Source organism: Apteryx mantelli, chromosome 2 (assembly GCF_036417845.1).
Source record: "Apteryx mantelli isolate bAptMan1 chromosome 2, bAptMan1.hap1, whole genome shotgun sequence".
NCBI classification, from domain to species: domain Eukaryota; kingdom Metazoa; phylum Chordata; class Aves; order Apterygiformes; family Apterygidae; genus Apteryx; species Apteryx mantelli.
Genome location: NC_089979.1, coordinates 94,381,144 through 95,496,124, shown reverse-complemented (window position 1 = coordinate 95,496,124; position 1,114,981 = coordinate 94,381,144). Strand labels below are relative to the sequence as shown.

General features: G+C 38.6%; 16 protein-coding genes, 4 long non-coding RNA genes and 1 pseudogene across 83 annotated transcripts; 10 read left to right on the top strand and 11 right to left on the bottom strand.

Annotated features, from left to right (window-relative positions):
• Positions 1-36,788: 36,788 nt before the first annotated feature.
• Positions 36,789-95,993, top strand: CTNNAL1 (catenin alpha like 1). Its single transcript, XM_013957713.2, has 19 exons — positions 36,789-37,134; positions 51,472-51,661; positions 57,924-58,111; positions 62,966-63,085; positions 65,995-66,084; positions 66,404-66,574; positions 67,606-67,806; positions 70,394-70,480; positions 74,203-74,361; positions 76,638-76,730; positions 77,042-77,192; positions 83,998-84,035; positions 89,258-89,308; positions 89,407-89,561; positions 91,109-91,157; positions 91,974-92,030; positions 92,198-92,317; positions 94,477-94,560; positions 94,645-95,993. Exons 1-19 carry the CDS (start codon positions 37,015-37,017, stop codon positions 94,804-94,806), a joined length of 2,286 nt encoding a protein of 761 aa, XP_013813167.2. The 5' UTR covers positions 36,789-37,014; the 3' UTR covers positions 94,807-95,993.
• A 25-nt stretch (positions 95,994-96,018) lies between these two features.
• On the bottom strand, positions 96,019-101,410 carry ABITRAM (actin binding transcription modulator). The gene is made up of 6 exons (XM_013957731.2): positions 101,315-101,410; positions 101,185-101,236; positions 97,148-97,277; positions 96,359-96,435; positions 96,218-96,287; positions 96,019-96,148 (listed from the first exon to the last, which is right to left on the bottom strand). Exons 1-6 carry the CDS (start codon positions 101,367-101,369, stop codon positions 96,020-96,022), a joined length of 513 nt encoding a protein of 170 aa, XP_013813185.1. The 5' UTR covers positions 101,370-101,410; the 3' UTR covers position 96,019.
• Positions 101,411-102,236: 826 nt separating this feature from the next.
• Positions 102,237-129,318, bottom strand: SLC39A6 (solute carrier family 39 member 6). Of its 5 annotated transcripts, none has more exons than XM_013957746.2 (10): positions 129,199-129,318; positions 126,972-127,691; positions 124,733-124,913; positions 124,297-124,466; positions 123,146-123,358; positions 121,407-121,476; positions 118,592-118,972; positions 110,302-110,382; positions 108,148-108,338; positions 102,237-107,353 (listed from the first exon to the last, which is right to left on the bottom strand). In XM_013957746.2, exons 2-10 carry the CDS (start codon positions 127,677-127,679, stop codon positions 107,201-107,203), a joined length of 2,148 nt encoding a protein of 715 aa, XP_013813200.1. In that variant the 5' UTR covers positions 127,680-127,691; positions 129,199-129,318; the 3' UTR covers positions 102,237-107,200. The 5 variants fall into 5 exon arrangements, 4 of the variants coding, with proteins under 4 accessions (XP_013813200.1, XP_013813201.1, XP_067147243.1 ...); XM_013957747.2 differs by having other exon boundaries at positions 129,226-129,318; XM_067291142.1 differs by having other exon boundaries at positions 126,972-127,688; positions 129,226-129,318.
• A 34,071-nt stretch (positions 129,319-163,389) lies between these two features.
• Positions 163,390-170,860, bottom strand: LOC106496959 (uncharacterized). Its single transcript, XR_001294709.2, has 3 exons — positions 170,831-170,860; positions 168,427-168,480; positions 163,390-165,013 (listed from the first exon to the last, which is right to left on the bottom strand). It is a non-coding gene; the product is annotated as an uncharacterized lncRNA (long non-coding RNA).
• TMEFF1 (transmembrane protein with EGF like and two follistatin like domains 1) lies at positions 170,027-305,199 on the top strand. 3 transcript variants are annotated; one of them, XM_067292417.1, is made up of 10 exons: positions 170,027-170,308; positions 251,976-252,085; positions 256,605-256,734; positions 264,938-264,964; positions 279,708-279,804; positions 293,868-294,016; positions 294,935-295,000; positions 298,137-298,260; positions 302,335-302,493; positions 303,921-305,196. In XM_067292417.1, the coding sequence occupies exons 1-10, from the start codon at positions 170,119-170,121 to the stop codon at positions 304,003-304,005; spliced, it is 1,137 nt and encodes a 378-aa protein (XP_067148518.1). In that variant the 5' UTR covers positions 170,027-170,118; the 3' UTR covers positions 304,006-305,196. The 3 variants fall into 3 exon arrangements, with proteins under 3 accessions (XP_067148518.1, XP_067148519.1, XP_067148520.1); XM_067292419.1 differs by lacking the exon at positions 170,027-170,308 and adding an exon at positions 251,222-251,296 and having other exon boundaries at positions 303,921-305,194; XM_067292418.1 differs by lacking the exon at positions 302,335-302,493 and having other exon boundaries at positions 303,921-305,199.
• On the bottom strand, positions 184,520-186,642 carry LOC136991394 (uncharacterized; annotated as a pseudogene).
• Positions 305,200-305,458: 259 nt separating the features above from the next.
• On the top strand, positions 305,459-317,647 carry CAVIN4 (caveolae associated protein 4). The gene is made up of 2 exons (XM_013957723.1): positions 305,459-306,042; positions 316,985-317,647. Exons 1-2 carry the CDS (start codon positions 305,632-305,634, stop codon positions 317,642-317,644), a joined length of 1,071 nt encoding a protein of 356 aa, XP_013813177.1. The 5' UTR covers positions 305,459-305,631; the 3' UTR covers positions 317,645-317,647.
• Positions 317,648-328,597: 10,950 nt separating this feature from the next.
• LOC106496970 (dynein axonemal heavy chain 5-like) lies at positions 328,598-504,854 on the bottom strand. Its single transcript, XM_067291141.1, has 77 exons — positions 504,765-504,854; positions 504,262-504,449; positions 502,638-502,738; positions 500,118-500,306; positions 499,948-500,022; positions 499,348-499,434; positions 496,991-497,062; positions 494,154-494,255; positions 493,068-493,254; positions 491,725-491,890; positions 491,524-491,617; positions 490,185-490,283; positions 488,605-488,786; positions 487,646-487,765; positions 486,755-486,956; positions 481,826-481,921; positions 479,837-480,010; positions 479,655-479,744; positions 478,732-478,887; positions 477,605-477,744; positions 476,183-476,334; positions 472,031-472,238; positions 471,067-471,154; positions 470,827-470,950; positions 470,557-470,720; positions 469,618-469,710; positions 461,319-461,522; positions 460,611-460,691; positions 460,119-460,523; positions 459,839-459,957; positions 457,428-457,564; positions 456,151-456,313; positions 451,819-451,930; positions 451,367-451,495; positions 449,783-449,982; positions 449,518-449,671; positions 445,951-446,217; positions 445,595-445,723; positions 444,977-445,192; positions 443,887-444,033; positions 442,068-442,240; positions 439,134-439,312; positions 430,849-431,036; positions 429,432-429,626; positions 421,757-421,891; positions 420,539-420,728; positions 417,910-418,127; positions 416,648-416,959; positions 411,584-411,673; positions 411,250-411,486; positions 410,584-410,751; positions 407,632-407,838; positions 406,284-406,613; positions 404,727-404,933; positions 404,398-404,640; positions 403,397-403,551; positions 400,289-400,953; positions 398,747-399,027; positions 398,202-398,417; positions 393,714-393,881; positions 387,869-388,087; positions 386,069-386,245; positions 376,921-377,115; positions 373,743-373,898; positions 373,279-373,461; positions 371,317-371,487; positions 370,527-370,905; positions 369,149-369,420; positions 367,116-367,280; positions 362,455-362,722; positions 358,973-359,094; positions 357,452-357,799; positions 354,274-354,462; positions 346,491-346,623; positions 336,798-337,006; positions 331,734-331,955; positions 328,598-330,396 (listed from the first exon to the last, which is right to left on the bottom strand). The coding sequence occupies exons 2-77, from the start codon at positions 504,434-504,436 to the stop codon at positions 330,178-330,180; spliced, it is 13,983 nt and encodes a 4,660-aa protein (XP_067147242.1). The 5' UTR covers positions 504,437-504,449; positions 504,765-504,854; the 3' UTR covers positions 328,598-330,177.
• Positions 504,855-506,871: 2,017 nt separating this feature from the next.
• On the top strand, positions 506,872-540,703 carry EXOC3 (exocyst complex component 3). Of its 3 annotated transcripts, none has more exons than XM_067291139.1 (13): positions 506,872-506,963; positions 510,435-510,619; positions 514,889-515,108; positions 517,260-517,941; positions 521,841-521,958; positions 523,800-523,925; positions 525,293-525,393; positions 525,925-526,035; positions 526,713-526,863; positions 527,889-528,011; positions 531,795-531,956; positions 539,273-539,400; positions 539,812-540,703. In XM_067291139.1, the coding sequence occupies exons 2-13, from the start codon at positions 510,476-510,478 to the stop codon at positions 539,981-539,983; spliced, it is 2,238 nt and encodes a 745-aa protein (XP_067147240.1). In that variant the 5' UTR covers positions 506,872-506,963; positions 510,435-510,475; the 3' UTR covers positions 539,984-540,703. The 3 variants fall into 3 exon arrangements, with proteins under 3 accessions (XP_067147240.1, XP_067147239.1, XP_013813214.1); XM_067291138.1 differs by having other exon boundaries at positions 506,872-507,016; XM_013957760.2 differs by lacking the exon at positions 506,872-506,963 and adding an exon at positions 507,178-507,346.
• On the bottom strand, positions 537,040-542,434 carry LOC136991280 (uncharacterized). Its single transcript, XR_010883409.1, has 3 exons — positions 542,336-542,434; positions 538,130-538,936; positions 537,040-537,136 (listed from the first exon to the last, which is right to left on the bottom strand). It is a non-coding gene; the product is annotated as an uncharacterized lncRNA (long non-coding RNA).
• A 1,189-nt stretch (positions 542,435-543,623) lies between these two features.
• PDCD6 (programmed cell death 6) lies at positions 543,624-554,735 on the top strand. 3 transcript variants are annotated; one of them, XM_013957752.2, is made up of 7 exons: positions 543,985-544,043; positions 546,598-546,697; positions 547,227-547,288; positions 550,579-550,623; positions 551,719-551,877; positions 552,568-552,677; positions 554,185-554,735. In XM_013957752.2, the coding sequence occupies exons 2-7, from the start codon at positions 546,669-546,671 to the stop codon at positions 554,281-554,283; spliced, it is 504 nt and encodes a 167-aa protein (XP_013813206.1). In that variant the 5' UTR covers positions 543,985-544,043; positions 546,598-546,668; the 3' UTR covers positions 554,284-554,735. The 3 variants fall into 3 exon arrangements, with proteins under 3 accessions (XP_013813205.1, XP_013813204.1, XP_013813206.1); XM_013957751.2 differs by lacking the exon at positions 546,598-546,697 and having other exon boundaries at positions 543,624-544,043; positions 551,719-551,871; XM_013957750.2 differs by lacking the exon at positions 546,598-546,697 and having other exon boundaries at positions 543,624-544,043.
• Positions 554,736-559,929: 5,194 nt separating this feature from the next.
• Positions 559,930-610,863, bottom strand: LOC106496950 (uncharacterized). Of its 15 annotated transcripts, none has more exons than XM_067291128.1 (16): positions 610,558-610,863; positions 610,124-610,270; positions 609,085-609,153; positions 597,343-597,376; positions 584,841-584,918; positions 583,234-583,370; positions 582,531-582,650; positions 581,927-581,957; positions 579,392-579,472; positions 576,025-576,046; positions 575,351-575,375; positions 572,599-572,637; positions 571,065-571,166; positions 564,087-564,192; positions 561,899-562,740; positions 559,930-561,121 (listed from the first exon to the last, which is right to left on the bottom strand). In XM_067291128.1, the coding sequence occupies exons 2-16, from the start codon at positions 610,193-610,195 to the stop codon at positions 561,101-561,103; spliced, it is 1,779 nt and encodes a 592-aa protein (XP_067147229.1). In that variant the 5' UTR covers positions 610,196-610,270; positions 610,558-610,863; the 3' UTR covers positions 559,930-561,100. The 15 variants fall into 15 exon arrangements, with proteins under 15 accessions (XP_067147229.1, XP_067147222.1, XP_067147223.1 ...); XM_067291121.1 differs by having other exon boundaries at positions 561,910-562,740; XM_067291122.1 differs by having other exon boundaries at positions 561,910-562,740; positions 610,124-610,212.
• Positions 565,098-569,133, top strand: LOC136991279 (uncharacterized). The gene is made up of 2 exons (XR_010883408.1): positions 565,098-566,258; positions 568,792-569,133. It is a non-coding gene; the product is annotated as an uncharacterized lncRNA (long non-coding RNA).
• A 9,423-nt stretch (positions 610,864-620,286) lies between the features above and the next one.
• AHRR (aryl hydrocarbon receptor repressor) lies at positions 620,287-716,744 on the bottom strand. Its single transcript, XM_013957737.2, has 11 exons — positions 716,692-716,744; positions 698,398-698,469; positions 690,165-690,346; positions 652,462-652,562; positions 632,194-632,283; positions 630,446-630,569; positions 628,898-629,031; positions 627,029-627,228; positions 625,308-625,426; positions 624,259-624,400; positions 620,287-621,770 (listed from the first exon to the last, which is right to left on the bottom strand). The coding sequence occupies exons 2-11, from the start codon at positions 698,457-698,459 to the stop codon at positions 620,654-620,656; spliced, it is 2,271 nt and encodes a 756-aa protein (XP_013813191.1). The 5' UTR covers positions 698,460-698,469; positions 716,692-716,744; the 3' UTR covers positions 620,287-620,653.
• Positions 716,745-749,804: 33,060 nt separating this feature from the next.
• MSANTD3 (Myb/SANT DNA binding domain containing 3) lies at positions 749,805-758,145 on the bottom strand. Of its 20 annotated transcripts, none has more exons than XM_067291112.1 (7): positions 758,059-758,145; positions 757,186-757,285; positions 754,510-754,566; positions 754,125-754,278; positions 753,877-754,017; positions 751,581-752,026; positions 749,805-750,428 (listed from the first exon to the last, which is right to left on the bottom strand). In XM_067291112.1, the coding sequence occupies exons 6-7, from the start codon at positions 751,993-751,995 to the stop codon at positions 750,019-750,021; spliced, it is 825 nt and encodes a 274-aa protein (XP_067147213.1). In that variant the 5' UTR covers positions 751,996-752,026; positions 753,877-754,017; positions 754,125-754,278; positions 754,510-754,566; positions 757,186-757,285; positions 758,059-758,145; the 3' UTR covers positions 749,805-750,018. The 20 variants fall into 20 exon arrangements, 18 of the variants coding, with proteins under 18 accessions (XP_067147213.1, XP_067147216.1, XP_067147208.1 ...); XM_067291115.1 differs by having other exon boundaries at positions 757,186-757,281; positions 758,059-758,138; XM_067291107.1 differs by having other exon boundaries at positions 757,186-757,355; positions 758,059-758,122.
• LOC106496980 (general transcriptional corepressor trfA-like) lies at positions 758,047-805,977 on the top strand. 4 transcript variants are annotated; one of them, XM_067291101.1, is made up of 18 exons: positions 758,047-758,124; positions 759,185-759,271; positions 762,557-762,625; positions 763,112-763,142; positions 764,989-765,048; positions 765,500-765,580; positions 766,314-766,450; positions 768,243-768,365; positions 770,589-770,631; positions 771,871-771,990; positions 772,768-772,903; positions 774,716-774,761; positions 775,184-775,243; positions 797,042-797,149; positions 798,875-798,971; positions 799,964-800,161; positions 802,883-802,966; positions 803,245-805,977. In XM_067291101.1, exons 2-17 carry the CDS (start codon positions 759,221-759,223, stop codon positions 802,960-802,962), a joined length of 1,440 nt encoding a protein of 479 aa, XP_067147202.1. In that variant the 5' UTR covers positions 758,047-758,124; positions 759,185-759,220; the 3' UTR covers positions 802,963-802,966; positions 803,245-805,977. The 4 variants fall into 4 exon arrangements, with proteins under 4 accessions (XP_067147202.1, XP_013813210.1, XP_013813209.1 ...); XM_013957756.1 differs by lacking the exon at positions 803,245-805,977 and having other exon boundaries at positions 802,883-803,114; XM_013957755.2 differs by lacking the exons at positions 758,047-758,124; positions 803,245-805,977 and adding an exon at positions 758,329-758,604 and having other exon boundaries at positions 802,883-803,114.
• Positions 805,978-807,980: 2,003 nt separating this feature from the next.
• Positions 807,981-871,876, top strand: TEX10 (testis expressed 10). Of its 3 annotated transcripts, none has more exons than XM_067291093.1 (16): positions 807,981-808,031; positions 808,606-808,747; positions 811,491-811,679; positions 812,468-813,174; positions 818,339-818,579; positions 821,366-821,478; positions 823,779-824,017; positions 827,694-827,829; positions 832,765-832,937; positions 834,771-834,948; positions 851,692-851,780; positions 853,002-853,135; positions 865,296-865,376; positions 869,030-869,211; positions 870,196-870,406; positions 871,638-871,876. In XM_067291093.1, the coding sequence occupies exons 3-16, from the start codon at positions 811,500-811,502 to the stop codon at positions 871,749-871,751; spliced, it is 2,778 nt and encodes a 925-aa protein (XP_067147194.1). In that variant the 5' UTR covers positions 807,981-808,031; positions 808,606-808,747; positions 811,491-811,499; the 3' UTR covers positions 871,752-871,876. The 3 variants fall into 3 exon arrangements, with proteins under 3 accessions (XP_067147194.1, XP_067147193.1, XP_013813179.2); XM_067291092.1 differs by having other exon boundaries at positions 832,762-832,937; XM_013957725.2 differs by lacking the exon at positions 807,981-808,031 and having other exon boundaries at positions 808,087-808,747; positions 832,762-832,937.
• A 70-nt stretch (positions 871,877-871,946) lies between these two features.
• Positions 871,947-988,174, bottom strand: INVS (inversin). 8 transcript variants are annotated; one of them, XM_067291087.1, is made up of 19 exons: positions 988,089-988,108; positions 987,064-987,217; positions 986,640-986,790; positions 982,771-982,942; positions 974,645-974,811; positions 940,109-940,282; positions 930,901-931,068; positions 927,023-927,203; positions 917,876-917,985; positions 913,690-913,861; positions 906,565-906,720; positions 904,928-905,157; positions 903,230-903,336; positions 896,598-896,810; positions 887,328-887,629; positions 883,563-884,376; positions 877,102-877,331; positions 876,238-876,318; positions 871,947-873,097 (listed from the first exon to the last, which is right to left on the bottom strand). In XM_067291087.1, the coding sequence occupies exons 4-19, from the start codon at positions 982,874-982,876 to the stop codon at positions 872,982-872,984; spliced, it is 3,327 nt and encodes a 1,108-aa protein (XP_067147188.1). In that variant the 5' UTR covers positions 982,877-982,942; positions 986,640-986,790; positions 987,064-987,217; positions 988,089-988,108; the 3' UTR covers positions 871,947-872,981. The 8 variants fall into 8 exon arrangements, with proteins under 8 accessions (XP_067147188.1, XP_013813180.1, XP_067147186.1 ...); XM_067291088.1 differs by lacking the exons at positions 987,064-987,217; positions 988,089-988,108 and adding exons at positions 874,630-874,675; positions 987,967-988,012 and having other exon boundaries at positions 872,991-873,097; XM_013957726.2 differs by lacking the exon at positions 987,064-987,217 and having other exon boundaries at positions 988,089-988,174.
• A 163-nt stretch (positions 988,175-988,337) lies between these two features.
• On the top strand, positions 988,338-1,046,743 carry ERP44 (endoplasmic reticulum protein 44). 4 transcript variants are annotated; one of them, XM_013957729.2, is made up of 13 exons: positions 990,833-990,853; positions 991,941-992,027; positions 1,012,301-1,012,373; positions 1,014,324-1,014,363; positions 1,017,637-1,017,752; positions 1,028,571-1,028,755; positions 1,029,278-1,029,393; positions 1,034,153-1,034,210; positions 1,035,524-1,035,640; positions 1,039,663-1,039,774; positions 1,040,223-1,040,364; positions 1,043,131-1,043,233; positions 1,046,154-1,046,743. In XM_013957729.2, the coding sequence occupies exons 5-13, from the start codon at positions 1,017,653-1,017,655 to the stop codon at positions 1,046,253-1,046,255; spliced, it is 1,035 nt and encodes a 344-aa protein (XP_013813183.1). In that variant the 5' UTR covers positions 990,833-990,853; positions 991,941-992,027; positions 1,012,301-1,012,373; positions 1,014,324-1,014,363; positions 1,017,637-1,017,652; the 3' UTR covers positions 1,046,256-1,046,743. The 4 variants fall into 4 exon arrangements, with proteins under 4 accessions (XP_013813181.1, XP_013813182.1, XP_013813183.1 ...); XM_013957727.2 differs by lacking the exons at positions 990,833-990,853; positions 991,941-992,027 and adding an exon at positions 988,338-988,504; XM_013957728.2 differs by lacking the exons at positions 990,833-990,853; positions 991,941-992,027; positions 1,014,324-1,014,363; positions 1,017,637-1,017,752 and adding an exon at positions 988,339-988,504.
• On the bottom strand, positions 1,030,428-1,083,116 carry STX17 (syntaxin 17). Of its 6 annotated transcripts, XR_010883405.1 has the most exons (10): positions 1,082,598-1,083,116; positions 1,081,173-1,081,237; positions 1,075,858-1,076,039; positions 1,068,098-1,068,163; positions 1,059,322-1,059,544; positions 1,054,187-1,054,305; positions 1,054,053-1,054,103; positions 1,051,819-1,051,905; positions 1,050,262-1,051,046; positions 1,048,927-1,048,974 (listed from the first exon to the last, which is right to left on the bottom strand). XR_010883405.1 is itself a non-coding variant. In XM_067291098.1 (9 exons), the coding sequence occupies exons 1-9, from the start codon at positions 1,082,996-1,082,998 to the stop codon at positions 1,031,295-1,031,297; spliced, it is 1,203 nt and encodes a 400-aa protein (XP_067147199.1). In that variant the 5' UTR covers positions 1,082,999-1,083,116; the 3' UTR covers positions 1,030,428-1,031,294. The 6 variants fall into 6 exon arrangements, 5 of the variants coding, with proteins under 5 accessions (XP_067147199.1, XP_067147195.1, XP_067147197.1 ...); XM_067291098.1 differs by lacking the exons at positions 1,048,927-1,048,974; positions 1,050,262-1,051,046 and adding an exon at positions 1,030,428-1,031,303; XM_067291094.1 differs by lacking the exon at positions 1,050,262-1,051,046 and having other exon boundaries at positions 1,048,597-1,048,974.
• On the top strand, positions 1,082,147-1,091,038 carry LOC136991278 (uncharacterized). The gene is made up of 3 exons (XR_010883406.1): positions 1,082,147-1,082,320; positions 1,089,573-1,089,676; positions 1,090,635-1,091,038. It is a non-coding gene; the product is annotated as an uncharacterized lncRNA (long non-coding RNA).
• The last annotated feature ends 23,943 nt before the right edge of the window (positions 1,091,039-1,114,981 follow it).

The window sequence follows — 1,114,981 nt, the reverse complement described above, 5'->3', positions numbered from 1 at the left end:
CGGCCTCAGCAGCTTGGCCTTGTCTGGCGGCCCCGACTTCCCGCACCATCTTGTCCTGCCCTGCCCTTCGTGCTTGCCGTGAGTCGCGTGGAAAGAGCGCTGTCCACCTCCGGGGCATTGCCCAAGTTGCGAAGGCATAAGGGAAAGGCATGCTTCGCCCTTGCAAAATACAGGCGAGTAACTGCTATTCCGTCCGCCCCTTTTTTTTAATAAAAGCAACGTGTCCTCAAGCACTGCCAGCGGGTTATACAGCCAAGGGCTCCTCCTGCCTGGGTAGCTGAATGGAGAATCAAGCTCTGTGTCCTGAATGTTTGATATAATGTCACAATCATCATGCTCTTATGTCACAAGAACTAATTGTATGTGTTCCAAGTCATGGGCTTGGCACCCCAAAAGCAGAAGATGAGCTTAAAACAAGAGACAAAATTTAAAAAGTGGAAGTTATTTTTGTTTATTTGGCGGATTTTTAATCTTTATTTTATTTTTAAGTAAGCTCACAAAAATCACTGCACAGCTGTGAACATTAAAAACTTTGGGCCATTTATTTTTGTTTGGTTGGTTTTAAATAAAAGCCTGGGTTCTCACCTAACTAGATAAATCCAAAAGCTGTAGCTGTCTGAACACCATCAGATTGCCCAGAGAGGTTGCGGAGTCTCCATCCTTGGAGATATTCAAAAGCCGTCTGGACAGGGTCCTGGGCAACGTGTTCTAAGTGACCCTGCTTGAGCAGGGAGGTTGGACTAGATGATCTCCGGAGGTTCCTTCCAACCTCAACCATTCTGTGATTCTGTGAAATGGAAAAAAAATTGGCTGCACTGTAGCACCCTATAAATATATACAGCTTTGACTAGGATTGAAAGTTTTCATTCTATAAATGCATGATCTATACTATCAGAAATAAACTATGTGACATTAAGAGGAATGCAGGTGCAAAGAGGCAGAAGGTAGAGTCACATACCAGATCCACAAGTAATACAAAGCATCATCTGTTGGCCAGAGTAGCCAGATATTTTTGTATAGCAGTAGATTTCACATGTGCTAGAAAAGAGTTAGACTGAGTATCTTGAGATCATATCTATGCTGTTATTACCATTTCTGACTTTTTAGTTGGCAGGTTACTTAATAGCTTGCTCTGTCTTCATCTGCTTTCCCCGCTTAGAACTATTTCAGATTTTTTGATTAAGTTATCTTTCTTCCAGTATTTCACATTTTGGATATTTGATGTCATTTCCTGCTACTCATACAAGTTTGAAAGTTCCAGGTCTGTTAGTCCTTGGAGACAGCTGTTAACATCTTTTCCATAAACAGAACCTGTCACATGTGAAGCCTCCCCCTGATAAAGAATCACTTTTAAATTAAGTCATAGGGTACAGACTGTGTTAAATAATATAGTTTATGTTTAATATTATAGTTTATTATGATGTCCTAGAATAGCTGCCATAGAAATCACTGGATTTTGCAACTGAGCAATGGCCAGAGGCACAATGGGGTGATCTGAATATGTTTGAGTATATCTGTTTTTCAAGACAAAAGATGAGATCATAGCAGATTGGAGAACTGCATCCATTATATTTTTATTTCTTGATTTATTAATATATTTATTGCCTTTCCCTGCCCAAGAAATTGAAAAAAAACTATATTTTACAGATCAGAAAAGACTGCAATGGTGTTCTGACTTTATTTGCATAGTAATTGACATAAAAAAATTATATCATTAGGGTATTACAGTAAATGGAGGTATTAAAGAGGCCTATACTATAGATTGTTTCAGCCATTTGGTTTCATGGACTCAAAAACTCTGTCAGTTCCCAATGGCCTACTACCTACAACCTACTACCCCATGAGTGTGTAGCAGTCTCAGCAGGACCTTTCAAGCATCCATTGTCGCGAAAGGAGTGATGCACTTCACTCGTAAGAGGGAAGCAGCACTACGTTTATTGCAGTAAGACAGCAACTTAACAAAGTTCAATCGTAAATAAGAACGATTTAACAAGGTTCGATTGGCAAGGTTCACTCAGTTATTTACTGCATGAAGGACAGGGTCAGGTGCGTGCGCAACGGAGACCCTCCCGTTGAGTCACGAGGTTCAGACTGGACCCCCTTGCTTTCTAAACTCCTTTGGAGAGGAGCCTAGGTGCGGCTGGATCCAGTCCTAGTCTCAGACTTGGTCAATGGTTTATGTCTAAGGGATTATGTGTGCAATTAATCAGAGATATAACTCAGCAAAGTTTCATGAAGTTCACAAAAGTTCAGCATGCTATTAATCACTTACCGAGGATCTGTTGCGGGTAAGGAATCTCTTGACCTCGAGGAGTAACCTTGAGAGGTGTCCCTGCTCAGGAGGAGGTTCTGCAGTGCAGCCAGCTGCTGTGCAGGAGAGCTTAAGGGGCTCTGGGCTGCCCCCTATTTATGGGGGGGAGATGATTGACTCATAGTCATATTTGCATACTAGACAGGCCTTAGTTGGCGCATGCTCAACTAGCCCCTACATACGTGCTGTTTACAGGGAGGTCAGGTTGAGGGGGAGAGAGCACATCAGTGGGGGGGAAAGGAGCACACCATCACATCCATCCTACCTCCAGATGCTCTACCGCCCACACATAGAAGGCCCTGGAGCAGAGGTCAGACTAAAGTTTAAATTGACAGAAAGCTAGGGTGCCTCTCAAGGTTACTCTCCAGGAGTTAAGAGAATCTTTGACAAGAAACCGTTGGAGAGATAAGAAACCCAGACTCTGGCAATAACAAATGTGCAGTAAGATTTGCTTGCTATGACTACATTGTATCACCATCTTCAATAAACCTGTTTGCAACAAACCCTGAGTTAATACCTCCACCCCTGCGACAGAGAGAAAGGAGGCTGCGCCTAATCAGATATTAGATACTGTCAGAAATGTTGGCTGCCAAGGGAAGATATAACTCCCAGCACAAAAATGCATGTGGATCCAGTCATTAAAACACGGTTTGATTGACCAGTGTCGTCTGGAATTCCTGAGGATGGCTGTGCAGCACAGTCAGGTTGCATTGCAATCCTCTCCTCAGCGTGCCTGCCAGTGTCAGAGTAAGGGCTCTCACAGCAGCAGGTCAGGCACAGCCTGAAAACAAGGACATGTTGCAGGAACTGGTTTGTTGTTGTGGGAACAAAGCAGGCTCTGACTGAAATCGTGTTCATATGTTTAATCTTTTCCAAGATGGATTTGGGTGAGGGATTCCTCTGCAACATGTGAAATTTACTCTTCTGATAGATGCCCTGCTGCTGATGTCCTGTAAAGGGGAACGCCCTGGGCCCTGCTTGTATCAGAGAGTTTTGGAGGTGCACATCATGCCTGAGGGTGCAAGGGCACTAAGGGGCAATGCTGCAAGGTTTCGTGGGGCTGGTCCTAGTGGCCTGAGGCCACTGTCATGCGGTGGTGTTCTTCCAGACAGCCTGAGGGAGCACGCTGTGGGGGGCTGCTAGCGCCAGCTAATCCTGAGTGGTCGCTCCCCCACACCCCAGCTGCAACGTTCTGGTGCTGCCCCCTCAGACACCTTCCAACACCAAGACAATGGCATAATTCAATAGGGAATATGAACTTGAAAGTGCCATTGAGGATACTGTAAAATGAACATGAAGGTATGGCCAAAAACCACTTAAAACTGTAACCATATTAGGACATTAGGACAGATAAGCCTGGACAAGCCCTGTTTCTTACATACTTTCTGTAAGTGTTGTGTCTGACTAAGTCCTTGTTCATACAAGATGCTGGACTAACCCAACAAAGGTTTTTTTTTTTTTTTTTTTTTTTTTTGTGACCTTATATTAAAGGATCTTCTCCTGTGTTTAACAGAATGGAAAACTGAAATGTCCATAGGATAGTGTATGAGAAATTTAGAATATCAGAAGATCATAGCAGAACCAATACACCTTTTAGGAACATATGCATTTTGAAGAAGTAATCCTGGTGGTCAGTGATGTTACAAGGGTTGAAAAAAATATTCAGGATTAGTAGCTCTTAAATGGGCCCAAGAGACAGTTCAACAACTAAATGTGAGGGATAGTTCACCAACTGCCAGTCTTCATATCTAGTGTCTCTACTGAATTGAAATCTGTCTTTACTGTTTTCATTATCCTTCCCAGGAGATGACTGCTTCACTTTTCAAAAATACATGTAAAAATAATCTTTCCATCTTTGGTGTAATTTTTGAGGCACAAGAACTCAAGTCATTGAGCATCAGAAAAGGTTATGATGGTGCCTAAACAGACTTCAGAGGTCACTTTATAGCGTTGTTTACACTTTTAATACGTCCCAATTTACATCTGCCAATGGAGCTACATTGGTAAATTCCCATAAAGGAGATACTTCTTATACTGGCAAAGGATTTCTCTGGCTTAAAACTATTCATCAGTAAGATATTGGAGTAAGTTCTTACTAACAAAATAGTTCTTTCAGTGGTAAATTCTGTATACAAGTCAGCTTTTTTACAGGCAGAGATGTCTTAGTGCTCTCTATCCAACAGTTATGCCTGCAAGTTTTTAGGTAGATCAAGGAAATATAACACCAGTGAAAACCTGAGAAACAATGTTTAATATAAATATTTATATAATTTTCTCTGAACAATGATGTGAAAATATAATAGTGTTGCAAATGTGTTTTCACTTCTTGCAGCGTTTATTCCTACCTATTACACAGCATACTTAGTTTCATCTTTCTTTTCTTGTTTTCTAAGGAAGATAGAAAGTTGGACTTATATTGTTTGTATTGCTTATTGAATGCATATTGAGAAGAAATCTAATGTTTGATACATTAAATCAAAGTTCTATGCTTTCTTTTATGGGTGGGGTGTTGTTGGTGTACAGGAATACCTATTAATAGAAACACAGGTCATTCTGCATGATTCTATAAAAAGTGGTAATCATATTATATGTTAGGTTTAAAGTTTAATTATATACAATTTAATTTTATTTAAAAGAGCTGATAAAAATTTGTTAAACTAGCAGAGCCAGGTACCCAAATGTTAGGAACCTTGTTGTTCATGTAGTTGGTGGACTTATCCTCTCTTTATTTGTCTCCCTTGTATACATGCCTTATGAAGCAATCACTAATGAAGTTACCTTGTACTCAAAATTACCACCTGCTATTTTTACCATAGGATGCTTGCCTCCAGTAGCAACCTGGATGAATAGTGCCTAGTGAATGAGGCAACTATTCAATATTTCTATATCTCTTCATTAGTTATGTTGTGTCCCTAGGCCTAATTTGCTCTATGTTATTCTTAGCCAGCACAGAAGTATTCTTTTCCTCATAGTTTTTTTTTTTTTTGTGACTTTCACTGTCACAGTGCTTGAGTGTCTCAGAAATATAAATTCTATTTTTCTTCATAATATCACTGTTAGGCAAAGGGTTATTGTTATATTCCTTTTCTGGGTGACAATTTCTTCTTAGGAAGAGAATTCATAATAAAAATACCATAGTTTTAAGTGCTTCAGTGATGAAGTACCCAATGTGAAAGACAGAAAGATATTCAGAAGAGGTGCTAAGCACCCACAGCACCTGTTGACTTCGGCTGTGACTGTTCAATACTTTTGGAAATCAGATTCCACAGCTGAGACTGTTCTAACAGGCTCTACAGGGCCAGGGTTTCACCTGAGGGCTCAGAGCAGTAGCACTGGGAAAATAAATAATATATAGCAGTGACCAAAACCAAAAAGATGAGTTTAAATGATGTGTCAGCTTTACAGAAGATACTTATACAACAGCTAGGAACAACTCCATTCCCTTAGATCGTACTCAGTTGTCTCAACTACAAATCCAGCCTTTCCCTCTTTGCCAAATTCGTGGTCTGCTCCTGTAGGAATTTCCATGCATGAGGAATATTAACTCTTGGGCTTACTTACTTTTCTTCTTACAGGGATTTCTTTCCCTTGAGCCCACCCCTACCAGATTTACAACAGGAAGGGATCATCAAGGACAAATGTCATTCTTAAAGTTACTGACCAGGTCCATTAAAATTCAATATCAGATTTCATTTTCTGGGACTAACTTTTTACTACCATTAATCGGAAAACACTACTATTTTCTGGAATTGTTGGTTCTACCTTCAGTAAAAATTAAGATTGCCATAGTAAAGCATGTAATGCAAGTCTGTGGCAGTCTTTTCAAACACATTTCTGAAATAAAAAAGCAGATGTTATCACTTGAATAGATTTAATTTAAAATGTTTAGAATAAACTTTTAGATGCAATTTGTCCTTTAATTCTTCTCATTGAAGACTGAAAATTGAATGGTGCTTGTGAAAGAGGTTCAACTAGACAAATCTTAACTATAGCTATTTCCATTTTTTTCAAAGGGCTGTATTTTAAATATTCTATGAATGGCTTCCATTTCCACTGCCTAAGTGGGTTTCTGATTTTCTGAAGAAAAAAAGAAACTAATTATTTAGAAGTATCACATCATAATTAGCTTTCAACAGACAATGAATGTAATTGCTTCCTGAAAGAGTTTCCCCAGAAAATATCTGTGAGTTTTTTTGTTAAAAAGGGAAGTCTCATGCAAACATAACCCAGAAGGTTGCTTGGGCAGGGGGACAGAAAAAAAGGATGAAACAGCTTGTCACATAATCAAACTGATTATGCATTATATTTTTGAAGCAGAAGCTTTAAAATGAGACATGATAACAGATATGCATTCCAGAGGATGTATACAAAAAGCCCCAGGATTTTCAGAAATGCAAGCTTGAATAGTAAGAACCATATTTTACACCCAAATTCTATATTAGCAGCAGTTCTTATATAGAATATTGTAGAATATTGTAGAATGTAGAATGTAGAATATTGTAGAATATTGTTGCACACCATAGAAGTGCATCTTGCTAAAGCAAAAAATAAATTCTCTTATATTTTCCTGACACATATCCTCATGCTCTTTTCAAAAATCATGTTGGATTAATATCAATAGGAGATTTTATTTGTATATACATACAGCCACACCCACTATCTATATATTTATAATCAGTTTGATCATGAAGGATTATTGCACAAGTTATACGTTATGTAGTAAACCCCAAAAGAATCAGGAACCATAATGAGCCTGATCCAAAGCCTTCAACAGTTAAAGAGAATCCTATTATTTGAGTAGGCTTTGAAGCAGGGTTGCCATCCATTAGATACCGGCATCCTTTTTTGTCTGTATGATAATACTGTTGTTCCTTACTCTTTGTCACTGTCTTGCACACAATAACTTAGTCATCAACTCTGAAGCTTTCACAGATTTCAGTTAGGAGGACATACAAATGGTATTATAGAACTGTACTAGAAAATCCCTGTTCCCTATGCTAAATCCACAAAGACAAAAATCTAATGAATCTGGGAGCTACAGGAAGAAGAGGAATACTGTACAGTGTATAGAACTGTCATAAAACAGTCTTCTCCTGTTATGTATGACTTCATTTCCTAAAAAATAATGGAGAAACTTTCTTAATTTCTGTCTAAATACACATTTTTAAAAAATACATTTCATTTTTTATTGTTCTGTATGTTCATGCACAAATTGGAGATTCTAGTTAACTGCTTTACCACCAAATGTAATAAGGTTGAAAGGCTATAGAAAATGACTGAATCTTAATGCAATGGGCACAAAGTGGCCATTAACAGTTGACATTGCAGGTGACTGGTATTATTTTTTCTCTGACATCATGCAGCATCTATCTAGGCTACATTCCTCTATCATAGCAGGCAACTGGCAGTAACATCTACACTTCTGACCAGAAGACTGGCTGTGGCAGTTACTGACACAGTCTGTGCGAAACCAAGTGGGCTGAACTTGATCATATCTGTAATACAATCTGCTGGAGTAAAAAGGCCATGGGCTTTACTCAAAGAGACGTTGTATTACTGAACAGTTACATAATGACTCTTTTTTAATACAGATACAGGTACCTTCACACAACAGGACTATTAAGTGGTTCCTGGGTCCAGTAATTTATTTTTGATGGAAAAAAAAAGTACTTTAATATATCTCAAAAGCAGACTTGGTACCCCACTAGCAAATAGAAAACATTGTTAACATGGGACGAGAGCTATTTCTTAGATACAAGACTAAATACTAATACTTGATGGGAAAGAAATCTAGATAAGAAAAATATTGACTGAACATGAGGAAAAAGATCCCAATGGTAAATCAGTCACAAAATATCAGATATTGGCAACTTTAGTGTACTGGTAGGGGTTGCATTATATGAACTCTGGGTTAAAATAATGTACAAGTGAAAGATTGCATCTTCTTTGTACCGATAAATAGATTGGACTATGTAGTGAAGGACATGAAGGTGATCAGGAGTGGTCATCATTGATTCACAATGGGGAAATTATGGTTAATGAACCTGATAGCCTTTTATGATGTAATGACTGGCTGGGTAGATGAGAGGAAAGCAGTGGATGTTGTCTACCTTGACTTCAGAAAGGCTTTTAACATTGTCTCCCGTAACATCCTCATAGGCAAACTGATGAAGACAGTGAGGTGAATTGAAAACTGGCTGAATGGTGGAGTTCAGAGGGTTGTGATCAGTGGCACAACGTCTGGTTGGAGGCCTATTGCTAGCAGTGTATCCCAGGGGTCAATACTGGGTCCAATCCGGTTCAATTTATTCATCAGTGACCTGGATGAAGGGACAGAGTGCACCTTCAGCAAGTTTGCTGATGACACAAAACTGGGAGGAGTGGCTGGTACACCAGAGGGCTGTGCTGCCATTCAGAGGGACCTCGACAGGGTGGAGAGTTCTTGTATTAAGGAGCCCAGAACTGGACGCAGTACTCCGGATGTGGCCTCACCAGGGCTGAGTAGAGGGGGATGATCACCTCCCTCAACCTGCTGGCAGTCCTCTTTCTAATGCAACCCAGGATGCCATTGTCTTTCTTGGCCACAAGGGCACACTGCTGGATCATGGTCAATTTGTAGTGCACCAGGACCCCCAGGTCCTTCTCTGAAGAGCTGCTTTCCAGCAGGTCAGCTCCCAGCCTGTACTGTTTCATGGAATTATTCCTCCCTAAGTGCAGGACTCTGCACTTCCCTTTATTGAACTTCATGAGGTTCCTCTCTGCTGATTTCTGTAGCCTGTCAAGGGCCCTTCCGAATGGCAGCACAACCATCTGTGTGTATCAACTATTCCTCTCATTTTTGTATCATTCAGGTCATTAATGAGGATATTAAACAGTATTGGCCCCAGTATCAACCCCTGGGGGATACCACTGGTGACTAGCCTCCAGCTGAACTTTATACCACTGATCACAACCCTCTGAGCCTGGCAATTCAGATAGTTTTCAATCCAGATTAAGTCCACTTATCTAGTCTCTACTTTATCTGTTTGTCTGTGACGTTGTTATGGGAGATAGTGTCGAGAGGCTTACTAAAGTCAGGATAAACAACATCCACTCCTCTCCCCTTGTCCAGCAAGCTAGTAATTGTAGGAGGCTAACAGGTTGGTCAGGCAGGATTTCCCCTTGGTAAAATCAAGCTGACTACTCCCAATTGCCTTCTTGTCCTTCATGTGTTTGGAAACGGTTCCCAGGAGGATTTGCTCTATCACCTTCCCAGGGATCATGGTGAGGCTGACCAGCCTGTAGTTCCCAGCATCCTCCTTCTTGCCCTTCTTGAAGATAGGAGTGACATTTGCTTTCTTCCAGTGCTCAGGAACCTCTCCCAGTCACCGTGACCTTCCTAAGATAATTGAAAGTGGCCTCACAATGGCATCAGCCAGGTCCCTCAGTTCTCATGGGTGCATCCCATCAGGTCCCATGGATTTATGTATAACCAATTGTTCTAAATGTTCCCTAACCTGATCCTCCTCCACAGAGAGTAACTCTTCCTTGCTCCACATTTTCCCACTGTTCTTAGGGGCCTGGGGGTTCCTGGGGTTCCTCATGGCAAGTCTTACCACTGATGACTGAGGCAAAGAAGGTATTGAGTACCTCAGCATTTTCTGTGTCTTTTGCCACCAGGTCCCCTGCCCCATTCAGCTGCAGGCCCACATTCCCCTAATCTTCCTTCTGTTGCTAATGTACTTTTAGGGGCCCTTCTTGTTGCTCTTCACATCCCTTGCCAGATTTAACTCCAGATGAGCTTTGGCTTTCCTAACCCCATCCCTGCATGCTCAAACAATGTCTCTGTATTCCTCTCGGGTCACTGCTTCTGCCTCTTGAATGTTTCTTTTTTACATTTGATTTTAGTCAGGAGTTACTTGTTCATACATGCAGGCCTCCTGCCCTCTTGCCTGATTTCCTGCTCATTGGGAAGGACCATTCTTGAGTCTGGAGGAGGTGATCCTTTAAAACCAATCAGCTCTCTGGGACCCTCTTCTCTCCAGGACCATATTGCATGGGATTCTTCCAAGCAGATCCCTGACAAGGCCAAAGTCTGCTCTCCTGAAGTCCAGGGTTGTGATCCTGCTATTTGTCTTGTTCCCTGCTCTCCAGATCCTGAACTCCACTATCCCATGATCTCTGCAGCCAAGGCTGCCTCAGACCCTCACATTGCACACCAGTGCTTCCTTTTTTGTAAGTATGAGGTCCAGCAGAGCATCTCCCTTCATCAGCTCCTCATCATCTGTCTTAGGAAGTTGTCACCAATACACTCCAGAAACGTCCTGTATTGCTTGTTGTCCCTCCAGCAGTCACCCATGAGATCCAGGGCCTATGAACATGAAGCTTCTTACCATTGTCTGAAGAAGGCTTCAAAAACTTCTTCCTCCTGACCAGATGGTCTGTAGCAGACATCCACAACATCTGCGATTTTGGTCTGCCTGCTAATCCTGACCCATAAGCTCTCAGCTGGCTCATTTGCTGTCCCAAGGCAGAGCTCCATGCATTCGCCCTGCTATCTCACATAAAGGGCAACTCCCCCTCCCTGCCTTCCTGGTCTGTGAAGAGCTTGCATCCATCTATTGCAGCACTCCAGTCGTGTGAGCTATTCCCCCACATCTACTTGATCCCAGTGAGACTGTAGCCTTGTAATGCCAAACAGACCTCTAATTCCTCCTGCTTGTTCCCCATGCTGCATGCATTAGTGGACAGACACTTAAGAGAGCCATCCAGCTAATTTCCTGGAAAGGATATGAGACCTTTCCCCATAATGTTGTCCTTGAGGTACTTCCTTATTTATGTGCATATACTTAGGGTGAGCCCACTTTGGCCCTGAATGAGGTCCCTTCTGTTCACATTACCCAACACCCTCTGCTTGCCAGTCCAGTCTACCACTTCCTCACTTGATTGTTGGTCATCCTCTCCCTCCCCCATTGTTCCTAGTTTAAAGCTCTTCATACCAGGCTGGCCAGCCTACTGGCAAAGATATTTTCTACCACTTACTCAGGTGGATCCTGTTTCTTCCAACAGTCCTTGATCTGCAATCTGTCCCATGGTCAGAAAAAACAAATCCCTGTTGTCAACATCAGCTGGCCAACCATTTGTTGACCTGCAGAATCCATTCACTCCTCCTCAGGCCCTTCCCCTTCACTGACAGGATTGAAGAGACACCACCTAGGCCCCTATATCCTTGGCCCTCATCCCCAGAACAATGCATCACCCACTTGGAAAGTATTAATACTTTCTATGTCTCCACTAGCAATACTGTTGGTGTCCACATGGAAGAACAGCAGAGAATAATAGTCTGAGGGCTGACAAGCCTCAGCAGTCTTTCAACAATGCCCTGAATCCGAGCACCAGCAAGCAGGAAACCTCCCTAGACAACAGATCAGGTCAGCAGATGGGAATCTCCCCACAGGAGGGAGTCGCCCACTAATATAGACCACTGCTTCCTCCTGGTGTTCCTGCATAGCTCAGACTCAGCTGGCTTGGATACTTTGTTTGACAGAGCTCCCAACCCCTTGTCTGCTACCAGGGTACTTAAACTGTTCTGTAGTTAAAAATCTACAGGTGGAGCAGGAGCCTTTCTCCTGCTGTCAGAAGTCACAAGCTTCCAGCCTTCACCTGCATGGGAGTTTCCACTTCCCAATCTGATAGGTACAAACTCTGCCTGCCCCTCTTTCAGTACAGTTGGGGGTTTGGGCTCTTGAAGCTGCAGGGTCTTGAAGATCCAGCTGATCTCTTTCTCATCATCTTTGATGCTACACAGTCTGCTGACCTGCTCTTGAAGATCCTTTTCTTGATGACACAGATCTTCAATGAGCACACATCTTGTACAGGCCAGAAGACTATCTTCTACTGCCCCAGCCTCAGCAAGAGGCTCTGGGCACTCCCTGCAGCCTGAGACCTCCAGAGCTGCATCCTCCCTGTGAAACTCCATCCTGGTTGAGGTCTCTGACATTAAAGGGAAATTTGCTCCAATTGCTTCTAGGAACTGTGCCCTGTGGCACGTCTCCACCATTGTTGAGGATGTTCTCAGCAGAGTTGCTGGCCTCTTCTGTGCACCCTTCTGTGCGAATTGCTGCGTAAACTGCTGCATCTGTTTACTTCCTCTCTCTTCTCCTTTATTAAATGTTTTCCTCATCATGTTATCCTTTCTTCCAATAATTGTTTCTCTAACAGCTAATTGTATTTTCTATAGCCATTAAATTCTGTGTCTCTGTTCAACTCTTCCACTCCATCTTCTCGCTATATATGTCCTTCTACTCCTATTCTATCTCTTCCTCTACAAACTTTTTCCTCGTCTTTTCTTCCTCTCTCCTATTCCCTTCTCTGTTGCCCTAACTTCCTCTGCATATTCCTCATATCAAATGACAGATCCTTTAATCTTGTCAGCTCCCCATATTTATAAATGTTTTGTTCAGGTTCCATGTCACGTTAGCTAGTACATAGAAAGACTTTTAAGTTGCTATTGGCCCAGCATAGAGTCAAAGTAGTAACTCTGTGGTAGTAACAATCCTAGTAACTGAGGCGTGAAAGACTCTGTGACCCGCCTCAATGAGTTGCAATTGCATTTGCATTTTTCAAAGTATAGTGGTTTTTCCAAAATTGTGTAAATTAGCTGTATTTATACTATGAAAAAAAGGAAAGAGTGCTATAGACAGATCTGAGCTGAAGAGCTGCATATATGCCTCATGCAGAAATAGGCTAGTGAACACTATATCATTCCCATCCCTGGTAATAGTACAGTACATGTGCTTGATAAATGCTGTCAAGTCACCCCAAAACATATATAAAGCAAGAAATAAAGGGGAGCTGTTGAGATACCTTGAGATACTGGAATTTTCAATCCCACTTGCCCATTTTTCTGCTTCTTGTTTAGCACTCCATGAGAATGGTTTTAAATAATTACATCTTCAAAGGCCTTTTGGCCTTTTTTTTTTTGACTGTCATTAGTCTTTACCTGACTTATACTGGAAGCATTCAGAATCCCAGGAATCCAAGATGTTTCAGTTCAGCTGTTTACATGAAACAACTTATTCTTAGAGAATAGAACCTTATTCTTAATAAGAATGTTTTTTTACCACAGATCTTCAGCAAAAATGCTCAGTAAGACTGAAGTGAACCCAATGTCACTGAGGTATGACAACATAATAGGAAAAAGAAAAAAGCATAAACCCTGGAGTAGTCTCTAACAATCTGCATACACTATGGGTTTAATAGATTGTGTTGTTATTTGTAGCATAATTCTACCTTTGAACAGCATGGAAATACTAAGGACAGGAGGAAAGGATAAAAGTTTATCCTCAAGAAAAAGTGAAAGAGGAACAGGCACATTCATTTTGGAGCCAAAAACATTTTGTCTTATTTATTTGGACTTTATTATAGTCTGCATCCAACTGCATCAAAGTCTTTATAGAGCATTTAGTAGAAGGAATGGCTAATTTAATTATGAAAATGCTTACTTTATGATACTATTTAAAAAACAACTAAAAATATAGCAGGTAAATTATGAAACCATAGAGCCAGATTCTAGCCTTACTTGGATTGTGTAATCTGGAATCATTCTGTCACGCTCAGATATATTTTTCCAGATTTACATCAGTGGAATTAGTATCAGAACCTATCCCAAGTTTTCCTAATGAAAAGGCATCGGTGTGAACAGGTAGTTATGTTGTGAGGTGGAGATTAGCACTAGCATATGTAAGAGTCATTATGATTTCTATCTTGTATGTAAGAAAATAGCATTTTATTCTTAGCTTCAGTGTTTAATACTCTTAGTAAACTATGACATTATTCAATTTTGATATCTGGTGGCAGCCAAATTACAGTATAAAAATCTCTTCTGAATTTTGGAAATATGATTTGCCTTTTTTCAGTGCTGCAGTTTGAGATCAAATGGGGTATATTTTAGATGGATATTCATGAAATGAATATGAACTGAAAAAAATGGATTGGAGGCCTCCTGGGCTGATTTTTTTCTTTTTTGTTTGTTTATTTTGTTTTGTTTTGTTTTTTTTGACATACAGACATGATCTACCTTCCCTATTATATGAGAAAAAATTGCATTCAAATTTTTTCAGATATTGAAAATCTCACCTTCATGCATCTTTGTCAAATAACATAGTTTTTTTTCCATTTTCTGAGTTAATATTGCTCTGTACATCATTATTTCCATTTGTCCAGGACACTGTTCTTTCTTCAAAAGATATTAATAGATGCAATACAATAATATGTTGGAAGAAGCTTTAATAAATAAAGGCTGACTAGTGTGTTGTGTGTTTTTTTTCAATCATTTAACATCACTGTTCCTTTCTCAGTTAAAACCTAGCCTTTTTATGGAAATTATTTGTATGAGCAGCACCATGTATGTGTGTGTGGTATATTTTCTCATACAGTAGTTCCCTTTCTTTCCTTTCTTTCTAATTATTTCATGTCTTACCTTGATTTGTACAAGCACAATATCACATGTGAATATTTTATCTTTCAGCACATGGACATCCTTCTGTTTTAATTTGAATATATTTTTGCCTTTCAAAACTTTAGAAATTATTTTTATGTTTAAGGAATTTAAATGTATTAACATGCATTTTGCTTTAATAAGTGATCTACTTCATTCTGAGTATGACTGAATTCTAAATAATATCTAGTGGCAAACCAAATATTATGCACACCTACAAAATACAGTAACCTACATATTTGAATAATATGGTAGTGTTTAAGTCTTTATATTTATAATAATCATAAAGATAGGATCAGATTTTAACTCAAAAGTTCTCCTGAATATTTGAGTCTGCAATATTCTACATTTTAGGGTTAACATTTTGTGAATTACTTTATTGCTTTATGTCTCATTCGACAAGAAGATATCTGATAAACTGTCTTTTGAGTTACAGGGCATGAAGAGTAAAGAAATAAGTTTAAAGTTTATCATCTTTGGAGCACGAAGTTGGGCTCCAAATCCAAATTAAGACTCATTAAACAGAGATGACATGACCTGCAAAGGCTAATGTCCAGCCTGTGTGGACATGGGTTGTTGTTCTCACTGAAGTCTTAGGGTCTGGTTTCTCCTATGTTCTTGGTTGCAATTTTTCACTGTATTATCCCACAGGAATGCTGATGGCTTGTTCTGTTTGCTCTCCATTACATGTGGAATGTTTTCTCTGATCGTGCATTATCTAACCTAGTTCTCTTCCCTCAGATCTTGATCCCACGCCTCTCTTCTTAAACTCCTTCAGCAAAACTCTCTGTATCCTTATAAAACATTTTAAATTGCATACAGAATTTTAAAAAAACAAGAGACTGAGTAAAATATGACCAGGAACTATTTTTCATATTCTATCCTCCCACAGCCTCCAGTTCTCCTATAGCGTATTATTTATTTCTTTCACTCCTACCTACTTAGAAATTTACCTTATCCTGTTTTTATAAAGTGATTCCTCATTTTGACTTCTTTGCAGACAATAGTTCATTCCAGACAATCAAAGATTTTTATGTTTGAGCAAATACCTTCCCACACAAAGACAAGCAAAGATACAATACTTCTTTTTAAAACAAATATGGGTTTGAACCATCAAATGTCAGTTTGCACAAAAGACCAAATGAAATCTGCAGCTCACATTCTACCAGAAGAACTCACAGATGCATAAATTAGATAAAGGTTCCTTGTATTTTTAATTTTGCACATTTCAATTTAATATATTAAGATATCATTATTTCTTTCACTTTCTGAGCTCTTTAGCTACACCTTTACAGTTTCATGTCTCCTATTTTTTGAGTACAGAGATGGAATTTCACAACTTTTCTATACCGTGATTCAGACCTTGCCTGACCAGTGCATGACAATTACTCACAATTTTGTAAATTTGATTGAGTTTGGTCATCTGCAGTTCTTCCCTTAGGGAGTCAGTGACAAGTTAGCTTTCTTAAACCAAACTACATTTTGGATTTAGCAGGAGGAAAAAAAACCTCACTGTAAAAGGGTTTTAAAATAAGAAACACTCTATACAACTGTCTATGTTGCTTAACACCCTAATATCTCATGGTGGTAATTAGATCTTCCTTTTCCAGATACCCTCCAGCTTCTACCAGTTCTCATATGCAAGCTGGTTGCTCTTTTTGCTGTCCTGAGAGGCCAACATTTTTAACCTTGACAAATTCTTCATGTTCCTTTTACAACCTTATACCTGTTGCTGAAATCCCTAATGCTAAATCTTAGTTCTCAAGCTGTCCATATTAAGGGCCAGCTTGAGTGCAGTCCTGCACATCCTGATTTTCTCTCTGTAGAAACCAAAGCACACTGGAAGATGATGCATTTCTCCCTTCTACCTTCCTCCACCACATCAATTCTATCCTGATATGGAGTCAGGGATACACATACAAACCCACAAGCTAGAAAGTGTTCTGAAGTCCAGTAACGTAAGTACAGCTTAAGATGGCAGGTTTTGCACTAAATTTGTGAGCATACAGTTCTCTTCTGTCAGTTCTGCTTTAGAAAGCTGTTACCTCTAGCTGCAGTGCAGAGTGGATTGGCACATTTTGTTATTTCTTAAATTGCTACAATGAGTTTTGCTCTTTATGTGAGAGAGCAACTGGAATGTATTGAGCTGTGCCTAGGGGTGGATGAAGAGCGAGTCAAGAGCTTATGGGGAAGGATCAAAGGGCAGGCTAACAGAGGTGACACTGTTGTGGGTGTTTACTACAGGCCACCTGATCAGGAAGAGGAAGTCGATGAGGCCTTCTACAGACAGCTGGAAGTAGCCTCACGATCCCAGGCCCTGGTTCTCATGGGGGACTTCAACCACCCCGATATCTGCTGGAAAGACAACACAGCTAGGCACAAACAGTCCTGGAGGTTCCTGCAGAGCATTGGTGACAACTTCTTGACACAGGTGGTGGAGGAGCCAACAAGGAGAGGTGTGCTGCTGGACCTCGTACTAACAAACAAAGAAGGACTGGTGGAAGATGTGAAGGTCGGGGGCTGCCTTGGCTGCAGTGACCATGAGATGGTGGAGTTCAGCATCCTGCGAGGAGGCAGCAGGGCACCAAGTAGGATCGCAACCCTGGACTTCAGGAGAGCAAACTTTGGCCTCTTCAGGGACCTACTTGGAGGAATCCCATGGGTGAGGGCCCTAGAAGGAAGGAGTGTTCAAGAGAGCTGGTTAATATTCAAACATCACTTCCTCCAGGCTCAAGAGCGGTGCATCCCTATGAGTAGGAAGTCAAGCAAAGGAGGTGGGAGACCTGCATGGATGAGCAAGGAGCTCCTGGCAAAACTCAACCAGAAGAAGGAAGTATACAGAAAGTGGAAAGGGGGACAGGCCACTTGGGAGGAATATAGGAACGTTGTCAGAGTATGCAGGGATGCAATGAGGAAGGCTAAGGCCCGTTTGGAATTAAATCTGGCTAGAGATGTCAAGGACAGCAAGAAGGGCTTCTTCAAATACATCAGCAGTAAGAGGAAGACTAGGGAAAATGTGGGCCCTTTGCTGAATGGGGTGGGTGCCCTGGTGACGAAGGATGCAGAGAAGGCAGAGTTACTGAATGCCTTCTTTGCTTCAGTCTTTACTGCTCAGGCCAGCCCTCAGGAACCCCAGATCCTGGAGGCAAGAGAGAAAGTCTGGAGAGAGGAAGACTTTCCCTTGGTGGAGGAGGAGTGGGTTAGAGATCATTTAAGCAAACTTGACACCCACAAATCCATGGGCCCTGATGGGATGCACCCACGAGTGCTGAGGGAGCTGGCGGACATTATTGCTAAGCCACTCTCCATCATCTTTGAAAGGTCATGGAGAACAGGAGAGGTGCCCGAGGACTGGAAGAAAGCCAGTGTCACCCCAGTCTTCAAAAAGGGCAAGAAGGAGGACCCAGGGAACTACAGGCCAGTCAGCCTCACCTGCATCCCTGGAAAGGCGATGGAGCAGCTCATCCTGGAAGCCATCTCCACGCATGTGGAGGAAAAGAAGGTGATCAGGAGTAGTCAGCATGACTTCACCAAGGGGAAATCATGCCTAACCAATCTGATAGCCTTCTCTGATGGAATGACTGGCTGGGTAGATGAGGGGAGAGCAGTGGATGTTGTCTACCTAGACTTCAGCAAGGCTTTCAACACTGTCTCCCATAGCATCCTCATAGACAAGCTCAGGAAGTGTGGGTTAGATGAGTGGACAGTGAGGTGGATTGAGAACTGGCTGAATGGCAGAGCTCAGAGAGTTGTGATCAGCGGTGCAGAGTCTAGTTGGAGGGCTGTAGCTAGCGGTGTCCCCCAGGGGTCAGTACTGGGTCCAGTCTTGTTCAACTTCTTCATCAATGACCTGGATGAAGGGACAGAGTGCACCCTCAGCAAGTTTGCTGACGATACAAAACTGGGAGGAATGGCCGATACACCAGAGGGCTGTGCTGCCATTCAGAGAGACCTGGACAGGCTGGAGAGGTGGGCAGAGAGGAACCTCATGAAATTCAACAAAGGCAAGTGCAGGGTCCTGCACCTAGGGAGGAATAACCCCGTGCACCAGTACAGGTTGGGGGCTGACCTGCTGGAAAGCAGCTCTGCGGAGAAGGACCTGGGAGTGCTGGTGGACACCAAGTTAAGCATGAGGCAGCAATGTGCCCTTGTGGCCAAGAAGGCCAATGGTATCCTGGGCTGCATCAGGAAGAGTGTTGCCAGCAGGTCAAGGGAGGTGATTCTCCCCCTCTACTCAGCCCTGGTGAGGCCACGTCTGGAGTACTGCGTCCAGTTCTGGGCTCCCCAGTACAAGAGGGATGTGGCACTACTGGAGCAAGGCCAGCGAAGGGCTACAAAGATGATTAGGGGACTGGAGCATCTCTCTTATGAGGAAAGACTGAGAGAGCTGGGCCTGTTTAGCTTGGAGAAGAGAAGGCTGAGAGGAGATCTTATCAACGTGTACAAGTATCTGAAGGGAGGGTGTCGAGAGGATGGGACCAGACTCTTTTCAGTGGTGCCGAGCGACAGGATGCGAGGCAACGGGCACAAACTGAAACACAGACAGTTCCATCTGAACATGAGGAAAAACTTTTTCACTGTGAGGGTGACAGAGCACTGAAACAGGTTGCCCAGAGAGGTGGTGGAGTCTCCTTCTCTGGAGATATTCAAAATGCGCCTGGATGCAATCCTGTGCAGTATGCTCTAGGTGACCCTGCTTGAGCAGGGGGGTTGGACTAGATGATCTCCAGAGGTCCCTTCCAGCCTCAGCGATTCTGTGATTCTGTGATTCTGTGAATGTCTCAGGAAACAAATCTGCTTCACAACAGCTCTATTCTCATTCCTCTCATCTCCAAAATCTACCAGCAGGTTAACAACATCCTGTATTGAAGATGGTATTTATATACCCATTTAGCACTATATTATTTCATGAAGAAGAGTAATTAACCACTGGCTATAAGTAACACTTCCTCATGGAAGTGGTGTCATTGAAGTCAAGAGTCTACTTGCATGATTAGAGTAGGCAGCATTTAATAACAAAAGAGGTAGCCAAAATTCACTGATATTTAGTCCTACAAAGGACCAGTACCAAATCAGTAGCTGAACTCATGATGATTTACTTGACATTTAAAATTAATTACAGCATAACTAATGAGAGTGCCTATACCCTTCAGCATAATTGCTCCCATGAATGGGTAGGAGAGATCAGTAAACCAGAACTGAAGGTCAGATTTGAGAGAGCTAGCATAAAACCTTGTTCACACGTTCAGATTCAGCAACCATATCTGGTGCATTTAAGTGGTAAGTACACATTTTTTGGCCCCTGAACAAAGTATATTTAAGGTAAACTGAAAAACAAAAGTTCTCATTGTATTAAAATTGTTGAAAATGTGCCAAGAAGTAACAGTAAATTCACTAAAATATTAGTCAGATTAGTAACATTGTGATTTATGAAGTTAAAATCATCATCCAGAATGTCAACATTTGCACAAATATTTAGTCAGTTGTGAGCCCTTTTGAAATTTGACACGGAAGAGGAAGAAGAGGCGTGTCCTATATGAGACAGCAAGAAGATGTTGGTAGACTGATTTCTCCTCTTTTTGAGGTGGGCAGAGTCTGCAAAGAACCTTGGCCTCATCAGTACATGGGCTGGGCTGCATCCCAGAGCTGGAGAGGAGGAAGCAAGCTGTGCCAGGAAAAAGGGTGGTGCGAACTGTTTCCCCTCTGGAATGAGGAGGATGTGTGACATTGTGAGTCAGAGTTCCCAGGATGGTTTAGCTACACTTCTCCTTCACACAGGTTGAATTGCTTGGTAAAAAGCCAGTGTTCTGTTTTTTTAGAGAGAATGCTTTAAATCCATTTGTTTAACCAGTCTTTAAAGGGTAATTTTCCATTTAGCACTGTGATACAAACAAGAGTAACAGTTGTATTAGGCAACTTTCAAATTTCCTTGACAACTAAAAACTGCTTACATTCTATTCAGCCTTTGTGCTTCTTTCATTGCCGTCATCTGTCTCTGCTATGATCCTTGTCTGTTATAATTATGAAACTCTATTAAATGTCTTGGAATTGATAACCTCTTCTGGTTTTTTTTTGCTAATACAGTTTCTCACTGCATTAATGGCAATAAAAGTCAGGATGAAAGAAAGCCTGAATCATCTTTGGGCTTTACTATAATACATAAGCCTATTAAGGAGCAATCTCCTATACATATACTATCTTTGCATGTATATAATGTATCTGGCATATTTTGCCTCAATAATTAAAATTATATTTTAGATATGAATGATCCCTAACTGCCTCTTACTTAGTTATTAGGTTGCTAACTTCTCTTTAGCAATAAATTAGAATATCGTAAGAGATTTGCATAAGTAGAGGAGCATACTGCACAGCAGCTTAAAATTGTTCTCTGTACAGTCATGGTGTAGAAGAAAATGGATGGGCTGTAAGAGAAACAAGTAGCTAGACTGATGCTTGATGCAGTGGATGGTTTGATGATGATACCAGTTAAATGTATAATCCAAAAAAGACCAGCTTCTACTTGGGCAGCTTCCTAATGATTCAAAATATTATCAAATGAAAAATTACAAGCTATCACATATATATTAACAAAAACACACAGAGCAGGGGACCAAAGAACCCAGGCTTCTATTTCTGACTTGACTACAGATTTGTTGTCTAAGTCTAAGTTAATTAACTCTTTATGTCCCTGTAAATCTGTAAACTTGAGACAAAAACAAGTATCTAGTTATTTTTTAAGATAAAAATCTTGCTTTTAAAGATTTAATGGAAAAGCAAATGTCTTGAAGTTAGTCCCAAATTACTAGTTCTTTTGGCTTTTCCCTGTAAAAAATGCCAAAAAGAATTTAATGTTCACTCTGTCCTAGAAATCTGATGCCATTGGGAAGGGGAAGGAAGAGAAGGGGGAAAGGCACCAGCCAAATAAAGGCATTCACTGTAGAACTGCAAATTAGTCTGCACAGTGTTTTATACTTCACCAGTCCTCTTTGTCTCCTCTTCTGAGCAGCGACTGCATTCTTGGAAAACCTTGTACATGAATTTATGAGACTATTTTATTTTCGCATTTTAACTCTGCAGGCCACATTGCAGCTTGAGAAAATCGTTCGAAAGGGATGGCAAATTGTTTTGGGGGTTTTTTTGGTAAACAATAAGATGTGTGTTTTTCTCATAACATTAGAATAAAATATGTATTATTTTGGCAGAATCAGAACAGAAAGGCAACTGAAAAGTTGAACTGTGTAAAGAATGAAATACTGTCAGGTGGAGTTTAACTGCAAAGTATAGGATATAGCATCAATGATTAATATTTGTGAATCTTACACACTTAAAATGTACAAAAGCCATCTCTTTTTTTTTTTTACAGTAAATAAATATCTTTTTATAACTTGACAATAATTATAAATACATATAGTACACCTGTTTTTAAAAAGTTGGGACAAATATTTAGAACTTGAGTTATATTTTTATAAAAAAAGAGTTAGAGCTAGAAAGTTGTACCTGGAAGAGAGTGAATACTGAATCAATTCATCATTATGGACCTAAAGTCCATAAAATTTACCTTCAAAAGTAAATTTCCTCCAATTCTCTACTTCAAAATGTAGCAGCATAGTTCATTTGCTAATAGTGATGACTCTGCTGGTTATCTGAATATCTGATCAGTGGCATGGAGTGGAAATGCCTCAGCAACAGGTCCTCAGGTAATCTTTTTGCACCAGCTAATATTTCAGTTATGCTGGATAAATTTCATTTCACATAAAAAGTGACAAACAGTAGAAAACTAGTCCAAATACAGAGATTTCATCAGTAAGCTTTCAGATATTGCAGACTGCATTATTGGATGGTAGGATCCATAAAATTATATTTTAAATAATAAAGAAATAATCAGAATGGTATTATTAAAATTATGTCAAAATAGAATCTACTCTCTTGAATCATTCAAATTCCCTTGAGATAAATGTTCCTCATATAGAAAATGATTACAGAGAAGAATACAGGTTAGACGAATTATCTGACCAAAGAAACTAAGTTAAGAAGTTTTAAAATTATTTTTAGGAGGATTTAATAAGGAAGGCAAGCTTAGGAGCTACAGGGCTATTTTTCATGATGTGAAGACATGTTTCTTTAACAAAATCATTCCAATCCCTATAGCCAGAAAGGTTTGCAAGTTTGCCATTCTTTTTTAAACAGAGGATACAAAATCTATTGAAAAGAGTACTGGATAAATACTAGATTTTTTTCTTCATAAATATTTAAATTCAAGTTAATTGATTTTCTACAGTCATTCATTTGAATGTTACCATCTGTGATATATTTGCATAAAATGAATTTCAATCTCACTACAAAATATTTGCTGAAAGTAATTCTAAATTTATTCTGGAAAATATTCACCTCAGAAATCTGATAAAAGTTACATATTAAACCAAGGAAAAGATATTACCAGGGAATCTATAACCAATGAAGTCAGCCTAATTTTGAGCTTTCAGATAGCAAACAGTAGAGTACAAGAAATTCAGTATTCAGTAGAACACAAGAAAACAGTAGAGTACAAGAAATTCAAGAAAGCCTGGCTAAACATTTCCCAGTAAAGGATATGCTGGAAAAAAAATGAAAGAAGTGATATTCACTGTATTAGTTTGTTAACATTTATTTGCTAGGCTACCAGCAAACAAAGCTAATGCTTTATATAGTCTTTCCTAAGATAGCACATGCAACTGTACCATATTACTCATACATGACTAGATGCTGCTGCACAAAGACATTTCATGTTTGATGTAACTGGCTAGTTCAGGTTTCCCTTACCACAATTCAAATATAGCTCCTGAGTCTCAGATAAAGAGGCATCTTCAGGAACTACCAGTTTTGTAAGTCTGTACCAGATATTGTAATTTATCCAATGTTTCTTTATTTTGTTGAACTAAGCTATATTATATTCATTTAAACATTATGATTCATATTCATATGGTGTCTGGGAACTTATCTTGTAATAGAGTCCCGAATTCTTGTATGAATCTCAGATTTAGTGATTCACAGTTTTCTCCAAGTATTTAAGTCCTAGGACAGAAACAATGACAGCTGAAGGTTACTTTCTCTTTGTTATACTGGAGCAACAATCATGTTGCTTGGCAAAATATGTTAGAGAAATTGCTCTAAAAAGGAAGCTTTGTCCTGCTTAGTCTGCCTGTCTTGCACATCTGTGTTTTAGTGCTGTGGAACAGAGGACACTCGACTATTTTTATTTGCCAGCAGGGTTATATTTTAAAGGTGCCTCTGAGAACACAGAACTCTTCCAAGAAATAAAATTAAAACAAGCTGCAGAATGCCTTTTCAGATTGTATGGCTTAAGATGAATTGCTTAGCCCTTAACAGCTGTGTGGTTTAGAAAAGTATGAAGTGTTTAAATGTCCTTGTTGGATCACACTGATTTTTTTGGATACAGAAGAAAATAACTAAACTGCATGATTTAGCTTAAAGAGTGGAGCTATTAACAATAAGATAATGATCTCAGATAAAACTTTGAAAGGGATGGAGTAAATTTAGCCCTTTTATCCTTGATTAGTTCTTGTATTTTCTTCTACCAAGGCTGAAGTCAGTACAGTCTTACCTTCTCAACTAACAAACTCTTCTAAGTTTCCCTTCTATTACCAGTTCCAAAGCTCTGACTATCATCCACTGGAAAAGCATAAAATTATACACAGCAGCATGTCTCAACCAGAAATCATTAAAACACCTACTCAGCTGAACAATGTGTATCATTTCCTTCTTGCAGCAGTGTAAGGTCATGTGTGACAATCATGCCGTTTCCCACTTCTTTTGTCCCAGAATGCTCTCTAAGGTTAGGATCTATAAAAAGTAAAAGATAGAGAATTTAATACTCACATCAATTCTCCTACCAGCCTCACAGAAATAATCCAGAAAAGGGAATACTAGCTATGGCTGGATCATCTTTCCATGCATTTCTTTGGATCAGAGGAAAAACTCTTAAAAATAACACTTTCCCAGAGAAGCTGCAGCTGGTTCTTCTGGAGTAGAACTGCCAAAAGAGGACCAGAGGAAGCCATTAATCCCTCTGTTGAGAACCAATCTATCTCCACTCTGCCAGAGTCATCACTGATCTTTGACTAGAAGAGTCTCTGAAAAGCAGAGGCATAACTGGTATTCATCACTAGAAGGTGAAGTCAGTTCCTACCACTTCTGGAATACTTGGTGTTCAGCACTATTTGGGGTGAGCAGCTGAACCACATAATCAGCAGAGAGCAGGGAAGATTTTGTTGGTTTGTTTTTTTTTCCTCAACTTACATACATCTCATTAGAAAGGAAATAAAACATAGAAAGAACTGAGTACATATGAATGAAATGCCTCTCATTATCAGCCCTAGTAGCACAGGACAAAAGTAGAGTCACAAAGACTGTAAATATTCTAAGGTTCAGTAGATACAGGTTCCCTGTGCTTAATTCCTTCCAAAATTCATTTCACATTAGCCTGACAAAAACCAAGAGATTCAATAGTGCTGAATGGAGAATACCCTGATAAATAAGAAAAGTTATTGGACTATGAGAAGCCAGAATACAGCAGAGTCTCTGAAGAATAGATCTGGAGGTTACTAGAACATGGGCTATAGGAACTGGGGATTAATAGAAGTGCCTTTTATTGGCCTGTACCTGATCCCAGAGAATTTAGGAGATTACAGTTGACTTCCATGGGAACAGTTTTAGGCTGGTGTCTGAAGGGTTTTGATTTTCACCAAAGAATTCCATTCAACGGAATTCTAATGGGATAAGTATAAGGTTCTGAAATAGTTCATTGGTTTTATTATTCTTTGCTTGATAATTTCAACCAAGTATAACAGAACCAAGTGTAAGTGAGTTTTGCTCTATTAAAATGAGCAGTATGACAAACTGGTAATTCTAATATACAAACACCTGCTCTGTAACAAACTGCAAAATAATCTCCAGAGGGATAATAATCTCAAGATGTAAATAAGGAGAATGTTAACTGGAAAGGAGTCATGATAAAAATTATGAAAGTAACAGTACTGTAACAAACTGTATGGATATAGTACAATTTCATTGTACACATCAAGTTTGTTGTGATCAGCCTGTATATACAAAATCCCTGACAGAAAAATCTGTTCATGCCATTTTTAAGGTTGCCCTTGGAATGCTGAACTTTCTCTCTCATACAGATCTCATACTCCAAATATGACTTTCAAGGAGTAAATTTTTAAGAAGAGGAAACAAATTGATGCTTGGCTTACAAGCCAAAAGTACACATTCAGTTTCCATTAGAAAAGTGTTTAAAGGAGCATCTTAAAGTGTCTTTATATATTGAACAGAATGTTAAGAGTGAAGAAAGAACGATTTGTTTAGGCCCTAATATGGAATCTAGCACCATTTGTTTTGGATTAAATGTAAACCTACAGTAACATTCCTAAACATACTATGAACTGCTTCAGCTCTGACTACATTGCTTTTTGTTCAGATTCTGCTTTGAAATAAAAAGGACAGTAAATCATAAAAACATTAATATAATGTTAAGAGTGCAAATTTGCTATTGGATCTATTAAATTTTCCTAGATTTGGGTAAGAATTAATTGTGAGGGAACAAAGCTGTTTCTATTTTGTATCAAGATGAAGCCACAGTCTTTCTGAGACTTCTTTGAAAAAGACACCCACCCTGAAATATCTGTAGCCGAGCATTCATATAGGAAGTGGGAACCTAGTTTCAAGACCATGATCTGAAATTGGCTGAGCAGAGATTTTAATCTGGTTCTGTATTCTACATATATGACCTGAACATATGGCTATACTGGTCTATGCGGATTCCTTTCACTTTCCTTCTTCTTTCAGCCTTGCCCATTTCTTTAAAAAAAAAAAAATTCCAACCAGCTCTCTTTCAAAGTCAAGATGGAGCTCTGCTAGAGCTAAAAAAATAGTATCTTGCTTGCTGTGTTCCCTCAGTACCTTAACCACCACTTTTGAAAAGGACAGAGATGCAGATAAGATACAGGTGTTACACAGTTCCTGCTGAAAGTGCTGAGATTCCCTAGCCAGAAGTATATCAGTATAGTAGTATAGTATATGAGGTACAGTAGAGAGCAATTCTGTCAGGATATAATCATTATATGTATTACTCTGTTATATTTTTAATTTTCATAAATATACCATTTTAAAATAGAGTATTTTTTGGTTATGCTGCCATGTTATGATATATAATATTGTAAGAAATCAAAATGGATACACATATAGGTATGATTGAGGGTTATTAGGGGACTGGCACATCTTCACATGAGGAGAGACAGAGAGAGCTGAAACCGTTTAGCCCTGAGAAAAGAAGGCTCAGGGGGTTCTTATCATTGTGTATAAATACCTGATGGGAGGGAGTAAAGAGGATGAGAAGGCTCTTCTCAGTGGTGCTCAGTGACAGGACAAGAAACAATCGGCACAATCTGAAATACAGGAAATTCCATTTAAATATCAGAAAAAAATGTTTTACTGTGAGGGTGGATGAACATTGCAACAGGTTTCCCAGGGAGGTTGTAGAATCTCCATCCTTGGAGATATTCGAAACCCGCCTGGACATGGTCCTAGGCAACCTGCTCTAGCTGACCCTGCTTGAGCAGGGTTGAACTAGACAGTCTTCAGATGTTCCTTCCAAACCCAGCTATTCTGTGATTCTCTGATTCTTTATGGTCACTGAATGAAGTCCTGAGAGACAGAAGCCACTTGTGGGCTAAATAGTAGCTGGCAAGGAGCCTGAAACACTGGGGAAAAAAAAAAAAGTTTCCTATTGATTGGTTTGTGCTGTTTTCAGAGAAGTAGGACTTTTGGCATTCTTCATAAATGAACAGGATCAGAGAAACATTGGATTTGAAAATTATTTTCTCCTTAACCAAAACAGACAATTGGATTTCACGTTCTGGTTAACTGCTAGAAGAGACGAGGTGTAAAGCAAGAAAGCTTGGACTTTGAAGTGACTTCCATCTGTGGTTTGCAAACTTGTTCTTGTTAGAGGAACATCTACAATGTCCTGAGCATATCCAAACATGCAATCCTCATTTGGAAACACACCAACTTACACCAATGGAAGTGTTGCTAAGTAAGGCCTACCATTAGTACATACAACAAAATTAATCTGTCAATATGCTCATTACACTTAAATACCTCCTTTTGCTTTGAAAATTTTTGCCTATTAGGGTCTGTCTAGATTTTGATATTTTTAAAAGTAGTTGATACTGCACTGTCAATTCAGTACAAATGTCAAGTTTTTGAAAAAATTTTAGTACTTTGAATGCAATGGAAAAAGAGAGGTTTCTAAATTTTCAGTTAATTAGATTATCATATTTTCTGGAACTTTTTATATCAAGTATAAACTCACTGAATGCACTTATTACAAAAATCCCTGTGTTCCCTTGGCAATAGCTTGCTGCTTCTCTTTCCATTTCAGCAGTGCTTACAATTTTCTGCTCCAATTCTGATACTCCAGGATGTACTCTCCTGCTGCCAGAAACAGAACTAAATCCTACCAGCTGCCTTTAAGGGGTTAGGCTAATGATTTCTCTAAATAGTGCAGTAGTCCAATTTAGGAAGAATACGTGATCTATCTTGTAGCATTAAAAGTAGTTTGTTAGTAATGCATATTAATAATCTCTTGGTTGGGTTTGAGTTGTTAACCAAGAAACTATGGCCCATATTTTAAAAATAATGTTTATTGAGAACAAGTATTTTTTAGTATCCTACTAGTACGGAATTTTAACTAGTGCTATGACTATATGTCTTGAGGCTGTCCATTTTTTCCAGAATAGATACAGGTTATTGATTCTTAATTCAACAACGTGACATGAGTGAAATCCCTAACAAATACCAATAGGTCAAAGATCTGGGAAGCATGAAAGATGCAGTGTTATTGGATATCCCCAGTTTCTTCAGTCTAAGAAAAAAAAAAAGAGGAAAGTAGAGCAGCTAGGATAACTGATATCCAATGAAATATATTCATAGACGTTGCAAAGACTTGTGCATCAGAGTAGTCTAAATAGAATCAACAGGATGGTTCACGTGCATTATTAGCATCTGTGCAATTTTTTCCTACTATCTCATTAGCATCACAAAATGCAGACCAATGGGATATTGATAGTCAGCCAACTCATGTGTGTTGAAATTACTCTTTCATATTATTCCCATGCTTTCCTTACATACCCCTGCAAACTAACAAAGTATCTGTGAGTGATTTTAAAATCATTTTTATAAACAGTACATTTTAAAATAATATACAGACAATTCAAACTTCTCGAGGAATGTGGTATTTATTGCATGACTAAGCTAGTAAATGCAAATTTGAAAAGAAAATAGCTTCTAATCTAAGTATTCATTTGCTGATGAATTAAAATCACCAAGTTATTCAGCACAATTCAAAATGAAAAAGCTGACATATAATTTATTGTAAAGGCTCCTGCTATAATAGGAGCGTCATTGTTTCCCTTTCTGCTGGTCTCACACATTCTTTTTAATCTTGATTATTTGTCACACTCTTAGAGACTTCTTATGGTAATGAAATTCTTTTGTTAGTGATGTAACCTGAGTTTTTTGCTGCATTTCTTTCTTCCTACATAACTTACGATTGCAGTTATAAACATTGTGGTGAATATTTTTTTCTGAATTGCACAATTACTGATTGTTCTAAGGAAACACATATTCCTAGCTGTTGCTAGGTGGTGAATGCTCTGAAAGATTTTGCAGGCTACAGATTTCTTCAAACCCTCAATCCTCCATATTTGCTTTATAACACACAGAAACAGATAAAAAATATTCAGCACTAGGATAAAAGTTTTGAAAGAGACAAAATGTTTTGCTTCAAAGCTTAGCCCAGTCTCTAACTACAAGTCAGTTTAAGACTTTCATAAGGGATGATTATCCTATCTGCTTACTGTGAGGTTGCTCATACCTTCTTCTAAAGACTCATGTGTTAGCTATTGTTTAGAACAGGATCCTGGATGGAACCAGCCATAGTACTATGGAAAATATAAAAGTATGAAAGAGCAATTTCATGGAGTGCAAGGAAAAAAGTCCAAATTATTGCTTATTTTAAGCTTATCTAGGAACTAATTTTGCCTGATATCTAATAGTAGCATTGACAGTTTCGAAGAGTATACAAACTCATTGATAAATCCATTCTGTAGAGCTAATTTGAAAAAGTTCCTGCATTCTAAATCTTAGCTCCATGTAAATCTACCATTCCTAGTGATATGATTTTTTAAAATTGCACTTTAATTCCTACTAACAGTTCTAGCGGAAACTTTATTTTTCAGATATTCCTTTTGAAATAAGGCAAATTCACAGCTGAATTTAATTGACAAGACTTTTCACCTCCGAAAGCTGTCACACCGATGTCAGTAGGCTTTAGTCTCATATTCACATACCAGGAATATTTATTAAAGGACAAGACAAGGAAACTATAAATAAGAAGAAAAAAATCAGACTCATCAGTTGATAATAGAATAGTTTCAGCTTCTCCTGCAGTATCTCATATCAGTGCAGAAGTCAAAAGTCCCTGAATCTCACACAGGCAGGACCTTAATGAAGGTAGCTATTGCAGCTGGAGAACACTGAAATGTCTGATTAGCACCATAGTCACTTCCTCTCACACCTCTCCCTCACAGTCTTTTCTCTTTTTCTCACATCACTTGCTGTGCCCTCCTTCAACCTGCTATTTTCTCATTTCTTCCCACTCCTTACATTTGTCCCCTATATGAGGCTCCCAAATACCTCTGTATTCAGACTGCCTTTTCCTTTTTTTTTTTTTTTTGGCTGTCTATACCAGTTGAAGGAGCAGTAGGAGGACAAGAAAGACAATCTTCCAACTTTCCATTCCAGTGCCCAGTCCTTCAGCAGTGTTTAGCTATGGAAAGCAGCAACTCAGCACTTAAAGACCTGCTCAGTCTTGAGGTAGTTATCTCATATAGTCCTGCTCGGTGCATCTGAAGGTTTTAGAAAATTTAGCTGTTAGACTCTAAGGACATTCTACAGAATGTATCCAAAAAGCAGTTTTCAGAAATTTATACTTCAGCTAAATTTAGGCAAACTGTTACAGGGACTACAAAAGGCATTTCTCTGACTGTCCCATCCTATTATGTCATTAAATTCCACTTTCTTGAGCCAGCCTGGATCTTCTCAGCAAAACAATGGTAAGAATTATTCAATTTTGAAAAATGCATTTCTTCCCTAACCTTATTTTTTTAATGAAGATATGTCATTTCTTCTGAAAGTTAAACAAATGAATCATTCTGAGACAAGCACCTGTCTTGGAGAACCACCTCAAAAAGTTTTGAAGCTCAGCATACTTACATGCAACTGAAAGCATGGGTCTTATAATGGAAGTCTTGGGTAACTTGAGTTGTATCCATTGGTATATCTTTTTCCTTGCCAATAAAGTCTCATACTAACACTAAAAAAGAGAAATCTTCCAGGGCTGGAAATTGTTCTCTTGTTCTCTCCTACCTCAGATACACAGCTGCTGCAGTCATGGGTGGCTTGGGGAAGAAATTTCAGTGAAAAGGTGGGAAAATATTCTTTAGACCTTGGTTTTTAACTATCTTCCTCTAATTCTTATTGTTTGACTTAAGCTTTTATGCTCTTTGCCTTCAACATGTCATAGGAAATTTATGCTTTATACCTAGATTATTATCAAAAATAAGCTACCTATCACAGAAGTCTGTTGATGGTGCCAGGATCTGTGAACCATACTGGGTCCTTACACTTCTTGGAGAAGTAGCATGGGTAACTGTATTCTTATGTGCTGTGTAGCAGAGGCAGTCAAGCCAAGATGGGTTGTCAGTATCTGAAACCCAAACAAGACCCCTCATTTTCTTTGCAGTAGTCATAAGGATTCAGTCATTACATCATCACAGAAATGTTTTGGAGAGAGATCACATTTAGTAGAGTGGCCAAATAGTTGTTATTTGCTGAAGATTTTTGACAGCTGCCACCTTTTAAACTCAAAGGGAGCCACTGCCTGAAATCACCCTCTGGCTGCATAGGCACACAGGCATTTTGAATAAGCATTCAGAATAAAAATGGATGCTAACTATAGTCCTTTGAATATATCCATACATTATGCTTACATCCCCCACTTCTTCAGAGTTTGTGTAACAATTGTTACAATCATATTGTGAAACTAGTCATTCACAAAATAACAAAAATGTTTAGTCACTTCATAAAATACTCTGTTTAGAAAATAAGTGTTAGCTTTGTAAAGTGAAGTATTTTATTATGGATAAGGTGGTAAACATAAAAGATTGTTTTTTAAAGAAGTGAAATAGAAAAATAGTTTTACTTGTCCTTTGGAGATAATAATCACTAATAATCAAGATTATGTATCTAAGCAAAACTTGCCTTCTATCTTCTGACATTTCTCAAAAACCTACAAGTTTTGGTAGTCTTTAAAATTACTGATTTCACAATTTCACTGTAACACTGAAGCAAAAAGAAATATGACTGTCAAGCTTTAGAGGAAACTGGAAGGAATCAAGGGATAAGTGTAATTTTAGAGTAGATTTCTAAATTTCATCTGGAAAGATTATTGACGTGCTCTCCCCTTCCACTCTGCTCTAACATTTACTCACCTGGAGGAAAGAGAGAGGGAACTGAAGAAAAGCAATCTGATCCTTAGCCCACTCAGCTCTGCATTCCAGTCTGCAGCTGATAGATAAGGAAGCAATGGAGGCACTACTTCCTGTTACCCCTGGATATTTGGGATGTTCTATATGGGAGGATAAAGAGCAATTACCAGCTTTTGGAATCCATCCTCAGTGTTATTAATTTAGGTAATTCCTACGTCTTATCTGATTAATTATAAATATACATAAAATATATGTAAAACTGCTCAGTTACCAAATTTACTGAAAAGTCCTCTGATCTCACCAGCTGTTTTTTCCAGCATTTCCTTGTTCTCCCTGTTGCTTGTGTTTCCTAAACTACTTTGTGGCCACAAACTTTCAGGCTCTTTGTCACAACACACAAGTTCAAACCTGTTTTGATTGATTTCATTGTTACATGGTATCTACTTTACTGTGTAGGTCTCAACAATGCACAGGTAACAGCTCTAACAACCTGTTTCCTAAGGGTTAGACACAAGGTTTCTCACAGTTGAAAAGGTTTCTGCCCTCATCTCTGACCTTATTCCAGTCAAAATGACCAGATTAGCAAAAATGCAGTTTTACCGTTTAAGCTTAACCCATCTCATTTTGCTTTAAATAGGCCAGGGAACACACAAACACACACACATCTTACCTGGAGGTGCTAGTCCGTCACCTGGGCAGTGATGACTGGCTGGAAGGTAAGCTGAGGCTGACTGACAGCCTCTTCAGACAAGTCAAAGTGCAGGTGGAATAAGATGTGTTTACACACTAGTACATTTCATATCATTTCCATTACAACTAAGAGGACAGCATCCATGGCCTAACTATGCGTAAAAGCTCAAAACAGCTTTCCTTCTTAGGAGCGTTGTCATTGTCAGGGCATGTGGGATGTTAGAGAAGAGACTGAGAGTTTTGGCTCAGCCATGTGCTAGGCTGTTTTCTCCTGCATAAGGCAGGAGAGGGAAAGATGAAGAGCTAGGCTAGGGATAATGAGAAAAGCAGGGATTTAACAATGCTATGGTTTACCTTTTATGTGGAAACCCAAACTTGTGGGAGATCATAGACAGAGGAGCAGAAGGTGTCCCATCCTTGGGTGAAGTCTGGGAAGGATATGAGGAAGAACAGATTGACATGTTCATAATGCTGTGAGGATATGAATCACTTTCTTCCCCTTGATAACTGACAAACTTATGAGGTTAGAAATATAGTCCCTTAGGCACGACTCTTGTCCTCTACCCTTTTACTTCAGATACCTTTCAGATAATAGGTAGAGCTGAACAGTAGTAGCTATCTAAAAACTGCAATGGCCAGTGGTCCTCCTCTTGCATTATAGGAGTGAGGGGCATTCTCTTTGGGATGGTGGGATATTGCCTTCCTGAATCTGTCACGTGGGTTGAGAATGATAGGAGGAAAATATTCTAACTCTGTGTGTTGCAGATTTAGACTGCTCCCTCTGAAGTGTGTATTGGCATGCCAAAAGTGTGGTTGTAATCTATCACATTGGCTCATTCAAATTGTCTTAACATACTTAAAAAGCTATCCAGGCTATCATGTTTGAGGATTTCCTCAAGATATCTTCAAAGATGTTAGTCTGCAGCATGCTAGAGCTTTTGAATTGTGTTAAATTAAAACCATCACAAAATGCATTCTGTTTGCCCAACACAGGACCTGGAAGCAAAGCATGTGGTTTCCATGTTTAAACTGGAAGGACATGAAGTGGGAGAGCTAGACAATGTTGTCACTAGCTTGGCTTACTAATGCTACTTCTCTAGCGAAGGCAAAAGGAAAGCAGGAGAAGACAGTGGTAGATTGCGAATAGGACTTCTGCCTGCAGAAAGGAGTTGCAAAATTCTTACTCAGATCAGGACATTTGTCCAATCTGAGTAGAAAAGGATTTTAAAATGCTATTTTTGCTGTCATTTTTTTTCAGGACAAAACTTGTTTTCTTTTTCAGTGTGAAGTTAAAACCATTAAAATTTATAGGGTTTTTTTTAACCTTTCTTTTTTTGTACTCTTTTCTTATTCCGCTTTGGATCACAAAATGTCATCTTTTGGAATTCTGATTGCACTGAAGAAGTCTTTGAAGTTAAACAACAGTTCAATGACAGTTTTTGAAAATGGAACAGTTTCATTTCAAAAACAGTTTTTGACAGTTTTTGAATATGACAGTTTTCAAAGCAATCTTTGAAATTACATGACATATAATTTGGTGTGGTCAGCCAAGTCTAAGCCATGTGTGCATCCAAGTGTGTGTGTCCAGTTCATTTCAGACACAATTTGTAGATTCTGAGAGATTTTTATTATGGTAGCATTCAGAAAATAGTGAGTGGGAATTAACTATTGGAAATAAAAGGCGGCAGGAATGTAGTTGTCTCTCTCTCTCTCTCTCTCTTACATTAGTGACACTTTGTCATACAATCCAGAAGTCCCCTGTACCAATGTGCAGCCTTGTCGAGGTTGCATCCAGGCTTGCCCTCGGTACCAAAACATAACAGAAGACAATTGTTCTGGAAGGCTTAGAATCAAGGTATTGAGAAAGATATAAAGGGAAAACAAATGATGTAGAAAAGAATGAAAGACGGTGTAAGTAAATGAACAGAATTTCAGAGAAACAGAGAAAAAAACAAGAAATCTCAAGTGTGTTCTAAACCACTTTTATCAAACATGACTTGCATTTATTTCAAAGTCTACCCCACCATTTAAATGATTTTGTACCATAGTAGATTTAAGTCTTCAGTTCTTTCCTGTAATACTTGATGTTGTAGAAGATGTCATTTTAGAAAATATAAGAACATGTTTAGAAAACAGGATATGAAACCAGTTTCCTGAAGAGCTAGGAACAGAGTCATACTTTTATCTAGGGTTATACTAGTAGTTCTGACAATTTTCTTTTTTAGTAAATATGGAAAACTCTGTAGGACAACAAATGCTGTCCTTTTTTACCTTATGTCTAGGTTTCAATAATTGCTAAAAACATTGAAATCACATAGGTCAGAAATGTTTCTGAAGACAGAAAATGAGACAAAATCCTTGATGTGCCAATGTAAAAAAGCCAGATGGCATGTTTACCCAGTTGTTTTGTCTGAGCTCAGAGTAGTTAAACACAGATCAGTTCTGATTAGGAAACTAAATAGCTATGTTAGAGTAGTTTGTGCGCCTAGACCCTAAGTAGGGCTTGTTGGCTCATATGTATTGCTGCATTGAGTTACCCCCATTCTGGACAAGAGCTGCTTTGCACCTTGGTAGTTTGAATCACAGCCATAAGAGCTTGCTACTGTTGCTACTGTTTGTGCAAACAGGCCTGTAGAAGAATCAGTATTATCAAAAATATAGTCAGATTAGATGAGTAAGCAGTCATGTATTGATATTTCTAGAATATAGGTCATAAACTAATGTGGAGGTGAGTTTAGTCTTTTCCTAAAGACAAAGAAAATTTTCATTCCTTTGAAAATATTTTTGCTTTCTTCTTGCTAAAACAACCATAGATGTTTTGCTTTAGCACCAAGACTGGGTAATGCCAGATACATATTAAAGTTGTCCTCTAAACCAGCCAATGTGCCAGGCATAGGAAACAAATCATTGAAAGCCGGGAAGCCAGTTTCTCACTGGGAGGCTGCTAAAAGAGAAGAGGATGAAATTTAATTAAAGACAGCTAATCAGTCTTTCCAGATGCCGCATAAAATAAGCTAATCTTGACTCAAATAATCTTCAGTAAGACAGTGGCTCTGAAGCTAACTTCCCAGTTCCCCCTGTACTCATGTCCCTGATTTCCTGCCTGGGACTACCCTTCCCCCCAAATTTGCGCTTGGTTAGGGTGGCTGAAGTCTAGTAACAGGCCTGGACTCTTGTTTTCTTGAAGGCTACCCAAACCCTGCAGCCACTGCAGAAAGTGGACCCTTGCCCCTGCTGTGAGTATGCACAGGGAAGAGCCTTCCCCACCAGGCAGGGACCCTTGAACCTGGGTCTTTCGACCCTCGGACGCTGCCATCCTGGGAGAGGCCGCCTCCCTACGGCAAGGGCAACGCAAACTCCAGGTCGGGGCGGCTGCTGAGTGGACAAGCCCCAGTCTTTCCTTCAGCGGCTCCGAAGCTCAGCGTAGAGCCCTATGCGGGCAGCGGGGAGGTAGCGAGGCTGATGCGGGACATGGGTGCCGCACACCCGCCCACTCCCGGGAACCGGCGGTCTCGGCCGCAGCAGGGCGGTACGCGCTTATCCGCCGCGTGGGGGGGGAGGGGAGGTTGGAAGGCTGCGCGCTCTCGCCTGCGCGGCGGGCTGTGGGGGAAGCGCCCCGCTCCGGGACACGGCGTGGGAGGGGCGGGCGCAGGGAGGGGAGGGAGAGGCTGCCGATACTTGTGCTGCTGCTGCTGCGTGGTGGGGAGAGTGCAGAAACTGGAGCTGTCGCTTTAAATCCCGTCCCAAGGGGCGTGGACGGGGTCGTGAGGGGGGCTGAGCGCGCGCGCGGCATCTCCGTGCGCTCCGGCGAGGCAGCGGTGCTCTGGTTGGCGGGGGCGCTCCGGGGGCTGCCGTGTGGGCAGCGGTCGGTCAGGAGCGGAGTTGTTTCCGAGGGAGTCGGGGGTCCTTCTCGGCGGCCCGCCATGGCCATGTCTCCGTGCAGCAGCGGCGGTGTTTCCTCCTCGTCGGTTTTGGGTGCGGACGCGGGGCTGGAGATCCGCACGCGCTCCGTGGAGCAGACGTTGGTTCCGTTGGTGTCGCAGGTAGAAATCCCGCACCACCGAACCTGTCCTCTCTCCCCCAGCCGGGGGTAGGGCGGGAGGGAGCTGTTCCGACCGCCGGCGGAGGCATGGCGCGGGCCGGCCCGGTTGCCCCGTTCCCGGCCGGGTCTGAGCTTGGCCGCGGCAGAAGTTTGTGCCCTCGGGTCTCGCCGCTCTGTAGTTCCCGTGTTTCCGGCGGCTCAGGCGGAGGCAGCTTCGCTTTGCTGCGCCCCCTCCCTCCTCTTCTTCTCAGCCAGCATCCCGGTCCCGGGGGTTCCGCTGAGGTTGAGTCCCGCCATCCGGTACAGGACGGGCGGCTCGGTGAGCGGCTGGGGGAAGGGGGCGATTTTCCGCTCATTCAGGGCCCTGTGTGGGGAAGGGAGCGGTAATACCGCTCCCGGAGGCTGGCGGGCTCCGAAGGGGCACCTGGGGGGACGGGGCTGGGGGAAGCGTGCCCTCTGATACCTGTCCCCCGGTAAAACTCCTGGCGCCGAAGTTTCCCGCAAGGTTGCGGTGGCGTTGCGTAACGCCTGCGGCAAGCCATTGCGTTGCCATAGGTGTTTTTCAACCCGGGATGCTGCGGTTTGGAGGGCAGGAGCTGGGGCACAGCGTTGTTTTGGCTTCTCCTCGTGTGCCTGAATGGTGAATTGGTTTGGTGTGTGATCTGCGCGGCTGGAACCATTAAAGTTGCTCTTGCAACAAAAGTATTTCACCTTCTGTGTTTCCTTGGCTTCTCAAATCTCTTGCCTTCGGTTTTTCAGCTTGTAAATATTCTCGTTTTCTAATTTTTTGATGCTGGTGAAAGCAGTCGATTTTCAGGGAATTTGACTAAACATAGTTGTTTTCACTGCCAGGCCTGAATGTTTTTCATTGCACTGTTGCATTGATTTGCGTTCTCATCACATCCGAAGATATTACTTGAATTTTAAAAAGCTAAATAATATGTAAACTGTGCTTTTGTGACCTCTTAATGTGTAAGTTACCACATAGTGCTAACTGGGCTTAAAAGCCTGATTTTTTTTGTTTTGTTTTGTTTTTTTACCTAAAGTGATCTTAAGTGGTGAATATATGTGATTCTTTAAGTGGTAAATATGTGCAAAACGCTTCGTTTTATTAGCTCCTAAGTTACAAAATTGGAGTTCAATATACCTAATAAAATTGCTCTTTTTTGTGTACATTATTCTGATTCGTTATTTTTCAGCATCTTCTTTATAGTATTTTTGTGCTTTTAAATACGGATTATAAAAGTTAGCAGGTAGAAACCTATGTGTACATCCACGCAAAGTCTTTATATGATGTGTGGCATCCATACAAAAATCATTAGCCCTAGTGATGTCTTGTCTATACTAACATAGCCCATCTGGAAGCAGACTTTTGTGAGCTTTATTTTGCATTTGTACAGCCAGGCATCAGGAAAGGTTTGCAGTAGGGTAATTGAGGTTCTGTGCTTACCAGTGCAGTCAGTTGTCCTCTGTTTAAAGAAATCTCCATCAGTTCAAAGAAGCCCATCTCTGGGATTCAACCACTTGCTTGAAGGCGAAGTCAAATTTAAGTTCAATGAATTTTCCACTCCTGAAACAATTCAGGGAGTTAAAATATTGAGTCTACTTTTAGGAAGCTTGAAAACAAACGAACAAAACAATTGCAGAGGGTAAACTTAATTACAAAAGTTTAAATTCTTACTCTTAACAGATATCTGTGAAGAATTCTTATTCTTCTGGAATAAAAATGGTGGTCTTGAATGTGGATTCATTGTACCTGTAACATGTCATGCATGATTTTTTGTTGACCACAAAACCTTGTGACTATGTCTTCCAGAAATGTTCCTCATCTTTCACAATACAAGGTGTCTGAGCATTTCTGAATGCTCAGAACTTACTCTTTTCCTGGTGAAGTGCTCTGAACTTCAGAGGAGGTTGTTCCCTTGAATGTGGGGTACAGAGAGTTCCAGGCTAAAGTTGATGATGATGTCAGCTGTAGGGCATTCCATTGGGTACATTTAGTGAACCGCTTACTCTACTGTTTTATGAATTCTTTCTTTACTGTTTCTTGTAGATTGTTAAGTAGAGGTCTTGCTGTTAAGTTTAGGTTTTCTTTGTTTGGGTATTTTTGCAGAAATGGTGTTTATTAATATAGATTACAGTATTTAACTTGTTTTTATATGCTGATACACATACATGAGCTGTGTATCTGCAGTAATGTTTGGGACTATATTTTTCCATTTGTACAAAATACACTTGCAAAGAGTTTTGTTTTCTGAAGTAAATTTCTGGCACCCTTTTCTTAAAAGTAGAGAAACACTTACATTTGTATGCTACTATACTACTGAAAAAAGAAATATTCAGAGCATTGTTATTGCTTTTCACTACTTATTTTAAGCAAAGAAAACAATAGGCTGCTGTGTCTGTCAGACTCGCTTTCAATCTTTGTTTAACTAAAGCCTTTTTTTTTTAGCAAAGAAAAAGTCTGCGTAGACTCTTAATTGATGCACTGTTTAGTGCATTGTACTAATTGATGTATAATGTAAATGTGTATTTGACAGTTTGCTCTTGTTCTGTAAATATGGTCTTTTTTTTAATTGCACTTTGCAACTTGTTTGTCTTATAAATGGAGACTACATAGTGTAAGAGAATATTTGCTGCCAGCAGTGCTAGCAGATTCCTGCTTTCCTGGCAGGAGAAATTACTCTCAGAATAATTGCTAGGCATGTCTATTAATAAACTTTTTTTTTTAAAGCTTAGTATTTATTAACTTGCACTTGGTCTTCATTTTACCTGAATCTATTTAGAGCCTCTTGTGGTCCTTTTATAATAGGGCTACAACTGACAAAATAGGACTGCAAACTCAAGCCACAGTATTCCGTATTTACTAATATTTCTTTCTAACTGTCTACAAAGCCATACTCTGGAGAGAGTCATTCAAAAATATAGCACAAAGCATATGTGATAAAGTTTAAAAAATATGGTTTTAGGAGTCAAAACCTACCATTTTTTCAGAATAAGTAGAATTCTCTTTTTCTGGATAGGTGCCTTTATTTCAGTGTTTCACATGTAAATAGTACAGTTTTCTTCTAAAATCTAGATATCTCCTTTGTTCCTACCATTTCCAGTCTAATCAATGTTGGTTTAGATTTCTTTTATGGAAAGTTTCTGGCAACACACGTCAGGAAGGGTGGGCAAAGCAGTTAGTGCTTACTCCTTTAATAGCAAATTGTTGAAATAGTTGAGGAAAGGCCAAGGGGAAAAAATCACTTTCCAGGATGTGGCTCCACCAGGGACATCCTCAGCTGCCATTACATATCTGTTTGCTAGTCTAGCAGTTATCAGGTATCTTCACAGCTGTAGGAGTTGGTCTGGAAGGAGCTGTTTTAAGGAACCATTATGAGAAATTTCGGAAGAAGTATTTGTAAAACTTCACAATACAGCACATGGAAGAAATCCACTGAGATGGAACTCTGAACTGATATTTGTCTATATATGTTCCTTGGAAAACAAAGACAGTTTTCACAGTTGATAGTAACCTGTCCTCCAACCTCCTGTGTATAGAACTTGGGATTACATCTAGCTTCTCGACTTTCAGAATGTCCATTTTGTCACAGGCGCTTTGGAAAATGAATGTGAGCAAAGCATGTTGAGTAACATGTAGGCAAACTTTCTTGTTATGAGAGATTCTGTCAGAGGTTTTGGAATTGGTTTGACCAATGTATTTAAAGCAAAAACTTAACTACAAAAAGCCCCTGATATCAGTGTTTCTGAAATTTGGTTCCTAAGACTAAGATCTGAATAAGTTAACGGTGGTGTTATCTATTTCTTTTCTAATAAATCCTAATGTTTGTTTTTTGACAGCTGTTGAGTGTTGGTCTGATGTTAGTAGTGTCTTTACAGCCATAGTATGCTTACAATCAGTTTGGTGAGATACATACTGGTTAAGGGGATGATAAAGTAGGTAGAAAAACCAGCTGGATTATTGGGCTCAAAGGACAGTGACCAGCGAGTGGTACAAAGTCCAGCTGGTGGTCAGTTACCAGTGGCATCCCTCAGGGACTGATACGGGGCCAGTACTGTTTAACATTGTTGTTAATAACCTGGACGTTGGGACTGCATGTACATTTAGCAAGTGTGTGGACAATACTAAACTGGGGGAGCGTCCAATATGCTGCAGGTCAGGGCTGCTAGACGGAAGGGCCTAGACAGGCTGGAAACATGGTCTGTCAGGAAGTTCATGAAGTTCAACAGTGCACAACACCATGTAACCAGCTGGGGGGGTCAACTGCCCAGAGAGAACCTTTTCAGGGAAAGGCACAAAGAACCCAGTGGCCAACCAGCTGAACAAGAGTTGGCAAAGGCAGCCAGCTGCATGCTGGCCTTCTTATTAGCAGGAGTGTAGCCAGCAGGTTGAGAGAAGGGATTCTTCCCTTTTAATTGGCACTTGTGAGACAGCATCTGGAGTACTGTGTGCCCTTTGGGGGTGCCCAGTACAAGATGGACATTAACGTAGTGCAGCATGTGACATAATGTTGGCAAGTTGTTCCTTTTTCATTTTATCTAATTGTTTTATGGCCTCTTCTATAGTCAATAGATTCCATGCAAATTCTGAGTCCATCACAAAGATAGATTCAGCTATAGGGTTCTTTCACTTTCTTCTGTAATTCAGCATGAACATGAATAGCTACTCTGCTCTGTCCTATTTTCTGCCAAAAGGATGGGGCAAAGCTATGTTAGGGAGGTAACTGAGTATAATGTCAGGCATATAGTCCTGAAGAAATGAAGTGAACTGTAAGACCTAATAGGTTACTTTTGGTTAGTAGAACTGATATTATTCTCTGTGGAATTGAACAGACTTATTCTGTTGCAGAGAGAGTCTTAACAGAGATGTGTAAAATTGTAGGCATAGAGTTCAGTCTGCCACTTTCCATGATATTGGTTTTTGAATTTTGTCTGTAGGCTAACACTGTGTTTGGGAAAGCTGTTCTATGGTCTCATTTGCCCTAGATGTTCTCAGATGCCTGGAAACTACTAGGCTGCTTGTGTTGTACCTTAGAGGAGCAGAACTCAGAATAGTAACTTACATTCAGTTCTTCAATATACCTGTCAATGTGAACCTTACTATGTCTCCTTACTGAAGGATATTTTTTTTCTGGATTTAGGAAAGGGGCTTCATAAGACTTATTTTTGGGGGATGTATGCATGTATTGCTCCAACACTGACCAAAAAATTCCAAACCTATGTGAGAGGTTTGTATATGATAGGAGTGACATAAATGTGACTTTATTATAAGTGCTCATTTCTTCTAAACTTGGTAGTTGCAAAGCTAGTAATCTTGGATGTTAATCAGTCATGGATTTGTCTTAATGGCATTTTTTGCTAAAAACTTTAGAATGCAGAGTTGTATCTTTAAAAGAGTACAGTTAGACTTCTAACCTGATATTGACAGCTTTTTATTCTTGGAATCCTAAAATAACCGGGGAAAAAAATTGTTTCCCTATTTGATTTCATCCACCCTTCTTCCACATCATGCGTCAGTCTTACATTCTGATGCTTGAATGTCTGTAGTCATAGTAGTGTGTTGACTGCAGGCTCATCTACTTTGAACTTTTTGCAGATCAAATACATTCTTTTTTGTTTCTTTACAGACTGAATAGAAGCGTCTCTAATATGTGCTCTTATCTTTCTCTGGCTGGCATTTTTAAAACTAATGAATATGTGCAGTCTTATTCCCTTCCTGAACTTCAATATTCAGTCCAAGCTCTTATCCCTTTCAATTTACTTGCATTTCCTGTCCAGTAGACAAACTGAGAGATCTGTTCTAGCAAGTCCCTTGCCTGCTTTGTTTCACATTTTTTGGTACCTCTAGGTCTTTCCCTTCCCCACCTCCAAAGTTTCTTAAGTTGTTGGCTACTCTTGTTCCTGTATGGGGCCAAGGCTGGGACTCAGCTCCTTCAACTCTTCTTGGAGGATGGGAAAATTCCTTCTTGAAAAAAGTAGGATAATCTATGTTTGCGTTAAACTCCTTGCTTTCTGCTGTGCACCTGAGAAAAATGTAATGAGCACTTCTCTTCTAAAATACTTCATGAGTGCCAGTCTTTATCCTTCAGTGTCTTTAAAAATTCTGGTAACTCACAAACCAACTCTTTGAGAAGCTGCTTTTCTCCTTTTCCAGTATTTTCTTCTGTGTAGATTAGTTTGTTGGCCACTTTGGACTTGAGACCCAACATTGCTGTTAAGTCATAAACGTATGAATTGCCGCACAGAGACTTGCGTTGCAACTTGTACTGAGTGAAGCAAACCTCCTGTTAAACTCTTTAGTATACATCCTGTACTGCAGATAAACTGTGCCATGGATGCAGAGTCACACAAGTTAATTCCACAGCTACATCTGCAAGCATATGGTCTGCTGCCTTTGTACAGAGTTACACCTCATTACTCTCAATTAGTCACTAACTTGTTGACTCTCCTTCCCCCTCTGATTCCATAGGTATTGTGGATTAAGTTATAAGCTTGTGTTCTGTGTTATGAAACTCTTGCTGCATACAAATGTACTTCTGCTGGAAAACTAGGCTTGCAGAAGTTCAACTGTTATTTAGAGGAGGAGCCTGCGCTGGGTACTCTGTCCCATTAGGTGCCTGCTTCTTTTTCTTTGATTTATGTAGGAATGTTAACCATCTGAGTTTGTCATCTGACAAATGCGGATGATGTGATTCTGTCAGTTGCTGTACATTCTCTACTGCATCTCTGGGCTGGTGTAGTTGTAGCTTTCTTCTTACTGATGCTAGTTTTTAATTAGCAGCTGTTTAATCTTTGAAGCTAGGTTGTTATGAAGTACTGAAGGGGCAGCAGATAATGCTATTTACAGTTGTGTTTTTTAAGGTATGTTGGAGAGCATGGGAGTACTTTAGTTAGAATGTTTTAATCATATAAATGAAATAATTTCCTAATATTAGGATATCATTAATGATATTCTACTTTATGAGGAAAAAAAGATATTTGAACATTTTCTCACAAGAGTAATAGTATTGCCATGAAACAGCTGTAGTCTTAGTTTTTTTCTTTTGCCCCTTGGATGGTGAAAAGGACTTTAGGTTAAGCTTACCTTTTGTGTATGATGCACAATACCTTATTCTGATACGATAAATGAGTTAAAGTAACATGTCAGCTGAAGTAAAGTACTTCATATTGACTTAGGTGAAAATCCGTTGGTCTTTTTTAATGGAATCTTATGTTTCAAAATATTTTTTATGTGATCTGATTTAATGGCTTTGGTATAGATGAAACAAATTTTTGTGGTTCTTGGGCAGTAACCACTTTCTGTGAGTATTAAATCTCAACTGCCTCACAGTGATCCTACACGAAAAGAAGTAGACTAGCTTTCTTACTATTCAGCATTGTTAACAGATGGTTTTAGACAGATTAGGTGCTAAAATCCCCAAAGGATGAATTATGAATTAATAATTGCAAACAACTCTGATTATAGTTTTTTAAAGCTGCTGCATGGTAATATGATCCTGTTACTTTCTGCATGGATTTATTTTACTTTCATGAATTCATGGATAAAGCATAACCCTTACTGGATAGAGCCTTATACAATCTTTGTTACTCTTCAAGTTGTATTTTACTTGGTTAATAGCCTTGTTCAAAACTAGTGGGATTACTAAGTAGTAATGATAGAATCTGGTCCCGACTCATAACTCTTAATCTACTCTATTACAAATAGCAAGTGGGATGATTTCTTATTTTAAACATAAAATGAATTATCAAATGGTAAGGTAACTCTAAACACAAAGTTACAGAAATTGTATATGAACAAATGCTGAGGTCTTTTCACAGGTATATGGTAAAAATAAAAATTTTGCAGTCACTTTTGTCTTTGAGCAACATTTTGTATTGACTTTTTGATTAAGCAGAATGAGTGTAACCAACTAGTGTGCTAAACACACACACATTATTTATTTTCAAGTAACAGTAAAGCTAAAAATGGGATCTGGTAGCTTAATATAGTAAACCCTGTGTTTTTATTCACAAGTGTCAAAATTCTTTAGAAAGCTAATACTGTCCAAAGTTGCAAGTGCTTGAAATGCAGAAGATAGACCAGTGTATGGAATATTCCTTTTCATTATCAAAGATTCCACATTGCAACTCAGGGATACATATAAATATTCTTAATTCTTACAACTGAATGAGTTTTTGTTGATCTTGATCATGTCAAGGAAGCAATCAAAAGAATGCACAGGATCTTGAACAGAAGTGAATAAGAGAGCAGTTCCTGGATTATATGCATTTTGGTTTCTTTTAAACTCCTCTAGGTGGATAATAGTTTCATTTGTGTAGCCTTTTCCAGAGCACATCTCACTTCTCTGTTAATTCCTAGGTAAGTAAGTGCTTTTCAGGAAGAGATATGAGGTGTTATTCTGAAGTAGTATGTGAAAATGCTGCTAAGGAAGCCTTCTCTAAAAGAAGACTCGGAACCTTCCTGTCTGCAACATTCAGTGCAAGACAGTTTGAGTAGCTGATATTCATACCAGTGAAACTGCCTGTTGATGGAGCCAACAAGCAACTGTATTCCACATCATTAGGAGCCAGTCCCAAATTGAACTGAAAGAGTTCTTAATTGCAGGCGATATCAGTACTTTGTTCCTATTACATCCTTTATTACAATATCTGAATTCTTAGTTCCACAAAAGACACTCTTATTGAATAAGAGAAACTCAGAGCTGGCTATGAATGATGTAAGCATCCACAGGCATTGTTTGCACAAGCAGTAAATTTTAGGTATCAAAACAAAAGCAAGTTAGGCAGGAAAGCCACAATGATCATGTTAGTAAATTAAGTTATTTCTGAGACTTGTGTCTCTCTGCTGAAAACATGTCTGCATCTGTTTCAACCACATCTGAAAGAGTACGTTTTAAACAACAAACTTCCCTCTAAGTTGGTTTGTTTTCTTAAACTTGTTCAAGCACAGGATCTCTAGGTGCAGAATGAAGAAAGGTAATAGCTTTATGAAATCTACCTGTTTAGGTAAGAATATGCTGAACTGGAGGGCAGTGGGAGAGGAGGAAAATGTTCTTTTGTTGGCTTGTACATACCTAAAACAGATTATTGGGTCTGTTAACTCATGTTTGCTTTTTAAGTTATGCAGTCTTGCACTTCAGCAAGACTTAAAGACAGTAGTTAGAGGCTTGTTCACAATGAAAAGTACATTAAATATCTCTTTATTTTTGGATACATTTTAGGATAAATACATATTTTCTGATGTTCAGTGTACTTGTTGATGCACATACATAATCAGAGTTGTGATGAGACGTCTATGTGACAATTCTGCTTGTTGTCCTTATGGACTGGATGTCAAATGCTAGCTGCCGCTTCTGTGCTCTCTCACATGTATGCTTGTATTCCATAGCAGATGTAGGTGTCAGGATAGTGTGTGCTGCTGTCTGACTAAATGAGGCTATGAAAACCTAAGACCTATTGAGATACAGTAATTAAAGTGCAATATTAGAAGTAGTTACCCTCCAACTCAATATTAATTACTAAAAGCATGAGTGGTTTAGGGAAGGCTGCTTGTTTTGACCAAATGTGCTACATATGATATCAAATGTGGCAAAATTTGCTTTGCAGCAGGCTACTGTTGTAGGTTTTGTAGCTTCTTGTCTCATATGCAGTGCTACTGCATTTTCTTGGCAAAGGCTTTCCGTTGTTGTCATTCCCTTATTTTCATAATGGTAGAAAATTCCTTTTTGAAATTCCTTTTTATAGGATAGAAGGGAGAAAATACACAAAACAGAAGAGGAGCAAATACTACAGGACTATAACTAGTCCTCGTTGTACAGAGAAAATATCTTTGAATATTTGCTGTAGCAAGAAGAGAAAAATGATTAGGTTGAGGCAGTAACAAATGTAGTTCATGCAAGTCTAAATCATCCTATGTACAGCATGGGCAGTTGCCCAGGGAGGTGTTTGTAGAGTGCCTTCCAGCGTAACTTCTGCTTTTGTGGGAGTGGCTGTGAGATAGCTAGGTTTCCTTTGATCTTGTATATAGTAGTCTATAAATACTCCCTGAAACTAAGTCATGGAAGGATCGCTTAATTCTGTCATGCAAGACTTGATTGCACTGATAATAAATAGACATTAGAATATTTTTAGCTAAGCATGCTGTCGTGATGCTTCCTGTGAATGAAGTGTACAACAACTTAAATATCAGTATCTTAAGGCCTTCAAAAGGCTTTGAAAACAGTTGTTTGAGAACTGCTGCAATTGAACTTGTTTCTGTAAATATAAGGTGCATCTTGTACTTTGCTTAAGGCTATATCTTAGTTTCAGTAAAGGATATGGGAAAAGATCATTTTTTAAGGCTGCTCATAACAAATGACAACAGATGTAGCTGACAATTTATTGAGAGACAGCATACTCCTTAAACCAAGTATCTAGAATCTCAGATAAGCGTTCCATGGGAATAGCATAAGAGCCCTATTTAACAAAATATAAGTGCCATCAAAAAGACTGCTTCCTTTCTAGCACTTGACCAGTAAATGCTAAAGGAAACAACATACAATTTTTTTTTTTGCACAAAAAGAGTTTCAGATAATCTTTTTGCTTGTTAACGCCTGCCCAAACACCACAAATGCTAGTGACTAAGTGATATGCTATATGAAGACCACAAATTAAATATTCAGGAGTGTTAAGTTTGAAGTAGAGCTTAGATGATGTTCTTGGAGTCTTTAGGGTCTCTACTTCTAGGAAATCTGGAAGAAACACAGCTGTAATAATTCTGATGTGATGGTAACTGGATGGTAGCTGCTGGTCACAGTAGTGTGGAGGAAAAAGCAATTCTTTGTAATCTGAAATAGCCTTAAACACCAAAGGGTTTCACTAATTTGGTTTCTGATAGGCTCTTAGGGTGTCTTTGGAGGAAGATTGTTGGTTGGGGAGACAGTTCTCTCCCCCCTCCCTCCCTCTCCTCCCCTGGAAGAACGATGTACCTCAACAAAGTTCCTTCCATTCCAGTGTTAAAATAGTTACTGTAGTGGCTCCAGTTTAGCTAGAACCAGAAGAAAGGATATTGCACAGCTAAGAGTTCACTATTCCGGAAGGTAGTTGCAAATCCTTAGCTGCTGTGTGTAGATCATAGGTTTCCAAGCTCAGATTAATCTGCAGATACAAGCTTCTTAAGTGGCTGGTGCTGTTGGTGGTACCTGCCAAGACAGCTGCTGCTTTTTGCCCCATCTAATGAGGTGGGGAATGAGGGGGGTGTCTTTTCCTGAAATCATGCAGAACTGCTCATCCCTATGAAGAGAATGCTGAAGAAGAGGTAGAATTTTAAACTTCACCCATATCTCTCTTAAAAGTATTTCTGAAAATGTTTACACCTCAATAAAGTAATTTAAATTGTGACATCTTAGTAGTTTTATCATTTACATGCCTCTACAGTAACATTTGGAATTAAAATGCACTTAATGATATGTGGTGGGTCATTATGGATGGATTTCTTTCATTCTACATTGTTAGTTTCATATGTATTTTTTGTGTTATGCTGAACATGTTCAAACATGTTCATGTTTTATTAAACATGTTATACAAACATGTTATATTTTATTAATATAAAATGATGCATGAGGCAAACTTGCAGCCAGGATGTGCATCCGGTTTATATTTTAGTTGTCTGAGGCCATGTTATTCTATATACTTTTGAAAAGCCAGTAACTGAAAGAGTGTAAAATTACTCCTTTCTTTGTATAGCATTGGATTAAGCTGTCTGCTTAAAAATCAGTTGAGGAAACATAGCTTTGTTGTGACCCTTATTCAAATTGGTTTCCTTCAGCATAGAGCAATTTGGGCTATTGCCCTTTGTACACTTACTGCCCTTCCCATTCAGGAACTAGCTAGCTGGGATTGTTAGATAAGCTGTTGTGAGGTATTTGGTAGCTTGTTATACCTGAAGGCCCTATAGTGCAAGAATTTGAGAGAACTGCATATTACAGCTGTTTTGAACCAAGTATCAATTTGATATTATTAATTTGAATTTCCACTGAAGTGATGATAATGTGGGGTTTTGTTTTTTGCTTGCCTTTTTTTTGTTTGTTTGTTTGTTTTTAATTAAGTTGGGGAATGTTATTCCTACTGTAGAGTGAACCTGAAGGTGTTGAGATGTTTGCTTAGTTTACTTTTTAGTAGGACCCTGTTTTCATCCTAAACCGGTATTTTCAGTGGATGGGCATCAGGAGTTCATAGGCTTTGGGGAGGAAGGTTGGTGAACTGGGAACTTACAGGGACAGATCTGTTGTATAAACCACAGAAAGTAGCCTTCCTTTAGAGCTTATTGCTTGGGTACAAATTAGAGATAGGAGGGCATATCTAAGAAGGCAGTGGGCAGAAGATGCATTTCTACAGTGATGTGTTGTACTAGGACAAAATGTTCTTCTGTCTCCTTTGCAATCCTTGGAAAGGGGAACACTCTTTATCTGGGAAGCCCTTTGCTTTTTCTGGCCTCTACTTTTGTCAAAAGTGCTGTGGGGTTTTGTTTGTTTTTTAGTGCAAAGTGCCCTACAAACTATTGACACTTTCCACTGCAAAGGGGTTAACACTGCTAGTTTGACCAAGCCAGCCCCATGACTTGTAAAGCATTCTGCAAACTTTGCCAAGAAATACAACTCATTAAGTGATATGGCAGATGAAAGCCTTGGGCATTGATCAAATGATAAAGTAGAACAGTTCTTACACTGATTCCTTCTATTTCCTTGTTTCTGTTGTGAAAGTTACAGATGCAGCTTTTATACTCCTGCTATACCATAGGCTAGACTGGTAGGAGAATGCAGGAGTGAATGGCGTGGGATAAGTCAACTGTGATTAAACTAACATAGCTGAGGTGTTTAAACATGTCAGCAAAGTGATACATGTAATTCTGAGATTCCTTCTGTGGAGACATTTGAGCCCCTAGGGATGTAGTACTGATGAGTAGCCTTACAATGCAGTTCTGCAAGTGTTTTAGACTGCACTGTTGCTTGAAAGGAGCACTTCTGCCCATCTTCCTCTCTGCAGTCTGTACTCTTTCCCTTTTGCCACCAAAGCTATTCATATAGCTATGCAGTGAACTGGACTGGGAAATTGATTAGGGGTAAAGCTACACTAACAACCACCACCTCCTCCACAATTCGGTTTTAACCCACATCAGATAAATTCATTGCAAATATGAGAGAGGGGGAGAAGGACAGGCACGACTGCCTGTTCTGGCAACAGTGATGGCTTATTTGCTGGTTTAGGATATTTGAAACTACAGTGTTGGACTTATGTCCTGCATCTCAGAAAACTGGTGTTGTACCAAAAGTGTCAAGCTCCTATATTGTTTGTAATACAATTTGTAGTTAGTTAATTCTGACTGACTGAAATCCTGCACACTGTTCTCATGTTTTTTGTTTGCCTGAGTTGAAAAGCTACTTCTGCAAACCTGTCTTTCTCTTTGGGTGGAAAGGGTTCTCTTTTTGTTCATTTCTTCGTATTTGGTGTTCTGGTCAAATCGTCTCTTTTAGGCTGTATGAACCAGATGGTGATCTCTGGTCAGTGTGATCCAAGAAGTAGCACAGCGTACTACAGGGCAGAAAGGCTTATACAGAATGCAAAATTTAGAATAAGAATGCCCTCACAAACTGTTTTACTAACTTGCATCAAAACAACAACCTCTTTTAAATTCCAGAAAACTTGCAAGTAATTCAGGAAGCTTAAATTATGAGTACAGTGAATATTTTAGTGGTGGAGTGGACAGAATAGAAAATTTAGGATGGTTTCTAAAAAGTGAATGGTTCTTCTTTTTTAAAGACTGTGTTATTCCTCATTCCTTCTTAGTCTGTCTTATTCAGTTGGATAAAACATTTTTACAAAGGCTTCTTTCAGTAATAAGGGCTAGGCCTCCTGAGTCCTAGATGATGAGTGTGTGTAGTTACCTGGCAGCACAAAAACTTTGCAAGTTTTCTAATGTTGGCAAACCTAAAATGGTGTTGATATGCCATCTAGTAGACTGCAACTTTTACTGGGTCCATCTTAATGTGAAAGCCTGTTGAGAGATCTAGGGCAGTTTATTTTAATATTGCAACTGGGAAGGAAAAAAATCCCTCAATTCTTTTAAGAAGTGAAATGAGCTGACATCACAACAAATGAGCAACCTTAATTATACTCCTTTTTTTTTTGTCTTTCCTGTGGAAGAACTTAAATGATGCTTCATGACTCAACACTAAATTTTATTAGTAAAACGTGCTAAAAATCTATTACTGTGTTCAATTCTCATCTTGTCTTTAATATTAAAACTGCAATATCTTGTTGCTTATAATTCTAATAACTAACTCTTACTTGTTTACAGATAACTACCCTTATTAATCATAAGGATAAACCAAAGCGTTCAGACAAGACTCTACAAGCAATTCAGCGAGTGGGCCAAGCAGTTAACCTGGCGGTTGCAAGATTTGTTACCATAGGTGAAGCCATAGCTAACGAAAATCATGAATTGAAAGAGGAAATGAGTGTTGCTTGCATTGAGGCAAAGAGAGCAGGTATGTCATTACTGAAGACACTTGTAACCTCTTGTGTTTGTGCCACTTCTGCTTCTCAGTATGTTTAGTGTCAGGAATAAGGTAAGAAATTTAACTGGTTGTTTAATTGTTTGACTCTCTTGTGCTGGCTCATTTGAGGCCTGATTTGTTACCTGATCTTGTCACTTACTTATATATCTGTCATTTTATGAGGAAGGAATAGAATTGTGTGGTAGCTTTTATGTGATCTCTTGCCAAAAAGGAATTACCTGACTGCTGTTTATTTTATGATGCCACTACAAAGAAAGAACAGAATTTTGAGAATACAGGTTTAGAGCTTACTGTTAATTTAAAGTGGAGTTTTTAAAGTAACTTTGGTGTTAGACTGTTAAGGTCACTGCATTCTAAATCTGAATGAAGGTCAGTGTCAACCCATATTTTATCAGGACTCAGTAAGTTGACTCACTCTGGTGAAAATGAAAATCTTACAGTATTTGCCTTTTTGCTGGATCGACTTTATTACAAACTCTCTGATTGTGTGGATTGAATTTGAAATGCAGACAATGCCCTGAAAGCCCTTTTCTAAAGAAATAGTAGGTTACAATCTCTGGTACTGTAAAAGAATGTCAGTGTCCTCTTAGAAACTACTTTCCTAGATGTTAAGTACTCTTCCTTGCACGATACTTTAGTGACTGTTAGCAAATGCATATTCTTAGGTTTGCAGTGCAGTCTTCAAGGTCACATCTGGAAGAACATTCCTTTTTTTTTTTCCCCCCCCCCCCCCCAAATACATTCAGATAATGGGGAGTTCCGCTTGAAGTTTTTTCTCCTTTAGTAGGTAGAAGTAACTACAGGTGTGTGACAGATTTGTCTCTACTGAAGCCGCTGTAGGCAGAAAGTCTATCTTGAGATTCCAAGTAAAATGCTGACAAGCCTGAATAACCAAAGTCTACATTGATAATCTCAGCTGTTAGAAGACCAAAGCAGTCTGAACCTCCATTTCTTGTCTTGCCAGTTCGGTTTGGTGTGGCCAAGTGCTGTTTCCCAATCTGTTTACCCAGGAGAAGCTCAGAATCAAAACTAGTCTGACTGCACTGTTTTCTTTTACCAAATGGTTATACTCTCTTTATGTCACAAGATCTATTTCTTGTTATCCAGTGATGTGCCTCAGTCTAGAGGAGTGAGGATATAGACTGTTTAGTTTTCAGTCAAGCCTCAAATTTACCTTGTCATGGGTCAGTTATTCTTTCTGAGCTATTTCAGATCTAACTGAAGACTTGCATAGGATACTCAGTATACCGAACATGTTTACTGCCTGTTTTTTTGGTGGTTTTTTTTTGCATGTTCTTTTTTTTGGGGGGGGGTGTAGTTTTGTTTTCTTTTTGTTTTTTGGGGGGGTGGGTAGAGTTCCCACAACACTCTAGGAACTTGCACCAACCATGACTTACTACTTCAGGCACCAGGCCTTCTCATGGGGAAGGGAAAGGATTTGTGGGGAGCTGTAGTTTGCCTCAGCTATTTGAATTCTGTGAGGAGAGTATGGACCTGAAAACTTTTATTTTACCCTTGCAGAGCAGAGATAAAATGAAGGGAGAAGTAGGTGAAGAAGAAGCCTCTCTAAGATAAACTTTGTATAAGTGGTAACTGCTTCTTGTTGACTGAGATTGTGCTAGGCATTTGTTTTTTCTTTGTTTCCAGTTGCAGAGTCATATTAAGTAAGCAAAAAATGGAGAACTATTCTGAAACCAGTTTCCTGTCACTTAAAATGTTCTATGTTGTAAAAATTATATATACAGTAAAGCAGTGTTGAGCAGTAACAATAAAGTGAAGCTTATGTGATTTCATGTGTAAAGCTTAACTCTGTAATTCTGGGTTAGAGAAGTTTTGTTTTTATTGTAATAAAATATTCACAAATGTGTAAGTAGCTAAATCTGACCACTTTCTCTCTTGTATTTTTTTGTTTTGTTTTTTTTGTTTTGTTTTGTTTTTGTTTTTTGGAAGTGTTGACGTTCCATGTTCTAATAGCATGGGCAGTGGAAAGCTCTTGCTGTTTAGGAACATATAGATTAAGGACATTCTTGGAGCGAGATAGTTCTGTTGTACTTCACTGCAGAGGATGTTTTGGAGCTATTTATACTCTATTTTAGCCAATAAATTAGATACTGCCTGAAAAATAAAGGGAGACATGAAGAGGAAGAAAAATAACTGCTAGATATAGAAGATATGTTTCAATACTAAAGGATTTAGAATGTGAAGTGTCTTAACTGCAGACAGATGTATGGAGTCTTTAAATTCATTGCATATCCTGCAGAGGCTTTGAAGGAAGAAGAATGTTGTATCTGACTCATGAAGGCTATAATCTGTTAACTGAAGTGTTTTAGACTTGTTATGGTGACTTCCTCATAATAAACTTTGTTATTTGATTGACTGAAATAAAATAGAATTCTAAAACAAACACTCCAGAGGGTCTTGTAGCAGATTTTTCCTAACACTATTCCTGCACTGTTTCAGTGTTTACAAAGGCAGTATAGTAGTGGAACGTATCTCAAAGAAGCACTTATCTAGATCCTCATCTGTGATTTTTTTTTTTTTCAAAATAAAGGAAAAACTGGTTAATTGAAATGAGAAAACACCTGTCAAGAATGAGTTAGTGCCATAACATTTTCAGTGCTTTTGCCTGTTGAATGTATGGCCCTAAAGGAAAGACATGAAGTAAAATGGAGGCAATAAACAGCTCTCTTGTATTTTTGCCTTTTCTTCCTTATTCCTTCCTTACAGAAGGAATAAATAAATAAGACTAAAAAGCAACAATTTAAAATGAATAAATATAGTAATTTAGGTTGGAAGGGACTTCTAGACGTCATCTAGTTCAGCAGGTCCAGTTAAAGCATGATGCTTAGGGCCTTGTCTGGTTGAATTCTAAGTACCTCCAAGAATGCAGGCTCTGCAACTTCTCTGTGCATCTCTCCCAGTATTTGACCACCCTCATGGTGGAAAAAGCTTTTTCTTTTATTTTGACAAATTTTCCTGTGATCCAGCTTCTGCACATTACTACTTATTCTATCACCATGCACCTCTGAGAACAGTCTGTTTCTCTGTCTTCTCCATACCTGCCTGTTAGGTAACTGTAGAAAGCGGTAAGCTCTGCCATTAGCCTTCTCTTCTTAAGGCTAAACAAGCCCAGTTCCTTCAACCTCTCCTCTTATGTCACATGCTGCACTACGTTAGTGTCCATCTTGTACTGGGCACCCCCAAAGGGCACACAGTACTCCAGATGCTGTCTCACAAGTGCCAATTAAAAGGGAAGAATCCCTTCTCTCAACCTGCTGGCTACACTCCTGCTAATAAGGCCAGCATGCAGCTGGCTGCCTTTGCCAACTCTTGTTCAGCTGGTTGGCTACTGGGTTCTTTGTGCCTTTCCCTGAAAAGGTTCTCTCTGGGCAGTTGACCCCCCCAGCTGGTTACATGGTGTTGTGCACTGTTGAACTTCATGAACTTCCTGACAGACCATGTTTCCAGCCTGTCTAGGCCCTTCCGTCTAGCAGCCCTGACCTGCAGCATATTGGACGCTCCCCCAGTTTAGTATTGTCCACACACTTGCTAAATGTACATGCAGTCCCAACGTCCAGGTTATTAACAACAATGTTAAACAGTACTGGCCCCGTATCAGTCCCTGAGGGATGCCACTGGTAACCGACCACCAGTTGGACTTTGTACCAATCCTTTGAGCCCAATAATCCAGTTGGTTTTTCATGCACCTTTTTGTTCACTTATCCAGTTCATACCTCACAACTTAGTTATAGGGATGCTATGGGAGACCATGTCAAGGCCTTGCTAAAGTCAAGATTCACCACATTCATGGCTTTCTTGTTCACATTGGGAGACATCTCATCATAGAAGGCATTCAGGTAAGTCTTGTAAGTCCATGCCAGTTCTACCCAATTGCTTTTTTGTGCTTTCTATGGAAGTGGCTTCCAGGATGATTTTATTAATATTCCTAGAGACTGATGTGAGGAAGACTGGCCTGTAATTCCCTGAATTTTCCTCCATACCCTTCTTGAAGATGGGTGCGACAATTGCCTTTTTGCATCATCATAATTCTCCCCTGATTGCAATCATCTTTCAAACATGATAAAAAGTAGCCTTACAGTGACACTGAACTGCTTCCTCAGCAACCTCAAATGCATCCTAATGTGTTCCATGGGGTTGTGCATACTCAGCTGATTTAAATGCGCCCTAACTCAGTCTTTTCCGTCAGACATGTCTTTTCCTCCTCATTCCCAGGGTACCATTCCTGTCCTGTAGTTGCAGATCTGCAGTCAGAGAAAGGAGTCTTTGTTTTGTTGTGAGAAGTCACAAGTTCCTAAAGCTCTGTAGAGCTGTTAACTGTCAGATGTTGCAGCTCTTTCTATGTTTTCTGATTACTTTTTGTAAGACAGGATGCTGCTTTTTAAAAAGGTGAATCCCTTAGTATAAGAAGAGGGCTAATGACATTGTGCATCTTTCTGTGGTTACCAAAAGCACTCTATTTTAGTTGCTTTTCATGTGTTGCTACAGCATTTTATCTTGTCATATATATTTTGGAAGGGTAAAGGAAGCAGTTGGGGTTAATTTCCAGACAACTTTGAACAGTTTCAGCTAGAAAATGGAGTGCTCTGAAATGAATTTGACTGTGGGGAAGGCAATGACCCATCTGTTTCAATGTTAAATGGTCTTCTTACCCAACTGAAGGCTTGTCTTGCAACTTCACTGTGAGTGTATCTGGCTCCCCTTATTGTTGTGTGGCTATTAGATATACTTTTATAAGTTTTCTTGCTTCTGTTCAGGCCCTTCAGCTATGGAACTCATTTTGTCATCCATCTCAAAGTGTATACTCCTCTTTTTGTCACACTCACGTACTTCTAATAGACTTTCTGATTATTAGTAAATGCTATTATCACCTGAATTGGTCCCAATAAGGTATAGAAAGTTTCCTGCCAGAACGCAGTATACCTATTCAGGCAACTTAAGAGTTCAGGGATTATAGTTGTCACAGGAAAGAAATCTGTACATAAACATTGTGAATCTTGGAGCTCTGTGTTTTGAAGGACTGTCAGGCCTTCCTTGTTCCATAGTACTTGTATATGGTATTTTCTGATTAATAATGCATCCACAAGTTCTTCATATGAAGTAAGATAGCTGGAGACTCGTAGCTTTATCAGTTTTTGAAGTGAATAGCTTATACATTTAGGTGAATTACCTTAGTTGAAGTTCTGTAGATAGGTCCTACTGGTCTCAATCAAATGTTCTAGGTATTATCTTCAGGGATGATCTACAGGTTAGTTGTGATTGATCATCTTGTCCTGCTTGCTAACAGAAAGTATGTCTTACGAGAGCTACCCTGAGTTCAGCCTCCTTCAGCAGTCTTTCTGCAGTTGTAGAACAGGAAACTGCCTTTCCTCCTATTCTGCTATTATCTAGGGTACTTAGCAAGATTTAATTGGATAGGGTCTTGTGATTCTCTCAGTAAACAAGGGGATCCATTGGCTGCATTGGAGTATGAAACTTTAATTACATTAAAAATATAGGTGGTCAAATAGCCCATTTTAACTATTACTGTATTGAATGATAGTGGGATAAAAAAATGTTTGTGAACTGAAAATGTGTTCTTTATCAGAGCTTCTTGCCTTTTTTCCTTTTCTGTCTCTGACAGCATACTGTTTGATGGTCTTCTCATGAACATAAAGTGCAGTAGTCTCATTACAATGCTTCAGTCCTATAAATTATTAAGTTGTTTGGAAGCTATTTATTCTTCATGCCTGTAGGTTTTAACATCAATATAAACCCCACAAATTACAGGAATACTAACTGGAATTTGGAAAATGAAAGGGAATTTGTAGTTCTTCCTTCCTTGCTGCATCTCACTCCTCCAGGATAATGGTACTGCCTGCGTAGGCATTGATTTGACTTTTGCTATTAAAATTGGAAAAATATCTCCCATGAGTGTTTCCGCACTCACTCCTGCCTCCTCCCCGGAAATTAGACTCTTTTAAGAAAATTGGTATGCCTTAGAAATGGAAGAATAGAGCAGTATTGAATAGTCAAAATTTAAATTTGGAGAGGGTGTCACCAACAGCCAATAAAAAGAAATAAAATCAAAAAATAAAAATAAAATGGAGTTGTAGATAAGTTTGAAACAGTTGTTTTATCCATCAAAGGTAAGAGTCAAGTGTGCTTAATGGCCTAGTTTCTTTTTTTATAACTATGAAACTTTATTTATTTATTTATTTATGTTTCCCTACAGGTGAAACAATTGCAGAGCTTACAGATGTAGCAAGCTTGGATCATCCAGAATCTGATAGCCACATAACAATTTTTATGGACAAAACAGGCGTTGTAAAAGCTGCAAGGTTGCTACTCTCCTCTGTGACAAAGGTGCTTGTGTTAGCAGACAGAATAGTTATTAAGCAGATTATAACTTCCAGAAACAAGGTATTTGTAGCTTCTTTTTTCTTTTGTTTAACTGGTATCTGCAGTGAATGCAAGAGTGGGTACTAAATGAATTGTTATTTTCATTGTATTTCTAGGGAAAGTGCAAAATAAAGTGATTAAAGTAAATGTCTTATGTAAGTTTACCTACAAAATATGTGAAATGGTGGTAAGTCAGCAGGAATAAAATAAAAATTTGTGGTGAGTTTTTACATTTTATGTGACTAGGCTAGCACCATTCACTTAATCTGTTGGAAAAGAGGCTATGTTACTGTTTATTTAACTTTATATTTGTTGTGAGGTGGAAAGAATGTCTGTCAGTAAAATAGCTGATAAAATTCTCCTGGGTAAAGACAGGATGTTTCTACTGTCAGGAACAAGTCAAGAGCATTCTGAATGAATCTAAAGCAAAAAGCTGTGAAGCATGATGTTAAGAGTCAGTACTAGTGAAGATGGATTTATAGATTTAAAGTTCTGTGCAATTTAGCTTATGTCCATCTTGAAACTACTTAGTTGACTTAAATAACGCATGAAGGCCCACTTAACCTTAGTGCTTCATGTAATACACAATCTTGACTATAGGATACTCTTTTTTTTTCCTCCGATGTGCTAAAATAAAATTAGAAAAAACTTATGTTTAAAAAATGAGAGCCTTGTGGGGTTTGTTTCTTTTCCTTAATTTTCAACTCCTAATCCCATGTACAGCCCTTCTTTCCTCATCTAACCCCTCATGCTATTTCTCTGTCTTCCTCCGTCCCAATTTGCTTTCCGTACATGCTGTTCTCTGTTGTCCAACCACTAGATGAACGGCGCTTAGTTGAGTCCAAGGCTCAGAAAATACAGTGCTAGTTATACCTGCTTCAGTTTGGCTCTAGACTTTAGTAGCACTAGTTTGCTGTCTTAGTAATCTCTCTTTCTCCCAGTGGTTGGTAAAAGTGGTGGCAGTTGTGTCAGTGTTAATTTGCAATAGCTACTTATAGATAGGTCTTTTCTTGCAGCAGACCCCAGAGTTGTTGCCATAGGACCATTTGCTGCCTTTTCCTGCCTTTCATGACCATTTCTTCAGCCCACATCTAGAGCCATGCAGTGATCTGAATTCATTTTCCTTCATAAAAGTCGCTGGTTTTAATACAGATTTAGGCTACAGAGTGACCGAATAAGTGCTTGTATCATGGAGGGATAAGGAATCATCTATCCTTTCAGCAGCAGGGCATGGTTAATGATTGCTTTAAATATATGTGAAAGTATTGTCCTGCATGCTACAGTAATGTGAATATAACAAGCATAGGTATAGAAATACAATTAAATTCTGAAAGTATTGACTTATTTAAAATAAAGTGTAATATTCCAAACTAAGCATGTCTAACTGTAATTGCTGTAGTCACCCTAGTTTTTGTGGTCTTTTGGGATTTACAGCATTCTCTTTTCTAAGCACACTCTACATGTTTGAGAATCTCTGGTTCTGTTTATGGTACTGGTAGGGCAATTCACATCTCTAGGATCAAGCCAAACAAATGATGGTGTCTTATACAGGCATAGTCTGCTATCTGTAGAGGATACATTCCTGAAAAGCGTGCCACAGAGGAATATGATGGATAGAAAAGCATTTTTTTGCCATAAGAAATACAATGATAGAGGGGAGATGTAGACAGGGACTTAAGTAGTGCACATAAATTAAATACTCAGGGACAGTGTAGTATATATGGTATAGAGAATGGAGAGACAGGAGCAGGATCAGTATTGTCAACTGGAGCACGTGCTAGCTTTTGAAGAGGATGACTGTGACAACATCTCAGCTGCTTCATCTGAGACTGAATGCCTGATATTAAAATCTGAGTGCCAGTTTTCTTGCTGCCTCTTTCTGAAAAGCTGCATTTTCCTTGTCATCATCTTCCTCATATGAATCAAAACATCTTACTCTGCTTATTGTCATCAATCAGGTTAGGAGTGCTAGAACAATGGATAGAGAAGTGATGGATAGCAGGGTGTTGCTGTACTGTGCAGATAAGATCAAAATATGGATGTGTCCTGAAGTGATGACAGTCTAAGACTTCAGTCTGAAAAGCTACATTCGTGGTGCAGCAGCAGCTCTGTAATACTAAGTTCTAAATTGGATATTAAACAGTAATGTGAAAGTGTTTTCGATACATATTTTAACTGTGAATTTAAAAATATAAATTTTAATTACTATTTGTATGTTAGATGTTGAAAAAAAGTTTAAAATGAAAAAATTTGAAAACATCCCAGATATTTTAACACCTTTTTGAATAAGTTTTAGACAATTTAGAGCTGTCTATACTGTTTCTTCTTGCTGTAATTTCTTAGAATGTCAGTTATGCCTGGAATGTCTTAGAATTGTTAGGTGTGGTGGAAATGTGTGTGCTTTCACCGAAATTTTAATTCGACAAGGGATTTGTCATGGCAGAAACAACTGCCCAAGGATAGCTGTAACAGGTTGCTTGCAACCAAGACAAGCCTCATGAAGTACTATACTTGACTAAAGCAAGGATGATTGAGTATAATTACTCCTTATGGGTTTTTTTTCTATTCAAGGAAGAGAAAATTGGACCTTAACTTGTATCTTTTCTCCCTTCCCCCCATTCACCTTTTCCTTCCCTGTCCTCTCTCTGCCTTCCCCTTCCCCTTCCTGGTTTTGTGGTCCTCTGCTTTTTTCACTCTCATACTGACTACTATTTTCTCACTTTCATCTCTGTGCTTCTTACTTCCAAGTCCTTGTCCTTTCCACATCCACCATGCTCATGCATCAATGCCTGAATCCTTAAAGTTCTTGTTTCTGCAGGATTTGTGGAACTGGCTGCATACAATAATGGCAGGATACCCAGATTGATACTACTGTCTAGTATTGCAGCAAGAAGTAGGTCAGTTCCACAGTACTCACAAGACTTAGTGGGGTGTTTACTTTACATGGATTCTGACTATGAGTTTGAGGAGGTGCTGTTACAAAAGAATGGGTGCTTCTCAGGCCATTTTTCTGGGTTGCAGGGAGGGAGTAACTTGTCATAATCAGTTATGTAGACTACTACTTTAGTTGGGGGAAAGATTCTTTTGGCATGGAAAAGAGAAAAGTGAGTATAAGTTTTTCCCTTTAAGTACAGTTTGTTCAGTTTTCATGGGGTATCTATCTCCAGTCTTAAACACAATGAAAAACTGCTTGGACTGTCTTCCCTTGTTAAGTTGTTTAGTAGGTTTGAAAGATCACTTTGGGTTTAGAAACCATACATATAACATGAAAAATCCTAATTTTAGCCCACTTTAAACTATATTCTAGTGACCTCAACAGGAGAACTTCACTGACTTATAAGCTATGTGGCAGTTGTTTGTGCTGAATTCTTACAAAATGGTAATTTCATGTGCATTTATATATCTTGAGTGTGAGATAGAGTTTGGGTTCATTTAGTTGTTTGTTTTATAAGAGATAATGAAGATTCTTAGAGTTAGAATAAGTTGCTGTTATGGAAAGTATAAAACTATATATTAACTCCTTTCTAACTTCTTTGTTTTCTTCTGTGGAATGCATCTTTTTAATGCAAACTGCCACTCAATAAAAACAGCTGTCTGACTATACAATTGTGGCATTAGGTTTTGAAAAATAGGCATCTGAAAATGAACTTTTAAACTGAGAATTACTGCATATTGGTATCATCTGTACATTAATTTTGAGTACTTTCATTTTTAAATTTAATATGACAGTAATATTTTGCCCAAATATGGAAACTGAATTCTGTAATACTGTTAATCTTGATAATGGGAAGGGTGAGGAAAATGTTTTTTTGAGGTGTCAGAATAAATGAGTCATTTTGAATGAAGTATGCTTATTTATTTATACTTGATTTCCAGCTGTTGAATTCTTAATATTTAATTTGCAACAAAATGTGTAAATTTTACCCCCCCTGCTTTAGAAGTGTTTGAAAAAAGAAGTTTTCCTCATGTTCAGATGGAAGTGTGTGTGTTTCAGTTTGTGCCCGTTGCCTCGCGTCCTGTCGCTCAGCACCACTGAAAAGAGTCTGGTCCCATCCTCTCGACACCCTCCCTTCAGATACTTGTACACGTTGATAAGATCTCCTCTCAGCCTTCTCTTCTCCAAGCTAAACAGGCCCAGCTCTCTCAGTCTTTCCTCATAAGAGAGATGCTCCAGTCCCCTAATCATCTTTGTAGCCCTTCGCTGGCCTTGCTCCAGTAGTGCCACATCCCTCTTGTACTGGGGAGCCCAGAACTGGACGCAGTACTCTAGACGTGGCCTCACCAGGGCTGAGTAGAGGGGGAGAATCACCTCCCTTGACCTGCTGGCAACACTCTTCCTGATGCAGCCCAGGATACCATTGGCCTTCTTGGCCACAAGGGCACATTGCTGCCTCATGCTTAACTTGGTGTCCACCAGCACTCCCAGGTCCTTCTCAGCAGAGCTGCTTTCCAGCAGCTCAACCCCCAACCTGTCCTGGTGCACGGGGTTATTCCTCCCCAGGTGCAGGACCCTGCACTTGCCTTTGTTGAACTTCATGAGGTTCCTCTCTGCCCACCTCTCCAGCCTGTCAAGGTCTCTCTGAATGGCAGCACAGCCCTCTGGCATATCAGCCACTCCTCCCAGTTTTGTATCATCAGCAAACTTGCTGAGGGTGCACTCTGTGTCTTCATCCAGGTCATTGATGAAGAAGTTGAACAAGACTGGACCCAGTACTGACCCCTGGGGGACACCGCTAGCTACAGGCCTCCAACTAGACTCTGTGCCACTGATCACAAATAGTAAAGTTTGCAAATAGTAAAGTTCCTAATTCAGTAATAATGTTTTCTGTTTAGTATTTGTGGTAATCTACAGTATTTTCTCTTAACATCTTACAGGTTCTTGCAACAATGGAACAGCTAGAGAAAGTCAGTAGTTTCCAGGAGTTTGTACAAATATTCAGCCAGTTTGGAAATGAAATGGTGGAGTTTGCCCATTTAACTGGTGATCGACAAAATGTAAGTATTAATAAAAAGCTATGAGAAACATTTTAAGTATTGCTTTTCATCTGATTCACTAGAAGATTTGGGTTCTTCCTGGATGATTAACTGTTACAAAACAAAACCCCAGTGTCCTATCACTGAAACCTAAATTTCTCTCCGTGCTCCACCCAAAAAGCGTCTTTTGATGTTAAAGCACACACTAAGAGACATCACTGGGTTATTTGTTCTGTGTATCTTCCAGTAGCCTGGATGTATATTATTTGAGCTTCTCCAGATGGCCTTTGGTTTCAGTCTCTATCTTTGGCTCTAGCTTGTCTGGCTTATTACTCTGATAAAAAATCTGTCTGCTGTCACTTCACAGAAACATTTGACGTTTGCATGTGATAAAAGGCTTTGAAAGCAGAGTAGTTCTTTTAGAAACCTCAAAAGAAGATGGCTTTAGATCCTAATAAAGCATCTGCTTGTATTTTTTCTCTGTTATGGAGTGTTTTTCTAAGTTAAGGTCAAAATGTATGTATATAAGGGTAATGCCTGTTCCTTCTTGCATGCGGCTCCTCTTTCCAAAGCCTCTTTCATTCATGGAGGAAGCTTGCTGCTTCTGTTATACTATATGATTTGAAAATTCATTTGTTCCCTAAAACAGCTAGTAGGAACTTGCTTTTATATCCTCCTGTTGCTTTGAATGGTCTACCTCATTGGATCATTTACAAAGGGACCCTGCTCATCTTTATTGTTCAGTCATCAGTTCATCATGGAGATAGGCCTCTCTGTTTATTGTGCTTCCATGTAAATAAAAGGTTTCCTGAGGCTTAAGATCTCTGCTGTGAGCACTGTTTGCTTCCCCTTGGCAGTCAAATTCATAACTGAATTCCCCATTCATAATTGAACTAGGGGTCTGATACAGACTTACAGAGTTCCTAATATCCAGCAGAATTCAGAAGCTATGTATAAACAAATTGTTCAAACTGATGTATATAAAAATAGCCTTTTCTGACATGACACAACAGTCTTCATAAAAAATGTTGGGGAATATTTGTAAAAACACATACCACATACCTTTTTTCTGTTGATGTGTCCTGAGACTCCTAAGAATATTCTCAGAGAACCAGGTCTGGAAAAGCTACATACAATTAAAAGAAATCCCTGCCTGGAGATGGACTCTTTATTTTTCCCTGAAATACTCGTAACAGCTGTTCCTTGGAAAGAGAAAGAGATTCCTATTAAGTGATACTCTTCTCAACTATTTTTGATTTTCAATATTAAGTGGGCTTTGGCTCTCCCCTCCTTGCTCACTTGACTCTTTTGGAAAGAGTGTTTCATTAATATTTTTTAAATTCTGTTGGGACTTTCTTGATACAATCACTTTACAGTATTTAGGTTGCTGTGTGGAGCTATTAGTTTTGTTGGGAGGAGACATCCCTCAAGATATTTTTCCTTTGTATAATTTTATGTATGCCAAAAACTCTTGAATGTGGTCAGATTTCCTAGAATGTAACGTAAGAATTTCAGAAACAAGCTGTTTTTTAAAACTTGATGACCTCAAAATCTTGAAGATTTTTCTGAATTTGTTAAAGAAGCTTATTTTTTAATGGCAAAATGGAATGCTGTGATGATTTATCTGTTTTTTGGGTTGTTGTTTTTTTTTGCTAAATCAGGTTGTTTAATTCCATCCTGTAGTTCTTAATCAAACTTGAACTTAATTTGAAATACAGAACTGTAGATTCATTCTTTCCCATCGTCTTCACTGACACTTGCTTAATTGCCATTGTGAGCAGGATCTATTTACTTAAGTATGAACACTTTTTCAGGGCCTAGCCAGTTTGGGAATATTTTTGAGTTAGATCTTGCAAAAAGGTCTGTTCTGGCATACCTCTGTAAATACAGGGAGCTCCTTGTATTTACACAAATCTATGTTAAGCTGCAGTTACAAGGATGGGGCCGCAGTATGTACTGCGTTACTTTCTACAGGGACAATGGTCAGTTTCAGAAGTCTGATATGGTTATTGTGGAACTCTTTGTGTCATCTTCTGAGTGACTTTTAAGCTGTTCTCTCTTCAGGTGATAACAGCTTTGTCCATTCTGTATTACATATTTCAAGATGAGTAACAGATTCTTGATGAAAAATGCATCTTGTTATTTTTGTAGAAATGATTATAAACTGCAAATGAACGCACTTAAGCTTTCTAAGCTTTTGCATGATGAACGGCTTGGACTTTCCAGTAGCAATAGGATGAAAAAAAAAATGCTGCATTTAAGATAGGGCTTAATCAGTTTATAGAAAGGATTATATGACATGGGTAACTGCAGTAGCAGAGAACTAGACTTCGTTTCACTGAAATTTCCACTCAGTTGTCCACTTCCTAACACTTAAAAAGCACTCAGCTAATCTTCCTAGCATTCAGAAAATCTTAATTATAACTCCTTCCACTTGTTAGACCCTCCTACATGTTGAGGGATTTCCTCCTCCTTCCCAATTTAGACTCTACATTTTTCCCATATAAAGAAATTTTCTTGTATTCCCTTCATTACAGTGTGATGTAAAGCTGGTTCTCTCCTTCTCTGCCTATCCTTCCCCCCATTTCAAATGAATTTTTTAGTTGTGTATGGTTTTGCTTGCTTTCCTGTTTTATGAATAATGCTATATGATAAGCATAGTGAAATTAGTGAGGATTTACATAGTGTGTTCTGTATTTCTGAGATCTTTCATTGAAATCTGAATTGAATAGAGCCAAGAACAAATGCATAAATTAAAATCTCTCAAATAAGCAAGTTCTAGAGTTAAGCTGAAAATAGCAGTTGTCAGATGTGGTAAAGAAGCTTTCTCACAACCCATCAATCTGCAAGAGAGTTTCCTTTTTCCAGGCCTTGGAGCAGTTAACATTTTAGACACTACACAATATTCAAATCATTTTCTTGGTGTTTAGGATTTGAAGGATGAGAAGAAAAAGGCTAGAATGGCAGCATCTAGGGCCGTTCTTGAGAAATGCACCATGATGCTCTTGACTGCTTCAAAGGTGAGTATTCTTGGGTAAGGGTATTCCTCTTGCCAAACCTGGATGCATCACAGGGCATGGAATCTGACAGGATAGCTGTCTGTTCTTTCTCAGCACTGCTTTAAACTTCATACCAAAGAATATAAGAACAAAAGAATGGACAGAAGAAAATCTTTTTCTTCTGAGTAATGCTAGGAATGCTACTTAATATAATAGCAGTTTAACAGAAAGAACTTATAATATTCTAAACACATTCTTTAGACTTGCTTTAGCAGGAAGTAGTCATTTCATTGTACTGCATATGTACTCTTTGGTAATGTTTCCTTTGCTTTTTTAAAAGACTTGTCTGAGGCATCCAGACTGTGAATCTGCTCATATAAACAAAGACGGGGTGTTTCACCAGATGAGACTAGCTTTGGAGCAGGTAATAGATATTGTAACTGACTCTAGATCAAATGGAGAAAATGAATTAGCTTCCATCAGCATATATTCCGGCATCAAAGTATTCAAGGTAAGATTGGTATTGTTTTCTATAATTTAATAAATTACACCAAAGCTAGAATTAAATCTTTTTTGAACTCCAGATGGTGAGTGGAGTTACATCTCTTCAGCAGTGTAACTTAAGTAACTCTTCCAAAATATAACAGAATCTGACAAAAGTTTCTTATAATTTCTTTGCTGTTGCCAAAGTACACTTGCTGATATTTATCATCTCCTCCTGGATCATAGATCAGTGTACATTCAGAACTATAATGCTTTGTTGAGTTGATGCCTTTAATATTGGATAAACTGATGGATTGGTATACTGACCAGAACTTCATTAAAATAGCTGTTGTTGAAGAATTCTTGGTTCATAACTGGTAGTATTTTTAAGATCTCACACACACATATTTATCCAAGGAAATCATTTGAAAGCTCAAACTTTGAGTATTTCAGAATACTTTGAAGGAAGTATTCTGAATTGAAATTGTGTCTCCTAGCTCACTTTATTTTTCCTGATAAAGTCTCTTCTAAATTTCACATTCAATTAAGAACAGTTAATGAACAAGCATATCTTCTTTCTGTGGAGTCTGTGGTACATTTTGATTCTGGTGCCCCCACCCAAATTTGGTGGACGTTTTTGTGAAGTCCTCAAAGTATTCCTTTTACTGCAGGTAAATATTTAGAAACAATATGCCAAATAGATGATATGGATGTGGAAGAACTTGTAAACACCAAACAAAACCTGAATACACAATTACTTTCTGAAACTGTTACTGAATGGAGAAGCTTTTTATTGACAGCAGAAAAACAATAACATATTTACCGTTTGTTCTGATGAGTGGCCAGTAATTTGCTGATGGTATTATTGGATTAAAAACCCCCAAACCCTAAACTGGAAATCTGGATACCAGCAAATTTTTTGATAGCTTTGAAATTCAGTGATTAAAAAAATCTCTGAGGAGAAAAATAACATGTAAAATGATGCATGTGCTTTCTGCATTTGTGTCACAACAACATAACCACATAAATGTACAAGGAATTGAAATGCTTCTTTTTCAGAATAAAGTGGAGGGTCTTCGTGAGAATCTTTATTTTCTGTCAAAAGAGAACCTTTCAACAATGCTGGAAGTTATCTTGGAACATACAGAAGACTTCACAGATTCTGCCTATACCAGTCATGAGCACAGAGAACACATTTTGGAGCTGTCTAAACAGGCTAAAATGGAACTAGAGCAGCTGGTTTCAGTGTGGATGCAAGCTGTAAGAGCTTTTTAGCAAAGTAAATCTTTTCACCTCTACTTTGAAAAGAAATGTTTAATGCAATGTTTCTTTTGGTCTAGGAAGAGAGAATTGTGTGTATCCCTCTTGAAGGAAGCCTGAGATTGTCTATACTTTTGCAGCTTCAGTATGTTCTATACTCCTCTTGCAGTGATATTGCTTTAGACTTTGACTTCTAAATTTTAGTCACCAGGCGGTAGGCTAATTTTCATGCTATTAGTGGAAAGGAAAAGACTAATAGAAGTGTTGTTGTGCAGTCCTAAACAGTTAAGTCTTTTGGATGAGTACTTCAGAGACTTAATTTGTCTTGATCCTGTGGTAGTGACCACAGTTTCTATTTCTAGTTTTCAATAAAAGATTAAAAAGTTGACCTATTGAAATGTGAAATATTCTAAAAATCAGCTGTTATTTTTTCTCAGAGAATTCATTTATTTGTCCAGTAATTTTCCTTTTTAGAGAAGAAGCACATTAAGCCTATATCTGTCATTTGTCTTACCTTGTTCCTTGAAGACGATAGAAGATACATGCACACAGAGGAGGAAAAGCAAAGATGGAAAATGCAGTTTCTGTTTCTGACGCTCACTTGATTGCAATCTTGTTCCTGGAGAGATGTAGAGCACAAAATCTTACCAACGCTCTGAAATACAGCAGCTATGTACTAGTATAGGACACTTTTAATAATACAGACTGTTGTTATTACAAAGAAAATAGATTATTCATTGCATAAAGTACTGTAATTATTAAAAAAAAACCCTAAAGCTGTGTTTAACTTGGTTAGTTTTAAGCTTTGTTACTGGTAGAAGCTCAGGAGATCATCTCTAGATAATTTATGTGTTGCATTTGAGTTGATAGAAATGAGCTCCTAGTACAAGGAAGCCTATATATGTATGAGATAGGTGCACACTTAAGTATTTTCACTTATGTGCTTATACATTAAGTATTTGCATTAATGCATAACTTAGCCCATCTTTGACTGAACGCTCAGTGAACAGCTACAGTAGTATCAACTCACTGAGGTGCTTTTTCAGTTTGAGCTCAGCAGCTTCCTCAGAGGATGAATATTTTCTGGTGGCCTAATATTTTTTGATGGACATAACTAGAGAGATATGTAAAGCTCTTAAGAGTGCCCAGTTATTGCCCTTTCCACTCACCATACTTAGGAATATATTTCCTGTTAACGAGCAGATTAACTATGAGTGTTCAGTGAAGAGTATTTCAGAGCGTATTTTAAAATAGAAGTGTTTTGTAACATTGGTCAGTTATGAATTATAGACTGACATCACCTGTCTTCTCTTGTTTGTATTGTTCTGTGTTAACGCATACTAATGCAAACTAGCTGGAGCATACCAGAGGATATAATGCTATTGGTTGAATTTTAAATGGTTCTGAAATTCTTGCTCTATCTGTTCTAGCTCATATAGATTGCAAGGTGATACCTTGTTTTATTTTTTCTTGTAAGCTAAAGAATGTCCTTTTGGCTAGGACATTCCTTTGCTTGGGTTTATTTAAAAAAAAAAAAAAAAAAAAGTTGCACATAGATGGACCTAAAGTGTGCACAGTAAAAAAAGGGATAAAAAAGAAGAGCACTGTAGTGGGCTTAAAATACTATGCTTATGTTAAAAATAAGGTTGTGATGTTGTATTTCCAGAGAAGTTACCTGAAGGAAAGTATTAAATTTGAAGGGCAGGTAGCTTTGAGACATGACAATTAAGAATACATGAGGAAATGATCATATTAGTTTGGGTGGATTTTTTCTTTAAATGAAATGGAGGATGTGCATGTGTGATACTATACATATACACATTCCTAATGCATGCGTGTGTGAGTATGTATATATATGTTAATCTAGACTGTGAGGAGATAATGTCATTGCAACTATGGCCATATTAATGATCCCACCTAGGGATATATTTTGGAGAAGGATGCAAAATCACTACTTCTTAACTCTTTTCCCAACAAATGTCTTGTCACCTTTTTTTTGTTCCATAGGTAGATAGCTTTTACAGAAGTTGAAGCTCTGTCTTGAAGTTGACTGAACAAAATGTTGTTAGCTACAGTATTTGTTTAAATTAGACAATAATCTGAATCTTGTAAACAATTACAAAGATGCTTTAAGTAAATTTTTTGTAATTCAATATAAAATATTTGGGATAACATTTTATATATCACTTTATTTTAGAACAGTGTTCCTTTGTATTTAAAAAAAAGCCTAAAACTGATACTCTATTTTAGGATGTTTAGATAGAAAAAGATTTTTGGACGCTCTGGCTATAAAGCTTAAGAAAACCCTTTTCCCAAATAGACCTCAGTGAGGTTCAGAAACAAATTTCTATTGAGCAGAAACAGTCAGTTATCTAACCTCACTATTATTCTTAGATTTTATTTAGTGATAGATGTCTCTATAAAAGAATTCTTAAAGTAAAATATATACAGGATGGGTAACTGAAAACATTACATTTAGAAATAAATGGCCATCTTTTAAAGCAACTTGAAATAATGACATATGATGTGAAAGTGGGATTTGCTGGGTTTTGCCTAATGTTTTTGCCTTGTGCTTTTTTGTTTGTAGCAAAACCAGAAGACAAAGGATCTCATGGAAGACTTGGAAGTAGCCATTTTAAAAATGTGCCAGTGCATGAATGAACTTAAAAGAGAGGTAAGTATAGCTTAAACAAGCACAAAGTGAGGAAAACCTTGAATTTCTTGTTTTTCATGCATAAAGTTGTAAAATAGGATCCTGTACCTCCAAAACTAGTATCTATAGATGAGAGTAGCTAATCAGAATTATATTAGGGAGGTCGTATGCGAACCTTTTCTGTGTTCTTTCATATAACTGATCAAAAATGTTGGATACACAGGCCCTTTCCTAGCTACCACAACAATCAAATAAATTGGAAGTGACTACCATGTATATAATCATTACTTTAAGTGTAATGGCTAAATTTTGCTTGTGGATGCTTGTATTCACTGATTGAAATTTTTTCTTGTAGTGTGTGCTTGAATGAATAAATTACTGATGCTGTTGCTTTACATTTAACCTATTTTTTATTGTTTCTATTGCAGAAAATGTTTTATATTGGTTGTACCTTATATTCAGTTTTTTTCCTAGACTGTTTGGTTATTTTTGGTGGAATAACTATAGCATTTAATATCGTGTATGTTTTTCTTAGACATTTAAAGCACTCCAAATTTAGGTTGCAGAGTATGCTAAGAGAAGAAATATATAAGAACTTAAGCATGCCCAGGTCATCTTAATGTGGCAGTTGTGTATATGCTTATTGTAAATCACTCTTTTCCCAAATGCAAGCGTGTCACCAATCCCCACATAAAAATAAGAGATAGCTGCTTCATTTGGTGCATGGGAAGGATCATGCTTGCTGATCAAGGTCTTTTTTTCCTCTTATTTAGTGGAAGCCTTTGTGCCTTGTGTACTCCACAGATTCAAGCCAAATACAGAATTACTGATTTCTGGTAGCTTCCTAAGTATTTGTAAAGCATTCAGATGCCTTTTCAACTCCTTCCTGTTATTGTTCCTTTAAACAGATGGAGAAATGAAGAGAACAATGATGTTCTTATACTAGGCTACAGAACAGCGCAAAAATGTTAGAGAAGTACGGTAAATTTGCTCAGCTCAGACTGAGCTCTGAGCTGCTGTAGCTGGAAACACTTGACTAACAGCCCTTTTTCAGCTAGTTTTGTTATCTGTCACATACTAGCTTTGCATGCTCAAAAATCATGCTGCATACTATTTAATAGAGGCAAAATTAGAGATTTGAACCTACAGTTTATCATTTCTGCACTTGTCCTGAAGATCTGAACAGCGCTTCAAACCTGCTTCAGTTGCAGTTAAGTGTTCTGTGCTTCAGTTGTCAGGCTGTATGTTAGGCCTTCAGAAAATGGAGGATGGATAATTTGTTATCTTCGACTAATAATTTTTACGGTGGTCATCACTAGGTAGGAAGTCAATAGCAGAGCTTCTTTTCCAGAATGACATTCAGTTGCTTTAACTGTAAGAGCACCCTCTTTCTGCAGTCATCTGTTCCATTTTCTATTGTCTACTTCTTGGAGTATCTGAAGTAGCAGTTCTGCAGACAACAAAATCATGCCATTTTCAGTTTTGAATAATGCTTTGAGTAACATCATTCCTCTGCACTGAATGAGAAGAAAGGATTCCCTGTCAAAGTAGTATGCAACTATGTAATTAAATAAATCATAAAACCAGAGGGGCTGCAATATGGTATGCAGAAGAAATTGTTAATATCTTGTATTTTTCTTGTGGCTCTGTAAATGTAAATCTTGCCATACTGTCCTGCCCCCAGATCTCTGTTTATAAAAATGTCAAACAAAATGCAACAAAAACAACACACTTGCCACACTTAAGTTAAATCACTATGTCAGGGGACAATAATAGAGAATTATCTTTTGTAAATTAGCAAACAGAGGTGGCATGTAAAAAACAGAGTAGCAGGTTACTTATGCCCTGTGATCAGCCCCATATTAAAAGCAATATTGCTAAAAACATAGCAAGCTGTTTTCAAAATAGTGGAGGAAATTGAGTGAGTTTGGATTTGTAAACTAGCAGATCCAAACTTTGGTATGCCTTGCTTTTGTGACCTATAGAGTATGAAAGCTTGCTTAGTAAGAGCTTTTTAAAACGCACAAGATTAATGCTAATCAGTAAGCAAATTTAGAATATTATGTCCTTCATTGTTCCTTGTATAGTGATTAGATTTGTCTCTCATCCCAGATTAGCCATAAGTTTTTGTGTATGGTCGAAGAGGACTGTCCTTTTACTCTGTCTCTGACTTCTAGTGCTGCAGTGGATCAGTCAGCAGCTAGGCTCTCTGCGGATGAAATTTAAGTACTGTGGCACTAATTAAAATGTTTTTGAGATCCTGGGTGGCTGACGACACAAGACCGCCTTGTTAAAAGTAGCTTTTTCCATTTTATGGCAAAAAACAAGATGATCTTCCTGCTAACACTTCAGGACAAAATTAAGTGTAAGCCAATTACTGTTTTATATCAAGATGATATATAGTCTATGTATAAATGAGAATTGCCAGTTCCCACTCTAACATAGCAAGTCCTGCAGATATTCAGAGCTGACTGAATTTCCAAGATTAGTGGTGTGTGCCAATTTTTAATGACATAGTTTTATAACAGTTTTTCGTAGATTTAATTTTTTGCTTTAAAAAAGAAGTAGAAAGTTTTGAGACAACAATTCAGGTTTCTTATTTGTTTATATATATATATATATGTATGTAAAGGCTTGCTTATACTGTACTGCACAGGAAGTACTGCCATAGAAAGGGAAGAAAATAGGTAGAGTCCAGTGGAAAAAAATGCATGTAATTCTAGAAAACATTTTCTTTAGTACAGAGTCCTCTCTGTTGAGGCCCACCCACTGTCACATTATCAAAATCTTCACTGCATTTGTAAGAACTTAAAAAAATAACTTTATGAGAATCCAAATTTGTTGTATATATTCAGTACAGTCCAGAAAAAGGAGTGTAATAATGCAAGACTTATAACAGTGTTTTGCTATGTCTAAAACAGCTTGCTGTATCTTTGTTTTTACCAATATTGCTTTTAAAATGAGGCTAATTACAGGTCCTTGACCCACTTTGACTGGTCATGAGAACTAGCAGCAGCTGTTACTTGTAGCAGTTGTCAAGCAGAGTCCTTCATAGCACAGTTTCCATGGATCCTAACATGTGCCTGGATTTAGAGATGTATTTCAAGGGAGAGCTTCTCCTTACTTGTTGGGAGTGTAGGGAGAGTTTTTGAGACTTCTCTCAGACTCAGCTCTGGCTTTAGTCTCCTTGCAGTCAGGGTGCTTTTTACTTGTCTAAAACTCTGTCACAAGCTGGTTATATTCAAGTTTTTCTTTGCACTACTAAAGTTCAATTTATTAATGGAAACTTGATATCTAATGTACTGTAAATTCAGATGCTGTGTGGCCTTGGTCTGGTTCTGTTAGCCTGTGCTCTTCATGAGAAATGGAGTGATCGTCATGACATGCTCATGCTGAACTTGGTGCCCACAAATTTGTACACCTGTTTATTCCAGCTGTAAGATCATCAGAAAGCAGTATGATAGCTTCATGTCCTGGTTCTGCCCAGTTGCTCTTTTGTTTCTCTGTACATTTATTTTTTTGAGAGTAGTGGATTTTATCTTTGTACTTGGAATAATAATTGAAGAATTAAAGCCCCAGATAATTTGCAGTCTGTATATATGAGCTTTCATGACAGTAAATTTTCTGCTTCTTGGAAAATTGATCAGTCATTAAGGTGATTTCATTTTGTATTGGATGCATTTTTTTTCCTTCTAAGGTTTATCTCTCTCATTTTTCTTTTTCTTTTTTTAATGCTACTCAAGCTCCACAGTGCAGCAACATCTTTGGCAGCAGATCTGCTAAAATATCATACAGATCATATGGTTCTGAAAGCATTAAAAATCACAGGAGTAGAAGGAAATCTGGAAGCTATAGCAGAATATACTTGTAAGCTATCAGAGCAGAAAGAGCAACTTGCTGAGGTGAGTACACAGTTGCTTTCATTTTCTAAGACACTTAGAAAGTGACTGGCCAGATCTGTCTTAATTATTGCTTAGAAAGGTCTTGGTCTGGTGGCTTATTTTTTTTTAAGGATTTTCATAATATACTACTGAATTTCATATTGGTTTTGGTAGTGTCTGAGCCGGATGTATCCAATGGGGCACACTGTTGTTGTAGAAGCAATTCTGCATGTGGATCTAGACTAAATATAGACTCAAACTCATTGTTTGGTTCAAGGTGTTATCTGTATGTATATTTTGGGGCCAAAATATTCATTAAAAGTTAGGTTTCTAAATCCAAGTGAGATCATAGCCTAATATCTTTTCCTTTAAGCAGAAGGCAACTGGCAACAACTAAACCCAAAGACACATTTTAGGAATGCTCAGAAGCTAAAGTTAAGTTCCTTAATCCAAAGAACTCGACCATTTTGAAGATCTCATTTCTGCATTTCTTGTCAGTCTTCAGAGGGCCATTTAAGATCTTTTGTCCTTCATGAAAAGCAGTGTGTATCTGTTCATGTAATGTTCACTAATATATGCACAGTGTTGTACATGAGTATTCACACTTACGTGAACACATAAGAGTTCCAAGTGTTACCACGTCTCATTGAGAGACAGTGGCTCTTAGGAATGCCTGTAGGGAGAATGACTACCAGATATTCCTTTTCACTCTCTAACCTAGCAGACAGAGAAATTTATTTGTGAGTTCATGAAGGTAATACACTTCAGACAAGCATGAATTGGCAGCATTAGAGATACATCCTTGCAGTTACAAGCTCTTCTCACTTTCTTCCCAACCTGCATTCTGCGATAGCACAGAGAACATGAGCTCAGGGGCCTGAATTTCTTTGAGTCCTTTGAGATCTCTTCTTAGTTATGATGTTAATAGTAAGGCTGTCTTTTTTTCTTCCCAAGGTAATAAGGGTTGCCTCTCAACCTGCCATATTTGTGCTGTACGATGTTATGCAGAGGTTGAGAGTTGCATGAAGAGGGGCATATAGTGTGAGATCAAGGCTTGCTAAGATAGTGTTGGAGCACTGGGCCAGATGGAGTGAGGAAGACCTGAGTTTCATAGTCTGCGTTTGTATTTTCATTGTACTAGAAGTGTTTAGGACTGTTACTGAAAGTTTAGTATTTGTACAATTTTGGTCTCTTGAGCTTTTTTTTCAGAGGGTAGATTTGTAGTCTCTACTCAAATAGAACTTCCCAATCCTGATTTGTTGCTTTTTTTTTGTATACTATGGAGGCAGATTTTTATTTTTTAAATAACTGGAATGTTACTGTATGTTTACATGGTCTGCTTCACTTCCACAGATTCTGTCATATACTATGGACTTAAGGTGTAGCAGAAGTAATTGCACCAGTAGGAGATACACAAAGGTGATTTTGATCTGGAACATGGTGATACTGGAAGCTATGCTTGTATAGCATTTAGTACTCATTAATTTCTAGAAGTTACTGATACTGTATGGGGCTTAAGGATTTGTCCCAAAAGCATGACTATGCAGAAGCAACAATCTTGAGCTTCAGGGATTGACAAATCAACTCTTATTTTTATTTCAGCTTTAATGTTCCCTTTTTCTGTGACTAATTAATGTTCCTCTTTTAGTGAGACACAGTGATTTTTCAGGCATAACCCTGAGGTAAAATTATGGTTTTATGTGAGGCCCTACAGTATTTCTTGTGATGGACAGTGTAGTTAGTTTCATATCTGCTTTGTCTGTCTTAAATTCTCCTTGTGATCTGAAAACTTCTGTGTTATTCTCAGCCCAAAGCTTTCTATTAATGTTATCACAAAGAATGGATGCTTGTATTTTGTTTACAGTGAAAGGAAACAGTATTTCTTCCCTAAATTAATTTGATGTCATTTCGCTCAAAGAAAATTCAGCCTCTGGATGATGAAAACCTAAGTTTTCCACATGGTTGATAATGGCTGAGTAATCCGCTCTTGGTGAAGTCATTTATGTTACAATTTCTAAGTTCCTTAAATGTCTGATTACTTTCAGACTTATTCAGTAATAAATATTGTTGAAATCATTAGATTTTTTTTTCCTCTCCCTCGGTGATCTTCAGAAAAGCAGAGCTAAATCCTGGCTTGGAATGTGTGTTGTAAACCCTTACTGAGAGAAACACACAGCTGTGTCATCCCGGATCAGTTTCTGAAAAGAAGTTATTAATTTGTTTTGTGCCTTTTTGCATTAGTAATGAAAGCATATTTTTACCATTCTTTTCTCTTTAAATTTTTAAAAAATGTTTAGATGTGCCGTTTGTTGAGGCATGTTTCTGGAACAGAGCCCCTCGAGATTACTTGCATACATGCAGAAGATACCTTTCAGGTCACTGGTCCACAGGTATGCCTAGCTTTTTTCTGGCCACTTTAGTGAAATAAGAATTCACTGTATGAATTTTTTGGAGACCTAATGTTGAAATTTACAAAGCAGTTTTTAGAAAGAGTTATATTTTAGTGTTGGGCTTTAGCATATTATTACTAAAAGAATGCACAAGGAAGATTGTCAAGTCTGCAAATGTCCTGTGAATACACTACACAGACATAATAGTAACAGTTTAATTTTATGTTTTGCCTGTGAAGGCATTGTGCATTCATATGCCACACTATTTACCAGGATTTCTTTGAATAAAAAATATTTTGTTCTCTCTCCAGATAGTTTCTGCTGCAGAAACACTGGCATTACATCCATCTAGTAAGATTGCAAAAGAAAATCTTGAGGTGTTCTGTGAGGCTTGGGAGTCTCAACTGAGTGACATGTCCATGTTGTTAAGAGAAATCATTGATGTGTTTGAAGGAAGAAGAGGTAAGAATGCTATGTACACATAGAAGAAAGCAGCTTCCAAAACAAAATGTAGTCTAAACATTTTAACTGTGATTTAGGAATTACTGTTTTCTTTGGATAGTAAGTAAACAGGAAACAGTCCCACATCCCATGTGGCAATATGGAATCTAGGTGGTCATACACAAATGTATTAGTTTTGTGTAGACAGTGAATCAAAGTGTAACTTGAATTGTGTGACATGTTTAATTCATTTCCAGTATTTCTGGAAAATAGATATACATGAAGTCTATACTGTCAGCTTTCATTGTAATCATTTCATAATGTAGTGAATGTAGTTATTTGATTTTTGAACTGCTGTCCTTTCTCCTGGATGGAATCTCTGACGACTCTGCACAATCTTGGGATATTGTCTCTGGTTGGTAAGTTTACTGGTATTTGTACAACATGTAGAAGAGAACCTTGAAATCTTAAGAAACAAATCTGTGTTTACTCTGCTTTTAGTATCTTCAAAGTAGGGTAATTTATCTTAAAAAGATTGAAGATGTTTTGTTCTTTATTTTTATGTAACTTACTTTTTTTCAAATGATGACTTCAGTGTAGCCTGGTGTTATACTTCTTATGGCTATGTGTTTGTTTCAGACTTTAAATTATAATTGCATACAGATAGAATGTACTATACTGAATGTCTTGTATTTTTAAGAAAAATCACTCAGGTTAAAAAGTTAAGATTTAGTTAAATACAGAGACTTCAGTATTTTGTATCTAAGATAAAGAACAAGTACATCCGTATTCAGGTTAGATGACGCTTTGTCAATTATATAATTCTTCATCCTGCCATTGACATGAGACTTCTTTTGATGAATAGAATTTAGTTTGGCAGTTGAACTTTCCCTACTGGATCAAGTTTTTGTGTAAGCAGTTTATGAGAATTCATCTTGCATGTGGAAGGTCACACAATTTTCTGCAAAGATTCAGCACTTAGATAAACCTTCACCTAGTAAACAGCTTTGGTAGCTTACGGTTTTACCACTGCTCGGCTAATTATTGTTGCTTCTTCACTCCATGTTACTTTCCCACAGTAGCATTATGGAAGAAGAATGTGTGAATATATTCAGCTTAGCTTAAACTGCTGTGGAAAGTTGAGCTGAACTGGTGGGTGCTCATTTGTTCTTTTCTGCCAACTTTGTTGCGAGGACAGTAAACAAACAGCTATAGGGCAGTAATATCTTAAACTATTGTTGCTGGTTGCTAGATGAATGTGTGTCTGATTCTGAAGGCTTGTAAACTGAAAATGTAGTGAAACTCTGAGTGGGTTTACAATTGTTGTATATAGTACAGTTTAAAAGGAATCTGAGGCACTTGAGAAATACCTGATTGTTACTCTATTTGTTTTTCCTCCTTAGTCTGGAATGCTATTTAAAGATGTAGAGCAATCCATTAGATCTGAGGTCCTGTTTATGAGCCTGATCCTTTTAGCTTTCAGTGGTTTTTGTTTTGGAAGCCAAGGATGCATTAACTTGCTTTAATTTAATTTCTTTAATATATAAAATTTAATGCTATGTTTAATGTGTTAGAATGAATTTGAAATTTGCAGGGCTGACTATGCAGTAGTTTGATTTTTGTATTTATACAGTGGTCTAGCAGGGTAGAGTGAAAACCTTAAGATTGGAAGATTGGAAGATATATCTGTATTTAAAACATTAGGACCAGAACCAGGCAGCCACAGCAAAGCACATACTTGGCTCTCAAAATGAATAGTTTTTAAAGTGTTATGGCACATTCCCAGTCTATCCTGTAGTTAATAACTTTTTGTTCTCTTATGGATATTGATAGCAGATAACAGGCATTTTCTACAAATCCTATTTCCCAATTTCTTTAAAGAACCATTGCACAAGGCATCTGTAATGTTGCTGCTTGAAGCAGAGAGAAGAGGATGGTAAGAGCAGCTAAGCATGTTAGAGTCTGTCATGTGTGTGGGCCTGGGTGCAATGAAGACCAGCCTTACCTGTTGGACATAAACAGATGAGTCTGTTTTTATTATAGTGTTTCTTGTTTCCTCACTCTTTCCTTCACCATAAAGTGTTCTGATACCACCACTGTTAAGATAGTAAGTGTAACCTGTATTCTTTACATTGCCTTAGGTGCATTAAGTCTTGTACTGCCAAAAAGATGCTTAAGGAATCTTGTCTCACGGCCCAGCCTAGTAAAGGACTTCACTCAGTCTGTGAATCTGATTGTTTCATATTAATTATCAGTATCTCCTTAGAAGTAATTTGGTCTCCTGTACTGAGCTGTTTTCTACAGAATTTTCCTCCGTGTTGTCTGCTAGTCCTTTGTTTGCATGCTTTCCTTTGTTGGACTTCAGAGTGACTGAAAAAAATGCAAACCACCACCAACAAAAAACCCCTTTTGCTTTCAGAAGATACCCTAAAAGTCACCTTACCAGTTCCAACACTTTTTTCTTCCTAGAAAAACACTGTAGATGACCCAAGTGAAAAATCAGACTAAAGTATTTGTTTAGTAAGAGATTGCAAAAGTTTTGTGAATGCCACTCTACCTCCAAAACCAATGGAGTTTCACGATATTTTATAAAATCTTATTTCTTCTTCTTGTAACTCATGCTACTTGACTTAATGTTGATGTTGGTAAAAGTTTCTTTATTTTACAGAGTAAAATGTAACAAGTGCTTTATTCCTAGTAAATTGTGATTGTGTGTAGTAGAAGATAAAATTACAGTAAGACATTATATATATTTTTTCTCCTTGGTTTAAAAACTCGTATTTTTGTACTAATGCTCTAATGTTTGGCTTTGGTTAGAGAGTTCAGAGGCAAAAACTGAATGGTGACTAAAATGTGCTGGACACATCTAATAAAATAAGCATTTTTCTGATTATAGTAGATTCATATTTGTTTAAACTCATCTGTTGATTTTACAAGTAATTGCATAATTCTTTATCAAATGTTTTTATCATATCAACAAGTTAGGCATTTTTCATACAGAGGTTCAAAACACATGGATAGAGAGTCTAATTTAGCTTTGAAATGAGTCAGTATTTCATTCAGTTTTAATGGGATTATACCATTTTATGCCCAGATTGAATTGGGCTCATCTTGGGTTCTGTGTGTGTGCACGTGTGTGTGTGCGTGTGTGTGTGCACTGCACAGATAAGTAACCTTCATACATACTCTGAAAATCTCTTTATGCTTGCAGACCTGTTGAGTGAGGTAGAGTTGGACTTGTTTTTCTTAATCCTAAATCACTGTTTAATCCAATAGTGAGGAGGTCTATTCTGCATAATATTGATCTTTGAAAAGTTAAGTGTCTGGTCTGAGCTCCCTCGTGAAGTCTAAGGAGAGAGACTGGCACTTCTAGAGGGTAGTTTGTGTAAATTTAGTGATTTGGTTCAGCTAGTGGAGGGAGGTACCTATTTGCTCTCCACTGACTATACAGAAAGCCTAGAATTACTATTTTAAGTTAGATACTTTGAGGCTCTTGCACTTTGAAATGAATCAGCTAACGAAAGTATCTTTCATTGAGGACACTATCCAATCATTTGGGTGCCAGCCAGTCTTTTTCTTTCTTCTGTCCTTTTGATTTCAACATGTTAGAGAAGAATGTGAATAATCCCCATGATGGCTCCCTTGTAACTTGCTCTTCAGTGTTAAAATGACTTGCAAGGATAACTTCCTTTTCTGTGCTTCTCTCTTTGTTTTGCCTACTTGGTTTGAGAGAATTAGGACTGTTAGGATTTAGGAGGACCATAGTGGGTGGATGATGGGATACAGGTCATAATTTTAGAATTGGGGAAAGTAGAATTCTAGAAAGAAGGGTGAAGCAAGGATGAAGACATCCTAGTGTGAGATAAGAAATGAGGTCAAAAGCAGGATTTAAAGAAGTTAAAATAGAGAATGGGGGGTGGGAGGGAGGACATGTCTAGAACTACTAGAAAGCAGAAGTGTGGTAAGTAAGATTGGAAGATAAACTGAATGAAATAATAAAAATTAAAAAAGAGGGAAAACATTAGGGAAAACACATTAGAGAAATGGAAGGCAGACTGGAAGAAGTAAAAGGAAGATTGTAATACGTCAGAAAAAGTCTTTTGCTATTTTAGCCAAAATCTGACTTCCAAAATATTAAAATTAAATAGGTGAAAAAATATATATGTGTATTCCATCAATGGAATCAAATAAAAATTATGCAGTTATACTGATATAGATAATCTGTCTTCATCAGAAACTACTTATCTCTGGCTTGAATTGATCTTTGCTTTTGAAATGCATGTTATCTGTGGGTCCAGTCAGTTTTTTAAAACTTCACCTACCTTGGCAACAAAGGAAGACAAGTTTATAATTCTTACTCTTGGATCTTTAGGTTCCGTTACATGATAGTCTGGGAACTCCGTTTTATTTTCTGCTTTTTGCCTCACAGAAGCACTGGTAGTTAAGCCCTCATCTCTTTTTTTCTTTGCACTTGTTCCAAGCAATAAATAGCCAGGTCCTTCCTCTTTTTGGATGTGGTCAACAATTAAATCTTGCAAAGCCACATAATGGCAATTTCCAGAAGAGCAAAAGCAAACTTTCTTTTCTTATTTCTGTTTACTCTTCTTTCCACTTGAATAAGGATAATTTTGATTACTCATATTTTTTGTAATGGGATGGTCCTCTAAGTATACATTTATATTCCATTTCTTCTGATTGCAAAGTTTTCTGGGTTGAAACTTCTAGTTTTTTTTTTTTAATATAGTACAGCAAGTTTTTACATAGCATAAAGAAGTTCTTTTATGCTACAGCATTTTAAACTTATGAGTTAGCTTTTGTTCTTGGTACTTCTTACATGCTTTCCTTAAATTACACTTTGGCTGATTAGCTGATGTCTTGACATAGAGGATGTTCTAAATGACTTGTAATTTCTGTCAGTCCTTACTGAGAAGTCTGATAAACTTGGATGAGTGTTTGGGCAATTAATATCTGAGTATCTGCATCCTGAAAAAAATGAGAGAGACAGCTTGATAGCTCACTTCCCCTCTTGTAAAACTTCTAAAACTTCTAAACTGGGGAGGGGAAAGAAGAGGTGAATTTGGGAAGATAGAATTCAAACTGCCATACTTCTCGGGGTCAAGAGATGACTGCCAGCTTGCTGAAAAGTTAAAAAAAAAAAAAAAAAAAAAAGTCAGGAAAAAAGTCAGTTGTGTCAGCGTGGAGCTGCTCTGGAGTATCTGTGTCCAGTTCTGGGCTCCCCAGTACAAGAGAGACGTGGCACTACTGGAGAGAGTCCAGCGGAGGGCTACTAAGATGATTAGGGGACTGGAGCATCTCTCTTATGAGGAAAGGCTGAGAGAGCTGGGCCTGTTTAGCCTGCAGAAGAGAAGACTGAGGGGGGATCTTATTAATGTCTACAAATATCTTAAGGGAGGGTGTCAAGAGGATGGGGCCAGACTCTTTTCAGTGGTGCCCAGCGACAGGATGCGAGGCAACGGGCACAAACTGAAACACGGGAAGTTCCATCTGAATATGAGAAAAAACTTCTGTACTGTGAGGGTGACAGAGCACTGGAACAGGTTGCCCCGAGAGGTTGTGGAGTCTCCTTCTCTGGAGATATTCAAAACCCGCCTGGATGCAATCCTGTGCAATATGCTGTAGGTGACCCTGCTTGAGCAGGGGGGTTGGACTAGATGATCTCCAGAGGTCCCTTCCAACCTCAGCAATTCTGTGATTCTGTGATTCTGCTCATGATGGGAGACAGCATACTTCCAAAAATCATCAGTGCACAAAAGAACTGTCTTCTGAGGATTCAGAATGGGATTTCATTAGGAACTGACACAAGAGGAGGAAACAACAATCGTTTTGTTGCTTGTCTTCTGTTTGTCCAGATGCATCAACTCTGTGCAAACAAAGACTACAAAAATGGTAGTACAAAGACTATAAAAACTACAAAATGGTAGTAGCTCCATTGTAGTAGCCCCTTCTTGCTTTAGGTAAAGTCCCTTTTTCACTAGCTTTTTTTTTTTTTTTTTTTTTTTTTTTTTGGACAGACTTTCCTCTTCTGACCCTATTGTAATAAATATGTCTTTATAGGTGTTTAAGTCTTCTGGTAACTGGAGGCTCCTAGTCTTGGCTACTAGTCCAGGCACTGTTTCCCTTTTACTAGTAATCTTTTCCTATCCATTTCTAGAAAATACCTAAGGAGATTTTTTTTTTCTCCCTGTCTCTTGCTCAGATTGAAATAACTGAGACCTCTTGGGATATAAGAAATAATTCTAGTAAGTGTGTAAAATGCTATAAAAGAACTGCTTTTTTCTTTATAAAATACAGTGTACCTGGGATATATATAGTGCAGTACCTGAGGGGTTTATTGATGTTTTTAGAAAAACCTGCCTAACTTACTAGTGACCTTGCCTACTCCACATATTATGCCTTTCAGCTGACATCAAGAAAAGCCTTACACTGAGTTACCACTCTATGTGCTGTACTTTACAACAAAATGAGTGCATGCAGTGATAGCTGCTCAGTCATTGGAGACAGAGCCTCTTAGTTGTGGACTGAATTCAAGGGACTAGAGATCTTATGAGTGAGTGAAACTGTTAAGAGGAGCTATGCTTAACTGGCAGTTACTGAAAGCTAAAATCGGAACAGTAAGGAGTTCTTGGCTTGCCTATCTCTGGAAGCATAAGACAGTGTAGAAAACCTCTGTAACAGCCAAAAAGAAGATTTGCAGGTAAGTAATTTGCTTTTATAGTACCAGAACTTAAGGAAGAAGTAAGATGTGTGATCCCATTCATTCAAATCTGCATACAAATTTTGGTGTAAATATGTGTGTTCTTCTTAGGAGAGAAGCGTGTCTACCTATCACTGCCCAGACCAGGGGTAAGTTGCTTTTGGGACTGTTGTATTTGCATCCTATCTGCTGTTAACTAATTGACTTCTTCCCATATTACACCTTGATGAGGACACAGCAGTATCTTGGTAATATGCATCTTGACTGGATGGCTGACAGTAAAATATCAAACTTTTAAAGTTTTTTAAATGAACAACAAACTTTGAAAACTAGAGTAACTAGTCACATAACACACTTTAATCACTTATTTGATTGTAGGTGAACATTAATTCTTGTTTTATAATGGGACATTTTGTACAACAAACTTTACTCTCACATTATATAATAATAAATGCATTGTCCCTAGCAGAACAGTAAGTGTTTGCTACAATATACAATAAAGTAAGTCCTGGTAATCTGATACGGTTTTTTTTAAACATTGTTGTCTGAGCTGACCTGTTTTGGACAAATGACCGCATTTGAGCATATTGTAATGCTCTTCAAATAATGGATTCTTGTTTCCCTGTTTGATCCATAATGTTTTTAATGCAGTGAAAAAAGCTGCACCAAATGTCCAGGTTAAGTTGTGAGCTAATTAATATCCTTAGCTGATTATAATCAATATTACATTTTTTCTGAGAGCATCTGTGTGTGAGGAAACCTCCTAAATCCTGTTAGTATTGTGATCGCAGTCATTTCATTCATTCATTACATACTGAATCTTTTCACTGGGAGGCCGGAGGGGAAGAATGATCTCATGAAGGTACTGTAAGCTGTAGCTTGTTTCTTTCTTTCCTTGCTTTCTTTCCTTAATCTATAGCATTGAGGAGTTTGGGTGTGAAATAACCTTGTTCCCATGTAAGCATTTCAGTGACTTCAAACACAATGTAATACTTCTGACCCTTAATGAAAAGGGAAAGAGAAAAGGTCAGTTCATTATAAACACAATTCACAGATTTAAATAGAATACAAATAATGTTAGGTGGGGTGAACGTAGGTGAATTTCACTCTTATGGAAGTAAATACTGAGACTGGAAAACAGATGATTCAGTGACTTTTGACAGGTTTTTTTGTCCCTCAGTGGCTTGACTAAGCTTCTGAACTTCAGCCAAAATTTAAAGAAGAGATGTTTAAGTCAGGTTTCCAAATAATGATTCACATGCCTTTTAAAAGCACTTCCACTAATAACTTTGTTCCCAGGATTTAAACAATTCTGCTTTGCTGTTTCCTGGAAGGTCGTCGTCTTCTGTATTTTCTGTGCAAGACACAGATTTGGGGGAATTAGGGTTATTGGAGAGTTTGGCAGTAAATGTCCCTGCATGGAAGCCAGACTGTTCCTGTAAATCAGATTAGTTAAGGCTTCTTGTTACATTTATTTAATTGTGACTGTGCTGCTTCCTGGTTATGAATGGCACCCTAGACCATGTTATAGTGGTGAACAGTGCAGTAGTGATGATTCACATGTGCACTTAATGAATAGATAGATTTTTCTTTATAGTATTAATGTAAAACCACGTTTTAAAAGCAGACTGGTAACTGCTTATGTGATTCTCCCAGTTCTGTCAAACAAATAGTGTGGCTGAACATTAGAATGGAGAAAATTACAAGTCCAACAAATATTCAGAAGTTTCTTCAAATCTTAAGATTTGAATGAACAGTATTCATACTTAGTTATTTCTGGATAGACAAACTTACTTGTTCTAGAGTGTGTGTTTTCTTGAATTCCCTTTCACCTAGCAGCTGAAGCATCTGCCATAGGTTGTAGCCCAAAGTTTGTATTTATATAGGAATCCAGTTTCATTGTGTGTTATTTTTTTTTAAAGACACTACCTTAAAAGCAAGGTCTTGAATTGCATCTGCAATATATAATATAGTCAAACTTAAATTACATTTAGGAACATCAAATCTTAAAATTTTTGCTAAGTCTTTTGATATGAGATCAGCTTCTCACATTTCTAGTACATAGGCAGAATTAATAGTGTCTGATCTGGGTACACATTCATAGGATTCATTTTTTAAAAAAATTAGGGGGGACACTGCCATGAAAGCTAAACACTAGGCAGCAGATTGTAGTAGGAACTTTAATAGCTGTATTTTATTCTTGCCCAGCTGAATTTTGCCCAGACACAATGAATAGTAGATTTTTTCCAAGGGATTCCTGACCTTCATTTGCATTAATAACAGCTCTTTCTGAGTCTCAAACAAGGATCTCAGTCCTGCGCACTCATCACCCTTCCTCCTCCTATGGCTCACACTTACCTCTCCAAGCTATGATTCCAACTTTGTACTTCCTATTCCCACACACTCTAGTGCAGTTTCTAAATGTGGACTGTAGCTCCCATGTTCATTAGTTTCTGCTGTCTTCGCATAGTGACAGCAACAGCGCACAAAGTTAAAGTCAGGAATTGCTGCTCTCTGTTACATGCAGACTGATTTGAAACAGCTCGTATATTACTGTGGATATGTGCAGTGTAGTTGGGAAACTCTACCTTATCTTATTAGGTATTCCACTCGCATCAATAAAACCAATAATCATTGCTTAATCTGAGCCAAGATTTGGCTTGCAGCCAGACAAATGTTTTTGTACACTTATGACAAATAAAGGAGGGAAACCTCAGTATACATTTCCAGCTATTTCAGCAAGATGACACAGAAAGAACCTCCTACATCATCACAGAATCACAGAATCGCTGAGGTTGGAAGGGACCTCTGGAGATCATCTAGTCCAACCCCCCTGCTCAAGCAGGGTCACCTAGAGCATATTGCACAGGATTGCGTCCAGGTGGGTTTTGAATATCTCCAGAGAAGGAGACTCCACCACCTCTCTGGGCAACCTGTTCCAGTGCTCTGTCACCCTCACAGTGAAAAAGTTTTTCCTCATGTTCAGATGGAAACGTCTGTGTTTCAGTTTGTGCCCATTGCCTCGCGTCCTGTCGCTCGGCACCACTGAAAAGAGTCTGGTCCCATCCTCTTGACACCCTCCCTTCAGATACTTGTACACGTTGATAAGATCTCCTCTCAGCCTTCTCTTCTGCAGGCTAAACAGGCCCAGCTCTCTCAGTCTTTCCTCATAAGAGAGATGCTCCAGTCCCCTAATCATCTTTGTAGCCCTTCGCTGGCCTTGCTCCAGTAGTGCCACATCCCTCTTGTACTGGGGAGCCCAGAACTGGACGCAGTACTCTAGACGTGGCCTCACCAGGGCTGAGTAGAGGGGGAGAATCACCTCCCTTGACCTGCTGGCAACACTCTTCCTGATGCAGCCCAGGATACCATTGGCCTTCTTGGCCACAAGGGCACATTGCTGCCTCATGCTTAACTTGGTGTCCACCAGCACTCCCAGGTCCTTCTCAGCAGAGCTGCTTTCCAGCAGCTCAACCCCCAACCTGTACTGGTGCATGGGGTTATTCCTCCCCAGGTGCAGGACCCTGCACTTGCCTTTGTTGAACTTCATGAGGTTCCTCTCTGCCCACCTCTCCAGCCTGTCCAGGTCTCTCTGAATGGCAGCACAGCCCTCTGGCGTATCAGCCACTCCTCCCAGTTTTGTATCGTCAGCAAACTTGCTGAGGGTGCACTCTGTCCCTTCATCCAGGTCATTGATGAAGAAGTTGAACAAGACTGGACCCAGTACTGACCCCTGGGGGACACCGCTAGCTACAGCCCTCCAACTAGACTCTGTGCCACTGAGCACAACTCTCTGAGCTCTGCCATTCAGCCAGTTCTCAATCCACCTCACTGTCCACTCATCTAACCCACACTTCCTGAGCTTGTCTATGAGGATGTTATGGGAGACAGTGTCAAAAGCCTTGCTGAAGTCAAGGTAGACAACATCCACTGCTCTCCCCTCATCTACCCAGCCAGTCATTCCATCATAGAAGGCTATCAGATTGGTTAGGCATGATTTCCCCTTGGTGAAGTCATGCTGACTACTCCTGATCACCTTCTTTTCCTCCACATGCGTGGAGATGGCTTCCAGGATGAGCTGCTCCATCACCTTTCCAGGGATGCAGGTGAGGCTGACTGGCCTGTAGTTCCCAGCATCCTCCTTCTTGCCCTTTTTGAAGAGTGGGGTGACACTGGCTTTCTTCCAGTCCTCAGGAACTTCTCCTGTTCTCCATGACCTTTCAAAGATGATGGAGAGTGGCTTAGCAATGACATCCGCCAGCTCCCTCAGCACTCGTGGGTGCATCCCATCAGGGCCCATGGATTTGTGGGTGTCAAGTTTGCTTAAATGATCTCTAACCCACTCCTCCTCCACCAAGGGGAAGTCTTCCTCTCTCCAGACTTTCTCTCTTGCCTCCAGGGTCTGGGGTTCCTGAGGGCTGGCCTGAGCAGGAAAGACTGACGCAAAGGCGGCATTCAGTAACTCTGCCTTCTCTCACCAGGGCAGCCACCCCATTCAGCAGCGGGCCCGCATTTTCCCTAGTCTTCCTTTTGCTCCTGATGTATGCGAAGAAGCCCTTCTTCTTGTCCTTGACATCCCTTGCCAGATTTAATTCCAAATGGGCCCTGGCCTTCCTCGTCGCATCCCTGCATACTCTGACAATGTTCGTATAATCCTCCCAAGTGGCCTGTCCCCCTTTCCACTTTCTGTATACTTCCTTCTTCTGGCTGAGTTTTGCCAGGAGCTCCTTGCTCATCCATGCAGGTCTCCCACCTCCTTTGCTTGACTTCCTACTCATAGGGATGCACCGCTCTTGAGCCTGGAGGAAGTGATGTTTGAATATTGACCAGCTCTCTTGAACGCCCATTCCTTCTAGGGCCCTAACCCACGGGATTCCTCCAAGTAGGTCCCTGAAGAGGCCAAAGTTTGCTCTCCTGAAGTACGCCAACAGGTTTCACCCAAGACCAGTTTGGAAGTTGATTCAGCTAGTCTATCTAGCTAGTCTTTCTAGCACTATCATCCTAGATGAAAAAAACAGTGCAGTAGTCCTTGGCTAAGACTGTTTATTTTGTATTAAGAATTACCGAGGATTTTGAGGAAAAGGGAAAGGGATGGTAATACATGAGGAAATGGAGAAGAGACACTGAACCTGACAACTGTAGGAGAGGTCTTTTCCTTAAAACTTTACTGTGCTTGTAGGCACAGCTAATGCTCCCATATGGCATTGCAGAACAACCAAATCAGAACAGATGCTCAGCTTCTACTGAAAAGTCTGAGCCAGTGAAACTCTCCTGCAAAGTCTACTTCTGATACAGCCATCTCTTATGACTTGTTAGTAAAATTATTACCAATTCCTTTTATTTAAAAATGTTATTTTTTTGTTTGAAACAGAAGCATAACGCATATCTGAAAGCATTAAAGCCAGTCAGATTAGATACTGAGGTAAGATGTCATCATTTTAGTAACAAATCTTTTAATTAATTTTTCTTTTGACTGGAGAATATGTTTTTGCTTGTTATAAATACATTTACCGTTTACAGGAACAGGCAAAAATTGCAAAACTTGGATTAGAACTGCATCTGCTCACATCTTATGTGGATTCTGAGACAGAGAAATGGGAGGATCAGGAGAATAAGATTGTGCAATATGTACAAGGCATGTCAAGTATGGCCTACTCCATGTACCTATTTACCAGGTAATTGCGCTGTATGCAGCATGTTTCGGTGAGAAGAGGATGCAGTAAAAGTATTTGTTAGGAACAAGAAGAGTAAAAGCATTGGCATACCTTCAAAAAGAAGTTTTCATTTCTATCCTTATGCTTTATAAATTCTTGTGATCTTCTAAGACCTTTAATAATAAGCTAGGCTTTTTAAGTGTTAAACATTGTTTTGTTGCAGAATGTCTGTTTGTTTAAATATCTTTAGATGAGGAAAAGATTTTAAAGAAGCATGTTCATAGATGATTGGTTTCAAAACTGAGGGAATTAAAGCACAGATGTAGATCAGAATTGCTGATCTCTGCTGTTCTGAAAGGTATATCTTCTGAAATGAGCCTATGCAAGGTCAGTCTTTTTGTTCAAAGAATTTAGATTTTTTTGATGCAAGACTGTTCTTACCTAGCAGTCCAGTAATATTCAGGATGCCAGAGACACAGATTTCTGTCCTTATTCTGCTGAGAACTAAACTATTCCTGCCTAATTTCCCAGTAGGGCTCTAGCCACTAAGGTGTTTATGTATTTTGAAATGGGGCTCCCATAATAAGTTATTGTTGTGCATTTGCATAGTATCTTCCAGAAGAGTGATGGCATTTTATAGTCCAGTAGTGTGGATGCCTGCTTAAGTGGAAAAGCCCTAGGTTACTTTTTTTTGGTATAAAATGCTTAAGCAGTAAAACAAATATACTTAGCCATTTTAAGCAATAACTGCATAATTTGGTTTTGTGCAAAAGCGCCTTGGACGTTACCTAGTTAAATGACTTGTCTATGTTCCCCAACTCACTGTAACCTTTGTGTGTTCATTTTTAAGCATTACACTGACACTAATCAAAGGTAACTTTACTAACTTAATTCTTAACTATGAGAAACTGAATATTAGTACTTAACTGTCTTTACTTTTAGATTTTCTGCTTTCAAAAGTTGTGTGTGTGTGTATGTGTGTTTGTATATTCTACAGCTAGTAAGTTTGTAGCATACCCTATTTTTTATTCTTGTAATTCTCAATTCCTTTTGTTTGTTGCAGAAATACTTCATGTTAGAAGAGAACTGAGGTTTAGTTACTGGCACAGGGGGAAGGGAAGCACATAACCTCTTTTCTAACCAATAAATGAAATAAGATTCCTTTCCAGAGTTCACACATCAAAGAATGTTTCAGTGTAAACTTCTTTTCAAACTGAATGGAAGGGAAATGGCTGCCATTATAGCATGCATAGTTATATTAATGAAAAAGTTTTAACCATTGTTTTTTAAATACTTGAGCAAAGGTAGTTGGTAACATTTATAATGTCAAGTTTATTTTAATAGTTACATGAAGCATTTTAGATTTGACTAGTATCTATCATGAAGATAGGTATAGTACAAAATACACTACAAGGATTTAGGGATCACATCCTGCCTTTTGGTCTTACAGACCATGTGTGTGCGTATGGGCGCATGCGTAAGAGAGAGCCTATAAATTATGTAGGTAGCAGGCAAAATAATCTGCAATCTATACATGTCATATAGTCTGTTTTCATTGTTTCCCATAGAGGAGAAGGACTGCTGAAAACTACCCAGGAGTTATTTCATCAAGCAGAGGTAATACATTTTTAAAAAATACTGGAATTAGGAACTCTGAATGAAGAACAAATTGAATCTTTAACTCTTCAGTTGCTTACACATAAGTACAGCATATCACAAATGGACTAGTAATTGTAGTTTTTAAGCAGCATAACTCTGGTGTATATTTTTTGAAAGCTCACATTCCAGTGTTCAGGTAATAGCTTAATTAAGACAACATTCTTTAAACTTTGACAGATTCCAGTTAGGACTGGGAATGCCAAATTGAATGTCCATTATGGCAAATATAGAAGGACTTCAAGGCATTAGGCTTCTCTCTTTTGTTATTTAGCTCAGTCAGTGTTAATAGATATTCCATCCTACTCCGAGCAGCAGTATTCTTACGAGAAGGGAAGAAGACATAAGAATTTGAACAATACAAACAAAACACAGGATGCCCAATAAGGGAATGTAGGGTGACATTTTAAGATAAACACATATGTTTAACAGGAGACCATTGTCAGGACAATACACAAACATGGCAGGTGTCTTCCACCCATAAAACTTTTGTGAACTGCTCCATTACAAAAAATAACTGGAAAACAATTTTTTTTAATGTGAAATGAAAGCCTTTAAACTTTGCTTATATGAGAGAATGGCAGTTGTAGCGTAGCTTGGTATTTCAGAGGTCACCATGAAATGTTGACTTGTTAATTATAAATGTACGCAACTATTGCAAATATTTCCTGCTACTCTTTTACTTTATAATATACCACTTATTGAAACAACAAAGAAAAGAAAGAGCCTAATCTTTAATTGTGGTTAATTTTGTTACACTTCTTTTCCTCCATTCAGATTTTTGCTACAGAGGGCAAAAAACTTGCTTCAGCTTTTCATGCCTTTTCTGATCAGGTAATGTATGACTTCTAAAATAGTCATTCCTTATGACTATCACCTGAGGCGCATCACCTTATGACTTTAATGGTAATGCTTAAAAGCTGGTTGTGTTGTCTGCTCCATTAACTTATACTTGGAGTCTTTAACACTAAGTAGTTCTGTCTTTCTGAACCCCATTTCAGCTACATGATGATGGTAAACCATTGCTTCTGTTGGAGACTGAAAAACTGATCCCTATGTGCCAGCAGCTTCAGATTACAGCTAAAGTTTCTGTTCAGGGTAAAAGTGCTACATTTACAAAGGTAAGGTTAAAAAAAAAATCATGAAAACAAGACCTGACTTATTTTGAAATCTCATGACCTGCTGATTTCTGTTCCTGTTAAAATATGAAACAGTTTTTGATAACACAATGTCTTGGGGTGACAGAAGACCATAAAAAATAGCAAATGTGAAATTTTATGCTGTTATGCAATATTTGTTTTCTGCTATGCAATACCTCATTGTTGCTGTTCCTTACGTAGAAGAGAAAGTTACTTCAACTTTCGTCCTTTCTGAAATACTGTTTACACTTAAAATGTTTTGAGAAGCTGATACGCCAAGTATAGACAGGGTAAGAACTGTTCCTCTTGATGAAAATATGCTTTGTCTATTGGGACATCCCTCATTTTTATCTGTGACCCAAGCAATTTATTGCACTGTCTTGTGTTGGGGGAAAAAAAGTTCTTCAGCAGAGGTGTACTGTTTTCTTGATTCTATTTTTGTTGTAGTACCACTGGACTTTTTTTCTCCCACTGGCAGAGAAGGGCTTCAGTGAAGCTTATCCTGATCCCCTCATACTTGGTCATGCTGAGATTCTGATAGGAGGAAAAGCATGATACACTGGCACTCAGCATACACGGATGCCTGCCAGTGGGTAACTTGGATAGCATTACTTTACAGATTTATATGAATGTTTTCTTTAGGGAGCACGGATGGTCTAAGTTTGTATAACTAGCCCTGTGGCCAAAGACACTATATACTAATATATTAAGGAAGAGTTCCCCAACCCCTGGCTCACCAACTTGAGAGTCTAAGAATCAGTTAGTAGGGTTTTTCTTTTCTATTGCTAAAAATATTGAGATTATCACTTGGGTTTTGGATTTCAGTATTAGTGAGAGAGCTTACAGGAATGTTTCCTGAGCTGCTATTAAAGGTGGAAAGGTGTCTGTAGGCTTCCATTATTTTATATTGCTTTTTAATGCTGAGAAATTTGTCAAAAAATATAAGTCAACATCTCCTTTGACTCACCCATTAGATGAATAGAGCTACTGGAATTTTATCATGCTCCAACTCAGAATTCTCAGCTGAATAATATCAGATAGTATTTATCTTACTATAATCCTCTAGAACTTTATTCAGTGAAAGCTGAACTGTAATTAAGTGCACCTCAGTGACTGAGGAAGGACTTTATTGCTGAATAATGAAGGTAATTTATATTACCACTACTGTAATAATTATTCTGTTGTTATTAATGCTTAACATAAACAGAATAAATCCCCAAACCCAAAGACCCTACTACTGAAATACATGCTTGCTTCTCAAAAGGTAGAGAGTCTATTCTAGACTGCCCGGAGTTAATTCTGATGTTAGTCGTATTCATTACAAGTACAGATATATACAGCTGCCATCTATAGCTGCACTCTCTAACTGGACTAAATGGAAACTCCCATCTGTTTAGAGCTAACATAGTGATAAAGGACTATCAAATTCCAGTTTCTGGAGGCCCCAATTTTGTAACCTATACTGAGAGTCAGACTTGGGGTTTAAACTCAAACTCTTTAAGTCTTAGCTAGCTTTTAGTGTAACTGATGTCAAGGTAAGGCTTACATGATTCATTGCTTTCTAAATCATGCTGACAGGACATAAAAGAAAGATATCACAAATTATGATGAACACATACTTTCCAGAGACCCAGTTAGATAAAAGAGCTGGATAACAAAGACAAGAATATTAAAAGGATCATACTTAAATGATCAGAGGTCCCTTCTGAGACAGTATTTTTCACGTATCAAAATCCTTCATGGAAATTTTCCCATCTGCCAATGCTCAAGTTTTTAAACACTACAAAGTTGAGCTGAGGTTTCTTCCCTGCTTTCCAGGATAATTCCTTTTGCTTAGTTTTCAACAGTGATGTCTGTATGCATTTATAAACTCAATATTACTATTAATTGGTTCTTCTGGGATGTGTGTCATTCTCTTCTGTTTCCCAGATCAAGTCTTGTGTCAACAGAAGGGAGGCTGTTGCTCTAGTGTATTATAATAGAGAAATCCAAAAAAGCTAGGCAAAATCTTGATTAAAGGGGAAATACTTATGAAGGACAAATATTATCCATTTGAACTTGAAATAGATTATCATCTCATGTATTAAACAATTGCCTAACAAATGGAATCAGTGGTGTTATGCTACTTAATTGTCTTTTAGGTTGATGCATGCATTCAGAAAACAAGGAATGTGATGACTCTGTTATGCCAACTTCTTCCACTTTGCTGCAGGTTACTGAGAAAGGTGAGTTGATTCATGTGCACTATTAAATAGATTTAAAAAGTCATCTTATTTAAAAAAGTAATAATAATCTTTGTTCTCTTACAGAACAAAGCAGGAAACAGCTGTCTTAAATCTGCTCCACTGTGGAGAGAGAACAGAGTACAAGCTGGTACAAATGCACATTGCCCAGAAAGGACAGCTGAGATGTTTGGCATCAAGTCTTTAGAAAATCATGTAACAAATATGACATTTTTAGAGAGCAAGTAATTAAAGCACTTAGAAATGCAGGAACTCCATTTGAAAGTAACACTTTCTGAAGTTTCAGTATTGCTTTCCTTTGTGGAAAGTCAAACCAGTTTAATCTGAATTAAAACTGTTGACCTTTGTCACAGCTAATATATGTGCTGTTACTTAACAATTACAACACCAGCCAGTCTAACTGTTATGTATTTTTATAATGTGAATGCATTTCCTATGCTCACTATTGATACTGGTTTTGTAATTAATGCTTATGAATGTCTTAATGGATGTTTCAACACAAAGATGCTGCTAATAGACATTTTACATAAAGAACTTTGTGCTGAATATACTGTATGTAACACTGCTGTTGAAGTTTGTAAACTCATCTCTGGCCTATTTCAGTCTACGTATTTGATAAAGCATGATCAGGAAAATAGTCTGAATGGCTGTGGCCTAAAGCACTGAAATGTTTCTTAGCTATGAGTTATACCTGCAGTGAAGTAGTCTAGGAAAAAAAAATTCTTTCAGTATCTGCAAGGTTGAATTTTAATCTCATTGACATAATTCATATTCCCAAAAGTATATTTCCAAGTGATTAATACTCTCAATTCAAAACCTTTTTCCTTATACCATCTTTATTTGTAGGTCTTTTTGATTAAAACTTATTGAGCAGCATTTGAATTGCATGTAGAACTACTGAAGTATTATGTAGACTTTACATTATATCATTTAGAATTTAAAAAATGGATACTGATAAGGACAAACTTCTATACAAAGGGCATTATTTGACTTAAAGATGCTATGAAAATATAACCTGGGATGAAATACTTATTTTCAAGTTTATCTACTCTTTGTACACAGGCTCCTGTTACACTTTATCTTCAGTTCACCTTTCTCATAATCCATGTCATATTAGTTAAGCTAAATTGATAGCTAAATCATGGGATTTTTCTGTATGTATTCTGCTTGCACTGAGCAGAACCAATGAAACCTGTGGAACATACTCTCCAACATACCATTCTATGCTAATTTAAAAACTTGTAATACTAGAAGTGAGAGAGAAAGAGAAAGCAAGTTTTAATATACAAACTATTTGAGCTACTTTATTCTTTTGTGAAACAAGTGTTTAAGTTCCACTTTTAAAAATAGACACTAGGCCTTTCAATACCATGGAAGTTACAGTGTACAATAAAAGTAGTTCATTTGCTATCAAATACAGATGATACCTGCATACTTAATTTCATGAAGAAGAATTAAGACGTTTCAACAAAACTTCTTCATACTCCTTCTGCGTCAGAAGTCCTTGAGTTATATTCTTGCTTTCTTCAAATTTGGGTAGAACCACTGCTATGTATCCTTCAGTTGATGGCTAAAAAGTAAGACTAAAGTTAGTAGTGAAGTAAGAGTTAAGAGAATAAAAAGCAAGAAAGTTTCTTACCTTTTCTTGCAGAATAGCTGGATTATTAAGAATGTTTTCATTCACTTCTATCAGTCGCCCTCGTATACAACTGTGAAAGTGTTTAGATTTAGTAGAAGCGCACACTATGTCAAGGTAAGAAGAAAATGGGAAAATTCTTACCTATAAATGGTGTACTTCTCCCCATCTGAGGAGGATATCCTGCACAGAGGGGCAAGTTCTGTTAAAAACTGAGCTCCCTGCATTTGAAAAAAGTTACTTGGAGTTACATAGGGCTTTTTAAAGTGTTACCATCAGCAATATAAGAAGTTTGTAAGCTTCAAGAACAAAGGAGGGAACTGTGAATAGGTGTAGATCATTGTAAGTTACATAGTTACACTTCCCAAGGGAAGGGAAGATGACAGCTTAGTTACCTGCACAAATCAAGTAGGAGCTTATAAGAGTTTACAAATCTAATTATAACTTTCTTGTAGAGTAACAGATTTGTAGTTTAATCAGATTAAAATCAGCAAGCAGAGGAGAAAAATATAGCACAGTTGACCTTAATAAAATGAATTTTAACTAGGCATATTTGAAAACCCACCCTTAAACAAATTGAACTAGTCCATCCGCTTTCTAGGTATCTTTTACAAAAATGACAGTCTCCAAATCCTTGGTGTTTTGTCAGAAACAAATTATCTGTTAAGGGATGTTCAAGTCCTTCTCAATACTATGAAAAAATGACTAAAAGCAACTATTAGCCTTGGTTTGAGCAACACTGGAAGCCACCAGTGCTGTAGGAGCACTACTGCACCTAGCTTGGAACAGTCAAACAAGCCACTTCACACGGTCTAAATTCTTTAACTGTGGAGGAGCTGTATTAAAATGCAAAGGTAACTTGGTAAGTTTCTATCCTAGAAAGGACAGAAAGGCTCAGGCAGTTTGAGAGATTAAGATGAAGACTGGCCATACCCTTTTTGACTTCCCAGAGACCTTATTTTGAAGTCTGCTGCAGTTGGCACTGATTTGGTAATTAATGCTTTTAATTGTTTTTCCATTTTGAAGAAGAGGATGGGCTTCTGCCAAGGTGATGACACAAATTCTGCAAAAAGAGTTATTATTATTATCCTGAATTTATGAAAAGCCACACTCTAATGTGCTCCGAGAAAGCTCCACAACTTTCTCTGCCTTTACTGCTAGGACTTAAAAAACTGATACTGACTACTTCATTTGGATTTATAGTCTAAAATTCTAGCAAGGTTTTCACTGTTGGATGCCCAGTCTTCCACAATATTCTTCCCCTATAATTTAGTAAGAAAGTATAGTTCAACCTACTGCAGCACGAGTCACAGAATATGCACATAGGCCTAGTAAGACAACAAGAACAGCCAGGTCTGGGTGATAGCATGGGGGTTGAACAAGGTAATCTAAAAAACAATTTACCTGAGCTCATGATGAAGAGCTGATGATAATTATTGACTGCAGCTGAGTGACAAATTTTCTTTTCCTGCTCAAAAATTTCAATCACTCTACCAAATTGGACTCATTTTCCTCAGGGCAGCTCACTTGAAGAGTTTGCTGTACCAAACATAGTTGAAAACTGAACTTTGACTTAAACAAATAATCCACAGAGAAGCTTTATTTTTGAGATACTAGACTGGAGCATAGAAACAGCAGACTGACTTACTTCTTAGTTAAACAAAACCACAGCTTTTAAATAGGAGCCAAAAGCAAGTGTGTGCTTCCTAAGCTAGAGCCGTTTACCCAATATTGTACCCAATGCAAGCATACTCAATTTACTTGGGTTGTGATAGTTGAAGCAGATGTTCACAAAGTGCTTTTGATGGAAAAATCTGTAATACCACATAATGTTTCTCAGAATAGTTAAGGGTGAATATAAGGGCTATTAGTGGTGAATAGTTACAGCAGATGAATGCAACTGTGATCTAGGTGTCAGTTAAGCTGTTGTTTGTGTTTCATGTTTTTCTAAAGGTAGGTTATTTCTTGTCACAAAACTGCGGAATTTAAAACAAGTCCAGCTGTAGAGATTAGGCCTAAGTCCACCACCGTTTTGGAACCATGCTTAATGCACAATAATGTACTGTCCAGAGCTTGCCAGTAAATGAACAGATACAAAATTATGCTTAAGAACAGTTTAAAAAATAAGAAGAGGACTGGAATTATGTATGAACAGAATGCTAACTACAGTGAAAACAGTAGCACGTATTCCAATCTTTCCCCTTAGATGCTGAATAGTTTTGATCCCCCTACATTGTCACATATGTCCTGCAGGTTCTTACTCTGTAACTCCATCCAAGAGAGAGCTGCATTCTGGTGTATACTTTCAGCATGCCTCATGTGCCACTATCAACTTTCTGGACAAAAGCATAGCAGCTCAAGGCAAGGTAGTAACGAAGCTACCTCCTCTTGATCCCAGCCTCTTCTTTTCTTAAGATGATGATGATTTGGGGCTGTCATCTAATCATTATAGCTGAGGCCTGCTAATATAACAATTCAGAAAAGAATTTTGCATCACTTAGAAATGTCAGACTGAGCCACAGCTCCATGCATAGCCATGGTAAGCAAATATTTTATACAGCTCAGCTAAGCTGCTAAAGCAGCCAAGGGCCCTGCTATTTCAGAATTCCAAACAACAATATCATCTTTACCTACAGACATTTGAATAAATGTTTCTATTTTTTATTTCCTTTCCCCCCCTCTAAATCTATAGTTAATGTTTTCATCTCTGTGCTCCAAGCTAAGAGATTGGTATACATGATAAACTATATTATATTCTGGGAGCTAGTTTAGTCAGTGGAGTCTCCAAAAGAGACTCACATCTTTCAGAGCAAGGAAGGATGCTGGGAACAAGAAACAGTTTCTTGAGAATACAAATTATGTCTGTCATGGCTAGAAACCAATAAGCAATATTTAAACTGGTAAATACAAAGATTTTTATATTAGACAACCAGGACTAATAACTGCATGCTTAGTATTCAGCATAAACATGAGAGTGTCCTTTCTTATCCTGGTTGTCATACCTGTTATTCTCACAGTAGACATACTGAATAGGTACTCAGGTTTTGGTTTCCAAAAAACTAGAAAATGAAACAGCAGTACAGAAGCCTCAGGTTCCGAAAGCTTCAGCAGAGATGGTTCCAATCAAGTGCTTTCTCACTTTCTCACTGTTTTTTTTAATTCTTAATAGAAGCAGACAAGCCACTGGGAAGAGCAAACATCTAACCTTCCCTCAAAACATGAGAAATTTGAAGAAAGATACACTGCCTCTTTCTGTGGCAGACAGTAGTTAAGTCTCTGGCAGAACATGTTAGAAGCACTTAAGATGCCATCAAGCCACACTGCAATAAGAACACGCTTTAGCAATGGGGCACGAGCTGAGGATGTAAGGTATTTCATTAACAGAGCAAACAAGGTACAGTGTTAATGATTTATTCCAAATGACTCCATTGTAGCTGATATCCAGCTATATCACAAAATAAAAGTAACAGTTATGAGTGTATGAAATTTCATTTCCTATCCTGCATTCATTATCTGTAGCACATGAAAGCACAATTAAAAGCAATTTAGATATATCAAACAGAAAAGGCCAACTGTTTGCTTGAATTAAGCTGATTGATTGATTTTCTTAGAATCAAGGTAAATGGCATGCTTCTAAACATCATTACTGAAAAGACTTTTGAAAACTACTCTTCTAATATTGAAGATAATTTAAGGACCCTTTCAGGAAGGGAGGGTACATGGACTCAACAGCAGCACTGCAGGGCTCTAACAGCTCCTTTTTTTGAAGTCTGTGAATCTGTTGAGCAATACAGGAAAAAAAAAAATCAAGCTCTTATTGGAGTAATAATTAAAGAGGGACAGAGGAACCATAAGATTTCTGTCACTCCCATTCTACAGAAAAATCTAGGATCACCTGATATTTTCCATCTGTTCCATGCAAGAGGTTTCTGAGGTGTTGTCCCTATTAGTTTATATATCACAAAAGCAAGCAAATAAACAACAGTAGTAATCACTGCTGTCCTGTAAATGCAAGGAAAAAAGAAAAAACATTGGTGAGGAGGGTTGGAAGTCTACTTGCACAGAACATTTCAGTACATTTGCATGCATATGTAAAATTAAAAGACTTAGTGGTTCTCACATATTCCAAGAAAGCACTATCAATTATTTCTCAAAAAAGACCTACTTTTATTCTTGTCAAAGCTGTTTCATTAGGAATAAATAATGAAAACCTGTTCCTGGAGAAGAGAGTAGAGCCAACCTCTGCCAAAAGCCCCAGGGACCAGAAGGTAGATGTTTTCTGCTCTTCCCTTCATGTCTAGCTCAATACATCTCAAGTTGTTTTATATGGTAGTATTTGGGCATTAAGAGACAACTGAATACCCTATCCAGAATAGCTGACATCAGGGTGAAGGGATGGGAGATGTTAACTTCAGTGTTCTTAGTCAGAAAAAGATGGAATCAAACCAAGCTCTAGACAGGTGCTCTAGCCACTCAACTGCTTTACAGAAGGGGCCATAGTGTCTCTTCACCCAAATTAAAAAAAAAAAATAGTAGCTCTTACTTGATCACAGGTACCTATCTTCAAAAGAGAGCTAATAGAGCATACCTGAATTGCCAAGCAGACCCTACAGATAGCACCACAAAGGCCCTCCAGGAGCCGGATGGGGCAGAACCACGCACTCACCGGATGTGGCATTTCCCGGCAGCCACTTAGCAGAGCATCCAAGTGGAGGGCCGCCTCAGGGACGCAGGTGCCACGCCGGGGCCAACCACTCGCATTGCGGCGGTCCAACGCCGCAGCACCGCTAGGAGCGGCTGGCGCAACGCACCGTTGCGCACCGTAACGGCCAGACCGCGCTCCTGAGCCGCATCCCAGGCCCTAAGGCCGAAGAGGCTCCTATGACAGCGCGCAGGTGAGGCAGCCGTTGGACTGGCCCGGCCCCTCCCCCCACAGCGGGGCCAAGAGCCTACCAGGAGCCGCTACTCGCCTGTTGGAGTGCTGCAGCACGCAGAAGTCTTCGCACAGCCGTCCCTTCACATCTGCAAAGGCACAAACACAAGTGACTGCACAAGCACAGGGGCCACCACCCTGTGCCCCCCGCCCGGCCGGCGCGGTACCTGGCTTGTACCAGCGCGTAAAGTACCGTTCCGCGCCGCCCTGCGCCGCGGCCATGCCGCCCTGCCGGTCTGCCCCCGTCTCCACCCGCAGGCGCACCGCAGCCGCTGCCGAGGTCGAGCCGCCACGAAGAGCCAATCAGCGCGACTCCCCCCTCCCCGCCAAGAACGCTGCACGCATGCTCCCGGGCGGCCCCGCCCTGCACCCTGCACGGCTCGGCGTGACGGCGGCCAGGCTCGCTCACCCCGCCCACAGCCGCTTGGTCGCGTGCGCGCCGCCGCCGCCGGGAAGTGGGGGCTGGCTTACGGCGGGCCCTGCAGAGTAATGGGGGGTGCGCCGTCACTGCCCTCGCCTCTGCGCCCCGACGGCAGCAGCCAGAGTTCGCGAGCAGCAAAAGGCAAGCGCGGAACGGAGTTCCGCTCCAGAGAAGGCGGTTCTTTGTCTCCTCCCGCGGCGGGGCGTAGGTACCTGACCACGTCTAAAGTCAGCTCCACTAACTTCACTGCCCTTAACTTCACGCTGCAGAGAAAGAGCTCCTGTTTTCAATATACTACAGAAGTCAACTGATTTCATTTCCAGAAGGAATAAAGATACCAAAGAGAAGCTTGCGACTATGTTTGTCTATACCAGTTATCTTTCTTAAATATTTTGTGTGTTAAGTGCTGGCATCTTTAATGCATTTTTTTTTATGGACAAAGACCAGATATCATTCAGGAATATATTTTTATGAGGAAATTCATTGCTATGCATGTATAGACAATATAATATACATAACCTTTTATTTAAGTAAATTAGTAAGCAAGTCTAGTAAAAACTTAGTTGCACTAAAATTATGTAAAATATAATTTTTATATACTTAAAAATATTTCTACGCAGATAAATACAAGAGGTAACTAACTACAAATACAACAGTGAGAAAAAATATTCAAGAGATACCATCTGGCTGAGTGGTTTATTTAAGCTAGCACACAACAATACAATTTCTATAGTGATTGTTAGGTGCACCTAAGAAATACTTCAGATGAAAAACATTTCATGAAAACATCCATTTCTCTCATGACAAGTAGAATGACAGTTTTTCCACAAAAGCTGTAATAATGCTTGACTCCTGCTGTCTGAATTTAGAGATCCACTGTGAATTACATTTTATTCTTGAACATATTTTTAAAATACATAATTCAACTGTGTTCCTGCAGCACATTTGACATCATTCTGAAGTACCCTAACCACAAAGCAGAACAAAAGTACATAGATGCTGGTCATGTGAGAACTTCCAAATGTTTATTATAGTGTAGTTTATGCAGCAGGAGATTTATAACTTGACATGACAGACCCTCTGTGCGTAAATCAGGCCTAACAACCATTACATGTTACAAGGGAAATGATTTCACTTGGATTCCATAATTGTCTATTCTGTTCATCCATTTGAAAGTCCAGTTACAGGCACTAAATAAGGCAGATATAATTGCATATAAAATTAAACTTTGCAACATTAAGTAAACAAGGATATACAAGACTTCAAGTCACTTTCATTTATCAGCCATAGATGTTGGGCTTACTACAAGCTGCTACAGAAAAATATATGTATAAACATAAAGGGCTGCTGAGAAGCTCTACCCTATTCATTTGCCAAATGATAAGTACTTTCAATGCAAGCCCATTTCAATAGAAGCAGAGATTCTACATTATAAAGCTGACAGTAGTGTGTGTGGGGGGAAATCAGTCTTTTTCATCCTGCTGGCACACACCTATAGAGAGTTTCAGGATATAGTTTTCCTCAGTTACTAGTTTGGACAGATGTCAGTGATTCACAGCCACACCAAAGATTCAAATATTAGAGCATTGAATCATCTGATATGCTTATGGCTAGGTTATCTAGTCATTTCTCCCTGGATGCTCTAAAAGCAGATTTATTTTTCATGTTGTTGCATTAGCAATGTATTTTGATGCACATATATTTCAATGTGTTGTTAAGGCTGTTAAGCTGTTATGGCTGTTAAGGCTGTAGGCAAACAGAAACCACTAACAACAACAACAACAACCAACAACAAAATTAAACAGAACTGTGCCCCATCTAAGTTTGAAATTCCTCATGATCAAAAAATGGTTCAGCATGCCTGCTTTCTCTGATAACTGAGGATGTGGAAGGGAAGGTGAGAGAGTAAAGAACACTAAATAAAAAACAAAAAAGAATGGATGTACATAGTGCTCAAACACTACAAAACCCACTAGGCTCCAGTAAGGTTCTATCTCAGCACATTTCAGAAAAATACAGCTGTGAAGAGATTGTTGGGTGACAGGGGAATGACAGTAGTAGCCTTACCAAATTTTTGTCCAGGTAGGTCTTTTGCTCATGAGGCGCAATAGGGGAACAGGCGCAGAGACACATAAGCTCTGATAGTGACTAGCACTATCACTCCAGAAAAGACAAGACTCATTTAAACAGGACAGGGCCAAGTTGGACTGCTTCAAAAACAAGGGTGACACATTTCACTGTACTGAAGATCGAGATCAGAAAGAGACTTCTAGAGGAAAAGCAGCCATAGTTTCAGAGATCTGGACTAGGCAGCATTGCCAAGAATAAAGGTCAGAGTAGAGGAGAATGCATTAGTCAAGGCATGAAAGATTCAGAATTTTGACAGGTTTATGCTATGGCTGCAGTCAAACATGCATTGGAGGGGGGGTGTTTTGTCTTTTTTGTTTTTCTACAGAAGCAAGCAGTGATGTGCACATGCTAGAAACTTAACAACTTCACATGAGCCAAAGATTGAATTCATCACTAAGGCTAGAGAAGGGAAGATGAGGATCAGCAGCCATTTTTTGGGCATGGTTTTAGTTATCACACTGTCAAGGCAAGATCATAGTGAGGTTAAGGGCAAAAGTGTCTTAAGAATTTAGGTGGTTTGAAAAATTCAGTTACTTTCTCTTCAGATTAAGTTCACATGAGCTAAAAAAGAGCATGGAATATATGGCAGAGGTGCATGGATATAAATGCCATTTTCATCATACTCTGAGATACTAATTCAGGCTTGGGAACCTTAGAGTAAGACTACTGTAAGAAAAATAAAATAGAGGTAGCACAGAATGGACAATCTAGGAGATACCATGAAAACGTACCAAATGGCCATCATACCATGGAATGACTTCTCAACACCTCAAATTATAGGATTCCTCCTGGCACACTGTATCTGCATTTGGGTTTTTTGTTGTTAAGAGAGGTTTGCTTTTTATTAAGAACATACAGAGACTGAATGAAAATGCAGAAGCGTAGAATGAAAGAAACTTGAACTTCTAAACACCTGATGAAGGGAAGGAACACACCTCAACACACCTCTATTCTCTCAATATTGTTGTTAAACATGAAAGTCCTGTTCTGCATTGGTTTCTAGTGCTAGCATGTAAGCCAGCAGGAAAAAAAAAGAGAGAAAAAAAAAAAAGAATGCTCCCCCCAAAAGTCTGTTCTTCTCTCTGGACCCCTGCTCACTGAACAAAGAGATATGCAGGTTCATATGGGTGTAGATTTGGGGGAGCTGGGTAAGACCCCAACACCTTGGTGCTCCCCTCAGGATGGAGTAGCTATAGAGATTCCTTTCTTCACTTACTGAAAGAAAGGAAACAAGACAAATCCTGTTTCGCATGCAATGTTCAAATACCAAGGAAATCAACTTGTCTCCTCTGAATACATGAGGATGTACCAAATGAGAGATTTCCTTTGAAGATACAGCTCTCAACCTGCAGGATCACCATATGGATCAGGTGAATGATGATGAGCTCTGCTGGCTCCTGCAGTGCTCAAACTGCTTTAGAAGAGGAAATTACAGGGACTTGCCCGCAGAACCCTCCCATCCTTAAGACTAGTAACCTCTTGTAAGACAGGAAAAGTGACCTTTATTTGCTCCTTTTTCCTTTGCTCATAAGTTACAGTAGTGCTGTAACGTGTTTTACTGAGCACACTTTGTTCCTCCCCCCTTTAATTTTCTACTACTATTAAAAAATTGATATTACTTGATTTTTTTTAAGCATAGAAACAAAGTTCAATCCATTGCTTATTCTAGATTTTTTTTAAATTTGGTAACAATTCTTCACAAAAAAAATGAAACAGAAAAATCCATCCTTACATAAATCATCCATATGAGCTCCAACACTGATATTAAAACCTTAACAGATCTATGCTGATTATTTCAGCTTTCTTAAGAAACATTGATAAAACAGCATTTTATGAATATGCAAAGAAGATTAAATCTCAATCTAGTTAACCTGAGGAAAGACCAAAGGACAAAGAAAAGGTAATATTCCATGGGCTGCAGAAACTCTTAAGAACCTTGTTTTTTAACTGGTAAAAATCTTTCAATTCATTTGAAATATCTATTTCTGATGTGATGTGGTAGTTTTGATTTTAATTTTATGCAGGATGAACATACGTCAGACCATTTAACCTGTCAGACATGGTATTATCAAATGCTGCCTCTTTAAGCTTTTCATTCAGCTTGTGATTTGAAGTAGTGGTAAATTGGGATCAGAAATAAGTTCTAATGGTTTTGTTTCCAGTTTTTAAATGCTAGTTAATTAAGACAGCATGGTTCAGAATTTTTTATTCATTACATAAAAGTTAAGAGATGTTAAGTGAATTAATGTTTGTCTGTCTTCCCTGCAAATACAGGATTTTTTACAATTTTTCATCCTTCCTTCCCTCAGTTACTTTCAGGATGGTTAAAATCTTAAACTGTAGATAGTAAGCTCAATCTACATATTACATTAGCAATAATTATTCTTAATTTCATATGCTGCTTCCCTATATATGCTGTCAAAGAATTTTTGCTTTTTCAGATACATGAGCTTAAGTTATTGCAAAGAATGTAGTTGTTTCGTACAGCATAGGTTTATAGTATGCAAGCATATTGAACTAGAACCAGTCAGCTCTCCCACTCAGCTAATTCCCCAGAATATATCAACACTAAGAAAGCTGTTGTAGTAAATGACTGTTGTCTCAGTCTATAGCACTCCTCCCCTCGAAGCCAAACAGACTGTAACACAATTTTGCCATTTCAGGCAGTATTAATGCAATATATCTCTACTTTAAAACTCTTTTTGATGGAATTTGAGTATATTAGAGACATAGCTATGCTTTTACAATATTATAGCTGTAGTTTTGTTGCCGACTAGAGAAATCAATAAAGATTGTCTCACATCAAAAGGGATCAAACAAGTAAAACTTACTTGGAACAAACACTTAAAACAGGATTTCACATGAAATCATTTGGAGTAGAAAACAACCAGAATGAAGAAACAAAGAATTCACAGGCTATTCTGAGTAGAACCACCTCAAAAAGGTGGAAGTGGACCCATTTGACATTCCATGTAGACTAGATGGAAACAGAAGTGATGAATTACTACCAAACATATGCTACTCATTACATGTCATCTTCTTATTTTACATTGGCTCTCTGAGCTTTGTATTGACTGTTTTTGATTGTGCTATAATAAAAAAACACTGTCATTTTGTTTATACTGGCAAAACTATTCAAGTAAGAAAATGCCAGTTTCATATAGTTACACACAGTAAATAAATTCACAAACAATTTTAAAAATTCCCTCTCCCCAAATGATGATACTCCTTTAATAGATCTGGCACTTTCACCATGCTTTACTAAGTGTAACTTTCCACAGTGCCATATGTAACACTAAACTGAGTGAAAACCTTACACTGTACTCACTTCTACTTTGGGGGGGAAAAATCCAACATGTCAATAAAAACATCTAGTCTACATCAAAACTACCTCTGCATTACAGATTTTAATTGGGGGGGGGGGAGGGAAGGGGGAAAGAGAGAAGAGCGAAAGCTGTACCAATCATAATTTAACACTAAGCTTTGCTCCTGGCAAGCAAGACTACAGGTTTATGCTGAATACAATTTTATGTTCAAATACAGAGATAAGCAGCATTATCCCAAAACCCAACAGAATCCCAGCGTTCTGTAATAGGAAATATCCCCAGCGGCTACATCCATGATCGCTAGCATCATTGTGGAGCATTTCAGGCACCTAAACAAAAAAAAAAAAAAAAAGTTAAATGCCTTCAAAATACATACTTATTTAGAACCAGGCTCTTCAACCATTAGGCATGTAAGAGTTGAATATTACTCCACTAGCCATCCCTGTTTATTAATAATGACTCCTTGAATAAGGTGAGAGCCAACACAAGTAACTATCAGAATTTACTTTCCTACGAGCTGTTTAGAGACAGAGAGAGATTGTAATGGTCTAATTATAAAAAACCTGTTTTTATAATTATGCTGATGTCTTAATTATACTCTGAGTAACTGGTTGGCTTATTTATCAACTGACTTAGTCAAGCCAGTTTAGAGATTTTATTCTTAGACAGACAGTGGTTGTTCATGGAAGTCTGACCAAGTACTTTGTACTTCTGCATAAATGTACTTCTGATGTACAGTATAGATTTTAATACTATTCTGGCTCCATTCCAAGAGACCCTAATAATTTACTGCAAAAGCTGAACATATCTTTGGTGGTTCTGACAGCCAGTCAGACTAAAAGCCACTGTCAGAAGCAAATGTTTTACTCTACTTTCACTGTTAACTGCCTCTAATTAAATACAGAGGAAGAAACGAGCTCTGTTCCAACAGTAATGTAAACAAAAGAAATCTCACATCTGAATATTTAACTAAGCACTTACATTTAGTATGCCTCAATTCCTTCAAATACAGAAAAACAGTTTATTGATGAAGAAAAGGTGGAATGGCTTTTATGGTCAAAATATAATTGGTACTAATACTTAAGCTATACTATGTAAAATTTAAGAAGGTCAAGTCACTTACCATATCCACAAGTGCCACATACATGAACAAGCCAGCAGTAAGGGCAAATATCCACATTGAAACATTGTCTGCATAATGACCAATAAGAATCCCAGTTGCCATTCCAAGATAGGCCAGCATAGCTGACAGGGCATTATAAAGCACAGCTTGTTTGACAGTCATACCAGCTTTTAGAAGCACAGCAAAATCTCCTACAGCAAAAAACAATACAAAATTTACATCCAAATGTATTTACTGCCATATTTGTGACTTTTTTTCAGCACTTATAATATCACAAAGCTATTTTTATGCTGTCATCTTCCTTATGTTTTTCTTCACAAAATCAGAAGTTACTTGCACACAAAAAATAAAATAACACAAGAAAAACACAACAACAGCAAGTACTATGAAGTTCATAACACTTAAGTTTTAGGATTTCTGGAAAAAGCTTTTAGTCTCTTCTGTATGTAAACCAACACTGTAAATACTGCAGTACTTGCTATATATAAGCATTCCAAGACAGTTTCTAAAACAAACAAGCAAACCACTTAATTGCATAAAACAATAGTGCCAAGATGGTTCTATTTGTTATCCTGTACCTGTTTGTCATATTTCAGGTCTACTTGTTTCTAAATTTTGAATTTCTTTATTCATTTCTGTAAATTATCTTTAATGTCTTAATTTTACTTGAAAGAGTAATAGATTACCAGCCAGAAACAGTTTTCCCATCAAAGTATGTCTGTTTCACAAAAATATTATGCATTTAAACAAAAAAAATACTAAAATAATATAACCTTTTTTTAAAGGCATTTTGAAAATAAAGTTGATTCTATACAAAAATAAGACTTCTCCCCAGTTAAAGTGAGCAAAAGCAGTCTTCAAAGTTGACTTGAGAAGTTTGTTACAACAGCTTTTCCCCACAAGATGTTACAATTAAGCTGAATTGGTATAATACTAATGCTAAATTGTTTTCATGAAAACAGTGATCAGATTTCTCCCCCCAGTTAATTTTAGCTAGCTCCATTTGTTTTAGTATTATTATGCCAGTCCATGATCTCTATTAAAGGTATTTGTGTAAAATTTTGTCTTCTATTTAAATTTTAAAAGAACATTTGAATCCAAAATATCACATTCATAACAAATTTATTTTCTATACTTGTATTTTCTACTTTAGTAGATGCATGTGTAATTAATACAAGTTCCATAGTTTTCATAGAATATATATTGAGATAGCCAAGATTCATTTCTTACCACATCATAAAAATGGATATTTTCTCCACGTAAAAAGTCATCTGATATATTTACCATCTGCACAATAATAAGTGGTTTGATGTATACATATACAGGTTTAAAAGGCCTGTTAAATGAAACTGAACAATCCACTTCAAGAGCATTAAAAAAAGGGGGGTATGGGAGAGAGTGTCTGACTGTTCTTTCCTCATTCTATACACCAGATGTGATCATGGTCATGTCAGCTAAAAAAGAAATGCCAGTTACACAAAGTGATTCAACCACTGGAAACAAGATCAGCTTCACTGCAAGTTAAACTAAACAGCTAAATTCTGTTCTCATGAACTTTATTGCAAAAGGGCCCAATACTAAATTTGTAACTTAAAGACACATACATGCTTATGAGAAATATGGCTATGCTTAATTCACTTGAATTTAAAAGACAAAGTATTCCAGAAAAAGACTTTTAATAGTTTAAGTTTAATTTAGAGCTACAGCAATTCTTTGCAAGACTGAACAGGCATTTGACTAATTTTGTGATCTTCACTTCAACAGCACAAACACAAGAATAAAATTAAGCAGAGGTGACAAAATCAAATTCCAACTAGGGCATTCTCCTGCAATTCACAATTTATACTGTACTGAAGAATAAAAGCAGTACAAATGAACTACACAGGACAAGTTGTAAATAACTGCAAGAGACAATGAGTTGTAAAGAAAGTTCATAGCTGAGATGTGTAGATTTCTAATAAAACATTCATTAAAATAAGTTAGACTCAACAGTACCTCAACTTGAAGTTCTCTATTCAATAATTCAAACATATAAAACAAAAAAATAATTCAAACAAATTTTACTGTGCCACAGAATAAAATAAACTATAGTTCTCCAAAGCAAACCTGTAAATACCTAGGTAACTGTAGCATACCAAAATATTATGGTCTTACCTAGCTCATGAGGTAATTCATGGCAAAATACAGCCACAGAAGTACTTAAACCACTAGATAACCCTTCAGTAAAGGCTGCTCCTACAAAAAGACGGAAAAAAACATTACTACATATTCAGATGTCAAGTGCAGAAAAGTTGCATATGCTCAGATTAGGACACTCAGTTTCACTCAAATTTATTTTATGCTTGTGAAAGCATTTAAAATTTAATTGAACAGCTTCTTTGTGTATGATTCATAAATTTAAAATCAGAAGCAAATTTTAAAATCCTCTAATCTAGTTACAGAAAACCAGATTTCATTATCTAATTTCTGAATTAAGCCCAATACTGTTCAGCACCATGAACTCCCCACAAAACAGAACACACACAAATATAATGAAAAAAAGACACTAGTTTTGAAAGATACTAAGGGAAGAGTGCAGCTCAACTGCCTCTGAGAGTCAGGTACTAAAAAAGAAGGCCTGCCAATTCAACAATAAGAGAGGTTACATGATTGGGTGAAACTAGCAGTGAAAGATTTGTGAATTCTAGACAGCTTGTACCTTTTTTATTATTTATTTTAAAGAGGAAAAAAAAAACCCTTAAACTAGTCCTACAGTGCTCATCTTCCTTGTTTTCTCCCCTCCTATTACTTACTATTTTTCCTTTTTTAGATGACAGCTCAGGACAAAGCAGCAGACAGCATGGTCAGTGAAACATGTCTCAGACAGCACAAGAGGTTCTTATGTGTGGGAAGTCACAGAAGGGTGCAGCAAAATCACATCTAGCTTTCTATTTATCTGGTACCCAGAGTGTGCCAGCAAACAAGGTACAGTCAATAAGATGTGTAAACAGGTGTGAGGCCATTTAGTAGCAGTTGGCATGCAGGGGATCCAGAAGTACTGCTCACAGAGAAAGAGCTACAGTGGTGATGAGACCACAGGAGACAATCCTCTGCCCCTGCTAGAGTAGCCACCTCCAGCAACCACTACCCAGACAGAGTTCCTGAAAGTGGACAGCAGCTTTACCTCTCATATGTGCTGCTGCACTCAGAGAAGGGGAAGCAAGAAGAAATGAGCAGGCATCTTTGTATCAGGGATCGTGAACAGGAGATTGAGAGGGTCTTCAAAGACTCTGCAGAGGCAAGAGCACAAGCCACTTCAGGGTGTGATAGGTGATAATTTGTTACATCAACTCGTGAAGTGATTTTACCATGAAACTAGGCATTAAGTACGGGCTATCAACTCGTGAAGTGATTTTACCATGAAACTAGGCGCTAAGTACGGGCTATCACCACAATGATTGTACTGAGCCAGCAGAGCGATATTGTATTGTGAAATGTATGCGCGCGACCTGAAGGGCACCACGCACAACGCAGAGGAAGACCCCAGCTTTCATCCCGACCCCCCCAGCAACAGCCGGCGCAACCACAGAAGTTACAGGCATATAAGGGGACTGTGAGCGGGGGGATTGCGCGCGCCGTTGGTGGAGCAGGAGACTCCCCGGCCGCCCAGCGCTGTTTTGCTTACTTGTGACTTGCTCAATTACTCTATTAAATTGGAATTTATGCAACCCGGCCCGAGTGGTTGTCAATTTGTCGCGTTTACCTATAACAAGGGTGAGAAGGAAGGTGGGACCAAAGCAACACTAGAGCAGGAAGCCAACATGAACTTCCAGATAGGCAAAATCTGAGAATAGCAACATCTAGCAACAGGAAGAACTCTCCATCCCTATTTGTAGCAGTTAATGTGGAGAACAGGGTCACAACCCTGGCAGCAACAGAGGAAAAATGAGATCTGCCCAGCCCCTAATCTTCACCCAGAATTTCAGATAATCAGATTAGGGCCAGCACTACAAAAGAAAGCAAAGATTTTTAGTGGTAGGCAATTCCCTCCTGTGCAGGACAGAAACCCCAACCTGCTCACCAGACCTATTGTCCAGGGAAGCCTGCTGCTTGCCTGGAGCCCAGCTCCATGATGGCAGAGGTACAGCCAAAGCTCATCTGGCCTGTCATGGATGGATGCAGACTGTCTAGGAAAGATAGATGGCGGGGGGGAGCAATCTGCTACATAAAGGAGTTTCTTGATTGTGCAGAGCTTCAGTATAAAGCTAAGTATGAATGCAATTCTTTGTGCCTACTGAGAGTCTCCTGGTCAAGATCAGAGCAGGGAGTAACACTAAGAATAGTATTACAGACCACCTCAAAAGAAAAGGTGGCCTATAAGGCTTTCTACGAAAACTGCACAAGACTTCGCCAGATTGCAGACCATCATGCCCATGGGATATTTCAGCTTTAAAGGTAACAAACAGCATTATGTGTGCAATCTAGGAAGTTTGTAATGTGTGCTGGTGACAATTTCCTGATGGAAATGCTAGAGGAGCCAGCCAGGGTTTGTGCTCTGCTTGACCTGTTGCTCATAAACAAGGTAGAACTGATGGCATATGCAGCACAAAAGGGAGCTTGGACTCTAGTGAGCATGAGGTAACTGAGCCCAGGATACAGAAGAAGGTTGGGAAGGGAAGCAGCAAAATTAGAACCCTGAACTTTAGTAAAGCAAGCTTTGGCTTAATTAAGGAATTGCTGGGGAGAATCCCCCAGAAAGCTGCCAAAAGCAAAACAGTGCCCAGAAAAGCTGGTTGATTTTTAAAGAACACTTATTGAGAGTCCATGAATGATGGACCCTGTCTGTGCAGGTACACTAGAATTTTCAGCAGAAGGCCCACCTGGCTAAGTAGGGAGCTTCTTAATGAACACTCAAAAAGAGAGCATGCAAGAATAGAAACAGAGAAAGAGACATGCGACAAATAAGGAAGATAAAAGCACTGACAAAAAACAGGAAGGCCAAAACCCAGTTAGAGCTAAGACTAGCAAGAGACATTAAGGATAACAAGAAGCAATTTTACAGGAACACTAGCTACAATATAAAGTTCAGGAAACAGGTGGGTCTGTTGATGGACGGGGAAGGGAACCAAGCAACAGACATAAAAGAAGAGGCTGAGGTACTCAGTGCCTTTTTCATCTCAGTCTTCATAGACAAAGCCTGCTCACAGGTCCCAGCAGATACCAGCATCATTGCAGAACAAAAGGGACAACAGCAGATAATCAACAGTTTAGAGATTACTTACAAAAGCTGGATATGCTCAGATGAATGGGGCCAAATGGGATTCACCCAAGGGTGCTTACAGAGTTGACTGATGCGATTGCAAGGCAAATTGTGACAAGTCATGGTCACAGAGGGAAGTCCCCAAAGACTGGGAAAAAGCTAATGTTATTCTCACTTTAAGAAAGGCAAGAAAAAGGACTCAGAGAACAATTGGCCGGTCAGCCTCACCTCAGTCCCTGGGAAAGTCTCCTGAAAAATGTCCACTTGGAATCCATCTCCAAATGCTTGATCCAACTCACTGTCTTTTATCAAGAAATAACTGACTATATAAGCAGGGGACAACAGTCAATATAACAGAACTTGAGTTTATTAAGACTTCTGACACAGCTGCCTCATATGGAAGTGGAAGAAATAGGGGCTGGATATACAGCCTGTTTTATGGCTTGCAAATTGGCTGGACTACTGGACTCGAAGGGCTTGCTGACTGGCTAGTAACAAGTAAAGCTCACCAGGGGAGCCATTTTACGGGACCCATATTCTTCAATATCTTCATTAATGATCTCAATGATGAAACAAGATGTACCATCAACAAATTTGCAGATGAAACTAAGTTGGGGGTGAGGGAGAGGAAGGGCTGAGGCTGTTCCTCTGTCCATTTTGCATCCCCTTCTCTTCCCCCACTCCACTTCAGGATGGATGGGAATACTGTCCTACAGAGGGCTCACAAGAAGGTCAGAGCCTAGAGCATAGGGCTTAAAAGCTTGAGGGTGCTAGGCTTCTCCTCTTCACCAGACTAAGGGGTTCTCTAGTAGCAACCTACGACTACTGAAAAGGAGTTACAAATATGAGGAAGCCTCACTCTACAAAGCAGTGACAGACGACATTAGGGGAAAGGCTGCAAATCACAACTTGGGAGGTTCAGCAGAAAGCAGAAGCTTCTTTATTAAGATAGCAGTATATCACTAGAAGAGCTTAGCCACAGAGGTTGTAGAATCTCCATCCTTGGAGGTTAGAGATTTTCAAGGCTTGGCTATGCAAAGCCATGACTGACCTAACCTAGTGCTTGCCAAGAGTCATGTTTCAAGCAGAAGGCTGAACTACATGACCTCTCGTGGTCACCCATTCCTATGATTCTATTTATGCAGAGTGGTGTATAGTGCAAGACTGTAGCTATTTTGTCTTAAGTCTTCAGCAGTAGTGGTTTACACTGCACTCTACACCACTCAGTCATACTAGTCTACACAGTAATTTACAGTTATTACTGCTACTTGACTGGTTGGAGTATCATTTCTAGATATGTTTTGTTTTGTTTTTTTCCCCAAGCATTGCTTTACAGTTTGAGTTTGAGTCAGATTTGAGAGGGAGACAGCATGGCTACAGTTATCTCCTACCAGGACAAAAGAATTCATCAGCAGTCAATTGGGCTTCAAATTCTGAGGAGACTAGATAAGGAAAGGAAGGCAGAAGGTCTCATGGGAGAAGGTCTACCTTCTGCCATGCCTGCATCCTCAGTGACCTACAAGTTCCTCTATATTATTATCCCTGTACAATGTTTTCCGAGTCTTATCACTTACTAGAGAAGAATTAAAAATACAAGAATCCAGCTTAATCACATAAGGTAAATCTAATTTTGGGACCACTTAGGCAAGAAAAACTAAACCTGAGTGCTTTGCAAAGTACCTAGGTGGCTGATGTTGTAGCCAAAGTACAAGCTTAAGATTATCTGGTTTTATTTTTCACTAATAAACAGACATTTGTCTTAAAAAGATAACACTCAAATTGAAGGCCACATTAATATAGTTGATAGTATCCTCTCTCAAGAAAGGGATTTAATAGTGGCACAGTACTTTAAAATATACTTTTAAGACATCACTTATCTCTCTCAAAAGAATTAGAAGAAAAATATATAGGTAAGATTAGTATAACAATGACTACAGGATTCTGTATTTTAGTTTAGCTGAAGACAAAAAAGTTCAAGAAAAACCAGTGATATGAACAGAAGATCACTTTATACAAATTAGTCAGATTCAAGTGTTCCATGCTTTAACAGAAAAAAAGCATTTTTTAAATCTTATTCCTACATAATTAACATAACAGACTCAAGGAAAAAAAGAAATAACTGATGAAAGTAAGGAATAACAGTCACATAAAGTGAAAACTTGTAAGTGAAGGCTTATTCTGGTTATGCCTATCTTCAGTCAAAAATATTTTTACCATCATTTAAATACAAGAAAATGTTACAGTAAGCAGTACTGGCCTTTTCACAACATCATCAGATTGAGGCTTTGCATAGTATCTTCAAGCACATCCAGAACTGAAGGAAATCCACCTTTTTATTAGTCTGAACAAGCTACACAGCAGGATTTGCAAAAGCCAATGCTCTCACTTGTTCAATAAGCTTTTGTTAACCTTCTATTTTTTCCCCCCTTCATAACCATCAAATCACAGTCCCTTCCCCAAATCTCCTTAATGCTAGGAGATAATTGATATTCCATACCATTTGTATGCAAATCCTCCTTCTTCCACCATATTTTCACTACTGATCTGCTAGGAAATTTACATTCCATGCTTTAATTTTCATCCAAAAAAAAAAGATTAAAACAGAGAAGTCTCTTTTCTCATTATGAATTGACTGAATCTGAACAACTGCACATTCTACAGCGAGAAATACTGAGTTACTATTGGGTTTTCTCCTCAAAAAGAGTGAGCTTGTTTATACAATACAATTTACAGAAAGACTAGTATTGCTGAACTGACCCCAGTATGCTATACAAACTAGAAGTGAATCCAATACCTGCAAAATCACAGATGAGTCTTAAATCACAGAATCACAGAATCGCTGAGGTTGGAAGGGACCTCTGGAGATCACCTAGTCCAACACCCCTGCTCAAGCAGGGTCACCTAGAGCACATTGCACAGGATCACGTCCAGGCGGGTTTTGAATATCTCCAGAGAAGGAGACTCCACAACCTCTCTGGGCAACCTGTTCCAGTGCTCTGTCACCCTCACGGTGAAAAAGTTTTTCCTCATGTTCAGATGGAAGTGTCTGTGTTTCAGTTTGTGCCAGTTGCCTCACGTCCTGTCGCTTGGCACCACTGAAAAGAGTCTGGTCCCATCCTCTTGACACCCTCCCTTCAGATACTTGTACACGTTGATAAGATCTCCTCTCAGCCTTCTCTTCTCCAGGCTAAACAGGCCAAGCTCTCTCAGTCTTTCCTCATAAGAGAGATGCTCCAGTCCCCTAATCATCTTAGAAGCCCTTTGTTGGCCTTGCTCCAGTAGTGCCACATCCCTCTTGTACTGGGGAGCCCAGAACTGGATGCAGTACTCTAGATGTGGCCTCACCAGGGCTGAGTAGGGGGGAGAATCACCTCCCTCGACCTGCTGGCAACACTCTTCCTGATGCACCCCAGCATACCATTGGCCTTCTTGGCCACAAGGGCACATTGCTGCCTCATGCTTAACTTGGTGTCCACCAGCACTCCCAGGTCCTTCTCAGCAGAGCTGCTTTCCAGCAGCTCAACCCCCAACCTGTACTGGTGCACGGGGTTATTCCTCCCTAGGTGCAGGACCCTGCACTTGCCTTTGTTGAACTTCATGAGGTTCCTCTCCGCCCACCTCTCCAGCCTGTCCAGGTCTCTCTGAATGGCAGCATGCTAAAGTCAATATTATGAAAGACTAGCATAAGAATTAAGGATTACTGAATTAATTTCACCTTCTAGAACTTACTTTTACATCTAGAATTCCTGTTGTCCAGCCTTCTAGAAAAATGAAGGAAATACCAAATCTGACCTCAAAGTCACAGGCCCAAAACACAATATTTAATCTATTTTTTTGTGATTAAAAAAAGTTCTTTTCATTGAAGCTTTGTCAAAAAAGATTGAAGAGCTACAACATGCACAGGAAAAACAGGGATATGAGCAGAGTAGGAACAAAAAGAAGACAGTATTTTGTTTACAGTTTTTTGTTTTTTTGTTTTAAACAGCAGAAAAAGTTAAGTTCCCATAATTAAGGACAGAGCTGTGTCATTAAACTAGACTTTAAGAGTATATTTTTGAGTACAGCATGATTGTATATGAGAAAAACATTTTCTGAAATATTTTTTCAAGAAGAGATGCCAAACTGCACATAGCCTGCTTCAGATGTGCTCAATTTCAGCTACACTCCTTTTAATTAATATAGAGATCCTTAATCTAAAAGTCTGCATGAATGCAACATTTAGTGACTTAACTGATATCCTCTCCATGATTTATATTTCTGACAATTAACACCTAACTAGCACCCCCCTCATTCATTCCTGGTAGACAAAATGCAACACAGATGCACTGGAAGATTAGTGCAAGTGCTAGAAAGAAGAGCTGCAATCCTGCTCTTTATTATAGTATGTTAAGATCTGAGAACCTGGATGAAATAGGAATGCTGTGCAAAACTGTAAGATATTTCATATGCTTGTTTTAAGCATTTTAGAGTACACAATGCCTTCGACCAACTTGATTGTGTAGTAAAACTGAATATGGGTCTACCTCGCACCCTGCACCAGTTGTACACCTATATTGCCTAATCCATTTGGATAATCTTCAGGCTAAGGCACATTGAAACCATGGTCCCATCTCCCTGCCTTCCAAAGCTCTGGGGAAATTTATAGATGATGCGTAATCAGGACCTAGCATAAGCAAAGCCAGATGTGTAAAGTATAGATCCCAACCTTATTGAATACAAGTGAAGACAGAAGAAAACAACAACAAAAAAACAGCCAGTGACAGTGACTGAAGTAGGGGAAAAAAAAAACCCCACACAATTACTTTATGTGACCAAAAAGACACACTTGTCTTTAAAGAACACAAAAGAATTGCTGAGCACCTGTAGGCACTGAAATACAAAGTCAGCTCTAAGTCCTAAATACTGGTTTATGAGCCTAACTTTTTTTAAAGTTAAAAGTAAGATTTTTCAAAACTAAAGAAGGAAATAAAGCAAAGTTTATAGATTTCCTAAAGAAACATAGCTGCAGCATATAGCTTTGTTTCATTTTGTTTGTTAAACTAGAGACTTTTCTCACTCATTCGGAACCACTGTCTAAACATAAAAGTTTAGTCTTAAAAGAACCACCATTAATTAGTTATGCTCCTAATAAAAATATAACCAAGAACAAAAAGACCTTGCTGTTATCACAGATGACAAAGCTGTAGTATTGAAACTAACACTTACCAATTGCAAGGCCATCACTAAAATTGTGTAGTCCATCTCCCATAATCACCATCCATGCCAGAGTTGCTATCCCAGCATCCTTCAGTTCTTCACGTGAATAGCGCTGACTGTGACTGTGTGGATGATGGTTCTGGTGATGGTGATGATGCAGAATGTGATGGTAGTCATGGTGATGATGACTAAGATGATCCGTCTGTCCTAAAGTATCATGCAAGTGAGAGTGACATTTGTTTCTACAGCCCCTGGATACATATTCATTGTCAACCTCCTCTTGATGAGAATGAGCTATCATAACTTCTTCTTCTTCTTCTTGTACTGCTGGTTGCTGAGAAATGAAGGGCGATGGATCTTGTGAATCTGTCCCTAGATAGCCCTCAGGCCCTGTTACAAAAATCCAAAGTATAACATTATACATTTTTAAAGTCATCTAGGAAGCAATGATACAATAAAGAAGTTTAATAAATCATACAACAGAGAAAAAAAGCTAGTAAGTTTAAAAGTTTAGGTTGATACCCCAGCTTCTTGCACCAATAATTTTTCAAGAGTTCTCACTACTTATTTTTAAGTCAGATTTCTGAGATTATTCACTTTACTGCAAAAAACTAAAACCTTTTTCTCCATCTCCTATCAGGAACGCACCCCCCTACATTGTAGCCATGAATACCTCCTAAAAAAATTTAAAAAACAGCTTTTCAGATAAGACCTAGTACAATTTACGTACAACAGCATAGGGCTCTGTGTGTCTCATTTTCACAACATGAAGGCTGTTACTTAATTGCTTCAGAAAGACAAAGGCCGAAGAGCATTTGCCATTAATTTATCTCAGGGATGATGAGCAGGATTATGTTATAGATATAATTTTGGCAACCTTCTTGAATATCATGTGGAAATAATTGGTTAAATGCAAGTTAAATGCAAGCTTGAACACCTGAAAAATAAACACTCAAATATAAAACTACCAATGCAGACCTCAAAATGTCCTCAAATAAACATTAACATCTATTTTAGCTGACTCGTTAACACCCCTAAAACTCGTTAAATTCTTCACCTGCAGTTGAATGAACAAATGCACATTTTTTCTGCATTACTGACAATTCATTCTTTACTTATAGTTATTCCGAAAAAGTGAAAGCCTCTTTAGCATCTGCACCAAAAAAAAGCAGGCTTTCTGCAAAATAACACTTTCATTAGTGAAAATAACAAGTGGGAATCTTAACAACTGAGCTCAGGCAAAATTTCTGCTCAAAATTTCACTATCATATAGCATGTGCAATACTGGATCAGCATCTAAAATTTTAAGTCTTCCTAGGACAGTATGGGATGTTATCAACTTCAGTAAAAAAAATACAGTCCCAATATTGATTTAAATCATTAAACATTCATATGAACAAAAAGGCATTTCACTTTCTAAATCCCTATGCAAAACAAGACAGTTCTCATGCTAGATACAAAATTACTACTTAGTTACAGATAGGAAATGCTGCTTCTTTATAATAAGCTCTCAGGATTTAAGCAAGGAGACCAAACTACATAGGGAAATGGAGGAAAAATAGCCTCTCTCAAACTATTTTGATATTGTTCTATTGAAGTAAATTGACTCCATTTCTATTTTCTCCTAAGCTGAGGCCTGAAGACTGAAATTATAATACAGTAAGTTATAATATAATTTGCATTTCCAAGATTTCAATTCAAATATAGTTCAACTCTAGCAGACAGAACAGAGTAAAAGTCTACTAGGGAAGTAAGACAGGCAAACAGTTACATCAAAAATGTCTCAGGTACTAATCAGAGAGCATCAAACCCAGGATTTAAGATTGCAAAGCACAGAGATACTGTAAGTCCAGTTTTCTATACTGTCATCCTACTCACTGATTTTCAATAAGCCTATGTCAGAACTGTGTTAACATACAGGCAGGTCACCATTCTTCTTAAACACTACACATGAAGTCTACTCAAAGAAATATCACAATTTTGCACAAGCCCTTCTGTAACAATATGCTGATTTTAAATATCACCCGTGCAGAAAATGATGCGTTTTGATCACAATCCATGCCTTAAATTCCTGAACAAAATTAACTTTCGGGGATGATGCTGTATGTGACTATTCAATGTTTATTCATACTGAAATCTAGGAATCTTTTATGGCGGATATTTCAGTAGACAAGCAAGCAACACTGAAAGCAATTTACAAACCAATAGAAATTCTCTCAGTATTTTATTGTAAACTAGTATCAGATTACTTTAGTTACAAGAGCAGACAAATATCTAATAAGGTGTGTTTTTGCTTATAGTTTGATGTTGAGGAAACCTGATCATTTGCAGTCCAATATCTCAATTAACTTCTGGAATTTTAGATTATCACCCTTAAAACTAAATAAATACTCAAAACAACCAACCCTGGACTTAAGACATGCATGTTCTATTCTTTAGATTTCTATACGTGATGTCTAACAGTCGAACAAGAGAAATGTAGAAGGAACTATGTACAGCTGTTTCCAAAGGCATAGCCAGAAGAGCATCTTAGCACAACTTCAACTTCCACTATCCAATACAGCATTCAAAGGCTTGAAGTTTCAAAACTGGGAATACACTACTTCCAAACTGTCAATCATAAAATAAAAATAAACAAACAAACACACACAAACAGGGCTAGTCCTCCACATATCAATGCACACACAGGTTTTGTTCCAGGAAGAATTCAATTAGGCAGTGATCCAACCTGCAGTAAGAAACAAATCTATGAGCTGTCTTCAGTCATGTACAGTATTTCAGCTGTGCTGTTGCACAATAACAACTGTGTATTACTGAGACTTACGATCATCTGTATCTAACATCTCTTCATTTGCTGAAAACTTCTTACTTTCTCCATCATCTTCATTTCTTTTCTTAATCCAAAATAAGAGACTGTAGTTATGAATATATTACTTATTTTTCATGATATACATGAGCAATATGATATTGACAACACTTATGCAAGCCTGCACAGAAAGAGGATAACATGAAAGCCACATAGAGAATGCAGAACAGAAATGTTAGAAACTCATCTAAGTACAGTAAAAAAGACAAAAGTTCCTCAGGCTCCAAAGGGGAAAAAAACACCCCAGGCATAATTACCACTTAATTCTGTGTAAGGGATAGCAGAAGTTCATCTGAGAAGTGAAATGCACCAAAAGCCGAACAAAAGCAATTCCACTAGTGTTGTTTTTTGGGGTTGTTTTAAATATTGTAATATCAGTGTAGCAGTTTTTAAAACATGCTTAAGAAAAATCAAGTGAAATCTGTAAAAATCTACAATCATCTCTGACCGATGCCCGTATCGCACCAGTTTGTGATCAGTGATTCAATATCTAGAAAGGCACAACGAGTCTAACAGGAAATCCATTCCCATGGCCGAGAGATAAGGAAAACAAAAATATCTGCTTTGCTTGGAATTCATCAAGAGATGTTGAAGAGTAAGTTTAACCAGAGATAAATTTAACTAGGGAAAATGATTCTGTCACTCACAGTTAGCTCAGCTTACTTCAGTGTAAACCACTCCTGCCCAATATAACCTCCTGTGACCAAAGCTGAAGAGCTTACAAGGCATTTGAATTTAGACTGCAGCCTTAATGACAGATTTAAAAATAATATCTAGAAACAGATCATCACAGTATCTGTGGTAGCCTAGAAACGAGCTTTTTCTGAGCTTTCTAAATAACTAGCAGTTTCCTACCTTTCTTGAAGAGCAGCTTAACAAACCTCTGATTTTTACTGAATAAAGCATCATCATCTATGTCCTTGCTATACTAGCCTTTATAGAAGTTACCAACATTTACGACCCACCAAAATCATGCTATTCTCTACCTTCCACATAAAGCATATCATAATAATCTGAAAGCTGTATTACTTTCTTGTTTTTTGGAGGAGAGGAAAAGGAAAGACTAGAAAGGAGGGACCTTGGGGGAGACGATATTTCCAAATGGAGTGCTATTTAATAAAGCCATTACATTTTATAGTGTAGTCAGATGCTTATTTGTGGTAAGCAAGAAGTTACTGCCACCCTCACCCATTCTGTGCAAGTGTTTCCTCAACAGAAGTATGATAACTGCACGAGGTCTCTTATTTCATCCAGTATAAGATTTAAAAAAAAAAAAATGCAAACAGTTATCTCCTTGAGAGATCAGAAGGAAGTCAGCAACAGGCGGTAATTTCTTAGATCACTGTAACTGTTACAACAAAGGATGTAACTGGATGTTTGCTTATTAAACAATTCACTGTGATGTGAAGCCTGTGCAACTTAAGTTAAGTTGGTTAAGGAAACTAGCGCTTATAATTCTTCCCTAACATGACCACACACACAAAAAAGGAAAGCTTTTTATAATCTAGTTTGAAAGTATAAATGTGGTTAACATAACTAAAATTATAACACTAATCAAGTCAGCAAAAATTGGCTTGCTATTAAATCCAATCAGTAGTCATTATATATATGATATATACATAAATTTTAGTTTTTATGAGACTGTATTAAGAAAACATCATGCAATACAATAAAGCTTCAAAATATAGTTTCTCTACCTTTTTCTTCTTGTCTTTAAACTGCTTTATTAAAGTGATCAAATGTTCCACTAGAAACATGAAGTATAAGCCTCCAAGTGCTGTAAGTCCCTTCCATGTAGAATCCAGGTAGGCACTCTCTTCTATACTTTGAAAAACAAGATGTTTGAAGAGAGTGCCTTTGTTTTGTTCAAGTAGAGGTTTTTCATGGTGATGGTGATGGTTTCCATGAGACTAAGGGGAGAACCAAATGGGGAAGTCATTATATTCAGAAGAACTGATAACATAACAAAAACAAACATAGAAAGTACTCCTCACAATATATATTTTTTCCCCTTAAAGTCCAGACTTACCATTTTAACTTGCAGGGCATCTTGCGCGCATGCACACACACACACACGTTTAGATTTTACATGACTTCTCAGGATAAGTTCAAAATTAACTGAAAGGAAAAGGAAGAACCCTATAAAATACAGGCAGGGTTCTGAACCCAGCATAGGATCTGTAGTCCTTTCCAGTTAATCTCAGTAAAAGCCAGAGCGAGTTAACTTTTGGGGGGGGTCTTCTGCTTACAAAGAACTTCAAGAGAGGTAGAAATTTAACAACCATTTCATTCTCAATATTACATAATAGTAATAGATATATTCAAAGCCTATCAAGTAATGTTTTCCCAGAACTTCAGAAATACTCATTTCTGATCAAAACATTATAATGGATAAGCAATCAATATAAGTGCTGATTTTCTGTTCTACATTTAAAAGGTAGTGAGCTACCTCTACTAACTATAAAAACTGTGAAACTAGAGGAGTAAAAGATTTAAAAAAAGATTAAAAAAGTAAAAGAGTAGTAAAAGATTAAAAAACATTTTGTATAATTCTTATGTGCAAGGAACTATGTATTTGTAAGGGTGATTTGGCAGCACATATGACTGAGAAAACATAGGAAAGACTGAGGGATTGCAGTGTGAATTTTTTACACTGTGGGGAATATGAAATGAATAATATAAGCAGGTCCAAATAATGAGAAACCTTTCTATCTAATAATCTATTTCACCAGGCTGAGAAGTGACTCATTGAATAGGTGTTAATTAATAGATATTTAACCCATCAATAAAAACTACAGCCAGGTGTCAAAATTTCTATTTTGAGATAATTAATGAAATAAATACTTACATGTGGAAGAAGATGTAAGAAAGCATCTCCGCTTAAAGTTCCAACAGCCAACGCCACAAGAAAACTTAGGAGAAACTTGAAAAATACACGATTCATCAGAGGTACCAGTATAACACCCAGTAAGGAAAGAAAACTGATGACAGAGATTGATATAAAGCCACCAATCCAAGCTGGTAAAAGAGACGAAGAAGCGTTATATGAGATTTTGGTTGCTTAACATTCCTCTTTTCAAATACTACTGAACATTTGATTAATCTAGGGTTAACAAATGGTACACCATGAGGGTTTTTCTTTAGACATACTGAAGAGAAGCACCAAAAGAAATTATTTCAATGCTGAAGAACATTTCTAAAATTTTGTAACTAAAATAAAGGGGGTTCCATTAGGCTTTTATTCTATATTTAAAAAACAAACACACACAAACAAATGAACCTACCTATTTGCAAAGAGTAACCTTTTGGAGGAGTTTCAGCTTTTTCACTAGTTGCATGGACTATGCAGTATTTGCCATCAATCTGATTAATAATAGCTGGACAGAGATAACTAAATTCTGTAGCAGTCAACCACACTTGAGTGCCTATGCCATGGGATTGCATCAGTTTTGATGCATTGGAACACTGTGGAAAGAGACACTTAAAGATTAACCAGAACCAAAATATCATGATATCTTAAAAGGACCACACATCCCATGTTAACTGTAAATATAGTGATTCCACATGAAAGTAGCTGAACAGCTGAAAACAGGTTAAAAAAAAAATCAGTAAGAACTTCCCACACAAATCAGTCTTACACATAACCTCTGACCGGATTTTTCTTTGTTAAGATCTAAAGTACAGCTTTTCTCCCCCTCTCCCCACATTCTGGCCCAGAAAGCTAGCTTGGTAGTACTGCCAGATGATGCATAATTATCAGTACAAGGAAGTCAGATGCTCTGTCATTAGATTAAAAGAAGCTTAACACTGTTGCCTCGCATTTATAGAGGCCATATAAGGAAATAATAACAAGGTTAAAGACCTTTTAATAGAAGTCATTACCATGAAAAGTCTCAAACAAAATATGTTCTAAATGCACTTCCTCCAGCAAAGTTTTCCTATTACACGACCTACAGTCTTTGGGGGCTTAGTATTACTCTTTTGGCTCCCATGGAAGTAGTTCAGCTCAGATTGTGCAGAACATAACAACTTGTGAATTCAGCACCTGTGATCACACTCTACACACAAACTCTGAATTATCTAGCATGATTGCATACATTAACAGACTCCAAAAAGGTACTGCTGCTTTTTAAAGCCATTAATGGAGAAAGATCCGACTGTGTAACAAAACTACAGACTAACAGCACTCATTCTTACTTTCTTAATGTCTTGCAGTCCTCTTTATTATTATTTTATGGCTGGTCCTTGTATATAATCTCAAAGAAAGTGTCTTAAGATGCATCTTAGATTCTGTCCTAGGCTTGATCTAAAGTCTTTATATTTTTGATACAGAATGCTGGACAACAGCTTTTATATCCCTCCAGAGAAGAATAAGTTAAGAAAGCAAGCAAGCAATTCTTCATTAAAGTAAACCTAATTCTTTTTCTACAGACATTTTTGCAAATTTTGTTATATTTGAACTTTTTTTCCACAGGTTAACCTAACTTTGCTTTTATTTTATTGTCAAAGGGAAAATTTCATAAAACTAGTAGTATCTGCTACCATCAGCTTGTTCCTTCCTGTTTTCCCAACGCTCCATCCACTCTTCTGTTACAGTGTAGCATATGCTGAAGGTGCCTAAGACAAGCTAAACACTTATCTTAACACATGTTCCAGAACGAAGAGTAGACAAGGAATGGAGAAGAAAGGAAAGAAGGTGCTAGTCACTTCCCTACAATGCTACACTATCTGCCATAGGAATATCTAACCCTTGTGAGGCAGCTTTGATCAGAAGAATGACAGTACTTTAAAAAAATGTGGTTGCACAGATCTTACTTTCACCACTTTATTTGGAAAACAAGACAGATTCTGGCTTTAAGGAAGAACAACAAGTTGAACCAATAGAATTTACTATTCTATTCACTACATAATACTAATAAAATTTAATGCCAAGTTACATCTATCTAAATGAGAAGGAAAAAGGTAATACAGTTAGTCTAAAATTCTAATGGCATTCACTTATTTCCAGCTCAGGGAAACACATTACTACACTAGCTTTTTATTTCCTGCCCATTTGCAGAAAAACACAAGCTCTAGAACCAAGATCAACAACTACCACATACTTACCAATCTGCTTGGATACACTTACACAGCGAGATATTTATTTTGAAAAACAGTATTATTAATTTCTAAGTACCTTCCTTTGTTGCTTTTACATGAGGAAAACACAGAAGTTTCTCCACAAAGTATTACAAACTTTTCATATAACTGCCAAAGAACACATGATTTTCAAACTTAAAGTTTATATTCTTCATTGTTAATACCAGGAATTTTTTTTTTTTTTAGAAAGGAAAAGAAGAAAAATATATTATATGAACTAGATTGCATAAATATTTTCCTCCCTCTGAACTCATGAACATAACATTCATTTAAAACAAATAGTTAAGATTCAAGAAAAGTTGTGTGTGGTTTGCTGTGAGTACCGACCCTTGCACTACAAAGCTTGTACCCAGTTAACCAAGAATGCAGAAGAGTTAGTCTCACCTCTTGGGTATTTTGGTTTTTAAATTTGGAATACAGGTAACTTCCTCTTTCTGATTCCTTTGGAAAAATAAGAGATTCATTTGCTTTTCCATTAGCAAGCCAGCTTGTATTACTACTGTCTGTGGCATTAATGGCATTAGTCAGACCTAAATGAGCAACTGACTTCACTCCTCCAGTTCCCAAATTCTGTAATTCAGAACTGCCATCTGTGGGAGTAGTACTGATAGATGCAGTTATTTCATTAACAGTGTTCTTGCTGTGTAAGAAGTTTTGCTCATGTTCTACATTTTCTACTTTGTGCAGTTCCTGTAAGTGACTGCTCATGGGATCTTTGTTAGCATCATATTCATGGTTTGGGCAAACAGTCTTCTCAGAGTTTTTACTCGATGCAACATGATTATGATGAAGGTGATGATCACGGTCATGGTCTATTTTAATCCTTTTCATTTTATCTATACCTATGTTCTGGAGCAGTTTTCTAAATCCTTCAATCGTCAGAGTGTTGTTTTCTCCATAACGATGAAAGAGTTCTTGAAGGTGAAGTCTCTGTATTAGCCCTGCCAAGTCAGTATTGATGCCAGCTGCCTTTTCTGGAAAAGTTTTCTCTGCTGTCTGCACAACAGTAGCTGTCTCCACTCCATGATGATAACTTTCACACAACAGTATGGAAAGTGATAAAAGGCAAGTGACTGATACTGTACTCTCCATTGCAGTTTCCTACTAGAAAAGAAGTAAAAAAATTCTGATAAAATAAAGATTTAACAGTTTGCATAAGACTGATCACCTTATCATCTGTAGTGTATGTTAATAACTTGCTAAAGGATCAAAGCAAGAAGAGTCACTTAAATTTCTCGGATACCCAACATTTCTCCCAGACGCATGGCCTCAGGCAACACAAGATGAAGCTGCATACCACAATGAGATCATTGGCCACAAACACTTCCCCAGGTGTAAGTAAGCTTACTTTTGTTTAGCTTGGCCTAAACCAGTTTTCTAACACAGATTAAAATAATGACAGCATGCTCAGAGGTGAAACAATTTAGTTCTAGGTTAGGCTTTTCTTGTGCTTAAAACAAGCTTCATAATATAGCTCTTCAACCACATATTAGCAGGGAATAAGTATTATAAGTGACACATTTGTGCTTAAAAATCAAAATTCCAAGCCTTCCATCATTAAATTTCCCAGAACTCTTGGCAAGCCAGAGAGATGAATTTCAGCACTCCACAAAAATCACTTTTTATGCTGTTAAGTTTTATCTGCATTTTAACAATGTTGTCATACTTCTTTGAATAGGCAGACAGATCATAGCTACGGGCCATTAAGTGTTTGTATATTTTATTTCATATGCACATTTTATTCCATAAACACTACATTTCTAGAATAAAATAAATTGATATTGAGACAATGCAAAAGAACATGTCTGAAGACCACCTCTTAGCCCTTTTTCAGAGGAGTAAAGAAAATCTTATTTTCACATCATATAATGCAGACAACCGTATTATGTTCAACGGTATGATACACAACATTCAAAAAAAAACCCCACTAAACAATCCCCCCTCCCGCCCCCAAAACTATAAGTGCAGATATCTGCAATTATATTTGCAAATAATTACCGCGAAGGAAATACCCGCAGAGATGCACACACCCAGAAACAGCACCTTCACTACCAAGATCAGCGAGCGTGTGAACGGGCCCTGTCTTTCCCCCTCCCCTCCCACTCCCACGAGCTAACGGCCGCCGAGAGAGGCTGGCCCGAACTTCTCCTTTTGTAGGACGCCCGGCGCCTTCCCACCCAGGTCGGCCACCGGCACAGACAAGGCTGCGTCTGCCTGCTGCTTCCCTTGCTTCAAGTGCGCGCTGGCCTCCCCCCGCCCCTCCCTAAGATCCTAGTTTGGGGTCCCTCCCGGTGTAAATCGCTGCCACACATAAGGACAACGGGAAGACCCAGCCCAGGCCTCAGCTCAGTGCCAGTCCTTCCCCCGGCTCAACGGATCGCATCGCTAGGAACCGTGCAGTGGCGAGGAGAAACACGGCGCGCCGCCAACCTGTCCGTCCCGCCTCGCCTCGGGCAGCGGAGGCCGCGGTACGGGCAGCTCTACCCGCCGCAGCCACGCGGCTGCCCGACCTCACCCCCAGCCGTGAGGCGCGCACACGCCTACTCAACAGCTGCCCCGCAGCCTGGTCCCCGCGCGCTCCAACCGCCGCCCCGTTGCGGGGAGAGGTTACCTCCAGCAGCAGGAGAAACTCACGCACCGCGAGCTAAACAACCGCTAAGACGCTTCCGAGACTGCTGCCGACTTCTTCTCAGCTACCGTTACACGCATGCGCTGACCGCTCCCTTCCCGACCTCCCCCTGCAATCTTTCCTTCCACTTCCGGGGATGGCGCCTGGTGTCTCTCAGGCGGCTAGTGGGGAAGCGAGTCCGCTATCACGTGGTGGCATGGAGCGTGTGGCATACGCTCTCTTTGTGGAAGTGCCAGCAGGTTCGACGCCGGTTGGGGGTTTGCGCTGGGGTGCTTCCCTGACGCTTCTCTCCGCCTCCCTCCCTTCTTCCCTCCGCAGAGAGCCTGAGGCGGGAGGCTGGGGCGTCTTTCTTTCTGGCAGGCACTTTAGGGCGCCCCCGGCCACGTTGTGCCGCTGTTGTGCCGGCCGTGGTGCTCCGGCAAGAAGCGTGAACGGCTGTTGGGCTGCTTCGGGTTTTCTGTTAGTGTTTGTGAAGACAGTTGCGGCTTGTTCGCCTTCTCTCGTGGTCGCCTGGAAGGCGAGAGCTGAGAGCACGCAGGGAGCTGCAGGCGGCTGTGAGCTTACAGGCACGTTGGTTGTAGCAGCTGACAGCTTATTTACCCCAGCCTTTCCCTTCAAGTCATTGCTTGAAGGGCCTTTTGCTCTGAAAGCTCAGAAGAACCTAGGAGATGCGTGTTAGTTAAGGAAAGGCAAAGCCGGAGTGTAAAGCAGTAGGGAGGAGCACAACTGAAGAATTGGTGGGTAAAGGAAGTGCCCTGAGAAGAGGGTTTACTCCTCATTAATTTCTTATTTCTGAAAATATGTTTGAGTTTAATGACATTCAAAAAAAGTTGGGTTATTAGTTGGGACATATAAAATACTCTAAAGAGAGTTAAAATTTACTGCACAGTAGGTGAGAAAGAATAGGTCAGAAACAGCCAGCAATACTTCCTTTAATATAAGTCATTCTAGACTTAAGACTAAAGACTAAGAAAATGCACTTAATGTAATGGATTCTTGGAAATTACTTCATACAAGGACTCCTAGTGTCACTTGAAAACTGTACTTGCATAGGCTTGGGGAGTGAACACTGCTGCATGAATTGGAAACTGGTTGATTGATGACATGCACTAGGGTATTGCAGCAAACGTTGGGTTGAGTCTGTCATTAAAATTAATGATCTGGCAGAAGAAGAAAAATGCACTTCATGCATGAGTGAACAAAGAGAAAATAAGAAAGGACTAAGATCATTTAGGGGAAAGGTTTAATACAGGCCTTTTGTAGCTTTCTTCTGACTAGATGTACTTCATTTTTCAAGTGTTGCTTTGCTAGCAACACTTTCTCTAGCTGACCATGACCCTAATTGTCATTGTATGTCCATGGCTTAGACTCTGTTACACTTTTTTCTTCCTTCCCCACTTCCAGAATTTTACTTTCTACCATCATGTCAATTAATATTGCTGGCAGACTGGATGCACTTCTGTTTATGCATCTCAGCTGGCTTTGGAATTTGGCCGTTCTTGTATGATTGATTGCCAAGGTTTTACAGCATTGAATTCTGCTGTAGAATCTGGCTTTCCTGATGTCTCCTGAATGTTTTGCCAACAATTTAAACAACATCCAGTTCATTCTGAGCCATCTTTCTCCTGTTGTTTGTTGCTGTTGACAGTACCACCTTGCTTGCCAGTCAGGAGATGACTGAGAGGTTACAGATCTGTCGTCTTCTTACCTAATACCTCCAAGTCTGTGACTGAATAAAACTCTTTCTTCGTAACTTCAGCTGACTGGAGGACAGAATGGAATTATGGATTGTGAGCAACTCCAGAAACAAAGAGCAACAAATTGGAAGGTTATGGATTTATTCCATGTGCTGACTTTTGAAGTATTGGGGGAAAAAAAATAGTGTGTCCCTCAGCCTTACTCATTTTTTCCTAGTGGAAGACAGGGAGTATATAAAATGCAAGTGTGTGTTGGGGGGGGGTTTCTTTAACGCTAAAACTTTCAGCTAGAGGTATTTAAAAACACTAATAAAAAACCTTGCAACATCTTGTATAAGTAACTCTTGTGTGACTGCTGTTAACCAGATGCCTTTATAAATATTTCAGTAACAACATTTATGCCTCTCTAAGCTGCTAATGTTAGACACTTGATTATTGTAAATGATTTTTTTTCTCTCTTCAAATACAGTTGCTAAATGATAGAGCCTGTTTTTCTAACCTCTTAAATGCATCCTGTCTCCTGCTGTTTCACTGTTTCAGTTCTGCAGTTTCCTCACACCCTGTCATGGTCATTTAGGGGTTAAGGTGTCAGCTTATGCCACAAAGAACTGGTCTTCGGTGATAAAATACTATCTTTTTTTTTTCTTTTTTAATTTAAGAAATTAAAACATATCAAGTACACCAGAAAAGAATGCAAGCAAAAACAATCCCTCTAACATTTATTTTGCAGTAAAACTTCATCAGATCTGTTTTACTGTACCTGAATTAATCTCAGTAAGTTTATCTCATAGTAAAATTAACAGGCTTTAATTCTTTTTGCTCTTTCAGTTATCTAGTGATTTACTCTAAATACGTGCCCAGTCATGAGCTCTGAAACAGCTATGATCACATAAAGCAAGGGTCTTGGTGGCACTTGTGGATGATTTTATGAACATATGTCTCTGCAACAGGTGAACAAACAGAAAGCATTATTTAGAGATTTAACAGAGAGCAAACTAGAAAGCTGTTCAACTGCTGTCTTAATCCATCATGTGACTGCGCATTAACTACTGTATGCAGCTCCAGGTCCTTATTTCAAACAGGATATATTAAGATTTGAAAAGATCATCCTCATTGGGATTTTTAGTTTGTTTTTCTGCTCAGAAAGGCTTTTCAGGAGGTGAGGTTAAATAGGATAGGACTCTTCGGCTTGGAAAACAGATGAATGAGGAAGAATATGACAGAAGTGTATAGTAATTGCTGTGAAGCAGATGAAAGGGAATGATGATTCACCTTCAAAGTACAAGAATTAGGGTTGCTAACTGACCAGGTAGCAGGCTTAAAGGAAACTTACCTTAGGTGAAAAAAGTATGTCCTTTTAATTAAGCTGTGGAACTTCTAGACTTAAGATGCTGGGTAGGCCAAGGTCAGAAAGACCATCAACTGCCAATCGTTGAGATTGATTATGATGTTTTTGTTCTAATAACAGGCCTTGAGTCATAAAATAACCAGGAGCCATATTAGGCTTTGGAACCTGTCAGGCTTTGTCAGGTCTTGAATCTCTTAGGTTTAGCTTCACACAGCTGGGTGATTCCAGCAGTCAGTATGAGCAAAAATGGTAATGCAATCACAGAGAGAATGATAAGGTATAACCAATTAAATAGTTGTAGTGTGAGACATGAACAGTGTGTCGTAAGTAAGGAAAGGAGTGTGTGAACTGTATTCAAGAAAGTGTTACAGAGTTCTAACTGGGCTTACAGTGAATCAGTCAGTGTGAGAAGTAATGATTGAATAGAGGAAGGTACAAAACCGAGTAACAGTAAATATGTAATGGAGATTGATTTTTCCTTCACTGGAAGAATGCTGTGAAGAGGGTGCTTAGTGGCTCTTCACGTGGAAACTGGGTTTGAACAGGAATTGAACAAAATCAGAGAACCAATGATTTGTACTACTGAATCCAAGATACAGTCTCTGTCTCATTTCTAAAACGCACAGATCTGCTACCGAAGACACCACTATGTGCCTGTCGCTCTCATTGCTTCTTCCTGCCTTGTTTTGCATCTGCTGTTTCTCACTGCTATTATATTCTTGCAGAAGGGTGGATTCAGATGCGTGGTGAAACTGACCTTTCTCAAACTAGGGAGAAAGGGAGGAAATAGGATGAAATAGAGTATGAGATCCAGCTGGGTTGAGAGAGCAGTAATAGCACAGGAACTGGGATCAGAGTCACTGCTTCAAAAAGAAGCAGAGAGGGCACCAAGCAAAGCCCTCTGAAGGTGTCTCAGGAAAAGCGATATGATGTGTACTCTACCAAGTAGTAATGAGCCTTTCAATTGCTGATAGGATCTTCCCCTGCCTCCCTAGCCACCTACACTATCTTTCCGTGGAAGTTTTTTTTCCCAGCAGTCTAAGAAACATTGGAATTGTTTCCCCAGTTAGTTTGAATTTATGGTGGAAAAGTTTATGAGATAATACCACCTGTTTAACTGTTGCAGTAGTGTTGCCCAGAAATTTCTTGATTGCTTTGCTGTCAGGGCAAATGCATATGTGTCAGGGCAAAACATAATTTAGGATTAATAAGGAGCTGGGCATTCAGACAGTTGTAGTCTCTTTCCTGCTTGAAGTTGCTAGCTATTGCAAGGTACCATTAGAAATGTGTTGCACAAGCCCAATATTACGCACCTATGGAGGTGATGATGGGCAAGTGGGCAGGGAAGTGGCCCAGAGGATGTTGCTGAGCACCACTTTATTGTGGTCCCTCTAGAAAGTATCTTACAGCTTCTGTCTCTGAAATCATGAGGAAAAACTTTCTTAAAATTTGAAAAGTTTGATGTTCGCATGCCTTTTAACTTTTCATTGAGAACGAGTGTGTGAACAGACATAATGTTGTATAAAATAAATGAAAATTCTAAAAATTACAAAAAGAGTTACTTTAAACTATAGAGTGATTACCACACAATTTCTGAACAAGTGTAACCCCGGACAAAACTCCCATGTTATTCTTAAAAATTTCTATCAATCCTTTTATTCTATAAATAACATTTTACAATAGTAAAGAAATCCCAAAATCAACAAATCCTTCTTTTTTGGTATAATGGAATCCTTTTTCCAATAATATACTGAATAGCTAGTTAACAATTATATCACATAAAGGAATATTTTAATGCAGCAGTGTCCTTAGTTTTATTCCTGTGTATTCCGTATTGGTTTTCCAAATACTAATTTCATATCTGGGAAAAATATTATTACTGGTTATGTTTGTTGAATGGCTACAGGTTTTCAGGACCTTGGAAGCTGAGTTTTTTTCAGTTATTAGCATATATACAGAGCAGTCATTTTCTTAAGTGACAAAACAGCTATAAACATACATCCTTGAAAAGAGAAAGTGTAAGCAGTACACAAGTCATTTCCTTATGTAAAAATCTCAAGGACCTTTTGCTGTGCTCTTGTCTGTCTTTAGTGGCTTATTCCCATTTCAATTAATTCTTTTCCTTCTTTCCTCTCAAAAATAGAGAGGTTTTAATGAAAGAAGCAATTATTTGAAAGTTACACAGCAAGAGCAATAGATCCTTTTGTGCTGTTCTTAGCTGCACAAAAGCCTTGTGAAGCACTAACTGCCAGGATAGGGTTTTAATTTTTTTTTTAACAAATCTTTGGATATAGCTACTAATTTGCATTTTAGATCTGTTTACAAATCACTTCTAAAGAATAAGTTTGGAAATGATTAAAGTATTACAGAATGAAAATAAAATATTAAAGTTTTGCACTTTTTTTTCCACATAACATCTTTTACCTTTAGCCTGACCCATCAGTTTTTGAAGTTAGTGGCTGTGAGCATATGATCACCAGGTGTTTATAAACCAAGAATTTTACAATTTGATTTTGCTGCAGTTAATGTTTTCAGTAGTATTTTGTGTTCTTCAATGCTTATGATGTATCTAGAACCAATGTACTGGATGCAGATTAAAACTCTTGATTTTACAGTAGAAAAGCCTGAATTTTTAAGTGTGATTTGGTCACTGAGAAAAGGCCAATGATTTGCTGTACCAAACCATCATAGACAAGCATAATTTGTAAATTGTTATGGTTTACTTGATAGCCTGTCATACACAGCTTACACTGGGATACTTTTTTGTGTTATCGTTAGGTTATGTGATTAAAGGCTTATATCCATGAACACAGAGGAACAAGGACAGGCAAATGAAGCCAAGTAATCTAATTGGGGAAAACACTGTGACCTGGGGCTATCAAAGGGGGATGATCAGACACTTCTGCAGGTGTGAAACTCGCCAGATGTGTCAATGGGAGAGGCTCCCTGGATCACCTTATAGACTGAGGGGGGTTGCTGCCTACAGGGGTATGGGACTCGTTATGAGATGCAGGGAAAGATTATCTTGAGGCTACTGGAGGGATCAGGAGGTTCAGGCCATTTACTGGAGATACCATAGGGGCTGGGGATCAGCTACTGGTCATAGGTGTGGATGAGCTACCAGAGAGACGTGTGCTTGTGCATGAACCAGCTGGGAGACCGCAGCATCCAAGAGCCAGATACTAGATAGACAGTCAAAGGCCAGTTACTGGGGGGATTCATAGTGCACGTGTGTGTGCATGCATGCCTGCACATGAAAGGGTTTGAGTACCAGCAACTGGAGTGGAGCTGCACACCTTGGAGGCTTGCATGTCCAGCAGAAACAAATGGAGAGACCAGGGGAGTCGGGACCGGTTACTGGATAGACTGAGTCTCTAAGACCAGATACTGGAGGCATCCACATTGTGTGTGTGTGTGTGTGTGTGTGTATTTTTTTTTTCTTTTTTTCTGATAATGGACTTTCATCCTAATTAGCCAGAGAAAGGAACTATTGGGAAAATATGCTCAGTCTTCCCACTGGCTGGACCTGGGGAACCAGAGCTGTGTCAGTCTCACTTCTAGTGAGCCATCAGATTCAGCAACAATTAACAGTTATTATTGTTTAAGTATTGTGGTAGAATCAGTTCTAGACATAGAGAGGCTGATCTCTGAATTTGGAGGAAGAAAAAAGAATGAAAGCACCAGAAGTGGTTATAAAAATGCGTTAGGAATATGGAGAAAAGAAATAAGGAGAAAATAAAGATAAATGAACACTTGGCCTATTCAGGATTATATAACAATGTTCTCTGTTATGTAGCAAGACTTTTATTTAGTAGATGATTGTTATTGACCAGAAGATGGTAGAGCAAGAGAATAACATTTATTCACACATGATATGTTTTTTAACAGCATAAGTTAGGTATCTTCTTATGGGAATCTACAACATAATTGCAAGGTACCTCAGGATAGAGACTCTATTCCTTTTATGCCATAGGCATATAATAGTTACAGTGCCTGAGTACAGTTTATCATCTGGAGTCTAGATCTTTTATTTACTTCTTAAGGTTACCTGAGAGGTTTTGCATCATAGAAAATGCACATTTTATGTGTGGTCTGCCTAAAACACAGTGGTAGCAATTCTGTCATTAGCAAACTTCTGCTTAATTAAAAAAAATATTTCATTTGCCCCACAGAAACCACAGCTTCCTGTTTTATCTATTCCTTCTTTACTCATCTGGTTGCTTAAATGGAAGCCTGAATCTCAGATGACCTGGCCCAGTCACCAAAGATGGGCTGCAAATCTTATCCTGATAACATAGTCTTTATGACACACGTTATCTCCACTTCTTTACCTGTACTAGCAATACAAGATTCACTTGTGATGAGAAAAATCCAGGTAAAGAAGGATGGATGTGGTAGCAGCATATTCTTTGCAGTTTTAAGTACAGTGCTATGTAAAAGGCATGTTGTAGTAGGATGATCTGTGTTGTGGCTGTTCATTTGTGCTGAAGACAGGTTAATGTCTGGTCACCTTTCCCTTTGACATATTCTGCTCCTTTTCTGCATCATGTTTTGCTTGGTCACAGCAGAAAGTGATGCCACATTAGATGGCAGTTTTTGAAAATTGACTGTGAGAATGGAAGTACAGCTACTAAATATGCTATTGGAATAAATTTTTAGTATTCTTGTTAGTCTGTAAAGCTAACACAGACAAGAACTGGATTCAAAAACCATTTATCCACACAACCATTTTTGCTGTATTCTAGTCTCTCTCCAAGATACAGGAGATAATTGCAAGGCTTGCATTCAGGAAGTTGTCTTTCTAATCTCCAATCTAATCTGAGCTGGTGGATGCGTAGCATCTCTGAATTTAAGTCCCCTTATTTACATTCTTCAGTCTGGGTCTAGCGTTCTCATGCCATTTTAAAAGGTTGTTTTTAATGAATAAATAAGCTTAAATTCTAATCAGTTAGCTTTTATCACTGCAGTCGGGATAATAGTAGAATGAAACTAATTCTGATACGGGCTAGATCACTAATTGAGGTGTTTACTGGATGTCTATACATTGGAATTATGTTTACATGTTCAAACAACAGAAGGTTGCCATATTTTACTCTGGAGCTTTCTGGACAGAAACACTAGTGCATATTTTGGGTAGCTGTTGGGACTTACCCCAACTGCTTGCTAATGTTCTGCACAATAGATTGTGTCCAAAATGCATTGTGTTAATTTTGCATAACTAGATACACTCTATAGCTGTATACAGCAATTCTGACACTCTAGATATGCTACAGCACTGCAAATACAACATAGAACTGCTTGGTATATGCAGGGTTTCTAGATGTCTTACAGGCCAGCACTGAGGATCAGGACTTGCTGTAACATTTCCAGTAGGAAAAAAAGAGATGAATCCAGAAAGATCTATATATATGTTAGCCATAGTATGACAGCAAATATGAAGAGGAAACCTTCTGGCCTCTAGACTTGACTGTTTTGATAGACTGGTACTCTTAAGTCTTCACTCCTATTAAATTCTCGATGTTTTCAGGTGCGCTTGTTTCAAAGCTGTAATACAACAGTAACCACATACAGCATATGACAGATGCCACAGTAATGTTTAGAATTATTGTCATGTAGTTTCTTTTTGCCTGGTGTGTATTAAATTTGGATAGGATAGGATAATATCTCTTGTGAAATAGAATACTAGTAGATAACTTGAAAATTTGGCACTGCAATTTTTTTCTTATCAAACTAATTTCCTTTAAATCCTATGTTCTTGAAGCAGCATCAATCAGATGCTGTCACCAGCACAATGAGGTGCTTACTGTATATCATTGGTAGAATACCAATTACTCCTTAATTGTACCGCATGTCCAATCAAAAGAGCTATTGCTTTTCCATGATGGCAGAAGGTCATTAAAACAAATGGTCTTGCTGCCAGACAATGACAACAAAACCACAGCTCAGTAAGTAGTGTTATCTGTTATTGGGCACTGACAGCACGCTAAATGCTGTGCTGCTCTCACTTCTTCATTCTGACTTGTTTCAGTGCAGGTGATTTCATGGCCTGAGAGCTTTAGCGAGAACATGCTCTCCTAACTTAACCTTTTAAAGTGCATTATTATTTGCCTCAGACATACAAGTACACAGGTACTTTTAAGATCATAACTGTCAAATTCTGTAACTCTTCCTTTGCTTTCAGCTATTGCTTGCAGTTTTAGTACTTAAAGTCCCATCCAAAGTAACAGCAGTCTCTCCTTTAGTACACTGAATGAGTATTCTGTAACCTGTGAAAATGAATGCTGGTGAATTACTTAAAATATTAGTTTGTCTGGGCTCAGTCATCTGGATTCTCTGTCACTTCTTGTTGTACTGTGAATTATGACTAGTTCACTGCTTTCTTCAGTTCTGTACATCAGAGAATTTCCAGATTCAAACTGTTGAATTTCTCCAGTTTCTCATCCTACTCAGTTTTGAACTTTCTTATAAGACAGTTACCTTGCTTCCTTTCATGGGCTAGAGAGCAAACTACTTTGCAAAATTTCAAAGTAATCCAGTTACTACAGTATAATTTGAAGGTGCTATTCACAATTCTGAGTCAATCAGCACAAAGTTGCTAAAAATGTCTTAATGCTTTTACATCCAAAAATTAACAAAACTCTACATGCTGATTACAGATGCTAATTCCCCTATCTTTTATCCTTTCAAGATGCCTATACAAAAGTAGAAAAGAGAAACAAAATTGGGAGTAGGGCATGAGTGACTGCAAAGGACCTGTCTTACTCTATATGTAGCCTTTGCAATTTTTTGCTGCAGTTTTGCTCAACAGTCAACAGTGAGAGGTGCTGCACTGGTAGCAATCAGAAAAAAGAATTTTTATGCTTACTGTAAAAGAGTTAAGTTTGGGCACCCAGTTTGTGGGCATTTTTTTTTTCTTCAGAGTATGCTTTCTGATTAACTTTTTGGTAGAAAACAAAAATTGCATTGACTGTAATGCTCCCATGACAGGTTCTCAGCATCTCTGTAAATCAGCCTTCAAGGTTGCAAGTGAGTACGTAGAAAACCAGCATTACATAATCATTGACCGGGTGACAACATCTCCTCCCCCTTCTCCAAAACATAGGGGAGCTTATTTTCTTCAAAATGTCACCACTTAACACAGAAGAAAAAAATATGTGTATAATGGTTACACAAGTCAGTTGCAGTCTGAGTCTCCTGATAACTGGTTCCCTGAGAAAGACTGGTACCACCAATCTGCTAAATTCACCAAGTGCAGATATCGGAAGTTTGGTTTGGAGATTGACAGATACATTGTGGCAGATTGCAACCCTCCCCCCCCCCCTTTATCTCAGGCCCAGCTGACCACAAGTAACTGACAGCACCCAGTGCTGACCGGGGGGAACTGGATGATACTGGTTGCAGCTGGTGAGGCCAGAAATGGGCATGAGGTCAGCAAAAAGGGTATATTTTCCCCAACAGGGCATGAAGTCAGCAAAAAAGGTGTATCTCCACACCAAATATATGACCATGAGTAAACTCCGTGCCCATAAATAGCGCTGCAGCCTAGAGTCCATTGAGCTCTCTTGCACAGCAGTGGGCTGCAGGGCAGTGAATCTCCCCTTGAGTTGGGACGCCTCACAAGGTTACTCTCCAGGAGTTAAGAGAACCTCTGACAAGGACCCTTGGAGAGGTAAGAAAACGAGACTCCAGCAGTAACAAATGTGCAGTAAGATTCTCTTGCTATGACTACGTTGTATTGCCATCTTCAATAAACTTGCTTACCATAAACCCTGAGTTAATACTCCTCCGCAACATACATGAAAACCATTGCTTATACTATCAGTTCCCCCTAGCCCCAGGAGGATGTCCTGACTTGAGGGAGTGGGAACATGTGCTAATACAGTGCAACAGAGCTCTATTAAGTCTGATTGTTCACTGGTATATACGCTAAAAGCTTTACTTGAAGCCACTGACCCAATGCCCAAGGATTAACAGTTGACTAACTATTGCAAGCTAGTAGAAGGATAGAGCAAAAGTGAAACTTGAAATCAGACAAGTCCTCTCCTTCAGGGAGAGTGTTTTAGCTAAAATTTTAACTGGGGGGGGGGGGAAGGAGAAAGGTGTTTTTTCATCATCTTGTGTCTCACATCCTCAACTCAAGTGTGGTGGATTCAGGAAAGCCTTCAGGTATTCTCTATGCTTTGTCTCCCAAGCAATGTTCATAAACAGGGGACAGGAGAGATGGAAGAATTTGCATGAAATGTACTTGCTACAGAGAATTTAGTACCTAGCTGTTGTGAATTCATGATTCCATATTGAGTTTTATGCTAATGTTTATTTTAAAGCCCTGAACTTTTGCTCATTTAATCCTTTCATTAGAAGAAAATTTCAGTGTTCATGTCTTTAAAATATGTTTCTAGTTCTTGTGGTTCCAAGAGGGGGAAAAAAAAAAGAAAAGAAAACTTGATCCACATTCACATTAGTGTTTCAGAAATGAGCAACAAAAAGAAAATACCAGGTTCACTAACCTGCTAACCATAAGTGATAAAAAGCAATGCATCAGATGCTGAAAGCAACACTGCCTAAATGACTGAATGTCTAAAACCTTTTAAGATTAAAATAGTGAGAATGATGTGTATAAAATTATCTTCTGATGTCAGAGATTCAACAATCTCTGTTTTCAGTCTTTTTTGCAACCATGAGGGCTAGAAACTCAAATCAGACTTTCAGATAATTCAAGCTGAACACCAGATATTTCTGGATCATATTTCACACCTTACCGCATATTTCTGGACTTGTGATAAAACCTCTGCAATTGCTAGTACTGCACTCATTATCCAGAGAGGGCTCCTTTAGGAAAAGCAAAGAGTGGGAAGATCTAATTTTTATAACAGCAAAATAAGGAAGCCCTAGTGTTTGATTTTATGCTGTCCTTCCTGGCAACAGAAATTCATCTTGTGCCTTAGTCACAAATTAAGCTGAGGGACAGGAAAGGGGGACTGTAATAATTTCACATAGCTAGCCAACAACTTGTTGCATCCAAAGTAGCATAGATACCACCATAGGGGCAAAGCAGACCATTCACTTAGAACATGTGTAAAAGAAATAAGATGATAAACTGAGATTTGAAATTCGGGGTTGGACTAGATGATCTCCAGAGGTCCCTTCCAACCTCAGCGATTCTGTGTGATTCTGTGAACCACATCAGTACTATATATATATATATATATTTTTTTTTAAATCTGACTACTATCCAATAGTAAACAGAGAAAGCAGCTAATTTATACTACTGTAACTACCCAAATGAATGAACTAGGCAAACCAATTCTAGTTGATCTTGTCACCGAAATCGGGAGTAAAACTCCTTAACACCAATGTAGTGTTAAGAAACAGACATTCTCTTTATTACGGCATTGGATGCACGGGGGATCGCTTCACCCAACATGCACACTGTATGTTGCATCAGCCAAAGTTTATATTGCTCTGTTACATACATAAGCATTAAATTTCCAGGAATAATTATACGTATTCATTCTGTTTCCTGGAACTAATTATCATATTTGCATAGTCATTACACATGCGGTCTGAGTCTCCAGGGGGCTTCTATGGGGGTCTCTGGTGGTCCCTAGTGGTGTCAGAAGAGGTGCCTCTTAGAGTCTTTCCATGAACTCTGAGCTCCTTTTCCATATATGGTCTTGGCTTGGCTCATCTCTTTGTTTGAGAAAGCTGTCTTGTTCCTTATCCTGGTTTCTGCTGGTTTATCTGTACTCCTTCAGGATGTATCAGTCACAGTCCTTGCGTACATTCTTGTCTGAGGCCCCTGGTAACAATTCCCCTGTTCCCCCACTTTGAGACGACTTCTTGTCTGAGGCCCTTGGTAACAATCTTACCCATGCGTTGCCTCAGTGGCCAACGTACACTCAATCCCAGGGAAGTAACTGCGGGAGGGCGTCCGCGTCCTGAGGGGCTCTGCAAATTGACAGACTTGCTGTCACCTGTGAAGAGCCAAAGAGGACCTCTGGGGCCAACCTATTTATACCCTTCAGGGGAAGGTGGAGGTGGAGTCGTTAGGCCAATTGCAGTTCTCGTCATGCAGGCGCAGTCCCTAGCTCTTGGCTGCTGCAGGGTTCAACTCCTCTCCATCCTTGTTATGAACATCACACCCACAGTCATGGGGTGGGGAGTGGCTGAACACCCCCTCAACAGCAGGCTAGCTGCCTTGCGCACTCTTCAGCACTGAAGAAAGGAGTTTGAGTGACTGTGAATGTCTGCTTTACTCTTGCAGTGGTGGTCCCAAGGAGAGATCCCATAGCTGGGGTAAGATGGAGTTAATTCCAGACCTCAGTGATTAACACTGCCCCAGCAGTGAGAGGAGGCTTTTGTTTCTCAAGGTCCTGGCGCCCAAGCAGGCCTTATCTCAAAGTCTTGACATCCTCCCTTTTGGAGTGTAGAACACAGGAATTCAGACTACTTGTAACTGGCACCAAATGTGTATGGGGGGAGGGGGAGCTGGGAGCACCCCCCCCCCATTGATTTAAATGAATAATTCACTATGTTTTCAGTAATTGTATATCATTAAAAACATGTGCAGAAGCCACAATAAAGCAGATCTTCATTAATAGAGATCACCCCAAACTGTAAAATTCACAGGAAGATCAGTTTTATTGGGGCTCCACAATTCCTATTGCTAACTTTGAAATTTGATCAGAGTCATAGCTAGGCAGTGAACAGTGTTTTCCCAAGAATATTATTAGTTGCAGCTCTGCTTCATTTAGGCCCAGACAAAGGTCATCTAGATGTAAGAACTACATGCTAATTTACTAGGTCTCCTGTAGCACCATTCAGTCATGAACATTATTAGAATCTTTTTTTCCTTTATTGGGTTTGTGAGAATTTTTTCCTGCTGTAAGCTTTGCTGAAGTTAAATGTTCTGGTTAACTGATGTGGATCAGAGCTTTCTGTTAGAGAGAGAATTTGTTGAAAAATTTCTGCCTTGGTCTAACAGTGAGTCAAAAGTTTGTAAGTGTTTGGTGCCTTATCAAACTTTAAATATAAGTACTGTGATTCTGATCTTCAATATAGACAGTTTTTAGAACAATATATTCAAAATTTCCAAGCATATTTTTATTTGAAAAGTAATTGCTCAACATAATTACTTCATCACTATATAACTATTGTGATAGAATGAATAGCAGCCTCTAACTCAGTTTGTCTAGCGCTTTATGTTAAAAAAATGGTTGTAACTTTAAACAGCTCCAGTTCACGATTAGCTGCACATTTTGGAAGCTTGGCAGGAAGGAGTCTTTGGGTTAGCCTTTTACTGTCATTATAAAAAGAAATGTTTAGCATTGGCAGAATTATAAACTGTCAGAAATCATAATTTTCCCCATGTACTTTATGTTGTACAGATTGGGATTTTTTCACTTGCTGCCAAAACCCTTGACACTTGAAAGCATTGCATGTGTATCAAGAAGACATCCTGAATCTTCATTTCATAGAGAATTCAAAGTCTGAATGGATCATGGAAAACATGAATCTTCATCTTCTTCTCATTTTAAAAGTCTGTGGGGAGTAGAGACCAGGCAAGTAATAGATTGGTCTGGTACCTTGCTTCTTGTATTCTCTGTGATCTGTACCCTTTACTGTCCTACTAATAAACAATACTCTTACTTCACAAAGAACATGCACAAGCTGGAAAGAGAATACAAATCTAGGATGAATACACAAACCATCTGTGAAGTTACATTAAGCACAAAATTCTTAAAATTTTTCATTGTTTATTCCTTTAAAACAGAACTTGTCATGTATAAACAACCCTTTAAAAGGAAAAAAAAAATCTGGAATAGTCTGGAAGCCTCTTCTCTGTCTTTGTGAATACAATAACTAATCATTACAAAACTCCATCAGAACTGATAATGATTTGATCTCCTGTCCTAAACTGATGGCATTGGAGACTTCTGAAAATTTCCCAGCTTTTATTATTGGAGTCAAGATTAGGACTGAGACAGTTTTTCTCCAACAAGGAAGCAGGCCAAGTTGAGACCATGTGTGGAAAAGTAGAGCAAAGTTCATGGCAAGACACTGAGTGACACCTCTTCTGACACCACCAGAGACCACCAGCGACCCCCACAGAAGACCCCCAGAGATTCAGACCGCATGCATAATGATTATGTTAATGTAATAATTAGTTCTAGGAAATAGAATGAATATGTATAATCATTCCTGGAAATTTAATGCATATGTATATGATAGAGCAATATAAACTTTAGATGATGTGACACGGTGTGCACATTGGGTGGAGCTATCCCCCGTGCACCCGGCTCCGTAATAAAGAGAACGCCTGCTTCTTAATGTTACATTGGTGTTAAGAAGTTTTTCCTTCTAATTTCGGTGACAACATTACAAAATTTTGGTCAATAAAATTTCAATAACTTGAATACAAAGTGGATTTTCTGAATGAAGCAAAATGATTTTTCATAATTGTCACAAAGGTGTCAAGAAACTGTAGAGCTACCACAGCAGCAGGGGCTTATGGCACGCACTGACACATAGAACACGTAGGATCACTGTAGAATAACTGAAGCTCACTCGCGCAAAGTAGGTGAGGGTGTTCTGAAGACTTCGTAACTGAAATGAATACATCAGCTGAGAGCTGTTTCAGGGAATGAGATCTCAGCATAGGCAGCTCATGTTTCCTGTTTCCAGCATGTGCACACCCGATTTACCATCATGGAGAGGACACAGCATTCTTCAGGAAAACACTTTAGTACATAACAAATTCACTGGAGGTTCATTATACTGTTTTACATAACAATATGTGATGCGTGCAGGTTTCTTTTATATATATTTATATGTTAGATCAGTGCTTGCTGGAAAACTTAGGAAGAAAGTACTAATATTTGGACTGTGAAAGCAAGACAATCAAATGTCTAGGTACTAGTTAACCAGTCCAATAGTTGTGAAATAATATAGTATGGAAACTAATAAAAGAAATATAATAAATCTAGTTCTGGGAGATAGAAGTGTTTAAAAATATGACTAAGCTAATTTAAAATGTAAGATGAACTTGTGTAGCATCTTGAGACTCAGCAGCAGCATGTACTGTAAAGAACAGCAAATGATCACAAAAAGTTACATGAAATCTAAGCAGACAAAAAAACTTTTGTGACAGATTATTTTGTTAGTAATATGTATTCAGTTCCTGAATGTTTGGAACATTACTCATACCTAAAGCAATACATTGTATTTTCCAACCAAAGTGATTTTAAATTAGTCTAAACCCTTACTTAAGCAGATTCATCATGTTAGGGAAACTGCATGAGCTTTTTAGAAGCTAATTTGAATGAGCTAAAAACAGATTTTTGTTGACTATTAAAAAAAAGTCTTAACTCTTGCCCAAAAGCTCACTAATTGAGAAATCCTTCCATGGTCACACCCATTAAGTTGTTTATTTATGAAGGCACAGGATTCTGAAAAGATGTATCTTGCAATGTTGCCACATCTGGAACATGACTAGGCTATTCTATCTTCTGCACTGTTCCTTTATTGTTTGAGATATTTAACATTTTGTTCTTTCCTGGAATGTCCCACTTCAGGTCATCAGATCATTTTCAACCTTATTTAATTAAATATTACAATTCTCATTTAAAAATAGGTACTCTGTGGCCTACAGAATTGTTAAGGGACAAATTGCCATTATTGTTAGTTCTAGAACTTTCATTATCTTTCTTGTGGCTACTCAAAGATGCTTTTAATGGCTATATTAAAAAGAAGTAGAATTTCCTTGGGCATTTTAAAAGGTTTTTTCTTTAACCAACCCCATCTTCTGAAAGAATTATAAAAGATACTACAATAATTAAGTTTATTTTCTAGCAGCTTCACTTAAATAGTCATCAATTTGTCTTTACCATTAGTGTATCAACACAGACTTTGTAACTTAGATATAGCCAGACAAATATAAATAGGGATTTATGATTGAGTCAATCAAAAAGCATGACTGACTTCATGCTTTTTGCTCTCACACATCTTAATTTATGAGTTTTGCAGGAGGTACATATTTTTATTTTTAAAACATCTTTAAACCATAGAGATTAATTAACATAGGAGATTGAGGAGATGGTATAGCTGATTGGATCAATACATGGAATGTTGATTGTTCAGATTATTCTTCTGCATCTACAGAGATCATTTTCTACACTTTATCTAGTCCAGGTTAAAACTGCAGTGGTGGAACTTTTCCTTCCTGTCTGTAAGAAAATACAACAGCTTTTACTAGATCTTATTATTTGGAAATATCTCTTGATATTCAGCATTCATCATAATTTGCTTAACTTTATCTCATTCACCAAATTCAAAATCTATTTGACTTTATCCCAGTATTTTTCTTGCTTCAGGTTCCAGAGCTTGAAGTACTCAGGACCTTTTATCTTTTTTTTTGCCTTTATTATAAAAGCTAAGCGGGATTTTATTGACCCTCTCTGTTTAGCTTTGACTGAAGCTAAAAAAATAAGATGCCAAGGGAACCCTCAGAGCACTGGAGTCTGAACTTCCCAGTTCTATCATCCCAGATGACAGACAAAGATGGAACATAAGGACTTGTTGCTTCAACAAACTGTTTTCAAAAGCTAGCTTCTGAAGTATATCTCAAGGAGAAGTATAAAATTATTCTCTGTTTTGACATCCTCAAAAGGTTAAATTGGAAGGGAACTGCACCTGTATCTGAGGTTCTGGTAAATGAAGGGGGAAGACAGGGGCTCAAGTAGAAATACCACTTGGCTTTTACTCAAGACAAGATTAGGTCTTGTGGTGCTTTTAACAAGACAATGCCAAGTATTCAGAAAAAGGCATGATTACACCTTGCAGTTGTGTAGGACTTGTATATCAACCTTTCTGTTGGAGAGGTCGTTTCTAGGAAGCCCTGTAAGTATTTATTGAGCAAACCAAAGTCTAAGTAGTGCTTTACAAGGCTATTTTGTAGATGTTTCCCCGGAATCCAAAAGAATCCTGGACACTCCTCTAGTGGCACATCACAGTTAGCACAGCCGAGATAAGGAAATAGTTCTAGTAGATATAAGGGGCCCTTAGAATACAACGAGTTGAGTTCTGCCTGGGTGTCCGACACATGCCTCCAGCAGCCTCCCGTTGGCAACCCCTCCTTGTGGTTCCTGGGGCTCCTCGTGCAGCTTGGAGTGCAAGTCCTTTATTAAATCTATCCTGTTTAACCCTTCAAGAACTTTGAGTGTCTCTCTCCGCTGGTATCTGACCCTCTCTTGCCTACCTTGTGGTCACAATACCCAAAGCCAGGAAAGAGGATCCAGACTATGTTCAGCCTCACCGATCTGAAGCACAGGCTTCGGTTTTTGAATCCCTTCACAGAGTTCTGAGAACAGCAAAGAAGGAATGCTTGACCAAACTAGTGACACCAACAGCAAAAACACCTAAGTGCTTTATCTTACAACATTCATGTTTTTGACAGGAATTTCATAGTTAAAAACCAACTTCAAAACATTTTACCTTCTGTTATTTGGAACCGTTTTGTCCTTTTTTCTTACTGACTGTTCAGGGTTGAACTCCTGATATCTTAGTCCATTGCAGAGACGACTATTAGCACTATAATTTAGCCTTAGGTGAGCTGAGAGACACAAAAAAGCAACTTCTGCTGAAGAAAGCTGATTGGAATTTTGCATTATTTTTAAGAACTGATGGTTAATAATCCTGAGTACTTGCACTATAAGGGTTCTGTAAATGAATGTCTATGAATGCTTGGAACATCATCAGGGAACCTCGCTGGCCTCCAAGGTCAGTAAATTTCAGGTTGACTGGTGGCTTACCAGACCTATACTCAAAAAAAAAAAAAAAAAAAAAAAGGTGGAAATGAGAGAAAATTTAACAGAGAATGGCATCTTTATCATATCATTATAGGAAGTTAGCAATGCTATGATTAAATATATTAGAGCAGTCTAATAGTAATAATAATATAACTTATTATTTGTCAGTCAGGATAGACAAATTTGGGAATGTGATGGTTACTGGGGAACTGTACAATGATCATGCAGAACAGACACTCACCACCAGAGGTCAGGAAACTTTTCAAATGAGGCAATTTTATGCATCAATTATAAATGCATCCTAGCATCCTGACAGCAGATTCTGCTCCAGAATAATACATTATTTAGCTGTATGTGTTTTCTTCATTGCAATGTAGATCACTGTATTCTAAAATACTAAATTTTTCGGGACTTGAATAACTAATAATGGGTCATATAAACTCAGTAAACAGATTGGATTCTGTTGCAAACTCAATATTTATGCTTCTACTCTAAGAAAAATAAGCTTTTAGTGAAATATCTGAGAATAAAGCAAATCATTATTAGAGTATTCCTGAAAGAATGACTATTCTTTTACATATGAAATGTGTGACCAAGTGAAATATAAACTAAATGATACATTTCAGATTATTGTCCAGATATACTCTAAAAAGATGTGTCCGAAAGCTTCAGACATTTATCTGGGCTAAAAAAGATGTGAATTGAAAACAGAAATTCTCTCTCTGTAGAGGGAACTCCTCTATACTATATTTTTTATTAGTCTGGTATCTTAGCTATATATATCTAAATAAAATTGGATTTAGATCAAACTAACTCTCTCTCTTTCACTGTCTTTCTGGTGCGAGTATACCACTGAGTATTTTCCATGTTCCCACCTATTTTTCAATATTTGCTGAAAGGAAATTAAGATTCACAGAGTTTCTTTAGCATCTCCTATTTCTTTTTCTAAGCTCTGTTTAATATAATCCTTTATGTCCTTAGACTCCAAGTGAATTCTCTTACAAAGACTGGATTAAATGTTGTTTTGCCATATTTCAGTGATTGCTGAACCAAATAAGATAAGTTTAAGCATAAATTCACAAATCACAATCAAATCAGCACCACTTTGTTTGAAAACTGTTACGTGTTAATCAGATGTATCCATCAAACCACTGGTGGTTTAGCATAATATTGGACATTCAGTACATAAATATCCATTGAAGCATATAAGCTTTCTGGGATGTAATTAATATTACAAAAAGTTCAGAAGCTAAAATGTCAGAAATGCAAAGACAAGCATGGCTTCACAAACTTTGCTTAGAAAAGCAATCACAACAGCAGTTATTATTAAGTCATATCAGAGCTGTGATATGTGTTGAAAAATGTAAGTCATAGTAATAATAAAAAAAGCCTCCTAACACGTCATTAATAAGACATTTGGCAAGTTGCTCCATAAATAGCCTTTTAACCTGAACATTTGGAATATTCACTGGCAAAATCTCCCCTATCTCTCTCTCATTTCAAATAAATTGCAGAACATATGAAGTGGATCTTTGCTCCCTCTGTAGCTCTGTAGAAAGCACCTTTAAATTGGGAAGTTGCCTATATAAATAATGTGTGTCTGTGTGTGTATGTATATATGCACACGTTTATATATGTCCATACAGAACAAAACAGCAGTTATATAATCCACTATATTCAGGTGAACAAGCCCATGCTTCTGGGAATGACAGAGAATGCTTCTGAAAATTGACAAGTGTCTTTTCAGATGAGAATATGGCATATTTTACTCCTTTTCACAAATCTCAAAAAGAAATATTCACTATCTCCTTACATTGGCATTTATACTTTCTCTATGAGGCTAATAAACCCGTCACCTTAAGACACATTGCCTGATTGTCGCGGTCCGCGGGAGTGACGGGAAAGAATCATACGCATTCACAGAATGCAGGTTCAATTCCAACTTTATTCGGCAATTTGCCCATCTTATATATGTTTGTGCAGTCGTACACTTTGCTAGGCCAATCACCATGCAGATTATGTCACAGGTAGCCAATCATGGCACCGATCACGCACACAGCGATCATGCCTTGTACCTTGCTACTTATTTAGCAAAGCTATCTTACCCTTAACCTTGGTTCCCACTGGCTTCTGCTAGTTGATCTGTACTTTCTCAGGATGTATCATTTCCAGCTGCACCAGTGTCCTTGGTGGACTACTTCAAAGCACGTAGCAGTGGCTATAGCCTGAGGCCTAAGGCTTCAGCAAATTTAGCTACTAATGCTAAGCAAGTTGTGCTAAGCAATTAATCCTAAACAGTGTTAGTTCCATGCTCCATATCTCATATAGATTATTGTTCTGAAGCACCGCAAGGGCCCCAACACCTGATGGTCCTGGATAAGCAGAAAGCTTTCCCAGTACACTTGGACACTTGACCAGGGCTCATTTAAAACGGATCTCTTATCTCTGTCCCCATGGAAGAAATATAATGTAGAGAATGATGTTTCTATCTCTGGGTGAAGTGGTTTGATTTCCGTCCATGAGCTCATCTAAGGCTCTGTCTCCTTTTTTTCCTCCCAGAGTAATTTTTCATGGCTGCTTCTTCTCAGGGCAGCAGTCTGGCGCTATAGTTTTTTTGATTTGGGGATTGCTTTGTGTCTGACAGACTAAGTACTGGCATTGCTAGCAATGTATACATGCTATATTGACCTTTGGATTGATTATTGCTTAGCCATTAATACTGTTAAAACATAATTATCCCTGCATAAGATAATAAGCTGTTATAGTGGGTAGGTGTTAAACACATGGCCCTATAGTTCATGATTACTCAGAAAAAAATATAGTTACAAGTTCACTTTATTCTCTCAAAAGATCCATGTTCTCTGCTTCTAGGCAGGAAAAATGTCGCTGGAGAAGAACAGCTGATATTACCCATCTGTTCTGGTAGATTATCTGAAGCAAGGAATGGCAGATGCAGGCTGAGTAAGAAAAAAGTGCCATCAGTGACTCTGCATAGTCACTGAAAAGGGCTTAGCATTTCAAGGAGTTGAGCAAAAATTGACTAATCTCAACTTCCTGTAGTGCAGAAAAGGAAATTTATTTATCTAATTATACCTCCAAATACAGCTCTGCAAAAAACACTGATAGTTAAAAAAAGTGAACTGAAAAATAACTTGAACCAAGTCATTTTGAAGAAATAAGTGTGGAGGGTCATGACAGGGTTAAACTGGTGGAAAGTTGCAAGTAGCAAGCAACAGGAGCCTCAGACAAACGTACCCAAGGACGCTGGTGCAGCTGGGAATGATACATCCTGAGAAAGTACAGATAAACTAGCAGAAGCCAGTGGGAACCAAGGTTAAGGGCAAGACAGCTTTCCTAAACAAGTAGCAAGGTACAAGACGTGATCGCTGCATGCGTGATCGGTGTAATGATTGGCTACCTGTGACATAATCTGCATGATGATTGGCTTAGCAAAGTGCATCTGTGAAACCACTGAAGCAGCTAACTTCTTAGTATAAATATGCTTAGAAGCAAACAATAAATGTCTCAAGATGCAGCACTTCTTGAGTCCGTGCCATCATTCGCTACAATAAGAGTTTACACCTGTGTGATGTCTTCTGCAATACAATACTTACAATAAAATTTGGAGAGTTTAGATTTAACCCTAAACTTACCAAAAAAATAGGTGGCACTGAAAGAAGAATAAACTTAATAAAGAAATGTAATTTGAGAGTATCTGAATTATATAGCTGTTATCTCTGCTCTGTAAAATTAGACATCAAAAAAGGGATCAGAATGTAACAATAAAAAAATTAAGAAAAGAAAAGTCACTGGAGCATAACATTTTTCAGGCAGAAGAGAACAGAATTATACTAACTGACCTTGACCATGGGCTGCATCAGAGATAACTTCCTAAAAGAGAGGAAGATATATATTCTATTTGCAAAGGTTCAAAGGATTTTCTTCCTTTATGTATTTGGAGATTATTGGTATATATTGATAGGAAGTGAATGGACAGTGGTAAGTATGACTGGATAGAAACAAATATAGCCTAATAACTATTTAGGAATCGAAGATGACAGTGTCATAGAAATCCAGATGATTCATTAATTAATCTCGCTCTCAAAACTTCATTAACTCAATTTTCAGGTCTGCTGGATGCATTAAACCTGTGATGCTTGCTAGAATGTTGATCTCAGCGAAGAGCAAGCTACAAAAACTAGAAAATGAAGAGTTAACACAATATCAATGGTGACAAGGAATGGTTTAGTAAGGAGAATGCCATAAAACCTAAAGTTAAGTAAAAAAGATCTGTAAATAGGTTTTACAGTTTGTGTTATGTTTCAAGTTTTAAATTCCAGATGTCAGGATGTGTGTATGCACTATTGATGTATTCAGTATATTAGATAAACTGGTACTGAATGGTGGAAAACTGCAGCAGTGGGAGTAGATGATAAAGATGTATGCATAATCTGAAGTTTCAGAATTACTTCACTTAGATGCTCCATTCTGCAGGGTACCAATATTCATCCTCTGGAATCTTTTTGTGATGGAGACTTTCAGCAATCCATTAGCATGAACAAATATAGTTTAAAGAGTTCACTAAAGGATTAATGAAGGTGAAATCTTAATGAACTCTTTTGAGAAGGTATTAACATTGTTAACTTTTAGAAATAGTCTCATTTATTAGGAGCAGACTCAGTGCCTGAGTCAGGGAACACTGAGCAGAAGCTTGCAACTTGCGAATGAAGGCTGAGACTTAACATTCTCCATTCCCCATGTTCTATTTAACATGTAAGCAAAAAGAACCATTCCTGCTTTTGGTTTGTTCTAACATTGCTCAGAGGGCCAAGAGGTGATTGCTTTACATGGATAGTTCTAGCTTTATCCATCTGCTTCTTTCCCGTCACTAAACTATCCAGCATAGCCCCACCTTCCATGTCTTCCCATTCTAATCCCTTTTTTCAGGGATGCTGTGCAGTGAGGGACTAAGCAGAGGGCGATGGAAAAGTTCAGGGCAGGAATGAAATCCCCATGGGGTCAGCTGCAACATGTTTTGAAGCAGGAACAGACATGAAGAGGATGTTAAAGGTTTAAGTCAAAGATGGAGCTCTCTTATATCTTCCACAGCACAGCATTCTCTGTCTTATTTCCCACCCACAGCTTCTTCACTGCTTTGCACAGCCATTTCCCTCTAAAAGCAGCTGCAGTGGCAACATGAAGGGGCAATCTGCTATTTTTTTCTCTTCTACTGAAAACAGCAGCATAGGAAAGAGAGAATTTTAGGGCTTCTCAGCTGAGGAAGCAGTGAAAGGAAGGGGTCTTCTGCACGTCCTTTAGCAGGCTGGTGAGCAATCCGAGTAAGTATGAGGATTTTAGGGCACCTAGAATAGGTACCTTTTAAACAGTAAACTTTATTGCACCTTACTCTGGCAGTGGCACATAGCAGTACTCTGCCATAATGATGCAGTATGATACATATTGTCATACCTGATGGTGGCTAGGCAGATCAAAATCCCTTTGATATTATAGGAAAAATAGGAGGCATGACTCTGCCTAAGAAAATATATGTAAAATGTGAGCTGCTTTATTGCAATAGCATATCTGCAGCCTGAATCCTTGGTTCTGATTTTGATCATTTCTCTTGACAGGCTTGACAGCAGTGATGAAAATTAAGAGTATATGTGGGAGAGAGAGAAATTTGTTTATAATAAGAAGAATTAGAAAAGAGGAACATTGTGCAAGTGCTATATATCAAATAGTGAGCAGACTTTGTAAAGTAATATACTTCAGTAGACTTGGGATTAATCAATACAGGAAAGGTAAGGGAATGGCTATGTGCTACTCTTGTCTCTAACAGCTTGCCTAATTAGCATTTGGTTGCAAAGATCTCTTAGAGGTGATTGCAGCAGCCCAATAGTAACCAGAATGCAAGCACACTGTGAAATCACCAGTTCTGGGTTTACCCAAACCCTGATGCAACCTTGCATTACTGCTGAAAGAATGAAAGGTAGTTAGCTGTTTGCTACTCCTTAAGTACCCATGAACCAGTTCTCACAATCCCTGAGCACATTTGAATGGATTCTTCTTTGGTGTCCATATGTATGTTCGTAAGGACATACTTAAACCTGGCGCAGAGCCAACATTGGAGCCCCTGCTTGGCTAATATCCACACTGTTAGAAAATGCACTTGGGCCCAGGCTCAGGCATTGGGCAATCTGCAGAGCATTCTAGGAAAGTTCAAACTCACGTATGATTTCTTGCAGGCATTCTTGGAGTATGACTGGACTACAGATGAAGTGGGACATATGTGTTCAACTCAGATTCCTCACCAGGTAGCCCATAACACCTTGTGTCACCATCATATTAGATAGGCAAGTCAGCTATAGTCTCCTTCCCAGAAGGAAATTGCATACAGGAGAGGACTGTAGGATAGTGGGATGACAAAACTACTAAAAGAAACACTGAAATTCACCATTTCATCCTTATCTGATCCAAGTTCTCTCACAGCAAAAGAAACTCATTCAAAAATTAGGGGAAAAGACATTGCCTAAATATATGCTAAATATTCAAGATTGGAAGGATTAAATATTCACGCAGAATCACACAGAATGCTTGAGGTTGGAAGGGACCTCTGGAGATCATCTAGTCCAACCCCCCTGCTCAAGCAGGGTCACCTAGAGCACATTGCACAGGATTGCGGGTTTTGAATCTCTCCAGAGAAGGAGACTCCACAACCTCTCTGGGCAACCTGTTCCAGTGCTCTGTCACCCTCACAGTGAAAAAGTTTTTTCTCATATTCAGATGGTTCAGAGGGTCCTGTGTTTCAGTTTGTGCCTGTTGCCTTGCGTCCTGTCACTGGACACCACTGAAAAGAGTCTGGCCCCATCCTCTTGACACCCTCCCTTAAGATATTTGTACACATTAATAAGATCCCCCCTCAGTCTTCTCTTCTGCAGGCTAAACAGGCCCAGCTCTCTCAGCCTTTCCTCATAAGAGAGATGCTCCAGTCCCCTAATCATCTTTGTAGCCCTTTGCTGGACTCTCTCCAGTAGTGCCATGTCTCTCTTGTACTGGGGAGCCCAGAACTGGATGCAGTACTCCAAATGTGGCCTCACCAGGGCTGAGTAGAGGGGCAGGATCACCTCCCTTGACCTGCTGGCAACACTCTTCCTGATGCAGCCCAGGATACCATTGGCCTTCTTGGCCACAAGGGCATACTGCTGCCTCATGCTTAACTTGGTGTCCACCAGCACTCCCAGGTCCTTCTCCGCAGAGTTGCTTTCCAGCAGGTCCACCCCCAGGCTGTACCAGTGCATGGGGTTATTCCTCCCTAGGTGCAGGACCCTGCGCTTTCCTTTGTGAACTTCATGAGGAAACACAGAAGTGTTTTAAATAGCAGCCTTCTCAGGATCTAGTCATCTAACTCTGGGCTGCAAGGATGAGGGTTTCATTGACCTGAAACCTTCTAACCTTTTATAAGTACCTAAACCCTTTCTTTAACAAACAGCCCATTCTTTCACAGGACAGGAAAAGGACTATGTTGTGCGTTCTCTTTTATTCAAAACTTCATTCATCACCATGAATTTCATAGTACTTAGAAGAAAGCTGGAATACCGGTTCAGTTCCCCACCCTGGCTGTAAGGGTTTAATTTATCTTTCCCACTTTCCACGAAGGTGATTTAACTACTCACCTAGAGAACATTCTCTTTAGCCCAACAGATGTTTAATTGTTCTATGCAAAGTGAAACAGCAAAAAAGACAGACAAAAGGGAGTAAGACGTTCCCATCCCAGAATAGTTTATAGCAAGGATGCACAGCTAAACTGAGTGGGAGAGCTAGTGGAAGAACCTGACAACCAGAGCTCTGTTCCTACTGCTACTGGGACAGACCTGTTTTGCTCCATTTTTGTCCAGAGGTAAGGGATTTGCTTTCTGAAAGCAATGTATCTGGCGAACACTAGACTAATTTTTTAATTACTTTCATGTCCAGCTGTTTAGTCCCCCTGCATAGGTGTCTGACAACACCCTGCTGTAATACCAGTTGCTCTGACCACCAGCTCTGAAGTTCTCTTATCCCTTTTGTAATTCCTCTGGCTACTGGAATCCATACCAGTCCTTACCACTCAGCTGTTCAACCTCCATACCCTACTTTCCAACTGCATGCTACCACTTCAATATTTCCAAATCCCAATGGTCCTTTATTCCTCTCTACTACATGCCCCTACTTACTTAGCCTCCTCCTCCATTTTACACAACCTCTTGGCTTACTTCACCAAGTCAGGACTCCAAGTTTCTTTATCCTTTCCACATTCCTCCCAATACCATGCTCTTTATCTCTCAAGCCTTCTGTCCCACAGCCCCATGAAGAAGTGCAAGTGTAGGGATGGATCCAGTTGCTACACAGGATTTTGCTGATATTTGTAGGAATCGGTAACTACTCTACTTGAGAGGGGAAACTTACAGATCCAGGAACAACTTACTAAAGGATAACAAGTTATCATGCATCAACTGCTCCATGGCAACTGCCCCTGTTCACATTATTACCTCATGGTAGTAATGGAAAACGCAACTGGTGAATAGCACTGAGGCTTTGGCAAGGGTTAGATGCTGGCCTACTCAAGTCCTACACTGAGACTGAGAAGCTGTTTTGAAGCAAACTCCATGGCATATGGGGAACAATGTTAGAAGCTGAGAACATTCTCTATACCAGTTACTAAGCTCCCCCTCAAGTCTTCATTGATCCTCTGCAGTATAATTCATTCTGTTTTGAACCTGATAGCAGCCTCAGTCTGAGTCAGGAAGCTCTGCTGAACTTCTGTGTCATTTCTGGCAGTTCATGTTTGTAATCCCAGCTAGCTGGGAGCCTGAAAATAATGAATGTCTTCAACTCAAGAGCTCTGGGCTCCAGCGGTGTTTTAGGCTGACTGAATGTCCACCCTAAATTTGGTATCAGTAGCCTGAGATCACCAGCCTCCCTGAGGAGCTGTGACCCAGCCCAGGCTGGAAACAGTGCAGATATGCTGCTACTAATCTCTTAGTCCAGCCCCTACTTGCATGCTTCTTAAAGCTCACAGAGGCTCTGTAAGCGTGGACAAGTTCACCAGACAACTCCCCCTTCCTGACTTCCATCATGTAAACTGGTGAAAACAGGTACCACACTTGATCTTAGCACTCCACTTCTTCTCTCTTCTGCTCATTATCAGAGGCAGGATTGAAAGGAGAAAATAGAACAATTTGTAGAAACTAAAACAATTCTAGTGGAACAGCTGGAAGAATGATATAGATTGCCATTAAGGAGCTACACGGAAAAGAAGTGGCTTAAGGGAGTGTGAAATGGTTTGCAGGATTGATCCAAATTATTGGTGTAACTGTACACTGAATGTACTTCCAGTACTAGTTAGAAGCCTAACTCTGAGGAACTAGGTTTTTTTACTTAGGTAGCTGAAATGGCAGTTAGTGACAACTTCCTCATCTAGTACCATGCAATAACATTTTTCCACATTTAAATTCATGATTTCATGATAACTAAAAAAACCTTACCATCCCTGCCATTTACACATCAAAATAGTTGGCCAGGTTTTCTAAAGAGCCCAGATGTGGAAGCTGCTGGATGCTTGGCTCTTTGGATCATGAGGGTCCACTGAGTTTCTGAACTTTTGGAAGCATTAGTAAAATGTTGCCAAACATAATTCTAGTCTGAGGACTTAACTAAACTCCCAGATGTCATATCTAAATGTTCTTGTACCTACTCTTCTATGACCAGCTTTCTGAAGTATTTTGCATATTAGTAAGCACCATGTATACAGCAGTTGTATATACCAACAGCAGTTAGTAAATCCTGGTCTGGATCGCACCAAATGATGGAGGTAGCATGACATCTCTAAATGCAGCTGCTTTTTTTCTGGATGAGACTGGCCTTTTGTATCTTGCAAGTCAACAAATTTATAAATACGTCTTACAACCTACAAATGACGAGTACCTATTTTTATATCGTCATGTTACATTTCTCTTATATTAAATTTCCTTTATCTGATTATATTTGTAATATAAAAAAATTATCTATTCCCTAACAAAGCTCTCAGTAGCTCATTAATCAGATAACTCAAACTGTCAATAAGACATTTGAAATAGCAGCATTATGCTATTGCAGTGCTTTATTATCTCTCTTCCCTAGTGGAAATATGTAATATTAGTAATTTATGTACATTTGTCTTGTCATAAAAACAATAACTTTTTGAACCAAAAATAAAATTTATTTAATTTAATAATTTATCTTAGTTCTAACCCTTTCTTGTCGAGATGTCTTGCACATCGTTTTTCCCAGACATCATAAATTAACAAGACACTTTTCCTATTTCTCTCACAATAATCTCTGATAACAATGGAAGGAAATCAACATTATTTTTTTCTTCATAGACATCTGAGTGCATATGATGTAATTAGATGGGATTTTTAGTTATGTATCATAGGTAATTGTAATATGCTTTTCAACTTGTCACCTAAATACTTAAGGGAAATGGAAATTTTTTTCCAGTCAGTAGCTGTATCATCTTTTTGAAAAACTTAAAGTTAAGTCCACATAAGTGTTTGTTGGGGGGGATAGTTAATGCTTGTCACAAATCACTAACTATGCCAACTCTGAAAACTGAAAAGGTTTTATTTTAAAATATTGTACAAAAGACCTGCCACCAAGATAGTGATGTTCTGAGTGTTTATTGCCTAAAGGAGTCAGTCCGTAAATAGCAAACATATACAGCAATAGTTTTGCAATATAGTACCTGTTCATATGCACTTGTGCTGTTCATCATCCCTATGACTACAAACAATGCTCTTCACAGTTCAGCAGTTTTCATTTCAAACTTAAACTGAAATAAATCAGAGATGTGACAAATCCATTTCTCTTCTGATTCATCAGAAACTGGAGACTTTGCTAAGCACCAACTATGGGCTAAATCTTGCCATGCTTCACAGCAGAGTGAGGAGGTCCATCCAGCAATCTGTCAAAGACCTTTCAACTTCTGCCCAGCTCCAAATACAAAGGCCTGTGTGGCAGATGAGGTTTCCTCCTCTTTCCTAGTTCAACATCTGCCTTGCGGAGAGGGTTTTAAGAGAGGCAGTGGAGGAACTTGCTTTGGCAACTCAGGGTGCTGCAGGTTCCCAGAAGGCAAATAAAAATCAGTTTTTGATCCTACCTAATGACGCATAATGAAAGAAGAAGGACATCAGACCCACTTCCGAGGCATATTCTTTGATTTGTTATTTCTGGTGCTCTTGGTAGCAAGCCTGTCCTCTTCACGTTCACAAGTATGTTGTGAATGTTGACACACAAGACCAGGATAAAAAAAATATCCTGGGAGGGGAGGGAATATGGAGGGAGCACATGTGTAATGAGGTTATTAATGAGTACATATGTACACTGCAGGTCAAATTAAAATCACCTTGTTTCTTATTACAAGAATAGCTTAAATGTTTTCTCCTCAGTTAAACTGACCATGTTCAACCCTGATCTCATACCAATAGCAGTTACACTGGAGGAGCTGCCATATTGTACAGGATAAGAATACTTGTACAGCTCTTCCACCAGTGGTTTCCAGGGCTCATCCTGGAGGCCATCCCCAAGCATGTGGAGGAAAAGAAGGTGATCAGGAGTAGTCAGCATGACTTCACCAAGGGGAAATCATGCCTAACCAATCTGATAGCCTTCTCTGATGGAATGACTGGCTGGGTAGATGAGGGGAGAGCAGTGGATGTTGTCTACCTAGACTTCAGCAAGGCTTTCAACACTGTCTCCCATAGCATCCTCATAGACAAGCTCAGGAAGTGTGGGTTAGATGAGTGGACAGTGAGGTGGATTGAGAACTGGCTGAATGGCAGAGCTCAGAGAGTTGTGATCAGCGGTGCAGAGTCTAGTTGGAGGGCTGTAGCTAGCGGTGTCCCCCAGGGGTCAGTACTGGGTCCAGTCTTGTTCAACTTCTTCATCAATGACCTGGATGAAGGGACAGAGTGCACCCTCAGCAAGTTTGCTGACGATACAAAACTGGGAGGAATGGCCGATACACCAGAGGGCTGTGCTGCCATTCAGAGAGACCTGGACAGGCTGGAGAGGTGGGCAGAGAGGAACCTCATGAAGTTCAACAAAGGCAAGTGCAGGGTCCTGCACCTAGGGAGGAATAACCCCGTGCACCAGTACAGGTTGGGGGCTGACCTGCTGGAAAGCAGCTCTGCGGAGAAGGACCTGGGAGTGCTGGTGGACACCAAGTTAAGCATGAGGCAGCAATGTGCCCTTGTGGCCAAGAAGGCCAATGGTATCCTGGGGTGCATCAGGAAGAGTGTTGCCAGCAGGTCAAGGGAGGTGATTCTCCCCCTCTACTCAGCCCTGGTGAGGCCACGTCTGGAGTACTGCGTCCAGTTCTGGGCTCCCCAGTACAAGAGGGATGTGGCACTACTGGAGCAAGGCCAGCGAAGGGCTACAAAGATGATTAGGGGACTGGAGCATCTCTCTTATGAGGAAAGACTGAGAGAGCTGGGCCTGTTTAGCTTGGAGAAGAGAAGGCTGAGAGGAGATCTTATCAACATGTACAAGTATCTAAAGGGAGGGTGTCAAGAGGATGGAACCAGACTCTTTTCAGTGGTGCCGAGCGACAGGACGCGAGGCAACGGGCACAAACTGAAACACAGACAATTCCATCTGAACATGAGGAAAAACTTTTTCACTGTGAGGGTGACAGAGCACTGGCACAGGTTGCCCCGAGAGGTTGTGGAGTCTCCTTCTCTGGAGAGATTCAAAACCCGCCTGGATGCAATCCTGTGCAGTATGCTCTAGGTGACCCTGCTTGAGCAGGGGGATTGGACTAGATGATCTCCAGAGGTCCCTTCCAACCTCAGCGATTCTGTGATTCTGTGATTCTGTGACAGATTCTGGCTAAAAGCAGGTATAATGTGAAAAGATGATGGGCAGGGGAAGTAAAGATGAAGAAGCTTCTGTGGAAACTTTAAAGCCTCAGCTTTCTTATCCACAGCTGGTTCAGGCTGGATGCACTTCTGGAGATGCCAGAACCAATGTCTCTGGAAAACATGCTTTTCTGCATACTAAAATGTATTTCAAAGTAATGTGTAAAAGTAATAGAGATATTGCATATTTCAAACACCCCAAGTGACAGCAATAAAAATAGAATTTGAAAAACTTTGTGATATCCTCTTGTTCTACTTAAAATGTTATGCTGAATAAATATAAAAATATTTTTCATTCAAATTATGGAATTCTAAAAGCAAATTACATCCTATCATCATTACTACAAATGCATTTAAATGTATTTTTAAAAATGAAACTTCAGCATACTTAAATCATAAAAAATTTGCCTTTTGCATTTTGAATTCTCAGAATAAAATAAGTAGTAGCTGTGAACTGCACTCTATTATCCCACTGATATTGGTAAATAATCGATGAGAGATTAAAAAATACTTCATAGAATTCAACTCAGTCAGTAAAAGCAGGGTTTTTTCTTTTTTCCCCTCAGTCTTCATGAGAAAGCTCATTGTTTCCAGATTGAAATTCAGTGCACACGTTAGAATCAATTCTCTTTCCTTCAGTAGCAATCCTATCATCAATCCCCACACAACATTCAGAATCCTGTTGTGCTATTCTGGAAGGAATATAAATATCCAGAGCTGTGTCAACAACAAGTCCACTACATATTATGCTACTAGGCATAGAAAGTGCTTTGGTAAAATCTGTATTTTAGAGCAATCTGCAGTTTTTGTGGCGCAGATGCAATTCCATTTCTCCTTTTGTAAAAGCAAGGAATCTAGCAAGCAGAGTCTTGTGAAGTAACACCCCTTTCATCATCTCAAGCATCAATACCAAGCATGACCTGATGAAGAACAAAGGGACTAATGCTATTCTGAAAGTTAGCTTTGACTCATGTCAGCATCCATAAAATCATGTCTTTTGGGGCAAAAATAATAAAATATAAATAACGTTTCATTGCACCTCTTAAGGCTGCATGGTAGTCAAATAATATCAGCATTTCTCTATATGTGAAATGTAGTGCATCTCACTTAATAGTTTTAATCAATGCTTGCATATTGATTGATGTATTTCAGCCAATTTAGCCTGCTCCCCAGTTACAATCAATTAGTGCCACTTCCTGACTTAATACACATATCCTGGGGCAGAGAGAAGTACTTCTTTGAATCTTACAGGTTTTAGAAGCATTCTGTGATACAGACAAAAGTTCCAAATTTAAAAATGTCATGTAATTGTTACAATACTCCAATACCTACTGAATCTGCTTTCTAATGCTCTCTGTACTTTCTACAAAAGAACCCCAACCATTAAATATAGAGCATTGCTGGTTTACTAATGTGCACAAAAGTGTATGTTTTATGTGTTATGCCAATTATATGTCTCTGAAAAGGAAAAGGTAGGACCCCATACTCCAGGCAGCTGGAATTTCAAAAGTGGATGCATTTGAGATACTGGGATATGTTTGGAGACAACAGTGACTCCAGATATTTAGGCAGCTTTGCTATGAGGTTTCTCTCCTGGGAAAGAGTAGCAGACACAAAGCCTGTGCCCAAATAAAATGGCAGAGCAGCTAAAATAAGGAAAGCCCTGCAGCCTACCGGTGATCATGCAAGCCAAGAGAGCAGAGGCCAGTGACCAAGACCTGGTATGGCGGTCTGGCGAATATCCCTCAGATGGAGCTCTATCTCTAAAAAGAAAATACTTTCAGTTGCTTAGAAACAGGGTCTGCTTTTCAGATCAGTATGTACATCTAGGGGAAAACATGTAAAATTTCTTGAGAGGAAACTGGGAAAGGAGAGAATGGTACATACAAACAAATCATGTGATTACAGTAGGTCGAGAGGTCTGTGCTACCTGCAAAAAAAAGTATTAATCTCCTATCTTTCTAAGTAGAAATTTCACTGTTGGTATTAAGGGAATACTTACTAAATCACTTTGCCAAGAAGATGGAAGCTGACTTCAGACCTTTGTTATAGTTGCATAATTGGATGGTAGGAAATGCTTGGTTCAGCTAGCATTTTTTTTTATATGGGCAAGTCGTTGTGAAAGCATCATAATTCACTACAAAACCTTTATCACACATTGGCCAAAAGTGCCATCTTTCCAGGTGCACCCTCACCAATGTGCACCAGCTGTCACTTGTCAGATGGCACAATGGTTCACATAATGGGTCTTGTTCTTATCCTGAAAACTTCTGGAAGGCAGACAGAAACACGTGGAGCACTGTAGCTGATGGTCCATCTAGTTTAAATACATAATATATAGTCTTATATTTCTGGACACAAATGTAATCATATTAGACACGTTCTTATGGAAATTTATCCATTTGCCTTTATTATCCACCAAAGGAAATTTTGCAAGGTTCTGGAAATCCAGTATATCTCCCATTTATAAGTCATGACTTGCAAATATTTACAGATGTGCTGAAAAAAGCATATTACTATGTTAATGAACACATACTGAGCTTCCTCAAGCTTTGGAAATTCATTCTGAATTTTTGTGGAGAAACAAGATAAGAATATATTATCATTTAAGAATGTCATTATTCTGGGCCCTAATCTCTCATTAACCTGAATGTGCATTAAGTTGGAACTGGCTCCTTGCCCTGTTCCTATTTTATATGCCACAAACACTGTGCATGTTAAAAATATGCAAAATTTTTGTTCCTCCTTTTCTTTGACAGTTACTTTTTTTTTTTGAAGTATATAGTTACATATTGACATAATGATAACGAAATTGCTTTTTTGCTTATAAGCATTATAGATAATGTGGATCAAGAACAGTATAATCTTCCCCTTTTTGTGCAAAACATCATAAAATATGTAAGAAAATAAAACTTGGAAAATCTGGTAATAATACAAGCATGAACCTTATAGCTATTGATAACAAAGCACAAGGCTATGCCTGAGAAGGCTAAATGTGTAATAAAAGAAATCAGCTTACAGTGACATGGAAATGGTTAATAAACTTTGAAAAGGCATGCAAAACTATAGCAGTAGAAGAAGGTTGGAGAAGGTTGGAGAAAATTAGACTGGGAAATGCAATGAAATATAGCAATAAAAAAAAGCTTATGTAATTTTGAATTGCACACTGTCACAGCACAGGGAAGTAATAGTACCTTTCTGTATTTCTTTAGTGGATCGACAAGCAGTATGCTGCATTCACTTGTGTGCTTCCAAAAAAAAAAAATTAAAACAAAATAAAATTGAAATTACAGAGCCCCTTGACAAAAATGTCTGAGAATATTTTACAATATAATGTACTACTAAAACCAGTCATTAGGGACAATGAAATGCAGCATAAAACCTGTCATTCTTTAATCTGCTTTTACATTTTGATTAAGAATTGCAGATAACAACATGAAGGGTATTCTCAAAGCAAGGGGCATAATTGGCAAAATCTCTAGTACTCATTAACTGAAGATTATACTTAAAACAAACTAAATACTCATCTAATTCAGAATACAGAGCACTGTTGGGGCAATACAGCTCAAGTTCAGTGAAGTATACTATATTTTTGCCTTTAGGTTGCCAAAAGTTAATAGCAGAATTAAAAAAACTGCATGATTTTTACAGATACAGTGAAAGATCTGTAGAATTAAACATATCACCTTCTTTGTACACCTAGCATTATACAGGTTACAATGTTATGAATTAGCTGCAGCCTAGATGTAATTCACTGTGGCCCCTATTAACAAAGAATTGAAATAGTCCAATCCATAACAGTCAAAAGCATTTGTCAACATCTGGAAATCACATTCAATAATATATATGGGCTGGTAGGATAGTGATAAGTTCATTCCTGCATTTGTGGGGAAATGAACTAGCAGTGACATTTCTTCTTGTGTCTTCGACTTGTATCTCTAGCCTGGTTCTTAGGAATCATCCTGCTGATCCAAATGGGTTTTTGGTCATGTCTTTCAACTGAAGAAAGATATTCTGGGAAAGAAGAGGGAAAATAACTGAAAGACAAGAAACACAGATTTGGCATCATGGTGAATAGAGAAGAGAAAGACAGGAAATTATGGAAGAAAAAAAATGTAGGCACATGTCTGAAAAATCAGAGGTTAAAGAAGTAGAGGGAAATAGAGAAAAGAAACACAGGAATGAAGTAAAAGACGTAAAAGAGATGACATGGCAACACAGGGGAAAGAGATTTCAGCTGCCCAGGAACAACTGTGCTAGAAGTGTTGCTGCCTCAGAAATTGGTGAGGCATTGGGGGCAGCTCTAAGCACTGGACGAGGACACTGCTGATTAAGGCAGCAGACTGCTGCCACTGTCCCACTGCCTATGTTGCTTTTCACAGAGCCATGACCAAGTTGTACAGAGGAGGCAGTAGCAGTTGTCAGCCATATCTTTTCCACTTTCTAGGAGCAGCAGCAGTAGCAAGTCTGGCTTTCCTGAGGTCTTGTCCTTGTTCTGTCCTCATTACTGTGGCAGCAAATTCAGTTTGGCCTACAGTCCTGTACAGGACATGAAATCTTTTTCCTAGCTTTGACGGGTGTTAAATATTGTGAATCACTTGATCAAGCCTCTTGACTAAAAGTTAGACTTAGCAGAAAAGTTAGACTTAGTGAAACTCTAAAAACAAAGACAAAGTATTGATCTGGGACTAATGCTCCATGTTTAGTTCTGGACTGAAAGGACCAAGATAGTACTGTGCTAAATACTATGAAAGAAACCCCTTCCTGTTCAGCAAAGAGTCTTCTAGCCAAGGAATGCTCAGAAAGGATGTCTGCATTGCCAGTGGGTGTGCGTGGTGAAATCAACTGGCGTGGGGTCTGTAGGATAGGATACAAAGTACTATACAGTCACCTAACACTAAATCCTGGGTCACACTCTTGAATTCTGTAGCACTCATGAATAACACAGCAGAAATTCTATAGTGCTAAAAATAATTTTAATGTGCATCAATTACTTATGAAATTAAATAATGAATTAACTATACATGAAAGTATACACCATAACCAGTACCAGCTGGTCCTTTCTTCACTGTTTTGATATTGCACTAATATTTTATATCATCAAAATGCTGCTGAACTATATAATAAAGATTCTTATTTTTATTAGCAAGGTTGTAAACGCAGAAGGTAGTAGATTTGGGTAGGTGTCAGCTGAGATTTTTGGCACTGAGGAGAAAACAACTGGGGGTAGAGAAATGAGATCAACCACTGGACAAACCGAGTATTCCTAATAAAAAGATCAGAAGTGAAACAGTGTATAAGAAAGGATTCCTTTGTCCTCAGGCATTTATTCAGGCTGATTATAGATTTGACTTGATGACACTGCTCCAGTTTATACTCTGTTAATATTTTTTTCACAACTTCAAGCATTAGAAACACTCTTTGGTTAAGAATCAAAGTTGAGACTTATAAGTACAATTCTCTGGCAAAAAGCCATCAAGGGCAGGATTCTAATGTCTCACACAGCTATATGACACATGGGGCTCTGAACAATAGTTTAATTATTTCACTAAATTATAGATCTCTGTTCTCCATTCTTGTACTCTAAGATGAAATAAAAGTGTTTTCACAATTATATGCATCTAAATCATATCCAGGTCTTTGGCAAATGTAATCCCTCTCACTGGTTTGGTCACCTTTCTCTGCTTTTACATACTGCTTACTTACCTTTGGTTGTGCATCAGCCTTTTTACAATTACTGGAGAAAAATAAGAGAAAGCAGAAACTGTGGATGCACCAGCAGCAGACTGTGAAAAACTGCTGTTTGTGTTCAAATGCTCGCAAAGGATGACAATCTTAGACAATCTGTAGAGCTTCCTACTTTCACAAGAGAGCAGTTGGAGGTGAGCAGAAGTGTAATCATTGTATAATTAAAATAAAGTCAAATTTACTAGCCAAAGATGGAAGGTACTGAATGTGGCAGAATTTAACATGATCTCAAAGAAATATCAGAGCTGTCATTTCCTCAGTGTGGCATTCTGTCAGTCTGTAACAATTTGTATCACAGAAACTGCTTGTTCAAATTCATTCAGAGATCTTTTGCTTCTTTAGCTGGCAGAGAAGTGCTTATTTTTACTTTATTTTTTAATCAGAGACAGAGTAAGAGTGAATACCCAGCTGGCATAGTGTGAATTTGCCAGTCAAGCATGACTGTATCACCTAAGGTTAGCTAGAGATGCACCCAGACAGATAACACAGCTCAGACATGACTTTTCTAGCTAAAAAATGGCATATCATCTATCCCAGGAGTCAAAAACAAACAAACAAACAAACAAAAAACTCCCATGAGATTTACTTATAATCAAACCTCTGATATGATGCCACATAGAGATTACCTAGTTAAGCTGAAAGAGATGGGGAACTGTAACAAAGCTGTAAATTAAGTTGGGAACTTGCTACAAATGACAACATAATGACATGGAAGGGGAATGTTTAAACTGAGAGAAGTTACTATTACTGTTTCTTAAAGTTCTGTGATGAATATTTTTATGTATTTTCATTAACATAAAATTTGGAGTCTGCTGGTAACAAAAAACTGGGCAGGATTATCTATAGAAAGGAGGTTCTGAATATCATACAGAGATGATCTAGAGGACTGGAATGACAGAAATGAGCTGAAATTCAGTAGTGGTAAAGATAAAGATCATGCACTTAGACATTCACAAAAAGCATTTTTATTATAGACTGTAAATGACAAACAAATAGAAAGTGTTGCTTGTATTACTCACTCACAGTGTGACCCCAAACCATCAGTGTGTTTTGGTCACATAAAAAGCAAATTGTATGAGAAAAGGTCATCCAGAAGAAATCAGGAGATTTCCTGATTTCTCCTCCATTGCAAAAGACAGTGTTTTTGTAAAAAACTGTTATATATTTACTGTCAGCTATGCTGAAGAAAGCTGAATTCAAATTGTGTTTGGTGCAGGAAGTTAGACTTGAGAGTGGGTATGACTGTTGCCTATAAATACATTACAGGCATATATGTGAGGGAGAGAGAAATGTCTAAACTAAAGCTCAGTATACTACAAGAACAAGTGGGTATTGAATATGTTTAAGCCAGACTTTGGAAGGAGCTTTCTGACAAAGACATGAGGGAAGTTCTGGTACAGCCCCCCAGCAAGAAGTGAGGTCAAATATACTTAATGCAAGGTGGATATTGCTCTGTTTATAGAAAGGGCTATATGGTGTATTTACTCCTACAGTAGCAAAGTACTAGCTTCAGAACACAAGATCTGTGCCAGTCCCATGTCCTAAAGCCTGAAAAGGTGTACCTGCCTAGCAGACCAAATTGCAAAATGCAGATGTCTGAGCAAACTTTAAATAAGGTAGCCAATGTACCTAAAGCAGCCTAGTTACAGCAGAGCAAGTCTCCATGCAAGTTAACATACCTTGCCAAGCAGCAGAGGTCTTCTGAGATCTCACCACACCCCCCTCTATCATCCCTATTAACAAAAGGAGAAAATAATTACAGAAAAATGTTTACATAGCAGAGACAGTCAGTGCTGACTGCTACATTCTGAAAGAAAATAGCTTTTTCAGTCTTAGCAATACAGAACTTAGCTCTTCATCTACATATTAAAAAAAAAAAGCCTGACTTTGTATGGCTGACCACTGTGCCTACCCAGAGCTTATAAATGGATTTATGGCCTTATTCTTGACTGTTGCTGTTAGCAAACTACTCTAAGGTCTCCCTCCTCACACAGGAGCCATACTTCAGAGCCAGACCGTGGCATGCAGCAGCAGATTGACCTAGGAAATGGGCAGCTCTTGGTCTTGAACAGCAAATGTTTTGTACAGTATGTTGAAAAACTAGTACCAAATGTAAGCCTCAACTGAGCCAGGAAAATCTCTTGCTGAATGTACAAATACTTCCTATGTTTTCCCTGTGTAAAAATGATCCCAGTGCTGCCAAATCACACAATACTTCAAGCCACACAATAAGACATGGAGAGTTTGCGCTCAAGACATGCCTGGCACTCTACCTCCTGGCCCTCTGAAGGGTCTCCATGAAAAAAAAAAAAAGATAATAAAAGCTCTCTGTTACAAAAGCCACTACATTTACTGTGAACATATGAATTTATTTGGATTTGTAGAAATACTCCTGCCATAGGTGCTGGGCTCCTGTACACTAAAAAATAACAAGCCTTACAATTAATCGGTAGTAAAAATGGTCTCTCTGCTTTCTTCCTCATCCCCACTTGTGTCAACTGATCAAGGAATAATAAACCATCTTGTCGGATGACAAACGATATGCACCCGGTCCTCCCTCCTCGCTGCCCTTGGAGGACTTCGCACACACAAACCCGCTCTTCATTCATTCGCCCTTTATTATTATTCCCTCACGCCTTTCGGTGGTACCTACCACCGGCCGCCCCGAGCGATGGGCAGTGGCTGCTGCCGCCGCGCTGTCGCCCGCATCCGCGGGGCTGCCCGCGCTCCGCTCCCCGCCGAGTGTCCCGCGCCGCCGCCGCCTCCCCCGGCCGGGCCCGGCGCTCGCGGGAGGCAGCGACGCCGCCGGCCCCCGCCGTGCGGGCAGCCGCTCCCAGGACGCCGCCCGCCTCCCCGCCGCTCGCCCTGCCCGCGGAGCACGGAGAAGCCCCTCACCTCTCCTCCGGGTCCCGGGGGAGGGGGCTACCATCACATGTGCTTCTCCTCTGCTCTGCTCTTCCCCCCCCCCCCGCCTCCTCCCTCCGCAGCGGCGGCAGCAGCAGCCGCCTCAGCCGCGCTCCCTTTGTTGTAGCCGGAGCGGCGGCGCTGCCGAGCGCCGCGCACAAAGGAGCGCGGCCGGGGGGAGCGGCCCCGCCGGCAGCGCGCCGCCGAGGCAGCCGCCGCACAGCCGGGCTGCGGGAGCCACGCCGCGCCGCACCGCGGAGCCAGCCCTGCCGCGGCGAGGCGCCGGCGACGCCGGGTCTCTCTGGCCACCGCGACGGGGATGCTGAAGGCTTGCTCCGGGCCGGCGGAGAAAAGACGGTTCCACTCGGGCGGCACTCTGGGCTCCGGCTGATGCTGTGGGCCTGCCGCCGCCATCCCGCTGCCCCCATCCCGCTGCCCCGCCGCTGCTCCTCGGCCGCCCCCTCGCCATGGTGGGAGACAGCTCGGCCGCCGCCCAGCCGCTGCTGCGAACAGGACCGCCGCTGGCGCTGTGCTGCACCTCGGCCCTCCTTGTGCTCGCCCTCTCCGCGCTGCCCGCCAGCCGCGCGTCCAACCCCCTGCCTGGCAGCGAGTGCCAAAGCGGCGGCACCGGCAAGGGGAAAGGCATCAACTGCTCAGGTAATGCCCCGCCGGCAGCACCCAGCGGGGCCCCCCGCAGCGCTCCCCGCACAGGCGCGGCGTGGCCGCCCCCGCCCCGGCGGTCGGCCGGCACAGCAGCCCGCGCCCACGCGTGCACGTGGGGAGGCTGAGCCTGAGCCGACCCGCTCCGGCTTTCCCGCGGCCCGGCCCGGCCCGCCGCGCCCTCCCCTCCCTTCCCCTCCCCTCCCCTCCCCTCCCCTTGGCCTGGCCCGGCGCGGCGCTGCGCTGCGCTGAGGGCGGTGGAAGACAAAGGAGCGGCCCTGTCACCCAGGCCCGGCCCCGGCCCCGGCGCCAGTGGTGGGGGCTCCGGCGGGCAGGGGATCGCTCTCTCCGGCGGCGGGGGGCACGAGGGCACCCCGGGACTGAGGGGGGAGTTTGCCGCCATCTCTCAGCTTTTGTTGTTCTTTCTTTCCCTCCGTTGTTTTCAGTACGGGCAGGTGCGCGCCAGCCACCCTCGGGGCTACCCCCGGCCTCCCTCCCCACGGGGTTCCCATTCCTCACTTTTTCCGTCCTGCCCGAGAAAGAGGGGAAATAGCCTGGAGGTACCACGTGAGCGTAACCCAGCACAGCGTTTACACGGAATGTTTCTTCTGTCTGCCTGTCTCTCTGGTCGTGTATACAGACCCTGAGACTTAATGTAGCCTCTCCATCCTTCTCTGGTTGCTATGTAGACTCACTGTGGATGAGATGTAGACAGCAAATACTCCGTTATATGTTCGGGAAATATTTTTAAGAATTTTTTCCTGTTTCGGTTCCATGTCTTTATTATTTTTGCCCATGCTATGCATAAATACATGCTAATGCAGTACAGTTTCAATGTAGATGGATTGGCTTGGTATGACAGCAGCGCATTTTCTTAAATTTTGAGGGATGTGGTAGGCTGAAATTTTTCTGAAGTAGAACAAAGTAAATACGTGCAATATAAAGTTTATAATTTGCTAGGAACACTTGTTTTTCCTCTGCAAACTAAAATATTCGGATAAACTAACTTAATTTGTGTCTGAAAAATTGCTGAGAATGCCTCCTTTTTCTTTTTAAAATAACAGATTTATTCCACTAGAATGATTGCTGCTGAAAGCTGTATAAAGTGCCTTCTCCAAGGTGATGAATATTTCTTGCACTGTGCTCAGAGTCCCCTGCTCCCATTGTCTTCAGTGAGATTTGGAAGGCAATTTGCACTTTGGAAGGAGCTATCGGGACTTCCCAGGGGAGGGTCATAATTCTGTAAAACAGCTTTTAAGAAATGAGTGATTGGTACAGAGATGTTTCTCCCATTTACATTTTATAATGTGGATAATGCTGGCTATCAAATTCATAAACCAGCAAACAGTGTCAAAATAATTTTGCAATATAATAAATCTCACTACTGTTCATTCTCAATATGCTTATTTGTTCTTAACTTTAGCCAGTCTTGACATCTAGTGTAATAGTTTGTGATACCACAATGCTACTGTTTTATTGCTGCTTGGCTTTTTTTATTCAATTTGTATGAATGTCATGTTTATTTTTAAGGAGAGGTTAATAGGTTAATGTGTCAATGGCATTAGTGGCTTACCCATCAGAGACATGTGGGTCATTAGAACATAGCAAGTGCATAAATCAGTGAAATTAAATATGCAAGGTTGGTGAAACATATGAGGAAGTTTCTAAGATGGCATGCATGGATATTGTTATTCTTTAGAAACCATCACTGATAGAGGACTTTCCAACCTGGAATTAGAAAACTGTATGCTGTGTCAAAGACATTCAAAATGATTGTTCTAGTAAAAATAGGCAGAAGCAAATATGTATGCTATGTACCTATGTATGACAAGCACTGTTTTTAGTGTAACTGCAAAAATATGAAAGAACAATTTAATTCAGAAATCCAATACTCAAATTCTACTGTGTTAACTGTTTCAGGCAAAACTGTTGTGTCTCAGTTCTCAACATTAATTTTAAAAGAACTAATATCAACACTAAATATTGGGGACAGATTTTCCCCTCACTTACCTCTGTATATGTTCATTAATTTTTACTGGTTAAGCTACTCCCAGCAAAAGATGAGTTTCCTGTATTTACACATGGGGCCAGATATATTGACATTAGCACCTTTCTCAGTGGAGCACTATTATATAGATTACTATTTATACTGAAAGTTAAACTTAAGAACATTATCAGTACTTTTTCTTCAAGCATTTGGACTCTATAGATGACTTTCCATACTCGGAGAAGCAGAAAACATACTTTGTTTATTATTTTCTCATTTTAATGTTTGCATCTGGTTGATCTCCTGTCTTGGAACAGTGTTTTAAACTTTTTTGTTTGAAAAAACAAAAGGTCCTTGAGGTTATAACATTTTATCGTCACTAGATCATAGAGCTACCTATAAAATCTTTACTAGTACTACTTTATTTTTCATTAAATTGTTAAGAAATTCCAAACTCCTCTTCTTGATTCCTTCAGAATATATTCCTCAATATATAGCTGCTATAATAAAAGAACATTGCAGGGTGGAAAATACAGGCAGGTAACATGAAAGCTAAGGTAGCTTTTTAAGCCCTGATTCTCCCCTTTCTGTATGCATTACAGTCTCGTGTTTTGTTAAATTATGATGTGATTGCATCATCACTGGCCCTAGGAAGGACAATCTAATCAAGTGATTACAGTAGGAGACAGAGACTTATATAAAGTCAACTATAGTGTGTATGTGTGTGTGTATATATATACTATATATAGGACTATATGTAGTTAATTGATGATGTGGCATTCTAAGCATTTGTTCATCTGTAAATCCATACTTTTTTAAGCTAGGTATACTAAAATATTTTACATTTTACATTTTACATGGAATGGGGCAAAACCCAGAAGTTGTGTTTCCTGTCTGAAAAAGAAAACAGCTAATGAATCCTAGGGTTTGTGCTTTAGAGATGTTATTTTATTCCCAGCTTTACCTGTAGTCATCTTACGTAACATTTCTGGTACTCGCTGAGGTGGAGTGATACTGCTTCTCTGCTCAGGTTACAAGATAGTCTTGTTCTTAATAAAGGCTGTGAACTACAGGGGATTATTAAGCATTCTGCCTGTAAAGGTAAGCACAAAATGTGTAGTTAGTTCATGAGCTCCTAATCCGTCGGGTACTCCCCAGAGGCACACCGCATATGGGAATTTTCAGTTTTAGACCAGTTGACTCCCCAGTGTGAGATATACTCAAATCACAACTTCAACCACAGAGGTTAGAATTTGATGAGATTATAACTGAGCAAATGCAGAGAATTTCAGTGCAAGGTACATGGTCTTAACAATAAGCATTGCTCAGTGCATTGGTTTGGATTTGTGTACCTGGCATTTTAATTAACAGTGATATGTTTCTGTTAGTAAGCGTTTCGGTTTGCTGCTCCTTTATGTAATAGTATATGCTTGTTTATGATGATTCCATGCATCTCCTATGAGTCTCATAGGTGGTATGCTATCCCCAGTTTCTTAAATTCTTGTTGAGTAAAGTGGATAAAGATAAAATTGCTTAAAGTTAGTTTATTGAGGCTTGAATGAGGTCAAGGAAAAATTAAGGACACTCTTCCTTTCATAGAATTCCTCTTCTGAGGAGTGTGAATGCCTTTTTTTGTTTCATTTTGTTAACATAATCATAACAGCTCTCAATAGCTTGTAGATAAAACTAGATGGAAAGTACTGATTAGTGCAGAGGGAAGGGAATGGATGGAAAAAGGAAAGTCTCCATTCTGTGATATGGAGATGCCTGTGTGTATGATGTGCTGTTCATTGAGCTTGAAAGTATAGGTTGTCAAAAAGCTCATAAATTTTTAGACAGGAGAGCAGAGAAAGCTACATTTGAGCAATCCTTAACCATATATATACTAACTTAGCTTTAAATATGCTTTAGAGAAATGGTTTCTGCCAAGAAAAAATTCATAGATTAGACAAACAGAAAATGTGAAAATAGTAGAAAAAAGAAAGAAGTGAGGGTTATAAAGCACTGGAACAGGTTGTCCAGAGAGATTGTGGAGCCTTCATCCTTGAAGATATTCAAAAACTGCCTCGACAGGGTCCTGGGCAATGTGTTCTAGGTGATTCTGCTTAAGCAGGGCAGTTGGACTAGATGATCTTCACAGGTCCCTTCCAACCTCAGCTGTTCTGTGATTCTGTGAAGTGAAGCAGGAACGTTTCAAGTGGCAAGCCAACAGGAATACAACAACCACAAGCAAAAAGCATATATTTTTATGGTTTAAAATGTAGTAGGATGAGAAGGGAGGAATATACATCAGCAGTGGAATAAAAGTATCTTAAGACTAGGCAACAGCAGTGGGTTCTGAGGAGGGATGTCAGTGGAACATGTTGACTGATACGCAAGAAGAAGGAACTAAGGAAGCAGTATGAGAAAGGATACAAAGCTGAGAATGGGAGCAAGGAACAAAGGATGAACACAGATGTGTTCAAGAACTAGCCACATCACATAGTTTTGTTTTCAAAACATGTGATTAGTGGCTCTTTTTGTAAAATGTCAGCAAGTCTGCTCTGCAGACCCTGTAGCAGGGTCCCCATACTCAGTGTCACTGGATACCAGTGCCAGTAGAAGAGGCATAGCATACACATTTCAATAAAAAAATTATCTGTTCAGGTCTTGTCTATGTACCATTTTGTAGTGGTATGTGTAACACACTTGTACACCAATCTTCTGGTGTAATCAGTGACTAGGAATTAAGAACATATCTTCTGCATTTTGTCTGTGGACTACCAGCAGTGCTGTATTGTTCAGTGTTTGACAGCTTGTGGGGATCATAGGAAGTGGCAAAACTGAGGTCAGAATGGCTAAATCAAAGTAATAGAATACTTGGAATACACTGCCTTAGTAGGAAATCATCTTTACTACACCTTTCTCCTCTGCCTATACTAACACTGCTTCCTTCAAAAGGATTTAACATTCATAGAATGATCTGGGTAGAAAGAACATTGAGAATTTTTCAAAAAGCAAGTGCTAAAAATGAAACAAGCAAGAATTTGCTAGGGTTAGAAACACAATGCCTGGGACATAAGCTCTAAGTGCCTAAGGGAACAGTTTTCCACAGAGAAGCTTATTCAATTATCTTTGCAAGGGTTTCTTTCTCAGAAGCATTTAGGATATGTCAGCACTGAAGAGAAGTCATACTTTCAAAAATACTATCTATATTTATTGGTAAATTACAGTTTTAGGGTTCAAACCAGAATAAAATGTCACTGTTTTAAAGCATGTTACTATATGTGCCAGCTGTAATTGAAAACTTCACCTTTTTCCTTAGAATAAGAAAGAGGGGCAAAACTGGTCACATCTGTGAGGGGAAGGCTTGAGTTTAAGAGTGGGCTTGACCAAACAGAGTTTCATATATGCTCTTTCCTCACTATTGGCTCCTATGTTGTCTGAAGTGCGGGTCCAGACTGTCTCTACTGTGATAGGGAAGGGAAGAGTATGTGTAGCTCATTCAGTCCTTCCTGTGCCCAATCCATCTGGTACACATGAGCATGAATTTGGGCTGATATCATCCTGAAGCATGGCCCTTTCCAGCTGGTCTGTACCTGAGCTCATGGTGACTGTGTGATCCAGAATCAGATGTGGCTTCAAGACTGGGTCTTACCTGTTGTTCAGCGTAACTGCTGGAACAGACATACCTTTTGTGGGTTTTTTGTGAGGATTAAGGGTTTCGTTTGGTGGGATGGGGTTATGTTTGTTCGTGGAAAATATTGGCCAGAGAATGTCCCTTCTGTACCAAGACTTCTCTTATAATTCCCATTAAAGGGAAAATAAGAAGTGTCTTTATTAAGAGCGGTTTGGCCCTTTCATTGCTGTTGATGTAAGGAGGTTGATTTTGCACTTACAGCCTAATGGCTTTCTTCTAGAGCTGACAGTTGACTGGGTAAAGGGAAGAGTTAATATTTACTTGCATTCTAAAAAGAAGCTGTGCCTAAGGTCTTTGAGTAAAGAAGTAGGAAAGCAGAGAATCCCATAGATACTGAGAACAGGCTAGATTTACTTTTTACTTCTAACGAGATTATCATGTTCCACCATTGATCAGTAAACTAAAAGTGCTTTTGACTTTTCTAGCCTGTGTTCAGGTTTTGGAGTGTGTTTGCAAAACAGGTAGTAGCAGTAGTTCCTAGGATAATGATAGTTGCAGCATTTGGGGAAGAACAAACATTTGAGCACCAAGAATGTTGAAAAAGGATATATTTTTCTGACTCTAAAAGTATCTAGGCTTGTGTTTGTCCTCCTTGATCAGTCCCTACAGATACTGTAGGGTGAAAAGTAAGATGGAGGACATTTTGACATTTTTGAGGTGAAAGTTTTTCTTTTTGTAAACAGTCTATAAATTTAATCAAGCTGAAAACCAAGGAAGTTCTATGTAAAATATTCTTTAAAAAAGCATTCTATCATAAGAATAGCTTTAGATAATAAGAAAATTATAATTAAATCATCTAGTAAACTAAATAATCCTCTCTAATCTTACTGCTGTATTATATTCTTAGATCATCTTAGAATTCTAACAGAATTTAGAAATAAAGGGAAATACAGGAATAAAAAGAAAAAGAGCGTGAGAGAGCGGAGTCTTCTTTTTGTAGAGCTGCTAAGAGCAGGGCATGTTTGACTAAATTCCAGAATAAAATTTATTTTATGAAACCATTTATTGACAAAATGGTTCTTTTATTTGTAGTATTTTTCTTTCAGAAAAGGATTAGAAGATGCAGACAAAGTGTGGTAAAGAATAAGTTTGCACAAGTCAGCAATCAGAAGTGTGATCTGATGCAATTAAGGTTCCCTGCAGAACCTTAAATTTGTTCCTTTGTGTTGATGAACAATTACAATGTATCTGTAGTTCTAATTTAGTTCACAATAGGCTTCATGGGGATGTAAGAGCAGAATTATTTTATCTTATATTATTAGGTAGATATCTAGTAGTGTCATTAGTTATTTAAATATTTGGGATCTATGGGTCATGTGTTCTTCAATTTATTTGTATTTAAGTAAAGAAATGTCAGGTCAGGTTCTTTTCTTAAAGATTCTTACTAGGGAACATTTGTCTCCCTTGAAATGGGGAGCAAGATGTCAATGAAACTTTGAGCACCTAGCATAGTCACTAGAAGAATTCTGTTCTTGCTGACTGAGTTACATCTAAAAACCTGGCTGGCTAGGAGTTGTGAGTCTGAATATATTCTGGATGCATTTACACATTTATTTTTTGAAGTGAATTTCTCTGTTTAAGATAGCAATTTAATGATATGCTGATATCAGCATTCAATTTGTAGGTTACTGTAAAACTGCATCACTGGTCATAGTGTGCCTTCATAAAGAGGCAGTGTTAAACCAGTGATTTCAGGATTTATTTTAGAATAATTTAAATGTTGGTATAGTAGACAATTTCTAAGGACTGAAAAGTCAAAAATTTTCCAGTAATAGATTATGCATTGTATTACAGCAACAATGTTTAAAGGAGCTGGTTCAAAATAAAATTAAATCCTTGTAATACCTCTCTCCTGACTTAGTATTATTAAAAATAAATTTATTTGCAATTATAGTCTTGAAACACAGACATTAGCTAACCATGTTCAAGCAGACAGGATTCTCATCCACATTTTAAAAATAGTGCTAATTAAGACCAGCAGGATGACATGAAAATAAAGGAGAAGAAAATCAGGAGCAAGACAGAACTGTCAGTACTTTTTCCAAAGGGACCTGGCTTCTTTCTGTGGTTACCAGATCATCCCTTAGTCAGTCTGTACCAGACTGAGACCTTGCTAGTTACCTGTATGCACCCATGTCTTAAAAAGGTGCAAATGCACTTTGCCTTCATAGAACTCATAGAACATCCCATCAGATACAACTGAAGAAAAGAATAGGTGCAATGTATCTGACAGAAGAAGAAGGATGGCCACGGGCTGTGTGCCTGTTCAGTATGTGAAATGGCTCTTCTCAAGTGTGGTCTGGAGGCCAGCGTGCTCCTGAAATCTGCCTCCTAGGCAGCCTGATTTCAGCTACCTGACTTTTTGGCAGGTGAAGTCTGAGTGCTTCAAGGAAAGACCCTGGGATATCTCCTCTGCCTGATACCAGTTACAGGAAAGCAATGCGGAAGCAGATGGGTTAAATGGAGGTGGCTGAGTGAGCCAGAGAGCTGGATCCAGGCAATGTCTGGTTTATTTGCACTTGAGTGTGCTGCAGTGTGTTCAAGATGAACATGAAATGCCTAACTTTGGGAGTTCCATGTGCTTCACCCCAGATGCAGCCCTGATTGCTTCCCATACTGACATTTTCCAACCCAGTTTCACCAGTTTGACATATCCAGTACTTACGTACTGCTGGCCAAAAAAACTATTTTAGAAGTTCTTAAGCGTTCTCTGTTAATTCTTGTGAACACTGCATATGATGATGTAAGAAGAAACAGAGAGCACACAATGAAATCATGCTGTCCCATCTACCTGCACTGGACTATATAAAACCAAACGTAAATGCACACATTTCAGCAGTGCATGAGCTGTTGCTCTGTTGCTTAAGCCTGAAACTCACAGAGGATTTTGTTTTACAGGAGTTTTACTTGCTCTCCTATTCAGAGACTGTCGCTGCTAGCATGGTTTCACACGTAACTACAACAAATAGGCATCATTTGCAAGAGGTGCTGAACTTCCTTTAAAATTTTAATACAAACAAAAAGCTTAGCAAATGCAGCATAAAAGCTTGAGATCTTGGCCAGCTGGAGGTGTCAGTACATATGCAGAAAATGCCCAAAATAGACTGGTCATCCAAAATGTGTGGATGCTTTTGAAAATGTAGGTTTTAATTCTTGATGTGTTATAAGCCACAAGATCAAGATATAAAGGCTGTAGCTGGTTCATGGAGACATATCAAACAGTGCAACTTGATATCAAACAGAGATTTCAGTAAAGAGTTTGCTAAAATGTTGTGGCTTGACAGCAGTTTGTTGCTTTAAAACTTAGGGAAGCATTGATCCAATTCAGTGTTTACATTTTGCTAATTAGCCTCGGCTCTGATTGTGTACCTGATCCCTCTGGGAGAGGCAGAGGTCAGTGTATTGTGCCAAATGTGTTCTCCAGGGCAGAGGAAAGCAGCAGAAAATCCTTATGCTAAAGAGATCCCCCTAAGCAGCAGTTCTGCGTGTAGTGGAGAGCAGATGGACTGGTACTTTCCTAAAGTGTTGTGTCCTCCAGTAGATTTCCTTTCCTTTCATCCTCCATTTCTCACAGAAAGTTCACCTAGAGAATTCTTCAAGGCAGAGTTCCTTCTCCTGTCTTGATTTTTTTACATGGAAGTACCATTTCAAAGTTATAAAAGTTAAACAAAAGTAGGCAGGCTCATGTTAAGGTCATAGAAATTTTTTCTTATACAAAACACGGTTTTGGAAGGCAGTTTCTTTCATGGTGTTTCTTCTCTGGTTAAGTGCAATGGATGTCCTTTTGTTTGTTTGTTTGCCCGGACATTTGTGTTTAAAATAAATGTCTTTGTGAAAATAGCTATATGTGTTTGAAATGTACAAAATTTGTTTCTGAGCTGGAAGGAGAATACTTTTTCACATCAGAATGTAGTGCTTATGGTAGGTATAAAACAAAAGTTTGGCTAGAAAACACAAAGAACAACTGCCTAATATTTAGAGGGGGGTATTTTGGTTGTAGTGAGAAGAGATATATCATTACCTGAATGCTCTTTCTTAAAACCTCTATCCATAATGTAGAATAGTTATCCAGATGAGAGAACGCAGCCTCCACATTTGCAAGTGATATTCAGGCTCCTGGCCAGGCAAGGAGGAATAGTGGAACCAGACTCAGAATTTGAGTGTTTTGGGTGGTCTATCTAGCAGATGGTAAATGCAGTCCAATGTAAAAAATTCGTCTGGGAGCAAGGAATCAATCATCCAGCACACTGATGGGGAAAGGGTTTTGGGAGTTATAACAGAAAAATTAATGAGCTGGCAATCCACTGCAAAGCAGTGTTAAAACAGCAAAAAAAGATACTACACTGTAATAAAATAGTCCTCACACAGAAGACAAAAGAGATGAACATAGTGCTTTATTAGACACTTGATAAAGCTAATCTAGAGCAGTGCATTAGATATCAAAAAACTAATAGTATTTGAACAAAATGATTAAATAATTCAGTATCAAAATCTGAAAGCATAATAGTTAATTTAGATAAGAGAAGTTTTTTTACTGCCTTCACATTTGTTTCCTGAATACATAGGCTGTTGTGTCATAGGAATTGCTTATTAATAATCTATAATCTATATTCTTATTTATATTCTATATTACTTATTAATATTCTATATTAATACAGATATTTCTATACTATTTAAAGTCACAGTACTGTGCATTCAGATTTACCTAATGAAAGATGGATTATAAGATGTCGGTAGTCACGGAAGTAAACCATCCTCTGCTGCCAGATGTCGGTAATCACGGAAATAAACCATCCTCTGCTACCAGATGTCGGAGTGGGGGGACAGGCCCGGAGTAACGATGAGTCTCAATATGAGTATGGTCGTTCTCTCTTTATTAGAGCTTACACAGAGTATATATAGACAGGCGATAGAGCATGTGCTAGCAATAGCTGTATGATTGGTTTACAGCTTCTGTCCACGCGCATAAAGCGGATATATGATTGGTGCAAGGTTGCTGTCCACGTGGAGGGGTCCGTTGACATTTATGGAACCTAGTTCCGTCTAGACTTGTTTACCAGTTTTGTGAATACCTTCTTTTGTAGTGCTCAAGGCCGCTGCAAGGATCGCTTGCCTTGGCCTACATTCCTTCCCTTACCCTGAGAACGGGATTGCTCATCCCAATCAGATCAGGCCCTCTCTCGCTTAACCATTCCTCCACAATAAGACGCTAACATTAGCTTTATGCAATAATTATGTGTTTCCATAAAAAGCTTTAAAATGTGTCCCTTGCCCCTTTCAGTTTCTCCGGCTACAGGAGATCAACATAGTTCCACTCTAACAACCAAAATGTCTTAATGACTTTTTTCTGATTTTTCATGGGAAGCCATTGAGACTAAGAAAAGGTGGCCTCTGTGCTCATTTTTCACTTTTTCTTTTTTTTTTTTTTTAAATAAGGATTAGGTGTGTTATAGGTAAACGCGACAAATTGACAACCACTCGGGCCGGGTTGCATAAATTCCAATTTAATAATTGAGCAAGTCACAAGTAAGCAAAACAGCGCTGGGCGGCCGGGGAGTCTCCTGCTCCACCAACGGCGCGCGCGATCCCCCCCTCACAGTCTCCTTATATGCGATTCCAGTCCCGGGTATATGTGGCACTTCCTGTAACTTCTGCGGTTGCGCCGGCTGTTGCTAGGGGGTCTTCTTCAGCCTTCTGGTGGTCGTGGGGATGAAGGCTGAAGTCTTCCTCTGCGTTGTGTGTGGTGACCCTCAGGTCATGCATATATTTTACAACTGTGTGACCTCGCCATTGCCATATTAGGCTATCTAAACTAACATTGCCGCCTCGCTGGCTCCACTTAATTATCTCAGGCGGGGTACATGCCCTCATTGCAGGATGTTGTGGTTTTAGCCCGCAATTAGCGCCTAGTTTCATCGTAAAATCACTTCCCGATTTGATGTAACAAACTAGCACCTATCACAGGTGGAGGTTAGGTTCTTTGGGAAGTGCCACCATATACCGGCTGCTTTTGCAGGGAGGAAAGAGAACAGCAGGATCTAGCCACGCTGTTGTGTGGTGTCTGTACAGGTAGAAAAACTGGCTATGGATCCCAGCTAAAGCCTGAGGCAGCAAAGTTACTTCTGCGATTAGCTGAAAGGAGTAGGTTGCTGAAAGGAGCTGAAAGGAGTGAGCTGGAAAGCATCTTCTACTTGCAGAAAGCTACATGGAACTGCTCCTGTGTGTCCTCAGCAGGTAACCAGTTTTATTTCTGAAAAAAGCCAGGGAGATGGGATACCTAAATACTATACTGTACTCCAATTTTTGCTCTTTTTTGTTTTGTTTGGGATTTGGGGGTGTTTTTCTTTTTGGTAGAAGAGTTAGTGAAGTATACAACAAAAATTTTGAGTGTCCCTGTAAATGACGTAAATGTAATCCCTAAATACTCCTGATAATTTTTTCTTTTCTTTTCTTCATTAACTTAGAATTTTCTATCTGGACTTCCTTCCTTCCTTCCTTCCTTTCTTTTTCTTTCTTTCTTTCTTTCTTTCTTTCTTTCTTTCTTTCTTTCTTTCTTTCTTTCTTTTTTAATGATTCCAGGAGAAAGCTTCCTACAAAAACAGGGAAAACGAGTTGACTGTCTGAGTGATATCCACTATCCAAGAAGCTTTTTCAGATGTGCTAACCAGCGTTGAAAATCAACAGAAGCTCCCAGATCACAGTCCCTGTGAAAAACAGATTTTTCTATGTACAGGGTAAGCAGTAAGAACCTGCAAAGTCATAGAGCACTACAAATTCAGGTTGTAGAAACACTCAGTAATTTTCCATGGACTTACAAGAGCTGTAGCAATGCCCATGTCAAAGAGAGGGACCGGATTGCCTGATTGGACTCAAAGTTCCTTGATTCTCTGCTAAAACCCAGGTAATAGTGCTTAACTGATGACAATTAGAAAGTCTCCCTCAAGAGCTGTGAGCTGAGTAGGCACATTTTGCACCATGTATGGTAACTGGGCTCCTCAGCTCCAGGAACTGCAGGGAAAACAACGAATGAGTGGGCTAATCTGGCATCACATTTGCTGAGGGAATCCCCAGCAGGGAACAGTGAATAATTGTCATCTGCTTTGTACTGCATGAGTGGCACAATGGGAACATATCAGACTGAGGAATATATTTGAAGGAGTGGTGGCCTTTTGTCTGCATTTTAAATAATGCTTGTTTCTTAGTCCAAAATGTTGGGTATCACAGGACTAGTCACTTTGTCTAACTTGCCTATTTAGTGGTCTACAGAGATATCATTAGCTCTGAGAGGGCTGGAGTTCATTGGTTCTCTGTATTTGTAAAACTGGCGGTTTTACCAGGTGCTGCATTAGCCACAGCTATAAATAGATAATGAGGCACATGAACATACATTACGATATAGATTCTGTGCTGTAGCATGACTATAAATTCACAAATCCCTAAAAAATCCTTTTGAGACTATCAAAGAGAGTTAGCAGAAGCTCTGGGAATCATATTTCTCCTTGTATTTCAGTAAGGATAAACAAGCAGGTAAAATGGAATTATTAGCTATAGATTTTGCTGACAAGAATCTGTATAGGAGGAAAACATACTTCAGTAAGCTGAACAACTCCTCAGTTGTGGTTTGTTTTTTAAAAGTGTACTGCAGTTCTTAAAGTTTAAAACAAAGAACTTATAACACAGATCTTTACTGGTCTGTGACTTACTGGAATTATTAGAATTCATTAAGCAATCTGAATGATCTCCTAGGGTTTTGTTTGTTTGTTTTCTCCCCACGACTTCTATGTCACTGGTTATTTTGCTTTTTTTTCCAGTTTTTTTCTGACTGTTTAATTATGGTTTTCAAAACCAGCCATAAATAGCTTAGTGTATGAGGGTTTGGAGGAGTTTATGCAAATCTAATTATTCTCCAGCACTGTTCATACTGCTTATGTTTCAGGGATATTGCACAAGAGTTAATTTATTTCCTTTCTCTACATACCGAACAGGAGTCTAATGCTGTTTTTACGTAGGTATGTGTATCATAAGAATACATTGCAATAGTTTTATAATTTTTAGATCTCTTAATGGATTCTAATGAGTCTTTGAACTGCAAGAGGAAAATCTGAGCTTTCTGTATTAATTCTGAAACCACCAGATTTAACTGTTATGTTTCAATCTCTTACATAAACAATACTTTCTTGATTCAAATTAGTTTAAATATTACATTCTGAAAATAAAAAGGTACTTCATCTTTCATTTGAAATCAGCAATTACTTAAGATACTTCTTGTTATGGAAAATCAGGCTCGCCGGCCTCCATAACAGGGTCCGACCCTAGGTTCCTGCTGAGGCAAAAGTTCGAAGTCAGATTGAAGAAAAATAAAATTTAATGATACACGTGCGGTAATTACAGCTCGAGCTGGGTGCCTCCAAAGAGGGACCCCAAACAAAGAAATCCCTGGGCGATTATACCCTTACAATCTAAATTCCCCATCCCTTAAGCGACAATTTGGACCAATAGTAATAGTCAGGTCTAGGGTCTTCCCCTTCTTCACTGGGCCCCTTCATTGTCTCTAGGCAGGCTGCTTCTTATCTTCAAGGTTGGCTACTCCTGCTGTCCGTGTAACTTCTTTATCCCTCCAGCTTGAACCGGCTCTGGGGCCCCCTTTTACTTATCTAAGTAAAAGTTCACAGCCTGAGGCCTAAGGCTTCAGCAAATTTAGCTACTAATGCTAAGCAAGTTATGCTAAGCAATTAATTCTAGACAGCTTCAGTCTGATATTCTCTAACAGTCCTCCCTTTGTTTTTATTAAGCATCCCTGCTAATATGTTAAGCAGAGTTCTCGAAGCCTTTCGAGGCGTACTATCACTCTCCATAATCTTATATACAATATGGTTGTAAGCAATAGGCATAACATGGTCAAACTTAACATAACTATTACTGGGTGCAACATGTGATTATAGATCCCTGTTGCGGTTGGTGACCATCCCAGAAGAGTCTCCCACCAATGATATTCTCCATTCTTCTTCACTCTTTCCAAGATGTGGAGTATCTCTTCTGTATCATGATGAACGGTGATTAGAGTTTTTTGTCCATTATTTTGGATGCGTTTTAACAGTTGACACAGGTCATCATGTTGTAGTAGTTTCTGTACCAATGTAAGGTTCATTCCGATGGGGGTAGGCAATAAATCTTGACTTAAGGTATAATTAGATTGTATTAATTGATAAGACACAACAGGAGCTGAATAATTAAAGTCACAGCCCATAACTTTAGAAAAATTACAAACACAAATATTTGAATGATTACTTGTGTCTACAGTAATGTTATCTACGAATATAAGATTACAGAGAGTTCTCATACAGACACATCCTTTTCCAATATATACAAGTACAGTTTCAGGGGTTTCATCAGGGTGTATTTCGAAATGACAAACATTTTGTTCAGTATCAAGACAAATGTCTTGAGCTTTGATGGTATTACTCTCACAAATAAATCCTTGTTGTTCCCATACAACACATGCGTTAACATCAACAGTTTGCCATTTGTTTCTGTTTCGTTGGGCCCATACTCTATGTTCTATCGGATAGAGTATAGTCCCATTGCGGCTTAATCCCAGCGCAATGATCAGGTATATGGTGTATACCGAAGCACTGCGTATTGTTAAGACAAAAGCTGTGGCCTTATTGTCGATGGGGTTATAAGTAAAATTGACTAAGTACCACCAGGACTGGAATTCTTTTTCAAATTTAGTTGCATTATCCCAAATTACCTTTCGAATTTCAGTGGGTAAGGTGCCCTCTTCACCTTCCCTTATGATTGCTGCTACCATAGATTGCATCCACAGTTGCACTTGGATACAACTGAGAGCTAGAGAAACATTAATTTGGACTGCACCAAGTGCATCCACAATCAATTGGTGGTCCCTTTCGTTAATTCCTTCCCACTGAGGCAATACATCAGACAACAGGCATTGGTTAGTTCCCAGTGCTAATAGGGAGGACCGTAATGGGTGTTCTAATTTGTTTAAGTCGCTTGTTGTTGTGCTCAATTTATTTACGAGTACCTCGGTATCTATACTATTTAAGACTCCCAATCCTGTTCCTATGATACCGGTTACATCTCTCCTTGTTCATCTTGGAGAGGTGAGGGTTCGTCCACGTAGCCATGCTAACCATCCTGTATAGGACATACTTAGGAATGGTGAACAGGCCGGTTTGATTGTAGAGATATTAATTTGCATCAACAGTTCTATTTGTTTAAGAGACCATGATGGATTAAATAACAGTCATTGTTGGCCTGTATTTTTAACTACATATGGTCCTGCCTTTACTATTATGGGAGACACTTTACTCGAGGGAGTCATTCTGGATTGATCCGAGGGAGTCAATTTTGATTGATCTGAGCTAACACAGGAGACCCAGGCTTCTATTTCTCCTTTGGCAGATACTGATATACAACACTTTTGGTCAGTTTTACACTGTTTTTTACAGCATTTGCTTTTAGTTTCTGTCAATACTGTTTCATGTAAGTTTGCTGACATACAACAAAAGGTTAAATTGAATTCATTCATTCCTATCCCTGAATAATTAAACCAAATTTGGTTTCCTTTGGTATTGTTTTCAGTATAACTTTGTATATCATAATTATCTCGTCTTATTAATTGTATATTTATCCATCCGGAACTTGTGTATAGAAACAATATTAGGCACATCCACGGAACATGCGTGGTTGTCTTCATTGCTCTGTAGTGACACCTGCTGTACTCACTTCTTGGTCTGCCATTCATTTCACGTGTGAGTGGTAAAATCCAATTCTCTTTCCCTAGGATTTTAACAGCGTAATAAGAACTTAACAGTACAGTGTAGGGTCCTTCCCATTTTGGTTCCAATTTACTTTTTCGTGAGAATACTTTTACTAACACTTTATCTCCAGGCTGTATATTTTGCACTTGTATTTCGGGTGGTGTAGATTGATACCATTGAGCATATTTTTTAAGATTTTCAAACCTTTTTTGCGTACCTAGAACATACTGGGTTAGCCGTTCATCTCCGTCCAACAGGCTGGTCTTAGCCGGGATACAAGTTCCTGGTATAGCCAATTGACGCCCAAAGAAGACTTCTGCTGGGGATAATCCTACTGGTTGTCTAGGGGTTGTTCTAATTTCCCACAGCACTAAGTTTAAGGCATTAGGCCATTTGAGTCTTGCCTGTGTACATACCCGTGCTAACTTGTTTTTAATAGTTCTGTTCTTTCTCTCAATTTGTCCTCAAGACTAGGGATGATAAGGTGTGTACAATTCTCTATGAATTCCTAGCATTTGATATAATTTCCCTAAAACTCCTGCTGAAAAGTGAGAACCCCTCTCTGAATCTATAGTTTCTGGGACTCCATACCTAGGGACAATTTCTTTTAACAAGGCTTTAATCACTGCAGCCGTATCTGCTTTGCAGGTAGGAAAGGCTTCCACCCAGCTGCTTAGTTGATCAATTATCACAAGGAGATGTTTAAATCCTTCTGCTGCTGGCATGTCAGCATAGTCAATTTGTAGACGCTGGAATGGAAAATAAGCCCATGGGTGGCCTGCTCTGTTAATCTTTGGATAAGTATCGTTAAATTTTTGGCAAGTTGGGCAGGTGGTTGTTATGCATTTTGCAACCACATGCACTTGGGAGCTGCCCAGGTTTGTAGAATACATGAGGCGACAGTCGATGCACCTCCATGTCCACGATCATGATATCACCTAACCGTAGAAAGTAAATACCTTAAGGAAAGGATGGGCTTACCCCTGATAGTCCAAATTCCTTTTTCATCTTGAACCGCTTCCCACTTTTTCCAATTCTCTTTCTTCTTCTGTGGCATATACACAGTCATTGGGTGACCCAAAACTACAGGTCGTGTTTTTCTGATAAGGGCTGCTGTAGCTGCTATCGCTCTGATGCATCCTGGAGTGCCTTTGATTACCGCATCTAGTTGGGTGAAGTAATAGGCCACTGACCTACGGTGAGGACCTAGTTTTTGACTGAATACTCCACTTGCTACTCCGTCGTTCATGAACAAATAATTCAAATGGTTTACTATAATCTGGTAGTCCTAGAACTGGGGCTGAGACCAACACCCTTTTTACAGATGTAAAAGCTTTCTCTTTTTCTGGAGTCCAGGTCAAAGGCTCTGTCTCCTCCGTTTTTGTTGCCTGGACCAATGGTTTAGTAAGCTCTCCCAACCTAGGAATCCATGGCTGACAAAATCCTACAGCTCCTAAAAATCCCCTAAATTGCTTTTTTGTTATAGGACGGGGTATATTGAGAATTGTCTTTACTCGTTCTGGATCAATTAATCTGTGTCTTTCCTTCAAGATAAGCCCCAAATATTTTACCTCTTGTTGACACAGCTGGAGTTTGGACGGAGATGCTTGATGCCCTTTCTCTGCAAGAGCGTTACATAGAGAAATAGTGTCTTTCAAATATGTCTTGTAATCTTTACTTGCTAATAACAAATCATCCACATATTGTATTAACACTGAATGTCCTGGAAGTTTGATATCTGCAAGATCATTTTTAACTATGCGTGAAAAAAAAAAAAAAAGTCAGAGACCCAGTAAATCCCTGTAGTAGCCTAGTCCAAGTCAATTGTTGTCCCTTCCAAGTGAAGGCAAAAAGATCTTGACTGTCCTCAGCTACTGGTATACTAAAAAAGGCTGCTGTTAAATCAGTCACGGTAAAATAAGTTGCCCAGTGGGGTATCTGTGGTAATATAGTTGATGGGTCAGGAACTACTGGATGCGGAGCAATTACATGTTGGTTTACAACTCTTAGGTCTTGTACAAACTGATACTCTGGGTCGCCATCAGAATCCTGGCTATTCTTTTTAACTGGCGGAATTGGGGTGTTGTATGGGGATTCACAAACTCTAAGGATACCCAATTTTAGATAGTGATCATTTTGTTTTTGGATACTCTTCTCTGCTTCCTTTGGGATAGGGTATTGTTTAACTGCGGGAGGTAATCCCCCCTTTGTTTTGATTGAGACTGGACTAGCTGATTTCAGTAGTCCAACATCAGTTCCTGAACAGCTCCGTAACTTTCCAGGAACTGATTCTAAACCTGTTGGAATTTGCAGATTAGTTAACTCTGGTTCTGATGTCTCAGCCAGAACACCCCCCTTTCCTGCCCAATGACGGTTTACATCCAGAATTGAGTGTTTTTCATCTGGAGTGAACAAGGCTTCAAGGAGCATTTGCACACACCCCTCCCCCCAGGCAGGATCATACGCCCACAGTATTCCTCTTACAATTTGTAACACTTTCTCTGGATCTTCCCTAAGGCTGGGAGTTTGTTGACTCCATGCAATCAAATCTTGGGGCCCCCAGGGTCGGTAAATTCGCGTTGTAGCTACCTGAGGTGCCCCGTCTGGACCTGGCGGGGGCATTCCTGGCACAGGAACAACGTGCAAAGGGGCTTGAAAGGCAGAGGGGGAAGGCAAGGGGGGGTATAGAGAAGTTGAAACAGAGGATAGCGCATAGGGTGGAGCAGTTTCCACAAGCGTTTTAGCAGCTGCACCACTTTCAATACTCTGAGAAAATTTTTCTTTGCCCAACTGTCCCATACATACCAATAATCCATTTGTCTGGGGAACCTATCCTGCAAATGGTGACGCAGGAAAGTTAACTCCTGATGACCAAAGGTTCCCTGTGGCGGCCATCGTTCTGCTGGGTTACCATCCTTTGTCAGGAACAGCCAATCCTCCTGACATAGTTGGATCAACCCCCTCCCCCCCCCTTTTTTTTTTCCGCTTAGGTTTTTGGTACCATCAATCTTACTCTAGTTTTGCAGAATTTCGGCTAAGGGCGTCCCCTTTTCTATGCCGAACTTATTTCCCATATTGAGTTCCTGAAAAGTGCGTCTTATGCTGATCAGGCAGCACACTTCCTTATAATATACTTTTTTTTTTTTTTCCTCAGCAACACCAGAATTTAAATTTTCATTAACTCCTGCAGCTGGCATGATTACACTCTCTCTCTTTCTCTCTCTCTCTGGGAACCGCACTCACACCACCCGAGTCTTTAACTGCTAGGACTGCCATCCCTTCGCAGTGGGCAGCTCTGTCAGCCGACGGGTGCCCCTTTCGGTTCCCAGGTCATATGCACTCACACCAGTCACAGTACCGGTATCCACACTCACACTAGTCACAGTAACTCTAAGTTAGTCTTGCAGTGCGCCTTACGCTGATCAGGCTGCGCACTCCCCCCTTCTGGCCAGAGTGAGATGGGACTCGAACCCTCTCAAGTCCTGGGAGTGGGACTCGAACCCACCCCAAACCCCGGGAGTGGGACTCGAACCCACCCCAAACCTGGGAGTGGGACTCGAATCCACCCCAAAACCTGGGAGTGGGACTCGAACCCACCCCAGGCCTTATTATGGCTTTGCTTAACGTATGTTCCTTTTAAAAACAAAAAACAAAAAAACCCAACCCTCCCCACCACCAGCTGTGGAAAATAGAGAAATTTCATAGGACAGACTGCTTTCTAAATGGCTTTGTACAAATTTGAAACCATCAGACCCCAGCAGAGATATCTCTCTTGAATTAAAGGCATTATGGGTACCACTGAGATTAGTTCTCCTATGTGGACTAGCCATCTGAAAAAAGTCACAAAATTTTTATATCTATTTACTAGAAAGGAAAGACCTAGCAATCCTGGGCTCTCTGTCAAGGCCTGAAATCCTGTGTATTCTAGTGATTATTGTTCACAGATTTACCTCTTCCACTGTGTGGTGCCTGTCCTCTAACTTTCCTCTTGTGCTTCTGTTGTATCTGCCTTCATCTCTTTCTATCCTAGATAATTCTCAACTTGGTGCTCAGACTGTTTTCTATGCTCCAGCCAGGAGAGCACTGAGAACATATGCATAAGACATAATTTGCCCACTCTTGTTTTTGGTGCTGATATCACAGCACCCCTGGAATACCCAGAAGGACTGCATGGAGGGTAAAGTCTATGAAGAATTTTGCCAGTAGCATGTAACAGATAAACCTCTTTCAGAAGCTTACAACTTGAGACAGATTAGGCTGATTTTCACATAGCAGAATGCAGTGCTCTGAGCCCTGGAAAATATACCTGCTTCACTCCACCTATTATGTTATGCTCTTGCATAAGAGCATGGGAAAAATCAAACAACTTAATGGTACAAGTTGCAATTTTATTACTTAAAAAAAAAATTTGACAAAATACCATATGTGCCCCAACCTCATTCCTGAAATTTTCTGTTAAAACAATGAGTCTTGAGTTCCATAAATAACTTAAAACAGGTTCTTATGATGTGAAGTGTTACAAAAACATTTTCTAAAAGTGTAGTTGCCAGCTCTGTGTATAATTGCAGCTTTTTGGTTAGCAAGTTGCATTACAATTAAAGAACTCTGCATTTGGTTAGGAAAGTGTTCAGAAGTTAGAAAGGCCAATATTTTATTTGTTTCCAGAAAGATACTCTAAATGCAAATGGATGATGAAATTACTTATACTTAACAGAGATTTGTTCTTTGGGGATGGAATGAATATTATCCCCACCAATGACAGTTTTCTTCATGCATTACTGGACTATCAGACTCACTTTCTCAAATAATTCAAATACTCACCCTCATTTCCATGTGAATGTTCCTGAGGTTCCCTTACAAATATGCCTGCAAAAACAGTGTACAGCTTTTTCTCGCAGGCTCATTAAGCCTGTATATTTCTTGCTATGGAAAGGAAAATAATATGAAAGTGTCAAATACTTATTCTGTTTACCTCACAGAAAAATCAGTTGAACAATATCATAACTTAACACGGGATAGGAAAAACTTTTATGGAGCAAGAAGAGAAAGTTCAAGTTTTGTTTTCTTTTTTGATATGACAGAAAGCTTGACTTAAGTATGGTTTTATGAGTCCGAGTACTGGTTCCTCATTGTGGAGAGGTAGAAAGCTCCCTCCTTCTGCCCCTCTCCACCCATGATTTCCCCTTCCTGCTCCTGGCTGTGTCACACCACAGACCTTGTCCCACTTCTGGCAGTCAGTTAACCCCTTTCTGAACTGAGTCAACTCACTAAAAAATGGCAGAGAACAAACCCAGCAAAAAGTGGATATTTTACTTTCGTAGTGTTATTCATGGCTTACTGCATGTTCTGGCAAGTGCCAGATGCAACAGGACCATGAGGCTGAGAGCAGGGAGACCTGAGGCCTCATCTGCATCAGTCCCAGTGAGCTCTTGTGTCAGTTCATCAGCCTTTTAAACCATATCTTTGTTGTACCTATAAGAGTTTCTGTAGGAGGAACTCATGTCCAAACTTCTCTGTCCCAGAGAAGAAGCAATGTAAACTCAAGCACTATATAAAATAAGAAGATAAAGTCTTTAAGAAATTTTTTTTACCTCTTTGCTTGCCTAGTGAGGACATATATGTATTTTACATGCATAATGACTTTTGAATGCGTTCTTGATATTTCTTAATGAACAAGCATCACAGATTCAGACTTGCATGTCTCCCTGACTATTACGGATTCTTGAAATCACTACAGCTTTAAATATATCTTATGCCATAGATTTTCATCTTTTCACTGAAACCATGAATATTAGTACTTTTCTGTATAATGACCAGAAATCTTATGGAGTAAAGATCTGTATCTTTCCGAAAGTGGGGCATGTATGGGGATATGGAATCCGATTTTCAAGGTTACTAAAGTCATTCAGACGTAAAAAGTTTGTTCTGTTTTTAGATTTGTGCATAGCCAGTATAAAAGCACTGTGTATGATTCATTTTCTTCTTTAATTTGCATTGTTTTTCATGTTACACTTCACTAAATATATTTACTTTTATTTGTACCATTCCACATGACAAAACTTATCTGCAAGAAAGGAATATAAAGCTCCAGAAAAGCTTTTATAGACAGAGAATAAGCAGCAAAACATCAGGTGGGAATCTAATGCAAGATGTTAAGTACTAGCTTTCCTGAAATCTAGGAGCAATTAAACTTCTTATTCCACAGAAGAACTTGAAACCTGTAAAGTAATATGGTATCGTAATGGGAAGCAGCTCTTAATGAGCTTATGCAGTTACTGTAAGTTAAAAACAGTTGCATCTTCGGCAAACAATACTAAGAATCCATTGTCATTAAATGTTGGTGATAATGCAGTCACAACAATAGCAATGTATATAAGCCTCACAGAGGTATTAAATTTACTGTGTCTTCTATGAAGAGCAAAAACAAGCAAAGAAAACAAAATACAGCTCTAGGAAAAAAAAAAAGATTAAACCAAGAACGCATGCTAGCTCACCGAAAGAAACAATCAAGTTCACCTTGAATGGCAAAAACAAACCCACCCCAATAAAACAAAACATAAACCTTTTATCTCAGAGGAATTCTTTTTTTCAGAGTTAGAATCACTGGAAATGTGTTTGGTGGGAGATTTTAATCACTTCATCGAACAAGTAATAGAAACATTAATGATTTATAACCTGCTCAAACTCAACATCTCTTTGGGGTTTGCTTCAGCATCTGAACTTACAAGAGCTGCATCTGCCAACTTGACTTGAGCACAAAACCTAAGGAAAAACAGGCTATTTCTGAGAGAGCTGTGAACCCTCTCCACTTTAGCAAGAGAGTTGATCTGAAACACTCTATAAAGTTTACTGCTTTTTCCTTTTGTTTATGGAAACACACTTCACAAGTATTGGACAGTAGGAAAGCTGTGGACATGGTGGCTGTACCACCCTTCTACTCCTGCCCCTCCCTGCAATCTGATATCACCTGCAAGCTTGCCAAGGGTCTGTTCTGTCTCATCACAGGCCATAGGTGAAGATATTCAGTGGTATCTGTCCCTGATGTACTCTGCTTTTTACTGGCTGTTAATAAGACATAAAGCCATTGACTATTACTCTTTAAGTCTGGCAGTATAGCCAATTTGCAACCCACCTAACAGTCTTGTCTGTCCAGACTGTATTTCCTCAGCTTCAAAATGAGACTGCTATGGGAGATAGTGCCAGAAGGCTAAATAAAGTATTTTACCTCTATCACTCTTGCTTCATACACATAGCCAGTTATTTCTTCATAGAAGCAAGTTAGTTGTGTTAAGCATGATTTGCCCTTGATAAATCCATGCTGACTACTCTTGCTAACCTTTTTGTCCTTTGTGTGTTTGGAGGTAGATTCCAAGAGGACAATATCCAGGGGACTTTCCAGTGACTGAGGTGAGGCTGACTGGCAGCTCCCTGGGTCCTCTTCCTTGCCCGGCTTAAAGATAGGAATAACTTTAGCCTTTTCCCAGCCATCAGGGACCTCCCCCTATAACAATGATTTTTCACAGATGATAGACAAGAGCCTCACAATCACATCTGTCAGCCTCCTTAGGTGAAACCCATCTGGCCCCATGGATCTGAACATATCTAGCTTTTCTAAGTGGTCTCTAAACTGTTACTTCTCTGTTGTTGACTGTCCCTGTCTTTCCCGAATCAGGCTGGTACCTGCTGGGGTCTGGCAAAAGGCTTTATCTATGAAGACTAAGACAAAAAAAGACACTGAGTACTTCAGCCTCTTGTTTTATGTCTGTTGCTTGATTCTTTTCCCCATCCTCAACAGACCCACATTTTTCCTGAAATTACTTTTGCAAATAATATTCCTATAGAATTGTCTCTTTTTATCCCTAATGTCTCTTGCTAGCCTTAGCTCCGGCTGGGCTTTGGCCTTCGTGTTTTTTTGTGCAAAAGTACCCAAGAAGTGCTTTTATTCTCTTCTTTTGTTGCCTATCTTTATTTACATGTCTTGTGTACTCTCTTTTTGTGCTTTTTGTTCATTAAGAATTTTCTTTTAGCCAAGTGGTCATTCTGCCAAAAAGGTAAATTTAAAACAGGGAATAGTCAGAGCAATGTAAAGGTGTAGCTGAAAAAATATAGGAGGTGACTGACTTTTCTATAGGAGATAGATTCAGGCTGATGAAGACAAGGACTTTAAAACAAGGCATAGTGATGTCCCTGTTTGTCCATGATGAGGACATTGACTGTAAGGAGATCAGAGTCGGTGAGATGCCAGATTGTTTTTTCCTGCTTTTTAGTAAATTCTGTATTTCATGCTAAACTTCATACTATTGCAGCCACATTGCTACTAAGACAGGGGTACATGAATCACTGTGTGGCGTCAAAAGTAGACAGGGTAGCAGGAAAGTAATGAAAGCAAATAGCTTTCTGAGGAATTGGAAAAGCTTTAGCTGTCATTATGTAGCAAGAATCTGCTGAAGGTCAGTGTATAAGAGAAATTAGAAAGGGTAATTGGCTGGATGTCAGAAAAGGTGTGGCAGGATGGCAAAGTAAGGTCTGATATGAGAAAAGTTATTCATCAGAGAAGAGGAATTTGAAGATCAAAAGATCAGAAAGAAGAGTTCAAGAAGAGTTATTAAGTCTGGGTCAAGATGATACAGGCTAAAACAAGTAAGAAGAAAGAAGTCTTCATTAGGTATTCAAAAACACTAAGGTGAAGATTGAAATTGCTTGAGATCCAGGTAAGAGTTAAGGAAATGAGAAGAGGAAAAGGCAGATATCAGAATAGAAGGACTAGTAAATAGGGGACTTTTGAGACATCAGCTTGGAAAGAAGTGAAAAAATTGAGTTGGACTTAAAAGAGGAGAATGCAGAAGGAGCCCACTGAGCAAGAAGCCACTGGTGAGCAAAATCTGATCAGGAGAGAATGGGTACTCAGGGAGGCAGAACACAGTAAGAGGAGAGGGTGGTGGTGTGGGCATGATAGGAAGACATCATGGATAGCAATGAGGGTGTTGGAAAAGCAACTGAAGAAAGGTTGAAAGAGGGAGAAGAGAGTAATGGACTGGGATTGGATCTAGCTGTGGAACTGGATAAGGGAGAAAGAGTAAATCAAGAGGAAAGATCAATGTGTTGAAGATTCCAGAGAGAAACCTCCTACTTTAGGAGGCAGGAGATGGGAAATCAATTCATCAACATCTAATTTCTTTCTTCTTATATTTATCTCTCTTGAAACAAAACAAAAACTCAGAAAAACAAATCCTTCCCCTACCTTTATCTAATTCCTTTTATCCATTATTGTGGTTTCCAATTAGAAAACTAAATATCTTCTTTTCCATACTCTGCTGTTTAACAGACCATTTGGAAAACTGATGGATTAAGATTGAAAATATGCATGTGCTTAATTCTGAAATCATACACTTATATTCTTAACTGTGTTGTTAGATCAGAGCCAGAGTGCTCAACTGTCTAAAATATTGAAAGTGAAGATTAAAGTGAAGGATTTAATAATATGTTTCAAATTTAACAAATCTGGGTATTAGATCAATAAAAAAAATCTCAAAGAGATGCAATTCCCAAACTACTCTCATAGCTTTATGCAAAAGTAAATTACACGGATTTATCATTCACCAGATTTTCAAAAGTAGAAGCTTCAAGTTAATTACTTAATGTGTTGGTACCTTTGAAAATCTATTCCTTTTTTGGGGGAAAGCAAGTAAATTCAAATTGAAAATTAAATCAAGACATATATGATGCTGGACCTAAACTGTAGTCACTAGATCAGGTCTTTAAGGTAAAATTTGCTAGGTATTTCTCTGTCTTGGAATCAGAGAACTGGAACATACACATTCTGTTTTTTATCTTCATCATTCATATATAATTCACTCAAAACATTTGATTAATAATTTTGATTTTTTTTCCTTTAGACATTTAGTTGTGCTGTGTAGCTGAAAAGAAGTAAACTATATAGTCAGAGTTTTCTGAGCATACTTTGATTTTATTCCAAGAGTTCCATTTTAAAACGAATTAAGTAGATACTACAGATGTTTATAAAATAATTTAGCAGCCATTCTATTCAAAAGTAAAGATTAATTTTTACATTCTTCACATATATATTTGAAACTTTCTACTGAGAAAATTAGATTTGTGACAAAGAAGCAGTGTACAATTTTTATTTCTGATTAATACTGTTTATGCAGTCACCGAATCCCATAGTCTATATGGAGAAATGCACAAATGATGTTGTAATTTTATATCTATGGCTTAGAAAAAGAAATCATAACCCTCTTGTCTTTTAAGTAGTTATTACCCAGCATAAATATTATGTTGTTACACTGTCAAAGCTTAGTGTAGAAAAGCCAATCTTCACTGAGTTTTATCAAGACAACTGCAAGAGCCTATGTGATGAAATTTAGTACCCTAATTTAGGTTTTCAAATCATTATATTTACCTACATGTGGGGTTTTTTGCATATTGTGAAGTCTGTTATAGACTGAAATATATAAATTGTTTTTGAAAGATACAGAAAATTCAGAAAGGATTATAATTTTCAATGCATTCCAGAAGTTTTCAGAAAATTGAAGTAGCTTCCTGTTCAGTTCTTAAAGTAAAGAAAGGTATTTCAAAATCAAATGCCATTAGTTTTATTTTGATTTGGTAACTCAGTATGTCTTGTTGTGTACTACAGGAGTAACGCAATGCATATTTTTGGAGAAAAAATAGTTAAAATAAATGTTTATATATGAACCATGGCTCTTTTATGAAAGCTAATATTTATAGCTGTATCTGAAAAACGTCTCTTGAATACAGGCTCAGTTATGGGGTCTTCCTCAACCCCAAGGAAAATACAGTGTATTGGTGTGCAGTCCCAGAAGTAGCATGGACCAGTGAGTATTTAATCAGGAAGTCTTCTAGTTGCAGAATCCTCCCTTGAATGCACCCATCTGCCTAAAAGGGGACCTGTTAGTTCTGAAAAACCTTTGCTGACCCATTCTGGATGCAGATAGGAGGACAATGTTGTAGAGTGTCTTTTTTATTTTTTTCTTTTCACAGCACTAGGCCATTTGGGTCATATTTTGCTCCCATAATTCTTACTCAGCACCACAGTACAAAGACAAAGCAAATGCTCAGCTGGCCTGCTTATCTTGTAGATACAGTGATTTTTATGTTGAGGTTTTCCATAGAACAATGTGATTTCAGCTGTCTGACATTTGGACAATGTTTGGGTTTGAATGAGCTGTCTGACTAATAGATAAATATAGGAGTCATTGAACAGTAGAAGTTGATTTGTTTGGCAGAAGCCTACTCTATTCCAAGATGATAAAATGACTGGATTGTCTCCTATATTACACCTTAAGAAAACTTCTGGTGAAAGCTTTTTAGTGTGGTATGTCATATTACCACTTTACACTATTATATGCCATATCTACCGATGCAAAATGACGTTAGTTAACTAGACATGACAGAAGACATTTAGGAGCGTAGTCCTCGTACAGAACAGTCTCTTATACAGGAGGATCTGCTAAATCTCATGCCACTAGATCAGAGAAAGAGGAGTGAACCTCAGTATGAACTGTGTTTCAAAACTAGTCCCTTAATAATTGCACTTGTAAATTTCTGTATTATTTAAAACAATCATGAAAATGCATGAAAACAATGTTAAAGAAGGGCTTGCATGGAAATTTAGCTTCTGGGATTTAGGACAGGGCTATGTTGTGTGTTTTGAAACTGAAACCACATCTTCAGTTGCCCGTCATCTGTGCTTTATTCAATGGCCCTATGGGATTTTATGCTTTTCTCTTTTATACTGAAGTGTTATGAGCATTTCTGGGATCTGAATCTGAATGCTGATAGTGATGAAAAGTGAATTGATGCAGTGGATTGGTGCTGGACATAGCATATGTGTGTTATATATGTATATAATTTTTGAAAAGTTAGATGAAACATATGGCCTTGTGCCTGTAAAGACAAGGTTTCCATGTAATGTACTCCTGTAGTAATAGTACTAGAACAGTGCTAGCCTTACGAGTGTACTAATGCTAACTGAGTTGCTACTTTATAAATAGTATATAATCTTGAGCAAGAATATTTCTGGCAATATCTTTCTGAGGAATGATCTTGCAGCCCTTGGGAAACAGTTCAGTGCTGAATTCAGCAAGTGTCCTGTCCTCTGGTAGCAAGCCCCTGCATGAGAAACACCCTAGGATTTCCTGCTTTTCACAGGGGACCCAACTTAGAATTCAGAAACTTCCTCTGCAGTCTGTTGCTTTCTTAATCTTGTGGATCTATGCTCTTTTATAAGCCTGTTTTTCCTTTTTGCTTTTTTTTGCCTCTCAAATTTTCACAGAATCACAGAATCACTGAGGTTGGAAGGGACCTCTGGAGATCATCTAGTCCAACCCCCCTGCTCAAGCAGGGTCACCTAGAGCACATTGCACAGGATTGCATCCAGGCGCATTTTGAATATCTCCAGAGAAGGAGACTCCACCACCTCTCGGGGCAACCTGTTCCAGTGCTCTGTCACCCTCACAGTGAAAAAGTTTTTCCTCATGTTAAGATGGAAGTGTCTGTGTTTCAGTTTGTGCCCATTGCCTCGCGTCCTGTCGCTCGTCACCACTGAAAAGAGTCTGGCCCCATCCTCTCGACACCCTCCCTTCAGATACTTGTACACATTGATAAGATCTCCTCTCAGCCTTCTCTTCTCCAAGCTAAACAGGCCCAGCTCTCTCAGTCTTTCCTCATAAGAGAGATGCTCCAGTCCCCTAATCATCTTTGTGGCCCTTCGCTGGACTTGCTCCAGTAGTGCCACATCCCTCTTGTACTGGGGAGCCCAGAACTGGACGCAGTACTCTAGATGTGGCCTCACCAGGGCTGAGTAGAGGGGGAGAATCACCTCCCTCGACCTGCTGGCAACACTCTTTCTGATGCAGCCCAGGATACCATTGGCCTTCTTGGCCACAAGGGCACATTGCTGCCTCATACTTAACTTGGTGTCCACCAGCACTCCCAGGTCCTTCTCAGCAGAGCTGCTTTCCAGCAGGTCAACCCCCAACCTGTACTGCTGCATGGGGTTATTCCTCCCCAGGTGCAGGACCCTGCACTTCCCTTTGTTGAATTTCATGAGGTTCCTCTCTGCCCACCTCTCCAGCCTGTCCAAGTCTCTTTGAATGGCAGCACAGCCCTCTGGCGTATCGGCCACTCCTCCCAGTTTTGTATCGTCAGCAAACTTGCTGAGGGTGCACTCTGTGCCTTCATCCAGGTCATTGATGAAGAAGTTGAACAAGACTGGACCCAGGACTGACCCCTGGGGGACACCGCTAGCTACAGGCCTCCAACTAGACTCTGTGCCACTGAGCACAACTCTCTGAGCTCTGCCATTCAGCCAGTTCTCAATCCACCTCACTGTCCACTCATCTAACCCACACTTCCTGAGCTTGTCTATGAGGATGCTATGGGAGACAGTGTCAAAAGCCTTGCTGAAGTCTAGGTAGACAACATCCACTGCTCTCCCCTCATCTACCCAGCCAGTCATTCCATCATAGAAGGCTATCAGATTGGTTAGGCATGATTTCCCCTTGGTGAAGCCATGCTGACTACTCCTGATCACCTTCTTTTCCTCCACATGCGTGGAGATGGCTTCCAGGATGAGCTGCTCCATCACCTTTCCAGGGATGGAGGTGAGGCTGACTGGCCTGTAGTTCCCTGGGTCCTCCTTCTTGCCCTTTTTGAAGACTGGGGTGACATTGGCTTTCTTCCAGTCCTCGGGCACCTCTCCTGTTCTCCATGACCTTTCAAAGATGGAGAGCGGCTTAGCAATAATGTCCGCCAGCTCCCTCAGCACTCGTGGGTGCATCCCATCAGGGCCCATGGATTTGTGGGTGTCAAGTTTGCTTAAATGATCTCTAACCCACTCCTCCTCCACCAAGGGAAAGTCTTCCTCTCTCCAGACTTTCTCTCTTGCCACCAGGGTCTGGGGTTCCTGAGGGCTGGCCTGAGCAGTAAAGACTGAAGCAAAGAAGGCATTCAGTAACTCTGCCTTCTCTGCATCCTTCGTCACCAGGACACCCACCCCATTCAGCAAAGGGCCCACATTTTCCCTAGTCTTCCTCTTGCTGCTGATGTATTTGAAGAAGCCCTTCTTGCTGTCCTTGACATCTCTAGCCAGATTTAATTCCAAACGGGCCTTAGCCTTCCTCGTCGCATCCCTGCATACTCTGACAACATTCCTATATTCATCCCAAGTGGCCTGTCCCCCTTTCCACTTTCTGTAGACTTCCTTCTTCTGGTTGAGTTTTGCCAGGAGCTCCTTGCTCATCCATGCAGGTCTCCTACCTCCTTTGCTTGACTTCCTACTCATAGGGATGCACCGCTCTTGAGCCTGGAGGAGGTGATGTTTGAATATTAACCAACTCTCTTGAACACTCCTTCCTTCCAGGGCCCTCACCCATGGGATTCCTCCAAGTAGGTCCCTGAAGAGGACAAAGTTTGCTCTCCTGAAGTCCAGGGTTGCGATCCTACTTGGTGCCCTGCTGCCTCCTCGCAGGATCCTGAACTCCACCATCTCATGGTCACTGCAGCCAAGGCAGCCCCCAACCTTCACATCTTCCACCAGTCCTTCTTTGTTTGTTAGTACGAGGTCCAGCAGCACACCTCTCCTTGTTGGCTCCTCCACCACCTGTGTCAAGAAGTTGTCACCAATGCTCTGCAGGAATCTCCAGGACTGTTTGTGCCTAGCTGTGTTGTCTTTCCAGCAGATATCGGGGTGGTTGAAGTCCCCCATGAGAACCAGGGCCTGGGATCGTGAGGCTACTTCCAGCTGTCTGTAGAAGGCCTCATCAACTTCCTCTTCCTGATCAGGTGGCCTGTAGTAAACACCCACAACAGTGTCACCTCTATTAGCCTGCCCTTTGATCCTTACCCATAAGCTCTCGACTCGCTCTTCAGCCACCCCTAGGCAGAGCTCGATGCATTCCAGTTGCTCTCTCACCTAAAGAGCAACTCCACCACCTCGCTTTCCTGGCCTGTCTTTCCTAAAAAGCACGTAGCCATCCATGACAGCACTCCAGTCATGCGAGCTATCCCACCATGTCTCTGTAATGGCAATGAGATCATGGCCCTGCGACCGCACACACATCTCTAGTTCTTCCTGTTTGTTCCCCAAGCTGCGTGCATTGGTGTACAGGCATTTCAGGGAGGTGATCGAGCATGCAGATTTCCCAGGAGGGATACAAGAGGATCCTCCACAGGCACATCTCATGTGCACTTCCCTGGCTGCATTCACCTGCTGGAGGCATCCTGACTTGAGCAGTCTTTTGCCAACTACCCTGTCACTATAACTCTCCCCTTCCCCCATCTTTCCTAGTTTAAAGCCCTCCTTACCAGGTTGGCCAACCTGTTGGCAAAGACCTGTGTGCCCCACCTTGTGAGGTGGATCCCATCTCTCGCCATCAGTTGTCGATCTTCAAACAGGGTCCCATGGTCGTAGAAACCAAAACCCTGTTGCCAACACCAGCGGCGCAGCCAGTCGTTAACCTGGAAAGTCCGTCTCCTCCTCCTCTCATCCATCCCCCTCACTGGCAGGATTGAGGAGAAGATGACCTGGGCTCCCAGACCCTTGACCACCATCCCCAGAGCTCTGAAATCCTGCTTGATGGTCTCCAGTTTGCCCTTGGTGTCATTGGCGCCCACATGGAAGAGCAGCAGTGGGTAATAGTCCGAAGCGTGGACAAGCCTTGGCAGTCTTTGCATGACATCTCTCACACGAGCCCCCGGCAGGCCACAAACCTCTCTAGACAAGGGGTCAGGTCTGCAGATAGATGCCTCCGTCCCCTGTAGCAGGGAGTCCCCCACAACAATCACCCGCCGCTTTTTCCGGGTATTCCGGCAGGGCACAGGGTCTGTTGTCCCGGTTACTTCCCTGGCAGCCATGCCCATCTCCTCCTCATCCTGGAGGGCACTAAACCTGTTCTTCAGCTTCAGGTCTTCAGGAGGAGTAGGAGCCTTTCTCCTCCCACGAGCAGCGACCAGTTTCCAGCCTTCTTCTGTGATGTTATGATGTACCGTTTCACACGGCACAGAGCCCTCTGGCAACTCCACTGCTGCAGGGGGTTGGGACTCCTGGAGCTGTACAGTCTCCGAGAATACCCTGTCTATCTCTTGCTCTGCTTCTCGGATGATGCGCAGCCTACTGACCTCCTCCCGTAACTCCCTTACCTGACGACACAACTCGTCAACAGCAGCACACCTCCTGCAGGAGAGCTGGCTGCCAGCCCAGGCCTCCTGGAGAGGCCCCAAGCACTTCCTGCAGCCTGAGACCTGTAGAGCCGCATCTACTGTCAGAGGGTCAGTCTGGGTCCAAGCCTCTGACGCAGCAACTCCAACAGTCACTGGGGAACGCGCTGTGCGGCGTGTCACGACCATACTTGAGGAAGTGTACACCACAGGGAACAGAAATGAAGGTCCCTTCGCGCAAACTGCTGCGCAAACTGCTGCCTCTGTTCGCTGCGCTCTGGGAGCTGCGCTCTAGGCCTGGCTCTTATATAGGCCTCTCCCTAGCACTGACTCACAGGGTGCTTGACCGCCCAATCAAGGGCCACTGGGATCAAAGGCCCCAACCCCCTCTGGTCAGGGGCAACCCAGAGAGCTCGTTAGCAGCAGCCACTCCTAGCTGGAGCTTTTCCCACGAGCTTTTCCCAGGAGAAGTCAAGGCCTCCTGCAGTTGTCCTTGCCTAGCTTCCCCTTTCCTGTTCACAGCGATCACCTTCTAGGTCCTCGGGGGTCCTCAGAAAGCCCACAACTTCCACAAGATCCTCAAGTTCTAGTCAGAGCCCAACCACTGCTGCGCAAACTGCTGCGTCTGTTCGCTGCCTCTGTTAGCTGCGCTCTGGGAGCTGCGCTCTAGGCCTGGCTCTTATATAGGCCTCTCCCTAGCACTGACTCACAGGGTGCTTGACCGCCCAATCAAGGGCCACTGGGATCAAAGGCCCCAACCCCCTCTGGTCAGGGGCAACCCAGAGAGCTCGTTAGCAGCAGCCACTCCTAGCTGGAGCTTTTCCCACGAGCTTTTCCCAGGAGAAGTCAAGGCCTCCTGCAGTTGTCCTTGCCTAGCTTCCCCTTTCCTGTTCACAGCGATCACCTTCTAGGTCCTCGGGGGTCCTCAGAAAGCCCACAACTTCCACAAGATCCTCAAGTTCTAGTCAGAGCCCAACCACTGCTGCGCAAACTGCTGCGTCTGTTCGCTGCCTCTGTTAGCTGCGCTCTCCCACCTTTCCCACCTTTTCCCTCTCCAAGATTCTTCTTATTAGACAGCATTCCCCTTAACCTTGTGATATCTCATTATTTCATAGCTGGTTATATGGGCAGAAGAAATAAAGGGGACTCTTTCACCTAATTCTGTTCTGTCAATATGTTCTTGTACTAAACCACAACGGTGGTATTTTGCCTACCCACTTACATTAAACAAAATGGTAGAATTTGTTATGTAGGATCCTTTTCTCTCTCCATCCCCTGAGGAAAATTGCATGTTGATTATATTGCTATACCTGATGAGTTTATTAGTGAAGCAAAAGTTGAAGAGTAGGAAAGTGCAGACTAAAGAAAAGCACTGGAGCACCAGATTTCTCAGACACTTAGGCACTATAAAACTGTTCATGGCAGAGCACCACTCATCTCAGCAGGAAATGAAGCTCTCCCCAGAGCAAGGCAGTGACTGTGGAGTAAGCAGTTTCTGGATCTGATGACCATCACAAACATCATTTTATATGCCACAGAAAATGCATTTACTAGAGTTTGTGTGTTCAGTCATGCTCTCTGGCCAGGTTCCCTGTCTTTTTCTTCCTCCATTAAAACTCACATTTTCCAAGAATTCTTTGGACTTTATGTTCACTCCTAATATTCTATATTTTTGTTTTTCTCCTCTTGCACAGAATTTGAATTTCTCATGACATGGAACAGACATTTTGTTGTTCATGAACTATGTCAGATACTTTTTTTGTGCTCTTCATGTAATAAAAGCGGCCCAGCAAGCATGAAAACATAGGAATTTCCAGCAAGTTTTTATTTCCCCATGCTAGGAAGAGTAAGAGGAAGACACTCTCATTGTGTTCTTTGAGTAGCATTCTCAGTTCAGGATGAGTGAAAGAGCAAAATCTTGGCTGGCTCCATCAGTTGTATCTAGTGCTACCTTCAGCTGTTCTAGATGCCACTTTTAGTCCTACTGCTCAAGCTGCAAAGTGAGGTTACTTGAGTGATTGTTACTGACATCCCCTTATCCCTCTCTAGAGCATGTGTACATGTGCAGTGAGGCAGGTACTTTCACCTCTCAAGCATCTATTGATTGTGGCTGAATGGGGAGGATATGCAGAGAGAGGGGATTTTCCAGAGCTTTTTGTTCAGCACGGCCCTACCAAATTGCTCCCTGCTTGGGCTTGCTTGGTAAGGGAACAAATAAGCATTACATCTCTCCCCTTTCTATTCCAGACCTCAGTGAAGTCCGGACAAACTTGACTCACTTTTTAGATCCACTTTTGAAACCATCATTTGAGTACCTTTGTCTTAGAGACACAGACTCTTAATTCTGGAAGCGCTCTGGTTCCCTGTCTGCTCGTGGTCAAGCTGGTGTTTGTCACAAGTACAAATAACAAATAAATAAATATCTGCATGCAACAGTAGGTGAATAGATATCTTCATATTTTAAGCACAGTTTCAATAAGGATCTTAGCAATGAGTTTGTCAGGTTTTGATGCTATTTCTATATAAACTAAAGAGCACCTGTTCCTACACTCTGAGCAGCTTGCCAGTTTTTTAAAAGTACAAAATCAAAATTTCCATCAGTCTAAATTGTGGTGTTCCAGGGTACAGAGTCTCAAAGGTCTAGGGAAAGAAATGGGCAGACTTGCATGCCCTGAAGACTGTTTTCTAATAGGGCTTTGTATGCTCTTTGACTCTACCCAAAACTGTCCACTGACCTCTCTTTCCAGTCTGCCCAGAAAGAAGAATCTCAGATCTTTCATTTCAGAATTTCCTTTTTCTCTTGGGGGGAAGAGGGGGTTGCAGGGGCATAATTTCAAATATAGGTTTGGATTAAAATGTGATAGCATACTTTAAAATATGAACATTCAATACTTTCATATTTCATGTTTGTGATCAGAGATGTATGTTATTCCCTACATTTTTACAAAGTGCTAAAATTGCTTTCCAATTAAAAAATAATTCTTAAATACTTACTAAATCAATTTACAAATATATGTAGTAAAGCATTTCTTTTTATTTTCTAATTCTGTTCCTTGTAATTTTATTATCATTTCATGACATAATAAATGGCCAGTCCAACTGCTTTGGTTGAAAATGTATTTTTGCAGAAATTACATTGCAGAGCTGTCCTGAAAGCTTGTATTTATTGGCTAATTAATGTATAGTTCCATTTTATATAAATCATTTTATCTTACATATAAATATTAGATTAAATCACTTGTCAAGAGAATATGTGGAAGGACACTCTTTAAATAATATATTGCAGTTTGTGTTAAATGTATGATTATAAAAATGAAAGTATTGTGAGAAGCATATAAAGAATTTTTATAGCATACTTTGTTTTCAGATGACCTTGTCAATTGCTTGCTAATTGTTTGTGGAAAAAGAGTGTTTGTCTGTCTTTGAAAACCTGCTTAATATGCTATTGTTATTTTATATCTTTAAAGAAAATTCAAAGGGAATGTGAAGGATTTTATATATTTCTTCCACCTCAGTCTGTCCCTGAGGATAATATTTTAAAGCTGGGTTTTTGTAAGTAACCTTTTAAATACTGTCACTGAAAAAGTACAGAGAAACAGCAACATAACATTCCTTCAGAAAAGCAAAATTGTCTTGCAGATAATAGCACTTGAATGTTTGAATATTGAACAGCTTCCTATATAATATAATTCAGATTAAAGTTGGATAATAAACATAAGCTGTAGTAAAACATTCAAAGTACAGGTGTGTGCGTACTAGCTTTTTTAAGACAGGAGAAATTATATTTTCAAATCACCAAAAATGTAAAATGGGGGGGGGAATCATCTGAAAATTAATTTAGAAATGTCTTATATTTTAAGGCCAAAAGGGACTACTATGAGTATGTGGTCTGATCCCTGTGTATACATGCCCTAGAAGTTCATCCAGTAATCTCCACATAAAGTCACAGAATCACAGAATCACAGAATCGCTGAGGTTGGAAGGGACCTCTGGAGATCATCTAGTCCAACGCCCCTGCTCAAGCAGGGTCACCTAGAGCATATTGCACAGGATTGCGTCCAGGCGGGTTTTGAATATCTCCAGAGAAGGAGACTCCACAACCTCTCTGGGCAACCTGTTCCAGTGCTCTGTCACCCTCACAGTGAAAAAGTTTTTCCTCATGTTCAGATGGAACTGTCTGTGTTTCAGTTTGTGCCCGTTGCCTCACATCCTGTCACTGGGCACCACTGAAAAGAGTCTGGTCCCATCCTCTCGACACCCTCCCTTTAGATACTTGTACATGTTGATAAGATCTCCTCTCAGCCTTCTCTTCTCCAGGCTAAACAGGCCCAGCTCTCTCAGTCTTTCCTCATAAGAGAGATGCTCCAGTCCCCTAATCATCTTTGTAGCCCTTCGCTGGACTTGCTGCAGTAGTGCCACATCCCTCTTGTACTGGGGAGCCCAGAACTGGACGCAGTACTCTAGACATGGCCTCACCAGGGCTGAGTAGAGGGGGAGAATCACCTCCCTCGACCTGCTGGCAACACTCTTCCTGATGCACCCCAGGATACCACTGGCCTTCTTGGCCACAAGGGCACATTGCTGCCTCATGCTTAACTTGGTGTCCACCAGCACTCCCAGGTCCTTCTCCGCAGAGCTGCTTTCCAGCAGGTCAACCCCCAACCTGTCCTGGTGCATGGGGTTATTCCTCCCCAGGTGCAGGACCCTGAACTTGCCTTTGTTGAACTTCATGAGGTTCCTCTCTGCCCACCTCTCCAGCCTGTCCAAGTCTCTTTGAATGGCAGCACAGCCCTCTGGGGTATCAGCCACTCCTCCCAGTTTTGTATCATCAGCAAACTTGCTGAGGGTGCACTCTGTCCCTTCATCCAGGTCATTGATGAAGAAGTTGAACAAGACTGGACCCAGTACTGACCCCTGGGGGACACCACTAGCTACAGGCCTCCAACTAGACTCTGCACCGCTGATCACAACCCTCTGAGCTCTGCCATTCAGCCAGTTCTCAATCCACCTCACTGTCCACTCATCCAGCCCACACTTCCTGAGCTTGTCTATGAGGATGTTATGGGAGACAGTGTCAAAAGCCTTGCTGAAGTCTAGGTAGACAACATCCACTGCTCTCCCCTCATCTACCCAGGCAGTCATTCCAGCATAGAAGGCTATCAGATTGGTTAGGCATGATTTCCCCTTGGTGAAGTCATGCTGACTACTCCTGATCACCTTCTTTTCCTCCACATGCTTGGGGATGGCCTCCAGGATGAGCTGCTCCATCACCTTTCCAGGGATGCAGGTGAGGCTGACTGGCCTGTAGTTCCCTGGGTCCTCCTTCTTGCCCTTTTTGAAGACTGGGGTGACATTGGCTTTCTACCAGTCTTCAGGCACCTCTCCTGTTCTCCATGACCTTTCAAAGATGTTGGAGAGTGGCTTAGCAATAATGTCCGCCAGCTCCCTCAGCACTCGTGGGTGCATCCCATCAGGGCCCATGGATTTGTGGGTGTCAAGTTTGTTTAAATGATCTCTAACCCACTCCTCCTCCACCAAGGGAAAGTCTTCCTTCCTCCAGACTTTCTCTCTTGCCTCCAGGGTCTGGGGTTCCTGAGGGCTGGCCTGAGCAGTAAAGACTGAAGCAAAGAAGGCATTGAGTAACTCTGCCTTCTCTGTATCCTTCGTCACCAGGGCACCCACCCCATTCAGCAAAGGGCCCACATTTTCCCTAATCTTCCTCTTGCTACTGATGTATTTGAAGAAGCCCTTCTTGCTGTCCTTGACATCTCTAGCCAGATTTAATTCCAAACGGGCCTTAGCCTTCCTCATTGCATCCCTGCATACTCTGACAATGTTTCTATATTCCTCCCAGGTGGCCTGTCCCCCTTTCCACTTTCTGTATACTTCCTTCTTCTGGTTGAGTTTTGCCAGGAGCTCCTTGCTCATCCATGCAGGTCTCCCACCTCCTTTGCTTGACTTCCTACTCATAGGGATGCACCGCTCTTGAGCCTGGAGGAAGTGATGTTTGAATATTAACCAGCTCTCTTGGACACCCCTTCCTTCTAGGGCCCTAACCCATGGGATTCCTCCAAGCAGGTCCCTGAAGAGGCCCAAGTTTGCTCTCCTGAAGTCCAGGGTTGCGATCCTACTTAGTGCCCTGCCTCCTCCTTGCAGGATCCTGAACTCCACCATCTCATGGTCACTGCAGCCAAGGCTGCCCCTGACCTTGACAGCTTCAACCAGTCCTTCTTTGTTTGTTAGTACGAGGTCCAGCAGCACACCTCTGCTTGTTGGCTCCTCCACCACCTGTGTCAAGAAGTTGTCACCAATGCTCTGCAGGAACCTCCAGGACTGTTTGTGCCTAGCTGTGTTGTCTTTCCAGCAGATATCAGGGTGGTTGAAGTCCCCCATGAGAACCAGGGCCTGGGATCGTGAGGCTACTTCCAGCTGTCTGTAGAAGGCCTCATTGACTTCCTCATCCTGATCAGGTGGCCTGTAGTAAACACCCACAACAGTGTCACCTCTGCTAGCCTGCCCTTTAATCCTTACCCATAAGCTCTCGACTCGCTCTTCATCCACCCCTAGGCACAGCTCAATCCATTCCAGTTGCTCTCTCACCTAAAGAGCAACTCCACCACCTCGCTTTCCTGGCCTGTCTTTCCTAAAAAGCACGTAGCCATCCATGACAGCACTCCAGTCATGCGAGCTATCCCACCATGTCTCTGTAATGGCAATGAGATCATGGCCCTGCGACCGCACACACATCTCTAGTTCTTCCTGTTTGTTCCCCATGCTGCGTGCATTGGTGTACAGGCATTTCAGAGAGGTGATCAAGCGTGCAGGTTTCCCAGGAGGGGTAAAAGAGGATCCTCCATAGCCACATCCCATGCGCACTTCCCTGGCTGCATTCAGCTGCTGGAGGCGTCCTGACTTGAGCAGTCTTTTGCCAGCTACCCTGGCACTATAACTCTCCCCTTCCCCCATCTTTCCTAGTTTAAAGTCCATAATTTCTGATTGAGCTAGAATGTATTTTTTAGAAAGACATTCCAGTCTTGATTTTTAAAGACTTCAATCTAACAGCTGCTTTGAAATTGTCAAGCTTCTGCTTCCAGCAGTCAAACCTTATTATTCTTTTGCTGACTAAATTAAAGACTACCATCAGCAGTCACCTTTCCACTTAGGTGTTTTTATACAACATGATCGAGTCACCTCTTAAGGTTCAATCTGAGAGAGGAAGTAGCACTTGATGCCAGAAATTGAATAACTTGTTTCCAAATCACTGCTGACTGAGATGTTAGTGGTCTTAATTGTTTATAGATATGTCCTAAATGATGTCCTAAACCCAACTGTTAGAGACCATCAAATGACTCTGGAGGACATGATGGAAGAACCCCTTTAAGTTAAATAGTTTTTTTTAGTGTTTATGCCAAATTTTTTTTCAAGACAGGTAGCTTCATCCTGCCTGCCTAGATGTCCTTGAAATTTCTAAATACTGTAGAACAGAGTTTCTCTACTACTAGTTCCAGGCCTGAGGTGATAACACTTAATTGCCTTTCTGAGGGGAGTCTTTTCAAAGCTCAAAGTCAAGTTTTGTTGCTCAGCTTTAGGAGTCTCTGCAGCACCTTCTGGTGACCAGACCCAGCTGATGGAGTGGGCTGAACCTAGTTATGCGGTTGAGACAGAAACAGGCAGTATGTACTGAGGTAGAAACTGCTGGAGGATGAGCTCGGTCTAGCAGCAGTACGAGGAAACTAAGGGGAGAAGGCTGCAGCATTCTACTTTTAGTAAATCTCTGCCTAACAATGAAGGAAAGAAAATGCACATGATTTGGGGAGAAAGAGACTGTGGGATCGTGTTGTGGGTTTTGAACTGGATGGGAGAAGATAGGGCCATGCATGTGTTTGGAAAATGTCACTGATGCTGTTGGAAAGTCCATGGTAAACAAGAGCTTTGATACTGTCTCTCTTTGAAAATCAAGGACAGTTTTCCAACTTAGAGTTGCCTGTTGCAGAGGAAAACTTCCTTTTACAGAAAAAAAGTAACTCATTGCAAAAGCAGTTGTTGCTTAGGTGCAAAGGATCATTTTTGCTTGCACATTATTAATATGAAGAAAGCATACATCTCACACAAGTAATATGCTTGGGCTTTTAATGGAGTGAGTTTCACAAAGATGAAAATACTTAAAAGTCAATTATACTATAAGGAAAAAGTATTTCCATCTAGCATTCATATTTTTGTAAGTCTAAACTCTTAAGTATATTTTACCAAATGCTCAAGTATACATATCCATCCACAATTTGGTGCAGAGGGAAAAGAAACAAGAGTAAACAGGCAAATTAAAGTTTCCACGTGTAAGTTAACACTTCTATTTATAGTTTTTATTTGTATGTAGGTGTGTATGTATGTATTTGTATGGATGGATGGATGTGTGTTGAAATGTATGTAGAATCATAGAATAATTTATGTTGGGAAGGACCTCCAGAGGTCACCTAGTCCATATTGTGTGTGTGTGGGGGGGTATGCATACATATATGTAATAAAATGAAAAATGAGGACATCATTGATATAAATTAAAGGCTAAAAATAGTAGAATGTGCTGATAGAGGAAGCAAGAAAACATAAATGAGAAGAAATCAATGTCCAACAGAGGTAAGGAAAACACAAAGTTTTTAAAGCAAAATAGGATGAAAAGAAACCCTAATAAAGATATTTTTCCATTACCAGGTGGAAATTGTAGAAAATTGCCAATAGTAATACAGAAAAGTACTCCATTCAGGGAAATATTCAAAAAATTTTTTTTCTGAAATTAAAAGAAAGCCAAATGACACATGCATGTCAAGAAACAATAAGAAGGAGGCTGAAATAGTTTCCATTTCAACAGTAACTTGGGTGAATTTTAAACTGTACCTACTGACAGTTTTAAAATAGCTAACTGAGGAGTCTCCATCATTATTGCTGAACTTTAGTAAGTCTCAAAGTGGGAAAGTTTCAAGAACTCTTCCACCAATATTTAAAAGTGTTGGATGGGATTCTCTCCTAATAAATGCTTCTTAATCAAGACTGGATTATTTGCTGAATGGTACACTAGCTGAAGCAGGAGTTGATTCAGGACAGTGCTCTGGCCTGTGCTATGCAAGAAGTCAGCCTAGAACATCACAGATTTTCACACCTTTTGATCTATCAATGCATAACGAAGCAGCTTAATAATCACTTAAATAGGGTTTTCTATACTTCATATTTTGGTTTCATTGCTCTTTTCTGATATCTTAACAGAGTTCTAACAATGTTTCCCTTTGGGGAGAAGTGGGAAGACGTGTCGATTCCTGTTAGCTACAGGATGGTATTTCAAACTCGTTTTGGTGACCGCTAAGTCCTTTTACAGGCACTTTTACCACAACAAAGCCCCTTGTCCTATAGACATGAACAGCTTTTATTTTCTTTTTTCTCACCAGCTTGCCATTGTGTTATTAAAAGCATTTCAGGAGTTTAAACAAGCCTAGGTTAGCAGGCAAAACAGATCTGTAGATCTATTCTCTATAGATCAGTTCATCTCCATTATCACGCACCCTTTCATCTGTTATAAAATCTGTGAACAGTATTGAGATAAAAATTTTCTCAGACCACTGAAAAAATTATTGTATGGTGTCAGACCAGAAATACATATGCGAGCATCTCATTGAAAATACCTCTACAGAAGTCATGATTACTGATTTACAATTATTGTTGATTTATAAATCAATACGTGTCATGGATTTTATATATGATTTTTTAAAATAATTCTAAATGAAGTACTTTGCAAAAGTCTATTTTGCCAACATAGTTACCCTCGTCAATGAAATTGTAATTTCACCAGAAAACATCAGGTTTGCTGCTTTAAAATTGCTGACTCACAATAATAAAAAATAAATAAATAAAAAAGATGGTAGCATACTCATTTCATTCCCTATCTGCTGTTGTGTGATTTTGCCCAGCATCAACATTAGCTTAATTTGAATTGTTAGGAGTGTATGATGCCATATTATATGTATAAGAAGTCACATATATTATGCAGTCTCTACTGATCAGCTTGTCCTGTCCTTCATTTTCATTCTGTCAGGAAAAAAAAACAAAAAAAACAAGATTACCTTCCAGAGCTCTCCTGACCTAAGCAAACAGAGACAATTCTCCATTTCTGTGGAGGACCTGATCAGGTGCCACTGTAAGACTTTACCAGGATGAGAATAGCTTTTGTGAAACTCACAACAGCAACACTTGCTCAGCCATTTGGTAGGCAAATGAGCCTAACTTTGCACATCATTTGAGTCAGCATTTCTACTGAAGAAGCTAGTATGTAATGCACAAGAGTCAAGGGGGTAAAAGAGCCCAAACCTTGCCATCAGGTTAGTTCCAGCAGATTAAAATCAGTATTTCCTGAAGAACTCTTCTAGCAATATTAAGAAAGTGGCAATCCAGATATCCTTGGGTTTTAAATGAGAAGAAAGGGGTGATAACAGAATACTGAAAAAGTGACCCTGTTAAGACTCAGCATGAAGTTCCATAACTATCTGGATACTTCTGGAAGAATTGGTGCTGCATGGAAGATTCTGTACCAGTGAATCATTCAGGCCTCCCCAAAAGGCAAAGAGAAAGCCAGAAAAGCCTTCCAGCCTTTCATTCCAACTAAAGTAAATAAAGCTCCCAAGCAAGGTAAAATGTATCCCTAAATTTTATGAGAAACAATTTTCAGCTGCTTCCAACAAATGGCAACAATCTACTTGAATTTTTTCACAATATAGGGACTTAGTAGTTAGGTACTACATGGACCACATCTTAACTTCCATGCTTAAGCTTGAATAAGCTTGTATTTCTAGCTAGTCAGCAACCACCCCTTTGCCAAGACTACAGAACAGCAGCCTTCATCAAAGGGCTTGAAATAAAGTATATGGTATCTACAATTACAAAATAAATTAACCACAAACACAGCCTCACCAAGATCCTTTTGCTATAAGCACAGCATGTGCAATTTAAGTTCAGATGTGCTGTTAGCCCTTCCTGTTCTTAGCTGCTTTTTCTGTTGTGTAAAAAGGAAACTATGACACAGGAATGTTGACAAGGTTTGTGATAAGCAGGTTTCGAAAGTCTCAGTTCTTAGAAGTGTGTGATCAGACCAGATGCTCAATAATTGCCAAGAAAACTTTGGAAGCAGAGAAATCCCAAAACAAATACAGGGAACTTTAATTTTGTAATTCCAAGTAACATCTCATTTTTTTTACTGTGATATGGATAGCCTGTCTCAGTGTTTTTATAAGCTTGAGAATGGAAATATTGGGTATTGCGGTATTGCTAAATTTACCTTTGCCATCATCTTTCCTGATGAAACCTACTTTGCTCACCAGGCTAATAGCGGCAGAAAACATATACTCTTAATTCTGGAAATTGGAGGATTTCTGGAATTGGGGTATTGACTTTTTCTGATCAACTCCTGTCCTGGTAGACATAAAAGGTATTAAGTGTCCTGAGGGCTCTTCAGTCAGTCCTTTCTTCTATATGGAATATTGCATGACATGTTGCACTTGAGGTGGGAGAAGAGTTTCTTAAGTCCATCAGTTGGGCTTGAACTTTTTACTACAAATAACTGCAAAGAGAACAATTCAGTTTAATTATGATCATATTTTTGTGTGGGTTTTTTTTTGGATAGAAATTTACTTGTTTTAATTTATTTTGCCTTTCTAGGCCACATATGAGTTGAGCACAGTCTAACAAGGGTATCTGTTCTCCTGTCTTGTGAATCTAGAGACCCAGTGTGTTGCCCCTTTAAGCTAAGAATGGCTTTTGCTTCTGTAGTTTTTTTCCTTTCACTTTGCTGATAAATAAATGAACTCCCTGGAGTCTTTTTAGAGCAATTTTAAACTTCTGTTGCCAGAAAGTGTCTCTGAAAGGAATAAGACTTTGAAATAAGCACTCTCCATTATACAACTGTCTTCCTCTAAGTGGTAATTATGATTCTCTTAAAAAAAAATTTAAAAAAAGCCAGCTGAAATGATGAACCAGATAAGCTCTTCTTTCTGTTCCAAACAACAAAATGTGATTATTGGACTTGCTCAAGTCCCACCCTTCCCAGTGTTCTGTATCAATTTACATTAGTATAACATTTAGTGCAGACAAATTAGTCTTAAGTGAATATTTAGATATTATACATGAATAAACCTGTCAGGAATGTAAGTTAATTATAAATGCCTTCCCTGTATACAAGTTATAATTTAAGTTTTTTTGTATAATTGGAGTAACAAGAAAAAGAAAGACATTGTGCTCAAATTAGCATTTAAATTCCTTTTTAAAAATTGAACACTATTGTTCAAAAGGTTTTGTTCTCTCTGTCATTGTAACTATTCACCTTGACTTTTTAAAACTGTTTAGTTATGTAAAACAGAAGGTTCTTTTCTTTAAATCTAAAAGCTACTTTTACGGGACTTGTAGTAAAGATATTTAAGCCTATTCATTTAATAAGCAGGCTACTCTGGGGAATTTTCATGGCATAGAAAATGACACAAGATCTAACCTGGCGTCTGAGGCGATGAGAAGAGTAATCCATAAATTAAAACGGGGACAACCTGCCAGAATTTGTTCTATTCTCAGCAATGCCAGTAACTTGCAGTATGACTCTGTGCAAGTCATTCCATCCCACTAGTCTGATCAAAACTAGAATATTCAATGAAGATTTCCAATTGATACTTCTTAACCAACACTACAACCATAATTATTAATGTAGAGACTTCATATATGCTTGTTCCAGGTCACAGATGGCTGTTCTTGGTCGTGGTTAGCTGAATCTAAGACAAAATATTATGTGTTACAGCATGTCTGAAAATTCTAGTCTATGCAGGCCATCTGCTATTCATTTTACTTACCTATAAATAGATTTAATAATACAACTGACATCTTGAGAGAGAAATGCATACTCTTAAGGTGGTGAAATTTTCAAATAAAAGGCAAAGTTCTTCCCACGTACAGATTTAATAAGATATGGTTAGTGATTGCAGTGGATGGTTTCTGTCGTTGCTGCTGTTCTTCCAATGTAAGTGACCAATTGCATATAGTAAAAGAAAAAGTATTTTCAGTTAGGCTCCTGGGCAGAAAAAAGGAGCTGCTAACCTCTCTCTGGTTGTGTAAATGGAATAGGTGGATTTGCTTTTGTTTTGGGGAGATCACCTTATTTAAATACTCAATTTTGCAGTTACTTTTTACATAATAGAAGTAGGTTGAATTGTTCTTGATTTTTGCTACTTCCGCCACCTTGGAAGTTAGACTATTAGCTTAGAGCAGACAGAGCATTTTCAAAAAAAAAAAGTACATGTATTAAGGAAAGACAAATTCAACTCTTGGAAATGTATGGGCTAAAGAGAACTGTGAAGCCACTAATCTACATTTTCTCCTTTGTTCAGAGGAATATATATCAGAAGGGTTCAGAATGCTAAAATGTTATTTTCACTTAGTCAATACTTTCAGATTTTGATTAATTATATCTCTGCATGCTAGTGCTTGAGAACACAATGGAGGGGCTCAAAAAATGGAGCAACTATGAGAAAAAGGGCAGAACAGTTTGCCAAACAAATTCAGGGTTCAGTTAAGCAATTAATATTTGCTAAACAAGAAGGGAAAAGAGCATTCATAAAACCATTCTGTGAATTTATAATCTAAGATTGTTGGTTTTAACCAGCCAGTATTTAGAGACAGGCTTTGAAAGTTAAATCTCAAACTTAAAGCAGTTCTAAAATTCAAAAGTTACGTAAACAAAAAGACAGATTTGAATGCATATTTCATATCTTTCTGAAGCTTCTTCTAACACAAGATGTCTTTCTATCAACCATAGTTTAATCCAGCTACATGTGTTTGAAAATTCTCAACTATGCAAACTGAGCCTCATAGTGTCTTCCTGATAACAGTGCTGTACATCGCCTGTGCTGCTCCTGAACTAGTGTTCCTCTGCAATATGTGTAGACTGCTCCAGCTAAGCACTGTGGAGCCAAAGGAAGGCACAAAGGCAGAACTCGGGATAGGTTCTATGTTCAGCTTATGCACTGATTGAAACATGGCTGTAAACCTCACAGATATTCTTACTAGGAACACCTCATAGCCATATCACTCACTTATCTTATAAATAAGGTAACTAAGAGTTTGTATTGTATCACAGTTGTGAAAAAAATCCAAATCTTAGCATGGTAACAGGAAATTTTATCAATCAATCTCCATTGCAGAAAAAAGGTGCTAGGTGCATGGATACTGTATTTGAGGACAAATAATCTACTTTTTTATTTAATGCAACAGAAATGTAGCAAGTAAAAACATAAAGAGAACAACAACAAGAGAACAATAAACATGGAAAATAATGATAACAAAATTATATTATTCTAGTTCACACAAAAACTTACAGACATTCAAAGTGCTGTGATAATCTTATCTATTAGCATGGTCTGTGTTTATTTTCTCAATGTAAATGTTTTTGTTAAATGCATCTTTATATTAAATTACAGAAAAAATTGAGAATGGAAAATGTAGAAATCTATTTTAGTTATGGGAGAATAAGTACTTCTTATAAAACTTCAGCCTGTCACATGTGTTAATGCTTGTGCTATTGTGAATACTACCCTTTTACATTGGGTCATGAAATACTGAACAAATGACAAATTTCTATCTGCTCATTCCAGCCTCCCAGAACAGAAGGCTGTCTATCTCTGACCTGTCAGCAACCAAGTTCTCTTTCTGACCACTGCCTTACTTCTTTCAAAATTGGTCATTTTCTTTCTGCTCTTCCATCTCCACCTGGCCTTTCTGTGACCTCCCATCTGGCAAAATCCCTGACATCTAACTCCCAGTGCCATCTTTCCCAGTCACTGCTCCATTAATTCACTTCTTGTCTCATTTCTGTCCAGTCTGTCTTTAAGTTTGGGCTACCATTTTCCCCTCTCAGCACTGTTTGCTTTACACATCCAAATCTGGCTTGTGCCTGGCATATATTTCAGTCACACACCTCCACAGATGAAATATCAAGACCATCCAGAAACCCATGAAAATCCATTCTTACTTTTTCCATCTTCTTGTATCACAGCTTGTCTTCTGCATACTCATTGCAGCTTATGTCTGTAAGTGTCTTCTGTTCATCCCCAGCTTCTTTCAGAATTCAGTTACTAGATCATGTTGCTTCTTCAAAAAGAAAAGGAATATTATCTAACGCTGTTCCTCCCCACACACTTTGTCTCTTCCTTTCTCATTTCTCTTCCTACAAAACTGTTTCCTTTTCCCAGGCACAGGACTGATACCCAATACCTGCTGTGCTCCTCATATTTCTAGGTCTGTCTTTTGCCTTTGCTGCCTTTTTATTTATTAATCCCCCCCTCTCCATTCTAACTCCTTCATTCTCTTTGTCCCCTCATCTTTTTCTGTTATCTTCTTACAGAACAAACACTGGTTTCTTTCATCCTCAAGAAAACCTTTCCCTCCCCACAAATAGTCCTGTTCCGTTTTTTTTTTTCTGATCTCTGATACCCTGGCAACTGCCTTACCTTTCCCTGCTTATTTTGTTCCAAATACACCACATTTCTGCATTTTTCTGTGTAAAATTTCTCTCACTAAGATGTCTAATGATCTGGACAAATAAACTGAACAAAGCTTTGGACCTGTGATCAGTTCTCCTACTTCACTGTTGTTGCTTAGACTCACTTTAACATATTTTAAAGAACATATTTTCAGAGCACAGGCTTTTTCTTTTTTTAACTTCTTTAACTCTTCTCCTGGCTCACTTTATTCAGTATCTTTTGGTCAATTGTCCATCTAGCCATCTGCCTCAGACTAGTTGTATGTGAGTATTACACTTTGTGTAACTGAGAATCTGGTTCTGAGTAAATCAGTGTGCTTCCTCTTACCTGAATTTTCTTTCTCATACAGCATCTTATCTCTGCTGTTCTCCAGCACTTTCTAATAACATTCTTTCTCAAAATTACGGCAGCAGACAACACATGTTTATGGGACATATGCATGAACAGCAAAGGATTGTGGCAAGGTTTCTTTCAGTTTTCTTTGGGAAACCTTAGTGAGCAACCTGTCATATCTCACACATCTAGATCTATTCAAGCTTGGTTTTCTCTTGCTGGCAGGCTGGGTCTGTCTTGGTCATTAGTATTTCTTAGGGACAAAAAACCCACCAAACCTAAGTTCGAGTTGGAGTCTTTCATTTCAGAGTGATGAATGACTTCCTGTGTGCTTTGAAATATGTTAATCACAGTTTATGTTTTATAATTAGTCCTGTTTATATTTATAAGTAAGGGTGATCATTATAGTGAGCTAAAATAAATTCATATTTTTATATTCTTCTATTTTAATATGCTTTTAGGTTACATTATCTTTCTCTATGTGGAGAGAACTGAGTGTCTTAACAGCTCCAAGTAATTTCTCTTACTTTTGGTCTTTCTTGAATGAATGAATGAAAATCAGAGAAAAAACTTCTTTTTTTCTTGAAGCTTCCCTATTATTCCTGTTCACTAAGTGTCTGTAGTAGTTACCTGCAATTTAGATGTCTTGCTGGTAACTACTTGGATTTTGTTGTTGTCTGAGAGTCATCATGTGAGAATATATTGTAACGTGTTTTCTGCCTTGTATTTGCAAATCCTGCAGAGTGTAACTTTCACTGGTCAAGGCTTAGCAGAGGTGCTTCAAGGCCAAGAATGGGGCCTGTTCTTTGGCACACCTGGTGAAACTGCTGCTGACAGTCCCTGTAGAAGAGCTAGCTGGCTGCAGCGGTCCAAGCTGCACCGACACCGTATCTAGCCACTGAATGGAGAAACCCACTAAAGGCTTTAGTCTGCTGTAGTGCCTGGCAACCAAGTGGCAGAAACAGCTGCTCAAATCTTGGGTTTCAAATGTAGCATTATGCTTGTAGTCGGGGAACACCATTTTTTGAGTTCACTAGGGAAACAGAATCTTAGAAATTGATAGTGTTTTACATTTCTAATATTACATTGCCTTGTCCAAGCTCTATCAGATGCAAATTTACTCCTTTTGTTTAGTTTTGATATGTATTGTCCTGATTTAAAAGACTTGAATGATATGTTCCACGAGGCTCTCCACTTCCAACAGAACTCACTGTTAAAAACTAATTTTATTTAAAAATGTTAATGGAATTTGTCTGAGAAAAAATGACATTCAGTATTCCTATTCAGTATTGACTACTGTTTTTCTTGATTTTTCTATATATACATATTTATACTTTTATGCTTTGTCAAAAGATTTAAACAAAAACAATATTATTACTCCACAGATACTGTCCAGTTTTGTACAGCTAAAAAAAGCAACTCATTCAAAAAGAGTTCCTTGATCAAATTATCGTAAGTCACTGGCATAAATATTAGATTATGCTTATTACTTATGTTTTCTACACACTTTTTTCATTTATTGGAAGTTATGTTTACAGAGATCTACTGATTTTCTAATTGGTCCTCTTAGAAAAATATTTTTCTATCAATGACTTGGATTTTTAAAATAGCGGTCATGCTCAGCCACTTCACTTTTGTACTGTCTCCCTCCTTATTTGTTAATGGTCATAATTTCTCACTTGTATTTCTTCCCCCTCCTCAGCCACAGTATAAGAGCCCTTTTGTTCTCTGTAGTCACTTTAGCTAGCATCAAATCATTCTTCTTTTCTCCTGCCCTTATCTTTTTCTGCAAGGCTTAATTGACTGTAGTTTTCTTTCATTTTTCCCTCCTTCTCTGCTTCTGTTTTGCACTCAGATCTGTGTGTAGATCCTACTGAAGCTATACTAGTTACTTCCCTTCCCTTCTATTTTGAAACTATTGTTTTCTGCTCCTTAACTCAGGTTTGAATTTAGAATTTTCCAGCCTTCTTCCATACTCATAGATTTCAACACTCATTGCCTCATGGGGACTTATAATAACACTTAACATTTGAAAAGTGATTTTCATCTTCAAAGTTCTCTGTAAAAATTAATTAATTAATATCAAAGCATTCCCTGCATTCCCTTGCTTGAAATCAAATATTGTGCATTCTGTGGTCCTGCTCCTTGCTGTGAAGAGATAAAGTAGCCCATGCATATTACCCTCAGTGCTTTTTTTATCAGGCAGATGTGTCTTTAATCCCCAAGTAAGAACTAATTCTAATATGAGGTCTGGATGAGCAGTTGCGCAAAAATTTAGAGAAACAGATTTCCTTTTTGGAAAGGATGTCCATTAAAAGCTCAGTTTCAAAGTTGCTTCTGGAGCCAGAAATAATTACAAATAACAACATGAGATGAAGATAAATGTTCAAATAATTTACCTGATTCTATAGTTTTTGATTGAGCTTGAATAAATGTCTCCCACTTTGATTATTTGATTTTTAATGATCTCTATCAAGAAGCTCTTTTAGATGTGAATAAAAATGCTTTTGAATGAGGTTATGAATGTGCACAAATAGATCCTCTTCAATATGAATATCTTCCATTGAGACAGGATGAATTGCTTTTCAGAATTGTGCAGTTTCTCTGATCAGTTGCTGTAGGCAGCAACAGCTAAGAATATCAATAAAATGGCAGACTTTCTGGGAGCAAGTCAATCCTCTGTGTATTGCTAACTCCCTAATTTGTTCTGCCCTTCAGAGACATTGAGCAGCAGAAGGGCCTTCTCCTATGTCTCCTTCCATGCTAATTTTATTTCAGGCTTTCTGAAGAGAAGACCTTAAAATAAAATAAAACTTGCTGGCAACTTCAGAGAAGCAAAGGTAAATCTCTTGTTCTCCCTAGAGCCTGAAAAGATTTTCATTTGTTGTCTTTCTATCCTGTATTTCTGTACAGCATAGGTTTCAGGTAGAAAATGGTGATTAATTGAATTTTAAACTTTTTAGAAACATACCACCATTTTAAAAAATGCTTTCAGCTCCCCAGAGCGCAAGGGCTGATGATGCAGCACTGTAAAGACAGATAGGTAAGGTTTCACCTGACTGAATGTGGGTGTTTACAATGAAGGTATCTCTGTCTGAGCTAGTCATCTCCAACTACATTGTCTGTGGAGGTCTAATCAGTAGTAGTCAGTGATGTCCTAAGACACCTAGCTTCAGACAGATAAATCATGCCCTAAACTCCACTGACTAGAACTCCACTGAGCATGAAGGGACTTTGGGTTTGTTCCCTGTATTGTAAACGTCTACACTTAGATGAATCCCAGCTGCCGTATTCTTTTTGCTTGTTCAGAAAGATAGGCCATAGAATATAGGTCCCTATGAAAAATGGTATAGAGATGTGGTACACATCCAGAGAGAGAAAGAAAGACCAAGTATTTTGCTTTGCAGATCGTCCTTTTGTGCCACTCTGGAAGACCAAAATTTAACACAGTCTTATCTAACAAAAAGAAACTGGTGCTCACTCATGATTTCTAGAACTAGACTTTTGCACTGTAAAAGAGTATTTTGTCACTGGTGTGCTTCACTATCTGTTTTTGCTGTGTCTTGTAGTCATGTTTTTGGATGACCAAATTTAATATGATGAAAGCTGCACAAAGGTCATACAGCCCAGACTAAAAAATAATACTTCTATATGTAGATATGACAGTAGCTTTTAATGCTATCTGGACAATCTCTAGGCTGCAGATTTGGAATATCATCACATTTTGGCTGAGGACAGCACGTGCTTTCTCAGTGATTTTTGCCCTGGAATGGGAAGTGGGATTCTGACAGGACAGACAGGGCCTTTTGTTTAGCAAGTGCTTTTTAAGACCTAGGATGACTGTAACAGCTTGTGTGTGAGATAACAAGTTCATTTTTCAGCATGAAGTATTTCCATCACTGTTAAGAACAATTGTTTTTTATTGGCTTTCACTGTCTGTATGAGGGCTCTAACATATTTCAGGACCTCTTGAGCAGTTGGCAGTAAGTGGTAATAAGCAATTCTCCACAATCAGTTGCTGAAACCTGTGTACCATTAGATATTGAAGATTATACCAGGAACCTCACACACAGGGTGCCTATTTTGGTAGTGGTTGTAATAACATCCCTGCTTGCTGCTTGGCATTGAGTTTAGGTATCTTGATACAGAGGATGCCTGCTATTTAAGTGTGTCTGGCGCCATTTCAGGATGCCTGCCTGCACTTTGGCTACTGCTTCAAAAGGGTGCAGTACTCCTGGAAATCCTGTGCTGTATCTTTCAGCCCCATTCAGATCTCCCAGATAGCCTAGAGCGTCTAAAATGGTAGTAGAAGCTGATGTTTAGGCAGCTAAACCACTTGACTGGCATGTTGTCATGAGAGTTGGTGACGAAAAGCACCTCAGAAATCTCTCAACCATGCCTGGGGAAGGGAGGTGTTCCAGGATAATGCAGGGTATTACAAGGTGGGTATTAAGGTGACTATATTATAGGAGCAAAGGAAAATGAATTATGTTTCTATGATTCAGTTCCATGTTAGACAGAGCAATTGACAAAGGTGTTGCATAAATCATGAAGGAGGTGATGTTATTTCTCCCTGAATTCCCCAGACTCAAGGCATTTCATAGTTAGTTTTCTTTCTAGTGCTGGTCATTCATTCCAAATGGATCATGCATAACTTGGTAGTAGTGTAATATCCCCTAAATGTATTGCAGTCTATGCAGTGTCCCAAGATTTTAAATGAAATGAAGTTCATAACATCTGATGTCAAATACGCTACAGGGTTTCTTTGTAGAAGTAGCAGATGGTGCTTTCTCAAATGGAACAGAGTAATTGCTTCGCTGGAGACCTGCTACTTTTGCTTCTCTGTCTTCTACCTCCGCAGAACATTGCTCTATTCAAATTGATAGAGAGGTCAGAGCTCAGCCTGGGAATTAAAAAGTTTTCTTGCTGGGACTATTACAGAGGGAAGAAATGTTAAAGATGTCAGCAGATGGAGCATGTGTCTAAGCAAGCTCTTGGCATGCCCCTGGGTAGCTAGCTGTTTCTTGACAGCATCTTCGTATGTTTTGCCAGGTCATTTATGGGACATGTATTTGAGATTGTGGTGTATGACTGTTCAAAAGTACCTGAATATGGCTCCTTCGAGTTCCAGCAGATATAGTGAAGATTTTATAAGCTCCATGCGCTCTTTTTCAGTTGTTGAAAATCAAAAGCTGTTAGTTTCATTCACAATGGAAGAAAGTTAGTGAAAAATAAAAAATTAACTTGCAGAAAGTACTGATTTTCATCATTTCTATTGCATTACATCTCTTCCACATTTTGATCTGGAAAGTAAAAAACAGGTAGCCTGGTTTTAGTGGAATACCATTGGTTTTTGTTGAAATTTTGTTGCAAATGAAGTGAGGTCTACATTTGCACTAGAAAATTCCCCAGTTTTCCTTGCAATTAAATGCCCATATAAGTTGATTTGAAAAGCGTGTTCCCAGACACTTCAGAGTAAGGGAGAGAGGAAGGGAAGGAGAGAGAGATTTCTCTATGCCACTTATTTTGATGGTGTTTTTCAAATTTGTCTACCTTTCTCAGATCCAAGGAAAGCATAATTAATATCCCTGTATTTCTACAGTACCACAGCCATGAAATTAGTCATACATCATGGAGGAGAATTCCTCCCTCAATGCAGAAAATTTGCAATTAGCATTACAAGTAACATTTTAAGTATCAGCCTACTGCTGCCAGGTGATTCTTTTTTTCTATTTCTCTCCATGTATATTTGTGAAAGCCAGTTCTGCCCTCTACAAAGTCATTTTATTGTGGCTTCTAGTTAATCAGCTACTGGGAATAAGCGACATAGCTAATATGCCTTTTGCTTTACAAGCAGGAGACAGAACAAACCAACTAATAAGGGCACAGTATCAGAGCATAAGGAGGCAAATTAAATAGTAAGAAGAGGGAAAATAGTTTCTAGGGCTTATGAGAAAATCACGTGCAGGTTTGGTAGAGAATGAAAGGAAAGGAAGAGGAAAGTAAGCAAAAAGGACCTTTAAAGAAAGGAATTATGCAGATATGTATCTTGATTTAGTTTTTCATAAGTGTGTTATTAATTTTATTTTTTATTAATTTGGATCTTGTAAAATATGCAAGATTTAAAGTTCTCTTAGTAACAGCATGATCATGACAATGATACTTTTCTCATCTTGTATTCTCAATAGAATTTAGCAGTAAAGCATTTTCTCAGTTTAAAAGCTTTCTTATGCCTTATCTCAAAGATCAACTGCAATCAGTTAAAAAAAAAATCAAAGAAAGCTTAAAATAAGGATGAAGTGCCATGCATTTATTTAAATTTTCTTCAGAGTTCTTCTTGTGCGTACCATTTCTCATACTGATGATAACATATTTCTGAAAGAAAACATTTTACTGCTACAGTGATATTAGTAATACTATTTTCCATCATATCAGAATAGCTAAAAACCACCAGTAATTTGACCAGGCATGTAAAATATACTAGTGGACTCTGAAAAGGATTAAAACAAAACAAAACAATTAGGATATTTCAAAGTTAACAACAACTTCTCTCAAAACTTGTTTTAACAGAAAGAAAGGGAAAATGTTACAGTTTTAAGTATATTTATATGATTGTATGTACCCATAAATGAAAACTTATTTCTGAAATGAATTCATCAGTCTAGCATCAGTTCAGAAAATCATTGCAGCTGGAGCTTAACTTTTAAACACATCAGTACTTTACACTGAAGTCCGTAAACATATTTATGTATATATGCTGAAGTGGGAACAGAATGAGGACTGAACCTTGGGACTCTGAGTTACAAGAAGCTGAAACTACCCTTAATCCAGACGAAGGAATTTGAAAGATCTGAGAAAAAAGAGAAAGAAATACTAAAGAAAAAAGAAGTTTTTATGGCTTCCAAAAAAGTAATTATATAACTTTTATTGTTATTCCCAACTATAACCAGGTATTCTTTGAGGCAGGCCCAAGCAGACTGCAGCTCACAGGCTGCTGTTCCCAGCTTTGAACAACACCTAAAGACGACCTTAATGGCTCAGAACTTAATGGCTCAGGACTTAGAGTCTTTCACAACCTTGTTTCCACTTTTCAACTGCGATTCAGTCCAACTCTGAAGGAAGCTGTGCAGGATGAAGAAGAATTGCACAGCAGCTCCTACCCTCCTCTGCAGAGCCTAAGGGACGTGTACCTTGCTGCTACACACTAGCTCTCTTTCTTTCCCATCACCTGTGACTGGGACATGTTGAGACCCTTCTGACAACATGCTCTTCTCAATCAATCACTCTCAGCCGTGGTAGTTTGTTCAGAAAGTGGATCAGGAGAGTCATGTGCCAAGCCTGCCTGGTAACACCTGGGAGTTCAGAGCAGGTCCAGTACATGTTATTGATGGCCAGTCAGAACCCACTGTGGGCCAAAACCATGGAATTCCCCCTGCAGACCGTAAAGGTGACCAGCAAGCATCATTCATTGCTTCCTGTTTTTTTATTCACCAGGCATGAAATGGCCTAAGTAGTACCAAATGCATCATACAATACAAGATTTAAAAAGCATTGACAGTATTACCCTTATTTCATACAGTAAGGCAGTATCTCTTCCTTGCTTCACCCATCCTGCTTCCCACAGCCTCATGGCATGCAGATAAGCGAAAAGGGGATCCTAGGTGAGGATCCACATAAGCTAATATCCACTGTGGCAAGAATGAGACTGAATGGTTTGGGCAGTACCCTATTTTAAAATCTGACACACAGCCAGAATGCAAATGTGCTCTATTGACAGAAATGGCCAGCTGGCAAAATATGTGTCTATACCACTGATATTTTAAATTTAGGATGTCTGCTGATCCATCCTTATCCATGGACACAGTGATGAAATTTTCAGAACCTTTGATTATTTAGTATAATCTGATTAATATGAAACATCTGCTGGTTATTATAGAAAATGTCAGATAGTTTCATTTTTCCATCCTGAGAAAAAAATTATACAAAAATTTTATATCAAGAAACATTTCAATAGCTTATACACAAATGGGAAGAATGCTATGTCAGATGCACAGCCCTGAGCAATGAGGACATGAGCTGAATAAAATTCTAGCTGCATTTGTTAATGCCTGATAATTGACATGATAATAGCAGATTACACATATAGGTATTGTTTGTATTCTAACCATATTTTCAATCATTTTTAGACAGCAAAGACTGTTCAAAAAAAGATATCCTCTATATTTTTGTATTAAGATTAGTTTTATAAATAAATTGAGATTTGTGAATGACACTTCAAATTAGTACTCTGGTAGTGGTCTGGGTGAGCTGGATAAAAAGGATACTGGCAAAGCTATTGCCTTTTCAATCAGATTACAGTAATTCACCAAAGATCAGAGAGAAGTATCTCTTTCAGTTTTCCGTAATTGGTGTAGGGAATCCCTAAAATACAGAGATTTATTTTCCAGTGCTATGATTATAGCAGAAACATTTACTTATTTTTAAATCAAAATGGTGGACTCTAAGAAAGCTTTTCTTTTCTGAGGAGGGACAATATATAATAGAATAATATATTAATGATGTGTTTTTATATAAAAATATATTACTGATCTTGAGTCTTTCTATTCACAGATAAAGATGAGCATTTCTGATGAATTTCACTGGGGTTTTACAAACATATAGTTGTTTCAACTTAACCCTCCCTTTTGTATTTTCATGGGAACAGCAAACTAAAACCAAGCCAAATATTAGCCCTTTCTGTGTTCATGAAAAAAAGAAATTGTTATTCAAAGGCAATTCTTTCAGATGAGTCAGTTAAATGTGAATGGAAATGAAAAGCTAAAATTTAAAAGCATATTGTGAATTATGCTTTTTGATACGAGGAAGAGCCCATGCTTGTGACAAGGCAATTTGAATGGAGATAGATTTTCCATGGCTTCAGTTATTCTCTTCCAGAAGCAACAAGAGGCAGTCGCCATCTTCCTTGTCAGTTTAGCAGCTTCCAATATCTTGGTGGGTGGCAAAACGCTATCAACAATACTCACAAATATTTCGTAAGCTAAGAAATGTAGGTTGGGTTCAAACGAATAAAGTTTTTCCTTTCTAAAGTCATTGATATCACACAAACATAGGATTAATTATTAGTAAATACACTACATTTTTTAAACTTCTTTATGTGAGATTCTAATTGCTTTACCCAGAACTGTATGTTTCTGAGAAACTGTTACCTTTGCTTTAAGCTTCTTGCTTCACAAACACAGAATGTGGAATTCTGCAGTGTTTACAGCCTTTAATACATCTTCATCCTGGAGAGTCAAGAGAAGAGAGAATTTTTCCTTAGTTTGTAGTTCTTTATCTCTTTCTGAAGCTTTATGGGTTGCTACAGTTTTGTTCCAATGTTATCACTGAAATACCAAGTTCAGAAACCTGTTTTATTCTTTAATGGTGGATTCAGTTCTAACAGCTTTTATAGTTACTGGCCTGATCCTGTTCCCTTCAGAGAAAAGAACAAAATTCTCATTGGCTTGAAAAGAGAGCAGGTCAGACCCTAGGGCCTGTTCAATTGCATTGGGTGAAGAATAGACCTCTTTGTCTAGATTAAAAAACGAGGAATACCCTATTTTCACACCTTTCTCTTCTCACGCCTAGCATAATTTATATTGTACAATTAAGCAAAATAAGAATGCTGTTTTAGAGGCCTGTTATCAAAATCACAGTGAAGAAAAGTTAAGTCTTGTCCTTCAAGTGGTAGGGTTTTTATCTTCCTTCATATTTTATTTACAATTTTTTGGCTGGCCTACTTCTATTCTCACTGGAAATTCCCCAGAACATGCTTTATAACGCTTGGCTGATGGAAGAACTGTCAAGCTTTCTCTCTATTAAAATGTAGCCAACAGAGTATTCTTATTTGAAATTAAAGTTTCTCTTGTAAAGAACAGTTGGAACAACATTTTTAAAGTTTGTTTGACACAACTTCTTAATCACAGGATTAGATAATACAGATGTTGCCTGTTTTGTGCTGAATATTTTTGGAGGAAGCATGATAGTAACCTGTGAGGCATCTACTCCTTTAATCCTCTTTAGTTCTCTGACTCATAGCTCCTTTCATGCAATTGGCAATTAATGATGTCAGCTGTCTGGCTTTCATGTTTAAATTATCTTCACCTTGCTGTCAGTGCTTCCTTCAGTGGTCCTCTTCAATCCTTTCTTTTTTTTACCATGGTTTTGGTTTTACCATGGCCTCTGAGTTGCCCTCCCTCCTTCATGGGAAATACAGGGATACTTGCCACTTTTTTATCTCATCCACTGATGTTTTTTGTCTTTTAGTCTGTAACTTCTATGGCCTTGGAAAACTGACTTACTGCATGTTGAAACAGTGCTTAGCATGAAGAATTTCTGAAACAGTTGGCTTCTGTGCAACACTATAAACAGCAACGTCGAATAATTCTTGGTGATAATGGTAATAGCCACATCAGACTACCTTTTTCTATAATTAGTGTATAGCAATATAGCTAATATTTTTTCGTCTTTAAAGCTGGAAGAAAAAGAGAATTAATTACAGTGGGCCAGAGTACCTCATAGTTTTACTCCTAGTGAACATGCCCAAGCAAATCTAAATACTGATAATGCCAGAGTAGCTTCTAGTTATTTGAGAAAGCTTTGCTTTGCTTTGCTGAGATTGAACAATACTTAATAGAATACTTAACACTCATATCCTAATGTTTCAGAAAAAAGGAATGGGATTCTTAACATCCATTTTTAACATCCGGACACCTCACAGTTAGCTAGAGGTTACCTTATCTGAACATCCACTTGGCAATAACTCTGATGGTGTATTCACTATTAGAACAGGGTCTGAGTCCATGACTAGGACTAGGTAGAAATCTTGACTCAAGGACTTCCTGAAGAACCATCATTACCTTTTAAAACTTTCAAGCTTTAGCAAATCATCTCATTCTTCAGTCAAATATATATCCCAGTTCTAAGCAAATACTGCCATTTACATGTGCAAGCTTTGTGATTTCAGGAAGCATACATCGCAGGCACAGCACCTTGTGACAGAGAGCTAGATTTCACGGGAAGAATATAAACAGTGCATTTATATTTTCAGTGAGGAGAAAATGCTGAACGAAATTGTATTAATTTACTGGAGAACAGGTTTCAACATTAATTAATTTGGAATTAATACCTTTGCAATGGAAGACTGCCCTACGTCAGACACAGTGAATATTGAATTATTTAAATGGAGTCAAGTTATAGAGCATTGTGGTGATTTTTGGTTCTTGCTTTTAATTGAATAGACTTCTTAAGCTTATGAAGTAGTGTGCAATCCCCTTCAGCCTAAAATTGATGACCTGTGCTTCTTCAAACTCCTGGGCTTTTGATAAGGGCTGGTTGTTTTTTTCCCCTGAATGTTACCCATGTGGTAACATGAGATCTACTCAGATGAAATATGTTCTCATTCTTTTTTGCTTTTTCCTCATTTTCTGCCTCTCTTTTCTCATCTGTCCTATGGTAGACATGGACATAAGTGCAGAATGCTTCCTTAGAGGTAGAATCCTAGTTTTTTCTCCTTCTAAGGAGGAGGGGGAAGTGGAGGGGGATTGGAGAATGAGAGACATACTTTCTATGAAGGCTTGCTCTTGTTTCCACATTTAGTCAGGAGAAAGAAAAACTGGAATTCAAGGCCAAACATTTCTGAGCCTTTAAAATGGTGCTATGGGTTTGTACTTGACTTACATGTAACAATACACGCAAAGCAGGCTGGGTATTAATCCAGTGTGAGATGGGCTGGAATGCTTTTAGGTTCTTTTTCTCAGACCTAAGCATTCAAGATGCTCTCTGTGATATCCACTCATATATTTACAAAAAGAAAGAATTCAGTTCAGCACTCATCCTAAACACTGTTAAATACGGTAATAAATATTATCTGGACCACAGCTTTCAAATTTGGTCCAATAACTTATCCTTGCAGTCAAGTATAATTTTAATATAGGATTTTCAAACATGTTCATCATTTTCTAACTCCATTCTCCCCTGAAGCCAATGGGAGTAAGCGCCCATGCAGAGTTCTTGAAAATCCCACTGCAGTCCAATGACAGGTTAATATTAAAGTTCTGTGCCAACAGAAAAAATGAAAAAAAATTTCTTTGCCGGGTGCTTAAAATGTTCCCCAGCACTTCCTAATAAAAAAGTATGATAAATGATTTACTTTTCAAGGAATGTAAGTATCTACAATGGGATCTTTTTTAACATCAGCATTACAGAGATGCAACTTCATTTTGATTACAGCAGTTTGATTGTGAACATTATCATTAGGGAGGAAGATATGTTTGGTTTATTTTGTTTTTCACTTGCTTCTCCTGTCTTGGGAATTCCTAATGCAACAGGAAAGGAACTTCTCCAAATATCAATCTGATTAATACAGAGAAAATAAACCTGGCAAATTCTTCAATAAAAACCAAAACAGTAACTACAGAAGACTTTAGAATGAAAGAAAAATGTAAGAGGGCACTACAACAAATTATGCTGGATGGAACAATTCTCTAACAGTTTGCCCAGATAAAAAGGCAACACATTTATTTCCATAATTTTCATTAAACCCCATTGTCTCTATGCTGACTTTAAAGCATAAGGTCCTGTAAAGCCCATGTCATTCATTTTGCAGTTGCTTTGTAGCATCAAAATAATGTTCCTCTGGGAGTCTTGTCTATTGGAAAGAACTTTGCCCCTGGGCTGGGGGTGGCTGGGGGCGGTTCAGGGCCCAGGGGTTGTGAACAGGAACACCTCCTGCATGATATTACTTTCTCTGCTCTCTCTCTTTTGTTTCTTCTGTTCAGGTCCCAGCTGCTTCAGCCTTAAAACATCCTGCATCCTTTTTTTTCCAAACTGCTGAAATTGGCTTCAGCATTTGCTCCTGTGGGGCACAATGAACTACTGACCTGTCACTCTCTGTTTTCTCTATATAATCTGTCATTACTCTATGGTGCAGGCACTGGTACATCTTCTTGTGGCAGCAGGGGAAGTTAACCACTGCCATGCTCACAATGAGGGAAGACCCTCTATTGAAAAAGGAGTTGAAAATGTGGAGGATAAATAGCGTTGCATTTTTTTCCTGACAAAACGTCATGGAATTTTGTTATAATATCTCTACATCAATGCTACAGTTATGTTTGAGGAGTCATTTTTATTATATTCCCTTGGCTTTCAGGTGCTTACAGCCCTTCAGAAAATTTACCTCTGAGCTACAATGTGTTTATATCAAGGATCTCCAATGGCTTCGTTTAGGGTACTTTTTTATGATCTCATAGTACCACCTGTCCTACTGCATAATATTCTTTGACCCTTCTGTCCTACAGTTTTAAATCATATGGCAGTCACAGTACTAACTTACATGGAAAAATAACACTAGGAAAGTATCCTTCTGCTTATGTGAAGTGTTTTAAGTTTGATCATTTGTAATAGAATACTGATGACATTTTTGGATGGATTTTATATATAGAAGCTCTTTAATGTAGTGCCTCAAATACTGAAATTCAGTATAAGCATTTGTAATGTTAAGGACTCTAAGCTTCAAACCTCTAGTCTGTGAATTTCAGGAAAACATGGACTAGACCACATTTGCAACCTAGTTTTGCCTTTCAGATTTTTGTATGATAGCTGCCTGCTCCTTCTTCAATCCTTCCCATTAGTTTTATTCCATATAAAATCATTAGATAGCATATTCCGCTTAGAATGTGGCCCACATATGGCCCGCCTGTGTCACAGATGGCACTGAGATATGTCATTGACACTGAAGATGGTAAACACTGAGGGAACCTGGGAAGCTAGAATAAAGTCCAGCTGAATTCTTCCTTTCCCACTTCAGAAGGGGAAGATATGTCTTATTCACTACGGCATGCATTCTTACGATGTTAGACGAATGGTTTGATCACACAGTGTTTATCTGTGGGTAAATAGACTTCACTTATTCTTGTCAATCAGTCTCCACTTAGAAGAAATTAAATATAGAGAAAACTTGACTTGCATATATAAATGCACAGAGGTTTCCTCAAATGCTCCTTCACTTACTTCTAAAAAGCATCCCTTCCTGAAATGGACTACAGTAAAAATTAAATGTATTATTTTAAAAGCTATTCAAAGAGATGCATCATAAGACTGGTTATTTTAGCTTCTCATGAAAAAAATGAACACTTAAAATCAGGAGCAGTATGTTTCAGTTTAGTTCTATAGTAACAGTGATTGAAAATAAGATGGCCAAAGATCACAGCATCTGCAAGTCTGATTCAGGCAACATGTAGCTGCTGGAGAATCCATAGATACAGCTTCCACTTTCTTAGAATTCATCTCTCTCTTCCTTTTTGACTTCTCTTCTTTTTTTCATTACCTCCCACAGAAGAGGTGGGATGACTGCTCTGTGGCAGGTTCAGGAAGTCACACTGACAAGCCACAGTCATCATAGCCAGGGGAAGTTGGTCTGTCTGCTCTTTTATAATGCCCTATCAAGTGGCACTGTATTGGAAGAAGACTGCATATGTCTGTCAGCTTGTTATAGCATGTAACGAGGGCCTCAACCAAAGTTAGGGGAAACCAGTGGAGGTGGAAAAAATGCTACCAAATTCTGTCAGATGCAGACCACAAAGCAACATGGATTATTTCCCTGGAAAGGATTCCTTTTCAGTTTTAAATCCCATTGCAAGAAAATGCTTTTCTCAGAGTTGTACTGAGCGGTGGGGATAGTCATGGCTAGGAACTAGTAATATATTTAGTAGTACAAGAATTCAGATGGTGGGTTTGGGTTTGCTCTTTATTTATCTCGGGAGACCCTAAATAGTCTTTTTAGAAAACGTGTAAGTTCTTTTTTATTTTAGTGGACAGAAACACAAATTACATAGGATAGTTTAGAAAACTGTGCCTTTAAATTTAGTTTGCAACATAGCATTCTAGGACTGTGAAGTAATTTTCTCAATTTTTTTTCCCATTTCTCATTCAAGGATAGTGGATAATAACATTATCTACATTATGGTTCTCAGCCAAATGTCTGTGATTGCTTTACAGCTGTAAACATCAGGAGTCTCACTGTATAGCAGCAAAATACTGCAGAAAAACAGTTAAAGCTTGTTAGGCATTTAGCAGTATCTTTGAGAACCAAAAAATCTGTGTTTGGACTTCATTTTTGCTACAGAAGAACCATATTCCATATTTTTCATCTTCCTTTTGTTCTGTCTGAACTTTTCTCTGTTCTACCGTGTCCTTTCTGCAATAATGGACCAGGCAGCACACATTATTAAAAAGGCAGAGTACACTCTAGATTATGTGGTGGCATAATAATGTTCTCTGGTTTAGTCTTTTCTCTCTTCCTAATAATTCAAAACATTTAATTTGCTTTTTTTATCACTGTTAAATGCAGAGCTGACATTTTTGTAAAACCATCTATTCTAATGCCAGTATTTCATTCCCAAATGGTAATAATTGTCTCATGACCTATCATTTATATATATATATATATCAATAAATATACACACACACATATATAATTGCATTTTTCTCCATATGTGTTACTTTACGTTTATCCACATTGAATTATATCTGCAATTTTATAACCCAGTCACGCAGTCTCATAAGGTTCCTCTGCAATATTTCTGTTAGCCATCTTTTTTATTACCCTGTATAACTTTATACTGCCAGACAGCTTTTTCACTTTACTATTCATATCCTTTTCTAAGTTATTTATGGATAGGCTGAAGAACAGACCCGAACACAGACCCTGCTGCCAGACTTGACTGGTGACATCCCTCTCACAAGAAAATTGACTATCTATGCTTACCCTCATGTTTCCTTTGTTTCAGCCAATTATTTATACATGTAATCAATCCTTTGGCATGTCAGTTTGTTTAGCATTTTTGCTGAAGACCTTTATGGAATGTACTTTTAGGAATCCAAGGTTCTCCCTTGTCTACCTGCTTCTTTACCTCTTCAGAGAACTCTAGCAGGTTTATGAGGCATGAATTCCTTTTACAAAGTCATATTGACTCTTTCACAGCATATCATATTTATCTTTGTTTTTTCTACTTCTGTTCTTCTGAATGCTTTTCTGCTAATTTGCCTAGGAGTGCTCTCTAGGAACCCATTTAAAAATTAAGAATTTAAAAACTTACCAGTCCTCTGGTACCAAGCTTTTCTGCATAAGAAAGGAAACTGAACTTCTCCACATCTTCACAGTAAACACTGATGCAAAGAAAACCTTTAGTTCTTGTTACATGTCTATCTTTTCTAAAGGTTCTTTCTTGCTCTTTGAGTGTGGACTGACAACCATTATGTACAATCACTTGTGTATGCTGCCTTCCACTATAGAGACCAACCTGACTGTGGTCCTTTCATATTATTTCGGTTGCATCAATATTAAATAATGTTTAAAAAAATCTTAAAGTTATGGTTTGTGATTTGCCCCATTGCTTCTGTCATGTCAGAGGTCCGCTGTTCTGGGTGACATATAACCTACAAGAAGAATCCTTGTGTAAAGGATTTGGATATAAAATAATCCAAAATGTAACAACCAAGTGTAACAAAACCATTTTCGTCTTCTCTTTCTGTGATTTCTAAAAGTCCCTGGGGATTTTTGGAGTCTATGAAGTCTATGACTCTACACCCAGACAGCAGCGCAAAGACACTCATGACACCTTCTGCAGTTATGATCCCCTGGTTATCCAATCTGGAGAGGTGGTTAGAGTGTACTGGGACATCCTTTTGCCTCATATGTTCATATTTCCTTCTTAAGGAGTTGAGACATGTCTGGGGTGCTTGCTCAAATCCAGAAGTTGGAAAGCTAAGGCACTACTTTTAGTAAGTGTAAATCCTACTCATATATCAGAAAAGTGCACTATTTCATGATTATCATAGAAAATATTGATTGCTATGAGGTAAAAAGCTATTGCAAAAAGATACTAACACAACATATTAACTAGTTTTAACATAAATAATAAAGTCGTAGTACTGAGTAAGCATTATTCAAAAAATCCTCTTCAAATGCCACTAAAAATAAGAGCACAATACATGATCCTTTAAGATAAATTTGAAATGTCAGATACAGGAAGTATAAATGCCATAATGATGAGAAAGTAGTGTAAAAAGTACAAAATCTAGGCATTCTGAAGTACAGAAAATACTCCCATAATAACTGAAGCAATGTTTTCATATTTGAGTTTTGTACCATATTGTATGGGGCTTTGTATTCAGAGCCTGTTAAAGAATTAGATCTCAAATGAAGATCCTGAAAGAGAGAAAGGGAAATGTTATATTTATTTTTAATGGCTCATTTAAAGAATTGTTTGAATCATATATAATAGAAGGCATGAGGCAGAATCAGAGGATGTCACCATCTTGCTGCTCAGATAAATTAATATGCTTGACCTAGGAAAGGGAGGTTGTTTTCATTTCTGTAAATACAAACAAATCCTGTCAATGCCAGCATAAGTTTGATCCACTCATGTGGAAAATGTAAGACACTCTTTTTTTATAGGTAGTGTTTCCAAAGACACATCTACTGACCAAACACTGCTTATGTGTTTAACATTACATTAAGTAGAATCATATTGCATAATCATATTTTCATATGATTGCTTTTTTGCTTCGGATTTGCTACTATCTTTATTCTCTGCCTTTGTTCACAATGAGATTTCATCCCATAGCTGGTTTAAAACTGTAGGGCAGCTATTATAACAACAGCCTACAAAATACTAGAATCCATTTTTACTCAGCTTCTTATTCATTTCCTTAAAAATTGTTAGATTTACTTTTAAGATGTTCTGAATGTGCAAGGTGGTGTTTACAATACCAACACAGATCAAATTTGATCTACTCCAAAGGGTAGACTGCCTATGGGCTCAAAGCTAAATATAAGTTCCATGTTGAAAGTTGATGCTAAGTTAACATGAAAATAAGAGGAGAAGACAAGCCTACAAGAGGTAGGCAAAGAAAAAATAAAGCAGAGATTGCTCACAGGTAAACAAAACAAAATGGAATAATATTTCCCCACCCACCATGACAAGTTTTAAATTGCTGAAAAACTTCTACGGTATACTTCTCAAAGATGAAGTTTTCAGTCTATTTTGTTTATATCTTATATTTTAATGCTAGCTTTGAATTATGGATCTTTTCAGTCATCTTCAGTCATACAGAAAATCATTCTATTGTTATCCATGAAAATGTGACTTTGTCAAGTTGGTATTTTCCGCATAGACAAAACAGGGAAGATGCACATAGCCTTACAATGGAGTTGGAAATAGAGCAGATTGAGTGAGCACTGAACCACTAAGTCTTCTAGCTGCATTACTTTAAAGGTCTTTTCCCTTCACAGAAGGATGCTGTCCAGCTGAACAATGAAGGATGACTGAAGTTAATGTTCTGTGGTGAGAAGGAAGAATTGAATAGGATAAGGAATCAAAACACATTTCTTTAGATCTCTTCTGGACTTCATGCCTTCTGAGCTAGCTAAAAATGGTAAACCCCAGTGCAGTGTTCCCTTGCCCCTGCTTGCTGAAAGAATGACCCCTAGGCAGCTTTAGTTCGTGTGCTCAGCATATGAGCTTCTTATAGTTCTCATTACAAAACCATAGCTCAGGCATGTACAGGGAGATAGCCTTGGCAATTAGCAATAAGGTTTTACATAAGCATATCAATAAGTGTCTTATGATGGCATTCTACAAAAAGCATTTGGTTTTCATATTAATGTGTTGGTTAATGGCTGCTTTAAAAATCTGTGCATGAACTGGGAGGAAGGGTATGAAGTTTTAAATGCAAGAAAAAATGTAGAATTATGTGGGATCAGCAAAAAAACAGTATAAAATATTCACGTTGTTCTTGACAGTGAGTGTTTTTAGCTGTCTCTTTTTCCCCAAACCACTTTAAAAGCACCAAGCTGTGAGCCCTTTTAATGAAAGTCTTACTTTAAAATAAAGATATTAAGCTATGTTTTGAAATCAATTTTTAAAAGATTACAGGGCCACTAAGCAATACTGAAAACATATTATTTGGGACAGGTAAGTGTAATTTCTGACCTCCTCCAAAGGCTTTTTCCTCTTATTTATTGTTAATGCCAGTCATCCTTTTTCTGACTCTTTTTACTCCTTTTCATTATCATGTATTCTTTTTTGTATTTTGATCTTATTGAATTACTATTTACCTTGCTTTTTGAATTTGTGTTCATTTGTTTTAAAGTCTCAGAGATGTCTTAAGTATATATTAATAATATTCTTGAAGTCCAGTGCAGTGGCACAATATTGTGCAGTGGCACAATAGCAGATTTATACGTATAATATCTTATTGTTTCAAGAGCTCAGATGGCCTCACTTAGACAAAATATTTTTTCATAGTCACCAAATCACCAAAAGACTACTTCCAAGTCGGTTTTTGTGGAGAAACTGCCTGAGATGAGGAAAATTTATTAAGAGCAGAAGGTTGATAAAGTGATTGCATAATTACACAGCAGAAAGCCATATCAGGCAGGATCTGTGTATAAAAGCTATGTACTAAGAAGACTTGAACAAGTTTCCTTGCCATTTCTCTACAGTCTACAATCTTAAAAGGTCCCTATTATGACTATCATGTGACTTCTCTATCCCTAAACAATCTTGTGTGTATAACAGTTTATGAAGTTTTTAGTATCCTAAAAGTATATCAACTAATTCTTTAGATTGCAAAGATCATTCTGAAAAGCAGCATTCCACCAAGTGGACCATTGCAAACTTCTTCCTTCTGTATGAAAGGGGTCAAGATACAGTGCTGAGTTTCTGCTGGGGTTTTCAAACAGCTTCAGGCTTTCTCTGGACTCCTTTCACACTGGAGAAGGGAGCTCCCTTCAGTCTGTTCATGGGGCCATTAGAGCCAGTCTGCTTTAAATACACATTTAACAGGACCAGAGGCCCAAAACTTTTTTCACAGTCCAGCGTGTAGACAGAAACAGAGACTTAAAAAGAAAGGGATGGCCCATGGGCTGTGTGCAGAAAGCCTCAACCTTGGAACCTTCTGCAGACCTTTCATCTGCTGTGAGAATCTATGAAAATTCATGTTTTGGGTTTTTTTCATTTTTCAAACTGACAAGTGAAACTGACCTTTGAATTAGCTACTGAATCAATACATGGTATGAATCAATATATGTGTATTCAGAGGCTTTGTTTGTCCTCACACTTTGAATATCCAAAATAGAAACAAAGTGATTGTTTCAATAATGCACAGAGGATTATAACAGTGTATACAATTAAAAATTAGTGTTAATATATACACCTAATTAAAATCCTTCTTTTATATAGCCATCTTTACTATTGATTAAATGAGCTACTGGACTACATATTTTAGTGGAGAGACCTGCAAGATTCATTTGTGTTCCAGTGGATTGTATGTTTTCCTATCTAAGAATGCATGATGTTATATGTCAGGTCCATTTTTTATACTTTTATGCTATAGTTGTAGGTTGTGATTTGGAATTATACAAAAGCAATATTGACAATATTCATGTAAGCATTAATAATAAATTTCCACATATATATTTATTGTGAATTTTGTAACATTCTTATACCAAAACTATTGCCTTTCTGAAAAGAGCCCTCCCTCCATTTTCTTTCCATACCTCTTAAAGAAGCTGTTAAACAATTTACCTTAATATTTAAAGAGAAATTAGGTATAATTGCCAATTGAAGAGCTAGTTAGAATGATGTAGATGAAAAAATGTTGTGTTCTTCCTGTTGAACTTTGCCTATTTTGAGTAACAAGTAAATGTAAGCAGGTTTTATTATAGGGAGTATCCCAAAATAACTTGAATTTTTTGCAAAGTACTACTGTGCTTTGTTGTAGGCTAAGTAATACAATAGCATAATGCAATTTAAGAATGAATTCCTAAACTGCATTTAATACATTTCAGTGCTTATCAGTTGCAAATGAGAAACAGTCAGAAAGCATATGACATCTGTTGCACAACACATCACATTTCTCCATTACTAGGAAAAATACAAAACTAAGGGAGGAGCCTGTGTATGAAAAATGTTTTTCCACCTATAGCAGATGGCCAGATTTCTAATCTAAAATTGTTCTTGGAGTTTTGGCATACTGCCATCTGTCTCCACAGCTACAACAGTTCAATAACTCTATCATTCCTCTTAGAAAATGTTTCCTAGAGTGAATTTAATGCTTAGCAAAGTGTTGAATTTGCAGCTGCTGGGAGCAGAATACAATATGTAAGAGAGGGACAGCAAACCCTCCTAATTTCTACTCACTTGGTTACAAGCAAGGTTTTGTTTTTGTGAAACTGGTGTGAACAACATTTGGGAGTTGGAGGTAAGATGTTCCAGTTCTTTTTTGCACTGGCCCTTCAGTAATCCTGTGTACAAACCACCAGCATTAATGGAGATCATGCACAAGGAACATGACTAAGATTATTAAAAATGTTCATAATTATTACCATGGTAAGAAGGCTGTTTTCTGGAAGATTTTTCTTTGTCTCAGCTATGTTAGTCTCTATTAACATTGAAAATTCCAGTGCAAACAGGCAGTTGTAATATCATATACTTTGCCACATAAGGTTTTAAATCCATCTGCTAATGTATCTGTTATCGTATTAAATTGGAGTTGGTGGCCCATTGCTGTAGAGCTGCCAAAATTGTTCGCAGAAGTAGCACTGAGCAGCTATTTGTGACATGGGAAATATTTCATTGATTTTCTTTAGTGAAGGCAAGTCAAATTTTTTCAGGTAGAAGATGGGTTTCAGTCACTGCTAACTTGAATTAGATTTGAAATTCTGATCTGAGGTGAAAATTTTCCTATCCTGTGACAAAAACCTGAATTGTCAAGTCTGATTTGTATCCCCCATGTTCTGCAGTAGTTGGGAGGTTATTCATACATGAGATTTAGTTTCTTTAAGAAATCCTTGTGCAAGTCCTTGGCTGGCTCTTCCATTTTTGTAAACTTAGAAATAAGACTTAGTATTGGTTTAAAGTTTCCAGAATCTCGCAAAGCTTTCAAAAATGTCTGAGGAAAAATTGTTACACTCAGCACCTTCAGAAGACAGTTAACTTGCTAACATGTTTGGAAAGTGTTATTCCTAATAGAACTATGAAACACATTTCTGGGTTTGTGTGGCATTATCCTTATTATGCTCTGTGAGAGCAGCACAGTTTGAATTCTGACCAGTGATTATCTGCTATTTGAATACAGCAGATGAATTGTACAAGCTGCATTAATACACCAACGTACCTCTTCAGTTAGCATTAGTAGCCTTTGTGAGTTAACATCTCTCACTTTTTAAACTGACAACCACATCCTCTGTCTTTTGTTTCTGCTTCATTTTAGTGATTATAATGATTTCCCAGCTGTAGTATTGAAGACCTTTCTATTAAAGAAAAGGTGACCAAGCTCAGAAAAGATAACTTTGCAGCAAAACAATTGGAGAGGGGCAAGTTCTGATGTGGCACCCTGGCTTGACCTTCTGTTGAAGCCATCACCACCTTTGATGAATCATTTTACCCCGTATACCTTTCTTCCTCATCCAGTGAAATGGATGTGATAATATCTAATTTTTGTCACAGTTTATATGACTTCTCTGCTTATAAGTAAGTCTTGTAAGTCATGGACTGGCTGTTATCCATGTCAATCGGAATGGGGATCTGATCTTCATTGTAGCCTCTAGGTATTGCAATATTTCACACAGTAGTTAATGATAGGAAGTGATGAATAATGCTTAAATTTGAGCTATTCAGAGGACACATTTTAGACTTCTGCTATCAAATCATCTTTCAGACAATTGCATTTTTCCTTAGAGATTGAATAATTAAGTGTAGATTAATATACTGACAACTTTTTGTCAGATATTTTCCGCCACTTTTAAGAGAAGCCTCAAATATGAAGAATAAATGGCATCTTAAAATACTTCTTCACACTGTAATTCTACACATTTGTCTCCCATAGACCAAAACCCTAGTCATGTTAATTATTATTTGCATAAAAATTAGGTTCTCAAAAAGTTTCTTGTGCCCCTGATCCTACAAGCACTTAAATGCGTTCTTAATCTTACACATGATCAATTCCACTTAGTTTTAGATCACACAGACACTCAAGGTTAGATTTCTGTCTAAGTGTTTATAGGTTTGGAGCCTGACATTATGTATATTCAATAGTAAAATTTAATTTCAAATAATAATAATCTGATTAATAATCTGATTGTAATAATTTGATTTGTGCTGCATAATCTATTTTAGTACCATATATTGGTTTAAACTAAAAAGTCCATGAAAAATTTATCTGTTTCCTTTGCGCTGTTTTTCATTACCCTCAGGTGATCTCTTATTTTAAAAAAGTCATTTTTGAGTTTATTTTAAAGCTTTGAAAATAAGTCACAAGAAAATGGCTCCCAGAAGGAAAAGTAGATGTAAGTGTATTACACAACAACCTCTGAGGTTGTTCCACAGCTGTGAGCAATGTTGCCTGTGGTGCTCTGAAGGATCAAGATTCATCTGCTCTTTAGACATCTCTCTGACTTTGAAATCATATGAAGAATAAGGAAAAGGGAAGGTGATGAGATTAATGTAGTGTTTATAGTTGGCTTTGATTTTCCAATCCCCTCAATGTCTTTAAAAAAATAAAACAGACAAAAAGAACACAAGCAACTTTCCTTAGAGGAAAATGTAAATCTATATACAGAACCAGAGCTTATATGCATTTTTAATTGTTCCAGAAAGGTTCATACTTTCATTTTACTAATATTTTGTTATCCAGAAGTCACACAGATGAAAAAATAAATAACCTTTTTTAAGGCCCAGCTATTTTTGCTGCTGGAGGAAACATTCTAACTCTTGGGTGGTATTATTGAGTTTTTATGGTTTCTTAAAAAAATTATTAAATTTTTGTGCTCTGGAATTGGAGTGGAAACTACTCCAGCTTCAGGCTGGGACTTCAAGAACATTGAAATCAAACATATGTTAATATGACCTTGAGTGTGAAGTAAATGTATAAGTTTTGTGGTAAATGGACACACTTCTGATGTGCTCAAGCTTCCATTGACTTCAGTTCTTGTTTCACCAAGAAAAAAGCAAGGATCAGGCACTTTTGTTGCTTTCTTTACTGTTGCTCACAGAGGTAAATGCTCCCTTTTCTGACAGCAGCAGATATCCGAAGGCAGGGACTGGGAAGGGGAGATAACTAAAACCTTTATAGAAAGGTGATGTTTTCATTGCATCAAAGAACTGTTCACATCAAGGTTTGTTTCTGTTCTGCTGCAAAAGAAATTGAAGTGAGCAGCAGGGCTTTTAGCTCTACAGCTATTTAGATCCATTCCCCATCCATCCCCCATCTGTAAACAAATACTGTAATTATGAAGGTTCTACAAGGCATGAGGCCTCTATTGCAGCTCTTGATCTGGCAAATAGGCTCCTAAACAAAGCAATGTATTCAAGTTTTGTGCCAGAAATGGGATCAGAATTTGTCCAAATCTCTTCTGCAATTTAGAATCAACTTGAGTTTCATGTATCAGTTACAGATCTAAGAAAAAATTGCCTGTAATGTTTATGGAGGCTAACTAGTCACCTCAGTGTTGTTTTTTACCATTCGTTTACTTTTCTCAGGCCTTCAAGTTCTTAAGGAGTGATACTACTACACTCTTAGTAAAAATGAGAGCTCTGTTGTTTTGGAATGTTTTTTTCATTCCACTGTAGGCTTAGGAAAATAATTGTTCGATTTTCTTTATGAACAGGACTAAAGAGTTCACTTCGATTTGTAATTAGTCATAGAAAGCTTTCTTCAGAAAGAATATTTGGTAGCAAAACCTATCACTTCCTTAGGAGCAGTATGTTTGCCTGCTTGACTCTTATACTGGTAATGATCCTAGAAAGCAGGTAAAAAAATCCCAATCTGGGAGCCAGGAGAGAGGAGGGATAGAGCACAACCTTAGCTGGAAATGTTTTGGGTATTTGAACATCTACCGCATGGGCATGTGAACATCAGAGAGAGAGAGCAAGTAGGCATTGAAAAAAGAACAAACAAGATAACATTTTCCCACTGACTGTACGTGCACATGCTCCACAACAGTCAGGAATTAACAGCATAATATATGCAAATGAAAAATTTCATAGGAATCCAACTAGCTGAAGCATGCTTGGTAAAATCTAAGAGCACTATTTCTGAAGTTATTTTACCAAAGTGCATTCCTTTATATAGGCATTAGCATTTAGCTGCTTCCTGAAACTAAGCCATACATCAGTTATCCCAGTATATTTCCTTGGAAATCAAAGAAGTTGGTAATCAAATCAGTTGATTGGATTTGATTATCAATCAAATCCCTGTATATTTCCTTAGTAATCAAATTCAGGTCTTAAATATAAGCTGAAAAGTTGTATTTGATATGGGATAGAGCTGTGGCACAGGATAGGTTCCCTTAGCTAGATATTGGACACTTTCCTACATTTGGGAAGATCTATTTTGTCAGGATATCTTGCAATTTCAGAAAATAAAAGCAGAAGTAAATATTATTATGGGCATTCAGCCCCCCATAAAAGTTAATGCTACAGCTTCCCTTAGCAGAGTGGTTCCTGATTTTACCATCTCCTGTGCAGTGTGTAATCTCTTTGAGCAGTCCTAAAAAGTACATGTGTTTATAAATGTTTACACGAGCAAAGCCTAAATTTCTAAATCACAATGTGTAAGGACATTAAGTAGCTCAATGAGTTAAGAAGAACTAATTACCCCTTATTTTGCATGTGTTTGTGATTTCGTACCCTGAGCTTGTCTCCCTATACATCCCCTCAACTCTTTTGATTACACAGATTTGGACCCTTCTCCTCCAAACAGCCACTGATTTTTCATAAACTTGTAGGAAGTTCATTATCTCTGAGATCTCTACCACTGTCAGATTTGGCTGAAATTGCACAGTGAGTGCAAAAGTTACAGGCAAAAATTGTCAGAGAAGCATTTGGAGAGTCATTGCTCTTGCACAGCCTTGGTTTCCTTAGAAACTAGACTTAAGATTAGTAATAAATGTTGTAATCAATTTCTTTGTTAATTATCTATATAAGCATGTTTCTTTTTGAATATTTTGTTTTACATGAAAATATACAATGACATACTAACTTCTTTATAACAGCCTTGTATAATCATGTTCAACAGTTTTTGTAGTAACACAGATTCTGGTTTGTAAGCAAGTTTTGAAGCCAGTGCCCTGGATAGTTGCTAACAGAAAAACACACCAGATTTGTGTTCTGATGGCCAGATTACCACACTATCTAACCTTGATACAAACAAAGGTGTTTGTGAGAGAGAAAACCATTTAAAGTACTCACTGCATCTTTTTACTCTTTTCAACTAATTGCACAGCTAGTTGATTTGTACCATTTGCTGAAATATTCATCTACAGAATATACATAATTTCTGAAATATTGTCAAACCTTTTAATATAACAAAAATGTGCCTCACTTTCTCTACAAATACATTTTTTGTATGATGGAAACAGAAATGCACCATGGGCTGAATTCAATATTTTGACAGAACTGTCATCCGTACGCTCATCACTATGACACTTTCCTTACTTTTTCACATTGAATGGAGTTAGTCTGAGGTATACTGGTAATGTGAATAATTGTAGAGTGGGCGACTCTCAAGTTCAAAGCCAGTCTTGTTACCTTGCTGTGTGAGTGCTGGTTGTTAAAATTTGCTGTGGTTTCCTATTGTGTGCAGGAATACTAATTACTTTAGCAGCACATATGCATTCAGTTCTTCTCTATTTTAAAAGGAGATTATGGTGAGAGCAGGGGCCGCTCACACACTGTATTCTGAGTTGAATTATGTGCAAATGAAACATTTTACAGACATGAGACATCGAAAAAAACAGAAGTAAACACTAGATATTTCCTTAAAGTGGTATCCATGGCCAATGACAGAAATTTACAAGGCTGAGCAATATGTGCTGGCTTGTTTTAAAGTAAACCATCTTCACCACATAGGCATGGAAAAACACTTCACTTTCAACCTTTGGTGTGTTAGGTGAGTTTGGCTCCTAGTTTTGCGTTTTGCTACAGAAACAGAACACAGAAGTTGCGGTACTGTCAGGAAAATGCCGATGAATGTGGCACACCAAAGCTGATGGAAGAGAAATCCAATATACAAAGAATCTTAATTTCTAGTTTCTTGGGGGGAAGAAGAGGAGGGGGAGAGCTGTTTCACATTTCTGCTGCAGGAATTAGAACTCTTAACACATCATTTCACTATCTTAAAAGAAGCCACACAGTCTCCAGGAAAAAGCTATTCTTAGGTAATCTTATTGCTGGTGTAACATAATGCCAGTAAAGGGAATACTGCTTTTCAGACTCTGCTAAGGCCTGGTCCTTGCTTTTTCAGTGGCTCTGCAAATGGACACAGCTGATTTGGAGATTTTTTTTCCCCCTTAAACTTCTTATTTCAACTTGCAAAGGGGAAACAGCACCTTGAATGTTTCTCTGATGCTCCGAAGGGATCAGAGAAAGGGTAGTGGTTGAGCTGTAAAGACTGGCTAAGGTAGGGAAGTGAAAGAGTGATGTAGTAGGAACCAATGGGGAGTTGGAGACCTGCAATAAAATGAATAGGAACAAGTTCTTTTGTATATGGCTGTAACATATTTATCAGTGAGATTCTCTTTGTACCCAGTGGCTGATGGGGTATGACTTAATCCCATTTCAAACACATATACCAGCACTTTGGCAGGGTCAGAACAAATAGCTTATACATTGGGACTCCCGTAGTTTGATTCTTGTCCACAATGTGCGTGTAATAGTTCTGTCAGCATTTGCATGATTTACTGCAGCTATGGCTGTATTAGGTGTACTTTGAAAGAGCAAAAGGATGGGACTGAAGTTGCTGATTATGACACCTAACTTAAAGTATTTTATGTGTATGTGTGCGCATGTGAGCTAAGTGTCTGGGTCAGTGTCAAAGCCACTATAATCAATGGAAATATAAACTGACTTAAACTAGGACCAATTGAGATGCTCATATGTCTGCATTGGGCCGGTAGGATCTACAGGAGAGCTGTCTTGTTTTGTTCTGTATTGGCAGCTGGAGGCCAGCTTGGATATCCTAAGGGCATTCAAAATTTTCCCTGGAGAATCTTTTTTGTGGTAATTTTGTTTACATGTGATGTCACCTTCATGGTTTAAGTTGACAGGTTATGCTTGGGAACAACTGAGGCATAGACCTATCTCTGGGTGTCATCTTTGTTGGGACAAAGACAGGGACTGGCAGGTGAAGTTTTATTCAAAAGTTTGATTTAAGGCATAAGCTATTATTTTGTTACAGGAAAAGCTCAATTCAACAGCTTCCTTTTGGGAAGGGTTTTCTTTTTTGTTTTTCCCCATTAAGTTCTCCAACCAGTTTGAAATAGTTTTCCAAACTCAGAACAATCACAAGCCAGAGAATCCAATCCAGAGTCATAAGACTGACTCCTCAAAATGAGTGGTTCAGATTTTGCTGTTCAGATTTTGACTCTCTTTGGTGAGCCTGACTGCTCATCCAGTCATCATACTACTTTGTCAGGGTATACTTTGTGGACTGTAGCATACCGTCCCACAACATAATTACTCATCTGACCAACCTGGCCCAGGGATTCATACAATGCTACCTTTTCCCAGGCAAATGTTGACCCACTCCTGGTGTACTTCACAATTTCAGGGGTTCTTTCAAACCCTATAATATCATACCCTTTCTGAACTTTGCCAGGTCTGTCTCTGTGTGTGTATATAACCTCCAGGAGACACATGCCCTTCTTTAAAGCTTGGCTTCATAAAGAACAGTTTGAAGGGCGGAAAAGCAGTAGTAAGGTGCCCCACACTATCTTGCCCTTTCCCTCTGGTGAGAAAGATGCAAAAACTGCTCTCCCTCTACTAGCAAATGCCTAGGTCATGAGGAAGTGGGGGTGGTCTTGGCAGCTTCTCAGGTGGAGTTCTCTTCCATAGGAAGCAGAAAACAAAGACAGGCAGGCAGAGATGGGTTTTCCCAGCCACAGCAGAAATACTTAAGAGGGCCAAAGCTGGCGGCAGTTCTACTAAACATGCCCACTCACTTCCACATGGAAAAGGTGGTTTCTTTCCCCTTTTATCCACTCACCTTTACTATGTACTAGTGCCAACCTCAGGAGACAATGAGTTTTTAAAAAACAAATTGCTTTTGAAATTACTGGATTTTCCCACTCTAAATTTTATTTTATTCTCTAGGTATCCAGCGCATGTGCTATGTACTTGAACTGCAAATGTGATTTCATCTTCAGGTTCATAATTTTAACATGTGTAGTTTACCTTGGTGATAAAGGTTCATGCCTCAAAACATTACATTTTGAGGTCACAGCCAAAAAGGCAATCTCCAGTTATTTCCATTGGACTATACTTTGAATTCTTTGAGTGGAGACAAAATGGAAAAGGCTTTACTTGATTTTTAGTGATGTCTCAGATTATCACAGGGTGAATTTCTTTCAAAAGAGAGGGGAAAAAAAGCAAAAAGATCTTGACGTGGGTCTTTGCAGCCAAATTCCTGCAAACTGCTGTGTGCAGGTCAGACATCACAGCATCAGGAACTGTATTGCCAGAACAAACAGATACTAGCGAATCATTTTTAATACCTCATTTCAGGTCTTTGGAAATTAATTTTATCATAAATTTGGAAGCTTGATTTAATTGCACTAATTGTATTTTCTTCTGGGAGTTGATGGATTACTACTTACTCTCTTCTCTCTGTATGCAATGAATCATATAGGGGTTTTCTCTTATTTACACCAGTTAGTCTTGGAAATGAGTTGTGATAGGCATTAAAGAAACATGCAAGAAATTATCTTAAACCATTTGCTAGATGTTCTTACTCCTTTTGTAGGTCCATTCTCACATATAATGATAATGATTCCATTCTTCTGGAAATAATAGCAGAAACTCCTTCTTAATTCTTTTTCTGTGGGGATTCCATTCAAGAGAGAGCATATATTAGACATGCCAGATATCTACTGTTACTCTTCAAATCACTCTATTAACATTCATTCTCATTTATTCATTTTTGAATAAAACGCAGTAGATGTGAAAGTCATTATGGCTACCACACTTCCCAGTATTTGTGATGCTATCGAATATAATTGTATACATGTCAGAGCTTTGATTTTACTGTTGCTTAGAATTTGCTACTGAAGGGAAACAGGAATTAGATGACATCCTATCATAAAAAAAGTTCATCTATCACATTCAAGTGCCAGTCACCAGGGTATCTTGTCTTTCATACAGTTTTGAAGTATCATGTTGGCTCCTGGTCTTTGAATGATCAGTAACAGTTCATTACTTTCTTGTTGAGGGTTCTTCCCTTATGCAAAGAAGCTTATAATTAGTGTTTATAATTTATATGGAAAGAAACACAATTCACTCCTAAAATTAAGTGAGTTATAACTGTCCTTTCTGTCCTCTTAATTCCTCCTGAGGATATTTTTTTAAATGAAGTCTCAGTTCATTATGTTGGAGGCAAGGGCTGATTCCCTGCCCGCATCTTCACTTTTTCTATTCTAATTTTGCTCTGACACCTTTCATTCTCTCACTGGCTTTTGCAGTTGGAGCAGTAATTAAGTTAGGCACAAGTACATCTCACCCTGTTGCTGAACTGCTAGCTGGGGACAGCTTTTGATTTACCCTGGATCCCTCCCCTCCCATGCTAAAAAGTTAGATCACTGCCCTGTAGAGAAGAAACTCCTTCTAGCAACCTGGCAGGTGGGTAGCTGTCAAGGAAACCTCTGTGGGGCAGCCAGGATGAGGAGACAGACTGGAGACAAACACATGTGCTCCTCTTTTAGCCTGGAGAATAGACAGAGGTTGATAGCAAGCCTTCATGGAAGAGCTGGGGCAGTGGAAATCATGTAGCCCCACAGGATTTCAAGCATGAATTAGAGCTGCCTTGGGCTTTCTTTCAGTGATATAGGGTATGAGGCAAGCCTGTGCATAGCATCTGAGTACAGCCATTTTGAGAATGGAGGTGTTCAGAATTGGAGCCCATATGTGTTTAGTTTCCCAGGCTCATAAGAATAGGATTTTGAAAGCTGTTAGCACTGTAATTTATCCATCTGGTTATTCCCTTTTATAAATTATATTCTCTGAAATACAGTATCACCAAAAGGTGCATTCTTCTCTTGGGTATGACAATCATTTCCTCTTAATTAATCTTGATAGTTTGTTCATCTTCATGGAGTAGATCTTCACGAGGGGAAAGAAATACACATTTCCTTCAGGAACAAATTATGAACACAAAAAATGGAAAAGCTGCAATGTTCTTTCAGATTAACTCAGATCCTACAATGAATCAATCACATTTGATAAATGGCGACATAAAGAATAACATTAGAGAACATGTGCACGTGGTTGGTATGGCAACCAGGATATCTAACTATCAAATGGCATAGACATCACACTCCTCATTTATATCTTCAGGAATGATGGACACAAAGAAAAAAAAAATTTTTTAGAATTATATTTTTTAGAATTTTTTGTCTTGGCTAAGAAAATACAGGACTTATCACTGGATGTTCTGTTGAGCTATACTCCTGTAACTTCAATACTATAAAAAAAATGTAATTATGCTATATTAAATATATAAGTATATAGCATATTGTAACAATATATATTATATTAACTATTGTATGTATATATTATATATATATATATATTATATATTATATATTTATATATAATATATTTATATATTTGTGTAATACAATTTTATAACATAATAAACATATTTTATGATATATTTAAAAATTTATACATATTATATGAACTAATATATAATTTTAAATTTATTTATATAAATTATGTGGGTGGGTGTATAATGTTATATAAACCTACAGGAGCAGTTTTAGAGTGTTACTGTTATATCAGTGTTGACATTATTGTGAGCAAGGGGGTGACTTCCTGTTTAAGATTGCAAGTGACAGTAAGAATTATTTTCTTCTACTTTTGACCTACATTTCACAGTTTCTGAATGGCAGTTTTCAGTGTTTTCTTTAATCCAATCATCTGGATAGAGTTTGCTTATTAAAAGTTATAGAAAATATTTTAAAACATACAGCTGTAAATGAATCTGTTAGTGGGTCATATTACTAAAGGGTTCTGGAGATCTCTGACTGGAGTCAAAGCACAGAAGATCCTTTTAAGGAATGTCATTCAGTGCACTCTTAAATGGGGACAGTGGATTTTCCCAGAGCCCTTGGTGTTATTTTCACTTTTTCATTGTAAGCAATAGTAACAATACTATTCAACTGAATCTAGCAAGATCATATTTTGGCTAAAATTGACTGCTTCCATTATCCCACCTGTATCTTCTATTGTTCTTTCTCCTACATACAGTTCAAATCAAAAATCGGAAGAGTATATTTAATCTCCTTCAAAACTACCCTTGGATGTGATGCCAAAAAAACCTGATACCAGTTAAGCAGCTGTTGTGCCTATGGTATTGATTTATACAGTCTCTTTGTTCCTTTATACTCCTCAAGTCAGTTAGCCTTTTGTACCTCTCCTATAAGCCTACTGAAGCAGGAAGTATTTTATTTTTATATATTTTTATGTAGCATCTAAGACAAAGGGCTCTGGTCCATTACTCTGACTCCTACAGTGCAAGTAAATTATAATATTTTATATGCACTTAAATGTATTTTTAGTTTGAAAGACAATAGTGTGGATTACCTGTAGACTGGAATACAGGGCAGAAAAATTCTGAAGAAGTTTCTTCAGAATTTCTTCCTTTTCAGAATCTTTCTGGCAAGTCAGACAAAAAGCTACAGTGGGCAAGAAACATGGGCTACTGCTTGTGTAAGGGTGCTGACTCCTACCAGGAGTGGAGGACACAAAACATGATTTTAGCAGTGTAAACTTGCACCTGCTCTGAAACTATGTGTGTGGTGAAGCAGAATTTAGCCATGACTGCTGTGCCAATGAAATGAACCTCCCTCTTGGGAACAGGATGTGGCCAATTCAACACAGCATATGGGACAACTTTTTTTCCTTCAGTTTCTGCAGGGGCGGGAGGGAGTGGAAGGATTCAGTGGGCTTAAGAACAAGACAGACCCTATAGTCTCAAAAATTACTTATGTTACAATTTCTTTTCTGTCTTCTTCTCCTTTTTTTCATAGAGTTAAATGTAAGAGAGCCTGATGTAAGAATGTGTGATGAATCATCATGTAAATATGGAGGAGTGTGTAAAGAAGAGGGTGATGGCTTGAAATGTGCATGTCAGTTTCAGGTAAGGATTTTTCTCTTTTCTGGCTGCTTTTCCTGCCTGCTTTTTCTGGTATATTGAAGTATTACTAGAAAGGACATTTCAAAAATTTCACTCATCAAAATACTTGTATAATCCAGCCATATCCTAATTCTTCATTGGGATTGTATGTGACTGAGCTTTACATGGTTGTGCTCAGGAAGCAATTGGTGAGTACAATTTCACATCAGTCCCCTGTTAAGTTTTGTTAAGTCAGTCTGCATCACAGACCGATGTCCAGAGTAAAGGAAGGCTGCCACATGCCTGATGCCTGTGGTCTTTTCCATCAGGACAGGTGGAGATGGGGAGCACCAGATGATACCTGCTCTCTCTGCCTTCCCCCTTCATCTCATCCTGCCCCTGAGACCTGAGATGAGAAGGAAGGTGACCTAGATGAAGTTTTATGGTTTAAATCTGGTACTTCTTATAGAACACTTGTGCTAATATTAGTATTTGGAAGATTCTTCTCTATTCTGCTGGTGGCCAAACATGGCACTTTTTACCATGGAGAATCTTAGGTCATTGTGATTATTTTTCTTGTCATATTTCTTACCTAGATAGTTGACTTGGCATGGATCTCTGCACCACAGAATCTCCTAGTCAAATCATAGCGGCAAGGTGTGTATTTTGTCAGACTCCCCAAATTCCATGTCCTTCTTCTGAGACACAGGCCATAATAGTTTTAATTCCTGTGGGCTGAAAATAATAGTAACAACAAATACATTTAAATTGGACCCAAAGAGGAAGAAAGTACAAAAGTACAAAAATGTTCTCTGGCACTGTGTGTGGGCAAGTGAAAATCAGATAATAACAGAATCACCAGTGATCATAAACTTTCTTGACTGAAAATGGTGAATTAGCCCCACTCAGAAAAAATAGTGAGATTTAATTTTAAAAAATCCTCTGAACTCTTAAAAATTAGTAAATATCAAGTTCTCATAATTTGGCATATTGATTTTTGAGCCTTTAATATACACAGTCCATACTTTTTTATAACTAACATGGCAATCCCCCCCCCCCCACTTTTTAGATAAAAGAGAATACTGAGATTCTTTGTTTTCATAATTTATATCCAGGATAAAAATATGAAATATTATGACACTCCTGGTGAAACTGCAAGAGTTGTCAGTGTTATTAATCAACTCTAGGGTGGGCTGTCCTTCAGAGTTTTAAAAATAATCTTGTATTCTGTTCACAATAAGCTATAAATCAAGAGGAACCAGATTAGCAACAGTGTGCATGTGATCTTACACTGGTTTTAGATTTTAGGGTATCAGAGCTGGCTTTTGAAGTAGTGAAGTTTAGGTGGGTGACTATGGTAAGGGCATTCTGTAACTTACATCCCGTAAGAACAATGGGATCTGATTGCCTCTTAAAATGAGAACAAGTTCTTAGCAGAAGGCTATTATTCATCAGCCTTCACTCTAGCGGTAACTTTTATTTATGAAGAATAATAAAATCAAAACCCAGTAATAATAAAAAAATGCAAAGAAAATCAATTCTAAGCTAAGCAAAGGTTTTGTTTATTTCATATAGGTGGTAAATTTGATGGCTCCCTTATACTGAGGTCATGAAGAGTAAAACAGGAGCTGGCCACCTATGTGATAAACTGATACTTCTTCTTGGGAATAATATAGGTTTCAAAAATGGAATTTTCATGCTAATTAATAAGCTTCCTTGTATTTCCTGAAAAACTTATCCTGTACTCTAAGGAAAGAAGTCTAAGCATGAGGAGAATATACTGTATTTTTCAGACATAGCAGATTGAATTCCTCCTGGTGCTCTCCACCTTAATTATACAGCTGAAACTAGCGCCTCCAAAATATCCCCTCCCAAAAATTCCCAGCCCAAACCACTAGGTTCTCTACATGAAAAACCATCTAACAGCTAGTTAGATTTTTCTGTTGACCTTAGAAGGTCTGGAAAAGGAGTTGGACAGATTTGTGTACAGTGGTTCAATTAAACACACACTGAAAGGGGAACGGGGGGATATAAGGCAGTTCTCCATAAATAGCATTTCCTATCCCCACAGCTGGAGACAGAGTACTTGGCTAAATGGACCATTGGTCTGATTCATTAAGGCATTTCTTATGTTTTTACAATTGCAGTTTAAAAAAATGTATTCTGGAAAGAGAACTGCCTAACTAAAATACTCTCAGCTGTGGGTGCTGGTCAGCTGAGGATTTTCCTGTTGAAGGAGAACTGTCACAAGGTGCAAGGCTAATGAACTTGGCTTTCCTGGCTGCCTGATAATGGGAAGTTTTGGTGAACAAAGGAGCACTGTTTTTCAGAGCCACCCTTAAACTTAAATATAAGTTGAAGACTAGCACAACCTGTCCTTCAAATTCAAGAAAATGCATATAGATCTCAGTTTCCTTTTAGCCATCACCACTCCTTCTCCATCCCTCTTATACTAAAAAAGCCCCTCTGCCTGAGAGAATCTGAATGTGTAGTCATTCCTGGCTGAGTATCATTTCTTAAATTTTTAGTGTTCTAAAACTTTAAATAGTAATGAATCATAGGTTTTCCTCTTAGGATCCCCTTTGGAGGGCAGATTTCAGTGTTGTCATTGAAACACATATAATGTCATGGCAGCAAGAGCTCCGTGGGACTCTACCTCTCTGAACATCTTGCAGGCTTTCTCTGCCTTGCCATGTCATCTACTCTACTTAAGTGATGTACTGAAGTTTTAGGCTCCAAAATTAAATTTGCGGATCAGATATAACTGAGGTGCTAAAGGATTCTTCTAAGGGTTCTGTGCTCTGCTTGCATTGACCTTAATGATATCCTGTCTTTCAGCAGCCCTAGCCATTATAAAGGATACTTCTGCTTTTATTATAACTGTGAGGTGAGGAAAAAAATGTGTTCACCAAACTTTTATAAAGGTCTTTTGCTGCAATTTGTATGATATTTTACAAAACTTAAATTAAAGAAAGGCAATACTCAACATCCAGTGATGGATATCCAGACATCCCAAATCACTAAAGAATTATCAAACTGTAAAGAAAAGGAATCATTTTGCCTCCCAATTTTTTACCCTTGGTACAGAAACTGGCAACTTTTAAACATCACTCAGCAACTTTTAGATTGAATTGAAAATTATCTATTGGAAAGTATTGTTTTCTAAAAAAAAGTCTCCTTTTCATTTATTCACTAATGCTGACTGTTGAGTGTGAAATATGACAGGACTGAAGGCTGTGATAAAATGTCTGCAAGCTATTCAATAAATGAAAGTATCACAAAACTGTTTAGAAATATTTTTCAGAGCTGGCAACATGATTTATTTCCATCTGTGCATGCTTATTTCATTCTCAGTTGGTAATCTTTGGAAGGATGACAAAGGAGGAAGGATAATTTCCTTCAAAATTTAGTATTTTGAGGTTTTTGTATGCCAAAATCAAAGAATTTTCAGCCACAGAGAATATCATTTAGAATTCAGAGAAGAAATTGTTGCCACTCTTTGGGACAGTTTAGCTTAAATAACATCATTTTTTGTGTGTCAGCTCTCTTTCACTGGGTGAGCTATATCAGTTTAATCATACATTTTACATGTTTAAAACATGTAAATTTGGGGGCTAGACTGTGTCTTTGTTCATTGTTTCTTGTTGTTTTTTTTTTCCCCCTTGGGGTTTTAAAGGTGCAAAAGATGTCTAGAATTACCATTATCATATAAGCCCCAAATAGGGCAACGTGTATTTTTCCATTCAAGGAAGTGGGGTTTGGATATCCAGGTTGGTAGGAAGTGACCTGGCACTCACTGGTGCCAGGTGGAATGGCTGTTTCAGTACGTTTCTCAGAATATTTTTGTACACATTATACATATAAGAGGCACATAGTCTGTCTGTCTTAGAATGTAAAAAATAATAAAATACAGGCTGTCCCTAACTAAATCAGTCCAAATGATAATTTTTCTCTTCTTCCTTTTTTAAAAATATACCAACCCTAATGACTTTGAGCTCAATATTTTTCCATACAGCAGTACAAAAGTATTATTACAGTTATTGACTGAGTAGAACAGACTCATGATACTCATGAATTTAATGGGGATGGTGATTGTTTTCCATCTCCCTTGAAAGACTGTTCTATGACCAAAAAGATCAGCAAATCCCCCCTTAAACAATGTTCACCTTAAATTCTCCTTTGCTCAGTTTCATCCCTCAGTGCCCAGTCATACATTCTTCTATTATCTTGAAGACGTTTTCTCTTGCCTCAGTGTGCTTATCCTTCAGATTCTTGTAGATGCTTGTCATATTCCCTCCAGTCATTTTTGAGACCCACTATAGTTATTCAGTTATTTTAATCTTTCTTACTAAATTAAGATGTTCAGAGGAATGCCTACAGTGATATTGAGAAACTAATTTTTTTTAAATTTTCCTTTAGTGAACAGAATGATAATTTGTTAGCAACATCATATATACACAACTATCATCCTGTATATTAACATGCAGCTGAGATTATTCACATGACTTTGTAGGACTGAGTTGCTTTATAATTTCTTTTTCAGTGTCACACAAATTATATTCCTGTTTGTGGATCGAATGGCGACACTTACCAAAATGAGTGCTTCCTTAGGAGAGCTGCATGCAAGCATCAGAAAGAGATAACAGTGGTATCAAGAGGACCTTGTTATGCTGGTATGTAAAATATCATTTTATGTCACTAATGAATGATGTTACAGGGTTCTTTTTTAGTTTTGCTTTTAATTCTAGAGAGATTCATTTTTGTGCTTTTTGTACAATGAAATAATGTGGAAACCACAAGTCCTCCTTAATGATGAAATATAGTTATACAGAAGAAATCTGATATGTCTCTGATATGCTAACAGGTAAATAAATAAAAACACTTAAAGGAGAAATACTTTATTTGAGACAATGCTGGTGAATACTAAAGGGGAGCTTTGATATTAATTCACAAGGCTTACAACAAAATTGAGCAGATTCCAGATTAGTCATTTCTTTAGGATTCATTTTTTTGGATGTACAGAATTAGTGTGACACCCAGCAAGTGACATCCATCATCCTGACTGCCACTACTAATTTCATTTTGGTTCATTACATCCAAGCTGTGCTTTGGGACATTCCATATCTTTTGATACATAAAAGTTATACTTTGTTATTATTAGACCAAGTAAGATACATGTCTCTGGTAGCCAAGTGTGACTACAGACCAAATAGACATTCCTAGCTAGCTTTACATTTGCTAGTTTAGTAATAGATGACAACTTAGGGGCAGCAGCCTGTTACTCGGTGGAAGCTGCAACAATCCACCTGGAAATCAGGATAAATATCTGGCAGTTTACCCAGGCAAAGTTCCACGCTGCTGCTCTGTTGTCAGTCCCAGAGCTAGCTAATTTAAATCCAGCTTGGCTACATTTACATAAGCTGCTCTAACGCCTTTGACTGCACCATAGACCTATCCCAAGATTCTGTTTTGTTTACAGACATCCAAAATGATCTATGACTTCAGTACTAGAACTAATGAAACCTGTGTTCTGTACCCAGCTCAGCTGTGTAATTCCAGCATACTTCAGACAGATGACTGAATACACCTTCTTCTTCAGTCTCCCACCTGTAAACTAACTCCAAAAGCCACAGGAATAGGACAAAATCCATTATAATTTTGAAAAACTCACATATTCCAATAACAATACCCCAGAAGTAGATTGAACTGAGGCTGTATAAATATATTTTTTTAATTTCATGCACAATTAAGAAAAAAGACTCAATGTAAAAGGTTTTTTCTCTCGCTAAAATAAAACAGTAGGAGAATGTTTTGGAAAACAAAAAAAATTTTTTTTTATATGTGGTTTATCCTACTACAAAAAAGACATTCTGAAATGAAAAATTGATTCTTCTGAGTTTCAAGTCTCTGCTAATCACTATGTCTCTCAGCTACTTTGAGATTTTTTTTTAACCTTCCTCTCCTTTTCGTTTTACACAAAAACCAGGAAATGCAGCATAATTTTTAGCAGTCAGTGTAATAGATCAAGACATGTACTGAGACACAGTTGACTAGAAAGTACTGAAAATACATTTCTGAAACTGAGGATGTGATTCAGACTTCATATTGGATTTACACTTGTACAATTTACAGTGCTTCAGTGGAGTTCTACCGGAACTGTAACTGTTATTTCCTAAGTATCTGACATCCTCTGATTAATTTTAGAATATTAGATCATAAAAGCCATTCTCTGGAACCTATCCATTCTATGTCTATGATAATAGGTAATTGTGAAGTCAATATATTTGTACTCTTGATCTGTAGAACATACATAGTGAGAATCAAATACCTAAATTTAAAAAATCCTTTATACAATCACATTAATTTTCAGCTAGTGCCTCAGAATTTGCTATGAAAATGCTTTGTTCTGAGATGCCTTTAAGAACTAAGTAGATATTCACTAGTTTCTTATCCTAATTTCAGTTTTTCAAAACAAAGGCCGGTTCTATCCTGGCAGGATATACAAGAGACAATAGGATGAAATTCTCCCTGTAGTGATGCATTAAGACTAAGTAATTTTTAAAATATGTCAGAATTCTGAATCTCATACAAGAGTAACATACTTCCCACTTGCGAGGGATTACTCCCTTCCAAAGCTATGGTAATAGAACAGACTATACAGAATGGTTTGGTCAGCTTCCTATTACCTATTTCTTGTCAGGTAACATTTTGGTTACATTTTTAAGGTCATGATGGGTTATTTAACTGCATATTTATATATTTCATTCCTTTGTCCAAATGCTGTCAGAGATGAGGGATCCCAAAATAAGCAATATTAAAGAAAGTAAATCATAGCTGCTTTAGGAATTAATAAAATGCAAATTTTTTTATTAAAAATGGTGTTTTAGATAAATGTAAGAGAATGTTTAACTGAAGCTTTGGAGTTCGCATATAGAGGTCTCAACATTTACAAAGCAAATTTTTACATGAAGGGACGTTGCTTTTTCAAATATGTGGGTTTACAGAGGAGTTTAATAACCATTGACAGAAGCTGTGGATGATTAGGGTCTGTGAGTTTCAGCCAATACCTGTAGGCCCATATTGCAGAGTATGGAAAAAACAGGAAAATGAGTGAAATGCAGCCTCAGTGTTCTCTTTGCTCAATACCTAGTTATACATTTAAGAAGTGATTGATGGTAAGCTATATAAAATTTTGTCCTACAACTAACTTGGCCTTTTGTACTCATGAGGAATGAGTCATCCAGTCTATGGTCGAGTGGAGGTAAATAGGGCCCTTGCTCTACATTAAAGTCCCTACCAGTAGTACTACCTGATAGTATTGCCTATCTTCCACCACTTTTCCTCCTTGCTCTGTTGCTCATTTCCCCATCAGTTGGGACTGGGCAGCTGATTGTGGGATTATGTTGTGTACCAGATCAGTGAACTATTCCAGCTTTTTTTTTTTTTTTAAACTTTTTATAGACTTATATTTCCCAGTCTTATCAATTTCCTATTTGCAGTACAGCCCCATAAATGCAGAGATGGGAACATACAGCAGGTCGTGAGGAGATGGCAATACCTAAACCAGGACTGCTGCCAGACTCAAAGGATCAGCAGTCTAGATGCTGACCTGAAGCCTTGGTCAGCTCAGAGAGGATGACATTAAATTGAAATTCATTCATGCTATGCCACCTGAGGATTCTCTCTTCGAGGTTATCCTGAACTGGCTGGCTAAAAGGCTATAAGAAACTAGGGAGAGAGGGTGGTCAGTGTGTTCAGAGTATTGAGAAGGAAAGTCACAAAGTCACAAAGATTTCTTCTGCCTCTTTCTGCTGGGAAATTCATTGTGTTTTACGGGTTTAGAAGAAATAAGTGTAGCAAATAAGAAATGGACTTTTATGATTCATTCCTAAGAAGGCATGCTCCTGTTAGCCCACACACAGTGCCACGATTTTGACTGCTGCCAGATTTATATTATATGCATGTGAAAATGAAACCACACAATGATATAGTACTTGATATTTTAAAATATTGTACTTAGACATTCTCAGTGTACTGCATATATTTGGAAGGCATAGTTCATTGCTTTTTATCTAAGGATTTCTGAAGTTTTTTAAAAAAAGTTATTGCATAGCTAGAAACAAATAATAGCTCTATTACATTCTCTCCCCCACCCCCCATTTTCTGTTTTATCCCTTTGTGATACATCACACTGCAGAAAAGAATGATTCTCTTAAGATTGGCTTTAATTTAATGTTCTTCAGTCTGAAGTAATCAAACTGTTACCCTGAATTGGAATGCACAGGTTTTTACTGTGAGTGGTTATTTCTGTGGGACACTCACAACGAAGCATAATTAGATACACACATTGTCCTGAAAAGGAATATACGCTAAATTTAATCCTTTTGTGGGAGTTAAGAATGTTCTACGCAACTCACTTCTGGATTTATAAACTGTGAAAATAACTCTTCATGCTCTCCCAACAAAGCCACAACAAACCTGAAAACCTGATATGAAAACATACATTTATTTTGATAGTTGACTGAGAAACTTATTTCTAGATTTTTTGTGGTACAGGAAATATACTTTAAATAAATAAATAAATAAAGCCCTCTTACTAAAGCAGCTATGTTTTCCTGTCCAGCCTGCAATGAGGGCTTGCAACAACAGAGCATCTCCCTTCTGTCATTATGAAGGAAATGTTTTGGAAGTAAAGAGCAAGGCTTACATAGATATACCTCATCAACACATGCCAGAATTTAATATCTAGTGCTTCTTTTGCAAGATATAATTAAGCAGGAAATAGCTAGCAGCATCAAGTGATAGCAAAAGCTTTTTCCCCAAAGATGTAGAGGAAAATAGGCATTCCTGTTGGATAGCCTGGCACAGTGGAGGTTAAAAGCCCATCTCCAGCAGCCAGAGGCCTTGCAGCTGCTGGCAATTAGGCTTGTCAGCACTCTTCCCCAAAGATCCTGCTGGCCTATCAAAACTGAAGGTAATTGATAGCAGGCAGCCGTGTTCCTGGAGGGTGGGGATATAAATCTAGCAGGAGGAGGATGAAGTTGTTGTGGCTAGGATGTGGTGACAGCTGAGCTAGTATACTTCTTAACAAACTTCTTTTGTGCACTGGCAGCACTGTGAATGGTGCTCCCCTGCCTATGAGCAGCGGGAAGTTGGAGCTTGCATTGTTTTGCTTTGATCTTTGCTCTGACTGGGTCTTGAGATGGTCTGTTCCAATTTTGGATCTCTTCTGAAACTCTAGCCTTTGCACTGCTGCTTTGAGATTTCAGTGATCTGTACTGCTGCAGGAGACAGTGCAGAATTGCACAGTGCTGCAGAAAGAGTGAAATTTAAAAGCTCCCACCCAGTTTTCATAGCAGCACCCTCATTGCCTTATCTAGTATCAACTGTAGATCAGGATGTTCTTTAATAGCAAGTTAACAACAATCTTACCTACTCTTTAGCTAAAGGCACTTTTCTCTATTCAGAATTAAATGGCAAAAAGCTTGCCCTGTCCCACCATAGAAAGGGTTACTTAATTAGATCTCCATTAACCTGAAAATCCAGATGGATTATAATCAACTAACAGGAACCGTGACTTAAGATAGCAGCTGCCCTTTCTCTCTTCTATTTGATGAAAAGAGTAATTGAAGACAATTAAATAAAAACAATCAGCATTATCTAGGGCTTATTCAGTGAAGTTTCTGGAATGTTGATTTGGGAAGGCCAATTTCTGCTTAACAGAAGGAAATGGTACATACTGTCTTTGTATTAAAAGCATTGCAGCTATATCCCAAAAGCTTTAGGGGAAAATCCAGGTCTTTGGCATAAAGAGTATAATAACTCTTGGGTGCTGAAAATCCCTTCTCAGCTGTCAGCTAATCCTTGCAATAACTAAATTCCACAAATATATCAGCTTTTTAGTTTGTGTCTTAAGAGTGGCCTACAGTTTTACTTCTGATGTGTCAGTTGTTTCTTTCTGCTCCTGGCTGAATAGCTTCTGACCTATTTCTTAGATCTAAAAATGATGCAGTATTTAGGCATTACTTCACCTGTCTGTGTGCAGGATCTGATAGGTTTGTTCTGGAAATGCCCACTGGATCATGTACCCCATCTGAATTAAAGTAGAGGAGTTTACTTTCTTAAATTTCATCAGTGGTGTATCTGTCATCCTGCTTATACTAAACAGTTTGGAGCATTTGCCCCCAGTAGAGGAGAGACAGGTTCAATTTTCGTGTTCATTTAAGTGAGTTAAAAGCCACCTGCCCTGGGAGAGCAGCCTGATCTGAATGAGAGAGGCTGCAAGCTTGGTTGGGATTGGGGAGGGTACTCTCTACATCAAAGCACAGTACAGAAATGACTGAGGCCCTGAGAGAGCAAAAAAAGAGGGATTCTGACTGCAGCCTGATTTTAGCATGATTACCCTGGAAACAAGCTCCCAAACTCGGAGAGGCTGTACATTTGTGTACAAACACATTTTTTATGAACCTATTTGGAAAACAGTGGCTTAAGTAAATAAAGAAGTCAGTCACTCTCTAATTACTGACTTGTGGCTGGGGAATGCTCTTTCTTTCCAGATTCCTTCTTGTTTGAATGTTCTCTTTGCTGGGTCTCATTGGTGTACCTGTTGTGTGGAGAACACTTTCGGAAATCCTGAATTGGTTAGGGGACTGAAAAGAGCAGGGCTGCTTGTACAAGTAAGCTTGCAAAAAAATGCTACTTTCTAACCAGCAGTTGCTTAGGAAAGTCTCAGAAAAAACAGAAACACTAGCTTGGTTTAGCATGATTACCCTGGAGACAAGAGTTTTAGTACAGCTCATAAACTCAGAGAGGAAGCACAAGATCTGAGTGAAAAGTCAGAAATGGTACAAAGTGTCATACAGGATGCCACTCTTGGCTTTCAGATCTCAAGAAACCATAAAAAGGGCAGGCATGGATCTATCCCATTACAAGGATGTTCTGCTGAGTGGAGACAGAGCTGCCTGTGGACTTCACCTCTGTCAACCCAATGATCTATAGGGACAGGTGTTCTGCACATCACTTGGCTCTCTTGTTACAGCTTCTACTGTCTATACAGTGATAGCTCCTCTGCCTCACAGCATATACACTTAATGGTATAACTGGAGCCCCACAGCACAGTGACTGCTGTGCACTAGAACTGAATGGTATTTCTTGCCTTGAGGCTGAATATGCCAGCAAAAGCATGTGGAGAGGTAGATTTTGAAAAAAAAGCATGGAATGACTCAGTTCTCTGAGACATTTTAGCCTTTGGTTTTTATATGAGCTACATGTTAAACTTACTCATATTTGTAGGTTTTAAAAAAACAAAACAAAACACCAAAGCAACCAAAAGCATATCACACAATTTCAACCATTACGAAGAAGCCTATGGACTTACCTCATATAAATTATACACCTTTAAATTTATTAATGAAGCCATGTCGCACCATAATTTAGCATATTTTTCAGTGATTCAACAATGAAATGTTATATGGGATTGTCTACTTTGTCAGTAAACTGGGTCACTATCCATGAAACAGACCCCTTTCTTCTGTTTTTGCATTTATTTCTGTAAGGTAATAAGCTTCTATTAGGTACAGAATTGTGGTATAGAATGAAAGAAAGGAAAATTTAGGCTGACGAAAAGAAAAATCTCTATTCCTGACACTCCATGTGACAAGAGATTATTTCTAATGTGTGAAGTGACCCAGTAACATGGAATTTCACACTTTTATCCACGCACTAGAAGGAATTATTCTTAGAAATATAGCCATTTTAAAAAGTGGGGGAGAACTGAACAAATTGACAATTTGGTTTTTCCTCTGATGTGAACAATGAGCTCATACATGAGAGTAAGAATGCCACTTCTCTCTCTGTCTGTTCTCATTGTTCTTTCCAGGCTTATGGAAATAAATTCAGCTACCTTCTCCGTCACCAAAGCTGGCATGAAAGGAGAGGTCTGAGATGAGCAGAGTAGGTGCTCTGCTCCTCTCCTCATCTTCCAGAGAAGCTGAGCTAACTGGGATAGGAAGCAATTTACTCACAGTAATTGCCATCCTGTTCTCTCCTTTCCATCTCCTGCGAGCAAAAAAGACAGAGGAAGATTTGTGATTCAGAGGATGGCTTTATTGTAGTGCTAACTGAAGACCCTGAGCACAATGCTGCCCAAAGCTCTAGTCTATTGCTCCAAAGCTGAGCTAGTTCATCTGGGGTGCTGATGCAGCTAAAGTCCTGCTGATGCTTGAACTGTTAATGCAAAGGGTATGCAGCTTCAAGCTGTCACGCATCAGATACTAATCCAATCAGTCTGTGATGCCAATGAAATAACTGTGGATTTAGTGAAGTGATTTTTGATGAAGTGATCAACTCACTTGAGAGGAGCTAGTTTATAGTTAGTTGACCTAAGTCAACTTTATTTTGAGCACTGTTTGCTTCAGAAAGTGCTTCTTCAGTCAGGTGATTTATGTGCGCCTCCTTCAAGTATTATTCTCAGAGTCAGAGGGTGGGGCAAACCCCCCCCCAACAAACTACTTATGTTTGTAAGTAGTTTCCAAAAATCAAACTGTATACTCTTTTTGTCTGTTTAGGCTTAACAAGTTTGAATTTGTAACAATTTAAAAGCGGCAGAGATAACAATTTTGTTTTCAGCAATGAATGCTGCTGTTCTATGAGTAAAAATACCCTGACAGGGAAGGGAGGATAGGACACAGTAAGCATGGACAAACTGTGTTGAAGGATGCCAAATCTTAGCAAGATGTTTTGCTTTTACAGCTGGCTCATGAAATATAACACCTGTATGATGTTTTACAGTGGCAAGTTCCTGAACAAACAGCTGTTCCTGGAGCAATATTTTCATTTACTTTCTTTTTATTTTCTCCCCCTTCACTTCCATTTCAGATAATGGCTCTGGATCAGGAGAAGGAGGTGAGTACCAAACCTCAGTTACATTTACTCTTGGTCTTTCCTTTTTAGTATACATCTATCTATGTTTTATCTACAGGGTTGCTGTACCACCATGAATTATGAAAAATTATGACAACTTAAAAATCAGTTTGAATGTTATAGTGTGATCTGAGCATCTCAGAATAGTCTTTGTACAGAAATAGTTTGCAGTGTGCATTTGATTAATGTTGTTCTTTCAGATTTGACCGGTATCATTTCTCATTTTTCTCTTGCATGCTAAAAAGGTGTTGCCAGCAATGCAGTGTAATATTTAGATCCCTACTAAACCACTGCGTTTCACTTGCAGTAATGCCTAGGAATGTCTATTCACAATGAATTTTCTAATTTTTTTTTCTTGCATTCATTTCCTTAGCATCTGCAATGTCTAGTTATCACATGATCCTTTGTCAAACATGTCGTGTAGAAAAGGATAAAGATTACAGTTTGATAACTGTTTTTAACAAATACTTTAGTATTTCTGTTCAAAGGTGTATATTCACAAAGGGAACATAGCACAACTAGTACTAATAGAAGCTTCCCTGTCTTTGACCACATCTTAACTTTCTTCCAAGATTTAAAACGAAAAGTAATTTTAGTTCTATCTTTGATACTGCTAGCAAGAATACATATAGAATGAAAAATGTGAGATACAGATATACAGGCAAGGCAATTAATTTTGCTTTTAGGCTTTGCTTGTACTAAGAAACTGTTGCAGTTTATACTGATGAGACTGAGTTTATTTGGGCTGCTGTGTTTGACATCTTGTTTTAAGTACACATTATCTGAACAAATTGTTCCCTCAAACTTCTAAGGGATCCTTCATTTTCATAGCCATTCCACAATGCCTTGTATGAACTCGAAGAGCCTGCATGTCTACTTACGCCTGCTCCCAATATCCCTTCCATTCTGTGTTTTGTTTAATTCTGTGCTGCCTAGGGGAAAAAAAAATGTGGGCAATATGTGGGAGGCAGGAACCAATCCGCTTCCGTTGGTGCATTTCCATCAAAAGTGGTGCGGTATACAGTAAGCCTTGTTCATTAAGGCTATATAAAAAGTTGCTCCACCAGCCCATATGAGGTCTTAATTTTTGCTGATACAGGGTTAAGTTGCCTTTGCCTATCTAGCATGTGTTGAAATCTTAAAAGTAATATGTGTATAGCTACATGAAAATATGCTTTTGTGCAAAATGATCACTGATATCACTGCATGCTTAAACACAACATTTAACTTTCCAGAAATCAGGAACTAGCTCCCTCTTTTTTCATGTATCAAGCAAAGGGGAGGCGTTCTGCTCCTCTTTAATAATTGATTACCGGTAAATTCCTAAGCTACTGCTAGTATGTGTTCATTCTCACCTTTGTTTCCTTTTACTTGCCTTCATTTTTCAGAACAGTATTTGAAAGAACAATTCCCTGTTCAGCTACTGCCACCTGTTACCTCTGCTGGTGACTTTTTTCTGATGCTTTTCTTCCTGAGATTGCATCACACTCTTTCCTTAGCTCCTTTTGTTTATCCTTCCCACATCCTCACCCAGCTTGTTATTCCAATACAGCTGTTCCCTTTTCTGTTTTTTAGTCTGAGAGTTGCTTGCCTCAGTACTATCATATGTTTCTTATAGGAGACAGACAGATGACAGTAATTTAGCCTGTCTCTGACTTTTATTTTTACTGCAGTTTTAGAAATATTTGAATGCTGTTGGGAATTTTCTCTGATTTCCCAATCAGATACAAAAACTTGTTCAAGTCCCTTGTAAATTTAACTATGCTGGTCTGGAAGAGGTTGGCAGTTGATTGACAGGTGTGGGGATCGTTTGGATATTTTTATGAACAATTTGAAGGAAAAGTATGACAGAACATGCTGTGTTTTCTCTGTTAGGCTACTCACTGAAGAGGTGAAAGATTCAAGCTCAAACATACTTGTTGCTTGAGTTGGGGCATGATGCTGAATCCAGGTCAACAGTCTCCTGATAAAGGAGTTCCGAAATGGGTCTCCCTTGATCTCTGCTGCTGTAGCTGTTCTCATTTAAAATATTCAATGAGTTTGAGACAAAGAGAGTGGGAAGAACGCTTCAGCCTGGAGGTTAGAAGGATGTTATGCTATAGAAAGGCATTGTTAGCTGGGATTCAGTGCTCCAGTGAACTTTAATTATTTATACAAAATAGAATGGCAGCATTTGAAGAGATGTGGTGATCTGACTATACTACGTTAGAGCAATGGTTAGTGTATTTTCTCGGGAGGTGATATATAGGTTCAGTTCATTTCAGGCAGAGAGGAAAGAAATGAATCTGGGCCTCTTGACCCCAGATGAGTATCTGAACTGCTGAGGTACTGAGTAAAAATGGGACATGGTGGCCGCTATCACTGCCTCCTCCGGCATTTTTGTGATGTTAGCCCTTCATTTGTTTGGCTTTCTTCCAAGTGCCTTTGGGCCAACTGAAGTGTTCCCATTTTTGTTCAGTATGAAACAAGTTGGTTGTAGTTCTTAATTTTAGATAGAGAAATTGTTTTAAACAACAAGAAACTGAAATTCCTGTTTGGCACTTTTTTTTTTCCTCTCCCCCCCCTTCTTTTCTTTTTTTTCCATATATCTAGACCTATTTGTGACACAGTGAGTTAGTACTATTCCAGTCCACCTTTGTCACTTAATTGGGTGTTGCATAGTACTTCCCCCCCAAAGCAGGCTAGCTTTCAGTATGTTGAGTCATGGAATCCATTGTTGCTTAGATTATTGAGATTTTTTTCTGGCCAAAAGCTCAAGACTATTCTCACGATATATTTGTGTCTGGAGTTAATGTTATTCCATTATTCAAGTGTAAGAGCCTTACAAGAAGGCATTAACAAGATCAGAGGCCTATTACAGACTAAGAAAATTTAGAATTAAAAATAAGTTTTTAAAAGGATGCAGAACCTATTGAGGACAGAAGTACATCACTTGGGACCCAGATAAAGAGAAAAGAGGAGGAACACAGACAGCGGGTCACTTGCACAGGAGGTGCACTCGCCAGTGCACACCACCATCATGCATCCATGATAGTCCAGCCAGGGGGCTGATGAGAGCACAGCACAGCTCCTTCCTGGCCCAGTCTTCTCAGATTGCTGCCCAAGGAAACCAGAGCATGCAGAGATACAGTAATCACCCAGGCCTTCATACTCTTGGCTAAGGGTGCAGAAACAGGAACCAAGATTGCATGAGGAGCTTATGTGCACTACAGGTTAGTTACAGCTACTGCTTGTAAGTACAAAGAATATGAAATGGAAGTGGAAAAACACAAGTGGAAGTGAGAGAGAGCCATCAAATGAGCAAACATGCTTGCTTAGGAATTTCTATGTTTTCTTGTTAGGTTTTGTGTTTCCAGATGTTAATCATAGAATTAGTGTTTGCTGTGCCTCATATGCATAACTGGTGTGATTGTGTATGCACCAGTGATGCTTGCATACATGAAAAGGATGAGTGCATCTGCTTGTACATGTTCGGGAAGCATTGCTACTGCAGGAGATATACTGTTTGCTGGTAGGTTTTTTTTAATCTGAAGAAAGAACTGAGGAAGTGTCTAAACTCTGCTCTTCAGTTGCTATAGATCTGTCTGTGACAGTTTCTACTGCTTAAATTGGCTTGTTTGTTTTACATGCAGCTTAGATTTGTGTTTCGTTTTCCAGATGCAGAACAAGCTCATTAATTATTCTGAAACTTGACTTGATACAGAATTTTCCTCCCACTCCAGAACTGTAGGATGTTATGTGCATTTATTTTTATGACAAAAAAGAACAGACTTAGAGCTGATTTAAAAAGAAACAAAAATTTCCTGTTTCTCAAGGATTATTTCAGAGAATGTCTTGCCTTAGAAATTGTCATGTGCTGCAAAACCACTAAAGACCATGGAACTACTGAGCCAGATTCTCTGCCAAATCACATTTACTGTTACAGAAATATTATATCTTAGGCAAAGAAGTAAGAGTGGGAGCATTTTTTTCAGTATGCCTGAATGAAATGACAGAAATATCATTTTTTAAGGGTGATACAATTATCTAGTTGCTCTCTGACATTCTGGGTAAGCAATTTCCATTTTCTGTGCTCTGATAGCATAGTATCTATAAAGAGTTGCAATAAATTCACTCATTCTGCTCATTCCAGAAGTCTGAACCTTCAATTACCACAATAAAAATTACAGCTTTTGATCACTTGTGGCAATGGGTATCCTGAGGCTACTTCTAATAAGATTATAGATTGTTAATTCAGAAATTAGAGAAGTTTCAAAGACCTCATTACTCTACCGTTATATTTCACCTCTGTAAAAAGCAGTGTTAAAGAGCGGGACTCAGCCCTAAGAAGTTGCTTAACTGAGACCATAGCTGGTTCCCTTAGGTTTGCATTTAAGATATGGCCTTCTCTGTGTAATCTTATATGAATGATTCTGCAATTTCCCCGGTCTGAAGAATGCAACCATAAAAATCATTCTTATTCCACTTTGTTTAAACTGTGATTTGTTATTGTTTGAGGCAGAACTGGTGAAAGAGAAGTCACAGTGTCAAATTCGCTTTCATCATTGCCAGTTGTAAACTGCAACACTACTTGGCCTGCTGGATGTAGTTCCACAACTGGTAGGTCAGGGTATGAAAAATGATCCTTAGGTTGTCACATGTACAGAAAGGAGGTGGATTGCCAGCCTGCATGTCACACTTCCTTTGTTCTAACATGCATTTTCCCTTTAAAATTCCTATTTCTGGGGGAACCTGTCATGTTCCCCCTATAAAAAAAATCTGTGTCGACCCAATAAAGTAGCCTCAGGAAGATTAGCTTCAGTACATTTATGTGAATGTGACTAAGGATGTGCTTTTACCATTTTTTATTCAAGGTGCTTTCTATGTGAAAACAGTTTTTTCTCAAGTTTACAATTTTTATACTAGCAGAGAAGGTCCAATAAGAAGCAGTCATCTTATTGATCTTCTTGCTCTTTTGTTATGCAAAAAGTTGGCACCCAACTCTCCTAGCTAAATAGAAGCCTTATCATTAAGCTGAAGTTGCCTTGATATTTAGAAGACCTCAGTTTTGGTTTAATTACATCGTCCTTGTTAATATTCTAAAAAAGATCCTAGCACTACATTGCCCTACTAATTGTGAGGCAACTGACAGAGAAATTGAGGCCATTGGTTCAAATTCTTCTCAGATTTACAATTGTGTTACACTTCTAGAAGAAATTTTGGCCCACAGCAGATGGAACATTGATTCTTGAAGAGAAGTTTTTGGAAATGCAGCTGGTTCCCCTTTGTCAAAAGTGTTGGTGACAAAGATAATTTACTTTCCTCTGGTAGTATTCCTTATTTGTAGGGCTTTTTTTGGTAGTGCTTACCATCTGGCATACAAACACAGTGCAATAACTTTTAAAGGAGATCTGGTAACTCAGAAGGAATAAGGTTCTCTTCTTTGCTAGATGTGCACTTCTGAGCAATCTTTTCAGTTTCTCTCCAGGTAAAGGCCTTTTTTCTTCTTGTTCCAGTTAGGCCTTACTTTCTTTATTTGATACTGCCAGAAAATGCCAGCTGCGATGTTGACTTTGTGATACAGTTAGGCTTTTGTGAGGATATGTTGAAAACGATCATCACATGTTCTGTATGCTATCAAACAGTTAATAAATAGTAACAGCTTCCAAACCAGCTCCTCAGAGACAAATCAGTGACCTAGAAGAGAGAGGTTTTATGGTCTAGTAGCAGACCTGCAAAGGAAAGATGTCTAAATGTTCTACTTGTTCATGAAATTAATTTTTTTATTTCTTTGTTTATAGTGTGTCTGCTTACCTAAGCAAAACACACCTCTGATATTAAAAAAAAGTACTGGTAGTTAGACAGATGGCACCCAGTCATTTCAGGCTTTCGAGCTGAGGAAATAACGTGCTTGCAATACATATAGCTAAGTTAATTATTATTAAAACAATTTGTTTTGAATTTCTTATCCTTTTGAATTTCTAATCCCTCTGAAATTTAATAGCTAAAGTATCTTGTGATGAAGGTCTAGCAGATTGCATTTACTAATTAATAAATTGATATACAGTATGTGCTTTTTAGCAGGCTGCCATCTGTTACTTCCCCTCACTGGGGACAACACTTATCCATAATTGTCACACAGTCAGGGTGATATAAATACACAGTTTAGAACCTTGTATAATTTTTTTGTTTTAATTTGTGATACTGCTACTCATTTATTCTAATGTATTTTAAAATGACTGTAGAAGCAGGATGGTGATTAACACCCTGGATAGGAGGTAACATCATGTCTTTTAGCATGTTTCTATAATGCAGAGTGATTTAGAAAGATTTAAGTGGTGATTCCATCACGTTTTTTGTCACTGAGTATCACTTGAACTTCAAATAGCCCTATTTATTTCTGTTAAGATCCTACTCCTTGTAAGTAAAAATAACACCAAACTAAATCTTACAAGAAGCACTACATTTTTACCTAAGGTTCAGGGAAAGAGAGGTAAATGGCCTGAATGTTCAGGCCTTCTGTTGATGAAAACTTGCTCTAAGCAGTATTTTCAGGGGTGCTAGTGTCACCGAAATTGGGAGGAAAAACTCCTTAACACCAGTGTAGCATTAAGAAGCAGGCATTCTCTTTATTATGGCACTGGGTGCACGGGGAATAGCTCCACCCAACGTGCACACCGTGTGTCGCATCATCTAAAGTTTATATTGCTCTATCCTATGCATATGCATTAAATTTCCAGGAATGATTATACATATTCATTCTATTTCCTAGAACTAATTATTACATTTACATAATCATTACGCATGCGGTCTGAGTCTCTGGGGGTCTTCTGTGGGGGTCTCTGGTGGTCTCTGGTGGTGTCAGAAGAGGTGTCACTCAGTGTCTTGCCATGAACTTTGCTCTACTTTTCCATACATGGTCTCAACTTGGCTTGCTTCCTTGTTTGAGAAAAGCTGTCTTGGTCCTAATCTTGGCTCCAACTGGCTTCTGCTGGTTTATTTGTACTTTCTCAGGATGTATCGGTCGCAGCTGCACCTGTGTCCTTGGGCATGTTTGTCTGAGGCTCCTGTTGAGACTCCTTCTTGTCTGAGCTGGTAAGAGTTCTCCCATTTCTCCCACCCAGCTTGAGACTCTTTCTTGTCTGGGGCCTTTGGTAACACTAGCACTTGCTCACAAGGATGCTGGAGTCAGGGGCACAGAAAGACAAATTCTTCTTGCCTCCTGTGTAAGCTGATCAATGGGAAATGAGGGCCTGTCCTCCTTATGTGGCCAAACACATGTTGCATAAACACATTCTCCACATTCTTGAAATTGTGGAACAGCTCCCTTGGTGTGGGGTGACGTTTTCCTGTCCCTTCCCTTTTCCACTGTCATCTAGTCATGCGTAATTTCCCTGATGGTTATTCTGAAACTATTTAGTCCTCCTTTGGAGAAAGAGGTGTTAGCTGTATTTGAAGCAGAACAGTGGAGTGAGTGGGTATTAATGTTCTCCAATCACAGTCTTGCAGTTGACAGGTGCCATACAGGCAAGCGTGGGACTCTGGATGGTGCAGCCCATAGAAGAGGGGTTTGTTCTGGGGTGCTCCCCAAGAGTTAACAAACCCCGGGTGAGGGTTTGCTGTGGCCCTTCCTATTTTTCCCAGATCTTTTTGAGATTAGTGAGACAGCACATCAGTAAAAATCACTGTACTCCCCAAAGAGATAGGAATTAGTTTTCAGAGGGGCTTTTTGGACAAGGGAGAATCTTTACTCCTTACAAGCTCTCTTTGTTTCTCTGCAACAATGATATATATATATATATATATATATATATATATATATATATATATACACACATATATATATATATATATATATAGCGGAGCTCCCTTTCCAGGCCATGGCGTGGGGTGGACCAAACTTCACCTTAACACTGGCTGACACTTTTGCTTCAGATTTGATTGAAAACCCTCAGCAGAACCGTAGACACATTACAGTTGTAGGAACACACAAATGAGTTGCCAAGGGAAGCAATTTACTGCTGTCCAGATACTCTAGAGCAACTGTCCATTTGTAGCTCTTAAGATGTAGCTAGCCATGTTCTGTAGAAGAATAATGACTCGAGGAGAAGTGTTGGGGAACAGCGCAGTGTAGAGAGACAACTGGGAGTCGCAGATCCCATCCTTGTGCCTCATTTCTCTTGAACAGAGCATTAATGAGGCGCTGCCCTGAAACGGGAAAGGAAGCTGAAAAGAGAGGGAAAATAAGCTTTCACTCAACATGAAATAAAGAAGTCAAGAATAGAATTAATCAAGATACCATAGAATGTGAGCAAAGAAACTCTGTAATCATCTATACTTCAACATTAGAAGCCTGCATAATAAACATGAGGAATTTGAATTACTCATTTATGAATATATTTTGACCTAACTTGTATTACTGAAATCTGCTGGGAAAAGTTGATTGATTGGAATATTAAAATTAATGGCTATAACCTATTTAGGAACAATCAAATGGAAAAAAAGTAGGAGGGAGGGGCAGTCTGTCAAAAGATGCATTACCTATTCAGAGACATTTGCAAAAGAGAAGCTAATGGTCTCAAATGTTAATGGGTTAACTTATTCTAACAGCATGAAAATGGGGTACTGAGAAAGCCTGCTACCAATTCAGGCTGAAAAGCAGTATTTATCTATTCTATATTGGTGGGAAAAGCTGCATTTTCTTGGAGGACTTCAATCTAAATCCTGCGAGGAGGCAGCAGGGCACCAAGTAGGATCGTAACCCTGGATTTCAGGAGAGCAAACTTTGGCCTCTTCAGGGACCTACTTGGAGGAATCCCATGGGTGAGGGCCCTAGAAGGAAGGGGTGTTCAAGAGAGCTGGTTAATATTCAAACATCACTTCCTCCAGGCTCAAGAGCGGTGCATCCCTATGAGTAGGAAGTCAAGCAAAGGAGGCAGGAGACCTGCATGGATGAGCAAGGAGCTCCTGGCAAAACTCAACCAGAAGAAGGAAGTATACAGAAAGTGGAAAGGGGGACAGGCCACTTGGGAGGAATATAGGAATGTTGTCAGAGTATGCAGGGATGCAACGAGGAAGGCTAAGGCCCGTTTGGAATTAAATCTGGCTAGGGATGTCAAGGACAGCAAGAAGGGCTTCTTCAAATACATCAGCAGCAAGAGGAAGACTAGGGAAAATGTGGGCCCTTTGCTGAATGGGGTGGGTGCCCTGGTGACGAAGGCTGCAGAGAAGGCAGAGTTACTGAATGCCTTCTTTGCTTCAGTCTTTACTGCTCAGGCCAGCCCTCAGGAACCCCAGATCCTGGAGGCAAGAGAGAAAGTCTGGAGAGAGGAAGACTTTCCCTTGGTGGAGGAGGAGTGGGTTAGAGATCATTTAAGCAAACTTGACACCCACAAATCCATGGGCCCTGATGGGATGCACCCACGAGTGCTGAGGGAGCTGGCGGACATTATTGCTAAGCCACTCTCCATCATCTTTGAAAGGTCATGGAGAACAGGAGAGGTGCCCGAGAACTGGAAGAAAGCCAGTGTCACCCCACTCTTCAAAAAGGGCAAGAAGGAGGACCCAGGGAACTACAGGCCAGTCAGCCTCACCTGCATCCCTGGAAAGGCGATGGAGCAGCTCATCCTGGAAGCCATCTCCACGCATGTGGAGGAAAAGAAGGTGATCAGGAGTAGTCAGCATGACTTCACCAAGGGGAAATCATGCCTAACCAATCTGATAGCCTTCTATGATGGAATGACTGCCTGGGTAGATGAGGGGAGAGCAGTGGATGTTGTCTACCTAGACTTCAGCAAGGCTTTTGACACTGTCTCCCATAGCATCCTCATAGACAAGCTCAGGAAGTGTGGGTTAGATGAGTGGACAGTGAGGTGGATTGAGAACTGGCTGAATGGCAGAGCTCAGAGAGTTGTGATCAGTGGCACAGAGTCTAGTTGGAGGCCTGCAGCTAGCGGTGTCCCCCAGGGGTCAGTCCTGGGTCCAGTCTTGTTCAACTTCTTCATCAATGACCTGGATGAAGGGACAGAGTGCACCCTCAGCAAGTTTGCTGATGATCCAAACCTGGGAGGAGTGGCTGATACGCCAGAGGGCTGTGCTGCCATTCAAAGAGACTTGGACAGGCTGGAGAGGTGGGCAGAGAGGAACCTCATGAAGTTCAACAAAGGCAAGTTCAGGGTCCTGCACCTGGGGAGGAATAACCCCATGCACCAGGACAGGTTGGGGGTTGACCTGCTGGAAAGCAGCTCTGCGGAGAAGGACCTGGGAGTGCTGGTGGACACGAAGTTAAGCATGAGGCAGCAATGTGCCCTTGTGGCCAAGAAGGCCAGTGGTATCCTGGGGTGCATCAGGAAGAGTGTTGCCAGCAGGTCGAGGGAGGTGATTCTCCCCCTCTACTCAGCCCTGGTGAGGCCACATCTGGAGTACTGCGTCCAGTTCTGGGCTCCCCAGTACAAGAGGGATGTGGCACTACTGGAGCAAGTCCAGCAAAGGGCTTCTAAGATGATTAGGGGACTGGAGCATCTCTCTTATGAGGAAAGACTGAGAGAGCTTGGCCTGTTTAACTTGGAGAAGAGAAGGCTGAGAGGAGATCTTATCAACGTGTACAAGTATCTGAAGGGAGGGTGTCGAGAGGATGGGACCAGACTCTTCAGTGGTGCCGAGCGACAGGACGCGAGGCAATGGGCACAAACTGAAACACAGACAGTTCCATCTGAACATGAGGAAAAACTTTTTCACTGTGAGGGTGACAGAGCACTGGAACAGGTTGCCCCGAGAGGTGGTGGAGTCTCCTTCTCTGGAGATCTTCAAAACGCGCCTGGATGCAATCCTGTGCAATGTGCTCTAGGTGACCCTGCTTGAGCAGGGGGGTTGGACTAGATGATCTCCAGAGGTCCCTTCCAACCTCAGCGATTCTGTGATTCTGTGATATGCTCTCTCATGCTGCTAGTGCTAAAACATCATGCAGCTAGTAATGAAAGAAGCTTCTACAAATTATAGATGACTATTGTCTAACTTGGAAATGTTGCACCAATACACATTCATCTGTATTACACTTCATTCTGATAGATGTACCTTGGTGGTACCTCAGTGCAAGTGATCTTGACTTGATCATATTTATTATATGCAAACAGAATAAAGTGCAAATAAATAATTATATATAAACAGGGCCTAGCAAGTCATAATGAAGAAAAAGGCCACACTTTCTTAAAAAACAAACAAATCTAATTTTAAAAGATAGAGAAAGCAATTTTAGGGGAAAAAAAAAAAGAACCCCGAGCTAGTACTTGGAGGCTACTGTTTTTGAAAACAAAAAGATATCAGAGATAGTTAACAGTGAGTAGAAATAAAGCCAATCAGGAAGGGTGTATGTGTGTATATGAGCATTGTGAGAGAGGAGAGATTACCAAAAAAAAAAAAAAAAAAGAGAGGCTTCCTTAACTCTATTACCAAATCGAAATACTAGTAGAGCAGAAGTACTCTATAAAGCAATCTGGTTGTATCTGGAGTTAAGTCAGATAATGTATATAGGATATGATGAAATATTTTCCATTCTAATGGTACCTCAGAAGGATATTAAGCACCAAATGTTGAAGTCAGCTGTTTTGTAACCAGCAGGTCTGGATAATTTGCATCTGAAAGTTTTAAAAATGGGTGGCAAAGAATTCTTTGGACTCCTAATGTTGACTTTTTTTTCCCCCTCAATGTAAGTCTTGGAACAATGAGAAGTGACACACAAATATTTTGAAAAAAGATAAATTTGGTGACGTAAAGAGATATGGCCTTTCAAACTCAGCATCTGTCAGAAGCAAAACAGTGGAATAGAAGATGAAGGAATCAACTGAATACAGAACTAAAGGAGGGGAAATTATTTAAGGCCATTCATCATGGGCTCATGGAAAATCTGTATTGAGAAGTGGGGTTTTTTTACTTATTTTTCCAACAAAGAAGTTTGTACAACAGAACATTTTATTTAAGTGTACTACCACAAAAACATTACTTTTCTCAGTCAAAGTCAATGTCTCATATACATCTAAATAACTAGAGGACACAAAATCCACATGGTGCACCTATAATGTGTCAAAAAATTTGCCAAACAATGGGTCATGAAATGTAAAGGAACCATTAGAAAATAAGTGTGTTTCTAGGAACTGTTCTTGGCCTCCTGCCCTCTTTCTTTGGTGACCTGGGAGCAAATCAGTGGTGATCAAGTTTGCACACTGGAAGCTAGAGGACAGATCACTGAGCTAATGGTATACACAAGCAATCAGGATTTTAATGTCTAAGAGTATAGTTTTATGTGGAAAGCCCAAAATGTAGACCATTCTTACTGGATGTCAGCCTCTCTCCTACAGATTGACGGTTCTGAAAAGACCTTGTTGGGAAATAAGGTGGATAATAAAGTGCATGTGAGCTTTCAGTACAGAAAAATGGTCAAAAATAAGAAGATTATTAGATGTTTAAACTGAAGAATATCATAGACTTTTTTCGGCCTTGATGAGAGGCCACTTATGGAATAGTGTGTTCAGCTCTTGTATCCATAACTCCAGGAGGGTCTTTTATATATTGGGGAAGGGATTAGAAGGTCATGAGAACAGTTAGAGATATGGAAATACCATGGAGAAAAGACAAGCAGTGCCATTTGTTTACCTTTACCTAACCTTAAGGGGTCACTTACTGGCATGTAAATATTGACATGGAAAAGTGAAATCTGTTATTAAAGGATACTCTAGCATGGCAAGCATAGGCATAAGTATGTGGTATTTCAAATGAAGAAAAAAATCAAATGAAAAAGATAACATGCATTTGTAAAGATAAGCAAAAGTGACCACTACTGCACCTTAATAAAGGTAGTGAAGGAATTTCTGCATTGGAAATTTCGTAATGAAGTTTGGATATGTGTTAATCTTAAAAAATGCATGACATGTTTCAGATAGAAGTTAATTTGATAAAGAATCACTTACATTATTCTCCATGTAAGCCCAGCCACATGTAGGAGGGAGAGGTTCCCTTCAGCCAAGATATGGGTAAATTAGGAAGGACTATTGTGGATTCCTTTCTTCCTATTTACATTTAAGGAACACCAACTCTTTTTGTTTGGTGGTGTTTGACCTCCTGTTGCTATAGCACACAGAACTGCTTTATTTTTAGTGTTGTGTGCATTTGACAGCCTTGAGTAGATAGCTTTACACTAAAATGATACTGTAATATGCTTTGTGTAATAACTGTAATACCTTAAACTGTTCCTGACTCCCATTGCAAATTTCTGTGGGTCTTTTCCTTCTTTTCAAATGTCTTTATCACCATTATTGCTTTGTTAAAATCAAAAATACGAGAGACTAATTCTAGTGAAACTAAACCTTCAATCATTTAATCTGATTTATCCCCTCTAAAAATATAAAGTTGCTTATTGAGCCTTATCTGTAGCGTAAATCATAGCTGCACATAATTTTTCACTCTAATGCTTCTTATTTAACATTACAAAATGTTTGATTTTAAAGTGTTTTTTTTTTCGATTCAAGGAAATTTTACCAGCCATTAGCAATCCTATGAAAATTAAACATAAACTATGAAGTTTATTTAGAAGGAACATAAGTTTTAATGTTTGAAGTTTATTTTTGTATATGGCTTTGCTACTGGGATCTTAATTCTCAGTGAGAAGTATCTTAGATAAGGGATGAAGTGGTGTACAGCAACTTCAAGCAATGCAACAAACTATGTTTAATGTCATAATTCACTATAAGTACCTTGCATCCTACTAATAATGTGATACTTGTGGCTCTGAAAAATATTGACATCTTTGTTTATAGATACATTGCTTTTTATTGTGAATCTGGGAGAAAAAGTAAGGGAAAAAAACCTTTTTTCTTGATTTGCTTGATATTCTTGAGTAATATGTAAGCCTGACTGGGGGAAACTAATGTTGTTATCAGAGTACTGCCATGTTCTACCGTATATTTCCTAGCTGTTCAGCATTCATTTCTCGATTTTTGGTTGTCCTACATTAAACTTTATTGAGTTTATATTTCTCTTTTACAAAATGAAGAGTTTTGGTCGTCAAGTTTGAAGTCAACAATAAGAATGATGCAGATGTTTTTAGGACCAGTATATTTGAGATATTCATTCTACCTTTTAGAGGACATAATATTTCTATTTAGTTTCTTGTTAAGATGACTCTCTAGGCCTTTTTTTAGTTCTGCACAACTAATTAGAAAAATCTGGAAAATATGCAACAGCATGTATGAGAAAGGAGCACAGTCTAATCCAATCATCAGAAACAGAGGGAAAAATGTAAAAGGTAATATTACATAAGTATGTCTGTTATTAAAGACTATCAACTAAAATAGCATTCAAATCCCTTCTACTTAATGGTCAAGGATATTAAAAGGCACAGGGTTTATATGTTATCAGTGTCAATTAAATTTAAATGTGGCTAGGATACATGACAGTGCAAATTGTGTGTCTGGGGTGGGGCAGGAAGAAATAAAAATCACTAAAATAACAATAAAGGAACAGTCAATTGGTGATGCAGTCTTGTTTTTTGGGGTGCCCTCTTGTCATTTTCACTGTTCTGACAAGTTCCAATTACCCAATTTTGAAAGAGAGAGCACAAGTGAATATAATGGCTTCAGTGTAAGTATAGGATAACTTCAAGTTGGCAATAGCAAGGCAAATGGATTTAGGTAAGCAAAAATAGAGCCTCACATAAAAGTCATGCTTTCTGTTAACAATGCCTTGTTCTGTTTAGAGTATGAAGGATCTGGGACAGAAGTTCAGAGGAAGCATTCAAAATGTGGAGTTTGCAAATACAGAGCTGAGTGTGATGAAGATGCAGAAAATGTTGGGTAAGTAATAAGCTTCTCTTAAAAATATTGATGAGCAAAAGAGGAAACCAATAAAAGTACATGATCATCTGCATGACAGTAATGTTTGCTCTTACTAATTGAAGTTTCAATGCTGTCCAATAATAATGTATTTGATATGTGTCAGTAAAGAGCAAACACTCTTCAGTTATGTGAGGTGTTAGGAGAAAAAAACAAAAAGGAGTATTGGAGAATCTCTCTCAAATATTTTTCAAATGAAGGACTTCTGTTTTACTCTGACAACAAAAGAAATCAAAATGCAAAATAAAAGAACCACAAGACTGAGATTTTCTCTTCCCTTCAAGTTCTCTTGCTTCTGCATGGATCTAAACATTAAGTTGAACTGGGGACCTGAGTTGGTTGCTTTTTCCGAACTCACTGTGGCAACTGAATTCACAGTAGACCTCTAACAAGCACCTTTGGGAAATATCTCTGATGAAGTACATCAGTCAGTTTTCAGAGCTCAGAACAAATGACCAAGAAACAAGAGAATTTTAAAGACAATCTGTAATACATAAGCAGATGTACCAAATTTCCCTACCGAGGTGCATGATGATCGCAGTGTATATGTGGACTCTCTGTAGGTTGCTGTCAGAATGAATAGGGACATCATGGAGGGAGGGGCTCCTTCAGACAGATCTGGGAGGTATTCAGGTTTGGAGGGAGGGGAAAGAAGTCACCGGTAATTTATCAAGTTTTGTTTTCCCAAAGCCATTGTTCTGGCAATGGCCTGCAGTATGGAAGAAACTTAACTTGGTTCTTGGCTGTATGGACAGGTATTGGCATTGCAGCCACAAAAACAGTGTGCAAGGGTGCTTGAGAAAATTATGAGAGGAGTGTGAATGGAGCATGCTTGTGTAAATGGAGGAAACAGCATTTAAGAATAAAAGTAGTTGAAGATCTCTAATCTGCGGGAGCACAGCTCTCCCTTTCCCTGTCTTCTAGCTGGAATCCATTTCATGTGAAATATTTCTTAATTACATGAGATTTTATTATGGAATATCAGTATGAAGACTTCTCAGGCAGTAGAGAGGCTTAGCACTAATATTCAAGATGTAAAAATACTTATAAAATTGCAGTGTACAAGGGAAAACAAAATGATAATAGTACACATGACTACTGGCATGATACATCATGTTTCATAAAATGTCATATTACTGAAGTGAATTTGCTCTTTGGTGGACAGACATATACAGGCATACCTCAGAGATACTGTGGGTTTGGTTCCAGACCGCCGCCGTAAAGCGAATATCGCAATAAAGCAAGTCACATGAATTTTTTGGTTTCCCAGTGCATATAAAAGTTGTTTACATTATACTGTAGTCTATTAAGTGTGCAATAGCATTATGTCTAAAAAAACAATGTACAAAATGTGACACAGACACAAAGTGAGCATGTGCTGTTGGAAAAATGGTGCCGATAGAATTGCTCGACGCAGGGTTGCCGCAAACCTTCAATTTGTAAAAAAATATCTGCGAAGCACAATGAAGCAAAGCACAATAAAACAAGGTATGCCTGTAAGCTGTATCCAGTTTTTATAATAATAATAACTTTCTACAATATTGGCTTGGTCTGTTTCACTTATGTCTGGTAAGGTCAGTATAGATTTGTTTGTTACATGCACTGAGATGTGCTCTTGGCTATGGAAAATAAATCCTCAAGTCTTCAACTTCTGTAAAAGCTTAACTATTCATTCTATACTTGTAGAATTTGCATTCTTGTGGCAGCATAGTGTCTATGTAAGAGTTAGGGTAAAGAGAGTGAAAAGGGGGTTGATGCTCTCTTTTTTTCTTATGGTGAGCATGGAATAATTATCCCTTACATCTTACTTGCATAAAATGAAGCCATATTACCCTTCTTGACAAGAAGAGGAAAAGCTCTTTTGCCTCTCTAAGATTACTTTAATTAGTCCTCCTTTAAAAACATTATATGGAAATGAAAGTGTTTAAGGCTGCAGAAGAAAATACTCAAAAGTAAGAAAATATTCCTGCTCACTGACAGGTTGCTTACAACCTATCAGGTCATTTTCTCAGTTCTATCCATTTTCCAGCCTAAATAACTTCATTTTTTGCCCATGAATTCCTAATCTGCTCTCAGTGCCTTTAATCATTGTAACAGGCTTTAGTGATATTCAGTGTCAGTTTAGATTCAGATTAAATAGGGCCCTGTTAACACAGATTGCTTTTGCAATGATCATTTTTGACAAGTCACATGGAAAGCCACAGACTTACTTAAGCAGAAGTCAGAAGTGAGAGTTAGTGCCTTTTTTGCTAAAATCAAAACAATTATTTATCTGGCAGAAACGAGGGGGGGGTCAAAAACATATATTATTAGAGCACCCCTTAAGACTTCTTATTTTGACTCCTCTTCTGATATGTTTTCAAGGAATTTTTAGATCCCACAGAATTATATCTTTATATATAAAGTTATTGGCAACTCAGTTCCATCAAACTTGCATAAACACTACCAGGTTCATATTGTTATTTATTTTAACTTTGCACAATATTACTACCACTACCAGCAGCTCTAGCAAGCAATACAAGCAATATAATTTCATAAAGATATTCTATCTTGATTTTCCTTTTTAGACCATGAGAAAGGTCACTGTAGCTTTTTTTGGATAATAGCCTAATGTCTACATAACCACAAACACAAAATATATTCAGTTCATGTCAAGTAAACTTTTTAAGCCTTGCTTGGCTTTCTGTGATGTTAAAACACTTAAAGTCATTGGTTTGTCCACATACTGCATTTTAAGTGGACTCTGCTTCATGATAATAACAGTCAGCTGTATTATCTCTTACTGTTCATTAGATAATCTCAAGACGTATTCATAAGATGCTGTCCAATACTTATGGTAAATAAAGAATTATACATGTTTTCTTCATCTTTTCCAAGCTGTGGAATCCGAAACCCTACAAACATCAATTCCTTTCTGTTCCAGTTGCTCTTGAAAAGCAAGAGGATATCTCTATCCCCCTTTTAGGAACAGAGAAACTAAGTTACAGATAAAACGATTAGCCTGAGGAAAGAAACAGAATTAGTGGAAGGAGAGACATCCATGCCACAGAGGGCTGAGTGGTTTGAAATAAATGAACTATCATTAATGAGAAAGCGTGGGTCCTGCCAGCAGGCCAGCCACAGCAGCCTGTAGGGCAGGATAGGCAGATATTCCCCCAATAAGGGAAAGATGCTACTAAAGAGAGTTTTATTGCATATGTTACAGTGGTTCCTCTTCTGAGCCTTGAAGATGTGGGAGTCCTATGCAAAAAATTATGACACTTGCTAGTTTCAGTGAAAACTATAAGATAATTCATACAAGAAAGGTGCAGGAGCAAGACAGCAGCAGCAACCACTTGGCATTTCTTGATTTTTAGTGGAACTTGCTGATTTCTAAACAAATCCTTCCTTCTCAAAGGTGCAGCAATAGTGGGAAGGGCAACAGACACAAATCAGAATACAGGAAACTCTGATTAGACCTAAGGGAAAATGTTTTTATCCTGAGGCTGGTCAAACACTAGAGCAATGTGTCTGGTGAGGCTGGGGAGTCTCCATCTGTGGAGATGTTCAGAATTTGACTGGACACAGCACTGAGCAACCTGATCCAGCTGGGCCAGCTCTGAGCAGGAGATTGGACTAGATGACCTCTAAATATCCCTTCAAACCTAAATTATTATTCTACAGTTTTATGTAGTTACAAAATCTTGGTGCTTTATGAAAGCAAATTTAAACAAGTTTAGTTGGATGCAGTTGAAATATAACCCATGGTACAAGTTAGTAATTTTAATTTATTGTTGCTCTTAAACTGTACTGTCCTCTTTGAAGGAATTATCAATTTTTAGTTTTCAAATTTAGAGTTACAACATTGCGGCTGTTTCTGATCAAAGTTGCAAAGCATTATTTCATTACACAAGATTATATGTAGTCTGAAGAATTCAGGTTTTGCACCAAGGTTTAGATTTGTATCTTTATCTTGTTTTGTTCCTTGGAAACATTATCTATTAAAAACTTAAGTGGTAACAATGCATGGTAAAATGAATGCAAAAATATAAACAACTTTATTATTTCCATGGCCTCTGCAAAAATTGTCAATGTTGATTTTAATTTAAGTGGACTGATGGAGAGAAAGAAGTGAAATCTGAGCAGATGGTTGTTATAAACAGCATGCCATACTTAGCAAAATTAATGTTCAAGTGTATGCAAATTAGTACATTATGTAATATTTCTTTATAAAAATGCAAAAAGGAGTCAGGTTAAGGAAACCACAGAAATATTGTTCTCTTTTTTTCTTTCTTTATAACTCATAAGTATTTTAAAGAATTGTTACTTTATAGAAAGGCTTTTAGATAGCATGCAAAATCCTCAGTGGATGCATTAGTCTTAAGTTGCATAAAGGCATAATATGACATATTGTTTGTACGGTCATTTTCTGTAGGTCTGCAGTAACAGGAGCAAATGACAGGTTTCACATGGATTGGCCATGACTTTTTATTCCTTTGGCAACAAACCTGATATATACATTGTATATATACATTGTATACATTATGGGAAAAGTTGCCATCTGAGACTGGTCAGTACCTCGCTTTCCACCCCTGCCCATCAATATTCATGTTTTAAAGTAGACTGAATGAAATGAAAAGTAGGGGTTTCATCTCGGATCTCACATTTTATTTCCTCAAATATGAAGTATCTTTCCAACACAAAAAAGTAGCATATGCTTATGAGGAGCTAAATCTTCTGCTCTTGCACTCTTTCCTCTTGCATGCCAAAGTACTACTAGATAACCTAAATAAAACAACGTGCCAACATCTAGTAAGTGTCTGAAAGAATGTTGATTTTAAAGTATGTTGTAACTTCCGAAAAATAATATCCAGAATGAAATCATAGAACTGTAGAATAATTGAGATTGGAAGGGATCTCTAGGGGGGTCATCTGGTCCAACTTCCCTCCCTGCACTTGAAGCATGTCTAGTCTATTCAGGTTGCTCAGGGCAACAGAAGGAGAGCTGACAAGCTCCCAGGGCATCTGTTCAAGTGCTAAACTGCTCTCACTCTGAGGAATGTTTTTCCTTAATCAAAATTTCTCTTTGCTGCAACTTGTGACTGTTGTCTCTCGTCCTTTTGCTGTGCATCTCTGAGAAGAGTCTCACACTATCTTCTCGATAACCCCTCTTTAGGTAGCTGATGACAGCAATTAGATGCCTTCTCAGCTTCCTCTGGGCTAAATAAGCCCAGCCTCCCATGCCATTCCTGAGGCATCACATGCTCCAGCCCTCTAACCATCTTAGTGGCTCTCCACTGGACCCTCTCCAGTTTATCAAATATTTGTTGTATTGGGGGTTCCAAAACTGGACAAAGTGTTCCAGATGTGTCTTTATGAGTACTAGTGGGGGGGAGTAATCATTTCCCCTGCTCTGCTGGCTACGATCTGCTGGCTGATGCAGCCCAGGATGCAGTTGACCTTCTTTGCTGCAGGGGCCCATTGCTGGCTCATGTGAACCTGTTGTCCTCCAGGACCCCCAGGCCCTTTTTTTGCAGAACTGCTCCACAGACAGTCCATCTCCAGCCCGTCCTGTAGTGTGGAGCTATTCCACTTCTGGTGCAAGACTTTCCATTTGTCATTGGACTTCAGGAAGTTCTTGCTGGCCTGTTCCTCCAGCTTGTCAAGGCCCCTTTTGAGTGGTAGCCCTGTCCTACAGCTTATCAAGTGTTTCGTGACAATCTTCCTTTCCTTCAGTCCCCAAGTGGCTTCAATAATTTTTTTTAATTTTAATCAAAAATGTCATTTTTCTTTTTTGTTCTCTGATGAGATAATCCTGTTAACTCAAAAATAGCTTCACTGTAGAAGTTCAAATTTGTCATTTTAATGTGTCATGTGTTATTAAATTTAGCTAACATTCTCAGTTTTACCTATTTTTTGTTTTTTAACAGATGAAATATTAAAATGAGATTCTGAGCACATTCAGTCTCTTTTAGTAAAGCTCACTATGCTATCAAAGATCTGTTTTGACTCCTAATGTAGATTTTCAAGAAAGATTGACAACTGATCCCCAAGTAGACCTTTCCAGATTAATGTTTTACAAAATTTACTTTGGAAAGGAAATGTATCTCAGCGACACATAGATCCAGCTGGAGTATAATTTACATAATATCTGTTTTCACAATGGCCAAAACAGGAATTCAGTATTATTGGTATTAACACTTAAAAATATCTACAGGGACATTTTCAGGTTCTGGCCTTTGCTTTGTCTGTATTATTTGTTTTCCAGGGAACAATTTGATCTTTTGATGTATAGCATACTGGTTCATACTAGCCTCTTTTGACCACTTGTTCACTCACTTACCATAGTGAACAAGTTTTGACCTTTTTAGGACATGATGTAGTGTGTGTGTGTGTGTGTGTGTGTGTGAGAGTATATATACACACACACACAAATATATATATAGGTATTCATAAGGAAGGGCTTCTTAATCCTATGTCCTGAAAAGCTGTAAAATAACACAACAAACGAAAGAGGGGATTTCTGATTGTGTTTTGGGATTATTGAATTATGTAATACTGGGCTATAGTAAATCCTGATATGGAAGGAATAGTATAACAGTCTCCTCATTATACTGACTATTAAAAAATTTAATAGATTCTAGGTGGATAATAATCCAGGCCTGTTTATTTACATATAAATTTAAAAAACTTTGGACAAGTGTGTGCAAAGTCTTTGAAGGTTTATGTTATTTGAGGGTGGGAGGGGGTTAGGTCAGTCTTGTGAAAACAAATATATGCTGCTGGAAGCCACCTAAAACTAGAGACTTAATTTCTGCAATGGTCAGAGAAAGTCATGCCATGAAATCAGAACAGAGGGAGAAGGGAGGGGGCACTGGACTGGCCAAGGCCATGGCTGAAAGCTAGTTGAAGCTTATTGTATTTAAAGGATGTTCTGCATTGCTGAGGAGAAGTAAAGATTGAGAGGATGTCCAAGCAGGCTGCAGAGAAGCTAGTGGAATTGAAATCTAGTTCTCTTGTCCTTATCTTCTCTGTGCTACAAAGGGGTTTTAAAAAGAATTCCAGTAAAACTAATGAAGATTTAGCTCTAGCTGAATAGATAGAGAAATCACTTTGAAATCCAAAGATTGTTAGTTCAGGTTTCATCTGGGAAGAATTGCACACAAGGGACAAAACAGCAGATGAAGGTAATCCTTCATTTGACTTTATCACATTTGGTTATCTGCTTAACTGCAATTGCAACACCCCTGCTATTTCAATTCACCTAAATTTATTCTATCTAGCATATACTTATTCATCTGCTGTTCTCACACACTTTGTTTAATTCTAGTATTTCCATTTTAAATTTGTAAATAGGTGTGCCAATAAATAGGTGAGTAGCTGAGAAAGCTTACTGCTGCTACTAGAAATAGGTAGCGAGCAGTAGTCTCTGTGGGGGGGGGCCAGTCCTGAAAAAATACTTTCTTGAGCAAATCCCAGATGGACACAAATACAGCAGCCTGATCTGTTAGTTGGAAAGGTTGGCCTCTCTCAAAAGCCAAACCCATTCCACAAATATCTAATGCTTGTGCTATCCTTTCTTTTCTCTTTTCTTGCAGTCTGCCATGTTTCTTAAGCACACAGAACTTCCAACATATCATGTACACTTTGAGGCCTGAAAACAAAAAGGAGCTTTGAAAGGTGTTCTGATCTCTGGGGATCTAATTAATTTACTGATAACAGCAAGTGTTCTTACAGCCTGAGTTCATTTCAGATGTGTCACATCATTTTACTAAACAGGTTTTCTTTGCTACAACTAGTAGCCCTTTATAAATGATCAGTACACTCTGTTCTTATTTATTAAAAACACCTAAAATTGAGCTTTGTTCTAATTTTATCACTTTGTATTTATCCAAAATTCAAATGTTTTTGTATTTAAGTAATGTTGTTTATGAACACTATGTATGCAACTTCTAAAAGCATTTGTCACAGGAAATCTAAACTTCTGTTTGATTCTGAAAAGCAAATTGGTGCCTTCTTTCTTGGGGAACCAATACTCTGATGACATAAGTCATAAAATGAAGTTTCTTTCTATACACCCTAGTACATCCTAAAAACATCTGAATAAATCCTATTGACTTTGCAGGACTAAGAGGGAGAAAAGATGCATTGAGAACACTAAGCAGCAGCCCTCTCTAACAAGACATCCACTTGGAGAATTAACTAGCTGTTTCAAGCCTTTTGGTTAAAACCAATAGGAAGGTTATCATGAGAAAATTCTTGTGGTGCTCCGGCTCCTTTTATCCCAGTGTAACTTTTATATCAACCAAGCTGTTAAGGCAAAAACTTCAAGCACTCATTCAGTTCTTTTTGGTAATAAGCATCAAGCACCTGCAAGAGGTCCTTAATACAAGTTTCTCTTAAGTGACTTTTCCTTAAGTGACTAACACCCTTCTGAGGGGTGCATTGGGCAGCCATATATCAGCCAGAAGGTTAGCTGGTAGATTTTTCTTTCTTTTTGTGGGGCACCAGGCAGGTTCAGGTCTGTCAAATATATACAAAAGCCAACAGCAGAGCAGCTGGGAGAGCACAAGCTGTGGAGACCTTTTTCTAAGATTTTTCCAAGATTTTTTACTTGTATTGGGATGTGGTGATTGATGTATCCAACATAGCTTGGCTTTGGCAAGCCTGAGGCAAGACTGGCACCTTCAAAAAGCAACAGGGAAACAGAGGAGCTTTTTAATGTAGGTTTTTTTTTTTCATTTCTGATGCAGACTTTGCTGTGCTTACGTTTATTTTTGTCAGCTCCATGTCAGCCTCACTTAGTAATTTATGCTTGGACCACTGCTGGACTTCAGGCAATTGTTGCTTGAAGTTAGTCCAAAAAGCAAAAATATTTGAGAGCTGGGGAGAAAAATACAATTAAGTTTAAAAATGCTCTACCATTTTTGTTTTGGATGTTTTCAGAATGGTTGCTTTTCTCTTTGTGAAAATTTGCAAAATTTTAGCTTTTCTTTCCCCAGATCCTTCCCCATTCCCAGGATTCTTACTGATTCCCTTATGGGGACACTCATAAAGAATAAACATACCAGTCAGAGTGACATTTGCCTGAGGAACAGTGCTCAAGTTTCTGTGCTGCCTGTCTGTGAGATTTCTCACACGCTATTCAAGCAGTGTTACTGACTGCTCTGCAGGGTGGATGATCGCTTCAGCTGTGGTTGTCCCATATTCCCACTCCTGGTCTGCTTACAGCAAGGAAGCAAATTAGACCTAGGTTTGAACCTGGTTCTGTAGTTATATATGACTAACATCATCATATGCTATCATCTCCTTGGATTGTGCCAGCCATCCAAACCAGTCTTTAACATTTAAAAAAATATACTGAGGGGTCAAAACAACAATTTTTAAGAGATTATAGGAAGTTAATTCCTCACATAAGAATTGAGTTTTTATATCTGAGACACTTCCTATTATTACAAATATTGTTGCATGATACATACAGTTCTATTACTTTGTTATTACAAGACAGTCATTTTGGTACATTGTAATTCTGGTGTGCACTTACCTGCTTACATCAGGCAACTCACTGATACAGCACACCTCATTTTTATTTCTACTGATGATCAGGGATGGAAATGCATCTTGCTCTTTTATATAAGGAATATAAAGAAAATTCTATATAAAAACCAGTTAGAATCAAAACTGCAATGTTGTCTCAACAAATGCAGAATGGTGTTTTAATATGTATTAAATATGAGAAGAACTAAAGTTTTAAATTCTATTCAAAATATCTTTTTTATATGAATTCAAAGAGGGGTGAGGGGGTGTTACTGTCTCTCCTGTGACAGAAAATGATGTCAAAAATAGAATACTGATGCTGTTTACTGAACCCTGAGATCACAGCCTATCAGAGTGCAGTATGACAGAGATAGAGAGCTATGGGAGCAAGTTCAGTGAAGGGCTACTAAGATGACTAAGGGACCGTGCCCTTGTGCCCTTGTGGCCAAGAAGGCCAACGGTATCCTGGGGCGCATTAGGAAGAGTGTTGCCATCAGGTCAACGAAAGTAATCCTCCCCCTCTACTCAGCCCTGGTGAGGCCACCCCTGGAGTGCTGTGTCCAGTTCTGGGCTCCCCAGTACAAGAGAGACATGGCACTACTGGAGAGAGTCAGTGAAGGGCTACAAAGATGATTAGGGGACTGGAGCATGTCTCATATGAGGAAAGGCTGAGAGAGCTGGGCCTGTTCAGCCTGGAGAAGAGAAGACAGAGGGAGAAGCTCATCAATGTGTATAAGTATCTGAGGGGAGGGTGTAGGGAGGATGGGGGCCAGACTATTTTCAGTGGTGCCTAGCAATAGGATGCGAGGCGACGGGCACAAACTGAAACACAGGAAGTTCTGCCTGAACATGAGGAAAAACTTCTGTACTGTGAGGGTGACTGAGCACTGGAACAGGTTGCCCAGAGAGGTTGTGGAGTCTCCTTCCTTGGAGATATTCAAAAGCCGTCTAGACACAATCTTGGGCAATGTGCTTGAGCTGACCCTGCTTGAGCAGGGGAGTTGGACTAGATGATCTCCAGAGGTCCCTTCCAATCTCAACCATTCTGTGATCCTGTGAGCATCTCTCATTCAAGGAAAGGCTGAGAGAGCTGGGACTCTGCAGCCTGGAGAAGGAAAGGTAGAGGGGGGGATCTTAATATATTCTAATATCTGAAGGGAGGATGTAAAGAGGGCAGGACCAGACTCTTTTCAGTGGTGCCAGTGACAGGACGAGAAACAACAGGCACAAACTGAAACACAGGAAGTTCTGTCTGAACATAAGGAAAAACTTTTTTACTGTGAGGTTGCCTGAGCACTGGAACAGGTTTGCCCAGAGAGGCTGTGGAGTCTCCATCCTTGGAGATATTCAAAACCTGATGGGACATGGTTCTGAGTAATGTGCTCTAGGTCACCCTGCTTGAACAGGAGGGGTTAGACTGGATGATCTCTAAAGGTCCCTTTCAACCTCAGCCATTCTGTGATTCTGCATTAAGGACGGCCCTCCAGCAGGGGGAGTGTTGTATCACTGTTGTATCAGTGTGCTGTATTATAATACTGATAACCATTATGCTTGTGGGCAGCAGGCATGTGGCCTGCCAGCTGGTTGGGGGTCTATCTTGCCAGCGAGGGCCTCACCGGAGATTAGTGTGCCTGTAACCCTTACACCCTGACCTACCACCTGATCAGGGTCTGTCAAACCAGCTGGAGGTTTGGTGTGCTGGTAACCATCCAGTAAATCCCAGTATTCAGGTCCACTACAGGCTGTCATTTATCTGTCTCACCTGTGACAAACACCAGCTCTGTTCTGCTTGAACAAGACAAAGCAACTGTAAACCATTGTGGTTGGTAAGTGTGCTTCAATTGCTTCAAACTGTCTTAGTCATCATGGAAATGTCACAAGATTTCATCTTGCTTTTTTTCTTTTCCTACATTTATATGCAAAATTTTAAGTAATAAAGGGAAATTTTTGTACATAAGCTAGATGGTTAGAGTTAAGGAAACAGTAACCTAAGTGTAAACATAGTCAGAAATTTGCAACTGCCTCAAAATGGGCATTTTGCAGTCCTAAGGAAGTAAGCATTTGACATTAGTTATTAAATCTGAACATGACAAAGGATGACAATGTACAACAAAAAATCCTCCAAGCAGTTTCAACTCTGTAGTGACACCACAAGAAAGAAAGAAATATTTTCAAAAGTCACTGGAATGACAAAACAACAACATTAATTATGATACTGTAGACCTTGGATGTTGACAGACAGCTGCTTGGGCATGGAAACTGTCTGGAAATAGAAATAAATGTGCTTGAATTTGACAAGCATGGGCATGCACATGCAGCAATGATCGCTTTGTGCTAAGACCAGGTAAAGGTATTAGTAAGCAAATAGCCAGTGTCATACAATGAGGACTATAGTACTCTTAGCAGTTTGTGTCAGTGGTGCAGAACTGCTGCGCTGTGGGCCTTTTAGATGCATATTTGCATATATTAGGTTTAATCCTAATAAGCCCCTTACTAGGTTTAAAATTATGTGGGAGTATGTAAACAAAGAAGTACTTCCTTTCCTCGGTTTATGGTTCACCTTTCTAGTAAGAAAAATTATTGTAGGTTCATCATGTTGATATTTAGTGACTTAAGGAATACTTTGAGGTAGGTCCCTAAGATGTGTAGAGACTCTTTACCGGGGCAGTTTTTAACTGTCAGCAGGTGCACTTAAAAATCAGTTTGCTGGAGATGTTCTTTAGTCTAGCTATATTCTGAAGTTCATGGGCATGAAACACTACTGGGAAAAGCAGTATCTTCAAAGCCACAAGTAATTTGTTAATTGGATAACAAAAGATGCTCAGAGAAAGAGAGGGAGAGAAAATGGCAGGAGGAATAAGAAAAAAGGTTCAGAGTAAAACCCGAAATATTTGCTCTTATTCAAGAAACTTAGAAGGCATTGAGGTCTTTCAGCACAAGGATCACAGGAAGATTTAGGAACTCTGTTATATAAGGTGAATATCATCTGCCTTAATTTCACCTAGCAAAATTAGAGGTCAAATTGTTTTTAATTACCTGGGTTCTCCCAGAACTCAGGCATCAGCCAGGCCTCTAATTACTAAGCAGATGAAATCAGAGGCAGTGACCCATCTGCAACTGTATGGAGCAAAGTGTGCTGATTTCAGTGCACTCTGACCATCTTCAGTGTTTCTGCACCATGGAATTCAGTTCTATTGTTACCGACTTCAGGCCTACGTGTATCAACTTAGTTCATTCACTTGTATCAGAAACATCTGGAAAGAACATAAAAATCCTGCAAGTTAGTAGTTTGGGGTTTTTCATCCATGTCTTATTAGAATGATTCAAGATTAAGCTAGTGGCAGTTCCTAACAGTCATATCATGTGCCCTGTGTGTGGGCTTCCTGGCATGGAGAAGAAAGAAGCTTACTGAGGTAAGAGATATATGTGCTCACTCCACTTCTTGAGAAGATGCAGTGTAACCCTTCCTGCTCTCGCAGCATGCAGAAGGGGCCAGGTGGAGAGCTCCACCAGGCACCCTCATTCCCATTCTCCAGCCAGAACTCCTTACTTCTCCCCATTAGAGGCAGAGCGTGGCTTGCAGAGTACTGTGAAATGCACAGAGAACTTTCCTCTAAAAAAAAAAAGTTCAGTTAAAAATTAGAATATTGACTGAAATAAACAAGCTTCTGAACTAGAAAGTGCTGCTAAGCCATTCACACATGTCAAATTTCAGAGCTTTTTCCTGGGGTAACAGAACTATCTAACCAAAGGGTGATCTGTCATAGTCTTATCTAAGTCTCTGGCTGATCTACCTTTGGGTTGTTAGGAACCACCTATGTGGTAGGTCTTCTTTTTGCCCACCCTTTCATTTTATGGTCCCTAGTTGCAAATTATATGGAAAACGCTATGTTTGAAATGACAGAAGAGTTAATTGGATGCAATATGAAATAATTCAGATTGCATAATCCTGTTTTCAGTACAACACAATAAACGCCTGTTAACTTTCAAAGGCATGAATGAAAGTCTTGTTAAAATAACACAGTTGACCAAGCATATTGATTCTGTTCAGCTTCTAGAAATAAAAAAAGACTTTGTACTACTTAACAGAAATGGGAGTTCCTTTTTTTTTTTAAAACTCTCAGGGATCCTGACCCCCACAAAAAGTAGAATATATGGTTTTGTTCACACTAGAGAATAGACAACACATTAAACTGTTTTATTAATGTAATACATCTTCCTAGTAATATGTTATCATTTTCAGGTGTTAATCAAAGAGACTGATATCATAGTAAAACTAAAAGAAACATCAGTAAATTATTAAAAAGCACATTGAAGCACCTATTATAATTCTGTAAATTCTGCCTGGAAATCTGAGATGTAAGTGAATTCTTTGGAATCTACATGCAACATGCAGCGTAAAGGAAGCTGGTATTAGTATATGAGACAGTGTTTACTCAGAACTCAACATTACCTAATTTTTGTCTGTTGGATGTCAAGTTTGTTTTGTTGTGTGCTTTAATTAACAGGTGTGTATGTAATATAGATTGCAGTGGATACAGTTTTAATCCTGTGTGTGCTTCTGATGGAAGTTCCTATAACAATCCATGCTTTGTTAGAGAAGCATCATGTCTGAGACAAGAACAGATTGACATAAGACATCTTGGCCACTGCTCAGGTAGGTTTGATTTTATTTTTCTTATAAATGTAAATTCTGACATAAAAGGCTCAACAGAACTTTTTCTTTACCATTTTTATTTAGAACTCACTGATCTAGTTATCAGTGAATTCCCTGCCTATATTTTGTTTTCCCACTTAGGGAGACTTTTGAGTTCCTGAATCCCACAGAATGATTCAGATATGGCCTGTTTACATTAGCTTTTTCTGGCTGCTGTTGCCTGGAAAAACAGCAGAAGGTCTTAGGAGAATATAAGCAATAGCATACCAGGTCTTATATGAGGGGGTAGTAAGAAGCAGGAGAGAAAAAGGAATACTAGTATACTAGTATGTGGAAAATGTTCACTATTGCTGATGTGGGCCATACAATATACTTCTAAGGTAAGTAAACTTGGGGCTCAATAGTGCAAGTATTTATGCGCTTCCTTTTCCAACTTTGGAATGGTTCACTGAAACAGTTTGATTACTTCCACATGTATTGTTAATTATGTGCACAACCGTTCAGTTTTGGGGTCTTGAATCCAGCCAAGCAAAGGTGAATTGAATTTAGGACCTTCTCATAGGAATAATACCTTTCCAACATCTCTTTGGCAGTTACATCTAGAAGCTGCAACCTTGACTGTTCCAAAAACAAAACAGAGACGGTCACTAAAATAATCTAGGCCCATATCACAAAAGACATTTCTGTTCAGAACCTACACCTTGTAATGTGCACCTTATTGCTCCAGATGCTGGTGTTACTGCCTTTACAGTACATGCCTGCTTGTACAGGAGGAGCAATGTGGGAATGTGACCAGTTATACTGTAATTAAAATACTTCTTTGAAATACTTTCTTCTCTGATGTTTCAATAACATATATGTAGTGGTCTGGAAGTAAGCCTTTTCTGATAGCTATCTATGCTTGTATTTATCATCCAGAAACAGATGACACAAATGCAGTTGGAAAGAAAGATGATGGAATGCAGTATCGGCCAGAGGTGAAAGGTATTGTACTGACATCATGCTATTAGGTTACAGTTTTACAAGGTGACAAAATAGAGCACAGAGGTGCCTTTTCATCTGCCTCAGAACTTTGATTTCTATAACCAAGGCAGACAGAAAGAACAGGTTCATTCTTACAGCATTCTCCTTGCAAGGCTGGCAAGAAGGAGGTATGAATGTTTTGTGAGTTTTGCCTGCTGTATTTCTCTATGCTGCTCAGCTGCTCACCCCTCTGCTCATCTGTCACAGGAGTGGAATCTGCCCAGTGGCTGTGACAATGCCTTTACTGTCACCAAGCCACCATGTTCCTGCTGAAATGACATAAGCCCCCTGTGACCAGTCTTTTCTGACCACTTATGAAAAAACTGGCAGACTCTGTTAGATGGTTTTAAAATGTTCTATAGAAATGAACATGCTGAATCACATTGTTTGAAATGTTTTAGCTATATGAACGAAATGCTTAGCATAAATGAAATTTTAGAGAGATCTTCAATTTCTTAGTTATTTTACTTGTTAGTACCTCATGTGTGTTAAGTGCATTCTCAGAACACACACCTTTCTGCATTTTATTGCTGTCATTCAAAGCGTTGCTGTCCAGGACAAAACACTTCTATCTTTCTTAAACAAGAAAGATAACACTTAAGGCAAAGAGCACATCTCCATAGCTATTAATCTTTCCTCCTCTTCTCTCACAAAGAGGAGCATCTTCTCTGTTAGCTCTGGTCTTTATTTTTTCTGTCATTATACTGTTTGGCACTCCCATGGCCTCCCAATGTAAAGCTGTCCAGCCATGGTTTTAGATACTCCTTGTAGGCTTCTTGAAAACCCATTCTTTGCCAAAAGGCTCCATATATTTTTCCTTTTCACAGGTTCTCTTATTTTCACTACTTAAAAGGTACCAATTGGAATGATTTAACGCCCATTTTCACTTATATAAGGAAGGCATAAGAGGCACCAAATGGAATTTACACCTCATTATGTCATGTAATGAAACACCACTTTTGGTTCCTATTCCAAAGAAGTTACAGCCCTTCCTTTATTGCATAGAAATTGCCCTTGAAATCCAGTTAGTGGAAAAAGCAGTGTATATTATTATTATTATAAACGTGTATTGCTTGTGCACTCAGAGGTGCATGCAGTCTCAGATTAGGCAAATACTGTAAATTAAGGCAGTATGTCTCTGTAAAAAAAGTTTAGACTTTTTTGTTTATCATTAGTCAGGTCTTTTTAGACAGTGAGAGTCTACAGTGAACTAATTTAAATGACTCCTTCTTCCAGGATGAAATAGCAGTTCAGACTTCTCTTTGTTTTCTTTTGCTTTGAAGTCTTGTGCATTACTCTGTGTTATACCCTGTTCGCTGAATGTATAAAAACTTTTAGTCTTTAGACTCATAACTGTGACAGTCTCCTTCTCCCTGCAGTATGAGTATCTACCTAAAGTTGCACCAGAAAGGTCTCTCTTCCCTTTTTCAGCTGACTTGCTGTTTTTGTCTCATCACGATGGCCATCAGGGTTTCACATTCTGTGCCTGCCTCTTCTTTTTGGAAAAGTATCTGTACTTTTATATTCTGTTGCTCTTTCAAGTCTCCTACACCAGTAAAATCTTTTACTTTAAAGCTCTGAAGCAGTCTGGCCAGCCTCTCAGATTAAAAATTGATTCTCATCAATAGATGAGTAAATGTCTATTTTGCACTAGGAATCTTCTGTGTTTAACAGCCATTCTTTGTTTAATACAAAGTTTTGGCTCTGCTTTGGGTGGCTGTGGCTACGCAGCCCTCTTTGTGAGGGTTGTGTCTTTTCTTAGGCCTCACATTCTATATTAGTATATATATTAAAAGCATAGATGATGCACCTATATAAACAGACTAATATAATTGTATGTAGCTTTGGATTGAGCCTGGATATGACAGTGGTTAACTGCTTGGAGGAGAAGGGAGGTAACAGGTTTGGGGTGACCAATCTCCAGTTTTCTCCTCTTAAACATACCATAACATAGTTTATTCCATTAGGCCAATTTCTAACGTATATGTCAGTACTGGGCAATGTTCTTCCAATATAGCAAGTCTTTTATATCTTTGAAGCATAGCTTGAACCAACAGGCTTCCTGGTATCTAAAACCTCTAACATTTAGAATATATATTTTTCTTGAAACAAATTAGAAAATATAACAGAAAATGTTCAGGGAAAACCTAAAACAGCAGCAAGCCTTTTTTTGTTGTATAAAGACATTCTCTTTCCTTTCTGGTGTTATTTCAAATATCTGCAGTTGTACAAGAGGTTTCTTCTCCACAGTCACCTTTTCCTTTGCACCTGCAGTTCATTATCATCTTGTATTTGTGATGCTGTAGTCTATCGCCATGGAAATAAACATAATTCCACAAATTCAGCATAGCATTCACATTTCTAGATCCCTGCACCTTAGAGAAGTTCAGAACCAAATACAAACTCCTGTGTTTAGGACTTTATTACAGAATAATTTAGGGGAAAGAATGGTTGAAAATGTACACAACTTTTGTTAGTTTTAGTAATGTGACAGATATACAAAAGATCTTGGGGCAGGGGGGACTGCCTGCCAAAGGAATTAATATCTCAGACTCACTTCAGCACTTAGAACTTTCCTCTCCATCAAAATGTTTCTCTGAGGTAGCTGTTTTAATGTGTTTGATTTCAGTTATAGTGACTGGTGAGATCAGTCAGATCAGGGCTTTATCATGTTATTCTCTATCCAGTAATCATAAAATATGGTTTACCTCCTTCTTGACTCTTCAGGTTTTTTTCCTCTGCTAAAATGCTGGAGGGAGCTTTATGTTTCTGTGTATTAGCCCTTTGCCACAATGCCACTGAAAAAACTTCTGCTCATCTTCCTGCATCGGGTTGGTTCTGTGTCTTGAAGACTTTTCTCTTTTCAACAAAGCTGACAAAAAAGCATATTTAGATATCTCCAAGGAATGTTTTCAGTGCAATACATCCTAACAACACTCTGTAGGCATCTCTGAAGCTTTATCCTTATGCCTTTGCTTTATTATTCTGTATTCCCTTCTCCACTACCAGTTTTTAAAGATATGCTATTCGTGGTTGAGGGTTTTTTTATAAATATTGTAAAGCTATTTATAATTATTTATGTATATTTCTTTTTAAGATGCCAGTGATCAAAGAGAAGACATTTACATTGGAAACCACATACCTTGTTCAGAAAGTTTCAATGGCTACTGTATACATGGAAAATGTGAATTCATTTATTCCACTCAGAAGGCTTCCTGCCGGTAAGTCCTAAATGCCTACGAAATATTCTTGAAATTACTGTAAAACTTAATCAAAATGCTCTCTAAACATAATCACAAAATGTATCAGTTTGCAAATAGCTAAGCAGTGGCACATAAACCATATCCTATATTGTGGGCAGTTCATAGCTACACCAGTCATGAGACCAATAGTGCTAGGAGGAAGGGTTCAGTCTCCCAGGCACAGATAACTGTCCTATTAGAATAGCATAAAACCTGATGGCTCAGAAGTCATGGGTGAATGGTGAAAGGCAGTAAAATATCGTTGAGAACCTGGGAAAAGGGAGGAACAGGAGAATGCCAGGACTGCTGCAGGGAGTTGAGCCAAGTGGGAGTGTGGCATGTATATGTTTTGGACCCAAAATGCTGAATCCTTGCACAGCACAAAAGTGGGCTCACAGAAGTGGTCTCTTGCTTTATTTCAGCTCAGGTATTAGATAGTTCTGAATCCCTTTGAGAATTGTGGCCTTAATGTTGTCTCCTTACTTTCATCTGCTAAATCCTATCTAGAGAAAATAAAATGCTGCTTTTTCCTTGCATGGCTTTTCTGTATTAGCATACATTCCCCATTGACCTCTTTCAGTCTGTTCTCATGCTATCTGGGCCTTTTATTGCTCTATTCACAAATTCTCTCTAGAGTATCAATATATTTTTAACATTTTATTACTCTTTTTCAAAGTAATATGCTTTATTTTATATAGACAGAACAGAATTGCAAAATACTCTTTAGACTATGTCTTTTGTCTGCTAAATATAATCTAGTAGCTCAGTAAAATCAGTATTAAGCCATTAAATTTTTCCCAAGAAATTTGATATTTCCATTTTATTTCCTTAGCTCCCAAATAGGTTTTTATTTAAATTTCACCAAGTAAATTCTACTTCTGTTTTCCTTCAAAAAAATCATTTAAAAGACTATTCATAGAAAAAGGATGCTTCTTCTTAAAAGTTTCCCACTTGTTAGTAATAGCTTTCACTGCAGAACTTTTATCTTGCAAACTTATACTTTCAGATTAATGTAGCTGATGATGCTATAACTCTTTGCTTTCCTATACTTTGGAACCTTCAGGTGTAAATCTGTTAGATTCCATTATGATTTCTTTTCCCTTGATCTTTAATGAGTGAGTGCATTCAGGGCTTTTTCTACTGCCAAGATTTAAGGGTTTCCAGTCTGACCAGAGAGCAGGAAGCCCAGAAAGGAGAGCCAGTGTGATTGTAGACTTAAGCACTTGAAAACCTTTATTTTTCCTTTTCCCATCTGAGACACTTTCTTTTTTATTTTCAACTTCCCTTTAGGACTGTATTTGTCTTTCTCTTTTCTTTGGCCAGAACCAAGAGAGCCCAACACGTTCTTGCTTCTCTTGGAAAACTGAGTACATCCCCAACGTTATTTTGGTGGGTATTAGGCAGCAGTACTTGATTGAAGTATTCTTTTGCTCTGGAACTGCGAGGAGGGAGGGAGCAAGGTTTTGCAGTAAACTGCATAATATTTAGCATAGCAGCTTTTGTACAGCTGGAATCTGGGCTATTGCTTGCTGCCCCCCTTGTGCAGTACAGTTCTGCCCTGTCTTTACAGCAGGCTGCATCAAGAAGGCACAGTTTATCTCCTTGCAAATAAATCTATAGCTTCATTATGCTAAGTCAATTAATTGAATGAACAGCATATTTTGGTAAATCCATGCTGTCTTCTATTTATCATGCTCTATATTTATGCAGAACGCTTTAAAAATTGTTCTGCTGGTTTAGCAGGTAACTTAAACTGGTGCCTCATATTTCCATCCCACCACCACTTAACACAAGCACTTCTTCTTGCAGGAAATCCATACTCCTGAATCTCCCCTCAATATTTCTCAGAAATAATTTCCTATCACATCAGTGTTTCTGAGGAAATGTCTTGAATTATTTTTGCTTCCTCTGTTTTGTTTTGCCTCCTGTGCTTTAAAGCAATTCTCACATTGATGACACTTGACTGTTGTTATATTCTTTAATGAAAATAAAAGCAAGGTAGCAAGTAAGAATTCAGTCCTCTTTGATAGCAATATGCCCTCTTTCTTATCATTCCTTCTTGCATGATGAGCAGTGTTCCCTCTCCTCTTCCTTCTTCTTGCTAGTACCTTTTTCTCTTGGTTCCTTTCATGGTGATTACCAAGCTTACTTACAGTAAATTTGGACTTTTCTTCAATAACTCTGCTTTTACTGGAACTTGTTTCATATCTGAACCCAAAACATCTTATGCATCAGCCCTTGGCTGGAGAAAATAGAGTCACAAGACTGTGAATGTGTAAACCCCAACACTTTTTCCCTGCATGCAAACGAAGATTAGGAGTTGCATTAGCAGTTGTAGGAAGGTCTGTGGAGTAATTATTTTGTTTCTACAAACAGAATTAGTTCCTGTCTTGCTTTACCAAGCTTATGGATGGATGAGACTGATTCTATGTTGCATTCAGGCTTATTCGATCCAGTTTAAAATAGGATTGTTTCTGTGCCTGTGTGTCCTTAATTCATGTCCAGCTTTCTAATCCAGAACTGGTGGCCAATTGTATGATTCAGTCATCCTTAATGATAAATTCGCATCAATCTGTTTTAAAGGATAGCTGTACAAATAACTTGTTACTTTTTTCCTTGTAAAGCTATCCTTTAAAATAGTCACAGGTTCATACTTCAAAATGAAAGCTGAAATTTTTCTTCTCTCTGCCCAAACCGGCAAGAGGAGAAGAGATTAAAAGCTCAGAGGCAACATGGAGGATTGTAAGCTGTGGCCTTTGATTGTGCAGACTCCAGCTCAGTGTCTTGGGTAGCTCTTGCTTTTCCTTGTTGCGCTGCAGCCTCTCTTTTTCCTTGGAAAATTGCTCCAGAGCATGTTTTCATTGCCACCTTCACCATTAGCACATCTTGCTTTCACTGAAAATGTATGTCACTGATCAGGAAGAGCTTCTGTTGAGTTTCCTGTTGAGATAACTGCTGGTTTGCTCAAGCAAGATACTAATTAGAGCAGCTGCTTCTGTTCTGCCTCCTACCGTTTTTCCACCACCCCTAGCAAATTTCTATGGATTCTTCCATGAACTCTCACTTAAGCAGATGTGGGCTATTGGGTTCCCTCCCATTAGTGTCCTGCAAGGTAGCTCTGTTTTCCCTGAGGGGACTGTGAGATTCATTTGAGTGAGCTGGCCAGTTTTGAGTCTCCATGATTTTTCTATACAGCTGACAAGGGCAAAACCTGATCTCTGTGAAGCACATTTAGCCTGAAATTCTCATTGACTTTCGGTAAAAGCTACTTAGCAAAGAGAAAGATGGAAAAGACTTGGTTTTTGGGACAGGGCAGGAGGGGTTTTGATGCTAGTCTTGTCCAATAGGTTTCATAGGATTCCATTTTTGTAGGCTGCAGCTTGAAAAAGCATATTCTTTTTTTCTCACTTTTCAGGGTTTCTTTTCCTCCTTTTCGTTCTTCACTTTTATCAATATTACAGTTGAGTTCTGTCAACATATTATATTGTTTCATTTAGTCTGTCTACTTGTTTCGTCTAGTTTCTTTATTCTTCCTAAAAATTGCCCCACATACGTCTTGTGCCAAATTAGGGCCTTTACCATGAAGGTAGACTTTCAGAGAGGGCCACTAATATCTTACCCAGTAAAGTGGAGAATATCCATTCTGTTTCTTCTCTTGCCACAGGAATCCAAGCCATTTTCAAATCCAGGCACCACCGCACCTCTGCCTTCCCACCAGCTGTTTCTCAGCTACCATCCACACTGCTTCACTCATTCACAAAACAGGCAGGATCTCAGAGGAGCTCTTTTGTATAGTTATGCTCTTTAGGTTTCATTTTAGACTTCAGAAAGTAGTGCCTTCTGAGTTGCTGAAATAGCAGTGATGTCACTGATGAATGTGTTTCTGTCCTGCTGTCATTGTAATGTTCTCCAGGCCTTACATTTATATCTTGATCTTTCACATTTTCATGGATTACTGAGCTCTTTATGCCACATCTCGGACTCTTTATTTATCTGAAAAATGACTAGACTTGTCAAAATATATATTCCATGAAACATTCCTTTTCTTTTCAGGTGTGAATCAGGATATACTGGACAGCACTGTGAAAAGACAGACTTTAGCATTCTTTATGTTGTCCCAAGTAGACAAAAGCTTACGCATGTCCTTATTGCAGCAATAATTGGAGCTGTACAGATTGCCATTATAGTTGCAATTGTCATGTGCATAACAAGGTAGGTAAATACAAAACCAGTGTAAAATTACACATTGTATGTATATATATCTTTTAAGTACTTAAATATTTGACCTTCCTGAAGTTTTATGTGCTTTAACATATATTTAGAAATACCCAGATCAAATATATCTAATGGCTGAGTAGAATGATTATGCAACATCATATTGCCAGTTTATGTCACACAACATACATTCATTTAAATTCTCAAATCACTAGTGATCACTCTGAATCACCAAACCAAATACCTAGCAGAACAGATCAACCTTGTAGCATATCTAAAAGGTCAGCTAATGTTTTAGACCTTCACTGGAGAAATTCAAGCATTGATATCACATAGAAGATATGATTCCACTCCCGTCCCTGCCATTGAAACTAGAGACTTGTCAAGTTGCTGTTCTCAAAGGAAAACTTTATAGGTTCATGAAGCATTTCCATCCTACATTTGGGCATCCATGCCACACTTTACCTCTGCTCTTCAACTCTTCCTTTGCTTCTTTCACTTTTTAAGTTTCACTTATAGTCTCAGAGCTTTCTGCTACTGCATTAGTGCACAGCTTTCCAAGCTCAGTGTTGCTGAGTGACACCCATATGAATGAACAATATAGGCATCCTTCCCTATCTCTCTTGTAAGGTTCAATGTAGCAGGTATACTTAAACAAATCTAATGCTTCCTGCACATATAAAAGACATGTTTAGCTCATGGAATTAAGGTCATCCCTTTTTTTACCCAATACCCTGCTGGTCCAAACACTTATGTGGCAGGTCAGGCAGCCTCCTCTTTCGTCCTCCCCTCAACAACTCCCTATACAGTGGGCAGGCTGTCTTGGTGCCTCCCAGCAGAACTGCTCCATCTTGCATTGCCTGCTCTCTGAAGTACTGAGTAAGTCCATTTCCATTCAGAATTGCTGGCTTTCATAAATCCTTTCTTAGTCATGTAACCATCCCCAAGAAAGGGAAAGTCTGAGTCTCCCACAAAGTCTGCAAGGTGGGCTCTGTGTTGTTAGTGCCAGTAAGTAGCAGGGCACCTGAAGGTCATGTGCTGCAAAGACTGAATGAAAGCATCTAGTCCCCTGGCCTTGATCCAGCAACAGTCCTACCATGCACTGAGTTTTAGGTGTAAAAAGTAAAGCCAGTGCACTCACTCAAGCAGTATGTGTTTTGCTGGATCAAGGTTGAAGTACCTAGCACCTTGCTGCTTTCAGTCTCAAATCCAAGCAGCCCTCCCTTCAGGGTAATGTTGGCTCCCACAGGTGACCCAGGTGTCAGTCTGGTACCAAACAGCAGGAGCATTCCCCCAGTCAGCACAGCTGAAATACTCTTTCTTATGTTAAGTATAGAAAATAAAGTCAATTTACAATTGCTCATTTAAATGTTATATGGCATATGTAAAAATCCCTTCTTTTTCTTTTTCCTTTTTTTAAACAGAAGATGCCCCCAAAACAACAGAGGACGTCGGCAGAAGCAAAATCTAGGCCATTTTACTTCAGATACATCATCCAGAATGGTTTAACTTAGTGATTTTTATACCTACATTGACCATGTGATGTACATTTTTATTATATCTTTTTTTAAAGAATGGAAATATTTATTTCAGAGGCCTTATTTTTGAACATTTTTAGTGTAACAATGTTGGTCTGTATTCTGAAAACATCAGCTCTAACAGCTATGGACTGTTTTAGTAACTTTACTTTTATGTTTTTGAATACAGTAGTTCATTTTCTGTATCTGTATCACATGGTTATATAATAGACTTGTGCTTTACTTGTGGAATGTAATATTTTTGGGAACACAGACTTATTTCACCAATGGTTGTAGATTAAAAAGCAAAACAACAAAAGGTCCACATTACCTAGCAAACAAGGCATGAACTAAAGGCAAAAATGTTTACAGCTTACTTTTCTTATGAGAAACTAGAAAACACTGTGTTTAAATACCGTAGATATTTAAATGTTTTTGGAAGTTAGTTACTGATTTTTTTAGACACTGCCTATTGCATGAACTGTGAAGCTGTGTGCTGTGTGTAGTTGTAACATATTTATAAAATGTATGGGCTGGGTCTAAGCACTACCATCTTCATAAATAATTCCAACAATTTATTTTTAAAGAGGAAAATTATAAATTTCATAATTTGGGAAATTACCTGGTAGAGCAGATGGCACAGGTCCAAAAGAAGTAGGTCTTAGTAGATTTAGGTATTGTAAAATTGGTGTTGAGTAACTGAATTCAAATAATTGGAATAAAGCCTACTTTATCACTGTTGAAGCTGTTTTAATACTTCTTAAACTTTTTTAAAGAGAATACATGTTTTAACACCTACAATACAGATTATATAGTGTTTTACTAGCTCTCTTGTGTATTTTCAAGAGCTAAGAATGTCCACCCAAATTAGTCTGCTGGTCATAGCTATATTAATAGACTGTTAGTTGTTGTTTGAAAGATCCAGAGATAAAATGTGAATAGGATGTGTTCAGATGTTTAACATGTAGTTTAGGCTTTCCAAATTCTGCATGTAGGATTTAATAATTTGTTCAATAAAAAATGCTTTCAACATTTTGAACCGGAAAAGCATGTCACAATACAATGTTTTCACCATATTTCCTCTGTTTTAGTGTGTTTATTTGTTACCTGATGTGGTAATTGTAACAATCTGAAGATCCGGAATTATTTTGATTGAAAAACAGCTGTGTTTACTTTCCTGAGCACTATCTGAATCCCCCGCAGAGGAAAACACTTCAGTAACATGAAAACAGAAGTAGATCTTTTAGAATATGCCAGTTTGCTTTCCTGCCTAATTGATAAGTTACTTAACTTTCCTGGATTAACACTAACAACTTAATCAGTACAGAAGCATGACCCTTTAAATATGTGTTCCTTTCCAGACACTGCTTTCTAATTTTAGAGGTTTCATATTGCTGAAAGTAGCTGAACAATCACGTGTGGATATTTTGTAGTCATAAATATTTGACCAACCTCCAGGAGCGGAGTTGCACACCCTACTTTGAGCACCAGTGAAGCCAGCTGTCAGGCTGACTTCTTGCAGTAAGTAAGTGCCAGAATTGTTCTGATAGGATTTGAACTGCTGTTGTGGGTAACATTTAAACTTCAGCTCCTGAAGACCTGACTGAAGGGAGGCAAAATGGATCACCATGAAATTACATTGGGGGCTGACAAAATCCACCAAAATCGTCTGTCAAGTGTCACAGAGGATGAAGAAGAACAAGATGCAGCTTATACAATTGTGACAGTCCTGGATAAAGTGGCCAACATTGTGGACAGTGTGCAGGCAAGCCAGAAAAGAATAGAAGAGCGACACAGAGAGATGGAAAATGCAATCAAGACCATACAGATTGATATTTTAAAGCTTGCCCAAGCTCATGGCAATACAGGTTATACAGTTAACAAGTTGCTTGAGAAAACCCACAAAGTTAGTTCCACTGTTAAAGAAGTAAGGGCACGTGTGGAAAGGCAGAGTGCGAATGTACAGAAGGTTGAAGCAAAACAAGAGGAGATGCTGAGAAAAAACAAATTTCGGGTTGTAATCTACCAGGTAACCCTGAATCTAATTTATTGTAACAATGTAATTTTGTCACCTCCTTGATAGCTGTTGATAAATGTGGATTAATGAATCAAATGATAGTCTGTCCAACATGGGAGCTGTTTTATACTTTCTTTCACATTGATTTCTGCTTCTTAGTGTCTTTCAGCATACAGCTACTGGTGTCAGTACACACAGTCTATTATTAGTGTTGGTGGGTTTCTCAGCCAGTAGTGTAAGATTAACTGCAGATCAGCAAGGACTATTTGTTGCCTCTCTGAAAGGTAATGTGAGGCAGGCACTGTAAATCTTGTCATACAAACCATGCCTGACATTCATGTCTGTTATTTTTTTCACCATATTAGGTAGAAGTCCAAACAGCAAAAGTGTTTGTAGGCTCCCTGAAACACAGACTTTCTTTTAACACTAATTTTAAAATATATGGTTAAAATATACTTGCAGCATTACCCAGGCTCTTTGTAATGCTGACAACTTTCTTTTCATTATCTCAATTTATAGCAGTAAATGTACAAACTAAAGCTCAGACTCACAAGCCCTTCACTACACCAACAGTCCTTATGCATGTTGTACTTTGGAAATAACTTAACACAGCATTAGTCTCCCAATCAAATTTGGCAAGCAAAATATATATTTTCTTTCATTAGCTTTATTCTAGGATGTCCTTTATTCTTATAAAAGTTTGTATTTGAAGAGACATTTCATGAAATGACATTGTCTTGCCTACATCCAAACAAATAGACAGTTATCTGTGTGCCGATCATGGGATTTTTCACATGCTAGTGCTGCAAAACTTATTTGTTTAATGATCTGATCCTGCATTTGCTTCCTAATTCTCCAAGAAGTCGGGAGAAAGGAAGTGTTTAACTGCTTTCTGGAATCATAGTTTCTCCTTCAAACCAGTGAGTCCCCAAGGCTTCATTCAAATGAGTCCTATTCATCACTGGGCATTCTTGAAATTATCAGCCCTTCTGAGCAATGTAGTATGCCCTCGTTGTCTAGTCTTAGATCCTAATCTTGCAACTTTGTACATATATAACATTACTCGCATGAATAGATCTGTGTTTTTTTACTGAGAATATTTGCCAGTGTATACAGCTGACAAGTTCCTAGGCATAATTTAGCTTTCTTAACTACTTCATTTGCTGGTAACGGGAGGAAACAGCTGAAGAAAAAAAAAAAAGTAAAAACTGAAGGTAGAAATGTTACCTCTTTAATGTTATGTTAGTAACATATGTAGTCAAATTCTGCCTCCCAGCTTTTCTGAATGACTTTTTATGGATGTTCAGGAGAAAGTACAGGTAGAATTTGGCCCATTATTACAATTTTTGCAAGTTGCACCATCATGATAGAATGGAAAACAGGTGCTTTTGCTTTTTCCTTGTAAATCATTTCCCAGCTAAAGGAAATAAATATTTCTGACTCCCCTGGTTATTAGCATAATGCCATTTCATTGTTGTGTCTTTTCCATAATGATTACAGTAGAGTCAGTGCTTTGAAAATGTTTGTTCTTAAGAAAGTATTCATAACATAATGCCAGTTTTTCTCCTAGCAAGACCTGTGTTATCACTCTTTTAAAAATGTAGTAAAATGTTGTGGAAATGAATTTACACACTATAAAGAATGACTATTGCTATTTGTAGTTACTTCTTACAAAAGGTAGCTTTCATGATGCATACTTTCTCTAAAAATTACCTTCAGCAGGAGTTTCTGTACTCTCTGCTGGTTTTGTCAGACAAGAATGACCTGCATCCTGTTCCATATATTTAATTCTTAGGTGGTACTTTTCAGAAATGGAAGCAGCATTTTGGATTTCTCTCTTTCTAGCTTCCTCTTCTATGATAGTTGAGAACCACATGAGAGAATGAATGGCGTCCTCTTTAACTTTCATCCCTTTCATAGAGGAGACTGGAGAACCTTCTCCCTCATCTCATTTTCAAGGGGGAAGCACAGAGGAGGAGCAATCTGCTGCTGCCCATAGAAAATAACATTAAATATCTTGCTGGTAGATAATAATCACACTGCTCCATGAGAACTGGCGCATACTATGTAGCCAAGAGTATATTGAAGCTTTAATGTACAGATACTCAGGCAAGTCTCTTTCACATGAGTGTAGTAATTTCTAAACTATTGATTAGTGTAAACATGTTGTTGGAGTGCCAATTCTTGAATGACTGAGACTTGGCTGCGATGAGGAGAAGTCTGTTAACAACTACTGAATCAATATGTTGTGCACCTACTCTCTTCACTAGATTTTACAATTCAGCATAACCAAGTTGTTTGCTTGGTGGTCGTGTGTCACAGCTCATCTGCAGCAAGATTTTTCTGATGAACCAGGTGGGACATTGTGATAGAGCCAATGACCTGTGTGGAGCCAATGGAGAATACTTAGGTGGGTCATTGCATGTGAGTTTTAGTTTTGAACCTTTTGCCAGAACATCAGCATACAAGGAGAAAGGGAACACCAATTAAAGCCTAATGATTTTTTTTTAAGTGGATATCATTGATAGAGGGAATAGGCAGATTAAAAAGGATCATTGGCTGGAGGAGTTTGTCCCAGGAGACCTCATCCATAATGAAAGGCGTTGGCAATATCCTTCCATTAAATAGATAAAATGATCATCCTTGACCATAATGATTTAGGGAAATAGAGATCATTCATTTCTAAAAGGCCACGTAGTTGAGGAAAAGATTTGGTCACAGGATGCTTTCCTCCCCAGGCTGATTGCATGATTAAAAATGCCAAGTTACTTCAGACTTTCTAGAGAGGTCATTGACCCTGAAGTGCTATGTGCCCTAAGAGTATAGCAGGGAACACGAAGTACTGTATAGGTTGTACAGGTCACTGTTCAGTTCTGTTCAGGTTATTCTGAATAACCAGCTGTGGGAACTGTCATTTCTCTGCAGTCAAAGAGCAGCTAACAATTTAACTCATTCTGACTAAATTATTCAGAAATTAAAGGAAATTTTTCTTTTTAATACTGAAAGAACTTGTTTCATTTGCTTTTCTGCATGTTCTGCAAGCCCCTCTTTGAATGTGAGTGTGCAGTCATCAGGAAGTCCCTGTTAGGTTACTGGGATTTTTTTTTTTTTTGTAGTGTTACTATACATATGCATCATAAACTAGTAAAAAATTCCTTTGAAGGGACACATGCATTTATTGCATTACTGTTTGACATTTAAAACTAGTGGACAGTCACAGCAGACATGTCAGAAACTGAGTAAGGTTAGGGCTTGACTAGTCTACAGCACAGTTTTTGTTTTCCCCTCTGTTCCACCACATGCATAGTGAGGCACTAATAGAAGAAGCCTTGCATTTGTGACTCAAGTATAAAGAAATAAAAATAAAAGTGTGCTGTGCTATATCCTGACCACTGCCCTTCTGCAGCTTGAAGATTTATACTGTAAAAATGCTGAGATTGAGATTGGGACAATAATCTGAAAATAGTCACATCTGAAGTGAAAGTCAGAATTTAATGAGCTGAAGATACAAGGTTCCAAAAATGAATTCCAAAAGACCTGACATAAGAACACACCATCCTTTGGCAAAGAGTTTTAATTATAGCTATTCTGAGAAAAAACTGTGAGAGTAACTGTGATCTGAAAGACAGCAAATGCAATGCATTTGATTTTTAAAAGACAGAGGAATTTATCTGAACAATTACCATTCATCTGATATCACTAGTACATAGGAATGATAGGCTTGGAATGGGTTATAGCAATGTTCTGAAGAACAGAATCATTAGCACCATGGAGTTAAATAGTTTACTAAGAACAAATTTTACTAGGTAACTCATTTTTGATTATTTTTTCTATACCACAGAAACATGATAGATCTTACTTTTTTTGAATTTTATGTATGTGATAGCTTACCTCATAAATATTCTGGATAAAGAGCAAATGACAATAGGCTGTGCTGAAATGGGAAGTGAGATTTGTGACAGGATATGACAAGCAAAAGGGATTGCTTTTAAAACCAACTTTGTCAACCATATGATATTTTCATTAATGATGTTGGCACAGAAGAAGATGGATGTTAAGAAAATATGCTCAAAATGAAGAGCTGTTAGTCCAGAGAAGGAAATATAGACAAGAAAGTGAATCATTTTTAGAGCTGGAGTAATGGAAATTTAAGCGTACACAGTGGCAGATCCTGTACTTAGCAGAAACTCTTTTTGTTAGTATGTCTTCTGAGGCCTCATGATTTGTAAAGCACAAAAAAGGGTATATTAATTGCTCACACGCTGACTGAGAGTTCACTTGGCGTGGCTCTTAAATATATGAAAGACAGTCTTGCAAGATATTTCCAGAAGTGATAGAGAGGTATCCAGTACCCTTGTACAAAACACCTTTTGGAACCCATCTGAAATATGATGTACTGCTCTGATCACCCATGTTCAAGTAAGGTGAATTTAAACTGAATAGGTTTGGAAAAGGGCTACCAAGATGATCAGAGGAATGGGAAGCCCTGTCAAATGACAGGAAACCAGGAGGACTTAGTTTGGTTTAGTCCTGCAAAAGGGACTGAAAGGGGTTGTGGTTAGCATTTATAAGTAGACTGGGGCAGGGATGAAGAGAACAGTAAAGAACTTTGGCAAAAGATGAAATGGGTATAAACTGTCCATGAAATAATTCAGGTAAGAAACCAGAAATGGATTCTTAGTCCTAGAGGTACACAGGTCTGGATAAAGCCTTCTGCTAGAACCCATGGGCAAAGATAAACCTAAATTGCTATTAAAATGCACTTTGAGAACTTAATGAAAAGTCAGAATAATCCTATTTCTCTCCTATTTGAGCAGATTTTGGCTTGATGGCAGAGATTTTGAAGTGACATATTTGCAGAAAAATGAAGGGAACACTTGAGATTTACAAAGCTTCACTCTTACCTGTTAGAATAAGTACTGAATGACTTGTAATTGGTTATTCATCAGCTGTTTGGGATTGATTTAGAAAGTAATTACAAGATGTTTTACTGTTTTACCTTGGATGCTGGTTTCCATAACAAATCATTCATTTAAAATGCAAATTCCTGGGATTTTTTTTTTTTAACATCGCCTTGATACAGTTTCCTGCTTACATGCTCCCAGTCATTTGCATCACAGTTGTCATAGACACCACAGCATCAGCAAATCAGACACTGTGTGGCCTATTACCAATTTGCTGTTTTGCACACTGTTTCAGAATTATCAGGTGTTTATGAATCCCATCTGTTCTTATGATAATCATCACCTATATATTCCTCTCACACATCCCAAGGCTGAAGATCATCTTCCATGACCTTTGAACAGTGCAACACAATGACATCTGTCTCTCATCTCTACTTTTGGTGTGAGCAATTTCTCTAGGAACATTTTGATTCTTGGTTAATACATATGTATATGTGTATATGTATGTGTGTATGTATATGTATTTTTCAAGTAAATTTTACACTTGAAGGTGCCATAATAATTATTTATTTGTTTGTTTTGTTTCATTTTCTCTGCTATGGTTTTCTATATTTAAAAAATTTGTATTGTTCTTAAGTTTTAATTGAAATTAGATAATAGTTGGAAGTTGATAATAATCTTTATTAAAGGATGTCAGAATTATACTTTGAAGCTATTTGCAAAGAGAATGAGAAACTACTTTATAGAATTTCTAGCATACATTTACTTTACACATAAGACAATGTCTTCTATTTTCCTCTCCCTGCCTACTCTACAAACTCAGTTTGGGCTTTGAAATACATACCCAGAATCCATGTTCCAAAAAAAAGGATAGGCTTAGGACAAGGCCACAGCCATTAAAATGCCTTTATATCCCTTTTTGATTTTTAAATGGATATTATATTAAAATTATTACTAAAATAATCAGCAAACATGTTAACATACACCACCTACGCACTGGTGTACAGTGACGTTATACCACTGCTTTGTCTAGCAAATCCAGTGGACTCTAAATTAACAACACATCCTTTTAGAAAGAATATTACCACTGCTGCTATTATTTATCGATCCCATCTGTGCTTACAAAGATACAGAATGGAGCTTTAATTATCTAGTCTTTGGAGGAACTTTTTAAATAACCTTTTTTCCTCTGCACAGCCTCACTGACCTAGCCAAAGGCATGACATTCCTCTTCCAGGAGCTTCCTGAATTATTCACTCTTCGTTTCAGCAATGAGGGAGAAAGGTGCTACTAGAACCAACCTTATCTTTGCCAGAAGACAACTATAACAAAGTACATGAGACATCTCTGAACAATTTGCTCCGCCATTTCCCGTCTTTCCTTGCCCAATGATGAGAAGAAAATGACTGTGAAGGCACAGTTATCATGTATTTTTTTCCCTTGCAGTTTTCAATTATCTGAGCATTGACACCTTAAGATTCTCAATGTTGATTATGGGTATTCTCACATTTAAAATTATCTATTATTTTTAATTTTTTTGTGAGTTGAAAAACAGTCTGCATCTTATGCTTTGTGTAGTTTAAGGATCAGGTGCATTAGCCTCCTTCTATAAACACCTTGTCATGAGAAAAATTCTACTGCTGTGGCTCCTTCCTTGAGCCCAGGAAAATGACAATAGTGCCCATAATCTTGTCAGCACCTTCACATGTGGATGCAGAAAAGCCAGAATTTTGGCAGCCAATGAAAAGCTTGCACTGAAAAAGGCCCATGTGAAGGACAGACTACAGCCCTCTGAAAAATTTCTAATCATGAATTAAATTGAAATGGGAGCAGAGGGAGCAAATGACAGTGATGCAGTCACATTTCCTTGGGAAAATGGCCCTAGGGTTAGAAACATTTGAGTTTGAATATTCATTGTCCCTAGAGCCCTCAGTTCAAATCAATGTAGTGCTGGCCTTCCTTCTCAAAGCTGAGGTTTAGTCATGTGTTTACTTTGTATTTTTCAGCCAGGCCCTTAAAAACTTGGCTAGGCATATTTTAAAAGTTTAATACTCAAAAATTAGGAAAGGCGAAGTTTGGTTTTAAAATGCATTCTTAGCATACTTACTGTGCCAAGAGCAGTAGCAAGCAGTCCTGAATTGTATGACTGTTGTATTATGACATTGTACCATTAGTTTTGTTTGTTAAAGTTGTTTCTTAAGCAATGGCTCTAACCAAATTCCTTACAGCTTTGTGTCCTCTTTATTTCTCTTTCTGCTCATCTGAACTCAAAATAGACCCAAGCCTTTCAAAGCAAAACAATTTTTGTTTCTCCTCCTCCAAAAAAAGTCAGGAAACGAGTGACACAAATGGTTGGTATGGAGGTGGTGTTGGGTTTGTACCAAAAAAAAAAAAAAAAAAAAGTGTAGCATACATGCTCACATTATCCATCTCCATTTTTCTTACCCCAGAATCTGGTGTCCAGATTTCTCCCTTACTATTTTAATCCCTTCAGTCCTTCCCTTGGTACTGCATAACCTGAAGTCTTTCTCTTCCCAGACCTCATTTCTTTCCACACACATGCCTCCTTCCAAAATATTTCCAGTTTCAGCAACATAACACCTAATTTACTTCTTCCCCAGCCCCCTCCCCTTCCCCTTCATAATAACCTCACCCTCTTGCAGAAGCCCTATCACCTGGAGAAAACATGCTATATAGTCCAGCTTTCCAAGCAAATTACAAGATCTGATAGCATATTTGTTATGCATAATGTCAACTGGGAAGGCAAACAAATGATTCATAACACAACTAGTTCCTCAGCAGAGAGTGAGTTTGTTTGTGTTCAAGATCTCCAGCTCCATTCTCAAATTGGTAGAAAAAATGTTTGAGAGTTTTAGCAGAGGTTGAGCAGTGGTAAGACTCAAGAAGCTTGATAATGTGAGCATGTAGGCTACATCTTTTTGTACAAAAAAATAACACAACCCCCAAATGAACCAGTTATCTCACTCATTTCCTGAACTTTTTCTGGAGGAGGAGAAAAAAAATAATAATTGCTTTGCCTTGAAAGGTTTAAACCTATTTTGAGTTTGCTGTCTGCTGGACTAAGTTTTCAGGAGATCATATCAGCATAACAGGAACAGTGTGAGCACCCTCTGCAGGGTGCTCCATCCAGGAGGAATGATGAAAGGGAAGGGGAACGTTCAGCTTCCACAGCTTTGTTCCTACGTTTTTGGTTCTGGTAGGTGCATGCCTTTGTTTTTGCAGGTAGGCAAGGCAAACAGAATAGCTAACCATTGTATTAACCAACATACAGACCACATGACTGCATAACCCTCTTTCCTCAGGAAATCAGGTTTAAAAAAAAAAATCTGTTTGGCATGACCTTTTACTGTGAAATAATCTCCTGACCTCATTTTATTTGAACACTGACAAATTCAGCTAAGATATCCTCCCTTCCCTCCAGAGAAGTGGTGGTGGCAGATATGAGCCCTTTCTGGCAAAATGCTTATGTAGAATTTTAAGTAAATTTTACAAGAAGTGCCACCTATTACTCAATTCCTTCTAACCCTCCCACCAGCTGGGACTGCCCAGTCCTGCTGTTTTCAGTCCTATCTGCTTTCAAGTTAGAGGAATGCTGTCACCTGGTTTAGGGCTTTGTCCTGTGCAACTGAAATCAGTAGGTGGTTTGTCTTTGGTTTTAGTGAGACTATAAACAAGCCGGTAGCTATATGCTTCAGCTCCATGAATTCCCCACCTAGTGCTAACAAGTAGTGCCCTGGCTTTAGGAAGGATGAGCTTCTATCTTCTCTCTACCCCACTGATATCTACTGATAAGAAAATGTTTGGGGGGAGGGGGAAGGGCCAGAAAGGAAGGTCTCCTACTGAGACTAATTATTGTATTTTTATTATGGCATACTAGCCAGGTTCACTAATATTTTCCACTTTGGTAACATCTTCCATCCAGGAATCTTGAGAAGAGATACAAACTTTTAAGCTAATTTTTAGCCTTACTACATTTGTTTCTGCAGAAACCAAGGAAAAAGAGAAAATCAGAGATTTGGCAAAGATCATTCTCAGAGTCTCTAGCAGAATGAAAATGTTCCTCAAGACCTGCAGCTCTAAATTCTGAGCATTGTCTAGAAGACCTTCATCTCATATGTTATAGTTCATAAGTCTTTATTCTAATACAAGCATATGAAAGTTAAAACTCTCCCTTCTTCAGCTAATAGACTGTAAAGCTAGATATATAAAAGAGCTGGCAATCAGACAAAAAGTACAGATGAATATGCTCTTTTCTTCCAAAGACAGACACAACCTAAATATTGCCTAGAAAACAGTCTCTCTACTTCCTCTCTTTTTTGAAAGTATTGTATGCATTCCTGTATGCACTGAAATTTCAGAGTAGTTATTATGGAAATATTTTTGTTACAATTTACAGCTGAAGGAGCAGGCTATAATTTACAAACTTTGAGGAATTATTATCCAGCTGTGTTTTGGTTCATTTGCAGAAAAGAAGGGATTATGTTTATATATAAAAGCCTTTATATAATTAATGTTAATTTGCACATGTTAATGAAGATGATTATTAACAAAGTGTTGTAGTTTTGTTCCTGCTGATTTTGACAGAGGAGTTAAATAACATTCTGCTGTAATCAATGCAACTAATTTGCCCCTAATTTTTCTAAGCATTAACAACTACTTTACCAGAGGATTTTTAATGAGGCCAAAACACGATGATAGACTCTTAAGTGGGCTTTAGCTGCCAAATGGCTTAATGCATTTTATTTTACATATTACTAGTATTCTGTAAAATAAAATTAAACATGACCTGCTACTGATGAGTCATCATGAAAAATGACAGATGCCTTCCTGTAGGGAAGTCAGTTCACAATAAAACATACAGTAAGACCAATGTATTCTTCATGGGTTCACAACTTCTAATATCTCTCCTATTCTCTGTATTAAGTGATTAATACTAAGGCTAGAGCCCAAGCACTGACAGGTCCCAGAAATCAGCTGAAGCAGTTTTGACAAATGGGAAACAACTCACAAAAAGTTTTATGCATTGTATGCATCTGCACCTGAACAGCTGGTCCTCTTGGCAGAGAAGCATCTGCGTGAGCATGGGCTGGCTCACTGACTCTGACCACAAACTTATAATATCTATGCAGACAACAGTCTTCAGATCAGGGGATTAATTCTCTTAAGAGATTCTCTCTGTTCAGATAGATCATAATATTGAATCCTTTCATTACCACAAGCTTTCTTCCTTTTTTTTTAATTATAAATATATAATACTGCCTACTCATATAGGCCACCAACAAACTGATCAAGAAAGGTTCTTGGTCTAGGCCATGCATACGTTTCTAAATGGAACAAGTAAAGTTCACCTCAGGCACCAGTTCAGGTGCAGAGTAAATTGTATGGCATTAGGTTTACTGGATGACATCTCATTCCTTTACTGACTTTGACCCCCTGTTGAGCCAACAAATATAAGATAATATTTTGGGGCCCATCCCCTTTTGGGCAGCAACAGAAATGTTTGCTAAGTTCAAGTTAGTTAAAAATGTGCAGCTGTCTTAATGACATCAAAAGGAAGAAGCCACAGGTATCACTAAGGCACTCATTTGTAGAGTGTACTGCTGATATAAGCATAAAAGCCTATTTTGTCCTACAGGATGTTTACTATTATTGATGAGAAATAAGGGATGTAGATCCAATCTCAGAATAGCAGATCAGCTTCAAAAAAACATACACTGGACGCATCTGCTCTGAAAACCATTAGGAGACAGTAAACATTGGACCGTGGCATTCATTATTTACAGGTAGAAATATAGTGAAAATAAATCTTTATTTAGGTATAATGTTTTTACAAAATTTTTCAAAGGTTTCTTCCAGCTGTTTGTATTCAGTATAGATCACATATGATGGTACAAGCCTACTTTGCTTTGTTGCAATATTATACTTCAGCTGTCAGTATTAATTAACTACAAGCCAACAAACAAAATGCTTGAATCACCATCTTTTTAAAATACATTTGCAGGAAGATGACTCTGTGCTTTCATTCACAGGAGGAAACCGAGTGTCCTTCATCTCTCTCTGTTATCAAAGAGAGGACAAGAGGTGAAAATCTAGAGGATGATTTCTTCCCACCTGATGATCTGTCTTCTGATGAAGAATATTATATTGAAGAAAGCAAAGCAACCCATTTCAAGAAATCAGGCATGAGGCGCATAAATTATATCAAAAAGGCATTTTCAAGGGAAAATATCCAAAAGACAAGACAAAATTTTGGAAAGAAAGTAAACAGACTTCGAACTAGAATAGTGACCCCTGAAAGGAGAGAGAGGATCAGGCAGTCAGGAGAGAGACTGAAGCAATCTGGGATAAGGTTCAAGAAAACCATTTCACAAGTTGCCCCAATGAGGGAGACATTCAAAATCCATAAAAAAAATAAAGAACGAACAGTAGCTGAAGGTCAGGAGGGAATTCAGGAAGGTGGTGTGCACGTAGCTTCTGCGACTGCAGCAGCAGAGCCCTTCACTGAAGAGATCTCTTACACAGGAGTGACTACTAAGATAAAGAAAGACAAGATCAGTGAAACAAAAGGTGATTCTGAGTCAGCTGAAAAAGGAGAGGCAATCCCAGAAATCAGTTTTAAACAGGAAGGAAAAGAAGGAGGAGGAGGAGGAGATAATATCCCCCTACTAGACTTAAAGCAATCAGCATAAGAAATAAATTAACATACGTACCACACTATCCATACTGAACAAGAGAGAACACAGTACAGATTCACTCAGTTTTAGAAAAATGTGTGAATCTTTGTTATTTCAGAAAATATGTATGTGTTCTTCTATCATTTACATGTGTGTCTGTAGTGTTCTCTTCCTGACAAAAAGACAAGAAGTCATGCAAATTTAAGAAAGGGGCTCCCTTTCTCTCTTGATGTGCACCAATAGCTATCATTATCCCAAATGGAAGTTATGATTGCACATCAAAGGGAGATGGAAGCCTGCTGTACTTTTAAGATTGATTTAGTATTCACTTAACAGCCTAATTATTCTCTTTAGTTTTATGTGCAACAGTATAAAAACATTTTCCATTATCTTATACCAAACCCTCTAAACAGAAAACAAACAATAACCAAGGTATTACTTCATATTAGCAGAAGGAAGAACTACAAAAGGTGTCCATGCAGCTATAAAAATCTTTTCTTTCATGGGCCCTCACTGAAACAGCAGTAGAAGGAAATTTTTGCTTTATCCAGGGTGTGACAAAATGCAGCAGGAACAATAGATTTCTGAGGAAATAGTGTTTTTTCTCAGTGGAAAAGAGAAGCGCCTGAATTGAATAAAGACTATTTCCAGAGTTCTGAAAGAGGAAGGAATGATGGGGTTTAGCAATGCATTTTTCTGCTCTTATGGAACAAGATTAAACAAGCAGAAGACAAGTTAAATATGGAATAGCAGGAGAAAAAGAGAATTAGAACATGTTCATGTTTTGGAAAGACCAGAACGCAATTGTGAGAAAGGCAGGGATATTGTTAAGCAATTTAATAGTAATGTTAAGGCCTAGCTGATTAGAAAATGGTTAAGCATGTTTGTACTAGAAAGTTCTGGAACCCATTGGGCTATCACCACATGGCTTGTTTATCTGTAACCTCAAGGAAAGAAGAAAGCTAATCCCACCCAGAGACAGTGAAGATACCCAATGGAGAGTGAGAAGACCTCAGATCTGATATTTCTATTGGATCAGACGATCATATGAGGGATGGGTAACTGAGACTGTAGGGGTATAAATATCCAGGGAATTTTCCATGGGGGGGGGGGGGGGTCCTGAGGCACCCAGCTCGAGCTGTTACTTAAATAAAGCATTAAACAGGGAATTCTCAACTCAGCGTGTTAAGACTCTTGGAGACCCAGTGAGTATATGATATTTTCGTAACAGTTTTGGCGACTCTGGTGGGACTCCGGGAATTTGTTGCGGGATTCATGGGCTTATGGAAGATGAGGCATTCCAAAGCTGGCTAAGGGCGTTTTGCCCTAGGAATTGCTTCCTCCTTTGTGAGCTAACTGAATCTTAAGCAGTTGTCTTTAACAGGCTGAGAGGGTTGTGGTAAAGGATAAGTCTTAGGGTTCAAGTCCCTAAAAGTGAATTTGTTAGGTTCGAGTCCTAGCAGAAGGCAAATTGTGGGGTTCAAGTCCCTGAAAGTGAGTTTGTTAGGTTCAAGTCCTGGAAAGTTAAATTAGAAATTTGTGGTTAGGTTCAAGTCCTAATGAGAAAGCAATTGTGGTTTAAGGCACAGTCTGATCAACATAAGACGCTTGTAATGGGAAATACAGTGCCCAAGGGAATGCCCTTGGCTGAGTTGTTAGGACATTGGAAAAATACAGAAGGAACTGTAGGGTTATCCAAAAAGTGCGCAGTAACCTTATGTCAAAAAGACTGGCCTTTTGTTACTCAAGACGAGTCAGCAGTGGAACGATGGCCACGCCAAGGTACCTTTGATCAGCAAATGTTAACCTTTTTGCAACAACATTTAGAAGATCGATTCCCGGGACAAATGGATTATTGGTATGTATGGGATAATTGGGCTCATGATAGACGAACACCACAGAGATCTGCAAGTGTAAGTAATAGTAACAATGGTGAAAATTTGACTAAAACTGGAGGGAAAAAGAACAAAGCTGAACATAATGAGGGACCCATAGGGCCCCCCAGAGCCCCACCTCTCAGCCCCTCTTATAACTCAGGGGCGAACCTTTATCCCCTGCTCTCACCTCCACCAGAGCCTCTGTTCCAGGCACCTATCTGAGTAACCCCTTCGGGAAGTGTAGGAGTACTAGGGCCAAATGGAGCACAGCAAGTCACCACTACTAGAGTGTATCGAACATGGGGACCCCAGGACTTAATTGCATGGAGTCAGCAAACTCTGCGTTTGCAGGAGGATCCTGAAAAGGTGTTACAAGTAGTTAGGGGGATATTTTGGGCTTATGACCCCACCTGGGGAGATGTTCAAATGCTTATAGAAACTCTATTCACTCCAGATGAAAAACATGCAATATACAAAGGTAATAGGAGATGGGTGGAACAAGATGCAGGGGGTGGATGAATTAGTTGGCCACATGTAGATCCAGGATGGAATATTAATAATGATGGGAATTATAGACAACTCCAGTTAGCAAGGCAGTGATTAGAGGAGGCAATACGATTAGCAGGACAGAGAACTGCAAATTGGTCAAAAATTAAAGAATGCCAGCAGCAATTAGATGAACATCCCTCAGCATTCCTCTCTCTCTTATTTAAACAAATCCGCATGTTTGGAGGAGGAATTGATCCAGAAGCCATGGCCAGTCGGCCTCTTATAGTATCTACCTATGTAGATCAGACTGCTTCTGATATAAAAAAAATGTATTTCTCCCAAACATGTGCCTGATTGGCCAGGTAAATCATTGATGAAATAGTTTGGTTAGCAACTTTTGTGTACAATGGGAGAGAAGAAGTAAAGAATAGAGAGAAAAGAAGACAGAAAAAGGAGGAAATTACTTTATTAGCTGCTGCATTACAAGATGGAGCTGCAGATTACAGAGGAAGAAGTCTAGGATGTGGAAGAGGTAGAGGAAGAGATATAGGACGTGGTATTAGGGTAGGACAGGAAAGAGGATTACGAAGTGAACCCCAGATGAAAGGTAGAGGGATGACTGGAGGGGCTGGAAGTTGTAATGTGGATTGCTATTATTGTGGACAATGGGGACATATGCAACGGGAGTGTCCTCTGCGACCCTGAACCCAAGCACTGGGAGTGGGGTATCAGGACCCTCCTTCATTGCAGTCGACCTGTGAAGGAATGCGATGACTAGAAGGAGAGGAGTTGGGTGTGGCTGGCGATTCACAAATAAACCACTCTTCTGATATGGATGAAGGGAAAAGGGAGTGGAATGTTTGTGAAACAACTGTACCATTAACTACAGAAGGGGAAATAGAAGGGAAAATTAATGGGAAAACAATAAAATTTTTAGTAGACACAGGAGCTACCATGTCCCTACTAAATTTTATGCCCAAAGAAGCCCTGTCAGATACGTCAGTAAAAATTAGGGGAGTGTTAGGGGAAGAAGATATTCCAATTAGTGAACCTTTGTTATTGATGATAGGGGGAAAAAGTATTTGGGGAAAATTTTTGTTGACTGGGAAATCTCCTGCCTGTCTACTAGGACAGGATTTGTTACCAGCTTTGGATGTAGATATACGGATAAACTCCACAGGAATAGATATGATAATTATGGGAGCTAATGTAGTAACAGGGAAACTCCCTTCAAAAGAAATACCAGAATTGCTAGAATCAGTGCCAAAGATGCTATGGAGTACATCCTCCATGGATGTAGGATTACTGTTATCCGCAGAACCAGTAGAAATTAAAACAAAAAAGGGACCCCCTCCTGTGGTAAAGCAATATCCAATAGCAAAGGAGGCAGAAAAAAGTATTCAGAAACAAATTAATCAATTCATGGAACAAGGCATCTTGAGAGAATGTGTGTCTCCATATAATACTCCAATTTTACCTGTAAAGAAAAATCATTTGGACAAAGATGGAGACCCGGAATACCAATTTGTACAGGATTTGAGAGCTATAAATCAATATGTGATAGCCTCACATCCTTTAGTCCTGGATCTATCGACTGTATTGATTCAAATACCATCCTGGGCAACTTATTTTTCGGTAATTGATTTAACAGCAGCCTTTTTCAGCATACCTTTAGCTGAAGAAAGTCAGCCTCTTTTTGCTTTTACTTGGAAGGGTCAACAATTGACCTGGACTAGATTACCACAAGGGTTTACTGCGTCTCCTACTATTTTTTCTCGAATTTTGAAAAATGATTTGAAAGACATAGAAATGCCGAGAAAGTCTGTATTGATACAATATGTTGATGATTTATTAATAGCAAGTGAAACTTATGAGTCATGTAAAATTGACACTATTTATTTATGTACCATTTTAGCAAAAAAGGGTCACTGAGCATCTCCATCAAAATTACAGGTTTGTCAAAAGGAAGTGAAATATTTGGGGTTTATATTAAAAGAAGGAGAGAGATTAATTGACCCTGAATGGGTACAAGCTGTACTGGACATACCACAACCAGTGACAAAGAAACAAATGCGAGGATCTTTAGGAGCAGTGGGATTTTGTAGGCCATGGATACCAGGATTAGGGGAATTAACAAAACTCTTAACTCAGGTTATTAAACAGGAAGAATTAGAACCAATATCATGGATGGCTGAAAGGAAAAAGGCTTCTGAAGCAGTGAAAAAGGCTTTAGTATCAGCTCCGGTGTTAGGATTACCGGACTATCAGAAGCCTTTCAGTTTATATGTACACGAAAGAAAAGGAGTAGCTAGTGGGGTATTAACTCAAACCTTAGGACCATTCCAGCTTCCAGTGGCTTATTATTCTAGTCAATTAGATGCAGTTATATTAGGCACACCTGGATGTGTTAAAGCCATAGCAGCCGCAGCAGTAATCCTAGAAAAAAGTAATTCTGTAATCTTGGGACATTCAGTGACTGTGTATGTCCCACATGAAGTGGAAATTCTCTTGAAGCAATATGCCACCCAGGCCCTCTCCCCACAGCGTGTTCACAAATATGAACTGATTTTACTTACTGCTGACAACGTCACACTCAAGCGCTGTACTAGTCTCAACCCCGCTACCCTGTTGCCAATGCCAGATGAGGGAGAACTGAGTCATAGTTGTATACAAGTGATTGAAAACTCTAGTAAACCACGGGATGATCTAACTGATGTACCATTGTTAAATGCAGACTTAACCTTCTATGTTGATGGCTCATCCTATTATGTAGATGGGAAAAGACGAACTGGGTATGCTGTTGTAACTGATCATGAAGTCACTGACTCCGTGGCATTGCCAGGAAACCTTAGTGCCCAGGGGGCTGACCTGATAGCTCTAGCCCGAATGGCCCATTTAGGGAGGGATAAACGAATAAATATTAACACGGACTCTAGATATGCTTTTGGAATCTGTCATGCTATTGGAATGTTATGGAAAGAAAGAGGGTTCCTAACATCTGCAGGGAAACGAGTAGCTAATGGACAAGAAATAAGAATTCTTTTAGAAGTCATAAAAGAACTTAAGGGCATCGCTGTAGTACATTGCTCTGCCCACAGTAACAACCAAACCAGTTGTGGGAGGAAATGCTTTTGCAGTTGCAGCAGTGAAGGCTGCAGCCCACCAACCTCTTATTGGACAGTTAACTCTGACAGAACCTGAGAAAATTCCAGAGATCTGTGATTCCACTTCATTGCATCAGGATGTGACGTTGGAAGAACAAGAAAATTGGAAGAAATGGGAGGCACAGAAAGAAGAAACAGGTATCTGGACCATAGGAGGCAAACCTATCCTGCCTAAGAGGTATTTAATACCAGCTGCATGGTGGTATCATGAGAAAAGTCATGGGGGAATACATGCAATTGCCAAACAAATACAAGGAGTATGGGCAGCACCCGGACTTCATACCGCCATTAAACAAATTATATCTGGATGCCCTACTTGTCAAGTATATTCGGACAAGCAAGAAGCAAAAGAAAAGGGAGGAAGGCCTTGGGCATATTATCCTTTTCAAAAATTGCAAATTGATTATGCAGATATGCTGGCTGTAAATGGTTTTAAACATCTATTGGTAATGGTATTATCAGGGTGAGTGGAAGCTTTTCCCACTAGAAAAGCTGATGCAGGAGGAGTGGTTAAAGCTCTATTAAAAGAGATAATCCCAAGATATGGGGTTCCAGAAGTAGTAGATTCAGATCGGGGATCACATTTTTCTGCTACAATTGTAGGGCAGGTGTATAAAACTTTAGGAATTAAAAGGGAATTACATACCCCATATCACCTTCAATCTTCCGGACAAGTAGAAAGAATGAATCGGATAATAAAAACTAAATTGGCATGAGTCTGTACCCACTCGGGCTTAAAATGGCCTGATGCATTAAATTTGGTATTGTGGGATATTTGAAACACCCCAAAACAAACAAGTGGATTGACTCCTGCAGAGATATTATTTGGGCAACATTTAGCGGTACCCGGAATATACGTACCAGCAAAAACAAGTCTATTAGATGGAGATGAACGAGTAACCCAGTATGTGTTAGCCTTACAGGAAACCTTTAAGAAATGGCAAGAAATAGCCCAACTGACTCAACCTGTCGCAACAAGGGATACGGGTTCACTCCTTTCGTCCAGGAGATAAAGTATTATTAAAGGTGTTCAGTCGAAAACATAAATTAGACACAAAGTGGTTCTGACCCTATGAAGTATTGTTCTTACTTTGCTGTTAAACTTCTAGGAAAAGAACAGTGGATTCATCGTTCACATATAAAGCGGCTGACTGAACCAGATGATCTTGGATCCGCCACATGAGCTAAACTGTATAGATTATCAAATGTCACAAGGGTGGTTTGTAACATTGCTTGAGTCATGATCTTTGTTCTTCCGTTTCAAATGTGTGCGTAAGTTACACTGTAGAAAAATCTATAGAACTCCAGTTGAGATAAAGAGGTAAAATGTGGAAATATATTTATCTTCTGTTCCTATTTATATCTAATATTGCAGCCATAGAACTGACAGCAGGATTAAATGGATATCCTTTAAGGTCAGATGAAAAATGGGAACAAGAAATTAACCAAACTGACAAGTCCAGTGTGTCAGTAACTATAAATTGTACTGAGTCTCAGTGGCCAGGTAAGACATTCTTTAGATTCTGAAATTTTAATGAATAAACTTAATACAGCCGCCATGGATTTGACTAAATTGGAATATCCATTGAAATCCTACCTGTTATCCTTGGGAGAAACTCAGTGGCTCCAATCTAACATGTTATTGACATGGAAAGAGATTTCTGAAAAGGATAAAAAACCATTGCTTACTGCATTAGGAACAGTCCAAGAAAATGTATCCTTAGCTCTCAGTTGTATACAAGCACAACTATGGATACAATCAATGGTAGCAGCTGTTATACGAGAAAGAGAAAATGGAATATTACCTGCAGAGATAAGGAAAATAATTTGGAATAATGCTACCCAATTTGAAAGGGATTATCAAGCCTGGTGGAAACTGGTGAATTTTACATATCATTTTGAAAATGATAGTGTCACAACATTTGTCCTAACTATTTCAAATGCATCTGTATCGAATATCTACCTGATAGTTGCATTGGGATTAAATCATAATGATACTATTTTGTTCCCTTTAGAGCATAGGGTATGGGTGGAAAAATCAGAAGGAAAATGGAAAACTATAGATGTAAGTGCATGTGTGATTCGAGAACAATATGGGTTTATCTGTGAAGGAGATACATTACGGGCGCAGGACATTTGTTTAGATATTGAACAAAATGTATGTCAGTTTGAGATAGATACATCCAAGTAACCAGCAGAAAACTATGTGTATATTGGAAGAGGCTATGTCTGTCTGCAAACCTTCTGTAAAACATAAAAATTGATGATTCATTCTTCCCCATCATAAAGGGTAAAAATTTATGTGTATGTGATTTTACTGTGCCGACCATTTGTGATTTCAATTATACAGTACCTCTCACTACCACACAATTAATTAAGGATAATTACACCTTAATAAAAGAACTCCATCCACCACCAATAGGGATGAACTTAACCTTGTTAGAAAAATTGCTCCAATGTGAAGAACTGCAACGGATGGTTCAAGAAGTACAACATGGACAAAAGACTCTGATAACTGTACACCACGACAGTGAAGAAATACACCAAATAACAGAATCAAGAAAATAGGAGAACATCACTGATGGGAAACATTATTCAGATGGTCCCCGACGGCGACAACCATTTATAACCATGTGTTACACCCTGTTGCTGTTTTGTTTGTATTGATTTGCCTTTGCTTCCTTCTAACACTTTTATGGTATATCAAGTTGTGGTGCTTAGCACATAGCTTAGAACGTTTGCAATTATACCTTATGTAATGCAACAAAAGAATTTGTTGGTAAAAAGGGAGGAGTAATGTTAAGCAATTTAATAGTAGTGTTAAGGCCTAGCTGATTAGAAAATGGTTAAGCATATTTGTACTGGAAAGTTCTGGAACCCATTGGGCCATCACCGCATGGCTTGTTTATCTGTAACCTCAAGGAAAGAAGAAAGCTAACCCTGCCCAGAGACAGTGAAGATACCCAATGGAGAGTGAGAAGACCGCAGACCTGATATTTCTATTGGATCAGACGATCATATGAGGGATGGGTAACTGAGACTGTAGGGGTATAAATATTCAGGGAATTTTCCATTGGGGGGGTCCCTCTTCTGAGGCATCCAGCTCGAGCTGTTACTTAAATAAAGAGTTAAACAGAGAATTCTCAACTCAGCATGTTAAGACTCTCAGAGATGCAGTGAGTATACAATATTTTCATAACAGATATAAAGATGTAAAAGTGAATAAGATGAATGTATGGGTTGAAAATATGAGTATTGCAACTGAAGTTTGATTCATTTTCTTGAGATCCTTGTAAGAATAAATCACAGAATGGTTAAGGTTGGAAGGGACCTCTAGAGATCATCTAGTCCTACCCCCCTGCTCAAGCAGGGTCACCTAGAGCACATTGCACAGGATCGTGTCCAGGCGGGTTTTGAAAATCTCCAGAGAAGGAGACTCCACAACCTCTCCGGGCAGCGTGTTCCAGTGCTCTGTCACCCTCACAGTGAAGAAGTTTTTTCTCATGTTCAGATGGAACTTCCTGTGTTTCAGTTTGTGCCCGTCGCCTCGCATCCTGTTGCTGGGCACCACTGAAAAGAGTCTGGCCCCATCCTCTTGACACCCTCCCTTAAGATACTTGTACACATTAATAAGATTTCCTCTCAGCCTTCTCTTCTCCAGGCTAAACAGGCCCAAGCTTTCTCAGTCTTTCCTCATAAGAGAGATGCTCCAGTCCCCTAATCATCTTTGTAGCCCTCCGCTAGACTCTCTCCAGTAGTGCAATGTCTCTCTTGTACTGGGGAGCCCAAAACTGGACACAGTACCTTATCATTACCCTATACCAAGGATGAAAGGGTTCATGAATGTAACTGGCAAGATGAGAACTGTTCTGTTTTCCATTCTGTGTTTTTTCTGAGCTTCACTGCAATTAAAATCTATTCTACAAAGTTGTTGAAGAACAAGGCCAATCCATAACCCAGTTCTTTATTTCATTATCATCATTATTATCAACCAGCCACAGCCACAGGGATCATGAGACAGACACTCTAAAGAGTATGGAATGCTGTTTATTTGCAACACTGAGGAGCCAGTGCCCTGAAATCAGATACGTTTGTAAACACAGCCACTATGCTGACATGGGAAGCAGGACTGCATTGCTTTCTTCATTCTTAAATGGACTTGTCTTCAAAGCACTTATCTAAGACAAAGTTAGGCATTACTATCTGTGAGAAACTTGTACAATATTGCCAAAACTGTATAATTGTATTTAATATCTCAGATTCATTTAACAGCAAAGCATAATTGATTATCTATATACATTGTTTGATGAAGCCCAGCTAATTGTTAATCTATAATTTAAATGTAATTAGTTTGATTTCAAATATTCTGCCTGTCAATTCTTTCATTTGGTCTGGTGTACTTGGCATTTGAGGTGGAAATAGCTTTAGCAATAGTAACTATGGAACACTGGTTGGAAAAGGTAATTGTTATATTATGTCAATGACATTCCCAGTTAAATTAATGTTGCCAGATTGGAAAGAGCGACTCCATTGAATGGAAGGACAGGACAGGGCAAGGGTGGGAGGGAAGGGGAGGAAAATATTTGTTTCAACAGTAAATTGTACATCTCTGTTCTACCGTAATTAAAGGCAAAAAGATAAAAGGGTTTTGTTTATGGGATAGTTGGGAGGGAAGGGATTATCACTTACAGAAGATGCTTTCTGGAAGACAGGTGACTTTGTGTAGTCTTCCTGTTCTTTACAGCACTGTAGTTACCTTAGTTGAAACAGTGAAAGATTTGCCTGGTTCTTTTTAAATATAGCCTGTATTCTATTCTGCAAGATTTGAGGTTTTCCTGAACTAATAAACAAGAATTCGCTACTGAAGTAAAAAGATCTGATAGATAATTACTTTTCTTTATGAATACATGTTAGAAGCTTTTCAAAGAAGTTATTTCTTTGCATGTGTATACTGCAGGACACTAAGTGATACAATGTAATTGCCTGTAGCTTTTTTTTAATAGTATTTAATTTTCTCATTTTACTTGACAAGTCATGCAGTTTTCATGGAGTTTGTCATGTAGCACCACACACAAGCTCTATCAAGTAAGTATTTTTTAATGATTATATCTATTTTCAATCAATCAGAGGATGACCTGTTTTCATAGCAAGTAGCAATTCTTCAGGTGTAGCTGAGTATTTCAACATATCCTCTTCATTTTAACAGCTATTATCAATACTACTGAGTTGAATCCTACATGTACTAAGAGATCAAAGTTAACTTACTCCATACATGTGAGAGAGGGAAAAACACTTGGGAAAAACACCGCCCTTGCCCTGTCCTGTCCTTCCATTCAATGGAGTCGCTCCTTCCAATCTGGCAACATTAATTTAATTGGGAATGTCATTGACATAATATAACAATTACCTTTTCCAACCAGTGTTCCATAGTTACTATTGCTAAAACCTCATTTTCTACACAATGGCACAGCCTTTTCCTGCTTGAAGTCTCTGTCATCTTTTTCATAATCTCAAGCAGTAATGATCCTGAAGCCCAATCCTGCACCTTTCTCATAAACAAAATTCTCAATGAAATCAGTAGATGTGCAGCTGTACTGCCCAGAGGCCTGGTGTATACTTTCTGAACAGGTGGTTCCTCTTGGTAAGATGATCTCTCCTGAGCTGTGTGTGAAGCAAGTTCTGCTCCCACCTCAATGGCAGAAAGGGATCCTGTGCTGCCTGTTCTGTCTTCCAAGAACAAATCTGTCACTTTATGCTCAGTTGTGGGAGGGAGTGTGAATTTCAAACCTCCTCATGGTTAGAGCCCTGCAGTTGCTAACTGCAGAGTATAACTGCTTATGGGAAAAGATGAACTACATACTTAGAAGCCAGTCTAAATGAACAAGAAAATTGTGTTTACAAGGAGAAAAAAAGCGATTGACAAAGCACTCACTGCAAGTCCTTCCTTCACAATATCCAACTGCAATTCTGTTGCTTTGAACTTGTTCTAGGTGAAAAAAGCCAAATAATTTTTCTGCCAATAGCTGTGTTATAATATTCTGTATTATAAAAGAGAAGTAGCAATCACCCTTCAATTATAGTGTGGTGGTAACATACAAGAATAATTTCAACCACTTCCAGGTAAATCTGTATCCCGAAACCGATGTATGCTTCTTCTACTTTCCTCACCAATACTGATGCAAAATACAGAATAAAAAGCACTTAAGAGGTTCGAGGTTGTAAGAGTCAGGCAATAAGGCAAATGGAACTAATATCAACAGATGCAACAGAATGTTCAGATGTGCTTACCTCCCCCTCAGAGAAGAGTTTCAAAAATTTTTTTCTAATAATTGGACGTGAAAGAATGCAGGGTTAGAAATGAGTTAATATGTGCAAAGGCCATCATCTGTGCAAAGATAAACTTGCCTGTTTATACGGTTCCTATGATCATCTGCATAAACAAGTGGTAGCATTCATTTGTAAAATCACTCCACAAGTTTACAAATGCAAAATCAAAAGCACTGTGCATACATGCAGATAGACATAAACTTTTACCATGCATTTAACTTGCCATCACAGCTTTAGTAATGCTATGGATGATAAATTTGTAACTGATACAGATTTGTAACTACAAAGTTGAATTTAAAAAGAATTATATTATATCATGAAGAAGGCTTATATTAGGAAGAAAAAAATAGCATTGACAAAAGAACCACCATAAATGTTAAAGAAGTTATCATTATCATAAGCACTTTTTTTCTAAAGTGATTCTATTATGAGTCAACTAACTGCATATATCCTCACTTGCTTTATAACAGTTGCTAAATTTTACACCTCTAACTGTTTTTTCTCTGATATTCCCAGGTCAAATACATTTAGTATTTTTGTTGTGAACAAACTGATCTATGTGCAATTAAAACAATTTCTGTGTGTCACTTGCTAATTTCCATACCCACCGCTTTGACAATAACAACAAAAATTCTACAAACTGCAGACCTGTCTTCCTAGGTGATTCTTTTTTAATAGCTATTGTTGATCCCTATTTTGAATTGCAAAGCAGTGCAACCCCCCGTAAAGTCCAGTGATCAGGATTCTTCACTGTTTTCAGGTACAAAGAGAAAATGTATGTCAGATCTGTTCTTCGAGGCTTTTTGTACACGGGACAGGAGTACATGCTTGCTTGTTGTTTCTTTGGGTCAGGTAGCACTGTTGTGCTAATAGCATACACATGGACTACAGGAAGACTTGTGAACAGCACCTGAGAACATTAAAAAAGACAAAGGGCTGAGCATTAGAGAACTAGGATAGGGTGTCTAAACTCCAAACATGCTGCAACTAGATTCTGAGATTGCTCCCAGCAAAAACACAAGCATGATGCTCACTTCTATATTGACCCCAACATATCTTTAAGCCAGTGGCAGCTCAAGAATGAAATCTGTCAGGAAGCCTGGACAGAAGAGAAAACAGGAGAAACCTATAAAGATGAAGGTGGATGGAAAAAACACAGAAGGGTTCTGAGAGTGGGGGAGACCTTTGTCTTTTTTCTTGTCCTTTGCCTCTTCAGCTAGAGTACTGCATTCTTTCCCCACCTCTCCTTCTTTGCTGAATGGCAGGATTGGAGCTACAAAGGCCAAGCTGCCTCCAGCAAGCTTCTCTGTTAACATCTGCTCCAGTGGCAGCAGAGCTTCAAAAACCCAGCAGGTGTCTCCTGGATGTTTATCCAAACTAAATCTCTTCAGGTCGTCTTTCAAAATAAAGTATGCACTTGTAGTGGAGGTGGGAGGGAAAGGACTCAAACCCAATAGCAACACAGAGGCTTGCTGAACACTCTGGAGCACTTGATTAAACTCCATGTTTGAAGGTGTCCTTTGACAAACCAAGGAACAGTTCTTAGCAGAAGCTACAGTTGGCAAGATTCAGATGATTCTCAGATGACTTAGTGACCAGTCAGTGTGTAACCTACAGAGAGGAATGACCTCAATCCCAATTCCAAGACAGTTAGCACTTGGCAAAAGTTTAACAGTGGCAGCTTTGCCTGGATGATGACTATGGCACTTAATCAGTACTCCACAGCTAGGTTTTAAACCTGTTTAGTCATGTGAGCAAAATGCAACTCCACACATGGATAACTGAGCATAAGTCCAGAACTAATATTCTTTCTCCTATTCAAAACAAAACAAAAAAAAGAGCCAGGGATTTCTAGTCATCCAAACGCTGACGTCTGCAGCAGCTGCCATCAAATCCAGTCCTAGACTTTAGAAGCTGTGATGGGGGCTCACTTGCTCAGTTAAAGCAGGCTGACTGTGGGCTGCACTATTTTATTCAGACACAGCTGTGCCTCTGGGGCTCCTGAAGCCAAGCAGCCCAGCATCTGGTCTGCTCTAGTGCAGCACATCCTAAATTCCTTTTCCCATGAAAGCTTTTTGTTCTGTTCTGGTGAATACACATCCTTCCCTCTTCCCAGCCCTGTCAATATTTCAGCCTCTTAGAACATTTTGTGAAACCCTGAGGCAAACAGGTACTCAGAATATTTCCTGATGACCATGATGACATTTCCTGATGTGCTACACTCAGTGATGATCACTTGATCCTTACCTTTGGTGCCGACTCAACCAGCTTACTGTTTCTGCGATCCCAGCCTGCTCCATCAAGGAAAAGGCCGTATATATAAACTCCACCAATGTCAGCAGGAGGAGGTCCAGCTACATCTTCTTTCATCATTTTGGTCACATCATTGTGTAAAACAACACTGTCAAGTGCCCATCCTTTTGCTAAATTCATGCGAGTTGTCTCTTGCCTCATAGCAGTTAGGAAACCCTAAGGAGATCAAATATTACATAGAAGGATTTAAAAAAAGCTTGAACTTATCCATTTCCAACTTTTATTTCCTATATAATTGTGACATCAGCAGCATAAAAACCTCACCCCACAGAATTTCATCTGCCTATAAAACTAAATTCAGTAGTGTAAACCTAATGCTTTCCTGCACTGTCCAAGTAACTTACTTTCTTATGTACTTGTTATACATGTGTGGGTGCCAGAAGCCACCAAAAGTAGCACTTTAACATATCGGAAGTTGCATGTTTAACTCACTTCACAGACCTACTTTACAACAGCAAGCCAGATGGAGAGAGTTTTACAAGGCTGCCAGATTAATGTGGTTTGTAAAGTTTCAAATACAGGTAATTGCTAAGCCACAAATAGCTCTGGTATTTCATGTGCTACTTTGCTCACCTTTTCTTATATCAACATTGTAAAAATAATTTTCAGCCAACAAATCCCAAAGCATTTTACAGAACACAAAGTACAAACTGGAATCATAATTAACTACTGAAATGCCTCTGCCATTAGGGTGCAACATAGCTGCTGCTCAGTGCAAAGCTTTAATATACTAGAATAATGTAGTACTTATATAATTTTTTTTGTATAATTGGGGACACCAGCAAGTTAAGCTCACAGCACTTGAGCAACACAGAATAAAATCTACTCTCTGTTCTAAAGAGTTACAGTCTCAGGATACGGTTACAAGCTACCACAAGACAAACTAGGTCGCTGTTTAGCTTCTCTCATATAACTGTCCATATGCATGCATGCTATAGTATATGAGAAGTACTTTAATCATAAGAGACAGGAGGATAGACTTTGCAAATCCACTGGATGTACACCCTATTTTGCCTTATGCCTGTTTGTTTAGCCATGAGATGAATGAATAAAACACAAAATTTGAAGATGCATGAATGGGAGGGACTTACTGGGAAGGAGAACCAGAAAGGAAGACATTTCAGGACAGATTTCAGAACAGAGAATAAGAGTATCTGGCAACAGAGAATACACATTTTCCTACATGGGGAAAACACAAAGAAGGAGATTAGAGATCCAGTAGTGTGCCTTGGGAGTAATCAGCAGCAATGAGGGAACTTAAAGTTGAATACCGGAGCCTGTGAAATGAACAGGCTTTTTTATTTCTCTTCAGTATTCATAGCACAGGAGGCTGTGCTGAGCTGCATATGGTTCAGTGCCGTTCAGTGCCAAAGGAAGGGAAAAAAGTCACATGCTGAAACATCAGCAGCTTGGTCCAACTGAAAGCGGGGGGTCAGCCTCTGCCTGCTGGGATTGATTGCAGGTGCTAAATATTTCTTAGCTACTATATATCCTTCAAATTATAAGGACATGAGATGATGTACAGGAGCTCAAATGGTTCAGTTAATTGACACTGGTTGCTTCTTGCTAATATCATCCCAGAGACACCAGGACAAGTATTTTAAAGAGGTTTTGTGATAGCAAAGATAATTGTAATTGTATTTGAAGTAGTTGAGAACTCTAGCTAAGGGAGACAGGATTAAAGGCCAAGTTCTTCTATCAGAAATGCCATTAAATGAAAGAGAATCCATGTGGTTAATTTGTGGAATTTTAATTTGTAGAAACATGCTAGTACCAATAGTTTAAAATACAAAAATTGTTCGCTGCCAGAAGGCCCCAGAGGGTTACCAGACCCCAGATAAACTAAAATATTAAAGAAGATAAGAGTCTGAAGAGGACAGGACAGAGCAATGACTGTATTAAGGGAATCAGTTCAAAGGTTTTGTGCAAACACTGGAATAAAAGTAAGCTCAGAGATGTGCACTGTCTTCAGGAACAAGATTTAGACAACAGACATTACAGAGATAGCAGGACCTATTCACTGTCTACAGTGGGACTTGTAAAGATCATCTGCTCATAATAACGAATCCTAGACAGTGTTTAAAGACTATGGCTGTGAGCTGCAGGCATGGTCGGGTATCGCAGAGAAGGTGAATGGCACAATAAATAGCAGGAAAAAATCAAGTGGCTTGAGATGCTGCTACAGGGGTGAGAGTCTGATTCTCCCCAGAACCCTGCTGTGGAGAACATAACTGACCACTTGCCATGACATTCACTTCAGTTTCCGGTAGTCTTTACCTTTGTTTATTTATTTAGAGATTTCAAAATCTAGGAACATTATTTCTTCTTTATTTACCTCCCTTTTCCCCAGTCTCTCTCTGACCTGTTCACTGAAAGCTGCTGAGCTAGCCTAAAGCTTTGTTCCTTTGCCTCTAATAACCCATAAAAAATACCACTGAATCTTCTTGTGAGGAAGAATCAGACATCCATGGAAGCAGTGACAGAAATATGGAAATCAGTCTAGTCTATTGCTTCCACAACCGCCTTCCCTTCTTCACCTTTCTTAGGAGGCTTCTTGTTTGTTACTTATTTTGCATTTTTTACAGAGAGCAAAATATTGCAGGGTTACTATGGAATTAAGTGGACACTGAGGAATGTAGGCATTGTACTTCATATTCTTACCAGTATTTGCATTGCTGTGGCATCTAAGGGTCTTAGGAACAGGCTGGGGATTCATTATGCTAAGCGCTACATGAAACAAATCAGAAAGTTCTGCCTCACAGGGCTTCAAATCTACATGTAGGACAAGTGACAGCAAGTAGATGCAGAGATGCAAAAAAGGAAAAGGAAACAATAAAACAGTATTGCCACAATAGGGAAACTGGGAGGTAGAAGTGAGGTATGAATAGTTTTGACTTTTTGAGAACAAAATCCAGTAACATCAGATTAACTTGCAGGAAGAAAATCCAAAGCACTTCTTGTTTTGCTCACTCCCGTTATCTTGGCGCAGCGGGAATCAGGTTTCTTTAACATATAAGCCTGAGCCAGCTCTCATTTGTACCACTATAAATAAAGATTAACTTCTGTGAAATCACTGAATTTATCTCAGTGTAGAACCAGTCCAAGAGAAGGCAGGGTTAGGCCCTATATATTTTTTTTATTGCTGGAGTGCCTTGTTCTCCCAACGCTATAAATCTACTTCATTGTCTTGTGCTATTCTTGGCATTTATCCATTGACTATAAAGCAGAGTGAGATCTGTACAAGTAGACAGATTACAAATTACTTAGGAGCTGCATTTTGTCTCACAAATGAGGATTTTTCTGACAATTTCTCAGCTATTATAAACAAGCCATTAGACCACAGCTTGCTTGAGGAGATGAAAATCAGTTTTTTTAATGTATGAAACACTAATTTTAAATGCTTATCAATATGATTATTAACCAAAAATAGAAAATAGAAAATTTGTCTTTGTTCAGATTAATTTCTTGTAGAATGAGCCACTCCCACAGCCTGGGTCACTGAAAATGGAGACTATAACAATAATCTTCTGATTCTTAAGTTTGTGATTGTCAGCACAAAAGGATGTTTAAATCATGTAAACATGTGTCATTCTGGAATTCTTCTCTGCACATTATGTATTTAGGGACTTTAGAACTGTGTGTTATGAAGTGTTTAATTTCCATATTTCTGGAGGCTTTCTCACTTACTATGGTCTATTAAATCACAACTTGTTTGAGGACATTTTACTTTGATCATTTGGCAGCTTTTTGAAGAATCAAGATGTATGGATCAAATAAAAAGTAAGATACCCAGTCTGGGATGGCTGAATTTCAGAACCGACACAATACCAAAACACAAGTAAAGCCAACTAAAATGGCCCAAAACTGTGAGCTCTTGCTTATTTGTAGTGCAAAAGCAAACACCAACAAAACCAAAAGCCTACTAGGGTTGTGTCTAGCCTGATCATTGCAACAGTTTCTTAGGAATACTTTAGAGTGCCACAATGAATGTGTTGTTGACAAATCAAGTATGGAAGCATAATCATTTTATTAAAACTACTACTTTTGCTTGGCAAACCATTATCCAGGGATTCTATAAGCACACTTCCACACTACGAAGTTGTATGAATAGACAACTGGTTCAGACAGAATAGATGAATATTGTCTATCAGTAGTCCTAGAGAATATTTGCCACTGTTGCTTCTTCTCTTCTAGCCAGCTGTTTCAACTAACATTTGCATTGCTAACAAGTATTGAGATTAAAACAAGGCTTTAAAATAGCTCTCTGCTAAGGCTCCACAGAAACCTGTTGGCTGGATACTCCCAGAATGACTCACTTCCACAATTCACCATTCCTGTAAACTTCTGTGAATCATAACAAGCTTTAAAGAATGTGGACAGCTGTACATAGCTATTATGCATCATCTAGATATGTATACTTTACTTCTTTCAACTCTGTTCTCAGCTGTTCCATTTTTTGTGTTTCATTTTGTGCCAAACTTTTATTTTAGATGGTGCAGGCTAGAGGCTGTGCTTTTTATATATCCCTGCAAATCAAGTCTGGCACAATTCTGGGGTGGAATGAAAAACAAACCTTTCATTTCGAAGAACTTATTGGCAAAGATTGAGAGGTAAGTCCAAATCCCTTCTTCCTATGTCCAAGTTTTGAAACTTATTTTTTACTTAAAGGAGTTTTCACAAATGAATGAAAAACAGATTAGTGTAATGGAGGAGGAGAAAAAAGGAGAAAAAAGTTGAAATGTGCAAATATGTATTCAACTCACTTCCACACCATAATCATAACTAGAAGATGCATTCCACTATTTCAGTAATAGTATTCTGGTCTAGTAAAAATCTCTTTGTAGGTTTTGAAGTAAATTTATCCTAGATTTATGCTAAAAATTGTATTTAGATTACACTTCATATAATCATGGTTGAGTTAGCTTGAAATTCCTGCAAGGTGTCATTTAGCTATAATGTAGGACTTAAAATGCATAAAGATCAATCTGGCAGTCTTACCTGTGGATTAAACAATCCTGTCATCCAGAACTGATTTGGTCGGCCATCAAGCAACCAACTGCTGAACTGTTGGTTCCTTTCAAGAAGCTCAGTAAACCAAAATCCTAAAGTAGCAGACTCCCACGAAATCCTGAACCATAGTTTTGGAATTTGAGCATCATACATATTATCTAAAGCATCTCGCAATTCTTCTGACATAATTATGGTTCCTGGAAGATAAGTAAAACATTCAGAATGACTTTTTCCAAAGCTTGCAAAGGCAAATTAAATTAATGTGATCAGATATAAAGTTATTTTTGAAAGCAACTCCTTCTCCCTCACACCCTACCTATATGCATTATATTGACACTGTACTTTGAATGTGATTAATCATTTAAAACATTTTTATGTATTTTAATGGTTCTCTCATACATGATCAATGATAGAAATACATTGTGCAACTCATCTATAGCCTAAGCATGTCCTGATAGAGAATATATTCATGAAATTCACTGTTATTAACAATAACTTTGTACATTTTCATTACCTAGATCTTCCAGTAGGAAAACAGTATGTAGAATAAAGCTAGAGGCAAGAATTTTGCTTTTGGCAGTGGCAGTGCATACTCACATATTCCATGTGTAGTACTGTTGTCTCCATTTAAATATTGGCATTTACTTCTTCAAAGTCAGTGATTTTTCTGTGACACTCACTATTCCATGAGCCAGAAGTTCTTACATCTTACCAGTTTGTCAATAGTACAGAGAGGCACATTGCCCATGCCCCATGATGTCTTCTATATTCCAGCTAAGATGTTTTAAGTTACAGAAACTGGTCTGATAGCCCCCATTCTGATTAAATGTTCATGTAATACAAATTTTCAGTGCATCACTGTACATACAACTGCTGTAATTGCCGCAAGGATAATATGTGATAGCACATGGTGGCTCCCACCACAGTACATGTAAAGGAAAGAGAAGTGGTCTGTGTGACTGTAAACAAGAGCTGCCATGGCCCATCCAAACATAACTGTATGGAAACGTGGCCTGGAATAAGTAAGTATTTCAAATCTCTTCCTTCCATTGTGGTTGGCTGGTCCCCAACTGGGAGGAAGGAGAAGAATATCCAGAAATCAAACATCAGCTTTTAATTTAGAAGAATGTGCTGGCTACCCTAAACACTTGTACAACAGCGTCTGCAAATCGGGCAGTTTCCACCTTATCTCAATTGCAAATAGGTTTCATTTTCTCCTAGTTGATAATGACCTGCTCTCATTTATATGCACCTCTTGAACACTGGGTTATCTGTTGATATAAGTACTTTTATTGACCAAGGCCATACAGCTGTTGTGTAACCTTGGTCTGACATTGTTTGATTGGATAGAAGAGACAGTAAGTCACATACCTTTGTGTGGACTTGGATCCACATCAGCTGTCCTGCAGACCTGACAATCCACCCATCAGTGGGGATGCCCCTGATGCCAACTGCCAGGGAGAACATGAATCATCCTGGCACAGCTCAAGTGTGGTGAGAACAATCCAGGGAACACTATACCAGAGGGGTGGCCCAATAAGGACAAGGAAAGGGCGAGAACAGTCATCGTACCATGCATTGTGCCTCCGTGATTTTAACCGTAGAGCTCTGATATGTACATATTTTTTCAGTTCTGTTACACTTCTAGCTTTACTACACTTTTAGCTTTGCTATAACCTCTTATCTCTAATAAACTCTTATACTTGACAAATGATGATCTTTCAAGTTCAGTGCGACTAATCCCAGAATCTGAAAGAATCCCAGACACCCCTCTATTGGCACATCACAACCTCTCAGGATGTCTGCCTGTGATGACTCAGAGCAGTTGTTGAAGTTCCTAAGCCAGATTGTTCTTAAGGATGAGGTATGTTCACAGTTCTGTCCTTGGCCACATAGCTGCATAAATATTCCTAGTGAGTGGGCATCAGCTCTGGCAATAAGGATATAGTGCTTGAATTTCAGCACTACAGAACACTAAATGACATCTGGGGGTGTTGAGATGCATTTCTGCAGGTAAAATACTTTGACAAAAATAAAAGAATGGTCAGAAATTAAATTAATATCACATGGGAAAAATAATGGTATCATTCTGGAGAAAGGTGATAAAATGCTTTTGAAAAATACATTTCGTATGTTGAATGAATAGTGCAACACCATGCATTTCTCACATTTAACTTCTGAGAAAATCAAAGCATTAGTTACCATATGAAGAGACTGAATGTCCTATGAACTTAACATGACAGGCTTGAACGTTCCATGAATCAGACAGGCCAGCTGTTTATAACTTGGTTATTTTGGGATTTGCTTTGCAGTGTTCCTTTTCCAGAAGGGAATAAAGCCCATATGAAATGACAGACAAAAAGTTAGTTCAGATAAAGACTTTGGAACATTTTGATGCTTCCAAAATAATATGTACTGTAACCATACTGTTTGCACAGTATATACAGCTTTGAAATTATAATTCCACTTTTCATTGCCCTAAATTTTTACTCTCTCACTTCCAAACCCCATGTAAATCTGTCCAATTGCTGTGTAGATAATAAGTCAAATAAAGCTACTAATTTTTAACTAGTGGTTTTAGGATAATTAGGATAACTAGTTTTTATTGCTAATTAAAGTAACTATGTCAAAACCACATATCAGTAAGTTTAAACTGTCTGTTGATCTGTTTTTAGGGTTACTCATTCAATAGATATAAAGCTTTGTATGGACTGTATCAGGACTTGTATTCTTTCATGCAGTAGCCCCTTTTCACTATCACACCTACCCTGAGCGGGATCTGAGGACTGAGAAATTCATAAAATCTGAATTTGGATCTACATTTTGAAGTTTACATTTGGGAAAGCCTGCATGTAAATTAGAAAATAAGAATATCCCATCTAGATGAGCAGATTAAGTTAGAAATGAAGGAACATTCTTGAACAACAACAAAAAAAGCTTCATCCACAGTCTGATTCACTACCCACATGCACAGGTGTGAATCGAAAAAAAATAGAATAATTATATAGGATATAAATGAGATGAGAGGAAGCTAATTTCTCCATCAAGTGCAGTTAGTCAAGAGCTGATATAATTATAGTAGGATTGGAGACCATCCCTTGAAGACAATGCTTCCTAGACAATGAGTCTGGGCGGAACATTGTCCTTCTGCATAGCCAGCCTTAACCACACACACAGGATGGATCTAAATGAAAGCATCAATCCATTTTGACTGTCACAGTTACAACCAGAGCAAGCTGATCTTTCCAGTCTTTAATCCCCATTCAAGTTTACTTCCCAAGCAACAGGGCATCATTAGACCACTTTACATGGTCCTGTCACTCATTGCCTCTACCATCAAGCTGCAACTCCCTCTTCTTTGTTGGACATGTTGACCAGACAAGCCCAACTTGCTTGTCACTTCATAAGCTTTCCTCCCTCTCTGCCTTATGGCAATGGCTAACTTGCATGTGCTTTCCCCAAAGAAAGCATTATTTATCGCTCCACCCAAAGGTACAAGATATACAGAGTAAGAGATAAAAACAATAAAACCTGATATATGTGTTTCCCCATACCTAAACCTTAATCTTTTCTTTGCACGTTTCAATAAATTCCTTGTAGCTCAGTGAACACCACTGCTGTGCTGAAATAAGTCAACTTCTCTGCTTCAGCCAGCCTTTTGTGTATTTCCTTGTCCTTCACTTGCAGCACTTGGGCACTTCAGCATTTGGAAATGTTTCCTGGGATACTCTCAGAAACCCATTTAATCCACCTTGGTATTTTAATGTCCAGACCCTCAACAATTTCGCACCTTCTTTTTCCCCTGGTCTCCAGAACAGGAAGAGTAAATCAGGCAACAGAGCCCTACGATTCACAACACTCTCCATTTTTTACTTGTAGACTGTGGTATTCTCCTCAGCTGCACCTAACCTATGCTCCCATTCTGTTTTCTGTTTGTTCCCCACCTTTCTTCTCTGAAGATTCTTGGAGAATCCTCTGAATTAATTATTCAAATCAGGAGAGAGAAAATGAATTGAGCAACCTGAGCTGCATGTGATTTTTACATACAAAAGCACTTAAATCCGACATTTTCTGCAACAGCCTATTCCTTCAGTAAGTAAGAAGGCAATTTGAAAGTAACCACATACAGTCTAGCTTTGCAAATTGTTCTGAAAACTTACCTGCTCTAGTACCAAATGCACTTGCCCATACCCACCATAATGATTGAAAATAAAATTTTTAAAGCAATAATTTGTAAATGAAAATCCATGCACACACCCCCAAACAGCAAAAAGCAATACAAATCACTATTCGAAGCTAGAGTAATTCAGTGGGCAGACAAACTGTTTTCTGTAGTTTGTGCTAAATTTGTACAGTGTTCATCTAAGCAGACTTCCTAGCCAGCATCATGGCAAACATAAGTAACATTTTTTAAGAAGTCCAGAAATAACATTATACTTTGTAAAAGATAACAGGAAGCACCCTAGTATCTTTATCAGGATGGTAGGTAAATTATGGATGACATTTGCTGAGCCAAGAGTAACTACACCATAAGACACACTAGACTCGTCTCCTCCATTCCTCAACTGAATTCCTCATTGTTACATTCCATTAATGCCTTCACTGAGTGTCTTTAATCATCTTCAAATAAAGCATTCATCCTAAAGTTGAATACACAGATGATCCCTACAAGCCTTCCACACACACCCTGTAAGAATCAGTAAGGGAGAGGCCCGAGATCTTTCAGTCTAGAAGTCTATGACCATAATCAGTAGGCCAAACTAAAATTTTATTAGTCTTAGCAGAATTAAAGCATTATTAGACTAGGCAGAACTTAGCAGTTTTAGTGTCCTCAGTTTTGCAGGCAATTTGAAGAAGTCAATACTCTCTCCATTTGTGGGAAACTGCCTTTCATGCATGCTTTGGCAAGACTAGTCTCCCCACACAGAACAGAGTAAATTGGTGCCTACTTCTTTAGGCTCTTCTGAAGTGCAGTTATATCCCCCTTGCAAAGGAATACATACAATGATGTGAATTCACTTGCAGGAACAGGATGTAAAATCTACTGCCAAGATCATAGTATTCTAGTAAAAAAATAGGGAATCTTTATCTTATTCTTTCAGAGGCTGAACATAAGTTTGTGCAGATGACCTAGGACTAAGTGATAGCTGTTATGCACACAGAAATACATGCCACCTCATGTCTGCATGAAGTTCTGGGCTTCAACGTATTCTCTTATGAATAACAATAAGGAAACACCTAAAGCCAACACACTGGCTAGAAATGCAGTATAAGCATGGTAATGAGCTCAAAGCAAGTGATTAATAAGTTTTTAATAATATACCAAACCCATGAGTGAGATGTATGGATACTAGTGAAATGCACCAGTATTCCTCAAGATCTGGTTATTAATACTATGGGACTTCTAGCTTTGTCTGAATTATAATGTTCTAAAAATATTAGAAACACACATGAAAATGCATCACTTCAAAACTTTCTCTCTCAATAGTCTCATTTACATTATCTCACACTTTTCAAGCTGGCATAAACATATGCTTGAAACATGCTAGTATACTAATATTCATGAGTTTCCATGAATATAACCCATGCATTATTTACAGGAGAAGCATATGGTATATGCCTGTTTGGATAAAAAAGAGGGCAAACAGCGAAGTCCTCTTCTCCCCTTAGTAATATCCTTGTTCCTGACCTTTTTACCAAAAGCTCTGATTCCCTTTGCTTTTAGTGTAGGATGTAGTTATCCGTGTAGATGTAGTTATCTGTGAACTTTTTTTCAAATACTGGTGTGTGGATTATGTACCGTGTACATTATATGCATGAAAATATGCTAGCCTTGTAACATTATGGGTGCTAAATTGTAGTTGCAGTGGAAAGTTTGCTTAAGTCTTGTAGAGTTTCTCCATAATGAATGCCATGGTGACTTCTGAAGTTACTATTTCTATTGATTTCACTACTTTTGCCTTCTACGTTGGTTCTATGTCTGCCATAGGTATTTGTACAATGCGTCTTGTAAGGAACAAAAACTCTGGGCCAGCAAGCTGTGGAAACAAATCTTAACATATTACAAGTCACGTAAAAGCTTTCAGTGGGATTGCTGCATTCTCAGGAAATAAATTAAGAGGAAAAGGACTTATTTTTCCTAACTCTGTAAGGATTGTATAAATAACAGTGGGAGTTCTATGATCATGTGACACATATATAACATGAAAGTGTAATAAATCTAAGGTTTCCTGCATGGCTTTAATTCGTCTTGAAACAGGCAGTTCCAAAAGTTTAGTTTGAAAACACAAAATTATAAGGTACCAGAAACAAATGCAAAGTGGATGTAGTTTTATGACAAAAGTAGAATATAGGACATACTCATAAATAAATAAGTATTTATTTCTTTCCCATTTATATACATGACAGGCCCTTAAACAGAATACTAAGTAGGTTAAAAAAAAGCAGAAAATAAATCTATATCAAAAGCTGTGTGTATTTCCATTGCCAAGGGTTCAGTATCAACTTTCAGGGCCACCAGCATGCTCCACTACTGAGATTCATAGAAGCTGCTCAAGGGGGACTGAGGAGAACTCCCACAAAAATCTGTCTTCTCACTCTGTTTGACAGAGGACACATCTGGGTGCCCTCTAAACACTTAACACCCCTGTTTCAGTGCATGGAGGCATTAGAGACTCCTCGATCTCCCAGACAGGTCACACTTGGTTCCACTTTACTCAAACTCTAGCAGGGACTAGGAATGACTGGAAGGGCCATTACATTTTACTGCATCTAAAGACAATATCTTCATTAGTGGGAGAGATAATCTGAAGTGTCTACTTCACAGTAAACAGCTATGGTATTAGTACTCTGGTGCTAGAGACATCTACCCTTCCACCGGAGGAAGGCAAGGCACATCCACAGGAACCTACAGCTGGTATTGCTGTTTCTACAGAGAATATGGTCACAATCTGGCATGGACTCAAGACTTGCTGTTTATATCCCATTAGGATCTGGAGTTCTGGTTCAGGCCCCATGTCTTACTGCTCCCAAAATGAAAAGATGAGAACACAGCTCCTTCCTTGTCTCTAAATGATTGCTCCATTTGGAACAAAGTCTCTATTTAGGTCACTTGAGAAGACAGTCATCATTGCTGCTTCCTGATTTATGTGAAGCTCTGTATTATTCCAACTGTGAAATAAATTCTGGGCAATCAATAAGTAATTAAAACAGAACTAACAATTGTGACATAACAGAGAGTATAAAGCACAGCTACAGTCTAATTATTACAATTTGATCCAAAAAAGTATCCTTCTGGGCAGCAAAGTCTATTGGTGGAGATGCAGGCTTGTGGTACACGGTTGCCAATAAATACGTTGGAGAGATCCTGAGCATCCTCACCCCTTTCGAAAGCTGAACACTGCTTAATCTGCCCTCTGGATAGAGGCACGAAACTACCTCTGCTAATTCCCTCAACATCACTCATGTTCAGCTGCACATGGGTTCTCACTGAGAAGGGCATCAAATTAAATAGTTTCAAACGTACTCAGCAAGCAATAAGCAAAATGACAAAGTCTATTACTCATATCCAACCTACAGAATCAAATATTCAGACCTCCTTTCACAAAGGTACATCACACAACATTAAGATACCCTATATTTTTAAATGTAATATTTGTTTGGAAGTTTGATATGCTATAAGCAGCTGCTCAGGCCTTAATGGGCTCATGAAGCCAGAGCCAGATGCATGACCAGGGCAGATGTCAAAATTCCCATGACCTGTTTGAGCAGGCAGATCAGTTTATCTCATTGTAAAGAAAAATGAGCACATCAACCGACTTGAGATTCTACTTGACTCACTTGGAAAGCTTTGGGGGAGAATCTACCATAAGAGAGTTTTGGGCTTTCCCCCTTGCTGAGGCAAGACAGAGTGCCTAAACATTCTTTCCACCTCCTACTTAAAGCATTACCACATGCACTTGATATATCATGAATCTCTCAGGAGCCATTAATCACTATTGTTAACTATACATCAATTTTGTTTTCAGAGTGATTTTTCACTATACTTAACTTGCCTGTCCCTTAGAAAATTATAATGTTTAAAAGGATTGTACAAATGTTACAGCATTAACTTCATTAAGCATCTGGTACAGGACTATGCCCACTGTGGAACTGAATACTAAGTGCAAATAAATTATGTTACTCATCCACCCTCTGCAGAATATTGTACATTTTGAGACTTTAAATATATTTGTCATGATCAAGGAAAGACTAATTCTTTCTCAGGCAGAAAGAATTATTTTAATTAAATTGAAGAGGGACACTATGCACATCTACAAGGGAACTTTCAGCTCAATTCTGAAACAGAGGACAAATGCTTCTTTTAGCTTGGTCTTTGCACAGGTTATCACAGGATACAGAGTCTAATTAGTCTTGGGTACATTTATAAACCTCTTTCCTAGATGCAGATTATAGGCATGATGTTTCTGAAGCGTGCATTGTTGCTTCTGGGAATCATACAAATGATAGGAAAACCCCTTTTGATTCTTATGTAACAAAAATACAAATTAAAAAAAATCTCCCTTCAGACTTGACTTACTGTCAAGAGACTGTAAAAGATCAATGAGAGAGGTTACAGTACTGCCGTTATCCACAGCAGATGTAACTGCTTTTGAGGCACTCCTACGTTCTCCCTACAGGGTACAGCTTACATCTATCAGATGTTTCGTGACTCTCTTAATCTGGAGAACAGCAGACTTGGGTGAGCTCTTAACCCATGGAACTGAACCCTTCCTGATACATTTTCATTTATTGTCAAATCTTCTTCCAACTTAACAAGAAGCTTGGCTGAGCAACATTATATTCTTCTTCATGGCCATCTCAGTTCTTACAGATGAGCAAAATGGGAAGTGAAAATAGAAAAGCAGATGGTAACATCATCATCCCTTCTTTTCCCTCACTCCATTTCTGATCAAATTTCCTACCTGCCTCTGGTCTCCTGTACACTGAATTTATATTAATTGCATTCACCATTGCTTACCTTCAGCCAAACACTCCTGCCTCCAAGAGATAGAGTGCTGTTGCCTACCTCCTGTGATGGCTAAAAGCATATCCCTGTCATGGTCTTTTGACTGCTTCCCCTGCTCACTTGAGATTCCATTCAGAGCCATCCTATTTGGTAAAATCAGTTTCATAAACCTTGCAAAACTCATCTGAAATTAGAGTCTTTACTACCTGGCCTCCTGAGCACTCTGTCTCTCAGTTGCTTAGCAGCAACACTTCCCCCTTGTTCTATATCATTATGTCTCAGTTTAATTTGGTAAATGACTGTGGCACGTGACCTGTGGACCTAATCAAGCAATTCATCTCCTCTGAGCTCTGCAAAATCCTAGAGAGACTAACAGAAGTGCAGCAGTGCTGGTGGACATACTGAACTGCAATACTGGAGCGCATACATATGGAATAAATAAAGGTGGAGTGTCTTTAGAGATGCAGTCTAGAGGTGCAGCTTTAAGAGCTAGAGTAAGTGGTAATATGATAGAAAAAATGGGGAGAGAGAGAGAAGAAGGAGGAAGGAAGGAGAAAGAGGAAAACAGGGAGGGAGGGAGGGAGGGAAAATATTTATTCAGTAATATATTATGAGGAGCCTTTTGCAAAAAATATTGCATCTTAATTAGTATCATACTTAATACTGTAACTTACCATCTATAGCCAATTTGAGATTGGTCAGTGTAACTCGAACTCTTGATATAACATGTTGCATGTGGTCAATTTCTTGACATAGAAATATATTCATCGGTTGAATATCTCCCATCTTTCGCAGCTGGGCTTTCACCTAAACAAGAATAGCTCAACTGTTATAAAATTTATCTCTTTTTTCCATGTAGTAATTTTCTGAAAGCAAAAAGTTGTTTTTTCAATTGTTTCCCATAATTCCTGAGAAAATAAACTTTTATGTAACAGATGGCCAATAAAAGTCCTGTGCTAACTGTAAGATTTAGCACATTGTGACTCATCAGCTTACCAAAAGGAGCTGCTTCACTATGCTAAGAAAGGAAAATTCCCTCTTTTGGAAGAGAGACAGCAGTTGCTTCTGTTAGGCCACAAGGTCTTAGATCTTTTAAAAAAATCACATGCTATACAAAATCATGTTTGAAAGTAACTTCTTTAGATTTCCAAACTGTGCTAGGTGAATTTCATGACCTCCTCTTGCCCTACTGAGTTGAAATAACACTACAAATGGAGTTTGACTTAACAAGCAGAAGGATATATAAAGACTAAGATATGTAGAACTGCTACTTCCAATAGCATCTGACTCAGTTATGAAACAGGATGCTTATGGATGCATTACTAGAGAGGCAAGATTGCCAGGAATAATACAAATGCTACAGAATTCTGCTGGACCATTATGTGCACCATTTTGCAGGTAAAAGATTTTGGTGTTTTTAACTTTTAAGGGTAATGGCTTCACACATATTGGAGAGAAAATTTTCAAAATGCAACTTAGTTGCCTATGTTACTTAGGCACGGGTGACAGCAACAGTAGCAAAATTATCTTGTTTTACTTTAGCATATAATGCATATATAGTATGCTTCATGCATATCAAACTGCACTGTACACAACAATGCATGAGAGAGGATTTAGTGGCACCTGCAGAAATCATGGTGCCTCATGAAGCATAATGTTTTTGACAGAATTCTTGACTGTAAGATTTTCAAGTGTTTTTCCCCACTAAATTTCAGCTTTGAGGAAGCCAAAGGCCTTCACACTGTATTCTCTGCTACTCGACCTCATGTATTGTCTTTCACATCTCCTCTGCAGGAGAAATTCTGCAAAGAGACTTTGGAACTAAAATGAGATCTCAAACAGTAAAATAAAGTATTAAATCCACATACCTATGTGGCCATGAATTTATCCGAAAAGACCCATCAGATTAGTTTGCTCAAATAAAAGCTTATTTTGAGTTGTCACTTCCAAAAGATGATGAAGTAACAGAGTTAGAAAGTCTTTAAATTACTTTCAAACAGCAGAATATCATTAGAATTCTATTGCAGCCTAACAGTAGCCACAAGATCTAGTATAATAAGTGCTATTTCATCAAGGACAGAAATCCATTGGATCTTGCTTTTGTTTTTCCAGATATATGCAGAATAAACATTACTAAAAAGTATTTTATTGAAGAGTAGGTTTCTACAAGATGAATATAAGTGTAGCAGTTGAGTAGTTATACTTGTTAGTATAAATGAGTGAATGCTTTGACAATTTCCATTTTTCAGGTTTCAGCTTCAAGCCCAGGAAAATACTTCTTTTTAAATTTCATACACTGTTGTCCTTGGGAGACAGCTACTAGCAAGGTTATTCATTATATTTTAATCACAAGGACACATGAGTTTGTCAGAAAGAATGTCCAAGAAATAGGTGCCAACGAATTATGCTAATGTTTTGCAGTCTGACAGTTCATTTTACAGGATGAATCAATTTATTTCTTCCTTTAAAAGAAAAAACTACTAAAATCAGCTAGCACAATATTAGAGGTGAGAAAACAAATTCATTTTGGATAACTTACATGACGAAGTATGCTAATTTTTTGTTCATACAAGATCCAGGGAAAGCCTCTGATTTCTGAAAATTTCAGAGGAAATGATAATCCTCTCTTTGCCAAAATAGCCAAAAGAAAAATTTTGGGTTTTTTTTTTGTCTTTTTTCCCATGCATATTTTGCCACAATACTGAAAAGGAGAAGCCTAGTGTGTGGCATTAATAATAAGGGAATGAAACAGAATACAGCCCATGCATTTTGTCCTTTAAATAAGAAATACAATTTTTTTCTAGCCTGCAAAGCATTTGTTCCTTTTTTGTATAATTTAGAGTAAGAACTTCTCCCATTTGAGGAAAAGTCATACTGGTGATTTTGCTGAAACCACTATTTTCCAAAATGTTGCTATTTATGAAATAAAAGAGAAGATGAAATAAAAACGTCTAAAATATTACTGTACTGATAATTGCACAGTTTGCTTAATGAGTGAATTCTCAGATTTTATGAATTCTTATGATTTGTTTTCATGTACGTACAAATAATGGAATGAACCCACAATGTAGAAATTTGTTAATCCATCCTAGATGAGTTCATGGCACTCAGCCTGGAGCATCAAGCATAACAACATATGAAGACTGCAAAAAATGACATAGATCTCATCGTGTTGTATACAAATCAATCCTGATCTGCAGTGAGATTTACTAGATATAAAATAGTGCCTCTCTAGGATGTCTTGTTAAGATTAGTTTTAAATATCATCTCCAAGGTACGATTGATTGTTTTGATTGTTTTATATTAGAATTCTTATCAAGCAATCAGATTTCCAAATCTGTATTTATTATGATATAAAGAGATGGATCCTGACTGACAGAAAAGAAACTCAAAGACAGAACTCACTAACCAAAATAGCCTTTCTGAGATTAATATACTAATTCCATAAAGCCCACATATAGCTTCTCCTTCTCATTATGCAAACAGTTGTCAGCTAACATAAAATAAGATGATTTAAGAAAGAAGGAAGCAAAATCATGACCTTAATGTCTGCATGATGTTGCAGTGCCTATTTCTACTGTGTGAGATTCCTCAATGCACATTTCTTAGCTATCTGTCCTCAGGTCACTACCACCTTTACCATTGCATCCTGTATAGGACACTCTGATCAGTGATCAAGTAAGTTACTATAGTCGTTCAAGAAACTGAATTACTTCCACTTTCAAACTGCAAGGTACATGAACAGATGCTTATCATTTTCAATTAGAAACGCCTGAAGCTCTAGCGCTGGATGAGCACTGTATCTGACAAGGTTGTTAAGTAAACCAATGACATCTTAGAAATCATCTGCATTAGTGTTTCAGTTCAGACCAGGAATGTGTTTTTGAAACAAATCTCCTGACTTAATGCATACAAACCAGATTCTTTTCAAATGAAACTGACCCAAATGGTATGCTTCAAGGTGCCTAATGTACTCCAGCCACTAGTGGGTGTTCTATCTGCAATCCAGACTACTGTTACACCAAAGTAAATTCTCCCAAAACACATCTAATGAAGGCCTGGGGTCCTCAGATGAACTCTTTGAAATACTTGCTAATGGAGTCATGGGCTTAGTGAAGAATTAGAGGAAATCTATACTACAAAACTATTTCAGACCCCCCCCCCACACACACACACACATTTCTGCTGAGGTTAAAAGCCAACCTCCAATAGAGTACAGTATCTTTGGAATCTTTCCATGTCTATTCCTTAGCAAGCTGGTTTTCAAGCTGCAAGGAAACTGTTTTTCATTATAAACCTGTGTGTGTGACAGGCTGACATTCATCCTTGCATCTGTCCTCATCCACATGGATTAGCTGGACCTAATAATTTTACTGCTGATCTCTCTGTTACCTGTGGCAAGACCCAAAAGCAAAAGGGCTTATGAAGAGCAGAGCTCTCATGCTGCCTCTGCCTGTGGAATGAGAAAACTAAGGATAGTTTTAGGTCAGGAGGAAGGTTTGTTTTGCTTTTGTATCACCTATGTCAGCCTGAGGTCTGATAAAGCATGTAGAGGGGTTGCATTTAGAGTCCTTGGGATAGACATTAGGTCAGTTATTTGACTGGTTAGAGGAAGGGTTACAAGCACGCGTTAAAAAAATAAGCATATATGATAGAGTAAAATGACTGCCCTGTTCTGAAAGTTGCTGGTTTCAAAGTCATTGCCAAAGGATATAAAGGAGAAATCAAGGCGTCTATGTCTGGGTTTTCTGTGGCTTCACAGTGTCTGAAAGCACAGTCCAGAGCGCTGAATGTCATCAGACAATTTGTTTCAGCACAATCTGTCCCTTATCTAGTCCGTTGGGGTTTTCACTCTGATCAAATTCACTCCACACTTTCTAAGGGAGCCACAAGAGGTAGACAAAGATAACAGAGGTGCCTGCCGCTTCCCCTACAGACCATTTGCTTTCTAATTACTTTCAGTTGAATTTTTTGTCCCTTTTCTGCCCAGATAGTATCTCTATAACTGGATTTCCAAAGACTACCACATAGTGGGTTTACTGGAGCACAATATTCTGTTTAAAAGCACCCCCAAGCTGCACTGCTAGGACTACTAAAATGTTTCTCTTTTTACTGCTCTTACGAAGTGAGGCATGCATAGGGCTCTTTTCACCACATTCTGTCAGACTCTTACAATTTAGTAGATTAGTCTTATTTGTTTCAGGGTTGTTAAACCAGTCTAGTAAGTAATAATGTCCTGAATGTCCAAATGTTGACTTAAATTGATAGCAACAGAACCCATCTCATTCCTCTTTTTCAGACATCACAGAAAGCAACTACATAATTCAATTCACTCCTTATGCTTCAAACTTAATTTCACTTTGCTCCTTTGCTTATTATATTCAGTCTGCTGCTAAATTCTATTGCTTTTTCCCTCAGCAAATGTCTGAAATCTGTCTCTTCTTTTCTGCTCTGACAAATGAAATTCTTAGTTATACCTTAGTCAACACAGTCTTTTTTTTTCTTTTGGTATTTTAGACATTGTCTTTTTGTCAGTTTATGCAAACTCCATTACCAAACTCAGCTTTCTTTCCAGCTTACTCTTGTCCTCTCCACCCTTTCTAGTAGGTTGCAGAATAATACAGCTTCAATTTAGATGAGAAGCATATTTAATACAGATTTTTTGCTTATTGTGTAAAGAGATAGCCACACTCTTGGCACTATAAAAAAAATGTAGCAAAGAGGCAGAACTGGGCACTAATGGGAGAGAATGGAAATTCCCCTCTGCCGAAAGAAGCATTGGTAAAGATCCAAATTAGTTCTAAGATCCAGAGAATGAGAGAAAAGGTAAATCCATTGGGCAAAATGAAGAAGACGACATTGAAGAATCAGATGAATGAACTATTGGAAATAATGCCAAATCTCATAACACTGCAGAACTAAAATCTGAAGCAGCTGACACAACCAAAGAGATGTACAGAGGAACACATTACTGCCAAAACAGTTAGAAAATGAGCAGATGATGTTCTTTAGACACTCAGAGCAAAGGCATGACTACCATGATACAAGAAGAAACCAAATGTAAATGGAGTGGTATGATTAATCAAAGAGAAGCACAGATCACTGATCGAGTTGTACACAGTCTGAGAAAACTGCCTAACTGGAAATCACCAGGAAGTAGTATCTACAGTTATTGATAAGGCAATGAAACAAACTTACATCCTGAGTTCAGAGTACATTTACAAGAAATATAGTGGGGAAAAGTCCATCCAACAGAATGACTGTGTCTGTTAGAAGAAACGTGAGGGGGAAGAAAGCTGACGCTAAAGTATTAATACCTAATACTGGTTTGTCCTGCAAAATGTGAATCTCCTTACTTGAATCATTAGAGAAGAGCTGTCAAGCAAATTGAAGCAAAAGAGGTTTCCTGTAATGCAGAGAAGATGTCAGAGATGTGGTACAGGAGCAAAGAACCATCTGATTGTGAACATCGTTATATGGATGATTGTTATGAGAAAATAAAAAAGCTGCATGCATGTTTGGCAGATCATGAGAAGAGATAAGATAGCTTGTCATACAACTGGGTGATGAGAGTGAAACAGCAGTAAAAATAATTGGTGGTGGCTTTTTTATAGAGTCACATGGAAAAGTATGTATTATACCCTAATACAGTGGAAAAATGGACACAAGTTTAGAGTGCAGGTTGGAACTTTCAAAAGAAACCCACCAGACCTCTGTTCTTTACTACAGTCCCTGGATGCATACCTGGTTTGCAAAGCTGAGACATTCAAGGAAATAACTGAAAAGGGGAGGCCTATTCTATATGTGTTTTTTACAGATAACCTGAGTGAATGAGAGTGAATGAGACCAAGATTATCCAGAAGAAATGCCAGAGAAAACTAGTCATTTGTTCAAACAATTGAGTGAAATTAGGATTAAACAAATATGTGTGCATCTTTACACAGACTAAAAGGCACTGCACAACTTTCTGAAGGGTAAAAACAGAGGACAAGAATATCCTCTCGTCACAATATAAGATCCAATACTACTGATATCTTCTAAGTATTAGTAATTCTTAAGGAAGAAAAAGTTGGCAATAAAGAATTTAACAAAGGAATTAAGAAACAGTCCTTTGGAAGATTTAGCAAATTTCTTGAAAAAATTAGCTCAATACACATACTACAAATGTGGCAAAACCATATATGCCACCGAGGCATTCAGTATTTAAACACTATTGTAAGCTGAAAAATTTATCTAAGGGACTCGATAAAACTAGAAGAAATTAGTTCTGTACAGGGCAATAAGACAGGATCCTTCCTTTCCCAATCCTTCCTTTACTCTTCTAGGAAGGATAAGGGAAAAGGACTGAGAACAATCCAAGGTGTAGAAGAACAGAAACTTTATTAAATTTATCAAATTATTAATTAATTATTATTTTAATAGTTTATTATTTTATGTATTATTTACAATAGTTCTTAATATTATTAACATATTAATATGTTAAATATATTAATATTAATATATTATTATTATCTAATAATAATATGAAAAGCAGAAAACTGACTGCATCCCAAACCAAGTTCTACAAATAAATGATTAATATACTCCCACTGGGAGCAAGTCAATACAGGGATGGCTAAAAGAGATATACAGGCAGGAATGGATGGAAAAATAACAACATGGAGAAGGCTCTTTAGGAAATCTCATAAAAGAAAAGTTGCAAATTGTAAAGTGGCTTGCCAAGAGAGAACTGAAAAGAGTTGTTTTGAGATGAATTATGACTGTACAGAAGAGGCTATTTATACAAGACATATTAAAACTAAGATGAATAATATAACAGAATTCAGGAAGTAGTGGCAAGGCCCCAAGATTATTGGTCATATCCTAAATGGACATTCTAAGTTGGCCAGAGAAGAAAATGAAGGACGACACGACAAACTGTAATACTGCATACTGGACACTCTACAAAAAGCATGGACTGCAAGCAGGGAAAAGCATTATCAGCACAAAGAAAGACTGTAAATAATAAAAGTGTGGAAATACTATGAGAGATTTTCAACAACTACTGTTCATGACACACATGGTAAGATACCAGATCCATTCTTATGAAAAGATATCCTTTTTTCTGGATTTTTCCATTTAATGAGACTGTTAATTGAAAATGCAAGAAAAGACCAGTAAATATGTCTGTTACAGGTCAAACTCCAAAAAACCTGCACCTATTATAAGATCACTGATCCTTCAAAAAGAAGCACTGATGTCCTCCTGAGGTGAGGTGACTCATTAAGCAAACTATTGCTTTTACAATATACATTTCTGATGTAGGATATTTTAGATGACAAATCAAAACAGACTTCTAAAACACTATGCATCATTTTAAGAGCTTTTTAAAACACACACCAGTTAGATTAAATAAAGCACAATAAAACACTCCTGCATATCTTCATAAAATATCTGTATTTATACAGCAGCATATACCTTATGTGGGATGTAATCTGGAGGTAACTTCTCCAGCATCTCATCAGCAAGACGCTGCACCATTGCTTCTCGGGTTTCCCCTCCTCCAGTGCTGCCGTCTTTGGGCTGGATGCTCACTATTGTACTTAATGTCTTGTTAGCCATGTTAGTCTGGTAAGTTATATCTGCATTAGGGTGAAGTCCAAATACCTTAAAGTAAAAAGGAAAAAATTAGAAAAAAAATGCAATTTTCCTTCTAAAAATATATCAGTGAAAGAACCCATGAAAATATATAAGAAGAGAGGAAAATCCTCAACTTATGAAACAACAGATGTGAATAGGTCAGTGGAAGTACACCCATTTTACTGGCCAAGTACTAAGCCCAAGTTACACAAAAACATTAACATAGGCTGCATCTACATCAGCATTTTCATTCAGATAAGGAGTGTATTTTTGAACTGCTCTTCTGCTTATCTTCACTTACCAGGCTTTGGTCCATACTGTGGAGTGGTATCAGAGTACCCAGACTGATTCCATTCCACTCAATCAGACTAGAGTTTGTCTGAAACATGTTGAATGTGGACACTGACCCCTCACCACCAGCTTTTTCTCTTTATAGATCTACTACCACTGCACCACCCCACACCGATACCCCTAACAATCAGACCAATTGCCATTTCTAATAGGTTTTGTTTTACTCAGTCTCTCAGGCTTCTAAGGCATGGAGCACAATGAATAAAACTAGCGCTGTCCATCTACAAAGTACCGAGAGATTTTATGACGGGAGCCAATTTTGTTTTAGCTGTTTTCAGTTTAAGTCTCCCCCTCCTTACTTTCCCTTCCTCTGAAATGCAATTATTTTACTTAAGATACAACTCACACAGTATTACAGTAAAGCTGCCCTTTGCTTGAATGATAATAGCTATTTCAGAAATCTCTGCTGAAATATTAGTAAGTCTATAACTGTCAGGTCAATGGCAATTCCTCTCCAGGAGGAACTGGACTGTGACTTATTTCACCAGCCCTCACTAAATAATAACTATTAATTATCTCTAATGACCTTTGAACCACTGATCAAACAATGAAGAGGGCTTGCCCCAGAACTGAACTCCTAAGCCAAGCTATCTTCTATTTCTCATGTTTCCTGTTTTGACATCTTACATTAGAACTGGTATATTCTAAGAAGATAATTCTAATAGCCAATACTTACAAACTCTGAGGAAAGAACAAAAAGGGTCATCTGTAATTTTGTTATGCTTGCAAATCTAGAAACTCAAAGACAATGGATGTAAGTGGCTGCAACTGCATCAAAGCTAGAAAAGCTGCGCTGATTTACACCATCTGTGGATCTGACCTTGATAACAACATAACACATTACAGACTTAATTCTGTCTGTGAGACAAAGGGTAATGATAATTAGGTTCCAAGTAGGATTTAATACATGTCTTGCAGATAGCATGCATACAGTTAACTCAACCTGCATATTTAGAGCTGTAAAAAGTGAAAGTATCAATGCACCTTATTACACTCATATTCAATCATCACAGAATGAAATAAGCATTTGAAGAAATGCTATCTACTGCTTTTGCAGAGTCAGGGTATTTTTGTTTGTTTGTTTTTGCTCTAGTAGATTTTGAGGCAATGCTATAATCCAAGTTAGATACAAGAAAAATATTTGCTACTGTGAGTGTAGATTATAACACTAGACCAAGGACTTATTTCACAATGGGAGTAACATTGATGAAGACAGGGGCATGGGAAACAACTCAGGTCCTATGTGCTTATGCAAGTGATATATGAAGGAATAAGAACAAACAAAGCAGGGCAGTAAAGCAATGAGTGGACCAGTGCCCCGGATGTCCTGTAAATTAATCAAGGAGCCCAATTTTTCATTCCTTGTGATTCAGCTTCTGGGCATTTTGATTAAAAGAGGGATGATGGATTCTGTCTTTTAATTTTCTTTTAGCCTGAGGAATCCTCAAAACCAACTGCTAAAGCTCTATACCCCTCTGAAATCAAAACCATTTTCAAAGGGATTGCTGAGTTCAATAGCCCTCTTCAACAGTCAGCGATTATTCTGATCGGAGGTTGAAATTTCATCAAAGGAGCAGCAATCAGACTTATTCAGTCTGTGTGTCTTAACCAGAAATGGAAAGGGGAGGAAATAAAGACACACTGTTTTGACTAGCACAATATCCTTTGCAGAACAAAGACTGGGAGCTTGAAAGGACAGGGGTTTCCAAGAGCAATTCTGAGAGATTTTGGAATGACAGAAGAAATTTGTCACTTTCTACCTAACCTGTGAGAATTTGAAGGAGAAGGAGATCTTTGCATTCTTAGGGCTTGATCCTATTTACATAAAAGTCAAAGGTAAAATTCCCCTACATCAAACTATACATGCAGATTTTTTTCTGGCATCAAAATACTTAGAAAATACATTACAGCATTGTGAGATAGGTTCCAAAGTGCTTGGAAAAGCAGATCCATGAAAGCAGCACCTGAAATCTGATAAAAAGCCATGGGTCATACACAGATATGAACCTCTTCATGACCTGGGCTCAAATGGATCCCAGTGGTGCATTACCAGGGCTGCATTTACCCTCACTCAGGAAAGCTGCGCTTTTGCCAGCATGCATTCTGCTTCTACTACCTTCAGAGATTGAAAACCTTACAAATCTGATTTATGAGCGTGGAGTCTTCTTACCATCTTAAGCAGCAGATGTTATCAGCAACTGAAAATCAGGTTTTTCTATTTACTCCTACTTAATTTTAGTAGAAATTACCCCCAAAGGTATCAACTTAGTAGCAATGAAACTGAAACCCAGAGCATCCATTTCTGTTTCAATTTTAACTGACTTCATCAAGTGTGGTTGTACTAGAGGGAGCAGGAAGTTGCAATCCTCCAATTAATATGATTGCTGCAGCATACATGGACTGAGTCATCTAAAAGTGGTGGCAGCCATGAGATGCCCAGCACCCCACCCTATCAGTTCATGGCAGCATCCAGCTCTGTTCCTGTCCTCAAAATGGAATAATCTGCTAGTTATAACTTTTAAAAGGAGACCATATGGCTTTTTTATTTTCATTATTTCTCAGTTCTCATATCTGCTCAATCCCATACATGCATGACTCTGAAAATATACCTGATCAAATGATTTCTCTGACAAAAACTCCCATTAAAAATTTGCAATATTTTTACCTCAGGCGTATCAACCATTGGCAACTGTTCTATGTACTGGAGATAGTCTTCAATTGTTTTTCCTTTTGGAATAACATAACCATTGTAGAAGCAAAATTTCTCACTAAACATATGCTCTCCAAACCACACTCTTGCAAATGTATTCAGTAGTGCTTTGTCAAGGTCATCAGTTACACGGCCACCATACTGTACTTCTCCAAGCATGTAGCGAACACAGCTCCAGTTCACTCCACGTTTAATGTCCATGTCATCCAAATGATTCTGAACAAATTGCATGCTGGCTGCAAAGTCTGCTTGATTAAATTCATAAGGAATATTCCAGCCCAGTGGGCCAAACTTTCGTCTTTCCTGTAAGATAGATAGATTTAAAGGTGAAGGACTAGTAATAATTGTGAAAAAAATACCAAGTGCAGAAGAATACATGAAATATGCTAAAAACACTAGTTCAGCTGGGCTATATTCCACCAACTTTAAAAAAATGGTTCCTCACTTAACATGCACAAGGCCAGACTCATGATTAATTATCTAGTAGTTAACTGGAAAAAAACCTCTTTTCTAAATGCAATAAGTCTGTGCATCTAGAACTGTAGTTTCTGAATTTCAAAAATGAAGGTACTATGATAGGAAAGGATGTCCGCACTCATCAGCCATGATCACAGTTTGTGGCCCTCCTATGGACTTGGGTACATTCATGTCTCTAATGTCCTTATATGGTGTGGGTGCAAGTAGCAAAAGCTGCTTCTTACTGAACCATTTACAGATGCAGCAAGCAGTATGTGGATATTAGGGCAGTGTCTGCTATTAACATTCTTAATTTTCACCAGGAAAAAAGTGATGGGCCAAACACAAGCATACCACAGGCTGCCATTTGGACCACAATATATTGGGACATAGAAATCACAGAGTTAAATTAAGTAGGCACCAAATATAAACTAAGGATACAGCAAAATCTATCAAGAGAATGATGGAAAGTTGTGGTTAATCCATAAAGCACTTTCATTAATGGAACTTTTGAAAGGCAAGCCCCAAAATCATCTTCTACCTTAATTTCCTCCCACAGATTTCAGTGAAGGAAGATTTATATGCAGCTTCTTACCCTTCTTCATTGTGAAAGTAGCAGTTGTAAGAATAGGGTTTTCCCATCTAAGCTGTAAATTTCTTTAACGTGCTTTCATGATTTAAAATATAGTACAATCCAATTAATTGAAGGACAAATCACACTGCCATGATGAAAGACTTTAACAGAAGAGTATGCTAACTGATCATTAGCTGACTACCCTCTTTTCCTCTGAAATACCACCCCTGTTGGAGGAACAAGATCAACACAAGCAAACAGGTGCAGTAATAGAGGCATTTTATTAATTTTTATTTTATCTGTACCAGTTTGCCCAGTGCAGGCTTTACATTAAACATAGCTTTTATTTACTAACTCTGTGTGTTAATAAATGTATTTACTAACACTGTGCGTTAATAAATGAAACATGGCTTCATGACAGAAGAATAAGACACATAATCTGAAACCTGAACAGTTGTGTGAAGAAATGCTATGGCATATAGCAAGGGTTTCCACTGCGGCATGTTGCTCACTTCTAGGTGATCCTGAGTAATAGCAGAGTATGTCCGTTTTAAACCAGCTTTCACACCTAGAAAATAAGTATAAAAATGTAATATAAGAGCAAAAAATGTATGGAATCCATAATTTCAACTTCTGTTTTAGCAAATTGAACTCTGTAGTAGAATGTGCTATTCCAATTTATATTATCGCCTTATCTATAGCTACAAATGATCCCTTTGAATCAACAATCTGTTCAGCTGATCATACCAGGCAAAGGTCAATTACATTTTGTTTCAGGTAGAAGATGACACACCAGACTATTCAGGAATTTTGATAGTTCAGGAATCTTGAAGGAATTACACTTAGTTAATCATATTCTAAATGTTACCCATAACAACTGAAATTAAACATAACAATTCAGCAACTATATGACAATCAAAAAGACACTTAATATGTCACATGAAATATATCATTGATCATCCAAGACTCTGTGTTTCAATATTTACATATAAAATGAGATTTTGGTTCTATTGAAGGTAATTTAATTTAGACTTCGTTCCTATAGCTTTCTAGCATCTCAGAATTACATATGCGGCTTCTCAAATGGCATACAGGCACTAAGTTGATGATGAGAGCCTAAATTTATGGTGGAGGTGTTATACTCATGGAAGTACTTTTGAACACTGAAGTTCCATATCCTGGGAATGGCTTTAAGCAGATATGACTGACCTAGTCCCAGCTTCTGTGGAATACATAAGTCTCTCTGCTCCCAGATGCTTTCTGGCAGCATGCTGAAGTCCCCTCTTTGCCAGAGAACACAGAGCACAAGTTACTCACACCAGGCCCCACTTACAATATCCTCAATCTAACCAGCTTAACAGAAGTCTAAGAAGACAGATCTCAAATACAGTGAATAGAATGTCCAAGTCACAAGTACTAAATTACTTTCTATGATATAATAAAAACAATTCTGCTTTTTTCCTAATTCACAAAGATCCTGTAGAACAATATTCAAACAAACAGCTTTTCAAAATATTATACAGGTATCTTAAGAAACCTCCAAAAACAAGAGGAAGTAATCAAACAGTGTCTTGCCTATCACTTTGCTAACAATGTGGGGGGACAGTATCAGAACACTGAAACTGCTTGTATTTCATCCTGATTTAAATAGTTACCCCAATCACATATTTATTATTAAAATCAAGTTGTAAATTGGCTACAGTCTGGCTTATAAAACACCCTTGATGAGGTACAGAGAGCTATCATGTGAGTGCTAAAGAGGGGATTATAGTAACAATCAAATAGATGCTGAGCACTGAAGAAAAAAGGGGGGGGGGAGAGAAACAAGTAAGAAATTTAAAACAGGAGATTAATGAACTGCTCTTGAGAGTGAATATATCTAGCATAAGTCTATACACTGAAACAGAATGTCTTTCTCACAGATCAAACCATGTTTAGAAGGTTTTCTAATGTGCAAGGGAAGACGAATATTGAAGTAAGAGGTTTAAATGACCAAGGGATTAAATCTGACCTTGGATACACATTGCCAGCTCCTACTGACTTCATTAACAGAAATCAGCGGCAATACATATATATAATGAAGGGCAAGTTAATGCATTACACAGCTAGTTAAAGATGAGGGAATTGCAAGACAGAATAAGTGTCAGGCTTGAGGATTTCTTCCTGCCAGAGTCCAAAATAAGAAGTAGCCTTTCATCATCACACACAACAAGTAGTCGTAAGGCAAGATAGCAAGCTGCTTTTATAAATGTACTTCTATAAATGATATCTGCAGGTAGCAGCACAGTTAGGGTAAGAGAGGGGCAGTCAGCAGAGTAACAGGTTAGAGACTACTTTTCAACAAGAAGCGCAAAGTTCTGCACCTGGGGCAAATAACGCCATGCACTGGTGCAAGCTGGGATTTGACTGCCTGAGCTGCAGCCCTACTGGAAAGAACCTCACAGTTAGGGCTGATGCCAGGTTGATTATAAGCCAAAATTGCACTCTCACTGCAAATAAGGCAAACCAGATAGTAGGCTACCTTAAAAGGAGTGTAGCCAGCAGACCAAGGGAAGTTCTCACCCTTTTCACTTAGTACTGATGAGGCTTCCCCTCAAATACAGTGTCCACATACAACGTCAATACAATGTTTTGGCTCACAAGGGAGGTGAGGAGAAATTGGACAGGGTTCAGTGGTGGGCTATCAAGGTGGTCAGGTACTGAAAGTAGGTGACTTACAAGGCTAGGTCAAAGCTGAGCTTGTTTAGTCTGGCAAAGAAGAGGCTGTGGTAGGGGAAAAACAGCTGAAATTGTGAACACTGACAGGCAAAAGATAATTGTGTATGTATGTATGTATGTGGGGAGGGTGAATGTCCGAAACTGAACTTTTGAACTCTCAGGCACAAGCCTGCTAGTTGCTAGCTGAATCCAAAATAGGGTGGAAAAAGTGACATGTCCTGAATCCTCCAGTTAATACAGAGGTATAAGACAGGAGTCTGATCACATGTTGTGCTTCTGCACATAGGCTACTTATGTTGGGAAAGCCAGGGGTTTAGGGAAACCAAAAGAAGATGACCTTTCTGGTTGGACGAAATATCCTGGAAGTGGAGAAAATCCTGGGGATGGTGGAGATGCGTGGAGACAGATGCCAGAGGATGCCCAAGGACCTAGGCCAGTGGTGCCTAAGACTGTTAACTGTTAACAGCAGGCAAGAATGAAACCCACTTTTTGCCTGACCTTCCCAGACCAGAAGCAATCTCTTTGATGGGAAAGGAGGTCAAGACCAAGTGAATGTAATGCTGGGGGGTAGGAAGTATGAGAGAGTGAGTGTGGAAAAAAATCATGTAGGATAAAAGATCTAATCTTGGTTCTTAGAATAAATGACAACCCACAATGGATCTGGGTAATAAGGTTTATTTGTCTTGCCCATGACAGTGGCTAAGGGGTGATTCAGTAGCAGCTTACAGCTGCTTGAAGGACAACTACAAAGAGCCAGACTCTTCTCAGGAGTACCAAATGACAAGAGGAAGCAACAGCCTCAGCTAGATACTGCAGTTTGGGAGGCTGAATTTGGATGTTCAGAAGAGTCTTTCCTTTTCCTTACCCAGCAGAGCACAGGATCAGTCCCATTCTGCATCCTTTGGTGAGGTCAACAGGATGGAAGGAAAAGAGTGATGGATTGTACTAAGCTTAAGAAATGACCACTGACATGGTATTCTCCACAGGGTCTACCCAAACAACAAAACCATTATCAATTTTTATTACAAAATGAAACATGTCCATTTTCTCCCCAAAAGCATCATACTTTATGCATTGCAAGATTGATTTACACAGTGATGTCTTTTGCTAACGAAACAACAGAGAGAATAAAGACTAAAATACTCCAGAGTACAGTGATCCAGGAGGAAAAAAACAAAGCCCCCCAAACCAAAAAAGCATGGTCTTCTACCTTGAGGTGGTTCATTAGTAAATTTCATAGATGACTGTAAAAGGTTAATAGGAAATTCTGGGTCAGCTTCTGTAGTGATCCAGGTCCTAAAACCTTCACTCATAGATTCGGTTGCTGTGACTGTGTCCATTAATTCATTAAGAAACCCCAAGCCAAGGTGGCAGTTCTGTAGAAGAAGCCATCCTCCATCTTGCATGCACTGATTTAATAAGCGTCTTGCATGGACTTCTTGGCCCTGACCCATTGAAATGGCACAACAGGGAATGTTCTGGAAGGAAAAATTAAAGAGTTTTCTTGTATTTCTTTTGAATGACTAGCCACATGATTTATTACTTCTGTACACCCATGTGTAGTGACACAGCATCAGAAAGAAAACCTCTAACATCAATGGAGACTGACTATATGAAAACTGAGGGTAAGCAAAAACCGCAATGCTGTTCTTATCTTCACCAGCTCAAAGAAAACTACACCTAATGGACATAATTTTCTTTTTGAAACTTAATGGCATGCGACAACTGAAACAGAAAATCTTTGCTGGATTCCCACTCCAGCTTCCACTCCCCTTTCCCACTTCCCCAAATAAAATAGTACCTACACACAGCAGCATGGCTGCCTGACTGTTCTTTCTCCTATGCTGTGGACTGTCTTGAGCTGGACAGATGTCAGGGAAACAAGCAGGATAGGAAAGACTGGTGCACATTAAGTCATTCCTTAGCAAACACCTTGTCTCTTTAATGGGCAGTAGTGGAGCCACTGATTCAGAGGATTCTAGTTTGATCACTTCTAGCTCTACATTACAAAAAGCTTTCTGGATCCAGAAAAGACAAAGCTAACAAATGGAGATGCAAAAACTCTGGAAATTTATGGACTCCTCCCTCCAGAAGGCCATGGGAGAAGAAAGACTGTAGTTCAGAAAATCAGAAGATATAAGTCCCACAGGTGAATATGCAAAAGCCAAGTTGACCAAGTTGCTATCAGGACCATACAAATCTGCAAGTAATGCACAGGCAGACTTCTTGTTGCTTATCATTCTTTACTACTGTTGTTCTTCCTGCTAAATAAGCAGTTCCTTGGCTTAGGGTGGCTGCCTGAATCCTACAGGGAAAACCAGAATTGTCAAACTCAAATAAGTATATTATTTCATGTACATTGTAGACACTTATGAAGTTGAGGGCAAGAGAATTGATGAAAAGTTTCATTGATGGAAAGTTTCATGCTCAAGAGTTACAGCTGAGAGCCCTCGTGCTGTGAGCCATGAGCTGCATAAAGACTTGTCAGCCTGGGCCTAGCTTCAGCTGGCTGAGAGCTACAAAAGTTAATCTTTAGTTCTCCCACTGCCGACACTCTTGGTTGCTGGAAGACCAAAAAGGAGGAAGAAAGTCACCCAGTTCCAAAAAGTGTAGATGAGGCTATCCTACTTTTGGGGGAGACAGAGCTTAAGTATATGGGTATAAGCTGTGGCTGGTCATTTGGCCTCAGAGAATAGGCCCTGACATGATTTTATTGAACAGGATAAATGTAGCTGCTCCACAGCCTGGCAAAAAGTTCAAGGAAAAGAGAATACCAAGGATCAGAAAGCAGTTAAGTCCTACTCTCAGACCACTAAAACCTGGAATTGCAGGTAAAAGAAGGAAAGCTAAAAAACCTGTGAAGTTGGTCATGTGCTGGGGGAGTAAAAACTGTACCTCTTCTAAGGAGAAATATCTGAGTCCAGCTAACACTCCTACAGTCAGAGACTATGACTACCCCTTCAGCGTACATAAACATTCAGCTGGTTCGGTATTCCCCAACAAAGCATCTGTTCGTAATTTGCTCTTCTCAGGAATGTTCTCTCTCAAATGTACAACCACTAAAGGTTGCTAAAAACATCAACACAACATGGAAAAATAATTTTTCACCATGGATTGACCTCATTTTACTCCTCCTAAAAGAATTGTATCAAAAGTGCTTTCTTCTGGAATGTTTCTCTCAGTCGTGAGTTATACCAATATAGCTGTACCATCTTAATGCACCTCTGTGCAGATGAAAATACTTTAATTTTGATCACTCCAATGTCACCAAGAGTTCTGTTGAAGATTTTGTACCTCATTCCATGAAAGGAAAAACAGATTACATGATAATAAAAAATTATGGTTTTAATGAAGTCAGGATACTAGGCATATTGTATTTCATTTTGACTCAGAAGGTTAATTTTCACTCACACTTCGAGTGAAAGCAGAGGGGGCAAAAATCCAACTAGTTTTATGACAGTTTGGTTGTTTTATAAGGAAGGTTATATAGCACAGTAGTCACAGATATTGTTTTCATTTTTGTGTTTTCACTCTTTGGGGGAAGACCAATAAAATTTAACAATAAATTTTTGCAAAAAAGCAATAAAATAAAATAAAGCAATAAAGATTGACACTGCAAAAGTATTTATAGTCACAAATGTGAACACTTCCAACTGCAGATAATTGATTTACACTATTAATACCATACTTAGAAGTGCCATCAGTACTGACAATCTGTTTAAAACTACAGATCAAGCTTGTAAAAGGGAATCATCTTTTGAAAAATGGGCCCAGCCTGTCTTTTGGAAGTTTTCTATCTTTAAGAAAAAAAAGAACAAGAAATAAACTATTTTGGAGGTACAGAATCAAATAAATTCTAAGAGCAGATCCTTGGTACAGCTAACCTTTGTCAAGTCAAAGGCTTCTTCTGGAAAAAAGCAAATGTAGCCAATTCCAGAGGAAGCCAGGAACCAAATAAGTACAATTTGTTGGCAAACTAGCAAAATAAAGAACAAAATCCCCTCGCCAATGTTTCTGAAAACTGTAAATCATTTTTAGATACCTTTTTCCAAAGCCAAAGAATGACTCAAGTTGTCCACAGTTCCCACAATGTTAATATACATTTTTACTTTAAAAAACATCTGTGTTTGTAGTTTGATTTCTAGAGTTTGGATGGCTTTTGTAAATTTGAAAATTTTCTATATGCTGTAGAATAAAAACCTAATTCAAGAAAGCAGTGAAGAACTTTATATTCTACGAGTAGAATATTCTACTTTAGGTAATGACAGACTAGCTGACCTTGCCTTGGTCATAAACCTTATGGGAATAAACAAGGTAATCTCCCGATCTCTTTTTCAGCCTCACTTTCTACTATTCTGCACATTTCCTTAAATCACAAAGGCATTTAAAAAATGCCCACTGCAATATACTTTCAAAATGACAGCAAAAAACTTGTTTTTCAGCAACCACAATTACAGTGCACCTTCCATCTAGCAGCACTTTCCCCAGTTTGGCTAAGAGCTTTTTTAGGATTTGACAGAATGGGAGAGCATTCTGCTCCTCCCTTGCAGGAGTGACTTGAAGTGACTGGCTGACTTCAAGCAACTGTAAGGAGGTCAACTTCCCTCACCTGCCTACATGATCAATGGGATAGAAATATCCAGCTCCTGAAGCAAAGTCAAAGTTGAAGCTTCAGTCTGGACCTCTGAATTACTCTTAAAGGAGTCATTCTTTCTCTTTATTGATTACAGAACTGTAACTCCTACTGGAGACAGTGTTAAGTACCAGCTTAGGAGGTCTTCACTCGATATGCACATTTAAGTGCCAAACAGGTGAGTGAAGACACCACCACAAAGCCGACACTCAAAGTTGTATTCATAACATAGGCCATGAGGACAGGATGCAACTACAACCAGCTTATGTGTATACCTGGACTTGAAAAGGGATTCCAAAAATTGCACATTTCTAGCCTATAAACATTCTCACCCAACTACCTTCCTTCTTCCCAATATCTGTATGCTGGCTGGCTATTTGGCTGCACAGTCTTTGGGACAAAGATCACAGTCAGACAAATAAAGAAGTCTGACTTTCAAAGAGAATAAGCATCTGAACTTTCTAATTCAGCTGAAGAGAGCTCCCCACTTTTGAAAATGTCTTATTTAGTGTGTACAGCAGTCCGCATCTCTAACAGACGATGTATTTGAACAGGGAGGAAAAGTTATGGAGATTTACTATGAGTAACTTCTCATTAGGAAAATCTTATTTGTATCTACACTGTGAACCATAAAACATAAAACACAGAGTGCCTTAAAGCGGTGCTTTAAAGTCATTTGCCTTGTCACCATTCACTGCGATCTTTGCTACAAAGAAGACAATAATTACAGGATTAGAACTCTTCATATGTGTACACATACACTCTCTACTTCCAAAAGGCAAGACCAGATCTCCAAAATGCCCACCTGCAAGGCTTTTGGTAAGACTGTCACTAAACTGTTGTGCAATTTATAATTTTTCTTTATCTGCATGTAATTGTCGTTACTGATTGTAAGCTCCTACAGTGAAGGAGATACAGCATAACTTACAAGCATTGCTTTGTTTTGATAGCTAAATATTTTTGCTAAGTGATGGACTGTTGTAATCTGCTGCATAAAAACAGAGAGCTCACTGGAATAAAACAACTGGGGAAAGTAGGAATGTAACATTTCCATTTCCTCAGAACATGCATTTTGGCTACTAGTCCAAAAATAACTTCCAGACAACACTGGTATGACTACAAATACCATCATTAGAACAGATATAAAATGTGAAAGTAACATTTCTAATTCAATAGAATAGTTTTATATCTTTAAATTAGCTTTTTCCCTATCTCTAGTAAAATTAGCTTTAGGATACCTTTGATTTTGCAAGACATTCTATATTTTCAGTGGGATCGGACCCCATTGATAAAAAACATATCAAAGGTGTTCGGCAGTCACTTTCTGTCCACAGTGCTTCCATTTCAAGAATAAATCCTTCTGCATACTTCACACCAAGGGATTCTGCAATGTAGTGTCGAGCCTAACAAAAAATAAATCCATAAATACATACTTTTTTTTAAGCAGCAATCATTGATATGGAATTTACCAACATTTATCTTCATTGGAAGGAAAAACTTTTTAGTTTCCATTTTCAACTTAGATATAACGAAAGTTACAGTTCACAGAAGTCAATCACTGAAATTCTCAGATAGTAAATTTAAAAAAGCAAAAGGAAGAACTCTGTTCACACAACAGCCATCCTGTGAACATTGTTGCTATAGGCTGCTGAACGGTTTTTAAAAATAACTACAAAAATCCGTGCAGAATAGACCCATTGTTGATTGTGCTGATGGCCCAGATGTTGCCCTTAAATTACTGATTGCTAAAGCTCAGTAGCTACCCAAGGGAAAGAGGCTCTATATCAGGCCCTTTCTTATCTCTCCTTGCACATACTGTTGACACTGTCTTTACAGTATATCAGATTAGACAGATCTTTAACCTGTCTCAGTTGCAGTCTTTTATATAATTGCTGGAACTTCAAACAGAAATTCTCTTGTCCAGTGGTTACCCAACTGAAGTCTCTTAGGCTGTCTATCTGTTTCTACAAAAACTGAACACAGCTCAGACTTTATCCTTAAAAGTCTGGGCCTTGCCTATCTCTCCAATGTTCTCTTTTCACAGACATTTCATAAAAGGACTTCTGAAACTATCCCGGTATATGAAACAGTTTTTTGGCAGCCATGATTTTACAACTGTGTAAACTACTAGCACAGATTCTGAAGAGTGCATTATGGATAGAAGCACCCAAGAAGATAGTGGTCTGAGGAAGAGGCCAATTCCAGAAAAAATATATCAGTCAATAAGTTTTCCACCATTAAGTGTGACCTCTGCCCTAGTAAAGATAGGTAAAATTTTGTGACCATTAGGGAAGCACAGTAGAGGAAGAAGAGATAAGGAAAATAATGGCAAAATCAAAGCTTTCTTTCCTCAAAAATTAAAATAACTACATTTGTTAAAACCACTATTCAGAGACATTCATTTTCAAAGATGGTCCTGCAGAACAATGCAAGGGTTGGTGGATGACCCAGTAGCAACTTTATTATTTTGATTGGTGAAAATTGTGGCAGATAGAGCTCCCATCCTCCTCTCCTATTAGCCAGCTGAAGACTAGAAAAGGAAAGAGGATGGAGGGGGTCCTATTCAAGTAAAGCTCCTTGAGAAAATGGTGCTCCCTAAATACAACATGGATGCTATCAGAACATATAACATGTAAAAGTGGAATTATGGAAGGAAATCAGAAGTGCTGCTTTTCCATGCAGCTAAAGACATAAAAAAATTGAAAAGAGGATGTTCATAGTCTCATACATTTTTTTGTAGATCCATATAAAAAAAATCCAAATATCACACTGTGGAGAAATTGCTAGTCTATTGGAGTTTCTCTTATAATATTTGCCATCTTAACTATTCCTTGCTCAGCATGGAGGGACAAGTAAGTAAATGAACAGTTCATATGCTATTTTAATATGTTTGTGATCAAAATGATCTTGTCTCTTTCCACTTCTTATGTGAAGAAATTGGGATAAATCTTTTAATTCTCTGGAAGAATGCAAGTGCTTTACAGGTTTCAGAACTGTACTGTAGAAATGCCACATACAGGAAAAAGACTGGTATCCTTACAACTACAACACAATTTGTCTCATGTTTTGTAATGCCCTTTCTAAATCATTACAATTATACAATTGCCATACAGAGTCATTAGAAAGACCTCAAAAATCTTTCTGATTTTTCAGAATAGCTCACTCTTCAACAAATGTTATGATAAAAGCAAAGTCAGAGAATCTAAGTTTAGCACTACAGTTCTACATGAGATGCCACATGGTATAAAACTTACATAAAAGTGTATCTTACTTGGGCCATTGTATGATCAGGGCACCAGCTACGGACAAGGAGTAGTTTACGGAATTGGTCCAGTAAGCTGTCATACCCATCAGGAATAACAGCTCTTTCAGGTGCTTCTTCATCAAACCAAGCTTTCCAAGACTTCTCATTCCTCACAACCTGCACCAGAAGTTGATTAAAAGGGTGCAAGCTAGATAATTGCACAAGATTGAGCCATGTCATATCAAGGATCCACGTTTTTGGTTTTGGTTCCACAGAATTCAGATCTAAATTGGCACCTCCTGCAAGGTGAAAAGTATTATAAAGGAAACCTTCATTGTTAACACAGAAAAATGACAGGCAATCATAAATATTGGTTTCTATAGTTTAGGGGGTAAAAATCTTTGCAAACCAGGATGTGGGGACCTAGAATTTGCATGGAAGAATTATTTAACAAAGATAGATTGGGGCAATGCCCTCAGAGCCTCCCAAAGCTGCATACAGTAGTTTTTGTACTTCTTCGTCTTTAACTGTAGAGTTGGAATAATACTTGCCTACCTAAGAAGGTGCTCAAACCAAGCCCAGATGTAGGAAGGACCTATGAATAGTCCAATCTCCCTTCACATAGACTAAGCATGAGAAAGCACATGGTGTGCATTCCTTTCCAGCACTGTATAACTTCAAGGGGCTCTTTGCTCACCTACCACTCCAGCATCATGCCCATTTGCACCTCCAACACAGCTAAATCACAGTTGAACTTTAAACTGGTATTTGAAAAGCAAACTGAGATCTTTGGATAACAAGTACGATGAGGGGCAGCTCTTATCTTGGGGACAGTGGGGTTCATCTCCATCAGAACTTTTTAAACTTTACTAAAACTTTCATTGTCATTGTGTCTTAACAGTGACATACAGTGGTGTTATAAAGCCAAGGAGGCTACATGCAACAACCTTTTACATGTAGCAAGTTTCCATGTTTTTTTAATAGTAACATTTAAATGTGTTACTGAGTTTTCATGCATTCTGGTGCTCACTACCACCTGATGGCTCACTAGCCATCAAAAGAGATTTTGCTGATTATCCCCAAGCTCATAAGGCTAGGCATGTGGCAACATGTGCTGCAGAGAAAATTACATGGTGTTTTACAAAGTAATGGCCATTTTTTTGTGTTTTCCAATATAAAACAGCTAAATATCTTCATCTTTTTAGCATTATTTTGACAATGAATAACTTTATTGTTCTTGTTTCATAAACTTTTGTCTCTTAAACCTCTGTTGTGCTCTACATGCATGCATCTGCCGGTTAAAAAACATTAAGGTCACTGAACATATCAGTAATACAAGCACTGCAAAATCTGCATTTGGCAGTTCACAAATAAATGTAAACAGGAAGATTTTAAGAGAAATTACCTTTGATGAGTGTCTCAAACTCACTATGTGAAATCTTCTTGGCCTGCAAGTCAATCTTCAGTGCCAGAAGCAACGTAAACAGGAATCTGTGATTTTCATACAGCCCTCGAACAGTATACTTGAAGACTTCATAAGTGAGGTGCTCAATTATATAGGCTACCCTTCTGGCTGTGATTTGAGATTTCAGAGCTCTTTCCACTGATAGGTCAAAAATACCAAGGAACTGTCGTAAGGATGTTTGGTACATGATGTTAACCAAGCTCATTTCCACAATTAGGAAATAAAGGATGCTACCACGACTAGCAACAGGCCGAAACTCTTCACGTGCAGTATTGATTTGTACCTCTGTCTCCGCTGCTATGTTTAATTTTTCACTGACCTTAAAATCAATTGAAAAGATCATGCAGATTAAGCCATGTCACTTCTGATTTATACTGCACAGGCAAAAAAAGAAAAGGTCTTAAGATCATAACAATCTTTTTAGTCAAGTTTTGCTTCACCCTGTCAGTGTTTCAGCACAGTCATTGTGTCTTCATGTGTTCAAACACCAAGCACAAGAGGATTGATTTGAACTTATACCTGCAAGGTATGCCTGGAATATTCAACAGTATCCAGTTAATAGGCTAATTTTGCAAAATTTTATGATGGAAAATGATAGTATTTCTATTATTTATTTAAGAAGTCAGACATTATAGAGTAACTCTGAATGGAAAAACAACAAAAAAATCTGCCTACAGATAATCTTTAAATTACAATTACAAAATATATCTGCAATGTATTCAAAATTCACCTCTTCTGCTGTTGTTTTAGTGATTCTTAAGACTTCTATCAGAGAATCATCTTCAATCAAAGAGCCTTCTGTGCTGGTTAGAAGGAAGAGCAGATTATCTTCAAGTTCCTGCATTTTCCTTTTGTTAGATTTTACTTCTTCCATCAGTTTGACTCTTTCTGCCTCCAGTTCCTGTAGTCAGAAACTTTCATTAGAATATTTAAGATTTATTCAAAGGAAATTTCCTTATAATGACACAGAAAACATGTGATTTCATGCATGACAGACAGATTGGGGAGCACTAATACTAAACAGTTACCCTTGCAGTTTGGTTCAGCTGATACACAGCACTGGATTAATATTTTTCAGTGAGCATATTTTTGCCCCAAAATTCAGTCTAGGTGTTGCTACATATGTTCAACATGAATTCTCTAATACTTTTGTCCAGAAAAAACCACAGAGTGAGGTATCTGTGTTTGGGAAACTTAAAAGGTACTAGTACCACTTTTTATTTGAGAGTTCAAAAGTGCAAGCTTGTATACAGGCTTGTGAGAAACCAGGTTTACTTACATCTTGGCAAAAGTGATTTAAACCTCTGTCTCCCATCAGAGGTCCATAATCACAATGCTACTAGTTACTTGATCAGGATATTCCCAGCCACTCCTGCTGATGCTGTTCCATTTTGCTTATATAAATATCTACTAAAGTTTAAAATTCCTGAGTCTTACATCTCTAGTGTTTGTCCCAAACACTCTGCTAGTGGATAGCCTTTCCTCAGTACCTCCTTTTCCAGTTTTCATGGAACAATTCACTAAGCCAGGAAGTTTGGGCATATCAATGACTTTTTTAGCCTCTGGCTGTGATTTTCAGACTTAAAGAAAGGCAATTAGATTCCAGTTCTTATTTCAGCAAATGCTTGTTTGAGCAAAGTTGAAAGACATCAGCAGGAGAGACTGAGCACCACTAAAGCTCAGTGGTTAGAATGTGCTCTTGGGAAGTGGAAGAAGGAGGAATACATTTCATCATGTGGGGAACTGCTCTCACATGAGAAGTCAACCTATGATTATTGAAAGCAGCAGCTCTGCTAACCCAGGCTTTAATCTTTGTTACTTTTCTCACAAACATGCAACTGTGAAATGTTCATTTTAAATAAGAAAGTCATCCCATTTGATAAGAAATATAACCTCTATGCTTTCATTTTAATGAGAAAGGAAACAAAGATTTCATTTTAGTGTGACTGGACCATGACATTCACTTATTTATTGGTATGACTGCCATATTAAAAAACCAAATTTGTCCCCAATGCCCATGATGGATTGACTCCTAAGTATTTGGATCACCAGGCTGTTAAATTAGATATCAGACCAAAAGAAATAGGATCGATCTAGGAATAAAATTAATTTGGAGGACTTCTCAGATTTTGAATTAAGAAACAAAAATTCTGAAAAAACAAACTGGGAGAGGATTTTCTTCCTTAACTTTGCTCCCAGAAAATCAATGGAAATTTTAGTAGGTGCAGGCTCAAGTCAGAGTGGAAGGCTCCTTAAAAATCCTGTATCTCCTTGCATACTACAGCCTGGTTGGCAAAAGTAGTTCAAGTTCATAATCATTTTTTCATGAAATTCAAATTAAGTTAAAAAAATCAGAAATAAAAGAGTTTTCTGACTGAACTAGGAGACATTGCTATATATGAAGGAATAAAGATGCTTTATTTATATCTTGTATATACCTGTGATGTATTTTTAATGAATAGTTTTCTTTCTTCTCTTTCCAAGGCCAGATCTTAAAAAAATTGTTTAAGTCCCTCCATCCCATTAAAAAATAGCTCCATATTTTCCTTCAAGAATGCATGAGAACTTAACTTTCATTCACAATTTTGTTTCTGCATTTGATTTTGGACAAGACAAAGTATATACACTTATAGTGCAAATACTGAACAAGCCTTCCTTTATACAAATATTGCAAACTAATAGATCTAGATACCTGCTTTTCTGTGAGGATGACACGGCCAAGGAGCTGGTCTTCCAGCCCTCTCATAGTAACCGTAAAGTCAATCACTGTTGTTCTTGCACTGATTTCTGGAGTATAGGAAGGATTAGCTAATTTTGTTGTCATATAAAGGGTAAACCCCTTCATCAGATCTACCTCCTTGTCACCGACTTTCACCTGAAAATAGAATGTATTTCTTATTTTTCTAAAACTGAATGCAAAAAAACAGTTATTTTTTCCAGTGAAAAACAGATAAACCCTTTCTGTTTACTTTTTCATTTACACTTTTAAAACTTTCTGCCTAAAGGGTAAAAAAAAATAAAAAAAGAAAACCCATGAGTTTACTACTCACCTTTCTAAGTGTTACAAAGGTGTAAATCTCTGCAGTATGCACACTATCTGTTCACCCCGCATCTGTCCTACTGGCTTTCTACTTTCATGTTCACAATTCATCTTACCTTGTGCGCTGAACCCGATTTTATGAAATTTTTTTCCAAAATGTTATCTAGAGCAGGATCAAGTTCTTCTCCAACATCTTCTATTAACAAAGGTCGGCCAAGGGACAGGCAGTATTCTATGTGACTTCTGAAGAATTTGTGGTTCATAGCTGTAACCTAGGAAGATTGGCTCACACATATTTGCAGTACATACTTGCAGCACACAGAAAACAATATAAAATCTATTGTAACTTTCAAAAATTGTACTCATCCTGAGATACCTACACAAATGATTACATTTTAGGGACCAAAACCTGCCTATGCTAAAATTAATGCTTTAAGAATAAGAATTAATTAAAAATTTAATGAATGCTTTTAATGTTTTGCTTTAAGTTCAATACAAAAGGGGATCACACATTTTGTTTTTCTTTAGTTATCTATCTACATACCTACTTAGCTATCTGTCTATCTATGTAATCACTGTAGTATCTTAATACCTCTTCAGTATTAATGGTTTTATGCTCAAAACACTAATAAGAGGTAAGGAAATATTTATAGGATTCAGTCAGGGAATCAATCTTACATAGGAGGCCTTGTCTTATATCAGTTATTGTATTTCCACTTCAGTTTCCATTTCCAAGATCAAATCTTAAACTTGCTAAATATCACAGTGACTGCTTCTCATTTATTTGGATTTAGTGCATTTACTATAAGCCTTTGAGATGAAAATTGAACCTTCTTCCCAGAAGCCTGTTATGCCATAGTTTTGGGGTCACTTCTTACTAGAAAAATATAGGATAGCCATGTTTTTTAAATAAAGAAAGTCCTTGTCTTACAAGCACCACTCTGAAAAATGTATAATTAAGATATCTAGAAATATATTACACAGGCTTAAAACAATATATTATTTAAAAATTAATACTATGTTCCAGCACTCCACACTTTTAGCTTTTTTAAAACTTAGGCATATCTGTATTCACCAAAATATTATAATGCCTACATTTTTAGTCCAAATGAAACTGATGGAGGAAGCTGGTGTCTCACTGACCAATAAGATAACTCTGACAAGACCATTGCCAATGAAAATATCCCAGGGTAAAGGCATAATCTAAACACTTGGGTATTTAGAGTCTTGACATAACCCTGTTCCTCCTTGACTTTACAGGGGAAGAACTCAGATTCTTCTAACTCAGCTGACACCTGAGCCAGGATGTCTGAAAGTCCATAGTTGTCTGTTTTCATCAAGAAAGTTTTCCTGTGTACCTACAGGTTGCATCTATATCCAAAGCTGCAGAAGTGCTGAGGGTACTGAGCAGCTCAGTAGTTAAGCCACATCAAGATTTACAAATTTCATAGGCTATATATTCACACACACTGACCACAAGGTAAGCCTGGTAGACATTTTTCTCTGGCTCATCAGTTAAATGTGGTAACCTATAATGTATAAATAGTGGGAAAAGAGGAAATGGCATTTGAATATACATCTCCTAGTCCTTGCTTTAGTGAGTATGCAATATAAAATTTTTAAATAATTACTGGATCAAAGAATGGAGGGCCTGTGTTCACAGTTCCTTCCCACAGAATGTGCTCAGGCAAGGGACTAAAGCAGCCATGTGGAAGGCAGACAAGACAATTCCATGCAGGGGAGGGAACTGAATCTGGAGCTTGGAGAATACTTTATCTTTTAAGATATTGGAGAAAAGGCTATACAATATGGCAGAAAGAGTTAGCACAAGTCCCTAACTGAAGGAGCTTTACATTGTCACTCCAGAGCTGAGCTTGGCACCTCTCTGAAATCCTAAGTAGGAGATGCAAGTCTCAAAAGGGTGGGATATGAGATACATCCTTCTATTTATTGTTTTCTGTTAGTTTATCAAAAGAGCTTTTCTCGATCCAATTTTGGTGGGGCAGAGTAAGGTCTGATGTAATTTAGAGGAAACCATGTTAGCTACTTTAAGACAGTAGATTTCATACAGTCACAAAATACCTCAATTCTCCTGTGACAATAATTCATATGTTTTAGGAGGACTTTTTATTCATATTTTTAATAAAGACATTCATTTTTTCTCTTGAAAGATCTTTGAATGTTGTCTTATATTTTCCTCTCTCTTCTCAGTTAATACTTCCTGCCGCTAGTTGTTTCTATACCATCTTTGTGGCATGCACCACAAAATCCAGAAATTGGATTTGATGGGGGGTTGAATGCTGGGCCTTTCTTATGGGACCTAGGAAATACATGGATAGGTCAAGCTCCAGAAGGACAAGGATTTACTTAACAACATCTCCATGATGTCACCAGCTCTCAGGATATCACCATCTTTAGCTTCTTTTTCATTTTCTTTTCGTATCCACACTCCCATTTTAGGTGGTATTCATGTGATAATCTAAAGTTGTATGATAGATCTGAATCATTAACAACTAACTCTTTGGTGTCATGATTAATCTGCCCTGAAAATATATCAAGTGTCCAGATTTTTATTATAAACCATCTTAGTCTTATTAGTGTAATGCAGCATGGAGGGTAGACTGACTAGAAGGGAAAAGAAATGGTTTTGAAAAAAATAAAAGCCCCAGATTCCAAACAGCATGCACTGCTAGATGAAAAGTAGGAAGGGTAGATAAAATAAACAATAAATATATTTATCACGTGCCCTTAATCATGAAGATGTATGCTAAATTTGCGCTCTGTGTTTGGTATGCCAGAAAGATGGCTAGATTTCCATTCTACCTTGGGCTACCATTATTCCCTTCCAGTTACTCCCTTTTTCCCTTTTCTGTTTTCCTCTTAAATGGATGATCCTAAAATGTTATTCCTATGCAGCATCAACTGCCTGATACTGTCTGGTCTTAGTTTTGCAAGTCATTTACTTTTCTCTACTAGTAATTGTCTCTTTCTCTATGGCAAACAATTAAAAATTTCATCTTAAAAATACATATGGCATAATATATAATCCCAGTTTGCTCCTGAAACAGTCTCTGAGAGAAAACAAAGTCGTACAAGTTATTTCACCCTGATACATATAGGTCACAGATTTTTGCCTCAGTCTTGAATTTCTCTGAGCCCAACGGTATACCATGAACATCAGATTTAAATTACCGTAACACATGGCCAAAGTACGGTGATAGGAAAATAGTTGTATTGCTAACTGTGATCTGACATCACACGCACACATACACAAAATTTAAGTGAATAATTTACCTGGAGTTCATTATTCTTTTCCTTACTTTTAATCCAGATCTTTCCTTGACCTTGTGGATCAATCAACAAAGGATATCTAGATGCTTTTGTGACAATGATGCCATTCTGAATTGAAAGATCATCACTTGGAAGACCCTGGAGGTTCCATTCACCTATTGTAGCATTGTCAACAAGCATACCAGTAAGGTTCAGATCCTAATACAAAATATTAAATACAAAAAATTAAATTAAATTAGTACCAGTTTGAAGGGTTTTATTAAAATGTTTAATGGAAAGTTTTTCTTCCTATTATGGTTACAATGGGTAGTAGAATATATTTGGTAATAATTGTTTATCTTTCCTTTCTTTAAAGTCCAGTGCCTAAATCCTGAAAGTGGAGGAACAATGAAAGCGATCCCTGTTCAAGCTTTGAACTTCTATTGACTCTAAAAGTGACATAAATGGCACCAAAGAAAGATAGCAGAAGAGTCAGAGAAACACTGCAGCCAGTTGCATATCTAATGACAAGCTGATTTTGATATGGGCAAATTCTTTTCTTCTTTCTAGCTCAAGAGGAGGGGTCATCTTGATCAGAAGCACTTCCTCTTGCTGTAAAGTTGTATGTCTTGGAATGCTCTCCAAATGTGTGTATGAGTACAGGATGCCTTGTGGGAGACTCAGAGAAAAGATGGCTCATACTCTATGAAAGATTGGTTCATTTCTATGAACCAATAATCATGGACTATCATGGAAACGTATTATTGCTATAGTCAGAGCTGTCCCCAGCTCATATACTCTCTTATAGTTTGATTTGTACAGACTGACTAATATGCTTTATTTTATTCACTATGAACAGTGACTGTCCTCTCAAGAACATGTATGTGAGGAAAACAGTGATTAAAATCACAAATTAAGCTCTCCAAAATAAGAAAAGTAGCTTAATAATACTGTGATTTAAAAAAAATAATAATATTGAAGAGTTTTTTTATTTGTATCTCACATTTTTCACCTCTAGAATTCCTATTTTTAAGCTTTTTCTACATACAACATGTCAAAAAAGAAAGAAAAAGCCTGAGGCCTGAGAATCTTAGAAAAATCACATAATTCAGCAGCTGGGTCCTGAGGCAAAATTTCAGATACTATGAGACTTGTGCTAAAATCATGAGAGTTAGTGACACCAGTGGCTGCAAGGCTCAAAAACTTTTTTCCCCCTTTGATTTGCTGTACTCTAATTATTGAAGAATCTGAATACTGCAACACAAAGCACTCTCAGAAGACACAGAAATTTTAATAATCAAATTTCCAGTTGTGAAAAGGGAAGCAAAAAATTTAAAAAGCTAAAATTTTCAGCAATAGGAACCTAAACCCATATTTAGTTCCTTAAGTAGACAAGTTGCTATCTGTAGAATCCAGCTTTGAAAAAAGCTTTGACTTTTTTTTCTGCAGTAGAAAGTTTCAGTCACTCTGCAAATTTGAAATTCAGTTTATTTAAGTGCCTAACTACAGAGCTAGATGGCTAATTTTAAACAGCTGTCTCTGAAATGTTGCACATAAATGACTCATACACCCACACCCAGTTAGCCTGTGACAAGGTAAGACAGATGTCGAGCCTTTTGCTTATATTACAAAGCTGTTTTCTTTCCTGTGGTGTGAAGTATCAAGAGCTACCCATCTGCCACCTTTTGTGAGTACTCAGTTCACTGAAAAAAATTCTAAAACTCTCTTCCCTTCCATACACTCTCATTAAAATCATAGTCTTGTCTTTAAGGGCAACTATCTAAACAGAACAGTAATTGTCGTTTGAAACTCAAGTTAATGGTGACATTCTGTGTGCAGCCTGTACATTTGAAAAAAAAAATAAATTAGCAACACAGAAGCAATCAAAAAGTATTCCTCAAATTTTGAAGGACGCAGCTGAGTAGCAATGTGGTCAGAATATCTTCAGAGAGGCAGAGTGTAGTTTCTTATTTCTTGTTCCCTAAGGACATTATACATCCAAGTTCTTACCCATAAATGGTAAGAATCTTGACAGATGTTCCTCAAGGTAAGTAACTGATAAGAACATTTTGTCCACTGAGTTTGGGAAAGATTCTCCCTGGGATGAATGAATGTAGGATAACTCCCATACCACACTGGTAAAGAATCTTGCCTGAGATTGCAGTGATATTGGTACATTGTTAATAAATCCATCTAGACCTTACACAGTACTTATCATCAGAGGATCTCAAAATGCTTTGCAAGGGAAGCCAGAATCATTCACCTTCACAAGTCATAGCATAAACTGAGCTGGGCTGTGAAGTTCACTCACTCTGTCAGGTCAAGGTCAATCACTATTACGAGAAGCATTATCCACCACGTAACCAACTAACAAAAAGAAAATGATTCATAAGTAAGTTCTATGAGATGAACAGTGAGACAAACCTCTCATGGCAAAGAGGTCTCCCTAATATAGGTTTTAAGTATCAAGCCTCCCAAGAATCTAAGAAGAAGATGCAGCAGGGATGCTAATCTACCTTCAACTGTTTCACAGAGATATGGCCAGAGGCGTACACAGGCTGCTCACTTGTTCCCATCACTTTCCAGCAGCAACTGCTCTTTCAAGAGCTTTGACAGCTGAGGACAGGAGCTATTTGGGCTTAATGTCTCTACTCCTGTACTGAGAGTGAGAGAGATTCACTGGACTATTTTTCCAACCTTTACTGTTGGAGGAAACGCATGCTGGTATTCACAGAACCAAGTGGAAGGAGACATGGACAGATTAGTTAGAAAAAACATTTTGATTATTATGGCCTAAATTCTGTCTTCAGCATGAATGCATCTTCCAAGTTGGAAGGACAATAGTAGAGAGACCTCCTAAAGGTCATGGAATGGGAACAAGGCTGCTGCTGGGCCAGGAGCAAAGCGTACACATGAGAACAGCTGTCATGTCCCATGCTCCTGAGACAGATAGTGGGAAGAGGAAAGAGGAAGATTCATGTAAGGGAACCTGTGCTGTATCATAGTCCCAACACGGAAGTTGCTCACTTCAGTAAAAGTAGTATATGCTGTGGTAGGGAACTGAAGCAGCAGATGGGATCACAGTAGTTCAGCTGCATTTTAGGCCTCCTCTGCTTGCACAGAATTAGAGAAGAAGCTGTAATGTGAGATGCACTGAGAACAGCCCTACTGGTGAAAAATCTACCTGGATTTAAGTTTTTCAACTGAAGCAAGCTGAATTGATGTAAACTAAGTTTATATAATCCAGGTTTAACTTAACTTAATCATTTCAACAAGACACTTAAACTAAACTAAATTAAAAGGTGTGGGTATACAAGCAGAGGGTATGAGAGGAGGGTATAAATAATTTTTTAACTGCTGATATACATGAGTGCAGAGGTGATATTTCCTAATTAAAAATATATAATGGTGTGTTCCATAATTTGGTGTAAACATATTTTTTTATGTCAATTGAGAATTAATCAAGCTACACTAAGATTAAAAATGAAGTGTGAAGCTTGAAGAAGGAAAATTTGTTTAGCTCCATTTTGCAGACATTTTCTAGCAAATATGGATCATTCAAATGTTGTACTTATGTAATTCTAAATGAAAACCATAGAACTTTATATTATTGGACTACTTTGATCCTGGTGGCCCTTGATTAGGGCAGGTCAAGCACCCTGGGAGTCAGTGCTAGGGAGAGGCCTATATTAGAGCCAGGCCTAGAGCGCAGCTCCCAGAGCACAGCAAACAGAGGCAGCAGTTTGCGCAGCAGTGTTTGGGCTCTGGCTAGAACTTGAGGATCTTGTTGGAAGTTGTGGGTTTTCTGAGGACCCCTGAGGAACTAGAAGGTGATTGCTGCAAACAGGAAAGGGGAAGCTCGGCAAGGACGACTGCAGGAGGCCTTGACTTCTTCTGGAAAAAGCTCTAGCTAGGAGTGGCTGCTGCTAACAAGCTCTCTTGGTTGCCCCTGACCAGAGGGAGTTGGGGCCTTTGATCCTGGTGGCCCTTGATTAGGGTGGGTCAAGCACCCTGGGAGTCAGTGCTAGGGAGAGGCCTATATAAGAGCCAGGCCTAGAGTGCAGCTAACAGAGGCAGTGAACAGATGCAGCAGTTTGTGCAGCAGGGTGCATGAAGGCACCTTTGTTTCTGATCCCTGTAGTGTACACTTCCTCAAGTATGGTCATGACACGCCGCAGAGCACGTTCCCCAGTGGCTGTTGGAGTTGCTGTGTCGGCTGTGTCAGAGGCTGGGACCCAGACAGACCCTCTGACAGCAGATGCAGCTCTACAGGTCTCAGGCTGCAGGGAGTGCTTGGGGCCTCTCCGGGAGGCCTGGGCTGGCAGTCAGCTCTCCTGCAGGAAGTGCACTGTTGTTGATGAGCTATGTCATCAGGTAAGGGAGTTATGGGAGGAGGTCAGTAGGCTGCGTAGTATCCAAGAAGATGAGCAAGAGATAGACAGGGTATTCTCAGACACTGTACAGCTTCAGGAGTCCCAACCCCCCACAGAAGTGGAGTTGCTGGAGGGCTCTGTGCCGTGTGAAACGGTACATCATAACACTGTAGAAGGTGGCTGGAAGCTGGTCACTGCTCATAGGAGGAGAAAGACTACTCCTGCTCCCGAGGACTTGCAAGTGAAGAACAGGTTTAGTGCCCTCCAGGATGAGGAGGAGCTGGACATGGCTGCAAGGGAAGTAACTGGGACAACAGACCCTGTACCTTGCCAGAACACCTGGAAGAAGCGGCGGGTGATTGTTGTGGGTGACTCCCTGCTGCAGGGGACGGAGGCACCTATCTGCCGACCTGACCTCTTGTCTAGAGAGGTTTGTTGCCTGCCGGGGCTCGCGTACGAGATGTCATGGAAAGACTGCCAAGGCTTGGCCGCTCATCGGACTAGTACCCTCTGCCGCTCTGCCATGTGGGCACTAATGACACCAAGGGCAAACTGGAAACCATCGAACAGGATTTCCGAGCTCTGGGGATGGTGGTGAAGGGTCTGGGAGCCCAGGTCATCTTCTCCTCAATCCCGCCAGTGAGGGGGATGGAGGAGACGGACTTTCCAAGTCAACAGCTGGCTGCGCCGCTCGTGTTGGCAAGAGGGTTTTGGTTTCTACGAGCGTGGGCCCCTGTTTGGAGATCGACAACTGATGGGGAGAGCTGGGCTCCAGCTCACTAAGCGGGGCACGTGTGTCTATGCCAACAGGTTGGCCAGCCTGCTAAGGAGGACTGTAAACTAGGAAAGATGGGGCAAGGGGAGCGTTAGAGTGACCGGGTAGTTGGCAAAACACGGCTCGAGGCGGGGTGCCTGCAGCCAGGGAAGTGCGCATGGGCTGTGGCTACGGAGGAGCCTCTTGTATCCCTCCCGGGAAAGCCGCGTGCTCGATCAGCGCTCTGAAGTGCCTGTACACCAATGCATGCAGCATGGGCACTAAAGAGGAAGAACTAGAGAGCTGTATGTGCTTGCAGGGCCATGATCATGAGCTCATGCAATTACAGAGACGTGGTGGGATCGTTCACATGACTGGAGTGCTGTCCTAGATGGCTACCTGCTTTTTAGGAAGGACAGGCCAGGAAAGCGAGGTGGTGGAGTTGCTCTTTAGGTGAGAGAGCAACTGGAATGCATCGAGCTCTGCCTAGGGGTGGCTGAAGAGCGAGTCGAGAGCTTATGGGGAAGGATTAAAGGGCAGGCTAGCATGGGGGACACTGTGGTGGGTGTTTACTACAGGCCACCTGATCGGGAAGAGGAAGTGGCGGAGGCCTTCTACAGGCGGCTGGACGTAGCCTCACGATCACGGGCACCGGTTCTCATGGGGGGGGGGGGGGACTTCAACCAGCCTGATAGCTGCTGGAGACACAGCACAGCTAGGCACAAACACTCCAGGAAGTTGCTGCAGAGCATTGGTGATAACTTTTTGACACAGGTGGTGGAGGAGCCAACGAGGAGAGGTGTGCTGCTGCACCTCGTACTAACAAACAGAGAAGGACTGGCCAAAGATGCGAAGGTCGGGGGCAGCCTTGGCTGCAGTGACCATGAGATGGTGGAGTTCAGGATCCTGCGAGGAGGCAGCAGGGCACTAAGTAGGATCGCAACCCTGGACTTCAGGAGAGCAAACTTTGGCCTCTTCAGGGACCTACTTGGAGGAATCCCATGGGTTACAGCCCTAGAAGGAAGGGGCGTTCAAGAGAGCTGGTTAATATTCAAACATCACTTCCTTCAGGCTTAAGAGCGGTGCATCCCTATGAGTAGGAAGTCAAGCAAAGGAGGTAGGAGACCTGCATGGATGAGCAAGGAGCTCCTGGCAAAACTCAAACAGAAGAAGAAAGTATACAGAAAGTGGAAAGGGGATCAGGCCACTTGGGAGGAATATAGGAACATTGCCAGAGTATGCAGGGATGCGACGAGGAAGGCTAAGGCCCGTTTGGAATTAAATCTGGCAAGGGATGTCAAGGACAGCAAGAAGGGCTTCTTCAAATACATCAGTAGCAAGAGGAAGACTAGGGAAAATGTGGGGCCTTTGCTGAATGGGGTGGGTGCCCTGGTGACGAAGGATGCAGAGAAGGAAGAGTTACTGAATGCCTTCTTTGCTTCAGTCTTTACTGCTCAGGCCAGCCCTCAGGAACCCCAGACCCTGGAGGCAAGAGAGAAAGTCTGGAGGAAGGAATTCTTTCCCTTGGTTGAGGAGGATCGGGTTAGAGATCATTTAAGCAAACTTGACACCCACAAATCCATGGCCCCTGATGGGATGCACCCACGAGTGCTGAAGGAGCTGGCGGATGTCATTGCTAAGCCACTCTCCATCATCTTTGAAAGGTCATGGAGAACAGGAGAGGTGCCTGAAGACTGGTAGAAAGCCAATGTCACCCCAGTCTTCAAAAAGGGCAAGAAGGAGGACCCAGGAAACTACAGGCCAGTCAGGCTCACCTCCATCCCTCGAAAGGTGATGGAGCAGCTCATCCTGGAGGCCATCTCCAAGCATGTGGAGGACAAGAAGGTGATCAAGAGTAGTCAGCATGACTTCACCAAGGGGAAATCATGCCTAACCAATCTGATAGCCTTCTCTGATGCAATGACTGGCTGGGTGGATGAGGGGAGAGCAGTGGATGTTGTCTACCTCGACTTCAGCAAGGCTTTCGACACTGTCTCCCATAACATCCTCATAGACAAGCTCAGCAAGTGTGGGCTGGATGAGTGGACAGTGAGGTGGATTGAGAACTGGCTGAATGGCAGAGCTCAGAGAGTTGTGATCAGTGGCACAGAGTCTAGTTGGAGGCCTGCAGCTAGCGGTGTCCCCCAGGGGTCAGTACTGGGTCCAGTCTTGTTCAACTTCTTCATCAGTGACCTGGCTGAAGGGACAGAGTGCCTCCTCGGCAAGTTTGCTGATGATCCAAACCTGGGAGGAGTGGCTGATACCCCAGAATGCTTGCTGCCATTCAGAGAGACCTGGGCAGGCTGGAGAGGTGGGTGGAGAGGAACCTCATGAAGTTCAACAAAGACAAGTGCAGGGTCCTGCACCTAGGGAGGAATAACCCCAAGCACCAGTACAGGTTGGGGGTGGACCTGCTGGAAAGCAGCTCTGCGGAGAAGGACCTGGGAGTGCTGGTGGACACCAAGTTAAGCATGAGGCAGCAATGTGCCCTTGTGGCCAAGAAGGCCAATGGTATCCTGGGGTGCATCAGGAAGAGTGTTGCCAGCAAGTTGAGGGAGGTGATTCTCCCCCTCTACTCAGCCCTGGTGAGGCCACGTCTAGAGTACTGCGTCCAGTTCTGGGCTCCCCAGTACAAGAGGGATGTGGCACTACTGGAGCAAGTCCAGCGAAGGGCTACAAAGATGATTAGGGGACTGGAGCATCTCTCTTATGAGGAAAGGCTGAGAGAGCTGGGCTTGTTTAGGCTGAAGAAGAGAAGGCTGAGAGGGGATCTTATTAATGTGTACAAATATCTAAAGGGAGGATGTCAAGAGGATGGGGCCAGACTCTTTTCAGTGGTGCCCAGCGACAGGACAAGAGGCAACGGGCACAAACTGAAACACAGGCAGTGCCATCTGAACATGAGGAAAAACTTCTTCACTGTGAGGGTGACAGAGCACTGGAACAGGTTGCCTGGAGAGGTTGTGGAGTCTCCTTCTCTGGAGATATTCAAAACCCACCTGGACACGATCCTGTGCAACGTGCTCTAGGTGGCCCTGCTTGAGCAGGGGGGTTGGACTAGATGATCTGTAGAGGTCTCTTCCAACCTCAACCATTCTGTGATTCTGTGATTTGTTGTTTTCATAATTTAATATTAAGAACAGTAGGTTAAAGAATTTATGATGCAGTCTGTCAGAACTCTGAAATATATGAAAAAAACTTCAATGCAAATTCTTCCTTTATGGTCTACATTTATAGTTCAGAGTGAAAAGTGCATAACCACAGAGAGCAAATTTCTAATGACAGCACATAAGACTATATTTAGGAGTGGAAATGGGGTAAATTTTGCTTGGCCTCTGGAAGATGGCTGGGGAATACCACCTAGCCCAGAAGCCACAGACCAGTCCTTCCCTCTGTACCATCCTGTGGGCCTAACTTGGGAGCTGCTGCCTCAAAAACTGTCTGGAAAGCTCTAGGGGTAGAGCAAAACCAGTTGCAGGGTGGGATCCTCAAATGTATATTCACAAGTTACCTGTATAAGGGGAAAACAGTGTTGAGGGAGACAGTTACAGCTAGTGCTTCCTTCAATATACATATTTTCTATTTTCACTGAGTACTAGATGTCCCTGGTTTGCTTGACTTTGACTGAAATTATGGGCACAACATGGTATTTGTGGAATACACCATCAGGGAAAAATGAGACTACCTGATGGATACCCTTATGTTAAGAAAAATCTACTCTAATCTGGTAAATTTACCTTATTTTCCATATAACGCAATTTCCTCCCAGAATATCTGACCTCATGCAGTATCTCTGTCTCGGATTTGCCAGATCCTTGGCCTAGGCACTAGTCTTATGATGCACTGAAGCGTAAAGCAAATTTTAAAACATTATTTTTATAAGTTCAGTTGTTAACTGTCTTATTTTTTATTTACTAAAAATCTGATAGAATGTGACAGCCTATAAATAATCTTCCAGCAAAAGTACTTTTCTGGAATTAAATGCTTGTAACATTATTTCTCTTCAAGGAGAACAGTAAGGTCAGGATGGTGCAGGAACACTTACATTACTGTACGGAATCATGCTGTTGTTCATTTCTTTCTTCCACAACTGGAGCAGCAAGTTCCTGTACTCCTGATTGAAAGGTCCAGAGTAAGAGAGAAATCCAGTGGCCAGAAGAACATTCCCCACTAAACAAATAATTTGATTTTGAAAGTTTTTGCTGCTTGCTGTCCAACGAAGCTGTATGTGAAATATTATAAAGAGGTTGTATTAAACAGACACAAAACTAACATGAAGATCAAACCCATGTATCTCTTTTTCTTTTCTTTCTGGTAAATAATTGCTCTTTGAACCAGGAGTATTTTTGGCTTTAAACCATTCCTTTCAGAAGTACAAGAAGTTTTCTGAATACTATTTCCTCCTTTCTCTACAGATTCTTATTCCCTTCTAGTTAGTTGCATGCAACCTTGGTCAGGACCTACACACTTTAAATTGACAAAATACACATTTAACACAGTGTCAGTTTTGTCCAAGGCTCCAGATAAAGGCTCTTACAGTTTTGTCTGAATTTTCAAAAGCAGAATGGACTCATAGCTCTTAAAAGACATTACCACACAAGGCTTCAGAAAACCCACATTAAGGCACTGTAACTCCTAATTTGGTGTTACTCTTTGTAGTGAGCAAACAGCAGAAGACTGGTGAGGAGACAGGAGTATGTTGACTGATCAATTATTCCAGCTGCCAAAACACTTGGTATGCAGAACCCATAAGCAATGGCACGTCATGACCCTTAGACTTGTGCCACACAGGCATCAATCTGGACTTGTGCTCTCCTAAAGAATTACTGCTTCCCTTGCTATCAGTATACCTAAAGAATTATCGCTTCCCTTGTTGTCTGTAGCACATGCACAGTACCCCATATTGCAACCTATTAATTCACCTTAAACCCATGCCCCCCCCGAACCTTGCCGTGGGCCAATGCTCTGCGGTGCCTGGAACAGCCCAGTCATTTCCCCGCACGGTTCCTGGGGTTCCCCTTGTGGATTGGGGATTTCAAGGTAATAAACATCTAATAACCTTACTCCAGAGTGGTGCCTTCTACCTCTGCTTATTCCAAGTATCAGTTACCACCATTAACACTCTTTAAAATTATAAATTCATAAGAAAAACATGCTGAAGCACCTAAGATTTCAGATTGATACATTTGAAATTCAGCAATGCAAACAAACACAGAAGTCCGGGCCTCACAGGGTTCAATGGTAGTAGGATTTCAAGCAAGGAATCTTCAAAGCTTCCTTTGGAAACCTTCAGGTTCCATTAGTCACTGAAGCCAGCAAAATCAACACAGAAAAAGGAATAGGAAAGGAAAACTTCAAGCTTAATGCAGAGAATAATGATTAGCCCATAATTCTGTCAAAGTTTCCAGTAGCAATCTGAACTTAAATTATAATTCATAAAATTAGTCAAGATTCAAATTCCTGTATCCTTGCTGAGAAGAGAGTAATCCTACTTATGAATATTTTAGGGCAATTATTTAGGTTAAGCCTAATTCCTTTTCTTACTAAAGCTTAAAGTAATTTGGCTCCCTGGCTTTAAATCTAAACTTTATCCCAATACAAGTCATATGATATGACATAAAGGTTCATACAGAAGAGTTAGACAACTCAAGAAATTGTTTTACTTTGTTAGATACGTTGAGTTCAAGCCCAAAACACACATACAACTAAAGTACAGTGACCTATAATACCAAGATGTCACTTTGCCTTGAATTTCTCAAGCACTAGATTGTTAATGATTGTTATGGAGCATTCTCAAAATTCAGCACCTACTTAGTGCTGGAATCCTACTCATATGTGCTAGTACCTTTTCTCCACCTAATCCTTCAATCAGAGCTGTGGCGTTGTTCATCTTCCTTCTGCATGCCTCAGCATCATCTAGTAAGGCCTGCTTCTCTTTCATAGCAGTATCATACATGGCTTGTACTTGATCCAGTTCCATCTGTTTCTCATCCAGCTGATTTTGTGCATTATTCAGTTCAGTTTGAGCAGCTGCAAGCCTTGCTTCTTGCAAGGCTAGATTTGCCTACAAACATTTTAAAGTAAAGAGTGGTTAGTACCTATTATTTGGCAAGTGCAAATGACACTGCTTTAAAGGCACATATCCTACTGTACTGGTACTTTTAAAAATAATACTTTTTAAAAATAACAGCAGTTTTTCCTTTATTTACTTTTCAACCTAAAGCTGGAATGCAAGCATAACATTAAAATTATTCATTGCAATCTTAAAATATTTTCAAATAATATTTTCAGAATGATCCATTAATCACATAAAGGTTAATGATTTGAAATCAACAATACACTTGAAATAGCTGTATACTAGAGATACGAGGTAATCCATACAATGTTATCTGTAATCTCCTCTCAGTGCAAAAGAAAATTAAGATCGTGCCTCACAGATTATAAAATGATAATGGAAACTACTCTTCTCCTCTCTTTTCCCACCAATTACTTACAATACATAACAAAACAGAAAACAAAAATACATACATACTTGCATTTTTTGCTCCTCTGGAAGCTAAAACTCTACAGACATTTCTCACCTCTCTGTATAAATTTGAATGATTTTGAGATCTAGGCATGATTAAAAAAAAATGTAGCATGAAGTCTGGTGGATTCCAAGGGACAGGTCTGTCAGCTGGGAGTTAGAGAAAAATATCTGTACTAATCGACAAAGCAGTACTGCTCTAGGAGTTAAACTTCCAGAGAATAGCCCTGTCAGCAAAAAAAAATTCAGTTACTGTAGCCACTGTGTCTGTTGACAGGTCCTAGATACAGACAAAAACATTATAATGGAGATAGCCAGCAGAATGGCCACTCATAAAATTTCTGTCACATAAGGATGCTGAAATATTTTTATTCCGCTACTTATCAAAGAGCGCATTAAACAGCATCTCCTAGAGATAAACACTGTTAAATCAGTAGACCAAACAGTCTTGTTAGGACCTGACCAAGCAGATTTCAGAACCACTGATGTTATTTTTTAGTGAATCTTGGACTACCAGGAAAAGTTTAAATGCTGCAAGGGTTCAGAGTAGGTTATTTAATGGTTCCTTTTATCCTTAAACTTTGTGAAGGCTAAAAATGGGAGCTTAAGGCAAAGTTATGACAGATTGTTTCAGCCACAAGTGACAAATAGTGAGGTAGCACAGAGAACAAGATCTTTGGAGAGCTGGGAAGAACCGCCTAGGTAGAACAGCTGGAACAACAAGAAACTTGCATCTGGCTGTGTGGGCTCATATTTCACCTTAATGTTTACCACAGCAGTACATGATCTTCGATGGAGAAGAATGGCCATGAGAATTCCCAATACATATGAGCAGTGATGCACTGTAGATATGAAAAAAACCCAGACCTCCTTGCAGCAATAAACTACTCAGAAAGGTGCAAAAGACTGATAAAACTGACTTCCTAGCTCTTAAAAGGCTACCAGCTTTCAAGATCTGGGCACAATGAAAAAATATATCAGATGAGAACAAGGGGAAAATACACTGTATTCTAACATGAAAAATCCCCAAATTAGTTACTCAAGACTTTGTATGGATCTTTAGAAGATGACTTAAGATAAGAAATGATTTCATGGATAGTTTAGTCAAAGTTTTTAGCCAATTTGAGGGTAATCACAACAAAGGTAGTAATACATTTTGGTATTAGTTTGATTTGAAGGTTGCTTAATCATAGGTGATGAATAATGGTTGTTTGCACAAGAACGAGCACTAACGTACCAAGGTGACCAATATATGTGATTCCCCAAGGCAGAGAGACTACTTTTAGATTACCCTATGAAATCATCACTATTTACTCTCTTCCTGCCTTTTCCAAATCCCTTTTTCAAAATTACATGGCTACAAATACCACTTTTTTATTGACATCATTAGCAGGCTGGCTGGCAGCTTTCTGCTCAGAGTTTTGCCATGAGAGCAGGAGGCAAGTTTTGCTGCATAAGAAGGCTATTACTGTTGCAAGAAGATTCTTACAAAGATTTTCTGCCAATTATAGGAGGGAAAGAAATATGTTTCCCAACCACAAAGAACCACTGTGGCCTTTCTAATTTTAGTGACGCTGCTATGCAAACAAGCTTCACACCCTTCATTTCATCCCTCTGAGTCACACAGCAAAGAAATGATTCCAAATTTATTCCAGTTGAATGTAGTGGAAGAGCCTGAATAAATGGACTTTATGTGAATGAATCATGAGGCTTTGAGACACAAAATCCACATTCTTATCTGAGCATCCAGTTAGGGGGGCTATATTGAATATGCCTTGGTTTGCATCAGAGCAGCAGCTTCAGCCATTCTTTGCCACTGGCATTGTGTGGATCCACATAAACAACCCTCTCTATGTCTGCTTCAGTCAGCTCCTCTACCTGCTCTCTGCATCTATCTGCACAGGCCAAGTATGGAGATGGTCCCTGTGCCCACAAGAGGCACAGACAAAACAATTAGCCAGTTATTTTGCCTTCTTCTGAGGTGTCCTTGGAGAAGGCTGTAGCAGGTGGTGAGATGATCTTGGACCTTTTAGTCTTTTTACATTCCACATAAAAACAGGAAAAATAAGCAGTGTTACAGGCTACAGCTATAACATTAAATTAAACATGCCCAGGACCTTTCTTTGGCACTAAGGTTTACTGGCATAAAACATTAAACTCTCCTAGCCTCTAAAACAGTACAGTTCCTTGCAAACAGCCTCGTGGAAATGGTCCTTGAACCAGGCTAGTTCCTAAAAGTTGCCCACAGATTCTTGAGAAAGTGCTGCTTGGCCAGGAACAAATTCATACTACAGACCACTCTAACAATTTAACATTGCAGATAATCACTTGCTAGTGGCTAGTAAAATTCCCTAGCAGTGTTTAATTTGCCAGTATTGATATAGCCATAAGTTCCTCATCGATTCATTGCAAGCTCAGTTCTGCAGAGCGCAGAGTATATCTGGCCCTGATCCAAGAAGTCATTTAAATATATGTTTCTCCTTAAAAAAAAAAGCTTCACATTTTTAAATGTTGTCCCAGTTCATGAACAGAATCCCAGCACCTCACAGAACCAACCCCAAATCATTGAAAAGAGCAGCTGTTGCTCAGTTAATTCAGAAAATGCTACTAGAAATAGGAGAAGCCATAAGAAAAAGGCAGCTGGATCACCACAGGTAAGCAAGAATTAAGCTTTCCCAGTGCCTTTTTTGTTTCAGTGATCTTAGCTTTCCAAGTTCAGTGATTCTTACAGTCCATGGAGATGCTGACCAGGCCACCAGACCTCTTGTACTCAGGCCTCACACATTGTATCACTCTGCTCATGAGCCTTGGTGGATGTGCTGGGTGACCAACTTTGCTTTTTCTTCAGTCCTTTCCTGGGCACATGGTGTCTGACTGGTATCTCCTCATGGAAATGCAATTTCACACTGCTCACTGACCTAGATCACTGCTGATCTTTCACATAAAAAAGATCTTTCTTCTAAAAGATCTTAAAACCCTGTGGGTTTTAGTTCAGGATGGAGACAAGCAAAAGCAGAAAAGGCAAAAAAGACTTGCACTTAAAACAGCATTTTACACAGAGAGTCCTCAATATCAACCAGTATTCATAAGCTGTTGACCAACTTATTCCCTTAATTATCATTCCACCCTAAGGCAACCTTAATCAAAATCACTGGAGACATCTCTAAGGGAAGTTATACACTTATACATGCTATTTAATTGGAGGCTAACAGATTCATAGCTAAAACTAGGACTCTGATTCTTCCGTTATATTCTTCAACTACTGGATAAATAGCCAACAGTGTGTCAGAATTATCAGGTTAATCCAGGCCTGTTTACTAGATGACAAACTGCAGAGGAACAGCTCATGGTCATGTTGAAGGTTTACAGGAAAGTAGTATACACACATGATGACTGCTGTACGATAAACTACACTGCATTGTTGGCAACATTTGGTTACGTTTTTTGTGTTATTTAACTGTATGGTTCTAGCTCATGGCTGCAAGCTGTAACTAAAGAATGTATGTATCCATTTCTAGGGATGAATTATTTTTGCACGCTGTATTTACTGAAATATGAGGCATTAGTCTATTAATTAGTTTTCACAGGTTGTCACATTTAAGATTAACAAGACTCTGAGTCTCAGTTAAGATGTAATATAAGCAAACATTGGAAGGTTTTTCCAAGTGTTGAAGAGAGTTTGTCTCCCAGAACAGAGGTTAGGATAAAGCAGTTCTATTAAATCTTTGCTTTTTAGGACAGGATAATTCCCAACACTAGTACCTTATGCAGTCTAATTGTACAACTTATATTCAATTATTTTCTTACATCATTCCACTGCTTCCTGTAATATCTCCTGCATACTTTCAACAATTCCTCCCTTTGTTATCTTCACTTTTCAAATATTTGTAACTACTATTACTACTAATTCTACTTTGCCAAGTGCATGCTTAAGTTTTCTCAGCTCCAGTGTGACAAAAATGTAAATACTTGAATACTAAGTTAAATTTATACATAATCTTAAATAATGTGTATACAACTGAAAACTGCAAAAATATTTTTGCAGCTTTCAAAAGGTTGTATCTGAGTATAAATCCACTACTTCCCCTAGGTATTGTTCTTTTACATCTCTCAATAGCTGCATTTCAAATTCTATTTTCATTAGTGAATATCTTGTTATTTGAAAAGGGAATTGCTATTTATGTATCACAGGAATATAGTCTTCTCTATTAATTACTTGAATCAAAAATATCATGCTTTTAAGGGATTCAAACTAGATTTGGCCAGATATACTGTAAGAATAAGTCAAGAGTTTTGAACATTTATACCATTAGTATACTACAATTAGTATACTACTTATATAGTAGGAGACTGAACACAAGTGCAGTGGCTAAATACCAATTGATATGTATTTCTTCAAAAAGAGCAATAACATTCCACTATAGAAGCAATGTTTATAAAACACTATATAAATATTCAAAGTTCTTCTTTTTTCATATGCCCATAAATGAAACATTTCCAAGACAATAAAACTATCTTTAGGAATACAGATAATGACATTTGATCCCTTTCTATTGTAGTTTTATGAAAATTTCACTGTTCAGACAGATATTTTCTATGCTTAGTTTATTATAGATACAAACTGTACCAACCTGACTCTTGCTTGACACTCAAAAGTTTCCTTAGAAGAGCTGAATTCCAGCTAAATTCATTAAATTCTTACTTCATTCAAATTCAAATTCAGAAACTTCAAATTCAAAAACTTTTGTGTCGAGCACGGTCTCTCTTCTTCCAGATACTACTGAGACCACAGGGAGTATGCTCCTTCCCAGGCCAGTAAGACTGATAAGTTTTCTTGAACTAGGGTGCCCGGCACCAAGGCAGAGAGCAGAGATAGTATCAGTAACTCCTGCTAGCAGATGGCCACTGTGCGCTAAAGGCTCATGGTCAACTGATTGTGTTCACACAACTAACAACTGTATCACAGTGTAGCTGCCCAAGGGGAAAAAATTGCTGGGACATCTTTAACTTTTAAGTGCTTGGCTTCACCACTGGGGGTAAAGAACCAATTTCTTGAAACAAGAATTTCATGTTGTTCAATATCTTTTTTAGACAAAATAATACTACTTTTTTCCATTCAACTATGGTAATCCCTCAGAAAAATAAAATGAACAATATGAAATACCTTAAGAGGAAGGACTTCTTTATTAATACCGTAGAAGTAAACCATTGCTTGTGTCCACGAGCAAAGACCTGCTACATTTCCACACACTTTTTTAGCAGTCTCCAGATTATAATCCTCCATATCCAAATAAGGCTCTAAAAGCTCCACAATTTCACCTGTAATTGAGTCCTAATTAATAGAAAGGAAAATTTATTTTCAAAACTGGATTTTAGAGTAAAGTCCACAGAAACATTTTCCTTTTTAAAAATATGATGCTACCACTTTTTACAGAATATATGCATTCAGTTGTTCACAATTTACTGTGTTCAGTATTTTTTTTCTGTTAGAAAGACCATTTGTTGCACAGCAGGGAAGAAGGCTATTATTTACTTTGTCATTGCTCCTGAACCTGCGCACCCTGAAAGCATTATGTAGTTTTTTGCAATCCTGGAAATCATTTACAAAGGCTGTATTGAGATGAAGTTTGCAGGGAATGCCCACCCTGCAATGAACCCTCTGCAGAAGGGTGAAGGATCAGTTTTACATGCATTTATTTCAACATGCTCCCCTCAGTTTTCTCTCTTTTAAAAATTATCTTGTTTTAGCTTGTGGTCCATCCAAGTCTAGCTATATAGGGCCTCTAGAGTCTAGGGCCTCTTCCACATGTAAACTTTAAGAAAAAGGTGTAGACACATTCATCTCAAAATACTGGAATATAGAGCATCTTCACCCCACTCCATAATAAACATTCTTTCTACTTTTTGATTATTAATCATTTTCTAGTACAACAGCAACCATATTCTTGTATTTGGTTCTGCATTTCTTTTTCTTTTGGAACAGAATGTAATACTCCAGAATTTTGTATACCTGTCATACATAAAAGTTTGTGGGTTTTGAGAGGATTTTTGAAAGAAATTTATTGCAGAAGGACAATTGAAAAGTTCTGAAATTACACAGGAATTGATTTAAGAATAATTTTACAGTGTTATACTTCTGGTTTTCATTCATTTTCATTAATTTTTACCTAGGATTCCCTGAACTGCTCAGAACATGGACAAAAAATGGACTTGCATGTAAAATTCCACAGCGCATATTTGTGCTTGGAAGCAAAGCACAAACAGTTAAAGAAAGGTAGTGAAGCCGCAAGGAAGACAGAATGATGCAAAAAGTTCTACTTGTGCACTTAAACAAAAGCTAGCTAAAATGTATCTGAGAAGCATAGGACCCAGTGGCAAACATAGCACATTTTTCCTAATCCTAAATTCAGCTGAAACTGAAGCTATTCTGTTCCAGTTCAGACCATGAATTGTCAGTTAATTAGTTCTGTAACCCTGAACCACTTTGAAATTGTTTGGGCTGAAAAACATAACAAGCATTTCTGGGGCTAAACAGGCAAAATCCAGTGTATTGTTTCTATTTCCCCGGCAGAGTCAAGGCATCACTCTCATTCTTAGGTCAGTGCTACAACTCCTCCACAGCTCCTTATATCTGCCAGGTGGGGTTGAGAGGCTGGAGAGAACTGGTGATTCACTAGATGGGGGACTGTAAAACAGGAGCTAATAGCTGTTCCCCCTCTGTATAAATCAACACTGGAGGTGTTCTCAAGACAGAGATATGGAAGCACATATGTCTCTATAGCGAAGAACAGCAGTGCAGATGGGAGGTGAAGTTCAAATTACTGAACTGGGCAAGCCAGCATGGCTGGCAGTAATGATGCAGTTTACTAACAAAAAGTAGCAATATACAGGCCAAACTTTGATTCTGCCACAGGTTCATTAGACAGTCTGCCAGGAACTGCTCTGCTTTGGTTCTAGCCAAAAAGCAAGAGAATGAGCTAAGGCTGAGATATGGTCACCTCTCCTCTTCCCACCTACTCTCACAACTATTAACTATGAAGGAAAGAGCAAGTTGTTTCCTTTCACTCTTGTAAAGGACAGAAAATTAGTTTTGTGTGAATTTCTTATTTACGGTCAAGCAGAAAATAGTTCCTACTTCCATTGCAACATGTTGATTTCATTTTGCATTCAATATCCGTATTTGACCTATAGGATTTACAGATACTACTCACACTTGGGGCTCCATGACAACTCAAGCTGCTCTAAATTATTGCTGCTACAGCACTGTACCTTTTTTCCTCTCCTCCTCAACCAGAGGTTCTTGTTACATCTTTAAAGCCATCACCAATATTCCAGTAAGCTGGTCTGGGAACTAATGTTGCAGAAACCTAAGCCAGCAAAACTAGTGATTAGTTTTCTTCTAGGCTAGCTCCCTGAACTAGCTCACTGCAGCATCAGACAAGTACCAGTCTGATCACAAAAGAGGGTGTCAAACATTAGGGGAAGGGAAAGGGTGAGACTGCAAGGAACTGACCTCACTTCATTGCAACTACCTTTTTACCTGAACAGTAAAAAGGATTTCTTTCAGTTGCTCACTTCATTATGCTAATCTTGGATTTTTTTCCCCCTTAACAATCTTTTGAGAACATGAAAAGCCAAATCTTTGAAAATGGTGGTTAATCTATAATTATATAAGTGCCAGAAGAAAATGGAATTCATCTCCTTAAGCAATGTAAAGACTGGAAGAGCTTATATGAAGTAACAATGGTAGAGGTATTAAGAACCTTCCCTTTATTGGCAATGTATTAATGCCTTTCTTTTAATAGAACTAAAGATCACCCTCCATTTCACAGTGTTAAGCAATATACCCTTTTTGTGGAAGCACATAGCAGAAAAGGCTATCTTGTATTTGTCTGATCCCTAGCTACTATAATAATAATAAAGACAGCGATTATATTATTCCTAAAATTAGATAAAATGATACTTTCACTATGAGCATTTGATAAAATATGAAGTAGTTATGGATAAACATTTTGATTTTTTATTCTCCTACTCAGAATTATGAGCTAGCAAGCCGGCAAGGATGAAGCAAAGACCAATCAGCAATGGCCTAAACCTTTGTTCGGGAGCTTTAAAAACTTCAGTTCATGTTTTTCCTTCAAAGTAATGAATTTTAAACACAAGGAGCTACTCCATCCACTGATCTTCCTTGCCTAACAAAATTAGGAAATACCAGAAATCTCACAAAAAAGTAAGCAGTGTAGTCTACTCAGAATTTGAGATGTGATGAACTTTCTTCTCTTATATACTCTACTCTAGAAACAAGAAATTAGACAGAACAAAAGCATGTGAAGTATTTCATCATTGATAGAAGTATTCTAGTGTTTTTCATCACATTTGTCAGTATCAATGCAAGAACTCAGTCAGTCCCACAGAGGTTGTTCTGACTTCTCTGAGTAAAGTTATATGTGTTGCAAACTACCAGTAGGAATGCATACAGTATTAATAGATGCCAAAACTGGAAACCTCATTAGAGATATATTTGAGTAAGGAGTGCATAATTAGTCTCCATTATCATTAATCTCATTTCTTCTTTCTGTTTAGTTAAGATGGTGCTTGGAAAAGTGGCCAGATTGACAGCCCCAGAAAGGTCTACAGAGGCAGTGCAAGTTTCCTCATGCTGCCTTGTCAATATGTTTCACAGGGAGAACTGGCTCATGGGAATAGTGAGAATTATGGTCTCAAGTCTCATCTACACAACAAAAACACCCCATTAAAATAGGCAATGGCAAAATGTGCAGCTGAAGAAGATTCAATCATCAGTGTAAATATGAACAGAGTATGTTCTGCAACACTGTGGAAAACAAGGGTTTTGCTGAACACTGCTTGGTTTTCTGGATTTCAAAGTTGAGCCATTCTGCCATCCCAGGGCCCAGCCTGGCTCCTCTTCTGGTCTAGCTACCTGTGACATCTTCTGTCTCTTCCCAGCAGAGAAATTCCCCTTGTGTGACAGTCCAGTTAATCTTGTTGTAAATGTGACAGGTTTCTGCCTTGACAGAAATAAAACCTGTATTTGTTTTTATTTTTCCTACAGTTCAGACTGAGGTTCTCAGTTCATTCCCCTTCCACTATTTCTCTAGTTTATAGCAAATCCCCAAAGTCACTCAAACATTTCAGTGTATTTCCCTTACAGGATGCTCAGTTCCTTCTGTATTTCCTCCTAGCTTCTGATCAAGCAGTTCTGGAGGTAGAGTTCTGGAGCAATTTATATGCAAACAGGCTTGGCAGCATTGGAGATGGTGAGCAGGATTTTGTGAGCCATTTTAAAAATCAACAGTGAGTCTTTTTAAGGCAAATCCCTACTGAGAAGCAAGAACTGCCTGAATAAAAATAGAATTAAGCTTCTCAAGATATGATCTAGAGCTTGGAATACTTGTGTTTGCCATCCAAACTGAGTGGCCCAGGAGAGAGAATACTGAAATAATGAACCATGAAAATGGAGAGGAATACAGTCATGTAGATACATGCAACTACAGGTACAAAAAATAATCTCTTTTAAACTACCCGTGAACTTCACTTCCTATGGATGATACAGCACATAAAATATGAGGACACTTTCACATGCTCTGTAAAGGTGGTTATAGAAGTAATAATGCCACTATTAACTGCTTACCTTCTGGAAAGTAAGCAACATGCTCAGAAATCCTGAATTATTCATTAGCTTCAGAGCCTCAGTCCACGATGGCTTCACACATGGGCGTTCTTGGTCAGGTGTTACTGAGTCTATTTTTCTTTGGAATAAAAGTAGCACACAATCCATAATCCGCATTATCAAGTGAGGAGGTTTACCCAGTTTGCGAACAGTTGCAATGTCAGAAGGTTTTATTGTCTAAAAAATTAGAGAACAAAATCATCCACTTATTTAAGCCATCAATTTGATGATAGACAAAACTGTTTTGTTTAGGGACTACATATGTACAATTGCTGCAGGTCACCCAGAAGCAGTACCGCAGAAAGCCCTTAAAGCACTAACTGCTTTATTACCTTACAGTAGAGGAGCTACTGCCCATCTTAGCTCTCCAGTGCCTGCCTCTTCAGCCTTTCTCTACGATGATTAATAGGTCAATCCTAGTCCTTTCAATATTTTTTCAAGTCAGAAGTATAAGCACGATATTCCACAAATAACAATCGTTAATTATATTCATGTTTAATTCTGACCTGCAGGGCTGCCTCAGCTTCTTCCATTGCAGGTCTTGCAGCTTCAAGCTTCTCCTCTGCTGCTGCTTTATCAATGGCAATGTCATCTACAATGGCCTGAGCTTTGTCTTTCACCTTTTGCACCTGCATTTTCACTTTTTCAGCAGCTTGGGCTTTCATAGTCACTTCCAATAATACCCCATCAGCTTTTTTTGAAGCTACAGCCAAATCTTTCTCCTTCATCACCAGCTCTTTGGAGAGCTGATTTACTGAAATCTCAGCTTCCATCAGTTTTGTGAGACCTGTGTAGAACAAATTCCACTTTAGCAATAGGAAGACATGAGAGAGAAACCTCAGTATAGTAATCTGGATACCTAAAATAAGTCACTCAAATTTATATTTAGGAATCCCAGTGAGTGATCTGATTTGTTGAACATGAAAATAAAGCACAGGTAACATTCATTTCCTATTTAGTGTTATTACTATTTTTTTCATGGGTAAGAAACTTCAGAATCTGTTCTTGGATCACTTGCTTATATTTTTATACAAAGGGAAGGACACTAAGTAATGCATACACATGCACACACACACACATTTTGAAAAGCATTAGTATTGTGAATGGCATTCTTAAGAAGTCTGTGAGTAACATTAGAAATCCACAAGACCATAAGAAGTACTAGACTGTCCCTAAACTCCACAGAACTGAGAAGAGGAACCTGGCATCCTGAGCAACGTAAGAGAAAAGAAGAGGAGACTATGCTGAGCTTCTAAATTCAACATTACATGAAGATCCAGATGAAATGGGAAGAAAAGGAACTGAAGATTCTTGAGCAATGCAATGCTCCAATATTTTTATCAAACAATGAGAAAATTATCTAGAAAAGATATAAGTATAAAAAAAACTTATAAAAAAATCTATGCGTGTAAATCAAGTAAATCTTTCTAACTCTCAAAGCAATCATGAATGTTCCTTCCAGGCAGCCAGACACCCTCTACCTATGGAGATATGTGTACATAGCACAGTCCTGCAACTGGCCATAGCAAGAGTTTAAGGGTACATCCCTTAAACCATGCAGTTTCAGAAACTGTTTAATTGGTGACTGCGGATGATCTTCTGCAATATAAAGACTATTTTAGAAATTTATATTTGGCATATAACTGTTTCTTTAAAAAATTCTTCACAGTGACTGAACCTGAACATTTACTTACTTTCCCTCAGTTTTAATTTCAGTATGTTTAAATGCGGAAACTAGGTTCTCAGTAGTTCCTTGGCATGCATACGTGTAGAAGCAGGAACTTCAGGTATTTTAACTGCTAGTTAATACTAAATAAAAAACACATCTGCAATCTGCAACATTCACAAAGGTAGTTAAAACAAAACCTCTACATATTTAGTGCATACACTTAATATAGCTGAAAACATATGACAGCCTGTTTTCAAGTGAAAGTGATCTCACAATTTAAATGCATTAAATCTCTATGTACATAAGAATCTGTATTTTTACATTCTTTTACTCAGATTCTTCTTACTTTTTTTAAGGAAAAAAAAAGAGTTTACATTACCTGTTCTCATGCGTTCAGACAAACTTCCAACATTGGCAAACTTCTCTTTGTAAATGGTTTTGTAGCCTCCAATGAAGGACAGGTAAGATTTTGGAGTCACAAATGTTTGGCGTCTGTATCGTTCAAAGTATTCAATACATTTTTCAGCTACAATATCTTGAAATGTTCCCATAGTGTTAACAACACTTTGTTTCACTTCATCTGTGCATTCAATACTGTAGGAAACTAAAAAATGCTGTGCAACTGCTACAAGAGCATCTTTAGGCCAGCGCTGGAACCAGTCCATGGTACAGCCTGAAGTCAGACCCGGAAATTTTAGTGCACGAGCTCTGAATTTTTCCCCAACAGGAGAAAAACAAAGAACCACATGCAGGTTATTGCGAACACGAGTAAGAAAGTAATCATAAAGGTTTTCACCAGTGGGAGTACGCCTTGGATACTCCTTCTTCATTGCTGGTATCAGGTCTTGTGTGATTTCGCCTATTTCATCTCGTGCAAAAAGATTTGAAACCTCACCTGAAGCCAAAACATTGTTCATGTACTCAAGAAAAGACTCATCTCTGATTTCATTGTCTGTGAATATAAAGGCAATGCCCTTTCCTTTCTGCCCAGCAGTGCGATACAAAATTTTCAGATCATCCAAAAGGTTATTGGTGGCATATGTTCTGGGAGAGAAAAGCATTAGAAACAGAGAGAAGAAAAAGTACGGATCATTTTATGAAATATCCATCATCTGGCTCAGTTTCATTTAGGCAAGAAAAAAAACTACATATGAAATTAATCCACACTATCTCCTGGCTTCATTTTTATTTATTTTTTTCTTAAACATTGTGCCAAAGTGAATAATCAGTGCCATAAATTATGGGAAGTGGGCTAAAATCAATAGAATATCATGCTGCAAAAAGCTGGTAAGAGTAATACTATGTCTAAGGGAAGTGATGCCGATTTGCATCACTATAGTTTATGTACTTAAACTCTTTATTAAAACTGAAGGTTAATATAGCTTCCTCACACTGGCAAGTAGGTTCTATTGCCTGTAAACATTACATAAGGACAGATGGATTATCTTTTGGAGATATTGAGAGCAGGGTAAAGGAAATCATTATGAGATAGACAAGAATAACTGAAGTTTGAGGTTTATATTGTGCTATTTGGTTTAACTGCATTCAAGCCCCAGAAAGGATATATTTGAACATTACCACTTGGGCTTATAAACACTGCTGAGAATGGAGACCATAACTGGTTCATTTGTTCTACTGCTTATAGTTGATGCATACAAGTAGGGTTTAGACAAAGTCCATGCAAATTCTACTACTGATTTTAGATTATGCATTATCTAATGAAGTAATCTAAAATAAATAAAATGGCAGATTTGTCCATTATGTCCTTAACCAATGAAAGCTGAAATTATGATCTTCTTTTCTTTGAAACCAGCTTCTTTTGTCCAAGAGTTTCTTCAAAGAAATAACAAATACTTGTAATATACACATGACCCATTGTTCAGTGTTTGAAAATACTGTTTCAAAATTACATATGCCATACAGAAAGTGTCTCCCAGTTCTCTTGCAGCTCCAACACTGCTCTACAACACCCTAATGCAACCACTGCAGAGCTCATAAAATAATCTGTTCAGTCTGCATGTGTCAACTACTGTTATTACAGTAATTTGTGGTATACTGATAAGAACATAACGACTCTACTGAGTCAGGTCAGTGGTCCATATAGCTCACTACTCTAACACTACCAATTGGAAATGCTCCTTAAAGAGAATACATGAGCTGGCATCCACTCTTCAGTGCCCATTCCTTTCCCCCTCCTCCCATTTTCATAGCTTTTGTATTAAGAATGCTAGAAGGTACATCCCTTTTGTCCTTTCAATATCCATTTAGCAACCTGCTGATACTCTTCTTCTACAGCCTTCTATGGCAAGTTACAGATGATAACTCACTCAGCAAATAAATATTTCCATTTATTTGTTTTCAGCTCACCTCTAGTTAGTTTCAGTAAATGAACCTTTCCTAAATGGCTGAAATATTTCTTTGCCTCATTAATGCATTTTGAATCCTGCAGGTATAGTGGCTCTATTCTGTTTCTCTGCTCTTTTTTCCTTTCCCTCCCTTTTCTATTCTTACTGTTTCTTCCTTCTGCATCTGGGGCACAGGGAGAGGCCTTGATTTGTCTTTCTTTCCTTTTCCCTTCAGCAGAAACTTCATTACCTTGTTAAAAGATCTGGTGCATCTTTCTAAGGAAGATTTCTCAGTGTACTGAGCTGTTTGCAGCGTGAAATACACACTGCTAACCCTCAATGCTTACCCCTGTAAACCCTATGCCAAAAGAGAAAGAAGTGAAAGGTAGTAGTTACTTCTAGTCAAATCAGGAAGGTTTATACATAACTCCTTCCAAACAATTAGGTGGCAATGCTGACAAGGCCTTTGAGAGATCTCTTCCAGTCCTCTTGTCAGGAATGACAGGGACAGGTTCAAAACAATATCCAGAAATAAAGATGCAGAAAACAAGCAATATATTTTGCTACTCTTCCTCTACCCCTCTTCTCCTCTACGCTGCCTCTGAAAAGAAACTGAGTAAATGTAATTTAAAATATAGGGTTCTAATTTAAGAAAAAAAAAAAAAGTTCTTCCTCCCCCAAACTTCTACAAATTCCGGCACTACCCATTAAGTCATTGGTAGCAGTTGTAGTACTATAGTCTGGGTGCATGAGCATCTATAACAATAGCTAGTTTCCCCCTGCCTATCAATAATTGCTCACTATATAGAATCCACCAGTAGATTATTCCATGTTATCTTTAATGCAGAATGATATTTTAGTGGGATTTAACAAGTATGCATTGCAGACTTAAATGTCGAAGGAAAGAAAGATTTCTTGTCAATAGCATTTACTGAATATGTATTATAATATGTATTAAAACAAAGACAAAGGATCTGCCATCCACAAACTCTGCATTTGCACATGTCCTTTTGGTTGAAAAATGTAGTTTTCAATGAGGGATACAATGTCGGACAGGTTTGCATTTTTTTAAGTTAATTGTGAGCTATTCATTTCTGTGGCAAATTAAGGAGCAAATGTCTATGTACAATGTATTGTATTACCTTGTTAAAGTAATCTGAAAGCTTTCATATCCTGCAATATATGACGCTAGTCTGCTCAGACTCTGTTTTCCAGATCCACCTACACCTACTAGCAATGCATTTCCTTGTGGAGTACGAATAATCCGTGATATTTTAATCAAATGGACGATTGCATCCTGTTTATTGAGGAAAAAAGGATGAGAAGACGTAAAAATAATATATCTTTATCCAGAAACACATTACAGAGAACTGCCATCTCTGGAGTTTATGCCAAAGGCTCAGACACGTACTCATCAAAATCAACAAATGATCTTCCCCTGACTTCAGCAAAGCTAGCCCAGGAGGGTGTTAATCCACTTCCTTTCTACTTTTTCTCCAATCCTGAGAGGCATGCCTTCAGCTCTTCTGAGTACAAACACTGCATATGACATTGCTTCCTATGCGCATGCCTCTTAGGGGATCAGAGAAAAAGTAGAAAGGAAGTGGATTAATACCCTTCCCCAACTTTTTAGCTGAGCTATTTACAATCTCTCTAAATACCAGGCTGCCTAAAGCAAAATACAAGTACACTATAGATGTTTCTTACTCAACCACAGTATTTATGTTACAGCAATAAATAATCTGAAATGCCCTAAAAAGCTACCAGAGCACCCCATCTAAAGCTGAAGAAAACATCAAGCATCAAGAGACTTCTGAAAAGTAGGCAACTTCCACAGATGCAAGATGACATTCACAGTGTGTTGTATGGAAACAAATGAGTTGTGCTTTGGGTTAGGCAAGGCAGGAGAAAGAAAAGATGGGGAACTGTAAAGAAATTGAATAATTTGGGAAGCAAAGACAGCCTGAAGACAAAAGCATTGCTTTATACAGCTTATTGTAAGGCAAGTCCACTCTGGATACAGGGCTAGCCATTTTAAGCTAAATCCAAAGATAATCTTGTGGAAAAACAGAAAGATCCATGTAGCATTAAATGCAAAGAGACCAGGCACTTTTCGTATTGACATAATTACAGATATTAATACCTTGAAAAATACTAAATCCATCTTCGATCCTCTGATGGTTTCATTGTACTGCTGCATGAACATCTGTAATCTTTCAGCTAAATAATCCAAAGATGGGACAGGCTCATAAATTTTAGGAGCCTTCAACTCTACATCAGCAGGTTCATCTCCAGTAGCTTCTGGGACATCACGCAAAAAATCCACAAAGTATAATTCTGTGGAGCCATCTCTGAATAAATTTTGACCATGTTCTGCAGCAGCAATCTACAAAAATACATGAAAGATTAGTTTTAATAGTGAAACATTTCATTGGCCTTTTTCTGTGTGATCATTGAACAGGATTTGCGTACCTTTTTCATCGTATCTTCAAACCAGTCTTTATCACTTTGGCTGATGAACCTATCTGCAATAACACGTCTGCATTCATGCTGGAACAAGGCTACCAAAACACTAGTGTTCTGGCAGACTTCAGAAGTAACTGTAAGCACTCCTTGCCAAATACGACTGAGGTCTCGTAAGTTGAAGATGTAATGAAATTTAGCTGGAGTTGGTAACATCTACAAAATAATGTCATAATCTATATTCAAATAACTGCTAAATAAAAATATTGCCTCTCTAGTATTTAATGAATACTGTATTTTTTCATGAACTTCAAAATGAATATTGCATTAAAGCTTGACATTTAAAAGGCAAAGGTAAAAATGAATAAATGACAACAGCAATGACCAGCTCTTTAATTTCGCATAGATTTCACTGAAGTTTCTTTGAATCTTTCAAGTCCCAGGAACATGGAGTGAAGGGTAGCTAGGACAGGTCAGTTAGCAATGGCATTAAAGGATGCACTAAATACGCCAGCAGTGCTTAACCTATTGCTTCCTTCCTACCCTTTCTTCCAATTCATTTCTGTCACTCTTTTTTTTCTTTCCAAGAACACTTGTGTCGTTCAAGAGCAGAGGGAAAAGTAGATGAGGAAAAGCAAAGAAAGGAGAAGAGAAAAATGAGGGAAGAGGATTTGAAACTATGAACAATTCAGCAAAAGCTACATTTTCTCTAAAGGCAGCTAGTTATCAGTAATAAGAGCCATTTTTGTTGAATATACTAGTCAGTAGTTGAATAGTTTAACTAGCACTCTCTTTATTTCTTTGTATAAGCAAGGCTCATGTCTACAGTTGAGCTGTTTGGGAAATTCTGACCAATCCTTTTTCTGCTAGAAAACATCATTTATCAAATCCTATTTGCTCCTTGTCTATCCCTATCTTTCTACCACCTGCCTCCACTTTTTTCATTAACAGATCAAATTTGGCACACATCCTTATGCTGTTTTCTTTTAGTGTTTCAAATTGTCAGAATGTTTCATTCTACCATTTTGTAATCAAAAATAAATTTGATTTTCTATTTCAAAGAAATTTCTGCTTACAAATTACAATTAAACATGTTTTTATAACCTGTTTAAATAGAAGAGGTAATATGTAGAATTTACTAAAGGCAATATTTCATTTGTTCTGAACTGATCCCCCCACACACACCTGATTTGATTTCTCTGCCATATTTTGGATTTTTAAATTTTCTCCCAATCCCAAACATCTTTATAGAAGATTCCTATCTAGTTTTTAATTTATGGTTCCTTGTGTCCTTGACATTTTCTAAACCAGAAGACTTTGAGATGTTTTTATTAGCTACACTTATTAGCTATAGAAGCCACTGGGTATGACTATACTTTTGGACAGGTAACTCACTCAGGTGCTGGCAGCAGCAAATCCTGGACAGAGGCATCAGCCAGCAGTTACACACAGGTCACAACTTCACAATCTGAAGCTTGTATATATGTGACAGCACAAAAGGCCTGGGTCTTCTTGCTTTATCATGGTGCAGATGCTTCAAAAACTACTTAATAGAGATAATTTTACCTTTGCTTTTGTTGTTTGCCAAATCTTTCGAGTTGTAGGTACCAATGCTGATGCCAGTTTACATATTTCTTCAGAGAAACCTCGCTGTTCACAGAAATAGCCTTCAGCTACTGTTCGAAATACTTTGTCAATAGAGGAACTGGAAGGCAATGTGCAATTATAGATGGTGAACTGGCGTTTCAAGCGCTGTGGAATGTCATTCCGACCCCCACCAGGGTGAATCATAGCAGCTACGAACTGGATGTCAACCACATTCGTAAATTCTCCTGGTTTTTCCAAATTGTAGAAACCTTTCTGTTCCATCAGCTGCCTTACAATCTCATTGGTGATCTAGTTATCCAAAAAAAGAAACAGAACAGTTAGGTATCTGGGGGGTTTTCAACTTAAAAAAAAAAAAAAAGAAAAAAGAATAAAAGAAATGTCCAGTATAATAAATTAGCAGACAACAAGAAAGACGCCTCCTATCTTTCTTTATGTTGAATATTCTTCTGGACACTTCAGCAATTTATAAAGCCATGCCACATGGCACCAACAGCTCTGATGCAGCGGACTGGCTGCACCTAAGCTTTATTTGCTAATCAGTCGTGGACGTGGGGCCAGGCATTCAACTGGGTTTCCACAATATGAATCTAAGAAAAATCAGCACTTTAAAATTAGACCTAGTCAGACTGTATATTCAAACTGACACAGGCACTTAGATGAGTGACAAAGAATGGTTAGTTTAGCACAAAGTATAGTCACATATTCACTTACATAGAGGCAGTGAGAAAACAGGATTACAGAGCTAGATGGGAGAAGAGGAGAAAAACGATCTTTTCTCAACAGTAATTTTTTTAAATTTAAGTTAGACTTTTAGAGAATATAGATCTATAAAGTATTCGTTTATCAACACATCAACATCAGACAGCCCACTGGTCTTGGATGTCTGAACTGTGCTGTTAGATTCTACCTAACAATAACTGTACTCTAAAGTCCAGAGTAGAAAGTAAAGTGAAAAAAAAAAATCTGATTGCTTCCTGGAGTTACATGCTTCCTTTTCTAGGCTGGTTCTTAATACAGTGAGTTCATAAATTCTGCAAGCTCTGCATGTCACCAAAATGAAAGGTTTAAAAGCTACAATGATTGTACCAAATGGCTTGATGCTGACTGTGATCAGTTGGGGCACACAGCTTACCACTAATGAAAAAACTGTCTTGGGGAAATTGCCTTTAGTAGGCATCCAAGAACTAGTCCATATTATGCTTTTTTTTCCCCTAAGCTTTCCTATTTTTGCAAACCACAAGTCAGCATTTCCATCACCAACAATGGTAAGACCACCAACTCCCTAATGTTAGCACTTCCCTTTTACCTGGTCACCCCATTGATTAATCACAGGCATGTTGATGTCATCAATAAAGACAGTCATTTTCTTCCCTGCTGGAGGACCATATGTGGTGCCCATTCTTTTATCTATGTAACTTTCTATGCTCCTTTGGACCATATTTGGCAGAGTTGCAGAAGAGAAGTTTAGACATTTTGTCAAATGAACATCAGGATCATACTTGGTTGTGTAACCCTGTAAGATAAAACCAATTTCAAGTGAAGTGCACCAGTAACTCCAGATGAATTCAACTGAAAGGAGACATAGGTGTTCAGGATCCCTGCAAAACTTAGACATCTACAAAATCTCAGTCCTACTATTAACTTTTAAATATCAAGCAGCAGTTTAAATATTCTAAGCCTTCAACCAGAAATTCAAACAAACTCTTAATTAATGCTTTACATAGTTTCAAAATATTAAAATATATAAGCTTTCAACAGACTTCACTAAGTGTTACAACAAGTAGATATATGATGATTCAGGATGCAAATAAGCTTTGTGTCAGTAATTGTTTTTTTTCTGAACGCAAGCTGTTAATGATGATCTGTTACAGCAGTCTGCAAGATACAAGTGAAAATCCAGATCCTTTTTCACACTTACACTTCAGCACCATACCTTAAACAAGTAGTGTAAAGGAACATTTGTGTAAAATTAAACTCAGATGCATCAAATTTACTGGTATTCATCTTTTCTTAATATTGAAAGGAATCTTTGTTAGGTTTCAAAAGCTCATAAAATTCCCACAGCTACTGCTGATGCCCTAAAACAAGACAGGGAGTTCCAGTTTTTGTACTTAGTAAACTGTTTATAATAGCACCCACAGGGGAAAAAAAAAAAAAAAAAAAAAAAGCAACCCTGGAGTCATGCCAAAGAATATATATAAAGTGTGGGAAATATTTTGTTTAGAAAGGATCCTGGGATATAAAAACACTATTAAAAATTCCAAGTTTCCAACATTTGTTCTCTTTAAATATTTAGTTCACCTGCAATGATGAAAGGAGAATATTTTGATGAATAGCGTCAAACTGTTTATTTTGCTGACTATATCAATGCTATGATCCCAGTTTAAGAAAAGCTGCCCTTTAGAAAAACATTTTTTCTGAAGCATAACAAAAAACAGTCTCTGCTTGCAATGTATATACAACAGTTACGGTGTTTGCTGCACACTCTTGACAGCTGGTTCATTGGTACATTTCACTGATCAGCCCTCTTAAGGTTCTAACAGTTTGTATAAAACTATGAAAACACAAACATTCAAAAAATATACTTTCATTAATTGCAGTATTTCTGAATCATTACATGGTGACAGTAATATTCTGTATATAAATGCGAAATATCTTTGAAACAGAAGAGGTTATTTGATGGGGTTATTTTTTGTTAGTTAAACGTCAGATTCCATATCCAATTTTCCACTCTATCACACCAGTTTCACATTAAATACTGTTTTTTGCTGTTCATGAACAGCGTACTACAAAGAGCAAACTAAAGGTCCTAAATAACACTCTGTTATAAATTCTTTGATATATATTGCTACTTTACTCAAACCTGAAGTGTTCTATATTACAGCCTTTTTACTTTTTCATGAAAGCAGTTGCATACATCTGGAAATTTCTTTTCCATAGTAAAGCAATATTCTACAGAAAGCAGAAGGAGAACAGTTGTAGAAGCAGTTAACTTTCACTCTTAACCTTAGATGAGATCAAGTAACTACTTGCACTTTTTGGAACTATGGTTCCCTGTGTAAGGAACACCTTCTGCTCTAGAGCATAGATGCAGGGTGAGCAGCTCCTGAGATTCAGCTCCAATTATTTCTAGGGACAGGAATAACAGCTGAAGGCTGGAGGTTGCCTGTATCTGGCCAAAATCCAGTATGCAGAATACCAAGACCACCATCCAGACCCCACCTCTTCACTCTGCTAAAATAGTTCTCCAGCTGGTGCCAGGAACAGAAGTTGACATTACACCAGCATGCATGTTGGCCTCAACAGCTGAGCTGAAAAGCTAGTATTAATTGCTGCTGGCATTGATGCAATTCACTTTATTTCAGGGCTCAAAAAGCACATCCCTGGGGGACACAATATAGCTCCAGACTTTTAAAAAGCCAAAGGTCAGTCGAGGCCAGTAGCTTTCAACCATTTTCAATTTCTAGATCTCTACAAATCCTCCAGCGGAGGTATCGGGGCTTGTATGGCAAATTCAGCTCTGCCAACAGTAAATCGTTACTCTGCTGTCTTTCACAGAACAAAGCCTACAGATTCCTCTGGAAGTTACAGACACCATGTTGAAGTCCACTACACAAACATTTGTCAAATATGGGACGCCAATCATGGGATGATGTTTGGGTTTGTTCAGCCTTTCGGTTTTTGACTCTTCTGTAGTAAGCTATTAATTTTTATACATGTATCATAAGATTAACTGGACCCATTTTATAATATGAAAAAATATATTTGTTAATTTCATAGTAATACTGCTAGTATTTTCTTCTACAGAAAGAACAATGTATCATTCTCAGTGATGGAATCAAGGCAGCACATAATAAATACTAAATTTACCCTCTGAAAAATTACCTTCAGTAAAAAAGGAAGTTCTTTATTTCTGTTCAGTTTGGCCTGCGAATAAAGTCTATGCAACAAGGGTGTACAGAGCCAAAAGATCAGTTTGTATAAGCCACCACTGACAAAGCACAGGGAAGTAAGAAATTCTCCAACAGTATTTTCTTACTTAGCAAAAAGTTTAAAAGAACCACCATAGATATTTATAATCTATTGTTTTATTTATAGGCATTGGGAGTAGTGGCAAAATGCTTCAGTGGGAATATGCTATTATATAAGAAAAAATCAAATTACTTGCTCACTTCAATTTAACACTTGTGCCAATGACAATTATTTTTATTACAATGTTAGCTTACAAAGATACTGGATGTTCTTCCATTCTTCCTACCTTAATCATAACTGTTTTTGCTGTTCCCTGTTCTCCAATCAGCAAAACAGCTTTTCCTTGCTTCATGATGGTGTGCATTAGAAAGTCTGTTCGGATACTGTCTACGTTTGGAACTAGAATGGAAGTATATTCTGGCACTGAATCTTTAGGGTAAAAGTATTCTGGGACCTGCATAAGATAGATACACGTAAAGTTTGAGACTTTCTACATGGCCACATATGCATTGTTCATCAGAACACCAACACAAATGCACTGTATATTAGCAAACACTTTTTTTCTAAAAGCAGAGCATCCATTTATAATCAATCAGTACCTTGCCAAGCTTTTTAAAAGGATGTTAGACTAACATGGTATTTTCATCCGACTGTTCTCCATTACGTGGAGACAGCTTTTCTTTGCTGGGAGATCTTAAGTACTAAGTAGACAAAAGGTAAGCTAAATTTTCTATTTCACTTCCAAACCTGTTTCAAATGTGTGTTCCCATTCTCTGACAAAAATATTTGTGGAGAAAAGAAATTCCTCCAGAAAAGAAACTCTTGAGCAGTTGGTAGGGTTAATCTTCCTAAATTATGCAGGCCTTTATTATTTAATAATAATATGCCTCTTACCAAACACCTTTGTCTTGTATACTCATTAAGAAAACTTAGCACACTACAGCATACGAACCTTCTTTGACCAGTGCTCCCACTGGCCACAACCACTGATAACAAAGTCAAACATGGTCTCTTCTCCATTCACAGCTGGAAGTTCATTCATTGTAGAATGCTTCTGCAGGAACAGCTCCATTTTCAGCCTGTCATTTGGTTCCAAAAGAGCTCCAACTGACCACATTACAGCAAAAATGAACAAGCGAGCAATATGTTCCTTGGTAGGCTGCTTCTCATCTTGGTCTGACAATAAACCCTGCAAAGCAGATGTGGTATGTGACTACTGGCTTCCTAAAACAACACTCAGATATAAACAATAAAATGACAGATAGAAAAGCTGATGTCATATCTACCTGTAGGAGGTCAATAGCTTGTTTGATGTACATGCATTCCAAAATTGGCATTTTTGGTGTCACAGCAGAGAAAACAAAATCAATCATATCCTGGGAAGAAAAATATAATTTAAAGAATGTTTCCCAAAACTCATAAATCAACAGTATAATTTATTCTTAGATGTGTCCAATTGCTTTATTTCAACTATATTCTCAACTTCATTCTGAACTATATTTTTCCCCATTTCTGGGATTACAAATATCCAGATTTTGTCCAAAAAATGCACTAACAGTAAACATTTTTAAAAAACAAATGTTGATGTACCGCAGTCAGCAAAATTATTCATACAAGCTACATACAGCAATCTTCAAAAGAGTAATTTGAAGACTTGTTCTTCAGTTGCATCAGGGATCTGCCACTTGTGCTCTCCACTGGGAACTTTAACTTACCATTGCCATTTCTGTGGTGAGAAGATAAAAGCACTAGAATTGCTGTAATGATACATATACAGTGCACAACCTCACAAGTATCATTTTCTATCTGATCTGTTCTGACTACACCATAAAGTATCCCTCTTGAAACTGATATTCTCAGTTTTGTTTAGAACCCTGATAGGATCCAAAGGGAATTTTTCAATTGATTTTAATGGGATGAGGATTTTTCTCAAAATATTATTCCATAGTGATTGTATTCTGTAACATCTTTAGCAAAGTTGCAAATTGATGTAAAGTCCATTATGAGATTTGCTGTGCAGAATTATTTTCAAATACTAGTTGCCATCTATAGTTCAGATTAATGTAAAGTATAACCTAAATTCACTTTCATTTAACAATTTTACTATGATTCCCTCCCTACAGGTCTCCTTCACCTTTGTAATCATTCAAAATCAACACTGCACACGCAATCTGAGAAGATAAAGCACAACAGGAACACCATGGGGGACACTAACTTTTTTCCATTTATGCCCCCCATATTCAGGCAGTCATAAAGCTAAGACAATGAAAACATTCAAACACCCAAAGATGTAAACAATCATCTAGATATTTTTGAAAAGACAGTGAGCTGCCTACCCACACACTCGCAAGCCTTGCTTGTGTGGTAAGTAACCTTGCTACTTACTCAGTTTTTGTTTACTTTTTTGCTAATAAAGCAATACCTTATGCTGAGTATTCATCAGCACAGGGACTGAACCAAGATTTCCACCCACCCTTCTGAGTTTCTGCTCACTAGAATAGTGCGTAACACACACAACAAAAATATATATTATGAGAAAAAACTGACTTAAGCATTTTAAACCAGAACAGGGTTCATAGCTACACACTCTGAGAGCTAAAGCAGCCTGAATGTGGGCATACATACGAGGAGGGAGGCTTAGAAAACATCTCTCGATCTTTCTTGTTCATCAGCAGAAGTGCTACCACTTCTGTGTGTTGCTTTTTGTGCCTTTGCCTAAAATATGCTTGCTTCACCGCCAGCGTTGTGTAGGGTGCACAAGTGACTAATTTGGGGTTTGTGGGTTCCACAAGGATGTGGTAGAAGTAAGGTACTGCGAGCAGTGGGGAAGATTCAAGTCTGAAGACCTTTAAAATTTGGACTTAAATCTGTGATTCAATTTCTTCACCTGCAAAATAGGGCAGATGTCCCACAGGGCACTGCAAATTATTTAATAATTGGTTTGAGACACCTTAGAATAATGCTACTTCTTGAGTGCAAAGTATTCTGCACTTTCAAGAGCTCAATTTTCACCAGAACTAGTTTTATACTACTTATGATTCCAATGAGGAATCATTTGTGTAATTCTTTCGAGTTTATGCCAAAAAAAAAAAAAAATCAGGTTCTTATCTGCAAATCTGCCTAATCTTTATTACTGCTATGTTTAAAATGATTTCCAATACATTGAAGAAAGAAGGATACAAATTCAAGATGACAATTAAAATGGATTATCTACTTACTAGGGTATTTTGTTTGGACAGGTGAACTGGAAAAATTAGTTGGGCCATGACAAATACACATAAATTTGAAGGAATTTTGGTCAGGAATTTGCTATCTCATAATAGGACACTGCAGAATGAAATTTGGTAGTAAAAAGTGATAAGAGGAAATACCCTTTCACACAGTGTATCTAGTTGGACTGTGGAACTCAGTGGACCATGGAAAGCCCTTTAGGTCTAGAAGTTACATTGAAATTATGCAAAATTATTAATATCAGCAATATTAATTAAAACAGCAGAGTTTAAATATTAAAGCTAAGAAACTCTCTGGGTTATATATTCAACTCTCTGCTCCAGAGGCAATAGTAGCCTTTACCCACACGAGATTAGGATGAGAGCTAAATGTGGAGGGAAGAATATGTCACATGTGCCTGCTCTGCTGTTTTTATGACTTCTCTGAAGTCTCCCGAATAGGTCAAGGAAAGATCCAGGACACTGGATAAAAAGAACACAGGGTTTAATCTAGTCTAAAAATTACTAGACTTTTCACCAAAACAATACACAAACATGCTGAAACTCATGTTACTCATGTACATCTGACACTAGTTTGAGCTTCACAGCTTCCAGTCAAACTAAGTAACATGACTCATGCAATTACTGTAATTATCTCAATTCTTTGAAAATGTCTCTGATTTCCATTGGCTAAGCAATTCTCTTCCTTACAAGTAGCAGTAACACTCACAGAAAAGAAATTCATGGCATCGTGAAGCAGTACAGCTTTCAAACAAGACAGTAGTCACTTTAGAAGGTTAGGGAAGGTTAAAAAAATGCCATGGAAATAGAAAGAATACAGATAATCTTGATTCAAAATAGGGTTACTTTTTTTTTTTTTTTTAATTTATCCTGCTCTTTTGGGCTTCCTCTTATCTTTTACATAAAAACCAATCACTTGCAGTGGTATGTATTTTATACATGAAAAGATTAAACACATTCTTTCCACTGCTTGATTCACAAAGAGTATTCTCTGGAATTTCCTATTATTCATACTGGCTGTACCTTCACTAATAATGATTTTACCCAATATCTATACTTTCAATGACAAATAATATTCTTATTAGCACAAATACTGAGTGTTCCTTAAGCAAATTGAAATTACTATACCAGGTTTCTTTCTTATAGTTTTGGTTCAATTTAGACTGATTTCAAAGGGCTTCTATAGGTATACTTCAAAAGTGATTCTCCTTGGTTACCATATTTCTATCTATAGCTCAATCTGCGTTTTTTTTCTAGAACTCAGATATTTTTAAGATACTTGTATCTGTGCTTTTCTTAATTCTATCATGTATTTGGGGGCTGACTATCATTATTAATGCATTTTATTTTACAAAGTTTTCTTTTAGAATTTATTTACCCAATTTTTAAATGTGGGGAAAATAATAACTATAAGAGGAGCCACTGAATACAGAAGTAGTGTTACCCTCATTTGTAAATCAGTTATTGCCTCTATTATTTGAGAAGCAAAGATAGCTCATTAAAACTGAAAGAAAAATGACAGCATGACAGCTTTTCATTTACACTTTGATAGTTCTAAATGCAGCCCGTCAGCACAGAACTAACTTCATATTTCACTGCATTTTCATCTCTCAATCTAATAAAATACATATTTTTCTGGACTTTAATGCTATTGCTTCAGGCTTGGGTATTTTAAATGTTGGTGTTATGTTTTCAGAGCAAGTAGTAGCATAAAGTATAAGCAGAATTGTGGCAAAGCAGCAGTAAGTTGACCCACATACACATTACTTTGGAAGCATATTTTAAAATTCATTATCAGAATTGTTTCTCTTCCTGCTGCAATAAATACTATATCATATCATTATGTTTTGGAGGTAGAACAAAATGAATATCCTGTTAAACATTGGTTTCAAAGTAAATGGGAAGTAAAATGAAACATAACTGTGAGAAAACATTTGTTAACATTCTAGACATACCAAAATGGCATCAATCTTTGCTTTTATCATAATTTATATATTACTTTCTGAAAATGTCACTCAGAAGTTCATTAAAAACTGAATTTGTAAAATCCAGTAAAAATGAAAAATATTATAGGACACGCACACCCACCCACCCTCCCCCCTCCCCCCCCCCCCCCATGAGATCCAACACAAATTAAACATGAAAACGGGCAGGATAGTCAATGGGAAAGGAAGGAATATAAAGAAGTTCTATTTGTTCCACAGATGCTAAGTGTGGAAATCAGAAGTAGATTCCAAAATGGAAGACTACAAAGTAATCATTATTGCCACAAAAATTTCCAGGGAAAAACAAAGAATTTCAGTGTAATTGAAGAAGGTATGTTACTGCGATTATGCTCATATAGCACTACTGTGTCCAACTGTCCATAGTATTAATGAAACCTTTTTATTGATTCAGTCTGCAATGGCCAGATGGAGGGAAAAAATGTTCTGAGTTCTCCTTCTGGGCCTTTGATTGAATACAATTTAGTCAGGTAATGTATCAAGGAGATGCCATCTCAAAAATCTGAAGCATAGAAGTCTTTTCCTAAAGTGCATGATCCTTTGGAACAGATAATAAAATCAGAAGGCACCACTATAATCACCTATGTCATGCTTCTCAACACCACCCAGCACAGAACTGTCCTGAATTAATTTGAACTACGGCATGTCTTTTAGAAATAAATAATTGACCAAACGCATTCCTGTTGCAGCTGAAATTAATAAAGATTCAACAAGAGTGAATCTAACATTTTTTCCTAATTTACTTCTTTACATTTAAAACAAACAAGCAAGTTTACTCCCTTTGTATATCCTAACAAGAATTAAAATTGCAATAACAATTACAGCCAAAGGGAATAGGTATGTTTTGCCAAAATAAAATAATTATAGATTTCACTGCCAACTAACCTATACAAACAAAACAAAAAGTCATCCTATCATCCAAATTATTCACCTGATATAGTTTCATTAATTCACTAATGATCATTTTCTCTTTTTTTCTTAAATCGTTCACTTTTATTTTCTATTTTATTAAGTAAACAAATGGAAATAAATAACTGAAATAGCAATTAGGAGGAAACAATGCTATGTTAAATAAATAAGGAATGCATTTTTTTTCTGAAATAGTTGATCTAAGTACCTGAAATACAGTATTAAAGCAATTCCATAAGACATCAGAGTATGTAACAGGTAATGTTTGCAGCCAAGCCCTTAAAATAGGCCTCCAATCTAACACCGAAGAGCTCATGAAGACCATCCCATTACGAGAAACTGTTGCAGGAGAAGCATTGTCAATGGTGTGAGGTTCAAAAATAATTTTGCAGGTGGGGGACATTGGAATACGATCTCCATTAGCCAAAGTAAGGGTCTTATTATCATCCAGAACAGAGTTCAGATTTTCAATCCATATTGCATCGACAGGTCCATCCAAAACTATCCAAACATGTTCACCCTAAAAAAAAATACATATATATATACATACATATATACACATACATATATATACATACACACACACATGCAAATTTAAGTACATTGATCAAAAATACAGATTTACTTAACACCTCAGAGGACATGTTCTTGGATATAAATACCAAGTCATAATTTGATGCTGATTGGCTCAGCATCAATTGTAGTCTTTTTAATTTGACCAGTGAATTTAATCCTTCTTTTGCTATCCTGTATCATACCAAAAAGTATATCAAAGAATAGTGACAAAAATTAATTTGAACTGTTCTAAGCACAGAGTTATCACTTTCTTCTGCATCAAGGTGAATGAAAACATTTCCTATTAAATACAGTCACAAACACAGGCACACAGTCCTTGCAGAATATTACCTAAATATTTCATCTGAGGTTTCTCATTTTCTAAGTGAGAGCTGAATGAAACACAGTGCAAGCTTCATAACATTTGAGTGTAATTATGACTCAGTGAAACACCATCTGTAGGTCTGACAGGAGAATTAGGAAATGCTCATACTGATCTCCTAACAGAGCCTCTTAAAGTCTTCTGATAACAATTACTGATATGGAACGGCAATGACATAAAACCAGAGAAGAAGAATTTATCTTTCCTGTCTTCCTATTAAAACATTAACAATTGCTGCTTTTGTGGTTGAACGGTAGGACTACCTGCTTACAGAAGGAAGTAAAACTCTTGAAACCTTTTCTGACTCAATCCTGAAAACTCAGGTGCCTGTGCTTGCGAAACCTCTGTGCTCTCTGTCATGTACACATAATTCAGACTCTTGGGTACATTAAGCCACTCAAACAAAGCAAAATGAAATACTCCAATTTGATTTCATAACTGAAGATATTTCACATAAATTACTCAGGTAATAAGATTTTATGGAAATAGTATTAAAATGTTCTTATTGACCAGCATGATACAATATCCATTACCTTCTTTGATTTTAAAGTTTTTCTCCATAAAGTAGAGAAAACGCCATCTGTCCAGTCATTTGTAGCAACATCGAGGGTACCAAACATCTGGGAAGCTGTGATTGCCTTGGGGTTCATTCTCATCTCTTTATGAGGGGCACCACAATCTGTCATTGCTTTCATCAAAATATGAATGCATTTTGTCTTTCCTGCGCCAGTTGGACCTAGAGTCATCATACCTTAAGACAATACAAACTGGTTTAAAATAAAATATCAAAATGTCATGCTACCATTTAATGATACTTTGCATCACTCATCCTGTTTTTTTTAATCAAAACCAAACATAAAAAGATGTTTCTCACTCCACTTACTCACTGTTGACTGAAACGAAATTTTAAAAATATTATTAAAAGGCCTCTATAAATGTCTGCTTTATTCTGGCAGGCAAGCCAATGTGGGTCTGTATACTCCCTCAGGCAGTTCTGTGCCTTCTTCTAATTGGAAAACATAGCTACCTTTTGATGTTCATGTGTGATGACAATGACTTGACTAGTGGTAAACAAAAACAATAATTTCTAAATGTATTTAACAACAAACAGTTGTTTCCAATGATACAAAAAATCTAGCATATCTTTCTGAAGCAAAAGTAACAAAAATATGTACCTGCATTCATTATGCTGACATTTTAATACATTTTTCTTTTATAAAAAAATTTAGCAGCAACCATACTTTTAATTTCATCAGTTTATAAGCGTATTGCCTAAGGAAAAGAAACCATGTCTTCAACAATAAATTGAGTCTATAGTTGATCCTATTTAGTTATATTTTACTAAATCAGCTATGCAAGAGGCCCAGAGCCTGCCCAAAAGCAGATGGGACATTCAAACTAAGACTTCTAAAGTCATCAAAGGGAGGTAGATAACTAATTCCTATTAACCCTAGTGGTACCTGGACAACATGGTGCTTAGCCATCTTTGAAAACCTCATCCACAAAGTTACCGACCATACCCTCGCAAATCAAGGTTACAATGCTAATCCAGTAAAATACAGATTGTCCGATGTTTGCTGTAAACTAAAGGGAGTTGAATGTTCCCAAAACCATTTTGAGCTCTCAGACATCCACTTGCTTATGCCATATGTTAGATACGGAAAATCTAATCCAAGCCCACCGATGTTAGTGAAATGGTCCTTTCTGCTCATTTCAACAGCATTTGGATGAAAGCCATTATGCAAAATGTATTTCCAGAATCCAGGCACTAAATCCCTACACACATACACACATGTGTATGCACATACTGACTCTTTTCCAATCAAGAAAGATTCTCTTTTCTAATCCTCATTCCTTGAAATCCCACAGTAACCTCTCCATAAATCCAAGGATCCATGAGTAGGACAAATGGAAGTCAGGAAAACAGAGACCTTTTCCGCTCCATGCAATAAAATGCATCATAGAAAGGCCCTGGGCAACCAAATGTTAGGCCAATTTGAGTTGCACTACCAAAGGGAGTAGCAGAGATGAGTGGAGAGAAGAGGCATCTAAACAGAAGGACACAGAGTGGATTCTGGAGATCTGCTGGGAACCGTGATCTGTGGTGTCTCCACAAACCAGTTTCTTCTAAGGAGAGGCATATTTAATCAGGACTGAAAACATTAAACTTTCATGGTTCCTGTATTGCTGTAATTTGATATGGGACACTGAACCCAGCAATCTGGATGTAAATTATTAACTCAACACACCATTATCCAGTTCTTTGGTCTCACCAATAAACTGAACTAAACCTTTGAGGAAATAAGCTCTCATACTGCTGTGTTAATGAATATTTCCTTTTATTTGTTCCATTAGTTTAAGCTTACTAGTCTCTAATTATTATTACGAGAGAGAATAAAAAACATGGCTTCTTCAAAAAGCTCAGCTTTTTTAGTTAAATTTCCTTTATTTTTTTCCTTCCGATACTAAAAAAATCCTTGGTTGTTGGAGGCTTGGGGGTTGGGGGGTATATTTCAGAGCCCTTTTTTTAACTCAGCTATCAATTTTAAATCTAGTTGTATTACTGTCTTTCTTACCCTTCCTAGGACAGGGTCAACTTTATTCATTAGCCTTTTTTGGCCTATAAAAAATTATTTTATTTCTCCTCAGCTGAAATGGTCAGAATTGAGCACAAAGAACAATACTTGGAATTACAATGCACACTTGGTAGAATCTACCATGGTAAAGATTTGAGAGGTTATTATTTATAATAATCTCATCATCAGTCTCACAATAATATTAAACATGAGCTTCATGACTGAACTCTGTCTGAAGGCAACAGCTGTCTTCAGAACATTGAACAAAATCAGCTGTTACTGAATTTGAATGTATACTCTCTATTTTAACTTGCTCCATAGAAATTTAAATCACTCTGAAGGCCACGCTTGTTTTCTCATAAAAATGTAATACAGCAAAGCTAAAATTTCACTATTGTGTGTATTGCAAAAAAAGAAAAAAAAAAGAAGTCATAACAGTTTCCTCTCAAAATATCCACACAGGCTTTAAAAATGACATCTGCTCAGTTTCAAGATACATTTTTCATGAAAAAATGCACTCTGTAGCAGATAAAGGTAAAAGACTATAGCTTTTATGCAGTCTCAAAACCTCATCTAGCATGCTAACCATGTCGGACTTGTTGAGTTTCATACAGCTGAATGAGTTTCAGAATCCATGGTGGATGACAAATAAGCCCTGCTTTCTCTGCCTCTGTCTGAATGGCTGACAGTAGTTCAGGATAGCCAGTTTTATCCAGAGTAATTCCAGGGAATAGGTCATTAATGAGACTCATAAATAAAGGTTCATCTTCATCCACCTGTCATAAAAAAGTAGGGGGAAAATACATTATTTATTCATTGAAATTATTATCACAACTGTAAACAATCTTCAAGAATATGCCATTTAAAGATGGCAGTAGAAAACTATCATTTCAAAGCAAATACTGTAATCATGAGTCAAGTGATTAATTTTATTAAGGGAATTTCAAACAATGTAATCACAAGGAGTAATTTCTAAATTAAATACTTAAAAGCTTATAAAATTTTAATATAGTTTTTTATATACATATATATGCATACACACACACACAAACACATATACACACACATATACACACATTTCTCCATTTGCTATACAAGCCAGCAAGATTTATTCAAATCTTATTTTTCCTTGGATTTTTTATGATTTTTTTTTCCTTCTATAAATCGTTAAAGCGTGGTTATATGCTAGAAATCATGCACAAACAGGCTGAATAGATTAAAATCCGAAACACAGTAATTGCTTCCATCACAAAACTGGCTCCCAATGTACATACACAGAGTCTAAATAAGCTGTACCCTTTTTATTAGAGCAATAGAAAATGAAAGCTTTAAATAATAATATTGAAAGATATTAGACTATACAAGTATGCATTAACTGCTTTAAATCAGCTCATTCATTGCAATTCTTATGATGTTCTCAAAAGGCAAGAGTGCCAAGAAATGTAGAAATCGAAAATATGGATTAAGAAGGATCTTAAATGACATTAATACAATATATTCTCCCTTTCTCTCTTTAGATGGGATAGAAAGAAGAAAAAATAAAAGGCAACTAGAGGACCATTTTAGATTTTCCTCTAGGATCTGATGGGATCTTCAGCTGATGTTTATGATGTGTTTTTCTCTCTTTAAAAAACAAATATAGAGCTCACACCATAAACGTACTATGATACTCACTGAAAAACCATATGAAAAACTGCAAAATAATGTATCCTATTGCTGGAGAAAAAGAGCTTTTCAAAGTGCATAACAAATACACCTAAAAACACAAAAGTACTCTTTCTGTGAAAGTCACTGGTTACAATACCAGTTTGGAGAGGTTCATGTCCCGCAGAACTCTCATCACTACCGTTTTCTCTGGCTCTTTGGGATTAGATCTTTTCACTGCTCCAAGCGTTCTTAAAACAGACAGGATATTTCTTAGCCCAAAGTCATAGTGAACCTTGAAACAATGCATAAAAACAATTGATACCACAAAGATTAACCACTTTAAAATCAAGTGAGGGCTGAAAACTACATTAATTAAAGAAATAACTAGGCTATTGAACTTTTAAATGTGATGAATTTCACAGCTCTTCATCCTTTCGGCTGGAGTTCCAGTTCTGTTGCTCTCTGATCCTGAAAATATTTTCCAGTGTTGTATGTCCGTGTTTGTCAGATCTCACATTTGGTTGCAGACTACCACTTTTAAAGTCATCTGCAACAGAGTTGCTTCTTCTATCATTTTGCTAAATTCATGATTTGCCAGATAGGGTGGCACAAACAGCAAATCACACATCTTCAGACTATCCTTTGTTTCCTGTCCACACAAGTACAGTTGTTATATTAATATATGGTATTCAGAGCCATGATTAAGAGAGCCAATCTCTTGCTGATATGAAGAACCATACTGAAATTACACTGATGACAACACTTTGTTATATGTAAGCCTAGACTATCCTGTACTTAGTGGACAGTTCCATACCAGCTGCATTCAGACATGAAGGAATTACTTTCAAAAGCAATGTGCATCCTAGACATGAATCTACCCACCTATGGGTTTTGGCAGGGAAGGGTTAGAGTCTGAATAGCCCCCCTTCCCCTATGGGCACAGCTTCCTATTTGCAGAGCCATATAGACATATTCAATTAATTCTAGCACTTTTACCTACACATACAATTCTGCCTTCAGTTAACACAGATTCAAAAATACAAGCAAATTTTCTATAATGTGTATTCTCTTCCTCTATGCCTTTTGATGCAAATCCTAGAAGAACTACCAGGGAAAAAGTTTTACATTACAAAGTCTCCACTGCTCCTGGTTGCTGGGAAAGCCTAAGCAATAAAAACATACAAGGACGGAAATAATAAAGAGATTCATTCATTAGGATAGTATCTACTTCCTCTCTTCCTCAGACTGATCTGAAATGTTTTTGAGACCCAGGGCATAAATATTTCTTATGCTATCTCACAAAACATTCTCACAAACAAGCTATCTCATAATCTACATAAAACTATTTCTAATGATGGATACACACTGGCATCACTAAAACTGGAATGATATATTGAGCACTCGTCAAAATTTTGAGTAATAAATAGCATATTGATTAGGCTAGCAGATGATACCACACTGGTGAAAGGTGGAAGGCACAACTAGAGTTTAAAATGACAGAGAGAAATTCAATGAACAATCCATGTAAGATGCATGTAACAAAGACAAGTGCCAAATACTATACATAGATGGAAATAATTAACTGCACAAATAAAGGCAGGGAACAACTAGTTGACAAACAAGTGAGCTGCAGAAAGCTCTGCAGAAAAATATGTGGCACTGGACTGGAACCACAACTGAAACTAACTCTCCAGGGACATATATCTACAATTACACTGGGCAGTACAAATAGGACTGTCCTTTTTAGAACAGTTGAAAAGATCCTTCCTTTGCAGGTGGCACTTCTGTGCTATGCCCTACAGTTGGATTCCACACTTGAATAAAGAAGAACCCTCCTGAAAAGAATCTAGAAAAGAGAAATAGAAGTGACTGGCTAACTAGAAAACATGATATATCAGGAAAAAGTAAACAAAATCTGCTGAGAGGAAAGACAACTGAATATATAGGATGAGTTATGAGTTATGATTAAAGTCTTTGAAACACAAACAGCTGCTGCAAAGAGGAAAGCAGGGTGAACAGAAAGGAAAAGAAGTAATGGACTTAACTACCAGAGGGAAGATTCAGGTTAGACTTTAGAGAAAACTTTGTGACCATGAGAAAAATGAGACTTTGGAACAGACTGCCTGGGGAAGCTGCAGGATATATGCCAATGGAAAATTTTAAGGAGAGTCACATATATTAGTACCAAATGATTTAGTCATGATTGATTTTTCCTCCAGACAGGTAAATGGACAACCTTTGAGGGTTCCTTCTAGCCTCATTTTCTATGATTTCAGCAGGTGCCAAGTTGTTAACACTTGACATAATCAGATATGAATGTTCAGCCAGATACTGGCAAAAAAACTCATTTGCAGATGGCAACATTAAGACAAAAAGATTAATAACTTCTTGTGAATTTTGGAAAGAAGATTACATCTTGATGATGAAGGCTGCTATCATTTTGTACATTTGTAAATTTTGTAAATTTGTCCTAGTGAAGAGTCCAGAATCATGACAAAGGCTGATATTTCTGTTACTCTCCATGCTAGGTGACCATCACTGACATACCGGAGTGAGTCCAGCAGATGACCACCAAGTGATGGGACAAAGGCAATGGTCAAAATTTGCAACAGGGGAAATTGCAGTTGGATGTAAGTAAAAAATTCTTCACTATGGTCAAACACAGGAAAAGATGCCCGGAGAGGCTGTGGAATCTCCATCATTGGAGATATTCAAAACTCAACAAGGACAAGTTCCTTAGCAACCTACTCTAAATGGACCTGTGCTGAGCAAGATGACTTCTGTAACTCCCTTCCAACCTGCATAAGTCTATGATTCTATAGAAATGACAATTTCTACAGAAAAACTTTGGTAAATTTGAAGAAATACTGTCATACTTATTAGAAAAATTAAAATAAATAAAAACAAGCTTAAAGCCAGGTTTTCTGGTGCATTTCAAATGATCCGCATGCCTGGTGGTTCAAAGCAGACATCGTTTATTTACCTTAATCAGTCTGCTAGTTTTTCAACTGCTTTGCATTTCAGGAATGGCTAAAACAAAACAGCTAGAACTTACTAGCAAATCTGGACCATGACCTGCTTCTTTGCAGTATTTTGTAACAGTAGGCAATAGATTGCACTTAGGGAAAATGGACTGCACAGTGGCATAGCTGATGCTTTTGTAAGGAAGACTGAAAAAAACACAAATGAAAGTCTCAACAGTAGGAGCATACTTTGTTGATGCAGGGAAAGGATATGCTTTTCCCCAGTCTGAGTGAAGCTATGGGAGGAGGTAGTATGGAACCTTGGCTAGAAGTCCTACAACATTAAAAGGCAAATAATTTGGCTTTTGGTACTGTCAGAGGTTTCACAGGTTTCACCATGCTTCACAGGTTCGTGGGCATCTTCGGCTTCCTATATTTGCTAAGGACTCTTCTTTTACTTTCAGATGTTTTTCACAACTGAAAGATATGACAGTCACCCAACTCAACACCAATCACTGCAATGAGGGTGTTAGATTCAGGCTTGAGCTCTCCATGTTCAGTCCCTGCCTTTCCAACAGACTTTGGAAACAAATCACTGCCATCTTCTCTCCCTCAAATTCACTGCTGTAAAATGGAGAGTGGTAGCACCATTTCAATTAAAATGATGTGCACCCTCCCCGGGCATGGGCCAGGCCCCATGGTGTTAGTTGCTACACAAACATAAGAAGAAAAGGAAGTCCTGGCACAGACAGCCTTTGGCTATCTGTGAATCAGCGTTCCTGTTTCTACAGAGTCTGCAACTGTTTCGTGTAAAATGCCTGGAGGAATTCATGTTTTCCTCTTGGCAAAAACCTTGTAGATTTTATGAGAGTTAACTTCAGCTGATGAATGACTCTGTTGTTGTTTTCTTCTACTGATGTACGTCGCCTTTGCTGAAACAGGCACTGTTCGGCCATTGCATATTGCACTGATTCTTTATGCAACTTTGTTCCTTCCAGTCAACTGCCTGGATACCAAGCAGTACTTATTTCCAACTAAAAATTTATGATAAAAATAATTAAATAAGTAAGACCCACAGGGAAAGAGAGATTAATATGCCTCTAAGAAAGCTTGCCTGTACTTTATAGTTCTAAGCATTCTCAAGCTAGACAAAAACAATTTGTGTTCCACTGAACATTAGAAATATCACCCCTTCAGTTCATGAGTCTCCCATACCTAACCAGATTAACTCATTACATAATGACATCACATCAGATATTACTCCCCAGCCTACAACAAACTTCATAAGGAGCTTCAGCAAGTCTTTCAAAATATCCCATTACTACTACTACTACTAACTAGGAATGACAGGGGAGGGAGATGACAACCCACAGACAAGTGAGGAAGTGGTGGACCTGACCAAAAAGCAAAAGGTGGAGGCTGAGATGAACAAAAGAGACCTCGAGAATGACGAAATATGGTGGAAAGGAGCCCACCTCAAGTGCAAGCCTGCAAAGACAGAAGGGCCAAGAGGACAGCATTATGGGAGAAGCTCTCTCACTCTTTTCCTGGGAAATCAGCATAAGCGGGTGCTAATCTGAAAGGCCTGTTCACTAACACATGCAGCATTGGGAACAAACAGGAGGAATTAGAGCTGTGTATGCAGCTGCAGGATTACTATCTCATTGGAATGAGACACACAGTGGGATACCTCACAAGACTGGAGTGCAGCAATAGATTGATACAGGTTCTTTAGAAAGGACAAGTTGGGAAGGCAAGGAGGGAGAGCTGCCCTTTAATGTGAAAGAGAGTGGGAATACATGGAGCTTTGCCTTGGGATCAGTGATGAGCCAGTTGAGAGCTTTTAGGTTAGGATTAGAGGGATGACGAATATGTGTGACATTGTGGTGGGTATCTGCTACAGACCACCTGATCATGAGGCTTTCTTCAGACAACTTGAATTAGCCTCACCTTTGCAAGCCCTGGTCCTCATGGGAGACTTGAACTACTCCACTCTCAGCTAGAAGTGCAACACAGCTGGGCACAAGCAATCCAGGAGATTTTGACACCATCTCCCATAACATCCTCTTAGACAAACTGATGAAGTATGTAATAGGTAAGTGAACTGTGAGGTGGACTGGAAAACTGTCTGAATGGCCAGGCTCAAAGGGTTGTGGTCAGTCGCACCAAGTCCAGCTGGAGGCCAGGGGCTGACACTGGGGTCAGTAGCATTTAACATCTTCATTAATGACCTGGACAATAGGACAGAATACACCCTCAATAAGTTTACAGGTGATACAAAACGAGAAACAGTGGTTGGGTACACCAGAAGGTTGTGCTGTGTGAACCACAGGCACCCACCCCTACAGGCAGGGGGCTGATCAGTTGTAAAGCAGCCTTGCAGAAAATGCCCTGTGGGTTCTGATAGACAGCAAGCAGAACATGAGCCAGCAGCGTGCCTTTGTGGCAAAGGCAGCCACCCTGGGCTGCATTAAGAGTGATGCCAGCAGGTCAAGGGAGGTGTTTCTTCTCCTCTAATCGGGATTGGTGAGGCCACATCTGGAGTGATGTGCCCACGTCTGACCTTCCCAGTACAAGACAGACATGGGCATACTGGAGCAAATCCAAGGGACTGGAGCATCTGACATATGAGGAGAGGTTGAGGGTGTTCTCAAGAAGAGAAGATTCAGGGAGCATCTTATCAATGTGTTCAAATACATGATGGGAGGGAGTAAAGAAAACAGAGCCAGACTTTTCTCAGTGGTACCTAGTGATGGGATGAGAGGCAATGGGCACAAATGGAAATCCAGGAAATTCCACTTCAACATCAGAAAATCTTTTTTTTACTGTGAATGTAGTCAGATACTAGAATAGGTTGTCCAGAGAGTTTGTGGAGTCTCCATCCTTGGAGATACTGAAAACCTGCCTGGACAAGGTGCTGAGTGACCTGCTCTAGTTGACCCTGCTTTGAGTGCAGCTATAGGACCAGATGACCTCCAGAGGTCCCTTTCAAACTCAACTCTTCTGTGATTTTATGATCCTACATAGCTGGAGTTCCACAAGACCAGGATAGTCCAAAGGGATACTGAGAGGCACAAGAAGGACAAAATAGCATAATACAATGGGTTTGCAGAAAGCTATGCCTCCTGGCTCATTTTAGAGGACATAGAGTCATGACCCATGAAGTAAACTGCTAGGAACAAAGATCAACATGGCAGTCTTCTCTGATGGCTGCTAAAGAAATGATAGAGGGTCATGAGGAAATTATAAATACACATAGCACACTGTGCCCCAGAGACATCACGACTTGTAGAGCAAGAACTATGGAATTTAAGTTATAAGGGAGATACAAAGACGAAATTCAAATTTGTCCTTTGTTTATAATTGTGATGTAGTGGGGTCTCAGGGCTGTGCCTGTGTGCACACCCAGTGCACCCTACATAAAGATCATAATAAATTAGGTTGTTTTTTGTTTTTAAACACTGACCAGGAGTGTCTGTGTAATGCTTTCAGCACCTGCAACAACACAAAACATGCAAAGCAGCACTACACAGGTAGATGGCAGAGTTTCTGATGCCTGTATAAATTACTCTGGCCACAGTGAAGGAAAGTATCATGTCCAGGACAAAAATGACACACACAAACAATTGAGACAATGAGAAAATTTAACACAAAATCATACTGAGACCAAGCCTGAGGGAAAAGAAAAAGATCCATATTCAATACTCTAGAGACAAACTGTGTTGCTAACTCGTGAAAGTGTGTGCATACACAAATGTTCCTAAACAATGTCCACACGTTTCACTGCAGAGACCAGTCTCAGAAAACGATCCAACAAATGCAGCCCAAAAACCTGGTAACTGCAAAACACAGGCAGATGACAGGACTGAAGGAGCAGGATGGACAGCAACAAGTGGACGAGGTATCACCAGTGATGCTAGATCAACACAAGGGGATTCAGATTGCTTAAAATGTAATTTGAAGGCTAATGGAGACACCCTGGGCAATATTACATGGAAGCTAGTAGTAAACTTGACCCTTCAGAAGCTAATCTACAACAGAATGCTGGTGAGCAAAACTCTCTTAGTAAAAGAAGCCTGAGAGAAATGAAAATTGAAATTCAGTTTGGTTATATACACCAAGACAGTGAAATTACTGAGCTATGGAGAAAGAAAAGAAAAAAATCCAAATCTGTACATTTTTTGTTTTAACTCTGAAATAACATGGGCGACATGATACCCTACCACCATCTTATTCTGGTATAGTCCAAGATTTCTACATGAAAGCCAGCAAAGACTCTAATAAAAACATGGTATTGAACTGAAGTAACATAATGGAGAATGTAGTCAATATTTCTAAGTTCATCAGGATCCAACTGGAGTAGGATCCCAGTTTGAGCTGCTACTTACCCTACCATTAATATAGTTTCTGTTTGAGGCCCACTAGTGGACACTCAGAGAAGGGCATTCAGAAGTTAACAACTACTTCTGTTCTTAAAAGCTGCTTTAGCCTTTGTTTCTACTTACATACCCCATCCAAACAGAACGGCACATTTCTGATAGAACTCAGCAAAATAGTGTCTTCCAGGCACTGTTTAGTTATTTATAATTCTTACACTGCCTCTCCAATAGGTCTAGTCTTTATAAGTGAGGAGAATGGGAAATTTGGCCTCTACAAAGCTCTGCAGAGTTCTACAGAGTGTTTCTTGTATTTTCTCCATTTCTCCATAAAAAATAAAAATGAAATGACAATTTCAGACTCAGTTGCTAGAACTGAAAACTCGAAAAAGACTAGGTTTCTGAGCATCAAAATAGTTAGAAATCCTATAAAAGTAGATTCTCTATATTCCCTTCCGGTGGCAGCTTACTCTTGGACAAATATTTATTTTACCTGTTTAGATAATTGCTCTTCACAGAGCTTGTAGAGTGTATAGAATTTTCGACTAAGGATTTGGTTGTCTCGGAAACCAGCACTTGCCAGCTTGACTCGCATAATAATGCCACGGTCAGGCACCATCATAGCAACAGTGCGAAACTGAATCTTCAGATTTTCTGGAAGTTCCTGTCGTCCTTGATAGCCTGGGTTCTGAAACATGCAAAATATAAAATAAACTATTATTTAATGACAGCAGGATAGGAAGGTTTATTTTTTCTGATAATTATTTGGTAAACACAGGAGTACATGCCAGATTACAGAGGATAACTATAATATGTGACAGTTACACAACATTCCTCAGTTGTCTAAATATTGCAGATCATGAAATACGTGATACCACACATGGTATTTGGAGATCCCCAAGACAACAGAGACATAGTCAGACAGCCCTTACACATCTCACTGGAGCTGTTTTAAAAGGCTAGTACCTCAGGGTCTTGATACTGTTCCAGTGCAGAAGAATATTGTCCACTGTGAGTCTTCCCAGTCCATTTCAGTGCAAAAATCAGTAGGCAGTGGAAGCCATTACTGATATAATTTAAACTAACCCATCTGACCTTTCACTGAGGAAGTCTAAGTCATTCACATATTCACTACAGCATGGCTCAGCTGTGAGGATAGTAGTCTCTGGCTACGCACTGATAACTTCTTAAACTCTTCCAACTATTTCCAAACTGCCTTTCCATAGGCCTTGTTTTGCTCCTAGTTAATCTGTCCTTTTTTGCAAATTAAAATGCTAACATTAACAACTTTTCAAAGATAGGCAATCTTAACATAAAGAAAAATGTTTCAACTTTTTAGTTTTGTATGTGGAGCCTACAGCTAAAGAGGGGAGGCACAAAGATGTTTTAAGGTATTCTTATACTTTCCTTTTTTGCCTCCTGCACTGAGAAAAGTAGTGCACAGGCACCAAAGACAAATCTTCAGGAGGCCAGTGAACCAGAGTGAGGATGGCCTCCTTCATTCTGTCATACAGAAGGATTGGGGTCAAATGTTCTTCACAGGTTGGGAAGTACTGACCAAACAAATTACTGTAGTCCTCGCAATGGTCAACTACATCTGTTTTATTTTGACAGTCTTTGACTAAAAATATGATATGATTGTTTTTAGTCTCAACCTCGCAAGTATTCAGCTAAAAAAATCTTAAATGTTGTAGTTAATGATGACTGCATTCATCATTCCTATGTTCCTGCTAGAAATAAGGGCAAGAGAAAATATCACCATTATTATTTGACCAAATTATTGGTCAAATTCTGTTCACTGTTCTCTAACAGACAGTACCAATGATTTCAATAGGAATATTTCCATGGGTAATGAAATAGGAAAGATTTTGCACCACGACACCATGATTCACACACATACACACACATACCATAGTCAGAAATATGCCAAATTCTCTGTCCATGTCAACAACATCACCATCAGTGAAAATGAACTGAGATTTCTTATTTTTCTTACACTGAAGTACAATATATATCTGCTGAGCAGCTACTGATAAAACTGGAAGTTCAATGCGGTTAAACTCATCAAAGCAACCCCAGGCACCCGACTGGGCTAAACCTAAGAAAGGAAAAACAAAAGTATTCTGTTAACACAGTGTATCAGGCCAAACAAGAAGAATTTGTATGTAAAATACAGCACATTATATACAATATAATGTAACATGGAAATAACAAATGGTATGAACACAGCATAACAAGGAATAAAAATTCAGAATCAATTGGGTTGCTGTGCATTAGTGATATCCAGGAAAAAAAAACCCTATTAAAAAAGATATAAAAACATCTTTGCAAAGAATCCTACATTCTACAGCAACCATCAACAATGACAGAGGGCATTCCCCAATATTATATACAGCATCTAGAAGTGTAAACACACACACAGCCTAGAAACTCACCTATGCAGTGTGTCAAATTGTCAAAAATGAGTTTGAGAGAAACCTACAGAAACTAAAAGCATAGGATCATATTCAGAAATCACTACATTTGCAATAGGCACCATAGTAGCATTTTATAATAATTAACTCGCAGGTCAAAAATCAAATAGCATTCTGCTGTTCAAGGGAAAGGAATCTGATGTCATATTTACAGCTACCTTTGGAGCAGGCCATAGAGTTCTATACAGACATTAGTAGCAATAAACCTCATGAAATGAATGTTTTTTGGGATGGTCAAATCCTCCCTCTTCTGTATTATATCAGCAGGACTAAAATAGGATAGTCTACAGTGGCAGAAGGAACTATTTCCTAGGTTTCCAGTGAGAAAGCTGTGTAATCCCCTGCTATTCAACAAGAGCTAAAGGCCAGTAAATCTACACAGGAATTTCACTGAATGATGCCATTTCCTCCCTTCTCAAAGCCCACACTAGTATTTCCTATTGCCTGGATCCAGCAAGGTCAGCACCTTAAGTAGGTGCTACAAACAAAATTCAGAAGTACTTAATTCATCCCACTGACCTAGTGGAGTTCAGTTTGACTTAGGCCATTTGAAGACAGCCCTAGAATGCAGAGATACTATAAAATAAATAGAATGTAATATCACATAAAACTTTCAGGAGCTGTCTTACTAGGCCTACTGCTCAATTTCATTTTTCAAAATTCCATTTTAATTGAAGTGAACCTACTACAGCATTTCTTATCTGTTGCACTGTACTAATGAATAATACAGGGCCCCATCATGGAATTCCAACTAAGTCGTTGCAGATTATATGAGGCCTATAAATCATAGGTACAGCACATATAATTAGTCAAATATGAGTATTATGATAACACTGGCTTTTGCAGGAATTATTTTATCGTATTAACGAAGAATTTATTTCCATTGGTTCTTAACACAGAATGCAAGTAAAATAAACATTAAGATTTTACATATGGCACAGATGAAGTAAAACAGAAATAAAGTACATGTTCAAGAAAAGGTATTTACGTTTTGCAATGTTGAGCTACTTAACATCCAGAGCTTCCCCAAATCCCCTCAGCCTTTACATGGCAATGCATATAGAACTGGTAAAATAAATAAAGACCTGGTTTATATGTAATGTTAATTCCTTACAGTATTTAAAACTTATGGATAAATAAGTCCTCAAAATCAATAACTACACTATTAATAGATATTTTTTCTCACTCCTTTTTGCGCTCTCCTTTGTTTTTTCCCCTCTTCCTGCTTTCCTTTCTCTTGTCTTTGCTCTCTTGTGTTCTGCTCTATTAATCTTCTTTCCTTCCCTCTTCTGTTCCCTGTCTGATCTTCTCTTGCCCTTTGCAATGTTCCTCTAGGAACTCTCATCTTTCTCCATATCCCTTTGAGAGCCTGTTTTATGTTTCTCCTCTGTCCCCTCTCACATTGTGCATGATCAACTATCATAGCCAAATCAATACCTGTCAATTTTCATAGTTGCAAAAAAAGAAAAAAAATATGGAAATAATTCTTACATTCAATTTTTACCTCTTTTCATGCCCATCAACCACTTCTTTTAACAATGTTATATTAATTGGTCTTTGCTACCTGTGTAAATTTGGAAGAACTCTTCAACAAAATTAGTGGAGTTATGCCACATTAACACCAGTGGTAGTAAGGCCAAAATTGGCTCCTTAAGACTTGATCCAGTCAGGGCAATACTATGGTTCTCCTATGAAATTCAGTGCAATTCCATATGTACAATAATCTTTTCCTAAACTGCTTATAACTAACATCTGTCATATTATAAAAATTTATTCTCTGAATCAGGAGAATTTGAGGACAATAAAAACTCACATGTACTTAATTCTGAAACTTAAAAGCAATGGAACATTTACAAACACCACAATGTCATAATAAAGCAATAATTTACTACTAGAGAGGTACCAAATTTAAAGCATAACAGACTCGATCCTACTGTCATTAAAACAACTGAAAAATGTTCTCTGACTCCAGTGGTGTGGCAGTAAGCCCTTTTACTGATGTTTTCCCTTTTTTATGAAGAATGTCAGGGCTCTGACCAGCCTCCTCTGGGCCATTCACCCACTTCCTGCCTGTGGGTCCAGGACCTCCATTTCAGCTCAGCCCAGGGCCTTTAGTCCCTGCTAGAGCTATGTCGTAAGTAGGCCTGTGTCCCTTCTATCTCATGTTATCCTGACTTGTTGACTGGACATCCTGCAAGACCCCAGACCTACATGTAGTCTTACCTCCAGCCCTGCCTACTGCTATTCCTAACTGGACTTCCTAGACAGACCCTGGACCTGGCTTGTTGCTTTGCCTTGTCTGATGATTACTGGAACCCATGGAACTAGCTGTCACTACTTGTGCCTGGGCATTTGGCCCTCTTTGTTGCACATTACATGACTATTAGGATCTGTTCTGAAAATAAAGTATTTTTGCAACTTTTTTTATTAAACAGCAATATCTACTCTTTAGAATAGAACAAGGAAAAGCCCTAAAACCTGGCATTCTTTTACAAACACTTTGTTACATATAATATTGTCACTTATAATCTGTAAATTAAACGTTTTTAAAATTACTCTTGCTATAGAATAGTGAGATTCAGTTCTAGCCAAACAATTTTTCCTTGGGGAAAGAAAACAAAAATCACTTGTTTTGTAATGCCACCTGCTGGGTGGAATTGCGAAACCTGACTCTCAAGGAAGGCCAATATCCTACAGCTTTGAGTGAATTTAGTTCTTCCAAAATAATTACTTTCCAGTGGCATGTAAACCACACACACACACACACACACACACACACACACACACACACACAAAAGAGGCACAGCAAGCAAACTGTCAACTGCACAAGAGCTTAGAGATAATTTAATTTTGTTGTGCTCTAATTGTCATACTGTGCATTAATTTCTGTTCACGCACAGAATACGACGGTAGTATGTTAATCAAATGCAGAAACAGAATAACAGCAGAAAATAAAGAATGAGATACAGAGATCTTTACCTATGTCTAAGTAATGTGAAAACCCTGACAAAATCAGTACAAATAGCTTACAACCTGGTCCTCACACAATGAGCTAATGAATTTAAGTTATCCTATGCATATCCCCACCAAGAGTGCCTTAAAAAATGTGCATCTGCCATGTCCCTTTCCATCTCAGTGACCCTCTTTAGAGTTTATCCATGGGTACAAATATATCAACATCATAAAACAAAGCAAATTTCACTAAAACAGAACTTTGGCTAGCCAAAGTGCAGCTCAGAAACAGTAAGCTACAAGGTAGTCAGTGTTCCTGAAAGAATTTACAGAGCTCAGAACTCTTTTATTCACCTTCTGAATTAAGATAAATATCAAATCTTATATTAAATATTGCATTAAATATTAAATCACAAAAAGGGGCCTCAAGTGACTATAGAAAATAGAGTCAAAGCAAACACGCTTTTCATATTCGTTTACAGACAAAAACAGATGAAAGGTTTCCTAAAAGGTATTCAGCAACACTTTTAAGTGAAAGTGATGAAATATCCCTGACTTGCCATTCCTGGGCAATTTTAACACTGAACTTAACATAATCAGTGACAGAAAACTTGGGTACTTTCATGGGTTCTTTCTGTCCAGCCTGGATGGTCAGTTACATCTGAACCTACTTTTCAGATCAAATTTCAAAATCAAAGCTATCACAGGTGAAAATACAGGCTTTGGATGTCTTGCCTAGACCATTTTCCTGTGAATGCCTGGAGTCACAGAGGAACAAGACAGACAGACAGACAGAGAACCTCAGTTCTGAATCAACATGAACTTTAAATTATATTTTAAAGGGTACCAACGCTACTCTGAAGATCAAACTTACTGTCCTTAAAGAGAAAAATCTGGAAACACGGATGCAAGCATGACAACATCACCTCCACAACCCCTTTTTCTCCTCACTGCTCAATTTGATAATATCTGGTAACTGACTCAGAGTACCAGATGAAGCGAAAAGTTTGGGAGTGGAAACACTGGTGATGGAGGAGAAAGGCCAGAGATATGTTAAACTCTGAAGAATTTCTCAATGTGTACAGTAAAATATGTAATATGTTTCATGAGAACTTTCCTATCACTCTGCATGAAAGAACTTCTACAGTTGTGAAGAACTATCCTTCTTTTCCATTAAAGAATCTTTCTCTAAACACGCTTTGTTCCTCCCTCCTACTAGACCTCCAGCTCATTTCCTTCCCAGAATTCAATACATCCACTCTTCAAGAAATACCAGATATCTTAAAGAGGTTTCAACATAAAACCTGTAATTCCAAGCCAGGCCCTTCCCAAGTAGTGAAAGTTACAAAAAGAAGCCCAAAGCAACTGATATGCTTCACAAATGAAAGCACCAACTCATTTAGGAACTGCATCTTGCTTCTCCTTCCAAACACAAAACAATCTGATGAATGCTGAAAAAAAATCATTCTATTCAGGCTCTGTGCAACTGGATCTGTTATTTCCTTCCCAGAGAAATTCACAGAGAAGCAAGCCAACATCCCAGTAGCAAATTCTCAGTAAGCAGTCACAGGCATTGTGGTCATCTGACCATTCAATTTGTTGAATTCTGTTGGTGTCTTTTCTAACTCATATCAAACATCAGCATGCCATTAAGTGAGCCAACCAGATAACAAGGACATCTCACACAGCATTACTTAGCTTTTGTTACATATGATTACAATACTACATCAAAAATGATCAACTTATAGAGAAACAGAGACAAGGGAAGTTCAGCCCTAAAACTGAGCTGATGTTCTTAGACACAGAAATTGTGCCTAGTTTTACTAAAAGAAGCCAATGACAAGCTGCAGATATTACTGTTACCTTAACCTGAAGTGAGAGAGGATATAAGGTACTAAACTGCTCAAGATAAGAAAGCAGAAACAAAGAAAGGATATATGGGTGAGATTGCAGAGTTGACGTGAATCAGTAACAGTTTAACGCAGAGAAGTGAAATCATCAAGGAGGCAGGAAAAAAGGTGCTAACACAAAAAGATACAAACACTCTAACAAGAAGCATAGAGGAAAAAGAAAACAGCTCTGTTAGATCAAAGACAAATCCACTCCAAGCAGAAATGGAGGTTGGCATTTCCCCTCCTGATTGATGACTGCATGCACGGTGGACACCCACTGGATGACTGCACTTGGGGTTACAAGTATGCTAATGCTTATTCATACAGCAAAATGGTCCCTGCCAACTTTTGTGTTTATTATCCATAATTGGATATAATTGGTAAATTATCCATAATTTTGTTTGGAAAACAAAAAGCTGTATGTAACTGTACTTTCAAGTCCTCATGCACAATAAAAGACACCCAGCTAAAAGTTGTCCCAAAGATCTGGCAGCTACAAGAGGCACTTTGAGAAACTTGTGACCTTGACCAAAGGTGTTCACACACACACATCTAGTTCAGTTTCTAGCTCAGAACTGTTACTGAGTTTATTTGATATTATATAAAACGAGACATAAGAGGAGCTTTCCATAGCTTGACTGTTTTCTCTTAACAGGTGATATCTGCCCTTGGTGATAGATACAGTATTTACCTCAGGTAAAGACTACAATAATGGAATATATTCTGCATAATAGTGATCAGCTTCTAGGAAACTTTAACCCACATTGCAGTGTGTTTTAGTGGGATACTGTGAAACCTGTCTTCTGCTCTCACTGTTCATAGGAGCTTTGAGCCAGATTCAGCCTTCTCCAAGGTGGTGAATGCCTGCATTCAGCTATAAAGACCAAAGCTAAAGCTAAAAGATTAGCTGAAAGACCACCTAACACTTTAAATGAAGACTGTGATCAAAGTGTCTGTTCTTGTGGCATAGCAGAACTTTAACTAGAACTCTTCATGTGGGATCAGTTCAGGACTGGGAAAGGAACTCTCAAAAGAGCTAAGGATGGCTGCTAGCTCTGCTATCTGCTACTTCCAAATAAGAGCTGCTCTTCCTCAAATTCATGGTATGGAAATGATAGGGTTGCTTTGGCAGGTAGCATTTTATCCTCTCTTTCTGTAGCAGTGTCTACTTTACTGTCTTCTTCAGCTGTCCTGCCTGCTCCAAGCTGGCCCTTTACTACAACTCCAACTGTGAAATCCTCAGTGGAAGGGAAGGTAACAGGCAAAGGCATGTCTTCCCCATCAAAATGAATAACTATAAATAGATAAACTAAGAGATATGAGTGCCTTTTTAAAGCTCAAATTTCTGTCATGGCTCACAGTTCAGAGAAATGGGTGATGGTACCTGGCTGAGGTAAACAATGCAAGCATGGAAATGTTTGTATCTTATTTGTGTTCATGTTCTTATAAATGGTGTTACTCTTTTGGGTGTTCAATGAGTGAGAAGCAGGGCCTTCTGCAGAATTCACAGACTCCCATAAACTTCAGAGCCATGACTGGAAAAACATTATAAATGTGGGGGTTTTTTTTCTTTTTTTCTTCCTTCTCTGTTCTACTCCTTTCCATCTTTTGTCTTTTTGATATGGCCATTAAAGATAATTAACAAGTCAATGAGGCCTCAAAAGTGTCTACAAAAGAACAAAAGGATTAGGAGGAAGAAAGGTAGTCCAGTGAAATCAATATAAGCACTGCTTTTAATTCAGTTCTTTCCAAATACATACTATTGGTCTTCTTGACCTAACTCAGCCACATATAGACCGAGTAAGATTACAGAGGAGTTAAGAGAGAAAAGATGGAAAATCTTTTAAAATATAAAATCCTTCTAATCCACACCTGCATAACTTTCAGGCTTTCTATCTCTGTTTGAAAAGCTTAATTGGATACTCTTAATCTTTCACTAAGCTTTTAAATAAAAAGTCAAAGACAAAAGTAGCTGCAAAAGTTATTTCTATTAAAATCTTGGCCAGTGTTCCTGGCTGCTTAATTAAAAACAGGAATGATCTCCAGGTTAAGTTTTAACCTTCAGGAATTGCTATATTTTAACCTTCAGAAAATAGTGGCGTTCTATTGTCTACCAGTGCACATAACCAACATATTCGCTGTAAAAGCAAAAAGAAACATAATGAAGTCCACAGGTATCTAATCATCATGTCTGCTTGCAGAACTGACTTCACAGCTCTGCGTATCACAAAAAGTTATCAGAGTTTGACCAATATCTCATTTTCCGTGTTTCAAAAAAGTTCTACAGTTTGAAATAAGACAGTACATCATTTGGTATTTTTCCCTCTTTTATACAAAATCATTGAGCTCTGGATTCATTTGTCTTACTTGACACAAAAATAGGAAACACCCTCCAAGGACATAAAAAAGACTGGAAAGCATGCAGGAAGAAAAAGAAAAGAGGAACAATTAAATAACAGGAAAACCTGGTGAGCAGCTGGAAATAAGAGGAAATGGAGAAGAAAAGGCAGAAGATGGCAGATGGAATGAAGTATTTAAAGACAAGATGAGTGTGAAAAGAAAATGTGGCATGCAGAGGAAAAGAGGAAGGTAGGTGTTGGAAGGAGGGGATAAAACAGAACTGGAATGGGGGAGGGAAGAGGAGATGCCACAGAAAAGAAAGGTAAAGGTAAAAAAGGAAAAAAATGGAAAAGTAGAGATTAAGTAGAACACAAAAATCATTCTGCTTTGGGCTGAGTACCTTCCAACCACCAGAACTGACTCTACTTCAAAGAGAAAAGAGAGAAACAAACATACACTGGTAAATCATGTGCTAACTCACTAGTGACGAGACAAAAACTTGTGACTCTAAAATGAACAAACCAAATCATTTCTTACCTTTATAGATACGGCCCAATCCTCTGTAGTCCATTTGGTCTGAACAATTGAAAACAACAACATACTTTCCCAGGCATTTGCCCATGTCTTTAGTTGTCTCTGTTTTCCCTGTCCCTGCAGGTCCTGCTGGTGCACCACCCATACTCATGCCCAGGGCCTGTGCCAGAGTGATATAACACCTAGAGACGGAACAGAAAGCTCTGTTAATCTCCTTCCACTGTTAATTAGTTGAAGTCCATTCATGTAACCACAGGAGCCGTATTATAAAAAGCTGAGGAGAGGACCAGAAATGAGTGCGTTTCCTTGTGGTAAGCCCTCAGTCACTGCCTTTGCATGTTGTGAAGCTGGGTTAGCAGATACCAGCTTTACTCCATCAGCAGACAAGCATGTATATAGCACAATGATGACTGCAACAACCCAGGAAAAGTCCAAAGCAATTCAAAATGGTAAATAATAGCAAAATCACAATACAAGAGTATTGTGGTATTCTCACCCTAATCCTATGCCCTACTTCTATGACTCAGCCTCATTCTGCACCACCTAGACCTGCTTTGTTTCTGCCTTTTTGCCCAACAACCAACTCTCTCCCCAGAGTACACAAGATGGCCTCTCTGATTGATCTGGCAGTAGGAAGGTATGGAGGCTAGAAGCAGCTCTTGTCCTTGCCCTTTCCCTACCAGCATGCCAAATGAGCAATACTGCCAGACATGTGAGGTGTTTGAGTTCCAGGAGGAAAATGGATGAGAGAGAAGGTTGTAATGAGCAATGGAGAAAAAAGAGGAGGGATCCAGAATTCCTATGGTCATCTTGTGCTTCAGCCACCACCCTGAATTAACATCCCCAGGGTTGAGTCTCAGCCTCCCCAGAGAGAGTGGAGACTAATGAAGGTTGTAGGAAGAGAGCTGTTCCAACCCACAACCGTCCAAAATCTCAGTAAGGCCATGTCCAAGTCTTTTAACACTATGATCCTCGATGGCTTTATGATATATCTGGCAAGGGGAGGAAATCAGCACTGAAAAAGGAACAGATGATACCAGCTAGTATCATTTCCTATGAAATAATACAGTACTCATTTTAACATAATAGCAGTAATAATGTTTTATCACTTCAATACTCAGTAACCAGTTAATAGGCACTCAGTTAACTACAAAAAAATAATGTTTCTAACAATTCTGCTACTGAAACTCAGGTAAGGACAAACTGTATACATGATGCAAGTCCCAAGAAGGAAAACAACACCTGTTTTAATTTTTTTTAACTGCCATGACATGGTCTGCATCAGGTTTAGTATATTGCAGAAATTTAATGTTCAAGAAAACACAATTTTGTGTCTCACACGATGTTTAGGAGCACTCGGTATCAGCCCCATTATGTTAATGTATTGTAGTACAGCCGGTGTGTATTTATCCTGTGCTTCAGGAATCTTTCTGCACACAGAATCATTAGACAAACAGCACTTGACTTCAAGTTGATTAATGAAAAGCACAGATGTTATTTCCTGAAAATTGTCAGGAGATAATACAAGTCCATTTGGCAAATATTGAAATGGAAAAAGCCCACTATGTGTAATAAATTCTGTTATTATGCAACATTACTTATAGATATAAGTTCCCTATGCCAACACTAGAAAACATCCTTGCTTCATGGAGTTCCACAAATGCTCTTTCTGTATATGGCAGTGGATAGCCACCAATCATGCACCTCTTGTTTGGCTCTTCTAGGTTTGCCCAAAGACAAATACTGCTGTTCTTTTTGTTTTGTTTAAACTCATTCAGAAGACTCATTTTCTTCAGTGATGTCATTGTGTGATAGTTTTCAGTCTCTGTGACATAGCACCTGGAACAATCCCTAGCCAATTAGAATGGATTTTGATTCTCTGAACAAATTTTGAATGACAGTGTTTTCTTGATACTGCCTCTCTTATTGGGCAAAAAAATTGTCTGCATAGTAGTGATGCAGTGCCCACTAACCACCTGCATGCTTACTGCTGCAAACAGATCTCTATATAGCACAAAAATTCTGGGTACCTAATGTAGAATTTGGCATGTGTATGTTATATACTAAAAGCCACACTTCTATGTAGGTAGCCAAGCAAAGAGATTTGGCTCTCTAAATAGCTCACTGGGCAAAAATATTGGTTCAGTAAGTTGCAAAATTCTGAAATTTCACTATTAAATAAAATCTAGTAGTACAGAGACTGCAAAGACAATTCCAACATTAATTCAATAGCCTGCAGCCATTCTTCACACAACATATGTCTGAGGATGCACAGTATTTTGACACTACCTCTATCCACATTTAAAACAACAAGCTCTGGCACAACAAATTCATCTACCTTTTGCTTAGGTAAAGCACTATTCAAGTACTTCAGAAAAATATCCATCCAATACAGTTTGCAGTGTGCTGTACAACTCTCCAGCAGTAGAAAGTTCTCCTATTTTGCTCACAGAGCTTGTGTTTCTGTTTGCAGTCCTGTAATTCTCCATAGGCCTTGGTTTAAACCATATTTATACTAGTTATTTGATGCTATGACCTGACTGACTGCTTTTTCCTCTAAGGTGACTTCAGATGTTTTCATTTGCCATAATTCCAAATTCAGATGCAACCATCAGTTTACTGAATGTAGCAGCATACTGTTCTGCAGATCCACTCTGTTTAGGCTGGTGAAGTGTATAGCATTCAACTATATTTACCCTGAGCACAAGTTTTTTAATGTCTGCCACAGCACATCTGTTACAAACACTCAAAGACAAGTCAGGGCCCCTCTTACAGGTGCCTGTTTTCCCTACCTGAATACATAAGCACTAGCTTCTGCTGTTCAGCATCGATACTGCAACACTATAGAGTACATATCAAAGAATTCTGACTCTCATGAAACTTAATGGAATTAAGCCTTAGCCCCAGTGATATATATTGCAATCCTTTTACGATTACCTGTCAGTTAAAGGAGTTATAACAAGTCTGTCTGTACACCCTAAGTATTCATTGCAGTAGGTGAACTCTACATCAGTAATTTGGATAATGCATTTGTCCAGGTCTTCAAGAAAGTAAAATCGAGACTGTTTTTGCCATTCAAAATCAGATAGAGATTTAATGTTCATACGGACCTATAATGGAAGAGAAAAATCATTAATACAGAAAAGAAACAGTATAGCAATCCATCTTCTGTTCTCCATACAGAAGAAATGGCTAATATGCATAATTCAAATAGCGAGAGCTAGAAGAATGAGCACAGAATCAGGCAGGAATCAAGACACACAGAATTCTCTTTTGGGATTTATGTTATGCTCTGATCCTGTTGTGAAAATCACTTGATTTTCCTCCAAACTGTGTACAGAGATTGTGAATTGTGTATTACAGAAACACTGAAGAACAATGATGGAAAGCTCCGTAAAAATAACCAAACTATTAATATTGGTTACACAGCATAGTATCTGATGCCATTATTCACAGAAATATTAAATAGTGGGCAAAGCTCAAACTTATTGTATACATGTCTATATTTTTGTTTATTTTGCATGTATTTTTCAGTTGGAGTTGCCACACAGATGTTCATATTTGTGGTAGATTAATACACCTCGATTCCTGATTTTTGACACACATGATCTCAAATCCACCAGCACGTAATCCTGCTTTTTGGCATTGCAGACATGGTCTATTTAAGCTGAAGGAGAGGTACATTTGTGCCATGTGTTCTCTGCTTGCCTGATCTCTGCCAAAAATCTCCTCACCATACGAACCTATTCAGGTCTTTGCTGGTTCTCACCCACTTCTCTGTACCTGTTCTCAATCATAAAAAGACATGTTCAGCTGGTGAAAGAATGCTTTCAGAAAAGGGAGTAATACTAGATGTACCAATTGAGTCCCCAGTTTTGGACTTGTCCCTGATTTTTCACATAAGGGCCTTTAAAATTAACCAATTTGCTTCTGTGATTTAATTTTACAGTAATATGACATTAAATGAATTGATGTTGAAATGTCCAACTCAGAAAATAATTATGAAAATGAATTAAAAATTATGGGCATAGGATATAGCCCCATGCTTAACTTAGAAGCTGGCAGTTTTCTTCCTAACTTTCAGTATTTCTCTTTGTTATTTTCTATCTTTCTTTACAAAGGCATTTAATATTTATCTTTCTAACATATATGCATAAATTAAACAATACTGTATTGAATTACTGACTTTTGCATGATTCAAAATTTTTTAAAAGTTATTTTACTTCCATTTTTCTAATTATAGTTTCATGTATTCAAAATACTTATCTAAAAGAAGCCTGATGAAATCAATTATAAAAAGTCAATTTAAAAATATCCATATGGTTACCGTTGTTGCCCTTTCAAACATATGGAGCCTCACCACTTAAATCTTTCAACAACTATTACCTTAAATCAACACAGAGGTCATGCTGGAAATTATAAGGCTGATAGCAATACTAAAGGAACTTTTTTTCCTTTTACATTTCAATTATAATAATGTATTAAACTCTCAGTTAGAGAGAATATTTTATTTAAAATGTTAAACCCTTTTGCTCACAAGGAATTTGTGCATGTTGAGTATCAACAATATACAGTTCACCCTTATTTCTGCATGACACCTATATGAAATCAAACTTAATATAACAGATACACTATAAAACAGTACTAATGTCAAAGCTACTCAAAGAGAACCACATTGTAAGATTTGTTTATAAATTATTTTATATGTACAAAAACTTCCATGTAGGAAGTTTCTTAAAGATTTTCAAAAACTTACCAAATCATCAAAGATATCCTTCTGGTGTACATGAATAGTGATTAAAGCTTCATATTTTGTGCGCTCCATTCTTGTCAGATTGTGTGTTGTCATGTCAATCAAATCATTTAAAAGTCCCCCAAACTTCTGATTTGTTGTGTGCATTACCTTTTCCACATAGCAAGAACAGTCATATTAATACAAACACCTTTGTTCTTCCAGTGTTTAGAATAAAAAACAAAAAACTTTTGCAAATATATGGACCCAGGACACTGACAGTTTGCTTTGTATTTATTAGGTCTGGAGGCCTTGACTGCAATCTGCAGACTGCCCCCACTACATGCATTCTGTAACAATAAGGTTACACCTAGGTGAACAGGTCACATGAGAAGATTTTATTGGAGGACTGCTGTTCCTTATACTGTACATTATATCTTTAGCTGATGGCATCCCTGTATATTTTCAGAACCAGCAACCTTTGCTTTTGGGTAGTGCACATCAGCCCAACCAGTATCATCTCTTTAGGGGGAACATGAACCTAAGGATCTATCTCATCCCTCAACCAAAGGGGGAAGAAAGTCTACTGTAATTTTAAATATCAATGCCTGAAATAATCATTTCCTTTGTGGACCAGTTTCTATTCCAAGATTCCATGGAAAACAATATCGACTTAGGTAAACAGCATCAGCCTCTGTCAGTGACTTTCCTGGTACACAGGACCTGTTACAGTAGACCAACACCCACGAAGCACATTTACTTCCCCAAATATAGGGGCCTCCTAATTTTTTCCAAATCTCATTTTGGCAAAGTAATAGGAAGAGATTACCTATATTCCCAGACTGACAGCTTGTCCCTTCCCAAGATGGCTGTGCTGACAGAACATAGGGAAAAAACATGGGATAAGGAACCATTTAAAAGCTCATGGTAGGAGGTGGGAAGGGAGGTGTGACCTCTTAGGACTTTTTATCATTCTGTTTTCCTGTTAGTCTGTCATTCTGGTTACTTCATTAACATTTTGTGCTTTTTCCTACACATTACTATTAGCTTTTCACATTATGCACTGATCTAAACAATGCTTTTAATTAATCCCCAAAGATTCATTAAGTGCTACCTTTTTGTCTGTTTTGGTACTGTTCAGTGCATTCTCTGCATCTCTGGTCCAGATCATTTGAATTCCCAGAAGTCCTATTTGTGCAGGAAACATTGCCTGAAAGTCATACAGCTTAAATCCTGAGTCGCTAATGGCTATAGATGCCTGTCTAATGATGGTGTGGATTGTTCTCCTAATTCCATTAAGCAACTGACCTAACCAGAGTTCCACATTTCCCTGAAATAAACAGGAAAGCACTTTTAAACAATTAGTTTATGAACAATTCACAAGGACAAAAGCCCTATGTGACTTCTTTTTCCAGTCCTTAGTCTTGGTGCTCCCATTTCCCTCTTCGTTATTCTCTAATCTTTAAAAGATTCTTCTTCTTCTTGTGCTCAACTGGCCTTCTAGAGGTACATGATGGATTTGGCACTTCACATCAGTACTGCTGAAAAAACAGCTAAAGTAATCATTACATAATTACACAAGTGTTCCATCCTTTCTGCAGTTTGCTCTTGCTGTTCACATCTGAAGGCTTTCACTCAGCTACTCAAATAATAGCATAAGGCAACAGTCAGTCTCTACAACAAAAATCTGCTTTAAATGAGGTCATGAAAAAGTGTAATACACTTTCTTTACCTGAGCTAAAACCGGTTCAATAATATTGACCTGTTCTCCTTCTTGAGATTCAAACAATAAAATCTGGTCGTAGTTCTTTTCATGAAATCTCACTCGGTTAACATTGTCAAACAAACTTAATAAATGTGCCTACAATAAAATCAGAAAAATAAAATAAGCTCCATAAGCTGACCTGATATGTCATTCTTAGTCTGCCTTTAAATCCTGCATTAGAAAATTCTATAGATCTTTCCACAAGTGAAAGAAGTTCACTCAACTTCTCAACCGGAAACCCTCTTCCACTCAACCGGAAACCCTCTACAGTTTTCACTTGAGCAGTACTGACATTGAACATTATATTGCTTTATTACTTGTACCTGAATAGTGTGGGAATCTGATGCTTGACCAAGGATTTCCAGAAGAGCTGGGTCAGATACAAAAAAAAATCTCGGAAATATTAACCGTTTTTTTTCCAAATATCCAGTTAGTGATTTCTGACAGATTTCTAGTTGCTCCAGCAAATGGGGTAACAGCTGCGCCAGCGTCTCATCTCCAACACAGCACTGCACAATATTTGATGTCTCATGGGCTTTCTGCATAATTTTCTGCCATGATTTATCAATGTTCTGAAATCTTCTGGCTTCCTGAAGTACATGAAAAATGCATTAGCTCATGTTTATCAAACTATAAAAATTAAAAAATTCCATAAGACAAGGTACCATTTAACATCCCCTTTGTCTTTCAAGTCTTTTTTGCAGATTTTCTTCTGTTCGAGCAATGTGTGAATATTATAGACATGATTACAATGGTCAAAGTTCAATTGTAAGAGACAGAGTCCAATGGGGCAGCTCTGGTAATGTCTTTTGCTTAATGGTGGGCACCAAAATTGTCCGTATAAAAGGATTCCAACACACTACACATCAGAAAACTCAAACATCAGCTTTCTCACAAATGATAGTTTTCCTAATAGTGACAAACTGAATGTCAGGTAATGGCTATTCCACACAGGTTATGAGGAGTACCTTGTTAGTGGGAATACCTGACAAACAAAAACAGTGTAAATACTCTGAAACTGTCACTTATAAAGTATTTTAAGTGAAGGGAGACAAATTTTCAAATATTGAAAGAACTGAAGAAGTATTTTTCTAAGCTGGATATACTGACTTTCAAAGCTTTCTTCCCATACAACAAAAGAAATGTTAATGGGGTCCTTAAAGAATCAGAGGACTAGAAGAGATCTCAAGAGATCATCCAAGTCCATCTCCCCGTCACAAGATAGGATCGTATCCATGTCATTCTTGACAAACATCCGTCCATCTTGTGTTTAAAGACCCTCAAAACCGGAAATTCAGAAGCCTCTCCAGGCAATCCTTGCTACTCATAACTCTGTTCTAATATCTAATATAAATCTTTCTTGTGTGTATGCCAATTACTTCTCACCATATTCAGTGACAGAGAGAACATATTACTCTCTTCCTGTTGAGGACTGCTTTCATACACGTGAAAACTTAACAGGTCTTCCCCTCAGTTTTTCTCTCCTTTAAGCCAAAAAAGCCCAGTTTGTTGAGTCTTTTCCTATGTGTCATGCTTCACAGATCACTCCTCATTCTTATCACCCTCTTCCATACTCTCTCAAATTTGTCTGTGTGTTTCTTCAGCCAAAATTGGGTACAATGAAAAAAAAAAAAGTTATTGGTTACTTCTCTTGATACACTCCACTTTTGTGTCTGCATTTTATATACCAGCATGACTGGCTCATTCACATCCCTTTTAACTCCTGGCTCCTCCTCTAAAGAGCTGCTCCTTAGCCAGTTTTTCCTATCATGTACTTGTACAATTAATGATTTCTGCCTCTGTGTAATATTTTTCATTTGCCTATTTTGTATTACATCATATTTTTAAGGTCATATCTCTAACCTTGCAAGATCATTTTGAAGCCTGATCTTTTCCTCCAACTTACTCACTGTCCTTCCCAGCTTCACATTCAATAAGAATCATCTCAATTTCCATCATCTGGATCATTAATAAAAATTCTGAACAGTACAGAACCCAGAACGGACCTTTGTGTTCTCATGAATACATACATTATTTCTTTTTGATAATTTAGTAAACATTTTAGTAAACAACAGTAAAGCGCTCTAATTTTCCAGCAAGATCTGCAACTGCTCAGGTAGTTTCATCTAAAACTAATATCCTGATAAGATTATGAGAACGTCTTGAGAGACAGTGTCAAAAGCCTATCAAAATATATGGGAACTACTGTTTCTCCTCTATCCGCAAAGCTTGTTGCCCATTCTAAAAATAAATTAGATTTGTCTGACATGTTTTGTTCCTGACAAATCCATGTTGACTGTTACTCATTTCCTTGTTAACTTCTGGATGCTTACAAGCTCCTTGATTATTTGTTGCAGTATGCATCCAGGAGTTGCAATTAAACTGACTGGTCTATGATTATTCCACCACCAAGCTCTTCCATCTCCTCTCTCTTTAAAGGCAGTCACCACACTGCTTTTTTCCAGATTATTGCTTCAGGTATCATCCTAACAAGATAACTGCTTTAGCATATACCAAATGCTTCAGCTGCGCTCTGGTATTTGTTCATCTGCAAGAACTGCTTATTGACTCTCTGATAAACATTAGCAATATAAATACATCTCATGAACTAAAAAATGTATTATCTTAAATAATAGTTAAGCAGGCTTTATTTAAATTACAAAAATTAATGTAAGTTTTGGAAACTGTAAACCTTTAATTAGAAAACATGTGGCCTGAAAAAAATTGTATTTAATAATTTGAGAATAGTCTTGGTTTTGATAAATTATAGAACTGGTTGATGCAGTGTACGGTGCAGTGAACTAAATGCAGTATGCAGTGTACTAAATTCTGCTGTATTAAACACACATAAAAGTCTGGCATTAGGAGACAGGTAACAGAGAAGACAGTTGTTCTGCTATTTCTCTCCTGCAGAAAGTCAGATCATTCCTTAAAATTTTTGCAACTGCCATCATGGAAGGGCATAACTGGCCTTTGAAGATGTTATAATGGTTCACACACATTACCATATCTGTGGCTACTCAAGTCTCACAGAATCGCTTTGTTGGACTTTATGCTGAATCCTATCAAGGATAGAATTCATAAAGGAAATTTGTCATTGCATTATTACATAACTTACTGTGGCGGATTAATGACACGGACTCAGGAGGGTTTGCGTCCCGAGACCCTGATTGTTTATTCTAACACATATTTATACTAAAAAGTTAGCTACTTCAGCGATTTCACAGATACACTTTGCTAAGCCAATTATTATGCAGATTATGTCACAGGTAGCCAATCATCACACTGATCACGCACGCAGCGATCATGCCTTGTACTTTGCTGTTTGCTTCTTTGTTGGAGAAATGCTGTCTTGTTCTTAACCTTGGTTCCCACTGGCTTTTGCTGGTTTATCTGTAGTTTCTCAGGATGTATCATTCCCAGCTGCACCGGCGTCCTTGGGTATGTTTGTCTGAGGCTCCTGTTGAGACTCCTTCTTGTCCGAGCTGGTAACAGTTTCCCCAGTTCCCCTTTTCCCATGGCGTGCAACTTTCCTCCAACTTAACCCTGTCATGACCCTCCACATCTCCCCCTTCCTGTAATAATTGAAGGGCTAAGGCTGTATGGATCTGCAGGGTCATGACTTGCTTCATACTCAGTCAATCATTCTTTTTAGGCAATTCAATAAGCATGGCACACAGATTAGTATTGCAACAAACATAAAAATTACAATGAGTCCTAAAGTGGTTTGACCAGACAGACCTCATTTTGGCAAAACTCCCTCTGAACTGCCTGTGCACAGCCCACAACTTTAATAACATTAGACGTACTTGCAAGTAAATTCTGTGATGTGGCTAATGTCTTGATGTAACATATTGCTATTAACATATTGCTATCATAAATCAACACACCTGAGGCAGTTGTTTTGCAATGTCTCCACCAACAAAAACAGCTTCAAGATAAATCCAAAGGTTTTGTACAGAAATCCAGTTGTCAATTATTTCTGCAGTATTGGTCAACTTCTGGACCCATAGCTGTATAATGGACTTAAATGGTGTGTTATACCTGCATGAACATGAGTTAAAGGGAAAAAAAACCCCAAACCCTAACATGAATGTTTTTTACTATTGGTTTTGATTAGATTTATACAATATATGTATTTATTAATTTTTGTACCTGTTGCTCATGAGCGAGCCCAATATCATGAGGCTGTCTTCCACCAAAGCTATTTTCTCCAATATATCTGACCCTTTTAGAAGGAGTTCTCCTCGAGTTTTGAATTGGCCAAACGTAAAAGCCTGAGTACTCCATTCACTAATGACATGCTTCAATTTTGCTTCAATATCCTTTTCTTTAAGAGCACCAATGCAGATATCCTATGTAAAATTAAACTATTAAGTGATATTCCTCTAAGGCTAATACACATACACACACTCATAAAGGCAATTAAAACTCATCAGCCAGATCCAGACTTCAGTGTGATTTGCACCTAATAAAAATATATACTGAAACATCTCAAAATTATTATATTACAACACTAGATTATGTTACAGCATTATTTTTAACTGGACTATTTTAAGGACTATGCTCCAGCTTCACTGACAGTCATTTTATACTTTTGAAAATTCACTGACGCAGTGAAACTGGAGGCAGAATTTGCCTCACGGTAAGTATCAGAATTCAAAGGTAAATATACCTCTAAATTCTCTGCCACACTGAGGGGATTAGGAAAAATACACATTACTAATCAAAACCAGGATGGGCAGTATGGCCTTCTGCTGATTCTTGAGGACAGCAAGGACAGGACTGTCATAAATTTGCCTATTGCATCAGGGAGAAACGAAGCAGATACTCAGATTGGACTATCCTAAATTCACGTTCAAGAGTGTAATGGATGCCATCACAGGTTTAAAGTCTTACCATGAATGCAAGACAATCATGTTGAACCTTTCACAAACCTTAAACATTTGTCTGGAAATTGTATACAACAGAGGTTTGATTTCATGTTTTGTCTTAGAAGTGTTCCTTTGTTGGAACAAGATAAATCAGGTCACTGCTATTGAGGAACCATAGACCTAGCTAACAGATTCACAATACTATTGAAATTAGAAACTGCTGTTTTTTTCTGTTTTTTTTCTTCTTTATTTTTAGCTATATTTTGGTCTTGCAAAAGGTATTAATAGCAAAAAGCTAATATACTTACTAGATAACAATTGTCCCCCAAATGGAGAATGCAATCGCTTTGTACCCTGTGTGCATTATACAAGCCTTCTTATTTCTCTCTCTGCTCTCATAAGAGGAGTCTGTTTTGAAAAACAAAAGAACCCTGTTCTCCTTTAATCCTATATCCTCCATTTCTATTGTGTTCCAAAAAAACTAAGGATTTTGAGCAGTTAACAAGATCAGACTTACATCAACTATTTTTTCCCCTCTGGTGAGGCATTTAAAGGGATGAAAAAAGTATAAATAGGCAGACTCTAAAACAGAAGCACAAAGCACATTACTCTTAAAACAGCAGAATTCCTTCTATGGAAAGATTAATGTAATACCAGCTATCTATTTAATCCTTCTCCAGGATAAAATGAAATAAACTAACCATCACTGCTAGTATCAGCTACCAGACTCCATTCTTCAAAAAAATTCTCCAACTAAAGCCAAATTTGTTTACATTACAAAGCTGACCAGAAACACAGGATTCCAAAAATGCAGAATCCCAGATCACAAGTCAATCATTAAAAGCAAACAGAAAAGTACACATACCTCAATATCTTCTTTATACTTTAATAAAGAGGCATCCATTATGTTCTTCAAAGAGAAATTTTCAGAGTGAACATCAAAGTGATGGCCAGTTACTTGTGCAATTCTTTCCCAGTGTCGTGACTCCATTGCCTAGAAAAATCCATAGGAATTAGGGAAGATTTTTAAAAGCTATATTATTTTTAGGACTGAAATGATCACATAGTTTTCTACTGCAACTGTTAAACAAATTCAGAACAGTCTTGATCTCCATTCCATTTAAAGCATTAATAATTCTTCTAATCACATTATTAAGTCTTTTGTTTTACTTTTTTATAACTGACTTTTTGCCATAAACAAAACTTCTTTGATCTATAAAAAAAAGAATTGTGGGAAGCATCTTATAGTCCTACAACATAATCTTAAATACAGTTTCTCAAGTGAATCTTATCTGTGAATTATTATGCTGAATATACTTTGTTTGCCATCATATCAAGCAAAGGACAGCTCTCTGTGAAGTCGTCAATTTTCTTTTTTAGGTCTTGAAAAGCTTGCCATTCCTTCAGTGCTTTAGGTAACTTACGGATTCTTTAAAAAGCAAAAAAAAAGAAATATTAGATTCTAAATACTCACAGTTCACCATTTAATAGTGCAATATATTCTCACTTTTCAACCAGTTGACCAGTAGACTGTAAATGAAAACCCAGTTTCTAACTACTAACACAAAATCTAGCTGGTTCTTTGATCAGACACCAAGCATGAAACTGTGCTGAAGATAGTAAAAATCACATTAGAATGGTTTCGTTTCTATTTCAGTTTGAACTCAATGAGGTTAACTTTACATGCAAACCCGTGTCTGAACTTAAGCCTTTGTAGTATCATTATTTTATTACAAAGCTGAAAATGCAACCAATTTTGTAAGGCAGGAAACAAATTAAATATGTATTTTTTCAAGCAAAATGAGTGACCTTTTTGTCAGCAGAAAAATATTTCAGTTTCAATCAGAAGAATCCTATTTCATCCCTAGTTTGTTGAAAGATATTTAAAGAAAAATCTTTCTTTATGCACAATTTCAAGATGAACAAAAAATGAAAAAGAATAATCTCAGCTACTGTGAATTGTCATAGCTCCACTTGCTTCTAATAAATTATGTCAGTTTTCATCTGCCAAAGGTATGGACCAAAGACTGACAGCAATTCTCGTGCAGCTCAATGGCAGGAAGGAAAAATGGCATAAAACCAACCCATCACGAAAAGTTCCCTCATAGGAATTGTCCATTATTCACAGTTCAAAATAAGGCAGATCTGTCACACAACACTGGAACATGTGTGAATTCTTCACCTCTTGCTGGTACATGAGGTAGACAAACATATGTATATTGTCATAGTACTGCAACAATCTATGTAGTCTGTCATCTTGAATCCAACAATAGATAGTAACAAATGCGCTAGAAAAAAGCACTGCAGAATGGAATATTATACTCTCTTGTGCATCATGAAGCTTTAACAGGCAGTTTCTGGCTATTTCTATGCTAAGGCACAACAGCTAACATTCTTACAAATTTTGTCTTACGTCGGATGTTGAAAATTGGATTTTTTAGACTGGTAATGAAACTTACTATTTTTTAATAGAATTTTTTTTATCTGGTGCTCAGTAATAATTTCTAACAAGTTCTATGAGTTATGTACTATGTAAAAAAACCTATTCCATTAATCAGGTTTAAATTTACTCCTTAAATTTACTGGACATTCTCTTTACATTTTATTACAGTAAAACATAAAGGGAAACATCCTTCTAGTTGTTACTACAAAATTCTATAATGTTCCTTACCACATATCTTTTCTCTAAAAAAAATTTCTCTTTTTTTATCTCTCTTTAGTGACTTTATTTGCATCTTACATTTAACTTTGTGATTCTTCTTTTTTGTGATTCTAACTTTTCTATTATATTATTATTTCAAAAGGGGCAGCAAAAAAACCCCAAAACACTAAAGAACTGTGCATTTTTTTACAGTTATGCTAAAACACTAACTGGATATCCATTTTTCCTGCACCTTTCCTAACACAAGATAGCATCTTAGTCATTTTTGTGGGTATCACCCCATACAAGTTCTCTAGAATTAACAAAAGTAGCCTGATGCAGTTTTACTGGCAAGCCTGCCAAAGAAAGGCTAGTACTGGGTTAAGCCTTTATTACAAAAAATATTTACTGCCTATTGATAGCCACCCAGCTCCAAACATAGCTCAACACTTGAGAGGAAAAAATAAAAAAGTTCACACATGAAGTAAAAAGACAAACATGCAACTCAAAAACTGTAGTCACACATTAGCTTCCTTTAGAGTTTCAGGAAACAGAAGCATAAGGACAGTTCTAGCAACCTGTAAAAAATTATTAACTGTAGAGAAATGATGGTGCAAAATACTATTTCCTGTTGAAATACCAAGACTTACAGACATTGTCCAAATGCAGAAATTTATACATCTTTTACATACATTCATTTTTACTATTATTCTAAATAAAATTCCATGAGCTTCTTTTCAAGGTAATGATTAAAGGCCAACTATCTCAGCTTTTCCAAAAAAGGAAGAAAATCTCCATCCCACCCCTTCATTGTGTACAAAAATGGCTCTTGCCAAAAGACTGGCATGCTCAAAATACCATAAGCCTAAAAAGCCTGAGCACAGGAAAGCTCTCCTACGCTTTTCAAGGATTTGGATTGAGATGAAGAATACAGATTTGATTTCATACTCTTGAAGGATAATAAAATGTAATTGAAGTCTCTCTTGGGTCAAATTGGTGAATCCAAAATCAAAAGCTGATGAGAACTATTGGTAAAGCAAAGAGACACACACTGGCTGTTCCAGAAGAGAGGATCTGCAGAAGAGAACACTCTATATTGAGTATGAACTTGCCTTCATAGAACTCAGGCTGGAGAGCTGGGCGGAGAGGAACCTCATGAAGTTCAACAAAGGCAAGTGCAGGGTCCTGCACCTAGGGAGGAATAACCCCATGCACCAGTACAGCCCGGGGGTGGATCTGCTGGAAGGCAGCTCTGCGGAGAAGGACCTGGGAGTCCTTGTGGACAACAAATTGACCATGAGCCAGCAATGTGCCCTTGTGGCCAAGAAGGCCAATGGTATCCTGGGCTGCATCAGAAAGAGTGTTGCCAGCAGGTGGAGGGAGGTGATTCTCCCCCTCTACTCAGCCCTGGTGAGGCCACATCTGGAGTACTGCGTCCAGTTCTGGGCTCCTCAGTACAAGAGGGATGTGGCACTACTGCAGCAAGTCCAGCGAAGGGCTACGAAGATGATTAGGGGACTGGAGCATCTCTCTTATGAGGAAAGGCTGAGAGAGCTTGGCCTGTTCAGCCTGGAGAAGAGAAGGCTGAGAGGAGATCTTATCAATGTGTACAAGTATCTGAAGGGAGGGTGTTGAGAGGATGGGACCAGACTCTTTTCAGTGGTGCCCAGTGACAGGACGCGAGGCAACGGGCACAAACTGAAACACAGACAATTCCATCTGAACATGAGGAAAAACTTTTTCACTGTGAGGGTGACAGAGCACTGGAACAGGTTGCCCGGAGAGGTTGTGGAGTCTCCTTCTCTGGAGATATTCAAAACTCGCCTGTACGCGATCCTGTACAGTGTGCTCTAGGTGACCCTGCTTGAGCAGGGGAGTTGGACTAGATGATCTGCAGAGGTCCCTTTCAACCTCAACCATTCTGTGATTCTGTGAACTCACTGAGAAAACAATCACAGCCACCAACAAGGTAAAGAAAATGCTCGTACAAATATAATAAAAGAAGAAAGAAAACAGAAACTGTTCATGAAATTTTTTTCCACTAGAGGATAAGATAAAAATATCACACATTTGCTTTCAGACTTTTGCATGAAATTTGGTTCTGATATGTTATTTTGTAATTCTCATGAAGAACAAAACATAGACTGGTACAGACAACTACTCTCAAGGAACAGACACACAGAATATTAAGGCCTGCATATAGAATCTCCACTCCTCCATGTAACAAATGTCCCTTTTTCTAGCAACTCTGTTCATGCTCTAGCACCAGGATTCAGAGATCAAAGAAAGCTGGACATAGAGGAAACAGAGCCTAAATCCTGTTGGTTCATGAGCCTCTGAATCTGAAAGAACAGAGAAGTAACAAGGTGAGTCATGGAAGTCTTGCAGACTTCATGTGGCTGTTCAACAACTGAAGCTCTGTCTCTACCAACATAGCAGAAAGTAGAAAGTATGGTTTCAACTTACATGTCTGTATGCGATGTGGAAAACATTACTCCTCTCTGTCCTCATAAATAATCCCTCAGAATTTAGTGTGGCAACCTACCCTTGTTGAAATAACAATTTCATTCCATACAAATGCGCAGAAGCAGATAGTCATGTCAAAATTCTGCCTAACATCACAGACCAATTCATTAGGTGTAAATCAAGTTACTGAGAAAGTGAGCTATGAAGTTCACCTATGACAGTAATTCATACTTATAATTACCTTGCCACAGGTTCATTCACCTTCAGTTTAAGAATATTAATTAATTAAGCTACAACAATTAGATCATGTCACTATAACTCAATAAGCCTGGAGAGACTTGCAGACTTACCTAAGACCGTGTGTTAGCTACTGATTGCACCACAGTCTGAAACTTTTGCAGTTGTGCCGAGCACTTAAGGAAGCCTGAGTTTGAAATAAATTAATACATTTTTGCCCCTCAGGGCAGCCTTCAAAAGTTAATGAACATAAAAATATGAGAAATAAAAATTGTATGCACTTCAACAAATAATTAATAACTTACTTGTTTTGAAAATCTAGAAGTTCATTGTTAATTTTTTCAATATTTAAATCATTCCAAAGTATTTCATTGTATCCGTTGATATTGGCAATGACTGAATTATAAAGACTGTAAAGTTTCTGAAGCAATGAAAGTTCATGTTTAATTTTGTGCAGTTCAGGATACTCTGTCGCAAATTTTTAAAGAAGAAGTTTGTAAGTATTAATCAGGTATAACTGTATTCATAAACATAAATGTATTTCTAAAAATGTGTGATGTCAGATTTGCATTCTTTTAGACAGTGTCTAATAAGACAAACTTTTCCAATTACATTATGTAAGGACATCAGATTTTGATGCACGGTAATTACTTAAATTTCTGGGTTTGTATGAGTTTTTCTATAAATGCTAGATGTATTCTTATTACAGAGCTGCTGCACTTATCTCTAGAAGTGAAGTAATGTTGAAAAAGTAGCTGAAATGGCTACAAAGGAGTGTACTGTAGTTTTTACAAAGGAGTGTACTGTAGTTTTATAGGAAAACTAAAATATTCCCCAATAAATTTTCACTATTTACTTTAGAGGGAGGGAGGTTGGATTTTTTTTTTTTTTGCATTCATAATAAACCTGTAGAATATGCTATGCATTGAAAGCATTTAAAATGCACTTCCCTAACTGAAATACTTTATTTGATTTCTCTTATTTCCTTGGCACTACCTAGTAAATGTATTATGGTTATTGCAAATGTTTTCAGACATGAAAAGTGCTAAAGTTAGTATTCATGAATTAAAGTGACTATTAAACTTTCTGCTTTAACTAAAGCAGAAACTAAACTAACTAACCAACTAAATTAACTAAACTTTAATTCACACTATGGTTTCTAAAACTTGAAGCAGATCTGACTAGGGGCACATGGGGATATTACAGGTCAGCTGTACAGCCCAAGTGAATTCATTCTGTATCTGTGCATGGCCAGTTTGGGTATTTCATCAACATGTTCCTCATGCTGGGACGCAGAGGAATACTGTGAGGAAACATGTTTAGCTCTGAACCAAAAAAGCAAGAGAATTAAGCAGTTGGACCCCGGGATGTAGGGAACAGTGCATTTTTTTTTCCAATGGACGTTTAGGTAAGGACAGATTGAGAGCCGCTGTTTCACATGAATACTTTTCAGATGAAAGACAATTATAACACACTGCAAAGAATTCTCCTACAATTAATCCAGCATTGAATGCATTTAGCAGGGCCCACCAGAAAAATTTAGTAGCCTAGGATCAGGTGTCCCTGTTCCCTGAGAAACTACCTGTGATAGGAAGACCAAATAACTCTTCTCCACCAGAAAAAGAGATATACTTCCTCCACAGTACATCAAATTTGGCTTGAAAGAGCTGTAATCTGTCATTTGCTTCATGGGGAGGAATATCCTTCCCCCTGGGGCCCCTGTAGAAACCAAAATAAATTCAGTGCAAGTATCAACCATACGGATTTTACAAAAACTACAACAGAAGTTTAAAACACAAACCTGACTTACTGAAAAGTATTCAACATTTTAAACATTTTTTTCCTAGAAATTTTCACAAAAGATACTAGAATCCAAAGAATAATTTCACATCCCCAAAATTAGACATTGAGTATTCCCTGAAGGAAATCCCAATATATCTTCTAATAATACAATTCATCAGGGTTACCAATACATAATATTACAAACAGCTAAAAAGGTCTATAAATGTTTTATCTCTGTTATTTCCTATTTCTTTTCTTCTGTAAAAATATATTATAATGATGATTTTCCTTTATATTCTTAATAAAAATGGAAAGACAGCAAGTATAACTCAGGGGTGAATACTGTGGTAGCTGATACTTAGCCATAATTAAACAATCAGAAAAATAAAAGGAAGATTTTGCCCTAATGAGTGCATCTCAGCTGGTGGACTGAGTGTAATTTCCAGCTCTCAGGTCTGAGATCATTTCTTGGCTGCATCTTAACAATATTTTGGCATAACAGCCGCAAGTACATCATCTTGCTGTGCCATGGTCACCTCTAGACGGAAATAGAGGCACAAGGGCATCAGGGAGTACAAAGGGCTAGCTGCTCTACAAAAGAATCTGAGCCAGGAGCCAAGAGTGATAACATAGCTGGCAGAGGTAGTGGCCTTGGCAGTCAGGGCCCAGTTCCACAGTACCTGAGGAAGGTGAGCTGGGCAGGCCCAGGGATGGTAGTCAGGTTCAACTGAGAGTTCAGATCTCCAGACAAGTCAATGTCACATCCAAGGTCAAGCCAGAAAGGCAAGTCAGCAAGTCAGGGAGAGGAGCAGGTCTAGTGATGGTGACCAGGATCAGACACAGTCCAGTGATCACCAGGCAAGTCCATAGCGACAAGGCAGGTCTGAGGTCACACCAGGAAATGAGTCTGTGGGCTGGGGTCCAGGTCTGGATCAGTGGGGCCCATGGCCAGGCACAGGCAGGGCTGCACTGTGGCAGGGGCTGTAGCTTAGGCGAGGCCAAGCACTAGAACTTCAACTTAAAAGCAGCTCCCATAGGAAGGGGAGCCCTGGCTGAGGCCTCCCCACAGAGCTGTCTGCGAGCGCTCTCTCCAAGGTCACCAAAGGAAGGGGAGATCCCTCAGATACACTATCTCTAAGTTGGCCCTGAGCCTAGGAAGCCAAATTTCCAGAAAGGGGAATGTTCTCAGGTCCTTACAATGAGCAAAGCAGCAGCACCAGTATGTTTCCATGAATTCTTCATCTGGACAGCTCGAGAATCAGGACTGCAAACAGCACAACACATGCATCTACATTAGCAACTTGATGCTCTAGACAGACTCCTTTTAGGTACAAATTCACCTTCTGTCTATAGCTGGAGTCGAGGCATGCACTCAAATGCAATACTAGTGCAGCTTCAAGAAGCTTCACTCCTAGTGAAGACAAGGTTGAAGCCAACGCTAGGTTACCACTTGGAGCACCCTGCTTGTAACAGGAATGTAGAGCATGGAATGTATCTTCTCCAAGACCCTTCAGCAGTCTGCACTCTATGCACAAGCATGGTTAATAATAGCAAGGCAGCCTGTGACAGGTGTACAGAAAGCTGCTTCACATTGCCGGGCTATAGATGTGTTGGGCATGCCTAAGGTTAGCAGCTGACAAACTCCACTGCCAATAAACACATTGTGGATGTATCATCCTAGAACCATAACAGATCAGGGCAAACCAGACTCTTGTCCTTCCTTCTTTGTGTCATACCAAGTTGCCAATGTAGATATGTCCTATGAAGCACACATGCCCCACAATTTAAAGAAGGCCAATGTAAGCATGCTTGTAAGGAAAACTCTGAACTTAGTAACATCTAGAACCTGAATCTCCACTCACATCCAAGGCATTACAGCTACACTTAATATCAAATATCTCCTTAAGTGCCTTGTAGAGTTTAGAATCCTCAAAAAATTTTAATTTGGATCTGGATTGAGAACCTGATTTTTTTCCCCAGCCTATTAACTCTTCCGGATTTTCACCCCAGATTCCAGCACTGAAATTACGGGAAAGAATCTGTGACAATAAGAGCATCTGCCCATCTTGTATTATTTTGAAATTAGACTTTTTTATCTCCTGTCATATATACTTTGAGATTTGTGTGTTTATTTTCCTGCAGTCTTTTAGATACATCATTTTTAAACAAACACTAATGAAGCATAATGGTATTGCACCACAATCTACCTACTTTTCATCATAGTCTTTGTAAAATTCTGCAGTATCAATCTGGAATTTTTGTACACCACTCAGTAAATCTGTTTTCATGGCTGGTTGTACCTTTAGGAGCAAATCCTCAACCTGCAGTGCCTAAAGGCAGAAAAAAAAAAAAGAAAAATATGCATAAAAGAAAAAACTTAAGAGTTTTTTAAGTAAGAAAATACTTAAATAGTTTTGCTCTAGACATAAAAAAAAGCTGACAAAAACTTTGCTGTATGTATTTGAGAAACAGTACGGCATAGCTATGATACCTGTGTGTTTAGGTTCCTCCAGGCATAAGCCAATCCATCAACTCTTTCTGTGTTTCCATCTTGAAAGAGTAGATTGTATTTATGAAGCACAGAGTAAGATTCTTCTACTGGTCCAATTGTCATTTCAATTTTAATCTCACTTTCTCGAATTTTCTTCAGTGCTTCCATTGCTCCCCGTACATCATCAAGGTCATGGATAGGCCTATTTAATCTCTTGCTAAGATTGTCAATAAATGAATAAATTTCATCCATGTCTGTGGCAGACTTTTCATTCAAAGCTAATCCAAATGTTCTTTGTCTTAAGCGGCATTCCTGAATTAGGGCTATTTGCAATGTCTCTGTTGTAATATCCACTGATTCCAGTCTACAGTGCTTTGGCAGTTCTCTGATTTGGATTTCCAATTGCTGAGAAAAACACAAGTGATCAATTTTTTAATTTCACTACATTTTCTCTGAACAGTACAGGTTTTTTTAAATACATATAATACTTACAGAAAAATAAGTAATTTGAGTTTGGAATTCTGCCATTGTTGGGTTAGTCTCTATAAAGTCCTTCACTTTTTCCTCCGGATCCTAGATAAAAGAAGTTTGTTTTAATTATTATTTAGCATTGGTATTAGAATAGCCTACAGGGGAATCAGCTGCCTGAGGTACTGTGCAGTCACAAATGATCCCTGACTAAAAGCTTAAGATCTAAGCATTAAGATCAAATTATTTTGCTTGATCTGTTTTTCCAGCTCTTGTCCTTTATTTAGTACTCTTTAAAGCACTTTAAATCTATCTGTAATTCAAAAATTGACATAGATTAGGATATCCCTCATCCATCCAAATATTACTATGAAATTTACAATGTAGCTGCTGAAAGTTATCTGGAAGTATTTTCTTCTCGGTCTTTCTTTCTGTCAACCCCCAGAAGCAACTCACATCCTCTAACAGCTTGTAGAAATATTATAGCAATTGTACTATTAGTGGCTGATCAGCTCAGCCATCCTTCCTCTTCCTGAAACAGCATATTGAACCACTAGGTACAAACATAGGACTAAGGAGCATTCAAAACCAGGTCATTTGGTGCAAGCACAGTTTGGCAGGGAAGGATGGATCTTAGAGAACAGAGAATCTTTAGCTTTTTGAATCCCCTCAAATAGTTCATTTAATACATTTCACAATATAGCAACAAATTTTATTAAACATGTCTTTAACCTGGTTCCAGATGCCTGAAAATTTAGAAAAGCTGTTCAGAATATCCACTGCTTCGGTTTTAAGAGATAAAATAATTGTGCTTAGTTGGATCACAACTTTGTTTACATCCTTATGCTCGATGATCTGCTTGTCTAAAGGTTTCAGTGCTGCCATCCTGGCGAGTTTGCTCTCATCTCCCAGGTCTATAGCAACAGCTTGTTCAATCTGGCATAAATTAAACAAGAATAAACACATGTCCAGTAGTTTTACTGAGCATTCCAGAATGTGAAAAATTAATACAGCATACATCCAGAATGTGAAAAACTAAGTAATATAGCACACATGGTAAAACACTTCTAAGAACAGGTAAAAGGGCAAAGTAAGAATCCACAAATGAACTCCCTATTTTTAACTTGGATTCTTTTACAGAACTATAGTTCTAGTGTCAAAGACAATTTTATAAAAAATTGCAATGTGGAGCTCTATGATAATGGTCTCTGAATTATTCCTGTCAAATATGCTTCAGACACAAGTAAAACTGTGCTGTTTCTTCCTCCCACAAAACCGTTCAGGCCTTCCCACTCTCTTTAGTATATAGTTAAATTCTAGTCTCATTCTTGGCCAAAAAACAGTGCTGCAGGCAGTAGAGAGTTGGCTGCTTGGAATTAAGCAAGCAATTCTGCTTCATGTGGCGGAGGAAACTGTGAACCCATTGCACTGTCCCCTAGTTGTTTTTGGCCTTGAATGGTCTTTTCAGATGGTCTTTTAGAATTTTTTTTTTTTAAAAAAAACATCAGATTGACCAAACGGGAAGATATTTTTACATAGACATGTTTCAGCATAGATCTGCATTTTTCAAGACTAAGATAATAGCTGCAGGCACACGAGATATAAATTACAACTTAAAATATTTAAAATATTCAAATTTTGAACAAACTGGGAAACAAGAAACTTTCTCCTCCTCCTCAGAAGTGGAATCATCTCCTTTCTCAAGATGAAGGTGATGGGCATGAGAGATCTACCTGGATAATCAAACTAGATGATCTTTAAAGGTCCCCTCCAGTCTCAACTGTTCTGTGATTCTGAATTCTGAACATGGAAGAGTCTTTTCCTGCAGCAGTTCAGATATAGCTTGCCTAACAGTCAGCTCTTTTTTCAAAAACAAAACTAGATTAAAAAAGAAAAGCCACAGTCTACAATACTGTATGAATAGTGGCTAAAAATTGATGATTTCCAATAGTAGGTTGTGATTAGGTAAATAGGAAATGTCTTTTTTTCCCCCCAGGTATTCAAATCTATTTTGCACAAATCTGAGTGTCCATCTGAAAAAGACTTTTTTTTTTTCTTATTCATGATCTATTTATCCACAATCTGCTTTCCTCATGTTTGCGCATGAATCAGTTCACAAGCTATTTTTTTCCTCGGGAATTTGTGTGGTTGCCTCTGATCCAGATAGTACCTTTACAGAGTGATCTAACCATTTCATGCCCTTCATCTGACAACAACAAATAGAATATCCTTTTTCTTTAAATCAAGACTACTGCCACTTTAAAATCACTGCTGTTCCCCATCAGGTAGCCTTAAGTCACATGTATGAGTTTCTCTCACATCTCCATGAAGACAAAAAAATCATGAGGGGCCAAGGGGAAAGTCAAATACTCTGTTAACTGAATCTGGTTGTGTGATGGAGGAATGGTTATGGGAATGGTTAAGTGAGAGAGGGCATGCTCTGACTGGGATGAGCAATCCCGTCTTCGGGGTAGAGGAAGGAATCTAGGCCAAGGCAAGCGAGCCTGCTGAAGGCAGCCTTATCTAGGCCAAGGCAAGCGAGCCTGCTGAAGCCTGCTGAAAGTGGCCGTATAGCGGCCTTGAGCACTACAAAAGAAGGTATTCACAAAACTGGTAAACAAGTCTGGACGGAACTAGGTTCCATAAATGTCGACGGAGCATAGACAGCAACCTTGCACCAATCATGTATCCACTTTATGCGTGTGGACAGAAACTGTAACCAATCATGTAACTATTGCTAGCGCATGCGTATTGCTTATCGATATATATACTTTGTGTAAACTCTAATAAAGGAGAACGATCATACTCATATTGAGACTCATCGTTACTCCGGGCCCGTCCCCCCACTCCGACATCTGGTAGCAGAGGATGGTTTATTTCCGTGACTACTGACATCTGGTAGCAGAGGATGGTTCAGCTCCACTAAGATCTCTGAGCCTGCGGTAAGCAGCTAGAGGAGGGGAGTGGGAAATTTCGGCTGAGAGAATGTGCTGCCTTAAACTGCAGCAGGGCAGACACTGGCCTGTGGGGTCGCTCCGCACCTCTCAGGCGCAGCCATGGAAACTGAGGCTGTGGCCACGCTGCTCCTCGGAATCCTCTCTAAGAGAGGGATAGAAGCCCCGGCGAAGCAGGTGTATGATTTGATCAAGTTGGGACAGCGTTGGGGCCATTTTTCTGACCCCCACCTGTTGTTTTCGGTGTCTGAGTGGCAAGAGTTTGGGGGAGCAATGTGGCAGAAGACGATCGGGGGAAGCGAGAAGGAGGAAAAGGAGATAAAAGCCGTTCGCGTACTGTGGAATGCCGTGTTGGAAACTTTAACTGTAATGAAGGCAGAGAGGGAAGTAGCGTCCGCAGCTGCGAAAATGCTGAGCCCCGGAGCTGCTGCTATCAGACCGCCTCCGAGTAAGACAAGCTTGTTGTCGCGATTTTTCGGCGGACCACTCCCCATTAAAGGGCCAACGGTGCCGGCGTGTCGAACTGTCGCGGAGTTACTGCAAAGGGTGCGGGAGGACTCTGGAGGGGAAGGGCTGCCGGCATCTTTGCCAGCTCCTTCCCAGAAGGCGGAGGTTTCCTCAGAGCCGACCGGTCCGAGCTCTGAGGTAAACGCGGAAGTGCACCCGGAGGAGGTTTACAAAGGGGCGGTGGCCGCGCCCCTTGCTGACCTCATCGATCTGGACGGAAAGGAGGGCCGACCTCCCCCCGGTTTTCCCCCCTCACCGCCGTCTCGCGTAACTCCTCTGTACCCGCCGTTGCCGCCGCCTGTTCCATCTCAGCGGCCGCTTAACCCCTCCTTTACCGAAACCACCAGCTCATGTCAGACCCCATCAGAGCACCCCCCGTTGTTTTCAACCAGCGAGCCTTTGGAGAATAGTGCACCGGACAAGAGTAGGGTACCGCCGTCACCAGGGGAAACTGTGAGAATGCTGCAGGAACTCTCCGAGCGCCTAAAAAAAGTGGAGCTGCAGGCGCAAGAGAAAGACAAAGGGATATCTCCCTGCTTAATGACCCCCTCTTCTGGACTTCCAAGGGAGTCCAGCTGGGGTGATATTATTAAAGAGGCTATAGCAGAAGGACAGTGGCAAGCCACTGGAGAGAACGGCGGTTCCGCTCCTCTGACCTTACCGATAGTATTCCAACACAGCCAGGGAAAGTGGGAATCGCATGATTGGAAGATCTTACAACAGGCCCGTACAACCGTTTCCACATATGGAAACGCTGCAACCCAGAATGCCATCACCTAGCATGTTACCAGACAGGTGGCACATACTGATAGTTGACTTAAAGGACTGCTTTTTTACCATCCCGTTACACCCTCAAGACACCCAACGCTTTGCCTTTTCTGTACCAGCAATAAACAAGGCTGCACCCGCAGAGCGTTATGAGTGGGTTGTTTTACCGCAAGGAATGAAAAACTCACTGACTTTGTGTCAACTTTATGTCGCATGGGCATTGCAGCCACTTCGAAACCAATGGCCAGACACCATCATCTATCACTATATGGATGACATTCTTTGTTGTCAGGCAGAGCCTTTTACAGAACAGTCATTAACACAATTAAGTGACATTCTGTCGACAAAGGGACTTGTCATTGCACCAGAAAAGATCCAACGCACGGCTCCATGGAAATATCTTGGATGGACCATTGCAGAGTCAAAAATTTGACCCCAAAAAACAGAACTTACGACTCAATTATGTACCTTACATGATGTCCAAACCTTACTTGGTGATATCCAGTGGGTGCGGCGTTGTGTTGGTATCTCTAATACTGATATTGCACCCCTGACAGCTTTGCTGCGAGGCCCAAATCCTGCTAACAAGATTACTCTGACACCTGAACAACATGCTGCGTTACAGCGTATCACAGAAAAACTACATCAGTCATGGTCTTCGCGCCGTCTCCTAAGCCTGCCCATATCCTTACTCATATGTAATGGAAAAGACTCACCATACGCGGTCATTTGTCAGTGGCAACATGGCAGCGAGGAGTCTCCCTCCCCAATTTTGCTGGATGCCACTGACAAAGGCAAAAGTCACAATGATATATTTAACATCTTGGAGTGGGTATTTTTGAGTGTACAACCAAAAACGAGTGTCCAGACCCGAACCGAAGCAGTAGGTGAATTGATACGCAAAGGGCGATCAAGAATCTTAGAGATCAGTGGTCAAGAGCCGAACGATATCAGTATACCTGTTAACATGGCTGACCTAGAGTGGTGGCTTCAAAATGCTGTGGCCATACAAGATGCTCTGTTAGGTTTCTGTGGTAAGGTACATTCGTGTCAGCCTCAGGGAAAGTTATGGCAGGTGCTACAGCGAAATCAATGGATAGAAAAGTCCAAAGTAAGTAGGGAACCCCTTTCAGATGGCGTTACTGTCTACACGGATGCGGGTAAGCGCTTGCGACGTGCTGCGTGCGTGTGGAAAGAAGGTGAGCAATGGAAACAGCACGTTATGGAGGGACAGCCTCGGGATTCCCTTCAGACTTTGGAATTAACCGTGGTAGTTTGGGCTCTAACCAATTGGTTGGATACCCCTCTAAACGTAGTGACTGACTCAATGTATGTAGCAGGGATAGTACCACGACTGGAGAATGCCTTAATAAGGGAAACATCTAACCCGAGGTTGGGAAGTCTGTTCATTGCCTTGCGCTCTGTGTTGAGTCAACGAACAGCAGCTTGCTGTGTTATCCACATTCGTAGTCACCAGCTGGACGTGGGGCTAGGCCAAGGCAATCAGCTCGCTGACAGCCTGGTTAGCTCCATATGTCATCTACCTCCTATGGATAAGTTTCAGCAAGCTAGGCAAAGCCACGACACATTCCATCAAAACGCCAAGGGCTTGAAAAGGCAATTTGGCCTGACAGAGTGAGGCCTGAGGTATTGTACAGGCTTGCCCCAGATGTGGAAACCACGGCCCAGGCATTGGGCTTGGAGTAAATCCAAGAGGGTTAAAAGCGCTAGAATTATGGCAGATGGATGTCACACATATTCCCGAGTTCAGCCGATTAAAGTATGCGCATGTAACCATTGATACCTTTTCAAAAATGATATGGGCAACTGCATTACCCGGAGAAAAGGCACATCATGTATGCAAACACCTTCTGGCCTGCTTTGCCATATTGGGTGTGCCTGAACGCATAAAAACGGATAATGGACCTGCCTATGTCAGCCAAAAGCTTAGAACATTCTTATCTCGATGGGGGGTTGATCATGTTACCGGAATTCCACATTCACCGACCGGGCAAGGGCTAATAGAACGTACCCACCAAGTATTAAAAGACTATCTCAGAAAGCAAAAAGGTGAGGAGACGGATGCACAGCAGAGGCTGCACCGTGCACTCTTCACCCTGAATTATCTCTGTCTCATGGGCGACCGTGAGGAGCCCCCGGTGATCATTCACCATCAGCAGCTTAAATTTAATAATACAACAACGTTACCCCAGTTTAAAGTAATGTATAGGGACCCAGCCTCCAGAATATGGACTGGGCCCGCCCCTGTTATTTTTAATGGTTGAGGTTATATGTGTGTTTCCACAGATCGTGGTCCAGTGTGGGTACCCAGCAAGAACGTGAAGCCTGTCTTGACTCGCCATGACTCATCAACCGAACAAGAAGACGAAGATCCTGATTCTGGGGATACTGTTCCCAGTGGTAATGGCACTCTACAAGATTGAGCCCAGACACAACATGTGGGTTACCTGGGCGAATAAGACAGGGCAACACGCTTTCTGTTTGTCTCTAGCTTCTGCTACCCAACCTTTTAGAACCTGTCTAATAGGGGTCCCCAGCTATAATGTCAACAGCTTCCAGGAATACAGCACGGCAAGCTGCAGTGGCAGTCTGTCAACTGCTAACTGCAGTGCCACCCTCATTGCAGGCCTAAACAGAATGCTGCCATGGGACCCACAGGAGCTAAACCTGTTGGGGTCCATGAGAATTGGGAACACGTCAGGCAATTGGACTCAAACATGTATCTATTTTTGGGGACGCATGCAGCCTTACCGGTTATTTAACTGGACAGGGTGGACGAACGTCACCCCAACAGCAGTCTATTATGATTATCAAAACCGTGATTCCTTCTGTGGCACCAATGGCACCAGCCACCAGGGGCTGGGAGCCCTTGGGGCTGAGGCCAAAAAGGGGCACTTAATTTGGAACAATGGTACCCCAAAGGCCTTGCCACCAGACGTCTTTTTGATATGTGGTGACAGGGCCTGGCAGGGAACCCCAAAAAGTGTAATGGGTGGTCCATGTTATCTTGGTAAGCTGACATTACTGGCACCGGATCAAAATTGGTGGAAACATATCACAGAGAATGAGACCGCCGTCCGCAGTAAACGAGCAGCCATAGGGCTCTCACCTGATTGTAATGATCAAGTTTCCCTACGCAGTCCCACTGAAAGAGTGTTTTTGTCCTTCTTCGTGCCTGGAGCAGCGGCAGGCAACACCCTGAACCAGATCGGCCGGTTAGCTTGCTGGGCTGAGAAGCAAGCTAACGTCACCACTGAGATAATAGAGAGCCTATTAGAGGATCAAGGTAGTTTGCGACATGCTATTTTGCAAAATAGAGCTGCAATTGATTTTTTGCTATTAGCTCAAGGCCATGGTTGTGAGGATTTTGAAGGTATGTGTTGCATGAATTTGTCTGATCATGGTGAATCAATTCATAAACAATTGCAGTGGTTGAAGGAACATACAAGCAAGATCCGTCAGAACCATGGGGTATTTGACGAATGGCTAACTAACCTGTTTGGAAATCTACCACAATGGCTAACAGGATTACTTACTGAAGGCTTACGCATTTTACTAATCCTTGTAGTTGTCAGTTTGTGCTTATGTGTAGTACTGAGCTGCTTCAAGAACGCTCTGCTAAAGGTAGTGAACCACGCCTGGATTGCTCAAAAACAAGAGGGGGAAATGATGGAGGAATGGTTATGGGAATGGTTAAGTGAGAGAGGGCATGCTCTGATTGGGATGAGCAATCCCGTCTTCGGGGTAGAGGAAGGAATCTAGGCCAAGGCAAGCGAGCCTGCTGAAGGCGGCCTTATCTAGGCCAAGGCAAGCGAGCCTGCTGAAGCCTGCTGAAAGTGGCCGTATAGCGGCCTTGAGCACTACAAAAGAAGGTATTCACAAAACTGGTAAACAAGTCTGGACGGAACTAGGTTCCATAAATGTCGACGGAGCATAGACAGCAACCTTGCACCAATCATGTATCCGCTTTATGCGTGTGGACAGAAACTGTAACCAATCATGTAACTATTGCTAGCGCATGCGTATTGCTTATCGATATATATACTTTGTGTAAACTCTAATAAAGGAGAACGATCATACTCATATTGAGACTCATCGTTACTCCGGGTCCGTCCCCCCACTCCGACATCTGGTAGCAGAGGATGGTTTATTTCCGTGACTACCGACAGTTGTGTGTCCCACAGAGATAATTTTATGTTTATTTCATTGCCACAGGACAGAATTAAGGCTATCTGAATACCATAACAGCGGTATATTAACATAACATTTCTATATTTCAACAAGTTTGACTTTCTGTCTGGCCTTCAGACAAGGCTTTTGTGCTCATTTTTATGACAGTTAAAAAAAATCTTTGTAATGTATTTATTGTAGCATTGCAGATGCTACAGTCACAGCTTGGAAGATTAGCACTTAAAATAGCTTTTGCCTACTTAAAATAGCTTTTGCCTAGGAAGAGTGATAGTAATTTATACTCAGCTGGTAGTGCACATGCATAATGTTAGTTTCCACTCACCATCATCATCATACCTGAATAGTATTTTTAAAAGATTTTTATGAAAGCTAGTTTTGACTTTAATATTAAAAAAAAGGCAAGTTTAATGAATTGTTACTCTTGAAATAATTACTTAGTATAGAGATTATATTAAAACCTAGTTTTCACTTAACAGGACGATCCCCCAGATTACAAGTCAAAGTATTAATACAGAACATATTTTTAGGAAATTAAGAAATGTTAAATCAAATATTGAAATTTTAAAGTAATTGAAATAAAAATACTCCACCTGCTGCTGCTTATGATGAAAGTAAGCAAATTTCCACAGGGGAATATCTTTGGCTGCTGCTAACATCATATTTACTGCTTTGTTTACAGCACTCTGAAAACAATAAAACATTCAGAGAGATTATGCCTAACAAAGGAAAAAAAAAATCAATTCTCCAGGTAATTCCAAAACAGAAAAATCATACCACCGAATATTTACAGGAAATATTCTAATAAGCATTAAGTAGGATCACCAAAAATACAAATACAAATAAATAAATATAATACAATAAAAATACAGCCATGTTAGAATGCCTAAATAAATTTGTCTGAATTTGTGATGGGAGTCTATAGAGGCAGCTGTATAAATTATTATATAACTTTTTCTATCTGTTGCATTTTACAATCACACTTTGTTGTCTGATTTCTTACTGACAACACCACAAAGACTGTAAATGAAATCTGAAAAAGAATTCAACCATTGATTTTGACAGTGACAAATGAGAAGTCTACAAGTCAGCATCATAACCAACTGATACTTAGTGAATAATTTGAGACCCCATAGAAGATTTTAAGTACACATGCAAGAATTCTGCTGAATTAGCATATATCTACACAGGTGTAAATTCTTCCATAGTTTAAGGCATCAGGCTGGTAGAATTTTTCATTACATCTCACTCACTATAGCAGAATGCCTATTTATGAATGATATTTCAAACTCATATCGTCTTTGGATATTCTGAAAGAGTTTAAAGAGAACCAGGCCATATCAATAGCATTAATTTTTATTTTTGCATTTACTTTGAAATGTTTGCATTTAAGTAGAGGGTTATGTACCGGAGCTCCTGAGTTTCCTGGCTATTAATTTTACTACTAGATTAAACTTGCCTATCTTCTTTTAAAACAATGTGTTCATAACTGTTTTACCAAGAATGACTGAGACATGCAATTTCTGTGTTACCTGGATATCTTCAAGACTTGGTCTCAAGACAACATTTGGAATAGCCAGTTGAATTTCAGCTTTGAACAGTGGAACCCTTTGTGGCTCTGCAGTCCTGGTCATCTGATATCTAGAGTCAACAACACGCAAGCGATGTCTTAAGGACTCTAAAGAAATCCTTATGCCTAGATAAATATAATATTTAAGTGAGGTTACATTTACCACGATAAGCTTTGAAAAATCTTTAAATGATATTAAAAAACTAAGCATATCTGAAAATGAAAGACTCACATCTCACTAAAGAGTCAGTATTCTTCTGATAAAGCTGCCCCATCAGATTATAGTAACTACAGGACAGGCATTCTTGGCAGCGTATTTTCTGTTTTGTGTCAAGATGTGCACAGGCATACGAATCCTAAACAGTTAAATGGAAAGCTTTAGGAAAGCACTGGTATTATCCAGCATATAAGTGAAACATCAAATATTTAACTAGGTTATAAAAAGTTACTTTTTACATTGTAGAGGTCTTACCTCCAGAGTGCTTCTCAAATCTGCTTTCAGCCTGTGCTTAAGAATATCTACCAGTTCATACATAGAGCATTCCACTTGCTGGCTTTGTCTACAAAAACAACCTTACAATCATGCACAGGGAATCAAATATAAGAAATATTCTTTGCTATTTTCCAGGCATATCCTCCCCCCTGCCCTACCTCAATGTGAAGAGCTTATGTGCAGGGAAATACCCTTAAACTTTTCATTTTTCTCCTATTGCTTGGGCATACAGAAAGTGTGAGACAAGAAGATATGTAGCATATCAAAAAACCTCTTTGTCAGACCCTGTTATATGCAATTCAACTGTATTTCATAATAATTAAAAAATATATTTTTCAGTTATAGCATTATATTATTATTATATATTATTATATATTATATTTTCCAGTTATAGCAAACAGGCATTTGAATCTGATTGTATCAGGATGATACAATCAGATAATCTATGAAATCAGAATTAATAATTAATAAAGACAATTTAAAAAATAAATAGAAGACAAGTATCTGATTTTGCAAAGTGGACACAGACATCTTTCTGGAAAAGAACTGAACAACTATTTCACTATATCCTAGAAAATAAGCATAAAGCAAACAATTTGCAGCACTGGGAGAATGGGAAGTCTTATACTGACTAGCTAGTATTAAAAATCAAGTGCTTAACATTGGGAAGAGATTTTAACTCTTATACCTCTTTATTTTTCTTGCTACTGATTATAACATAATAAGAAGAAAAACATGAAATGCTAGAAAATACAGATGCAATTTTACATCTGCTGTATTTAAGCTACTTGCGAGTTTCTTCCTGCAATCCTGAGACATTGCTTTAGACTAGCACACTGTTACAACAGAATTTTAAAAGTACACTATCTATGTATAAAAACGTAATATATAAATAATCCCTCCCAAACATGGCCTTCAAATCTATGCAATGAATAAACCTAACTGAGACAGTGTGTCAGCAGCAGATATGGTAAGTTTTTCTGTCCTTTCCAAGAAAGCCAGTACATCTATAGGTTCATCTTCTGGCAAAGTTATCAGAGCAGTGTTCGACATATCCTGCAGAATTCTTTCAATTCTGCATTCCAGAGTGTCAGCTGCTTCTTTGACTGTATAATCCAACTCCCTCAGGGTATCATAAGCATTCTCAATAACTAAGAAAGGAAAACAAAGTGAAAACAAATCATGCAAAGAGCTCTCTTAAATCTTTTTTTTTCCATGTATTACAATGATATGAGGATTTAATCATGATTAAATATGGAATTAAGGCCTGAAACCAAAAATATGATGGGCTTGCTGTACCTTGCAGTCTTTAAATGAAACCATTTTACAGTAAATAGTACAACAGTACTCAGAATATATCTTTTCTGTATTAATATTGTAATGAAAAGTATCAGCAAAATACAGTGCAAAACAGAATGAATGCAACTACCCCAAAATTATTTTAGTCCTCCTGCACAGATACACAGTGAAATCCAGTATTTTATCTTTGTAACCTATTTATAAAGTCAATGTCTAAAATTCCTCAAGCCAAGATTATACACTGGCTGAACTGCCAGATTTCTTTTCAACTATATGATCCAATTTATTCTGGATAGGGATAAACTGAGCCCTTTAGAAGATACATGTTTTACAAAACTAGGTAAAAAAAGACTGTCTCTGAATAGGGTGGCTAAATTCTTTCTTTATCTTTAATACTTTCATTGTAGAAAAACAAATAAATCACCTGACTCCTTCTAGATGTGTATTTGTTATTAGCAGACATATAATTTGAATCACCCCGATTCTCTCATTCCATGTGGAAAGAAATCCCTATGATATCTAAGACACAGCAGTGTGCAACTGTTGACCCTTCTAAGTGGAAAGTATCATTCATTTTGACCAGGAAGTTAATGACTGGGACTTGTTTTGTTATTGACTAAAATGGACGAATAATCTGACCAATTCCTTGGATTTTTTTTTTTTTAATAAATTAGGTAGTCCAAAATTAAATTTTCCCTTGTTTTTGGAATTTTATTCTGGGAGACATGCATGGAGCTCCCCTACTTCCAAATATGAGATGGAAATAAGGCACTTAAGACATTAAGCTCATGCATAGTGAGTTCAGAACATCTGTGGCAGGTAAGAGTTATTTTGTATGCACTGAACAAATGGCTTGCATGTCCAACACATATTCTGCACATGCCAGATGTTGCACACTCTCAAAAGGATATGATGCATCCACATAACAGAAGCATTCCTTTCTAGGGGAGATTCCAGTCCTTTCCTCTGTCCATTCCAGCCGTAGCAGCAGAAACAGTAGCCCCGGTATTCTTGCTACTTAATCCCTACCTTACCAAACAAGGCCAGTTTCCACCAAAGCAAATGGTGATCCGAAGACCCAATAAAACCTGAGCTGTAGCTATTCACACTTTGATACTGATATAGCAAATACTATCTTAACATAGTGTTGAGACTAGCTAAATGAATAAATAGTGACCTTCCTTATGATGTGTTACTAACCTACATAAACCAAACACAAAAGTTACTTTTAGACAGAACTATAAAACAAAAAACTTGCCATCATTTGTGTTTTGTGAGGGCTAAAAGGCAGCCAGACCTGTCTTAAGCACTGGTTAGCACCCCAGGCTCCAGTGCCACATGGCACAGTTGCAAATGAACAGTTGCACAAACCCGTGCTCCACTTCACTTTGAGACTTAGGCTGCATCTGTCTCTGCTTATTTTGTTGCTTTACATTTTGAAGAAAAGTAAAAGCCTAACATTAACCTGCCTCAACTGAAAACTGATTTACAAGCATAACCTATTGGTTTCTCACAGAACTGCAACACAAAAGTCTTCCTGATGGTTTTATATACACCCATTTCAAAGACACTTTAGTAACAGTTAATGAACTTTATGTTTTAATTAATAGATTTGTAGTACGGTAGGTTTGTATCTTTTTGGCTGTGTGGAAAATGCTTAGGCATAATTGTGGATTAAAAAAAAAGCTTTCTTCGAAAAAATATAGTAGTTGGGCAGAAATCTCCAAACACTGTATATATCATCTTTTCAACTTTGAATTTAGACACCTCTCTTGTAGGATGTTCAGCATAAAGTTACGGAGATTTTTCTTTAGAAAAAATAAGAGACAGTAGTATAACATCAGTTCTCTTGCCTACATTCTTGTACTAGTCAGGTTGTAATTATTTCCTTTAAGTGAAGAAGTCAGCCCACAACAACATTTTTCACAGAGAAATAAAATCATAATTGCAGGTATAGGAAAAGTTATTTTTTCATTATGTGGTCACTTGGAAAAAGATCAGAGAGAGACTGAGAGGGGAAAATAAAGTAAAGATGTGTGATTTGTTCCTCTACTTTTAAAAGCATGATGTGATATCTTAAGCTTAGTAAATGAAATGCATACAATTCAAAAAGGAACTGCAACACAAGATCTAATAATACGATACAATGATATGATAATATGATATTCATTGACGTTTGCAAGAAAGCTAGGAAAGGCAAGGCTCTAGAGGCAATATGGATAGCAGTCAAAGATGACAAGCCATTTACTCATTTACACAACTGTAAATTAAATAAACGATTTCACTGAACTCTCAATAGAACTGAATTTATAATGCCTCAGTTGAGAACCAAATCCTTCTGTTGAGAGGAGGGGGGGGGAGGGGGGGGAGAGGGGGGGAGGGGGGGAGAGGGGGGGAGAGGGGGGAGGGGGGGAGAGGGGGGGAGAGGGGGAGGGGGGGAGGGGGGAGAGCGTGGGGGGGGGGAGAGCGCGGGGGGGGGGGAGAGCGCGGGGGGGGGGGGGAGCGCGGGGGGGGGGAGAGCGCGGGGGGGGGAGAGCGCGGGGGGGGGGAGAGCGCGGGGGGGGGGAGGCCAAAACCAGTCCTTTTACAACACTATTTTCCCAGAAGTGAGGAGCCAGAAAGCCTCCTTCTTAAGAAAAGAGATACTATTGTAATATTTTGTACTTTTTTTTTTTTTAAACAGCAGAGCCCTTATTCCGTCATTGCAAGTCACTCCAATACAGTCACCAATAAAGTTTAGTAGGATTAAGGGATCCTGATCAATTTCAAGAAACAGAGACTGATTCCACAGTCATTTTATTTCCATTATGAGAGCTGCCACCAAAAGGATGATCAAGCATCCTCATCATTTTCCCTAGCCACAATTTCCCACTCTCTCCCTTCTGCCAGCAGTGGTGTTTGTGAAATGATCCCAGTGAAAAAAAGCGTTCAGCTGAATCAGACACTCCTCAGAGTTGTGTTATAGCTCGTCCATCACTCACATATATCAATATAAAATATTTTATAAATACACAATTTTCATCACTCACAACATTTAAAGGTACACATTTCCTTTGCTGAAGGAGAACCTAGTAGGACTTTTCCACCTCTAATTATAGTTCTAAGAAACATACAGAGAAAAGGTACATATTGTTGAGGTATGCAGACAAACTGCCTACCCCAATCTGTGGCTACACTAAGATAGAAATGTAAGAAACTACATGACATTACAGATAGCAAAGATGGAGTAGCATGTATGCAGCTGGCCAACCATAACCAGAGGCTACATCTACAAGATGCCAACGTGACAAAAAACAGAACTGAGTAACATTATTTATATATAACAAAATGGGGATAATACCTTAACAAAATTACTGACCGTGGTGGTATAGATCAGTAAGGCAACCACATCACGAATACCAAAAGAGGTGCCAAAATCAGGGCCCACTAGGGCAAGAGTAAATAAACAGGGGTGGGTTGTTTATGTGGGAGAACATGAGGGTGGTAAAGGGGCCTGAACTGGGAGGGAAAGAAGTATATTTATGATAAAGCAAATGATGTAACCAGGACTGTTCAAAGGTGGCTGTCAAGCAGCCCCAGCTTGATCACCACAGTTTAGAGTAGGACACAAACCCATCATTTCCACCATACTCATGTCTGATTTACTTCCATAGTCAGGAGGGACCTGGCTTGTTTTCTCCCCAGCACTGATAAGGGAATACTTGCACTGCTCTTCCTAAAATCGACAAGGAAATACTGTGAGGGTACTACCTAACAACATCACCATCACCTCACCTCTTCCCCACTTAATACATACATTTATTGATGCGTGAAGAAGTCCAGGACAACTGTATCAGGCCCAGAGTAAGGGCATCCTCAACTTGTCCTATAAATGGTTTCATCAGTGGTTCCAGCATAAGAGGAATTCTATTCAGACACTCTTTGTAATTGATCAACAGATCCTGAAGTCTGCAAGACACAGTCATGTTTAGAATGTACTTATTTCAGATATTTGAAACACATAAGACTTCGGACACATTTTCTGTTAATAAAATCTGCAAGCTCTGAACCCATATGAAAATTAGAAACTCTTCTTAGCTCTTCCTATCTCAAACTAAGCCTCCTTTTTTCCACTCACACCAAAAACTGATTGGGGAAATAAGTACCTCCAGTAAAGTGACTGTGATCAATTTGGAACAACTTACTTTCAAGGAAAATGAGTTACAGTCTAAAACAGCAAACTGAGAACACAGTATTTTTGTTTCCTTCTTTCTGTTTCACAAGACATGGTATGAAATGACACTGCTAATATGAAAAGCTAGATCCAAACTACTTAGGACACCGAACCAGAAAGAAAAAGAGGCCAAATTCTGAACCTAGATTTACCTTTGTAGCTCAGTGAAAATGACAGAGCTGTATAAACATGAATTGGAAGCCAATGCAACTCAGAAGTCAAAGATACATAATAGGTTCCTTACAAGAACTGTTGCAAAAAAGTGACAGCTATGTTCTGTGCCAGATTAAAACAGTGCTTTTAAACATCATTACAAACAGCATATGGCAATAATCCATTCTTAAGGCGATTATTCTGGAAGTGTTTTTTCCCTTGTTGCTTAAGCAGAAATCTACAATCTTTGACACTCCTTTTTCGCTTAGGGAGTTAGCCTGAAGCCTTTTTCACAGTGGAAAACATGTTTGGAGAGAACTCAAAAGAACTGTTCCAGCACAGAATTAGATATCTCTGATATCTCCTAGTGTTTCAAGAAGCAGAAAAGAATTCTTTAAAATTAGCAAAAATTATTTCAGATTTTCAACAAAAAAAGAAAATGCACATATTACAACCTATTGATTTACTACATATACAAACATTTGAATTGTGCCTTAATCAAATGGTAAATTTCAGCTTGTTCTTCTAACTGCTTTTTGAGATTAACTGTAATAATCTGAAGTGCAATCCTGGTGTTATAGTGCATGGATGCGTTAGCAGTACCACTTATGGAGCAGCTGTCATAGTAGCAGAAGAAAAGGATGTCGACATTTTCTAGTAACAAGATGTTTGTGGAGATGGGAAGAACTGCATGTGAACAATATTACTAGGGAAGTAAAGGGGAAAGCAATTAAATTTCAATTAAATTCCATCAAAGAGAAAAAATTACAACAAAAAACAAGTGCATACAACAGGGACAAAAAACTAGGAAAATCTGCAGATGAGAATCAAATCCAAAAAGTGTTTACTCACTCCATTTGATGTCTTTTAATCCGTTCCTCATCTGCACACAAGCAAAGGACCACATCTGGAACTTCAAAATGCATTTTTTTCAGGTATTTTGCTTCATAAAGTACTTCCAGGACCACTGGATCCAAGTTTACAAATAATTCCTTCACATAGCAGTACAGGGAAATAAAAAAACAAAAAGAAAATAAGGCAGTAGCTTGGTGGTTACATGTAGTGTGACACATCTGGAAGACATAGCAAGTTATAGAAGACTAGCCAAGAGTCTATACCCATGTTTAGAATCCTACACAGGTATTCAGGCTCTTGTACAAATAACTGGCTTTTCCAAAGTAATAATCAATTAATAGCTCCCACTGATTTCAATTTCCTGTGACTTAGTATACCCTCATCATTTGGTGGCTATGACTTCCCAAGTCTAATTCTAGTTTTACAGATGACCCTCTATGGGTGTTAGTTTCCTTCTCATCTCAGTTTCTCCATCTGTAGACTGGGAAGGAAGGTTGTGAAGGTTAGTCTTGTTCATTTCCTGGGACATAAGATGCTATCAAGAAGCTAAATAAACTTATAAAGTAAGTTCTAGCTGTCTGTTATGAAATCATTAATTCAAAAAATGCCACACTTTAACTGTTACTTCTCTGCACTATAGCAGAGAAAAGTGTCTGTAAAACACTTGTAAGAATGGTCAGAACTTGTCTTGGAGAGCATTTACAAAATTGAATTAATGAATGACTGCAATATACTCAACACAGTGATGTTGACCACTACAGAAAAGATCATGATCTAATTAAAAATTCCTTTTCTTGACTAAAATTTTGAGTAACAAAAAATAAGACATGGAACAATATGCAAAAAGATGTAGATAAGTCAATAACAGATTTATATTTGCTGGCTACTGCCTCTTATGTACTCCGAATGAGGCTGCAGACTTATGAAGAAAAGACATGATGAAATCTGTATCCTAACATGTAAACAAAAAGAAAATAATACATTTACACAGACTAAAGTACTTCATTTTTCAAACCTTAAAAAGATTTATTTTAAGGTTGTGCTTGTCTGTCCACAATATGACTCAAGTATCACAGGTAATAATAAACAATGCAACAGTAACACAAAGAATAAATCCCATTTACCTTGGTTTCTGGGTGTCTGAATAGTAAGGAAGCACATAGAGCATTTCTAGCTTGGTCAGCAAACCTACACCAGGCTCTGTGATAAAGAAGTTCAAATTCTAATAGAACTGCAGTCATTTTGTTGTAGCTCTTAACAATCTTTTTCATTTCCAGTGTCTGCAAATCATACACACACACACAAACAAAAAAACTTTAATCAGTTCTAACATAGCCTAACATAACAAAAATGACATCCATTAGGACTTTCCTCACCACCATCAGAAAAACAACACAAATACAGAGCTTTAAGCTATACTATTTTGGAGATAAAACAAAGAAACACAGAAAGGTATTTAAGAACTCAGTTATTAAAAATACTACTCTATTACTACTCTGTTTTTATTAAAAAACAACTCTAAAGAACGTAACTCTTTTTCTGACTTTTTTCTCCCAATCTTGTCTATAAAAGAAAGTCTATACTATGACCTATACAAGGGACTGTTTTCTCACTGAGGAAGCTATTAAAATGACATTCTTCCATTAAGTTTACCTAGTAGTTGAGGTTAAATGAGTCCTCCTCATTATAGGGTGTGGCAGACAGAAGGCTCTACAGTTAGATACATGGTCAGAAGTACTGTGATCAGGAATAATATGAGTCAAGTCCCAGCAGGGACAAAAGAATTGGCCTAAGTCACCAGCTTAAGGTCTCAAGAAAAACAGCTGTCTTGAGCCCCAGAATAATAATGCTGCCAAAAAAAAAATAATAATAAAAATAAAACCATCAAACCCTGGAGCAGTCAAATACTAACACCTATCCTGTTGGATTGGCTTGAATACAAGTCATCAGAAAAGTGAATTTAAGAGTATAAAAATAAATCATGTGCCTGATAAGAATATGCTTTAGAGCTTAGCATAGCATAAATCATCCTCTACTAATTTCCAACCTTCAGAAGTGTGCTTTTCTTTTTAAGGAATTTCATCGGATGGTCAATTTTTCTGTATAACTGCTGAGCCCACATAATCTTCCCTGTTACCTAAAATAGAAAAGATATGAGGTTAGATTTCCATGAACTTAAACAGACAAACAGCAAAGTATTTTCTTCTCTCTCCTTTATTTCATTCTTACTGGTGGTATATTACGTGGTACAGGTGGATTTTCTTTTTGCTTCTGGTAGAGTCTGCGAACAAAGTCTAAGTCTTGGCTATATTGCTGAAGGACAATGGTATACTTCTCATCAAGATCAATACGATTTCCCCCTATTTCTTCAAGCTTCATCAGAAGTCCCAGCATCTGTTCAGTCTAAAGAGAAGGATGGAACATTTACTGCAGAAGATGCTAATGGTTCAGACAGTAATTATTCACAAACTGTTTTTTTTTATTTTAGGAGTTTTTTTAGAAGTTTTTTTTTTATTTATTTAGAAGTTATTTTCCAAGAAATAAAGAAAAACCCATCCATGTAAGTCAGTGAATTTATTTAGCTTTAGTATTTTGTCTCACATATCCTGTATTCACCTCAACATAGCTTGATTTAACCAAAGTGCCACCATCACAGTTATATTGGAACAGCAGTTAACTTCTTTCGGATTCTCAAATCATCACTCTTTTTTCTGTAAACAGAGGTGGCAGAACACCTATACCTTTACTCCTGTTTCATTTACATCTCATTTCACAGTCAGGGCCTGAACCAATGAACTGTGCTGACATCAAGGTAACAGCTAGCAGAATTGATTTCATTACTCCTTCCAGTCTGATAGGAATAACTTAGGAAAAGCAACAGGAAGAATATATGAACAAGTTCCTGGACAGTACAGTTTAAACTCTGAGTACAGCTCCCCTCCCACCCCCCCAATAATTAAATCTAATAGTAGTTCTTTAAAGTAATCATTAACGTTTAAAGTATTCATCCTATAATGTAGAAACACTTGAAAAAAAAGTCATTTGTATTCATTTTTTGTAATAGATCGTTCTAGATGTTATTCAGACAAACAAATTTCCATGGTTTTTTGTTTGTTTGTTTGTTTGTTTCTATCAGGAATCACATAATCATCATTCTTTTCAGTGTAAAAGAAAAAAGCCAACAACCTGAGGAATCTGTTCTGTCCCGCAGCATTGAGAGGTGAACAACAAAGATTTGAAGAAATGGAAACTCTGCATCAAACTCAGCTGCTCTTACTAGCATTACATATATTATTATTATATATTGCATATATAACATGGGCAACAGGCGGAAGTCCTACTATGCTGAAGTCTTATGTTTGATGAGGCAATGCACTGAAAGCTTTCCCCTGCACTTTCAACTCCTCTTCCACTTCTGCACTAACATATGAAGACAAAGGCTTTATCACCTTGATCTTTCCAGTAACGGGACACTGGGCTGCAGTGTAAGAACTGTTGAACTCTCCCCTCAAACTGGAAGCACAGTTTAATTATCTGTAGCGGTACTACTCCAGAACTTGGAATCTGTGTCAAACACATGATTTGTTTGCTTTCACTGGGCTCAAGAAAATGAACTTGTATGCCTCACAATACCTTTAATTTGTTTTTGCTTTTGTTTTGTTTTTTAAATAGAACCTTCAATCCCTAACTTTCAAGAGGGAAGTTAGGGAACAGCAATCAGAATTAAGGCCACAGTAGTGAACATTACTCACAGACTGCAAGTGAGTATACAGAGCAAAGGAAAGGAAACACTGAAAGAGAGCAGCAGAGTAAGAGAAAAACAGCAAGTCAGTCTGAAGAGAGTGACAAAAAACTGGGCCATAGAAATAGGAGAGTTAGAGACACAGAGAAGGACTATCCTAGTGTATCAGTGGCCTGGGTAGAGAGATACGGGGAACACCAGGATGAAGAAAGGAAATAAAATGGAAAAAAAGATAGGGCTATAAAACTGGTAAGGAAAGACAGAACATGAAACTGGCATCAAATAAGCAACATCAGCTTCCAGCGTTTTTGCAGGCTACCTTTAGAACATTTGTAATAGGCTTGACATCCTCCTAATCTCAGACAGCAACCAGCACAGTACAGAACACTGGCAGTAACAGAATTTTCAACTGGAGTTGTGGAAATTCAGCATTTACAAATACTTCAACAAGGGGTTTTCATTTGCAGAATACTTACAGTTACAGTCTTCTCAAACCAGGAATCTACAAATTCTTGTATGGACTGGTACAATGTTGCAATTTGGTTCTTAAATTCAAGGTAATCTTTTTCAAACTAGAAAAGGGGAAAAAAACAACAATGTAGACATTCATAGTTGTTGCATTCATGTCATGAAAAATTTTTCCCCTAAAGTTTTTGGGGAATCTCCTTTATCTGCCCAGTAAATTTGTTCAGCACTGAATAAAGAGAACAGGGAAAACACCACTAACAAAGGCATTTACACTATAATCAAAGCAAACAAAAAATAAGTGTTAGGTTGTGTGATTAAAAGCTCATCTCCACAGACACAAAGGGGTACAGAGAAATAAAGAAAAGCAGTTGAAATCCAATAACCTAACTAGAGAGAACAGAGCACTCTGATCCAGCAGCTCACAGGGCATCACAGGAGGAGGTTCAGTCTACTGCCTGGGTGTGAAATCCATCCAGAAGAGTCAATGAGAGAGGCTCTCTAGATCACCTTCCAGGACTGAAGTGGGTTACTGCCTACTGGGGTATGGGACTCATTACAGGTTGCAGGGGAAGAGCATCTTGGGATTGTACAAGACTTATTATGGGATTACAGAATCACAGAATCGCTGAGGTTGGAAGGGACCTCTGGAGATCATCTAGTCCAACCCCCCTGCTCAAGCAGGGTCACCTAGAGCACATTGCACAGGATTGCATCCAGGCGCGTTTTGAAGATCTCCAGAGAAGGAGACTCGACAACCTCTCCGGGCAACCTGTTCCAGTGCTCTGTCACCCTCACAGTGAAAAAGTTTTTCCTCATGTTCAGATGGAAGCGTCTGTGTTTCAGTTTGTGCCCGTTGCCTCGCGTCCTGTTGCTCAGCACCACTGAAAAGAGTCTGGTCCCATCCTCTCGACACCCTCCCTTCAGATACTTGTACACGTTGATAAGATCTCCTCTCAGCCTTCTCTTCTTCAGCCTAAACAGGCCAAGCTCTCTCAGTCTTTCCTCATAAGAGAGATGCTCCAGTCCCCTAATCATCTTTGTAGCCCTCCGCTGGCCTTGCTCCAGTAGTGCCACATCCCTCTTGTACTGGGGAGCCCAGAACTGGACGCAGTACTCCAGATGTGGCCTCACCAGGGCTGAGTAGAGGGGGAGAATCACCTCCCTTGACCTGCTGGCAACACTCTTCCTGATGCACCCCAGGATACCATTGGCCTTCTTGGCCACAAGGGCACATTGCTGGCTCATGCTTAACTTGGTGTCCACCAGCACTCCCAGGTCCTTCTCCGCAGAGCTGCTTTCCAGCAGCTCAACCCCCAACCTGTACTGGTGCATGGGGTTATTCCTCCCTAGGTGCAGGACTCTGCACTTGCCTTTGTTGAACTTCATGAGGTTCCTCTCCGCCCACCTCTCCAGCCTGTCCAGGTCTCTCTGAAAGGCAGCACAGCCCTCTGGTGTATCAGCCACTCCTCCCAGTTTTGGATCATCAGCAAACTTGCTGAGGGTGCACTCTGTCCCTTCATCCAGGTCACTGATGAAGAAGTTGAACAAGACTGGACCCAGTACTGACCCCTGGGGGACACCGCTAGCTACAGGCCTCCAACTAGACTCTGTGCCACTGATCACAACTCTCTGAGCTCTGCCATTCAGCCAGTTCTCAATCCACCTCACTGTCCACTCATCTAGCCTGCACTTGCTGAGCTTGTCTATGAGGATGTTATGGGAGACAGTGTCGAAAGCCTTGCTGAAGTCAAGGGAGACAACATCCACTGCTCTCCCCTCATCTACCCAGCCAGTCCTTCCATCAGAGAAGGCTATCAGATTGGTTAGGCATGATTTCCCCTTGGTGAAGCTATGCTGACTACTCCTGATCACCTTCTTTTCCTCCACATGCTTGGAGATGGCCTCCACAATGAGCTGCCCCATCACCCTTCCAGGGATGGAGGTGAGGCTGACTGGCCTGTAGTTCCCTGGTCCTCCTTCTTGCCCTTTTTGAAGACTGGGGTGACATTGGCTTTCTACCAGTCTTCAGGCACCTCTCCTGTTCTCCAGGACCTTTCAAAGATGATGGAGAGTGGCTTAGCAATAACGTCCGGCAGCTCCCTCAGCACTCGTGGTGCATCCCATCAGGGCCCATGGATTTGTGGGTGTCAAGTTTGCTTAAATGATCTCTAACCCAATCCTCCTCCACCAAGGGGAAGTCTTCCTTCCTCCAGACTTTCTCTCTTGCCTCCAGGGTCTGGGGTTCCTGAGGGCTGGCCTGAGCAGTAAAGACTGAAGCAAAGAAGGCATTCAGTAACTCTGCCTTCTCTGCAGCCTTCGTCACCAGGGCACCCACCCCATTCAGCAAAGGGCCCACATTTTCCCTAGTCTTCCTCTTGCTACTGATGTATTTGAAGAAGCCCTTCTTGCTGTCCTTGACATCTCTCACCAGATTTAATTCCAAACGGGCCTTAGCTTTCCTCGTCGCATCCCTGCATACTCTGGCAATGTTCCTATATTCCTCCCAAGAGGCCTGATCCCCTTTCCACTTTCTGTATACTTTCTTCTTCTGTTTGAGTTTTGCCAGGAGCTCCTTGCTCATCCATGCAGGTCTCCTACCTCCTTTGCTTGACTTCCTACTCATAGGGATGCACCGCTCTTGAGCCTGGAGGAAGTGATGTTTGAATATTAACCAGAAAAGCATCTTGGGATTGTACAAGACTTATTATGGGATTGTTAGGGAAAGAAACAAAAGCAGGGACCAAGGTGGTTTAGGGAGGAACATGCATGGGAAAACAGAAGGATAAGGGAATAAAAAGAGACTGTCCCATGTAAACATGTTGCTGGTCAGTACACTTATCCGGCCATGCCCTGGACCTGACCAGCACAGTCTGTCCTTTTTTCTTATAACTCTCCATTTCTAACTACTTTTCTGAGTGATAGGGCTCTCTATTCCATGTGCATGTGTGTGTATGAAGGTCTAAATGCCAACAACTGCAGTGGGGACCATGGGTCACAGGGGCCTGTGCACCTGTGATGCCAGCAACTGGAGAGACCAGAAGGTACGGAGGTCTAAGTCCCTGCAAATGGAGTAGAGATTAGCGGTCATAGGGGCCCATGTGTCTGTGCTGCCAGCAACTAGAGAGACTGGAGCGCATGCATACTGTGTGGGTGCATATGTCAGTGTGAAATGGCTAGAGCACGTCAAGCTGGACAAACCACTGAGTAGGTCTGGAAGCCAAGTACTGGAGAGGTGTAAGTCTGATCCGGATACTGAAGAGACCAGAGTGGTCTGAGAGTTGGCTACTGGAGGGACCAGCAGGGCCAAGCCAGCTACTGAAGAGGCTGTGAAGTTTGGGGATCTGATAATGGTAAGACCACAGATCTGGACTAACTACAAGAGAGACCTGTTTCCATGTGCATGTCTCTGCATAAGGCAACTGGATGAGCAGGGGACCGGAGGCCAGCTATGGGGTAGACTGATTGTCTAATGTTAGTTACTGAAGAGACCCATAGTGCGTGTGTGTGTGTGTGTGTGTGTGTGTGTAGGTCTGAGTACCAGCAACTGCTGCGGGGCTGCGAGCCTCAGGGGCTCGTGTGTCCAAGTGCCAACAAGTCACTGAGGAGACCACCAGGGTCCAGCTACTGGACAGACTAAGTGTCTAAGACCAGCTACCGAAGGAATCCATAGTGAGTGGGTGAGTGTGCAAGAGCGTGTATTTTTCTCTCCCCACCAACAGGCTTTCATCCTGATCAGCCAGAGAAAGGAACAGGATGAGGCCATTGATGCTGTCTGTGATTGCATGAGTGCTGCGTTTTCTGTGTTGATCTGTGTAGCTGTATATGCATATATGTATTATATGTACATATCCATGTGTGCCTATTGGGAACACATGCTCAGCCTTGCTACTGACCGGACCTGGGGACATGCAACTGGTGTAGCCTCATCTTTATTGGGCTACTGGGCCAGATTTGGCAACTCCTAACAAGAATTAGTTTGGGTATTTATCTGCAATAATTTTTCTTAAAAGTCCAAAATGCTGAGGACCTACAACAGGAGTTAAATGCAAACTTCCCTGCTCAAAAAGCACTCTACAAACTCGGGCAGACAGTCCATAAAATTATCTTGTTTCAACCATTATATGTAGAAAAGCCAAGCAACTTCTAAACATTTCCAAATTCCAGTGAACAGTAAAATGTTCTCTTTCAGGAAACGACCACACAACAAGTATTACAGATACGTAAACCAATATCCAGTTAGAAGAAAGCGAAAGGTGCTCTGGGCCTAAATGATTAAAGGGAAGTTCCTGACAATTGCAAGCTACGGTTCAGGAAGGCAGGGGACAACAACATTCCTTACACTTTTATTGTTAGGATATCAATCCAGTAAAGAAAGCAGGCTACAGATCAAAAAAGTAGCTCAATTCCAGGATGTACCGGATGTACTTAACAATGAGCCTGAAGCACCTGAGAAGTCACTTTAGTTCCGACCACCCTACTCAGCACTGGAAGTGGTATCATTCATTTCCCCCTCTAAAATGGTCATCTAGGTGCTGATACTGTCTTTACTATTACATTGAGAAACACTGCATAACTCTTGAAAGCAGATCAACTGAATTTAATGCCTCAGTCTCTCTGAATTAGTTCTCTATCTGCAGTTCAAAATGTATGCATTTCAAAACAAACAAGTTAAGAAAAATTGCTTGTATCATTACCTATCACACAAAACCTGGTTTATCAAAAATCTAGTTTATCAAAAACTAACAATAATAAATTAAAATGAAGTAAAAAGCCTAATTTAGCAAAACAATTTCAAGTTGTATTAAAAGATATTAAAATATTAGAATTACAACACAATACTCCATGCATTGTTATTAAATTTAATTCTTTTTGCATATCTCCAGTGAAAAGCATAGGTTTAAGGGAATGAATTTCAGACAAGTGCTGAACGTATGTACCTCTTGTTTTCTGTGATCCAGAACATCATATTTTTTTGATTTGGTGTTTGCAGCAATGCTCTGGTAATGAGCACTGATCTCTTCAATGCCTTCTATTTTCATATGCTGGAACGCTAAAAGGCTTTCCATAATATTGCTCATATCTGAAATCTTCTCCAAACGTTTACAGAATGTATCAAATTTTCCAAATATATAGTTTTCACTAATGATAAAGCAACAGAGGTATTATTACACAAATAGAAAAAAAAATTGTTAAAAATATTTCTATATGACCCACATATATTCTACCAGAACTGCTACCAAGTTTCACATAAAAAAAAAAAAACAACACTATGCTGTAATAATTACAAATCAAGGAAAAACCCCTTTAAAATAGTGGATACGATGCAAGTAACGCTTAATTCTTACATATGTCATTTTCAGGCCTTTACTGTGTTTCATAGGAGTTATTCTTTTAAATAAGACATTTGAAAGGAAATAAAATGGCAATGCACAATGCTAAGACATGCCCCATGCTTTAAGCGTCAGTATAGGTGAAACTCTAATTGATTAAAAACCCAGTTCAAACTAAATTCAGCTGGAGTCTTTTCATTTATGTTGGTGACTCTTGGATTTGTTGGGATTGCATACTGTACTTAAATAAATGTAGCAATGCATAAACTCCCCTGAAAACTCCTTGGGTATCCGCTAAATCAACAAATGACATTCTGGCAAAAACCTGTCCCTGGTTTCTTCCTGAACAAAAAACCTCTGCAAGGGGCATGTTCTGATTATCATAAATGTTACATTTTAACTGAGTATTTAACTTTTCAGGTAGCCAGCAGATATGATGATATCTCATTTATAAATTGCATAAATGAATATGATTCAATATTAGCATGAATTATTTACCTGAAATCAAATTGCCTGTCACTTGGATTTTCTTTTAGATTCTCCCTGATTCTCTGAAAGGATGCTTGATACTGTTCCTTGAGGAAAATACATTGTTTTATCCTCTTCAGCAACTCTTGCCTGAGGAAAAAAGCACAGAAGATGAAAAAAAAAAAAATCCTAAAAAACTGTAGAAAAAATATAAATAAAAATAGAACATTTCAGTCAGATGGGTAACTTTACAAAATAAGAACATGGAATTATACTCACATCAAAAGCATTCAAAATACGAGGACTGCACAGAAAGTTTTTGGTTTAAGTTTGTTATATAGATTGGAAATTATTAAGTTTAGGTTTTACTATCTTCAAACCAAAACTTTCACAGTATAACCCAAAATGGAATTACATCCTGTGCCAGTATAGCATTCTCCACAGAATACTCAGTAAACAAGTCTGAGCCCCATTCCACCAACCCACATACCTCCCTCAAAAGAGACTTCAATCAGATTGTAATTATGCTCCTGGCATATTATTGCTTTCCTCAAAATTACTTTACTACCCACTGACAGCAAAATATGCAAGATAACAAAACTCTCATATAGAGTTTCCCCAGTCTGTCTTTGAGGTTTCTTTCTGAAGCACCTCAGCTCCCAGTTCTAACTGCCCAAGTGTGTTTTGGTTGCCCCCCCCCCCCCCAAAAAAAAATTGAGACAAAATATCAGTGTTGTATAAACACACATGTTGTATATACATGCCTTTTGATAACCATTTTTTCACAATACATAGTAAGTCTGGTTCTGCAGAATGCTTAATTTTACATAACATACCATGAGTATTCACAAGCTTAAAATTAAAATGAGAATTTGTGTCTGATAGGATCAGGGGTTACTTAAATTTAGCTTTGTAGCTGCCTTAATGACTAACCTATGATTTTATTTCTAGTGTTAACAAAAGAAGCTGAAATTGTAAAATTCCATCACCTGTCCAGGTCCCAGATTTTTGAAACACCTTCACTTAAATATGCCTTGCATGTTTTAATCAGTTGATTAGTGATTTTAAGAAGAAGAGATGTCATGCACTCTGATGTGTTGTAGTATGGTGATGTACAGTAAATCATACAGGCAGTATTCATTAAACTGGGTATGTGCTCCATCATTGTTACCTACAACAGAAAACATAAGAAACTTAGTAATTTAAATTTCCTAAAAACTAACACAATGTTGAATGTGACAGCTTTGGAAATTTGTTTGTCAATGGATAAACATCTTTTTGGTTGTAACACCCTGTTCTTGTAGACATTTTATTATGAATTGGACCACGCAATTTACTTGTGAGGACCTAATGCACTACGTCCAACAGAAAAACTGGAGAATGGGCAACGAATGAATGAATAGGTCTTCTTCCAGACTGGGATTTTCCAGGGGAAAAGCAGAGGCTGGGCTCCCTTTTGGCCATTGCCTCCAGTATGTACAGGTGCTATATTCTGCTTTGCAAAGGAATATGCTATCTATAGAAAAGAAGTCACGCACTGCTAAAAAAAGGAGGTCCATTGGAGGAAGGACAAGAAGATGCAAGCTGGCCTTTTCTCATTTTGCCTAGAGCTGTATGGAAGAAAAGCCTGGAAGTGGGAGGAAAGGCAACAATGATCTCTATCCTACTGAGGACATTTGGACTGTAGAGTTCTATGTCCCAAAGAAAGATGCCAGAAAAATGCATGCAAGCCAGATATACTGAGAACCCAGAACAAAATACAGTGCCTGCCCTAGAACCGGGTAAAAATGTATGTTATCTAAAAGTCAAGCCCAGTATAGCAGAATGGTGAACATTTTCAGAAGAAGAGCAGCAGAGAACAACACACTCAACGGAGTTGAGCTTTGACCAAATATTTAGAAAATGAGCAAGGAGTTGGATTATGTAAAAAGCCTCTGAACCGCATAAACTTGGACAGCTTTGCCAGACTGCCATCATCAAAATTCATGCTCTCACTTAAAAAATGAAATTCAAGACCCGAATAGTTATGAAAATAAATATTATAATTTGAACCAGGATGAAAGCAAATATGTGCTACCTGCAAGAAAAACAGCTGCATCTATAAAAGAAGTGCAAGCTTCCCAAATTCATCTCAACTAGATGTGGATTCTGAAGGCTTAAAATAATTTTATGAAGCTTGTATTAAAATAATTACAAGTAACTGCTAACTGAAGCACGTATACAGGAAGAGGTACCACATGTAAGACAGGACCTCACAAAGACAATTCAGCCTGTCATCTGGTTTGGCAGGGGGCTGGGAAAACACCTATTGCATATTCTTCCCATTCCCTTCAATTATCATCTGGAATGACAGCTGTCTCCTACACAAAAAGTAATATCATCTCTGGCTTATTTAAAATCTGCATGCTTAATCCACTAATGCCATAGGAGTTAAACTATTCATTAATCATTAAGCATTGGAGTTAAATACCAAAAGGAGAAATGTCTTTCTTTTCGGCAGCAAAAGCCTTTTTTTATATCTTCTTTCCTGAATTTCATATTAAGTGCTTTTATTAAAAATATTACTTACAGGTGAAGCTTTGCCAAGTGAATCAAAGAACTTTTCCAATGTATATAAATATCTTACATTGTCTTTAGCTTCATTGGCAGCAGTTGTTATATTACCATCCTGAAGTGGAAAAAGGCAAATAGAATTAATAGCATTAACATTTATTGAACAGGTTTCCTGCACTTTTCCAATGCATGCTAACACAAGACTATGATTCCCTCTGGAAAACGTTTTCCTCATAGAAGTTCTCAAATAAGCCATGTCTTTTTTACAAGACAACTGCTTTTATGTGTAAAAATTGGTAAGATCTTCCCAGCAATCAGTAGTTTTTGTTTGTGATTTAGAGGAAATCCTCACTCAGTCCCCCCAAATTTTCCCTTCCTGATGGAAGCACTGTAGCATGGTTTTGCTAATCTGACTTACAATTGTAGAATGGTTCCAGTTACAATTCTTGTTACATGACTGTATATGTACAACTGTTTTTTTTAATTATCAGTTCATAATTTAGATAAGATCCCTGAAATAAATTAGGGTGTTTCCATCTCAGATGTTGTTTTGTAATAAATATTCATTAGGCAAATCAGTCCCCTAGTGATGCCAGTACATCTTTTCATCTATAACAAGTGAAACTATCCAGTACTTAGCAGGCAATTCCATATGAAGAAAGGAATCTAGTTCATCTTCCCTTTCTTGTACTGACTGTCCAGACAGTATCAGCTAAATCTCATTCATCATAAAAGTCTGTAAATACGGTAAGCACAAAGTCAAAAACTTAGTAAGATGACACTATTTTCCTAGTTTATTTTCAAAAGGGTGGAATATCTTTATAAGTGCTAGAGGATCTATGTTCTGGTGGTTTTGAGGGTCAGACGGCCTATACATGGCTTACAGCTTATTTATTCAGCCTGCCTACAATTTTCACTGCTGAGCTTACATTACAGATATCTACATGTCTGAAGTAGCTGTTATACTACAAAAAGTCATCTGTCAATAATTCCACAAGCAATATGATAAGCTTTCAGACATTTGTACAGTTGAACTGTATAGGGTACAGCTGGAGAGAGACAGAATAACGTTTTATTGATGCACTGCTTTACTTTTACAAAAATATTTCACCCACTATGTTTAAGAAAGAGACAAGTTAAAGAGGCCCTGACTCTTCCTTCCAAGTTATGTGTTTAAGTTCAAACCAAAATCATTGGTGTGACATGCTCCAACAAAGGGAGAATAAATCACAGTATGTAAACAGCACAGACACTCAAACTGATTTTAGCATTGTGTGTTCACTTCCATGTGTGTGGCAAATACAGTACCGTATTTTATTCATTTCAAACAATTTTTATTAAAACACAGTAATTACCAGCTCTTTCCACTGCTTTAGCATCTTTGATCTCGCTGCCTGAAGAATACTTAGAACTTTCTTTACTCTTGGACTCTTGATCTCTTCTAAAAGCCTTTGAAGAGAGAAACAGATTTGAATCTCCCTTTGAAATGAAAGTTTGCATTTATAAAACAAAAAAAAACTTTCTTTAGACCGTGAGAAATAATGCAGGGATTTAACCTGTTAAACAAAGCCATTCTTGACTTCCAGTGTTCCAGCTCTGCAGATGGACCAATGTCATCAGCTTCTTTTCTCATTTGTTCACTTTCCACTAAAACTTGTCCAATCTCTTTGATCCAGACCATTAACACTTCTTCAAGTTTCTCAGCGACCTCTGTGCTACTGCCTTCAAAATCACAAAACAGGGCAGTCGCATAAGTCTCAAGAAATAAATACAGATTTTAAATTACATCAGTGAAATGTCTTTGGTAAACATAGGCTGAGATTCCATGCAAGCTAAGTATATTCAAATCCCTGACCTATGATAGGAAAAGATTAAGACTATAACAACAAGATGCACACATATACTTCTACACCTACCTACTCTGTTACTATTGTAAATAGAAAATTACAACAAACAGCTCAAAATGCAATGAGCTCATAGGGGAAAAAATACAATGATGTGGTTTTAGGACAATAACGTTTCAGAGGTCCACCAAATTCATTAACAATGATATGTATATTTTTCTGTTTGCAGCTGATAAGTACAGGCTTACTTCCTCACATTTCTCCCTCTCTGTCATTGCAGCCTATTTGACATTAAAAGCATCATACAAAGGACAGAGTTATTAGGAATCACAAAAACCCTCTAATTTTTAAATCAGTATGTCTTTTAGATTGCCCTGGCAGATGAAAGAGTATAGTTCACTTGCTGCATTATATTTAGGAATCATGTGGGCCTTGTATCGCCAAAGGGAGTCTAAAGAACTTGTTTAGCGATATAACATTATTGCCTCATCCTAAGAGCCATCAGTTCTTCTCTGGAAGCTGTCCTGCCATAGGCTCATGAAGGGCTGAGAGGAATTGCAGAGGTATTGACTGCTTTGGCATTATTTCACTCTGAAATACCCAGTGGTGATAAGAAAGGGTGGAAAGCTATTGTCCAAAGAGGCATAACCAGTTAATGCCCACTCATGTACATACTTTCTTTTGACTCAGAGCCCTCAAAGCCAGACTTAAGCTTGGATAAAACTTCCCCAGTTCCAGAGAAAGCAATGAGTATACCTGCTAGTAGATGATCCCAGCAAACTAGGAGGAGCACAGGCTGGTCCATACAGGATATGGTAAGGAACTACATAAGACTGTAAGATCTATGAATTAAATGATGGGCAAATGATTGATGATTTTATGATTACACAATCATAAACCTAGTATTATACTCTCCTTCCAAGAGTATTCATCTTACTTGAGCTAAATATATTTTTCTTTTTAAATTCTTCCATGCAAATCTTTTCTAACAACATAATATTCATTTACCTATAAACAGCATCATCTGTGTTTGCTTTGCTGTAAGAAATACTCACCTGCAGTCATGTAGTCAGACGGGTTCTGTAAGTTGTCAACATAAATGTCAACATCCACTTTTGTGAGCTGAATTTTATCTTCTAAATTCTGTCTTGATGATAACAAAGCACCCACAAATTTATCCACAGAATAGAGAAAGTCTTGTATCTGTCTGTTCTTCAAGCCTTCTTTCACAGCTCCCCAGTGCTGATCATTTTATGATTTATGCAAAAAAATATGGTAAGGGAGGGTCACACTTTTTTTTTTTTTTTTAAACAAAATGCATATTATTCTTTCATTAGAAAGGTACTTCTCACTCGTGGCAGAATTTATCAGTACACCCCTGCAAATATACTCTTCAGTACTATAGCACAAATACTTGTAAGATGGAATTGATATAATTATTCTTTTAGATGAGAAAACACAAATAAGCATGAGGCTCTCGAGAAGTAAAATTGTTCCCCTGCTTGCTCTCAGTGTCCTGACACTGAATTGTTGTCCTTTCTTTTCAGTCTGACTTGGCTCCCTCTGAACAGAGGGAATAGATTTTGATCTCCCTTCCTGATCCTGAGTCAGAGAAAATGGCAGCATATCATAACAGCGTATGACACCACCATTCTTGTCAGACACTGAGCCTCATTAAATTTCCTAACTCTGTGCGTATATTTCTAGAGTCAAGAGAACCAACTGTGATGCTTCGCAAGTGCCATAATGGCTGTGGCACAGTGCTTGCTGTCCACACCTACTGTACGTCATGAAGAACTGAATCATAGACTGAGCTTTCGTACAGCCAAAATGATCTGGCATTTCTTTCAATCCAGGCTTAATCCAGTTTTAGTTAAATTATTATAGTTCTGCCTTAGTATGACTGCTATGGTATTTTCTTGCTTTGTCATGAGCACTATGATTCATGCTATTCCTTGAAAATCAACAATAAATATATGAATTTCAAACACTTACATACAAATTGCATGACTCTTAAATGGCTACATTAGACTTGTATCTTTTATCCTGTTTTATGTTCATCAGATTCACAGAGGGGACTGCAGCAGCCACTTGCCTTAATTCAAAGTGTTCTTGTGAAAAAAGACTACTTAATTGATTACCTGTTGGGATTTAAGTGCTGGTATCATGACTTGAGACAAGAAAAATTCCAGGCCCTCAAGGATATTTCCATCAGTACAGTCAAATACGCCAAAATTCAGTTCCTTGGGGAAGAAACAAACCTTAGCAGAGTGCATGTAAACTTCTGCAACGTTATTACTTTTGAGGGAAATTCAGATATATGGAAGACAAGAATACATAGTCCATAACTACCTATGTTCCTTGGGGAGAAATATCTTACCGGTTATTTCCCCCATCTATTGAATTTGGATATAGACTAATGTTGGACTGAAAATTGTGAGGTATGATTTGCCTTTCTGTTTGAGCCACCAGAAAAGTCTGTCCCGTATTGTAGCATTATTCCAGCAACCAGTTAGTATTAACCACTTGACTTCAATGCATCAATCTTAAAACAATTACATATTTACACTTGTTTTACTGAGTTTCCATCCATCATAAGTGTCTAAAAAACAACATGTCTCATTCAGTCACACAGTTCCCTCCAGTTCACTGCTAATGTGAAGCAACAAGCACTGAATTGCAGAAGGTGGTGTTTGGGAGAGATGGTAGTGGTAAGTGAAATTTTACTGCAGAACTATAAGCATAAATAGGAAAAAAAGAGATTGAGGGACCAAATCCTTTCCCACTGCTATTCACTTATGAACAGGTTGGCTGTTCTGTTACTGGCATTTTGTATATGAATGTATAGGTCCAGAATATGGCACATGTGCTTTCTACGAACCACGCTGGCTAGCCATTAAGACTCTGGGTGTAACAAGCAAAGGGGGAATCTCATTCAGAACTTGTGAACTGCATAAACATACACTCATTTTTCCTTCATCATAATGAGAACTTCACTGATCTGGAAGAAAATGTACTGAGTTCTGCCCTTGGAAGCTTCCATTCCAAACTTTTTCCTGTGCAAAGACAGCAGTTCCACAGTATTTTAGGAATGGCAACTACACATGGATTTTTGTAGACACTGAAATTCTTGGCTATCTTGATTATTAATTTCACTAATGGTTTTCTAGTTAGTTCCCCACTTGGATGCAGAAAGTGTTTAAGCAAATTGTTATGCATGGGTGTAATACTGTTTCCTAACAATATCAGAGTATTATAATCCCACTAAAGTACAAAAGGATATAAGGTCCTTTCTTGAAAGACAGGAGAATTACAAATGACAATCAAGGCACAATTCTTAATCTGTGCTGCCTGAAGTTTGAGAATCTTTTCATGGAAGAGCAAAATGTCCTGGACTGACAGTCCAGAGATATACAGTTCATATTAAACAATTCTTGAAGAAGTGCTTACGAGCAAGGACAAGTTGCTTTGCACATCTGAACATGTTCCCCAGGGAGGCAATTCCCACATGGTTGTTACAAGGAAATCCCCCCAAATGACCGCCTTCTGCAAAAGGTAGGAAAGCAAAATATGAGAGGGAAAGGACAAAAAGGGAAAGACAAAAGGAAGTGACCCCTATTCTCTCCCTTCGGTTGCTTATTAACAATGTCAGTCACTCCCATATGACAGAGATGTTTGCATTTGCTTAAGGACTAAGTCTTGAAAAGACTTCTCTGTTCATGAGAATCTCCAGGACAAGGTCAATACGCCAGCTGTTCCATTTTTTTCCATCGGGAACTGAAGATTCAGCTAATTCTTTTGAGAAATAGGGGACAAATCCATACACTTTCAGGGGTTATAAGCAACAGATAAGCATCTGTTCTCAGAGTATCTTTCCAAATGCTCCAACACAGCTGTTCAGGACAAAATAAAATATGCCAAACCAATCTGACCCAGAGCTCCAAGCCTCATCAGTGTCAAGACTGGCTGACTGCGAACAGTAGGGCCTGTTTTATCTTCTACAGCATCTATAAATACTGCCTCACAGAAGGAATGAAGTTTGATGTTATTTACATGACAGCCCTGCCAAATGGAGGGCTTGAGAGGGAGGGAAGGAGAACTACAGAGAGAAGGCACGAAGGCAGTTAACTGGAGGCATTGAAAAACCACTTGGACAGATACCTAATTGAAGCTGTGCAGTGGGAGTGACAGGAAGCAAGAAGAGGAAGCCTAGAAATTACTTTTGCACTCCTGGATCAGGTAACTGTAAAAATGTTGTTATAAAGCAAATGCCTGACAAACTGAAGCAGTAACTTCTACAACTGGAGGTGAACATACACAGCTGTAACTTTGGCCTTTTTAAATAGAACACATTAACCTTTAGTGATGAATAAGGAGAAAATATGCATAGCATAAAAAGTACATCAATATTTTGGAGAATATGATTTCAGGCTCATTATATTTTTTATTTAATGTCTATTCTTAGATGTTAACATTTGGATGTTCTTTGTAAAAAACTATTGCAAGTATTTCCCAAGAATGTATCTCTGAAAGACAGAAAAGGCTGTTATGGTACTTTTTCTTATCCACAACTAAGGTTATTAGGGGTGAGAAAAACTTTATTTAAAAATTTTTAAAGGGTATAGTTATATAAATGTTATATTTTCATAATTTGGGTTTATTCATTAAAAGAAAATCTCCTGGTTTAGGTCTTTATTCCCTATTCCCATTAAAATTTACATTTTTTCCTAAGGAATTAGTAATGGATTTTATTAGTTTAAATTTTTAGTAATATTGCAGATAACTACTTTCATAATTATTGGAACATAACTTTATCATAAATATTCATCCAGATGGAAAACAACTTTTATTAAACACACAACTAGACATTTTAATGAAAACATTCCCCACTTTTTCTGACTCCAGTGGAACTAGTTGTGTGAACAAGGGTCTAAGCAAATATTAAGTACACTGTAAACACTACATGATTTTTCCTGACCTGGGAGACATTTAACATAGTTATCACTTTATCTGATGTCCTTAGGAAGAATGCACAAGTTCCTGTCAAGCTCTGTAAAAAGGACAAAATACTTACAGTTAAAAAGAATACATGTTTACAGCAAAAACAATTTATGTAACAATTTGCTAAAGTGCTGAAGAAGTAATTGAAAAAATTAATTATTCAGAAAGTAGCAAGTATGATATTCAAATATTTGTCTCTTTAAAAACAAACACTCTTGTGCAGCTGACATGAGAACAGCAGAGATGCCTTTCTGGGATAGACCAATAGTCTATTCAGCCCAGTACCCCAACTCCAACTGCAAAAAAAGTTGCAATTTAGGGAGAGCTTGTGACCTCGGCCACTTTCCATGCTCCATTCCTCTGGTATTTCTCCACCACCTATAATAGTTGTATGAGAGCTGTTAGATGATACATCCCTATCTAGTCATTTTAGTATCTATTTATGGACCTGTCATCCATGAACTTGTCTAATCCCTTTCCGAATCTGTTGACATTAATTCACTGAAGAAAACTGAAGATATATTCAACTTTCAAGCATCTAAACCAGTTTTCATATATATTTAGACCAGAAGGGATCATCTTAGAATGACTTCTTCCATTTATTTTTAAAAAGGAACTAAAAGATTACTCAAAACTTCTAATCCAAATGCTTCAAGTGCTTAACATGTATTTTCATCTTTTTGATGAATTGAAGCAATGGAAAACTTTAAAAATCAGCATTGCAAACTATTTATTTTTAAGATATTAAATCTATTTATAACTCAAATTAATTTGAAAACGAAATACAATTGATCCAATTTACAAATTGTACAAAGGAACAAATAGTAGAGTTTACAGTGATGCATACAACTCAGTTGTATAATTTAATCTGTACTTTGTGTTTTTTTATGCATTTTATTTAATTGATTTCACATGATAGCATTGTGCTAGATACTGTGGGCACATGCAGGTAGAACAGTATAAAATCTTATTTTCTAATATAAAATATATGATTTTATGAAGAAAAATATCAATTTTGAAAAAATATTCTTTTTTTTTGTCAGAAGGCTCAAATGGAAATTTGATGCCACTGAAATTTAAAATCTAATTTTCTTCAAGCTACTTTGAAATCAAAAAGAAATAAGTAGTTTTTCATTTTCAGCTTTTGCTTTTCATTTTCTTGCTTTTTACCATCATTGCCACAGTCAGACCGAAAATTTTTAAGCTTTCAGTCTGCAGTCCTGACATAGTCCCCATTGTTGAAAGTATGCTTTACAAATGGAAAATTTCATCTATATTTTACAGCTACTCCTGAATTTTTCCACTCATGCTAAGTAATGGCAATACTGGACAGTAATGTTATCACACTCTCCACTTCTTCAGACAATTCCCTTCTGTCCCGTCAAATAACATAATATGACTTGTATGATTTTGCCAAGTACTGTCTGACCTGATGCAGTTCATTGCAAATAAAGTAAGTGCAAGAAGCTGTTAACTCTTTAAAAAGCTCCACAGAATGCTGTAGCATATCTCCTCAGTAATGGCACTATTAAAGGTGCATCAAGCCTGGTTTTGGTTTTGCACCCTAGTTTCCCATTAAAAATCAAGAAAAGTTCAAGGTCTCTGTTCTGAGGCAAAGTTCATCTGTGCAAGAGAGAGAATTTTCTTAGGAGAAGGAAGTCTGAGACAGTGGACCAAACCTAACTCTTCTCCTCCGAAAAGAAGAAAGAATTCTTCAGCCTTCTCTTTTTTAAACATAAAAATATGCTAATATAAACACATTAAAAAAAAGACATCTCTGTGCCTTATTCAAAAGAAAATACTATACGGTATGCACAATCGCCCCCAAAGAGAGACTTAAAGAAAGAAAAGGAATCAGAAATCTTCATGACTGCTCTGAATACACTGCTGAATAATATAAGAAGAAGGCTGGTTTAAGAACTAGAATAGAATAGAGGAATTATTAAAAGTATTTTTGGAGTAATGTGCACTATGAAAGGAAATACTGAAGAGCTCCACTTTTAAAATAGAAATGCACAAGCACTGGAAAACATTTAACCATTTAATGCTAACAAAAGCGTCAGGACATGCAATATTGTTAACAATGGTTTATTTCACTTGCTCTTCTCCCAGATAGTGAAATCTATTAAACACTGCTTCTTTCCAGATCACATTTACTGGCAAATTCCACCCTCAGGTCAAGAAATGTTGGGAAAGCTTGCAATGCGAGAACATGGACTAAATACTTAAATATCCATCCAAGAACTATAAAAAGCTACGTTAACACTGCAAAACTGTTAGGGTTTTTCAATATTTTAATTTACAAGTGTCCTCTAATGAATTTTTCAATCATACCTCAGTAGAACCCATGGCAATAAATAACTTCTTCTGAGGGAAACTGCTGGTTGACCCATCTGATCTCAGTGAAGCGTTCGACTTTTGCTAGCAATTAAAATTACGATCAAGAGATTAATAAAATTGTACAGATACCTCATCCTATTTGAATTCAAATCAGTTAATAATCTCTAGGTAGGAATTGTGACTTTAGCTTTATCTGGAGAACAAGCTTTGTATGACTCCCACAATGCCCCATAAACAGTTTCATAGCTCTGTTCTTTCAGAAGAACAATGAAGGAAAAAATGTCAGAAAAATCTAAGAAAATTAAATCTGAAATGTTTCCTAGAGCAACTTCTTCCATGGAAACAAATTGGATGATTGGATATCTCACAGGAAGAATAACGTGCCTGGTTTGCAAAGTCCTAACAGAGTTGTGAACTGGACTCACAGGAAATCTGCAATATAGATCCTGCCAACAAGGCAAAGAAATTTAGTTTTATACCTATATCTTTAATCATAGCAAAAAAACTCAATTAAGATTCTCTGAATTTTGCAACAGTCATGTAATTAAAAAAAGATATGCAATTCTTTTTGCAGAAGTAATAGCAGAAACATACCTGCAATACATCTTGGCAAAAGAAGAGTAACTTTTTAAGTCCACTAGGGGCAAAGAATTCTTCTATAAGTTGAAACTAAAAACAAAATTACAATGGTAGTTAATTGTAAAGTAGTTTCAAAAGATTGGAAATTTCAGAAAGATATTTAATAATTGATAATTACAGATTACCTTGTCATCAGAAATAACAGCCTCCTCCACATGCTGCTCATTTAAGCCTATTCCATCTGCTAATCTTGATATCAAATACTTGTGTCTTTCATCTAACTGAGTTCTTCTCTCCTCTTTGGTGACTTTGGCTTTCTTGGCTAGTTCTTTCCTACTTTCACTGGAAAGCACGACACTTTTCTTGCCAGTTGGCTAGAAAATAAAAGTTTGTTAGAGAGAGATTTTTTTGCCATAGCTATTTTATATTACATTTAAGGATTGTATTTTATGTTGCTGATCTTTAATCTGGTTTCATAAATTACTTAAATGGGGAACAAAAAATTACATCTAAGCAATGAAGAGGAAAACATCATTGATAACTAACTTGTAAGACCAAAATTACTTCTCAGTATAAAGCCACTACAACAGTAACTTCAGATCAGGGCCTCAGATTCAGATGTGGATCCAGGCCTAAGTTCACTGTACATATTTACCTCTATAATGCCTCTAATTAAATCTCAGCTTTGGGAATCCAGCTTTCAAATTTCTAAATGTCCATATTCCAGGTTTTGGACCAGGTCTATCTCTATATTGTCATTTTAACATATCAGTACAAGTTATTATCTCAATAGAAATAAATAAAACAAATCCACTATAAAAATCACAATCACCACAATCACTGGAACAAATGTGCAATTGATTGTTTAATATGCAGGTCATATAAAGGTGATATCACAGTGGTAAAGAAGGAAATTCAGGTAGACGAATCTTTTTTAAGTCTTTGTAACAGTATAAACAACAATGAAAACAGATATGGTGAATAATGTTTTCTGAGCAAAAAAAAAAAAACTTCAAAAGCTGTATGGAAAAGTAAAGAATTGAGTCAGAGTGGCATTTCTTCAGTTCAATCATCTTGCCTACAAGTTCATACAGCACAAAGTCTCATAGAGCCGTCCTTGCCACCAACCTGAGCATTCCCCTCTGTATACACCTCCAACTGACATGAGTATCTGGGATATGTCTGGGTGTCTCTGTAACTCACAATTTTTATTGGAGAAAAACAATAATAAATTACATCATCTTCCCAGGATAGGCATACCTCGTTTTATCTCGCTTTGCTTTATTGCGCTTTGCAGATACTGCATTTCTTACAAATTGACGGTTTGCAGCAACCCTGCGTCGAGCAAGCCTATCGGCACCGTTTTCCCAACAGCATGCGCTCACTTCGTGTCTCTGTGTCACATTTTGGTAATTCTCGCAATATTTCCAACTTTTTCATTATTATTATTATATCTGTTATGGTGGTCTGTGATCAGTGATCTTTGATGTTACTATTGGAATTGTTTTGGGGTGCTAAGAACTGCACCCACATAAGGCGGCGAACTTAAATCAATAAATGTTGCGTGTGTTCTGACTGCTCCACCGACCAGCCATTCACCCGTCTCTCTCCCTCTCCTCGGGCCTCCCTTTTCCCTGAGACACAACAATATTGAAATTAGGCCGCTTAATAACCCTACAGTGGCCTCTAAGGGTTCAAGTGAAAGGAAGAGTCGCACGTCTCTCACTTCAAATCAGAAGCTAGAAACGATTAGGCTTAGCGAGGAAGGCAAGTCGAAAGCCGAGACAGGCCGAAAGCTTGGCCTCTCGTGCCAAACAGCTAGCCAAGCTGTGAATGCAAAGGAAAAGGTCTTGAAGGAAATTAAAAGTGCTGCTTCATTGCTGTCTTATTCTAAGAAATTGCCACAGCCACCCCAGCCTTCAGCAAACACCACCCTGATCAGTAAGCAGCCATTAACATCGAGGCAAGACCTTCCATCAGCAAACAGATTACAAGTCACTGAAGGCTCAGATGATGGTTAGCATTCTTTAGCAATAAAGTATTTAATTAAGGTATGTGCGTTGTTTTTCTAGACATAATGCTATTGCACACTTTGAACAGACTTTACACTTACAGTATAAACATAACTTTTATACGCACTGGGAAACCAAAAAAATTTGTGTGACTCACTTTATTGTTATATTCGCTTTATTGTGGTGGTCTGGAACCAAACCCGCAATATCTCCAAGGTATGCCTGTACTCTAAATTAGGAATTGTAATTGATCATGATTTACCCCTGGATTAAGAAACAAAAAGGTTGCCAACATCTACTTTTATCTCCTACGCTCAGGTCTTACCCCAGACTCTGAATGGATGTTCTGCAACATTCCTGTCTCTGCCTATGCCAACACATCTCTTTGCGACCAAGAGTGTCTGAATAACTGTAGTTATTTTTCAGTACCATTCTCACATCTCTAAAAGCCACATGTTTTTTGATTCATTATTCTTCATTATTCTTTCATGCAGGTCCAAACATTGCATGCACTTTTGAGTGGTTCATTGCTCTTGTTCCTTGTAATTAACAGAGATTAAAGGAACTCAGCACCCTCCAGTATTGGGCCAAACTCTGCCAGCCAAAGATGACTTCATGAATAATCTATAAAGAAGAAAATTTAACAGCCCGAGGCAGCTGAGTAACCACCTATTTTAGAATGAAAACACTTGCCAGAAGAGCAGCCCTCAGAGGTGATGCTGTGACGGCAGATCCTAGCTCAGTGCTCCTTGTCTTCAAGACACCTCTACGTCTACGGTGCTTACTTTCCATGTCTAGGACAAAGAAGTGACCAGTTAAAATTATTCTTATTCAGGTATATGTGCAATAAATGCATTTACAAGATCTGCAATGATGTTGGAAAAGTTACCGCATTCTGTCTTAACATCTGCTGGCTAACATTTTCTCAGGCTAGGGAAAGTAAGACATGAAAGGACAGCTAGAAAAACGATGCCTCGGCAGAAACACTTAGAAGGCTTTCAGGGAAAAAGATGTCTTGTGATGGTTTTTTTCTCAAGTTTAATTCGCAAGGAATCCCCCACTGATAATAGCAGAGGTAAGAAAAAGCAATTTAAAGGACCAGCTTGAAGAAATCAGTTCTGGAAAAATCACAGACTCTCTGAAATATTGCCACTTTCCATTCTAGCTATTGTCTCTCAGTTATTTCTCAGCTGTGACACTTCTTTATTCTTCAGATATTTCATGTGCTCAAGTTGTTAAAAAGCATCTGCAAGTAGCAAGTTTGCCAGAGATGCATGAGATTGATAACCAGAATTTATACAGACTGCTAATATTTGCCATGAAAACAGTACACATATCATTAGTGTGTAACTATCTATTGTTGATCATTTAAATCTCAAGGGCTTTTGAAGCCCTTTGAGTTATTTAATCAACAATTTATTGCATGCCTTTATTTTTTCTAGAAATTATGATTTGTATATTTTAAAGTGGTGTCAGTAACATATAAACCTATTAATGTTGTCCCAATACTAACTACAAGCGCTTTTCTCCAGCCTGCCACCTTATTCTTTTTTTGTCCAGCTCTTTTAATTTACTTTTAATTACCAAATCATTCCTAAATATTGATTTATCTGTCCTTAACAGAAATATTGTATTTGTTGTCTTTAAAAATATTTAATTGAAAGGCACCAACAATGCTATCTTTAATTGCTGCAGCTTGGTCTTTTCCAAGAAAAGCAACCAATTTATTTCTCAGAAGACGATATTTAGGTCCCACCTCTGGAAGCAAGTAATATCCTCAACTGAGCATGCAGTAATGCTAATTAGTGGCTCATTAATTCAGGAATTATTGCTTAATCTATTCTAAAACATAAATAATGAGGCCGTGACTAAAATTAATATTCTACTAACATTTATCTCCTTATAAATTCTCTTGTAGATTGTGTCTGTTTTGAAATGAAGTCTCCCCTGAGTATATCATTCAAACCACTATCATCATTAATATATCCCGAAAAAGAGATGCCATACTAAATGCCACACAATTAGTTTTCTTTGAATGCTAACCCACTAACATTGTTCTAGCTTTTATGACAATTGCAAAAAGCTCAGGAATAAGCTAATTATTTGCTAAGGAAGTCTCCATTATTCTTTTCTTAGAGTAGTATTCATTTTAATTCCAGAAAAAATGGCTCTATGCAAAATATATATGCCTAGCATATATGGGCATCTGTTATAAATTCAAACATTCTACTTAATAATCAGTTTCTCAATTTGTCCCTGAAAAAGTTATTTCCCTATAAAGCCAACATGAAGTGTTTGTCATTATTTTCTCCCTTACCTTTTTTTATAGCAATGAGAGGTGGACAGAGATCAATGTGAGGTTTGGAAGAAAGTTGTGTTTCTTTCAGTTCTTGTTCTGATTCCTGCTGTGCAGAGTGATAGGGAGAAGAACTAGGCTTAACTCTTCCCCCTAGTTCAGTCTCACCTCCTACTCGCTCCTCCATCTCCAGCATCACACAAAATAACCTAAATTAACAGTACAGAAAACAACTGGACAATGTAACACTGCAAAGACTAACCACACCTTCCATATTTTGATGCCCATTATAGCATCCAGTATGAGAGACTAGTGAGGAAAAAAAACATATTCTCTATCTGCTTTTGGCAATTTAAAAGGAGAAGATCTAAGCAAACCAGTATCATTTTCCAAACAGCTTTAGCTGGCAATCTACAAAATAATAAAATCCCCTCCAAGGTTGTCCATTAACAATCCTTTATTTTTAATTCCACAACTATCATTTTTCTCTGACCAGACTCAAATTTCTGGAGATGGGAACTCACCCTTTGAGGAAGAGGTTAAGGTCCTTCTTATAAGAGTGCTGCAGGTCCCAGGCAAAGTTTTGGGCGCAGAGTGCTAGGTGAGGCACTTGCCTACACCTACATGGGATGTCTTCCTGAGCGCGTGACCTGCTCAGCTGCTATGGCAACCCCTACACAAACTCAGTTAACAACTCAGCACCCCGGAAGCACCTCATTTGCCCCCATCTCTCACCATACCCACCAATGAAGTTCTGATTTCATAACTGCTTCTAAGTCTTTTTTTTTTTTAAAGCAACATACTTTTTTCTTAGCATTAAATCTCTAAGCAAATAGCTTCTATGAACCTCTTAAATGCACTGTTGCTAGGAAGCATGTACACAGTAGAATTGTACAAAAAGCCACAGGAGGGCACAGCTAGCTGTATCCCAGCAATGAAGCAGCTCTTCCTAAACACAGCCCTCCTTGGCTAAATAACAACCACCTGAGCTCTGTGTAAAACATGAAAAGACACAGCTAAGAAAAATGATTGAATGATGACTTTCTCCTCTTCTCTGCTGGGCAAAGACACTTACAGATAAGAACCTGTGAAATACACAATACCTTTCAGACTTAGGTAGCTGTTGCACTTTTACTTAGTGTGCTTCCTTTTTCAAAATAATACAGGCATACCTCATTTTATCTCGCTTTGCTTTATTGCGCTTTGCAGATACTGCATTTCTTACAAATTGACGGTTTGCAGCAACCCTGCGTCGAGCAAGCCTATCGGCACCGTTTTCCCAACAGCATGCGCTCACTTCGTGTCTCTGTGTCACATTTTGGTAATTCTCGCAATATTTCCAACTTTTTCATTATTATTATTATATCTGTTATGGTGGTCTGTGATCAGTGATCTTTGATGTTACTATTGGAATTGTTTTGGGGTGCTAAGAACTGCACCCACATAAGGCGGCGAACTTAAATCAATAAATGTTGCGTGTGTTCTGACTGCTCCACCGACCAGCCATTCACCCGTCTCTCTCCCTCTCCTCGGGCCTCCCTTTTCCCTGAGACACAACAATATTGAAATTAGGCCGCTTAATAACCCTACAGTGGCCTCTAAGGGTTCAAGTGAAAGGAAGAGTCGCACGTCTCTCACTTCAAATCAGAAGCTAGAAACGATTAGGCTTAGCGAGGAAGGCAAGTCGAAAGCTGAGACAGGCCGAAAGCTTGGCCTCTCGTGCCAAACAGCTAGCCAAGCTGTGAATGCAAAGGAAAAGGTCTTGAAGGAAATTAAAAGTGCTGCTTCATTGCTGTCTTATTCTAAGAAATTGCCACAGCCACCCCAGCCTTCAGCAAACACCACCCTGATCAGTAAGCAGCCATTAACATCGAGGCAAGACCTTCCATCAGCAAACAGATTACAAGTCACTGAAGGCTCAGATGATGGTTAGCATTCTTTAGCAATAAAGTATTTTTTAATTAAGGTATGTGCATTGTTTTTCTAGACATAATGCTATTGCACACTTTGAACAGACTTTACACTTACAGTATAAACATAACTTTTATACGCACTGGGAAACCAAAAAATTCATGTGACTCACTTTATTGTGGTGGCCTGGAAGCAAACCCACAATATCTCTGAGATATGCCTGTACCCAAGATCAAGCCTTCATTGCTGCATATTAACATTTTAACCCAAAGGATTAATAGCTCACAGAGCTTCTGCATATTTTTTACTGACTCCAAAAACCATGAACCAAGACCAAAAATATTAACAGTGACCTCAAAACCGAAAAAGCTGTAAAAACAACCATGCTTGAAGAAGAGGAGGAGGTGCCACCTGCAGCCCCGCAGACTAACGAAGCCCCCCTCCTGCCAGGGTAGCTGCTGGTATCCCCTCACTCCCGCCAGCTCGGTTGCATCCCGTAATACTCCGCTAATACGTACACAGCCACCTCCGTACCGAGGCTGCTGGGCAAGAGCAAGCCAAGGTGCTCCACAGCGACGGAAGCAGTAGCTCCCTCCTAAGACAGGTTTTTGTGGAGCGGAGCGTCCCGCGCAGGCGCAGCCCACTCCCCTAACATGTAAAATGGTAAGTCTAGCCCGCATGCGCACTAGCCAGCAGCCATGGGCTTTCTTCTGCGCTTGTGCGCCGAATCTTGTGTTCCGGAGTGAGCTTGGCGCTTGCGCACTGCGTGACTGTTACTGCCCTCCTGGGGGGCGGGTGGGAGCCCTTGAGAGGTAGTTGCGGCTTTTTCTCTCCCGTCTCTGGCCCTGGGCCAAAGCCTCAATCGGTGAGCGCTGCGGTGCCGACTTCTGTTAGGCTGTCGCCGCTTGTAGTGACCCGAGCTTTTGCTGGAATCTGGAACGGGAAGTAGAGGGGGGCCGGGCCGGGCGATCCAGGGAGCCCCTCGGGATCCTGGGGCCGAGGGCTCCTCCGGCGCGCTGTGGCGCAGAAGCCCTGTCCCGGCCTTGCCGCTGTCCTCGGGCCTCCGCCGGGGTAGATGGGGCGCGACCTGGCGGGTCTGCAGCCTCGCCTGCGCGCTCGGGGCAGATCTCCGATCTTTGCCTCGGCAGCGACGAGCACCTGTGTCGATACAGATTACTCGGGTTGTGCGGCCCCGGTAGGGAGCGGTGCTGGGCTGGGGGTTGCCGCCGTTTCCTAGGTGCTCTGTTAGGAGGGGAGGCTGGGCGGTGTGGAAACCCCGCGCTGGAGTGTCTCTGCTTCTCTCGCTCAGAAGTTAGCTGCTGAAGCCTTTCCAAGATTGCTTTTTTTATTACTTTTTTTTCCTCGTGTTCCAGCATGTAACTCTGAGGATGTTTGTGGTTCTGGCTCATAGCAACTGTGTAAAGGTTGGCACGGTATCTTAAAGTTTGTTCTTCCTATATGAATGGGTAGCAGTTGTGCAACAACCTGTCTACCTCAGCAAGCTGTATGTAATCGGTTAGGATTTTATGGCATACTGGCTACTAACTTTATTTGTGGGACATGCTTAATGGGCCTGGGTAGTGGCTCTGTGGATTAAAGTTATCATAATTCTGTTGAATGTATCCAGATCTGTTAACAGAGGAAGTAATTTAGTATAAAACTGTCTACTGTAGATACTATTTCTGTAGCAAATTCATATTTAAAAATACCTAACAGTGTTTTTTTGACTGTAGATATGTTCCTGACAGCTTAGAGGTGGATTGAGTGAAACAGAGAGTATTCATTCCAAAGTGTGAGTGGTAGGAATAGATCCTGTACTTTGAAATGTAGAGTAGGAAATCAAACTTAAATTAAGGTAAACGGGCTATTAGCAGAGAAGTGATGGGTATGTCTGCACAGCTGAGGAGGTAAAGTAAGGTATGAGTTTACACTGCAGAAGTAATTCTGATATAAACACATACTCTGTAGACATTTAATTTTTGAAGGCTTAGCATAAAAAAGTCAAACTTGAGATAAAGATGTAGGATCTTGTAGACTAGTTTTTGGGTTAGCGTTACCTGGAATCTTTCTTAATCCTGTGAAGTTCTGAAATAACTAATTCTAATAAAGCTAAAACTATTATAATGCAGAAAAAATGGAGGATACTTATCCTCCATATTAAATGTGAAAACTTTTTGTTGCTGAGATGTTATGTTATCCAAAAATAAATGCTGGAAGGTAAACATTAAATTCAAACAGAAGTCTATACAGGTTGATCTGAAATACAAACAAGACTCTCAAACAATTTTAGTTCTCTTAACACATATCTTTACAGTAACATGGTCTTTATTCTGTATTAAAAATGTAATTAATTGTAGATTAAACTGATGGTTTTAGATTTCCTTCCTTCTCCCTGGGGCCTCAAACAATTCAACAGCAGTACTTGTTCGAAATGTTTGCCATTGTCTGCAGACCTCTTTACTTTCTCTAGCCTGATGAATTAGACTTTATATGTCAGATTATGTAATATCAATGCCTAGGCATACAATGATCAGAAGGCCCCATGCTGTGCAGTGGTAGAGGAGGAATGTGACTGCTAGCATTAAGACTTGCATTAGTTCCACAGTTCTGTGCACCCTGTGCAGTTCTTCATCAGATCACGAATTAAGCTGGTAAGCTGTCACTGATGCAGAAGATCTTAAGGCAGTGTTACAAATCAATAACCTACATTTGCTGAAGACAGTGAAGAGGGAATCAAATTAGTGAGTCTTCCTCACAGAAAACTGATAGGTTTCTTCGTACTGTCTTCCGTGGAATAAAGCTGATAGTTCACTTTCACCTTTAACATAGCTTATTCTTCCAGAATTTCCCGATGGAAGCTAAACCTTTTCTGTTTAAGGGTGCTGGCATGAAAAGTTGTACTTATAAAACATAAGGCAAAAGTGACTTGATTAGTGGATTAAAAATACTATGCAAAGGTTATGTGTTAATTTAACACGTGTTAATTTAACACATAACTTGTCTTTTTAGAATCCTTGAATATAGTCTGTGTTTGATCATCAGATATTAACCAGAAAAGGTATTAAAATAGGATAGGCATTTCAATTAAGACCATCTGGTACTGAAGGAGAAAAATTGAAAAAAATGTTTCTTAAATATATTCTGCACACATACTCATTATGTCTGTTGTCTCATCTAGATTATGCTGATGTTGGAGAATGTGATATAGTGTTTCCTGCCTTCCATGTGGAGTCAGGATATTGCGGATTCAGAGATTAAGCAATCTACTGGATATACTAATGCACTCTGACTTGAAAGTAGTTGTTACTTTCAAGGAAGAATATGGATTTGAGGGAATATGATACGTGGTAGTAACAGAGTAAAACTTGGAAACATCCTATTTGATTCCAAGACTCAAGATATAAAATGTTTCTTACCATCTGGAAGGAACCAGGAACTCCAGATGTGTTCCTGCCTTGTGGATATCTGTGCATAGCATGTTCTTGCATTTTCAGTGATTGGGATCCTTCCTGTCTTCCATTAGTAGCTAGTGAAGCTTGAAAGGACAGGTCTGGTTTTGTTGCCAGAAGATTTTGCCTGATCAGCATTTTGTGTCTAATATTAGTTTGCATGTCTTGACTTCATTGGAAATTCCACTGGAGATTGAAGTGATAAACTTGATTAATTTTTCCCTGCATACCTACACCTTTGATGAGCTGATATTGTGAGAAGAAAGGAAAGCAAGAGTAGAATATAGAAATATTTTTCCATCAAAAATATAAATGAAACTGCTTTAAAGTTAAGTTTGCAGGTTTAGAGCTCCCGCAACTATGTTTCTTTCCGCTCTTGGTAGCAAGTTTGAGCTATTGAAGAGGGTCTATGATTTTCACAACTCCACCAAATTCAGATTTGGTGTGAGTTATCATTTTTGTCTGTAGTTGCCACAAGATTCTTCTGTGCATGTCTCATTCCTCTTCTAATAGGCAAGTCTGTTTTAGAATTAGATAGAATCTAGTTTTAAAATGATGATTTTGCAAATTTGATTATTGATACAAACTTAGAGAGAGCAAGATAAATGCAAAAACTCTAATCGGAAACATTTCACATAAAGTAATGAAACAAAGTAATTGATTAAAAATGTGATTTTGTATATTTCCAATTACTGCTGTTTATTAATGCTTTGTAATGACTCTTCTGCAGAGTTGCTCAATTTTTATTGCCCAAGTTAGTTCTCCAGTTGTTAGCTTTGAAATGTCATATCAAATGCAAATGTTTTTTCTAAAAGTTTCATATTTTCTTTCCAGTACTGTTAAATTATGAAGGCATTTTGAGGTCCTAATCAACAATGGAGGAAACGGATAGGGAAGCAGTTGCAACAGCTGTTCAGAGAGTAGCTGGAATGCTTCAGCGTCCTGATCAGCTAGATAAAGTGGAGCAGTATCGCAGGAGGGAAGCTCGTAAGAAGGCTTCAGTAGAAGCTCGACTCAAGGTACAAACTTTGATAAACCTGAGTGTCCACAGTGCAGAATGAGTGGGGTTTTTTATTTATTTTTCACCTGTACACTTTCATCCAGATAGTTTTAAACCATGGAGTTTTTTGCTCTTTGTCTCCCAAAACCCTCTGTGTTCTGAATCTAATGCAAGCTAATGCTCTGCATCTTAATGAAAATTTATCAAGTATTCTCATTTCCTGTATCTTCTACAGGTTATCAATAGACAACTCCCCTCATTTTGTACAACTGGTCAGCCAACAAATCTTCATTGTAATGACTGAATACTGAACTCATAATAAAAATTGAGGATTGCCTCTGAAAAGGGTCAACACTGACAATACATTTGATCTCTGACCTGTACTTGGGTTTATGGAGGATACCGAAATCTTTTAAATAGTGTGTGATAATATGATTGAGGGAGAAAATTGTCCTTAAGTCCTTACTGAAGGTCAAAAAATCTTCCTTTTTTTTCTCCTGAATGTTTCTGCCCACAGTGCAGTCCTGAAAATAGCCTGTATTCCCTTTCTGACACAGTAGCAACAACTATATTTAAGTAAACAAAAAACAAACATAAGGTTTGGTGTAAACAGTTAAATCCAGGTTACAACAGGCTTTTTAGGCTGAAGAATAGTAAGAAATATTTCCTCTGTATTCTCATAAAGATTAAAAGAAAAACTTTATCAAAGGAGCATGAGAGGAATCAAAGACTTCTGCTCTCTTTTCTTGAGGAGCTTGTATTCCGGTGACCAAGGGAGGAGGGCAGATCCAATGTAAAAACTTGAAATTTTAAGAATCCAATTTAAGTGAAATCCTCTCAGTTAGGTGCATATTAATGAGTCACTTACTTTACTCAAGTTTTTGTTTCTTGTTGATTTCTTCCCCCCACCCCATGCATGTGTGCACACACACATATACATGCTTTCTCACATACTTAGCCTGATATATGAGTAAAGTATCCTGTGTTTAATGACTGCATATTACTGAGTTCTGTGTTTTCTTTCAGTGATACTTACCAGCCAACAGTTATCTTAGAAAAATGTTTTCAGTGTTTGGAGGAGAGCCTTAGAAAAGTGTTTTGAGAAATATTTTTGTTTTTACTAGATCACAATGACCTTTATGCATTTGATCTAATCTTATGCTTCAGCATAAATTAGTGTATCTTATAGCTGTTTTGAAGTTCTATGCCTGCTTTGTATGAGTCTGTATGAAGTGGAAGAGAGGCTGTCCTCTTTGAAAGGGAAAAATCTGTTACCAAATTACATTAATTTTCATTTTGTTTTAGCATAGAAATACAAAATTTTCTGATGACTTGGACTGGATTTTTCAGACTGAGACGGGAAGCATCTAGTGATATCTATTAAAAATAATTCAACTGTCAAGTTATTATGAACTATTGATATCACATGAGCACAGTCACTTGCCTACTGGCTGCTTCTGCAAACAGTAAATGCATAAATACAACTTTATGAACATCTAAATACAGGCGGTATCACACTTTATAGCCAGAAAGTTCCCTTGTCACTTACCTTAAGTTGCCTTAACTTCAGTCACTTATAGATGGCCAGAAACACCTCTTCCAAAAAGAAGTACAGTAATCCTTTACCATTGAGAATGCATTCCTGAAACATGCATTAACATGGGGTGGTTAGTGATTCAATGGATAGCAAAGCAATTTTTCCCATAAGAATTAATGTAATAGAGGAGGAATGTGGGGAGATTTTAAGAAATACATACAACTGGGGAGAGTATGTATGCTGTGGAGAATGGGGAGAGTATGAGGGAGAGTATGTATGCTGTGGAGAATGGGTCATCAGGATCATCAGCTGGAGTTGCTGGCTTTTCATGTTGGATCACCGTTGAAAGATTTCAGCTGCTTCATCTGTGTGAAGGAACGTGTTATAAACCTTTTAGTATGAACATTTTGGTGCTTCTTTGTGACTGGATATACTTTCCTCGTCATCATTTTCCTCAGATGCAACAAGATAATCAAGTCAATTGTGGGTAAAGAATAGAAAACCAGGATAATAGTTGTGTGTCAGTTTCACAGACAGATGAAGCCACTGAGATCTTCTGGAATGGTGTTCTGCTCAAAAGACCCAGCATCTCCTCCAGTTGGTGATCCTGCTGTTCCTCTCTGTCCTCTCCCTGATATTTGTTTTGTGTATATCTTATATCCCTCCCTGCATTACATAAATTGTTACAGGGAAAAGCTGCTTTGAAATGTGTCAAACTCGGCTGCTTCTGTGCTTCAGATTGATGGCAGTCAGTGGAGCAGGGTGTTAAACAATTGGTAGCAGAATTCTGAAACAATGGATGGAAAAGCACCAGCTAACCCTGTAGGCTCGTACCTTTGGGCTCTTCAATCCAAATGTAGGCAAAGAGCTGCCTGAACTTTGTTCCAGAGCCTGAGCAGTTACGCATGTTGACAGCCATCTTTGCGTAAGCACTTGCTCAGTAAATAATCTTAAGTCTTAGGTTCTGCATTCCTCTCACTGTGAAGAAATACTGTATACAAGTTCTAGGAGAGTTCCTAAATCATGGGTTACATACCTGAATCTTCTTCCTTTCGATTCTTAGCTGCTGTGCAACCATGAATTTGAACCACAGGGCTCTAAAGAGACTAGGCAGGCAGGATCCTGGTTCTGTGGCTTAATGTTTAGGACTGTCACTTGGAATGAGGTAAAACTGAAGTTGAGTCCTGGTGATGGGTTTGGGTTTTTTTTTGTTTTGGTTTGTTTTTTTTGTTTGTTTGTTTTTTAATACAGTGATGATGGGTCCAATTTAAAGAGAATATGTATTCTATGAAACAAAGCCTAGAATTCTAGGACATGGCCCCTGCCCCGACTGACTATTTTAAGACAAATTGAACATTTGGATGGGTGTCAGTTGTGAGTTTCCTTGGCTATTCATATCAGTGATCAAGATTAGTAATGGTTTCTGACAAGTTTCTACAGAAGTTGAATAGTAAAAATTTGAATGTGTAGCACTTGGAAGACATGCACTGGAAAAAATTGAATGAGACGAATTTAGTATTTAATGGTCAAGTGATTTTAAAAAAAACTTTCTGGTGAACTTCAGAAAATTGTGTCTCTCTACAATATTTTAATATATTATATTTTAGTCCCCCACTTCCCTCAGTTACTGTAGGCAAAAGATGTATTAAGGGGGCAGTTCTGCAGATTGACATTGTATAAAAATGCCTTACCAGTGTTTAGTTGTATTGAATCTAACAGAAGAACACGTTTTTATCAGTAAAATCAGCATTTCATATTTTAAAAGTGTATAAATAACAGTGATTTAAGAATCACTGCATTTTTCTGGGACTCCTCTGGTATATTTAAAACACAGTAAGTGTTGTTCATAGTTACCAGGTTACTTCAAATTCTTCTTGAGATCAACAACTGAGCTTTTGTTGATGTCTGCCTTTGGCTTATCTTTTAAAGTTTGTGATTTCCAGTTTCATTTTCCACTGATTTAATTTCATCTTAGTCACTACTTTTTTTTTTTTTTTTTGGAATACATGTATATAAAACATGCTGTGGATGTGATTTGATTTCTTTCACTTGGATATGCACTATAATGCATATTCTGTAGTGTCTGAACTCTGAAATGACATTCAAGACTGGTAGCCTATTTGAAGTGACAGGTAACAGCCATGACTCGAGATATCTACATCAGTAACCTCTCTTTATGCCATGATAATCCAGCAGTTGGATTGTCAATATGGTTGTTGACATATTACAGTGAAGAAATACTATTCGGCTTTTTTGTTGTTTTTGGTTTTGGCTGAATTTGTTTTGGTTTCCTAGCATTCTGGCACCACGGTTTATTTTTAAGAAAACATTTTCCATTGTCGATCAAAAATTGTAATTGCTTTAATAAAAACTTTGTCAATCTGTACATTCAAAGCATTCTGGTGAGACATCTGGATCATCTTTCTTCTGATATCCCCCTTTTAAATGAACTCATGAATGAAATGCAGAGAAACCCCATTCTACTTTCGCATGATCCTAGTTTAAAATAGACTTATAAAGATGATGGTATATCTGCATTTTCTGAGCTCCTACATTAGCTTTATGTTTGAAGTACTTGTGTCTGTCCTTCCAAAAAATCTCTTCTGTATAAAATACACACACCCTCAGAAATTATACATTTCTAGTAGGCTATAATATCACCTTCTTGCTTATTTTTCTCTGAAAATGTTACTGATGTATGTTTGTTACTGATCTTATAATGATTTCTTTGTCTTTTTGTTTGTATTTAAGGCAGCAATCCAGTCACAGTTAGATGGAGTACGAACAGGTTTAAGTCAACTTCACAATGCACTGAATGATGTAAAGGACATTCAGCAGTCTTTGATTGATGTCAATAAAGACTGGAGGCAGAGCATCAACACCATAGAAAACCTCAAGGATGTTAAGGATGCTGTAGTGCAACACAGCCAGCTGGCAGCTGCTGTAGAAAATCTCAAAAACATCTTTTCAGGTGATCTAAAGTTCTTTATAAAATTCATCACAAGTTGAAAGCACTTCAAAATGGTACTAACAGCTGTATTATCAGGTAACATGGTGAACTTCAAAACTCACTAGGAATGAAGAGTTAAGGAAAAATCACCTGGACATCAGGTTCAGAAAAGTAGCTAGCAACCATTTAATAGCTGTTGAGTTTGAATTGCTCTGTGAGAGCTTCCAGTCTGACCTATCTTGTCATACACATACAAGTCACAAAAAAAGCTGCTTGCTAGCAATCAATAGCAAGAGTAACATACTTCTATAGAAAACTAAAATATTCAGGCAGCACATACAGAAGCAAAATGTGAAAAGATCCAAAATATTGCCAGCGGATTGGTACCTACAGTAATCCTGTTGGATAAAAAGTCCCAAATGATTTTACGAAGTAAATAACTTTGCAAAGAAATGCAAAATATCAAACAGCAAAATCTCCAGTCAAGGATTCTCTAGCAATCTGACCTCATAATACTCTTTCCTGAATCCAGACTTCCCCAGTGTGGACTCCTAAGTGCATCTTGCTCACACAACAGTTAGGAATCTTAAGGACTCTTCATTAATGTTATAAGCACAAGTATAAGCTACCTGAAGTTCAGTTTCAACTGCACGGAGTCTTTGCTTCAGAATCAGGCAGCACAACCGCAGAAACCAACTCGTGCGTAAAGAAATTATGCACAGGAGACACTGCTTCCTTGCACCACTGCACAACTAGGAAAGGTCCGGAAAATGAAATTATTAGTGTGGTATAATGGACATTGTAAAGATTTTGAAAGAAAATCAGATTATCTCTGTCCTTTTATGCAAACTTTTTGGTGAACATTTGCAATTCCATCTTGAATCAGAATGAGTTCCTTGCCAGGACTTCTCTGCCTAGAAGTCATTTTCATAATTTTATCCCTCTGATTGAACAGAGTGAAAATTAATAGGCTTCATACCCCTTTGATTTTTATATCAGTGTTTTAATTTAAGTAGTCTTTCCCATCCTCTTCTATTTGGATACTCTCTCATAAAATGTACATATGAAGAACAACTGTTTCTCAACCGTCCTAGGTTGGCTTGTTTCATCTCCATAAGGGTGTATCTAGCTGGTGCAGTAAAAAACTGGGATACCATGTTCAAAAAGACCTCTGTCTCTGTTTACATGCTACATCTAGCAGTAGAGATCAAAGAAGAAAAAAAATTCTGTATATTCCAATATTGAGTTATTATGAGGGTATTGTTTTCTTTTGCACTGGTAAATGGAATTGAAAATATAAGCCTTTTCTTTTCCTGTATGCTAAGAGACTTTGAGTGTGAAGTGTCTCCAACCAAGATCATTATGCAGTGTAGTTGACTATAAGTTCCTTCAGAGCAAAACAAATGTTTTTATTATAGGCTGTTTTTCACCATAATTAATTATTATAGACTGAGTGTTTTGCGCCGTAATTAATGACTGTGTTTCTTCACACACCTTTTCTTTGAGTTGTCAGTTTTATCACAAGCTGCCTTTATAGAGTGACTACTTTCTCCACAGAGATTTTCAGTTCTTTTCTCTGCAGGATCCTTGTCTTCTATAGAATTCCTCAAATACTGAATTAAAAAAAATCTTCTAAATAGTTTAGCAATATAGGTAGTTTTGCCTATTCTTCCTTCCTGCCTTAGGCAGGCAAGCTGTTCCTTCCAGAAGGAGATAAAATTCGGTATTCATTGTGTATGTGCAGCCTCAGCTTCAACAGGGTTAGTGATTTTTTTTTTTTTTTTTTTTTTCCAGTCAGGCAAGTTAAAATCCTTATGCATAAGGTTTAATAGTATTGCAGTAAGTTTTATGGTAGAGTTTCATGGATTCTTAAGGAGAGAGAGAAAGGAAGCTGTCTTCTGTTGGCATTATGATCTTAGTTTGTTGGTCATTATAATTATTATAATGAAAGATGTGGAAGCATTAGAATTAAAGATGTGGAAGGGCTTTTAAAGGCATACAGCATTTACTAGCAATACATTGAATACATCAGAATGATTTCCTTTAAATGATTTCAAAAGAATTGCTGCCACTATTCTCCAGTTTGTTTCCTGATGCTCTTAGTATCTTGTATTTATTTATGTACTCTGATTGCATCATTATTTTGTTTTTTCTTTTTTACCTTTGTTTCAGTTCCTGAGATAGTCAGAGAGGCACAAGATTTGATTGAACAAGGGGAACTTCTGCAAGCTCATCGAAAACTGATGGATTTAGAGTGTTCTCGTGATAACCTAATGTATGAGCAGTATCGTATGGACAGCAAGAACACACATGACATGAATCTCATCCATACATACTTTGGGGATATGCAGAAACTTTCCGAGGAGTTGGCAAAACAACTTTGGATGGTGGTTCAAAGATCTCTTGTTACAGTCCGTCGAGATCCAACCTTACTTGTTTCTGTTGTTAGGATAATTGAGAGGGAGGAGAAAATTGACAGGCGCATGATAGATCGGAAAAAACAAACTGGGTTCATACCTCCTGGCAGACCAAAGAAGTGGAAAGAGAAGATGTTCAACATTTTGGAAAGAACTGTAAGCACTCGAATTGAAGGCACTCAAGCAGATACCAGAGAATCTGACAAAATGTGGCTTGTGCGCCACCTAGAAATCATACGTAAATATGTCCTTGATGATCTGTTAGTGGCTAAAACCCTACTGGATCAGTGTTTTCCCCTGCACTATGACATTTTCAAAAAATTACTAAGTATGTACCATCAGGCTTTGTCCATCCGCATGCAAGAGCTGGCTTCAGAAGATCTGGAAGCAAATGAGATTGTTAGCCTTCTGACTTGGGTTTTAAATACATACAAAAGGTAAGATCCCTTTATCTTTTCAAAAATCCTGTTTTTCTGTTAGGAGTAGTTGGGAGTAAGTAGCATATAAAATACAGTTAATGTACTAATAATGTCTATTACTAATAATTGTCTATTAACGTATAAGAAGATAAAACTATCAAAAAAAAAAAGGTGAGTAGTGGTAAAGAACTTGCTATGTTGATATTTGTTATGTTTTGTGGTTCTTAGAAATTGCTCCTTAATATTTCTTTGGATTTTCTAATATGTAATCTTTTGTTGCTTTGTAAGCTTAAAGTTTAATGTAGTTATACAACTGTCTGAAGCTACTGTCACAGTAAATAAGCATATTCATATTTGTTTGAAGATTTAGTGAAGTATTGACAAGAGCAGAGCAGACTGGGATCTTCTGTATTTGTGCGGTTGTTAACTTTCTATTGTTCTCTCTGACAGGGATTGGGACTGTTTTTGTGTTGCTTTATTACTGATAAATGGAAAAAATGTAATAACTTTTCCTTTATGTTTTCTCTCGGAACGATGCGTTGATTTGTTTATTTAGAAGACTTTCTGCTGATAGGTTGTCTCCTACAGTACGGTGAAACTGCTTTTCTTTTAGATGTTGTGATTCGTTAAGACAACTTATGCATTCTGATTTTTTTTTTATTTTTTTTTCCTCCAGATAGCAACAGCTTGGATAGCACATGTTTAATTTTTGCTGGCATGTAGTTACTAGGGCTACCAAATTATTTGGGAAAAAGTAATATTAGCTTTCTTGTAGTTTATGGCTGAAATCCTGTTCTCAATAGCTGGCATCGACCCAGGGTCTGAACTGTGTACGCTTCTGCTGTCTTTATTGCTGATTGTTTAACCTCACTGTTTCAACAAATTAAACTCTTGATAGGTTAGACTATAATATACAAATTGGTAGGAGATATAACCATTCTGTAGGGTTTTTGTAACCAGCTTTAAGATTAATTTTATGTTTAGAACTCGATGCTTTACTCTACACTGCAACATCCTCCTCCTCTTCTTCCCTACAAGCAGCAACCAGTAACACCCCCTTCGGCATGCTTGCATGCATGTTTAGACTATATAAAAGATGTGGTTAATGATCACAAGGCAGCTGTGAGATGAAGGAGCTTGAGTTCATTTGCCTTTTCTTCCTATGTTATTAGAAAGCCAGAGGAATGACTTGACAATGAATGAAAATCAGAAATATGTCAGTTACACAATGTCACTTCTCCTGACCTGTAGGGGCATGGCTCAGACAGAAGTCCTGCTCCCAGGTTCTTCGTTAATGTTCTAGGCCTAATTTTCCAGTAAGACAATCTTTGGTCATGAAATTACCCTCCTGCCCTCCCACCAGAAGTAGAACAGATGGCTGTTGAGTTGGACATTTCAAAGCTATTTAAAATCTCTCCATCCATATATTCCATGGTAGGAAGGCAAAAGTGAGGGAGCAAAACCACAGAGGCACACTTATTTGCCAAGCAAACAAATCAAAACAGGATCATTCCTGCCAAAGCAAGTTATGTAGCAGGTACCACCTGACTGTAGAATTTTGGAAAGAAAGTGAGATAAGTGGAGTAGATTTGGTTTAAGGTGTCTGAGAACACACTTCTCCCCTGCACATCCATGTAACAAATGTGATGGAAATTGGAGAATATACCTTAGGAAAAATGTAGAGTCTTAGGTTTCTAAAGAGAAGCCTGAATGGGTAGCACAGGAATTGTATTCTTATATGCTATCACAGACTGTTGTAAAGATGATCATTAGCTGTTCTGTATGTTTGCAGTGGGGAGTGGATTAAGAAATCAGCTCAGGCTTGGAGTTGGGGGGAAAGTAAGCTAATCAAGAAGGCTATCTGGAGAGCTTACAGAATCTCAGTCACTGGAAATCTTTTAAGAATAAGTTAATTCTCTATAAGGAAATGATTTATTTATATATATATATATATATAAAAAACCTGCAATATATATATAAAATAAACTGCAAAGGAGGATGGCATATATGATATTTTGAAACCTATATTTCTGTGAATTCTATTTCATCCTCTTCTCCTTGTAAGAAAATAGCTTCTCAATTCTGTTCTATTTCTTGTTTGTTTCCATGGAACATTGTATTATAGAAGATAGTTTTGTCCTTTCTAACCTTTCTGTAGTTTTATTAAATCTAATTGAATATTAGAGGGGACATACAGTTTAAACTTGTATTTGCACATTACAGCCACATTTGTGTACAGGAAGAAGAATTTTCATCTTGGGAACTAGAGGTAGGAATTTGTGGTCTTTGTTTTTGGGCTTCAGTTGCTGCGCTAGGAGCAAGCTTTAATGTCTCTGTGGCCCTGTAAAGTAGGGATAATGTTGGCATAATGAGGCTAGAAATATTTTCTAACATAGTGCCATAGAAGAACCTGAAGTTGAATTAAATCTGGCTTCTCAATTTTTGGCTTCACTTTTCCCCAGAATAATCCTAGAACAGGTCCTGCTATTACTTGTATTCTTTATGTAAACAGCAACAGAATGAAATTAAGGTTTCCGAATAGCTTGGATCCCTTTTAAATATTTTCTGTCTCATTTTCTACAGGCTCAGGAAGACATTACAGATGTGAAGTGTTCAGTTATGTTGGCTTTTATGGGTTCAAAGATAAGAATGTTTTGGGTTTGTTTCTTTTTTTTTTTCTTTTTTAAAGTAGTTAGCCGTAGTACCTTTTATTACCCCTTGGAGATTTTTTCCTGATGTGGAAGCACCACTGTGCTGAGTCATTGCCTATACCCAGAGAAGAGCTTTAATTTGCAGAAATTTACAAATTAAGCACTTGTTTGCAAACAAATTTTTATCTTTGGTAGATGGTATTTATAATTGCCACTGCAATATAGGATTGCAAGAACAGAACTGAATTTGTGGCTGCCTTCTGAAAAGCACACTAGAAATGAAATGTAAAACAATTTATATAGAATTGTATTAAATCGGTATTATTATGACTGAATGTATATTTGCATTGACAGTTAATAAAGTACTATGAAGAATGTATTATTGATTTTGGGGGCATGAAATACCAAAGAGTTCTTTCTATTTTATGTTTTGGCATAGCTTTGATTTTAGTTACACAAGCAATTTATTACATAATCTTATAATAGTCAGATGCAAAATATCACTGCAAATAGTATTATATAATCCTTGCCAAAGTATGCTTCAAAGTTGCTCTAGTTTCTTTCTACTCCCATAAAAACAAGAATTTTCCTTTGCAAGCAAGTACAAATAATGGTGCTGTTGTAACACTGTACCCATGGTCTGCATTTACGAGTTGGCATGTATATGTCTCCTCTTCTTACATTAAATATATTGTCAGCCTGAAGGAAGCATGGATAGAATTTCTGTGAATATACTTTTAGCTTTGATATGGATGTAATAGAGGTAGCACACCAAAAGCTGCTTTGAGAAACTCTGCTCATATTTAATACTTTTCACTAGATTTGCTGTTCTAAAGTTGAAAATGTGTAAGTTCTGTGTATGTCATCGCCTCTGAAATTTAAAAGACGAATCAAAATGTCTGCAATTAAGAGCCTACAGACTGAACAACAAGCTGGCTTTTATTTAATCTTAAGCAATTGCCTAAATCTTCTAGATAAAAATAAGTTAGAAATTTATGAAAGGATTGGATTTCTTTAAAATATGTCTGTAACATTTTTTTTCTTTTAATATTCTTGGCTATAGCTTTTACATTATGTTTTTTTCTTTTATATGGTTTTATTTACATTTCGTAAATGTGCTTAATTGTAGCTACTTGTATTAAAGATTTTCTCACATGTATAGATAATGGAAAATTGCAGTTTACAGTCATCATACCAAAAAAGCTGCATAGTTTATAACATTTTCATCTCTTTATTGATTTGCAATGTCTTTTCTTTTTAACTCAGTACAGAGATGATGGGAAATTCAGAACTGTCTCCTGAAGTGGATGTAAATTGTCTAAATCTTCTAATTTCACAAAATGTGGTAGACCAGCTTCTCAGCAAGTACATGTCAACACTTACTGTGAGTAGTAATAATTCAAAGATACCGTCAAATGAAACTATAGCTACATTAGTGCCTCAGTACGTAAAGTATTGTTTTTGCATCAGAGGAAACTATTTTGATAAATGTGAACTTGATATCACTTTTATAAAACCTCATATGCATGCTGGTTTGTTTTTATACAAGTATAATCAGAAGATTTTATAGATGTAAATCATGAAATGTCAAAGAATAATTATGCTTTACAGATGATATTAACTGTATTTTATTAGAAAGGAAAGAATTCCAGTGTTTATACTTAGATTCTTTCAAATGCACAGTGCTATTAATTAAAGTACTATCAGATTTATAAACCACTGAATGCTGTTTGGTCTATATACAGTTGACTGTGTCAACCTTTGATACAGTCTTTTCTGATGTGATCTCTTCAAGGCATTCAGGATGTTCATGCAGCATGTTTGCCAGACTGATTCTTTTAACAATGTTTTTCCTTTCATGCTCTCTCAAGATGAAAAAAGATATCTATGGTGTTTTTTAGAAATGTTTTTCCTTGCTTACTGAAAATAATATTAAATATATACCACCTAAATAAAAATATCAATAAAAATATCTTGTTTTCATAAGGAATAAAGCACTAATAGATTTTTGTGGAGCACCTCAATTTGAAAAAATGTTGTGGCAAATGATGATCTTAACATGAAAAATGTTGATGTCCAATGGGCTGATTGTGATATGCAACTTTTTCGTTGCATATCACACTTCATCAGAGCAGTCCCATGCTCATAGATGTTCTTGTACGTCATTTCACATAATAGCTAAGGCCATGTAGAGCCATCTTTACTTATAGCACTTCCTGTAGTCAGTAGTCGTCTTTTTTTCTGCTTTTTTCAGTCTGTGTTGAGTCAACCACCTTCCTTTTCAGGAAAATCATAAAGCTTTCAGTTTCTTCCTTTATCCTATTGGCTGCTAGGAGTTCTGACCAAAAGAAACGGACTTAAAGCATGAGGAAAAAAATCACCCATTTTAGACTTTGTACCTTTTTTTTCCCTCTCTGTATATGCCTACTGGTCATGTTACATAGCAGGACACACTAATATGCATGTTATACATTAGTGGGAACCATGAACTTATATATATATGAATTCAAATAATCCAATTATACATTTAGTAAACCTTTTGGTGTTCACTATCTGCTTTTGTGACGATGTCCATGATATCTGTGTCATGCAAGTGATCAGAAAAGTGGTTTAGTTTAGTTTTAAAAACAGTTGTTCCTGATATCTGTTTGCAGTATAATGCATTTGCTTCACGGGAAGAGAGCCAGCTCTTGCATTTCCATCACTGTTTTCTGCAGCACTTAAGTTCCAAGAAACACAGTTCATTATGTCTAATTCTGTTTTTTGCCCCTGACAATAACAAGCATCAGTTTCCTCAAATGTAGGTAAACGACACTACAAGCAAATGTGAGATAATTTTCCTACAATAGGTATTACCCTAATTCCTTCAGTTGTTGGAAAAATTTGGTTTAGAATCTAAAGCCCGAGGCTTAATAAATGCTTCCGAAGTTAGCAAAACACATTTGCTTTTTATGTTTGAAGTGCTCCCATTCCAAATCATGGTTAAGCTTGATTCGGGCTATCTCATAAGCTATTTCTGTTTATCAGTACTCTTTTTCTGTTTAATCGATGTAAATCTTAACTTATGTTAGCTACATCCTGTAGGAATCATTGTAGTGGTCAACATTATTTATTACCATGCCACTCTTCATTATGGGAATGACTGCTATTCCAAATACTTCCTTTTTATTTTGCTTTTTAGATTCATAATTCTTTGCTTTTTCTTGGTTGTTTTGTTTAATGCAGTCTAACATTATTGGTTGGCTACGAAAAGCACTGGAGACGGATAAAAAAGACTGGGTAAAAGAAACTGAACCAGAAGCAGATCAGGATGGCTACTATCAGACTACACTCCCAGCTATTGTTTTTCAGGTATAAGATAACTCAGTCGTTCTAGAAAATATACAGAAGCAGAGCATGGTTTAAAACAAAAAGAAAAAAAATCAAACAGTTTGGAATGCCATTGTTCTTGTATGTATTGAAGTGCAGTTTTTTCTCCTATGGAGCAGTTAGCTGGAGGGGTTTTTTGTTTTGAGATTTTCTTTGCCTTTTTGGTTTTAACACTTAGAGACTTACTTCTTCTTGAATGTAGATTAGGAACAGGTTTTTCCTAGTCTATTTAATTGAGATACTTGTCCTTAGTTAACTACTCTTACTTAACTATCTTTATGTAAATTTGTAATGTAAAACTACCAGATTAAGATGTTTGTAAATTACTGGAATATCACCTGTTAATATGGCACTGAGACAGTAAGGCATGCGTTTGTTTCTAGAAATTATTCATTAGTTACACAAATACCTTAAAATATTGGAAAAAAAAGTTTTCTGTTAAAGATCAAAAAAATATTGCTGTTTAAACACTATTTCACTTAACAGCTCTCTTTAGTGCCTATCTGAATTATGAAAGATCTTAAAAACAGGAAAGATGCAGCTATTTCTAAGATCTTTTTAAAAAATTAAAAAAAAAAAAGCCTGCACCACCCTATTAATGATAGAAATGGGAAGTTTTTAAAATAATCTTTATCAACCAACAAAATATTATACTCACTTTCTAGTTTTTCCTTACAGATGTTATATTAGATAACTTCAAAGAAAGATGGCCTCTTTCCTCTTCTTGCATCAGTTTCCCATTTTCTTTCTTTTACTTGTCTTTATACCAAGTTTTTTCCTACATTTTTTTCACATTTATATTAGCACCAAAGTTGACTAACCTTCTTCAGAAAGTGTGCGATGGCAAAAAAATTAGTGGCTAATTAGCTCTAGTGTTACTTGTCAGTACTGTCAAAGGTTGCAATATTGAGATTCATGTAACAGTGAAACTTCCAAAATCATCTCGGGGTAAAAGTAGGTCATATGTTTTCACCTGTTTTTGTACCCTTCCTCTCCAGTCCTCCTCTTCTCATAGACAGTTCTCTGTAGGTCACTTAGAACTGGTGCCTAGTTGTGAGTATTTCATAGAATTTCGGCATCTCTGATACTTCACTAATGCAAACTCACTATTTTGTGTATCAGAAAAAACTGCAATACACATTAATGACTGTCAAGAATTTATTAATTGCTTCTATGATGATACTGGGGCAGGGGGTGTTTTAGTCAGCAGAAATTGCAGCAGAAAAAATGTGTATGTAGAGCTGGTGCTAGTGAAAGTCTCTAAATAGAAAATTCAAATAAGAATTCTTTCTCGTTTGGTTAACAACTGGTATAGGCCTGTCTTTATAACTAAACTATTTTTAACTTAGATGTTTGAGCAGAATCTTCAGGTAGCTGCTCAGATAAGTGAAGATTTGAAAACAAAGGTACTCCTTCTATGTCTTCAACAAATGAATTCATTTCTAACAAGGTAAAATAATTTTTAGAATGTGAATGCTTTATCCTGCCTCTGCCTCTCTTCCTACATTTCCATGCTTGGTTTTCCTATGCATGTTTCTTTATTGCTTGGTCTCCCTTCTATAATGTGCATACCAACCAAGCTTTTCTTGCCCTTCATTTTCTGTTTCCTTTCTTCTTTTCCCTTCTTCCTCCCTTCCTCAGTTTCACCAGCTTTTCCTGTACTGGTGACTGGCAGTCTCAGTTCTACCCCATAAACGGCTCCAGTTCTTGGAATCAGTTCTTTCTTCTATATCTTCAATTGGTAATCCTTTCTAATAAGGAAGGCTAGACAGAAACCACCTCCTTGGGCTCAGCTGCCTTTTAAAATGCTTTAGATAAAGGGATTGTACTCAGAGCAGAGAGACTAAATGCCACATGATTAACAAGGCCATTATAAAATACTTTTAAATACCTTTCAGATCATTATGGAGCATTTGGTCCTGCAGTATGTACTTGGTTATTACAGATTTCTATCTAATGCTATTCCTTGGATATGTTACAGGTACAAAGACGAAGCACAGTTATATAAAGAAGAGCATCTTAAAAATCGTCAGTATCCTCAATGCTATGTTCAATACATGGTTGCAGTCATCAACAACTGTCAAACCTTTAAGTAAGTCTGCACATTTTTTCAGTATTGTGGAAAAAATCAGTACTCTTATATAGCTCATAATACTACACCTGAGGACCTTTTCTTCTTTACCATACAAAGAGGGTTAGCTGACTAAACAAAGAAGGCAAGTTTAAATACATTAATGTTTTAGGAGACAGATACTGTGATTGTCATTGCTTTTGCCAAGCCAAACTGTTACCCATCACCTGATGCAAATCCACTTGCTGTTATTCTGAGAATTTCATTGCCAAGGAGAAACTTAACTTAAACTTTCAGAAGAATTTTAGTCCTTTCAGTTAGTTTGTCTGGGGCCTGCCGCTTCTCTTGCATTTGATCTCTCTCAGTTCCCCTTTAAAACAGGGTGTTTAAGATGGACAGAACTGGAGAAAAAGAAATCCTCATTGCTAATGTTTGAGTTCAGCAATCCAACCCCACGTTCAACTATTTCTCTGCAGCTGTTAGTTTGTTACCAACATAAAAGTAGTTTAATGTGATCACTGGAAGGTCAAGCTAGAGAGTGAATTAAAGCTTCCAAAGCAAGCAACGGAAGCTTTCCCTGTTGCAAAAATAAGACTATCTAGTATGTCTCTTTCTGTGCATGCAGTCAGGCAATTTAGTAGCAATGAAATTGTGCATCTGCTTCAGTGCATGATGAAAAGCCTTGTTATTTGTCACAGAGAATCTATAATCAGTCTGAAAAGAAAATACTTGAAAATTGAAATGGAAGATACATTGTCCAGCAGTCATACAAACATGGATGTGATTTTAGACATCATTGCCAAAGAAGGATGCTCTAGCCTGCTGGATGAAGTCTTCATGGATTTAGAGGTTGGATTTTTTTTCCATGTTTAAGAATAGAGTTGTATAGAATCACCCAAGAAAAAATGGGCTTTTCATAGTTAAAATAAATTGGGAGTGTAGGGAGGTACGGAGGGAAATTAGAGAAATGGGGGAGGGAGAAAAGTGCTTCAGGACTACTTAAATTTGTAATAGCATTTTGAACTTAACATACACCTAAACACCTCAAATGATGCACAGTAAGAAAGATGTGGGGACATTGTTTATCTTAAAACTTCTGGAAAGCTCTTCAGCAAGACCTTTATTTGTCATTAACTATATTCACTGATTATGGGGAAATGGTCCATCTACTTTAATAACTGTCCTTTGAAATTCATTAACTTCAAGCTTCATGTCACTATCAGCATACAACACAAACCAGAAGTACTTTATCTCTCTGCACTGGAGAGAGATAACTATTACTTAGAAGTCAAATCTTTGAGAATACTGGAATTATGCATTATGAAGTTCTGAAAAGGGAATCAAAGAGTAGAGGCTGCCAAGTTTGGAATAGGCACAGGAAGTTTCTGGGATCATCCCAAAGAGGAAAAACTGAATAGCTAGTAGCAGCTCAAGAGAGAGAGCATGAAGTTTCAGTATTTCAATGGTTTAAAGGTGCCTTGTGTTTAAACCAGTACACATCAGACCTTATGCTAATTTTGTCCTTGGCCTTAAATTTTTATTTAGGATGAGATATTTAAATAGAAAACTAAAGTATTTTGGAGAACTCATATAAAACAAACTCTCAGATTAGTGCAGTTGGTTTATATATACAATCAGTGTGTGTATTGGCACAGTACTCTGTGGGAGCTGTCATTTTGACAACCAATCAGATCTGTTGGAATGTGTAATAATATCATTTTTCTACACTAATTGCGTATTTCTTTTGAAGGAATGTAGTTCAGAAGTGTATGACATTTCAAATTGTCTGCAATTTTTTTGTAGTTGCGCTAAGATAGGGTGAAGAGTGTCCAAAACAAAAGTGTCCTGATCAATTTTCGTTGTTATCTTCTCAGCCACATCTCAATGAGCTGATGACAAAGAAGTGGTTGATGGGGTCTAATGCTGTGGGGACTATTTGTGTCACTGTAGAGGATTATTTCAATGACTTTGCAAAAATAAAAAAGCCCTATAAAAAGGTAGGTGCAAAACATTTTATGCTACTTGGAAAATGTATTCTGAATATCATGTTATTTTGGAATCTCTGAATATTTTATGGAATTCAGAATTGGAATATAGAAATCAGAGTTTTGAATTGACTCATTGATGGAAATGAAAAAATGTTCATAATGAGAATACTGCAAAAGTCTAAAACTTGCATTCCTCATCTGTTTTGATCAGCTACATGTAAAATTTTCAAAGAAAGATCAGAGTTGCAGGATTTAGTCCAGAAAATGTATTGGTATATACTAGATTGTATTCTTACCAACTTGTATTTTTCTGCTTCTCCTCAGAAGTTTGCAGATAGATAAAATTTGCTCTTCTGAAACTAGTACTGCTGGCCTGTAATTATTATTATTTTTTTAAATGCACATTCTGCAATTTCTAATTGTCCTATGTACAATAAGGTATAGTTAAATTGGCACCATAAGGTTTGGTAAATGCATACTCATGTTTAAAGAGCCATTACAGCACATAATATCACATGTTAGGTCTTTTTAATTTTCTCCTTTGTTCTGTCAAATGATTTCTGGATTTCTATTATTTGTTAATCTTTTATTATTATTACGGTTGTTTTTATCCTTTATTGAGTTAAATTCTGTTTTGTATAGTTAAGATAGCTAAAAGCTGTCTTAAATTATTCCCTAAGACTTAGGAAGTTAAGATGATCAGGATTCGGGGGAGGTGTCTGAACAAACTCTTATCAAGTCTGAAGCTTTTGAAAGACATGCTCTGAAAATCGTACATTTGTTCCTTCTTTCTTACCTTAACTTTTAAAAAGCTAGAAGGAACTGCTCCAAGTTCTTCCGATGAACTCTTAACCCCTTTACCTTCAGTATTTGCAGATCCTAGAGGTCTTGTTGTGTATGTGAATTACAGGTATATTCAGTCCAAAAAGAGTTAAATCAGTCCCAGAATAGTCCATAACTATGGCATGGAACACCCTTCTTTCCCAGGACAGTTTTGTTCCTGTGAGGTAAAAGTGCTTGGCATAGGTTTTTTTTCTATCATTAATATCAATTTCTAAGATCATATGCGTTTCATTTAGTGCTTATTGCCATCTTATTGGGAAGAAGGTAATGAACACATTTTTTGGCATTCATCATATCTTTTATTCCATTTTCTCCCAGCACGAAAAAATTTCTAACAGAAGACAACATGTTTCTGAGCTGGATGGGACATGCTTTTCTGATTTTGGTTGTTGTGGGACTTTTTTTTTCCTCCCCCCACAATTTATTTTAAAATATTCCTGGCTAACCCTGTTTTGAAAATCCAGTTTTAAAAGTCACATGAACAGAGCACCTGAGAAAATACAGTAGCCCGAAGGGTAGGCCATAATCTGGAATATGGAAGGTCTGGGTCTTACATTCATTCTGCTCTGCTGTTTTCCCATGTGCAAAGTGAATGCCCTGCCACGCTGGCTCTTCTTGAGTGTTCTTCTTCTCAGTTGTAGTACAGCTGTTCCTCTTTGTATACGTTAACTTTTCAGAGGAATGGGGCATACTTATCTGTCTCCCACAGTCTGTTTTGTGGAATTAACCTTCCTCTGTGTAATTGGCATAAATTCCACAAATGCAAGAGCTTCAGCTGAAAAGGCTGAGAAAGCAGCCCTGAACAACCTGTAAACCGAAGTTGCGTTTCTGCTCTATCGTGAGAGCAGGACTTAAATTCACATTTTCTACTTTGTGGCTGAGGGCTGTGACTTGCAATACTTCATAATCTGTTGTTTTCCCTTACCCCTCCTTCAGTCCCCCTAAAACCTTTCTCCAAAGTTTTGACTGAAACTGGAAGCACATGTTGATTGAAAATAAAGCTTGTCATGTACTACTGAAAATACTATAAAAGGTTTGTGACAACCTATTTTGTAGGGTTTCTCTTAATTGTAAGTAACTTTGCCACCGTGCTTAAGAAAAAATAACTGAAGTCTTGTGGGATTTAGGGACTCCCCTCACATTAGAGTTGAAGCCCCTAAGTTTTTTCAAACTTCAGCATTAGTTTTGCACCAATACCAGATGCTTAGGCACCAGTAGCAGCTATTCCCTATAAAAAGAGAAGCTGAGAACGGCAAAGCAGTCAAATGGAAGATCTGAGAAAGTGGGTGCTACTGGCTCTGCAGGTTCTGTTAGTCCATACTTTCCAGGTTTCTCAGCCAGACTTGACCCAGAGCACAGATAGTGCAGGCCAGGTTGGAGTGCTTTATACAATGAACTGGAGTCCTCCACTAGACACCTTTGTGATGGCTGGTCATTCATTGACCAGATATGAAAAGCAAGGCTTCAAGGCCAAACAAAGCCAGGTCATCTTAATTATTTAACATTTTAAGGTCATCTTAATTATTTTTAAGGTCATCTTAATTATTTCACAATTGTTCTTCTATAGTAGTCTTTGGATATGCTTGTGCTCCTCCAGAATAATTCAGATATGTTATCAGAGATATCTTGTTTTTGTTGTTTATCTCTTTCTGGTACTTGGCACATTCTTTTCATTAAGGAAGGACAGATTTTCATTTCCATTAGCATCACGAAAATCTAAAGCCACCCATAAAGTCTATAGGATTATCTTGGTGATCTTTGAAACCTGCTGCTTAAAATGTCCTCTAGTAGGAAGTACAGCTTTTTTTAGGAAACTGAAATTTTTCACTGGTATTATAACAAAAACGGTGTACTGCTGATGAAATGCAAATATAGGCATACCTCGTTTTATTGCGCTTTGCAGATACTGCGTTTTTTACAAATTGACGGTTTGCAGCAACCCTGCGTCGAGCAAGCCTATCGGCACCGTTTTCCCAACAGCATGCGCTCACTTCGTGTCTCTGTGTCACATTTTGGTAATTCTCGCAATATTTCCAACTTTTTCATTATTATTATTATATCTGTTATGGTGGTCTGTGATCAGTGATCTTTGATGTTACTATTGGAATTGTTTTGGGGTGCTAAGAACTGCACCCACATAAGGCGGCGAACTTAAATCAGTAAATGTTGCGTGTGTTCTGACTGCTCCACCGACCAGCCATTCACCCGTCTCTCTCCCTCTCCTCGGGCCTCCCTTTTCCCTGAGACACAACAATATTGAAATTAGGCCGCTTAATAACCCTACAGTGGCCTCTAAGGGTTCAAGTGAAAGGAAGAGTCGCACGTCTCACTTCAAATCAGAAGCTAGAAACGATTAGGCTTAGCGAGGAAGGCAAGTCGAAAGCTGAGACAGGCCGAAAGCTAGGCCTCTCGTGCCAAACAGCTAGCCAAGCTGTGAATGCAAAGGAAAAGGTCTTGAAGGAAATTAAAAGTGCTGCTTCATTGCTGTCTTATTCTAAGAAATTGCCACAGCCACCCCAGCCTTCAGCAAACACCACCCTGATCAGTAAGCAGCCATTAACATCGAGGCAAGACCTTCCATCAGCAAACAGATTACAAGTCACTGAAGGCTCAGATGATGGTTAGCATTCTTTAGCAATAAAGTATTTTTTAATTAAGGTATGTGCATTGTTTTTCTAGACATAATGCTATTGCACACTTTGAACAGACTTTACACTTACAGTATAAACATAACTTTTATATGCACTGGGAAACCAAAAAATTCATGTGACTCACTTTATTGTGGTGGTCTGGAACCAAACCCGCAATATCTCTGAGGTATGCCTGTACACATTTCAAAACCTAGTAAGTCCTCAAAGACTAAATATGATGGTGACATTTGTTAAATATAATAGTTACATTTGTATCACTGGCATAATCCACTACCATTTTTTTTTTTTTTTCTTTCAGACAATGACTATTGAGGCCCATCGGAGAGTGGTTGTAGAATACATCAGAGCAATCATGCTAAAACGTATATCTTTCAAGAATGCAGAAGAGAGAAAAGAAGGTGCAGAAAGAATGATCAAAGAAGCAGAACAGTTTAGATTTCTGTTTAAGAAACTTGCAGCTGTAAGTATTTGCTTCAGGTAATGCTGATTAACCTGATAATTTAGATTAAAACATGATTGTTTGTTGCTTGGGGAAAATGGCTAGACTTAGATGTCTCCAACATGTTGGGTGATTTGTGAATACAAAGGATGCCCAGCTGAGGCCATGGATAGAGTTTCTGAACACACAGATACCCATTGTTAAAGTTCCTAAGCACCTGTGTTTCTACTGGTATGTATTTATACAGCTCTCTGTAGTTCCTTCTAGTGGTCTCACAGAGAAAGGCACCCTGAAAGCTTAGCAGTAAGTGAAAGCAAAAAGCAATTATTTGGCAGTGGGAAAAATAATTGGGTGGGTTCTTTTCCTCGCTGGAGGAGAGGGATATTACATCAAACATATTTATTAGCTAAATATCAGGTAGTATGTATTATTTAGAATCATAAGACAAGTATGTTGACCTCATTTAAAGCAAAATTGAGAGCACAGCTAACAGAGGCAGTGAACAGACACAGCAGCTTGTGCAGAAAGGTGCAAGAAGGCACCTTCATTTCCAATCCCAGCAGTGTACGCTTCCTCAGGTATGGTCATGACACACCACAGAGTACATTCCCCAGTAGCTTTTGGAGTTGCTGCATCAGCTGTGTCAGAGGCTTGGACCCAGACGGACCCTCTGACAGCAGATGCAGCTCTACAGGTCTCAGGCTGCAGGGAGTGCTTGGGGCCTCTCCGGGAGGCCTGGGCTGACAGTCAGCTCTCCTGCAGAAGGTGTGCTGTTGATGACAAGTTGTGTTGTCAGGTAAGGGAGTTACAGGAGGAAGTCAGTAGGCTGCATAGCATCTGAGAGGATGATCAAGAGATAGACAGGGTATTCTTGGAGACCATACAACTCCAGGAGTCCCAACCCCCTACAGCAGTGGAGTTGCCGGAAGGCTCTGTGCCGTGTGAAATGGTAAATCATAACACTGTAGAAAAAGGCTGGAAACTGGTCAGTCCTCACAGGAGGAGAAAGGCTCCTACTCCTCCCGAAGACTTGCATTTGAGGAACAAGTTTAGTGCCCTCCAGGCTGAGGAGGAGCTGGGCGTGGCTTCAAGGGAAGCAACTGGGACAACAGACCCTGTGCCTTGTGCGAACACCCGGAAGAAGCAGCGAATGATTGCTGTGGGTGACTCCCTGCTGCAGGGGATGGAGGCACCTGTCTGCCGACCTGATCTTTTATCTAGAGAGGTTTGTTGCCTGCCAGGGGCTTGAATACGAGATGTCATACAAAGACTGCCAAGGCTTGTCCACACTTCAGACTATTATCCACTGCTGCTCTTCCACCTGGGCACTAATGATACCAAGGGCAAATTGGAAACCATCAAACAGGATTTCAGAGCTCTGGGGATGGTGGTCAAGGGTCTGGGAGCCCAGATCGTTTTCTCCTCAATCCTGCCAGTGAGGGGGATGGATGAGAGGAGGAGGAGATGGACTTATCCAAGTTAACAACTGGCTGCGCCGCTGGTGTTGACAACAGGGTTTTGGTTTCTACGACCGTGGGACCCTGTTTGAAGATCGACAACTGATGGGGAGAGATGGGATCCACCTCACTAAGCAGGGCACATGTGTCTTTGCCAACAGGTTGGCCAACCTGGTAAGGAGCGCTTTAAACTAGGAAAGATGGGAGAAGGGGAGAGTTACAGAGACAGGGTAGTCAGCAAAACTCCAGCGGGTGCATGCAGCTGGGGAAGGGCGCACAGGACGTGGCTATGGAGGATCCTCTTGTATCCCTCCTGGGAAACCTGCATGCTCTGTCACCTCTCTGAAATGTCTGTACACCGATGCACGCGGCATGGGGAATAAACAGGAAGAATTAGAGATCTGTGTGCAGTCGCAGGGCCATGATCTCATTGCAGTTACAGAGGCATGGCAGGATAGCTCGCATGACTGGAATGCTGTCATGGATGGCTACATTCTTTTTAGGAAAGACAGGCCGGGAAGGTGAGGTGGTAGAGTTGCTCTTTATGAGAGCACCTGGAATGTATTGAGCTGTGCCTAGGGATGGATGAAGAGCGATCTACAGACAGCTGGAAGTAGCCTCACGATCGCAGGCCCTGGTTCTCATGGGGGACTTCAGCCATTCTGCTATCTGCTGGAAAGACAACACAGCTAGGCACAAACAGTCCCGGAGGTTCCAGCAGAGCATTGATGACAACTTTTTGACAAAGGTGGTGGAGGAGCCAATGAGGAGAGGTGTGCTGCTGGACCTTGTACTAACAAAGAAGGACTGGTGGAAGATGTGAAGGTTGGGGGCAGCCTTGGCTGCAGTGACCATGAGATGGTGGAGTTCAGGATCCTGCAAGGAGGCGGCAGGGCACTAAGTAGGATCGCAACCCTGGACTTCAGGAGAGCAAACTTGGGCCTCCTCAGGGACCTACTTGGAGGAATCCCATGGGTTAGGGCCCTAGAAGGAAGGGGGATCCAAGAGAGCTGGTTAATATTCAAGGATCACTTCGTCCAAACTCAAGATTGGTGCATCCCTATGAGTAGGAAGTCAAGCAAAGGAGGTAGGAGACCTGCATGGATGAGCAAGGAGCTCCTGGCAAAACTCAAACAGAAGAAGAAAGTATACAGAAAGTGGAAAGGGGATCAGGCCTCTTGGGAGGAATATAGGAACATTGCCAGAGTATGCAGGGATGCGACGAGGAAAGCTAAGGCCCGTTTGGAATTAAATCTGGTGAGAGATGTCAAGGACAGCAAGAAGGGCTTCTTCAAATACATCAGTAGCAAGAGGAAGACTAGGGAAAATGTGGGCCCTTTGCTGAATGGGGTGGGTGCCCTGGTGACGAAGGCTGCAGAGAAGGCAGAGTTACTGAATGCCTTCTTTGCTTCAGTCTTTACTGCTCAGGCCAGCCCTCAGGAACCCCAGACCCTGGAGGCAAGAGAGAAAGTCTGGAGGAAGGAAGACTTTCCCTTGGTGGAGGAGGATTGGGTTAGAGATCATTTAAGCAAACTTGACACCCACAAATCCATGGGCCCCGATGGGATGCACCACGAGTGCTGAGGGAGCTGCCGGACGTTATTGCTAGGCCACTCTCCATCATCTTTGAAAGGTCATGGAGAACAGGAGAGGTGCCTGAAGACTGGTAGAAAGCCAATGTCACCCCAGTCTTCAAAAAGGGCAAGAAGGAGGACCCAGGAAACTACAGGCCAGTCAGCCTCACCTCCATCCCTGGAAAGGTAATGGGGCAGCTCATTGTGGAGGCCATCTCCAAGCATGTGGAGGAAAAGAAGGTGATCAGGAGTAGTCAGCATGGCTTCACCAGGGGAAATCATGCTTAACCAATCTGATAGCCTTCTCTGATGGAAGGACTGGCTGGGTAGATGAGGGGAGAGCAGTGGACGTTGTCTACCTAGACTTCAGCAAGGCTTTCGACACTGTCTCCCATAACATCCTCATAGACAAGCTCAGCAAGTGTGGGTTAGATGAGTGGACAGTGAGGTGGGTTGAGAACTGGCTGAATGGCAGAGCTCAGAGAGTTGTGATCAGCGGTGCAGAGTCTAGTTGGAGGCCTGTAGCTAGCGGTGTCCCCCAGGGGTCAGTCCTGGGTCCAGTCTTGTTCAACTTCTTCATCAGTGACCTGGATGAAGGGACAGAGTGCACCCTCAGCAAGTTTGCTGATGATCCAAAACTGGGAGGAGTGGCTGATACACCAGAGGGCTGTGCTGCCTTTCAGAGAGACCTGGACAGGCTGGAGAGGTGGGCGGAGAGGAACCTCATGAAGTTCAACAAAGGCAAGTGCAGGGTCCTGCACCTAGGGAGGAATAACCCCATGCACCAGTACAGGTTGGGGGTTGAGCTGCTGGAAAGCAGCTCTGCGGAGAAGGACCTGGGAGTGCTGGTGGACACGAAGTTAAGCATGAGGCAGCAATGTGCCCTTGTGGCCAAGAAGGCCAATGGTATCCTGGGGTGCATCAGGAAGAGTGTTGCCAGCAGGTCGAGGGAGGTGATTCTCCCCCTCTACTCAGCCCTGGTGAGGCCACCCCTGGAGTACTTGTCACGGGTGCAAAGGGGGGGAGGAAGGTTATTGGTTATTGGCAGTTTATTATTATTATCTCTGGGTTTATTGCAAACAGATTTATTGAAGATGGCCATACAGTGTAGTCATAGCAAGCAAATATTACTGCACATTTGTTAGTGCCCGAGTCTCAGTTTCTTACCACTCCAACGGTTTCTTGTCGGAGGTTCTCTTAACTCCAGGAGAGTAACCTTGAGAGGCATCCCAACTCAAGGGGAGATTCACTGCCATGCAGCCCGCTGCCATGCAGCCCGCTGCCATGCAGGAGTTCAGTGGGCTCTAGGCTGCAGCACTATTTATGGGCACGGAGTTTGACTCATGGACATACAATATTTGGTGTGGAGATATACCTTTTTTGCTGATCTCATGCTGTGTTGGGGAAAATATACATTTTTGCTGACCTCATGCCCATTTCTGGCCTCACCAGTTGCAACCAGTATCGCCTAGTTCCTCCTGGTCAGCCCTGGGTGCTGTTAGTTATTTGCGGTCAGCTGGGGCCTGAGATAAGGTGTTTGTGTGTGGGGGGGGGTGGATAGTTGTGCTCCACCGCACTTTGGGCCTGGGGGGGGGGGGCAGGTAGTTGCGCTCTGCCACGCTTTGGGCCCGAGATGTGTAGGGGGGTAGTTGCGTTCCGCTACAGTACTGTGTCCAGTTCTGGACTCCCCAGTACAAGAGAGATGTGGCACTACTGGAGCAAGTTCAGCGAAGGGCTTCTAAGATGATTAGGGGACTGGAGCATCTCTCTTATGAGGAAAGGCTGAGAGAGCTGGGCTTGTTTAGCCTGAAGAAGAGAAGACTGAGGGCGGGGGAATCTTATTAACGTGTACAAGTATCTTAAGTGAGGGTGTCAAGAGGATGGGGCCAGACTTTTTTCAGTGGTGCCCAGCGACAGGACAAGAGGCAACGGGCACAAACTGAAACACAGGAAGTTCCATCTGAATATGAGGAAAAACTTCTTCACTGTAAGGGTGACAGAGCACTGGAACAGGTTGCCCGGAGAGGTTGTGGAGTCTCCTTCTCTGGAGATATTCAAAACCCGCCTGGACGCGATCCTGTACAGTGTGCTCTAGGTGACCCTGCTTGATCAGGGGAGTTGGACTAGATGATCTGCAGAGGTCCCTTCCAACCTCAACCATTCTGTGATTCTGTGAAAATAGAAATACGAAAAGGCAGACCCAAAAGAGGGGTTTGAGAAGCAACTTACGAAATATGCTTAAAATCATAATAGTGTGGGGTTTTTTTTAACTACATAAGGAGCAGGAAAGCCAGTATGGATCAAAAAAAGGAAAAGAGTGCAGAGAAAGATAAAGCCAGAAAAACTGGGGTGTGGGGTGCGGTTTTCATGTCTGCTCACTGTGGAAGATGTTGGGGCAGCTCCTATATCAGAATCCTTCATTATGGAGGATTCTTTGTAAGAACTGTTTCAGATTAAGGCATTGATAAAAGAGATTATGGAATAAATAGACAAAATGAACAGTATCAGATTGCCAGGACCAGGTGATGTGGAACTCAGAGTGCTAAAATAGTTCAGAGAATATCCAGAATATCTATTTAGTAGATATTGCAGTTTAGCTGATCTGTTGTTGAAAGCTGCCTTGGTAGCCAGATGACTGGAAGGAAGCTAATGCAGGGCCAACTTTTACATAAAGTTTCAGGAAAGATCTGGCTTACACATCAAGCCCTAATGTTTATGCTAGCGAATTAGTAAAAGTTAAAGGCTAGAATGCATGGACATGTGGATAAATATGACATGTTGCTTATAAGTTATGACTTTTCTTACTGATATTCTGAGGGTAAGTCTGCAGATAAGGAAGAACCAGTTGATTGTCTACAGGGACTTCTTTGAGGCTTTTGACAGGTTACTGCACCAAAATCTTTACAAAAGAATTTAAATAGCTGTGGAATCAGAGGGAATATCCTCACACGTATAAGTAACTGATTGAAAGATGGAAAGTGAAGGGTGGGAGGATCAGTTTCACATTGGAGGGAGATCACCAGTGAAGTCTGAAAAGGGATTTTTGATGCATAAGTTATCTAAATTGCATGGTTCCTGAGCTGGCAGGGTACAAGAGCCAGTTGAAAAACTTAAGGTCTAATGAAACAGCAGGGAAACAGCAGATGAACATGCATCAACTTACAGTTCTAACTTCACAAAAATGATGAGATCTGAGTTGACTGTTACCGCTCAAGAATAAGATCATAGAATTCAAAGATGTCAGCTTAATGCCTCACACCACTCAAAAAAGCAGATGATGTCTGGAAAGAAATAAAAACAAAAATAGTAAACATTATGCCCCTATAGAAATCTGTAATACATATGCATCTTTTGTGCAGTAAGGTGACAATGATTAAAAGGTTGTTTGAGGAACAGATAAATACATTACAATCCTTCAGTCAGATGAAGGTGACTGTGAGAGAAGGAAATGTGGCAGAGGTCTCTTGCAGCATGAGCAGCATAGAGATGGTGAATAATGATTCAGTTCTTTTACCAGAGAGATGGTGACCAAATAGGCATCAAATGAAATTAGCCAGTGGCAATTCCAAATAAAAAATAAAATAAAATAAAGACGATGACTGTGGTTCTTTCCACAGTGTGTAGCTGTGGGAGTTTGAACTACAGAACATTATAGATGCCAAAAATTTACAAGGGTTCAAAAAGCAATTGGACAAATTCAGGGAAGAAAGTCCACTGCAGCCTATAAACTACAAATGATTACCTCTAGCTCATGGATTTCCCAGGCTGCAAATTGGTGGAGGCTGCGAGAGTCTTTTGAAAAAGTATTCCTCTGTTTCTGCCCTGTTTTTATGTTCTTTTTCTAGGCATTTGCTGTTAGTCATCATACACTGCTGCTGTTGATCATATAGGTACTGGGCTAGGCAGATCTTTCATCTGACCTGTTACAGCTCTTCTTATGGAGTAAACAAAAGATATACTATGCATGTACCTAAGAAAAGAGAATATATTGGTCAGGTCTGTTCAGCTAAAGTTGTAATTGTCAGTTAAATAAATGTCTTTACTGAAGATGCAACTTAGTTGAAATAAAATTGTGGGCCGAACTGGGTAGATAATTTGAAACAGAAGAGGGAAGAGGCCTATTAGTGACAACTCACAACTATTTTGTTTTCTTAATGTCAGAAAATTAAGCTGTTTGGGGAATTAAACAGCATTGTAAGACAAAACACTGATTAAAGGATTGTCTGTAGATTTGGGCAGGGGTTGCTTTTGGGTTTTTTTGTTAGTTTTTTGTTTGTTTGTTTGTTTTTTACTTTTCATCTTGCAGGGATCTGGAGAAGACACTGAAGGACTCTGTGGCATCATTGAAGCCATTGCAGAAGTTATCAAACTAACTGATCCTTCACTACTCTATCTGGAAGTTTCAACTTTAGTCAGTAAATACCCAGATATCAGGTAATTCTCTTCTCAAAGTTAAGTATATATATATAAAAATCATTGTTTTAAAATTTAGCCAGAGACTACAATGTAGCTATATGTAAATATTTTCATATTATTCATATTTTAGAATGTAATCATTTTCTTATCATAAGTGATGCTAATAGAGAATGTATATGTTCTGAACTAGCATGTGCATCACAATGGTGTTTTATATTGAGCTGGAAAAGCTAGTTCTGAGTGACTGGAAATCTGATTAAGTACTTGAGGTATTAAAAGTACTTCTAATATTAGAAGTATTAGAATACTAGAAGTGTTAGAAGTACACACTGAAACTGAAGGACTGTGAACTAAAAGTGATATTTTTGACAAAATATTGCTTCTACAAAGCTTCTTACTAAAGCCAGTTTTACCATTTTCCTTTGGCAGGGATGACCATATTGCAGCTTTGCTCACAGTGAGAGGAGATGCCAGCAGAGATATGAAGCAGACTATCATTGAGACTTTGGACCAAGGTCCAAGCCAACCAAATCCAAACTACGTGCCAATTTTTAAAGAAATTGCAGTTCCCACTCTAACCGTGCCAAAACTTCTTAAGTAATTGACAGATCTGTGGTTTTGTCATTACTGGTCTGGGATCAACAAGTTTGAAATATTTGAGGGCAAGTTTGGCAATGCTTTTTCAAGTAAAGTTCAATACTGATACTAGCTAGGTATGTTTCTAAGGACTTTTTCATATGGGGAGACATGATCAGATTTCTGAAAGAAAATGGAGTTAAAGATCAGTCAAACTTGTTTGAAGAATGAAGGTTCTAATGGCCAGAGTGCTTTTTATTGACCCATCTTTTAGAGCCATGTTTGCCATTAGCAAATATATTTTTCCTCATGGAATATGTCTGCACTGTACAGTGCAATGCTGTATAAAGATATTTATACTGAAAATAACAGAGCTGAATTAGTCCTTAATGCAGAGTAAGTAGACCTGGATATACTAACATACATTGCTTACAATACCTAAGCTGACTCTATTAAGCACTATCTCTATATGGCACTGCACTGGGCATATATTAACATCCTCAATTCACTTTCACATTGTACTTTGTGTATGTATTTACTCTGATGTAAAATAGTTTATTTCAGAAAATGTAATTATAAAATCAGTTCCCTGGCTAAGGGATTGAACAAAATTGCTAGCATGCAATTTGATTATAAAGTGAATAAACAAATAATTAAAAAAGATACTTGGGGTACAAAAATAATTTTTCATCGATTCACTAAAAACAGCACATAAAGCACCACCAATTCAATAAAATGTTGAAACCATTGCTACCTTCAGCAGTGTATTCTTTACATCCTTATAGAATTACAATAGATCTCAGTCTTTGTTGTTGTTGTTTTTTTTCTCCTCTCCAGTTCTTTGAAGTGTAGAGCAGCTTAGATGAAATGTGTGAATACTGCTTGGATTTAAGTTTTCTGGAAACTCAAGATATTTTTGCATTTCCACAGTATTTTCAGATTAATGCTTAAAGTTAATTTCTTGTATTATATGTCTAATTATAAGATATGACTAGAAAATTGCTAAATTAAAATGTTTTTGATGAAGGACAGAATGAAGGCATTGCCTATGAGTACCTGAACAGAGGTACTCTCAGAGACAAGTACAAAGGAGGCACAAGCCTACTTTGTACTAATTGATGTTCTGGAGTTCACATATTAACTTGGGCTGAGCCTGTGAACACACAGACCCCTCACTCTACCCAGAAGAGATGCATGTAATATCATCAGTTGGGACAAAGGGTTTTTTTGTTTTTGTTTTTGTTTTTTTTTCCATTGACTTTTCCATTGAATGTGTCCCAGAGGACCAGAATGGTTCAGTAGCCTGTCACACCACAGCGTATATCCTGTAAAGCCTGGAAGTACTCCAGGTGCTGTGAATCCTAATACTGTACCTAGGAATTGCAGGTACTGGGAGGGGAATGGATTTTTAGATGGTCAGTCTTTGGCCTGGTGAGTTAAGAACTATTGAGATAATATTGACTAATTTTGCTTGCATTTCAATGTCAATCCCATGACTTTTGAGATGTACCTGAAATTCTTGTCCTGTGTGACTGATCTTCAGTATGTCCAAGGGAATCAATTAACCTGTTCTTTTTTTCTCCATAAATTGCATGATGCTTCTGCAGAAGTAACCCTGTACAGCTTGAATGTTAGAATTGTGCTATTTTTCCCCAAAGATAAACCAATTCCCTTGAGTGGAGACCCCTTAGTTTCTCCCTGTCTAGAACAGAAAGATCAAAGGGACTGCTAATGCCCTCAGAGACTCAAAGTCTCATGATGCATATTATGTAAAGGAATGCTATTAAATTGTGAATGTAGACCCTCTGCATCCTGCCAGTGCCTTCTCAACTAAAGCTCAAGCAACAGGTGCCTTTGTGCAATGGTTCCAACATGGTCTGCAGAGTATTGCTACCCTGATTTCCATTCATATCTTCCTTAGGTGTTACGCTCTTGATAGAGCTTTCTGAAGGAGCAATGCTGCATTTGGCAAGGCTCTGCTCAATTAGAGTCTCTGAGGTCCCTCTGTCAGAGGCTCTCAGCAGAGTACTCCATGGAATCACCTGTAGTGTGAAAGTACATTGAGACAGTCATTCAAATGATAGAATTTATTAACCTGTTCCATCCTTAAGATCTGTTGTCCTCACAGATTTCTTGCACACTTGCAACCATTTCTCTTTTCCTTCTGCCTCAAAATACAAGTATTGCAGCTGGACTTTTTTTTTTTTTTTTTGTATACTGCATCTTTAAGAACACTAAGATGTCTTTTCAATTTTTAATTTTCCTGTGTCCACTGGATTGGATAACTGACCATGCTTGGTGTAGAAGCTAGGAAAACTTTCCCTCCTAAACCCCCTGGAGCTTTAATGCTATCAGGAAAATAGAAAGAGCTACTAACCATGTCTGTTAACACAGAAGGGAAGTTTTGTGTATTTTCTCCTTAGGACTTTTCACAAAAGGATTTGCTTCTACCATGATCACGTAAGAGCAGCTGAAAGTGTGGAAGAAAAAGATAATCTTCAAAGTTTTGCTTTGGCAAATTTGCTAGCAAAAGGTAGACCTGGTTACTAGCCCATTCTCTCAAGGCCTCATTTTTTACTTCACACTTTCTGAGCTCTACATGACAAACATGTAAATGTACTTTTTTCAGCTTGTCTCTTTGCTAGCCTCCACGAGTCATAAATCTGTATCCCAGCAGTTGGTGACAGGAAAAGACAAGACAATTTCTGTATGCAGCTGGCCAGGTCATGCTCGCTTTCTTACCACTTTTAGTGAGGGTTTCACTGAGCTAAAGTACATTTTCAAAGGTGGTATTGTCCACCTAGGAGCTGAGGTATTGTTTAACTTGTCTTGCTGCTATGGAACTGACCCCTGAGTTCACTACATTTTTAAAAATAATATTTCCAAACCTGCTATTACTTCAAAGTTAAACACATTAAACTATCCTTTGGATACATAATGACCTATTCTTTCTTGTAAAGATTAGTAGTATTCTCCATTCAGAAATTACTTTTTAGCTTTCCCAGAATGCTGCTTTATGAATTGGAAAAAATAAATGGCAGTTTCCTAGGCACAGTCTATGAAGCTGCCAGTTTGATTAAGAATGGTATCAATGGCAAATTTATTTCTTAAGCACACTCCTGCACAGATAGTAACTCCTTTTACTAGGAGAACATGCACCATATCATAGCTGCACCCTTATGTAATGAGGGGCTGGAGTGCTTATTTATCATTTTTTCGAGGTTAAGATCATTCCAGAGCAGGGATGCTGACATGTTTAATTAACATACAGCATCTTCAAAAAGCTGGACTGCTGGAGACCTTGGAGCATGGCTTGCTTCAGCCTCCTGTTCACGAGGAAAGGCAGATGCTCATTTCAAAATTCAGGGGAGAGGCTGCATAGACAGTGTGGCTGTGCGGGGAGCAGGAAAGGATGTGGGCAGGCACTCCCCGCAGAAAGATGGTTCTCCCGGAGAAGAGCAGAGAGCTTTTGCGCAGGCCTGGTCCAAACCTGCCAGAATTACTGGAAGTAACCCGAGGTCGGGACTATATTCCTGGATTTTCACCCCAAATAGCAATGTCCGCGCCCCCAGGCGCTGCAACACGGGAGAACCACCCGTAAGGCGGAAGCCGCGCCCCGGGCCAGCGGAAAGGCCGGGGCCAGCCCCGCCGCTCTCAGAAATCACGGGCAGAAGGGCCCGGCCCGGCTGGAGCAGCCCCAGGCCCGCGGGATCCCCGCCCGCTGCGGGCTCCGCCCTGCGGGAGGCCCCGCCTCTGCCCAGGCAACCACGACGACAGCTGTCCCCTGGGAAAGAGCAGGCCTCTCTGCCCGCGGCTTCTCCCGGGATTCCCCCGGGGCGACGCCCTACATCTCCCGCAATGGCTGTGCGCCTGCCCCGCTCATGACGTCACGGACCGCGCTACGTAAGCGAGCGCATCCCGGAACTGCAGGGAGGAGAGTCTGAGCTCTTCGTCCGCGGAGGGTTCCGCAGTCTCGGGGCGCTGTGCTGGGGCCGGGACCAGGACATGGCGGCTGGCTATCAGTACAGGCCCAACGGCGGGGCCGGGCTGGCCGATCCGAGCTTCCTGTGGAACGTCTTCCAGAGGTGAGGCCGCGCGGAGCGACCTGCGCGCCTGTGCCGCCAAGCGGCTCGTGCCCCTGCCCCACCCCCCTCGGCCGCCGCCCCCGCGCGTGCGGCGCGTACCCGCCGCGCCGTACTGGGGTGGCCGCCGCGACCCTTGTCTGCCTCGGGCGGAGGGGATCGGCCGGGTGCGCGGGGCAGCGCCGCCCCTGGGTGGTACGGTCCTGCCCGGCAGCTCCAGCCTTGTCTGTGCGGAGGGGAACGGCAGGGCCGGCCCGAGCTCGTGGGTGCCGGTCCGGGCGGCGAGGGGCACCAGCTAGTTTCGCGGAGCAGGGGCAGGCGCGGCCTGGCCGGGGCTGCGGTGCCTGATGTGGCGTCGGGAGGCTGGGAAGTGCCGGAACCCCCCGGCAGCCGCGGGAAGCTGTAACTGCCCCGGGGTGTCCAACGGGAGGAGCTGCCCTTTGGCTGCCTCGGGGCCTGTCTGGGCACGTAAACGTCGCGGTTAGGTCGCTATAACAGGAACCTGAGGGAAAGTACTGAGAGAGGCTCGAGAAAAGGTATGACTCAATTTTAGAGTAAGGAAAGGTGGATTCATGGATGCAAGAAGATAACCTGCAAAACATTGAAGTCATTTGTGAACTGAGAAACTAGAAAGGATTGCAACCTCTGGAGGGTAAATGTAAAAACACAAGAAGGCTTGTAAAAAGGAATCTGATGAATGCTTATAGCAGAAAGCTTAAAAACTTACGATAAGTCCAATACATCATGAGCAGAAACTGCCAGAGTCAGTAGGCTAGTATTAAAACAAGTACTGGTGTTGAGGCCACAGCAGTAGTGAAGTTAACTGGGTTCGTGTCCATGTCCTGTAGGAAAAATAGGGGATGTTCCAACATTGCACCCATTTTGTAGGAGATCTGTCTTGACTAATGATTGCAAGAAGAGGTTAAGGAGTAGATGAAATGAACAATAAATTGCTAAAACTGAATAATATTTACTCAGTAATTCCTGAGTGACTCAGGAATGTGATGGTTTACCTGTCAATCCTTACATAGAAATGACTTCATCTGAGGACTTGGAGGTGGCAAACATGAATGCCACTTCTTTTTTTAAAGGGTCTAGAAAGAAACAGAGGAGCGATCTGATTTCTGTACCAGGCAAATCAGTAGGAACCATTTTAAACAATGTAGCTAGTGGGAAGAGTTGCATGGCTTTTGTTGAAAGAATTCCTATCTGGCAAACTACTGTATAATTCTTTGAATATATTTCATAAGGATTGAGTATAGATATGGATAGAACTGGTACAGTTGACATCTGCATAGTTTCCCAAGAGGTTTTCAACAGTGTTAAATATCAAAGGCCTTTAAAGAAATTTAGTAGCTGTAGAATAGAAGGGAGGGTCCTTTGATGGATAAATAGCTGACTAAAAAGAATAATATATGGTCATCTATCACACTGATGGATGAAGCGCTTCTGGAATGTTCATTCAACTTGTTCTTAAGCAACTGTGGCTGCTTATGAGGGTGAAATGAAGGTGGATAATAAGATGAAATTTATTCATTACACTGAGTCCTCACTCTTAGTATAAAAATTACTACGAAGGCTTGCAGGAGCACCTTATAATACTGATTGACTGATTTTAAGAAGGATGATGGTCATATAATGGTTGATGAAATCCAGAATAGATAAGTGAGGTACCAGAGGAAGAGCCACCTTAACTTCACATAATTTTATGTATAAAATGAATGTTCTTTAACCTGACTGATGCTCAGGACCAATTTATAGGCATAGGTAGGTTATAACACATTTTCATGAAAATGTCAGCTTAGCACTCAATAGCAGTTCATAAAAGGTAAATTAAATGTTAGGAATTATTAGGAAAGAAATAGGAAATAAAAAAGGGAATGTCTTTTTACTGTTGTATAATCTATGCAACTTATGCCTGCAACTTTCAGTTTAGATTCTTTCCCTACCTCAGAAATGATATGGTGGAAAGAATTTAAAAAGCTTAGAAAAAGACAGCAAAGAATAAATAAAATAGCTTCTACAGAAGGACCAACTAAGCATGACTCTGCTTTGGAATGGAAATAACTGAGGGGAAATAAAAAATTGTCAGTGGCATGGGGGATGTGGATTATTGATCCCACTCCAGGACAAGAAGTAGGAAGCATCAAATTAAGCTGCTAGGTACAGTCTGTTATCTTCAGAACTGATTAGCTTAGCATTCCTCATGCCTACAACTAAGTGAGGTTTGCCATTTTATAGGACCTGTCTTTTCTCTGCTTAAGTCATCCAAAACTAGCCCTGATCACTAGACTTTTGGGTTTTTTTTTTTTTTTGACCTAAAAAGGTATCATCTCCTTCCTCTTTCCCTTAACTGCTTAAATATGGCAGTCCTCAGAAATGTGAGTTTGTGGGTTTGAGCCCCCTTCAAGTAAAAGATGGAGACAAACAAGTCTTGAGTGGCCACTACGGTCCTTGTATAAAATGGAAGGAAGCCACCATCACTTTCAGATATCCTCCTAAAGAAGGAGTGACCCTGCTTTATCTGTGTAGAAATGACTTAGGTTCTTAATTTCAGGACAAAACTCCATTCTCCAAGACTATAGACTGTGAAGGCTCAATGGAAGTTGGTACCTACTTACTGTTACTATGTGTTTGAATGCCAGAAGAGGCTTGCGGTAGGTTATTTCCACATTTTGCACTGGTTACATTAGTGGCTTTCTCTACATTGCCAGCATCTTACTGTGAGAAACTGGATGCCCAATTTAGGGCTGTGCTTTGGGAGCCAAACTAAGTATTGTGACATGAGGCATTTTGTGGATTTAACCTTTTCATTAGAGCATTGTGCACCCTGCTCTTATTTAAAAAAAAAAAAAAAAAAAAAAAAAAAACTTTCTTAGGTGGATTATGCCCAAATTGACTTATTGTCAGTGTGGATGCCTGTGTGGGTCTCCTAAATCATAAATAAGTTTAGAAGAGTTGTCTTTGTAGTTTGTGTTCTGTTCCAGTATGTTTCATCAATCTCAATGATGTGTTTAATTTGTAGTAAGGTGAAATGGTTTACCAAATAAAATGTAATTGATTAATTTTCCCTAAAAGTTTACTCTTATTTTTGTGAGTAGGAAATAGAATGATTAGGTCTCTACAACTGTAAGTGGAACCTGTTAATTGTATACTTTTAAAGCTTATTGCTTTTTTTTTTGTCAGGGTTGATAAAGATAGGAGTGGAATAATATCTGATAACGAACTTCAGCAGGCATTATCTAATGGTAAGTCTGTAAATGAGCAATGAAATAGTTAATTGTAAACTTAATGCTAAATTTCATGAAACTGATTACTTCATGTCAGAATTCTTTGATGGGGGGAAAAAAAGTTTTTAACACCTATTAACACCATTTAATCTACAGCCAAAGGCTGAAGGGGAGGAGAAAGGTGGACAATCTTCCCCCTTTGGTTGTGGGTTTGTTTTTTGTTTTTTGTTTTTTGTTTTTTTTTTTTTTGATCCCACTGTTCTTGGTTTTGGATTTAAAGGAAAATTTTCTGGTTTTGATGCATGTTAATAATAATGCACTACAAGCAGTGTTCCTATTGTAAGCCCCATTGATTTGCATTCTAGGGAGAGAAGGCATGCACATCACCTCTTTATTTTTTTCAGCTCCATTTCCTATAAAAGTGATTTATATTCCTCACTCATCACTACTAAACCTGTCACTTTTTTTTTTTTCTTCAACCAGGATCAGTGTATAACCTTGACAAAGATTATATGCTTACATCCAGCCTTTGTTACTGCATGTACAATCTTCTTATACGTTATGGTACAGGAAGTGAAGATTGGGAAGAGTTACTTCTCATGAAGATGGGCCGTAACTTTTTTTTTTCTTTTTCCTTAATGAGGGATAACTAGGTGAGGAGGGTTCTTTTTAAGAAGTAGGAAGATGCAGTCCAGATCAGTATTAAAACTTGGTAGTAGTGTTTCAGTTCCCTGTCATTACATTTAAAGGGTAACTAAGGTGTGCTCAAACAACTCATGGAAGCAAATAAAAACAGAAGAATCTGTCCAATAACCTTTTTTTTTTTTTTCTGGCAACTTGAGCTGTTTGGAGTTGTACTTTGGCCTTTTCCTTTCCCCCTCCCACTGGATTTTGAAGCTCCTTGCACATCTTGAATCCATGTCAAGTTCCCCTTTACAGAATGTTTAATTCTCTCACCTTTCTGCTCACTGTGACTGAGAAAGGTTTAAACTGGTATTGTGTGGTGCAATGCAAACAGACTGAAAGCCTTCTTTTTTGTCAGTAATCACCTGACTTGTAATAAATTCAGATGGATCTAGTTGGTAAAAATGTTTTGGGTTTTTTTGTTTTGTTTTTGGGGTTTTTTTTTAGTAAATTAGCCTTATGAGAATGTTTATGTTCAGTAATATATTTGATAGGTTAAAAGCAATGCATCAGTTACCACACCTGATTCCTGAATAAAATATTTTGTTCTGAACAAACTTCACCAAAAGCTGAAGTTAATAAAGTCACAATTTTCATTTGAGATTCCAGTGCTGTTTGCAACAGCCTCTGCCACTTTAAACTTAATATCCCTTAAATATCTTCTCATCTGATAGTTTTCACTATTTATTACACAAATACATTAAATTCTATCCAAACTATTTTCATTCCTTGTTTACAGTACAGATTAGCAGTTTCAATGGTTGGCAGTTATGACAAGTTCCCACAAAATTAATTTGCTATTAGGCAAAATGTTTACAGAACTACAAATTAACTTGATTTTCCAGTTTTCCTTTATTCCAAAAGAATCTAGATCTTATATACCAAAGTCACTAACAATTCATTATATTCTTTTCAAAATATATTGTCTAGCAGATGGTTGTGCATAGCTGTTGTGCAATCTTACATGGGCTAAAAGAATGTAGATGTACTTATTTCTAAAACCCTAAAAAACAATGCACAGCTCTCATTACAACCTGAAGTTGGATTTTAGTGTTTTTTGACATCCAGCTTTTCAAAATGCCAAATTTATGTAAATAACTATATTTATCTGGAAGGGATTGATCATCACTTTTTAGAGTTGTTTGCACAATAAAATCCTATGCTTCCTTGTTTTTCTGTCCCGCCGTATAAAATTAATAGTAAGAGTCGGGGAGGCGGAGGGAATAGTCCTTTAAGTTTAAACAGACTGACAGACTGAAACTGGTACAGTTCTTCAGCACTGGAGTTGGTTTGCTTTCTGGAATCTGTATTAGTTTCTTTGAAACTTTCAACATAAATTATCTTTCAAATTCTGTTTTTACTTTTTTTTCCTCTATTCTGTTGAGAGTTAAATGCTGGCACCCTATCAATAATTCCATTATTTCTGATCCTTATCAGGAAACATATAACTCTAAGGCATTGTTATTCTCTAAAATACTGGTGTTTCTTATGCATTTTCAGAGCTACTTTTATTCTTCTCTTTCTTTGCTAACCCAGACCTTATATTTCTCTTTATGTGCAAATAGTCATATAGTCTGTCTTCAGTAAAGGTTTTTCCACCTTTTGCTGCATCTGTAGATTTACACTGATACAGTTTCCTGTAATAGGAGAAATTCAGCATTGGTATAAGCACAGCTTACACCACTGCCTCTTGATTCAGCAAAGCAACAATGTTTTTGCAACGCCTGCTTAATACCAGTGCATTAGGTATTTGTGGTCAGCAACTGCATCATTGCAAACATCTCTACAGTACCCATGGTCTTATTGGCTGTTTTGTGGTCCCTGTACTTAACTTCAGTGAACTTAATACAAGTGTTTTTTGTTCTCTTGGAACTTTCACAGACTTTAGAGAAGTAATGGTGAGATTCTAAATGAGAAGCGGTATGTCTTAATTTACAACTTAACGTTTCTTAGTACTGTGGAATGCTTCCAAGCTAGTGGAAACTAGTCCAACATGAGTAGCTGCTCTTGAAATTCAGGTAGAGGTATTCAGAGAAGAAAAAAGTTCCTCCTCAGATGATTACTGCTCAAGCACTTTTAAGTAGCAACATTTCTCCCTGGTATGAAAATAATAATTTAAACTAACACTTAATTGATTTAGCAGCAGAGGTGGGGTTTATACTAAACAACTAGAAATGGCATTGGGTGATTCTGAAATGTTAGAAACCCTTTTTTCCAGTTCTGTCAGAAACTAAATGCCCTGGAGTAATCCACCTGCAAAATAAGATGTAAGCAGATGTCCTTACTAAGGAACAGATATAAGACATTGTTTGATTTATACCTTACAACTCATCTGTTCCAATCAGTGGAAGAACTGGGGTTGGGTTTTGTTTTTGTTTTGTGCAGCCTGAAGAAATTATTTTGGTTTCTGTGTAGAACCTGTAAAGCATTGGTCAGAAGTCATCTCTGAATAGTCGATAGCTTAGTTACTTCCAAGCAGCCTGTTTTAATCATATGCTAGCTCCATGTCAACTAGCTCTGAATTCACTATATAAGTTCTGATCTGTTTTTTTAATTGTCGTTTGGCTGAATTTTTTTTAAGTGTTGCTTAGTATTGAGGAACTAATTAGTTGTTCCTGTTTCAGGCACATGGACTCCTTTTAATCCAGCAACAGTCCGGTCAATTCTTGGTGAGTGTAATTGTGGTATGTGAAATATTCAGGATATATTGTTGTTTTATGATTTGTTCAGGTGATTGAGAGCTCCAGCTATTGTTGCATGGCTCTTGACAAATAATTATGTATTGAATTATATAGTAAATGCCTGTTTCAAGGCCTTTCTGAAGCAGTTTAGTTGGTCATAATATTAATAAGCTGGTCTTTCATTATAAGACAGTACTTTACTCGTCCTTTCTGTAGACAACCGAATAGTAGTAAGATAAATTGAAATTCTGGCCACTCTGAAAAACAGAAATGTATTCCTTTTGTGTATACATATATGTGTTTGTCAGAGTAACCTGAGAAAATGTTACTAGACAACTGAATAGATAACAAATGTAATAAGAGTATAGGGAAATTGTCAGCTTTAAATATTTTAAAAGGCATTACACAGCTTGCCTTAATTTTGCCTTTTGTATTTTAATCCTGTTCTGCTCCAAAAAGACAAAACAGAGGCTTTACTATGCTTGAAATTTTTTTTAATGCATCTTAAAATATGTTCCAGTGATGTGGAAGATGAAGGTGGTAGAACAGAAAGGGGAGAAATTCAAGCTCAGTCGTCTTCTCTATCATACTGCTTATAAATCTAAGGACTAAGTATTTTGCTATTTTTTTAAATAAATATTCATCAGGAATCAGAATTTCATCACTGTGCAACATGCTATTTGTATAAAAAAAAGACAGTCTTGACAAGTATCAGTAAGTCAAATGCAGATTAGCATTTCAGCACCTTTAGCAGTCAATGGGTGTTGTAGACTTTTTAATTTCATGAGTCCTTAGAAAAGAGCAACAGTCACTCTTGTTTTGTCACTGTATGATCAGTCAAGCCCTCAATATTTTTGCTTTCACATTGGGAATGAATCACCCTGGCCCTCTTTTATCTTGCTTTACCCTTTCCCTTGACCTCTGTGTTTGCCTTGGATTAGCAGATCTTTCCAAAAAGTCACTTATCTCAGCAATTTCTCATCTTTCTTCAGAACTTTCCAAAGCGCTCACTTTCTTATTAAAAAAAATAATAGATCTTATTGAAGAGTTGTTTTACATGTCTCTTTCTTTTCTTTGTTTCAGGCATGTTCGACAGAGAAAACAAAGGTGGTGTGAACTTCAGTGAATTCACAGGAGTCTGGAAGTATATCTCAGACTGGCAGAATGTCTTTCGAACGTATGATAGGGACAATTCTGGAATGATTGACAAAAATGAGCTAAAGCAAGCACTAACAGGTTTTGGTAATTCATTTGTAATTACAGCTTTTTGATAGGTTTATATCGTTAAATGAGCTTACGGTTAGGGCTGTACTACTCTGGCAAATGTGACTACAAATAAAAATGAGATGGGTGAAATGCAGTTATCCTTTTTAGGTTTAAGGTGCCTTTTAAAGATATGATGCTGCAAGCACTTTTTTTTTGCCTCTTATAGAAAATATTCCACACTTGTGTATTGACATATCCCGTTTAATTTTTTCCATCTATTTGCCACTCTGAGAGCATTACCAATATTTCAGTTAAACATTTTAACTTAGGAGGGGACTTGAAACAGCTTTCCTCATTTTAAAATGAGGCCAACTGTCTACACTACAGTGGCTTTCTGATGGCAAGAGAACTTTAATGCAATTGACTTCATTTATAAAACCCTGAGATGCAGCCCTAAACAGCTCTCTCAACCAACTAGTCAGTTTAATCAGTAATTGTTTGCTGTGACTTTGTGTATAATTATTACTGAGCATGATTTTATTGAATGCATTTTAGTTGAATACTGTTGTTATGCAGTAGATATACTCATCAAAAAAAAAAATTAGTCTCTTGTAACTGCTTTTTTTTTTTCTTTTGTTCGTTATACCTGCCCTCTAAATAATCTTATTCTTTTTATAGAATGACTGTAGTTAAGTGAAGCCTTTTAAAGCATTTCTTTTTTCCAAGGTTATCGACTGTCTGACCAATTCTATGACATCCTTATTCGGAAATTTGACAGACAAGGAAGAGGACAAGTTGCTTTTGATGACTTTATTCAGTGCTGTGTTGTCTTACAGGTAAGAAAGAAAATGTATTTAACTTCCAGCTGGGGGGAAAAAAAATCCTTACTGTTCCTTAAACTTCTCACTTTGACCATAATATTGGATATAAAACTTGCTTATAAATAAACATCCATTTAAATAAAGTGGACAAGAGGTGTTAGCAAGTCAATTTAACAAGTCAAAAATTGTATGGGGGAAAAATAACATAAAATAGTCTCAATGCTTTTAAAAGGAAAACACTTAATACTATTTCCATTAGTTTAATAAACACTTTTCCTCCAAATCCTGGGTGTGTTAGACCTGGAGTGTCATGTCCCATGGTGTACTTTTCAGCATAATCAGAAATTAAATTCTCTTAATCTAGGTTGTGGGGCTTTGTCCATGTGTCTGTTTAAGGTCAGACTAAAAAAGAATTTGACCTGGCAGATGGGTTAATCAGTCTTTCTTAACTGCTGTTCCTGCAATGGCAGTGGTGTAGTAAAAGACATTTTAAAACAAAACAAAACAAAAACAAAAAAAAACCAACTTTCCGTAACAAATGCTTATACGAATACTTACATTAAGGAAAACTACAGTTTTTATAGTTATGTTTTACTGCTTAAAAAATTCATCACTAAATGATTTCTCACTTCAATGCTTAAAGTTTCTCTAAACTGCTCTGACTCTTCTGAAATGCATATAAGACTTTGGGAAAAGTTGGGAAACTGTAGCAGTGGACAAGCTAAATTTTAGTAGGAGAGGGAGGATTTCTTTTCTTTCTTACAGTGGCCAGCATTGCACCAGTATCTTAAATGTTTTCTGACATGTAACATGAAGAGAACAGTACTGGAGTACTCTTTCCTTATTTGCAAACAGGTGTTTCTGTTCCTTTCCTTTTTGCTTTATGCTTATAGCCATAACTGCTTGCTGCTGCTGAAACATCAGTTGTTCTTACATTCATTTGTACTAGGTGTTATACTTTGTTATGAATTTAAACTCTAATAAAGAGGTCTTTAAAAGAGAATGTCATTCAGTTGGTGTTTGTGAAACCATACTGGTACTTATTTTGGTTCATTATCTGTATTGCCTATCATCTCTAAATGCTCATCTGTAATTAGGAGGTTTATGGAGACAACTGAGATCCTAATGTAACACTATGCTTATTTGGTAGAGGGTGAGAATTTGGATTCTCATTGTTTTCTGTCTCTAGATGTATGACTCTTAAATGTCTTATGAACATGTCTTATGAGCCTCTTCTCCCTTTTTACAGCCAGTCACAAGAAGCTGGCTGGCTGAACTAAGAGGTGCCTAGATAGGCTTAGATGTTGTATCATACAATGATTTTTAAAATCAGATCTACTGCACAGCTCAAACATAAGTCACAGCAGAGAACTAAATGAGAATGTAGTATGCATGAGAATATAAACTGACAAAAGGGGAATGATCAGAAAGTGTTCATAAAGAAACATAGGTGGCAAGTGGAATATATAGTAGTCTAAACTTTCCCTGTGTACATTTTTTTTAATTTATTTTTTCTTTTCAGAGGCTGACTGATGTATTCAGACGTTATGATACTGATCAAGATGGCTGGATTCAAGTGTCCTATGAGCAATATCTTTCCATGGTTTTCAGCACTGTATGACAGTGACAGCTAGGAATTGCACACTGGCATTATACAGACTGGAGTTGCCAAATCATCATGTACTGAATAAGATTACTGATATATCAAAATGGATACAACTTCTCATTCTTAAATTTTGTATGTTGGTCACCACCTTCACAATGTTTGTACTGTGTGTCTGTTGGCTTTTACTTTGTATCGCTGTACCACCTGACAATATCATGCTTACTGCAGTACGGAAAACACAGAATCTAGATTTAACTGGTGCAATGTCACCTTAACTTTCTTCCATATATCTTGCATGGGGAAAAATGACTTTTTAGAAATGCCAAATTAAAATAGTGCTTGTTAGTTTGTAAAGAAATTTGAAAGTCAGACTTGCACAACATGTTTTGCATGTGCCTTACTTTGTATTAAAAATGAATACATTAAATTTTTATAAGTTTAAAATTAAGTAAAAATATTTGACCAACTTTTTTTTTGCACAGTGGTGTGGGGTTGTTTGGGGGGGGAGGGGGGTTGTGTTTTTGTGGGGTTGGTTGTTCTGGTTTTTAAGGGGGTGGTGGTTGCATTTCTGTAGTTTATTTTTCCATGGTTAGGTTAGCAAGGTTAGAGCTTGAACCTTAAGCAGCACCAGGGCCTTAGCATACATACCACCTACTATTTAACCAGTGAAGTCTGGGAAGGGGGGAAAAAAGGGTTGTTTAAAAGAATTTCCTTAGGGAATAGGAGAAACTAGTATTATTGCACAGTAGGCCAGCGTGGTTCTTAGATGAATACACTGCTGGCCAAGTTAATGGTTCTGTCCAAGATAGAGGAAGTTCCATCCTTTGTACCTCAGGATGGTAAAACTACATTTTATGTCTTGTGTATGCTCTTTTGCCTTTCTTTTCCCACTTATACTCCTCAACAGCCACACTAGCCGCACTAGCCCCACTTCCCTGTGTAGAGCAACGATGGCATAAATTTGTCCGTGCTACCTCAGCTGGACAGGTGACAGGGCAAACATTTTTCTACACTGATTCTGGTAATATCAAGTTGCTAAAATGCCTCCCTGAGATGCTATGCCAGGTAGAATTTGACATATTTTGCCATGATCAAGACAGATGGTGTAATTTTTGCCAGTGACTGTGAGAAACACAAGCCTGAACACATACAAGAACTTTGTACCAAACTGGCATTTCAAAGCAGCTGCTCTTAAATCAGTACTTTTTCACATTTCACTGTAACAGAACTAATGATCAACACTGAACTATAAACACTGTCATCCTCCTAGCCTGTACTTTAACTGAGTGCATATAAAAGGATCAGGTAACACTGCAGAAAGTCCTAAAATAAAGTAGCAAATTGGTATCATAACAACCCCCCATGATTATCCTGAAACCTACCAATTGGGGGCAGAGGGGGGGAAATACTGCCTTGAATTAAAAGCAAGCCACCTAAGGGGGAATGGAAGATGTCACCTACGGAAGAATTAGTACACTTAAGTCCTAAATCCAATTGTAAACTGACTTGTCTTGCACCAGTAAGGAAATTAAAACTGATGGGAAGTAAATAAAGCCTGCTTGTTTAACACAGAACATGCTTACATTATCCAATTCAATTAAAAAAAACATTCAGGAAAAAATATTACCTGAAACTGTTACTCTTCAGGATATGTTCACAAGGATACCTACAGGCAAGAGCTTTTAGTCAAAAACTTTTTTTTAACCACTGCAATACTGATGTATTCCCAAGGCCACCTCCTACTCCCACCCCACATCATTGTATGCAGGCAGTCCACACACTGTCATTTGTTTCAAATTACATAATTGACTACAGATACAGGCAAATAAGCTGTCTTTCACAGGAGCATCTATACATAAACCAATGCTGTGAATGATACCAAGCAGCATTCCAGGAGATTATGCAGAGAAGGGTCAGTCCTCAGATCAAAAGACAACCCTCCTAAAAATCAGCATTACCCCTAAACACCTCCAGCAAGAGTATAGTATCTAGTGTCAGGGTGAAAACAGCCACATGGCAACACTGCAGTTATCAACTAAAGACACAGCGTGCAGAGAAAATATTACTAGTTTTCAAGTGCTAATGACACAGACCCTTAGTGACAGTTTGATAACATTTTTTAAAGACTGTTTCCTAGTGCAAAATATCTGGGGACAGGTTGATGGTCTCTGTAGCATAAGCACGCACAACTAAGCAGTTCTCCCAAAGAGCTTCTGCATATCCAAGAGGGGTTTTTATCATGCAAAAGGCAATGGATTGCTTCTGTGTGATGCTGGGTGTGGGGTGGGGAACAGGAATAATGAAAAACATGTCAGAAAACACCTCAACAAGGATGAATTTTGAAAGCTGATTTGTCTTTATGGAGATAAGGAAGAAAAACATCCAACTTTTAGAGCCTGCACCTCACCCACCCAGAAAGTTGAGACGTCACAAAACATGTTCTCTTCAGAAACAGACAATAAAGGAAGAGCCCCACAGACTAAAAAGAGCTTCTCCATTAAAAGGGAAGAAGAATAAATTAAAGTCCCACTAGGAAATCAGGTCCCTTTGGATAACAACGTATCTGACCAGAGCACTGAAGACTACTAGTAGGTCCAAGGTAGTGAAACTACTGAAAAGAAAAAAGCTGGAGCCAGAGAAATTAGCCAGGTCATGTCTTGTGAAGGAAGTCATCCTCTATCAGCCAGTCTCATACTTCACTGTCTTTAGTGCAGAGCAACTGCAACCACCACTTTCTAAAAGAGCCTTACTGCTGTGAAAACACTGAAGTGCAGAACCCTGGACTAGAGTGCCTTTGTCTCTGTGGAAAACAGAGATGCTGCTGATGCAAAAAATAGATCAAGATGTGAAAGCAGGTATACTGCAGACCAAGAAACATAAAATAGCCTCCCTTTTAATTTGGAAGTTACTTATTCTAATAAAAGCATCCAAGTTTCTAAGGTCTGTCTCCACTCTCCATACCTTTTTGTAACTAGAAATTCAACTGGAAAATAAGAGCTTTAAGAAGGAAGGGGTTTTAGGCATGAGAGGTCTGGCTCCATAGCTGCATATCAAGCAGTGGACTTTTTGAGATATCACTCAAGAGATATGAGGAATACTGCAGAGAACTGGCACAGATAGTATCCAAACCTTTTTGCCAGAAATTATGAATCCTTATACTGGCTAGAAAGTTTACAGTTTATCCTCCAAAGTACGCTCTACTTTGGATTTTTAACAATGGCTTTATAAGGAAAAGTGATATTAGTTCAAAGGGTTCTAGTATAGCCTCAAAAATCTTGCCTCAGTGCCAAAGCTTGTGGTATAGCTGTATGAGTGCTATAAGAAAACAAGCATTTAAATGATGCTGCTCTGCAGGCTATCAATATCTAGGTAATAAAGATTATTTCTTGATGAAGGACCAAAGTCTAGAGAAATAGGAACAGGAAGAGGACTCATTCTGCTCTAGTTGTATACTACATGGGAGCAAGAGGCAGAACATTGAGGTTTCCTGGGTGTAAGGAGTAGCCAGATGTGATTCAAGAAAAATGGCCAAGACAGGAAAACAGGAGCAGCGAGAGGTCTCGGCTTATGTATCTTGTTGAAGAAATAACTGGGAGGATGACAGAACTTCCAGAGCCGATTTTACTACATTTTCCCGCCCCCCCCCCCCCCCCCCCCCCCGGTGAGGTCTTCTTACCCTGGTGCCTTTGGGGACACTAGAGGTTTTGTTTTTGTTTTTAAAAGCTGGAGCTTTAAACAGTCAGGTGTCTGGATTTATGATTCCCTTTTCCTAATATCAGCTGAATCCTCCTTTAAAGGTGTCAGGGTTGAACTGAGTGAGAAGGAATAAGACAGAATCTAAATCACCATCTCTCAGGCATCATGCTTCTAGGATGAGATGATGGCTAGAGAGAAAGAAGGGAAAACAGGCAGATCCTTAGGGTGGATGTCTCCATTGGCAAAAACTGATTGAGAGAGAGAGAGACGCTGTACAGGAAAACAGCCTAATTTATAAGTACCTGACCTTACGGAGGGAGGGAAGAAGTCACAGAAACACTCCAGGTGAGGCAATGATGCTTAGCATTCACAATTCTACATAGCCCTAGGGGAAAAAGAAATTAAAAAATAAATTTAAAAAAAATCACTCCTGGCACACAGGCAAACAATGCCTTTGCAGAGCTGCACCCTGAAGATGCTTCTGTTTTTTTTTTCCCCCTCTTCATGTGAATGCTAGGAAATTGGACTCCACAAAGCAATGTGTTTCTGCGATAAGAGAGATGCTATGTGTTTGAAGTCAGCTAGTACAGAAGTTGGCTATACCTGTTTGATAAGAAAAAAGACAAACGGGGAAAAAAAAAGTCGTCTGTGAAATCAATTGGGGAAGTGATATCTATATGCCAACAGCCAGTCAAATTTGGGACTGCCAAGTGGCAAACTCCAGCCCAATTATCACTACACAAATTGTACACTGAAGTTCTTCATTTCCAAATTTTGCAAGGAAGACAGATAGATAATAAGAGATTAAGGAGAAAGCAGTGATGCAGCTTGAACTCTGGCTCATCCATGCAACTGAAGGGAACTGAAAAAAAACATAGTACACTGCTGGCAGTAATTGCACATTAGGAATAAAGGAGGATTGGAGCACATATTACAAGATACCATCAGCTTAAAAAAATTCCCTAGATAATAGTGCTTACATATAAGAACCAACAGACAATCATCTCAAGAACCTTACTAATTTTGGTAAGAACTCAACAACAAAAACAGAGAAACAAGGGGCATCTACAGACTCCAAATGCTTATCTACAGACCATGGAACTGTCAGTAAACCAATGCTGAAAAGCATTTCCTACCGTAGCTTGGTCATTATTCCGACTCGACTTCAAAATGCAGGAACTGTTCCCCCAGTGCAGGATTCAGTGCAAAAAACAGGAACAGGAACCATTCCCCAGAACAAAAATAAAAACAAGGGAACTTGGAGGTGGAAAGAGTATCTGATTTGGGAAGAGGTCAGCCACCTACTGTATGCCACTAGAAGATACAATAATGGCAGTAAAACCCAAAAGGGAGTGAGAAATGGGGGGGAAAAAAAAAGAGTCCTCTACAACAACCTCAACTCAAAAAGCAGCATTCAAATGTCTTATCTTTAACTGACAGAATTATAGAAGTAAGGAATATTTTTTGGTAACATTTATTTTTCTAGTTTTATAATTTTAGTTACACTACACTGTCTGTGAGAAAATGTAACACTGGCAAAAATAGTTTCTGATAATTTTCCAATATAGACAAAAACTGATCAGTCTTATAGAGTTTTTAATCAAAATTATGTCAGACACCTATGGAATAAAGTAAGATTTTTTTTTCTTTAACCTAGAAGGTCCAACTGGTAATTCAACAGATAGAAGTGTATGGCACAACTACTGAGACCAAGCCATTAGAAACCACTTAAAACCCTTCAATAAATATGAGGAGGAGGAAAGGAAGTAGCGAAGGGGAATGAAAAAGGAAATTAGATCTTTTCTGATGCACAAGCAAAACAATTATAGAAGGAGAATTTTAGAGAATCAAGTGTACATAGTTTATAATCAATTGCTTTGTTGCCTTTGTATTAAAATTTACATGATATGATCCAAATGTTACTTCAGTGAACAGAAAGATATTATGACAGGTCATGAAGACTAATACAGGTTTAGCACAAGTATTTAATGCAGAGACAGCAAAATATTTCACATGTGGGTGAGAAGAAAAACAACAGTCCACAACATAGCAATGAAAAGAAAAAACAGACTTTGGGAATAATCTGCCTCACTCTAGTCCTTTTCTTTAGTCTTATGGTAAGGTATATGTGACTTTACAAAGCAGATGTCTAAAGCCAGGCATTCACAGTGTCACCTAAACTTAGGGCTCAGGAGTGTAGGGAAAAGAAGAGTTAAGCATGAACCACTCATAAGCATCATGAACTGACAGATATTTCTCAGTACATCATTTTGATTAACTAGATTATCCCTAACCATTATTTTATGACTCCCCTGTAAATTCTAATATTGTTTAATATGCTCTTGCAGTAGAAACAATGAAGAATTTCTATCTTTGTATGGATCAGTTAATCACTTCAGGACTACTAGCGCAACTCAAATGAGCTTTTAAGTCAATTTGTAACAGGTTTGTTCTGAACAACAGGATTAAAAAGTTTGCATATATTTCCCATGTGTCTCTTTTTACATCGCAAAACTGAAAACAAGTAAAACGCCCCACTACATACCTATCCCCCAGAATTGTCTACGGTTTTCTCATATAACATCACAATAAGCCCAGAGAGCAGCTTTGCTGTGACATTCTCCTTTCATTCTTCTAAAGAGAAATGTAGTGTACCCATTTCTAAAAAATATATATATAATAAAATAAATAAAAAACCACTAATCATAAAGCATTAAATTAACTGAATTGGCCTTAAATTTGTGTGAAGAAAAGTACATCTGTATTTTCATGCAATGGACCTGTATTTTCAGTGAATATTCTTCCTAAATAGATAACATAAAAGTAAACCTTTCTTTTTTGTGGGTGGGGGAGAGTGTTTAAAAGGGTGATTAGCTTTTGGCTGACATTGACATATTTGCAAAAATAACAAAATACTGTGTTAACCTCCATTATGTGCAAGTTTGTGTTCCATCTATATTTAACATATTAAAAGATTACACCCTACCTTCCCTTCCCCATTGCAAAAACAAACACAGAATTAAATGCAGTCTCTTTCCTGAAAGCCAAGAGATGGAGATTCTTAAATCTGTTCATGGTTCCAGTTCAGCTGTTGTTGCTTCTTAATCTTTTTCTCTAGTTTCTATTAGCACATTGACTAATGTCTGAATATTGAGTTCTAGAAAGGGGAGACAAAACATTTTAAAGTTACTTCACATAATACAGCATAGAACATGTTCAAATCAAAGTTTTACTGTTAACAAGCCTTCCTAATTCTAGTACAGTAAACAGTTTGCCTTTGTCAAAAATCACATCCAATGACAGCTATCCTGTGGCATGCGTCCACGCCTCTTCAAATATTTTATAAATCTATTTCCAAAGGAGAATCCTTTAGTTTGACTAGTAAATGACTATTCTTAACATTAAGGAATATTTTTGTGCTAATGGAGAAAAAAAAATTGTCACATAAACAAACCAGCTTTTGGGTAACATTTCTGTTTTGTTATCCCTATGTTTTTGATCCATTTTGAGTATTCTCATCTACTATTACGCCATGCAGGCATGCATTCCAATGCATATTTTTTTCTTTATGCCCATACACCCTCTCCCCATAGTTCCCACCCCGACAGTACAAACTCCCTGACCCTGAAATTACAGGCTCAGGATATCACATGCTAGACAGCAAGATGACACGGAAAAACCTTTCAATTCAGGAAAGGTGTATTTATGCTATCAGATTTTTCATCCCACTCACAACTGTATTTAGTGGTCAGGACACAAAGTCTCCTCAGAGAAGCAATTAATGCCATTCTTCAATTGATATAGATGTTGACTGAAATGAATTCTACTCTAAACAGAGCATACTGTCTCTGCAGCACACAACCCGCTGCTTATTTTAAGCAACTAACTTCCTATTAACAACTTTTGATATAATTCATTTTACATGAGAACTAACCACAATCTTACTCTGAAGTGCTGGATAATATGGAGCCAACTGTTTCAGCATCCTGGTCATTGTAGGTATATCCTTTCCTCGTAATCTATTCAAAATGTTGGGAGTAAGACCAACAGCATCTTCATCAAACATCTTATCCGAGCGTCTGCATTGCTGGAAATCTCTGTAAGAACAACTCCCAGAAAAGTAATAATGATGTGAACTCCAATCACTTCTGTAGTTTGACTTCTGATGCCTAAATTCCAGACACCTAGATTCCTGGTTCCACCTGGAGCTACCTCTTCCTGAAGAAGCAGAATTTGCAGAAAATGTGCATGTATTCCTAGACTCATCACCCTTGTAAGAATAGCTTTGTGAAGGATAGTTTGTTGAGTATCTCCCAGATGAAGCATATGGGGGAGAAGAACTGGGATAGCAAAATCCTTGATCACTTATATTCCTTGCTTTTGTATATGCTTTTTGATTCCTCCAATTTATACTTTCCCCATCATACGACATTCTGACAGGGAGATTACTTCCTCGCACATCACTGGACATATATTCTTCCGAATACTCACTCACTGAATTTGTCTCATAGGTAGAGGTCCCATCAGCTGAATTACTGTCAGAGGCAGATCCACTGAACTGTCTCAACCATTCATCGACACCACTGGGAGGACTTCCAGTCTGAAGAGCGAAAGAGTCACTAAGTGCAGACATCATTGAAAAGTCATTAGGTCTTAGTCCATAGGAAGATGATCCATCATCTGTTTGGTAACCGTATGAGTTAGCAGGAGCAAATGAAGCATTTGCAGTACACTGTTCATACTGAGACAAAAAAACTTGATTCCAGTTAGAATTTCCTAAGAGAAAATGAAATAAAAAGGGCACTAAAAGTTAGTGAAATATTAAATTACTATCTGAAAAGGCAGCTATTCTGAGGTTTCATGAAGTGTTCTTCTCCTGTTTCCTTTATGTCTCACCCAAGTCTTGCAGCTTGTCATCCAACAGTCCTCATGTTAAACAGGTTAGAAAAGCTTTTCAGAGAGGTGCTCTTCTGAATTATTTTTGTATCATCCCAGACTTCATGAGACTGAATGTAACCAGAATAGTTTGTATGGGTTTGTTTTTAATTTTTTCTGATTTATTAAATACAACTGGGGCAACTGTTTTGCAAAAGAAACTTAATTCAGTATAAGCCCCTTTCTTGTCTGACTATAAGGTGTTGAATGTATACCTAGTGAGTTAGCAAACATCTGGCTTCCTTCCTTCACTGGATTTGTAAAGCTGAATAAAATTAAAAATAATAGAAGGGGAATAACTGACTAATTAAATCACTTGAACTTATAAATCATGTTAATTCAACCATATTTTGTTTTACTGTGGAAGCATCTTAAAAAAATCAACCAGTGGAATTATCATTTGAAGGCCTCTCAGGGATTAGGATACACTAATACTATACCAAGCACAATTATAAATAGTTAAGTTAGCATGGCTTAAGAAGATGACACCTTTTGACTGATACATGGTAGTAGCACATGTGCACTCAGTACACCACAGATATGACATAAAATGGATTAGCTTAAATCACATGATTTCATCGTGGTGCTTGTTTTCTTCCTCAATGTATCAGCTCTGCAGTTTGCAGGAAAAACAAATAGAAAGACTTCACAAAATTTAAAGCTTATAAATCCTCTAGAGATAGAGTCAAGAAATATCTGCCACAAGCTCTACTTTTGCAGCTCACCCTAAAGTCCTTTCTTACCAAACCTCTTTTTATCCTGAGTTGCAAAGGGTAGAAAAAACTGCTTAAGGCAGCCAGCAGTCTAAGGAAACAAACTAAAAATCTCTCTCATTTTATTCCCTAGCATTTCTGACAGAGGCATTTACTCTCAATGACAGAATGACAGATACTCCTCTGAAGACAGCTTGACACACCAGCCTTCACACTGAAACTAGGAGGATGTTATTGCTTGGATTTCCAATAACCTCTACTACTGTGATGCTGCTCAGTGAGAGAGAAATGTTAGACAGTCAAGGTTGAAGTCATTAAGGCTGTAGAAAATGATAAACTGAAGTGACCTAGAAGACAGAGGCATACAGGACTCTAGCAAAGAAGCACTGTGGCTGGCCATAAATGTAAATTCTCACATAATCTGCACAGTGTTAAGAGTAGACTTAAACTAGTAGAACAAAGTGCCTAAATTACCTTTGGATTTTCCATATGGCTTATGGTGGTTTTGGATGCTTTTCCCTGATGGAAATTCATCTTGAGATACTGACATCAGTGGCCTCAGACTATTAGCATAATTAATCTAGACAAAGCAAAAGGTCAGAATATTCATTTTTAAACTCAAATCTTGAGCACTGAAGAAAAAACCAAAACAAAACACACACACACGCCCCACAGAAAGTTATTAAAGCTTTATCAACAATACGATTTTAGGTGACACTAAACCCCATGAAAGATGTTTTGCTCTGTTGTTTAGTCACTACATTAAACCACAATTTTCAAAAATATTACTTGGAAGAGATATATGTCTGGAGAACAGAATGAGGTGGCTGGGGAAGACAATATTTTCACCATTTTCAAATTTCTTTACTGCTCCCATACCCCTCAACATTACCAGCAGCTCAAATGTACTAAACTGGTACATATGAAAATCCTGTCTCTAGCTAAGGAACGCAGAACAGAAGGCCCAACTATTGCCTAGGATTAAGCTATTAAACAATTTTTAACTAGCTCATGAGAACTGTATCATATTCACTTGTCAAAATGTGGCACATATGGGAAATATGAAAACCAAAAAGCTCCATGTCCACATTTTAGCCACTGATAATTCATCCTGGTTTCAGACAACCTCCAGCCCCTTTTTTGTGAACCTTTATCAAGGTTCTCCCATTTTAAATTCCAGCACAAATTCTCAGACCTTAAACAATTTGAAGAGAATCCAGACTGGGCACTTTCATGCTTTCTATACTGTTTTCCAGAGGAAGTGTGGCCTGTTATACTTGAAACCTACCAGGATACTTCAGTTTATATTTTAGATGAGAAAAGTCTTTAAACTTGTCTGGAAAAAAAATGTAGTTTTCAGCAAACATTGTGATATTAACAACAAAAACAAAGTATTTTTTCCATATAAAAATCAAGGTCAAACTGCTAATCTTGTAGCAAGAAGTTGTAAAAGTTACACTTGCATTCTCAGCAGAGTCCTGGTAACCGTCTATGAGTATATTTTAGCTAGCAACCAATGCATGACAGTTTGAAACTGCAGCTCTCAAAAAGGTGGTAGCATTTGCAGCAGTTCAGGAGTGCATAGGGACAGTTATCATAGCTCAGCTGACATAGAATAATTTATTGACACCTAGGAAATCAGTCTGAAATCTTTCAGAAAAGTGCATGCTGAATTCTGTGAACCACTAGCTGTCAGAGGCGACTAGTCACTTTGTGCAGATTTTGCTTCTTCCTCACAGTTTTTTTCATTTGTTGTTCCTACAGCTATTAAATTTTTATGCAGAGAGGCTATGGAGATTTATAAGAGCCAACAGAAAGACAGGAACAGTTTCTCTATCTCAGTCTTAACAGATTAAAGTTCTCAGGTGGGGGTAGGGAGAAAGAGTTATCCAGATGTCCACAAAAGAAAAGTGATACATCTGTGATATGTGCTAATTTGTTGCATCAAAGTGAGAAACAGCCTTGGGAACATCTTGTATTGTGGTATGTACTAATTTGTTACATCAGCGAGAAACAGCCTTGGGAACATCTGTGGGAACATCCTACAGCCTGTGGTGGGGGGCATGTACCCCGCCTGAGAAAATTGAGCTGAGCTAGCGAAGCGGCAATGTTAGTTTAGATAGCCTAATATGGCACACAATGCAGAGGAAGACTCCAGCCTTCATCCCCACGACCACCAGAGGGCTGAAGAAGACCCCCTAGCAACAGCCGGCGCAACCACAGAAGTTACAGGAGGTGCCCCGTATACCCGGAACTGGAATCGCATATAAGGAGACTGTGAGGGGGGGTTGCGCGCGCCGTTGGTGGAGCAGGAGACTCCCCCCCGGCCGCCCAGCGCTGTTTTGCTTACTTGTGACTTGCTCAATTATTTTATAAATTGGAATTTATGCAACCTGGCCCCAGTGGTTGTCAATTTGTCACGTTTACCTATAACAATTTTGGTGCCGTGACTCGGATGCAGGCTTCCCTGGTTTCGGGACTCTGACTCAGGGGAGGCGCCCCATCCCGTTTTCGGATGGCCCCTGAGTGGGTAGTTCCCCTACCATAACCTGTATTTCCGAACCCTAAATCAGGACAAGTAAGCAAAAGAACTGCAGTACCCCATAAACTTTGTGCACGAAGATCCGAACGAAGACTCAGGACTGAGTGAGTATATGTATGCGGTTCCGTTCGGTTGGGGTGGGATACCCAGAGCACGTGAGACGTCCCCAGGAAACGGAGTGAGCGCGGATCCTCCAGGAGAGGGGGTCCTTGTGTAACCGGGGACGGTGTGAGTGCGGACCCTCCAGGAGAGGGGGTCCTTGGTGTGGATCCTCCAGGAGAGGGGATCCTTGTGTAGCGGGGGACCGAAAAGGGGCACCCGACAGCCGACTGGGCCGCCCTCTGCGAAGGGACAACCGTCCTAGCAGTAGAGACTCGGGTGGTGTGAGTGTGGTCCCCTGCGGAGAGAAAGAGAGTTGTAAAAGAAAGTGACTGAGGTGGGTGCTCCGGAAGATGGGACAGAAAAAGAGCAAGTCTTCTGATCCCATAGAGGGCTTTACGGTACGGTTACCGGATATACCGCCCGATAGCCCTTTAGGATTAATGATTAAGTATTGGAACGATTGGCCCTCCAGAAAAGGCAAAAGCCGAAAAAAAAAGAAAAAGAAAAAAAGGTATATTACTGTATGCAAGTATGGGGTGGGAAGCAGATTAGAAGAGACCACCTTTATTGGCAAGTATACGGGTCTTTTGAAAATTGGATGTCAGGCTCTATATATATATGTGAAATCAAAAGAGCCCTTTAGTTTAGAAGAAAGTGAGTATGCTAGTTTATGGATAAGACCAGATACTCGGACCATGATATTTACCCTGAAAGAGAAAGGTCCGAGGAAGAAAAATAAAATGCTGGAGGAACTTCCCGTTTTTCCTCCCCCCCCCATATTCCCTCAGCTCCGGCTCAGAATGCCGAGCATCGGACGCATATGTCTGATCTAAGGACCATAATGGTTCAGGGAATCAGGGAATCTGTTCCCAGGGGGCAAAATATTAATAAGGCCTTCATGGAACAACAGAAGAAGGACGAAACACCAACAGAATGGCTCGAGAGACTTAGGAAAAATCTGCAACTTTATTCCGGGGTAGACCCCAGTACCCCTGTGGGACAGGCTCTATTGAAAACAGTTTGTAGCAAAGGCCTTTCCAGATATCAGAAGGAAGTTAGAGAAGTTAGATGATTGGCAAGATGGAGGACTGGACGAATTGCTGAGGGAAGCTCAGAAAGTGTATGTGCGAAGGGAGGAGGAAACCCATCGGCGGCAGGCAAAGATCCTGGTGGCAGGAGTCCGAGAAGGACAGAGAGGAATCCAGGCACAACCCTCTAGGTCATATAACAGACCTAAAAGGAAGCCACCTCACCAAGAAGGACAACCCAGGGAAGTTGTGACGAGGGACTTGAGGCAGGTTGAGTGTTTTTATTGCCAGAAGAAAGGGCATCTGAAGAGAAATTGCAGGAAACAAATGCAGGATGAGCAAATGTTCCAAGAAGAGTAGGGGGGGGTCAGGGGCTCTATCTGCTGGGGACTCATAAAGGAACCGAGCCCTTGATAAAACTGAAATTGGGTCCCCAGCGACAAGAAGTAGAATTCCTTGTGGATTCTGGGGCAGAAAGATCTACTGTCCAAACGGTACCCTGGGGGTGTAAACCATCCCCAGAGAAATTACAAGTGATAGGAGCTAAGGGAGAACCCTTTAAGGTCCCAGTAATTAAAAATGTGGAAATAGAATCAGAATCTCGACTAAGTGTTGGATCCTTTTTATTAGTTCCCGAAGCTGAATATAATTTACTGGGCCGAGATATGATGGTTGAATTAGGAGTCAATTTAGAAGTAGAGAATCAAGAATTAGTTATAAAATTATGCACCCTTACTATTGAAGATGAGGCCAAAATCAACCCTGAAGTTTGGTATACCCCAGAATCAGTAGGAAGGCTAGATATTGCTCCCTTTGAAGTGAGTATACGAAATCCAGAAATCCCTGTTAGAGACAAGCAATATCCAGTGTCACAGGAAGGGAGGCAAGGACTCCGACCAGTAATCCAGAGGCTAATAAATCAAAGGTTACTGGAGCCTTGTATGTCTCCCCATAATACCCCCACCCCATACTCCGTGTGTTGGCTGAAGAGCCTGTCTGCCCCATGTGCGGCTCCAGGCACAGAGCGATGAGACAGCCCCCGCCCTGGCAAGGAGCCCCCTTCCCGCATCAGCCCCTACACCGCCCCGGGAAGGCAGGATGAGACCCCGGCTGCTCCTGGGCTGAGCACCCTGCTTGGGGTCCCAGCAGGCGCTGCGAGAAGTGGGGTGCAGGCTTCCCCCTTCTCCCCGCTGGAGACGCTGCTGCCCTGGCCGGCGGTGGGAGCAGCCCCAGGCCCCCCCCAGCAGGCAGGTAGTGGGGTGACGGTGCCTCCCCCAGCCCAGCACCGCCTGTGCTGCTCCGTGCGCCGAGGCGGCTCGCTGTCTTCCTCTGCTTTAGTCTGGTGCTTGGAGCCGGGGCCCCACCTCAGCTCTGCCAAACAGAGACCTCCACTAGATGTAGCCATTCACCGAGTTAACCCTGGAGACAAGGTTTTAATTAAAAACCTGGAAAGACTCGTCCTTGACTCCCCGCTGGGAGGGATCTTTTCTTGTCTCACTTACCACAGACACTGCTATTCGTACCGCAGAGCGAGGATGGACACACGCTAGCAGAATTAAAGGACCGATTTCAGAATCATCGTGGGAAGCCTTTGGAAATCCGGACAATTTAAAAGTAACCTTTAAGAAGAAACCTGGAATCCTCGATAAGTGAGACCACATTTTGTAAAACCTAACATAGTATTTGTTATAACCCCACATTGTATTTGTTATCCCTTTGTGTGTTATGCATGTAGGGTTTGTAAAGGGAAGTAGTGGACTCATTGTTAGTACGGGTATCTCCCTAGCGGCATTTGCCGCCCTTGTTACGACAAAATTGACTTATTAGACATTAAAAGATCTTAAGAAAAGGTCGGTAGAATGGTGGGAAGCCTTTGTTAAAGGAGTACAACCTGAGAAAGGTTGTACCCATGCCAACCACCCCGATCACATAAGGCTAAAATTAAAAACACCAATTGTAGGTGGACTGTGCCGTATGTTGGGTGTCTCTCTCAAAAAACTGGGAAGCCTTTCAAATCAGAAAGGCACATAAAGGAGGTTCCCCTGAAGAATACGGCTGCTGTCGAGAAGACAGGTACACCCTGCTGCTCTGAGCAAAAGAGTAGGCAGAGGAGACAGAGACGTATAGAAACTGTGGGGATCGAGGCCGACAAGCCACCTCCTAAGCAGGAATACCTAAAGTTATAAGATCCAGACTCTTTAAAGTCCCAGAGACACCTGGCATCACGGATCGCCCCTCCAAGGCATTAAGGGTTTGTAAAGTATCTGTTAACCAAGCCATGGGTCCACTACTCCTCTGGAAGATGATTGTGCTGGGCTTATTAGGAAGACGAATCAAAGGGGAACATAACGTACACCAACCCTTTAAATGGTAGAAAAATCCATCACCTCCTTAGAAAAGTCGTTAACATCACTATCAGAAGTGGTGTTACAGAACAGAAGAGGGATGGACCTCTTATTTTTGCAACAGGGAGGATTGTGTGCAGCCCTAGGAGAAGAATGTTGCTTTTACGCGGATCATACAGGAGTTGTCAGGGATACTATGGCGAAATTGAGAGAAGGCCTTGAAAAACGTAAAAAGGAAAGAGAAGCCCAGCAAGGGTGGTATGAATCATGGTTCAGTCGTTCTCCCTGGCTAACAACCTTATTGTCTGCAATAGCGGGTCCATTAGCTTTACTAGTACTTGTGTTGACCTTTGGGCCGTGTATAGTAAACAAAATTATTAACTTAGCAAAAAGCAGACTCGAAGCTGCCCACCTACTGTTGATAAAAAGTCAATATAAACAACTAAATGAAGATGAAAGTAAGCATAACCCTATGCTCTCCCTGGCACAGGAGGCTGTTGCTCGATTTGATGAACAAATTAGAAGGGACCAAAACAAAAAGGGGGGATTGTGATATGTGCTAATTTGTTGCATCAAAGTGAGAAACAGCCTTGGGAACATCTTGTATTGTGGTATGTACTAATTTGTTACATCAGCGAGAAACAGCCTTGGGAACATCTGTGGGAACATCCTACAGCCTGTGGTGGGGGGCATGTACCCCGCCTGAGAAAATTGAGCTGAGCTAGCGAAGCGGCAATGTTAGTTTAGATAGCCTAATATGGCACACAATGCAGAGGAAGACTCCAGCCTTCATCCCCACGACCACCAGAGGGCTGAAGAAGACCCCCTAGCAACAGCCGGCGCAACCACAGAAGTTACAGGAGGTGCCCCGTATACCCGGAACTGGAATCGCATATAAGGAGACTGTGAGGGGGGGTTGCGCGCGCCGTTGGTGGAGCAGGAGACTCCCCCCCGGCCGCCCAGCGCTGTTTTGCTTACTTGTGACTTGCTCAATTATTTTATAAATTGGAATTTATGCAACCTGGCCCCAGTGGTTGTCAATTTGTCACGTTTACCTATAACACATCCAAATTTAATACTTAAAGCATGAGCAATATTAGAAGAAAAGCTATCAAGCAAGGGATCAACTGCAAAAGAAGGATGACAACCAGACATCATGAAGCAAAATGGAGTCCAGAACAAGGGGGGAAAAGACATGCAGAAGAAAACAAAACAGATGGGAGGTGACGAAGAACTTTAACAGAAGTGTGCAGTGCAATTAATGTATGTGATACTTAGAAATCAGAAAATAATTTTAAGTATATTTAACTGGGGGCTTCTGACCTATGTCTGAACTGCTACTGTTTGACAGGTTGTTAATACAGTTAGTTCAACCACTCCTTTCTTCCCAACTCTTCCCAACCACTACAACTCTGGTCAAGATTAAGTTACTTACTGCTGCTTTCTTTTCACAAAAGGCCTTCAAAGCTTCTGTGAGTTCCTGTGTAATGTGAATGACAAGTGTTGCTTCTGAGTCTGAGGTGATGTGAAAAGTCTCCTGTGGAATTGAAAAACATAGTAAGAAATGCTGGTTCATTACGATGCTGAAGAGAGTCATATGCACAAACAGATCAAAGTTATACAATCATTTTGTTATCACCAATTAATTTATATATAACAAAACATACATACACATATATGAACAAATAGAATTGTGAACACGAAACAGGGGAGCCCAATAAGAGGTAAACCACAATAGCTGATGTCTGTGCCAATCTCATACTGTTGATCATGAGCATTCTGTTGCACATGGAGAAAGGGATGAGTCCTAATTTACATTGTATATGTAGAAAATTGACTAAAAGTAAGCTTCAGCACCTTCATCAAATGCCCTTGACTTACCTACTTTAGTAGCAACAAGATGAAAGTTGCCATTATAATCTTCCCATTCATAATTTTGGGAAGCAGAGATATCAAAGATATTTATATAATTATATAAAACATAGAACAATCATAGTTATCTGTCTTCCTAATATTCAATCAAAGAGAATGATTAGTAAGTATATGAAGTTGAAAGTAGCAACAGTAAGTTTCAAGAACAAAGGTAGTTTTATTACACAAGGAATAACTGTGAGTCCCATCCATCAGATAAAAGTCAATAACTGTCTACCAAACATATTCTGGTGGTTTGTTGATTATCCCGCACTGCAAAAGCTTGCTTTTTCTATCTCTTCCTAAAGTCACAAGTAATCATAGAAGACTAACAAAAAAAAAAAATCAGATGGTGATGAAGTGCACTTAACAACTCAAAACATTCTACATGTGATTTAAGGATAGAAACAATTCAGATTCAAATGAAATTTTGCAATTGCCTTACGTACAAAATTTAAAGAAACAAGTCTTACATGGAATAAAATGGCAAAGATAAATGCACAATTATTTTCACAATATAAAAGACAAAGCAAGGCTTACTATACCACTGCTAAAATCAACTGAACTGACAAAACTTCTCCACTCCAGCAGCAGCAACTGTGCTCTAGTATCATCCAGTTTCACCTGGCTGTCCAGTTTTGCAACAGCAGCACTAGTTACAGCACCACAGGCAGCAAGATTGGACTGGCTTCTGTCACTCAGCGTGTCAACAATCCCATTAGATACTGGCAGCAAACAGCAGTACTGCTGTTGCTCAAATGCTAACACTGCTTGTCAGGGTATCTCCTCAGCAAAGGCAAGAATGATCCAGAGAGCAGGGAGTGAGTTGTAACTTGAATTTAATCCAGCACACCGTTTGGACACAACCTTATGCTATAGCTGCACTAGCTTTTCAAAGAGCAAAGTCCATAAAAATATAACTTAGAAATTAATGTTGTCTTCAAATGAGTTTGACCAGTAATCAATGATGCCTTCACAGATTCACTGCTTCAAACTAGTAAAACTGCACAAATGTTAAAACTTACCAAATTCTGATCACAATTATTTTACCTACATACCAAGAACTCTAGAGCTTTCTGTTTCTGAACGGGATCATTCTGTAGGAACACAGGAAGAGGAAGAAAAATTCAAAGACTTAATACTACAGTATTTGTTGCATCATCTTGTACAAAACAATACTTTTTAATCTCTTATCCAACAACAAAAGGCAACGCAGAGAAAAGATAGTATTTTTAGGTCACAGCAGTCAACATATAACCTTAGGTCCTTCAATAGGTAGCAATCAGGCAACAGTTACTACAAATACAACCACATTACTTCCATTATTGGGAAGAACACATTGTTATGGAAATTATTAGGCTCGCTGGCCACCATAACAGGGTCTGACCCTAGGTTCCTGCTGAGGCAGAAGTTTGAAGTCAGATTGGAGAGAAATAAAATTTAATGATCCACACATGGTAATTACAGCTCAAGCTGGGTGCCTCTGAAGAGGGACCCCGAACAAAGAAATCCCTGGGCAATTATACCCTTACAATCTAAATTCCCCACTCCTTAAGCAATAGTTTGGACCAATAGTAATAATTAGGTCTGGGGTCTTCCCCTTCTTCCCTGGGCCCCTTCATTGTCTCTAGGCAGGCTGCTTCTTATCTTCAAGGTTTGCTACTCCTGCTGTCCGTGTAACTTTATCTCTCCAGCTTGAACCGGCTCTGGGGCCCCCTTTTACTTATCTAAGTAAAAGTTCACAGCCTGAGGCCTAAGGCTTCAGCAAATTTAGCTACTAATGCTAAGCAAGTTATGCTAAGCGATTAATTCTAGATAGCTTCAGTCCGATATTCTCTAACAACATTTCACTTTAAGCTATACAAGTTAATACAACAACTTTATAGATAAGCATACTGATGCAGGGAGTATTTAAAACTTCTGCACAGTGGCAGCTGGATAAAGATTCTTGAATTAGCTTCCTTGAATCTACTCTGAACAACTGGGCAGCCAGTCACAGACACACAGAGAAACTACAATTGCAAGGTCAAACAACACATGTCTGTTTTGATATGTGCTGCCTGGACATGCTTCTTAAGAGACTGACATTTTGAAGTGCTGAAATACTCTAAAGACATGGAGCACTAAATCACTCCCAGAGAAACAAGTTAAAAACGTTAGGCTTTACAGCATTACGATATCATAAGAATCTGTTATTTCAAAGCATACTTTAAGTCCTAGAGCAAGAATGCACTTCAATACCTAGAAAAGAAAGAACCAGTGATGCAAGAGAATTATAAATTGATGTTTTCAGAGCACAGCAGCTACTTTTGTCCTACTAGCTTTTCAGTGCATCTAAAAAAGAGACAGTCATACTATACATAGCCATCTTCCCAAGAATCTAGACATCTGAGGCAGTGAAATACCTTTACAAGGCAAAACAAATAGCTCTGGATAGCACATTAGAACAAAATAAAGGTGCACTGGTCAAACTGAAATAGACTGCAAAAATCTCATTAAACTTAATTTAAACCAGGACATATTTGCACACAGCAATTCGTATGTTTAGCTAAAAGCTGGAGTTAGAATGGTCTTAACTCTCAAACAAAAGCTTAAAAAGCAATGGTTCAGTTGAAACCAAGCCACCATACAAAGATGACGTCTGATATAACTCCCTATACTTGAGCAATATTTCCCACTACAGGCACATCTTTCCAATGTTAAGACAGTAGGAGAGCCAAGAAAAGTCTCTGCTTCAAAAAGATATTCAAACTAGTGAAACAGGCTGTAAAACAGCTAAATGTAGCAAGCCTGAGGTCATGCACATTGCCAAACCATGTCTTTATTAGAAAGGAAAGTTGTATAAAGGCTGATTCAACTCAGCATGCCCCAAACAGATGTGACATTGCATACTTGCCTTGTGCTCCTGCCAGTCACCACTCAGGGTCGTGCCACAATCACTAATCTGCAATTCAGCTACCTGGCCAAATCATATTTAGTCCCATCTAAATAAAGATAACAATAGTCTGGAGGTTTCCAGACAAGACAAATCCCAACTTTATGTAACAACCCACTAAGGTTCTTCCATTGGTCATTATTTCTGGTGCATGAAAGTCCTATTGGCAGGTATCCTTATTGGGCTTCCTTTCTGTTTTCCCTCTTGAATGTTGGCAATTCTCTCCATACCTAAAAGAGCCATCTTTTCTAGGCTTTTCTTAGGGCCAATCTTATCTTAAAAAAAAGCAAGGCACCAACCTTCAGCTAGCATAGTATCTGACCAGCCTGAGGCCTGAAAGAGCAACTCATTACTACAGTATACATCAGACTGCAAAGCACATCTCTGGCACCAAGATAAAAATAAAGCAGTTCTCTATATTCATACCAAGTGCTATTTGGGACAGATACCAGCGAGATTATTTGGGGCTTTGAGTTAGAATAAAAAAGGATTTTTAATCTTTAGATATATCATAAGATTTAAAGCAAACTCTCTACATAAAACACTTGATCTGAAAACAGGTAACACAGAAGTGGAGACTGCAGCTTAACTTGGGCCTTAGCTGGCCTGCATACATTTGGGTCTCAGACTCTCAGTCATTTTGAACTGGAATTATGAAAGCTCAAAAGGATGAACATCCTGGAGTGCAATATTCACTCCCCTCTGCTGCAATAAACACAAAGCTCTGGCCATTAGGTCAGATATTTTGCTTCCTAAAATGGGATTAATAAAATGGGAAATGAAGCCAAAGACCAAAAGTTATTCAGAAAAAAGAAAAGGACCACAAGGAAACTGCTACAATATATGACATTTGCAGAATTACTACTGCTACATACCACATGCTTATAATCATCTTCCCACCTTAAAAAGAAAGAAATGAAAATTATTAAGATGCATTCTAAAGGTTACTAAAAAGTTAGGTTTATTCATAAGCATCTAGGATCAAAATATTTCAATTTCCAAATTTACATCACTTGCCAATATAGGATTTTTTTTAAATATGGTCTATCTAAAATACTACATTTCTAAAGGTCCTTATTCTGACTAACTTTTAAAGAGACCAGTAGTACTGATGAGCTTCTTTACATATAAGTTAAAGAAGATGACTAAAGTAATGGTGATTTTTTTCTCCCTACATGGACCAGGGTGCCATTTCTACCACTTACACAGGCAATGACATCCCAAAGAAAACAGTAACACTTTGAAATTTAAACTGCAATGTCTTTGTGCATGCGTGCATCAGACTGCTATTGAACTGCATAACCAGTGCAATACTTCTGAAAGCCATAGCTACTCATAAATGGAATAACAAATTTTACATCAGGTTAGTTTCTGACAGAAAGACAAGAACAACTTACACAAGAGGAAGTTCAGTGGAAAGACAATAGAAACTATTTTCCCCGTATGTGACAATGCTTTGTCACAGAAAAGAAGATCTATTTAGTAAGTAAGGTGATCTCATAACAAAAAAAAATCTCTTTTGATTCCCTGGTGTGAGTTGTTTCCTCACCTTGCTTTCTTCTTTGATGGGGCTAGAAAATTAAAAAGAATTATTAGCAACATCATAGAGGTTTCCACTGTATTATTGCAATAGGAGTATTAAACAAACAGAGCAGTTACTGGCCCTAAAGTGGCTGTAGTTTTTTAGAGGATGGGATTCAGATATCTAGGCACCTAGTGCCATTTCAGACACCACAGGGCATCCATGATGAAAGGCCTATCGGAGACCTGTGCCCTTACAGCTATGCAGCATACACTAGAGCATTTATGTTTAGGCAACTGTATTCCACACAAGTCAGTATGGATTGAACTTAGGTGGGCATGTCTCCTATATGCAAAAAGTGAAAAGCTTTTTTCTTTTTTTGCTGCGAACACACCAGTGTTCCTCAATGCAGCATACGTTCTAGCCCTCCAATAGGTTATGAAGATTAGAATGACTAATAATCTCTCTTGCCAGTACTAGACTGTAACCATGAAGAAGCAGCGTAAGCTCCATAAAACAAGGAAGTCTGTGAAAGACAGTAGTTACGCTTTAGAGGATCAGATATTGCATAGTAAATAACTATCATTTCTTAAGTACTTATTAGCGCATGTTTTCCAGGATAAGCAACAGGACAAGTAATAACTTTCAAGACAAATGACATCTTTGCCCCTACAATCTGTGGCTGAAACGTTTGTGTTGTGTATCAAGCACCTGATGTTGAACAAATGCAGATCAGTTGCAACAAGAAGCTACACTGTAGATCTCAAATTTTTGAGTGTAGGGAGAGAAACAGACTGCCACCATTTCACAGAAGAGATCCAATGAAGTAAAAATGATGTAAATGTGGGATGAAAGGGACAATCTGCACCTAGAACCACAGAATCATTACGAAGTTTAAGTTGGAAGGGACCTCTGGAGGTCATCTAGTCCAGCCTGAGAAGTAAGAGAAAAGTGATAAGGTGATAAAGGTGATAAGTAGAACACCAACAGAAATCAGACAATTAACTGTAAAATGAGAACACTGAAAATTAGAATAATTTGCCTTGAATTATACAATTTGTGCTGTCTTTCTAGTAAACCTCAAAAATTCTCCCTGTTTTAAAAGAAGATGGGTGGAGACAAGGAGGTCAGTGGTCATCAGTGGTTGGACTCCTCACTCTACTCAAGCTAACCACTGAAGTTCTGCGAACTTTGACAAAGACTAGCTTCAGTATTAGATCAGCCTGTTCATGCCCTTGTGTCCAGTTGAGCTTTGTGAGTCTTTAAGAATGGCGATTTCCCACCCCTGCAGACGGGCATTTCAAGCGCTAGGCCACTCATTATGCACATATTTCCTTTATTGCAGCCTGTGAATGTTGCCTCTTGTCTTTTCCATGCATACCTTCAAGAAGTCTGGCTCCCTCTCTGTAGCCATCCTTTAGGTAGTAGGAGACAGCACTTAGATCCCTTCCTCGGCCACTGCCTTCTCCAGGTTAATAAGACAGAAGTTCCCTCAGCCTCTTCCCACATCATATGCTCCAGTCTCCTCATGATATTTCTAGCTGGCGAGTCCTCTGCTGCTTCCTTCCTCACCCAAATTTCATGTGAATGCAGGATGGTATTTCAGAAGCTGCCTTGTAAGTCCTGAGCAGAAAGGAAAAAGCCCTCAATTTTCCCTCAACCTACTGGCTATGCTCATGCTAATGCAGTCTAGTATGATGCTAGCTTTCATAACAGCTAGGGCAAATTGCTGATTCATATTCATATTATTGTATACCAAAATCTGCAGGTTCCTATCTGAAGATTTGCTCCCTAGCCCATCAGTATCCAGCCTGTATCCAGCAGAGGGTTGCTCCATTCCAGGTGTAGTACTTCACATTTGTCTGTGCTGAACTTCAGGAGGTTCCTGTCAGCCCATCTCACCAGCTTGCTGAGGTCCCTCTGAATGGCATTCTTGCCCTACACCATATCATGCTTTCCCCCTAACTGATGCCACCTGCAAACTTGACAGTGGTATATTCCATCACATTATCCAGGTTGTTAATTGTCTTTGGTAAATCCACATGGGTTGTTCCCAGTCACCCTTCTAGTCTTTCATGTACCAGTAAATGACCTCCATGAGGACTTGCCCCATAATCTTCCCAGGGTCTGGGTCAACCTGTAGTTCCCTGGATCCTCCTTCTTCACTGTCTGAAGATAAGCATGACATTTGCTTTCTTCAAGTCATCAGATCACCATGAACTTCCAAAGAATGTAGAGAGCAGCCAGCTCCCTCAACACCGGATATATCCCATCTTGTCCCACAGACTTGTACATGTTCAGTTTGTTACTCCCTAAACTGATCCTCCTTTACAGCACATAATAATATTCTCCCCTCAACTTTGCAGCTACACACAAAGACCTGGGAACAGAGCTTGCCAGTAAAGACCAAGGCAAAAAAGGCAAATATCTCAGCCTTTTCCATGTCTTTTATCACAAGGTTACTTGCTCTATTCATCAGTGGGTCAACATTTCCCTTTTGCTGCTGTCATACTAGGGGACTGGAGCATCTCTCTTATGAGGAAAGGCTGAGAGAGCTGGGCTTGTTTAGCCTGCAGAAGAGAAGACTGAGGGCGGGGGAATCTTATTAACGTGTAGAAGTATCTTAAGGGAGGGTGTCAAGAGGATGAGGCCAGACTCTTTTCAGTGGTGCCCAGCGACAGGACAAGAGGCAACGGGCACAAACTGAAACACAGGAAGTTCCATCTGAATATGAGGAAAAACTTCTTCACTGTGAGGGTGACAGAGCACTGGAACAGGTTGCCCGGAGAGGTTGTGGAGTCTCCTTCTCTGGAGATATTCAAAACCCACCCGGACGCGATCCTGTGCAACGTGCTCTAGGTGACCCTGCTTGAGCAGGGGGGTTGGACTAGATGTTCTCCAGAGGTCCCTTCCAACCTCGACCATCCTGTGATTCTGTGATACCTACAGAAGCCTTCAAGTTGCCCTTACATCCCTTTAACCTCCAACAAAGCTTTGGTTCTCTTAATTCCATCCCAAATACTTCCGCAAAGCTTACAAATTTCTTCTTGGTAACCTGTCTCTGCTTCTACTCTCTGTACGCTTCCTTTTTGCACATAAGCCCAGCTAGGAGTTCCCTGTTAAGACACACTAGATATCTGCTAGGCCCACCCTTTTTCTTGCGTGGCAGAATAGATCACTTTTGTCCTGTAAGGAGGTTGTCTTTGAAGACTGATGGTCTTCTTTTCCTTGCAAGGCAACCTTCTCAAAGGATCCTGATTACTAGTTTCCTGAAGAAGCCAACTCTGCTCTCCTGAAGCCCAGGGTCATTAGTCTGATACTTGGCTTCCTCATTCCCTTGAGGATTTTAAATTCTTATCTTCTCATGTTCATTTCAACTACAGCTGTCATTCACCATCACATTCCTGACCACTTCTCCTTTCTTTGCAGGTAGCAGATCCAGCAAAACACTTCTCCTTGTTGGCCCATTCAGCACCTGCATGAAAAAGTGGCCTCGATTCACTTTTGGATTGGTTGCACCTTGCCATGCTGTTTTCTTAGCAGATATCAGGATGGCTAAGTTTCCCCAAGAAAACTGGGACCCTCAGTTGGGAGACTTCTTCCAATTACAGAGTTACAGAGCTTCTTCCAGACAGCCTTGCTACAGACTGCCTGATAAAGAAGAGGGATAAACACCTACCACGATGTTCATCTTGCTGGTCTTCTCCCTAGTCCTGACCTGTAAGATCTCAACAAACACCAGCCTGTTCAATAGCAGAGCTCTGTGCAGTCAGGGTGCTCTTGCATACAGACAGGCATTTCCAGGTATCAGCTATAACTTCAAGGAAGCAATAACTCAATCTGAAAAGCCCAGTCTGAAGTAGCAAAGTAAATCTTTGGGATTATTTCCAAATTGCAGCTGCTTTCTACAGCAGCATTAGTTTTTAGAAAGGAAAATATTGATATAGACAGAATTCAGAGACTAAATTAGGCTAGAACCTCATATGCTTTAGTACAACACTGTGCTTATACACACCATTATACCTCTTAAAAGAGTGTTATAATGATTTCAAGCTCATCAACTCCCTATTTTGAGGAACTGGTTACAGAAATTACATTAAGATAGCATTTTTAATCTGAAGCCCAAGACAAAATACACATAATTTTCCTTCTTTAGAGAGCAAAGAAATACCAGAATTTTTCCCTTAGGTAACACAACAAACCAATCTCTTCAGAGCCTCTTATATATGTATAAAAATGCATAACCATATCTCAGTTTTGCATATTATCTATGCAGCAGCCAAAAATTGGTGCTAGCATCTACTTTGCCACTTGCAAAGTGTTACTTGCTACCAGATGACCTTTCTTAATCATATCCTTAAATTCACTCTTGCTGCCAGAAAGGAGCTTTGGGCTTGGTCCAAGTGGGAGGTCATGCTCTGTCAATATGACCTAGTCTAAACACATACAGCTGATAAGCTAGTAAACATGAGTTGGTTCTAAATGAATCTGGTTTTTACTTTGTAATGAACTTGACAGTGTCCTTACCATCTAACCAAGGCACGAATTACTGTTGAGGGATAACACACTTGCCAATTAACTTCACTCTTGTTCTTTCCCTCCAGTTCTTCATATTCTTCAGGAATGGGTGGGATCATTCTTTTTGGTGTTCTAGTTATACATCTGAGCATCTCTTCTGGTTTCACAGGAAGTCAGTAAGCAGTGGTATCAAATACTTATACGACCTCCTTCTGGCTAGCGTTACACAAGGTTGCCTGCATGAAACCTGGCATCACCCATTCTCCCCAGGAATTACTAGGATTCTGGATCATCTTTTCTCTGGAATTTTTAACACCTTCATAGATTCTTCCAGAAGATGACCTTTCAGTATTACACTTTCAGACTTGTACGTTACAGATTCCCATGCAAAGAGATGCGTCCGTCCAGATTTGTACAGAGCAAGGTAGTTAGATCTTACAGCACACAGACCTACTCTGCTAAGAAGCTCTATACAAAGATTCTGACCAACAGTTCAGAGCATGGTGACCAGAATTCACAACATAGTTCCACAGGTTTTAGAAGTTACTCAAAGTTTAGTTTGAACTGAGAATTAATGGATTAGATTACTGGGTCATATTCCATCTCCTCCCAAAAGAGATGAACAGAGCTCAAAAAAAGGTCTCTGCCACCTTGTTTTGCAGACCATCATATCATAAGGTACAATCCATAGAAGCCATCAATGACTTCCTACCCAAAAAAGCGCTGCTATGTTAGGAACCTACAGCACAATTCATACTGACGACTCTCTGTTGATCCTAAGTGGTGTATGCAACCTTCACCCATTTCAATCAACCTACTTTCCCACTGTTACTACTATGAGGAACAAAATGTAGCAAGTAGATGCTTCTTCCAGTTGGCAGTAAGCATCGACAGCACATCTGCAGTAACAAGGGATATAACTCAAATCTAATGTATCAGGATGCAATTTTTGCATATGAGGGTTTGTTTTGCCATTGCTCATTCCAATGGACTTGCTAAAGAACCATACCTTCCACTTTTACCGGTGATTCAGCATTCACCTTATACTTTTTGTTGACTGAAATGAGATGGAGACAGCTGTATAGGTTATTCAGAGAAACCCAATTCCGTATTAACATACTTTTTCAGTTTACTTAGTAAATTACTGTAGTTATCTTAACTACCTCCAGAACCACAAACTAAGGAATTAAAAATGTCTAAGAAACATTGCTAGTCTGACAATTCCCTTCTTCTCCCATTTCAAATTCACAAATGCTGGAGAATCTCTGAAAAGAAACCATTTTGTACTATTACTTAGAAGTTTAATGCTTTGCAAGTCAATAAAGCCCTCTGAGTTCATTCACTAATTCAAATTAGGCAAAATATCAATTACATATTATATATACTATATTCAAGTAATTCATAAACTTACGTGAGGTACTTGGTCTTATGTAACCTTCAATCTAGGAAGCAGAAATAGGTTTATATTAGATTTTCTGATTAAAATTTCAGAATAATAACTGGTGATTTTCCTTTAGTCCAGTCTCTGCTGCAACTGTCTTTAGAAAATGGACATATACTTTTATTTGTCCTAGCACAGTGTAGTCTACAATTTTATAGGTATATAATTTTGCAGGTATAAATGAAGTTTTAGAGAAAATTTGCTTGCATTTAAGAAAATTTTGAAGTTGCACAAGTTAAAAATCATTAAAGTAAAAGCATTAAATTTCTGCAACACTGAATTCAGACTGTTTGAACATTTTCTACCTAAAGAAACCCTAACCTCTCTGGAAAAAAAAAAGTTGCTTATTTTTAAAGAATTTCAAGCTGTCCCTTGCAAGACTGCTGTTCTTTTCCCCCAAATTTTTGCGCAACTAACTTAAGTCTTAGTTCAATTTAATACTACACTTTCTAGAAGCACACAGTGAAGTTTAACACATTTTGTCAGCAGTACTTTTGAAACTTATTAGGGTCAAACATAAACACACAGATAAAAATATGCATTTACTGGGTACCCTACATTTACTTAGAATTACCTTATACATTTTTAATCCTTCAGTCTTCTCTATCTCTCCTGCTATCCGTCTGAGAAATGAGACTTTGCATTCTTTTACATCTGTTGTCTTTCTCTTCATTTTATCTGGAAATTCTTTAGACTGTTGATAAAAGTGGCTTTAGGTGGTCAATATCAAAATTCATCACAGTATTAAAAATTGACACATTTCACTTTTTGGACAAGTTTCCATAAAGACCAGTAAGCAGTTTTGAACATTATGAACATGTTTTTCCTCTGTAACGTAACTAATTACATTTTAACATTAAAATTGCACAAGCAGCCTTCACAACAGTATCTGGATGCTATGCAAAGCATGCTAGCCAAAGGTAATAAACTTCATACAATATCCAACCACACTATGTGTATGCTGATGGATGAGAGAGAACCATGACTTTTTAGGAACCAGGGCCTGAGAACCTGAGCTTGAAGATTAAAAACCTTTGTAACAGATTTTGAGGAGATACAGACATGCATCTGTGCATCATGTTTCCTCAGTAACTCTCAGACTCACAACATCTCTCAGCTTCTGATGATCTGACCCATGAAAAGTCAACCATATAACTATTAGTGATTTACCACACGGGTGTTTAAACTTCAGCATTAAAATAGGTATTTATAAAAAAAGAATGAAAAAGGGTAATATCTTAAAGATACTGTGATCAAAAGGCATCAAAAGTACTCACAATGTATGCTCTTCTGTGTTTATATCCACTAAGATGTTCTATCATAGGTGCCATCTCTGTATTAAACCCACACAGCTTGCACTCGTAATGTGGCTCTTTTCTTCCTTCAAATCTGATTTCAACCACATGTTCTAATCCTGTGAAAGCAAGAGTTACAAACATCTATGTATATAGCATACAAACACTGTAGTATACATACACTGTAGACAAACATATTCTCTTCTAGGTTGCTCACTGAAAGCCAAAACTAATAAAGACGACTATTCCACTTTTGGAATTTCAACACTTCTTCAGGATCACAAATTAAAGCTCAGACTTATTACCCACATCAGTTGAAGTTTATCTCTTTACCAACCTTTACTCTGAAGTCTATGGCAGATTTTCAAGCTAAACAAAATAACCTATTTCATGTATCTATTTTTCTGTCCGGGATTTTTTTAAGAAACCAAGAAAGAACCTTCCCTTCAATACAGTCTTATAAGAGAACTCATGTAGAAGTGTCAATCTAAAAGCAAATGAATATAAGAAATACCACACAAATGTTTATATTAAAGAGAAATTACATTTAAGCTACTTAGTCAAACATAATTTGAACAGTGTCACAGTAGCACAATGCACAAGCAGAAAGACACTAATCCCTTCACAAATTGAGTCCTTTATAATACAAAACCTTCCCCCAATTTTTTAAGAATTAATAGGAGGGAAAATGGATTTTTCCTTAATCTCTTTCCTAGAGACGACTAAAAGACTATGTCCTAAAACTATTCAAAAACCTCTAAGTTTGAGGCATCTATCTAGCATGAAAAGTTTTATTCTGAACAGTTTAAACAGCTTTAAAAGTACCTTAAAACAAATAGGAAAAACCAGCAGCTCCTCACCATTATCATTATTTCTAGTACTCCGTATTACAGTGCTAACTCTTAACTCTGAAAAGAAACTATCAAAAATTAACTGTGTAAACGAGAAAGTGACAGACTTTGCTATCCAACTTTTCCATTAAAAACACTTAGAAGAATCAGTTGCTAAGCATCTTTTTAAAGTTAATATAGGAAGAGTAGGAAGACGATTCACTAAACAAAGAAACTCTTTTCTAATACTAGGTCATTTGCTACTTAGCTCTGCATCAAGAAATGTATCTTTCTAGAATACCAACACATACTAGGAACACTGAGGCCACTGACAAGGAGCATTGTTTATCTTCTTGTAAGGATTGCCTAACATAACCATTAGAAAGAAAGAAAACTTAAAATAAATCTCATTGCTGTTAGTATGCCCAAAGCCAGTGAGGAAAAATATGTCAATAATCAGAAAGAAACCTGTCTATCCCAACTGGAAAACCACAAAGAATCACCAGATGAGAAGTCACAAGTATCTTTGTAGAGGTAGATCCTTCAGAAACAAGTCATCTAACAATGTCTGTGTATAGAAGAGGTGGCCTTTATACAGCTCAGGGTTATAAGGTAAACTTTTAAAAGGTGTGTATATATATAAGGTATAACCTAAAAATAATTCAACATCAATTACAGAAAATGAAACTATATCTAAAATATCACTTTTCATTTCAAAACAAATGCAAAAACACACCATCCAGAAAACAAAAAACATACCAACTAGAGGTTCTTCTCTTTTGGGATCTCTCATAAAATCCTTCAGACAGGTTATGTCCTTTGTCAGTCCTCGCTTCACTAAGATTAAAAAAAGTACACATAAAGGGATATTAGACTGAATAAGTTACATCAATATGAGCAAATACATTAGACAGTTTGTACATAGTTTCCATGATTTTAAAGGAGTTTCTAATGGAGACTTAAAGGGGACAAAATTAATGTCTTCAGGAAGAGAACCAAAGTAGCAAAAGAGGCCTTCTCACAGAATCCAATTTCCTGAGAAAATACCAACAAAGTTCACATTTATGGCACAGACCATGAAAGCTCTCATGGAGGAAAAAAAAAAAGGAAACAACAACAAGAAAAAAATCAAAGCACCCTATCCCTCTCCCCCTGAAAAGAATCCCCAATGCTCATATAGCATACACAGACTGCTTCTTTAGTCTAAAGTCCAGAAATCATATTGCCTAGTTGAGAAAGAGCTAAGTGTCAGAATTAACACAGACACAGAACCACACAGAATGGTTGAGATTGGAAGGGACCTCTGCAGATCATCTAGTCCAACCCCCCTGCTCAAGCAGGGTCACCTAGAGCACGTTGCACAGGATCGCGTCCAGGCGGGTTTTGAATATCTCCAGAGAAGGAGACTCCACAACCTCTCCGGGCAACCTGTTCCAGTGCTCTGTCACCCTCACAGTGAAGAAGTTTTTCCTCATATTCAGATGGAACTTCCTGTGTTTCAGTTTGTGCCCGTTGCCTCTTGTCCTGTCGCTGGGCACCACTGAAAAAAGTCTGGCCCCATCCTCTTAACACCCTCACTTAAGATACTTCTACACGTTAATAAGATTCCCCCGCCCTCAGTCTTCTCTTCTGCAGGCTAAACAAGCCCAGCTCTCTCAGCCTTTCCTCATAAGAGAGATGCTCCAGTCCCCTAATCATCTTAGAAGCCCTTCGCTGGACTTGCTCCAGTAGTGCCACATCTCTCTTGTACTGGGGAGCCCAGAACTGGACACAGTACTCCAGGGGTGGCGTCACCAGGGCTGAGTAGAGGGGGAGAATCACCTCCCTTGACCTGCTGGCAACACTCTTCCTGATGCACCCCAGGATACCATTGGCCTTCTTGGCCACAAGGGCACATTGCCGCCTCATGCTTAACTTGGTGTCCACCAGCACTCCCAGGTCCTTCTCCGCAGAGCTGCTTTCCAGCAGGTCCACCCCCAACCTGTCCTGGTGCATGGGGTTATTCCTCCCTAGGTGCAGGACCCTGCACTTGCCTTTGTTGAACTTCATGAGGTTCCTCTCCGCCCACCTCTCCAGCCTGTCCAGGTCTCTCTGAAAGGCAGCACAGCCCTCTGGTGTATCAGCCACTCCTCCCAGGTTTGGATCATCAGCAAACTTGCTGAGGGTGCGCTCTGTTCCTTCATCCAGGTCACTGATGAAGAAGTTGAACAGGGCTGGACCCAGTACTGACCCCTGGGGGACACCGCTAGCTACAGGCCTCCAACTAGACTCTGCGCCGCTGATCACAACCCTCTGAGCTCTGCCATTCAGCCAGTTCTCAATCCACCTCACTGTCCACTCATCTAGCCTGCACTTGCTGAGCTTGTCTATGAGGATGTTATGGGAGACAGTGTCAAAAGCCTTGCTGAAGTCGAGGTAGACAACATCCACTGCTCTCCCCTCATCTACCCAGCCAGCCCTTCCATCAGAGAAGGCTATCAGATTGGTTAGGCATGATTTCCCCTTGGTGAAGCCATGCTGACTACTCCTGATCACCTTCTTTTCCTCCACATGCTTGGAGATGGCCTCCACAATGAGCTGCCCCATCACCCTTCCAGGGATGGAGGTGAGGCTGACTGGTCTCTAGTTCCCTGGGTCTTCCTTCTTGCCCTTTTTGAAGACTGGGGTGACACTGGCTTTCTTCCAGTCTTCAGGCACCTCTCCTGTTCTCCAGGACCTTTCAAAGATGATGGAGAGTGGCCTAGCAATAACGTCCGCCAGCTCCCTCAGCACTCGTGGTGCATCCCATCGGGGCCCATGGATTTGTGGGTGTCAAGTTTGCTTAAATGATCGCTAACCCACTCCTCCTCCACCAAGGGAAAGTCTTCCTTCCTCCAGACTTTCTCTCTTGCCTCCAGGGTCTGGTGTTCCTGAGGGCTGGCCTTAGCAGTAAAGACTGAAGCAAAGAAGGCATTCAGTAACTCTGCCTTCTCTGCAGCCTTCGTCACCAGGGCACCCACCCCATTCAGCAAAGGGCCCACATTTTCCCTAGTCTTCCTCCTGCTACTGATGTATTTGAAGAAGCCCTTCTTGTTGTCCTTGACATCCCTTGCCAGATTTAATTCCAAATGGGCCTTAGCCTACCTCATCGCATCCCTGCATACTCCGACAACGTTCCTATATTCCTCCCAGGTGGCGTGTCCCCCTTTCCACATTCTGTATACTTCCTTCTTCTGTTTGAGTTTTGATTGGCAGCAAAAAATATTCCTAATGGAACAAATATTTAAGAACAAACATGGAATTCCCTGCCCTTCTGTGCGTTTTTTTTTTCCTTCCTGTTAAGCATAATGTGACCCTAACGTGGTATCCTAGGGGGAAAGATTACAATAATATGTTGTTAAGTATTCATGGTATTTTTACTTCTGTTTGCTGAGATTTGAAGACTGTAGTGGTTTTTATGATTCTTCTCATGAAATTCATCAGTATGTTAAAATACAGCTATATGTCATTAGGAAGATGGGTTCTACTTTGCACATTTTTTCTCAGCTTAAAAATATGTAGTTTAATACTTCCACATACTCTTTTATTTTGGCTGACACTGAATGCACTTAATGCATATATGAGATTCTTTTGCAGATAGATTTAGCTCATCTCTGCTGGTTCTCCAAGTTGACCAGAAGTACTGTAAAAGTGTTTTAGGACAGTGCAAAACCTAAGCGTTTAAAACTTAATAAGGAACAAGGTATGATAGCCATGGTTCAAACACTACTAGTTCAGGCTCAGTAACATATTAACTGTGTTTTTGCAGCTTCTGGTCTGCCCTGAGTACAAGAAGAGTTTGCTGTGCAGTTTACCATATTAGTGAAGGTTATGTCTTCTCTATTAGACTTTAAAATTAAAACCATTTATTGAATTTCCCTGTTTGAAGATCAACAACTGATGGGGAGAGATGGGATCCACCTCACTAAGCGGGGCACACGTCTCTGAATGGGGTGGGTGCCCTGGTGACGAAGGATACAGGTTGGCCAACCTGGTAAGGAGGGCTTTAAACTAGGAAAGACGGAGGAAGGGGGGAGTTATAGTGACAGGGTAGTTGGCAGAAGACAGCTCAAGTCAGGATACCTCCAGCAGGTGAAGGCAGCCAGGGAAGTGCGCATGGGAGTAGCTATGGAGGATCTGGCTGGATAGATGAGGGGAGAGCAGTGGATGTTGTCTACCTCGACTTCAGCAAGGCTTTCGACACTGTCTCCCATAACATCCTCATAGACAAGCTCAGCAAGTGCGGGCTAGATGAGTGGACAGTGAGGTGGATTGAGAACTGGCTGAATGGCAGAGCTCAGAGGGTTGTGATCAGCGGCACAGAGTCTAGTTGGAGGCCTGTAGCTAGCGGTGTCCCCCAGGGGTCAGTACTGGGTCCAGCCCTGTTCAACTTCTTCATCAGTGACCTGGATGAAGGAACAGAGCGCACCCTCAGCAAGTTTGCTGATGATCCAAACCTGGGAGGAATGGCCGATACACCAGAATGCTTGCTGCCATTCAGAGAGACCTGGACAGGCTGGAGAGGTGGGCGGAGAGGAACCTCATGAAGTTCAACAAAGGCAAGTGCAGGGTCCTGCACCTAGGGAGGAATAACCCCATGCACCAGGACAGGTTGGGGGTGGACCTGCTGGAAAGCAGCTCTGCGGAGAAGGACCTGGGAGTGCTGGTGGACACCAAGTTAAGCATGAGGCAGCAATGTGCCCTTGTGGCCAAGAAGGCCAATGGTATCCTGGGGTGCATCAGGAAGAGTGTTGCCAGCAGGTCAAGGGAGGTGATTCTCCCCCTCTACTCAGCCCTGGTGAGGCCACCCCTGGAGTACTGTGTCCAGTTCTGGGCTCCCCAGTACAAGAGAGATGTGGCACTACTGGAGCAAGTCCAGCGAAGGGCTTCTAAGATGATTAGGGGACTGGAGCATCTCTCTTATGAGGAAAGGCTGAGAGAGCTGGGCCTGTTTAGCCTGGAGAAGAGAAGGCTGAGAGGGGGGGATCTTATTAATGTCTACAAATATCTTAAGTGAGGGTGTTAAGAGGATGGGATCAGACTCTTTTCAGTGGTGCCCAGCGACAGGACAAGAGGCAACGGGCACAAACTGAAACACAGGAAGTTCCATCTGAATATGAGGAAAAACTTCTTCACTGTGAGGGTGACAGAGCACTGGAACAGGTTGCCCAGAGAGGTTGTGGAGTCTCCTTCTCTGGAGATATTCAAAACCCACCCGGACGCAATCCTGAGCAATGTGCTCTAGGTGACCCTGCTTGAGCAGGGGGGTTGGACTAGATGTTCTCCAGAGGTCCCTTCCAACCTCGACCATCCTGTGATTCTGTGAAATCACACTCCAGGACTGCAAACAAAAACATTTTGACAATGTACCAGCACTTATTTTATACAGAAAAGCTATCAAGTAAACTGCGATAGAAAATACCTCATGGGACACTTCTTACCCTGGGAATTGCAGGGGCCCATCCCCACCAAAACTTCATGAATCTCACTCATGTCTTTCTCTGGTGTTCCGCCTTAATAGTGAGATGCAGCAGCAGTATGCTGACAGAGGTGCCATGTAACAAGATGGTGCCATGTAATGAGTTTCCAAAGACAAATTTTTTACACTACAGAGTTCTCATGCATTTGTGTGGCTGGGCAGTAGCTCAGTGGGGATTATGCTGACTATTCCCAAATCTGTGGAGATAGGCATGTGGTCTCTTGGGCTGAACATGAAAAGAGGTGTGCAGAAAAGTTAAAGGTACCTTGTAAAGGTAACTTAACCTTTAAAGTAAAGGCTTTTTTTCCCCCCATTTTCCAAAAACTAAATATTTTTGTCTTAATATTATATTGATAATGATTAACCCATGCTGCTCTTGTTTTGTATGCTGTTGTTTTGTTAAAGTTTCATTGCATTCACCTGCATGCATACTACAAAGTTTTCTTCTGAAATCCCCACCAGCTAAAAAACATTAGAGCCTTCAGTGGTATCAGATGCATCAGATTATCAGGAAGAAAAACCATAATGTCTAAAGTTTGAAAATCTCTCAGTGAAAATCCCTGTAACTTCATATTTTCTTAAGTCCTTTCATTAAATAAATTAACCAGTGCACAAAAAAAAGGAATGGCTCAAATGTTTTGTAACGTGCATTGCTTCTTCCTAAATCATAATCAACTAGAGGTTTTTACTATCATTAAAACAAAAACACAGATTTCAAAAATACATCTAAAAAGGATGTTAGCTCATTTATATTCAGCTGCCTGGTCTCTGTGTCTCATACTTCCCCACAGTACAGACTGGAGCAGGAGGACCTAAGATGACAATATGACAGTCAGACTTCTTCTGACATACTTTTATTAAGTACATAATAGATTATCCAAACAAGTTAGAATAGGACTAAACAATTATCTTCATTTTGCATGTTTAATATTGCCAGTTTAGGTTCAGTAATAACAGTATTCCATCTTAGTATACTTTCCTTTTGTAACATTACTGCTTTAAATAATAAAAAAGAATCTTCATTTCCCCCCCCAACAACACAATATACCAAATACCTACATGGATATCACAGAAGCATAGAATATTCAATATTTTTTTAAAAAATTTTCAAAAATTGTGCTTTTTTATACTGTTATCAGAAAGCACCATTCTGATTGTTTTGATTATTATTTCGTATGAGCAGTTCCAGCGTGACAGGTGTTCAACAGATAGACAACTTCTAGTCTAAATGTTCAGAGCAGTCCTAGAGACAATTCATTAAGTCATTAAATTACATGCAGAATAGGAAACCCACTTGCTTTTACCCAGGCTTTCTTTCCCTTGCCCCACTCTTCCCTCAAATCCATACACACAAACCCACCACAAGTTAGCTTTCTCGGCATTCTGTAAATTGCAGCATTCAAGATTAAAACAAATCTGAAAGTTTAACTTGAACTACATACTTGTCCATGCAATTCCTGTTTTTGAAATGAGGAGGTTTTTCTTACTCAAGGAAAATATAACATGTTATACAATCACTGGTTTACTCCTTTTTTCTGTTTACCACCAGGAATATATTGTGTTTACACAGCGTTGCTCCAGAAGCAGTTTGCAATGCAGCCTGCCTTAATGTGGTTGAGGTTTACTCATATGATTAAGTTAAAAATCAACAGCTCCCAAAGGTAGCAGATTGTGGGGGGGGGGGGGGGGGGGGGGGGTTAAGGCATTTGCAGGTAGTTGTGATAATCTTTGTTAACAGTTAACAGTAGCAATTATGATCTTGATGACACTCTCTCATCCTTAATGGCAGTTTTGTATGAAAGCAACATTTAAGCTTTGTGTGTTTACCAGCTGCATAGCTTTGTAGTTCTGTTAACAATGTGAATTATACTTCTTACCCAAGTATCTCAAAACTGAAACACTATAGTATTTTCCCTTAAAGTATATTAGATAGACCGGAAGAACAGACTGACACATGAGCTGAAAATGAGCTGGACTGTCAGGCTCAAAGGACAGTGATCAACAGCCTAACTTCTTGTTGGTGACCAGTAACAAGCAGAGTACCCCAGGGACTGATTCCAGGGCCCATAATGAATAACGTCTTTATCAATAACCTGGCTGAGGATGCATAGAATACCCTCAGCAAATTCACAGACACTACTAATTATGAGGATTAAATTGATGTCAAAGTTTTGGTCAAGCAGAACCTTGGGAACACTGAGGATTAAAGAAACCTCAAGAAACTTAACAAGGAGAAGCACAGAGTTCTGCACCTGGAATAACACCCACAGATCAGTACAGACTGGGATTCGACTGCCTGAGCTACACTGCTCTTGAAAAGAACCTGACAGGTATGATGGATGTCAAGTTGAACATCAGCCAAAAGCATATCTCTTCATAAACAAGGCAAACCACACACTAGGATACCTTAGGTGGAACACAGGCAGCACACTTAGGAACATTTTTATCCTTCACTATTTGGTGCTTGTGAGGCTGTCTAGTTTCAGCGCTCCTCATCCCTCCAGCTCAAATAGAGAAACTAGAGAAGGTCCAGTGGAAGGGCTACCAAGGCAAATAACTAAGGGTAAATAACTTATGAGAAGACATTAGGGAGCTGGGCTTGTCTGTTCTGGAGAAGTGGAGTCTAAGGGGTGATCTAGGAGTAGCCCAAGGCTACCTGAAGGGCAGTTACAAAGATGATGAGTCAAACCATTTGGGGCAGTGGCTGACAGCATTAAAACAAAAAAAAACAAAAAAACCCAAACCACCAAAAACCAAACCCCCAAAAAACAAACCCCCAAAAAACAACAACAAAAACAAAACAAACCCCAAAAAACAAAAAAAAAAGCCAAAAAACCAAACCCCAAAAAACCAAACCCCAAAAATAAAAAAACCAACAGCAGCCAGAAATGGTTGCTTAGGAGGCGTGGATTAGATGTTAGGACAGAGTTCTCCTCTGAGACAGGGGAACAGCAGCAGACTGGTTTACACACAGTTTGCAAACTCTCTGGCCTTGGGGATTTTCAAGACTTTGATAGGGAAGATTAGATAACCTCAAGCAATCCTTTCCAAGTAATGATTTTTATTCATTAAGGATACCTTCCAGAGACTAGTTATCAATTTAAACAAACAAACAGTCCTCTCCTTTCAATATTCGATGAAGTGGTCCTGAAAACATGCTTTATGTCTATACATGTATTTATAATGCATACACATTCTTACTGACTGCCAGAAATTAAACTTCAAAACTTAAAGACAGTTTCAGATGTTGTCATTTCTGTTACTCAAAGACAACACAGATGCATTGGATTCGGCCCAGTAGACTCGCTTTTGAATTCCTGAGAGGTGAAGTTAACAATATTCCATATTCCAATAACTCCCATATTTCATCATATGGGAGAATGGCTCAAAGAGAGGTGATAAGGCAACTGGAGTAGTGTTCAATCATAGCATGTATATTATTAAAATCTCAGAAGTATCTTCTATTCTAGTCTGAACTTGAAAAAGAACTTCCAGGTTTCCTTTCTATCAACAAAGTAGCAGTAGCTTTGCACCCCAAAACTATATATATATACCAGAATGCCTGCATGCTAAAAAAAAATTAATTTAGCTTGCATCAGAAAGCCAAAATGCCGATCAGGATATATTTCATTGCTGAACCCAAGGCAGAACACAGGATATTTGTGCTTTCAGGGGAGGAAGGACTCATAGCCACACCTGTTAAATGCACCTTATCTTCAGATCTGATTCTTCCCCTTGACCCCATGCTAAACAGAAAGACCAGATGAAGCTTGTTTCACTCATGGTGCTACATAAAGGTTGCCAAATCCAGCAACTAAACACATACAATAGACTCTCAATTGCACTTTTCATTACCTTTTTATCTTTGTAGAATTATTGCAAACATTTCTATAGCTTCCTGCACCTTCCTGTAACACAAGAAAAATTCCACAAGCTATGCAAAAAAACCCCCACTCATTAATCCACTCATTCGTACCAAATTAATTTCACCAATACAGCCCAGAAATGGTTTTAATACGGTTCATACACTGTACTATCCCTCCTACATAAGCTGCCTCATTTTAGCAATAATCCACTGTCTTTTGCCATTGCCCAATGAACGTTTCCTCATTGTATAATGCTTGCTCAAAGTAGTGAGATTTTTCTAAGCTTCTGTCTGCTTTGTTTGAAAGGTCACAGGAAAGAAAGTAACACTCAGTCTCTTCCCTTCCTGATCCGTGAACAAATGATTGCCCCTTCTAGGGCTGGAAGATACTGAACTCTTCCATCAGCCCAGTTATCACTGTACAAAAAAAAAATCATATGAGTGAAATCCATATACTAACTGGGCTTTGAATAATTTAGTAAAGTCATAAGACTTCTGCATCCTCTCTCTTCCCACATCTTCTGTTAAGCTGCCCTCTGCCAAACTGCTTGAAAGCAGGCAAAAAAAGAAAACAGATACCCAATTCTGTTATTACCACAAAAATAATTTTCTGATAGTTTTGCCATAATGGAAACTTGCATGGTATCCAGATGCCTTTTTTACAAAAAGTGGTACTCTTCCAAACAAAACCATCAGTTCATAAACAAATGCATTTTCTGACTTAACTGACTTGGAAGCCAACAAGATTCTACAAACAGCCCTGCTGTTAGGTTAGTCACGATCGTGACTTCTCGATTACAAAAAGTTACTTTTGATGGGTTCAGAGTGGATACTGAAAATTGCATTTCCCATTTCAAAATACTCAGAATCCAAATCACTTATCCTTTTCAAGTGTGGTTTATGAACAATAGCAGCATTGGTGTTATTCTGTCTACTGACAAAGGAGATTCAAAAGTGTGCAGTTTTGCAGCAATGAAGAAAATGCTGGGTTTGGTGTAAAATATTTCAATATGCCAAACCTCATCTTTTGAGGTGCCTGTTTTTCTTTAGACTGTGTAAATTTCAGATATGTCAGATTTTGTCCCATGTTATTTCCAAGAAGACTCATCTTTCACTTTGACAAACATTTTTGTTCCTGGCCACTCAAAACTCACTGGAAACATGCTGTGGCATTTCACTCTCATTGGGGAATCTGACAACATGAACAGTAGAACAGGACTGCAAATCCAATTGCAATAAGAAGAGCACCCCATGAATTTATATCCTGAAATGATACTGTAGTCATACTTTACATAATGTACATAATTAAGAATATCCATGCTTTTCATGCTCCTTTGAAAGACTTCATTACTTGACTCCACAAATACAGTATAATTATTGTTTGGGCTAACTACATATGTATGGAAACTGTAGAAAAATTCATCAACTATTTAAAATGAAAAACAAAGGCCAAGCAATCAGCTGAGCAAATCCAGAATTTATTCTCCTATCTCAGTGACAAAACAACTGATGGAGTGCCTGGATCCACTAGCTCTGGAAGGGGAACTACATATTCAAAGTATCTGCAGAACTTCGAGCTCTCTTGCAGACATATTACCAGTTATACAGACAATTCTGCATTGTGGTCTCCAAAATGCAAATTGAATTGCTGTCTCTAAAAAGTCACTCAGGTGGAAAGCTTTTCTACTTGTAAAAATGAAATGCACCACACCACTAAAACAATACAAATCAACCTGATCAGCCTCCTCTGGACTAGTAAACCAGAACAACTGCTTAGCAAATTGGCTTCCTGTGTCTAAATCTTCAGTGAAGCAGTATTCCATATGGATAAAGTATGGTAAAGGAAACATCAGTAGTATGAATAGTTGTCTTTATGAATAATTGTCTTTATAAACATTTCATATTAGATGTAAAAAGATGTTGATTGCTTCAACACGATTATCCAGGTTTAGAAATTTCTGGACTAAAGCACATACTGCAAAGCTTTTGATATGTAATATATATCAGGAAACCAAACCCTGTAATGCTCAGACTCTTCCAAGAAGAGTTAGCTCTACCTCGTTTAACAGTTTCACATCAAAATTCTTCCCTGTAATAATCAGATATCTGACTCCGAAAGCAGAAAATTTTAACTCTTCATGTTCTTCAAGATCCATCACAGGTGAAACTTCTAAATCCACGGTGTTTCTGCAGATGCAGTGGTCATAACAAGCGTATGCTCTTAACTTGAATCTCCATGGAATGCTAAGCTTATAGTGCATTAAACAATGTCTTTTTCTAAAGATGTAGGTCTTTGCAAAAGGCTCCTGTACCCCACCACTCTGCCTTTTTACAGTCTTGCTGCCACCCCTTCTGGATTCCTATTTGTGTCTCGCTTTCTCCCCAAGCATCCTTTACATTTTTCCTCCAAAACAAGGCTTTATGGTCCTGATGTAGTAAGCTCTTCAGGAATCGCATTTAAGAATATTAGATTCATCAGTATTGCTTTTCTGAGAGGAACTACAAAGAAATCCTTGGGGAGAGGGAAAAAAAAAAAAAAACTCCACTAAAAACTCCAGCCCTTAGTCAAACAAATCTATTGATGTATTGTTGCTAAGGTATAAATATAATTCTTGAGTGCATTTTGAGGGGACCTACATGTTTTCAAAGCTTTTGCAGAATTTCTGACAAGCAGCTGCATTACCAGTATTCCCAAAACCAGAAGATCTACATGCAGTGTTCATGTCTGCTGAGGCAAAACAGGACAGAATGCCCCATAATTGTTCACACAATTGAATGACGTCTTGCACTGGTATTCTGTGGTCAACATCAAACAACCACAGCAGCTAATGAAGCCCAGTCTCCTGGTAAACAGACTGACCAGTGTTTTTTCCTGAATCTTTCTCCTGTATTGATTCTTCTGTATCCAGTAAGTGGTGAGTTCAGCCTGCAACACTTCCCTCAGCAGGGGATTAAAAGCATCTCTCTTCTCTGAGCAGATGCCTATTTTCAGGAACTCTCAATCAGTCTGGTTCAAAATGGCTAAGAGGTTCAAAAGTTACGGATGACAAAGCAGAGCATGTTTCTTTAAATCTTGTTTCTTTGGAGAGCAGGCTAAAAAGATGAACTAGAAATGAAAAGCTCATTTCTTGTGATGACTGACTGTATGTCTATTTTGCTTTTACATCTTCACATTGACAGAGCAGGGAGTACTGATAAAATCCATGTTCTCTGCTTCCCGTACATTCAAAAGCTATTATTCTTTACCTAGTACCACATCATTAGTCTTTACAGTGAGATTTCCACTTCATCTGTGAGCAAGTTATATTCCAGGTTTTCGGTCTCTTCCCATAACTCTGTTATTTTCATTGACACATGACAGTCTGGATTCATGTTCTCAGTTTATGGGAGAAGAGGTATACCCCAACAACTGAGTTTACCTTGAATAGGTCTTTGCTACTCCAAGTCCACGCTGCAATAAACAGAGACAGAACATTCATATGACGCAGCTAGGAAACACCAGCCACAGGAAGAATTGCAACTGCAACAGTACTGTGCTAGCCTGCTGATGCTTCTCAGTATATTGCCCAAAGCTTAGCAGTGCATTAAACAGATGGACAACTGGCAGATGGTATAGCCTGGGAAAGTAAAAAACTAAAATACTGACTATCCATCCCTCTACTAAATAGATATACAAATATTTATATCTGGAAACGCACAATTGAGGTTTCATGCTCTAACATATTTCTTTGCTCAACAGTTCATTAGATAAAAATCTCAGAGAAAAATTTTCAGCATATTGAAGAAAAAGTTATAAATGCATAAATTTGACAAATGAACTACTGGAAGAGCAACAAATGTTATAATCCCTGAACAATATCTATCCTAAGAGGCTGTAAAGAATAAAGTGTTATACTTACAATAGACAGTCTTGGGTCTCAGGGCTTTCTCTTTCTTTAATTATGAAGATGCAAGTCATCCCAAAACAAAATAAGAAAAAGAAATTAATGTGCTGCATCATTTAAAGAAAAAACCCTGTACTTTCTGAATGAAGCCTTTGCAGATGAATGACAATATAGGCCAACTTTCCATTATCAAGTAAGAAAAAATTACAGCCCTTATGATTTTCTGCAAAAGCTGGAAGTACAGACAAAAGTGTACTTGTAGTTAATACCATAAGGTTAATTTAAAGAAAGCCCTGGTATTAATGGATTTTTAAGAGACGATTATGGCTTAAAACACATGGTCTCAGGGACAGCTATACAAAACCTTGATTTTTGCAGGATTGAAGTTCCTAAAATTCTAAAAGTTGTAGTTAAAAAAAAAAGTTCCCTGACCATTTTGGGGTGATTTGGCTAAACCTTCAGATGAGCCAAATCTCCTGGAAGTTTGTTGACACTGAGAACAGGAAAAGTGGCTTTCATCAACTGAATCCATAATAGATCACTTTTTGGCAGCATGTAAGGAAAAGAAGAACTTATACTTCCATTTCAAAACATGGCTAAAACCAGTACTAACTCATTTCTAGATCTTTTCAGGAAATAAACACAAACTTGACATTTAAAGGAATGAACCAATATAAATGTCATCATTCCAGTGAGGCAGCTGTTTGTCCAGACTGTTCCATGAAGTTGAGTGCTATGTTTGCAGTATTCAGTGCCATGAAAGAGATGCTGCAAGTCACTGTGACAATTCACTAAAAAGCAAGATTGTCACAACTATTGGCACAATTATTAAGATTGACCCAACTACAATTTGTTAAAGAAGCCAAATAGTTGCCTTTTGTGGGAGTTATAAGAAATGGAAGTCCCAGTATTGCCACAGATAGTGCGTGGTGCTGTATGAGCTCAGAAGGATTTTATAAATTTGGAATACAGATACTGAGTCTCCCTTGTAGTAATGCTGCCACAAGCGTTTTTATTACTCACGCTACATGTCATTCTGCTTCAGAGTTTTACAACTAACAGCTGGTAACAGCTAACTTTCCAGAGAAGTGCAGAAAACATTAGCAACTGTGAGCTGATGTACAAAGAGAATTTCTTCCTGACCATTTTTGAAAGACCAAATTTTGACTTTGATTGCACTTGGATTACTGCTTTCATTGACATCAGAAATGGAGTTCCACAGTTGAGGTTGACAGATCCATTGTACTTGTGACTCTTGAGGCTTCCTGAAACCCAAACACTATACCAGGAATGAAGATTCTCACACTTCAGGTAAGAAATTTATTCTCTGTCCTGAGCCATATGTTGCAAGCAAGTTACAACGGCTGTTTTTGAGTTAAGACTATGAAAAGTTAGACACTTTGTTAAAAGTTACCCTAACTTTGAGAAGCCGTAATTCAAAAACTGCTGCAAACCTCCCATGCACCATCATCCATAAGAGTTAGTGCATAGGTTAATTTTAACAAAATTCAAGTTCACAAAGTAGCTAACAAAACATTGTTTCACATGCATAATTAAATATTATGTAAACATCATTTAGCCCTCCCTAAATATACACACTCCTGAATCACATCAGCTAGATGCCAGCAACCTATGCATGGAAATTCTATTTACTCTAACTCTTAATGCTCACACCCTAAGCAAACCCATATTTTTTGCAAAAGAAAAGTTCCACAGTTTAAGCCTCTTTGGATCCTGAAGATAAGCTACAGACCATGGGAGCATATTATATACTTCTTGGAACAAAATATAAACAACATAATAGCAAGGCAAGTTTCATATAAGTGAAAACCAACTATTTCAACATTCAGAGTATCAAAACAAAAACATCCAATTAATATGTTTTTCCAGCACAGTTGATCTTAATGCCACACCAATGAACAGAAAACTGCCTGTACATCAGGTATTTTCAACCACAGGTTCTGAAGTATGATAACCAAGGGAAGATGTACAGCAGAAAAGAGAATAGAGAATGAAGACAAACAACTCTCTTCACAGGTCAGGATATTTCTTTTTTGTAATGAGGTTGCAAAGTCTTGAATCTAGATTCTTTTTCTTTTGGGACACAGGAGGCATTTCTACCCTCCCAAGATATACTGGGAAAGACAGGAACCTTGCATCCTTGTTGGAGCCAGAACAGTCTTCACCGTGCTTCATATACAGCTCACAGAATAGAGATGTAACACCACTTTTCTGCTGGTGACATACCTGCAAAGGACTGTTCTCAAAATATGCAGAAAAAGGCGTTCCACTCTAGGGTTTCCTCTTTAGCAAACTGTCTGAACAACACAGCTAAGCTGTATTTGCTAAAACAGAATAAAAATATATCATATATACTATATTCCAGGTATATACAACATTTCTGCCTGGGGACTGCTCCATCAAAAGGTCTGGAACTTTACTCATCTGCATGAAATCTATCATTCAACATATTCCCCCATTGCTTTTTTAGACTTGTTACAATGAAAAGCATTAGTAAACTAATGCAAATCATAGTGTTTTCTAACCAGTTTAACATTCAACAGTTTTTCAAAGCATGTAATACAAAGTCAACACCAATTTCCCACGAAGGCTATTTTGTCTAAGTTAATTTTCTTCCCATTATTACCTATGCAACAAGAAATCCAGAAAACCCAACAGTATGCAACCAGCCAGAGGCCATACAAGATATACACAGCCCTGGATTGTGGTTATCCCAATCCCACAAACTTTTATTTATGTGATTCTGTGATGTGATTGTGTATATACACACACACACACACACACACACAAAACCTATATACAATGAGACATATATATATATAGGTCAAGGACCTAGAAACCATCATCTTGAAGAACACTGAAGTCAGTGACAAATACAAACTCTTGGCACAGCAAAGAACCAGCTCTTAGGGACAGCAAGTAGATTAATTCTAAAGAGGCATACCATGAAGAATTAAAATATTATCTAACATTTTGTCAATTAAACACCCAAAGACTTGTTTGAGAACTTCCATGCTTAAGTTTCACATATCATAAAATGGAAATGGAATCAATTTTACCTAATTAGATAATTAATCTAATAATCTACTCTTAAATTAAAGTAACTGCTCCGAAAACTGTTAGGAAAAAGCTGCTAAGTCTTTACAGCAATTTCAAACGCAAATGGAAAAAGCTTCAAAAACAAAATCCAAAATAATAACACACTAGGAAAAAAGTCATTGCGCAGACTGAACATTTACCTGAAACATTTTAAAATTACATCTGGTTTTATGAAGCAATATGTCATCTAGTCTATTCCTATCCCTCAAAATCTTTAATGCATTAATTCAATGGATGATAGAGCATTCAGCCTGCAAACTGCCAATAAAAATACAAATCAAAAACTCCGCACTTATTTTCCTGTAAAAATGCAGATTCAGCTTAACACACCAAGTTATTAACCTCCCATACAGTCAAAGCAATTCCATAAGGTTTTAAGTCTGGGCTTATGCTCTATTAATGAAAGTAACAAAATACTCTGAATAAAAGCAAAACTTCTATTTAACTGTTAATGAAACTGGGTAGGATGCTTAGGCTGCCATGAATATATTGAGATTATTTTGTTGCATATTATTTACATCTTCCCCTCCTGCAGCATCCCTCTTAAGAACAGCGTATGATTTAGGTGCTATCAGTTCAAATGTGCAGGGTGAGAATCAGAATAGGAGAAAAAAATTTAAATCTTTTAGCTCATCAAAAGCAACATTCCTGAAGCTTGTGTCAAGTGAAAAGTTGACAAACACAGATGTTTTTATTCTTCGGTTATACCTAGGTCACTAAAAAAACAAAACAAAAAAATCAACCTAGGTATTACAGAAGCAATGTGTTCAACACTGTTTACCTAAAAAGTATGCTTAGAAGTTCAGGAAGCAGCCTCTTTCTAACAGCAGCATTAGGATGCAAAATTTATTTCAAGTTAGTGATACTGACATAAGGGTGAGGAAACCAATCAACATACAGAGATAAAACTTTATAGTATTCAGAAGTAATCTGGATAAATATCTTTGGTTATTCCTGCTTTGGGTAGGTACCCAACAACCGAGTTAACCAAAAACAATACAAAGCCCATGTACCCAAAGTCAACTGAAGTATTCCAACAGATCTGTTACAAAGTCAAGCTTCATTAGAGCAGCTCCTCTTAAAATAATATGTTTTACTTTGAATAGCTATGGGAAATGCAGGCAAATGAAATTAGAATCGTTTCACATATGTAGCAATTCTTTTCACCTTTTTCTTGGGGTGTTCCACAGTGACTGTACTTCTCCTGAGGAGCAGTCACTTCTCATGCTTTTGAAACTTCCTCTACTGGAAGACAAACACATTTACCACTGCCATTTTAAAAAAAAACACAGGTAGCCAAAAGAGGTAAGTGACCTGACCAAATTCATAAAAGATGGCTGGTGGATTGACTGGTGTTGTGATTTAGGTAAAGAACTTGATCTTCTTTTCCTTTTGTTATGCTCTCAGGACAACATCCTTTGGTCTTGTTTCAAGTATGAAGAACTCACCTGGTAAGGACCATAAATTACGCTCCATTCACTACCAACATCTAGCCTGTATCAAGAAAGAGCATAAGCTCAGGATTTTTATACAGGCATACCTCGTTTTATCTCGCTTTGCTTTATTGCGCTTTGCAGATACTGCGTTTTTTACAAATTGACGGTTTGCAGCAACCCTGCGTCGAGCAAGCCTATCGGCACCGTTTTCCCAACAGCATGCGCTCACTTCGTGTCTCTGTGTCACATTTTGGTAATTCTCGCAATATTTCCAACTTTTTCATTATTATTATTATATCTGTTATGGTGGTCTGTGATCAGTGATCTTTGATGTTACTATTGGAATTGTTTTGGGGTGCTAAGAACTGCACCCACATAAGGCGGCGAACTTAAATCAGTAAATGTTGCGTGTGTTCTGACTGCTCCACCGACCAGCCATTCACCCGTCTCTCTCCCTCTCCTCGGGCCTCCCTTTTCCCTGAGACACAACAATATTGAAATTAGGCCGCTTAATAACCCTACAGTGGCCTCTAAGGGTTCAAGTGAAAGGAAGAGTCGCACGTCTCTCACTTCAAATCAGAAGCTAGAAACGATTAGGCTTAGCGAGGAAGGCAAGTCGAAAGCCGAGACAGGCCGAAAGCTTGGCCTCTCGTGCCAAACAGCTAGCCAAGCTGTGAATGCAAAGGAAAAGGTCTTGAAGGAAATTAAAAGTGCTGCTTCATTGCTGTCTTATTCTAAGAAATTGCCACAGCCACCCCAGCCTTCAGCAAACACCACCCTGATCAGTAAGCAGCCATTAACATCGAGGCAAGACCTTCCATCAGCAAAAAGATTACAAGTCACTGAAGGCTCACAGAATCACAGAATCGCTGAGGTTGGAAGGGACCTCTGGAGATCATCTAGTCCAACCCCCCTGCTCAAGCAGGGTCACCTAGAGCACATTGCACAGGATTGCATCCAGGCGCGTTTTGAAGATCTCCAGAGAAGGAGACTCCACAACCTCTCCGGGCAACCTGTTCCAGTGCTCTGTCACCCTCACAGTGAAAAAGTTTTTCCTCATGTTCAGATGGAACTTCCTGTGTTTCAGTTTGTGCCCATTGCCTCGCATCCTGTTGCTCAGCACCACTGAAAAGAGTCTGGTCCCATCCTCTCGACACCCTCCCTTCACATACTTGTACACGTTGATAAGATCTCCTCTCAGCCTTCTCTTCTCCAGGCTAAACAGGCCCAGCTCTCTCAGCCTTTCCTCATAAGAGAGATGCTCCAGTCCCCTAATCATCTTAGAAGCCCTTCGCTGGACTTGCTCCAGTAGTGCCACATCTCTCTTGTACTGGGGAGCCCAGAACTGGACACAGTACTCCAGGGGTGGCCTCACCAGGGCTGAGTAGAGGGGGAGAATCACCTCCCTTGACCTGCTGGCAACACTCTTCCTGATGCACCCCAGGATACCATTGGCCTTCTTGGCCACAAGGGCACATTGCTGCCTCATGCTTAACTTGGTGTCCACCAGCACTCCCAGGTCCTTCTCCGCAGAGCTGCTTTCCAGCAGGTCCACCCCCAACCTGTACTGGTGCATGGGGTTATTCCTCCCTAGGTGCAGGACCCTGCACTTGCCTTTGTTGAACTTCATGAGGTTCCTCTCCGCCCACCTCTCCAGCCTGTCCAGGTCTCTCTGAATGGCAGCAAGCATTCTGGTGTATCGGCCATTCCTCCCAGGTTTGGATCATCAGCAAACTTGCTGAGGGTGCGCTCTGTTCCTTCATCCAGGTCACTGATGAAGAAGTTGAACAAGACTGGACCCAGTACTGACCCCTGGGGGACACCGCTAGCTACAGGCCTCCAACTAGACTCTGCGCCGCTGATCACAACTCTCTGAGCTCTGCCATTCAGCCAGTTCTCAATCCACCTCACTGTCCACTCATCTAGCCTGCACTTGCTGAGCTTGTCTATGAGGATGTTATGGGAGACAGTGTCAAAAGCCTTGCTGAAGTCGAGGTAGACAACATCCACTGCTCTCCCCTCATCTACCCAGCCAGCCCTTCCATCAGAGAAGGCTATCAGATTGGTTAGGCATGATTTCCCCTTGGTGAAGCCATGCTGACTACTCCTGATCACCTTCTTTTCCTCCACATGCTTGGAGATGGCCTCCACAATGAGCTGCCCCATCACCCTTCCAGGGATGGAGGTGAGGCTGACTGGTCTCTAGTTCCCTGGGTCTTCCTTCTTGCCCTTTTTGAAGACTGGGGTGACACTGGCTTTCTTCCAGTCTTCAGGCACCTCTCCTGTTCTCCAGGACCTTTCAAAGATGATGGAGAGTGGCCTAGCAATAACGTCCGCCAGCTCCCTCAGCACTCGTGGTGCATCCCATCGGGGCCCATGGATTTGTGGGTGTCAAGTTTGCTTAAATGATCACTAACCCACTCCTCCTCCACCAAGGGAAAGTCTTCCTTCCTCCAGACTTTCTCTCTTGCCTCCAGGGTCTGGGGTTCCTGAGGGCTGGCCTTAGCAGTAAAGACTGAAGCAAAGAAGGCATTCAGTAACTCTGCCTTCTCTGCAGCCTTCGTCACCAGGGCACCCACCCCATTCAGCAAAGAGCCCACATTTTCCCTAGTCTTCCTCTTGCTACTGATGTATTTGAAGAAGCCCTTCTTGCTGTCTTTGACATCTCTAGCCAGATTTAATTCCAAACAGGCCTTAGCCTTCCTCGTCACATCCCTGCATACTCCGACAACGTTCCCATATTCCTCCCAAGTGGCCTGTCCCCCTTTCCACTTTCTGTATACTTCCTTCTTCTGGTTGAGTTTTGCCAGGAGCTCCTTGCTCATCCATACAGGTCTCCTACCTCCTTTGCTTGACTTCCTACTCATAGGGATGCACCAATCTTGAGTTTGGACGAAGTGATCCTTGAATATTAACCAGCTCTCTTGAACGCCCCTTCCTTCTAGGGCTGTAACCCATGGGATTCCTCCAAGCAGGTCCCTGAAGAGGCCAAAGTTTGCTCTCCTGAAGTCCAGGGTTGCGATCCTACTTAGTGCCCTGCTGCCTCCTCGCAGGATCCTGAACTCCACCATCTCATGGTCACTGCAGCCAAGGCTGCCCCTGACCTTCACAGCTTCAACCAGTCCTTCTCTGTTTGTTAGTACGAGGTCCAGCAGCACACCTCTCCTTGTTGGCTCCTCCACCACCTGTGTCAAGAAGTTGTCACCAATGCTCTGCAGGAACCTTCAGGACTGTTTGTGCCTAGCTGTGTTATCTCTCCAGCAGATATCAGGGTGGTTGAAGTCCCCCATGAGAACCAGGGCCTGGGATCGTGAGGCTACTTCCAGCTGTCTGTAGAAGGCCTCATCAACTTCCTCTTCCTGATCAGGTGGCCTGTAGTAAACACCCACAACAGTGTCACCCATGCTAGCCTGCCCTTTAATCCTTCCCCATAAGCTCTCGACTCGCTCTTCATCCACCCCTAGGCACAGCTCAATACATTCCAGTTGCTCTCTCACATAAAGAGCAACTCCACCACCTCGCCTTCCTGGCCTGTCTTTCCTAAAAAGCACGTAGCCATCCATGACAGCACTCCAGTCATGCGAGCTATCCCACCATGTCTCTGTAATGGCAATGAGATCATGGCCCTGCGACCGCACACACATCTCTAGTTCTTCCTGTTTGTTCCCCATGCTGCGTGCATTGGTGTACAGGCATTTCAGGGAGGTGATCGAGCATGCAGGTTTCCCAGGAGGGATACAAGAGGATCCTCCATAGCCACATCCCATGCACACTTCCCTGGCTGCATTCACCCGCTGGAGGCATCCTGACTTGAGCTGTCTTTTGCCAACTACCCTGTCACTATAACTCTCCCCTTTCCCTGTTCTTCCTAGTTTAAAGCCCTCCTTACCAGGTTGGCCAACCTGTTGGCAAAGACCCGCGTGCCCCGCCTCCTGAGGTGGATCCCATCTCTCCCCAGCAGTTGTCGATCTTCAAACAGGGTCCCATGGTCGTAGAAACCAAAACCCTCTTGCCAACACCAGCAGCACAGCCAGTCGTTAACCTGGAAAGTCCATCTCCTCCTCCTCTCATCCATCCCCCTCACTGGCGGGATTGAGGAGAAGATGACCTGGGCTCCCAGACCCTTCACCACCATCCCCAGAGCTCTGAAATCCTGCTCAATGGTCTCCAGTTTGCCCTTGGTGTCGTTAGCACCCACATGGAAGAGCAGCAGTGGATAATAGTCTGAAGTGTGGACAAGCCTTGGCAGTCTTTCCATGACATCTCGTACGCGAGCCCCGGCAGGCAACAAACCTCTCTGACAAGAGGTCAGGTCGGCAGATAGGTGCCTCCATCCCCTGCAGCAGGGAGTCACCCACAACAATCACCCGCCGCTTCTTCCAGGTGTTCTGGCAAGGTACAGGGTCTGTTGTCCCAGTTACTTCCCTTGCAGCCATGCCCATCTCCTCCTCATCCTGGAGGGCACTAAACCTGTTCTTCAAATGCAAGTCCTCGGGAGCAGGAGGAGTCTTTCTCCTCCTATGAGCAGTGACCAGCTTCCAGCCACCTTCTACAGTGTTATGATGTACCATTTCACACAGCACAGAGCCCTCCAGCAACTCCACTTCTGTGGGGGGTTGCAACTCCCGAAGCTGCACAGTCTCCGAAAATACCCCATCTCTTGCTCCGCTTCCCGGATGCTGCGCAGCCTACTGACTTCCTCCTGTAACTCCCTTACCTGACAACACAGCTTGTCAACAGCAGCACACCTCCTGCAGGAGAGCTGGCTGCCAGCCCAGGCCTCCTGGAGAGGCCCCAAGCACTCCCTGCAGCCTGAGACCTGTAGAGCCACATCTACTGTCAGAGGGTCGGTCTGGGTCCCAGCCTCTGACACAGCAACTCCAACAGCCACTGGGGAGCATGCTGTGCGGCATGTCACAACCATACCTGAGGAAACGTACACCACAGGGAACAGAAACAAAGGTTCCTTCGCGCGCCCTTCTGCGCGAACTGCTGCGCAAACTGCTGCGTCTGTTCGCTGCTGCGCAAACTGCTGCGTCTGTTCGCTGCCTCTGGGAGCTGCGCTCTAGGCCTGGCTCTTATATAGGCCTCTCCCTAGCACTGGCTAAGAGGGTGCTTGACCGCCCTAATCAAGGGCCACTGGGATCAAAGGCCCCAACTCCCTCTGGTCAGGGGCAACCAAGAGAGCTTGTTAGCAGCAGCCACTCCTAGCTAGAGCTTTTCCCATGAGCTTTTCCCAGGAGAAGTCAAGGCCTCCTGCAGTTGTCCTTGCCTAGCTTCCCCCTTCCTGTTCACAGCAATCACCTGCTAGTTCCTCGGGGGTCCTCAGAAAGCCCACAACTTCCAACAAGATCCTCAAGTTCTAGTCAGAGCCCAAACACTGCTGCGCAAACTGCTGCGTCTGTTCGCTGCCTCTGTTCGCTGCAATGATGCTGACTCAGATGATGGTTAGCATTCTTTAGCAATAAAGTATTTTTTAATTAAGGTATGTGCATTGTTTTTTTAGACATAATGCTATTGCACACTTTGAACAGACTTTACACTTACAGTATAAACATAACTTTTATACGCACTGGGAAACCAAAAAAATTTGTGTGACTTGCTTTATTGTTATATTCGCTTTATTGCAGTGGTCTGGAACCAAACCCGCAATATCTCCAAGGTATGCCTGTAGTTGCTTCAGGCTGGAAGATACATAAACTTCTTGTGATAGATGAATGAATTCTGACCTCTTGCAGCTAAAACATACAAGGGATTTCATAACTTAAAGTGAAGAATTAAAGGTAACTGAAAACAACAATGATGCAATCTTGGAAAGTTATTCCTACAGGAATGCAGTCATGTGAACACCAGTACTAATATTTAACCTCTAACAAGCATCCATTTTTCAACCTGCCTGAATCTTATCCATGATAAATTTACAATCCTTCATTAGAAAAACTCAAGAAAGTTTGAAGAAGGGTACTCAAAATAATCTAGTATGCATTGATTCTAAAGAGTGAAAGAGAAGGAAAATACATCGTAGATTTGCTAAGAAAAAGATGACTGGTTTTTCACTTTAAAAGGTAGAAACATGAATTGCTATGGAAGTTAACTAGGAAATAAAAAAAAAAACAAGCACATAACCAAAAGAACTTCTTGCATCAGCAAGAACCGTTTGGCAGGGCATAAAAATACCAGGGTACCGTACACTTCTATTGGATCAATAGAGAACAATAATCCTGGGAAAAAAGTGTTTGGAAAAAATGGAGCCATTGACTTAAATAAGAGTCAATACTATTAAACAACTGCTTAGCAAGCAGGTAATAGAATGCTACTGATCAGTCTTAAAAACTGAGAGGTGGGGAGCCATCCTTCATCTACAAGTGAAAGAAAAATACTTGAGAAAGACAGTATTGTGCTTAGCCTTTAGTGTTCCAAGAAGAATAAAATGTCATTAAGAAAACATCAGAGCTGGCAGCCACAGCAATACAAACAATCTGATCACAATAATCCTAAGTTACAGGGGAAAACGTGGACAACTGACTATGCCTCAAAACTTTGTTGAGTGAGAAGGTGAAGTTTAAAAAAAACAAAATTTGATTGTCAGTCAATCATGAGTCAAAAGCTCTCTTCTCAGACTCGCAGAAAGTTGTCTAACCATTTAAACACATACAAGCAAAGACAGGAAAATCAGAAGTTGCTATTGAGATACTTCAAACAAATAGAACCATGTGGTATGTAGTTATGCCTACTAAACTGCTGTATGCAATCACGAAACGATGTTACCATACATCAAAAAAATTCTAATAAGCTGTTTTTTAGTTTACAGAATGCAAATACAGGTCAGTACTAACCAAAATACAAAGTCCACATAACTGACTTGAAAACAGAACAGTATTTTTATCAACTAAATTCAAACCTGAAGTTTCCATTCTTTCACTTCCTGCAATGTCTGTGTAATTTAAACATTAACCTACAGCTAGCACACTTAAGCTTACCATTAGTTATTGTACCTTTCAACAGTTACATGCTGTACAAAACAGTTATGAGATACCACCTCAAAATTTTTTCTTGAGACTTTTCAAGCAAATTGGTGTTACAGAGCTACCAATGAGTTACATAAGCACTTGCAGACATGCAAAATCAATTACTCAATTTTACAAGAATTCCAGATTTATGACAAATTTGCATATACGCACACAATATGGGAAAAGATTACCTTTCTATGCTTTGCACCACGATAGTGTGACTGAAGACTTATAGAACTCATACATGGAACTTTACAAACCTAAAAAGATAAATTGAAAACACATATTCAGTTCTGCTATAACTGATCAACTACAAAATATCTGTAAGAACTGGAAACAAACCCATGTCTACAGCAACAAACCCATGTCTACAGCAAGAACCCTCAAGGTTTTCTTTTGCTTAAACAGCACAAGTTGCCTGAAATTTAGAATAGCAGCACACCACTAACATGACCAGAAGTAGCGTGCATCATACCTGTAAATGATACTTGAATACATCTTTAAAAATAACAAGTGGTATGAACCTTTTAAGAGCCTCTCCTCCACTCTTCCCTACAGTTTCTGGATTCTTAGCTTTCTAAACATCTCTACACTGAAAAGCCAACAGAAAGGTATGGTCATACAGTGCTTAGGAGAGAACTAGGAGGCTTAAGAGACAGAACTATATCCTAGAACCACTACAATTTCAATCATTGTTACATCAAAGGGATCAGAGAAACAATGTAGGAAGTCATCTGCACTCCATTAGAAATAACAGTCAGAACAATTAATATAAGATACAGATCTACAGATATTTCTTACCATCTTCAACTAAAATACTACTACACACTTGTACCGTCTATTCTTCTTGATCTACTGCCCACATATTTAATAGGTCAGACAAAACCCCCTAGAATAATATGATTTACAAAAACGTATTATGACTCAGAGTTTCATCCTCTACAGATGAGAGAGCCTTTAAAATTGTCATAAAAACCTAACACAGATTTAAAAGCTAGCAAGTAAGGACTACAATACTGCATTTGTGACAGCTGAATTCACCACACCATAGATAACTAGTTCTTACAGGGGCTGGCAAAGTTCTTCTCCACATTAACAGCATCTCTCACATACAAGTTTGCTGCACTGCAGCTAAGTTAGTACCGCACAAATTTCTATGAGCATAGTCTTTAATACCACAAACTCGTATTTTAGCCTATATTCTGAAAAGATATCAAGAAATTTACTCACTTCACAATAATATTTTTTTTTTTCAGATACCGGTTTAGCATCTTCTGGCTTAACTTCATTTGCAGTGCTCATCCTGCAAAACTGGTTCACTGCACACAGGAAAAAGAAAGTCCGCTTCTTGTTTACGTACTACTTTTCGACAAACAACTCGGGGGCAGAGAGGGAGGAAGCATTACTCGGATGAACTACATAAAGTAAGTTTAATTTTCCTTTTTCAACGCGTTTCTAGGGGAAACATAAGCTCTTTCATCACTAGAACACTCTTATGACCTTAAGCTTTCCGCACATGTAGCCCCTCATGTTTGTCTTTCCTAAAACACTTCACAGAAACGCCGGAGAAAAAGAAACCGCCCCCCCGGGAGCACCGCCCACCCGCCGCGTACACCCCCGGTGCTGGCACCTCCCCCCGCGAGTCGCTGAAGAAGCCGGGGTACCTCGGAGCCACTCTCACCCGCTGCCCCCCAGCGCCTGCTTCAGCGGGCGACCAGGCCAGCACGAGCTGCGCACACACCCACCGGCGCGTCCCTAGCGGAGCCGGCAATGACAACTGTGGCCGAACACCACAGAGCGCGCACGCAGCCACATCCGGGACCTCCTTCCGTCACTTCCGCTTCCTAAGACCAACAACGCGACACCAGAACGCCTTTACGCTGAAACCGTAGCACTTGCAGGAGCGTGCTCCTCCAGACGTGAAAGTGGCCTATCTCAGTAGCCAATAGGAAGAAGCTACCATGTCCCAGCCAATCAGACGCGCGAGCAGCTGGGGCAAGGTGATTTTTAAGGTGCCTCGCGCGGCGTGTTGCTTGGGTGTGATTTTTTTCTTGTCGACTGGTAGCACTGTGAGGTGACCGTTAGGGGTGAGCGATGGGCGTTCGTCGCTGAGGGGCGCGCGCGCGCGGGGACGGGCTGCGCCGCCTCTCTGGCTTCGAGCGTGTCCAGCTGTAAACTAATCCTCCTGTCTTCGTACTGGGGACTGGCGTTGTAAAAGATGGAGGAAAAAATAATCCTGCACGGTTTTAATTTAAATGCAAATATTTATTTTAAAATGTCTTCACTTTACATTTCAGACTGGTAATAAATGTAAAATATAATTTAGGAAATACACTTGAAATTTCCTTCTAAAAGCAGACTGAGGAAACAGTACAAAAAAAAAAACCATAAAAGTGCACCTGTTTTAACAAAATTCCAAAATATAAAATCCATATTTTACTGCCTGTTTCAATTAGCCTGCTATTGATATATTTTGAAGTCTATTATAATTGCTGTATACAAAGCAGCATAGTTGAAAGGGGTTAGATTACACATTTTGAAAAGAGTTGTCATTATTTATTTTGCCCTCTCAGGAGTTGTTTGATTGACTACCCCAAAGTAGCCATTTACAGTAAAACTCGTGTGCCTGCTATCTGCTTGCATAAATAGATTAGCTGTAAAAGTAGTATGCTTGCCTGAATTGCATGCATAAATACACACATTACATGCACAAATTGTTGCTTTTTCAAATAATGTTGATGTAGTTATGTTCTCTTCAGAAAGGTGCCCTTAAATTTGGGATCATACAATACCCTTTTGATGGAAAAAAGCAGTTACATCAAAAATGTTGGTAGATCTCCATGCACTTTTTATTTGATCTTTTCTTCCATTATATTACTTTAGGGGGAGCAGGTCTGGCACTTGCAATAGATGGATTATTAGCGGATTTTGATAGTAGATTGTACCCCTTTTCAAGATGAATTATATTATTTTTACTGATATCTTTCATATGCATTTCTGTAACAGTCAGAGGCCTTCATATGAAGTCAGACTAAAACTTCATAATTGTTCTAATCTCAAAACCTAAAGTGGACTCACTGAAAACACTGCACTGTGCATCTTGTGTAATGCTTCCATACCCTTCTTAAAAATATATATATATTAAAAGTGCAGTCACACAGCAAAAGAATAAGCACATGTAGAAAAAGAATGAGAGAAGCAAAAGAGAAAATGTCTTCCTGGATTTTTGAAAATAGACACCAGGTTTAAACACAAAAGAATTTGTCAGTACATACTTGCAGAACTAAACTGCTGGTGGTAACTCAGTTTCTTGGCAGTATAGTCTCCTCAACAGAGTGTGTTCCACTAGCAAAGTGACTTTCTTTCTTTTCTAAAAGCACAGCTGTAGTTATTCTAAGACTTTTTTTCAGTACCTCTGTCTTGTTAGAGGTGTGGGGGATTGCACTTTTGCATAACATTGCTCTTTTGGCGAAACTTTAAAGTAGAAATAAAGCTATAGAGTGAGAAAGCAGAAAAGAGGGAGGACAGAAAGTGCCATCCTATAAAATTACAAAGGTAGAAAAGGTGGAGGGAGAAAAAGGAAGAGCTTTTAGATAGACACAACCAACTTTAGAGTAGAAAATGTTCTTTGGTTATGTTAAGAAGCTGCTTAGGTGTGAGGAAGAACCCTTTCAGAAGAGGGAAGATTATTAACTATACAGAGGAAGAATCTTTTTATTTATGATGAGAGTAGAAAGGAGATTGAATACTCTTACTGAGAACTGAGATAACTTTTACCATTTTCAAGTACTTTCGTAGAAAGATTAAAAAAAAAATGTTGCCGGTTATCTTTTGAAAAATATCCTTAAGTCAGGTTTTAAATGAATGAAGGGAATACATGGATGATGAAAAAGAAGGAAAATGAAGTGCAGAGGGGAGAATAATAGGATAAAGAAGGGAGAAAGCAAGGTGTGACTTAGGAGGAAAAGTGGCAGAATTCCTATGACACCCTTCTGCGCAAGATGGGAAGCTAGAACAGAACTTTGCTGTAGTATTTTAATTAATTAAATACACAAATTGATGAGAATAGCTAAGTAGCTGATGTTCTTTAGGTTACATTACATTCTGTCAGGTTTTTATGTTTTCCTCATGCTTAGTCTTTGGAATAGCATAATTCTGCTAATATAAATATGAAACTGGAAGTTTTTATTGTTATGCAGCTGTCAGTGGAGGCCTGTTGCACCCAGGAAATCATGTTCAGGCTGCAGGGTTAGAATACCAGCTGAATGATTCAGCAAAAATGACCAGCAGTAGAATAGTTAATGCAGACACTGATTTTTTTTTTTTTTTTCAGCATTTCCAAGACTAACCCTAGGAATGGAACAGGAGCACTTCATGCATCCTAGAATGATGTTTTCTGTCTGACTGAGAAATACAACTTAGTGTCAAATTACCTGTTTTCAAGAAATTCTTTTCAGCCTGAAGAGCTATACTTTCAAATTTACAGGAAAAAATAAAGACATGATTTTAGATTACAGAATTCCTGACAACGGGTGGAGAAAAAATGTCAAAGAATGCATACACCTTGACAGCAGTAACTCTCAGGGTGATTTCCCCCCTCTCCCCCCCCCCCAAAAAAAAAAAAATTTGTCTTAACAATCTTCTTTTACTTCCCACCAAATCCTCCACCCCAAAAAAGCCAAAACAGACAAGTACACTGATCTCCATATGGTTTATAATAAAAAAAAGTAGTACTTTGTGTTTTTAATATAGTTTTCAGCAGATCACTGATGATTTTGTTCAGTACTATTAACTTAAATATACATTTCAAATTAAATTTAAATTTGTACCTAAATTCAAACTGAATTTAAAGAAACTGGAATCCATCCCTGTTTATTTCCTGACATAATTTGCAACTGCATAACATTTGTAATATGGTAACATTTTATTTTATCAATGTGCATTCTATGTAACCAGAAAAGTTGTTGGTCATATTTACTTACTTTAGATGTAAAGGTATCTGAGAAAAAATTTATAGGAGTAAAGCCAATATAAATCTAAAAAATTTAGAATATTAATTTTGAGAAAATATGGTCACTGAAACCAATGTGGAGAACATAGTTCATGGGGAAAAAAGTGACAAAAGAAGTGAAAGAAAGAATAAACAGAAGGAAAAGATGGGGTACCTTTTGCAGGGGGGAATAGTATCATAGGGAAATGTATTTATAAGGACAAGCATATACGTCATATGTATTCAAAGTACAAAAACATATTTATCAGTATGGTAGTGACCATGAACATAAGCCAGTTATAGCCCTCTTGCATGAGTCTCCTTCAGCTAAATAAAAATCTTGTGACTACAACCTGAGCTTGGCCACCTTGCAGAATCTCTTTTCTTTCAGGGTGTGCATGTTACAGAAGTCTGCATAAGTTGTGATGTGATTTCACATAGCACTTTGCAAAGATTAAAAGGGAGGAAGAAACTCCAGGGCTTCTAGTGAGTTTTCTACAATCTGGTTTAGGTTTTTTGTTTCAGTGTAGTCAGAAAAGTCTTTTCTTTTCATTTTGAATGTTCAAGACAGTGAACAGAAACAAAGGAGAAGAGAACAGGGGGAAAAAAAGTATAAGAAAAAATACCCCAAAGGTTCTGTCCCTCCATCATTCTGAGTTAGGGTTTTTTAGTTACATGACACTCTCATGAAGGAAAATGAGTAAGCTGTTCTTTTCTCCTCTTCCTAAGACAATGTGTGTATTCATAGACAAGGAAAATTAGGCCTTTTAACTATTTCAGTTGAAACATCATACATTGTTAAGACAAATTAATGGCTTTTGTGAAATAACTACAATGGGTGAGGTTGTCTTACTTAAGTTCCAATATGGCTTCAACACAAGGAGTTAAGAAAGGCTTCTAGACAGCAGAAGCAGATTTTATCCCATAGAATATTCCTTGCCTCAGGCTTGGTGCCCTCCACCTAAATATTTTAAGCGCTGGGAATATCAATTGCACTCACCCTGTCAATCTAAATATCATACCAAAGTTCAGCACCAAAGGTCTTATTGAATTTGCTGATGCATAAATGTCAGACCTCCCTATGCCATCCAGAGGAATCTGAGATCTAAGGATTTTAAGAATGCATCATTGTATTCTAATGAAGGGCAATTAAAATATAGATATATACTTTGCATTACCCTATTACAATCGGGTAGCAGGAAGTAAGTCTTTCATACAAAGAATTTAGGGACATTCCTTTGATCTCCCATTTCACTATTTAAATCTGCAAACTGAGGACCAACCAAAACCAGTCCACCCCTTGCAAACTGCTATCCACACTTCAGAATTTCAAAACAATGCTCTATTTTGCTGTCCAAAAAGTCTAAAGTACAAATATATTATTGATAGTGTTATCTACAATGGAGAACTGCCCCAGTTTCAGCCCCTGGCGTAACTGCATCCCAGCAAACCTTAGAGGAGGCAGGAAAATCCACTCTTTGTACTGCACAAGTTTACGCCTTGCTCAGATCAAGACAGGTTCTCAGGTAAAAATAATGGCTTACAATGGTGTACCTCATTTGGATTGGCACTTGTATGGTGCTCAGCAGCTGTCCACTGACAGCTAAAATTAGGCCAAATTCTCAGTGAAGACAAGGCCTTAAACAAGCTTTAGCACTGATAATACTCTCTGCTGTTTGTGGATTAAGTAACTCTTAGAGGGAGACACATTTTCAGGGATTTTAGAACTGTTCACCTTCCATACCGAAAAAAAAATCAAAATAAAACCCCAAATTAAGGAGTTAATAATGTCTCAACCTCTGGAGAGTTCATAGCTTAAGAAGTTTGAAAGCTATGGTCAGTCAGGTATTACAAAGTATCAGGCACACACTGGAAAAAGAAAGGCATTTCCTTTAGCCTGAATACTCCAGGTTCAAATTAGGCAAGCATTTGACTAGGCTTTCCTTCTGCAAGAAGTTTTTTTTTTTTCACTGTTGTTAAAATAAATACATTCGGAGGCTCCTAAAACAGACTTTAGGGCAGTGCTTGGGGGATGCAAATACCAGCTCATTAAGCGTAAAAGCTAAACACCACTGATTGAAAACATCTTAAACCCTACTTCTCAGTGTTTTGAAGGTTTTTTAAATAATACCAAAGCAACAACAACCATTAGGAAAAAGTAACAATTTAAAACAACTGCTCTGCCTTTCATGCTATTTACTGATCAGTTTTCATGGGTTCATTAATGTCTGCATACAAAAAGGCTTTAAAAGATTAAATCAGTGACAATTTAACAGAGTACAATACAATGTCAGATATCAGTCCAGACTCAATCCAGAGCACATTCTGTGCAAGGAAAAATATGAGAATGAAGGAATTATATCTGTATATTAAAAACAGATAACAAGAGATTCTTTTTTGCTTTCATTTTCTCTGTTCTTTCCAAGTGGTGCAATATACCAAGTGCTTACAAAAAACTGATCTTTGTTTACTAGCAGCAGTGGTTAGTGATTGTCCAAAAAGAGGATAAGCTGCCAATCTTTTCATAAATCCAGTTCTTAGATGACTGCTGCATGTGTGTGATAACAGATTAGAAGGAATTCCATTGATAAATGACTTTTTTTTTTCATGAGAGACCTGAGATAAAAACTTGGCAGCAAAATAAATGAAGCAAATTCAAATGTCATGCATAAGATAAGTTACCTTGTATTTTTCTTGGATTCAGACTTTATGGCAACATAAGGAAGCTAACTTGAGTACATTTACACAGGGAGTAGCCAGTGGATGACATCTCGTTTTAAGTTATACATTCATTCATCCTCCTAGAAGGAAATTACATCTCATATAGCAGATTAGATTCCCTTTTGTGCAGAAGCTTCAGCTGCCCTTACAGATTGAAATGTGTAAAACGTGACTGGTTTTGATGGGAGCATGAGAAAAATCGCTCCAACTGACATAAACCAAAAAAGTCTTAGAGTAGTTGGCATTATATCAGCAAAATAGCCTTTATTCTGTATAGGAAAGATCTTTAAAGAACTTCTGCTGTTAGTATAAGCTACTTCTGCACTGGAGAGAGAAGTCTTGCTGGTATAGTTCTCCCACTGCCAGGAAGTATTTTTATGCACAGATAAAAAATTCAGTTGCACAGTCCTCTACTAAGTTGAACCTGGTATGATCATTTATATCTGTGCAAAATGGCATCAGCATTTCCAGATGAAGACGGTAGTATTTTACTGTAAATTTACATTAACATGTAAATGACTACAGAAGGTGCAAGGTAGTGCTAAACCAGGCCCAGGCACTCTAATTCAGAGGGGTGTCACAGTGAGTCCAAGAGTAATTAAATGAACAGCTTTTTAGCAGTCACATTGGCATGTCCTCCACTTGACCTCAGCCATCTATCCCCATGCTACTCTGACTCCACACTATCCACCTCTGCTGGGCCAGCATGTGTGTGTAGCTGCACAGCAACTAGATTGGAGAATGTAACATGGTTCATGACACAACTCTGTAAGCTCCTGTGCTGTCACAGAAGAGGGTATGGCACAGAGAAGTAAGCACTGCTATTGCTGAATGTCAAACTATGGCCTAAAAGAGCTAGTTTGTGAGAGTCTAAAAAGAACTACTGCTCTTATTTTTGTAGATAATGGATCAACAACAGAGAGCTTTTGCAGCCCCACTGTTTTATGACAGTCTTAGCCTACAGTAGTATCCAATTTGCTTGCCCAGAACTATTTGTGTGCTGGAGCTTAAATTTATGTAACATGAACACTGATAGACCAACTTGCAGTGCAAATTTCTCCCCCACAGTCTCATCTCTGAAAGGGGTCTGATGTTACATTATAGCTACTGGTAGGAGTATTAGGACAAGAATATGAGGGCTGTCTCAAATAAAAGGCAGCATATAGCCAACAGGGAGTAGATTTACCTCAGACAGAAGCAAGACTCTCATGGGTTAGGTATGGTCAGATGAAATAGGGCACATCTCTCTTGTACTGGGGAGCCCAGAACTGGACGCAGTACTCCAGGGGTGGCTTCACCAGGGCTGAGTAGAGGGGGAGAATCACCTCCCTTGACCTGCTGGCAACACTCTTCCTGATGCACCCCAGGATACCATTGGCCTTCTTGGCCACAAGGGCACATTGCTGCCTCATGCTTAACTTGGTGTCCACCAGCACTCCCAGGTCCTTCTCCGCAGAGCTGCTTTCCAGCAGGTCCACCCCCAACCTGTACTGGTGCATGGGGTTATTCCTCCCTAGGTGCAGGACTCTGCACTTGCCTTTGTTGAACTTCAGGAGGTTCCTCTCCGCCCACCTCTCCAGCCTGTCCAGGTCCCTCTGAATGGCAGCACAGCCCTCTGGTGTATCAGCCACTCCTCCCAGGTTTGGATCATCAGCAAACTTGCTGAGGGTGCACTCTGTTCCTTCATCCAGGTCACTGATGAAGAAGTTGAACAGGGCTGGACCCAGTACTGACCCCTGGGGGACACCGCTAGCTACAGGCCTCCAACTAGACTCTGTGCCGCTGATCACAACTCTCTGAGCTCTGCCATTCAGCCAGTTCTCAATCCACCTCACTGTCCACTCATCTAACCCACACTTGCTGAGCTTGTCTATGAGGATGTTATGGGAGACAGTGTCAAAAGCCTTGCTGAAGTCGAGGTAGACAACATCCACTGCTCTCCCCTCATCTACCCAGCCAGCCCTTCCATCAGAGAAGGCTATCAGATTGGTTAGGCATGATTTCCCCTTGGTGAAGCCATGCTGACTACTCCTGATCACCTTCTTTTCCTCCACATGCTTGGAGATGGCCTCCACAATGAGCTGCCCCATCACCCTTCCAGGGATGGAGGTGAGGCTGACTGGTCTCTAGTTCCCTGGGTCTTCCTTCTTGCCCTTTTTGAAGACTGGGGTGACACTGGCTTTCTTCCAGTCTTCAGGCACCTCTCCTGTTCTCCAGGACCTTTCAAAGATGATGGAGAGTGGCCTAGCAATAACGTCCGCCAGCTCCCTCAGCACTCGTGGTGCATCCCATCGGGGCCCATGGATTTGTGGGTGTCAAGTTTGCTTAAATGATCTGTAACCCAATCCTCCCTCCACCAAGGGAAAGTCTTCCTTTCTCCAGGGAATTTCTGCAGGGAATTTCTGCAGGACAGTCATCAAAAGGTAATTGTGTAAGTTATCTATCTCAGCCATTTCAGTGTAAAGTGCAGTATTTCAGATTAAACTGTTGTTTGTAAGCACTTAACTGACATGCAGGGAAGGTATATTTTTCTGCCAACTCTAATGTACAGGCAGTAACCTCTATCAAAGAGTGACAGTCTTGGAGAAGAGCAGCCTCCTGGGTGCCACTCCCTCTGCCACCACATAACTGCTCCCCTGCCTGAAAACTATGCTTATCCCTTATATTTACAGCATTAAGAAGAAGTTTATGCCACTCTGCTGGCACATAAAGCCATGCCCTAAGTGGGTAGTAGATACAAAAATGAATATATTATAATTATTTATAACATTTTGAAAATGAAAACATTCACCAAACGCCTTCTTTTAAAAAGCACATATACATCCAAGCTTTTTTAAAATTTGTTTTTTATATATGTGAAGGTGATGTGAAGCTGAAACAGTGCAATTTTAAAACAAAAGTTAGTGCAGGAGTTAAACAACAAAAACATAGCAAAAGTCTGGGGGGAGGGGACTCTTAGCAGAAATATATTGCTATCTAGGTACAAAGGAAAACATATGGATCTGGTTTCAAAAGCACCAACATGGTTACATCCAGTTGGCTCTCAGTGAGGTTAACATTTTCTTTGGGAACTGAAAGTGGGAAGCTTTTAAAAATATCTAATTTTAGTGTGGGACTTTTGATGTCGGGTGACAGTGATTAACTAACAGGCTGCTATCCCTCAAAGAGATACCATCAAAATAAAAAGTGCACTTCCTTTGTTACTGTTACAAGTAAAAGCGAGAAAAATAATTGGGGAAATATTTTCTTCTCATGTACATTTAACAGCACTTTGTAACTCATTTATAAAAGTGGATAACACCCCATTATTCGGTCTTTCAAACAACAACATGAAAGGCCAATAGCTTTAAAATGGAAAAACCTGTGTGCTAAAACCTTACTATTGTCAGGGAAACTAGGGAAAAACTTCAGTACCTGAAATAACTTCCAATTCATTTTATGAAAATTACTTGATTTTAAATTAATGCTAACCTTTTAAATTAAGAAGTTGTGTTTGGGAAACCCTTGCCTGTTGTGACTAATGTTGAGATAAAGGAATAGCTGATGCTTCTTATTGGAGTAGTTACAAATAGAAATGCAAAGACTCCTGAGGAAACTCCTGGCCATGTAGAAGACCATAAACATTTTGTCTTTGCACAGAGGCATCACATCAGCTTGGGGGGGTGGGGGGGAGGGAGAGAGAGAGAGAACAAAGGCAAGAAATGGAAATAGCTAGACCTTGTAAAGAAATTCAGATTTACTGTAGACAAGAGAAGGAGGATGATAAAGGCAAATTAGCAGGTGCACCTGTGCAATGATTAATGATTATTTTTCTTTATTTGAGGTTCTATCTCTCAGTCTTTTCAAAGATCACTAAGAGTATGGCAGTGCATAAGGGTGTTGAGTAGGGGTGTGTGTATGTGTCTGTATTTTTTACATACACACACAAGCACATACATAAGTAAAACCTTTCCGCTGGCTTTTAAATTTTAGTAACTCATTTAACCCAACTGGAAGAGAATCTACAACTTCTTGTTTTAATGTTATAAATATTTCAAATGTTATAAAATCTACTGTAAAAATGTACATTCAGTTGTTTTATGAGGCACAGGACCTGCTAATGTATTTTCAGAGAAGCTCGTATGTACTACATTCTGTCCATTATTGGACAATGGTGGAGAATCCAGGGGCTCACACTTGATTGCTTGAACCAAGCAGGGATTTTTGATTTTGCATTGCATTTTAAAAATCTCATTATTCTGCTCTTTCTCTTCCACTGAATTTGGGCTATAGAACTGATGGTAGCTTTCAATATGTGATAAGTCGGGCAAGCTTTCCAAACACGCAGAGTTCGGAGGGCAAAATGGAGCCATCTCCTTGCTCCATAAGCCCTTGCAAGATCTGTTCAGATTTAGGTTGTTGGGATGATTTGTTACAATGCATTGCCAATTATGTGGTGTATAAACACAGTGCCTTGGTTTCTGACAAGGTGAAACTTGTTCACAGAGGTCTGGTTCTGTTTTAAGGTGCACTATATTGGGATAACTAAACAGCTGCTTTCTCACTGTGCCATTCTCATCCAACCAGGCTCTATTTTGTGATGTCAAGTAGTTATCAGCAATGTTTTCAGAATCAGAATCATACTCTGTTTTGATAGGCATATCCAATGGAAAGACTGCATCACAGGGAGACTCTGAGGATATTAATGATCTCTGTAATTTCAGATGATCTGTAGGACAGTTCTCCATAGATTGTTGTTGTAAGTCTGAGTAAGACTGGCAGCTTTCTGCACTCCCCCAGTAGGAAGGGCAAGTTGATGTGAAACTTAAGAAACTTTGGTCCCTGTTATAGAATGATCCAACTCTTCTGTTTGAACATGTATTCATTCGTTGATTTATAGAACAAGAGTTTGAGTTTCTTAGATTCCAGCTGCTGTTTGTGGTGCAGTTGTTTTGAACACCTAAAACTGATGTATTAGAACTGAGAGGTTCCTCTAACATAAAACACTCATCATCTGTATTAGGTTCAAACTTCACTTTTACATTAACTTGTTCCTTTTTTACTGCTGTCCAGTTAAGATGCTTCAATTGGCCCAGAGTTTCAATGGCACTGTTATAAGAAAGTCCTTCCAGGTTTCCTTTCAAAGTGGCAAAACTGCTCGGTATCTTCAGTTGCTTATCTTCTTCCCTTTCAATAACAGCAGAGAAAACCAGTCAATCAGAGGTTTCTAAATCAATGTTTTCTGTGATACAAATGGAGTGGTCTGACATACATTACAAGTGATACTTTGTCATTAACTTAATAGGAGACTCTCACACTGTGGTCCATATAACCTTTATATTTATTCAAGAGAGAAAAAGGAGTGGGCATGCATTTGGGCATGAATGTGTGCACAACTATCTTTTCGTGGCACTGTTTCATTTAAATTAAAACATGCATCTTTTTCATTTTGGGCACACATTTCACAAAGACCTTATATATTACAGTGTTTTATGTGCAGTATGGTAACTACTTTACACTTTCATTCTCCTATTAAAAATATATCTAACAAGGAATCATTAGGAAACATAAGAACTTTCTGATTAAAGTGATTTGAGTGAGAACTATGGGGGTCCTATATTTTGAGAGCACAGAGTTAGTTGAGAGGGAAGAAAATGCCCAATTAAGTGTCTAGAATAGTCATAGATGTTCATATTTGGGGTGGGTTTGTTTTAGTCTAAATTAATTCATGTTGTCTTTCATTTCTAAGATGGTCAGCGAATTCATCTTCCCTTATTTATAGCCAAAGTAGTCAAAATTAATTAAGAGTTTTGACAAAGAGAATTGCTTCAGTATTTCTGTGCTACCTACAGTAGTTTTTGGAACTTAAATTAATCAGGCAGGATCAATGTTACAAAGCCTCACTCTCTGTGAGAGCAAGAAGTGGTATCAGAATAGGAAACTTGGCATGAAAAATGGAAGAATTTAATGAGGGTTTCAGGAGGCTTTTTCCTTAGTTCACCATCAGAAACTGCTTTCCTTGGGATGGACTCAATGTGCAAGAATTTCCAATAGAGGGAGTCAATTCTGTTATAAAACGAGAATGTCCCATTGTAATAAATGTACACTAAGCAAGGAGAGTATTTCCTTTCTTTTTCTCCATGAGATATTAAATATTTTCAACCCTCTGCTAAATATTATTGAAGTGTGATAGTCTTGAATCTATCAAATGATACGAGTTCACTGAAGAACTAGCTTCTCAGGAAACGTTCTAACTGGAAAACAATGGATTGGACAAAATGAAAAAGCAACAAAAGCTTAGATCCCAAATAAAGAATTTTGCAGTGAAATAGTATCTAGTGAAAATTCTCAAAAGAATGTATGTTTCCAAGAAATTTTAACAAAGAAGTATTACTGAGGATAAAAACAACAGGGGGGCAAAATGCAAAGCACTGAGCATCTACTGCAGACTGTCGGGAGGACAGAACTGAATAAAATCTCCATGGACAACTCTTGTGGCACTTCAGTCTACAGGACTATCAAACACAAGGGAAGAATTTTAACTACTCAGAGGGTAAAAATGTAACTAAATAAGCATCAAAGAGGGTGTTTAATTACACAGAAAACAATTTAGAAATAGACTTGAATACAAGAAACAGCCACTTTTGATCTGCTTCTTAACAGAGGTTCATTCCCTCACATGGAAAGATAATGTTTCTACCCTGACAGTAAAGGTGAAGGGTTCCACCACCTTCAGGTAGGAGGTCCTCTACTATTCACATCAATCCTGGGAGATATGTTGTCTGCAAAAGATACCTACTTAGAAGTTCAAAGACTTTTTTTTTATAATTTATTTCTTGTACCTGTGAGGCATCCAAAAGAAAAAGAATACAGATAGCAGTCACATTCTTTCCACAGGGCCAGATGGTGGCTATGTATATCTCCTGGCCCTTGCTCATTCAATCCATTCTCCTATCTCTTCCCTCACACCAGTTTGAAAAGATACCTCCACAAGGCCCACAGGAAATGGAAGAGACAATCCCATGGTGGGGAGGAAGAAGACCCTATCTGGGAGGAAAGGGGAAAACCAGATGGAGAGGTCCTCTTTGAATCCAAATCTGTGGGTATAGCTTCCACTCCAAGGCTAGAGCCTACAATCACCTACAGTATAAGCATCCCTGTTTAGATTATGTTGAAAGGTATTTTATAACATCTGCAACTAAAAACATGAGTTCAACTGTCATCCATAAAAATAGAAAAGAGCTTAACATTATCAAATGTTAAAAAACAGAAATACCAGGACACTAAATCAGCAAATAGCTTCAGCTGCAAAGTAAAACAAAACCCCAAAATAAGTTTTTGTGCAAGAAATCAAAACATTCTAGTAATCAAGCCTTTTGGTTTTGAAATACTCTGTTTTAAAATTTATGTGTTTAACTTTAGGGAAAAAAAAGAAAGTAGAAAGAAAACATTATTTAGGATTATAACACCCATTTCATATGATCCAAGACAAAAATGTATACAGAAGATGTCAAAAATTTTCTATTAATTTTTCCATTTATTAAGTAAACCAAGCTCTTCTCACACAGCTCTTGTCTTAGGCCACTACAATCCTTTTAGAGACCCCAAACATAAAGAATACATTTGATTTTTCATGAAATATGGAATTGTTTTCAGTATGGGAAAATGTACTTACTTCAACATTTGCTGTTGGGCAAGGACATACTCTGAATAACCACTTCGATACAGAAGCTGAGTGTTAGCTTGAACCCAGACCCAGTGATCTTCATTTGTTTGTACTTTGGCTAGAGAAATGCCATTTTCTCCATTATTCCTTGCTATACAATTTAAAAGAAAATACATTTTAATACACGCAGTATTTAATATCTTTGGTGAATGCTCACTAGTTTTTTTTGCTGCCCTGGAATCATCAGCACAAGAAAGTACAAGCCAAAATATGTCATAGAACTAGGCAAACTACACACACACACACAAAAATTTGAAAAATCTAATGGGGCAGTTAGAAACCCTCAAACTGTAACTAGAGATTTTTCATTATTATTAGTTCATTATCATTTTTCCCTCTCAGTAATAGACCAGTGAGAAAATATTAATCAAAAATGGGGCTGTGACAGAAGAATGGTTTTAAAGTTAAACATTTCTATCTGGTGCAACAAAAACCTCTATGAAGAAGTTGTCCATTGGAGAAGACTTACCATCAAAATTCTATCTGTTGCAAAATCTGAATTACAGCATAGACTCTCATAATATTGCCAGACCCAAACACTGAAAAAGCATGAGTCAAAGTCACAAGCAAATCAAGAATTTTAAAGACAATAAATTTTAATCTTTTTTCTGTTTCCTGATCTTTGGGGGAAAGTGGCATTTGTCTCACATTTTCCAATTTTTCTCAAAGAGGGATGGATAAGATCTTTTATTATTGATTAAGATTTAAGCATAATCTTGTGAAATGAAGTGCTGTCATTTTAAGAAAGCATATTTTGAGTATTTTTATTTATTATGATTATTAATATAACTGTAAAAATGGTATTTATGAAATAGACTGATTCAATACTATCTTTTGAAGTGGACGGGTTTTTTTTTTTTACAGAAGGCGTGTTAGAGATTAAAAAAAGAAAAAGAAAGCATTGGGACCAAAAACTTGAAAATGTAACAGGTGAAAAGAAAAGGCAAAGTTCTGTCTTCATAAACTGTATATAATCCAGAAGTACTCAGAGAACACACCTTTGATTTGGTTTTCAGCACTCTGTAACACATTAGGGAAAGCTGCACCTTCATGATGACTGTTTCTTCCATATAATTCTGCTGCTTCACACAGACCTGAATTAGCTTTTGAACTGCAGCTGCAGAGGACAAATTGTGGAAAATTCCTTGTCGGTGAATGATAATATAGTAAATTCACACACTGTGAAAGATGTGATCTTCAAGCTGTCAACCATTAACAAAGAGCAATGGTTTAAATATGTAATAACCAACATGAAATATTTGTCTGTTTCCTGGATTATATGGATGCTCAAACTAGTGTATGACTGGAATTCTGCATTTAATTATGAGGAACAGTTATGTTTAGGAACATTCTGCTCACCGCTTACCTATTTCCGGAATAGTAACCTTCATCTTGAATTGAGATAAACACTATGTATAGTTGGCTCTGCCTATCCTAGGTATTTACATCACACTCACCAGCAATGCATTCAAGAGTTAGCATGACTTCAACTTGCAATAATCATCATGTGATTTTAATGAATTTCTTCCAATCTTTAGTTCAAAATGCGTATTAGGGCTGGTAAAAGGTGCAAAGCCTGTGACACTGCTTTCCAAAATTCTCTTTTTATAAAGACCAACAGAAATGTATATATGAATTTCCCCACCATCCCTGGCCAGCACGCTTCAGGCCTGAACCAAAGGAAACACCAAAGTTAAATGCATACTTCATTCTTCTCAGCTATTAAATTCTAGGCCACGGTCCAGTCAGTTAATAAAACTTAAAGTAAAGCACTTCTCTTCTAGGAGCTGAATTCTGATCATTAACTAATTTCACCTGGGCTACTGAAAAGCTAGCAGGTGGAAATGACTTTTGATCACCACTATTCAAACCCTGATCCAAAAGCCTGCATATTCTATTATATCAGACTTCCAACAATTTAGTTCTTGACAAAAAAAAAATGTATGTGCTAGAATCTCATTAGATGTGTGGGTAGTAAATCCACACATACACAAGCATATTCTGGTTAAAAGTCAGATTATGATGCTGTCAGTCACACTGATGAGCATTTTACTTCACAGCAACAGACTTTATTGCTGTAAGGTTATATTTAACCAAACAGAAGAAAACACAATCCTAGCCCTAAACAACAACTCTAAATTTCAGTCAGAAAAGGGTAAAATAAGTGTTAGGAAGGAAATGAGGGAAATGAGTCTGAATACAATCTGTCCTGATCTTCTTTGATTGATACCCTGTGATCAACCTCAGGCCATTTAGTGCGATAGTAGGCTTATGTGTTCATAAGTCTCCTGTTGTAGGATAAATTCAAAAAATCAGATATACATCTCATTTGGCTGTTTGCGAATACCACCCCTGCATGCATGAGCACACACACACGAGCACGTGTGCACACACACGTTCAGTTTTCTAATTTTTTCCTTTCTTTTGTTTACTACCAAAATGCCCAAGTCCTAGTAATTGTGCTATTGGAAGTTACTGAAGTTTGAGAACTCTCAATAAAAAAAATTTTTTCTTTTCAACTTCTATAACTAGTAGAATGAATTATTGCTTTAATAACTTCTGAAGGCTGGGAAGAAGAATCCAGATAAGCTACTCACTTTCCTGAGAAAGTGTTTTTAAATAGAGAGTTATTTATCACAATCTGTGCTTTTTACGTGCTTAATACACATAAAGCCCATAGTATAGTTTGCTAAATACTAAAAGATTAATTTGAAAGTACTTTGTATTCACTCCTGCTGTATCATCAGCTTTGTGTTTTGCTTTCACAAGCAGGCTTTTCATCTTCATCTCTGTCATAGAAGGGAGAAGAAGTGGTACCACTATGCAGAATAATGACAACTGAGGCGGTAATACTGTTCCTGATGAGGACTTCTTCCTTTGTCCAAAAAGAAACTTTAGTTTGCCTTGAAACTGCATTGTCTGTTATATAAAAAACACAATAAAACTATCATAAACATTAACGTATAAAACATTTAAATGTTTAACATTTTAATATTTAATATGATCTATAGACTGTGATGTTTAAATAACACTGAAGCTAGTTTTGAAACAAAGAAAAGCTTGGAATTTCATTATCTTCATACAGTTTAAACCACACAATTTCAGAGGCATGGTGAGTGGAGGCACTATCAATGGTAAAATGAGAGATTTGAGGCTGGTTTTTTTCCTTGTATGTACTTAAAGTAGAAGTTCTGCATTATGTTCTATTTGCCAAGACTAGAAGCTTATGATGGTGCAAACAGCTATTTCCTGTACACCTCGGTCTGAGGTTGCAACTACTTTCCATGCTCTGTTCTCTCCAGTAAGATGATTCCTCTTTCCTTGCGCTTTGTCTGGGAAATATATGGACTGGCACAACCAACCCAAGGGCTGTGCTGGAAGACACCAAGGGAAAAGGCACATCTCAAGATAATCAGATACAAAGTACATAGCTTGGAAGGAACCATCTATCCCTGTCTCAAATCTCCATATAAGCAGAAGGCAGAGATCAGCAGAGGATGGCTCTTCAATGGTCTCTTCCCTCTCTGATCAGAGTTCTCCTTCAGAGCAGGTTCCTACAGAGAGCTCTGTATTACTGTTGATATTAGAGAAGCTAATAAGCTAGCCTGTAGGGTAGATCTGACCTATTTCATCATCCTTTCACCAGGATGGTTTATGCTGAAGTTCTGTTTCCCTTGGCTTGCCTGGTTAAGGATGGAAGGTTGCTAGCTGCTTTGCCAGGAGCTTCACAGAGATGCTCCCAGATAGGAAAAGAGTAGAGGGCAGAGCATTTAGGACAAATCTAAACTTGCAGACCTTTGCTATGCCTGCACTGGCAAGTTAACAGCAAACTGCTTCCCCTCAGTGAAAAAATTACCTACCACAAAATGACCAGAGAAAACTAAGACCATATCAGTTAGGCATTTTCCAGAGTTACAAGACTGAAGTCAGGATGCAGAAGTGACTAATTTGTACATATACTCAGATCCATAATCTTCCAGCAAATGAGCATGTAAGAGAGAAGTTGCATTTTCCTCTCTCTTGCTATTTTTGTCTCTCATTTTCTTTGCACATGTCTTATTTTGTCATAAGAAGAAACAGGACTGGACTTTATTACAAGCAAATCGGGAAGTGATTTCTAGAAATAAGCCACTCCTCTTCTAGCAAGAATAATTGAGCAGTATATAAGAGACATTCCAATTCTGTTTTTTATTATTAAAGGGCCATTTACAAAAGTGGAAAATCAATAATTATTATTATTGTTTTTTAAAGTGAATACTTCACTTGTGCTTAAACGTTAATGGTGAAAATCAGCTGGTCTCCCTTGTACTAGGCCTAGTACAAATGGAGGACAGATGCTATCCCAAAGAGCTTAAAACATGAAAGTTTCTTGATTCTTTCAATTTTAAATATTACAGCCTTTTTTTCTTTCATCATTCTTTATATGTAATCAATAAATATCTTTAAGGTGTTTCTTGTTGTTCAGCAAATAAAAAGTGTGTCTTCGTGGCTGTCCACAACATATATATTTATGTTCAAATATCTTTCATATGAAGTAATTTAAATCTGTATGTCATGATTACAGTTCTCTATGTGAAATTATACTTACAAGGAAGCCAGAAGTACTATCCAACAAGCACCGAACTCGACAGATGAAACAACGAGTTAAGAAGGAAGAATAATCTGTTGTCATGCTGTCATTCTCTTGTGCTTTAAACAATTTACTGAGAATGTATTCTTCTCCTATAAACAACAGTGGAGGCAATATATGTCAGATCACAGTAAAAAAGAATGAAAATTTAATGTACCTACTTGAACAAATTGTTATGGGAATTGCTAAAAATTATTTTGTGGAAGGGTGAATATTAAATTAAATCATGTAAACAAACCTGCACGTGCTCTACCAAAAGAAAAAAAGAAGGCTCTATAACGAGATTCTGGTGAGTTTCTTCAGGAACTTTGACTTTTTTATTTCCTGAGTTTTTGTGATTTTTAATGATGCAAAACAGGATAACAGATGTTACTGCTTCTGAGATCAGAGATAATACATTGAAAAAGGAACAAAATAAGGAAAAATGCTAATGCAAGAAAAAAACAAATTAACAGTGGCTCATTAGTTAATGTTCAGCTGTTGCCTCTTTGATTTTTGATGAAGCATTTGCCAGTTGTGGACTACAGGTGCATAGCTTTTTAAATACTTATTTCCCAAAAGACACACACAAGTATTTGTACAGAAGAAGTATTTGTACAGAAATATGAACTCAGAAAATGAAATTTCCTCCTGTATATAACTTAGGACAAAAATTCCAAATGTTTATAACTTTTTATAATTTAAAATCTTCATGCACATTGTTTCATTTGTTTTCTGTACACTTCCTGCAAAATTTTGCAAAGTTCTTCAGGTTTCCATAAGGACTAATGCAAAACACTCAAACTGCAAGAGATTCTACCAAAGTTACACACCTGTGTTCCTCATGAGTTCATAAAGGCTACTGAAGGACTTCTTGCAAGTTTTTCCCCATCTGGAAAACTAATTGCTTCCTCACCTTCTGGTGAAATGCATACATTTTGCTGTGATCAATAATTCTTTATAAAGTTAATATTTTCAACCCATTGTATTTTCTGTAGTCATGATTCCAGCTTTACGCCTCTTGTTCAAAGGAGAAACTTTCTACACTTGTCCACTTGCCATCCTAGGATAATGCAGCCTCAAGGGAAAGAATATTGCTGAACCTACTTTTTCTTCTGAAGTCTCCTAGCCACATAACTGTGCATGGCAAAACAAATGGCAGAAAGTGATATCAGTCCTGTTGTATTCAACAGAATCTTGTTGCATGGGGTTTTTTCATGATTAAAAGATACTAATCCTGATCAGTGTGAACAAAAGGTTGGTAGGATGAACACTGATGATGTTCATTCTGCGTGGATGATAAGAATATCCATAGGTACACTGAAGAAAAATAAAATAAATATCAACCTTCAAGCATCACACCACACACTACTTTATAAGTGTCAAGGATCAGGAAGAAACTTCATCTATGGGACAACAATTTTATAAATGGCCACTATGCAGCTTTCCACTGAAGAATCTGACTTGATGTGGAACAGAAATAGGAGTAGATGGAGTGCAAGTCTGACTCTGTATAGTGATGCCTACCTGTTTCTGTCTGCTGTCCAGATAACATCTGGGGAGGGTTCATGGCCCAGTGTAGTTGTCTACAGAAATCCTGGCGATCATCCACATGAATGTAATCATATATGTTTTGGTGCATTACATCAGTCTGAAACAATTGCAACAAGGAATGTTTAATCTGTAAGCTTAGTGGAGCAGAGACTTATCTTTTGGTTGATACTTTCCTTAAAATAATGGCTGGTGTAAGATACCTTCAGAGCAAAGATTGCTTGAGGAAAGTTACTTCAGTGGCCCCTGTTTTTCATGTCTGCTTTTTGTCTTAACATCCCAAGATGATTATTTTTATCCTTAACTCTTTTAATGTTTGTGCATATGCAAATACAAGTAATAAAAAAGTCCAACCAGCAGCTGGCTACTAATGGCGTGCCTCAGGGATTGATATGATACTGGGACCAATATTATTTAATGTCTTAACAGGTGATGGGATAGAGTGCACTCTCAGGAAGTTTTCAAAGGGTACCAACTGGGGAGAGCAGTTGATATGCTGGAGAGCAGGACTGCTATGCAGAGGGACCTTGATAGACTGTAAAAATGGGCTGACAAGAACCTCATGAAGTTCAACAAAGGCAAAGTCCTACATCTGAGATGGAATAAATCCATGCATGGTAGAGGCTGGGAACCAACCAGATAGAAAGCCATTTTGCAGAAAAAGGCCTGGGAAACTGCGGGGGGTGGGGGGGGGAGATGTTGAATAGGAGTGAGTGCATCCTTACAGCAAAGAAGGCCAAACTTCTGTTGGGCTGTATTAGAAAAAGTATAGTCAGAAGGTTGAGGGAAATGGTTCTTTCCCTCTATTTTGCACTTATGAGACTGCATCTGGAGTACTGTATCTAGTTTTGGGCTCCCCAGGAAAAGAAAGGTATTAACATATTGAAGTGAGTCAGGAGAGGTCTACCAACAAGGTTAGAGGGCTGGGGCATATGATCTATCCTGAGGAGAGAGAAGAATTGGGTTTGTTCAGCCATAAGAAGAGAAGGCTCTGGTGAGAACTTAGTGCTGTCTTCATCTACCTAATGAGAGGATGTAGAGAAAACAAAGCCAGACTCTTCTCAGAGGTGCACAGTGGAAGGACAAGAGGCAACAGACAGAAGCTGGGAAATTCTGACGATATAAGGGAGAGCATTTTTACAGTTAGGATGGTTAAACACTGGAACAGGTTGTTCTGCAAACATTGCGGAATCTCCATCCTTGGAGATATTCAAAACTTGACTAGACGAGGCCCAGAGCAACCTGCTTGAACTGGATCAGCTTTAAGCAGGAGGTTGGTCTATATGACCTCCAGAGGTCTCTTCCAACTATATCATTCTGTAATTCTATGACTTTACAATATATATACTATGTACAGGCAACCAGTCTACAATAGCAGTGTTTTATACTAGAATTGAAAAGAAACATTTAGCTAAATCTTATATTTATGATAGATCATGTTTCTATTAACAAAAGGTTTACAAAAGCAAATTGTCTCCTGCAACATTACAAGGAATTCATCTTCACCTATCAGCTCAAAAAAAAAAAAATTACAGTCTGACATAGCATAGTAAAATAACTTAATTTCAGTTATAGTTTATGTCTAGGCAGCAGTAGAAGGACATGGCAAAACAACACAACACAGTACTGGATTTTAGAGAGCCAGTTAACAGGAATGACTACAAGAAAGTCTTTACAAAGACAGTGTGATATTAAGCATTCTAAATATTTGTTAATATATTTACCTGATGAAAGCCTAGATAGTCCACAATAGTTGATGATGCATAAAATATCATTCCATCTGCACTCACCACCAGTGCAAAACCATTCAGTGACTAAAGAAGGGAAATAAAATAATTAAAAAGGTCATCAGAATTTAAAGAGTTAAATGGGTATACAATTTAATAATTTCACAAATATTCTAGTCAGGTCTCTTTTAAAAAGATTTCAAATATGAACATAGTACAATCATGGCCAGACCAGACTATGCCAAAGGTCCACCCAATCCCAGTATCCTGTCTCCAATAGTGAATCCCCAGGAAAGAGTGCAAGAAAAAAGACAAAAATGTGGTGTTATTTTTCTAGAACATTCTTCCAGCCACCCACTATGCTAGTGCTTCCTTTGTCTTTATATTTTAATAACATTTGGTAGATTTTTCTTCCATGACTTTGTCCAATTGCATTTCAAAACCATATGAACTTTAATACCCCCAAGCTCTTGCACCAATGAATTCCACAGCTTGGTGTAAAGTAGAAGAATGTGAAAGCAAAGAAAAGAACTTTGTTCTTTCTGAGCCTGCTGCTTCCTATGTTCATTTGATGCCTTTTAGTTATTTTACAGGAATACAGTGAACAATTGATCCCCTTTTACATTTTCTATATGGAATAGATATGAAACAATCACACTGCACAAAGGATGGGCTTCACATTTTTCTGGAGGCATATATGAATTTTATGTAAATTTAGTAAAATAAGGTGCTTCGATCATAAGTTTAACAGTCAGGCATGTGCTCTACATTGACTCAGATTTTCAAATTTTTCTCAAGTGTGACACCAGTCTTCAAGACTCTATCTGAATGGTTAATCAGTTCTATAGAATCAGAGTTTGGGCCTATGAGATGTTAAGTTTATAGAATATTATCTTTTAATTGCAAAAGAAAAGAACAAATACATATAGTATATATATAGCCTTATTTTTGGTAATTCAGAATTAAATTGCTGGGATTTAAACAGTATAAATGCTTTGAATCTCCTATGTGTTTTGCCCGAACTATGTCTCCTCTCTTAAGAAGTCTGATTCTGTGACAAACAAGGCTCTAATACAATGTTTTGTATTAAAATTGTAACTTACTGTATAACAACATACTTACTGAATATATTCCTATTCATAATATGAATATATGGGGCTATGGGGATATTGGGTTTTTTACAAACATTGTTGTAGTTTCTGTACCTTCGCAGAAAGACTTTTTTTCTTCCCTAGAATGAAATAGTGGATGACAATCTGGAACACGCTCTTTTTCCTTTTTAACTTGAATAGTGGTTAGGGTGATTACAATGTAATCAAAGTATTGTTATCCTCTTTAACATTTGAAACAGGCATTAATTCACATAAGTTTAATAACAAGCGTCACCTACTTTTTTGCTGCTTTAGTTTAAAACATTAAATTCCATAATAATTGCTTTGAATCTATATGTATTGATACATATACATAATACAATAACCTCCAGCAAGAAAATTAAGTAGGTGTGTTGTATTTTCCCTGTAGTAATGGCTTTGAAATTGCACTTGTATTTTAAAGTAGGGCTGTTTTTTAAGCTGTCATAAAATACATACATAGCATAATTATATAAATGCAATAAACATAAACATTAGGCAATGACTATTTCACTGATATAGACCTGTACTTAGTCAAGAAAACAGCTCAATTCAGTATCACAAACTCAGTGAGGCAAGGAAAGCAACAAGAAAAATCTAAAATTAAAAGTATAGATTAAATTAAATATATTACACAAATATTAACATCCTTCATGCTGCATGCAGACTGACTGATTTTGCCTATCTCCCCTTAAAAAAGATTCACTAACATATCTTCACTACAGCAGGCTTGCATTCCAAAGGTAGATTAGACGATCCTTACATGTGATAGTTTTGAGATCTTTTGAGATTACAGTTAAACAGTTGTTGATGAAATACTGCTATATTATTTTTATTATCCTTGCCTTACCTTTCGCTCAATTTATGGTTCTAGTGACATGTATATTAATCCTGAAGCGCAATGAGGGCAGATTTTCAATTGCTCAGTAACCAGATACACTGACATATTTTTGTGAGTTTGGTTCTCTTTTGGGTTCCTAAATAAGGACCAGATTTTCAAGACTGCTTAAAGCCTGTTCCCACTGTGACAATGGCAGGCAGAATTTCAAGAGTTCAGTGTACAACAGCCAACCTCCTCAGAAGACTTGGCCCCAGTTATAAATGTAGAGCACCTTTGGAAACCTGACCCAGTGGGACCGTATATGGCTAGGTGTGCTGTGCCTCAATGAACCTGTGAAATGGTGACTGGAGAAATCTAGTAATAAGACTGCAATGGCTTACCTACCCTCAGAAGAGCAGTTACAGCATCTGATTTAATCAAATCAATGCTAATCAGGAGTCAGCTGTAAGAACAGTTAAGGGCAAACAGCATTTGGCTTCAGGTCAGCCCAATAGATACAGATCTTTTTCAGAATAAATGTTTGACTAGGTGGAATAGAGTTCATCACTAGTTATCCCTGTCTACTATTCAAGCATAAATGGTTGTTGGACTGGTGCTATCTTCTGTTGGAATTAATGCCCAAGTTCATCCCAGCACCTCACCAAACATAAGAGATTGTGTCAAGATTTCTACATCTTCACATCTGTGCCTTTTCGGTGTGCTGAGAGGAGCCTCTGTGGATGGCATCTGTCATATACATTTACAGTAACTATCAGTGACATGATGCTAGGAATTTTATTACATTTTGCACATCTGGCAAGACTTTTAATTTGGACAGACTAAAAATTTCCACAAAAATAGCCATATAACATTTAAGGGGGCTCCTTCACACAGGTGTCTACTGCTGTTAATGTGCACGTTCCAGAAGACCTTCAGTTTATCCTACACAACTGAGGCAGCTAGAAATTAAGAATATTTTTAAAAAGTTCAGAATGTGTGAATAATTAATGTACCATATCTGGTACATATCTGGGAGGACTTAAAAAATTACTGCTAGATCTGAATATGATCACAGAATCTCAGATAGTATCATATTGATTATCATTAAAATGCACAAATGCACTTTCCACTGTCTTGCAGGCAAGCTGGTTTTTTTAAACACCTTTAGGAAATAGACAGGTGGAGCACCTGTCTTTGCCAAGTAAGTTTTTTATAAATCAAGAAATAAATACGCATATTCTAAAATGAATCTTCTGCATCTAACATAATGGGTACATTGTCTAGGCACATGTCTAGGCCCCTAGGAGATCCATCTCTACCTTCAAAATGTAAAACTTGCTCCCCCACAATGGAATGTGGGCACAGTCACATAGCTGGAGTGGGCTGGACCCGGTGCAGAGGTTTGTAAGAACGGGAAGGGGAAATGGGACCATGTGTATTTCTAAGCATTCAGAACAGTGAACTGGCAACAGTGGATACATCTGTGAGGTTGCAGGAGATATTAAAGAAGGGTGAGAGAGTCTGCAGCAAGAGGAGAGAAGTGGAGAAAAAGTTCCAGGAGCTATGTGTTTATGTTAAGCCAGAACTGAGTATGGATTCAAGGAAGCTATGTAGATGAAGAGAAATATAAACTTTCCCCCACTTTGTTTTTGTTTTGTTTTCAAAATGCTGGCACCCTTTTCTGAGTTAAGATCTCTTAACTAAGCATCTCCTGGTTTTTGACCCCAAACACAGACATCAGATGCTCTGCCTTGCAGGCAGGAAGAACAAAATCCACTTCAGTGCAGCAACAACTTTTATGTAGCCACATGAAGCTATTTGGGATTAACAAAAATTCCATGTGTCTAAACCTCATTTTAGCTGGGTAACCTAAAATATGATAAGCTGGACATGGAGTCAAATTTCATATCCAGTGAGTCTTATCCAAGACTGCAAATGTTTCTATTTTATCAGTATTACCCCAAAGCTCTGTAGAGTATGAAACCTGATATCTGTAGCAGAGGACTCTGAACAGAGTCATAGTTGGGCTGAAAGATACACTTAGTGTATATAGTCAGGGAAAAGGAGGAGAGCATTTGCTAGCACAGCTCTGGGACCCCAGAGCAGGGCAGTAATGATTGCAAATTAGTGTGACAAAGACCTCTTCTGAGTTCTTAACAAATCTCTCAGGTATCATATAAAATTCCATCCTCAAGCCCTGCACAGTAACTCTGCATGAGGATTTTCCATTATTCTGGCCAGAATCCTGATGATTTGTTATGCTGAATGGAAGACAAGAGACAGCTCCAGTCTACGAGAATGAAAGAAAAATGATCACGTCTTTCTTATTTTAAGTTATGAGGTCTCATATTTAACAGGACAACCACGTATATGGCTCCATTTATGATTTTAAACATCTTCAGTTTCTGAAATAAAATTCTGGCCCTGAGTTTTCCCAAATTCCTAGTGTATGGGAGACTGCACCAGTGTGCTATGTCAGAACCACAGCAGCAGTTTGCCTGGAATACCACCTTGGAGAAAGAAAAGGGGAAGAAAAGATGAGGCTACGGACCAGCTTTATACCTGCACAGTTCAAATTTCCTAACATAAGCACCTGAGCCAGGGAGTGAGACTCTGCCTAGTGCCTGTTGCAGCTCTGTAAAGCAGACGTCTGCCTAAGCCAAAGAGAGGATAGCACAGAGAAATAAAGAGCAGCTTTTCCCATTTTAGCCTATTCCATTGTGTAGAAATACTGAAAAACCTAAAGTAGAGCTCTTGGATTTAGGGGAAAATAATCTAACTTCACAGCTCAATGTCTACATTATTTTCATTGTGTACAACTAATGTGTTTTACCAATAAAAGTCCACTTGCATCCTATGACAATTTTTAGCCATTTGTTAAGAATACTTACACGCACACGCATACACACACGAAGATTTTACTGTGGACATTAGAACTTTTGCAATGAAAAACAAGTCTAACTTCTAATCTGTAAAAGTACATGGCTGTAAACTGCCATTTGGTAAACCATATGGATTCAATGACAGATGGAATTTCTAATCCAGGATAATAGCTGAAACATGTGAGACAGACTTAAGTATGCATTGTGAACATTTGTTTGTTTGTATTTGGCTTTTTAAAAACACTTACATGAGTTTTCTACATTGTATTTTAAAAATGAAATCACTTTTTTTTTCCAAAAGGAAAAAAAAAAAGAGTTTGGCACCAGACATGGGTCTCTGTTCTTTTGAAAAACATGTACATCCAATTATGTACTCATGAAAAGTTGCACCTGCTACTGAAACAAAAAACAATTAATCTGTCAGTTCAAAGAAAGTACAACATTATTCTGGTGCCCACAGTAGCTGTGAGATGAAAGTCATCAGTTCCTTCCATTAATAAATTTTAGAAATATTATTAATAAAAAGGTTCTCTTTGGGAATGAAGGCAAATATTTTGAGGAAGATAGGACTTCCTTTGGCAAGATTCTTTATATATCCTGATATTTTTAATGGTCCCATAGCAGAAAATCAGCCAGTAAATACTTCAAAGATATTTTGGTCAAGGTCATGGCATAGTAAAATTAAGAAAAAAAAAAAAAGGAACAAGTTCCAAGTCACATTTCTCTTATTACTCTTCCTTGAAATAAAGGAAAATTCACAAGCATTAGGTCTCCAGAGACCATGTTACTATGGTTACTAAAGTACAACAGTTCAGGCCTGCAGCTATGCCTTGCTTTGAACAGATTTTCAAGTCACGCAACTTGGGTACTACATTTCCAGGGTCAACTGGCTTGCAGTTTATCTGGAACAGTTTCATTTAATAGTGTATTGCTGGAGTTTGCATCCTGTGCAGGATGGGGCCATTTTCTGGTGATCTAAATAAGTAGCTATTTAAAGACTCTGGAAATTATATTCTTGTCTCTCTTTCACTGATATCTTATGAATATTAGGAGGAAAATGCAGACAGTTAATGTGTCTTCTGTCTTTAACTGTACTGTTTAATGAATCAGTATTTCCTTTCACTGGTGTTTTTAGGATTCACAATTACCCTTCTCAAAAATCACTCTGGAATCCCTGAGATTCTCTTTATAAACCAAAAAAATTAAACTTTTATAGAACCCTGAAATAAAACTGAGCATAAAAGACCATTCAGAAATATTGCATCTAGTGACATCAGCATATGGCCTTTGCTCAGCAAATACAGTCTTTTAGCCATCCAGACTCTTATGTATTTATTTTGTATCTACAAAGCAACTTCAAAGGAATATTTGTGTGAGTAAGCACTATTCAGTGCAAGGGGGGAGTGGCAAATTTGTTACTAGCATTCAGTTTTGATCAAAGACTTGCATGTACTGGTTAGTTTTTAGGCAAAAGAAACAACACAGCAAACAAATTTTTATCATTTGAACCAATGGAGGAAGTAAATCCTATGGGCCAAAGCCTACAGACATGGGTTTATGTGGGAAGCCTTTTCAGAGGGAAAATGTTAGATCAGATTGGTTTTCACAGACAGCTGTATGCAAGACAGTGGAAATAATGAAAATAAGGGTGAATTTGCACTGGAAAATGTTTCTTTTCTAATACAAAGAAGTATGTACATATGATCATTAAACAACTTTCTTATTGTCCCAGAAAAAACTACATTCACATCCCTTCCTATCTGCCTAGCCTGGACATCATTTCAGGGTCCTCAAAGACAACACTGAAATTTACAATCTAGTGTTGTGTTACTCAGAACAAGGTCAGGCAAAAGTTGCAAAGCATAACATTCACATCCTAGGAAGATTTTGAACTCTGGCCCTCACATTTACTATTGAATGGGACAACTATGCCAGCTGAGAGGCGGGGAGGATCATGAGCAATTCAGTTTGTGAAATTTCTTATTATTTCATTCTTCACTATCACATCACTTCAATAGAGGAATTAGACCAACTTTAGAGGTATTTGCTTATATATATGCCTTCAGTCTAATGAGGGAGCTGGATCCTCAAGAGGCAGCAGAAAAAAAACAGCCTCATGGAAGTCAGTTAGAAAAATATAAGTCATTGGGCTCTGGTAATTATGAGCTATAAACTTTCAAGAAAACACAGTAGTTCCCTGGAGAATGAGACTGTAATGTGTGGACACATGTAAATGCAGTTCAAACAGTGGTAATATTGATTTTGGTATTCTTGATATGTATTAAGTATTGGACACAACCAAGAACAAATTTGCTTTTAGAGTTATTTTGATGGCATGGTGCATAACTGTAAATATAGCTTTTCCTTTCTTACACTTTCCTTCCAAGCTAAGCTTTTTTTAACTAAGCTTGCTTGGTCTGCATCAAGTCCTTGGGGTAGGGCCTCTCTTCTTATTATTTCTTATTTCTTATTAGCTTCTGGCCTCCAATGGGGCCAGGCCCTCAAAAACAACCACTCTGACACAGATGGCACTGAGAAACAAGAGCTATATATAGGCTGATCTGAAGCATCATTTGACTTCGTATTTGCAGAAAGATAATATAGTACATTCCAGAAAGAGATACATGCCAATTGAAACCAATTGTTTTTACAAGTACTAAACATGGAAAATTAGAATACAGACTATGCTATGTGCTTCCAGAGCAGAGCAATACTAATGACTAATAGCTTAAAGACAGATTAGGGCAAGTTTTTTATCTGTTGCTGCAAAAGTAAATTCATAGGTGACACCAAATACCTCAGTACAGATTTGTTACATGGCATGCTTGTATAGAAAAAATTATTAACACCAAAAATGTTTTTGGCCAGGTTTGGCGGATTTTTCATATCTGATTGTGAAAAAACATGATTCTTTTCTTCACATTAACAATTAGGATTTTGTATAGGAAGTGAGTATAGGAATATTACCTGAGAGTAATGACATTAAACAAGGAAAGGGGACTATTTATAGTAATCTAAAGCAGCATTTCAAAGTATGAATGCTAAGATTTTCAGACAAAAAACACATTTTATTTATTAATACATACATATATGTATGATGATTACTGCATATGCTAATGAATACCTGGGTGAGTAAGACATCACTTACAAAAGCAATTATCATAAAAGAATACTAAAATCTGATGTAATTTTGCATATCTTTTTCATTGAGCTTCCTCATTAATCATGATGTTGAATATAAAAATTAATGTGTGCTCTTCCAGTAATGGAACCCTGCTTTCACAAATACTATGCCCTGGACTACATTTGGAAATAGAAACAACCTTTATAGTGACTTATACAGTTTCAGGTTTCATTTCCTCAAAAGCAGATGTTATATTCAGAGATGGGAGGAAAGGGGCAATATCATATCTTCAGTGCAAGTTTAGCCCTTCATTCTTTCTGAGTTCTGCAGCTGCTTTTGGCATTTCAGTCTTCTCTTCAACCCTTTCAATACAGAACATGCAAGCCTGATTAATTCCACTTGAGAAGACTCAAAATATAGCATTAATTGCTCACTACTCTGCACTTGTGATAACAAATTCAGTTAGGTAGCCTTTGTACAATTTCTACAAATGTAGTAAGATTACTCATTATTTTCCACAGAAATAATAACTTACTGAAAAGTCTTAAATATTTATTCTATGTGTTGGACAATTAGACATATGTAAGTATCAAATGTCTGGAATTTGCAGTGCTTTTTACATGCAAGTATATCAGGTCCTGAGAGAAGGAGCTCTCATAATGTTCCATCCATAACTGACTTTTATTCATACTTACAAACTGAAACCTAGTGTGAATGGCAGACATCTCTTTTTGTAATAAATCAAAACCTAAAAGAGACAATATTGCAGCCTATATACTGTAAAGGAGCAGAATGTAATGTCCTAATTTCAGAGCACAATTTTTCTGTGTTAGTATTTATCACTATACATTACATTTTCTGAGACAGAAATATTTTTAGAGGGAAAAGGAAAGCAAACCAATCTGTACTTCACATGCTGTTCAATAATATATGCTAAAACATCAATGTTTTTAAACACCCTTTCAAGACAGTGGAGTTTTTAGAGAATGTGGTGTTCCAGAATTTGACTGTGGGAACTGTCTTACTGTGCTATTGTACATCTTATGCATGTTTTGGAACCCATAAGTACCCTGGATAAAACATACACTATCCCACACTGTCAACAGGTGTTGATTCTGCTAGGAAAGAATTTAATGTTGCCAACAGACAAGCAATTCTTTCACTAATCTAGATATAGGTGAAGGACGGTGGAAGAAGGTAAGGATTGAAAGTTAGAAGAGACCAATCATCTAAACAGCAGCAACAACAGCTGCAAAGCTTAAGCTCAAGCTGACTTACAGACAAGATGAACCCTTGGAACCCTTCTGTGAGTCTCTGCTTTAGTTTGAGCAGACATTTGTCAAGATGATCATCATTTCTCTTGAAATTTCTGAGACAGGAGAACTATTTGAAGGATTCCTATCTGATCTGTCCTCCTTTCTCCAAATAAATACTATATCCTTGCAACTAGAAAACTGTATATTTAATGTTTTTTTTAATACCCCATTTTCTTTTCAGTTCAAACTTGTCAAATACCATGTTCGAGTTTTATGAACTGAGGTGGGCAAAAAGTAAAATTGAAATGTACCCAGTATTTCTAGTGAAATACATATTTTTTTCTTATGAAACCTTCATATCCACAAAACCAAATCACTATAATATTGTCAACTTTGCAAAAATTCTTAAGACAACATACAATCTTGCATGAATCCGCTTTATAGATTATCACTTTGCATTACTGAGAAGGTAGATAGGCTGAAGCTCTTCAGCTTTCCTGAGCTGAGAATGATGAATATATTGGAAGCAAATGTCAGCTAAAAATAGAGATTAGGCTACTAATTTATAATTTCACCCAGTTTAGGTTGTAAAATGTGAATTATCTATGAATGTAGCCATTATTTTAAGCATCTGTTTAATTATTTTATTTTTACAATACCTCACTTTGCCATCTTAAAAAATAGGACACTTCCCAAAGATAAAACATTCCCAAAGAAACTTGCATGAAAAGGACAGTGTATTATGATTGACTTAGTTACTTGAATGCAAGTAGACCAGTTCTAGTAACAGATTATATCCCAGTGGTTCTATATGACATGGTGCTTGAATATATATTGAATATTGATTGGAGAGTATACTTGCCAAGGATTAGTTCTGAAGTCAGTAGGGGAAAAAAGCTAATTTAGTTGAAACAGGAGAATATGTTTTGTTGCGGAGGAAGTCATGTGGTCTTTGGATTGTCTCCAGAGGCACTGAAGTAGCATGAGCAGAAAGAGAGGAAGCGGTTGCGAAGAGTAAGCTAGGGTGGAGTTTGCTATAATGAACAGTCTGGAGATAAGAGCAGGAGAGCAATAATGATCTTAAATTTGGATTCACATCTGGTCTATGTCCAAAGCTTATTGATTCTTTATGTATAACAGTGCTAATGAACAGCTTCTCCATTCATCAGTACACCTAAAATTCTCAGCTAGGCAGAGATGTATCATATCACATCTGAAACATTGCCACATTTCCCTCTGCCCTGACAAATGGAAGCTGACTTTTCTGATACCAGTCCAAAACACCAACAATGTTGACTGTCTCTCCTCTCTGCGTACCTGGGCTGGCTGCTGGTTCCCCCTTCTCTAACACATTAAACATAAGTTGCTTATCCTGATTTTCAATCCATTCACAGGCTGTTCCTCCCTCAATTATAATCTCTCATTCGATGCTGGAGAAGTTGAGTACTGACTCTGATCTGTCCACTATCTCTATCGCTCATATGCAAGATTTGAAAACAGACACTTAATCATGTCTCCCACATTTCTGAAAGGTTCCATACAGGCATCTGCACATGTACCTCATTTTTCTCCCCCAAGTTCCTCCTTAAAACTCATACAAAAGTCCTGACAAAGGTCAAGCTGCTCATATACTATGACTACTGATATCATGGTTACAAATTTGCCTCATTATTTCCATGTGCTCTTTTGTCCATTGGAATGCATCTGTCATCTCGTCTTGTACTTAGATTGCAAGATCTGGAGGAAAGGGACCACATCTTTTTCTTTTGTTGTGGTACACTGTCAAAGCTAATGATGCTACAGCCTGTAACTAAGAATCCTAAGCATCATGGCAACATGATCATTACAATAGTAACAGTAGCAGTAAGGACTGGAGTAGAGATCAAATGGTATTCAGAAGTCACAAGCTTTTCTGTCTAGATTTGTTTGAAAAGAAAAAAAAGGAAAAAGTGAGAACATTAGTTATTTGTTTAAACAGCAGAAAGGATATTTTGTGCAAGGCTGTTCCCATGCCAAATTTCAAGTCTGGATTTTAAAAATATGCTTATTTGCAAAGGAAAAAAAAAAAAGGCCAGGACCTCTGAAAAGTTCCTTTGTGTTTTGCCTGCCCCTGCCAAGAAAAAAGTGAATGTATGCATGTGATAAAGATGGTAAGTAACTCCTGACCCTCTTTATTGCTCTTTTTTTCATGGATATATTCTCTGTAAGTCATCCCAAGTGACTAATGTCAGATTAGATCATGTCCAAAATATTGGGAGAATGTTCATGTTTGAAAACCAAGGAAAGCAAAACGGTTATTTGGGTAACTTTTAAAAGTTGCATTAACTGCAAAAGAAAATGCCCTGAGACTATGACCTCTTTGTAAGAACTTCCTATCTTAATGGCCATATTTTAAACCAACAGATTACAAGGTAAAGCACTGTATCATGCTCTAACACGATTTACTTTAGAAGGACTGTGCTAAGACAGTCAGCACTGCTGGAAGCTGAGAAGGAACTCAAGACCGGAACAAAACAAAAAGTCTTTCTCTATCAGCTTTTGATTTCGGAAGTCTGTGCCTTGATCATAGTCCCCTATAACAACCATGCACTTTTGTCTGACTCCTAATTTTCCTTTTCAAGTTTAAATTAAAAAATAACAGGAAGAGCAAAATCTCTTGCTCTCAGACTGAAATTCAAGCTAGAATACTTTTTCAAGACCACAGTTTTATCAAGAACTGATTATATAAAGTTTGGAAGGAGGAAGTGGAATTACACTAACAAGTTTAAAAAAATTACAGGAAACCAAGTAGGGAAAAGGTTTCCTATGTTGTTTCCTTATGTAGAGTGAAGAACAGCACCAATAGGATGTTTTCTAATGTATTATTTTCCAACTCCCTTGGAATGAAACTTGAACTCTAGTTCAAACAGTTAGTAGGGCCACCTGGAAATACCCTTCAGTGCCAAAATGTGCACATACACATCTCTCTTCGAAGTAACTCCCAGAAATCTTACTTTTTGCAGCCACTTTTAAAGTAACTACATAATGTTAAGTAATAGGCTTCAGGCTTGCATTGCATCAAATCACGAATCCTTTACCTAGATAAAAACGCCCACTGACTTTCACTGGTTTTGAGTAAGTGGACTCAAGCTTTCTCTGGTATTAAAACTAATGAAAAAACCCTCATTGACTTCAGTGTGAACCACTGAGCCTGACCCAAAAATTCCTGTTCACAATAGTACCCAAACCCATGATATGGAACTAAAAAATAAAAATGCATAAAGGAGTTCACAGGTGTGATCTATCATGTTAGTTATATCTCAAGTCATCCATCTGCCAGATGATAGAACAAAAGCATGCCTACAAAACATAGAAACTCAGTTTGAAAGATCTGGCTTTAAATGATTAAGTGCACAATACAATGGAGCTGAGATTATTGATACCAGCGGAGAAATCTAAGTGCAGCACCATCAAGGCTACCTTTCACTGTTTTTCTCCACTTTTGAAGAGAGGCATAATTCTGAAGAATTTTTTTTTAATACTAGGGCATATGCTTATGATTTTAAGATGATTTTTAAGATGCTAGGCATCTAAATAAGGTGTAATCACAGTACTGTTTAGTAAGGATGGGGAATGAGACCTTTGCTATACAGACTAACAAAGTTAATATATAAAGTATCAATAATTTGCTTTTTCTGTCATTGGTGAAAATTAAGAAGTCTGTCCTGTGTCCACCAGAACAAACACCTGAAGTTTCTTTGATATGAACAAAAGATTGCAAAACATTCAGCAGTCTGCTGCTAAGCATATACACTGAATGCACGTCTCCTGGACCTAGTCTCCTGACATGCTAAAAAGAATAAAGATTAGAGTTGTTACCACCAGATGCTCCAGAAGAATGGAGTGGGCTGCAAAACCAGGGAGGTGCAGATGTTCTAATTCAAAGAGCAGGTGATTTAGGCATCAGTGGAATGCCATGGAGACTTTCATAAGGGAGCCTGTTATCACTCTAAAATATGTAGAAAAAAATAAGCGAAGGGTTCTTTTTTCATCAGTGTGTAGACATGCTGAGCCTGCACAGTCACCCTTCTAGGATACAATTCAAATTATGCCTGAAAGGTCCTTGCATTTCTTGCTGCCACACTTGGGTTTTATAGTGAAGTAGTGACCAAATCTGATACCTTATTATTCAGTCATAAGTTCCTATTTAATTTTAGTAGGAAAAGGTAACTCAGGCATGAAAATAGCTAACTATCACTGCTCAGGAAGAGCAAGCTTACAGTATCATTGAATAATAAATACCAGGATAGTGTGATGACTGCTATCTTCACAACAACCATAAAGAAAAACATGAGACAAAACCACTGAAATGTGATTCTTGTGCCCTGGAGCCTTAAGAGCAGAGGACTCATGGTGGAAATCTGTCTAGGAACTGGGAAAAGAGCGGGCTGGAACATCCTGAAAACAAAATGGACCTTCCCTGAAGGAGCGTGAATGGCTGGTGAATACTCAACTGCCTAAATAGGCCAGGTCTGGCCTTTATCAGTATTCATCAGAGAGACGGGGCATGACAGAACCAGCCAGTCTTATTCCATCAGCATCTGTCTGGGGGCCACCTACACCATCCAGATTTCATTTAAAATGAAAATAAATTTGTCACATTTTGAACATAAAACACTATTTTCACACCTGAAAAGAATTACATCCAGTATGTCTGGAGACAGAGATACCATAAATTCTGTGCTGCAGCCTCCAACAGTGGAAGAGAAGAGCACCAGATGAGACAAAGAAGAAAGAGAAGAAAGAAACACCATCAAGATATCTCCTTCAGTAGCAAGGACTGAGACAGAAACTTGAACATCAGTGATTCTTCTATAATGAGCAAAAGAACTGCAAAAACAGCTGTGGGGTGGTCAATAAAGTTAAAGCGGCAATGTTGACAGGATGGTGGTTAATAGATGGGTGATGATTACGCAAGAAGCAATGTCAGTGATGATAAAGGATGGGGCCACTGTCTGACTGCACATCACTGAAAAAAAAAAGATCCGGAGAGAGCCTCCCTCTCAACAGCAGAGCAGCTAGGATAGTATAACACGTGGAAAATATGCATCCCTTTGGGATGAGACATGACCTGCACATCAGTCTGGACTCTGAGTCTGGACTTAAGATTGTGAGTGCAGCATAGCTGGAGGAAAGAATAAGAGGTGGCTAACAGCCATGGGATGAGTACAGGGATCAAGACTATTGCCAAGATGCCTGCCAGTGATTCATTCTGATTTTTCCAAGTCACAGTTTTATTGTGTTTCTCCACCCCACCACCACACCCCATAAATTCTATCTGGATTTAGGAAGTCGATGAGGCCTTCTACAGACAGCTGGAAGTAGCCTCACGATCCCAGGCCCTGGTTCTCATGGGGGACTTCAACCACCCCGATATCTGCTGGAAAGACAACACAGCTAGGCACAAACAGTCCTGGAGGTTCCTGCAGAGCATTGGTGACAACTTCTTGACACAGGTGGTGGAGGAGCCAACAAGGAGAGGTGTGCTGCTGGACCTCGTACTAACAAACAAAGAAGGACTGGTGGAAGCTGTGAAGGTCGGGGGCAGCCTTGGCTGCAGTGACCACGAGATGGTGGAGTTCAGGATCCTGCGAGGAGGCAGCAGGGCACTAAGTAGGATCGCAACCCTGGACTTCAGGAGAGCAAACTTGGGCCTCCTCAGGGACCTACTTGGAGGAATCCCATGGGTTACAGCCCTAGAAGGAAGGGGCGTTCAAGAGAGCTGGTTAATATTCAAGGATCACTTCGTCCAAACTCAAGATTGGTGCATCCCTATGAGTAGGAAGTCAAGCAAAGGAGGTAGGAGACCTGCGTGGATGAGCAAGGAGCTCCTGGCAAAACTCAACCAGAAGAAGGAAGTATACAGAAAGTGGAAAGGGGATCAGGCCACTTGGGAGGAATATGGGAACGTTGTCGGAGTATGCAGGGATGTGACGAGGAAGGCTAAGGCCCGTTTGGAATTAAATCTGGCAAGGGATGTCAAGGACAGCAAGAAGGGCTTCTTCAAATACATCAGTAGCAAGAGGAAGACTAGGGAAAATGTGGGCCCTTTGCTGAATGGGGTGGGTGCCCTGGTGACGAAGGCTGCAGAGAAGGCAGAGTTACTGAATGCCTTCTTTGCTTCAGTCTTTACTGCTAAGGCCAGCCCTCAGGAACACCAGACCCTGGAGGCAAGAGAGAAAGTCTGGAGGAAGGAAGACTTTCCCTTGGTGGAGGAGGAGTGGGTTAGCGATCATTTAAGCAAACTTGACACCCACAAATCCATGGGCCCCGATGGGATGCACCACGAGTGCTGAGGGAGCTGGCGGACGTTATTGCTAGGCCACTCTCCATCATCTTTGAAAGGTCCTGGAGAACAGGAGAGGTGCCTGAAGACTGGTAGAAAGCCAATGTCACCCCAGTCTTCAAAAAGGGCAAGAAGGAGGACCCAGGAAACTACAGGCCAGTCAGCCTCACCTCCATCCCTGGAAGGGTGATGGAGCAAGGAAGCCATCTCCAAGCATGTGGAGGAAAAGAAGGTGATCAGGAGTAGTCAGCATGGCTTCACCAAGGGGAAATCATGCTTAACCAACCTGATAGCCTTCTATGATGGAAGGACTGGCTTGGTTGGTGAGGGGAGAGCAGTGGATGTTGTCTACCTAGACTTCAGCAAGGCTTTCGACACTGTCTCCCATAACATCCTCATAGACAAGCTCAGGAAGTGTGGGTTAGATGAGTGGACAGTGAGGTGGATTGAGAACTGGCTGAATGGCAGAGCTCAGAGAGTTGTGATCAGCGGCACAGAGTCTAGTTGGAGGCCTGTAGCTAGCGGTGTCCCCCAGGGGTCAGTACTGGGTCCAGTCTTGTTCAACTTCTTCATCAGTGACCTGGATGAAGGAACAGAGTGCACCCTCAGCAAGTTTGCTGATGATACAAACCTGGGAGGAGTGGCTGATACACCAGAGGGCTGTGCTGCCTTTCAGAGAGACCTGGACAGGCTGGAGAGGTGGGCGGAGAGGAACCTCATGAAGTTCAACAAAGGCAAGTGCAGGGTCCTGCACCTAGGGAGGAATAACCCCAAGCACCAGTACAGGTTGGGGGTGGACCTGCTGGAAAGCAGCTCTGCGGAGAAGGACCTGGGAGTGCTGGTGGACACCAAGTTAAGCATGAGGCAGCAATGTGCCCTTGTGGCCAAGAAGGCCAATGGTATCCTGGGGTGCATCAGGAAGAGTGTTGCCAGCAGGTCAAGGGAGGTGATTCTCCCCCTCTACTCAGCCCTGGTGAGGCCACCCCTGGAGTACTTGTCGCGGGTGCAAAGGGGGGGAGGAAGGTTATTGGTTATTGGCAGTTTATTATTATTATCTCTGGGTTTATTGCAAACAGATTTATTGAAGATGGCCATACAGTGTAGTCATAGCAAGCAAATATTACTGCACATTTGTTAGTGCCCGAGTCTCAGTTTCTTACCACTCCAACGGTTTCTTGTCGGAGGTTCTCTTAACTCCAGGAGAGTAACCTTGAGAGGCATCCCAACTCAAGGGGAGATTCACTGCCATGCAGCCCGCTGCCATGCAGCCCGCTGCCATGCAGGAGTTCAGTGGGCTCTAGGCTGCAGCACTATTTATGGGCACGGAGTTTGACTCATGGACATACAATATTTGGTGTGGAGATATACCTTTTTTGCTGATCTCATGCTGTGTTGGGGAAAATATACATTTTTGCTGACCTCATGCCCATTTCTGGCCTCACCAGTTGCAACCAGTATCGCCTAGTTCCTCCTGGTCAGTCCTGGGTGCTGTTAGTTATTTGCGGTCAGCTGGGGCCTGAGATAAGGTGTTTTTGTGTGTGCGGGGGGGGGTGGATAGTTGTGCTCCACCACACTTTGGGCCTGGGGGGGGGGGGCAGGTAGTTGCGCTCTGCCACGCTTTGGGCCCGAGATGTGTAGGGGGGTAGTTGCGTTCCGCCCCTGGAGTACTGTGTCCAGTTCTGGGCTCCCCAGTACAAGAGAGATGTGGCACTACTGGAGCAAGTCCAGTGAAGGGCTACAAAGATGATTAGGGGACTGGAGCATCTCTCTTATGAGGAAAGGCTGAGAGAGCTGGGCCTATTTAGCCTGGAGAAGAGAAGGCTGAGAGGAGATCTTATCAATGTGTACAAGTATCTTAAGGGAGGGTGTCAAGAGGATGGGACCAGACTCTTTTCAGTGGTGCCCAGCGACAGGACAAGAGGCAACGGGCACAAACTGAAACACAGACAATTCCATCTGAACATGAGGAAATACTTTTTCACTGTGAGGGTGACAGAGCACTGGAACAGGTTGCCCGGAGAGGTTGTGGAGTCTCCTTCTCTGGAGATATTCAAAACCCACCTGGACGCAATCCTGAGCAATGTGCTCTAGGTGACCCTGCTTGAGCAGGGGGGTTGGACTAGATGATCTCCAGAGGTCCCTTCCAATCTCAGCGATTCTGTGATTCTGTGATTCTGTGATTTATTGACTGCCAATATAATTTATTTTCCCACTTTTCTGGTTAAGAGTTTGGCTCAGTGTTCTTTAAGTTTTCAGTAATGGACTTCAGGAACTGAATGTGGCCCTTTTTGCCAGAATGCATGTGGCACAAGGGTTGCAAAACCACCTGTCTTGGAAAATATTTAGAAAGTGCAAAGTTAAAAATCATTACTGCAAATAGTTGGAGCCTGAAGTCTCCAAAGAAAAGACCATTAATTAAATTGGGCTTTTGTCATTAGACCTTCGTTTGTCTTCCCTCCAAAAGGAAATAGAAGGATGGCAAGCAAAGAGTCTCCTATCCAGAAGGAGAAGTGTTTCTAAAACTTAATACACTGGAAGAAATTAGTTATTTTGATACCTGCTGTGCTCCACTAAAAAAGTCTTTGACAAAACTGGTATCATTGTTTATTCTATTATTGCTGATGAAAGCTATTTGATTATAGCTGTAAAAATATCTCTACAAAATCTTAAATAAAAAACACATGTTGTGGTAGAGGTCTTTAAAAATAAAAAGCATTTGAAATGTACTTTAAAGACAGCCTAATTCCATTGTTTTCTCTTAAGCTGAAAGGGGAAGCACTGCATTGTTCCAAGACTGCAGAGGCAGAGATAAATTATTTACCAGTAATTAGGGTTCCTGTTATTCCATTCTTCTGTCTATACATAAAGCAGAGTAACTCCATCCACTAGAAAAAAAATGCAACTATCCCTGGTTTTCCATTAACATTTCAGTCAGGAACAGCATTATTCACACATATTTGGGGATTCAAATTAACCAAGTTTGTAACAGAGAAGCATCTAGGAGAGGTTACACAGTGAAGGATAGTGTTATGAAAAGGAAAACCCCTTTTGACAGCTGCAAAATATCTTTTGAGAGCCAATAAAATGGCTAGATTCACAAGTCACTATACAAGGCATAGCAACCACCAGCAAGTCTGTTGGCTTCTCCTGAGAAGGAATCACAAATGAAACTACTTAGTTAAAACTCCACAGTCCCTAACAGCTAACAGTGAACTTGGCTGAACGACAAAAAAACACTTTCATCACATTCCATGCCCAGTGAATGAGTGTTTGAGCCAAATTCAGTGCCCAGAAAACATTTCCAGCAAGTCCCAAGGAAAATTCACCCTCTTATTCTAGCTGAGCCATATCCATAAATAGAGCCTGGTGAATATATTCATATTAACATGCAGCTGATCATCCAATTAATGATCCACATTAAATATGATCCAGGGTTAAGTATCTCCTATATATTCAAAAGGAATGTGACACATTCTATAGGGTAAGCAGACCATTAGCATCTTCAGTAACATTATTTTTTCGTAACATACTTGAAAATACGTATCAATGGTCTCTCCATGTGCCTGTAGCAGTAGGGCTACTGTTTAAAGATCTTTTATGATTATAACTTGTGCATATGTAATATATACCAAACAAAGCACAGACTGAAGATGGGGGAGCATCATTAAAATTTAGATACTTGCGATATTTACCATTATTTTGTCCTGTACTCCCTATTATTTAAGAATGGTAATTATTGTAAATAATACCTGACAAATAGCTCATTTTAGCACTATCACTAGCTAAACAGAGGCCTCTACATTATTTGCTTTGAAATACAAAACAAAAATCTTCTGAAGTATTAAAAGGAGGAAAAGCTGTGTGCCAATTTTCATTCCAAAGACTTGAACAACTTATGATAATGGATCCCATGATAAAATGTCTTTCTCTTTTTTCTAATAGTATGCAGCATTTATTTGCTGGAGGTTACTATTCCATTTACATTTACATGTGCCTCAGAGCTGTCATTAAAACATGATTTTTTAGAACATGAACATTACCCTCTCCAAAACAACTATACATGTTTAGTCTTAATCAAATGGCAATTTCCAAGGATCCTCAGTGTATAAAAGGCATTGTTGCATCATGTGTTTGAAATTCAGATGTAAATGGGATGGGCTGTTGTCTTCTGACTGGTTCAGTAGTTCACAGCAGTATTAATTCTTCAGCCAGAATAATGGATCCAATTCTCAGTTACAGTATGGCCCCTTTATGCTGCTCTGCCAACATAAAGTCATTCTACAGGGGATAAGAAATACAAAGAAAGAATAATTTCTGCACACACAGCTTTCCTCAGAGCACAGAGTTCCGGAAGTAGAATAAATTAAAATATCCCAGGATAATCTTAGCTCAGACCAGAGACCAGGTAAGCTCCTCTTTGTGCCCTCAAAATACATGCCAAGTAAAGCAAATCTTTGCTATCACCCCAAATGAAAAAGAACTGTGAAACTGCCCACTGGACTTCACTGATGATGTAAGGTTGCAAAGTACCACTGCCTAAACAGACACTGAACAGGACTATCATGACTGTCAGTTTTGCTCTTGCAAGAAGTGCTCACAAGTGTGATTACTGAGTGACTCATACCAAGATGGACCATTTACTCAAAGTTGCCTCAAAGGATTTACTCGAGTATATCATCAATTTGCATAAATTACTTAGAACTAGAAAAGACAGCATTTTTCACTCACTTCTAGTAGAAGTCCACCTTCTTGTACAGCAGTCTTGTTAGATATATTGTCTTCCTTTATTGTTTGATCACCTTGCTTCTTAAAGTGCTTTTCTTGAATGGCTGTTGGAAAGAGTTATTATCAATTTACAAATAATACTGATTAGGGCCACTAGACTAAAATTCTTATTTAGGCACTTAACATTGCATTAATTTAATTGGGAGTTAGTGTCTTTATGGTCTGGATCTCAGTAACAGAAAACTTTCTTTTGTCGTGAGGGAGATAGAAAGATACATATTTGGCAGACCAGATGTTTTTTATATGAAATATCTATCACATTTTTTATTGAACAGATTTTTTCCATTAGTGTATTCTATACAATGCAACAACCCAAACCCACAGGAAAGAAACAAAAGAAAGTTAGCAAGTTGTTTTGTTTATTAAAAATACATATTTTGACAATCTAAAGAAATAGCTATATAGTTCAGAAGACAAGGGACTGAAATAAATTTCTTATTTTCAGTGGTGACCTTCTTGGCAATGGATCTTTTCAGTCTCACTTAAGCCCTAGTCACTCCTATGAGTCTGAGACCGATTTTAAGATTCAAATGCATGTTCTTGAACTGTCTAATTTTAAAACAGAGACTAGCAGGCCATTTATCACATGAAAATCATGTAAACCTCTCACTATAGATTATAACTGCATATATTTTTCCTGATAATAAGAAAGACCTTAGCAGGAATTGAAACTTCTGTTGACTGCCCTTTCTGCACACGGTTTATCATTACTTGATCTGAAATATCTTTGAATATTCAGATTCAAGTTTTCATATGGCTATATCGCAGGGAGAAATCTCTGAAATCCAGTCTCATTTCTGGGGATAATGAAAGAACTTCTCAGAAGACTGAGTTGATTATACACATCACCTGATACACTGGACTTTTGCATCATCTAGGGAAAGTGGAGTATGACAGGAATCTGTCTTTATAATTTAGTCAGTAACAGTTAAGGAATCAGCTTCACTCTTACTACCCCATTCCAGTGACTAACAGAGGTGGGTCATAGAAATACCTCAGGCAGCAAACAGAGATGCAGTTTTCAGGTTGTTCTCCTTTTCACATGGAGAATGAGAGGGGAGAACCTACCAGTGAGATTAGCTGAGATATTTGATACGCGTTGTCCATTCCAGCTAAAGGATAGCTATAGCAGCCACAGCCTGGGATGGTTACTAGTCCAAAAAAGGGTGGAGACACAGGAATACTTTATACCAAATCAGAATAAGAAAGCAAGACAGCAAGCAAGGTTCTAATGCTGATGGACTTTTTGCTAAAAGTCATGACAACCTGATTTAAATTTTTAGTAAGATATCAAATTTTTAAAAAGCTTATTTTTAAATGGCCTGAATAATATTTGTTGAAAATGATTGAGGATAGGGTCTAAATGGAGCCACTTTCTTTCAAAAGGGCTGTGGCTAGGACCCTTCTTAACTTAACAGTCTACTGAAGGACTGTCACAAGATCCCTCAGCATTTTATAACAGATGATGGCAACACAGAACCACACTGATTGAATATTTGTGATGTTTTTTAGCTTACATTGTAAATATTTGCTGCCAGTGATAATGCAGGTCATTACCCTAAAGCAATCATCTCAAATGTGTAATTAGATGTAATAAATCCCTCCCCTGGGCATGGGAAAATACATCAGGAAAACCCCAAGCTGCCTAAAACAGCTCCCTATGCACATTTTCCAGGCAAAACAATGTTGTGTTTTCAGCCTTGTAAGCTAGGCTAATATAAATGGGATATAAAGATTCTTCAATTTGCATTTTCATTTTGGTATACCATTTGAATTAATTGCAAAAGGTCACTTTTTTTTTTTCTGATCAGCCCAGCCTTCTGGTATGTTTGTCTATAAGAACAGACATATGGCCATTCACAGCAGAGTGTTAAACAGTTGTGACACCAGTTTTTAAAAGTACAACCCCTATTCCAACAGCCTCTTCCAGAATATTCCCCCTCAGAAAAGATGTTTTTGTAAGTCCTTACACAGTGGTTTGTAGTCTTTGTATAGATTAAAGAACAGACAGGGAGGGGTGAGAGGAAATGAAGGTTTATTTTTTTGAGGCGTTCTTTTGGCTTTGTAAAAATTCCACTAGTTCTAACTTCATCATTAGTGGAAACTATTATTTTATCCAACAGAGCAGGCCAGAGCTCCCTGCCTGTTTGTTAGCCTTCAAGCTCACACAAACATAGCAGCAGAAGCACAAGGGATGTTTGTTCCGCAGCTTGTCTGGCTGGTATAAATTCCATCTCCAAATGGAAAGTATTTTAATGTTATTTTGCCGGCTAGAGTTACCCGTATCTTAGGCCACACACATCCATTTCATAACATACTCTACTCGCTGGTCTGAACTGTAAAGACACCCACTGCACCATCAAAGACAACTGACACCCTTTGTGCAAGAAGCAAGAGCTCCTCAGAGACAGGCACATTTGCTCTTTACACCTGAAGCAGCAGAGCCATTGCTCACTGTTCACCCTTGTTCTACCTCTCTGCACTGGAAATACTACATTAATCCACCCATCAGGGGAGCAGAGGCTGGCTGATACTGCAGTGACAGCTCAGAAGAGATATTACTGCTGGTGATAGCATGTCACCTGGAAAAAGCAAAGCAAGCAAGACAGAAAAACATGCAGATCCTCAAATGGAATGGTCAGGAGGAAAGGCAAGATACGACAGAGGAGGAAAAACTGCTCTCACTAGGGAGAAAAACAGGGAAAAGAAAACAGAACAGGCTAATGATATCCCTATCGACACCAAGAATCACATGGGAGAACTGAAGGAAAGACTCTATTGATTATGACTGGTTACTTGATATTATTATCTGATTCAATATTATTATCTGAGGCTCTGATTCTGAGACAACTATGATCAGACTTAAACATGACATAGAACGGTGGCCCTCTGAAATGAAAATAAAACCTACAATGCTCCAAACAAACAAAAGATTGCAGAATGCATGAGTAATGTCTCTAGTAGGCAAGGAGAGGCAAATTGTAGAAAGTTTTGTAAAAAATATCAAACAGCAAAGGATGACTCAGTGACCTGAGGGGAGAACTTTTGGCTGCTGGAGTTCCATATATCAAGAATGGGGCAATAAAAAACCTGACACTGGAGGCAAACTGATGAATGCTGGTGGCTATATAAAATGCAAAATTTCAGCTTTATGGAGCCTTGGACTGCTTACTACTGGAGAGGCAACTCTTTAGGCTAGATTGTCACCAATTCAGTGTAGAGCACTCACCTACTAGTGCCAAAACTGGCAAACTGGCAAACTGAATAGATAGGAAGTAGGAATAACAGTGACCTTTTTCAAAGCATAGATTATCTAACCTGCAGTTCCAGAACACAGAATAAAACAGAAGATGGAGCTGTTCTGCCAAAGAAGATGAATGACTGTACTGATAACATAGGACGATAAACACAAGATACACAAATACACAGGCTAACAGTTTTGCAGGGTCACGCAATCTAGTGAGCATGGTGCAATCACAAACAACATTAAAAACTACAGGTCCAGAAAGGCTGGATCCTACAGAAGGATGCTACAAAGGGAGGTGGGGGGAAGGAGGAGAGAAGAAAGCAAAAAAAGTTGCCAATGTGACCTCCTGAAGGAAAGCTCAAAGATCTGAGGACATTGTTCCAATCACTGATATAGAAGCAGCAAAAGGAGCAGAAACCAAAAAGAATGTAGAGTTAGAACAGACAGATAATTAATGAAAAAAAAGCCCGCAAAAAGGATGATAAATTTAGATGAACAGAGTATTGGACTATCTTACACAGTGCTGCTGAGCCTTTCACAGCAGCATTGTCTCTAGAATACTATAAAACACTGAGATCTCCTTTGAGCCTCCAGTTCTGATATCAGAATTACTATCTACATTTATAAACCACTTGGCTTGAAAATCAAATCTGGAACATAGTAAAGAACAGAAAGCTGTCTGTTCTAAAGAAGCATAATGAAACCACCTTACCTATTCCCTACCCCCAGATATAATAGAACATTTATTCATTGTAGAACACTCTTTAATTCAGAGGGATGGAAATTTCAGGACTCTTATAAAACCATATTTTTTAGAGCAATGGGATTATATTTTCCAAAGTGTCTCTGTATCCCTTCTTCCCACACAGGTGCAATACTTTCTTCAGAAAATAACCAGGAAAACTACCTGCCAAGCTAGTCTGTAACAAACTAACGTGTGGTCAAACTGCACCCCAGAGACCTCATGGCCTAGATGGCACACATCACCTTCCACTGCTCAGGCTATCTGCAGCAGGTGACAAGACAGGAGTGGGATAAGTGGGATGAGTAGTGAAGACATTTTGCTATTTCTTATGCAAACACCTTGCCTGGGTTCATTTGGAGTATCAAGGGACAATTCTGTCTTCTTCAGACTCTGAATGATGCAGGTATATCAGCCTGTTCTACAAGAAGTACCTGTGAGACTATTTCTCTCCAGTGCTGCCCAGGGGATAAATTTTTTCTTACAATGGGCAGATCAAAATGTCAGACTCTAGCTTGTAGTTTCAGACACATTACGCTATGAATATAAGCCTTACTTTCAGTATCTGTTACTCAAAAAGAAGTGAAAATGGTGTTTCTTCCTGGATCTCCTAGATGCAGGCAGAATCAGCTACATATGTTACCCTGCCTGCTAAGAAAACAAAACAAAACAAAGCAAAACAGCTAGGAAACAGTCTCTATGAGAAATTCTGTTAAACAGATCTACAGCCATCAACTGAAATAATCTATATCCTCTTGCAGTGTTGCAGAGAACACTGAGTGACAATAAGGATAGCACTCCTTACACACACTGGCATTAAACAATATACTACATAAAGAACAGTTACTATGCATTCCGGAACTACATGAAGGGAATGTTTTCATTCTGAAGTGCCACAACATACAGGTCACACAAACGCTTCAGGAAAGAAATCAACAACAAAACCCTCTCTCTGAATAAGAGTGTTCAGTTATGTTGCAGAGGCTACTAGAATGTCAGATGAAATTATGCTAGCAATAATGCAAAGTTTTTCCTCCCAACTTGATTTTCTCAGTCTGCTTCTTCTTAAGAGATGCTTTGAAATCTGAATGCCCTTTGAAGTTTCTCAAGTACAGCCTGACGTTTATTTAAGGTACAAACTGAACTGTTTTCTTTACAGATCTCATCCCCTCTTTTGTTTTTTTTTCCTCATTTTTCAGTGAGTCTAATATATTTTCCATGTACAACGGGTATCAAAGAGATGCCACTGCTTGACAGTTTTGCTCTCCTCTAGGCATTTTTACAGTATCCACTTTCTGGACAGCTTTGCGTGATTAGGGCTCACAGCTATCTTGGCTGCTTGTGGGTGAGCCACCTCCTCGGCTCAAACTCCACCCTTCAGCCACCCCCCCTCCCCCCCACCCAGCTGGAGAGCCCCTTTTGAAGGAAACCTGAGGAGGGGAGCAGGCCTTTCTGCAGAAGCAGATTGCTGACTAACCGGAGCTCCTCTGTCACGCGATCGAGCCGCCTGTCAATTTTCCCCTGCATCTGACAGAGGCCTGGCGCACGCTCAAACCATTGCGTGCAGGCAGACAAGCCACATTACCCTGTGAAGTATTTCATAATAACAACAGCTGTTAAATATTGATGACTCCTGGCAAGCACTGAATGCTTTTCGTGAAGGTTAAGCCTTCATGTAATGGAACCTAATTGTTCATTAGATATTGTAACAGATATCTGGAAATTGCCTAAAAAAAGCAAAGGGGCTTAAAGTAAAGAATCAGAAAATAACTCTCATTCATTAGGAAGAGGGCAAAAAAACAGCAAGTCAAAAGGTGAGGAATATTTCTGTCAAGTAAAATCCTTTTATAAACAGAAAGAAATGCTTCACAGAATCACAGAATCACAGAATGGTTGAGGTTGGAAGGGACCTCTGGAGATCATCTAGTCCAACTCCCCTGCTCAAGCAGGGTCACCTAGAGCACATTGCTCAGGATTGCATCCAGGCGCGTTTTGAATATCTCCAGAGAAGGAGACTCCACAACCTCTCCGGGCAACCTGTTCCAGCGCTCTGTCACCCTCACAGTGAAGAAGTTTTTCCTCATGTTCAGATGGAACTTCCTGTGTTTCAGTTTGTGCCCGTTGCCTCGCATCCTGTCGCTGGGCACCACTGAAAAGAGTCTGGCCCCATCCTCTTGACACCCTCCCTTAAGATATTTGTAGACATTAATAAGATCCCCCCCTCTCAGCCTTCTCTTCTCCAGGCTAAACAGGCCAAGCTCTCTCAGCCTTTCCTCATAAGAGAGATGCTCCAGTCCCCTAATCATCTTTGTGGCCCTTCGCTGGACTTGCTCCAGTAGTGCCACATCTCTCTTGTACTGGGGAGCCCAGAACTGGACACAGTACTCCAGGGGTGGCCTCACCAGGGCTGAGTAGAGGGGGAGAATCACCTCCCTTGACCTGCTGGCAACACTCTTCCTGATGCACCCCAGGATACCATTGGCCTTCTTGGCCACAAGGGCACATTGCTGCCTCATGCTTAACTTGGTGTCCACCAGCACTCCCAGGTCCTTCTCCGCAGAGCTGCTTTCCAGCAGGTCAACCCCCAACCTGTACTGGTGCATGGGGTTATTCCTCCCTAGGTGCAGGACCCTGCACTTGCCTTTGTTGAACTTCAGGAGGTTCCTCTCCGCCCACCTCTCCAGCCTGTCCAGGTCCCTCTGAATGGCAGCAAGCATTCTGGTGTATCGGCCATTCCTCCCAGGTTTGGATCATCAGCAAACTTGCTGAGGGTGCGCTCTGTTCCTTCATCCAGGTCACTGATGAAGAAGTTGAACAGGGCTGGACCCAGTACTGACCCCTGGGGGACACCGCTAGCTACAGGCCTCCAACTAGACTCTGTGCCGCTGATCACAACTCTCTGAGCTCTGCCATTCAGCCAGTTCTCAATCCACCTCACTGTCCACTCATCTAGCCCACACTTGCTGAGCTTGTCTATGAGGACGTTATGGGAGACAGTGTCAAAAGCCTTGCTGAAGTCGAGGTAGACAACATCCACTGCTCTCCCCTCACCAACCAAGCCAGTCCTTCCATCATAGAAGGCTATCAGGTTGGTTAAGCATGATTTCCCCTTGGTGAAGCCATGCTGACTACTCCTGATCACCTTCTTTTCCTCCACGTGCTTAGAGATGGCATCCAGGATGAACTGCTCCATCACCTTTCCAGGGATGGAGGTGAGGCTGACTGGCCTGTAGTTCATCTTCAACAAAGATGATCAAAACACTTGGTTTAGTTATATTCCACTGGATTGTTTTTTGTTTTCATAAATAGCTGCACATGAAATAAACCTTGTAAAATGGCCGTCTGATTGCCACTGTGTCTATGTGTTTGAGTACACACGGAAATTACTTCTACAGAAAAAACATACAAAAGAGGGAGAAAGGACACCTTCGTATAGCCTCCCTACTAACATCAATCCTGAGAGATCTGCCTAATTGGAAGATTATCTGGAGATCAGACAAGACATTAGTGAGTGGTCAGAGAGAGATTCCAAGCTCAGAAGAAATGAAAAAGGGCTGGTCTCTTGCCTTGGGCAAGTCCTCATATTCTCTACTTCAGTTCCCAGAGGAATCCCACAGTTCCTCAACCTGACCTCTAAAACTAATCAATCCTATTCTTTTCCACTTGACCTAACTGTTCAGCAAGGACTTGTCAGACAGGGAATCAGTTCAGGCAGGAGTTCTTGATCGTCAAACCTGAGTCTTTGGGATGGAACTGGCATGATGCCAGGATAGGCGAGACCAGGGATCCCAGCTAAAAGGCAGCATCAGAGTCAGGGTGCAGGTGAAAGAGAAGGACAATAAATCAAGGTCTTTTTGAGGAGAGGGTAAAGTCAGAATATTTCTTCTTGAATGTGAGAAAGAGTCTGTGTATGTTTGGGGAATACAATTAAGAAGAGGTGAGCTGAGAAGCTGAAAACACTTGTTTACTTTTTTCTGTTGTGCTGCAGTACAAGGAATTCTATGAAGTTTTAGATAACTGTTTCACCTATGGGGAACCCAGGCCAATTTATTGAGTTGGGACAGGGAATCACAGAATCATAGAAAGACTTGGGTTGGAAGGGACCTTTGCAGGTCATCTGGTCTACCAAAATAGGGCTATCTTCAAAGGTAGACAAGATTGCTCAAGGTTTTGTTCAGTTTTGAGTGTCTCCAGTGATGGACATTTCACAGTCTCTCCAGGAAAGCTTGTTTAATTACAAACAGGATTCATTTTGTAAGGTACAAGGTGTTTCTATTTTTAGGTGAACAAGCATTAGGATAAGTTATGGATGCACACTTCCTCTTTCCTCAGTTTTTTTGTCTATAAAAAGACCAGAATGTTTAAGTGACTGTCATGAAAAGTGTGGGTATATGGAGAGGATGTGAATTAAGCCATTCTTATAATTTTTTGATTTTTGATGATTTATTCCATCTTTATCTCACACAACTGGCTTACAAGAAGCCACACTTGTAGTTCATGTTTTTATGTAGTTTGGGGCTGTAACATCTCCTTTAGACCATTACTTCTGAGGAATCACAGTCCTAGAGAAAGGCTATGCCTCCATGCAAAGCCTAGCTGTGTACTAATTATACAAGCAACAGACATACAAGTACTGTTCCAGAATGGACATCTCCTATCTGCAGCTTCATGTTGCAACCTTCGTCTCTTCATATGACTCAAGAGATGGTTGTATTGGCAAAGAAGTTATTTTAGAGATCTGTTTGCATAACCATGAGTAAATGTTTGATGGATCTGGTACTGGTCTACCAATGGATCTGGTAGACTATATTGGCTATAAGACTGCCAAAGAAACTCACTCATCCTAAACTATCCTAAGATACAATACTTATCCCAAGTAATTGTCTCCCATTTCATCTTCATAATACCATATGATTACCATTTGATTTGACTATTTTAAATGTGATGATGTGATGATGGGAACCTATTGATTTGTAAATTTAGTCCTGGGACCTTAATTATCACTGCATTAGTTTAATTAAGCTGTAATACATTATCTTGCTTGAGTGTGTATTTGCTTGTACATCCTTTTAATAAAACCATAAAAGGTAAATATGAATGGCTTGTTCTGTCACACTACAAAATGGATCACAATCCTGAGCTCTAGGTAATCTCAAGTAAGACATCTGCAAACTACTTGGTCCACTTCCAAATCAAGATGCAGGTCCCCCATAATAACCAAGATTATTTCAACAAATTCATTGTCCCTTAAGGTATGAGCCTGTAAATTATACATTCATTAATCAGAGTCAAGAGATAAAGTATAAGTTTAGTGCAGCAAAAGATAAATTTAAGTGAACTTTACAACATTTAGAAAACATGCTTAACATTACTTGTACATTCTTAAGTTCTTCAAATTGAAACCAATCAATCTAGTTTTATGGATGTTTTACTCTAGTTTCCATTTTCCTCAGTACTGCACTTTAAAACAGTGCACTTTAAGCCAATGTAGAGGAATTGAGACTTTACCAAACTAATAATCTTTAGCCTTAAGTGTGCTACAGTGTGTCCTGACCTGCCATATCCTGATTGTTTGAGTGGAATCTCAGCAAATCCCACTGATCATGATACACATACGTATTCAGAGGTAGGGTGCTTCAGGACACATTCATTCTGGAACCTATGGAGCAAATGGCCTAGCAAAACAGCTCCCAGTGTTTCCCAGTTCTTCCAAGTGTCCTTCATGATGGCTTGTTGGCTAAAGAGCTGTTCATCTTTTCCCTTGTCCAGATATTTAAAGAAATCTGTACAGGGAAAAATGAAATCAAGCTTGTCTATATTCCCAGCATTTTCTTTATGATCAACAAATGTAGCCCTCTTTTGATACAGCTCATATTATTTCATTTTTTCCAAGACTATTTTTTCACTTGTTTTATTCTTCCAATGAAAATAATAAAACAGTGGACACTGGGGTCCACAGATGGGGCAGTTGCCTTATGAGGAGAGACTAAAACAGCTGTGACTGCTCACTGTAGGGAAGAGAAGGATAAAGGGAGATAAAACTGCAGTTTACAAAATCATAAGGCAGTGAATAAACTGAATGCAGAACTGTCATTTACCCAGTCCCACAATATGAGAACTGTGGAGTGCTCAATGTCACTAGTATGATATTGGTGTAAAGCAGATAAAAGAAAGTAATTCTTTAGACACCAGGTAGTGAAATTCTGGAACTTGCTGCCACAGGGCATTATGATGGCAGACAGTACTACCATGTTCAATAGGGATTAGACAAATTCATGGGCAACAGGTCAATAAGGATTTTTGGACTTAAGGATGTAGGACTAGTCCTCAAGGACTAGGCTGGAGTGTACCTTCTAACAACTTTAATGTAACAACTCTGGATGCTAAGGGTAGAGGAGAGGAATGGACTGTGGAAAGTGGTCAGGCATGTGTGCTCTCCTTATCATCTCTTTTTGCCACTGTTAGAGACGAGAATACCAGACTAGATGGTCCACTGGTCTGACCCAGTAGTGCATTTTGTATGTTTGTGTATTCTCACTGCAACACCATGACCTTGTCCACTAAATTTGTTTCAGACAGAAAATAAACAACAGATCAACAAGAGATCATTATCTGTGACATGAAACAAACAAAATACATCTCAGAAGTGACAATAACAGAAATCAGAACCTTATGAGAAAGCCTGTATGTGACTAAATTTAAGCATATATGCAGACAGTAGAAGACCAGCTTGTAACTAATTGTTGCATGCAAATAAGAATCCCTCCTTTTGTGATAAACAACCTGTTGAAATAAATTTGCCAGTCAGAATATTATTCAAAAGCATCAATAATGAGACCAGAATGCATTTTTCCTGAAATGACAACTAAGAGAAAAGTTATATGTGTTCTGAAGTAAGCATCTAAAGTCTGCTGGCATCTTCCCTATTTAAAAAAAAAGAACAATCTAAGAATTCCATCTTATGGAAGAAATGCAATGAGGTCCTGATAACAGATTGATCTTAAGACTATCAGATCATTTTTAGTATTTATTTGCTGCAGAAGACATGCAGCAGTTTACCTTCTTCTTCAGTTTAGATCAACAACTTAGAACATTTAGTAAATCAATTCCTGAAGAATGAAATCTAATCAGAGACCAAATATGAAACTAAGTGCAGCCAAGAACTTGTACGAGAAAGCATCTCTCACCCTTCTTGATTAAATCAATCTGACAGTGACTGACTTACGTGAAATTGACATTATCTTTGCTTTCCTTTTTTGGATTTGATAACCTGTTTCCTTGACTATGCTTCAAACAGACTATTCCTCCTGAGCTTCCACTCCTCAATTTCTACAGCTTTATAATGTTCTTGTCCCACCATAATTTCATGTGCACTGCTCTGCATGGAAAGACACAGGCTAAATTCATACCTGCTAGCTCCAAGAGGGAATTTAAGTCAATATCTCTTAGAAGAGAGTTGAAAAAGCATATGTCAGTAGGCCAGTATATCACCCAAGAGACTGCTTAAAAATAGCCAAAGCACAAGATCTAGAGAGGATAAAGGAAACCTTTAACATGAAATAAACACTGCATCTAAAATATTCACGCTGAGACCTTAGTGCACAGGATGTGTATACGTTACACAGAAAACCAAATCTGACTTCATCAGATTTAGAGTTAGAAATATAAGAGCAATTCCTTGAAATACTGCTTTAAATAGCAACCATACTGTATTCAATAGACAAAGACACAGGCACATTTGCTCTCCAATATACTTTATATAAGCAAACATGGATGATAGGAGAAATGCAGGAATCTCCGCAGCACAATACCTGATTAAATACACATCATAGAATATGGGGCACTGTCTTTCTGGAGCAGAGCTGAGTTGCTTTGGTCCTTTTGCTATCTGTTGAAACTGCCATGATGAGATTAACTGTATGAAGAGCTGGCTTGAGAGATTAAATGAACCTAACAAGCTGTAGGAAAATAATGCCAGAAAGCAGGTCCTCAAACTTTCGCTTTTCCACTTCAGGAAATAAAGAGGTGTTGAAACAAGATACCAAGCAAATGAAAATATTGTTAAGGATCAGTATTTACAAGTTTTAAAAAAAAATTTCAAAATCAATTTTCAGGATTAATTTAAAAAAACAGAGATATATTCCAGACATTTTTAGAATACTGAATAAAACCAGTAACATGAAAATTTTACCTAAAGGTTAAGAATGAAGTTTAAGACAACAACTGTAGTAAAAAATTTAATTACCAGAACTCTAAATTGGTAATGTTACAATCCTTGAGTGTTTATTGTATTTTATAAACATTGATATTTTAAGATATGAATTTGAAGTCTAGTCCTGCAAAGCCATCCAAACTGATGGACCTTGCACCCAGTTGGGATCACTTGTAAGTCAGAGGGCCTGCAGGGAAGACATAATGGTTTGCCCAAAAACAAATTGCTTTGCAGAACAGGAACCTTCTGCAGAAATAGAAAATACATGCACATGATGTGTTCAATTATTACAAGAATCTTCATTTTTCACTTCCTCATGACTGTTTTGCTTTGGCTCTTTTCACAGACAGGTTCCATGCTCAAAAAAGGGGATACTAACCAGCTTGGTATTAGGCTTATGTATTCTCTTCCCCTTAGCACTAGAGTAACTAAAGTTAAAAAAATGACACATCCCTAGTTCAAAGGCCAGAATTAGGACCTTCAGTATTTCTAAGTATAATCAAAAATGTTTCTTTAAAAAATGCAGGAAGGATAATGTCTGGAAGCTCTAATATACAAATATTTGAAACCTCTAAAAATGTAAATTGTGGTCTTGCTTTGATTTGCTTTTCGGTTTTTAAAAACTGAGAATATAGAGAGATATTGAGAACTGAGATGTAGAGATAAAATTAAAAGGCAGTCACACAGTTTTTACTGGACTTATGCTATGTGAAGACAGGAACAACAAAGCAATATTTAGTATTTCAGATACAAAATTCTAGCTAATAAAATATAGCCCTTTCTCCACTTTCAACTCTTCTGCATATGTGCCATTGACTCAAGCAGGCAAGTCTGACTCCTTCCCAGGAGTCAGATTTCTGATTCTCCTACCTTGAGTCATAGCAAGATACCTAACAAATAAGGCATTCTCTTTATGTCAATAAGGACAGGAAACTTGTTTCCCATTCATAAAATATATGAGATTGTGGCTTCTACTTTCAAGACAATTACATTTAATTATAGCTTTCACTAAGTGTCAGTAATAGGTGAATAGTATAAAGAGAATTATGATATGTATCTTACTTCTTGTGCTCATTCTTTTTATTCTGTTAGGTATTCTGAATGAAAATTTGGTCATTTCTTACCTACTGATTCATCAGATCTGTTTTGCACTCATTGTCTAACATAAACATCCCACTATACTGGTTTTCCATCAGTGTTATAATATTATCTTCAGTGCATTTACACTGAGAATTCTGCCAGAATCAGTCCAAAAATCCTCAAGTCATAATGTATTAGCACTATGCTAAGGAAAATACAAACAGATTTAAGGCAGAAAATGAACACTGCAATTTGGAAAGAGTGGAAGCAAAGACTATGATTTCATGCACATATTCTTAAAAATTGTGAAAATTAACTGAAGAAAATTCATACTCTAGAGCCTCATTTGTTTCTAAGCAGAATATTTTTAAGAGGAATCATTAAAGACTCAGTTTATGAAAGTTGCATCCAAAAGAGGATTTATAAGCAGAGAGCTTTTTTTTTTCTCTTGTCAGGGCAGATTTGCAGGGAGGAGACTCATTTATGCATTGCTGGTCTACCAGGCAGCAGAGCTCTATTCCTCTGATCAAGAGATCACTTTCATAACCACTTTTCTGAGGTCACAAATGAGTCTGCTTCAGTCACGCAATCCCTTGTCTAGTAGAGTTTACTACAGCAATACAGGTTCACTAAAACCTTTTAAAGAGGCAGTACATCCTTTTTACCAAAACAGGTATAAGGCACACACATGTTATCATATGGGCTTAACTGAAACTTGTCATGGGACTATTATATTTCATTTCAATATTGAGCAGAGCAAAATGTATAGTTTGGCATTTTATCTGGATGGAACAATATTCCCTTAGTAGAATTAAGTAAAACATTGAGATAAATAGCTCTAGAATGCTTTTAAAGTATACCGCTACTTTTTCAAATATTTATTCAACATGTTTATATTTATTATTTTAAAGGTCAACATCTACAAATCATGTGGTAAATCACTGTAAATTATGCTAATTAAGATATTTTAAAGCTATGGTAAACAGTGAAAGAAACATTACATTCAATAAAAAAAGACAGGTAAGATTGCCCTGAATTAAATATTTGCTGCTGCAGTGTTAGAAACAGCAGTGATACAGAACTTACATTTAAGTTCAGGAAATGGATTTACTATCAAACATTTATACAATTAATATTAGTTATAAACTAGTTTCTAAAACAGAAAAGCATATTTTGTATTTCAGCCAAGAGAATGTCCCATAAATGACCAACATACCAATCTGTTGTACTGGACTGCCTTGTAGGCAGTAGTTGGAATGGGCTTCCAGAAGGGGTAAATTTAAAGAAAAAAGTTAAAAATATTCTTCCTGTTTTGGTAAGTCAGCCCAACCCAGTGAATGGGGGTTTTGGCCTTTTCACAGTCAGGTAGCACTCTGAAGACAACTGTTCTTTTTCTGTTATGAATTACTTGCACTGATTGTTTGATGTAAAGTTTTCAGAAGTTTCTAAATTATTCTGGACCCTGCAGTTTAAAAAAAGCAGGTCGATGTATCTCTCATTGACTTTTAGTGAGGATTAGTGTACAGACACATCTCATTCAAAGGTAGCACAAATAGGCTTGCCCAAACTAGCTTTATAATTCATCTTAAATAAGTAACAATAGCAAGGAGGGCACAGTGCTAAGCCCTTTGAGGACTCACAATATGGACTGAGGTGACTAGTTTGGACACTCTCCTGTCAGTTCATTGCTATTTTTAGCCAGGCTCGCCAGATTAAAGCTAGTGCAGGTTCACCTACCCATGCTACAGCCAGGCTTTAGTGACTCTAGAGGTGTACCCACAGCCTCTGCAGTGCCCTTGGGTTCATCCAAAGTGATATTCAGGCTGGACCTTGATGACTATCTTCATCCAGCTCAAGCCCTGGGAGAAGTCCATTCCCATCTGCATGACACTGCAGTTTGCACAAAAGATGATCTCCTGATGTAGCTTTGATATGAAACTAAGACTTCCTCAGAATCAGCCTTGCCTCTGCTCCAGGCCTTGCTTGTATTTATGGACGAAATTAGGCTGGAAACCGGACAGGGAGTTGTGGCCTTACTGCTTATGGAACTCACTGTCAGAGATCAACACACTTGCTACATGGAAGGGAAGTCAGGGCAGCAAGTCAGACTCAAACTTAGATGCCAAATAACATCACAGTTTCTAGGGGTGGACAAAGTGCTGCTGGCAGTGGTGAGGTAAGGATTGTGATCTATAAATGAAGGGTGTTGACAAACTTTGGAGTGACCCTAAGCGTAACAGTATCAGTGCAGACAGGGCTGCAATCAGATCTGAAAATAGGCCATGGTTTCAAACATTTCTGAAACTTATGAAAATTTTGCCCTCAGTTTCCAAGGAAATGTAAGAGGCCATCTAATACATGTGCCTAAGCACCACTGCAGCTACAATTCTAGAGAAAGAATTGGTCAATAAGAATTGATCAATTTTAGAGAAAGAATTGGTCAATAATTTAGTATAGTGAAATTAGGGCAAACAATGGCCTCCAGTATGCCAATTTCCAAATAATTATTGCAACCTCTCCTCATTCCCTTCACAGATCTAACAAGTTACATCTGAGAGCCACAGGTCAGTACACTGCCTATAGACCAAAGAGAATATGCAGAAAGTGATTCGGATTAGCTGCAAATCTGCTTTTAAATTCTTTTGCTAGTTATTTTGTGAAATTTACCTCATTTGAAAATTACCTAGAGAAATGTGATTCAACTCACTTATACTCCAGCTAATAATCCAATATCAAACAATTTCATATTAGCATAATATAAATTGTTATTTAATAAATAAATGGACTTTAAATACATGTCAAAAGTTATTCTTTCATTAGAAATAGGTTTAAGTACTGTGAGAAATTACAGTAATCAAGCTATTACTATCAAGTTTTAAGGATTTCTGAGTAACCCAGTTAAAAAAAATTATTACAAGCATGCTTAACAGAAAGCTTCTAACTTCTTCCTCTTCCTCCTGCCCCTATATACTGCATATACTGGTGGTCAGCTCCCTTTCTACCATGGTCCAGTGCTTTCCAGCCAGTTTTTCCTGGCAGTGGAGTTACAAGTGTTCTTTTACAGCAATGTAAATCAAGTTCTAGCCTAGAACTACAATATTCAAGTAAAAGGGAGATTAAAGAGGACAGCAAATAGAGAAAATAGTGCACCTACAGAAATAAGTTTAAAATAAGTTAGCACTTTGTTATGACTGAGCCTTCTGTATGTGCCTGGGCATACAACATCATTGCTCAGCTTTTCCCTGACATACAGAATCAGAAAAGGAGCATTCAAGCAAACCTTTCTGCTATGGTCAAGACAATACAGTCGAGAGTCTACAGAGTCAAGACAGGACTGGGGGCATCCTGGGAATAGGGCAATTCAAACATTCTTGTGTCTCATATATTTCCCACTGCCCAGATGTTTCACAGTTGACATTGGTTGTGAGACATAGGATGTAGCAGTCCCTGAATGTGTTCTGACCCCTGGGAAGCACCAAAGAGGCCCAGGCCTGCATGGCATAGATGAGGCATAAAGGTATTTTGAAGCTCTGATCATCTCTTCTCCCACTCAGTTCTTGTGCCAAGTTTAGCTGAGGCACAGGAGTTCATCTGTGGTACAATAATCATTTTGTACATTAACCCAATGAGCTAAAATACCATCTGAGACCAACATGTAGTTAATTGCTGTGAGAACAAAACTTTTAATTTCCTGACCTATTCAACATTTGAATTTCCCATTAACTCCACACTCCCTTACTAACAGATGGTATTGAGAATACAGGATGTAGTTTCAAAATTCCTTGCATCAGAGTGTATGCAAAGAGAACAAGATGAACTGAATTGCATACCCCTGGAAACCTGCTCTTACATGCAAAATGGTAAGCTCTTAAATAAATTAATTAATATGCCCATGTCCCCCTCCCACTTTATGCAGATAATTCTTCTGATTTAAATTCTTATGCCAAAGCCATCACTGCCATGGGGAGCTGGAAAAGCACTAGTTAGCATAGCTGACTCATCAGCTGACTAGCCCACAACATTAGCCACAAAGGACCGAGAATGCTGGTGGTGGCATGAAGCATGTGGGTGGGAGCAAGGAATAAGCAATCATCTGGCAGCCTATTGCAGCAGGGAGGGTTGACAACAATTCATTATTTATTCCCCCCTCCTGCCCTAAGGCTTCATTCCTCTGCTGCAGTGATTCTCCTCATTTTGACACTGTGGTAGGGCTCTGTGTAGGGGAGGGAATGAAAGGTATCTCTCCTCCCTGTAGCCCATGCAATGAAAGCATCAGCAGACTATCTGGGCTCACCACACTCAGACCACATAGGGCAAAAGGCTCTCATGGAGAATGGAAAAGAGGTTTGTCTGGCCCTTCTTTCACCCAACAGGAGACAAGAACAATATATTACTAGTGAAAAAAGAGAGCATCTCTTTCCCACCAAAGTCCCTCTGTTAGTAGAGGGACTCCCTCTGAATAGATGGAGACCTATTTCTAGAATAGCAGAGGGTAGATGAAAGAAAAGGAGCTTAGGGAAGAAGCGAGTAATACAAGAAAGAGAAGGTTGTAGCAAAGAGGGAGAAAGGGGAGAGGAAAACTATATGGAGAAAACAAGAAAATCTACAGACAAGGAAGATGCAAGAATGAAAAATATTTAAAAGGGGATGAGGTGGGTTACCTCTAGTAAGGCCTCTAGAGAAAAATAAATGGAAAATATTTCTCAAAGAATTAAGAAGGAAACAGTTTAACAAACTACAGATACTGAAACAGAGAAGGAAAGTCACCAAGGTAAACAGTAAAAGTAAATACAGGAAAAATAAAATTGGCAGATTTAATTAAAAGCTTGACATGAAAGTACACTGATAAAATCCCCCAAACTGATCACATATCTTCTATTATCTCTGTGTAAATCTGAGTTCAATTTTCATCATTCTTTCTCTCCAGCAGCCTGCTACCACTGCTAATCTGGCAGCAATATGGCTAGCTGGTGCCCAATCTATCTAGCACAAAACACTTTCCAGCCAAATTAATTACTAAAGCAATAAAGGTGTGAGCTCACCTCTCCTATGCGTCATCCTTTTCAATGATGGTTTTTGCTTTGATTCCTAAAACACGTTTAACTCCAGGCAACACATTTTTTAAAACTCTGGGCCACATTCTGAAGAACTGACTTGTATTATACTCCCACTAATGCCAAAGTTAAGTAAAACACAATAAGGGATTAAGGACTTGACCAGTTGTCTTTATGTTTCTCCCCAACCACATCTTTTGTTTTCCGAGAATGGGCTTTTTGCCCAAGTTTTGTCTACAGTAGGACTTTCCTGGCAGATTGCCTCAGTGGGAAGAAGATTAGGTTTCTCACTGTCCTCTTCATCCTTGGGAAGTTTTTGTTACATTTCCCAATCTCCACTACAGGCATTTTAGGGGACAAGAACATACAGCTGAAAAGTCTTCCCCAACATGGTTTCCACAGGCTGCTGTATGCATCATTTGGCAAAGGAGCAATGGAGAGTCATGAGATTGTAGTTTACCATTGCATCTTTTTTCTGGTAGGAGAAACACAAACCATTCCACATTACTTCCTGAAATAAAATTAAGCTAGGTGAAAATTATGTTCAGAGATTCAGAAGACAGAATATTCGCTGAAGCTAGAATATTTAACGTAAGCGCACAGGCCACTGTCTGGAGATGATGACTTTTTGGCTTGACTAGATAAAGATGATAAAGAAAGTTCTCTTTTCCAAATGACCTCTTGGAATTTAAGCTCACTGCAGTGTTGCTGCAAGGGCTAGAGCTCATCCACTGTACAGAAGCTGACCTCTGAAGAGAGCAGTTTTTGTGCCAGAGGTGACTATCTGAGTCACACCGTTGGTTTTAAAGGCATTATCAGTTACCATTGTGATACCTAGAGGGACTCCAAAATGTGACTTCTCAGGTGTGACTGCTAAGCAGACCTTCCCACTGACTTTATCTCTGCTTTCCCAGCCATAAATCTGCAGGAATAAATTTAGGATCACTGTACCCAAATAATACAACACTTACCAGATTTATTAAATATTTCTAAAGTGCTTGTTAACACCAATAAGAAGGAAGACTTTGTACATTGTATTTTGTAATACCTTCAAACTCTCTGCCATGTCACAGGTATATATTTGGCTCACAAGAAAGGAGAACTTGTCCCTTGAACACATACATAGAAAAAGTCTGAAACGATTATTGCTAGGGTTAATTATCATATAATTTGATAGTTCTGAAGAAGTATTGAAACAACTCAATTCCTGTTGAACACATAATAATTTGAGAGCACTCTGCACCTTGCATGGCTGAGCCTTTAATACCTATGAAAATTATTCCTGTAATGTAAAACATCTCTAATTTCATCATAAATATTACTTGTTTTAGGATGCACAGCCTTTTTTCTACATGCACTAATGTAGATTAAAACATAAAAAGTATGAAGAGAAGAAATGCTGACTACATTTTTCTTCACTTACTGTATCAGCCATCATAAAAGCATATTGGCATATTTTCCATATGAATCTTTACATTCATCAGTTCAAGATGTATTGCTTAGGTTACATTACTTTTCCCTTCAAGAAATGTTTCCACAAAGTATTATTTATTGGGTCATTTCTTCCTGTCAAATTTATGGGGGTCATTTGATGGCACAATACCATTTTAATAAAATATTTGGAACAAAATTCAGAGTTCTGTGACAAATTTTCAGTGACAATTATATACAACATAATAATAACACATTGTGGTTAGCATTTTCTGTACAGATATTGAAATAGAGGAGTAGTTAAGATGGATATAAGAGGATATATATAGCTTGCAACAATACAATTAGTAAAGTGGTTACGAATTTGTTAATTGATTAGAAAAAGAAAACCTAGAATATGTTGGGTTTTGATTTAGATTTGATCTTTCTTTGCTATCAAACTCCTCTTCTCTCAACTTCTTTCAGCTGTTTCCAATATATAAGTAGCCAATTCATGTTGTAGATTCAGAGGTAAATGGGAATAACTGACACTATTTATTACAATAAAAACTACAAGCAGTGATTTACTTCCTTTACATACCTTCAATATGATATATCCCACATAGATATAGAAAGGGAAAGGTATAATTAGACCGACTGAGGGGATAGGTATGGAATTTTAGGGACACAGTAAATCCATGTGATCCATGTTTGGCAAGACTATTATATAGCACAGAATTTTATAAAACAAGTTACAAGCTTCTTTGAAGGAAGTTTTAAAATCTGTTAGTAACTTCCCTTAGAAGCATCTAATTTAGTTTACTGATTTGTGTTCTGCTTCCACTTCTACTCATATAGATGCCAAAACTTTAGAAAATTTATATCAGTTGTGTTATTGACATGATTGCACCAAAACTTGTAATCAAATCAAAACTGGATTTATAAATGGGAAATCTGCCGTGCCTAATCTAAAAAATTTATTTCATTTGATGGTGATGACTGCTCAGAGAACTGACTAATATGTTACTGCTATATTAGAGGAGAAAAGCATCTGTTAGTCAGTTGGGGTTTTCCTTCCAATAACATAAAAAAGAGACTAGGCCAAATATAATTAAATGATAACAAGTCCTTCAGAGTAATCCAATGAGCCAAATTGTAGGATTAATCATATATCAAAATGAGGTAAGCTTTGCAGAAACAGAGATTATTGCTTGGGCCAAATGAGCTCCCATCTCATGTTTTATGATTTCCAAGCGTTTAAATAAGATTTGGCCACCACTGGGTGTTCACAACCTAGAAAGACAGGTCTCTTGCAAAGAATCAGCCAGATAAATCATGTGACAAGTCATAAACTTTTGTGGTTGTCTAATTAATTAATTAATTAATTAACTCACTTCTAGAAATCTACCAGCATCCTGTAGCTCTGCTTATAACTAACAAGACTTTTCTTCAGGAGGACTTGATGGGTGCCCCAGGCACGACTTCAGGAAGGCCATTTCATGCATAAAAGGCAATGTGAAGAAAATAAAAGAGGACTGTAGGAGAAGAAGTCAAAGCTAGAGAAAAAGGAGAGAGGTTTGATAAGAGTAAAGACTTGGTAAGTAAGAATTATTACAATTACACGGCTTTAAAGGGAAATTAAATTTGAAATTGAGCATAGAGTGAAGATGGCAGAGCAAGTTACCCATTCAGACAAATGGGCAAGAAAGAGACATTATTAGCTGTGATTTGTGTGGAGCGTGAATACCAGTGATGTCAAGAAGCTCTGTGAAGCAGAGATGGTAAAATGAGCAGGATAGAAGATGTGGACAAAACTCTCTGCACTGTGTTCAGAAAGAAAGTTACAGTCCAAAAATGGCAGAGGGGAACAAGTTTTCCATAAGTATAAAGCCAAGACAGAGAGAAAGAGGAGAGTGAGGATGATGTAAGGGCCCTGGGAGCATCCCCCTCCTAGAGGTTCAGTTGCCTGGGCTCAGGGCCAACTTAGAGATAGTGTATCTGAGGAATCCCCCCTTCCTTTGGTGACCTTGGAGAGAGTGCTCACAGACAGCTCTGTGGGGAGGCCTCAGCCAGGGCTCTCCTTCCTGTAGGAGTTGCTTTTAAGCTGAGGTTCTAGTGCTTGGCTTCACCTGAGCTACAGCCCCTGCCACAGTGCAGCTCTGCCTGTGCCTGGCCATGGGCCCCACTGAACCAGATCAGGACCCCAACTCACAGACTCTCTTCCCAGCTTGATCTCAGACCTGCCTTGTCACTAGGGACTTGTCTGGTGATCACTGGACTGTGTCTGACCCTGGTCACCACCACTGGACCTGCTCTTCACCCTGACTTGCCTTTCTGGTTTGACCTCAGACTTGACTCTTCACCATGGATTTGCCTGATGACCTGGACTCTGGGCTGACCCCAGCTGCCACCCCCTGGGCCTGCCTTGCCCTCACTTCGGTACTAAGGGATGGGGCCCTGGCAGGTGAGGTCCCTGCCCTGCAGCCGTGTTACTGCGCTCAGCTCCCCATCCCATAGGCAGCTGCTGACCCTTGCTGCTCCCTGACTGATGTTTCTGATAGTGGATGCTGGAACAATGGTGATGACAGCAATAGAATGGACAAAAGGTTTAAGAGAAAAGAAAGGAAGCTCTGATCTTGTCCATGGATAGCTTTCAGAAAAAGATATGCCAGACTATTTTGGAAATTACACAACAAGGAAGACTGAAAGGGATGAATTGAAGAGACTTCAGTCTTCTCCAAAAGTGTGAGGACTGGTCAGTACTTGGATAAGCAATTATTAAAGAAATCCTAAGAAATGCTGCTTGAGGGTCACCTAGTAATATCCTGAATGCTGACCAAATGCCTCAGATGCTACTCAGAGAAGATGTCATTGTTAACTGTTGCATGATGTAAAAGAGTTCCCAGTCATTGGCAAACATTTTCTGAGGCAGTAATTGGAATAACAAGAGTTGCCTATTTGAATTCCAATGTGATACTTTATTTATTGCTTGTGTTTAATTTAGATTTCAGATATACTGATTTTAGACTCCAAGCACAGTATGCAAATAAAAACACACACCCTAAGTACACTCAGAAAAGTTAATAAAATGCAATCAGTAAATAAAATTTAAATGGAATTTATCAGAGGCTTAAATACAATCTTGAAAAGACAGAATTAATTACAAAAAACCCTATGGCCACTTAGCCTTGCCTTGGTATCCACTTTTCTCTGGCTTGAGTCATTCCAGTGAATCATTAGCACTACTAGAGATGGAAACACATTTGGCACCACAGAATAAAAAACTGGTCCCTCACTGACAAAGCATGCACATACCTAGTATAAAATAGGAAACAACAGACAGATAGAGACACACAGAGGGAGCAGTACAAAAAACCAGTGAGATGATAATGACCTACATGACACACATTGGTCTCAGAGTATCAATGGCGTAACAATTAGTAAGACTTCGGGGAGCAGAGTAAGAAAGAAGTGTTTTAAATAAAACTCTTGAAAGGAGGAAAGAAAACAGATCTGTGACTGGTTAACAGAGAAGTGACAAAGCAATTCTTTGAAAATCTAACAAGCAGATGATGGAAGCCAGTTAAAGATTTGCTTATAAATTTTTATGCCCGCCCCTCCTCCCAACCCTCCACCCATCTACCCCCCACCCAGGTTGACCACAACCAGTGAACTTATCTTTACACATGACTTGATCTGTATTAGGTACAAAGTTCAGCTGAAAATCATGACAGGGAAAAATGCTGGTAAGTACAATTTAAAATATGATCATTTTGTCTAGTCCAGGCACATCTTTGCAGCCTCCATATTTCACATGCCCCCATGCCCAGCCATTGCTAGTGAGGCATATGAGACAGCATTTTGGAATCTCATGAACTGACTCTATAAAGGCACTGCAAAGCCAAAAAGCTCTTTAAAGCAAATCTAACTGACAATCTTGTAATTCAAATTATTTTTAAAAAGCCTTACAAAGGAAGCAGCATTTTAGACTGTAAATTTGAATGGTAGTCTCTTAATTAAAGATATTAATGGTTTGCCTTCCCAAAATTCTCATCAGAAAAAATTCCTGACTATGTCTATGCTTCTCTGAATGAGTGGTCTTCAACAGCTATGACAATACTGTCACATGGTTCTCACCCACCTCCATCCACATTACTGTTTGGCAAGTGGTCTGAGGACCGCTTACTGAGTTTTGCCTGATACTGCGCTAAATGACAAAACCTGATAAAGCAGGTAGGATATATACGCACTGAAATGTGTTCTTGTCTGGTCTGAGCCTACATGTGCAGCTTCCCATCTCCGTGGACCACAAGTGTCATCTTGAGGTCTGCCTTGGCATAGCCAATACAACTGTACTGGCACAGAAACTGAAAGAGAAGGGAGTTAGGTAATCTGACAAGCATCAGAAAGGTATGTCTGTGCTGGACAATGATAGACTGTAGTGCAAAGAGCTCTGAGCTAGCTCCAGGGGCGTTTGTATAGGCATATGGTTTCTTATGCTGCAACATGGGGATAATGGACAGAAACTTGAAAAAAGTGTGGCTGTATTGGGATAACAAGGTACATATTCCAGTAAGCTGTGCCTCTCAGAAGGACTAATTCATGTGGGCATATCCCCAACCTGATACAGCCACTCTGCTTCCTGCTATAGGACCACCTCTGACATGGCCATTATTTTGGAGTTCTTTGCAGAGCACTTTACTGTGTGGTGTAAGCCAAATGTGATGTAGTGGCAGAGTGAAAAAAGAAACCAGGAAGACAGTCTCCCACACTGTTCTCTAGCCTGGAACTATTCATCTTCAAAGCCCTATGTAATTATATTATGCCAAGCTAAATTCCTTTTTCTATTGGATAAGAAATACTGTCTTTCCTTTAAAATATATCTTTAAAATTAGAAACAAAGTAAATTATTTTCTTGACATTAAAGAAGAATGTTTCCTCTCAGAGAAGGTAATCACTCATGCAACTGAGAACAGGTGTAAAGCAAGCCAAACTCATGCCTGAGGGAATGCTTTTCTACCTCCCATCCACTGCAGCAGTGATTAGGACAAAATTATTGCTAGCACCTTCTACAATCACTGCGATTGCTAGCAACTTCTGGAGGAAAAATACAATCTTTTTTATGAGGGAAACCAATCCTTTTTTTCCATATCCAAGGAAAACTTGAGCTGCATTAGAACTAAACTTACATTAAGTTCTTTCTCAATCTCCAACATCCAAACACAATTTAACTCAAGAAAATGAAGTCAGTGAAAGCCCATTCATTATAGCATTGGATAATAGAACTTGATCCACAGGGGGCTATGAGGATTTCAACAGCTGGTATCAGGCTGGGCTAAGAAGTCCTCTCAGCTGTAGAGGAATGATTGAGCAAGCACAGTGCTCAAGAAAATGTATCTGTGAATACAAAAGATAGTGCACATCTCAGTCTATTTTTTTTCTTGCCACATGCCTACACTTATTTACATCAGTGCTATGTGAGATGCATGGTGTGAGTTAACCAAATGCAAGCAAGCATAAAGGCTACCAAATCAGAATGGTTAGAAATGGATAACCAAGATGAAGAAATATGAAAGCATGTGCTTACTGGTTCAGAGTATTTGGGGGATTTCCCCTAGCACTGGACCAATATAGCAGCTGTGGTTTGTGGGAACACCTATAAAACCAGCCATTGTGTGTCTCTATGACTGTGTTGTCTGGTTCTGAGAGTACTTCTACTATGGCTACAAAAAGTAAAACTATTCCAGTGCAAAAGCCCTTAGGAGAAATCTAACATTTGCGGACTCTTCTCCCATCACTTGTCATTTTCAGCTCCCTGGATTTATGGTCTTGCTAATATCAGGAGAAGTACTGAGACCTACAAGGATGTTCACTTGAACGGCATCCAGCAACAGTAAAGCGGTCTAAGATATAGATCCAGAGCTGCAAAAGGAAATTCTGCAAGAAGAATCATAACTGTGGTGTGTTGCCCAAAGGCAGCACAAAGTCTACAGAGTCCAACCTTCTTCATGCAGATGACCAACTCAGCCTAACAGATCTGAGCTTATGAGGTCTGCCAATATAAACAACCTATAGCACATGACAGATGAGTACCAAAAGAATATAAGAAAAGATCTGACTATAATTTATAATTAAGGTTCTTTGTTTGCCATTATTCAAAAAAACAGTTATGGAATTTAGACCCAGGCTCAGAATGCAACATCTTCAAAGATGAGAAAAATTCAAGCAATTTAAGTGTCACCTTGTTCTTCCTGAATATAGACTCACCCAGAAGTAAATCCTGCTTGAACAAACCACTCTACTTCTCTCTTCTGACAAAACACATCTTGTTTACAGGAAGCTGAGGAGAAAACCCACCAGCAGGAGGAGGTAGTATAACCTTCAATCCTCTTACAACAAGACACGAAGAGGGGATCAAGTCTTCTCCCAAGAGACAGCAAAGGGTCTGACAGATCTCCAGATTATCCAAGAGGAAGTGTGGTGCAAAACAGCCTTGGGTACTTTGTTACATGAAATAAATGGTTTCCCCAGAAACTTAGGGGGAAAAAAACCTGAAAATTTGATATAAGCAATATGTTGCATTAATGTGGTTTTTCTAGCAATAAAAAATGTAAAGAAATCGAATCAAAATAATCTACTGTTTGAAAATGGGTAATGTGAGGGAAAGTTGATGTGCAGCTACTACTCCAGGGCTGGATCTCAGGAATGAATATATACAGCTAGCCTTTTTAAAGTCTTGACACTTCTACTAAATTTCATTGACATAATATTTTAGCACTTAATTAGATAATGACTTGCAGACAGTAGGTCTTCCTTCAACGATGTACTTATGTGCCATTTGCTCAGCAATACACCTTTTCCTCTTTAAATTGCTATATTGTTGTGAAAATGGTAAAATTATAGAGTAGTAAAGAGGGGAAAAGGTGTTTCTTTCATGAACAGTCCCTTTTTGTCTGAAACACTCAGAACACTTTCATAATTTGAATACAACGACTCAATATAGCTAGTGGAATAGTGTTAACTGTTACCCACTCTGACCGTGCAGGTTCTTTTACAGTGCAAGCACTTGAATATGCCCTAATAAACCTAAATAACTTAAAAGCTTATAGATAATCTAATAAGCTATGATTGTGGACAATAACAACAGATACCTTAAAGACATTTTGTTTGTGTTTAAAATGAAAAGTCGTTAGTTTCTCTTTCAAGAAAGAAATCTTTCAGGCATTCAAATTTGGAGGACACCACTGGCAACCCTACAGTGTCTCTAATTCAGTAGAATATGTCTTTAAAGAAACAAACTTGTAAGTGTTATACCATTCAAATATACTGGGGATTTCTTGATTCAAGGTATCAGTTTCAATGCTAGCTAAGCAGAGACCCTCAACTGCACTGAAATTACAGGTTTCATCAAAAACTAGAAGCTTAAGGGTAATCTGAAAGCCTCTCATTATTTGCATAATTGAAATCAGTGTATTAACCATATCGAATAAAGCTTGGTGGCAGTGAAGAGGTGGAAGCAAGAAGGTATAATTCCATGATTGCTGATCTAGGCATTTTTATTCCATTCTCAGAGTTAACATATTATCTTTATCTGTTCTTCAGATTTTTTATTCTCTTACTTTTCCTATATCTTCTCTAAATATATCCACTACATGTACAGTAATACTATGCTTTTTATATTTAAGGGAAAACTTCAGGCTGCTGGAACCAACCACCAACTGAAAAAATATTTTCCCATATAAATATATCCAGTATGGGCCTTAATTGTAACATTGAACTCAAACTTCTAAGTTTAATTTCAAAATCTTTTAAATCTTGTTGGGGAAAAAATTTCCTGGCTGATGTAAAGTAAAATCTAAAAAACATATTTATACCAAAATGAAAAACTTGGCAATCCAGAAAAAACTTTAGGTGAGCAAATTTGAAAAGAAAATTCTGGGGAAAGAAAAATGTTAGGGAGAGAAACCAGGAAAAAGGGAAGCTTTATAACCCCTCTAGTTCCACTGCAGAAGAGGAGCTTCAGTTCAGCCAAGAAGCACTCATAAAGCATAGCAGTACTGGGCAATGCACTGAAGACAAGATCATTCTTTGCTCTCCTACCAGTCTCAAGTTTTAACTTCTTAATTTTCTGTGACTGTCACAGGACTGGCCTGCACATCTCATCAGAAGCATATCTGCAGCAGTGGGAACTGCTGCACTAACTGTTCAAATTATACAATAAATAACACAACAACCTCACAGTCTCTCCTTAGGACAGCCTAATCTAAATAATCTAACAAATGAACCTCAGGAATCTGAATAAAAGTAATATGAAGAAATCCATATATGTTATTGAGCTAGAAGATCAACAGCCACGGATACAGTAGGAGCAGATGAAAGCTGGAACATATCGCAAGTAACTGAGGATACTGAAGATCAGGCCAGTTGGGAGGAATCCTTTGTTGCTGTCTTCTTAAAAGGGATAAATACAATTTCCATTAAAGATAAACATCAGTGGGAATTGAATCACACCAAACACATAAATGAGTAAAAGGAAATGGCCCACTAATATAACGCTAAATCAGAAGAAAGATAGAAACCAAAGTGTGTAGCTTCCTGCCAGAACTGAAAAAATAAATATATAAAAGAGACAATAGAAAGGGAGAAACTGGTTAGAATGTGAGAAGGCAGCCTGGTGAAAGCAATCAGGAAATTCTGGAATTCCTGATTCTTATAGCAGCAGAAATCAAAAGAATAGCAAAATAAAGACATTGGGTCTAAAGTAGGGAAACTTTCGTACACCCGGAGAACTGGAAGGCAAAATCTCATAGGAAAGATATCTAAGGGAAGCAGTTTTTTCAACAAATCAATATGTAGATGATCAGAGCAAGTTATCCCAGTGGTAGTGAAAGATGGGAAACCTAATGAAGGACCATCTTAACAAAATCATGAGTTCTTCAATGACTGGAAGCTCACAAAGAAAAAAATTTAAAATGAAAAACTGTCAAATAACTAAAGATAAATAAAGCGCAAGCATATCAGAAGAAAACAGAAATGCCAACACATAAAATAAGATGCAAGGCAAGACAGGGAAGGTTACAAAAACATGCTGTATGCCTTTAAACATATAAGAAGATTGAGGAAAGAGTTTTCTGCTCCTCAGTGTGAGGGGAAGCTGTCAACAGATAATGCAAAAAAGGTTTAAGTGTTTATTGCCTTTTGTGCTTCCATCAGCTAGTGGCATTGACACTGCCACTAAATACCAGCAACAAAGCTAAAAGCCTAGATGGAATAAAGGGGAACAGGGTGTTTGGATGAATTTAACATTTGCAAGTTGGTTGCATCTGGTGAAATTCATTGCAGCATACTGGAGCAATATACCTGAAGCAATATTGGAGCTATTAACTATTAGTCTACCAGAAACCATAATAGAAAGAGGAGGTTCTAAATGACTTGAAAAGGACAAAAATGGAGTTTATCTTTAGAAAGGATGGAAGAAGGAAACCAAGAATAACAGGGCCAGGCAGCTGAACTTCAATCTCTAGAAAAGTGCTGGGGAAAAATATCAAACAACCTATTTGTAAAGACTTAAAGGTAACAAATAAAGTAGAAGTCAACAGATCTGTCAAGAATATGTTGCCATGTTACATCAAATTAATTTCCTTCTACAACTGGACATGTGGATAGGAGGAAAGAAGAACAAGAGATATTTCATGTCTTAACTTTAAAAAGGCCTTTCCTACTGCCTCATGGTATTTTCATAAGTAAGCTGAAGAATCTTGTTGAAAAGAGGTCCAAGTTTACTTAAGAAACCATACTCTGAGAAAAGTTACCAGTCATTTGCTGTAACATGGAAGGATGTGTAGACTAATTTTGAAAAAAGGCAACAGTAGAGCAAGAAGAATGATTAAAGAAACATGGTCCTTGAGAAGAAAAAAAACAAAGGAGCAGGCCTGTTTTGTCCAAAGAAGACAAGACTGAGGGAAACATGAGACATTTTCGTGGATGTGAAAACAGAGCTGCCATGAGAAAGGGAATAAACTGTTCTTCCCCTGACGAAGGGAGGCTTAAACTGCAATAGGGGAGATCCAGATTAGATGTTGCAGATTGCCAAGGATGGTGTAGAATCACCAATGTTAAAGATTTATGAAAACATTAGACAAATGCCCATCAAGTTTAGGCATAGCTGATTCTTCACTGAGGAAGGTCCACTGCATAAGTATTTCCTACAATCTGAAATTCTAAATTGAAATAGATGAAATAACATTTATAGATAAATATTCTCAAACTCCAGTATAATTCAGTTTGAAATCCATATATAACTCCAGTCTATGGCAGGTCAAACAAAATCTCTCCACGCTAGACTGTCACTAGTTTTGGAAAGATCTAGATTACAATTTTACTACAAGCTTTTCTGAAACTTTTACTACAATTATTCCCAAAGGCAATCCAGGACTCTCTACATTCCTTATTTAGTCACCCTTAAATCTATCAAACTTCCAGCTTCCAAGATGAAAAGAAGTCTGGAAGTAAATAAACACCAAGAGTCAAAAAAAATACTGCAAAGGAGTTTTTTGTGGGGATGCTGCTATTTTTGTGTGTGCATGCATGTGTGTGTGTGTGTGTGCGCTTGACTGTGTGTGTGCGCAGAAACACAAAATATACATGTGTGCATGCATACAATGTTAGGATAGGAAAACTATCCTAACAGTAAGGGAACAAAGGAGCAAAGGATTCCAAATACCCACACTTTTGGAATAATACAAAAAATCATCCATATTAAAGTCTCTACTTTTGTCATCTAAGACTGTATTCAGCAACATTAGTTAGCATTTATCAGGAATGCTTATGGCTAAAACAATTAACATTAATGAAAGGTATTTTGAAGGAAAGTTTGTATGACCTACCAATGTAAGCTTTGTTACATCAAGAACTGAAAATTATGAGCTTTAAGTTCTAGTTCTAACTGTATTCTTATTATACCTATTGATCTACCTAAATTGTCCTAACTATTTTCTGGTAGGCACTGGGAAGCTTAAGTTAACTGTTTCTCAGAAAGGATCTCAGATGTTAAAAGAACAAGGTGGTATTCCTTTTATGTTGATTTACAAAATTAAAAACTATGCTAGAGGGGAACAATTTAAATGAGCAACAAATAGGAGTCAGTTTTGAAGGGGACTACCATTTTTCTGCCAATTGAACAAATTTAGAAGCAAGAGGTACTAAAGGATGTCCTTTCTAGAGTGACAAAAGAAGACAGAACACAATTAACCAAGACGGAATACGGCCAAGACATAGTTCCAGCAAGCACAAGTGGTCACAGCCATTAAACCCCCACAGGAGCCTCACACAAACCAAATTTTTGCCAGGCCCAAATGACCAGCACAGCTTCCTGTAGCAGTCGATGTCTCTCAGTCTAAATACTGATGCAAATTCATTCCGTTTTATGCAAGAGATCTGGTGAGATTGCAAGGTTATTGCTGTGAAGCATTTTGAAGTGCTTATCAGGAAAATGCAACAAGACTAAATGCATATAGCCTGGGGGAGGGGGAGGTTATTAACAGAGCCTCTGCCAACTGATAACAGAGGTCTGAAGACTGTACATCAAGGAGGCAGAGGAACTGTTTTGAAGCCAGCAGAGCTATACATGAGAATGAGAGAGGGAGCCCACCATAGCAAGTGTTAAACTGAATATTGGAAAAATCTGTTTCAACAAGAAGATCTAAATTTTGGAAAAGAACTAGGGCTTTTGCTTAAACAACTTAACTAAGATGAACTGGCCATATGCTTCAAGGTACTAACCTGTAACTGTCACCAAAGAAGGAATAAATGACTAACGAATATTCTCTATCCCCTAATACCTAATTCCCTGCAAAATTATTTTCATACCTGAAATCGATATGGTGAACTCATTCTATGTCCCCTAGTTGGCTATTGATCACCGAATCACAGAATGGTTGAGGTTGAAAGGGACCTCCGGAGATTGTCTAAGCCCAACCCCCCTGCTCAAGCAGGGACACCTAGAGCACATTGCACAGGATTGCGTGCAGGCGGGGTTTGAATATCTCCAGAGAAGGAGACTCCACAACCTCTCTGGGCAACCTGTTCCAGAGCTCTGTCACCCTCACAGTGAAAACATTTTTCCTCATGTTCAGACAGAACTTCCTGTGTTTCAGTTTGTGCCCATTGCCTCGCATCCTGTCGCTGGCCTCTACGGAAAAGAGATTGGCCCCATCCTCTTTACGCCCTCCCTTAAGATATTTATAATCATTGATAAGATCCCCCTCAGTCTTCTCTTCTGCAGGCTGAACAGGCCCAGCTCTCTCAGTCTTTCCTCATAAGAGAGATGCTCCAGTCCCCTAATCATCTTAGAAGCTCTTCGCTGGCCTTGCTCCAGTAGTGCCACATCCCTCTTGTACTGGGGAGCCCAGAACTGGACACAGTACTCCAGATGTGGCCTCACCAGGGCTGAGTAGAGGGGGAGAATCACCTCCCTCGACCTGCTGGCAACACTCTTCCTGATGCACCCCAGGATACCATTGGCCTTCTTGGCCACAAGGGCACATTGCTGCCTCATGCTTAACTTGGTGTCCACCAGCACTCCCAGGTCCTTCTCCGCAGAGCTGCTTTCCAGCAGGTCAACCCCCAACCTGTACTGGTGCATGGGGTTATTCCTCCCCAGGTGCAGGACCCTGCATTTCCCTTTGTTGAACTTCAGGAGGTTCCTCTCCGCCCACCTCTCCAGCCTGTCCAGGTCTCTCTGAAAGGCAGCACAGCCCTCTGGTGTATCAGCCACTCCTCCCAGTTTTGTATCATCAGCAAACTTGCTGAGGGTGCACTCTGTCCCTTCATCCAGGTCATTGATGAAGAAGTTGAACAAGACTGGACCCAGTACTGACCCCTGGGGGACACCGCTAGCTACAGGCCTCCAACTAGACTCTGTGCCGCTGATCACAACCCTCTGAGCTCTGCCATTCAGCCAGTTCTCAATCCACCTCACTGTCCACTCATCTAGCCTGCACTTGCTGAGTTTACCTATGAGGATGTTATGGGAGACAGTGTCGAAAGCCTTGCTGAAGTCAAGGTAGACAACATCCACTGCTCTCCCCTCATCTACCCAGCCAGTCCTTCCATCATAGAAGGCTATCAGGTTGGCTAAGCATGATTTCCCCTCAGTGAATCCATGCGGACTACTCCTGATCACCTTCTTGTCCTTCATGTGCTTGGAAATGGTATCCAGGGCTAGCTGCTCCATCACCCTTCCAGGGATGGAGGTGAGGCTGACTGGTCTGTAGTTCCCTGGGTCCTCCTTCTTGCCCTTTTTGAAGACTGGGGTGACATTGGCTTTCTTCCAGTCCTCACACACTTCTCCTGATTGCGAGGACCTTTCAAAGATGACTGAGAGTGGCCTTGCAATGACAGCTGCCAGCTGCCAGCAGCCATATCCTCCTCCACCAAGGGAAAGTCTTGCTTTCTCCAGACTTTCTCCCTGATCTCCAGGGCCTGGGATTCCTGAGGGCTGGTCTTACCAGTAAAGACGGAAGCAAAGAAGGCATTCAGTATCTCTGCCTCTTCTGTGTCCATTGTCACCAGGGTCCCTGCCCCATTCAGCAGTGGGCCCACATTTCCCCTAGTCTTCCTTTTGTTACTGAGGTATTTATAGAAGCCCTTCTTGTTGTCCTTGACATCCCTTGCCAGATTAAACTCCAGATGGGCCTTGGCCTTCCTAGCCCCATCCCTGCATACTCGGGTAACGTCCGTACATTCCTCCCAGATCTTTATAAATAGAACATTTATTCTACATAGCCCTGTATTATTCCAGAGTAGCTACTGAAAGGACACCTAGTGGTAAGTAAATGAGTATGTCTAGAAACCAGTGTGATTATTGAAGGCGTATAATTTTAATTGTTGTCATAGGAATTACTGAAGTGTTATTGCAGTAGAATCTACAATGTCATATATGAACATATGTGTTAAATAGCACTTTTCATGTTTAAAAAATTGCAAATAGCATTTTTTTTTAAATTAGGCTATAGAATGTAACCTTAACTTTCTTAAAACTAAAAGAACAGTATTTTGAAGGAAAGATGCACATGCCCGTGTGTCACAGATTACAATTTTGAATGTCCTGAATCTCCACTGCTTCCATTTTAGGAATATTGGACAGATGAACAGAACTCATTACAGATACATTTTTCTTGATATTCAGACTAAGTTCCAGCTTGCTTGTCACCATTCTTTGGCTCCTCCACTGTGCCACTCTAAAATATCCTAAATGATCCCTTCCCTTCTCACAACACACTTTTCTCTTCTGTAAAGACATACAGTCATAGCGTATAAATTGTATATATTTGAGCTAATTTTACTCTTTTTTTCTTTTTTTTTGGTCCATCCAGCCTCACAGTCACTACTTGCATGTGTTTATTCTAAACCCCGTTAGATGTACTAATGCCCTTGTGACCAGAAGATGCCCACAACAGAGAGCTGTATTCCAGATGGAGTTGTACTGGTCCCATGCAGTGAGGGATTATGACCTTCCTGTTTAGTGACATGCTGCCTCTGGGTAAACAGACCAAAATCCACACTTGGCTTTCTTGTTTATGTCAACATATCATATTACAAGCACAGAACAACTTGCTGACCACTATCCCTCCTCATTTACTGATTTTTATGTTCTATCTTCTAGTTTTCTCTCTTCTAGTGAATATCAGTTCCTTTGGATTAATTTTCTCTGGGTGAATTAGTATGGATTTTCTAAGCCAGTTTTACCAGATATGTATTTTTTGTATGAAAAATTTTGTAACATCTCTGTATACCACTGGTCCGTTCTTATCCTAACAGTGTTTGTAACAGTATCCAACTTAGTACGATCCTTTCATTTAAAAAGCCACAAATAAGCTATTTCTGCTCTTTTGCTTGCTTTTTTTAGGTGACTTTTTACCAAATTTTGTGCTTAGAAAAATCAGATTCTGACTTATTTCTCCAAACACAACTATAAGGAAGTAGACCATGACATGACATGAAGCCCAGGCTGCAGCTCCTGCTCTTACTCAAACATTAGCACCCATTCCTTATCCAGCTCTGTTTCAGCTGCTCACCTCTCCTTCACTCCACCCTTCTGAACCTTCAGCCTGCTCTCTGTCTTAAAATGGCATGTAGTTTCCTTCCTTTACTATAAACAATGCTTTCTGTAACCTTAGTTTCATGATGCAAACATTTAAAAATAAGAAAAGAGGGAACACAAACTATGTGTTTGATTAGGTAATTTGGGGATTAAAATGAATGAAATCTCTTGAAACATGCAACATTTTAGAATAATGAAGTCTGACTTTACTTGTTTTACTTTTATCCACCCCTTTGAAAATAAAAGGACAATAGATCTTAGAAACTCAGCCAGAAGAATAGTAAAGGCAGCTGGAGACCGCTTATTCCTTGTGAATCCAGGGGAAACGAAAGTAAAGCTCAGAGGAAGGGGCATTAACTCTCTAGTATGTGTTCAGAGGGAAAGAGAGGCACTCTATAAACTGCAGGATGGTGGAGGTTGGGCAATCAGATGCCACAGTTGACATGGGAGGTTCAGGCTATCAATAACACCACCATCTGTAATCTGATGTCAGCTTGGAATACGTCCTGCAGACTGCCAGAGCCTCCTCATAATCTGGCATTTCTTTTGTATTAAAATAAACAAAACCAATGCAAGAATTTAACCAACAAATCCGTTTCTTCAGTCAAAAAATTATTAGGGCTCCCCTGTACACACTGTACATAATAAAGAATAGTAACAGGAAGGAGTAGTAATAATAAAGGAAAAATAACATGCATAAAAAAACAATTATGTTTCTCTCTACAATCCACCTGTAAATTGTGGCAGATTATATTCCTTCAAACAGGCATGCTTTTTTTTCTTTTTTAAACAGCTCTGGAGAGGGTCTCCATAGCTACATTCCTAATCTGGGTTTTGGTCTTTTGAATATTTAATGTTTTCATTGTAGATTCTATTTCTCTTTTCCCCGCCATATCCTGAATGAGTACAGAAGGATCCTGGGAGCTCTGTGCCAATATGTGAGATGAAGCCAACCAGATAAAACTGAAAGGCAGCATGCCAATTGGATGGGAGGACAGAAGAGGGTAGAAACTGAGGCTGAAAGGCAATATCCCATTCCCTCAAAAGCTGCATAGGATAATAAGGCATGAAAGAGGCCTTGGAGCTTCTGAATATTCCCAGGAGAGGTTAATGAATCTCTCTTCTCTCACCTTTCCCTTTCCTTCAGCCACGAGTGTTTCTCTACATTTCACTTCACTCATATCACTTGGAGAAAGGACTGTTCAGATGCCCATAAAACCAGGGACCTATTTCATGGTCATTCTTCCAGGACTAGGTAAGCCATGAGAAAAAAGTCAGCTTTGAGGTAACACTTCTCTGTCATCTCTGTGACTGAATATAAATCTGGTTTGTATGCAGCTGTTATACAGTGAGCCCATGATACACTTTAAAACAGAGCTGTCTTTATAGGCCACCATGGTTTCCGATAACTTACGACAGAAGGTATGAAAAGAGGGAAAAAGCAACATCAGTTTTTGTGCTTGGAGGCTGTGACTCTAATGGAAACAGCCCTGTAAGAGTACTAAAAATGTTGCATAGCAGAATGTTTCTAAATCACTTAGAGTTTCTTGAGTCCAACCTCCCTCCATTCTGCTACAGAAGAAAGGATTTCTCTATAGGTAAAATGTGCATGTCCTATGGCAGTGACAAATCATTCGCTTGGACTGAACTGACTATGGAGATAGTGAGCCCCAGAGAGGAGACTCCACTAAATTCAAGGAGAACAGAATACCTAGGATGTACAACTACATGGAGATTAATATAATAGTGGCTTTAGGTGCTGATAAAATGATGTGAGACACTCAAGACTACAAACTACCTGACAAAATGAACGCCAATTTCCACAGAACAATATTAACTTGACGACTTGTCAGGCATTTTTGTTTGGGTCTAATTTTAACATAGAATTTAAATTTATTAGGAATTGAAATAAGAATAAGAGAAAAGTATTTAATATGGACCTGCTGTAGTGAACTCAAAGATTAATTTAAAAATGGTTAATCCAGCATTCACTGATTCTTCATTTTTTGCTATCCATTACTGGATAGGCATAGAAAATAGCTTGATGAATAGCAGCACCATGAGTATTTTATTCTGTTGGTTTTTAAAAGTAGAGTATTTTGGCACACCAACATTCCAATTTCTGTATGTAAGTTGTTGAAATATCCAAATACTTCATTAACAGAAGAAACTAGAACTGTCTGCAAATTTGGAAGAATTCTTATTATGTACATCCGAACATGCACATTTGTTTTTGATTATATGTGTGCCAGACAGCTACAAAAACAAAGTGTAGCCTATTATAGCTTTAGTCAACCCTTCAAACTTCACTTATCCTGAAAAAGTGATCCTTTTGGACTTTCAAGCAAGCCTATTTCCTGTTGAGAATACAGTAAATATAGGTAATATGGTAGTTGCTTTACTTTCACAATGTATTTAAACAGACATTTTAAACAGGAACGATAATAGCTTCAAAAAGGGAGTTCAAAGAAGCTACAGGTATTACATCTGCCCCAAACCTCTTTGTTGGTTTGGGGATTTTACAGTCATGTTTTCCTGTCTTCTAAAATATGCTGCGAAGGGGGCAGAGGTTATCACATCACTTGGTGTAAAACACACAAACAGCATAGGAGGAAATACAGAAAAATTCCAAAGCAGCATCCCATACACAAAATAAGTAAGTTCAGTAATAGAGATTTGATCTTTTCTTACCTTATTAATATAATACTACATTTTTAATTTTACTAATGCTTAGTACAAAGCAGCAATAAATAAAAGGGAGGCTTTTAATGGAACATTGATATGTTTAAGAGACCTACCTTGAAAGAAACTTTTCACTCGGAGATAGCTGACACTAAGGCGCAACACAGAAAGTTTGTCCAGCTTAGATATAATGTCAGATGGAAAAGGCAGGAGGCTGGCCAGATGGTCGAGTTCCGCATTCAGACGGTCCCTGTGTCTCTTTGAAGGATTAGATTTTTCATTCCCAACTGCAGGCCTTCTGTGGTGGAGAAAACATTATCAATTACCTGTTATACCTCCACATAGTACACCCAGACACTGAGACATTACCTCCAATGAGCTGGTAACAGGCATATTTAATTTAACTTCTGTGAAAATCTTTAAAGTTTCTATCCTCTGCCAAAAAGATATTTTAAAATTTACCATTCTGCATTTGCCATTGTGCAAAGACATGGACATCGGCCTCTTTTTTCACATCTTCCCAGTGGAAAACAGATGAGGGAATGATCTCTTTTATTCAGGACCTTCTCACTTCAGGGGAAGAAGTACTATCTTCATGTTTAGTGAATACCAGGAAAAAAGATTTCACATCCATGTTGTACAAATTAGTGTCAGAACAGCAGAGGAAAATTACCATATCTAATGCATGAAACCATTCAGTACCCACTGTATTCATTCAAAGCATCATATCAGAAGCTCCAATTTACCTTTCTACATCAGTATTAACAAAGATAAGAATTTGGTTTCGCTCTTAAGAACACTGATATTCCTTCCTAGAAACAGGAAATGACAGTGCTATAGAGATTTTCTCTCTGTTATCTCCATTGGTGCTAAACAAAACATAAAGACTTTAAATATTCTTTTTTTTTGCAGATCATTTAAAAGAACTCCCTTTACTGAGTCTTACAAGTGCCAAGGAGCTCAAGAAGGGTGAAGCTGAAATGCTACAGCCATTTTTATTTCTGAGTTGGTCCCATAAAAGATTAAGATAAATTAAAAATGAAGAAAAGGAAAAGTTCAGAGTAAAAAATCCAAATATTTGGTCAGTTTACTCTAGATGTTTGAAAAATCTCCTCCCAAGTCAGAGACATTTCATATGCATGAAATATGAACCTCATGGTTTTCGAGAAAGTTGAATAGACTCAGAATTAGGACTCTGTGAGAAAATACAGTTACAGTTACAGTTCTTCTGATTACAGAACTATAACTAAGGCAACAGCTAAAGGGAGAATTTCAAGTAACAGAAAGTGTTAGACTGGACCCCTGAAGTCCAGAGAAATGAAGTTCAAATTATTTTCATGATGTCAAGATACAGCTCTTACGGAACCAGTATGCCACTTGAGATCAGTGGCAATAATACCATGTGGAGACATGTTAGCTCCTTGTGCACGGACCCTCACAGCTCCAGTTCACTGTCTTCTAACACAAGAGCCTCCAAAGGCAGCCTGCAGCCTTACCTAGTGCTTCTCCATGTCTTTTACAAGCACATATACAGACAGGCCCTTGAGTGAGGGTCCTAACATGACTTTTATCCAATCATTTTTACAATGATTAAAACACACACACACAAACTCAAACCTAAAGCTCTATAAAAACCTGCTCAAACTTTCCACTTCAAATGACTAGAAGGGTAAATAAATACATACAAAGAAGTTAGTTTGTTTAAAAATGTTATTTAGATTTCAAAGCCAAGCACTCCTAATCTACCCCCATTTTGCATCCATGTCATGTAGCAAACAAAACCAGATGCCATAGAAAAGGTATTGTGAAAACACGTAAGATGAACTACATCACAAATGAGGAAGGAGGCAAATTAAAGTTGTGAGGGTGAAACTGTGAATCTTGCTCAATTTTTGGGTCCTCACTAATTTTTGGGTCTTTGCTAATATTCTTTTCACAAAATGTGTATGTTAGTATTCTCGAGGTGGGGAGAAAAGTAAAATCTAGTGCTATTATATATAGTTAGAGAAAACTCATTTCCAGCACTACAGCGAGGGGTGGTCAGTGCTGAAGCACAGACTTGTCACTTAAGCAACAAGACATTAGTTTGAAGTTTGAAACTGTTATCTCCAACACACAGCCATTGCTGGACCCAGCGGTACTCAAGGCTATGAGTGGGCAGTGTATCCCATGCCTTATCTTTTTCCTCTTCTTGCCCAGTGTTAAGAGAGCTCTGGCTCTTATGTTATCCAAGGATAAGCCACAGGCCATTGGAGCCATAAGCTACATAGATCCATGGATCTGAGAGGAAGTAAGGCAGCCCAATGCTACAACTGAGCGAGCATCTCCCAGGATACCTAGTGCTGGGTGTGCTGGTGGTCCACTCTCTCTCGTAATATCCATGTTCAAGTTCTTACTATAGAGCACATTCCTGCATTCCTCCTGAGGTGCTTTTTCTAGAATAACTATCAGGGACATTTAGAGAAAGATCAGGGAGAAAAGAGAGGAAAATACCGCAAGGATCTTTTTCAATGGGAAATGATAAACAAGGAAAATATAGGAGTGCTAACAGTTTCCACTTTCATCTAATGAAACACAAGGATCATAACCTTACGTAGCTTAGCTAGTGCTCAGGTGGAGAGCCAAAGCGGAACTGTAGTTATTCTTAGTGCTTTACTACTGTGTTTCCACACTCTACACCTTTACTATATTTTTCAATCATAATTTTAATTTTGAATATTAGTTTTTCAGAGAGTGGTTAAAAGGGTTAAATTACAACATACTTTGAGTCTTCCCTTCTTCTAAGTGCAGTCTTAATTTATCATTGTAACTGTAGTTAGAAAAAAATGTTGTGTTTAGGAATTAGTAAAAAAAGATCAATGTTTTGTACATGTGATTGCTGGCTTTGCTAGCTAAGTATAAACCTTTAAAAACAAATCAGGTATGCAAATATCTTTGCTAGACTTAAGAACCTTCATTTCATTTTCACAGGACAACACAGAGGACAGATGAATGAAAACAATTTCAAGGCAGGTATCAGCAAAAACATGTAATTCCTGCTTTTTCATTCCAAACAACCCTTCAGTAATACAATCAGTTGCTTTCAAAGACATAGAGGAGATATTAATGATTGGGGATCAATAAATAACTGAACTCTAGCAGAGAGAGCAAAATGTTCAAAAAATAATGCAATGAACAAAGAAAGAATATTCTTTTTTTTCTTTTTCAGAGTAAGATGTTTTTCAGAAAATGGTGCATATACTGGGGGGTTTTTCTGAGTAAATCCTGAAGCTCAGCCATCCTTGCCATGCGATAAAAGCATGTCTGACCTATAGAGAGCAATAATTCTGTGAGAATAAATAAAGGCCATAGTTCAATAGAACCTAAAGGACATAAGCACATTGCCCTTTACCTCTGAGAAACCAGCTGAAGTAAGGAAGCAATTTACTATGGAAAAAATTGAATGAATCCTAATAAAGAAACTTACACTGACTGGAATTCAAAAGGTAAAAATTGTCAAGAGTAACACTGAATATAAATAGAAATTGCTCAAGCCTACTTGCCTTATAAAATAGTGACTGCTCTATGCCAAAGAGGCACGGATTGAGGCAAGTACGTGGACTGCATTTGTACTGAGCATAAGGATTAGTTTTCTGGAAATTACAGGGAATGGGGTAAAAAGAACGTGAGAGAGAGTTCAAGATGGCCTCTTCCTGAAAATTCAAGGAAATGATTCAGTAAGGGAGTGAATCCAAACAAACAAGAGATTGATGTAAATGGGAATTAGGTGCCAAGTGGATGAGATTTAAAAACAACACAAGTTCCACGGAAAGACTAACTTAGCTATCAATAAACAGAAAATGGCAAGCAGGAAAATTCTTGAATGAGCTGTTTTGAGGCAAATGGAAATTCTAGCCCATATTTTGAGCAGGAAGCAGATGCTACTTGTCTTTATGTTGAAACAATGATTCTCAAACTGTATAAATCATGGCTTAACAGAGAGGCCATTTCACATAGCACTCACTCTCCTATGGTATCTCTTTTACTCTCTCTTAAGTACACCTTACTACAATAAGCAGCACCTGTAATTAAAACAATAAAGCTGGCATTTCCTTCTTTGTGTTGTTTAACGATCCAAATTCTTCCTTGCAATAACAAGTGTACGTACCGGTACAAGACCCATACAACCAGCCCCTATTCAGTAGGAATAGAGTGCAAGAGGTGATGCAGAGAACATTTTCTATTTTATTGGTACAGAAGGCATTGAGCCATTTATGCTTTAATGATTCAATATGCCTGTGACACACAGGCTGCTGCTTGTGTAAACCAGTTTGGTGAGCCTGCAGAGGAATTTCCTTCAGTTACAGCTCTGTCTGCAGAGTGTGGTGTCTACTCCTCTATTTCAAGCACTGTTCCCTACTATCTGAGGGAGCTGACAAAACAGTTTAAAGAAAAAGTTTGTTCTGAATAAGTTTTTAAAGTACGCTGAAGTGTTAAACCAACAGATGATCTAAACTGAGAAAATCTAATCATTTAATATGACAGCAAGCTTTCAGTAGGAAGGGAAGGGAAGAGAGACCGTGAGATGCAATAGATAACTAAGTGCAAAATAACAGCAAGATGACTATCATAATTGTTCTGACCAGCACCCACAGTTACTTAGCTGTTCTTGGGCATTGCATAGGTATCCTGGCAGAGCTGAACTTCACTGACAGCAGTATATGTGCAGATGTTCACCATCTCCTACAAGTAAAAAGGACTGAATGAAAGAAAGCTGTTTGAAGGAAAGGGGACACTTTTCCACCTTCCACCTCTTATCAGTCTTCCCAGCAAGGAAAGGGGAAAGCAAGAACTAATAGTCATATTGGCACAGCACATTCGCAGAGTAGACTTGGGGTGAAATGGTCTGATACCAAGTAAGACGAAAGGCTATGTGACAGAGAGCCTTAAAATAAGAACTAAGAAGTAGGAAAGAGCTGCTCCTCCTGAGGTCTCGGTTTACCCTGGCACTGATATGGTTCTGACTGAACTGGGCAGTTTGGAGCAGTTCTAGATATGCTCAGAGCTGGGGCAGCTGTAAACTTGCCTTTCAAGAGCTGTAAAACATTACAAGAAATGTTTTCCAGAGGGAGAGAGTTTTTACAAGTTGCCAGGGGTTCAGATGACGAAGTGGATGAAATGTTTAAACAGCTACTGTCCTGAGGCATTGCCTTATCATTTCTAATACAAATATTAATTTCAGCATAAAGATTACATTTTGAGGTTAAAAACAAGATCTCTTTAGTTTTCAGATGTCTGAATTTTCAATAAAATGTTAAAGAGTTCCACAGGAAACAAACACTTGGTAGAAAATATTTCCTTTGCTCAAAACTCCAGTTGTCTGGCTGAAAAGCATATCTAATGGAAAATCTTCAATCAGTCTGAGCTCCGGCCATTTGAACCAATTCCATAAATGCCAAAATTCTTTAGTGTAGAACAGCTTTCACGGGGTTTGTTTGGAAGCTTTCTGTGGCAAAAGAAGAACAGCTAGGATTTATGATTTATTTGTATGTATGAAAGTAGAACTTAAACCCGATGTATTCTCTGAAGAATGGCAGCCTAAGGAAGATAGTCTCCCCTAGTTCTGTGTAGAGAAGAAAACTGAAATATTTTAGATCCTCCTGTAATACAAGTTTTCCACACATTCTTGCATAGTGTTGTGGTTCTCTGCATTCTTCCATGGAGCTTCTTCATATGTTTCCCTCATTATTCTGCAAAGCTCCATCACAATAGAATTTCTAACATACTGTGCCTGAAGGAACATGAATCTAATTTGCTGAACACTATCATTCTGTGATATCCTGAATTCAAAGGCAGTTGCCGGATCACCACCTGGCTTGACAGCCTGATCTTGAAAAGCTAGTGCAGAGGCAGAGACTTGGCTTCCTGGAATTCACTGATTATGGGTAGACTTGAAAGACCCCTTGTTCTGCAGAGGGGAAAGCTGCACCTCTGCCCTTTGAGTCCTGGCCTTCAAAAAAAATTAATCCATGAATCCTTTCAGATATCCAGGCATCCTGTGTGGACTGGCACCTGAGCTTGCTTATCTCCTTCTCAACAGATAGATAGATTTCTACAGGATATTAATGAAAAAAGAGTAATCATGACTGGGACTGTGAAAAATCAGGTTTTTCAACTGAATAAATACTCACAGAAGAGGTAGCAGAGTCTACCAGGGTCTATTATTAGAATGACAGGGAGAAAAGTAGAAGGTGGCCAGGCAGGAAAATGGGCTATACTTTCAAACAAGAGAAAAAGTCTATAACAAAATTGATACAACATGGAACAAAATCATGGTTAAATATACTGTTCAATAAATAGCATATGTCTACCCCTCAGCATTCAGGATAAATGATTTGAGGCAGCATAACAGTAAGGATATCTCAGAACTCTGAAATGTCAGTAAGCTCTGTAGGACTGAAGGACATAGACCCTGAAAGGAGGTCTGGACCCCAGAAGTCAGTCATGGTCATTCAAAATGTCTTTAATTAGATTAGAGTTTAAAAGTCCCTGAATGGGAACGAGTACAGGAAGGGCTTGCCAGAGACCAAGCCCACAAAGAGCTAAGGTTTGAGGAAGAGATCAGTGTTGCTAGGAACTGAGAAATCATCCTCAGCAAGTGGTAAGTAACTATTTGCAGAAAATAAGAATGCAGTCTCCAATGAGGGAGCTAATAATTCTAATAAATTAAAATATGTGATTCTCCTTATTTTAATCAGAACCAAGTTTCTTGATCAATATTGTATCAAAATATCCATCAAAGTCAGTGAGAATTTGCCACTGTTTTATTGGAGCCATAATTTCATAAAAGGCTCCTGAGGGCATTTATGTCTTTTGTTAGCAAGTAGTTTTCTTAGCCATTGCACCTATCCAGAAGTTATCTTAGAGAGAAGTACTTCTAGCTAGCATTTACACTCCAAACATGAAATTTAATGTGTCTCAAAGCAACTGCAACTCTGCCTCCTTTCTCACGAAAGTTCTGATTATAAACAGTTCTGCACAAAGGCAATTTCATGTACTGGAGCAGTTCTTACCTCATGTAGTTAAGAAGTTAAATATCCACACTCATATTTGAACAGTAGTCCAAAAATGTTATATACATGTTGGATCTAACAGTCAGGTGTTGCAGGAAGAATCATTTTCTTATTTCATTATCTTTGTCTATTGGAATTCTCACCTACAATGTATTTTACATTAAAAATATATTTTTAAGTGGAAACAAGTGGTTCATGTGTAAACACTCTCCAAAATCCAAACAAAATCAACAGATTTCATTCAAACTTGCAGAGAAGTGCAAGTTTTTGTCTTCAAGTCTTTGACCTTAAACTCAGTTTATACAATTTTAAACCAAATAGCCTTTTTAGAAGTTCTGAACAACTGAAAATTGGGAAATTCATTTTAACAACCTTCTCATTCTTAAATGGACTGTGAAGCCCATCAGTGCTAATTCAGAATTTTAACACACCAAAAAGTCTGTTTCAGAAACATATGATCAAGTATAACACTGAAGATGTGACATGATTATATTTAATAACTTCATTTCACAAAGCTGTTTATGGCATCTGGAAATCATTTCACATTTGAGTGATAGCAACCTTTTTTCCTCTTATTTCAACTATCCTGTTATTTCCCATTGCTTTTTTTTTCTGCTTTGCCTTCACACATAAAATTCCTCTCTCCCATTTTTCTTATAATGAAAGTGATTCCACAGTAAACAACAATTTGAAAATGATGTGTTCTTTATGCAAGAAGTGAGTCACCAGTTTGCTTCTTCAGTTGGTTGAACTGATTCACTTTTCAGACACACACGTTGGACTTACTTATGCCCCAAGCAAGGCTCAGCCAAGGAAAGGAGAAGGAGGGGAGCACAATGCCAGCACACTGGTGCCAGTCAACATACAGCTTCTTGAAAGTCCCTTTGAGCAGGCCTTAGGGAACACAGAAACAGGGAGGTGGCAGCCACTCACTCCAGCCAGTTGCCTAGCTGACATTTAATCCACCAGTATCTACTAGGCATCTTCTTCCTGAGAGAAAGCACTGCCTCTCTCCTCTTCTTATATACCACTGTAGTACACACAGTAACCACACTGACCTTGTCGAACAGCTAGCGAGGGGTAGAGATTATCTGAGCCATGCTCAGCCTCCTTTTTGGAGCCAGTCTTAACTAAACAGCCAGCCTCCTGACCACGGGTTGTTCATGGGGGAGAAAGAGATTAGGCCTCTCCTGCATCAGTGAACTAGGGGAAGAAGGGATTCCTGTGCCTACCCTCATTTCTAGCACATATATATCATGGGAGACGTAATTGCCTCCTAATGAATATGATACTTAACTGTTTCTGAATGGGTTTCCTCCTTTTTCTCCCAGCATATAGGCAATCCCCTGGAGGAATCATTGTTTTGATGCTGAAAGACAAAAGGAATAGGTGTCTTAGTTCAGAGGCTTCTGTTTTCTCACACTGTACAAAATGACAATACAGAGAAAGTTCAACTGAGGAAAATGTTTGTTTCTTGAGTGTGGCATTCAACAACGCTAAAAAGCACAGTGGCATTAGTTAAGATAGAAGCTTAAGGCTTATTCCAATTTCCTACCTTAATATTATTAGAATATTGATGTTTATATTCAATTTTCATTTTTTTTAAATAAGCATATTATACACAGTATAAAAATGGGTATAAAATACATCCTGTTTACTGGATATCCCCAAATAAATATTTTTTTCTTCTAGGCTCATTTTTAAATTCCGCTAAATAAATAAAAATGAATAATACTACCTATCACCTTCTGCAGGGAAGATTTCACAGATCTTTAAATACACAGAAATATTTTCTACTGTTACTGAAACTGTGATAAATAGAATGCAATTATTCAAATTAGTGTTTGTCCAGGTCATCACATTTAGCATCCTCATTTTTAAAGAGTGAAAGGGTATCTGTTGGCAACTCAAGAAGTGGCACACAGTGTTGGGGTTAGCACTAAGAACATACCCCAGTGTAGCGCTGATGGAGGTGACAATTTTCAGACAAAACTTCAAGAACATTATTGCTCTGTGTGGGCATGTTAGCCTTAGAGACATTGCAAGCTCTAAAACAAGTCATTGTGTTCAGTCTGTTTAAATCTTCTGGAGATTAGCTGAACATTGAAATCTCTTGATTTTCTGTCTGAAAGAGTATTTTAGTCTTGCCATGTGCTGTTCAACAACTGCTTCAGAAGTTACTATATCTCAACAGCATTTGCTGCTGTGTGTAAGATGTAAAATTAAGAAGGCCTCTTATGTCACTGAGTCAAATCTCATGCAGCTGAAGGCAGCTATATCATATAATGCAAATCATAAACTTACTGAACTTCATTTATATGAAATGAACTTAATTTATAATCTCTTTAGAGAAGTTTTGCTTTTTATTGAAAGACAGCTCTAGATTTCATGTTTCTGATAACTTTGCTTTCCAGCTTAAATTTGTTCATGTTCATTTTATGCCCATTTGTTCTTATGCCAACATTGTCTTTTAGTTTAAATAGCTCTTCCTCCTCCATTGTGTTTACTCATTGGCATATTTTTAAATATCAGCCATATCTTCAGTTAACCTTATTTTTTCTATTCTAGCACAATGCAAACTCTTTTATTCTCCTCTCATGCGACAAACTTTTTATTCTCCCCATCACCTTAGTAGCCTTTGTCTTTATTTTCCCATTTCAGTTAATCTGTCTGAAACATGGATAAACACAACCATGCACAGCATATTGAATAAGGTCCACAAGTATTTCATACATGCATATATATATGCATGTATCAATAAAATATTAATTATTTACTAGAACTATCTCACAATATTTGTGTATCTTTCTTTTCTATACCCATTATCAACTTTGTGGCTCACAGTCATCCTGCGACCTCCTAATATGCACAGTGCTCTATCTTTCTGCATAACTTCCAATAAATAAATGTACAGTCTGTAGAGGAAATTCTAACTTTTAGAGCCCAAGTGTCTGGCCATTTCTTATGTAAGAACTCAATCTTCTGTATTGATGGTGCCAGCAACTAAGTTTATTAGTACACTCCTGTTTTTGTATGAAACTTCTTAGTAAAAATAAGATTGTCTCTAAACCGATACTTGAGGAACTCTGCCTGTAGTTTCCCTCCTACTGAGTCATTTTCTTTTCAGCACAATGTGCTGTTATCCTCCTTTGATCCAGTTCATTTCCCCATCCTTTCAATTCTCACACTAATCCTCAGCAGCACAGTATCCTTCAGTAAATCCAGACAGATTAGGTCTACTGTATCCCCTCACCTAGAAAATCAGATATTGTATCAACAGAAGGCCATCAGGTTCCTTTGGCAAAATCTTCAAAATCTACATTCCATTTTTATTCTATAACCCAACTGACCACAGCTACTAATTGTTCCTTCCTCTAGAATGTGCTCTAAAATGTTGCATGGTATAGAGATCAGACAAATAGGTCAGTAGTTGCCTTCTCTTAATTATAGCTACTATATTAGTCATTCTCTATGTTGCACAGTACCATTCTCAATTTGACAGATTCCTGTTTATGCAGAATTCACAAAGTTCTCTGAAGGAAAAAAATTACACATAGATAAGAATACTCAAATGGTATTTTAAAAGCCTTCTCCCAAGCTGCATGGGAAACAGGTATTAATTTATTTCACATTTCAAAAGAAAAAATAAAATAAAACAAGCACAGGTGATTGATTTCGCCCTACCTGACAAAGTTAATTTTCTGTAATGGTGCAGTATCAGGTATAGAATTCTTCCACAAATACAAAAAACAGTTTGTTCACTATTACTGGGATGATTTCATGTGAAATCAGCTGTGTGAACTGCCAGCCCAAAGTCTACAAGGGATTGGCTACAGTGCAATAAATATTGCTCCAGTTTGAGAAAGTTTGTTTATACCACAGGCTTCACTAAAGTAAAGCCTTCTTCCCACCTTCAAAGACTTGGTCAGGTGAGGCTCACCCAGAAGTTTATTTTTGGCAACAGTCTCCCAGGCTGAAAGATTTCATCTAACTTCTTGGGTTTTCTACTCCAGTGGGAAGCTGAAGTGGTGTGAACATGCTAAAGAATTGCTGCATGTTCTGTGGGACCTTACATTAAAACATATGTTCTTTATATTGTAATATTTTTGTGTTCTGAGTCCTTCCTGCCTATAATATGAATCTATGACTCATAGTTCATGCTTCAAAACACTGTGTCACATGCTAGACTTCCCTTCTCTTGCCATTATAAGCACAATTAAAAGAAGGAGAAAGACTTGGACAGCATAATTCAACTGAAAACTGAAAGTTAGGAGTTCATTCAATTTCCCAAAAAGGACAACTTAGTTTTAAAACTCACTCTGGTTCAGTTGATGAATTTGGGACAGCAAATAGAAATAAACTAAAAAGACCCCAGCAGATAAAAATTAAAAATCAGCAAATAAATAGCAAACAATAAGCTAGAACTGATGAAGTGTAAAATGTTGGTTAAGAAGGAAAAAGACCCAAAGAAAAATTCACAAGTGGCAGCGCTAAAGAGGAAAGATAGTACACTTTTTAGAGGAATATTATGAACAAATGAAATCCTAAAAAGTATGTACAGTGCTTATTTGATGGAGATGGCTGTATGTTAGGGATGTAGGAAAGGTAAGGATATTCAATAGATTTATTTCTAGTCTCTGTTTGAAAAGAAGGAGGATCATGCACTTACATCAAATAAGAATAAACCAAGCGCTCTTCAAGCCCTTAATAATGGAGGAACTTTCTACAAAATTAGGACAATGGCTTACCACATCAATATAGTATGAAGCACTGCCTCAGCAACTGAACACCAACATCCTAGATATGTATACGGACAAGAGTTGCTTCTCCTACTACCACCAATGCCAACAGTGGAATGCAGATAAAGTAAATTGAGAACGAACATACTGGAACAAAGGCTAAGTCACAAGGCCTTGCTAGCTCGTGGCCAATAGTCCTAAAAATATGGCTGTAATATTATTTTAAAAGGTGAATGAAGCTGGGGACAAGCACATATTCATGGTCTCACCTGGACCATGCCTTCTTCTGACTGTCTGTGTGCTCTGCTGTCTGCCTTTGGGAAAGAACCGTCCCTTACTGCAGGAGGCCGGCAGCTCCTTGCAGGACCAGCCAAGCAGCCTCCCATGTGAGAGACGGGAAAAGGCTGGGGGCGGGGGGTGACACAGCTGCTCAGAACAATTCCACTCTTTCCTTTCTCTTTTGTTTCTCTTTCTGTCTTTATAACACTTGAGAATCCTCCTGTGCTCTTCCCCAGTTTGAGAGAGGAAGAAAAAGTCCCCAAAGCAGCAACCTTCCACTCCTCCAGCAGCAGGATAGGGGACTTGCAAACTTGAGGAGCTTCAGGAGGAGGAGAACAGGGACTGAAAGGCACAGAGCTGTGGCGCAAGGACAGGGCAGATGTGGGCCGTGATCATTCAATTTCTTACATCAGATGTTATAATCAGTGTGACATTAAGTTGTACTGAAGTGACTGAAGGACAGTTGCTATATGACAATATTCAGAGAGGGCCGCAGAATGGCGAGACTGACATTCATCTCAAGCAAAATATCAGAAAAGCTGAATGAGAGATGAATTGTATCACTTAGCAGAAGTCTAAGGAATATAAGGCCCTTCGAAATGAAATCTACTCACTGAGAAGTTGTCATATCTGTCTAATAAAGGAATTTACCTGTATTAATAAACCATTCAACTTAGCAGCAGAACATTCTGATTTAAAAAAAAGCACAATGAAGTATTATAGAGCACAGTTTAAGCAGATAAAGAATTTGTCAAGTAACAGATCCAAAAAAAGGTAAGCATTGAAAAATCATTGCTAATAGAAAGGTTTTTATAAAGATCTTACAAGTACCAAATTCCAATAGAAAACCGTTGGTGATAAAATTTTTCACAGTATACAAAATTTAGAAGAATGGTAATTAATGCTTAAGACTACATAGTGAAACAGAGCAGTCTGGAGTGCCTGGTAGGCTGTTTCTGCTTACCCACAATGAATTTTAATACAGCCAACTGCAAACACTTTTATCTCAGAAGAGGGCATGCAAGTTGCTGCTGCAGAATGGGGACTGCATCCTGAAAAAAACAGTGACTCTTAAAAGGATGGTAGGGATCAAAGTAAACAATGAGTACAATCCATACCTTGAGCTCCCAGGGACAAGCTGCTGCAAAAGGAGCAGTTGCTGACGTAAGCAAAGTGATTTTACCTCTGTTTACAGAGATGATGAAACTGATGCTGGAACTGTCTGTACAGTTCCAATGTCAGTATCTTTTAAATAATGTTAAAAATTGGAAAGGGTGAGGAAAGAAGCTATAAAAAAATATTTGCAGGCTGAAGAAACTGCCTTGCATAGAAAGAGGTCAGCCTGTTTAAATATTAAAAAGAATCAGGTGACTTGACTAACATTTAAGTATTTTCAAGGGGAAGGCATAGGTGCTGAATTATTTTAATCTGAAACATAACAAGCACTTATAACTAGAAGCTGAAGCCAGATACACCCAAACAAGGAATAAGGCATTAATTTGTAAGACTTGAATATCTAAGCATTGGGACAAGCAACAAATGATTTAATAGAGACTCCACCTCCTGATGTCCTGAAATCAGTTAGATGTCTTTCTGTAATAGTCACTTTAATAGAAATTATGGTTAAAGGAAACACAAGTAGTTGGACTTAATGTAAGCATACTCAGAAAAACTTGGTAGCTTTGGTAGCTAGAGAAAGTCAAGTTACATTATCCAGTGATTGCTCCTTTCATTAAACTTTATGAATTATTTCCTGTCTGAATGTGATCACATACCATTTATTCAATGTATGAACTACTTAAAAGGTTTATGTAGACAACAGCTTTGAAGCACAGGTTTAGAAGAGACAGTTTGGGACTGTTTGTGCATTTTGGGACATTGCGAATTTTCTTTTAAATCAAGATTTTTTTTCTTGAGAAAACAATTAGACCTGCACAGTGAATAATTTGTTAAGGATGGCTGATGGTCCATGTTATACATGGGATAAATCAATTGATCACAGTGGCTCTTTCTACCCTTGAGATGTAGTAAAGTCACTTTGCTTTTCTGCCTCAATCTCCCCAAAAATGAAAAAGGAAGAAGGACAATTTACTAGCCTGAAGAGTTGTTAGAAATGTTAATTGCATGATAAAAAGCTATACAGTGCTTGAGTTAAGAAGGCGTTCTGCAAGTACTGGGGAACATATATGTGATGCTTACAGCACAGGTAAGGTCATATGACAGCATATATAAAGTCTCTTTTTAACTTCCTTTAAAGAAAATCTGTACAAGTTTGGCTACATTTTAAACTTCTGGGGGAAAAAAAAATATTTTGTGTGTGCTCAGGAGACATGTAGTCTGACAGTTAACTTTTCTATAGATTCTGTCTGAGCTGAGCACAAGTGTTCCCTTCATTCCTCCTACATGGATATGCAGTGTGCGTATGTATCCTGATGTACTTTACATGGTTCCTCTCGGAGCAGAAGCAGAGCAACACTTGCCCTCTTGGTGTTCCCCCCTTTCCTGGGGTGCTCTCAGTGCTCCAGCTGCTGCAGCCCACAAACAACTGACTGCAAGTAACTGATCTGAAATGCACAAGAATGGCAGGTTGGCCATGAGAAGAACTGCAAGACAGACTGAGATGATGCATGAAGGGGATGGGAGCAGACTGAAGTGAGGGCAGGCCAAAGAAGCCAAAAGCAGATGGACACTTGTAGGAGTGAGAGGCAGAAAGATCTGTGACCAGTGAGAACATATTGCCCTCAGAGTCTGGAAGGGACCCAGGCTTACAGAGTTGCAATATCCTTCTGCCACCAGAGAGTAACTCTAAGACCTGCAGACACATGATGTACTTCATAACACTCCAGAAAGTGACCATTGGGGAGCACTGCTTTTAATTTAAGACTTTAAAGTAACCATTCAAAAATTAGGATTTTTTTGCCAGAAATAAGATTGCCTGCATCTCCTTAATGCAGTCTCCTGCACTGGTCTCCTGCAGACTCCTTTGCAGTCTCTGCCCCCATCACAGGAGGAAGTCTGAGCGAGCAGAGCAGAACCCCTGGCCTCATTCAGTAAAGAGGACAGGCAGAGCTTAGAGAAGGAATCAAGGTTATGCAGAGGCCGTAGAATCTGTGTGATGCTGGCCAAGTAAGTGACTAAAGCCAATTATGTCAAAGACATCAACCCTCATTTTCTGGGCACCTTGATCTGATTTCTAAAAGTGATGAACACTCACTACTGCAGCTGAATGCACCGAGAATAGTGTTCTGAACAAACATATACACAGAAGACTGTTTACTGAAAAAACAGGTCCTGAATGTCTGGAATTGCATAAATCAGTATACATCTTTCAGATTTAGCTCTGTGGGTCAGCTCTTCATCTGTAAAATATGAATACTAATAGTACCATATGTCTTAGCAGTGTTATAAAGATTAATTCAGTAGTGGGTTTGATGTTCTCAGATATATAGTTAAAATTATCACAGAAAAGCCTGTGACAAAATAAATAGCACTGTGTTCAGAACAGGATTTGAACAGTGCATAGTATGGAAATGGGATCACATAGTGAATGAGGATGATAGAAACAAAATACTGAATTTCTACCTCACTGAGTAGTGTTCATCATGTAGATAGGTGCTCTGTAGAAAAAATAGCTTGAGATTATGAGATAGTATGAGACCAAGTTTACTCTGTGTCCACATAAGTAAGGAATTCACATTTCATCTTTAGTTCTGTTATCTAATATGCAAGTGCTTGACTTTGAAGTGTAACACTTCTTTCCAAAAGGTGAGCAGTTATAAGTATATTCTGAAGTCACTCCTTTGACTCTTAAGGTATCTTTAGCAGAATAGTAATTTCAACCCTTATTCCTCCCTCACGAACAAGTCAATTTAAGGACTAAATGATCTCATTGACCCTCCTTTCTTTATTTGTTTCTTAGGAAAGTCTGAAAGAAAGTCCAAGGAGCCTTTTTTGACCTATGAGGATGTAAATAATTAACTTTTAAAAAAAGCTTTGGAGCAAAATATCTTTTTAGGTGATGTTTCAAAAATTAAGCTGTTTTTAGAACAAACTTCTAAAATGTGCACTGTGTTACTTCAGGAAGGATATGGACCATATCACATTTAAAAACACAGAAAGATTCAGATTGGACATATGCCTGGTATGATCTGTTAGTTAGTGGAGTGACATCTTTTTATGCCAGGCTTGATTTTAGTCCTCCATATGTCCTTGCCACGGAGTGTCAGAGGAGAATAATGGGTTGCCACGGCCACTGAACGATCACTCCGTCTCTTAGGAGATCTCTGTCCCTCAGTCATATTTGGTGGTACCTGACTAACAGGTCAAAAAAAAGTGACTTTGGGGAGAATGGAAAGCAGACAGACAATGTGAAAGTGTAAGCATCATTTCAACAGGAAGTTAGACTAAAACCAGTAAGACAGGTCTATGAAATATTTCTGATATGAATGTGTAGTGTGGCAGGGCCTTACTTCAGATGTCTTTAAACTATAGCTAGGTCAAGTTCTGGGAGTAGATTTACACTGGCAACACAGAGCTTAGTACAAGCTAACAACTCAAGCATATATATCAGGTGTGTGTGTATACATATATATATGTATGTATATGTATGTATGTATATTCAGATAGGTTCTGGCCCAGGTTTAGCTCTGTGCTGTCATGATTAGACTGCTAGAGTTACTTAGTTCATTCAGTTGGTCTGATTCATTAGTTTTTCTACACTGTTCTGGAGTTGTAACTGCAGGATAAATGAAGGCTCTTAGATAAAAGGGAGAAGTACAGTGTCACTTTGAATGTATTGTATCACTTTTTCACAACATACACTTGTGACTCTACACTGGCTGTTTTTTATGCTTTTCTATCCTCATGCCCAACTCCCATATTTCACCATAAGGTGGTACATGGTGCAACACTCACATGTCACTCTCTGTGTGATGGGGTGAACTAGACATGTCACTTTGAGCTGCAGAACTGGTTACAGGTTGCAAACGCAAGTCTAGGGAAGTAAGCATGTGCAACCATGGACTGCTGAACTATGCTGGTCCTCCAAACTCTCTCAAGTTCATTCCTGGCTGTTACCTTCCTAAGCACCTATGTTTTAATACCCTGCTTGTCATTTCACCAGACTTAGTTAATCTGGGTTTTGGGTTTTTTTGAAATAGTAGAAGAATGATCTTTGATAAGCCTCTTTATCACTGCGTAGCCACCAGGCCAAACTAGAAGTGTGGTGCAATTTTAGAGCAAATGCTAACAATATGATGAGAAACCTTGAGCTGTACAAAGGTGTAACTAAGAGGTTACAGATAGACTAGAGGATTGAGCAGGCTAGGCAGCAAGAGAGACACACTAGGAACATTTTTTGAAGAGTTTTCTACTGCAAAGCCAAAACAGCACTAATTAAGTGGAATTTTTATCAGGAAATGATTGCTTGTCAAAATCAGAGAGATATTCCAAAGTAGCCAATAACCTGGTGATCTCCTTCTGGGGGTGGACCAAGGTTCAAATCCAAATCCTTCAGAGAAATCTGCCCATACACTATGGCTATTCTCTTGTGTCTCTGACTCCTAGTCTCTTTCTTTTCTCACAAAAGGCTTCTTGAAAGGTTTTAGTTTCACTCTAGTGCAGAACTGGAGTCAAAATATAAGACAGCTTAGAAGCTGGATGCAAAAATGGATGCAAATATCACTGTAGACAGAGAGACAGTGTAGAAAGGGAAAGAAGTGACCATCTCTGACTCAGAAAAGAGCATAGCCTGAATTTGCAGGAGATTCCTTGACACAAGCAGAACACAGCACAGTGGAAGTTCCCCAAGAAAAAAGCAAAGAGGACTGGATCTAAGGCCAATAAAATGGAGTTTGCCATCTTTATTATTATAACAATTATTATGAAATGTGTGTGTGTATGTGTGTGTGTGTGTGCGTGCATGCGTGCGTGTGTGTGTGTGTGTGTGTGTAGGAGGAGGAGAGCAAGGAAAAAGATGACTTATAAACCTAGATGTAATGACAACTTGTTGGGAAGATGCAGTCCTATTCCTCTCCTGGCTCTCCTATTCTCTGTTCCTCCTTCTTCAGTTATGCAGTCCAACAAAAGGTGAAGCAGAGGAGAAACTGTCAAGCACCATGTAACAGTGGCTAAAACAGAGCTCAGAAATGTGAAGATCCATGAAAAAACAAAAACTTTCAGGAAAAACAAAAGGTGTTTTCCCCCCAAAAAAATGGGAATGCAAAATGGAAAAATAGGAATGCAAATAAAAATTGAAATGAAACATGACATATTCTGTCTTAGAATTAAGTGAATTATGTTTAGGTTGATGCTTAAACTGATATTGTTATTATTGCTGCACTTTAGTCCTCTAAAATGTTTTTGTTAATGGTATAAAAAATACTGCAGCATTTGAAAGAAGCAGGTCAAAGTTTAGAAATACACACTGAGAGTCTGGCTGGCATATGAGTTGTCAATTTTGCTCCATTCTTCCAAGTCTTCAGTTTAATGAAGTACATGAAAATCAGAATGAAGACTTAGAAGTTCCTGTTCTTTCAGGAACCGATTGTGAATAGAAAAGTCAGAAAGAAAACCTAATGTAGGCTACTATTTCCGAGATTATAAAAGTAGCTAAACAAGTTAAACTTGTTGAAAGTCTGGCTAGTTTTGTTTGCTATGATGACATGCTATATCTGATGATAATGCACTCCTAAAGAGTCTGACATTTACTGTAAGGTTTGGATACATACGCAAAACTGCAGACCCTTAACTATGTATGTATAGGATTTTCTCTCTAGGAACATGAGTTTCTCCTGTGTCAGCATTATAACACACTTATTCTCATGCTCTTTCTGAAATCTATGGACACACCGACTCTTTTTTTTTGTTAGTCAACAATTTTGGCACTTTCTATTGTAAATACTTCTCCTGTTTTAGAGATACGTCTTCAAGGGGAATTATATATTTTGAAGTTGTTTGCAGCACAACTCCATCTTCTAATACTATTCATATGTGTTGCCACTCTAATCGATATATAGAAATATATTCTCATTAATAAACCCAGCAGTAGCATTTTCTATGTGCTAAAACTTTCATAATATATTGTTAGATTTTTTATAACAAAAAAAATTAAATTTTGATAAACAAGTAATGACTGCAAGTATTTCAGTTTCTATTATTAGGATGTGAAGTGAGGGAAAAAATTGACCTTTTGTCTTCAAAACCCCCAGAAATTTTTCTATCTCTAACATAAAAGGCCAGAGATTTGTGAATATATTCTACCACAATATAATTTGCAATAAAGTATTTCCTACAGTCCTAAACCACCTAACACTAATAAAGCAGCTAGTTTAAAGTTTACTGATTCTCATCCACTTCTGAAGAGTAAAAAAACAGGAATATTTCACTGAGTGAAAATTCTAGGGAATCTCCCAGATCTGGTAGGGCTTTTTTATCAGCTTTTATACCATGCATTCCCTCCCCAATCACTGAACACCGATCTACCCCAAGAGAGGAAGATTTTGTTAATCACTACATTATTGCAAATAGGGCTGAAAGAACCTCTAGAGATCATGTAGAATATCCTTCCCTGTTTTATACAGAATCAGCTGTACCAAAACCATCCAGAAGTTTCAGATCTGAGAAAGGGCTTGTAAGCATGAAAGCCTTGTCTGTTTTTTCTAGCTAAATCAATTGATATAATAACAAGATACTACATCTTTCTACAGTCTTCTCCATTCTTACATGCTTAGCCCATCACAGCCATAACAACCCAGCTGCTAAACCACTCCTGAGAGTTTTTTATAGTTTAGAAGCATAGCTTCCATGAGTACCCCAGAGATTTTATTCCAGCATTTAACTACTACTAAAGTCATAAAGTTTTCCATAACCATCTTAATCTAAATTTTCCTTACTGCAATTTAAGGCCATGATTTCTTGCCATATCTGACATGAACAAAAATAACAACTTACTCATTTCCACTTTGCAACTAACCCTATGTTTCTGAAGATAGTTAACTTTTTCTCTTTATACTCCCCATCTCCAGACTACACAATTCTTTTAGTCTTTTCTTCTATGTTTTCTAGATATCTAATCATTCCAGTTGCTCTTCTCTAGACTCTCTTAATTTGGTCTGTATCTTTCTTCAACTACCATGCCCCAAAGAAACACAGTACTTCAGCTAACGTCCTACCCGGGCTAAGTAGGGTGAAAAGATTATTCATATATCTTACAGGGAACACTCCTATTTATACACCCCACTGTTATGCTTATCGTTTTCACAACAGCATGATACTATTGACTCATGTTTATTTCATGATCCACCAAATTTCCACATCCTTTTCTCCCTCATAGATATGTTGCCCAGCCAGCCATTCCCCATGCTGTATTTGAGTAAATGATTATTCCTGATTAAAGATAAACCTTTGCACAAAACTTTATAGACCTGAGAACTGGCTGAATGGCAGAGCTCAGAGAGTTGTGATCAGTGGCACAGAGTCTAGTTGGAGGCCTGTAGCTAGCGGTGTCCCCCAGGGGTCAGTACTGGGTCCAGTCTTGTTCAACTTCTTCATCAATGACCTGGATGAAGGAACAGAGTGCACCCTCAGCAAGTTTGCTGATGATACAAACCTGGGAGGAGTGGCTGATACCCCAGAGGGCTGTGCTGCCATTCAAAGAGACTTGGACAGGCTGGAGAGGTGGGCAGAGAGGAACCTCATGAAGTTCAACAAAGGGAAGTGCAGGGTCCTGCACCTGGGGAGGAATAACCCCATGCACCAGTACAGGTTGGGGGTTGACCTGCTGGAAAGCAGCTCTGCGGAGAAGGACCTGGGAGTGCTGGTGGACACGAAGTTAAGCATGAGGCAGCAATGTGCCCTTGTGGCCAAGAAGGCCAATGGTATCCTGGGGTGCATCAGGAAGAGTGTTGCCAGCAGGTCAAGGGAGGTGATTCTCCCCCTCTACTCAGCCCTGGTGAGGCCACATCTGGAGTACTGCATCCAGTTCTGGGCTCCCCAGTACAAGAGGGATGTGGCACTACTGGAGAGAGTCCAGCGAAGGGCCACAAAGATGATTAGGGGACTGGAGCATCTCTCTTATGAGGAAAGGCTGAGAGAGCTTGGCCTGTTTAGCTTGGAGAAGAGAAGGCTGAGAGGAGATCTTATCAACGTGTACAAGTATCTGAAGGGAGGGTGTCGAGAGGATGGGACCAGACTCTTTTCAGTGGTGCCCAGCGACAGGACGCGAGGCAATGGGCACAAACTGAAACACAGACACTTCCATCTTAACATGAGGAAAAACTTTTTCACTGTGAGGGTGACAGAGCACTGGAACAGGTTGCCCAGAGAGGTGGTGGAGTCTCCTTCTCTGGAGATATTCAAAACCCGCCTGCATGCGATCCTGTGCAACGTGCTCTAGGTGACCCTGCTTGAGCAGGGGGGTTGGACTAGATGATCTCCAGAGGTCCCTTCCAACCTCAGTGATTCTGTGATTCTGTGATTCTGTATCCTGGTTGGTTTTCTTCAGATTGTTATTCTGTCAAAATCACTCTGAATTTGACTTGTCTTCCAAGGTGCCTGAAACCGATTTCAGCTTGGTGACATCTGCAAGATGAATGCTCACATGCTCTAGACCATCATTTGAGTCCATTAATGAAGTATGGAACAGCTCTGAACTTTGGAGAGACCCATATGGAATCCTGACCTGAATGGAATTCTGCTCACCACATCCCTCCAGTTTGACAGTAAATTACTAGTATTTATACTCTTTGAGCACAGAAAAATCCGAGCAAATTTTATTTGTGTAGGAATGACCTGAAAGCAAGGGGAAAAAAACAGTGTTTGGGAAAGGAGTCTGCATTTGAGGACAAAGAGATGGAGACTCAAGCTGACAGAAGCGCATAAGGAGTTCTCAGACATCAGAAAAACACATGTTGGAGAAGCAAATTTCTGCAAAAGACAATGAGGCCAAGAATAGCCTGCTTTTCCAAACAATGCTGCCATGGCTGTGAGGTGAGAGCATAATATTTGGAGTTTCAGCAAAGGAAAAAGTTTGAGAGACTACTCACGATCATGACTCTTAGGGATCAGTATACTACAAAAAGTAGCAAACAGCTTCTGGGAAATCTAGACAAAGAGACATAGACTGCCACATATTTAACTTTGCTCTGTCTCAGATCCAACGTTACAGAAAAAGAATAAATCCACTACCAGTGGATTTTTACAGTCCTAATGAGTGACAAAATTTGATTTTATGTAGCTCATGTTTTCAGCATGTAAAACCTACTGAAATCAGCATCAATTTAGCATCAATTCCACTACACGTTAAGAGCAAAGAATACATGTTTATTTCTTTAATGCTCGCATAAACACTGCTGCTGAATACAGAGCAATAGCTCCATTGCACAGGCACAGTAACTCCACAGGCACCACTGCAGTCACTGTACAGTTCAAATATATAATTGCAAATAACATGCTTTGCCACCTCAGCTGTAGTAGACTGCATCATACAAGTTACTTATTTGTTATCTGTAAATGCAACCTTGATTCAAAACCATAGGCAGTCTGGTCCAGCCCAAAGCAATCTCATCATCTGACAAGTACGTGGGTGCATACTGAGTGTTTCACTCATATACATATTAAAGATGTTCCATTGAAACACACTGCTAAGCACTGTCATCTTGCAGAATCTTACACCACCATTCTGCACTTGACCTGCTACTGCATACTACAGTAAAGTTTCATAAACCAGTGTAAAAGATGTACACTGGGTTTCTTGCTGTTGTAGCTGCACATCTATATATCAGAGGATGGCATTTGGGTGGAGAGACCCTAGGTTGTCTACACAGAAATGGAACGGTTATACCACACACTGGCACTAGGGACTGAGGTGGGGGGGCAGAGAAGGGCAGTTATATGCATTTGCATAACAAAGGATCATATCCTTTCTTACTGATACTGATCCATTCTTCCTTTACTTGTGTTGGCAGTACCTATATTTTTGTCCATCCCACCTGTGCAAGTCTAAAAGCCCATCCATTCCAGTTCTACAATTACTCAAATAATATTTCTTATGTTGGCAAGTTTACAGCACAACACAGCATCAACTGCTATAGAAACTTCAATGGTCACTACTATGAAGGTAAATTTAACTAAATCCAAAGTGATTGTCAACAGGTCTGTGGGAGTTCTGGGCCGACACAGCAATACAAACATGCTCCTAAAGCATTTCTGTCCTCAGGATGTTCAGCTGGCCACTCACTCAGTCAACCAGACTGCAGAACACCTTGAAATGTTCACACTTTATGCAGAAATTCTGGGTTGACCTTAGCTTTTGTTGTGTTTCTAGAACAATATGGAACAACTAATGTGTACTCATGCTTCTACCCAGAAGCAGGAGTCTGCATAAGGGTTATCTGCCATTAAGAAAAAAAAATCAGCTTGGTACACATAAGGCTGCATAGTTGCTCTTGTGTCCATCTTCTCTGCTTTGACCTCAAAATGTTTTTAGAAACCCTTGTATGCATTTCCTAATAGTGATTTGCATAGAGGCCCAGCAAAGAAACTGTTTCCCCAAAAAGGAGCAGTTCTTGCTTCGGCTAGCCAAGTACAACTGGATTCATACCTTTAGCAGATATCTTTGAAATGAAACCTTATTGTAGTATGCAGCAGCAGGTCAAGTGCAGAACGGTAGTGTAAGATTCTGCAAGATGGCAGTGCTTAGCAGTGTGTTTCAATGGAACACCTTTAATATGTATGCCTTTATAAAGTCATAACTGACCTTTTTGTACCACCATACCAGCTGGTAACTGACAGGAAATGAATTTCTAGGACCAAGACAATTTGCTTTTCACATCCTTCTGCAAAGTTGCCCCAATCTGGGTATCAGCTAGTGTCACAGTGCTAGTTCTCCCTTTATCACTTGTCATGGGCATGCAATGATGGCAAGGACCACCAGTGAGTTGTCACAAACATAGTAGTTACATAGTAACTGGTTAAGAATATTCATGTTTACACATCCAGTTACTTACCTCACAGTAATGTCTTAGCTATGTCTTTAATACAAAAGTAACCTGGAGTTCACTGCTGTTCAGGTAACCTTATTCAAGTGCAAGCAGCCACAGTTGAGCAAAATAGCGCTTGTGCTGTTTAGGGAGATTATGTTAGCAGTTGATGAATTGTGGTTATCTGAACTATAGTTTATTCCTCATGAGTAAGCTGACTCAAATTGAAAACATCACCACACTTCAGCAACAAGTTTTTGTGCATGGACATGAATCAAATTAGAAGCAACATCTGAGTTCGAACTCCAGTTATTCCATAGCTAAGACAAGCCCATGTTATCCAAATTCATCCCCTTCCAGGGATTCAACTTTATTGGTGATTCAACTTTATTGGTTATTCAAACATTACTGTAACAAACCTTGGCTGACACTTCCTACCCAAACTTGGCTATTCCCTAAATTTTCCTCCAAAATCTCCTTTGTCCTAGCTGTTTCTGGGCACAAAGAGACACTCCCACATCCTTTACATTCCATTTGGAGCTAACTGAATTCACATGTCAGCATGAGTCAGCAGTAATTACCAGGAATATTAGGGAAAGGTTTGGCACTCAATCTTGGTTATTCAACAGCAGAGCCCCCATGTTCAGTAGGGTTTCAAGTTAACTCTAACTCCTTAAAAAAAAGAGAAAAAAGTCCCAAATTCTTAATCTAGTTCACCTTTATATAGGCAGTTCCTGATACCAACACTGTCTTTACCATATTTTAAGATGCACCTACAGAAAGACAAATCTAAAGGAAATATCATATCTGAGCACTAAATCCTCCACAGTACTGTTTAAATCTGTTTATATACTGAAACTCATAAATCAATAGTAGAATGGTTGGCTGTTTTTTGTAAGCATCAACACTGCAAAAACAGCCTAGAAATTACTATTCCTAGGCAGAAATCTGAATCAATGCAAAGTTGAGCTAATAATGTACCTCCCTCTTCTATGGCTCATTTTGAGTATAAATACTGAAACTACAACAGCCCAGACTTTCCACATGCAAGTGTTTGTTCCTTTCCACTCTTGGCTGAAACAGTTCAGTACACCTTCAACAACTGGACTGTAGACCCTCATATTTCCAGTGTGTGCACAGGCTGAAGATTGTAGGTGTTTACATACTATCCCAGTGCTGACTCTAGAAACCCCATGCTCTCTTTGAGACCATCGAATGCCTGAGTACACTTTTAAGGCCAACTAATGAAAACACTACATTGCCACAGACATATAATCATGCAAAGATGCAGTAGATGCAATAGTGAAAAGGGAGGACTGTCTCAGCCTGTATTCAGTCAGGGGTGCCAGCAGGAGAAACAGTGTTAGTTACTATCAAAACTTTGATAATTCTGTTTTTTTGCATCTATGTTCTCAGGTACTTTATTTTTAAATAAAATAAATTCTTGCTCTTCATTGCTATTTAATAGACAGCTATTGCAACAGTCCCTTGCAAGTGAATTTGATCTTGTCAGTCATTAAGTCTCTTGCTTAAGTGCAAGAATTTAATCTTAGCCCTGGATAATAACACTCTCTACGGTTCATATAAGAGAACTGTTTTATTGCATCTAGTCCAAACATATATGCATCAACATTCTTCTCAACAGACTACTTCTGAGCCCAAATAGATCGTTCAGTTTTATTTAAATCCAGTCCTGGCTGTCTTTTTGAAACCTCCAACTACCAAACAACATCAAGTATATTGCCAGGTGGTTAGTTTTTTTTTTTTTTTTTTTTGGTCTTAATAGTCTGTCTCCTAGAAACTCATTTAATGACACACTGTTTGCACCAGTCTTCATGAAAAAAAAATTTTAAGTGATATAACTTGGTCTTACGCTGTTTGTGTTTTTCTTTAATACAGACAGAAAACTACAGATTCACCGAAAGACGTACAGAATTCCTGCTTACAAAACAAAGTAACACAAAGTCAGAAAATGCATTGGAGACCATATACATGCCTCACCCTTCCCTCACTGATTTTTCCCCATTCATGTCGAACTGAAACACAGAAAGAATTTTTAGCTCCCAAGTTATAAACAGCTGAAAATACATATTCACAGGGGAAGTACAGACTGACCCATAGCTATGCCCACCCTATTACATACAATGTGAGTTCATTCAGAGCTTGAAAAAGATTACGTGAAACTTTATTTCACTTGCTTTTTCTCTGAAGTTCTCCCAAGTCATCAGCGCAAGGGATGGGTGACACCAAACGTAGCAAAGGTGCCATTGCAAAGCCCTGTGCTACCCTGCTCTTAGCTTCTGAGACACTACATGCATCACCCACCTCGGGGGGCAGACGGGAATTCAGGGCTTCTTGAGGCATTCACACAGGAGCTGTCGAGAATTACAGGCACTTGGCTCTAATAAATGAGGTACGTCCTGCACAGCTCGCACCCACAGCTGCGGTGACACCACCTCCGGGATGGCCAGAGAGAGCACTGACATCCCGGGGGGAATAACTGGCCGGAGACGGAGGCGACACGGCGGCACCTCCGCAAATCCCAGGCAGAAGCCTCGCCTGTCCAACACGAGCTCGCCAGATGCAACAACTTACCCCACGGTCCCTGCCACAACCCGGCGCGCAAAGTTTCGCTCCGCGAGGAAGAGCCACGGCCGCGGCGCAGACCGGGTGACCAAGGAACGGCAGCGGTGCCGGGGCGAGGTGCCGCGGCGCTTCAGGAGCGTGCGGCGGGGATGGAGGGCGGTGGGGGTGGGGAGGATGCTTGGCCTCCGCTTCCCCTGTGATTCAGGTGGCGGACTGAAGGGTGAGTGACAAGGAGAGCCTCCCGGCTCCGCGCTCGCACGCGATCTCCAGCCCGCCGCGCCGCTGCCCGCCGGCGGCAGAGGGCACTGCGGCGTCGCGCTGCCGCGGGCCGCGGAAGGCGGGCTGCCGGCCGCCGCGGCGGGGCCCGGGGGCGGGCAGCTGCGGGCCGGGCCGCCGCCCCCAGCCGCCGGGCCCGCGCCAGGCCCCGGCCGCCCTGCGGTGAGGCAGCAGGGGGCGGGGGGCCTGTGAGGGGCACAGCCGGCGTGCGCCCGGGCCGCCTGCCTCTGCCGTGCCTTGCCCTCCCTACCCGCGGTGTGGCCGCTTACCTGCGGCGTTAGGCACCCGCCGCCATGGCACGTGTCCCGCCGGCATGCCCTCTGCTCTGCCTCGGGAGCCCGAAATGGCACTCCCCCGTGCTGGGGGATCACAGCCCACCCTCGATGGGGTACACCTGCCTGTGAGCTGTCGAGCCAGTTGCTCTGCTGCCCTCTTCCCCAAAAAGTTAAAAATAATCGTGCATCTCCTTCATCACCTCCAGGATACCCGGCATAGCTGTATCCGTGGTTCTTCCCAAGGGGGCTTTGCATCCGATATGGTGTCTCAGGCCTTTCTTCTCCCCCAGGGCAGCTCACCTTCAGCTGTCCCTGCCTCTGGTTTCTGCCCGGTTTGGTTTTCTTGATATTTGTCCTCTTGCATGGTAGAAAGACATCTCCCTTTGTATCATCAATACATTTAATTCAAGACTGTATTTACCAGCTTCCCCAGGAAGCTGAGTAAAAACTGACCTAAGATAATAACTGAGGTCATAACTGGAGTAATAACTGACCTTCTTTTCCCAGAACCTTTTGCTGATGGTTTTCTGGTTTGTACAGGAAGTGCCACAGTCAAGGAGCAAGGCCTGTTGTGTCTGGTATTAGATGTCTGGAATTAGACAAATACATAAAGAAGCTATTGCACTGAAGGCTTGCCATTTAAGGATAGGGCAAGGAAAAACAGCAGGCTGATATGGAAAGTCCAAGGTAACAATATGCAAAAGATAAGAAAAGCAGCCCTCTCTCCGGAGGGATGCCAGTCCATGGTTATGAGATCCAAATGTTGAACCCCCAGTAGACTTCCGAGATTCCCTGTGGTGGGGAGTGACTGTCCACTGCTCCTCCTTCCTGGGCTGGTGAGTTGCCTTCTCAGACACACATGCTGTGGTGGATACCAAGTAGACTACTTGGCCCCAGACACAGCGCTACAGTTTCTGAAGTCCTGGTTTGCTTAGATCTACATCTGCAACCAATCTTTCTAGGAAACTTCAATTATCAAGTTAAAGCTGGCAAGGAATAATATATAGGAAAGCAAAGAACTCCACTTTTCCAAATAAATGGTTCATTCATAAGAAGCTTTAATTTCAGGTCACTTGTGCTACAGAGCTAATGAAAATGCAATGCCCAGGCATGAGTTTACTGGGGAAGCAGGGGAGAATTACAGGAATATTAGAGAGAGCTTGAGCCTTACTTTCTCACCTCTTATCCTGGTCAGTGCTGAGGAGGGTGGCACCAGCTCCGTAGTATGTTGTGTGTGGCTTCACAGCTTCCCTAGTAGTTCAGAGCTGTATCTCTCTGTAATCCCCCCACAGCCTGACCTCAGGAACACAGTTAAGTCCTTGGACTGGCCTCCATCTTGCTTTTGGCAGGGAGACCTCATTTTGATAAAGGTACCTGCATAAAATGTTTTCATCTGCCTTTTGCCCATGTTCTTCAAGCTGAGGGGAAGCCCAGACTCCAATCCTTCTGTCTAGTGTATGGAGATTGAACAGCTCAGCTTGCAAGAAACATATTGTTCCAGCAAAATAGAACCAGTCAGTGTTTTTGATTGCTCTGCTCCATCTTCCCAGACAGAGCCTTGGCTGTAAAAATAGATGCAATAATCCACATGAACAGTTGCAATTGTAAATGGCATTCAGAAAGAAAAAACAGAATTCATGGTTTGACACAGACATATCCCCAGTCCATCAAGACGTGACACATGAGCAACATGTCTGTGCCAAACTATGAATTCTGTTATTTACTTTTCTTATGAATGCTATTTATGATTGCAACCTTCACAGTAAATTAGTGTATCTATTTTATATCGGACATTTTCTGAGAGGCTTTGGTATTGTCTGCTCTTACTATATTCACAGAATTGATGTAAGTTATACCAGTTCTAGGCCACAATAAACCTTTTGGGACTACAGCCTGTGCTTATGTTAGGAGGATTTGCCAGGATAACTCTACCAGCAAAATCCTATCCGGCAGAGAGGCCTGTGTTTGGAAAGAGAAATCAAAGGCCATCAACACTGAATAGCTCTCCACTAGATGGAACAATGGTGCTTCTGCTGCCAAGCCATTGACACTAAATGATTTCCTCGGAAGAGAAGTGAGTGTGGGGGTGGAGCCCAGAAAGTACTGGATGATGATGGAAAAGCCATGTGACAACTATTGTTCATGACTGTCATCATCACGAATGCAATGCCACGCAGAAGAGCCATAGAGGTAGGACACAACAGAGTAGAGGGACATCGGTATATGAAGACAGAGTGAAGCTTTTTGACAGGGCATAAAACAGCTCTGATTTAGATCTGGTGTCAGCAAGTTGTGTTCCAGTTACTCTACAAAATCTCTTAGCAAATTTATTTGACAGGGAATGGCACTGAGCTAGCATGTGTCCAGTTTGGAATTTGCACCCTTTTGCACATGTCTGTGTAGGTATGTCCAAAGATGAAGTTACAGATGTTTTCAGGGAGCTTATTCCATGCACAGATGAATGACCCAGTCCGCAGTGTTAGAATATTTCTACTGTGTTTGCTTCACTCCCTGATTTTTAAATTTGGGTAAAAGTAATTACATTTGCCAGGCAAGACTTGTTTTCATAATCACATGCTGCTGACCGTTTATACTTACACCAGCTACGTGCAAATCTTTTTTATGCTAGTTAGACTTACTGAACAACTGCCAGATAGTTCTGCTTTCCTTCTTGGATTTTAATTGCTTACTTGCCCTGTGTCTGTTTTTAAAATGTAACTGTAAATGGAACAGTAAGTTCCATCACTCACCATAGAGGCAGGGGGTCAGCAACCTCCTTACTCCTCCTCCACTCTCTCCTTCTGTAGAGGATGTTGAGTAATCTGGACCTGATCTGGCAAAGCATTTAACCACGGGCATAAGCATTTACATTTAGGCATGCATCTAGATGCTTTGCAGGACTAGAAGGAGAGCCCTATTTTGTAAGACTGAGACCCAACTTATCAGAACATACTGATTTTGTAATATTAGTGTGTTCGTGTATAAATTAATATGCACAAATATGCACATACACATAGAGACACAGAAACAGCTGTAGTTGCAATTTACATAGGGTAGGAGGCTGGAGAGCTGTACAGTCTCAATTGCATTGTGTGACCAGGAAAGCATATGCTGCATAGTGCTAATAGGTGGGTTACAGACCCTAAATCTACTTGGTAAATCTGTCCTGCGTACGTACATGCACAGAGTTGCAAAGAGAAAACTTTGAAATACCGGTGTGTTTTCTTCTTGTACTCTATCAACTTGGTGGTAAATGCCAGCATGTTCATTCAAAGTGCTCATTTGAATCCTGAACCATTTTACCTAGGCTCTCATCCATACCTTAGCTTTCAAAACCATATGCTATCAATTTCCTCCTGCTTCTCATATATCCCCACTTCGCTTCTGGAAAATAATTACAGACCTTAGTCTTAATCTGCCTTCTCATGGTCGTCATTATTTCTATGCCCCTACACACTCAAAACATTCATTTTTACCTCTAGTATTATCGCTTTTCACATGTAATTGGCTTCTCAACTCTGTCTGTTTGCTCATTTTTTAACATTAACTATTATTTTTAGGCTACCATCAAGGGAGGTGATCTTGTTAAGGAGAGTAGCTGGGAGTGGGAAGCCAATATAATTTTCTTCTTGGTGCTTTAAATGACATACACTATTGGAAAAAAAAGAGGCAGGCATTCTTAATACTCTCATAAACAGAAGCATTTCCTACTGAAGCCACACTGGTTCCTTCTTCTTCTTTCCGTACTGCTTTTATAACCCTTTAAAGTACAAAGTGATTGAAATACACTAGGTCTCCAGATTGCCAGATCTAGCAATTCCAAATTACCTTCTTTTCTTTGAATAGAGTTTTTTCAGAACTATCATATCCTATTAAAGAGTGTAAGCAGTTTTGATAACATTCTTGTTAAACTGCAAGCAGTCCTCACTTCATATTTAGTCTGTGATCTATTCAGCTGCCCATACTATATGCATAAGAAGTCAATTGCAGCTCAAAAGAGCATCCTGATGACCAGTTGGTATATATTTTTTTAATTTTCCAGATGTGCTTAATTGATATTAGATAGCTCTTTACCTCTGTATCCCCATTCTTCTTCTTGTTTCTATTAACCTTACCTGGCTATGTTATACAGCAATGAAAAATTCGTCATCTGAACTGCTTTTGCTTCCATTTTCCTCTTCCTCCTCCTCAGAGGGCTGCAGGTTGGTAAGACAGTGGGTTGGTAAGGCTATTGTGCTGATATTTTGTTAAAAGCTTCTGAATGCCACAGTAAGGATGCACCACTGCCTGTATGCATAGACTGCTGCTTGCTTGCTTGCTCGCTCAATGAGCAAGCTCCCCACTGTGGTAGCCATGGGGGAAAGAAGGCTGAAGCAGCCTTATGCTGCTTAGAGTTCTGGCAAGGAAAGATGCAAGAAGGAGCTCAAATAAGAACAATCTGGAAAGGACTGTGACCTAGGTATTGAAACTCAGTCGCTTTCATCTTCACTCTCCAACCAGACGGAAAGCTAGTGTAAGCCAGGGGTGGAATCTGGTATATATCCCAGAAACTTTAGATCAAGTGCCTGGGGAATGGAACCACCTTTACAAGCCATTAAAGAAACTTGAAGATAGATGGAGATGAAGAAATAAAAAGGTGTTTTAAAATAAATTCAGAGATCTCAAAAGAAGAATAGTGTTTATAACAAGATACTTTTTGCATACTTCTGTGATGCTTTTTGCATGCTTCTGTGTGTTTCAATTTTGTTTCTAACAACTCCCCAAAACTTTCTTACCTGGAAGTCAATATGAATTTGTAAATAAGGGCAAAATGGAAAGAGAAATGTTCAGCATACTCATATAGAGACTGGGGGAAAAAAAAGAAAGAATGTTAGAAATCTAAATCTTAACTGTTTTTTCACAGCATAAGTAAGCGAAAAGAAAATTATAATAAAATATTTGTAACAGCACATTAACAGATACCAAAATATGACTTGTTGTATTATTCATTTATTATTAGAAGTCATACGGACAGCAAAACAGAATTGATTTCCTTAAATATTCAAAAGAGGGTGCTAAAGCAACAAGGAAATGGCAGAGCTGAGCCTGTAAGGTCATTATTGTCTATAAAAATCATTAAATAACTTCATTATGTCAGTGATTTTTTAAGTCAGTACATTCCATATGGTCCATCTTTCCTCAGACAAGTCAGTTGCTAAAAACAAGCAGTAAGTCATCCCCATTCTTTTATTTTAATACTGTAAAGAATATTTGTTTTTATAATCAAATTGATTTAAGACTTATTGAGTGCAGCCACAAAACATTCTAAACAGATGGCTAAATTGAAGGACACTAGGATACTTTTTTACCCTGTAGTTATGGAAATTTGAGGCCCATGGAATCTAAAATGCTGTTTCTATGAATTACTCACCAGCCCAACTGATAATCTAGATCTTTAAGCCGAAAGGAAAATGCATATGTAGAACATACACTGTAATAAATATGTATTTATAATAATTGACTACAGTGAATAGAAAACATGCTTATGGCACAGATCTGTAACTTAAATTACTGAATTAAAAGCTGTGCAAACAGAAAAGTTATTACAATTCTTATGATTTATGTGCAGAGAAAATATCACTGTATTAATGTGTGGATTTCTGGTTAGAGCTGTTTCAGAGAAGGGGAAGCTTTACTGACGCATATATGAAGAATTTGATGGGTAGCACAACCCATGAGCTTTTATAACTGTTTGTGCATAGTGCTTTCTAGGGGAGGTATTAGAAATGTTTTACCCTGAGAAACACAGCAACGGAGAAGCACTGAACACTTCTTTGATTGACCTTGGTCTTAGAGTTATGATAGGATAGCAGCTATATTCTCTTCTAGAAAATTGCCTGCTTCCTTTCCCTGACTGGTGCATTGATTGGTAAAGCAGGCATTGCCCATTCATTGGACTGTTTTGTGGCTTTTCCAGTAGAGTATTAGGTCTGGCAAGGGGGCTAAACTCAAGTCAAAGGAGGAACAAAACCCAACCTTAGTGAAAAGATGCATCATAGTGATCTTTTTTGATTTCTGTATGAGATACAGTGTATTTCCTCTCTCAGGAAAAAGGATCATGGATCTAATATGAAACCATGCCAGTCCATCTTATCCCTGCACACAACTCACTTGGAAAGTGCAGGAATGAGGAGTGCACACGCCTCTGCTCACCCAGCTTCCTCGCTGCAGTCCCTGGTTAGAAACTACCCTGATAGGATAAACAAGGTTGTTTTCTAAAGGAACTTCTAGCATATGAAGCAGCATCCTTGTACCAAGGTATGGCATAGATGAGCAAGAAGGCAGCACTGGGCAGGGACATCTTTAGCTCAACTCCTAAGTCTCACTGTGGACAGCTCCTTGAGCTGCCCCTTCCCACAGGAACAGCAGCATCCTCCAGCAGCATGGAAGCTGAGGACAGGGCACAATGGCTTTCTACTGTGGAGGACAGGCTGGAAGAGATGCATACCAACCGTTTTCTCATGGTCTGGATGTCCTTATGAATTTTAAACTCTGCAGAATGGCACTTGTCAATCACGGATGCTTGTATGTGTGCACTTGGTGAGGAATGAGAGGATAGTTCTGGGCATATTTTGTATTTCCATTGAATTTAAAATGCTAAGTACTGTAAACTTTGAGTTGAGGTCCAGTTTGAGTGCCTGGATCTACCAGCTTCCTCATGGAGGGTTTGTGGGGGAGAGAAGCGTTGCATATGACTAAATGTACTGTTGATGAGGACTCTGCACAACTCAACAGCTTCTTGCCTGTCACATAAAAGAGTATGCAGTGTTAATCTTGATGAGTTCAAGGAATACTGTCTCTTGTATTCTCCCAGTAAATATAAGACTAGTTTGGCTGTAGGTGTTTCATGAACTTAACTTTGTACTTAAAGTGCAAAGTACAGATGTTATCTAGTGTGCAAATGTTATTTTCCTGTGCTAACAGGAAAAGGGGAAAGGGGGAATTTGAGATTATAGCTCAAACACAGCCACTGACTGCCTTCCTCAGGATTGTTGCAAGACGGCAGTAACCCAACCTTTAGATCTGAAGGCACTTTGCTCCCTCAGGCCATAAAAGAACTGAAGCAGGTGAGTCTTACCAGCAGAAAACCTGTTAGTGGGTTAATCACTTCTGTGCTGGTAGAAATAATGTTTGGAAGTTCTGTGGTTTCTATGCCCATAAAAGAAAAAAATAGGAAGCAGATAAAATTTTTGACAAAGCCTGGCCTGGCAGAGCTTAGCTGTTCACCTTTGTGAGCTGCCATTACACCTCTGTATCATCTGGCATTTTTAACAGCCACATTTCATTCAGCCATCTCAAGTCCTTCTGTCAGGTTTTGAGGCACATTTAATATTTTCAGCTCACTCCACTGTCATTTTGTCTTTTCATTCTTTATATTCTCCTTCATCCTTTCCTTGCCTTGAAGACATCTTTGGGAAATTGTGCTGTTTGTGACAGAGGTCTCCCTTTCTCACAGAGAAGCCAGAAGTTTGGTCTTCCTTTAACCCAGCAGGTCAGTAAATTTCAGGCACAGGTGTGGGTTACAAAGTTGTATTTGTCAGTACAAAGTTCAATTTGTCGGTTCAAAGTTCAAGACATAGCTAAAGTTTTGCTTCCCTGTCCTTTTTAGCATCTTCTTTCCTGTGATTTATAGAAGATTTGAAATAGAGCTTGATAGCTTTACTATCAAAAATGCTCTGCCAAGGTACGTACTGAAAACTCAATGTTTTTCTGAATTCATTTCCTTTGTGATCAAAATCCAGCATGTACTTTGTAATAGACAAATGCTCAGGTATACGATGATCAGCTGGCAAATGCTTCTGTGTTAAGATTCAGGATGTGGCAGGATGACCAATGAAAGCCAAGTATGCAGCACTGGAAGAGAAAAATTAGCCAGCTAAGAAAGCTATTGCACAGGAGCTACAGTACCACTGAGCATGTATTCATGAGAGATTGATTAGGAGGCTGTATTGTGTTGATTTTGGTTGATTTCAAGGACTGAAGAGGGAGTAGGGCAGGCTTTTACCTTAGATATTGAATACTTCTAGATTTTGTGGGTAACCACAAAACACATTTAACACATTTAAATAAGGAGTTACCTTAATTCTTTGTTAGACACATTAGACATTCAAGCCAAATTTTGGCATCTTTTACAAAGACAGGATATGTAGTATTAGCAGGTCTTGTGTTAAGTATCCTGAAAATGTTATATCAAAAGCAGTGAATCTGCAGATTTTTGATGTGACAGGTCAGCTGAACTGGGTGACACTACACCTTTATATTTGCTTCTCCAGCTCTGGCCAATCTGGCCTTGTAACTTGCTTTCGTAGATACTCAAGTTGAACTGAGGTGCGTTGCTTATCCTTTCCCTAAGATCATGAGAAGCAGAATTTTTATGGAAAAAAGGAGGAGACACAGCAAGAAGAAAATGAAATTGAGATCATATGTGTTACACATAGCAGGCTGGGCAAGGACTCACATTCAGTCATTTTCACCAGCTGCTAATCCTGATATTCTAGTAAAGGACAGAGTCCCTGGAGTGAAAGAAGGAGCATCTAGTCTTTCCCTTAGGGGATCCTTGCAACTTCTCTGCTTCTTTGTAACTTTAAAATCAGCATACTAACCTCAGGCACAGGGTGATTCTTACCATCTTCTCTGAAACATTGCTGACAGAGCAAGTGTTCTCAGGGGAAGAAGGCTGGCTGGTGATGGAATGAGAGGACGGGGTGCCATGTCCATTTCTGCAAAGTCTTGTCAGGCTTCAGATATTTGGTGCACTCTCTCGGGAGGAGTCATCAATCTTGTTTCCTTGGCACTTGTCATCTGTCATCAACATCTCTTCTGTTGGCCATGCCTAAATGTGTGGGTCTGAATGAGTGTACCATGCCAACAATTCTGTCCAATTCCAGAGCTGGGAGACATGATGGGAGCCTTGCCAAGAGTGCTGTTTGCCTCTAATGCTGCTGTTGGCCACTTTAAAATCCTTGATGTTTATGCTGTGCTGTATAGTGTCACATGTGCAGCCCTGTAAAACTATAACAGTGACAATACTGTCAGGGTATCATCTTGTGCCTTGATATAGGACTGTCTGTACCTACACTTGACCCCAGAGACAGATATTGTTTGGAGCATGATGACCAGGTATGGCACAGGGATAGCTGAAAAAATGTCAGATATATTTGGCAGGATGTGCTTGTTGAGTCCTAGAGCATGCAAGTGCAGCAAGTCAAAAACTTGGCTGTGTCAGAGTGTTAAGGTGGAAAGGTAATGTCTGCTCACTTTGACCCCAGAAACAGGGGGCTGTTGGAGATGTGAAGGTTAGGTGCAGCCTTGGCTGCAGTGACCATGAAACAGTGGAGTTCAGAATCCTGAGAGGAGGGAGCAGCGCAAAAAGCAGGATCACCCTGGACCCTGGACTTCCAGAGAGCAAACTCTGGCCTCTTCAGGGACCTGCTTGAAAGAATCCCATGGGCTCTAGAAGGAAGAGGGGTCCAGGAAAGCTGGTTGATATTCAAGGATCAGCCACTTCCAAGCTCAAGACAGTCCATCCCAATGCACAAGAAGTCAAGAAAAGCAGGCAAGAGACTTTCATGGTTGAACAAGGAGCTCCTGGCAAAACTCAAGCATAAGGAAGTATACAAAACGTAGAAGGAGGGACAGATAACCTGGGAGGAATATAGGGACGTTACCCGAGTATGCAGGGATGGGGCTAGGAAGGCCAAGGCCCATCTGGAGTTTAATCTGGCAAGGGATGTCAAGGACAACAAGAAGGGCTTCTATAAATACCTCAGTAACAAAAGGAAGACTAGGGGAAATGTGGGCCCACTGCTGAATGGGGCAGGGACCCTGGTGACAATGGACACAGAAGAGGCAGAGATACTGAATGCCTTCTTTGCTTCCGTCTTTACTGGTAAGACCAGCCCTCAGGAATCCCAGGCCCTGGAGATCAGGGAGAAAGTCTGGAGAAAGCAAGACTTTCCCTTGGTGGAGGAGGATCGGGTTAGGGATCACTTAAGCAAACTGGACATACACAAGTCCGTGGGGCCTGATGCGATACACCCATGAGTGCTGAGGGAGCTGGCAGCTATCATTGCAAGGCCACTCTCAGTCATCTTTGAAAGGTCCTGGCGATCAGAAGCGGTGCGTGAGGACTGGAAGAAAGCAAATGTCACTCTAGTCTTCAAAAAGGGCAAGAAGGAGGACCCAGGGAACTACAGACCAGTCAGCCTCACCTCCATCCCTGGAAAGGTGATGGAGCAGCTAGCCCTGGATACCATTTCCAAGCACATGAAGGACAAGAAGGTGATCAGGAGTAGTCCGCATGGATTCACTGAGGGGAAATCATGCTTAGCCAACCTGATAGCCTTCTCTGATGGAATGACTGGCTGGGTGGATGAGGGGAGAGCAGTGGATGTTCACCATTCACCATTCTGTGATTCTGTGAGCAGTATCATCTAGTAAACAGACTGGTCAGCCCAGGTAGAATAGGGAACAGCAGTCATACTACTAGGCATCCTTTGGAGCATCATGTGTTCACATATGTCCCCCTCCCTCCCATTCCTCCCATGGAGCACAGCAGGAACAGGCACTGCCCTGAGGCAACCTGCAGAACAGTTGTCCTTTGCAAACTGGCTAGGCAGAACTTGAGTACCCGACTGTAATTGCCCCTATTCATGAAACAAGTTTGCACATCCCTCTGAAGCAAGAACTCACCTTGGACTACAGTCCTGGATATTTAGACTGGGCCTAATCAGACAAGAGGTTGTAGTTGGCTTCCTCAGCCTTTCATAGCAGTTGGAGAACTATATGAGGACTATTGCCAGAATCACTGGGGTGTAAGAATCTCATCTACTTTTAGCCAGGAGTCTGCTAGTTAAAGTTTTCTTGCACTGTCTTTTCCTCAGTCCTCAGAGTCAGGAGTTCTCTTTAGATCCTCTCTACACATCACTGTTTGCAAATGGAGAGTCATTGCTCACTTTTGAGTGCCCAGATGTGTACATACATTTTTCCATGTTTTGATGTGAGGAGATCAAAGCATATCTCTTAAGTGTTTTGGCATGAATGCCTGGATATTGAATCCAGTCATTTTTACAGTTAATGAGTGCCTGGCAAAAAGGTTTATATAAAAAGTTGGTTGGTGATGCAGATCTTTATATCAAAGATTTATACCAATGGTAAAAAGCACCCACCCAATAATGCTATTTTTTGCAAAGTGCAGTGTGCATTGTTTGTTTTAAATTTTCAGAACCTTTGCTCACATTGTTATCTGCCTGCATTCTAGAGCGGCTCATCCTGTAAGCTTGATTTAAGGATAGAAAGCCACATGCAAGGTCTGGTTTTGCTTCAGAGTCTTAGTGAAAGAAGTTAGTATTAGGAGAAGATCACACTAACTGGTTACAATAATGTCACAGTGACTTATGCTTTTCAGGTATTCTAAGCAATTGAGCCAAGAGAAACAGACCTCTGATTAATGGGCAAAATTATATAGTGCATCCTATTTCCCCCTTCCTATCCCACTCCAGCATGAACTGCTGGTATTATTCACATTCTTGTAACTTCTGAGCACAGATATAGTAGTGAGGGATAGTGCTGTTTCTCATCTTTTTTTCCAGTCTTTTTTGTATAAGACTCTTCTGTGTAACTTTTGGGGAAATATGCTCCTAGAAAAAGTGGTTTAATTATCTTTCCCTGGAGGAAGGGTAAGCTGTGGAACATCAGGTTTCCCCAAATCTAATCAATACAGACATAACTGCTCAGATGTTTCTTTAATAAAGAGGTGAAGTTATCCTAATTTCTAAATGTAGCAAAATGTAGCCATATCATGAGATCTCCGGTCAGATTCCAGAGACACACATTAATCAGCTATTGAAACCTGCAGGCTTCTACCAGCATCTCTGTGTCCAAGGTACGCCTGCACCTTAACTGACTTCTAGCTTCCTTAGGTGCTTTTCCTATACAGCATCTCCAGCCTTTCCTAACCTCTTCACAAACCCTTTTGCCTTGTAGAAACTGAAGTCTTACATAGCACAGAGCTCTCTCCCCTACCAATAGCTGACTCCTTTCATGTGATCAGCTCTGGAGTCATAACAGATGCTTCTGATCTTTGCCTGGGAAAAGGAATGTCCAGGTTCTCTGCCTGTCCCAACACAGGTGTCCTCCCATTGCAGGGAGACAAAAATTTAGCATGCCAACTGGAACACTCTTGTTTCTGAGTCACTGCTAGTGCTTTGAGTTATCTCTTGATACGTCTCCTATCCACTAGTCCTACTTGGACAGACAGTGTGGGGAGAATATAAGCACTATCACTGCAGAAGTCATCTTTGTCTATGGGGAAAGCAGAGGGTTTGAGGCAGAATTCTGTGGCTGTCAGTCTCCTCTGGGTCTTCTTAGTCCCGGACTTTAGGCTTGTCTCACAGGGGCACAGAGTTTTCCTGCTATGCAGGAAGAACAAGGCATCGGCCATAAGCTGTTTGACAGCAGAACTTTTATGCACCATGGATTCTTTTGGTTACAGATTTTTTGGACAGCCCAAATATAACCCTTTTTTTCAGATTGTTAACATATTCAGGAATAGTTATCAGCAGTGCTGAAATTCCCAAGCAAATTTCCTTAGGAAAAATACAGATGTTAGCACAGACATTTTTCTGCTCATTTTGTTCATTCTACTACTTTATTACAAATCGGAGGGAGTTTATTTTGTCAAAATGATTATACCCCTGGAATGGCAAATCTTGTATTTAAGAAGGTGAAAGAGTGCAGAAATGAAACCCTGAACAATTTGGACATCTGCATTTACAGATGTAACTTGACAAGTGGAATAACTACACCTGGTACATGATTTATTGATTATAGATTGTGATATGATGTACTAGTTTCTTAATATGCTTTCTAGTGGCTTGTGGTCACTGATTACAAGTTTCCCTACTGCATTCCCTATTGCATGAATGATCCCTATTGCAGGGGATCTTATCAGTGTATACAAATATCTAAAGGGAGGGTGTCAAGAGGATGGGGCCAGACTCTTTTCAGTGGTGCCCAGCGACAGGATGTGAGGCAACGGGCACAAACTGAAACACAGGAAGTTCCATCTGAATATGAGGAAAAACTTCTTCACTGTGAGGGTGACAGAGCACTGGAACAGGTTGCCCGGAGAGGTTGTGGAGTCTCCTTCTCTGGAGATATTCAAAACCCGCCTGGACGCAATCCTGTGCAACGTGCTCTAGGTGACCCTGCTTAAGCAGGGGGGTTGAACTTAGACGATCTCCGGAGGTCCCTTTCAAGCTCAATCATTCTGTGATTCTGTGATTCTGTGATTCACTTTCTGAATCTGTTCTTTTTTATTCTTTTCCAGTGTAACGTATAACCTAAAGAAAAATATTTTTAAAGCACAAGTGGATCATCTTTGACATCACACCATTCACAGCTTTTTATCATTTCTGATGCCCATTCAGATATTCTCTGTGGTCTTGGTACTGAAGTTAGCTTCTCTAGCATTTCAGTCCAGTGGTTTTTTTGAGTCTGTATTTAGAGTATCTGATATTGCAAGGAAATAAGGTAGACATATATGAAAAAACAAAAGATAAAGTTTATTTAGAAATCAAAGTACTCATTCTGTTTGTATGAGATATGAGTCAAATGTTTTTGTCACAATGATAAACTATTTGCAGAATCTTAGTTTGAAAATATCTTTTTATTTCAGTTAAGTATTGCTTAATATCTCCTTGTTTGCACTAATGAGCAACTAGGTACGAATCATTAACTTCCTGTCAAAATACAGAATTTCTACCCATTTTCTACCTGTGATTTCTAGATCTCCCTCAGTCACCAAGAACTACACTGCATGAGAAGGGGCAAAGTAATTCTTTAGCAAGTCAGCCTGCTTATTCTTCTTTCCAGCTTCAAAGTGAATGAAGCCTGGCTTTCTGAGCAGTAAAAAGGAATGAAGAGGAAGGGAGAGAAATATGTAGGGTATTTATTGGACAAGTATGTTGGCCTTCCCCCTGCACATTTCTCCTGTGTATAATACAGTATAATACAAACCACTCTAATTGCTGAGTGCATTCATTGTAAATGATGCCTGGTGTCTGTCTCTTGCACATAGGTTGGTAGCTATGCTTTGGTTATAGCCTTTATGTTCGAGATGATATTAAAGGTAAGTTAGTGTATCAAATCTCCTCATAGATGGGGTAGAGTTGCAATGAATTATATAGCAAACTGGTAGTTGAATGGCAACATGGTTGGATTATGAAATAAATTTGGGGTTTGGTGGAATGATTCTAGGAAAGTATCAGCAAGTGCAGGTGTTTGCCACATGTGTAATATTAATATGGCTGTATTTTGAAGACCTTTGTTTTTTTTGGCTGTGAGTAGTTAACAGTTTATCAGCTGCGTTGTTAACACACTCCATAAACCTAAAAGCAAGGAATTTAACATGCAAACACAGAATTACCAACAGCATAGTTGTAATGTGTGTACAGTAGTTAAAGAAGCAAATAGCCCCAGTAGTTTTCTTCCTAATAGCTTTGTTGATGTATCAAAAAGGGTGGAAAACACAGTCAGGCCTGGCAGTATTTTAGAAATGACTCCTTCACAATGCTTTCTCAATGAATCATTCTAAGCTCCCCATTCAAAGGAGGCCCTTCAGCCAGGGGTGGAGATTTGATACCTGTGTGCATTTGACAAATCTATCAGGTGCATAAATTGTTCTCAGGCCTCTGGGACAGACACCTTCTGCAAAAAATGGTATCAAGGAAGAATATATAGAGGTAGTCATTTCAGAACTGTGCATCAGGGGAGGCCAATGGGACAGTGAAGCTAAAGTGATATTCACTGGAGGGGAGAACTGGAACAGACCTATATAACGTGTACTGGTTATGTGGGGTTTGGACATCCGGACTCCAGTTTCCTTAGTGAAATGGGAAGTGCTTTCATGCCTCCTGTTTAGACCATTTGTACCTTCTCTGAGTGAGTATGCATGGCAAGAGAAGGAAGGCAGTGCAGAGCTGATTTGGACCTAACATCATTTCCTGCCTCTAGAGGACATGGCTATACTGTTTCTAAGACAGAGCTGATCTGTAGTTAGCACTGGTGCTTTAATAAAGTACAGAGCTCAGACTTATAGATCCTACAGCACCTCAGACTGTCTTCCTGCCCCAGGCCATGTTTCCCACAATTCTGGATCTCAAGAAGGTTTATCAGCTTTTTTTCATCACACCAACGAAACCATCTATGCGTGTTTATGAGGGTCTGTACATTAACAAATAAGCCTTCCTGGACAATGGGGCACCTGGGAGTAGAGAGGAGATACCTAAGCAGTTCTCCAGGTATCAGCATGGGTCCAGCAGGGCAGGCACTGATCCAGAGCTAATAGGCTCTGGTTGAGCTGATATGACTCTGCAGGTGGATATCTCTGCACCATGTACACGCAGAGCTGTGCTTCCAGAAGCACAATGCAGACTGGAAGTGGTAGTTGTGTGGCTCCAAAATGTTGTCAGATAAAAGTGGACACAGGCTCACTTCCCATCTCTTACCTTCCTTATGTCCTCTATGGATCACTGCGTTATCCCTGTATCACAATAACCGCAAAGTAGTTTCGCATCCAGGAGATGCTGCACGCTGCATGGCTGGTTGGACCATTGAGCTAATAAGCCTTCCTGGAATTCAGAGCACTGGGGATCATAAGATGCTCACAAAGTGTTGGGACTTGGCCAAAGCTAATGAGTCCTGATAGACTCAAGCTTATAGATGTCAGTCAGATCACTTAATTTAACCCAGAAACAGCTTGGGTACTCTGCTGATGAACATAGTGCAAAATGGGTGGAAGGTAGTAATGCTCCTGACTAGCAGGAGTGCTCCAGACTTACAAAAACAGGGCAATGGTCTTTAGTTACTTGTTTACATTCTGTTTCTTCAGTAATACAATAAATATCAAGTAACTCTTCTAGAACTTGAGATAGGGATTTGTAGCATTTTTCAGTGTTGGCACAAATAGCCTTTATTAAAAACAAAAATCTGGGGTGGGGGGAAGGTTTGAAACTAGAAAATTTATCATATATGATTCTTCTGTTAGAGTGAAGGAAATGGATAATATCTGTTAATTTGATTTCACTGTAGTTTGTGCAAGTGCCCAGGTAGCAGGAGTCCACAGATTCCTTTTTCCTGCCCATTACAGTCTTTAGATTTTCCCCAAAGTAAATAGAGCCAGAGACCAGTTTGCTATTGACTTAGTTTACTATTACTGTACAATATATGGTTTACTATTTACTCTGTGAATAGTCTCACCCATGTTGACAAAATGCCTTGACATTTTTGTATATTACAAATGTATTGACATGTTTATATTTAGTGTTAGATGGGCAAGAGAAGTGTGCCGGTGTGTCTTGGATGCTTTAGACAAAGGACAGACAAGGTAGGAGAGAGCGGAAAAAAAGATGTTATAGGGACATCTTTTTTGGTTATAGGGACTAGATGGGACCATTCATTTCTTTTTTAAGAAAAAAGATTGGTGGTACCCTTGGACTTGTAATGATTCAAAAGAGCCTTAGAGGTTGGCAAGGCAGCATGGGGAGCAAGTTGCCACGACTGCAGGTGGTTGGTGGAAGCTGCAAGGAGGTAGCTTGCGAGCAACTGGCTGGGAAGGCAGTAGGCAGCAGCGGTGGCTGCTGTGCTGCCCAGTGCGGAGGCCACTGCCTGAAGCAGAAACACACTATTGGGGCCTTTCTAAGCAGCCACAGAATTTCAGTGGCTCCTGCTGGGAGAAGTGATACCCTGTCCTGCATTGCATGTGAGAAAGTCGCAGCCCAGTCCACAGAGAGACTGAACCCTTCCGAACCTGAATGATGAACTGTGAGTGGCCTGTAACTGCTCAACAGGATTGTGTAGCTTCTGTCTTAGCACAGTGCTGTGAGGGAGGATCAGGTTAGGACACTTACCAGCAGTTGATGTTTTTTCCTTCTATTAGTTAAGCAGGTTTTCCAAGTTGATAGGTTGTTGTAATTTTTCTCTTCCCTGGCCTCTCTCATCATGGTCAGAAAATGTGTATGTTTAGAACCCTTTTGTTTAGCTCTCAACAGTGGAGTGGGAAAAAGTTACTCACTGCTGAACTCTCACGGGATAATTTCCTGGGCCTCCACGTGGTGATTCGAACTGGTGTTATTTAAGTATTTTCAGTCAGAGCATGGAGAAGTTGAACTGGCAGAAATGATATGACAAAGTACAGATATGTTTTCTTTGAAAAATAGAAACAAATTTGGATGTTACCAACAATGTCAAAACAGACCAGGAACTTCAGCTCTTTTGTGTGTATTTCAGTGTTATCTGTGCTCATCAGCCTCCCCAGTCTTTGGCTGTCTTTGTTTTCATTTTCACATGAACACAATGATGGTGCTTTTAGACTGAGGTATTTCAGGCACTGCATCTTATGCAATGTTGCTCTTAAACAGCTGAGACATGGGTGCCTATCTGTGTATGACGAGGATTAGTTTATTGCTCATTTAATAGAGATCTTGGAAACTTGTTTATAACTGTTTACATACAATTTTTTCAACAATTCTGACTGCCTAAGGCTACAGCATGTTCACTGTGCTTATGTGCAGTGTATAACCCCCATTTGGCCCCAGGCAAATGGAGTGGTTAAAAGATTTATGCACTGTGTAGATAAACAAAATCTGGGAGAATTTCCCTGAGGCTTTGCCTGGATTGGCAAAATGGTATGATTTTAAAACATGATAATTAGTACCTGGCATTTCTTGATGAGGAAAAACCTCTGCTACCTGCTCTCCTGCTAGAAAAATCTACCTGCTACCTTGATGAGGAAAAACCTGTATCAGAAAACCAGGGTTTTAAGAGAAAATGCACTAAAATAGTATATGTTCAACCAACAGGTTGACCTGTCTTACTAACTTTTATATGACAGTAACTATTGTCATTTAAAAACAGCCCTTTTCCCTAGTGTAGATGCAACCTGAGAAAATAAATGTCTTGAAGATTTTCAAGAATTTCCCTGACTGGGCAATGCAAGGAACATTGCAGGCTGAGGTGAGGATTTGGGGAATTTCTCTTTCTAGCTGAGGAAACAAACATGAGGATTCCTAAACTTCTTGCAGATTCTGATCCTGTCCTAATCCTTATCAAAGATTTCCTGGACACCATCATCAATGGAAAAACTCCCATTGACTGAAAAATGCAAGGATTTCACCTGCAATGCATTTCCCTTGTTTTGGTTTTGTTTTAAACCCATGAAACTCTAGAATTTAGGGAAGAAAGTAGCCGAAGGGTTTGTCCATGTGGAAAGCTTTACTCTAACTCTGCTTTTAAGCAAAGTACAACAGGATATGTATAGGCTATATGTAATTTGGATTTCACTAGAAAAGTGATTGCTTTTCTTTCAGTACAAACCAGTCCCTAACTGTCTTAGGCCAAAACAAAATAAAGATGTTGGCTTGGCTTTTCATACCAGCAAAAAAATTTTAAAATAGCATCATTTGTTAAGCCAGAGCAGCATTTTTCTGTAAATCACTAGTAAAAGTTACGCATGCCAAGCATTTTGCTCACCTCTCTAGTAGAGATGCTGAGTTTCTGCAGACTCCCACTGCTAGGTTAGTGGGACTGGGGCACTGCCATGGCTGAGCTGTGTGATCCACCTCGTCCCCAAAGCTGGACAAATCTCAGCTTTGAAATCATCCACAAGGACAAGCTGTGAGAGTTACTGGGTAATTCAGGGATACTTCCTTGGCTTCTGACAGCAGGTTTAGGAGGGGAGTGTAACTGCCAGCTTTTAACTGGAACAACTGCTCATACGGATCAACTCTTCTTGAGTTTCCTGCTCTGAAATTAAAGTTGCCGATAGTCTCCCAGGGAACTGAGCTGCAGCCATTGCGAGTGAGCTGGGGACTCTGTGCTGTGTGCAAAGAACTGTCCTGAGGCAGAAGAACGAGTGCTGTCTGCTCCCACTGAAAAAAAAAAAAGCGTTGATGTGGGGTTGTTTTTGCCCGTTCCCAGTAAACGGAGCGCGGCTATGAGGGGGGCCGGGCCGGGCTGGGCGGGCGGCGGCGGCCCCTGCACCGAGGCGGCTCGTGGCTGCCCCCCGCTGGCCGCAGTGGGCCACCGCCCCTCACCTGCCCCGGCCCCGGCGGGAGCTGGTGGGGGAGGAGGCGGCATGCAGAGCCCGTCCCTCCTCTCCTCTGGCTCTCCAGTTAAGGCCGCCTGAAGCTGGAAGCGAAGTGTCAGCGCTGTGGAGATTGGTCCCGAGGGCGGTGGGGAACTGCATCATTTTGTCTCGCACAATAAGGTTTAGGGCCAGCATGAACCCTTAGCTTGGCCAGTTTGACTCCTGTGTATCTCCAGTTGCTGCATTTCACCCTCCAGCACTGGCATTGCCTCTGAATCAAGTCTGTTATTGACTTAATTCTGACTAAATTGTATCGCCTAAAATGGCATTCAGTCTCAACGCGATGACATCAACACACAAAAAAGTTATAACTACATTTGGTAGTTTTCTTCCCCAATGATTGATCACCACCAATAATATTTTTGTCTAATTCTCAGGCTAACTCTGCTAGAGCACGTTTTTGCTAGATTAAAGAGCCCTTCAGAAATCTTTTTTATTCCTAAGGGGAATTTTTATGCACTGAAATCAATCTACTTTACCAAATTCTTTTTTCTAAGCCAAAAAGATTAAGATAGTATAAGGAAACATCTCTTATCCATCACTCGGAACACTTTATGGCTTATGTCTTTACCCTCACCTATTCAGTTTTAATATTTTCAAAATGTAGGCATGAGTACAGCATACATTGTTTTGTTGTAGGACTCCTCAGGGCTATATAGGGACACATCACTTCAGCTTTTACTACTATTCCTTGTTTATATTTCCATTTAATCCTCTTCCCTGGAGCAGCCTCCCAGGAGTCCAAGTTGATCCAAACTGTCCTTGGTGATCCAAGAATACTGATCAGGGTGTCTACTTCTCCATCCTTAGGTAAGACTTCTGTGTGTCGATTCCAAATACTTTGCTTTGCATTTGTCTACAGAGACTTCTGTGACTGGGCTCATCTCACTGAATAAGCTAGATATCATGTCACTGCCAGGCTATAATGTTACTAACTATTTTGGCAATCTTTGTGCTAACTGTAAATGAGAGGAATGACTTCTACATTTCCTTCAAGATTATTCCTACTACCAGTGCCTGTGGAGTGTCATTTGAAAAAGCTTTGACCAAAGACTGCTTTTTAAGCATTTTTATGTCTGACAGTTAACCAGTTCCTAGGTCATTCAATCTGTACTGTTTCTTTTTTATAAATCATAATAACATGTTAGACTAAAGCAAACAAATTTACCAATGCCCATGTGTTTTTTATAAGTGCAATTACCTCTTTCATCAGACTTCCAGCTTTGTCTAAGAACAAACCCAGATTTATTTGACAAGTTATATATTTTTTTCTGTAAAAGAGATGCTAATTACATACTGATTACCCTCCATGACCCTTTTCTCAACTAGCAACCATTAGTGCTCCTCCAGTTTTCTGAATTTCCCTCATCTTCCAAGGTGAACATCAGTTGAGCAGAGATGGTCAGACATCACTTCTGGGACTCATGATGCAAGTTTCCTACAAATTTTAATAACCAAACAAACAAACAAGCAGAGTCCTCCACTCTATCAGAGATGTGACATTCTCTTTCTGCAGAAAGGACTGAAAGGTTCCTTACGATGCTTATATAACAAATCTGCCATCAACCATAAATCCAGGTCTTGCTGCTTTTTAAATACAGAGGAGACCATTCATATTAATGTTTGTCTTTTCTGTGTCAGAACACTTTACCATTGGCATATAGTAATAGGACTATATATTTCAAAAATTTAAGTGCTTTTGCCCCCTGTCTAGTACATTTTAAGATGGCTTGTCTTTCCTTTAGCTCTGCTGATCAAGACTTCTTTCCCTACTGTGTTTAGCTTTATTTATCACCACGTCAAACTTCATTAGCTTCTAATGTATATTTATTACTGTTCCTTTTCATTTTCTCCTGTTTAATAAACAATGCCCTTACTGCCAACCACTACTTTTATTTTCCTATTAAAACAGTCTGCGTTTGTGTTGTCCTCTTGATTTCACAGTCAGCACCATGCAGTGTGGATGCTACCCCATCCCAGCTGATTCAGAAACTGAGGGGATTTGGTGGCAGCACAGTGGTAACTGCCACTACAGAGAGTCCATCAAGTTTATAATTATTGCTTCTGTGAGATGCTTCAATTCATGGCTGTATGTTGAGCACTCAGATTAGTTGCAAAAAATCCAGATCATGGCATAATGTATCTAATCCTGTAGATTCATAATCTTTACAATTAAAAGAAAAAAACTGCTGAGTTTAATGTTTAGTCAGCTGCAAACCTGACTACTTGTGTTCAAGAATAAACAGTGGTAGAAGAAAGGTTGTAGGTAGAGGTTACATCTTTTACTAGACCAAGAGGTATAATTAAGTATATATTTAAAAAATCAGACAAGACTTCAGGAAAACAAACCTGTCTTCAGGTGTCCAGTGGTCATATCGTGGAAGTCTTCAGGAAGCAGAAAAACGATTTGATGCTGAAGCCTAGGAAGCATCCCACTGGTCAAAATGAATCATCTAACACAAAGGCTTTGCTGACTCAGCATAGCTGTTCTTTCCTATTGAAAATGAGTTAGTGAAGAAAAGCAGATACTTTATTTTTAAGTGAGGCATAACTGTTTGAAAAGTATAAAAATGATGTTTGTTCCCTACTTTTATATGCAATTATGATGCCACTTTTTCTTTGTAATTTCACAAAAATTTTGTTTTCTTCTGATCAAATGCACTGGAAGAAATTTGCTATTGTTTTTCTGTATGAGTTTAAAACCAACCTTGTGCTGGTGTGAGAGAAGCTGAATGCACTATTCTAACTCTTCTCCTATTTGAGTCAGTCTCAAGAACGGTGAATTTCTGGCTCAAGATTCTACATGGAAAGGTAGAACAGCAGGTTAAAATAGCAGGAACTAGATTCAGAGTAAATAAAAGAAGGTATTTCTTCATTCCGTGTATATTTCAGCTATGGAACATGTGGAAACTGATAGCTTACATAGGTTCAAAAAGGTATTGGACAATTTATAGAAGAAAAATTCATTGAAGGCTATTAAATACAAAGATATCACTTCTGTCTCATGAAGCATCTGCCTCACAGATCAGTGCCTACTAAGAAGGTATTGTAATTTATTTTTATTTGTACTTTTCACTGGTCATATATTAGCCACTTTTGTAGCTAGGATACAGGACTTGATGGAGGTGTGGCCTGATGCAGAACAGCTTTTGCATTTTCTTCTGTACGTGAATCCAGCTACCTCTGAGTTCCTGTCCCATTCCTCTAAATATAGGAATAAATATATTCCTCCAAATATACCTACCCATCATGAAGTCGCACACGTAGTATAGGTAGGTTAGACACCAATGTAAAATCTCCCATACCAACATGGCTTTCAGTTCCACAGGCCTGCACAGAAAACCCAGGAGAGGCAGGGAGAAAACATGTTGTCCTTATTGACACATTGTTCTCTCTTTCCTCTTCTTCCTTCTAAACATTAAATCTTGTATTTTTTAAGCCTTGCTGTTCAATTTGCTGCTTGTGAGTGGGAGAGACTTGCACTTTCTTGAATGTGTCACAGTGTAATTTAGTTTCCTGGATTTCTATGTAGGCTTTGAAGTGATGTCATTAAGATGCACTTAACAGAAACCCAATTATTTTTATTGCCAATCAGTGTCTGACAAAAAGGCTGCCCATAAGAAAAGTGGTAGTGCCTAGCTCACGTTCAAAATGGATCCACTCAATAGACATGCAGGACAAAGATTTCAGAGGAAATTATAACTTTCAATATTTGGTCAAACAAAACATAAAGTTCTATAGAGAATATATACAATAGCCCTTACAGATAGCACTTTCTCCCACAGAATTTGCTAGTGCAAACTCAGAAACAGTTTCTCTGCTGCATGCAGTTGAGCAGAATTCAGTTTAAAAGATGGAAATAGCACAGTCATATATAAATTAGATGACATTATTAGAAAACAACCCTGAAAGAATGGAGACTAAAAATCTCATCTAATTAATACTTAACAGTAGTTGATGATTTATTGTCTTCTCCGTGAATATACAGTTTCTATTAACAATATTTAATTACATTTTCTCAGAAATTCTCAATTACTTGCTTAGTAATTTATGATTAACCAATATACTAGAAACAAGGCACTAAAATGTACAGCTAGTCTTCATATTCTGTGAGTTTCAGACATATAGTAGATTCCACTCACTTGGACAAATATTGAATCTCTTCCTCCAATATAACTTTTTTTTGCATTTCTTGCATCCCCAACCATTAGAAAGTATACATTTTAGAGCCCTACTTTTGTCTTCTTTTAGTCAATGCTTCTATTGGAAAAACAAATAATTTGCTATGAAAATTTGCTACACAGTAAAGATAATGAAAATCCCCCATTCCTTACTTTCCTAAAGACTCAGATATACTATGAGCTCCTTAGAGATTCAAACTAAAATGTAAGTATTATTTATCAGTTAAAAAACAATGATGACAGAAAGTAACTTGCTTAAAAGTGCAACTCCTGAAACTACTTCTGTGTGGTGCAGAAATAGCTTTTGTGATATATGAGGAACTAAAACACTAAACCAACACTTTACAATAGGTGAGATGACTGAGGCTGATATATGCTAGAAAAATCAGACTAGCCTAGTGGGAAACCACCTGGCTAAAAAAGGGTCAGTTCTTAAATGATGTATAGTTTTCAGTGCAGTTTAGAAAACAAACCCCAGAAATTGCTACTAATAAAAGGCAAAGACCACAAGAGATACCATCCAATACTCCATTAAAATATATAGTATCAGAAGGAATGTATATATTTTCAAGAATTTTATGACAAATAGCCCAGTACTTAAGTGCTAGTTCTGTTTCAAATGCTCACCAACTAGAAGCACAAACACTATACAATGTAATTTTATATATTGTTAAAATACAACAGAATCTAATGTTACAGAATAGATACAACACTGTGTAAATAAAGAGTGGATGCCTAATGATTTGACCACTTACACAAAAATGACAAAGGGGGTGCCTAGATTCAAGTTTCTTCTTGGGATTTTCAAGCTCTTGTGCTGGCAGTATTTTAGAGGTCAGCTTTTCAGTTCCTCTGTGTTTACACTGCAGTGTTCTTGAGCACCCTGAACATGCATGGGAAAATTACCAGTTTGGTTTTCAGAAGATCCTTGCAGTTTCCTTGACCAAGGGAATTCAGGTGCAATTCCATGGATGGTGGAACAGAGATGCAAAATAGGGGAAGTCTCTGCAGGATAAAAAAGTGACAGTGGAGAGAGAACCTCTCACAACAACCTTTAACAATACCCTGAATCATTGACGAGTTAAAGTGAAGTTACTTTTTCCCCTTGGGAAAGATAAGGCTTCTCAAAACCTGGCCAACATAGTGTACTATCACAGGATGGTAATACTGGTAAGGATGACAATAACACATTTAAAAACAAATGATCTCTTAAAGCATTCTTGCTTCTCAGGCATTCTAAAAATACTTCTGTAAAACTGAATGAATTTTTGGAAAAGAGGGTTTCTTACTGGTTTGTCAATAACAGTGACTCAAAGATCACAGAAAGAAAAAAGTTAAAGAAAAACAATAGGCAGTTGCTTTTGATAAGCAACATTTTTTTTGCTATCAGTCTCATAGGGTAGAAATTCAAAAAGACGCCTATGAGAAATACGGCTTCAGTGTTTGCTGGAAATCAGTGAGACCTGAAAGTGTAACTGTCATGCTCTGTTGCAACTCCAGTCCATGGTTTCTAGAGCCCTTTTTGCCCAGAAGCCCTGAGTTGCCACGACCCCAGCTGAAAACAATGGGAGCTCCACCAGATCAGTACTTCTGAAAAATATGCTCTATAACTTCACTGGTGTTGCTGAATGCAAGTTGGTGACAAGATAACTTGTTCAGTTCATGACTGGAAGTTCAGAAACACAACCACAAAAAGAAAGTTAATTAGCGCTATGCCTTCTGGTTCTGCAGGAAGTAAAAAAACCCAACCACAACAAAAAAACAAAACTGGATATTTGAATTTGCATTTACAGAATGCCAGAACTTTTTCTGGTACAGATCTAAAATAGTAGGACAGCTAGATATTTAGAACCTGAAGACTAGATCTCTTGTGACTTAAGCCTAAGACTCTTTAGAAAGAAAGGTGGAAAGTATAAATAAACACAAAAGCCCACATGTAGCTGAAAATATGAGATTTTAGAAGAATGTTTGTTATATTGTTCATATTGTTGAAGATTTCATGAGGAAGAAAGATTAGAGGTGTCTGTGTGATATATTAGCCATACCAGTTAACCAAACCCTAACAGAAAACTGAACCTGTCAGACTGAAGCTGTGTTAATTTATTGCTCTTGCTTGTTGAACACTGCCAGGGTATATTTTAACCTGTCCCATGATTTGGAGGATTTTAATAAATAACAATTTAAAAATTGCTTGGCACCCAAAGCCATTTTTACAGTCCACCAAAGTAACCCACTCCTATTATTATGTTCATACTTGTTTTTTAAGTTGCAACAGGGTTTGGGCTTGAGTTTGCTGCAACATGTGGCTTGAGCCACTTACAGCCATCCTGTGTGTAGGAGAAGGGCTGAAGTTTAGGCCAGTCTTTTCTCATGCCTAATTTTCCCTGCCTTGCTCCCCAGCAGGGCACTTACACAAGCAGTTTTGGTAGTCTGGAATTTGGATGAGAATGAAAGCTGGAATCTAGACTTATCCATCAAACCCACAGCAACATGCAGAGAAACAAATTGGCTTCAGCAGAACTGTGCAAGTGTTAAACTGGAAGCAAGCAATTAATTGGTGGGTCTACAAGTGAAGTAAAAACAAGATTTGCCTCAGAAGAAATTGTTGTAATTGGCTTAGATAAAGATACAGGTACTGGTATGATTGTTTATTGATTATATCTCTGACCTTGCCACATTCTCAGTGTGATGAGACACCTCAGTGACACAATTAGTAATGACAGCTGTTCCTCCTGGCTAAGACCTCTTGCTTTTTATTTAAATTAATCCATCACTGCTGATTTGGTAATTAGAAAAGTTGCAGGGAATCACTGCAGGGCAACCTGTGCCCTTCGCATGGTCTGATCAGCACCACTGCACAACTAAGTGCATCGAAGTAAAAGTACTGCAGTTAAGAGGAACAGAACAAAATCAGTATGGAAAGTTTCCTTAAAATGCTATCAGCCAACCACAGAGTGCAACATAAAGTCCACCCTAGCCTTAGAGCCCTTATGTAAGCCAGTACTTGAAATTAAATTAAATCAAAACAAATGCATTTTCGAAACTACTGTTGCTTTATTTGGCAAGGACTTCTCATTACACCTCATTTTAGATGGAAAATTGAAGGTAAGATGATATTGGATTGGACATTATTGTTTTTCAAGCAGAGGTTGAACTTCTGTTTTAGGTCAGCAGTGATAACTCCCAGCCCACCAAAATTTCAGCTCTGGCTTAAATACCAAATCCACCACGTCACCCACCTAATATGTACTTTCCAGAGTCTCACGATGTGACACCATTTACAAGATATTTTGCAGACAAAGAAATTTATCATGTGTGTGTCAGTTCAGACTTCTTACAGTCCATAGGCTTGGCATTCAAAAGCTAAAAAGCCAAGTGGCTCATTTAGTTGAAGGACAGTTCTGTGGGAATACACAGATATCTAACAGTACAGTACAATTTTAAATAGAACTTCAGTGGGAGGTACAGGTCAAATATTCAAAACTCCAAAACTGAACAAAAGCAGAATATTTTTTCCCTGCATTATACTGCAATACAGAATGCATAGCAGGAATTTACAAGGGTAATTCAACTGGTCCATTTGTGGCTTAGCATTTCATTTCATGGCATAATTCTAAGAAAATGAAAGGGTTTTGTACATGACCAAATAATGCACAGAGCTTGGTGAACTTATATTTCACCTTGTTAGTGCTATATAAATAATAAATTACTACTGAATTGGCATATAATGCCAATTCCAGATTCAGGACTGTCCAAGAATAGCTCCTTATATGTGAGAAGAAATATCTGAAGACTAGTGGAAAACTACCAGTCTCAAGTTCTATTTAATGCAAACCTTCTTCTACTCTCTTGCCAAACAAATTTGATTAATTAGGTGCTCTAACGTTCAGTCAGAAACTGAAGCACACAACTTTTCTGCAGCTCGACTGAATAACAAAGAGAAAACAAATAATGTCAGTCAACATTCTTAAAAAGCATGTAATTAAAGCAAGGACTATCTAAAAATCTATCTTGTTTTATTTCTGTTACATTAGAGAGTTCTTTCCCTAAACTACAGTCTAGCCAGCTCTTCATCAGAAAAGCAAGAGATTATTTCTAACTATTCTGATTGCTAAAAATTCACTTTTGTTTTTGTTTTGCAGCTCTGTTTTAACAGATTGGGAAATTGGGGTCAGGATGAATTAGAAGACTTGTCAAAGATACTTCATGATTCTTACTGTTAAACTGGTTGACCATCCAGTGAGATCCATCCACACTCCCTCATCAGCAGAGCAATTTTATAACCCAAAGCCATCCAGCAGGCGTTCTTTTCTTATTCTTTCCTTGTTAGTTACAGAGCCCACTGCATCTGACTGACTACATGCTGGACAAATTTCACACCTCTTTCCTCAGTGTGTAGCATGCATACCTGGACTGTGTTACAGTCTCAGAAAATTGTCCAACTTCAGTTTAGTAAAGAGGGAGGCCTGATAATTCTGGGAGACTCCTACCTGACACAGTTACTTTTCTTATTGTCAGGCACCTGGAGCTGTGACTGGTATGATGGATGTGTCCAGTTTCTCAAAGGAAAGAGTAGTCAGGGAGGGTGAAGAACGTGATGAGGGAAGCATTTGACATATGTGACAGTGCCATCTCTTAGGACAGCTATGAGGTGTCTTCACTTCTGACTCACTCGGAAAGCTATTCCAGCCCATTTTTTGCCTTTGTAAATGTTTAACATACTTAACATGACTGATGATGTTGTGAGATGCCTAATCCCTTCACCACCAGAATTCTAAAATATTCAGAGCCACAACTGATAGTTTTCTATTTTACTGCTCTTGTATTAGGTCCAGAAATCTGTCCACATTTCTATGTGCACCCTCTTTACATATAAGGAAATCAAGCTGTTTTAAGTAATTCCATTAAAAAAAAAAAAAGCTAAAAAGCAAAATCCCTTGTACATCAGCAGCACAAAAGTTAAACTGTGGTATCGGAAACAGAGATCATTGCTTGCTTTCACTATCAAAAATATTAGCCTATTTTTAGAGATGGCAACAAATTCTCTTCTTTTTTTCCTATCAAATGTATTGAGCTGTCTTCTGTAATTGTTTTAAAGTTAATTAACAGTGCTTGCATATTATCCTATCATCCTGTTACTTGGTTTACTTCATTAGCCAAAATAGATTAATTGTAGCACACATTAGTACTTTGCAAGGATACATATCTGAATATCTAACTAGAGACAACTGCCCTCTGTATGGACCACTGCTCTGAGCAATGACTGGCCAGGAGCGCTGCATCCTCCAGCTCTGGCTAAACAGGTCTCTGCAGTATAGGAAGGCATGCCACAGAGAAGATTTGTGCGGAGCAGTAAGATCCCTGCTCCTCTGACAGAGCAGCTTGGGAGCCAAGAGAAATAATCTAATAGATTGCAGGATGGGTAATTTTGTCAGGGTAAAAGTGTTGAGTTTAGGAAATATCCATGAAAATTTTGGCCCGAGACTCTTTCACTTCCCAGAAAGAAGGAATTTTGTTAACAGGAAAACCCAAACCTAAACTTCACAGAACCCCAAGGACTTACAAAGAATCAGTGACACTTAAATAGCTACAGCATCTTGACTTTGCTCTGATCCTGATGTATGGCTTTGTAGGCAGAGCCTGTCCTCCCAGAATTGCATGGAGTTGGAATGGAGAAAGTGCTCTTCTTTTCACACCTCTCTCTACAGTGACCATCTCCTTTCAGAGTCCTCTAACGCAGTTTCTAGCCTGTGCCCAGAACCAGGAATACCTGGGCAGCTGGGCAGCAAAGGCTAAGCACACTGTTTCTGGAAGTGGAAGAAGATGCATCTGAGGAAGACCCATTTCATGCTCAGATGCTGTGATATAGGCAATCCAGGCAAGAGAAAGAAAAGAGAAAGAAAAGAGCAAAATGTTTACTTTTGGATGAAATCTCCTGCTCATATTGCTGGTTAAAAAAAAATAATGGGGAACACAGACATAAGAAAGAAATATAGAAGAAAAAAATCAACAGTTAAGAAAGGTTTATACTGGATAATGAGTTAGATGATCTCCAAGGAGAGATGCCACTAGAAGCAGGCTAGTGGCATTTTCGGGAGCATAAAGGAATTCATCATGTCTTGGCAAGAAAGTCATACTTTCTCTCCCTAAGAACAAAGAGGCTGAAAACAATAAGCCACAATGTCTATCTAATATATATTTTTTCTTATGGAGTTAAACAGGGAACATTGTGCCCCATTTATCTTTTAATGCCATTCTAGAAAGATGTAAACAACTTGTATAACAAGTCCAGAGAAGAAAAACAAATATTTTAGTCCAGCTGTAATTTATGTATGAAAAGATTTGGGAAAATACCTATACAGCCAAGCCAAACACTTAACAGAGAAATACAATTATGTGGAAATATCTGAATGATGTCAACTAGGAAAAAGCGAGAGGAACAAATGCTGGTGTTGTCTATATTACATACAGCTATATTATCTATGAGAAAAGTTGAGCAAAAGAAAAGATAAGCCTTAATGCTAGAGGATATAATCGCAAAAATGTGGCAAAAGCCACATTCTCAAGTCATTTAAACTCCAGACCAGACAATCACTTCATAAAGCCAAAGAGAGAAGCCAAAGGCTGGCAAGGAGACATGTTACTTCATCATGTCGATCTTGTGCTGTATCCTTCTGCATGTCTATCAAAAGCAACCAACAAGATGGGAAAACAGAAGCCTGTGCCATCAGTAAGCCTTCTACATTATCTATATTACAAAGCATCTTGTATCATTTGTGTTAGGTGTGACGCTCCCAACACTTCCTGTATGTATTTACTGACCATTCTTTCCTTTCTATCTTCATCCTGATTCTTTCTAATCTTTGTTCTGTGCTCTTCTTTCTTTTAAATAGAGGCTGCATTAAATGGTTCTCTTGTTCAGTCTAAAAACTAAACATTTTGGATTCATAATTAACACAAGCATTTCTCTATGTGAATGAGTATACATACCAAAATGCAAGGTATTGTCCACTTAGTACAGTCTTAAAACATGCATACTTAAATGATTTTTTAAATATAAAAATAAAACAATCTTTCATGATCGATGGTATAACTTTCAGGAATCAAAACCACATTTATCTCAAATACCATGAGATTCTCCCTGGACTATTTTATACCTTCTCACAGGGCTATGTAGACCTGGATTGTCTCTCCATTCTTGCTGTCTTCACAGTGCTCAAATTGTTTCCATTCATTAGCTTTTTACACCTTAACATGCATGCTTTCAATTTTATAGTTTCAAATTACTCTCACTTAGCTGTATGGGAGGAGTCCTGTCATTTTTAAGAGAATGATGCCTGAACAATTGTCATTACCACTCAAATAACTGATTCATTCTCCATAACACAGAATCCAACCTCTAAACAAAAAGGGCTTAAGTTCTGTTTACTTCTTTCCTTTGCCTCTACCATTATTATACATTATTGTCCTGCCTTCCAGTACTGATTTCATTCAGCAGAAAAAAAAGTGTCCATAATTATATCCTCCTCTGGAGTCCTGTGCTCCCTTCATATGGCCAATTTATAAGAAAACTAAGTTTGCTGCCAAATAGATCTGACTTCAGATTTCATACCTGGCCTATTTTTGATCTTGCAGCAGCTCTGCAAAAATTTTTTTTTTTCTCTGTCATGGAAAATAAGTTGCACTAAATCACTCCCATTGTGTTTTCTGTATTAACATGTTGAAGGGAGCAATGCGTGTACCACAGCATTAACCACAGTGAGTACTACAGTTGATAATGGCAGTGACTGCAAAGATGAATCACCAAAAAGGAAAGCAGTTTAAGAAAACAAAACATAAGAAATTCCACCAGAAAGAACATCCAGGGAAGAGATGGAGCATAACTGGGAAGAACAGTATATTTTGTAACATACCCTAATTTGAATATGTTGCTCACTGTATGGACTTGCCCTCCTTAATCATGATCTGAAAATACTGTATTGAAGATAATAGGATGCTTAGCATTTTTGCAGAAAATTTACATTTTTGTTCATTTTTCTCACTTCTTCAAACGATGGTTGTATACTTTCCTGCAAAACAGCTTTCCACATATCAGAAGCTCTTCTGAAACTTTGCTGAGTTTTCTATTCCATATTTCCCTAACCCTTGCCCCTTTAGATTACATGATTTCTGGGGGAGGATTATCTTTATTTGTGCTTTTCTAGCATATCTACTATCACAGGGCTCCAATCTCTGTGAGGACCTTCATATGAATGCTTTCATATAAATCATGCCCATCACCCCGCACAGACAGCAAAGGCAGGAGATACATCACATTGACACACAGGACAGAACAAAAGAGAACACTCCTCCAAGACAGGAATGATCCCCTTTAACCCCTAAGAACCCTAAGAACCCTTGTTATATGAAGGAAAAGAAGGCAAGTCTCAGGGTCTTTTTTTCTAGCTAGAGAGAGACTGAAATGCACTAGTTAACTGCTGAGCACTCAGCTATTGCATGGGGAGGTAAAGGAAGAGTTTGCCAATGGACTGAATGGCCCACTACATTTTAAAAACTTTGTGAACCAATGAAAAGCTCTTCCCCTAGAATGGCTCCAGGAAAACAGCATACAGGGTTGGTAGCCACATGCATCCTTCCTATTTCGATATTCCACTTAAATATGAGATGGACCTGGAAAAGAGAACAAGCACAGTGGCTTCTGAGGAAGAGGTCACCTTCTTTACAACTTCTTAAGGATCAGGGCTCAAACAACTAGAGGGCCAGCCCACAACCTTCCTCTCAGTCAGCCAGCTGGCTGGAAAACATTACTGCTGTTTTCCACAAGCAAAGGACTTTACTACTACAGTGGTCCTTTCATCCTTTGCTACTTCCTTCATTTTCATACCTTCTCTGAAAAGTAGATTACGAAAAATATAAACCAGGCATAGGATTTTTTTCTATGTCCCAGCATAATAATTCAATCAATGCCTGTCAAATATCTTTTCTCTCAATAGCAGAGAGAGACTCCAACCCTTCCCTTCATTCAGGAAATGGCAGGGAGGAAGATCTAGAAATAAAACAGACACTTTAACCTGATGTTTAAAACTGTTATGGTTTTTTAAGAATACTCAAATGTATGGCCTATTCTGAGACAGTATCATCATTTCAGAAGGATGGTAGGGTGAAGACGGAAAAATGCATTCATCTTTTAGAATATTGTGCATATTTGAAAGTTAAACAAGTCAGCATTTACTTACAAATGAACAATACAGTTTTCCCTTTCGTAGACTCTACCACTGTTTCCCTAAATGTTAAGAGTCAAAGTGCAATCACTATCAACTGGGCACCCGTTCTGTCACTGTACATTCTCTTTAAACACTCTCTTTCCAATGCACATTACTTATAATGTGCTCAGACTTACTCTCTGTCCCTTTATATTCTATGGTGAATTAGGAAAGGGTCTATTAAAGGATGATACAGGCCATTCTTTTGTGATGGTCTGCAGTTTTCTCTCCCAGTACATTTTCTTTTTATTTAGCACTTCCATTTTTATCCTGTGTTCCTCTTCAGCCATCTCACACTCTCTTTCTATTTGCTGTATTTTTGCCACGTGAACTTCATTCATTTGGATTAACTGCAGTTGTAAAATTGACATTTGCTGATGATGCTCTTCCTCATGCATCTTCTTCAGAGCACTTTCCTGAGATGCTTTACTTCTGTAGTTCTTATCTGTTGCTATTCTGATATCAGAAAATGAAGGCTCAAGTTGGGAGGTACCTTCACATACTGGGAAATGTACCAGCTCTTTCTCTTCGTCACAGAGTTCTCTGTTTGAGAGAACAAATGACTCTGTAAAACACAACAGAAAAGGTATTAATCCTTCATCTCCCTCTTCCCCTCAAGTAATATGAACTTGTGATTATAAATGTAGTTATTGGTGTATACATCTAAACCTTGTTATTCTGTACCATAATACAGGAGACACTACATAATGCTGTTTTATTACAGAATACTGCAAGCATAGTGGTCTAGTTCAGGGTGAGCTGAACCACTTTAGGCTCTGTTGACAGACCTCCATGACTATAATGGAAGCTCAGAATCCTAAAGTGAACATAGACATTTAGATGTGTATGTGGGCACCTAAATTTATGTGCCTGAGCCTACAGCTGAACTTTAATGCAGCTGCTTAAGCCAAATGTGTATGTGACTAGCAAAAATTTTATGAAAGATCTAAGTCTCAGGTGAAGAGCTATGTCTACATGAACACCAAGAGAGGCAGAGAATACTAAGAAGAATACTATTTATTCCTCCCTTATCACTCCTGTACATGCCATAAGTATAAGTTGCACATCTTTAGGAAAAAAATTACATTATTCTTATTTTGAGAAGGTTCTGACATAATAAAGTTTGCAAGAGACTGCTCCAGCCACCATCCCTTCTAGTCTTGGATTATTCTGTCTGTGTATGCTTGGCAAAAAAAGAAAGTGTAGTACTTAATCTTTTTTAAAAGGCCATTCTCCAGTGTGGACTCCAATGTGAAATATAACTCTACAAATTCTTTTTAGCCCCTCCTGAAAACAAAGTAGGGAAGACCTGCAGGAAACTCTTGCAGCAGGAAACTCAGACAACAGTGACTCAGACAATTTGCTGCTGGTGGCTTTTTTTTTTTTTTAAATACTCAGACAACCTTTTCCCAACAAAACAATACTTGTAAAGGATTAATATATCCTTGGGGTTCTCCTGTTCCCTGAAAGCCAGCATGATGGCTACTGCGATGCTTTTCACAAAGTGGCAGATATGTTGAAAGTGGGCCAAATGACTCAGTTTAACTCCTGAGGGCCTGGGGAAATATATAGTGTCTTGTAATATCATAGCTCTGAAATTACTTTTCTGTAGCCAGCAGTCACAGCTAAGTGGGGAGATTTAGACTGCTGAAAGAGAATCACTTGCAAAACCACATACAAAACAATACTACTTGCATCATTACAGTAACATTTATACCTTGACTAGAAGCATCAGGCTGATACTCAGAATCTTCTTCTGGTGGGCTCTGCAAAAAGTACATTTGCTCAGGCATTATGCTGGCAATCTTCTCTTTCCCTATGATGTGAGTATTTATAAGTGGACTAATACTTCTTTTTACCTTCTCCCGTCTTTCATGTGCCATTATCTTTTTTGTCCGTGCCTTGATATTTTCCCAGCATTTCTTTAACTGTTTGAAGTCTCGCAGTGATACACTGGGCTGCGAATTGTATTCATGAGCTAGTGCTTGCCAAGTACGCTGTTTGAGAGCAATAGTTCTTGCATCGCTCTTTTTACATTCAAGTACGTATTTGTACTTTTCAACTAATGCAAGCAGCACACTCTTCTCCACTTCTGAGAAGTATTTAGCAGGCTTTATTATTTCGTTTTGCATTTTCTACTGTTTCTTCAAGAAGCCAAAAATCCTATGAAAACAATGTTGAAAACAAAAAGCAGATAAGAACTGGTCACAATATCAAGAAAGTTTGTTTCAGCAAACAATTCCTAAACATACCATTTCAGTACACATCTAAGCCTCTGATTCTAAAATACTTTCATTTCTAGAATAGCTTGTGTGTAATTTCAGAGTAAAAAAATGAAACATTCAGGTTATCTGTATTATAATTATATGCTGGTTTATATTGCTACTTTAGTGGCTATGTTGTTACACAAGAAGTATATGACAATGAGGATAAGCCTCCTGCCTATGTTACAATTTGTGCCCTATTCTATGCCTTGATACTAAATACTTAGCCTTTAATTTATAGAAAAAGCTTTTTTCCTATTCATTACACCAGGCGAGTTTTCAAAACTCTGAGCTATAGAAAAAGTTCTGAAATCCAGCCTTTGATAGCTTCAGGCTAAAGTCTAAAGCCATCTTCAGCAGGTTTGTGTTTTCTTTGCTACAGAAAGACCCTCTTTCAGCCTTTCTCTGTGTCTTTCATTCTTGTCCTTGCTAACTGAGGGTAGCTATTTCTCCTCTCTCTCCTTTTTATAATATTTGAAAGTTATATGATAAATGACAATAAGATCTCCTTTTAAAGACTTCTGTTGGTTTGGTTCTCCCCTGTGTTCAGCTCTTCTTGACTGACATCCAACAGGGGGCAGGACCCTGACCAGAATTCGGATGCTGAGAAGAGGCAAGGTTTGCAAGAAGATGTGGATTAACTACAGAAACTAACCTCTCTGTGAGGGTACAGGTTCCTAGCCCTTTACTGCTCACTCTGCATGTCTGTCATCTTCTCCCACTCTTCCTTGTGCTTGCACTGCTGGCCAATCTCAGTAACCAGCTACCAGCCTAGAATGCCATGTTAACTACTACTGCTCTCCTCAAGCCTAGTGCTTATGTACAGAATGGGAAAAGGGCAATTGATATCTGGGAATTCTTATCCATAGGAAAAAAAAACACCCCAAAACCAAAAAAAACCCACACAATGTTTCCTTGAATAATTAACACATGACTGTGCTGCAAAAAAGTAGCTTTTTCTTTTATCTTTTTCTTTTCTTTCATCTCATTCACTCCCACTACAGCTGTGTGGCCACAATTACTTTTAAGTTTTGTGCAGAAACTTCTGGGTAGTTAATTAGAAAAAAGGTGTCTGTCTTAGCTCGCAATTCATCTGGTTTTAATAAAAAGGTCAGAGATGGAACATATACATTAAGATATTTGGTTGATATTCCCAACAGTCTAGGACTCCTTCCTAAAAGGAATTTTCTAGTATTTTGCCCACTGCTTCCCTCATAATACTATTTGATGATTCAACAGCTTTCACCATCAGATTTCTTTCCTCTTTTTCAGCCCAAACATTTTTTTTCTTAACTCCAGTGCACTAATCTTACTTCTCTTTGTACCATCTTTTGTAATTCCTCTCCTCCAAATGTCTTGATACTTATAGTTATTCTTACCTCTTCCAGTGAGGGCAACTACTTATAATTACAAATAAAACTAATGGACAGGCTATATAAAAATTTCAAAATGAGAAAACATCTTTCACATAAAAACAGGAATGTCCCAAATAACCCCTAAAAATCTGATAAAAAACAGAAAACCTAGGAAGAGGATTCAAGGAATAGACAAGGCAGTAAAACAAAGCGTAGAATAGCAAAAATGAAACAAAGTGAAAAGATATAAATAATGATCTGCGTTTAAGAGAATATAACATACAGTTAGAGCTTGGGTTTGCCAGAAAAAGAAAAGGAATGATTGAAAAAAATTGTTTACTACAGTAATAGAAATGAAAGGGATTATTGAGGAAATAAGGCTCAGTGACCATACTCTCCATCCGTTTGTCTCTCTCCACCCACAGTGAATTCTTGCACCCAGTGAGTTGAAATTTGACAGCAAAATAGGTATCTCAAAGACAATTACATTTCCAGAAGTTTCATGAAAGTCAGTAACTGTAGCTAAGTTGTACCCCTAGTGAAAAAGAGACAAGAAACACATAATTATGTATTTTCTTTCCAGCAGTACTCAACTGGGTAATCACCATGCATGTACTGATTGGACGGTTGGCACCTACGTACCTCCTGGCTAGTCAGTTCTGCAGTCTCTTAAAAAAGAATGGTGTCATAAAGACATGGGAGAGCTGGAATTTTTGCAGTGGACAGGATTTAGGGGACAAAGGGCATAGATCCATAGAAGGCCAGCCTTCATTAGTTCTGTTGCTCACAGAACAACCTGTTTAATTTGCAAGAAAGAAAGAAGTGAGAGAAGGAAGAGAGCTGGGTGGCCGAGTGCAAAGACGACAGTTCTCTGATCCAGTATTTCCTCCATCACACTACATCAGGTCATTTATTGTTCTCTGTGAAAACCTACATCACCCCATTTGTTGCTGACAGGAATTCTTAAACACCTATAATCCCACAGTGCAAACTAAGTGTATGTAAACAAACTTGAAGTATCACATACCAATCATTATAATATCTAGGTCTAATACGCAGAAGACAACATCTGCTTCAGAAGTTCCTTAAATAAAAAAAAGAAGAAGAAATTAAGCAAAAAGATCAGAAACATACATCCTAACAAAAGGATACTGAAAACTGGGAACTTAGCTCACCCATGAAACAGCTTTCAAGACCTGTAAAATATGAAAGACCTGTAATGAAATGGAGTCTATCTGCCTATCTGACTTACTTAAGACTTACTGTACCATTCTGAACCATTGAGCTGCTTTAAGTAGCTGCTTAAAATCTTGGGACCAAATATTGACTCTTCAGCCTGTCTTAAGCTCAGTTTCACTGAGGAAAAGAATGAAAAGCATCACCATCACCAGCAAAAGTCATAAGGTCCAGTACCATATGATCCTGAGAACCAGGATCAGAAAGGGCTGACACTGCCTTCCACTGGGCTATGTGAATCTTGTTTCTAGCTTCAAAATGTCTGATAATCTCAGACTAAAAATCATGACATGTTCACGTATAGAAAAGCCCTTTAATTAGCAAAAAAAAGGATTTTCAAGAACTTTGTAGACTTTTCTAAGCTCAAAAAAGTTAAACACAGTAACATCTAAACTTCTGAATTTGAAGGAGGTAAATATTTGGCTATACAGACTAGCAGAGATGAACTGATATCAGTAAATATTTAAAGCATTGCCAAACAGGACTTCACATATATTAATACCCTATGTATTGGGATGAAAGCTTATCTCTCATGGTTGGAGCCATAGCAAACCTCTAAGTATTGCTTTTATACCACACTATCATTTATTGCTATTATTTTTACTGTGGTAGCATCTGAGATCCCCAGTCATAAGCTCAAATGCTGTACGTTTGTACAAATGCTACATAAAAATGGAAATGTAGGTCCCACTCTGAGAATTAGTCTTTTCCTTTCCCCATACACATTCTTAATTATTTTTTCCACACATACACACTGCACTTGTGTCCATTCCATGAAGAATTCAGGATTACAATCTAGGATGCATAAAAGCTTGAACTGCTGAAAGAGTTTAATGCACTTATTGAAGTTTCTTCTCAGGATGTTACATACCTAGCCCACTTCCTTCAATACATTAAAGCGCATTTTCAATTAGGTGTATAGAAAGCACTCTGAGATGTCAGAGAACTTGGAGCACTGAGAAGCTGCAGCAAAACACCACCATGTATTTATATTCACTCCTGTTTTTCTGTGCATACTAATCACCTTCTGGAAGTCTGCTGGCTCCTCCATGGATTATGAGAAAGGACTCCTATAGGTCTATATCTCATGGCCAAAATAATTTCCATTTTGAGGGTGAAAGAGCCTTCCACAACATATGCCTAGTATATAATTTAATATGTATGAATCTGTGTTGAAATGGAAGTAGTTTACAGTGTATGGCTCAGACAGCAAACAGAATCAATTTGGGAATGTGTAGGTACATGAGGACAGCTGTGCAGTAAATTCTAAGAAACACAGGATGAAAGGCTTCTCATGCTCTTACAGGTGCCCAGACAAGGACACATGCAATAAGTACCTCACCCTAAATATCTTCCAGTGGCATTGCTCAGTGACCTAAGTACTCCTCTTCTTACACAAACCTTTATCACTTGAAAATAACAAAAGTATCTTCCAACTCCTGATTTTTACTTTGAAGTATAGTACTCTTCTTTGGGAGACTATAAGGGATGGGCTGTAAACTTGAAAAAAAATTACATAGGTAAAGTGCATCTATGTGCATAAATATGTATATATGTATTATGTTGTTTGCACACCTAAATACACACACAAACTCAAGCCAGTTGCAAATAAGCCTCTTTCCCCAAAATCACTTCAGGTTGGCATGAGTGAACATTTTCAACCCCCGAAATACTTTTTTAGGCATGAGAAAACACAAAGAGAAAGTTATGGTGGAAAGCGTAACCCAAACATTTGCACTAACCAGAAATACAGATCACAGTTTGTTAGTGGACTGTTGTCACTTCTGGTGTGAAAGTGGAATTAATTTACCAATGCACAACATGCCTACAACCAGAAATAGTTTAAAACACAAAAATTATTTTTCCAACTTGAATTGCAGATAAAGCTTTAACTAGTAATTAACACAAGTGGAATTCAATCATAATGCTGCCTTTTTTTATTCAGTGTTCAAGGGAGAAAGGAAAGGCATGGGAATGCAATAACCAAAACCAGTCAAAAACATCAGGTGTACATTTCATTTGAATGACAGAACCAGCAATAAACGGTGTCCTTCTTCCTCAGATGTCAGGTTTTGCTCACACAGCTTCCCTCAGAGTATTCCAGGCCCAATCCTGTCTACCTTGAGACTTGAAAACATTATATAATTAGATACAAATATGAATGAGATCTATATGGAAATTCTGTTACACATAATCAATTACCCCCCCCAAGTGCTTTTAACTGTTTTAACGCAAATTAATAGTTATCGTAGATTGTCTGGTAAATGAATAAAATAATCTATTAGTTAAGGTACTTTGCCTACTTTTCTCCTGGCAAATTTTACACACACACACTTTAAACAGGTCATCCTGATAGCTATGGAGGACATTCAAAGCAGTTTGTGTAAAGCAAAGATAATGGATGCAGGTTGTTATTTCAAATGACTGCCTGAAATTCACCAAAAATAGGCATAAATAGGAATCCTACCAGGCTCTTGTGCGTCAGAACTTCTCAACCATTAGCTTGAGCTTGGTTTTATTTCCTTGCTTGTTCCTCTTCTACTTGAACGAAAAAGAACAGGTCCTAGCTTGACAAAGAAGAATGCATCACCCAAGGCAAACATGCAAGCTGCAGCTGATACACAAATTCAGGAACATCTGCCATGACAGACGGAATGAAAAGCCGTTCACGCTGTTACCCAAATCCCACGCAGATTATGTAACCGCACTCAGGGGCCCGCGCTCAGCCCCGCGCTGCCTCTGCGCTCCTAACAAAGCACCGCGGTGCGCGGCGCGCGCCCCTCCCCCCCTCCGCCGGCGGCGGGGCCTCCCCCGCCCTCACCTCCTTGCCGGCAGGTCGCCGGCTCGCCCTCAGCTCCCACCAAACCCCGAGCTGGATTGCCGGCTCCCCAGAGGGACCGCGGGGCGGTGCCAGCCCCTCCCGGCCTCCCGGAGGGGAGAGACCAGCCCGCTGCCGCCGCTCACTCTGCGCTGCACTGCTAGGCACTCAGGCCGCGGCTGGCGCGGGGCAGCAGGGCTCCCTGTGCCGCCTTGGGGGACCCTCGCCCTTCAGATGCAGCCGCGCTGAACAGTGCCCTGGGAAGTGACGCGTAAAAACCCAACGTCCCCCAAAAGGGGATGGGGAAGCCGTTTTGCACCTGGCACTGGCCCGCGGGCAAAGCTCCCGGCGCAGGCGCTGTTGGGGCGGCAGCAGCAGCGCGGCGCCTCGCTCCCCTGCTCGGTTCCGCGGAGGAACACGAGGCCCGCACGCGCCGCGGGGACACAGACACAGACGCCGCTGGCGGCGGCCCCGCCCCCCGAGTCCCAGTCCTGCTCGAGGGAACGCCAGCTCGGGCTTTACCTCCGACAGCGGTGGGCGGAACGCTGCGCATGTGCACGGGCTCTCCCAGGCTGGCCGGGGAGGCGGGTAAGCGGTGTCTGTGGGTGATTTTGCTGCTTCGCAGCTCCCTCTTCGTGGCTCATCCCCTTCCGCCGGCGCGGGGGTCTCAAACCGCGGCCCCAGTCCTCCCATCTTTGCCCTGGGGCAGCCCAATTCCGCGCGTCAAGGGACGCTGTTCCTGCTCGCGCCGCGTGCCCCCACCGCCCTCGCGCGGTGAGAGCGGCGCTGGCTGCCTGCCGTTGAACGCGTAACAGTGGGTGCGCGAGAGCGGCTCTCGGGGGCGTTAGGTCGCCCGCTGGCACTCCCCTCATGTAGATTGAGGAGAAGGAAAGGTTGCTGGCGCCCACTTGTGCGGCAAGAGTCGCCTCTCAAGTGGGCCTGTGGGAAGGAGACTGTTTAGGCACGGGGGAGTGCCTGCAGCCACCTGTGCACCGGGATCCGTCGGTATCTCTGCGTGCTTTCTGCGTCGGGGCCGCGGGTGCAGCGGTGGTCCGGCTGCAGGAGCAGGTGAGGTGTCAGTCCTGGTGGCGCTGGCACCGTGTCCCTTCCGGCGAGCTGGGAGTGTGGGCGCGGCCGCCTTGCCCTGTCGCCCTGGGTCGCCTCCGGGGCCAGCTCGCTTTCTCCGTGCCTCTGGTTGCGGAGAGTTTATAGCTTTGGGCCCTCCTGCTTCAAAGGTCGGGAGTGGGAGCATGTTTGTGGAAGAAAACTGCCCTTAATATTGTTATAAATAAGCACTTGGAGCTCTGCATGCCTGGCTGTTGTTCTTGTGTGTAATCTGTCCATGTATGTATCAGAATCTCAGGAAAGAAAAGGAAGTGTTAAATAATTTGAATTTGTTTTGTTTGAGGGTGTGTGGCTTTCTTGAGGGAGACTCTTGGAAATGAATTATTTTCTTTCCACGCTGCACTCAGCTCTCAAGCTGAAAACATAATCATGTTCTCTTCAAAAATATTGTTATTAGCCTGGAGATTTAAAGGTTTAGCATGACTGAAAATGAGGCATAAGTTAAAATTAACACTTAAGTAGATGCAACAAGTATTTGAATGGTTTTGTGAAGCTAAAATAGTAGTTTGTAATCTTTTTGTAGTTTTCCTGGAGATTCCATATCATCTAAAGATCAAATATGGATCCTGAAGCTGAGATAAAGAAGCAATTAAATCCTTTCTACTGCAATGTAAGTATTCTTTACTGAAAATCTTAACTAATACAAAGTAGTTTTGCTAGAAAAAATTGAGCTGAACCAAGTCTGAACTAAGTCTGAACTCCTACTGTTTTTTCTCTTGAGTAAGATTAACACTGAAGCAGTATTCTGTTTCTTCTTGGAAGTCTTTGAACCTGTTTTGGGACTGATACTTCCTTCCCTGCTACCTTCACCTTCTGAAAGGAGGAAAATTTCTAGTTGCGAGTTCAGAATAACAGGATAGCTGAAATCTGACATCCTTTACTTAGTGGGAACATGTTTAGAACAGCAGTTGGTTACAACTGGTAGGGTCTTTAGAGCAGCTTTGCATTGCCACTTCCTTCTTATTTGCCTCTAACTTGCTGCCAGCAGTGGGCTTCCCCAAGCCAATCCCTAGTTGTGTGTTCCTTGTATATGGTTTGTATGGAGAACTTATTTGGGGGAAGGAGGTGTTTTACGGTTCTTCCTCCAGTTTTAACCTTTGTCCTTAATCCTGCTACTGCAGTGCTGAGGCAAGTGGTTCCCAGATATCTTGGCTTCTTTCAGCTTCTTGATCCAATGCATCATATTTCAGAAGCTGAAGTGAAGCAATGGCATTGTGCTGGGTGTGTAGTACGTGGGCTCTAGCAGGTAAGCAAGATCTTGAAGGGACTTTAGCTTCTAAGTAGAGTCCAGTGATACAGGCTTCTTGTTGTTTTCTTTGTATAAAATGTTATATTTTTCAACTATAACTGGCTTTAAAAAGCGTCACTGGTTTGAATTTCAATGAAACAAGGGTGACTTCAGTTATTGTACTGACTCTGCTCCTTGCTGAATACCAGTGAAAACTATAGCTGTGTTTCAATCGACTTGTGACTGTGTTGATTTGATGGCTTGCCTATCTTCTTCTTAGTTTTAGAATGTCTCCATTTTTAACCTACATAAATTTTCATGTGTTTAGTAGACCTTATTGCATAACATTCTTGCAACAGTATTGCCTGTGTGCTCTCTTTTTTTGATGTACCTTCCATATATTAGACTAATTATTTTGAGAGATCTTTCTGAACTTAAAAGTTCAATAGTCTCTCTATTTCCTGAGACCATGAGAGGCAGTATCTGCAGAGGCTGCTACAGTTAGTGAACTTCAGAATCCTAAGTAACAACTAACTGTGAAGTCTTGCTGGTGTTCTGCAAATACAAAACCTGTCAACATGCATAGTTTCTTAGTTATAGGTTATAGCTGTTAATGCTAATTGAGCTACTGTGTAAGAGGCCATGACAGTTGTTCCCATCCCAATACATAACTTTATACATAAAATGCTATATAAATAATATTAACATTCATTCCTCTCCTTTAGTTTCTCCAGGGCAATAACCTGCTAGAGACAAGCCTGTGCATCTGCCTGCTGAGCATCTTTATCTGACCAGGGACAAATAAGAATGCTGAAGTATATGCTGTGTGATCTAACTTTTTCCTTTGTAGTCCATTAGAGGTTCACACGAAAAAATATTTTCACATTTTTTTAACTGGATAGAAGGCAAGAAAGAAAAGATTCTGTATGCCTCCTTGTTTTTTAGATTTTCTGAAGTGCCTCTTGTTCTTCAGAGTGCTGATGCATCACGCTACCAAAACACAGATACTGGCTTATTTGAGCTAGTGGAATCCATATTAGAATGGTCAGTCAGGTTTGAGACTGTGTTCACCTCTTTGGCTACTGCTAGACTCAGTCGTCTTGTATTTCTGGATTTAGCAGGCCTCTAGTATCATGTAAGAGTGAGGGCTGTGGTACCATCTTGCGTCCTAGGGCATGTGCTTTTATGTGGTTTTCCTCTGACCATGGAGCCACTTCACTGAAAGTCCATCCTCCTCTTGGGAGGAACCTCCTGCTTCGTACTGCCTTCCGCTGTGTTAAAATGCGGCTTTTAAGTTCTTAGTACATCCAGGATGTGGTGAAAGTTCTTCCATGCAGGTTCTGCATGTTTGTGGTGTTGCTGCTGATTGGTGGATAGGAATGCTGGGGCCCAGGGAACTAGATACTAGAGACTGAAAACTCTGGGCCTGTGATATGAAAATCTTGGACAGAGATTCCATATTGGAGTACAGTGTAAAGGGCGTGACAGTCTTGTGGAGTTGTAGTTTATAGTCTGACACTTGAAAGAAGAATGGTAAGCCAGAAATACGTGGTTAGGGTGTGGTAGGAGGGTGAAGCTCTTGCCATGTAGCCATTTTTGAATAGGACTTGCACAGTTGGGAAGCTGTTCTGCCTTAGCACCTTGATCATATTCTAGTTTTGTATATTGCAGATTTTTAAAAGTGCTTATAAAGAGTTATGTTCTCACTTTTCCCTAAAAATATATTTTGGGGGTGCTGTTATGTGCACATATCTGTCAAGCTTGTTTTAGTCCCAGATCATTTTATGCAAGCTCAATGGACATGAAGAAGACAGAACCATCCTTCTAAAAGGATGCAGGGAGCAGGAATGCAAAACGTCATAGGAATATGGGGAACTGGGAGTTAAGAAGTTAGTGCTGTATATGCAACATATGCATTGAAAGCTTTTGAAAGAATTTGAGAACCTAAAGCTGACTTTGCTCTCCTAAGGCTTGTATTACTTTGCTGCTTCTCTGCTGGAGATAATAGGAAGATGCATTAAGACCAGAAATTTTTTGTTATTAGAGCACTTAAGTGGATGTTTCATGTACTATGCAAGGACAAAGATACCTACCAACTCATTTCACTTTATATCAATTTGTTTGTCTTTTTCTCTTTCCTGAAGTAATACTGGAGTCAAACATAGTCTGCTGTCTTTGTCGTGTTTGATATATGTGTGTGTGTGTGTGTGTGTGTGTGTGTGTGTGTGAGGAACCAACTTTTAATAATGAAAATAATCTTAAAAATAGTATGTTTCTAAGTAAAGGCTTTTTTTCTTAAAGAGGAAGATTAAATTGCAGCTCCTGATGGCAAAAATCCTAAATACTGTGGTTTTCAGGTTTGTTGTTTTTAAAGATCTTAGATTTTTAGAGGAGGAGAAGACTTTTGACCTGCATTTGTTCATTCACATGAACTTAGACCTGATCTCTTCTGCTCCTGTTCTGAATTGGCCCAGCCATAAACCAGCTGTGATTGGAAAACTGTATGCTTGTGAGTGGAGCAGGCTCCTAATTGCTTGTCTTTAGAGGAATAGTACTTTAGTAGAACTTATATAAATTGACATTTAGGTAACAGATTTATTTTGATATCAGCAGTATTCTTGCTGTTTGCATGGTATGCTAGAAATATTTCTTTTCTTTTTATTCTAGATCTGCAAAATCTGGTGTGCTTCTGCATTAAACTTGCAGACTCACTTCCTTGGATTCAAGCACAAGACAGTAAGATCAGTTTTTGGACTCACCTTTTGTCAAATTTTGTAGATTTATTATGCAGCAGACTGTGGGTGTAGAATCTATTTTTATGTAGTTTTTAAAAATCTGCAATTTCAGATATTTGGCTAGTTTTATCACTTTACTACTTTGTTTATTACAATAAAGTAGAACTTAGTTTTGTATATTAGTACTGTCAGAAAAAGTTGTTGCAGCCTTGTGTCTTGTATTCTGAATTAGTGAGGGCAGAGAATACTTGCTTCAGAATTTATGGCTGTTTACTTAAATCTCATTCTGCATTTATTAATAGGTAATTTAGGGAAAAAGTCTTATATATATTTTTGTGTTTAATGTAATTGTCTATTCAGGTAGTCTATGGTGTTACTGTTAGTCTGATTTACTTGATTAATGATTAAACCTTTGCATTGTTACCTTTGAGTATTGTCTTTCCTTCTCCCCCCCCCCCCTTGGGGGGATGATGACTTGGTAAATAAGGTTGAAGAAGCACTGAAAGCTCATGGCATTGGTAAGTGCAAAAATTTTTACTTCCTACTCTGTACCTTTCTCCCCTGCCTCAATTTAGGTGTTCATGAAACAGAAAAATAAATGACCTTCTCAGAATTGTACTTTAACACCTGTCCTATGTTCTTTAATGATGTAACTATATAATCCTACAGAAATCAAACAATAATGTGTGTAAGGAGTGTGCAAAGTTTGTTTAAAATATACTAGCTACAATACTAATGATCACATACATTAAAATTTTGAGAGGCCTGAAAGAATTCAAGACCTTTGAAGCCTTCAGGTTTTAAAATACACTAAAATAGATGCTTCTGAAAGTATGTGGAAATGTTTTCTCTACATACTTTATATTTGGCTTTAGAAAGATCTTATTAAAATTTTCTTAGTTAGCTAAAACAAAGTATTTTTAGTAAGTTTAATAAATCATTAAAACTTCCCCAGGTCTGTAAGAACTGATTTACTTCCAGTAGGGATGAAGACATAACCATGTTCATCATTGTTCCCCTACTTTTGTTTCGTGATGCGCCAAAAATGTATTTTTTGAAATACATTTTGAAATACAGTTTGAAAGTTGTGGTCCAAATATGCAAAGCAAGTATTAACAGTCATACAAAGCAGCAAGTATTAACAATCATAGAATTTACAGGAATGAGCTGGGACCTTCGTTAGTTGCCAAGACAATCTAGTTTGTAACTTAAATAATCAAAAAGAACTTTCATGAAGACTCTAACCAAAACTTATATGACTCTTTCTGATGCAGTTGTCTAGCTTTAATCATTCCTACTACCATCATCTATTTAGGGTTTATTGTGAGCCTTAGGCTCTACTTCTTATCAATATCAGTTGTTTTGTAACAGATTACTTTTAACAGGAGAATAACAGGGTCAACTTTTGGTGGCAGGAAGGTGTTTAAGAGACAAAAAATGCAAGTTGCTTTCCAGGTTTGCCCTTAAGCAGCATTGTTTCATGCACTGGTGACAGGTTTTTTTGGTGGTGTTTTTTTTGGTGGCAGAATGCTGAGCTTTTTCCTGTTCTTTTTGTTGTCCTATAGTGCATTAACATGTTAACACCCTTTCTAAGGAATAGCAGCCTGCTTCCTTTGTGTGTTTGGCATGCACTCCCAAATGCAACACATCTCTGTCTGTCTCACAAATTCCTCAATGGCAGAGCAGGTCATGTGGTTATCTCTGTCCCCTGCTTTTCTTAAGGGTCTGCAGCCTCAGCCCTCTCACATCATGTGCAGATAGAAGAAATATTTGATTGGAGAAGGGACAGCTGCTGAGCTGCTGAAAAAAAACAGAAGGGTTATTAAGTGCCCTGGCGGACAGCATGTGGGCCAGCAGTTTAAGCACCTCCAGTTTAGGGGTTTTAACTGAGTTGCTGTGATGTATTGACTTAAAGTTGCTCCAAAACTTATGAAATGAAGCTTTGTTCATTACAGAAAGAAAGATATTTGCATTGTGATGAATCAATGAGATTTTTCCCTTTTTACAGATTGTTTTCTATATAAATTAAATTCCAGCCAAAATTACTCACAATTTAAACCACTATTTAATAATTTAGTAGTGTGACATTTGTTTAAATCCATGTTGTAAGGAAAGTTGTGACTTGATTAGTCTTCCTCTCTGTCTGCTTCGCTGAATTGCCTGACATTAAATAGCTTTGTTTTTATTGGGTGTAAATGTTCTCGGTCCATATATTGCCAAAAAGATCTCACAGTACATTCAAAACTAAACATAACTTATTTGTCTCAACAGAAGCTTAAAGAATGTTTTAAAAAATCTATTCTCATGCCAAATCAGTTTTTGGTCTTAAAAATTTATTTTCACTTTTTTGTTTTGTTTTGTTAGTTAAAACTGCAAGTGGCTTAGGGGAGCAAGTGAATGCACCTGTAAAACTTCCTGATTATGGTAAGACTGTTTAATGTATTAAAACAAAAAAAGTATTAAATGCTTTAAAAAAAAAAAAAGGTAGAAATAAATCTTTCTAGGTGTAGTGTTACAAGTGATGTCTATAGCTTACTGGTCATTGGGAATTCATTTCTTTTCATTGTATTTTTTGTCTGTAGTAATATTTTATAATAATACTTGGAACAATACTTGCAAACAAAATGCTATAAAAAGAGTGAAAGTCAGATTTTGGGGATAATGCTTCACAATAACTGACTTAACTTGTGATATGGGGCCCTATATGGGCAGGGATACAGTTGAATCTGAACTTCTTAGCATGCCTCGTCTAGGTCAAGGGTTTCATTTCATTTTTTTGAGTTTTTTTTCTTGTGCCCTGACTTGAGACTGTGAAGACTGATAGCTGGATGATGTGGAATTATTAAAAAAAAAAAAAAAATCTCTTATCTTACAGTGCAAACTGAGCCAGAGAGGTTTCATGGACGGACCTTGGAAGAACAGCTTAATACATGTAAAGATTCAGAACCTGCGCTTGGTGAGGGGTTTTAATACTATAATTGCTTGCTTGTGTGGTGTATACAATTGTAGAGCATTGAGTAACTTTTTAAATGTAAATTAGATAATGTGTAATAAAATCTTATTAAGTTTACATTGAATACCTATTAAAATGGTACAAAAATGACTCATCTTAGTGACAAAACTCTTGGATTTAGTACTGAATATTTTTGATTGGGGAGATACCCACATGTTGAGAGCATGGTCTAGAAACAATCTAAAGTCATAGACTTTGAGAGAGACTTTGACTTTAATGATCATTACTGTTATTTGTAATGTAGTTGCTGATCTTTAAAATTGCCCATTCTGTTGAGAGAGGGGAGAGTGAAGTGGGCAGGAGAGATGTGAACTATGTGGGCATGTATTAGAATGTATAAAAACACATTTTATTCTAAATAGGCATGACAGAATTATTGCTAATAATTTTTAAAAGTGATTTTTTGATTGTTCCAAGTTCTGGGTGGTAAACATGAGGCATCTTAAAGGAGTTCGTATTTATAACTTTGGTGCTTAGGAACGCTAGACACCCAGAAGCTAAAATAACTGATGATTTTGAAAATCTTGATTCATGTGTCTGGCATGTAATAAGAATAGTTTGCTTTAATATCTGTTTTGTAACTAGCACTGGTTATTTGTTTCTTGGATGCCAAAACATAAAACAGATTGTTTCAATAAACATCAAATTTCCTAACTTTTTTTTTTAATTAACACAGGACTTAATTATATAATTGAATACCGATCGAAAGACAATTTCCCTTTTCTCTATGAATGTCAACTCTGCCACTGTAAAACAGGACTGAGTAACATGTTCATGCATGTTTATGGCTCCAAGCATAGACTGGCATACCTGGTAAGTTTTTAGAATAGAAATGTTCTTCTGATGTAATGGTTTAAGTAGAGAATGTGCTAGCCACTCTTTGATTAAAAACTTTTTTTAAAACTCTTATATAAGGTTTTATGAAAATGGCTGTGTTTGTGTTACAGCCATGCAACTTGGCTTATACTTTAATAAATGGATTTAAAATTCATCATGTCAATAATGTGTATGCCTGTCTGTTGCTGACACTGAGTTGTCAGCTTCTTTTGTGTTTGTTGACCAAAAAATGCCAGTAATAAAATCAACAGCTGTAATTGACTAGAAATAGATTTTTCAAAAACAATTTTTTCATTGATCCAGTTCTTTAAGATGATACAAAGTTTTGTTTTGTGTTTCAGATGCTTTGTACCTATGTTCCTTTTAATCTGAAGGAATATGATACATATTGGATAGAGTCTATGACCAAGAAAAAACTCGAGTGTTTTCCCAGTTTTGTGGCTGGGCAAGCTATGTAACTTCTGTGCCTGTTTTCCACTCTAAATGTTTGCAAAACTCTTAACGTTCCTTTCTGTCCGTGAATGTTTAAGTACATTTTGCTTTGAACTGTTTATTTTTGCAGTATATTTAGTGAAATAGCACTGTCCAGTATTTGAATGTTTGCCTGAATGTATTTGTTTAGGATGGGCTTTAACAAAGTGGAGAAAACAATACTTTGAAAAGTATTTTGTTATTTTTCCATAAAAGATTTGCTCAGAGTTGGTGTTATATCCCATGTACGTTGAAGTCGTAAGCTGTCGAGTTCAGCCAGTTCAGCTGGATATGCTGAGTGAGACTTGTATTGCTGGTTTTGATGTTTGTAGCTCTTGTACTTCTTGGTTACTTTGGACTCTGTTTCTGGCAATCCTGAATCTTATGCTTGTTTACTGCATGTCTGTTATTCTTAAAAATAAAATATAATAATAATTCAACAAGGACAACTGTTAAATCCTGCACCTGGGCTGCCTGCAGCAGAACAGGAAGGAGACTAACTGGCTGGGATTTGCCCTGCTGAAAAGGAGCTGGGGGTCATGGTGGAGAGCAAGCTAAAGATGAGCAAATAGTGCACCCTAGCAGCTATGAAGGCTAAGAGCAAACTGGGCTGCATTAACAGGAGTGTAGCCAATAGATCAAGGGAAGTGATTATTCCCCTGTACTTGACATTAGTTAGACCATATTTAGAATTCTGTGTCCTCTTTTGTGCTCCCCAAAACAAAAAAGATATTGATCAAATCCAATGAGTCCAGGGGAGAGCTGCCCAGTTGGTCAGGGGGCTGGAGCGCTTGCCCTGTGAAGAGAGGCTGAGGGAACTGGACTTGTTCAGCTTCGAGAAGAGAGGCTTCAGGGAGATCTAGTAGCAGCCTTCCAATACCTCAGAGGAGGTTATTGAGAAGACGGAGTGCAGAAGTGTATGGCAGAGGATAAATTGAAACAGAAATTGAAAGAGGAGAGGTTCCTACTTGACAGAGAAAGTTTTTCACTGTGAGGGCAGTCGAGCATTGGGGCAGGTTGCCCAGAGAGACTGTGGAATTTCTGTCCTCGGAGATTTTCGAGACCCAAGCAGACAGAGCCATGAGCACTCAGTTTGGAGTTCAGTGTTGCCCCTGCTTTGAGCAGAAAGTTGGACCCCTCAATTATTCTGTGATTCCATACACAAAAATTTTAACAAGTTCTGCTTCTTATATATACAAGCTAATTTTTCTCCCATGATTATTAGCTTTGCTAGGTCTGAAAAGGGGGTCATAGGATGAAGTGTGACTTCCAAGATTTGCATTTCCTTATTTTCTAGAAACAACATTATCCTGAGATAGCAGAATCTGATGAAGTTAAAGGTAAAGGCTCCGAACTGAACAGAAAAGTTAGGCAAGTTGCATTAACAATTGAGAAGAAAGAAGGAAGAAAACAAATAAAGGTACATTTCTTTAAGAATTTCAGAATTTACATATTTATAAATAAACTAAAAGTAATTGCTTTTATGGTGGGGAGATCTACTTGGGATGGTAGACAAATCTTGCTTTCTTTACCTTCATTACAAATGCTTTTTGTCTTTTTAAATTTTTCTTCCAAGATTACTCTGGACACCATTTTCCATTAGTCACTCCATCATAAGTATTTCTCTTGTTTGAAATAATATTCATGTCACCCGAGTCTACAGAAATAGGTCTTTGAAGTGTACAAATACCAAATATCTATATTAATGCTTAATAAATTTCCAACTGGGGCATGTGTGCACGTGGAAAATACTTATTTCATTGTTGCTAAGAAGATACCTTCATGACTTTTTCTTAAATAGTTTCTCCTTTGTTAGCACCCTGTGGCATTTCACAGAGGAACCAAATAGAAATCCTGCCATTACAAAGGGAAGAGTGGGAATTTACAGGTCAATATGGGTTTATCAGCAGTGTCATGGGACTGTAGGAGCACCATGAGCTTAAATTCTTGTAGAGCTGCACCCTTAGAAGCATGTTCTCGTGGAGATACCTTCATATTGCTTTCCGTTGTTAATGATTTCATTGCAATAGCATTTAGAAATGTTTACGACCAATGTCTGGCCAGGATATTGGCACAAATTCTCCTTGAGGGGTACCTTGCCAATCAGATTATGACAACTTAACGTAGGTACTTAGTGTTCTTTATGCTATACATTAAATTTGTATTCTGTATCAATTTAAATATCTGTCAACAGCCTGCTTTTTAAGCAGTGTTTCTTGGTGGCAAGGTCTCTTGTCAATGCACTTAATTTGTGTAGGCTGTGTCTTGGTTTCAAAGTGGTGTTCACAACAGGTTTTAATCTCATTAGAACTTACCCATCTGAAAAAGACCCATGTTTCTTCTTGTGCTGTAGTATCACAGTTGGGCTAAAGGATGAGAGCTTATATTGATACCATTCTTTTTTGATTAAAAATTATATGCCCTAAATGGGCATATAGGAAGATGAAGGCTTTCTTCCAGAGTGAATGAATGCTTTGCTCCTTAGGGCTTGAAACAGTGTGATTCTTTTTTATTCATCTGGTATACTGCAACTTGTGGAGATTGTTAAAGATGAGACCTGTATAGAAGAGCATGTCCTGAATTTTAAACCCCACTGAATGGAGAATGGGGAAAGTAGGGTAGAAGGACAAAATCCTTATACCTTAGCCTCTAGTTTTGACATCTATTAAAAGAATCAATTAGTATCACTTGTGTACAAGACCAAACTTTGCTAAATTATGCAGGGCTTGGCTTTCAGCAGTTACAAGTGCTTAAATCTGAGATTTGTTTGTGTACAGGCTACTCTTGTTTGGAGGCAAATCTACAATATAACATATGACTAATATTTTTTCAACTTGTGTATGGAAATCAAAATGTATATAGATGTTTGGAGGCAAATCTACAACATGACATATGACTAATATTCTTTCAACTTGTGTATGGAAATCAAAATGTAAATAGATGTTTGTTCAGTAATGTGTCTAAATAAATACATGTTAAAAATATATAGGAAACAAAGCCATATTTCTGCTCTGTCCTACTCGATGTAAATATTACCATATAGCTTTTCTGATATAGAAAGGAGCTTTCCAGTAAGGGGGAGGGAAAAAAAAAAAAGAGGGGAGAGATTTCAGATCCTCAACTTTAATCCATCTGTATATCTTGTTTTTAAACTCTGTTAAAAAAAAAAAAAAAAAAAATCCTGACTATTGATTTGACTATTTTGTTGACCTAGCCATCTAATTCAAATTTCCTATAGACTCCAGACTGTATATTTTACTTGAGATTTTTATTCATGAATATAGAAATAATTAATTCCATCTATATTTTGTTTTGTTTTTTCAGGGACAGTTTCATTGCTTCCACAGCAAATCCATCCTTGCTTTAAGGAATTCTTAAATAGATGGTGCATAGCCCATTACCAGTTGAACTGGTATATTTAGTGAAAGCATCTACTTAATTTTCTTAGCTCTAGCAAAAATATTTCATTGCAATAAATAAGTGTTCAAGTAAATGACTTTTTGAATATCCATACAGGGTGTTACATTTATCTTCTTGACACTACTGATTATATCTCTTTTTTAAAAAAGATAAGTATTTAATGAAATACCTACGTAATAATTTTATCCACAGAATAGTTAACATAAGTGGACTTTATTTTTAGGTTGTTATGGATGCTCCAGTTATGAGGACGAGATGGCAAGAATGTAAGTATGTGCTTAGTGGGAGGTAAATTTTTTATTTACCTAATTTGAGTAAACCCGCTTTGACCTAGGGCAGCTTGATTTAAGGGCAAATTGAAAGATTTGGTCAGTAATTATACCATTTGCTTAAGTTTTGAGCTTCGTTTTGTAAGTTTCCTCTTAAAAATTTGATAGATGAAAGAGTTTTTCCATAAGCAACAGAACTAGAGACCTGTTTTTTTTCTTTTCTTTTTTTTATGGGTTTATATTCCCTCTCCCTCTTTCCATCCCAGTCCCTCTCTCATCCACAGTACTTCTAAGCCCTCTTTACTTCCCGGAATTCCTTACCTAAAATTTCTTTTTATCTGATTATTGACTGTAGTCCCTGCAGTGCCAGCTACTCATCTGCCTTCTGGTGAACTGGGCAAAAGGAGCAGATATGTTGTTGAAGCTCCGTGCGTACATTTAATTTGCAGTCTAGAAAGACAGGTGGAGTACTTGAAGTGCAGCTACAGCTCTTATCTGTGAAAGAAAACTTGTTCCTGTTTTACCAGCCATTGGTTCTCATAAAGTTGTAGGAATGTAGTATCTGTGAAACTTCTCCGATGTTTAATCTTTCACACTTGTATGTCATCCAGATGGACAGACACTGCAACTGCATGCTTATTTAGGAAATGGCTAAACATTGCAACAGGACATTCTCACAGTTGCATGGAAGTAGAGATATGAATTAAAACTAACACGCTTAATTTTACTGCAGTTTATATGTAAACTGTATTTTAAAATAGCTCAATAGAAGTACTGAGAAGATTATTTTTGTAATTACCTAGATTAGCAGTGTCATGCTTTGAATAGGAAAGATTACCATTTTGAATCTAGGAAGGTGTTTTGAAACAAGTTGAATTTATTCAAATTAGGTTTATTCACTGTGAGCTTTTGGTTAATATATCTAATTTTGCATAAGGCTATGCAGCATTCTGCTAAATTTTTAATATTTACATCTTTTCAGAAAGAAATTCATATATATATTTGACCAATACCAGAGTATAAAATATTTAAAGCTTCTCATATTAATCTGTAGTTGCCATTAAATATGTAGTTGCATAATATTTTTGAATTATTCTTAATGTTTGGAACTAATAATGCAGAGAAACAGAGCTAGTTAAATTTTTTCAAGTGCAGTTTAGGAACCCCTATAAATTTTTTTTTAACCTTCTTTGTGAAGAAATGCCAGTTTTGCTACATATCAAGCATGTTCACTAGATCCAAATGCAGATGGCAGCCCTTCAAAAGCTAAAGTTCAGCATGTGGATACATCAGTTAGTAGTGAAGAAAAAGCAGATGGTGAAAATATGGACGAACAAATGCCAGACTCTAAGCAAGGTAAGAGAAAAAGAACAGTAGGGTTTTTTTTTTTAACTTTTACTGTTATATTAATTAATATTTACTCTACGTGTGTGTTTATAACTTCTATAGGCATGTTCAGCATATTTGCAGAGTGTGTGGATGGGTTTGGGTCTGTGGGGGGGTAAAAGAATGTTCCTAATTTTTGCAAAGAAAACTGTCCAGATTTATTTAAAAATTACACTGTTGCTATAGCCAGATATTTTAGAACATAAACAAGACAAGATTCAAAGTAGAAGTTTATGGTGCAAATATTACTGGGTGAAGGAGCACAGAGAGTGTTTGGGCATGTAAGTCACTCTTCTGTGGCAGGAAAAAATAGGGAGACCTTTTGCCAGACTTTTTGTTTAGGGCACACAAAGGAATAGAAAAGATGCAATGATTAAAGGACCAGATAGATTCTGGATTGATTTTTTTTTTTTTTTTTTTTTTTGAGTGAACATCGTGTACATGAAGAAACATCAAAAAGTTACTGCTTGGCTGTAGGCTTAAAGTCAAAGGAGAAATGAGGGTTCAATCTAAATGCATTATAATTATTTTCATTCAGAATATTTCTGATCAGAAAATATATTGTGCTTTATGGCTGAACGAAATTTTTGATATTTATATTAAGTTTTTATTTTATTTCTTAAAGATACTATACTTTCATCATCAGGATGTATTTCTGGTGTCTTTCAAAAAAATTCTAAGAAAAGAACACTTTTGAAATAAAATATTGTAAAACTGTTACCAAATACACCTTTTCTGTTGTTTCAGATGAAAAGAATGTTCAAAAGGAGGAGAAAAGTCAAAGTGAGCAGGCAAAACCAGATGAGAAAGTTGAAGCTAATAAGGTTATTGAAAGTAGCAAAGGCAACAAGACTGAAGAAAGCAGCGCAGGCAACAACTCTGAGTAAATTTAAAGTTTTTTCTTTTCTTTTTTTTTTTTTAACGTTTCTAAGAAAAATGTTGCGGTGATGACTGTCTATATTGGATTTGCATAGAGAGTGCTGTGAGAAAGAGATGTGTCCTGCAATAGTAAAATGCTTGTCTTCTGAAATTATTCTTGCCTGTAAGCTTCTCTCATCAACAGAAAACCTGCTGTAAAGTGACCTCAGGTTTTGCTCTGTGTTTAACTGTGTTAAATCAGCTGGTGTGTGAGGAAATGTCTTCAGAATCAGTCATTCGTGCAACACCAGAAACCACAGCAAATCATTTGATGTGGACTATACATGCATCAGGCCAAACATAAGACTGTTCCAGCAGTTAGTTCTTTGATATTGTTCTAATGACATTCTCTTGGAATGTTTTAACTTCAACTCAGCTGTATTTCTGTCAGATATGAAGAGCTAATATCTTTTGCTTGTTTACTGTTACTGAGTAAAAGAAGCAATTTTCTTCTTCCTGAAATAGGACTTCTAACCTCTCTATGGAGCAACCATTAGCAGATGGATTAGTTGAAACCAGATTCAAGTCCAGGCTTATGAATCTTAATGTTTGCTTAATTTGTCTGACTTTCAAATAAGTGTAACAGTTTTTAATCTGAAGAGTGAACTAGTTTATGAAAGCACTGAACATAAAGAATTAATCAAAGCTTAAACATCTTCATCCAGATGGTAGACAGAATGCTGCTGTCTAATTCTGCTTGAAACTGATCCTCACTGTGTAGTCCTGTGCTATAGGTCTTAAGAGCAGCATCCTTTAAAAAAGTCACTAGTTTTTTTTTAAGCCAGTTGTTGGTTAGATCCTGGGTAACCTATGAATAGCCAGGTGTTCCAGTGAGAGACTGATTTGGAGGTTATAGTTACCAAAATAGGATTTCAGCTTTTTCCTTTACTCTGTTTTTGTGAGACTTCATACATTGAATTCATTTCTCTCAGGTTTCTTAAAAGGAATAAGATTGGATTCTCCTCTGACAGCCAGAAGTCAAATGATGTTTCCACTTAAAGATTCTGCAACATCTGTCTGAGAATTTCTAATTATTGTTAATTTCTTTGTAGTGAAATTCTGCAGACAGTCATCTGTAGGTGTAAGTTATTTTATTTGGAGTTTATTAACTACATCATCTGCTTTTTCTACGCATTTGACTCCTAAGATTTCAGGAAAGAAGTGACTTAGGCTTGGCTATCATATGGTGTTGATTGCTTATAAGAAACCACTCTCTGGGTTGATGCAGCGTGTCTCATTATTTTTTGTGATGGTTCCTGGGCTTGTAAAAGGATGGAAGGCATTATTATAGTTGTAATTGCAGAACAGCAAAAATATGGGTAAGTAACTTTTAGCCGTATGAATATCTGGGGCTACATTATAAAACACTTCTTTTTATAACTGAGTTTTTGTAAAGGCAAATTTGTGAAGTGCTTATAAAAGTCATACTGTAATTATGGGGACTTGTCTTTCTACAGTGTATATAGAAAGTTTACAGCTTTTACTACCTATGCCAAACTTTTTTAGTTCTGGGGTTTAGCATGTAAGCACTTGCTAATTGCACTAAAAAGTTCAAATCAATTTTATGAGGATGTCCAGGACCGCTGGGATTGCTTCAAAGAAATATGTGACATTTCAGAGAATAGTTCAGCACTGTAGCCTATCTGTAACATAAACTGATTGTCAGTTATTGACTGGCCACATATTTCTGATAAATCAAACAACTAAATACTCTGTGTATGTATTTTATATTTTTATATATATATATATATATATATATATTTTTTTTAATCTTAAGGTGTGAGACCAATATACAATTGCAGGAAGGAAACGAGGAAGTGGAGGTGAATATTTACTCTGTTATTGGGTTGTTCCAGTGTACAAATAGTTGAGGAAAAAATTAATATATGATTGGCAATATTTTGACATTTGCTTTTGCTTATTCAAGTTATTAACAGTATTTATTGGCAATAAATGAGCTACAAGTTATTAAGCAGAACTTCTAATAACAAAATACTTTACTTCCCCCCCCCTTTTTTTTTGTAATGTATTCTAATTCTGGTGTGTTTTTTCTCAAAATTTTTACATAACTTCTGTAAAGACTAGTAAAATCATGTTTAAAAAAAATTGATATTTCAGTACAAGCACATGCAATCTATTTAGAGCAAGAAACTAGAATAGCCATAATAATAATTACTTATCAGTTTCTGTTATGTAAAGAGTGCACGTAATAGATCTCTGGATTTTTTTTTTAAATCTTAAACAGCAAGAAGTTACAGGAAATCCTGAAGAATTTACTAGCCAAGAAGAACTATTGGGATATTTGGTAAGTGTTACCTAGCAATGCAATTTTTGAAAAGCTTTTACAGAATTACTAAGTTCAAAATGTAGCAGGTAACATAAAAGCTAAAATGTAGGCAGTCCGCTAATCTAACAACATATATTATCTGAGGGTATCATTCAAAATAAAATTAATACCAGTGCGATTCTTTTGATTTTTGTTTTTTGTTACTAGTTGTTGGTTTTTTTGTGTCTTGATATTAATGTCATTGCCTTCTCAAGGACTATATGCTGTACAATTCAGATAGGAATCCTTCTAAGCCCAGGTCTCAAACCTTGCCTTCTGTACTAGCGCTGGCCCCTTGATGTTTGGCCCCGCCCTAGATGCCCATGCCTCTGCCCTTGCGATGCCCCCACCCTAGAGGCCCATGCCTCTGCCTTTGCCCTGCCCCCACCCTAGATGCCCCTGCCCTTGCCCAGCCCCCACCCTAAATGCCCCTGCCTCTCCCCTTGTGATGCCCCCAGCCCTAGATGCCCATGCCTCTGCCCTTGCGATACTGCCACCCTAGATGCCCATGCCTCTGTCCTTGCCTTACCCCTGCCCTAGATGCCCCTGCCCTAGATGCCCATGCCTCTGCCATTGCCCAACCCCAGCCCTAGATGCCCATGCCCCCACCCTAGATGCTCCCATCCTAGATGCCCATGCCTGTGCCCTTGCCTAACGCCTGCTCTAGATGCCCATGCCTGTGCCCTTGTCCAACCCCTGTCCTAGATGCCCATGCCTCTGCCATTGCCCAGCCCCCACCCTAGTTGCCCCTGCCCCTACCCTTGCCCAGCCTCTGCCCTAGATGCCGCTGCCTTAGATGCCCATGCCTCTGCCCTTGTGATGCCCCCACCCTAGATGCCCATGCCTCTGCCTTTGCCCTGCCCCTGCCCTAGATGCCCCTGCCCTAGATGCCCCCACCCTTGCCCAACCTCCTCCCTAGATGCTCCTGCCCTAGATGCGCCTGCCCTTGCCCAGCCCCCGCCCTAGATGCCCCCTTCAAGAGGCCCATGCCACTGCCCTTGCCTGACCCCCACCCTAGATGCCCCCGCCCTACGTGCCCCCACCTTAAATGCCTATGCCTCTGCCCTTGCCCAGCCCTAGGTGCCCCTGCCCTAGATGCCCATGCCTCTGCCCTTGCCCAGCCCCAGCCCTAGATGCCCCCGCCCTAGATGCCCATGCCTCTGCCATTGCCCAACCCCAGCCCTAGATGCCCCCACCCTAGATGCCCCTTGCCTTGCCCAACAGCCGCCCTAGATGCCCCTGCCCTAGATGCCCATGCCTCTGCCCTTGCGATGCCTCCGCCCAACCCCAGCCCTAGATGCCCCTGCCCTGGATGCCTGTGCCTCTGCCCTTGCCCAACCTCTGCCCTAGAGGTCCCTGCCCTAGATGCCTGTGCCACTGCCATTTACGATGTCCCAGCCCTAGATGCCCATGCCTCTGCCCTTGCCCAACCCCCGCCCTAGAGGCCCCTGCCCTTGCAATGCCCCTGCCCAGCCCCAGCCCTAGATACCCATGCCTCAGCCCTTTCTCAGCCCCTGCCCTAGATGCCCCTGCCCTAGATGCCTATGTCTCTGCCCTTGCCCAGCCCCCGCCCTAGAGGCCCCTGCCCTAGATGCACATGCCTCTGCCCTTGTGATGCTGCCACCCTAGATGCCCATGCCTCTGTCCTTGCCTGACCCCAGCCCTAGATGCCTCCGCACTAGATGCCTAATGCCTCTGCCCTTGCCCAGCCCCTGCCCTAGATGCCCCTGCCCAGCCCCAGCCCTAGATACCCATGCCTCAGCCCTTTCCCAGCCCCTGCCCTAGATGCCCCTGCCCTAGATGCCTATGTCTCTGCCCTTGCCCAGCCCCTGCCCTAGAGGCCCCTGCCCTAGATGCACATGCCTCTGCCCTTGTGATGCTGCCACCCTAGATGCCCATGCCTCTGTCCTTGCCTGACCCCAGCCCTAGATGCCTCCGCACTAGATGCCTAATGCCTCTGCCCTTGCCCAGCCCCTGCCCTAGATGCCCCTGCCCAGCCCCTGCCCTAGATGCCCATGCCCCTGCCCTTGCGATGCCCTCACCCTAGATGCCCCAGCCCTAGATGCCTCTGCTCTAGCCCTAGCCCTTCCCTAGCCTAACTCTAACCATTTGCCTCTAGCCCCAGGCCCTTGCCCCAGCTCTAGCCCTAAACCTAGGTGCCCCTGCCCTTCCCTACCCTTTGCCCCCAGCCCTTTGCCCTAATCCTAGATGCCCCAGTCCCTTGCCCCAGCCCCTTGCCCCAGGTCTAGCCCTAACCCTAGATGCCCTTGCCTAACCCCAGCCCTTTCCCCACCTCTTGCCTTTCCCTAACCCTTTGCCCCCAGCCCCTTGTCCTAACCCTAGATGCCCCAGCCTCTTGCCTCAGTCCATTGCCCCAGCTCTAGCCCTAACCCTAGGTGCCCCTGCCCAACCCTAGCCCTTGCCCAACCGTTGCCTTTGCTGCTGCCTTTGCTGCTGCTTTTGCCACTGCCTTTGCCGCTGCCCCAGCCCTTGCCCCAGCCCTTGCCTTTGCCTAGCCCAGCCCTAACCCTTTGCCCCCAGCCCCTTGCCCTAACTCTAGATGCCCTTTCCCCTGCCCATGCCCTTCCCTAGGCCAGCCCTAAACTTTTGCCCTGCCCTTTGCCACACCCTTTGCCCTGCCTTTTGCCCTAACCCTAGCCCCAACCCTACATGCCCTTGCTTCTGCCTAACCCTAGATGTCCTTGCTGCAGCCCTTGTCGCAGCCCCTGCCCAACCCTAGCCCTTGCCCCAGCCCTTTGCCCTCAGCCCTTTACCCCAATCCTAGATGCCTCTGCATCTGCCTAACCGTAGATGCCCCAGCCCTAGCCCTAGATGCCTCTGCCTAACCCTAGATGCCTCTGCCTCTGCCCTCACCCTTGCCCTAGCCCCTGCCCAACCCAAGCCCCTTGCTGCTGCCCCTTGACCCTGCCCTTGACTCTGCCCTTCCTTAGCCTAACCATAACCCTTTGCCCCAGCCTTAACTCTAGACTTAACCCTAGATGCCTTTGCCTCTGCCTTAACCCAAGATGCCCCAACCCCAGCCCTAGCCCTTGCCTTTGCCCAATCCTAGCTCTAGCCCCAGCCCTAGATGCCTCTTCCCAACCCTTTCCCCAACCCTTACCCCAACCCTAGATGCCTCTGCCTCTGCCTAACCACAGATGCCCCAGCCCTAGCCCCAGCCCTACATGCCTCTGCCTAAACCTAGATGCCCTTGCCCCAGCCCTTACACAACCCGAGTCCCAGCCCTAGATGCTTCTGCCTCTGCCTAACCCTCACCCAAACCCTAGATGCCTCTCCCTCTCCCTCTGCCTCACCCTAACCCGAACCCTAGATGCCTCTGCCTGTTCCTCGGCCTTTGCCTAGCCCTAGATGCCTCAGCCTCCGTCTCACCTAACGCTTGCCCGAATCCAAAACTGAATTGGAAGCCTACATGCCTCTGCCTCTGCCTCACCCTAACCCGAACCCTAAGATGCCTCTGGCTCAGCCTAACTCTAACCCTAACCTTAACCGAAACCCTATCCCTAACCGTAGATGTCTCTGCCTCTACCTCTCTCTGACCCTAACCCAATATGCCTCTGCCTCTGCCTCTGCCTCACCCTAACCCGAACTTGAACCCTAGATTCCCCAAGCTCTGTCTAAACCTAGATGTCTCTGCCTCTGCCTCACCCTAACCAGAACCCTAACCCTAACCTGAACATGAACCTTAGTTGCATCTACCTCTGCCTAACCCTAGATACCTCTGCATGTGCCTCTGCCTCAGCCTAAGCCTCACCCTGACACTAGATGCCTTTACCTTTGCCATTGCCTTTGCCAATCACTAACTTTAACCGTAACCCTAACCCCAAATGCCTTTGCCTTTGTCTTCGCCAATCCCTAACTCTAACCATAACCTGAACCTAATCCCAAATGCCTTTGCCTTTGCTGAACACCAATCCTAACCCTAACCCTAACTGCCTTTGCCTTTGCTTTTGTGTTAGGCTTAGCCTTTGCCTTTGCTATTGTCTTTGCCTTTGCCTTGGCCGAACCCTAAGCCTAACCCTATTCCTAAACCTAAATGCCTTTGCCTTTGCCAAACCCTAACACTAAACGTAACCCCAACCCTAAGCCTAAGGCTAACCCTAAATGCCTTTAGCCTTTAGCCCTTTGCCTTTAGCCCTTCGCTGAACCCTAACCCTAATGCTAAATGCCTTTGCCTTTGCTCAAACCTAACCCTGGCCCTAACCTTAATCCTAACCCTAAATGCCTTTGCCTCTGCCGATCCCTAACTCTAACCCTAGCCCTAACCCTAACCCGAAATGCTTTTGCCTTTGCCGAACACCAATCCTAACCCTAACCCTAACCGCCTTTGCCTTTGCTTTTGCATTAGGCTTAGCCTTTGCCTTTGCCGCAGCATTTGCCTTTGTCTTTGCCGAAACCAAAGCCTAACCCTAAACCTAAGCCTAAACCTAACCCTAACAGTAACCGTAACCCTAACTGTCTTTGGCCTTTTGCCCTTTGGCACTTTGCCCTTTGGCCTTTGCTGAACCCTAACATAAATGCATTTTGCCTTTTCTCTTTGCCTTTTGCCTTTCCTCTTGCCTTTGTCTTTGCCCGAACCCTTGCCAGAACCTTTGCCTTAGTCTTTTTACTTTGCCAAATGCTAACCCTCCCCCTCCCCCTAAATGCCTTTGCATTTGCCTTTGTGTTTTCCTTTGCCTTAGCCTGTGCCTTTTCCGAAACCTATCTCTAACCCTAACCCTAAATGTCTTTGGCTTTGGCTTTGGCTTTGGCTTTGGCTTAGGTTTTGCCTTTTCCTTTAATTTTGGCTTTGGCGTTGCCTTTGCCTTTGCCTTTTCCTTTGCCTTTACCGAACCCTAACCCTAACCCTAAATGCCTTTGCCTTTGGCTCTGGCTTTGCCTTTCCCTTTGTTTTTGGCTTTGCCTTTGCCTTTGGTGTTGCCTTTGCCTTTGCCTTTAGTGAACTCTAACCCTAACCTTAACCCTAACCCTAAATGCCTTTGCCTTTGCCTTTGCCTTTACCGAACCCTAACCCTAAATGCCTTTGCCTTTGGCTCTGGCTTTGGCTTTGCTTTTCCCTTTGGTTTTGGCTTTGGCTTTGCCTTTGGCTTTCCCTTTGCCTTTAGTGAACTCTAACCCTAACCTTAACCCTAACCCTAAATGACTTAGCCTTTTGCTTTGGCTTTGGCTTGGCCTTCAGCTTTGCCTTTGGCTTTGCCTTTGCCTATTACTAACCCTAATGCTAAATCCCTTAGCCTTAGCCGTGTCGCCTTTTGCCGTGTCGCCTTTTGCCGTGTGCCCTTTGGCTTTGCTCTTTGGCCTTTGGCTTTGCCCTTTGGCCTTTTGGCTTTGCCTAAATCTTTGCCAGAACCTTTGCCTTAGTCTTTTTACTTTGCCAAATGCGTAACCGTAACCCTAACCTAAATGCATTTTATGTTTTCCCTTTGCCTTTTGCCTTTGCCTGAACCTTTGCCTTAGCCTTTTTACTTTGCCTTAGCCTTTTTACTTTGCCAAATGCTAACCCTACCCCTACCCCTACCCCTAACCCTAAATGCCTTTGCCTTTGCGTTTTCCTTTGCCTTAGCCTTAGCCTTGGCCTTTGCCTTAGCCTGTGCCTTTTCTGAACCCTATCCCTAACCCTAACCCTAAATGGCTTTGGCTTTGGCTCTGGCTTTGGCTTTGCCTTTCCTTTGGCTTTGGCTTTACCGAACCCTAATCCTAACACCAAATGCCTTTGCCTTTGCCAAACCCTAACCCTAACCATAACGCTAAACGCCTTTGCCTTTGCTCAAACCTAACCCTGGCCCTAACCTTAATCCTAACCCTAAATGCCTTTGCCAATCCCTAACTCTAACCCTAGCCTGAACCCTAACCCGAAATGCTTTTGCCTTTGCTGAACACCAATCCTAACCCTAACCCTAACCGCCTTTGCCTTTGCTTTTGCGTTAGGCTTAGCCTTTGCCTTTGCCACAGTCTTTGCCTTTGTCTTTGCCAAACCCAAAGCCTAACCCTAAACCTAAGCCTAAACCTAACCTTAACCGTAACCCTAACCGCCTTTGACTTTGACTTTCCCTTTGCCTTTTCCTTTACTGAACTCTAACCCTAACCTTAACCCTAACCCTAAATGACTTAGCCTTTGGCTTTGGCTTTGGCTTGGCCTTCGGCTTTGCCTTTGCCTTTGCCTATCCCTAACCCTAATGCTAAATCCCTTAGCCTTAGCCGTGTCGCCTTAGCCGTGTCGCCTTTGCCTTTTGCCCTTGCCCGCTGGCCTTTTGCCCGTTGGCCTTTTGCCTTTGCCTTTTGCCTTTGCCTTTGTCTTTGCCGAACCCTAAACCTAACCCTAAACCTAAGCCTAACTGTAACCCTAACTGCCTTTGCCTTTGCCTTTGCCTAACCCTTCACCTAACCCTAACCCTACTCCTAAACCTGAATGCCTTTGCCAAACCCTAACACTAAATGTAACCCCAACCCTAAGCCTAACCTTAACCCTGAAGTGCCTTTTCCTGTGCTGAACCCTGAGCCTAACCCTGACCCTAACCCTGACCCTAACCCTGACCCTGCCTTAGCCTTTGCCTTTGCCATTTGCCTTTGCCGAACCCTACCCCTGCCTTTAGCCTTTGCCTTTAGCCTTTCCCTTTAGCCTTTGCCTTTAGCTTTTGCCTTTTGCCCTTTGCCCTTTGGCCTTTGCTGAACCCTAACCCTAACCTAAATGCCTTTTGCCTTTTGCCTTTGCCTTTTGCCTTTGCCTTTTGCCTTTTGCCTTTGCTCAAGCCTAATCCTGGCCCTAACCTTAATCCTAACCCTAAATGCCTTTGCCTTTGCTGATCCCTAACTCTAACCCTAGCCCTAACCCTAACCCGAAATGCCTTTGCCTTTGCCGAACACCAGTCCTAACCCTAACCCTAACTGCCTTTGCCTTTGCTTTTGTGTTAGGCTTAGCCTTTGCTTTTGCCTTAGGCTTAGTCTTTGCCTTTGCCAAGCCCAAAGCCTAACCCTAAGGCTAACACTAAACCTAATCCTAAACCTAACCCTAACCATAACCCTAACCGCCTTTGCCTTTGCCTTTACCTTTGCCGAACCCTATCCCTAACCCTAAATGCCTTTGACTTGGACTTTGCCTTTCCCTTTACCGATCTCTAACCCTAACCTTAACCCTAACCCTAAATGACTTAGCCTTTGGCTTTGGCTTTGCTGACCATAACCCTAACCCTGGATGCCTTTGCCTTTGCTGAACCCTAACCCTAATCCTAACCAGAAGCCGAAGGTGAATCCTAACCTGAAGCCTATCCAGAATGGGAACGGGAACCCTAACCCTAACCCTAGGTGCCTTTGCCTTTGTCTTTGCCTTTTTGTTTTGCGTTTTCAGTAGCCTTAGTCTTAGTCTTAGTCTTAGCCTTAGCCTTAGCCTTAGCCTTTGCCTAAACCCTAACCGTAACCGTAACCCTAATCATAGGTGCCTTTGTCTTTGTCTTTGCCTTTGCTGAATCCTAACCCTAACCGGAAGCCGAAGCCAAATCCTAACTCAAAGCAGAACCCGAACCCAAACCCTAACCCTAACATAAACCTAACCCTAGATGCCCTTGCCTTTACCATTGCCTTTGACTTTGCCAAACCCAAACCCGGGTGCCTTTGCCTTTGCCTAATCCTAACCCTAACCCTAAGTGTCTTTGCTTTTGCCTTTGCCTAATCCTACCCCTAGCCCTAACCCTAACTCTAAGTGCCTTTGCATTTGCCTCTGCTTTTAGCTATCCCTTTGCCTTTGTGTTTGCCTTTTCCTTTGCTGAGCCCGAGCCCTAGGCGCCTTTGCGTTTGGCTGACCCTAACCTGAACCCTAACCGTAAGTCTAGCCCTAACCATAAGCCTAAGTACCTGTGCCTTTGCCTGTTCCTTTGCCTCTGCCTTCACCTTCGCTTGTGTCTTTGCCTTTGCCTAACACTAACTGTGATGCTAACCCTCACGCTAACCCTGACAGTAGGTGTCTTTGGTTTGTCTTTGTCTTTGCCTTTGCTGAACCCTATCCCTAGATGCTTTTGCCATCACCTTTGCCATTTGCTTTGCCTTTGCCTTTGGCTTTGTGTAACGCTAAACCAACCCTAACCCTAGATGCCTTTGCCTTTTCTTTTGCCTTTGCCTTTGCCTTTTTCGAACCCTAACCTTTGGTTACCTTTGGTTTTGCTGTTTCCTTTGCCTTTTTTCCCTTTGCCTTTCACCTTGCCTCGGCCTAACCGTACCCTAACCATCGTTTTCTTTGCCTTTGCATTTTCCTTTGCCTTTCTCTTTGCTAACACTAACCCAATGAGAACCCTAGTTGACTTTGCCATTGCCTTTGCCTTTGCCTGTTTTTTGCATTTTCAGGAGCCTTAGGCTTAGCCATTGCCTTTGCCTTTACCTTTGCCTTTGCCTAACCCTAACCGTAACCCTAACTGTGTAGGTGCCTTTGCCTTTGGCTTTGCCTTTCCTTTGCCTTTGCTGTACCCTAACCCTAACCCTGGATACCTTTGCCTTTGCCAAAAACTAACCCTATCCCGAACCCCAACCCTATCCCAAACCCTAAACTGAAACCTAACCCTACCCCTAACCCTATCCAGAACCCGAACCGGAACCCTAACCCTGACCTGAACCCCAACCCCAACCCTAACCGTAACCCTATCCCTAACCTGAAGCCAAATCCTAAGCCAAAGCTGAAGCCTAACCCTATTCCTAACCCTAACTCTATTCCTAACTCGAACCTGAACCCAATCCCGAACCCTAACCCTAATCTCGAACACTAACCCGAATGCGAACCCTAATGTGAATCCTGACCCTAACCCTAACCCGACGTAACCATAACTGTAAATGCCTTTGCCTTTGCCGAAGGCTAACACAAACCCTAACCCTAACCCTAACTGGAACCGGAACCCTAACTCTAACTCGAAACCTCCCCCTAACCATAACGAGAACCCGAAGCCTAATTTGAACTCGAAGCCGAATCCGAAGCCGAACCTGGACCCGAACCCTAAAGCTAGCCCTAACTCTTACCCTAACGCTAACCCTAGATGCCTTTGCCTTTACCTTTGCCGAACCCTAACCCCAACCCTAACTGCCTTTGCCTGTGCCTTTGCCTGTGCCTTTACTTGTGCCTTGCCCTTTGCCTTTGCCTTCCCCATCACCTAACACTAACCCTGATGGAAAGCCTGACTCTAACCCTGAGTGTAGGTGTCATTGTTTTGGTTTTGGCTTTGGCTTTGACTTAGTCTTTTTCTTTGCCTTTTTGCCTATCCCTAATACTAACCCTAATCCTAGATGCCTTTGCCTTTCCCTTCGCTGAACCCTAAGCCTAAGTCTAACCCGAACCCGAAGTCTAACCCGAACCCACAGCCTAACCCGAACTGGAACCCTAAGCCAAAGCCCAACCCTTACCCGAACCCAAACCCGAAGTCTCACCCCAAACCTAATCCTAACCCTAACCCGAATCCGAACTGGAGTCCTAACCCTAATGCTAACCCTAACGCGAACCTGAAGTCTCACCCTAACTCGAACCTGAATCCAAACCCTAACCCGAACCCGAACCCTAACTAGAACCCTAACCCAAACTGAACACTAACCTGAACCCGAACCCTAAACCGAACCCTGAACCTAACCAGAACCCAAGCCGAACCTGAAACCTAACCCGAAACCAAACCTGAAACTTAACCCTAACCCTACCCCTGACCCTACCCGAACTCTAACCCGAACCCAAACCCGAACCTGAAGCCTAACCCAAACCTTAACCCTAACCCAAAGCCAAACCGGAATCCTAGCCCTGAACCAAAGCTGAAGCCAAGCCTGAACCCTAACACTAACCCTCATGCTAAGCCAAACCCAAACTGTAACCCTAACCCTAACCCACACGCTAACGCTAACCCGAACAAGAACCCTAACCCTAACCCTAATCCTAACACTAGATGCCTTTGACTTTGCAACTGCCTTTGCCTTACCCTAACCCTAACCATAACCATAGATGCCTTTGTATTTCCTTTGCTGAACCCAAACCCTGACCCTAACCAAAACCAGAATCAGAAGTCTGACCCTAACCCAAAGCCTAACCCTAACCCCAACTCGAAGCCGAACCCGAACCCGAAGCCTAACCCTAACTCTAATCCTAAATCTAAATCAAACCCTAACCCGAACCTGAACCCAAACCCGAAGACTAACCCAAACCCAAACCTGAACCCCAACCCCAACCCGAACCTAAAACTGAAATCAAACACAAACCCTAACCCGAACCCTAACCCGAAGCCTAAGCCTAACCCAAACCCTAACCCTATATGCCTTTGCCGAACCCTAGCCCTAACCCTAAGTGCCTTTACCTTTTCCTTTGGCTGACCCTAACACTAACTCTAGCCCTAACCCTAACCCTAAGTGCATTTGCTTTGCCTTCCCCTTCACCTAACACTCACCCTGATGCTAACCCTGACGCTCGCCCTGACATTAACCCTGAGATGAGATATCTTTGGTTTGGCTTTGCCTTTGCCTTTGCCTTTTTACTTTTGCCTTTGACTTTGGTTTTGCGTAACCCTAACCCTAAGCCTAGGTGCCTTTACCTTTGCCGAACCCTAACCCAAACCCTAAACCTAATGCTAATGCTAACTCGAACCTGAACCCTAACCCTAACCCTAACCCTGGATGCCTTTCCCTTTCCTTTTGCCTAACCCTCACCCTACCCCTACCCCTAGATGTCTTTGCTATTGTCTTTGCCTTTCCTGAACCCTAACCCTAACCCTCCCCCTAAACCTAGATGCCTTTACCTTTGCCTTTGCATTTGCTGAACCCTAACCTGAACGTGAACCCAAAGCCTAATCTGAACCTAACCCTAACGCGAAGGCTAACCCTACCCCTACCCCTACCCCTACCCAGAACCCTAACCCAAAGCCTAACACGAGCCTGAATCCGAACCCTAACCCTAATCCTAGATGCCTTTGCCTTTGCTTTTTTTTTTTTTTTTTTGCATTTTTGGGTAGCCTTAGCTGTAGTCTTATCCTTTCCTTAGCCTTTGCTTTTGCCTCAGCCTCAGCCTTAGCATTTGCCTTTGCCTAACCCTAATGCTAGATGCCTTTGTGTTTGCATTTGCCTAAGCCTAACACTTAACTGTAACCCTAACCTCAACCCTAACTGTAGATGCCTTGGCCTTAGCCTTTGTCTTTGCCAAACCCTAACCCTAACTTTAACCCTAGCTGCTTTTGCCTTTGCCTTTGCCTAACCGTAAGCCTAACCCTAACCCTACCTCTACCGCTAGATGACTTTGCCATTGTCTTTGTCTTTGCCAAACCCTAACCCTAACCCTAAGCTTAACCCTAACACTAGATGCCTTTCTCTTTACCTTTGCCTTTGCCTGACCCTGACCCTAAGTCTAACCCTAAGTATAACCCCAACCCAAGATGCCTTTCTCTTAACCATTGCCTTTGTCTTTGCCTTTGCCGAACCCTAACCCTAACGCTAACCCTCACCCTAACCCTAGATGCCTTAAATTTGCTTTTGCCTTTGCTGAACCCTAACATTAACGCAAACCCAAACCCTAACCTGAACCCAAACCCAAAGCCTAACCCTAACCAGAAACCTAAACCAAACCCGAAACTGAACGCCAACCTGAACCAGAACCCTAACCCTAACCCTAAAGCGAAGCTGAATCCAAATCCGAAGCCTAGCCCAATGCCTAAGCCTAACCTGAACCTGAACCTGAACCCAAACTCTAACCCTAACACCAACCCAACCCTAACTCAAACCTGAAGCCTAACCGAAAACCTAACCCGAACGCTAACCATAACCCTCACCCTAACCATAACCCACACCCTCACCCTAACCCTAACCCAAATACAAACTGGAACCCAAACCCTAACCCTAACCCTAGGGTGAATCCGAACCCAAACCTGAACCCAAACTCTAACCCTAACCATAACCCTAACCCTGGATGCCTTCACCTTTGCCTTTGCCTAACACTAACCCTAAGCCTAGCCCTAGATGCCTTTGCCTTAGCCATTGCCTGAACCTAACCCTAAGTCTAACTCTGACGCTAACCCTGGATGCCTTTACATTTGCCTTTACCTTTGCTGAACCCTAACCCTAACCCTAGATACTTTTGCCTTTGCCTTTACCTTTGCCTAACCCTAAACCTAACAATACATTGCTTTGCTTTGCCTTTCCCTAACCCTACCCCTAGATGCCTTTGCCTTTGCATTTCCCTTTACCTTTGCCTAACCCTAATGCTAAACCTAACTGAGATGCCTTTGCCATTTGCTTTTCCTTTACTTTGCCTTTGCCTAACCCTAACCGTGAGTGCCTTTCCCTTTCCCTTGCCTTTGCCTTTGCCTTCACCTGACCCTAACCCTAGATGCCTCTGCCTTTACCTTTCCCTTCTCCGGACCCTAACCCAAACGATAGCCGTAGATGCCTTTGCCTTCCCCTTTGGCTTTGCCTTTACCTTTACCTAACACTAACCCTAACCCTAACCCTACATGCCTTTGCCTTTGCCTTTTCCTAACCCTAGCTGTATCCCTAGATGCCTTTGCCTTTGCTGAATGCTGACCCTAATGCTAACCGTTGATGCCTTTGCCTTTGCCTAACCCTAGCCCTATCCCTAGATGCCTTTACCTTTGCCTACCCTAACCCTAGATGCCTTTCCTTTTGCCTTTCCCTAACTGTAACCCTAGATGCCTTTGCTTTTGCCTTTCCCTAACCCTAACCTAGATGCCTTTGCCTTTGCATTTCCCTTTGCCTTTGCCTAACCCTAATGCTAACCCTAAGGGAGATGCCTTTGCCTTTGCCTTTTCCTTTATCTTTGCGTTTTCCTAACCCTAACCCTGAGCGCCTTTGCCTTTGCCTTGCCTTTGCCTTCTCCTTCACCTAACGCTAACCCTAGTTTCCTATGCCTTTGCCTTTGCCTTTACCTTTGCCTAACCCTAACCGTGAGTGCCTTTGCCTTTGCCTTGCCTTTGCCTTCTCCTTCACCTAACGCTAACCCTAGATGCCTCTGCCTTTACCTTTGCCTTGTCCTAACCCTGACCCTAACGATAGCCGTAGATGCCTTTGCCTTTGCCTTACCGTAATGATAACCCTAACCCTGAGTGCCTTTGCCTTTCCCTTGCGTTTGCTTTCGCCTAACCCTAACGCTAGATGCCTTTTCCTTTGCCTTTGTCTTTTCCTAACCCTAACCCTAGATGCCCTTGCCTTTGCCTAACGCTAACCCTAAGCCCAATGCTAACCCTAGATGCCTTTGCCTTTGCCGAACGCTAACCCTAATGTTATATGCCTTTGCCTTTCCCTAACCATAAGCCAGATGCCTTTTCCTTTGCCTTTTTGCCTTTGCCCTTGTCGTTGGCTTTGCTTTTGCCTTTCCATTTACCTTTCCCTTTGCCTAACCCTAACCCAACGCTAACCCTAGATGCCTTTGCCTTTATGTTTGCCTTTGCCGAACCCTAACCTTAACCCTACCCCTAAGCCTAGATGTCTTTTTCTTTTCCTTTGACTTTGCCTTTTTCCTTTGCCTTTGCCTTTGCCTTTCTTACGCCTAACCGTAACCCTACACCTAACTGTAACCCTAGATACCTTACATTTTGCCTTTGCTTTGCCTTTACCTAACCCTAACCCTAAGCATAAACGTAACGCTAGATGCCTTTGCCCTTGCCTTTGCCTTTGCCTTTACCGAAGCCTAACCCTAGCCTTAACCCTTAACCTAACGGTAGATGCATTTGCCTTTGCCTAACCCTAACCATAACCCTAAGCCTAATGCTAACCCTAACCCTAGATAACTTTGAATTTGCCTTTGCCTTTTCCTGTGCGTAACACTAACCATAATGCTAGATTCATTTGCCTTTTCCTTTGCCTTTGCCTAACAATAACCGTATCCCTAACACTAGCCCTGATTCTAACCCTACATTCCTTTGGCTTTGGCTTTGCCTTTGGCTTTCTTAACCCTAACCCTAACCCTGACCCTAACCCTAACCCTATAGATGCCTTTGCCTTTGCCTTTACTGGACCATATGCCTACACGCTTTTGCGTTGGCTGTGGCTTTTCGTAACCCTCACCATAACCCTAACCGTAACCCTAACCATAAACCTAACCCACGATGCCTTTTCTTTTGCCTTTGCTTTGCCTTTGCCTTTGCCTTTACCCTCTTCTTTGCATTTGCCTTTGGCTAACCCTAACCCTAGATGCTTTTGTGTTTACTTTTGGCTTTCTCTCTCTCTTTGCCTCTGTCTTAGGCTTTCTCTTTGCCTTTGCCTAACACTAATCCTAACATTAACCCTAACCATAGCTGCCTTTGCCTTTGCCTTTGCCTAACCTTAACCTAACCCTAGATGGATTTGCCTTTGTCTTTTCCTTTGCCTTTGTCTTGTTTAACCCTATATCTAAACGTAGATGCCTTTGCCTAACCGCAAACATAACCCTAGATGCTGTTACATTTGCTGTTCCCATTGCCTACCCCTAAACCTGACAGTAACCTAAATCCTAGGTGCTTTTGCCTTTGCCTTATCATTTGCCAACTCTAACCTTAACCGTAACTCTAACACTGGCTGCCGTAGATGCCTTTGCTTTTGCCTTTGCTGTTGCCTTTTCCTAACCCTAACTCTAGATTCCTTTGCCTTTGCTTTTGCCTTCCCTTTTTCTTTTCCTTTTCCTTTACCTTTGCCTTTAACTAATGCTAACACTGACCCTAACAGTAGATGTCTTTGCCTGTGTTTTTGCCTTTGCCTAATCCTTTACCACAGATGCCTATGCCTTTGCATTTGCATTTGCGTTTGTCTTTGTCTAACCCTAACCAAAACAGTAGGTGCTTTTTCCTGTGCCTTTGCTTTTGCCTAACCTTTGCCTTTACCTAACCCTAACCCTGGATGCCTTTGCCTTTGCCTTTTCCTTTCCCTATCACTAACCCTAACCCTGGATGCCTTTGCCTTTGCCTTTTCCTTTCCCTATCACTAAGCCTAACTCTAGATGCCTTTGCCTCTCCTAACCCTAACCATAAACCTAGATGCCTTTGCCTTTTCCTTTACCTTTTCCTTTGCATTTGCCTTTGGCTAAACCTAACCCTAGATGCCTTTGCCTAACCTTAACAGCAACCCTAGATGCCTTTGCCCTCGCCTATGCTTTTCCCTAACCCTTACCCTAACCCTAACCCTAGATGCCTTTGCTTTTGTGTAATCCTAACCCTAGCGCGAACCCTAGATTCCTTTACCTTTACTTTTGAGTTTGGCTTTGCCCTTGCCTTTGCGTTTGCCTTTTTCTAACCCTAGATGCCTTTGGCTTTGCCTTTACCTTTCCCTAACCCTATGCCTTACCCTAACCCTAGATGCCTTTTGCCTTTTGCCTTTTGCCTTGGCCTTGGCCTTGGCCTTGGCCTTTGCCTAACCCTAGATGCCTTGGCCTTGGCCTTTGCCTTTTTCTTTCACTTTGCCTTTGCCTAACCTTAATCCTAGATGCCTTTGCCTTTGCCTTTGTCATTGCCGTTGCCTAACACTAATGCTAACCTTCAGCCTAACCGTTACCCTAGATGACTTTGCTTTCACCTTTACCTTTGCCTTTGCCTAACACTAGCCCTAACCCTAGATGCCTTTAGCTTTGGCTTTGCCTAATCCTAAGCCTAAACCTAATCCTCACCCGTGATGCCCTAGATGTTTTTGCTTTTGCCTAACCCTAACCTTAGATGCCTTTCCTTTGCCTTTTCCTAACCCCAACCCTAAACCTACATGCCTTTTCCTTTTCCTTTGTTTTATCTTTGACTGTGTCTTAGGCTTTTTGTTTGCCTTTGCCTTTGCGTAACTGTAGATGCACTTAGCTTTGGCTTTGGCTTTTTCTTTGTCTTTGCCCTTGCCTTTTCCGTTGCCTTACCTGAACCCCAACCCTAACCCTAAGCGTAACCTCAGATGCATTTGCCTTTGCCTTTTCCTAACGCTAGCACTAACACTAACCCTATATGCCTTTGCCTTTGCCTAGCTCTGACACTAGATGCCTTAGCCTTAGCCTTAGCAAACCTAACCCTAACCCTAGATGCCCTAGATGCATTTGCTTTTCTCTTTGCTGTTGTCTTTGCTGTTCCCATTGCCTTTGTCTTTGCCATTGGCATTGCCTTTGTCGATCCCTAATCCTAGCCCTGGATGCCTTTGCCTTTTCCTTTCACTTTCCTTTGCCTTTTCCTTTTCCTTTTTTTCCCTGTGTCTTAGGCTTTTCCTTTTCCTTTGCCTTTGCTGTTAACTGTAGAATGTGTTTGCCGTTACCTTTGTCCTTGCCTTGCTGTTGCCTTTGCTGTTTCCATTGCCTTTGTCTTTGCCGTTGGCATTACTTTGCCTTCACCTTTGCTGTTGCCTTTCCCTTTGCCTACCCCTAACCTTAACCCTAGATGTCCTAGATGCCTTTGCTTTTGTCTTTGCCATTGCCGTTGCCTTTATCTTTGCCTTTGGCATTGCCTTTGCATTTCCCTTTCCCTTTGCCTTTCTCTAACCCTAACCCTAGTTGTCTTTAACCTTGCCTTTCCCAGCTCTGCCCCTCGCCCTAACCCTAGGCCCATATGCTTTTGCCTTTGCCTTTGCCTTTGCCTAACCCTAGATTCCTTTGCCTTTGCCTAACCCTAACCAAAATCCAAGATGACTTTGCCTGTGCCTGTACCTGTACCTGTGCCTTTGTCTTTGCCAACTCTAACCCTAACATTAATCATAATTCTAACCCTAAAGCTAACCCTAACCCTAGATACCCCAAACGTTTTTGCTTTTCCTTTACCATTGCCTTTGCCATTGCCTTTGCCTTTGGCATTACATTTGCCTTTGCCTTTGCCATTGCCTTTGCTTTTTTTCTTTCCCTTTGCCATTGGCGTTGCATTTGCCTTTGCCTTACCCTAAACCTAACTCAAAACCCTAACCCTAAGCCTAATACCTTTGCCTTTGCATTTTCCTTTCACTTTCTCTTTTCCTAACCCTAACCCTAACTTTAAGCCTAACCCTAAGCCGAAGTGCCATTTCCATTGCCTTTGCCATTGCCATTACTATTGCCATTGCTATTACCTTTGCCTTTTCCTTTTGCCTCACTCTAACCCTAACCCTAACCTGTACCCTAACCTTAACCCTAAATGCCTTTGCCTTTGCCTTTATCTAACCGTAACCTTAAATACCTTTGCCTTTGCCCTTGCCTTTTTCTTTGCCTTTGCCTTTGCCTAACCCGTACCTGAAGCCTAATCCAAAGCCAAACCCTAACCCAAATCTGTATCCGAAGCCTAACCCTAAGCCAAACCTGGACCTGTACCCTAACCCTGACCCCGACCCATACTCCGAACCCTACCCCTATGTTGAAACCTTGCCTTTGCTTTTGCCCACCTCTAAGCCAAACCCTAACTACCTTTGCCTTTGGATTGCCTTTGCCCAACCCTAACCCTGAATGCCTTTGCCTAATCATAACCCTAACCCGAACCCTAATCCAAACCCGAACCTGAACCCAAACACTAGATGCCTTTGCCTTTGCCTAAGTCTAACTGTGTAAGCCTTACTCTAAACCTAACCCTAAACCTAATCCTAAACCTAACCGCCTTTGCCTTTGCCTAACCCTAACTGCCTTTCCCTTTCCTTTGCCTAACGCTAAATGCCTTTGCCTTTTCCTTTACATTTGCTTTTGCCTTTGCCTAAACCGAACCCTAACCCTACCCCAAACCCTAAATCAAAGCCTACCCCAAGCCCTGCCCCTACCCCTAACCCAAACCTGAACCCGAACTCTAACCCTGGATGGCTTTGTCTTTCCTAAGCCTAACCCAAAGCCTAACCCTGAGGCTAACCCTAACAGAATCACAGAATGGTTGAGGTTGGAAGGGACCTTTGGAGATCGTCTAGTCCAACCCCCCTGCTCAAGCAGGGTCACCTAGAGCATGTTGCACAGGATCGTGTCCAGGCGGGTTTTAACCCTAAATGGCTTTGCCATTGCTTTTGCCTTTCCTTTTCCCTTTCCCTTTCCCTTTGCCTTTTGCTAACCCTAAGCCTGAGCCTAGCCCCATCCCTAACCCTAAAAGACTTTGCCTTTCCCTTTGTCTTTGCCCAGTCCTAACCGTAAATGCCTATGCCTTTGCCTAACCCTAACCCCAGATGCCTTTGCCTTTACATAACTGTAACCATAACCCTAAGCATAACCCTAACCCTAACCCTAGATCCCTTTGCCTTTGCCATTATCTAACCCAAACCCTACCTGCTTTGGCCTTTTCCTTGCCTTTGCCTAACCCCAACCCAAATGCTAACCCTAGATGCCTTTGCCTTTGCTTTTGCCTTTGCCTAATCCTAACCCGAACCCAAACCCTAACCCTAATCATGCCCCCGACCCAAGCCCTGACCCTGACCCTAGGCATAACCCGAACCCTACCCCTAACCCTAACGTGAACCCAAACCCTAGATGCCTTTACCTTTGCCAAAGCCTAACCGTAGATGCCTTTGTCTTTGCCTTTCCTTTTACATTTGCATTTGCCTAACCCTAACCCTAACTCTAACCCTAACCTTCTTTGCCTTTCTATTGCCTTTCCCTTGACCTTTGCCTTTGCCTAACGCTAATCCTAAATGCCTTTGCCAAACCCTAACCGCCTTTCCTTTGCCTTTGTGTTTGCCTTACCCTAACCCTAACTGTAACCCTAAATGCCTTTTCCTTTGCCTTTGCCTAACCCTGACGATAAATGCCTTTACCTTTATCTTGCCTTTGCCTTTGGCTTTTCCTTTGCCTAACCCTAACTCTAACTGCCTTTTCCTTTTCCATTGCCTTTGTCTAAGTCTAACCCTAAATGCCTTTACCTAACCCTAACACTATCTCTAACTGCCTTTCCCTTTGCTTTTTCCTTTTTTCTAACCCTAACCCTAAGCCTAACCCTAGATGCTTTGCCTCTGCCTCTGCCTCCACCTTTGATAACCCTAACCCCAACTGCCTTTGCCTTTCCTAACCTTAGCCCTAACCTGGGATGCCTTTGTCTTTGCATTTGCCTAACCCTAACCGTAACCCTAGATGCCTTTGCCTTTGCCTAATGCTAACTTAACCCTTACCCTAAATGCCTTTGCCTTTGCCTAACCAGAAACCTAACCCTAACTCTAACCCTAAACATCCTTGCCTTTGCATTTGCCTTTGCCTTTGCTTTTGCATAATCCTAACCCAAACCCTTACCCTAACCCTATATGCCTTTTCCTTTGCCTGTGCCTTTGCTTTTGCCTTTTGCCTTTGCCTAACCCTTACCCTTACCCTTATGCTTACCCTTAACCCTAATCCCAGATTCCTTTGCCTTTGCCTAACCCTATCCCTGTCCCTGACCCTATCCCTATCCCTTTGTCTCCCCCCCTGCCTTTCTTTGCCACCCCTTTCTTTTCTTGGCCCCTCTTTCCTTTCTTGGCACCCTTCTCCCTTCCTTGACACCCCCCATTCCTTCCTCACTTTTTCTTCCTCACCCCCTTCCTTCCCTCCTTCCTCCCTCCTCCACTTCCTTCCTCCCCCTAAAGTTTCTAGATGGAAGTTTTGCCTAAATACTCCTGTACATTTACCAATGTATGGGTTTACTGTCTAAGGAATGAGCTACCTTGGAAATTAATACTTCTTTCTGAAATATAACTGAACTCTACTCCTGAAATAAAAGCTTAACTAAAATCATCCTTATTTTTTAGTCTATTTTCAAGTGAGTTATTTTTAAAGAAGTAATTCACTTAATGGAAGGGAGCAGGATGAAGATATGTGAGATATATATGAGATACAAAGGAAGGAAAGAAACACAGTAAGGAATAAAATTCAGGTTTGAAAAAAAATATTCTCATTGTTGAGCAATTGGCAAAGCAACTTAAGTCTATTTATTTAATGAAAATATGTATCATGTGTATATATTCACAGCAGGGATGTAATCCATAGTGAGTAGAAAACTAGCAGCTGCCAGTATATTATCTGATCCGTACTGATTTGTTGTTGTTATGTGCATTAACAGCATTCCTGGTCTTTGCATGTGGAAATACTGATTTCATTAAAAGCATCAGTGTCATAAGCTGTACTAAAATAAATTTTAACTGGTACCTACTGTGACACAGCTATTGCATAGTAATTTAAGTACTACTGACTTGATTGTATATCTGAAGTCTTTTTTTTTTTAATATAAATAGGGAAACTTTAAAGATTGTACCAAGCTAGTAAAACTTTTACATGTATTGAGGCAATACCCTTGCTTAGTGTGATTGTCCTCTAGCAACAAAAGGTTACTGTTGGGAAAGTGATTGGAACAATGGAAAGTTTGAAAGCTGTTAAACATTATGATTTATGATCATTTCTTTTAAAGCTGCATTATGAGTTTCTATTGGTTTTACTTTGGTCTTCCTCTTCTGAAAGAAAAGACTTGTATGTAGTGGAGGGTAATTCTATAAATATCCTTTTTTGGACTTGCTGTTCATATCATGGAATAAATGCAGATATTCGGTAATCATCTTTACTGTATATCTTTTTAACTGAGAAAATAGTGTGTTCAGCTTTTATCATTAAAATAATTATATATATATTTTTTAACCTAATAACAGAGACACCTCTGCCCAAGTTTAATCTTCCTTTTCCAGTTTTTAATGATATTTTCTTTAAAAATAACTTGTACAAACCCAGATAGAGGAATACTGTTAGTATTAAAAATTATATATATAATCCCTGTTATACTTTCTCATATAAACTTAGTGTTAGATATTTGTGGTTACTTTTTTCCTTTGTCTGGAGTATTTGAAAGTGTTTGTTTTTAATCCAGAAGATTTGAATTATGAGGACAGACCTGCACTTTTCATATTTTTGTGCCCAGGTGAAGTGTTTTCAAGAGAACTGTGTTGGCGCTGATGAGAGGATGGTGCTTGTGGCCTTCTTTGTGAGGGCTGTTAGTTCTAGAACTTGCTCCCTCGCTAGAGCTTCAGTGTTTCAAAGACTCTGCTCTTTCATTAGCCTTCTTGGGATTGAGAAGAGGGTTAATATAAAGTACGGATATAATATCTTGAAGTTCAATAGTGTTCTGGCTTTTTGCTAGTTAGAGGCAAATAAGCTCCTAAATTTGGTTCTTTGAAATTTACTGTGTAAAACATTCTCCTGAAAGAGCTTAAAGCTTCATGAATCTTCCCAAAACAGTTTCTGTAGAAATGGGTCAGGGCTATGCTGCCTCAGGAAAATTGTACACATTCGTTTGTATGCAGATACTTTGGGAAGAGATTAAAATACATAAGGAAATGTGTTTTCCCATGTATTTCCAGGAAAATTCTTGGGGTGTTCCTCTTCAAAGGATTGTGTCAGATTACTGCAGGAGATAACTCCTCTTAGGTTCCTCTCCCTTTGTCCCCCCGCTTTATCCTCTCCCTCCTCCCCAAAATATTATGGGATAATGCTGTTTAATTGTAATATCTTAAAAAATTAATCTGCTCTGTAACTTCAACTGTATCTGACAGAAGGCTAGAGATCTCAAAAATGAGGTTCCTGCAGGTTTAAAAAAAAAAAATAGGCAGAGAACCTCCTCCATGCTTCCTTTTCTCCTCAAAAGGCAGCAGCATAAGCTCAGTCCTTATTAAATATTTAATGTTAGGGATATTCAGTCTGGGAGTTAAATGCAGGACATAAACCTCCAAGAAACCAGGTGTAATTAGTTCTGTTGCTCATATAACTATTTGTTTTATTGATACACTGGAATTTCCCAAGATGTACTGTTCTTGTGTTTCTGGCTTAGCATATTACATCAGATTTTATGGCGTGTGTGCCACACAATGATACTTTAATCTTTCAGAGAGCAAATGTTACATTGTGGGGTTTTTTTTCCCTTTCCCTAGCAAAGTTTTGAGATACTGAATGAAGATGATGCTTCATTTATCTTAAAAGTTACACAGGCTCTTATGGATGCACTGGTGGAATATCGTCAGCAGGTTGCCTCAAAAAAAGTAATGTAGATTTTGTTTTGCCTTTTTTTTTTCGTTATACAAACAGATTTTTAGACTCCTGTGAGCTATGCTTTTTTTTTTTTTTTTTTTTTTTACAGATAACCATTTTATTTAAGTATAAAATATGGAGAAAATATTGTAAGTTTTGGGCACTAAATACTTGAAGAATTTTTGTAGTGATGATAAGATAAATTCATAGCTTTTTGTTGTAAAGTCTAACACTTTCTCTGCAAAGGGGTTCTTTTCAATAACTGGAGAAGCCAAAAAACTCAGTCCCTTCTTCCCATACGTTTTCTTGCATCTCAGTTTCTCTGCTTTTTTAATCCCTTCTTATTCCTAGTTTAAGCTTTTCTCATGTCTTTGACCTCCCTGACATTATCTTGGTCTGTATCCCATTTCCTTTCGCAGCCTTGCCCTCACTTCATTAACTGTGTTATCAAGCATTATTGACATTCATTTTCCTCTTTTACTTATACAAGCCTTTTTTTGTCCTACTCTTTGGAATGTTCCCTCTGAGATTCATCCTCTCCTTCTTCCTCTACCATTAGAAATTCATTATTTCTTTTTTCCCCTGAAGCTAGCACTGACTGACTTGTCTTTAAAAAGGCCACAGTATGAAGGTATTTTGAGTGCTATTTTGAGCCTGTTATGGTTGCCACTTGCAGTCTCTGTTCCTCTAGTTTATATTCCATCATACCACAATCTCCACAGTTTCCATGCTTGGGAGTGATTTTTTTTTTTTGTCGTCTACTGTCAACGGGTATGGTAGAAAATTTGCTATTGTTGATGATCCGTTGAACATATCTGGCATCTGAAACCTTATCCCTCCCAGCCTGTCTCACAAAATTCTTAATGTAGAACATACAGGCTCATTCACCAGAATAACTACTCACTTAACACTTTTTTTTATTTAAAGGATGAGTTTAAGTGGATAATGCAAATGAGACCAAGTACCAGCCAGCGAGCTGGATGGGATCCCAGAGGTGATACCTGGGAAAAAAAGTTTGTTGTTTTTATTTTGGCTTCAAAAGCCTTTTATTTCTTAATTCAGGATTTTTCTATAAAGTTGATCCTTATATTCCCCATATTCCATTTCCCAAAGGCATTCCCCATTCCATTCCCCAGAGGCAGCACTTCTGTATGATAAAATTCCATGCCTATGGTTCTCATTAATTATTTACTGCTTTTGACTTCTGTGTTAAGCTTCCTTATCTCTGCTTCTCTTTCATATAAGGTTTTGTTGTTTTATTCATAGGGAAAGATGACAAAATTTGAGATGTTATAAAACAATGATTTTCTAACCGAAGCAACTTCTAACCTAGCAGTTATGAAAAAATCAGAAAAACTAATATGGGGAAACATTTTAATATCCTAAGCTGTGATCTTTTAACTGGTCTTTTTTAAAATAAATCCTTTATTCTGAGTGTAAAAGGTTTACTATTTTAATCTAGCAGGATAAGAATATATTTAAGCCTCTTTAAGTATGGCTTCTTGGCCTAATACAGTGCTTTTTTCAGCTAAAGATGGATGCCATAAACAGTGTGTGTATAAAACGTTGTTTACCAGTTGAACTTTTTTTTGAATAAATATTTAATTTTTCAAAGAGGGATTTGGTAAGATGTTATTGATCTTTTTGTTTTTGTGGTCATTAAAAATGTAGTGGTTGGTCATTTCAAAAGGTTGTTTTGATAAAGCTCTGAACAAAGCTTTTTTTCAAACTCTTAGGACCTTTTAGATACTGAACATAATGGAGAAGAAGCATTGGAACACTCCACAGAACAGTCTGACCTGACTTCAGCAGATATTAGTGATTCTGATACTGGTAATATTAGGATTCCAGTCTTGAATGTGCTTTAATCTTAACATTGAACCTTGCAGAAATTCTAGTAAACTTTTTTCCTGTTTCTCTAAAAGCAGAGCTTAAGAGCAGAATGAAGTTCAGATTAAGTAACTTAAATTAAGAGATATCTTCATACTCTATAGACATCAGAAAAAGCAGACTATTCAGAAACACTCATTATACTCATATAATGAACGTAACCATAGGATTTTGGGATAACTTGAATTTGTATGTCATAGTATTGTCTCTGACTCCCCTCTGTCCAAAGGCATCTGTTTTTAAGGAGGCTTTCAAAGTATAATGCTGTCTTTTTTGCACATCTTTTTCTCTTCTTGGTGCAGAAGAGGCTTAGTGCAGGTCTAGTCCAGTCAAGAAATTAGTGGAAAAAAAATTATGTTGTGTAGGATTCGAAAATTCTGTCCAATATCTGAACATCACAGCTACTTGATCTCAGTACTTCTGATGAATTTATTTAAGAATCTTGGATTTCCTTGAGGTGATTTCCTTATTGATATAAACAAATGCTTATTTTTCTCATATGATGTGGTGAAAAGTACAGTGCTATGCTTGGAGAGGGGAAATACGCAGAATTCTAGTGCAGCTATTTTATATGAGATTTTTCTGTATGGTGGTGATGCACTTAGCTTTTGAAAACCTCAATTAATACAATGCTAATAATGAAAACTGAAATGTCCTACAGTATATGGGACTTAGAACTTTTAGTTCTTTTTTGTACAAATAATAGAAATAGCTTCCCCCAACTCCTGTTTTCTGTAAATGGCAAGCATTCTTGACTCTTAGTTGTATGGAAACATTATTAGCAATGTCAAATGTGAACTTTTCCAGCAATGCTGTTGTTCCAGCTCCTTTACAGACTCAAAATGCTTGTTTTGAAAAGCCCTATTTAGAGAATTAAGTAACGAAGCCTCTTCAGAATACTCTTACTGAAAAACAGTATTCCTCTTCTTTCTAAGACTACTCAAGCAGCCAATCAGCTAAGAAGTCCTTATCAGTAAATGAGGAACACAAAACCCCAAACTTTTCAACTGGCTCTTCAGAAACACCATATGAGAACATCACTACTGAATTTTTGAACAGTGTAAGAAATATGAATGTTGAGGAAGTTACAGCTACCCTACACAAAATAGCAGCAGCAAATCCGGCTTTCAGAGGTAAACTTTCTCTCTCTGTATATAAAATATACATAACATAATTCTGTTAGCTCTCTGAAAAATTAATAATGGGGCAGGGCTATATGGGTCAAAGAATTTTGAGATATTAGGGTGGGCTGAAGAGACTACTTTTTTTTTTTCTGTTAACTTTGGTAGGACCCAGGTTAAGAATGGTAATTCAAAATGCCTTCCTATGACAGTGTTAATAATCACTGAATTTGTCTTTTTTTATCCCTTCCTCATTAGTGGGTAGTAACATCTACATGGTGAAGGATAGTAAACTAAAATCAAGCGTAATGTTATTAGAAAAAAGGAGAATCTAGTGTCTGTGTGATAACTGGCAAGACACTGTTTTGGGGACTGCCTACAACAAAAATGTTTTTACTTGCTGATTCCTGAAGAAACTATACTTGCACAGTAACACAGAAACAACATGGAATCAGCGACCAGCATTCTTCTGTTTACAAGTTTCTGTTAAGTTTCAGCTACTAAACCTCCTCACCTCTGTCTCCAGTCAATTGCTGCCCTTTCTTCAGAAGCTTTCTGTATTTTTTTCTAAGCTTCTGAGAGTGTAGGACCAACTGATTATCAGGGTAAAAAAGAGAACATGGAAGAGGACATTGTAGAAAAGCTTACGGTATTCTTTGCCCGGGTGCACATTGTGGAAGGAACTGGGGAGAGGTGCTAACGACTCAGCAGAGACTCTGCCTGCAACAGAAGTCTGGTAGAACAGGAACAAATTGACAACACAAAACTATAAAATTATTAGAATTCTTCAATGACTATCACCTGGTCCTAGGGGAGCTCAAAGATGAAATAGTTCAATTACTGAAAATAGTGATTTCTTCCATAAAGCTTCCTTTGGAATCTATAAATTGTGGGTGGCAATTGTGTTTTTTTTTTTTTATGGGTTCCAGGTGATCTTTGAAACTACCAGCTTCTATTGGACAGGTGAATAGATGGTGTTTAGAAAAACAAGGTGGGAGTTAGTGGACACCTGGATAAATATGATCTGCTTAGAGAGGGCTAAAATAAATACCACTTCCATGAAGAGGAAGTCCTTCCTTACAGCCTTTCTGGAGTTGCCTGACAGGGATCAGCAAATGTTTGGATAAAGGTGATCCAGTTCATAAAGTTTGTTTGGAATTCCAAAACACTTTTGACCATTCCCTTATCTTTTACGGCTTTTAAAGGCATTTTTAGAGGCTTTTAGGAAAACTAAATGGCTGTGGGAAAGGAGGGAAATCCTTACATTGATAAATAATGAACAGAAAACAGATAGGAGATGGGCAATCAATTTTTACAATGAAGAGAGGTTACCAGTAGAGAACTGTGGGCCCATGCTTAAGACCTGTGCTGTTTAATATCTTCACAAAAGGCCTGGAAAAAGGGACGAGAAGTTGGATGACAAAATTTTGTGATTTGACGTTATTGAAAATAGTTAAAGTGTTGGTGGACCGAAGTGTTTCAAAAGCTCCTCTTCTGACCAGTGACTGGGTAATAAACTGACAGATGAAATTTGATGTGTTTTTCAGTTCAGTCATAACCTTGGTGTTATGATGGCTATTCTGATGGAAATGCCAACTCAGCAGTCAGTATCAGTCAGAAAAGTAAATCAAATGCAAGCAGTTAAGGAAAGAACAGAAAGCAAGATGGAGGTCATCATTTTGCCATTCCATAAATTCATGCTTTGCCTATATCTTAAATAGTGCATACATAAAAGACTTTATTAGACCTGCAAAAGGTTTAGAGAAGGCAGCAAGATGTGAGAATAGCTTCCACATAAGAAGCAACAGAAATTTAGAGTTCTTTTTGACCTCATTTGGAAATGAGATGACTGCGAGGAGGTTAGAATAGAGATTTATGAAGTCATGAGTGGATGGAGAGGGCAGACAGAATTCTACTATTTCATGTCTCTTTTGATCCAAAAACTTGGGGAGTAATAAGGGGCCCAGCTTCAAGATGGACAAAATGAAGTAGTTCTTCATGCAGTAGGTGAACGATCTATGGAACTCTTTTCAAAAGGGTGCCGTGGATACAAAACTATTGTATGGGTCTAAAATTATTGACTGGGCCAGACTGGACAAGTGTTTGGAAGAGAGACTCACTGAGGGTTACTGAAAAGTTTGCCATATCAGACTTGAGAAGTTTCCTGAGCTGAAGATGATCTGAGGTTGGCAGAACGTGATCCACCCATACCCCAGTAAGCATCGTGTGTACTAGTGCTGTTCTTACTCTTTCTTTCCTTGGCATTTGCTTATGGCCACTGAATGTTTTTTTTGTTACCACTTAATCTGCCCATGTGTGTGTCTTCTTAAGAAGGAATAGTCATCATTAATGAGCATCAGCTTCATCAAAGCAACATTGCTTTCTTGCTTGTGCTCAGAAGAGAACACTTTGACTTCTTATTACGGTTATGAAATCAAGCACTTCTGGTCATGCTTTCCTAATTATCATCTACAGATCTCTGAAAGTCACAGACGGTACAGCGCTAGGTAGATCCTTTAGTTGAACCAGTACAGCTACGCATGGGAATATACAGTTCTAGTTTCCAGGCAACCAAGTAACATATTCTGATTGTTGACAGTTGTGGGATTTTTCATTTATAAGGAAAGCTCCTTAGACTCATGTCGCCATCTGAATGTTTCAGTATAAATGTGTATTTTTAAATGTATTTTATCATCAAACCAATTATTTTCTCCTTTTTTCCCTTTAACAAAGGAATTGATATTCCAAATGTTATAAGGATCCTGACTGAAAGTGGGACTCTGAGAAGACCAAGCAATGGCAGCACACAGTGATATGGTAGAGTCAGTAGAGTTAGTGTTACAATGTCTACTTTTTGTCAGCTTGAGATTGTTGTTTTACTTACTATAAACTCAGATGCAGCTGATTTTGCTATGTCCAAATTTTGTACAGTGTTGTTTTAATTAAAATAGCAATTTGGTTTTGAGATTCTTGTTTTTTATTTCTCCATATAGCTGAAATTTCTGTATTTGTAGAAAGGCTGTAAAGGTTGTGTTCCTTCCTTCTCTGTTAAAATGTTGTATCACTTTTAAAACAAATAACTGTTGTTTTCACAGAATCACAGCATGGTTGAGGTTGGAAGGGACCTCTGCAGATCATCTAGTCCAACCCCCCTGCTCAAGCAGGGTCACCTAGAGCACGTTGCACAGGATCACGTCCAAGCGGGTTTTGAATATCTCCAGAGAAGGAGACTCCACCACCTCTCTGGGCAACCTGTTCCAGTGCTCTGTCACCCTCACAGTTTTCCTAAATATCTTTAAATATCATATACTGGCAGTCTGATTTTTTCCTTATTGTTTGTTCTTTTACAAAGACTTAACAATAGAATGAACTCCTGAAGTCAGCCATGCGATTTCATCCTACAATAAATACTAGGAAATTATTCCCTGTGGCTCCTGGTCCTGATTCAAAGGCTACTGGAATCAAACAAAATCCCATATGTGGACTATGAATTGGTCTCCACATATGTTTTAAAATAAAGATTTTAAAAAAAAATAGAGAAGTTAGTACTGTCAGTCTAGTTCTGAGTTGAGAAGTGCCTGGATTATATGCAATTTAGGGAATTTAACTGGAAGCTTCAGCAAACTCAGCAGAGGTTGACTATGCTTGCAAATTCAGGCATGTGTCCCAAGAGATCTGTCCAGACTATGGTTAAGACCCACTGATGTGATAGCAAAGGAATCTTTTTTTTTTCTTTTCTTATCCTATCAGAATAAGGATGAAATGAAAACTGACTTATACTGTCCTTCAGTTCAGACCCTTTTAATGTGAACTTTTTTCCAACTCAAGTAGTATGTTTTTGATTTGAATATAAAGTTCTCTATATTAACCACTATTAAAATGTTTTGGCTGGTTATAAATTAGAGTCTGTTTTTGGAAACAGTTCTAAATTTATTTTTTTGTAATCTAATTTTGTAATTAAAATTTGGTTCCCGTTTGAGATGTTCATTCATAACCATTCAGTGGTTATAATTAAAACTTTTCAGCTTTGCAACCAGAAGCTGGTTATTATTACGTGCATGCTAGGGCCAGATGGTAAATGAACTTTTAAATGAGAATTTACATTTTTTGGAGAACTGGATGAAATTGAGAATCTTCATCCTGATGGCCTTGCATCTTTGTATCATGGAATGCAAAATGCCACAATAACGGTAAGGTAAAAAGAAAGCAACAGCAAAACTGCTTAGTTTGTTCTGTGAACAGATGTGAATAAAAAGAATTTGATGACAACTGGAGACATTAAAACACAAAACATGTACTGTACTGCTTTAAATAAATTGTGAAGAGTTTCTAGAATATCTCTAAATATGTTCTTGTCAGGAGCAGAATTGGAATCAGAGCTCTTACAGCTGATAGTTACCCTAAATAGGGACATAATTAATGCCTGCTAAATGAAGATGTACTTGATCAGTACAAACTTCTTTTAGTAGGTATGAAATTCTGAATTCTGACCTCTAATGCATAAAATAAAAACTTTATAACATTTTTGTTTTTAAAGTGCAGAACATTCTATTAATTAACATAATAAAATTAGAACATTCAGTGGTTGTAAATGGCCACCTCTGGAACAGCCTCTTGTTTTTCTTCCTATGAAATCCTTCCTAGTGGAAATAAAGTGGAAACTTAAGTGGAAATTACTGAGACTTAAATATTTCTTCTGTGAGTGCAGTAGGAGCATGCTGAAAATGGAAAGGGTTCTGAGTCTACAGCACACTAATATAAAATAGTTTGAATGGTATGCTGCAGGAATGCTGGTTACTTCTCAAAGACAGCTGAGAAAACTGAACTGCACAAAAATCACAAAGTGTATGCTTCTGTATTTTTTGAGACTGTATGTCTAATATAGGCTATTTAGTTATACAGTTATTTTTTCCTTAATGCTTTTTTTTCTGATGCAAATATAGGCTGCAGATGTAATTCTTTTGTTTGTTCTTGTATCTGACTGTGTTTTATGATGACTTGGTATTTTCTAATCAAAAGCTGTCTGTTTGTTCCAAACCAGTTTTTAAGGATAATGTTTTACGTGTGCCAGAACTGCGAAGTAAGAAAAAATGGGGTTGCGTCTTTACTAATGATGTTTAAGGAATGTTGCTGACTATATTTAATATTATATGTTATGATTTTATCTCACAATAACAGCAGACATCATGAGTAACTGGAGAATTTATAGAATTAAAACATTAGCAATAGCAAGAAAAATTAAACTAGAAGGGAATTAATTTTTCTTTTAGCTTTACCTTAACTTTTTTAACACACATTTTACTTGGACACCAGAGAGCTTTGGAGAAATTATCTTTTACTTAAAGAAAAGTCAAACTTCCTCTGTTGGAAGGCAAAAAGTTGAGAGAGGAAGGGTGTTCACAGGTGAATTGATAACAAATGGAATATTTTAAGTGCGCAACAGAAAACATACTGACTGGTGTAAATTGGTGATCTTTCTTCTAAACAGTTTAGGGAAACATCCGCTTTCATTTTGCTTCCTCTTTCTTCTAGGACATGACTTTCTGGCTTAAGAATTCATTATCCCCCTTTGAAGCAGCAAGCCCTATCCTGTGAATTTGATCTAGGTATCAGTGTACCAAACATAGTGTGCCTAATGCTTTGAAACTGTATGTGAAATCTAAAGTGCTAATGCTAATTCTTCATTAAAATCATTCTTATCTTTTCTAAATGTTTTCCAGCTCTGTAAACACAAATCTTGGGATTTGTTACTATTAACTCATTCTTGTTGGAGGAAATGCTATTATGTAAGTTCATTATTGAAATACAATTAAAAAAGTCCTCATGGAGTACAATAGCATTCATCTATGTAATTGAAATTCTTTTTAGTACTCTGTTAACTCCTACCTTCTGTCACTGGAGGTGGAGCAGAATCTAATTGATTAGTTTCAAATTACCTGCTGCATATCCTAAAAAGATTCAGTGTAAATTAACTGCAAAAAGTAACAGATCTGCTAGCAACCCAGTAGCTCTCCATTATTGAAAGAAGCCATTGTTTCTAGAGGAAGAAATAAATAGAGAAGTTTGGAAGCCAGAGTATGAGGTGCAAATCAAAATCTAAAGTAGCTGGGCTCAAAGAAAGCATGAAAGTAATCCCAGTAGCAATTACGAATAAGAAGCGTGAGCCAAGGCATCTCTGATTCCAGTAATAAAAATGATGTTATAATGCCTGATGTGATGGAATGCTGACATCTTAAAATTCTGGTGAATTTTTAGCAGTTATGCATGTTGGTTCAAACCAAAATAGTTTAGAGTAATTACATCAGTGATCTGATTGAATTATTCTCATAATTGATGCATTATGATAGGATATCCTGATGTAGGCCAGAGGGGAAGGTAGAGTGGGAAGGGCAGCATACTTCAAACTATTTACAGAGTTAGTTCCTTGCAAAAGCATCTTCTTCTATCTTGAAATTTTGTCAGGCTGCAAAGTGGAAAATGTGGCTCTGGATATCTGATGAAGCTGGTATAAGCAAAAAAGACAAACCTGTTGAGGTACTCCTGGAGAATGTTAATCCCTTTTGAAGGGGAATCCTACAAAATACTTCTCATGCTAAAAGTACTAAAAACTTCATCTTAGCAAGGAAGCTGTCATGGGTCATCTGTTTGACAATAGAATGCTTTCATATATAGACACACAGTTTATACATATATATATATGTATATGTAAAGAAATATAATTTGTGTTCATTTATTTGACAAATCACTAAAATAAGTTATAAATAAGTTTTATCATAGAAGAGTATGTATTTTAGGAGAGTAGAAAGAGGAAATTAAGTCAAAGGAGACTTCACTGGAACAGTGAAGACCCCTTACTGCAAAAAGGGGAGGAAAAGCCTGCAAGCCATGACCAAAATAGCAATGTACAATACTTCTGAAAAAAATTCTTTTCCTTCACAATCTTCTACTGTAACTTACATGGATAAATGAGAGATCACCAGCTTAAAAACCCTGCACTAATTAAGCAATTTACAATCTCAGTTGAAAGTGCAAAATGTAGGAGTACCATCTTCAGTCTACTCTTGTCAGGGAAAGTACAATGGAGGAAATGCCTCAAAAGGGGATGTAGTTTTCTGAAGAGTAAAATATATTTAAAAAAATAAAAGGAATAAGATGGTTTGGTTTCTTTTTCCTTTTACTTGAAGAAGCTACTAAAGACAAAAAGCTATGCTCAGCCTGAGAAACAGGGTGTTTGGTGTTGACTCCAGTAATTGTAAAAATGCCTTTTGTGTGTTTTTTCTGTTGGTTTCCTGGAACTGCAATTATGCAGTTTGCAACACCTGAATTTTACAGGACTGAGCATGCTACACCTGTGCAAGTGGAACTCTTACGAAGGTATATTTCTGGCTAAATGCTGAACCGTTACAAAATGATAATAAAAGCTAAACCTGCACTGATGCCCACCAGTTCAAGAAGGCAGAGTGAGAATGGTTGATGCTCTAATAATTTGACACCCCTTAGTGTGAGTAAAATGTGTGCTATTTTGTCTCTGACTTTAAAATGTCGAGTGTAGTGTTGCAGTTTCTGTTCGAAATGAGGTTAATGTTTATGTTTGCCTTTTTTTTCCTCTTTTCATCGAGAGCTGCGCCCTAGGGATGAAGAGCCCCCCAGCCCGCAGATGCGGCGGCGCCGCGGAGGGTGCCTCAGCAGGGCGGGAGTCGGCACGGGCCGGGGGCGCTGCGCTGCGCTCCGCCCCGCTAGGTGGCGGTAGCGCCTCAGACAAAAGGGAGCGGGAGGAAAGGCGCTCTTCCCCTCGGGCGTCGCTCGGCCGTGTAAGCCCGTCATGTGGGACGCCATTTCCGGGCTCGTTCTCGGGGGCGGAAGGGGGCTCACCGCGTGGTTGGTGAGTGGCTGCGGTCCGCGCGCGCGGGGCTGCGGCAGCGCGTTTCCCGCCGCGGGAGGAGACGCCAACGACCCAGCCCCTTCCCGCCGAGGCGCGGTTGGAGGCTCTTGGGCTCGCCCTGCTCTTCTCCAGCGGTCGCCTTTTGTGTGACCCACCCCCTTCCCGTACGCTCCTGCGCAGGGCGGCGGGAAGCGCGAGCACAGCTGCGGGTGCGCCGGTCTCGGGAGGGCAGCGGGCCTCGGTCCCCTGGCCCTGGGCGACGTCTGCTGCCCCTGTCTCCGGGACGAGCCGCCGCCTCCACCTGGCTGCTCCCGCTTTCCCGGGATACCGCTGCGCGTCGGGTGACTTTCCCCAGCTGCTGCCCCTGTCTCGCCTGCCGCTCGCGGAGACTGAGGTCCTCTCCGGGCCCGAGAACTCCGCCGTTTTGCGTAGCGAAGTTGCTGCCGCTCTTCTTGCGGGACCTCACACACTAAAGCGTCGCGGGCCGGGTCTGTCGGAGCAGAAATCCCGGCGTTTCCTTGAGGATCGTGAGCACCAGGCAGCCACTAACATGCTTTGTTTGAACGTCTTATAGAATAACTAAAATTGAGCAGAGGGAAGCCCACGCCCCAAAGGCAAGCCAGAAGATGTCCTGAGACGCTAATGAAGATTACTTAACAGCCTAGACGTGCAGGAGTTGCTATCGCCTCGACGTTTAATAGAGTTTTGGCTTTGGGGTATGGTATCTGTTATATAATGCTTTGGCTCGCATAATTTCGGTTATTAGGCTTTATGATGAATGGGAATATGCTGTCCCATATCCATTGTGGGAGTCTGAGAAAGTTGTAAGTGAATGAGCTTTGCTGGAAGAAGACTTGCATAAGTGCAAATCTTTATCAGATGAGAGGAGTTAGGGCAATTACATTCTCTTCTGATTTCTCAGGATTTTCATGGTAAGTTGAGCTTGTAACTATACTGGTGATATCCCTGAGGATACTGGCTCAAAAATGTAAGCAATTGAATTACAGATGAAACAGTCTCTCCTTCAGGCTTTTTTTCATTCCCTAAGCTTGCTGCAAGGATGGTTGAAGCACCTGAAGTAGCTTCTGAAAGTGCAGCGTATAGCTTTATGCATTAAGGAAAGCATTACTGATTTGAGGTTACTTTAATATTTTGGATTGTAGTATATGTTAGTGTAGAAACTGTTAAGTGCACTTAGCTTGACTGTATGGGAGCAGGGCCATTTGAAAAGATGATTAAAGTCAAGAGGCATTTGTAAGGCAAACAGTTTGATGAAAATCTTTAATTTCATAATTATATACAATTTTGTTTAATGTTTTGTTACGAAGACATGTTGGTGTTCTCGTGGCTCTGGTTTTGTAACCATTTTTTCCTCTGATTTAGCATGGTGTGTGTGTGAAATGGAAATGGATAGGTTAACATTTTCAATAACTTCCAAAGTGTGCAGTGCAAGGTAGACTGCGGTTCTTTGTCTTAGCAGGAGAAAGTGTATTTTATAAGCATTCTCCTTTAAAATGGCTTTCTTCAGATATGTGTGTGCATTTATAATGAAGTTAATGTTGATTGGAGGCCAAACGCTTTATCTTGTAGGGTGAGATATTTTAAAATATCTCTGTAAAAGCAAGTTTCATAAATGGAAATAATGTTAATGACAAAAACTTTTAGCTGTTTCTGTATGTCTTGTAATCAAATGATGAAAATCTCATTACAGTTCTTTCCTGAAAAATGGATAAGGTAAAAATCAAAAGTTCATAAAACTGTAGTAGTTACATTTAGACACTAAAGGACCTTTTTATTTTGGGACCAAAGCCCAACAATTTTTAAAGTTTTTTCAGTGAATAGTTTATTTAAAATGGTCTTACATATAGCTGTTTTGAGCTAGCATTTTTCAAGCAGAAATTAAGTTATAGTCAAATGTCTGTCAAATCAGTTGTTTAAATTTTTTAAAAGAACGGAAGATGACAAACTGGATTTAAAACATTGCTTAAGATGATTATTCTGATGATGTGTATATGAAATATTGTAGTAGAGCACAATATTAAAAAAAACTTGAAGTCTGCTGGGGAAATCAGTTGTAGACTTATTTTCTGGAGTGAATGATGTCATATCCACTGTAAGCAGAATCAGTGCGTATTTTATTTAGAAGTTTCTGGGTTTAGTCAGCTATATTCTTTTTTTTTTTCTTCTTAGTTTGCCTTGTAAATGTTGGACTTTGTGTTTGCAACATTTTCATATAGTTCAGATATGTGTGAAATGCATTAGCTGAAGAGTAGCTCAAAAGAGAGATGCCCTTACAGTGGAAAAAATGAAAAGGTTATGAACCTGACGGGTTTGAAGCTGAGTACGTGTACTGTGTACAAAGATATCTGGAAGTATTCGGCTTTCCAGCTTTATAAATTACCTTTTATTGTTGGAAAGTTGAGAGATGTTAAACCACCCTGCTTTTAAATTCTATGTAGTTTCTACAGCCACTTTTAGCAGTCATCAGATTGGGGATTCAGCATTTTATTTAACAGAAATCTATGCACAATTTGCGCATGGTATTAAGTATTGTGACATCAGCTTCTAGAATTTTGTTATGATTGCATTTAGAAGTATGAGGATTAGGGGGAAGCAAGCTAAAATAAAGGAACTTGTATTCTGTGATCTGGTAGAACTAAAAGTACTTCTGTCAGTACAGATATATTAAAGCTAAAAGATGGTTCAGAAGTTGAGTTGTGGATTTTTGTTTTGGTAATTGTATGTCTATTCTAGTATGTCCACATGGCTTCAACTAAGTGCAGATATTTATGCTACCTTATTTCTTATGCCTTATTAAATATGAGTTAGTTTTTCAGCTTTTTTTTTTTTTTTTTACTCTGTGTGCCTATTTTAACCTCTTTCCCTTCTTCCTAATTATTATTCTAAATGCACAGTCCAGACTTTGAGAGTGTAGTGCAGGTTGTTGTGTTTTTTTGTTTTGTTTTTTTAAAGTTTCTTGTATGTTGCTGTTATCAGTGAAGGCCTGATTAGATCTATGATTTTACCTGTACAGACTGTGTGTTATTAATGACTGAGTTAGTAAACAATGTACAAATGGAACAAAACAGTTCACTGAGCTTGTTTGGCGCAACAGGGCTTGAGTATATAAAAAGCTGCTTATTGACATTTTTTTTTAACTTATTCTGATAGAGGAGTTGAAGGCAATACTTAAGAAGGTGACTTTTTTTTCTTTTTTTTCAATAAAGCAGTTTTCAGAGCAAAGATGAACTTAAATGAAAAGCAAAATGTTTTCTGGACGCTAGAGGATCAGCTATACTGGATTAGACTTTGTATCTCTCTAGCCTAGTATCTTGTCTCAATAGTGGACAATAGTGTATGCATAGGAAACAGCCTGCAACAGGAAGATGCTGCTCTTTGGAGAAAATACTTGTTTGTAGTGTATTTAATCCAGTTAAGCTTCTGAATATCTTTTTGCAGAGAATCAGAATGACTAAAAAAAGGAAACACCAAGAAGATTTTCAGAAAGTGAAATTAAAAGTTGGCAAAAAAAAGCCTAAACTAGAAAATGCAACTGATACCACTTTCAAAACCAAGGCCATACAAATTCCTGAACAACTTAAAGAAGATGGAATGCTTCCTACACAAAATAGAAAACTTAACATAAAGGTATGCCTTGACAATATTTTCTGAAATGACAGATAATGATGTTTTATTTACCTAGGTTTACTATATTATTATATTTTAGGAAAAAAAATTATTTAAAAATTTTGTAAAAAGCAGTGGTGTATTTGAATACAGCCCTTCTATCCTTGACAGTAAGCTGACCCATGGATTTAATGACTTAAATTTCTTGACCACCATAGAACCTAAGGCAAAGGTTATCAGCACTGGAAAAACTGAAGTTACTCACTGTTTTGAGCTTGTAGTTTAACATTCCATTTTATTGTGGATCATAACTTAAGAACAGGGTTTTAAAAAATAGGCCCTTGAAAATGATCTTTTTTAAAATTTTTACGTGTCTGTGGATGGTTCTTCCCTTTATAATTGCTGCTTTCCTTTCTTTACCTTTTCTCTCTTGCAACTCTCAGCTTAAGTTGGAGAGTTGTTGAGACTGAGGTTTCATGATTCTGCTTTTGAGAACTGATAGATGACTTTTTTCATGCTTCTGTTAAGTTGGTAGGGTAGTATAGAAATTGAAGAATGAGGGGTGTCTAATTACCTGAAGGACAAGTCATGGTATCTCATTCTTTCTGTAATTGAATTTTGGTGATTTGTTCATTGTTATGCTTTAAATGAATATCATATTTGTTCTGAACTTACTACACTGCTACAAACCGCACCATTAGAACAGACTATTTTTGTGCATCTAAGAAGTGCTGGAAAATAGATGGAGCAGTTAGAGCATTTAAAGTAATAATGGTAGCAAACATACACACGTGTTTCTTTCCTTATAGGATCTGCTTTCACAGATGCACCACTATAGTGCTGGGGTTAAGCAAAATGCTCTTCTTGGGCTCAAAGATCTTCTGTCTCAGTATCCTTTTGTAATTGATGCACACCTTTCAAGTATAATAAGTGAAGTGGCAGCTGTGTTTACAGACAAAGATTCTGGTGTTAGAGGAGCAGCTGTTCACCTGCTTCAATTCTTGGCTTCAAAAATAAGAGCAGAACAGATTACTCCGTTTTTTCCTTTGGTAAGTGCCCACCTCTCCAGTGCCATGACTCATATCAGTGAGGGAATTCAGGAAGATTCATTGAAAGTCTTGGACGTTTTGTTGGAACACTACCCAGCTCTTCTTACTGACCGCAGTAGTATATTGTTGAAGAATTTTGTAGAGCTTATTTCTCACCAGCAACTGTCAAAAAGAATGAGAAGTAGAGAGAAACTCTCCTGGATGCTGTCTGTTAACCCAAATCGCAGAGTAACTTCTCAGCAGTGGAGGCTGAATGTACTTATCAGGCTCAAGAAGTTCCTCCAAGCAGTAGTAGATGGATCTGGTGAAATAGAAGATGAGGGGCTTCAAGAACAAAAGGATAGCCCTCATTCTGTGAGGAACCCAGTATGTATAAGCTGGAAGGTCCATGCAAATAATCATCAACACATACAACTATATGAAAATGGTGGCTTACGACCAAAGATCAACTCATCATTTAGACTGAGGTGAGAAAAATTTAACATACTGTCAACTGTATGTTTACAATTAATATTAAACTGTGGTTTATTGCTGCTGAAGACAGGTATTTCATTTTTGTCCTGAGATTCTTGGTTAGCTGTATTATAGAACATTTAGTGTAATGATCTATTTTACAACGTTGGCTTGAAAATAGAGAAATACTAAGCAGATAACTGCACTGTTTGTATATCATGAACTATCCCATTAAGTAAAAGCTATATTTATGCTATTTGTAATAACTTTTTGGAAGGACAACTTTTTAGTAATTTTTGTATTGCAAACTAAAGACTACAGATTATTTTATTGCAGGATATCAAATACACAGAGGGAGCAGATAGGCAGATTTCCCTATACTAAAAGGAAGCGTGTTTCTAACACTGTTTACAGTTGAATGCAGTGTTGAAACATCAGTTGACTGAGATTGACAAACAAGCTATAGTCAGACAAAGAAATTCAACTGTTTCTAAAATTACAATAGATTCTTGAAGGTAAGAGTACAAAGTTTCAGTCAAGTTCAGTATTTGGGCATTAAAAAAAAAGCTATGTCAAAGGGACAGTATGATAAGAGGCATCTTACTGGATTGGAGTTCTGCTGAATTTCCAATTCTAGATATTTTTAATCAGTTCATGAATTTTTACCTTCACTATGAATAAAAGATCTCTTTTGGGAAATGTTGATGAATATGGAAAAAAAAAAAAGCATTGTTATAAAGAAACTCTCTATAGAATAAGCTTGTGTGCTTAATCTTTTTTTAAGTAATAATTAAATAGATCTGAGTTGAAATTTCAGGGGAAATAACTAACCATCTTTGTTTCTCTTTCTCCTTTTTGATTCACCTATCCTTCAGACTGGAGGGGGGAAAACAGTTTATTGTTATGGCAGCTTTTGAACATTGACATCCCCATGCATATGCATTACTATAGATATCACGTGTGTGGTAGTAGTAGAAGTGGAGTGAACTACTTGAAAATCAAAAATGCTCTGTAGTCTTTCACAGGACTTTCAGTCCAGAGATTTCAAATAGTTTGAGAGAGACCACAATGCTTGTTTTATTGCTGGGGGAGACTGAATAACAGATATAAAGCAGTTTTACCAAATTCAACTAGCAGACAGTTATGGGCCACTGTCTATGAGAGGACTCTAGTATTGTGTCTTGAATGATACACAGTGATATATCATGCCCTGTTGCAGATGAAGATGCATTCTATCAGAGGTCTGGAAAAATAAACTTTACATCTGTTGTTACCTGAATTGTGTTACCCTTTTTCTGAGGAGTGGTAGATTTCGGTGAAATAGCCAGTGATCCACCTGTGGTTATAAATACTTTCAAAAAGGCTTTTGCAAGCATGAGGAGGAGCCGGAAGAATAGAAGAAAATGTTACTAGAATTCAAGGCAAGGTTCACAAAGAAAGCTCATGGCAGCAGAAGAGAAGAATGGAAAGAGAAGGGCCATTCATACAAGGTACTAGAATATTCTCATTTTATTGCATTTGTTTATTGTTTGGTTATATTCATTTTGTACAAGGGGCCAGTACATCTTATTTACTGGATATTTACTGAATTTTAAGAGTGGAAGTTAGTGTGGTGGCTTCTGTATCTGACACGAAAAATAGGGAAAAGATATCTACAGCATGAAGCCCTTCTCTCTGAAATGCTGTCTAGTAAGCTAAAGATATTTAATTCTTTCTCTTCCAATCCCAGCTCTGGCCTTTGTAGTCATTCCTGGGCCTCTGCTGTGGCTGTTTCATTAGAAGACATTTTTGTCCTTGAAGTGAGGTGTAGAAAATCTGTAATGCTCTTTGAGGATCTCCAAAATCTCAGACTGTGTGTGTGTGTGTGTGTGTGTGTTTGTTTAAAGAAGTTAACACATAAATAGTCAAGTCATAACTGTAGGCAGTATGAGTGGACCAAACCAAAAGTGAATAGTTTTAGTGTGTATGTATTGATAGTAAAAGGGCTCATCACTAATACTGCAAATAACTTTCAACTTTGCCCTTTAAAAAATAGGGTTGCAAACAGATATGCTTATACTATTTTTAATCCCACAAGTTCTTCAGGTAGGGGTTGCACCTCATATGTAACTTTAGTGATTACAGAAAGGGATTTTCAGAATCCATGCCGTTGTCCTGAGCTTACAACAGTGGATGGGTCAAAGATGTAAATTTTAACTTTCTTTTTTTTCTAATGTGTGCTAGGTCTTTCTACTGTATGTCAATTAAAGATTACAGTGAATTAGCAGGAATATTCTAGTAATTTCCTGCCTTATGTACTGACATGCTGATTTTTGCATCAAATTTCTTTCAGGTGGGGAAAAATGGGAAGTCTTCACAACTTGAATACCATGATACCGAGGTGTGTGATCTTTTCTGAACTGGAAGTGGAGCTGAAGAGAAATGCTACAGCATCTGTTGCTGCCAAAAAAGGACAAAACGAACCTGCAGAGAAGACTGGAGAAGACAGAGAAAATGGAAGACAAAGCATAGTGAATATATGTAGTATGACCTGTGCCTCAGATAGAAATGGAAAGTTCAGTTTGTGTGGGATACTGAGTGTTTTTCTGCTGCAAATGTGGTATACACAAAAAGAGGAGGACAGTACCCTGGTTTAGGCTCCAAAAGCCATAAACACTTCCTAAATTCAAATGACTTCTCCTATTTTAAGCAGCAGACAGCTGTTTCCCTATCTTCTGTTTCTTCTACGCTTCCTTGACTTTCCTGTGCTAACTTCTGTTGTCTTCTTTCTTTCAAGTTGCCTGTATATGTTACACAAGGTTTTTTTTGTTTGCTCCTGTTTTATAAGACTATCAGCACTTTAAGAACAATGACAGCTTAAGGGACTATGTACACAGTTAAATGGAGCTCTTACAGCTCCCATCAATAATACTGCATCCCAGTGTGAAGATAATATGCCTTGTGGTGTTTCAGGGCATTCATTATAATTATGTAGAAATCTTCAGGTGTTTGCCAGCTTCTCAAGTTTTGTCCGCTGTTCATTGTTTAATGGGGTGATTTTTTTTGTACTCCAGAAATAGATTGCTCTAATACCAGAGCACTGCTATAATGTTAGGTGGTATTTTCAGATAAATAATTTTTTAAAAAATACTACTTCAGAACTATTTTAGCCAGTTACTGATGCTTCAGAATCTCAGCTGAGTGTGTAATCTTGTCGTGGCATTTACATTTACAGGACAGTAACTTGTTCAGTGAAATTCTAGGTCTTGGTATCAACTTGCTTGTCCTGTGGCTTGTTAGGATTCGTTATGGTTTTAATTAGAAGATGGGTTTGTCTGCCTTGTTAGTAGATAACCGAGAGTTAAGGGACATAGAGCATTTGTCAGCTATTTGATTGATCCCCACAGACAGCAGATGAATCCATTCTTAAATGTCTCAGTATTATGAATTCATTGTCATCAGTCAACTTTTCTGTATCTTAAAATAAGCCAAGTTGAGTTTACTTCATACATCCTTTACTGCTGTTAATCAGTGCTGAATTTAAAAAAATTAAGACATCTGCTAGGTGCAGTAGATACTGAAAGTAATAAATTTTTTTTACCCTTATGACTGTGTACTGTTTCTGCTTGTCCTTTTTGTTTTGTGCTGGAGATCTAAAATTCTCTTTCCTACCTTGCCTTTGTTGAAAAAAGAGCATGTATTGCTTGCCCCAACTTTTTATTTATTTATTTTATTCCTTTGTATACATGTCCTTTCCCTGCTTCCTTTAGGGTTGGTGTTTATTAACATTTGGGTTCATTTTAGATTAGTAGTTTCTTTAAAGTATCAGTTTCAACTAGATAGAAAATTTTCTTCTGATTTTAAAGATAAATTGCAGCAGCATGAGAAATGTAGCTTTATAGAATAGTATAACTAATAGGATAATTTGGAAATGACAGGATGACCAGGAAAAACTGCTTGACCTCTTTAATCCAGTATGAAATAAAACTTTTGTAAACAGCTTCTCTGTCTGTGTGTAGAAAAAAAGCAAACAGTTTTTTCAGAACTCATGTTTGGGATATATGTAAGGAGAAGTCACTTTCTAGAGATCATAACTAGAACAGAAAGGAGTTTTACAGGAGATTTGGCATATCAATTTCGTATATACTAGGAATTTAGGTTTATGATGGTAATTCCTTGCTGTGAGTTAGGAAAAAAATCATGGAACACAATGTCTGAAATCATAAATTGAAGTAATATGCTTATTTTAGGGCAATATTTCTCTCAAAAACTGAACATGCTTTATTGCTATTTTGTTGTCTGGGAACCCTTTTGCTTATTTTGCTTAAAAAGTAGCAAGAGTTCTTCAGCAGTTACTTTATTTAAGGAACCATCTTCTTAAAACATACCTGTGGAGTCTGGCTTTGCTCTCAGTTTATGCACATGCTGTTACTGAATTCCTCAACAATTGCCTGAGTTTATCCAGGGATAGACATTTTTTCATTTGTATGGATAATTCCTTTTGAGACAGAAGTGAAAAGAATTCTGAGAAAAAAGTTCTTGGATTTTCTTGTTTTCTGGAAGATGTATATTCTTTTAACTTAGTTTTAAGTATAACTCTCAATTTTTCAGTAATTTTTAACTTTACAGTCAGACCATTTAAATAGATTTCCAACAACTTCCTCTCCAGAGTATTGAAATTAAACCATCAAAATAGGAACACTTTTTGCAGAATGTTTTTTATATTATGTTTATAGCTGGAGATCGTTATTGACTGTCTCTAATAAACCTCGTGTTTGACAGTACTTTGTAGTCATTTTCATTATTTTTCTTCATGGAGCTTGAATCTTATGTAAAACTTTATTGTGTTGTGCTGAGCACAGTGAAGTCTTGTCTATTGCTTGAAGGCAATATGATAATGCAAATCATAATATTTCTCCATATATATAGACCTTACATTTAGCAATGGGGAGAGAAGTATTGAAATCTAATAAGATGTTACAGTAGCACACAAACTTGCAGGGAGACTTGGGAGCAGGTTTATTTTAGTTGTTCTTACCTCCTGTTTTTCCTTATTAACATATACATCAAGAAAGCAAGCAAATTTTAATGTATTAAAAAAGGTACTTCTTTTTGGTATTATCTGTTTTTAATGGTGTGCCCTTTATCTCTCTCTCTTTTTTTTTTTTTTTCCTCCTTCTCCCCACTTTTGTCATTTAGGTCTCTGACAAATGTAATGGACAGCGCAGAAAAAGGCCTGTCCTCTGCTGAAAATTTAAAAAGTTTTATTGAGATAATAATTCCATTACTGATTGAGTGCTGGATTGAAGCATCTGCACAATCAGCTCCCATCCTTGGAAATCTTTTGGAATCAGAATCTCAGCAGCTTATGCAGCAAGTGCTTAGTATAATACATTTGTTGTGGAAACTCACAAAGCGACATGATGAAACATACAAAATGGTAAGGGAGAAGTGATCCTTGGCATAATTATGGGGCTTCTTTTTTTTTTCTTTTTGATCAGAAATTGGTGATTTGTTGATGGGTGTGATGGAAATATTGGAAGTATTTTAGTAGCAGGAAAAAGCCTAGGTTTTGAGTAAAATACGAGTGTGTGTTTTATAAAATTTTTTAACCTAGAAAAGCATGTATTGAACTGAGCTGCAAGTTCACCAATAGCCTCCGGGCCTTCATGGCATACTGCAGCATGAAAGCTTTTGAGACTGAAAGGTTTTGGAGAAGAGGAGCATTCTGTGAGAATGTCTGCCTCCTAGATACCCTATAAAATATCAATTTTGAGAAAGCGTGGTGTGAAGGTGTTTCTTCCTTGTTTTTTTGAGTTGGAAAGTTTTACATGTGAAGGAAAAAACCTCAAACCCTAGATCCAAGATCTTGGAAAGGTAAGGAACAAATGTAGTATGAGATCCTGTAACTGCTTTGTAGAATCTGTGTTGTTGTGTTGTGGTTAGTATTTGAAGCCATTGAATCAAAACCTCAATAAGAATTTTGAAAAGCATTCTTGAAATTTCTTGACAAATTACTTTTTTCTTTCTTTTCTTTTTGGCAACTTTTCCTGGTCTTCCAAAGGCTTGCAAATTGGAAAAAGAATATTGTCGTCTTTGCAGTTTGAGTGTTGATGATATTTGGAAAAATATCTTGACAGCTCTTCTTTCCTATCTGTGTACAGGACTATAGATTCCTTTGCTGAATATTCCCCTTTGCTTGAATCATGAACAGATGAATGTATCTAAGTTGGATTGGTATAATTGATAGCTTTCACAAGATCTATTTATAGAATAATAATCCATGCAAAATGTTTGTATAATCGATATGTTATACCAGAGTTATCAAGCATGTGCAATCTGAGGGGTGGATTTAGCATATCTGAACAAAGCACTTAAACTGTATTCCTTTTCCTGTTCACTGTTTCTTCAGAGCTTCTTGGAAGCAAGCAGAAAGCAGGCTGTTAGCCTGGTAAACACTGTGGCAGCCTGCTGTCTGCTAGCCTTTCCTTCGGGTTTCTGCAGGGCTGCTGCTCTTAGCCATACAGTACCTGTCTTTTGGTCCCATGAAAGGAGTGCTCCTGAGTCAAGATGTGAGCTTTTTTTCTGACAGGGCTTGGCTGTATTTTGGTTGTGGGGTGAACAGGATTCATGGTATATGGCCCTTGAGTACCTATGTAAGAGATGGTGTGGCCTTTGTTGATTGAAAAGTTGCACACTGTGTGTGTGTATACATATAGGTATATGGGTGTATGTATATGTGTGTATATATACACACATATATAACACCCTGTACTGTGTTCCATATAAAATTTTTCACCATACTGAGGGCTTGAAAATCAAATTGATCTTGAACTGGAGTAACACTATTGTACATCCTATTATTGTAAGCCATTTTTGACAAAGGACTTTGTCAAGTCATCTGTAATGACTTGAAAACCTGTTTCAGGTGTACATATGACTGAAAATTAGAAACTGTCAATTCAAGTTAGTTTTAATCTAATATCGTAATAAAGATACCAATTAAAAAAAAATTCAGGATGAATTTGCAGAAGTTGTCATTTTGTTAAGTATGCTAACTTTTATATTTATAATACTATATGCTACTTAGAGAATCTGGTATCAAATCAAAATGTTAAGCTACTTTTTATTTTTTTGCAATCAGCTTTTTTGTAATCAACAATTACAGCTTTCCTTTACAATGATATTATTCTTACAGTAGGTATGGGGATGTCATGGTGATGGGCAATCATTAAAAAGCCATTTTAGGTACAGATGGTTGCATTATGACCTTCTGTCATGAGATTTTTCCATATGACCTTAAAACTTTTTTTTGAGGATGTTGCATTCCATAATTTCATCTTGTCTGTTCCTTAGTCGTCTTTATAGATTATATGCATTCAAATGACTCAGTCTGAAAGTGGAAGCTTTGCTTATTAAATAGTACTTGCTCAGTATGGCATTTTGAGAAACAATTTCTTAAGGTCAAAGAGGTTAATAGAGATGCTTTGGAAAAAGACTCTGAACGTGTTTAGTGGGCACATAATATTTGAAATAGTTTAATGGCTGTTATCTTTTTTTTAATGCGTGAGAATATCAAAAAAGATTATCAGGTTGGTTATGAAGAATAATGTGGGCTTTTTTTGCTGATGAGTGCTGCTGAACAGTTTGCTAAAGAGTGATTGTGAGTGTAAAATTCAAAAAAAAAAAAAAAATCAACCAAAAGAAGCCATCGTTCTGTAAGGATGGCCTTTCTGCTGGAAAATATTTTGTCAGTGGGCTTTGAGCTACAAGGATGTAAATGGCAGAAAAGATGAAGGCAGTGTCAGGTTACTTATTCATGGAAAATTTAGGACAGTCAATTCAAATAAAGTTTACTCTACTTTCTCTAAGCACTCTGATAAATTAATGTGAAAGCACTTTCAGTTCACATCTGTAATTCATTTGCCTTAATACATATATCCACATTGATACGTCCTAAGAAAGTGTACTGGTCCAGTTTGGATTAAATGTTATCCTTCAGTCCCAATTTATATCGTAATTGTACTTTGTCTTGTGGACCTTTCAGTTTGTGCACAAGACAACACCATTGCATCTGAAAGAAAATACATATGGAAACTTGCAAAAAGAAGCTGAAATTTCTGTTTTTCATTAATTCCAATAGTGGATTTTGGAAGATGATTACACTGATGTATTTTATTTAATTTGCTACCATGTTTTCTGTGTATCATTTGCTCTCCTTAATAGGAACTATGGCTTCGAATGAATTACCTTGTTGATTTCAAGCACCACTTCATGCGTCATTTTCCTTATTCTTTACAAGAAACAGTCAAGCACAAAAAGAAAGATTCATGCAAAGGGTAAGACTAAAACCATTGTCATGTTACAGCTTTTAATCTCACAAAATAAGTGAGATAGTATGCATGAGTCAGGTGCCTTCTCCAGTATTAGGTCTTTAATGTTAAAGGGAACTTTTTTTTTTAAATTGTGTGTTCTTTAAAAGTCTAGAGAAGTTTTTACATGATGGCAGTGTTACTGAATTGAGGAGTTTCGATTCTACTTTTAAAAATATCATATAGGAAATCCTCTGAATGTCCTCCAGTAGAAATCAAAATGCTGTCCAAGAGAAATGAAAGTATTTTATTGAACACTTCATCTGGAATATTGTGTTTTAGCTTATGTTTTGCCTATTGCTTATTGGTGATTTGTGGTAGTATGACTGTTCTCATGTTTCTGGATACTTTCTTTAGCTTACTGCTAAATTGCATCAAAACATAATTAAAGCCTGTTTCTTCTCCTTCATCTGCTCTTCTATAGTTGTGTTAGAGGGCTGGATGAATACAGCTAGGAGGGGAGATGTTGTGCCTGTTCTTCATGGCCAGGCAGTACTGGAACAGGAGAAGCAAAACTCTTGCATTCTTCTTCACTATTGAGCTGGCAGGGTGGGAGCATGCATTTTGTTCTGATACAGGCTGGTAGCAGATTGTCTCCCCTCTCAGCTCCCAGGCAGGCGCTGGGTTGGAATTCCAGATGTGAGACAGTATTCACACAAGGTCTGTTCTGGAGTCCTTGTCTACCATTGCAGTCCATGTAAACACTAGCATATATACAGTATGAATCAGTGAGCATCTACCTAGCTTTCAAATACCTGGCAGCTGCCTCATTACAAATGGAGCTTGTAATAGTGGAACCCCTTTCTTTACTAAGGGGCCTCAGTGGTGCACATATGTGGTTGAAATCCTGTTTGATGATTTGAGTTGCATTTTTTCCTCCTGGAAGGGCACATAGGTCAGAGGTATAACATAGCTCTTAGCTGAAATGAAAGCACTTAACTAAGTCATATCTATTAAGTTCATAAAATAAAAAATGTCCTGCTTTTTCAGGTTTTTACCTGAGCTCCTTTCCTTGAAACTGAAAATCTCAGAATTAATAGTTAGGCAATTCAACCATCTTTCTTGTCTTATAGATACCACCCTGACTATAATTGTATTGATCCTTCTCCATTCTGCTCCTACACACTGCCCATTCTTGCATTTTAAAATAAATATATTGATAGACAGATACTGAAGAAATGTGCAAGATTATTTTTTATCTTGATTATTACTTCTGGACTTCTGAAAACTTAGCTTCGTGCCATGAATATAAGAATAGTTGCTTTTGTTTTCCCTTCTTACCAATACATAATACCATACATAAATGGATTTCTTTGTTCATGGTGTTTCCTGTTGTCATGAAACATTATTTTTCATGGAAGAAGAGATAAAGGAGAGACTGAAATGAAGCAGTCGTTTCTGTAAAGTATGTAGTTGAAGCCATTTCCTGGAGTTCCTTTTCCTGGTTCAATCACCTGGAAGTGCTGCTAGGCCAGCGTAGGAATGTCCAACAGGAGTAACCAGCCAGAGAGATGCAATTTAGAACTTCTGTTGTTGCTCCCACTATAAACATGAGAACTTCCCACATCTTGAGGAATAACCTGGAAGCTTGCCATGTGCAGAGATTCTTGGTCACTAACTAAACATCTTGTTGGTAGAACAAGAAATTGTCATGGTGATTTATGAAGAATAGCCTACTACTATCATAAATAGTTCAGTTAAAAATGTAAATTGAATAGCAAAAGTATTGCCGCAAATATGAGTACTAGTGCTGGAAATCTTTCACCAGGTTATACATCATTAAATAATTTTGGCCAAAGAAAGAGGGGAAATACAGGTTCAAAATATTGAATCAGTTTCAGAATGCAATGCTTTGTTTTGGAAACAGCAAAAAATGTTCTGTTTACTGAATGAAATTCTAATTTCTTAATCGGAAATGGTATACATAACTTTAAAAAAAAGGTTTTAAGAGCTAAATGACAGCAAACCAGAGGACATGTTATTATTTCCAAAATGATTTTAGTATTTTATGTGCAAAACCCTGAAAATGAGTCTCTATTTTAATCCCTTAATAACTCTTTGTTAAGCTTTAATCACAACATTTGGCAATGTATAAAAGTTTACTGATGATTTTGCAGAGATCTGATTTCCTGACTTTTCATTAATGAAACCATATTCTTTTCCCTTCATTGTGCCAAAAACCTTATAAAATAAACTTAAAAAAATAAGCAGCAAGGTATTAGAAGTATAAAGTGTGTCTTTTAAAATTTTTTCTTTATTTTCCTTAGCAACAAGTGTTGTATGACATCCTCAAACAATGTAGACCATCTTTTACTAAACTTAACCTTGTGTGACATAATGGTTTCACTGGCAAGTGCTTCAACACTGCAGATGGATTCTGGTTGGCTAGATATGATAAGGAAATATGTGACCGATACTCTTCAGGATGGCAGCAGGTTGAATAGCAAGCAGGTGAACAGATTGCTTGGTGTTACTTGGAGACTAATGCAAATACAGCAAAACACAGGTAAGATGTGAATTTTTTTCTAAAAAAAACAGATACACACACTGACTTGAGTTATTCTGGCGTTTTCAGGTCACTTTATTTTACCTCTACAGACAAAACACATTATGAAGTAACTGAGAATGTAAATTGAATTTCATGGTTATATCCTTGCAGTTGACATTGAAAATTGCTTGATTTTTTTTGAGTGCTGTTATATTCATACTGTTGATATGCAAAGTAGCAGTATATTTCTGAACCTGTTTTTACTTTTTAAGAAGCTGTTATGTATGAGAAGGCAAAGAGTTTTCTGGGGGAAAAAAAAAAATCATGTAACTCTGTCCTACTAATTGTATTTTAACGTTCCACTCCTTATTTAAAATCATTAATGCAGCTTGTAATGCATCAGTAATGTCTGACCATTCTCTGGTGACATGAAATGCCAAGATAGTGCTGATGAAAGCTGCTAGAGAATATTTTTCGGAGATGTTTGATTTGAGTTCTTTTCCAAGGGAAAACATTTCCAGTTATGACCTGTAGGACTGGTACAGGTTAGTTGGTTTTGTTTTTGTGTGGCTTTTCAAGTACTGCTTGATTGTATTGCAGATAAAACCTTGCTTGATGTGTCTTTTCAGTTAAATGATGTAGGTCATCTTAAAGAAAGGTGTTTTCCATGAAGTCTAAAGGTGGCAGAGGTCTGTGTTTTGCCAGTCTGGTAGAAGTGAATTCCACAGCTGAGTAGCCAAGTACAGTCTATAAAGAATGCTCTGCCTTTGGCAGCAGATTTCATTGTATTGCAAGATGGAAAGATGTCAAATGATCCCTCAAATATATTTTGGCAGTTAGTATGATATCTCCTTCCAAGTTCCTTTTAATTAGGAATCCATCTGTTCCTGTCTCCCGGACAACAAAGATAATAACTAATCATTCCTACCTATATTCCAAATTTAGCTTTCTGTTGAAGGCAAATAATGGATAAATCTCTGACTCTGGACTGTCTCATCAACCGAGCTAAAGACGGCTATCTATTCAGGAAAGTACTTTCCCAGCAATTGTTAGACTGTTAAGTCAGACACCTCACACTTTTCCTGATAATGAAAAATTGATTTTGTTTAGTCTACCAGGCTTTTGCTAGATAAAGGAGAATATCTAGTATTTTCTAAGCAAAGTGGCCATTTTAGTGCAATAACTTTCCTCAGGAATGCAGAAAATAAACCAAATGAGCTAAAAAAGCTTCAGTGAACTTTCAAAAGGTGGATGTGTGGATCTGTCTGCTGATCCTGCAAAGATTTAGGGATTTCACTGCAAATAGGAAACCATTTTGTTTACCTCGGGAATCTGCATCTGTGTGTGAACAATCTGTCTCATCCCTTCAACATAATCCTCTGGTGCAAGCTTCATTTCCTAGATGTAGAGGAAATATAAAGGAAGCTTTTTTCCTTCTGTCAAGTTTGGTGCTCTAGAAATTCTGAACTGTGTTGTATAAGATAATATTGCAAAAATTGTTACTTACCCAAGATACAACTCTGTGTTAAAACGTATTTTAAATTGAGATTAAGGGCCTGAAAGGGAAAGTATTTTTTTTCTTCTCTTCAGAAGAGAATGTAAAAGAAAAGATCAGCCACTGAAAAATTTTTTTTTAATAGAACGGAAATCAAATTAGAGAATTAAAACCATAGTCAGCCTCCTGAGCATAGTGTCATTTAAGTATGGTCATCTTTTTTCCAGTCCTTTTTTCAATATTGTCTATTTTGCGGAGTTTTTTATGCTGAGGTGAAATGCACATATCCACCATTTACTCTGACTGTCTAGAAGAGCTTTGAATTGTAACCTCCAAAGAGTCCTCTCCATCATTTAAGATCAAACTCTGGATCTGCTCTCTGTAATTAGCAAGTCTGCTTCTTTCTTGCTTCTCCTGGGTATGACTGTAGCAGTAGCTTACCTGCTAGTAGTAATTTTGGTAACTTTTCTTTGAGCAACAAAGAGAGCACACTCAGTCACTTCAGAAGAGGAGGAAAGTTGCCATGTGCTGATTAAAGTTTAAACAGGCTAAAAAGACTTTAGAACAGTGGTTACGTTTTGGAAGGCCACACAATGTGGACCTTGTAAATACTGCTTTTTAATAATACCTTTTAAAATTGCTTCTATTTTTAAACTTATGTTCATACAAAACAATTCAAATAGTAGGGTCTACTTTACTTGATAATACTTTATCTGATGAGTATGTGAAATTAAAATGAATAAGCTAATGTTCTTGATGCAATAAAAATGACTTAATAATTTATCTTAATTAAAATCCATTTCTAATATTTGCTGTATTTTCCAGTTGGCAAATTTGTTAGATTTCAGCTTCTAAATACCTCTGTGATTTATGCTTGAGTATGACCATGCTGGTGCAGGTGCTTTTATATAAATATATAAATATTGTCTTATAGTGAGAATCCGTAGATGGTAACTTAAATATTTTCCCTGATGATGGGACCAGCCCCTGAAATGGATCTGTAATCACTTGTAGTATAGAGTGTTGTCATTACAGATCTCCCTTACAAAAAAGGTCACATCTGTGTAGCTCTGTTCAGTGTGGAACTTGTTGTAATTGTGTCTGGTTTTGAATATATAATTTACTAAGGCTGCTCTGTACATTGGAATGGAAAGACAGAGGTTTTCTAGTCTTGGGTTATGAAGACAATGGAAAGAATTGATTGCTGCTATATTATCTTTTGACAGCAATGAATTTCTCGAGCAAGCAGTATTGAGACTACTTGAGTGGGGGCCAATGCCCTTCATATCTCTCTTACCAACTTTTAAGATCCTTTCCCCATTCTTTCCAGACTTGTCTTCTCAGAATTCAGATATGAATATGATATTCACACTTTCATAATTTTTACTTCCAATGTTATAGTCTGTCTTTTGAGTAAAATAAGATGTTTAGTCTGTTTGTTTCTCCTTTTACTATAACTTAGGAACTTGCTGGGAAATTCTAGCCAGCCTTAAGAGAGGGATAGAACTGTCAAATATGTTCCATAGTTAAGTCTGGTGATAACACGGAATTGGCTAGATCTTCAGAGAAGAAAAGGCTGCAGTGCGAGTTTAGCAGTTCTTTTTGCATTGGCTTGCCAGTGACCTTTCAGTGTACGGTACTGTTTGGTTAATCCGCAGACATGATTTGGAGCAACCTGGTAGTTCAGAGATGTGGAAAGCGATTAAGGCTGGTGTAGGTGGAGAAGCAGGGTTAATATAGAGAGAACCGAAGGCATTGTGACAGTGAGGTTTGGGGGAGTATAGGTGAAGTCTAAAGAAAGAGATTGATGTGAGGTTATGGGGGTGAATATAATTATTGCTTTAGAGAGAAAGTAAGTAGAACACATCTACTTACTATCCACTTATGGAAAATAAGAGTTCATTAGTTTTCAGCTACCTTGCAAACCTGTGCACTACCTTGTGTTTAGAAAGCTTAGACATTGTCTCTTTATTAATTTGTGTGGTTCTTTCATAAACTACACAAGAATGTGTTGTTTTGAGGATTTAGAACTTTATCAAATAGTTGTGTTAAAATGTTTCTGTACTTCCTTGTGAAGATAAATATAAATAATTGCAAATACAGATTGTAATCCCCTCTTTGTGTGTGTGTGTGCATGCATATGTATATAATCAGAAGACTTCTTAAATTTCAGATTTTTTTTGTGTATTTTCTTTCTAGTGGCAACAGAACCCTTGATAAAAGCAGTATATACACTATACCAGCAAAGGAATCTTCTCTTTCCTGTTCGTACATTGCTTTTGAAATTTTTTAGCAGAGTTTACCAAAAAGATGATTTGAGGACTCAAAGAATCAGGTAAAAACCTGTATGTTTTATTTTTTCATCTCAACCTTACATATTTATTTCCCAAATTTAGAATACTGAATTTCTGCATAGATGTTCTAAAACTTTGTTGTGGAAACTGGTGTATCAGTCGTGTCACTGAAATTTGAAGGTTCTGAAATTTAGGTTTTCTGTGAGGTATTTGAGATTTTGAGATATGCTTAGGTGTCTTTTTTCTTACATAAGCACTAGCTAGCTAAATTTTAATGACTTAGGTTTAAATTGAAGTATATTGCTGCAAGCTTATTGTTATAACTGTGTGATTGTCCTTCCCAGATGTCTCAGCATTGTGCAGCTATAGCTGTGGAGCATGTCATACCTCCAACCTGAAATCATGGACTTGTGAGTTAGTGTCTTTGGTAGTTCTGTTAGTACACAGCTAGCCTTTCATGTTTATTTTCTTTAAGAAAAGTATTTTGCTTCTATTTGCTTCTATTGTTTTGGATATGTGGCTCTAAAGAGACTAAGTTTAAGGAGATATGTTCTTGATCTTCTGGATTCCCAGTTTCATGCATCTATTAGATACCTGACTTGCTTTAGGTAAGAGAGGTTCATTCTCTATTATTGCTGTGCTATCTATAGTTTTTCATCATAAGATCTGGCAAAACTGTTTCCAAGTCTTAAATTTTCCAGAAGATGCTTTTCAGCCAAGTCATCTGGTTCCAACTATGTAAAATCCTTAAATACAGACCAGTCTTCATCACCTTACCTCCCTTCAGAATTGAAAAAGTGTCCTCAGATATGGAAACAGAACATATTAGTGCTGGAAAGAAAACTGAGTTGAATGCTGTCAAATCAGCTCAAAAGAGGAGGATTGGGTAAATTTTATTGCAGAGGCTTGAGAGAACTGGCATGTGAAAATGCAGGTAGTAAGAACTTTGACTGTTACCAGTGAAGGCAGGTAATATAATCTGGATTTAGATTTAAAAATGGCCTATCTATTAGAGAATGGGAATATGTACAGTGAGATAAAATGGAAGTCTGACTATTTTTGTCTTTGAGGAGACAACAGATATAAATACAAGGTAAATGTAGGCTGTGTTGAATTACTTGGCATGGTGCTACCTGAGAAATTACTACTTCAAATGGCAATTGCATAAAAATGGTGCTAAAGAAAGCAGCATCCATCCTGAGGATTTTAAAACTCTCCTCCCAGTCTGCCAGATGCAGCCTGCTGCTGAGCATATGTTCCAGAGGTGCATGCACACACACATGGATGTGTACATGGGATGTATGGACATTGGCCGCACAGATCAACACAGACAGAAAACAGTGCTTTTACCAGTCCTTACATAAACACAAACAACATAAAAGGCCTCACTCTGTTCCTCTTCTCTGACTCATTAGGTTTGAAATTTGCTAGTGCAACATATACATTCCCTTCATTCACAAACGCTCACATCTGCAGGTCCCTCAAACACTAGAGCAGAACATAAGCCTATCCAGAATCCATGCCTGGACCCCTTTTATCCAGGCTCCAGCTCTGACCATGAATCTTTCTAGATTCTGATCTTCTATTTGCCTACTAGTCTAGCTTGAAGTCTGTTCTGTAGGAGCACCTTAATAGAAACTTTCTGGTGACACACAGTTGAGAAGCATTATCTGGACGGAGTAAGGTAGAAATAAAACAGGAGAATTTGATCGTCTGAAGGTATAATAGAAAAGGGAAGAGGTGTTGCTGTACAAAACAAATTTTTGCACTTAGCAACTAACAGTTTTTTTTTTTTTTTACTGTAAACTTTAGCCAGTCTGTTGCAAACAGTTGTCCTTCTCTGATTACTCTTTTTCCATCTGTATGCTGCCTGTGTGATAAGGCTGTGAAAAAAGGGAGTTTAATTTTTAAAGGTAACAAGCTGTAGCAGTAGCTATATGGAAGTATTACTATCTTTGAGCAAGGCTATTTGATAGCTCATTCAGATGACCTTATTTGTAGTTACTTATGCCCAAGAAAACCCAAACTGTAAGAGCTGCAGGAAGAGCCTGAGCATAGGATTCCTCCCACTTGTGTTTAAATTGGCTGAGGCGCATCAGAGGTATGGTTTGGGTAAAGCCAGTGGAGAAGGATAGGTATTCCAGAAAGACGAATAAGATCTTAAAAGGAATGTTTTTACAACTGTTTAGAGTATAAGTGAACAAATTGACTACCTCTACCTTTAGCTGGAAACTAGAAAGTTTCTCATAATCAGACAGCATAGGGCTTTGGGATAGCTTTCCGGAAGAACAGAGGAGAAAGATTTGGAGCAGAATTGATATGGATGTAGCACTAAAGTCTTAACTAACATATGCATGTTACTAAGATGTGGATCTTAGACCTTCAGGATTATTAGACTTTAGGCGGCTTCTTACTCACTTAAACCAAGAATGTGAGCCTTGCATATGTGATTATCTGTCTGCTTCAGTGTATTTTAGAACCTTCAACTTTTCTTTCATTTCAAAAAAAAAAAAAAAAATAAGGCTCTTTACATTTAGAAAGTGGAGTTTTATATCAGCTGGATGTGTTGAAATTTGTGGGCCAAATGTGTGTGCAGGGTATACCTGAAGGTGCTGAAAAAGTTGGCTGATGCGAAGGTAAGGCTATCACTTGTCACCGATGAGACGACATGGCTATTGGGGGAGGTTCTGTATGACTGGAAAAAGACTAGTGTAAACCCATCTTAAAGAAAAGAGGATATGGGGGACTTCAGGCTGATCAGCCTTGTCTCAGTCCCTGGAGAGATTGTGCAGCCCTTCCTCTTGGAATCCATTTCCAAACTCGTTTCCGAGTGCCTTCTTGTCTTTTGTGTGTTAGCATGAATATAAAAGCAAATCATGCTTTACCTGCGTGATTGCCTTCTGTGATGAATGACTGGCAGGGTGGACAAGAGGAGAGTGTCATACATAATATGCTTTGTTAGTTAAGGTTTTCTGATGGGGTGTTCCATAGAATTCTCACTCTGAAGCTGAGGAATTCGGGGCTAGCTAGACAGACTGAAAAATGTGTTGAAAGTTGACTAGGATCAAATAGTAGTAATCAATGACTTGGCATATGTTTGGCATCTGGTGATGAGTGTGTGAAGGGCTGATGCTGAGGCTAGTGTTGTGCACTATCTTTGTCAGTGGCCTGAGTCATGAAAAAATGTGCACTCAGCAAATTTGTAGGTAGTGCTAAGATAGAGGGAGTGGATGATGCACTATGGCTAGAGCTTCAGTTCAGAGACACCTATTGAAGCTTGAGGTTGGCTAAGAGAAGCTGCATGAAGTTTCAATAAATATATTCTGAAGTTCTGCATCTGGGGCAGAATAAGCCTGTGCATCTGTTCTTGCTAAGCAACAGCAATGCTAAAAAAGGAGCTGGGGGTTGCAACAGCTGCCAACCTGTCAGTGCATTTGCATCATGGATAAGGTAAACCACCCTGGGCTACATTAGGAAGAGCATGGCTAGCAGGTTGAGCAAAAATTCATACTTGCCTTTGCTCAGTACTGGTGAGGCCATCCATGTAGTGCTGTGTCTGGTTTTGGCAGGAACAAATTATTAGTTCTGTGGAGCTGTACACATCACCTTGTGGCACAACTGGTAAATTATGAAGAAAAGAGGTTGAAGTGCAGTTCTGCTTTAAAAAGTCACTATAGAAAGGTCATTTCTTGACCTTTCTTGTTTGTTCATTCTAATTTTCATGTCGAATTTCCTTTTCTAATTGCTAATCCTGTAAATTGAACTCAGTTATTCTCCCAGTTGTCCCTTACACGTCTTTTCTGCTGTTTCCTACATTGTTCACTAAACTGCACACTACCATCAAGGCTTTGTTGATGTTCAGGGCAAATAAATGGCTGTATTAGCTCAGTATGGCTTGTAGCTATTAAAAGTAATCATTTGTTTTGGTCTCAAGTTTTTGGTGTAATTTTTAACATACAGAGGTACCATATCTATTGTGTATGTGGGTTTTTTCTTTTTTAATAGCAGCTATAGGAGAGCCATGTTTGAAGTAATTTGCCTTACCTTAATTCTTGTGTTAATTATGAAATGGCACTTTAAAATTATGCTTTTAAACTTGGAAAAAGTTAGTAAAAGACCTACCTGAAAACCTTCATGAAAGTAATCCAATACTTACTCCTTTATCAAGAGAAATACAATAAAAGCAAAAAAGGGAAAACGATACTCTGTAATCACCCTGATTGATTTCTTCAGGGGAAAAAAATGTGAAGATTCATTTTGGATAACTTTTCTCATTTTTAATATCATTTTTAGTATTCTTACACATTTTAAAACCAAAATTCATTCCTGGTTAAGAAGTGAAACCATGTTTGAGAAAATGAAAAGGATTTTTGCATCTTGGGGAGAAGGGGAAGAAAAGAGAAACTTGATTTTTATAGACATAGACTATTGGCTATAGCGATTTAACAGGGAAAAACTAAACTAACCTACTGCTTTAAATAAGAGTAGATAACATGATTTTATAGTTTTTCGTTCTGCTTTAAGATATATCTGAATTGAAAAACAAGATGTCAGCAAAGGTAGAATTGAATTTGAAAACATCGAATACAAAGAGTTGTAGTTTGAGGAATTGAGTAGTATTCAGAGTGTAGTAAAATCATTACTTATTAGTTTTGCACATAACTTATTTAATATGATTGAATGGAAAAGCTGCTTTGCCAGCATACAGTCAGTTCACACAAATACTTTCTGAAAGAGTTGAAATTATGTAGTGCAAAAACTATGGCTCAAACAAGTGTGTATATATATATATTTTTAATAACCTTTAGCGGTGTACCAGTGTGTTCAGACTTTTTGGTGAAATATTCTAAGTAATTCATAAATCACAGTATTGCAGTTTATTGTAATTCAATTATACTTAACATAAATTATACTTAGAGTCAAGACTAGAAAGGATATGTTTTCTTCTCAACTAATTTTCCCTCTTTCTTTAGAAGACGAAGTAAAGTTTTATCTCGTTGGTTGGCTGGCTTACCGCAGCAACTTGCTCTGCTTGGCTTGAGAAACCCTGAGCTTTCAAATCAGCTGATTGATATCATTCATTCTGCTGCTTCTCGTTCAAACAAGGAATTATTACAAAGTTTACAAGCCACTGCTGCTCGTATATATGGTAAGATTTCTGCACTACAGCACAATGAATTTTGTCCATCACTGGACCAGAAGGTTGCAATATGTGGAAAATACTGATGTTTCCTAGGTAAACGTAAAAGTATTTAAAAAAAAAAAATCAAAATCACTCAGATTAACTTGTGGTGATTTCGTCCATAATGTTAAAAAGAACTGCGTATGTCAGTTTCTCTTCTGAAAAACTAGTGAAATGATTAATATTTTCAGTTAAAGATAGCAGGTCTTTAACCTGATAGATTAGAAGCTTCAGTTTTTGTAAAGTCTGGATCTGGTAACATTGCTTAATTTTATTTTTATTTTGTTTTCCCGATGTTCTTAATTAGTGTCATATCTTCAGCAAGCGATGTAGGCTCTAACTAAAGTATAGTTAGAAAAGGGGAGGGGAGGAGTTGCTGAACAATTGTTGCAATGTTTTGCATGAGATACGCTATGGAATTGTTAAAAAGTGCAAAAGTTTTTGTTTATGAAATTTCAGTTTTGGCATTTGAATTCCTCTTGCTAGTATTTTCCAATTATATTTTTTCTTCCATTAATTTGATGCATGCTTTTCTCTTTTTCTTCTGCTGCTTTGACTGAAGTTGAAGGTTTGACTAAAGGTGCAGGTTTAAGTTCTTCTGGATCTGGGACACTCTTTACTTGTCATTAATTAATACTGTGAGAACCTAGTCTTTCAAAGTGTGGACTTCTGCTTGCTGTTTTGGCAAATACAAACAAACAATAATATGCCCATGTGCTGTTAAACACATATTCTGCTTCTTTCTGGAAGTGATGAGTGGAGTGGATTCTCCTGTTTGTGAAAGAAAATGTATTGGGGTCTATCACGGTGACTATACCGTTGTAAAGATATTTTTATTACTGCTCTGTTGATAATAATTTGCCTGTTTGCGTCTATGGATTTGTCTACTGAAAATATACTTTTCTCCAGAATTATACTGTTGTGCAATCTGGCAATTTTATTGTTAGTATTGTAACATTTATTCTACTTTCTTGAGCATTGTTTCTAAAACCAAATGGTTTAAATTTATTTGCAGTTTAAAGATAAGCTTCTGCTCCTCATTCTTCAAGATATGAATTTGGAAATGTGAGACAAGGTGTTTTGTACAGGTTTAGAAATCACAAGACAGAATGATCCCCTATTTATTACCTTTAAATTCAAAACTATATGAAAATAACTTTGTCTCTTGACTCAGTTCTTTTTAATGCTTTGTGGAAGTGATTTTGGAATTAGCCATCTTCTGATTTCCTGTAAGATAATATGTCTGTTGTTGGGAGGAAAATAATCTAATCATAAGTTGTAATGCAAGTTTTGTCTATGACGAATCTATCTCTCTAGACCATCATTATTTCTACAGGTCTCTAAGAAGAGGAACTCTTGCTGGAGGCTTCCTTACCTGAATATAAAGAAGGCAGCAGTTTAAAAAAAGAATTTTTGCAGGGCTTTCTCTGATATTTGCACAATGAAGGACATTTCTGGACATTATCTGGACAGTTTTGTAAATTAAAGTTCTTAAAATACTATGTAGGTGAAAAGTGCTTGACTCTATTCTCTTTCTATCATTATTTTACTGCAATTTTGACTCCTCTTAATTTCCCACTAGCCTTCCTTACTACTTTTGCTACCCTTGCTTTCTCTGCTGTTCTGTGTCTTTTTTTTACTCTGTGGGGTAGGTGCTACTCATAGTCCATATATACCATGTTTCTGACTTGAAAAGGAAACTGGCTTTTCTAGAGCAGTAAATTTTCAACACATTGGTAATATTAGAAGGAAATATTTTTTTGTTGCTTAGGTTTTAATTCAGTTTTTGTATTTCTGCAGATCCACTAGATGGCACCCTGGTTCTTCTTCCAGCTGAGGCTCAGCACCGGTTAGTACAGCTGGTGTACTTCTTGCCATGCCTGCCTGCGAGCTTGCTTGCTTGCCTAAGTCGCTGCTGTATTATGGGAAGGATGTCTTCAGAACTAGCTGCTACTCTTATTGGGATACTGCACATGAGGTAAAATGTTAAACTTATGCTTTAATTCAAATGTGTTTAGAGCAATTTGTTTATGGAATTATTAAGGAAACTTTGTGCTTGTTTAAAAAAAAAGCAAAAACAGCATGTAAGAATAGGCTTCATGAGGAAAGTAAATGCTTCTGTCTAATTCCACTCCTAGCTTTTCACTTTGACCATATCCTTACACTGGTGTATTTTCTCCACTGCTTGATGACAAAATTGTATTTGTTACCTTTAAGGCTGTTCCAGTTTTGAGCACCCCTGTACCCAGAATGCCGTGACTGGTTGTCTTTGTTCTGCCACTGGCGGCAGGTTTTCCTCACAAATATTTTTACGTGACACTTCTTGTAGTGAAAAACAACTAACCAGTATGTATTCCTGTATTCTGTCCTGCATAAAGACTTTAAGCACAGTAGTTATAGCAAGAGCTATGTTTAAATAGCCTAATCCTAGTTGGTAGGCAAGTGTCTAGTTAGCAACAAAAAAATAAGTAATTTCTATTTTCCTCCTGACTTGAAAGAATTTAAGTTTTGACTGTGAAGTCAGGGATCGAAATTATTGTTTCACTGAAGTGAGTGGAAGGCTTTCTATGATTTCACCATGGTTTTTTGCTTTGCTCTTCCTTAAAAAATGCACTTTTTTCTATTGCTCAATATTGTTGGAATTGGATAAATAAGAATCAGGAATTACACTTCTGTGACTTATGCTTAGAGAAATGTGTTTTTTTTTTTTTCTTAGTACTTTCTGTAACTTAAGCTTTTAAAGTAAAAAAAAAAAAAAAAAAAAAAAGTGACACAACATAATGTACTGTCAAATACAGACCAGTTTGTATTAGCTGTGTAATGTTTCAATGCTGGTGAATAAACTGACTAACTTATGAACTGATTGTGATAAAATTTATCATATGCTATACATAATACATTACAATTATAAAAATAAAATTCTTTGTAGTTTTGGGAAGGTGGAACTCAAATTCTATAGCAAAGTTTTGCCACATACTGGAAATTCAGGGACAGACCGTAGCCAAATCAGAGGCAGTCATTGTAAGAGCTTAAGTCAGTAATAAGCATTCTGTGATGCTTATTTTTTTACTAGATATTATCTGATTTATTTATTTTTCTGGGGGGGGGGGAGATTTTACACTAATTAACTGCATTCTAAAGATTACCAAAAAGCTGCAGGGCTGGGGGCACTTGATCCTTTTGACAGAAGACATGAGACACAGCTGGGGAGTATTCTTACCCAAAAGTAGTTTACATGTTGACAATGGAAAAGGAGGGATAATTTTTTTCAGTGGTGCAGAATGACTTTTGATTTTAATTTATGGCATTTGCAAGGTGATTTAAACAAAGCTGGATTCAAAGATGTATTCTGGGTTATTTATCTGAGAAGTCAATCTGAATTAACTACATGAAAAAAATAGTGCTGATATAGTTACATTAGTGCAGCTTCTTGTAATGATGAGCCCTAACAGTCTTTCTCTGGGGAGGCTAGAGTTTTTGATGAAACTCTATGTGGCCATGTCCACTGTAGAAAAAGGGGTATTACTCTGTACTGAACATTGTTTTTCTTTGGTAAGGCAATTCCCGCTGCATTAAGAAGAATCAGTATTAAAAATCAGAACTCTAGCAGTTTTCTTCAGAACTGTATCTAAAAATAATGCAAGTCCTACTAAAGGTTGTAATAAGTCTTTTATAGACCAGAAAGCGAGTACAACAGCATTGAAAATATTGACTCATATTGCCAACTTTAAAATCTTATAGTACAAGTTTTGAAGGGCTTTTTGATAACATTTTTGTTGTTTATGATCATCGGTGTTATTATAAGAACTTCATCCTAGGATGCTTAAAGAACTGGCTGAGGTGATCTCAGAATTGTATTGTTTGGTTTTATTTTATTGTTTTATTGGTTTGGTTTGGTTTTTAATGTTCCCAGACTGAGCTGCCAAACCAGCTTTCAAAAGCATTCGAAGACAGCAGGGAGATAAGTAACAGTTAATGTAGATTTGTCAAGAACAGAACAATCTGATTATCTTTTTCCTTGGGAAGAGAAGTTGTGCCGTTAAGGAAATAGCAGGATGTTTCCTAGCTCTGAACTCTAGCTTGGCTTTACAAACATTATCACCTGTCATTGTGTGCAGGATTTGTGAGGTAATTCTCCAGCTCCGCTCATCATCAGTAAAGTCTGGCTGGATTATGTCCAGCTTTGTGGATTGCTTTTAGAAAATGATGTGGATGAACTGGACTGAGTCTAAAGGAGAGCAGACAAAGAGCATTAGTCTGTAAATTATGGCCATAGGGAATGACTGACAAATTAGTATAGTTAGGCTAAATATAATAGGGAGGGAGGGGAATGCATCTTTGTGTGCATTAAAGACTATTGAAAAGAGATGGGAAAAAGCAGTTTTTTGTATATGCCATGGAAAGGACTAGAAATGGGGATCTTAAATATCAGAAACACAGATTTGGTTTGAGTGCTAGCAAAATTTTTTTTTAACAGCAAAGAGATGTTCTGGAATAAACTTTGTAGGAAGTGGGTATGGAATCTATTCAAAGGAGTTACTTAAAATCACATTGGGTGAAATTATATTGTGGATGACAGAGGTAAAGCCATGAAGGAAGTAGATGGACTAAGTAACTTCTGTTAGTCATTTCCAGCTCCTGTGATTCTTTGAATTAAATATAAAAGTTTTTGAAATGAAAAAATGATAGTCCACCAAAATGTACATGATTTCACGGTTCTGGGTCACAATCTGGTTTATGGGACATTTTCTGTAGTTGTAGATGATGTTAGTTTTGCTTATATAAATTTATATAAATTAGTATGTTCAGAGAACAGTGCATTCAGAGACATTACTTATGAGTAAAAAATGATACGGTCACTAGATGGCAATGTTTTTCTTATATTTGTATGCTGTTTTGTGAGGAGGATTTTATAAATTTATTTTCTCCCAAGCCACCTGCTTCTCTGTCATGCTTCAAATAGATTGCATTCAGTAGCATCTGAAACTCATTGTTGTATTTGGTAGTTGTTTTTAATTTCTCTAAAACCTTTATTTCCATTCTTGACTGGCAGACCATGTACCTTCTTAGGTGCATCTGAGGATACACATACATACCCATGTATATTTGCCAGGGAGAAGCTTCATTAAGGTGAAATTAATGAGAGTACATATGAGTGATAATACTGCTTCTATTCCAGGAACAATCGTTATAAACTCAAGAAACTCAATAGATATCTTAATATTTTTTAGTTTAAACTGTAGAAGTAGATAGTGTATCCAGATGACTTAAACCACAGCCTTGTGGTGATGTCAGACTGTAAGTGTTAATTATAATTATTGTGTGTCAATGTTTATAATCTTTGGCTACTTAGAAATGAATTTTGAAGGCATCTTTTAATTTCCATTTTTTTATTTTTGCAATGGTGAAATAAAAAACCAGGTGGTCTGCAGGAGCCAAGCAAGTGAGCCAAGGTGAACTCCTTTATTTGCTTCATTTGCACTCCTTCCTATCAATATGCTGCTGATGCCCAGTATATATTTACATATATACTGGCGAGGCTCCTGGGCATGGGAATGTGATCATGTATACTGTTAAATTATTAGAACAGCTCATGTCATGCTTTTGGCCTACACCTGCTAAGGTTCTACCAGTTAGTACGGGCCAAGGACTGTTACAAAAAGAAAGCTTAAGTGCAGCCACCCTCCCTTGGAGGCTGGCAGTTTAGCCATATGAAGATGGCCAGATGATGCTAATTGATCTCTGTGCCAAAGAACAGACCCTGTTACTGTTCAGTTCACTGGGATTGATCCAGCTAATGAGTTTCAGATAAGCAAGAGGGATAGAAGGTGTGGTCTTGGCTTGATTTCCCTGCAGTTCTCCAGCTCCTCCCTTATGTCTACTCTATGGGACCTGAGATATAAGCAACTTTAATAAATCCGGTCAGGTAGGGTTTTGACAGATGGAACTGTGCCGGGGTTTTGGGATAGAAATCCTTCTCCCTGCTCCTGTTCATGTATAAACCAGTAAGGAAAAGCAATGGAACGCAAGCACAGTCTGTTAACTGCAGATTGAGAGAAATGAGAGGTCATAGCTTCATGAAAGGAGATAGTTCTGAGTTGACTTCCGATAAAAGACAAGCCTAAATTTATGGAGACAAATGGAAGGGTGTTTGAAGTATTTTAGAAAGTGTTTCAACCGAATCTACAAGGTCAAGTTCTTCTTAGATTGACATATTGAGACAAACCAGTTGTCTTTATGCACTGTGCCACATTTCTAAAAGAGTTAATGTGAAGATTGATTTTGATTTATAAATTATTGGAATAGCTTATAAATGCTCAGTTAGTCATTTCTGTATTAAAGATGAATGGCTAAAATTTGTTGATCAGGGAATATGTAGTGTTTCACATAGGCGGACCTATGGTTTGTGGCTTCAGTCTTAACTTCATCTTGACAGTGGAACTCTGGCTGATGTCTTGAGGATATGGATTAAGATAAGGAAAAATACTCTCCAGGAAATGAAGGAATGTATTAACTACAAGTAATATAATGGGGATCGAAGTCATAAACTTTATCAACTACTGTAGGTAGAACTGGAAAAAATTGTCAGTGTAATTCCTCTATGCCTACTTTCCACATTTGTGAAGTAGGCTATTTCAGAATGTTTTTTAAAGGACTAGTGAAGTGTATGTGTACTTTCTGAGTACTTTCTGGAGGACCATCTTCTAGGTAAATCTTTTTTTGGGTTATCATTGAAGTTCGAAACTTAGTAAATTTTGCCAGCTCATTTTTTGTATATAATAGCTTCTTATTTATCTAATGAAAGGTAGGCTAGCTGTTTACATGACAATTGCAGAGGAACACCATTTATCACCATTTGTTAGACTTAATGCTTCATTTCCTGGTTCTTGGGGACTTTGTGGTGATGGTGGTCTTTCAAACAATTTTCTCTAGCTTTTTTGTTTTGTTTAAGGTGGGATACTTGAACTGAGTGCTTCTGAGTGCTTACTATGATGTATGCCATTGTCTGAAGTATGGTTTAAGAAATGCAGGTTATGACATTGTGATCAATTGTATAAACTAAGATATTAGATTTCTAACCTTAAGGGAAAAGTTCCCTGCCTCTTTTTACCATGTCTTGAGGTACAATTTATGAAAAGCTATTCAGCTTAAATACAGACATACCTCGTTTTATTGTGCTTCGCAGATATTGCGTTTTTTATGAATTGAAGGTTTGTGGCAACCCTGCATTGAGTAAGTTTATTGGTGCCATTTTTCCAACAGCATGTGCTCACTTCATGTCTGTGTCACGTTTTCTACATTTTTTTTTGACATAATGCTATTGCACACTTAATAGACTACAGTATAGTGTAAACATAACTTTCATATGCACTACGAAACCAAAAAATTTGTGTGACTCACTTTATTGCAATATTCGCTTTATTGCGGTGGTCTGGAACCAAACCTGCAATATCTCCGAGGTATGCCTGTACAATTTATTAATACACATAATTTATGCATGATATTTATGATTTTTAAAATTGATCTATTGGAACAAAGTGTCTGGAAATTATTTCACTTTAACAGAAAATAGGATGAATAATATTTCATGCCCAGATAAAAACAATAGGAATTAATTTATGAGACAATTTATGAGACGCTTGTGGCACTTCTTTTGAAGTGGAGTGCTCATGAGATCTCCAGTGGGCTCAAACAGCCATTTCTTATTCTTGTTGGGCTCTCTCTTCTGGGGTCTCACAAAGAGTTGGTATTTCTGTTGCTGTAGAAAAAGTGAAGGATGAGGGCCATATAAATAAAAGCTTTCTGAGTGCTCTCTCCAAGTGAAACAAATTGCGTGGGAGTTTCTAGTCTTCGTAGGTTTGAAGTAACTTACATTTTGCTCATCATCCCTGTAAATGGATTCTTTTCTTAAGAGATGGTGCTTTTTAAAATTATTTTGTTGCTTTTCAAACAATAATCAAGGAGCTCAGTTGGCATCTCGCCAAGTAACCGGGCATGCTTGTTGGTTTCTGCTATTTTTAGGAATCTGCTGTTTAGAATGAGTGGAGATGGAGATTTTAACACCTGCTTGGTTTAGGAAGTAACCTTTTGTGTCTGCAAATACATAAAAACAAAACCAGATATGTTTTAGGGCCATAGTAGAAGTGGAAAGTCAACCCAATACACTTTGGAAAGTAAGTTGAAAAGCATATATGTATATATACACACACATATATATATTTTAGGTATATATCTAGGTAGGTATAGTAATTATGAATCGGTTGCTAAGAAAAGTTTAAGATTAGCAAAGTCTATGTTCACTGTGAAGCGCTTTTTTTCTGGAAAGTGTGCTAATAAGGCTTTAATAACTAGCAGTCCAGACTGCTTGGCTGTATTTTCACATGCCTCACTTTAGAAACAAAAATCAAGTTGGAAAGTATTAAAAAGATAATAAAAATGCTTAAGGTACTGTTCAATATAAATAGAAAAGGAAGGTGTACTTTTAAATTCCTGGCATTTCCCTGACTAGATGCCACTGTGAGGACTAAGAATAGAAGATCGATCTGTTTTCTTTGCTGCAAATCAGAAAGGATCCATAGTTCTTGAGAATCAGATCCTGAGATGTGTTACAGTGCATTCTTTCATCCAGATCTGTTTGACATTCCTTTTCCTTGCTCATTGTTATGTAAAGGGCTAAAATCTAAGAGAGAGAATGCTAAGCTTGTATTTAAGGACACAGCACTCTAAACTTGTTGCCAGGTTCTTGTTTGTAGTTTGATATCCCTAAACAAGGGAAAAGGAATTCCATTGCTGCACTTACAATTGCACTTTTCAATAAATGCCACATGCTTATTAGTGAATATTCTTTCTGAGTTGTACTCTTATTTACAATGTATAAGCAATTTTTTTCTTCTTCAGACAACCTTTGCAAACATAGAGCAAATGAGTAGCTGACCAGCTTACTTTTAATGATGCATAGTTCAAATTGTTGTTCTCTTAAAATACGAATCATGTTTTTCTCCAAATCCCTGTTAACTCCTTGCAGATGTTTGTTGTCTTCAAATGGAAACACTTGATCCTTCAAAAGAGTTAATAAAAGTTGAAACCAAAACCTGACACTAACAAACCTGACCATTGCCTACATTTGGTAACCTGTTAGAGGAAAAGGAAGGGAAATACTCTTCACTTGCTCTCTGAGTTTATGTTCAGAACCCATGCTACCTGGAGATATGTTGGTGTGAATGATGAGGAAATGGGTTGGGGCAGTATTCAAAGATACTCTGAAATTGTGAATAATGTATCCTGGCTTGCATTAGAAGAGCATTGCCAGCAGGTGAAGGGAGGTAATCCTCCCCTGCCAGTTGGCCCTGGTGAGGCCACATCTGAAGTACTGTGTTCAGTGCTGTGCTCCCCAATACAAGAGAGACATGGAGCTACTGGAGTGAGGCCAGCAAAGGGCTACTAAGATGATGAAGGGGCTGGAGCTCATACGAGACTTCCCTCATGTGAGAAAAGGCTGAGAGAGCTGGGACTGTTGAGCCTGGGGAAGAAAAGCCTTGGGTAGGTGGGGAGGAATCTTATCAACATGTATAAGTATCTGAAGGGAGGGTGTATATGAGATGGGGCCAGACTCTTTTCTGTGGTGCCCAGTGACAGGACGAGAGGCAAGGGGCACAAACTGAAACACGGGAAGTTCCATCTGAACATGAGGAAAAACTTCTTTATCGTGAGAGTGACAGAGCACTGGAACAGGTTGCCCAGCGATGTTGCGTAGTCTCCATCCTTGGAGATATTCAGAAGCAGTCTGGACAGGGTTCTGGGCAACCGGCTCAACTTGCTTGAGCAGGGGGGTTGGACAAGATGATCTCCAGAGGTCCCTTCCAACCTCAACCCTTTTGTGGTTCTGTGATAACAATTCTATGAGGAAACTGGTTAGAAAAGAAGAAATCTGTGTGATATTGTCCTGGAATTGTTCGGTAGAACAGTGTTTCTGGGCTCAGAGAGAGCACTGCAGTGGCATGCTGCAGAATTGAAATGGAGTCCTCTTAACTGTGGAGAAATAGGGTCCAGTAACTCTCTGGAAGCCTGCTGCTCCTGATGGGTATTAATCAGTAGCTAAGTGGTGTTGTGTTGATAGATAAACTCTCTGGGCTGACATTAAACTCATTGTATTAGGAAATTATAGATGCATAGATCATAAAAATAGGAAAACCACAAGAATGATGAAACCTGTCTTTATTCATCCACAGAAATGGGTAAAGACCTTTTTCTCAATGCAGCACCTGGTTGATTCACAAGTGATAAGGGGTATTGTGGTACATATCTGTAGTTCTGGGTTCTGTAGAAAAACACAGCCACGCAGGGAAAGTGTGCCATTTCTTTGATCATCCTCATTGATCTTCTCTGATCTTCTTCCCATCTTGCCTTACCATTTTGAGGTGGGGGACCAGAGCTGCCTGCATGATTCCAAGGTGCAGGTGACACCTGGATTTCTCCAGTGGCAGAATGGCAGTCTCAATTTTGTTCTCTGTTGCTTCCCTAACTGCTCCAATCATGGAGCTGATGTCTTCCTGGCGTTGCCTGTCATAACGTCACAGTCTTGCCCTAAGTAGCAGTAGTAATCAGCTGAGAGCCTGTCTTTTTATATGTGAAGTGAGGATTGTTCTTTGCCGTGTCTGTATTTGTCTGTCATTTGGCATGTATGTATGCAGTTAGCAAGTCTCCTCTGATTCTTGTGCAGCCGTTTGTCAGTTGTCCCTTGATTTTCCTGTGCTGAATAATGTGAATGTTGTCAGCAAACTTTGACAGCCCTTTTTCTGCTTTGTTTCTGAATAGGTTAAACAAGACAGGTGCCAGCACAAATCTCGTGAACATCCAGTGATATCTGTCTGCCACTGTATGAACTGATCCATTAGTCCTACTCAGTTTCCTACTTTTAAGCCAACTATCTCTTCATGCAAGGACCTTCTTTCTTGTACTATGGCTTCTTTTTCTTAGTTGTTTTTTCCTAAATACACTGGGTCTTCTGTATTCATGTGCATGTTTCCCTTAACAAGGTTTCTAAGACATACCTAAGGCAAAGTTCCTTTTTCAGAAACCATACCGTCTTTTCCCGAGCACGTCACACACATTCACGCCAGCTAATTTTATCCATCATTTAGTGTGTATTAATTTGTCTAGTGCAGACATGAAACTTACATACCTTAGTTATATGGAACTTTTGAAAAATAAAGATGTTTGGCAGCATGTTTGCTACTCTCCCCTTGGTAGTACTAGGGAGGGTTCTCAATGGAAGGTTAGTTGCTGCTGCTAGCAGTTCAGTTCATCTTTGCTTTCCCTTGGAATTCCCTTGGGTGGTGAATGCTATCTTGTCCTGGTAATTTCCTTCTGTTTTATTTGGTTCCATAATGTGTTGTACAGCTTCTTTAAGTTCCAACAGGTCTTCTGATGAGTCCCCTAAAGAATCATTCCGAGATGGGGATCTGCCCGGTTTCTTCTACAGTGAACAGAGATGGTTAGAATTCATTTCGCTTCTGTTCTATGGCCTTATCTTGTGTGAGTGCATCTCATGTGCACTGATTGTCAATTGGTTGCACAGAATCTTTGGCAAGTTTTCTGCTGATGAGTTTAAAGGACAATTTATTAGTAGTAGCGCAGTGATTAAAGCACTTACACAGCAAATATGGGTTCACTTCATCTAAAAAAGGGAGTTGGTTTCCTGTTTCCTAAAACAATGACTTGGTTGTTTAACTATTTTGAGAAGGGGTGCTTACTTTTAATAATGTAAATATATTAATATTAATTATTAAATTTTCACTGACTGTGGGCCTCAAATGCAGTTGCTTTGTTTTCGAGAAATGAGTGAGTCAACAGGTATCTGTGCCTATGAATACTTACCTATCCTGTGTGAAACAGAAGGGTATCAATGGGAGAAAGAGGGGGAACTCCTTTTAGAATGATTTTGTAGCCCAGCATTAAAGAAACAATCGTGAGAGGCCTTGGTTTGAATCTGTGTTCAGCAGATAAAGTGGATTTAAAATGGGATCACCTACGACAGCATTAGAATGCCTGGTTTCTCAGGCTATTCTCTTGCAAATGTTTAAATATTTCTAAACATTTAACTACAGGAGTACTCTGCCCTAGAATATCCTCTGTCATAGTGGCTGAAGCACTTTCCTGGGAGGTGAAAAAATTGGATTTTAGTTTCCTTGAGCAGAAAATCCAGATCCTTGACCTTATACTTCCCGAGTTCTGTAATCTTTATGAATAATTGGGTATCAATGCCTTAGAAGAACTGTGAGTTTTTCATTTTATTTTCCTTGTTTTAATTTAAAAATATTTGAAAACTATACTCATTTTTTTGAGATTTAGTACCATTTTTTCAATTTTATTGCTGAACCAAAAAATCAAAAACCTTGCTGTCCAGGTTAGTTTCTCAGTGGTGTGTTTTACAGGAGAGTAAATGGCAGGGTGATGATTTTTAAAATCATTGCAGCAAGATTCATCAGCTTCTCTGTCAGGGACTTTTGAGATACCCTAGGACCCCTTATGACTTCCTATGTTAAAACCAACACCTTAAACCTCAACCAGAAATCCATTGGTGTCTAGTTTAAGTCAGGAAGCAAAGGTAATAGGTTGTAGCTGAGAAATAACCACTTTTGCACAAACTGCAGGTTCCTAGTTGTTTTAATTTGCGACCATATAGTATAATCCAACCTGAAAATAATAACATGAATAAAAGTGACAAGGTCTGTATCCAAAAGAAAAGTTTGCAGCAAGTGATAAAAAGAATGTTTTTCACAATTGCTGCAATTTAGAAGTATTTGCCATGCTAATGGGAAGAGAAGTGATTTTTAAGTTAATTAGATTCAGCCTTTCTTTTAATACCATTTGGAGTATGCAACAGGTTATGTAAAGGTGGAACCTCAAACTCAGTAGAGATGTTCTCATGGAGAACAGGTAACCTTATAGAAATTATAACACAATTCATCAGCTAATGTAGGTTTGGACTAGCTGACTGGAGAGGTCCCTCTCATATGCAATTTGATAATAGATTCCCATTGTCAGTGAAAAAGTATTCAAAAAAAAAAAAGGTAAAATTATAACATGCTTAACCTCTCTTCCATCTGTAAATGGGGGAGGGGTGAGTTAAATGTCCAACATTTAATATATAAGTGTCTTAGACATATTTTGAAAGTGCACATGGTTCTTAGTTTAATATATTAACACTACCATGGATAATTAAAATCTTTGAAATAATTTATAATACATTTATAGTATATCAGCATCTGTTCTGGAAATTAAATTTCTTTTCTTCTAAATGTTCTTTATCTTAAGTCCAGTTTGCTTTAACGTGAACCTTAAAATTCAGCAGCTTTAACTACATGATAGACACTTGGATTCTAAGGTAAGTGAGGCATTAATAACTGGTTAGATTTGTATTTAAATAAACTTTTCCTTTGTCACAATATTGTTCTATTTATGTTTGAAATATTAGAAAGATGTTGGTCTCAGTATTAATTTGTTATGGTTTATTTGTGAGATTCCGGCTTAGTCTTTGATTACATGACCCCATGCTATTTTCCATGCTATAGTGTGTTGAATGCATGATGCTCACTGCATGAGTATTTACGTAATGCTATGTTTTGTCCCTTTTGTTTCAGTAGAAAGCTCTGTGGTTTGTTTGTTTTATGTCCATACACCACTTGGAAAACACTGTTTTCTGCCTCCCCTGGGGTTTTCTGTTGTGCTTAACTATTTTTACTGCTGTAGAAGATGATGAGGTGATATTTTTCCCAACTTACAGATAAGAACTGAGGCAAAGAAGAGATGAATCATAGTACCTGTTAACTTTAGGATTTCATTATGAACCATTTAGGAACTCTTAAAGATGCTGGAAACCGTATTGCTCCGCAGCTGCTATGGTCATTTCAGTCTTTTACTCTCTTCTAAACAGTTGCAGTGCTAGTGTTAACTAGCAGAATGAGAGGTGAGGGAGAAACCCTCACCATTCATGGGATTTTTGTCTTAACTATGCTAATAGAAGATTAAGGCCTCATCCTACTTCCTTTATTGGAAGAGTGAGCCCTCAGTCCCTGTCTGCTTTCTTCAAGCCTCTCTGATTTTGTGTACATCCATTGCCTCTTTTTCAGGCTGAAGAGTCCTAGTGTATGCAGTCCTGGCCTGGCCTGGATGCTGTTCCATATCTCTGATCATTCCTGATGCCCTCCTGTGCATGTTTTCTAGTTCTAATACTGTCTTTGAGCTGAGAGGAAACAGAACTCCGTACCATACTCACAATGTGTGCGACTCATTTATACAATGCCATAGCGATGTTTTTTGTTTTGTGATCTCCCTCTTGTGAGAACTGCCATTTATTCCTATCCTGTTTCCTATTTTCAGCCAGTTATTTATCCATGCCAATTATTTTAGGCAAAGCTGCTTAGTTTCCTTAAAAACCTATGTACATGCTTCTTGATCCCTTCTAATAGTGTCAAGAGTTTTGTAAGGTCACACTTCCTTTTACAATCATATTGCTTTTTCTGTATTTGTCTAGATGTCTGCTTGTTCTGTCATTCACTACAGATTTCACAAATTTGCTTGGTATGTGGATGTGAGTCTTACTGACCTGTAGTTCCCAGCTTCTCCATGGAACTTTTTTTTAATTTGGTATCATATTTGCCCCTCTTCCCTTGGTAGGTGCCAGGGGAGCTCCCTTGGATGGTGAACGCTATCTTGTCCTGGTAACTTCCTTCTGTTTTATTTGGTTCCATAATGTGTTTTACAGCTTCTTTAAGTTCCAGCAGGTCTTCTGATGAGTCCCCAAAAGAATCATTCTGAGATGGGAGTCTGCCCGGTTTCTTCTACAGTGATCAGGGAAAGCTAGCATTCATTTAGCAGTGCCGTAGCACTCTCAGTATGCTTCCTTACGTACTCTGTAGCAGGATCTTTGCTACTGATGTTCTGGGAGAAGGATGTAGTACTACCTTTGATTCCTTTAATTAGTTGCTGTTCAAACTCTGTTTTTTTTTTTTTCCTTCTGCCTACTTGATTATATTTTATTTAATCTGCCATAGTTTTTTGTTCTTATGTTTTTCTTCTTTGGGATGCAGCTTATGCCAGAAACTGAAGCATGCTTTGTAGTCATGACAGTTTCATTTTATATGCTCTCACGCCTTTCCTAATATATGGTATGCACTGGCAGTACACTTCCAATATGGTACCTTCTAGTAGTCTCCATGCTGCCAATACTTACAGCTTTTTAGTTACTTCTATTTAATGAGCTTTTCCTCACTTTTATGTACTTCCCCTCATTGTAGCTTAGCACAGCTGTAAGATGTTTTGTCTTTTTTTGCTCCTCTAGAGAATTTGAAGCTAAGTATTTATTCATTGTCACAGAATTTCCACTGAAATTTTATACTAGATTATGTGCATTATTCTGTCCCAAATCAAGGATTACCTTTTCTCTTGTCGGCTTGCTAACCAGCTGCTCCATGTAACAGTCACTGACAAAATCAAAAAATTTCATTTCTGATGTGACATCTCTGCAACCTGATTGGAAGGAAGGACAGGGTTGCCATAATGATCATGAGAAATGTCTTGAAACCTGGCTAGCTATGTAGCTATCATATTTCACTGTGTGCTTATTACTAGACATTCCAAAAAAGCTGGAATTGTGGGCTTGCATTTTGATTGCTGGAACCTTTTCTGTACTTGGAGAACCTGTTACACTTTTAAAGTTTCACAGAGTAGTATCTAGGAAGGTCTAAGATACAGCAGGGCATTATCCTTTTTAATTAGCGGCATGCCCCATTCCTAGAGTTTGTCAGAGGTTTTGACAAGACAAACAAGACTATAGGTTAGGGAATATTACTTTCAGAAGCTCCTTTCGCATCTTTTAGATATGTTCTACTTGAGCTTAGGCAGAGATGGGACCTGAAGGTCATTGCCTAGAACTTTACTCATTCAGCATAACTTTTTATCCTTCACACTTTTCCTTCTCTGGGTCAGATTAATAGTGTTCAACTCTGTCTGTGTTTGCCTCTGAAGTCCAGATTGGTTTGTAGCTTTCAACTTGTAGTCTGGTGTATTTTCATATAGATGATGATCTATTTAAAGAAAATGCCTCATGTTATTGGTAAATGTTTTGGCATAGTACTGGCCATGCTCACAAAAAACTTGGAACTGGAGGAAGTTAATTTGCAGCCATTCTCTATCTGCCTAAACAAGATGATTGGGGAAGGTCCCATCCAGACACCATGATGTCCTTTGTCTCTTCTTTCAAAGATGATTGTATTAGTAACAAGAAAGCATTCCTCATGCTACGATGTAAAAGAGTTTTATCCCACTTCTCTTCATTCCCGCTTGGCTAGCCTTGGTCTTTATTCTTCAAGTTGTTTTGCCTGATTAGCCCTTTGTATTCCACCCCACCTTCAGGTTTTTTTAATCTGATTAATCCCTTGCCCCTGTTCTTTTGTCATCAGTACTAGTCTTGTCATCAGTCCTTACCTTTGTGTGCACAGCCTCAGATTTTTCCCTGAACTCAGGTTTCTCGTCATATCTCTCCTTTTTCTGTCCTTCTGCCCAAAAGTCTTTGTTGTCACCTTTCTCTGACTCCCTTTGCAGCTTGACATCTGATCCATCTCTTCCAACCTCTTGCATTCCCACCATTTTGCTCAGTGATTCCACCACAGTTTTCTTTTCCAGTAAGTCCTATATTCTCCTGAATCTCTCTTCAGGTTCCCAAATACAGTCTTGCTGTGTTGGCTCAATGAGTGACCTCAGGGTCTGGCTGATGTTCCCTCTGCATCTGATTCAGGCAGCTTCTTCCCCCATTCTGAATGGAATATACTCTACTCTCCTGGTATCTAGATTCAATTCTAGTGTGAATATTTACCTTATGTAGAATCTGGGGGGAAATGGATTGCAGGACTGCTTGCTGTTTTTGTTGAGTGAGTATGTGTGAAATCTCTTGGATGCTGTAATGAATCTTGCCAGTTATGTTCCATTCTTGGTTTTTTCTTTGTTGCTTTAAGATGACTGGGCCCTCCTTGGAAGGAGGGGGAAATTGCTTCTTCTCTTGTGGACACTGCTGGCCATGGTCAAGGGGTTTGTTTCCGGAGAACTTGGGGCTGGCAGCCTAGTGAAGTGCAGCTTGGCCTTGAGAGTCTATATTAATGTGGAGAGACCAAGAGACTACACCTTAAGAAAAGGAAGCAGCCAGCCAGGCCTCAAAGGAGGACAGAAATTTTCCCAGGAGCTAGAAGGGACTGTGTGGAGCTGCCAGCAGTGCAAAGTCACTAGGTTGCCTGAAATAAACTTGGAAACAAAGATTTGCCTTTAAAGATCCAGTGTACAATGGAAACTTTAGTTAATAAGCTTTTTTAACTTCTGTTCTCTCTGACCTACTTGTGCTTTTTAATTTTTTTTCAAGAAATAATTATCCTAGGTGATGGTCTGATTAAAGCCTGAATTTTCTTTAATTTAAAAGCCTTCCCATTTTCTCTGAGGAGCTCCAGACATAGCCATATTCCAATTGTCATCTTTGTGGATGCTGAAACTTTGTGGACGGATTTTCATGGGGTGGCAAAAAATACATATCTAGCCCAAAGTTATTCCAAATTTGATGATTTTGCTCCCAAAACATGGGGCTATGAAAAATCTCTGCAAAACAAGTTTTCTAGAATTTTATTACCCAAGGACAAAACCATTTTGGCTCTTAGGGGCGAGAAATTAGAGGGGAGGGGGAAAAAGTGATCCCAAAGCAGCTAGTTGGCTTAGAAAACTACATTCAAAAGCATAGAAATTTAGCAAGACTAAGAACAGGAAGCAAGTTCTTGCATCAAAGATCTGTAGCCTACAGCAGAAGTGCCAAAAGCAGCATGTAAGTAAATTTGAATAATGTGCATTTTGCATAATATGATTTAGGGCTGAGCTGCAGCATTTTGAAAAAAGCATGTGTAAGATTCACTTGCTCTCATCTCCAGCATCTTGTCTGTGAATGACTATAGAACCAAGAGAAAGCCAGCACTGCTGCACATGCAGGACGCTGCCGGTTAGTTAGGTCATAAGTGGTGTCTCAGTTTGCACTAAATTTCTACAAGAATGTATGCCTTCTAATTTGAGAAACAAAAATATGGTTTGGCATGCCGCTCCTCACAGGTTACCCCTAAAAGGGGAAGTATCAAACAGCCTTAATTGTTTTGCTGCTGTCTTTGCATAATATTGCCTTATACATTTAAAATTTCAAAGCAAGTTTAAATTGAATTTTGTGTTTGATAGCCTTAGCTATTCTGAAGTAGGCAGTGAAAATACTTTTAAATGGAACCTATTGTTAATGTAAACAGCTATATCAAAATTAGACTGGATACAATGAAAAATACAGCTCAACTTTATAATCTAATGACTTTTACCAATTAAAGGAAATAAAAACTAATTTATTTTTTGTGATGGATGTCATCGCCATATTAAGGGTTATAGCACATTTTCATAAATACTGGTATCTCAGTAACTTAATCTACATAACAACCTAACCCCATGTGGGGGCACGAAGTTCAATATTGTCTTAAAAAGAGCAAGTACTGTTTTGAAGCTATTAAAAGTGCTACTTTAGCAACAGCAGTTGGAAACAGGAGTGCTAAAATTAAAAATTTAGTCATGCTAATTGATTGTAAGTATATGTAAGTTGTGAATTCTTAATTATATTGTTTTTAATAACCTGTCTGCTATTGGTTTTATGTAGATCATCCTTTGCAGGCTGGAAGTGCCAAGTGCAGGATAATTCAGTGAATGATGTGGACTATTTCAGCTTCTTGTTTTCAACCCTTATAGGTAATCCTTGTGAATGTCATAATTTAGAATTAACAAAAGGAAATCTGTTTTGATAGATAATTGCTGGATTTAATTTAGGCTAAACAGTGTAGCAAGTACTTCCTAAAAGTAGTTCTAATTTTATTACATGTTTTTGTTAAGAGATATCCTTTTCACTGTTGATCTGATTTTTTTAACACCCTGTTTTTACACTTTGAATTGCCGTTTGGGCTGCATATTTGCATGCTCTTTCTTGATGTGTAGCAAATTTCTTTGGAAAATAAGAGGAAAATCTAAACTTAGCATGACTTGAGCAAGTTTTATTTAAATTTGGGGGAAAAAAAAGTCTTATAGTGGTTTGTAACAATATAAATGAGTGCCTGTTGGATTTCCTGTGGACATACTTACAGTATTGAAAACATTCCATCAAATTAAAGTAATGAATATACATTAAAGTGAGCTGCCCAGGGTCCTCATGTGAACAGAATTATTTCTGCTGCTAAATTCTTACTCGGAGTAGTATTCCTGTGGTGATACAACTATGGAAAATTATGGTGGTTATAATGATATAACATTACTAGGAAATGTCTTTTCAGTAGCTTGTCTTGTGGTAAAGAAAGTGTCTTGTCTTTGTCACCTTAGAATCATTTGTAATGTTCAGCTACTTTGCTTTCAAAAGTAACCTTTCTTTTTTTTTTTTTTTTCCCTAAAACAGTGAAGAGGCAGCTGTATTGGTAGCTCAGGGAATGACAGCAAAAACTAAGTGACTTTTAATGTGGTTTGGAGCAGTAGTCCTGTTTTACTAAATCATCTAATATTTGGCTAGAAATAATTAGCCAGATTCGTGTGTGTGTTTGTTTTTTTTAAATCCTGTAGTTATATTAGAAAGTTACTGAGTTGAAGTGAATATGTAGTAAATTCTGTTTTGCATTATATCTGGTTTTGCTTTTTCTTTTTTATTTTTTTAATGATAAATACTGTGAAAATAGCAGTATAATGCAGGCCTCTTGCTCTCTTTTATACCACAGTATAGTTTGATTTGATTTTTAAATAATATCTTTGTTTTCTTTGGAAATCAGAACTCTTATTCTCATATACTTGATTTAAAATATCAAGCAAGTTCCTCTAACAAAAAATGTTATGTGGACACAGTTAAAAGACTTTTTTTCTCAAGGAAGCTAATAAAGTAGAATAGCGCTTGGCTTGTTTTGTGATACTGTTTTACTGCTTCTTTTTCTCTAGGGTTTTCAAGAGAGGAGTTGACTAGTCTTCAGGGCATTAGAGGAAAGCCACACATTAGCCAGACACAGCTTTCACCTGTCCGTCTTTACCTAACTGATCTTGACCAGTTTTTACACCACTGGGCTGTGACAGAGGTAATACATCAACACTATTTCTAACAACAGCATACAAACTTGGAATGTTTTCCATCTCTTTTCCTTTTCTGCATATTTCTAAAGTTCTGTCATGACTTGAAATAAAGTGAAAAATATTATGGCTGTTAAACTGCTAACATTCTTCTACAGTCATTGGGTAATATTTTGAAGGAAGCTGCTTTAAAAGGCAAATGTTCACGCAGGTAATATGCAAAATTATACTTCTGGAAAGAATGGGTAGAAGCTTTTGTGGAAAAATCCTAATAGTAAAATTAAGACTAGCAATACATTTTGGCTTTCAAAAAATAATCAGTTGCAAAAATACTAATTATGGACAGTTTTCTTTGGGAGTAAATTCCACTGTTAATTGAAAAGCACATTAAAAGAGGAATTTTACTTGTAAGTAATATTAAGCTGGCATTGCTGCTTATTCAGAATAACTTTGTACGCTTATTCAATCAACATTTACTGGGATTAACAACTTCACTGTGAATTCAGTGCCTGCTTATAAGATCATAAGAATTGAAAGCTTAATTTTATTGTTGGTTCTAAAGGAATGTGAGGCCATCAGATTTGTATCAGAACTAGTGAATAGTAGTCTTCATTGTGGCTCAACTTTTTATTGCTTATCCCACCAGAAACCACTTTATTTTAAGGTGTGAAATCTCATTTTAATGATGTATGTCAATTTGAAAGTATTCATAGTATCTGTTATGAATACAGTGGGAAGAGTGCAACAGTAGTTTAGCTGTAAGGTTTATTTTGGGCTTTCGTGGCAGTCTTTTTGATTTAAGAAAACAGCATAATAAATTTTTCTCTTAATTTATAATTCAAGTTTAAGTGATATTCTACCAAATCTACCAAAAGTGCTGATAGTCTGTGGCATATGTTGCATGTATTTTATTATCTATATAAAATTATTTTAAGCAGACTTGTCATTTGGTTCCATGACTTGCACATATCCTTAGATGTCCTGCCTTCAGTCAGGTGGCCTGAGGAGCAGCAAGCCTTTTGGCTATTTTTTTTTTTTTTTTTTTTTTTTTTTGCCTTCCTCACTTTCTGTCCCCTCTGGGCAATGATGACTAGTTTTCTCACCAAAATACTTCTTTCTCCAGTGTTGAAAAACTAGCACGTTCTCTTCCCCTCCCCTGTAGAAAATGCAGGACTCTTCCTCTGTGAATTGACCAGAGGGGTGACTTGCAAAAGTTTCTCAGAATTAGCATAATCCCATAAAAACATCTGCAGGATTTATATTCCCAGGGACTTTACTTGCTTTTGAAAATGCCACGCCATGTGTCACATCTTTCTTTATTCTTTTTGCTTCTCTTCCACAAATCTATCGAAGTTGCTTGAGAAATCACACAATGGAAATAGTCACTTATGGATGAATGGAAATACTTCAACTTACAGATGCTGGAATAGTTTGATTACAGATAGCTTGCTTGTGCCTTTAGTTCCTGCTTGCTGGTCTGAGTTACTTCTAACACAATGTTTTCAGTGCTTTAGTGCCATCGAGGAGAGTCATTATTCACATAAAATGCAAGATATGCTTTCGTTGAGTACCTTTTCTTGCGAAAGATCCAAGGGGCTTTCTCAGGTTCTCAGAAGTGGATAGCAGTCATTCAGCAGAGTTAGATATTCTTGACTGCTCATGGAAGAGGACTTGGACACCCTAAGGAGCATTGCGTTTTTTACCCAGTTATGTATCAGCCTGAAGTCTCTTCTGGGGACTAAATTGAGAGAGAATAGGAACAAAAATCCCCATGCATGAAAAATTTGTGTGAAAAGAGTTAAGTTAAATGCTTGCCAGAAGGACTGGTAATATTGCAGTGCTGTTTGGAGGGTGGGGTGGTTGTCTGTTCCCCCTTCTCCTTCTCCCCTTCCCCCCGGCTTCTTTTCCACAGAATTTGCAAACAGAAAAGTAGGGACACCTTGTCAGTAGCTTACTTTCCTACCAGAGAAAAAAACTGAGATATCCTTTCCTCTTGCCTCTGATATGACTCTATTCCCATTAGTAATAATGGTCTCTGAGAAAATCTGTGTCCCAAGTTTCATTATTTTTTCTGGGAGAAAAGATCAGTTTTAATGCAAACTCTTCCTTTTATAAATCATAAGATTTCATTCTTTTTTCACTTGACTGTGAGTTTCTTGGCTTCAGAGGCAATCATAGGTATGATAAATTATACATAAATAAAACTGTGCTGAAGTTAGATTTAAAAAAATATATTTCAAGTGTGTTAGTCTTTTGGATGACTTTTCTCTCTGTGTTTAACTGTGTATATTGTGTTTAAATGTACAGTGTGGTATTCAGTAAGTTTTAGGGGTTTCTCTCTTTTCCTTGGCGGTGTTCCTTGTTGAGTACGGTTCTCTAGCTTCAAACATGTTGACCCTTAAATTCTACTTCATGCTCAATTCAGAAACATGGTGTTCTGGGGACTGCAGTCCAGGAAAAACACTGAGATTTGGAGGCTGAAACAATTTTTTTGAAAAAAAGGCGCCTTGGAAAGAACCTTTCAGTTCCTTAAGATTTGCCAAAAGTTACACAGGAATGCTTTTTGTAGGAAAAAGTAGTTTCCATCTGGTATTGACCAAGCTACTCTCCTCAGAATAAAACAACAAAAAAACCCCCAAAACCCAGAGCTACAGCCTTTGGGGACAAAAAAGACTTGGCAAATCATGAAGAGCTTTTAGGATCTCTTGGAAGACAATGTGATATGAAGGTACTAAGTGCATTAGGATTGGGTGCTAGGGTTCGGGTGGTCTTTTTTTCCTGGGATGGGAGGGGACAGGGGAGGTAGGTTTGGAGAATGCTTTCTTCAAAGTGGGCATAGCAGTTCAAGGACTAGATGCTGTTGTTCTACAGGTGGATGTCTGTCAAATTCAGTTACTCTAATGTGGAACAGTTTCCACATCTACTTGAAAGAGATACTTCTATAGTGGGAGAGATGGTGACACTAAAGCTGCTTAAAAATGTTGGTAGAAGACTGGGAAATTTTCCATTAAAACTTCTGTTTTCTATGGAAGGTTTTTGCTCTTTTGCTGGGAGAAAAATATCCAGTAATCATCAGTATTCAAATTCTCAGTCAGAAAATAAAAATATCAATGAGAAATACCTCTTCATGTTCTGGTTATAGTGTGCCTCATTCTCCTTACGTCTCATTCTCTAAGACAAGCATGGGGTTACTAAGGTGCTTGGTATCTTCCTGTGTACTAGGGCCAGATGAATACTATGGTATGCAATAATGTTTAAGCAAGATGGGAGACTTTGCATCACGGGAAGGAAAGGTCTAATGAGGAAGTCTGTTTCGTGAAATATCTGAACTCCAATTTCCTTTCAGTGACACCATTTCTGAATCAATTTTTAGCAAATGACAGAAAATTATTTTTAAATAAGTACTACAGGAAATAATAAATTCAGTTTTAATTGGTCATGCTTGGCTTTTGGTGAAATTGAGAAGAGAGGCTTTTGAATGCTGAACCTTTTGTGCTTTCTTTTGCTGGATAAAAGATATGCTCATTTGAGCAGCAACTTCATGGTGATACTGTAATATTGAGTAAGATACTTTAAATTACTACAAATATCTACTAAGTGAATAGAGCCCTCCATTGGCTGCAGGCCAGGCAGCATTCAGGCCTGTATTTTATTTTGAGAATTGCTTCTAAATAAGAGTTCTGGTTGTTGTGTAACTGTAAGTCAGGGATTTCTCATAGAGGAAAAATATTTCGTTATGAGTGAAATTAATTAGAAACTGATGAACTTATAATTTGGCAGTCTGATTTCCTTTAGTGATCAGACTTTTTTTTTAGTCTTTTTATTAGTCCCTCCATCCTCCTCATCCTTCTGTTCTGCCACTTGTTTTGTCTAAACTGTTGGCTAGTTTTTGGCTAGATCTACGAAAAGAATAGACTTTCAAATATTAGTTTCCTGTAAGTTATGTGAAAATAAGCAGCTGGAAGAGAAGAGGATCTAGATTAGTGCAAAGCAATTTAGAACTCAGTTTTTGCATTCTGTTTTGGCAGCAGCCAGCTGGGCAGTCCGCATGTGCGTCGCTCTGGACTAGCCTCAGCAGGTCTTGTCTTTTGACCTGCAGGGTATCACAGGGCTTGTGAGGCAGTAACAGCTGGGGTTACTGTGGTGAGGAAATGGAAAGGGAATTAAGGTTCCCAGGTGTGAATTTGTAGGAAGCCATGGTTTGTTGGTTTTGTTGCTTGCCGTTTTCAAATCCAGTGGCAAGCAGTCCCAACTTTCTGTTGCTAGCTTGTACAATGAATGGTAAGTATTTAATACAATTTAAGGCTAATTTAGGTTATAAATAAGGTTAATTTAAGGCTTTGTCAGCTGGCAGTCTGAACTTTGTGTGTGTTATAACCATTGCACTCGGTTGCATGTGGTTAAGAATAAGCAGTGAAAAGACCAAACAAATGCACTTTTAATTAATGCTTTTAAATGTTTTAAGACATAATCATTTTGAGATGGTTATGCTTCATAACTCTTTTGTCTAGAGAGAATGGTTATTGGGATACTGGAAATCCAAAGCCATGTTATTTTTAATGGAAGCTTTTAAATAATATATATACTCTTTCTCTTATGGACCAATGTTTAAGAAGTGTCCCTCTAAATGCCATTTTGTGTAACTGTAGAGGTTAGTTTTTATACATTTGTCTGAAAGAGATTTGAATGTAAATTGTCTGAAAGAGATTTGAATGTAAATGCAGAAGCCTTGGTTTGTTTTCTGGAGCAACTTATACTTAAAATGACTTCTGCCTTATTAAAGCTAATTATTTAAAATCGTATCCCTGCAGCTTAAATAGATGGGACTCCAGAATAAATTATTGCAGCCTAAAGGAAGAAGCTTCAGTTTTTGTTCATTTTAACTGTGCCTATAGTGTTTGTCAGTAATATTGTTCACTCCCCTATAATTGAATTGACCTACCAGTATCAAATGAAATAGCACCAACAGAAATGAGCAGTTTAACAAGGTAACAGTGTATACGTGATAATTTCTGTTGTTATAATGTTTGATGTTTGTGACATTTAAATATTTTGGAGGGGGAAGGGGAAGCTGTTTACTGTTCTAAAATTCTGCTTAAAGTCTAGATTCCAGAATTGTATTCAGCACATAGCTGACTTGAAGAAATAAAATACTCAAGTGTTTAAGATTAAACACAAGGGAAGGTCAGTTGCTATTAAAAACGAAGTTGAATTAAAAAATCTTTGGATGTGTGCAATATAAACTTTTCCATTTTTGACACATTAGTGAATTATTAAAAAAGAATTGTGATAGCTATATCTGCACTGGCATGCTAACAAAAATTAGGGGAAATCAATAAAGATAGTAAGCCAATGCATATAAATTAAAGTTCTGTGAGGATGCTGCTCTTGGGAAAGTAAAAATGGTGTTACAGTGCTGTAGGCTTAACTTTAAGCAGATACTAACATTCCAAAAAACCCTAAGACAAAGATCTGGGGCTGAAGTTCCTGTAAGATTTCAGTTTGTGGTCTTTATTGAGATTTCAAAGTTAGTTACATTGGGAAAACAACTGAGGGTAGATAGTAGCCCTTTTTGATTAGAAATACACTATAATTCTTAGCCTCCTTGAGGGAGAAGAAAAGATTCTATGCAAGCTCGTTACTGTTTTGTAAAACCACATCATACACAATTTTAAGTTCATAAATGAAAACGATGTTTTTACTTAAAAAATATTTAGTGCCAAAGAAACAAAACAGAGGAGAAATTATAGGAGAAATTATAATGTATCCCTAAATGAAAAAAGCTCACTGAAACAAGAAGTTAACTTTTTAGATTTCTTCCATGATTTTCTTATCAAGGTATAAAACTTCAAAAGCAAAACAAAAAAACCCTGACTCTTAGGGCCAGCACTCAGTTGTACCTGTTACTCTGTACTTCTTGCATTCCTGTATCTTGGGCCATTTTAGAGCTGGGAGCTGATATGCTGTTGCATGCAGTTAACATGTGAATTAACATCTCTCTAGTTCCTGTGCATGAAGAGCATCTCATACATGTAGTTAATGTGGAATGTGTACAATAAATTAACATTGTTTGGCAATAACAGAACTGAATTTCTGCAGAAAGGTATGGTTTGTGGGACAAGAGCTAGCTTCTTAATCATGTACGGTTTTCAGGGGAACACAAGCTCTTTTTGGCTGCGTGACTGGACAGGTGAATTTGGAAACTTGAAAATCAGAAGTTTGTTTTGACCATCATGCATATGGTCTGACAGGTAGACATCCTCAAGGGGGAGGAAACGGTTGTGGTGACATGTTATAGCTGGGAGAAAGCTGCGGAGCTGAGAGAAGGCATTTAGTGGCTGCAAGAGGATGAAACAAAAGCTCTCTGCATAGTGAAGCTGTTTTGTGTTGTTCTTTCTCAAATTCTGTTAATAAAATGGCTCTGAAAAAAAAAAAACTGGAACTGCGCTGTTTTTCAGGTATGGCTTTATCTCCAGGAGGAGAGCATCAGCTCTTGAGTGTAAAACCTGCTTTTGTCACAAAAGAAAGAAGTAATTCCAGACATGCATGTCATTTAGCAAGACAGTATGATTGTCTCTAGCCAGTAGTTCTTTGCCTCCCTATACCAAATCTTCCTGGTCTCCAGATTTAAGCACATGATCAAATTGTTGCATAGTAGGCGAGCGATGACGATTGTCACCTGTGTATTTGTAGCTAATGGCAAATAGAGATAACCACCTTGCTTAGCAGACTTGATACAGGTTTAACTAAGTTGCTTCAGACTGCTTGCCACAGCCTAGGAGTCTGCATATAGGCAGTTACTGCAGTTCAAATGCAAGATAAGTTTCTATACTGCAGTTACTCTGTTTCTGAGCTAGCAGTTGGATATTAACTGTGTTTCATAATCACTCTCAATCTTTGGAAACAAGTACTGTGTCAAGATGTAGAACATAATGTACGTATTTACTTAAGTATTTGTAATTCTTAAACAAGCTTCTGCCTTTCTGTTCTGTCACCCTGAATGTAAATTTAGCCTCACAAGGTTTTCTTTTCTCCTGTTGCCCTTCTATGTAATGTTCTTGTGCAGACTGTATTCCTTCATTTTTGGCCTTTTTTTTCTTTTAATCTAGCTTTTATTTTACTGAGATTGTAAGTGTGGGGTTTTTTCTTCTTCCCCTGGAGTCACTGAATTAGACCTTTCACATCCACCCTTGTGAGCTTAGCCAAGGCAGAAGAACAAAGATCTCTTGTTGTACGCAGCTTTCTCAGCAAGTCACGGCACTGTTAATATTGCCCTGTCAAATCAATTTACTTCAGGAGAAGCAGCACCTGTCGGGAGAGTACACTGTCTGATAAGCTAAGGTGCTCCAGGGGATGGTGGCCAAGCTTTAGATGGCAAGCTTCATTGCCTGCTCCATCACCTGAAAACTTCTTGTTTTCTATACACTCTGCAGTAACATTTTATACTGGATAGAGTCCTGCTTGAAACAGTCATTTCACAGAGTCTTGGGAATTGACTACAGAACAGCCTGTTTCAGTTTAGTTACCAATGTTTGATACAGATGTTGCTGTGAATTGAAAAGTATACTTTAAAGCTCACATTAGGATATAGTGTCTGGTGTTTGCCAACTATCTTCTAAAATGAAATCACTTCTCTCCTTTCTTTAGGTTCTCTTATGCATGTTGGTAAGTGGTCTGCTGGTCTAAACTGTCTTTGGTCTGGCTTTTCATTGTGGCTAGCCAAGATATTTGATCCATTATTTTTCTGCTTGCTTGGTTCCTCTCTGTGCTCACGCATGTGTGTCTTCAGAGCAAGCTGAATACTTGCTTTTTTTGAAAAAGAATACTTCACAGCATGATTAAGCTTGAAATAATATGCAGATTTTCACTGAAGAGTTGCTGATAAAGTATTTCCCTTGAGTAAGATGGTGATAGGCTTTTTGAGTCAGGAATCTATCACGTTTTATTATGGGAAGTGTTGAGTGATTTGGGGAGTGGGAACAGTTAAATGTATGAATAAAACTTTCCTCTTGCTTCATCATTTGTCAGCATTCCTTTTGCCATAAGATCTCAGATTGAGATTGGGAGTCCTCTGTTCCTCTTAACTTTGTCTTTTGGAGTTGAGAGCATTTTACAGATGGGCAATATAAACTGATGGATTCCTCTGATTGTATGTTAGAGTTGCAAAAAGCCTGTTTCAAATTGGATTAAGAGTCAGTTAGACTCAGTGGCAGCAAAAATGCATTTACTCATCCAGCTGAAGATTTGAATAAAATAGCATGTGACTTGTCCCATCTTCCAAAAACTGATTAACAGGGTAGGGACAATTGAAATAAGCAACACTAACTTTCTGAGAAAGTGTTTCAGTGTTGGGGCCAAATGTTCCTTTCCTGTATGCGCTTACCTTAGTATCCACACTTACCTTTGGCTTTTAGACAGCTACCTTCCTGTCAAAATCACGATCCACTCCTTGGCATTAGGATCTCCAGAAAGCAGGAAGTGCTCCTGGGCTGCCTTTCCTGCTTTGCTTTTGTTTTATCTGGCTAGTGTTGGCTTCCATCTTAGTACAGCAGGCAAGGAGGTTTGTGTAGCAATGATTGCCTGAAGCACCTGTAAGGAACATGCTGTTTTAATTATGGGGCTCATTATGTGATAGGTAGTTGGGATCGCCTGATCGGTAAGGTTTGGTCTGAAAAATTGCCAATGAATTATGAAGCCTGTAGTATTTGCTGCATAATGGTAACAGTTAATCCCCGTATGTAAGAGTATCCTTTTTTTTTAGTTTTGGCTTAATTTACTGAAGTGGGCATTCAAATAAAATTAAAAAAAAAAAAAACCACCACACCTTAAACCAAACCTGTCATAAGATGCTTGTCTCAAGAAGACATAAAAATTAAGATTTGAGATGCTCATTCTCTGCCCATTCACTTCAGTAATACTGTGAAACAAAATCACTCTGGCTTTAGTCCAAAACCAATTTATGAATGTGCCAAAAATGTGATAAATGCTAATCAAATGTAAAATAATGAATCAGCTGTGACATCATATCATGGAAATTAAACATCGTGCAAACCCTTGCCTAAGGAAAATAAGTTGTCAGGAAAAATACTAATTTTTGTGATAATCAAGTTTTCTTTGCTTTTCATTTCCATGTCTAATTTATGTTTAAGTTTAACTCTTTATAACAGATAGTTGCTATGGAAGCCATTTCAAATGGGATTTAATTTATAGAAGAGAAAAGGATTACCACTCCCACTTAATACTATGAAAGTAGAATTGAATGTATAGAATGTTTATTCTATTTTGAGGGTCAGAAATATTTAAGAGGATGAAAAAATAACTTTCCAAACATTTCACATACTGCCATAACCCTTTTAAGTAAGCAAGCCACTGTTCAATGCTGTGGTACCTGTTTTCCTTGTCAGTGCTGGAAAAATCTGATTGCCAATGAATTGTACCTGTTTAATGACAAGTTCCAAGAATATTTCATAAGGGAGAGCTTTTATGGATTGGTAGGGCTATTCTAGGGACACAGTCCTAAGGGTTAACTATTAATAGCTGTCTTCAACACACAGTTGAAGATGTGGAGTAAGGTTTGTTAGGTGGGTCTGACTGACTTGCCTCCTATGTCTGTAATTTGCTGACCTCGGGCAGGTGTATATAAAAACAAAAATGATCTCCCTACCTTGTTACATCTAGTGCCATTTGTCTCAAGCACATAGCATACTCCTTTCAGGAACTTGCTGAGTTCTGTCTTAAGAGCAACAGTGAAGTTTGTTTTTTATGCCTGCATTTCCCCTTAACCTTTCAGAATCTTCCTTCCTAGTTTCCATCCCAACTATATTCCTAGCTAGCTGTGGTCATTATTGTTACCTTGTTGTTGTTTGGTTAGCTTAAATACTTATTTTCCTGCATCAGTTTTTGCCTCTGTCATAATTGTAAGTAACAATAATATCCCTTTTCAGCTATAGTTTTGTCAGCCTAAACAGGTGAAGACCTTTCCTTTTAAACCTGTAAGATAGGATCTCTATTCTTTGTGTAGTTTTTCTATGCCTGTTTCAGTTTGAATTTATCTTTCTTGAAAATGAGTTACTCCTGTTTTGCACAGTATTGCAGAAGTGATTATTTTAGGATCTTACGGAGTAGTACCGAACTCGTCTACTTCTGTTGTGATTTACTTTTGCATCTGATAATGGCATTTGCCTGTTTCATGGTTGTATCATGGCCATCTTGTGATCAGTTGTTATGCACAGAATGTTCTCCTCATTTTCAACTGTTTGAATTCCTAGCTGCATACAGAATTATTGGTCTCCAAGTGCATAACCTTGCATTTTTGTTTCATTTTGTTTCATTGAGTTTTTCCTGTATCTGTTACTTTCATCATCAGACTCATGATCCTTTCTATAGGTTAATCCAATCCTCCTGTCTTGGCAGTGCCTCTCAACTTTGAGGTCTCAGCCAACATGTTTCATCAGTGTAGCTTTACCTTTGGTGTAAGTGTTACTCATTAAAATACTAGGTAAGATTGGCATTAAAGTTTGTCCTTGACAATCCCCAACTGTGTAACCTCTTTCTCAACTTTATTTCATTCTTTGACATTGCTAATATCTGAATGTTTTTATTGCCTTTCTTGGGAATATTCCAGAGTACTTCATATTTTATGATTTCCAAATGCAGTGTACAAAAATGCTACCATGTCTAGGATGTAGTGCACAATATAATGATAGTTTATTATTAAATAAAAACATATTATGGGTATTCAGTACAAGAGTATCTACAAAACTGTCTCCTGAGCAGAGTCCTACTAGGCACACCACATACTTAAACAATTACACATTAGCAGTGTTCTGGTAGCCTTTGAATGTTATGTTCTATCAAGAAGATGTCTTTAAGAATTCTCCTGTATTTGGTCAGTTTAAGGTGGGTTGAAATCATGTATGAGGTGTAACTTTGAAAAAGGCTGGACTTTTTTTTTTTTTTTTTTTTTTTTTTTTTTTTTTTAAGATCTCCACAAATGATCCTGCCTCTCCATTTCTGTTGATAATTAAACCAACACTGTCTTGTCCATGTTACTTTGGGTTGAATTATAATACTACAGAACTTTGATTTGAAGGTTCTTTTCCTGAATTTTCTTTGGGGTCTGTCTTCAGCTGGAAACATTTATAAGCTATTATTTTTGATACAATGTGGATGATGATTTCTGTTTTAATCATCCTTTCTTGCTTAGGTGTCCTGACCTGCCCTGAATCAGCTGACACTTCAAAGCCATGACAATATCACAAAATTTTATCACTCAATTCAAACCATTCTGTAAAAGCTTTCTTTAGTTCTTTCTACAATCAGCAAGGTATTGGTACAACTTGGGGACTTGAATTCATGCATCCCTCAAAGTTTTGATCTTGTTAATTCACTTTCTGATTTCCTTAAGGACAAACACAGATTTTCTTTCCCCGTGTATTGGTTTCTTGATCTTCCATGTAGTTAGCAGAAATTTTCTATGGCTAATGTTGTAATAATGCTAATCATTCTAATAATGCTGTTCACATTGCCTTCTAGAGGCTTCATTTTACACTGCTGTGTGATAAGCAGTGTACATAGAGAGGTGATCCCAGCTCTGAATGGTTAGCAAATTAATACAATAGGTGGGAGGGAGAAGAGAAACAAAGTGATCTGCCCAGGATTGCAGTATGGGTTACTAGCAGATAGAGCTCTGGTTTCTTTATCCTATACTGGACCATATAGCATTTCATTGGTTCCTGTCCATCTCTTTACCTGACAGTTCTTAATATACAGTTTGTTAATAAAAACACAGTAGGGATGAGAAAAGAAATAAGACACTACCCCATATCTGTGGGCTTGCATTAAGTAGCTTTGCTAAGAGTTCCTGTGAACTGATAGCATTTGATATCATTCTGGACCTGTGAAGCTCCTCTCTCCCTCCCTCCCTCCCTCCCTGGAAGAAAACCACTAACAACAAAACTAATGGTATGGGTCTGCATTTCTTTAAACACTGAACAATTTACGTTGACAGTGTTGTTACTATACCCTGAAAAGAATCAACACTTTTAGAGGCAAAACTGCTATGTTGCCATAATACTTTATATTTAGGTCTGTCAATAAAGTATGAATATACAGGGGATGTTTGGTTGCATTTAGAGTACTTAATATAATTTTATTTTATTAAAACAGATGATCTGTCACAGCTTGTCCACTATACCTTCACAAAGTCAGTGTTTTGACATTCTCCAGACTGGCATCTGTAAATATTTGGTAAGTAAGATTGTTTTCTATGTTAACTTGCTCATGTTGAATTTTGTAATAGTCTGTTTAACCCTCAAAACCATTTCTTCCGTATATTTCATATGTTCTATGTATAATTTCAGCATTTGCAAAAATTTTAAACACAATTAGTGGAGTTTGAAAAATATCTGACTTTTTTAGTATCCAAACATCTGTTTGGATACTAAATATATATATTTTTTCTCCTCTGATTTCTAAACACTTCAGATTGTTCTCAAACGAGGACAGTCATAAATGAAAACTTTTCTTTTCTTAAAAGAACAACTAGCAACTATAAATGAGTTTTACAGTCTTTCTTCTCTTTCAAATCCTAATGCTCCATAATCTCAGGATAGTGATGCCAAAGCCGGTACTGGGTAATAGAGTTCTCGGGCAGAGTTTGAAGGTTGGCTATCTTTGATACTTGTTGCTAAGAGGAAGGACTTGTATGTCCTGTTATTGAAACAGTTCTGTGATCTATTAAGTATTCACAATTGAGGCCTTCCTAAAAATTCCTAGTCCAAAGCTTCCATACGAAATGGCTCATCCGTAACTGTATTCTGTTTTTTGGGTGTTTTTTTTTTTGTTTTTGTTTTTTGTGGGTTTGGGGGGGGTTGGGGGAGGTTTTGGGGGAAGTTGGGGTTGTGTTTTGGTGTTTTTTGAGGTAGAGGTTTCAGTTAAATTGCTGCTTCTAGAATCAGCTTGTGTTTTCTAATCCATGGGCCTTTGAAAGCAAAATGTTAAGTGATATTTGCATTTCTGGTAGTGGGTTTTTATAGTTAAAGATCTTGGGGCAGTAGACTAATTAATATGCTGATGACAGTTGCTGAATCACTTAACAGGGAAGGAAGGCCATGTGTGGGCAACATCCTGTACTGAAACTTGTTTGAGCTGTCTTATCTACTGGATTTGCATAAACTGAAATGCCTGTATTCATAGCATCTTCCAGTTTTGGTGACTGGCATCGGTGTTAAGAGACGGGCTAATTCAATCTTCAGGGTGCTTCTTTATATACAGCTATCCATCTAGCTCACTCATTATTTCCTATTTGTGGTTGGTCAAGATCATCATTATTAATTTAGTAAATTGTTATTTGGTGCCTCCTTGTCTGGAATGCAGCAAGGTCTTGTGACAGTTACAGTCCATCTTCGTCACACAGGAATGTCATCTGCAAAACCCCAAACTCTGCAACTAGCTGGTGTGAGGTCAGCTTGGGATGAGAATTTGTTGTGCTCTTTGCCTTGTCAATACTCCTGTTTTGGCAGTGGAGTGCCACAAGGTGACTAGGCTTCCTTTTGTCTTCCAGCAGAGTTCCACATGCACCTGTGGCCTCCATCCAAAGACCTTGGGCACTGTCACACCCATTCTAGGGAGATGTCTGTTCTAGGGCACACTCATGTTCCTGACGCCTCATGCCAAACCTTGGGGTCTTAAAACTGTCATTTTATATGACTGACTTGGCACAGTAAGTGTCATTCCTCCAACCACCAGTTTCCCTTGTTTGTTGGCTCAATCAAGTGTGTGTCAACTGGGGTAGTGATAAAGTGTAAAGAGCTCTGGACTTTGCCCAGAAGGGTGTTGCTTTAACCCACTTGGACTGCCTCTCACAGGCTGCACCAGTCTCTGTAGTAGACCACCATCTTCTGCAGGATGATCAGTTCTCACCAAATAGTGGGAAATCGTACACTAGACTGATCAGGAGACCAATTCAATGTGTCCTCATTGTTCTTTTTTTCCTACTTCAGTATACTTGTTTCTAGGGCTGAATTTGTTCTTCATATCTTGATTTTGTGAGGGCTCTTTTTACCTTTACCTTTTGGAGGATTCTGCTGTTTGTTTCAACAGCCTAGAAACCTAAAGGAAATAAAAATTTCTGTGTAGTGTCTTTTGTAATGCTTTCTGATTTTTCTGTAGAACTTGATTATGAGAGCACTTTCTCTTCAAGTCCAGGTGATGTGGGTTTGGTTTCACTCCCTTAGTTCCTTCTTTTTGGAGTAATCGTTAATCTACTAATGTTCCATCAGATGATATTCTGATGTTTTTATTGGAAATATAAAGAAGTTTAAGCCTTTCATTGTTCTTTTTTTAACCATCCCACAAGTAATTGTACCAATGGAATATACTGTATTTTGTTAGCTTCTACTTTATTTGTGTTTTTCTAAAAATTGGTAAGTAACAGCCCACCTTGTTAAGCAAACCAACTGTATTTGATAGTTTAAAAAAAATCTACTTGGGGTGCAGAGCAAATTAGGCTTCTTTAACATTCCTGAAAGTAGTTTTTTGTTGAGATGAATGGTGCCACATTAGCAATGTGTGATTTTACAATATTAATAATATTAATAATAATAATAAGTATATTAATAATATAGCAGGACAAAGATCTAGCATAGTTATGAGTAGCATTTCAAATATTAAATTGTTTTTTAATTCACCACCTCTATCCAAAAAAAGACCTTTTTTCAAATTATTTTACTTATTGTGCCTACAAAATTCTGACACAAGATGATACTCTAATTTTAACAACTTGGAAGATCACCCCAGGTGATCCAGCATATGTTCCATTAGCTTTAATTTAACTCAGCTCATAATTCTCTCATTCCTGTCAAGCATGTTGAATTTCTAAGACTAGCCCTGTTGACTATCCAGCAGATGCTTTTCTTTCTGGAGAATAAATCTGAGTTTCCTTCTACTTCACTGACTGCTGCAGTGCTGCTTCAAGACATGGAAGGGCTGCTCTGTCCCATGAAAAGAAAAGACCTGTTCTGTCTGAAATGTGGTTCTTGTGCGTGACTAACATGTTTCAAAGCACTGACTCAAAGCATTGTGTTCTTTTTGGATACATTTGAGATGAGTGATGCATATTTAGAGGGGATAGAATGAAGATGTTGGTTTCTTATCTTGCTACAGCTGCTGTTAGCTGCCTGTTTTATCACTTTTTATTTGAAATTCAGTGGTTTAGGAACCGGAGTAACTTTTTAAAACTTCTGCATGATAATCTGGGTGGTCTTTTTTTTTTTTTTTAATGTCAAAAAAGAGTTGCATTGCTCAGAAAATACCCTAAATCTGTGCGCTTGAATTGATTCTAGATTTTGTCCTCTTTTCCTAGCTTGTAACATCGCACATAAACAGTTGAGTTCTGAAAGGCCTGTGTGCTGTAGGAATTTTAAGAAGGGATGGAGTCCTTAAATTTTTATCCTGGTCTTTCATAGGGAAGGAAGTGGCTGTAAATTCCAGACTTTTGGATTTGGGATTTTCAAGTGGAGAAAAATAAGACTTCCTCATTTTATTGAGAAAGGCACAAGACCATCTCTTCATTTATACTAATCAAGGAAGAGGCGTACCGCTAAGCACTTTGGGTTGCTGATCAACTTCACCTATACTTTGTTTGCACATGTCTGCAAAATGTAATAAAAGGGATGAGGCAGGCCTTGTTTCACAGGGATATAATGTGTGTTTTCCCCCCTTCTATTGATATGGGTGTCACTTTCTAAGGAAAATGGGGATTTCTAAAAATGCAGGAGCATGTTATTGACTACAGCAGAAACAAAGTAATATTTCTAGTAAGAGAGAAATACTGCTCTAGACATGCTTGTATACAAGCAAAAAATACTGTAAAAAGTGATGAACTTTCTTTTTCAATACAGGTTGGATTGGTTGTAATACCTGATAGCACAGCTGGATCTGTTCTGTGTGCCATAAATAAGCTCTTGGATCAAGCTTGCATCCTAAATGAAAATCTGCACAAGTTCTTAGCCTCTTGTTGTTACAGTCTTTTGTACTTTCTGCTAACTTTAGACAAAGAGGATGCAGAACATGTACGGAAAAGGTAATGTTGCTTTTCTTATTGCTTTGTCTCTGCCATTAAAACCACAAGTGTATAGAAATGTAAAATGAAAGGACAGAACTTTTCACCCTGTTCTTTTTCCTTTCTTCCTTACTCTGAAAGAGCATTTGGATTTAAGAAACACATCTGTAAGGTTAGCTGGAATTATTTAAAAAGGTAACTGAAGAAGCTTTCATCTCAAAGCTTTTACTTAACACAATTGTTCTAGTTAGATGTCAGAACAATACTGACTTTAGAAAGGCAGATATTTATACCTTAATCTTTAGATTTAACCTTTGGTTTCATTAGATACATTGAAAAGCAATGTGTAAAGGATTTGGCTTTATAAGTTTATACTCAAATATTCGAGCTTTAGCAAAACTTCTCAGGCATCATTTTACAGACTGACAATGCATTTGATTAAAAAAGAAACAGATATCAGATTTAAATAAGTTTATTTACCTCTGCAGCAGAAATGTCTTTAAACAATTTAAACAAGTTTTTTTTCCTGTAGCTGTTCCATATACAAAAAATTGTTGTTCAAAGCTCACTTAATTTTAAGATGTGCGTTTAACACTAGATTCATCCTTCACTTACACTGTTTAATGACTTACATATTACAAAAAGCAGATTTTATTGTTTGATTTCTTATAAGTCTTAAAGATTCGGGTGTACCTGAATTATAATTGAAATAAACGCTTCCCTGCTACATCAAGCTGAGATTACACTGTGTAAGAGTTTCAGCAACATTTATATCCTGAACCCTAATTTTTTTTTCCTGTGCTGAACAGAATTTTAATATTTTTAAGTTTAGCATTTTCTGGTACAGATTTGCTGCTTCAAAATTAGTAACTTGTAAATATAATCATGACTGCTGTCTTCACCATAGAGGCACCTTTCCTTGTACAGATGTGAAGATAAGTCACAGAAGCATATTTGCAATAAGTGTCTCTGATCATTTCAATTTTTGTTCTCTTTTCCTCTCAGGGATCTGCTGTGGGGATCATGTATTTCTGCATTAGCACTCCTGCCCCGATTATTGAGACTGATGCTGCAAAGTCTTCAAGTGAACAGGATCTGTCGGGAAGAACTGCCTGTTGTTGCTCAGTTGCTTCGCTTATTAATGCAACATGGTCAGCTCAGGAGCCATATGGTGACAAATGAATTTCTAGTGCAACAGATTATCAAGGACATGATGGTATGAAACTTTTTGCTGTCTCCCAGAGACTACACAGATATACTTCATGTTTATATTTAAAAATTATTACAAACCCTGGAAAAAGACATCGTAAAAACAAAAGTTACAATTGTCTTTTGTCTTGGCCTTGCAGCTTATATAGTAGGCTACTTGTCTGAACAGCTGTATTCAAAACTGTCTCATCTGTGTGATGACGTTTAGCTTGCATCCAATCCAGGGACCCTGGACAACAGTCTGCTGCATGAAAAAATGCACTGGAATTGGATTGCTTGTTTCATTTGATAACCTGACCTTATAGATATAACTGATAGTGTACACACAGCCAGTCTGATGGAGAACTGCTGGAGACCAAAAATAAACTAATTCTTTTTGTTTATTGGAGTATGGATGCATATGTGTACTGAGATGGCATTAAATCAGACAAGCTTTCTAAAACCTATATGGCAAAAAATACATTCTTTCAAGTGTTTAAGTCCTTAGAGAGGTAAATTAAAAAATGTGCTATTACTACTATTGCTTCTGTTGTCAGGGAACACATCTGAAGCTGCCTTCTCTCAAACATCATACTAGTTTTGAATGCAATGAGTTAGTGTGCCCCACAGGTTTGAATAAGTAAGCTGCACCTACCTTTTAGTAGCTTTTTAAAGAACTAGCATCAGACACCTCAGAGGTGGCAAGAGAGTATCTTGCAAATTCTCTAACAGAAAATGATATGGTTGGCTTCATTTTTAAAATGGCTTAGCCAGTTTTTGTGATGCTCCACTATAGGAGTTCTGTCTTTTGTTTTTTAAATCACTTACTTATGAATGCTAAAGGGGGATGAATTACTGGACTGTTGTCTGTGGTGTTCTGTTGGTAGCAGTTCTCATGAAGACTGGGGCATTGAGCTCTTCTGCCATAAGTAGAACCATGCTCATTTATATTTTTATTGACCATAAATTGCAGAATTGGAAAGTAAGCAAGCCACTGTAATCGAGAGTAAGGAGAGCACATCTGGTGTAATTTATATATTTCATAATGTAACATTAAGTGTACCAAATGGTAACATTTTATTATTTCAGTATTAACAGACATACCATGTTTCATTATTTAAATAAAAAGATGCCACTGTGTGCAGGTGAACAAGGCTATTTTGAATCTTTAACAGAGCAGCTGGTTAACTGTGAAAACAAAGTCCGCAAAACTTTACTGTTGATGACATTAAGCTTTATGTTCTTTCCCTTCTTTCTAGACACTGAAGAGTGGTGAAGTTCAAGAGCAATGGCTAACAGACCTCCATTACTGTTTCAACATCTACCTTGCCTCTCATTCCCAGGGACCTGGCCCTATAAGCACGGTATATTAAAGAGGCAGAACTACATTATTGTAAAGCATTTACTTCTATTTAGTTTTGAATAGAAGATGTTGGAACAAAGCTTGTCAATTTTTTTGTAAGTGAAACTCAGAATAAAAATTTTCCAAAGAACTGCATATCTCTTAATTTTCTCTTTAAGCAAGTAAATACTACTTTGCTGGAAGTTGTGTTAGTAGGTGTGGTGACCACAGTGAAGGGTCTACTAAGACAAATCCAACCTCCTTGAGGCTTAAGTGCTAGTAGAGAAACAATTTTGATGCCAAATCACCTATTATTTCTAAGCATCATATTAATTAAAAGACTTATGATTATGTAATATGATTATGTACTACAATTATGGAAGAAATTAGAATACAGTATACTTTGAAACTAGAGCAATTTTTTTTATTTTTGGTGACTTCATACTTTTAAAGACTTTCTGCAATATGAATATTTTGCATAGGCAGTTCCAAAACTATTATAAAAGACTCGAGTTTCCTTCCAAAACAGGCCCCATCTTCTCTTGTCTTTTGTAGAAAGAAGACTCCTCTTGTGCATGTATAAAAAGACAATTATTTTATTAATGAGGAAAAAACTGGTGATTATATCAAAGGATAAAAACACAAGCTGTGGAAAGAAGTTTATTTACTGAGAGTGAGCGATAGATAGATATCACAGTAAATATATATAATTTTTTTCCCTGTCAACATTTCTATTTATCCCTCTAAATCCATAGCAAGCTAAGACATAACTTGTTTCTTTGGTACAAAATTGGCACCTGAAGGCTGTTCTTCCTTTCCTGTTTAGGTTGTGAAATACATTTAATAAATTTGGGGTGAAATCTAACTGCAGTCTTTCAGAACTGTTGCATCTTTAGCACAGTTTTCCTCTCCTTTGAAACTACATTTAATGAACACATTCAAAATACCTACTTTTGAGAATGGGAGACTTTAGGAATGTCGAACTACTGCAACCTTATTGTAATGCTGGTCTTAGCACTTAATTTATTTACTGACAGGATGAAGTCTGAATTGCATTTGGAAACAGAAAATTAACTGTTGCATTTAAAAACTAATTTGCACATAAAATAAAATGAGTCCAACTCTCCTGGAAGTCTGGCATGTAATGCTGAGATAAATACAAAATTGAAAATACCTGTTGTAGTTTAATAGGTTCTTACATTACAAAAAAATACCAATTGTACAGGAAAGTGTTCTTTAAGTTCTAACCATTCCAGTTTGCTTAATGCTTGAGTCTTGTATTTTTCAGTTTTGCAGCAGTGGTTGATCTCATGTTATATGAAAACTGCTTTGATTTTCCCATGTTCTCCAGCAAATTAACATACTGTAGGTTGTTTACTGTAAGAGAACAAAATGATTTTGAGTTACACTGGTTTGAAGGAAGAAAAGTTTAATCAATACTGGGTTCTAGATTTCATTAAACAATGAACCTACCACAAGAAGAACATGCCTTTTTCACAACATCTCACTGTTAATTATCTGTAGATAGAGTTATTTTTCTTGCACTCAATACAACTTAAAACACTACTGCAGATGTAACTTTCAGAACCTATAGTAATGGAGCTTAACTTAAGATTTACTTGCATAAATGACTGAATGTTTTCAGGCTGACAGTTCAGTCACTACCAGAATGCTGGTGGCAGAGTTTGCTGAAGAGGGGCAAAGGACTTTGTTTAGCAATATTTCCATTTTCTAACATTAGGTACTTAGTGCTTTCTAGAATGTATGGGATGTTTGTGTCCATGGCTAAAGCAAGTATTCTCTGAATTACTAGCAAGCAAAAAATGAACATTAGCTGACCATCCTCTTCATAGTTCTGATTCTGGCTTAACTTCTGGATATATTTAATATTTTTATTTACTGTAGTCTATTACAAACAGTATGTGTATATTTCTTTCCCAATTTTGTAGAGAGTGGATGCAAACATTTAAGTGCCTTATACCATCTAGCCAGAGTCAGGCAAAGTAGGTCAGGCAAAATCTGAACATCCATGAAAAAGAAGCCAGCTTGTCATCTCTAGGACCTATTTCTAATGCCAAGAATTCCAAAATCTCCTCCTCTGCAACTCTAAATACACTTTCATGTCCAACGTGAAAAAAAACATGAACTTATCTGTCTGTTGGCCTGCTGCAGAGAGCCTCTGTAAACAGAGCATCACAACAAAGCTCCCTGTCATTTACTAAACTGCCAAAAGACATCTATTTCAAAATAAAACAACAACGTTAAGGTTGCAAATTGTTTTCAATGGGTTCTGGAGTGGTAGAGGCACAATTTTCCTGCACCAGTCCTCAGGAATAAATTTTTTAAATAATAAATTTTTAAATATCTACCCAATGTCTATGTGCACTTTTCCCTAGCTATAATCCCTTCTCCCCCTTGCCCCTTACTTTTTTTAACAGCTTTTTGTACATTTCAATACCTTCTGTGTGTCCCCACTCCAAAGTGTTTGGTCTGCTTATGCCAATAAGTTAAATGATTTTGTCAGTTTCCTGTTACAGATCTGTCACTGCATGCTTTCTCCATGAGCTATAGGAGCATTAAAACTAGGGCTGATTGATAGTCTTCATCTTCCCAGATGTACCTTCTGTAAGAGAAGAATCAAACTGAACAGTCCATTTTGACCTACTCCAGGTACCTACGTCAGAAATCTGGCATTAGCCACTGACAGCTCTGAACTTTTCCAGCTAATGTAATGTTGTCATGCACAAAGGCAGACAGATGAAAAGCATGTTATTGTCTTTAAGTCAGGGCTAAAGTTTCCTGAGCTACTATTAGGTGAATGAAAGTAGGCAGTGTTCTAAAGGAACTGGGCAAAGTTCCTATCACTATCCTATTCATCACCAAGTTATGAAAGAAAAGGCCATTCAAACCTCAGAAGAAAGCCTTTTATTTCAGGAGACAGGGAGATCTGTTGTCCTGAAAATTAAACGAAAAGAAGCATTATATACTAAAGATGTTTAAAATTTAGCTTCGTGACTGCATGAAGAGGTGGCAATGAAACACCTGTCTGATAATACCTCTTAACTATAAACAGTTATTTCAAACAGTGGGAGGAAAAAAAGCCTGTCTCTTCATGAGACAGAAACCCACCTACAATTCCAGTATAAATTCAAGGATAGGTCTATTGGTGAATTTCTTTTTGACTTCAGAGTTTTGTAAACTAATGGGAAAAATGTATTTTAATTTCCTTTGTAAATTAGTCTAACTACCAGCTCCTTGAAGTATTTGCTTTCTTACAATAGTGGCATGAGTCATCTGTGGCATGATTTTGAACTGTGTGTAAAATGACCATGAAGTCCAAATGATCAACAAGGCCCTAGAGCTTTATGTGGTGGAAGGTTAAAATTACCATACCCCCCCCCCCCCCGCAAATCTCCAAGTAAGTGTATAATACACTCGAAAAATTCTCAAAAAGGGTATTTACTAAACAAGTAATAAGTGAGTTGACAGCATGGAGTCTAGCTTCATTTTTAATCTATTTGTCAAAGTACTGCCACATGTATAAAAGTTCCTTTCTTTAATGGCATTATCATATGTTCATAACCTGTGTTCTTTGATGCTCTTCTGCATTATGTAGTGTAGCCCTGTCTGCCTGCATGTCTTATTTGACAGTCTTGATCCTGCCAAGCTTCCACTGCTTTGCATTTACTCTAGGTTATTGAAGACAATGTTGTCCTGATACCAGTTTTATACATAAGATTTCAGTTACAAACAGAACTAAGGATTTCCCAAGGAAGATCTGGTAATGACTCCATGGCTTCTGATATAAATGCATGCTTTCTTTAGAGTCTGAAAACTTATTCCAAGTACAGTTTTATGAAACAGCTGAGGCTCTGTGCATAGAACAGGACACCCCAATATGACATTTTAGAAGAAAGAAGAAAGGGCAGAGATAAGATGCATTATGAAAATGAATTATCTAATTAAAAAAGCCTATTTTGGGGGTAAATTATTATCTCTCTGGATAGTAACTTTGGATTTTCATGTTTTTGTACATGAACTCAACTATATGTTTCTAACTGAGGTGTGTAAATTCTCAGTACACATAGTGGAAAAATGAGAAAACATCGTCATCTCTATTTCTATAGTGTTGGTAAATATATGAGCTGATAAACCAAAGTATGAGCATCTCTAAGCAATTGTAAGCATAGGTGAGTGTAGAGTGTATATCATCTGGCTTATCACTATGTAACTCCAGCATATTAAGGTCCTTCCTAGTAACAGTTCAGTGAAAACAGGTTTTAATATAAGTAATTCAATATGAAGATAAAAATACACCACTCAAGTAAAGTAGTCCAAAAGTAGTGAAAGAAAGAACATAAAAGCACAAGAGGTTGGCAGTAGTTACATGTTTTGATGGGAGAGCCCAGCTCTTGAACAGATTTTTTTTTCTTTTCTAAGATGAAACTAAAATCACGTATATAAACGTTAACAGTTACAGGAATATAACCAAGTATTTTAAGGTGTGTTTGTCTTACCAGAGGCCAGATGTACTGCAGAAAGTTTAAGCTTAGAAGGAGGTCTTGCTGGCTGATACGCCTTGCCTTCCTGAGAACGTCCTTTAATAAACAGTATGGACAGATTTTTATCATATGAAGATGTGGTTATATACAGTTATAAAGTATTTAACTTGGCTATAGCTTTATCTTTACCTCAAAAATATTTTCATGTAGGTTTACATTTATGGTGAGGAGACTCATGAGACATTCTGTATGACAGGAAATTGTTACAACCCTAACAGAACTTTACATAAACTTTGAATACATCTTGCAGTTGCTATGTAACAGAAGATAGATACATTAAATAATGATCAGCTTTATTTTTTTTTAATCCTTTTTGACTAGCTAAACTACAGAGCCATGATAGAAATGACCTACCACCTTTTAAAATACTGATGGAGTAGGGATGTGCTAGCTATATGTAATCTACACTGTAATGGAACTTAAGTTTTAAAAATGTTTTTCCTCTATTATTTCTCCAAGATGCATTCCTTTGTACAGTGCATATTCAGGCATTCTGCAAAGCAGGGCAGTACTATCATAAAAAGATAATAATCTTTTTAAAAAAACGAAGACATCTTCCAATAAGAACAGCTGTCTTCAAACAAAAAAGGTATTAAAACTGAACAAGAACATACTCTTAAAATTATTTTAAAAAATCAAAATACCAGAAAGTTGTAAACAACGCTTACAAATCCTTAACAATTAACAAATAGTTTATATCCTTAACAATTAGGTAAGATGATACCTCCAGAAGAATCCAAAATACAGGCAATGCTGTTTGTTAGTTATAAAAATAAAAGCGTAATTCTTAAAACTAAAATAGAGTGAAGACAGAATTACCATATATCTGCTTAAGGATGGACTGCTTGCTTGTTTTTATGGCTGAACTGGCTTTGTTTGTAGATTTTAGATTTTTGCATGAAGAATCTGATTTCAGAGGGCTATGGCTCAGCTGTTTCTTCCAAGCAACCTGAATGAAGAAGGCAGCTGTCTCTTGTCTCCATTTGTCTTCATCTTTGCACTGCCGCTTAGCCCTAAGGAGCTGAAACAACTCCTGTCTTAGCTGGTAACTAGAGAGCAGAAAAGAGAAAAGCACTTGTTTTACGTGACCTGTTTTAACTTCAGTGTTTTCCATGCATCAATTCACATGGCAAATTACATGAATAACTGGGAAAACAGAACTCCCCCTGACGTGCTAAGTCATTTGTATGAGAAATGTTTGCTCAGAAGACAAAGACCTGGGTTCAATTCTAGATGCATCTGTTAATTTCACACAGTTATTACAGATTTGGCATTACAAGTAACAAAAGTTACAGTACTGCAACATCAGCCTATCTGCTGCTTTGTAATACAGAAAATCTGGAAGAGACAAAAACGATATATATATTTATGATATAATATTTATGATTATATTTATGATAAACCTAAGCAGCTTTCCACCCACTCTCTGAAGATTCTCCCCTACCTTGGTTTCAGTAGTCTCTCTGTTTTCACTATTTCCCCTTCCCTTCAATTGCTCCCTGACTTCCAGCCTTGCTACTGCTGCTATGGTCTTGCATGCGTTCACAGTCCTGTTCCCAGTGACAACTGTAGACTACATGACCTTCCCACTTCAGTGGCTAATGGCACCAGCAAAAAAGTTGCATTTTTTTCTTGAATTAGATATTAGTATTTCGTAAAATATTGGCATTTCACACTCACAAATCAATTAACTGGCCTACTAATTAATTCTGAATCTCCCCAGTACGACCCTGTCACAAAGAAACATTAAGTAACACTTGTAAAATATTAATTATAAGTGTTTGGTAACAGGCCAAAACACACTGATCACCATTCTGCCCTGGCATTCATAAAGACTTCTACTGGATGTCTCAATAAAGGGAGTAAGAAAGAAGGAAGAATGAGGTGATTTTGTTCTGCTAGTGCATCTGCAACAAGTTGTAAATTAAAACAGACGACAACACAACCAGGCACAAATTGTTTGAATATATATATGATAAGCCAATGAACTAGATAGATAATTCAAACAAAACAGCTGTCAAATATAGAAAATGAGTACATAAAAGCATTATAGAATGCCCAATGGACATGCTCAGTTGAAGCACCAATAATTTTAAACTTTCAATAAATTTTACCTCTGTAAAATTTGCTGTCTGAGACAAATGTATTTAATCTTAATTTTGTAGAGTTTCAGAATTCAGGCATATATTGTTATACAGTTCATTGAAGTATGTAACAAATGTGGGGAGCAACCATATCTTACCAATAAATGTTTGTAGTGGCCTACGAGATGTGAAGCACTGTATGAATTTAGAATAGGAATATTTTAGGAGATGATAGAACAAAAATGATCCAATTTTGTTAAACAACAAGTCACTTTTAGAACTTTTCAATGAGGTATGAGAGGAAGAGAAAGTGAAGGGGCAGGTAACTACTGTGACTGGCTAGCATAACTTTTGCAAAGAATGGGACATGTGACTATCCCTACAGGAAAAAAAAATGGGGAACTGTTATAGCTGAACAGAAAAGAATACTAAGCTATTCTGTTGGACTTCATTTCACCTTTGCACCCAGTAGTTTTTTGCAACAAGAAAACAACTGTGAGCCTCTGAAACAGAGAAGTAAGCAGTTATCTTTAGATTGTGTGCACATTTTTCCACTAAGATCTTCCTGTAACTGATCAGTCAGATTCTAGTGAGAAAGAAAAAAGGGGAGTTTGATGCTCTGTGAATCTGGTATCCCACCTTAACAAAATATCCAATGCTCAGTCAACAAAACTACTGCACATAAAAGAAACATGCAGTGTATATGCAGAAGAGGAAGTGCCAGAACTAGCAAATGGTACTTTTGGATTCATTGGCACAGAGGCTCTGAGAGATACTGCTGGTAAGGTATGTACATAGAAGCAATGGACTGAAAATGCTTGATGCCATCTGCAGACCAACAGCAACCAACTTATTTCCTGCTTTTGTCAACTCACTGCTGGCCCTAGAGACTGGTACCGGCCTCAGTGCCCCAGATGAGAGCAAGTTAGACACAGGCACTGTAAGCCTCGGTGAGCAGGATAAGCAATTAACCTTTGGCAAGCCACACACCTTAAAATACACTTTTCAGGACTATATTTTTAAAGTTTGTGGACTGTGGGAATTGGAACATTTTTCTGAGAAAGGGAAGTTTAATATACTTAGTAGACCAGTACCATAGTGATGGCAATACAGAGTGGTAGAGAGGATTAATAGTTTATAGCTCACAATAGCCTTCAATAAGCTTTCAATGATTCAATAATTTCAGTGAGTAGATTATCACTACAAAATTTGCAGAGTGAGACAAATGTATTTAATCCTAGTTTAGAGAAATGCCAGGACTCAAGCATAGGCTACCACATGTTTCATTAATGTGTAATTCTTCCATTACTGTCTACAGGTACATGCTATTTACCAGTGCAAGCCTGGACCCAACAAAAGACAAACACAGGACTGAGTGGGACCCAGAGCCATATGTTAGGTACCTATTTAGTAACAATAATTAGCCATATAGTGCATGGACAGAGTTAGGCATTTCAGAGACAGCATCAGAACAACAGCATTCAGAGCAGGGAGTCAGCACGAACAGCTGCCCGGTGGGAGCTAGCTGGAAATGCTAACCCTGACTTCTTGGCAGGCAGGTTCATCTGACTTGGGATACACATCCCAAAATACCACAACATCTCATTTGAGGTATATGTAAACTCTCCTTTAAAGAAAGAGGCAAAACTCTTTTCTTTTAAAAAATAAACTTTGCCACTACCATGGTTATAACTTTGAAATAAGGAGTAGGAAATATGGTCCAGTTTCACAGCTCTCATCATCCATGTGGGTTTCAAAACACCCAGACAATAAAGTTCTTGTTCAGTTTGAACCACAAGCCAAAAAGACAGCAGAATTCATGGGCCTGAGAGAGAGAACCTAAGAAGGGAGCATATGACTCTTCTTAGCAATTTGATGCCCTCACCTCAGATACTGTCACTGCTCCACAAACTATTTTCTGTGTTATACATTCAAACACTCATTGAAATAAATGCATTATAATATTGCTGCACACTTTATGAACGCCTTCATCAAAGCTCTGGGAATAAACTTTGCACAGACATAAGAAATGAAAGTACAGGAACTGTAGAACTAATCTCTGTTGCAATCTTGCAGAATTTATTATCTTCCTAACTATTCTATACAATATTTGTGAGTTTTTCAGACAGTACAAATATATTTATCTTTCTTCATTAATTCTTTAAAAAACAAATGTAATTTAAACAATCTTTAATTTCCATGTTTTGCACAGTGTTGTGAATAAGTGAGTAACTTCACCTACTGCCAAGCAACCAGTCTATACATAGAACTTTGTGCATTTCATGCTTAGATAACACATACTACTATTTTAACAGGTGGATAGAATAGAAAGAAATGTATAACACAGCCGAAACTTCAAATGGAATGCAAAGTCTTCTACACAGGTAGCTGGCCCAATATACCTGAAAATCCCAATTAAATTAAATTAAATCCAAATTCTTGCGAGGAAATTTGCACAAGCACTCACTATACATCTTTACACTTTAACTGAAAGGTATACTCTGCTCTTACTCCTTTGTGAGGATTCAGTGATAACTAAGTAAAAAGTGGAAAGAGAGCTGATGGCAGATGTTGATCGCTGGGAAAAATAAGTGATTTCTTTGCCTTGCTATTTACTGTGGGTTTGAGGAATAGTCATAAACAGCAAAAGGAAGCCAAAGATAAAAGTACCGAAATAAGTGATACTGCACCAAAAAAAGTGGAAATTTTCAAAAAAGGGGCTCTAAAATGAATTAAACACATCACATTCCAAGATTTTAACTTTTCACTAGAATAGGAATGTACTCACAAAAACCAGTGTAACTTTTACATTCCAAAAACAATAAAGAGATAAATGAAATATTACAGGACTGTAAATTCAGCCTCATACTGGGAAATTATTTAGAGTGATCAGTGAAAAAGCACAGTAAAAGAGCAGCAAAAGGAGCAAACAGAAGAATTTGCTGAGCCAGCATGAATGTTCAAATGGTCACATTTAAGTTTAGGAACAAAAGAATAGCCAGCTTGGACCATGGGCCATCTGGTCTGGTATGTCATCTCTCTAGGAATGGCCAGCCTTTGCTGTTTTAGAGAAAGGCAAAACTTCTTCATGCTTCCTAAGTTAACTGTACAAAGTAAAGTAATGTGTGAAATACTGGTTCTCAAACTCCGCAAACAAGCTAGTAATACTTGTCTCTTAGCTACCTGGCATTTTGTGCAACAGGGAACCCAGATAACACTCCACTGTGCAAAATTAGTAACACAGTGGACCTTCGAAGCCAGGAAACAGCACTCCAAGTAGGCAGCAAAACCTCATGCCTCTTTACTGTCTTGCACAGATATGCATACTAAGGCCACAAGATCTTTTCTTTTCAATATGGCATGTTTGTACAGCTGCGCTCTCTTAACCTTGAGCCATGGCCTTGCTTGACTAGGCCTAGAGGATGTGTTATTAGAGATACAAATAAATATACCGAAATGTGCAATGTGTAGATGTATAAGAGGTATGAAAAGGCATTCTGGTAGCAACAGAAAGATGCTAATGTCTGTCCCTACCTTCCGTGCGGAAGCGGAGAGAACATAAGAATGTTCAGGGCCTGCATCAAAAAAAACCTCAGCAAAGTTTACAGGAGATGAGGGGGAAACAATAAGGAAGCAGAGCCTCACATCAACCTTTCCTGCAAGGAGGTGCCTCCAACCCTCCACCTTTCTGTGTTTAGGAGAGGGCCAAGCTAGACTAAATTTCCTAAATTTTCTGGACAGATCTCTCTCTCCCTCCATGTGCCATGAACTAGAATCAGGGCAGTGGTTGAACAACCCTCTTGTGGCTGGATGAGATGACAAAGAGAGCAGACCCCAATCCCTCTGCTGCTGAGCACTCCCCTTTGCTCTCTGCTGTGGCAGAGAGGGTCGCTGGTTGGATGCAGATGCTGGGAAGACAGATAATGCTTTGCTGCTAGCACAGCAAGGGGAAGAAAGAGCCCCTCTGAAATTTTCCACAGGGGAACCAGAGCTTCCATTTGTTATTTATAGCAGGATGGATTAGTCTGACCAGGGGAATGGAGGTCTACCTGGCAAATCAGCATTTATTCTGCAGGCAGCTGGGCACTCAGGCCGGCCTCTGCAGTTGCAGGAGTTCTGCAGGTTGTTCAGGGACTAGTACAAAGGAAGCTACTTTTGTCCACATGCTCTCATGCATCTGCCAGCTGCCCCCTTTGATTCAAATTGCTTGAGGGAACACATTTTGCATTACTACTATACTGTGCTACACCATTTGGTGTGATGTTGGAGCCCTCAAAGGAACATCCCCGTTAATTTTTCTTTAACTGAACACTAAGAAATATTAAAACATTAGTATAATAGAAATACAAAATTGCTAAACTAGTGAGACACCTGGAAAGATAAGTTATTAGTAAAAATCAGTAATTTATAATTTTCTGCAACTGAAGAAAATTTCAATAAAAAGTAGGAAATAAGAATTACATTATGTATTATGTCCTTCACCTACAGCTGCCATATTCTTGCTGTCAAGCTTGATAAGAAATTAAATATTAAGGAGTACAAGTATCAGGAAATACTGTATTTCTGAGGTGAAAATTCATGCACTTGTGAAAGTGCAACAATGTTGTGGAAAGCAAACACTGGGAGACCTCACTCCTTCCTGTCTGCTTGTTCTGTACAGCAGTCATTCCTGCTGTATAAAGTTACTCAGGTTAGTTTCAAGTCTTGGCAATAAGCTCCATCCAAGCCTCCAAACATATTGTGGTTTGGTTATCCAGTTAAAAGTCAAGGCAGAATACAGTTTAAAGGTGTGTCAGTAAATGGTGGTGAATGGTCTGTTACAAAAATCTGTGCTGAAAACCCTTAAATTCCTACATGTATGTAAGTTTGCAAACAAACAGGACAGCAGTGAACTCGAGGCTCATCCATATCTTGATCTGCTTTCTGTAAAGAAATATCAATGCTTGAAATAGAATTTTAATAACTTCTCCAATTATTACAAGTCATCACTTACCTCATACTTTTTATGAACTTACTAATGTAATTCTAGGCAACTGGTACACCCTTCCACTTGTTTGGTGAAAGATTATTAAATTCCTGATTTATCACTGAATAACGTTATAAGTAGAAGGACCAAATGAAGCACACTGCCAACAAGTCTAATGTAATTTACATCTAATAGCATCTCACTCTTCTCTAGCTACTAAACAGTCTTACCTTCTCCATGTCCTCTGTATAACAGTAGCAGCATGGTTCTTCTTCCGAAAAAGTTCTTTTCTTGTTCTTTCTTTTTCTATTACTTGCATTCGAATCTCTAAAGGGATTTGTTCAATATTCATACTTTGCCATGTGACAGAAGAACATAATTGATCATCTACATTCCTGGACCCAATTATGTCTGTTTTTTCCAAGTTCAAACTGTCATCAGAAACAGAATGTGCGGATGGATTTCTTGGCACATTTCTTGTAGATTCTGCCGCAGTAGACAATAAAGGACAGGTCTTTTTTGCTAATTCATTATTTCCTACATTGTTAGTTTGTTCTACAGCATGCACACTGTCATTTCTGGTGCTTACAAATACCATTTTGGCACTTCCTGGTCTACTAGAGCCAGCTGGTGAACATCTCTCATCATTTACCTCTTTATTTCTTGATTTCTGATGATGCCTTTTGCCTTTTGAAACAGTTTCATGATGCCTTGAATTTCTTGCAATTCCACCAGTACAGCTGGCATTGCACAAGAACACAGCAGTTCCTTCACAATGGTCCCCGTTACCAGATGAAGACTGACCTTGAACTCTTGATTTTTCCCCAACGCTAGTGATTGTACAAACAGAAGTATGCTTTCTGCTCCCATGAGCAAAGGCATCATTTTCTTTAATGGTGTAGTCATTATGCTTTTCTCCATCCAGCTCTGTAGCAGCTGCGACTTGATGTTTCATTTCACTTTTTCTTCCCTCATTTTCTTTGCCACAATGGAAATGGATACAAGTTGACTTGCTTTTGGTGTGTTTTCTCAATAATTCTTTAGCTAGAGAAATAGAAACAAACATTGAGTCACTGATCCAGCAAAACAGACCTTATTTCTCTAGCTCTTTTTTTTTTGCTCGGTTATCTTTGAGGCACACTAGGATTTACTTAAATGCAAAAAATGTATGAGCAGAAAGACTCAAAAGAGCATAGACCCAAACATCTTCATTTGCTTACCATTCTACAAATATTTCTCTCACACACTGAGTCAGATACCTAAAAAAAAGTTCACATGGAGAAACTATGTCTTCACCTACACTGGTTTTCTCCAAAGAAACTAGCTCACCACATGGCAAAAGGATGCAGTCCTATTAACATGCCTGCATGCTTGACCGACACAGTATAATAGACTGTCATTGCTTCAAGCTTATTTGCTAAACTTCTGCTCTATCCACACTGTATTCTGGTGCATAATGACCTCTTTTTAGATGTATAGTGTAATCCGCTGACCCAGGAAGCCCAGCGCACTTGGTTTCTCAGTACTTTCCTTGACATTCTAAATCAAACTATAAAGTCCTTTACATTTTTCCCTTGCTGCAAGTTTTCTTTTTCCAGTTTCCAGGTCCAGGGGGACAGTAAGTCATATGTGATAACTTCTTCTAAGCATTCTGATGATAACGACTTGGAAGCCACACTGGAGTGCAAACCTGAAAATCTCCAACTACCATGTACAATCTCTATTTTGTTAGAAAGCTGACAAGAGAATGAGAATATAGGACAGAGAGGGACCAACTGTAACATGCAGACAGAGTGGAAGAAGAGGAAAAGAAGAAGAAGAAGAGGAAAAGAAGAAGAAGAAAGAAAAAGGAAAAGAAAAAAAGAAAAAGGAAAAGAAAAAAAAAGGAAAAGGAAAGGGAAAAGGAAAAGGAAAAGGAAAAGAAGAAAGAAAAAGAAAGAAAAGAAAAAGAAGAAAAAAGAGAAAAGAGAAAGAAGAGAAAGAAGGAGGAGGAAGAAGGAGGAGGAAGAAGGAAGAAGGAAAAGACATCTTTAGAAGATGAAGACATGTTCTAATGTATTTTCTGAAGAACCTTGTGTCAATAGTCTCGTTTTCTTCATGCTCAACACTCAAGGAGAAGAAGAACTATACGCAATAGCAGAGAATTATCTATTTAAAATTCAATTCCATCCTTTGTAGAAATTACATTCTTCTTTTAAAGAGAAGTTAAAAATCAGAAAATCTCCAGGCAATAACACACATGATTTGAAAATTTTCTCTTTTAAAACCATCAACATTAAAAAATCATTCTGGCATAGCTATTTCAGAAAAATTCCCACTTCAGGGAAGCCTTTAATCCAAAGACCAAGCTATGTCCTGCTGGCATTTACTGCTGGTTTGAATTTCCTGTCTACAGTGAAGTATAGTATAGACAACTGAACATAAATGTGGTTCTCAAACATAAGCATCAATATTAGAGTCCTCCGTGGAAAATCTGGCCAGTTCAATCTTGATTTCTGTTATCAGTTTGACCATGTAGTCCCATGTTTCCCATGTAACTACCTCCTACCTCATCTTTAGGTATTTTCTCAGTGCAAGACAATTATGATTGTCCCAAGAAATGTGGGAGTCTGAGTGTGATACAAAGAGGATTCCACTGGTATAGCCAATGAAAGATTTTGGCTAAAGAATGGATAACTGGAGTGAGTAAAAGAAAAGGCTGCTCACTCCTCCTTTATAATTTCTTTGTCCTCCTCGTTCTCTTTTCTCCCTTTCATTGCTCTAATCCTCCCCACATCTTTATTTCTCTTTTTCCTTTTCTCCTTACTTATCAATTTCCCCTCATTATGATCACTACAATTATTCAACCTTCATTTGGCCACCACTGTTTCTGATTATTCTTAATGTTTTTTCTTAATGTTTATTCTTAGTGTTTTACTTTGCCAGCTATATATTTTAATTAGCATAATGTTATTTAATACATATGCAGATAAAGCTTGCTAGTATTTTTAACATCTCTAGTATAGGTTTGGCTAAGATATATGTCTTCTTTTACTGCAACAATATAGTCAAGTATTCTGTTTTAACAAGACATTTTCATGTAAAAGGTAAAGAAATCTGAGCACAATGATTCAGCAGAAATAGCTCTCTGACTTTCCTTTCTTTTGGATTAATATAATTTTTCAATTTTGTAGAATTTCCAAATGAATTAGCATTAATTTTACATCTGAGATACCTTGAAGGAGTTCTTGCAACTTCCCTTAAGTAAACTATTTATTCAATTTTTACTTCTAATGATAACAAAGACATTTTAACATGACCGGGTTTGAAAGATTTGAGCCGCGGGCTCCCATTAATTGGCTCATACCAGAACTGATTGAAATATTATTTAAACATATATGTTACAAAACTAACACTGGAGTGGTCAACACACTGATACAAACTGATGATGCATTTACAGATGGAGAGAGTAAAAGGGCATAGCAGGGCAAGAAAAGTAACTAACAGAAGGAGCTTAGATAAACTGATTCATAGTACAATTTCTATAAAAAGTCTCACTTCTCAAAAAGTATCCTGGAGGGTTCTCAACAAGAGACAACAAAAGACAGACCATAGGAGGACCCTATCATAGAGAATGAAGCTGCCTGAACAGGTCCCTCTGTATGCTGGAGATGTCACTCTGCACAATTTTAACCTATTTGTTGAAAAGGAGGAGTTACAATTTCTCAGCTAACACTCAGGAATCCCACAGATAGGTCAAACATCTTTAAGCTCCTCTCCTCCAAACGGAGCATCTAACAGAACAACTCCAAACAACCTGTCCTATATTTACAGATGTTATATATACTGGTATTTTTGACTATTGAAATTGACAGAATAAAAGAATACATATCTAACTTTAGCCTGTATGAATAGCTTAAATAATGAAAGAACAAGAAATGATGGAAAAGAGTATACACAAAACATCCCCAGACATCCACTAAATAGATCAGTGGGACAATTAAACGATTACAAACCTTGCCTGATTTTATGACCTTCACTCTGAGGCTCTGTAGACAGGCAACTCTCCTTTGGTGTCCTTTTGCTGTGATAAGCCTTAAGTGAACCTCCACTGTTTCTCCCTGCTTGGGCTTGAGAAGTATTGCAGGAGGGAGGTCTCTTACTCCACATATCACTTTGTTTCTTAGGTAACTGCATGACATTGGTGGTCTTCTCTTGATTTCCAAAATTCTGTTGTACTCGAAACCTATTTTGTTCCAAGTTCTGCATTCCTTTCTGCAACTTGGCTTCTTTTCTCTTACTTTCTTCTTCACGTTTCCTGTAATTGAAGTCAATATATTTACAATAACTCTAAAGACAAAATCTTAGGAGCATGTATCTGACTTGAACACATTCATCTCTAGAAACCTGACAGAGCCACAATAAAAGCTTGGCTATGGCATCTTTATAATGAAAAAGGGGCACATATTACATTCAAGTGCCCTAGTGTGATCAAAAATAACAGCTGACTTGGAGCTACAGCTTAATGAAGGTTAAATCTTTATAGGCCAGGTTCCCATTCATTTTGAAGCAGTTTAATAAACTGATTTTAAAACACTCCCTTATTTGCAACAATTAAACTTTTAGCTTTTTTATAAAAATAGAAAAAAAAAATCTCTCTTCTGACAAATTTTAGTGTTTGAATCATAGGAGAAAGAAGTTCCAGTGAAAGGATTCAAAAAGGTGTGATAAGACAGGATACAGGATCCTAATTACTATATTTTTAAGTAACAATGAACAATAATATAGGTAATCATGAAATGCGCTGTATTTACTTGAAAATAGGTTAGAAAACTTCATGAAAGACATGTCATCTCTACTAAAAAATTTTTCTCATACTTACTATGTAATACTTAATACAAACAATTCTAAACTAGCCTTAAAACAGCTACTGTTTATTGCTGGTATAATTTTATCATTGACAGATATATATATTTTTTTTACATAAACTGATTACACATTATACAAATGATAAATACTGAAAACATGATAAGTGAATTAAGAAACTGTGTGCATAAATGTTGCCATTACAGTTATGATATTTTGGTCTTTAAAAATGAAAAAAAAGTCATGTATTTCTTCAATAAGGTAGATATAAGAGAGAAATTTGGACAAGTAAGAAGGGTACATATGTTGAAAAAAGTTATGTAGATTATTTTGAAATACAATGAGATGTGATTATATTTTATTTTTTAAACTCTTTTTCCTGAAAAGCAGAATAAACCCAATAAGAAGTAGCAAACATTACCTACCTACCTATCATTGAATTTGTTTTGATAAATTAAGCTCCAGTTATAAAATAAAGTGTCACTTTTTCTGTTAGAATGGACAGGTGGTAAATGTTGTAATGCGTAGCTGCCTGATATTTTAACTTGCTTCCGGATGGATTTATGTGAAGTCCTAATCAATATATCCTTCCAGTTCAAAGCTGAACCATTAAGAAAGGCTCTTTACTTATGTTCCACCAGTTTTTCACCCATCTAATCACAGGTTAATCCAACCTACATTTCTCTACTTTGCTAATGAGAATGAGTGAGTATGAAAACTTCAGGCAAATCTTAACACCACCATGGTTTCTCCATGGCCACAAAACTTGTTATTCTATCACAGAAGGAAATCGGACTGGTTTGATGTAATTTGTCCTTAGCAAATTCATGCCAGCCATTGCTTCTTGCTTTGTTATATTCCAGATACTTAGAAGTAATTTCTTTGATTACTTGTTCCAGTATTATTCTTTGAATTGGAGTTGAATGGTCTACAGATTCTTTCTTTTCCCCTTTGGAAAGGCAGATACTGTTTGCTCATTTCAAGCATTCTGCAAGTCCCACCTATCCTCAGAAAGTTTTTAAAGGTAACCACTTTAAGATTTTATCAGCCAGTTTTCTGAATTTCCCAGGATAAATTTTACCAGGCTAAGCTGATCTGAAAACATCTCACTGATCCAATTAGTCTCTAAACAGTTTTGCTGGTGTGAATCCTGTTTGTTATTTGATGCCCTTTGACACATTTAACGAAGACTGGAAAAAAAAAGATATAGAACACTTCAGTCGTCTTAGCATCATTAGTGGACCAAATCTTTCTTTGCTGTTCTTTTTACAGCGCATACTTTTACAATGTTTTCTTGTGTTACTTTATATCCCTTGCTAGCTGCTCTTATTTTGCACCTCACCTTGTTTAATTTTATCTTTGTATGTTAGTATTAGCCTCATTTTTAGTATTGTACCAAATTCCCACTACACGCTTTCATTTTTCAGGCTGTTGAAAAGCTTGTTATTTAGACAAACTTGTTTCTTGCTATTCTTCCTGTATTTTCTCTGAACTTAAGCCTTACTAGCAGTTTTTTGAAGGAACTCATGATCTACTACATTCTCTTGCTGCTAGAAACACTTTCTAAATTTACTGAAAGCTGTTTTATTGAACTGTTTTATTTTCTTGATGTTCTCCTCTTCCTAAATATCATGCCATATTTACTCTTTGCCACTTTCATCCAAGTCACCTTTCATTATCAACTAGTTTCCTCCAACTGGTCAGAAGCAAATCCAGAAGATTTAGTAAAAACAGAGAAGTATGGATTTTGGAACTTATTCTGGGGGTCGTGAGGGAGGTGAACTAGTGATTAAAGAGTTCTGCAGCCCTTTCAGACCCCAGTATATTGGATCTCAGTTTCCTCTGTATAGGCTTTAAACCTTTTAATACGGCCTTCCTAAGGACCTGCATGCAGACTGAGAGACTGTTTTTGAAATGTCTCCTCACAGATGGCTTCTGTGCCACCGTCCTAAAGCAGTGCTTCTGTCCTGCCAGGTTCTCCACCCTATTTAACCTGTTAATTACCAGCTACTTTCAATCCAGGTGGGGAAGCACCTGTTATACTAACCCATTTATGGCTATTAAAATGTTTAAAACTAATGTATCCCTCTTCCAAAAGATCACAGGATCATAAAATAATTCAGATTGGAAAGGAACCTAAGAAGTCATAAAGTCCAACCTTCTGCTCAGCAAAGGGGGATAATCACTTCACTCTGTCAACTGGCTATGCTCCTGTTAATGCACCCCAGGATACTGTTCACCATATTTGCTGCCAGGACGTGGCTCATGTCCAGCTTGCTGTCCACAGGCTCTCCAAGTGCTTTTCTGCAGAGCGGCTCCCTGCTGCTCAGTCCCCAGCCTGCATCATTGCTGGGGTTCTTTATTCATAGGTGCAGGACCTTGTATTTGTCCTTGCTGAATTTCCTAAGGTTCCTGTTAGCCCACATTTCCAGCCTGTCAAGCCCCCTCTGGATGGCAGCCCTGCCCTAGGGTCAGGGTGCCCCCAGCTGGTGCCCCCAGTTTGATGTCATCTGCAAACTTTATGAGAATGCACTCTGCTGCCTCCTCAAGGTCATTGATAAAGATGTTCAGCAGGACAGGTCGCGGGACAGATCCCTGAAGTAATATGTTCCTACAGGCATGCAGGCACAGTATGACCCATTAGCTACTATCCTCTCAGCTCCATCATCCAAGTCATTTTTTACCCATCTAGTTGTCCGTGCAGCCAGACTGTGATGTCCTAACTTGGATACAAGAATACATGGGAGACTGTGTCGAAAGCCGAGTTAAATGACATCTGCCGATCTTTCTTCTTTCACAAATCCAGTCATTTTATCATCAAAGGCAATCAGATTAGTCAGACAGGATTTACCCTTGGTAAATCCATGCTGACTGTTCCCAGTCACCTCCTTCCCCTTCATGTGCCCAGAAGCATGCTCCAGGATGACTCGTTCCATGAATTTCCCAGGGACTGAAGTGAAGCCGACCGGCCTGCAGTTCCCCAGAATGTTCTTTTGGCCTTCTTTGAAGCTAGGTGCAAGATTTGCTTTCCTCCAATCATTGGGACCTTCCCTGATCTCCGTGACCTTTCCAAGATGACTGAGAGTGGCCTTGTAAGGTCATCAGCCGGTTCTCTCAGCACCCTTAGATGCGGCCCATCTGGTCCCATAGACTTGTATGGGTCAAGTTCTCTCAAACAATCCCCAACTTAAGTCTCTTCCATTGCTGGTAGTTCCCCTCCTCCTTGAACCCTTTCTCTAAGCACAGAGACCTGGGAAACCTTGCTGATGAAGACCAGATCCAGCTAGGCATCTCCTCTGGTTGTGCCACCAAGAAATCATCCCTGACACCCTCGAGAAATCTTCTTGACTACTTGTCCCTCCTGCCATATTTTTCCTTCCAGCAGATGTCAGGGTGCTTGAAGTCCCCCATTAGAATTAGCATCTGTGATCCAGAGACATTCTCAGATTGTTCAGCAAAGACTACATCCATTTCCTCACCCAACTCCACATTCTGTAAAAAACCCCTACAACATTGTCACCCCTACTGGCCTTGCCTCTGATCCTAACCCACAAGCTACCAACCAGACTGTCATCCATTCCATAGAAGCGCTCCACGTATGTGATCTACTCCTTTACACAGAGGACAATCCCCCCCACTGTTTTCACTGCATGTCTTTTCTGACAAGCTTGTATCTGTCCAGCATTCCATTCCAAATTCCAGCATTGCAGTCATGTGAGCCATCCCACTATGTCTCTGGTATTCCAATGATGTCATAATTCTGTTACCACATGTAGACTTCTAATTCCTTATTTCTCAGGCTGCCTGCATTTGTACATACACTTCAGGTGGGCCCCCTTCCACCCTCTGTTATTGTTCTCAAGGTCTCAACACCCAGCATCCTTTGCTTTCCAACCCACTCCACCACTTCCTCACTTGACTGAGTGGTTATCTCCCCCCCGTGATTCCTAGTTTAAAGCTTTCCTCCGCGAGTTGGTCAGCCTGTTGGCAAAGACGCTTTTGCACCACTTTGTCAGTTGGATCCTGTCTCTTCACCAGCAGTCTCCGATTCTCATAGAGGGTCTCATGGTTGTAAAAGCCAAACCCCTGTCATTAATAGCAGATGCACATCCAGGTGTGGATCTGCAGAATCTGTCTGCTCCTTTACAAGCTTCCCCTTCATGAGCAGGATCAAGGAGATCACCAGTCTGGAATCTCCATGCCCTTCACCCTCATCCCCAGAGTGACATACTCTTGATACACTCAAGGTCTCCCTTGGCAGAATCACTGGTACCAACATGGATGAGCAGCAGAGAGTAATAGTCCAGTGGCCCAACAAGCCTTGGTAGTCACTTCAGAACATGCCAGATCTGAGTCCCTGGCAAGCAACAACATACCTAGATAACAAGACAGGCTGGCAGATGGTGGCCTCCATCCTCTGAAGGAGGTAGCCTCCATTATAATCACTCACTACTTCCTCTTGGCTCCAATGCATAGTTCACACTTGGCTGGTTCTGATGCCTCCCCAGACATGGCTCCCCCTCATCTGCTACAAGGGCACTGAACCTATTCAGCAGCTGCAGATCTGCAAGTGGAAAGGGAGCCTTCCTCCTGTTGGCTTTTCTCTGTTCATTCTCTTTTCCATTCTGAGCAAAACCTCTTCTCTTTTATGGCTTTTCCACACTTGAGGTGGTGTTCCTTTCAAATATTTAATACACTGCTGGTCCCCATAAGTCTACACACTTTGCAAGTAACAGCACATCAGACTATGTAAATAGTGTGGAATGTGTTTGTTGAATTAAGAAAAAAAGAAAAACCCCACTACCACCAACAAAACCCCACAAAACAACAACCCCCCCCTTCCTCCTGCAAAACAACAAAAAAACTCTCAGCTAACAGCTTATTTCTTTTGGGGAGCACTGCTGGCTCCCTAAAAAAACCTGAAAACAATAATCTTGTTTGTAGAAAGGAGTTATACCCTTTTTGCTTCTTGTTCAATGACATGATAGTGGTGTGTGGTGTGTTGGCCTAGACCAATTTTTATTTTATTAAATACCATTTCTTTGGTATAGGTTTGTTCAACATGGGAAAATACTTTTGTCTACAAGTATTTCACAGACATTGAAAACAGTGACTTTATCAGATGATAATACAGGTAACAGGATGATGATTACCTTTTCTTTTAAAGCATAAACTAATTCAAAACATTCAGATTTAGGGACAATTTATATAAGTGAGATTCTTTAAATTAACATATTACAAAGCAAGTTTTAAATACATACACTGAAATCTGTTTTTTTTTTCAGTCTAGTTCAGCATCATTCAGGATTACCATATAATGTCTACTTTTATCTGGACAGCAGATTTTTTAAAATCAGTAGGGATATTAGCTGTTTGTATGTAGGAATACTCTAGCCAAGTTCAACTGTAGAATGCACAGATGGGTATGCAGAATGGTGACAACTTAATGTCCCCTCCAGTTTATGACAGATTATAAAATTGCCATTAAATAAAATTTGTTATGTGACAACTTGATTTGCTTGTACATTCCAGTTGTATTTTAATTCTGTTTTTATGGTATTTGGTATACAGACTTTGTTTCTATGGTTTTCAAACAAATCAACAGCACCTAAAACAGTAAGTTTTAGAATGTACATTAGAAACTCACAGAGGGAAATGATGATGAAAACACACCAACATGTCCATGATGCAATCCCTTTTCATTAAATTTTCTACATGGGTTCTCACAGATTCAGATTCTTCTAAAAATGACTGTCATAACAAAGAAGAAAATTACCTCATTTGGTAAAGTTAGTTGTCATGACAGAGCAAGAAGCAGAGTATTTAAAATTAAAAAGGTGAAATATGTAAGATGTTCAGGTATATACATAAGATATTTCAGATATTTTCAAAGGCAGCTTCTCCATCTGGCATCTACTGGATCATCTACTGACTTCAGCAGAAAATGTAAATATCAGGAGGGCTGCAAATTACAATTTTAGGATCTAGAGGCACGAGCAATTTTTCTTACTGGGCATTAACGATTATTAATCAGTATAGTAATAGCATTCAAACTCAAAGAAGGCCAGACTGGCCAGTTATGCATAGCATCAACTAAAGAATATGAAGTATAGCAGATTGCAGCTGACTCTGTCTACGATACAGGGATACGACAACAACAAAAACCTGTAATTCCAGTAATTATGTTCTGTGTTAATTCTGTGTTAACCTCTACAGAAATGATCACAGGATCACAGAATGATTGAGGTTGGAAGGGACCTCTGGAGATCATCTTGTCCAACCCCCCTGCTCAAGCAAGTTGAGCCGGTTGCCCAGAACCCTGTCCAGACTGCTTCTGAATATCTCCAAGGATGGAGACTACGCAACATCGCTGGGCAACCTGTTCCAGTGCTCTGTCACTCTCACGATAAAGAAGTTTTTCCTCATGTTCAGATGGAACTTCCCGTGTTTCAGTTTGTGCCCCTTGCCTCTCGTCCTGTCACTGGGCACCACAGAAAAGAGTCTGGCCCCATCTCATATACACCCTCCCTTCAGATACTTATACATGTTGATAAGATTCCTCCCCACCCACCCAAGGCTTTTCTTCCCCAGGCTCAACAGTCCCAGCTCTCTCAGCCTTTTCTCACATGAGGGAAGTCTCGTATGAGCTCCAGTCCCTTCATCATCTTAGTAGCCCTTTGCTGGCCTCACTCCAGTAGCTCCATGTCTCTCTTGTATTGGGGAGCACAGCACTGAACACAGTACTTCAGATGTGGCCTCACCAGGGCCGACTGGCAGGGAAGGATTACCTCCCTCAACCTGCTGGCAATGCTCTTCTAATGCAGACCAGAATACCATTGGCTGCCTTTGCGCAAGGGCACATTGCTGGCTCATGGTCAGCTTGTTGTCCACCAGGACTCCCAGGTCTTTCTCTGCAGGGCTGCTTTACAGCAGGTCGGTCCCCAGCCAATATTGGTGCATGGGGTTATTTCTCCCCAGGTGCAGGACTCTGCAATTCCCTTTATTGAACTTCAGGAGGTTCCTCTCTCCCCATCTCTCCAGCTTGTTGAAGTCCCTCTGAATGGCAGCACAGCCCTCTGGTGTATCAGCCACTCCTCCCAGGTTTGGATCATCAGCAAACTTGCTGAGGGTGTACTCTGTGCCTTCATCGAGGTCACTGATGAAGAAGTTAAATGGGACTGGACCCAGTACTGACCCCTGGGGGACACCGCTAGGTAGAGGCCTCCAACTAGACGTTGTGCCACTAATCACAACCCTCTGAGCTCTGCCATTCAGCCAATTTTCAGTCCACCTCACTGTCTGCTCCTCTAGCCCGTACTTCCTCAGCTTTTTATGTTAGGGGAGACAGTGTCAAAAACCTTACTGAAGTCAAGGTAGACAACATCCGCTGCTCTCCCCCCACCAACCAAGCCAGTCATTCCATCAGAGAAGGCTATCAGATTGGTTAAGCATGATTTCCCTTTTGTGAATCCATGCTGACTACTCCTCATCACCTTCTTGCCCTTCATGGGCTTGGAGATGGGGTCCAGGATGAGCTGCTCCATCACCTTTCCAGGAATACTACACAATCATGCAGCAATCTTTTCAGATTATGTTTTTCATTCCAGAATCAGATTTCTTCAAGTGCTAATTCATTCTTTTTTCATAATACGAACCTTAAGGATAGAGTCCTAGCAAGGAAAGTATTTTAAGATTATTTATGTACCTTCTGATCATATAATTTCACCACTTTGCTTCCATTACCTCAATTATATAGGGCAGAAGCTCTATATATCTTCATTTCTAACAAATAATTACTTGAATTGCGTAAGTTCATTATCTATAATTTAATATAATGATTTCATGGTAACTCTCTAATTCAAGAGCAGAAAATCTAACTGCAATATATGATACTGCCGAGACAGAACTTTCAAACAAAATCCAAAAGGTTTAGTTTGGTAGAAAAACACAACCTCCCCTTTAAAATAAAGCTAGTTAAGCCTTATCAAACTGTGCTCTTTTATCTCATTTATCTTCTTCATTTAATTATTAATTTTTTTTAAAAACTGATATCACAGATTCACTAGGCCAATAATTACTTTCATTCCCTTGGAGTTATAAATATTTTCCAACCCTTTTTATCATCATTCAAAATATCAGCTAAATTCATGGATGGTAATATACTAGTTTCTCAGCCTTTTGTATTTTGCCTTGTTCTTGTAGATTATATAAGGCTTGTTATTTAATTTGGGATTATCTGCAAAATAAATCCCATTTATGGTCTTCTGGATAAAATTCCATTATATGCTTGGTACAGTTTCATGAATTTTACTAAGAGGAACAATAAGTGATGATGAGAAAGATAAAATTATACACTGATATATACAAACGTACGACAAATGTATATTTTGTTACAGTAGATTTCAAGTCTTCAGACTTACTTGGCAGCTGCATCTTTTCTCAGCTGTTCATGTTTCATTAAAAGATTCTTCCTCTCTTGAAAAGCTTTTCTAACTTTGTATCCTTTGTAGACAGCCTGAATTTTGAAAGCAGCAATGTCCTGTATGGCAGCTATAGACAGAGCCCCATGTTCTAACATGAATTGAATCACCTCATGGTGTTCACCAAGTAAGGCATAATCAAGGGGAGTATATCTAAAAAAAGAACACAACAGTTATCACTGAATGAGATTCCTAATCATAATGTGCATTTACTTTAGAACATCCACCCTCATTTCATAATAAGGCAACTTCTAGTATGAAAACTGCTTAAACACTGTTTTCAGTAGGCCATTTTTGTCTTTTTTTAAATATTATTTTTCTGTCTTACTCATCTAAACATCATGACTATATTTAAGGCATATTTTAGTCCCCTAATATGGAGTACGGGGGTCTAGACACTATGCAATAATGGATGAAAATCCTCCAAAGCCCTATCCATACAAGTAACTTCTTTAAGCAAGCAAAGTTATTAAGGTTCTCATATAGAAATATCATCTAAATAAAAAGCAAGTAAAAATGTTTTTTGTGTTATTTTCATATGCATTTAACTTCTAAAGACTTACTGTCAAATTTGGCTTAGCTTCTGTGTTAAAAACAAATCTTATGGGTTAATTCTAAAGTTTAGTTAAAAGTATTTGTTTTACAAGAATGCCACATGAGCAAGACAATTACATAATTCAGCAAGCAGACAGAAGAAAAAAAGAAAGAGAAGTTGTACCAAGGACAGAATTTAGACACAGTGACAGAGCATGGCAGAATGACTGAGGACATTATGACTGAACAAACAGTAATATTAAACCTGCATTAAGACATAACATTAACTAGGAAGACTATGTTTTCAAATTGACACAGGCGATAGAAATATTAAGTGCCTTTGCTTTTAAATGGGATATAGGTATTAAAGCAGCTTAAGCACTTTTGAAAAAAAATACTCTAAATTCCCATAATTAGTAAAGAGGAGCAAAATATACAAACCTCCCTCATCAACACCAAAACATTATGCAAAAACATTTAGTGACTGAAAATTATCAGTCACAAACCAAAATCAAGATCATACAGTACATAACATCAAACAGCAAGTGTCTATACATGTTATTCTGAAAAGTAGGCCTCTTCTTGATGGTAACTAGCTAGGATGCAATGCTGGTAAGCAAAAGAAAAAGGGAGAGAAAGAGCACAATTGGACTTGCTATGCAGCGATGATTTGCTGAGAGGATTAAGAGTATCTGAACTGAAGTGTCAGCATGAATAAAGACAATGACATAACATGAAAATTTGTATGTCAAGATGTGTTGCTGATAACATTTAAGGAAATACAGCTTTCAGATAGTCCAGGAACAGGTACTTCAGAAGGGAACTCATTTGAGAAAAATACATTTTTAAAGTATACCTACAGTTTTGAATTTTTCAATTAATAGATACAAAAGATACTGAAGTAAACTTTTATGCAGCTAGCACATATGTACCAAGACAATGTGTTTTATAAGGGATTTGAGTCATGCAGACCCCTATTCTTATACATGGATCCACTGACTCCATTAGAGCTACCTTTGAGAATAAAAAAATCACTCAATTAAATCTGAATAGAGGTTTGTAAGACAAGTGGTCAGCTTAAAATCCTAGATGCTATCTCAGCTCTATCCTTCCACAAGCCTGTTTAATCTATGTGTTTGAATTTTGAACTAATACCTCATATAGCACTCTAAGAACATGGAGAAGGGAAGCTTATTTCTATAGGTATACTGGAAAATTGTTCTTATTTGGTGAAATTATTATTGAGTTACAAAAGCAATTTCATGATTATGGCTGAACCATATCCATGAGCTTATTTTTACTGTCTCTTATAACACTTGACTTTCTTTTCCACTTTCCAAACTTCCGATCTCTTAACAAGAAAACAAGGTGGCAATAATAAATATTTTAGGACAATTATATTTAAAAAATGATTCACCTAGAAATACTGGGGATCTGTTTTGTTCTCCACAAGGACTAGTGCTTAAGGACTTATTTTTTAGAATACTGCTAGTTGTACTTGGAGTAATCTAGGTTTATACACCAGAACTTTTATTAATGCCAGAAGGGAAACAAAAACAGACACTAACTGAATGACTATAGTAATACCACAACAAAGATCTTTACCTGACATTTGAGCATCATTAGTACATTGTTGCAAAATAAGGAAAATAACAGCCTCCTTCCTAGCAAAATAGCTGTTTTTAATCTTACTTACTAAAAGGAATTTAATTATGACTGGTTATTTAATTTTCTATTGAAAATTACTAGAGAGAGCATTCCAACTACTTAATTAGGAACTACTTAATGCTTTCACTTGTGTTTCCCCCCCAAAATAGAGAGATTTGAATGATTAGACTAGAGAACAAAAGAAAAATGATAGGGGAAAAGCATGCAATTAAAAAAATGGGATAAGTATATAAGTCCCAAACTTAGCACTAAAGTATGGGGGTTGAAAGTATTTTAATTATTTAAAATGTTGAAATATTCAAATTTATGAGACATACTGATCATAAGTTTATTTTCTCCTCAATCCTGCCAGTGAGGGGGATGGATGAGAGGAGGAGGAGATGGACTTTCCAGGTTAACGACTGGCTGCGCCGCTGGTGTTGGCAACAGGGTTTTGGTTTCTACGACCATGGGACCCTGTTTGAAGATCGACAACTGATGGCGAGAGATGGGATCCACCTCACGAGGCGGGGCACGCGGGTCTTTGCCAACAGGTTGGCCAACCTGGTAAGGAGGGCTTTAAACTAGGAAAGATGGGGGAAGGGGAGAGTTATAGTGCCAGGGTAGTTGGCAAAAGACTGCTCAAGTCAGGATGCCTCCAGCAGGTGAATGCAGCCAGGGAAGTGCGCATGGGATGTGGCTATGGAGGACCCTCTTGTATCCCTCCTGGGAAACCTGCATGCTCGATCACCTCCCTGAAATGCCTGTACACCAATGCACGCAGCTTGGGGAACAAACAGGAAGAACTAGAGATGTGTGTGCGGTCGCAGGGCCATGATCTCATTGCCATTACAGAGACATGGTGGGATAGCTCGCATGACTGGAGTGCTGTCATGGATGGCTACGTACTTTTTAGGAAAGACAGGCCAGGAAAGCGAGGTGGTGGAGTTGCTCTTTATGTGAGAGAGCAACTGGAATGTATTGAGCTGTGCCTAGGGGTGGATGAAGAGCGAGTCGAGAGCTTATGGGTAAGGATCAAAGGGCAGGCTAATAGAGGTGACACTGTTGTGGGTGTTTACTACAGGCCACCTGATCAGGAAGAGGAAGTTGATGAGGCCTTCTACAGACAGCTGGAAGTAGCCTCACGATCCCAGGCCCTGGTTCTCATGGGGGACTTCAACCACCCCGATATCTGCTGGAAAGACAACACAGCTAGGCACAAACAGTCCTGGAGATTCCTGCAGAGCATTGGTGACAACTTCTTGACCCAGGTGGTGGAGGAGCCAACAAGGAGAGGTGTGCTGCTGGACCTCGTACTAACAAACAAAGAAGGACTGGTGGAAGATGTGAAGGTTGGGGGCTGCCTTGGCTGCAGTGACCATGAGATGGTGGAGTTCAGGATCCTGCAAGGAGGCAGCAGGGCACCAAGTAGGATCGCAACCCTGGACTTCAGGAGAGCAAACTTTGGCCTCTTCAGGGACCTACTTGGAGGAATCCCATGGGTGAGGGCCCTGGAAGGAAGGAGTGTTCAAGAGAGTTGGTTAATATTCAAACATCACTTCCTCCAGGCTCAAGAGCGGTGCATCCCTATGAGTAGGAAGTCAAGCAAAGGAGGTAGGAGACCTGCATGGATGAGCAAGGAGCTCCTGGCAAAACTCAACCAGAAGAAGGAAGTATACAGAAAGTGGAAAGGGAGACAGGCCACTTGGGAGGAATATAGGAATGTTGTCAGAGTATGCAGGGATGCGACGAGGAAGGCTAAGGCCCGTTTGGAATTAAATCTGGCTAGAGATGTCAAGGACAACAAGAAGGGCTTCTTCAAATACATCAGCAGCAAGAGGAAGACTAGGGAAAATGTGGGCCCTTTGCTGAATGGAGTGGGTGCCCTGGTGACGAAGGATACAGAGAAGGCAGAGTTACTCAGTGCCTTCTTTGCTTCAGTCTTTACTGCTCAGGCCAGCCCTCAGGAACCCCAGACCCTGGAGGCAAGAGAGAAAGTCTGGAGAAAGGAAGACTTTCCCTTGGTGGAGGAGGAGCGGGTTAGAGATCATTTAAGCAAACTTGACACCCACAAATCCATGGGCCCTGATGGGATGCACCACGAGTGCTGAGGGAGCTGGCGGATGTTATTGCTAGGCCACTCTCCATCATCTTTGAAAGGTCATGGAGGACAGGAGAGGTGCCCGAGGACTGGAAGAAAGCCAATGTCACCCCAGTCTTCAAAAAGGGCAAGAAGGAGGACCCAGGGAACTACAGGCCAGTCAGCCTCACCTCCATCCCTGGAAAGGTGATGGAGCAGCTCATCCTGGACCCCATCTCCACGCATGTGGAGGAAAAGAAGGTGATCAGGAGTAGTCAGCATGGCTTCACCAAGGGGAAATCATGCCTAACCAATCTGATAGCCTTCTATGATGGAATGACTGGCTGGGTAGATGAGGGGAGAGCAGTGGATGTTGTCTACCTAGACTTCAGCAAGGCTTTTGACACTGTCTCCCATAACATCCTCATAGACAAGCTCAGGAAGTGTGGGTTAGATGAGTGGACAGTGAGGTGGATTGAGACCTGGCTGAATGGCAGAGCTCAGAGAGTTGTGATCAGTGGCACAGAGTCTAGTTGGAGGCCTGTAGCTAGCGGTGTCCCCCAGGGGTCAGTACTGGGTCCAGTCTTGTTCAACTTCTTCATCAATGACCTGGATGAAGGAACAGAGTGCACCCTCAGCAAGTTTGCTGATGATCCAAACCTGGGAGGAGTGGCTGATACCCCAGAGGGCTGTGCTGCCATTCAAAGAGACTTGGACAGGCTGGAGAGGTGGGCAGAGAGGAACCTCATGAAGTTCAACAAAGGGAAGTGCAGGGTCCTGCACCTGGGGAGGAATAACCCCATGCACCAGTACAGGCTGGGGGTTGACCTGCTGGAAAGCAGCTCTGCTGAGAAGGACCTGGGAGTGCTGGTGGACACCAAGTTAAGTATGAGGCAGCAATGTGCCCTTGTGGCCAAGAAGGCCAATGGTATCCTGGGCTGCATCAGAAAGAGTGTTGCCAGCAGGTCGAGGGAAGTGATTCTCCCCCTCTACTCAGCCCTGGTGAGGCCACATCTGGAGTACTGCGTCCAGTTCTGGGCTCCCCAGTACAAGAGGGATGTGGCACTACTGGAGCAAGTACAGCGAAGGGCCACAAAGATGATTAGGGTTTTGGAGCATCTCTCTTATGAGGAAAGGCTGAGAGAGCTTGGCCTGTTTAGCTTGGAGAAGAGAAGGCTGAGAGGAGATCTTATCAACGTGTACAAGTATCTGAAGGGAGGGTGTCGAGAGGATGGGGCCAGACTCTTTTCAGTGGTGACGAGCGACAGGACGCGAGGCAATGGGCACAAACTGAAACACAGACACTTCCATCTTAACATGAGGAAAAACTTTTTCACTGTGAGGGTGACAGAGCACTGGAACAGGTTGCCCAGAGAGGTTGTGGAGTCTCCTTCTCTGGAGATATTCAAAAGCCGCCTGGATGCAATCCTGTGCAATGTGCTCTAGGTGACCCTGCTTGAGCAGGGGGGTTGGACTAGATGATCTCCAGAGGTCCCTTCCAACCTCAGCGATTCTGTGATTCTGTGATTCTGTGATTTATGATTATGAGGAAGTCATCCACTCTAAAAAGGCATCAAAAATTTATGCTAATACTAATTATCTTCATGATCAGGTGACTAATTTAAACTCCACTACCTAAATCACTTTTTAAAAACTATTATTTATATATCAATGAAAGATGATGCAAATAAAAATAAAAAGCATGAAAATAAATAATAAAAATAAAAATAAAAAAAGAGATGCAAATATACTGTCTCCTCATGACTGTTGGGAGGATTTTTTTAAAAAACTAGGCTTTTAGAATACCGTTAACCATCAGGTAATTTGTAATCACTATTTTGAAACATAACTTCATATTTCTCCCATCTTTGTTCATCTCACTGTATCCCTATCAAACAGAACAGAAGAATTCCAGTCTATTTCAGGAGCAGAAATGCCATTTTATCCTTTCGTCGTACGTATCCATTGTCAGCTTTATACAAATGAAAAATATCCTTAATATTTTAAATGGAATTAGAATGTGTAAGTATCCCTGTGTATGTATCTGTAGTAAGTAGTATGTGTAAGAAATCTCTGCATGTTCAAAGTTCAAAAGTATAAACAGTTGAAATCCAAATCTGCGATATCCTGCCTAAAGAAGAGATTTTTTTCAAATTAGAAGAACTGCCTACACTGAAGCCCACGATTACAGCACTCTTTTTTAGATATGAGCAAGATCATGATGCTCTGGCAATATCTGAACACCTAACATTTAAATCAGCAGCTAGCATACTTGTTAAGTTAGAAAATCATGCATTCAGATGAACAATACCTCTCCTCACTGTTCTCCATATGATTAGGGAAAGCATCAAAACCAAGCAGCAACTTTATAGCATCAAGGTAGCCATTGTTACACAACCAGTGTAAAGCAGTTCTTCCCTATAAACAATAAAACAGAACAAAAATGAATATTAGCCCCAAACTCTATCATGCCAAAATAAAGGCTGCAAATCATATTGTAATTCAATGCTTTTCTGGAGATGAAGAACAATTGTTCTAAATAAACTTCCTTGTTAAAATGAAAGAATACAGCATTTAAAAATGAAGTCATCTTTTTTTTTTTTTTTTTAACTAGACTGTAACACTAGTGCTGTTTCATCTAAAGCTACAGAAAAATAGCATTAGGAGGCAAGCTCCTAGGTGTTCTTCACAACTAGGCTACCCTGATCTGAAGCAGCTACCATTAACTTTTGTACTTCAGACTGCTTTCTAGGCTTATCGAAGACACTGTGATGACTATGAGAGAACTGCTATAGAATCAAAATCAAATAGAGTTTTGGGAAAGCTTATCAGCTCAGGAAAACACAGCAGGACTCCAGTTGTGCTTTCAAAATCAGCTTGATTTCGGAAGTCTAGTTTCTCTTACATGTAGCAGAAGCCCAGTTCACAAACTGCTTTCCATATATAGCCAGCTCATATATGACCACTCCTGGGACTGGAATCACTGAGAATCACAGTACAAATACCTCAAGATCTGCTAGTATCAACAAAATATACCTATTTCATCTCACTTCCAGCTTTGCTTCCTGTATCTGCACCATATTTTCCAAACTCCAAATTTAGGAAAAGCTGGGTACCAGACCAAAGCATGAAGTCATTTTGAGTCCAGTGTTAACAAGCTATCTCCTGAACCCTGAGTGCTGAAGAACATGCTGCAGTGTCTCTGTGTGAAGCAGGAGACCTGGAGCTAGTTTCTAGACTCAAGTTGATGCCACAGAAGCCAGTAGCGGGTTTCGAAAATGTTCCCAACATGCTCTGTAGAATCCATAATACAAAACACTTTTCCATTAACTGGGATTATCCTAGTCATACAACAAATAGCCAGAGAAAAGTTTAACAAATTGGGTGAAATTCTTATGACTGATGAACTTCTACTGACTTCAGGGGAATTATGTCAAATAACAAAGAAACTTGGTTATATGTCGCACCACTATTTTGACTCCTAATTTCATTTATTGCTTGAGAAATGCAGCGAAAGAACCTATAAACATATTAGTGTACTTTTTTTCATCTGCAAGGGCTACACTGGGATAAGTAATTGAGGCAGTTCTTTCAAACCTTGCAATATCTTATTTGCTCTATATAACTAACACAAGCTGAAGAAACACATGACAGACTATAAAATCACAGTCCTATGTCATTTGTTATTAAGGAACAGCAGACGTTAAGAAATATGATGCTTAAAATGACTACTCATACAATCACAATTTGATGAGAAAAAGTCAGAGGTGATATGGAAAAATGTGCATCTTCAATTTATGTTGCATATTAAAATACTAATTTTCATTGAAGATTTTAGAAGTGAAACCAAGGGGGAAATTATGTCCGGATGTATTTTGTTTCATCATAAACTGCAGCTAAGATGCCATACGTCCCAGAAAAGAGAATGATCTTTAAGAAAAGGAAAATGTTTTGATATATGGTTATACTGAAGTTATTTCATTAAATAGCCCAGTGAAAGACAACATACCTCTTTGTCTTGAATATTCGGATCTGCTTTGTTTTCCAATAACACTACCATGCAGTTAATGTAACCTCCATATGCAGCACACTGCAGAGGTGTTCTACCTGCATAATCCTGCACATTAGGGTTGATTTTATTTTCTATCAAGATTTGGCACACATCAGCATTTCCTCCCAGGGCTGCCCAGTGAAGGGGTGAATGGCCATCTTGGTCAACTAAATCTACTCTTGCTCCTCCTGTAACAACAAATACATTTTTGAACAAAAAAAATACTCTTGAATGAAAAAGAAAGCAAAAAATAAGTTTAAGTTCAACTAGTACTTGTTTGGTAAACTGCCAATTCAGAGTAACTTCAACTTCAGCACCTAAATCCAATTTTCAAAATAAACTGGGAATGAAGTACTTTCAGTGAGGGTGAGGCATTAACTTCTTTACATGCTTAGTATCCTCTCAGGTGCTTTAGAAGCACCAGGTTGGTCAAATGCCCTTGAAAATCTAACCTTTATTTGTTTCAGACCTATTAATGTTCAATGAAACTTAAATTTCTTAATGGCAAAAATCACTTTTGAAAATTGGACTTCAGACTTGATTTCTTTTTAAATCTCTAAATCAGAGCAAGATAAAATATTCACAAAGTAAAAATGACTTCTGAAAAAGTTATTTTCTAATTCAAGCATGCTAGTATTCTGTCATCCAGTTAACTAATTTCTCTGTATGTTCCTGTACAATGTAAAAACTCAATACAAAAATAAAACTCTGATTCTGGTAACAAAGCTTCTTGCATCCACAAAAGCTAAATGAGGGGTGGGGAGGGAAGAGGGAGGTGCTTAACAGGAGGTTAAAATATGCCCAGCAGAACACTGAGGGAAGCAAGATTTTCAGAAAGAAAGGCTGTCTAACAGAAAACTTGCAACGTGTTAACTTGAATACCTGAATACTTCCATTGATTATAAATGGGTGAATCTCTCAGGTAGGAGGGAGACTGCTTCCAATCTACTTAGAAATTTTATGTGGAGCTAAAATGACATAATTTTGTATATAAGATACCACTGTTCTTTCACTGTATTTCTTACAGATGAACAGAGTTTTTACAATTAGCTCAATCTGTTTACATTGTTAAACCTTAGTTCTGTTTACAAATAAAATACTGCTTCTAAAAAACAACCACAGGAAAATATTAATGATTTAACGTTTCTGATAGCTACCTTAATTAGAAATAGATTATTCATTTAAGTAGTCAAAAAGTCTCCAAAGAAGCCTAAAAATGCTTTCTTACAAAAAGAGAAGAAAGCTTAATTGGGTCTTACTAAGAAAAAAAAGGAAAAAAAAAAAAGAAAATGACTTCTGGGGGAAAAGGTGGTTTGAGAGACTAGAATATATTTGAAAAGGCTTGAGCAGAAAAGAGCTGTGGATACAACTATGCCTATTTTGAAAATTTGTGTTAACTTTTGGCCATTTTGCACAATGGTCTAAAAATCATTTATATCTACTAGTACTGTTCAACAAAGGGTACTTATAGACAATACCTTCTTTAAAGGAGGAATTTCCTACCACCCTCTTGCTCAGCAATGATGTTTATTTCACAGTCCCACATAAAGGAACATCAGAATTCTGAACAGGTTGGAAAATTGGTAATGGCTGACCTTTAATGAGTGTTTGTATTACTTCTTTGTGTCCCATCTCACAGGCTCGGAAAAGCGGAGTGTGTTTCATGACATCCAAAGCATCTACCTGTGCATTGTGTTCCAACAGCAATTTCACTGTGTTGACATGGCCAGAAAGTGCAGCAGCATGTAATGCTAACAGAATAAAGTAGCAGGAAAAAGAAATCATTGAGGAATGACATATATCATGAGCTTTAGAGGTCAACAATTAGAATGGTCAAAATAAAAATTAATTTCAAATTTCAAAGATGCTTTTCAACCATAAGAAATTGAAGAATCCTAACAAGTGACAAGCAATCACAACACACACTTACAAACAAAAGAGCAATAAGCAGAAAAACGGTTAGCTCTGAAACATGTTTTAATTTGTACCAACAGGAACTTGAACCTTAACACAGCAAGATCAGCTTATACTGAGGATTTTTGGAAGGATATCAGCCTCTACCTAAAAGAATATAATATGATCTACTTCTGCCTCTGTTCTGTAGCATTTATTATATCACCCCAATGGAAATGAAACAGCCCACTGCCAGTGAAGGAAAGCCTTCATTATTTCTTCAAAGTTTTCCTGAAAAATAAGTCTTTTTTTTTCCAAATAAGTAAAGCTGTGTCAATTAAAACTAACTCCAGATGACCCAGCTGTTTTTCCCCCCTTTTTCAGAATTATTTGGAAAAAAATTTACACAAAATTGTGTAGAAAGGCCATCACATATCACACAGTATCTGCAGCTCCCTGTTTTCTTCATGAAAGGGGAGATGATGCACAAAGCAGATGCTCCATTTCCTCTCATCCTCACAGTTTATGAAATTAATTTGTATGAAAACCATGCAAGTTGGTTCTACAGACTCCCATTCTTCCATAATTTTCTCTGTCTTCTCATCCTTCAATCTATGTAGACTCTACTAAGTCTAAATAAACAAATAACACAGAGACATTAGCAGATTAAGACCTCAAAGTGTCCTATAACTGAAGTTACTATCAGTACAACTGCATCCTGCTGGCACTGTCAACTAGAGTTGAGGAAAAGATTGAAAGGCTAGTACAACCAGTTCAGGGTTGTTTCTGAAGGAAAGGCAAACCACATATGGCAGTGAGATTTCAAACAAGTGGAAGAAACATATTTTCTAGATTTCACTTAAAAATTAAAATCAAAGTGCTTTGGATTATTTGCTGTAATCAGCAATTAATCAGATTATCCACATTCTCAGAGGCATACTGCCTTATATCTAAACTATTTCACAGATGACAAATAACTTAGAATAAAAATACAAAAATGTGCAATTCTATAAATGTACATTTAATATAGTAAAATTCATGTTTCCCCTACAAATTTCACACATATCCATCCTTGGTGAGAATTCCATCTGCTCAAACAAGCAAAATGTGGAGCTTGAAATAGTACCTACATGTGTCTATTTGCTTAACGTTAAAAAAGGCAAGGTCAGGATCCAGCAGAGGCATTATACAGAAAGGCCAACACTAAAAGGAACTGCTTCTTGAACCCTGTCCAGAGTATTAAAACAGATGGTTTTTTTGTATGTGCCTGCCACTGTTTAACACTGATGCTGCTTCATCCTGCTGATTAAACAGTAACCCAGTGTAACCTGTTACATAGTTTCCACTAAAAGGCACAGTTTGTTCATATAGTCAGTGAACCAAATCCAGCTGAAGTGTGTTGCCTTAAAACATTCTCAAACTTAGTGATAATAATTCTGTTACACAGAAAGAAGAGGAACTTACTGCAAGAAAAGGGGTCATAGCCAGAGACAGTATGGGAATTGCTGCCTTAATGACTGAAATCGTGCATTTAAGATGATACTAATATTTATCCGCTGCAGCTATCATGGGAAAAAAAAAGAAAAAAGAAGCATAGGAACATTCATCACACTCATGAAAAATATTTGTAAGCACCAGTATCTGTACTAGCGATGTGGGTGGGTGGCTATAAGTAGCAATTTGACAGGAACGAGATTCCTGCTGCTCCGTACATTTGGATGGGCCTGATTTTCATGATCTGACCTCACAGTAAACCTTAGCTTCTGTTTTTTGTACTGCATTTATTATGAGACCAAAAGCAGTAAACTACTCAATCAGATGACACATGGGGTGCGTATAACAATATAAAAGAGCTGCTGTGTCAGCTTGGCCTGTTTTTTCCCCTCTATCACTCATTCTGACGCAGGCATCTTGTTTCGCACTTTGTGCTCAATATTTTCTTGTAAGTCAAATTTTCTGTGATGGAGTCACGGTGACCGAACAGATTCTTCAGCCAGCTGGGCACAATGGAACCTTTGTTTGCCTGACAGGCAGAGCCCTCAACATTGTGCGCAGTGACGGCAGAGCTATAAAGCTGCCCCTGTAATGCTCCGGCAGAGCTATAAAGCTGCCCCTGTAATGCTCCTGCAGCGCTGATCTCTGAGAACAGCCACATTCCTTTTCCTTGGTGTCATTTTCCTACACAATAAGGAGAGGCTTGATGTTCTATCAAAGCTAGGAGCTGAAGGCAGAGCTTGCTCTTTTTATGTAAATGTAAAAAGCTATGTTAATGCAACATTATAACTAAGCTTAACTGAGCCCATGCACAAAAGTCAAAACCCCACAAACTTAGTCTCCGCAAGCAACTGTATCCCAGGTCCAGTGTCATGTACACAATTTTCTATTATTCCACAGTTTCCCATTAAAATACAACACTACTTTTCCCTCACCAAAACTCAGGAATGATTAAGAACTGTAGGAAACTGTAGGATTAGGAACAGGTCTGAAATCAGAAAGTGATTTATTGGTGGACTTCCTTTTAACGTGACAGCTCACTGTGATAAAAGCTTATGATATTGTACATGCTTGCAAAATGGTAAAATTCAGATTGTTTGACAGCAAGCAAAGAATGCAACAGTTCTGAACTTCAATACTGTTAGTATGTTCTACTCAATGACAGCTTCATGTAAATGGAAAATCCATTTATTTCCTTGGATTAAAAGCCCTACAAGAAAATCAAGACTAAAAAGTATTACACATGACTGCTTTGAAAGGTTTAAGACTGAAGGATGATGAAACAAAACACCTCAATTATTTATAATATAACATATGACTACTGCCTACATGGAAGAAAACCTTTTTTAAGGAGCTTTAATAAGCACAGTGTCAACATAACACTACTTCACCTTATAGTCCGAAACACATACTGCATGGTATCTGAAAGGGAACTGTCAGGAGGGAGCAAATGTAGGTGAGTGATAAAAGATGAAACAAGACTAAAATGGTGAAGTATATAGTTTCTAAAGCAGTCAGGCATGAAGACTGTTATTTGTCACATAATTTTTTAACTCAAAAATTACAAACTATATCAACTTGAAAAGCCTCATTTTTGGTATGTTAACTTGTAAGTAAAACAAGATATTACACTTTTAAACAGAATTTCATAGTGACTGTATTTGACTTTTTAAGTAAAGACCACCATACACGCAAAGGAGGTAGTAATTTCAAATTGTAAGTAATAGTCATACTTGCTGTCTTTCAAATGCTGAACCATGCAGCCCTGACATTGCATTCATTTACCACTTCTATGTAATTCTAATAATAGAATAGAAGCCATAAGTGTGACCTGAAAAGAAAAAAAGCTGTGGTGCAGTATCATCTATATTACCTATAGAGTCTGGTTCCTGGCATAAACTATCCATCATGTGGACTTCATCTCAGAGGAAACTAATTCATTGGCTCCAAAAGACAGCCAGAGAGTAAACTAACATGCATACTAGATGATCAGGAGACCAGGATTCAGAAGCAAATGAAATAATGATATTTAAAACCATACACATTCCTCTAATTTTTTGCCCTCCCTGCTTTTTGTGAAAGGCCACTCCAGAATCTCATTCTTCTGATGTTAGAATTTTTTTTTCCCAAGGTCTGGCGTGAATTTATTTTTTGTGAACTTCTCTCTAGCTGCTCTTGTACCAAGACTTCAAAACTTTTCCTTGTTTTATATTTCTTGAAAGTATCAACAACCATCAGTCGTACTCCTTCTCTGCCATGGTCCTGTCAGGTTAACGAAGCCACATTCTTCTAACCTTCTCTCAGAACAAATGCTCCTCTTCTTCTATTACCCTAAGGTTTTTTTGACCTTATTACAATTTGACTCTTCCTTCTTGAACATGGACAGCTAGAATTATACACAGTATCCTGTTAAAGTATCACCACCCCCAGGTAAATCTTTCTCCACCTCCGCTGCACATAGCTTGTTTATCTGAGGTTGAATTCACAGGCATATCATAGTAGCAGCATGTAGTCTTCTGTAAACAAATCTACATAAAAATTCCTTCTCTACTATTTCCAGCTAACAAGCTACCAACTTAATGTACAAAAATTTGTTATAAAGTGTATTAAAATTTAAATTATATTTATTGCTTGCAATCTCATGACCATTATCATTAATCAGTTTCATTTTCATTAACCAGTAAGGGATCTCAAAGATAGGTAATCAAACTGGTTTACTAAATTACATTTTATGCTCTTTTCCAATTTATCATCATATTTTAAAGTGCTCCATTTTCAAAATGAATCTACTTTGCCAGGTCTAGTTCAGCTTGACTTGGACAATTCTTACTTTATTCCTTCAACAATATTCCTCTCAAAAATCAAAGCATTTTTGACAATCATTTTTTTTCCTGTTTATTTTAAAAAGTAATTATTACCAAGATAGACGCACAGCACTTCTCAAGAAGTTTTCCACTCTTCTGCTTAGAATGGAAGTTACAGAGTTCTGCACATCTCATTTAAACATATTCCAATCCTTTCATATCTTCAAGCAAATATTTTACTTAATTTTTCAAAGATTCACTTTTAAAAATTAAAAGCCTTAAAGATTTTTACCTTCTCGGTAATATGAAAATGAATCAATATCTGATATACTGGATCCAAAGTTATCTGCTGCAAATAGCTCTGCTACAAATTAAAATTAACACATGATCTCTTAGCGGTTCAGTGATTACCTCTTGAAGAAATCTCTTCAGTATCATATGCAGAATCAACAGAAATATCATTTTTATTCAGAAAGTAAATACTCCATAATTAATTAAGTCAGTACTAACAGATCTCTAACAAATTAGAAATCTCTGCATTATACCTGAATGCAAACCTGGGATCTATCCCAGATCAGATGAACTCCTTAGAGTAAAAATTCCTCAAAGTGATCCTTCACAAAATGATCTTAACCCAAAAGATACCATGCTATCTACTCTCTCTATATTGGGCATTAATTGCAGGAGTTTGGTAGCAGGCGGCTGCAGGGGTGACCTGTTTGGGAGGAGGTTATGAGCTGTCCTGTACCTGTCACAGTTGAGTCCAGCTGGCTCTGAAATGGAAGAAAACAACTCACTGTGCACCAAAACTTCAACCAGTCAGAGGAGCACATGGTACCTCTGCTCATATTTAAGAAAAAGCAGTAGCTGCTAGAGGCAGGACACACGTGAGCAGACACGTGGAAAGGTATGTGAAGAGACATGAGAGGAGAAAATGGGAGAAGAAAGGAGGGGACATGTGAAAGGGGACATTGTTGTGGACATGGCTGAAGATGCACTCTTGGAAGAATGTGCTCCATGCCAAAAGAGGTATGCCTCAGAGGTGCACCTGCTCAAGCACGAGTTCTCCATAGGCCACAGTCCCTTTGCTGGTGAACCTGCTCTGGCATGGATCCTCCACAGGCCCTTCAGTGTGTACTTGCTCCAGTGTCAGTCCTCCTTGGGCTGCAGTCCCTTCAAGGGAGTACTCACTCCAGCATGGCTTACCCATGGGCTGCAGTCCCTTTGAGGGGGCACTATCTCTGGTGTGGCCTACCCACAGGTTGCAATCCTCTCAGAGGTGTACCTCCTCTCCTCTCTTGGAGGTGTACTCCAAGAGTACGTCTCCAGCCATGTCCCCAACAATGTTCCCCTTTGACACGCCCCCTCCATTTCTCCTCTTTTTTTTTTCTCTCTCATGTTTTTTCACATATCACTTCACATGTCTCCTCCTGTGTGTGCTCTCTTGTGTTTCCTCATGTGTGCCCTCTCCCAAGCAGCTACCACTCTTTCTTAAATATGTTTGAGCAGAGGTGCCTTGTGTTCCTCTGACTGGTTGAAGTTTTGGTGCACAACGGGTTGTTTTCATCCATTTTCAAGCCAGTTGGACCCAGCTGTGACTGGTACAGGGCAGCTCATGACATTCTCCCATGCAGGTCGACCCTGCAGCCCTCCACTACCAAACCCCTGCAATTTATGCCCAGTACACTGTCTTTCCTTTTTTTTTTAATTCTTATGTCATCAGTACACTACATTGCTCCACTGCTTTTAGTTGCATTTCCAACATTGTTGAATACATATACTCTTCAATACCTGTCTCTCAGTCAGAAGTGTTATTCCGTTCTTGTTGAGTACTATATAGATATAATATTTTACCACAAATTCTTACAATTTTTCATTAAAGGAGATAAACTTACAGTGCTATAGGATTCATAATTCTGAAATTCATCACTTGAGTACTTGAATTCTGAAACATTGAGCTGCACACACATCATCTTTCTCTTTGGTAAGATAATGGGATGACTAACTTCTTGGGGGTTATCAAATATAAACTTTTGTTTGGACAAATGAAAAGCAATAGCCCTAATCTCTATTACACTAGCTCTATAAATAGCCATGCTACTTCTGATTTTCATGTTGATGATTCAGCCACTTCACTGGCTATTTTGCTCTATATTGTTCAAAGTTATTTTTTTACTTACAAAGATTTTTTAAAAGGCATTTTCATGGAGGGCTTGTTATGTAATTATATCTTATTTTATTCTTCAAAATATGGAATAGCTCTTCATTTCCCAGGACTATAGATCTATTAAATGTCAGCCTATTGTGTTTCAAATGAATTGGTCTAATCTGCACAGAAAAGACTTGTTTTCTCCCACAATAAAGCAATGAAGTGAATCACACACACAATTAAACTAATGTAAAATATTTTCTGAATTGAGACACAAGTCTAGGAAAAGACTAATACAGATTTTGACAATGTTCTTCATTTTATGTAAATCACAGCAACTGCAAACATCCAGTGGTTCTTTACTGTAAAGCACGCCTTACCTGTGCCAGCATATTTGTCCGTCATATTGATATCAATATCCAATTTCAAATTCAGCATAGTCCTAATGACATCATCACTGCCTTTCCCAGCTGCCCACATGAAGGATGTTCTTCCCTCAAGATCTGAGTCATCTTTCACAGAAGGATGCTTCAAAAACACTTCAACTGTTTCCTGAAAAGACATACCGCTGAAATTAACATAAAAAGGAATTTGTAACAACAAGAAACTATTGTGTCTTGTTTAGCTGTTTATGAAGCAAAACAAAGCTTCATTTTTCCTTTTTATGTTTATATAGAGTAATAGCTCAACAGGAGCTTTGTATTTTCTGCTATGCCCTTTTCTTCTTCAATGTTCATAGCTGTATCCTTAATTATGAGCTTAACACTGTCATTCACTTTATACTCTTCTTTTTAGTGTCAAACATCATGTGTTTATGATAAGGAAACAAAAGACTACAGTCACTGTGAGGGAAATGATGGGAAAAATATTACAGGTACATCAAAATATCACTGCAACATTACAGTGCCAAAATATTTTTCTTTTAAAATACTTTTCCTGCCACATTTCCTTTTTTGTTTCAAACCTGAATATGACTGTACATGCTTATGTTTTAGTTTTCCAAACACTAATAAATAGACAATATTAAATAGGGACTTTTGGGGCAACATAGACCCTTTTTTCCTACTATTTATTAATAACATCAGGTACTGAATTACTGAAATATAACAAATCAAAAAAGAGCATGAAATTCTTTGTACCTGAGTCCAGACTTTCTACTGTTAATTTTCACATTAGAATCTCTCTATAAATCAAAGTAAAAAGAACTCTTTCCTTGAAATGCCAGGTTTGTGTTAAGCTCTAAACAAACAAGTCCACTTGTTTAACCTGATGCTTAATTCTTCGTAAGCCACACAGTAAAGGGAGGGAGAGGAAATCACCATTGTAAGAAAAAAATTATGGAAGAATTTCCTTTTTCTCTCTAAAAGCTTACAAATGCCGTATATTTAATAGTTTGCAAAAAACTATTAATAACTACAGATACCGTAAAAAATGAAAACTGAAAAAAGTGGTATTTATGTTCTTTTTCTTCCCCCAAAGTGCTGGCACTTTTTTGTCCTTTCCCCCATGTGACCCCAAATAGAGCTCTATCAGTGTGCTCTAGACAGGATGAGAATTCCTTGGCTGTGATAAAGCCCTTGCTCAGATACTCAACCTAGATTCATAAAGGTTTTTAAGAGCCTAAGTCCTATTTATTAGTTGAACTTGAACACCTAACGTTTTTGTGAATTTGGGTCCATATCTAAAATACCAATTTATTGTAAAAAGGTCCAGATAGAAATAATAAGGATTAAGTCTTCTACACCAAACAGCATGTGTTAATAGCTTTGTGCACTCACATTGATCCCCACTACCTCCAGTACAAGTGGCTATTCATTAGGCCAACAACTCAGCACCCTACCAGAATTCTGAACTGCTTGAAATCCTGCAAAGTGAAAAGTAGTCCAAAGGCTGGACCTTTTTAGTAGTAAGGCACAAGCCCTACAAACATAAATAAGTAATTTTATTTTTCCATTAAGTTTTAACAAATCAAGCCTTCTTTTAACCACTCTTTTTTTCCAGTCTTTTTAATGGGAACAAATTGGAAGAAAATCCCATACTGCTGTAAGAGTTATTTTTCAAAATAAAGATACCACAACTTGAGAATAAAAATAAATGAAATTAAATTGAATGATTAAGAGATCAGAAAAGAAAAAAACCCAAGTATTTTTCACTTCAATTCTACATGTATTTCCTCATGAAAAACTGCTTGTTTTGCCTTTATAAAAATGGAGAAAACAAAGCATAAAACAACAAGGCTGAAAAACAACAACAACAAAAAAACCTGGAGCCTTTCATTCTATGCTACCAAGAAACTGAAAAATACTAAAAATCCAAAAAGAAGACAGAAATACACACTTCATTTACTAGGTCAATCTATACAAATATGTGAAGGAGAAATACATTGCCTTGGACATTTCAGAAAAACAGCAGCAAAATTCATGGAAAAATTCAAAAGAAATAAGTCAATAAGGTCAATAAATATTTAGTCCTGTAATCTGCACTCTAAAATCAATACTAATAGAGCATCTGACTTCACTGATGAAGTTCAAAAGACAAATGGATGTTTTTTAGACCTTCTGCAGGAATTCATAAGCCTTATATAATGAGTGGGGATAGGTCAGTCCAGAAAACATGTGCTTCACCTCAATTAAGTGCCAGCTAAGTCTCTTCAGTCTTAAAAAAGAAAAAAAAAAGAAATAAAAGAAATAAAGACAAAGAACAAGGTATGAAGTTAGTTAAAACTGAGAGCAGCCAAAGCATTTATAATGAACACAAAAGATCAAACTTCCTTCTTCTTCTTTTTCTTCTTCTTGCTATGGACTAGGAAGCATCTCATTTCAACTGAGAAGCATACCACATTTATCCGGAATTTGGGCAATTTGTACAGAACAATAACATGACTCTCAAACCATATATATATTTATAGATATATAAATACCACTGCCAAAACAAATATGGACGTGTCCACTCAGTGGTTTGAACTATGTGTATGGAATGCAGTAGTGGGAATTATTCAAGGATTTGTATGCAAGGGAGAAAGAAAATCAAATAGAGGTGCACAGAAACAATCTGGGTGGGAAAAGAGAGAGCGCTCCAGACAATTTAGGCATGCATAGTATGTGCCCTTGCAGGAAACATGGAGACTGGAATCTTCAGATCACCAGCTAAAACCCTGTAGATCTGAATGAGACTCTTCTGTTTGTTTTTTCACGTAATATGGGAAACACTACATCCACTGTAAGCACACAAGAATACAAAAGAACGTCTGATTCCATTGCCTACTCTGCTTCCCCCATAAAAACCTAAAAGATGTCATGGTTTGGTTGGCTGTCAGGATTAAAAGGTGGTAACAAAATGAAGATGTTTCATACAACTGAATCAAGCCCAGGGAAAGAAACCCAGTAGGAAAAATAATTTTGCAGGAATATATCAATACAGAAAAGAAAAAAAAAGATAAAAGCATACTGAGATAATCACTAGATTGTAAATTAAAACCTCCTGTCTTTCCCATAAGTCTGACTCAAATTAGAAAGAAAGGCTTTTGCAACTTAAATATTCTAGGCATTTGAGTCAGAGTTTTTACAATTTTACAATTTATGAAATTTAACATGTGGGTAGACAAGTGAGACCCAAATTAATGTCCCTGTTGAAGAGCAGGCTACAATATGAGCTCAACTACATTAATTGGACAGCCCCTGTAGTAAGGAGAGGTTATGAACAGTACAGCTGAAGAGAGAGAGATTAAAACAGAGTTCTCAACTTACTATACATGACATAATTCAACTATGAGAGAAAAAGGAACATGAAAAAAGCCTTCTTACCGTTTCAGTGCTTGAGAACTACTTATCTATAATCAGCAACCATTGAAGTGCTGGATTTTGTGCTTAGTTGTACTGTATCTCATCTGACTCTGGACAAAAATTATACATTCTACCAAAACATTAGATTTAGTCCATTTGAGAAACCAGTTTTCTTTTTGTCTGGAACGGCTAGCCCACTGATATTGAATACTGCACTTTTTAAAATACAGTGTTCACGGGGAACTGTGACAAAAGGTACTTGCTCTCTTTAACCATGCTTTATGAGATAAGGGCTACATTTATAATAGCAAATATTAATAAGTTAAACACCTTTTGAAGTCAAAGACTGGTTTGGTTGGTATTAAAGATAAAAGCAGCTGTACAAATACACATGGGTGTTCTCCCTCTAGATATCTTGTAAGTTTTTAGATTTTGCTACAACCAGTCTTAAAAAGGAAATGTAAAAGACTAGGTAGCATTCTCCTTTCTATTAAAATTCCTAAATTATTATTGTGTACTCTGATGCAAAAATATAGATTGAAGAGATTTTGTTTGCAAAATGATATAATCTTTAAAATCTATTTTATATTTTAATAGTTTGAAATCAACCATATTTATATTGTCTAACTTAGGAAAACCCTGAATTAAGCTCGTGCAGACACCATTTTGTATTATTTTAAAAACTATAACACTGTGTACAGCGTAACAAGAGTATAGAATAAGTTATGTCATAAATATTACAGCAAAATATGTTTACTTTATATTTAGGACCTGTACTACTTACAGCAAAGTTGCTTTGTGCTGCATAATGTAGCGGTGTTGCACCTTGACTGTCAGATGGGATAGTTCCAAACTTGTTTCTTTCTAATAAGAGATGTACAATCTGTGCATGACCTGAGAAAAATAACATAATAAAAACATATTAAGCAAATCCTAAAGTTAAACATTTTCCTAGTAAAAAATAGAAAAAAATTAACAGACTTCAGTAAATAATACTGTTTGTCTTGCAGTCAGAATGCTCTAAACATTAGGAGAAAGTCAGAAGACTTGCTATTTGAACTACTAAGCTTGGCATGCACTTTCTTCCCGATAGCGCACTAGTTCCACATTCTGTATCCTCATTTCTGAGGTGCATCTGTAAACCATAACGACCTATGAATAGGAACATGGAAAAAGACATATTCTGTATTTGTTTTAAAAGAAATCATTAGAGCAGAAAGAGAAATCATTAGGGAAATAAAAGATTTCCCTAAACAAAGAAACCAGCAGTAGTTGGTCAGACAACTGCAATATTAACATTATAATGAATGAGATGGATATTTCCAGAGAAAGCTGATAATCCAGCTGAGATGCTGCGTATGAGTGAGAGATCAGCCAGAAGCAGTAAAGCGAGCACAGACTGATTATGATGTGCAGTTTTCCATCTACTTTGCTTAAATGGTAGACCTAACCAACATTAACAATTTCATCCTACAGGACAGTGTTTTACAGAAATTAAGTTTGGATTCTTTAGTTAAGTTTTATTCAAACAAAATTTCCAGTGAAGATGTATAGCAAAATTTGGAGCATATTCTACTACCAGCTGCCCTATCTGCAATAAATATGGAAACAATAAATTGACACATACAACTCCCTCCATCAAAACAGATTTGAATATCTTTAGATTAAAATTATAAATTTGGGGGGGGTTAACATTATATCCACTTCACAAACAGGAAAAAAAGACACAATACTATTAATAAATATTAACTGATACTTTCATGTACTTTCCTTTATAGGCATATTAAATTCACAGAATATCTTGATAAATTGATATTTTTAAAAAATATATGCTGTAGTCACATAAAGATACTCTGGATCTTGCATGTGGACAGAACAGTCAATTTTTCAGCTTGTTACTTCTGCACTGTTGCCTTAAACTACTTTAGGATAATCAAAAAAAAAACCCAAAAAACAACCCACAGGTAAAGCTTTCCACTAGCAGTAAGCCTTTTAATGAAAACACTGACAATAATAAGATAAAGCTGTGTAACAGATGTAGTCTGCAGCTTTTATAAAAACCCTAAGAAATAGTGGGCTGGGCAAGCCCTCTTTTGTGGAATGACAGTTTCAAAATTTTATGTGTACAGAAGTATCAGAAACGAGAGGAAATGGTCAACTGGGGACAAAAAGGGAGAACTGCTACTTGGGGATATTTTTTTCTAGGGATGCAGAATCAATAGCTTTAGGTTGTTCAGGAAGCTTCTTCTTTCCTTTTAGCAATTTAGACAAGACTGGAAACACAACAACACACACACTGTCCCTTCCTAACAGGAAACACTGAAATGCCTAAGCGGGGCACGCATGTCTGCTAACAGGTTGGCCAGCCTGGTAAGGAGGGCTTTAAACTAAGAAAGATGGGGGAAGGGGAGAGTTATAGTGACAGGGTAGTTGGCAAAACATGGCTCAAGTCGGGATGCCTCCAGCAGGGAGGTGCCCTGGTGATGAAGGATACAGAGAAGACAGAGTTACTGAATGCCGCCTTTGCTTCAGTCTTTACTGCTCAGGCCAGCCCTCAGGAAACCCAGACCCTGGAGGCAAGAGAGAAAGTCTGGAGAAAGGAAGACTTCCCCTTGGTGGAGGAGGATTGGGTTAGAGATCATTTAAGCAAACTTGACACCCACAAATCCATGGGCCCCGATGGGATGCACCACGAATGCTGAGGGAGCTGGTGGACGTTATTGCTAAGCCACTCTCCATCATCTTTGAAAGATCATGGAGAACAGGAGAGGTGCCTGATGTCACTCCAGTCTTCAAAAAGGGCAAGAAGGAGGACCCAGGGAACTACAGGCCAGTCAGCCTCACCTCCATCCCTGGAAAGGTGATGGAGCAGCTCATCCTGGAAGCCATCTCCACGCATGTGGAGAAAAAGAAGGTGATCAGGAGTAGTCAGCATGGATTCACCAAAGGGAAATCATGCTTAACCAATCTGATAGCCTTCTATGATGGAAGGACTGGCTGGGTAAATGAGGGGAGAGCAGTGGACGTCATCTACCTCGACTTCAGCAAGGCTTTCAACACTGTCTCCCATAACATCCTCATAGACAAGCTCAGCAAGTGCAGGCTAGATGAGTGGACAGTGAGGTGGGTTGAGACCTGGCTGAATGGCAGAGCTCAGAGGGTTGTGGTCAGCAGCGCAGTCTAGGTGGAGGCCTGTAGCTAGTGGTGTCCCCCAGGGGTCAGTACTGGGTCCAGTCTTGTTCAACTTCTTCATCAATGACCTGGATGAAGGCACAGAGTGCACCCTCAGCAAGTTTGCTGATGATACAAAACTGGGAGGAGTGGCTGATACACCAGAGGGCTGTGCTGCCATTCAGAGAGACCTGGACAGGCTGGAGAGCTGGGCAGAGAGGAATCTCATGAAGTTCAACAAAGGGAAGTGCAGGGTCCTGCACCTGGGGAGGAATAACCCCATGCACCAGTACAGGTTGGGTGTTGACCTGCTGGAAAGCAGCTCTGCTGAGAAGGACCTGGGAGTGCTGGTGGACAAGTTAAGCATGAGGCAGCAATGTGCCCTTGTGGCCAAGAAGGCCAATGGTATCCTGGGCTGCATCAGAAAGAGTGTTGCCAGCAGGTCGAGGGAGGTGATCCTCCCCCTCTACTCAGCCCTGGGGAGGCCACATCTAGAGTACTGCGTCCAGTTCTGGGCTCCCCAGTACAAGAGGGATGTGGCACTACTGGAGAGAGTCCAGCAAAGGGCTACAAAGATGATTAGGGGACTGGAGTATCTCTCTTATGAGGAAAGGCTGAGAGAGCTGGGCCTGTTTAGCCTGGAGAAGAGAAGGCTGAGAGGAGATCTTATCAACGTGTACAAGTACCTGAAGGGAGGGTGTCAAGAGGATGGGACCAGACTCTTTTCAGTGGTGCCCAGCGACAGGACGCGAAGCAACAGGCACAAATTGAAACACAGGAAGTTCCATCTGAACATAAGGAAAAACTCCTTTACTGTGAGGGTGACAGAGCACTGGCACAGGTTGCCCAGAGAGGTTGTGGAGTCTCCTTCTCTGGAGATATTCAAAACCTGCCTGGATGCGATCCTGTGCAATGTGCTCTAGGTGACCCTGCTTGAGCAGGGGGGTTGGACTAGATGATCTCCAGAAGTCCCTTCCAACCTCAACCATTCTGTGATTCTGTGACAAGAACTAATGTTGCTGTACTCTCCCCATCTCAAGATTAAAAGAACTGAATTGAAAGAGGCACACTGGAAGAAGATGGTTTTGAGTACAATCCTAGGAGGAAAATTATGGGAGTACTGAGCCTGGAAAAAAAAGCTGCCTAAACTTTCAGAACACAGGACTAGAAAAAGGATCACTGAACTCTACTCAGGACAGGAGGTCTCCCTAAAGTATCTTTCAGAAGAAAGATCTGAGAGGGCTGTAAAAAATTTTGTACTTGGTGCAACAGTGAATAAACCTGTGCAAATATTTTATTTAGAAGGGATATAACTTGGCTGAGACTTTATGTACCTTCAAAATATAAAAGACAACAGGAGCAACAATGCCATACGATGCAGCCACATGCAACTCATCACCTTTAACAGAATATTTGTGGCTGTATCCCTGCACTTCTTTAAAAACTCCTAATGTCAACCCATTTAGTAACATTTTAGATTCTTTGAGATCTATAACCAACATTCAATATCTAACTTAAAAATAACTCTAAAAATTAATCATTATTTACTGATAAGAAGTTCCCGATGAGCATATTTCACTGAGAGATCTCAACAACTTCACAAAGTACTCCAGACATCTTGGCATTTCCTCCTTCTTCCTCCTTTATTCTACATAATCTGTTTTTCCAAAAAAAAAAAAAAAAAAAGCTTCTGTGTTAAATACAATCTGCTTCAGAACATGATAAATTTTGCTTATTGGACACAAATGAGTGATGACGACTGTTTCTTTGGGAGACCAATCTTAGGGTATTTTAAAATGTCTAATAATTTCTCTGTAAAAATTTAGTATCAGCACTTGAGTGCAAATACAAATTTGAGAACACTTTTGCTTGATTGCTTTTTTTGTTTTTTTAACTAAACATAATCATACTGCATGTACATTGTCACTGGAGCTGCAGTAACTCACTCCACTGAGCAATCAGATTTTTTTATTGGCGTTCTTTGTCTGCAGTGCCCCAAAGGGTCATGGGGAAGAGGTCTGTTATAAGAAGAGTAAGAGTGTTTGAAGGTTCTTTTCTTTTTATTCAGCACACAGTGCTTATTCTTTCCTCCTGCACTGAGGAGGACAGAAAGTAGGAGGTTAACTTTTAAAATGATTTTATCTTTGTGCCTGTCATGTTATGAGTTGAATTTTCCTCTATTTAGACTACTTCTATTTAATCATATCTGTAGCTCTTTTGCAAAGATTCAGTTTTGTAACTTGTAAGACCAAACAGTACAGAATTCACATACACAAGCTTATAATTTGCAGAGCATCTGAGCCTCAGGCTAGCAATATGAACAGAAAAAGAAAGCTTCATCTGAATCATCAACGACAGCATCAAATAGTGAAAAATCTAACTGAATCATGTTAGGAGAAGCCAGAGTAATTTTGGCCATTAATGAACACATTTGCTAGCTTATGGGTGCCACTGCATTCTGTTCCTCTTAAAGATGACACTAGCAAAATTTAGCAAGATTTCCTGATAATAAGCAAAGTTAAACCTGGCTTTTTGTGTTTTTCATAAAAAATGACCACCATAACATGGTTGAAAAAGAATAATATAGGCAACAATACAGGCTGGGGGCCAGTTGGATAGAAAGCAGCTTTGCAGAAAAGGACCTGAGGGTCCTGGTGTACAAGAAGCTGAACAGCAGTCAGCAGTTTACCCCTGTGGCAAGGAGGACAATCACAGCTGGGCTGTATTAGCAAGAGTGTAGCCAGTAGCTTGATGGAAGTTGATTCTACCCCTCTATTCAGTACTTGTGAGACCATATCTGGGGAACGCTGTCCAGTTTCAGGCTTGCCAGTACACGAAAAACACTAACAAACTGGAGTAAGTTCAGAGGAGGACCACCAAGATAGCTAGGGGGCTGGAGCACATGACATATGAGAAGCTGAGAGAGCTGAGTCAGTTCAACCTGAAGAAGAAAAGGCTGAGGTGAGATCTCATTCCTCTCTACAGTTATCTAAAGGGAGGGCGTAGAAAAGATGGAGCCAGACTCTTCTCAAAGGTGCACAGTGATAGGACAAGAGGAAATGAATGCAAGTTGCATTAAATTCCCATTAGATACCAGGAAAATCTATGTCACCATGAGAGCAGTCAAATACTGAAACAAATGCCCAGAGAGGCTGTGTAAACTCCACCCCTGGAGATATTCAAAACTGGACTGAACAAGGCCCTAAAAAAGCTCAACTAACCAGACCTGCTGTGAGCAGGGGTTTGCGTTGCATGACTTGTTTCTGCGCAGCAAACAAGCAACTAACAGATAAGTGGTTTGCACAGCCAAATCCAGACTCTGCCTCTAGATCTTCCAGGAACTTCAGGATGCCTGCTGCTGCTGGGGAAGGATAGATCCTAGTGGCTTCCAGCAAACTCTAGAAGTGTCTAATGACCCTATCAGCTATTCCTGACCAAAGGGTGCTTTGACCTTTCATCTTCAGCTGACTCCTGACTAGAGAGTTTCAAGCAGCCGTTCAACCGGTACTAGGGAGAGACGTAGTAACTGAGACACCTGCAAGGCCTAGAGTGCCGCTCCCAGAAGCAGCAGTTTCCACAACAGTTTGTGCAGAAGAGTGAATGGACAGGGCTGGAAATTCCGCTGATGGCAGTGTATGACTGCTCAACAACGGTGGTGATATGCCACAGGGCAGAGTCCCCAACACCAACTGAAGTAACTAACCCTGGCACATAGAGGACTCAACACAAACAGAGGTCCAGAGGGAGGATGCAGCTCTCCAGGTCTTGGCCTGCAGGAAGAGCTCAATGCCTCTTGCTAAGGCTGGGGCAGGAGGAGATGGTATCCTTGCCTGCAGCTGGAGTGCTGTGATCAAGGGGCTGTGTCACCAGTTTAAGGAGCTTCAGCAGGAGGAGAGCAGTACTGGATGGGCCAACCAGGGGTGGGGCACAGATGAATCTGCCATTCATGAAGAAAGAAGAACTGGTTAGATATGTAATGATCAGTAGCATCTTTGGTATTAGGTACCATGGAACTGTGGAGTTCCTGAGGAGAGCGAGGAGTAGCAGAGCACAGTCCATGGTCATCAGGTGAGCAGAGTCCAGCTTATGCAGGAAACTGGCAGGTGGGATCCCATGGAGGCAGCTCTGAAGAGTAAAGAAGCTCAGGAAAGCTGGCAAGTCCTCCTGGACAGCACCCTTCAAGTCCAAGAATGGTTCATCCCAATATGCAGGAAAACAAACAGACATATCAGGAGACCAACCTGGCTGAGCAGGCAGCCCAAGATGGAGCTCCAAAGCAAAAAGGGAGTATACAGGAGTTGAAAGCAGGCACAGGTTACAAAGGAAGAGTTTAGAAACATTGCTTGGACATGCAGAGATGACATCAGGAAAGCCAAAGCTCAAAGGGAGTTGAGAGCTCCAAGGGATGCCACAAGCAACAAGGAGAGCTTCTAAGCTCTCCTTTACTAGGAAAAGGCTGAGCATGGAAAATATGGACCTGTTGCCAAATGGGGCGGGTGATTTTGTGACAGGAGACACAGAAAGGGTGGAGGCACTCAATGCCGACTTTTCCTTAGTCTTCATCAGCAAGGTTTCCCAGGTCTCTGTGCTTAGAGAAAGGGTTCAAGGAGGAGGGGAACTACCAGCAATGGAAGAGACTTAAGTTGGGGATTGTTTGAGAGAACTTGACCCATACAAGTCTATGGGACCAGATGGGCCGCATCTAAGGGTGCTGAGAGAACCGGCTGATGACCTTACAAGGCCACTCTCAGTCATCTTGGAAAGGTCACGGAGATCAGGGAAGGTCCCAATGATTGGAGGAAAGCAAATCTTGCACCCAGCTTCAAAGAAGGCCAAAAGAACATTCTGGGGAACTGCAGGCCGGTCGGCTTCACTTCAGTCCCTGGGAAATTCATGGAATGAGTCATCCTGGAGCATGCTTCTGGGCACGTGAAGGGGAAGGAGGTGACTGGGAACAGTCAGCATGGATTTACCAGGGGTAAATCCTTTATATTTTATCTCTCTTACTTTACAGTTCCTGATTTCCCCTCCTCCAATTTCTTTATATGTTGTTTATAGGTTTTTCAAATTTATAAATCTATCTATATGCTTTTAATTCCATAGTCAGTACCCACGTTATTCCTGAACATTTCAAAGTACAACAAAAAATTAACATTTGAATCACTGCGCAAAGAAAGAAAATGCAACCTCAAGAATCAAGGACTCAGTAAGATGAATGAGCTTACAGTCTCAGCAAGAACCAGTAGATAGCTATAACATCCTCTAATACCCTTACAGTTATTTACAGAAGCTGATGAGCTGACCCACTGATTTTTTTTACTCGTTAAGTTTTTTAATGCCTCACTGGAGGACAGGAGGCTGGTAGCTTTTGCTGAATGATAAGTCATTAGGCCCACAAAACTGGTTACTTGATGTTGACAGATTACTTTTTGGAACAGATTTTTAAGAAGCTGAAAAAGCAGTGAATGTTTCCTCTGGAATCCACATACTTCTGTCCCTCTCAATCAAGTTTTCAGTCATGACATGAAAAAGTATGTACTGATCCCCCTGCTTACGGACTCCCTCTTTGCAATGGCAAATACAATGTTTCTATGATAGGGTACTTGTACGGACACAGAAAAAGGGCATCCCTCCTGAAAACTGAGTGTGTAAATGAGCAACACACACACAGAAAGGGCAGAGACTATAACGATAAAGGTAGAACATACAATGTGAAAGAGTGCAAATGTCACTTTAATACCACAGCTCGTGTGTATATTTCTTTTGAACGTGGCATCGCTGATATGGAATAAGCTTAAAAAAAATCCTCAAACAAAACATTCCTCCCACCCCAATACAGGAAGTCCAAAAGTAAACTGAAGGAAAATTAAAGGAAAAGAGAGAGATCATAAAAGGCAAATGGACTAAAATGAAATCATGTAAGCAGAGGGACAGATAAGAGTTGGAGCAAATATCCTGGCACGAGAAAAAGTATCTAAATTAAGATCTGAATGAAGTAGTCACTGGAACAACTAGTAACAAAATCCGTGTTGCAGCCACTGGCTCTGCCATTCCTTCTTCTTGGAATATCTTTCTTTCCCAAGCCTCAGGCCCAAAAGGTATGGTCCTTCCCTGAATAATTTAGGATCAGAAGATATCAAATATCATAATTTAGCTCAGAGAAATCTGATATTCTCTCTATGCTCTCACTTGACGCAACTCTATCTTCTATAGTTTCTCTGTTTGTTCTGGTTCTCCTTGTGGATAACTCCACAGTGTTCCACAGGTCTAATGCTTTCAGTATCATTATCTTCAAGATTACTAAGTAGATTCAGCTGTAGACCAATGTGCCTTACTTGGTTGGTTGCGCTAGCCACAGCAGTATACAACATCAGTAATGCAAGGTCTATGTTGGCACACTTTATCCTTCAAGGTATAATTCACCAGATGGATACAGACCTCTAGAGTATCAGTTTTTTTGATTTCTAGTTTCCTGAGAAACTGATCTATGCACAAACATCTAAGCAAGAACATCTGATATGCCCTAACTGTTCTTAATATAACCTGCTGAGCTAAAGCATTTTACAGTGCTTTGGAGAATTTCAAGCTAAAAAACACTCTGCACATGAACATCTAATATTGGTCTAGCAGAACTGAAATATTATTGTTCTAAGAGATTAGTTAGCACAATGCCAGAGTAGAATTAAATAAAAAACAGAGATGAAGATTAAAAAACACAGACAATTGATTATTAAATGACTTTTGCATTCAGTCAGTTTACCAAGCAAGGCTGCCCAGTGAAGAGGAGTTCGAAACAAGTTGTCATAAGATGTCACATTGCAGCCTTCGTAAGAGGTCAGGACATCAACAACAGCTATGTTCCCATCAGCAACAGCAAAATGAAGGGGAGTTCGCCCTTCATAGTCTTGCCAGTTAAGCAGAGATTCCGTAGGTGCAGCTTCCTTCAAAAAGATAAAAAAAAAAAAAAGAAAAAAATTAAGTTGAAGAGAAAAACTATATCCTCTTCATAAATCTTTTTAAAAATGTTTTACAACAAGAGGGAGATAAACTGTCCATATTCAGTACAAGATAGCTCCGCAACCAAATACTTGTTATAGCATGTGCAATTTTCAAACATTTCTTGTGTGTTTTTTTTAATATGTGCAATTATTGTACAAGATTCGATTTTTGATACACACCCTGTGATCTGTAGTGCAAGTGGCTCCTTACAGAGAAGCCTTAAAAGACTAACTCAGGCACTTGTGAGAATAACTGGATCTTCTTACCTGATTTTCTAAGTTGAACATGATATACATAGCTTCGTGTTTTTCTCCTAGGACACTCTGCTTTTGCACAAATTTATCTTACAGTTTTCCTCACAATACTTTTCTAACATCTTAAAACCCCATGACTATCAGAGTATTCCCAAAGGAGATGTCAAGGTCTCCAGCTGGCAGGATAGAAGTAAGATAGAAAGTATTTCTAATGAATACATCTACAACAGGCTGAATTTCAAGCAGATAACATCTTAAAAAGTATTGTGATTAGCCAGTTGATCATATAACATGGTCATGAACTTGATTTTCCACCACATTTTCTTAAAAACAAACAAACAAACAAACAAAAAAAACCCCAAGCCCCCATGTTGAATTACTCTTACTTAAGGCCTATAGCTATAGAATTTCACATTATGGTTGTTTCCTCTCATTAACTTTTTTCTAGACAGATTTCTCTTCAACATCTACTCAGGCAAAAGAACAGAACAGGTACAAATTAACATCATTTTAGCACTGCAGACATCTCCAAATGGCCAATGTAACAAACCCCCATGAAATACAAAATCTAAATTTCATTTTCTTGAAAAAAGCGATAACCCCCCCCAAAAAAAAAGAAAAGAAAAGAAAACAAGACAACGTAGGAACTCAGGTGGCAGGACACTAAACATCTGGAGCACAAGCAGAACGTTAAAACAAGGGCTTAAATAAACTATAGGGAGAAAGCCTACTGTTTTATCTTCAACAGTTCAGAACAATTCAGTGAAGTCAAGAGAATTTTAAGTCACAATAACTTTCAACAACAGCGTGGGTCTCGAACCATGACAATAACTGAGAAAAAAAATCATCCTGAAAATATAGTGCCAGACCATGTTCTACAACATGTTTATGAAACAGTGTGGGGACAGAAGGAGAACAAGAGAGGGAAAGAAGAGACTCTGATCAATGCATCTTTTTATCAAAACAGAACAAGTTCCTGATCCTTTTCTCATTAAATTAATTGCAACTTTTCCTACTGATCTCAATAGATCCATGAACAGGCCATAAATCACCTGCATTTGCATTATTTAAAATGCAGTAAGTATTACATATAAAACTAACATCTCACACTGAGGATGATAAATCAAGCAGCAGAAAGTCAGGAAATTCTAGAATTATGGTTTTTAACATGATGTTAATTTACCAAGGTTGTATATGCTGTATGTTTTATTTAATAGATAAAAAAATACATTTGGAGCTATATTTAATCATATTTCCTAAGTGCAATTTGGCTAAATTAATACTGCAGTAGTAACCTCAGCTCTGGAATGTCCTGACTCTTTGTTTCTTACTCTCTTACTTTCTAACAATGTCAACTTAAATTACTTTATTTTAATTTATTTAAACATCAACATATTTTAGACACTATACATAACCACTATTAAAATGCCCCATCTTACATATTTGAAAAATGTCGCAGTATTTTGTATCAGTAATATTAGTTAGCCATATCTTGATAGAAAAAAAATTAATGTACTCAAAACATACTGTAGTTCATTATGACAGGCAGCCACTAGCACAACCACAGAAGGTTAGAAACACAAAAGGTTGATAAACGTGTATTTGTCTTACTAAAAACAAAATTGCAGTTAATGTTGTTATATACACAAACCATAATAACCAAAGCATGAATACTACTTATTAGAATAAGTATTCAAAAGCATCTGATCTGAGCCATCACAGTGAAAAGCGAAGTTTTATGCCCTTACCTTTCTTTAATATTTCTCAAGACACAGCTAACTGACATTATGCTTACTTTCTGTCTATTCAAACTGCTCAGCAGGGGGAGTATAGAGCCCACTGCAAAAAACTTAGAAGGAACCTTTATGAGAATCATTTTTAAAGAATGACTAAATATGAATGACAACACAAACAGAAGTTAATACTGAAATTCTAACTGCATCAGAGGAAAACATGTTTGAACAAAATAAACAAAACTAAAAAAAAAAAAGCTTCTTCTCTTCAGCTATAATTTATCGATGTGATCTGGAAAGCTAATTTTTGATCCTTCCAAAACACAAAACTTTTAAAACATTTTAATAAATTACACATAAAAACCTTGTGTCTGAAAGTCACTGATGTTCCACAGAACACACCCCCATAACCTGCAGTTTTACTTTTCCAAAATGGTAAAGAAACTTTTAATGATAAAGCCTCTATTTACATTCTAATCTATAAACCTCATGTGCTCCATTTTCACTATATTTCATGGATTTCAGTATTAGATGCAACCAATTGTGCCTAACTGCCACCCCTGCAAATTCAACCTACTTTTTCAGCGTTTAGTTCTCTTTTCATTATTATTTCTTTTTACAATCACAATGCCCAGAAGTTCTAGTCACTGGGCAAGATTGCACTGGGCTAAGTACTGTATAAACATTAAACAGAAAAGGGTTCCATGTTCACTTTTAAAAATTTTAAAAGAGGAGACGATGGATACATTCAGATAACGGAGCACAGAAAGACAGGACAAAACTTTGCAGTATCATAGACTGTGGTCTCAATAAAACCAGCAGCTTAACTGTTGTCAAGTTTTTGTAAAGCAGCATTAGAGACGTCTGAGGAAGACAATGGAGAATAACAATTTTCTGTGGATTTCTTCCAAACTGTTAAAGATAACATGAGAGAAACAAGTTCTCAGCTTGCAAGCTAATCAGACACAGACAGAGAAGTCATTATAGTTAGCTTACAACCAACATGTCTAGTTCTGAAACAACTTTAAAAGAAATAGATAGGTTGTTGCAATATGACAGAAAAACTCCATTGTAACTGTTGTATTTTTCAACATTCTTAAAGTTCAGTGATTTCCACAGAATAAAAATCAAGGTAAAAATCAAACTAAGCATCTGATTGTAGTCATTATAGTTGTCAGTGGAGAAAATGAAACTGAAATGCAGCAGAAAAATAGATGCCATGAAGGAAGGATTATTTAATCTGTACAGAAAGATTTTTGGAGAGTCTCTCAGTAAACTGATCAAGGGCTCACTGATAATTGATCAGATATATCCTACAATTCTGACTAAACAATCAGGAATGAGATTGCTCAATACAGTTAACTGGAAGTAAACTTGCAAATAAGGAAGAAAAGACGCAACAAAGAACTCACTGTGCAGGAGGCAAATGACATGAGTAATATGACTGGCTATTTTAACTAGGAGAACTTGTAAACTCTTCCTCCCTCCTTCCCCTAAAAATGTGTAGTTAACACACCAAACTAATATGAACAGTATTCATAACCCATGATTTATAGCAAGGATATTCACTAGTATTTCAAGAAGACAAAAAATATTTATATCTCAGTAAAGGAATACATACAAAAAGGGTTATATATAATAGACTTTCTTACCAGAATACATTTCACTGTGTGAATTGCGCTAGGGTCCTTGTTGTTAGCTGCCCAGTGAAGTGGGATTTTTCCTTCAATATCAGGGATTCCAATATTTGAATCATGCTTTATGAGAAGTTTCACGTGCTCTGGGTTATTGTAGTAGGCACTCCAATGCAATGCAGTTTGCTGGGACACAACATTGGCAAGTTTTACAAAAATGTCAAAAAAGGAACAGAAGATGTAAAGTTCATTAGAACCTGAAATACATTCACGACATTTAGATTATATTTTCACAGAATCACACAGAACAGTTGAGAATGGAAGGGACCTCCAGAGATCATCTAGTCCAATTCCTCTGCTGAAAGCAGGGTCAGCTAGAGCAGGTTGCCCATGGCTGTGCCCAGTTGAGTTCTGAGTATCTCCATGGATGGGGCCTCCACTCTGAATGCTCAGAGCCTCCTCTCTAAACAATCTGTTCAGTGTTTGACCAGCCTCACTGTAAAGTAGTTTTTTCTTATGTTTAAATGGAATTTCTTGTATTTCCCTTTGTGCCCATTGCCTCTTGTCCGTTCACTGGATATTACCGAGAAGAGGCTGGCTCCATCTTCTTTACACTCTCCCATCAAGTATTTATACACACGGATAGTATCCTCCCAAGCTCTCTTCTCCAGGCTAAACAGTTCCAGCTCTCTTAGCCTCTCCTTGTAGGATAGATGCTCTAATCTCTTAATCATCTTTTTGGCCCTGCACTGGATTTGCTCCAGTATGTCCATGTTTCTCTTGTACTGAGGAGCCCAGATCTGGACACACCAGGTGTGTCTGGACACTCCAGATGTGTCCAAACACTCCAGATGTGTCCAAACACTCCACCGTGTCTGGACACTCCAGATGTGGTCTCACTAGTGCTGAGTAAAGGGGAAAAATCATCTCCTTTGACCTGCTGGCAACTGTCTTTCTAGTGCAACCCAGGATGCTGTTGGCCTTCTTTGCTACAAGGCTACACTAATGGCCCATGATCAACTCAGTGTCCACTAGGACCCCCAGGTCCCTTCCGGCCAAGCTGCTTTCCAGCCTGTACTGATGCATGGGGTTATTCCTTCCCAAGTGCAGGACTTGGCACTTCCCTTTGTTGAACTTACTCTTGAACTGAATTTTATTGAGCTTTCTTGAGCCATCTGTACAACATTTTAAAGTGCAGAAAATAATTATTTGTAGTGGTATCATAACATGTACTGTAATCTATTATGGTATACAAATTATGCAAATAAGTCTCAGAATAATATGTATGACATATTTGAGGCCAAATCTCATTCCACTGATATCTTCAATAAGTGTGGCTTTATTCTAGGCAGATCTGAAAAAATGTCATAATCTTCACAATTTGTTTTGTGTATCCTGCTCATTTGTTTTATTGATTATCAACAGTTATTACTCTAATAAAGATATTTGCAACACAAGGATATATGTTCTAAAGTTACTGTTTTGGGGGGTATCGTGGATTCCACTGCAGTCATGGAAGTTATTCAGGCAGATAAGGCTGTATTTTTAGAACAACACTGTTCATTCCACATGAATCCTACGATTCCTTGTGCTCCTGCACAAGACATGTGGACAAGCCATGACACTCCCCTAGTTCCCTTACAATTCTGAGCAGAATCCCAAGAAGTCTGGAAGCCAGGGATGGACACTTATTAAACGAACTACATTACATTGAAAAACTAGCTAATGTATTGATGTTCTGCACTGTCTTTGATTACTCCAAATTCTATAGGTTGAATATTATTCAATCTACCTTCCTCCGACCAATGGTAGTCGAATAAAACATCAAAAGGCAGTACATGCCCCTATTGCCAATTCCTGACTACTGTCAGTGTTTTTTATAGGCATTATCAATGTTCATAATTATATAAGCAAGGCAATTATTTTTTAAACAGTAAAATGTTGGTAGATTAATAAGTACTTTATTTATCAGACATCTCTCCCAACTGCTGAATAGAGTAGGCAGTAAGACAGAGAATGGATTTTATTTCTCCCTGCCACCTCCTCCCACCCCAGCAAAATATTACATAGTACTTTGATTTGAAAATGTTGAGAAATAACTGTTCCAGGACATTTGTGTATATTCCCTCAATAATCTGGATTGGGATCCTTGAACAGTCAGATAGAACATTTGAGATCACTAGCCTATCCTTAATGTCTCCGAGGAAAGTCAAAAAAGGAGCTCATTTCTTTATGTTTGTTCCTTTAGGCTGTTAGTTTAGTACAGGCATACCTCAGAGATGTTGCAGGTTCAGTTCCAGACCACCACAATAAAGCAAATATCGCAATAAAGCGAGTCACACGAATTTTTTGGTTTCGCAGTGCATATAAAAGTTATGTTTACATTATACTGTAGTTTATTAAGCGTGCAATAGCATTATGTCTAAAAAAATAATGTACATACCTTAATTAAAAAATACTTTATTGCTAAAGAATGCTAAACATCATCTGAGCCTTCAGTGAGTCGTAATCTTTTTGCTGATGGAGGGTCTTGCCTCAATGTTGATGGTGCTGACCGATCAGGGTGGTGGTTGCTGAAGGCTGGGGTGGCTGTGGCAATTTCTTAGAATAAGACAGCAATGAAGTTTGCTGCATCGATTGACTCTTCCTTTCACAAAGGATTTCTCTGCAGCATGCGATGCCGTTTGATAGCATTTCACCCACAATAGAACTTCTTTCAAAATTGGAGTCAATCCTCTCAAACCCTGCCACTGCTTTATCAACTAAGTTTATGTAATATTCTAAATCCTTTGTTGTCATTTCAACAATGTTCACAGCATCTCCACCAGGAGTAGATTCCATCTCAAGAAACAACTTTCTTTGCTCATCCATAAGAAGCCACTCCTCATCCGCTCAAGTTTTATCATGAGATTGCAGCAATTCAGTCACATCTTCAGGCTCCACTTCTAATTCTAGTTCTCTTGCTATTTCCACCCCATCTGCAGTTACTTCCTCCACTGAAGTCTTGAACCCCTCAAAGTTATCCATTAGGCCTGGAATCAACTTCTTCCAAACTCCTGTTAATGTTGGTATTTTGACCTCCTCCCATGAATCATGAATGTCCTTCATGGCATCTAGAATGGTGAATCCTTTCCAGAAGGTTTTCAATTTACTCTGCCCAGATCCATCAGAGGAATCACTATCTATGGCAGCTGTAGCCTTACGAAATGTACTTCTTAAATAGTAAGACTTGAAAGTCAAAATTACTCCCTGATCCACAGGCTGCAGAATGGATGTTGTGTTAGCAGGCATGAAAACAACATTAATCTCGTTGTACATCTCCATCAGAGCTCTTGGGTGGCCAGGTGCATTGCCAATGAGCAGTAATATTTTGAAAGGAATCTTTTTTTTCTGAGCAGTAGGTCTCAACAGTGGGCTTAAAATATTCAGTTAACCATGTTGTAAACAGATGTGTTGTCATTCAGGCTTTGTTGTTCCATTTATAGAGCACAGGCAGAGTAGATTGAACATAATTCTTAAGGGACCTAGGAGTTTCAGCATGGTAAATGAGCATTGACTTCAACTTAAAGTCACCAGCTGCATTAACCCCTAAAAAGAGAGTCAGCCTGTCCTTTGAAGCCAGGCATGGACTTCTCCTCTCTAGCTATGAAAGTCCTAGATGGCATCTTCTTCCAATACAAGGCTGTTTCGTCTACATTGAAAATCTGTTGTTTAGTGTAGCCACCTTCATCAATTGTCTTAGCTAGATCTTCTGGATAACTTGCTGCAGCTTCTACATCAGCACTTGCTGCTTCACCTTGCACTTTTTTGTTATGGAGACGGCTTCTTTCCTCAAACCTCATGAACCAACCTCTGCTAGCTTCAAAGTTTTCTTCTGCAGCTTCCTCCCCTCTCTCAGCCTTCACAGAATTGAAGGGAGTTAGGGCCTTGCTCTGGATTAGGCTTTGGCTTACGGGAATGTTGTGGCTGGTTTGATCTTCCATCCAAACCACTAAAACTTTCTCCATATCAGCAATAAGGCTGTTTCGCTTCCTTATCATTCGTGTGTTCCCTGGAGTAGCACTTTTAATTTCCTTCAAGACCTTTTCCTTTGCATTCACAGCTTGGCTAGCTGTTTGGCACGAGAGGCCTAGCTTTCGGCCTGTCTCGGCTTTCGACTTGCCTTCCTCGCTAAGCCTAATCGTTTCTAGCTTCTGATTTGAAGTGAGAGATGTGCAACTCTTCCTTTCACTTGAACCCTTAGAGGCCATTGTAGGGTTATTAAGTGGTCTAATTTCAATATTGTTGTGTCTCAGGGAAAAGGGAAGCCTGAGGAGAGGGAGAGAGATGGGCGAATGGCTGGTCGGTGGAGCAGTCAGAACACATGCAACATTTATCAATTTAAGTTCACCGTCTTACATGGGTGCAGTTCGTGGCGCTCCAAAACAATACCAATAGTAACATCAAAGATCACTGATCATAGATCACCATAACAGATAGAATAATAATAAATAAAAAATAATAATAAAATAAATAAATAATAAATATTGCGAGAATTACCAAAATGTGACACAGAGACATGAAGTGAGCACATACTGTTGGAAAAATGGCGCCGATAGACTTGCTCAACACAGGGTTGCCACAAACCGTCAATTTGTAAAAAACGCAATATCTGCAAAGCGTAATAAAGCAAAGTGCAATAAAACAAGGTATGCCTGTACCATGGTAACATAATATGATACTTCAACCTTTTTGTCTACTGGGTAGTTCACCGAAAACATGCTCATTCTGAGATATAACTGTAGGGGCTGCAAGGAAAGGTATGAAAACTAATATCACGTAAGATGACACAGAGCATAACATCATAAAACATGCTTGAAAAATCACAGCCTGTCAGGATTTGAATTGAAGAACTTGTAGCAGCAGAAATTTGTAGTAAATTAACACAGATTTTTTCTTAAGTGGAGCTGACCAGTACCCCTAGAAACTGACAGCTGCAATGAAAGCAAAAACTTTTGATTACCAAGAGGCCTAGCCAATGCAGTCCTTGTTTACTGACTTCTCTCACTTGCAACCTACTTTTCAGCCTGTTGCCTACACAGAAATCGCTATAAAAGACAGTTGTTCTCTCTTATGTTCAGGAATTGTATTTGACAATCTTGATGCACATAGTTGCAATAAGGGCAACGAATAAGCTATGTGCCCATCAGGGTCCAACTTCTTGGACTCTGTCACTAAGAGTGCCTTTCATCAATCTGCATTCCATCTTTGCTGCTGCGATTACTCATGACATGAACTGGAATAAAGTGCTCTACATTTTGTGGAAAATCTGGCAACGTTTTAATATTGCTTTGGAAATCAGCTGAACAAAAGGCAAGGTTCCTAAAAGGTTTTGGCTGGTTTCCATATATCTTTCTTAATTAATTATTGAGGTCAGGAAGTCAGCATGACCTTTCCAGAATGACTGTTGTGATTACAGCCAGGGTTTCCCACAATACATGTTAGAATATTCTGGAAGGCAAGCAGCTGATTGCTAGGGCAGAGGCAGGTTCAACCCCGTTGTTTGAAGGGGGAAGAAGATTCATTTGATAGAAACTGGGATTGCAGCTGTCTTATCCCACTTCCTAGATGATAGGATCAGATTAGAATTTCAGAGTTTAAGAAGTAATACCACTAGAATCTAGATCTAGAGTACTGCATCCAGTTCTGGGCTCCCCAGTACAAGAGGGATGTGGCACTACTGGAGAGAGTCCAGCGAAGGGCTACAAAGATGATTAGGGGACTGGAGTATCTCTCTTATGAGGAAAGACTGAGAAAGCTGGGCCCGTTTAGCTTGGAGAAGAGAAGGCTGAGAGGAGATCTTATCAATGTGTACAAGTATCTTAAGGGAGGGTGTCAAGAGGATGGGACCAGACTCTTTTCAGTGGTGCCCAGTGACAGGACGCGAGGCAACGGGCACAAACTGAAACACAGACAATTCCATCTGAACATGAGGAAATACTTTTTCACTGTGAGGGTGACAGAGCACTGGAACAGGTTGCCCAGAGAGGTTGTGGCATCTCCTTCTCTGGAGATATTCAAAACCCGCCTGGATGCGATCCTGTGCAACGTGCTCTAGGTGACCCTGCTTGAGCAGGGGGGTTGGACTAGATGATCTCCAGAGGTCCCTTCCAACCTCAGTGATTCTGTGATTCTGTGAAAGCTCATTCTCCTTCCCTTACTATGCCCTCTTCTGGTAGGATGAAAACCCACTAAGCAATATACGGAATGATTATTTCCACTAAGGCCAGTCAGGCCAACCTGCTATGTTTATTATCAGCTGGTCAAAATACATTCAGTCAGAGCACTGACATTTGAGTCAGTGGCAGATTCATGCCTGATGAGGAGAGTTTTTTGCACAAGTTCCAGGATCACTTATATATTATGGGAAGGAGGCCTCCATGCTGAATGCTTAGAAATGTCCAGAGCCAATTACTGATGCATACAGTTGTATCCAACGCCATGTCTACTTTGCCATTTTTTTTCCTCTTTTTGCTATTTACCTTAACAATGTCTAACTTTCTGTTGCCATATCCTTGGGAAAAAAATTGGCATTAGAGAACATTCATATATTTGGATTCTTTGAAAGAAGTCTCTTTCAGATCTGAGGTGACATACGTAAACTGCTTAAAGCACATGACATTTGAACCAGACATCCCAGATTAACAAGTCCACAATGAGAATTACTAGAACTCCACTAAAGGCAATGTGATAATCTCCCAAACAGAACATGCATCAAACGTGCCAACAGAAAGGATGAATCTGTTTCATTCAAAAGCAAAGAAATCCAAAACCACAAAAACCCTTTACTTAGAGTGCCTGTCAGGACTGTGTGCATGCCCTGTGCTTCCTCATACCCTACTATTAACACTACCACACAGATGCAACTGTTTCACAGCAGTTTGAAACCAAACATTGATAAGCACTCAAACTTAAGAGCCATACTAATCATAGCCACCTCAAAAAAATCCAGTTACTATATGCTAATTAACTATTCCTTCTTTTAAAAGTGTTAGTGTGCTATTACTGTTGGCTGGCAATCTTCTCTATCAAGAGTAATGATCCATCAGTTGTTTACAAACCATAAAACTTTCCTTCTAAGATATGTCACCTGTACTGGCTGTTCATTTTAATAATCATCCTTTTTAACAAGCATCAGTAGACTTCACAAGGTTCTTAGAAGTCAGTGCATTTCTGAAGCAGGCTGATAATTTTATTGATCTAGTGGAGCACGACTTAATACTGTGAAGGGACATCAGACAACTCATAACAATATATGCACTATATGATATCCCTGGAAAGTCACCTGGAGATTTTCAGGCCTTTCAAGCATCATTTACTACCACAGAAGCAGAAAATGAATGTGAAGGACTTTGTTCTGAGAAGGCAGTACTGTAAAGCTTTGTAGATGTTAGAGTACATTTTCTCCTGAAGTTCACAACTTCACAAAACAAATGGCAAAGTGTCTAACTGGTGTACTATTTCAAATGGAAGTCTCATGCTGGTTTGTCAATCAACTTCACCATCACATTCCTCCTTTTGAATGATGCATTCATTGGAGCAACAGTGCATGTGCACTGGTAGCAAATTTTCTGCTGCAAATTGGTCCATTTTTATATAATAATAATGGACTTGATACTTCTTATTGTTCCTGTCAGAAAATCTTCTTTATAAACCGCATTATACTCTATTGCAGACCACAAAGTCATGTTTGATTAGAAGACCCTAAAAATTGTCCATTTTTATTTAAAGAGATGCAGAAAAAAAGACATTCTATCAGACAGGTCTAGCCTATGGATATTTTTATCCTTGGACCATCCCTGTTCGAGTGGTACTTCCACTGTAATGTGCAGTCTGACAATGACTCAGAATTAACGTACAGATAGAAGTACTCTCCTAGATGCATATTTGCATTGGTATTACAAGGATGGAGTCTGCCACAAGACTCTCCCTAGCTGTCACCATCTGCAGAATGTGATTCTCATTAGACCTCTTATTGACTGGACAGCAAAGAGACTATCAAAGTGAAAATCTCTAAGGGGACTGTGATCCATAAAAAAAAAAATCTTGAAACTTTTTCATAATAATCGGAGCTAACAAACTGATCTGGAGACCAAGAGAAGATTTTATTAGGAAGATGGATGGTGAAGAGCATGTGCCTCCTAGATTTGTTCTCCTAGATCAACTATTGGACAAGGAATTCTACTGACAATGGAGGCTCTTCCTGGACAGTGATAAGCTGATCCACAGAGCAGAGCAGCAAGCAGGCAAGCGATCAGTATCATCACAAGGCACAGAATGAAAAATAGACAAGTGACTGGAACAGTGCAAAAGCCAGCTGGCTTCTAACGTGTTCCTTCACTGGTACCTACAGACCATGTGAGAGGGTGCTCTTTTTCCCTGTTCTGTTAGACATAATGAATATATCATTTCATAGCACCTATGGATGGCTGTGTCAATACCACAGCCATTTTGGTGGCCCCCAGTGCAGGGCCACATCAATCACACAGTGATAGGATCAATGTCTGCCAACAGCAAACCTGCATTTAGCCCAGCACCAAAGGAATTTCCTTTGTTCTTTCATCTTTGATATCTACACAGACCTTGAAGATTTCTGCACAAGTTTTTCCAATAACTCTTTGTATTACCTGATTCTAAATTCCTTCTACTACTCGAAAGTTAAGAAGATCCAGTGCAAAGAATAATGGTGGTGTGCGCTTTCTGGGTTCAAATTTTGATCTTCTAAGTGTAAAACCACCCACATCATTGTTCAAGAGTGGAATTCAAACTGGTATTTTTGGATTTCCACATGGACAATGAGGGCAGATGAGCAGCCATTTCACACGCAGAATGTTTCCAAGGAAGAAAAGCAAGATAAGCACATGCTATCCACTTTATAACAAGGATCAGATCATCACAGAAAGGCTTAGATCTTAAAACCGATGGATTTTGAATCCTCTATTATGTCTGCGTACTCTCAACATGAATGTCAGTGAACTCAGTACAATGAATTGTTACATTATTATTGGCCGAAAAACATCAATATTTTTAATGGCGAACATTAAAATACCAGTCTTAGCTACGGTTTTGAAGAAACAAAAAGTGTTTGTTATGCACAGAAATAACAAATTTATTTTTCACACATAACAGATGCAACACCAATTTACAAAGCTGCTAAAAGTGTGTCTTAAAATAAGCAGTATTCTACCTTATTTCTGTCCTGTGTATCCACTTCTCCAGGTGCCATATGTTTTAGCAGCAAAGCTAAACATTTTGGGCTTTTGTGACGTGTAGTTAAATGTAATGGTGTCATATCTTCTAAGTCCTTCTGCATCCAGTTCCCTCTACGAGCCAGTAAAAGTTTCATGAAGCGGTAATTTCCCTGGGTAAGGAAAAATATATGAAATTTATTCCAGTTAATCAATCCAGATGATGATACTGCTTAGGTATATTTACTGTTGTATAAAAGGGTCTAAAAAAAACAGTAACAGCTGTAAGTTTTGAAAACCTCTAACAAAGATCCATTGTTAAAAAATATCAACTCTAGATTATTAAATCTATTTTCCTATTTGCTATCAACTTCATATCTTCCTATAGTGTACTGTGTAAGACAACAGCCAGTAAGACAGATATTGCCATAAGACTCCAATATTGTTAAGAGTTTCTTCATAGTGTCATATGTCTTGAAAAAACACTCCTTCACTTATTTCAAATACATTTTATAAAAACTATCTAAACTGCACAAGTTGCTGCTTTCAATGTGTTCTCTCCCTCTTGGTTAACAAATATTTAAAAAAAAAATGAAAAAAGCAAAAGCTTATACATTTATTTTTATTTTTTTCCTCTTATCCTTTCGCTTACTTCCGCAGGCTTTCTATTCCTTTTGTACTTTTACATCATTACGTTTGTTCCTGCTAATTTTATTCATTTTTGACAATCCCATATGTTCATTTTTCTGCATACCCATTCTTTTCTACTAACTACTTGCTATTTTTTTTTCTTTCAGTATTTGTTTTCTGGAAAACATTTCCAAGTGGACTGTCTCCAAGCTCATTAAGGTTTTAAAGGGTAGACAGTCTATGAAATAAAAAGTCTTCCTAACTTGAGGAAACTTTAAAAAATATGTTTATCTGAATATCTCCACAAAAGACACAGACTAGGTCTCTGAGCAGTGTTATCTGGCATAACTTCATGAGCATCCAATAGCTAAGAGTGACAAAGGAAGAGCTAACAGAATGGGAGAGAGGAAAAATGAAGCTTAAAATGTACAAGATTACATGAGTTTTCTATGACCAACTCCAGGAAGTAATGATGTTAACATAATTTTCAATGAAGTTCACAGGAATTGTACACAGGAATGCAAAAGGCAGTCAGTACTTTGCAGTTGTTTTAAAATGGCAAGAGACTGTAAATTTCAGGGACAGAGTCTGCAGAAGTACAAAAAAAGGGAGAAAATATAGAGAACAGAGAGAAGGGGCAATTCTGTGCTCGTGCCCCAGAGAACTCAAAGGCAGGAAAATTTCAAATAAATCATAGTTCAACCTCAATAAACACCATGTAAAAACTGAATGAAGACCATCAGTTTCATATTTTTCTTTTGATTAAACACATGCAGGAGACAGCAAGGTGGACAGATATCAGGCAAGGAATAAAACTAAACACAAAGAAAGATTACAATTTTCAAAATGAGAGGAATAACAAGGAAAGATTCAGATACAGATAATATGTACTCATCAGAACAAGTAACAAATACCTGGAAAAAAGCGATCATTTCTTATATTTTTAAATTAGGAATTGTATGCTAATTTTGATCTACTGTATGCATGATGAATGGATGGACAACTAGCTTTATAACACTCATTTAAAATATTTAACACACTGGACTTTAGATCTAGCCTTTCAAAAAGAATAATGTACAAATGCTCCTGTGAGGGAATAACAATTGAGGATGGATCCCAAAGAAAGCAATCTGGTTCTACTTCTCAAATCACTGAGGAAGATAGTAAAAAATTAAGGATGTAGCCATGCAATCATTATGAAGCTGTAGTGATTTACGGTACAGCCAGCCTTGACTTTCTATTGCCCCTTACTTGGAAGTTATTTCTGATAGAATTGAGAAGCTACACAGGATATTTTGATATTTTTGATTCCACTTCACTTCAATACAAAGTCTATTGGGTTTTTCCGAAATCATCTTCAGTAATAAATCCAGTTGAGGATGAGAAACAAACAGCTAGAATAGCAACTCTTAAAACAAAAACATCCGAATCTGGAAAAGCTTATGTGATCATACTTTAAACATCCCTGTTCCTTCCTCACTCTAACTTTTAACCTTTCCTAAAGAGAAAAGGAGAGTGCAATCATTTTGCTTACTGTCTCCCAATCTTTCCCAAAATATTTAATGCTTTTGCCAATTTCTTATACTGACAGTTTAAGTAAAAACATCAGTTTCCCATAAATATAATGAAAATAGAAAGCTCAAAAGAGAAGATAAATTATGCTAATACGCCACTCAGGGAAAAGCTGCAGCATTTGATCAAGCTTTATTAGACAAGGTACAAAGGAAAAATGAGACACAAATCAATCGAAGTCACATCTTCAGATTCTGCTGGTTAGGGAACTACCTCTAAATTAATATTTTTCAATCTGCTACAATTCTTTTGTAAATCTTATATTTTAACTTAGTCCCTTCAAGCTGTCCTTGGAAAAACAAAGAAAAAAAAGGTAGCCAGGTATACAAGTGTCAGCACCGCTAACGAATGGGTGCACTTCTTGTATGTCATACAACTCAGCATTGAATCACGTTGTTGGCATAATGGTAGGGTAGAGATGGGCCAAAGGATTCCAGAGACCACCACAGTATCCAGTCCCAAGGCATAAAAATACTTGTTTCCTTTTTCATAGGGTGGTACAGCAGCCACAGAGACTAGAAGGGCAGATTTTACATATGTTACTTTTCTGGTCTTTGTCTAATAAAAATGGAGAAGTTAAGCTTTACGTAGGCAGAGTAGATTTCACCAAGTATGCTAAAAATAAATGAATGTAATTATTTTTTAAAATACAAAACAGGCAAGATTAATCATGAATGAGATCAGACAAAATACTCCTTCCTGCTTTGACAATTTACTGCCATTGACACTTGTTCTTTAGCGAAAGCCTGTAAGAAAAGTCTGCCAAAAACTTTACCACGAACCTGCTAGAAAATGCAAACTTCTATTGCCAGAGCCAGCACAGCTACTGTAGTCTTTAACAGCATCCACAGCAAGTTCATTCAGTGAACAGTGAGTCACTAATTGTCTTTCTTCTGCTGGGTGTCATGGGAAGCATAACCTCAGGATCCTGTCCCTTCAATACACAGACACGCATCGAGGCATACACTGAAGTAGAAATGCATAACAGCATAACGTTTGCACAGCTACTAACTCATGCAGAATACATTCAGAAGAGTTTGCAATAAATTTGGGAATGAGTTAGGGATAAGAAACTTCTCATTATTGCCATCATATTTTATAGGTAAATATAAGAAGAATTCACAAAACTCATTAAGAAAAGAAAAAACTTAGCAAAAATAGCAATGTATCATGCTGTGGCTGGGAATTAGATTGGGGAAAGATAGCATTAAATAATATGAGACAATATTATTCTTGGAAGAAATACAGCTGCTTTTCTCCATCAGAAAAGATAATACATTTGTTTTGTTTCAGTACTTCCTATTCTATGTGCATGCATACATTTGAAAGAAAAAAAACTGAATTTCTCCTGCTGATGGGTACTTGTTGGAAGTTTTATAAAAGCACTGTGCTTTTTGAATGAATTCAGCGGAAAAAAAGGATCAAAGTTAAAAGAATACATAAAACTTAAAGGAAACATGCATTTTTGTTATTACAATTTCTTCTCCTGTATTCTATTTTATTCTTGCTGTTATGCATTTTTCCACCAGTCACTACTATATTATTCTGTTGCCTGCTAAGCTACCAAGAAATCCCTCTTCTTAGGAAATGAGTCTGTAATAACTCCCCTCTTTATGAAACATGAAAGATTCTATTTCTTCCAAATGATTTTATATATTAAAAAAAAAAAAAAAAAACACACACACCCCACCACAGAAAACACCTGTTCTTACACTATATGTTCTTCTTATTTGTAATGATTTTATTCCTGCTCTTACTTTTGGCTGCTGCCCTTTTCTTTAGTAATACCCTGAGTATTGCTTTCCTTTCACTTGTTAGAAAATAAAACTATCCTTATTAGGATATACAAAGGAAATATTCCCCATCTTCAGTTGATAATTGCTGGATTTTGTAAATATACAAATATGTAAATATACAAATTACATCAAAAATACATCAACATCAAGGAAAGGCAGATTTAATTTAGGTCTTAATAGGTGGAAGGGAAAAGTATGCTGAATCTGAAAAGCAGTAAGTAGCCTAATTCCTTCATTTTTTAAAACATTTGTGTATAACAAGCCTTCAAACTTGCTAGCTTTACTCATAGAAAAGACACTTGGTTGGCCTAACATTGCTACTGAGTCCCTCTAAAATGATTCTGTTATACTGTAAAAACATTATGAGCAAACAGGATTAAATATTGGTACAGAAAACTTGGTTCTTGGTAGCCAAACTTTACTACTCCTGTGCTGATTCTTAAAATTCTTTTATATCCTATAAAAATTATTTTTAGTCAAAAGACTCAACTCTATACAAACTATAGCACAGTTTCAGAGAACAGCTGTCAACTAGCTTCAACATAACGCTATCTGATCAGAAGAATAAATTCTGTTATTTGAAAATTTCAGCCACATATTAACTGCAATAGAGTATATCATATTTTTGGTAGACAGACAGTTCAATAAGCAATCATTGCTCTGCAGCTGAGTAATGACTTTGAAGGAAAGTTCTGGACCCCCCCTCTTAACTGCCAGGCAGTCAGAAAGACTTTCCTTTTCTGAGCGTTTCCATATAGAAAAGAATGATGGGAGAAAACTCTTACTCAGAATCAATGAATCTGCCAGAATTCAGATTACACCCCAAATTGAAAAAGCTATTCCCCAAATTACAAGTTCATCTGGAAAAAAGCTGTCTAGTATTTTCAGTGTGAGACTACTGCTAGGAGTAGGTTCTAGCCTCAGATTAATAAAAAAGTGAAACCATATATTTTCCATTTATGGAAAATTTCCAGTAAACTGCTTCCTACCTACGTTCCCATGCCTATGATATAATGTATGTATTTATTTCTTTATCCATCTAAAGGATGATTGCTTCATCAGACACGACCACTTGCATGTTTCAGTGATCTAGACAGCAATAATAGTGCAAGTTCTTGCTTGGTATGGCTACAAAAGCAAAAGAATAGGAAAAAAAGCAGCCTTCATATCGGTAACAGTGTTATTATGACTCTAAATGTAGGTTGATACTGAAATTATTAAGAGTTATATTACCATTGCATTAAAAACAGCTTCACACTGTGACACTCGACGCAGCCCAGCACAGGCCTGTTTGCAGCTGCCCAGTCACACTGTGCTGTGCCTCTGCTTCCAAATCCTCCTCACAACTCAGCTCATGGTACCCTCACTCCAGTAGTGGGAAGATTAGAGAGGGAACGTTTCTCTTGTCTTCCCTTGGATCATTTGCAGTCCTCTTCTTCCCTAGCAATATACTGGAGAACAGCAGACCTGGTATGTGATTCATCTTAACAGGGGCATATGGGTCCAGGGAAACAGGGATGCCAGCATCACTGTGAAACCACACCAGCGTCTCAAGTCCTCCCAGGCCAAGTTCCTACTGGGCCATTGCCCGTAGCAGTTCAATAGTACTGCAACAGTTGGAACAATCATTATTTGGGTATTACTGTCGAGAAAGTTTAAATAATGTTACCCATTTCCACTCCTAACTGGCTCTCTGGTAGAAAGTAAAGCAATAGGCCAACGAACCTGATGTAGAAAACATTACCATAAAACACAGCTGTGCAAATATTCCAGTACCCAACACGAAAAAGAGAATTCGGCAAATCCTTTTTGCTCCCTATGTCGTGTCTAGCAACACACGAAAGATTCAGAGTTGTTAATGGATTTTTTTAATTTACCTTTTCAATAAGTGTACAATTTAATACATTCCAAGACATATTCTGAAAGTCTGAATCTTAGATTAACACAGAGTTAACAACAAATTATTGTAGTTAATGCTGTTTCTTATGAAAAGTTTCATCCTTCCTGGAAGCAAAATTCTTCTGGAAACTTCTTAGCATCCAGGACTGTTAGGCTCCTTACAAGTGACAGAACATTCTCTCAACTATGAGAGACCATGCACGCTCCCTCTGAGACACAGACATCATGTATAGTGCTCTGCTATATTTGGTACGAGCCTAGTGACAACAGCAAGGGTGGTCTGGATCATTGCTCTGCTCTCAAGAGATGAAAGAACCACCATCGCAATTCATACTTACTAGGGACATCTCATTTCCTCTCCTCTTTGCTGGCTAAAATCTGGTGCTTTCTGATCCATGAAAAATTATAATGGCACACAGCAGGGTACAAACATAAGCATCTGTCTCCATTCCTTTAATTAACATATAAAATTCCTTTGAATTGCTGGAGATAAATATTTGGGCATTTTCTCCCTAACATACTGTCTAGCTTCACCTTATAGAAACATTCCTAGTAAAATCGTGTCAAGCTTAAAATTTATGGTAGCATAAACTTTATTACAAATAATAGATCTCCTCTATAACAACCACCCATCTCCCATACTCCTTTTCAGTTCAATTTTGCACTACATCCTTAAAGATCAATAATGAGGCTGCATCACAGCAGGGTGGGTAAAATACTTAGGACAAGCTTGGCTGAAAACTTGGGAATGAGAACAATGCTGTAACCAATCTTCAGCCATTTCATTCTAGAGATAAAGTAATTCAAATTCAGCAGCTACCACACAGGTACATAACAAAAGGCATGGATATGCAGCATCTCACCCACTAGGCTTTATAAATGAAAACCAACACCTTGATTGGATTCAAAATTGAAAAGAAATTGAGTACAGTTCCTGTAAAACGTATGCAGTTTTCTTCCTGAAAACTAAAAGCCAAAGTCTGTAACACCAATAAGGACATTTAAAGTAACATCGTATAAAACACATGTATATAAAACCCTGAGTTACTGACTGTTGCTGTGGTAAGATAAAAACACCATCTGAAACTAAGGATTCATTATCATCTTGATACCAAGAGTACAGATATGGAAGCAAAGTTTTATTACAGATGTCTCCTAGATATTCATGAAGTAGATAAGGGTCCAAACATTCTTCCAAATTACAGATAATATAAAAAAAATGGTAGACAGTACACTCATGGTGTACGGTAATCAGCCCTTTTAATCTGTCAATATTCTTTCTCCTATCATGAATTCCATTTTGTATGGCCAAAGCCTCAGTAAGTTGATATCCATTTCCCATACCCAGAGAGAGTTCTAGAAGAAATGGAAAGGATAAAGGAAGGAGGGAAATAATATTTCATCTAAATCTGAAATGCAGTATATCAGTTTCACTGTAGTCCAGATGACCATTCATTATGCACCAAAAATCAGGCAGAGGGGTTATAAAACTAAATTTTGTATAAACCCAAATAAATCACTGGGCACATAATGATGAATGATGCAAAGTATTTTGCATAGTAAATGTCAATGTACTTTAGAGACAGGTAAGCTTGCTTTAATGAGTAAACCTAGGTTCTGGAAACATTCTGCTGACATGCAGCAGGGCTCTGAAAATTTATTTCCTCTCACCTCACAATTTCTTGGATTTGTCATTATGTAACCACGTGATTCTATGCTCTGACTAACCTTCTATCTCTCCCCTACTCTGTAGTGTGGACACACCTTGTAGGTTGCACTTCTCATCTTTGGATTTTAAAGATATATTACATTGGTAGATATATATAACACCATTTTACAAAGAGAGAAACTGAGCTGAACAAGATCAGGCTGAGAGTCAGAAGAATACGGGGAACCTCTCCAGGCATGAAAAGCACATCCATAGATACGCCACCGTCATCTTGACATCAGTGATTTAAAAGGAGCCAGTAGATACAGGAAGATTTCCTTTTTTCCTTATTCATTGCTGAGACCACATTTTCAACAAATTTAACCATTCCACCTGAAACATAAAACATGACTTGAAAGACTGATTTATAATAATTTACAATGTACTGCACATGAGCTGCCTACTAACAAGTTACAGCACAGTTACACTTGGTTTTTGGAATACCTACATTAGGCTTGTGTTGATTTAGTCGAATGGTAGGGTTGCTAGAGAACCAGAAAAGAGGCAGCACAAAGTCGTTCTCTATATAACCTCCTGGTAAACATGGCAGGGGTCATTAAAATGAATGCCAAGCTGTTAAGCCATGAAGATGCTACTTCTTCGGCTCCAATTCAAAATTACATAGCTGCTTTGCCAGGAACAGACAGATCAAAAGAACATGAAACAATGGAGCATCTCTCTTATGAGGAAAGACTGAGAGAGCTGGGCCTGTTTAGCCTGCAGAAGAGAAGACTTGTTACCAAAAGGCACTGAGAGGGGATCTTATTAATGTGTACAAATATCTTAAGGGAGGGTGTCAAGAGGATGGAGCCAGACTCTTTTCAGTGGTGCTCAGAGACAGGACGAGAGGCAACGGGCACAAACTGAAACACAGACAGTTCCATATGAACACGAGAAAAAAATTCTTTGTTGTGAGGGTGACAGAGCACTGGAACAGGTTGCCCAGAGAGGTTGTGGAGTCTCCTTCTCTGGAGATATTCAAAACTCGCCTGGACACGATCCTGTGCAACATGCTCTAGGTGACCCTGCTTGAGCAGGGGGGTTGGACTAGATGATCTCCAGAGGTCCCTTCCAACCTCAACCATTCTGTGATTCTGTGAAAAAGTGACCCTTACAAAGGAGGTGTTTTTTAGGGGCTGTTCATTGGTGACGCAGTCATAACCCCTGAAGATGATGTCAGAGCACAATATGCTTCTAGTAGAATGGAAAGTCTTAGAAAGAAATATTTACATATAAACCATAAAATAAAACAGAACTGAAGGTTAGAATTGACCCTCTAGGTTACTGAATCCAGTCCTCCAGCACCACAGGCAGTAAAGACATTTCATCCTTTTCAACAAACTCCCTGAGTTTTAATTAAAGTGAAGTTTTTTTTCTTTTTTTTCCCCACTTTTTTTTAGAAGACCCTCCCCCAAATTATTTAACACCCCCCTCCCATTTAACATGCTTTCTGCCCATGAAAGTACAGCACAGGTTTTAAAACCTTAACAAGCATTGGTCTTTTAATCTTAGTAATAAAGGATAAGTTCTGCATTCCCTTCAAAATATCATTTGCTCTCTGCACTCATTCCAGTTTCAACTCATTTGTTTTGAACACAAGCAGCCAAAGATTATATAGCATACCAGAAGAGGTCCCACTAGTAGCACATTGGAGAGTGTTAATACTTTTCTCTTGCTAGTGTAAATATCTTGTCAGATATACCCTAAAACTGCACTTGCCTCTTTCAATTGAGAACATTCTCTGACCAGTTAGCAAGTCAGTTCTTTTGAGTCATTTTCAAATAAATGCACAATGTATAGAATATATCGTTGTGCTTCCCTGCCTCCAAACATAGACTTGCATTACGGACTATCATATTTCCAAACATTTTAATTACTTCTAGTATTCTAGACATTCCAACCCTGTCTTCGACTGACAATATCACCTAATCTTGTGTCACTCCTAGACGACCTTAGAAAAATTCCCACATGTTACCACAGAATCACAGAATGGTTGAGCTTGGAAGGCACCTCTGGAGAAATGGCAAGTTTATTCAATGAAAATGTTGACTAATACCAGATTCAAGTTCAGCTGTTGAGAAACTCCAATATACCCTTTCCAAACTTATAAGTGATATTTCAACAGTATCTGTTTTCAGCTCATTATCAAACTCTGCCCACATTAAATTGTTCTTATTTCCCTCTTAACTTCCAAATTTCCATCCAGCCCTATATTAAATATTTTAGTAAGGATCAAAAAAGGTGACCTATTGCCTTAAATCTAGAAAATTATTTAGCAAAATAATAGGTTAGTCTTGAAGAACCTATTTTTGGTAAAGTAGTGCACATTTTACCTCATTTTCTATTAAAACCTTTTTCTAAATTCTTGTATGAGGCTGAGGTCAAATTAATAGGCTACTTTCCTCAGCTACTTTTCTGCCATCTTAAAACATTATTTAACAGTATTAAAACAAACAAAAAATTCTACAATTTTATGATTCCCAAAGAATGTTTCATTTCCCTACCGTTAAGATTAGATTTATCAAGATCAGGTACTTTCCATCTGGTATTAATCACTGACCATAGCTCCTGACAAAAAGAATTACAATATGTAGAGTAAGTGAGTGCACAAAAAATTGCAGACAGCGGAAGAATAAGAGTGACCACAAAACCAGGATGTGCAAAGGTCTTGTTTAAGGGGGTGCATTCAAAGAGAACAGAGAAAGATTAACAGTGCAGACAGTCCACCATCCCTGACAGTAGGGTTTTAGGATATCTGATAATTATAGATCCTACCATAGTTTAATAATTTATAAGCTTATTAAATTTTGATTTTCAAAATACATTATTAATTAAGCAGCATTTATGTAAGCTGTTTTATCACAACTGTCTCAATATTCTTCATAAAAAGAGACTATTTAAGTATCTCCTCTTCAGAGGAATACAATATATAATTCAGTTATTTTTAGTCTTTCGTAAATAGAACACTACCATATTACTATCACTGAATTTATGACAAAGTTAAAACAGGTCTGCTTTTCTAATACTACACTAATCTTAGCACAGGCACCGCTTATACTACTTCTGTCTTCAAATGTGAATTGTGTTTTAATTTTCCTTTTTAAACTCATAACTCATATTTCAGAAAGTATAGCTGGATAAGTAACAACAGCTTGAAAACAGAAAAACAAGTTGTATTATAGTTTATTACCTACGTATTTACTTATCTACACTGTTCTTTTTGTTTAGATCCAGTTTGGCAGAGAACAGGGGAGAATGAGAGAAGAAAAGCTGCATGGAAATTAAACAGGAAATCAGCCCATTGATCTGCTTTTCTAAAGCGCATTCTGTCCCACATATGCTATTTCATATTCTAAGATAACAGAAAATTTTCTAAGCAACATAGATCGCTACGATTTTTTTTAAACGGTCAGATTAAATTTCAAACTTCTCAGAGCCAGGACTCCATAGAAGAAATTAGGTCATATATGGAGTTAAGATTCAATTGTTGCTCATGTCTGAAATACAAAATTATCTATACTTTTTAACATTGATACGTATGTTTCTAGAGTTAGTATAAATCTGTATATTGACAAACAACAAATTGTATCATGCACATAAACACTCACTGGAGGTAAAACATGAATAACATGAAAGTCATCTAGATTTTAGCCTAGAAAAGCAAACAGAATATAGCAGCCACTTCGCACTACACTGGCATGCTTTCCAAACAGATTAGCACAGGTGCTACAGCCACAGCTGAGAACAGCTCTTTGCTATCAGAGCCTTTCAAGAAGAACCACTGAAAGTCAAGGAACTGAAACTCATCAATTGCTAGATAAAGCCTTTAAACGATAAAATACATATACCTGAGCTCACTCATTTAAAACAAAAATGACAACTGAATTTAACCTGTTTGTCTTCACAAGGTATAACAAACAGTAGAAACTGTTGTCTTGACCTACTGAAACTTGGAGAAGATAATCTTAACTAAACACACAAAACGCGCACACAGATTCTCACGCGTGTACACACCTGCAAGTGTGTGCTGAAGAGAGGATGCTTCATCCCACAGAACAACTCGGTCACATGTATTCAACAATCAAGAATTTTAAATATCTTTGGATAAAAAAAGTGTCTGTGCATACGCTAATTGAGATTTTTTTTTTAAGGTTGTTTCTTCTATTAGTATCCCTTCAAAAAGAAGCATCTTCCCAAAACATCAAAACTGACTTAGAACGACATGAAGTATATGGAGGACTTTGTCAGCAACACCTGCCAGTTTCAGTGGCTTTGCAGAGAACAAACTAAGTACTTAAAAAACAGAAGCTATGACTATCATATTTCTAATTTTACACACACATCTATCTATTTATAAAGAATACTATTCCAAAAAGTACATGAAATTCAAGCATCAAAGGATGCGTTTTGATATGCTTATATTAACTACTAACTGCCAGAAATCTGACAAGCATTCTTCAGAAGAAAAGTTATTAAAATATAGAATAGCAAGTAAAAATATTAATTAAATCACAGGTAAGAAGTATTTAGAGTTATAAGTTAATTAGATCACAGGTAAGAAGTATTTAGAGTTATAAGTTAGCAATGCTTGTGTTTTGACAAATTAACTATGTATGAAATGATGAAACTTCTTGATTTCTAATGCATTGAAAATGAATTAATATTGCCTGGTTACAACAGCTATTAACAGCTATTAACATAAGAGCTATACTTTAAATATACATGACTGCACTATTCTTAAATTCCCTGAATATCACCACTGATTTTTTCTTTAACAGTACCTGGAAAAAGAAAATCAACACAACTGCTTATAAATTACTAGTGAAAATGAAGAAAGTCACTATCATAATAACAGGCTGTCTCTCTGGTTATCACACACTATATTAACATGCAAGTTCAAAGCATACAATATGCTTAATTGGGGAAATAAGCTCATGACAATGTTTATGAACAATTTTAAGTATGTTTGAATTTTAATATATTTAAATTTTTAATTGCTATATTGCAAGAATACACAAAATTTGAATCACAAATTCCAGATGAATTTTCTTCCCCACCTCTCTTGTAATAAATATGATTTTGATATGTAAACCATGGATAGAGAAGGAAAATCTATTTTATCAATATATCTTAACAGTTAGACTAAATCAGTCTCCATTAAAATATAGCAGATGCAAAAATATTTGTTACTGTTGAATGAAAACACACCAAAAGAAAGTGCGAATAGATCAAATAACTTTGAAAATGTAATGTAAGGTGATTGTATTCATCACACTGACTGCACAGTCCTGAAGGACAAACACACTTAAGTGTTTCTACTAAACAGTTATAAAGACACTCAATCCTTTCAAATACTCCCCTAAACTTTTAGGATATATATTTGGTATAATGGGGAAGAATTAGACATTGAAGATACTGATTGTTAGCTCATGTTTCTTTGTACACTGTCTGTTTACCTGTGATACCCATACTAAATATGTTATAAACAAAGTTAACTGAGTAGCTGAGAAACAACTATTTTCTATTCTCATCTCCCTAATTGGGTGGCAGACCACAGTTGGAAGATTTGATTTGTATAAGTACCTTCAGGAAAGTTGCTGTGGAGTAACTGAAAATATAGTGAACAGAACTGATGCATCTCTGAACATACAGTTGAAACATAATAAGGTAAACCATTAATTACAAGGAGTTAACACAGTTATTTCTTCCAGTTCTGAAACAACTTCAGTAACAGCTGGACCAGTTTAATTCAGCAAAACTGGAAAACAGGATTCAGATATAGCTTTAATTTGAGCAAAAGCAGAGGGTTAAATTATTGATTAAAAATGCAGTAAAACCTCACTAACTTGTGGGCAAAGGAAAATCTTTACAATTATTATTTTAGACCTGAATAACCCTTAACAGTTATCCACTGAACTACACCTTTGAAAAAAATTTATGCAAGTTATTTATTACCTGTACATGGACAAGGATGATACCACATCTTCTGTCTAACAAACCCACTAACAGTTTCAAATATTTGATGTATTGCCAATCCTTTCCAGTCAACCATGGCAACCATGATCTTGACACTGGGTTTAATCCTACAAAGTACCCTTTTAGGCACTTTGTTAGCAGCATCCTAGACTCTAAGCTAAAACACTTGACTTAAGAGAACACCTCAAACAGCTGAATAGAAGTCTTATTTACCAGTTTCCAAGTTTAATATGTTCATTCATCCGGCAAAGCATCTAAGGCAATACATCAGTCAAAAACATCCGTATGACTCGAGACCAGTTCTAGCTATCAAACATTTTGACTGAAAGCAAGACAGTCTCTCAACTTAGAGCATTTCTCCCTAAAGCCTCTTGCAAGAGTGGCTTCAATAGCTTGGTTTCCATAGAAATAGACCAAACTATCAACTGGCATTCACTCAAAGGATACAACAGAGAAGAAAATGGACCATGCTGTAAAAGCCAAGCTAAAATTGTTTCCCAACCTAAGTTAAAGGAAAATAGGTGTTTGCATCTTCAGCCTTTGACCTCATTTATCCATGGTCTGTATATGCTTTTTTTGTGTAGAGTTCTCAGCCCTTTGGCTCTAAATTTTATGGTCTACCTATATAAATTTATTGCTTCCTTCACGTAAAAAACACTTCAAGGACGAAAATGCAATTAGCATTCTAGTTTTTCAGATGATCTCTTCTACTGTTACTAATTTGTTTTCCTATCCATTTTTTTTTAAAGTCCTTCATGCAGAAGTACCCAGAACACCTAGTACCTCAGAATTTAAGAGAGAAGCAGAGATCCATATTTATAGGATCATTGTCCAGCTCTTCATGCAGAATCAAAGGATAAGTTAACAAATAATAGTGGCTTGAAAGATCTGTCAGCAAGTATAAGGGAAAAAAAAACAGAAAAAAAACTAGTACTACAAAATAAGTATCTGTTATATTTATTTTCTTCATCTTAATGGCTTTAGGTAAAACAAGAACTAAGACAAGTGTTAAAAGGCTAAGAAAATACATCCGTACATTTTCATATATTCACATTCTTCTCTGCTCCTAATGAAGTTTTGATTGATGTCCATATTTATAATGTTCTTTCCATTTTTAGTAATTCTTTTTATAATTTGCATAACTCCTGAAGTTTTGCAGATGTCTAATTCTGAATCTCTCTTAATGCTTAGTTATATGCACATTACCTAATGCCTTCCAAATTGCCAACCTCTCTTCCAGAAACATAAGATGAGTTGGGATAGTTGTTCAAAAGCATTTAGCAAGACAAAAGAGCCTCCAAAATCTGCTTCCATACAGCAATTTTTGAATAGTGTAAACTCAAACTGTAAGAGAACAAACCTACATTTAGACAGAGTTCACATCATTTTCCAGTCCCATAGATAGGTTTCTTTCTATGCTATGTATAGATTTATTTACAAAATTTAATCAAAAGGTTATTAAGAAGAGTATGATCCATGATCAATTCTACCTCAAAAATAAACCTGAATTACAGTTACCAGTCCACCCAAAGTCCTAACTTGTTATCCTGACTTTGTTTAGTGCTGCTTCATTCTGGAAGTGAACCAAATGACAAACCAAGCTCCTCGGTATCAGTCTGACCAGGACCAGGTTCCGGCTGCCTTGTAGCTCCTGGCTGTGTCCATCTACATGCTTGCACATGTGATGTCCTAATGGACTCACAGAAGCAATGCTGCCTCCAAAATAAAGCCTTTACAGATATATTCATTTCTGAGCACATCTTGGAATTTGTTATGATTTTAGCTGCTCTTTTATTTGAAAACAAATCCACATCTTTTAATTGATTTAAATATATTTCAAACAACTCAAGTCAAGTAACAAACCACTGTGTGAAATAATTACAAAACTACATAGCAAATTCTATTCCATGACAAAATTTCTCCAGCCACAATGCAATCTCCAGAGCTATTGCAGAGGTAGATAGACAACCCATACTGCAATTCACCTTTAATAAAGGTAGGTTTACTCAGACTTACATAAAAATTGAGATGCTTGAGGATACTTATATGCATTACAATAGTTCATAGTTTTTATCGATACTACAGTGAAGTCTGACATTTTAAAAAGAAGTCAGAATATACTTACAGTAGTGATAAACAAACTAAAGCCTTAATAAGCTACTCAAACTATATCCTAGCAGTAATAAAAGTACTGGATTTATCTCTCCTTGCTTAAACTATAGGCAATTGTGCTAACAATCCAAGCTTGGTATTTCTTAAAGTCTTCCAAAATCTGTACCATACTAGCAGAACACTGAAAAAAATGTTCTATGCATGCATATATTTATATTTAAATGTTCCAGTCAGCAGGCTCTACGTATGCAGGTGATATGTAGGTCACATGCATGCAGATATGTAGGTAATAACATGAATTACTTAATATTTCACTAGAAATCATTTCTTATTAATAGAAATGGATAGCATTCTTCATTAATTCCTCATTCTTCATTAATAAAAAATAGAGAAACCAAAAAAAAAAAAAGGAGTTCCAAATAGGTCTATAAAAAGACCAAAAAAAGGATGATTTAAATCATTTTAACCATTGTAAATTAAATGAATTTTATATTTTATGAAATGCTCATACGATCTGCTGTTTTCCTGGAAACAACAGAAAATTCTGATGTAATTTATTTATACATATCCATTTTGACTTGAGTGTGATTCACCTAATTCTCTTTAATCAACAACTTAACCAACTGCTTACAGACAAAAAGAGAGATAAATGAAAAATTAGTGCCCCTGGAGTTTGTGGCACGGCCATAAAATCTGAATTTATTTTTCAAATACCTTCTATAGCAATGCTGAAGACATCCTATCTAGTATACTATCGATTCAAATGACAAGCCTGAGCATCAGATTAAGGACATGTCAGACACTTGATAGAAGATTCCTGAAGAATACAGCAGAAAGGTATCCTGTTTCAAAATGATCTATTGCAGTTACTACATTTATTGAAGCATTTGTGGAAACATTTATAAGAAAACTGATTCATTTAAAATTACAATAAAAAATTTAATTATAATCAGTGAAAACAAATACCTTCACTTTTTATTACGCCAAACCCTGAAAAAGTCACCTCATTTAAACAAAAATTACCAAACAGCTCACAAAAATAAACTAAACCAAACTGGTGAGCTAATGATGCTACAGTGATAGGCCTGTTTTTCTTTCTCACTGACAAATCTGGACATAAACAAGTAAGGGGTTTCTTGGTCCCAGCAACAATATTTCTTCTTGTAACCATTAAAGATCAGTTGTGAGGTCAGCTGTGAAGGGGCAATTAATGCAAGAACCATGTTTTAGAAAGGACAATCAAACAGGGAGATACCTTTGCCTGTAAAGCCATTTTTAAAGGTATAGACTTGTCAGCAGACATCAATGTCCTGGGGGAAGAGCTGTGCAAGTCTCTTGTACACTGAGGGATGCCACAATGGTAAAGGAATAGCAAGAAGTGAAATAAAATGAAACCTACTCAGACATGAGCCATAACACTCCATGCAGTTCCATGTCCATAAAGAATCACATTTTAAGACACGACCATTATTTTCAAGTCCAAATGCTACAGAAACTTTCACCTATTCCTTGAATAAAAGAAAATGAGAGGAAGGAGACAGCTGTTCAATAACAGTGCATAACACAGAGCTAGCATTTGAAAAATAGGATAATTTAGTCAATTTACAATAGCCTAACATCAAGCAACACAGAATAACATTCTCTAGAAAAAACACTGTTCATCCTTGCACAAAGTATTTGCCACTGCTAGGCAAAATTTTGTCTGCTGTAATTGTCCTAAAGCATGTCTGTATCCTGTTCAGTTCAGTTCTGCCTTTCCAAGAAAACAGTCTCTGAGGTTAAGTGCTGATATCTTTCTCTTAGCCTCTTAAATGGTCACTTAGGACTTTTTTATAAGGACAGGACCACTTTACCTTCTCATCCCCAGTAACTGGCACTCTTCATAAACTAATATGAATCATTTGATTCAGTGGTATCTGCCTGAAAAATTATCGCTACAGAAGAGGACTTAGAAAAGATTAGAAAAATCAACTGTTTTTTAAAAGGTGGTAGAATCCCCCAAAAGACTGGGGGATTCAGTCCAAATGCTCTTCCAAATTGTACTCACAAAAGGTAATGACCACAAATTCGATAGAAGAAAATAAAGCAATTCTATCAGCTGGCTATACAGATATTTAAGGTAACCTACTATTTAGAATTAGCTCCTTTTCACTGGGGTTTCAATACAAGCAAAGGCAGAACTTATCCGTGTGCTACCACCATGGTTTACACTGGATTCATATTTTCAAAATCTTTCACAAAATAACTAGAGTTAGAGACTTCTTGCTTTCTTACTATTATTTTTAATGAAATCTGGAACTCTTGAGATCAAGAGCACTCAGAGATGCTAATATGATACATGTTTTGGGCCTGTCAATACCCTCTTTGGCAGACTGGATAATGAAAGCTTATTTCAAGCACAGGAAACTCATAAAAGAGGATATAAAGCCAAACCTAGGAAAAGAGAAGAGTTAACAGAGCAAGAAGCAGCACAGAGATGCAGAGAAGTGAAATTATATAGTGCTTGTAGATGAGAGAGAAGAGTTGGTACAATGCAAATAAGTCAATTAGGTCAATAAAAATAGCAATGACATTGCTGGAGGAGAAGAGAAAGAAAACAACACTAATAGCAGTGTTCTAGTTAGACCAAGAAGGGAAGAAAACGAGGAAACCACAAATCATTGCCATGGCAAGTAAGTTATCTGGAAAAAACGCCCAGAAGAAGGGCAAGGATTTTGGTAGTAAGTAATTTCCAGAGCTTTATGAAATAAGACACTGAATTAAGATCTGCTTCTTATCACAATGAATAAAAAGCAGGAACTTGACAAAAAATTATCTTTCAGAGGAATGGAGAGATTTTAATAAGTTAAAAATAGATTTTAAAAATCTTCTAGTAATTAATGGTCCAGGGCTGATTGTTTTACCAGGAAAGAGTCCATTTTATCACAGTGTTTCTATAGTGGAAACCATAACAGAGTGCAGAAATTCTGAGTCAACTTTATGGCTGTTATGGATACTGGAGCCAAACTGGTCACAGCAGTATGCTAATTCTCTTGCAGCTCAGCCATCTCAGTTATCTTTACCACACTTAAATCTACAAGAGTAGTCCATGATCTCAGCTCTTCATTGGGCTTTCTAGAGTTTACACCAGGAGGTAAAATCTGATTAAATCAGATTACATGAAATCACAACTAAATACCAAGATCATGAACTGAGAGTTGGGGAAGCAATGAAACAAAGAGAGAGAGAAAGATAAGGCAGCAGAACCAGATTATAAAAAAATCTGAAGTTTAGCTCTGATAAAGCCTCGATTAGAAATGGCAGAGGAACAATACTTGTCAGACTGCAAAAGCAAAAATGAGTTAAGAGCGATGAATCCAGACTCATACATGAAGATGAGTGTTTGAAAGCAGGGCAGTCAATCTCAGAAGGGAAAAAAGCCATGATTTTTGTCCCTTTAGTGAAGGGGGACTGCAGGGGAATCAATAAAAACTGAAATGCCAATAGAAAAAACACTAGAATAGAATAAATTATCAGAAACAGATAACAATCTTTGAAATTTAAAAGGAATTACAACCTTAAAAGAAGAAAAATATAAAACTGTCTTTTGTTTAATTAGTTGATGCAAATTAAAAAATTTTTTTTTCCTCTCTATAAACTTTGTTATTTCAAGATCAGCAGGAGTTAAAGATGCTAACTGCTTGGAAAACATGGTTGGTTATATGAAAGATAACTTAGGCCAAATACTACAGTTCCCAGGAGAAATGTGTTATATACAGAAAGGAAATATTGATGTGGTTATGTTAAGATTTGATTTGAAAAGAGCAGTACACTAAGATGACAAATAAAGAAAGCACTATTTTACAAACAAAAAATTCTTCTTTAAAAACTAGACCGGTTATTTATTCTGGTAAGGTAAATATTGGTACTGCAAATTTTCTAAGACATACATCTGAAAAAATGATTTGGTTCACTAACATAATGACTCTTCCATTGGATTTATCATCTTTAGAACAACACAAATCTTTCTCCAGGAAACAGAGAGCAAGGGATCAAAAGCAACAAGAAGAAAATACAGACAAAATTCAACTGGCTATTTTACTGTACAATGCAGGATTTGGTATTAGTGCTTATTCTCTTACAACACCAAAATGATTGCTTATACCTAGAAAAAATATTGGCCAAATTTTACAACAAAGTATTAACACAAAATAATCAGTTTCTTCATAGCTTCTGCTAAAGTGATTTTCTCCGTTAGGGGGTATTTACCTTCTCTACGTCACAATCTTTCACACTTATATACCCCATGCTGCCAAATCTGTTCCACACAAATTTTGTGCATGCATGCGTGTGTGCATATGTGCATGCAGGTGCACATGTGTGTGTCAGAGAGAGACAGACAGACAGAGAGGGAGAGAAGGGTATGCATCTTCATTAACTGCAGAGTTATACAATTAAACAAAAAGGGGTTAAAGCACACATTAGCCTATTCTACTTTTCTATCTATTACTTTTTTCAAAGCTTTCATATGTCTTCATCCTCATTTCTGAAAGCTAACCATCCCTTCTTCCTTTCTGTAAGGCTGACATTTGACAGCTTAACATAGCTGACAGGGTTACCCAACAGCCCACCCTCCCTATTCTCAATCCAATTAGACCTCTAATCCTCCAAATGAAAGGCCCAGCTACTCACATTGCTCATGACAAAGACAGCTATTGATTATTTGTCACTACAGCTAACACCTTCTCTGTCGAGGCCACTCTGACAGAAGCAAACCTACCAAATTAGACAGCACTTTATCTGCCCTGGAGGCCAAATGGCACAACAAGTAAAGGCTAATAAATGGTATAAAAATGAACAAATCATAACATTATGACAGGTTGATCGTTGCCAGCAGCTTCACAGCTCAAGCTTGATGCTCTGTTAGACCTGTTCCTTCTCTTTTCTCTTCCACTCATGCTCCAACTTTGACTGAATTAAAGGCCAGAACAATTAAGGCAGTTGACCAGCAAAGATAAGCTAGGATAGAAGTATCATCAAGGGACACAAATGTCAATAGCAGACTACCATTAGTCAATAAAAACATTCCAGAGTTGCAAATGCTCAGGACTTTGCTCTCCACTAGGCTGTACTGATTCCCTTTGTATAGCCCTCTTCTCAAACTCGTACAGAAACTCTGGAAAAATTAACCCCACAGAGTCAAGCTTGAAGTGGAAAACATTCTTACAAGATGAGGATTGGCATCATTAAAAAACAGAACTCACTACTGAGCTACATGCCACAGAGGTGTTATTGTTTCAGTTAATATCTGTGAAGCTCTCCTTTCTTTTTAGTGGAGCTACATAAGCCAGAAATGCATCTTTTGAATTTATCATTATTATACAGATTTTAACTAAGATTTGATACAGATTTAAGTTATACAGATTTTAATTAATTTAATTCTTAATTTAACTAAATTAAGAATTTAAGAATTCTTTCTCAAGAAAAAAAATGTTTCAAGGACATTGTACAGCATCTATTAACGTAGGATCTCACAAGTCACACCACTCTAAGGCAAACAGAAAAGTAGAAACACCAGCAAAATTTATTATTTGTACAGTAGCCATATTCAAAAGCTTTAATAGGGATCAGAGGCAGTGCCTGAACTGAGACTGTCTAATGCAATAAATGACAGAAAGAGAACATTAAAAAACAAAACAAAACAAAAATAACCACAGGAACGTTAATAAGATTACGCAATTACAAGAATAACATGAGTTAAAACACACACACACACACACAGTTCTTGAAACAGTTGGAAAGCAACTACCTCTGCCCCACAATCATTAATTAGTTGATTTCTTAACCATGGCAAAGAGAATATATTTTCCAGTAAGGGATTCCTATGCTTCTGAAATTATTTACTAACAGTAAAATAAAATAATATTAAATTACATGAAAATTAAATAAAAGTTTCTTTAGTTAAAAGCATATACAAAAAATGAGTATTGGTTTTCTGTTTAAAAAACCCCTACAATTTAACTGAGGAAAATATTACTGCATTACACCTAAATTGCACAGATGCATACAAACTTATATGCAAGCACAACATTTTATTAAAAAAAAAATCAATACTATAATAAGATTTCTTCAGTAATAAAAATCCTATTATGTAATATTTGCCCTCAAAGTTTTTTAAGGTCTTACATTTAAAAAAATATTCTATTTAGATTTACAAAATATTCTTGGGTATGAACAGACATATTTATTAAATTGTGACAGATAACTACACTCTTAAAGATGTGCATTTCAATACAATAATATCATGAGAAATAGATATTAAAATTAATAGTTGGATAAACAGATCCCTTAAGATTTCTGTTGCCTCGAGAAAAAAGTGAACCTATAGGACATTTAGATAGTGGAGTCTCAGAAAACTCACACAAACTGGTAAAAATATTGAAAAGCTGAAATTGTATGTAATATTTCTAGGAACAAACTTAAATCATTATTATACCATTCTAAAATGGACTCCAAATACAATAAATCACTAAAAATAGAGGAGACGAATACTTTAAATTTAAAATAATGAAGCAGTATAATATTTGTTACTTAATCACAATGATTAAAAAAATGTTTTAATAACACTCAGCCCTTTTCAAAACTCGACTAGTTCAGAATTTGTAAAATTTATCCATCACAAAACTACCTAGGCTGAAAGGGACCTCCAGTGGCTTATCTAGCTGAACCCTCCCCATCAGGGAGAATTAAGCAAACTCATTCCAAACTATTCCTAACAGATACATATCTGGATATGCTGGAAATGGTGAGTCCACAGTGCTCTCAGGGGCTTTTCCGGCTTTCCAGCATGAAAATTTATCTTATTGTTTATATTATAAACCTCCTTGCTATCCTAGGTTATATTCACTACTATTGTCTTTCTTATTTATCAGATTCTAATCATTTCTAATACATACCTTATTTACAGATTAAAGTAATATATTCTATCATTCTACTAACTTGAGTTCACCTAGTTCATTAAAAGTACTCTATTCGGGCTTTTTTGTCCTCAAAGCCTTTTATCATTTTATTTTTAACAGTGATGGACAAAAGAAAAGCAGTATTATACTAGAGGACTAGCTGGTGCCAAGTAGCGAATAAAATCTACTGTTCTTCTGAATTTCTAATTGTATCAGTAAAATCTGTAAGTGTCTTTGTATAAGACTTATTAACTCAATGAATTGGCTCCTCCACAATTACCCCTTAATTTTCTTCTGCAAGAATTATTTATATTTGGCTTATGATCCTTATGAAAAGCATGAATCTTCTCTACCAGTACTGATCAGGATCAGAAATCATATGTCGCTGTGTTTTCAAGCGGTGTTCCCAGAGACACGCCTAACTGAGAATCACACTCGAACATACTATACGCATAGCAAGAGTTTCATCTATTCATAAAAATCTCAGACATATTTATTCTTTGTTCTGCTTTTACATTAGGTTTGTAATTCTCACAATTAAGAGGAAATATTTCAAAGTATGGACGATGCAATGATGGCTGCCAGTCTGAACATCAGCTTTCAAAAATTCTTACTGCCCCAGGCAATCAGCAATCACCACTTAATGTGCATGTGAGCATGTGAAAGAGAATGCACTAGACTCAGCCCATCCCTCTCCACACAAATATACTCTACTATGTGGTATTCATCTAAATACTTGACAATACCCTTGCTGTGAACCTCTTCAAAAGTGCCCCTCCACCTTCAGCTCTTGTTTTTACTATTTTAAAAGGAGAAAGTATTTTGCTATTACAAGCGGAAGCAGATAGAAGAATACTGTCTACAGCAGGCTATAGAACAAACCCATTAGACATTTATAGTGTAATGCATTTTAGCTCCTCAAACAGCTTTACTTCACCCTCTTTTGCATTCCAATCCTGTCCAAAGACAATGACAGACACTACTTTTGTTTAGCCACACTGTAATTCCTGTGATGTTCAAAACAACTGCTGGAAAGTATGTATATTCAGAGAGGTACCCACAAATTGCAAATTATATTTTCAAATATATACTAAAATAATTAAAAAGAGTCTATTTTACATGTACCATTGTCTTTATAGACGTTCATATCATATTTATCAGTGCAGTCTGAATGGAGACATAGGGCTTAAGTCTGATATTTAGCTACTCTGAAAATCTGATCTTGAACTTGAAGTCAAAAGAGCTACTCAGTCATGCAAGTTCGTACGTAATCTTGTCCTACACTGGGATTATGCACTAACATAAAACAAGTGACAAATCATATTCAGTTGTCAGTATCTCACGTGTGACTGAAACCTGACCTGTAAAAACAGTATTTCTATGGTTGTATTTCCTGCAGACAAGAGGACTGGCTGGATTTTAAGCCACAGTTTGACACCAGAGACAGAAGATTGCAAAATACCAAATGACTATAGTGACTTACCACTTAATGAGACAATGTGCATGCCCTTGTTCTGTTACGAATGCATGAAGTGTGTAAGCTGAAAAGCTACTGCCTGAAAATGGGCAGACCACATACAGGTCTTGCAAAGTAGTGCTCAAATCAAGTTCTCCCTACCAACAAAACTGTTGTCAACCTTTGACAGAAAGCTAAAGTACCCACAGGAAGCTGGGCTCCAATTGGTTTCAACTATCCTGCACTATAATGTTTGCTATAACTGACTTGGAAGACCTTCCCTCTCCTTTACAGCTCTAATGCAGTAATTAATCAAGAAGTAGAGTTTTGGAAGTGAGAAATGTACAACACAGTTTTCTGACCATTCTCCTAACATCTAGTGTTGACTGATTCCCCAGAACCTTTTCAGATTAATCATTTTTCTCCCTGGCTACATGCAAAGGAGCTTAACTGACTAACACTGGTTTCCTTAAGATGCTTCCACCTTGTAGTATTCTTTCTGTATGACCATATTCCAAACTGCCATGCACATTTCAGTGGAGAAATGCCCTAGAGCTCAATCAGGATGCTGAGTTTCATGACAGGATACCAATACTTTAATTTCAAGATCACCATTTCATACTTTACTATTTGCTCACTGATCACAACAGGTTAATGCAGAAGCAAATTAAAATATTAATGAAATCTACAGCAACAGTCTAAAGCAGATTTAGAGACACACAAGACATGCAAAAGAAACCCAGACCTTCTATTTATCTCACAAACAACTTCAAAAGACTTCTCTTGTCTTCCATCTATTCAACTGGCAAGCTGCTAATTTCTTATGTAAGGTTTCACAAATATTTTTTCTCATATTTAAGTTTGCTTAGGAAGTTTCAGCCCTGCAGAGTCTCTGGCTGTTTTATTCTTCTTCCTCAGTGGTGACAGTGCAACATTCTGTGGGATCATACTGTAAATCACATCCCTGGAACAATGCGAGTTTTTTTCTTAAACTTTTCCTACAATTATTTTTAACCATTTCTGGCTTACAGCACGGATCAACAGGAGCATCAGTGCAAGTGACAATGAAATGTATTTGGGAGCATAAGAACTTGTGCCAAACAGGCAGAAAATGAATCATTACTTTGTAGAGTTCATCTTCTGTTGACTCACTGAGCTAAAACAGCATGCTACAGGACAAGATACCTAATTGTGAAAAGAATGGGGAGATTGGGGTGGGAAGAGCAATCCTGCCCATCTGTTTAACCAGTAAACAGTAGCTGGATCAGTGTGTCTGCAGTACAACACATACAGCAAACTGTATCCTCTGTCCTTGAGCATATCCAACACCTTCACCTTCAGGCTGCATTCACAAGAAAAGAATCCTTTATTTGGTAACGTAAAGAAAACATCTGTACCACAGTTAGGGTCTGTGGTTTAAATAAACACAAAGGAAAAATATGGTCCTGCAGGTAAAAACAAAAATCCCCTCTTCTGTCTGTTTGGCTAGCATTCCTGTTTCATATCTCAGACTGTTCAGATTTTTCACATTTAGTCAAATTGTATATTTGAAATATGAAGTTCATTCATACTTCATGAAATCAAACGCACAGAATTAATATTCACTCATTATAAGCTCCCACTTAAGATGGAACATCACAAAAAGTTACCAGTCTAGGATAAAAAGAACATGAACTGACCACCATCAACTCCGAAAGATATCAGGTTTATTTATTTTCATGATACAGATTGGGAAATAAAGTTAGAAGTGCACATGATCTTTTCTGCAGTTCAGATGATGCCTTATAAATAATTTGAGAGACTACAGCTCCAGGAAATACATCTTGAGAAAGGCAGTGAGGGGAAAATATATAAATTGCTCCCAGGCAAGCTTTATTCAGGAGCTTTTAACAGAGACATCATTACTTGAAGAAAAAAAGGGAAAGTAACATTTCTGTTTTGAGGCTCCTGGACTACCCTGACTGTACTCATTAGATAAGACTTGGGAATAATCTTTCATAAAGTAAGTGAACCAAAAACTACCTTCCATCTCTATTTTTCTTCCATTCCCTATCCTTGCCACAGGCTTGCTTTTCTCCCTTCCTTCTTCATCTGTGTGGTTACTAATGATACGCTCAACACTTGGAACCACGCTTTAACTGATCTAGCAATTGTAGGTCAGATTCAGTTCTATACATGTTGAAAGCCCATAAATATTTATATTCAAGTCTTTGGGTCATGTCATTTCTACTTCTTTTCACATTAGTCCAAATACACCACCAGTGCAGTGTACAAAATGGGAAGAAATTATCTTTCTGGATAGGAGGTCAGCTGAGTTCCATTCAACCTGAAGGAAGCCTTTCATTTTTCTTGAAGCGTTGCCTAAGTCACTGCACCACCTCTCTTATTAAAGTATTATTTTTTCTTGTTCAAGAAAAATAACTAAAACATCATTAAAATATATCCTCCTACTTTACACAAAATTCCTAAATGCATTCTAGATGTAATGTTACTTGTCAATAACTATGTCAGCAAAGAATAAGCTACATAATATCTAATGCTTCTAGATAATGAGAGCCACATTTTCCAACTGGGATGGTATTAATCTTCCCAAAACCAAAATTTATATCCTCCTGATAGTTAAGAATCTTGATAGATTATTTTAAGTGCATACTAATAGCATCCAACAATAAAAGTACTAAATTTTCTCTTCTATCCTTGTTAACACAAAAGGCTGTGCTTGAGGAATTCATAGAAATGGTTGCTTCCCTGGAGCAAACAAATTGCTAATACATGAGCATCCTTTGTGAGAAAACCTGAAAGAAGCAGGGCTGTTTTTTTCTTATCTTAAACTGAAATTACATAATGAAAGATTAATGAAAATACCATATACAGATAATCTGAATATGCTAAAACATTTCTGTTCAGAAGTATCACATGTGAGTATTTAAGTAAGCAAAACTAGAAACAAACTGCTACCAGAATACCTACAACTGAAAATGAAAGTCTATAGTTAAACTGCAACCCCCAACACTCATTTCTGTCTACATAGCATGTTTATTTCATAGTAATCCAAGTTCTCCCAGTTTAAAAGATCTGGACCCACATAATAATACAGTGTGAAATTACTGGCAAATTACATTAACGATTTTATTTCTGTTAGTCAGTTGCAATTTCAACTCCTAGTAAAGGACTTCCATGTTCGTGAAGTCACAACTATCCTCTGAAACTCCTGGCAATCTCCACAGATGCACCCTTGCAATACTCTGCATTCTGTTTTCTGCTTTGCCTTTAAAAAACAAACACACAAAAAACAAAAAAACCCAACTGTTACAAAGTTAGGAATTCATTTGAAATACTTGAAGTATATTAATTGCTGCTCAAACCAAAATTCTAGAAGCAAGTAATGGCATGTTCATTAGCCATATTCTCCAGATGCTGGCAACTATGGGAGACAAACCAGGGAATTTTTGGTGGAGGAACAGTACATGAGCCCAAGGCATCTGTCACCCATTGAATCAGACTCATTCCATCAATAATAATGAATACTTTAACAAGACATTTGCAGAGATTGTAGAATGAGCCTTAGCACGTGTTATTAGCACAACAGGAAGGTGCAGAAAGTTGTAGAACTGATGCAGCATTAAACATTTACTTGGACCGATCAATGAGAGGTGCTCAGAGATGCAACATAAAACCCAACACAGGCATTTACTTCCACAACACAGTTGTAGGTCATGAGATTCAGCCACAGAGGAAAAAACAAACAAACAAAAAAACCCAAAACTAAAAATACCCCCAACTCCCCAACAAACTATACAGACCTTACCAATAGGTCAGTTTATCAAATTCTCATTTAAGAATGGAAGGGGAAGAAAGAACTACATAAAGAAGTTCTGTCCGAGTCCACCTACTCCAAACTGGGCATTCAAACCAGTGTTAAAAAAAATTAAAATTCTAAAACATTTCATGAGAAGAAAGACCTATGCTATTTTGTACAAACTGTATGACTCATCACCAAAGGAATGCACCTTGTGCACTGTCTTGGATTTAGCAAAGATGTAACCTGGCCACTGTAACAGAAAGTTGGAACACAGAGCTGGACAAAACTTACTTTCAGTGTGCTTTTTCAGGATTGATAGGCTCAGAGAATGGACTGGTCTCCCTGCCTTATACTCTACATTATTAAAGTCCTAAAATTTATACAAACCTTTCCTGAGTTTTGACATGAACATAAACTTACATCAAGCTTTTTTCAGAAAATATCAAATTTCACATACCACATCTCTTACAGCTGATACCAGTACAGTTAGCAGAAAAGCAAAATTGACTTCATTTACATGGCTGCCTGCCTGCAAAGACTGAAATAGATCTCCGGCAAAGGGCTGATGAAGAAAAGAAAGATACTATGAAAGATCATTTCAATGAAGATTTGAAAAAGATGACTTTTAAAAAAAATGCGTATCTTGGGTGAGATTCATTTGTCACAATTTAGACATCTACAACATAGAAAACTACTCCAAGTAGATGTCTAAAAGGATGCCTGAGCTAGTCATTGCATCCTAAGGTAGACATCTGTATCCCTAGGATGAATGAACTGCACCAAAGATCTGACTACTATTCTGTATTAAGTGATCTAGACAACACTAGCGCACACTCATATGCCTGCAATGTAAATTTTTACAGCTGCATGAAAAAGGAGTTAGATGTGCCACTAGTAGAAGTTGAAGCAATAAGGAACCACTAAGAGATGCTCTATCACGTCAGATCATGTTTTGTACAACCATATGAATAATGTTGTAATTTTTGCCTATAATTTAGAAAGAATTCTATATTATCAACAAATGAGGATTTTAATTTTGAATACTGGATGTGATTATTAGCATTTTTCCCTATTTGAAGGAGTGGAAGAATTGATTTTAAGAAGGAAAAACTTTATGCAACAACAAACACGACAGGCAGCAAAAGTTTAAAGAGGCGATATTCTGCAGACAGTGTCTGGATACAGCACAACAGGAAGAATACGACTTTGAAAATGTGGAAGTTAAAAATAAAAAATAAAAGAGAGGCGGCAGGTATATATACACAAACATCAATTACAGCCAGGTTTTTAAACCATGTAGGCATAATCGGAAGCTACATGTGCAAGTGATGCATGCTACCACATGTTCCAGAAGGGACAGACAAGACTTCACAGTGATAATGGAAAGATGTTTCAGGTGTGCCACCCAACCAGAAACCAATCCTAGAGAAGAAAGACAGTTAGAGTCCTAATTCGCTATACTTAATACTAGGGACTGAATTCAGGACAATGCTAGATTTCTGAATGTTTGTTCTTAAACCACAGCTAAAAACATACAAAATATTTTACTAGGTCTGAATGACTGGTGGTCCAGTCCTTTTTTAATCAGTCAAGTCTCTAGATACAGAAACAGGAATAGTTTCATCTCAAGTGAGCAGGCTTTTCTATCAATACCTTAGCAGAGTTATTTGATACTGGAGAGAAACTACAGGAAAGAACCTTATATTGTCTGTAGTCTTAATTGATATTGAAGAAAAAGTACTGAAAGATCCTCAGATAGACAAATGGCAATAAGCATCCTACAGAGAAAGGAACAAATATTCCTTTGGATAACCAGGATTATTAATGGCAGAGCCACCATCTTGAATCTGAACCTATTAGTGAAAACATTCAGCTTCCCTCTATCCAAGATGGCTAAATCATACTTTCTGTTTGGCATTAGAAGAATACTTTCTCAAAAAACCTTTGCCTCCGAGATTCTGAGGGGCCAGTTCTGCAGCTCCCAAATACAGCAGAGAGGCCATTTTTTGGCAAGAGAGAGGAATTCCTGTAAAGGGATACATGAAGGAAGCCTGTAGAATGACAACAAGGAGAAGAGATTCAAATATTCTGCAACAATATCTAGTCCTCAGGGTGTCTGCTGTGATCTGCTGAGTAAGGTGTTACAAAAAAACTCCATGAGAGAGCAAAAAACGACAAAAAGCATTCAGAGGCTAATCTTGGTGACAATTCACTTTGTCTTTTTGAGTAGTTTAAAAATGGTGCCAAAAAAATCTTTTTTGTTTTTCAAGTCTACTCAGTAAGTTTATTTTGGCAGGAGGTCTCAATGCCATCCTGCCAGAGCTGAAGGCTGTACCAAGAAGTAGTCCATCCTTGTTGCAGAGGACAGAATATAATACAGCAAGGGGAAAAAAGGAGTTGACTTTTGGCAACTGGGATTGGCAAAATTTGTTACAAGTTTCATATCTGTAAAGGAACTTTTCAAAAAGACGACGAGAAGAATCACTTCAGAAGAAATGTTTGAAATATTAATTCTCATTTGCAGTGAATTAACAGCAGGGAAACTGTAAGTAAGCAAGCATGAATACATTCAACATGTACAAAATCTGACTAACAACTAGAAATTCCAAGGAAACAAAAATCCTATAACCAGAGCTACACTGAAATGGGGGGATGGAAGAGAGGGAGGGAAGAAATAGCTAACTTTTGGTCTTAACTAAATGTTAAGGAACTATTTTAAGTAATATTTTTTTCCAGAAATTTCTAGTAAATTTTATCACAGTACAATAGTTTGAGCTGCATATTTTATATGCAACCAGAAGATGAATCCTGCATTGTCTATTGTTTTTTTCATTTCTATGCTGGGCAAGGTTTGGAGTCACAAAGCAAGAGGAAATAAAGATGAAGAAAATTCCTTCTCAACAAACTGTGTATCCCAGAATTTGGGCAGGCAAGTGAAAAATGCAAAATTTTTTTTGATTTAAAAAAACCCAACACACACACACTACCAGGCAGAAACTTTTACCCACTGTCCAGACCTCTTGAAAATGCTATTAGTCTTGTCCCCACAGGTAATCATGAATCTATTAAATATCACACACACACACACATATATATATACACACACACACATATATATGCATGCATGCATGTGTGTGTGGGGGGTATTTCTCATATACAAATTTTTTAATATTCCACTTAACAGTTCTCCTCCTCTTTCAAGGAAGAAGTAATTCTAGTACATAGAGAAGAAAGTTCCTCTCCAGGAAATCTAACTAGATTTTACATCTATCTGGTCTAGTTCAGAATGTGTATGAGAAGGTTTTTTTTTTTCCCTTTTGTGCCCGTGTATCTTCACCAGTTGCATGTAGAAAGGTCTGTGCTTTAATCTTAATTTCTCTCTCCAAAGAAGAAAGCAAAAATTAGCATGCAACTTAAAGTGCATTTAGGACTCCAAATCTCACTGTCACTGTAAATGCCCTGTATCTATGACTACAAATGAACGGAGAATTACAAAGTCATGTAAAGCCCTAGAAACTGCTAACCTGTTTTTGAAGAAGCATAGGACATTGAGCGACTGACTTGCAAGCTTGCACACAACAGAAGCATGACAGTGGCCTTGGTAAATATGTAGATTCATGATTAACCAACACTGACAATAAGTTCGTAGAAATTTGTAATCTCACAGCATTTTTTCTTTTTTTCTTCGAAGCCAACTTTCAGTACGGCTTACAGAAGAGAATCTCAGCATTCACTTTGAAAAAAAAAAAAAAAGAATTTTTAGCCCTCATGTTAGAGGGAAACATAAACCAAAAGTATGAAAGAGGAATAATGAGAATGCAAAACATTACTCAAATAGCCAAAACTGTATGGAACAAAGTTGTTTTGAATTTTAATTTTATATATTTTGCAAAAGGCATTCATGACAGAAACGTACATCTTAAAACATTAACAAGGAAAGGATGAAGAAAAATTTTACACTTGTGAAATCTTAACTTCTTAAGCTGACATCAATAGTAAATAACTGCTCAGAAGGCATAGAATGCAGTTTGAGAATACAGTTAAGTTAGCTAAATGAACACCAGCTGCAAGGATTCTCTCCTGACCACCTATGATCACACCAGCATGAAGACAGCACCAGCAGCTAGGTGGCCATGTGCTGAATCACATCCAGCTAAAACATTTGCAATGGAAAGGTGGTATTTTTAGCCTGATCTGGTTAAGTGGATGACTGCCTAAGTTCTCCTGCTAGAAGTGTATGAGGTAAAGATGCTACCTCTTTTTTCAGCTGCTGTGTCAACTGAAAGCACATGTAAGAAGGTCTGACAGTGTCACATGGTACAAACTGGCCTTTCACGATTGTGGCATGATATAAAGGAAGAGAAAGAGTGCAGGCAGTTAATGTATATTGTGCTAAGACAAAATATCTCTGCCTTGAATAGCTGTAATACAAATAACCACAACATGAACATACAAACAAAGATTCAAACAGGAATTTATCTTGTTTTAATATGCTTTAAAAAACAAAACAAAACAGTATCTTTAAATACCTGAAGCAAATGGACTTAATAAAATTAAGTTTTCAATATGATTAAAATGTTCATTTGCTTATCAGGTCATAAAATCTAAAGACTGTATGAACATCAGGTAAGTATAGTATCTCACAGCAATTTTAAAAGTCTCTGACTGCTATGTTTACAGAATGCATTGGAACAATAAAATTCACAACAAGTAAGCTAGTCACTTAGAAATGTGATGTTAGCCCCTGTACATTAGAGACAAGGTTATGACGATGACAAGTATTTCATCAGGATAGCGGGGAGGGAAGGTGACTGAATAGACCATTTAGCCTATTCTAATAGAACTATAACTTACTATAACTACAGTATTCGTCAAGTTTCATTTACGCAGTGCATTACTGTACATATTTTAAGAATGCATTCACACTAGTTTTAAATGGCTAACATTCTTATCTGAGCTTACCTGCAGAATTCATAAATTTAAAATATTAAATGAACATTTTAATTCCCAATACAAGATGCAACAACATAGACCACATAGTCTCTATGGAAACCCATTCAGTGGAAGTGTGACTAAGCATTGTCATCTGTAGTGAGAACACCTGTGGAAGACCTGGTGAGGAGTCAGTGACTGTCAGATTATGTGACTGCAGCCCCAGAGTGTGCTCTCTACACACTGACCGAATTCCTGTCAAGGCTGGACATGATGCATATTCCGTTTTGTCAACAATGTCTAGCTGCTTCCCAGTCAGTAGCTACTCAAGGTTAGCACAGCTAAGATAAGGAAATAGTTCTAGTAGATTTAAGGGGCCCTTAAGATAAAAATGAGTTGAGTCCTGCCTGGGTGTCCGACCTGTGTGTCCAGCAGCCTCCCACCAGTGAGTGATCCCCCCGTGCGGTTACCGGGGCTCCCCGCACAGTTTGGAGTGCAATCTTTCATTAAATCTATCCTGTTTAACCCCTCATGAACCTTGAGTGTCTCTCTACATCAGTATTCGCCCCTCCCTTTCCCATCTTGTGGTCACATCATCTTATTATAATCTTATCAAATGCTCCTCTATTCAAATGCATACACCCCACCGCACTAAACACTGTTACCACATCATGGTTACCTTTATGTAATCCTGACTAAAATAAAAACAAAAAATTGTAGAGTATATTAAAAATATAAATAAAACAGCTGAACAGTGTGGAAGATTATGAACAGGTGAAAAGATATTATAAATAGAAGTGGTTCGGTACAGAAACCATGGCAAGCACTCTCTACCTTACTTGTATCAAAAGACACAGCTTACATTGTCGAAACAGCCTCAATTTTTGAGCAGTTACATTCTCAAACATAAGTATAAAAAGAAAAATAGTAAGTAAAAGCTGTTCCTTTCAGTTTGAGTTTTTATCTTCTCTGTGGACTTGTTTTTATATTTAGTTTATGAACTCACAAGTCTTGACTAGGCAGCCAACCCACACTTTTTTTCTCCCTCTATCAGCAGTTTGCTCATTCCCCTGTCATTGTGGACACTTTGCCCCAGTCCTAAACACACTCAAAATTATTGAAACACTGAAATTAAACTTTAAATTATATTTTAATGTTGAATTCTTCCTTTAGTACCTCTTTGCTGTGACAATGTAATTCGATAATATTATAAACTGAAATTTTAGAAGGAACAACAGGCAGTAATGCATTTCTCTCCTGGTCCTGGCACTGATTTGGTTCTCTATGTCCTTGAAAACCTCAGACACAACATGAATAATTAACACTATACAGCCTTATATCCACTGAAATGAATGGTAACATTCTAAACAGTATCAGTGTATGCAAAACTAAGCTCTAAGTCTTTTCTTAGAACTAACTATCCCAAAATAGACAAGAACTGCTTTTTCCTAGAAAGTAAGAGTTCTTAAAACAGAGCAAGGAAGTAAACTGTCTCTTCAAACTGCTACAAATACACTGAGTAAAAAAGAAAAAAAATAAAATAAAAAACCTTCGAAGAGTTACTTTGGCATGGGCCAATTTTTTTTTTTTTAATCTCTAAATACTGTAGCATTATTGGTCTCTAAATTAATCAAAGTGCCCAAAGGTATTACATACTATTTGCTTATTTGCTTCTCAAGGCACTATAATGGCAGAGCACTTTTTATTTTATTACCTTTTGTGCAGCAAGATGGAGAGCAGTCCTTTGGCTATGATCAGCTCTATTAACATCTGCTCCTGCCTTCAGCAATGCCTCAGCACAGTCCAGCCTGTCAGCCAGTACACAGTACATAAGTGGAGTTCTTCCAAACTGGTCCTCTTTATCTTTCAGCTCAGAGTTTCCTAAAAAATCATATAAAACAATTAAGTCTATCAGCACCTAACTGACAGTAGTATTCTTGTTATTAAAAGGGAAATACATAAATGAACAGGGTGATCAAAATAATGGAGTATAACATGAAAACAAAGTTCCTAATTTTTAACCCCACCTATTGTTATTGATGTAGGGAGTTTGAAAATGTATTTACAGAAAAAAAAAAAAAAACATGTGGAAACCCTGAACTCCACAAATACACCTACAGCAAGTAACCTTCTGCAATGGCACAATTATATATCTTTTAAAAATAGTTAGAGAGATTTTGGTTGCAAAGATTACTTAAAAAAACATCAACAGCAAATAAACCAAATAGTCCTCCTGAAACCTGTAAATACTGTAACTGAAACAATTTTTGAAACCTACTCACTGCAATGTTTATTTAAAAAGCATAAAGACGTCAATAGCCCATCAATACCATTATTTACTTCATAGTGCCTTATAATAAGGAAACTACCAAAATACTTAACGGGTTTTCTTGGATTTATATGGTTAGTAAGGCAGCAATTGAGCCAAACAAGGTGGCTGAGGTCTCATAAAAAAAATTAACTCCCTCTATTCCTACTCATAAGCCAGAAAAACCCCTCCACAGTATGCACTCCCTACTACAACATTGCATAATTCTTCTATGTCACTATAACAAAACTAGCACATATGTATTCATGGGTACCAACTATCCCACATATTCTAATCCAAATGCATCTCCTCCATGACAATAAGAGTTACAGTTAATCAAGGACAGTAAGAATTTTTTTTTAAATATTCCCTTTTTTAAAAAACATACCCTTGATTGTTGATACCTTGAAAGAACTCCAACAGATTTTAGAAGCATGCTTTTCCTTTACAAACACAGTCTTCGCTCTCCCCTAGCATATTAAACTCACAAACCTATCCACTAATTGCATCCTTAATTACAATTTCTACTGATTCACTGAGTGAAACTGTCAAGCAGACTGATATTCCCCTGGATCCTTATTTAAAAACTAAAATTTGTTCCCTACTAACAAGGCCTCTCACCAAAGGAAAAAAAAAGTTTTAAGCAGAATATTGCTAATCACAGCTACTTCATTTGTGAGTTCATTTAAAACTGTTGGGTGAATACTATCTAGTTCTGATGATTCATTCTGTAACATCTTCTCCTGGTTCAAGACTGAGATTTGCTTTGAGACAAGTCTTTTTGCTCTGTAAAAAACAGTTTAGGAACCTTTCTGACATCTTTTATGAATATGGATAGATGAAAATTCTTTTTGTTCTTCATTTGTGGTCTTATCTTCTCTGTTTCTTCACACCAACAATCTACTAGCACCTCACATGATCCACATATTAAAGAAAGTTTTATAATTAATTTTTATGCCTCTAGCATATTATTCCTAAAATTCTTTTACTGATCTGTATCTATCTTCCTCAGACACAGCTTATGCTTTTTGAAGAACACCTTCTTACTTTCAATATTCTCTCCCACACTACTGTTTAGCCATGCTTGCTTCCCTTTCACCCTTCTAAACTCTTTCTTTGAATAAGTACTTCGTACTTGCTTCATACTGCAAGCAAGGATTTTGTTCTTTTGGCTCATTTTTAGATTCTTTTTAGCAAGCATCTTTATTTTGATGTCCTTTACCTTTTTCAGAGTCCACAGCAACAGTGGATTGCTCTTGCTGACCCATGTACACTCTGGTCAAGAGTTCTTGGATAGCAACATTCTGATTCAGGTTCTACACAGCAGTCAGGGGCAACTCAAGAGTTGGTTCTCTGGTGGGTTTGCTGCTCTGGCCATCTCTATCACCAACTCATTAACAATTTCTAACAATTCAGTTTTTGGATCATATCCTTAATGTGCCACTTACCCAATACTCATGAGAATAACCTCCATTACTATTGTGATTCCTGTCAATTCAGCCTCTCTGACCTCCCTTAGCATGTCACACATATCACCATCTGGTTAGATGGACAGTAATGCAACCTTCATACTACAGTTTCTTATTTAGACTTGAAATTTCAATCATTAAGTTTTTTTTTTTAATTTATATGGCTATTTTGTTAATCTCATTTGAATTCAACATTTGTTTTCTGCTTCAGTTTTTAAACATGTATCAGCACTCTTTCACCTACATGATTTCCACTGAAATACCAGAATACAAACTATACAGAAAAGATAGTGTCCCTCTTTTTTTACTTTACAAGCTTTCTTATAATGAGCATGACAGCTGAGGCTTAGATTTTTTTCAACATTCTACTACATAAATAAGTGACTGATGTATATTTTTCTAAGGAAGAAAAATCAAATAATGGAAAATTACATATGTAAAATTATACTGATCATTTTTTCCTGTTTGGCCTTGCATAAAAGCTGCCTAAGAATCTGGTCTGAATCTCAGCTAAGAATGGAAGAATGTAAAGTGTTGTATACAGCTTATTCCTTACTCTTCAAATCAAAACCAAAAAAGTTAAAAAAAAAAAAGCTTAATTTTATAGTACCATAGTTATAAGTAATTTCAAAGACATTTAAGAATAATTTGTAACAACAAGTTTCTAAAGGTGAGTTAAGAGTTCTGTAAATGGAAAAGTCTTTGAATTATTATTTATGTCCTGTTATATATAACTACCTTTTGACATAAAAAAAATAAACAGGTAATGTAATTGTTACTAACACTACATACATATTTGATACAGTTTTCAAAATCTAATTGTTGTTAAAATTTTTGAAGAAAAAAACGTGTTTTATCTTTAAATATTAATTTAAATGTTATCTTATTTTCATTATTGAAGCCTATTTCTTCTGCTCAAAATGAGAAGTTGTAATGTTTACTAAATGTATTAATTTCTACATACTGCTTTCTAATCATGTCGCTTGTTCAATTAATTACATGGCCATTAGGAAATAATTCAAAATGTAACAAGTAAATTGAACAGTGGAATCCAATTTTTTTTATATTCCCTAACTTGTAAGAACTTCTTCTAGACTTTCACTTCACAGTATTACAGTTTCTTTGCAAACTGGATGCAGCTCCAAGATAATTTTTCTTTCCTCTACTATTAGGGGGAAAAAAAAGAAAAAAAAACAAATGCTTTTTCTAAATGAATACCTTTGCTGTTCAATAGAGCATGGTACAGAAACATCAAAGTCAATTATGAACAATGCAGCTCTGTGCAGCAATATGTAGACACTGTGGTCCAAAGCAGAAATATAATTTAACACGGCAGTGATCCCAACTAATAAGCCAGTTTCTCTAACAAGCTAAATATAGTCAGGTGCTGTGCCAGTATTAGCTCACTCTGTGGCAATTCAAACATCACAAAACCATATGCCACTGTTCAATGCTAACATAGCCTAAAAAGCTCTTAAATTTGTTGAAGATAATGGGACCTACACAGTTATGTATATTTTTTAAAAGAAATACAGAAACATGCAGCTCTCACAATAACCCGCATGTACATGGCTTATCCTCCCAAGACACCTGTTCTTAAATCAGTACTTAGCAGAACCGGTCCCTCTCCCTCAAATTCCAGATTGCCTTTCTGTTATATGAGGCTATACAGAATGTACAGACTAAAAGAAAGAAGTGGGTAGAGGATCAGACCAGCAAACATGGCCTAATGTAGAAGCTCAGCTCAATTAAAGTAATGGACATCTTTTTCCTTTTCAGCTCCTAGAGTGATGCATCTAATGAATGGCAAAGGCCTTGCATGACTGCATACAGCCTGAGTAAAAAACGAGCAAGACCTTGAAAGCTTGATGACAGTGATTTGCCTGAGGTTGCTGTAATGCTTTTTAAGGTAAAGAAACTATTTTCACCCAGCAGAAGATTTCTTTTTATTTTTATTTTGTCTGTTTAAAGGTCTGTCTGAGCCTTCTAATGGCTGGAGTCCTGCAGGTATATCACTGAAAGCGTGTCTGTGGTGATGCTCAGCATTAAGAGATAGAAAAAGGACTAGGAGCTACTGTATCAACATCAGATGCTAGAGGAGACTAAGCTCATGAAAAGCACTAACTGCAAAAACTTGTGGACATCACAGTTACAGTAAATTACTGTTTTCTGGAATCAAGAAAGTACAGATAGCCTTTTAAACATTCAAAAATGAAGTAATTAATAAATCTCAGAACTCACAAGAGTACTGTACTACAGCAAGTATTTTACTATTTAATTCAGACATGAATTCATTGGTGTACCTAAAATGTGCCATTGCAAAATTAAATTCTCTTCTGCATACTGGCCTAAGAAAGGAATTTTGTTTAATCCTTCCAACTTTCAGGATCAAACCTCCCATCCCCGCAAAGATTATACATTCCATAGGTGTGTTCATAGGCCATGAATATCACAGAATCAAGTAGGCCGATTCTGAAATTTAATTCATATATTCTGACTTCATCACTTCTTCACAATCTGTTACATCAGATTGTGTAACATCTCTATGCATTGTTATACCAAAAAGAGGGTGGAAAAGTGGGAGGAGGACCTGAGTTTTGCTTAGTTGTGAAAGATCGCCTCTTGTTACTTGCAAGAATCTTGCCTTTTTTAATACCTCGCTTAAGTTTTATTCAACCTCCTACACTGCAGAATAAGGAAAAGAGAAGCAGAGGAGAATCAAACAGAAGCATGCATCTGCGTATTTGCAATCCAGAACTTGTAGTTAACATTTAAAATAAAAGATCATATCGGAGATTTAAAAAGCACTTTTATCCCAGTGGTAGATGATAACGGTTTCAGAATAAGGAGTTGGACTGAATAGACACTTCAGTATAATGGCTATTATACACATATTCGTGTTCTTGTATAGAGATTCTGCATGCTCTTTAAAAACAATTACATGGAGCTCTCCTAAACTATATATAAAAACTTTAAATGCAAAATGATCCTCCAACCACAAAATGAACTTTTGCTCCCTTTTTGCCAAGGATTAAAACCATGCAGATGGGTTTTAACACTAATGGAACTGTTAACTCAAGACATGTCCAGCATCATATAAAACACAGGAAACATAATACTGTGAGCATTCCCCAAAGTCTTACGTTGTACGATTCTAAAACAATGTGATATAGTCCTAGGCAACTCATGCAATGCAAACAATTAGCATATTTTTGTTCAAACATGGATTATACAATACACACGCGGCATATAGCGTGTTTTATGGTATTTAATCCATAGGCTGTTTAAAAAGCCCTGTAATTAAGCATCAGTAGTGGTTAAGATATAGGAACAGTTTATTCCACAAACACCTTTCTCACTAGAAATTGTTCTTTTTACCTTTGATTCTGTCTATTTAGGTCTCTGAACTGGTACAGGTTGTCAAAAGGAACACAGTATCTGGAACACAGTGTACTATTTCAAACATCTGTGCTCCTTTAAAATTACAAGCTATCAGAGGGGAAGATTATGTACGTATCAATATAAATGAATTATATGGAAATACAGTGTGTATATTTGTACACATTCATGAATGCCTCATCAGGCTACAGTAGGTGGGAAATGGAGTAACTGCCAAACAGGTTAGAGGGGCTCCTATTTTCTTAAGAGACTGATTAACCAGATTCTTTGCCCCTCCTATGTTAATAACTGCATGGGGAAAACTCAAAGAGGAATGTATTAATGAATTTAGAGGGAAAGACCTTCCTAAAAGAAGGAGAAAGTGAGATTTTATCTTAGTGGATATACCACTATATACATAATCGGATGCAAAGCTTTGCTGTGTTAACAGAATGTTGTTAAGCGATCCAGGACACACACACACAACACTGACGTACTGTCCTGGATTACATGATGCTACTAAGTGCACTCATGAAGTCCAATGAATAACATCAACTGCTCAATTTACTTCCGGCCTCAATTTATACCAACAGTGCCTTGTAAAAATCTAAAAATATCACTCTGATGTCAGGACAGGCACTTTTCTGCTATGCAATACTTTTTCTTCTTTTTTCATCCTGTCCTGGCATAAGTAAAGCCTGTGTCATATCCTGTCAACGCATGAAAAAGCAGAAGAGACAAATGTTGCTGTTATAGCAAAGACTGCAAGGATCATGCAGTTTTTCCCTCCCATACATAACACGCAGCATTTTTATTTTTTTGCAGCATGATTGTCATTAAAAGAACAGTGATTTCCATACCGGTTCTAATGGCTATTTTGTGGTATATTTGACAAAATGTATCAGCAACACAGAAGTAATTATTCCTTTGTGTTTTCAGAGTATTGTCTTTTGGCTGCAATTAACAAAACACACCAAAGTCAGCGAAAACTCTTTGTTGTCACTTCTAATTTTTAGCCAAAATTTGAAAACTCGCCCTTTTTTCCCACTTGATGGTTAGCTGAAAGCTTTTCTAATATGCAGGCAGAGAACTTCAAAAAACAGGTACTTGAAGCTACTTTGTAGTGACATTCCACAGATTTCCAGAAGTGTCGGCCTATTAACTGCAATTCTGTTATTTATAAAATGTTCTACACAAGAGCGATCGGATATCATTAAATACAATCAGAGTATGTTAGAGCCTTGGTTTTATCGTAAGACAAAATAAAGCTGAAGGCCCAGCAAAAATTATTTCTTTCCACCTAAAGAGCTTCTGCAATGTCAGTTCCCTTAAACTTTTCCTCGTTTGAGTCAAAACATTTCTAAATGTCTTCTGAGAGAATTAGACATAGTTTGTAAAGAAGACCATTCATTGAAGTAGCTTGATCAGCAAGGAGGAAGAACATAACATCTCAGATTCTGAAACTACAATGAAAATTCTGCCTGGACAATAAATTTCTGAAAATGCAGATAAAGTCTTATTACAGTAATACTTTAAGATCTTCAAATTTTTTTTATTTAATTAGTGAAAAACTATTCATCATCAGGTCTCAAATATAAGAATTGCTAGGAGGCAATATTGTAAGTCTGCAAGATTGACTTGCTATAGCTACTGGTACTAATTTTCCTGTCTGCATCAGCTTTGTATCTTTAACCAAGGCAGAATGGCTTTCTATATCACTAAGACTATAGATCCATATAGCTTAGTATCTTGTCTTCAGCACAGGTCAGCAGAAGATATATAAAGAAAGTAAACTATTGGTTTAATGTGATTACCACTAAATCCTTGATACCTAATAAAATGGACAATTAACAGCATAAATACAGACCAAGTTTCTTGTTATTTCAGTCCTACATCCTCATCAAGACCCAGGAATGAGATTTTTAAAAAGGCCGAGCAAATAAAACTTCCACAGTGTCAACTGGAATTCCACTTAATCAGAACATCTGAAAACTAAAACCTTCATCTATCAAATGACAGCCTTCCAAATGAATATAGATTGTTTTTGGAATGAAGACCACATATTTGCTTTTGAAGATTACTAACCTAGAATACCATATGGTTCTTGGACAGAGAGGAAAGGTGAAATCCTAGACTATTTAATGGATGGGAATTCTTTTTCTTCAGCATCAGTAAGACCAGACTCTCTCCTTACCTTTATTTGTCCCGAAAAATGTTATTAGTATATCCAATGCCACTTCAATCAAACTAACAGGGCTTAATTTCTCCCCAAATTCTATAGGGTAGCAGAACTTCATTAATTATAATAAATCAGCTGGAAACAAAAGTTTATCACATTTCCCACAAAAGCAGAGATTCCAAAAATAGGGATTTGGAGCCAAAATACTTCAGCCCAAAGTATAATTTTTCCAGAATTTTAAAACAGGCTCCTAAAACAGGAGTCTTGAATAACTCTGCTGGTCATATCACTTTTACCAGTTTTCTGCTTTACTTCACATAGAAGTACAGCTCAAAGGCAACAGATGATAAAAGTAAGAATAAGCAGTTGTATTTTCAGGACTGCATTTATTCCAGAAATAAAATAATCTGAAAATGAAAATATATTTTAAAGATCAGAGCAGTAAGTTAAAACAAAAAGCTTCAGCTTTTAAGTCATCAAAATTTACCTACAATGAAAACATTTACCTGCTATTAGCTTCTGGATGGCATTCTTATCTCCATTAACAGCAGCAGCATGCACTTCAGATGCTAATGAGGAACCACTGAAGAGGCAGTTTGCTGAAACATTCATACTCTTTCAAGGTATTATCACATAGGTCAGATCTGAACCAACAACATTTTTTGTAGGAATTCAGTTCTAGAAAAACAATAAAATATAACTGAATTCATATAATGTTAAGATTACTATGGCAATGATAAAGAGAATAAGTTGTCCTGTAAAAAAGAAAAGAAAAGAACAAACACATTTCATATTTCATGAGTTAAATCCACCTCAGGTCAAGGTTCAACCAGACAAAGCCTACATAAAATAGAACGTCTCACTATGGGAACACTTCTGTGTGCTCATGTATCTCCTTCTGTTACCTATCAGTCACTTCAGAACCAGAGAGTAAGCACATCATCCAACATCCTCACTCCTTAAAGAAGGAGCACATTATGGGGACATGCATTCCATCAGTGGCTCATCAGATTTTAAAGAAAACAATTTTCTGAAACCTAACTTTTGTTTCAGGCACCACTATATATTACTTCAGAAATCACCCTAGTCACTTACCCAACAATCAACTTGCCAACACTGGGCACATATGGCATTTTTACCTGTCTGAAGTGACCAATTACCAGGGCACATAGTACTTTTCTTTGCTTCTGCACCAGCACAGGTTCACTCAGTTGAGAATGTTGGTGCAGAAGCACTACGATAAGCTCCTCATTTACCTTTATGAAGGTGTTTTTCCTCATGAGTAGTTCTGGAGCCACTTCTGGTAATCTGAAACCTATGGAGTGGTATCATCCTGTCCTACTACTCTCCTCTTCCATAAGTGCTTCTGCAAACCTCAGAATAATGCGACAACCTCAGTGTTCCGTATCTCTTCCTAAAGTCATGAATGCTTCCATTCTTACTGAGCTTAGTGAATTGCTCTACATTTCAGAAAAACTAGCAAGCATTTTTTGACACATTGCTTTACACTGTAAGTAGGTGATCTTCCTCCATAACCAAAACAGAGTCATTAATGGATTTGCGGCTTGGTTAACTTCTATGAGCAGACAATAGAAAGGAACTGGAAGAGTCTAATGTGATAGGAGGTTATAATCACTTCCACTTTTAGGGCCATGGAAGATAGACAAACAGATAGACAAACACCACTGCAAATTATAGAAACCTGAACTGCACTTGGTGCTTAAGAAAGCCAATGAAAGTGCAGATGCGGACATGACAATGCAGAGTGGTCAGAGCTCACACAAGCACAAACCCAAATATACATTAAGACATACACTAAAATAAAATAATTATGCTGTAACAGCCTTTCAAACATTTCTAGTGCTAGCCACGCTCATTTTTTCCTTTTAAAGAGGATAAAGAATATCCACTTCTTTCAAAATACTTGCACAGCTCCCTGCTTTCTGAATATCCTCTCCTGCAGTGAAACAGCTTTTTGACTTTTGAGAACACATAATTGGCAAGCTTTCTTCCAAGTCAACTCTTCCTCCCAACCCAGCAGTATGGCTTTTGCATTCTGTTATTTTCCCTACATAACACCGAGGATAAGCAGATGAGGCATTTCTGATTCAGGTAAATTTGAACCAAGCAAAAGGGACAACATGAAATTGAGTGTCAGTTACAAACAGTTGCAGTACCTCCCCCTCCTAAACCATTAATCTTCCCCCCACCCTGATACTCCTACAGCTACATAAATTTGCCAGCTACATAAAAGAAACACTACAATATTCAGCTGCAATCTGAACAGGAGACAAGAGGGAGAAGAAAGAAGCCTGCAGAACTGGGTCCTGTGGCACATAATTTAACATGCACTTGACATACAAGACTACAACTTGTCTTTAACTTGTCTCCACCTTTTCCCAAAAAGCTTCCTCTGGATACAGAGTCAAGAGTCTCTATTACATGCACCATTGGAATTTTACATTTGTTGGGATTTTGAGGTACTATTTTCATTCCCTCAAATTATTACTGATATCTTTTCTTCTATCTTCTTTACTTTTTATCTGCAGATTTTCCCTTCCACTTTCATTCCAGCTGATCTGGAAATTCACTGTTGGAAGCGATTTCTTCAAGACTTGTCTGCTTACTGCATCTGAAAATTCTGGACAATCCATTAAAATAAGTGAAGCTTTCTGTTTCCATCTCTGGTACTGCCTGTGGTGAATACCCTGAAAAAGGTCTATAGTCTGGAGTTTTCAATAGGATTAAGAAGCAAGTTTTTCCTCATGCACTGAGCACATAGTGTGGATAAGTGTTATTTGGTTGTGACACAGTTCAATCTTCTATGCAATCAAATGGAACTAAGCAAAGGAAGTTCTAAATAGAAACTTAATAAAATAAATTCAAAAGCACATGAGCTAAGAACTAACTGTTTAAACACAAAGCAGGAGAACCTAAAAACCAAGTTTGTTTTTTTGATCTTAGGGGAAGTCTACAACAGTTCTTGGAGAAGGACGTAAAGGATTTACATTCTGGGAAGCACAAAACATTGATTAAATCCTGAAGTGAAACATGGCTTTGCTTCCAAGCTAAGGTCCACATCAATTTGGAAACAGAAAGGGCAGTAACGGTAGCTGGAACATTTGTGTCAGCAAAGCTCTGTTGGTATTTTCACTACCATATTTGCTATACCTAGTTTTTGGCAAGGTTATGAAAAAACATTATGAAACAGTTACAAGAAAAAAATGCAGTTTCGCCTACCCTATCTCTACCAATGTTGCTAAAACAGTTTAATTAGCACGCATTTTATTTAGAAATTCCACATTTGATAGCCCTTACAGAGTCACCACAAAAGATAAGAGGAGGAATAAGATAATCATCTTACTGCACATATGGAAGTGAATAAACAAACTATGACATAAAACCTCTAGAGATAGCAAAGTAAAATTCAGCAAATGCTGGAGGTTTTAACATAGCATCAAAAGCATCCCAATTATAAATCAACAATAATATAAAACTGGCTGCATACAGAAAAGAATACTGAAGGATGGTCATAATTTCTGGATGAAAACAAGAAGAGTCTATCTGTATAAAGTGCAAGTAATCATACAGGGGAGAGAAGCAACCTCCAGAGCAATTATGAGTACGGTATCATACCTCCATTTAAAGGTCTAGTATCATTTTAGAATTTCTCTGATCCAGTAAGTAACTATAAAAGGAAAATTCATAATTGCTCTTAGATATTTCTCTCATATATACAACAAACAGATGAACTGGTGTCTGGAGGACTGGCTTGATAAAATTCCTCATTAACAACAAAATGTGACGCTTATCTGTAAGGGATGAAAAACAACCATGAAAATCAAGAAAAAAGACCTACAAGGTTCATTTATAAAAAGGTACATAATTGGCATTATCTATAATATGCACTATATTACTGGAGTCAAATAAATAATTCACTTTTTCTTTTTTAAGCTAACATGCAGAGAAAAGATTAGTCTCATCCAGACACCTAAAATAAAAGGACAATCATATGAACACCAAGAGGGCCAAAGTATGTGAATTTTCATGCCAAACTATGATAATTCTACTTTGCATTACACAGATAATCAGAGTTGCATCATTTTCCTTCCCAGCAAAACACAAGGTTGTTAAATTCTAAAACATTAAAAGAGTGCTATATCAAATTTTATGGCTACATTTGCCAAGCACAGAATAAGCTCCTATGAAAAACAGCAAAGTATATACAAACATGAACAAATTCAGAAGATAGGGTGTTCATTTTACAGATTGAGGAATAGAGATTCTTAAGGCAGATTTTGGCAGAACTGATAAAGTTAGGTTCTTATTTCAGTCTGTAAATAAGGACATGACGTATATATATTGGTGTGCTTACCTCATGAAAATGACAGGCCAAATGATTTTCCCAAGGTTGCACATGAAGTCTGGGCCAGACTTGATTTCCGGTAAGCTGATGGAGGATTTTCTTTTAAATGCGGTTGTGCTCTGTTTCATTCCTCACACGCCCCCTCATGCTTATGTACATACTGGAAATGGGAACAATAGTAAGTGCAGTTTTCCACAACCTTTTTGAGAAAGCTCTGCGAGGTCTCAAGTATATATATATATATACACACTCGTATACATATACATATATAGCAAGCTCTAAAGCTTGTAATACTAAAAAATACTGAAAAAGGAAGGAAGCACTTAATTTTTAACTGTTCTTCCTCTGAAATATTTAGAACTTGATATGTGTTAAAGAAGAAAAAAAATGTTTTCTAATGTGATTAAAATTCATGATGATGTTCAACTTTTACCATATTATCAGGCTGAAATTTCAAAACTCTCCGAGTCACTTCACTTCCTCAGGCAGGCTAAGTTCTTCTGTTTTACAGAAATGCTTCATGTTCTCAACTTCTCCAAGAAAACGAAGAACCCCCCGCATACACACCTAAATAGTCCTTATCTTCACTGCAATCATAAAATCGAAGCTATTTTTATAGTCTCGGTGGCCAAACGGCCAAGGCAGAACGTTAGGCCGACGATACAACGCAACTGCTCCCACAGCTGCACTCGGGAGTATTGAAATACCCGCTGCCGCTATGCTCGCCTCACGCCTCCTGTTTACGCAACGCGTCAACAACCTCCCGGGCTGCAGTTGGATTTGGGCCCCTCTAGTATTTTTCGAGCGTTTTGTTCGAGTCTCGAGCCAACTTCCCTCCTGGGTGTGTGTACTCACGAGTGTTTTTACTCGACGGCTGTGTTACAGCCATCCACAAATCAACGGCGTTACCTCAAACAAAATATGGCAAACTTTCCGCGGGCGCGGCTGGGGCTGCTGAAGCCGTTGGAGAGGGGGCGATTCGTGACCGAGCTCAGCAGCGGAGCTGCCTCGGGCCCTCAAGGGTTGCCCAGCCGGGCCCTGTCCGCAGCCGGCGGGGATGGGGAGGCTGCAGCGGGCGGAAGCCTCGCGTCGGGCGGCGGCCGCGGTCCGGGAGGCGCTCCACGATGGGAGCTGCGGGCTGCGCGGGGCCTTGCTCAGCCGCGGAGCGGAACGAGGCCCTGAGCTGCCAATGGCCGCAGGTCCCGGGACAGCCCAGTGGGGCTGTTAAAGATCCCAAGCGGAAGGGGCTGCAGTGCCACGGGAGCCCTGAGGCGGGGCTCGCGCTGCCAGAGAAACTCGCGGAAGGGGTTAATCCCGCCTGGAGCAGACAGCTAACCTGTGACACTCCTCGTCCTCCCTCCGCCCGTTCCCAGCGCGGCAACCTCGCCCTTAACTCACCCCCACCCCACCCCACCCCACCCGCCTCCTCGCGCCACCGCCCCAGGCCCCTCCCCTCACCAAGCTAACGAGGGGGGAAGGGCTGGCGCATTTGAGGGCGTGCCCGGTGCCTTCTGGGATACTTTCTGACTCCCGCTCGCTCCCCGTGCCCCCCAGGGCAGAGCGGCCACCGTCCCGTGTGCGACGCAGGCCGGGACGGGAGCGCGGCCCCCGGCCCGAGAGAACGGAACTACGCTTCCCGGCGTGCTCCGCGCAGCGCGGGAGCCCGGAAGTGAGTGCCGGAGGCGGGCGGTACGGGGCGCCGCGGTGGAACTTGTCCGGGTGTTTCCTGGCGACGGGGGAAGTGAGGCTCCGCCGCTGCCGCGGACAGTGGGAGCCGCGTTTCTCCCCCCTCCCCCCTCCCGGCCGCCTGATCTACCATGAGACCCGCCATTTTCCTGCTCTTGTCTGAACCTGGCTGTGTCTTTCTTCTTCTGGTGAGTGACCGGCTCTTCCCCACCCCCCTCACAACCCTTTTCTTCTCCGTCGGCCCCCACCGCGAGCGAGCCCCGCTCCGCTCGGCCTGGCGCGGCCCCTGCAGGCAGCCGCGGCCTGGGGTGAAGGAGAGGTGCGGAGGTGGGGTGGCTGGCGGGGCTGTGGGCCACCCCCCTCGGGGAGACGCGGGGCTCTTCCCTCCCGTCCCGCTGTCGTCGATGCCCTCCTGAGTGCAGGGGAAGAGCCTGGGTCCGGTTCTGCCCCCGGTAACACTCCCGGACCCACGGCGCAGCCCCTCCTCGCGGCGGCGAGGGTGTGACTCCTCCGGGGGCTGGCAGCGGAGCGGCTCGGCCGGCACCTGCTTGACGGGGAAGGGAGGGCCGTGCGCGGCGGCTGCGGGAGCGGCCGGTTGGCCGAGTGCGGTGTTGTGGCCGCGGCTGATACGCTGCCCGCCCGGAACGGGCCGGTCGCACGGCCGCGGGGCGGGGCCGGGCCGCGCGGCGCTGCGGGAGCCGCCGCGGGCGCGGAGCAGCGGCCTGGCGGGCGGTGGGGCCCGGCCCCGGCTTCAGCGGGGCAGTCAGTGCCGCGCTTGCCTTTCTCAGAAACCGAAAAGGAAAAGAGGGGGAGGGAACGGCGCTAATGGGGAGCCGCGGGCGGGCTTGATAGGCACCGTTGCAGGAGCCGTGACTGCAGGGAAGCGACTTCTAACCCGGGTTTGGCTTAACCATTTCTCTGCGGAGGCTGTTTATTGTGTGTCTTTAAATCGTCCCTCCGTTGAAATCGTGAGAGCTGCCTTCCTATGGCAGAGTGAAGAAAGCAAGGGGACCGTGTAGTATGACCACGGCAAAGCGAGCCGCTTGCATACGACTGCTCGGCAGTGGACTGTAAAAGTCCACCTTTCACTTGAACACGTGGAGTAAAGAAACCCACTCTTAGCTTAGTGGCTAAAGTTGGAAAAAGTTACTGAATTGGCTTGTTCAGCCAGAGGAGTTGTGAAGTTTATCTTTAGTTGTCAGATTGCAGCATTTTTTCAGGCTGGCATTATGTGTGTGACCTAAGCTACCTGCTGGATTTGGATACACAGCTCTTTACAGAAACGCAATCACTGATGCATGTGTTTTGTGGAGATAAGTTGGCTGTATTTTTGTTTAGGCAGGCCAATATAGTAGTTTTTGCTTTCAGAAGTGTGTTGGGCCAAATGCTGTCCCTTTCATAGCATAAATGACTTACAGAGCTAAACGGGACTTGTATGAATAAGTTTTATAGGTCTTGTTCTTAAGATACTAAGTTGTTTAATCAACTTATTTTAAACACTCAAGAGAGTGAAATTGGCCAGAAAATGAAGGAATAATTGGAGACAAAGGTAAACAGATCTTTGGGGATCCGGAAAAGAGTATGTAGTGATATAGCTACCAATAAATGAATTCATTAAAATATGAAAACAAGTACCCCTTGGAAACACGCACTTCTACCTGGATAGCTTTTGATTAAATTATTATAAACTTGCTATAGTTTCACATTTTGTAGGTATATGTGCTGATACAATTTGAAAAAACACATTTAAGGTATTTTTATGCAGACATCTATTGTGTATTGGCTCACTATATCAGAGACTAAACTGAAGAAGCTAATATATTCAAGTCATATCTGTGTATTAAAACAACAGTACTGTTGCTTAAGTGCTACGTTGATTTTAACCATTGTTTTAAGTACAGATTCTAATGAGCCAAAACAAGAAGTATGCACTGTCATTTAGTGTAAACATCATTTAAATAGGCATGTACAAGTTTGAAGAAGTAGTTGTAAGTTAATAAAAGTGTTTTTCTTTCTTCATAATACAGTCAGTGTATGCAAATTTAATGTGCATCGGATCTATATGTCTACTACAAAAAGAGATTACAGCTAAGGTCTGAAATTTCCCCAAGTTTTAGTTGCTTGTTTCTTTGTGTATGGGTTATTTATACCAATTTCTAATGTGATTAAAAGTCACTATGTATACATAAACTTCAAATACAAATTGGATTTTTTCATAATTATGCATAATGTTATCTGTGTAGTTCTCCAACATCATATCGGACTTGGCCGTTTGTTGAAAGGTTGCTAGTTACATACAAGCCAATCATTCTTTTAAATAAGATCTGCTAAGGGTTTTGGAAAGTTGTCCCAAGCAGATTCAGGTAGGAGATCCTTTTTCTTTAAAATAGCTGAGTATACTTGCTTTCTTGTGGCGTTCAGAGAGTTTGGTAGAGTATACTCTTAATTTGCTTTAAAGTTCTGATAACTCTGTTTTTTCTCCTCTCATGGACAGCCTTGAAGACTTAGGACCAGCCATATAACAGTGGTTGTGTTTGGTAAGATTCTGCTCTGCTCTGCGTCCAAAGGATATGCTGTCTATACTTTGAGTGTGACCGTTGGCAGTTTGTGGATAAGTCAGGTTATTAGCATATGTCAGTGGTTCCTAAAATAGAATACAATGGTATATAGCCATGAAAGTAGTTTACTAAGCTGGGCTTGCTTTGTAATAGTCATGAAATTAAAAAAAAAAAAAAAAAGTAAATTTTGAAATCTTTGGATAAGTGTATTTCTATTCTACACAGTCTACTCGGGCATGCTGCTCTGATGCGAAGAACCTGTCCTTTATTTTTTCATATTTATTGGCTTTATCTCCAGGGCTTTGCACACAGAAAATACTACGAATTAGTCTTTGCATTGCTATACAATGCTTCTCCTTGTCTATGTCCTTATCCTTATGTTTCCAAATGTTCAAAGCAGATAACCAGTAAAAGGTGATGAAATCTAATGAACTTGGTATATTCTGATTTGTGCACTGATTCTGACTCCCTTGCTGACCTGCTGGATGATTGTGAAAGACATTTTTTTCCTCCCAGTGCTTCAGTTTCCTCAGATTTCCTAGGAAACCAGACTTCCTAGGTTTCCAAAGAGGGGATGAGAAAACAAGGAGTAGAAGGGTTATAGCACATTAGGAAAGCACTTGGTAGGAGGACAGTAGGGTATCACTGAGATTTCACAGGGCTTTGGGTCTCACTGTTTACATTTCTTAACCTACTTCTCTCCTGATCTCACTGAAGGTTTGATTCTTAGGATGGAGATTGCAGCACAAAGCAGTACAGGGATATCCACCAGTCCCAACACAGACCTTTCCCTCCCAACTATCACTGATCTCATGTGCTAGCATTGTACTGGATCAGAGTGAGGCCGCTGTGAGAGGGACAGCAGCTGGAGAGATGGCAGGGGATGTATAGGCTAGCATCAACCCCAATTGTCTTATACCAGAATTTGAGTGGAAGGGTGAGCAGCACAGTCTGTAGAAGACGGTGTGCAGCTGGATGTAACACTAGAATCAGAGATGCATAATAATGTCATGTGGCACTTGGTGCTCTTAGATTAATGTTTCTGCCATGTTGATATGTTGCTCAGTACTAGGTTGGACAAACCTTTAAGACAAACCCAAGACAGAGGAATAAATGCTGACAGGATCAAAGCCTCATTCTTCTCTAAGACAAGGTATGGTTCTTTGGCTTTGCTCTTACCAATCGTTATGTGTTTGCCTCTACTTGCACCTGTATATACTTGGTTTATGAAGAAAATTGCAGAACAAGACACTCCATTGCACATGCTTCTCCTGCATGTGTATGACAGTTTGTTGTATTTCTTAACTTTCTACTGGGAGGCATGGGTGCACAGTGTCCCTGAGGAATAGATCTGAACAGAGAAAGCCACCACTTGATAGTGGGGGGGGGGGGGGGGATTTTTTTCATTCCCCCCCCCCCCCCCAGCAACTGTAAAAGGGTTTCCCAATTCTTGCACTTCTATCTGTGGAGGTTTATTACATTTCAAAACACCACTATTACATATTTTTGTTAGCTTTTTGGGGAAAGTGTCCTAGATAAGTTGAGAATGCCTTCTTAACACAGTTGGCAACACTTTTTGAGAAACATATTTATGTCCTCTGATATTCTGAGAATGTGAAAATTTGGAGTGTTATCTGAATCATAAACTTGAGCTAATTTTCCAGTAGTTAGTAGAGTGCCTTCACACACAGTTATTATGGAAGCCTGGTGTGTGTTACACTTATGATTCAATAACCACACAGTCTATGTTTGTATGTTTTTCCCTAATTGATGCAGTTTTTCATCACCAGATAACGTTTAGTGTTATGGTTGGGGTTGCACTATAATTTTTTTTAAGTTCAGTGACACTTTCATAGTGTTACTACATAGCAAAGCAATTGTAGCTGGTTAGGAACAGTATCTTAGAAGAGGAACTAGGCAGTGAACTCCAAGTTTCCTATTAAATTTTTAACTGAGAAAATACTGTAGGGTAATATTTCTGTCTCTTGTTTCATTGCAACAGCCTTTCCTGTCTTGTTAATATGATGCCAAGTACCCAAGTCCTGAAAGGGAAAAAGAAATAAAATGATGTCTTTTAGTAACATACTGTAATAAGTAGTAAATTTCTCCAAGAGAAGTTGGACACTCTGCACATTTTACAATGTATGAAGCATATTTCTGTGCACTTGCCTCTCTCTGCATTCATATTCAGGAATCCTCTTTAAAATGCAGTATTCTGAATGTGGGCATTAGTCAAAAGATTATAATTGCAGGCAAATTCAGGCCACTGAGCCTTGTATGTTAAAAGATGTCCCCTTTAGGAGTAGCACAGGAGTTCAGTTGTGTGCACCATCTGTCCTGCCCTCTAAAGAGAAAAATAATAGTTAACTGAGGAATTTTCCCTAGGAGGGAAAATAAAATAGGAGAAACTTAGCTTCTGTTCTTCTTGCTATTCCTTGATGTGATTGGCAAGCTCCATGTTCAGAGCACTCAGGAGGAAAAAGAGAAAAAGAAACTGAATTGATTCTTCAAGTGGAAGACTAAGATGTTTCTGGAAAATGTATAAATGAGTTACTGACAATGTGATGTCAGAAATGCTGTTGCTGGCAACTGAAGAACTCTGTAGTGACGCTCCTTACCTTCATTTTCTTTTGATACCTTTAAAGAATTTTTCTCTTTCTTAATCTGCTTTTGCTTTTTGTCAGGAGAGCTATCTTGAGCAAGAGACTGGTCCTCATACTGCTAAGTTCTTGGGAAAGTAGCATACCACTGGTGATTCTTATAATGTGCCCAGTTCAAGCAAAGTGAGCCTTCTGGATTTTTGCCACAGTCCAGCTTAGGTTTCTTGGAGACAACAAACTAACTATTACAAGTTCTCTGTGTGTGGGGGAAAGCTCTGCTTCCCCTACAGCAGGTCTCTTGAGATAGTAGCTATTTGAAGCCAGAGTAGCTGGCCCAACCCCTTATGTTAATGTTTATGTGGCTAAAAGTTTTAGCTGCAATTAATAAAAAAAGATAGGGCATGCATGCATACTTTCCAGATATTCCCACTGTTGACTGCTTGGCTTTTCTTTTTACTTTAATATGAGAGTCTATGGAATGTAGTTTGGAGGGAGAGGAGGTGAGTCTCATAAGAAAAGGAAATGTACAAATATGTCATAAAGTATTTGTGCGAGTTTCTTCAAAAGCTCTTTGAGAGAGTCAGGAAATATTTTTCAGTAATATTCTTTCAAAAAAGTACTGTTTTGGATGCATTAGCAAAAAAAAAAAATTTTTTTTTCTTTGAGAGTGAGTTCTGTCCTCTCAATGTTTTAAAGGAAAACACTTGAGAATTCTTTAAGCAGAAGCAATAGAGTGTTGATACAACAGCCTAAACAAGAATGTTTTCTTCCAACATTCTAAACTGGAGAGAGCTCCTCTGAGAAGTATAAGAGGACAAGTGCATTGCAGTGAATTGGGAAAGGAAGTGACATAAAAAAAAAATCTCTTCTGCTAGTTATGCCTTTGCACTTCCTTCCTCCCTGATGTGTCTTCATTTATCAGAAGCTTACTAACCATTGGTAGAAACGTGATTTTTTTCCCCAAAAAATTGTTGTTTAGTCAAGCCATCTGCTCATATAATCTAATAAAAATTGAATGTACATATCTCTGAGATTTTAAAAGTTGATTAATTTTTTATTTGCTAAGACTGGCTTTTGTTTTTCTGTAAAGCTATCACTATGCTCAACATTACCTCAAAAAATTTTTTTTCCACTTCTAATTGAGGATACTGATACAGAATGCTGTATTTCTCTAAACCAGTTGTAGAACCCTGTCTGGATTAAATTATGATCCGGTGATTACAGAAAGTGCCTACTCATTCTTGGTGACTAAATGTATTGTAAAAGAGTTCTGTAATTTCTTCCTTTTTCTCCTGTGTGAATAAACATACTACTGAGAAACTGACTACCCTGATAATACTCCCTTTAAAGCTAAGAACCATTCATGCCATTAAAACATCTGTGCAAAGTTTCATTACAGTGTCTTCAAGATAAGTACCTGTTATCTGCAACCTCCTCTAAGAGTCAGTGTATCCAAACCTGGAAGCTCTGTAATACACATGCACACAACTTTTCTTTAATCCAAGTGATTCCCAGGACCTGCTCTTCCTGTAGCTGGTAGAACACAAACATAATTTTGTTGGTTGCACTGATATTAAGTAATATACAAAGTACGATGGTATATATCTTGAGCCAAATGCTGACTGAAATATTGGAAGGATCGAAAGCAGTGAGAAAACTAACTTAAATGAGGACAGAACATCGTACACAGTATCTAAGTGGAGGTGTTCTATACGTATCTTTATGAACTAATTGGTTCTTTAGTAAACACAGTAAATTTGTTCATCTGCTTTTATTGTGCTGTATGTTTTGGGTTTCTTACCTGTGCTTGTTTCTTGATCTATATTAAATTGGCTATTCCAAGGAAGCTTTTACAAAGAGGACTGTCACGAGTCTCACAGTATTTACCTCAAGAAGTCAAGTTCTAGATTTTTTTTTTTTTGATTGCCTCTAGAAGCTTGTTAATCATTCAAGTTAGAAGGGACCTCTAAAGGTCATCTGATCTTACTCCTGCTCAAAGCAAGACTAATTTAAATAAGGTTGCTCGGGGTCTTTTCCTGTTGAGTCTTGTGTATCTCCAAGGATGGAGGTTCTACAACCTCTCTCAGCACTTGTTTCACTGTTTGACCAAACTCCACGTGAAAATTTTATCCAAATATCTATTTGGAATTTTCCTTCCTCTGTGTGTCCATGGCCTCTTGTCCTCCCACTGTGCATCTCCGAGAAGAGTATGACTCTGTCTTCTCTATAACCTCTGACTAGGTAGCTGACAACAGGAGTAATACCCCCTTTTAGCTTTCTCTTCTCAAGTCAGAGGCTTAGTTGTCTGAGCCTCACCTTGTATGTCCTGTTCTCCAGCCACCATTTATCTTGGTAGCCATCTGCTGGACTTCACTCTAGTATGTCGATGTCTGTGTTGTACTGGTGAGCCCAAAACTGGACAGAGTCCTCCCCCAGATTCTTTTTTGCAAAGCTTTCTCTCCAGTTGACCCCCAACCTGTATGTGGTTATTCCACTCCAGATGTAGGAGTTGTCTTTATTGAACTTCATGAGATTACCATCAGGCCATTTCTCCAGCCTGCTGGGGTCTCTCTGAATGGTAGGTCTCCCTTCTAGCATGTCAGCCCCTCCCCCCCAATTTGGTATCATCAGGAAATTTGCTGAGGATGCATTCTGTTCCATCGTCTCGATCATTAATAAAGACAAAAACATTGTTCCCCCCTGTATTGATCCCAGAGGAACACGACTGGAGACTAGATACAAGTTGGACTTGGTAACCTTGACTAACAGCCCTTTGAACCCAGCAGTCCAGCCAGTTTGTTGCTAACCTTATAGTCCACTCAGCTAAATTGATAAGATATGAACTGGATAAGGATACTGTGAGAGACTGTGTCAGAAGCCTTGTTAAAGTCTATGCAAATATCATCCAGTATTCCTTTATCTACAGAGCTAGCCTTCTCATTACAGAAGGCAATCAGGTTGGTCAGGTATGATTTACTCTTTCTAAATCCATGATCGCAGTTCCCAGTCACCTTCTTGTCCTTCATGTGCCCAGACATAGCTTCCAGGAAGAAAATTTGCCCCATAATCCTCCTGGGAATCCAGGAAGATGCATTCCATCTGTTTCTGTGAACTTTTGTATGTCCAGCTTGCTTAAGTGCTTCCTAACTTGATCTTCATCTCATGTAGGTAATGCTTCTTTTACCCTGGACTTTGCCACTAGGCAAAGGGGTGTGGAAGGCCTGAGGACAGATGTTGTCAGTAAAAAATGAGGCAAAGAAGACGCAGACTACCTCAACCTCTTCCATGTCCTTTGTCACTAGGTCCCCTGCCCACTGAGCCTACAGGCCTACAGTTTCCTTACTCTTCCTTTTGCTGCCAGCATACATGTAGAAGCCTTTCTTGTTACCCTTAGCATCCCTCTCTAGTTTCAATTCCAGCTGAGCTTGGGCATTTCTAATTTCATTCCTACCTGCTCAAGCAATGTTTCTATACTCCTACCAAGTATTCCATTTTTATTTCTACCTTCTGTGCACTCCCTTTTTTGTGTTTGAGCTCATCCAGGAGTTCTGTGTTAACCTATGCTTGTCTTCTGACATAGCTACTTGAGTTTCTGCACAGTGAAGTGAATTTTTGTGCTTTGAAGAGGCTGTCTTTGAAAATCAACTGACTCTCCTGGGCCCTTTTGCCCTTCATGGGCATGTTCTATGGGTGAACTGGTTTGTTATTAAGACCTGAGTCTTGCCACTGTTTTTCTGGGGTTCTGCAATGTACATGTTGTTGTAAAACACATGAGTATCACAGTAGATTGTAGGTGGAAATGACTGTGAGTCCTGATCATTTGTGAGCTATATCTGGAAGTTTTATTACCAGTGGTGATGAAATGAAACACTGGCGCTCACAACGGCCTATTTACTGGAAGGAGATTAGCACACTGTATGCACTGGAGTCTCTCAGTTGCTTTACTTTAGGACCAAAATTAAGGATACACTAATCTGGAGGTTACAAGTGTATGGTTTGCTGCATTTAGTTTGGAAAGGAAGATACTGATTTTTAAAGATGGTGAAAGTGGGATAAAGGATTGTTTGGGGGGTTTATTTTGACCACTGAAGCTTTCTATCCTAAATAGCATTCGTGAAACATGAGCCTGATGCAGAAAATGGAGTCCTAGAAATCGTGTCTAGTAAATGATCTCGTTTTTTGGCATACCTTTTGGTGTCAGTGTGTCTTTAGTCTTGCCTGGCTTCAGTGAGTCTTGCCTGGCTTCAGCATCCATTTCATCCAGGTACATCCAAAAAAAAAGACTGTAAAGATGTCAGTTTTTTTAATGTTTGTGGAGAGAAGTGGGGAGAAAAAAAGTGATCTAATCTCTGTTGTCAGATAACTGGCAGTAAAGCTTATAGCTCATCTCCAAGTGGATTCATATGGCAACTGGGCATAAACTGGAGAGAACTTGTTCTGTAGGAACTCCATAACAAAGTATTTGGAAAGGCAAGAAATAGGTGCCTGTTCCAATGGTCTTGAAAAGGAAAACAACATCTGTGATAGTGTTTGCTATTTTCCATTGCTGTCATGTGATTGTGAAGTATAATATAATTAACTTTTTCAAAAGCTTTATGAAGACAAAGCATTTCAATGATGTATGCACATTTGTGATCCCAAGAAGAGCTTTTATTCCTTTAGTCACTGTTTATCATTTCTCTCTCTCTCTCTCTCTCTTTTTAATAGTTTATTGAAATCCCTTTTCTTAAATCTTACTGGAAAGACTTAGCCCCTAAATTCTTTGCCAGGCACAAAAATGATGGTTTTTCATAAATCCATGTTTTGTTTTGTTTTTCTCTCCTCCCTGTTAATTCATTTGGGATTTTGGACAAAATGACTGAAAGACAAATTGGTTGCTTTACAAAGGTAATTAAGACAGTATGTGGTGCAGAGGGTGAACAGTTAGGGGTTCTTTCTAACGATCCATTAATTAGTGAAGGGAGCTCAGCAAGTGTGTGGGTCTCTCAGGAATTACCTTTGATTGACATTTAAAACTGCTTTGGTTAAGAACATCTAATTGCAGGGGGCTGAGGGCTTTTTCTTTAATTATTGTTTTATTTTTCTATCAATACAAGCCAGCAAAATTTAGTAGTGTAAACATGTACATACAAAAATAATCAGCATTACATAGTTGTTAAATATTCTTTTGAAATAGACCAATGCATAGCTGTGATACCTTGCTGAGGATTTTTTAAACAATTTTGGTTGCTGTGATTAACAGAAACCAGTCCTATATTTTAAGAACAGCAACTCCCTACCATGTAACTTCCATGAATATATGAAATTCATTATGGTTTGATCTTAAGTTTTCTTTTGTTAGCATACAGAATAGTAGTCAGAGTACATACTGATTTGGGTTTGGAATTAGTGTTGGCTAACTGCTAACACTGAGTTGAATCAGGTCTGAAAGGCAAATTTAAGTGATCCTGATGTGTCTGGAGTGGTCAACGCTGCTACCGGTGCATGGTTTATCCCAGTGACAGATTAACCATGTAGTGAGCACTTACATGCATGAGCTGGTTAATTGCAGAGCCGGTGTGTCTGATACTTGCTACCAGTTCAAGCACTGCATGATGTGAACATGTTAATATTGTTTCTAGGACCTGTCTGGAATACTTGCTTGAAAATTTTTGTGGAATCAGCCTGAAGTTGGCAGAGTTAATATGCCTTGGGGAACATAAGCCAGCAGTGGGGTATCTCTGTATCATGTGCTTTAGTGCATGCCATAATATCTGTGGCTTATGTGTCCTGTCCCCTGCATTATTTACTATTCTGCTGTCCTGAGTAATCCAGGATAAATTGACTTCATCTGTCCAGGCCCTTAGCAGCTGTTTAGAGTGGAAAGAAATGGTTCTTATGCAATTTTAAATTATCCACTCATTCTTCAAGATGTAACTTGCAGTTGCAAATATAGTCCCAAAGGTGAATTTTTCTCTTTTGATCCATGCAGCAGCGCTTTAAATAATGTTCTTCTGTGTAAGTTAGTAAATTGATTAATTGTAAACATGTATCTTATTTTTCTCATTTAAATTGGGAACTTTTACAATGCCAATATGTAAATTAGAATGCAATTGTGGAGTAGTATTTCTATTACTGCTTATTTTGGAAGACACTTATCTTCTCATATGCTATTCTAAGGTAGCAGATCATTAATATTGACTTAAAATTTTATGAGGCAAAGCATTTGTATACAAAAGCTAGTGGTTTACCAGTGAACTTTAATATACTGTGATTTGTAGTCTGCATCTGTGGAACAGAAATTTGTGGAGTATGCGTCACAAACTTTCCTGGAATGAAGAAAAGGAAATGATCTAAGTATCATAAATCAAGATAATGTTTTAAATGGATTTAGACTTTTCTAAAATTGAGAGTTCTGATGTTAAGGAAATGGGAAGATGATATAACAAAAAAAAAGAAACCCTCATATTTTAGAAAGCTTGTAATTCCCAGATGTTCTTTCTCAATTGGTTTTGTGAGGGAAGCAGGGAGGAGCAGCAGCAACACAAGAATGAATCTCAAATGTTTTTTAAATTTAGGCAAAAATTTCATGTTATGGCTATGTTGTATATTACTGACTTGTCTTGTGATAGTTGCACAGAATCTTAACCTCCTGATGAAATGTTGTGAGGTCATCTGAGGAAATGTAACCTCTCAATCATGTTGAAGGAGGAAAAAAAGTAAGTGGCACCAAGAGGATCTTAGTGGTATTGGAAGTACTATTGCTAAGAGTTCTAGATCTTAGGCCAATAAATGGGGACAGTTGTGTGAATACTTGTGAATGGATCGTTCTGACTGAAATTGTAGGGGACAGCATAGCCATGTAATTCTAAAAGGGGAAGAAGGTAAAAATTTAACATGAAGTGCTAATTGTCGTCTGCGTTTGCTTCTCTGTATTGAGAGTATTGCTGCTTTATTATGTGCTCAAAGCAGCAGCTATTGGAACTAAACAAAGATGAAGAGAGGCAGTTACACTAATACATTTTGCTTCTCTTTGGTAGACTGGGTGGGGAGAATGACCCTAGCTGTATATTTCACTTCTTAAGTATTTTGGTGATCTACTGGTTATTTTACCACTTCTTCCCTTCCCCGCCCCCCCAAATGCCTTAGCTGCATAGTTTAAAACAGTGTGGTGATGTGAACGTGGATAAGAATGCTCTGTTTCTGGCACTGCCTTCACACTAGCAAACATGCACTGAGTTTGTTGCTTACTATACTTGAACCTGACCCTGGGCAGAGCTCCTGAATGGTTTCATTTTGGGGAGGAAAAATGGACCTGGCAGAGAGTAATGTGTTTCCAAGATGTTACCACTCAGAATCATAAATGGAATGTTATATATGTCAAAGTGTAAATTTCTCAAAGGCTGTAATACACTTTTGTTATGCCACCTGACTGCTATTTTTTATTGAAACTGCTCATGAAGTATTTCTGTCAAAGAGGGTTAGTTTATACATGTTTATAACAGCCCTTCTATTTAAAATTTGTATTTGAAAAGTTGGTTTCAGTAATTCATATCTCCTTTTAAAACAAGTTCCATCTTGAAGGGTAAAACTTAACAGTCTGGTTATTGCTTAAAATCGTTGTGTGTCTTTATATCACAAAGAGATAACTGAGTGTTTTGAGGCTGAAGAGCAAAAATGTGTGCAGTATTGGAAATAAATTATATGGTTAATAAAAAGTTATGCAATTAAAGATTAGTAGATGTTGAAATTGAGCATTTCATGTGAAGTGAGTTGATTTGTCTTGTTGAGCAGCAATTCCAGTATGAGTTAAAATCTACTGAAATTAATTCTCAATTGAAACAGTGTGTGTGTTATTTTTAAAGCAGGACAATGTGTGTACGCAGCAGATACAGAAACTTCAGTTTTCCACTCAGATATTCAGTCCTTCATATTACTCCAAGGTAGCAGTGGTTCATGTCTAAATGATACAGGAAATGCCATTTTTGCTGAGAACACTACAGCTACTTTTAGTTTCTACCTCCAAGATTATGCATTAGATGAGAGATTCTAAATTGTGTTGTCACTTCTTCCACTGAATACCATAAAATCTTTGGTTTCATCTTAATTCCCATTTTCATCCCTAGTTTAAGACTGCACAAGGTACTGACAAGTATCATTTGTTGTGTGTTCTGCAGTGACCCTGTGTGTAAAGAATAGAATAAAGAGCACAGAAAGGATTGATGAAAATCATACTAGGTGACAGAAGAGTATGTTGCTTTTTGTAATGATACATTGTGGATCTCAAAATGCAGCCTCTAATAAGGGTTCTGTTTAGACTTGGCTATTTATATAAAATGACTGAGTTTCTTCTGCATCTTTATACATCAAAATTATTTCCTGAAGTATTTTAAGTGTAAAAATGTCTCTGACTTACCTTAAAATGAGGAAAGTATTGAGAAATGGTTTGCATTTCAAGATTACTTATGTCATCTATGGCATATAAGGAATGAAATTCTAACTGTGGTCTCCAAGAGCAAGGTTTAAAGGCTGTACCGTGAATGTTTTTGTTAATGACTTTTGTGCGTAATAGCAATTACCGAAGTAAAGAAGAGGTCTTTTTCTTTGACTTGGTGAAAAGGGGCAGCAAACTCTTCTGTTCTGCTTACCTACCAAAGCTGCCTCCTTGACAAGACCTATGGAAGTTGTCTTTTGTTTTGTATTTTTGTGTTAGCCTTTAAAAAGTTCAGAAACTTCAGAGTGCTGGCTTTCATAAACAGCAACAGCTATTAATTTGTGCTAATGATTTTGGAGATCTCATTTGTATTTTAGACACTTTATTCTTTCTTGAAAATGAATCATTGCACTGTGTCCAGATAATCAAAACAGCTGGTAGCTACATCAAGTAAAGAAAAATAGGAAGTGCATGAGTTATGATAACATGAGGTTTTTTCTTTCTTCCCCTACAGTGCTGCACAATTATACTTTTTTTATATATACTTGACTAGAAAAACACTTAAAAATTAAAGAAAACATGATGTTATATAAATACTTTGATATATATGCACAGAAATCATGTTGATCTTTTGGTTTGTGTCAGGAACAAACATTGACATGCAGGAAAAGCAACACATTACAAAGCTTGCTATGTCCTATATGAAATAACTAAGACACTTTAGTTTTACGTTACTTAAAACTTATTTTATCAAAAGATATGATAGATCACCATGCCCCTTCATCCTCAGTGTCAAACTTGCGTCTTCTCAGTAGGGTGCTTTCTTTTGGTTCAAACTTTTCTCTGAATCTGCTAGTTTTAATTTTTGTTTTTAATTCCAGACAGAAGGGTGAGCATAAGGTGTTTGGTTTTCTCTTAATTATGATGCTTTCAACCTCACTTCCGTGTCAGCACTTTTCTTGATTTTCCCCCCCCCCCACCCCCGTAATGCCTTATAATTGGTGTTCATGTGCAAAACCTGAAAATAAATGCAAGGAGACTATTACAGTGCACTATTTGCAAGTCACTAGCAGTACAGTGTGGATTCGGGCTCAATGTTTTGTTCTGAATAGTATTGCCTTTGAGATACTGGCTTATTAAGCCCTTTTTCTGAATTAATTTCTCTGCTTAAAGTAAGTCTGCATCTCTGTCTTCACACCTTTTCTGCCCTTCCTGGTAGGCAGATAAATGTGGTGTACTTAGATTGATTTTAAAATATTTAGAATTAAGATGATGGTAATTTTAAGAGGAGCTGCTTCTTCAGCATACTGAAGAAAAAGTTCCCATTTCAGAGAAGTCCATAGAGTCGTTCTGGCCCTAGGTGGGAGCACAGCCATAGATGCCTTTAGAGGAGGGAGCCTGTGAGGGCAACACAGAGCTGCATGCTTAGTGAGAACAGGAAAATGGGAGCCATTTTGAAAGGTTGGATTTACAGTTTTCTGACAACAACTTCATTGTATACTTTGCTGAAACAGTTTGGAAGAATTGTCAAAGATGAGAGGCTCATATGAATTCCAGAGTCATTTAAAAGAATATTTATTATTTTAAAAAGAATCTCTAGATAAGCTTTCAGTGATTCTGAAATTTAAAATTTTCCATAAGTGGTGATTCATTGCTGAATTCTTCAAAATGCTGGCTGCCTTTTTTTTTTTTTCTTTCATCCAAAATCCATATGCATTTTCCAGTAGAGGTGCACATGTTGTGGTTGTACTGTGGAGTTAATTTTGTTGACAATAATCTTTTTCCTTAGTTTTTCACAGATGCTTCCATCTTCCCCACCCCCATAGTTGTCCTTGAACCCTCAGGAGTTCATAGGCAACAGAATTAAAAACTACTGCTTCACAGGTTTGGAGACTTCTTATTTTTAACTCCACTTTACAGGCAGCTGATTTCTTAAACTTATTTACATATCAGTCAGTAGTTTGACGTGTATATTCATAGTAAATGCATAGTATCCTAGAAAGGAAGTTTTGATTTTTCAAAATGTGTTGAGTTTTTCTTTAAAACTGCATGTAAAGACCTGTGGTGCAAAACACAGAGCTGGAACTGTGATTGTATGCTTCTGCCTACTGTTATTTAGCAAAAAAAATTGCCCCTTTTTTTTTTCTTTTTTCCCCAAGCAAGCTGATTTGAAAACTGAAGCTTACACCACTGTTTGCCAGAAACTAATATTAAAGTATAAACATTGTTATTAAAGGTATTGTACATGAAAGAACCAAAGTAATTGCATGCCAAAATTTTTGAGCGTAGTTTATGAATATAGTAGAGCAATTGGTAAGTATATAAGATAAAGGAGGAATTCTGGTTTCTTGTGTAAGCATAAGAAGCACGTCAAATAAGATCTACAGATTCAGAGTTCTAGTAAAGCTCCTGGAGAACCTAGTACCTGGCTTTAAAGCTATGAAACAGACTTTAAGTTCTTATTTCTGAAGGACCACATTAATAAACATTTTTCTGTTCATACGCTGGGTGTGTACCCAGTGGTAAGTAATGGGTAAGTACCCATTTACATCTTTTGGAGAAGTCTGGACTATTGCTTGTAAGAGGATATTTAAGATGAGGAAAACTGTGTTATGGCCTTGACTGCAGTTTGTCCTTTTCCCTCTGGGCATAGAAGAGAAATCACTGAAAATCAGAAGTACCTGAGCTGGAAGTAAATTACAGGTCTTATCTCTGTGACTTTTTTTTTTTTTAATAGAAATGCCTCATGTCATTTTTGAGCCCTGATTTAAACATTTTTTAAGAGTGATTCTTAGATTTGTGCCCAAAGACTCAAGCTTTAAAATTGTGTTTAGAAGCAAGGGCCTGTTAATAGCTTTATGAAAAAATATGATGCATCAAACTGCACATCATGATACAGAGGTTTAATTTTCATCTCTGTAATGGACTTTTTGAATGAACATCTTGCATCTTGTAATAACACTTTGCAGGCTGTTGAGAGGATAAACTTGTTCATTTTTCTGGGGATCTTGAATGCTATGGTAACAGGCTGTTGAGGTATCTGTATGGCTATGAATCATTCCCCATCCTGAATGTCACAAGTGACAGTAATCCTGCAACTTCTTTTCATGTGTATGAAGTTCAGTTGTAGGAACTAGTCATTGTAAGTTTTTGTTTTTGTTTTTTTTTCCCCTGATTTGAAATGTAGAATCAGTATCATTTGGAATTTCAAAGATACCATCATAAATTGTGAATGGATTTTTTTGTTTCCAGCTTCTTCATTAGCAAAGAATTCTTCAATATTCATAATATCTACACCTGCACCAAGTACTTCTGTCAAACTTCTTTAATAAGGGAGGATGTAACAAGAAATGATGAAAATCTAAAATCACACTATCTCTTTTTAATATAGTAGTCTGTCTACCTAACTCTGTGTAGTTATTACAGCACTGTTTAGCCTTGATAGATGTTTCAATTTTGGCATGAATTAGCCAAAGAAATAAGTTTACTTTTCTAATACACATTATCTGTATTTCAATTCAGTTAGATTTTATTTCTGTTCCCATGGAAGTTAGTAACTGCAATGCCCAAATCTATTTTCAGTAGCTTCCTTTAAATTTTTTAAATTTGTCTGATTAAGTTTAAGCTATGGCTCTTGAAAGAAAATAATAGATAAAGGATTTTTTTTTTTTGGTACCAATTTAAATGTTGCTCTGAATACTTAAATATAGTTAAAAATGATTGTTTGTCTTTTGAAACAGTATGGTTTTGTCAGATACCCTTTATTTCTAACAGCCTATATTGCTGATAGAAACCTGTTTAATCAACAGTTTGGGGGTGGCAGTATTCAGTTAATCTACGTTATGCAAATGTTCAGGCACGCTCAGGAATATATTTATCCCAATTAAGCATTGAACTGTTCTTACTGAGAGGGTGAATTATGTCCTTTTTTCTTTTTCTCTACTGTTGTGTATTTACTATTATCTCTCTTTTCTGTGAGCTTTGTGGTTCGCTGTAAGGTTTCTAGGAATGCTACCAGTGAGATGCTCTTGGTGGATGATTCTGAAGCCAAACTTCAGGGGCTCTTACAATGACTATCAGCTTCAGTGTTGTAGAATTTGTATCATTGTATTGCAAGCTGTAAACCCTTCTGCCTCTTGCTGTCAGTGAGTTTAATGCAGATCTCACGGCAGCAGAAGGTTAGCAGTGTGGGTAAAGAAAAATGTACTTAGGGATGGAAAAGCAGCCGTGAAGTCCTGTGGGGCTAAGACTTCAGGTAGTAACTTCAGCATGTCAATCTGGATTAAAAGTGGGATAGAGCTGCTTGCCAAACATAAAATGATTTTGTTGTAGAGGAGAGAGACAGTTTACTTGGATGCCTTCAGGATTTGGAAAGTTTAGCAAGTAAAAATGAAGAATGTTAATACTGACTGCCTTGCAGATGTAATGCTAATTAGTAGTCATAATGTTCCAAGGAAGAATAGATTATCTATATTCTCCATATAGTTGGCTTTAAAAGTGAGGACCTCTGTCTCATTATGTGAATTAAAAAATAAATAATGAAAAACTGAAATAAAACCACAGGAAGAAAAAAGAGGTCTGCTTTAAAACTCTGCTATGAGTAGTTAGTTAAGCTGCTAAACTCTTCTGCAAGAAAATGGCATGTAAAATATAATAAATTTGGGAATTAAATTTGGGAATGAAGACCTATAGGCCTGTCTCTTCTGCCCGGTTACCAATTAGAGAACTAATAGCACTAATCTGTAAAAGTAATATGTAGATAAAAGGTTTAGCTAAATTCTCTGAATAACCTGTCGGCTTTGTTAATTGGATGTGTGCAGTGACTATTGAACCACAGCATTGTCATCAGGAGATCAGTTTAAGTTAGGTGTATTTTTATTTTGTTTTTGAGAAAGGGATATGAAGTCTGACATTTTAAATCGGAGGTCCTCCTTTGGTGGCTGAATGGAACATTTTTTCTCTGGGCATTTTGTTTTGTGCAAGGCTGCTTGTGTAGCCATGTGTCATGTGTTGGAGGAGGGAGGGTAATATTAATCCCTTTTGAGCAGTGCTTTGAGGTTTTGCACTGGGAAAATTCAAAATAAAGGTCAGCTCTTTTGTATTTATTCCTTAGAAGCAACCAGTACAGGCTCCTTCTAGAACCGGTAAGTCACCGGTAAGCTGCCAATTCTGTGCTTCCATGTGTTGTTTTAAAAGCTGTTCCTCATGCAGCTGTCCACTCGCTGATACTTACTCAAATTTAACCTACAGATTTGGGGGAAAATTCTGAAGAAATGCCTGTGATATCACTGCGTGGTTTTTAAAGATTTTATGACTGGAGGAACTGGATCAGAAATACTAGGATTTCTGTGTAAAACTTCCTAATAAAAACACAAACAGACTAATCTTCAGAAACTTCCAGGAAGTCAAACAAATATATTCCTGTTTTATTTGACAGGATATCTGATGACAGGAGTGCAAATATATGTGTGTCTCTTCCTCCCCCCCCCCCCATATAAACTAAATTTTATTTTTGTGTATGCATTGCTAAGTTGTTGATTTTTTTTTTCTCAACAGTGTATTCTGTAAGCACACACATACTTTCTGTATTCATTTGTTTTAGTCTTTTTTGTTCTGTTGTTTTTCTATACAGACTTAAATGTTTAAGAGTATATTATAAATGCATCTTCATCTAACTTGTGCACTTCCGTGCTTCAGTTTTAGTATCTTAATACTCTACTATATCTTTGTTTTTATTCTTCCTGGAAAACTTTCCTTCATAACTAGTTAGCTTTTACCATCATATTTTAATAATTTAGGCATCTAAAAAGTATAAAATCTCAGAACAACAGCATGCCAGAATCATATCGTAATACAGTTACTTTTATCTAATATAAAAGCAGCAGTTGTTTTCAGGAATACTTACATAACCAATTTTCCTTTTGAATTATTTTTTCAAGATAGCCACAAACTCACTTAAGAAGGCATTTTAAGCTATCTTGTGAGGTTGGTTTGGAATTTTTTTTTTTTAAGTTATAAATGTGAATAGTTATTCATGTGTCCTTCTGATGTAGGCTAGTAGAATGCAAACTGCATTAATGCTGAAACAGATATGGTACTTCTCAGTTGCAAGGGAGAACAGTTTAGAATGGTGCAAGATAACAGTATAATACAACAAAGCCTTGATTGATAGTAAGTGTTTTAATAGCCATTTACTTGATAAAGGTCTTAGAAAATAATACATTTCGTAGTAGTTAATTTAGTAGAAAGAAATTAGGGCTGTTACCCACCAAGAAACAAGTTAAAATTAATATTCTGGCTTTATGTTCCACTCTTTTGAGTGTTGGGATACTTTGGGTGTTTAGTTCATATTTAAGTAATAAAGAAAGTTTGCATTTAAAGGAAAAAGTTCTGAAGATTTTTTAGCTAGTATGTTTTGAGAACATGTGTTCGGTGCCTATCTTTTGACAACGTGTGCAACTGACATTCAAAAATGATTTCCTCAAAAATATCTTGTTTTCTGCCCATGGATATAATTCACAGGCCTCATCAAAGGTCAGATAGTCTCGAAACATTGTAGTTTCTAAGCAATTTAAATAACTTGTATTCCTCATGTTAAATATTAATAATAGTAATATCATAAACCCTCTCCCATCTCATGGGACAGCAAGATTATTGGGCCAAAAGGGTGTGCTTTCTTCCTTATGGGCAGTATACCTTCAGCTGAAGTCAGCCTTGCGTGTTTATTGGCACTTCTTAATGAAATTTCTTTTTCCTTGAGTCTGTCTACCTGTTGTGAAGATTTTGTCATCCGCAATTATTTTGTCAGAATAAAATGTTAAAAATATATATTTATGAACATATTCTGACAATATAGAATATTTCATATTTCTAGTGAAAAAGTGGGTATTTTGATTATCTCATGTTTTGTGTAGCTTTTGGGGAAAGAGGTTGTTAGTCTCAGTATTTCTCCGCTACTGTTTAATATGGAGGGGCAGTAAGATATACAGCTTAATTTCATTTTCAGCTTGAATGTATAAAGATGATTCAGGGTCTTTGTTTGAGTAGATGCATTTTGTACCGTATTTTTCTGCAATAGGAGTTAAGGAAGCTATCAAAAATTTTATTCTTGCCATAAAGAAGTATTAGTTTTATTTTGTTTTTCTGTGTGTAGCACAGTCTAGTAGAGGATTTTATTGGTTAGTAAATCCTGCACTTGACTTCCCAGTTAAATATTTGCATTGTAAGCTAAGGTGTATTGTAGCAATCTACAAATGAACATACAGTTCCTATCCATGTAAGTGTATATGCTAAATAACACAGCCTATTTTCTGATTGCAAATGTTATGCTTATCTGTGTTTATATTTAATTTATGTTTAGTTAACTAAATAACTAGCATATGTTAGATAAGATTTGTTTTAAGAAAGTAGGGGTGTTGCTACTCTAAAACTGTAGCAAAAAAATCTGTGTGTGTTTAAGAAATTGGTATCTATCCAATTTGCTATGTTAAGACAATATAAAGTGCTGAAGCTCCTGTGGAAAATAGTTTCACCAAAGCCTGTTGCAGAGGTTCTTTCCAGGTATGAATACTGGTGTGGGCAGCAGCTAAAAAGTTCCCCCTTTCTAGAGGCTTCTGTGGATTTTTCCTGTAAACAAGTTTTGTCCAAGATTATAATCAGGATTAGTACCCCTGTAGTCCTCAAGAATACAATCAGAGGCCTTTGAAACCTTCTCACAGGGTGACTGAAGGCCTGAAATCTATACAGATGGATTTGTAGAGTGACCTATGGTTAGATTGGATGGTGACTAACAAAAGCTCATATATTGAGTTATACTCTTCTTTGTTAATAAAACAGTATTTCAACTGTTATTGTTAATCTTATTTCTAATGCTTCAATTATATACGAACGATATCTAGCTAAACGCTTGCAACAACATATAATTGCATGCCCAGGCAAACATAAACCCTGCCAGCTCATTTCCATGCTTACCTAATCCATTGTTACAAACCCATCGCCTTTCTAGCCCTCAGTGCCTCACGTGGCAATACCACAGAGGTTGTGCCCCCACGCACCACGCCACTGATGAGGGGGAGGTACCCATGCTGATGAAGGTGGCTGGCAGCCCTCATGCATGCACAGGTACTCTCACTTTTGCGGACCAGGGTCCGCGTGCATAGCTTCTCTGCGCACAGTGAAGGCTGGGTCCTCTTTTTCTTCTTGCTGATCAGCAGTCAGCTGCACCATGGGTATCAGCTACACCAGCATCTCCAAAGGAACTTCCCTGATTTGACCTGCTACAACCTGTGCTTCACATGGGTCACCTAGGCAGATATTTTTCTGGCGGACCATTCCTTTCTGCCATCAGTTTCAACTAAGGGCCTTACAGCTCAACCACTAATTTTGTTTCTATACTGGTCATCTTAAAGCTACAGTTGACCCGTTGGTCTCTAGCAGATTTCAAGCACTAAGGGAATGCTGTGCGAATTCCTCCACAGATCTTAGACCTGCATCTAATACTAGAATCTTATCTGAGCCTGAGCAGCAACTGCAAGGCACTGATCCATGTTTTGTATTATAGAAAGGAGTGAGTTCTCAGCCTGTAGCTTATAGACTGCTGTACAGGGCTAAGATGGACTGAGTATGCTACACATTGGTCTCTATATGGGAAATATGATCAGCAGGATCAGTGCCTTCACTGAGAAACGTTTAGTGATCCACAAACCAGAAGAGATTGAAAATGATTGCTGCAAACTTCACCTACGTGCCATTTACAAAGGTAGTTTGAGAGCTATTGACAATGTATTGCTGCAAAAGACGCCCAGAATTTTCTAGGCTGATCTTAATGAAGGGAGACATCCAGTATGTCTAATGTTTTTGAGAGGTCAGTGTTTGATATACGCTTGCACTGAATGCTAGAAAACTTGAAGTTTGACATTGAATTAGTCTTGCAATGAGTTGGAACCAGTGTCAAAAATCAGTATCTTGGGGGTTTGCTGCTTGAGGTGCTTCCTAAATCTAAGTCATATCCTTAGCTAGACAAACATTGGCATGGTTCGAGTATAGGAGAGGTCTTGGGCTTTTCCATAAATACAGCGCAGTCCTTATATCACAGCGTTACAACTGCTCTATGTGGCATTGTTCGAGTGCTCTTTGTGTTTCCAGATGAATATTTCTTTGGTGTCAGTAGTAAAAGCAGCCATCACCTCTGCTTCAGCCCAGGCTTTCTGTGCATCTACAAGGATTAAATCTAAGGCTCCATGAATTTAGGTATTCTATATTTCATGTTCAATTCTATCTCAGTGCAAGGATTAATTCTTCAGATATCATTTGGAATCTTTGGTCTTTACTGGAGTTCTTGTTTGGAATATATTCTCAATTCTCCAATGAAAGCCTTCCTTTCCTGTCTTCTCCATCAGTTGAGAAATCACAATTGTGGAAAATTTAGGTTGGAAGGCATCTCAGTAGATCATCTGGTCGGAGCCCTGGCCCTACTTGGAGAAGGGCTAACTTTTAGATCAGCTTGCTCAGGAAGGAGACATTCATGTCCCAAGCCACAATCTATATTGTCCAGGTCCAAAACTCCAATACTTTTCTCTTCCAAAGTGAAAATAAAATGTAGTTCAGTACCTGTTATTATGAAAGAGTGTAATTCTCATCTGGAATAGACCAGCAACTTTAACCCTTTTTTCCCCTCTATTTGAAGTAAAAGGACTGTGCCTATTGCAGTGAATATGACATTTTGTTCTTCTGCATACTGCTGTCGTAGTTGCGCTGAGAACAGTATGTGTTGCTTTGCAATTGAATCATCTGGCTGACATGGTTTCTCAGTTTATAAAGTCTGACATGTTTGTGCCAATTACAATCTAGGACTGAAGCAGTATCAAGAAAAATTACAGAAGGGGGTTCAAAACTAATTAGTTTATTTAGATACACAAAAATTCTTAACATCAAGGAAAATGGAAGCAATTGCAAGCTTTACCTAATGAGAAACTTTTTTGCCAGACAAGCACTGTTAGTAACACGAGGAATTACATGTCTTTAGGTAAAGCTGCTGTTCCTACCTACCTATGGGTCATGTGGGATAGTGAGATGACTAAAATATGTTTTATTTCACACTTCAGAGTGAATTTATGAATAGAAGTTACTCTTAAAGCTACAAAAATTAGCAATAATATTTCTGCCAGCATAATAGAAGATGATATTGTGAAGAGAGAGACAATTTTACTTTAACTGTGCAAGGATGTTATATATCTGTAAATAATGTTTACTTCTATATTTGTAGTAGTGCAGCATCTGAAATGCATTGACTGAACTATTATTATTTTACTGTTTGTTCTGCCTCTTTCCCATCCTCCAGGTCTTGAAGTGTTGTGTTTAAAATTGTAAATACATTATTTCTCTATTATTGACTGATTTGGTTTCTCCTTTTAGGTGTCTTGGCTTTTTAATCCAACAAGAAGTGAAATAACAAGTCTAGATAGTGGAAATATAGATGACATTTTAAGTGAGTACTTTGAATCTTTTTTTCTTTGCATGTCGACAGTCATTTATCTATGTCAATCTTGCAATATTATTAAATACATAGGTATACACTAGCTTCAAAAATATGTATTGCAATCTAAATAGAATATTAAGTACCTATGATCAAAATTAGCTGTCTGAACTGATGTGTCACTTCACAAATTCCTTTGCAGTAATCTTAATGAGGGTTATAAGTGTCTAAGAAAAATACCTGGTGCCTTTTTGGGAGAATGCTTTGTTATAGAAGCAAAATCTGTCAACAGAGCATTTTAAGAGTTCCCAAATAATAGCAGCAACTGAAACCCCTGGTGATGGGTTGTTTGAGCGTTGTTTGAGTGTTGCAACAAGAGTGTTGCTTGTTATATATGCCTTTCCTCTTTGTAAACTTTATCTTGACTCTAGTGGCTCAAAGAAAAGAGACACATAAATTAGTATTTCATCTGTTGTCTTAAAGTAATCAGATACACATTCCTTTTCTGAAACCTTTTTGTCATGAAAAGTACAGAGTTTGCCTGTGTCTGGTTCTCTTCACATGAAAATAGTTACTGTGTTATGCTTCAAAAATATTGATTTAAAAATACAAAGGAGGCATTTTGTTTTAATCTGCCTAATATTGCAGGATTGCTTTGTGTAGTAAATGTATGATTGGATAATATAAGATCTATTTTTAAATACCTTTTGTACACTGAAAAATGTACAATCCTGTCACAAAATATTTTATTCATAATAGGAGAAATATGTACCAAGTGTAAGTACTTTCTTAATTTCATCCAATTACTTACAGTAAATACTCATTGCCTTGGGGGTTACCTTAAACATCTCTGCTGAGTTTTCATTAATTTCTTGTTCACCACTGCTTTCCTGGCAGATGGTGTAAATATTAAAGCTGTACTTTTAGTTAAAACTGTAGTTTTCCCCAGTCATCTTAAAAGTTGTCTTTCCAGTACATGACAAGCCATACTTAACACATTAATCTTTGCATGTAACTGCTTTGTAATTTTGTCAATGAGCAAACTGATTTGTCTAGCAACATTTCTGCTTTATAAAGCTGTGACTTGTATTCTATAGTACTAGTATTTATTTAAATTTGTATTTTTTTCAATATCTATTCCATTACTCAAAAATCAGTTTACAAGGTGGTTATCATAAAGATCGTACTGTACGTAAATTGTGTAAAGATCATAATTTATTCTTGGGTAGAAAATAAAGAACTGCATGTGTCTTTCTAGTTTTGATATTTCCTTTATATGTGTTTTAAAAAATAATATGTAGGAGCGTTATTTCACTGCTCTATCATATATCCCTATAGCATGACTTCCCCCCCCCCCCCCCAAGCATCCCTTATCATTTTCCTTTCTGGGGATGGGAGATTTCTCTGCCACCTTTTGACTTGCTATCCAACTTCACAGCAAATAAGGCACAGAAGGAGTGACCAGACCAAGTTGCATAGGCAGGCTACATATTGTTGTCCTTCTAACCCAAACAGCTGACATTTCAGCTTTTAACTTTTTTCTAAACATTTGTGAATAATCTAATTAATGCTTAAAAAGTATATTAGAGTACAGCTTCTGGTTTTGAGTGCCATAATAGTAAATCCAGAATTACTTTTTGTTTCTTATGTCACTTACTACTTTTGTATCTTAATGCCTTAAGTATTGACATCTTTACTGTCTAACATATCAATAAAGTCAATAAAATACTTGACTAAAGGCCTTTTTCATCACTCTTTCCACTTACTATAGATTATATTTCAGATAAAACTTATCCTAGTAGTTTTCTAACAATCAGACTAAGCTGAATGTTGTATAATCTAGAAATATTGTTTTTACAGTTCTTATGCATACTTTTATAGTCTTGGATTAAAGTGCTGTAAGAAGTTTGCCTTGTGATGTGACATTGGGTTTTTTTTGTTGTTGTTTTTCTTTCCTCCCAGACAATGCAGACGTTGCTTTAGTTAATTTTTATGCTGACTGGTAAGTTATACAAGTTTTTTGGGTTTTTTTCTCCCTATGTTTAAACTTTTGCCTGTTGGAAACAGTGATGTTCGACCATAGTATTCTAATCCGAGATGCAGTGGTATGTTCTTTTTTATATCTATCTATTTATATATATACATACATACATACATATACATACACACACACACACTTTTTTTTTTTTTTTTTTTAATGCTTTGATAACTTCCCCTTCTGCTACTCTGCCATCTTTTGTTTCTGTCAGGGAATCCATCAGAGGCAAAAAGGATTTTATGGTAGTAGAGAATGGCATATTACATAATTGAAGGTTTTTCCTCTTAGCGGGACAGTTTTTGTTAGCTTTTTGCTCTTGAACATAGGAAGTTCCAAAAGATTCTGTTGTTTCCCTTCCTTCTGTGTTGGTCCCATACACATGTGCCAGAAAACCTGAAGTTGCCTTGAAAAATCAAATCCTTCTCTAATTTGGAAGACCCTTCACGTAGAGAATTTGAGAGATTTTAACTGAGAAATGAAAACTGAGCAGCTGGAAAAGGAAAGAATTTGGGGTCAGATTAGTTAGACGTTATGAAAGACACACTTAGAAGAATCTGTTTACTTGAATTTTTTTTTCCTTGCCTACAAATACATTGTTAGAATTCATTTAAGCACTCTAACCCACTTTTTATTGTGTAAGAGGTTATTTTATTTGTTCTGTTTTGTTCTGCTGTTAATATTTCTAAAAGAACTTTTAGAAGGCGGGAAACTGAAAGAGTGTTCAGGGGAAATAACATTTAACATGCAAATTAACATAGACAATGAGGCTAGAAAAGTAAATTCACTTTTTCTTTCCTTTGATTAATCATGGGTGTAAATAGCTTTACCATGTAAATCAATATGTAAGTAAAAATATTACCCTCTAAGTATTCTTTTCCTCACTTCTCCCCTGCTTTGAGAGCATAAACTGTCAGCTGTCCAGATTAGGTCTTCTAGGTGATTAGACTTTTGATTCCGTTTGCCTCTTCCACATTGCACTATGTAGGCCTTCAGAGGTCCGTACAGTCTAAAAATAAAAAGCACAAAGATTTATATCAGCAAATTTACTATTTGCCTTCACTGATAATTCATTCAACTGGTAGCAGGCTAATTTAAATAATTTTTAAAAGTGACTGGGAAAAAATTGTACCCAATCTTTTCATGTAGGATGAAATTCTCAATAAAGGTGTTTTCAATACCTTCACTTAAACTTTGCATAAAGACAGACATGATACCAGATCAGCTTAAAAATCTCTGTATGTACCTCTGTCATTTTAAAGCCAATTTTTATGTTGATTATTTTGCATCTGTTCACTTGCCTACACAAACTAAATTGATGCTAGGCACATTTAAATAGAATTTTTCTTGAGAGAGGTTGCATTCATTTACCAAGCAAGCTATTTGTACTTTTCTATAATGACAGTACAATTTGGTAAGTATTAAGCCCAGTCTCTTCTCTTGTTTAGAGTTACACTGTAAAGACTGGGGGGTTTGGGGGGGGTTTATGAAAAAAAAAATTAATCTGACTGGGATTCAGGACAATGTAGATAGGTCTTCCTAATTATTACATGTCTTTATTTTCATTTAAATAATTGACTTTCAAGATGGCTTATTTTCAGCTGTGTTCTGCAGATCCCTGGCAGATCATGGGCTATTTTATTAAAGACAACTAAGAATGCAAGCACATTAAGAGTAAAGTTAATATGCTGAAATTTAGTTTCTATATCACCATTGAAAAATGATTTGGAATTTTGGAAAAGGTAAACTGCAGAAGGCTGAAAATCACTGCCCTGATACTTCCAGTGATCTAGGGAAGGTATCAGTATTTTAAAACTTAATATAGCAAGGTATTAAGAGACCTGTTCTGAACCTATAAGCAGTGCTGTTTCTGCAATTCCCACTGTTATGGAATCTTCTCTTTGATAGGTTTGCTCAGAATTTAAAGGTTTGCGTATGCTTGCAGGTTCAATCACATTGTAAAAGGCCATAAATTTAAAACATTCAGTCTTAATTAGGATCATTATATGGTAGATATGCAGTCATAAATCCTAACATAGCATACTCCCAACCCATGATATAACACAAACTTGAATGAGAACAGGTCAGTTTTGTTGACATAGATACTCTGCTATAAGGGCGGAGGAGAGTGGGGGACAAGGAAGCCATATGTAACATATATATACGCATGAAAGTGTAACACAACTGCACTGGCAAAAGGCAGATTTCTTTCTGGAAAACGGGCTTATGCCTTATTCATATTTTGACAGTAAAAACTGCCTCTTCACATGGAGCATTTGCTGGTGTAGGCATAACAGCATCACCAAGCTAACACTGTAAAGTGTAAGCAGGGCTTCAGTGCGCGTGGTCTTATTGCAAGTCAGCTTTTAGATGATCTTTGACGTCTCATTCTGACAGCTTCTGCAGTGCCATTACTGGTCTTCCATTTTAAATTCTGTAATGTGTCTAGAAGAACAGAAGATAAACTAAGCTTAGTGACAAATTAATAACGCACTTATGCACTAGTGATAATCTAACCTCCTCAAAGCCACCAAAAAGAGGCCCATGTGGGGCCTCTTTATACTCCTCCTGCATTTTCTAAGGCCAGAAACAGAGGATTTGCTTCAAAATCTGACATGACTGTGAGAAGGGATCCATGGAAATCTTTTTCTTCACAGTACAGTAGTAGCAGCATGCCTAAATTCTAGACATAATTTCCAACTGATTTGAGCAATAATGTAATAAGCAGTACAAATTCTAATGTTGACCCATATAATACTATCTCTGCAATACTTTTTTGAGGGTGATTATTTAAGTGTTGGTCAATGTTTGAACCTCAACAATCAAAGCAACTTTTACTTTATTTTTCAAATGTCTTCCCCAGGGATAATTCAGGTAGACACAGATTAACAGACTTTCTGAATAGAATGGATTTCCTAAAAGCTTACCTTAAGAAACGCATCAATGGTGTTTCTTAAGCCAATAAAGCAAAGGGGCAATTCTTGAATTATGTGTTCATTTAGAATGAAAATTTTTTTCCACCTGAATTATTCAAGTTACTTTTGAACCTATTTTGTCCAGTCAATTACTGGGATGATTTCAAGTCTGTATTCTTTTGTAGTACCTTCTTTCTCTCTCTCTCTTTCTCTCTCTCTCCCTCTCTTTTTTTTTTTCCTGCGAAGATTGAACTGTTCCCTGAGTCATCAGTCAAAAGATTTCAAGTTAATATTTTGAAATTATGAATTTTTATTCTTTCCGTAGGTGCCGCTTTAGTCAAATGCTGCATCCTATTTTTGAGGAAGCTTCCAATGTAATTAAGGAGGAATACCCAGATAAGAATCAAGTAGTGTTTGCCAGAGTAGACTGTGATCAGCACTGTAAGTAAATCCTGACTTAGTTCTTTCTGTAATATCCTGCCAGTAAGTTATTCACTGTATTGAGGAATATAATAGACAGCAATCTCCAAGGTGTAGTTGGACCTGTCCCATTATTTAGCCCAGAGAGAATTGCTTGTATACATCAACAGACCTCTCCTGCCAAATATGTTAGGGCAATCTCTGGCCTTGCTTCTTTACCGCATCAATAAAAGTGCCCTTATATCAGTTCAGCCTATCTCATTTAACAGGAAAAAAATGTCTGCGATTGTGAATTGAAGTGGCTCATTGAGGGGGTCAGAGAGGCCCGAGTGCAACAATTGGTGTGGGACTTTGCAGCCAAGAAGAGAGAGGGAGGATCCTCCTCCATTATCAGCATCAGCAAGATGCTCAGCTCAGCTGCCCGCTCTGACTAGGTGTCATGGTGTGACCAATGGTGCAAGTTGGAAGTATGCAAGTTGTCTTTCACACATCCACTAGTGCTTTGCTGTTTGTACACCTATCAACAACTGTTTGGTTTTTTGTTTTTCCCCAGAAATACGTGAAAATGGATGGTATGCCAAACTCATTTTATTCCGGTAATAATCCCAAAAGTTGTTTTTTAATTCAATAATAAGTAAAATGCCAGGAACATCAGTTGCCCATTGAAAGACAAGTGGATTGCAATGAGATCTTATTAGGGTGCTTTCTGTAGTATACCGGCAGCTTTACTATTTTATGCTTTCTGGAAGAACAGCATTTTCAGGCATGGTTTCTGCATAGTGGCTTGTGATTCCCAGAGAGCAGTAACAGTTGCAAGTGGTTTCAAATCACAGCAGAAGTTCAGTTCTAACCATATTGAATATAATATTTAGACTTTATGAAACTCTTCATTTATAAGAAGAATCACAGTGGGAAATCTGAGGAATCACTGTATGGAGTCGTTAGTTTGTATCTGTAGGCATCAGCCTATCCCAATCTCTGGAATTTACTGTTTATGTAATAGTGGTGATTTAGTGCTCTGCATGTTACAAAAATCTAAAGAGAACCTTGTAGGTCAAAAAAAGTCAACTGTATATCTCTGAAATGTAACTGACTTCATTTTCTTTCTTTTTTTTCCCTTTTTTTTCCCTTCCCCTGTTTTGACAATTTAACTTCTTTGGTGTTAGAGAGGATTCTTCTCTATAAAGAGAATTCTTGCCTTGAAATGTCTTTGTTCTTACTTGCAGACTTAAAAGTGAGTGAATACACTTCAGCATATTCCACTGACACCACTATTTGTGCTCTGTTCTGTGTGCATACATGTTGTTGCCCAAGTATAAAAGCACCTGTCTTGCAATCTTGAAAGGAATCTCAAGCACAAAAAGTACTTTCAAGGTGGCAAACTATATCAGCTCAGTATCTGAAATTCCAAAGCTGATTCTTCTAACGGTCAGGAGTGAGCAAGGAGATTCTCTTTTGGCCCTTCCCAAAGATCAGTAAGACCAATACATAGTTGCAGAAAAGTTAAATGCCTCTGGAATTAAATCCTTGAATCACTGGGATTTAGGACCCCTTTTATAGCCTCATCTGGAAAAGAGGCATGATAGTATTCTCCTTGGGTACTTAAGCAGCTTTGAAACATTCAGCTGCTTTCTGATGTTGGAGCAGTAGGGACATATTGAGGAACTGAAATAAAGTTAGAATGCACATGTTCTTGAGGGACAGTTTTATGAGGCATGCAGTTATAGGATGTCCTCCTCCAAGCAGACATTTTTTTTGTGTCTTAAATATACTACATAACAGTATATTTCTACAACTGCCCACAGCATTTCTAGAGCAGCAGCAAAATGGACAGAGTATCTGTGTTTAAAGTAATTCATAGGGTGTGTTTTTAGCTTTTAAGTCCAATATTGTTTTTCCTTTATCATAATGTTTCTCTGTTAAATGAATGTTTTCCTGCTTACTTTCTGAAGCAGCTTTTTCTAGAATCATGGAATTTACAGCCAGGCATACCTTCCCAGATCTAAAATACTTGATTGTACATCAGCTTCCTTCTCTTTCACACCCAGTTGTGTCTTCTAGTTAGAGTCATCTTTCTGTATGGTGTGTGCTGTGCTTGGGAGACTTTAAGCAAAAGTCTAGCTTTAAGTATTCAAAGTTACCATCCCTAAAAGTCAGTTTTCAGGCAATGAATTAAGTCAAAGAAATTCTTTGGAAGAGTATATTAAAGGTGAAGTCTATCGTGCAGCCTTTGCTGAAATTTTCTTATTGAATTTATCTTTGTGTTTTTCTGAGATCTGTTGCAAGATCTACACAAATAAACCACCCCTGATCTTTATGGCTACTGTGAAAATAAATGCAGTTATAGAGAATTTCTTGATTGTTTTTATATCAGGTTATTAAACTAGTCATTCTACATACTTGAAATAAACTTTTGTATATACTGTTTTATATATTCTATCACTTTAATCAGTGATATTATCGCAGAAGACTGTAGTAAAACCAGCCTGTGTTGTTTAGGTTTATATTAACAACTGAAGTTCCTACTTTGTTTGCTGGTATTTTTTTGCTTTTTTTTTTTTTTTTTTTTTTGTATACTTTTAATTGCTTGAGTAACTTTTTTTTAGTGTTAATCTTTTGGGGGGGGGAATAACTTTCAAGTTGCAGCAACCATCTTCAAGAAGGCTGATGGTGGATAATGACTTTGGCAGTAGTTTTTTGTATTTTTAGCATTTTCATTGCTTTGAAGTAGAAGCAGGAAATTTTGTAGAAGACTGTCTTTGAGATGCTGGATGCCTGGTGTTTAATCATGAGATGTTCGTTCTTGTCTTAACAGCTATGTGCCTCAAAACTTTTTTCCAAGTATTTGAAGCACTTTAGAAGTTTGTTGCTTAATCTCCTCCTCATATGCTCATTGAATTGAGCTTGTTGGAGCCTATTACAGAGAGCCAAGGCCTGGATGGAGGAGGAGGTGACACACAGCAGAGACTGTTCTCCTTGGCCTGAGATTAGCTGTAGCAGGCCAAGTAGTATGAGGCAGTGAAGAGTTTTGGTCTGTCTGTTTACTACTGGAGTACTATGAGCTCTCTGTACTTATTATATTTAGTCTTTGTGTCCTTAAGTTAAGTAGATGAACATGACTTCTGCTACACAAGCTGTAAAACGTTAGAAGTAAAAATAAGATTTAAGATGACAGACCAAATCTTCCTCCCTGAGTTGCCTTTTTGAGTTAAAATAGCAAAGCCATAGGCATGATTCCTGATTTCTGGTGTTCATTTGCTGGGATATATGCAGTAGGGCATTTCATGGCACACAGGAATTGGGTATAGCCTAAGATAGTCAAGTTAAAACTTCAACTTTAATGCATGTGATAGCAGCTTTCTAGTAAGAAGGATGGATGTTACTATAGTATCCATCATGAGTATTCTGCAGTAGTTTACGTTGGAGTCAAGATTGTGGTGATATTGTGTTGTCTTCTTTTTTGTTTGTTTGTTTTTTGTTTTTGTTTTTTAGGGGCGTTAATGCCTGCAGGCTTTGTACCATTATTAGTTCACTATTAGGATGATGTTCTATGGTAGGTTATTTGCATTGCAAATGATCTGTTTCTATTTGAAACCAAGACTCTGTAGGGAACCCACATAGCTGATTTCAGACCACTCTAAACAGCTTTCAGAATGGTCAGCCAGGCATAGATACTTTCCATTTAATGCACTATTATTGAGGCATACTGCAGGTTCCAACAGCTCACACCAGCTTCTGAGGGCAAAGCAAATTAAAGAGAATAATTGATGCACTGCCAGATGTTTGATGCTTAATGACAAAGCCATCATTCTGTCTGCTCTTATAGCCAGTATAAAGATGTTTTTCTGGAAAATGATAGGCCCCAATGTGATTAAATACAAATTTTAAACATCAGTATATTAAAACTCTGTATATATTATGATTTATACCAACTTATTGATATTGTGGAAGGCAATTACAGCTGGAATGTGTAGGTTTAGTCATCAAGCTGTTTTTCTTCATTAAGCTGGTGTGGAACATATGCTAAGTGTAAATCTAAGCTAATATTCTATTTCATTTTCTAAAACCTCACACCTTTATAACCTATAAGAATCTAAGTTCCATTTTATTGTTCACTTTTAAAATCTTCTGTGGTTTTGGTGTGTTCAGTTTAGTAGTTCACTTACCATAAAATTATGCAACTATCTTATAAGTGTAATGCCTAGAAAAAGCAACCTTCACTAAAGAACTTTAGAAAATCTTTCTGTATATTGATTATTAGTAAGGGGTAGGTGAGTTTTTTTGTTAAGCAGCAACTTTGGAAACCCACTTGGTAGCATGGATTTCCTATGTTCTCTTGTAAATGAGCAAATATTTCAATATATAAGTCTCTGGAGGAGAGTTTGTCTTGTGAGCATTTCTATGAACTCAAAATTAGGATTTATGGTACAGAATTCTTATGAATTAAAGTATGTATCGGAGTCTTAATTCTACTGCACCCTTATTTCCTTTTAAAGTGGTTTCTGAATTTTAAAAAATAAATTTAAAAAATAGTAGATTTGAATATAAGTCTTTGTGCTTCCAGACAGAAGCCAACTTCTAAGCCAACTTCCATTGCTTAGTAGGTGTTGCAAAACAGACTGTTTAGGGGACTCTTGTTCTTTCTTTGAAATGTGTGTTATTGGCCCCTGTTAATAAGAGGAGAGAAAAGTGAACTGCTGATCTCATTGGGTCTGACTGTTCCTGCAATGTGTGTTAATATTAGTCTTTAAGGAGTTACTTAGATTGTAGTGCTACTGTGCCTTCAGTAAACAAAATAACTCATTATGATAACAAGTTTTGGGTTCATAAATGAAGTATAAATGAACTTGAAACCGTAAGCAAGCATAAGGATTTCATTGTATTTTTACCATTTCAGCTGGGGAAAAAAATACCAGTCTGAAAGAGTTATCTTTGTGTAAGACAGAAAGTGGAAGTGGTTCAGAGAGGATGTTGATGACTCTTCTCAGGAGAACAATTTTTCTAGACTGTCAGAATAGGAATGGCTATGTGAATGCTCCTTTACAGCAGAAGGTGGTCTGGATTGCTGGTTCCCAGCTTATTTTTAGATGACTTTGATGTAGAACATTGATTCCTTTTCTTATACCTCTTTTGGTCCAGTATGAAAGCTGCTGTTAACACTACTCATGGGGAAAGGTTATTTGGTTTAATTGCTCCCTCAAGGTCCTTTTCAACTCTGCCTCCTCTGAATATTTTCAGGTCTTATGATTGTGTGCGAGTGTTATGAGAGTAGTTTAACTGGGAATTGATGCAGTATTATGAAATACTTAGCAGTAACATGGATGTAGTGCTTTTTGTATGAAAAAGCAGCAGGCAAAAATGCCTTAAGTGAACTTGAACTGAAAGAAAACACCTGATTTTTATAAGGGAAATAACAAATACCCTAAGTTAACCTACTAAACCTCCCAAGGCCAGGTTTCATTTCTGTTCTGTAGTATTTCCTGGCAGAGAGCCTAAGGGACTTCAAAAGATACAGTAGATCTCATGATATCATGTGAGCAATCAGAATACTCATCTGGTAGTCCCAAGGTCAAATATACGACTGAAGGAATTTGTCACTTTTGAAGCAGAAGGTGGGGGAAGAGTTGAGACAATTTGAGTGTCAAATCCAGTAAATTCAAGATGGCATATTGGTTTATACCTGTCTTGATTTATATTTTGAAGCAAAGGAGGGATACACCTATGCAACTCCCATAGCCATCATGTAAACACAAAATTAAAAAACAGTAGCGTGGGTTTTTGCTTCTTCAGACAGTATGACAAACCTCATTAGTAAAAGGCAGTATGGATATTTTCAGAGATGATTTCTATGGATTTTTACTTTTGTAGCTTTGATTTTTCTTCAGGACAAGTTTTCAGATTATGCTAGCCCTCTGTTCTGCATGTGAATTGCTTCAGATTGTAGTTTATATTACGGAGTGGGAGTTTAGGATAATTGTCAGTGTTGTTCAAATCCTAGTGGACGTTTTTTGAGAGGAAAAATTCTTTGGGAGCCAGTCCTGTAAACTTAAGATCTAAATATTTGTTGGTGGTGGTATGAATTATGACCTGGGAGATTGGAACAGTGGGCTAAGGTATTGGTGGGATGATACCTTGATCCTTGTAAGTGTTGCTGCTCCTTCAGCGGGAAGGATCGCCTAGACTACAGTGTGGGTTGGAGTCTACTTCAGTAGTGTGTCTTGATGCAGTGGTTCATTAGCCTCAGAAAGGTATAAATTGGACTTGAGATTCTGGGTACCATGTGATCTGATATATTAGGTAAACTCTCTGGAAGGTGGGTTGTGATGTTAACCTAGAGTGATGAAATCTGAAGCCATTTGAGAATCAAGGTACAGGCTGCTTGTTTACCTGAAGTTGTAGCTTAGTTAATGTGCAAACATGCCACTGAAAAGCCTGACACCCAAACCTTCCCCGCCCCCCCCCCCCCCAACAAATTGGGTTTCAGCATTCCTTTCATGATGCTCAGACAAAAGAGAAATGACTGATAGTGCTAGACATGTACGATAAAGATATAGATCATGAACGATAGCTCACAAAGCATGTTATTTTGGAGAATCTGTTGCTCAGAAGACGATTTGGGAGGCTGCCTTAAAATACATGAGTGTAAGTTTCAGACATCATGTAAAAGTCTTTCTTCAAGACAAATAAAAACTATGTTTACCCTCTGTTGTAAGAGGCAGCTTTTCTTTCTCTTCAGTATATTGGGAGAAGTATCACTAGAGTACGGTTATGAAGAGTTATAACTGTGAAGGCATTCTTTTAGAGTTTGTGGAATGAGTAGTAGAAAATAGCCTGGACAGTTTAAAAGCGGGTGTATGCCCACATAGACACATGCAAAAAAGGGAGGGGAGAATCTTTTGAGTTCTACAGCTATTTGAGCTCTGCAGGAATTTTCTGGTTTGTAGAAGACAAGAAGAAGACTGAGTATCTCAGTAGTTCCTCATCAAAACTAGTGTGAAACTGTTCTGGTGGCAGAGCCACCAGATTTGTAATTTTATGATTAATTGGGCAAAATACAAACTCAAGGTTTGTATTTTTTTAAAGGAAATATAAAATCATGGCTGGGAGGTGTTTTTCTTCTTTTGGTAGGTTAACCATATCTGTATTGAATCTCTCTTTTCATCAGAAAATGTGCAGTGAGAATGGAAATATTTTAAAATTTATTTTAGGATTTACTATAACAAATGTAATCTATGAATGAATTCAAACAATATTTCATGTATTTGCATTGTGTATTTCTAATTTTAAAAGGAATATGATTGTGTCATAGCTCTGCTTACGTTAGCACTAGCTGTATCAAATGCCAGGGTTTAATGAAATATTTAAGATTTACTCTGTTTGACTTTTGAATGAATTCAAGCAATTTTTCATGTACTTGCATTATATATTTTGTTTAGAAAAAAAAAAAGATGGTTTTCAAATACTTACTTGTGTAGGACTGTCGTCTCTGTGTTAGTTCAAATATCAGTATTCCAGGATTCTCAATGTAATTTGTAAAGAGCATGCAAGTTCTGACTTAGGAAATGGTGTTTGAATTCAGTCTTGATGGTGGGCATTTTGTTATCATTAGGGGGGTTTTTTGTTTTGTTTTGTTTTTTAACGCGACTTTAGCACTTAATGAAGATTCACAGCCCCAGGAACTGAAATCTCTGTCTCAGAACATTCAAGACATACTGGCATGAATGTTCTGCAAAGTGTGCATATTATACTACTTCAGAAGAGTGTTTTAACCCTATCTTGAAGAAAGAGTTCATGTTGTGAGACAAAAAGTGTAGTTTTGGTGCTCTCTTGCTGTGGAGCAGACTGTGGGCCCCTTCCTCCTCAAGGTTCTGTAATGTGGTTACAGTCTTTAATCTCGGTATGCTTATGAGAGATTTGGATGGGAAACCTTGATAGGCTAGGCTTCATCTCTTTTATCAGATTCTGGTTAAGTTTCGCTAGACTGATGTGCTGTCAGACTGAAGGTCTTTCTATCAACAAGATAGAACTTTTTTCTGCCACTAAGCAAATATAAAGTGATCACTCCCCCATTATACTTTGCAGCTTCTTGCAGTCAGCTTTTAATGACTTTAATTAAAAAGCATAAGAGTATTTTAAAGGAGAAAAAAAAGTATTGATCTAATACTTGTTAATATTGAATGTGTTGAAAGGTACTTTGTTTCCTTGGGTAATTTGGATTGAACTGAAATAACAGTACTCTGAACTGAGGGGATAAATTATTTTGTCTTAATTTTAACTGTAATTAGTGCATTAAAAAACTCTTTGTGGATATTTAGGGAACAGTTCAACCCATCAATTCTGACTGAGGAAGGGTTTGAATTCTGTAATACTTTACAGTGAGGCGAAGCATGTTATGAACTGGACTTAACTGGTGAAGTTTTTAAGCTTATCAATTTGAGGGATGTTAAAGAATGTTCTTGTACAGCAAGAACATTGCATGGTTCTCATTCCTTTGCCGTGCAAATTTAGTTTTCAGTTCTCAGACTAGGTTAAGTTGTGCAGTTGGTACAAAAATTGTTTTCGTTAACTAAACTGCGAGAGATTAATAGCTCTTTATTAGCAATTAAAACATATTGTTTCACTGAGTGTTCTTGAGGCAACAAGGAAATTCAATTTTTGTTATCTCTTTGAAGTCCAAATGATGTGGAGTGCTTTGTTGGTCTGGATGGCAGTTATAGATTCAGTTCGATAGAGAACTGACTGACTTCCAGTTGCACAGTGATTTAATTTTGGTTTACAGCTAAGAGATATATGTTAGCTCTCCAGTTTCAGCGGTTTGCTCATGACAACTGCCTCTAAGTAATAATTTTCAAAAGACTTCTGTCGCCTTTCTTTTTAAAAAAGATTAAATGTAAGCAAATCTGTTTTGTATTAAATTTAAGTGAGTATAATGGACATTCTTATCAGAGAGGATTAACTTTTTATATTATTCATTATTGTTCTAGATATGCTGATGAGTGGAATTCAGTTTTGTCTTCATTTAGCTGCCCAGCTACCATGGGCTAATCTAATTCACCTGAAATGTATCCTTTGGCTTCTATGGAAGCAGTGAAAAGTAGCAAGACATACATTCAGTCCACAGTTTCAGTGCCTCCCTCATCTGTTGACTGGACAACACTAAAGTGTCTCCAAAGGATAAGGCAGTCCATTTAACTTCTCTGTTTCTTTCCTTGAAAGGTACACAAGAAGCAGTGTAGATACGGTTGACTAGAATTAGTCACCTCAAAAAGATGGAAGCCCTGAAGAATGGGCAGACTGATCAGGTCTTGGGATTGAATTGGCTTTTAGGTTAGATTTTGAGATTTAGATAAACTGGAACCCATCCTGTATTAGAGGGCACTCGGTTTTCATAGTGGCCATGTGGGATTTTTTGTTTGTTTCTAGATATATTTCCAGGGCAGGAGTTGACAGGATGACTTAATTAAACAGCAAAAACAGTGCTTGCAAAAATCTACTGGGCAATTAGCTACTTTGTCTCTACTGTTTATTTTTAGCCTTGTTTTCCTAAGAATCCAAAGCTTATGCTGGTGCCTTGTTTGTCCATTCAGTGCTCTTAAAACTCCTTGAAGCTTTTTTGCCAAACTTCAGCCACATCTGAAAGAGGGAAGAGAATTCAAAACTCTGAAGTACCAATGAACTTTGTTAAAGGTTTCAGTAAGAGCTCAACAGTGATGGAGCCTGTTCAGTGTGCCATTAACCACTTAATACTTATGCGTAAGCTACCCTGTGAATGCATATCTGGGATCTAGCTGCTGCACTTGATGCAACTTGCTCTGCCCCAGTAATTAACCAAAGTGAAAGAGGGACAAGGGGACACTTGAAGTACTTTGGTAAGGTATAGGGAAGAACTGGATTGTTGTGATAGTTGTGGCTGAAGTTATGGGACATGGGAACATTCACAGGAAACTGGGCTTCATTGCTTCTACCGCTCAGCTTCCTTCTTTGTTCCTCTTCTAATTTTATTGTGCTGTTGTTAAAACCTCTTTCCATTTTATTTATTTTTTTATTTATTTTAAGCTTGTAAATCTAATGAATAAATAACAGTTAAATAGCTAAACTGTTATATAAGGGTGAAAATCGAAAGTTCTTAACACTATTAAGCTTTTATGTTAGATTAATGCGATTGCATGTTGCTTCATCGTATGAAAGTTCTGTGTTTCATGAGAGCAGTCCAAGTCTAAAAGAAGTTGGGCTACAAGTATAGATGTGAATGATGTCTTTAAGGAATCGCTGACACTGGTCGACAAGAGGTCTTTTAATTTCAAAGGCTGAAATTTTGTGTCTGTTCAAAAGCTGAACAGCTAAGAATTATAACAGCAGTCTTCTGGCCTTCCTAGGTCCAAAGAAGCACTTTGCCCAGGGTTCAAGTTCTCTTAAATTTAAGAAATGACAGTTGTATTTTCAGCACTGTATTTGGGATATAAAAGGTAGTGAGTTTAAAAAAAAAAAAAGAGGGGATGGTTTATTTTATTAAAATTGCTTTTTGTATGGATTAACTGAGATTTGCCAAGCTTTTAGGATTCTTGTTTGCTTGTTATACTGTCTTTATCTCTTAAATTGCCCTCCTAGTTGTTCATAGGAAGTGTACTAAGTGAATGTGGTTGACTGAATTGAGCCTAGACTTATGCACATAGTAATACTGTAGCTATCCATTCTCTCCTCTGCAGTGTTTTTCAGGTTGCTCTTGTTTACAGATGTGTGACTGCTGGTGCACACATGCTGTGTGCACACATGCATGTTTTAAGATTTCATGTTCAGTGTATTTATTTGTACTTTTTTTTCCCTTAATTTCTTTTTTAGCGGACATAGCTCAGAGATACAGGATAAGCAAATACCCAACCCTGAAGCTCTTCCGGAATGGAATGATGATGAAGAGAGAATACAGGGGCCAGAGATCTGTGACAGCAATAGCAGATTATATCAGGCAACAGAAGAGCAATCCTATACAGGAAGTCCAGGATTTGGAAGAAATTAGTACTCTTGATGTAAGTCTTGATGTTCTTCCTTCAAAGTATATTCATGTATTTTTTATTATTATTATTATTATTTTGAATTTGTGGAACATAATGTATTTGAAGTACATGTTGATATCGGGGAGCGGGGGGTGCAGAGTTGCATTCAGACGTGTTGTGGGTGCTGCTTTTAAACTAGCAATGAAACCAGATCATTATTTCCAGTATTACAAATTAATTCCAATATTAATAACCCTTTTAACTTAATTTTGTCAGAATAACACCACTACCAAATTACTTATTTTACCATTAAATCATTTGAAATGAAACGAGATACTTCTATTATTCCTTCACTGGAAAAATATTCACAAGAATGCTTCTAAATATTAAAACCTTTCTTTGTATAATGCATATTATTTGGAGGCAGAGAGGAAATAGATTTTGCCCAGTAATTTGGTGTTGAGTGAACAGCATGCCTGTATTTATCATCTTTGGGGAGTAAAGATAGTTTTTCATAATTTGAGATAAATTATAATTTAACCTTTGTTTTTACAGCGCAGTAGAAGAAATATTGTTGGATACTTTGAGCAAAAGGACTCTGACAACTACAGAACTTTTGAAAGAGTAGCAAATATTTTGCATGATGATTGTGTATTCCTGTCTGCGTTTGGGTAAGTTTTTAAATGTATTGATTTCATTATTCCATTACTGAAATTACATTAATGAATTATATATATAATTTAATTGAAAGAACTCTTTTAATACTTCCATTGTATCAGAACTGAAGGAACTAGACTTTAACAGATCAATACACTGAGAGAAACCCGGCTGGGGGGGGAGATCTTTCTAGTCTTAATGTGACTGAATTGTGAAATCTGACTTTGATTTACATTCTTTTCTTTTTTCTGCTCTTCATCAGTATAGTTTAAATGTAAAGGGAGAGTTTTTAGGGAGACATGCTAGTCAGTTGCATCCCAAGAACCTGCTTCCTTGGAGGGAGAGGGGAACAAATAGGGAAGAGTTTGAGAACTTTTTGGCAGAGACTTAACAGCTTTGTAGCTTTACAGACTGAGTAACTCCTTTCAGCAACCTCTTAATTTTTTTATTTTTATTTAAAATATGACCATTTTTATAGGGTTTTTTCCTCCTCTTTTCTGGAAAAAAGAAATTATTTAGTAGTTGCTTGCACTTTTTTTTTTTTTTTAAACCCTCTCAAATGACTTTCTGTTCTTCTCAGAAGTGCCTTTTTAAAATCATTAGTGAGATAACAATAGCTTTAAGGTTCCCTCTTCCATTGTTCAAGTTTATTGTTCTTTAGTTTGCTATAGGTCAGCTTGGCGTAATGAGAAATACGGAGTCTTCCACAGCACAGTGTTAGTATTCTGTTGTTGGATACTGTTCTTAGTAGTTACTGTACATTTTGTTTAGATATGTTATTTTTAACTCGTCCTGAAAATAAAAAGTTGATGCCCTAGGTTTCTAACAGTAGTTGCTTTATTATCTTTGCACTAATAAACCTGGACAGTGTGTATTTAAGTAACCCTAGTTCTGAGGTTAGCTGTTAGGTTTCTGTGGAATCCCTTTCTTTGCGCTAGAGAGCTTGCCAGTTTGATGTGGAAGTATTGCTTAAACTGCAATAGCTGGCTTTTCCAGTGAACAAAGGAGGAAGTGGGGTTTAAGTTTCTTGTAAGGCTTTTTTTTTTTTCTTCTCTCCTCTCTGAACAGTACAAAAATGTCTAACATTATGCTTTTGTTAATCTCTTTTTAATTTGTTCTGCTAGTAAATCTTAATTCTGTGAGCTCCCAGTTGACAGCCAAGCTCTGATTAAGTGGGTTACTCTCTGGCCAAATATAGCTTTGGAGTAATATCTGTTAACTAAAAGGACCCTGATGCAAACACTCTTAGAACGTCCACTCTTTTGCTGCTTCTCAGTTTGGCTACATCAAAATAATATCCAAATGATTTACATGTTCCGGACCTGAAATGAATGATGCTGTTACATGCTTCGGAACAGAATCAAGCAGTTACCTATCCAGAAACTCAAAGAATCTATTTTACTTTAAATGAACAGTGTATTTATCTGTACATTCTCAGATATGTGGTAGTAGTTGTTTTCCCACACATGAATTTCCATCTCAGATAGCTTCCAGTAGCTTTACTTTTGCCTTCTGGTTTTTAAAAGTGCAATACCCATAGTTGCTATCCAGTTCTAGAAGTAATCTGCCTTGTATACGTGGCTTAGTCTAGATGGAAACCTTTCAGGTGGCAGGCTTCTACATCCTACTCATCCATTTTCTGAGGAAAGGCGTGCTGCTCCTGAAAAGCTTTTGCTTCAGTAGCATCTCTAGCAAGCTTTCTAACTTTGCAATAAGCAAACATAATGGAACAGATCAGAGTTTTATTATTTGTAGCCAGCCTGTGTAACTACAGATTTCCCAGCAGGCTTATTGAGACTCTTCTCCAGACTTCTGTTCCCTTTCTAGCCTGGAACTGTTACTGTTTTAAAGTGGAGCCTTCCAAACAGCAATCCTGGAAACTAAATATGCTTTCATCTCCAAGTGGCTGTGATCCTCAGGCTTCCTGAAAAAAAAAAAAAAAAAAAAAAATTGTGTGTGAATAGACTTCCAGGGGAGATACTGGCTATAGAACAGTGTTTTCTACTGAGGTTATAAATAGCCAAGAGTTTCATGGGTTGCTGGCCCTGATCAGTCAGACTCTTCATTTAAAAACTCTGCTGGTAAGACAGATAAAGAGCATCCCAACAGCGCCTGGGAAGGGGTTTCTGATTTTGGTACGGACAAAGAGTTCATCAGATATATTGGAACATGAGCTGTCGTGTTCAGACTTCTAGTAGGTTAAAATGAACTGAAAATGGTCAATTTGGCAGGAAGAAAAAATAATTTGTTCACTAACTTCTGTCATGGCAGAGCTATTTCCTGCTATGCCAAAATTGTTCTGGCTTTAGGTAGTTTTAATGGCTTATTTTAAACCTTGTTTATAGTGTTTGGCTGCTGATCATCTTGATATGTAAAATTGTACTTGAAACAACTGATTCTTACAATTCTGTTAAGATCAGAGGTGACCACAGAGAGATGAATGAGAGAGAAGATCTGTGTAAGCTACAGGAGAAATTGCAAAGATATATCAGAGTTAGTTTTTGAAGACAGAACTACAACAGGGGAGAATCAAAAATGTCTGCAGAAGTGGAAGAGAATGGCGTTGTGCTGCTGAGTCATGGCATAGGAAGCCAAATGCAGAAAAACAAAACAAAAGAAAAAATACTTATATCTGAAAAGGCTATGATAAAATGTAGCTAATTCATGGAAGAGAATCTAAGAACTCTTTTGATTTGATGTTAGCAAACAAATACGGTGGGTTTGTGTGGTTCCAGAGGTTCACCTCTCCTTCAGGTTATTGCCTCAAGAAGAAAAGTCTAAACAAAAAAGGAAGTTTTTTCATTTTGGTAGCAATTTTTAAAAGGAATATCTTCAGGGATTTGGGATTTTCATGTTATGTTCCCATGTTATTTGACCTGTCTGATACAAATCAGTCACAATAACAGCAATTGAAGTGAAAGAACACAGAAGAGGACCTATTGGGTTCCACAGTAGTCTGTACTCTACAGCTTTTATTTATTTATGCTGTATTATGAGCTTATTAAGCAGTGATTGGGCAGGTGGCCTCCATGTCTTCCCTTTACTCGTATTCAGTGAAGGATTGTTTGGGATGTGGGTGGTTAGCTCAGTGATGATGATCGCAAAGGAATAGTGATTCTTTTGTTCTGGAGCCATTGTAATAAATTTTGTTCTGAGATACAGCTAGGCAAATGAAAATGGAGGACAAAAATGGGGAGAAAGAGGGGCATGCCAGAACTCCTGTTACTGTCCACCTAATTTTGCATTATTGGAGCACTGGAGTACAAAAATCCTTTTTTTTTTGTTTTTTGTTTTTTGTTTTTTTTAATGCACCTCTGTCAAAGTAGTTATAGGTGTAGCATACCATGCAAGACATGTCTTTTGTATGTGATATGAGAAGGATAACTGGATCAAATGAAACAAATAAAACATAAGTACTTTGAGTTAAGTATTGCTTTGTCTTTTGTTGTTTGGTCCTCTAATCTATTCTGAACCCTGGGGGATTCATCTCATCTTGCAGTGAGATAAATTGAGATATTTATACTTGTCTTTTTCCCATCTCTTCTCTCTCTTAATCAGTCTTGAACAATGCTTGTATTTAAGCAATTTGAAATGGATACTAATTGGAAAAGCTGGAAGCCTTAGCTAGAGTTTCTCAGGGGTTAACATTTTCTTTTTTAGCCTATGCTAAAAGGCAAATGAAATAGTTAATTCATTTCACTCTTTGTGACATATGCAACTAATCTATTCTGTCTTGCCAATGTGAGTTGTGCTGGAACACTGGGGGGAGTAGAAGAGAGGAGACCTAAGAAGAGGAGACCTATTTTAATGTCTGAAGACAGTGAAAGGGTTCATTTGTGTGTGTGGGGGGGTGTTTTCCTTATTTTTTCTTTCCTATTTTGAGTACGTAGCTGTTCCCATTAATTTTAATAGGAAATGCTCATTTCTGAGGTGCAAGCTAGCAGCTTTCAGAATGCTCCTTTTGTGATTGGGCTTAAGGAACCACAAAATATGGCAGAGACCGGGGGGGGGGCCGCGTTACTAAGGTGAAATACTAACCTGAATGGCAAATGGCAAAGAGGAACTGCACGTATTCTCCAGGTACACATGCACCAATGCATCAGTGGTCAGAATAGTGTGCTGTGTCTTGTTGTGCTTTCTTGATCTGTTTTGAGGATAGAAATGGGCAGTGTGGGCTTATTTGCTGCCCATCTCCTTATCATTACCTGTGCCAGGAAAGCAGAATTCCACAAGGCCCTTCTTTATCAGCATAAATAAGACCCAAATTTCTAGCATAAACAATTGTACAGGAAGAACAAATGCAAACAAAAATCCATTTCTCTCTCCTTTCTTTCCTTAAGAAAAGTGTATTTTTTTGTTTTTTTGTTTTTCGTTTTTATTTTATTATTTTATTTTTTACAATTTACAAAATTATCTGATTTAATAATGAGGTAAAGATTATTCTCCGGTGGTGTTCTATTTCACTTCTTCTTTTTCCAAATCTGTCCCTTATTGAAAGTTGTACCAGTGTTTATCACTTGCACTTTGCCTTTACTCCAGACTTCTATTCATACAGATAAATTTTGTTGACTCCCTTACTGCCCTCTCATCAGGCCACACCAACTTTCTGTGGAGTCACTTTACAGTTTAATTGAAAGATCAATTATTTTAATTGTCGAATATTGAAGGGGAAAATAGTAAAAGAGATATGACAAATTAAAGTATGATTTTTGGTAACACAGTTATGTTATATTTGTCTGTACCAAGACATGCTTACTGGTTGGTTTGTTGTAGGGCTATTTCAAAACCAGAGAGATTTAGCGGGGACAATGTAATCTACAAGCCACCAGGGGTAAGTCTAAACAAAGTATTTTATTCTGCTTATTCTCGTTATGTATGAATATGAACTAATGAGGACTATATTCAAACCATTCAGTATGTTACTGCATCTCAAATCCAAATTTTATTTCATCATTAAATATTGTGAGAAATAGTTTGGGTCATAGGAACTAGTGTTTCTGAGTTGGTGAAATGAAGATCTCAGTCTCATTTGTTTTCTATTAAGCGTACAAAACCTAAATCTGTCATTTTAAATTTCATTGTCCAGTAATTGTTTTTTTCCTAGAAACACAGTCAACTTATCAGGTATTTAGATATTTTGTGTTCTTTGAATGTCTCAAACTGTGAAATTCACTAGCTGGTACACCTTATTTTTCTCAAAGCAAGTGAGAATTACTAGGGCTCTTCTGACTGTCATTTGCCTGTCTTACATGGCTTAGCCTACCTGGGGCTAAGAGTTGTTCTCTTCATAAAAATATTTAGTAAAATTAACTGCATATTAACAAACTCTCATGGACATAGTTTTACTTGAAAAAATGCAGTACAAAAAAAAATCTGCAAGATTTTTTAGGAATGTAATTATAATCTGAACATATGCTTCTCTTTCAAGTTTAATATATAAAAAGAGCTATTTACAAAAGAGAAAAAACCTAAGGGGAAACAGTTTCAAGCCTTCTTCTGTGAAGACAGAATTTGTTAGGTTACCTAGTTTATATTGGCATTTCCAAACTCAGATGTGTTTAATCATGTCCCTGCTTCACCTGGTGTTAACCAAGATTATAATTATATTAAAAGATGGCAGCACTGACTTCTGAGTTAAACTTTCTAGTAAACAAAAAAAAAGATTATTTATTCACATCTCTCTGAGAAAGCAAATGTGAAATACCAGTTTCAAGTCCTGTAGCACTTTGAAGGGTTTTTTTGGTGAGTCTTTGTAAGTATCAGCATGAAAGAGCTTAATATCTGCATGCAGTTTGTATCTTAATTTTTTTTTTTTTTTTAAGGATGAAGGTACTGCTTCTATATCTGACAGAAGTCTAAATAACATTTATTCTAATCATTCCTACTTTAGAAGCAAAATACCTTTTCAGTTCTTCTTAAATTATCTTAGAAAGTGCAGTTGATTGTATAAGAGATCATTTTATTTGCCCCTTGTACTTTGGTAAGGTAGTTCATAGAAATGTTGCATGCACAACCACTGAATGTTGCTGTAAGACTAGCCTTCCATATTTGTGTAAATATTGTCACCTGTATGTCAGGTAGTCTTATTTGTTGGTAGCGTCATTTTTATTGTTTCTCAGCTAGCGTCTTCTTTCTTTTCAACAGGAAAATGCTCCAGATATGGTGTATTTAGGCTCTATAACAAATTTTGATTTGGTTTATGCATGGACACAAGATAAATGTGTACCTCTAGTTCGAGAAATTACATTTGAAAATGGGGAGGTAAGAATTTTTTTCTACCATTCTCCTTTTGGAGGTGGGGGTTCCTCCTCAAAACCAAAATGTCTCTTTCAAGGTGTTCAATCCATGGCAAAAAACTTTCTGCATGCTTTGCTTTTTACAGAAAATAGCTGTAATTCAGTATCTATTCATTGTATTGGAGCTTTTAGATTATACTAGAAGCAAATTCGTTGCAGTTTCATACCGTACCAGAGTAGAAGATTATAATCATGCATATAGCTCATATCAGAAGAATCTGAAGATTTGCAGAGCGTGTACACTTTGAAATGTAAGAATGAGAATATGTGCATGTGTGGAGGCACATATGGCTGTTGTTCTTTGGTACATTGTATTATTAATCTAAAATAAGCACATGATATTATTTAGGCAGAGGTTATGACTAAATGCTGATTTGTTTTAAAATCAATAGATAAATGTTGCTTAAGTGCTTTTTGCATATATTATGAGCTTGAAAAAATGTTTTTAGTCAGGGTAGAAAATATCCATGTCAAACATGTCTGTGACGGTTCAAAAGAAGAAAACAGTTGTGGACTATCATTCAGTCAGCTTTTTAAAATTTAATGTTAAGGTTAATAGTAGAAAAGTACTGATATATTGACCCACTTCCAATGTATTATCTAATAAATAAATTTATTGAATGGTGGTTGACCAGCTGTGCAGCTGGTCGTTTCTGGGAATTCTAATAAAAATCATGTGATATTTCTTTAAGCACTGGTATGTTCTTGATCTTTTTAGTTTTGCATCTCCTTTCCCTAGGGTTTCTTCTTTTAGCTGTAATTCATAAGGTGGAATTTTGGGGGTTGCCTTTAAACATCATCTTTCTTTTCACTGCCCTTATTTTCTTTCAGTGTTTTTCTTTCTTCTTTTGTTACTTGTTCTTCTGTTTCATCCATTTCCAGCTCCAACTTATAAATTATTTGTAAAATTTCCAGCAGAAAATAAAACAATTAACAAGTTCACAGTAACTCAAAAGGAGTATTTGTAACTAGCCATATCATCTGTGAAAAACTGGCGAGGTTTGTAACAGATTACAGTATGTTGTTCACACGGGACTGGAAAACAAAGAACCAATCATATGGCAGAAGAATCAGTTGTTTGTTCTCAATTTACAAACCCCCTCCCCAAATATTTACACCTCCCCCAACTTAAAAAAAAAAAAAGAAAAAAAAAGAAAAGAAAAATTTTTAACATTTCGTCCTACATGTACAGCATCTAAAACACTGCTGTTCTAAGCACACAGAACACATTAGATTACGTAACAGAGGGAGAGATAGGATGGGATGAACAGAATAGGTTGAATACAACCATCTAGTCAACACTGCCAAGTTTTATTGGAAAGTTCTGTTAGTTAAACAATTTTTAATTCTTCATTTGCATCTCAATATGTAAAAGATGCCACATGTCAACATTTTTAGAACTGCGTGATAAATTTTCAGTGTACTTTTCCCATGGTGAAATTGGATTCTGAGCCTTAGAAGCCAAGGTTCATCATTGTCGGTTTGTATCACATTGCATCCTGATTTTTCTGGGTATTCTTGTAAGCTTCTATTCCTGTTTACTTAGGCAGATGTTTACAATCCCAGGTTGTTCCAAGTTGACATTTTGCCTAGCAACATTTGTTTAAAAATTTCAGTGTTGCCAGTAACCAAACAAATCTAAACATGCCAAAACGGAGATACTTCTGCCTGCTGAAATTGTATAGGATTTAAAAAGACTCTTAATGTACACTGCACAAAACTATAGAGTAAAAACATGAAGTGCTGTGATTGTTAAGCTGCATTTTTGATACTAGAATACTGTATAAATAAGATAAAGACAAAAATTTCTAACACAAACTGAATTCAATTTAAAATTGAAATTGGCCTCTGTAAACTACTTCCTCCCCCCCCCCCCCCCCCATTTTCTTTCTTTGTTTTCATTATCTGGTAAGTATTGAGAACAGGCTAGCCAGGAAAATGCAAGATTTGAACAGAGTTCATCATTGTGACTTTAGACAACACATCGTTATTGAACTCTAAAATATGGTCTTCTGTTTGAAATGACTGTCCATCTTAGAGAGATTCTTTGTACTTAACGGGAAAAGGTTGTTGGGATCAGTAATACCTTTCAAAAGAAATCACTGTTTAACCTGTGCTAGCTCTGTTTTGTTTTCTTATATGCTTTGTGTAATCTTCTTGCAGTAAATCATGTGGTGCAAGTGTGGTGCTGAAGTGTAAACTTTTGAAAGGGTAAAAAGTTTCACAAAGGCGTATGGAAGAAACTTGGGAAGCTCTGATTCTGATAGAAAAATCTGTTGATGTTTTCATTGCCAAACAAGCCATATTTTGAGAGGAGCAGCAAAGCAAATGAAATTGCTATTGCATTTGCCATGTCCTGATCACTTAAGACCTGCTATAATAGTTGGAATAGAAAAGCAAACAAAGGAAGATATTTTACTGAAGCTAGCTATGGCCAAAACTACCAAGGCTTTGAAGCCACCTGTCCTGACAACCTGTTTGGAGATTAATTGATTTCACAATGTGACTTGCCACATACAAGGGTTAAATTCTACAGATATTGAAGCAAAGGTAGTCCTTTTAGCTGCTTTGCAAGCAAGAGTGGAGCTTTGAATACCCACACTCTGTTTGAGATTTCTTCCTCTGAAAACATATCTGCTAAAAGTGGCGAAGAAATGGAGCCATAAACATAACAGTATGAAACAGATTGTTTTTTTCCCATTGCCTAATAGGAGAGGAGGCTGAGACCCAGCCCAGCTCATATGTATAAAAATGAGAATGAGCAAATGTGATTAGCAATTGCTTTAAGGATGGATTGAGACGTTTCAATTTAGTCAAGACCACTGAAATTATGAGTATGTTCTGAATCCGCCATTAAAAGATGAAGCTTTGTCTTAATTGAGTAGACTTGCTTGAAAGGAGAGTGACAGCCATCTCATGTACACGCTCTAACTGGCTGCTTACTGGTACGGAAAGCGTTTCTTCCAACTTACCACAAATTGAAGATATCTCAGGAAACTATTGTTTGGTGATCGAATGAATGAGTGCTGTCTTTCTCAAAAAGCATAGATTTTATTCTGATACAGAATAGTATCAAAGTAATAGCAGCACTTGTTTGTACACCAGTTATACAAATGAAAGTTGGCAAGGTCGTAGATAGTTGTTAAATGATTATTTCTCCAACTCTCATAGGTTGAGCTGATGTTCAAAATTGCCTAATAATCACTTTTGGAGCAAGGAAGTGCTTTGTCGTTTTTAAATAAAACAAAAATCCTGAATAAAATAGTCAAAGAGTTCCTACATTTATCTGTCCATAGGAGTGCATTCTATGAGGAAGTAAAGCTTGCCCATCCAACAAAGGTTTTCATTTGTTCATCAATTTTAATAATATACTAGCCTGTGAATCTAATAAGGGTACTATACAGATGACCAATCAAGAGACTCTTATTGGCAAAAGAGCAGTACTTGATTGCAAGGAATGTAGCTGTCATTAATTCTGCATTTTTTTTCTTTTTTTCTTTTTTTTAAGGATGGAGATATTTATAGATGCTCATTCTTTGTATTATGCTAGGAAAATACCAACTTACAACATGAACCAAGTTAGCACCAGGTCTACCGCTTACACTCAGCTTTTCTTAGCATTTAATACTGTGGTGTTCTGACCTCATTGCTATTTCCATCTCTGACTGAATCTATGAGGAGGTTGCGGTTTCTCAAAATTGAGCTATTTCTTTTGAACAAGTATTCAAATGCACATTCATCCTTTCCCAAAATGTTGATAAGAAATACTTTTAATTCTTTGAATTGCTGTATATGATTATCAGGGAAGAACACCTGCTGTGTGTCACCCAGGTATTTTAGATGAACGGTCAGCAGTTAGTCTTTAATCCTGTTCTTTCAGCTGTCTTTAAAGCAGAGATCTCAAAGAATATAAAAATTACTGAAATCACTTAGGTATCCTTTAGAAATGGAAGAAATGATTATTATTATTTATTTTTTTTTGTGCAGGAACTGACAGAAGAAGGCCTTCCTTTTCTCATTCTTTTCCATATGAAAGATGACTTGGAGAGTTTAGAGAAATTCCAACAGGAGGTTGCACGACAGTTAATAAGTGAAAAGGGTTTGTAGTAACTCCTTACTATTTGATGTTTTCATTGATAGAGGTTTTTTTCAGGCAAATTCAGTAAAGTGGATATAAGGGCCAAACAATTCTAGTTTTAAAGCTCTTGAGAGCGAAGGGCTTTTGACAATGAGGGCTGACTCCTCTGGAAATGATTAAAATAGAAACAAAATATATTAGTAAGTAAACATTTCAGAAATCCTTCTTATCTAAATGAGCTCATACAATTTGAGAGGTCATTAAACAAAACTTCAGTTTATATTGTGGGCAGAAACATTTGCAGAAAAGCTGTTACTTTGGTGGGCTTAACTATTTAAATAACTTTCAAATTTTGCATGTTGCAATATCTATGTAATATCTCTACCTTTATAATATTTATGAAAGTATTTAGGTTTTCAGGATAATAAAAAAATCTTAACGTGAATTTTGTCTGTGCTCACAATTTAAGGTACAATAAACTTCCTCCATGCTGACTGTGATAAATTCAGGCACCCACTCCTCCATATTCAGAAGACTCCAGCAGACTGCCCCGTTATTGCCATTGATAGCTTTAGGCACATGTATGTCTTTCCTGACTTCAATGACCTGTCGTAAGTACTCCTTTTTTTTGTTTTTGTGCCCCCCCCCACCCTTCCCAGTGCACTTTTTGTTGAGAAGAAGGAAGGAAAACACATGTGCTTATATTTTAAACAGTACTGTTTGTTACAGGGAGATGAATAAATCTGGGATAGGTAAGACTTACTACTTATGTATGGTTTGGTGTCAGAGCCTTAAGGCAACATAAATTGGTGTGAAGTCTTTAAGTGGAGTTGCATTGCTTTATACTAAAAGAGAATCTCACATTAAGTCTATACATGCTGCTATTCTTTTGATTCTTAAGTTTTGCTGTTTTCATAGCAGTTAGGTATTTGGAGCCTGACATGGTATTTTTAGTGGTGATCTAAAAATACCAACTTTAAAAGCTTTAGAATTTCGTATAGAATGTTTAACTGCTGTGTTATGCAATGAGTATTGTAAAATGTACTGTGTAAGAATCCCCAGACTGCTGGTTTGGTTTTTCCTGCTGTGCAGTTCTAACCTTCCTGCATTAGTCTGACACTGGAACGCTGGTAGAGAAATCCTTGTGGCATGTGTATCTGAAGTTTTCTGAGCCCAGTGTGGAATATGGCTGTGCATTATCTGTGAGTGCTTTTGGTGAGATACCACCAATAATTCCTCTTTACATCAGCCTGTCTCTGCTTATTGCACTGCCACAAAAGCAGTCAGAGGAAGTAGATCTTCATGGTTCATTTGAGGAGTGAAGAGCTGTGAACATTATCTTCAGGGACCATCAGCATGAAACAAACCTTCTGTCCTGTGTACAGGCTGTGTGTTAAGCTCTATTTTTCTCTCTCAAAGGAGATACCAGCCTATACACTGTATGTTAAATCCAGGTTAGAAGTCTAGACTTTGAGGCTTTAATTCTGCCCTGTTCATAGTTTTAAAAACTCAGGGTATTTTCTTATGGTTCGTTTGGATCAGAGCCAAGAATTCAAAGCCCAGACTGAACACTCAGTATGAACATAACCCAGTGTCTCAGTCTGCCATTCCAGCAGGCATTTTTCTATCTGAAGTGTTTACATCTGGCAGGAGGGTTCACACCCAACTTTTCCCTGTAATTCTCCACAGGCTTAATTTTAAAGTGTGGTCTGTCAGTGTTAGATCTGTAGTGGTGTTTCTGAACATCTAAAACTATGCATTTTGAAATTTGGAAAGTGACTATTTTTTCCTCCTTTGTATTTCTTGGAAAGAAGGTTATGTTTACTGCACATGTTAGTGGGATTTTTTGCAATTTGAAAGTAGTCTTTTTACTGTCACTTTTGAAACAGTCCTAAAAATAAATTAATACCTCTTATAGGTGTAATAGAGGTTTTTGGTTTAGACTTTCATACTATGTTTTTTACGCCCATTATTCTGTTTCTGTGATACACTATCAAGAAATAGCAGCTACTTGCTTGATTGTACACCAGTTGTTACTACAAATGAAAGATGAGGGAGATGTAAGGATTGTAGACAGTTGTTTAATGGTAAATAGTTGTTCAGCCTGGCTCCAGGAGACTGAGATGATATTTAGAAGTACCTAACTGATTGGGAACAGAGGTGCTTTTTGCTCATGCGGTGCTATTCTTTGTTTGTTGTGTTTGAGGGTTTGGGGGGGTTCTTTATAAATAGATAAAATCTAATAATTATGAGAGTTTTGTACCCCTCTGAGAATTTCTGCCATTTAACTATATTTTCCAGACCCTTTGTTTCCAAACTGGTCCCAGACATTCCCATCCTGAAATCTCACTGCCATCACCAACCAATAGGGTTTGGACACTATACTTTCAGAACTGGCCTGTTAAGATTTCCTCAACTTTAATGTTGCTGTTTTCTTTAGGGAGTGTTCTGTTTGGAGAATAGCCACTTCAAAGACAAATTAGACCACCACCCTATATTTGTCTTTAAATTTTGGCCATCCAGCCCTATTTAGTCTGCTGTTGCCAGGTTGAAAATGTAATACTGCTGAGATACAGTTATGGACATTAGTGATACCCTCTGTTTCTGTATTATACTACTTTTTATCTGTAAGTTTTATAATGATCTGTAGTACTGTTGTTTACAGCCTCACTGTGTACCTTTTCCCTTAATTTGATAATTGGCCTAATAAAAGACTCCTTACAAAACCTGTCTCCTTATTCATAAATTATTTTTTGATTATATGCATGGTGCTCACATTAGTTTTTGATCTCATCTTTAATAGTTATTAGATCAACTCTTCATTTTAAGCTTTATAGTTTATTTGACATTTCACAGATAAAATTGGATGCTGCAGTTTAGCACATTTGCTGTGGATGACAGTAGATGATCTCAGATTAGATTTAAATTGATATCCTCTTAGCATTTATCTCTAGTGTATATGCAGCTACTCAGGCACTAGAGAACCTTTCAAAGATGTTTTGTCAATAGTGCTACCCGACTGTCATTTGTATTTGTAAACTGTGCATTTGGAACCTGCTGTTCTCTCTTACATTATGGTTAGTGGGGAGCTGAAGTGAGTATACAATGAAGTTATTGGCTAGCATAGCTCTGTGTGAGTTATTGAAATGATGAAGTACTTGCTGTGTTCTCAGGAGACAGTGGAAAGGAAAAGAAGTTGGTAGGATACATTAATCAACCTTCTGTCCATTTGCCTTTCTGTCCTATATTAATCGCTTAAAAGTGGACATAGTATGTCTGATGAACAGGTGTTGGCTACTCTAAACAGTATTTTATATCTTCTGAGTTTTTTGGGCTTAATTTGTCACTTGTGGGTGTTCTTGTTTGGTTTGTTCCAGAGTTCCAGGTAAACTGAAGCAATTTGTATTAGACTTGCATTCTGGAAAACTGCATAGAGAGTTTCATCATGGCCCTGATCCCACTGATGTAGCACCTGGTCAGGTAAGGTTACAACAGATAAACTTAATTTGGCTGTTTAATAAGGAAACATACACTACTTTCTTTATGAAAGTAGTATTTTTTTTAAAACATGTATGTTTTTATATATTTTTATATATAAATATATATGTATGTATGTTTATATATATATATTTATATATAAATATATATGTATGTATGTTTATATATATATATATATATATATATATATATATATATATATATAAAAGAAACATCAGTTTCCTGAAAGAGAAATCTGTTTATAGAAACATAATGTTGCTACTTCTGCTTGGCTCCTTCTTTTAAAAAATTCTTTGGTTGAAGGCAGGGAGAGCATTAGGGAAAGAACAATTTGTTTGCCTTGTGTAAAGGAAGAGTGTAAAAATATCTGTTTTCTCCACTGAGACAGAAGCTCTTGGGCTCAAGTGAGAAAAATGGTTATATGTTCATCATAGATGCACTGTGTTTTTTCTCTCTCCCCCCAACCCCCCACTGTGAGAGGGTGCTCCAGGGGGAAACATGAATTGATTGAATGTTTTACTTATTTACTTATAGTCACCAGTCCAAACAGGAGATAGATTATTAGAGCATCAACAAAAGATTGATAAGCAGTAATAGGGCTTGCTACTTTTATTAATGTGGCTAATAAGCAGCATTAATAGCAGTGGCATAGGCTGCATCTGTCAGTTTAGATTCCTCCCTTTTCTGCTCCAGGGTTGTTATACTCCATATTTCCACGTATGGAAGTCAGTCGCTACTGGGGTCTCTTAAGGAGCATAACAACTAGATCCCTCTCCAGACAAAACTTGGGAGCAGTTCAGTGCTTAATTTAATCCAATAGGCAGAAAAGAGAAGACCTCACTACTCCCCATTCTCTTTGCCCAGCCCAGTCTTCCAGCTTAGCCTTCTATCTTCATGATATACTCCTTGGCTCACACTCTTCACAGAATCACAGAATGGTTGAGGTTGGAAGGGACCTCTGGAGATTATCTAGTCCAACCCCCCTGCTCAAGCAGGGCCACCTAGAGCAAGTTGCATAGGATCACATCCAGGCAGGTTTTTAGTATCTCCAGAGAAGGAGATTCCACAGCCTCTCTGGCAACCTGTTCCAGTGCTCTGTCACCCTCTTGGCATCATGTTGTAAAACTGCAAAATGACAGACTGTCAGGCAGTCGTCTTGTTTCTTTAGAGGGGATCTGAGGTAATACCTTTTTAAAAAAAATTAAAATATTTTTTTTTCAATGGTTGCATTGTCTAGGACTCAAAAGGCCATGTTGGTCCCAGAGGAGACCCTGTGCCCTTGTATTAGGGTGCCTTGGACTAGCTCAGAACCTATGGGTCAGGGACAGGGAAGATTTATGGCTACAGGTTCATTTCCCTGGTTATGTATGGGATGTGGAAAGGATGGCTCTGTGCTTAATGGTATGAGTGTAGTCTCCTGTGGCCCTGCTCAAAGTTTAAAAATAAACAAATAAAAATTAAAAGCATGAAAGCCCTGGAGGACCAGGGCAGTAATATGTAATGCAAAAAGTGGATACTAAAGAGGTCTCTGAACAAGTGGCCACAAAGGCTGGTGGATTACTGAGCTGGGGATTGTTCCAAGTGCCCCACAGTGTGGATGTGGCCTCACGGTAGCTGTGTGGTTGTAAGTGACTGGCCCAGAGAAGATGAGTAGACAAGATCAGTGTCATTCCAGACACTGGAATATGCCCAGCTCCTTACTGTTCTAACATTGTTCACATAAACTCTTAACTGGCTTCAGGTTTTCTCAGAGGAAATGACATTCAGGCTGGTGTGCAGTGCTGATGTCTGCATCAAGTAGAACCTTGCAGGAAGGGTTCAGTATTCAGTATTCAGCAGTCGCTGGAGAGGAGGCAGATAGTCAGGCTGGTTGTAATATGGAACAGGAGAGAGAGAGATTGCCTTGGGCAGTGAGAATAACTGCATTTGAATGTTGTGGTGAGTGGCTGTGAAAACATGTCTTAGTATTGTCCCAGCAGTAATTCACTTCACTGGTAACCCTCTGTGTTCCTTAGGAATTTATTGAGCAACTTCAATTCAGGTCAACAGGATGAGACACAGAAAATAGGGCTGAGTAATGCTGGAGACTGAGGCAAAGGCTAGTCAGTAGCTCTGAGCTGGATGGGAGTGTCTGAGAAAGAAATATTCTGAGACAATTGCTTTGAGAAAGGTTGGCCAAGGAGCAGATTGCCTATCAGTTGTCTGGATTCTGCTGCATATTTGGGCAGAGTCTGGTTGCCCAGAGTTGTAAACTTGCTCCTGTCTCCATTCTGCCTTGAAAAATGCATAAAAATTCTAGTTACCTAGGTATGCTTACTGTCTCATCTTTACATGGCATCCTGCCATCTTGTGGAAGATGTGTATGCCTGTGTTATGGATATACTAGGCTTAAAATTATACTGGAAGCTGCTGTCTTAGGTCATGGATGTCTCTTTGAGTTGTATGTATTTTTTTTTTATTATTTCCATAGGAAAATAATTTTAAAATATTAAGTGTGTCAGCAATGGGATTTTTGCCCTGGTACCTCAAAAACAAATATTCAAAGCAGAATTCCTTCACAGCAAGTGGTAGACAGACTTGAACAGATCTCCTGCAGTGGGGTACATTTGAAATACTTTAAGTCATTTTAGTCACTTGCACAGAAACTTGTGTGATGGCAGTTTTCTTTATGAGATGTGCTAATGAAAGGAATGTCCTTAACTGAAGATGCTTAGTTAATGTATGTGTGGATGTATATTCCATCTGTCTAGGAGTTAATGCGCCTTCCAAAAAAGTGCTAAATTTGTGGGAATGCTGGACATTTGTGCAGTCTCATAATTAATGTTAAAAGTTGTATTAATCAAGGCAATTGATTATTAAAATGAGTCTAATCAATGATTTTACTGTTTGTTCTGTTTTTCAGCCAGTTCAGGATTTAGCAAGCAGCCCACCAGAGAGTTCATTCCAGAAACTAGCACCCAGTGAACATAGGTACACCTTATTGAGGGAAAAAGATGAACTTTAAAAACTTGAAATAATCTTGCAAGTCTTTCAGAGAGCAGCATTGACTTCTGTGTGGTGGAAATAGTAAACCTATATTTTCATAATTCTATGTGTATTTTTATTTTGAATAAACTGAAAAATAATTCTTTTTTCTTCCCAGGCTTGTAAATACATTTGTTTGGTGGGTCATTCTGTACAGCATCTTTCACACAGTACGTTCCTCATGCTATAGTAAAATATCAGAGACCCATCCAGACTCTTGATCTAACTCTGTAAAACTTTTATAACTCAAATGAAGGTATCCTTGCCAGAGACATGCTGTTAACTTGCACTATCCCATTAAATAGGACTTTTGGGTTGTTTTCTGTGTAATCTTGGTAGTATGTGCTTTTTTCTTCCTCTTCATGTGAACAGTTATCTTGGTAATCTATTTCTTTGTCACATTTTTCTCCAACTTAAGAGGGTCTATTCTGGATACTTGGGAGGGGAATAAATTGAAGTTTTACAGAATCTCGTGTGGTGCTTTACTGGATGTAAATTTCTAAGCTATTACAAGGGAGGGAAGAAAGTCTTAATGATGCAGCTGTATCTTCAATGATAGTGTTGTATTGACCTGCACTGATTTCCTTGAGCTATTAAGATTATTATACAGACAGTTGTGTTAAAAGAACGTGAATGTTACCCTTCAAAGTAGGGGAGTATTAGAGGCAGACTGCCAACTTAGTTTTGTCAGTCTTAAGTTGATCTCTGTATTTAAGTGTTGTGATGGTCATCTTCCTTTGGGGCCCTTGCCTTACTGGCAGACATTTACTTACCAACCATTCCAGATTTTTGCATTACCCTTGTAACTGTTGTAGTGTGGCTTACGTCATATTTATTGTGTGTTCTTTGAATTCTGCTCTGAAGAAGGCATTACTACTTTCCTTGTTTTTCTGTTGTGCTTAATACCAGAATAAGCATTCTCAAAGAATCTTTAAGCTGCTTGAGAACACTGCTGAGACATGCTGAGATGAATACATGCATATTTTTCCATCTTACAGTTTCTTTTAATGTTGTATGCATTGTTGGAGACTAATAACTAGTTTTGGATTTGTACAGTACTCAATGACAAGTGTCTAGGTCCATCACTTGGCCATTGCAAAATTTTGTTTACGAGTGTAATTTTTGGTCTGTTTTGTGATTTTCCATTTTGGAGCTCACATTAGGTGCTTAAAAGTCAGATCTTCTTTCTGTCCCCTTCTCCATCTCATGCCAAATCAGGTGTTTGGGCAGCTGAACCATATCCCTTCTCAATTTGAATCCAAAGATGTGAACTGGGTACAGTTTTGAGGCTGCCACTTGGTATCTCTGTAGGTGCTACAGACTTTTTTTGAGTTGTTCAGGCATCTGAAATTTTAGTCAATTTCTGCATGTGCCCAGAAGTACTGATCTCAGTCCTTTGAGGTTCCTCATTTTGGGATCCTTATTTATGAGTGCTGCTTTTTGGAAGGTGTCCAAACTTGTCCTTCTGGAGAGAGAACCTACCTCATTATACAGCCAACAGTCCAGTGGCTGGTGCTTTCATCTGGAAAGTGAGAGAGATGTGCCTCCCCATTGCTTATTCTAAGTATGATTTTTCTCAGTAAGGACTTGTTCCCAGAGCTTTGGCATCCCAGCACTAGGTAGACAATTAGACATGGTAAGTATATGATAGTTATGCACTCAAGTCATTTCATGTTGTGTATTCACTGGAATCGGACCTGATTCTGCTGGGTTCTTGGTGACCATTGACCTGGATGTCCTGACTTTTAAGTGGTTTTCTGTTTGCAAGTAGAATGTTGAACAGCTGAAGCCTAATTATGCCTGATGCAGTTTTGAGTATCACTTGAATTTCTGAAGTATCTGATGACACACAGAATTTGCATGGAGAGAGCAAGTGCATCATGCTGGCCAAAATGCAAGATGTGTTTCACATTCAGCACTTGAACTCTGGTCTTTTACATTGGTGGTCTTAACCATTGGGTGCTCAGCTAGCAACTACCTTGAAAGCTTCTCGGGGCTTTCATGGGAAGTTGTTAAGCCATTAATTTTGTCCCAGTATAGAACAAAAATGTTCCAAACCCTCATTCTAATTCAAGATAAGTCAATTTTTGAGCTAGCATGTTTGAGTTACCAGACGTGTGCGACATTTTAGGAACTTGTGTTAATTTCAGTCAATGTAAATATTTCAGTAGCTGAAGCATGTGTTTGGTAACTGAATATAGGATTCTTAAATTTTAGTAATAAAATAATTTTAATAATATAAAAATTGAGAGGCATTAATTTTTTTTTAGATGTTGAAAAGAAATAAAAAATGACATTCTAAATAAACACTACAAACCATCTGATAGGGAAAAGCTTTTATTTGGTCTGAAAGAATTATGTATATCTTGTATATATTCTGACACCCCTAGCAATTTAAATGCTAGTTTGGTTATTCAGTTGCCCATGTTTCCTCCATATGTAAATAACCCATCCATTTAAAAAACATAGTTTAAATAAAAGCATCCCAATTTTAGTGTGTACACAATGTTTTGAAATTGCTTCCTTAAAGATGTAAGGAGGAAGAACAGTTCTTGTGCTAGACATTTCATAAAACAAGCACATACTAAGCTCATTTTGTCTAATTTGTGACAGTAATTCCATTCTATGAGCATAGATTGTCCTGGCTTTAGTCCAGCTTGGGGGAGAGGGTGGAGTCTGTAATGTCTCTGACGTGGCTGCTGTCATTCAAATGCACAAAGGTTAGAAGCATACAGTAGGAAAGTAGACATAACCTTTTAAAATCAAAGAATCAATCACAGTTTACAAAGAACATATTTTTTTTTCAGTTTCATTCCTTTGTTCAATAATTTCTAAATTTAAAGGAAGAACAACCTTAGTATGAAGTTGTTACAAGCTCATTAAATGTGTTTACAGCCAGAGTAGATTCATTTGAAGTATTTTTTGCATGACATGAGCAAATGAGCTGAATAACTCAAGTCATGTTTTCCACTTCAGCTGATTTTACAGATGTAGGCACTGTGGCTTTAACACTTGCAGTTTTGACAATGTTAGTGATTACTTGTGAAAACTATTCTTGCCCACATTGCTTCCCTGAGCCTCAGCCCTACATAAAATAGACAAGATGTTCTGACTGATAGCAATTTTGATCATATTTTTATTTTAAAAATCCTTAGCAAGAACTGTTCAGAAAGATGCTGTAACAAGCAGCATTTGCAGTGTATCCAGGCACAAAAGCCTATCATCTGCCATTAGCAGACAGTTATTTCCAGTGATGATGTCAAAGTGTTGTTTAGAAAAGATCTCCTGTTGTTACAGTATGCTTCCTAATACAGTGTTCCCTGCTACAGAGTCTTATGCCTGCTAGGGAGTCCTATCACTGAACACTGACTGATGGTTCACCCAAATACAACCGAACTCAAGTATTATCTTGCAGGGCTCAGAAGAATTGATGATTTAAAGAACTGATGATTTCTTCCCTTTTCCCCAATAGTAGCAGCAATAGTACGGGAACTTTTTTGGAAGGATGGAGGTAGGACCTCCTTGTGGTGCATAGTAAGATTATGTGAAAATGAGAACTTGTTAATACTCCTGTATCCAAACAGGGAAGCTGCAGAAGTAAATGCATTCTTAAACAGCAAAGTAAGGATATAAGAAGTGAGGGCAACATCTAGCAGTGCACACTGCTTAAGTAGGCTGTGGTTTCTGGCTCAGAATTCCAGAGTTTGGCACTTAATCCTGTACAGCAGTTCTCAGGACAAGGCTTGGAGCTGTGAACAGTCATGGAAAATGACACTTCTCCAGGAGCAAGCCTGCAGGCTTTGTACCTTAGGCTATTTAACTCTTAACTACACTTTGAACAAGATGGGTGTTTGCAATTAAAACAACAAAAAATTGTAGCACCTGAAAAAGGGTAAAGCTGATGCTGATCTCAGCTGGCTGATGCAGACAGGTGCTGGATATACATAAGGGTTCCCCTCTCCCCCCTCTCCATGTTCTAACCTTACCTATGACAGCAGATGCTTTCCTGTACAGTTATTGAACAGGTGTAGTCATTCATACACTGGGCTATATACAGGAGGAGGTTGGGAATACTGAAAAATGAAAGTAAATCTTAAGGTACTACAAAGATGGATGGGACTTTATGCTCTCATCGTTGGAATACTGCAGTAAATGCTCCAACTTATGGGTGCCTTTCCTGAGGAGAGCAGTACAGTTTTCCAAATGCCTTTCTTAGTGTCTGCAAGACATTTTGTGCAAATTGGGCATGAAGCACCTGTCATCCATCATTACTGCTGTGAGTATGGCTCACCTAAGAATTTTGTAATTAAAAGTCACCCATATAGTTCTCCAAGTTATAGGACTGATGTTTCCTATCATATCTAAAAAGAAAAAGCCCCGTAAGTTCTGACATTACCATTTCACACACCCCTGAACATGAGTACTGTTGTCAAAATTAACACAACTCAGCCTTGTATTGAAGCATAAGGTTGCAAGTCTGTCATCACCATGACTACTATTCTTTTGTTCCTAGTCATAATGAAATTATACTTCAGCTGGATTTTTTGGCAGTTTGGCGAGAAAGCTCTGGACAGCTGGAAGAGAACTGCTCAATCATTTTCTGTTTTCTTCTTTGTATCAATTTTCCACCTGTGAAACCTAAAATCCCACCACCAAGTGCAGCTGCAATTCCTGCCACTTTGAAGCCTGCAAGGAGACCAACAGGACCCCCTACCACTCCACCAATGACTGCACCTGCCACAGGCAGAGCTGCCAGCTTGTATTTTGCAGCCTGTAAAGAGGGGAGGGGAAAAAAAGGGGTTAGAACACTTGCCTGTGGTGATGTGCATTTTCCCCTCATTGCTCTTGGCAAAGACTTGAATGCTCAGTGATAAATAAACCTTACAAGTTAGCATTAAAAAAAAGAAGACCTACTATTCCACAGGTATGACAGAATGTGCCACAAACACTTCAAAATTGAGCTAGCTCATGTATGTAGTTGGAAAAAACAGGTCATTTTACATATTACTGGCTGATTATGTATACCATCTATTACCTGGTCTCCATCATTAGATCAAGTGAGAAATTGAGAAAATGCTCAGACTTTTCAATAACATATCTCAGTCTAGGTTTGTGGCTTATTACCAACTATCACTGACATATATGTAGCATAGGATCAAAATTACATGTCATCATCAGCTTGACATTTCATGCTCATTTGAGTCTTGTGAACCAATCACTGAATACTCTCTCTTTGCAGATACTCTATTCAAAGTAGCATCAGGACAGGATGTAATGAGACTTTAGGCAAATTTTTCTTTTTTATATATATATATATTTTATATATATATATATAAAAATGTATTTTCTAGTAGCCTGGATGTGATTGAAAATTACAAGAGAGAGTGATTTTTTTTTCCCCCCCGCTACCTATGTGTCATTTCTTCCTTATTTTCTTAATTGCTGGCTCCCTCAGCATTAAAGATGGCAGATCAATTGGGTTAATACAGAGGATTGCTGGGAGGCAGAGTACCATTGATTCACCAGCAGGAGCAGATCCCTACCTTCCCTAAGTTTTTGGTTCCCTCTTCAACATTCACAGCAGCACTGTTGACATGGGCTTCAATCCTGTCAATCTTCTCCTGCTGAGACTAGATGCAAAGGAATTATGAGTGAGGTAACCTGCTGGGAAGCAGCAGTGAGCCAATACACACCATTTTAAGTCCTGTAATCAGGGCCCCACAGCCGCTTTCATCTGCTATGCACTGTAGCCATGCAGGCTTAATGGTGGTTTGTTAATAGTATCTGATAAACCGTGCTGAAACTACAAACTTACCTGCAAAAAAAGCCCCACTATTAAATAATGACACGGTGTGGATATTACACACAATGTGTTGCTACACTTAGAGAAAAGCAACCCTAAACATATGATTTCTAAATCTCTTCTGTGGATAGATGAACTTGTGTTCCAAAGGGAAAAATAATCTGAGCTAGCACATTTGTTTCCTGCTGTTTCATGTTCAAAAAAAATCTATAAAGAGCCTTTATAAGATCAGTACCAACTACAACATACAAAGCTGCACTGAGAAATCTGAATAGATACATTTAATTATGACATTATAAACCTCTGACTTAACTTTACAGATAAAATGCTGACAGTACTGAAACTACACTTGCTATCACTCCATGTTTTACTGTTGCAGGATGTATACAAAAATGTTCCGCACATTCTCAAAATGCAGCCATATTCCTCTGCAATCTCCCTCGGATAACTCTCTCACTGGAACAGATGATGATACAGGTTTTTGTGTTGTGTCCGTTTTTAATTTAATCTCAGCAGTACCCAGGCTGTTTTACATCACAAACTTATGAGATGGCCAATGTTCAGCTTAAAATAACAAGCATTCTGAACTTTCTCCTCTTTCTTATTCAGAAACTGATGAATCCAGTTATGGTATCTTCATTTCCTATCCATTCTTCATTGTTAAACACTCTAGATACTCACTATTGTATCTAATGCTGGTTATGTGTAAAATCCAGAAAGGTCTGTGAACAGAAACTCCTCCCTCCTAGCTTCAGCTGCTAACATTCAGGCTACTGAGTAAAACTTTTTGTAGTTCTTTTCTGGCCTAATGAATCTTGGTCATTTTTGCATGTTTGAATCAGCACAGATTCACCACAAAGGCTAAAAGCTGCATCTATTCCAGCTAACCTAAGATAACAGAGATTAAATAACTCTCCTAAGTGATGAGAATGGTGGGTTTAAATCTCCTACAATATAGGAAGAAAGTAAACCTTCAGACTTAAGTGCGGATGAGGAAGCTGCGCAACCTCTTTTGGCAGTCACATTTAATAAGAACAAAGAAAGAGCAAGACAAAAAGAGGGAACTTTCCTAGCATCCCTGGATGAGAGAGACAAAAAGCACCTGAGAAAAGCACCTGAGAAACCTGTGCAGGGAAGTTTATCATCACTGTCACAGTTAGTTAGGAATTGTAAGACTGAATGGGTCTGGGTAGAGGTCTGGTCAGCAGTCCAGGGGCTGCTGCCAAGGTTCAGCATGCAACAAAGGAGGCACCACAAAGGGCACTGGCTAGCACACTGGCAGTTTCTCTGGTGACAAGAACATGAAACAACTACCAGCACTAGCATTGAAATAGATTATGTCTCCTCAGACAATTACCTTGACAGAGCCTGAATCAATAGGACTGCTACCAAGGTACTTGTAGTAGGGAGTCACTGATGTAGAGAAGGAAGAGCATTAGTATTTGGGTTTTCTTCTTGCCAGAGTAGGCAGTGGAATGCCTGACACTAATGCTTTTGCATATTTCTCATTGTTACTACTTGAAAACTAAAAGAGAACCTTTCAACTTACTGTTAGGCAATTTGACATAAACATTTTGTGCATCACCTATGACTTAGGAAAGTAATCAATGTACAAGCTTTGAAACTATAAGTGTATTTACCATAGGCCCAAAATAGCAAAGATAGCACCTTTGTCCTGGTATTTCAGCTCATTGTGGGGAAACTGCTCTCCCTCCCTTCAGTCACTGGCATTTTCCTGATGCTCCTAACAGTGACTAAGATGATGTAATCTCAATTTGTTTAATACTGGACTGCATCAATTCAATTAATGTTATTCCGCTATTGTATCACTGCTATCAAGTGATACTAGTGCAATATGAGTTCAGATTAGGGACAGAACTCTTGCTCGTCTCTTTATTCCTCAACCTGGAGTTACCACTAAGCCTATTTTTGTGCAAGTCTCCAGCTAAGATGGAGTGTAGAATTAATACTTACACTGACTAACAGAGAAAATTCAGTCACCAACTGGTTAAGCTGAATCAAGTCCTACAAATAAAAAACAAATGTTATTTCTTAATAGTTGTTAAAAAGAAGAGCACCAAAATGGCAGAAAGGGAATTCTGACATACCTCCTCTAAATTTTCCCATGACTCAGCTGCATTTTCATCCTGAGGTATTTCAGGAAGGGGGGAATACATCTGGATTAAACTTTGGGAGCCATCCTTCCCTTCAGTGTTACATAAAGTTTCTGAATGAAAAACATGATGTTTATAAGTAAATGTCAGAATGCAGGTGACATATGCTAGTTTTCTTGCTCTTAATGTTTCTTAAGGCTATATTCATAGTTGACGTAATTCAAGCCAAGCAACAGTTCTGAAAGCTATTACATAGGAAAAAGTTCTCCTCACAACACCACACAGCTTTTTAAAGTCAATTATTTCCAAAGAAATTTATTCATTTCTAACACGCCTTCACAATCAGTTCTGAAAATAAGATTAAATTATACTGTTGAATTAAGGGTCAGTTAATTAATTTTGTATCAACTGAGCTTTAAAATTTTGCAGAAGAAAACAGAGCTTGGGACAAAAGCTTTTCATTTACATATCCAAAACTGAATAGGCAATTATTCATTTTATGACTATTATGCTAACAGTTTGATTTTCAGTCATTTAGGACAAAAAGAAGCTGGAAAAAAAGGGTTTCAAAGTAAAAGCAATGAATACCTGGTAACATGCCCCCAATATTAAATGCTGTGTCCAATTGGGTAACAGTACTGTGAGGATGGCAAACATTTAAAACTCAACAGTGCAAAGGAGAGATTCTCAAGCACCTTCCTTTCTAAATCATATGGAGAAGACAGGAGGACAAGGGGCTACAGAAAAAAACGGGGAATGAGAGGCAGCTAGGCAAGATGGTGGGAAGCAGATATGATGAACAGATGATATGCACATACCTCCTCCAGTCCAAGAGCTCACCCTTGAACCATTATGGATATAACAGACAAGTATTTAATTATGGACAAGTAATTAAGTGGTAATTAAGAAGTAATAACAAACAAGTCTGGCTTGTCAAAGTAAGGATTAAGGAAAAGCCTGAGAGTATGAGAAGCAGGCCAGAGAACATATGTATGTAAATACAGTGTAAAGATCATGTTAATTTAGACCATTTCAGTTTCTCAAGGAAAACAGCTACTTTAGTAGAACACTGATGTTTACTTCCTCAGGAGAGCAGTTGCAGGAGAAAGCTTAATATAGGGACAACTGTTTAGATATGTCTAATAATATTAAAGTGTAAATATCACATTAAAATCTTCCTTAGGAACAATGAATATGCCAAGGTATTATAACAATATTATATAAATGTCACTACAACAGATACAAACCATGCAAAATACAGAAAAATAATCATACTCAATAAAAATTCAATAATAGGGTATGCTTGTTCATGAAATTAATTTAAGATAAAATAAAAAAGATAAATTTTAATAATATTTGGCCATTTTTCAATATTTTTATTCAGCATCTCAAAAACAAGTAAGGACCAAATCTTACTATTCTAGGCTCAACAGCAGAAGTCTCTTTACTGTCAGCAAAGCCAATATTCAGCCATAATTAGCAGCAGCAGAGTAACAAGGATGCATTAAGTGATTTTAAGTTTTATTTTGGGGTTGTTGAATTTTCTAATTGTTTCTGCCCACCTTTCCCTAAGAATCCAGACACCGACAGCACTTCAACTGCTACAATCATCTTCTGTTCTTTCAGAACCCATTTTTGATCTATAAGATTAATTAATGATGTTATATATTCAATTCCAAAATATTCCTCTCCCCCTTTCTGCATAATTAATCATATATCCCAATGTAACCATATATTCAAATCATAAAAAGCTCACTAAGCAAAACTGGCCCCTTACAAATCATGTTCCCTATTCTGGCCTCTCCTTAACAATCTGTGCAGACCTACTGTGGAGAAGCGCACACCCTGAAAGACATAAATGATACTGAAGGCTTTGCATGACCTCTACGCATTCAAGAGAACTTAAAATTGTACATAGGTTTACACTGTTATCATTCTCAGATAAATAAAAACTAGTGAAATTTTTTAAGAAAATTCTTCACTTCAAAAACGTAAGGTAAAGAATAAGAAGGATGAAGAAGGTTAAGTACCATTGGGCTGAAAATATGAGTACAAAATTTATATTCAGAAGTTCATGTTTTATCAAGTCTAACCATCTGTAATAGAACTGAGAATGGAAGTGGCTCCAGCAGTTCACCTACAGCATCTCCACAGAAATGCAGTAATACAAAACACCTCTACAGACTTTACACAGCAGCTTCACACCTCATTGCACTTGAGATAAAAATCTAATGCTCTGGAAGATTCAATATACTGGTTAAAAGATTTTAGTAATTTTAAGAGAGGAGTCTCACCTTTTGTTAATATTTGTTTAAAATGCAATTAAATTCTATTTCTATTGGACTTGAACTGAGGCTGGTGAAGGGGAAAGGGACTACATCACTTCACCGTCATGCTTCCTAAATGAGCAATTTGAATTTGTAAACTCCTTCCTTCTCTACTAGATGGGAAGCAACTTTCCACAAAGAACAGGCACACTGAACTTCCTTTGATTAGGATCAGCAGCCAAGATTTACTTTCAGGTCTGCAGCCTGCAAGCACAAAAGAATAGGCAATATATTGCATCTGTGTTAGTAATTCAATAGAGCTGCTTTCACAGTCAGGCAAACTTAAAAAATATATATCCTGTATAATTATAATAGTTGTCTGCCTGCCTGTATGTTTCACTTTATATGGAGTGAATTATTTCTGTATTCTTGAGCTGACTTGTAGGAGCATGTCATTCCAGTAATAATTTTCTATTCTCATCCCAATCATTCTGATCAATTTCTTGCCTTTTTACATTGCAGTTATGCTCTATTTTCTCTGCACTTTAAAGGTATTACAGATTTAAAAATTAGTCCTGTTCTTTGAAATTAAACTGTAGTTCCCCTTTACAACCTATATAACTGTTAGAAAAGCAGTTAGACAAGACAAAGCCTTTCCAATAAAATACCAGAATGTATTGAGGACAACTGGAGCAAGTTACTAAAAGAACAAATATTTTAAATTTTATTCTGGTCATAACAGAGAAGAGCTCACAATGAGTTTAAAAGAAACAGGTAATATGGATGAAGGGAATCACCATATACCAGAGTTCACTATTCTAAGGAAAGACTCAGACCAGAAGACCAAAGACAATGAGCTCTCCCAAAAAGAGATATCAACAAATTCAGCAAATAGATTAGCAGGAGCTGCAGGGAAGAAGTTCCTGAAGAGTAAAGGAATGCAGAAGAGCTGGCAGACACTAATAAAATAGACTATACTGAAGATGACAGCAAATTGTCCTGATGCAGAGGAAAAGGTGTAGAAACAGGAAACCAGTATGGCTTCAGCAAGAGCTCTTTAATGCACCACAAATCAAAAATTTGACACTCAGTTAAGATGAGTACAAAGGAATAATATATGCATGGAAGGTTAATATCAGAAAGACTAAGATGCAAATAAATTACAACTACCAAGGGGCATAAATGGTAGCAAGGTTTCTATGAATACCACTGAATTTAGAGGAAGACAAAGAAAGTATAAGTCCATTACCAGGTAAAGAAAGAAAATAATGGATGACCCAGAGAAAGATGGAATACTGAATGCCTATTTTACTTCAGTCTTAATTAAAAAAGGTAGCTGTGATCAAATACTTGATGCAATTAATTCTAACAAGAAGAAAAAAGCATAGGCTCAAACATAAAGAGAACAGGTTAAAAATATTTAGATGAGCTAGATTTATTCAGGTTTTGAGGAAATTCACTCTAGAGAATTTAAGAAACAACTTCTGAAAGATAAAACATTATTTCTGAGAACTTGTGGAGAGTGTAAGGTGATCCTAGAGGACTGCAAAAGAACAGACTCAGTTGTTATCTTTATGTTTTCTGGAGGGGAAGGGGGATGCAGCGAACAGCCAAACTTTGAAACCCATAAAGACATTAGAACAAACTACTGAACAATGAATTCAGAAACATCTGAAAGCTAAAGGATGTTGAAAACAGTCAAGATTTGTACATCAAAAGTCAATCATGTCAAACCAATTTAATTTCTTTTCTACTGGCCTAGGAGTAAGAGAGAAATTACGTATTTGGTGTATCTTGACTTTAGCAAGACTTTCTGATACCACTGCACATGACATTCAAAAGCAAGCCCAGTCTTCCAAACCTACATTCCTTTTCTCTTCACTGAACCGTTGTTAGACTTGCTTTTTAATTACACTCGAAACAGTTTTTGTAGTTCTGCATATAGCAACAAGAAGGGTCACTGAATAAAATAAGATCACATGTTTTTCTACAGTGCCAGTGACTAAAAATACACTTTCAATTTTAAAGACACATGAAATTTCCAAACAATCTGAAACAATACTTCTACTGCAGCAAACTAATTATTTTTCTGTAGAAGGATTTAATTCTGATGAAACCAGCTTTCTCACAGATCAGTCGCAGAGAATTCCAGCCAGTGCTAGAGTGTAATAAGGGGAAGAAGAAAGAAGAACAAAGGATGAAAGACATACAATTTATATGAAAAGGAGGGAACAGTAGCAAACATGTCTGACTTGTAACAGGTTATAGTGTGTTTTCAAAATCTTTTATTTACATGGCTTTATACTGTTTCTTGCTTTCTTGCCAGTTACCAAGATAAAATGCTATATGAAGACATGTTCTCCTTTATATGGAGACTTGCTCCTCCTTTCCAGGTATTTCAGCAGTGGCATAGAATACTGTCTGACATATAAAAATTGCTTTCCTCTTGACACTGCAAGCTCAAATTCAGTGAAAATGGCCTAAATGATCACTTGCAAGTGATAAGTGATTTGCAAGGGGGAAAAAGAAATTGGGCTCTGTGAAACAAGAATGTAAGTATTCTTCTTCCTATGAAGTCTTCTATTTCAAGACTCAAAGCTAGAGGACCTTTTTCCTGGAAGGCCACACCTATCTCATTTCTTAAGATACTTAATTAAAACATTCTCTACTTATATAAATTTAGTCACAGGATACTGTATTAACAAGTCATGAGAAAAGTATGGTGTAGGGATGGAAACTCCACTTCTTGATTAACAATTATTATTCAACTGAAATCTCATTCGTTTATTTTAATTATATCTGGTCAGAAAACACAGACAGGATACAGCAATATAGATATAACAGAGAGAAATTATATACTACTACCTCCTCCTACAGTTGCAGATCTGGTTAAAGAGGTATCTTCCTGTCCTTCAAGTTGCCTTTTAAGTTCTTCTGCAGATTCAGAATGGAGCTGTAGGAACTCTTTTATGGCAAATGAAGCTTCCTCTTTAACTGGATTTATCATTCTTTGCAGAATTGGGATGTCTTCCTGCCGGACTCGCAAACAAAGTTTCTCCATCTCTCTCATATTGGCTCGTAGTTGCTGTAACAGTTTTAATATTTTTTAACTACTGTGAAAGAGCACCAGACACCTTCTGTGTGCTGGGAAGCACACAGCTGGGAAGCACTATCATCCTGATTATCTTTAATTATACCTTTTAAATAATCATTAAAAGTGCAATTTGTAAGTTTTAATAAACTAAGACAAATAAAACTCAAAAATTCCTATTCTCAAGCAATCTATCCAGGTCACTTCTCCTCTACATCCAGTATTTTTTCTAGCTTGCATTGTTTGACTTCAGCTGGTTTGCCTGTCAAAGATGGCCCATATTATTCCACAAGCCTGTGTCTTTGATATTACAATGAATCCTTCCTCTGAACCCATCCTTGCTCTCCCAGATTCTGTGCTATTCCCTGAACTTTTTCCGCTCTGGCAAAACAGACTTCCCATAAAAAATACAGCTATCTGCAGAGAAGCTGCTTGTACTCATTTAAGGTAACTCAACCTAAAGTTGATCCGTTTTGAATAAATGAACTATCTCCTCCTATTCTTTGCAAGACAGATGACAATCCTATAGCTGACAGAGACACACTGAGTGAGACAACAATTTAATCATCTCAGCCAGAACTCATGACCTGTATAGACAAAGGCACAGCATCATGAAAAGTACTTCTGAGTGCTTTTTGCTTGAAGACGTCAGTACATCATAACCAGCTTGTTAAGTATGTTGTAATTTTTGCAATTTCTTGTGCAATGTGAATTCACCCAACTCTCCATATATGAGAAAAAAATGGGTGGCAGCAACTCCCTCTTCAATGGAATTTTGAATATACAGAATAGTTTACATACACAGTGCCCTGAGTACTCAAATGGATGCACTGATTACAGTCCTTTTGGAAGTGGCCTACGTTCCATAAGGAAAGTCAAGCTATCTGCCTCTCCTTCTCATAAGGAGAACCAAAGATTAATGAAGAAATGGTACATATTATCTTCTCTGATGAACTAATGTATTAGTAGTAGCAGCCAATCCCAAAATAAGAAATATTTTTTCAGTCATCTCCATCAATGTTTCAGTCTTCTTGGTGTCAGTTTTACACTTTATTTTCTTCTCCAGGTAACGAAGTCAGTTTGTTTGTTTTGGGTTTATAAAGAGTAAAAGATTTAACTGTTTAATTAATTAACAATGTAATTGTTGAAGTTATTTTGGTGTCTGTGATGAATTTAGTCCTTTGCCAAAATATTTGCACAAGTTGCAGCAAGTAAACATAATATTGGAATAAAATAAATGAACGCTTCTCAAATTTTACTTTTTTTTGTAATAAGCAACTGTTTGTGGTGACCAATGCACTTACAGATGCAATCATTTGCAACCCCAAAATAATCATTTTCTTTTTGTAATGACATCCTCATGGACAATGGAGAAAGATTAAAATTTTTCACAATATTCATATTTCTTCTCAGAAGACAGACAAATGTTTGATTGGAATCCCAATTATAAGATATAGAAATATTTCTTTAGATACAAGAGATTTAAAAAGATATAAACTATTCACAATTAGCAAGAACACTTTGTGTGTATGCATCTCCTGTGACATAAACGTCTATAGCAAAAATAAAGGTTTTTATTGCCTAGACTTTTAAAATCTAAAAATGCACAAATCTTTTTCTAAAAAAGATTACAAGAAATTTATAGTTCAAATTATATTACTGGTTGTTTGGGGACAGAGTTTTTACATAATCATAAAAAAATTAAAGCTGCAATAAAAATAATATTCATTGCATTACATTATAAGGAGATACAATAAATTATATTATTCATTGCAGTATTTACCATTTGTTTTGAGTATTCTTCTCATAGCAGAATAAGAGAATGGATAAACACCAGTGATTGATTAGGAAAAGAAAGATTTTCTTCACTAATGCAAATCAAGAAAAGGTAATGCCTTAAAAAGAATATTGCTTACCTGGAAAAGCAGGAAGTAGATGAAACATTTTATTTATATACCCTAGTAGAATTAACTTTTTTTAATGTGAAAACAATAGAAATTTGTTATTTCTGGTCTTAAAAGGACTTGTTTATAAGAGCCTACAACTTCCTTACATTTTATATTGCAAGAATTCATTGTCCTAATTGTTACAGCATTTTTCCTCATGTCCAATAGAAATCTTTCTTGCAGCAGTTTAACCCACATGCTTCTAATCCTCTCTGTCAAAAAACATGGGGAAAGACTAGCCCTATCTCTTTGCAATGGTCGTCTTCAAGTTGGCATACAGACGGCACATCACTCTCAGGTCTCTCTTCTTTGGGCAAAATAACTCTAATTTTTCAGTCTTTCCAGATAAGCCCAGTTTTCTCAACTTCTGATCATTTTCATTGCTCTTCCTGAACTGTTCCTTTATCAGTCCTATCTTCCTTAAAAGTGTGGTGCCCAAACTGGACAAAGCATTCCACCTGAGATCCTACTAATGCTGAGCAAAGAGATTACTCAATAAATTGCACAGGCTCTGCTCCTGTTTATACATCCTACTATGTTATTTGCCTTTTTTGTGTCAGTATCACAATATTGGCTCACTTTTAGTTCATGTCTCTCAAGTCCTTTTATGCAGAACTGCTACCCAAACAGCTGTTTCCCATGCTGGATTTATATAGCCAAGGATTCCTGCCTAATGATTGTCCTTGTCCCTATCCAAACACATGCTAATTTTTCAGGTCATTTCTCAAAATCCCTTTGAATTCTAATCCTGTTTTCTCCACCAGAATCCTGCAGTCTCTCCCAGCTTTATGTTGTTTGCATATTTTTTCTTATATAATAAAACAGTAATGTTACAGAGCTATTACACAGTGCTTTCATCCCTAGGTCTCAAAGGACTTTATTGGATTAAGGTTCATTATTCCTATTGAACAGAAGGAAAAACTGAGGCAGGGACACAAAGTCTGAGCCCAATTTTTCTGAAGTGTCCACAAATATGGAGGTAAGTCTGGGAGATCCATTAGGATGTTATACGCTGTGAATAAATATAACAGATTTTTTTCAGAAATGCAAATGAAAAGTGGCATGATTTTCATTGATACTGTGAAAATTTCAGATACTGTGAAAATCCTGTTGACTCTATTAGCACATCCAAGACTAAAAAACAAAGAAGTCAAACATAATTAAGTTGCACTGCATCTCCATTCCTTTCAAAATCTTTACAAACACATTTCATAAAAAATAAAGACTCAATTACAAATTTCCATCAGAAAATACAATACAAAAGGAGGGAATGACAAACAAAATTGAAAGGAGAATTAGACAGCTGTGATATCAGTAATTAATTGCACATCAATAAGAAATGCTTGAATCCTCTGAGTGTTTCCAGACTTTCTAATATTTTGAGATGTAAATGCAAAATTATCTATGAAATAGCAACAGGAATAGTTTGGATCTCGGAAGGATAAATGCCCTCAAATTTTTCACATCCTAAGGGCAGTGGAAGTCCCAGCATCTGGGGCCAGAAGAAAAAAGGCATGGGAGCATGCCAGCAGTCAGAAAGATTGAACGGTGGCAAGAAACGCTGAACCTTGGAAAAGGCACTGGAGATCTAAGGACCCTTCAGTATCTTTTGAGTTGTCCAGATGTACCTCTGCACTGAAAAATGCCCATTTGGTTGTATGTACCTTAATAAAGTTTCTGCCTGCCACACCAGTATCATATCAAGCATCTGCATCATCCTTTAGCTGTGCTTGGAATCAAAGGTTCAAATGGGGTTGTTAAATTTTACGTGGCAGCAGACAAAAGTAGTTCATTACTCACATAGCAGCAAAGCAGAAAAACACTGTAAAAGCTGGATAGTGCAGCAACAGTTTTGTTTCTGGACAGGGGAGTAACTGTAAACACCCCCAGTCAATGGTCACCCTAAGTTCACATTGTGTATGCTGGGGGAAGATGTGGACCCAGAAGGTGTCAACAAGACAAGTTAGCCAAAGGAGAGCTTCTCCTAAAAACTTTTTTTTTGTTTTAAAACCACTGTTGCTGAAAGTGACTGCACATGTCTGCCATTAGCTTACCCTATTACTCAGGACACAGATTTAAATAAGTAAGATGGGAAATTAGAATTAAGTTTTGCATTTTCAGAGTTATCTTTAAAAACACGAAGTATTTGCCCATACTTTGCTGCTCCTAAATGGCTCATGAACAGGAGTTTCTCTACAGATGCTTTGGACAAATAAGAGAAGCGATAGAATCCCTTAAAGAATTCAGAAGTCCTAACAGCAATTTTCAGCAAATCAGTAAACCTCACTTATACAAATGAGTAAAGCTTCTCTTATTTTCTTCCTTTTTTCAATATTTGTTCTTCAGAGCAGTAAATTTCTTCAGTAATGGTGACTGCTGAATTTCAAAGTAATGTAACTCTCAATGAAAACTAGATGCTGTGTTTATGTAGGCTTATCATTGGCCAGCTTAAAATACCACCATCACTTCACACTCGAACATGTAAAACTCAAGAATATCACCACAAATGTTGTACCAGCATTTTCATTACATTTGAGAAAAAGTAACTGATGACAACAGAAAAGGAAACAATTCCTATTCAACTGTCGGCAAATGCTTGCAGCAACTTGCAATACTGTGTCACATCACAGAGGTTGGGCTATACTGCCACAATGTACTGTTGATTAAGTATGAGGACATACTAAGAACACAATGAAAAGATGTGGTAACGAACAGTACAAACACACCTCAGTGCTTCAGTGCTGACTCAAAACGAGGCCCTGGTGCCCAGGATGAAACACCAGGTCTGAATGGTCACACCTCTTACAAATGTCAAAGGGCTGAGATGAAGCCAAAATCCTTGCAAAGGCAGAAAGGACTTGAGCTTCAGGATCACTTTTATACTCATGACTTTGGTCTCTTCTAGGTAACATGTGGTATCTCTATCAGTTATGAAAAAAACTAAAGTTCCATCAAAGGCCCTCCATCCCAGCAACAGCTACCTTAAGATCACAAGTATCTGTTCTAGTCACACATCCTTGGTAACACTAATTTTCCCAGAATGCTCAGAAACTCCAGCACTTCACTTATTTTATCTCCATCAGCCCACACTGTTCCTAAAGCTACCAGCTAACCAAATTACCATGGTCATGGCATTGTCACACTGATCTCTGCCACCACCATTCTCCTTTTCTCCTCCTTGATTATATTACCATTAAATATACTGCCATATACATTTTCCAACATTTAACACTTTAAACCTAAACTATTTATGCTGAAATAGTACATGGAAGTCATAGAATCTGTCATGTCCAACAAATGAGTTCTTTTTATCTCTTGTCTTCTCTCTGTTAACTTTCCCTCCACTCTACTTGTTATTTTAAATTATGAAGTAAGTAGTGCCTCCAAACAAACCCAACATCTCAAAACCCTCTCAAACTTAAATAACAGTTTTGAGGAATTATTGCATTATCTTACCTCTGCAAATGTAATCTGGTCTTCATTTCTCTAGACTTTGTTCAAAGTAATGTAAATAGAGGATATATGTTACAAATTTCTTGGTATAAATCTTACAAAGTCTGAGTTTAAGGATATGTTTAACCTACAGACAGCCACAGACTGCAACAGTGAGCTGATTTTACACAACCCTGCTTTGATACCATAAACAATCTCTTGCAGCAATAGAGACACTCATCCACTCTGCTCCTCATGCTCTCAAAGTATATTTGTGGGGCCTTCCAGAAGGATAACAAGAACTTAATCTGAAGACACAGTGGTACGGAAGATATGAGTCAATACAAGTAAGTTCAGAGATGCATGCAGAAGAGAGCAGACTGAGTTTCAAGGCTGACACAAAAAACTTTTTTCACTTGTAAATTATGCTCAGCTAAAATTAAAAAACATGAAAGAAAAAAAATTGGACTGACATTTTTCAAGTTACTTTTCAGGTTGGAACACCATGGTAGAGAGACTATGTCTGCTTGGGCGTGTTTTACAAAATAGGGTCTCCTTTTGTGGGCTGGATATAGACCAAAGCCAGATTATCCACGGCATTTTTTCTATTTTGTTCAATGTCTTATATCCGCTCTAATAACTACAGTATTTTGCTTCCTCTAACTATGAGTATGATCAGGCCCTGGGAGTTTAAAAGGTCCATGCAATATCCCTAATAAGGAACATCTATAAAAGCACATCTGTGAAAACTAATGACACAACATACTAGAGCTATTTTCTCAGTATTTTTGAAAGGGTGGCATCACGCCATATACAAAGAAGATTTCCACAGTTTCTCCACTGACTGTCTCCATCCATTTTCCTTTCAGAAGTTTTTAATGTGGCATCCAGTCATCAGAAAGAAGAGGTATACATTTATACTCATCTATACTTCTGTTATACTTTTGACCATCATCAAAAGTACAACAGAAGTAATTATTCTGGGTAAACTGAAAATTCAGAAAAATGGCTAATTATGTGCACATGGATTAAACGTAGAGTGGCTGTGCATATATTTGTCTAAAACCTTTGGTGGATGCCTTGGGTCAATATTGACTTAGGGATTCCTAATGTATTTTTACAACATCTAATTCTGAGAGCAAAGTGTGCACTGCAGAGAACATTTGGTATCACAATAATTAATCTGATTTCTTTGCAAACAAATAGAACACAAGTCCATTGGTAAACATTTAAACAGTTTATAGCAAACACAATCTACATGTCATATAATTTATTATCAAGTACTCCAAACTCCTAACTATTTAATTAAAACAAAGAGCTAGTCTACTCCTCTTGCATGGACCCAGACATTTATTCTGCTCTTTGAGTATCGAATGTGCACCAATTTAACATACTTTCATCAAGACCTAAAAGCACAAAAATAAAAAATAAGAAAATGTGTTTTGGTTGAAAGTGAAAATGGCAGTCTTTAGGCTCAACACAAACATAAAAATTTCTAGAGACAAATATGCCTTTTTAATTCTAAGCATTTAATGTGTCTAAAAACAAAATCTTCAATATAATTGCTATTCCTATACCTAATTATTGATAGATTTTGTCTTGCTAAACAAATGATATAGATTATAAGAAAGCTCCAAGGAAAGCCTTTCCCACTTCTCAGATGTGAAAATATATAAAAACACAGACATAGGCGAACAGGTGCCTATTACCCCACACCTGTTAGAATGCTATTTTTTTTAATACAACTGATTTTGCAACTGTCTTTGAAAGATTCTTTGGCGGTATATGGAGACCAAGAACAAACTTATTTTATATTCAAATTTCAAAAATGCTTAGTGAAAAACATAATAAACATTCAAAGCTTCAAATAAGAGAAAAATCAAGTGGACTTTATATATATCTTCATATCAGCTATGCTAAACAAGCACATTAATACCTTCCTTTCCTCAAAAAAAATACCATAATCAAGTGACATGTTCATAACTCTGGCTCTGCTCTCTGTTTAATACTGTTCTTCAATTAATTTTTCTTTCTGAGGTTTTTCTCATTTTTAGTCTGGTCTCATTTCCCATTGGAGACAATAGGGCATTGCACCAAATGAGAATTTATGGTATTAGAACTATAAAATACAATGTTTTAGGACTGTGCTACCCTTACTGGCAAAGCCTGCTCATCTAGATGCAGCATAGGTCACAAAAGGTTTCTTCCAGTGACAGTCATGTCCCTTCTGCGAATAACATACATGAAACCAAAACAAAATGCCTCTCTTACTGGCAAATGTATGTCTGTCCCTTGAGTTTTGCCAGTACAGCAGTATTACCCTTAGCTGCTATATCTGTACCAGCAAAACTTTGCAGCACAGATCTGCTCTTAGTGTTTTTCTGCACTGATAATCTTCCTGGGTTGTGTGCTATTTAACAGTGTGAAGGCTGATGTCTGGCATTAGTTTTTGCATTGTTTTTATCAAGATGTGCTTTTTTTAAAAACAGATGTGACATTTCCTGTGTGCTGAGTTACAGTTGACTAAGCATGAAGTCACTGATATGATGCCATGAACACAAACATGTCTGCTATTTTATCCTTTGACGTTTTTACTCATCTAACAACAGATCTGCACACCGAACTAGTAGTCTGGATGTTCAGTGTTTGGTCTGAAACCATTCTTTAAAATGAAAACTATCCCACTATTGCAATTCCTAATCTTCTAATTTAGTAATGTAAACATACAGTTTACAAAAGACCAGAGTCTCCAAACTTTGCATTATTCAAAGCTGTATACAAATACTACATACTATTTAGATACCAGCAGTCACTCGTGTATTTGAAATCATACACACTATCTAAAAACCCACAGTAGGTTCACACAATTGTAGAATTTATTATAAAAATACCTTATTTGAAAAGTTGACTACAAAGTGTCTGTTTAAGGATCCTGAAAATTCCTATTGATAAGCCATATTCTCCTTCAGCAGTTTCAAAAAATTTGTGACTATCTGCTCACAGGATACAACTAAGAAATCCCTACTTTTTAAACAAAGTTAAGGGCTATCAGCTACCTGTCAAATCCATCTGTCAAATCTACATGTCTGTCAAAATCTGTCCCTGAGGTAACCAGTACTATGTATATAATTTAATTCCATTAATATCACACTCATTTTAATAGCCTTACCTGAACTGTCCGTCCTGCATTGATGTGCTCTTCGTGTAATCTGTCCCAGAGCCTGCATCTTTGATACTAAAATACAGAAAAAATACTCCATATAATTGCAATTTTTACCAATTGCCTACGCAGAGAAAGTAAACTTTATTGAATAATCACTTTAATATTCCAAAATTTAGATTAGAAAAGCTAAGTCACAGGCATTCCCACTGCAAAACTGGAGAAGTAAATGGCAATACATTTTGTGAATAATTTGGGACAATGTATTTTTGTTCAATCAGAAATAACCAGGGTTCTAGTAACAGCTTTTAACAACAAAGAGATTTTGCAGTATCCAGATACTGCTGTGGCATTTTTCACTTAGTGATCAGTAAAATAAAGAGCAGAGGAGGAAAAAGGAATGGAGTGAGGGATAAGCAGTAGTGGTCATATAAGACCACAAGGTATATGATACTATTTGCAAAGAGAATTGCATTCATTACAAGATACTACTGTCCCCATTTACACTTACCTTTTTTATATAGCTACAAACAGAGTTAAGAGAATCATCAAAGCAGGTTCTGTATCTACATCAAGCTCCACTAACTTCAATGGGAAACTATCCATACAGCACTTTTCACAGAACAGAGGCCACAGTAATTATTCAATTGCAGAAAGCAAGGTTTGCAAAATCATCAATATCATCACATATAACCTTCTTCTCATCAGTAAAATAGTAATCAGTAAAAATCAATCCCTGGTATTGCCAGTTGACATAGATAATACAGAGACATTTCCATCACAAAAGAAAATACCCTTAATAAAACAGCAGAAAGCAGTACAAACTGTGACCCTTGGGGTAGGCACTGAAACCATCAAAGAATGCATTAAAAATACTAAACAATATTGGAACACTTTTTTAATCGTTTAAACAATTAAGAGAACAAAAATATTTAGCATGACTTCTGATGTGCTTTCTGTAAATTTTAATTCTTCAATTTCTTAACATCTCATGCTCTCAATAAAAAAAATCACTTTATCTACAGCCTACATCTTTTATTAATCCTTTTTTTAATTATACAGACCAGAGCAAAAAGGACTGCAAGACACTCGGTCTCCTAAAGTATGATGAGAAATCTGAAGTTACTTATTTGCAGAGAAAACAGTTCCTCCATGTTAGGATTTTGTAGCACTATGGAATGGAAAAGGTTTAGTTTCAATTAAGTCAGATTAAAGTGATTTTTCTAGGAAACTAGCAACTTCTGCACAAATTATTATGCCATTAAAATTATTGCCACTGTTCTTTAAAATAAAATAGATAAAAACCTGTATCAATATTAGATCTTCCAATTCAGTTGTCCCTGAAAGAGTATGGAAACATGAATTTCTGAGGGTGGAACAGGAATGGTCTGGGGAAAAATTATCTTTTCAATTTCAGCTGACTGTGATATATTGTTAACATACTGAATAATAAAAAACCCTGTTTTCCAATTTAGAACAACAAGAATTCCACAGGAAACCTTTATTGCTCTTTATAAATTTCTTATAATTTATCTGCTTTATATATGTAGAAGTTCTATTACAACATGTTTTGAAATTCCTGCTGTGCGAGGGATCACCTCAAAGAATCCAACGACTAATTCCCCCAGAGCAGTGACACTCGTGGGCTGGGAATTTAACCACGTTGCCCTCTCTGAGTCACCCCAGAGCTCACCACAAAGTACGTCATGCTCCTGGGCAATGTTCACTTTGGGCAAATCAAGGTCAAACTGGATAGCAAACCTTGAGGACAGATGATTTCACCTCTATTTATCATCAACAAATAAATGTAAAGCCAAGCGAGGTCTATGAAGTAACAATACCTATGGAATCCTAACATCTTTAATTGTATTTTGTGCTATAGCCTAATACATTCCACTTCAGGAATACAAAATATAACGTTGCTCTCAGACACTCAACCTCTTTTCCTGTTTGTCCAACTCACTTTTGAAAATCTTCTTTAGAAAGAGACCTTTGTGCTTCTGCTTTGGATCCCTTCCATTTCTCCTTCAAAGTATTCAGTGGACATTGAGAACTCAAGAGTGTTTCAAAATATCCTCTGCATTCATTTTCGTAGTGGGTAACACCCACCAATGTTTCTAAAATCTCTACCATAATTCTCTTATACAAGGTATACACTATGATGAAAGCTGCGGTAAGATCCAGATCTCTTAATTTTTCAGTTTGTGTCACCCCCCCTTTAAGTATCTTCCCACCACATCAATGGTTCCCAGGCCATGGGAAAAATACATTTCATGCAAGATCCTCTGACTTTGGCACAGTCATGGGAAATGAACTTAAAACTGACAGCGACAGAGAAAAGCATGTCATGACTTACAGCATAGGTTTTTTTTAATAATTGTTGCTTATCACCAACAAACTTTAAGGCCAACTATTTTCCATGTATACATGCAGCATGCCAAAATTTCCACTTTCTTGTAGTTTTATGACAATTGCTTTCATCTAACAGAGGCTAACATAAATTTGATAACTCTACAGGGTTTTGGTTAAGTATGCATTTTATTCCCTATTTTGGAGTGAAAGGCCATTAAATGCAGATAATGTGTTTGAGAAAACAAGGATTCCTCAGGAAAAGAAGAAAAAGAAAAATCCTGTAGAGTCTTGATTTCTTAAGGAAGTATTTTTCAGATCTTTAACAAACTCTATTTTAATTTGGAACACCAGAAACTCTTATATGGAAAGTCAGACTCAAAATAGTGTTTCACTGTCATTTTTAAGAAGCAATGGTGAATTTATCGTAGACACTTCTTCTAAAAAGGTGGACTCAAGGTCAAGTTTCATTATACATTGATTTTATAGTTTCTTCAAACAGTGATTTAGTAGATTAATTGTTTGGACTATCTCTGGAACCTAAGGTTTAAATCAATATTCATGAAAGGTGGTTAGAGATATTGGCTTCATCATAAGTAAATAATGTTGCTGCTCTAAGCAATTTGACATAATTAGTTATTTTTGCTTAAAAGTAGCCTGTAAAATAAACAGGACTAGATTCTGCAAAATTGTCCTTCTACTCCCCAGGGGTGTCGGGTTTACATGGCTGAAAGTTAATTTTACAATAAGTATTTTACAGAAAACCATTTAAGCTGCTGATGCTGACAGCTCACGAAAGTACTGTAACACTTTCATTATGGCTAAAATGCATATTAAAGAGAGAAAAATGTAAATGATTATGGAAGCATCTTAACCAAACTTTTACTAGTGTTATGAAATCTAAAACTATCTAGAGTGACAGATTTCAAATTCAGAATTGCCATATTTTAATTCTCACCTTCTCATAAAGCTATCGATAGAATAAACTTTAGAATATTTATAGTTCTTAAAGCCTGAGAAGTATTTTAAGAAAATTTAAAGAAACTTTCAAACTTAAAGAACGTTACAGTGACTGTGCACTTTAAAAAAAAAATCAGGCATTTAGGAACTATCTTTATACTCCGACTTTTTAATTCCCATAAATTTTTATGTCTTATATTTTTTGTCAATACGCAGAGGTTCTGAAGTTTTCCAGTACTGTTAATACCTCTTGGTATAGTGACCAATTCTTTATTTATAGGTTTTATCCTCAGTTACTTGTTTCTAATAAGTCTATTAATTACTAATTCAAACATCAAATCTGCCAAGACTTACACTCTCTAGGGATACAGAAATTTATAATTAATAGCATTTTGAAATCAGAAAGACACATCTGTACTAAATGTTGCTGCCACTTCTTGCTTTCATAAAAGTGTTGTTCTAGAGGAAATGCAGTTAACACCTTAATTTTAAGACCTGTTTTAAAAATTATTTTTAAAACTTCTGATAGGTAAATTTAATTACATTGGTTAAACAGATTCTTCACATAGATACCATCAACAACCCCCCAAAACTCAAGAATTAGAGCCTTTTACATAATGCATCAGATTCAAAATATAAATAATACTATGTTCAAATTATAAAATTCAACTACTCATGAAGTACCCTGGTATTTCAATGTGGACATTAATTACCATCACAGAAACACTGTGGTTTGAATTGCCTATAATTTAACTGTGGTGAAGTATGAGCTTCTCTGACAATGCTTTGTACACAGTGAGTATTAAATCAGAACTAACCTAAAGACTCATTTCATCTTGAGTGCTAATACTGCCTGCATTTTCTTCTAGTTATAGAAAAATATCTTTATAAAGATTTCCCCTTCTGCCTGCAAAACAGGAAGGCTTAACTCCAGTGAGTCACTGGGCCAAAAAGGTCTTCAGTTTACCAACATATGAACATGACTGAGTTAAGCGGAGCATATTTCACCCCTTCCATGATGCCCTGGTAACAATATCTAGCTAGATACAGTGTAATTATTCTTTGTTTAAATAGATAAAAAATTTTCAGTAAGATCAACCAGGAGCTGGCTATTCCTCCTCACTGACCAGGTTCTGCAAAATGTAATTCTAAGGATCATCTCTCACACTGATAAACTACTAACAAGGACTACACAGTGCGATAACTGATCATGTCCTTGTTCTCAGTACAATATCCCATGCCTGTTAAAGCTTCTTGTCAGGATGTTTATAAACCCTAAAGAAGTAAGGGTTTTCTTACATATACATGCAATACTTAGCAAAGATCCTATTTAGCTGTACAAAGTTATACTTTTCCAAAAAAATTCAAGCAGCGAAACCATTATACCCATAACACCACATCTAAATTACTGCTTTCTTTATCTCACTCCTTAACAAATGCAATTTTGTCTCGCTAGTGTCTGAGCATAATGCTTCAATATAGAGGCTCTTCCTTAACCTGTCAGTTTTGAATTTGGCATTCCCCTCCATTGCCTCTCCCTGATTATTACATTATACAAAAACTAAAAGCCTACCTTCATTTTCAAAGTGCAACAAAACCATTTGCGCCCTGCTAACCATTTCCCATTCTGTACTGACAAGTCAGCACCCCCTTCCCATTTATACACTATGACTTTTTCCAATGACCATCCATTTGCTAATCTCAGGCACGGCTGTAGCTTTTATGCCATTCCTTTGCAGACACTTCACTGCATCCCTTTATTTCCGGATGCCTTCCCTGAGACTCTGAAGAATGGTTCGCATCACTGTCGAACATTCATAGATTGCTGTTGATGTTAAGTGCAGTACTGCCCTGAAGATATATTTTTAAATATATTTTTAACATAGGCCAACCTCTCTGCAATCTCAAGGGATTAGGGAACAGCTGATTTTGACAAATGCATGTTGCTTCCTGGGGCAGTTGTGCAGCTTCTGGTTAGAGAGAGAAGAGAACAACTTAGTTACCAAGACTGTCTCTATCTGAATATAACAGCTTGCATGGAAAAGGTATTACTATCATGCTCCCCTCTACTCACCTCTGGATTGAGTCTTCCTCCCGTATTATTCTTTGCTAGTTGCCATTAGCTAGTCCTACAGACACTGCTAAGTACTGGCCATGCACACTAACCAATGCACACATGGATCCCTGAAGGCTGCACAGCTCCACAGCAATTTAACAGTCGAGGCTCTTTGCTTCCTCCATCCTCTCACCCAGGAGCAAGCTACATCCTAACTCTGGATCTCTACTGCTCCGCAGCGTGGCTCCGAGGCAGAGCAACTCAATTAACTGCTCTTTGCGGGAGAAGCTGGAGAACAGAAAGCAGCTGCTGGCCACTAGAATAAAACGTGGCATCAGCTGCAGCAAAGTGGCTGATACCAAGCCAAAAAAAATGTTAAATCCTGTGGCATTTAGGAAACATTACAAATTATACAACTATAAAACTACACAGAGTAAATGGCATGCTGTGACCGAGAAAACAGTTCATCTCATTTAGGAGCTACTGCTTCAGACTGTGTAAATATTATATACCACCACACTTTTCAAATTGTGAAAACTGCAGTTTTTATGCTTACTGGATCCTTTCTATACCTTTATCAGGAAAGAGTCAAATGATTATCTCCTATCATTAGTATCAGCAGCCACAGCTCTTCCCATGGTCACCTGCCATTTGTGCTCTCTCACCTTTCACCCAGATGTGCTTCTGCACAAGCTCCCCTCCAATTCTCTATCCTCTGTTCACATGAGCCACAAAGAGTTTCAGTTTCCCCTTGCACATCAGCAAAGGAAAGTCAGAGGCCAAGACAGCAGGAACACAGAAATGTTTTCATTCTCAGATTCAGGACCAATCAAATTAGCAACTCCAGAAAAAGTTCTAGTCATTTCTAAGCACAGGAGCACGTCCAATTTTGGGCACTTGCAAACAACTTCTTTTCAGAATCTTAATTCTTGGCCAAAATGCGGCAGATTTTTAGAGGCACAGCAAAGTGTAGTCCTAAAAAAGACCATGCCTCAAACAAATCTCAAGCTACTGTTGCAAAGCATGTCACTGCTATTAAAAGAAATGATTATCACTTAAACTAGGCAAAACAATACATTATTTCCTGACTATGTTCTCAGAAATGACTACATGGATATATTGTCTCTCCTCTCCTCTCCCCAACCCCAAACTGCTTGAGGCAGAAACCTGGCAAGGAAAATTTCATCCAATAGGTTACATTTGGTGAAGTTACAGTAAAGCTATGGTCAAGTTGTGAACAAGTGACAGCATCAACATACTGAACAGTTTCATCAATACCATTATACACAGCCTTCAGATATACCTTTCAGAGAATCAGAATCATGTTCACAAACTATGTTTTCTTTTAAACTCTTCATTCTTTCCAAAGGTGTACAACCCAAGTACCAGTTTTTCTTAACAAATATGTTTTTATCAGTCATTTCAAAATTTCCATCTGAAAGTTGATATTACAATTATAGGCTTATTTTCTGAGTCACTTAACCACCTTCCCTGAAAAAAAAAAAATCTCTATTTCCACAGGCTACATCTGTATTAATAAACAGAGAATATTTCAAGTCTGAAATTTGATTATGCCTACAATTTGAAATTGTTAGAACAGTTCCTGGCATAGTTTTGGCCCAGGACAAACAGTACTCTCATAAAAATAATTGCTGAGGATGATTAAGGAGTTAAGATAGGACAGACGCTTACTCCCAGTTAGCAATGTGGATGCAGCCACCCTGTTTTGCAGAGCATGAGGGTTTACTAATACGGACATAAGCCCTCTCATGCCATAGAACTGTCCTGGGCATGTTTAATTTCCTAGTACAGTCATTGCCACAATGTATGCAAGTATTCAACCTGACACTAATTTTTCTTGGAAGCTCTAGAACGTATTTGGTTTTGCAGGACTAGAAAGCCATTTCACTGTCAAGTGTGAGGTAATGTCTACAAGAAGCATATAAGCATGCTAAAATTTTGATACAGGCAATTATTTTTCTATTCACTTTAAGAATCCAATCTCCCTCTCTCTCTCTCTCTCTCTCTCTCTTTCTTCCCTCTGTTAAAAAAATCTATATAGGGAAAGACAGATATAAGCAGTAAGCTATTCAAAATAGCTGGCAGCAAACCACTGTGACCTAAAAAATAAGGAAAGAGTATTGGGATGCTTTCCTTATAACAACTTGTTAACATAAAACAGTAGTGTTTCCTGCTCTGGACTGACCAGTTTCCACAAATGTAAAAGCCTTTTTGCAGACTGAATGACCAGACAATACAGTAATTTCATTAGCAAATGAACAATAGCCAAGTTTTAATTGAAGCATTTAATAACCAACATTTCATTGAAGTCTGCATATAATCTTCCACTGTGCTGCTTCTATACTGTAGAAGGAGCTATATTAGTAAAAAAGTGAACACTAACCTTCTCAATATTTATTTGGTGTTTTCTCAACCTCTCCAAATCTGTTGGAATTGCCACTTTAATGAATTTCTGAATGGCAGGTTCAATTCGACGAAGCGTAACTTTTTCATTATCTTCAGACATCCTAAAAACAGCTTTCAAGACAATTCTTGTCCAGTTTACCTTTACCAAGGTAGAAATCCCTAAAAAAATAAAGAATTATAGGCTTCCAAAAATGTAGCAATTTAGATTCATTTTTAAAAGAAAGCAAAATAAGATACTTCAATATTTCCAATAATCACCTCTCTTCCAAAACCATACTTAAGCAGTATTAACTACTTAAAATTTGGATACCTTATTTGCATACTGTATTAGGGTTTGGGGGATCATTGTTCATAAATAAAACCTAAAACGAACAAAAAATACCTAAATAATTAAGGCAGACACAAACGTGCTTTGTAGGATAATGATAGATTTGTTTAAAAAGAAATTCATGATTAGATGCTTTACTTAATCAGAATCCAAGTTTTGCAAATTCACATTCTGAATCATCCTAAAAATTGTAAAACTTATCCTGAAGAGACACCAAGACAAAATTAATTTTGTAAGTTCACTTCCTAGTAAGATCAAGAGCTCCTGAATGAAGGTTTCCACTCCAGATCAGATTTGTCCCCTGGTGAAAATGTCTAAGGTATCACCTAACAAAGAGTTTAAACAGGTTGCTGAAATATCTGCAGGACTGGTACCTAAGTAGTCTCAATTCTGTTCTCTGTGTATGCATAAAACATAACTTTGAAGCTCACTTCTCTAAAATAAAGATTTGTGGAACCATACGTAATAGCATTTATATACAGGGTGTTTGAGTAACGTAAAAGAATTCCATTATGCTGAATGTACACAAGGGACAAGAGAAAATTATTGCGAAATAGTTTTTAGTTAGCCAGTTTTAGTTTAGTCAGTTTTAATACTGTATAAACAGAGGTTATTGCAATCAGATTTTCTTTTTGTATATATTTTTTTTTAACAAAAACAAGTTGAAGGATGAACTAAAGGCAGACATGGATCAGAAAGTTTTGTCAGAACTGTATCCGTAAAAAGACAAATGCTGACTTGCTTACATTAAAGTACTTGTACTAAGACAGCAACTACACCAGAAGGCTTTCCCTGATTTCACCCTATCAGTAACCAAAGTAATTTAAAATAATTAAGATAGCATAATCCTCCTGATACAGATTAGGAGCAATATGCAACGGGTAGGCAATTTTTCCTATTTTTACACAGCCAAACATACAATTAGCATTGAAATTATGCATTATTTTTCCCACATCTAACTACAGCGTGGGAGAGTGGAGGGAGAATGTTCACTTTTTTCTAACATCTGTGATTCCTGTAGGTAGAGAGAACTTAAAGACAGATATCAGTTGATTAAATTAGGTCTCTAACTGAACCACTCAAAGAGCAGTCAGGCCCCTCACTTCTAGGCTGCCAAGAGAGTATGAACCAATTTCCTTCATACTCAAAGGAGCCAAGCAGTAAGCATCTATCAGGCCAGTGAGAAAGGTAAAAGAACTTCCGACGAAGCAAATTTGGGTTTCTAGAGGAAAACAGTCCCGGATTAATGACTTTTTCCAACATAGCTACAAATAAAACTGTTTTCTGAAAAAAAAAACACCAAAAAAGGATCCTCCTCCTTTACCTGTCCCATCCAACAAAACAACATTGCGAAAGCAGAATATTCACTGAAGGTAGAAGAAGTTTGAGAAAGTCAGTTACGAAGACTTCACTTCAGAATTACTGATACTGTACTCTTCCGTTTTCAGAACCTCAGAAAAAATTATTTCATCAACTGATTTTGCAACCACTGCTAAATCATTCCCACTTCAAATTACACAGAGATATACTATAAAGGAATCTTAGACATCCCTTTCTAAGCCAACACATTTAATCCTTCTTTGTCCACATCTTCAAATAAACGTGCAGCAAGTGGCCTCACATTTTTGGGGATGTAAAAATAACTTTAATATTTTTGTGTTGATTTACTCTGCATCATTCTAAAAAGAGTACTCTTAAATGTGAGATGATAAAAAATGAATCAGTTCTTTTATTATATTTTGGTCACTACAGTCTCTGACACTTTTGAAAGACCCACTCACATCTCAAAATTGAGCTCCATCGTAAGCTTAAACCAGATCATTTTTGCAATGAGCAAAAGATAAAAAGCCTCACACTCCAAACTGCAGTATTTCCTCTTTCTGACAGCTTATAAACTAATCCACTACTTTATAAGCTAGAATTAATTAAAAAATGGTTGCTTAAAGAAATTTAGCATCCATGTCATGCTTTTCTTTAATCCTGAATCATCTTGAAGAAATGATGACACAAATTCTTTGAATTTATCAAACGTTATGAACTGAAATCCACAGCCCATTCCATATTTGAGCGAATACAGCTGAGACTAATCTAAATTCACAAAAATTTTGTACCTAACCTTTAATGATATCTAGAGATTGACGAGAGTCAAAATCAACAGTTTAGACGACATATAAATTGGACCATGCTATGATAACAGTATGGTTAGTTCCAGGTGTAATTTCAAGGAAAAATTAAGGTTTCTTGCATACTTTATTGGGTTTGTGTTTTCCTGAGCATCACTTTAATAATTAATTTGCAAACTATCATGCCTGGTTTTTTGAGTAATCACAAAATAAAAAAGAATAATTTAGGTTGGAAAGGACTTTCAGAAATCAGCTAGTCCGCACTGAATTACATGTGGTTGCTCAGGCCCTTATCCAACCGAGTCCTGAACATCCCCATGGCTGGAGACTCCAGGCATTCTCTGTGCCCCTGCTTCAGTGTTTGACAATCCTCCAGTTGAAAAAAAAAAAAAAAAGCTTCCTTATATCTAAGCCTGAATTTGCTGAGTTCCAGCTTGTGTCCATTTCCCCTCATCTTATCACTATGCACCATCAAGAGGAGTCTGGCTCTATACCTTCCTACTCACAGCGGTAAGATATCTCCTTTGCCTTCGACAGCCCATGATGTAGTTGGCCACCTTTGCCGCAAGGGCACACTGACTCATACTCAACGTGTGGCCCACTAGGACATCCAGGTCATCCTTTTCTGCAAAGCTGCTTTCTCTCAAGTCTCTTCCCAGCCTGTACTGGTGCATGAGGTTATTCCATCTCTGATGCAGGACTTTGTCTTTGCCTCATAAAATTCCTGAGGTTCTTGCCAGCCCCTTTCTCCATTCTGTCAAAGTCCCTCTGAATAGCAGCCTTGTCCAGCCTATCAAACAATCTCTTCAGGTAAGTTAAAAATATTGCTCTTAACTTTAGCTTTTTTTTTTTTACCTTTTTTTTTCTTTATCCTTGGATCTGAATTACACTCAGCATGTACAAGAATCTGCAGAAATTCTAAATCCTCTTACAGAGGGTGCCATTAAAATATCAAAATGTTGTATGACCTGCCAAGGAAAACAGATCACCCCTCCTTTCTGACCTTTTCTGTGCAGGACTGTCACTGTAACAGGGGCTTGGGCAGTCCTTTCTACAGGTATTTACCAAGTTGCAAGCCCAACAAAATCGTCAGGTTCTGTGAGACTGGAAAACAGTGCTATGGTTCTCTAAAGTAAATTTAAAGATTGAGCAAAAAAACCCAAGAGAATACCATAACATGAAATCAGTAACTAAAAAAGTTAGATAAAAGTGAATGTAATTAACTCTTCTTTATTATAATTATTGTGCAAGATACTTTGATAAACACAGAAATTACAGAATCTTGCGTTTTCAAACACTGATGCTGCACTATAGCCCTGTTAGAGCTTATCACCTGAATAAAATACTTTCAGTTTAACATTAAAATTCATGAAACAAAATTTCATTATATTTCAGTGAAAGAAATACATTAATCCAGAAGTGATCAAGATTCAGACGCAGAATTTTCAGCTGTGTTATAAAAAAAGAAGACATATCCAAAGCATACTGTAGCAGCATTATGAAATTTTGTGGTAGTGACAAATATTATATATACCTCTCTTCTTAATATTCATGTTTTCTGGATACCAGCCCCAAAATGGAACTATAATTATAAAGTAAATTTAGCACAAAAGAATACCATTAACTTGAAATCTGTACTTAATATGAAAATCATCTATGATTCTTACTATCCAAGATGGGGAAAAAATTCCTTATCCAATTTGTTCACCCCCATATCCTTGAAATTATTTAAATGTATCTTGCATAAATGGTTAGTCCACTCACTCTTCTTTGTGAGCACCACCCATGGAGCAATAGAACTTGCAATAGAACTTGAGGAGTTCCACTAGCTTAATCTTTTCTTTTCTAAATAAATGGGCAAGTAAAACATACAAAATTTTTAAAAAACAGATCACTTCCTCTTTTGGATTTTGAAGGCACAAACAGCATACACTATCTTATTTCACTGTTTCAATCAAATAATTGTAAGAGATAAAAGAGTCTTAAGACATACAATTCCCAACAATAAAAGTGTGGATTCAATTCTGACCCTAGCACAAAATCTCCACTTACTTTCTGGAGGTGCACAGAAAGCACATCATTATAGTCAATCAGAAGTAAAATTCTTATTATGTATGGTAACATACTTGTACCATAAATTCAAGTAAATGCTGTTAATCTGCATCACATGTAATGCTCATGCACTTCTTAAAACTATGTAGTGTTTTCCATTCAAATACGGTAGGAAAAATACAAAATTAACCTGAAGAGTGCTGCTTACCTAGGGAAATGCAATGTAACACACATATTTGATAATGTTAATTCCCTTATGACACTTTAAACAACCACTGGCACAAGAGAAAGTACCTCTAGCACATATACCGTGTTTTTATGGATTATAAGGCCAAGAGGCTTCAAATCATTATTTTTCTCAGTGTAAATAAATTACTGCTTACAGGAAAATAATCAAAGAATTAGAATACAAATGCTGGAATACAGAGACACACAATAGCTTACTCAGTAAGGTGACCTGAAACTCTTCTTAGAATAGTACTGGCCCCAAAACTGCAGTGACAAAGAGCATCAGCCTAGCACTGTAGTTAGTGAGGAACACGCTCCTTTAGAGGTGTTCCAGAGCCAAGGTACGCGTTGCTTCTGAACCACCCCTCTATAAGAGCCTATCTTTCTCCATTGTCTATAAAAGTAACCAAAGGAAAATAGCTTTGTTAGGCTCAAATTAGTCATTGTGATTAGCTCCAAAGTGTTCAAAAACTGACATGAAACTGCATCTACTTAGGGAGATTAAAAAACAGTACATGTGGGATCTCCTGCAGAAGAATCAGAATTAGTGGCTGTACATACCAGGTTGAAACTTGGGGCTGTGGTTCCTACGACTGGTACGAATATCCGTGTGCTTGCGGATCACCCTGCAAGATGGGTTTGATGCAGATAAGGCAAGGGCACATGACTGCATTTTCAGAAATCAGAGCAGATGATAGGAAATCAGTTTTATGTGTTTAAACCAGATGCAGAAAGGCACACAAGGTCTATTCATCCTAAAAACTAGATCCTAAAATACATCATCCTAAAACTAGATAGTACCAGGCTGACACGTCAACATTTTTCAGACAAACCTGAACCAGGTTTACCAGTAAGTTTACCAGTAAGTTCACCAGGTTTACTTTAACCAGTAAGTTTATAGTGGATTAGCACTTTGCAATGTGTGATCACATTCATTCTTGAAAAACATGAAACCCTTTCAGTAATTCTTGAGTGAATTGCTCTCACTGTAGCAACCAGCATTGTGGCTAAGGCCTACCACTTCCTGTATCTCGCCTTAACAAGCAACAGGCACAGGCAGTGAAGGACTGATGGAAGGAAAAGCATAAGTATAAAGAAAGGTATTATGTCCCATATCAAGGCTTCAAGTGGACTTTACTAGTTTCGTTTTCCTGAAAAAGAATTATGTTTTTAAACACTTAGGAAACACAGGGCTAAACCATTTCTCACACTATGTTTTTTGGAGGTTTTTTTCCTTTCCTTTTTTTAATCCAAGCCGGTCTGGCAAGTTCTCGTTAAATTTAACCCGCTGAGGGCAAGCCAAAAATACTGCTCCCTGTGCCTCCTCACGAGCGCCCCGACCCACGTGCCCTGTACAGCACCTGGAGGCAACCCCTGCCGGAGGCACCAGCACCGCCACTGCCGAGCCTGCGCGGGCGGCGGCACAGGCGCCGCGGCCGGGGCCGGGAGCTCTCGGCACAGCGATGCGGGCCGCGGGGGCACAGGCCTCCCAGCGGCAGGGCCCGGCTGGCGGCAGTGGCCCGCCGGCGGCCCAGGCGAGGGGGCAGCCCCATCCCTCCGCCTCCGCACGCCGCGCCTGCAAGCGGCAGCCCTCCCTGCGGAGGCTGAGAGGGACGAAAAGCGGGCGGCACTCCCGGCGCCCGCTGCTCCTGTGAACGCGACCTTCCCCCTCCTCCGGCCCGGCTGCCGACTCCTGCCCAGCCGCTCGCGTACGTAGGGTGCTCCGGCGGCCGCCAGGCCCGAACTCCCGGCTCCGGTCCCACACCCCGGCCCTGGCCGCAGCCTTTCCGTAGCTTCTCGGGAAACGAAAGCGAAAGCAGCGGCGCCGCCATCTACGGGCGCGGGCAGCCGCCGTGGGCCGCGCCGCTGCCGCCGCCGCCGTCGCCGTGCCAGCGGGCCGCCAGGGCAGTCAGAGCCCCCCCGCCCCGCGCCGATGCCCAGAGCCCCCCGCCGCCACCCCTCCGCTCTGCGCCCCCAGCGCCTCACCGTGCGGCTGCTGGGGCCGCGACCAGGAGCGCGGCCGGCGGCGGCCCCGCGGCGCTGGGACGGAGCCGGTGCGCAGCCCTGCCCCTGCCCCCGCCCGCCACACGCGCCCGCGCACACACACTCTCTCTACCCTGGGCGGCTCTTGAAAACTTGAAATTTAATGGGACCAAACGGGGCTTCTCGTGGAGGGAGGACAGTGAGGTGTGCGGGTTACCCCTTGTGCCTGGCCAAAAGCGCAGGCTGTGGATCCGGTCTCGCGTGTTTCGGTATGGCTGGAGCAGGCGGGCAGCGAACACCCGGCCCCATCGCGCACTGCAGACCCCTGGCTGTGCACGAGTCCGGGCTCGTGCGACCCCGTCACGGCCGAGGGGAGAAACGCTGTCGGCCACAGTAACGCGCATCTGGCATAGGTGCTCATCAAGAGATAAACATTAAATTTCGTTTTCTAAAAGAGAGCCAAATGGTTCCAGTTCTTTCGGCATCATTTTTAGAATGTTTCGTAAATCTCCACCACAAAAATTTCCAAATGCCTTAATTTAGATAAGAGTATTCTACCAGACAAATTGCAAAGCGGACAGTGAAGATATAAAGAATCAGTTTATAGGAGAAAGGAGTTGTGAGGGCCGTGTGCTGAATTTTTACATCATATGATAAAGAACAAAAGACCAGGCCCTTTCCTTTCTGCCCTAAGTCCTTCCCTGCTTCTGTCACTATTCAGAAAGTAAGTATTTAACAAATATTTCTCACCTGTATTTTGAAAAGAAGTAAAATGTATTTGTACCTTACACTGATAATTATGTGCTATCACAATACTTCAGCCTCTGGCTAGCAGCTCTTCTGCTAACAGCAGGCATACTGGCAACTAAGGGACAGGTTTTCATATGCATAGAGCAAATGGAACTAAAATACCTGAGAGCAGCCTGTTACCAGTTTTGGTCATTTTACCACCTCTGAATAGTACACAGAAAACCAGTTCGCTACCTGGCAATATCTGCATAGGAACAATTAATGAGGATGTTATGCTACTATTAAAATAAATTATTATTGAATTGTACTCAATAACATTAAGAGACTAAGAAGATCTCTGAACTATCAAAGATGAATTTTAGATTATTTTGATTTCCTGAACAAGATTTATGTAATCTGTCCATCTGCCTGTCATCCCACGCCCTTTTTGGCCAGTTCCAACCTAATCTGGAGAAAGTCATTACACTCTTTTAAGTTTTGTGGAATTTGATATCTCACTGAGGAAATAAACCTAAATTTGTTTCCTCAGCAAAGGAAAAGCAGGCAAAAACTCAGTTCTTACGCATTCTTGTTGGCAGCAAATAAGTGGACAATTGATATGTGTATATTAGCCATCCACTCTGCATACACGTAGCTCCAGGCTGCTAGATGGGATTTTCATAGGACATGTGAGGAAGAAATTGTAGTTATTGTAGTTAAGATTATTTAAGGGCCAGAGGATCCAAAACCACAGGAAATCAGTCTTCATTAATTCTGTTGCTTGCAAGACAGCTACTTAACAATGGAATACTAGGGGAAAAAAAAGCTTACCCTGAATTTATATTTTAAAAAGGATAAACAGGATGAAACAGGCTTAGCCAGCTTGATGTGGATACTAGCAGAATCATGGAAATGCTGACCTGGGATACAGTCATTAAATGACAGTAGTACAATGCTAGTCCACACACTTTTATGAACAAGATTTGATCAAACAGACTTGATTTTTTTTATAAGAATTTAAGTTTGGTTGATACAGGTAATCATGTTGATTTGATAGTCTTCATTTGAGTTAAAGCAATATGCCATTCTCATAGACATTGCATGGAATTTTGTGAAGTTCAAACAAGTGGATCAAAAACTGGTCAAACTGACAGTTCTCAAGAAAAGTAATTATAGGTGAAGATTAGTCTTACAGATATCTTTTTAGAGGGGTTCTTCGAGATTTTTTTCGTGGCCTGATACTATAACAAATGACCTAGACAAAAATATATAATTACTGTTTTGCTGTTGTAAATAAGGGCAGGTCACTTACATAAACAGCTTTGAATTGCTTTGTAAGATATTCTCATTTGTAAAAATATTCTTCCTAAAAAGTCAAATTGAAGGCTGTATAGTTATAATAAAGCCTGGAAGCCACACTTGAAAGCTGAGGGACAGTAACTGGCATGCAACAACACTGAAAAGGACCCAGACATAATGGGACATAAGCAGCTGAACATGAGCTCCCAAAACAAAGCTTTTGCAAACTAATCCTTTGAGACAAAATCAGAGGAACATGAAATACAGTTAGAAGGTGGTATTGCCCATGCTTACAGCATTAATGAAATTATTATTGAAACATCACATCTAGTTTTGGTATTTACACTTCAAAGGGATGTTAGAAGTGGAAAAAGTCCAGAAAAAAAGTATTAAAGGACTGAAAAATATGCATTAACGTGAGGTATTTTAAAAGCACCGTCCAACAGAGGTAGAGAAGTACCTTTGTCATAAATGTACTAGTACTTGCATGGGCTAGCATGTTTGAGGAGTAAATGAAGTGTTGGCTTTCAGAAAATGACATTTTAAGATCTGAAGACATATTTCTGAAGGGAATACAAAAAAAAACAGACTAGAAATAAGGTTTATATTAGTATTAATTGGCTATAAGATTAAATTCTCTTTGAATCTATTTTGAAACGATACAAAATTGACAGTAAAAGAAAAAACTGGAGATAGTTTTCAAAGATGCTGTGTGCTATAGCTCAAGCACACACAGCTATAGTTTTGATGCAAAATATATTGGCAGAGATTCTGTGCAGTCTGTTATGGAGGAGATAGACTACAAGATTATACTTGGTCTTTTCCATCCTTAAACTTTACGACTCCAGAAGAAGGCCAAGAAGGCTACTTAGGTAGCAGCAAAAGAAGAAATAGGATCCCAAGGATGTTCCCAGAAAGACTTTTTTTGTGGGTCCTAACAGACAATGTTTGAAGAGCTCTTGGTGGATTTCATTGTGAACACAGCAGACATATCTGACTATCCAGTTTTGCTACCATTGTTAATGTGATCTCCCAGACAACTCAGCAGTGACTTCAGAGAATTCCATATTCCTTCAAGGAAAATAATGACAATGCAAAATGCTATGTCACTCATATAAAGATCATCAAAGGAACAAGAGTTCCACCTTCAGGTTTGGGAAAAAACTACCTCTGATGGCAAAAGATATCTCAGAAAATTTTCTAACGTGGAGATGGAGCTGGACTTGCTGAGTTACAGACAGACTCAGACTTGTATAACATGTCTGTGATCGGTCTTGAATGGTCTCTTATGATCTCACAACTGTGTGTTTTTCTATACAGTTATCAGAGAAACTGTTCTGTATCACCAATAAAAAAGTGTAGAAGAAAATCATGAAGACTCCTACCAGGGAGGAAAGCTTGTATTTCAAGTACATCCAACTAAGGAAGAGCTGTAGCAGTTCCTTTGTCCACATGAGATCATTCATAGTTTTCAGACAAATGGCTTCAGGACCAGGATCCAAATGTGCGGTTCTTTTAACATGGATTCTTCACTTTAATTTACTGCTCAGCCCTATTCTCAGCAATCTTTCCTTTATATGCAGTCTGTCAGATAACTCATTCTAGGGACAGTATGTCAGTGACTGTTGTTCAATAAACACAGAACTTCCCAGATACTTACGTTATGTTCCCAAAGACATATCTTTTTCCAGTAGAGCATTTTAAAATCCTGTTGCCTTTTTCACTGCATTATTATTACAGATTTGACTGATTTCACTATCAAAAGACCTGTGCTGGCAAGAAGTGATGATAAAGCTTGCATTGTACTGCCAAAACCAGCCATTACTGTGCTACAGTGAACATTGGTTCTTCTCACAGTCTTTCAAGAGCATAGCATGGTTCAAAATGAGATCTCATTCTAACATTCATTCTTGAAAAAAATGAAACCCTTTCAGTAATTCTTGAGTGAGGAGCATTTTGTGGAATATGTGGCAACATTTTCCAGAAACTCTCTTCCTGAGCTAAGCAAAATACTGCAGGTTGGTTTGGGGCAGGGGGAGCTGTTAATTGCTAGTAACAAAAACTGTCTTGAAGTTGTTTAGGGCTGGTAGAATTCTCATGCAATGCCTTTTAGTGTAATTCCCTTAAAAAACAGCTAAAATCTGGTTGACAATCCTTTGTATAATGTTGCAGAAAGTAGGTCTCCCAAGTGGAAACCAAACACAGGAGATTTATATACGTTATATACATTAACACATTCACAGTACCAGTAATGCTGAATAGTATGTAAAAGCAACAGAGAAATCAGTTAGGGCAAAGATTTTACTTTGAGAGAAAGCCACTTACTCACTGGTTGCATTGGTTATTTGTGTCTTTTCCAGCACAGTCTCAAGCCTCGCACTGTGATCTTGATGGAGGAATGGTTTGCAATAGCTGCTGTTGATACACTCCAGCAATACTGGTGTAGGAAAGTCTGTACGGAGAGGATAGTGGCAACAGAAATTATCTCCAACACAGAGTCCTCAGTAGAAACTCCCTACTGGCTGGAGCAGGCCAAAATAGGCACCGCTGGCTAAGGAGAGATCATCTCTAGGGCCCTCGGGGAGCACACATATACAGCACTGCCTGGGGAGCCTTAAATGGTGTGGCTTCTATTGTGCTTTTCATCTGTCCACCACTGACATAACCAAAGAGATAAAATATTTTTAAAAGTATTGCTGGAGCAATAAATTGGTTTAATTTTTGTTTCTATATAGGCCTTAGAAATTATGTATTAAATCCTAATGCAATTCAAGTCGATGGTAAATTTTCCAGTAAATTTAGCAGAGTAAGGATTTCACTCTCCAACATTTACTGACACAAGAAAACAGATAACTGTAGTCAAGGGAAAAAATTAGAAGTTGGTGAATCAACTGAACAAGCATTCATTTATGCAGTTCATCCAGCATAGTTACTGGTAAACACTCCTACTGTAAAACCTTGAAAGTGGGATTCAGAGTGTCTTTTAATTGCAAACCAGGGGTGTAATATCATGGGCTTGCATTTACAGTCAGATGATCATAGAATGTTTTTAAAAACATTTTTTAATTTTTCTTGCTTAGTTAGGAAAGTAATTCTGGTGCTGCTTCTTCTGTAACCCACACACATCATGAGCAACTGTCTGTTCAATAAAAACTTCAGGGAATTTCAGGAACTAATTAAAATTTAGAACACCCACATTACTTTTGGATGCTTTTTCATTGACTTGATGTTACAACTCTACTTACAAGACCACTAGAGTTGGCTTTACCTCCTCTCTACCCCCTTGTGGGATAATCATAAGGACAATGCGTTGCTCAGGTCTGCCAGAAAAGTTCCTTGTACTCAGAGATGAGGTGAAGAGACATGAAGATCTGGCTGGTTTGGATTATGGAATATTTCTTGGAAATTATTTTTCTGGAGATAAAATGAACTGTTTCTGATTTAAAATCCATGTCAGACTCCAAGGCATGTATCAAGTTAAACAGAAATTTACTTGTCCCTCTAATGACCTGTTGATGACTCCACTGGTTCGGACAAAGACCTTGTAAGACATCTAGCTTTGTATTGTCTCCAACAGTGGCCACAAGTGGACAGTGAGGGAAGAGTAAGAATAGGGCAAACATTCGTGGTATTTCTTCCTTAACATTCTCCCAGCCTTTGACTTTTTTAACATTAGGGGATATCCTGAGCCAGGTGTGGTTTGTTTCGCCAGTAACCCTAGTCGATCCGTCTTTCAAATGTTCAGCCAGTCTCCCCTAGAACCTAAGTAAATTTCTTGCAGCCACAAAGTCCATTGGCAAGGATTTTCACAGGTCTACTGCCCACTGCATGAAGAGCCTGGCTCCTCCAGGCTTCATTTGATGCCACTTTGTTGTTGAAGAGATAATGAACAGTCAATTCCGGTCCACCCTCTCTGTGCTACTTATTGTTTTGTAGATCTCTTTCATAGATAATTTCTGCTCTAAATCATCTTTTTTTCCAGGCCAAAAAGTCCTATCCTACTTAATCATTCCTTGTGGGGAAGTTATTCCATTGCTTTTATCATCCTTGTTGCCCTTCTGTGAATCTCTTCCAGTTCTGATTATCCATTTTTTGAGATGAGAGGACCAGAACTGCACACAAAATTCATTTTGTGGGCAAAATAAAGATTTACAGAAAGTTATAATCATGTTTTCTGTTTTGTCATCTACTCTTTTACTAATAATTCCTAGCATTTGATTTGTTCCCCCTCCCCTCTTTTCTTTAGCTATGTCTGAGAAGTTTTCATGAAACTCTCTATCGCAACCTCAGAGTCTTGCTTTGGGTGATAATGGCCAGCTCAATGGTTGGCTACTTAGCTTAGGAATTGGCCATACACTTGCACTGAAAATGACTGAAAGCAGTATAATAAATAATGTAATTGTACAGAGAAACAGTTTCACTCACAAGAAAGAGGTTCTTGCTAGGAGAAGTGAGGATGAGTCAGGATGAGAAATGAAGAGGCAGAATGACTATGGTGTAATTCAACATCTATTACTAGAAAGTACTTGTCATTTCTAATATGTGGCAAGACATATACAATTTTAAATGTAACTGAAACATTATCTTAATAAAATCACAAAAATATACTTTCTCAGATCAGAATATGTTTTTGTCCATGATGCATTATTTCTATCTTGCACATTTTCCAGAATCTGTCAATTTCTTTCTGTCTAGGGAAGCCCCCATGACCTGGATCTTTACAATGATGCTTGCTGGTATTTTCTTGAAAAGTTTAAGTTGCTTCTGGCAGAAGTCAGACCCCTTTCTCTGAAAGATGCAAAATGAGAAGGTGGTCACTTACCATTAATTCCTTCAATGTCCCCTGTTTCCTGGTAGGTCATAGATATATCTAAACCATGAGGTAGAAGGCTGGTGTAAGATAAATGGCATAGATTCAGATTTCAAACTTGTTTCTTTCCTCCCTGCTAGATGATTCTACTGTAGAGGTGCTAATCAGCACTTCTTGGAAAAGAAGAATGGCCTAGTGTCAAAGATGCAAAGCTGAAGGATATCAGTTCCATTGTACAGTTGAGGTGAGATCTTTTCACTACCTCACAGGGAGTGTCATGCATACACTGAAACTGTCAACTGCTCAAGTACTACAGCAGCAGAGTGGAGATATTGCATAAGTATACATTATCCAAAGAGACTTAATTCCACAGTAAGGATTTTTTTTTTCCTTTTTTTAATAATGTTTGAATCATAATCTATTTACTTTTATTATGTCAGTAGCAGTGTGAAGCTCTGAAGTTCAGCCTTGTAGAGATAAATCTGCTTTAAAGTTTTATGTCAGAGAGAGAAAGCTCTAAAGCCTATTTTAGTTTAAAATGTAATTGAAAGTTTGATTCTCTTGATGAGTCCTTTGGGGTACATGTTCAGTGTGCTATGTGGAGAATTACTCATGCAAGTCCCATTACTGCTAATGCTGCTACTAATTCCCTGCACATCATACTGAATATTTACACCTTTTTTAGTATTTAGATTGGCTGTTAAAATATCAGTTTCTCACTGTTACAATCATTTGTTATATAAAAAAATTTCATAAACCTGTGGAAAAGACAATGTTTAGCTAAAGATATTTAATGCCATTTAAAAAATATTGTTGTTAACGTTTTGAATGTAAGCCTGAATTGTGACTAAAATGACTTCATTTCTCCCCTCAGAAATAATAAATTGGATTATGTTCTGTAGGGCACTGTGCATACAGATATTTGCTTTGTGTGGAAAAGCTCTGGATGTCAGAGAAACTGAAGAGAGGCAATAGCTTATGCTTGGGTGGTACAGAGAGTGGGTTATTTTAGCAGTTTTAAATGCAGGTAGGAAATCCACAGGATGGATTTCAGTCCTTTATGAATGGTCCAATGGTCCTTTTCTATGTCAGCCACAGACAGGTAAATTGCTGGGCAAAAAGATCTTTAATTGGTGTGTGACTCTGACAACCTTGCACATTGATAGCACCATTTAACTAACATGACTGGATCTTATTTTCAGCCTGCCTGACTGCTTCTTGCTGAAGGTCATTTCTGAGATGGAGAGCAGTCCCAAAGTGAATGGGATGGAGATGATGAACACAAAACAGCTTTTATAAGCCATAAGCCTCTACAGGAACTGAGGCAATGTGGAGGGTCATGACAGGGTTAAACTGGTGGAAAGTTGCAAGTAGCAAGCAACAGGAGCCTCAGACAAACGTACCCAAGGACACCGGTGCAGCTGGGAATGATACATCCTGAGAAAGTACAGATAAACCAGCAAAAGCCAGTGGGAACCAAGGTTAAGGGCAAGACAGCTTTTCTAAACAAGTAGCAAGGTACAAGGCATGACCGCTGCGTGCGTGATCGGTGTAATAATTGGCTACCTGTGACATAATCTGCATGATGATTGGCTTAGCAAAGTGTGTCTGTGAAACCACTGAAGCAGCTAACTTTTTAAATATGCTCAGAAATAAACAATAAAGGTCTCAGGACGCAAACCCTCCTGAGTCCGTGCCATTCATCCGCCACAAATGGCACCCAACGTGGGGCGAGAATCGCGGTAAACAGAGCGACCGGTGGTGGAGCCCAGCCGAACGTATTAGAGAGCAGCGGGACCCGGGACTAGAGAGCTGCGCAGCGGATCAGAGAGCTGCAGTCCGGACGCGGACAACTTAGACACCGATTTTAAGGTGAGCGGCTGGGAACACGGGAACGGAAAATGGGATCATAGATATCTACAGGGGAACAGGCAATCGTGCGTATTTTAGTTAAGGTATTGAACAAAAGGGGAAGGTTATCCCTAGAACAGAAACAAAGTCTCGACGTATTGAGACGGCTTCTGGGCAGACAGAATTGGGTCCTTTCAGACAGCAAATTATTCACATTTTTGGACTGTATTACGAGAAATGTACCTGACTTCCCTGTAAATGGGACATTTCAACTTGATGAATGGGTAAAAGTAGGTCAAAGATTACATGAAGAAGTAGGGACTGGAGATGTTGCAGTTTGGAAGCATTTGGCTCCATGGGTGACGATTATGAGTACTCTTAAAGCCATGCAAAAAAGTTTGCCTCCTGCTCCCTCCGCCTCTGATACGTCTTTACCCTCGGCACCTTCCCTTGAGGAGCCACCCCCGGTAGTCGCGGCATCCCCCCCCGACCTGGATCCTGCCCAATTGATCCCTGAATCGGGGAACAGGGAAGGCGAGAGGGGTATTTGCAAACTGACCCCACCCTCCGAAACTGACGGTCATGATGAAGGTGGTGATTCCTTTGATCCGGGATTTGTGGACCCCCTCGCTGGTGAGCGGGGGCTACGGGCAGGAAAAGGGAAAGATAAATGGGTCAAGTGCCATCAGGAAGCCTTACTAGCAGGGGACTTCCAAGCTATTACTGCATTCCCTGTCATCTATAAACCAGGGGAACATCCGGCTTATCAGAGTTTTAATTATGAGATAGTCAAGGAACTGCGGAAATTGGTAAAAGAAAGCGGAGTTCAATCTACTCGTAGTATCACATTCCTAGAAGCGCTTTCTACTACGTATGTGATGACTCCCTGTGACTGGAAAGCGTTAATGAAAATGGTTTTGACTAACACTCAGCATGCTGTGTGGCTTTTGGACTTTCGAGACAAATGTACCGTACAGGCAGTTGATAACCTGAATAACGGACGAGGAGTAGGCTATAACCAATTGGCTGGAGAGGGGCTGCATGCGGATCCGGCAACCCAGACGGAATATAATAGAGAAACGTATGAGAGGATTGCAAAGTTCGTTTTACAAGCCTTGCGCGGACTGACAGGTACAAACGCCGATTCAAATTTGTCCTTTGCGAAAGTATTACAGGGACCTACAGAACCATACCCTGCGTTTGTTGATCGGTTATATGCAGCGACTGAGCGGCAGATTGAGAATGAGGAGGCTCAGGCACTGTTGCTGAAGCAGCTTGCTTTTGAGAATGTGAATGCTGACTGTGCGAGAGCCTTGCAGGCGATTAAGAACCGAGCAACTTGCACTATTGCAGAGATGGTGCGGGCTTGTCAAAACGTAGGCTCTATACACCATAACACCGAATCCCTTGCCGCTGCACTGGCTGCTCAGATGTACGAGCAAGGGGGAACAAAAAAGAAAAAAGGATGTTCCCGTCGTGGGGCAGCACCGCGCGGGGGGGGGGGGGGGGGCGACGCGGCGGCCGCCCCTCAGCGCCAGCACCAGCACCGAGCCGCCGCCCGGCCTCCCCGCCTCCCCCTCCCGCTCCTCCCCCCCCCCCCCCCCCCCCCAGCGAGATGCCGGCCGCCGGGGCTCGGGCTAAGCACGAGCAGATCCTGGTGCTCGATCTGCCCACCGACCTCAAATCCAAAGTAATGCTGCAACCTTTTGACTATGATCCTCAGAGATAATGGCTCTAATTCTCTTCCTTCACTTCTTGTTGTAATTGCAGCCAGTCCAACTGCAATTAAACGATATTGTCATGCTTAATGACCTACAAAAAATATTAGGAGCCATTAATTGGCTCCGACCAGTGCTAGGACTTTCCACGGAACTGCTACACTCCCTTTTTGAAATGCTCAAAGGGGACACCTCCCTAACCTCCACTCAAACTTTGACACCTGAAGCGAGAAAGGCACTCCAGTTATGTGCCCATGCTCTGGAGGAACGCCAGAGTTGGCAACATGACTTCTCATTGCCTTTTTATTTAGCTCTGATTGCCAACAGCTTCCAGCCTTTTGCAGTATTATTTTGATGGGATACAAAAAGCACAGATCCCTTGCACATTTTGGAATGGATTTTTCTGTAACATACTCCACCGAAAACCTTATGGACTCTTACAGAAATGTATTCTAAACTTATCATTAAGGGATGGGAGAGACTGCAAACCATGAATGGCTGTGACCCTGAAGTTATTTATATCCCAGCCACTATAGACAACTTGAACTGGTTAATTTCAGAAGATTGGGGTTTTCAAATAGCCCTTGCTGATTTCACTGGACAACTTTCCATTCATTATCCTCAACATAAGTTATGGGCAGAGGCCAGCAGCCTACCCCTAGTCACTCAGCGCTGCTGTCGCCCTGTCCCGGTTCCTGGTTTAACTGTCTTCACCAATGCTTCGGGTAGATCTAAAAGGGCTGCTATCACGTGGCAGGACCCTGTCAAGCAACAATGGAAAACAACAGTACGTACACAGGAACAAGGGTCGGTACAGGTACTGGAGATGGTGGCTGTCCGTATGGCTTTTGAACTTTGTGCCAAGGAACCTGTAAATGTTGCTACTGATTCCTGTTATGCCGTGGACCTTGTGCAAAGGTTAGAGGCCTCCTTTCTCCGTGAGGTCTCCAATCCATTGCTCTTTGCAGAACTTTATGCTCTTTGGACTCTTATTAATCACAGAAAGCATGACTTTTATGTTTTGCATGTACGCTCACATATGGACCTGGCCGGACCCATCGCTGAGGGAAATCGACGCGCTGATGCTGCAGCCATGCCAGCGGTGGTACCCAACCTTCTAGAACAAGCCAGACTGTCTCACTCCTTCTTTCATCAAAACGCCCACTTGCTGAAGAGGCAGTTTCAGCTACCCATCCAGCAGGCCGGGGACATTATTTTGTCTTGTTCAGACTGTCAGTAGTTCACCCCAATGCCTTCGAAGGAAGGGGTGAACCCTAGAGGTTTAAAGGCTAATGAACTGTGGCAAACAGACGTTATGCCTACTTTAGAATTTGGACGTCTCAAATATGTACACGTCACAGTCGACACCCATTCTCGATTTTTGTGGGCCACCGCCCACACTGGTGAAAAGGCTAGGGATGTGACTTGTCATTGGCTTGCCTGCTTTGCAGTCTTGGGGGTGCCAACAACCATCAAAATGGACAACAGCCCAGCCTATTGCTCAGGCCATGTATGTCAATTCCTCAATACATGGGACATCTCTCATGTAACAGGCATACCCCACTCCCCAACCGGCCAAGCCATTGTTGAGCAGTCACACCGCAGCCTGAAAGACATGCTACAAAAACAAAAAAAGGGGGAGACACTGCTCACCCCACCAGAATGACTACACAAAGCGTTATATGTCCTTAATTTTTTGAATTGTGATGAAACAGGTCATAATAATTCCGAACGTCAGCAAGCCACAGACATAAGATCAATACAAAAGCCCCCAGTTTTGGTCAAAGACTTGGTTTCCGGCCAATGGGTGGGACCAATGGAACTGATAACTTGGGGGAGGGGATATGCTTGTGTTTCTACAGGAACTCAGTTACGATGGGTGCCATCATGACGTGTATGACCTGATGTTGCCTCATCCTCGGAGCAACAAACACGCCCGTCGGACCAGGCACCTGGAAACATGGCAACATCTGGGTGACTCTTGCGAATGTAACCAATACGGACACCTTGTTTATCAATGACGATGCCATCAGACCTTTTCCACACTTGCTTGACCGGACTTCCTCTTGATATACAGCGCATGGGGTCTCTTTACAATGATACTGTGTTAACAAATTGTAGTGCGCCAGGTACACTTCAGCCCAAATGGTGGTGCGATGCAGAATGGAGACACAGGAGTGGAATATTTCCACGTGGTGTAACAATATGCACAATGTACACAATTTTCCTGCCTTGCCACTGCAGCCACAAGAACTTGACTTATTGGGAGTTACACAGGCTGCAGTCTGCTTTTATCTAAATTATACTGCAAGGGCACCTACCAAAGGGGGTGACGTTGATGTATCTCCCTCAGGCATTTATGCCAATACATCTGTATGGTGTAATCACACCACCTCAGGTCAAATAACACCTGGACCACAACCCATAGGGTTGGCTGCTAAGATATTCTTAATTTGTGGTCAGAGAGCCTGAAAGGGCATACCAGGTAGGGCTGTGGGGGGACCATGTATCTTCGGACTTTGACGATGTTTCATCCCAAAAAATTCTTAGTTAATGGAACTGTCCACACTCGAACAAAGTGGTCCACCCACGGCTTTACGTCAGGTTGCGATAGTAATGTAGAATTTTGGAATCCAGCAGAATGTATCTTGAGTAGTATTTTTGCAGGAATAGGGACTGCTCATGCTTTATCACAGCTTAACAGATTAGGATGCTGGCTTGCAAAAGAAGCAAATGCTACTAGTACTGCTTTAAGCGCCTTATTAACAGATGTAGATCCAATTAGATATGCCACCTTACAAAATCGGGCTGCAATTGACTTTTTGCTATTAGCCCAAGGCCATGGCTGTCAAGACTTTGAGGGAATGTGTTGTATGAACCTGAGTGATCATTCTGAGTCAGTACATACAAGCATTACAAAATTGAAGGAGTTAACAAAACAACTGCAAGAAGATGATGGTGAAAACTTGTGGGGACTGTTTGATTGGTTGAATATGCTTGCTGTAGGGCCTTGGTTAAAACGCATACTGATTCTAGGACTTATTGTAATTTTTATGTTTGTTGCAATACTAATCTGTGTACCATGCTTGTTGAGCTGCGTGCGAAGGATGATTGACCGGAGTATGAAGCAAGTCATGACCCTGCAGATCCATACAGCCTTAGCCCTTCAATTAGTAAAAGAAGGGGGAGATGTGGAGGGTCATGACAGGGTTAAACTGGTGGAAAGTTGCAAGTAGCAAGCAACAGGAGCCTCAGACAAACGTACCCAAGGACACCGGTGCAGCTGGGAATGATACATCCTGAGAAAGTACAGATAAACCAGCAAAAGCCAGTGGGAACCAAGGTTAAGGGCAAGACAGCTTTTCTAAACAAGTAGCAAGGTACAAGGCATGACCGCTGCGTGCGTGATCGGTGTAATAATTGGCTACCTGTGACATAATCTGCATGATGATTGGCTTAGCAAAGTGTGTCTGTGAAACCACTGAAGCAGCTAACTTTTTAAATATGCTCAGAAATAAACAATAAAGGTCTCAGGACGCAAACCCTCCTGAGTCCGTGCCATTCATCCGCCACAAGGCAACATTTCTATGGATCTAAGTGCAAAGCCGTTATCCAACTTCCTTTTGCATATAGTTGCTTAGGTCTCTCGGGTGTTCCTCTAAATTGTAACTCTTAATGTGGCTGTGATTTTCTTAGGCTTTTATTATGGGTTTTACTGCTCCACCACTACACTTACTGTGATTTGCCCAGCTTCTTGCTATGGCTGCCCCTCAACAACAATAATAGTCATTATTTTCCCAAGAGCAATACCAAAATTTTGGAAGTGGAGGGGGATAGCAGTCATTCAACATCCGACGAGTACTACTCAGACCACCCTCTCCTCTTGTGAAAAGTTGTCAACTTCCCTTCACTGCTCCACTTCACTCTTCAACATAAGGCCTAGGAAGCAGAGGGGGAATCTGCTACAGATGCTTTCACTTCTAGTATCAGAAAGTTTAGAGGTGCAAACTTGATATGGAGGGTGGCTAGATGTGGGGGCTGACAAGATGTGGAGCAGAATTGATGCAGTGCCTGGGTGAGGGCAGAATAAACCTGAACAATGGGGAGAAAGGACTACAGTGAAAGTAGGAGGGAGTCCAGATTCAGTTTGTTTGTCTGGTAAGTCTAGCAGCTTTATAATGCAAGTAGACATGTGGGAGGAAAACAGCTCAAAAACCAAGACAGAGAAAGCATTAAAATTGTGCACTGGTGTATTTTTAATCTAATGCTGTACAGGTTAAAGTCTTGGTTTGGTGGATGTGACTCAGGGGGTTGTCAAAATGGAGTTTGGCCCTCTTGAAGGTGACTTTTAGTACCTGAACGAATCAGATGAAAGTTTGCCTAGAATTTAAAAGTGCTATGCTAAACCTAGGACAGTTTCAGAGCTGATGACTACAGAAATTTCCAGGGGCCAGTTTAACTCAGTCATACTGTATTCACGGTAATGGAGTCACAGTAGAGGTTGATGTTCAGAATGTTACAAATGAGATTCCTTTAGACTAATTTAGACTTCAGTTACTCTGGAAGATTTCTGAAGACATGCTAATGCTACACATACATGTACCACTTCATGAATGTCTTCAAAATATATTTCAGGAGAACTAGTTAGTCCTTCCTGAACTCCCTCACTGCAGCCCTCTTTCCTCTATGACTTCTATTCTAGGTGGTCGAGAGGCATGTACTGAGCACAAAGACTTGTCCCACCAATTGACACTGTTAATGCAATACCCATTTCCAGAACCAGAAGCTCTTTACAGATAGCAAGTCCTAGTAAAAAGGCTGCACACAGATGCAAATCGAGTAGCAGTGAAATGACTTGCACTTCCTTTGGAAGTCCATTGCCTTGACAGGTAGTTCCACAAATAAGGAGCATAAGTGGGATCATAGTTTGGCTCTGCATCCTTTGCATAAGGAAAGAAGCTTTCATGGAGCTGTAGGATGAACTTGCTGATGAGGATTCTGAAATCTGCCATCTTCCAGCCCATAACCTACACACGTATTTCTTGTTTTTAATAGTCTTGTTCTGTCTTTGCATTGCTATTTTCAGAGTAGTCTGCCACTAGTCTCTTCTCCCTGTCATTCTTGTCCCTTCCCCAACTCTCTTCCACTATGTATGAATCATCCCTGAACCTTTTACTTTATCTTTTCATATGTCCAAATGTCCTAGATGGATACTGTTCTCTGGCAGACTTAGAAGCCCTGTAACATTGCTGAAAGCACTTTTAATAATATGTAGTAATGGTATCAGTATTGTAAGGAGCAGAAGAGGTATAGTTTCACTTCCATGCTTAGCTGAAGCAAAGAACTATCAGAGAACTCTAGTGACCACCATAACAATGAAGATAATCGATTGTAAGTCATCAAAACTCTTCCCTTCCACAAGAACAAAAATGGCAGAGATGTGCTGCACATCTAAGGCTATCATTCTGATGCAGGCTCTTTTCTAATCAGTGCTCTGGATCTGTCCATGAATTGCAAGCAAGGATGCTTTTCCCTTCGTCTGCTCATATGATCAGCTCCAAGTGGGAGGGAATGTTCTTACTCTCTTTCCCATGAGGCTGTCCTAGACTTTCTGAACCCATTCAAAAAATAAGCCTATCCAGGACTCTCTGGATTCTGTTCTCAGCATAGTGCCAGTTGCTTCATCAGATTTTTTTTAGAAGATAAGACTGGCAGTATGTCTTGAGACAATACTGGCAGTTTGTTTCTTCCCCAGAAGAATGATGTCCAGTCTGGCTGCAGCCATTTAATAGACATTTTCTTCTAAGGTAGAGGGTTATTTGTCACTAAGTCTGTGTGGATACAGACTGAATCATCAAATCAGAACTCTAAAAACAAGTGAGAGAGAAAGAAAAAGATGGTCATTCTGTACAAGGCAATTAACACTGGGACCTATCCCAATCCAAGAAATGGTAATTCTTAGAGGATGGGTTGACTGTAGATAGACACAGGCAGATCTGCTGAGATACATTACAGGTAGTGCCAAGTGAATGCAACTGAAGGGATTTGTAGTTTTTCATTGCCTGATACATGAAGTAATTGTTTGCAGTGATGATAAGTGAAGGTAAAGCCACAACAAAACTGATGTGAAAATGTGTGTTTGTAAGTATTGCTTGGCAATTAGGAATACACTAGAGTTTTTCAACCATGTACTGTCACCTCTCTGTCTTATGAGTGAAAAGGGAACTACAGTTTGAATAAAAAGATCAGTAAGACTCAGTCCATTTCCTGCCAATGTACAGTATTGACAGTATTTAGCAAAATTACAACATGTAGTCCAAGATCCACATTTGACAGGGGTGGCTAATGAACCCTCGGGTAGTGTGCTGATATTTTTTTCTCTGCTGTAGGCATTATTGCTGTGATCTGTTACTGAGCTCAATTTTAACTACACTGAAGGGTATTAGAGACTGGGCAGTTATTGGAAATATTGGTTGAAGGATGACTTGTGTGCAGAGAAAGAAGAGGAATTTTATCACCTAATACTGAAATCACCCTCACATAGCCTGTATGTAGAATTTTACCACAAACTTCCTGATTGCAAGAGTAACTTACACAGCCCAAACATTCAGCTTAAAAGGGGACTTTTAATGACAAACTGAGTGTACAAGGCAAGGGAGAACTGTAGAGCCAAAACAAGATGAGCCAGACAAAAGCAAGAGGCTGAGGAGACTGGGAACAGCAAGTAAAAGAAGAAAAAAAAAGAAAAAAAAACAGATTTCATCTATGTAAAAAAGTAGTAAAGAGTGTAATCCCCATCATCGTAGGCTATAAGGTACCAAATGCACATTCAGAGCATTTTCAGGGCCAAAAGAATAAATGGAAAGTAGATGCTCAGAAAGGGGGAGTTAGGTAAGGGCTGTGGCAGGCAGATCCAGGCAGTTCTGTGCATGGCAAAATGAATGAAGGCAGCTTTCCTGAGGATTTGTATCTCAGGACTGCACTATGTGAATTCAGATGTTAGCACAGTGTTCGTGCTTCAGCCTCTACTTTAGTGGGGGCATTAACAGGGCTTTCTCCTCTCCCCAGTGTTCCTGAAACTTGAATAAGCTTTTTGTCTCTCAAACTTCTACTTTTTTGTCATATTTGGTTGAAATTACCCAGTGAGTTCAAAAGTTATTAGTGGGGAGCTGAGGGACAGATGGATTGCATAGTATCATAAGCTTCATTTGCTTAGGAAACTAGGCCAAAGGGGATATTAAATAATGTTGTAGGGGTTCATAGTACAGATGGCTCATGTAGAACAATTTAAAGAGAAAAAGGTGTTCTTCGGAATAAATAAGGGGGATTCCTGAGGTAAAAAAAGCACATTTTCATATAATTAAGGACTGTATCCTAATACACATGAAGAGGCAAAAATAAGTTTCTTCTGGCATAGAAGAATGTTCTTGGCCCATGTATTTCCTAAGTTCTAAATGCTTGACTTCAGCTAAATAACTTTTTTAACAGTTTTTTTTTTTTTATAAAATATATGTATCAAATACAGCAACTGTTCAAGTGGGAATTTATTTTTTAATAGAACTGACTCCTTGTATAGGCTTTGGAAGTAGAAACATTTCTATATTATCATCATCTATCGTTTGAGGCAGAGACAGATATTTTTACTTTAGTAATTCTGGTATCAAGGTGTAGGCAGTTTTACAATAATCTGAATATATTTAAGGTGTGCAGTTCATTTTTGTACCTAATGAATAACTGTGTGCCTGAATGGGTGGATGGAAAATAAGAACCTCTCAGATTAGATAGAGAATTTGAAACATGTTACATTTATGCACGTAGTGTATCTGCTAATATTCTAGTACTTTTGAAATATAAAGTCACTGTTAAATGCTGTTTTTAATACGTGTGATGGCAATCAGTTTTCCTTAAAAAAAAAGTCCCTACATTTTAGAAACCTGTATGAGTGTTTTGTTGAATTAAACCAGAAATCAAAATAATTTCCAGTCACATTTCTCTTGTGGTCCCTGTGGTGCTGTAGGCGGGGATGCATAATACATGGTGAAACAGAAACTGGCACAGGCTGAAAGGCTTCTGGGTAAAGCAGGCTCTGACTAGCAAAGGGCAACATATGATTTCTTTTGCACTGAGTGGAGTCCAGCGCCTTTGTCTGTAGCTGCCCCGCATGGGTACTAAAGACAAGCTACCAAACGCTTCGCTTGCACCCAACAGCTAAAGCTAATTGCGCTAACAAATAATTAATGGTCAAACAATGACTGGGAACACTGAAGCAAATTAAGAAGGATATTATCAAGAGAGTACTGTGGAAACAGTTGAACAGCCTGCATCAGAGTCTGAGGCACAAAACATGAAGAATAACTTTTGTCACAAATTCAGTGCCGAGAGGACTGCAGAGACTTCTGAAGTCGTAGAGAAGCGTATGAAGCAAGAGAGTTTTTGTCCCCATTTCCACGCAAAAGGCTGGAAGGCTGGAGAGCTTTCTGCAGTGCTGCCAGCTCATGTTCCCAGGAGGACTCAGCCAAAGGCAGACAACTCTGTCAGGATGGTTACTGTCATGAAGAGCAGCTGCTGTCCCTGTTGCACAGCTAAGCAACAACTGTAACTAAGCAAGAGCTAACCAACTGGAGTTTGGAGAAGAAACTGCTCCATAGATAATTAAAGTCTTTGTTGGAAGGTCTACAGAGCTTTCCTTCTTTCCAGCTGTCACATTCATGTTTCTCCAAGGCACAGGTAGACTGGTGCAATAAAATTTTCTATATTCTTTAGTCCTTCCTTGGTAAAGACAGCAAAAAATGGCTCCTTCATTTGTAAGAAACATTATGTGTTGATATAAATTATCTGGAAGAAAAAATAACTATCCCTTGGAAATCACCCATGATATCTAGTGTACCATTGTTTTATTTAGTCCTTTCTCCCTATGGACAACATAAAAGGATCCTTCATTTGTAAGGAACATTTCATGTTGATGTAAGTTTTCTGGGAGAAAAATAAACCTCCCTTGGATATCATGTATGACAACTAGTTTGGCATTGATCTAATTGCTTTTTTTTTTTTCCCAGATAATTTTGATACAAAATATGGAACAAGATACCTGTAAATCACTTCTGAAAGAGCCTCAGAACTCAGAGTATTTCCAGGCTATGTACTATGCCTTTCAGAACAACTTCATTCAGCCTATGTATAAACTTGCACTGCATGTCTTACAAACAGGAAAAATTATCTAATTCAGCATTTATTTATTGCTGCATATTGATACAGAAAACTCTGTATTGCAGCATTCTCATCCTTTTTGCTAAAAAAATGTATTTAATGAGAAAGAAGAAAGTATGAAAATAAATTCAAGAGGCTGTTCATTTAAATAGCTTTTAAATTAAATATTTTAATTTTGTGAATAAATTCTACATTCTGATGTCTGATATCTGGAATAAATCTTGACAGATCTTTGATATCTTCATAATTGTAGATAGATTCAGTTATAACAGTAAATCTGCCTTCTTGTATATGTCTGGCTCTCAGTACTCTCTTTTCTCAACAAAGAATTGCATCTCAAATTCTGTGCTCAGTACTTTGTGTATCTGGAATGAATGAATCCTGTGAAGGGGTGAGAATAGAGGGAAAACAGATACGCTGTTTCTTGGCTTTCAGGTCCCACGTGAAAAAGTAGGTTTAATAAATAATGCTGATATCAATGTCTAGCCCCCATTACCAAAGTAAACTCTCTCCAAAATATACATACATATTAAAAAGTCAGAAAGAATTTTAAAATATTGAAATATTAGTTTAAAGTGCCTTTCCATAGGATAGTAGAACAAAGGAAAGGGAAAGGGAAGAGAAGAGTTATAGTATGAAACAAGGCTGGTGCCTGAGAAGAGGTATATTCCAGAAATGGAGCAGCTTAAACTGTTCAGCATTTCTACAGGCAATATGACACAGGCTGACAGCCCTACTGAAAACTCCCATGTTTTCCTGTTTGACAAGCAAGGGTTTAGCATATGCTTTCTCCCTTGTAATAGCTGCCTTGGTCACAGCAAGTGAGGCTGCTTCCAAAGCTCAGAACACATCTAAATTATGCCAAATAGCTACATCCCAGGCTTAGGGGGGTCTATAATTTTTAATCAGAGCTAGATTTAGCATTTTCAAGTCTTCAAATCATTTTCCTTCTATCTCAGACTGAGCCATGATCAGTCTATTGTGCAGATAGCATTACCTAAGGCTTAGGGAAGGATGGGTAAACTGATGTTTGTAGATGAATCTCAGCTGATTTATTTTAAATTTTGAGAAGTGAGTGGGAAGAAGCAGGATGAACTTTAGGTGGTTCTTGCTTCCTGTGATTGATATCCAGCTGCTACCATCTTTGAATTTTGGTAGTTACTTTGTTTATGTTTTCAAGACTGTCCATGCAAGAAAAAAGAGACAGAAACTTGATTTTAAAATGACACACCTCTAAAATTGATGGGGTTTGGAATGTCTGTCACTGAAAGGTAGTGCATGAGATAAATGGCAAGTGCAATATATATCAAGATAAACCTCAGAATTTTCCAAGGGTTTCACTGATATCCCAAAAAATCTGGAAGAAGAGGTGGGTGCCTGGGCCAAACTTAGGCATCTGTTTGCCATATGTTTCCACTAAGGAAATGAAATAAGTGTTAGAAAGATCTGCAAGAGTTAAAAGGAGACACCAAATTAAAAGTAGCAGAAATTAACTTGCATAGAGACTAGCTAGCTGAGTCTTCACAGGCTCAAAATGGAGTACCGTTAATGCAATTTTTACCAAGTGCTTCTGAAGCAGAATGGCGCTGTCCTTACCAAAGTTATATGTGGTCTATAGGTCTACATCCATCCAAGAATCCCAAGCAAGACTGGATTACCCACAGAGGGATACAGGGTAGAGCAGAAACATCAAGAAGTTACAAGTGTAGAAGAGAAAGGTGATAGACATGAGGGGAAATAGGTCATGAGTAACACAGGGTGCAGATGAAGGTGACAGACATGAGGGGAAACATGTCATGAGTAACACAGGGTGCAGACTAGCATGAGATAATCCTAGGAAACAAAAATATCAGTGTGTGCTAACATTCAACTCATGCTGAATCTCCAGATACAGACAACTGGCAGTGAAATCAAGATGAAAGCTATGTGCTCAAGTAGCTGGGGAACTACTGGAAAGATGAAGTAGCACAAGAGAAAAGTCACTGAACAGAGGCCTGTGTGGAAGCAATGGGAACAAAATCAAAGAAGACTTAGAGCAAACAGCAGGAAACATTGCAGAAATCAGAACATAAATGTGTACAGTAACCTGGATAACTGTATATAAAAGCTATATGTAAAGGTATACCTATTAGAAGCTAATACAGCTATCTCCTGCAGAAAACTCAAAATCCATAATATATTATTATTACTGTGACTATTGACATATTGTTCAGGTCTATATTTTGAGCTGATGAAATTGGAGTAGCTCTATTAAATTAATGGAGACAGCGATTTGCTCCAGAAGAAGGATCAGGTCTTGCCTGTTTGCATTAAATCTTTATCAAGATGGTATGTAAAGAGATACCTCTATTGGTGCATGAATATATAATAGTTGGCTGAGTCAATGATGCAGATAGCTGTGGCAATCTTGATATGGATGTTAGTAAGACTGGATGAATTATTCATTGTAAATAAATTACAGGATAATTTTAACTGTTTTCCTGTTCAGAAATCATTCAACTGATCTTGATTTCTGAGAGTAGATTGATTTTCAGAGTCCTCACCTAAAGATTTAGAAGAAGAATTTTCTGTCTATGCCTGTGAGTTGTTCACTTTGACTATTTGCTACTTGTGAAGTATGTTTGGTCACTTAAAATGCATTGTAATTTTTCTGCTCCATAGTTGAATACTGGAGTTTGGATAGAGAGTTAGAGCATGATTACTAATGATTAGTGACTAGAACATATTCTTAATTATGCATGAATAGTCACGTTTGCATCTGAGAATTCAGCTGAAGATGGCCATTCCCAACACATTTATGCCAATAAAAATCAGAGGTAACAAATAAAGAGGAACATGAAGTTGACCAGTGAAAGGTATATTCAGAATCTGAATACCATTTCGTATTGTTTTTGCATCATTTATTGTGTTCTAAATTTTGGCTAGTCATTGACACGTACAGAAACTCAGGACACAGTCACATATTGAGTGCCATTCCTGGATCTGGATGATGTTTGTAGGTCAATGTAGAAAGTTGTCAGGAAAATATAGTTCCCTCTCATTCAAAGCCAGAAAGAACTGTTAATCAATTTAGGCAGTTCTTGTCATAAAGATCATGAAAACTCATCTCTGCACTGAACCCCACAACTTAAGACTTCCTGGAGTGTTTCAGTCTGCCAGGCCTAAGTTGCTTGGCTCCATCCAGTCTTACATCCCCTTCAACAGTTGGGAAGTAACTAGCTACGCTAGTTTCAGCTTAGCTTATGACGATCCACGAGTTCTTCTTTGAGTCCCCGCTCTAAGGCCAGCCTTCCATCCTGTAAGACTGTATTTCTTACTCCCTGATGTATGTCCTCACATCTCCTGACAATTTTTAATATGCTCTTTTAATCAGGTAATTCAGATCATTCTCTGCATCACCTGTTTTCGTTGTTTACCATCCCAATTGTTTTTGTATCCTCTGCAAAATTAATCAGCAGAAACTGTGTAGCATTGACAAAATCATTCATTAGTAGACTGATAAGAACCAATTCCCTGTTTGTATCCTTTTTGGTCCATATTGTATGATGTTTAAAATTATGTTCCGTACTCAAAGGACTTCAAGACATAGGCCTGTGAATATACTGTATGAACACAGTTGTCTTTGTGAACCTGGCAAACAGCTGTGAACAAAAAGAAAACTGAAGAAAATAAAAGAAAGAAGGTTTGTTTTACAAGACCTGCTTTCCATGAAATTGTATTGATTGTCATTAACTGTACCTGAAGCATTCGATTCTATTATGGATGGGCTCTTAAATGAATCATCTCATTATTTGTCCATATTCAGCATCTGACTAACAGGTCTATGTTTTCCTGGATCATCTCTCTACTGTTTCTTAATATTTGGAATATACTGGCCATTAAAGTTCTTCAAAATTTTTTATAGTTTTCCATGATGCTTGTGTCCCTCTAGGCTGCTTGATTTGTATGTGTGTAATTTCAGCTGATTCTGCATGACATCTTTACTCATTCTGTTGCATCTACAACATTTTACTAGATAGATTTATTTTCCTCCTTCATTCTGAAATCAGAAGGAAAATAGCAGCTGTCTTTTCTGAGCCTCTGTTTAAAATTGTAATGCTTTTTTCTAGCAATGGATCAATATATGGCGCAGAAATATTTTTATCCTAATGTGTTTCTCTTGTTTCCTTCCTTATATTACTGTTTTCAGTAGGATACATTTTTAAAATTTGCAGTTTACTGCTGTTATCTACTTCTTTTGCATCCTTTATATTTTGATTGCTAATGTTTAACTAGCATTTCTGCATCTTCTATACTTCACATATTCCTTCTTCCTCGGCATGATTTTTTTAATACCCAGTAGAACGTTCTTGAACAATTTCCAATTCCTATTAATATCTCCCACACTAAATTGATTTTCCTAGCCTGTTATGGCAACAGTTTTTTAAGCTTAGACAAATTGTCCCTTTTTATTTCTAAGTATGTGTATAACTATTTGGTATTACATTCAATGTATATGAAGTAAATGCAAGGGGGTCATGATTACTGGTAGCAAAATAGGCAGGTCTTCATTACTTTCTGAGTGATGTCCGGTAACTATCTTGTCTGCTTTGGATGCAAGATGCTCTGTGTTTAAAAAGTATTATTTATTGTTTCTAGAAATTCTAATAAAATGAGGCAAGATCTATGGGATCTTATGATTGCATGATGACTATGAGATGTTTTGTAAGCATATTCTAAGGCTCCAGTGATTGTCTCTTTATCAGTTAGGATGTTGGATGTCACATATGAAACTAAAAATGGCTTCCAGGAAGATCTGGACAGCTACAAATAAGTATCTTGAATCCAGTACCAGGCAAATTAGCAGAGATCTTAATAAAGGTTTAAATTCATTGACACATTGATATTGGGGAACTAATGTCGAGGAAAGTCTTACTTCACAAGTTTATTAGACTTACTGGAGGGAGTCACTGAGCATGTGGAGAATAGTAATGTGGGCGATATAGTGTGCTTAGATTTTCAAACCCTTTTGACAAGCTTTCTCAACAAAAGTTTGAAAAAAACACAGAAGAAGGAGAGTCTTTTTTCAAACTAAAAACTGATGAAAAACTCAAAATGAAGCATAGGAATATATAATCAGTTTTCACCTTGAAAAGGGGGGATTTTCTGAGGAAATCCCCCCACAAGGTATTGTGTTGGGCCCATTCTGAACAGAACATGAAGGAATATTATGGAAAAGGAGCTGAACAGTGATGTTATAGAGGTTGCTGATGATACAAAATGATTTTGAAGTTACATCTGAAGATGTCAGTGTAGAGTTGCTGAAGGATCTTGCAAAACCCAGTGGCCAGGCCAGAAAATGACTGATGCAATTCAGTGTGGATAAACACAAGGTAACTCACATAAGAAAGATGTATATGTATAATATGTAATTACAATAAGTAACTATGTGTCGATAATGCGCAACTATACATATGCAGCAATGGGCTCTAAATTATCTATCAAGACTCATAAGAGACTTTGGAGTCAGCATAAATAGTTCTCAGAATACATTAGTGCAGGGTTCAGCAGCTGCCGAAGATTCAAATGAAGCGGTAAGAAAGAGAGAATAGAGCTACAACCTTATAATGACATTTGTAAGTCCATAGTACACCCACAGCCTGAATGCTATGGGCACTTCTGGTCGTTTCATCTCAAAAAAATGGAGTGGAGTGAGAAAGAGAGGCAGAGAGGGCTTCAGAGATGGTCGAAGGGTTGAAGTGAATTCCATACAATGAGAGAGCAAATAACCCAAGCAATCTTCAGCCTGCAAAAGAGATGATGGAGCAGGTGGGGAGGACAGAGACCTGTCAAATTATAAATACTATGATTAGGGTGAATAGAGATCGCTTATTGACTCTTTCTCACAGTACAAGAATAAGAGGTCACCCAATGAAATTACCAGGCAGCACATTTAAAATGAACTAAAGACAGCTTTCCATATACCACATAATGAAGCTGCAGAATGTAGTGCCACAGCCAATTGCATTGCGGCAGCCAAAAGTATGAATTCATTCAAAAAAATTAGGCACATTCAGGGAGCTAGGTCAATTGGTGCTACTAGCACAATGATGCAGCCTCTGGCTCGTGTAGTCTCTGAGCTGCTGCGCTGGGACATGATACTAAAGGCAAGTCCAGGCTACATATCCATTTCCTTACGTTCTGCTCAGCAACTTGTACTGGCCGCTGTCAGGCAGAATGCTGAGCTAGACAGGCCCTCATTTGGAACTAGCACGGTGGTCCTTATATCATCTTAATCCACAAAATGAAACCCCTCTGTGATTGTGAACTGTCTGCAGCTTTCTCACAATGTATAGTCTTTGATAAAAAATGCTTTTTCCCCCCACTATTCTACTCTTACGGAATTTCTTGAAACAAGTCTTTTAAATGGTCTGATCATATGAGCCACCTCCCTAGTAGTAAGTAAGGGAAACACAATCTGTTTCCTTTTGTTTACCACCTAGGCTGATAGCAATCACTATATGGAAAATTACAGTAACGGCCTTTGTTTTACATCTTGTGTCATGCAGGTTAGTGAGTCTGGTTTGGACTTCCCTGACTGAATGGGTAAGTTTGACAGCTTTTCACAACAGAGGGGACTGCAGCTTGGCATTCAAAGCAGTAGGCCACATCTCAGAATAATTCTAAGGGTTTAGGAATTTCTAAGACAGTTTAAAAACAATAAAGAATTTATTACTAAACTCTTATTTTAGGGCAGCCTGTTAGAAATGCTGCCCTTTGCAGCCCCACGTGTCTCTCTTGAAGTGCAGAACATGCAATAAGTTTTGGAGGATTTACTTGCTAGACCATCTTAACATATATCCTAGACCTCTGAACCTGATGGGTTTTGCAGTCCCAATTGAGTCTGATTGAAGCTGACATCTGTAAGCTTCTGTGAGGACTGTGGGAAGAAAGTACTAAGTATGTCAGGTTAGAGCATCCCTGAGCAGTTTGACAACTGTTAGTCAGAATGCACCATTTTGGAAAAGTATGCTGACTCATGTCATAAGAGAGGAAAGTTTTTGTTTTTTGTTTTAATTAAATGGTGGAGTCTAGATTCACTTCTTGACTTTTCCAGCGTACCCATGTGACAGGGCAAATCACTAAATACCTCTGTGCATAAAAGCTCTATCTGCATGGGAATTACAACACTTTTTTCTTTGTCTTGTTCCATCACATTTAAATGTCTTCGAAGCAGAGGGTGTCTCCAATTATGGAATGAAGAGCACTTGGCACAATGAGCCCCTTATTTCCATTGGGAGTCCTACAGGTCATTGTCATTCAAATGGTAATAATGTCCAAAAGAATGAGGACCCACTACTCTCGTTGCTCCCATTTGATATTATGGTATCAGCAGATCTGAAAATTAGGCCAAAGTATCCTGACAGCAAATGAGAATATATGTGTGTTTTCACAGCACTGCAGCCAGTCAAAAAAGAATGGGGGGGAAAAAAAGATTAGTTTTAAGCCAGATCAGTTTCTTGGTCCTTTTCACCTTGCATCCACACAATCATTTATACTGCCCTAAGTAAAGGGAAGGTCATGCAATGGGAAGAAGCAGGCAGGCATAGTGTGACTACTTCTTCTGTCTGAAGGCCTGCCTTTTTTCAGCTAGCAACATTTGGGAAGCCAAAATTACATGGTAGCCCATACCGAACCAGCCTCATGTTTTACCTGGGCTGTAAGAAGAATAATGCTCTGCAGGGATCTGGAAAATGCTAACACCAGGTAGCATTTCCCATTGTATTTATTAGATTTCTGTGATTGTTTTTGCCCCTAGAAGTCCAGCAGCATGATTCCATAACCTTTGCATATTATATTCAGAAATAAAAATTCCATCTCATGCAGAGAAGCTTCTTTGGAGGAATAGAATAAAGTGAGTTTTGGGGTGGGTTATTTTTTTTTACTCCAAAAATCTAATGTTTTATAAGGGAATTTAAAGACTTCCTTTTAGTTCATGAAATCTACTCTTTTAGTCTCTCAGGTTCAGCCATTCTTGACAACTTATTTTGAGAAGTCTTTTATTTAAAACTTTCTAGATGAAAAACTGTTGCCTATAATCAAAAATGGATGTAATTCCATGTCTGAATGTGTAACGGATCGAGTCCTGGTTCTTTTTTCCAAAAGACTGAATTGTGTCAGTTTGCCCAGTTGCTGGAAATACTTTCCACTGCAGTTCCCTCAGGAGATCAGCTCTGTAAAATTTGAACACAGAGCCCTCCAGCTTTGAAATTTTATTTTCATGGCTTAAATTTGTTCCCAAACTCCTTAATTTCAAAGGACCAGTAATTCACAAGAGTTTCCTTTAGAAATCAGATGAAAAGCAGATGTTTGTGCTGAATATTGCAAGGCTCCGTACAGCAAGGGGGAAACTTCATCTAATAAAATTACTCAGTGTGGAAATTCTTGACTCTGGCCCAGTTCACAAAACTTATGAAGAACCATGCCATGAGTTTGATTAGGCCCTTTGAAATTAAGGGTTTGGGAAACAAAATTAAGTGATGAAAATAAAATTCCAAAACTTGAGGGCTTCAAGTTCCAATTTTTCTAAGGCATTAGTGCTACATTTAAAACTGACCCTTTCAGTGAACAGCAACAGGAAGTATTTTCAGAAACTGGGCAAGCTAACACAGCTCAGTCTTTCCTCCAAAAGCAGGAGGAAAAATGTATACTTATGCAGCAAGTCTTCTCAGTAATCGTTTCTTTATGTGTTCATGTTAGCTTATCTTTTCATTTGTTGAACTACAGAATTTCTTCTGATGCTTCACTTTTTACTTGAATGTCTTTCCTGATAAAATAAATCCTTTGTTTGCCTTTTTAACAAGTTATTCTATTTATTTCAATAAGTTATCATTATCAAGTACAGCAATTCTGCCTGTTTTTGATTAAATCTCATTAAAAAATCCAGTAATTTACCATCAAGAGAAACTCTTGATTCCTTGATACGTCACGGGACATTTTTCATTAATTTAAGAGGCTTTTTATCTTCCCATTATATATGGAAAGAAAATGGTGGTCAAACTCAGAATTTGATATTCAAATACTAGTTTTTCTGCTAATAACATACAAAAACCTTTCTAAATTAGAAAGAAACAATAGACTTCACCTGCAGCCTACTGAGGAGGCTTCAGATGGTTCCATAACTTTTCTATTTTTTTTAGTCATTTACAGTGGCTTAGAGCATAACTATACTCTAGCTGGTTTTATTTATTGTCTTACTTTCCAAATTAGGTAATACTGGCATAATTTCTCCACTTGTTTTTTTTTGAACTTCTTTGTTATTGGGAGGGTGCATTAACAACTGGCTAGGACAGGTCTCAATTTAGCCTCAGAATGGATATCTTTTACTTTGGTCATTAGACTCATCTTTTTCTTATCATGGGAATGCCCAATAAGTTTGTCTTCTTTTTTTGTTAACAAATTAACACATTCTGCTTTAAGAGAGGCTCAAAAGTTCACTAGCAACACTGGGTTTGGTAAAGGCTTCTGGGTAAGTTAAGTCATTAACTCAATCAGATCACCATAAAACATAATGAGTGTACTCCTTATTACTACTTAGTAAATTAAATGTTTTCAAATATTCTTTATATGCTTTAATTAAAAATCTTTTATATGGTCTTTGTATGTTCACAGAATTTAAGCTTAGGTGAGCAGAAGGCCATGTTGATTGCAGCCCACCTCAAGCATCACTTTGCTTCTACCTTTGAAGGTAACTTGCAGAATGTTTTCATGTGAATATGTATCTAAGCCTTGGGACCTTTATTTACTATTTTTGTACATGCTGGGGTAGAACACCAAACCTTGGTGGTACTGAAAATTGGACTAATTTGAAGTGTAAGAACTGGAGCTTAACAAAAAGGCAGGTAGGCACAGCAGTTATATTTTAACTGTGTGTGAGGGGAGGTGTACATAAAATAAAGAAAGACAGGTGGAATCAGATAAGATATTATCTGAGTCTTGAGAGCTTGGGGAAAAAAACTGCATATGAATTCATGAAGTCAATCAGTAAAGTAAGTTATAATGAGAACTAGGTAAAAGAGGGAAAATTATATGGGCCTGTACTGAATATATTCCAAGTTACCAACTCTAATTAGTGTTTGTGAAATCACTAACTCTTGCCATGGAAATCAATGCAATACTATAAACGCAGCATTTTGACTTCTTCACAGGATCAAACAAAGTTGGAAAGGAGTAAATCCCTGTGTAAACATCAATATAATCAATTAATTAGGAAACACAGGAAGATAAATATTAAGACTCCCTAAAAGTTAATTTAATTTCTATTTTCTGTCTGACATGTTTGAAAGTTTTCTCAGTATCAGACTATCTCTTCAATTCACTATCATTCTACAGTAGTACTTATTCACAGAGAAGAAGAACTTCAGACCACAGTGGAAGTTACTGGGGAGGGAGATTTTTTAAACACGTTAGCAGGGTAAAGACTTGGGGCTGTATGAAATATTTCAGCTATTTAAACACATTTCTTTGTTTAAATTTCACTTAGCTTATTTATTTATTTATTTGAGATAAAATTCCACATAAACAAGCCCAGAGTTCTGTGTTCTCTTAAGAAAAAATGATAAACAATCTAAAATACTAAACAATGAAAAAATTGGTATTTTCCATGGTCTTGTCTCTTTCATGTCTTCAGAATCTTGCACTTGCATTAAAATAATTCCATTACACACACATAAGTATCTTGAGATATACATAATATCTAATTACAGCTGGAATCCCACCCTTCTCTTTAAAGAAAATCCTTGCTTTTATGAGTTCAAGTCAAAATCTTGAGCTCATCTAACTTTCACAGCAGTGTTACAACTTCATGTATCCAGATTATTTCTATATGCAAATGCAGCCAGAACATTATGTATTATGAATATAAAAGTAAAGGTACCTACTGTTAACAAAAGAAAAATGCTGAAAGTGTTTCCATATAGTAAGTAAATTTCCTTTTTCTTATATTTGACAAATCAGTATATTTGTAATGCTCAAAAAAAGTAGATCAGGAATACAGTTCATGCCATTAACTGTCAAGAATTTGTTTAATTGACTCCCTGGTTATTCAACTACTATGTCAATAGTGTGTCATTTAAAAAGTTAAACCTTTTTATCCATTAGTAATGGTTGTTTAATCCATATCTTGCAATATTCCTAATGGTCAGTTTTATTAATTTAACAAAGAACAGCTAAATATCTCTTTTCTAAATACTCACTATCTAGTTGGTATCATAGCTTACTTCCAAACATTAGATTGAGCAGGATTTTGAACAGTCTCATCGATGACAGGATGACAGTCATATAGACAGGGTAAACAAGGTCAGTTTGAACACATGGGTTATTTTGAAAATTTTAAAGCTTTTTTTGTGTTTGCATAAAATTTGATACAGTGAAAGCCTAAACTGCCCAGAGAAAGAAAAGGAAATCAAAATAAGAGCATTCACTGGCCACTACCTCAGAAAACAAAACCTTTTGTTCCCAGCTCTGTAATCGATATGCTGTATGCCCTTGGGCATGTCACACATTTTTTTCTTTGTTGCTCTTTGTTCTGCCTTGTCTCTTTGGACTGAAGGTTCTCCTGGGTGGGTCCTGTAGGTGCTAATTAGAGGAGCTAGCAAAATGGGCTCCTCCTCTCTGTTGTAGCCTCTAGGCATTGCTATAATACAAATAATTAATCAAAAGATATGCTTCACAGAGGGTGTTGCCAATTTTTGTCACAGACGTGCTTAATCTTCTACCAGTAAACCTCTCTCCTCTAACATAAGTAAAGTTTTAGCTTTTTATTTTGGACAAATGGACTTGAATGTGAAAAGTAAGGGCAGGAAAGCTCTAGAAAGAAGTTTGACTCACCTCTAGCTAAAGTTGCTCATTTTGGGGGACTCTGGTGCCAGCCCTCTGTTCAAGGACAGACTCTACTAGATAAATCCACTACCACATTCCTGACTCGGACCAAACTTCCAGTGCTAAATTCAATGGTCAGGCATCACATCTCCCTGAAGACTCTCTCATTGATGTGATTTAGGTTTATAAGCACATAAGGCACACATAAAGGTACAAACACAGGTAATCTAGATCAGGACATAGCTCAGTTCTCCTGCCTAAGGACACAATTTATGGCCCTGAAGTATTACAAATTGAAATGCTTGTGAGCTTAGTGAGGATAATCTTTGTCTTGTGGGGTGGAAATTCAGATCCCGGTATGGATGTATCATAAGATCTGCATGTTTTACAAAATAGGGTACTACTACGCAAAACTCATTGCCATTCTCATTAAGCATTTTAAGAGTGGTAGTTTAAGTTTTAAAATCAGGCAAGAAGAACAAATGAATTGGAAGAGTTTGAGCAATGTTTTGTTCTGTCACATTCCAAAGAACGAGCTGCCGACCCTGCAGCCTACCCCAGTGCATCATTTGATGTAACCTCCAGCTGAGAATTTCCAACAGAATAACAGCTCTCACAGAGGTGTGCTGGAACCATTAGTAGTTATGGAGATATTGGAATAGTGGCAGATGTCTCATAGAACTGCTTAGAAAATGCATTTGTAGTTAAATAGTTTTGTTTGGTAGAGGATAAGTGATCCCTCCTACAAAGCAAAGGCACAGTAAAGAGAGGAACTGGCCGCACATTTCAAAAACGTTGCAGATGCCACCTGGAGTGTTATTTTAGCAGGATGCATTGGTACAAAGAGGTAGAAGATGGGATCAGAACCCTATCCTCTTCCTAGCCAGCATAGTGTACTATGGGATAAAGAGCAC

Bases quoted from the DNA above. Each gene is read 5' to 3' on its own strand.
- CAVIN4 (XM_013957723.1), top strand. From the start codon at position 305,632: ATGGATCACCATGAAATTACATTGGGGGCTGACAAAATCCACCAAAAT. The intron at 306,043-316,984 runs GTAACCCTGAAT...TTTCATTCACAG, and splicing joins TTCGGGTTGTAATCTACCAG to GAGGAAACCGAGTGTCCTTC.
- EXOC3 (XM_067291139.1), top strand. From the start codon at position 510,476: ATGGAGGAAACGGATAGGGAAGCAGTTGCAACAGCTGTTCAGAGAGTA. The intron at 525,394-525,924 runs GTAAAATAATTT...GATATGTTACAG, and splicing joins ATGAATTCATTTCTAACAAG to GTACAAAGACGAAGCACAGT. The intron at 528,012-531,794 runs GTAGGTGCAAAA...TTTTTCTTTCAG, and splicing joins TAAAAAAGCCCTATAAAAAG to ACAATGACTATTGAGGCCCA.
- TEX10 (XM_067291092.1), top strand. From the start codon at position 811,500: ATGACTAAAAAAAGGAAACACCAAGAAGATTTTCAGAAAGTGAAATTA. The intron at 824,018-827,693 runs GTAAGATGTGAA...TTTTCTTTCTAG, and splicing joins GCAAATACAGCAAAACACAG to TGGCAACAGAACCCTTGATA. The intron at 851,781-853,001 runs GTAATCCTTGTG...CTTTTTCTCTAG, and splicing joins CTTGTTTTCAACCCTTATAG to GGTTTTCAAGAGAGGAGTTG.
- STX17 (XM_067291094.1), bottom strand. From the start codon at position 1,082,998: ATGCGCGTTACTGTGGCCGACAGCGTTTCTCCCCTCGGCCGTGACGGG. The intron at 1,059,545-1,068,097 runs GTAAGGCTATTA...AAACTGTTACAG, and splicing joins ATGCAGGACGGACAGTTCAG to CAACTACGAGCCAATATGAG. The intron at 1,054,306-1,059,321 runs GTAGTATATAAT...TTTTTCATTCAG, and splicing joins TGCAACTGTAGGAGGAGGTA to AAACTTTATGTAACACTGAA.
- INVS (XM_013957726.2), bottom strand. From the start codon at position 982,876: ATGAATGTTTCAGCAAACTGCCTCTTCAGTGGTTCCTCATTAGCATCT. The intron at 974,812-982,770 runs GTAAATGTTTTC...ATGATTTTTTAG, and splicing joins CATCCAGAAGCTAATAGCAG to GAAACTCTGAGCTGAAAGAT. The intron at 887,630-896,597 runs GTAAGTCTGAAG...CTTCAATTACAG, and splicing joins AGAAAAGATGCAGCTGCCAA to GAAACGTGAAGAAGAAAGTA.
- AHRR (XM_013957737.2), bottom strand. From the start codon at position 698,459: ATGATTCCTCCAGGGGATTGCCTATATGCTGGGAGAAAAAGGAGGAAA. The intron at 630,570-632,193 runs GTAAATATATTA...CAATTGTTTCAG, and splicing joins ACTATCTAGGCTTTCATCAG to ACTGATGTAATGCACCAAAA. The intron at 629,032-630,445 runs GTAGGCATCACT...TGTTGTTTATAG, and splicing joins TGGACAGCAGACAGAAACAG to GAGAAGAATACATTCTCAGT.
- MSANTD3 (XM_067291112.1), bottom strand. From the start codon at position 751,995: ATGCAAAACGAAATAATAAAGCCTGCTAAATACTTCTCAGAAGTGGAG. The intron at 750,429-751,580 runs GTATAAATGTTA...TGTGTTTTACAG, and splicing joins GCCTGATGCTTCTAGTCAAG to AGTCATTTGTTCTCTCAAAC.
- LOC106496980 (XM_067291101.1), top strand. From the start codon at position 759,221: ATGGATCCTGAAGCTGAGATAAAGAAGCAATTAAATCCTTTCTACTGC. The intron at 765,581-766,313 runs GTGAGGGGTTTT...TAATTAACACAG, and splicing joins AGATTCAGAACCTGCGCTTG to GACTTAATTATATAATTGAA. The intron at 774,762-775,183 runs GTGAATATTTAC...AATCTTAAACAG, and splicing joins AAGGAAACGAGGAAGTGGAG to CAAGAAGTTACAGGAAATCC.
- TMEFF1 (XM_067292417.1), top strand. From the start codon at position 170,119: ATGGTGGGAGACAGCTCGGCCGCCGCCCAGCCGCTGCTGCGAACAGGA. The intron at 298,261-302,334 runs GTAAGTCCTAAA...TTTTCTTTTCAG, and splicing joins ACTCAGAAGGCTTCCTGCCG to GTGTGAATCAGGATATACTG. The intron at 302,494-303,920 runs GTAGGTAAATAC...TTTTTTAAACAG, and splicing joins ATTGTCATGTGCATAACAAG to AAGATGCCCCCAAAACAACA.
- ABITRAM (XM_013957731.2), bottom strand. From the start codon at position 101,369: ATGGCCGCGGCGCAGGGCGGCGCGGAACGGTACTTTACGCGCTGGTAC. The intron at 101,237-101,314 runs GTACCGCGCCGG...GTGCCTTTGCAG, and splicing joins TACGCGCTGGTACAAGCCAG to ATGTGAAGGGACGGCTGTGC. The intron at 96,436-97,147 runs GTATGGCCAGTC...TTTCAAATGCAG, and splicing joins TCTCTGGGAAGTCAAAAAGG to GGAGCTCAGTTTTTAACAGA.
- CTNNAL1 (XM_013957713.2), top strand. From the start codon at position 37,015: ATGGCCATGTCTCCGTGCAGCAGCGGCGGTGTTTCCTCCTCGTCGGTT. The intron at 74,362-76,637 runs GTGAGTACACAG...AAAAATGTTTAG, and splicing joins AGAAAGAGCAACTTGCTGAG to ATGTGCCGTTTGTTGAGGCA. The intron at 89,562-91,108 runs GTAATTGCGCTG...TGTTTCCCATAG, and splicing joins TCCATGTACCTATTTACCAG to AGGAGAAGGACTGCTGAAAA.
- PDCD6 (XM_013957750.2), top strand. From the start codon at position 543,964: ATGGCGGCTGGCTATCAGTACAGGCCCAACGGCGGGGCCGGGCTGGCC. The intron at 547,289-550,578 runs GTAAGTCTGTAA...TTCCTGTTTCAG, and splicing joins TCAGCAGGCATTATCTAATG to GCACATGGACTCCTTTTAAT. The intron at 552,678-554,184 runs GTAAGAAAGAAA...TTTTCTTTTCAG, and splicing joins AGTGCTGTGTTGTCTTACAG to AGGCTGACTGATGTATTCAG.
- SLC39A6 (XM_013957746.2), bottom strand. From the start codon at position 127,679: ATGGAGAGTACAGTATCAGTCACTTGCCTTTTATCACTTTCCATACTG. The intron at 124,467-124,732 runs GTAGGTTCATTT...CTCTTTTACCAG, and splicing joins AGGTTACTCTTTGCAAATAG to CTTGGATTGGTGGCTTTATA. The intron at 121,477-123,145 runs GTAGAGAAACTA...TTTTGGATTAAG, and splicing joins TTAAAGACAAGAAGAAAAAG to AAAAGAAATGAAGATGATGG.
- ERP44 (XM_013957727.2), top strand. From the start codon at position 988,448: ATGAGACCCGCCATTTTCCTGCTCTTGTCTGAACCTGGCTGTGTCTTT. The intron at 1,014,364-1,017,636 runs GTAAGTTATACA...TTCTTTCCGTAG, and splicing joins GTTAATTTTTATGCTGACTG to GTGCCGCTTTAGTCAAATGC. The intron at 1,040,365-1,043,130 runs GTAAGTACTCCT...GGTTTGTTCCAG, and splicing joins CCTGACTTCAATGACCTGTC to AGTTCCAGGTAAACTGAAGC.
- LOC106496970 (XM_067291141.1), bottom strand. From the start codon at position 504,436: ATGCTGGAGATGGAGGAGCGAGTAGGAGGTGAGACTGAACTAGGGGGA. The intron at 499,435-499,947 runs GTATGTTTCTGC...TTTAATTGCTAG, and splicing joins TTTGCCAAGATGTATTGCAG to CAAAAGTCGAACGCTTCACT. The intron at 471,155-472,030 runs GTTAGGTTTATT...TTGTTTTTGTAG, and splicing joins GCTGCTGACACACTGTCTCA to ACAAAGCCAGCAAGTGGAAT.
- LOC106496950 (XM_067291121.1), bottom strand. From the start codon at position 610,195: ATGAGCACTGCAAATGAAGTTAAGCCAGAAGATGCTAAACCGGTATCT. The intron at 576,047-579,391 runs GTGAATGACAGC...TTAATTTTCTAG, and splicing joins AAGTGGTCAGGAATGTGATG to CCCCATCAAAGAAGAAAGCA. The intron at 564,193-571,064 runs GTAAGTAACTTA...TGCTTTGTCTAG, and splicing joins TTTGTGAAAAGAAAGCAGCA to ATTAATTATGCTAATAGTCT.